Consider the following 896,821-nt stretch of genomic DNA (forward strand, 5'->3'; position numbering starts at 1 on the left):
TGTTTTTTAAATTTTTATAAGTTTTGTCATTTTCAAATTTTTATAAATTCTGCCATTTTCAAATTTTCATAACTTTAATTGTTTTTCAAATTTTTATATTCTTGTATTCTTATATTTAATAAACCTCTACGTTCTCATACCTTTAATTCCTACTAAACTAACAATTTGTATAAAAATTCCTTAAATACAAAAATAAATTAATTGCAACAATGTAACGAAATTTAAATAAATTCGAGATAAACTCGTACCAGAAAATATCAGTTTATTTTCCTTCGTTTATTTATCTCCAATTTGAAAGTGATTGCATATATCGACGTTGTACTAATAAATATGGTATTTGATTATTGAAACTCTCCCAGTGAATATTTAATGAAACATTTAATAAAAACTATTGTTTGACGAATTTATTTGCGAATGATTTAAGAGAAATATTCTGTTCTTTATAGAAGCAATGTTTTACATATTGGGATAATATTTTATCGACTGTTGTGCGGTTTTAACGTAGTAACAGATGCGTAGAATACGAAGCAACGAAGCTTGACGACCTTATGTCGGTGCCACCTGAACTACCGTGACAAATGCTGGTCACAGAGGGGGATGTATACTTAAATATCACAATGGATAATAATTTAACACCTAGGATTTCTGATGCAACAAACCTGAATAATCTTGGTACAATATTAATGTGATGTAATAACACGTTAGTATCATTTCATCGACCGCAATCGCATCTACGTAAAGTTAAAAGTGAAATTTCATCTGGGGGTCGTCTACGATTACTCGTGAAACTTATTCTGAATACATTAGGCAATAGTGTGTTTCATACGCGAAATAATGGAGGAATGGATGTAAATTGTTGTAGGATTTTATGCGTGTTTTTGTGGGAATAGGAAAAGAATGTTGAGTGAAATTGTGAAATATGGCGAAGGGGGTGTTTGGGGGATGTTGAGAAGGTTTTTAGATCGAGGTTTTTGAGACAATTGGATGTTTTAGGGAGTGAAATTTGGGGTGGGAGGTGGGGGGTTTAGGGAATTAGATGGTGAAGTTGGGAATTTAGAAGGTGGGGGATTTAGGGATTTACAAGGTTAGCGTTTCAGGGATTTAGAAGGTGGGGAATTTAGGGACTTAGGAGGTTGAGAATTTAGGGATTTAGAAGGTGGGGGATTTAGAGATTTAGAAGGTTGGGAATTTAGGGATTTAGAAGGTGGGGAATTCAGGGATTTAGGAGATTGGGAATTTAGGGATTTAGAAGGTGGGGAATTCAGGGATTTAGAAGGTTGGGAATTTAGGGATTTAGAAGGTGGGGAATTTAGGAATTTAGGAGATTGAGAATTTAGGGATTCAGGAGATGGGAAATTTAGGGATTTAGGAGGTGGGAAGTTTAGAGATTTAGGAGGTTGAGAATTCAGGGATTTATAAGGTGGAAAATTTAGGGATTTAGAAGGTTAAGAATTCAGGGATTTAGGAGGTGGGAAATTTAGGGATGTAGAAGGTTGGGAATTCAGGGATTTAGAAGTTGGAAAATTTAGGGATTTAGAAGGTTGGGAATTTAGGGATTTAGAAGGTTGGAAATTTAAGGATTTAGAAGGTGGGAAATTTAAGGAGTTAGAAAATGGAAACTTTAGGAATTTAGGAGGTTGACAGTTTAGGTATTTAGAAGTTTGAGAATAAAAAAAAATAGGTATTTGAAAATTTGAAATTTGAGGGATTTAGGTATTTAAAATTTAAAAACCTGAGGATTTGGAAATTAATTTGATAATTTGATAATTTGACAGTTTATTAATTTGGCAATTTTATAGTTTAAGAATTTGATAATTTGATAACTTGATAACTTGACAATTTGACAATTTGACAATTTGGTAATTTCATAAACTTAACAATTTGATAATTTGAAAATTTGACAATTTGATAACTTGACAATTTCACAGTTTAATAATTTGATAATTTCATAATTTGACAAAATAATAGTTTCATAATTTGACAATATAATAATTTCATAATTTGACAATATAATAATTTCATAATTTCATAATTTCATAATTTGAAAACTTGAAAATTTAATAATTTCACAATTTAACAATTTAACATTTTCCACCACAACTCTAAAAACACAAAAACTTGATATTCCTTATTCCTAAACATCAACACAAGAAATCGACTCTATCCATCAGTGTCTAGCGTGTGCACGTTTCGTGTACCACACCCTCGCCATTGCAATTTCCCTCACAATCATAAACCAAGCTACAAAACTGCAACCTTAATTGAAACCTAAAAACTCTAAAAACTCTCTAAAAATTCTCAAAAATCATACTTCCTCCAAATCCCTCAACCAGCAATCCCCTCAACCCCCTAAACCCCTCAAACTTAAAACCTACCCTCACCCACGTAACCCCAATACAAAATAACAAAATGTAGTACCAAAATTATCAAATATAATTTTTCAAATATTATTTACAAATATAGTAAATTATGAGTAACAACGAAAGAGTCAAAGCGTGTGTAAAGAACATTCTACAGAATTTTCACGCAAGTGAGGGGTTCATGTTACCCTTAATTGATTATCGACCGCGTTCAAACTAACAAAAATAATAAAATTTAGTACCAAAATTTTCAAATATTATTTAGAAATATAGTGCACTAGTAACAACAAAAAAAAAACAAAGCATCTGTAAAGAACATTCTACAGAACCTGTCCCAAATCTCTCAACCAAACCCCCTAAACCCCTCAAACTTAAAACCGATCCCCACCCACGTAACCCCAGTGCAAAATAATAAAATTTAGTACCAAAATTTTCAAATATTATTTAGAAATACAGTGCACTAGTAACAACAAAAAAAACAAAGCATCTGTAAAGAACATTCTACAGAACCTGTCCCAAATCTCTCAACCAAACCCCCTAAACCCCTCAAACTTAAAACCGATCCTCACCCACGTAACCCCAGTGCAAAATAACAAAATTTTCCAATATAATTTATAAATACGATAAACCATGAGTAACAATAAAAAAGTGCAGGCGTGCATGAAGAACATTCTACAGAATTTTCACGCAACCCAGGGGGTCATGTTACCCTCAACTGATTATCGACCGCGTTGAAAGTAACGAACCTTCACGATTTTCTAGAACGCACGAAACAGTGGGTTGTGCCAGTCCCGGGATCAAAGGCTTCAAACTGCAATACACTATTCAGGTGGTCGGCTGTCGTTGAAACTATACCGACTTTTACACAGTATACATACACGCCAGACGCAACGAAGCTCGACGACCTTACGGCAGTGGCACACGAGCTGCCGCCTCGAAAGGTGGTCGCGATCGGCATATAAAACAGAAATAGTTCCATGATCTTTTTCTCGGTTCGTTAAACATTTTCACGGTGATACTGTGCCATTGATTTGCCATCGCTCGAAAAATCGGCGACCGCGGAATTTCAACTTCCGGAGAATGGATCTTGTGTTTGGGAAGATCTGAATTTGAAAAAGTGAAAAGTTTGCTGTAGAGGTCCTACGATTAAATACCGGCTTTGTTACGGTAATTCCTTGTAAATAATAAGAAGCTTGTAGATAATAGAATTAGGTTGCTTTGGAGGATTTTATGGTAAAACTTGAACATGGGTGTAAAAGAGTTTGCGATAGGTCATGGGTGCGATGACCCGACAACACGAAATTTATTTTCATTCAGGTTGCGATGGAATGTCGCTTACGCATCAAGGAGGAATTTCATTTGAATATATATAAACTCGGAATAATTAAATCGTTGGTGGTGATCGCGGAGCGTAACGTCCTACTTTTGTTCTCAATTATCAAGTACAAATTACTGTGCGAGAGTAAACTGTTTTGTTCTCCTTCGGTTCGGGTTCCGATCGAACAAAGAAGTTATCGATCGAGAATTCTCTTCGAGAAAATCGACCTGACGAATTATTGAGTCTTGTAGTCTGTAAATTACTGTACGTTCGAAAATTAATTACTTTCTGATTATTGTTGAAATTCGATGTGGATTATCGTATGAGGATTGTAGTCTTTGTAAATTATTGTATTTTTATTACTTTAATTATGCGTTATTTGCGTGGTTATTATTAGCTCGCTGATGTAATGTGTTTTTGTGACACATGATAATGTAGCACTGTGTTCGCTGATTTATTTTATTTAGCTTGTTAAGGCTTATTCGTTTCTGATGGACCGAGTTATTTCTCGTTAATTGGCTGTGAAGTCAGACAATCTTTTAGTCGATATTTAAATTTATTAAGTAGACTTTTTAAAGAGACATTGTCAATTTTTAGTGTTTGCAGACATGGTAAAGTTTTATTAAAATGATTAGTGATTTTAGGAGATATTTGAGGATACCTGTAGTCAGCGGTTGTCCTTATTAATACTGATTAGTTAATTTTATTATAAAATGTCAAATTAGTGAAAAAATTGAAATATTTAAGTTATATATACTTTAATTACTATTGCAGTGATTATTTTGGTTATTCGGGTGAAATTTTTGGGGGCACGGTTAGATTAAATTGTTAAAAATAAGCTTCTCAAATTTAAATATGGATTCTCAATGTTCATTACATATTAATTTCTAAGTCATCAAATTTGGAAAATTGATGGGTATATGTCTTTAAATTCTGAAGTTCTCAATTTCTCAAATCCCAAATTTCAAATTACCAAATACCATCAAACTTTTAAATTTCCAAGATCCACTCCTCTTCAAATTTCCAAACCTCCAAAGCCCCAATATCCAATCTCTTAAATCCCTAAACTCCCAAATTTTCAAGCTTCCAAATTTCCCAAACCACAAACTTCAAATTTCCACCCTTGTAAATCCCTCAATCCCCAAATTTCCACCCTTGGAAATCCATAAATCCCTAAATTCCCATATTTCCAAATTTCCACCCTTGAAAATCCCCAAATCCCCAAATCCCCAAATTCCCAAATTCCCAAATCCCCAAATTCCCAAATTCTCAAATTCCCCAATTCCCAAATTCCCAAATTCCCAAATTTCCAAATCCCTAAATCCCCAAATCTCCAAATTTCCACCCTTGTAAATCCATAAATCCCTAAATTCCCATATTTCCAAATTTCCACGCTTCAAAATCCCCAAATCCCCAAATCCCCAAATTCCCAAATTCCCAAATCCCCAAATTCCCAAATTCTCAAATTCCCAAATTCCCAAATTCTCAAATTCCCAAATCCCTAAATCCCCAAATCTCCAAATTTCCACCCTTGTAAATCCATAAATCCCTAAATTCCCATATTTCCAAATTTCCACCCTTGAAAATCCCCAAATCCCCAAATCCCCAAATCCCCAAATCCCCAAATCCCTAAATTCCCAAATTCCCAAATCCCTAAATCCCTAAATCTCCAAATTTCCACCCTTGTAAATCCCTAGATCCCCAAATACCCAAATCTCCAAATTTCCACCCTTTGAAAATCCCTAGATCCCCTGATCCCCAAATCCCTAAATCCCCAAATCTCCAAATTTCCACCCTTGAAAATTCCTGGATCCCTAAATCTCCAAATTTCCACCCTTGAAAATTCCTAGATTCCCAAATCCCCAAATTTCCACCCTTGTAAATCCTTAAATCCCCAAATTTCCACCCTTGGAAATCCATAAGTCTCCAAATCCCCAAATCCCCAAATTCCCAAATTTTCATATCTCTCACCACCCGAAACAAAACACATCCCAGCCCAATCCATCAATTTCACGAAACACCATAACGAGCAGTAAAATGTTCGTCCTTCTCTCGTACAACGTTTCGAGTTAACTTGACTATTACTTTCAATTCTCCAAATCACCGATCCTCGACGACACGAAAATTACACGTGTATTCGAATGAAATGTCACTTCCCAAGGAAGCAATAATTTATTCGGAACGTAAGAAAACGGTGACATTCGAGCGATATCGTCGAAAGGATTTTCGAGATTTTTGCCGCAGCATTCGTGCGCGACATTTGTCACTTGCGGACACAAGACATTAACAATAAGTAGGCCAAGTAGACTTATTAGACTGAAAGAACGCTTCGCTAATCGAGCCACCAGCAATTACGCTATCGTCAACCTTACTTACTCTTGAATTGCTCTTTCAACAGCATTCCGCCTTCATAGGTTCTTAATGATTCCTCGCAAATCTTTTTCCGTGACAAAATTCTGTGACAACGTGAATATTGACTGTCATTCGAACGTCGTTCGCGAATTGTTTTTTGTAGAGCTACCTCCGCGTGATTTAACAGTTTCACGAGAGAAATACCGTGGAGAGACTGAATCATCGGGGGTTCATTGTAGAAGGCTAAAATAATTTTATTATTATATTTTTGTGACAAAATATTGCAAACTTCGTGTTTGAAATTTGATGTCATGAAATTGTTTTGTATGTTCAGATATGAAATTATTTTGTATTAAACATATGAGAATATGTTTCATATTTTTCATATTCATATGTTTCGTATTATTCATATTCGTGTGTTTCATATTATTCATATTATTCAAATATGAAATTATTTCATATGTTCAGATATGAAATAGTTTGATATAACCTACAAGTACAACGTCATTTTAAATAAATTTCGATCACAAAATTATTGCAAGGTTATTTTAAATAATTTTGTGTTTATAGGTTATGTCGAGTTATTTCATATGTGGAGATCATATATAACTTTTTAGTTTAAGTTCGTTTAAAATAATTTTTTATTCAAAGACTATATTAAATGATTTTCTACTTGAAGCTTGTACCAAATTATTTTACACTTAAAAATTGCTTAAAATAATTTTATATTCGATTAGATAAAATGGCGTCGTATTTGAAGTTTATAGAAAATGGCTGCATATGAAGTTTATAGAAAATGGCTGCATTTGAAGTTTATAGAAAATGGCTGCATTTGAAGTTTATACAAAATGGCTGCATTTGAAGTTTATAGAAAATGACTGCATTTGAAGTTTATAGAAAATGGCTGCATTTGAAGTTTATACAAAATGGCTGCATTTGAAATTTATAGAAAATGACTATATTTGAAGTTTATAGAAAATTACTATATTTGATGTTTATAGAAAATAACTGTATTTGAAGTTTATAGAAAATGGCTGCATTTGAAGTTTATAGAAAATGACTGTATTTGAAGTTTATACAAAATGGCTGCATTTAAAGTTTATAGAAAATGACTGTATTTGAAGTTTATAGAAAATGACTGTATTTGAAGTTTATAGAAAATGACTGCATTTGAAGTTTATAGAAAATGGCTGCATTTGAAGTTTATACAAAATGGCCGCATTTGAAGTTTATACAAAATGGCCGCATTTGAAGTTTATACAAAATGGCCGCATTTGAAGTTTATAGAAAATGACTCTATTTCAAGTTTACAGAAAATGTCTATACTTGAGTTTACATAAAATAATTTTCCATTCGAAATTTGCAATAATTACATTAAACTTGTACCTGTAACATTGACTTACCATGTTAATTATTCTCAGTACATTAATAAAAAGAATAACCTTCTCCAAAAAAAAATTAACACGGTCAAAGCAAACAAAATTCGCCAATAACGTGTAAGCAAAGCATACCGAACTGATTTTGTGTGAAGGCAGTTTATGAGCAGTTTTAATGGTGTTAGGTTCGGAAAATTAGCATGTATCGTACAAAAGAGGTTACAGTTCCAACCGCGAGTTTCGTGTCTCGCATCGAGACTGTTTGCAACATTAATAATCTCGTAATGAAAGCTGCAACTTTGAATGTACCTGCTTGTTGCTCGGAAATTATGCAATATGCCTGCTCGCCGGAGAAATACACGAACACATCTTAATTTCTCGTTCATGTGAACGTTTCTCATTTATCCTTAACCTTGATGTATCTGTTGGCGGATCGTTCGTAAATCAAGTGCTTGTCAAATCGTAAATTGGAGAGTAGAGATAAATAAGGAAGTTTAAAATGTTATTTATGGGAATGCATAAAAATATTTACGAGTTTTGCATATCTTCTTTGTCCCCGTTCTCCGTTTATCGATCATTACATAAGAGGAATGCAAGGATAGTTCGATTATTCCTCATTTTTTTGTTCTTTTACTTAATCACGTAAAATGAGAAATAAATAATTTTCCTGGTTACGTAAGACTTCACGTTTAGTTAGCTGCAATTTACAAAGCCGGTAATAAAGTAACACGTGACATCAGCACAGGAAAATGTAGGTTTACCGCTTGCCATACTCCGGTATGGAACAAAGCTATGACTTCAAAATGTTACGAGCGGAATTTGAATCTCGGACTTACCAAATCGATACCCGTACAAACGATCACGTATGCAAAAACAAACGTGACATATTTTCATTCACCGACTGTCGTCTATGGTTTTGCATTTTAAAGTGACCAGTCACTTATCGTTCCCTATTAGTAAATTGAACATCAATGAATACATATTAATCTCTCTCGTTGCAGAACAAGACTTCAACCATGAGGAACGTGTATTTGTTATTCGCGATTTTCATTGTAAGTCACGTTTACGCTCGCGACGTTGACTTTTGTTTCGTCGACGAAGATGACCCATATTTGTACATGGCCACAAAGACTGCCTACCATTTCGTTCATGCTGGTAAAACAAGATTTCAGGATGTGCCTAGTAAGTATATTATTATAACGTTTCGTGAGGAGTTTATTAATTTGTAGAGGAAACATTTTCTGTTATAGACATTATATTTCTATAACCTAATTTTTATTTATATTCTGAGGTAAAGTAAGTTTTGTAGACTCTTGTTATATTGCAATGCAAGTAAGTTTTGTAGACTATTATAGACTCTCGTTATATTGCAATATCATACTATGTCAAATCGATGTATAATGGCGATATAATCGTTACGATATAACGTATGAGTAAATTACGCGTGATAGTATAATATATGATATAATTCGTGGCAATATAATGGGAGGCAATATAACACGTGGTAATTCAATACATAAGAGTATAACGTATGTTGATTTAACGTATGACCATGCAACGCATAATAATTCAACACGTGGCTATATAACAAGTGGCTATATAGCAAGTGGCAATATAACGCGAGGCAATATAATACAAGGTAATTCAACACGTAAGAATACAATGTGTAATGATTTAATGTATGACAATGCAAGGCATGGTAATTTAATTCATGGCTATATAACGCGTGGCAATATAATGCGAGGGAATATAATGCGTGGTAATTCAACAAGTAAGAATAAAACGCATAGTAATTTAATGTATGACAATGCAACGCGTGATAATATAATAATTGGCAATATAATGCGTGGTAATATAACGCGTGGCAATATAACGCGAGGCAATATAACGCATTGCAATTTAACGTGTAGGAATCTAACACGTGGTAATTTGAGGTATGACAATGCAATGCTTGGAAATTTGATGCGTGGCTATATAACGCGTGGCAATGTAATGCGAGGCAATATAATGCGTGGTAATTCAATACGTAAGAATACAACGCATAGTAATTTAATGTATGACAATGCAACGCGTGATAATATAATAATTGGCAATATAATGCGTGGTAATATAACGCGTGGCAATATAACGCGAGGCAATATAACGCATCGCAATTTAACGTGTAGGAATCTAACACGTGGTAATTTAACGTATGACAATGCAATGCTTGGAAATTTGATGCGTGGCCATATAACGCGTGGCAATATAACACGTGGCAATATAACGCGTGGTAATTTAACGCGTAGGACGACAACGCGTGATAATTTAACGTATGACAATGCTACGCGTGGAGATTTGACACGTGGCTATATAACGCGTGGAGATTTGATGCGTGGCTATATAACGCGTGGAGATTTGATGCGTGGCTATATAACGCGTGGAGATTTGACACGTGGCTATATAACGCGAGAAGATTTGATGCGTGGCTATATAACGCGAGGAGATTTGACACGTGGCTATATAACGCGAGGAGATTTGACACGTGGCTATATAACGCGAGGAGATTTGATGCGTGGCTATATAACGCGAGGAGATTTGACACGTGGCTATATAACGCAAGAAGATTTGATGCGTGGCTATATAACGCGTGGTAATCTAAAGAGTGCTACATAACGTGTAGTCATCCGACACATGGCTATACAACGCGTGGCAATTGAATATGGCTATATAACGCGAGGTAATATAACGTATGGCACTAGAACGCGTGACAATATACCATACGGCTATATAACGCGTGACGAACCAACGCAATCTAACACAACGCGACTTGCAATAAAACGCGAATATCGAACCATAAAAATGGCAATATATCGAGAGTCTACTATACTTCCCTGCAAATAAATTTCAACGACTCCGGAAATACATTTAGTTAAACATTTCACGAGATACATCTGTACGAACGTGTCAAAACTATCGAACGTTTAATTATTTTACAGATTGTCATGCGGAACAAGTTTGGATGCTTGCTACACACGGCACGCAATGTGCGTCGCAAACGGAGATCACACGAATGCTCGAATTAACCGAGGTTCAAGCACAGATACTTAATAATCACGAGTCACGAGATGGTAAGTGAAAGAATATCAAAGGACATCGTCTCCTTCCCCGAAATCGATGACTAATACTCGCGTTTTAGCGTTCAATGAACCTTGTCAAGGAAACGACGTTTTCTAGGAAAGGGAACGCGAGTGACATAGTTCGCTGTTAATTCAGGTCATTGACACTTTTTCGTATCGATCTTTGCCACACGTTGTTTCACATGACGATCAATAGTTACTTTCTCAGCCGTTAACCTAAGATTTATTATACCTGTGCTTGTAAATTGGAACCACTATCGCTTATCACGAACACATACATTTGTGTTATTGGTAAACGATAGTATCAATGGATTCTTTATCGGCGTTGCGCAACGGTGCATATAGACTTCTTTTAGATTAGGATAAGCGTAGGAGAGGAGAGAGAAGAAACACTTGTTATGGGAGAATTTGGATATTTTTATGAATTAATTGTTTATGAATTTTTTTAGTTTTATAGTTAGACATTTCTGTTTTTTTTTGATATTACTATATTTTTAATATTACTATTGACATTACTATTGACATTACGACATTTTTGACATTACTATACTTTTAACATTACTATTGACATTACTACATTTTTAGAATTCTAAATTATCAAATTCTCATGTGATCAAATTTTCAAATTTCTAAATTCTCACATTACTAAGCCCTCACGTCACTATGTCCTCAAATACTCATATGACAAACCCTCACATCCTCAAATTAACACGTCCCCAAATTCTCATATCCACAACTTCTCACGTCTCAAAATTCTCACATCCCTAATTTTCCACATCCCCAAATTCTCACATCCCAAATTCTCACGTCCCCAAATTCTCACATCCTCAACTTCTCACGTCTCAAAATTCTCACATCCCTAATTTTCCACATCCCCAAATTCTCACATCCCAAATTCTCACATCCTCAACTTCTCACGTCTCAAAATTCTCACATCCCTAATTTTCCACATCCCCAAATTCTCACATCCCTAATTTCCCACATCCCCAAATTCTCACATCCCCAAATTCCCAAATCCCCAACTTCTCAAATCCCCAAATGCTCATATTCCCAACTTCTCAAATCCCCAAATTCTCACATTCCCAAATTTCCAAATCCCCAAATTCCCAAATCTTCAAATTCCCAAATCCCCAAATTCCCAAATTCCCAAATTCCCAAATTCCCAAATCCCCAACTTCTCAAATCCCCAAATTCTCATATCCCCAACTTCTCAAATCCCCAAATTCCCAAATCCTCAAATTCCCAAATTCCCAAATCCCCAAATCCCCAAATCCTCAAATCCCCAAATCCCCAAATCCCCAAATCCCCAAATCCCCAAATTCTCAAATCCCCAAATTCTCAAATCCCCAAATTCCCAAATTCCCAAATCCCCAAATTCCCAAATTCCCAAATCCCCAAATTCCCAAATCCCCAACTTCTCAAATCCCCAAATTCTCACACTCCCAACTTCTCAAGTCCCCAAATCCCCAAATCCCCAAATTTCCCAACATCCACATCTCAAAACCCCACATCCTCACATCCCCAAATTTCCCCCAAATTCCCCTCCCAGTCACCCAAATCTTCAAATTCGCAGTCACATATAAAAATCTCAAGACTGCCTACTCTGTTCTCTCCACAGAGGGTCGCATGTGCAACAAAGATTTAGAGAACCTCAAAAGATGGAAACCAGACGCATACCTGGTCGTCGAGAGAGCGGAAGTGTTAACGCCTCAAGGTGTCGAAGATATGAAATTGCTAGCAAGAAGGTTGCAGAGTAACTTTCCTCAGCTTCTGCAGACCAGTATGAATAACGTAACTGCAGACAATTACATGGTACCAAAAAAAAATTAATAAAAATAATACAATTACTGAAGAAATGAAAATTAAATGATATCACAAATAGTACAAAGTATTTAATTAATGGTGTTTAGTTTAAAACAACCGAAAATTAATAAAAATAATACAATTACTAAAGAAATGAAAATTAAATGATATCACAAATAGTACAAAGTATTTAACTAATGGAAATATTTAATTAATGGTGTTTAGTTTAAAACAACCGAAAATTAATAAAAATAATACAATTATTAAAGAAATGAAAATTAACAAATAGTACAAAATATTTAACTAATGGAAATATTTAATTAATGGTGTTCAGTTTAAAACAACCGACGCACGTGACACCATGGGGTCCTTCATGGAGGGACTCTTCGGGGACAGAAACGCTGTGGACGCCGAAGAAGTTCCTGTCAACGACACTTTACTCACTGTAAGTAACTTTTTGATATGCATGACACATGTTATTTGGAATGTTTGTAATGAATGTTTGATGGTGAAAGGATTTTTTGAAAATGTTTTGTGTAATTGTTATTTTAGCCTTATAAGAGCTGCAATGAATGGGATAATGAACAGAACAACATTTCTATGGAGGAAGTGAATAAATTTGATGAGGGACCGCAGTTTCAGAGTCTTATGATGAGCGTTAGCAGACGTCTTGGATTTTTGTACAATATATCTAAAGGTAAGAAGTGATTTTATTGGTTTTGTTAGAGATATGTACATTACTTGGTGTCGGAAATATGTAGCATACGTAGCATGTGTAGTTCATTATCATTATTAGATTCATTAGACTCGAGTGAAGTATATGTAGTTCATTATCATAATTAGATTCACTGTTAGACTCAAGTGAAGAGTGCAAATCTTCGTATCAATGTATCTCGACGTTGTTAAATTTACAAATTCTGAAATTCTTATATTATTGAGGTTAATAATTTCTAATTTTCTATGTTTGACATTCATTAATATCTAATTGCATGAATTTTTAAATCTCCAAATTCTCAATTTTCTATATTTCTAAATGTTCAAGTTCTCAGATTGCCAAGTTTACAAGTGTTCAAATTCTCAAAGCTTCAAGTCCATAAATTTCCAAATTTCTATGTCCCTAATTTTCTATCAAACTTCCAATTCCCTAAATCCTAAAATCCTAAATCTCCAAATGACCAAATCCTTAAATCTCCAAATTTCTAAATCCTCAAATCCTCTAACTTCCAAGTTTGGAAACTCTTAGATCCCCAAATCCTCAAATTCCCAAGTTTGCAAACTCTCAAATCCCTAAATCCTCAAATTGCCAAGTTCACAAACTTTCAAATTACCAAATCCACAAACTCCTAAGTCTTCAACAATACAAATCCTCAAATTCCCAAATTTCCACCCTTGTAAATCCCAAAATCCCCAAACCCCCAAGTTCCCAAATTTCCACCCTTGTAATTTCCCAAGTTCCCAAATTTCCACCCTTGTAAATTCCCAAATTTCTAAATTTCCACCCTTCTAAATTCCCAAGTTCCCAAATTTCCACCCTTGTAAATTCCCAAATTTCTAAATTTCCACCCTTCTAAATTCTCAAGTTTTCAAATTTCCACCATTGTAAATTTCCAAGTTTCCAAATTTCCACTCTTGTAAATCCCAAAATCCCCAAATGCCCAAATTTCTAAATTTCCACCCTTGTAAATTCCCAAGTTCCCAAATTCCCATCCTTGTAAATCCCAAAATCCCCAAACCCCCAAATTTCCAAATTTCCACCCTTGGAAATCCCTATATCCCCAAATCCCCAAATTCCCAAATCCCCAAATCCCCAAATCCCCAAATCCCTAAATCCCCAAATTTCCAAATCCCCAAATCCCTAAATCCTCAAATCCCTAAATCCCCAAATCCTCAAATCCCTAAATTCCTAAATCCCCAAATCCCCAAATCCCTAAATCCCTAAATCCCCAAATCCTCAATCCCTAAATTCCCAAATCCCTAATTCCTATATCCTCAAATCCCTAAATCCCCAAATTTCCAAACTTCCACCCTTATAAATCCCTAAATCCCAAAATCCCCAAATTTCCACCCTTGTAAATCCCCTAATCCCCAAATTTCTACCCTTATAAATCCCCTAATCCCCAAATTCCCAAATATCCAAGTCCCACTATAATTTATCCCACTCCAATCCAATGCAATCCCACAAATACCATACATTACATCGTCCATAAATCATACCCCGCTTTCTATCCGTTCCCAAACAAAAAAAAAACACATTTCCAACGCATTTATTAATATTTACCAACCAACATAATCTACAAATAGCCTCTTCATGCCGGTAATTCATGAATTTCATTTCTGCGTGACTCATCTCCTTATCCGAGAAACAGTGACATTATCGTGCAACTTTCCGCCAAACCGGATACAAAAACAATCTATCCAAATCGAACACCGCAATATCACTCCCATCCTTCAGATAATATTCAATCATGTCGATGTTAGACGGAAGCATAATTTTTCAGAGACCGTCTTAACGATGTACGATATGTGCCGTTACGAAAAGGCCTGGACAGTGACGAAACTTTCACCTTGGTGTGCGGTCTTCAGCAAGGAAGAGCTCCGCGTGCTGGAATATCGCGAGGATCTCTACTACTATTACAAGGCCGGATACGGTCGCGAAATCAATGCTCAGCTAGGATGTACGCTGTTGCAAGACATGATGAATCACTTTTGGTAATTCTCTTTAGATCCGTTCGCGACGGGATCAGAAATAATTCGATACGTTCCGCAGGAAAGTGGAACAGGATAAAAACGCGATGGAACCGAAGGGAGTGTTTTACTTCAGCGACATCATCAGCCTGCAGAATCTGCTCACCACGCTGGGCATCAACAAGGATCAAATGAAACCGACTGCCTTTAATTACAAGGATATGGCGAAACGACAATGGCGGACTTCCTTTATTTCGCCGTTCGCTGCTAACCTTGTCGCTGTCTTCTACAAGTAAGACTAATTGGAATTATATCGTGCTTAATACTTATGTATTAGTATAACTGATGTTTTTCTTTTTTTTTGTTGGAGAGAAATGCAACTTCCTGTAATTAATATTAATACTAATGCGGTAGTGTGTAATGCAGTTAATTGTGATTTTTTATGCAGATGTATTTGGTTTGTTGTGTAACTTTGTTACGTTAATTTTGTACTTTATGTTAGTATTGTTAGCAATATTTGTTAGAAAATATCATTCGTAAGGCGTTTATTGAGATGTTCAATGGGTTCGACAAAATGGCCGCCAGAATTAAGGATTCTATTTTCTATTCAAATTCAATTAATTGTGATTTTGTTCTCATTTGGTTCAGTTATCTTTCTGTGGATATTAACAAGATATTGTTGATAAATTCGTTAGAAAATATTGTTCGTTAGGTAGACATTCATTGAAACGTTCAAGAGGTTCCGTTCGTGCAACAAAATGGCGGACCGACTTAAGGTTTCTGTATTAATTCACAGACGCGAAACATTCAAATATTATTAACCTCAAAATTAATTGTAATTTTGTAAGTAAATGTTGAACTTATTTGATTCCATTACCTTTTTACTAACTTTGACAAAATATTGTTAACAAATTCGTTAAAAAATATCATTCATTAGGTAGACATTCATTGAAACGTTCAAGAGGTTCCGTTCGTGCAACAAAATGGCGGACTGACTTAAGGTTTCTGTATTAATTCACAGACGCGAAACATTCAAATATTATTAACCTCAAAATTAATTGTAATTTTGTAAGTAAATGTTGCAGTTATTTGGTTCCATTACCTTTTTACTAACTTTGACAAAATATTGTTAACAAATTCGTTAAAAAATATCATTCACTAGATAGAAATTCAGTAGAACGTTCAAAAGTTTCGTTCGAACGACAAAATGGCTGTCAATACTTTATTACTTCATAACCTAGTTAAATACTATTAAAATTAATTATGATTTCATACACAGTTGCACTTGGTTAAATCATCTTTCCCTCAACATTCACAGAACATCCTCAACAAATTAGTTAAATAATATTATTCATAAAATAGACATTTAATAAAACGTTCAAGAGGTTCCTTTCGAACGACAAAATGGCTGCCACTGTTTTATTACTTCATAACCTAGTAAAATACTATTAAAATCAATTACGATTTCATATACAGTTGCACTTGGTTAAATCATCTTTCCCTTAACATTCACAGAACATCCTTAACAAATTAGTTAAAGAATATTATTCATAAAACAGACATTCATTAAAATGTTCAACGACTTCGACAAAATGGCCGCCACACTAAAGTATTCTATTTCGATTCACAGATGCGACGGAAACACTCAACCAAACAAAGTAATGTTTTACTTGGCAGAGAAGCTGGTAATGCTGGACGGATGCGACGTAGGCCTCTGCGACTGGGAATACTTCAAGCAAAAATTCAGCCCCATAATTAATCGTTGCAATCTTAACGTTTGCTGGGACGGAAGCGGAGTCGCCGCTTCCCTTCCGAATTTTATCCTCGTTCTTCTTTCATGCTTTTCTCTAGTCTTTCTTAGAAATTAGAGACGTACGCGGTGCTGGATTAATCGATATGCACTTGCTTTCAAGCTGCACTTTCATCTTTCGAATCTTCAAATTTTGTTTTATGTGAAGTGGGACATTTTTGTCAGAGGTCTAATTTCTTTCAGGTAAATGTATCGTAATACATTGAAATAATATATTATTATAATGAACTGAAATAATATATTATTATAATAAATTGAAATAATATATTATTATAAAATTGAGATATTGTACTATTAACCCTTTGCGCTCGAGAGATGACTCTCAGTCGCCATTTTATTTAATACAATAATTTAAAATAAGCATTTTTTGAACGATTCCATGATATGACACGTGAGATGTATAAACACAGTGAAACAAACAATAATAGGAATTATTGGTAGAGAAATAACCTCAAAAAAATTCATTTATCTTTTTAAATAAGTTTTAAAGTTGCTGTTTGCAAGCAGTCAAATTACCTTCGAGCGCAAAGGGTTAAAATAAATTAAGATAATATTATATTATTGTAACAATTTGAAATAATATAATATTTGAAGTAATAATGGGGACCTAAATCGAATGGGGTCCAACGTGTTGATCCAGCACTGTGTTCATAGAACGCATAATTCAATTTGAAATTATATGAAACTATTCGTACGAATTAAAGTAGCTCGAAAGCTGCAACATTCCGCTGTGCTTTTTCGAACGCCAAAAAACAAATGGAGCGATGTTTAATATTTTTTATTCCTATAATAGCTGTGTACGTTATTTATACGCATTTATTGTTGTGTTGTCATCTTCATTTGTTTATATGTCACAGGTACGATAAGGTAATATTTATGACATTTTAACACTCTAACAACGTCCGTCCGGTTCGCGAGAGATTTGAATGCACAATTGCATTGCTTGAAATTTTCCTTTCGGATCTTAGTGTCGTGACAAGTAAGACATACATGTATACGCTTAATAAATGTAAAGATATTAAGATTATATCGTAATTATTAAATAACAGTTCAGGTTTTAAAATTTCTTTCACTCGTTTTGAACTTGGTGTAAATATCTTTTTGTTACATTAGGTTCAAAGATTAAATAATTATTTGTATAAGAAATTAATCTAGTTTCTTGATTGTAGATTCGTGTGATGTTTCGTATATGAATAAAAATTGCTAACAATTACGAGTGTTTGTGAACCTTGAAATCAGCTTATAATATGACGAAGAGGATTTTTTATAATGACGTTAACTAGAGTGACACCGTGAAACGAAGGCCTTGCAATTATCGTGATTAAAAAAGATCAACATACTTATAGGGGTAATGCGTCGTCAAGGATCATTTGTAGGTTTCTAGATAACTGTCGGCGAAATTTGCATTGAACGTGTAAATTACCAATAAGTGGAAGATGCTGTCAGAGTTAATTCGATATCACGCCTGCACATTGTCTGCAGGTGAATAATTCGCTAATGAAAGAAGCCTTCAACTTTATTAAAATAATTCTCGTGTGTAAACTTCTGATGTATTGCTTCATAGCCGGCCAAACAAAGTTTAATCCATGAATTATTAACGGAGCGTTAACTATAAAATTAACTATACATCAAAATTAATAACAGAACACTAACTTGGATTTGACGAATAGAACATTTAGATATTTTGTAGTCTGAGGTTTTATTTTATTTATACTGAAGATATAGTAAATAGTAATTCTTTTTGAACATTATCACAATATGGAGATGAAGAAATTTATTTTTGAAGGTTGTGAATTTATAAATTTAATCAGTAGTGAATTATTGAGGTTCTCATTAGGATATTCTATTTTGAGGAATAATTTTTAAGTAATTTATGAATTTAATGACTAGGTCATTGTTAAGGATCTATTTATTAATTAAATTTTATTAGGTTATTCTACCTTTTTGTTTCATTATATTTTTACAAATTTAATAATTAAAGTTTAATGTTTGATGATTTAATAATTTGATAATTTGATAATTTAATAATTTAATAATTTGATAATTTAATAATTTGATAATTTGATAATTTTATAATTTGATAATTTAATAATTTTATAATTTAATAATTTGATAATTGAATAATTTAATAATTTAATAATTTGATAATTGAATAATTTAATAATTTAATAATTTGATAATTGAATAATTTAATAATTTGATAATTTCATAATTTCATAATTTCATAATTTAATAATTTCATAATTTAATAATTTAATAATTCAATAATTCAATAATTCAATAATTTAATAATAATTATTAAATTTGTAAAAATAAAATGAATGTAACTAAAATTAATTAAAAATTAATTGAATGAATGAAATAACTACATGAAAAATTAACTACTAGTAATAATTGACTATTAACTTATTAAATTAGTAAAAATATAAAAAATATAATAAAACAGAAAAATAGAATAACCCAACAGAACTCAATTAATTAAAAGAACCTTGCAAATTACCCAGTCATCAAACTCATAAATTACTAAAAAAAATTATTAATCAAAAAAATACAATAACCTAACAGAACGTAATTAATTAACAAATTACGCAACAGAATGAAGAATAACTTAATTAATATTCAAGATAATTTCCGCAAACTACGGAAAGAAAAAGAAGGAAATTGATGTAGAAAAAAACGGGAGCACGATATACATCTTGTTGGTCAATCAAGTAAATGAAACGCGTATAAACGCAGTATAAGTAAAAGAGCATAGTATGCACAATACACGTATACTTTACATGAGTTGTTTTATTATTGCAACAAAGATAATTGATCGTCTCTTATGAAAAATTAAATGTGCAATGTAATTAAATAGGAATTCTTTCGCCTATTAGTCTTTTACCTGTTAGTTAGCTATTGGTGGTGCTGGTGAATAGAGGTAACTAAGGAATAATATTTAAATTTAACAAAGGCTTTTGTTTCTGTTTTTGTGCCGTATTATGCAATTTATAAAGTCTACGTGTATTTATAGTTTTCAATTTTTCAAGTTTTCGAGTTTTTGAGTTTTTGAGTTTTTGAGTTTTCAAGTTTTCGAGTTTTTGAGTTTTTGAGTTTTTGAGTTTTTGAGTTTTTGAGTTTTCAAGTTTTCGAGTTTTTGAGTTTTTGAGTTTTTGAGTTTTTGAGTTTTCAAATTTCCAAGTTTTCGAGTCTTCGAGTTTTCAAATTTTTAAGTTTTCGAGTTTTCAATTTTTTAAATTTTCAAATTTTCAAGTTTTCTAAATTCCTAAATTTTTACATTTTCCAAACTACAAATCCTCAAATTTATAAGTTTTTAAATTCTCAAATTCCTCAAATTTCTGAATTCTACAATTCCCTAGATTGCAAGCTCTGAAGTTCTTACATCTCCAACTTTTCAAATTTCCCAAATTTTTAAATTTCTAAAATTTGAAATTTCCCAAGTTTCCTAGTTTTCAAATTCTCAAATTCCCAAATTTGGAAAACCCCCAAAATTTTTAGAAATCCCAAATTCCCAAATTCCCCAATACTCAAATTTCCACACCCTCAAATTTCCCAAATTCTCAAATCCCCCAAAACCCTCGAATTTTCCAAATTCTCAAATCCCCCAAAACCCAAACTTCCAAACCCTTAAATTTCCCAATTTTTCAAAGTCCCCAAAACTCAAACTTCCAAACCCTCAAATTCCCCAAATTCTCAAATTCCCCAAAACCCAAGCTTCCAAACCCTCAAATTTCCCAAATTCTCAAATTCCCCAAAACCCAAGCTTCCAAACCCTCAAATTCCCCAAATTCTCAAATCCCCCAAAACTCAAACTTCCAAATCCTCAAATTCCTCAAATTCTCCAAACTCCCAAATTCCCCAAATATCCAAACTCTCAATCTCTCAAATCCCCAAATACCCAGCCTCCTAAATCCCACTTCCTCACAATCACACAAACCACACCACCAAACAAGACCCCTCTCAATTTTGGCTCGCCCGCACCCATAATTCATACACCCAACCTTCTTTCAGAATAATTGACTTCTCCCAAGCAAATTGGACTACAATCCAACAGCCATGGCACTCGCAACGTTCCTCTTGGCGATACATCAACTCAACTACACGGAATACCTAACAAGCATAAATCAACCGATCCGCGAATTATTAACCACATCAAAGTCCTCGGACGTGCTCTTCATCGTCCACGACCCCACCTCCAACAACTCCGAAATAATCGAAGACATGTACCGAATCGTGGTCCAAACTTCTCCAACCACTTTCGTTTACTTAAATCGCTCCGACACGAACCTGTCGTTCCACGTATCTCGAAGAACTCTGATTTTCTATCTTTTCTTCTCAAAAAATTCTCCAAACGTGAACGAATCGCAGGAGATCGCGAACGTGATTTCGCGAGAGGAGACTCGTCAGAAGGTTCTTCTGATGACCTTTCTCGAAGAACGCGACTGTAATTTTGAGTCCCTTTTTGTGCAACTGTGGCGCAAACAGCTGATCAACGTGGCGATTCTAGAGCTACCAAGATTTGAGAATAAAGAGAGGCAAAAAATAATGTTGCATCGATACAACCCCTTCTCGAAGGACTACGACCGACAAGTGTACACTTCGGGCATCGAATTCTTCCCCGACAAGGCGAAGAACCTCCACGGTAACCCTATGAAAATACTGCTCTTCCCCAGAGCCGCCATTCCCGCCGTGATCACCGACTCGCAAGGTCGCGTCGTGAAGATCAGAGGCCCAGACGCGAAGATGCTAAATACCTTCAGCAAGGTTCTGAACTTCACCCCGAACATGTACAAAGTTCCGACCGCCGATTTTTCCTTGCACGGCACGATGGCGGTCGAGGACATCGATATTTCGTTGTCGTTACCCATTTTCAACCCCAACGTGTCCAGCGAGTACACCTTGCCTCTGCACCACGAGCACTGGTGCGCGGTCGTGCCGATCAGTTACACGTCGAAACTGATCGAGACGCAAGCCATCATCGGTACGGTCGTGAACTACGTAATCGTCCTGTCGTTCTGGGCCATATCGCGTATGCTGAAGCTCGACCGAAGGTACTGGCAGCCGCTGAAGATCTTCGGCATGATACTCTGCCTGTCGGTGCCGATTAAATCTAGGAGAGCCATCGAGAGGATTTTGCTGTTCGCTATTTTTCTGGCGTCGTCGGTTCTGTCGACGAACCTGTACGCGGACCTCACCACGTCGCATATTAAGGGCTCGGAGCAGACGGTGTACAAGGACTTCAAGGATATAGAAGACTCCGGGCTGATACCACAAATATTGAAACCGGTGTACAACGTGACTTTTAAGAATAACGATGATCCGTATTTTGTTGGGTTGAAGAAGAAGACGGTGCCTATCACGAACATGAGCGACTGCTTTTATAATTTGGCGAGGTACAAGAATGTTACTTGCTTTATGGAGAGGAAATTTGCGGATGTGATGATTTATTCGTACTGGAAGAAGGGGGAGAATAGTATGGTCGTATGCAATAATCTTTGTTACGCGAAACCGCTGGCCGCGTATTATACGAAGAAGAACTCGCCGGTTGTTGAGAAATTGTCGCTGATCGTGATGCGGTTGAAACAGTCCGGGTTGCAGCATAAGTGGAACATGGATTTTACTGGTAAATTTTCGGTGAGGAAGACGCATTTGATGAACGTGAATGATGATAGCAAGCCGTCGTTGGTGGGGAAGCTGATACCGATTGTGACCTGTGGGTTTTTTCTGTCGATGGTGGTTTTCTGGGCTGAATTATTGGTCGGTGGTAGTGAGAATGAGGAAGAGTAAGCAAGGGAGAAAATATTGATGGTCGTTCGTTGTTTAATATTTGTGTAGTGTGTTTACTTGGAATTGAATCTATGTGTTATATGTAAAATCTTGTAACTTCATGTAGGACTTATGTCTTGGGGATTCATGTTAGATTCATATGTGGAGATGTTAATAGTTTTTGAGAGTTGATGTATTTAGATTAGGGTCTACGTCCGCAATTCTTCACATCTCTCAATGAATGCAACTCCACATCCCTAAATCCATATATTCCTAAATCCACACGTCTCCAAATCCACATATCCCCAAATCCACACGTCTCCAAATCTCCACATCCCCAAATCCACATATGCCCAAATCCACATGTCTCTAAATCCACATATCCCCAAATCCACACGTCTCCAAATCTCCACATCCCCAAATCCACATATGCCCAAATCCACACGTCTCTAAATCCACATATCCCCAAATCCACACGTCTCCAAATCTTCACATCCCCAAATCCACACGTCTCCAAATCCACATATCCCCAAATCCACATATCCCCAAATCCACATATCCCCAAATCCACATATCCCCAAATCCACATATCCCCAAATCCACATATCCCCAAATCCACATATCCCCAAATCCACATATCCCCAAATCCACATATCCCCAAATCCACATATCCCCAAATCCACATATCCCCAAATCCACACGTCTCCAAATCTCCACATCCCCAAATCCACACGTCTCCAAATCTCCACATCCCCAAATCCACATATGCCCAAATCCACATATCCCCAAATCCACACGTCTCCAAATCTCCACATCCCCAAATCCACACGTCTCCAAATCTTCACATCCCCAAATCCACATATGCCCAAATTTTGACATCCCCAAATCTCCACATATCCCCAAATATCCACGTCCCTAAATCTTCACATCCCCAAATCCATATATTCCCAAATCCACATGTCCGCAAATCCACATATCCCCAAATCTTCACATGTCCCCAAATCCCAAAATGTCCAAATCCACAATACACTCATCATATACAACTCTCAACACCAGCTTGAAAATAGCACAATTAAGAATTGTCTATAACTGTACAACAAAAGAAAATGACTGTTTTGACTTCTTGAAGAAGAAATTCGCAAACAGGCAGATTTACTCGAAATCACCAAAGGCCACATAGTTCTCGTCATTCAAGAGTTTGAGTCTTTTGTTTGATGATAAAGAACCGATCTAATTTTAGAAAAGCATAGGATTTAATGATCTTGTACTTCAGTTGAGTCTTGAAATGCCAATTTATTTTCAGCTTGTTTGACCGCATTGCATTGCTACGATTTGTGCATGAAAATAAAAAACTTTGACAACTTGCATATTGAGTTACTATTATATTTGTCCTTAAAATTAATACTTTCCTTGAGAAATATTTATTTTGTATTATACAACTACTTTTAACTGTTTTTATGGTTATTTGTGCAGAAGTATAAGTGTTTATCATGTTTGTCACTGTGGAATTTTATTATTTTAGTTGGTATTTCACCTGTTTCACCTTCTGTTTCGTTAGGTTGTTAGGTTTTATTATTTCATTCTAATAGTGTTTCATTATTCTACTATTGTGGTACTAGTTTATGTACTATTTTATTAATAGTCTGACATAGACTTGTACATATGTTCACACATCGTACGTGTGGATATGTAGATTTCTACATATGTTCATACTTCATATGTATGAATATATAGATTTCTACATATGTTTATACTTCATATGTATGGAGATATAGATTTCTACATATGTTCATACTTCATATGTATGAATATATAGATTTCTACATATGTTCATACTTCATATGTATGAATATATAGATTTCTACATATGTTCATACTTCATATGTATGAATATATAGATTTCTACATATGTTCATACTTCATATGTATGAATATATAGATTTCTACATATGTTCATACTTCATATGTATGAAGATATAGATTTCTACATATGTTCACGCATCATATGTGTGACGATATAGATTTCTACATATGTTCACGCATCATATGTGTGAAGATATAAATTTCTACATATGTTCAAACTTCATATGTATAACGATATAGATTTCTACATATGTTCACGCATCATATGTGTGACGATACAGATTTCTACATATGTCCACACATCATATATATGACTATATAAATTTCTACATATGTTCATACTTCATATGTATGACGATATAGATTTCTACATATGTTAACACATCATATGTATGAAGATATAGATTTCTACATATGTCCACACATCATACATCTGGATATCCAGATTTCTACATATGTTCATACTTCACATGTGCAAATATACAAATTTCTACATACGCTCATACATCATACGTACAAATACATAGATTTCTACATATGCTCATACATCATATGTGTAAATACACAAATTTCTACATACGCTCATACATCACACTTATAAATATATAGATTTCCACATATGTTCACACATCATACGCGTAAATATACAAATTTCTACACACGTTCACACATCATACGAACATACATATGTTGTTAAAAAATATTTATTTCAAATAATTATATCAAACACAATATCGAATGTTCACCTTCCGAGTGCAAGGGTTAGCTTTCTAAAATAGAGCAGAAGGTCACAGACGAATTTTTTCATCGTAAATCGCAGACGAATAAAAATTGAATGCAACTCGAGCGACACCACAGGGAAGAACAAGGGTATTATTCCCTTTAGTTCCCTTGTCTTTCCGCCGTCGTATTTTCCCTGCAAGTCCTTCGTTCCATTTGTTGCTGCTACCCCCACTGAGTGTTCAGCTCCCGCTGCGAAGCCACACAGCAAGTAGTAGGTGTACGACCAGTGTCGGACCGACCGGCATCGTGTGTAGATGCTGGATCCACGTTAGTCAGTTTCTTTGCAAGTCCACCGATCACGCGAGAAAGCGCATAACCAACGGGATTCTGTTTCGACAATTCCGACGACACCCGAAAAAAGAGACAACCGAGTGGTGAGTGAAGATCGACGGTGAAGTAACCTCGAACACGTGTTGAGATTCATACGCGATCGTCCCGCATTTTTCTCTTACATCACCGTTGTCTCGTTCGAATTTTATTTCCGACGCAAGTGAACGCTCGTCCACGTGCGATTTTTTCATCGGCTCCGAAGGAGTCCGTACATGATTTACGGAGCGAAATCGTTAAACAAACACGACGTAACGCGACCGGCTTTTTCGACGATTCGCGTCGTTGCAACGCGTGTGTTTCTCGTCTTCTAACTTCTATTTTGGTGCCGATGTAAAAATAAACTGGAAATCACGGGACCGTGGTAATCCGACAAGTTTTTCATTACACGCGAAAAAAGAAAACCACCGAAGGACGCTCGTTATTCCCTTCGTAGTTTGGGAAAGGTACGCAGTTGTTCGATGAAGCGGTGCGGCGATGCTTTTCGGGAGACGTTTAAATGTCGCGCTAATTAACAACATGTGTTAAGCGTGTTGTAATTCGAAGTGCGATCGATTTTTGCAAGTCGTGTGCATCTTCGCTTGCCACTCGGATGTACGGAAAATTCTCTGTGAGCGATTGAGATACATCCCCGGATTCTGATAGACGAATGTCCAAATAACTGAACGTATTGATCTTTCACGATTCTGATATTCTTTGATATATTGGTATATGGGAATTGTAGGAATTTTGGGATGTAGGGATTTTGGGATGTGGGGATTTTGGGATGTAGGGATTTTGGGATGTAGGGATATAGGGATATAGGGATATAGGGATTTTGGGATATAGGGATATAGGGATATAGGGATTTTGGGATATGGGAAGAGCTCTCTAAAGCTGCAAATTTCATATTTACAAATCTAATCATTCCCAAATCCCCAAATCCCCAAATTCCAAAATTTCCAAATTTCCACCCTTCCAAATCCCTAAATCCCCAAATTTCCACCCTTGTAAATCCCTAAATCCCCAAATCCTCAAATCCCCAAATTTCCACCCTTGTAAATCCCTAAATCCCCAAATCCTCAAATCCCCAAATTTCCACCCTTGTAAATCCCTAAATCCCCAAATCCTCAAATCCCCAAATTTCCACCCTTGTAAATCCCTAAATCTCCAAATCCTCAAATCCCCAAATTTCCACCCTTGTAAATCCCTAAATCCCCAAAACCCAAAATTTACTAATTTTCACACTTCTAAATCCCCAAATCCCTAAATCCCTAAATCCCTAAATCCCCAAATCCCTAAATCCCCAAATCCCTAAATCCCCAAATCCCTAAATCCCCAAATCCCTAAATCCCCAAATCCCTAAATCCCCAAATCCCTAAATCCCCAAATCCCTAAATCCCCAAATCCTCAAATTTCCAAATTTCCACCCTTGTAATTCCCTAAATCCCCAAATTCCCAAATTTCCAAATTTCCACTCTTGTAAATCCCTAAATCCCCAAATCCCCAAATTTCCACCCTTGTATATTCCTAAATCCCTAAATCCCCAATTCCCCAAATCCCCAAATCTCCAAATCCCCAAATTTCCAAATTTTCACCCTTGTAAATCCTTAAATCCCCAATTCCCCAAATTCCCACCCCTGTAAATCCCTAAATCCCCAAATCTCTAAATCTCCAAATCTCTCCCCAAGAAATCTCCTCCTCTCCAATCTCACCCATCCCACTCCCCCAAATTTCCAATACTTTCAAGATCCCTAAATCCCCCAGATCCCTAAATCCCCAAATCGTAAAATCTCCTAATCCACAAACTCCCTAATTCCCTCCTAAAAAAATGTTTCCCTTTCAAAAACTTAACTACTCTCTAAAGCCCAAAATGTGTGTTCCCCGTATCCAATTTCCCGGCAGCCTTTTCTCATATTCCCTGCTCGTATTCCAGCGCGCTTGCCAACGAAAGTTTTCTCTCGGAGTTATTCAGTAGGGCAGAATAAGGGGAGGATAGAAAATGCAACGGGGGAAGTTTGGACGGAGGGTGAGGAAGAGAGTTAGCTGAGTATCGAACCCGCGGGCTAAAATTTCCAGACCGAGCTCGTGGTTGACTTACAACATGCGAAAGGGAGTCGTGACATGCGAAACTGTTGTTTAGACGGTGACTAGGCTGCTAATTACCGCTTCGAAAATTCAAACAATTTCAACCGAGGCGGAAGATTTATTCTGAACCCTCGGGTTGCGATGAACACGACAGAAATTATTCAGGACATAATCAGGCATGGGTAATGTACGAGGTTGAATGATCATATTCTCTATGTGCATGGTGAAGTTTAGTAATTTTGAGGGAATTTTGTTGTTAAGTGTAATTAGGGGTGGAAATGTAAGAATATTGTTGTGGAGGATGAGAGTATAGATTTGGGGATGTAAAGAAGGGTATTTAAATAGTAAAGAAAGATATGAAGATTTGGGAATATAGAGATTATTGGATGTGTAAATATGAGGAGAGAGATGTACAGGGTGTTTCGTAGTTAGTGTAGGTCCCTGAAATGTAGCTGACGTGATTCTGTATAAGATTTCACTTTGCAAAAATGAGGTTTGAAGCTTGGTTTCTGAATTATTAAGGAAAAAGACGAACCAATCAGAGCGCGAGGATTATTACGCGTTGAATTACTACGCTTTGAATATACACGCGCTAGATTACTACGCGTTGGATATCCACACGCTATATTACTACGCATTGTATTACCACGCGTTGGATTACTACGCGTTGGTTAACTACGCGTTAGATTACTACGCATTGTATTACCACGCGTTGGATTACTACGCGTTGGTTAACTACGCGTTAGATTACTACGCATTGTATTACCACGCGTTGGATTACTACGCGTTAGTTAACTACGCGTTAGATTACTTCGCATTGTATTACCACGCGTTGGATTACTACGCGTTGGTTAACTACGCGTTAGATTACTACGCGTTAGATTTCTACGCTTAGAATTACCACGCGTTGCATTACTACGCGTTGGACTACTACGCGTTGAATATCCACGCGCTGGATTACTACGCGTTAGATATCCACACGCTAGATTACTACGCGTTAGATTACCACGCATTAGATTCCTACGCTTAGAATTACAACGCGCTGCATTATTACGCGTTGAATTACTACGCTTTGAAATGTGCATGCTAGATTACTACGCGTCGGATATCCACACGCTGTATTACTACGCGTTGTATTACTGCGTGTTGGATTATTACGTGTTGGATTACTAAGCGTTGGTTAACTACGCGTTAGATTACTACGCGTTAGATTTCTACGCTTAGAATTACCACGCGTTGCATTACTACGCGTTGGACTACTACGCGTTGAATATCCACGCGCTGGATTACTACGCGTTAGATATCCACACGCTGGATTACTACGCGTTAGATTACCACGCATTAGATTCCTACGCTTAGAATTACCACGCGCTGCATTATTACGCGTTGAATTACTACGCGTTGAATATGTACACGCTAGATTACTACGCGTTGGATATCCACACGCTGTATTACTACGCGTTGTATTACTACGCGTTGGATTACTACGCGTTGGTTAACTACGCGTTAGATTACTACGCGTTAGATTTCTACGCTTAGAATTACCACGCGTTGCATTACTACGCGTTGGACTACTACGCGTTGAATATCCACGCGCTGGATTACTACGCGTTAGATATCCACACGCTAGATTACTACGCGTTAGATTACCACGCATTAGATACCTACGCTTAGAATTACCACGCGCTGCATTATTACGCGTTGAATTACTACGCATTGAATATGCACGCGCTAGATTACTTTGCGTTGGATATCCACACGCTGTATTACTACGCGTTGTATTACTACGCGTTGGATTATTACGCGTTGGATTACTAAGCGTTGGTTATCTATGCGTTAGATTACCACGCATTAGATTCCTACGCTTAGAATTACCACGCGCTTCATTATGACGCTTCAAACCCCATTTTTGCAAAGGGAAATCTTATTCAGAATCGTGTCACCTACTCCTCATTTCAGGGACCACTAATTGTGAGACACCCTGTAAAAATCTAGTGATATGATATTTCATCGGAGTACAGAAATACAGGAATTTAGGGATATTATAGCAGAGAGATATAGGAATCTAAAAAATTCGAAAGCGTAGAAATTTAGAAATTTTAAAACCCGACTAACAATTTAAAAATGTAAGAATCTAAAAAATCATAAGCTTGACAAACTTCCTAATCTCAAGCCAATTAAAAAATCTCCACACCTAAAAATTCAACACCCCCAACAAATACAAAAGTATTTGAAAACAGCACCAAAGTGCTTTTCCACCAAAAAACATTTTCACCCAAAAAGAAATATCTCCCCGAAGTGTGCAGAAAAAAAAATGTTCTCTTTCCGAAATTAAATGAGCCTATATTCTGTCTGTTTCGTCGCTATTTTTACGCGCACGTGTTCCGGGAAGTTTAACCAGTATCTTTTAAGCAAACATTTGAAACGTTAAAGAAGATTTGTCTAAAGTTCTGTTTAAAAAAGTAAGGCCGTAATAAGGGTGTACAATCCATAAATTATCCATGCAGTAGTCGAGATCGATAATAATCGTCGTGAAACGGCATTGACACGCTTTTGTCCGTCTGACTGTTCAGCCAGGACTGGCATGTATTTCCAGAACGGAGGGGATGCTATTGCAACGCTCGAATGTCGTCATTAATGTCATTTTCAAAGCATTCACACCATGCGACCATTTATGCATTATATATATTGTCTGTGCGTTAATGTAGGAAGCGCTAATTAGGATTGCTTCAATGGAGCGACTATACTTGTTTGGCGGTGTAGCAACAGCTACTGGAATGATTGTCTCTAAATTTCTCGTTAATTAATTTCTTTATAATTACTGTAATTGGTTGTGACATTTGGGAATTCTTAAGTTTATAAAGTGAATAAATGATTTTCTAGAGTTTCAAAGTTTTGTGTAGTTGAATTAAATTTGAAATTTGCGTAGGTTCTGAAGACTTGTAACTTTAAATTATCTAACATTTTTCAGAGAATAAATTGATGGATTTTAAAATTCTTGCATTTTCGAGTTTGTGAATTCTTGATTTCTTAAATTTCAAAATTGTGGTGCTCTGAAGTCCCAAATTTCTATGTTTCTGCAACTATTTATAACTTTTTAATTTCCTACTTTGCTAATTTCTGAATTTCCTAATTTCCCCATTTCTTAATTTCCCAATTTCCTAATTTTTCCATTTGCCAATTTTCCCATTTCATAATTTCCCAATTTCCTAATTTCCCTATTTCCTAATTTCTCCATTTCCTAATTTCCCAATTTCCTAATTTTCCCATTTGCCAATTTTCGCATTTCATAATTTCCCCATTTCCCAATTTCCCTATTTCCTAATTTCTCCATTTCCTAATTTCCCAATTTCCTAATTCCCCTATTTCCCAATTTCCTCCTTTCCCAATTTCCCCATTTCCCTATTTCCTAATTTCTCCATTTCCTAATTTCCCAATTTCCTAATTTGTCAATTTCCTAATTTCCTAATTTCCCAATTTCCTAATTTCCCAATTTCCTAGGTTCTCAATTTTCTAATTTCCCAATTTCCTAATTCCCCTATTTTCCAATTTCCTCCTTTCCCAATTTCCCCATTTCCCAATTTCCTAATTTCTCCATTTCCTAATTTCCCAATTTCCTAATTTGTCAATTTCCTAATTTCCCAATTTCCTAATTCCCCCATTTCCTAATTTCCCCATTTCCCAATTTCCCCATTTCCTAATTTCCCCATTTCTTAATTTCTCAATTCCCTAATTTCCCCATTTCCTAATTTCTCCATTTCCCAATTTCCCTATTTCCCAATTTCCCCGTTTCCCAATTTCCCCATTTCCTAATTTCCTAATTTCTCAATTTTCTACATTCTCAAACTCTTATATCACAAATTTCTTCATTTTCAAATTCCACAATACTAAAATGACCAAATTTCCACATTTGTCAATTCCTAACTAGCTAATTACCCAAATTTCCAAATTTCTTCATTCTCAAACTCTTAAATCCCAAATTCACTCATCCCCAAATTCCCACACTCTCAGCTTCTTTAAATCCTCATATTTTCCCACCTTCCAACTCTTGAATTTCCATTTCCACAATTTATGAAGACCCCTATTTTTCAAATTCCTAAACCTGCAATTCACTCTGAACTTACATCCCTAACTTCTCACATCCACAATTTTTTACATCCCCTCTTTCTGAAATCCCCAACTTTCCACAACTCCACCTCAAATTCCCAAATTCCCTCATCAAACCCCTAAATCTCAATTTCTCAAATTTCCTGCTCCTCAAACTTCCACAACCGCAATCTCCCACCCCCAACTTCCACCTCCGCATCTCCCATGCTCTAATTTCCCTCAAATCTACCGTTCGCAACTTCTAAATTATACAAAATTCAGATAAACCTCCCATTTCGGTGTCTTCTATAAACCCCCGCCTTTTCATCCGCAGCCCGGTTATCGCGGTCCGCTTACTATTCAAGGTACGTCCGTGGTGATTTAACGGGCGGATAATAAAATGTTTATGTGTTCCAAGAAATGGAATCGCACAATGGTTCACCTATTCCCCCAGCCAGGATACTTAAAGTAAAATAAAATAAGAGATGTAATAACGGATTCACGGTTCCAGCATTTATTTGAACGAGCACGCTCGTAAGATGAAAAATAAAAGAAATTCGAGTCCGATACGTCCACCGTATAAACAAACAACGCATTCCGAAAGAAGCTTCGAATAACGCGTATTTGTACAATAAATTGTTGTATAAATGGTGCTATGAGATATCAGAAAAATACGCGCGCTGATTTCAAAATGCGGTCAGATCGAAACAATCGCGACTGCAGCAGACCTTATAACATGTTACTGCCTGAATATTTACTCTGGCGAGAGTTTACGAACAGGCTTTCCCTTTCTCCGGAGTTTACGTTCGGATTTAATGCAAACTGACGTGAACTGATGCGGAGATGTGGTACGGGATGTGGATTAAATGTGAGTTTAGGGGGTTGGAGATAGACGATTTGATCGTTTCAAAATTATGTGTAATTGTTAGTGCAAGTTAGTACTAATGTTTTAGTTCGGTAAAGTTTGGGAGATTTCTCAAGGTTTATTTGTTTAGTTTGTTATAGTGAAAAATTTGGGATTGTGATAGGTTAGAGCAAGGTAGATTTAAGTTTCTTTGGATATTAGAATTTAGGATGAGGGTTAGGTGTTCTAACTAGAGTGAGTTAGGATTAGAGCGTGGTATTCTACGTTTGGATATAATAGAATGTGATATTTTGGACTCTAGATGATTTTTATGTAATTAAATTTTAGGATCTCGTGATTATTATTTTATAAACTTCTTATAACCTCAAATTCATACATTTCTGCGTTTTTTAATTCACCTTCCTAAATTCTTACCTTTCAAAACTCTCACGTCCCTAATTTTCCATATCCCCAACTTCTCAAATTCACAAATTCACAAATACCCTAATTCCAAAATTTCCAAATTTCCACCCTTGTAAATATCCAAATCCCTAAATTCCAAAATTTCCTAATTTGCCCCCTTGTAAATCTCCAAATCACCAAATTGCCAAATTCCCAAATTCCCAAATCCCCAAATTTCCACCCTTGTAAATCCCTAAATCCCCAAATTCCCAAATCCCCAAATTCCCAAATCCCCAAATTCCCAAATCCCCAAATCCCCAAATCCCCAAATCCCCAAATTCCCAAATTCTCAAATTTCCACCCTTGTAAATCTCTAAATCCCAAAATCCCCAAATTTCCACTCTTGTAAATCCCTAAATCCCCAAACTCCCAAATTTCCACCCTTGTAAATCCCTAAATCCCCAAATTCCCATATCCCTATATTCCCAAATCCCCTAATTCCCAAATCCCCTAAATTCCCAAATCCCCTAATTCCCAAATCCCCTAAAATCCCAAATCCCCTAAATTTCCAAATCCCTTAATTTCCACCCTTGTAAATCCCTAAATCCCCAAATTCCCATATCCCTGAGTTCCCAAATTCCCAAATCCCCAAATTTCCACCCTTGTAAATCCCCAAATTCCCAAATCCCCAAATCTACAAATTTCCAAATTTCCACCCTTGTAAATCCCTAATTCTCCAAATTCCCATATCCCTAAATTCCCAAATTCCCAAATCCCCAAATTTCCACCCTTGTAAATCTCTAAATCCCCAAATCTCCTAATTTCCACCCTTGTAAATCCCTAAATCCCCAAATCCCCAAATTCCCAAATTCCCAAATCCCCAAATTCCCAAATCCCCAAATTCCCAAATTCTCCCACCCCCAAATTTCCCCCTATCCCACCATCTTCCCCCAACTCCCACTCCCAACCCCCGTCTCCAAAATGAAAACCTCCAACAACTCACCCAAAGACACCCAATTTTCCGCTTATCGTCCAACATATTGCATTCATTACCCACGGTTTATCTAATATCGTACACGTATAGCAACGAGCGTCTTGGCAACGGTTCAACGAGATCAATTATTAGTTCTTAACCGTAGATAATCGTCGACAAGGCATGTCGCTTTATTTAGTCGCGGAGGAACAATCGGATTAGTTTACTCCCCGAAAACAATCCTTGTTAAATAATATCGAGCGACGTATTTCACCAAGCACTTATTTAAGAATATTTTTGTCATCCTATCAGATTTTGGCACAGTTTGAACGTTGGTTTATACGAGAATTTCACACATTTTAACTCGTTTGATCTTTATATATCGTGTCGTAAATTATCGATTTACGATTGTTGTAAATTATGAAACGCTATCAGTCTGCGAATTTTCAAAGTGTTAAAGCGAGTTAATTATCCGAAATTTAATTGATACGCGATTACACCGGAACGTAATATTCGGTTAATGTTCGTGAAATTTGTTATCGTTGTTTGATCTATCGACAGCGGTACTACGGTAATTCTCGTTCGTGAATATCGAACAGGCGTAAATTGAACGTATAAACGATTACAGCGTTTGTATACGCTAAGATTCCTGTTACGATAGATTTATCTGCTTATTCTTGGTTCCTACACGCCTATATTTATTCCGTAATTACCCGACATTTCATAAAACTTTGATTTCTATTAGCTTTTGGGATGAATTTGTGAATTTTATGGGTGGGGATTTGGGGAATTTTTTATTGAGGTGGTTTGGGAATTTTATGGGTGGGGATTTTGGGAATTTTTTATTGGGGTGGATTGTAAACTTTATGGGTGGGGATTTTGGGAATTTTTTATTGGGGTGTTTTGTAAATTTTGTGGTTGGAGATTTTGGGAATTTTTTAGTGGGGCTTTTTGTAAATTTTATGGGTGGGGATTCTGGGAATTTTTTAGTGGGGTTGTTTGCGAACTTTGTGGTTGGGGATTTTCGTAATTTTTTATTGGGGTTTTTTGTAAATTTTATGGGTGGGGATTCTGGGAATTTTTTAGTGGGGTTGTTTATAAATTTTATGGGTGGGGATTTTGGGAATTTTTTATTAGGGGTTGTTTGCAAATTTTCTTGGTTATGGACTTTTAAATTTGCAAGTTTGGCAATTTTATTGTTTATGAATTTCTAAAATAGCAAGTTTGTAAATTTGTATATTTCCAACCTACCCATTTGCTAAATTTCTAAATTACCAACCCTCTAAATTTTGTAGTTTCTGAATTTCTAAATTTTCAACCCCTTAATTTCTAGATTTTCGATTTTGTAATTTTATAAATTTTCAACCCTGTATATTTTTAAATTTCTAAATTAATAATTACCTAAATCCCTAAATTTCCACCCCAAATCTCTAAATTCTCAACCTCCTAAATTTCTAAATTTCCAACCCCCCAAATCTCTAAATTCCTCACCACCTAAATTCCTAAATTACCAACCCCCCAAATCTCTAAATTCCTCACCACCTAAATTCCTAAATTTCCAACCCCCCAAATCTCTAAATTCCCCTCCACCTTTTCCAAATTCTCCACCCCTAAATTTTTAATTCTTTCACTCCCCAAATTCCAAACTTCTCAAACCCCTTTTCCCTAAATTCCCCACCCTCAAATTCCCCAACATCCAAACCCCCAAATTCGAAATTAAAAAACCCACCATCTCTTCCCATCCCTCAACCCCAAAACCTATCAAACTTCCACCTTCCAATTGTAAAACACCCAAAAAACCTCCAAACCCTCAAAACACAAACTTCCTAATTCCTCAACCAATATTTACGTTTTAATTAAGCATCGCCCCAAAAAAAGCATCTCATTGTCAAACCCCAAGATCGATCAACCCGTTATGCAACAGGTATTCATTTCTTCCCGTCTTATGATCTATTATGCAACGGATCTTGATGTTGAAACAGAAAAAGCTTCAAGTGACAGCATAACGAAATAGCGCTTCACCTAACAATCTCTCCTATTAATTTCTCTGATACAATCTGACATTCTAATTCCGCAATTTATCGTTCGTATTCATTCTCTACAAATCCCTCCATTTCGATGCAAAACCATCAATCTCCTTTTTTTTCCTTCATTTTCGTCCGGTCCATTTTTCTCAACGATCTTAATCATAACAAAAAGTCGTTGTTGCCGTCATTTGAATAAAAGGTTTTCGTAGGGAGTCTTCGCTAAATTTTTGCGGTCAGCACCGGCCTCTGAATTTTCTCACGTAAGTTCGTGCCAAATTTCCTATTTTCCCATTTCTTAATTTCCCAAATTCCTAATTTCCTCATTTTCCAATTTTCTCATTTCATAATTTTCCCATTTCCCAATTTCTCAATTTCCTAATTCCCCCATTTCCCAATTTCTCCCTTTCCTAATTTCCCATTTCCCAATTTTCCCATTTCTTAATTTCCCAAATTCCTAATTTCCTCATTTCCCAATTCTCCCATTTCATAATTTTCCCATTTCATAATTTTCCCATTTCCCAATTTCCCAATTTCCCAATTTCCCAATTTCCCAATTTCCTAATTTCCCAATTTCCTAATTTCCCAATTTCCTAATTTCCCAATTTCCTCATTCCCCCATTTCCCAATTTCTCCCTTTCCTAATTTCCCAATTCCCAATTTTCCCATTTCTTAATTTCCCAGATTCCAAATTTCCTCATTTCCCAATTTCCCCATTTCCTAATTTCCCACTTTCCTAATTCCCCCAATTCCCAATTTTCCCATTTCTTAATTTCCCAAATTCCTAATTTCCTCATTTCCCAATTTCCCCATTTCCTAATTTCCCAACTTTCTACATTCTCAAATTCTCATATCCCAAATTTCTACATTTTCAAATTCTACAATACTAAAATGACCAAATTTCTACATTTGTTAATTCCTAACTAGCTAATCTCCCAAATTTCCAAATTTCTACATTCTCAAACTCCTAAATCCCAAATTTATACTTCCACAAATTCTCACAGCCCTTAATTATCATCTCTTCCAATTCTACAATAACCTAAAATTACCTAAAATGATAACAAAAAGCCGATGTTGCCGTCATTTGAATAAAAGGTTTACGTAGGGAGTCCTCGCTAAATTTTTGCGGTCAGCACCGGCCTCTGAATTTTCTCACGTACGTTCGTGCCAGCCAACGAAGTCAGGAAACGTCTGTGTTTATTCGAGGAGAGCTCCCCGGCTTTTGGCCATTGTATTTATACCGTCCAACCAAAACAGACCGACTGCATACATCAGCTTTTAAACACAGCAGTTTGAAAAACAGGAGAACGCGGGAGGGGAGCGAACGGTCTGGTTAATGTTACCAAAGTTAACGAATTATCCGCTGCAATTATCGACACGAAACCTCACGGTGCGAGCTGCACGGTTATTCGATGCGAATGAATATTTTAATGGTTTAGGGTGTAACCCTAGGGAACACACCCTTCGTGAGTTGGCATCTGCGTCAATATCCACCCTTTAAATTGCCGAGGTACATTTTTTTATTCTGGCAAGTCTTTGGGGGTGGGGTTCCAAAGTTTTGAGGTTAGGGTTTTTAATTTTTTAGGTTAGGATTTCTAATTTTTGAGGTTTTAGGGTTTCAAATTTTTGAGATTTTAGGGTCTCGAATTTTTGAGGTTTTAGGGTTTCTAATTTTTGAGGTTAGGGTTCCAAATTTTTGAGGTTTTAGGGTCTCAAATTTTTGAGATTAGGGTTCCAAATTTTTGAGGTTTTAGGGTCTCAAATTTTTGAGATTAGGGTTCCAAATTTTTGAGGTTTTAGGGTTCCAAATTTTTGAGGTTTTAGGGTCTCAAATTTTTGAGGTTTTAGGGTTTCTAATTTTTGAGGTTTCAGGGTCTCAAATTTTTGAGGTTTTAGGGTTTCTAATTTTTGAGGTATTAAAGTCTCAAATTTTGGAGGTTTTAGGGTTCCAAATTTTTTAGGTTTTAGGGCCTCAAATTTTTGAGGTTAGAGTTCCAAATTTTTGAGGTATTAAAGTCTCAAATTTTTTAGGTTTTAGGGTTCCAAATTTTTTAGGTTTTAGGGTTTTAGGGAATTCCCAAATGTTAGGTCACGGTATTCTCACATTCCCAATTTTTCACACCCTCAAATTTCTAAATTCCTAAATTCTCAAATTACCACTTTCTGACACCCCCAAATTCCTATATTTCTAAATTTTTACATCCCCAAATTCCCACGTCTCTAAATTCTTACACCCCCAATTTCCACATCTCTAGATTTGCGAATCCCAAATTTCCATTTCCTCAAATATTCAAACCCCCAACATTGTACCTCCTAAAATATCTCCTGAATCCTCAACTATTCACCCTAAAATTACCACACCCCCAAATACCCAAATTCCAAATTATTAAATCCCTAAATTCTCAAGCTTCTAAAATACCAAATTCTCAAATATCTTTTCCCACATTCTCAAGTTCCTAAATTCTCAACCCCCAAATTCCCATCTCTCTAAATATGCGCATCCCAAATTTCCATCCCCTCAAATATTCAAACCGCCAAAATTGTACCTCCTAAAATATCTCCTGAATCCTCAACTACCTTAAATTACCACATCTTCCACTATCCACCCCTATTTTACCACATCCTCCACTATCCACCCCTATCTTACCACATCCTCAACTATCCACCCTTAGCTCACCACATCCTCAACTATCCATCGTTTACCAAATCCTCTCACCCTAAAATAACCATCCTCAAATTCCCAACTCCCCAAATCCACAACCAAATACTAAAAGTACCAAATGCGCAAAGATCCAAAGATCAAGAATTATAAATCACCCCTTAACGAAGTACTTAATCAGCTAAAACGTGCCGCGTGCCTCGCAATTGTCGTAGGTCGTCTCGAAATTATTTAAAAATACGACGGCCAGAAGGAACTATTTCTGGCGTAGACTGACTAGCCGATCGTTTCAGGCTGAGCCGAGTTTACGCACGAGACCTGCACCGACACGTGTCGCCGTTCTACTCGGTGTCAATCGCCTGTTAACGTTATCCTGTCTTCTCAATTTACGTGGAAGTTACGTACGATCGATTTGTCAGATATGCGAGAGATACCTGTCATTCGCCATGCATGATCGATTAGTTCCACGAGCATTTTACTTCACCTAAATCTGAGACTCTTCTTGGATGTCTTCCATGTCTTGTAATCTTGGTAAACGATCTGTCTTTTTGAGTATTTTCATTATTACTTCATTCCTTGTGAATTTTCGATTGTTCTTATTTATTAATTTTCTGTCAGATTTGGATCTCAGTCGAGTCTGCTGAACTGTCTTTTTAAGTTGTGTACATGTGTGTTTTGAAGTGATGTATGCATATGGTGTAGGTAATGTGTGCTTTTATATGATGTGTGTATATGTAACATATGAGTAAAACAGTCTTTTAAATCATACATGCGTAAAATATTCTTTGCAATGATATATGTACATATGATAAGTGTATTCACATATGATGTATGTACATATGATAAATGTGTGCACATATGATGTATGTACATATGATAAGTGTATTCACATATGATATATGTACATATGATAAATGTGTGCACATATGATATATGCACATATGATGAATAATATGTCCTTTCAAATGATATGTGTATGTGTAACATATGCATAATATATTCTTTCAAATGATACATGTACATATCACATATGAATAATATATTCTTTCAAATGATATGTGCATATGTAATATATGAATGTATTCTTTAAATTACACATGTGCATATAATACATAAATGACACACAAACACATATTATAAATATATGTCCATGAATGTAATATGTTAATAATATGCATATGAGCATATATGCACATGTGCATATGTGCATATGTTAATAAAAATGATACATGCACACATGAAAAATAAATAACACATACATGCAATATATACATATATATTTTTGAAGAAAACATATGTCTGTCACATATTACACATATGTTAATAAAAATGATACATGCACACATGAAAAATAAATAACACATACATGCAATATATATATATTTTTGAAGAAAACATATGTCTATCACATATTACACATATGTCAATAAAAATGATACATGCACACATGAAAAATAAATAACACATACATGCAATATATATATATTTTTGAAGAAAACATATGTCTATCACATATGTTAATAAAAATGATACATATATACATGAAAAATAAATAACACATACATGCAATATATACATATATATTTTTGAAGAAAACATATGTCTGTCACATATTACACATATGTTAATAAAAATGATACATGCACACATGAAAAATAAATAACACATACATGCAATATATATATATTTTTGAAGAAAACATATGTCTGTCACATATTACACATATGTTAATAGAAATGATACATGCACACATGAAAAATAAATAACACATACATGCAATATATATATATTTTTGAAGAAAACATATGTCCATCACATATGTTAATAAAAATGATACACATACACATGAAAACTAAATAACACACACATACAATACACAAATATTTTTGAAAAAACCATATGTTTGTCACATATCAAACAGCATATTTCACACTGCAGTTGTCAAAGAGCCACATAAATCCTCGAACGCGTCAAAATCGTTTAAAATGTTAATATGCAAGTTGTTTCGGTGCCTATGTATAAACTCCATGATGTAACGAGGCTTTATAATATCTTTAGAATCATTTGTTTCTATTATTACTGGCTCGAAGTTCCATTAGCTGCACGATCCATTTAAAACTATTTCAAAGCGTTCGTGACTGGTCTCGCTGTCCGCCCGATGTTGTCTTTTCTGCCACAATGAATTCGCTGTACGTACGCTATAATAAGTCTCGCAGATCGAACACCGATACCGTTCGGATCGGCAACAATGGCCACCATTATTTTAGCTGATAGAATTTCAACGACGAGCAATGAAACTTTTGTGTTTCTAATTCTATTCGCCGTGGGACGCGCGTGTATTTCCGCTAGACGAGCTCTAGGGCGAGAATAGCGGCGACAAGAATTTAGGAAGCCTTGGTTTTGCTCCGTGGTTTTGCGCCGCGATAACAGCCATAAATTCTTCCGCCTTCCGGCGGCGATCAATCATCGAACGGGAGAGACGATGACGATAAATCGATGGACGCTTCACGCGCTCAATCTTTATTTCTGTGTCGTTCACCTTCACATTTTTTCGTATCTTTGATCCTTCGATCTTTTAGGCTTTTTTGCAATAATTTATACTGGGTTTTTATAATAATTTTATATGCGGAATCTATGAATATTTGATCCTCTACTCTTTGAGGCATTTTAAAGATTTTTATAGTAATTATTCATATTGAATCTTGGAATCTTTGATGTATCGATCTTGGAGTCTTTTTACAAATTTTTATGTAGCTTAACCTGACTTTACCAAGTTTGTATATAACCTAAACTAACCTTAGAAGATTTTCATGTAACCTAACCTAACTTTAGGAGATTTTCATATAACCTAACCTAACTTTACCAAGTTTGCAGATAACCTAACCTAACTTTAGAAGATTTTCATGTAACCTAACCTAACTTTAGGAGATTTTCATGCAACCTAACCTAACTTTACCAGGTTTGCATGTAACCTAACCAAACTTTAGCAGATTTTCATGTAACCTAACTTCACCAGATTTTCTATAATTTATGCTATGAACTAAGTTTCTGTATGTTTAATCTACGTTGATATGAAAGCAAGGCTATATCTTTTTTTGTTTGAATTAAAAGTTGAACAAGATTTATAGTTTTTTTGTATCGAATCTCTGATCTTGCGATCTTCCAATCTTTTTATAAATTTTTATAATAATTTATGCAAGGTTTCAATAATAATTTTTTATACGAAGTCTATGGATCTTTGGTCCATCAATCTTCAAGATTTTTTGCGAATTTTTTGTAATAATTTATACCGGATTTTTATAATGATTTTGCATATTAAATCTATGAATATTTGATCCTTAACTCTTCGAGACTTTTTACTATATTTTTATAATAATTTATGCAAGGTTTCAATAATAATTTTTTATACGAAGTCTATGAATCTTTGGTCCTTCAATCTTCAAGATTTTTTGCGAATTTTTTGTAATAATTTATAATAATTTTTATAATAATTTTACATATTGAATCTATGTATACTTAAGTCCTTGAATCCTTGAATCTTGGAATCTTTAAATCCTTGAGTCTTCGAATCCTGGAGTCTTCGAATCCTGGAGGCTTTGAATCCTTGAGTCTTCGAATCCTTGAGTCTTCGAATCCTGGAGGCTTTGAATCCTGGAGTCTTCGAATCCTTAAGTCTTCGAATCCTTGAGTCTTCGAATCCTTGAGTCTTCGAATCCTTGAGTCTTCGAATCCTTGAGCCTTCGAATCCTTGAGTCTTCGAATCCTTGAGTCTTCGAATCCTTGAATCTTTGAATCTTCGAGTCTTCGAATCCTTGAATCTTCGAATCCTTGAGTCTTCGAATCTTTTAGTCTTCGAATCCTTGAATCTTTGAATCTTCGAATCCTTGAATCCTTGAATCCTTGAATCCTTAAATTTTTTAATCTTCCAATCCTTGAACCTTTAAATCCCTGAATCCATAAATCCTTAAATTTTTGATCATCGAATTATCCGAATCCCACTAAATCCTCAAAACTCAAAAAAACTAATAAAAAGAAATTTTAAATTAAATTAAATCTTCTCCAATGAATGACACAATCATTCACTCGTAAATATATGTGAACCTTCTTATACATTTTATAGCTGTCCCAGATCAAAGTGGTATCGTATTCGTTTATCTTCCCAGTCACAGAGCATTCATCTTCCGAGGGTTAATCTCTAAATCATAGGTTGAGTCAGCAAAGACCAGGTTCCGCCTTCCGAGGATTAAGCAACCCAAGCTATAAAGACGCACTTCTGAATGTTCCGAATTTTCTTAAAAATTTGGCCAACGACTCAACATGAAAGTCACATTTCAACATTAATGACATTCAGACGATCGTTCGAGAAAACTTTAGCAACATCTGAACACGTGCCAACACTTTTTCCACCGATTTTTCTAAGTGCTACAATCATACTAATCTCCATCGCTCTCCGGAGACTCCAGCAGAAATTCTTTTCGTATTTTCTTTTCTGTGTTCGCCATTTATCTCGGACACGTGCAGTGACCCTTTATACTTAACCAGACACTTAACCTTCTAAGTGGGCGGATGAAACAAGAGTCAGCCATTAATGTTAAGTACCACATTCCCAAAGTCCTAAACTTCCAAAACTCCAAACTCCCAAAGGTCCAAACTTCCAAACGTCGTAAACTCTCAAAGTCCCAAATTCTCAAGGTTTCAAAATCTCAAAGTCCCAAACTTCCAGAATCCCAAACTCTCGAAGTCCCAAACTCTCAAATTCCCAAACTCTCATAGTCCCAAACTCTCAAAGTCCCAAACTCTCAAGGTTTCAAACTCTCAAACTTCCACACTCCCAAAGTTCCAAACTTCCAGAACCCCAAACTCTCGAAGTCCCAAATTTCTAAAGTCCCAAATTCCCAAAGTCCCAAACTCCCAAAGTTCCAAACTCCCAAAGTTCCAAACTCTCATAGTCCCAAACTCTCAAAGTCCCAACCTCTCAAAATTCCACACTCCCAAAGTCCCAAACTTCCAGAACCCCAAACTCCCAAGGTCCCAAACTCTCAAAGTCCCAAACTCTCATAGTCCCAAACTCCCAAAGTCCCAAACTCTCAAGGTTTCAAACTCTCAAACTTCCACACTCCCAAAGTTCCAAACTTCCAGAACCCCAAACTCTCGAAGTCCCAAATTTCTAAAGTCCCAAATTCCCAAAGTCCCAAACTCCCAAAGTTCCAAACTCCCAAAGTCCCAAACTCCCAAAGTTCCAAACTCTCATAGTCCCAAACTCTCATAGTCCCAAACTCTCAAAGTCCCAACCTCTCAAAATTCCACACTCCCAAAGTCCCAAACTTCCAGAACCCCAAACTCCCAAGGTCCCAAACTCTCAAAGTCCCAAACTCTCATAGTCCCAAACTCTCAAAATCCCAAACTCTCAAGGTTTCAAACTCTCAAACTTCCACACTCCCAAAGTTCCAAACTTCCAGAACCCCAAACTCTCGAAGTCCCAAATTTCTAAAGTCCCAAATTCCCAAAGTCCCAAACTCCCAAAGTTCCAAACTCCCAAAGTCCCAAACTCCCAAAGTTCCAAACTCTCATAGTCCCAAATTCTCATAGTCCCAAACTCTCAAAGTCCCAACCTCTCAAAATTCCACACTCCCAAAGTCCCAAACTTCCAGAACCCCAAACTCCCAAGGTCCCAAACTCTCAAAGTCCCAAACTCTCAAAGTCCCAACCTCTCAAAATTCCACACTCCCAAAGTCCCAAACTTCCAGAACCCCAAACTCCCAAGGTCCCAAACTTCCAAAGTCCCAAATTTCTAACGTTCCACGCTCCCTAAGTCCCAAATTTCCAAAATTCCAATCTTCCAAACGTCCCAAACTTCCAAAACCTCAAACTCCCAAATTCCCAATCTTCCCTAAATCCAATAACTCAAATTCCCACATCCTCAAACTCCCGAAAGCCCCAAAATTCAAAAATTCCCCCACAAAATCCAAAAATTCGTCACCTACCAAAGAACATACCCCAAAATCACAACACAGCAAATTCCCAAACTCCAAACTTCTCAAATTCCAAACTTAATCAAATTCCAAAACCCAGTAAATTTCAAAATCTAATAAAGAAACCCGGAAGTTTCCCTCGAACGCGCAGTAATCGAAGCGTTAAATATAAAACCCAGTGCACAAAGGTGACGAACGGTTGCGTGAGAACAGGTAGGCCATTAAAAGGGTGGATGAAAGGTGGAAAAAGAGACAACGTTGCTCGGAAATAGCAGTGGTGGGTGCCGAGCGTACCGTCAGACAGAGGCGCGCATTGGTTTTGTCAGCATTTATAACTTCATGCAGCTGCAGCTGCGGTTAAATAAACCGCGCGCACCGACGTCGTGCTTTGAGCTTGTAAACGAATAAAACAAAAGCGACTGCATTGACGTCACTGTGCTATGAGAAACGATAAGCATCGATAACGTCGAACGTTTAACTTTTACGTATCGTTAACGATGTTAGAAATTCTGCAATTTTATCTGGTTGATAGTAGAACTTTTCTGGGGTTTTTGGTCGAAGAAGATGGGAAAGTGGCGATATAACGAGGGAAGTTTGGTACTTTGGGTTGGAGTTTGTAGAAAGTTATAACGAGAGAACGTGATGTATGGGTTTATATAAAAGTTGCAATATGACGAGAGAACGTATTGTAAGAGACTATGTAAAAGTTGCAATATAATGAAAGAATGTATTGTACATAGGAGTCTACATAAAAACTGCAATATAACGAAAGAACATGCTGTAAGAGTCTAGATAAAAGTTGCAATATAATGAAAGAATGTAGTGTACATTGGAGTCTATGTAAAAGCTGCAATATAACGAAAGAACATACTGTAAGAGTCTATATAAAAGTTGCAATATAATGAAAGAATGTAGTGTACATAAGAGTCTACATAGAAGCTGCAATATAACGAAAGAACATGCTGTAAGAGTCTATATAAAAGTTGCAATATAATGAAAGAATGTACTGTACATAAGAGTCTACATAAAAGCTGCAATATAACGAAAGAACATACTGTAAGAGTCTATATAAAAGTTGCAATATAATGAAAGAATGTAGTGTACATAGGAGTCTACATAAAAACTGCAATATAACAAAAGCATATGCTGTAGGAGTCTATATAAAAGTTGCAATATAATGAAGGAATGTACTGCGCATAACTGTCTACGTAGAAGTTGCAATATAACAAAAGAACATACTGTGAGAGTCTAAATGGAAGTTGCAATATAACGAGAGAATATACTGTACGTAATAGTTTATATAAAAGTTGCAATATAAGGAAAGATCATTCTGTGAGAGTCTAAATGGAAGTTGCAATATAACGAGAGAATATACTGTACGTAATAGTTTATATAAAAGTTGCAATATAAGGAAAGAACATACTGTACGTAAGACTTTACATGAAAGCTGCAATATAACGAAAGAACGTGCCGTAAATGAGAGTCTACATAAAAATTGCAATATAACGAAAGAACGTAGTGTACATAGGAGTGTATATGAAAATTGCAATATAACGAAAGAACATACTGTACCTACGAGTGTATGTGAAAGTTGCAATATAACGAAAGAACGTACTGTACATAAGAATCTACATAAATGTTGCAATATAACAAAAGAACATACTATAAAAATCCACCTAAAAATTGCAATATAACAAAAAGAACATACTGTAAGAATCCACCTAAAAATTGCAATATAACATACTATAAGTCTACATAAAAGTTGCAATATAACAAGAGAACTGTCAGTTAAAGTACTGTGGCAATATACCACGATATACCAATAATAACGTCGATTTAAAATACCCTGTAATCTTTGCATAGATGAAAAAAATGTTTAAAAGGAAAATTGGTTTCCTGCGGATATTAATCAGTGAATAATGCAGCCTTAAGCCGCTAAGTGTATCTGACTGTTGCTAAACTGGGGCAAACTAAATAATGAAATCAAGGATAGGTTGGCTCTCGGGTAGCCTCGGTAAGAGAGTAATAAATAATTACGATAACTAATTAAAAATTGATACGAACCCCAGAGAGAAGAACTTGTCTGATCAAAATTATTTCTTGTCGCTGTTTGCGAGTATATCGTTACATTTATATACGGCATGCCTATATTCTAGTTTCCTCTAGTTCAACGGAGTGTGAAATAGGTGTTTCACGGTATTTCGAAAATTATGTAATCGGACTATTTACAGATACGTCGGCGATAAATTTTGACGAATATTGCCAAGTTCGATTCGTAACTGCACTGGGTATTTTTTGCAAAAGTGCATTTTTACAGTGAAAATTATTTTTGGACTTCAAAAGATGGAATTAATGAGGACATTTCGAGCTGAAATGCCGCGAATGAAATTAATCCACCGATTAAATCGTTGGCGATGTTCGCGGAATACCTCCCTTAATTTTTCAGGGGAGGAAAATTATGCGTTATGAAAAAGAAGGGAAACTAGGGTAAATGCCGATGATTCCATAGACTGATGGAAGCTTTTATGCCACTGTCTTCGCTATATCTATACGCTTGCCCGCAATTGCCCTATTAATACGATTATTTGCTACCCTTATGGAGCGCCTCTGTGAAAGCTTCACGGTATCGATGCACTAGAATCGAAGTGTTATAAATACTCTATAGAGTTATACTACTGAAAGGAAACAATGTCACAAAGTAAATTTAAAGCAAGGTCTTTAACCTTTTTCTTATTAGGTCGTGACGTTCTACGAGGTAAAAATAAGCCTCGGTATTTTCTATGAATTTACATACTTCGATCTTTCTTTGCATATAAAACTTGCTGTTTAGCGGTTAAAAAATGTACCACGTATTTATCCTTGTAGAAGTTTTCCGCTAGGAAATTCTATGAACACTTTTCTTGGGAATATAAACTACTTTTGACAGTTTAACGACACTGAGTGCCTTTTCGATGCTGACACGTAATGCAGCCGACATAAATTTTATTCAATCTCGTTAGGTTGAAAAATAAGTTGAGGAAAATGTTGGTATTGTGAGGTTTATTATTGCGGTTTGTGTTGTGCGGAGTTTATTAGAACGGTTTAGATATTTTTATAGAGACGTTTGTAACAATTTTTATATTTTTACGGTGTCTGTTAGATTACCACGCATTAGATTCCTATGCTTAGAATTATCATGCGTTGCATTATTACGCGTTGAATTACTACGCGTTGAATATGCACGCGCTAGATTACTACGCGTTAGATATTCACACGCTGTATTACTACGCGTTGGATATTCACACGCTGTATTACTACGCGTTGGATTACAACGCGTTGGTTAACTACGCGTTAGATTACTACGCGTTGGATTACTACGCGTTGGTTAACTACGCGTTAGATTACTACGCGTTAGATTCCTACGCTTAGAATTACCACGCGCTGCATTATTACGCGTTGAATTACTACGCGTCGAATATGCACGCGCTAGATTACTACGCGATGGATATCCACACGCTGTATTACTACGCGTTGTATTACTACGCGTTGGATTACTACGCGTTGGTTAACTACGCGTTAGATTACCACGCATTAGATTCCTATGCTTAGAATTATCACGCGTTGAATTACTACGCGTTGGACTACCACGCGTTGAATATCCACGCGCTGGATTACTACGCGTTAGATATCCACACGCTGGATTACTACGCGTTGGATTACCACGCATTAGATTCCTACGCTTAGAATTACCACGCGCTGCATTATTACGCGTTGAATTACTACGCGTTGGATATTCACACGCTGTATTACTACGCGTTGGTTAACTACGCGTTGTATTACTACGCGTTGGATTACTAAGCGTCGGTTAACTACGCGTTAGATTTCTACGCTTAGAATTATCACGCGCTGCATTATTACGCGTTGGACTACTACGCGTTAAATATCCACGCGCTGGATTATTACGCGTTAGATATCCACACGCTGTATTACTACGCGTTGTATTACTACGCGTTGGATTACTACGCGTTGGATTACCACGCGTTGCATTACTACGCATTGGATAACTACGCGTTATTCGAAGCCGCCGCTCTCGCATCTGCGCATGCGTAACCCTCGCGCTCTGATTGGTCCGTGTTTTTCCTTAATAATTCAAAAACGAAGCTTCATACCCCATTTTTGCAAAGGGAAATCTTATTCAGAATCACGTCAGCTATCCCTCATTTCAGGGACCTACACTAGTTGTGTCACCCTGCATTTTACTATGTTACATTCTTATATTTTACTCTACTACATTTCCTGATAATACGTTTATACTGTATATTGTTACATTCACTATATTAATTTCATAATTTACTGTATTACACTCACTATAATATTTTTATACTTTCTTATATTATATTTTTGCTATATTAAATTTATTCTTCATATGTAACTTTTGCATTACTAACTCAAATTAATTCTTACATTATAAAGGATGATTTAATTATTCAATACAGTGATGGAATATCAAGTACCAAAATAGTCTTCCTATTTTTTACAATCAGGTAAAAAGAACAATATAATATTTAAAAAATAAGAAATAGTCTAAAATTAAATTGCTGTTCAATAATATTCACATATTGAATTTTTACTAATCATATTTTTAATGAATTAATTTTACTACACCCTGTTTCACATCCCAGTAAATTTCAACACTGTACATACCTAATGATTTTCATAAAAATTCTCCTATAAAAACATTTCAATCATCTTTAAACATTTTATATATTCCACATTTAAATGCACATTCGACAATGATAAATTGTTACTCACAAACAGTGCCAACTTTAAGAATGAATAACGATCGAACAACCGCAATTAAAAAAACACCGATCAGAATGCACTCGTTACGAAACAATGCAAAATTTACAATCCACAATGTACAATGAGATGTCTGTCAGTCGATGCTCCCTTGCCAAACTCATCTATGTTTCACGGTCTATTTTCTCTGTCAAGCTCTGGCGTACGCCGAATCTCGACAAAAATCTAAAAATGATCCGCATAAAATTTCGACTTTAAAATCCCGAAACTTTTTGACCGTCCTATTTTCGTTTTTCGAATCACGAGACTGCGTCGGGGTATTACATTTCAGCGAGTCGATTTCGATTCGTTTACTATCGTTATAATTAGCAGACTATATACTTGTCAGAATGTATGAGGTAAAAAAAGATTGGGGGAGATAGGCGGATTATGTGGAAAAACGATATAAATCTGGATTAAATTTACGATTTTAGCATTGGAAGATATTTTGTGTATTATTCTGGTTTATTATTGGGAATTTTAGTTCACAGTTTTATTTTATTATTCTAAATTTTATTGGAGTTATTTTATTTTATTATTTTAAATTTTATTTTATTATTCTCAATTTTGTTGGAGTTATTTTATTTTATTATTCTGAATTTTACTGAAAAATTTATTTTACTTTTTATTATTAGTCTTCGTTAAATTAGTGTAAGAGGGTTGGAAGACCTTGATATTTGAGAAGGAATTATTTTATTTTATTACTTTGAGTCCTACTAAAGACTCTACTTAATAATTCTGAGTCCCACTAAAAATTTATTCCACTAATTCTGAATTTTACCAAAAAATTATTCCACCTAACCTACGTAACCACCCTCCGACTCGACCGATAAATCCCCAGCACCTTTCCCCATTTGCAAAGTTTTATTTACACGTGAACCCGTACATTAGGTCCACCATTAGCCAATCTCAGCTTCGAAATATTCTCTATTTTCTCTTTCCCCGAAGATAACAGGATAATTCTTCTGTGAAATAACGACGAGCGCCGATCGTAAAGTCCCGTGAAGAATACCACAGTCGTCCAGACACCCGACTCCATTATCATAATTCTACAGTTAAAAACTTCGCGCTAGTTGCGTTTTTGTTTTCAAGTATATCAGAAGGCAATTCCGTGGAATTGGTTTAAAATTAGTCGCTGGAGAGTTTATTTATCGTGTATGAACGACAGTCGGTGTCGTGTATCTTTCGCATTATTTTTAGACACGACACTAGTTCGAACATTAGCGTATTAACATACCTCTCTTTTCCGTTAAACGATAAATTGCAAATATTTTAATTGGATAATCCGCAAATCTGTGATGATGTAGTGCGACACTAGTCAAAACGACGGTTTCGGGTTTCGCGTTTGATATTACTTTGTCGCTACGCTTTCATACTGTCATATTTCGAGGTAAAGGATGGTTGTGTGCTTCGGTTAATTCTTCGGTATTCGCTCGTTTATCACGCATTCTCAAAAATAAGTTATTTCTGAGATAATTCTTTCTACATAAAGTCTCCGATTAAATTTTAATAGCGATACACGATATCTCGTTACAGAAATAATTATTAGACATGTTAGAATATCTTCGTACAAGAAAAATACGTGAAAAAGAGCTTGATGTGTTAAGTTGTTCGGGCAGACGGTAGTAAAAGCAACACGAACGGAATTATGACACGTTCCGGCAAAAGTATTCTGTCTTGCCAAATTATTTCAAGCTCGCGGCGGCCACTCCGTGTTTCTTTTTGTTGGCTTCGTTATAACAAATACGTCGTGTCCGCAGCTTATTCTCGATTCCTCTGCGCTTTCTTCATTTTCACGCGCGTCATTCAACGTGGCGTTCGCTCGTTTATTCCTCGCGATATACTTCGTCCATGACAATAACGTGTTTTGCATAGTCGTTAAAACTGGATTTATTAATAAATGCCACGGTAACGATGGTATTGTGAGGCAGAACAAGTACTCTATAGTCGTATTCTTAGAGTCGATTTTTAGGTAGATTTACGGAACCCATCAGAATGATGGATTTTAGGTTTCTTGTTTTGAGTTTCAGAAATTATTGGGAAGCTTTTGTCAAAATATTAACTTTTGTCAACATAAACAATCATGTATATTTTATTTCTTTGTCTGGTTTATTTCTTGGTCTGATCAGACGTGCGTTAATTTAGTGTTAAATTATTCCCTAGTATTCTTAAATTATGTCGTATCTAAAGCTCTAATATCTCAAGACTGCAAATATTCTTGTATTCTCAGATTTCCAAATAAGTAGATTTATAGTTAAATTCGAAGATCCCTAGATTTATAATAACCCCAAATTCTCAATATCTCTACTTTCTAAATATCCCTAGATTCACAGTATCCCTAGCTTCCAAATATCCCTAAATTCCCCAGTACCCTCTCTGAATTCCAAATTCCCTAGTACCCTTGCTCTGAATTCCAAATTCCCTAGATTCCAAAGTCCTTAGATCCCAAATTATTTAGATTCCAAATTTCCCAAATTTCTAATTCCCTAAATTCGAAATTCCTTTTATTCAAAATTCCCTAGATCCCACATTCTCAAGAATCCAAATTCTCTAGATTCAAAACTCTCAAAATTTCAAATTCTCTAGATCCCAAATTCCCTAGATCTCAAATTTCTTAGATTCCAAATTCTCTAGATTCCAAATGCTCTAAATTGCAAATTCCCTAGAATCCAATTTCACTAAATTCCAAATTCCCTATATTCGAAATTCTCTAAATTCCAAATTACCTAGAATCCACATTCACTAAATTCCAAATTTCCTAGATTCCAAATTCCCTAGATTCCAAATTCTCTAAATTCCAAATTCCCTAGATTCCAAATTCTCTAAATTCCAAATTCCCTAAAATCCAAATTCACTAAATTCCAAATTCTCTAAATTCCAAATTCCCTAGATTCCAAATTCACTAAATTCCAAATTCCCTAGATTCCAAATTCCCTAAATTCCAAATTCCCTAAATTCCAAATTCCCTAAATTCCAAATTCCCTAAATTCCAAATTCCTTAAATTCAAAATTCCCTAAATTCCAAATTCTCTAAATTCTAAATTCCCTAAATTCCAAATTCCCTAAATTCCAAATTCCCTAAATTCCAAATTCCCTAAATTCCAAATTCCCTAAATTCCAAATTTCCTAGATTCCAAATTCCCTAAATTCCAAATTCCCTAAATTCCAAATTCCCTAAATTCCAAATTCCCTAAATTCCAAATTCCCTAAATTCCAAATTTCCTAAATTCCCAATTCCCTAAATCCCAAATTCCCTAAATTCCAAATTCCCTAAATTCCAAATTCCCTAAATTCCAAATTCCCTAAATTCCAAATTCCCCAAATTCCAAATTCCCTAAATTCCAAATTCCCTAAATTCCAAATTCCCTAAATTCCAAATTCCCTAAATTCCAAATTCCCTAAATTCCAAATTCCCTAAATTCCAAATTCTCTAAATTCCAAATTCCCTAGATTCCAAATTCGCTATATTCAAAATTCCCTAGATTCCAAAGTCCCTATGTTTGAAATTCTCGAGATTTTAAATTCTCGAAATTCCGAATTCCCTATATTCGAAATTCCTTAAATTCCCAATTCCCTAAATCCCAAACTCCCTATATTCAAAAGTCGCTAGATTTTAAATTTCCTAAATCCCAAATTCACTAGATTCTAAATTCCCAAAGTTCCCAATTTCCCAGTTTCCCACTATCCCAAGATTGTTAGTATTCCTAGATTCCAATTATCCTTAGATACCTAATGTCCATAGAATCCTAATATTCCTATTAATTGCTTCTAATATATCCCTAGGTATCTATGATCCATAGATCCCTAATATTCCTACTAACATCTCTAGATCCCTGCAACTATAGTTTCTTACAACCACATTCTTACAACCCTATACCCATTAGTCCCTATATTTCCAAATCTCTGAAATTCCAAATACTAAAATAAACGCAGTATATTGCAATTTTAGTATTTCTCCGAACAGCCCGGATAAATGATACGGTATCACGGTGAAATGAAATGAATAATAGGGTCTTTTTCTCTTGAAGAGAACGTGTGTGGTCCTGATTTATCGTTCGAGATATAAAATAACGATACACAGATCTCATAAGATGCCAACTTTCTCGTGTTAAATTTGCGCTAATTCAAAGTGGGTCTTCATGCCAAAAGTTGTTCATCCATCACGATCGCGTGGTCGCGAAGTGCGTAGTCAATTAACGCGTTTATGGACTTTCGCGTACACTTTCGTTCGTTATCGCACGTGCGATCTGATTTTCAGCGTGAGTGATCGAACGTGTTTGTTTCAGATGTTCCGGAAATCGCAGTGCGATGCAGTGAAATAGCGGAAGAGAAAACGAAAGTCGTCGTTTGTGCATTCGAAAACAACCAAGGAAATGGAAGCCACTGAATGGAAGATCGCTGAAAACAGTGGCGAAAATCATCGAAACGAGTGCCTGAATGAAATAAGAAAAATATGTGAGAATTGAAGGGGAAAGTACAGGAAGAAAAGAAGATTTTGTAGAAACATTTAACGAAGGGGTGGAACGTTTTAGTTACAGATTTAACACGATGCATTAAAACATAAGGCAATCATAAATTACAGTAATAAAATATTTAATTAAATCGATGAACTACCGAATCTACAATTGAAAAACTAAAATGTGTTTCAAGTTACCTTAATACCACGGTAAATAAATTCTATGAACAAGTTACTAAATTTTTGTACAAAACTGTTCATATCACGTGACAATGTTACCTCTACAGTATCGCGAAACCAGTGTGGTGGTGCTTTAATTTCGTAGAACAATTAAGCCAGTTCACAAAGGAAACGTGGAATCGCCACGTGCAATCTAATTTATATTCTGGGTGCTCAAAGCTTCAAACGAAATGGCTAGTCGAATGAAGGCGTTGTACAACCAGGTATGAGATCAATTTTTGTCGCTTCGAATCTGCATTCATTGCGAGATCCACGTTCTTTTTTATTTTCTGCATTATACTATAACGATTACTGCATTTAATGATGACTGCATTTGGTAAAATATTGTTATCAAATTTGTTCAATTATAGTGAACAGTCAGTTAATAGTACGTAGTCAATTATTTTCAATTTTGGTAAACATTCAATTGCTAGTAAGTAGTCCATTAAGTTCAATTTTGGTAAATAATTAATAGCTAGTGAGTATTTAATCACTTTCAATTTTAGTTCAGATTCCGAATTCCTTGAATTCAAAATTCCCTAGATTCCAAATTCCCCAGGTACCAAATTCCTCTATTTCAAAATTCCCTAGTTTCCAAATCTCAAATTTCCAAAACCCCAAATTCCCTAGATTTGAAATTCCGCAAATCCCAAATTCCCCAAATCCCCAGTTCCCCAAATCCCAAGTTCCCTGAATTCCAAATTCCCCAAATCCCAAATTCCCCAAATCCCAAATTCCCTAAATCCCAAATTCCCCAAATTCCAAGTTCCCCAAATCCCAAGTTCCCCGAATTCCAAATTCCCCAAATCCCAAATTCCCCGAATCCCAAATTCCCCGAATCCCAAATTCCCCGAATCCCAAATTCCCCGAATCCCAAATTCCCCGAATCCCAAATTCCCCGAATCCCAAATTCCCCGAATCCCAAATTCCCCGAATCCCAAATTCCCAAATCCCAAATTCCCCGAATCCCAAATTCCCCGAATCCCAAATTCCCCGAATCCCAAATTCCCCGAATCCCAAATTCCCAAATCCCAAATTCCTAAATTCCAAATTCCCCGAATCCCAAATTCCCCAAATCCCAAATTCCCCAAATCCCAAATTCCCCAAATCCCAAGTTCCCCGAATCCCAAGTTCCCCGAATCCCAAATTCCCCGAATCCCAAATTCCCCGAATCCCAAATTCCCCGAATCCCAAATTCCCCGAATCCCAAATTCCCCGAATCCCAAATTCCCCGAATCCCAAATTCCCCGAATCCCAAATTCCCCGAATCCCAAATTCCCAAATCCCAAATTCCTAAATTCCAAATTCCCCGAATCCCAAATTCCCCAAATCCCAAATTCCCCAAATCCCAAATTCCCCAAATCCCAAATTCCCCAAATCCCAAATTCCCCAAATCCCAAATTCCCCAAATCCCAAATTCCCCAAATCTCAAATAAAACTAAATAGTCAATTGCTAATAAGTAGTCAATTACTTTCAATTATACTAAACAGCAAATTACCAGTAACTTCAACCACAGTGGTGACCTACACTGGTACCAATTACTTATTAATTTCTTGATTATCTTGATTATTTCTAGAAAATCGGAAATCTATATGTTAAGGTGTTTTAATAGAATAACCATAATTCAAAGAGTATTCAAACAAAAAATACATTAATACCACACACGTACAAAATCCTCGACTTTTCAGACATTTTTTCATTTCTTCCCTGAGAGAGAAAATATAATATTTAACACTTCACTAAATTTGGGACACAGGTGATGTTCGAGAGGCGAATACTTCTCGGCTGCACCGTTCTCGTGGGACTATCCATATGCATATGGGCAACTGCCATTGGAACCGATTATTGGTTCACCGTCAAAGCACCAAATGATACAGGACTACCCCTCGGAGATGCTGGAAAGGCTGGCAGAAGATTGATATACAAACATATGGGCCTCTGGAGAGGCTGCATTCAGGGGCTAGCACCGGAATCCGAAAATTCGACCGTCATGGTACCTTACGGTAAGTGGATAATATTTTTTTATATGGATAAGTTATTACCTCGTTATTACCTCGCTTCTTCTATTATCGACTTACCATATCTTACTGTAAATCGGCTTTCCATATCTTACTGTAAATCGACTTTTCATGTCTTACTATAAATCGATTTAACATATCTTACTATAAATCGATTTTCCATATCTTACTATTCGTTCGACGAATTAAACGTCACGGTAGAAGTAACCGTATTTTGTGGGAGATACGTGAGAGTAGAATATTGGAAGGAATATGGTCATATATTGAGAGGCATACTATGAAGGTAGCTGTGGTAGATTCTTGTGAGAGTTATGCGTATTATTAAGCACTGTATTTGCAGTATGTTGTGTTTGATAGGTGTATTAGTCAAATGTTGCATTTGCTACGTGCTGTATTTGACACGTGTTAATACTATCATGCGTCGAATTTACTTTGCGTTGAATTTGCAGCGCGTCAAATTTGTTGTGCGTTGAATTTGCTACGCGTTGTATTTTCCACGCATTGTATTTGCTACGCGTTAAATTTACTGTGCGTCGAATTTATTACGCGTTAAATTTACTGTGCGTCGAATTTACTGCGCGTTAAATTCGCTGTGCGTCGAATTTGCTGTACGTTGAATTTGCTACGCGTCGATTTTGCTATGCACTGTATTTTTCACGCGTTGTATTTACCACACGTTGAATTTACTGTGCGTCGAATTTGCTGTGCGTCGAATTTGCTGCGCGTCAAATTTGCTGTGCGTCGAATTTGCTGCACGTCGAATTTTTGTGCGTTGAATTTGCTACGCGTCGAATTTTCCACGCGCTGTATTTACCACGCGTTGGAGTTACTGTGCGTCGAAGTTACTGTGCGTCGAATTTGCTGCGCGTTGAATTTGTTGTGCGCTGAATTTGGCACGCGTCGTATTTTCCACGCGCTATATTTGCTACGCGTTGAATTTACTACGCGCCGAATTTACTGCGCGTCGAATTTGCAGTGCGTTGAATTTGCTACGCGTTGAAGTTACTGTGCGTTGAATTTGTTGTGCGTTGAACTTGGCACGCGCCGTATTTTCCACGCGCTATATTTGCTACGCGTTGAATTTACTACGCGTCGAATTTGCTGTGCGTCGAATTTGCTGCGCGTCGAATTTGCAGTGCGTTGAATTTGCTATGCGTTTAATTTGCTACGCGTCGAATTTGCTACGCATTGTATTTTCCATGCATTGTATTTGCTACGCGTCTAATTTGCTACACGTCGAATTTACTGCGCGTCGAATCTACTACGCGTCGAATTTGCTACGCGTTGAATTTATTACGCGTTGTATTATCTACGCACTATATTTACGCGTTATATTCGTCACGCGTTAATATTACCATACGTCGTGTTTTCCATGCGTTATATCTGCTGTGCGTCAAATTTGCTACACACTGCATTTGCTATGCACTGTATTCGTCACGCGTTAATATAACCACACATCATATTCGCCACTGCCTCATATTACAACCCACTCTATTTAGCCACACATTACATCTGCCACTAATTGCACCTCCCACATCTCACCATACAATCATACCTTCCATACACTCCTACACCACAATATCAAAGATTAAACAATCAATCTAATACATCACCAAATATTCTCCACACACTTTCCGCAATATAACAAAAGCTCACAATATCCAAAGTATCCTCTCCATATCAGAGTATAACCTATTACCAACCTAACAAATTCAACGAAGTGTAAAGTGTGTCGAACCTTAAACTCTTCCTTTTGTGCCAATAATTAAACGAACACTAACTTGATCATGTCTTTCTCGAATATAGTCTGTATAAATTAAAGAGTTCCAACAGGTGCGATGATATGCCAACGCGTAACAGTGGCGTTGTTTCAAGATAAACGGGAACATTTGTCAGGGTAAATGCATTATCGTAATTAACGCTGTCCGACAGAAATTTAATGCCATTTTGATATAATACTCTGCGAGCACATTATCGACGAAAATCGCGTTGCAGATCAAGCTGCAAACAGAATAACATTTTTAACGGAAACATAATAACATTTTTCGATGTTCGGATAATACACAATTGCAGTCACAGCAAGATATATTATACTGTTTCGGCGTTGAAACCCCTTTTCTCGCGCGTGCTGTTTTCATCATTTGCCTCGAGCCGATGCTCTCCAACCGACTTTGATTTACGGCATTGTTAGTTAAAGAAGGCGCGATATTCGTTAAATATGTCATGCGGAGTTTTACCACGCCTCGATAAAGCTGACCGGATTATAAACTCCTCGTTATACTTCGCTTATAACGTTTATTTCTGCTTCGCCGGAGATGAACGCTCGTTTTTGTCGATCCTTCACGGCAAAAAAGCGTGGTTTCTCTCGCGAATTTCTACCGAAGGACGACCGAAATAATGTACGAGAACCCCTGCATCGTTTCGCGCTTCGCAGTTAATCATCCTGTGTCAGGAACCGAGTCACGTGTCATCTACACTGTTCCACATACGCACTCCATCATGCACGTCAGGATTACTGAATTAGACAACTGTAATATCTCAATGAACCTTCAGACTAATCTGTTCCCATTATTATGACTTAATGTGCATTAAAATGTTAGGGAGACATGTGGAGCATGCGAGTAGACACATGTGGAGTATGGGGATCTAAGGAGACACGTACTCGAGGATGTCTCAAGGGATGTACAAATTACTGATACAGAAATCTAGAGATCTAGGGATTTTAGTAATGTAGAGTTGCGAGATTGTATGGAAGATATGGACATGTAGGGAGATATGAACATGTAGGGATCTGGAGATATCTGGTTGCAAATGTAGATTTTTGAAGACAGAAATTTGGAGACACAGAGATCTAGAAGTACCTAGGAACTAAGTAATGATCTAGAAATAACCTAGGAAGTCCCCAAATTACAATATGTATAGATCTAGAGATCTAGAAAAGATGGTATTTAAAAATTCAAAATTAATAGTATCTTAAACGTAGAAGTCCCCAAATAATAGTGTCCATGTCCCCAAAAAGCTAAAAACAATGCCACCTATAAATCTACAAATCTGCAAATCTAAAAATGTAAATGATGGTATTTCCAAATAATGACCACAGATCTAAAAATACAGGGAGGATGGTATCTAAAAATCTATAGATCCAGAGATTCTGTATCTAGAAAATTAAAAAATGTATCTCGATACGAAACAAGCGCACCTCACCTGTCAATCAATTAAAAAGTGATATCTAATCAATCGATCTTCGGCAAATATTCCTGAAGGATCGTAGTCAAAGAGTCAAGTACAGCAATGTCAATGTCACGACGAAAAGTATGGTTTGAAAAGTCAATGCAGTCAACGACACTTCATGCACGAGTATCGTGATTTGAAATCGAGTAGATTGAATCTCAAGATAAATACGAACATTAATTTTTATCTTGAACGGAATCGCGTTTTATTGATTATGACGTTATTATCTGTTGAGCCACGCTTAAACAGATGCCCGTAAAAATAACTTAATGCGACACGGGACGTTCCGGGCGAATGCAGATAATTCGAGATGAGAAAATAAATGACGAATTTGCGAGAAAATGAAAACAAACGATTATATTGAACGAGATTATGCTTGGATTCGTTTGTGCCATTTATCTGAGATTTTAACTGTTCTTTCAGAGGTGTGCAAGAATCTGGACATGTTCCCGACTGATAGACAAATCGATTTGGACCCTGGATTAGACAAAAACGTCGTCAGTAAGTAAAAAGCGCCGTAAAATTCCTTGAGAATCCTTCGATCGCTTTTGAATTATGTATCAAGGTCATCGAACATCCTTTGAGCAAGAATATTCTCACAATTACATTTCATAATTCCGACGTTTCTGAAGTGCGATACTTTTAGATTATTCTAGGACGCAGGTGTCTTTCGCAATAATCAGCTTGTTCGTGATGATAATGGGCTTTTGCTTCTCGATCTACACGTTCCGCAACCCACGGTATATGTTCAAGCGACTGGCAGGAGGAATACACTTTATCAGCGGTAATTCATTTACACAGTAATCGTAACTCTGTAAATCACTGTAATAAAAGATAAGCACTTCAAGGATTGCTTCTAGAGATCTTGAGATGACTGCGAAATTATCAATTTCATATCTTTTAATAATCTTTTGTGGTAGCTGAAGTCCAAGATTCTGAAGTATCAACAAATGATTATCAACAAACTTTCTTCAAATGAATTATCAACAAACTTTTTTCAAATGAAGTATCAACAAACTTTTGCAAACAATTTGATGATAAATTTTTCCAATTTTAGTTGAAGTTTTTTATCCATGACCCAATGTCTTTGTACAAAATGCCTTCTTTTTGGCATCAATAAATCTGTAAAAATAGAGTTTTATTCATATTTGGAGATTTTGGTTAAACTTCATGTTGTTGATTATGTTTTTTATAAATGTAAAACTTGTTGAAGACTATTTTTGAGCAACATCCATGATATAATAGTAGTTCGCAGTATAATGGTTTCTATAAATGTAATACTTGTCGAAGACCATTGTTGAGCAATATCCATGATATAATTGTAGTACGTAGCATAATGGTTTCTACACATATAAAGCATATGTTGAAGACCATTTATGAACAGCATCCATGATATAATTCTAGCACATAGTATAATGGTTTCTATAAATGTAGAATTTATTGAAGACCATTTTTGAGCAACATCCATGATATAATTGTAGTACGTAGCATAATGGTTTCTACACATATAAAGCATATGTTGAAGACCATTTATCAACAACATCCATGATATAATTCTAGTACATAGTATAATGATTTCTATAAATGTAGAACTTGTCGAAGACCATTTTTGAACAACATCCATGATATAATTGTAGTACGTAGCATAATGGTTTCCACACTTATAAAGCATATGTTGAAGACCATTTATGAACAGCATCCATGATATAATTCTAGTACATAGTATAATGGTTTCTATAAATGTAGAGCTTATTGAAGACCATTTTTTAGCAACATCCATGATATAATAGTAGTTTGCAGTATAATGGTTTCTATAAATGTAAAACTTGTCGAAGACCATTTATGAACAGCATCCATGATATAATTGTAGTACATAGTATAATGGTTTCTATAAATGTAAAACTTATTGAAGACCATTTTTGAGCAACATCCATGATATAATAGTAGTTCGCAGTATAATGGTTTCTATAAATGTAAAACTTGTCGAAGACCATTTTTGAACAACATCTATGATATAATTATTGCACATAGCACAATGGTTTCTGTACATGTATAACATATATTGAAGATCATTTTTAAACAGCATTCATGATATAACTGTAGTTCATACTACAACAGTTTCTATAAATATTGACCATTTTTGAAGAGTAACAATAATACATAGAATAATCATTCTCAGATCATAGAGTAATTATTTTTATTAATGTGCAGGGGCTTGCAACATGGTGGTGATCCAAGTCCTATTATCCTCAATCGAATACGAAAGCAAAAACGTAAGCGCAACGTTCCCAACGGGTGCAGTAATGAGGTACAACTTCTCTTTGATTCTCGCCTGGATCGTGTTCCTCTGCAACTTACTGGCCGGATGCGCGTTTATAGTGTTCTCCAGAAAAAGGAAGAGGGACAAGGCGCCGACAGAAGAGATCGCAATGGCCGATGAACCCACGATTATCGGTCGTTGAATTTATTCTGCTTTCTTTCTCAGATTGCCTGAGGAATGTCGTCGCGTGCACCAATGCAAATTTCTCGTCCTGAGTCACGCATGCATCGACGATAATAAAAGACGTATACAATCCGGTACGATATCGGTATGGCGACGTAAGTGTAGGGGGAGTTCCGATTCCTCAAATTTTTATTGGAGGAGCCTTCAGATAATTACAAGATTTTCTGCAGCTCCAATAATAATTAGAGTGTCATAAAATTTCGAAATCCATTATTTGGATGCATCAAATTTCTGTGAGTCCTTCCATAAATCCATGAGTCCTGTAATTTCAAAGTTGTAAATATTTTATGTTCAAATATTCTGAATTTCTGTGAGTCCTTCCATAAAAGCATAAGTCTTGCAATTTCAAAGTTATAAATATTTTATGTTAAAATATTCTGAATTTCTGTGAGTCCTTCCATAAATCCATGAGTCCTGTAATTTCAAAGTTGTAAATATTTTATGTTAAAATATTCTGAATTTCTGTAAGTCCTTGCATAAATCCATAAGTCCTGCAATTTCAAAGTTATAAATATTTTATGTTCAAATATTCTTTGTCTCAAAGTTCTGAAATTCAAAATTTCCAACATCTCAAAGTTCCTGTGTTATAAAATAAATTCTAAAAACCTAAAATCCTGAAAATCTATAGTCCACAAATTTTAACAAGTCTCTCCCAAAATTTCTGAGTAAAATCCCAACTTCCAGGGTCCCAAACTTCGAAGAGCCCCAAGTGTCACAATCCTTATTTTTCAAAGTGCAGAAATTGCAAGAACTAAAAACTCTAAATTCTGCTTTAAAATTACAAAGCTCCAAATCCCCAAAATGCTCATATATCAAAATACTTGTAATATGCAAAGAAGACAAATGACATGAATAGTGATACTCTCCCTACATTTCCTAAGCCTAAAGCAGTACACAACCGTGCGCATGAATCGTACGGTAAAGAACGCGGGAGACATTTGTACGGGTACAGTTCGTAAAAAATTCTTGAAAGCGTTGAAAATCGATTAGAGATGAAACTTCTCTCTTGTGTCAAATCTATGAATACAGTCGGATATGGAAATTCACGATTAAAAAACTGAAACAAAATTCGTTCACGCTTTTGATAAATTAGTATGATATGAAAAAGAGCTGAAGATAACGAAAGTATTTTACTTTTGACACTGACATAATCTCACATATTTTTAGACCTCTAATGATGTTCCTATGAAAAGATGTGCACGTACAAATCTTTCGATTAAATTGATACAAGACATTTCAGTATAACGAAGGACATTTTACATTTAAAATCAATGAAACTTGAAATTAAAAGTCATAGGTCATCGTTTGAACGTCATGGGTCAGACACAAGGAGTCAGTCAGTCAAAATGAATGAAATTAATTACCGAATCGTACAGATGAAAGCGATACTTTGTTTCTAAAATCGTCGAATATAAATGTACTGTGTTCTCTGGTCCTCGCCCCACCCCCCGCAGAGAGATTTCAAAATTGTCTCGAAAATTAGAATAGAAAGATTATTCGAATTTAACATACGATAAATACATGCTATTTTTCTACTGCTTTGAATGTTAAAAACTAAGACACTCTCACGGGACCACTATTATTGAGGAAATCTTTCTGCTGATGGAAATTAAGTTGTGTACAATTGGAGTAGCTTGGATTCGTAATTATTTTTCTACGCAAAGTCGTATATTTTTCTAAACTATTCTATTACTAGAGAACCGAGATACAGGAGCGTAGGAGTGGACCAGAAATCAATTTCATTTCTAAATTTCTGAATTGAAAATCTCTGTATTTTCAGATTTTTAGATTGTTAGATTTTTAGATTTTCAGATTTTTAGATTTTCAGATTTTCAGATTTTCAGATTTTCAGATTTTCAGATTTTCAGATTTTCAAATTTTCAAATTTCCAATTTTCCAATTTTCCAAGTTTTCATATTTCCATTTTCCAATTTTCCAAGTTTTCATATTTCCGTTTTCCAATTTTCCACATTTCCAAATTTCCCATTTTCCAATTTTCCACATTTCCAAATTTCCATAATTCCAATTTTTCAATTTTCCAAATTTTCATATATCCAAATTTCCATTTTTCCAAATTTCCAATTTTCCACATTTCTAAATTTTCCAAATTTCCATATATCCAAATTTCCATTTTTCCAAATTTCCAATTTTCCATATTTCCATATTTCCATATTTCCATATTTCCAAATTTCCATTTTTCCAAATTTCCATTTTTCCAAATTTCCATTTTTCCAAATTTCCATTTTTCCAAATTTCCATATATCAAATTTCCATATCTCTAAATTTCCAAATTTCTTAATCCTCAACTAACCCAGATCCAAAATTTCAAACTCTCTCTAGGATCTGGTCCACCTCAAAGATTCAGCCATTGCGCTATAGCAACATGTACTGTATTTTGAAATACACATGAAACAACAATACATATAGTATACAAATCGTATATTATACATATTATATCGTATCTTACATATTAACCCCTTGTCGTACTTTGACAAATCTCTCTCGTGACGCACTCACAGCTCAAATATAATAAATCTTACTCAAATTTTTAATGCTCCTCAACTTAAAATTTACGTATATCCAACTATAATTTGCATTATCAAAGATCGCCGAATATAAAATATTCATAACATTTTGATCTTTATTGTTTATTTAAACGTCATTCTTATGAATATTTAGTTTTGACTGATCGATGATCCCTGATTATAAAATATTCACAACATATTAATTTTTATTGTTTGTTTAAACATTATACTTATGAATAGTTAGTTTTGACTGACGCATCTGACAAATAAGTTGTACGGCAAGGGTTTAAACGTTTGTACCTAAACGTATAATACAAGTTTCAAAGATTAGTGTTCATCAAAGATCGTGTTCAACGAGCACGAATTCTCTGTGCAATAAGTGAAATTAAAAATCTATTTTATTATACCGAAGAATTTAATCTACTAAAGTTTTGCAATTTCCACGAAGAAATTAGGGGGTGCGAGGTGGATTGTATGTAGGACAAGAATATTTCCTTGACGTACTACACTGCGATTCTAGTCGTTATCTAGTCATTGAACGAAGTTCAGTCGATCAAAGTAATCGCCACGAAAATATTTCGTCCATTTTTATGTAACGAAATGGTACAAATGGAATATAAAATGAATGTTAGATCCTATGATCCAGTGTCCACAATATTTGGAAACTTGCACTTTCAAATTATACTACAGTGTTTCTGATAATCTCTAGTATATTTATTGTTTACGATTCCGTAAAACCTTTACCGCTGCGTATTTTATCTGTAAACTTGAACGATGCGTTGAACAATTTGTGATTGTCAGTTTGTTTCCCTTTGTTTCTTGAGATTATGAATCAACGTTTGCTGCTCGGCAATTGTTCTGCTATGTTCGTATCTAATCTCCGGTAGTAATAAAAATTTCCTTAGAATTAATTCTTATCCGGGAGAATGCACGCATTGTTGCGAAAAGTTTTACAAAAAGGTTTATCAGTAAATCGATTAGCAAGCGTTGATTTGAAGAATGATTTACACGGAAGTGTTTGGTTGAAAGTTCCTTCGCCTTTTGCTTGTTCAGTATAAGCAGTTGCCCACGCGTTCTAATAAAAGACATCTACTTTATACACATAAGTGAACACGAGAATTAATTGTAATTGCTCTTTTCCATGACCGAAATAAAGCGTATTCACGTTCACCAATAAAATTTTGTTTGATCTGTCAATTGGACTTCATTTGAAGATCTCCTTTAAAAACAGAATTCTTTTCCTGTCCTCATTGTGACAATGACTTCACAAGATTATTTGATGATAGTCTCGTTATATGGCACTCATTGTGACAATGACTTCACAAGGTTATTTGATGACTGTTTCGTTATATGGCACTCACAGTTCTTCGACAGTCTCAGGACCATATAACAATATTTAATTATACAATATATGTATATTGTACTGTACCAGATAATCACAAGATTATTTGATCACAGTCTCGTTATATGGCACTCACAGTTCTTCTACATATAACAGTATTCTATTATACAATATATGTATATTATACATATGTATATTATACCAAATAATTTCATTGTTTACAAGATTAATTTCAGATTCCTATGCTTAAATTAATTCCAGTAGCCATCCATTTGAATTACACCAAACTTCTAAAATATAACAGTTCCATCATATACACACAGTTCTTAATTTTAATTTAATGCCATTTGAACATAAAAAGCACAGAAATCTATCTTAAATCTAATTAAGATAAATAGGAATACAATTTATGGAATTTATAAATTTAAATGTTTATCTAGTGGCGCCATCAGGCGAGCAATTGACAAAGCAATGCTAGGCGCAAATTTGCATTATCTATTTCTGAACGAAATTACACATATACTCCATTACAAATTTAATACACCATATAAAAAATTAATGAGCGACAACTACTATTGCAGAATACCGCGTATAATGATAAGAGTTAGTCATCACAAAATTTCTGCATGATTGGATGTATCGCTTTCAGTGTCAAGATCGTCACACGCATTACAGACCACAGAATATGCATCAATCCATTTACATATAAATTCACGCATAGAATATGTAAAACATGATTAATACACGCAGAAGCAATGAAACCGTAATGGTTTCATTTTCCAATTTGAGGTTTCCATTTGGTTACGAAATGTATTATTAATGCAATACCAGTTGCGGTCAGAATTTTCCTTAACTTTGTTCCTTGTTCGATTATATTAAATTTATAATACCAATATTTATGATGTAACTTTCGCATCTGTTTTGCAATCTGACTTGCGATCACTATCATCGCTCGATACTGACGTTTCGAAAGGGTATTTCCAAATGATTATAGCACCGTCTGCGCTTATTGTTACGATAAATTTTCCGGATGGAGCAAAAGCGCCACCGGTGATGGCGGCAGCGTGAGCGAGGCCCACACGGAGGACATTTGCGGTACGATAGTCCCAAAATTTCAGGATGCAATCGTCCGATCCGGTGAGTAAATACTGTCCATCAGGACTGATACTTATAGTGTTTAACGTACCAGTTGTTGAACCTTCGATTTGACGAACCATCGAGCCATCCAGGGTCTCCCAGTAAGCTATGTTTCGGTCCGAGCCACATGTCAGAACTTGCGTACCATCGGGAACGAAACACGTCGCCGCATACATCGTATCTCCTCTCAGTGTGAACTTGCGCTCGAGAGTTCTAAAGGACAAAATCGAACGTCATACCGATATTTCTTTCCTTCAAAAACGAACTGTATATATTTTCATTACCTTAGATTCCACATAACGCAGGTTCCATCCAAGCTGGAGCTGATAAAACTTTCGTTGTCGGGTGAAACCTCCAGCGACGTTATCGGACCTCTATGTTCCTTCATGACATTCAATAAATGTCGCGCTTCGGTTTTTGCGTGCCACAGACGTATCTGAATGAACGTTGACGAAGTTGAAAACAATGAAACGTTGATTGAAAATACGAGGTTTACCTGTCCGTCGCAACCACCGCTGATCAGTTTACAGCCATCGTTGGTAATCGTAATTACCGTCACCGGTTTCGTGTGCGCGCAATTAATCGCAAACACAAGTTGACCGCTATTCGTAGCGAATCCTCGTATGGTGCCATCGTTCCACGCTTCCGACAAAAACGACATATTCATGCGATCACAATTCGAATGCGTCGATTAACACTTACCAGATATTATGGAACCGCCAGTAATATCGAAACAGAGACTGGAGCAAGAGAAATTCGGTACGGTGATTCGAAGCAATTCCTTCGGCGTTGCCAGTTTCCATATTCGTATGTCATTTTTTCCAGCCGTCGCAAATATCTCCGAACAATTACTAAAAATGCAAATACGTCAGAGATTTCCTCTTTTACTTTCATGAACCCTTTAGCTACTGCTGTTTCACTCTAGCACGACGCAATCTCACAAAGTTATTGCACTGACATAAATACCTGTGACAACGGCAATGATTGCATCGTTCCTGGTCATTTTTATCCGCGTCTTTTATGCAAATTGGTAACGATTACATCGTATCAAATTAGGAACGTGCGATGAGTGACAAGGTATGCGCGGATATATGTAACTATACACCGATCACTATACATACGTATATGTATACACCGGTCGTATACTCTCTTTCTTTTTCATTCGCCGTCCTCTTTTATGTTAAAAACTTTAATCACTCGTTACACACGGAATTGTTAACGTAATTATATCATGTTTGGTGTCATTTTAATCAGGAAAACTAGACAAATACGACAGTAAAAGTTTCAAGAAAAAATAGTAAGAAATAAGAAAATTGCAATATTTTCCTTTGCTTGCATTAGTATGTGTCACACCGATATTCGATCCTCGTCGTTCGGCGACTGATCGTGTTTCATTCTTGACTGATTTCGAGGGGGATCCCCCTGGCAGTGGGGATAAAATTGTAATATTTACGGTAGAGATCTTTTTAACATTTACGGAGGGAATACTGTAGCTCTGTTCAAAAAGGTAGCCAAAGGGTTGATCACCTACCGAAACAGTTGTAGCGTTCTATTTACCGAGGAAATACCACAGCCTGAATAGCATGAGTGTGGCAGGTGGCGATTAGACGCGTTCGGAAGCTTGACAGTTCGATTTCGTGAATCTCGCACAGCGCAGTCCCCACCAGTATGAGACCGTTTTTGTAATGGACCAACGATGTTACCGCGGCGCATACATCCGCGCTACGACGCTGTCGGGAAAGTTAATTACTTCTGCTGTGCTTTAGCATCGTATCGTATCACTTACCGTTACTATGCACGGTGTAACCATCAAGTTTTTCTTCGATTTGCCTTTGACAGGGCTCGGATGTTCCGTTATCTCGATCCATTCGACCGTTCCATCGCCAGCACCGACTATCAGCTTCTTGTTCGGCAAAAACAACAAATTTCTCACTCCGCCAAAGAATACTTCTCTCTCGCTTTTCGTACACTTCGGTACCTTTGAGTAGCATCCGATCATCGCCGAGAATTTACCCGGTTCTTGAATATTCAATCTACGTAGCAATCACAATTAACGACTAGCGATTTTACTGGAAAGGACAAAAGTATTAACCTTGCTTTGATGATGTCGCCGGACGTCGTACCGCAGTAAACAAATTCATCGTTTTCGTCTACGACGGCGCAGTTGATAGTCCGTTTGAGTTTACCGATTTTCACATCGATTCCTTGTACTTTCCGATTTTTGTCGTCTATGCTCCATACTTTCATCGTCCTGTCGCCGGCAGTGATGAAGTGCCGACCAGAAATATTTGTTCGCGCGATTATTGTGGCGTTTCCGAATATTTCGCTGCCTGCGAACGTGCCTGCAAATAACTTTCGATAGAAACAAAAGAAAAAAATAATTGTATTAGAGGGAGGAGTAATACCACAAATTGGGGTCTCGGTTTGGACATCCCACACCACGACACATCCGTCGTCCATGCCTCCCAGACTAATTAGATACTGTTCGTCGCTCGTAAAACACACGTCCTCGACTCTAACTTTGTGCATTTCGTACTTGGACTTGATTTTACGTGTCGCGAAATCCCAGATGATCACCATTGCCTGCAACAAGACATCAATTTAAATTTAACCAAATTTATTTATTAATAAATATTAATAAATATTGATATTAATATATTTATTTTTAACCAAAAACCGAATTTAATCGAATAAATGACCTTGAAACCATAATGATTAACTTGACCGGAAGCTACAAAATTTCCTTTGGGCGAAATGCACATGGCGGACACAAAATTTGTATGTCCTGCAAGGAAGAATTGCTCGCCTGTTTTCGCGTTCTTTATGGTGACCTTGTTGCCCATCGGATAAAGAAGATGTTCTTCGTCCGGATGTACTCCTAAAGCGTTCCGTGTTATTCCTGAAAAAATATAATTTTCAATTTTTTGTTTTGGTCAATTCGTAATATTTCTGCCTATTCAACGAAAGATTTACGTTCTCGTAAATGTTTCGCCAAACATAAAATTTGTCTGTTTAGTAAACTCGCAAGCTTTTCGCTGAACCGAGCTTACTGCACATGTTTTTTATTTCTTTGTCGGTGTCATGTCTACGTAACGTGTTATTACGTTCTAATTTAATGAAATTTACAACGAAATGTTACGTCACGAAATCAAAACTATTCACACTCGATAAAAACTGCTTATAAATCATTGCCAAGCACTGACAACTTTAAAAGGTATTCTGCTTACGTAACAAAGTATAATTTATTGTTACCGTGTACGTTGCGGGCGATTAAATTCTTCTTTAAAACATTAAAATCATATTTTGTAATATCATACTAACCATCGAATGCTATTACGCTAAATATTTCAAGCTCGTCCATAATGAAACAGTCGATGATGCTATTATATTCTTATTGGGTTTATTCTATGGGGTAAACTGATCGCGAACGCATTAAACCCTTGACAAAACAGCAGTTATGTTGTCATGGTAATTACAAAGCACAATTAACGATATTTTTCATGTACATATTTACATACGTGTATATTGTTAAAGGTAACAAAGTATATATACTTACATGACACTTAAGTAATTGCTTCCAGTTAACAGGAAAATCAAACAGGAGGAAAGTGAGGAAATTTGAAATCGTATTTTTCCGTTACTATGGAAATGACTTACGATTCCGTCAGTAAATAAAAATGCGATACCTAGTGGTGCATCATGCTATTAAAAAATAGAGCGCGAAAAGACAAATTTAAATTTACCATCACGAGTCGAATACTCGTTACAGAATTAAATTAGTGACAACTCGAATATTTTGTATGCATATGTAACGATTATAAATAGAAGATTTTTACCACCTAAAGTAGAACATTCATTACATATTAAATTCATACAAAAAATTCTTTTTAATTTCAAAACATCTAGGGCAGCATCACTAAAGAATAGTTTCAAATGAGAAGTACAGATCGCAGCAGCGACACTCAAGTTTGCGCGGGACGGAAAATTCAGTAAATAACAGACGCGATTATCAGTTAGGGGTGTTTCAATTTTTGCCAAATATTAAAGGTATTAGCCCGTCAAACTTTCAAATTTCTTTATCCGGCAATCATGGATTTATTACCGTAAGTAACTGTTTACGTTATCATTCATTATTCTGTGATCATTCGCCGTTATCGCATCTCGCTTGCCAGATGTTTATCATAACCTTAATACGGGTAAATTAGAAATATATTTTCGTGTCTCTATCTCAGAGAATTAAACTCGACGTTTTGGAAAGCTGGTCGATTAAAAACGTTCGAAGATTGGCCGTTTCAATCTATCGATGAACCATGTAATCCTGAACAAATGGCTTCTGCTGGATTCGTCTTTACAGGCAATAAAGAGGAACCTGACCTAGCTGAATGTTTCATTTGTTCCAAACAATTGGACGGTTGGAATTCCGACGACGATCCTTGGTACGAGTGATTATCCATCATTTAATTGTTTCATGTTTTCGCTGGTGTAATTTGATATTTTGTTTGCATCTACCATTAACTGCTTATAGGAACGAACACCTGAAGCATCAGCCTGAGTGTCCATTTATAAAATTAGGAAAACCTAATGAAGCTTCATGGACTGTACAGGATTTGTTCAATTTATTTAAAAAGTACATAGTGAAGGAATGTGTAAGTACTTACTTTGTTTACTTGGATACAAAAAGGTCTTAGAAAATATTTAAAAATGTCTGTATATCTTATAGAATAATGAATTGGATCGAGCTTTAACTAAGGCGAAAGAAGAAAGCTCCAAATTGGTAGGGGAAATACCTTATATCTACAGGGAGCTAAAAAGGAATATTAAAAGCTAGAGTCAATTTATATTCTAGAAATTCACCAAAAACTGATTTTCTACTTTTTATATTCATCCGTAAGTTTTATCTATTTTTTTATTCAATAAATGTTGCATTTTTTGATAGAATGACTGTTTCTTTATTAACAATATCACTCTCTATTTCTCTTTAATAGTTAGATTAAGATATCTAGGATCAATGTAAGGATGACTAGATTGTAAAACAATGCATTCTCATCCAATTTATTTAATTTTGTCAGGAAAAAACGTTTGATAGCATGACACAAAAAGATGAGTGGTTTGTTATCTTTGATGCCATACCGAGAAATACGACCGCATAATTTTATGTACTTGTACTATTGTTGTATCGCTATCTTCATGGATAATAATGATAAAACGTAAAGTGATTAGAAACAGGTGGATTATTCAAAAAGGTATTCGAGTTTCTATTCTGAAAATGTGTTGGTTGTTAACAGTTCGAATAATCTTACAGCTGATGTCCTACGCTCGTTTGATTTCGGCTAGAGTGATCGCCGGAGGACCGCTATCACCTCGATTTTCGTACGAAAATAAAATCCATAAACGGTATGCATACGCGGTAAAAATACGAAGAAATGTGACGGGTGACTTTATTTACTTTACGTCGCGTTCGTTTAACTACCTCGTAAGGATCACATTCTTTATCTGCTTATCGATTTAAGCCTCCGACTTTATAGATTACCAACATCTTTATTAATGCTTAATTTCCTGGCAAACTGTGTGCAAGGATTAAATAGATATTAAAGATGAACGTGGTGAACAAAACGGATTTACGAAATAAAAGATAAAGGTCGATGCATCAGAGGAAACTTATCTGCGTCCTCCAAGAAACCGTGTATCTGATCCCTTATTTTTTCCGCTTCTAATACCTTGTATTAGATTCCCTTCATTACAGATAACACGGAGTACAAAGTATCGAAAATTAGTACGTAGCAGATCGCGTTATCGTTCCTTCTCCTCCTCCTGCTCCTCCTCCTCCTCCTGCTTCTCTTATGACCCCCTCTACCTTTTATTTATCGGTTATGCCTTGTCCATATCAACTTTTACCAGTTCGCGTGGCCTTTTATCCACAATTCCTTTCCCTTTTCGCGTTTATTGAGGAGCACGTGTTCCACCAGTATAAAACGAATTCGCGCGGAGAGGATCGATTCAGTTACTCTCAACATGCGGCCAAGATACATGCAAACTCTTGATCTATAGATTCTTGTGAGTTTCGCGGCACATTTTCTTTTTCCCCTTCGCTAACATACAGTTGAAAAGTGTTCCGTTTACTCGAATGAGAACTGTGCAAGCTGTTCTTTTTCTCTTCACCTTCTACTTCCGGTCGTTCTAATACGTCTACTCCGGTTCGTGACGGCCGATCGTGAAGGAACGTGAACAACGTCGCCGCTATGTTGTCCCTTTGGAGAACATGTTGTAAGTACCACCTGTGCTCGTCGATACATTTACTTTTTTGCTCGCTACGTGCAATTTGAAAAGCATACGTTCACTATTCCGCGACTCAGTATTTAATTGCTTGAACTTTTTCGATATACATATTTATAATTGTTATCGTCTTTTTTAGCATACTTTAGTTCTTTAACTGTGAGTTGCAGTGAAAAGTGACGTACAGGAAGCTTCATAAAGTGAAGAGGATCTGTTGATTGAGTTTACGCGTTTGGTCCTAAGAAAAGGACGGTAAACTATTTTATTAATTGCAGTTTCTGAAGAAAAAGTTTTTTCAAAATTTCCACTTTGAGGTAACTTTGGGTCATTTAACTATCGCGTAGCTAATGTCGAATAACTTGCACCTACGTAACGAACCTGTCAACAGATTCTGCGCGTAGTTGGAATTTTTGAATGATTACGAAATTGATAAGCTTGTATATAAATTGAAGGTGGTCATTTCAAACACCTTCTATGAAGATAAGGATTATTGAAACGAAGGTGACGATAATTTCGAAACAAGGCCGACACCTAAATCTGGCCCTGTTTTTTTCCTCGACGTGTTATGAAACACCTTGTACACATACGCCGGCAATTATGAAAACGGAGTAAATTCCTCGAGACGTTTTGTATCTAATTACAAAGAAACTCAAACAACCGTTTTAAAAATCGATAATGTACACAGTAACAAATTATTTAATTGCTACAAACAGTTGGTTGGAGTTCAGGCATAACTGAATTGTTTTCTAATGACAATGGGAAAGTAATTATGCACTCAATGCGAGCGATGTTAGTAAAATAAGTACGACTTTAACTTCGTTTAACCGCAATTGTAAATCTGATGTATAAACGGTAAAATATGAACTTAATTCTTAAACCACATATAGTAAGATGAGAAATATTTTACCGCAATAACAGACTATTGATTTAGCTCGGTAATTTCGGTGATATTCGTCATTATTGATGCAGTAAGAAAAAACTGTCGGTTAACGAATTGAAAAAAACAGCCTTCATACCTTCACGGTTCAGAAGGATATCGATAGGTTTTATTACGAATATTTTAAAGGAAAGGCCCGCGAAACGCGACGCAAATTCGAAAGAGGCTCGGCGATGACACGCGCGAAATTGATTGTTTTACGTCAGTACCTGTCGCATCATAAGCGAATATGAACTGGGAAAATAACTGGCTTCGAGAGAGGATTACAGCAATTAAGGTTTATAAGTGTGATACAGAAGTGGAGCAAGCCACTGACGCTTCCTCGTTATCGTCGCGACAAATCAGCAAACGACGCGTCGATATAATCAGCATTGTTGGTAGTTTTCGGCTTCTTATGTTTGGGTTTCTCGCTCATCGTCAGATAAGATAAACTCGTTGGTGTTGAGCTTAATGTCATTTTGTTTAATCCGATCGAGAAGAATATTGATGGGTTTATCGTTGATTGATGGATCAATAGATCGATCTTAAAAACTGAAAATGTTTGCCGTTCATTTTAATTTATCTCTTTCGGTTTTATCGGGAATTAATGCGCGATCTTTTTTCTTACGTTTTTTGTTTTTCTTTTTTACCGAACGAAGGTTTAGTTTCGACCTCTATTCGAGCGCGGATTTTCCTTCACTCGATCGCGCGAATTTCCATGATCCGTAATTTCATTACCGATGCAAGAGATTAATTTATCGCTGAATCTTTTGTAACGCGGAATTGTTACGGTACCGTTTTTATCCTTGCAAGATGCTTCGATAGCGTCTTTTTTTTCTATTTTCTCTGTCGTTAAACTTGGTTCGTAAGACGACTCGAAAAAATGTTGCGGTCGATTACGAAACACTTCCTTCCGTTCTCGGATGACTAGCTTGCAATCGAATCACGAATTACCGAGGATTCCCCGCGACCTTCCTTTAGAATTCAAGGTCTCCACCCGAAATTCCCACCATCCTAACAAAGTTGTCGACGAGTCGAAATCGAAATTGTGCTGATAGCCGAGTCAATGATACGTGCAAGGAATCTGACCTTTACCTAGATAGGTACGGCTCGTTAGACAGCTGCCAATAGGGAAAGGCTCTACTAATCGTAATTCCTTCCGCGCCGTTGACCTCGGGCTTTCTTTGCCGTATCGTGAGTCCATTATTTATCGGTGCTACTTATGTTTACAGGTGGAAGAGTACCGCAACGATGGATATTCGCGATAATGGGATTTCTGGCGCTCTTCAACGCCTACGCGATGAGAGTCTGCCTTTCGATCACGATCACCGAGATGGTCATCCCGCATGCGGAACCTGCGGAACACGATGACCATACTTGCGACGACATGGAACAACATCAAAGCAATTCCACCGTAACGCATCCGTCGCAGCGATACGACTGGGACCAAATGACGCAGGTACTATCCATCCCTCTTCCTTCCGTTTCAAAAATCATCAGTAGTTTCTTTATACAGGGTTTGATCTTGTCATCCTTCTACTGGGGCTACGTGATCACGCATCTGCCCGGAGGAATGCTGTCAGAGCGATTCGGAGGAAAATATTCGTTAGGTCTGGGAATCCTGGCGACCGCCTTCTTCACATTAATCACACCAGTCGTGGTGGAACACGGGGACTCAACGGGTCTGATCATCGTACGAGTCTTAATGGGTCTCTGCGAAGGCACTACTTTCCCAGCGTTGAACGCGCTGTTGGCTCAATGGACTCCTCCGGAGGAGAGATCCGTGATCGGCTCGTTGGTATTCGCGGGCGCTCAGCTGGGCACCGTGTTCGCCAACTCGTTGTCCGGTATCATCATTCACTACTTCAACTGGCCAGCCGTGTTCTATGTGTTCGGTATTGTTGGAGTAATCTGGTTCCTCATATGGGTGGTCACTTGCTACAACAGCCCCGACAGCCATCCGTTTATTTCCCAGAGGGAGATCGACTTCCTGCATGAAAGGATGCAGGCGCATACGCATAAGAAACCGCCTCCGGTACCGTGGAGGCATTTGTTGAAATCGGTGCCGCTGTGGGCACTGATAGCTGCGCAGGTTGGGCACGATTGGGGCTTCTTCACTTTGGTCACTGATTTACCCAAGTACATGAGTAATGTACTCAAGTACCCCATCAAGAACAATGGGCTGCTATCCGCTTTGCCGTATTTGACCATGTGGATTTGTAGTATTATTACCTCCTATTTGGCGGACTGGATGATCAGGACTGGGGTCATGTCGCGAACCAACGTGCGCAAACTGGGAACGACCATTGCGTCCGTTGGACCTGGAGCGTTTATCATCGGAGCCTCTTACGCGGAATGCGATAGGACGGTTGTGGTAGTGATGTTCACTATTGGTACCACGCTAATGGGTACGTAATAGGTTTTTAGACGATTAGGTTCTGTTGATCATCGATTGATATTGCTTTTTTGTTTAGGCACCTTTTATCCGGGAATGAAGGTTAACGCTTTGGATCTCAGCCCTAATTACTCTGGAACGTTGATGGCGCTCGTTAACGGAATAGGCGCCTTCACTGGTATCATCACGCCGTACCTCGTCGGTGTATTGGCACCGAACGAGTCTCTCCTCGAGTGGAGACTGGTGTTTTGGATCGTATTCGTCGTGTTCGTAGTGACTAATTTGGTATTTGTGCTTTATGCGAGCGGGGAGGTTCAGTATTGGAACAATCCGGACTTCGTCAGGCAGGAAAGAATGGAAAAGCGGTCGAAAGCGGAGAAAGAGAAGGGAGAGAACATGGAGAAAACTATGCCGTGAACAGTTGAAGTCTGATCGTAACACGAATCAGTTTTCTTCGGTCATTCATCCACATCTATTATATTTGCATTCAGATCATTTTATCGGAAGTATGATTCGAATGGCTTGTTCAATTGAAACGGAACAAGTGGCTCTCCTACGTTTGACTCGTCCATTTTTATATAGGAGCTAATAACTTTATGTTTTATGTAAACTTATTCTCCGAACGGCTAATTTATCGAAGGTTAAACGCTCTCCTTTTTACCATCTAGTCCGAATTCTCGTCGCGTTCTCCAAAAACGAGGATCTCTATACGGCGAGTAAGAAACTAGCTTTGTCGGAAAAACACGCTGCAGAGCGAGAATGAAACGCACCCTACATTGACGTTACATCGACGTGTTCTCGCGAACGAATTTCAATGTACCTGAAAATATTCTTACGTTTACGTTACATTGTCCGTCTATTAGATCCATACAGTCAGAACTGATATATATGCTTACATCCATTTTTTTTCTTGTTTTTCCGAATATAACGGATGCTTTCGTTTGTAAGCGTATGTATCGGTTTATGAACCGTGTAATTTGCGTGTAAAAGTTGTGAGCGAAACCATTAGGATTCTAATGGTACAATTACTGCGTACAATTACTGCGATTGTACAAATTATGTATAAAAGATAAATTTATCTATTTCTGTTTAAATCGTACAATGTATCGTATTATAAATATGCCTCGTTTCATCGAGCATACACGTTGATCGAATTTCCATTAAATATATTTGTTCTATTATTATCATAATTATTTTTATTATCACGGTAATTTTTCGTTTACAAACATTCGTTCGTCGTTAGTATCTCTGTTATATTTACAAATATTTGCACCTGTTCATATGACAGTTCCTTTATTAAAAGAGCACATACGATATTAGTGTCCGAACGCACACACACAATGACTCATGTCGTATGATTGAAAGAAACAAATTAGTTTGCTTCAACCGTACAATAGCGCAACGTACGAGTTAATGCGATGCGTTGATTCGAATCGACGACTTTATCGATCACTAGCTCGATGGCAAAGTCCACGTAATTGGTACGTTCGTCTTTTTCTTCTCTTGTTTCCTCCGTTGACCACGATAACGTGTTCTGTTAGGACTCCAGTCGATACTATCGCGGACTCTCCAGGATGTTTGTGATAACGTATCGGTGGTACAACGTATGCTATTAATTCTTCCTCTCGACTCTGAACTGCAAGTAGTCACGAACGCATAATCAACGTGGTAATAATCCCTCAGCGTTGATTCCTCTCTGAATGCTTGCATCGCGCACCAAACGTGCGAAAGTAAGCAAGGAAATCTAGAAAGCCAGTAATCGGTGAACTTGTCGGGAATATCTCCGAGGCTTTCTTGCGCCTGTGGACTCAGTTCTCTGTAGTGATGTTTCTACAAAAAAGACAACCGTTAATTATTGATATATTCGAAAATAAAACGATCTTTTCTCGTATGCAAAATGATACCTTGTTTCGCAATGCTCTCAATAGATCCCGAACACTTTCGCCTCGATAACTTCTATATTTTCGAAGATCTGTTGCAACTTGTACGTCAATCACAAGTCTCCAGTCTCCCTGTACAACGCGATGGTTATCGGTTTCCAACGCAATCAATGCCGGACTATCAGCCTGCTCTTTTTCTACACGATCGCTTACGTCCTGAGTAAAGTTTACAAACAGTGAGTGATAAGTTATATGACGTAAAGATAACTATCAGTTAGAATACCTGGAAAAATCCAAGAACTCGGACAGACTCCCAAAATATCGGATGATCACGAACGGCCGTGACAGGCGGTCGTTCTGATGGATTACTGGAGATCATCGCTTTAATAAGCACTAACGCCAGTTCTTTATCGCTTTGGGAGATTCCATCGTGAAGAGCCGATAAATCGCTTTCTCCACCTATCATATCGAATATGAGATGTTATGATTATAAAGGAAGAAGATAATTTTCTAGATATGAAAGATAACATGCAAAAGTATAGGTTATATGACGCGTACCAAGAATGTTAGCCTGTCGTCGTAACGGATCTCCGAACGGATGTTTTCCATCGGACAGAACATAATAAAAAACACAGCCAAGAGAAAAAATGTCCACGGCGCAAGTTGTTCTGCTTCCGTTTAACATTTCTGGTGCGATCCAACCGTCCGTTCCAGTTACACCGGATCTACGCGAAAATGACACACGACCTAGTTGAAGTTTCTTGCATAAGCCGAAATCGGATATCATGGCTCTAACTTCTCCGCGTGGTCCAGGCGTCGACAGCAGCACATTGTGTGGTTTGATGTCTCTGTGCACTGTCGTAAAATTGTAATGATCAGAAAATGTCAAACGACTGAATTGGAAAGTGTCATTCATGTATCAGATATTAATTACTTCAAATTCTCACCTATATCGAGATAATGTAAATGAGCCAGACCCGCCGTTGCCTGGCGCAAAATACTCTTCACGGATATCTTCCGCCTATCGTATTTGCCGGCAACGTAATCTTGCACGGTCGCTTCGGCTAATTCCAAAGCGATGTACCTGAACATTCTATCCTGCTCTGTGCAGAAATATCGCACCACGTTCGCGTGGGCATCTGATTCTCTGAGCAACGCCACTTCTCGATCAGCGAAGGTGAAGCAATCCGGTAATAAACGCTTCACCGCCACTGAACGGCCGTCGAACTCACCCCTGAAGAAACAGAACGTTCAACGACCTATCGTGTCCTTATTTAAAAATAACCAAGGATAAAATCATCCTAGTTACCTCTACTTACCTATACACGAACGTTCCCTCGCATCCTTTGCCTAAAACTTGGCTAGTATCAAAAGTTATCTTTCCAATTTTCACTACTCCTTCGCCCATGTCCTCTGCGACTGCGAGCAACGCGTTTGATCCATAATAATCAACGCTTCTATTGCTCCCTCGGGAACTCTGCTGATAATTGATTGCTTAATAAACCAATTGAATTTCTAAAAACACTTTACTTATATAGAACATTGTATACCTGTGAAAGTTGTTGAAATTCTTTAAATTGTGCGTTCAAATACCAAAACATTACTAGTATGCATCCTAGCAATAAGACCAATGTTAATTTTAGTCCTTTATTTTCTTGCTGGCTAAACCAACTTTTGCTGGTGGTGTAAGTACTCCGCAGCATCTCGTGCCAAGATTTGCTGGTCACGTCATTGTTTGATTCATGATCGGCTTGCAGGCCAAACGAAGATGGTTTTCTCGTTGTGTTCAAGAACCGTGGAGGCAATGTTTCAATCACGGGATCGGACCGGCCGGTAATTTGAAGCGGCTGTTGATCTTGTAATTTATATTCAGCCGGTATTTCGTAATAACCTATTTCAAGATTTATAAAGAGTGTCAAGGTAAGTCGTTCGCTACAGAGTACTTAGATTTAACAGTATTAATATGTGGTAAATTGATTCTTTCTTTTTTATTTATCATTTGTCGGTACCTAAACGTATAGCGGTTTGATATTCCATTTGAGTAGAAGTATCGGTGTTGGTGACACGTATGCGATCGTTCGATAAAGGATCATTCTTGTCACTGTTTTCGCTTAACCGAGGGACCGATAACGGACCTTCGAGCAGCAATTGTCCAGTGTCACCCGTCGTAGCCGTTGACGAATCGACGAGAGAAGGTAAAGCATACAATCCGTGTCTATGCTGGCCGATGTACAACATTGGACTACCAAAAAAAGGAGAAATTAATCGAGCAGTTCAACAGTTTACCTTCCATGTAACAGGTTTCCTTTACTGACAATAACTGAATGTCGCTTGGTTTCTTTGCAAAACGTTTCAGAAGCAAATCCAAAGTTTCGTCCGCGACGCTGGTAAAAGGAACTGTTAGTAATCCACCTTCTTCTACAATGTACACCGCTATTACTGGACTCTGTACATCGAGTTCCCATAAAACGACTCCCAATCTTCTATCCACGGTAACAATGCGTCCGGTCGAACTCGTTGTAAAATGTACCAATTCTGTAATACGAAGATAATGTTACGTGATTTATACATCGATCGCTATTAGATCGTTACTATACCATAATCTTCTATTCCATCGGATTCCATCTTCGTAGCAGAATAATCGTAAAATGTAACGTTCCACTTGCGATTCTTTTGTTTGCTATCTACCATCATGATATTGTATTCGGTACGTCCAACAAAAACTGCATTCTGCATTTCGAGAGGACAAGTATTTTTAACCTTATCAAATCCAAGAATTTGCTCCCTTTCCCCGGTTCGCGGATCAACTCCGAACCAAGTATCAATTTTTCTACCGGTATAGAATATTCCATCGCTACTACGGCAAGGACTACTTGCTACAAGTTGTGGAATGGTGAATGGTAGCTTTTTAAGAGTTTCGGTTTCTTTTCCAAATATGTACAAGGAACCATCTTTTGGATCAGGTAAAAACATAGGCCTATAACAAAGAAGTTATATAGTGAAAAACAAATAATATACTTTCAGAATAATGGTAAAAATACATACGTAGAAGTTGTTGCCAAATCAAGCGGTACTTTAACAATAGGTTCTGTAACAAATATAGAGAAGTATTACTATACAAAATCAAAAGAGCTATTCTATTAATTGTACCTATTAACAGTACCATCTCTTTGCTGCCAAAGCACTTTTCCGGAACGTTGCTCTATGCCAATAAGAAAGCCATCCAAAGTAGAAAACATCAACAGAGGATCTTCTTGCTCGGATATCAATTCTGTATACTGTCTATGTTCGTGCTACAGAAAAATTTCTAATAAGTTTACCAGAAGTCTTATTATCGATATATCGAAGAACATAAATCTATATACTTCTTGTTCCAAGGATGCCTGAACATGATTTGTCTGTGGTCCCGATTCCTCGCTTTCTTCGACAACAGAGGCATACAAAGTAGTGGTCATCAAAAGAATTGATATAAGTAAATTGAATCTCATTGTTAACGAAACAGATTGTCAATTGGTTTTAAATAAAGAAAATTAAAATCCAACACCCTTCGAAAAGGAGATCCAAGGTTTATGCATACAAAGGACAATATTTCATAATTTAAATACTTTCTTCCAATGAGTAATCATTTGATTGTACATATTGTTCCAACGCTAATGATCCTTACGAATCTTCGGTAGTCTTGATCGTAAACCTTAATTTGTTTTGCCATGTATATAACACTGTAATATCGTGTTGAATATTACTGTCAGTTTGACAAAACTTAACGCTGCCATCCATGCGTGTAAGATTACGATCCAAAACAATAATCATTGTAAACCCAAACATCACACGGCACAATGTTTCAAACGAAAACAATGCGGAGTTTATGTGTACCCACATGCATGCATATACATATTGCATATATGTATATAAACACGTCTATTTATGTCGAAAACATGACTGCAATGTTTTATAATCCATGTTAAAGAAGCAACGATTTCAAATGACGTAAAAAATCTTAGTATTTCACTCGTGGTAAATAATGTTTGAGCGATGCGTCGCGCATGAATCCAAAGAAATACGGTAACGTCATAGACACGTGGCTCATGTGTGTTCGCGCAATGATACAATTACATGCTTCATGTATGTGTGTGTAATGTATACGCCTACAAAACACAAAAGTACAATTTTCAAGTGTTTTGATATGGGAATATATCATTATGTACATATATATTAATTAGATCCACGTCAACCATCATTATTCCATCTGTGTATCTGTTAATTTTTACACGGTTAATTTTCGAATTCACCGCACACAAATATTATTCGAACTATCTTCAAAAGTGTCATTATCCACAGGTGGGGAACTAAATAAAATAGTTGTGTATTTGCCTACTCAAGTGCAAGCTGGCTTTCCTAGAGTGAATGGCGATTAGAGAAAAAAAGTCCCTGCATTCATTACATGAGTAATACCTAATCTACACTGAACTATATGCAATACAATCTTTCTAAATAAATACTCAGTTGTAAAAGCAAGCTTGTAGAAACACTTTCTGATAAGAAATTAACTATAGGCTGTTAATGAATTCTAAATGTTTCATTTTTAAATGTTTTTAAAAATTTATATTTACGCGCGAACTTTCGAAAAATAGTACCACTAATGCCATCTAGTGGTCAAACGTGAAACTATCGAAGTCTAAAATTGCGATTTTCCGTAAAATAAAGCATTTTTACGCTTTATTTATGCTCGCAAATTGTTCTACGATGACAATAAAATTAGGGAAATGATTTCAGAATAAATTCAAGACTTAATATGCGAAAAATAAAAAGAATTTATTTCGTGGACTTCAAAATGCTTAGTCATCTAGCGGTAGAAAATGGAAACTGCCAGAATTAAATTTGAAATGTCGTACCTTAAAAAATTGAGTTTTTCAACATATTATACAGTTGTATACTTTAAAAAGTAATATTACATAGTTTTAAAATGTTTTATACGAATATTAAGATGTATTAAATAGTTTTATATGTATTAGAATGTCCTATCTTGTATTTCAATTTCGCGGGCAAGGTTAGCATTTGAATATAGTGATAATCACTGTTGCCATATTAAATGCTGCAACTTCAGAATCCGGAAATATATGGATGACCTTGTATACAAAGTTTAAGGCGCTTTGTATTGGTGAACAAACACATTGATGACATCTATGAAACACATAGGAACAGGGCTTAGGATATTACTACTAATTTGATAGTTTTGATTAAATATTACATTATAGTCTTTATAACCTTACGCTTAGAGTTTGTAAAAGATATACGTATTTAAGAAATTGGACATAAAATTTGACGCATAATATCTTAATAAGTCTTGTTGTGTTTCATCGTGTGTGGTTAAACACGCATGAAAAGACAACCTGAAGATTACGCGTCGATAAAAGACGCGGACATGTCATCGTTGTCGATTGTTGTTGATCATTATTGACGATCATGGTGGTTTCGTGTAATTTCAACGCAATATCGCGCGTTGATCGTATACATATACAAAATAACCAAAATTCGTTGTTTTAATTATTCCATAATGTTCGCGTATTGATCGATCATCGAAATAAACATTTTGTAATCATGAACACGAAGCACAGTCCGAGAAAAGTGACGTTGGCCATGATAAAAGGTGAGAAAAATTAAATCAATAAACGAACATATGTAAAATGTATCTGTGATCACGACGCAACATGTATGTACATTGTATACACGATTGATGTGTATATTTTATTGTTTCTGCCTCGAACAGGTAAACCCATTACGACCTCTGTTCCTGTGATTCATTATCATGCCAGCGACGATGAATTGGAAGAAATATATCCGAGTTCTGAGGAGGAGAAGAGATTGACTCCAGAATTTGACCCAACTGATACGAAAGTAACCTCAATTTCGCCGAAATGCATCGAAAAGAGGTCTGTAAACGAATCAGATATTTCGGAAAATAATCCTGATACACGATCTGTCGGTACAGAGAATGTATTACCGGAAGGTACTCCACCGTCTTTAGACCCATGGAAAGTATTCTCAGATATAAAAGGAAAAATAACAAAAACGTTTGAGGAGAAATTGTCCGAAATAAAGAGCGACAAAAAGAAACGGCGTCACTCTAAAGCAGAAAGTTCAAGTATTAGCGATTTAGAGGATCACGGATGCATTACTCCTAGCGAAAAAAATGTCGAAGGTAAACGAGTGAACGACGAGACATCAAGCGCGGCGACAACAACGACAACGACGACAACAATGACGACGATAATCAGCCGTCATCAAAGAGGTAACCCGGTTAGATACGTAGGTTTCTCCGACGTAAAGACTGGTTTAAAAGACAAAAGTTTACAAGACGACAGCGTAGAGAGTGGCATTGAAGCTTCTGAATTTGCTCAAACCGTTAATGAAGATGTTGTTTCCTGCCCAGAAGATGATCGTCCAGCGGCGAAAACGTCTAACGAGGATAACTATGCTAGCTTGCAACATCGTTCGTGCATGCGTTTGACCGCATTTCCAAAACGGATAGATTTGAAAACATCGTTTTTACACTCTATTCAACAGTTATTCTTTGGAACAACGTATAAGTCTGTTGCCATTTTCATTGCCATTTTTTCTATTTGTTACATAGCTCCTTTACCAGAATATTTACTTGGATTTATAATGGGTACCTTCACGACAGTTACCTTTTACAGCATATTAACGAAGCTCAAAAGACTATTGACAACCTTGCCAGAGGAGAAGTTTGTCCCCAGTTCGATGATACCTGTTCTAGAAATCCCAGCGGCAGAAGAACATTCCGTGATCGAGAGGTTCCAAGGCTGGTTAAATGAACTGCCCTATAATTATGAACCAAACGATTATCACGTTGCACGTACAAAGTCAGTTTTTTTTAGATTGGAAGGAAACATTTTGCGTATCATGGAAACCAGAATGAAAATACCAAAGAAGGCTGTCTGGGACGAGCCGAAACATAAACTAAAATTTGTCAGAAGAAGGGTTTACAACCTGACCGGGGCAAGGATAGAACTTGTTCCTTACGGACTCGCCAGAAGAAGAAGGTGGAGTAAAAAGTATCCTATTTGTATAACTATTAAAAAGAGTGCCCTAATTTGTAACGTAACTCTGAAAAATTCAATCAACGACGATCGTTCGATCAACGACTATTATAAGGGAAGTTCGAAAGGGCGAATGAGATACAGAGCCAATAAAAAGAAATGCGTAGCGAATTGGAGAGAAGAAAGGCTGGACGACGAAACTCGTTTCGTCGACGCAGATGGGGATGATAACGGCGACGAGTCGATGACGAAACAAAGAAAGAAAGAAGATGAGAAAGGTGTGGAGGATGACGACGACGATTCGTGTTACGATTACGATACGAATAATGATGACGTCGACGACGAACACGTGGAATACGAGGAGTGCTTTTTGAATAATGGAGGAGTAACGGAGTACAGGGTTGAGGAGGACAGAAGAACGAAGGGTAAAAGTTACAAAAAGGAGCAGCAATGGGAAATTGACAGAATACGAAGGAACGTGCGCAGAAGTTACCTGAAAGATAAAAGAAAAAAGAAAATTGGCAAAAAATCGAATGTGGAAAAGAGACCTGAAACGAAGAAGGATGACAAAGAGCAAGACGAGAAGGAAGAGGAAAAGAACGAAGAGGGTGAAAAGGAAGATAAGAACGAGGATATCGAGATGGTGATCAAAAAGAAAGGGGATGTAGACGATGAGGACGAGGAGGAGGAAGAAGAAGAAGACATGGAGGAGGACTACGAAGAGTTGAATCTGGAAGATGAAGAACTGGATGACGATGTAGACGACTATTACGACCTTGACGAGGATGACGATGACTACGATGACGAAGACGACGACGACGACGACGATGATGTAGACGAGGATGAACAGCAACCGGACGAGAACGTGAAGGACGAAAGCATCGGTAAGGCAGACGAAAAGAATAGCAAGGAGACAGACACAGGCGACAATGATAACGATGACATCGACGTGGAAAAAGAGACCGGAAAAAAAGACGAAAAAGAGTCGAACTTGAAAAGCACTTTAAAAAAATTAAAAAAGAAATCGAAGCAGAAGAACGAATTGAAGATATTTGTTTTCGCCAGAGCTGACCGTGAAAAAGAGGATTGGTACAGACGTTTGGTTTCAGCCGCGTCACGACGCTCTAAGAAACGAGATTCATTGTCGTTCACCATGAACTCATCGTCCACGAATACTTCGTTAGCGACGCAGAGAAACGTCATCGCGGAGTCCAAGAGTTCGGGTAACTCGCACGAGAAAAGTGTTCCCGATCTTAACTATAACGCTTACATGGGAAAATATTTGGACACCGATTCGGGCAAGCTGGAGAACGCGTGCTCCACCGACACACTTTGGTTCAATTGTTTGGTAGCTCGCATACTGTTCGATATACACAAATGTCCAGAAACTATAAATCTTATACAGGATAAGATACAGCGGAAATTGTCTAGCATAAAATTACCGTATTTCATGGAGTGCCTTTTAGTTTCGGAGGTAACGATAGGGCAAGGGTCGCCCGTCGTTCGCAACGTAACGAAACCGATAATCAACGAACGAGGTCTTTGGCTCGACTTCGACGTGACATACCAAGGATCCCTGACCATGACGGTCGAAACGAAACTGAACCTGATGAAGTTGACGAGGGCCGGATCGGTTCCGAGTAACAGCAACGTAATAATTTCTTCGGAGAAACACGAATCGATGGCGAGGTCAGCGATTTTTGACAGCGACTTAGAGGACACTCCAGAAACGTCTACGGAGGACGAAGATGCTTCGAGAGCACAGTTATACAACACGGCCAAAGAAGCAACGTAAGCGATAACAAAGTGTCTGCTACGATTCCGTTTCTAAGCCGATTTTTCTTTGCAGCGGTATACAACAGTCATCTGGGAAAAAGTTTCTCAGCATGGTCGACAGGATAGCTGCGAACAAATATTTTCAACATGTGAGTTTACTCTTTTTGCTACTTTTATTATCATGGTTATTCGATACTCGTTTTACCATATTTTTCAATTGACAGGCGACGGAATTGTCTTACGTTCGAAGGGCGATGGAAGGAGTTTCGAACACGGAAATTCGTCTGATGGTTACCGTTTCAAGTATAGAAGGTTGTCTGTCGGTAAACGTTCCACCGGCGCCGTCCGATCGTTTATGGTACGGTTTCAAACCCGTGCCGAAAGTAACTCTTACCGTAAAACCCGCGGTTGGCGAAAGAACGGTTAACATCGTTTACGTTACCAAGTGGATAGAAGCCAAGTTACTCAGGGAATTTGAGAAGCTCGTCGTTTTACCGAACATGGACGATCTCATAATGCCGTTGTGTCCTAATTATCCTTATACGACGATGCGGTAGTCGTTTGCGAGCAAACGGTAAGGCGAGGTAAAGTAAGGTAAGAATATCGAGTGTCTTGTTTTTTCTAATCACGATCTCGCAACGTAGATTCGGCCTGTGAACGACGAATACCGCTGTGAAACATGTTTGTTACATAAAAATACAACGTAACTATATTTAATTGTGGTACACTCGGGTGCAATTATTCTTAGCTATAAGCTTTTTCTAATTTTATTAACTTCTAAATTTCCACTCTCCCACTTTTCCTAAATTACCACTTCTCCAGTTTCCAAATCGCTAATTGCTAAATTTTTCTATTTGTAAAATTATAAACTTCAGAAGTAAGATTTGCACCCTAGCGTAACTCCGATATCGTCACAAGGGTGGTGTTCGTTGAACGAGAACGTCGGTGTACGTATTTGGATAGCACTTTTTTTTAAATCGTTTGATCTTTGATCATTTTCTTGGGACCATATGCCGCGTTGTTCATTAGAACGTTTGTTGCGGATCGTTTACGTTTGCATTTACGTTCGGATCATGCGTTATGCTTTCTGCCTAGGCCCGTTCTCGCCGACGCGACACCGGGGTATGGACATCGAAAATCGATCTAGTCGACTTCGGCAGTAAAATCACGCATTTATTCGGATCGTAAGTGTTTCTCGCGAAATGTAACTAACCGAAACTGTACGTTGGTTTGTGCGTGTATCGTTTGTTCAAGACGTTATATAATTGTAAATTACGTTTGTACGCTGTGATTACGTGTATGTAACGCGTATATGTTGCATATTTTAAAGGTCGAATTAGAGATTGTAACGCGAGCGGATCCTTTATCTTATATGCAAGTCCTATATAAAAAATCATGCAAGCTACTCGTGTGCGTAATTACTGTAATCCCTTTACCCGGAATAATTTACAAGGAACGTTGAGGACGAAAGGACAGCACAGAGTATTCGGTACAGGAGTCGATCAGCGATCAAACATGTACTCGTTGCTGAACAGATGTATTTGTTGCGATAAAATTTCTACAAAACAATATCACAGTTCGGAGATCGATAATTCGCGTGGTAGAAAATAGAAAAATATTAAGTATTTACAAATATCTGGTTGGAAATGTGTGGCTAGCGAATTGGCTAACTTCGAAGAACACAGGGCGCCGTATCCAGTTCGTGGACTGCTTTTACCCAAGTCTCGAGCCTCGGTGCGCAGACGAGAACAAGATCACCAAGTCGCCGTTTGGCCATTATCACGAATTCTCCCTGACCGTGGCGCGCGTCGCAGGCAGTAGGTACCCTTACGCGGACCTTTTCTCGATCGTACGATTCCGCCACATCCACGTCGTTACTTCCCTGTTCGAAAACAACGAGATCATTTATACCGATTGCGAACAACAAGTACAACGAGCAATGTAATGATAGAAGTCGTATTGCGTTATCTAGAATTTAATATGTAAAGAAACACTGGTCTGCCAATGTAGCTAGATATTATCTTTCGGTGAATGGTGAGTGGTGAGAGTAAACGGAGTAGGAGTAAATTTGAATGGTACCTCGTTCTCCTCGATTCGACGCAACATCTTGGTCACTCCAAGGACGAGTTCGGCAGCTTCCAAACTTGGTTGTTTCTCGACAGCGCTCACCGTACCTCTGGCTACCAAGTCGCTTTGGCAATAAGCTTTAGCCAGTTCATCCATGGAGCATGGTCGACAATCCTCCTCCTCCTCGTCGCTGAACAACCGCGATCTCCCGTCCTCCCGATCGTCCACGTAACGCAACTCCAGATCGTATTGCAATTTTGCATCCTGACGACGTTCACCCGACGCACCCGTTTCCTCCGCCTCTATGTAAAGCGCCGCGGGTTGCTTTTTCGCGCGGAAGCATCTGTGCGAAGCTTCGTGCTTGCCGTCTCTCGGAGAATACACCGGTCGAAGCTTTCCATGGGTCTCCAAGTATACTCTTATCGGTCCTGACACCTTGGTGCACGTACGGAATCCGGACAATCGAAAAACACCGTCGTTGCTGATCGAATTAGTGTCGATGCTACTGTTTCTCTTCGCTTCGTATTTGCTTCTTTTGCCAATGAATTCGTAGTGGACTTTCGAAACGAATCCGGTCGATACGGGGGGCGATAAAACCACCCGTAAGGCCCCGCGTGGATAACGCCAAAATACGGTTCCCCTCGAGCATCGCAAATACACAGGTCGGACACCTCGGCCACCACCTCCGCTGCAATACAATCAGTAAAGAATCAGTACAGATATTTAGCTATCCTTTGTAACACGTATATTTTATTCGCATTTTCGCGCCTTTAATCTTGTACGTATTTTATCCTTGAACGAAATCGAGTTATCAAAAATTTTTTTTTTTATTAATGGCTGCTGTTGCTGTGGACAATCACGATTGACCACGTAACCGTTCCTCCGCTTCGTTTCACCCGTATACGTTCATATGCATACCAGGCTTGCCCCTTATTCTTTCTTAGAAAGGAAAGAGACGGTAAATCGAATGCTAGCTCGCGCGTTCCTTCTCGCCTTTGCTCGTAGACTGACTGGACGTGGAAAACCGGTTTTAAGGTAAGTCGTGCGACTGGTTTCGTGTTTAATAATGGTACACGTTTTCGTTCCCCGTTATCAAACTACGTTATAGATACACGAATCGGGAATAAAGAAAGAAAGAGAGTGAAATACAGTTTTGTCTACCAACTATTCCCGAGTAAATCGAACTAATCACGCAGACTTATAACTCGTTTAATAGCGAGGTAAAAATAGAATGATCTCAGGAAAAGTTGTTCTAAATATCTCGATTGACTAAATAAAGAATACTAACCTTCCGATCCAGTCGCACTGGTCTGCAATGGTTTGAAGAGCAACGTGTTCGTAGGTTGGGGCCGATGACACGATGCTAATAAGCAGCAACGAAAATAGCAAAAGCAACGAACGAGCGTCGAAAGTGAGCATTCTTTCTCCTTGATTACGAATCGCTTCGCTTCGACTAAATTTCGACGGCGCACATTTCAATTTCCGTGCGTTTTATCATCGAATCCTTCGATGGTTTTTGGTCCAGTGATCAGATTTTCAAGTTCATTCGTTCCGATCGGAAGGCATTCTCGTACTCGTAATCGTTAGTTCTTCAACGTTACAGGAGAAACGTTCGATAAAACGGTTTATTAAACAAGAGATAAAGATGAAGATATTTAAATCGGTGACAGAGTTCACATTTAGTCTTTGCTTTTTCGGTTCTAACCTTCCGTTTTAACGCGATACCATCGTTATTGCCATTTCTGGTTTCTCAAAACCATCACCATCGTTAACGAGACACGGTCCAAGATGAACGTTCGTTAAAAATGTTCGACAGATTATGGACAACTTTGTTGCGCACTTCACTCTCGCGAAATGCTTGCTCTCGTTTCTGCACTGAACCTTTCAGTCGCGCGATCGTACGATCGTTTATGCGCAGCTAACCACGTCGAATATACCCGAAGAATCATGCTTACCGTGCGACGAACGCGTGAAAATCTGCTCGCTTTCTACCGAATGATCGTCTGCGACCGATCGTACGAACTCTGACACGCAACTGGTACATACGCGATTATTTTCTAGTACGCTATGCAATTCCGTTCCATTTCATTCCGTTCCGTTCCGTTGTTCGCTTTCTACCTTCCCCGTTATTCTTTTCACACCGATGCTGGTTACTCGTTTGCTCCGACTCAACTCGTTTGTCTTCTCGCTTTCATCTTTCTTCTCTCTTTCCTCTCCCCACCAACTGCCATTATCATTTCTCCCTTTTGTCCGCTCTTTGTTTCCTTCCATTGCTACGTCTTTCAGGATGATAAAAATATGCATTCTGGTTCGTGGGTGTTGCGACCGAACGTTTATGAATATTGCAGAATGAAAACGATAATAAATTAGTGTACTCTCCTACTGTACCATTTCCTGTTTTTCCATTTGATCTTCCTAAACTATTTTTACGAATGTTGAACAGTTGTGATAGTTACAAATTCTTTTTCCAAGCAACTTAACCTGAAAGTCGAACGTTCTTTTTGTATGAATTTTGACAACCTTCGATGTAAATATGGTTTCATAAAAAAATCAGAAGAGTAAAGAGGAAGAAAGGAAACGCTTACGCCTCCGCAAAAAATGTTTCTCGATCTACGTATCCTGGTATACGTTCAGCGGGACAGGCGTTGTAACATGATATACCCAACGTTTTCATTGCAATTTTATAACGATCGAGCGATATAAGATCCGAGGTACCAGGATTAACATTTTGGAATACCGCTTCGATATGACTAATGTAGAAAATGGACTTTAATTTGATATTCAAGTAAATATAATATCCGTATACCTCTTCATCCAAAATAGTCGTGGATGTTTATTTCCTGATCTGAATAATATACAATCGTCGAGTAGTTGATGCAAGTATTCGATAGGATCTGTCGGTCGGTTAACAATCAAATGACCAAGAAGAAACCGGAATAAATCGAAAATTTTTCTTTCCTGTAGATAGTTTCGAGTTGCGGATAACGTACTTCCCTGTAATTACATATCTCATAATTTATACTCGTTGAAATAAACTTGATAAACGTATCGGAGTAATGGTTTCGCAACGAGTGGTAAAAGTGATACATTTACTTCCGTAACGGGCTGCTGAAATTCGGTTTTACGTTCCAATTTTTTAACTTCATCGCACATGCAACTCCTTACACTATTATCCATTTTTTTCCTCTTCTTTTGTTTATAATATACTTATTTATTCTTGTAATATTATAATTATAATTTGGATACTTTCGTCTTATAATTAAATACAATCTAGAAAAGAAAGTAACCGGAAAGACAAAAACTAGAATGTTCTCGAAAAATATGTGCAATAGTAAATACTGATTTTGTTTTTAAAAGTCTTATTTTCATTGTCATTTACGCCTTGAAAGTGAAGAAACTTACATACTATCATGAGTAACAGTTTTCAGTCTCGTATTCACGAGCTGAAATGTATATATGTTGCAATTAAATTTCCAGTTCGATGTAGGTGTTAATTTTGTAACATTCAAGTAGAATTTTACGTGTGCGCTAAATGAACGTAAAGAATCGTGCTGCTCTCTGTAGACTGTTATAAGAACTACGAAATAGAAAACGGCAAGTTCAGGTTTCTTCATAGTATGAACTTAGTAGCATTTTCATTTTCATCGCTTGGTTCTGCTGAGTACTGCTTGATCCTACTGTTTTCAGTGTATTTAGTTGGTGCATGACAATCGTTTTTCGATCATGTGTATACCATAGAGAGCATTACATTCTTACAGGTTTCAGAATAACAATTTACACGTAAAAAAACGTACTTCTGAGTGAAAGGTGATTGCTCGCTCCTTTTAATTCAATCTAACGATTTATCGGAGGTTGAAAGTTACATACTTTGTATCTTATAAATATTTCAAACGAGTTAAATCGGTAAGTTATCAACATATTTCACGTGTGACTTTGCATGATTCATATTTACTGTTGTCTCATTTGATATTTTTGAACAGAAAAAATATACACCATGCCTGAAAGTACCATAGATTCTGGTAAAATCGTGAAAATGGACGTGGATTATAGCGACAATTGCGATACCAAAATCCCAGAATGTAAAAAACTGGCACGAGAAGGAAAGTTACATGATGCTTTAGATCAGTTGCTCACTTTAGAAAAATTAGCAAGAACGGTAAAGCTTCGTCATAATATTCTACTTGATTTTGTACAAGTTTCTCTCTATGTCAAGATAGTTCATTTTATGCATATTTTAGAGCACGGATGTGTCATCTACATCACGAATTCTTGTAGCGATTGTTGAGATTTGTTTAGAAGCAAAAAATTGGTCAGCATTGAATGAACATATAGTCTTGCTATCCAAAAGACGTTCTCAGTTAAAACAAGCTGTTACCAAGATGGTTCAAGAATGTTGTACTTATGTGGATAAGATGCCTGATAAGGAAACAAAAATTAAATTGATAGAAACTTTGCGCGCAGTTACAGAAGGAAAGGTAATCTTTCTCTACTAATATTTTAAAGTTATTGTCTTAAATATGTTTTGAGAAATTCATATAATTGCCTGGTTTCAGATATATGTTGAAGTCGAAAGAGCTAGGCTTACTCATCGTTTAGCAAAAATCAAAGAGGAGGATGGAGATATATCAGGTGCTGCTGCAGTTATGTTAGAATTACAAGTATGTGTTTTAAAAGAAGATGCGGATGTATCAAAAATTCATAATAATTATATTACTTTATATCTCTTATAGGTTGAAACATACGGTAGTATGTCGCGTTTGGAAAAAGCGTCTCTTATCTTGGAACAGTTGCGACTATGTTTGGCAAAGAAAGATTTTATGCGTACTCAAATAATTGCTAAGAAAATAAATGTTAAATTCTTCAACGACGAGAATGATGAAGAAACGCAGACCCTGAAACTAAAATATTACGAGTAAGTGAACTATCTCGGAGTATCTGGGTTTGAGTGAACTTTTAAAAATGTTACACAATTGATTATAAAGATTCGTTTATTTCCAGTCTAATGATGGAATTAGCACGGCACGAAGGCTGGCACTTGGAATTGTGTAGGCATAACCGTGCCGTGTTAGAAACTCCAGCCGTTAAAGATGATCCGAAAAAGAGGCACACTGCTCTTTCCCGAGCTGTCCTTTATCTCGTACTTGCACCGCACGAACCGGAACAAGCTGATTTAACACACAGACTACTTTCGGATAAACTTCTGGATGAAATACCAACATACAAGTACTATACATTCACTTTTTCAAAAATCCAGAACAGTTAGTTTTTATTTTCTACGTCAACGAGTATATATACGTACGTATATATATTGATACTTTCTAGGGAGCTGTTACGCCTATTTGTAAATCCAGAATTGATCAAATGGTCCGGTCTTTGTGAAATTTACGAGAGAGAGTTAAGGGCAACCGAAGTTTTTACTGCTTCGACCGAAGAAGGTTGTAAACGATGGACCGATCTTCGAAATCGTGTCGTGGAACATGTAAGTTTATTAACGAAATCTAACATTTTCTTCTTTTTATCATTAGATTATCGTTGGATCTCGGCTTTGTTTTCGTTTGATTTTACAGAATATCAGAATTATGGCTAAATATTACACGAAAATCACTTTAACTCGAATGGCCGAGTTACTGGACTTACCGGTTGAAGAGACAGAAGCGTGTCTTTGCACTTTGGTAGAAACTGGCGTAATTAATGCTCGAACGGATCGTCCGGCTGGTGTAGTTCGTTTCACAGGAACACAGGAACCGGCTGCTCTGTTGGATGCCTGGGCCGCTTCGTTATCAAAATTAATGAGTCTTGTAAATCATACGACGCATCTTATACATCAAGAAGAAATGTTGGCTGTTGCTCAATCCTGAGAGGTAAATTTCACTTTCCCGTTTTCTTTATTCCTCCTTCTATATCGCTTGTTTTTTCTATAATCCTTACGCATTAGAAACAGTGCATTTTGTACATTAACAAACTGTACGTGTTATTTTCGTTGGACGAAGGAATTGTGTAAAAATATCTGTCTCCTCGTTGTTTTTAATGCGTGTACTAAAAACAGAATAAACGGTGTACGAGACATGTAGTGTCTTTTCTTAAAAAAGAAAACTTTTCTGTTTTTTTATTCACCTTACCAATTAATAATAGTTACAGTTAATGGTCCTGTACATTTTGCCAGTAATAAGATTTAACGCTCGTTCTTATCCTGTTAATCGTTATTATCGTACGATACGTTTCATAAATTGCTGTATATTAATGTGATGTATCGTGTTTCATTTAGAATACGAATAAAACGTTTGTAGGATAAAAACTTCAGAAATGCAGTGCTGCATTCTTATCATATAATTATGAAAGGTTTTAACGTTAATTACATTTAATCATCAGTATCAACTATCAAATATTATTAACGTCAACTATCGATAGTAAATATCGTAGCACGATTCAAACTATTCGTTCATTTTGATTGGTTAAATATGATTCAGTTAAATAACACATTATATAAAAATATTTATATGTACAATCCATCGTTCTTACGAAAATATCTAAGCCTTAATTACGAATTAACCGGCATTAAATACTCGAAATGAAATTATCGTAAGTTTTATTTTACACGTTTTCGTAATTAAATGATTTCGAGTATATCGGTCATCCAATCGATATTTTAACTAAGTACGAATGTGCTGATTTTATAACGATTTACCCTTATTTGTTTTTCAATGCGCCACGCGATGGAGAAAATCCTCCTTTATGCGTTAGTTTTGTGTTTATGGTAAAAAAGAAACTTATTCAATGTAAATAGAAATAAGAGGATATAAATGAGTCCTTCTTAAGGCAGAAGGACAAGTTGTGATTGTTTGTAGCCATCGATCTATTGATCGAAGAAAGTATCCATTTCAAGGTTTGTGCCTGATATTTTGGGCAGTAGCAATACCATTACAGGAGACAGATCCACAATTTGTTTTGGCGTCTAAAATGAAAATAAAAATGTTTATTGTATATCCATTATATCTTGAAATGTAATAATAGATTGTAACAAATAAAAGAGTATTTACTATTTTCTATAGTCTTATGTACAAGAGCTATTGCTTCTTCGTAAGAAGGCGGAGGTAATTCGTTGGATGTTTCATGGGCAATCACTTCATACGAAGGTGGATTTGAAGATATTGTACCAATGTGCTGCATATTACGAGTACCTGCTAATTCCTGAAAATATAAAACACTGAAACTATATGTATTGTAAAAATGAATGAATTATTTTTATTTTAGTTTGACACTGTATCTCAATACTTTTAATATCCGTATTATTATGTGTGATTTAAATTATACATATATTTATCGTTGGTTAATCTAACCTTTCATGTCTAAACGTGAATACAATACGTACATAAATACGATTTTAGAAAATCAATCTTTTTACAAATTTAAATGCTGTATGATTGGTAATTATAGAATCGTTGCAAAAAGTGTAAAGTTAATGTCGTTGAAAAGAAATGGCCGATAAATAAATATTTAACTTACCGGAACAGAAGCAAATTATATACACATAATACTTACTCTAAACAATTGTCGTCGATGAAAAATTAGTTGTATAACCGATTTTCTTCGAAGATAAAGCATACACTTGACAGCGACCATTAATCCAGAACAGATGAATATTGGACCGATAAACCACATGTGACCAAGTTTCAAATATATGTATCCCTCTGCGATATCATTCAAGGAGAAAATAGTGATAGCTGCACCAATAGTAAATAGAATGACGCTCAAGGCAAGATAACTATAACTGGTACAATCGCAAATGTCGAAAGTATTTGCCGATTCTTCATATTGTTCTTCGATACGATGTAATCTGTTCGATAAGAACGAACTTTCGAAAACCGTGGCCATATTTCTTTGACGGTAACCGATACAAAATATAAAAGACTGAAATTGGTTCAGTAGAAGCAATCCATAATAAACTACTATCTATGCCCTATGGTCTGCTATGGTGTATTTGATTCTTTGCCTTTAATTGTGTATACATATAAATACATACGTAAACTAAGAATTAGTGTAGCACAAATTCCTTTCTGCAAATAAGAAAAAATATCTGTGATTTTGATCACATTTTATGTCGGTTACAAGTAAATAAATAGTATGAATGTTTATCCCGAAGATTAAAAACATCTATGTATATATATGTACAGAATTAGTATGCTTAGGTATGTAAATTTTACCTATTCTTTCACTGATAATTATGATAATAAAATATGACAATTGTTTGTTTCTTTTTACCAGGAAAATCATGGTTATATAGTTATATACATTTACACAACAACATCAAGACATATTTTACTAAATTTATTACAAGGAAATACATAACTGGTATTTTGATGTAATAGATTGTAAACCAAAGATGCGTTGCTATTATCATGAAAATATAAATATGTATAGATTTTTATTTGGACAACAACGAACATTAGTTACGACTCCAATACTGAGAACAGTAAAAAAGAAATTGGAGAAAAAAAAAGATAAATATTCAGATACCATTTTACTTCCTTATACAAAATTTCCAGCACAATTAAGAGGAGAAAAAAGAATATTGGCAGATGAATATCTGAATAAAGTGAGTAACTTTACAGCAATAAAAGACTCTTATCAATTACAAGCATTATGTAATCTCTTATTGTATTTATTTTTATGGTACCATTAAAAGAATCGTGGTTTCTTTGATTTATACGAATGGCAAAGAACCAATCTTAAAGGAGCAGAATATGTTTTACATGATGGACCTCCTTATGCGAATGGAGTTCCACATATGGGGCATGCTATTAATAAGGTTTAACTTAATACACAATTTGTTTTATTTAGAGAACAATGTATGAGTAATATCAATATTTAATTTTTAAATTTTTATGCAGATACTTAAAGATATAACATTGAGAAACAAAGTTCTTTGTGGAAATCGTGTTCATTATGTACCAGGATGGGATTGTCATGGTTTACCAGTTGAGTTAAAAGTTGTTAAAGATAATAATCTAAATGATCCTTTAGCCATTAGACAAAAAGCTCGTGAATATGCAAAAGAAGTTGCTATGAAGCAAATGCAGGCTTTTCAGTCATGGGGCTTGATGGCTGATTGGAAAGAATCTGGTTGTTATTTTACTAATCAACCCTCGTACATGAAAAATGAACTACATCGGTTTTTAGACATGTATGAGAAGGGTGTTGTGTTTAGGAGCTTTATGCCAGTCTATTGGTCTCCTTCTGCTAGGTAATATACCAGAATTAATTCTTATTTTGAAAAATTAATATCCCTCTAATTTTTTCAATCATAGAACAGCACTGGCAGAGTCCGAATTAGAGTACAATAAAAATCATCAAAGTAAAACTGTGATTGTTCGACTACGTGTCAGTGATTTACCCAAAGAGTTGAATTCATTCAAGGACCGTACTGTCTACGCGTTAATATGGACAACTACACCATGGACTTTAGTAGCTAACCAAGCTATATCTTTCTCTAAAGATGCCACATACTGTCTCGCGGAAGATGCTACAGGAAATTTGAACATTATTGCAGAAAAATTGTTAAAAGATGTAGAATCAAAGATTGGAGCTTTGAAAGTAGTAGCATGTTTGGAAGGTGTGTATCATTTTGAGTCTTTCAAACATGTAATTTTAAACTGTTAGTAACGAGATTAAAAATCTTTTTAGGCAAACAATTAGAAGGTAGCACATATTTTCATCCTTTCAATGAAGAGAAGTTACCATTTTTAGCTGGGAAACATGTGACAACGGACGTCGGAACAGGCCTAGTTCATACCGCCCCCGCACATGGACCAGACGACTTTTTGGTCGCACTTGAAAACAACATGAACATCGTAAACTATTCGTTCATATTTCTTTCTTATCTGTTCTTTCCATTTATTTGAAATCTCAATAATTAATGACATTGCATTACAGACGTCTTTAGTGGACGCAGAAGGTCGATATACTGATACTGCTGGTTCGAAGTTTTCTGGATTGAATGTATTAACAGAGGGAAGTGATAAAGTTTTGAACATTTTGGCTCAAGATGTATTGCACGTCGAGATGTTAACACACAGTTATCCATATGATTGGCGAACGAAACAACCAGTAATTATTCGAGCTAGCAATCAATGGTTCATTGATATTAATCGTATCAGAGACAAAGTTATCGTAAGTTATTTCTGTTAACTCTGTGTAAAATGATAGAAAACTTAATACGAGAAAATAATAAGTAACTTATTTTAATTTTATAAGGATAGTCTAAAGAGTATAGAAATATATCCAACATGTAATCGATCACCTGTTATGAACGCTTTATTAAATGCAGTAAAGAACAGACCATATTGGTGTATTTCGCGACAACGTTGTTGGGGAACTCCGATACCTGTACTTTACAGTAAGAAGACAGGGAAAATGTATACAAATAAGTAAGTACATCGTTTGTAGTGTACGTTGTAGTGTACATTTCTATGTATTACTTTTCATTCAATCTTTATTTTTTACGTTTTCCTTTTCACAGAGAATTAGTTGAAAGTTTGTGTCATTCAATAGACCAATACGGTCCTGACTATTGGTGGAAATACTCGGTGGAGGATCTGGTAGGATCAGATGTCCTTCGAGGATTGAATATTGATGTTGATGACGTGGAAAAGGGAAAGGTGAATTTGAGTTAAATGTTTATTTCACAATACTTAAATGTTCATGATTTTTGTTTGACGACTTAAAATTCTAGGATATTATGGATATTTGGTTTGATAGTGGCATTTCGTGGTCAGCAGTTCTACCAAAAGGTAAAGCAGATCTTTATATGGAAGGACACGATCAATTTAATGGCTGGTTCCAGTCGTCCTTGATAACGTCTATAGCTTTACAAGATCATTCACCCTATAGGTAACCATAAATTTGAAGTTTGAAAATGGAATATAATATTAATATAGAGTCATGAAACCGATACGTATTTTATTTATTTTTTAGTGCAATATATGTACACGGATTTGCGGTAGATGAAAATGGCTTAAAAATGTCTAAATCAGTTGGAAACGTAGTAAATCCTGAAGATCTTTTACGGGGCGGGTCGAATTCGGCGAAAAATCCAGTATATGGTGTCGATGTTCTAAGGTAATAAAACAAACAAGTTTGAATATGATGAAGCGCTATTTTGAATCGTATTGTTTCAATATTTTCTTAGGTGGTGGGTTACTAATCACGGAGCTCAGCACTCTCATGTTCCAGTTTCGAAAGAGTTACTCGAGAAAAGTCAGTACTGTATTAATAAACTGCGTTTGATAGTACGTTTTCTCCTAGGTGCGTTGCATTATCGTTGCCCAGACGCGAATCTCAAACCAGAATATCGAACTATTGACAAGTACATGTTGTACTTGCTGTATTGTTACAGTAAACAGGTAATATTGGTTAAAAACATGATGAGTATACCCGCTACCATAAATTTAACAGTTATAATAATGATTATTAGGTACAACAATATTACGACAACTACGAGTATCCTACTGCATGCAGAACTATAATGAATTTTATATCAAATGATGTATCTGCTTTATACTGCACTCTAATCAAAGATAGACTTTATTGCGAAGAAGTAACATCTCCGATGCGTATTTCCGTGGTAAAAGTGATGGAAGCAATTCTAAATGTCCTTGTGAGAAGTATTGCTCCGATTGTACCTCATTTAGCGGAAGAAACATGGCTATATTATCACGGATATGACGGTAATATTCTTAACAATAAAACTAAACAAAACATTTCCGCAATGAAAATGAATGTTTCTAATCACAGAATCAGTAGAACCATTGCATCACACAAAACCCTACAAAGTATTGGATTCTTGGAATGTACCAGAAACTGCAAAGCAAATGGACGCAGCGCTTCAACTGAGAAAGTATTTGTTGAATAACACTAACACAAATACGTGGAAACTGCATGGTATCATACAAGCAACATCAGAAGATTTTATCTATCTTTCTGTAAGTATAAACAAAGACGAAAAATGAAAAAATGATACTGAATCATCTTGTGTTTGTTTACAGCATCTTCAGAATGAAAAACGGTCGTCGGTATCTGAATTGTGTGAAATATTACAGTTAAGTTCGATAACATTAATAGAAAATAAGTCGCTGGAAAAATCAGAAATCGAAATACATGATATATCGATAACACTATGTCAACGATGTAGGAGATTTTCAAACATTGATAATAACGGTTTATGTCTGCGTTGTGTCAATACAATTTGTAAAAGTAACTTCATGACTGCGAGGTTATAATATGGTTATTTTCGTCGCTTGAAGACGCACGACTTTTTACCAATTGCAAATGAATGAAATAGTATATTTTGTAATTTTGAAGAAAGGAAAAAGGTGAATACTGCAAGAGGATAGTGATACTCGATTTTGTAATGAGAAGAAAATTTATTAATGTCCCGAAGGAGCTGCCGAACCTCGGTTAGTCTTAACGGTTATGTCATACAGATGGTTAATGTTGAGAGCATTTAAAAAATGCATTAAATGTGGTTGGTATCCACTAGTAGCTAATTTAAACACAACATGTGCCATGTATGCTCGTAATTCGCAAAATGCTCGATACATTTGTTCCAGTTTTTTAAAATTGGGATGTACGTATCCTGAAGATTTTGCAACCCAATTGTGAGATCTCAATCTATTGTGAAATTTCAAAATGACTTTGAATATGTTGTTCAAACAAACGCGTACTTTCTCGCCGCGACTGTTTAGCATACATCTGTAAAAAAGTCGAAGAGGAAAAGAAATTAATAAAAAAAATATATCAATACATTTTTGGTGATTTTTTTTATACAATCATAAAAGAGACTTACCGTGAAAGTATCCGTTTTATGTAGTTAACGTGTGACAAATAAATTTGATCGACGGTCAATGAGTTTTCCAAATCTAATTCGAATTCGGCCCAACTTGCATGTAAGATACTACACGTTAAATAATTGTGCAAAGCGTTCATGAACTGTGTCATGGCGTGTCTATATAATTGCAACTAGAAATTAAAAATCATAAATTAGAACTATGAAGGAAGAAAATTAAATTAGATATTTGTAACTATATCAAACATAGTACATAACACATACTTTATGATATTGCTCCGATTTCATTGCTTTTCGTTCCCCTTTCATTACATTGAAGTCTTCTTGCAATACCCACGAGACACGGCCGCTTGTTATCAGAAATTTAAATATTCTACTATATTGTTGCATGACCGTTTCATCAAGTATGATATTGAGAGGCCAACTGATTTTATAATTAAGAGAAAGACAATCCAGCGCAGTGGGATCGGATATCTGTAAAAAAGTAATTATGTTGAAGATGACAACAAAGAAAAAGAAAGATAAGTGCAGAGGTGAAATTTACGTGTAACTGAGCCGGCGTGTCCGTCGCTGAAAGACTGAGTAGTTCCGAGTTTATATAAACATTGTTAAAAGAATGAACGAGCGCTCGTTCCAGGAGATTAGTCAGCGTGGCTGAATTAAACAATTCGATAGGCACGGAGATCTGGTACAGTCGAGTGTAAAGAGAATCCGTTAAACTCTTGGCAAACTCTCCATTTAATAAGAAGAAATAACTACGAAGACTGTGTAAGTGCGACAGCAAGTTATTCTCCTTCAGAAAGTATTTAATGATGGCATTGTTAATTAAACGACTTTGTATGTCAAGAGGAATACGAATTGATTTTTCTAAATAGCTTTGAAGAGAAGTATGATCGATTATCTCGACGTCGGCTACGGTCAAAGGAGCTGTTGCTGATGGCGATGGAAACGTGACACTCGGTGTCTTAAGCATACGAGTTAATCCAAATATCTCTGGAAACGTTGTATCTTCTTTTGTCGTTACTGGAGATTTCGTAATCGTGTACGAGGAGTTTGATGCCACGGTATTTGAGATTTCCATTGGAGATTCGCTATCTTCCGTATTGCACAGAGTGGAATACTGTGAAACGGGACTCTGGGCCGACCAAGCAGAATTATCCGTAGTGGTACACGACATCGGTGTTTCCAAATTGTTTTCATCAAAATTTGTATCTCTGACATAGTACACGTCCTTTTTCGACTCGAGTGCGATTTTCATCCGCTGTACGTCAACCTCGTTGTTATTTGGCGTCATAGTACATTCCAACGGTCCTAATAACACTTTTTGATTGGTGTCCGGCACTATCGTTGCATCATTAATATTGAGAATGTTTAAGAAAGTAGGTCTTTCAATTTCTGATGATCGATCTGTGCAATCGACCGAAAATTGTTTCAACGTAGTTGGTCCTGTTGGTTCTTTAAAATCATTACATTCAGTATTCCTCATTCATAATTCATAAAGGAAGATCATTTTTTAATTACCTTTAACGTACGGTTTAAACGTCAGATTCGACGTAAACGCTTGATAAGTAGTTGCATAATTTTTATTCTCGTCTTTAATCGGTGTCTCATTACCAGAACTTTCGTTAATTATTTCCAACTGATTTCGCGATTCCAGTCTCGATAAAGTTAACGCGTCGATTCTTTTCTCGAAGAATGTCATTCTTTTGGCACGCCATTGAGAACGCATGTAACGTTTATCGAGATCGTTATTCAGGTTCTCATAATGACTCAACAGATCTGTTTTCTGAGCAGCAATCAATGAATTTCTGAAATCACAATAGTTTTGAATTCATTCAATTCAAATAGAGACTATACGTGATTACTTTTGTACAATACCGTTCAACGTCATACTGTGAATTTTCTTTTATTATATTGCCCTGTTTGTCGAGTTCAGTACGTAACAACGTATCATCTGATGACTCTTTCTCTATTTCTTGCTGTTGCGAGTCACTCTTTGATATTTGATCCTTCTCCAATGTTTTTAAAATATTTCCTGCTTCTTATAAAGAACCAAATTTTGTATAAACATTAAACATATAATTTAATATTGATTTACTATAATTTAAGAATTCACTTTTCCTCTCACCCTGAATTCTACACGTTGGTTCATTTTGTGCCGGAACGACGACCTTTGACATATTCTTCTCCAGTATTTTTTGATTCGAAATAGCCGTAGAAAGAGAAAACACTGGGCCAAGAGCAGATTTACCTTTCCTTTCATATTCTCGGCATCTTGATAATTGTTCACGTAGCGTGTTCACGCTCAAACAAACTTTTACTTCGGGTTGTTCGGTTGTGCAAACACGACACACTGGATTCTAAATTTTCGACATGATACGATCTTTTCTGGCGGACAACATTCGTACGTTATGGTCCTTCGAGTATGCTTACCTTTGGATCGCAAGTTCTTAAAAGTCTTACTGTTTTCCCACACTGAAGTATCGATTCCGTCAAATCCGTCAAAAATCCTGGAACTGCATCGTTACAGACACCGAAACTTTTCGTCCAAAATTTGTGTCCTCGGTTTCGCAGATATTGTGGTCGAATTTTGATCATAAATTCTCCGTAAATGTCATCGCATATTCCTTCGAATATCCATTTCTGTAAAAACCTAAAACCAATTAGGCTTTATTTTATTCCTAGCACTTGGAATGGAAATAAACATGCGTTTCAATTGTTACATTTCTTACCACTTCTCATCTAATACATACCGAAAGTAAACTTCACAGCAAGATTTCAATAAAGAATAGAATACTAAAGCGAGTTTGCTGTCGGTAACTTTGATGGCTTCGTTATAAATCCTGGTAAGAATTCCATTTCCTTCTCGATGCGTGTTCTGATGTTGTTTGTAAGGTTCACAAACTTTGGCAAGCTTAGTAATTAAGGAGGCTACCGAACGCACATTTCGTAATAATTTCAGTAATGTTTCCGATTTGTTTTCGCAGGTAAAAATTCTTAAAAGTACTGCTTGATAATAAAGCAGTACTTCTTTGATGCTTGTACACATGGCCTAAAAATATCACAACCATCACAACCTGATACTAAGAATATCACAATCATAAATTTTTCTGTCTCATATTAATCAAACCTTGAATATCAGTCCTTCTTGCTGCAATTTACTGCTTTCTGATTTCGATGTAAGCTGAGATAGTGACATAAAGCAGTTACCCCATTTTATTGCATCCTGGCAAGTTTTTTCTAACGATTCCGAATATATGCCATATACGCAAATATTTTTCCGCAGGGTAAATCCCGTCTAAAAAATTTCCATTGATTAATTGCGTTTTACGATAACAATAGATACACATACATACCACTTGTTTATACTGAAAAGAACTTGATTCTATACCGAGTAACATTAATTTCAGATCATTGATGAAATCCTTGGCGGAGACTTCTTCCGGAAGAGATACGGAATTCATGATCTGTATGGAAGAAAATATAATTTTTTTACTTGTATCATATGTTTGACGTTGCATATTTTACCTTTTCTGAAAGTAAAGGCAAACTACTTGTTTGGTTCATTTTCGCCAGATGTATCGCTGCAGCTAACGTGTCGGTTACAAACATTGGTTCTTTGGGAGACGCGATCTCTCCAAAATATTCCCACGTTTGGTAATCCAAAGAAGTATCGCTAAGGTCAACCCGGTTACATGCAGAATTCCAAATATCCGAGGTGATAACCGGTTCATCATCATTGTTATATTTACTAGATTTCCATGTGCCCATAAGATTTTCATTTTCTTCAGTCTGTTCTTCAATCTGTTGTATAAAGGACATAAATAATTTGTAGAAATTCTTTTTCCCATGGACTTTTCTCTATCATGTAATTTTAAAATTATTTCCTACCACAGTGTCTTGTAAAATACACAAACTTGATTCTGAATTTATTGTAAAATGTCCACTTGGTGATAGTAATGCTTGTGAGGAGACTGTATCAAATGCATGATTGGACATGAAACCTGGTGTAATAGATATACTGGAACACATGAAAGTAAAATTAACAATATTTAGGTAATGATAAATTTACTTGTGTTTCCTTGTTACTTACTTGGATTCTATTCCAAGAATGGCTTTGGATTTTGGTGCATCATGTAAGAAATGTTGTTCATTAATTGTATTTGAAGGCATAATTGGTGTAATTTGAAACCTTTCTGTTTTTAATGTTGCTTCAAATTTATCTGATGACATAAAACATTCCATGGGATATACTTGAAACGGTGGTACATTATTGGTAGTGTATGTGATTTCGGGTATGGCAGGATTTGTTTTGCCATAGTAAAATATATTCTAGAAATTGTAATGAAATGTATGAAAATACATGAAATTTTATCCATAATTGCTATAGTTAACATTTGATCTTTACTATTATTGGTTCAGGATTAGTGGTGTAACTTTTTAACTGCATTAATAATTGCAAAGTTGAAAGAACTTGCAACTCAGAGTGTGAATATTCTTCTACTTCTTGCAGAAGATTTTCCAATGTGTTAGCATCATTTACATGCTTCAATTCTAGTTTCAACACAAAAGCATATTTCTGTGCCTCTACTAATGGATCTACCTGCTCATGATCCTTGTAACCTGTATGAACAAATAATAACAAAGATGAAAAGTGGTTGATCACAAAATAGAACATACCATGACAAAACATCAACTGAATCAACAAGTTGCTTACCACTATTCTTTAACAATATTTCAAATGCTTTGGTTCGAAGATGTTTAACCATTTTAATATCATGTTCATAACTAAATGGAATATTTCCATAAACAGATCGATATGTTTGCAATATGTGTCTACTTAATTCGGTAACGAGACCGTAAACACTAGTATCGTCTTCTTTGTCGTTCATAATTGTTTACGATTTGCATTCGTTAACAATTAAAAAATAAAATACAATGATCCACATTTGTAGTATTTCATAGCATCTGTTATACTGTCCTTAATTTCAGTTGTTGCATATGTATACATATTTTACACATATAAATATACATTATGTACACTCGTGTAATTGCCTAAATGTCAACGAGAAGTGAGGTTATACCAAAATCAATAAAACTGTATATGGGACAGTTGTAAACAATGGCACTTCGAAGATACGAGACGAATCGTATTTAATTGGAAATATACAATTTTCGATTATTCTGTAACTCTGATAAAGATATTTAAAAGATATAACAATTTCTAGTCATTAACTTCACTACCGCCAGATATCTTATCACGTTAGCGCTATTATTTTGCGTTCAAATTGAAAGTTACTGCGCGCCTATGCATCACGTGATACATTTGTATCATTCGAATTATAAATCATCAAACAGCAAGGTATGTTTCTTCGTGTAAGTTGAACAGTACGAAACAGCAAGGAAGCATAGTCGTGGTAATACATGCGTACATTGTATCCGTAAGCAAGCGAAAAAGGAAAGTAAGTATTACTCATATATTATGTCTAAGATATTACCTGCGAATTCAGGTTAGTTATTTCATTGTATATAGTATATATAGAGTCTATTATATTTACTATATTTATCTTTCGACTGTAAATAATCAGTATCTCGAATATCAACAACGTGACAATAACAACGTCGGTAAACGGATGACATAATGATGAAATAAATTATAAGATAGGTACACATGTTTTCTTACTTATGTACTTGCGTTTAAATCTGTATTATAAAAACCGATGAAACTAATAACTAACCTATCGATATTTTTTATGTTATTTTTATTAGTATTTTGAATGTTGATGTAGTAAATTTGTAGATCGGTTAATTGGCTGATTAGTCGGTCAATCGATCAGTCGATCGTTCGTTCGGTCGGTCGGTTGGTCGATCGGTCGGTCAGTCAGTTGGTCAATCAGTCAGTTAATCGATCGATTACTCGATCGGTTGCTCAATGAATTTAGCGAGTATTTTCGTTAGGTTCGTAGTGAAAAGTAACGTAAAATTTTCATGTCTTTCTCGTTAATGGTATTATCGATGATATTGACCGATATCAATCCATGGCCTGGGTCGGATACTAGAATTTTGACTCGTCATTCTTACTCCTGTCCTATTCGTACAAACAGTGTTTCTTTCTCCGGCGGTAACTCACTCGTTCTCTATCCGCCATCCGCGTCTATGTATCTAGTTATCTGTTCGGTTATCTGTCTATCTATATCTATCTGTCTGCTTGTCCTTTTTCTCTCTCTCATTCTATCCCGAAGGAGGGTTTGCTCACTCGGTGCTATGTCTACGTACTCCCGTACTCAGGAGAGCGACGCGTGGGCCCTTCTGGCACTCAAGTCGGCACCGGCCAGTCCGACGAAGATGCAGTGGAACCCGGAGGCAAAGGGTGCACCGATTGCACGACTGGAGGGTCGCGAGTTTGAATACATGGTTAGACAGCGACGTATCACTATCGGACGTAACAGCAGCAGGGGTGAGGTCGACGTCAACATGGGCCACTCCAGCTTTATCTCGCGACGGCACCTTGAAATCTTTTATGATCACCCTTTTTTCTTTATGATTTGCAACGGTAAAAATGGAGTTTTCGTTGATGGAGTCTTTCAACGAAAAGGCGCGCCTGCCTTTCAATTACCAAAGACGTAAGATATATTTCCAACTTTTTACCTAGTCAACTTAACCTTTCTTGCACGTTTCTCGCATGCCAGTGGCACTCTCGTTGCAAGTTACTTACACGATGTCTCTCATAGTCAGTGGTACCGTTTCGATTCAATCGAAACGGTACGATTTGTCATCGCTTTACCGAACGAACGTTTCTGTCTTTTTTTTTCTTAAATCCAATTGCAAAATTTACTTAGTAGTAAACAACTTACAATAGGAGTTATTCTATTCTGTTTTCAACAGAGAAAAAAATTTCAGAGAATTTGTTTCGGTCAAGCACAATGATACGATCATTAGCTTCAATTTTTTTTGAAGATTCTCTTTAAAATTTACCTCTATGTTGAATGAATGTTTAACAGAACGACATTGCATGTATCGTTTGCATTTTCTGTTACAGATGCACATTCAGATTTCCAAGTACAAATATAAGACTGGTATTTCAGTCATTAGTAGATGAACAGGAGCAAAATAATGTACGCCTACCTTCTCCGCCGAAACATAGGGCACCATTGCCACCTTTACGTATCAATATTCCTGATACAGGATATAGCAGTCCGTTTCCTTCTCCTACTGGAACTATCAGTGCAGCCAATTCTTGTCCTGCTAGTCCACGTGCAGGTCAGGGAAGGAGAAACATATCGGCAGACCTTCAAATGGTGGCAGTGTATGCAGCTGCTGTTGCCAACGATCCGCAAAATTCAAACATGGAAAGACACGACGGAGGACAAAGTTCTAGCAGACAGATAAGCCCTGAACTTGGGGTAGAATCAAGATATAGGGGTGGAAGCAGTTCCGGACCAAATGGCACGACAGCAAATTGTAGTCCTCCAAAGGATGACTCTAAACCACCATATTCGTACGCGCAGCTAATTGTTCAGGCAATAGCGTCTGCTACGGACAAACAGCTCACTTTATCCGGCATTTATTCTTACATTACCAAGAATTACCCATATTATAGAACTGCAGATAAGGGTTGGCAAAATTCTATAAGGCATAATCTTTCGTTGAATCGCTATTTTATCAAAGTACCAAGAAGTCAAGAAGAACCAGGAAAAGGATCTTTCTGGAGAATAGATCCTCAATCGGAAGCAAAACTCATAGAACAAGCTTTTAGAAGAAGAAGACAGCGTGGAGTGCCTTGTTTTCGAGCTCCTTTCGGTCTCTCGTCCAGGTACGTGCGTTTCTCGTACGTTGTAGTTAGTGTATAATGCTTTGAAAAAGTGAATGTGTCGGTCGATGCGACGATCGAAGGGGAAAAAATTGAAGTACTTGAAATGATGTAGGAGTGCACCCGCTTCGCCGTCTCACGTAGGAATTAGTGGGTTAATGACACCGGAATGCCTCAGTAGAGAAACGTCGCCGGGCCCAGAATCTTACCCGGATAGTTCCGTACCTTCTCCGGCTGGTCAGTTGACTAGTCAGTCCGCACCAGGATCACCCGGTCATCCATACGCGCCTTCGAATCAATCGTCTCATAAGGGTCGTCTAATGCAACAGATTACCGTCGTTACGAACGGTGTTACGAGTGATACAGCTAGAGAAGGTAATGTTTACTTTTAATTCGCTCATTTATTAACCTTTTAACTGTATCGCTGTTGAGCTGGAATCTAATCATTTTTCACACTTGATAAAAAACAAGGATGACAAATAATTTCTTTGGTACACAAAGAAAGATAAATTAATCTTTAATTATAAGCGGAAGCGATACAATTAAAGGGAGAAATCTTTAGATAAATGCATTATATTTTGTGTGTCTTTTGCTTGATAGATGAGTTAACTCGTCATTTAAGAGATTAATTTTATTTCTGTTCAAAGCTATTGGTGTTTTGTCACGATTGTGAAATAATAGTTATAGTAGTAGAGTATATAATAATAGAAATAATGTTAGAATTTTGTTTGTAGATAAGTACGTGGTATCCGGGAACGTGACAGAAGAACATTCTCTTTCACCGGCCGGTCAGTACAGTCCGGCTCCTGTTATCGTACAAACGACGTACAACTACAGGTATCTCTAGTTATTTCGTATGTATCGGTTGGATCGAAGAGCGAGAATTAATGATTATTTTCTGGTGTCGCGTGCAGCGGAAGCTTTATTGGTCCCGACGCAGGCGTCGGAGTTGCAAAGCGTTCGCACGAGGAATCGGATAGTTCTCCTGGTTCACCAGCCCCGCTCGCTATCGTCGAAAGTCCCGAGCCATCCGAGCACCAACAACCACAGACGAAACGTCAACGCGTTCACGATATGGACGATCATTGAATCGTTGTCCTGTGGCATCGTTACGTAGGACATTTGTTACATTGCGCTAATTCGTTCATTGATAAATATATCTGCACGCGCGTGTACCCCCTCATACCTGTTCGTGCGTACGCCCGTAAACGGGTACACGCTTTATACCCGAAACGTCGAATCCATGCCCATATCCATATCACGTCTTAAATTCACGTACACCCTCATGTTTGTGCGCGCGCGTACAAATACGTACTACACGTACACGTACACCCAATGCTGTACTGTCATTCATTTTATTACATAATGATTAGTTTAGTCCGCGTATGGATAAATACTCGACCCAGTTTATTGTTTTACGCAACAAGTGGGGACATTTTCATGCGAAGAAAGCGAGAAAACAACGTATTATTCCCACGTATCGTGTTCTAACTTGTATCGACATTCAGTTTGTCGGATCCTCTTCTTTTCTTCCTCCTCCATTTTTCTTTCTTTTTTTTGTCCTTTCTTTCGGATCTTCTTCCCCCACCCCGATTCCATCGTCGACAGTGTGTATTATATACGTATATGGTCAATCGAGTACATTTCCTTCGTTTTTTTATTTACAGTGTTGGTACGGGGAGACGACGCGAGATTTTGCGTATTCGTAGAAAGGAAAGGATTAATCGTTGCAAGACGATCGCATAGAAACGATATTGGATGAAACTTTACTAGGATGCGTATAGAAGAAGCAGTCGAATCTCAGTAGAAAAGAAAGGAGACGTTGCGTTAGAGCAGCCGGTGTCGTTAGTGGTGCGAAAAAAGCGAAAGATGTACCACTATCGTTCGGAAACGAATAAGTATATTCTTTGATTCGAGAAGGATCAAGTCGATGCAAAACCGTAAAGATCGTTCGATCGAGTCGGAGACCCGTTCGCGAATCGACTCGGTTGGTTACACGTAACTGTTTTCGAATTTTCCTGTAAACGAGTTTTGGTCGAGCATGCAACTATCGGCGAAAAAAGGCTGGTACCCGTCTGTTTCTGTGATCCGGACTCGGTCGTCATCGTTTTGTCGGTTGATCGATCTATTGCTGTCGATTATTATGCCGCTAATCATGTTCATCGAGATGCTCGCAAATCATAGACACGAATCGTAGATCATAGTTGTGCGTACGATTCTACCAAGTTTCTATTTAAAAAAACAAGCAATAATTTTACGCTGAATACGTCGATCGAAATTTCTTTTTGACGTGCCTGTTTATCTAATGAAGATATTAACGTACTATAATCACACACAGGAAGAGGTGATAGTATTTTTGTTGCCACTTGTAAATAAACTCTTAAACGAATAAGTATCCGTCGTTTCGAGCTGTTTTCGTACGTCTCCTTAGCGTTATTATCTACTATTTGTACAAATTCTATTCATTTTGTTATTCATCTTTTATAAATAATCCGTGGTCGAAACGCGGGAAAATTGGAAGCTGATCGCTCGTTTAAAATTTGTTAATCGCGACGAAGACTATTCTCACCAGGACGAGTTTATAACTTATATTAATCGGTTTCGAGTGCAAATACGGTCGTTTCACGAGAACGGCGAATTTATTTCCGCGTCGTTGAAATCTCGAACTATTCGACGTCGGGGAAGAACAAAGTTTCCGTTCGATTCGGAAGGGTTCACGGATTGACCGCATCCTGATTAACGAAACCTCTTATTTCTACTTGTAGCCGTCGCTGTTTTGTTATCATTCATCCATACGTTTGATCTTTGCGTCCGCGCGCGAGTTACCTTTTTCTTTTTTACGTTGTTCGCGGGCGGTGTACCGTTAATACTATCGTTAATTTACCGATTGACTTCGAGCAAAATTAGAAAACTTGCAGGGGGACCACGACTTTCGAAGCACCGATTTCATTCAAACTTTGCATTAAACAATTCCGCAAAACCGCGCTCTCCAAAATGAAACGTCGCTCTGGTTTTGCAAGAATGTGTTCCATAATCGTAAAGAATGAAATCGGTCCGTAGGTCAGGAGGGCAAAGAAAAAAGGACGTTAAGATCGAAACTGGACTTAGATCAATTATTTGATATCGTACAAAGGATTCTTGGAATATGTGCGGTTGTCAGTTTCGGACGTGTATATTGGAGGGTCGCCGTAAAGGTACTTTTGAAATAGACGCGAGGGTAAAAGGGAGAAAAAGAAAAAAAGAGAGAAAAGGATCGTTAGAGAAAGCAGAAGCGAAACAGAGAGGGAAGCGAAGGGAGAAGCGAGGGAAGGCAAGAGGGAAAGCGAAGATAAAAGAGGGTGTAGCGAGTTTGCGCGACGTTCGACCCGAATCTCTCGTCGAACGATAAGCTAGCCAGCCAGCCAACCAGCCATCCAGCAAGCCAGCCAGTGAACCAGCCATCCAGCTATCCAAGCATCCAGTTAGCCGGTCAGCCGGACTGCTCCGATTTAGCCAACGTTTCGAGTCAGCCATTGATGGAAGCTCAGCAATCTTGCAACCGGTACAGTAACCGATACATCTCGATTTTCTTACAAAGCCTCATTCATTTCTCTCTGCCATTCTCTTCCTCCCTCACGTTCCTTCATCGTCGCTCATTAATCAAAATTCATCTTATAATCGTCTCGTGAACAGGGTACTGGCATAATTTGCCAAACGATTTGGTGAACATAGATTGATAGGATCGATGATCGAAAAGGCATACTTTGAGACTTCCTGCGATAGACGGAATGAATGTGTATCTGTGCCGTGGTCCGGTGAAGGAACCGTGTCCGCGCTCGCGCAGTGTTTAGCGCGTATTCGTGCAATAAATGTGAATAAAAAGAGGAATTCTGAAGTATTTACTCTTGGACGATCTTCGGGCTCTCACAGGATCCGTACGTATCTAATACGCAAATCGACGTTCCTTCCTAACATATTCGCAAATTGTATCGAGCTTTCGTAGCTTCGTAATGCGTGCAACATCGACCTCGTTCTAAAGATGGTACCTTGACGTGCAAGTTTGCCGCGCGTCGATGTAATTCGCAGTACATTATTTACCACGCTCATTTCACTGTCAACCTGATTTTCAGGTATAGTATACGGTTAACCACGTGTTCGGTGTCAACATAATTATTCGTTTTCAACAAGAACCCTTCATTAACCGTGCCATTTCCCCATTGTTCCGCGTTCGATTTCGTTTTGTTCCACCGGGAAATTCGTCGAATCGGACGAAAAATACGTGGTAGAGAGGAAGGTGGGAGAAAGCGGCGTAGAAAAGTGGGAGGTGGAGAACACATGTATATGCGATTTGCTCGGTCCTGAATTGTCAACAAGAGGAGAGTTAACACGAATTGAATCAATTATAGCCCCGTTTTGGAGTGAACGGGTGAATGACGGAACGAGCAACTTCCGGGCATGGTCAATTCATATAACGAGCAAACGAATGAATTTCTGTTGAGAATCGTCTTTGACGCAACTCGCGCGAGATTGATTTTTATAATGTCACCCGTAAAACCTGCGAATACTAACGGAATTATGTTTGCAGGTGGATAGAGAGGAACGAGCGATGCTAAGGAGAGAAATTGCGAGATCGGATTAAGGGGAAGCGGCGCATCTACCTTGGAATGGTTATACCGGTAGCTTCGACCACTTGGGGCTGGGGATTCTTCGTTCTCCTGTTGTTTATTTTCGCTAGCCCCAGTCCCGCGGCTATTCGCAGAGGTAACTCGAAATTAGTGGGCCAATGATCATAGGCCCATATGAAATCAATCGAAATTAGAGACTAACAAGATCGATTTCAGCGGATCGAGACCACTGTAACAAGACGGTGGACACGTACGAGGATGTATCGAGTCCGGCCGTGACTTCGGCGAATTGGGGGAAGCCTCTGTCCTGTTGGTATCGCTTCCGCGTGAACCGTGCGACCTCGCGGGATTGTATTCTGCGAGTCCGCTTCAAAAAGTTCAAAGTCGGCGTGCTGGAAAATGCGACCACCTGCTCGGGCGGTTACTTGCAGGTAATATTGACTGCCATCTCTTGACTATAGCTTGACTATCATTCTCAGTTAACCGAACTAATCTAAAATTTGCAGATCGTGGACGGGAACGTGAAAACGGAGGTGACCAATCGAAAGAACCCGGGAGTCTATTGCGGCGAATCGGAACAGCCGCAAACGTTCATCTCGGAAACGTGTTTCGTCCGTGTGATATTCCACGCGGACAACTTCACGGATCAGACGTACTTCAGCCTCGATTCTCGAGTAGAGCAGGGGTTCGAAGTGTACTTGAGGTACGGCCAGCATCCGGAATTGTATCCGAATCGAAGGGGCGAGATCGTGCGCGGGAGCTACTGCGAGCGAGTGTTCAGGGACTGCCGGCTGCAGACGTGTTACGTGCAGAGCCCGGCCTATCCGGGCATTTACCCGCGCGCGTTGCATTGCAAGTACTGGCTGAACACCCGGTCGCCCTTCATCAAGCTGTACATCGAGAACGAGGAGTTCAACATCGACGGGCAGAGATGCGAGAACATAATGACTTGTCCGATGAGACCGATAAGCTCCGGGTCGGAGTACTGCCCGTACGATTACATACGCGTTTACGACGGCAAGAACGAGAACAGCACGGCGATCGGTACTTTCTGCGGAATGGGAAAGTTCCCCTACAGCATCATCGGCACCAGCGAGGATCTCTACGTGGAGTTCGTGTCGTCGCCCGCTGGGCCGCTCTTGAACACCGGGTTTCACTTCAACGTTGGAAACTGGCCGGGACACGCGGAGCTCGCCGGCGTTCGGAACGGTACTTGCAACTGGTTGCTCGACAGCGAGTCCTTGCGCTCCGGTAACGAGGGTATATTCCTCTCGGTGGCGCACTGGTATCCACCCGACACTAGTTGCACGTACCTCCTGAAAGGCAGGCCCGGGGAAATAGCCAGACTCTACTTCCCCAGCTTCCGGGTGAACCGCATCGAGTCACCGATAGAACCGTACGACGGCGATTGCGGTGAAAGTTTGACTTTATACGACGCCGACTGGTCCGACGACGCTAAGATTATTAAAACCTTCTGCGACACGTTCAGCAAACCGATGGAGAAGCACGACTTCGTCTCGACCTCGAACGCCCTGTTCGTGAAATTCGAAAGCAAGACCGGCAGTTATTCGGGGAGTTCACTGTACTATTGGGCTCATTACGATTTCTTCAACGCGACCAGGTTCGGTGTGCACGTACCCGGCACCGAGTGCGACGAGACGTTCGCTTCTTGGAAAGGGCGATCGGGTCGACTGCGATCGCCGCTGAATACTCTCGTTTACAAGCGTCCTGGCGATCCACCAGCTGATCTCTCTTGCACTTACTCGTTCATCACGGACAAACGATTGTACGCACGTGTCATTCTCACCATAGAGTCTGTCTCCTTCAAGGAACATCCGTACGCACAATGCGGTCACTGCTGGGACAGTCGAGTCGATCGGTTGATCGTTCAAGAACCACCAACTGCGGACACGATCGAACCGCAGCAGCAACAGCGACAACAAGAACAGCACCGTCAGCAGCAACAGCAAAAGGATATCGGTATCGGTAGAGGTCGCTGTATCTGTCGATCAACAACCATCGGTGAATCGAACGGCGATGGACAGCGATCTGCGCTTCGCGTCGTGTCTCGAGGAGAGAGACTCGAGTTGAAACTGTTAGTAGACGGAACCCACGCCGCGGCCAACTACTTCAAGCAAGCTACTCCGCTGTTCGAGGCTAGATACGAGTTCGCTCACAGCCCGCTGTGCGGGCCCGCAATTCTGCACGCCACGACCGACGGCGAGATCGAATTCCCGCACTACGAGGCACTCGGCTACGTCACTCCGCCCCGATCGATCAAGTGCATATGGGAGCTACGCGTGCACCGAGACCGAGATGTGTGGCTGCACTTCGACAAGATCAAATTCGCATCGAGATCCTGCGAGGACGGAAAGCTGGAGATCTTCCTGCCGAGAAGCAACGAACCGTTCATCGGCATATGCGGCGAGAACGTGAGCTCCGTCGGGGAGATGCCGATAATATCGGCCGCGCAGATCGCTCCCTCGTTCGAGCGCAACTCTGGACCGAGCGGGGAGCCGAATCTGCAGAACTCGGCTTCGCAACCTTCGACGGATCAACGGCAAGAGGAGGAAGATTGGCCGACGGTGATCATTCAGTTCACTGGCTCGATGGCTCCCGCCAGGGCGGCCTTCAAGATCGCTTGGACGGAGTTGTACCACCTTCCGCGCGACTCGACAGGGGCTTTGAACACGCAGAAACTAGACGAGTATTGTGGATTTCAGTGTCCCGGTGACGCTGGGTGCATCCCGGCTAGACTCCTCTGCAACGGTGTGGTCAATTGCCCTGTTCCGGAGCACCGGTCCGTGTTCCGGAACACTTACAACGGCAGCGGCACTTTAACCAAGGAGGAACCGAACGACGAGTCGCTGGAAACCTGCGGAACTGACGCTCTCGGTAATCGGGCGAACGTCGCCGGGTCCGGAAACGGCGTTGGTAGTCTCGCGAGCGTCGTTGGCTCCGCCGGATGGGCGGGCGCCGGTCTGGGCGCCGGTCTCGCTGTGCTCGTCGCCCTCGTCTGCTTGATAACCGTTTGCAAAATCTGTAGACGACGCGCTACGCCTAGAGACATTCACGTACCTTACTGACACGCGTGCGAGTACGGATTTAAGCATATCGCGGTTCATAAACGCGGACACCAGTTTTCTCTTTTTTCCTTCGCGAGTCTGATCGATGGAGGACGCTTCGCGCGTTGCGTCGCCTCGAATCTAGCGTAGACTCGTCGGGCGGAGTTTTACCGAGCTACCACCGTTATCTTCGTTTGTTCACTTTCGTCGGCGAGAAACAGAGAGAATAGAGGAAAATTAGTTGGACGACTGATTAAATAGGTATAGCTAGGTAAGCTAGATATATATGTTTTCGACCGTCGCGTAGAAACGAATACGCGGACCGTGAGGTGTGGGATGAACATCGGAAGTGTTTTCGATAGGAGTTTGCGATGTAGAGGTACCGCGATCGGTCCGTGTACGATTCGATCTAGGTAGACGCGTTTGGTCGACGCGAATCGCGATTTATTAACTTGTACGCAAGGTAGTCGCGTTACGCGCGTTAGCTAACGAAGAGAGTGCCTGCGAATGTTCGCACGTGCGCGTCACACACGATACGCGCATTATTTCTGGAGAATATGCCGACGACAAATTTGTATATGAATACATACACAGAGTGTGTCCGAAGTCCTACAACGATCAAAATTTTAATGAAAATTCTATCGCTGTCTGACCTTGCATTGACCTTGAAAAGTTCTATGAAGGAAAGATTTGAGCGTTGCCGAACTTTTCACGCACTCTATATATATATTTATATATACGTATGTACATGTACATCTAGCACATAAGTATCGATTATTTTAGGGAATAACCGGTACAACACCGTAATCCTCGGAATAAGCATTGAACAATGTGTCGTACAACGCGATGCGACCAAGAAAAGAAAAGTCATGTTCTTTTGTACATAGTTCGCGTCTTCTCAAATTAATCTTAAATATCTATAGATCACGCGAAATAGACTAACGAATCTACCTTGACAAACACGCGTAACATAAGCGTACGAAAATGCGTAACTTTCCCTTTTTTCGTCCCTTCTCGTCGTGCATTCGGTTGCAACGTGGGCTTTCTTTAAATGAGGATATGTGAGGTTCATCATTTTAAATACCTATATTTCTATTACAAAATCTTTGTATTACAACTACCCTGACTTAAACCCTGCCACATTTTTTTTCTGGGTCTCCGTACACTTGTGTTACAAAATTTCTAGGACCATTTGTAAATCTATAATCTATGATATCAATCTCTTAGGTTCTTAGATCTACAAATTTCTAGATCTCGAAGTCCCTAGGATTCGAATTTTTCATCGAAAATCACCAAATTTCCAAATTCTTGAAATTCCCCAGATTCCAGATTTTCCAAATTCTAAATTCTCCAGATTCCCTAAATTTGTCGAGTTTCCAAATTTTCAAAATTCCCTAGATTCCCTAAACTTCCAAATTCTCAAAATTCCCTAGATTCAAAATTTCCCAAATTCTCAATTTTCTAAATTCCCTAGATTTCAAATTTTCAAAATTCCCTAGATTCCAAATTTTCAAAATTCCATAGATTCCAAATTTTCTAAATTCCCTAGATTCCAAATTTTCAAAATTCCCTAGATTCCAAATTTTCAAAATTCCCTAGATTCCAAATTTCCCAAATTCTCTACATTTCCAAATTCTCGAAATTCCCTAGATTCCACATTCTCAAAATTCCCTAGATTCCCAGATTCCCTAGATTCCAAATTTCCCAGATTCCCTAGATTCCAAATTCTCGAAATTCCCTAGATTCCAAATTTCCCTAAATTTCCAAATTCTCAAAATTCCCTAGTTTCCAAATTTCCCAAGTTCCAAATTTCCCAGATTCCCCAAACTTCTAAATTCTCAAAATTCCCTAGATTCCCCAACTTTCCAAATTCTCAAAATTCCCTAGATTCCCTAACTTTCCAAATTCTCTAAATTGCTCGAATTACAAAATTTGCAAATTTCCCGAATCGCCAAACTTCTATTTTCCAAAATTCCTCACCAACCCGTGGAATTTAAAATCTTTGAAAATGAACAACTAGAAGACCTCATCATTGTCGTATTTGAAGGAAGCCTAAATTGCATTAGATTGTACACGAAATTTGAACTAGGAAGTATACAGTGCTCTTCGATATTTGTTCATTCGTTTCGTCGCTACGAATCTATCGTGGGTTCGTTGATTCGTGGTTTTTGATTCGCGACAGCCACCGAATCGTTCCCGACAATCGTGACCCCTTCATCCAGCAACCTTGTCGACCACTGCTCAATATGTATCCGCTCGAAAGCTCCAACTATCCGTTGCTCGTTGAACGCTTTCAACTTTTTAAACCTTTTTTACCATTGTTGTTTTTTACGTTAAACGTTTCGATCGGCGCGACCGTTCTTACGTCGCGCATATATATTATCGTTATAATAATTTATCATCGTTGTATTTAAAGTAAGCGATCATCGTCGTCGATGTCGTCACCGTCATTATTACCACGATCACGTGAAACGTCATCGTTGTATCGTTATCGTTATCGTTACCGTTATCGTTATCCTCAATACCGTTTCTCGTTGTTTGCTCCTCGATACCATCGTTGCAGACATTATTGCTACTGCCAGTAACGTGTCATCATTATATTATTATATTTTTTACAAATAAAGATACCCTTGGTGACGAGGTGAAGAAAAGTTGAACGTACTTGAACGAATACGAATATTAATCCATGTAGTCTGTAGTTTCTCTCGAATGCGATCATTTGCAGTTTCAATACTTCATTAAAAAGTTCAAGAATAATTGAACTCGCTAATTATCAAAGTCGTGACCTGAATTTATGCAGAAAAAAGAGTTGAACTACGGTTTAAATTCGGAAGTCGATATCAGATCGACTTCTATCGAGAAAATCGCGTAACCTTTGATGTCAGGTTACGTCCTAATCATCCTAACTGTATTTTCCGTTTCTTCCTTATACTCTTTACCTCCTCCTTCCGAGACGAAAAATTAACAAGTACAGAACGCGGGTTCGGCCGAAGAGAAATGAAATTGAAAGATGCTGCTAAGCGCGCACCTTGTGGAAGGAAGACGACGATGCCGAGTTTCGAAGTAATCACAGAAAATGTGCTGGTCCCGGTGACGAAGACCGTCTTCACGAAACGGTGCACGAAGCGCTCGAAGAAAGGCGTAAAACTCGAAAAACGACGATCCAACGATAACATTGGACCACTGTTGAAACCACCCTCGGGCCCCGTGAAAACTGCGGACAAACTGCTGCGAATCGGACAGGTTTCTTGTCGCTTTTTAAGGTGGTTGTATCGGTAGTAAAATTGGAAAATAAGATAAAGTAATTTTAGTCAAAAATTGGTTGAACCATTTTTAATGTAAAAATGAAATTTACTTGCAGTAAAATTGCAAAGTGAGTACAACACAACAAATATTTTTCCTGACAATCATTGGATGTAGATGAATGTACTTGTTCGTTTTGTTTAGCGTCATGTTTTATTCTTCTACGATACTTTAGTTTCTTAAGGAAATTTAGAACGGCGTGATTAGACGAAATAAGTACTTGTGCACGGAAATTTGTAGATTTTTAAACATTTTAGAAATGTTATTTTGTTGAACGCTTAACTTCTGCCATGAAATTGCAAATACATTATGTGAAGAAAGATCAAGGTTTTGCTTCTTGTGAACAATTTTCTTTGGTAATTCTAAATATTTATTTCTTTCGAGATTAAAATGTCCCAAGATTATACCTTCAGCAAACACTTTTTCTATTTTTTATACTTTTCTATGTTATAATTTTTCAATGTTAAATTGCCTGTGATACAACCATCTTAAACTAACACCTCAACACTTTGACCATCAAAGTCCGATAAAAATTTTCAAGAGTTATTTTATTTTTTATAAAACGTTATCACTTTTCCTGACGATCCACTCTTTATAACATATGCTCTATATTTATTTATTATTCAATTCTATATACTTTATTGCTCAAAAAATTCCTAAAAAAATGGCTGACTAATTCAAGCTCCATAATGAGGCGATCAAAGTGTAAATCCCATCAAAAATAATGAAGAAACGTAACGCGTGCGTGTGTTTCCAGAGTGACGTCCGATGGAACCATGAAAAAAGAAAGAAATCAAAAGAAACGTTACGCAAAACCGGAAAAAGCCCTAAGCTTCCCGACCGTGAACGAGTACGCCAGACAATGAGTCCGAAGGAACGACAAAAAGTGGTATTACCGTTTCCCTGTCCAATCTCCGCTCTGCCCGAGGCTCCTGTTACCGAGACGTTTCCGATGTACGACGTAGCCAACGCGAAGAAAAAGAGCGCTAAAGTCAGCGGAGAAAGAAAACCGAACACCCGCTCGAAAAAGAGAAGAAACGTCGCGATTCGATCGTTGGATCGAGATACTTTGAAATCTAGAAACTGGAACGTACCGATTACGAATATAATTACGACTCCGACTACCAGTAACGATATCGCAGCAGGATATTGCCTGGTTCCTTATCGCGACTCCACGTCATCGAAAATCGACGCGATCGGTAAGCGAGCATTATCGACCAGTGTCGTTGGTCCAACAGAGCCACGTACGGTGGAGCTTTCGACGTCGGCGAATATCCTGGATACCAATCGAACGTTGCAGTTGTCTGCACAGAGTATCGGACGTTTCGGAGATGTCGATCATTTGGCGTTCAAGCTCCTCGCGGGAGATCCAACGAGGTGTTACCAGAGGAGTTTGTCTGAGACGGGAGGGTCCTGCAAGATTAAGTATTCGTGGGAGGTGATCGGCAGAGCTTCGCAAACGTCGCGCACGCTTTTGGAAAGTTTGATCGAAGGGAACTTCGACGAACCGAGCCAACCGTGTCGCGTGAAGTATTCATGGCAGATTATAGGAATCGCTACGCAAACTTGTGAAAGAGATTTCTCAGCTGAATATTCGCTTGCTCCGCTCTTGAGCGCCAGATCGCCGCGAATTCGGCGCGACGCTACCGATTCTACGAAACCCAGTACAGTTTTGAGAAACGGCAAGAGGTACATCGTGTTAAATAACCAGTGCACGCAAACGTTCGCTCATAAGGCGAATCAAAGCAACTTCTCTGAAATGCATGCAACGCATCTGTGATCGCTACCTGAAATCAAAATAATCGGGATCAGGATAAGACCGTGGAGAAGCGAAGATGAATAATTAACCAGGGTTACTCATTTTCTGATTCCTGTTTTATTCTGTTTCTATCGTGTCACCTTCCAACTAGTTTAAACGATTAAGTAAAAAATCTCTTGTCTTGTTGCGCGTGAACGATTGTAAATCATCGCGCTGAGAGAACAGAATACATGTTTGTCGTATTTTGTCAGCGAGGTTTTATTTGGCGGTGTACGCGTGTATTTCGATCGGTCACGCGACGAATTTAAGGTGGAACATCCGCAATTATCCGGCTAACAACGTATCAATTTTTGAAGAGATACTTTAGCCGGTCCTCGATAATGTTTTCACGGAATTGCGTAACAAACGTTAACGAGAATGATAAAAATAAAAGACCGATCGCCAGCGACAATCGTTATCCTGAACAACCCCTGCAGCCGCAATGAATACACTCCACTATTCTACCCTCTTCCAGTTTGCCTTTCGGTACTCGACAAATGCAGTTGGTTCCAAAATTCGTATCCCTAGTCTGGATGCAGCGTAAACAGCACAAGTTTTCGTATCCCACTTTCTTCCATTTGGCTATCAGGTTTTTGTCCGCTATGTTTTCATTCAAGCAATAATCGTATAATTCTGAAATGAAGAAAAATGTAAAACATAATTGGATTAACAAGGGAAATTAAAATAGTTATTCAGGGTAAAAACATAATGAGCAGGTGTAGACCATGAAATAGCCAATTACTTGGTTGACTAAGAATGGAAGCAGCTAACTAATTAGTTCAAGACACAGTTGACTAGCAGATTTAGCTAACCTTGATTAACTTTACTTTGTCGATCAGACTTCCACAGAGATGGGCAACACTGCGAAATACCAACAACAGTTAACAATTAAGGGACAAATGTATGCACCTATTTGTGATGCGAAACATGAGGAATTTAAATAAAGAGTAATTAAATGTGATAGAACTATACTACATATACTGTACCCTGATTTAATATTTAGCAATGCCAAAATCTATAACTGACCAGTATGTTTTTACCTTGAAACCTTGCTATATTTTTACAATTACTCACCGCGACTAATGGCTTTTCGCCTATAATACAAATCGTAGATATACCGTGACTTTTGATGATGAATTTTAAATATCGGCCATAAAGATTCCTGTTTCCGTTTGCCTTCGTGAGGCTCTGTTTCAGCTGTAATTCAAACAGCGAACAAAAAGTTAGCCGGAAGAGTGTCTGTCGAAAAGAAACAGATTTTCTAATCGTAACCTCAATGATGCGTCATCGTTACCTTCTCGCATTTTTTGTTCTAATTCCTCCAACGTTGGCTCGATCAATTCCCAACCGTCCGGTGGAGGCTTTTTACTTCTTCGGACTTTCGGCATTTCTTCTGGACACTAAAACTGTATTCAGTCGAGAATGTTCAACGAACCACAGAAACTGACGTAACCGTACCTTAACTCGCAGTTTATGCGAACATAACCTAAACTCACCAAACATAAACTGCGCGCGAAACAAATTGAACATGTCGGGTTATCGAGTCGAATCGATATTGATGACGTCACGATTCGAGATAATTCTACGTTCCACTAAATTCCAAATTCGAGGACTTCGATTTGAAAATCGTGCCACCTTCACATAATTTATGGTCACTTGGTACCAACTTCCTAATTGCATGATTCGAAAAATTTCTGAACCTCCTCGTAATGCAGTCTCCTGATACCAAATTTCAAATTCGAGGTTGTTTCTCTGAATTTGATGAATAGGAACTTGTCTAACATTTTTTCTGAAGGAATCCGATTTGAATTTACACAAGATACAGGTACGAAAGTAAACTAACATCAGAATAATTACAGAAATAAAATTTATTATAAAATAGAAATCATGTGAAAAATCAGTTCAATATCCAATTTTCGAAGATAGGTCAATTAATATTTCCATTCAAGATATGTGTACAGTTTGAGAAAAATCAAACTAAGTTGTTTAATCTTCAGGTAACCATATATCTGACGTGCAATCACCTCCCGGATAGCTGGAAAGAAAGTTCAAAGTTACAAGAAGTTACGATGGATGAAAACAATTTATCGTATAAGAAGAAATTTTACCGCATTTCGTGTGCGAGCAAAATGTCGTCTTTGTCGGCGCCAAAGTCAATCAAAAATTGTTCATCGAGCTTCATGCCACCATTTTTAACATCAACGTCCAGTTTGACCATAGTCGAACCGTTCCTGAGAAATTATTAATTTAATTAAATTAGTTATTCGGTAAATATAAGAAACACATAAATATACTGTAGAAACGTAGGAACACAAAGCGGTAATGTACTTGACATGTTCAGGATAAAATTGTTGATCCCAAGGTTTGAAAATTGACGTCGTCACATATAAACGTGTTCCATCAAGACTCAGTTGAAGCATCTGAGGAGATCCATCAAGGCGACGACCCTTAACATAAACAGGATCTGGTTGACTGGTGAGTTCCTGGTCTTGAATCACGCGAACTTTTGAGTCATTCACAATCGATCCACCGAGGAACACTTGACCCGTCAACTTTGGATTGTCAGGGTCAGAAATATCGTACTGTCTAACATCTCCGTGGAGCCAGTTGGATAAGTAGAGATACTTATCGTCGAGGCTGATTAGAATGTCGGTAATCATTCCTAAAAGCAAGACGGTAAAACAGAATCGATGGTAGGTAACTACATCTACATTTCTGAAATGCGTACCCGGCATCAATGGACCGAGCCAACCTTCTACTTGCTTAGGTGGTATTTTCACGACCAGCTTGGCATGCCATTTTCCTTCCGGTGTCTTGTCGAATTTGAAAACATTCGAAGACACCGCGCATCCGACGAAGCCCACAGTGGCCTTTGGATCGTGCAGAAATCGAACTTCGAGAGGAGCTATTCCTTCCTCGCCCAAGTTCACTATTTGCTTCAATTTGTGTTCACTCCACGAGTAGAAGTTCAAACTTCTGCCATAGATCGCTGTGGAAAGAATCGTATTACCGATAAAACAGAGAAAAAAATGAGAGATGGTAAGAAATACTCGAAAGAAAATTTTGTATTGAGTGAGCGAGCCGAAAGCGAACGAAGCTCTTATACTTGACATTGCAACTTCTTTGTCCGCGTTTTTCTTTTGCACCACTCAACCAATTCTCGTCAAATTTTGCATACATATGCGTATGTACATCCAGATGGACATAAAAAAAAAAAAAAAAAATTGGACTTGCCACGAACGAATAATCACCGAAAAAACTGATCCTAAAAAGTGAGGGTCCGAACACGCATATAAGGAAAATAAAAAAATGAATATTTCGGCACTTTGTCGACGTAGTATGGTTCCTGAGGCATTTAGAAACAAATTTCTATAAGGGTTTGATGCGTTTTGATGCCTAATAAAGCCAGGAAATCAATTTTTGTCGAATTCGGTCCAAAACGGTACAGGTGGCGTGATCTAGCGGCGAGCGGCGGAACTACAAAAAACTAAAATCTCGATTTTCTCGAAAACTAGGGACTTTTCCGAAATTCCGAGATATACAAATTGTTCCTTATCGCCTACAGAATCGAACGAATGTAATTATAGCCTGCTAGGACAATTATTAAGGAAAATAGGAAAATAGCCCATTTCATGGACTAAAAAATTGGCGTCCATCTAGCGGCGAAAGTTGGAACTACAAAAATATAAAAATGCGATTTTCTCGAAAATTAGCAAACTTTGAGCACTTCCAAGGCTCAGAAAGTGCTACGTGATCGCATTAGAAGCAAAATAAAGCAATAAAAGTTTCCTGAAAGCTTTAATAAAGAAAATGAAAAAAATGTCATTTTATGAGAAAAAATTGTGGCGCCATCTGGCGGCGAAACTGCGAACTAAACTGAAAAAACGTATGTCCGAAAACGCAATAAGGAAAAATATAAAAAGTAATATCTCGCAACTTTGACGACGTGGTATGCTTCTTTAGACATTTTAAAGCAACTTTTGTTCAATAAGTCATTCATTTTTTTGCCCATTATGCCCAGAAAATCAATTTTTATTTGACTCCTTAACGCGTGTTCGGACATACGTTTTTTCAGTTTAGTTCGCAGTTTCGCCGCTAGATGGCGCCACAAATTTTCTCCATAAAATGACATTTTTTTCATTTTCTTTATTAAAGCTTTCAGGAAACTTTTATTGCTTTATTTTGCTTCTAATGCGATCACGCAACACTTTCTGAGCCTTGGAAGTGCTCAAAGTTTGCTAATTTTCGAGAAAATCGCATTTTTATATTTTTGTAGTTCCAACTTTCGCCGCTAGATGGACGCCAATTTTTTAGTCCATGAAATGGGCTATTTTTCTATTTTCCTTAATAATTGTCCTAGCAGGCTATAATTACATTCGTTCGATTCCGTAGGCGACAAGGAATAATTTGTATATCTCAGAATTTCGGAAAAGTCCCTAGTTTTCGAGAAAATCGAGATTTTAGTTTTTCGTAGTTCCGCCGCTCGCCGCTAAATGGCTCCACCTGTACCGTTGTGGACCGAATTCTACAAAAATTGATTTCCTAGCTTTATTAGGCATCAAAACGCATCGAACCCTAATAGAAATTTGTTTCTAAATGCCTCAGGAACCATACTACGTCGTCAAAGTGCCGAAATATTGCACTTAGCATGTGCAGTACAATTGACATAGGCGGCTCAAGTACGTATCGCAATGCTGACACAAAATAATTAATTACTCATTACCCGAACATTATTTATGAACTGTTATGATCGAACCATGTAAATAATGCATTGCTGACCATTCTTTAATCATAAAAGTTCATAACTGTCCTCAGAAAGTGAGTAATTAACTATTTTGCATACGTATTGTCGTGTATATTTTTATAGTTTTATGAAAATTCAATTAATTTTATTAGCTTAATTTACTATAAGTAGCTAACTGTTCTCATAGACGCTTCCTTTTGAAATAAGAAGCTTGTTTGTAAGATTTGAACAGAATCGGTATTTCAAAATTTTCCCAAAATACTAACCAGGATCGGCAGTATTGGCAGGAGTATATCCTCTTTTGAAACTTCTAGGCACCGCCCATTCGGACGCAACGAGTACATCATGATACGGTTGATACCAAAAATCGTAGCCAAAAGCAGCTTTCTTCTCGCCGACCGTCCACGTGCCTTTTACTTCAAGAGTTTGAGCGTCGATACAAAGAAAATCTCCCAAGGCATCGTCGTTTGGTTTACCCATCGTGGATATCATGATATGCCCGGTTGGCGCGCAGTGGGAAGTGTGCAAAGTCGATACTCCATGTTTGTGTACTTCACTCGCTTCCAGCACCTTTTGAACAAGAACTTGAGGTATTAGTAAATGTCCAACGTTTGGTGGTTCTTTTAAATGCGTTCTTTTTTAATTCGAGTTCGAATTGCATGATAAACGAACCTTTTTGATAGACGGGGATCGCTCATTGCTAGTGTCGATAAAGTAGACGCGATCCGACACCAAACAAGGAAGCACCAACGTATCCCGTTTGCACGGTTTACCGTGGCAGCTGCTACAGACGTTCCAACCAGAGTGATGCAGTTCGTCGCCAACGTGGGGCATTCGCAGTTTGTGGACAATCTATAAAAAATAAAAACATTGTAAGAAGAAAGAGACAAGGCTTTGTCTGGAGTCTGATGCAAGGAATTTTTTTTCTTTTTCTTTTTCGGAGTCCGAGTCCGCACCCCTCTGTGATCAGCTCAGAGATAAAATCAAACAAACAGAATTACGTTCCCACCTTACAGTAATCGTTGCTTTCAGGGTCCACGTCGACGGTGCATAGAACATCAGCTTTTTTTGGGTCTGTGTGAATGCAAACGACGTAAAGGAGCTTCTCGCGCGGGCCTTCCAGCATCGCCGCCTTTGGCGATCTATAGCCGGGACCCAGACAACTCGAGCAACCTGAAATTTATCGTGGTAAAAAGACGATCCATTCTGCACGTCATGGTGACGCTCTCTACTGTACCTTTGTTTTTTAGCATGTTGCCACCTATTGCGAGGACCGCGACACCGTATGTGTAAGACCGATCGAGAAGATGGGACACGTAGTCTTCAGAGAACGAAAGCGGAGTCGACTACTTCGGGGAAGTGATGGAGAAAGAGTCGTGGATAACGGTGGCAATTGCGACGCGATACGAACGGCCTCAACTCGATTGGAAGGGGACTCATATTTGCGATAACTGTGTATGTTTAGATTCGGTAGCTACGGTCGAATCGGTCGAATGTATCGTCACTTACGTTGATTCGATAATTTCTATTCGCAGTTTCGCTCGCTATATTCGAACGATCAGGATATGTATTCTAAGCAGTGATGCGCAGTCGCGGATTTCTGGTACATATTAAGTAAAGCAGCATTTCAACGACGTACTCACGCTTCTTAAGTATAAGGTTAGGCCCCAGAAGAGCACATCTTGGAAATTTTAGAAAGGGAAGAAAGTTTCGAATGAAATAAAATGCTACATAAATATTAATAAAATTTATTAGACGAATACAAACATTTGTTGTGAGAATAAGAGAACAAAATATATGAGCATACATTCTTACGTAGTATAAATATATTTATATATTTTGTTACAGTTTTTAAAATAGTAGATTTGTAAAAGTACGCCACTTTCATACGTATAATGTTGCACTCAATGTACAATCATGGTGGCACATGTCTAGCTGTGACGTCGTTCATGACACGCACACAACTCTTAGTGAGGAAAAATCCCGCAGCAGCGCATCACTGATTCCGAACGGACTTTTCGCGCATTTCAACTACGCTAGTAAGCTCCGTCACTCATGTTGCTCCCTGTCGTGACGCACGTTCATTCATTTATCATATATACGGTAAATAAAATATACGAATAAAGATGTTACGCGAGCACGAGCGTCGTGATTCATTTATCAAGACGAATGAAGAGTAAGAGGGTAGGAGGTTAAGAGGTAAACGATTCGTTGTCACGATACAGTGGTTGGATTCCCCGATTACTTTCAATTTTCGCGTGCATAACCTTGAAGATAAAGCATTACAAGACAAGTTTATATTTGTACAGTCCTCGAGACGCTGCACGGTGACTAGTTCATTTCGAGAGGAGCACTAAACGTAAACTACAACGTGCGTGCCATGTGTCCCGACACGCGTTATTTTCAAGGTGTAATATGCTCAATCTCGTTGTTTTTCCTCTTATCAGAGCTCGACTTCCGGCTTTGCGCAAATATCGCGCACATCAATAGATTATCACGATGTAATCTGATCAATCGCGCTAAACGACTTTTCGCCAAATTCGTCTTCGTCGTTATACCTTCGTATCCCGAGTCGAGCCTATCCAGCTGCACGCTGACGTTGTCGATCGCTTCGAGTAACATCCCATACTGTTTTTGTAGCTGAACTTGATGCGTCTTCGAGACTAACAGGGTCGCTACGCCGAGGACGATGAGTATAACGACACAGAATCCGAACAGAATCCTTTGGGACAACGTTGTCATCACCCGCAATTATTTTCCATACATTCATACTTTCAGAATTCTCTTCAAATTATCGACGAATCGTTATCTCTTGAATCGAAGTTTTTCCTTTTCTTGTTTACTGACTGTAATCGCGTGACTGTTAATCGATAATCCTCCGCTTGCGATTTACGGAACGCGGAGGAAACAAAAATGTACGAAAAAGAACGAAACGGGCGAGTACTGTTGACTTCTTTGAATCGCACTGCTTGACACGATGAATCCGCGGCGGAGACTTTTCCACCACGCTAAATGCACGATTCCCAAATTTTCGAGTTAAACGAAAACCGTTCCGCTTTGTCGTTCTTTTTCTGGCACAACGCCCACGTTTTTTGTCTATTATTAAAAGGATGCGTGGTATGATACAGTCGCGCATATTTCCATGCGTTTTTTAATCGCCTCGTCAATTTTCGATGCGTGCTTCCGGTGCATTTTTCTTCTGGACAGCATCGTGCTTATATTTAATAATAACTTATAGGTATTTACATACTAGTCATTCCACTTTCTTTCACAAAACTATTTACTAAAAAAATTTTCTTATATCATAATAGTAGTGAATTTCGTACTGAAGACATTATGCTAAAATACTGCTGTAGAATACTACTTTCATGTTATAATATATTATCAAATCAAGTTAATGTCTCTTCGATTCTAAAACAAGTTTTATTATATGTTCAAATTTAAAACAAGATGTCACGTATTATAATGTACTCAGACTGTTTTTACTTTATAAAATATGCTAATAGTTTTGTGAAAAACAAGTGGAACACCCTGTACGTGCGGCATTCCGTTACAGAAGTTCAATTAGTCTGTCTTTCTACTCACAGATGGCTACAGCCTTCGAGGTGCACGAATCAATCGGTTTCTGTTAATTTTCGTTCGATGGTGCCACTATTTACTTTTCGGGAGAGTATTTTGAAAAATAATTTCATTATGCAAGTAAATTTTGTTGATAGAAGATTGTAGTTTAGAAAGTAGGTCGAATTAGCAACCGATTATTACCATAAACGGAAAGCTACTTTAACAGCGTTGCGATTATACAACCGATGATCATTAACGATCTCCGTATGTTTCGAATGCGTTTAGATCGATCAGAAAAGGCGATAATGAATTCGATGGAACAAGGAAAACGTGTTAAACGCTCGTTCGACAAGATAGATTGGCGCGTTCAAGACCGGTTCGGCGTATTTACATATACTTACAGACAAAGGGACATTCGTGTCGCGAATCGGTAGCAAAAGTCGATGAGCCGAAATCGGAAGATGTAATGGACGGTCATAAAACGAGGGCGTATCGTCGAGAATAATTAGATGTTGGTGGATATCGGTATAGAAGCAGAGTCGCCATGAGATTCCTATAATTTTCAGGGTTCGCGTTTCACGAAATAACGATTAGGTGGGTGGGTGTCGGTTTTCACACCCGTGGCTCGGTGGGGTCCCTTCGGAGAATGTAAAAAAGGTCAGAACTCGAAACCGGTCCCGATGAATCTTTCTTATACGGTTTACCCTCCCGTCCGCTCTCGTCTTTCGCTTCACACCGAATAAGGATCGAGCGTGTCAGGAACGTAGCTATCGCCGTCGAACACCTTTCCTCGGCTCCATTTGTTTTTTGCTCGATTCGTTTCATACTACAACAGCGTCAAATATCTCTGTGAACAATAACGAAAAGGAAATTGCGTCCAACTGAACCGTCTCGATCAACTAAAGACATTGTTATTTCTATTCCGATCGTTCCTTTTGGGTCGATCGGCGGTAAGCTTTGATCGAACACCGGTGGCCCCGATTCACAGCTTTTACCGATAAAGCTGCCTCTAAAGATATCGCTGGCCCGTCGACAGCTAGTCCTCGGACGAAAGGGAACCGTTATCGCGCCGCGGAGTGTAATCCACGGTTACGCGTTCGATTGGACCAATTTATTTAGTTCTCGTGTAACTCGATTTACGTTTCCGTTTATGGTTCACGTCTTCTTTTTAGCGGAGCAAAAAAAGCAAACCGCCGTCGTTCCAGACTAGCCGAGGATCAAAGAAACTCGTTTTGAAGAAACAGCGAACGGTAGATTGCAAATAGATTGTGAACGAATAGTCTCGTAACGATGATCGATGCTCTCGTACTTAAACGATCAAAAACAACTCAATGTACTTATCTGGACGATCAAAAACATGCGTACTCCTTTCGCGGGATTACTGCATAAATTGCAGATTTATACACTGTTGCAAGAAACACGGTTAGGTTAGATGTAGTGCACGCTTTTTCTGTTAGAGACATAGCTTGTTAATTTTTTAGCTTGTTTTCATGTTTATAACTGTTTGTATTTTTGAGTTCTTGAGTTTTTGAGATCTTGAGTTTCTGAATTCTTAAGTTTTCATATGAAATTCTTAAATTTTTAAGTCTCAACACTTCTAAAATTCTGAATACATTTTCCAACTTTCCTCATCTTAAATTTCTAGATCCTCAAACTAAGCCTTCCATAAATTCCTACATTCTCCATAAATACTCAAATCTCAAGATCTCCAAAAAGCTCTCAAATTTTACTCCATTAAAATATTGTAAAATACAAAGTGTAAAAATTAAGGATTGACCTTGTCTCAATCTCCTTGTGCAGGCTTTTTCTGTTAAAGACATAACTTGTTAATTTGTTAGCTTGTTTTCACGTTTATAACTGTTTGTATTTTTGAGTTCTTGAGTTTTTGAGATCTTGAGTCTTTGTATTCTTAAATTTTCATATGAAATTCTTAAATTTTCAAGTCTCCACACTTCTAGAGTTCTAAATACATTTTCCAACTTTCCTCATCTTAAATTTCTAGATCCTCAAATTTCTAAGCCTTCCATAAATTCCTACATTCTCCATAAATACTCAGATCTCAAGATCTCCAAAAAGCTCTCAAATTTTACTCCATTAAAATATTGTAAAATACAAAGTGTAAAAATTAAGGATTGAGACCTTGTCTCCGTTGATCGCTATATTTTCTGTGAAACCAGACTTGTTTATCGTCCGCGCGAACCCGATACTCGTGTTGCGGTTTAACAAAAGCAGGTTGGCTGGTCAAAGACGATTTGGGTTCGGCCTGGACCGTGCTTGTTAACTTCCATGCGTGTATTCGGCCTTTTCTGGTTGAATAAATCGTCTGAATAAATCGTCCGCGTTCGAGCGAACGAAACGCGTCACGTATACCTTCAGCTGGTGCGCCCCTTGTAACTGGCGCCGAATGGATCGAGATTCTCTATCTCCCACATACGCACAGGCGTGTTTATACGCACGAACGCGCGACCATACAAGCGTCGTTTTCTTTCTCTGCAGGTTTGTCTCGTTCCTTTTCTCCCGATGTGCCAAACGATCGGAAACCCCGAGCTCCTTTCGCTTTTCTTTCCATCGACGCTTCTTCGATCTCTTTTCAACCGTGCAACGGTAACGATGCGACACCGCTACGCACACAATCGCTCTTTGCGTTGACGAACGCGAGAGCGGACTGTCAATAAGTCGGTAAATTAACGAGTCGACCGATGAATGAACCATGGTTCCTCGGGTAATCGTCGACGACGCGTTTCGCGATATACACTGTTACGATGATCGTATTGCTACTTTATCTTATCCTCCGTAGTTCTCCTTGAGTAAGCGCGGTTATGGCGCCGGCCTCGCTTTTCTCTGCACAGATAGTAAGCGCGAGATCTGTCGAAATTTAAATTATTTCTTTGAGAAATTCGACGTCCACGAATTCCTTCATAACCTTCGTTATTATTAACCGAAAGTTACGAAGGTTAAATAAAAAAAAGACGAAGAGAAATTTTCATGTAAGAGACGACACGATTAGACATGAATCTGGGTCATTCCGTGTTAGAAAGATACGACTCTCCAGATATTCAGACCAAGAGTCTCGCCTTTGCATCAGTTTCATCTCATATTGAAAGTATAAGTTTTTAGGTTTGAGTGGAATAGTCTCTTTAATCTCTTAGTTCGAGTAATTTGATTTTGACAGTAAGGTGAAATTATATGTTTCACGCACGTGCACGTGCACGTTAAGTTTTCAAATCGCAGCGTGACGCGCGCCCCGTGCTGCGCGTACCTCTTCGTTCGATCGACGAAACGGCGCCGTTCGAGCGCGAATGCACCACTTTCGAGACAAGCACCACCGCCTTTCTACCCGGCTCTTCTTCTTTTTTCATCTCGTTCTCTTTCCATCCCACTTCCTTCGGGTCGTTCGACTTCCCCTCCCCTTTCTCGTCTCTCCTCCTCTCTATTCATCGTTCTATCGGATTCGAGTTACAGTACTGGTCGATTTTCTTAAAAAGTTGGCCAAATCTCAAATTTTTATTAGCTCTTTGCCAAGGTTAATATTTATAGGTTTTTTAAAAATACTTTTATGTAATTTAGCCCTATAATCAAGCAATGATTATAAAATAATTATTAAACTATATGAAACTAAATAATTATTAAAATTTAATTGGGTTTGAAATGCGATAAACGGAGAATGCATTTTGGTCAGATGTCTATCGATCGATCATCGATTAACGAGTCAGAAAAACGGGCAGGTGTACGAACCGGATTCGTATTTCTGGCATTCGAATTATAATAGTTGAGATAAAACTAAATACTAGGTATCCAGTTCCAGCGCGTGACCACGCGGCCGAGCATAAACGTTCGCGCCTTTTTCTCTCCTTCTTCGTTCTCCGTACGGCTCCCCATGATTCGTTCCGGAGCGGGTCGGTGCTAACCTAACCATGGTCGATGAGAGAGAAAAGGTTCGTGGAGGCCGCGCTCGACGCGGCACGGTGGCGCCCGTACGAAAGTACTCGCGAGAATGACGGATCAGGAGCGTAGCTCGAAATTTTACGTCCCACTTGAACGTACAAATTCAACGCACATGCGCAGAACGCCTCTCGATTAAAAAATTTACAATTTATAAAAAATATTTCAATAGTTATAACACGACGAAATGAAAAAGGTATAAATGAAAAGAGAAGTGTAAAGAAAAAGAAAATCTCTAAGGGATCGGACGAGTTGTACGCGCAACTTTTTGTTCGGAGTTCGATCTTTGTCCGTGGATCGAACGAGGAGGCGGGTTACTCCGAATTCGAGATACGTCATCGATACGCCGCCCGTGTATCGTTGTCTCAGTCCATTGGTATATTGTGAATCGGCCTCTTCGTTTGAGAGCCGACGCGCTCCGATCTGCCCTCCACTAGTTACTAGTCCTTTCCGTAAACCGACGGAAACACCCGAGGTAGGACGGCCTGCGCTTTGCGAGCGACGCGAACCGCCCTACGTCACAGTGAAGTATGTGCTCTCGAGTGTAGAAAATGGCTGCGCTCTCCGCTACCCCGGGTCGGCGCGGATGTAAATACGGCCTGTGGATCAGCTTCGGAGCGTTTATCGCGAGATTCGTTGGCGGTGAGTAAATGCGTGGTTCGTTACGTGATCGTGGACATTGAGTGTTCGTTTCGTGTCCAGGCGGTAAACGCGTAACGCGCGGTGTACCACAGAATCGATCGGATGCGGATTTTTGGTACGATTGATGCTCGCTATCGACTACCGTTCGCCTTCTGCTAAACGGATGATGCCCTCTTCGTATATCCCCCTTCCCCCTCAGTCCCTCCCCTTCCCCCAACTTCATTACCCCTCCCCCTCTTCGCACTTTGATCATCGATGTTCCAATATCGTTGTTTTCGGCGCATCAACGAAAACAGTGTAAGTACGCTGTACACTGTACAGTGTTACACGGTTCTTTCAGCGTTTCGCGAAAGATTTTTATTCGAACCGCATTGTTTTCTAATCGTTCAGAAAATTTCTCTTCGATCAACAAAAAGGTTACTTCCGCTAATTCCTGACATTGTTGTTGATTCACGTTTGACACAAGGGTTCGATGTTTATCGAAACGTCTGGACGATTTTCGCGGTAGGAATTCGTGCCGAAAATGTGTGTATAGTCATTTCTTGTTCGTAACGAGACAGACAGAGAAAAAAAAGAAGAGAACTCGAAAAAGGAGTACCAGCAGAAGCGTGTGAAAGAATGAACGAACGAGCGAGCGAGCGAGCGGACAAGAAAGGAAGAAGGAAAGAAAGAAGAGAGAGGTTAGGCGTTAAGGTTAGGGACTGAAATACCAACGAGGATCTCGCTGCTTTTGCTGGCCGTAAAGTCTCGTCTCGCGGTACCTCGATCTTTTTCTACTCGTCTTCGTTTCTTCCACGTGACTTGCAGTCTCGCAGCACGTTCGAGCCATCATTTCACGCGCGGTTATTCCGTATTTCTGTCTGGCTGGCCGTTTCTCCGCGACCTCTCGGATTAATTTTAGCGGGTGCTATGATCGCTTTCTCGAAACCGATCTCTCGATCGAACCGTTTCTCACAGATGTATACATACTGCATACGCGAGGTGTCGATCATGCGATCGCAATGCACACTGGTATGATTTCTTAGAAGGAACAACTCCGAGAAAAGAAGCTCGACTTTGAAGGATGTTTTGTTCCAGCGAAAGTTAAAAATCTGATCGCGTTATTAAGGTGTTTTCCCATAGTTAAAAGCGCGTGCGGAAAATATGTACGCTTCGGAAAACGCGCATGCGCAGAAACGGGTTATCGTCACGTATCGGATATTAAAGACTAAATAGATAACGTATAGGTATCAAGGATTTTGTGATTGACGTGACAGAAATTGTCTTAGGGTTATCGACTGCTCAATGAGAACCTCCGAATATTTAATACTCGATGATTTTTGAGTTATGTCATTACTGCAGCAGAGTGGTATGTATCAAAGGGTTAATGGCGCGAAGAGTAAAGACGGTAAGCTCGCTGACCGAACAAAATTGGCTGGATAAATCGTTCTACGAACGCTCTCTAAACGAGCGTTGTTTGTTGGCGTGGCGCCGCGCCACATCACGTCGTGCTGCACCGTACATCATCGTGCCGGTCGATCAATTGATGCGAACGAGGCGTATTTCTCGCGCCTCGTTTTGGGCAAACTTCGATGAGAAAATCGTCGACGTTTTTGCCCGGATCGTCGCGACAACGAAAGAAAACGTCGCGTCGTTGAGAACCGAGGCAAGTCGGAACGCGTTTACCTCCGTTGGAAGGTATATAATCGCATAGCGATTTCCTTGTATGGTACGATCGGCGCAGAAGTACGTGGCGTTACACTGCGTAGCCCGAGACACGCGTTGCTGACAAACGTATTGCCGTTCTTGGGAAACGAAGCGGACTTGATTAGCGCGTTACCGTTTAAAAACCGCGACCCGTTTAGGAAGATATGCCGGCGGTAAAAAGTTGTCGAATCGAGTTTGCCAAAACGGGAGAAACGAAAGGTCAAACGGTAAGAAACTCCAGTACGTAGGCTTGCTTGGATACACGTGCAAACTATTTCTCAGTTTCAAAATTTTACTCTCACTTACAAATACTCTCATTTTAAAATTTCTGTAGCCATAACTTCTTTCTAATTATATCTTCAAATTTTTTGTTTGAAAAATTAAAAGAAAAACAACTCGAATTCTTATTCTGGTTATCATATCTTCTAGAGGAGATTTGACCTTGACTGAAGGCTTACGAACATCGTTAAATATGAGAAATCTATTGCAATTTTGATGGAGATTTGACCTTGACTGAAGGATTATAGACGTTATCGATAAATATGAAAAATCTATTGCGATGTTACTAAACTACCAAACCGGTCAAATGATTGCTCTACAAGTGTTAGTCTACAAGGTTAGGGTAGGTTAGGTTAGATGCATATTTTGTTAAAGTACATTCCTTGAAATCAGCATTGATTTTCATTAAGATAAAGAATAAACGTGTGTACTAATTTATGTTTCGTCGTCTAACTTCATTTTTAATTTCGAATTAAGTACACATTATATGTCGGTAGGTTTAGTGAAATTTTTCAAAATTATTTATTGTTTTATCTGATTAAAGGTGTCGATAAGATACCGGTAAACGATAGTCACACCTCCGATGTACTTGCGTGGCTGCGTACGGTTCAAGAATCGATCCTTCGTCCAAATACTTGAGGACGATATAAATAGAACGGTCACCGTAAAATAGACGCGAGGGAGCAATTCCGCGACGTAACATACGTGGCCTACCCGGCAGCCTATGCTTCTCTTTCTCTCTCAAGGGAGATCGGTCACTCACGGATCCTGGCCATCGAATTTCGACGTTAATGTCGCATCAAACTCTCGTTCGCAGTGAACTTTGTATTTGTTTACTGCTACGACATGCTTTCTGCTCATTTTTACGCGCATTAGATAGATAACCTTAAACCAACTGGTGCGTGCGTATTTTCGTATGTGGATTATATCTTTGGCATACCCTGCTCGTGTTAAACGTCCATTTCGATTGCGTGTACGGAAAAGTGGAGAACCAAGAAAATTCTCATTAAAACGGAATTCCGTTATACGCAGCGCGCTGCTTCCACGAAACTTAAAAAATGATCGCGTATCGTCGACCTCGATCGCCTTCGCGTTCGACTTTGCGACCGTGACGCGTTTCGTGAATCGCGCCCTTTCGGACGATCATTCTAATTCGATTTTGCAACGATACGTTACGACACTTGTGTAAAGCCGTTTTCAAATTAGCCTGATTCTTGAATTCATAAATCAATTTTCAAGCTTTAGTTCTAGGTCTGAAATTCTTCAAATTATACATTTTTTAATTCTGCCTATATTTTTAATATTAAAATTCTTAAATTTGCTTCGTTCATTAATTTAAAAATTCATCTACAAATTTTTAAACATTGTCCATATCTAGAAATCCCTAAAAAAAAAACTTCTAAATTTTTGACTTTCTATGTACCTACATTTTTAATATTCAAATTCTTAAATTTTCTTCATTCATAAATTTAAACATCTACAAATTTTTAAGCCTTTCTCTAGAAATCCTTAAAAATAATAATTGCATCTAAAGTGCAAGGTTTTTCCTTTTGCTATATGTTTCCTATAGAACACACCAGTCAAATGATCAAGCTCAAAGAATCACGAAAGGGGCATCTTATTTTCAATAACCGTATCACAACATATCTTATCTTATCGTATCGTACGACTCGCAAGGATAAGCTTCATAGTCTTTTTTCAATGAATGACGTTAAGCTATAACTACAAACAATTATAAGAAAACTGCATGTCAAATTTAAGTCCTCCATCAAATTTAAGTCCTTCATCAAATTTAAGTCCACCATTACATTTAAGTTCTCCATCAAATTTGAGTTTGAATACTAAAATTGGTCATGTAAATTTCAGCCTTAGGAATAACGTGCTACTGCGAGGGACACTGTCCGGACGATCGCCAAAATGGAACGTGCGAAGGGCGACCCGGCGGCCATTGTTTCAGCGCCGTCGAGGAAGTTTGGGACGCGGAGTCAGGAGAGTACGTGCCAGAATGGTCGTTCGGGTGTCTGCCTCCGGACGAGCAGGGTTTCATGCAATGCAAGGGATACCTAGTGCCGCACTTGCAAGGGAAGAGCATAGTGTGTTGTAACAAGAGTGCCCTCTGCAACAAAGACTTGTACCCCGAGTACAAACCTAGGCCCACCGCGGTACCGAATCCTATGGCCATAGCGTCCGGTGCGCCGCTGATAATATTGGCCACCGTTCTCTCGATTTGCCTAATGTTAGTTTCGATAGCCACGGTGATGGTGTACCACAGGTACAGAAGGAAAGAGAGGGGACCCTGTCTGGTGCCCTCTCAGGGAACGTTGAAAGATTTTATTGATCAGAGCAGCGGATCCGGTTCGGGATTACCTCTTCTGGTACAGCGAACGATCGCCAAACAGTTGGCCTTGTCCCAGTGTGTCGGTAAAGGACGTTATGGCGAAGTCTGGCTCGCCAGATGGAGAGGCGAAAAGGTCGCGGTCAAGGTATTTTTCACGCTGGAAGAAGCCTCTTGGTTCAGGGAAACCGAGATTTATCAGACGGTATTGATGAGGCACGATAACGTACTGGGCTTCATCGCTGCAGACATAAAAGGAACCGGCTCTTGGACGCAGATGTTACTGATCACCGACTACCATGAAAGAGGATCGTTGTACGATTACCTGCAGACCACCGTCCTCGATCACCCCGCTTTACTCGCAATTTGCCTTTCGATCGCTTCTGGAATCGCTCACCTTCACACCGAGATATTTGGAACCCGCGGCAAGCCTGCCATCGCTCATCGCGATATCAAGAGCAGAAATATTTTGGTCAAACGAAACGGCGAATGCGCGATCGCCGATTTCGGTTTGGCGGTGAGATATATCAGGTAAGCGATCTTGTTTATCAATGAACTTTGAGATACGATCAGGTGGGTTTAACACGTGTTACTTTGTTCGCAGCGAGAGCGGGGAAATCGATATTGCGCCGAACACCCGGGTGGGCACCCGTCGATACATGGCTCCAGAAGTTCTGGATGAGACTCTGAACGCGTCCTCCTTCGACGCGTTCAAAATGGCGGATATATATTCGGTGGGCCTAGTGCTTTGGGAGGCGTGCAGGAGATGCGTGACCGGTGCTAAAAATTCGATCGTCGAACCGTACGCTTTGCCGTATCACGACGTCGTTCCGGCCGATCCAGATTTCGAGGATATGCGGTTAGCGGTTTGCGTGAAACGGTTACGCCCGGTGATACCAGCGCGATGGGAAAATGACACGGTAACGATCGAAATCGTATTTCGAGTACAACGATATTGATACCGATACTGATTCTTTGTTCTCCCTTGCAGATCCTATTTGCTCTGAGTAAGCTTATGGCCGAGTGTTGGCACGCGAATCCTGCCGTTCGTTTGACGGCGCTGCGCGTGAAAAAAACGATATCCAAGTTACACATCGACAACGCCATCAAAATCGTGTAGCGCTTGGCATCGTTCGAATACGTTCTATTACTTGTTCTAAGCTTACCGACTATTTTCCCCTTGTACATATATGCTCCTGGTGTACATAAGTTTATCGACAGACTGCAAGCCCGAAGACTGAGTACTAACATTTATAAATACACGACGATGTATGAACGCGAACATTTTTATGATCGATGAGTGATTGGGTTTGGTTTTGGTTGTCGTCCTTGTCGTTGTCCTTGTCGTTGTCGTTATCATTGTCTGTCATGAAAGCGGTTAAGTGAGTATGTATCGTGTGCGAATGCTTTTCTCTCCTTTTACTTTCTGTTCTTTTCCTTTCTTCTCTTTCATCTTAACGTCCGGCGTAACGCGGTCGTTTTAACGCTCTTCGAGTTCGTTCAACGTAGTCGATGATGGTTACTACTTATTGTTAGGAAAGGTAACGTTGTTCTGCCAAGAAGTAGTTGTTGGAGTAAGATTAGCGGTTAAAAATCTATTAAAGGAAGCGATGGCTTTATCGTTTTTATCCTAGCGTTTTACCGTACAATTCGTGCGAAAATTTATGCTTGTGCGTCTAGAAAACAATCATCGAAGAGATTACCGATACGAAAAGTTGTGAAGAATAGATTTCGTTCGGGGATACGAACGCGACCTTCTAACGTTGCAAACGTTTAACGAAAGCAGAACGTTCACGTATTCCAAATATTCTTCCGTGTCGGAATCTTGCTTCGTTTATAAAATTTCATACGATTTTTCGTATACTCTTCTTTCAATCTTGTTACGCTTATTTTTCACTTGGAAAGCAGGAATTGTTTCATCGAACCTGCAGTTGCGTTGATACGTACTTTTCTCCTCTCTTTCGTTTTCCTCCTTTTTCACCTTTTTGTACGATCCTGTATTATCTGTACAGTATGTAATTTATGTTTTTAAGTTGTACAAATGAGATATATCGTTTAGCTTAAGTGCAATTAGAGATATAAAGTATATTAAAAACGTCGATTGCCTAGACTTCGAAGATACTTTTTAACGACGTGATCGGCGTAACGATAATAATTTTTACAGTTTAATAATCACCTATATCTATGTATATATATTTTTTATTTTTCTTTTTTTTTTTTTCAAATTTTAAAGATTTATTCGAATACGCGATAGTTTGACGTATTCGTGATCTTTGTAAGATGCACGGATTATGGAAATCTCGAAAGGTTTTAAAGAACCGTTGCCATTAAAATCATTGTTACGTCCGACTTCCGTGTACGCGCCATGTAACGGGAGTCACTGTTAAATAGTATTTAAGTTTCTGTTCGGGAAGATGAATTGTAATTGCATTAAAAATCATAGCTGATAGTTGGCTGATCGCGGACAATGAAATTTATATTTTTAACGAGTATTAAATATTATCGTCTTTTTCAACGGGTCAATTTTTATTTATTACTTTGACGTACGATATTATCCTGTTGCCTAAAAATGGTTAAACGCGAAACAATTTTATTACAAATAAACACTTCAAAATAATAGCATCGTAATCATGAGATCGTAAAATCTAAAGCTTGAAAGTCATCGTCGTTATCCAATTGCCTAGATCAACAACAACATTCGCTATTCAAATAGTTCACTACTAATCTTTATTCACCAACACGTTGCAGTCAAATATTTACGCATTATAGAAATACCTAATGTCGCAGAAAGCATTATACCCCAGTCGTTTTATTTTTGACGTTTGTATATATCTTGAAAGCATAATCCTTACATAATACTTACATAAATTTTCTAAAAAGCGTAACAACTAAAATATTTTCAGCAATTTCTTAAAATACTACTTGTTCAACAACAGTAATTACAAAAATAATGATGATGACGGCGATGACAGAAAATTTTTGTTCCTCAGCAGTTGGCAACACTGCATTTCGAGGAAGGGACGCCGCTCTCCGCTCCTTACCGCACCGGTCTGTTTCAGTCCGCCATTTTTTTTACTTCGGGAGCGTGTAGTTCAGAGTCGTGTTTAATCGTGCTTTTTTTACAGATATACTGACTTGGTAAGTATCAGAATAATTGTAAACTATTTTATACGTAATCTGTCATCGCGTGAAAGTAGCAGGTACATTCGGAAGCGTAATTTAATCACAATATTGGTCATGATGTCGTATCGCTGACACGCAGGATACCCGACCACGCCATTTCACGCTCGCCGAGTTCTATTTCGTGTAAAGCTACGTTTGTGACTGTTGTTTTCGACGAGACTCGAACATACCGATTTTCGATTCAGTGTAAAACGTATCACGAACAGATCGAAAAACGATTTCGATCGTGTTACGGTCGCGTATAAGGTAAATGCGCGCGTGTGTGTATGCGTCATCCTATCCTCTAATTCGCACCTCGTCGCTATTTACGTAGCCTGATTACCTACGGTAATTTTCCATGCAACTTTTACGACACGCGATTTTCTAACTGTATTTCGCGCGTTACAAATTAATTTTTGTTCGTGATTACTGGTAATATCGATAATTGTTCGTTGTAGAGTCGATATTTTTCTTTTTTGTCCTTGTCTACGTTAAAAACGCGTTATCATAGATTTCTGATGAATGTTTTAGCATGGTAGGAGTAGTTTAATAGCTTTGGCGAATTGGAGTTTAAGATTCATAAAAAACGATGCTTGTGTTGTGAGTAATCCAAGTACGTTATTATACCCGCATGAATGAAAGGGAAGGGAAACGTAAACGTTAGCATGCTTATAGATCGGTAGAAACTTCCGTGCAGGGTGACCAACTGTTAAAGTTCAATATTTAGGTTTTTTGTGCTTGAGTAAAGTTTCTGATGTACATACAATTTATTGTTTATTCTGACGTATAAAATAACATGAAGCTGTGTCTACTTTGTTTTTAACAAAAAAGAAAAGATTACAAGCGGAAAGTTTCAAAATTGGTAACTCTGTTTACGCAATGGATTATGTTATACGAAATGAAGATGGAGACGGTTCATTGGTGGTAGGTTTTCGAACGTAATTTGTCGTAATCGTTCGACAGAGGTCGCTGCTCGTACTAGCCTTGGTATTAGCTCGCACGAGCGGACGCGGCTAGTAAGACGCCATTGTTAGATCGTGTTCACTCGCGTCAAGTGTTGCCGAAGTCGTATACGCGGTAGTATCGACGCGAGATTTTTTGCTAAAACTTGTTTGCGATAGATTTCGGTGAGTTGCGTGAAAAGGTGCAGTAGTTTGTACGCGTAGGGTACGTAACGATCATCGGTAAACGTAATTACGCGTATTCGGTGAAATTGGTGCGCCATTTCGACAAGGTCGGTACGTTCTTTGTACTTACTGCGTGTTTTCGTACCGTGCTAAGTATTTTGGGGTCGCGTTCGTTCCTTTCCTCTCATCGAGTTACTAATCGGATAATCGAACATGTTTCACGCGAGTGATCGTCGCTCGAAATCATTTCGATTCGTGGTTCAAACGATCGAGCAAAATCAACGAACTCCGAAATTCGAAAACTTGGATCGTCGGCAAAATGGTGGAAAAGAAGCATCCTAGAATGGGTGGAGAGTGGAGAGTGGCGAGTGGCGTGTGGCGCTTGTAGAGGGGTGAGGGGAAGAGGGGTTCTAAACAATCGCGTCACCATTGAGTATCCTCGACGAATTTCTTGGTTCGTTTCGCGACGTTCTTTCGCGCGTAATCGCTTAAATAATCTCGGTAGCTTTTATTTCGGTTAAACGATAATTTCGTGATAGGAAAGGTACGTTGGCCGTGTGCTTTTTCACGAGTCGATCGCGCTCCAAAGGGCACACAGTAGAAAAACATTGAACATAATTGCAACGCGTCATAATCTTTCTAGCGTGGCGCGTAATACGTTGGTAAAAGCAACACGCGATTAGGCGGTAAATAATATTTGTAATGTTTTGTTTGTGAAAGCAGGTTCTAGAACGAGCCGAAAATGCCAGGTTTTAGTAGCGTTGGCACGTTTAAAATCTTTATCGGCAATTTAGCCGACAAGACGTCGAATGCCGATATTAAACCGTTATTCGAGAAATACGGAAAGGTCGTAGAGTGCGATGTGGTGAAAAATTACGGATTCGTGGTAAGTTTGAACATTTCGATACGCAGGATTTTTTTTTCTTAAACGTTTCGGAACGTCGTTCGAACGTTGACGCGCGATACGTTTTTTCCTTTCGTACTGTCGTTACCAAATAAACGAGTAGGCGATAATATTACGTATTACATTTGATAGCATATGGAAAATGAAGAGGCAGGGAGAAACGCGATACAAAATTTGAACGGACAAATAGTTCACGGGCAGCCGATCAAATGCGAGGCCGCAAAGAGTCGTAAGGGGCCAAACACTCCTACGACAAAAATATTTGTTGGCAATCTGACGGATAACACGAAAGCGCCGCAAGTGCGCGAACTTTTCGCTAAATACGGCACGGTCGTGGAATGCGATATCGTGAGGAATTACGGATTCGTCCATCTGGAAGCGACGGGCGACGTGAACGACGCCATCAAGGAACTGAACGGACAAATGGTCGACGGTCAACCGATGAAGGTTCAGATTTCTACGAGCAGAGTACGACAGAGGCCAGGAATGGGGGATCCCGAGCAATGCTACCGATGCGGTCGCGGCGGTCATTGGTCCAAGGAATGCCCGAAAGGAGGAATGGGAGGAGGTCCGGATAGAAACGGATACAGGGACCGAATGTTTGGACGCGACCCGTACCCTCCACCGCCGCCACCACCGTTCCTTCGGGATCGGCTAATGGGTGGTGGCCGCTTTGGAGTAAGTATTTTCCTTTACGTAAACACTCGAATAGAAAAACAACTCGCCAGTGCATCGATAATTAACGTTCGTATTTTTCCGTGTGTCGCAGGATTACGAAAGCTACTACGACAGAAGGGGCTTCGAGGACACCAGGGATCTCTACGAGAGGCGGTTTACGGGTATGACAGGGCCCTGTGACATGGGAACATCCATGTGCGGGCTTGACTTTCCACCAATGACAATGCCACCTCTACCTCCAAGACGAGATCCAATGCCTCCTATGCCTCCTCTAGGTATGGGATCCATGCGCGACACTGGCTTCTCCCGTGGGAACGAGTATGGCATGTTCAGCCGCCGATCACCCCCTCCAAGTGGCAACAACGGCCGGTTCAGGTGAGTACAGTCATCGCTTACCGACTGCCCATTCGTCCGACTTAACATTGTGAACGTTCCAGGCTGGATTAACAGCTCATGCGAATTGGGGTTGATCGGTGATTCGTCGACATTTTATATATCATCTATTTATCTATCTATATATATTTATACAGGGTGTCCCATGCGACCAGACAAGCTGCATCAAACGGTAGAAGAAGAAATTTCATCAGGCAAAATTAAACTGTTTCAACCATATGTCTTCTCCAAAACTGCTGGCATTTCAATGTTCTATTTTTTTACATGGAACTATATTTGAAGTCTGCAGTTTCAGGAGGATGTGCTTGAAATAATTTAGTCTTTCCTCGTGAAACCTTCCGCTTGTACCATTTTAACGGTGGTTTGTTCCAGTCACTCGGGCCACCCTGGTATTTCTTTTTCCGCACGAATCGTAGACTTGTTAAGTCACATGTACACGAGTATATGTGTATATATCGTGTCTGCGATTTGTGTCGCGTATACTTCCGGGCAATATTCGGTTGTTTTTACGAACAATGAAATTGTAGTCGTTGCTATTTTACGTTTGGTCGTTGAAGCGAATCCGTGCGTGGCTGGGTCTTTATTTTTTCTTTCTTTTTTTTCTCTCTCTCTTTCTGGCACGAACACAGGACGTCTCGGAAAGGTCGTACTTTGAGAACTGCAGATTCTTTGAAACGCAATCTAGTTCGTTTTCGAGGTACGGTTTTCGCGCAGTGAAATCGAAGCGTTTGTCGAAGAGAGACAATGGAACCTTGGTACCGTCTGGGTGAAAGGCGGTAAAAGGTTTTTCCTGTTCGTTTTTGGCACGGAGAATCTGCGGTTTTTCGGACGAACCTAATCGATACTACACGGAGCGTACGCTTCTTTCATTCGAGACGATATAATTGGTATTTTTGTTGAAATTCGAGTACGAGTGTCGACCCGATGCCCACACGAGTGCAGAGTCTGCGTAATAAAATGCTAATATAATATGACGCTTGGACGTTTCTGTACATTCTAAATTTCAGTGCACCTCAGGCTGCGTACCATCTTTGTCCATGAACGCGGGCAACCCTAGAGAGACAGTCCCGGGCCAACGTTCAAGTCGTGCAAGAGTAAGTCTTTGACCACATTTGTTAGCGAGTAGTCGTACCTCGTTGTTGTCGGTAAACGCGTCTATACGAGCAGCTTCCCTCGTTTTCGTTTCACGCGAGAAATTCCGGGTCTCGACTGATCGTACCTTGAACATGTCGACTGCTCTTCTAGGGATGTCCCTGTTCATAGACTCTCTTGATCCATGGCGTTAACTGCGAGATTGGCCTGTATGTCTCTCATGAATCCTTTGTGTTTCAAGCGCTCCTTATTACGTACATCACTCGACCGGGAGTGGCGCGGAGGCCTGGGATGAAGAAACGTTCCTAAGGAATGCGAACTAGATTTCTCGATCGCACCACCGCGAGCCAGGATGCGATCCTACGCAATTCTAACGAACTCTCGTACGCTGTAGATAGAAAAGAAAACCGAAACGGAAACGAAAAACACGAAAAAAAATGAACGGAAAAAAGTAAGGGTTGGCGCGATTTCTAGGAATGACGCCCGTCGATTGTCTTTGAAACGTTTCGTAAGTAGAAATCAGCTCTCCAGACGAACGGGACAGAACATTTGGATATCGCGGTCATCTCTCTGTGATCATCGAGGCTCGGTCTTGCGTTAGAGAAAAAAGAAGCACGGAGGTTCAAATCGAGACGCCCCTTTTCACATTCTTAGATAATTTCGAGACGGTATCCTCTTCTCGTTCCGCTCACGCTTTATCGAGTTCAGTTCCGAAATCGCGTTAATTCGAAAGGTACGTAAGCTGCAAACGCGACGGCTCTGTGTCGCTCGTACAAGGTAAATCCACGGTTCTTGGAAGCTGACTTCTACTCGCGAGGTTCGAAGCTTTTCATGTATGTAAAATTCATTCGCAAACTTTCAAATAGAAAACAGAGTTGATTGAACTTCTCGATCGTTCTGAATAATTTGAATTTGTTGTTGCACGTTACCTTATTACCCTACATGATCCCAGCCTGGGCTGCAAACGGCTCTGATCTTTCGGCTCGAACAATCGCATGGGTTCGAAATCCAGTCTACCGCTGCCTGCCTCATATGACTGGCCGACTCGTATTTTCGCCGTTACCGAATCTCTCGTCTTTAACTGCGATCCCGAGGCCGAGGAAGCGTTATTCGGAAACGACTCGCGCGCAATTTAGGCGGGTTCGAATTAAGGATAGATCAGAATCCCTTCGGATACGACATTGCTCCGAGTGCCGCTAGTTTCCTTCGCATCCATCGTTGAATTCTTCGCTCGTTCCAGGCGTTCTTAGAGAAAGAGAGAGAGAGAGTATGCTGAGAGAAAGGTGTCAGCGAAATTCGAATGAACGATCACCAACGAAACGACTTCATCCTCCGTTTCCTCACCTTTCGCCTCTGTTAACACAGTCATATTAGGCGGCACGCAATCATTTTCCTTTGACTTTGAATATACAGGGACTAATTCACAAAGTTAAGCCTTGGACAAGGGAGCAAGTTACCGGTATACGTTGATCTCTGATCATCCGTAGATTCGATTATTTATTATACCCGCTGTTATAGTAGAGGCATGTACGAGGACTTCAGCCGAGATTCATTCGAAGAGCGTAGGTAAGTAGACGCGTTACGAACGGGTCGCGTCGTCCCGAGTCGTCGAAACGTTTCTGTTGTCGCGAAAATTCATCCGGCTTTAGCCTCTTTACGCAGCCCGATCGTCTCGCTTCTGAAACAGGTCCTTTTTTCGTTTTTTATTAAGTTTGAAGCGTAGCGAGACGAAGAGCGAAGCGTACGGTTTCGTGAAAAAGACGGGTTTCTTGTCGGTAAGAAACTGTTTAGAGCAAGTCTGGCTTCCCTAGGGAGAATGGCAACCAAATTTCGGTGATTTTTAGTTTTCAGTGGTTGGAAATTAGGAGATATCAAAATTTTTTGCGATGAAAATTAGGATATCAAATTTTTTAGATGGAGAAATTTTGTGTGTGGATATTTGGGGATAGGAATTTTTTATGACTAGAGAGTTTAGGATGTAGATGTCTGGGGACATAGGTACTTGGTGGCTTGGAAATTTGGGGACTCAGAAATTTTTAAAGGAGAGATTAGAAATTTTGGGATGTAGAAAATTAAAGATTGAATTTGGGGATTTTTTATTTAAATATTGAGTAATATAGAAATTTAGTAAATAGAAAGTTGAATATTCCAAAATTTGGTGAACAAGAAATTAAAAATTTAGACATTTAATAAATAAGAAATTGAGAATTATAATATTTGGTAATTAAGATACTGAAAATTCAACAATTTGGTGAATAAGGAGTTGAAAATTTAGACATTTGATAAATCAAAAATTGAGAATTAAAATGTTTGGTAATTAAGAAATTAAAAATTCAAAAATTTGGTGAATAAGAAGTTGAAAATTTAGACATTTGATAAATCAGAAATTGAGAATTAAAAAGTTTGGTAAATAAGAGGTTGAAAATTCAAAAATTTTGTAAGAAATACATTGAAAATTTTCAAATCTGATAAACAAGAAATTAAAAACCAAAAAATTTAGAAATTAGCTAAATTAAAAAATTTAGAAACAAAAAATTCCAAAAAATAGAAACACTTAAAAAATTATAATTAGATTTGAAAAATCTATAAATTCATAAATTTGCAAATTTAAAAAATTGAAACCTTCAAAATGAGTCAATTTACAAATTTGTAAATTTCAAGCTTCGCAAAATTAAAAAATTAAAAATTCGACAATCCATAAATTTAAAAGCTACAAAATTTTAAATATAGGTAAAAAGTTTGTCATCCAAAGGAAGCCTACACTGCCCCCGACTAATCTTAGCTAGAAAACCGAGGAAGTCCATGGTTGAAATTCAACGAATTCCCCATTGCACGCGTAATACTATTCGAGCACGCGTACGGTTTACAAATTCGCGAGATCGGTAGCTCTCTGTACCCTTGTCTACTTACCTATCTGCCCTGTATCTCGCGAGTTCCTCGCCGTGTATTTCGCAGAACTTAGCCTCTTAGCAGACCGGTATAACAAGAAAGTATCGTGTCGGTCCGCGCCACATTACTCGTCGCGTCGGGTCTCCGCGTGTCGCAGGAAGCCTCGGAACCTGTGGTCATGCCACTAAATCGGGAGACGTTCCTCTTAGCGAAAGTTCGAATTTTCCTCTTCGATTCGGGAGCGAGATTAGGCAGCAAAAGAACACAGATCGAGTCGCAAGCCTTTCTTGCGCCCCCTTTATTTTACCTTTATTTCCAGTTTTCCTATCCCCGACACGTAAAATTTTTCGCCGCCGCCGTTGCCGTCGCCGTCGTCCCCACCGTCGCCGCCAACACCATCGTCGTCGTCGTCGTCCTTCTCTTCGTCATCGTCGTCGTCGTGGTCGTCATCGCCTTCGCCGCCGTCACCGCAACCACCATCGCTACCGGTACCGTTATCGTTCGTTGCTTAACGCCTACCCATCACCGAACGCGTCCTCTTTCTTTCCCCTGCGTCCTCGCGTTATTTTTTATTCGGTGGGTTCTCGATGTAAACCTATCCTACCGAGATGGAACTTTTCAACAGCTCAAGTTTTCCATCATAGCTCTTTTGCGAAGCTCGAACTCCGTTTCGGTAGGATCGACGACGTATATTTTTCACGCCGACGCGCACGCGAACACGCACCGTTTTTTCCTCGCGACACACGGTCCTCGGTAATTTTCGTCGCGTCAAAACGATCGGACGTGATCGGCTGCGTTTTCGCGACGCGTCGCGATAATCGGATCATCGTGTGTTTAGTTGTAGCGCGCGCGATGATCGTTTCGATTACCGATTTCGCGGCTCGGCCTCGTACGGACCTCCTTTTACGCCTCGTAAAAGGAGGGACGATTTTAATCGAATTCGAGCGTCCCATAAAATTTCTAAACGTAATTTATCTATAGTTAGCGGCACTCTAGCGCGCAAATAAAGAAACGAGAGATACGCCGCGTTCCTTCCCTCTCCCCGATAAACGAAAGGAGGAAAATGCGTGCAGTTTTAACCGTAGTTTAAAGCGTACGGACGCGAACGCGGTAGATCGGTAGTTGCGTTAATTGGGAATTTGAAGTGGGTCGTGCGAACATTATATCATTAGTCTGTAGCCACGTAATATCGTTTTATTAACGTACTAGAATTAATTAACGTAAAGAGTTAGCGAAGATTAATCGCGAAATGCGCTCTGTTTAGCTTCGGCGCGTTAGTCAACGCGCACACGTACGACGATCACAGTTTCTAGTTTCAAGCGTGTAATATTTTTTCTCGTTTCCTCTTTTTTTTTCTCTCCTTTCGACGATACGACCTGTTTTTTTTCCATGATAGTTACATTAATAAGAATCGTACCGATAATGGATAAACCAATGTAATAACAATAATGTACTTGTGGAATTCACAAAAAACGGAGTTTCGTGTTCTTTAATTGCACCGGTTGCGTGCCCACCCAAAGTACATCCTTAATTCTTGATCCTTCGCGAGATTTTTCGCCGATGGAAGGACTCGTAGTCGACGGGAACGAAACGCGCGTTTTCCTGGCTTCCTGCGCGTCGTCGCGTTGCGATGTCTCGCGATCGGCCACCATTTTCGATCTCGCTTCTGCACCATCCTCTCCTTACACTCCGTTCGAGTTCTATTTTTTCTAGGGTAACCCCGTGTCCGTATTCTCTCGTCGTTCCGAGTTTGGAATCCGTCGCTTCCGGATAAACCGAGCCTTTTTCTGTCTCGAGCGGACGAAAATACATTCGGAGCGAGAAAAAGAATTCGAGTTTTCACCAAAGCTCTCTAGTGGAAAGCTAGGTTCTTTTTATTTAGTACAGTATTCTCTCCGTAAATTTTGTATTGTATTGTATTTTACTTTCTCATAAGAGAGGGACTCTTATTTAACCGACTTCGAAAAAGGAGGAGGTTACTTTTACTCAATAAATGTTAAAATTTTATCCTCATTACTGAGGGGATCCCCCTCGAAAACAGTCGAGAGTGAAACACGACGAGGATCGACTATCGGTGAGACACATACTAATGCAAGCAAAATTACTATTTTCTCATGAAACTTTTACTGCCGTATTTTTAAAATGACACCAAACGTGATATAATTACGTTAACAATTGCGTGTGTAACGAGCGATTACAGTTTTTAACATAAAACAGGACAGCGAATGGAAAAGAGAGGCAGAAGTTGAAGCGCTCGGCAAACTTGAAAGACTCGTGCGTGTTCTGTCTTTTAAATTAAAAAATCGAATTTCTTTATTTTTGGTTTTTCGTCAATGCAACTTTTACCATCGTATTTGTCTCGTTTTTCTGATTAAAATGACACCAAACACGATATGATCGTAATTACTTATGTAACGAGCCATAAAGTTTCGGACTTTCACACTTACGGCAGAGAATTCCTCCTAACAGCTTGCTATATAATTATGATTTTAATTATACCGTGTTCGGTACCATTTTAATCGGAAAAACGAGACGAATACGATAATCAAAGTTTCATTCACGAAAAACCAAAAGTAAAGAATTTTGAATTTAAGAGACAGAACATGCATGAGTCTTTCGTGTTGCTGTCCTTTTCTATGTTACGCTCACTACAAAGAATGTAGTACCTATAAGTGTTACTCTCCAGTTTGAACATTTACGAAGAGAATACTGTAGTCCATAAAATTTTTCGGAGTATGTATTTTGACGAATTTTCCGAGTTTTGCGGTAACTATTTTTATCCACGCGTACCGTAGAACTCGCAGCTTTTTTTTTAGAAATCTAGTTTTCTTTAGCTCGCATGTGCTGTGACTGGAACAATGCGAAGGCACGGCGTGAGAGAAACAAATGGAATTCGAAAGAACGTCGGGTAACTCGTCGTGCAAAATTTCAGTATAAAAGTACAACTTGATCGCACGATGATCCGAGTCGTCGAAGATCACGTCGTACCGGAAACACGTCGATAGGAAACCCACGGGATCGTGCACACAATCTCTCGTAACGCTATGGACGGCATTTGGTAGTTTCGATAACGTTGCCTCGTTCGGCCCGTTGCTACCGGTCAAGTTCGCAAAACTCCTCGTCGCCGTCTACGTCGCCGCCGTCGGGATGTGTATCGAGAAAAGATCGACGAGACGGAAATCACTCGCAAATCGAGACACGCACCCACGCACGCTTCGGAAACACGTATACGGAATCCCTGAATCACGGCTAAAAAAAACGTGATGTATCGTGTCGCGTCGATAGATGACACGTGGTCGATACACTTTTGAGGACGGGTCGTGAGAACGGAAGATGCCGGCCGGAAAGCTGCTCCACGTATTCGAGAAAAACGGAACGGAATGCACCGATCGATCGGGGTAGAAATCGGACCATGCGACGATACGTGCGTGGTGCGATATCAACCAATAAATAGTCTGCTACGGGAATCGGGACGTGTAATTCTTCGCAAGCCTGACGGATAACCGAACGTGTCTCGTGCCGGGTCGTCGGTTGCCAATTACCGAAAAATCCGAGAGACGCGCCACGAAGAAAACGTAAAAGATACCATGCGTATTGTAATGTGATGTATGATATAGGACACCGTAGCCTCTACCTCGCACGCTTCTGGACACGAGGGAGCTGCCAATCGGCTGCACTAAAAGGGGAAAGAGAATGTAAAGCGATGAAACGAGAAGAGAACAGACAGAAAAATCTGGAGAAAGAGAGAAAGAGAGGAGGAAAGGCAGGTGGTTCAACGTATCCTTACGTAGCAAGGTAATTGTCGACCAGGCAGGACACCGTTTCGTCTCCCGTAGCCGAGCAGATAGAACAGCACGGACGTTAAACCACGTATCAAGGCAAGTGTCCATAATCGCGTCATTTTCATTCGCGTGTAAAGCGAGTAAAGACGAAACGCATCGGTATATCTTACGACTGTTCGCAGTTTCGACCCAGCGTTTTGAGAGCCATGTTTTCTTTCTCAGGAGATGCGGTTAAGCACGCACGCACGTAAACACGCTGAAATCTTCGAAAGACTCGCTAAATACCCGATGCTGCGAAACTACGCTTCGACGCTTCTTTGTCGTTATGGATTTTCTTATGTTTTGCTGTGTGAAAATACGAAGGTACCGTAAGGAAAAGTAAACTGCGTCCAATCCTTTCCTTATTCGTTTTCTGCGCAAAACCACTTATTTGTACTTACAGAATCTTCTTTGTCGGCATATTTTACTTTATTCTCCCATTTCCACTTTATTTTCCTTTTTTTCTTTCGCGAACTTGAAAACTAGATTGCGTATCTCGCCGGAATATCTCGCGCGTATCGCGCAGTTTAATCTTTGCAAATTTGCGTTCGAACGTGTATTCAAATTCTGCGAATCTTAAAGCGGTAAGTACGATAACAACGACGCAGGTAAGGTGCTGTTACGAATTTACAAGGATTTTGTAAATAAAAGAACGGATTATATACGTTTACGACATGTTATATCAGACCCTGTTTTCCCGCTAATTTGGTAACGTAACGTAAACATGACGTAACTGTAATGGTATCGTATTAATAGCATCGATATATCTTTATGTATACGACGTAAGACATTTTGCAGAACAGAGACAAAAAATTACGTGGCGTTATTTTCCGTAGGATACCTACTTGTTAATCGAATTGAATAAAGAAATTATACTTGTATATTATGCGTTTATAAAATAAAATTGCCCATTTTAATCGAATAGTTTATTTCGTACACACCGCAATTCGACAATGTAATCTTTACAAGATTTGTAATCTATGGTTAATTTAAAAAACTGTAATAAGCAATATGTTACCACTGTGGCTTTTCGAAGCTAACTTATGCTTTGTTCGTTTCTCCACGCAAGCTTTTAAAATCTGTTGATGTTTATACAAGCAGCGCATTGTAACGTAAAAAACGATAACCGATGATAACGTGACTATGCAAATATCGCTAAAAATAAACGATATTTCTATGATCAGTGTGAGTCGTGAAATACGGAACTGGTTGGTTGCGCGGCTCAGTGGCGCAGTGTTACCATTCGCGAACGTTGCGTTTCGAATCATTGTTGGTTGGGAAAATTTCTAACAAATGGCTGTGGATTTACGGTACGATTAATTCTTGCAGCAAGTTGTTTGTATTTCGTTGATTCTCTTTTTTTTCTGTCGATAATGTCAGTGATTTTTAAGAATTTCGTTTCGAGGTTAGGCTAGGTTTAAAGTGTGTCAGGCGTGCATGTGTCGTGCACGCGGTTGATCATGTGCTCGCATGTTTCACCGTTGTATGTGATATATCGAGAGTTATGTAATTCGGTTACAAATTTTTACGACATTACTTAAAAATTTGTGGTAGACAATGCATGACAAAGGTTTTGTAATTTTATCGATGCATATAACGCATATTCTACGGTTTTATGCGATATACGATGCGAGAAAAAATTTGAGGTTTTGATTCTCAGTGCCGGATTATGAAGATTGAGAACCTCGGTCGTAACGCGTTTTTTAAAAATGCATAGTCGTGGGAAATATTTAAAACTGATGGTAAACATTACGTTCCATTTGCAAGCTGTCAAATGGTTAGTATAAAAATTGTAAAATGTTTCAGAGAGGGTCTACTGCTAGGCATGGGTAATCCCCTTCTTGACATTTCAGCAACCGTAGACGACAAGTTTTTAAAAAAGTACGAATTAAAATCGAACAATGCTATTCTTGCTGAAGAGAAACACAAATCTATGTACGATGAATTAATTGAACTGTATAAAGCAGACTTTATTGCTGGAGGTTCTGTACAAAATACAATGAGAGTAGCGCAAGTAAATACCTTATACACTTACAGTATATACTATTGACTCAAAGTTGCAAGCATGAATTGTTAAATATTCTTTAGTGGTTTCTGGAAAAACCAAGAGTCGCCACTTACATGGGTTGCGTTGGGATAGATAAATATTCAAAAATTTTAGAGGAGAGAGCAAAAGCTGATGGTTTGAACGTTCGCTATCAGTACACGAACAAAGAACCTACTGGTACCTGTGCAGTCCTTATTACTGGAAATGACCGTTCTTTATGTGCCAATTTGGCTGCTGCCAATTGCTTTTCCCTTTCACACATAGAAGAACCTGAAAATAAAAAACTTATAGAAGCAGCAGAATACATTTATGTCTCTGTATGTATAAGTATTGCATCAGGTCTATCAGCAGAGTAGCAGAACATTGCATTCTATTCACCAAATTACTTTACAGAGTTTCTTCTTGACTGTCAGCCCAGAAACGATCCAGGCAGTTGCACAACATGCTAATGAAAAAAATAAAATGTTTATGATGAATCTTAGTGCTCCATTTTTATGCGAATTCTATAAGACACCTATGCTGGCAGCTCTTCCTTATGTTGATATTTTATTTGGCAATGAAACAGAAGCAGATACATTTGCAAAACTAAATGACTTTGGAACAACGGATAGAAAAGAAATTACCTTGAAACTGTCACAAATGCCAAAAGTAAATGATAAGAGGCAAAGGGTCGTAGTGATAACACAAGGAGCTGATCATATATTGGTAGCCAAAGATAATAAAGTGCAGGAATTCCCTGCTATTAAATTACCAGCAGAAAAGGTTGTTGATACAAATGGAGCAGGAGATGCTTTCGTTGGAGGTAAGTTAATCATAAATCTTTGATGCACCTTAAGATTGACAGTATTTCTAAAAAAATTTTTCTGATGTTACAGGTTTTTTGGCTCAACTCATACAAGGTAAAGACATAGACGTTTGTATAAAATGTGGTATTTGGGCAGCGACACAAATTGTACAAAGATCTGGATGTACTTATGAAGGAAAACCTACCTTCACCCTCTAAAAATACTTAATTAAATAGTATCAATGAATTTTGTACTTAATAAATGTACCTTAGCACTTTTAAGTTTGTTTCTTTAAATCATTAAATATTTACTCTTCCTTGAATCACAATGGAGAAGCATAGCTTGACTTATTGGTATATTAAAACCTAGCAGTAGAAAGAATTAGGCAAGAATATGATTAGCATTTGCTGAGGATATGAAAGAAAATATTTTCCTATATCGATAATTGCATGGTTATATTTGATTGATTAATAAAATTATACAAATTGCGCGCATGAAATAGTAATAGATTTACTTTTCGAATGACATGGACGTTGAAATCGCATTGTTCGTAGACATTTGTTATATAGGATTGAAAAATCAATAGAATCACCTACAACAACATGGTCGGTTCATCGGATGATCACGTATCACATGAAATACAAGTATAAAGGCACGCAGGTCACAACAGTGAAAATAAAATAAAAAGAACGAATATGAGGCATAGCGCGCCTGCGCCACTGAATATTTGTATGTGTTTATCGTAAAATACATAGAGCTGAATGAAGATGAAAAGATAAGGATGTAGATGGTCGAAGTACTATACGGTAAGGATAATCAAAAAATGAAAGAGAAATGAAGTAACGCATAACTTGATCAAAAATATAGTATACAGTATAAAATTAAGAAAGAAACAATAAAATAATCGTATTTATGAGCACGGATTGATCATAATTCTATTGAAAATATCGAAGCAAACGGTACAGAGCGATAAAAAAATTCCCAAGAATGATTAATTGGAACATTCAGAGTCACGTGACTCGAATGAAAAATATGCAGAGTAAGAAATTATTGGTCGAAGTTAGTGGTAGTGTCGAACACCAGCCGCGTCGCTACCGTGTCCATATAGAAGGTAATTGTAAACGGTGATATGGATCGGAAAGCAAGAGATGAGCGGATCGAAGCGAGGATAAAAAAAAACCTAAGTATTTGGTACGGAGCGAAAGATATACAGAAGCTTGATGACCGTCCGGTGCGAGGTCGGATCAGCGGTTTCAATGTTCGTTTTCGTTACGCCTTGCATTTCGCAGCCGAAAGGTTTTTCCTAGGTGTTGAACGGGTCGACGGGACACCGCGTGATGTACTAATAATCGTTGTACGTACGAACAGTTGGTTCGTTCGTGTGCGGGAAAAAGGAACGAAACGGGATGCACGTGTGACCGGTAACGAGAGTGTGCGAGTTAAAGCGAACAGTTTGATTGGTTGAGGAAAACGCATGTCGCTACGCCGCTACGACTGTTTCGTGATTCCGCCGTAGCTACGAGCGCGGTGTGCGCAGTGCGCTCCCCACCGCGTGCGCATAATATGTAACCCCCGCAACCGCCATCTTTGTCAAGTGGGTAACCTTTGTTGATTTGTGTGAAATGTGACGCCGTTGTTGCAAGATAATCGGTGATCGTGATTACGCGTCCCGTGTTTCGGTAGTTAGTGATTCACGGGTTCGTTCGATCGTGGATTTATACATGGGATCGCCTTGATCAGGTAAAAACAATTTGGCTCTCGTTAAACGTTGCAAGAGAACCACGCGAATCATCAGCCGACGCATACGGGCCAGCGGGTCTGGTCGCTAGCTCGAACGCGAGAGGGAGCGAGAGAAAGAAAAAAAAGAGAGAGAGGGTTGACGAGAGGGGAGGAAGGGAGGGTGCGAGAGAGACGGCGCGTACGCGCGCGTACAATCGAGAAGGAGAAAGAGAAAAAGAGAGAAAGAGAGAGCGCAAGCCTGTCGGAGCGCGAAAGAGAGGAAGACAATGTTCCGTACGCAAGTGTTTCTCCTTGTACTTTCTTGACGTTTTTGTTGGATCACGCGCGAACAGGCAAACGTTCGAATGCTATGGAATAGCTGCAGGTTTCTCGATGGATCGAAGCGACGCGATATTTTAGCCGAATTATGGTTTCTGCGCGCGAAAAATTGTGCGAAACAACGGAGAGTTGGCCGTGCCTACCCAAGATGGCTGCCCGTCGGGCTTCGAGAAACTCGCGTTCTCGTCGCGTAGTTTACCGCGATTGCACGGTGTCGAGTTTTTCATGGTTTCGCGAGGTGCGCCGTGTATCGAAATAAAAGGGAGAAACGCGTGTCCCGGTGTTCGTAGCGATCAAAAGCAGGAACGATCGGAAATAGCGCGGAGACGAACGACGGATTGGTTCGTGGGCGACGGCCGTCGCTGTTACGTTTGCTGATTGTACAGTGTTACAGTGTTACGACGGAGAGGTGACTCGTAAGGAATTGCGATAGTTATCGGCGAGCTATATCGGTCGAGTAACGCGAACCATGTCAGAAGTATGCGTATCAAAGTTGACGATGTAAAATGGCTACCGACGGCAAGGAGTTCGCGGTTACACGGAACCGTATCAGGCGTACGATCGTTTCGCGATTGGCAAGCTGTAACGCGGAACGTCACAGTCGGTGCGTGGTTATCGTTTCTGTTTCGGTTTCGGTGCCGGCGATCATGGATCGCCAAACGGAGTAGCATCGATTTCACTAATATCGACAAGTGTTCGGAACAGTTTGTCAGTCGAAAGAAGCGTGTGCAGAAACGAGGAGTGACGAACAAGAAACGAGAAAGGAGAAACGAAACGAGAAACGAGAAAGGAGAAACGAGTAACGAGGAACGAGAAGCGACGGGCGGCGGTGGTTAGAGCCGTTCGGTAACCGTCCGTTTTCTCGGTGGCAGCTGCTCTCTCTCCGCTGGCGTGTCCTCTCTTTTACTCTCCGTCGGGTGAGAGGGGCCCCGGCAAACACAGTCAGCCGGCCCGACTGGCCTCTCTTCGTCCTCGTCCCCGTCATCGTCTTAACCGGAGGAACGACGGACAAATAGACGGACCTGGTGTCGGTCGTTCGTTCGACCGATACTTACTTTATTCCGCTCGATGCGATAACGAGTCGGAACAGGCGCAGCCGTGCATAGCGACCGAGAGAAAAAGGCTCGTCAAGTCTCGATAAATTTAGGTAAATCAATCGGATATTCGTTGGTCGCGGTCGAGGCTAAGTCTCGCTGCCTCGCTCTCGTACGCTCTCGCTCCCCTGTTATTCCGTAAGATCGTTGGAAACGTGCCGGTGATTGGCCGATTAACGAATTCGAGCCAAGGTCGATATTTAAAATTCAACTTATCGTGGAAACTCTATCGTTCCAAGTATCGCGACGGTACACGACCGTATCTTCTACCGGTACAGTTTTTCCAAGCTCGAACGCTTTCCAACGGCTCTTTTACACCTCCTAACGTACACCGTACGTTATTCAAACCGTACGTTTACAAAATTATTAAGTCCAACGCGTATTAATCTAATTGGTTCGCTTGAAAATTAACGTTATGCCGGATCGATTCTTCTTTTTAATTAGAGGGGAATAACTGCGCGGTAGTTCGCGATGGCGCGTTCGTGAGAGGCGTAGTAAAGCGAAAAATCGCGCAAGTCAAAATACGTATTCTGTTGGTGGACAGCGCGACGTGCGGCGTTTAGACACTCATCCGTTTACGAACTGTTCGCACGCTAACAATATACATACGCATCTCGTACATCGATCAAAAGATACTTTTGTTCCTTCGCTCGTTCTCGCAATAAAACCTACATTACTCTTAGCATTAATAAACGTCAAGTTTTACCTTTCGTTAACGTTTTAACGTTGTCTACGTTCGAGCATCCCTTTCTCGATCGCACTCTACCCGTTGTTTACAAATTCGAATGGACCTAAATTCCCGCGAAATTGAAAATGACAGACTGGATGTTTTGGCGGGAAACGACGTTCGCGTAGGACTTTCAGTCACCGCGTTTGACGTGAAACGGTGAATGCCACGATAGACGTTCAACCGTTTCCCATAGAACGATTTTGAACATTCGAAACTGCGCCTTTAGGCGAGAGCGAACGGAGACGATAGGTCGAGGTTAACATACGCTACACGGGACAGCATTTAAGGAGAGTATTTTCGTCTTTTTATTTAGCCTGCTCGACGCGAACACGTAGCTAGGTCGAAACCTGTTGCCTGGGTCGCGTCTTGGTCGGCGTTCGTTAACTCGGTGCAGTTGGCGGGAAAGCTGAAAGTCATACGATTTCTTTTCGCTGGATATCCGTTCGATTAACGGAGACAAGTTTATAATTCGTGGTGGGAGAGTTCGTGCATCGTCGGTTTACGATTGATTTAATTCGTGTCCGTGGGTGATTTCAGACTAAACGATTTCGAATATTTCTCTCTCTTCCACGTGCACGTTCTCGAGGAGAAAGTTCACCGCTTTAGGGGAAAATTGGCCAACCGGTTGAAAATTGAACGGTTTCGAATGTCGGCTAATTCGCGACGAATGAACTCGGAACGGTCGAAAAGCGGGGCGGGAATCGTGGGTCACGACCGTTTAAACGGGTCTCGTGTTCGATCGCGTAGTTAAAACGTTAGCTCGACCGAGTAGGAAGCCGATCGATAAATGTCGCGCGTCCTTCTCGATGTTAATCGCGTTTTTGTACACGGACTGCGCGATGGCGAGAAAGAGGAAAAGACGCGGCGGAGTTGGCTGATGAGCGCGTGTTTTTATTCCAGGATAAACGGAACGTGGCGATCGTAGGCGAAGGAATCATTGGGAAAATCATTGGACGAGTCGCGCAGGATGTGAACACCGCAGCGACGATAAGACCGACCCGAAGACGCTCGAGGGTCGCGTTTAAACGGGGGCGCGTACTCTGGAGAGGTACGCGATCGTCGTCGCCGGCGGCGTCAGCCTCGTCGGCAGACGGCCGACGAAGTCCAAAACACCAAGACGAAGACGAAGAAGAAGGGGCGGAAGAAGAGGAAGAAATGGACGAACCCGAGTCTGCCGAGACGTGGTCGGCCTGGTTCCTCGACGCGATCCGGAAGATTCGTAGTCAGAAGCAGAGGCCGAGCGTCGAGCGGATATGCCACGCGATTCGTCAACACCACAACTTCCACGAGGAGGAGATCGCCGAGCACCTGGAGGTCGCCGTGAAACGCGGCGCGGTGCTTAAGATCTTCAACAAGGGTCAGTCCTCGTACAAGGACCCCGGTGGTTTGCAGTCGAAACCGCTCAAAGTCGGCAAGGCGTCCGATCTCAGCAAGGTGCTGGGCAAGGCCGTCAGAGAACTCGGCGAGAGGGAAGGGTCGACCCTGAAGAACATCGAGAAGTACATCAGGCAGAGTCACACGGTCGAGGAAGAGGCCGAGGGCGATTTGAGGACGGCGCTCAGGCTATCGGCGAAGAGAGCCGTCGATAGAGGTCTGGTGATTCAGGACGGCAGACTTTTCCGACAACCGGACAGGCCACCCTATGCCAAGAAGCAGGGGGAACACGCTCAGGCTGCTTTACCGGAACCACCCGTCCCCAAGGTCAGTTTATTCCCCTTTAACGAATTCGTTCTATATTTCATTTTTCTCGTGGCACGTAGCAGGTATGGAGCGGAGTAGAATAGCAAGATACTATCGAGAAAATGGAGAGAGCCAGTTGCGCGACTGTCGCTAGAATTTCCACCCGACCTTGAACTCGGAAGAGCACGAACAGAGTCGTTTGCCGCGTTATTCCAGTGCGGTTAGGCTAGGTTATAAGCGCGCGTTACTACGTAAAACCGCTCGATTGCAACTTTTCCTCGGCTATTTTAGCCGTGGAGCAACTTTCATCGCGAAAGAAACGGTCGCGATACGTTTTCGTGGCATGAGTCACGATTTCGTAATGGCGCGTGACGGAAGAATAGAAAAATAACGGATGATCGGCTCGGATCGGCGAAAGGCCGAGCGAACGCGTTCAATTACGGGAAAGTTAGCGAAGATTATCGCGTTGTCCGCGGGAACCAACGAGGAAAACGCGTTACGTTCTCGTTACGGGCCTCCGTTCGCGACTGGGGAGTCACGCCGTGTGCCCACGCCTCGACGTGGTTAGTCCAAGAGCGGAGAGCGAAAGATCACGAAGGATTGGCTGGGATCGGAAGGGGGAGAGGGGCGCGCGTGCGAGAAAGATACCCGAAGAGGCGCTATCTTGTTCGACTTCCGCCGCGGTGATTCTCTGCTTCTCTTATTGATTCTCTGCGCACGCGAAATCCTTCTCTCTTCCGTTCGTCCGATTCCTCTGTTTCGTCATCGCTCCCTGCCCCGCGCGAATCAGTCGAAAAACTTAGTCATACGATCGCGCCGACGCAATGCTTCCTCGCGATTTCGCGGCTTCCGCGTTTCCCGCGCTTTGTTCGTCGCGGCGCTCGGCAACGATCGTGAATCGTCGTCGCCCGTTCGAAAAGTAAATCGTTTTCCTACGTTGTCGCCGATGTTTTACGATCGAATCCGTATTCTAACGAGACAGTTTAAGGCGATATGATCGTGTATCGATAACACTTATGAACCGTAAACATTTGGTCAACGACATTGGTCGAATGATTCACGTAATAACGAACGTACTCGTAAAACGTTTACTGTCATCGGTTGAACCGAGTTTACTCGCATACGCGTCTTCGAAAGCCCCTTAATAAGATGCACCCTCGCTGATGCAGAGATATAAAGCTGGGTCGCATTATTATCGAAAGGAATAATTACGCTGGTAGTTTTTTGTACGTTGCGAAAGATACAAGTTTCGCGCGGGAAGAAATTTACGCGTTGATTGTCTGTTACAGTTACCGGCTCCGTTGCCAATATGCAAGGAGTGTCTCGGAGCGACGATAGCCGGAAACAATAACGCGAAACGGAACGGCACGGAAAAGCTGAGCCGATGTAGCGTGTGCGGCGCAGCCCTGCACAACTCTTGCGCACCGCCGGAACTCTCGATCCTGGTCGACAGGGGCGTAACGTGGTCCTGCGACGACTGCTCGCCAACCTGCGCCGGCTGTCAGTTGGAACGAGAGTCACAGAATTACCTGGTGAAATGCGCCGGCTGCGTGAAGTGTTATCATCCCACCTGTCTGGATCCTGCGCTCGACAAAAAGAACAAAGCACCCTGGAGGTGTCGACACTGTCAGACGGCGCACACACCGCTCTCGAAGGATGACGCCAAAAGGAGCAAAACGCAGGACTCGAATTCTCCCGACGACGCGCCGACTAGCGCGAGGAAGAGACTCAGCAAATTACGCGAGAATAGAAAGTAAGCAAACATCTTTTTTTAAACGGGGTTAATCGCTCGTTACCACGTGCGAATCGTGTCCCGATGCTTGGCGATTCGATGAAAGACTCGGCGGTGTTCACTTTTGCGCAAGATAAATTATTGCGGAAGAGTATATTTTCGGAGCGAATATTTTAAACGTAGACGCGGGGGTGGGTGTCGAAATCGAGAAGAGGGTGGTGGTAAGCGATAAGATAAGAACGAGGATAATGCTTATTCCAGATCGACGGTATCCAGGAAGAGCTTGACGAGCACGAGTCCGGGCAAGAAAGGCGGTGCTGGAGTGGCACAGGTGGACGGCAACTCGGACGGTAATGCGGGTGTTGTCTCCCCTCGTCGACCACCTTTGATATCCTCTCCTTTACCACAACCCCCCACCCCACTCGCAGGCCAGGGTAGGCTACTCGAAGAAAAGAACGACCGAATCTCCAAAGAGAAGCAAAAGTTCTTTAGACTGAGCGCATTTAACGCGGAGCACAATAAATTGAAGCGGGTGGGGGGCGGTGAGAAATTTAAATCTTCGCAAAACGTTAGTCCTAGGTTGACTCGAGGTAACGCTGCTGCCGCCGCCGCCGCCGTTGCAGCCGCTTCCGCGACCGCGACCACGACCGCGACAACGATCTCGACCACGACCGCTACCGCGACCGTCGCTGCCGCGAGCAAGAGCGAGAAGCAGCAGGTGCCCGATAAAAAGGCACCGATAATGTCTAGCAGCAACAACAGTAACAGCAACAGTAGCAGCAGCAGCAGCAGCAGTAGCAGCAGCAGCGACGCGACCGATAGCGATTCCTCCGAGGCTAGCGACACTACCGACAACGAGGACGAAGACGACGAAGAGGGTAACAGTTCTAGCGAGTCCAGCGACTCGTCGTCCGCGGACGAGAGCCAGGAACAAAGATTGCCGGTCGAATCCCCGAAACCGAGGGGCCCGTTCTCGTGCGACTTCAACGAGGACAAACCTTGGGGATTCGCCGCGGCGGCTGCTGCTGCTGCTAAGTTGAATATGGAATCGCCGTTTTTCAGCAGCATCACCAACACCTTCGGCGCTCCTTTACCCAAACTGGACGTGAGCGGCACGCCGACGTTCGGTTTGCGCATAAGAGAACCGGCGAGCGTCGATTCGCCGATGCCCGACGAGAAAAAGAAACAGAAGAACGATCGCGGCGTAGCGACCGGTTTCACCACGGCGGACGGCAAAGTAAAACCTGGCGCCGGCCAATTGAAAGGCCTGTTCGACGGTTTGAGTCACTTTTTTTCAGTACCTGGTAGCGGTAGAGCGAGATCTAGCGCGCCGACGCCAAATTACGCTCCCGATAGAAGAAAACGGCCTAACGCTGATGACGCGTCCAGACCGAGCAAACTATCCAGAGGGATACAGAGTAATAGGAGGGTCAGTTTGCCCGCCGCTGGTAAATCGAAGGAGAAAAGGAAAGCGCGGGAAGAACCGAGCGACGAACCGAGAATACCTCGACCCGGAGTCTTTCTACCTTCCGACGAGGTGTTGTTCGCCGGTCCGTTCGCCGAGAAAATGACCAAAATGACACCGTCCAATTTGGTGAAAACAGCGGTGAACAGCAAACGACACGAACACGAGAGGAGAAAGTTGATGAAAGACGACCCGTCGTTGATCAAATGCGCCGCGATGGATCTATCAGCATCTCCGCCTACGACACTGGCGCCTTTGCGTTCTCTATCCTCGTCCTTGACGTCGACGTCGACGCCGTCGATGTCGATGTCGAGGCTCGACCAGTGTTCGCGAAAGAGAAACGCGCTCGTTGACGACGCGAATCAAACACGCCACCCTGTGCCCGCTATTTTTAAGTCTGGCCCGTGTTCCGATTCCGTGAAATCAAATCCTAGCCTAAAGTCCATTCCACGAGCCTGTACTAGCGCCACCACCACCAACACCACCACGACACCCCGCGCGACACCCTGCTCCACCAGGAAGGGTAAGAGTCTACCCCACCCGTTCACGAGTCCTAACCTCGATGATGCACCCAATTCGCAAACAATGATTCCCTCTAATCTAATCCTCGCTCACCACCACGTGGATGTGTTGGCGGTGTGGTGTGGTATGATGCGTATGCACGTATGCGCGTGTGCCTGCTTCTGCTTGTAAGCGTGCGTGTGACTGCGTCCGCGTGTACGTGTACGCCCGACGTAACTTCTTCCAAGATAACGTGATTGTTCTATCAATGCTCAAATGTTCAAACGTCTCTGCTTATCGATTAACCTTGCCTTAACGAGAACAATCAGGTTAGGGTAGGATGATGTTCGTCGTTGTTTGTGCAGCGTAAAACACAACCTTCTTTTTATTCTCTCTTTTTCTAACATTGATCAAGGAGTTTTATGCTGCACAAACTTTACCTGGTTACTGCATGTTTATTACTAATATTATTATTACTACTATTACTACTACTATTACTACTATCACTATCATTATCATCGTCGTAATTGACCATCATTGCCATAATTATTATCATCATTTTGTTGGCTATGGCATAACCCCTCGTTTTGTCTGTACCTTTTTTGTAGACAACACTTTTAGAGTGCACGTGAAAAGTCGACTAGTTCAAGCATTTCGCGTAGCATTTTCGTTTCGTTAGCCTAATACATCCCTGTTCGAAACCTCGTCGATCGTTTTCGTCGTGGAAAGAAGATATACGGTGCACGAAGCTTGGAATCGTCGTAACTGATCTTAAAGAAGAATCGGTTTACAAGATCGAAGAAACGCGGCAATGGCATATACCTCGCTCGGCGGCCTATTAATCCGATAACTTAAAGTGAACCTGCTGCCACTGACGTTTAGCAGGCACACCGTAACGCTTTCTCACCGCCCTCCTCCGTCATTCGTAACGAACCAACTGGAAAGAAAGTTGTCTTTGCCGAACAGCCAGGTTTTCTGCCAACACATCCCGTCGAACCCATAGCTCTCCTGCAGCTTTGCTTTGGATATTATTTCGCCATAACACGGTTGATTAAATATCGAACGGGTACTTAACCCAGGTGCACGGGTTCACGCTTCGCGACTTTTGCTTTCCACCCCCTCCTACCACCCGAATTTACCGCGTTCGGATACCGCGCGAAATTTTTGCCGATTTGCTTTTTACTTCGCTCTACTTCGCTTTATTTTATTTTACTTTTACCTATACTTTTTTTTATTCCATATCGTTAAGTATCACGATATCGTGTACATTATCGGACGATGATCGGTCTAGGATTATAAATCGATTCCGTTAAGGCTCGCGAATAGGCGAAACTTCATTTCCTTCCTTGGATCGCTCGCGAGGAAGCCGTTGGTAAAAACCAGTTGGTCGATTCTGTTTACAGAGGAACCGATTCTGCCACAGAGCCTGCCACCCGGAGTTACTCAGAAGGACGTGGACCTGTTCAAGGAAGCCCGAGACAGGGCGGCTCGGTTGACCACCGTGAACGGGGAGAGCGAAGAAAGCAACGACGCGTCCGTGAACGTAGGGACCACCGGTGGCACAGGGACGACGGCGACCGCGACGACGACAACGACGACCACGGCATCGGCTGGAACCCGAAATCCTGCGGCCATCGTTTTCGGCCGATACGAAGTGGAGACCTGGTACTCCAGTCCGTTCCCTCAAGAGTACGCGAGGTTACCGAAACTCTTCTTCTGCGAGTTCTGCTTGAAGTACACCAAGAGTCGGGCGGTTCTCGACAGGCACATGGACAAGTGCCAGTGGAGGCATCCGCCTGCCACCGAAATCTATAGGTGTAACGGACTATCCGTCTTCGAGGTGTGTACCCCTTTTTGAACATCATCAAACGATTGCGCGTTATCTCGTAAATTAAAGCAGGCGACGAGAATAACCTGTATTCTGTTTTGCGTTTCAGATCGACGGTAACGTGAACAAGATCTATTGCCAAAACTTGTGTCTGTTAGCGAAACTGTTTTTAGATCATAAGACTCTGTATTACGACGTAGAGCCGTTTCTGTTTTACGCGGTGACCAAAAACGACAAATACGGTTGCCATTTGGTGGGTTACTTCAGTAAGGAGAAACATTGCCCGGCGCAGAGGTACAACGTGTCGTGTATCATGACCCTACCTCAGTACCAGAGGCAAGGGTTCGGAAGGTTTCTCATCGAGTTCAGTTACCTTTTGTCCAAGGTGGAGGGAATCCCCGGAACGCCGGAGAAGCCGCTCTCCGATCTCGGCCGAGTGTCGTACCACTCGTTCTGGAAGAGCGTCGTGCTAGAGTATCTCGACGCGCATCGAGATTCCACGGAAATTAAGCTGGGAGATATAACGAAGGAAACCGGCGTGTCGGCTCACGATATCGCGACGGCGATGCAGTTGCTAGGGTTCGTCAGGTCGGTTCATCTGCCCGGGGAAGGCAACTCCAAGGTGGCCGTAGTGGTCGATTGGAGCAAAGTGGACGCTCACGTTGCCAAGGTGCGGAAGAGTTCGAGGATCAAGTTGGATCCCGATTGTCTCAGGTGGATACCGTTGCTCACGCAAATACCGAACCCGTATCAGAGTCCGGAGGAAAGCGGCGACACCGGTTCCGAATCTTCTCCCGCCGCCAACGAGCCTAAACACGTGGCCGCCGTCGTCGAGAAAATCCAGAAGGTGAAGATCAAGCGGAAACCCAGAAGCAGGAGGCTAGGACAGAGGAGATCGTCGCCGTTGAAGCAGAGGACTCCTCAGAAGTCTTCCGTGCAGAAAGACACCGCTTTCAAAGTACCAAAGGACACGAAGGAGACGAAGGACACGAAACTGAGAGACTCGAAGGAGACTAAGGAGACGAAGGAGTCGAAGGACGGCAAAGAGGTTAAGGATACTAAGGGCACGAAGGAGGGCAAGGAGACGAAAGAACCAAAGGAACCAAAGGAACCGAAGGAATCGAAAACGAAGGAGACGGAAGAGAAGGAGGCACGAACGGCCGTTACTCCGGAGAACGGTAAGGTGATGGAAGTCGAATCGAAGCACGTCACGACGCCGAGGAACTCTCGGACATTGGCTGCGTCCAAAAACGCGAGCTTGGTGAATTCAGGGAAATCGACGCCTCTTTCGACGGTGACGATGCCGAGGCGAAAGGTCAGGGCACCGAAGACCCCTCTAGTCGAATCGGTAACGACGCCTTTGCGAAAACGAAAACATTCCGAAAAGACTGAAAGCGAAGACAGAGAGGAGAAGTCCGAAGCGAGTTGTAGAAAGAGGACTCGCGAGTCACTGCGAGAGAAAGAGAAAGAAAAAGAGCGAGAGAAGGAAAAGGAGAAGGAGAAGGAAAAGGAAAAAGAAAAGGAGAAGGAGAAGGAAAAAGAGAAGGAGAAGCCGAAGGAGAAGGAGAGGAAAGATAAGGACAAGGATGCGGCGAAGGAGAAAGACAATAACCGGGTGGTCGAAGAAAAAATGTCCTCCAAAGAGGCTGGCATGGAATCGACTCCGTTGTCCGCCGTTCAGAAGCCGGCTAAAAAACAGTGTAAAGTGGACGACATCTTGCTGAAGATAACCAGTCGACAGAGCAGTAAATACCTGCAGACGAAGCAAGGGAAGGAGAAGAAGTTGTCGGAGCAGAGTCAACAGTACAACGGGGGCAAAGAGGAAAGTAAGGAGGTCGTTAAAGCTTCGCCGGTATCGAGGCGCGGCAGAGCGAAGGCCGAGAAGGACGCTTTGAAGATGCCGCAGTTGAAGCCCGAGACGATTCGCGCGGAGGAGAGGCCGGATAGCCCCGTCGCGGTGGCACCTCCTCCAGCCCTGTCCCCGTCGCCGGACTCCGACAAGACGGAACCTCCCGCGATCAGCGAACAACCCTGTGCGTCGGAGTCGACCTCCAGCAAGGAGCAGGAAACGGTGGAAACTAAGAGCGACCCCACCGTGGACAACGGCGATGCTAGTCGGACAACCGCCGTCGTTGTTCCACCGGAGGCGGAGGTGATCTCCGCTAGTCCCGGGGAGTACGAGGGAGGAGACGAAGACGAAGGGGAAGAAGAAGTACCTGCACCGAGACCGAAATCCGTGACGCGGTGTTCGAGCGCCACCGCGGACATCGACTCGAGCGAACGAGTCGCGAAGCCGGAGGAGAAACCTGACGAAGAACCGAAAGAGGACGACGGTAAACCTTTCGTGCGAAGAGCGGAGTCCGAGTCGGAGTCGGAATCCCAGTCGCAAACGCAGGTTGCCGAGGATCGGAACGAGGAAGTCGCGAAAGAGCGCGATAAAGATTTAGAGACTGAACAAGCAATTTGTACACCGGATACGTTGAAATTGGTACCTGACGTTCCTTCGCCCAAGCGCGAAGAAAACGAAAAATTAAAAGTTATCGCCGAGGATAAGGACGAGGATAGTTGTAAGGAAGACCCGATGCCCGATCGGTTAGCGTTAAAGGATTCGAGGGAAGATTTCAAGGAGGAGTCACAGACGCAGTTGGAAGTTTGTCAAACTACTCCTGTGGAAAAGAAAGAGTCGATTGTTGTTTCAGACATTGCTTCGCCTGAAGCGGAGCCACGCACGCCGCAGGAGAAGGTTCTTCCCGTCGTCGAGGTTCAACAACACCAGCAACAGCAGCAGCAGCAGCAACAACAGCAGCAGCAGCAACAACAGCAGCAGCAACAACAACAGCAGCCGCAGCCACAACCACAGCCTCAACAGGAGAATTTGCACGTTCAAACTCAATCGGAAGAGTTGAAACAGAATTCTCCCGAGAGCGGTAAAACGACGCCACATTTGGAGAATCCTGGCTCTGTGAAACGCACGCCTCCTTCGCAACCTGACCTGCCCTCCATGGGAGTGTACACGCCCGATTCGACCACGAACTCGGTGCACTCGTTGCATTACGGTCACTGCGATTTGGACGTAAGTCAGCTGGGGTTAGAATCTCCTACTTCGATCGCGAGCGATCTCGCGTCGCAGAACAGCGTCGAGAGGCCACCGAGCGCTCTGCCCTCGATGCCCGCATCGGCGACGGTCCCGCCCTCCGTGTCCATGCAAATAGCGACACCGGTCACTTCCGTGGCCGTGAATATATCACCGCAAGTACAATACTCGGATTGCTCGATACCACAACACGCGCAACCGGCGCATGTCGGTATGCATCCGATGCAGCACCAGCCTCATACGCCGCAGCCTCTTCAGCAGCCTCGAACGCCGCAGTCGCACACACCTCAGAGTATACCGACGCAGAGTCCTCAACCTCTTCCACAAAGTCACACACCACAACCGTTGCCTCAGTCTCACACTCCTCAACCTATTCCCCAGTCCCACACGCCTCAGAGTATACCCACGCAGAGTCCACAACCGATGCCTCAAAGCCGCACCCCGCAACCTTTACCCCAATCCCATACGCCCCAACCGATACAGTTGTCTCTGACTCAGCAACCACAAACCCAAAACATACCGCACGGTCAGTCTCAACAATCTCAATCTCAACAGCAGCAGCAGCAACAGCAACAACAGCAGCAGCAGTCCCAGACGCAGTCTCACGGCACCAAGAGAGCCAGTGGCTCTCAAACCAGCCACAGGTCAAGGTCGACGCAGCAGAGCAGCAGGTCGCATCGAAGCACGCCTCCCGTGTCTCACGCTCAAGCCTCTTCTCAGCATTCGAGCTCTCACAGCAGTCACGCGAGCTCTCACACCAGCCACTCCAGCGTCGCGCACTCCGCGCACGTGCCGCCTCAGTACCAGCAGTCCTCGTCGATGAGCGTACCGCCCGTACCGCATCCGCATTCGCACGCGCACGCAACACACTCGCACAACATGGCCGTAATCTCTCAAGGGAACTACATGGCGGTCGCCTCGCAGAACTTTCCAACGCAGAACACGTACGTGATCCAGCACCGTGGCAGCAGATCGGGCGCGCCCACACCCTGCACCACCGCGACGAATTTCTACATCCAGACGAGCGCGATGCCCCCGCACTCGCACGCTCCGGCGCCTTCTCTGTCCGCCTCCGGGAATCATCAAACCAGCAATTCCTGCAGCCTGGCGAAATTGCAGCAACTGACCAACGGTTTAGAAATGATACCGCCGACGCCTCCGCCACCGTCGGCCATGAATCTGACGCCACCGCCGCCGATACCGCACACGATGACTCCGCCGCAAACCTCGCGACAACTGTCGACCCCGCCTCAGGTGCCTCTCGGTTACCCGAAGAATTATTACAACGTGAACGCGGTGCCGCCGAGCACGCCAGGCCCACCAAGCAGGTCCGCCTCGAGGTCCTCGGCGAACGCTGCGAATATGGCGTCCCTCACGCAACCCTACCCGAGCGAGAGTCTCTATCGGCAAACTCTTGATCCTGGAAGTACCTGTCCTCAGATGCAGAGCGCGGCCAGCAGGGTCAGCCCCAACGTGGCCTTGAACACGAATCTCATGGCTCAGTACGGGTATCGAGTGGCCCAACCAGCTACCGGTTACATGAACCAAGCGGCTCAACTCGGCGGTTTCATGAACCAGGCCAGTCAGCTGCCCGTCGGAGTCGTCAACGTACCTGCGCCGTATCCTCAGGATCCTCATCAGCAAAATCCGGCGGCGGTCTACACGACGTATCACGGTTACATCAACGGAGGCCTTATGCAGCCCCTCAACAGTTCGATGAGGCCGCGTTAGTCCCCCGATGGGCTACACGCACATTCTCTTATCCGCATAATATCTCTGTCTCTGCCTTCGCGGTTGGCCGATTTAACGATCGATACGTCGGCTAACTCGATGCTCTCTCTCGCGAGTAAAGTACAACGGGAGCTTGGCGGGACCGTCGTGTATCTTTTTTACTTACTCACGAAGTTTATCTTTCGAGCACTTTTCCTTCTTTGTTTCTCTGCTTTTCTTTCGTGCTCTCTATCCGTCTTTCCTTTCTTTCGGGCGTTTTAATCTCCTTTCAGAAATATGCGTTATCTTTTATCCGCGATACTCTTCTGTCGAAGAGTTGAACCGATTTTTAACTCGTCTGTGTGGGTGAATACGGATAGAATGAGAGTTGTGTACGCGAATGAATCGAATGTACGAGTGTAGTATGTCTGAATAATCCGCAAAGTATGGGTTCGTAAGTTGTGCATTTAAAGTGATTAACGATACGCCTTGAAGGTCGATTTATCGATCGATCGGTGTAAATATCGATCGAAACGAAAACCTATTTTTAGTAGGGCATTCCCTCTCGAAATTGCGACGGTGTTACGTTTTGTGTATAATAGGATACGTATTATACATATATATCTTGGTACACGCACGCATGTATACATACGTGTATACACATATATTTACACGTATGTATATACGTGCGTGTCACTCACGAATACTTGCAAATAATATTCTGTTTGATATTATCGATTGTTGAACGTTGTTGTTTAATTTTTCTTCGAGGCACACTGTACTTTATTGTATCATAAAATACTGGTACCGCTCTGATACTTCTAATTGTATTGTTGCAAATTAATTATACGATCGCTGTTGGGATCGTTGTCGAACGCGTTCGTTGTCATCGACCGGTAAATCAGTATCGACGACGCGTTTCTCGTTTCCATCTCTCTACGCGATATCGTTTTATCACCCTTGTCATCGCGTCGTTATCATCGCCATTATCGTTTCTTTTATTATTGTTATAATTATTACCTCTATGATTATCACATAATTATAATTATTATTATTAATATTATTATCATCGTCGCCGTCACTATTATCATTTTTATCTCCGTAATCGCGTCATCGTCGTCGCCGTCATCGTCATCGTCATCCTTCGTAGAATTATACTTTACTGTCAGTCCCTGGATCCGTCACGACGCACCGAGCGTATAACGATATAAAAACAATACGCGGATAAGGAAACCGAAACGCATTCGTTCGTTACTATGTATTATACGTATGTACGTAACGTTTCATCGTCTACGCATTATATATATAGTATATATATTATGGAACGAGGTACTAGGGCCACGTACTAGTTTCGAGAACGATTACGGCTGCGTAAAATAGCTCCACGGAGCGTCGTAAAAAAAAATTGATGGTAAAATTATTTTTTGTATTGAATCGTGAGAGAAAGCGAGAACCTGATCCCCGGTTTAGCCTGTTCGCGGGAACTTTTAAATGGTGCTCGTTCGTGTACTTTGAATCGTAATTAGTAATTTCCCTCCCTTGTGACGCTTCGAGGAACGATCGCGGACAAATAATATATTTATAGTACGTTACGAATTTAATTTTTTCAGACGAGACTATAAGAGAGCGAGGGGCAAGTATTTGCCTAATTTTTAGCGTAACTATTATACGATAAGAAAAAGTTATGAATAGTGTAAAAAATACATCAATATTTATTGTACATAGATCTAAAAAAAGACTACTAACAAATAAAAAGGAATGAAAAATACGAGCTTGGATACAATTTAATCACTTCGAACTTCTTCGTTTAGTCTCTCTTCTTCTAAAAATCGGTCAACGATTAAATTAATTATCATCAAAACTTTATCGTTCCTTTACCTATGCTTTCGCTTTCTAGTTCTTTCCTCGCGCCGTTTCCTCTCAGCGTTCGCCAAATCGATGTACTTTTTCCTCTGCTCGGGAGTCATCCGAGTCCACAATTTACCCGCCGCTCGCGCGATCACGGTTACGTGCTCCTTCGGCTTCTTGCCGCGTAATCGCAAGAAAAAGATGATGAAGGGATTAGTGGTTCGATACTTCAGCAACTCTTTTCTGATGCGCGCCTCCGTACCGTTCACGACTTTCCTGCTCTTCCCGGTACGATCATCTACGCTACCCAAAATTAAAAAGTGCAAACCACGTTGTTTACGTATTTTCAGCTTCGCGCACGCGACGACTCGGAAATTGCCTTACCCGTCGTTGGTTTCCTTCCTCCGCTCCTTCCGAGTTTTCGATGGCGCGGATCCGGCGTTTCCCATTCTTATTAAATTTAGTTACCACATTACTTGACAATTTTTCCTTAAACCCGAAATTGAAGCAAGTCGCCGAAAACCATCCTTCCGTTGTTTACGAGAGACAAAAGAAAAATTGCGCGGGAAAATTAGGTTGGACTTTTATTTTCTATTTCGAATATAAAATATAACGCAACATGAAATGTACATGGAAGAAATTTTTTACAAGTCTCCGCCCGCCTGGGCCGCTCTCTTTGGTTTCTTGTTCTTGTTCCATTTATCGCCGCAGTAGCAAGCTTCTTTCTGTGCATCCATGTAGCTTTTGCATCCCAAAGCCGTGGTGCCTGTAAACAGCATCTTCGCGGCGGTTTTGCAAGTGTTGATGATGGCGGACGACTGATAACCTTCGCAGTATTTGTACAGGCATCTCTTGAACTCCAAATCGCACTTCTCCTTGTCCGAATTGCAAGTGTCGTAGCAGATGTCGTGCGAATCGCAGCATTTTGTCATTTCGGCCAGCGGTAAATACTCTTGGTTTATCTGAAATTATTGCTCGGTTACGCGACTCGTAAAATATTTACATTTCTGCGGAACATACTTCGATTCCCAGCGAACCGCATCCGTTACTCTGCGGTTTGTGATTCCAATCCGGTTTCGGTGTGATTCCTGTAAAATTCGCGCCATACAGTCAAAGAGGGAGCTAGAAACCAATCGAGTTCGTACGCGTCAGTTTTCTATAAATACACGGTTACATATTTCAATAATAATTTTTCGCGTGATTGTATCGTGAAAATTACATAACCCTTTACTGGTCTTTTTAACCAATCGCTTTTTAAATTCGCTATGAATTTAACGTCCGAGATAATGAAACATCGCGCTTGAAAACTGTTGATTTATTGCCTGTCGAAACGGATATAAATACGAACGACGTAAATCACCCCCAGACTCGATGACTACGTGCTTTTTAAAGAACAGTCTAGAATCACGGAGAACGGACGGACTCGTAGACTACTTGCCTCCAGGACATTGAAAGATGCAGTTTTCTTCTACGGCTGCGTCGAACACCTCGTGTATGTCCTTGATTTTTCTAGCCACCGTAATCGCATTTTCGAACAAATCCTCGAACACCGACTCCGCCGCTAATACAGCGTCCTTTAAATTCGATAACAGGCCAGCTCCGTAACCCGACCAGGCGTACGCTAAGAAAGTCAGAACGTAGATCAAGGCTTTTCGATACCGCGAAAAATCCATTCTCAGGACGTTTGCGATGCACTGACACGCTGTTACACCTATCCGGGTATTTTTAGGTAAATAGTCGCATACGCGATCACGGCCACGTGGGAACAAACGACGGGATAATTTCTCGAGATACACTCTCGTTGTATATACGTACACGCATACGCGCGAGTGATGATAGTCCGATCGAAAGCGACGGTGTCTTTGACACTTGAATACCGGTGAATATTTTAACTCTACGTTTACGAGGAAAAGGTTACTTTCATATGAACAATTCTTTTATTCCGTTTGAGTCGGTTACATAAACAATTACGTATAATATTTGATATACAAATAACATAAAAAGAATTAAAGCTTCTTCTGCAGCTCGCCACTGTCGAACAATTTCTTCACGTCGGTACCACCTCCCAAGCACTCTCCTTTTACGAACACTCTGGGTACTGTTCTAGCGCCGGTCATGTCGCCCAATATGCTCTGAATATCGTCGCCGTCTTCTCTCTCGTCTAATTCGATGGCGGTGTACTTCTTTTGCAGGTTCTCGAACACCTGCAAATACCGGTGTTAGTATTATAGTTAATACTGAATTATTAAATTTGCGATCAACTTGCTCACCTGTTTGGCCATTTTACAGTACGGGCATGTCGTTTTGGAAAATATCACGACGGTGTCTGAAGCAATGAGTTGCTGCACTTGCTCTTTGGAGATAGGCATGGTTGCGTCTTGTGCGCTGGAAACTAAAAACCGGACTGTTAAGACATCGCTGAGACGATGATCCGATGACTCTTTATCGTGTTATCGCATTATCGTGGATATAGTAATCAATGCGTACCGCATTCCGCAAAATCAATGACTTTCAAACCACGTCACCTGTGTCACCGTATTCCTCCCAAACTGGCCGATCTTTAACAGCTACTTTTCTAGTATCGCCGATAAATACGGACATGATTGTAAACATTCCGCGACGGAATTTCTTTTTGCAAAAAGTATACATTTTTGACAACTGTTTTCAACTTTAAGTGAATTTTCTACTTCCAAAGTTATCGAGTAAACAAAACACTGTCATACGATATTCGAGGAAATCGATTCTCAAAGGAACGTTCGAATTTTGAGATTTGTGATTCGATTTCTTCTTTTCTTCTATGCATCTTGAATGTACAATTATCTTTTTACGATTTGATAGATTATTGTTTGTTCTTTTCGTTATTTCTTATCTAAAAGCTTACTTACTTAATCAATGTTCCTTAATACTTTTACACGTGTGGCGAAGTGCGATATCTCGATAACTGACTGCGTACGACAAACTGTAAACCGGAGAAAATTTTCCGTCTTAATCCAGCGTTTCCATGAAAAGGTCGGCAACGATGCCTTTATTCGTAAACGCATAGAAATTTCTTGGAGGCATATGAAATATATTTTTGAAACGTGATCGATATTTTTCAACATATGTATATATCCTAAATTGTATACATCCATTATTAAAATAAACCTATAATTTACGTTTAGTATAATTGCGTTATGGTATAAGCACAGTATAAGAAAGCATAGTAGGTTAACTCGATGTTGGCTTTGATCTCATGACTAAAAGACGCCATGTTGCTAGTTGTGCGCGGGCTCTAATTTGAAAGGCACAGTTTTCGCGGGCTCTAATTTGAAAGGTAAAAGCATTCGTTTTCTGTAACATGCCAGAAAACGAATTTTGCCTCGTTTCGTGAAAAGAAAGATACGTTGGAGAGACAAGGATCTATCTATCCTTGTCTAGAGCTTCCCAGTTCGCCACCAGAGGCCCCCATTTTAAATTTTTATAAAAATGAGTATTGTGATTGGTCCCTTCACAGACGCTAAAGGAAACCACCAATGAATTCAATGGAATATGCGCATGATTCTTATTTGTTTAGTTAGGTAGTTTGCCATAATTTCATTCAATGGGAAATTTAACCATCTTGCGCATTGCAGCTAACTTCAGTATTCTCCCTCTATCATTTAAGTGTTGCACGCTGCTAAACGAGTTCAACTGCATCAGCTATATATACGGTGAACAAAAATATAAGTATAGGAATCACAAATTGAAACGTAAGTAGCACATAAAATAAAAAAGACCCTGAGTATATATGTTTAACCACATGAACGCCACACTCATGCGCGTTGACTTAGGTATAAAATGTATTCAGCAAATCAGGGCCAACCTGCGCAGAATGAACAGAAACTCTTCGGATGATGTGTAATGTGTGCATGGGTTCCCGTTGAATAATTACACACATATAGTTTGTACGTGTATGATTTGTTCCCGCCAAATTACTGTACTAGGTGCCAACAAGTGGCGAAACAGACCGGTCGTGACAATCGGCAGTTGGAGATGGTTCTCAGACGTTTGTTTGTGCTCTAGTTGATATATTAATAAGATTGAATTTAAGCTCGTGAATTAGAGTGTTCAAGAAATAACGGAAGTTCCCCATTTTGTAGCTATTTTTGATTGAACAAACATCTCAAAATGTATGTTAAAGTAAGAACAATGGATGGTAAACAGGAGGCGATATTAACTATTTCTAAATTAACGGAGGTGGAAGATTTTAAGGTATTTAAAACGGTGTAGCACTATCTTTTTATTTAGAAATTAGAACAAAAAGTTATTAATAGGTTATATTCCCTAATAAATTGATAAGTATTACATATATTGTAAAGGTTTAATTATAATTTGTTACTTTAGAAAATAAATATTTACTGGTAAACTTGTACAAATTTATATAATTTTACAGGGTGAGATTGAAAAAGAATTACATGTAAAAAAAGATTTACAGAGATTATTTTTTCGAGGAAAACAACTAGAAGATGGTTATAAATTATATGATTACAATATTAATCTTAATGATGTAATTCAGTTAATGGTGAGAATACAGGTGGACAATACTGAAAGTATAGCTACATCCAGTAGTAGTGTTAGCAGTAATTCTGATTCTGAAAAAGAAGTTACAAATAATTCTATTGAAGATGAAAAATTGGATGAAGCTGAAAGTTTGTATTATAAGCCTGGAGATGCTATAGATTGTCTTGACCAAACTTATGGTGCTTGGTTTGAGGCTATAATATTAAAGATATTTAAAAAGGAAGATAAACTTATTTATAATGTTCGTTGGGAATTTGATGACAAAGCTCCACCTTTTAACATATCTGAGTCATCTATAAGACCACGTGCAAGAAGGCTGTTACAATTTGATACATTAAAAATGGGTGAAAAAGTAATGATTAATCACAATGTTGATGATCCCAAAGTAACTGGATTGTGGTATGACTTTACAGTATTAAAAACAGATAAGAAAAGAAGAGTACAAGAACTTGTTGGAACATTGCATATTGGGAGGTAAAAGACATTGCTAATATTTAATTCAAATCATTTAAGTAAAATAATTTAAATGGCATCCTTTTTTATTTACAGAGATCAACAGCTTGAAAATCGTAAAGTAAATCCCAAAGGTGAAATTTTTGCAATAGAACAGCCAAAACTTCTTAAAGATAGAACTGAGGATGATGAACGACACATGACTAGTAATGGTAAACGAAGACGTGTACAAGCTAATTGCGATGCATGTTTAGACAATCCTCATAAAAAATGCAGGGAATGTGGTTGTAGAGTCTGTGCTGGGAAAGAAGATGAACACAATCTTTTGTTATGTGATGAATGTAATTTTGCATACCATTTGCGATGTTTGAATCCTCCTTTAACATCTATACCAGAAGAAGATTATTGGTATTGTCCAGAATGTAAAAATGATGAAAATGAGATAGTGAAGGTTAATTATTACATAGTAAAATTTTCTTTCTTAATATTTTCATGATTGTATAAATGGTCATTTTTTAAAGGCAGGTGATAAATTAAAACAAACAAAGAAGAAAACTAATGAAAATAGTAACAGTAAACGAGATTGGGGTAAAGGAATGGCATGTGTAGGAAGAACAAAAGAGTGCAGTATTGTTCCACCCAATCATCGAGGGCCTATTCCAGGAGTAGAAGTTGGAATGTGTTGGATGTATAGGGTTCAGGTAATTAAGCTTATAAGTGATTATTGAGTTAATTTTTTTTTATATATTTTTATAAATCAGAGACAAATGGTAGGTATCTGAAGTTGGAGTACATAGACCACATATAGCTGGAATTCATGGAAGAGAAACAGATTGTGCATATTCTATTGTCTTATCTGGAGGTTATGAGGATGATATTGATAATGGCGACGAATTTATGTACACTGGTTCTGGAGGAAGAGATTTGTCAGGTATAACATTTATTTATAAACTATCTTTCGTGCCTAATTTATATGTTTTATTGATAAAGGGAACAAAAGGACGGCTGAACAAAGCTGTGATCAAACATTGACTAGAATGAATAAGGCATTGGCTGTAAATTGCAATGCAAAACTTAATGCAACAGATGGTGCTACAGCTGAAGATTGGAGAGGTGGTATACCTGTAAGAGTTGTAAGAAACTTTAAGCTTGCTAAACATAGTAAATATGCTCCAAAAGAAGGCAACAGGTAATACTTGTATTACAATGGACAAGTACATTTAGTATAGTAGATCTTTCACTATAATATTTAATTCTAGGTACGACGGTATATACAAGGTAGTGAAATATTATCCAGATACAGGTAAAAGTGGTTTTCGTGTATGGAGGTATTTATTAAGAAGAGATGACCCTGCTCCTGCACCTTGGACTAAAGAAGGTAAAGCACGAATAGCCGCTCTTGGTTTAAAACCAATGTATCCAGATGGATATTTAGAAGCAATGGCGAAAAATAAAACGAATAAAAAAAGAAATGTGCCGACGAAGGAAGAAAAGTCTTCTAGTTCAAAAATCGACGAACCACCGAAGAAAAAACAAAAACGCGAAGGTTATGAATTAGAAAGTGAGATTGTAAAATTTATTGACGAAGATCAAATAAATGCAAAATTGTGGGATGAATGCCGCATAACTTTAGCTGATGGTAAAGCTGCATTTCTACAGCAAGTTTCAGAGAGGTATTGTATTACTTTTTTCGTTCTGCTGATTGTTCATATTGAATTACAATTTCTAATAACTTTTAAATTGCAGATTTACATGTCCCTGTTGTTTGGAAGTCGTTTATAATCCTGTTACAACTCCATGTACGCATAATATTTGTTTGACCTGTTTAAAACGTAGTTTTTCATCAGGCGTTCATTATTGTCCATCATGTCGTTTTCTGTTGGACAAAAATTACAAGATGGATGTTAATGAGGCGTTATCATCTGCTCTGTTATTACTTTATCCTGGATATGAGGGTGGAAGATAACATTGACTTTTTATAATGTGACAATTACCTTCCAGGAATTAATTAATACACATTTAGACTGTATTACGTAATAATTTTAGGTACAATTTCTATTCCAGTAATAAAATATACTGGAATACTATAGATTTGTTATAATGTATAGATACATCTATAACAAAAATATAGAGTAGATAATATGTTATAGTAAATTTTGTTTACGAATTATACCGAAAATCAGGTTCTTTTACATATACACAATTATTAATTATTGTACTTATATTTATATCAATTTTTGACTTCTATAATTTTTAATTTGGTATTTGTAGTATATGGTTCATACATTATGGATTTAAGTATCGTTAATTATACATATATAAGCAGCTATACATAATGTGTTCAAATTTAATCGAATTATAATATTTCTAATTTATATTTTTATGACTGTATTCTTTTAAAGAAAAAAATATATAATTTTACAACCATTAAAAGTTTATGAAATAAATCATGTTAGTTTTAGACTACAATAAATATTGTAATCATAATATATTATACATAATTTCCATTGGATACATAAAAAAAAGAAACTTCTTATGGCTGATTAATATGTGGAACTACTTCGCTTATCCATTGAAGATATTTTTCATTTCCATTTTGAATCTAAAATATAGATTTGTTTTATATGCTGTATTGCATAGAAACTATATAGTAGCTTATTGAAATTATTACTTACTGGTAAAGAAATTACTTCGCACACTTCATATGGATGATTTTCCCTGTTTTTAAATAGTAGCAATTTTAGAGAATTTTTGATTCAATGACGAGTCATTTAAATTATCCATTGAAATCTATACTTACTTCACATATTTTGTGAGAGCATTAACGGTGTCAGTCCTGGTTTTTATCATCTAACAACAGAAATAAGACATTATAAATTCATATTAATTATTATAATATGAAATATGAAAAATAAATTTATAATCTTACCAGTAGTAGTTCATTATCTTCATTAATTTCATTTTTCCATTCATATCTGTAACAAATGTTATGATTCTTGTATGACTGTTTATTGTTTAATTACTGCAAGTACAATACTTACACAGATGTAAGACCTGGTATAATGTTAACACATGCTGCCAGTTTATCCTTCACTAAACCACTACAAAATATTTAATAGCATCATTAATAAGAAAAAGAATTATTATTATTGTTATTATATTGTTTCTTACTGAGCCAATTTTTTAGCAACTTCCTGCGTTGGAACCGTGACATATACAACGGAATGAACTCCTGCTAGACTATTCATGTTTCTATAAGTATTAGCGCTAACACTTCTGGCTAAACAAAAGAGTGTAATAACTCCAAAAAGTGGTTTGCACGGCGTAAACAACATTTGCTTGTATTACCCGGAATCGGCACTTTCGTTACTGCCTTGAAGATTGCTTCAGAAGATATATATACTTCGGTAGACATCTCGATTCTTGAATCGATATTTAAAATTTCGTTTAAAAGGATTAGGTTACTAAAACGTGTGACGACTTATCATAAACAAATTAATATTTTACAATGTTATTATTAGTAATTTGTCATTAAATCATATTTCAGTGCTCCGTGATGATTAGATTACATCTTATAGTTGCAAATACTTAACAATTGTAGCTTTGTGGGAGGAAAGAATACAAGCGGAATTATTTGTACATCTTGTATTTAAATATAATGATCATATACAATATGCAGATTTACATAAATTATGGAAGACACGGATTTTCGCCTTATTTCGTAAAATCACATAAACATTAAGTGTTAGTTAATGTTCTTTTGTCAGAAAAGTTCTTAACTATACTTACTATACTTTATTTAACATACGTTCATAATATCTACGTGTGGGCATGCGTCGAACATATCAAATTACGATATGTAAACGATAATTTCGATAATTTACTTATCGCAAACTTAACATGTATCAATAGTTGCAGTATCTTTAGGGGCATATCATAATCTGCGTAATATAATTTCAATTATTTACATAAAGTTTCAGAACTTGTGAGAAAATAAACAATCAAGAATCTAACCGGAAGTGAAAATAAATAGTCTTCCAAACATGATTTTCGAAAACAAGAGGAAGTTAAACAAGAATTACAATAATGAAGTTTAAGATTCTTGAAATGGATATATTTTAGAAAGCAGGTGATTTAAACCACTGAATAAGATGAATAAATAGAGGTCAGTGTCAAGAACATTTTCAAGGTCACTTATTTTTATCCAACAAGCCACAACGTAAAAGGAAACTTTTTAAAATATAACCATTCGTAATGTTTCACATCACATTTAAAAGATCTCGGTAATAAAAATTAATTATTTAAAATTTTGAAAATTAGCATCGGAACTTTAACATAACGATGTAAGTGTTTGAAAATATTTATAATACCTTTTTTTGGACGAACATCTGTAAAAAAGAGAAACTGACTGTTGATCAAATTCTTCTTCAGATTCTTTTTGAAGATTTAATTGGGCAAATAATATTCCCTTGGGATGTATTCCGGCTTTGGGCTACTCGGCTCGATTCCAAGCAATTCTCCCATGAATGCGATGTAAGTAATTGCTAGACGCAGTGTCTCGATCCTCGAGAGTCGTTTTTCATACGCGAATGTTGGAACCTGAAGACACCGGCGGAGACTCAACACGTGATTTTAACGCGTGGCGATATAAGGCGCGGTTTATTGCGTCGCATTATAAGGCATGTTATAAATAACTCTTATATTAATTATAAATTATAATTAATTGTATTAAATTATATTGATTGTAAATAACTCTTATATTAATTATAAGGGTTATATTAACTATAAGAATTATTTCTGTCAATAACTCACTTTTCTACGCAGTTTGTCAAAAGCTTCATTAAGATTAAACATTCTACGCCTCTCACGAATATTCGCGGCTCTTCTCTGTGAGACAGTCGCTACTCGACGTCTTGGTTTCTTCGTGGTGGATGATGGAAGATTGGGAGATCTACCATTAGGTGTGTACCGACTGAAATTAGTTTAAATCTTTAAAAATTTCTATTAATTAAACCTTAAAATTTATAGCGCTGATTTTTACCTTTGATGTAGTAATGCACAAGGTTGCCTGTACAGTCCATGTTCGTTTACATGAGTATGAGAAGGAGGTGGTGCCTGATATAAAACGGAACTGTCCCACATAGGATAGCTTCCTAGTTCACCGTTAACATATTGCGACATATCCGCTGTAATCACCTGTTACATTCATTCTTAATTACTACTTTTTAAAATTGGGATTGTTAGGACTATTACATAACAATGTAAGATAATTTTGAAAGGTATATGTCTGACTATATACGTCTATTTCTACTGCGTCAATGAATACGTTTGGAAAATTTATCTTATTTTATTAACGGCGGTATGCAGTACATTTATAATATTTTATCGTCACAAAATTTAGTATATCTATAATATATTATCATCACAAAATTGAGTACATCTAACAGATTATCGTCACAAAATTGAGTACATCTATAATATATTATTATCATAAAATTTAGAGTACGTATAACATTTCTCCATAATTATACATCAATAATTCTGTCTGTAATATTTTATTACGAATTCGTTTGAGCGTACAATGGCCGCCATGCGTTGCTGCGTAGATTTAATTTTTTGCAAGAGCACTTGTAATATTTTTATAACTTTTATCCTTCTTTTGTTTATTACTTAAAATTTGAACTATTCTCAATTTCATTTTCAATTTCTTTCACGAATGTCACGAATGTAATGGATATTGAAACCTTATGTAGCAACCATTTTTTGACATATGATAAACAATAATAATTAATAATGAAACTTAACATATTAAGAAGAAAAGAGATCATGTACAGAATGTACTGAAATTATTTATATTAATGAAATAAGATAGGCATATTGTTTGTGTTCTTATAAAAGCTTCCTCATGCAAATTGATCCTCTTGAAAATGCTTACTTTTATAATATTATATAGTAAAATATTATTAAAAATATTATATATTATATAATAATAAAATATGCAAATATTTTTTCCACTAAAAGACAAATTTATATTTTCAGATACCAAAACAAAGAATCCAAAGAATTGAAACAGAATTTTAAATACAAGATTTATAAAAATTTTTGAATAATTTCTACCCACTGGTGCTTGATTTCCATTGATCTCCCACAGCGGTTCGGTGTAGCTCATATCCCGGATTCTGTCCAGCGGTGAACGTCTTCAGAGGGACACTCCGTTGTTTATTAATAAAAAAAAAAAAATAGCGAACACTGTTTGCAGAAATAGCACTTCGTCACCGACACGATGTCACCTTCGATCTGAGGGTGTCGAAGAGATTCCCGTCTAGGAAGAGGAAGCCTCTAACCCGCCCCTTTACAAAGCTACCCTTTGATTCACCATTCCGTAAACGCCTGCGTACAATCGTGGTTACTATTGGAGTAACTCACCCTGAATGTGCTTCCACGAATCACCATCATTGGATAAGGGGTTGCCAATGGGCGGAGCTTCGGAACAACCCTCATGGCTCTGTTTCCGTAAAAGTTGAAGAACGATATCGACCGTGATATTTTAAAGATGAACAAATTATTCGGAATTTTGAAAAATGTATTTTATTTAGTTGTTTTTATTTTTATTGTTGCAATATTTGTATATTGAAACACTAGCTCATTTATTAAATATTTTTATTTTTTATTCATAATTGTATTAATTCTATTATTTTGCAGGTTTAATAAAGAAGCTAAAATGATTTGAGGAGAAGGATTATTTATTTTAAGAAGGATTGACAGATCATCCACTTGTGAATACATACTGGCACGTGTATTTAATAGAGCGTAATCATCCTATCAATGTATTAAATACAGTTCAGTTATCAACATTTTGTCATAAGTAATCTGTTGAAAAGAATTTTGTTTATATTGAACAAATTAACTATTGAAGGTATACATTAACATAATCGATTTCTATCATCATTTCATCAGGTTGACAACTAATTTCATTTGAACTAATTTGCAAACGACTTTCATTTTCTTTTAAAGCTACTAGAATTCTATTGCAGAAAAATTAAATATACATTTCAAATTAATTAATTGCTAAAGTAAATGATTATTGTGAAAAGTTCTTATTTATTAAATATACCTATATAATTCTGTAAGATAAAGATAATAAATAATTCTGTAGGAACATGATAATCGTAAACGTAGCTGTCAATCTAATACAATCTCCGAGCATGATAGATACAATTTTCTATGATTTCAGATATTACGTTGGTGAAGTATCCATCTCGAGACAAATTGCTTCATAAATCGAGCTCGTAACAGGATCACACTCGAACTGTGACGAAATCTCCTCAGAAGGGTAACATATTGTTGAACCGAGGGGGTGTGTTCCCCTAAAATTAATTAAATAGATATTAGTCGATTCACTTGACGCGGACTTCCCTCTGCTAACGCGTATAAACATCGGGCACACTGCCTCCGTGTCAAATCGTATTGTGTTTGCTTCGAGAGCTGAGGGTGCATAAACTTATTAATATGCAGCCACGAGCAGTCATCCTAATAGGATCATCCCTTTTTCTTGTCATTCTTTCACGATGTTATTGCTGCCCTTTACGTGTGTTGTTATTTTATCTACGTATCTCTGTTATAGCAATAATCTTAGGGTTATTTTAACCTAAAATGTACGAAATTTATTTGTGAACAGCCTGATACCTATTTCGCTGATTTGTATCTGTTAACTGTGTTGGTGGATCTTTAATTTGAGCTTGGTAATATGCACTATATCCATAACTGCAAGCTGACGCTCTGGATCGATGCTCTGAGCGTCGGCGCTGAAATGTTTCATGGCTGAATTTCGAAGGTTTTCTGGGATGAAAGATATTTGATGTACCAAAAAATCAGAGGGAATGTCCCATACTGTAAAATATACAATTGAATCAAATTGATTGTAATATACTCAGATCTGTTAAAAGGCAGTGTTCGTCAACCACAATGTACAGAAAGTTCCATATTTTTATTATAAATATATTTATTTTTATTTTATTTTATTGAATTTTAATAAATGTATAGATAATAGAAATTAATAACTATTAACTTTATTTAGTATGTACATAGATATAGTTAATACATATAATTACAAAATAAATAATAATTAAATTATTACCATTTTATTTTTATTGTAAAAGCATAGAAAAAATAAGATTCAATGAAGGTTCAAAATTAATTTTATCCTCAGTCACAAAACAATTATTAAAGAAAATAAAAGACATTATTTTATTAGTGGTAGTAATAAATAGTATTTAAGGTAATAATAATTGTTGATGTATTTGTAATTCTAACATTGCGTTACGTTCTAATTACAGAAGGAAAATCCGTACAATGACGAACAGGGTGACAAAAGTCGGTACATCCCTTCATGGTGCACGTGCTCGTTTGATCTAATTCTGATGTGTTTCTAACAATGGACGAATCTTCCGCAACAGTGTCACGCCACTGACAGAAATTACGCAATTTCGTCACAGGGATTTCCAGCTTTTTCAATGGTTTGTCGCTTATAGAATGGTATTGTTACGGGGTTCTCTAATGTGGGACGAATTTTAGCATTCCCGCTTTTCACTGTTTATTATTGCAAGATATTTCTAGTAAACATTTATTTTTTAATCAATTTTCTTAGTAAAATTTACAGAAATAATTTTTGTTACAGTATAATATTGTAGTACATGTTACTATAATATATCTAAAATTTATTTTTAAAGTCAATTATTTAAATTTATTTCTCGAACTAATTTATTTTATTATCTACAAGTTAATATGGAATAATTTTAATATGTTTTATTGTAGTAATTATTTGAATTACGCCGCGATTACATATGGGGCACGTGATTTATCCTTTAGCCAATCACAGTCATCGATCTATTCTGGAGGTCGATCGCTTTCAAATATCATTAGTGCAGTATTGGGCAGTCGTGAGATTTTATCTCACGTGACAGCTTTATGCGCATGCGTCAGCTGACGTCACAGCTTGCTGCCAATGCCGTACCTAGCCGGTACACACAGTGGTGACTGATGAGGGGACCTTAATTATCGCTGGAATTATAATTATCCTTACTACTCTTATTATTATTAATATTATTACGCATATTACGACTATTATCATCGCTGGAACTGTAATTATCCTTACTACTCTTATTATTATCAATATTATTACGCATATTACGACTATTATCATCGCTGGAACTGTAATTATCCTTACTACTCTTATTTTTGCCAATATTATTACTCATATTATTACTTTTATCATCATTACCCTTATTATTCTTATTATTATCAATATTATTACGCATATTACTACTTTTATCATCATAATCCTTATTATTCTTATTATTATCAATATTATTACGCATATTACGACTACTATCATCGCTGGAACCGTAATTATCCTTACTACTCTTATTATTATCAATATTATTACGCATATTACGACTACTATCATCGCTGGAACTGTAATTATCCTTATTACTCTTATTATTATCAATATTATTACGCATATTACGACTACTATCATCGCTGGAACTGTAATTATTCTTACTACTCTTCTTTTTATCAATATTATTACGCATATTACTACTTTTATCATCATTATCTTTATTATTCTTATTATTATGGATATTATCACGCATATAACGACTATTATCATCGCTGGAACTGTAATTATTCTTATTTCTCTTCTTTTTATCAATATTATTACGCATATTACTACTTTTATCATCATTATCCTTATTATTCTTATTATTATCAATATTATCACGCATATTACGACTATTATCATCGCTGGAACTGTAATTATTCTTACTACTCTTCTTTTTATCAATATTATTACGCATATTACTACTTTTATCATCATTATCCTTATTATTCTTATTATTATCAATATAACCTATATTATTACATATATAACTATTGTTATAATAGTATATTATATATTATATATTATATATAATATAATATATATTATATTATATTATATTATATTATATTATAATATATATATATATAATATAATAGTTATATATTATATATAAATAGTTATATATAACAATAGTATTGTTATATAACTATTATTATCATCCTAATCGCTCTTTTTATTATCAATTTAACCTATATCACTATCAATATTGCTACTTCTATTATCGTTACAACTATTAGTAATAGTAATAATCTATTTTTAATATAAATAATCCTTATTACTCGTAGTACTATGGGTGGAACTATAATTATTATCCCTACTACTGTTGTTACTATCAGTCCATGGCTCAAGGTTAGGTTGTATTGGGTTAGGTCTGAGCGTAAGGTTAGGTCAGGGTAGATGTCACGAGACCCCACGCATGTCACCACACGTGACGTCATATGACGCCCCAAATGTCACCTCACGGGAGCTCCCGCATGTCATCTCAAGTGACCTCACGCATGTCACCTCACGCGAGCTCACGCATGTCACCTCACGCATATCACCTGACGTGAGCCCACGCATGTCACCTCACGCATGTCACCTCACGTGAGCTCACGCATGTCACCTCACGCATATCACCTCACGTGAGCTCTCGCATGTCACCTCACGCATATCACCTCACGTGAGCTCTCGCATGTCACCTCACGCATGTCACCTCATGCATGTCACCTCACGTGAGCTCACGCATGTCACCTCACGCATATCACCTCACGTGAGCTCACGCATGTCACCTCACGCATATCACCTCACGCATGTCACCTCACGTGAGCTCACGCATATCACCTCACGTGAGCTCACGCATGTCACCTCACGCATGTCACCTCACGCATATCACCTCACGCATGTCACCTCACGTGAGCTCACGCATGTCACCTCACGCATATCACCTCACGCATGTCACCTCACGTGAGCTCTCGCATGTCACCTCACGCATATCACCTCACGTGAGCTCTCGCATGTCACCTCACGCATGTCACCTCATGCATATCACCTCACGTGAGCTCACGCATGTCACCTCACGCATATCACCTCACGTGAGCTCACGCATGTCACCTCACGCATATCACCTCACGCATGTCACCTCACGTGAGCTCACGCATGTCACCTCACGCATATCACCTCACGTGAGCTCACGCATGTCACCTCACGCATATCACCTCACGTGAGCTCACGCATGTCACCTCACGCATATCACCTCACGCATGTCACCTCACGTGAGCTCACGCATGTCACCTCACGCATATCACCTCACGCATGTCACCTCACGCATATCACCTCACGTGAGCTCACGCATGTCACCTCACGCATGTCACCTCACGCATATCACCTCACGTGAAGTGACATGCGCCCAGACCTAACCTGATATAACCTAACCTTAGGCCCAGACCTAACCTGATATAACCTAACCTTGGGCCCAGACCTAACCTGATATAACCTAACCTTGGGCCCAGACCTAACCTGATATAACCTAACCTTGGGCCCAGACCTAACCTGATATAACCTAACCTTGGGCCCAGACCTAACCTGATATAACCTAACCTTGGGCCCAGACCTAACCTGATATAACCTAACCTTGGGCCCAGACCTAACCTGATATAACCTAACCTTGGGCCCAGACCTAACCTGATATAACCTAACCTTGGGCCCAGACCTAACCTGATATAACCTAACCTTGGGCCCAGACCTAACCTGATATAACCTAACCTTGGGCCCAGACCTAACCTGATATAACCTAACCTTGGGCCCAGACCTAACCTGATATAACCTAACCTTGGGCCCAGACCTAACCTGATATAACCTAACCTTGGGCCCAGACCTAACCTGATATAACCTAACCTTGGGCCCAGACCTAACCTGATATAACCTAACCTTGGGCCCAGACCTAACCTGATATAACCTAACCTTGGGCCCAGACCTAACCTGATATAACCTAACCTTGGGCCCAGACCTAACCTGATATAACCTAACCTTGGGCCCAGACCTAACCTGATATAACCTAACCTTGGGCCCAGACCTAACCTGATATAACCTAACCTTGGGCCCAGACCTAACCTGATATAACCTAACCTTGGGCCCAGACCTAACCTGATATAACCTAACCTTGGGCCCAGACCTAACCTGATATAACCTAACCTTGGGCCCAGACCTAACCCAATATAACCTAACGTTGATCCCTGACTGATAGTAACAGCAGTAGTAGGGATAATAATTATAGTTCCACCCATAGTAATACGAGTAATAACGATTATTTATATTAAAAATAGATTATAACTATTACTAATAGTTGTAACGATAATAGAAGTAGCAATATTGGTATTGATGTAGGATAAATTGATAATAAAAAGAGCGATTATAATGATAATTATAGTTCTAACTATTATAACAATAGTCATATTTGTAATAATTTAGGTTATATTGACAATAATAAGAATAATAAGGATAATGATGATAAAAGTAGTAATATGCGTAGTAATATTGATAGTAATAAGAATAATAAGGATAATGATGATAAAAGTAGTAATATGCGGAATAATATTGATAACGATAAGGATAATAAGGATAATGATGATAGAAGTAGTAATATGCGTAATAATATTGATAATCAAAAGAATAATAAGGATAACGATGATAAAAGTAGTAATATGCGTAATAATATTGATAATAAAAAGAATAATAAGGATAATGATGATAAAAGTAGTAATATGCGTAATAATATTGGTAAAAATAAGAGTAGTAAGGATAATTGCAGTTCCAGCGATGATAATAGTTGTAATATGCGTAATAATATTGTTAATAATATGAGTAGTAAGAATAATTGCAGTTCCGGCGATGATAACAGGCGTAATATGCGTAATAATATTGATAATTATAAGAATAATAAGGATAATTATGATAAAAGTAGTAATATGCGGAATAATATTGATAAAAATAAGAGTAGTAAGGATAATTACGGTTCCAGCGATGATAGTAGTCGTAATATGCGTAATAATATTGATAATAATAAGAATAATAAGGATTATGATAGTAAAAGTAGCAATATGCGTGATAATATTGATAATAAGAAGAATAATAAGGATTATGATAATAAAAGTAGTAATATGCGTAATAATATTGATAATAATAGGAGTAGTAAGGATAATTACAGTTCCAGCGATGAAAATAGTCGTAATATGCGTAGTAATATTGATAATAATAAGAATGATAAGGATAATCATGATAAAAGTAGTAATATGCGTAATAATATTGTTAATAATAGGAGTAGTAAGGATAATACGGTTCCAGCGATGATAGTAGTCGTAATATGCGTAATAATATTGATAATAATAGGAGTAGTGAGGATAATTACGGTTCCAGCGATGATAGTAGTCGTAATATGCGTAATAATATTGATAATAATAAGAATAATAAGGATTATGATAATAAAAGTAGCAATATGCGTGATAATATTGATAATAATAAGAGTAGTAAGGATAATTACAGTTCCAGCGATGATAGTAGTCGTAATATACGTAATAATTTTGATAATAATAAGAATAATAAGGATAATGATGATAAAAGTAATAATATTGGTAATAATATTGATAATAATAGGAGTAGTAAGGATAATTACAGTTCCAGCGATGATAGTAGCCGTAATATGCGTAATAATATTGTTAATAATAAGAATAATAAGGATAATGATGATTAAAGTAGTAATATTCGTAATAATATTGGTAAAAATAAGAGTAGTGAGGATAATTACGGTTCCAGCGATGATAGTAGTCGTAATATGGGTGATAATATATGTTATATTGATAATAATAAGAGTAATAAGGATAATACTAATAGTTCTAACCATAATAACAATAGTAGTATGAGTAATAATAGATTATACTGAAAATAATAAGAGTAATAGGGATAATTACTCTCATCATAGAGTAATTATTGTCCAGTAATTGGGGAAATAAATGTGTTAGGTCCCCAAACCTAACCTGATACAACCTGACCTAACATAATCCGACCTTATCCTGGGCCCTGACCTAACATAATATGACCTAACCTGACTGATGGAATATGGGACATTATTTAATTTAAGATACCAGAAAACACAATAACGTTTGAAAGACTAAATGAATTTACTATTTTGGAAATGCAACTCTGAAAACACTAAATGAATTTATTATTTAAGAAAAACGACTTGAAAGGACCTTTTTGAATAACTATATTTTATACATGTGAAAATTATAATATCAAAGTAACAATAACAAAGAAATACATGGATTTTATTTTGTTGACATGCAGAGATCTGATAAAAATCAAGCGGTATCTTTTTCCTTTGCTCTTGCAACAAATATTGGTATTCGTATAACACATTGGCTGCAAACGTAAAAAATAATAATAATCGTAAATAAATGTAATATTACTTTTATTATATATAATCTGTTGTATTATTTAACCCTTTTATTCTCTTTCCTGCAATTTTCTTCAGATTTATTTTTTTTTTCTCACTAGGGCTTAATGATACCTTATATTTCATCAAAGTGTATACGCTACTGAGGACTTTTACGGATAGCTTACTGCGCATGCACTGGGACTACCCAACACTGCATTAGTGTTCCCGCGTCGAAGTAACACTAAACGGGTGCGTAAATTCATGTTCACAGTATTTTTTTTTACTATTTTACAGGAAGTAAAGGAGTTAGTATAATAAAAAGAAATAAAGTTAAATAATTAACTCTTTTTATTATAATCTCATATTTTATAGATACATATATATATGTATTTTTTTAAAACGTTTATAATTATTAAACTTCTCATGAGTACTATAAATCACAATTACTACATTATAATTTGTTCGCAATATGCATTTATCACTAGTATCTCTTGTACCTTGAATGTACAATAAATGCTATCTCTTCCTAAATACAAACTGGTACACTTTTAAAAATACTTTATAATATTTATTGTAAAACTATATTCTGCAAAACATGATGTAATTGTACTTGTGCATTTGAAGTTAACATAGAAATGTTCACTAACTAAAAACTCTTCAATAAAATAAGTTTTTAACGAGGTTAAGAAAAGTACTAATAAATTGTTCAGTTTAGTTTTATCATTTGAAATATCCTTTCAGTTTTTAAATTTTATCAACTATTAAAGAGATGTCAAAGTTATTCCTATTTTTATTCTCAAAAAAATATCTGTAGTAAATCTTTTAAAATAAACATGTTACATTTTTATGTAAATAAAAATAAATATTTTTATATTTTCCAGTATAAAAATATATAAAATTTAAAGATGTATGTTTGGTAGTTTGCGAATAAAAGAAATATTTCAAATGATAAAGCTAAATGAACATATCCTATAATTTATACAAGGTTCTATTACTAACGATACGATTATAAAATTAGTTAGGAACATAATGATGTTTATTCGTATAGCACCTTGAACAGTTGAGATTAATATAAAACCACAGTTGTGTCTATGAAATTCTCAACTATTATGTCTTTCCGAAGAAGCATTCTAAAAATATTTATAAGAAAAATAGCATGTTCTATTTTGTCAGATCAATTTGCATGATATTTACACTGGTAAGTGAACATTTAATTCATAATTATTGTAATTAAACTATTCAGTTTCTGTAACCAGCAGATACTTTCCTATAAACAAAATAAATATCAAAATGTAATACCAATACTTCCAAACTTGTACTTTGCTATAGTTGATTTCTTCAACAAATGAGATAAGGCAAAAAGCACTATTTCTTAATGTGAAAGGAACTTTAGAACTTTCCTTTTTTTTGGTTATGTAAATGAGGTATGTTTCAAATTTGTTGAGTCACGAGAAATATTTATAATTTGTTCAACATATTTCAACATCAAACTACTCATAGTACAGTGCTACTTTAAATCTTTTGGTTTGTCACGAATCTTACAAATAACAATTCTTTCCCTTGACTCAAATTCGTTCTAAATTACACCTTACCACAATATTAACACTGAATGTGCATCATCTACAAAAATACTGTCGTATTAATACATACAAGCATCACATTAAAAACAATACACGGATACGATAAGTACAATATTGAACAATTCAAAGGAGGAATGTTATTAATGCATCTTACTTTTAATGTCATTCGAAAATTTCTCTTAATATTTTTTATCTACTACAACAGGACTGACCATGTTATTCAACATTAAATCAAAGTTAAACGACTAAATGTAGATATATAATATTTGTGCTTTCAACATATTTTTAAGTATTTTAACTATTTACAGTAACAAAAAGAAATTGTACATATGTAATACATGTTATTCCTTTGCAATACATCAATCAAAGAAGTTATAAATTAAGAAACGTTCCACATTTTCAACAAAGCTATGTACGAAGTTTTGCCTATTTTAATCAATCTAATAAAATAAAATCCACAGATTAATCAAACTAATTTCCTAAACAAATTTCATGAGTCCTTCAACATTGAAGGTGTAACATTCTCAAGGATTATGATTCTTCTTTTTGCTCTTCCTGTACATTAAAACCTATTGTTACATTGGAACTATCTGCTATGTTACTTGCCACTGTTAAAATTGGCTGTTCTAATTTCTTTTCTGCAGAAAAAGTTTTCGATTCCATCATGTTATGCTTCCAATTTTCCAAATCTTGATCCGACATGTTTGATAGCGAGCTTAATTTTGTTGTGCATTTGTAGCTATAATTCATTTCAGGTTTTGATGCGGCCATTTTTGGCATAGAAACGCTTTGCGATCGACAGAAGTTCTTCCTTTTATAACTTGATGAATGAAGTTTTTTTTGCTCTGTCTCCGTTGCATTATCTCTACTCTTATGCCCCTTTTCTACATTCGTAGATTCAGTTTTTGCAGATACAAATGATTTAGTTTTATCTGTATTGTCAGTTTCTTTGATTCTAACGTCTTCATCAGCTATTTCCATACTTTCAACAAGAAACCTAGAAGAAACAATTTCATTTAGTTTCACAGTTTCTTAAAAATTTACCTTTCAACGTACCTTCCAATTTTCTTGTAGCCACCGCTGGATTTTACAGTGTTATCTTTCTGTTCAAAAATTTGTTTCACATCTTGTTTCTTCTGCTCTTCAGTTTGTTTCAAGGTTATTGTATGATCCTCATCATCGTCGATATTGTCAATAGGAAGGTCGTCAGTGTGCATAATTTTTTGTAAATTACTATTAAAGCCGGCACCAAATCCACATTTTCGAATTTGACCATCTTCATTACTATAATAATCTGTATACGATACACTACCGCGGCTCTCTCTATGATCTTGATCAATATTTATACAAAATTCGTTGAAATCAACATCCAAACACGGCGTTGTAGGAAATTTGGGGCCAGTGTTAAATGACTGAACTCTATAACATACAATAGAAAAATAATAAAGTCTCTGTGTGATTTCTGTTTTATTTAATTTTCAGTGCATTACTTACCCTTCGTTGCTAATTAAACTTATGGACATACTACACTCTCCGGTTGAAGTTGGCGCAGGCGATGACGGTTCAGATGATAGAAACGACTGTGGTTCGCTACTCCATCCGGTACCTAAAATATGTGCACATTTACATTAAATAAATGAAAGGTAAAGATTTAATTTTAAAATTATATTACTTACTATTGGGACTGGTTGGCGACAACTGATTTCTTATATCACAAGATTCTCCTTCATTTGACTGTTTATACTGTATAGGTGTTGGTGTGATATACCTAAGAGGCAATCACTTCATCTTTATTTAAAGATACACAGTGAGAATTGAAACTAACAAGAAATAAGGTATCTAAGAACCACTTGAAGCTTCGGAGGATACACAGGTATTGATTAATTGTAATGATCAATAAAAAAATGAAAATAAAAAAGAACTTAATACTCACAACGTCGGCTTATTTAATTTCTTACGGTACCTGACAGCTTCCAGGTCGGAAGAGTGGTACTCGCGATTGATTCCTCCGATACCGAGATTTTGATTAACAGACTCGTGCGTTGATCCACCAGGAGAAGGATATTTTGGGGGCGAAGAAGCTGGCGTTCTAAACAGGGGTGCGCTAGTCATCATCTCCAAAAAGGAATCCAACTGACGCAGTGATAATGCATTGTGAAGCGTTTCCAAAGGCCTTATTGGTGGTACACCGCCAAAACCTTCTATTGCTATAGAACATAAGATAAAATTAAATCAATTAATAACACTGAATTCTGAATTGTAAAAGGTATTTAAATTACAGGACTCACCAGCCACAGCTGACGCATGAGGAGGCACCATGTCCTTCAGATTTGGAGCACTCGAAGAGCCACTGATCACTGCAGTGCTGAACAGACTGTTTGCTGATCCTGTCAGCTTCTTGTTGACGTTGTAGCCCAACAGCTTGAAATAACTCATCTGTCCGGAGATACTGTGACGGTGGCGCCTTGCTGTGCAGGTAGGGTCAGGTTGAATGATCGAAGGTCGTGTGTCTGGAGATGAGAAGGATCGTTGAGGCTGGAGGCGGGAGAACGGTGCACGTGGACACTTGGGACGATGGTTATATTTGCGAGGAGTATCGTGATCGTCGTGAACATCATTATCGTGCACAGAGGTTGTATGACAAAACGTACTAGAATGATTTGATGTATCTATCAGGCTATTGTACCACTGTATATTCACATTGGGACAAGACAACCAACGTTTGTTTACTCGTGAATTAACAGCAGGAAAGATATCACCCATTGTACTCAAATTGGGACAAGACAATGTTCTGTTTGGCCTATACACATTCTCGGTAACACTGCCACTACTGAATGTAGATCTGATGCTCCTGTCGAACCTCCACTTCTCTTTTCCCTTAGACACCGTAGATCCATTACAAGCACAATTTGTCAACTGACTCTTGCATATGGAACACTGAGCAAACACTGGTTTGGAACAACAGCTAAGACTCTGTTTATCAAAATGCACAGAAGATCTCCCTTTACGATACATAGGAGAGGGATCAAGATCTAAGTCAGGAATCTCCTTAAAATTTCCATTGCTATCATTCAAAGAAACACTGTAAGAGGAATCGCTGGATTCATTCTCCTGTAAACTATAATAACAGGAACAATTGAAGAACTTATGGGAAAGCGAACGGACAAAGTAAGTGTCAAAGTTGGAACGTTCCACAGGTGGTAGATCTTTGCTTTTCAATATCAGTTCCGAAACATTACAGTTATAACAAAGACATTTGGTTAAGTAAGGAGATAATGAGCGGGACCGTTTCTCTGATTCCAGCTGTCTCCTAGGCCCTGTCTGTGAGGTTCTTTCGTGCAAGGATAACATCAAGGAAGAAGATTTTAACCGTAGATTATTTCGTAATAATCTCATAGGGTCGCTCAACTCACCACAGGACTCGATGCCAGGAAGTATCATCTCTGAATGGGAACGTCCGTATTTCTTACTCTGTAAACATAGCTGAGAATCGTCAGCGGACTCTTCAAAATTGGTACGGAAAAATATAGAAGGTCGAATCACAGGGACCGGAAGTACGATATCCGTAACATCCGATGTTCTGTTGGTGGGCGAAGCTAGCGGGGTGTTATGCAAAGTCACCAACGGTGTCGAACTCGAAGTGGAGGTTTCGATTGAAGGAACGGGCAGCTCGGGTGAACTGAAGGAGTGCGGCAAAGCCATTGACTTTCCCGTAGGCACGTGCAGCAAAGCCTGACTATACTTCTTTGTCTGGTACTCGGCCACATGCTTTTCTGTGATACATGGTGGTTACATGCACATTTCATGTACATTAACGAGAGAACGATGTGGTTAAAATGAACGAATATGGCAAATGTAATCAACAGGGGACGGGGGTACAGAGGAGGGAAAGAAAAGAAAAGAAATAGACGATTAAATAAACCCGTCACCGAAGAAATCAAAATAATCATTGGTAAGAAGCTTTGGTCACGTCGTCAAATTTTGAGAAATTCAGGTATTATTCGTTAGAAAGCAGCAAGTCATCATCCACCTTATAAAGAGGACCTTGAAATTTAGAATGACATTTTAGAAAATGGATTGTTCCTAAAAAAATTGGATATATTAATACTGGAATGAATCAAAGACGACGTTTCAAAGAAAAGATTCATTACCAATGGAGGAATAAATTAACTGAAATATATAGAAAACTGATTACATTTAGAAGACACAAATTTAGTAATGTTACACAACCATGGCACACGATAGCCATGCAACCAGTAAGCCAACCAGACAAACATTATTGTGAATTCGTAAACACTCTATAAACACTTATTAATGCTTATGATCTTAAACAATAATGTCAATCGATAATCTTAAAAATTTGTTCCATTTGCTTCCTCACTTTGTAAACTAGATATATTTGTGACTACCACTGTAAAATGATGTATTAGATTAAAATATAGAGATTTGTTTGCACTTAATTTCAGTAACAATAAACCAATAAAGTGACATCTTTATGAGATGATAAAATAAACATTATCAAGTAAAAAAAATAACTTTGTTTAGAAAAAACTGATACAGTAACTACACAATTAAAGAAATGATGAGTTTGACAAATGAACAAAAAAAATATGAACCCGTGAATAATATAAAATGAAATATTTTATGCGATGAACTTCACATACTAACAACAAGTACGTATGAAAAAAAGCTGATGTGATCATAAAATATAACTAAGCGTTTACTGTGATCTTAATGGAACAGTGAATTTAGGAATAAAGGAACAAGGATACACGGCTGAGTGAATTACACTACATTTTAAATGCTACCGTGTAATCCAAACAGTCGCCAGTATATATTAGTTGGCTTCCACGCGCACAACTATCGCTGAGCAAAGAGTTATTTCAACTGAGTTCTCCTATCTCGATGCAAGTTTGCATCTATTCTTTAATTACTAAGTTTTCATTTGTATGGTACATTTTAATTAGATGATCTATTCGTTGAACTATCAAAATTCACAATCTAATTTCAACAATGTAACATTTGAAACAAAAAGAATTATTTTTTTTAAACACTATGTTACATATAAAACTCAACATAATACAAAGGAAGATGATATTTGTAATATCAATAAAATAGTACAACAACGAGGATAAGGTGTGATGCTTAAGAACATCTACGAAGATTTTGTGTATACATTTACTAGGAACAAGAGTACTATGAGAAAATGCTTTCTTAAAAAAATGTTGCGTTACTAATAAAGACAGGAGGATGCTACATTCTTTGTGAAAGAAGTAAAAACTGCAAATTATAGCAATCTACAACTAAAAATCATTGTCGCAAAAGCGAAGAATAATGTTTGAGAATCTAAATAATTTGTGTGAAATCCTTTTTTTTATCATAAGACTGATATAAAAAACGCTGAAACTTTATGAAAATCCTGCGACGATCATCGACTAAAATAAGACAATGCATTATGACCTGTTAAACTGTAACAGGAACTCGGAATGACATACCTTCTTTGTTGACCGCGTCCAAGCTCTGATACTGCAGCTTGTCCGCAGCTATAAAAAGACACGAAAAACACCAGGCTTTCTGATGTATTCTGTTATCCTTAATCATAGATTCCCAAAAAATCAAAATGGTGAATGAAACTATTTGATTGTTTTTCCTTTCAGTAGTTAAATTAGTATAGCCGTACTCAACAAGAGTACTTAAGTGGTCTTATTAAGAAATTAAATGCTTAAAAATATCAATATCATGCATAATCAAATACATTAGCTTCTATTCGTTATTGCAAATATAAAATATACATTACCCTTTGAATAAAAAAAACGATAGGAAAGTAGATCAAATTACCCTTCTCTGACTTGTCTTGTCTTTGATGATCATAACTACGGGCACGTGGTTCAACAATCGAACTTCTTTCTGCATCTCGTCGTTGACGTTGACTAGCAGCTAACTGACTACCAAGTCTTGCGGCTTCATGGCCAGCTACAGTTCTAGCACTACAATTAAATAGTAGTTAAAGTTCCTATTAATTAATCTAATCATATTTTATAATACTGATCAAATACCATATTGGAATTGGGGCAGAACTTTGCAAGAAACCACTGTCAAATGGTTCGTCCATCATGTTAGGATCTAGATCCATCATATCAACAGCTCTGCTAGTTGTTGGACTATCCATCATTGAATCTACAGCATCAGTTTCCATCAATGGTGGTGTTGCATCCTAAAAGGAATAAGATACGTGTAAACGTGTACATATGAAATGGTAATAAGTATTATGAATGTTATATACAGATTGTAATGGTGGATGTATAAAATCATCTTCCAAAATTCCTAATTCTATATCTTCTTCTTCTATTCGAGCACTGCATTGTGAAATAGTGTCTTGAGCAGATCCACCACTTTCACCCTAAAATTGTAACTTGTGTATACTTTCATATCTTTCAATACTTTTAATAAGTGTAAATAAATCTTTACTTACGACATTATGACTACTTTCGTTGCGAGAATGAGGTCTGAAACCTGGCCCTGGTGGTAGATTCTTTTGCACACAACAATTTACACCAGGACTGAAATGTAATTCGACGTGGAAACGTTCTTCGCTACTGGGATCTTTAGTTGGATCTTCATATAACATCACTACAATTTGGGACATATAATTTAATTCAGAAACCATGCTAACGTACTCCATAGCTCGACGCCATTGTTCATCTTTCACCACCTATCAATATATTTTTTCAATGTTATATGTAGATAAAGAAACAAAAATAAATAAATAATTATTTACGTACGTCGAGTAATCCACCATAACGTAAGACGGTTAATAAAGAATGTACGTGACTTTCACTTGTAAAATAAAGCCTTGTACGAACATGCCGACCGGGGCTCGAAACACCATGAGAGTACCTGAAGTCCGATTTAACAAAATATGTATAAATACTTTACCTAAAAATATATCTTAACTTTAATACAAGATTTATATCACCTTGGATTCAATCTGTTAACAGTTTCTTCCCCAGACTCTTCAATATTTCTTTGCAAATCAGCTCTTATTTTTTTAAGAAGAGGTGTGCAAATACCTTGACCTATTGTTAACTTCTCTTGCACTGTTAATCCATATTCCTACAATATTAAATTTAATATAAATAAAAATATATAAAATATTAATATAAACATGAATAATGAAAATATTAACCTGTGGTATAACGATATCTGCTAGGTATTTAGAATAAATGTAGAGTTCTTCCGCATGTTCAAATTGCAAGGTATGGTTGTTATGTTGCAAATCATATTTTATACAATCATAAATATCTGGGATCTTTGATATATCGAATCTTTTGTTTTTAGTACAGAAATCCTTTTCAATTTTCCCCCATCGACGTCCCATTAACTCCCACGTTTCACCGTGATAAAGAATTGCATCTAAATTTATTTTTTTAATAAATATAATCTTGATATAAAATACATTTAAACAATTTATGTTTACCTTTAGTTTTAGGATCATCTTTTTTAATACGCACAATATCCATCAACTTTTGAATTAAAGTATGAACATGTTGACAACATCGTACAGGGTTCTTAACAAAATCCATTGCAGCATTAATACTAAGAGCATTTCCGGGATTTATTTGTTCTCTATCTTCACGTGTAAATTCTCTATCCTGTTGTAATAACTCGTGTAGTCGTGTTTTTACCCTAAAATAGAATACTGTCATTTATTGTAAATTCAATAATAATACCTGCATCAAACTGTTTACGAACATGTTCTGATATTTGCTACTATCACAGTCGTTATCCAATAAACCATTGGTATTCGCACTCTTCACCATCTGTACTAAAATAGGGGTTAATTCACCCTCCAATGCAAGTAATCCTTTAGCAAATGCTGCTGCTGTCATCTGAACTCTTCCTTCATCACTTGCATAAATTTTCAGGTCGTGACGAAACGTTGAGTGAAGACGAAGTAATCCTAAACCTTGAGCGCCAGCATAATCACCTAGATATAAAGAATAAAAGCATATCAAAAAACTAGATCATTGTAATAGTAACGCAATATATATTTATTATAAACAAACAGATAGTATAAATATGATTCATTCGATGACCTATGTTTTGGTAAAAATATCGGTATTAATTTACGTATGTAAAGATAGATCTAATTAGTTGTATATGTGGTCTTTTTGGTAATGTGTTAGAATATATTGATGTGGAATTTTAATTACGAATATAGTGTTTCTTATTGACACCATAAAAATCATTTACTGCTGAATTCAATAAAATAAGAAAATACCTTAGGCTGTGTGTAGAAAACTGAAATACACATTATAAATTTGCACTGCGTGTGTATATGTATGTGTGTAACGCAGGTGATATTGAATGATTGAATGTAACTAATAAACCTATTAAAAGAAAGATAAACACTGAAGACTACGAAATGTGTAAAAGCATCTAGCTTTCAACTGAAGCATTTGATAAAATCGAGTAAACATTGAACTAGCATAGAAACAGCATTTTACTATAAATGTTTTATGCTTAATATTTTTAAGCTGCAGGTTTTATCTGCTCAATCTACGAACAGTAATACCTTCATAACAAAAGAACTTATTACTCGCCTTATTGCTTTGAAGTTACTATTTCTATGCATCGTAACACAATCTACAGACAACTACAAATAAGCATTGATTCAGAATAAAAAGTTACCGTGGTTTGGTAACATCTCTGAGTCTTCCTCTGAAATAATATTTGAAATTATCTATGAATCAAACATTTTCATGAAAAGGTAAGATATTTATCCATGTTTGTTCAGATGTTAGTATTCAGCAAATTAACAAACTTATTAATTTAAAGGCCTAGTACTTACACATAAATTTTAACTGATAAATTATTATGTGTAGATATGCATAAATATATATTCTATATATATATATACTCTGTAAAATATTAGCAATAATTTATTACACGTACGTTCAACTGATCGGGTAATTCAGATAAATTACATATCCAGCCGACGTTCAGCCAACATATGAAAGGTATTAAAAAGTATAAACTTAAGAATGAGCGTGAGAAGCGTATGAATGTAAGATACGAACCACTAAGGTGTCTACCTTGACCTCCAGGATACATGCAGCGAAATATTCTTCCTAATTCTTCAGCTTGAATACGACCAGCTGGTGTTAATTCTCCACCCCATTTCAAAATTAAAACAAGCGATGGTTCTCCAAGTCGATCTATCAAAATAACAAAAATTAAATATTATTTTAATACTGTTAACAGTACTTAAATGTTTTTCATACCATCGTCCGATGAACTCCCTCTCGGCCGTCCTCTTGGTTGATATTTCATTTGTACTTTACGATTTATTCCCGAAAAGTGGCCATACCTATTAAAAAATGTATCTAAACCTAATTCTGCGAAGAAAATTACATGCTGAAAACACAATGCTTACATTTCTAACACACTTTTTAATTGTTCCAATTTCCCTTGCTTTTCTTCTAATTCAGGTCCTGCAGCTCGATGTTGTATTTCTGCTAACAGACTGCGTGCAGTGTCCAATATTTCTTGTAATTGTTTAGGACGCTTCAATTTAATATGACCATGTTTATAGCCATCATACTTTGCAAATATTTCGAAAAACCTATTTAAAATGAAAAGTAATAACTAACGGCTGTTAACAATTTCCATTTAAACTTAAAAAATATACTTACTTGGGATGACGAACTTCTACTTTCATTTTTTGTTTTGGTGTTCTATCACCGTGCCTTATAACAGCAACAACACAACGTAGTTCCATCCTATAATGCGTTCAAAAAATAAGATAAAAACTATAGTATTTAATTATAAATAAAAAGTACAATAGAATCATAATAGCCTACATTTTTCCAAACGTGGTAGGCACGATAGGTGGGTCATCTAATTGAAATGGAACGCTCCATGGTATGTGTAAAGTAGGTGCCAATTCTCTCAAAATCATATTGCCCAAAATTTTTGCACAATCGTCATAATATTTATTTGAATTCTTTACAAAACTAAATCCATTAACATCACATACAAATGACTGACCATTTGCCCTAAAAAAATATACGCATCAATAATATTATTTATCTACTTTACCAATAGTAATATAACTCTATATACCTGAGTAAATCGAAACCGCAAACTGTTTGTTTAAAAGCCAAACACACTTTCCTACTGATCAGTTTTTCGGCGTTACTTAATATAACCGGATAACGAATTTCTTTCCCCTCTGAATCTCTTTCCACTTTCCCATCCAATGCTGGGCTTTTTCGAGCTTCAGCATGAGCATAATCTGGACCAACGGTATATACCTTGACATCTGTGCCATCGGTTGGCATAAAATCCTCATAAATATAAGAACCTGTTTTACGGACTCGAGATTCGGGTGAATATACACTGCTACGACTTCCAATCTACGGTCGAAAATAATCATTTATACGTAATCTGTTATCATAACCAAAATAATTCATCCTCATTTGATTGCTGACCTTTCTAAATAATCTCTGGCTACCTCCTCCAGCAGATGTAGGATAATAAATGTAAATGTTGTGATCTTCAGCAGATACTGGCTTTTCCACAAATGGTTTGTTAAATGTAACACCATTAACTTCAACATGATCTTCTGATTCCACCAATTCATGATCTAAAAACAATTTTTTGTGTAATTTTTATAAAATAATGGTAAAAAAATAGGAGAAAACTGATTTATTTAATGACATACGTTTAGGATCAGATGAATCTCTATCTAAGACAGCATATCTTGGAATTTCAATGCCTTCACTCTCTAAGATAGCATAGACTCTTCTACGGTCCTATAAAATATATAATCTATATAATATCCTCTAGTATACATAATGTTTCATAATATTTACCTTATATGGCTTACCTGAATATCATACTGCATTGGTAAATTATTGATAATGAAAGGATTTCTAAGATTAGCATAACTTATAGCTTTATCAAGAGGAAAACCTTTACTATGGAAGCTTATTAAACAATCAACAATTGGCCAATCTTCTACTGATTCCTATAAATAAATTATCATTAAATAATAAATCAATGGTCCACCTGGCTTTTATTATTTTACCTTTAAAATGACTTCTTCAGGAAATACTATTATTTTAATGTACTCGAATTCTTCTAATCTTGTTAAAATTTCCTTCATGGGTTTACTTTGAGACTTTTTTGCCATCGCACAGACTCCAACCAGAACTTGCTTCCCTTCCCCCTCCAAATCACTCCCAACCATGCATCCATCATCATTGCTGCACCCGTCCGACAGTTCGGCCTAAATGAAAAGGACAATTAGTAAAATGTTATTAATTCTACACCCATATATAATTATATAAACAATCATTTAAAAGTATGTAATAGAACTAAATGAAGATAATTAAAAATGAATTGTTAATATGATTTAAAATATTTAAATATTATTGATTACATAATTATACTGAAAGAAGATAATGCAGCAAAACATATTCCTAATATAAATTGCAGTATTTAATACTAGATTTTAAACAATTAATATAAAATAATTAAAAATTACTTGGATAAAACTACCATAATTTGCCAGTATGGTTCTGCTTCATTATCACAATCACAGATATAAACATCTGGAATAGTTGTAGATGATGAAGGATCCGTAATTTCCATTATAAATTTACATTTAACATTTATTGTTAATAAATTTTATCACACTTTGAAATTTATATAAAATTTGTGCACATATACAGGAACATATAAATGCATCTAATAAAAGCTTTATACCAATTTATTTTTAGACCACTAAATATCAAGGCAGTATTTTTTCATGAGTCATCAGATCATTTTAAGATAGTTAATTAGATCTTATAAATTAAAGATTACTAAAAATATTATTATGCGTATTAATAATGAAAAATACATCTTTTTACAAGATGATTATCAGATATAATTTCATCCAAAGCTTGCACTTCAAATAGCATAAATGTAAACATATAAATGTAATTATATATATATAATGCAAGTTAAATACGTGTAATTAATGCCTGTTTTAAGTTTATAGGTAATTAGTTATACAAAAATTTATATGGATTAAAAATATTTTATAGCTAATAATTTTAATTTTACAGTATTATAGATGACATACAAATTACAAGAAGCTGCATATTGTAAATAAACTAATTTTCTAACCTTTGTTGCAACATGGACAACAATTTCTGCACAATCATGAATATTGATGAAATATAGAACATACAATTGTAATTTTTCTTATTGTAAAAGGTTGAATTAATTTTGGAAAATAAACAAAAATTTTTTTCACATGCAATAAATTAAACTTACTCTTTTTGATGAACGATATATAGAAGAAGCAACAGGACCCACAAGGGTTGGTTGTACAGTATTTATATCCCCTACATAGAAAATTGGGCGACTGGCACTCCGTAGACCCTGCCAAGTATGATTTATTTCTAATTAAACAAGATCATATAATGACTGATATAACATTTATCATTGAAGATTGATCACAAAGATTACTGACCATGCTTTTGTTACAATTATTGTAATATTATCTAAACTAAATCACAAGTTATTGAACGTTAATTACTGTCTCTCTCTTTAATACTAACATTTTTATTGAATATTTAATTTTAGAAAAAAATAAAAGCTATTATTATAAGATTATCATAAAATATACCATTATAAAATAGATTTTAGAATATTAATTAATGGTTTTATATAATAAATATATTTTTAACTTATTCCTTAAAACTAAGCAATCATTTCTATTTACCTGATAACCATGTTCCAATTCAGTGTAAGACATGTCAGAACGGGGTTCATTGAGGAAAAAAACTTGTTCAACTTTGATTTAGAAAACCTACTAAATCCTGTAAGAATGAAATATATTGATTTTCTACTTTCAACTTATAAATAATAAAGTATTACATTTGCTATTAATGCGTTAATTGTACCTAACAACTGATATAAAGATATGTTCAATAAACTATTATAAATGTTATTTAACATGATTATAAGTTAATCATGTTAATTTGTTTCAATTTGTTAAATTTACGTATGTTCGTGAGATACGTTGATAAAAATGTAACTGAAAAAGGTAACCTCGACAATTGATTCTGCATTGTCTATAGAAATTTGAATTTCATACATGACAGAAATAGAATTTAATCATTTGAAGCTGTAAAAGAAAATTAAAGATACTCGAATTACATTTTAACTTCGTATATCATAGATTCAAATATATAATTTGACTTCTATATCATGATTACTCCAAACTCCTTCATTAAACTCACCGATCTAAGGTTTAAATTAGTGTTAAATTACGGCACAAAGAATAACAATAACAAATGAATAAACAATGTTTAACGCCTGATCGATTTTAAAATTTTTATCAGTGCTCTTCAAGTTCAGACATCTTGTCAAACTTGAATCTCGATCTCTCGTATCGTTGAAATACTACGCATCCGGTTTGAATGAAATATAACACGGGTGTTCAAATAATCTGCAACGATAAACTATTAACACTTGTAAATCAGTTTTTTCCATCTTAACTTACGAAGAATTCAGACCTGAATAAATAACAAATGTCTATTTTATTGTGCATTAACTTTATTTCAATATCATTTATAAAACGTTATTGCATATTTACATTGTAATAATTTCACATTAATTTGGGGTTCATTTTTTACTTATTTTGCACGGTGAATTTTGTATACTTGAACAATAAAATCCAATTGAGCAAAATAATAATCGTACATTTATATGTGTCTTTAGAATATTTGTTAAAAAATATTAACATAGCAACTACATTCTTCTTTATTAAAAAATTAATAATTAAATCAAAATTATTTTCAACTGTGAAATCAAAAGATTATTATATATTGTCAATATTTCAGTATCACCAAAAAATTTGGAAAATGTTGAAATATTCACAATATATATTTTTAATTGAATTTCTTCTATGTAACTTAAATAACAACATTGGTAAATTTAATTAAGCTGTTTGCTTGTCATTATTTACGTTATTTAATTTCTAACTTTTAAATATAAGGATAAATTCGTAAGTTCTAATGTAATAAGAAGAGAATTATATACAAAAATTAAAATTTAAGAAAATGAAGCAAAAATTGTACAGCACTTACGCATATAACGAAATATTTGATAAATATGTTTACAAATATGGTACATATTATGTATAAAAAGGATAAGAAAAATATATTAAAAATTCAACAACCTTGAATATAAATAAAATACAATAATTTTAAGTCCACAGTAATTAATTTTGTTTTACTAAAATTTCCAACATTAAAATTAAATGTATAAATTATTAATGTCTATTAACAGTAGTCAATATCATATTTCATTATGTTATTGCACTAGGTTTGATTTTTTTAAATTAACCATAGCTCATTGACTGGTCTTTTATAGATAATATCTATAAGATAACAATATCATGAAATCAACGAGATAGCGAAGTGATTCATTAAATATGGACTATAAATAGTTTATGTAAAGTTATAAAAGTTAGTTTTAATAATGCGAAAATTCGTATGCAAAATTTGTACTAATATCTTATGCATGTAAGTATTATCAGTGACATTATTTTTCGTCGCTGACTATTTATAGTCATTTCTTTGAGCCAAACGAAGGTTGAATTTTTAAGTTTCATTTAGCTGAAGGAATGGTATCAGTTTTTTCTTAATGTTTGTATTCTATTTACTATCAGCCCATTGGCCAGACATTAACCGTCATTGCGATTTCATTGACACGAGTTTCCGGGAGCGCGCTCGTGCTTCTGTACGAATATTCGTATATTCGAACCAAAGAATATTAGGAATTAACGTTGTGTCACGTAATAGTAAATACTCCGATATCCGCCTGAAAATACAAAATTATATACAGTAAATATGATATTTTCATTTTGTAATAAAGATAATATAAAATAAACAATGTACCATGAAACAATCATAGGAAACATCGGTGTAAGGACTACATGCGTAACTATGAACCATACTATTCCCAATATAATTCCTACAAATGCACCACACAGGACTTGAGAAATAGAATGATACAATAAGTAAACCCTACTGTAAGTCACTAAAATAGCAGTAATTATAGAAGCAGCTATAATGGTAATTCTCCAAAATCTTTCTAAAATACTGCTATTATTGTTATAGTGTAACCTAAAATAAAAATTTAAGAAATATAATAATTGTAATAGGTGTAATTCTCATATATATTAAGAAAACAGAAGTACATTACCTGATGCATATAAAAAGTGTGATATATGCAGCAAAAAACCACATAAATTGTGCATGCATTGAAGGCATACCATATTCAACAGAAACACTATCTCGTCTCATTGGTCTTGCTTCGCATATTGTATGTTTCAATATAAAATTTATAAATTCATTAATTATAACTCCACTAAAAAATGCAATCTAAAAAAATTGAAATCATGTGTCAGAAATAAAAGATCAGTTTTATGTGCATATTTGTAATGTTTTCAAAATGTTTACTCACTGTGTGCAAGTCTCTTCTAAAGAGAATCAAAGTTATGAAACCAGTTATAATAGCAAATGGTATCAAACTTATTAGAGCTAATAGTTTTCCAAATACATCACCTGAAAATAAAAGAATATTTTTTTAAAAATTCAAACAGAAACACCATGCAAATATTCTTTTAAAATATATATGAACATCTAAGGATAAAAAAATTTTTAGTTTCTCATATTATTTATTAAATTACATATGTATTATAATATGAATGTTATAGTGTATTTTATTTTCAACTTTTAAAACACATGCACAAATGTCAAATAGATGAAAACTATTGAAATATATATGATAACATGAGACAAAGTTGTTGTATATGGTATATGTATAATTTTATTAGAAAATAAAGAGCAAAAATAAAAACAGTAAACCTAGTAGAAATTATGCTGGAATTGTACAAAATACTTGCCTTGGGGGTATTCGACTAAAGTAAGAGATAAAGGAATCCATTCTGGATTTTCGACAGTATCTATGAGTCGTGATTTAACTTCATGAAACAATTTGTCGTCAAACGATGCCATGTTATCGAAATTTTTGAAGTGACCATAACTCGGACAACTCACCGCGCAGCAACAATCATGGAAACTACGGTTACATCTGGTACATCTTCTGCTGTAATGGAAACCGAGGATTTCCCTGATGTGAAGAAATGCTCAAATCATTTTTTAGAGAGTGTAATCTCTTGTAAAACGAAGTGTATTATAATAAAAAATCTTTATTTGTACAGATAAGATAAATTCATATATTGATATTTTATTACGCGTGCTTTTCTTCACGTTGCATATGATGCATACTTTACGTAGTTGGATGCATCTATCTAGTGCCTTTCTAGTTGCTTTTTGCTTCGTGGTCATATACATGGCGAATAATAATACATGTATGAATGGTAAAAACGATCATTTTGAAAATGAATAGAATAAAATGTATAAAACATAACTATATGTAACGAAAAAACTATAAGTAAGTATACAAAGTAAAAGGAAATCTATTCTCCAAGCTGTATTCTTCTGAATATAAAATTGCAGTAGTAATTCGTAGTAGATTTTAAAAAATCGTGTAAACTTGTTCAGTCTCCTAAAAAATTGTTTGGAAACAAATATTCAAATTTAATCTTTTCTAAAAATCAATAGTTTGTGAAATTTTTTAAGTTCAGAAGAGAAAAACATGTTTTTAAAATGTTTATCAAAAAATAATAATTCTCGAAACTATCTGCCGACTAGGTATATGTACTTTGAGTTACTTTGACGCCTGCGTGTTGCTTTTGATTACGAACGTGCAGAACCAATTAAAGCAGGTCTACACAGCATGAACGAAAATTTGTCGTTCGGTACTAAATTGCTCTCGCTGAATAACGTGTATAAAAATATATAATATAATTATAAATATATGTTATAATCGCATTAATAAATGTTTATAATGTATTATATTTGTTGCATTATTATATCCTATATTTTACGTTGCGAGTATAATATATAAAAGTTTTGCAATCGGTTATGTTATTGTTTGGCAATGTTTCTGAATTTTAGGATATAAGATACATGTTCGAAATACCCAAACTAGTGACTTAAAAAGAGAAGTCACTATTTGAGAATAGTGCATAACACGTTTATACGTTTCGTACTGCGCAAGAAGCGGGAGAGGTAGCAAATCGGAGAGTTGCGTGCTGTTTTATTCGGTGTTTGCTTCCTGTTTGTGGTATGAATTTTAGTTACGATGTGATATAATTTACTTTTCCTTTGAGTTTACGTTTAATTTCTTTACTGTTTTTTATATTTTCCAGAATTTCGTAAAAAACTGCGTTTATCTTACGTTTGACGAGGTCTTACGTGCTTGTGCACCCGACAAACATTTTTTAGACTATATAATGGGTTAATATTTTAGGTAATGTACAACTCTTTGTGTATTTCATTGCATATTATGAATTCAGCATAAATGTTGCATCTTATAAAAAATGTAATATTAACTTCATGAATTTTACAATAAATGTTCTACTTATGTGTCATTATTGTTAGTTGTGTATATATTATTCTGTTTGTAGCTTTTATATTGGAATGTTATATGACAGCTTATAAAACACATGGCAGACCAGAACAGTACAAATTGTGATGCACTTTGTGCAAATGATGAAGTTGAAATTGAAAGTCTAAACAAGAGGTTGTTACAGTTATTGTCTGTGACGAAAACTCCATCAAAAGCTGATGTTAAAAGTAGCACATCTCAGCCATTGTGTAATATTAATAATGATAGTAGTGACAGCCTTAGAGATGAAACTAAAGCATCTAATTCACAGATGTTTAGTCATTATAAATATGATTGTTCCTTTTTACATCATGATGCGCCAGTTAATTTGTCTACTGTACCAAATTATCTACCACCCATTGGTGTATTTTGGGACATAGAAAATTGTCATGTTAGTATTCAAATTAAACTTTAAAATTCATAATATTTTATATTAAAAAAATAATTATTCTAGGAATTATATTAAATATATGATCATTGCAGGTTCCGAAAGGAAGGTCTGCCATAGCTGCAACACAAGTAATTAGGGAAAAATTTTTTAGTGGTTATAGGGAAGCAGAATTTATTGTGGTATGTGATGTTTGTAAAGAGAATAGTCAAGTTGTAAAAGAATTGAATGATGCTCAGGTAAATTTATTAAGAATATATTCAGAATATATTTTAGATTCTTCTACTATGTATTATATATATATGTTATATTTTATTATTTTAGGTCAATCTAATACATGTAGCGAAAAGATGTAAAAATGCTGCTGATGAGAAGCTTAAGCAATCTATTAGGAGATTTGCTGATATTCATGGAAGTCCAGCAGCTGTAATTTTAATATCTTGTGATATTAATTTTGCTGCGGATCTTAGTGATTTACGTTACAGAAAGAAAATTCATGTGATACTTTTACATATGAAGAATACATCTGAAGCATTAATAGTATGTGCTAATGAGCATTATGATTTTTTAGAACTTATGGAATCACTGCCGTCCAGGACTGTAAAGGTAAATTAATTAAAAATTCATTCTCTTCTTCTTCTATGTTCCTTCTATATTTTTATTTAAAAGGAAACTGGGGAAGCTATAACTTTATTTTTATGTAGTGTGTCTTAAATACTTGTGTTTGCAATAGCATGCTATGGACTATTAAATATCTCACTATAAAACTTACCTTTAATTGTATGAAAAATGGCTTTCAGGTTGCTGTACATTATGACCTTCTAGTTAGCAACCTTCCTGAAGATCAAAATGTTGTATCCATTAAACGTCGTCTAAAGCAATTATCTGAAAATTGTGGTGGCCGAGTAGTAGAAATTCAATCAAGTACTGCAATTGTCCGCTTTACTTCAAAAATCTTTGCTATCAGGTATATGCTTACCTTAATGTTTGATTTTTTATCAATCATATCTCTGCAATGTGCCAATTAATAATATTTAAAAGTATGCTTATGCTTAAAGAGAAGTATTTGATTACAATAGTGTTATATTAAATACGATCATGGCATCCAAATAAGTGATAACCATAAATCCATTATTTGAATAAACCGCCTTTTGTGACCAATGAGACACTTCTAGTTACAGATATTCTATTGGTCTGTTTAGCATTAATGAAAAAAAAGGTCCTTACAGTAGTAGGGATAAGTACATAAATAAGGTAGAATTCAAACAAAGAACAGCAATGTAACGAACATAGTGGCACTGTAGGAAACTTATAATTTTGATTCGTATAACGTATTTCATATATGTGTGCAATTGAGTTTAGTGTTAAAATATTAATATTCTCTGGTATATTATTATTATTTATCGTTTTATTTATTTATATTATATTATAATGTTGACATAATGTAATGATTTTATTTACTTGTAAGGTAAGTTGAAAATACAAAGATATATTTAACAACAGTTAATCCAGTCTGTGAAATGAAGTATTTAACAAATTATTAAATAAAAATATATAAAGTTTCTTTGAAAAATTAACCGATTTCAATTTGTATCATAAATATATTAAGTGAAATCTTCAAGGTCATTTATAGACCAAATGATTGGGCTATTGTAATCAACTATGCTTAATAACAATGTGACTTTTTTTGTAGGGCTCAGAAACGTATGGATGGCGAGATTGTCCTTGGTTCGAAAATTTGTGTAAAATTTCAAAAAGAGAAAAGGAATAATTTCCATAAAATTCAAGGTATTTCTGTTACATGCTTTGTTTGTTGTTTTCTTTTTTCTTTGGAAGTTCTATTATGTTATTGAAAAAGATTTAATAATGTATCTTTATAATTCTAGGAAATTCTACAGGAAAGAATACTTCTATAAGTGAATCAGAAATTGTTACTAGTTCTCCTAAACAAATGTATAGTGCGAGCGCTTCGTTAGCGGCTGGGAGAGCCCTTCATGTTCCACATTATCAATCTTCGTCACCTGTTATTGGAGCATATTCCGGATGGAGTGCTCACTGTGCTCCTGTTCCAGCGCCACCAGGGTAATTTCAAATTTTCGAGATACACTTGGGTGTAACGGTAGATTCTTTTTAGATAAAAATAAATTGGAAAATTTTTATGAAAAATTATGATGAAAATCCGAGAGAGAGTCTTGGAGTCGCAAGTAGACACTGTCCTTGCTTGATTCGGACAATGACGTTAAAGAAGCTTTGATCTTATCTGATTTAATATTTAAAAAAAAATAGTAATATTTGTTATTAATGTTTGATAATTAAATATTTTTCCATATTCTTTTTTTGCAGAATAATACAACCGCCATCTATTTTTGTTGGGAGACCATATTCAAATAATAATAATGTAAGTTTTAATAGAAATTACAATGAATTATCAAGGGTCCAATCTCCACTGCTTTGGCAAATTTCTGGTTCTCAACAATTTAGTCATATGTGGGAAGAACAGTATAAAGTATGTAATTTTATGAAAATCGATTTTATAGAGTAAAGTATATGATTATTATTATTATTTTTGCATGAATGAATAATTTTAAGGTGGAAAAGACAAAAGTACTTAGTAGAAGGATTCATATCCCGCAGGCTCGGGATAATGGAGTAGCGAGTAATACATCTTCTCGTACTCCTGAAAATTTAAGACGTATTAGAGGAACGCACACGTCTTTTGTTCAGTCTGCTGAATGGACTGGATCAAGACAACAACATCCTTCATTAAATACTTCATCAAGTTTCAATGGAACTGGTAAATATCTTATTTTCCTATTGCAGCTTTTTTTAATTCAAGACCGCAATAACCATCTATTTTTGCTATTTTATAGGTCATGCTCAGCCAAATTTTAATCGTCGTAGTCCATCTCCATTGTGTGACCTGCAACCAAGAGAACGACAACAGTGGAATGGACAGGTATAGTTATTCAAATCTGTTTCAATGTTAATACATATGTATTGCATAATATAATTTTTGTTTAAGAATCAACACTCTGTACCTTCACGAAGTTCTAGAACGCCTTCACCTTATGAGAATACAGTACAAACAGCAAACCAACAAAACAGTCACACTTCACCTTATCATTTAGGTGATGTAGAAAGCGAAGAAGTTGAGGTATAACTTATGCTTCCTTAATTTTTCATTACTATCAAAAAACCTATAATTACCTATCTTTTTTTATGTTTTAGAAATTTTTCAATCCAATAAATAATCATAATGGAAGTTCGGTGAGCAACGAAACATGTACACCTATCGAATTGCAAGTAACTAATTTAGACCAAAGTATTAACCCAAAAAAAATGCGACACATGCTTGCCTCTATTTTCTTAGAACATGTGATGGTAAATAATTATTCAGTCACATCGTTAATGTTAATAATTTTCAACTCAATAATAATTTTATTCTGGATATTTTTAGGTGTTAAATGTTTCTATGTTTACGCAATCTGATGGTAACTTTGCAGCAAGCGTTAAAGTACCTTCTTTATCAGATGCGCAGTACGCAATTTCTCAATTACATCGTCGTAAAGTAGGATATAAACGTATTTTAATAGCGTATGCTCACAGCGGTAGAGCAAGCCCTCAAGTTGTGCGAGCTCAAATCGTAATGTTGTTGCAAGAAGTACCAGGCCATAAACTTCCACTTTTTAAATTTCGAGAAATGTACGAGTGTCGTTTTATGATTTCCATCAGCGTATCCGAACTATATAAAATGAAAGATGTTTGTATTGTGACGGAAGATCCTGGCGGTAGAATGGTATCCCTCAATCCAGATCACAGGAACACTCCATCGCCATGTTTCAATACTACAACTCAGGTATTTTAAATTTGATATTTTACTATCTAAATAATATACAAATTTTAAATTTACAATGATGTATATCAAGCCGAGTTCGAGTTTTTCCAGTAAAAGTAGAGTCATTACTCCTTTTACTGTTGAGAATCAGTGACGATAACCCGAAGCGTTTAAAATCTTCTGAAATGAAAATATATACTTCACTAATTCATAAGTATATTTGTACAAACTATAAAATACATATTTAATTATCAGGAGGAACAAGTAGAGTTACCCTATTGTACTATTCATACGTTAAAACCGTGGTCGGATAAAGGATGGGCTGAACAGAAAGTAGCGTCGCTTCCAAACGTGAGAATTTCGCTGAAAGTTCTTGATCCACGTATACATCAATTGCTGACGATGCATAATGGAAGCTTACCATTGCCTAGGTATCTGTTACAAGTCATATTAAATTTCCCTATCTTTATCGATGAATTATATATTTATGGTAAATTTTTTCAGTTTGCCAAATTGTTATGAAGCTGAATTTAAAGAAAAATTACAAGTCTGTGAAAATGGAGTACCTTTAGAACACTTAGTATCCTGCTTATCATGTGTTGAATTAAAACAGGGTATTGGTAGTGTGAAATACCTTATTTGGTCCGGGAATAAAACTCACGATAGTAATCACGAAGGTAAGTAATTAGTTAATAATACATTGATGATAAAATTTAAATTATTGATCCTTTCAGAAAACAAGTGTGTGAGTCCTCCCCTTGCAAATCAGTTAGCACTTTTTAGTCGTGAATTAGTTGATCTATTAAAAACTGCTCCACATTGCCAATTGCCATTTAATAGATTTATACCTGCATACCATCATCATTTTGGAAGGCAATGCAGGGTTGCAGATTATGGGTTCACTAAACTTATCGACTTACTAGAAGCTCTTACTCATACTGTGCAGGTAAATTAAAAAAGTTCAAAGTTTGTTGAGAACCATTTACATCTGAACTGTTTATTTTAGGTAATGGGCGAAGGAAATAATCGTGTAGTAACATTATCGCATCGTGCACAAGTACGTCGTTTTACGTCAGATCTATTAAGAGTTTTAAAGTCCAAAGCTAGTAAACAAGTAGCACTCTCAGAATTTCCAAGTGTTTATTCCAGAGTAATAGGTAAAGATTTCTTTTTTAGACTTTCTCAAATGTTGTGAAGGTAAAACATAAAAATATTTTATACAGCTAAACCGTGGGATATTGTGGATTATGGTGTATGCGAAATTGAGGATATTCTTAGCGAGGTATCAGAAAATACTGTCGTGGTTACTACGATTAGTGGTGGAGATAAAATGATAGCGATTCCTAAACGGGAACAAACAGCGGAAGAAATGGAACGAACAAAGCAATTCGCAGTCGAGGTAAAATATATATACATTAAAAATATTGTAAGAAAATCAATTTGATAACTATAGCAATGCATTCGCTTTCGCTCAGGTAATAGAACTACTGCGGCACGCTCCTCAATGTAGAATGCAATTCAATAAATTTGTACCATCGTATCATCACCATTTCGGCCATCAGTGTCGCGTATCAGATTATGGTTTCACTAAATTAATCGAATTGTTTGAAGCTATACCAGAAGTAGTTAAAATAGAAGATGACAATTCTGGCGAAAGACAAATTTCTTTAACTGAAAAAGAAGGCCTCCGCGTACTTTCTGAACAAATATCGAAGTTAGTCACGCGATCGAAAGGTTGTCTTAGCATTACAAGCATCGCTCAACATTTCTTAAGACAATTTGGTTATGCATTGAAACCAGAATTATTTGGATGCACGTCCATATTGCAACTTATGCAAAAACTTGGAAACACTGTAAAGGTATAAAGGTGAAACAAATTATAAGTTTATTCCTACATTGAAATAATGTATTTATAATCTGTAAATTATGTAGATCATGCATCTGACAACTGGACCTACAATTGTAATGATTAACAAGTCTCACTTGCAACAACTGACTTTGCAATGTCGTCGGTTGTTAATGGATAGAGCACAAAATAAGATGCCACTTAAGGAGTTTCAACAATTATATGTTCAGTATTACTTAAAATCGTGTAATATAGATGAACTCAAGCAAAACTTGTCCAATGTTGTTCAAGTAAGTTACAATTTTACTTGATCAGATAACTATTTCTGTAAAGAATTTACAAAGTTACATGAATATGATTTCAGTTTTCAATGGTGAACGATGAAGAATTTATACAACTTACTTCGTTACATTCTTTCGCTTGTAATTTATATCGAGTCATGATGAATCATGGTGGAACATTGAAATTCTCACAGTTTGAGACTGCATATTTATCTACTATAGGATCTGTCTGCAAACCTGCAGAGTACGGTTATCCAACAATTTTTTCACTCCTGCAGGCTTTACCTTGTACAGTAACGATAAAATTATCACGGCGAAAAAAGTATATTATATATCTGAACAGGAACATAGCTGGTAAGTAAACGATACATATATAATTATATTACAAATTCATTTACTTACAGAAATTTAAATTTATTTCATGAACAGTTGCTGGTATGCCATTACCACCAACTTACACATCAGCATCGTCGTATCGTGATACGGATTCTAGTAACGAATCGTTTGAAAGCGATTCGTCTTTTCGTATTAACGTTTCTAGTAATTCAATTACATCAGAGGAGCGTGCAAAATGGGCAGGACAAACTGTTGAGAATCAAAGTTCTTGGAAGCAGACTGATGAGAATAATTTATGGTCGAAAGAATCTGAAAAATCATGGAAATCATCAGCTTCAGAAAATCAGTTAGCTAGTTGGTCGTTACAAGAAAATGGAAGCGAAAGTTTTATTAAAAATTTAATGCATACTTCAATTATATCGCGTGGTTTTCCACCTCCACCTCCTAAACCAGATTCTCCACCTGAGGTATTTTTAAGCTTTAATAAAATATGTTGTCTCTATGTACTTTTTATTTAAATATAATGCATAAATTGCAGGAAAATTTGAACAAAAACCAATGGGATTCATCAGTTTGGGTGACTCCAACAAAGTTTATGTATCCACAGGAGGAACATCCTACTAATGTGCAGGTAAATATTACTAACTTCATCGTTTAACAATTCCTTGTTCAGAGTAACAATTTATAATTTTATTACCTTCTTTATTAACAGGTTCCCCCTATCACATTACCTCCTTCTTGGAACCAACTTGTGTCCAGTGATAGTGCATCCAGTTTACTATCGCCAACAAAAAATTTGTTACCAGCTGCAGCAAATCCTTTAAACCCACGTACTTCACCCTACTATTCCTCTAAACTTAATTTAGTTGTCGCTCCTCATCCTTCTGAGTTGCCACTACCTTCGTTATCCTTAACTCCTAAGAAAAATGTTATGTCCAATGAAACTCCCCTAAAAAAATCAGAAAATATTAATAATTCAGCAGAAGAAATGACTCTTAAAAACAATGGAAATGATAGCAATAGCGTGGAAGATGATAACGATAAGGAAAAATATAATACTCCTGTAAAGCAGTGTAAGTAGTGCGTGATTTTCAATAATTGTCATTTACATTTGTATAGCATACAACATGATTTTTACAGCGTTTACGAGTAAACGTCGTTTAGCTGCTCAGTTTAATCGACCTATTGAGTCGTGAAGAATAAAGTGAAGTAGGAAAAGTGTACAAACGCATCAAGTACGCTAAAGAAGTGAAGATTACCAGCATCGAAAACATCATGTAGTGTGTTGATATAATTAATAAAGGAGGAATTTATAGCATCTCGGTAGGCTGTCACACAGCGGGTCAATACCTACACACCATTCCTCCGAATGATGGTAGGTACCCCTCATTTATATTTAAAAATATACGGTAGTAATATATCGATTTGATACATACAGAATAAAAGAACAGAATTTATTTTCAAGAAGTATGAAAATATACATATATATATATATAAATATCTATATACTAAGTGATTATAATTTCTGATTATGAAAATATAAGTGTGCGGCGTTTATACCGAGTGATATACACTGATTGTATTATGTATCAAATTCATGTAGCATTTTTCATACTGTGATATAGAATAGAAAGTGCAAATGATATGTAATGATACACAAGAACAAAAATTTATAAATGGGTAATAATTGTACACCTTTCGTAGGATTGGGTCAAAATTCTATAGTAAATTTTACTTATTTCGTTATGCTAAATACATCATTTGAACGTAAACCGGATGATATTTTGAAAATAAAATTTCGTTTATCATATACACGAATATTAGATACTCATTTATATTTTATAATATTATATAACAAAATACGTATCAATTCAAACTTTATTGGCTCAACCCTATCCGTAAATTATTGGGAAAAGCGAATTGTATTCAAATATTGAAGATCGTTAAAATTATCTACATGATAATGTTATTAACAATTACAACATTGAATGCAATTCATTTTGTATCGTGTATACATTCTACTTTGTATTTTTAATTGTACAATTATTTTTCTCATTCGTGTCAGAAATTTTCTTTCACTATTATCTGTTCATTTTTATAGCATACATGATTTAATTATATCATGAATGATTGTGTATGATATTTTGAAATGTTATGCTATTTTGTTGTATACATGGAAATATTTTTAAGAAAATATTTATTGAACTTAATATAATAGTCACTATTAACTGAAAATCATAAAAATGGAACAACCGTATATTGTTTATAAAGTGAAATTTTTATTGAAACTAATCTGCTAAAAACATGACAAGTAATAAATGTTTTATCAAATATCAGACAACCGAAAGAATGCAACAATTGCATCGATCAGATGTTGTAGCATCCAATGTTACTTTTAGTAATGATACTATTTTGTGAAAATGTTTTCTATTTTCAGTATCAAGTGAGAAAGATTAGAAAAAAAAAAGAGATATAATGATGTTCATTATTTAGAAAAGTACGTGATTAGTAGATCTAATGCATGATGCAAGTGAATCTTTTTGAATTGTATGTAAATGATCTCATATTTTACTTTATTTTTAAAATGCGTTTTATCGGGAATATTATTATGTGTACAATTTCGAAAGCGCGAGGGAGCCTGAATCAGAAATATTAGTTATGCATTGCTAGATTTATGCACAACAGTCGCCACGTCAAATTATATTCTAAATTCGGTACATTGCCAAAAATTTCAAAGTATAACGATAAATCGATTCATTGGTATTAAATTTACATAATTCATTAAACGACAATCATATATTAGTATTTTAGTATTTTAGGCTTCCTAAATTCAGTTTCTATTTATTTAAATCGAATGAAGTAATTTTGTTATGTATTACTATATTTATTACGTAGGAATGAATTCTATTGTATTTTATATTTATATGAAAAGAATGATAATTTTTACCTTTGCTTTTTAACTTCCATAAATATTCCAGTTTATATTTTCTATTAGTCACAGTATTTTTGTTATATTTCGAAACATTTATTATACAAAATCAATTCTATGGATACTTATAATTTATGGCACATTTTTTATCTATACATGTACAGCGTGTAATATCATTCTGACTAATAGAAAATTAAATTGGTCCTTATGCAAGAAATATCAAAATAAGATGTAATAATTTTATAAAAAGATTTTATTGTAATAACAAATATAAACAAAATTGTAAAGTATAAATAATAATTGGAATATTCTAAATGAGTATTTAATAAAATAATTTGTTACACATGTACAATAGATTGTTTTGATATATTGTTAAAATAAGAAATTAATAAAAACAAATTAGTTAAGAAACATGGAAACCTTTTGTCATAAATATTTTAACATTAATCATATAATTATCACACAAAAAGAAACTGAACACAGTGTCAAATTTTATAAATTAATTTATTTTATGTATTACAGAGTCTATACAATGATGCAAACACAGTTTTATCAGAAACTGAGATATATATGTTACATCAGTTAACAATCTATGCATATTTATTATTCATACCGCTACCAACAGGACCATGTCTTCGTTCCCAAATCATACGGTGCTTTTGTTTCATAAATGCACTGCGTGCATCAAGTTTTATACCCAGATCACCATCTATGTTTCAATAAAATATCACAGTTAAACAATTTGTACAGTTCTTGCTATGATCATATTCTTATTTACCAGTAAATAAATTATATAACATTTAATATATTAGACAGTAGTTTACTGAATTTAATAAACTTACATTTTATGAACCAGGCATTGGCAGTATCTTCATAAGTTTTATATAAATCTTTACACATGGTTTCTCTATCATCACCATGTACCCAACAACAATGTTCATAACGATTTCTTAATATACTAAGTATTTCATCCTCCACCATTCTGACAAAAGATGTAACAAAAGAAATATGATAGTATAGGAAAAAAGATGGTAACAGCCAGATAATCACATGTGATTAGTAAGAGACTTCATATAGGAATTTATTATAAAATAATAAACTTACTTATCACGTAAAAATTGTGAATTAGCTTCCTGGATACAAACTACGTCGAGTTCATGACATTCATCAATTGTTGGAACTCGACGAAATTTTTGATGATACCAGGGATACTTCTTTTGATTCGGTAGAACAATATTTTCTGTCAACAATAAGAAATGTAAGGTGTCATTGATTATTTCTTTTTATATTTAATACAATAATAACATAACCAAATGGTTGATTAGATAATACCTCGGAAATATTCGACTGGTGCATCCAGAATGTAAATTACTCTTTTTAAAAACCGACCGACTGGATTTGGTTCCGGATCCATGTCGTTGCGAAGTTAATTCACTGAACACAATCGAAAAAACAAGTTATTTAATACATTAATAGATTATTTGAAATTACAGGTTTCTTCCCGTGGTCCAAGGACCATGGAATAAGTACTTTTAAAAAACTCCACCATCTAACTAGTTACTATCTACTGTCTAACACATGAATAATAATTTTCGGTCATTATAAGTGTAGTATTTATTTCTTTTTTTTAATATTCCCATTCCTTTCTTCTGCTATCACCTTCTTTAAAATTTAATGAATTTATTTAACAAATTTATGTAGCTTTTTTGAATTTACGCATTTGTGGCCCTCAGTACACATACTCAGTAATCCAAATTTCCCAAGATTTAACATTCCAAACCTTTAAATTCCTCAGTATATAAATTTCTTAATTTTTATGTTTCTAAGACTTTATATTTCCAAATTTGAAATGCCTAATTTTCTTTCTTCCGTTCTTATAATTTGTCTACTGTATATATGATCGATAAAACAGGAAGCAATACGGTGATATAAATTACGGCAAAGTTGTACGAAATGTGTAAACTGCATATAATTTGTTATCAACTGGATAATAACATTTTGTATTTAAATATTTATATATATATTATTAGATTTACATAAACAAATAAATAAATAAAATATTTTCTATTTCTAGTAATTTTTGTATGCATAGTGGTAAGCCTGGTTCGTCGTCACAGTATAAAAGGAAGTTACAGGAAGTGCTTCCTCCATTTTCATCGTCGTTGGCAAGATGGTAAGTACGAGTGTTGCGTGGCTTTAAAATAATTCAACAAATTAGTTTATAATCGTGTTCCATTTTCAACATAAAAACAATTTAGTTGTTGTAGTCATCTTAGTTAATATCAGAATGATCATGAATTCATCTTTATTTAGTAAAAGAATTAAAATATATTGGAATATCGTAAAAACTTTGTGCACTGCATGACGAACATGTGCTTGATTAATATCCACTTTATTAAATGATGATTTAGATTAAAAAGTTTATGGTTATTAACTGAATAACTTTGAAGAAATGCTCTAGGGCGGTCTGACTCATAAAATAATTATTAATATTTTTTAATATTTATTATATATTCTATACTTATCATAAAACTTATTGTACAGTCACATAGAAAATTCAGTGCACCCCGCCATGGGTCTATGGGATTCTATCCCAAGAAAAGGTCTCAAAGACATCGTGGTAAAGTTAAGGCCTTTCCTAAAGATGACCCGAGCAAACCAGTTCATCTAACGGCTTTTGTTGGTTATAAGGCGGGTATGACTCACGTGGTGAGAGAAGCCGATCGTCCTGGCTCAAGTGAGTAAACGCAGAACTTCTAATTTCTAATTAAATAATAGTCAATAATCAGAATTGCATACAGTTTTATTACTTATTAACACTGTTGCATATTTTATATTAATCGACACGATGACCTTAGTCTGATAAACACAGCAATGTGTTGGTCAACTTTGGTTGCGGTATAGGAGCTGCTTGATATTGTGCAGTATGGTCTAAACCGCAGTGTCGAAAAATAACTCTATGCACTGCTTATGCAGGTAGCAAGGAGGCAAGGCATATTCCATATTCTCGTTGGAACCCATTGGGTGATGAGCATCGAGCTAAACCATGTCTAGCACAGTTCTATACTATTAAATAAATAGTCTTTTTTAATGTAATCTATAATTGCTGTAATTATAATTGTGCATGTCATGTGTTTATAGAGGTAAACAAGAAAGAAATTGTGGAAGCAGTGACTATTCTTGAAACACCACCTATGATTGTGGTTGGTGTAGTTGGATACATTGAAACTCCACATGGTCTGCGTGCTCTTACAACAGTTTGGGCTGAACATCTTTCAGAGGACTGCCGTAGGAGATTCTATAAGAACTGGTAAGTTTGAGAACTCTACTTGAAAAGACTTTAGATATTTAGTACATAAAATTATTATGCAACACATATTAAAATCAGTTCTGAATTAGCTCTCCGCTCATTTTGATGAGAGCACAAATTTGGATATAGCCAGAAAATAAAATGTTCCGTGAAAGGCTAACCCAAAAAGTGTGTACAGTCTCCGCTCATTATGAAGAGGCTGGCACGTTACAGATGGATACTAGAGTATAAATGTAAACAGGAAAACAGCCATTACGGTTACTTTTCTACAGGTACAAGAGCAAGAAGAAGGCATTTACAAAGGCTTCCAAAAAATGGCAAGATGATCTTGGTCGTAAATCCATTGAAAGTGATTTTAAAAAGATCATTAAGTATTGCAAGGTCGTCCGAATTATTGCTCATACCCAGGTAATTTATCAAATTATTTACTATGTACATACATATCAATATCTATTTCTAATTAATTATATCTTAAAATAGATGAAACTCTTGAGACAACGACAAAAGAAAGCTCACATCATGGAAATCCAATTAAATGGTGGAACCATTGAACAGAAGGTACAGTGGGCACGTGAACATCTTGAGAAACCAGTACCTATTAGTAACGTCTTTGCTCCTGATGAAATGATAGATGTAATAGGTGTGACAAAAGGAAAAGGATACAAAGGTGCGTTTTTTTTTGTATGATAAAATTTTCATTTAAAAACTGGACTAAATGATGATAAAACATGATGTGTGTATCTGATTATTTTGAGGATAACATCATGCTGCCTTCCTACTGAGGTCCTTAACTAAAAAAATTATATATGATTCGTTTTCACAACTAATATATAAGTATAAAAATGACTAAAGAACGTATAATTTATTACAGGTGTTACATCACGTTGGCATACAAAGAAGTTGCCACGTAAAACGCACAAGGGTTTGAGGAAAGTTGCCTGTATCGGAGCTTGGCATCCAAGTCGTGTGTCCTTCACGGTAGCACGTGCAGGTCAAAAAGGTTACCATCATCGTACAGAAATGAACAAGAAGATTTATAGAATTGGACAAGGAATTCACACGAAGGATGGCAAGGTACGTACTATTTTCATTTTTTAACAAAAGTGATTGCCTCCTCCCCTATGTTTGTCTTCTTAATTAATGAAGGTAATAATATCATTGGAGGCAAAGATAAATAGCTTGGTTCATAGTACCTAATGTTACGCTTATCGTACTTTGGATCTCCCAAGCAAGCTACAAACATATAATATATTAATTCAAAAAGAAAATCATAAAATGCATATCTACTTAAATTGCTAATTTAATTCTAGATTGTAAAGAACAACGCATCGACGGAGTACGATCTTACAGAAAAAACGATAACTCCCATGGGTGGTTTTCCTCATTATGGTGAAGTAAATAACGATTTCGTTATGATTAAAGGATGTTGTATGGGACCAAAGAAACGTGTGATCACGTTACGCAAGGTAACTATTAACAACTTCTCTTTTTTTACAGTTGCATTGTTAATTTTTTATGATGAATTAATAAAGAGCCAACACATATTTTATGAAATTGAAGTGATATTTAAATGATAGGACTGATGATTAAAAAGCAATTGAGAAAATAGTTGCCAGTGAATATGATTATAATAATAATTCGATATTTTTTTCAGTCCTTGTTGGTACATACTAAACGAGCTGCACTGGAGAAGATCAATCTCAAATTCATCGATACCAGCTCCAAATTTGGACATGGTCGCTTCCAGACAGCAGCTGATAAAGTATCATTTATGGGTCAGCTTAAGAAGGATCGCATTCGTGGAGAACAAGCACATGCCACAACCTCGGCACCTGCAGCTGATCCTGCTCTGTAAATTTTGCATATTATAAATTATATGCAATAAATAAAAAAAATTTCATGAAATGGTAGTTTTTTATTCTTTGAGTTTTAAGTTTTAATTAGGCCAATCGAGAAATCCTAGTAATTCTTTTATAAAAATTCCTGGAAGGTAGGGATTGTTAATAATATAAGACTTCTGCAGCAGATATTCATGTATGATAGTTCTAGATTATTTAAATCTGTGTAAATATGTAAATATAAATATTTAAGATTATAAACAATTTATTTATATACTGTACAATTTTATTAGTAAGTATGCAACACGAAACAATAAATACAGAAAATAAAGAAATGTTTAGTAAATTTTATGGTTCTACTTATCTGCGTCAAAATATTCTAATTACATCAAAAAGTAAATTACTATATATATTAAATATAAAACTAGAGAAAGTATATAAACAATGATAAATTATAAAAACAATAAAAATAACAAAATGTGTTTCTAGGAAACCGAAAGTGATGCGGTGCTTGAAACAAATGCAGAGCATATTTTGTTTGACATTTGTGGTATTTCTCTAGGGAACAGGGAATTACACTGCATTTGAAATTTGAATTGTTTGGCGGATTTAACCTCTAATATAATCTAATATAATTAATAAATGTGCTGCTATTTTTATGTCTTTCATAAAAAAAATTAATCGACAAACATTTAGAAATTGTGCAGCATTCCATTCGGCTGTTCGTAATTTATCAATGAAGAGAACACGGGCTGTTGCGAAAACAAATGTAACGGAAAGAGAAAATAAAAATAATGATACAACGAAAATAAAATCAGAGGTTAATGTCCTATGTTAATTTCCTATATACTTCTAGAATTAAAAAGCTTCAAAATTTTTTCTTGTAATTTTGTAATTTTTAACTTATATGTTAATATGTTAACTAGTAGTTTATTTTATATTAAATAAATTTTTTTCAGGACTCTGATCTCCACACTGTTGTTCACAATTTACAAAATGAAAAACAGATTAATACATTGGAACCATCGTCAGAAAATACTCAAACTTCTGACCAGAAACAAAAGACTAAACTTAACTTTAAAAGTCTAAAAAATAGTAAGTCCATTTAAATAATATTAATGTATTTAATACCATAGTGGTCATCAATGATCAATGACTAGAATTTTATATAACTCTGTCATAGGACATAAGAGAATCAATGAAGAACTGGAACCAAATACACCTCCTCCAAAAAATAAAAGTAGAGCAGTGGTGGATCTTGAAATGATGAAAGCAGAATTAAAACAGTTAGAAGATCCTCCTGTAAGTGTATGGGAGAAAGAACTATCTTCCAATAGATTGCCATATTCTTTCTTTGATTCTCCTTGCGAAGAATTAGCTCAAAATTTATTAGGTAGCATCAATACATATTTATTAACTCAATCTTTTATTTGTAAACCTTTGTTATTGCTAATATATACATTATATTTAGGAAAGGTATTGGTTCGCTGCTTAGAAAATGGTACTGTTTTAAAAGGTAGGATTGTTGAAACAGAAAGTTATTTAGGAACAATTGATAAAGCATCTCATACATATCAAAATAAAGTTACTCCTCGTAATATACCAATGTACATGCCACCTGGTACTATATATGTATATATGACATATGGAATGTACCATTGTTTCAATATTTCCAGCCAAGGTGAGTCTGAAAACACTAAAATTTATTTTAATTATCACCTAGGTATAGCATTTATGGTTTCAAGTAGTTGCAATAAACTTTAAGAGAAAAAAATATTTAGAGTCAGGAAGATATGTGCTAATTAAAGCAGTGGAACCCTTACTTGGTCTTGATTACATGGAATTGTTAAGAAATATGAAATATGGAAAAGATAGAAAGGAAAATAAACTCGTGGATAATGTTAGATTTTTCAAAAGATATGAACTTTGTAATAATCCATCTAAGATTTGTATAGCATTTGTTATTGACGAAGATAATTTCAATCAAAAAAAGATTTATGAGTCTGATAATTTATGGATAGAATGTGATCCTTATATAAAGTCAACTACTATTGTAGCAGCAGGTTCTCAAAACGGTGTAAAACCAAAAATGTGCAGATATTATGTATTAGGAAGTTCTAGTGTTACTCATAGAGATATTAAAGCCGAAGAATATGCTTATGATAATTAAGAATTTGATATACTCAACATTGTGTCATATACAAATCTCATAGTAAGATTTTAGGTGAGGGGTGTGCTGTTTTGATAAGGGCTGTTGAACCTTTACAAGGTATGGAATGCATGAACAATCAGCGAACTTCGAAAAAAACAAGTACGTCTAAAAAGACTTTAAAAGAGTTAAAAACTCACGAGTTATGTAATGGTCCATCAAAGCTCTGCATGGCTTTTCAACTCCATAAAAATCACAGTAAATATTCTTTGTGTACCTGGAAAAGTTTGTGGATTGAAAATGGTGACATGGAGGACATAAAAATTGTTAAATGTCGTAGAATAGGAATAGACAATTATGGGGAAGAATGGACTAATAAACCATTAAGGTATTATATTTATGGTAGCAAAGCTGTGAGTAAGCGAAATAAAGAAGCAGAATCACTTCTTGGACTGAATTAAATTATAATGAATGCATGTGATCCAAATTTATTTATTTTTTTTTACTTGATTTAATATATTCCACGAATTTGTAACATTATGAAATATATATCTTATAGTGCTTTACGATTATTTCAGTTTTTTATTTCTAAATTTACAAATAATTACTATACATGTATAAAATAAATACTTTACACATTCAATTAGATATAATACATGTTTTGTTTGTTACAAATAAAAATGATGGTAAATAAATGTAACATGTAGTAATACATGTTTGGAAATATTTTACAAACAGATTATGCTTCATAGTACTCATGCCCATTCCTTCATTACTCTTTCATAATCTTCTTCCTCGATAAACGGCTTATCTATAGATCTGTAACATTTTAACTCAGTTAATGATGAAATGATTTACAAACTCAAAATAGAACTTACTCTATCATAAGTTCTCCACAATATAAACATTCAGAAGCTATTAATTCATCGATATCAGCCTTAATTTGATCTTTTGTAGACAAAGATACAGATGCAACTGATGTTGTATCTTCAGGTCTATTAGAAAGAGCAGTAAGTTGTCTTTGAAGATCAGCTAGCTTTGTTCTCTGACTCATTGATAGCATAGGCGTTAATGCAGCTACGAGACAATCACTATGAAATCTATGTCCACAGGGAAATACGTAAAACGGTCGCAGTAACAGCCGGACATCACAAGTATTACATGTGTCTTTTGCATATACAAATGTGCATCTGAAAAAGATTTAATTATATTGTAACTTTGAATTATCCATTAATATCATTCTATATACCTTGTTCTAAACTCTTGTATGTCTTTTCTAATAAGTTCAGCTGCTTTTGTAGCTTCCTGCATTTCTTCCTTGAGATCTTGAATATGTTGATTGTATTCCTATAAATTATAATTAAAAAAAGAATACGTAATTATATGTATTTTTAACAAAATGTTTACATATTAGTTATGTAATTATTTCACCTGTAATGAATTGCATATAGCATCTTTGAAATGATCAATGGTGACAAAATCTGAAAAGAATGGTAATATATCTTCTATTCTAACTATATCACAACTTTTTAAAAATTCCATCGCTTGTTTTATGTCATCTTTTTCTCGAACCACATGTTCAGCTAAAATCAGAGTGAGTGAGTAATAGATCAAAGTGAAAACTTAATACTTGTATCTGCAATAATTACCGATTTTTAGCCATAATTTTTTTCTCAATTCATAGTCGTGGTCAGAAGGCATAGTAGCTATCTGTTTTGCAAGATCAACGCTAATCGTTAAAGCCAAATCGACTGCAGTTGTCCAGAGTCCAAGTAAAGCAGATAATTCTACGCAAGCTTCTGTTAAACCAACTTCCTGACATAATCTTAATGCATAATGCACATCATAATGCACCATATTTATATCTTGTCCTAAAGAAAAATTTAAGTGTCTCCATATATTTGAGAATTACATTTGGAATTAAAAAATATAGTCTGAAAATTACCTTGAGATCTGATGTAACTCATTAGTTCGTCTTGATTATAACGAGCATATAATGATAATAGAAAATTATGAATTGCCTGTTCCATACAGCTTTGCTTATATACACAAAATTCTAGATATCTGATTACTTCTTTTGCCTGTGATATTAACAAATTTAATAACCATTATGAATTTTAAATACTTGATGAAGAGAACAGAACTTGTAATATCTTACATGCTTTTCATCGCTATTGCAAGATACTAAAACTGGAAGAAGTTTGGATGGTTTTAACATAGAACCCTGTGATATCAATGCGGTCACTGCAGGACGTGGCAATTCTTGCAAAAGAATACCAGAAAATTGATAAAAGAGTTCTTTATTATTTTGGCTTTTTAAGACTTCAAGGGCTTCTAGATAATTGTTTTTATACAAATGTTGCCTTATTACTTCTTCATAATTGCAATGCATTATAGTTAAACGAATGAGATTATCTTTATCTCCATGACTTGCCATTAAATCGTATATAGTACTGCGGTTCCGTTTTATGCATTCCTGAAGTAAAAATTAACTATGTACAAAAACTTTTTGTTAGATTTCTGCTACAAATTTTAATACCTCAACTTTTGGTATCGCGAGAAAACTATCAAATTGCTTTTGCAGTTCTAAATATTGAGGATCATGTAAATATGATTTATTAGTGCTTCGTAATACACCCAGTTGATTCATAAATAATTCAGTCACCCATACAACAATCATAGTTATTTGTGTTTTGTCTTGTATTTTTAGTCCTTCAAGTTTCTAAACATAAAATTTATTATTTCAAATATTTACATTCGATTAATATAAAATAACAAATGCAATACCTTTTTAAGGAATGTTTTTAAAGCTTCTATTTGCCATTCTTGAAGAAATTTTAAAGAAATTTCTTCAAACGATGAATGAGTATCTGCATAGATAAGAGCACTTTTTTCGTACCTACAAAATAGTAATTAATTAAACTTACCATCATGGCACGAGTATCAGAATTAAAAATTAAACTTACTCTTTATTTTTAAAGAGCATTTCTGCATGTTTTACAAGTACTTGATCTATATGTGCTGGATTATTTTTACAATACTGTTTTGCAAGCTCAAATTCACCTTTATCAACGTAAACCTATAAAAAGTAGTTTATAATTTATTAAATTAAAAAAAGAAGCATGTTATTAACTGAATCAATTTACCTGCCAAACATTTCTATCTTCTTTATTAACTTTGTATTTAAATACTGCTCTTTCACTGTAAATCCATATAGAACGAGTCACATAATCTTTAGTGATATTAAGTAATTTTCCAACAGCCTGTAAGTATTGAAGCTATCTTTTCAATTGCATTACTTAAATAATAAACAATATCTGCACTTTACAGATTTCATTTCTTGTACATACATCATTATAAATATCCTCGAATATCAATTCCTGGTTTAAAAGAGATATTCCTTTTACACGATCTGTATATAGTAATAGTGCATGGAATTCTGTTAAAACAAATGATAATGGTACAGTAGATGTTTGTGATTTATTAATTCCCATAAGACTTGTTTCGGGGCAAGTCAACATTTGTTGATTAATTAAGACATTTTTAGGATCTACTTTTGCATCAACCTAAAACAGTTCAAATAATTTTAATGATATACAAGTAAATTGTATGTAAGAACAGCAATGAAATATCACCTGAGCATATAATATACCAGTTTCAGTTAACCAACCAAATGATTTTGGTAAAGCACCAACTGAAGGATAATAAAATTGCATCTTAGAATAAGATAAGGAACTCATTACTTCATTAAAACTTTCTGTAAAAATAATGTTTTTATAGCTGCATGAAAATATAGAATAATTAAATATAATTGAGGTGAACAATAAATTTACCTTCTACATTTAAATATTTATTAAATACTTGTTGCAACAAAGGTTTTTCTTCTGGATTTTGTACTGATCCAATATACTGATAAATTCGCATAAGAGTAGTAACAATAATCATGTATTTATCAGTATTTGGTATTTTATGAAACTCCAAACCAGTAATAGGCGGACTGCTATCTTTTCCTATATCAAATACCTGAAATATTTAACAAATAATATACAGCATAATAGTATTGAACGCTATTTATATGATAAAATCTGTGTATGATATGAAAATAATTTAGAATACAAAATAAAAAATTTTGTAATAAATATTCACTCTTTTATGTTATTCTCTTTTTCTTTAATTTCAGACACATGTACATATTGGAAGCAAATATTTAAATTATAAAGTATCAATTCTAACTCACCAATCCTTCTACCTCTTTAGTACCATAAAGAGGTAAATAGTTAGGAAGCTTTGGACACAATTAATAATGATATGAGGGAAATGCTTCTACTATTATGAAATGGTAATGTATACTGATAATGATATAATTAAAGATTAGTTTCTGAATTTCAATTATACCTGTCTCCAATATTGTTCCAAACTGGTATTGAATATTTTGTCGCCATCTAAACCAATTTCTGTTTCAAAAATGAGACCTTTAGAAGTTCCTAAAAGAATTGGACCTGTAGTAGTCTCCAAAGAATTTTGAAAGTTCCATCCAATAGCAGTAATTTCATGTCCTTTGAATTTGCTTGCCTAAATGAATAAATCTTCAAGATTATAGCTCTTTCAAAATATTCATCTTATTTACCTGTTTTAGTTTTGTTGTTTTCCTGTGTAAATAAAATAATTCAGGCAAGGAGTTATCCTGTGATTTTGGAGCTAAAGCTATCAATAAATGATTACCCAAAGGATCAAGAAACATTCCTACCATTCTCATATTCATTACATACTTAGATATATCAATTTCTGAAATAATTATTCCAAATTAGTTTATATTTTATTTTATTTTCTATCATTAAAAAAATACCTTCTCGTGTGTCTGGATTTTTCAAATCAATTCGCAGGAGAATATTATTAGCCATAGCTATAACGACAATATTATTATTAACAACCAGATGTAAAATCTTATCAGGCGGTAGAAAATTAACTTTTTGTTTTATAAAAATTGGCCCATCATCTTGTAACTTCATCTGGATAAATCCTGTTGTACTCTGAATGTGATTGATTAATATTAATTGATGTATTTTTATGTTATGGCCAAAAGTAAAAATTCACCTTGTTTTTATATCAAGATACTTACAATATCAGGACGTATTGGGGGTACATAAACCTGCTTAGATCTCTGAGACGCTTGCTCATACTGATCAAACATTGATGTCATTTTGCTGATTAATTTAATCCAATCACTAGATTATGTGTTAAAATTCAAATGCAATTTAAGCACACTGATATATTATGCTTGCACATAATATTGGACCATGATATTGACTGTCAAAATGACATTATTATAATTACATTTATTGTTATTGTGCACTACTGTGCTTTCATAATTCCACACAACAGAATTTTCCTGTAAAAGTGCAGACAGTAATTAACTTGAGTAATTGAATAATTTATTATAAATGTAATTACTTATTACATTTGAATAAACTGCCTTGAATAACCTACAACTATTATCAATAAATTTGTAATGTTTTGTAGATGTTCTGATACTGATAACTTCAATTGCAATTAATATTGGTAACAGTGATGCATACTTGGTGGTGTCATTTTCCCCAGAAGTGACTAGATATAAAACAGACTAGATATGTAATAAAGTGATGGGCAATCAAGTGCCCTGGTGCCCACAAAAGGGCTCAGAAGTGAATTGCACTGTACAACATGTGCAATAATGAGATAATTTAGTACGAGCAAAGATTAGATATAACAAGAGACGATACTAGATAAGAAAATGTACCTCTTAAAGAGAGACAGAGAACATAACCAATTTAAATGACCAAATCAAAAGTATCGGGAGTACGCATGTGCAAAGTGTACAAGTATGGCAGTCGAAATACTCTCCAGTAATTTATATGCAATAAATATTTTCTCATATCTCTGTAATACATTCATCTATAATTTGATGCCGTAAAATTGATAAAAATACCTAAAATGATAATATTAGTAAAGTATAGAAAATTTATTACCAATATGTTCCAAAATATTAGAGATGAAAGTTTCGCTTGATTTCCCGCTCGTACAACCAATTTAAAGGGACAGTGCTTTCGAGAGATCAGAGGTGCCGCCTCTGGTGTACTCTGTGGTTTCCGTCTTATCTCCTGTCACCTAGTTTTTCAAAATTTTGCATTTTATTATAAGATTTGTAAATTTTCCAAAGTATAAGTATAGAACTTGTAATATATACTTATTGATCCAAACATTTTCATAAAACAAAATTACAATTTAATTCGTAGCTATTAGCTCGATATCGTTTTCTAAAGTTCATTTTTACAAAAATGTTTAGAAAACGATATCGATTACCAAGTCACACCGCGTGGAGGTTGCTACGATAGTGACTCGCCCTAACTCCAAATCCCTACCACCCTCCGATTGCAATACCTCATTTATCAGAAGAATAAATGAGTTCTGACTCTACTTAGCTCGTAGGCTCGCATATACAAGTTCTTTACCACAATCCAGCAAAGAACTTGTATCATACACACACACACACACATACATTAATTTAATACTAATCGCACGGGATTCCACACACATACGCTTAACTTATTTTAAACGGCGCACGGTACCTCTTATTCTAAGATTGCACTCAAATAATTCTATGACGAATTCAAAAAGCAAAGGGAAGAAAGTTAGAAGAACTTTCTATTAAAAGCAAAGAAAGTTAGAAGAACTTTCTACTAAAAGAAAAGAAAGTTAGAAGAACTTTCTGTCAAAAGAGGGGATCAGTATTTTTCGCCGAGTGAACCTCGCCTTCCATGGGTCAAAGGGTAGTCCATAGTGGCTTACGTGAACCACGAGACAGAGATGAACCGAAAATACTGGCAAGAACGAGTGACACATCCGCGGAGGGTCTCCCATTTCTCCCCGCTTGCGTTTGAAGCAAGTCTGACCGCAGAGAGGAGACCCCTGCCGTGAGGCGGCAGATCGAGATGAGCCATCAATCGATCGGCCCCGCAGAGATGTGTCCCTGGCGCTACACCAGCACTTGCAGCTCACCTCTGCCGCGTGTTCACAGCGCTATGAACCCCCAATGATCCACTTGGGTTCGGAACAATTGACAAAAAATAACTGAGCATACTACAAGCTAACGCGTACAAAGATTAAGAATTGCAAAGATGAGTGCAAGTTAGAATAAGAGGCACTTACAGGGACCCACCCGCCCTGCCCACAAGCACACACTTAAAACTAACGCACGCATAAAAGTAACTTAAAACTAACGCACGCATAAAAGTAACTTAAAATTAACGCACGCATAAAAATAACTTAAAATTAGCGCACGCATCCCTCGTTGCTCCCTCGATGATCCCTCGATGATCGATGTCTTCGTCGATGTCTTCAATGATGATCTATTCATTACCTGTACAATAAGTAGGTATGGCAATAAAAAAAGGAAACAGTAAAGGAAATGCAAGATTATCTAGTTAAAATAAAAACCTGAAACATCTGAATGAAATTAAGACAAACAAGAATTATTAACATCAAAACTTGAAACATCTCAATGTAATTAAAACAAACAAGAATCGTTAAAATGGAACCCTGAAACATACAAATACAGTTAAGACACATATGAATAAATAAATTACATACATAAAATAAAAACTTGAAACATACAAAAATGATTAAGCCCTAAATGTGCCTTTTGTTCTAAAATTGCACTTCTATGATTTAAAACTTTGTAGAGAAAAGGGGTAAATAAGAAAGTTGGAAGAACTTTCTTTTAAGTTTCGAGCAGTTGACAATAAAAATGGCTATTACAACAATCTAATATGTAACTAATGGCTATTACCACAATCTAATGTGTAACCAGTTAAGGAACATTTGTAAAGAGAAGTGCAAGTTAGAACAAAAGGCACTTACAATGTGCGCAGGCTTTTCGCCACTTGTCGTGACGAAAAACCTGCGCCCGAGCCCACCCTTCCTCCCACAGCTCGGAATTATTGTAATTTAGATATGGAATTGAGAAGTTATGATCGTAGCTCTTAGCTCGATATCGTTTTCTAAAGTTAATTTCGTGAAAAATATTTAGAAAACGACATCGATTACCGGGTCACACCACGAGGAGGTGGCTACGTTAGAGAGTGACCCACCCTAACTCCAAATCCCTTCCACCCTCCAAATGCAACCTCATTTATCAGAAGGATAAATGAGTTCTGACTCTACATAGCTCATAGGCTCGCATATACAAGTTCTTTACCACAATCCAGTAAAGAACTTGTATCACACACACACACATACATTAACTTAATACTAATCGCATGGGTACCCACACATACGCTTAACTTATTCTAAACGCCGCACGGTACCTCTTATTCTAAGATTGCACTCAAATAATTCTATGACGAATTCAAAAAGCAAAGGGAAGAAAGTTAGAAGAACTTTCTATTAAAAGTAAAGAAAGTTAGAAGAACTTTCTGACAAAAAGAAAAGAAAGTTAGAAGAACTTTCTGTCAAAAAAGGGGATCAGTATTTTTCGCCAAGTGAACCTCGCCTTCCATGGGTCAAAGGGTAGTCCATAGTGACTTACGTGAACCACGAGACAGAGATGAACCGAAAATGCTGGCAAGAACGAGTGACACATCCGCGGAGGGTCTCCCATTTCTCCCCGCTTGCGTTTGAAGCAAGTCTGACCGCAGAGAGGAGACCCCTGCCGTGAGGCGGCAGATCGAGATGAGCCATCAATCGATCGGCCCCGCAGAGATGTGTCCCTGGCGCTACACCAGCACTTGCAGCTCACCTCTGCCGCGTGTTCACAGCGCTATGAACCCCCAATGATCCACTTGGGTTCGGAACAATTGACAAAAAATAACTGAGCATACTACAAGCTAACGCGTACAAAGATTAAGAATTGCAAAGATGAGTGCAAGTTAGAATAAGAGGCACTTACAGGGACCCACCCGCCCTGCCCACAAGCACACACTTAAAACTAACGCACGCATAAAATTAACTTAAAACTAACGCACGCATCCCTCGATGTCCATCGAAGATCCCTCCATGATCGATGTCTTCAATCTTCGCGTATACGCAATTCATACACGCACTGACTCATACTACAATGTTTTACAATAGACGCAACTTAAAATTAACTTAAAATTAGCGCATTAGGTGAAGTCCCTCGAAGGAAGTCTTCGATGATGACCCATTCATTAGCTATGGAATAATTAGGGGTAACATTAAAAAAAGGAAATTAGAAGCAAATGCAAGATTAGTAACGTTATAATTTTTGGGCATGCAGAATTCATGCTAACATGCAAAATTCATGCTAACATGCAAAATTCATGTTAACATGCAAAATTCATGTTAACATGCAAAATCCATATTAACGTTTTCGGAGTGAAAGGGGAAATAAAATTCGAGTCGACTCGATAAAAATGCGCAAATAAAATACAATATATTAGGGAAGTACTCAATTACTTACAATCAAAACCTGTAACATAAAAATGAAACATTTCATTACTTAATTAAAATAAGAATCTGAAATATCTGAACGAAATTAAGGCAAACTAAATTATCAAAATAAAAACCTGAAACATACAAAAATAGTTAAGAAACATATGAATAATTAAAGAACTTATTTAAAATAAAAATCTGAAACAGACAAATATTTAATTAGACATATATTAAAAATTCACTTACTTACATAAAATAAAAAACTGAAACAAACGAAAAGTAATTAGACAAACATAAACCAATAAATTACTTACTTGAAATAAAAATCTGAAACAGACAGAAATTAATTAGACAAATATAAATCAATAAATTACTTACTTGAAATAAAAATCTGAAACAGACAAATATATAATTAGACATATATTAAAAATTCACTTACTTACATAAAATAAAAATCTGGAACAAACAAAAAGTAATTAGACAAACATAAACTAATAAATTACTTACTTGGAATAAAAATCTGAAACGGACAAATGTACAGTTAGACATATATTAAAAATTCACTTACTTACATAAAATAAAAATCTGAAACAGACAAAAAGTAATTAGACAAACATAAACCAATCAATTACTTACTTGGAATAAAAATCTGAAACACATAAAAATAATTAAGACATGTAAATCACTAAAACATACTTACATAAAATATAAACCTGTAACATACAAAAATAATTTAGACAAACATGAAACATTAAAAATTACTTACTTAAATTAAAAATCTGAAACAGACAAAAATAATTAGACAGAAATGAAACATTAAAAATTACTTACTTGAAATAAAAATCTGAAACAGACAAATATATAATTAGACATATATTAAAAACTCACTTACTTACATAAAACAAAAATCTGAAACAAACAAAAAGTAATTAGACAAACATAAACCAATAAATTACTTACACAAATAAAAATCTGAAACAGACAAAAATTAATTAGACAAACATAAATCAGTAAATTACTTACTTGAAATAAAAATCTGAAACAGACAAATATATAATTAGACATATATTAAAAATTCACTTACTTACATAAAATAAAAATCTGAAACAAACAAATATATAATTAGACACATGTGAAAAATTAAATTACTTACTTGAAACAAAAATCTGAAACAGATAAATATATAATTAGACACGTGAAAAATTAAAATACTTACATAAAATAAAAATCTGAAAGAGACAAAAATTAGTTAGATAAACATAAAGCAATGAGATACTTACTTGAAATAAAAATCTGAAACAGACAAAAAGTAATTAGACAAACAGAAACCAATAAATTACTTACTTGAAATAAAAATCTGAAACAGACATAAATTAATTAGACAAATATAAATTAATGAGTTACTTAGATAAAATAAAAATCTGAAACAGACAAAAATTAATTAGACAAAAATTAATTAGACAAACATAAAGCAATGAGTTACTTACTTGAAATAAAAATCTGAAACAAACAAAAAGTAATTAGACACACACGAATAATTCACTTACTTACTTCCAATCAAAACCTGAAACAGACAAAAGTAATTAAGACCAAAAATTAAAGAAGCAAGGAATGAAATCTCCCTTCATTCGAAACAAAACTCTTAGAAAATCGAAATAGTAGATTTTAAAGTCCCAGAAATCCGAAATGAAACTAAGCTTTCAAAAAACTTAACTCCGAAATAAAAAGGCGAAGAGATTCAGAAACTTCAAGACTCGAAACAGAATCACGCTGTTTAAAAACCACAAATCTGAAATGAAAACCCTTATGGAGATTAAAAACTTGAAGATCGAATTGAAGCGACGAGGAGATCCAAAAACTTCGACACTCGAAAGAATATTCACGCACGCGATGAATGAGAAACTAGAATCAAAGTACAAGTATTAAAAACCAATGAAATGATAAAATAGGGGAGAGGAAAAAATAAAATAAGAGAAAGGAAAGAATAAAATAAGAGAAAGGAAAGAATAAAATAAGAGAAAGGAAAGAATAAAATAAGAGAGAGGCAAAAATAAAACAGTGAGAAGGCTTGAAAATCTTGAAGCTCGAAATAAAATCAGATGGAGTTTTGGAAGCCCTATGAGTGAGTACAGGATGCAGGACATACTCCATTCACTCTCACACACATACTGTAATACATATTTTAAATTCCCTACATGTACCTCTTATTCTAAAATTGCACTCGTATATAAAACTTTATAAAGAAATTTAGTAAAGAAAATTTGTAATTGAAACTATGTAAAGAAACTTTAAAAAAAAAGAGAAAAAGAAGAAAGTTGTAAGAACTTTCTTCTAAGTTTGAAGAAATTAAGAAGGAATATAATAAATTACTACTATGCTAGTCTAATATGTAAGTTAAAAAATTGTGACAAAGACGAGTGCAATTTAGAATAAGAGGTACTTACAATGTGCGCAGGCTTTTCGTCACATATTGTGACGAAAAACCTGCGCCCGAGCCCACCCATCCTCCCACAAGCTCGGAATTAAAAATTTAATGCATTGAACAGAACTTACCAAAAATTACATTCTGAAACAGGCAAAAGTAATTAAGACAAATATTAATTATTTCAATACTTACATAAAATAAAGATCTGAAACAGATAAAAGTAATTAAGACAAAAATGAATGATTTCAATACTTACATAAAATAAAAATCTGAAACAGACAAAAGTTATTAAGACAAATATAAATTATTTTATTACTTACTTAAAATTCAATTCTGAAACAGACAAAATTTTATTAACATAGAAAATTGTGGGAGGAGGAGCAAAATTTTTCTTTATTTCTTACAAGAATCGCAAAAAGTACAAAACGCAATGAAAATTGCGGATTTCAGAAGAGAAAATAACATAACTTACCAAGAATTAAATTCTGAAACAGACAAAAATTTATTATCACAGAAATTTCAGAACGGAGAACATAACTTACCAAACATTGAATTCTGAAACAGACAAAAATTTATCAAATCAGAAATTTTAGAAGAGAGGACAATGTAAGAACTTACGAAAAATTAAATTCTGAAACATACAATAATTTATTAACACAGAAATTTGAGAGAAGAGAACAACCAGATAACTTACCAAGAATTAAATTCTGAAACAGACAAAAATTTATTAACACAAAAATTTGAGAAGATATAGCAATGTAAGAACTTACCAAAAATTAAATTCTGAAACAGACAAAAACTTATTAACATAGAAAATTGTGGGAGGAGGAGCAAAATTTTTCTTTATTTCTTACAAGAATCTCAAAAAGTACAAAACGCAATGAAAATTGCGGATTTCAGAAGAGAAAATAACATAACTTACCAAGAATTAAATTCTGAAACATAGGAAAACTTTATTAACATAGAAAATTAAGCAGATGACTGGAATTTTACTTTACCCCACCCAAAAATAGAAAATTCGAAATAAAATCGCGACATAAAACCGTAGCTCTCAGCTCGGTATAGTTTTCTAAAGACTTCAAAAAATCTTTAGAGAACTATACCGATTACCGGGTCACACCACGTGGAGGTGGCTACGATAGTGACCCACCCTAACTCCAAATCCCATCCACCCTCCAAATGCAACCTCATTTATCAGAAGGATAAATGAGTTCTAACTCTACTTATCTCATACGCTCGCACATACAAGTTCTTTACCACAATCCAGTAAAGAGCTTGTATCACACACACACACACGCACATACATTAACTTAATTCTAATCGCATTGGATCTCACACGCATACACTTCACTTATTCTAAACGCCGCGGGGTACCTCTCATTCCAAGATTGCACTCAAATAATCTATGACGAATTCAAAAAGCAAAGGGGCAAAAAAGAAAGTTAGAAGAACTTTCTACTAAAAGCAAAGAAAGTTAGAAGAACTTTCTGAGAAAAATAAAAGAAAGTTAGAAGAACTTTCTGACAAAAAGAAAAGAAAGTTAGAAGAACTTTCTATGAAAAAGGGGAACAGTATTTTTCGCCAAGTGAACCTTGCTTTCCATGGGTCAAAGGGTAGTCCATAGTGGCTTACGTGAACCACGACGGCAAAGATGAACCGAAGATACCTTTGGCAAGAACGAGTGACACACCCCAATTGGCGGAGGGTTCCCATTTCCCCCAGCGCTTTCGCGTCTTACTACAGAGAGGATACCCAGACCGTGATGCCCCTTGGCAGAATGGCGGCGGGTCGGGGAGGCACATCAGAGTATGAGAGGTGCCAACCCCGATCCGCCCCGCCGGGCAAAGAATGTCACTCGCGCTACACCGGCACTTGCAGCTCACCTCTACCGAGTGTTCACAGCGCTATGAACCCCCAATGATCCACTTGGGCGCAGAACAATTGACAAAAAATAACTGGGTATACTACAAGCTAACGCGTACAAAGATTGAGAATTGTGAAGATGAGTGCAAGTTGGAATGAGAGGTACTTACAAGGACCCACCCGCCCTGCCCACACGATTACAATTAACTTAAATCTAACGCACGCATAAAATTGACTTAAAACTAGCGCACGCATCCCTCGATGATCCCTCGATGATCCCTCGATGATCCCTCGATGATCCCTCAATGATCCCTCGATGATCCCTCGATGATCGATGTCTTCAATGATGAACTATTCATGACCTGAAAGTAAGTAGGTGTGACAATAAAAAAAGGAAACAGAAAAGGAAATGCAAGATTATGTAGTTAAAATAAAAACCTAAAACATCTTGAAATTAAAACAAACAGAATCGCTAAAATGGAACCCTGAAACATACAAATACAGTTAAGACATATATGACTAAATAAATTACATACATAAAATAAAACTTGAAACATACAAAAATGATTAAACCCTAAATGTGCCTTTTGTTCTAAAATTGCACTTCTATGATTTAAAACTTTGTAGAGAAAAGGGGTAAAGAAGAAAGTTGGAAGAACTTTCTTTTAGGTTTCGAGCAATTGACAATAAAAATGGCTATTGCAACAATCTAATATGTAACTAATAGCAATTACTACAATCTAATATGTAACAAGTTAAAAAATATTTGTAAAGAGAAGTGCAAGTTAGAACAAAAGGCACAATGTGCGCAGGTTTTTCGCCACATATTGTGACGAAAAACCTGCGCCCGAGCCCACCCTTCCTCCCACAGCTCGGAATTATTGTAATTTAGATATGGAACTGAGAAGTTATGATCGTAGCTCTTAGCTCGATATCGTTTTCTAAAGTTAATTTCGTGAAAAATATTTAGAAAACGACATCGATTACCGGGTCACACCACGAGGAGGTGGCTACGTTAGAGAGTGACCCACCCTAACTCCAAATCCCTACCACCCTCCATTTGCAAATCGCTCATTTATCGGAAGGGTAAATGAGTTCTGACTCTACTTAGCTCATAGGATCGCATATACAAGTTCTTTACCACCATCCAGCAAAGAACTTGTATCACACACGCACACATACATTAACTTAATACTAATCGCATGGGTACCCACACATACGCTTAACTTATTTTAAACGGCGCACGGTACCTCTTATTCTAAGATTGCACTCAAATAATTCTATGACGAATTCAAAAAGCAAAGGGAAGAAAGTTAGAAGAACTTTCTATTAAAAGCAAAGAAAGTTAGAAGAACTTTCTACTAAAAGCAAAGAAAGTTAGAAGAACTTTCTGTCAAAAAAGGGGAACAGTATTTTTCGCCAAGTGAACCTCGCCTTCCATGGGTCAAAGGGTAGTCCATAGTGACTTACGTGAACCACGAGACAGAGATGAACCGAACATACTGGCAAGAACGAGTGACACATCCGCGGAGGGTCTCCCATTTCTCCCCGCTTGCGTTTGAAGCAAGTCTGACCGCAGAGAGGAAACCCCTGCCGTGAGGCGGCAGATCGAGATGGTTCATCAATCGATCGGCCCCGCAGAGATGTGTCCCTGGCGCTACACCAGCACTTGCAGCTCACCTCTGCCGCGTGTTCACAGCGCTATGAACCCCCAATGATCCACTTGGGTTCGGAACGATTGACAAAAAATAACTGGGTATACTACAAGCTAACGCGTACAAAGATTGAGAATAATGGAGATGAGTGCAAGTTAGAATAAGAGGCACTTACAGGGACCCACCCGCCCTGCCCACAAGCACACACTTAAAACTAACGCACGCATAAAATTAACTTAAAACTAACGCACGCATCCCATGAAGTTGCCTCGATGATCCCTCGATGATCGATGTCTTCAATCTTCGCGTATACGCATCTCACACATTCACTCATTCATACTACAATATGTTACAATAGACGCAACTTAAAATTAACTCAAAGTAAACTTAAAATTAGCGCATTAGTTGAAATCCCTCGAAGGAAGTCTTCGATGATGACCTATTCATTAGCTATGGAATAATTAGGGCTAGCATTAAAAAAAGGAGATTAGAAGCAAATGCAAGATTTGTAACGTTATAATTTTTGGGCATGCAGAATTCATGCTAACATGCAAAATTTATATTAACATTTTCGGAGTAAAAGGGAAATGAAATTCGAGTCGGCTCGATAAAAATGCGCGAATAAAATACAATATATTAGGGAAGTACTTACAATCAAAACCTGTAACATAAAAATGAAACATTTCATTACTTAATTAAAATAAGAATCTGAAATATCTGAACGAAATTAGGACAAAGTAAATTATTAAAATAAAAACCTGAAACATACAAACATTTATTAAGACAAAAAAATAAATTACTTACTTGAAATAAAAATCTGAAACAGACAAAAGTGATTAACGCAAATATAAATTATTAAAACTTACTTACATAAAATATAAACCTGTAACATATAAAAATAATTAGACAAACATGAAACATTAAAAAATACTTACTTAAAATAAATACCTGAAACACTCAAAAATAATTAAGACATGTAAATCATTAAAACTTACTTACATAAAATATAAACCTGTAACATATAAAAATAATTAGACAAACATGAAACATTAAAAAATACTTACTTAAAGTAAATACCTGAAACACTCAAAAATAATTAAGACATGTAAATCATTAAAACTTACTTACATAAAATATAAACCTGTAACATATAAAAATAATTAGACAAATATGAAACATTAAAAATTACTTACATAAAATTAAAACCCGAAACAGACAAACATTTATTAAGACAGAAAATAAATTACTTACTTGAAATAAAAATCTGAAACAAACAAAAGTGATTAAGGCAAATATAAATCATTAAAACTTACTTACATAAAATAAAAACCTGGAACATACAAAAATAATTTAGACAAATATAAAATATTAAAAATTACTTACTTAAAATAAAAATCTGAAACAAACAAAAGTGATTAAGGCAAATATAAATCATTAAAACTTACTTACATACAATAAAAACCTGCAACATACAAAAATAATTTAGACAAATATAAAATATTAAAAATTACTTACATAAAATAAGAACCTGAAACAGACAAGTATTTATTAAGACGGAAAATAAAATACTTACTTAAAACAAATTCCTGAAACAGACAAAATAGAATTAGACACATATTAAAAAACAGTACTTACTTGAAATAGAAATCTGAAACAGATAAATGTAATTTGCTTACTTAATATTAATATTAACATTACATTGCTTACTTAATATAAAAAGCTGAAGCAGACAAAAATAATTAGACAAACATGAAACATTAAAAATTACTTACTTGAAATAAAAACCTGCAACATACAAAAATAATTTAGACAAATATAAAATATTAAAAATTACTTACATAAATTTAAACCTGAAACAGACGAATGCAGTTAAAGACAGAAAATTGAAAAACAAGGAATGAAATCAATCTTCATTCGAAACACAACTTTGAAAAAATTGAAATCTCCAAAAATACAGTAGATGGAATGAAATAACGAAGAGTCTTGAAAACTTCGAAGCAAGAAATAAAATAGAAAAGACTTGAAGACTTCCAAGCAAGGAATAAAATAGAGAAGACTTGAAAACTTCCAAGCAAGGAATAAAATAGAAAGTAGTCTTGAAATCTTCAAAATAAAAAATAAAATCATTTCGAATCTGAAAAACTCTTAAACTAAATAAGTCCTGTATCGTGTACTCACATTTTCACACACTCACGCATACTACAATATTAAAGCCCTAAATGTGCCTTTTGTTCTAACATTGCACTCGTATAATATAAAAGTTTGTAAAGAAAAGGGTTAAAGAAGAAAGTTGGAAGAACTTTCTTTTAAGTTTAAAGCAAATGACAATAAAAATGATTGGCTACTACTAAAATCTAATATGCAACAAGTTAAAAAATTGAGTTAAAGATGAGTGCAAGTTAGAACAAAAGGCACTTACAATGTGCGCAGGTTTTTCGCCACATATTGTGACGAAAAACCTGCGCCCGAGCCCACCCATCCTCCCACAAGCTCGGAATTAAAAATTTAATGCATTGAACGGAACTTACCAAAAATTACATTCTGAAACAGACAAAAGTAATTAAGACAAATATAAATTATTTCAATACTTACATAAAATAAAGATCTGAAACAGATAAAAGTAATTAAGACAAAAATGAATGATTTCAATACTTACATAAAATAAAAATCTGAAACAGACAAAAGTTATTAAGACAAATATAAATTATTTCATTACTTACTTGAAATTGAATTCTGAAACAGACAAAATTTTATTAACGTAGAAAATTGTGGGAGAGGGAGCAAAATTTTTCTTTATTTCTTACAAGAATCTCAAAAAATACAAAACGCAATGAAAATTGCGGATTTCAGAAGAGAAAATAACATAACTTACCAAGAAGTAAATTCTGAAACAGACAAAAATTTATTAACACAGAAATTTCAGAACAGAGGACATAACTTACCAAAAATTAAATTCTGAAACATAGAAAAATTAATTAATACAAATATTCGAGAGAAAAGAACAATAAGATAACTTACCAAAGAACAAACTCTAAAACAGACAAAAATTTATTAGCATAAAAATTTGAGAAGAAATAGCAATGTAAGAACTTACCAAGAATTAAATTCTGAAACATAGAAAAATTTATTAACACAGAAAATGGTGGGAGAGGGAGCAAAATTTTTCTTTATTTCATACAAAAATTTGAAAAAATACAAAACGCAATGAAAATTGCGGATTTCAGAAGAGAGAATAACATAACTTACCATGAATTAAATTCTGAAACAGACAAAAATTTATTAACACAGAAATTTCAGAACAGAGAACATAGCTTACCAAAAATTAAATTCTGAAACATAGAAAAATTTATTAACACAGAAAATAGTGGGAGAGGGAGCAAAATTTTTCTTTATTTCATACAAGAATCTCAAAAAATACAAAACGCAATGAAAATTGCGGATTTCAGAAGGGAAAACAACATAACTTACCAAAAAATTAAATTCTGAAACAAACAAAAATTTATTAACACAGAAATTTCAGAACAGAGAACATAGCTTACCAAAAATTAAATTCTGAAACATAGAAAAATTTATTAACACAGAAAATGGTGGGAGAGGGAGCAAAATTTTTCTTTATTTCATACAAGAATTTCAAAAAACACAAAACGCAATGAAAATTGCGGATTTCAGAAGAGAGAACAACATACCTTACCAAAAAATAAAACCTGAAACATACAAAACTTTATTAACCAATAAAATTGTACGAAAAAAAGTGAAACAACCCTACCGAAAAACAAGAAACACAATGAAAATTACGAATTTAAAATCAACCAACAATAAAACAATTTATACAAAATCAATTCCTGAAACAGAGAAAAATAATTAGCACATAAAATTGGGAGAAATTAAAATCGCGAAGGGATATAAAAATCGCGATTCTCAATATATAATCGCGAAGGGATATAAAAATCTCTAATTTCGTAATACGATCGCGAAGGGATATAAAAATCTCGAATCGCGAAGGGATATGCAAATCTCTAATCTCAAAATTTAATTGCAAAGTTATACAAAAATCTCTAATCGCGAAATTTAATAGGGAGGGCATAAAAATCTCGAATCGCGAAGGGGTATGCAAATCTCTAATCTCAAAATTTAATCGCAAAATTATACAAAAATCTCTAATCGCGAAATTTAATAGGGAGGGCATAAAAATCTCGAATAGCAAAGGGGTATGCAAATCTCTAATCTCAAAATTTAATTGCAAAGTTATACAAAAATCTCTAATCGCAAAATTTAATAGGGAGGGCATAAAAATCTCTAATCGCGAAATTTAATAGGGAGGGCATAAAAATCTCGAATCGCGAATAAAATCGCGTGTGGCTTTGCTCGTAAAAATTTGAGCAAAACTTGACGATACATTTTGTATCGTCCAAAAAACACATGTAAAATACAAGAAAATAATAGCGAGCATAGTGACAAAATGACTGTCCATCCTAAGATCTTAGGATGGACATTCATTAATAGTTCCCCTCTTCTTTGGCAACTTTTGCCGGGGCTCTTCGGCATATAGCCTCTTCTCTCTTCGGCAAAGCCTCACAAAAATCACTCGCGAATTTTTACGGTAACTCGGACATTCTTATTTTTCACATAAAATTTCAATTTCGCTATCAATCTCCATAAACAGATAGCAAACAATTTTATAGAAATAAAATTGCACCACTATCCATTTATTTCGATCGATAACAAAATCGAAATTTTATGTAGTAAGTTAAATTAATAAGAAAGAAAAATTACTCAAAAAGATACGACCAGCGATTCTCAGAATGCGCTGTCCGTAAAAGAATGTCCGAGCAGAATATTTTATTTCACTGCACTTCACTTCACTTTGTACTTCATTTTTGCAGTCGGATCTAGAACCCGACTGCGACTTACAAACTAAAAGGCCTGGCCTGAACGAACAATCGAGTTCAAGAGAATATTAAATAAATTCATATTTAATATTTTTCTCTTCTCGATTTTTCGTGAACCTCCCAGATGCAAGCATCTCACGTGTGAGAGAGGAGGACAGAGAAACGTGAAAGCTTGCTCTGGCCCTACCTACTTAAAACTAACTCATTCATACCAGAAGTAAACTACCTGCCTGCCTATCGCTATATTTAAAAAATTGCAATGTCCATTCTCACAAAAACACACTCCACGGTTCTCACACATACCACCCGGGTGCAAAAAAGCCTAATCCTAGGGAGTACGTCCCGGGACGTCTCCGACACCCGAGTTCAATACTACATTCACACTCTAAGTTCATACCTTTTTGCTGAAATCGATCGACAATCGACAGTGAATATATTTCATTTTCTTATTCTTTCAAATATTCAATGTAATATGTACTTGTAATAATTTTAACTACTTATACAATTTTCTAACTTAATTAATTTATAAAATTTTCAAATGACTCTACTTGCATTTTGTATGCATTCTCAAATGACTCGACTTGCATTTTGTATGCATTTTCAAATAGAATTTTGCAAAATTTAAAAAATAAATCGACACAAGGTCCACGACCTAACCACACACACACGTGTAACTTGTGTCGATAATTCACTGTCAATTTGTCGATCGCCAAACATCTTAAAACTAAACCGTGTCCACCTGCCCTAACCCATGCGAGTAGCATCTAAGCACGCGCATGAGTATAGAGCATAAAAATGAACACGGCCACATGTATTTTGACCTACCAGTTTTCTTCATGTGTGCTGAAAATCCTGAGCTAAAAAACGTGATTAGAAACATGCTAATAAAGTGTCTTCCAGCAAAAATTAACTTTAACTTTAAAAAATATTCAAAATAGAAAATGGAAGATCACTTTGCAAAAATCTAAGTATACGATTGTTTCATTTTTAACAGATTTGTGATATCAAAGTACATTTCTAAATGACTCAAACATTCATAAATAACTTTGATATCGAAATCTGTTTCTCGCGATATTTTCTTGTACATATTCATTTAAAAAATTTTCACGAGTACGTAAAAATTGAAAGTGACTCGATAACTTTATGAAAGTGACTCGACAACTACTGTGAAATCGGAGGGTCATCCGACTTCTATGTAATAATTTTAATTTTAAATTGAAAAGAAGTTAAAACGCGATGTACAAGAAAACCCTGACCTGAGCTAATAAATGAAATAAATAGTGTGTACGAATTTTACACGATCGTACAGTCGTGGTCACTATGCTCGCTCAAAAATGTAAAATACAACCAGTTCCCGTGTCGCTTCGGACCATTCGTCCTACGACATGATGGGAACCGGAGGAATCGTAAAGCATGCGACTCACCGATCGCTGACTTGCGCCACTGCGATCGTTTCACCGGTAAAGCATCAGAAATTCGTGCTGCTTCGGACTGGTTTGGACTGGTTTGGACTGCTTTGGATTGGTTTGGACTGCTTTGGACTGGTTTGGACTGCTTGGGCAACGTTTGGATTTGGCAGGTTGACCATTGGATTGGAAGTTTGACCATTGGATTGGTAGAGTGACCATTGGATTGGCAGAGTGACCTTCTGTAATCATAGCAGGACAACAATTTAGTAACTGTCTATCAATTTGCATTTCGATTAGTTTTTGTGACTTTGATAAGCATGCATGCAAAACTACATACAACTACATTACAAAAATTGGTAATAAATTTGCAAACGTGTATCAAAACGTATAGTCACTCAGTAAAACATTATAAAATATTCGAAAAAATATGTCAATGCACTTGAATAATTATTGTATGCCACATGTTAAAACGTTTGCAAATTTATATTAAAATAAATAGATAACTACATTGTAAAACACATTAAAACACCAGTACAAGTATGCCAAAACATTTAAATAATCATTCCATAATTCACATTAAAACACTCATAACAATTTGTTAAAATATTTAAATAACCACTCCATTAAATATACTACAGCACCAGTAACAATATGTCAAATCATTTAAATAATCATTGCATAAATTACACTAAAGCACCAGTAACACTATGTCAAATCATTCAAATAATCATTGCATAAATTACACTAAAGCACCAGTAACACTATGTCAAATCATTCAAATAATCATTGCATAAATTACACTAAAGCACCAGTAACAATATGTCAAATTATTCAAATAATCATTGCATAAATTACACTAAAGCACCAGTAACACTATGTCAAATCATTCAAATAATCATTGCATAAATTACACTAAAGCACCAGTAACACTATGTCAAATTATTCTAATAATCATTGCATAAATTACACTAAAGCACCAGTAACACTATGTCAAATCATTCAAATAATCATTGCATAAAGTACACTAATAACCACTAACAATTTGTAAAAACACTTAAATAATCACTTCACAAAATACTTTAAAACACTAAAAAATTAATAAAACATTTAAATAACCGCGCCATAAAACACACTAATAAATCCGTATACACGTGCATAATCACTTAAGAAAACACACTACTAAAATCACTGATACTTGTAGAATTACACCATAAATTTTATTAATACACCCACGTATTTATTAAAAAATACTTGTTAAAGCACACTAAACACTAGTATTAGCACACTAGGTACACTTATATATCCGTATATGCATGCAGGTAACACACTGTTAAAGTCACTGACACTTGTAGAATTACACCATAAATTTTATTAATACACCCACGTATTTATTAAAAAATATTTGTTAAAGCACACTAAAGACTAGTAGTAGTACTCTAGGTAACCCGGGGACAAGCACAATATCGGATAAGTGAAGCCTTGACTCGTACCGGTAAGTGTTGACAGGTGCTATCCGACCTCCTCGACTTCCAAAATAAAACTGAGAGCGTTTGACCTCCCTCTACTGTGAGAGTTATTGGTAGTTGACAACAGCCAATTAGACATCGTAATGGTCCACCGATCGATCTAATTCGATCTCTTGGAGTGATTCGTGATTTACAGTAACCAATTAGACATCATGTAATCGACCAATAGCGTGCAGCCACTATGATTGCATGTTGTATCATTATTCTAATGTTAATTTTTGTATAATTTTATATTTTTCGATTGTTTATTAACAAATTTATTGTTGTAACTATTTAAATTTATTATTTTTTTTAACTTACTTTTGAGGATATGTTGCAAAATGATTGTTAATTAATATATCACGATATATTTTACTGCAATTAATAAATTTTTAGTTATTTATTTATTGAGTTGTTGTTGTAACTATTCGAATTCATCGTTTTTATTAACTTACTCTAGCAGATATGTTGCAAAATGATTGTCAATTAATATATTATGTTTCTTTTTGTAACTCATTATTATATAAATTAATTATTGTAATTCATTATTTTCATAAGTTTTTCGCGTGAATATCTTGTAAATTGTCTACGAATTATTGTATTTAAATTTATTTTTATGTAATTCTTTATAATTATTTATTATCGAAGAGACTCAACACAATGTGCGAATTGTTTCGACCACATGATAGTTTCGTATTTTTTGAAAGTTTTACTCACGATGTTTTAAAAAGTGACGTCATCAACGAAAATCGAAGTAACGCCATCTCTCCGGCGAACAGGGTGAACTACACGGTTTTGAAACAGCCGTTTTATTAGTTCTCTACACTGCCACTAGACAGCGCCACGTGTACCGTTTTCCTATTTTAATTAAGCGTTTGGTGTAGATGTTCAGATATCAACTGACATTTTATCTGAAATATCTGTTTAGAAAACGTGGTTTGAAGATCACTGTATCGAAAGATACTTAATAAGCATCAAATAAAACGCTAAAATAATCTTTAAATATCAAGCATTAAAGAAATGGAAAATGAAAATGATCCAGTGGTTAAAGAGGTATGTAAATCAACCTTCCTTTTTCATTTGTCTTTAATTTTAGGTTATGTGTACAAAGTGTATACGTTTTATCATATATAATGTGAGTTTTTATAACTATGATAAACAAGTTTATGATATTCTATACAGTATGTTTGAACTTCCTTTATTTTTTGCATTGCCAATACTGTTAAATTGTTATTTCAAATAAGTGAGTATCATGCATTTGAAGGTAAGGAAAAGGAATATATATATCTTTCTTTTTAGATTCCAGTGTTTCTCTCAAAAACACTTGCCGACAAATTATTTATTTTTCAATATCCGGTCCGTCCTGCTGGGGAGGGTTACGATAATGTAACTTTCCTGAAAACTTCAATAAAGCCAGAGAATCAGGAAGTTCTCATAGAAGTAGCAATTGATACACAAAGTGTCACTTATGACCATAGTAAAGGAGAGCAAATTGCAATAAATGCAGATGGAGATGCAAAGAGTGATCAGGATGATGAAGAGAAGGCATTTGATAGGTATTTAAATAATTTTAAACATATTGCATCTACTAATAAGGTATTATCATATCTGCATTAAACTATATATTATGAATTTCATATTACAGCAATCTCATGGATAAAACAGTATTGCAATCTTCTCGAGCATTACCCAATTGTTCAAATTATGCAGTTGGTATTTTTCAAGATGGTGAATTGCATATTACACCTCTGAAAGGGGTAATACAAATGCGTCCACAATTCAGTTACCTTGATAAAAGTGATAAACGTGTTAGAGATGAAGCCAAAAATATGGGTGAAGGTATAATCTTTATGTACATCTATAAAAGTTTAATTTAGTTTAATTACAATACTCTTAATTAAATATTTATTTTTTTTTTACAGAATTTGATGAAGAAGAGGAAGGTCCAAAACAAGTTAATGTAACTTTTGCTAGACAAAAACCAGAGTTTATGAAAAAGATGCAAGAACAATCTTTTCAGCATCATACACAAAAAAGTTTAGGAGAAAGATGGATTCATACTAATTATGTTCCAACAAATACTACACAAGCAGAAGTAAATATTTTTAATTGTTTTGATTACTATAAGCGAGTGAAATTATTTTTAGTACTTATAATAAATATATGTGTAATTGTAGCTTACCCGTTTGGAAATGTTCTGTAACACTACAGACGAAACTGTAAATACATTGAATTTATCGACGCGACAATATTTAGAATTACTGGCACCACCAATGAAAGAAGAGATAAGATCAGATGTTTCCAGTTGTACATCTCTTAATTATATTAGGACTTTATCTCTTCTTGATCAAATTAGAACTGTTATGAAAGATGGTAAGATTATATGCATTCATTTTTTATTATTGTGAACTAATTCTACAAATTTTTTTTGCAGCCAAAGTTCTATCTTTTGCACAGTTAAGATTAATTATATCACCAGATCAAGAAACATCAGCTGTATTAAAATATTTGCAACAGGTAGCAGTTTTAGTGCAGGGAAATTGGGTTGTAAATAGTGAACTTCTGTATCCAAAGGATACTGTTTCATCGCATAACGGCATTCCCGCAGAACTTATGTGTAGAGCTAGAGATTATGTTGTAAGTGTAGTATACTTTTTAGGATCTATACAAGATCTTTCAAATATAATACAAATATTTTATTTCAGTTATTATCCTTCACGGAACATGAATATCTACATAGGAAAACAGTTGCATCAGTTATTAAATTGCATACTGATGAACTTAGGGAAATATTTGCAAATTTAGCCGTACACGAACCAAAAAAGGGATGGCGTCTAATAATTCCACCCAGTAAAGAATTTAGTGAAAGGTATAACTTCTGTTTTGTTACTTGTCTTTTCAGTTCGATTTACAAAATAATATAATTTCTTTAATAGGTATCCTGAAATAGCTCAAAGGCAAGAAATGTTTTGGGAAGCTAAACGAAAATATCTTCGTGAAGCTATGGAAGTACAAAGCCAAATTCCACAGCGTCAGAGGCGGAAGTCGAACAGAGAATCAGTTGGATCTGAAAACGAGGAAAGAAATGTTGGACGCGGAAGAAAAACGTTAAGGGATTCTTCTATGTCGGATAATGATAGCGCAACAGAACCAGTGAAACATAAAAAGACTATACGATCCCGTAAAGTATCGGAAACCACGTGACCAAAGTTGATGCGCGATTAAAATGTTTACTTCTACATGTTGTTAACATATTCCAAGTTCCGAAACTACGTACCTAGATTATGTTATTACATTGTGTCTGCTTTGATACACTGCCAAAATTTCACAGTATATTTGTATATTTAAATGACTTAAGTGAAATATTTTCTAGTCTCAGGTGACACATAAAGAAAATAATAGTATCAATATTCAATAATTATTTGTTTAAAAGAAATAGTTCCACAATCTTTACTATTAACAAGTAAGGGAAATTAGTTCTTGGTTTCTGTATGTCGTTGATAATTGTTAGAATTGATTTTATTTTTAAAAACATTCAAGAATATACAGAAACATGACAAAAGCATAAAACATAAAGTTTGTTGGTACGTATTACAATGTCACTGGTGAATAAGTGGTTAGATACTGTAAAAAAAGTTCATTTATTATTTCCAAGAGTTACTTCCTGCACATTGTTGATCGATGTTGCACCAAAAGAAACATTGACTGAAAAATGACTGATGTTTTTTATTTTATTAAAAATATTTTTACGAACGAGAAATAGTATGATGTGAAATAAATTTAGGTAGAAATATATGTGTATAAAGTAACAGAATATGAAATGATTTGTATACTGTATTTATTACTTTGGTATTTAAAATGTAAATATGTATAATTCAAAATGTATTTCCATAAATACCTTTGATCCTTTATTTAAATTATAATCATTTAGTATTTAATAATTTCTCAGATGCAATGTAGTTAGTGCAGAATGTTAATTAGTAATCTCATGAACATGTTTATACCCTAGGAGCCGCTTTAAATCCACATAGAAAGTAGCACTTGTATAAGAACAGGAAATAATAGTAAAAAATTAGTATAACTATGTAAATTTAATGCTAAGCAATGTATATGTACATACACATATCAACATATAATGATTTTGCGAATTACTTGTTTGATACTTGTTTAATCTTTCCGGCGAGTACATATTATGCAATTATCGTTCTTTATCAACGAAACGTGTTTGTAATAAAACATGTTTTTCTTGACGAGAAATTAAAATCACGTTTAGCGTAATTGAACGCTGAAAATTTCATTGCTTAAATACCTTCGTAGAAATTAACTTCAACTACTTTATGTATTAGACATTAGTAAGAAACTAATAATACCGTTGTCCTTGAAGTCTTTACAAAAGTACACCATAGCAGTAGACCTCTCGAAGCATATTATTGCAATCGATCTGCAAAACTGCTCACGCATATATCATGAAAAGAGAATGTACTAATAGCAACAGCATACGTTTTACAAAACAAGAATGAGTTAGCTTTTTTTTTACGGAAATGTGATTTAAAGAGTAAATATCTGTTGATTGTGAAATTGCTGGAAAGAATTTTTGAGTGGGACAAGCGCCAATAATCATAACCACAAAATTCGAACAATTATCAAATGTTGGCGTTCGGTATCCACTCACGCGTACTCGATAGATCGAAGTAATCGATTTTTGCGATTTTGACGGTTAATAAGCGTCTCCTCTTTCCTTGAATGATATATTTGCGCATTATAGGGGCGGAACAGAGGGCGAACGCACTTTCTCTTGTAGTCTGACTCGGTGAAAGTATTTCTTACGCATTTATACATTCAGAGTACCGAAATATCTGTTACTCTATCAGAACCACACCTACAGGATGATAAGATTGACCTTTTCAAAGAATCGTGACGACTGCAAATTATTCGATGTAAATTATAACGTGTTTATTCGACACATCTTGTGTCACTTATAGCGGTAGCCTAAAGCAGATTACAAAATCGTAACGTAACAATTAATTGTTAAGAAAATTGCGATTACACGAGATTTGTTATGCTTTCGTTTCGGTTTTACCTCGTTTAACTTTGGCGTTAAATTGAATCTTTGGAATCGATCAGCGATACGGTAATGCGAATTAATTTTAACAAAATTAGAGAGATCTGTATAATAATATATAATCACTATATTTTTCTTTCAGAAAATATCGATAAGATGAAATTATGCGAAAAGTATGCAAAGTGTAAATGAACTGCACGCTTCGTTTAACAATGAGAAAAGAGAGGTCGATAAACCTGTAATTTGAGGAAAGAAGAAATGGAAAGAAAGTGAATGACGAATGTTGAAACAGTCTTGTCGATCGTTCCCCGATTTCCGTTTGGTTAAAACAATGACCTTCAATATGAGTCTCTGGAAAGAAAGTCCGGACGATCCGTTTCCATACGATTTTCATAAATTACATGCTAGGCAGCGCGTTGAATTCGAGGATTCACACCGTTGGCGAGTCGAAGAATTGAAAAAGGAAAAAGATGGAAAGTTTTTAATTACAAGTGATCATGACTTATGACTCCATTGTCCCCGTGTTTTGATACAGGTCTCGCGGTAAAAACTGGTTTCATTCATGATTTGGTAAGTGAAATAGCCTCGTAAAAATTTGATTTGCAAATCACAGATAACGAAATTTTTTTATTTCTTGCAGTTAATTTTACGAGAGAAGTTGCAGCCTACTTTCGACGATACAATGGCACACTTCGAAACTCGCGATTTAGGTGAAAAGCAATTAAACGTGCGTTTATGTGCAGTGCGGTTATAAAAGGTAATGTCTGAAGCGTTTCAAGGCGCGACAAATTTCTCTCAATTTCGTTAATGGTTTTCTTCGATCAACAGAAACGTGAACCTGAACTAGAAGAATAGAAAGGACGAGTCGAATAAGGAATCTGCAGGTGCTGAACGAAGGAATAAAAATTGGTCGGTGCACGTCGGAATTGAAGTCACGTTCGACGAATGCGAATAAAGCTGTGATGTAAAATTGTCGACCTACTACCGAAAGGAAATTTTCGTGTGACGCGTGGTAGAAAGCCATTTCACTCGTTCCCATTGGTATTGAAAGCACTTTGCGGAAATGATCGGTTCTACTGTTTATACATGTATACGTGCGAACAGAAATGTAAAAAGTATCGAAAGACCACGGTGATGTAAGAATTGCGTTCGACCGTGTATTCGATGCTTTTTATTTGAATACTTTGTTAAAGAACCGTTAACAAACATTGACAATTTAATTTCTTTAAGTCAGCTGTATTTTCTGCCTCTAAATGATTTTAACCAATAATTCTGTTTTTACATCAAATCGCGGAACTAAAATTTTGCGCTCGCTTTTGTTGCAAGTACCATGTAGCATGGCTACTATTTATAGGACTCGTTTAACGACTTCACATAGACTTTCAGGCACATTAGTGGTACATTTCAGTATTGTAGTACAGAGTTAGAAATCTTGAGGATTGGTACATTAGAAGTTTAGAATTTTGTAAATTTAGAAACTGTAGATTCACAAATTTGTAAATTCTCAAACTTACAAATCTTGAAATTTCTATACATTAAAATTAGTAAGCTCTCAAATTTGTAAATTTCTAAATATGCAAAATTCCTATATTCAATCTGTAAATTCTTCAAATGTACACATTCAAGATTTTAGAAATTTCCAAATGTTAAAATTAGCAAGTACTTAAATTTGTAAATTTCTGAATATTCAAATTTCTAAGTCCAATCTGTAAATTTTCTAAATGTACAAATTCAAGAATTTAGAAATTTCAAATACCCTGCAATAGAGCTTTCCACACAGCCTTTCAACTATGTATGCAGAATTTGCGAAACGCATAGCCGCAAAGAATTTTAGTTCCCGATTAAGATCGTAGAACATTTCAAAGACCGGTTTCGTTACAATCAGAAAACCGAAGTACAATGAATTGTTATAAAAGTGGAAACACAAGACGAAGAAAGCAGGTGGAATCTAACTTACTTTCCCTTTTTAATTTTTGTCCAAACGGAAGTGATCTGCACTATTTAAAGTGACCGTATTTTATCCTAAAACATGGCTTAGAAAGTTTTTATTATACTTTATCCTCCAAGGAAATTGCGTTCAGCCTGTCGAACATGCTACCACACCTTGGATTTAATTACATCATTACAGGTCTCCTACATTTGATGTAATAACTTGTACTTCGTTTTTCGTTTCCGTTCAAATAAATAAACCTGGTAACATATTTATGTTTATACTTGTAGATGATGGACCAAAGTTTTTGGAGAACACGTTCAGCTATTCATACGAGAGATTGTCTCCCACTACCCCAAAACGAAACGAGATATTACATGGTGGAGGTAACTTTCAGCGAGACATGCTATATAAGAGAATGGAGAACCGGCCGGCCAAGATAAAGCTTGAGTGTTGTCAATTCGTTCGTCGTGCTGTTACTCCTCTACCTTCGTCGTTGACAGGTAAGTGGGGTAAAAAGTACGTTAAATAAAAAGAGGAATATGAGAAGGAAAATCGTGGGACCAGTGAGGATCAAACAGTGCAAGTGTCTTCTTTTGGGGATTCATAATTTCTTAGGTGATATCTGTGCACCATGGATCTCTGTTCTTTATTCATGTGAGCCATAATTGGAAATCTATTTGAACAATTTCTAGGTGAAACTCTGGTTGTAATAGAGCGTAATACAGGGACGGAGTTAGGACGTTTTGGGCCAGATTGCAATTGATTTTGGTGCAGTTAGATTTAGGTAAATTATGTAAGTAAAATTAGGGTCTGGTTGTTGAAGTGGGAGTTTGGTATTTTTAGGTCTAGAGTTCTGGGACTTTACAGGTTTGGGAATTTAGAATTTTGGGACTTAGCAAGTTTGGTACTTCAGAGGTTTGGGACCTTGCAAGTTTGGTACTTCAGAGGTTTGGGACCTTGCAAGTTTGAAATTTTAGAGTTTTGGGACCTTGCAAGTTTGAAACTTTAGAGTTTTGGGACTTTGCAAGTTTGGTACTTTAGAGTTTTGGGACTTTGCAAGTTTGAAACTTTAGAGTTTTGGGACTTTGCAAGTTTGGTACTTTAGAGTTTTGAGACTTTGCAAGTTTGGAACTTGAGAGTTTTGGGACTTTGCAAGTTTGGAACTTTAGAGTTTTGGGATTTTGCAAGTTTGAAACTTTAGAGTTTTGGGACTTTGCAAGTTTGGAACTTTAGAGTTTTGGGACTTTGCAAGTTTGGAGCTTTGGAATTTTCTAACTTTAGTACTTCTAAATTTTAGAATCTTGGAACACAGAACTTTCCTAACAATTTCAAGACACATTTCAAAATTTGTAACTTTGCTATTTCAGAATTTTGGGCCATAGAAGACCTAGTCCCAAAACATCAAAAAATTAAAACTAGAATTAATATTTAATTAAGAACTACAATTGGGGCTAATAAATGTTGAGACAGCCCTGTAGAGATACCACGATGCATTGGATAAATCTGCAAGAGAAATTTATGAAAAATTCGCGAAATTAACGTTGTCACGCATGGTGGAGCAGAAATTACGGCACGTGGCTAGAAACGGGAAAAGGAAACCGGTCGTGCGAGGGCGATCGGCAACTGTGGTTAGGAATTCGTGAAAAATGTTAGTGGTTCTAGTAGATTGATGTTACTGTATGATACTACACATACTTTGGGGCTTATTCAGCCTCTGCAATTCGGGCAACCCAATTTATGTTCTAGGACAGTCTTTTGACCACATTTATTAAATACTTTAGAATGATCTACATATTAATAATAAATTATTACAATGCAATTTATTTTTATTTTATTTTAGACCAAAGTATAAATGTTTTTAATTTTTTATAAATGTATTCATTTTGTAATATCATGGATGCAAATGGATAAAGGTTTTTGGGCAAACTCAGAGTAAAAAAATCTTGAAACAAAACTGAAAATTGTCATACATATTTTACAGAAAAATGTCATACACAAAAAATGTTTTACATAATATTCTTGTATCATTATATAGTTAGTAACATATATCTGCAAATAGTAGAACTATTTGGAGACATAAAAGGAGTCAATAAAGACTCCTATAAAGCGTCAATCTCGATTGCATAAGCAAAATAGGGATAATTGTCAAAGAATTACCGCCATAAGAGTACATACAGAAAATTACATCGGCAAATATTTCGAATGTCTAAAATTCTAGAGCATGACATCGAATACGGTTCCATGTACGCAGTGTACAAATACCGCGATCAGCGGCTCCGTCGGATTGAAAAATGTCGCCGCAAGTATAAAACTTGCTCCAGATTTCCTTAAGAGCGTGTCTGGCCGACCAGTTACGTGTGCCCTCCACTGATTATATTATCCCAACCGCGTTCCTGTCGTTTGTAGTTGCCCGACAACTATCTCTTTTTTTTCTCCTCCTTATGCAATTGCTTTCTTCAGAGGTACCCTTCGTGAAATCCCTACGTCTCGGCTTACACTGCCGATTTTGTCGTTCTTCGTCGCTAAAATTCCTCGGGTAACCCGACTCCGTGGTTCTTTCCGCAATAGGCTTGTTCTTTCCTTGGATTTACTCTATTTAACCCTTTCGCTTCGTCACGCTTCTGATTAAATGTATTCTCTTTGTGAATGGAACGTTGGTGTTATGTACGCTTGCGTTCATTTTTTAGTTACGTGTCGGGTTCAAATTCTTTTATTTGAGGACGAAGTTTGAGGATTGTGGAATTTTTGAATTTAGGGATTTAGGGATTTAGGGATTTAGGGATTTAGGGATTTAGGGATTTAGGGATTTAGGGATTTAGGGATTTGGGAATTTAGGGATTTGGGAATTTAGGGATTTGGGAATTTAGGGATTTGGGGATTTGGGAATTTGGGAATTTGAGGAATTGGGAATTTGGGGAATTCGGAATTGGCAATTCGGAATTTGGGGATTTGGGGATTAGGGATTTTGACATCTAGGGATTTAGGGATTTGGGGATTTGGGGATTTAGGGATTTAGGGATTAGGGGTGTTAGAGATTTTGACATCTAGGTATTTAGGGATTTAGAGATCTAGGGATTTTTCGAATTTAGGGGTTTTAGGATCTAGGGGGTTTTGGAATTGGGGATTTGGGACTCTAGCGATTTTTCGAATCTAGGGATTTTTCGAATTTAGGTGTTTTGGGATCTAGGGGGTTTTGGAATTTGAGATTTGGGACTCTAGGGATTTTTGGATCTAAGGAATTTTGGGACTTAGGGATTTTTGGTATCTATGGATTTGGGACTTTTGGAATTTGGAAATATAAGGATTTGGAGATGCAGGTATTTGGGGATCTAGGGATCTGGTGATATAGGAATTTATGGATGTAGAGATTGGAGAATATAGAGATTTGGGAATTTAGAAATTTAGTAATTTAGTAATTCAGTAATTCAGTAATTTAGGTATTTAGAAAAGGAATTTTGGTACTTAGTAACTTGACAACTTAGTAACTTAATATCTTAATAACTTAGGAACTCAGAAACTTGAGAACTTAAGTACTTAAGAAGTTAACAACTTATGAATTTAGAAAATTAATAAATTTCTTTGATTCCCAAAATAATACCACCCTCTATAATCTATCATCCTCTATCAACCCCTTGCACTCCTACGTGTGACTAAACATTTCTCTTGTCTTTCATAAATAATTCAGATAAATACATCTGTATACATATTTTCATTAATTTACTACTAATAATAAATGAAATTTTGTCACATCGCACTGCTGCAGCACATTAGTTCAAGAACCCCTTTCTTCATCTATTTTATAAGTCCCAAATCGATAGGTAAAATAAATTAAGTTTTCCCATAAATATCTATCAAATTTCATAACAATCTTCTGTTATAAAGAAGCATAAATCATGCGTCCATTCACCGTACCCTGCAAGTTTCTCCTTGTCCAGAATCTAAAAAAATAATCCGGTGAAAAATGATGGAAGAAACCGCGTGCAATTACTAAAGATCATCGAGGTGGCACGTGCGATCTCGATCGCAGAGAAAGTTTCCAAGATTTTTCTCGTCGTCCGATATCGGTGAAACTGAAACAGAAACGTTAGCTGGGGAAAAAAGAAAAGTTGCCTCGACCAGGCGATCGAATTCTTCACGGTTCTTCGATGCTAAAACCTCCTCAAGGAGGTGTCCTTTCTAGGCGCGAACCTTGGACGATATTGTTTCTCGATCTGCATGCTCTTACACCATAACTTAATTCGCAACACCCGAGACAGATACGTTCCGATTTTTCTCGGCTAGCCAGCATTTTTTGCACGCAGGCCCTCTCACTTTCACTCGGGGCTACTGCGACCGCTTTTAACGATCTAACCGGCCGTGCCTAAGTAAAGACAGGATTCTCATTAAGAGCGACAAGCGACTTTTTTACTCCCGGTGCCAATTATTGGCCACTTTGTTCTTTAAATGGACCGGTTAAGCCTGCTGGAATTACGAGATGACCCGGTCCGGTTGCGTAAACCCGAGGAAAAAGCAGGTTTCGTTCGACCTTTATGTCCAGGAAATACTCTTTTCCCAATAAGAAAACTACCTTATGCATAATTTGTTCATGGTGTTTGGTCCGTTGAAATGCAGACAAGAATTCTGGCAAACACGGTGAAAGCTACGCGTGTTTCAGTTCATTGATGCTTATAGTTTCTTCGGGGTGCCTATTCGACACGGTTTCTCGAAATGAGAAACCTTTCGAATTTATCGAAAGCAGAGATGCATCCTCTTCAACGGATCGTGAAACCACTGTCCATGTTTTACTCCTAGAAAGTCCGAGGCTTTCCACTAAACTGCGTCCTTCGCCGTGTCAAAACATCGAATTCGATGTTGCAAACAGTGCATGATGCTACATTTCTCTAGCCCTCTTTCACGAGCTTCTAGGTCACTTTCAGTTCGTGGAAAATCATTAAATATCACTTTCCTGGAAGATGACTCAAGAACCTGTTCTTGATGAGCCATAACTTGCAGATGTGCGTCTTATGACGATAATTACTGGCTGGTATTTTTATTAATATCGGTATTTGTATATCATAATTAATAAGTAATTTGATATTCCAGATCTTCAATTTCCTCGTCGTTAATCTCAAGCTCAAAAAGTTATGAATCCCCGAGGAGAGCTAATAAATCTCAACCGAGATCTCAAGCAAATTAATCCGATGAAATATTTCTTCCAAGTGTGGAGGATCGAAGGTCACTTTCCCTCACACGCTCCGAATCGATTATTCCTCTTTATTAATACCATAAAATATGCGTCGTGTCATTACAATTAATTATTCAAGACTATAAATTAATTATTCAATTACTCATTTAATTTATTCTTTACAGAATGCATTGGTTGTGTCTGGCAGCGTTAGCTGCAACTGTGGCAGCTCAAGGGTCCTACGATCTGGACCCAAGAGTGTCATTTACCGGAAAATCATCGAGCTTGGGACCACTGTACTCGTCGGGCCTGGGTGGTCAAGGTTTCCGCGACAACAGCTATGAAGATAACATCGTAACACCTACACCGTCTCCGTCGCCTTACAGGACTCCCAACAGTCAAGCACCGGTATTTCGATCTTACTCCTCGTAGAATGCTCGAATTATTAATTGCAGTGAAGGCAGTTGCATCATGTTACATTGCGTATACCAGTTACGTCTTATGCAACAACTTACGTAAAAATCTGTTACCTTAATGTACCGGTTATGTATGGCTATCTTTGTATCTATATGTGGTACATTTTTGTGAATGATAGGATTGATGTTTTATTCTTTTTGGTGATTGTTGTCTTTTTGCAGTTGTACCGGAAACCATCTGGGGCGATTGATCAGACGGCGATTAGGGTGAATGGACCACCACGGGGAGGCATTGTTCGAGCGGGACAGAATCCTCGGGTAGGAAGATAGTAGAATGTTAGGGAGTTGTGGAGATGCTGAGTACTGTGGTTCTTAAGTACTGGTGCAATATTTTGGTATTCCACATTTTTATTTCCAAGCTTCCTAGTTCCAAAGTTTCCCAATTTCTTAATTTTCAAATTCCTACATTTCCCAATTCCCATTTTTCCTAATTCCCACATTTCCCAATTCCCACTTTTCCTAATTCCCACATTTTCCAATTCTCACATTTCCCAATTCCCACATTTCCCAATTCCCACATTTCCCAATTCCCCCATTTCCAAATTTCCACATTTCCCAATTCCCAAATCCTCCAATTCCCAAATCCCCCAATTCCTAAATCCCCCAATTCCCAAATCCCCCAATTCCCAAATCCCCCAAATTCCAAAACCCCTAATTTCCACATCCCCCAATTCCCAAATCCCCCAATTCCCAAATCCCCCAATTCCCAAATCCCCCAATTCCAAATCCCCCAATTTCCAAAACCCCCAACTTCCAAATTCCCCAAAGTCCTAACATACCAAATTACCTCACATCACACCATCAGTCTCAGCACCCAGTGATAAATATCAGATCAAGACAATCTCAGAAGACCCATTAACAGACAATCCTAGCGCTAGACAATCCTATTTGAAATTGTACAAGTCATGATGGATGCAGGTGAAATTGTCATTCCGTATGTCTCACAATAAGTGAAAGCAATGTAAGAAATCCCTGCATCCATTGTTCGCAGTTCCACACAATAAGATTGTTACGCAATAGCTCTCGTTACGATGAGAAGAAAGAAATGTTTCTTTGTAAAGAAGTAAATCGGCTCACCTTTTTTCTATACTTCTTATCGCGAGATTTCTAATAATTGTGCGGTCCGTCGACATCCCTGAACGGTACGTCGACATTAAGCAACCGCCTGTGGTAAACCGTGTTGATCTTGTTGCATTGTTTCTTTTTTCTTATCTCGTGAAGAATGCAATTGAGAAAGGGAACATCTTATATAAACGATGCATTTTGTACGGGGTACTTTCCTTTAACGTTGTTAACCGTGTTACGTGGTTGAAGGCCGAGGTTGAGGAACTGGAGGAAAAGGAGGAGCCCGATCGTTTGACCCTTCTTCTGCCGCAAAGCAAATTCGATTGCGTGAACAAGCAGACCGGATATTACGCCGACGAGGATCTCAACTGTGAAGTCTTCCATTACTGTCAGGATAACGCGAAACATTCATGGATCTGCCCTGAAGGGTTCACCTTCCATCAGGTAGCTTAATTTTCCTCTTCTAGAAATGTCGGTGAAAGCATTAGTTCCCATAAAATGTAACCGACGATCGTGCAGTTAATTGATCGTAATGCTATCGATAAGTAAATTTCACCTCGCCCATACATGTTTTCGCCTTGTTGTTTCCGCTGTTATATATACAGCGAAACAGGTAAGTAAGGCCAATCATAAATCGTGCGATCGGTTTCCCGATAACGGCCGTTTCCGGGGTGATCAACCTGCGATCAACCTCGCCAAAGATGCAAATAAACCTAACGCACGGTATCTGTCTATTCCGCGAAACACCTTTCTCTTCAACAACTTCGAGGCCATTCCACTCATTGCGCGTTTGCGTTACAGGTTCACTTAATCTGCATGCCTCCCAGCGGCGACATCAACTGCAAGAAGAGTTCGCAGTATCACTTCGTCAACGAGTACCTCTACAAACCATTGAACTTGGCTGAAGCTGAGAATAAGCCTAATGTGACCTTGAGATACAGCGAACGATACTTCCCTGCAGACATTCATCCCGACGAACGCGATTCTGATGAATACGCTTCTGCGCCAGTTCGTCGTCCTGCGCCAGTAGTAAGGACTTCTCAAATTTAGGCCTCTTAGAACACAGTGGGACAACCATAGAACCTACAACAGAAATATATTGTACACATATAAGCTCTAATATTGTAAATTCTAATAGAAGTTCTGTATAGGCAACTGAGGTTGCAAGGAAAAGGATACTTTTATAGGTTATTACTTATAGACACTAGTTACTAGTTATAGACACTATGTTCATCCAGTTATCAGTAGTAGATGTCCCTAAGCTTAGATTAGTTCTCTTAAGACTTTGAGTTTCTTCTGAAGTATCCTACACAAGCCCCAAGTCTAAATTTTCAAGTTTCATAATCTGCCCATCACTACACAATTGATATAAAAAAGAAATAATTTATCTACAGGTGTACTCTAGTCCTCAGCCAGCACTGAACAGCATTCCTCCTTCAGCTCGTCCACAACCAACGGGTCTTCCGCAATTCCGTTTACCGATCAATCAAGTTTTCCGTAGCCCTGAAGAAGTGAACATACCTCTTCAACACAGACGCCCGCAACCTCAACAGCATCAGGCTGTGAGAAGATTCCCTCAAGTACGACCTGATGATGAGGAATACGAGTGAATTTGATGCATCGTTCAACAATTATTATTATCATTCATCGTCACCGTCATCGTCGCGCTTCAATCGTTAATTATGTCATCGTATACATTCCGTGTTGAAATTGCAAATAAACGATAAACATAATAGCTATGTTTATTGGAACGAATTATAATTATATAATTCTGTAGATTAATTATATTATGTAAATTATTATTCTCGTTCTCATTTCTCATTTTGAAATTCTTAATTACATATTGTATAATTTAGCAACACGAGTATTTTTCTTAAAAAATAATAGTATTGAATAATGTAACGCGTATATGAGCATTATAAAAATGCGAATATTGTAGCATGTAATCGGTAGTAGATTCACAGTGATGACCAATAAATTATTATCGTGTTACCTTTATTAGTCTTCATTATTACTAAGATAATGTTATAAAATTGAAACCTGTGCTTTATTCATACAAATGTAATAATCGTAGGGATATGTATGCTATATATAAAATATATATGTAATGAAACTAAAGGAACACAATTTTTGTATTCTGTAAAATATACCTGTAGTACTATCTAGCGGAGGAGACTAGAAGGTACTCCTGGTATCAGTCGGTAATTTGACTATGTTTCTTACGATTTTTCTACTGTTGAATAGTTATAGTGTTTTGTGCTCCATTACATATAATTTAAAAAAAATTCTAAAATTATTTCGTACAATAGTTTATTAAAGTGAACAAATGCAAATATATACTGCGTTCAATGAAAGATCGTAGTCATTGTTTGACAATTTTTGAATTACTCTGCGCATAACCACCGAGTAGTGCGCATGTGTTCTAAGATTAAAAGCGTAAGTACCCAGTGATATAATTTGCTAAATTTCTTATCGCCTATTCCCAACTTCTCAAAGTTCCAAAGCTTCAAATTCCAAAACTTCTAAATCTTTAAATTTTCAAATTTTTAAAGTTCTAAGCTTCCACATTCCTAAATTCCCAAATTTTCTCATATCTTGTCCATGCTCTTTTCTACATTCTGTAAGTTTTGTCCACCATATATAATGGACAATGGTGAAATGTAAAGTGGTAGGCATTTCCTGAAGTTAGTCACTTTGCGCCAACTAAGTATGTTCTCTTGTTGAACGCAGTATAGATTTTCTCTTGTTCAATCGTACGCTTTGTGATGCAACGTATCGCCATATTGTTTGCTACACTACCGCCTTCTGAAGTAAAAAACTTCAGGGTTATAACCAAGTATCGTCTCTCCGTTTTCTTGTTAATGTCCATGTGAATTCGTCTTTTTCTCGGGTTACATTTGCGTCGTAGTGTTGTCCATTGTACTTTTTATTTAAATCACGAACAAATTTAGCTTCCGTAGTGTTCATACAAAAGTCGTTGATGCGCTTTCGTGTGTCTTCAATAAACGACGTTCAATCAAGAATTTCGGAATATGGCTGCTGCTGCTGCTGCTGCTCTTCTCGATGAGCTTATGGGAAGGAACAGAAACGTTCTTCCCAACGAAAAACCCAAAGAACTTAATTGGGAGGATCCTGAGGTAATATTTTGATTACAAATTCGATTTTTTATCAACACGAATTTTGTCATCGTTTATATTATATTTGTATTTTTATGTTTCAGTTTTGCAAATTGTATTTAGTCAAATTTTGCCCTCATGACTTGTTCGTTAATACGAGAGCCGATTTGGGCGCGTGTTCTCGGGTACACGATGACGAGGCCAGAGAGCTGTTCGAAAAAGCGCCATATTCGTATCGTAAACAACAGTATGAAGATGAATTTATTAGGTTTTGTCAAAGTATGTTGAACGAAGTCGAAAGAAAAATAATCAAGGGAAAACAGCGGTTAGCTCTTATTGGAAGAACAGAAGCGGTAAGGGTATTGAATGTTTTGACTTTTATACGATTATTATTGAGACAGGTTATATAATGTTTAATATTATTTATTTAGCCTACCTTAACACCAGCACAAACTCAGAGGAATGAAGAACAAATTGCACTTTTAACCGAGAAAATTAACAAGTTAGTAGAAGAAGCAGAACAAAGTGGTATACAAGGCAACGTAGAACAGGCTCAAGGTTTAATGAGATTGTGTGATCAGTTGAAAGAAGAAAGAGAAACATTACGAAAATCTAATGATAATAGTCACTATAATCAGGTATGTATAAGCATATATATTATGTAACCTATTGTTTATAAAATCTATACAAATAACTAGAATATTTGTATTTAGACTGCTGAATTGGCTGCTGCACAAGAAAAACAAATGGAAGTGTGTGATGTATGTGGGGCATTTCTCATTGTTGGTGATGCTCAACAACGAATTGATGATCATTTAATGGGGAAACAACATGTTGGATATGCCAGATTAAAGAGTGCTCTTCAGGAAATCATGGTAATTTATATCCTTCGTGTATTAAATGTTTATATAATTTTAGATCATAACATGAAAATATTATTTCAGAGTAAACGTGAAAAAGCTAGAGATGAAAAGGAACAAAGGAGAGAAGAAGATAGAAAGCAAAGAGCACGCGCTAACGAAGATATCGATAGGCGAAGAAGAGACGATAGAGACAGAGATCGGGATCGAGAAAGGGATAAACGTCGTAGACGCGATGACGATAAAGGTAGACACGATTCAAGCAGCCATAGGTAATTACTTAAACATTTCTGATAAGTCAACTAATTTAATACGATGATTTTATAGTATTTATTATGTGTAGAAATTCTGGACATAGAAGCAGAAGCAGGTCAAGAGATAAGCACGACAGGCATCGAGATGATGATCATCGACGTCATGCTCGCGATAAAGGTAGATACATTTATATTTCCATTAAGTTTCCATTTGATAACGATCATTGTACATTTTAGGAAGTCGTGATCATCGAAGCTCGAGTCACCACAATCGTCGCCGCCATCGATCCAGAAGTCGAAGTCACAAGTAACTACTCTTGATTGGTTAGTGAGTGAGAACTAAGCCAGGTATGCACTAAACAATATACCATATCCGTCTCAATTACTATACAGGTTCTTTACCAGGTGAGTTTCATTAGATGCACATAATGTATACATGATAATTATCTGTAATTTTGAAGAATGGCATAGTCACAGCGAGCCAGTCTCTGGTCCTGCCTATTAATCGGAGAAACACTCTTACTAAATTTCATACGGACCTGATTGTACAGCGTTTAATTTTCAAAGTGACGAGCTTGCTCTATGTAACATATTACCGAAAAAAAGGTGCATCGAGGTAATGTCGAGCAAGGATTAGTAAAATTGTTCCCATACGAAAGGTATTTTTATCATGTAGTATTATAGATATTGTCTACAGAGCAAGATAGGAGAAGGTATACCTATGCTTGCTTTGATCGGTATAATGTCTTCATAGGGTAAATCAATTACATATATGATTTCAACGACTGCATAGCTTTTTTTTGTCGAAAAGAAATTAGTGGTTTAGTGGAGGAAACAGTGCCTACTTCCGTAGACCTGCTACAACAGTGCCCTGTGTGACTGTGACTATACAATCCTAGCTTCTACTACGCATTTCTGAGGTATTTATATCGGAATGATAATACCAAACATGTCCTTTTATTAGGAAAAGTTAGACATTTTCAATACGGTGATCTTTATTTTGGAGCGATATTCAAGTGCTTTAAAGTTACGATAACAAACTCCCGCTCTTACTTTCCTTATTCCTTGATTGTAATTTATTGGAACGTGTTCAGTTTAAAAGTTGAGTAATGGTTTTTACCAGTTAGTCAGGGAAGATTTCTACCATAGGACCAAAGGAATAATCTTAATAGTTTAATTTGTGATAATGCATTCATGTGGGTGACCCAGAAATGTAAAATATTTTTATTTAACAGCCATCTGGCTATAATTTACAAACCATGTGTAAACTGCTCGGAATTATGTACAGATATACGGTCGTGTCATTATAATTATCTTTAGAACTTTATTCACAAAAGTTCAAAAAAAAGAACATACAATGCTGCATATTCTTCTTCCCTTTGCATGCATTTTTTCTCCGTTATTTTTAGTTCTGAAAGACAGGACTTGGCGAAGCTCAATCGTGTTTTCTTATCGAAAAGTCGTATTATCAATCATTATACGTATCATGATAAATCATTTGAAGGTTGCCGACAGGTCACGTGGACTGTGTATTATGGTGATCCCAGGATATTCCCTTTAATCATATCTTATTCTTTTTGTCACGTCCTTCATTTCGGCTTGATAGAAGACTCATACTTTATGCGCGTACTACATTTGTGTGACTCATGTTTGTCGCGAAACACCTTGAGTAATATGCTTTTGAAACCAAATAGATTTTTAAAAAATGGTACAAAAATGATAGCATTAAATAAAGAGTATCGTCTTGAATTGTTACATTGGGATAAAAGAAATTTTATCCTTTAAAGGTTTGTAAATGTACTTACTTTTAACACATTTCATTTAACATTCTCATATTGTATTTAATTATAAGTTAAATTGCTCATAAATGTATGTTAAAAAGAAGTTCTATTGTATTATTGTATAACAATACAGATATAGAATGAAATATATTTTATTATGCTAATTAATTTTACTTTTACTTAAAATTTACAAATTAATTCTTTTTATTTCCAATGTTACAAACAAAGATGATCAATTCTAATGATATAATCTGCTTTTTCACACATGTAGCCGACAGAAGTATGATATATTTTTTTTTAATATTACATATATACATATATATTAGGTCAAGTTAACAAATAATGTATAAATATGTTATCCTGCTGTTTGATAATGACAGAAATTAATATGAGCAAAATTGTACTGAAATCGTAATTTCTGAAAGTTACATTGTCTATTTTCAGACAGAAGATATGCCATGGGGATGTAACCGCTACACGGACTCACTTGCACACTGCTTAATATAATATTAAGGTAAAGATTTTGCATAATCTAAAAAGTCCAACAAATCATGAATTTTATTCACTTGCGTTTGAATTCATTTTTACTGCCTTGCGCCATCTTGAATTTATTTACAAAGAAGAAATCTTTAAAATTTAATATAAATTATTGTTATCAATGTTATGTCACAAAATCATAAAACAGTTCAAACAGTTTATTAGCAATTCATTCGTATTTGATGCAAATGTTACTTTGGATTTTTTACATATAAAAAAAGGACAAGGTAAATTATCTACAATTTGCATTGTAATACTCATAAGATTGTTAATTGAAATTAATAAAACAGTACTGCAATGAAGGTATCAGGTTATTTAAAAAAAAACACAAACATTTCTAAAATAGTCAGGATTATAAACAAATTAACAAGACCATCAAACACTGTACAATCTTTAACAGATTATAAAATTTATTAAATAAGTATACATGTGTATATATATGTATATGTATTAATAATACATTATTGAGCGATAGGATATTCTATCTGGATACTGTACATAGTAGTAATATTTGCTATAATACAATTATCTGCTAATAATCAAATTATCTTTGTACAAACTAAAATACTGTACATCAAGTGTAAATATTTGTATTGGTTGAATGATTTTGATTCTATCGTGCGTATTTAATTCCCTTACGTCATGTCGACAGACGCGAAAAAGTTGAAACAATTAAATAGCAACAATTTTATTTAAGTCCAATAGTTTTTGTAACCTAAAAATAATATATTATTTAATCAATTAGTGTGATTTATTTTAAAATTGTCTAAATAATAAAAAATTAAAAGGTTTGAAATATTTGCTACCTCTTCGTATACAGTCCAAGCCATTGCAGTCACTAATGTCCTTCTCAACATTCTTGGAACAATGCCTTTAAAGTACCCTAATACACCATATTTCTCATATATCCTAAATACTGAATAGAAAACACCTTTAAATTCGCTCGGGTACAGTTGCATTTTCGTTTTAATCACATCTGCAGGTTGTGTTACGATAGAAGCAAATATTCCTGCTAGTATTCCACAACTAAAATGAGTTACCGCTAAGGATTTATTGCAAGAAGAATCTGAAAGTATTATTGTACATTAAAAATACTGAATGTCAGACAAAAGATTTTAACATCTGTTTTATCAAAATTACCTGTTTCTATGACTAAACTTTTTAATTCAGTGTAAAACATAAGATAAAGACCGCTAAAAGGAGCGTCTCTTAATAATGTTGGTACCAATCCACGCGAAAGACCTCTTACTCCTTCCTGCTTATAAATTAATTTCAGTGCTTCCCCTATACTGTTATATTTATAAACTTCACTCTGTAAAATGAAAATTAAACTGAATCATGTATTCTCATAGAATTTATATTAAGTAGAATATCCTAGATTTATCAATACCAATATTTTTACATCTTATTTCGTTTGCTGTGCATCTTCTTTTTTATATTATAACATTTCACGCGATAAAAAAGATGTAAACATATTTACAATTATTATACATACTTCGAAGCGCGTTTTCACTACTGTTATTGGAATTAACAGAGCTCCAGACATAGATCTTGCCGTAATGCCTAGTAACATAGCTTCTGTAGGTGTGAGTGGATCTTCTAGATGCAATGTGTGTTTTAACCAATGTAACGATGAAAAATATAATCCAACACTAGGAACAACCCTAGTGATAGACTGGAAAAAAAGAACTTTCAATCTATATTCCTTCTTAATTTATTTCAATTTGGTAATCATCATAATCTTACCGGTGTCATACCCCTCCAGAGTCCAAACACATTTTCTTTTTGAACTATATGAATTATTGTTCCCAAAGTACCACTTTTTGAAGCACTAATTTTGAAAAATAGGTAATAAAAATATTAATGGAAACATAATTTTATTTAAAATAATTAAAACAAAATGTTATTCTCAACTTACTCCAGGTGAAGATTTACTCTACTTTGAAGTCTTGTTTTTATAAGGTCCAATGGTTGAAATAAAATAGTTGAAAATGTGCCAGACAGTGATCCCGCGAGAAACGACTTCAAAATAGGATACTAAAAACAAAATGTTTTAATTTTCAAAATGCATTTGAATATAAATAAACCATCTACATTTATTAAATATTTGAAACATTTATGTGAATGTATCCTCATTCATTTAATTGAGTGATAAAATATATGGAAGTTATCATTAAATGAAACATACAGATAGCAATATATCATTAATTGCTGTTGCAATATATAGATATATATGTCATTGCATATTATCATGCACGAGTTTAGTCACGTGAGTTATAACTCTTTCTTAAGAAGTCAATATCATTGTTATCTGCATAATGTAATTTTATTAGTTACCATTCGTTTCAAAAGTGTTGTTACCTTTATTTTCTTCTTCTACAAAATATGTACATAGCAGCTTATGATTATATTTTGTAAACTAAATTCATTGAGTGTCAAACTAAAAGTATATTTTGAATGTAACATCAAAATATAAAACTTTAATTCTGAAGTATATGGTATTAAAATTGTATGACACTTTACTTCTGATCACCTTAAATTTTATTTGGAATTATGAAGATATTTAATTTTATAATAGTCCAATTATTGTAATAGTCGTAGAATAGATAATTTTTTATTTTCTTTTTCAGCTAATACTTGTAAATTTGGGACATCAAACTCGCAAACTCATAATGCAAATGAACACATGAGATACTAAATGGTGGATACTGCTCCACATAAATCATCCAGTACACCTCTTTTATATTTAGAGGTATTTTTTATTCAAATATATTAATATTATGTTTGTTTTATTTGATAAGATTTATCAAGTTTTATGTATTTACATTTAAAATATCAATTAATCGTTTCAGCATATAATCATAAAAACATGTTATAACTAATTTTATTCAACAGTTTTATTGAAATAATGGTATAAATGAATATATTAAATAAAATTTGTTGAGTACAGCAACAGTTCAAAATATGGACATATCTACCCTTCATTAATTTTTAAGTATATGTTTCAAAATAAGAAAATTGGGATACTTACAGTTCCCAAGGCTTCCATGATAACATAAAATCTATTGGAAGTTTAGAAAATAAATTTACTTCAAGTTGTAAAAAACTTTTTATTCAAAACACAAGAAAAACTTTAATTAATGCTTACTTGGGTATTACCGAGGTACTGAGAACATTTAAATCATGACAGTTACTTACATCTTCTTTTATCTTCGTGTTACCACTTTCGGGGTCAATTGAATAACCCTGCATATCAAAACATACTACAGCAAAAAGACCATAAATATCAAACTGAAACGTGATTTAAACGTGACTTAAAGTAAAACGTGACTTACACGATTATGTGTTTAATCTCAGAACATAAAAAAATACAAACAATGCTATTGTTGCATACAATACTTTTATTGTAATATAAGTTCTACTAAAACTATTAACAATATTCTATAAAATAGAATGTATTACAAAATTTACATGCTCATTAAAATATTATTTATTTCATAAAATATATTGTTACATTAAAACCTTTTCTCTCATAAAAATTGCAAAGCTTTTTCATAAATTCACTTACATGTATTGTATTTATATGTTTTATAAATAGAAAAGTGTTCGTAGCTAACAAAAAGTTAGAGTATTTTTATGTTATTACATATGTATATGTATACATATGATACAAATTTAATAACTTTAAGTTTTGAAGTTTGAAGTCATCTATTAGGTTAGAATTAAAAAATTAGAAACAAAAAATTGATACCGTATCATATCATACTTTTATTTTTTTTAACTATATACTTATTTATAATTGCTTATTAATATAAGTATAGTTCTGTCGTAAACTAAATTATACACATAATTATTGCACGTTAAAAACACATTCAGTTTATCGAACATAAGGAATAATATCAAAATCTAGAAAATGTCACGGGACCGAAACAATTTGACTTATCTCACTAGATAAGAAATTGTGTTTTCTGAATCCATTGTTCGAAACCAATGTGTCTTCAATGTTGCATCGATAATGATTAAATGTGTAATCGCATGCAGTCAGTGACGTAAGTATTGTTCTGTTTGCTCCAAATCAATCGCGGCATTTCATAACAAAAAAATGAAGGCGGATTAACGACAAATAAGTTGTGACATTTATTTACGATATTTGCAAAATACATTTTTATATATAATCTTTATCACAAAATAATAACGAGATATTGCGTGATGAGATTTTTTGGGACTTATTAAGAATTTTGAAATTTTAGAACTTTGAATCTTGTGGACATTGGGTTTTTGGAATATTGGGACTTGCATATTTTGAAATTTCGAAACTTTAGACAAAACTTTAGTCAGAAAATACCGCTTTTAAAAGTAGGTTTTAGTTTGGAGAAATCTGAAGTATAGAATTCCATATTTCCTGTTCAAAAAATGCGCTAATTTCATTGAATGCCGGATTTCCGGTTGTGGCGCTGTATTCGGTGCCTACATGTAACGTTCGTGAAGCGAACTCGGCCATTTCTTTATTGTATCTCGGCGTGGTCGGTACCTCTGAGTAGTAGGTAAGCTTTACTTATTCCAAAATTATTTAATATTTAATTTATTGTTTCTCTAACATCATACAATATTAAAACAGTTATCGTTATTTTAATTGGAGTAATATTTTTATTCGAATTTCTTGTAATTATTAACATTTTCTTAAACGTGTGGTTCACTCACCACGTGTTCGTAATTATACGTAGAATCATAATTGTTGTAATTATTCTTGTTACGAGAGGTTGTTGACCATGAGAATAATAAATTATAAGGATTAATTTAAATAGTGCTATCCTTAGATACTGAGAAATTTAAAAAAGTAATTTTTTAAAAATTAGGTAACGACCGTGCAAAATGGTGAACGGAAGGATACCCTCAGTTTTCTCGAAAACTTACGTTACTCCTAGGCGACCTTATGAAAAGGCTCGTTTAGATCAAGAGTTACGAATTATCGGTGAATATGGTCTTCGTAACAAGCGTGAAGTATGGAGAGTAAAATACACATTGGCAAACATCCGAAAAGCCGCTCGTGAACTTCTTACTTTGGAAGAGAAAGATCCTAAACGTCTGTTTGAAGGTAAAGTTAAAGTTCTTATTACTAAATTTACTTTCGCCTATTATAAAATGATGTCGTACTGTATTCTGACACTTCTTGTCTGATCATTTTGAGGATACCTTTATTAATTCTGATAAAGCCTAAATTAAATTTCTGCCCGCATGTTTTAGTCCCATGTTTTAATTTAAAAAATCCATTTTGCAGGAAATGCACTTTTACGTCGTTTGGTAAGAATCGGCGTATTAGACGAGAGCCGCATGAAACTCGATTATGTCCTTGGTTTGAAAATTGAAGATTTCTTGGAAAGACGACTTCAGACTCAAGTATTCAAATTGGGACTTGCCAAATCTATTCATCATGCTCGAGTACTCATTCGTCAACGGCATATACGGTACATATTAATTGGATATGATATTCCATATGCCTTAAAAACTGGGCAAGAAATGTCTGATCATTTACAGATAGTTTCCAATCTTTAAGGCTAGATTAAAGTCCTGGTTAATCACCAAATAAGGAATTATACTTACTTGGTTTCAAAACAGGAAACAAATTTATACATTTAATGTTATAAATGTATTAACAGTGTTTAGTTACTGAAGGTATCCAACCAATTTTTCAGATTATCTGCTCAAAATGAAAAAAGCAATGTGACTTAAAATATTGGATGGAGAGCTATGGTGCTTAAGAATCTACAATAATGTAGAACTTAATTTGAACCTGTTTTATTTCAGGCAGGCCACTTAGGTGTCATAATAATGGCACTTAACGTCTGTCCTAACGTTAGCAGATAGGGGATACTGAATGTATAAGAACCAATTGGTACTTGTCTTGCGTATTAAGTAGCTTCATACTTTAATGCACTATAGTGCAGACTGAGTATTATTTATAAATGTAAGCATAAAACATGAAAAGTATAATACTGTTTCAGAGTTCGCAAGCAAGTTGTGAACATTCCATCTTTCATCGTGCGATTGGACTCGCAGAAGCACATTGACTTCTCACTGAAGTCGCCATTCGGCGGTGGCAGACCTGGTCGTGTAAAGAGGAAGAACTTGCGCAAAGGAAGTGGTGGAGCTGCGCCAGAGGAAGAAGAAGATTAGACAGTTTTTTGTATATTATACTTTAATAAAAGTATGCATTGACTGTTCGAAAACAGTATTGTAATATTACTTAGCGACTGTCACTATCCAATATATTCCTTTTTGAACTTCACCCTGCATATTTAAGTTCTCAAATTTATGATAGTCGAATCTGTACGATATTTTTGTAATAGAAGTAGGTGAAAGGAACAACTGATGAATAGTAACAAGAAAAGAATGCATTTATTCGATAATAAGGTTGTAAATAGGTACACATATTTAGTAGCAACATAGTATCCAAAATATTAATTACATAGAGTATACTTATTTACAGTTCCTAACCTCTTCACCTATTTCTAAATATTTGTTTTAATTTTTCTTTTTATAATATTTGTAATAAAATAAATACTATTAATATATTATACGTATTAGTTTTCTCCAATTAAAAATGTTAGGTTAAAACGCAGGAAATGTCACATGTTCTCCTGGTATATCAGGCGCTACTGTTATCAAGAGCGCAGAATAGTAGAAGAACGTAATCATTGACATGTGGAGGGGATAGGATAGAGATAGTAAGCCGCCATGAATTGGTCCCAAACCAGCTCCTGGTAGCAGGATCACAGAAAGTAGCAGGAGGTATCCGGTAGAAACAAAATTGGCGGGAAATGAGGAGCTCTAGATACGCCCATACCAAAATGGCGACTGCATGAAGTGAACTCATTAGGTACAGACACGCCTACTCCAAGATGGCGGCAACCACAACATGAGATCCATAAATATTTAACTTATATGCAATTATTATAAACCAATTTCAACTCTATAGTAGTGCAATGTGGAAAGCAATTATTTATTCATTTTTACCGTTGATATTTGTGAATACTTTGTAAACGAATTCGAAACAGTTCGTTCATTATACTTGACGGTCATATAGGAAATGACATTCGAATGGTAACTATTGTTTCCTTTAGTCAAAAACTGTTTTCAAAGAGTTCCCTTTAGAAAAAGGAGCTTATTTGTATAATTTTATATAATAAAGAACAGCCAATTTTAGTAATTAAAATTATTAATTGTATATTCCAAAGTGCAGGTTGTGGTTTGGACAATTGCCGCTAAATGGCGCCACGATTTACTTTGGCAGCTGACGAATACAAATCGCTAGATTTGGAGTAGAGGCATCAGGAGTGTAGAATAAGCGAGGAGGTATACAGGTAGAAAGTTATTTAGCGCGGAAATTTGAATTTTGCTATTGCTTTTCTACTACCTTATAATTTGATATTTTATTGTTTGCAAATATTTTATAAATTTTCTACACAGAATTCCAAGAAGTTCCTACACAGATTGTACACATATTTTATTTTTTGATTATAACGAAATATTAAAGTACTTGATGAAAGGAAGGAAGCAATACATAATTTTACGTGCAGATTAATGAATAATTTATTTCTAAATGGCATTATATATGATACAATTAAGCAACGAATATAATGACATTTTCATATTAATTTATTTTAATTTGTACAGGAGTATACGCATAGCAGGAGGGGCACCTTACATGTACGTTTGAACTTATACCGAAGAGATCTTAATTGTGATTCGTTTCCAAAGCTTAATGAACACTTTCGAAAGTATTGGACTTTTCTATGTTTTAACATATAATTGTGAATGAAGATAACATTTTTGTCGTTATAATACATATTTGATTATTCATCACCAAGCACCACGCGGTCAGTATGGCATATTGGACATTTTATAATTATAATTAAAGTGAATACAAATTTTTATACGTATTTTTAAGAAAAAGTGGTTATATAAATTTTTAATTGGTATATAATACAATGGATTATTTTTACATATTATAAAAAGTGCATGTATTTATATAAATTTTATTACTTCCGTCTTTTAAAGATTGCATCAAATGCAGAAAGGCAACTCTCAGCCATTTTCATTCCATACCTCGTGCATTTAGAGGTTTCCAAGATGGCGAAGAAAACGTTAGCGGATAAAACCCCTCAAAACGACGATAATGTTAAAAATAACGACGATGTACTAACCGACGATGAAGAACCGAATTTTAGTGATCCCGAGGGATTTGTGGATGATATCACCGATGAAGGTAAACTCGATTTTTCGTAAATGACAACTCGACAGAAGCCGAGGAATGGTGATTGAAAGCATGGCTGGGCATAGTCGCAAATGTGGCATGCGAACTTAACCTTAAAATACTTTTTCGTACTGAAATACGTTAGTGATAATTGCAACATTGTTACTTGTAGAACTCCTTGGTGACATCCTCAAACAAAAACCATCAGAAACAGATGGTGTAGAATCGGTAATTGTTATCGATGGAGTGCCCCAGGTTGAGCCTGAGAGATTAGAGAAACTTCAATCCGTGATTAGCAAAGTTTTAGGAAAATTTGGCACAATTGTAAACCAATATTATCCTAAAAATGAAAATGGATATACCAAAGGGTATGTATAATTTTATTTTATACTCTACTAAAACTACATCCAATTTATTTTCTTCTAGGTATATATTTTTAGAATACAATAACCCAGTTAACGCTTTAGCAGCCGCTCAGTCTGTAAATAATTACAAAATTGACAAACAACACACATTTAAAGTAAATTTGTTTACCGATTTTAAAAAGTTTGAAGAAATCCCAGATGAATGGGAGCCTCCAAAACCACAAGAATTTAAAGCTGCTGCAGATTTACACTATTATCTTTTAGAACCAGATGCTTATGATCAATATTGTGTACTTTGTGGTAATGGTCCTTCTGTTACTGTACAAGTATGGCAAAATTCTGCCCCTGAACCATCATTACTCGAAGAACGTGCTGTAAGTTATTAAGTTCTCATGTGATGTAATGTTCATTTGTAACTAATGATATTTACCTACCTTTTTTCAGCGCTGGACAGAGACGTATGTCAAGTGGTCTCCATTAGGTACATATTTGGCAACTTTTCATAAATTGGGTGTTGCATTATGGGGTGGCCCTCAGTTTGTACAGCAAGCTAGATTCAGTCAGAAAGGTGTTGAGTGTATTGACTTTTCACCTTGCGAGCGGTATTTAGTAACATACACTCCTCGAACTGATCTTGGTTCTGATCAAAAACGTTTGGTAATTTGGGATATTCTTACTGGTCAAGAAAAGCGTTCATTCTATGCAGACGGTTCTTCGGTGTGGCCCATTTTCCGTTGGTCGCACGACGATAAATATCTTGCTCGTATGGGAGAAGATATTCTGAGTGTTTATGAAACACCTGTACGTTCTTTTCATTCAATATAATATAAATCCTTGCAGTATTAGTGAAACTTTGGAAAATTACACCTTTTATAAATGTTGCAGTCGTTTGGTTTATTGGACAAAAAGAGTATAAAAATTCCGGGGATCAGAGACTTCAGTTGGTCTCCCACTGATAACATTCTTGCATATTGGGTACCAGAAGATAAGGATGTCCCAGCCAGAGTTACCCTTCTTGAGATTCCAAAGTAATCAGTCCATCTATTTCATATATCATTTTAATTATCATTCTAATTATCAGTTATTAATTTTTATAATAATTCATGATTTCAGCCGAAATGAAATACGTAACAAAAACTTGTTCAACGTAGCTGACTGTAAAATTTATTGGCAGAAGTCAGGAGATTATCTTTGCGTGAAGGTTGATCGTTTCGCCAAACGTAAAGAAAAGACAGAACAAAAATACACGGTACTTGTTACTCTGATCCTTAATATAATAAAAATGTCTATATGTACCTTGAAGAAGTAATATTTATTTTTATTAATAGGGAATGTCTTATAACTTTGAAATCTTTCACATGCGAGAAAAACAAATTCCAGTTGATAGCGTAGAAATAAAAGAACCGATTCACGCATTTGCCTGGGAACCTGTTGGCAGCAAATTTGCTATTATTCACGGAGACATTCCAAGCGTTAACGTTAGTTTTTATGAAGTACGATATGGTCATCAGCCTGCACTTTTAAGTAAGTAAACCTGAATAACTTTATACCAGCATATATTTCAATGCCAATTTTATTTGATAGAAAAACTAGAGAAGAAGGCCTGCAATCACCTGTTCTGGTCACCTTCTGGACAATTTATTGTTCTTGCTGGATTAACAACTATGGCAGGAGCTTTGGAGTTTATTGATACCAATGATTTTATCATCATGAACTCAACGGATCATTATCAAACTTCAGACGTAGAATGGGATCCTACCGGACGGTGTGTATATTTGTTTAAAAGATTTGTGAAAGTTATATAAATATTTGAACGTAATACATGTATGAATTTCATTGCAGGTATGTCGTAACTGCTGTCTCTAGTTGGAAAACTAGCGTTGATAATGGATATTGGATATGGACGTTCCAAGGTCGTATCTTAAAAAGAGTTAACCTTAATCAATTTAATCAATTGCTTTGGCGACCACGACCACCAACATTGCTGACAGCAGAACAGATTAAAGAAATTAAGAAGAATTTGAAGAAATATTCCGCGCAATTCGAAAGCAAAGATCGTATGCGACTAACACGCGCTTCAAAGGTATTTGAATGATATTGAATTAGTATATTTAATGTAAAATCTGTATTAAAAACAATTTATTTTACAGGAATTAATTGAAAAGCGTTGTACTGCAATGAAAGCATTTGAGGAATACCGTTCAAAACGTGTTCAAGAATGGAATAATCAAAAGAAACGCCGTTTAGAATTACGTAATGGTACGTATTAATAAAATAGTAATTTTTTTTATAAGTAATACCTATGATTTACGATATTTATGTCATCTTTTCAGGTATCGATACCGATGAATTAGACTCTGATTCGAAGAATGTAGAGGAAGAAGTAATAGAATTTTTCGTCAAAGAAGAAACATTCGTTATTGACGAGAAATAAAATTTTGTGGGAGAAGTTTTCCTGTCTGCCATTTTTGGAAATCTCTAGTGCAAAACCGATCCAGTCATTTGTGAAAAGTGTTGTCAAAGTAATTATCTCGTAACAGTCACGTTAATCGTGACTCTTAATAGTGAACTGAAATGATTATTCTAAGTGGTTATGAACAGTTTCTCTTATACCATTTCAGCACTTTAATTGGAATTTCTTCCACTTTTTCGACGTTACGTATAAAACGTCGTAACCATAGTACCATAAAGTTTTATCACGTTCCATACAGGATAGTATGTCAATCAACAAATAATTATTATCAGTATAAACATATGCAATGTATTATTTTATTTAACAAACCCATAATTTTGAGTTATTAAATTGAAAATATTTATTAAATGATCAGGGACACTAAGATATCTTATTTATATTTTTTTACTAATTTTAAGCGCATTGTAAACGATAAATGAAAGTACAAATCGATTAATTTGATCGATTATCTTTCTTTTTATTTCGTTCAATAATTGTTTTCCAGAAACAATTAATATAAATTAATTACATTCAGGTATAGATTATAAATAAAATCGCATATGGTAGATATTTTATACAAATGACTCGTATTTAAAAGTAATACCTAAACAAAACAACGGCAGCAGATACCCACGCAGGCGGTATTCTGTCACGTTCGAGAAATGTTCGATTCGTCACTCGCTTCGCGCATGAAAATAAACGTTCATGTTCCTTTTGTAATTTGTCTTGTAACTGTTCATTTTTTGTCACAACTGCAATTTGAGTTTCTAAATCTCTCCTAACTGATCTGTAACCTGAAATTAATTTTTCTTGTATAACTTACAATTATTTATCCCTTAGTGTTATCTTACCAAAATTAGGGGATCCAATAAGAGTAAGACAAGGCTTTTCTTGATATGGTAACGAATACCATAATCCTTTTGCATGATATGTCCAGCCTGGCTTAACAAACTCCCATAAAGTTACTCTATTTTGTTGTCCTAGTTTGTTACAGTAGTCCATAAATGACTTTTCAATTTTTGTGTATGCTGCTGGAATACCTCCTGCCACGCCTTTTGCCGCTGTACACCATTTTTATGTTACATTAATTATAAAAATAATTTTATTTTATTCTCATAAAAATAACGTACTAAAGAAACCATTGGTAGTTGGATGCGCAGTCAAGAGGTGACATGTTCCCTGACAGTGTTTAAGTAACGCGTTAGTGTATTCGGAAGTTAAATTAAAGTAACCAGTTGCCAATTTTAATGTTGCCCCTGGAGGCGTAGTCTCCAGCATTTTCAGTGTTATCTGACTGTCGTGATAAATATTTAATTGACCCATTTGTATCAAAGGAAAGATCCAAGTATCTGTGTCGAAATCTTTTCCTATAAAAATAATTCAGATTAGGGAGTGGTTTCAATGTAAATCATATGTATATTTATACATTACCTAGATTTTCAAAATCAGAACGATCTTCTATTTCCCTTTGGAACAGAGTTTTCATGCTATTCGCCGCATGTTGAATGAACTTTGCAGGTGTTTTGAGAGGATGGATTTTTATGGCAGAGTTTAATACTGTAGTTCCATCTGGTTGAAGTACAAAACTGAAGTTTCCTACTCTTTCGACTAGTTCATTATAGAAATCACAGAGATCTTTACAATCTTCGATTAGAAAATAACGGTCTTGCCGGTTTGTAAAGTAATCATTACTAAGATTAGCACTAAAATATTAAACTGAATTTTATATTTTGCCAATTGCGTATTGAAATAACTTCGTGTAGCATTAAAGATTACCCGCTAATTATTATATCATTATCTATCATATACAGTTTCATGTGCTGTAATCCTACTAATTCATTGAAACGATCTGGTATAACCATTTTTAGAAATCCACGAAGTTTAGGAGTGTGATAAAGAAAAATTTGACAAGAATGACCATGTTTTCCATTAAGTAATGGCTCCAACATTTTCCGCGAGTTTAATGTACCTCTAGATCCCCTCATAAAATCTAACAAAATTTTTACTTCAATGTTACCATTATTTATGTCTAAAGCCTGATCGATAGCTTCCACCTGAAACAGAAGTGTCATTGATTACACTGTTGCTAAGATCTTAGTTACTTGGATAGTTACTGAAAGTTCTTACTAAATTAGATTCTAATTTTCCTGTGCCTAAATATAATGATGCAAATGTTATTCTCTTCTTCGCATTTTTACATTTCTCAACAAGAGTGGAATAAAATATGCTTGGTTCATGAATTATTTTAATCTGAAAATAGAAAAATCAATGTAAGAAATACATTAAGTTCCTCAAATTAAACTTTAAATTTACCTTTGATCCATTGACAGGAAAACAAGGTGCACATTTGTACAACCAAGATAATATATGAAATTCCGGCTGTACTGTTTCCACTTCTAAATCTCTTTCTTCCGCTAACATACTAATTTGTGCAATATTTGTTATTGCAGGCAAACAAGACAGTCTTGATTCTCCTTGATCATTTATTAACAGCCTCTTTGTATGAAACCTAAAGTTCAATTTAAAAAGGATTTCATGCTTTCTTAAAATATATACAAAAGTAATAATAATTACATATTTACAGTGCTGTCGTTCAAATTACAGTTCTATTGAAAAAAATATCAAATTACTATCATGAAAAGAAATATAATAAAAATTATTGACACGTGCACGAATGACATTATACGTGTAAATAAAGAGTAGTATTATTATAAACAATATTTTATTAAATTACATTCAGTTTTTTTATATTTCATTCAATCTAACAGTCATTGTCACATGTATTACATTTCTTACGTTAGATCTACGACAGATAGGTTAACGTACCTTTATTAAAATTAAATCTATGAATTATGACACGACATATACGTTGTCACAATTTATTACATTATACTCACCGTTTTAAATTTTTACCAATCAAACTATGCATGAGTGAATCTTCGAATATAATGAAACATTAATAAATATTTTAAATTGCGTAGGACTGTTCCCACCTGACCATAAAGCTGCAACGCGCGCATATCCATATCGTTTAGACTTTCCACGTTACATAAAAATGTACAAATATTTGCATTTTTATGGAATCAGAAAGCAGAAGTTTCTCGTCTTTTTTCCTTTCATTTCCAATCATTACATCAAACGTGTTACAAGGATCTAAGACGATTAATATTCTAAAATTGACGGGATTTAAATCCTGTCCATTTTATTCAAGTTGTAAATCAATTCATACTTTCCCTTTATTTGACATATGTGCCGTTTATAAAATATTATTTTATTAAGACGTATGAGTTATCAATAATTCGTACATTGTAAAATCTGTTATATTTTCCTGCAGTCGTTGCATTTTATTTGAAATCAATTTTCAAACCTTATATGCGCAAAATGTCGCGAAGCGCCTCTTCACGGAAGCACTCAGAATTAGTGGTCGATAGAAAATAAAGAGTAACAGGGGTGATCGTAGAAGATTCGTAACGAAACAGACTTAAAATGGATTTCAACGTTAAAAAATTAGTAAAAGATGCTGGTGCTGCACTTAGCAGGGTTGTGCAGGTAAAATAACATCGCCACGATAATTAAACACATTTTTGTTGTCAAGAAAACACTTCTGTTAAGTTACTTGCAACTGTGAACACTGTCATTTCTGACATTTTATATCTTCTACAACGAAGACGAATTTATTATGAAATAATCCCAACTTGACATTTGATTTTTCTTCCAGCGTTTATATAATGACATGTTTTCTAATCGATTTTGTTTAATTTACGATTGTCACAATTTTATTCGTAACTCTCCCTTATATTCTGAGTTTAATTGGCGATCGAGGTTAGTAAAATATAGTAAATTTCAATAATTGTTTGTGTTCTACACTGTGCTATTCATTACATTCTTGTTTCTTGTTATATTATTTGAATGGAATTAGCCGTCTTTCTGGTTTGTTATTCTTAAACAATAAGAGAATGCAGATAGAGTATATCTGTGAGCTAAATAATTAATCATTCGATGACTCAGAACATATCAAATAAGTTACAGTGACTAAGACTGTTGTCCTCTTTAATTTCACGATGTCTTATAATGCTCCTCTGTACAGATGTTTAAAAACATGAGATTCAAAATAAAGAACATACCTTATTATAATATATTTTGTATTGATCAAAAAACTCAGTTAATGTAACATATTTTAGTTCAATATTTCTTCTTTTCAGTTGACAGAAGAAACATTGGGAACATCAGAGAAAACTGAATTAGATGCACATTTAGAATATCTTTCAGAAAGAGCAAATGCCACAAAAACATGGACTGAAAAAATTCTTAGGAATATGGAGTCAGTGCTTACTCCAAACCCAGGTTATACAAAATTCATTATGTATGTTTTAATTTGATTAATTTCAAATTAACATGAAATATCTTATTGCAGGCAATAGAATTGAAGACTTCTTTTTTGAAAAGATTGATAAGAAGAAACCTAATAGGTTGAGCAATTTAGAATATGTGGGTATGGATATGATAGAAGCTGGAAATGATTTTGGTCCAGGAATTGCTTATGGTTTGTACAGATGTTATTTTTTGTTAATATATTAAATTGATTCTTCTAATTTATATTTATATTTTAGGTAGTGCATTAATAAAAGTTGGTCAGTGTGAACAAAAATTAGGACAGATTGAAAGGAGTTTTATTGAAGCTGCAGCTAATTGTTATATACAACCTTTAAGAAAGTTTTTAGAAGGTGAAATGAAAACTGTTACCAAAGAGATGTCTATATTAGAAAATAAACGGTATGTATTTTATATAATTGTATCTAAGTATTCAGTTTTAATTTAGAACTTTGTTATTTGTAGATTGGATTTAGATGCCTGTAAGAATAGAGTGAGGAAGGCGAGAAGTATGCTTGGCCAGCAGAGTGTAAGTTCTATTATTTTACATTTAATTTAATTATGTGCTCTGTTTGTTTATTGTGTGTTTTGTCCTGTACATTGCTGCATTTCATAGGAGTCTGGTGTATCTCCTGAAGTGTTACTAGATCAGGTATTAATGGAATTGATGCCTTTGATAAATCAAAAGTTAACTAGTTTTCTTAAAGATATACTAGCTCACATCATGATTTTTTAAAAATCTTCAAATTCTTTGAATTCGAAGATCGCAGTATTTTATTCTTTAGTTTATATGAAACATGCACTCTTTCCGCTTTTGCTGTATGTGTGAACAAGCCATAAATGTTTCTTTTAAACATGTACTGTGTTTAATGAGTTGTAGAAAGAAATTTAAATAACACGTTTTAATTAGAAACATAAAATAAAACTGTTTATTGCTCTACTCAGGCAGAGAGGGAGCTGAGAGTAGCACAGTCGGAGTTCGACCGTCAAGCAGAAATTGTGAAATTGTTGCTAGAAGGAGTTTCAAGTTCTCAAGCTGGACACTTGCGTTGTTTGCATGAATTTGTTGAGGCACAAGCCCGTCACTACGCTCAGTGCCACGCAACAATGCAAGATTTACAACGTGAACTCGCCGGGTAAGACGAAAATTTATCTTGCAAGCTCCTTCTTTTCAAACTATTTCTTAATTATCCTGCACCATCCTTATACAGCTATCCCACTCTCTGGTGATCCGAGTGAGTAATGTTTAACAGTTATTGAATGTTATGTCATGTATGACATGTAAAAGTATTTAGACAAAGCTTATAGAACCATTACTCATTCGCAGAGATCATCATGTTCTGTAGATACTTATAAATATTATTACCTGAAATTTTGCTTATTTCTATAAATGTGACTTAGTGATTATTTTTCTTTTCAACGGCCACTGTGTTCTGTTGTAAATATATGCTTCATTGTAGGAATGGTATCTTTCTTTACTTTGGTTCTTAGTACGACTCTATGCTTATTATATTAATTTGTTCCTTTAATGTACTCTTTCTATTCTCTATCTTTGCTCGCATGATTGGGATTGCAGGGCGCGTCAACCGAGTCCTTTGCTGAGAGTCAACAGCGAAGATGTGATCGAGTTAACACCTTCTCCTTCCCAATCCCAAAATTCCCCTATATTTGCACCACTAGCTGGTGCTACCTATGTTACTGCCACCTTTGATACTAATACTGATACCGATACTTCAAAAGTTTAGCCTTAAAAATCAATACTGATATTCACTATAGGTGGTTACTAATTCTTGTATTTAAGATACAAGTAAAAACTATGACAATTTAGGGCACAGAATCTCTCCTTCTTAGTAAATAGTGTTTGTTAACTGATACAACGATTCTATAGAAATGTTAACTATTTTTAGTTTATGCTGTCATTGTTGAACTTGTAATTGTCAGAAATGAAATAATAAATTAAATTTTGAAATGCTTAATTAATTTTAATTTTTTATTAAAATTATACTTTAATCAGTCTTCATTTCTGATGCATGCCATTCAATTTTTTAGTGTTGATTATCAAGGAGTAGCAAAGTAAATAACTTTTCAAAAAGTGTTATTTCCCAAAACTGTATACATTCTTCTAACACCTTTCCTTACTTTGTTTTCTGAGTAACCAATTGTTTTCCTACTTGTCTAATCGCTTATGCCTCTCTGTGTGTATTAATATAATTTCCAATTAATTACAATTAATATTTGTTTATGTTCAAGCATGTTTACTGTACAAACTATATATTATGTTGGCAATACAAACAATACGAGGTCACATGTATTTTTCAAGAATTTCTCAAATAAAAATTCTTAAAATATCTCAATGTTTACAGTCATGAGATTTCATATTACCAACTTTTTGGTATTTGACAAGAACTATAAACAACAGAAAAATATTTTCACGCAATTTTTGCATAAGCCAAAATTGACTCACTTTCAAGAGCATGTTTATCATACTCAACCAGATTGTAATTTATCCTACCCAGCTTATCTGGGGGTCCTTATCATCCGACAACCCCACCAACATCCAACGCATCAACGGCATCAAATGGTCAAGAACGTGCAAGGGTATTGTACGATTATGATGCGAGGGATTCTAGCGAATTAAGTGTCATGCAAGACGAGGTAACGAAGTTTGTGATTTAGATAAGAGGAAGCATGTTACATTAAGGCCATATAAATGACATGTATCATTATTAAAAGTGATGTTGATTTATAGCTTTCTTGATGAAAAAAGATTTATCTTAAAAATTCACCTCCAAATTATTTAATTAGTTCTGCAAGAAATTTCTACAATTAGTGAATGCTGTCAATTGATGCATTTTTAGAAACTTTTATGAAAGCACATCTAATACGTAGTTTGTATGTTCGATAGCTACCAGGTTCAGTGCAATGTAATACATTTTGTAATCCACTTTACTATTAATACAACCTTAAGTAAGGGTTCTCACATAACTTAAAAGTGAATTTTGAAACATATCTGTAGCCTAAAGAGTTTTTCATATGTAAAATAGAAGTAGAACACTAAAAAAATAATGTAAATAAATTCTTATACCTTTGTGTATCGCTCGAATTGCAAGATATTGTAAAGTAAATGGAATAAGTATGTTAGAACTATGTAAGATACTCAAGTAAAATAGTTTAAGTACCCTGTATGTTAAAATCTGCATTTTTATAGGTTTGGCAATATAATTTTAAGAATTGTGCATGATACCTGTATCTTAGTCTTTTTAAGTTTTATATATGTATATTAGTTTTCTTATCTTTGTTAAATTTATTCTTAATGTTTAATTCTTGCATTTGTTCTGGTTCGTTTGTATATTTGTTTAAATATCAGAAATTGTTATGCCTATACATTTAGTATGCATATAAACAAATATATATATGTATATTTATTCGAATCTTGCATGTATCAAATAAATCGTCATTTCATTTCGTTAAATGTATTTTATTTGTTTCCAACCTTATCAATACTTTCAGCTTCTATGGCTTGCTGATTTTGAATTAACTTTTTAAGTCGCAACGAATCGCATTTTAGATCTTTGGCTTAAAATTTCATCAAATTCAACTATCTTTTAGGTAATTACTGTTATTCAAATACCTGGTGACGAAGACTACGTTATGGGTACAAGAGGAAATCAACAAGGAAAAGTACCCAAAGCATATTTAGAAACGCTTATTGTTTGTGGATGAAAATTTCATTATTACCTAACCTACGTGCACATTCCATTGTATTTTGAAGTTTCACTCTGCCTTTGAATTTAATTGAAACTGACTTATTCATGTAGATATTCCAAGCAATTTCTCTGCTTTGTATAATAAGTTTCAAAAATACTCCAACTTCCAAAGTATATAATTATAAATATTGTATAGAAAAAAAACTATATGCTCATAAATTGCATATCAATAAACAAGCAGTCAATTCTTGAAGATACAAAAGGTCAAATACAGCTAGAGAATGTTTCTGTAATTATATACTGTTGTAACCAAGCAATCGTGTTCTTTAAATATTAAAATGATGTTATATATTAATATTGTCTATTATATAAATAAAATTATTTGTTGTTTGAAATAAACATTGCTTCGTGTAAACAGAAAATCATTAAAAAATGCTGTTTTATAATTTTATTGATAATCAAAAGAATATAAAATTACTTCTTTTTCGATACACCCACTGTACGTCCACGACGACCGGTAGTCTTGGTATGCTGACCGCGTACACGGAGACCCCAGTAGTGACGCAAACCCCTGTGGGCACGAATTTTCTTCATACGTTCCAAATCTTCACGAAGTTTAGAATCCAAGTAGGAGCTAGTGAGCTACAAAATAAAATATAATTCTTGATCACTAGTTTCCAACTCAAGTGTAAAATAATATAAGTAAACATTTGTTGTTGCACATTAACATTCTAAGTTTTAGTATGCTATTTAACTTGTAATGTTAACCAGCAAACTACTGTGCAGTTCCTTTAGCACGCACTACCAACTAATCATATACTTTAGTTTTATATGATTAGTCGTGATGTCGTGCCACAAGTAGTCATTGAAATTTAATTTATTTGTATAACAATTTGGTGATCGTACATACCTGTGAATATTTACCATCAACAATATCCTTCTGTCTATTCAAAAACCAATCTGGAATTTTGTATTGTCTAGGATTGGCCATTATAGTAACAATTTTTTCAACCTTATAACAAAGAAATTATGTTATTATGGAATACTAGAAAATCGAAACAAATGTAATTAGTAATGTTGTTAGTTCTTACTTCTTCTTCTGAACATTCTCCAGCGCGTTTGTCTAAATCAATATCAGCTTTCTTCAAAACAATGTTGGCATAACGGCGACCAACACCCTTAATTGCTGTCATAGCAAACATTACTTTTCTGTTACCATCAATATTCGTGCCCATGACACGAAGAATGTGCTGGAACTTCTCTGGAATTACGAGCGACTGCAACACAAATATTAAACGTCAATACTTATCAGTCACACATTGAGGTTAACATTCAAATTGATTTAGACAGAGAGAAAGATATTATAATACCAAGAATAGACAGATATTATCAATTTGCTCAAATAATTATTTTTATCAGAAGAAATTTTAAATCATAAAATGTATAATAATAAAACCAATACATTATAATACTTGAACAGAAAAAGTGTATCATAGAAAGTACGACACGTGATAAATTCTATTATTTTTCCAGAAAAGTCGGAAAATATTTCGATACTTAGCTATGTTAGTAGCTTCTATATAACTTTCATTAAAAATTTAGTGTATCTGATATAGGATTTAAGCGAAAATTATAGATTTTAAGAAGTAACAGACGAAACTCACCATCTTGCCAATTCGTTTACCACTGAAAGAGACAGAACCGGAAGTACAATTTCCGGACTGGAGAGGGCGCAAATAGTCGATTATCGAATGAAAACTCGAATATAACTCGAACGTCATCAAAAATTTGTTGAATGCATCGACACCGTTCGAATTTTTGTCTTCGAGTGAAAATGAAGGTAAATTTGAACTTTTAAATATTTTTAATTGATCTACTTGAATGAAAAGCTTAACAATCATAATACAAACGTTCTGCATTTATGTATTAAATGTATAATTGTATTATAAAGTTCATAAATCCTGAACAAAAAATTAATTGGTAACAGAAAGTATAAATCAGAATACAGATAAAGTTTTATTATAGAAATCCAGTATAAAATTATTTGCTTCCATAAATAAATGTAGTGTACGAAATATGTAACAGATCAGTATTTAAAATTTTCAATGTATGGTATGATCGATTTATCGCAGTTGGTCGTAACTTCCAAATCGATCGACAGATGGCTCTTGCAGTGACGTGCTTGAAAGTTAACGTGCTCAAATGTCAAACACTTAAATTTTGAAAAAAAAATATGTAAGTACATCTGAAATACAAAAATATATTACAATTTAGGAAATTTAAAAACTCAGCTATTGTTTAGGTATATATTTAGTGCTAGTCATTTTGTAAAATAGAAAAAATTCGTATTTGAATAATGTTAGTCTACAATTGCAAGTACATTACGACATCTTGCATTGTTAGTTGAGCAATTATGGCGCGAAACATAGCAAGGTAGGAAAATATGGTATTATTTTTATAATGTGTTAAAATATATAGTAGAAAGTACTGTATGCATAGTCTCTTCGAGATATTTAACGATATTTAGTTTAATAATTAATAAGTTTAATGATATATCAATAAAAATTTATCTGCTATAATTTAGATTTTCAAAGTGCCGCCTTTTGCGTAAATCGAGTGACAGTTGACAGGCAGCCATAATGGAGGGAAAACAGTTGAAGATGCGTGGTGATTAATTAAGGTATTTATACTATTAATAATTAATAATATACTACCATACTATTAATATTTAATAATTAGTATCTATTTTTACCCTAAATTAAACATAAACACATACAATTATCTTTCAATCGACTTAAATATCTTTCAATACTCTATCGCGGAATTTCGCGAACGTTCTCGAAATTTCCAAAAGCGTTCGTAATAAAATCTGTCCCGCGCGTACAATTTCGATAACTCAATAAAAAGCGAAAGACTGAAAAGTAATCGTGTATCTGCCCAGAGGAGGAGGGCAGTTTTCCATAGGATACGATTTCCGGAGATTTTCCTTCTTTCATCCCCGTATCCAAGAGGGTGGAGCAAAAACGAGCGTCCAGAGGGTAATCGGGCGAAGGAATCCCGAGGTATGATACCCCTCTGATTCGTTTTACGATGGTCGTTTCCTTGAATTAGGACGGAATAAGAAAGAATTCGTCAATTCACTGATTTCGAGCAATCCAGCTTTTATCTTGTTCGCGCTTGTGCACACATAAGCGTACGTCCCATAAAACGTGCAAAAAGTTCATATGCAGGAAACACCATACGTTAAAACGAGGAGGGGCTTTTATTATATTTTTGAGTATATTTGCTATGATGAAGATTTTTATAACGTTGATGCATGTGAAATCTTTAATATTTGATGTGTAAGGTAAGTTTGTGATTTTTGATCAATTTTTAATTGTTATTATAAAGTTATAAGGCTAAGTTAAGGTAAGTTAAGTTGGTACTATAAGGTTATAAGGCTAGTTAAGTTAAGGTAAGTTAAGTTAAATTAAGTTAAGTTAAGTTGAATCAAGTTAAGTAAAATTAAGTTAAGTTAAATCAAGTTAAGTTAAATCAAATTGAGTTAAATCAAGTTAAGTTAAATTAAGTTAAGTTAAATTAAGTTAAGTTAAATCAAGTTAAGTTAAATCAAATTGAGTTAAATCAAGTTAAGTTAAATTATCACTATAAGGTTATAAGACTACTTAAGTCAAGGTACTTAAGTTAAGTTAGATTATCAGTATAAGGTTATAAGGCAAGTTAAGTCAAGCTAATTAAGTTAAGTTAAGGTAAGGCAACCACGTAATCAGAGAGTGTAAGCATGACATGTATTTGCGAGAAATAAGAGAAAATCTGACCATCGACCCGTTTAACAGGACAGGCATTCAACGGTACAGAGCACCTATGGTCAGCGGCACGTGCTGACATATGGGCTTTAGGGCTTTACTGCTATCCAGTGGTCTCTTTGCGGGGGTGGTAAATGGGGTGTCATCGTGTTAAATGGCCCTGATGCCCGCGGATCTATTCAAGGCGTACCTCTGCCAAGACTCAAAACCAATTCTTGCGGCTAATTTCCACCGTTTATACGTTTAATTGCCCTTTCAAGCCACCTGGACTACAGAAAACCGATTTCATCGAATAGAAATTGTCGCCTATTCATTTCCATTACCATCTAAGAACACGTTGTTATTTATCACTCTGTATATTCTCTCCAATTTTGTTAGAACATTTTGTTCATGTCTTCCACGAAGGTATCTTGTATTTTATGGCGAAAATTCGCGACGCTTCCGCAAATAAAAAAGAGGGAACTACTGTCAAATGCGTTGCGATGCGGTTTTATGACGGTGAATGAGAAAAGTTGAGGGGCCTCAGTGTGCATCATCTTCTTGTACCTGCATCTTTGTCGTCAAGGTCGTTCCTTTTCCCAAAAATCGACTTTCCAATCGGCTACTGAACGTTCTATTACCTGACGTTATTCTTCTTCAGGTAAGTCGGGCATAAATCATCGTCTCATCGACGATTAGTATTTATCATAACTTTCTCCTGGGTGCATCTTCCATCTAACTTTTCTCTTTCCTTCTTATATCAACATTCTATCATCTTATAAGCTTCTATAACCTTATATCAATATTCTAATAGTTCTCAATTTTCAGATGAGGTGCTTGAATATTTTTAGCAGTAAGCTTCAACATTTTCATCTTAGAGGAGCTCAGAAGGAAGGTGATAATCTACTGTAGCAGCTGATTATACTTATTCTAAATTTATTATAAAATTATACTTTATCGTATCATAATCTTAGGACATGTATCTTAGGAATAATCTGAGGAATCGATCAGATAAAAATGTAGGTATCCATATTTCTGCGAGAAACTTTCTACAGCTCATGGAAGTATGATCGGCAATAATGCACAGTACGATCGTGTTGAAACGGTGACCGTGACGAAAGTCGATTTCCCAGCACGGTACAATTTCCAGCAGCCTCCTCGGCTTTGCAAGAGCCACCCGCAATCTTTGTCGGCAAACAGGGGCTCGTAAATTACGGTACGAACGTCTCAATGTTGGCAGGACCCTAGCTTCCCATTGTCTACGGGGCACCAACGTGTTAGACACGCACCCTGAATTCGAGTTAACCGAAACAGCTCTTTCAAATGGCTGACTAGGCCAATGGAAACACATTTTCTATATCAAACGTGTCACATTTGTATCTTTGATCTTAGGCGTTGCTATGTATCATTCATTATATCATTCTTTTATCAAACCGTTTATTAGTAAACTTCTATAAGTAAACTCTTTTATTAATGAGCAAGCTATATGCTCATTGTTGAAATTATTAGCAAGAGAACTTTCTAAATGTATTTAAGTAAATGTATGTATATATGTATGTATGTATGTACACATTTATATGTATGTATGTATGTATGTATGTATGTATGTATGTACAAGTTTCTACATATGTATGTATGTATGTCAGGTTGAAGTAGCAGGGCAATGTATGAACAATATATTATTAAATTTAACAAACCTTCTATTGTAAACACTCCACAAAGAGCACATAATTGTACAGAAAGATATGCTTCAAAGATTGAGAAACCTTTGCAATGAAGACCAGTCAAAAATGAAAAATATTGTACATAGAGCAAATTGTAAAGTTATCTGTGGTAAAGTAGCAATGTAACAATTGTATTAAAAACGAAAGGCAGATGAAAGTTGCAATGAAGACCAGTCAAAAATGAAAACTATTGTACATAGAGCAAATTGTAAAGTTATCTGTGGTAAAGTAGCAATGTAACAATTGTATTAAAAACGAAAGGCAGATGAAAGTTACAATGAAGACCAGTCAAAAATGAAAACTACTGTACATAGAGCAAACTGTAAAATTATCTGTATTAATGTAACAATGTAACAATTCTACTGAAAACGAAAGGTAAAGGGACAAAAAAAGAATGAAACGTAGCTGTAATAAAAGAGCTCCGAGCCAAAGAAAGTCATCTCGAAAGATTTATTTAGTTCCTTTGCATCCCGGGCTGTACCTTTCGTTTGATAGACACGTTTCCACACGAACACAGATAACTTCTTCGCGTTCATGTATCTCGATGTGTATACGTATCTTGAACATAGAAGCAGCTAAGGCTGTGGCGTCGGGGCGCAGGTGGCGATGCTCAAAGCCAATTATGCGAACGCGCCCCGACGTCGACGTCGTTCTCGCAAATCCCTATCCTCGCATTTAAAGCTGCGAGAGGGGTGCCACCACAGAGAAACCAGACAGTGCGAGAGAGAAGTTTAACTTGTCTACGCTATAACGGATTAACGGCCACGATTTATTCGCAAGTAATTGCTTCCGCCCTTTAATTAACTCGCATTTATTTCACGTAATGGCGACCGCTTGCCAGCCGTACACGAACTTTTCAACGGAACTGCTTCAAGAAAGAAGTTCTTCTTCGGAACGAGCTTTTGTTACTTTACCTGAGGTTTCTCTTTCTTATTGGTCATTTTTATGGAGTTTGGATACTTTTGGAGATTGTGAAGCAGCTAGAGCTTGATATTTTTGTGAAATTGTTAAGTAGCTGTAAGAGTTTGAAATTTTAAGATCAATGTTAAGGTTTATTGTATACATGGAAATTTATAAGGGTACTTTTTAAGCTATCAAACTTGTAAGTTGTAAAACTGGATGAATTTCAATATCTCTTTCTTATTGTTAATTTTTATGGAGTTTGGACATTTTTGGGAGATTGTAAAGCAGCTAGAGCTTGAAATTTTTGTGAGATTGTAAAGTAGCTGTAAGAGTTTGAAATTTTAAGATTAATGTTAAGGTTTATTGTATATTTGGAAATTTATAAAGGTACTTTTTAAGTTTGCAAACTTGTAAGTTTTAAAATTGGACTTGTAAATTTTAAGATTAATGTAAAGATTTATATATTTGGAAATTTATAAAGGTACTTTTTAAGTTAACAAACTTGTAAGTTTTAAAAGTGAATGAATTTTAATATCTCTAAATTTTGAGATTCCTAAGTTCCTACATTCTCAGATACTAAAAGTAGTATATTTTCAAACTCTCAAGGCTGCAGATGGTAAAATATCAAAATTCTCAAATACATAAATTCTCAAGCACCCAAATTCTCAAATTGTTAAATGTTCAAATTTATAGATACTCAAATCTCCAGATCCTCACATCCTCAGATCCTCACATCCTCAGATCCTCACATCCTCAGATCCTCACATCCTCAGATCCTCACATCCTCAGATCCTCACATCCTCAGATCCTCACATCCTCAGATCCTCACATCCTCAGATCCTCACATCCTCAGATCCTCACATCCTCAGATCCTCACATTCCTAGCTTCTCAATCTTCCAAATTCTCAAATTCTAAAATCTTCCAATCTCCAGATCCTCACATCCCCAATTTGTCACATCCCTAACTTCTCACATCTCCAAATTCCCAACTTGTAAACTCTTCAAATCTCCAGATTCTCACATCCCCAATTCGTCACATCCTCAATTTCTCAAACCTCCAAACTCCCAAATTCTAAAATCTCAAGATCCCCAAATCCTCACATCCCAACTTCTCAAACCTCCAAATTCTCAAACCCCAAAATCTCCAAATCCTCAAACCCCCAACCCCCAACACCCAATTTTCACTTCAAACTAACATCCACCACCTTCTCCAACGTACTCTCTCCCTTCTTTCCTCTCCCCTGTCCTCTCTAAGTGTTCAATAAACTTCGTAAAACCTCTCCCGCGACAGAAAGATACATTACAGCACAGTACACGAATGAAAAAAGACCGATATCGTAGGGGGTGCAAAAAGTCGAATGTTCGAGCAAACTGGGGCTCTCGGAGAGACTCATGGTCGCCATTTTGAGAACGATAAAATATCCTAGGGGTTGAGTCTTATCTTTCCTATTATCGATAGTTGGCAGAGGACCAATATGGCCACAGTACAGTCGCCATGGTTACTTCGGTGTACTCGGTCCAGGAACGGGGATCCCATCATCCCTACTATTATCGTGCCTTGCCATAAATAACAACCAGCCACTTTTTCATCTTGCTGGAAATACGTCCGACTTCTTTTTCGGATGACTATGAATCTTCTTGCAGAATTATTTTATCGAACAACTGGCATTTTGGCTAATTGGAGTTTAGAGCATTTTTTTGGGTTTAGAGGATTTTTTCGGGCTGTTTTAGGATTTGGTTGGAAAAATTTGTGTATGAGGTTTATTGAGGGGTGGGGGTTTGCAATTTTTTAATTTTGGAATTTGGAGAGATTGGGACTTCTAGATTTTGGGATTTCAAGATTTTGGCACTTTAGGACTTGCAATTTTGTGAGTTTGGGACTTTGGGATCTCGGGGCTTCTAGATATTGGAATTTCAAGGTTTTTGGACTTTAGGATTTGCAACTTTGTGGATTTGGGATTTTAGGATTTCGGGACTTCAAGATTTTCGGACTTTAGACTCGCAATTTTGAAATTTCTGAATTTTGTGAGTTTGGGACTTTGGGATTTCGGGGCTTCTATATATTGGGTTTTCAAGGTTCCTGGACTTTAGGATTAGCCATTTTGAAGTTTTTGCATTTTCTGGCGTTGGCACTTCAGGATTTCAGGACTTCCAGGCTTTGAGATTTCAAGGTTTTAGGGCTTCGAAGCTTAGGACTTTGTAGTTCAAGAAACTTTTTGAGGTACTACTCAAATTTTGAATACTCTAACTTGAAATTTAGGTCCAACTATAAGTTGCATTATCAAGGATCCTTTGGTCCAAGGATTATAACATAGTTACAACACTTTAATTCGTTTTAATGTTGTAGCCCTAAATAGTTAGTCTTGACGCATCTGATAAACTGACACAGGAAGGGGTTAAAAAGTTTCAAGTTTAAACTTCCAACTCTAAAATTCTAAAACTATGTTCTATTCAATTGTAATGTCTATTCCAAGTTAAATTATTTCAAAATTGTTGTGCTACAAAATTTCCGTAATTCTTGCAAAAGATTAATAATTGAAACCGAAGGCGTCGGATTCGAGCATCGACACGGTAGATCGATTGCAAGAAGTTCTTCCAGGGGTAGCTCTTTCAGAAAATGGAAAGGCCGGAGGGCGATGATATCGCTGACGAGAGCCGCCGTATTGGCTGCCACCCAATCCAATTGGGTTGCCATACTCCCTCTGAACGAGTGATAACAGTGCGTGCCGCCATCTTGGCTATTATGTGCCCGCGAACGAACGGACTTTCGTTTCATCCCCTACTAGGGGATCCCCTGGAAGATAAGGAACCAGTGCTGTAGCTAAACTTCTATGAACCTTGCTCTTTTACTCTTACTTTAAATTGTTGAAATAGGTTAAATATTTGTAATAAAAAATTATTATTAAAATTGCACCCTTAGGTAGACTATTATACTTTTATTAATAGAACGAAAGCTACAATTTATTATTAAGTATAATTTGTTATTTTTATATTATATTTATTGTATTTATATTTATTGTTAAGTTTAATAGTAAATTGTTACAATTTATTGAAAGTTATAATTCATTATTAAGTATGATTTATTATATTTATATTTGTTATTAAGTGTAATGGTAAATTGTTACAATTTATTGAAAGTTACAATTCATTGTTAAATATAATCTATCATACTTATATTATATTTACTATATTTATATTTATTATTAAGTACAACAATAAATTGTTACAATTTACTAAAACATACAATTTATTATTAATTATAATGTATAATAACATTATTTATAATCTCATTATAATCTACTAAAATTGTATTCTTAAAACTATATTCCTAAAATTGTATTGACTAAAATTACCAACAAAGAACTTAATTAAAACTTGAAGAACCAAGTAAGTCAACAACTGAATAATAGAACAAACAACAGAATAATTCCAAGTGAATCTAATTGTCTGAGTGACTAACTTTTTTTCGCAATTTTGCAGAGCTTTAAAGATGGGAGCAACGTAGAATTTGAAATAAACAAAGACATATGGTGATTGCAAGCGGATAAAGCCGATCCTGCAGGAAATCGTGAATCACGAGCAGACGGGTGGACAGTAGACAGCAGATTTATCGTGTTCTATGTACTTTCTCGTTTCTGTAGACCGGAGGGCATGATAACTCGAAACTGCTTCGTCTCATGCCGTTTCCACCGACGCGAAAAATAATCTTGCTACCGAGATGCTTAAGTACCATTGTTACAAACCTCGATCCTGTTGCTTGTATTTATATCTTCGTTTTTGGTGTTCTTTTATCATTGTACTTTTATAGTTTATCAATTTCTTGTGAAAGCTTTTTGTGATTCTTTCATAGTTCAATTTCTTGTGAAAGTTTTTTGTGATTCTTTCATAGTTCAATTTTTTGATAAATTTTATTGTAATTGTTCTGATGATTGTATTTGTATCTTCGTTTTTTATATTCTTTTATTATTGTACTTCTATAGTTTATTAATTCCTGGAGGGTTTCTATTTAAGTTAGTCCAATAATTATTTGTTAAATTTTATTGTAACTGTTCATAGTTTATTAATTGTATATCAACTTCTGGTGTAATGTTGTACTCTGGTCTGATATTGTAATTTGAATTTTATTGTAATGTTATAGTTCATCTATTTTTCATTCACTTTTACCACAATGTTCTTATATTTCATCAATTGTAAATGTACTTTTTTATAATGTCTTCATAGTTTGTCTGTTCATTAATTTTTGTCATGTAATTCTTTCTGTAATTCATCAATTATGTACTGACTTTCACCAGAATGTTGTACTTTGTCAATTATATATTGTTATTTGTTATAATGTCTTCATAGTATGTCAGCTATTTATTCATTTTTGTCAGAATGTTTGTGTAATTCAATTATTTATTGAGTCTTGTTAGAGTGTTTCTATAATTCATCATTTATGTACTGACTTTCACCAGAATGTTGTACTTTGTCAATGATATATTATTCTTTAACATAATGTCTTTATAGTTTGTCAACTATTCATTCATTTCTATAAAAAGGTTTTTGTAGTTCACTTTATGTATTGAGTCTTATCAAAATGTTTTTGTAGTTCAATTTATGTATTGAGTCTTGTCAAAATGTTTTTGTAGTTCAATTTATGTATTGAGTCTTATCAAAATGTTTGTATAGTTCAATTTATGTATTGAGTCTTGTCAAAATGTTTTTGTAGTTCCATTACTTACTGAGTCTGGTCAAAATGTTTTTGTAGCTCCATTACTTATAGTGTTTTATCAGAATGTTTGTACAGATCAATTATTTATAGAGTTTTGTCAAAATGTTTGTATAGTTCAATTGTTTATAGAGTCCTGCCAAAATGTTTAAGTACTTCTTCAATTATTTACTGACACTTAAAATGTTTTTGTAGTTGATCATCTGTCGGTTCCCAAAGAAGTTCTTCAAAGAAATTTCCAACTTAGAAAATGGCGTCGAGCACGTGTCGGAGACTTCCGTTGGACAATGGTTCAGGTGTCCTTGACACAATATTTTGACGTGCTGTCCTTACACAGTATAACAAGTATCCTCGCCCAGGAGGTGGCCATAGCTAATCCCGAAACGAGGAAATCTTTGATGGCGTGACACTCGTCCCGGTGAAAGCCCTCCTGGGAATCGTCTTCGACCTCTTTCCGATCTCCCAGATTACTCGACGACTCCTACGGTGATTGTTGTGCCTCTTCTGGACACTGTTTTGTCAACGAATATCCTCCCACTTTTCGGAGATTATCCGTGGGATAATGTATTCGGATTATGTGTGAAAATGACATTACTAATTGGTTGATTCTATAAATTTGCTTTTGACAATGCGGGTACTAATGTTACTTCTTTGTCTGTTGTAAGTTTATGACATAAGAGTATTGTAAAGTAGCAGGTATAATATGTCGATTTAAAGCTTGAACTCCATAGAAAATAATTATGTAGAAGTTTCATTAGTATTCTTATTGTGAAATGACTGGAACTTAATTGTAGCTAATAATGATCAGTGTGTGTAATGTCTCGATTAGGTGTAATTCGTGTTAGTAATATTTCATGACATAAAAGTTTTACAAACCAGTAATTATGCTATACCAATTTAAAGCTTGAACTCTATAGAAAATAACTATGTAAAAGTTTCATTAGTATTTTCAATTCGAAGCGACTGGTATTTAATTATAGCGAACAATGTCCAGCATGCGTCTCGATTAGATGTAACATGTTGTTAGTAATATTTCATGACATAAAAGTTTCACAAACCAGTACTTATACTATACCAATTTAAAGCTTAGAGTATAAGGAAAATAATTGTATAAGGGACTTTTTACTTTTCCTACTACAAAATGGCTGAGCGCTATCCAACAAGTTCCAACAAACTTACTGCACTTCGCATACAGTTCCCTACAGTTCAACTGAGTACAATCTAAAGAGTACTTCATACTTGCACGTTTTTCAGAAGCTTGATACATCCAATAAAAATTCGGAAGCTCCGTAAGTAAGCAGTGCAGTACAAAAGGGCGACGTGAAAGGGTCGTAAATGTTTCTTGAAGTCTCCAACGACGTATTTATGTCCCAATAAAACTTTCTTCTTCCGGCTTTCGGTCAAGGTCGAAGGCTCGACAAGCTCGCCGATTTTCTCGGGGAAAAAGAGAAAGAAGGGTGGATGCTGGTGATCCAAAGTGGCGCGTGCCTGCTCCGCGGGAAGCCTGTTAAATATTTTGGAAATATTGACCGAGTCCCCTAGATCGGCACACGAAAACAAGATTTATGTTCACTCTCGACACACCAACCCAGTTTTCCTATTTCACTTTTCAAGGATCGATTCCAAGGACGAACCCTACGTGATTCTTTCAGTGACTGAAAGAAATGTTTCTTCGATCTGAGAGACTTTCATGCCGTGAAATTGGTTACGAACGAAATCGTTCAAAGTTACACTTCAGCTGAATGCTCTTATCTTGCATGATGAACCATTTTGGAGATTTATGTAGTTACGTTGAAATTGAAGGAATTGTTGTTCCTGGGGTTAGACCTTCATTTTTTATACATTTTATATTATATTCTTGGGCATTTTTGTTGTGGAAGTGCAACAGTAGCTGAATTGTATCTTTGAGTCAGTGTGCGCTGTGATTGGATGTCCGCCATTTTGAAGAAAAGTAATGTATTATGTATCTATGTAGGTAGTTTCCTTACACCTTAAGCTTTAATTTGATATGATATAAGTATTGTTTTGTTATACTTTTATGTCATGAAATTTTGTTAGACTTTGTAGCTATCTTTGTTGCAACCTCCAGAAATTTCAACCTCCCAACTTCTATAATTAAAATTTCGACTCTCTTAAATTTCCACTCTCCCAAATTTCCAACCTCTCAAATTTCCAATCTCCCAAATTTCCAACCCCCCAAAGTTCCAAACCCCCAAATTCCAATCTCTCAACTCCTGTAATTCAAATTTCCACTCTCCCAAATTTCCAACTCCTCAAATTTCCACTCTCCCAAATTTCCATTCTCCCAAATTTCCAATCCTTCAAATTTCCACTCTCCCAAATTTCCAATCCCTCAAATTTCCAATCTCCCAAATTTCCAACCTCTCAAATTTCCAATCTCCCAAATTTCCAACCCCCCAAATTCCAATCTCTCAACTCTTATAATTCAAATTTCCACTCTTCCAAATTTCCAACCCCTCAAATTTCCACTCTCCCAAATTTCCATTCTCCCAAATTTCCAACCCCTCAAATTTCCACTCTCCCAAATTTCAACCCCTAAAAATTCCAACTCTCTATCTCCTACAATTCAAACCTCCAAACTCCCAAACCCGAAACCTACCTAAAGTCCTAAACCTACCAAAGACCTAAAGTGTTAAAACCCTAAACCTAAAGTACTGCAACAATATGCCTGCACTTGCAATAAACGAAACTGTTCATTAATCACCGTTAGCAATTGTAAGGAACATTATTTGTGGAACTATAGTTCACGATTTGAATACTGCACTCTTTGAATTCACCTCTGTGTTCTTGAAAGGACAGAGAGTATTCATAGGTCAGTTTAATTGTAGGTCAACCGGGTATGAACCATATAACTTTGCTCCTAAAACTTTAAGTATTATTTCGTGAATCATCTGATTGTCAAATCTGGGCCTTCGTGTTTAACAATTTCAGAGTAATAATAGAGTTGGGGTAAGTGGGTGGATGGCTGGGAATTAATTTTTCTTTATGGAAATCCAGAATTTGGTTGACGGATGTCGAGGGACTAATAGGTGGAGGATTAATTTGTTGGAGGTGTAATTTTTGACTTGTTAGTTAAATGATGCAGAGGAATATTTTTTAACAATTAATTTAAAGAAGCTTTATGTACATTTATGATATAATTCAAGATGTGTAAATAAACGAAAATAACAATTAATATAGAGGACACATTTAATAGGACAAGTTTAATATTATACTTCATGTGATTAAAGTAGCTACGTCACACATGTTGTGTTGAGCTGAAATAATTCAACCTGTGCAAACAAACAAAAACAATTAATAGACACATCTAATAGAACAAGTTTAATATCATGCTCTGTGTGATAATTATTAAGGTAGCCTACGTCACACACATGTGGGCGGCCGTTGATAATTGTCTGTTATCAATGTTCCACAGTCCCAAAGTTCAAAGTTCTATTAGTTCAAATACATAGTCAAAAATACCGAAATTGAAAGTCTCCAAAATTCCAAATGATGCCACACTTGAAGCTCCAAAACAGCAAGACGGTGAAATGAAAAAATTCCAAACAGAAAAGACTGCAAAATTGAAAGAGTGAAAAATATGAAACTTGAAAGAAAGTTCGAAGATACAGAGTCCCTAATGACGAACGTTTATTAGAGGAAATAAGGTAGCAGGCGAGTTTCGGTAGATGGAGGAATTAGTTCCAGCCGTTATAAATAACTGGAAACCGTCAGGCGGTAGTATTGGTCCAAGTAACTAAGTATAAGTGCCACGGTGCATATAACCGTAACAGTGCACCGCTTCACGAGGAAGTCGAAGAGGAAACGAGGCGGCCCTAATAGAAGGTTTATTATTTTATGAGGCTACCTTGTGCTTTGTCCCGGGCTTCTGTAAATCATCGAAAAGTTGGACGCACGGTAGCTCCCACGCAAACCAACCCTCCAGTCTTCCTTCGCCTTTTCTTGCGCTTTGGCTACTCTTTCCTGCATTTTAACCTTGACGAAATTACTCCCTCTTAACATTAACTTTTCGCATGCCAGATGCAATTTCATCTGGAATATCGTTTAACTAAACCTACAATGTGTACTTAATTTGAAATTGAAGTTAAATAATAAACAAACGATGAAACATAAAGTACACGCATTTTGATGAAAATCAATTCTGATTTGAAGAAATATACTTTAACAAAATGTGTACTTTATGAGAAGAAACTTGTGAAGCAGTCATTTGGTAGTTTTCGTGTTAAAATATCATCTGAAGTAGGCAATGATGGCCGCTCACAACATGTGTGACGTAGGCTGCTTTAATAATTATCAGAGGATATTAAACTTCCATTAAATGTGTCTATTAATTGTTTTCGTTTGTTTGCGCAGGTTGAATTATTTCAACTTAAGAGTTTGGTCACTTTGAAACTTTGAATGTCGAGCCCTTATAACTTTGAAAAATTTGCAATACTAACTGCATGTAACTTTGAAAATTTTTAAACGAATCTATTAATGTATCACCTACTATATTAAAATTACTGAATGTCTGTCTTAGTCACTTACTATGTGACTTACACAGTACGATTTAATTTCTATACCAATGTAAGTCTACCTAGTTTTAATGTCGCACATATAACAATAAAGAAGTGCAACAGTAATAAGCGTATATAGTGAAATATAAAAGATCGTCCCGGCAAGATATAAAGAGGTAAAGTTACATAAAGCCGCAGATCTCATCAGGACGTAGGTCGATCGTAAAACGAGGCAAAGGGTTTCCACACGTTCCCTGTGGAAGCTAATAAAGGTTAGAGAAGAGACAGCGACGTAGCTGGCTATAGGTGAGTTAATTCCATCAAGGGAGACCTGATTCATTATCCAATATCGGACCTCGTAAATCCTGGCTAGGCCAAATAAATTATCGCCCTGAAACCGTCCCGTTGACTTCCCTCGCTTTCCAGGATTTCCGCCAGATATCTCTGGATACGCTTTCGAATACACTCCATTTCTTTTCTCTTTCTTTATTTACTTTCAGTTCGAATTGATAGAACTATTTGATTTTTCCAATTTTGGAAAGGTTAGGGTTATGTTTTGGGAGAGATTATAGGATTAGGTTAGGTTAGGGTTAAGGTTAGGGTTAGGGTTAGGGTTAGGGTTAGGATTAGGGTCAGGGTCAGGGTCATGGTTAGGTTTGGGTTTAGGTTTAGGGTTAGGGTTAGGGTTAGAGTCAGTGTTAGTGTTAGGGTTAGGGTTAGGGTTAGTGTTAAGGTTAGGGTTAGGGTTAGGTTTAGGGTTAGGGTTAGGGTTAGGGTTAGGGTTAGGGTTAGGGTTAGGGTCAGGGTCATGGTTAGGTTCGGGTTTAGGTTTAGGGTTAGGGTTAGAGTCAGTGTTAGTGTTATGGTTAGGGTTAGGGTTAGAGTCAGTGTTAGTGTTAGAGTTAGGGTTAGGGTTAGTGTTAAGGTCAGGGTTAGGGTTAGGGTTTGTGTAAGTGTTAGGGTTAGGGTTAGGGTTAGGGTAGGTTAGGTCAGATTTGGAAATAGGGTTTTATTTGGTACTTGATTATTTTTCTTACTAGAAAATGTGACAGGATGTTTTGAAACTTGGGAATTTTGATGTTTAGGAATTTTGGAATTTAAAGACTTGGGAATTCTATAGCTAACTATAAAAATTTGGAAATTTACCAAATTAAACTCCTTAGAATACTACTCAAGCGTTCAAAAATTGTATAACGCCTAAATTGAGAAATTCAGAAATTTGCAAATTCACCCACAAATACAAAACTTGAAAAACTATATTATACAAAGATTCCAGAACTCCACCAACAGAAAATACCATAACAGTTCAGTAATAAAACACCTAAAAATTGTCCATACCTCGCGGATAGAGTAATTAGGCGTACCGCATTGGTCAGAGCGGTAGACCCCGATTCGACCTTGCGTGTTTGCGGATTTTAAAGTCGTGTCAGAAAGCTAAGAGAAAATGTGGCTCCTCTACGCGAAGCTGCAGTTGTGGCCTGCGAATACAATCGGGGTTGTAAATTTTTTCCCAAAATTCTGCCTCCAGGAGGGGTTTATGCGTTTATGCATTTATGTTCTTGTCATTTGGGGATACTGCAACCAAGCTTACCTTTCTAATCTCTGTTCGGGGCACTCGGTAACCTTTGTGTTTTACGTCATATTACATTTGTCTCATATGTTCAAATATTTAATGTAACACATAAATGTAGGCACAAGGACATAATTCAAGTACAGGCAATTATATATCTGATTATTTTTGTGGAAATAATTTTTGTCTAAATAATGCACTTTTGAATTTTATTTTAATACCAAGAACTTGATAGTTGATTTTGTTTGTGTGGATATTTTGTTAGAGACATATTAAATGTCTTCTAGGTATCTTAATTTATGTAATTCATATGTGATCTGAATATGTGTATGTGTGTTATGTAATTCATATATGATCTGAATATGTGTATGTATGTTATGTAATTCATATATGATCTGAATATGTGTATGTATGTTATGTAATTGATGTATGATGTGAATATGTGTGTGTATATTATGTAATTCATGTATGATGTGAATATGTGTATGTATATACATACATATGTATGCATATTATGTGTGTCTGTATACATACATGTGTATGTACATTATATGTGTCTGTATACATACATGTGTATGTACATCATGTGTGACTGTATACATACATGTGTATGTACATCATGTGTGTCTGTATACATACATGTGTATGCACATCATGTGTGTCTCTATACATACATGTGTATCTACATCATGTGTGTCTGTATACGTACATGTGTATCTACATCATGTGTGTCTGTATACGTACATGTGTATCTACATCATGTGTGACTGTATACATACATGTGTATGTACATCATGTGTGTCTGTACACATACATGTGTATGTACATTATGTGTGTGTGTGTATACATACATGTACATACATGATGTGTATGTGTATACATACACGTGTATACACATATGTGAATACATTATATGCATACGTCTACATAAACATTAATGTTTCAATATTCCATAACTATTCCATAAACACACATACACTTCAAAAAACAAAATTATCTCTCTTTAATCGACTTCCCAGCAAACAAGTTAAGAGTGTGGACTCTTGTGTCCACAACTTAACTGGTTTGTTCATTAACTATCGACGACAGTAAATTACTGCAAGGTTACTTTTGTCCGTGGAAATATCGGAAAAACGCTGCGTTCCGTAGAATTGCTAACCATACGACAATGGCCACCGGAGGGTAAGTTTTGGTAGAAATTACTGCGAGTTTTGCAGCCAGTCAAGAAAGGTCCGTGCGGACAGGCATAGGGTGACGAAAAGACTGGACGAGCAGTAAATCTTCGGATGGTTTTATTTTGGTTTATTATCTATCCAGCCTTTTCCGTCTTCTCCTCGTACCTCGGGTTCGTCGATTTGCCAAAGACCAGTGACACCGTAATATTGACCGTGTCTCTCTGTCCGAGAGGTAAACGAAAATAACGAACGGAGATCACCGATTTTCCCCTTTTATGCGTGCGTGTAAACTCTGCGCTTTTCTTCGATTTTGAAACGTCGTTCCTTGAGTTTTGGTACGATTTCATCGTTTTATGGCTCTGTTCAAACTCTTCTTCGAAATCAAGCTCTTCTCCTTTCATGGAGAGAAAACGTTTTTGGAAACGAGCGCTTCCTCTTTTCGAGATATTCGTTGATAGAAAATTTCAATTTTGATTTAAGGAATTTGGGAGAGGAGCCAAAAGGTCTGCCATCAAAAATACATATATCAGCAAATATTTAAAACTTGCATTCTACATTTAAACACATGGAAGAGAATATAAAGTAAAACGATAATCGATGAAAGGAAAGCTGGCAGATTCCTCGAATCAATTTATTGCGAACGATCCCTAATTCTAATCGGTAGTGCGATCTTTCATAGGATAATATTTCCCTCATAAACGCGGAGCATGTCGAATTCTGGTCGTGGCGGGTACCAATAAATAACTTCGCCCTATTAGTTTCGAATTGACTCTCGATACGAAGCGTGACAGAGATCCTTTCGAGTTTCTCGCTCCCGATGTCTCGATGCGTCGTCCTTTTGTCGATCGATTATCGATGCCGATGCGACTGTGGGAATTAATTCGAGAAACTGTAATCGATGTCGACGGCCTAATGTGTGGGAACCTGCGTACTGTGTTTAACTCGGATCGAATTACGTTTCGAATACAGAGTATTCTTGTTTATAAATTTATGCATTCCTGTAGTTTTACATGACAAAGTGATTCATTTTGTAATTTTTTCACATTAGTGAGTTGAAATATTTTTAAACTTATTTTGGAGTTTAGATGTTTAGAAATAATTGCAATTCTAAATTTTTATATTTCATATTTCCACATTTCAGCATTCTAGCATTTCAGCATTGCAACATTCCCCTATTCCAACATTTCCCAATTCCAACATTCCCCTATTCCAACATTTCCCAATTTCAACATTCCCCTATTCCAACATTCCCCTATTCCAACATTCCCCTATTCCAATGTTCCCCTATTCCAACATTGCCCTATTCCAACCTTTACCTATTCCAACATTCCCTTATTCCAACATTGCCCTATTCCAATATTCCCCTATTCCAACATTTCCCTATTCCAACATTCCCCTATTCCAACATTCCCCTATTCCAACATTCCCCTATTCCAATATTCCCCTATTCCAACATTGCCCTATTCTAACATTCCCCTATTCCAACATTCCCCTATTCCAACATTCCCCTATTCCAACATTCCCCTATTCCAACATTCCCCTATTCCAACATTCCCCTATTCCAATATTCCCCTATTCCAACATTGCCCTACTCCAACATTCTCCTATTCCAGCATTCCCTTATTCCATCATTGTCCTATTCCAACATTCCCCTATTCCAACATTTCCCTATTCCAACATTCCCCTATTCCAATATTCCCCTATTCCAACATTGCCCTATTCCAACATTCCCCTATTCCAACATTCCCCTATTCCAACATTCCCCTATTCCAATATTCCCCTATTCCAACATTGCCCTACTCCAACATTCTCCTATTCCAGCATTCCCTTATTCCATCATTGTCCTATTCCAACATTCCCCTATTCCAACATTTCCCTATTCCAACATTTCCCTATTCCAACATTTCCCTATTCCAACATTCCCCTATTCCAATCTTCGCGTATTCCAATGTTCCCCTATTCCAACATTCCCCTATTCCAATATTCCCCTATTCCAACATTGCCCTATTCCAACATTGCCCTATTCCAGCATTCCCTTATTCCATCATTGTCCTATTCCAACGTTCATCTATTTCAACATTCTCCTATTCCCAATTTCCACATATCCCTAATTCCACATATCCCTAATTCCACATATCCCAATTTCCACAGATCCCACATTCTACATATCTCAATTTCCACATGTCCCACATTCTACATATCTCAATTTCCACATATCCTAAATTCCATAACACTCCTTAATATTCAACTAAAAAAAATATGAACAATTCTAAACAAATAGACTTCACCTAAATTCAGATAGCATCTTCCATCTAGATTCTCCGAAAGACTTCTATTTCCTAACAAAGAAGTACATAATGTCACAGAAAGAGGGTAATCGGTAAACTCCGAAGCTCCAATATTTGCAAGGCAGGGTGAAATATTTGGAAAATACGTTTAGGGCTGCGTGACGATGAAGCATTAGGCACAATATTTGGGTGAAGGCGAACCTGTGGCTAATTGAAAAGTCAAAACTGTTGAAAAGAGCTCCCTGTTAGTCGTGAAAGCGTGGAGGCGTAGCACCCTACGGGACGTCCCGTGGTGTTCCTCACAAAGGGGGGGATGTTTGCACCCCGACTGCGATTCAACCATGACGAGACGCGCAACTTTACCGACAGACTTCTGTGCATTTGCACGAACACGAGACTTCATCAAATTATTTGGCTACGTTAGATACAATTACTAAATCAAGATCGACAAATAAATCACATCACAAGATTACAAAATATAAAAATTCAAAAGCAATGTGCTATTCCTTATATTTAATCAAACATAAGACAAATCGAGCAAATTGAGTAGAATTTATCCAGCAAACTGAGTAGAACTTTCTTATTTATCAAATAGGACCGCGTTTCTCTCGGGTTTGTCCGAACACTTTTTACCCGGAACGCATGAAATTTGCAATTCGATTTGCAGCGCTGGAAGTGGACGTCGTGCAGACACGTAACCGGCTAGTTGTCGGCCGCGGGAGGTCTATGGAGACATGACCAAAAGCTGTCGACATTTCTTTACGTCGACGAGACAAACTCGATCACGGTTTAACCTCGTCTACGAAACACCGGTTTCCTTTTGCTTCGCCGGAACAAAAAAGATACTGTCGTCGAGCGTTTCCTGCGGTTGCAACGAGACCCATCCTACCCACTTACGACTTTAGATAACGAAAAAATTTGTTACGGTGTGAATGGCGACTCTTTTGTGACGCCATTTTGGTGTTGATTGTTTGGAGTGAAACGTCAACGAGGTTGAGGAGCGATAGTTGTTGAGGTGTGTGAGAGTAGTTGATTTTTGGGGTGATTTTTTTAATGGGAGATGTGCTGATTGGCGGGAGGTAATTTGGAGATTTTGGAGATTTTGGAATTTGGGGATTTTGAAATTTGCGATTTGGAGATTTGGGAATTTAGGGGAGGTAATTTAGAGATTTGGGGAATCGGGAATTTAGAGGAGGTGATTTAGGGATTTTGGGAATTTTTGCGACTTTGAGAATTTTGGGATTTGGAGATTTGGGAATTTAGGGATTTGGGGATTTTGGGGATTTTGGAGATTTGGGGATTTGGGGATTTGGGGATTGGGAATTTAGGAGTTTAAGAATTATGAAATTGGGGAGTTATGGAATTGGGGAATTATGGAATTAGGGAATTAAGGAATAGGGGAATTATGGAATTAGGGAATTATGGAATTGGGGAGTTATGGAATTGGGGAATTATGGAATTAGGGAATCATGGAATAGGGGAATTATGGAATTGGTGAATTATGGAATTAGGGAAATATAAAATTGGGGAATTATGGAATTGGGAAATTATGGAATTGGGAATTATGGAATTAGGGAATTATGGAATAGGGGAATTATGGAATTGGTGAATTATGGAATTGGGGAAATATAAAATTGGGGAATTATGGAATTAGGGAATTATGGAATTGGGGAATTATGGAATTGGGGAATTATGGAATTAGGGAATTATGGAATAGGGGAATTATGGAATTGGTGAATTATGGAATTGGGGAAATGTAAAATTGGGGAATTATGGAATTGGGGAAATATAAAATTGGGGAATTATGGAATTGGGGAATTATGGAATTAGGGAATTATGGAATAGGGGAATTATGGAATTGGTGAATTATGGAATTGGGGAAATGTAAAATTGGGGAATTATGGAATTGGGGAAATATAAAATTGGGGAATTATGGAATTGGGGAATTATGGAATTAGGGAATTATGGAATAGGGGAATTATGGAATTGGTGAATTATGGAATTGGGGAAATGTAAAATTGGGGAGTTATGGAATTGGGGAATTATGGAATTGGGAATTATGGAATTAGGCAATTATGGAATTGGTGAATTATGGAATTGGGCAGTTATAGAATTGGGCAATTATACAATTGGGGAATATAGAGATTTGAGAACGTAGAAATTTAAAAATTTAGGGGTTGTAATGTAGGAACTTGTCAATGTAGGAATTCAATAATATACCTATTTAGAAACCTTAATTAATGGGAAATTAAGGAACGTGGAAAAAAACTTGAAAATCTACGAACTCAGAAAATAAATTACCAAACTTGTCTATTCCCCAATTTTCCAAACTTGAAAATCCACAAATTCAAAACCATAAACGCTTAGAAATCCCATAATTCCGTAACCTAACCTAAAAATTTAAAAACACACCAATTCAACGATCCCTTAATTAAACTCCCTAAATCCAAACCATCTCTACCAAATCAAAAAATCCTCAAAAACCTTGGCAACCCCCAAAAGTAGCTCCCATAAAACACCCATCTCCATAAATATCTTTCCTTACAAAGACAACATCGAGAGGTGACATTACGAATTACGGAAAACATGAAAATTATTGACTGGGATCGCAAGACCCCCATAGAAGTCTGTTAGGCAACAAGAGCCATCGGTACGTTATATAGCCGGTTACGGTCATAAATGGTACAAACCGAAAGATCTGGTCGGACCGTCGGTTTTTTCTGCGGGAAAAAACGGGGTCCCTTTACGACGTCCACGAAGCGTCCAGTTAGCGTTCGTTCGTACGAAGTTAACCCTTTTTACCATCGACAGTTTTTTGCTCGCGTAGCCGCAACGTTCGGAAGCTTCTTTACTGCACTTCGGAGGGCACAGTTTTTGCCCCAGTTTTTGTACCGTTTTTTTACTTGTTCGCTAACAGACTTGCTAAGAGACACAGTTTTTTGACCCAGAAAAAAAAGTACCGCTGTGGGTCGCCGAATATTTCGTCACCCTTTCAGACTTCTGCGCAGAAGACGGAGTTATCAATTTTTAAGGGAACAAAAAATTTGCTGCGAGAACTTTTTGCAGTTGTTGGAGTAAATATTGTAACTAGCGATGATGGGGAGGTATGGTAAAAAGTTTCACACCCGAACGAAGAAGCTACTGAAAGCAGAATTAATTATTGAGAACCATTATTTTTCTTAGGTTTGTTTGACGCATGATTTTGGGGATGTTGAGGTGTCTTGGGGGTGAGATTTGAAATTTGAGGGTGGAGGGAGGGTTGGAGGAAGTTTTGGGGAATTTAGGGGTATTTGAAGAGGGAGCTAGGGAATTTGGGACTTGGGAAATTTGGGATATGAAGAATTGGGATATGTGGGAATTTGGGATATGTAGAATTTGAGATATGTGGGAATTGATATATGTGGGAATTGGGATATGTGGAATTTAGGAAATGTGGGATTGGAATATGTGGAATTTGGGATATGTGGAAATTGACATATGTGGGAATTGGGATATGTGGAATTTGGGATATGTGGGAATTGGGATATGTGGAATTTGGGATATGTGGAATTTGGGATATGTGGAATTTGGGATATGTGGAATTTGGGATATGTGGAATTTGGGATATGCGGAATTTGGGATATGTGGAATTTGGGATATGTGGGAATTGGGATATGTGGGAATTAACATATGTGGAATTTGGGATATGTGAGAATTGATATATGTGGGAATTGGGATATGTGGGAACTGGGATGTGTGGAATTTGGGATATGTGGAATTTGGGATATGTGGAATTTGGGATATGTGGAATTTGGGATATGTGGAAATTGGGATATGTGGAATTTGGGATATGTGGGAATTGGGATATGTGGGAATTGGGATATGTGGGAATTAACATATGTGGAATTTGGGATATGTGAGAATTGATATATGTGGGAATTGGGATATGTGGGAACTGGGGTGTGTGGAATTTGGGATATGTGGAATTTGGGGTATGTGGGAATTGACATATGTGAAGATTGGGATATATGGAATTTGGCTTTTGTGGGAATAGAAACATATAGGAATTGACATGTAGAAATTGGAATATGAAGGAATGAGCATACGTAGAAATTAGGATGTAAGGAAATACAATAACAACATAACCTACAACTTACAACCTACATAACTTCCCCCAAAACACCAACAAACTTGCAAAAATGCTTCACACAATCAAAGCAAAAATAATCAAATAGTGATCGCAATAAAAAAAAAGAATATTTCACTAGCATGAACCAGACTGGATACCTGCCGCTCATAAAATCATAAAATCTCCAGACTGGCCAGGCGAAAAAAATCGCTACGCTGATCTACCGTCATAAATATAAAACGAGTCGTTTTGTTGGTGGCCCGTAAAAAAATCATCGAAAAAATTTTTCGGGAAAACCAATCAGCAGAGTCGAGGTAGGACGAAGGTTCGTAAGGAAATTATAAAATATTTAAGCATTATATTATCTATCCCTGAAAAACTATCGTTGTAAACCGTTTAGCCTTTTTTTTTCTTGGACGGTCAAGTAGTCACGGAGGTAACTATTAAGGAAGGTGAATTTTCTCGTTCGATTCTTCTCCTATTTTTTTTTGGATTGGCTTGTAACATTTGGGTGGATCATTTTTATTGGATGAATATGACTGTTGAAGTTATTTGGGGGATATTTATTTTTTTTAGGTAAATTGATTTTTAGGGTGCATGGGAGAACTTCAAAGTTTAGGTTTACTAAATTAGTTATATGCAGATATGCCAATTCCACATATGCCAATTCCCACATATCCCAAATTCCACATATGTCAATTTCCACATATTCCAAATTCCATATATCCCAATTTCTACATATCCCAATTCCCACATATCCCAAATTCCACATATGCCAATTCCCACATATTCCAAATTCCACATATCCCAATTTCTACATACCCCAATTCCCACATATCCCAAATTCTACATATGTCAATTTCCACATATTCCAAATTCCACATATCCCAATTTCCACATACCCCAATTTCCATATATCCCTAATTCCACATATTCCAAATTCCACAAATGCCAATTCCACATACTCCAATTCCCACATATCCCAAATTTCACATATGTCAATTTCCACATATTCCAAATTCCACATATCCCAATTTCTACATACCCCAATTCCCACATATCCCAAATTCCACATATGTCAATTTCCACATATTCCAAATTCCACATATCCCAATTTCCACATACCCCAATTTCCACATATCCCTAATTCCACATATCCCTAATTCCACATATTCCAAATTCCACAAATGCCAATTCCACATACTCCAATTCCCACATATGCCAATTCCACATACCCCAATTCCCACATATCCCAATTTCCACATATGCCAATTCCACATACCCCAATTCCCACATATCCCAAATTCCACATACTCTAATTCCACACATCCTAATCCCCACATATCCCAAATTTCCCAAACCCCAAATTCCCCAGCCCCCTCTTCAAACATCCCTAAATTCCCCAAAACCTCTCCTCACTTGCTCCAACCCTCTTCCATCCTCAAATTTCAAAACCCACCCCAAGATATCTCTTCAACATTCCTAAAACTCTGCCCCAAAAAGACCTAAAGAAAATAAGGGTTGTCGAACACAAATCAACCCCTATCACTGCTTCGATCATTTTCTCCTCGCACCAGTCTACTCGCTAGTTCATCAAATATTAATATCCAATTTATACGTTCGATAGAGGAATCATCCCCCAGATACAACCTCGACCCTTGAAATTGCACGGAGATACTCGGTTCGAACAGATCGTCATCCCCCTATTTAGACGCTCGCCATTTTTCCACGAATCACGGCCGATCGTCGAATTGTATTATCTTATCTGACGAGCCATTAGACGTCGTTTAGACGAATCCTCCCTAACAATCTATTTGCAGTATTGTTGTGGGGATGGACCATCGACAGCATCCTTGCGTCAGAATAATAAGCTTACTGTTCTTTTGTAGGTTGAGATAAGTGTGGGGGATTTAGAGGAGTTGGGTTATTGGACACTTAATTTTCTTATGTTTTAATTGAGAGTGTGAGAGATGGTGAGAAGGTGAGAAGGTGTGATGATAGGTGGTTGATGTAATTTTATAAATGGGCGGTTTGTAAATTAGCAAGTTTACAAATTTGGGTATTTGCAAATTGGAAAGTTTGCAAATTTGAGAATGTGCAAATTTATTAATTTTCAAGGTACCAAATTTCTCAATTTTCAAATTTCTGAATTCGTAAATTCCTAAATTCGCAGGTTTCCAAATTCCCACATATGTCAGATCCCACATATGTGAATTCCCACATATTCCAAATTTCATATGCCCCAATTTCCACATATGCCAAATTCCATATATCCCAAATTCCACATATACCAATTCCCACATATTCCAATTCCACATATCCCAAATTCCACATACACCAATTTCCACGTATGCCAATTCCCACATATCCCAAATTCCACGTATGCCAATTCCCACATATCCCAAATTCCACACACTCCAATTCCCACATATGTCAATTCCCACATATCCCAAATTTGTCAAACCCGAATTCCTACAATCCCCAACTCCTAAATCCCCAAATTCCCCAATATCCCAAATTCGTCTAATCCAGATCCCTACACTCCCCAATTCCTAAATTCCTAAATTCCCAAATATTAAAATCTTCTTGCCCCAAATCTCAAAATCCCTAGATATCTCTAACTCCCCAAATCCCAAAACTCTAAATATCTCTAAGTGTCCAGCTCCTCAAATTCCCAAATCTCCCAAACCTCTCCTTACCTTCAAAATAAAAACAGCCCCCCAAAAGCACCCCACGTCAGAAGGATATCATACATTTGGGATAGGAACATGAAATAACAAAACATAGATCTCGATTAAATTGAATTTAATGATATTAACGATTATTTACCAAATCTGTAGATGTATTATATTTATTCTTTCCTCTTTTATATCTTTTTAAATAAACACCTAAGTGTCCAAGCATAAATACCAATAATCTAACGCAGACATTCTACTCGCCATTACACTCCTGTCGCTCTACAAACTCGGAAGATAATGATCATAATAAATTACTTAAACTCGTACTGTACATTGCTATCAGCTAACATTCTAATCACACTCAAACGTGTAGAACTCTTTTATACACTCTATACAAAGGTCGCACAGCGATACGTTATTAACAGGTACAAGTTTTTTTACAATCAGTCGATTTCTATGTACACGAAACGTATACTTCGCTCCGATTGGCGGGGAGGACGACTCTATACAATTTCTTTGTACAATTTCTACGGCTCTTACAGTTACCGACTTTTTTTAATACATCGTATTTACACTTCTGACAACCCTCTGCATATTTCATGAAATTTACAAATTCAGCAGAAATTATTATATTCGAAATGTTTGAATTGTAGAATATGTTGGTCGAAGTCTTTCTGAAGTTTTCGAGGGTTTCGACCTGGTATACGCTTCCGGGGTCACTAGGACCCATGGCGTCTCACATTCGAGTCGGAACCATTTGCACATTTCATTCGCAGTTCTACAAACTGATTCAGATCTACTTCATAACCTCCATTCTGAATCGAGTAGCAGAAGTATCCAAATTCTATTTGCACCACCTCCAAAGAGTCCGGTTGCTTCGCAGACCCAGACTCAGTTCCACTGTGCCTCTTTCAAACTCGCCTCCATCCCTCCTCTCTAGAATTCAAATTCGACACCTTCGTAGACATACATTTTCTTCATAGACAATACGTCACCGTTTCCACTGGTATATCTTACCTCCAACTTCCCGCCAATCCCGTGATTCTCAGTTCCACTGAGTCTCACCACATAACTGCAAAGTTGCACATCCCCGGGATCATCATAGACCCATCACTCCATACATACGATATGTACAAAAACCTAATCACCCTACGCTCTCTCGGAGATGTCGTTCTTATACGGCTGGAACAGTTTCGGCTGCTCAATCTTGGTGGTCTGCACGGCAGGCGTCGAGACAATGGTGTTATACGTATTTTTCGCCTCGAAGCCGATGGTCTGTATGTTGGAGGGAATGCCAGCGAGCCCGGTGGGTAGCTTGAGCGCCGGATTCGGTGGCGGGGTGGTTTTGTCGTGCATCTGGAGGTGGTGCGGGTGCGGCTGTGTTCCTACGCAGTCGCAGTCGCTGGACGTGTCGGAGTGCACGGGACTCAGTTCGGGCAACAAGGTCGGCCTGTAGGTGGCGGCGGCGCTCGTGGGAGGGTTGTTCACCTGGAAGGCGGTGTTGCCGACGGTAGGAACGCCCAGGCCCGATAAGTGCAGGGGTGGCAGCGAAGGGTGAGGCTGGAGGAGGTGAGGGTGCGCCGGGTAAGCGGCCGCCGTGCGCGGATGAGGCCGATGAAGGGATGATGCGCTGGTTGTTGGAACTGCGGGGTACGGGGTGTATCTTGCTGCGTAATACGCGGCTGCGGCCGCTGCCGGGTAGCTTGGGGCCAGGTGTGATGGAGGTAGTCCGGGACCGCCGTGGTATGGGGGTGGAGGCAGCGTTGCGGTCGCGGCGGCTAATAGAGTCGCGGCTAACGTGGGGTCCGTGTACATCGCGTAGGGCCAGGCCATCGCCATGCGCTGCCTTTTGTCCTTCATGCGGCGGTTTTGAAACCATACCTGCAAAATAAAAAGTATTTGTTAGGTCTCCTTCAAAAAATTGTAGTCGAAGTATCAGACTTTAGTTGATAATATTTTATTGCAAAATTTGATTCAAGAATATTGTGTAGTCTTTATATTTATACATTTGTAAACTTGTAGACTTGTACACTTGAAAATTTGAAGGTTTGAATATTTGGAGATTATCAGAGCATCAATAATTGCATCCATCAACACTGATGATTGCATAAATCATTTAATAAATTGTATAGCAGGAATGAATTGTAGGAGTGTATGTGTATCTACAGTTATAGTAGTTTATGAGGAGGAGAGTTTTTTAAGAGGCACACGTGATGGCGTTGAAAAGGGTTAAAAGGCTTGGAATTAAACGTATAAAGTTTCGAAGGTAGTCTAACGTTTCTACCATTTAACACCTCGATGATTTCCATCGGTAGACGTTTTTATAGCTATTGTGTGCGGTCGGAGCGGTGCGAGATGAGAAATTAAGGGATCCATTAAAGTCAAAAGGTAAACCGGGAAAATCGCTAATTAAAGTGCTTAACACCTCGCAACCGGATCGACCGGTCGTGGTCGAAAGAAATTAAGAAGTCACGGAAAAAGGATCAAGGGGATCGCAGAGAACTAAAGACCGAGAAGACTTTTGTTTGTCCTTCGTGATTGACTGTTTGCTTCGTTGAAACAGACATCGGGAGAAAAAAGAAGAAGACGAGGAAGGAAAAGTGTTGACAATCGACTCTGGCGAGCCTTCTTTTAGGTATAATCGACAATCAAACATGGCGGTTTGTGTGAGAACCAAATTCATGTATAAAAACTTAAGTGATTCGATCAACTTTCAATTTTTAATTTTTATATTTCTATGTTCAATTTTTAAATTACCAAATCACTAAATTTTTAAATTGTTAAGTTTCTAAATATAATTTCTGAACCTTCAAATTTTCAATTTTTACATTGTCAAGTTGGGAAATAACTATTGGGTGATAATTCGATGAATGGCGATATAGTGCGAGGTAGTTTTAGGTGTTGCAATATAACGAGTGGTAATTCTATTCGCGATAGTTCTGTCCGTGGCGATATAATGCGTGGTAAATGTACGCGATGCAATATAACGCGAGGTAACTGTGAAATTGCAATATAACGCGAGGTAACTCTAAAATTGCAATATAACGCGTCGTAACTCTAAGTATTGCAATATAACGCGAGGTAACTCTAAAATTGCAATATAACGCGTGGTAGCTCTAAATATTGTAATATAACGCGTGGCAACTCTACGCAATGCAATATAACGCGTGGTAATTCTACGCGTTGCAATATAATGCGTGGCAACACCACGCACTGCAATATAACGCGTGGGAACTCTACACATTGCAATATAACGCGTGGTAATTCTACGCGTTGCAATATAACGCGTGGCAACTCTACGCATTGCAATATAACGCGTGGTAATTCTACGCGTTGCAATATAACGCGTGGCAACTCTACGCATTGCAATATAACGCGTGGTAATTCTACGCGTTGCAATATAACGCGTGGCAACACCACGCACTGCAATATAACGCGTGGTAACTCTACACATTGCAATATAACGCGTGGCAACTCCACGCACTGCAATATAACGCGTGGTAACTCTACACACTGCAATATAACGCGTGGTAATTCTACGCGTTGCAATATAACGCGTGGCAACTCTACGCATTGCAATATAACGCGTGGTAACTCTACACATTGCAATATAACGCGTGGCAACTCTACGCATTGCAATATAACGCGTGATAATTCTACTCGTTGCAATATAACGCGTGGTAACCCTAAACATTGCAATATAACGCGTGGTAGCTCTAAATATTGCAATATAACTCGTGGTAATTCTACGCATTGCAATATAACACGTGGCAACTCTACGCATTGCAATATAACGCGCAGTAACTCTACACATTGCAAAATAACGCGAGAGTATTTCAACTCAACGTGGCAATATAACGCAACACGACACAGCTAAATAAACGACGATTATCCATCGAACGTGCAAACGAAGTTTGTCTATTTTTAACGCGAATTAATTGCGTAATGAGGAACGAAACATTCAAGGTTTCGTCAGTATACTCCGTGACTGTCGATTACCGACATTAATTAAACAGACCGAGGTGTTAATAGAACACTTTTCTACGCGTAGGACGCGAGATGAGCTCATTGTTTACGGAACTTTATTGCTGTACGTTTACTTATGCCCGATAAATATTCCGTCGTGATTGCGCGGCTACGATGAAACGATTGCCTAATTGATCGATCAATAAATTAATTACTTAACGAACCTTGATCGTGGATTCGGGGAGGTGTAGCTGTGCAGCCAATTCGCATCTCCTCGGTCTGCTCACGTAATTCTCGCGATGAAATTCTTTCTCCAAACGTGACAATTGCTCTCTTGTGAACGCTGTGCGGTATCTTCTGATATTTGGGTCCATCGATGACAGTGGCTGTTGTTGTTGCTGTTGTTGATGCGACGGTGAGGTTTCTGTAATCAAACGTTGCGTTGCTAATTAGTTTTCGTTTTACAGGATGTGGTATAACTTGGTGAATAAACTTGCAGATACTCTTTTGAGGAAATATTTGTAGCTTCATGGATTTTAGAATTCTAAGAGATCGCTGTGTATAAATTTGTAAATTGTTTTAATTCATGAAGACTCAAATTCTCAAATTCTTAGATTCTCAAATTCTCAAATTCTCAAATTCGTCAAATTCCTAAATTTCCAAATTCTCCAACGTTGAAATTTCTAAATTTCCAAATTCTCCAACGTTGAAATTTCTAAATTTCCAAATTCTCCAACGTTGAAATTTCTAAATTTCCAAATTCTCCAACGTTGAAATTTCTAAATTTCCAAATTCTCCAACGTTGAAATTTCTAAATTTCCAAGAACCAAAATTCTCGAAATAGCATCCTCAAAGATTCGAAGAAAGGTGTTCGACTGCGGTCTAACTTTCGAAGGCAATTTGTCTCGGTAAATGGTTTTTCAAGAAAAGTTGGTTGTTTTCGCGATGCGGTTACACACTGTCGCCCCCGGAAGCAGCGGGTGATCGCATTTAGAATCGTGTCAACGAGAAAGGACGGAGGGAAGCTGAAAGGATCTGCGAGGGTCCTGCTTCACCTGGACTCTTTCGGACCAGCTCTTTTAACGATAATTTCCTTTGGTTTGCCGACGACCACCCATCTGTCTTATCTGATCGATTAAACTGATTTGTCTTATTCAATTTATTGTCTCATTCTACTGTATAGAAATTAAAGAATATTTTGTGTAATAAATTAACTGAGACTTTCTAAGATTTGTTTACTCACAAAGTTAAAGATTCTTTGAACCTTTGAAACTCAAAAAGAACCTCATATCTGATCACATACTTAACTTGGTATTTTAGCTCTTTTTTTTATTGCATCAATATTATATATTTTACTATTATGGTACGTATTAATAAATCTAACATTATTCTTGATACGACTCTAACTTCTAAATGGTTTCAAACACTAAGACATATGTAACATTTAATTTGATACAATTTCCAACATAGGAGCACGTTTACAAACACGACCTGCCGTCGAAAACAAAGGCGCGTTAAGAATAACGTTGAGTATAATTCCAAATAGGTTCTTCTGAAACTATCAGTAACTTCAAATCCCACTTAACACATTTTTACGCAAACTCCATTAAAAAAACCAAAGGCAACCCCATTGAAAAGACAATAAAATATCTGTTACAATAGAATTAGAACATTATTAGAGTACCATAGAATTCATTATACTTAACTTTCCAATACAATTAAACATTCCTCAAAAAGGGTAAAAGAATAATTCGAACAGAAAGGAAAAAATTAAACTTATTACAAGGTACATTTAAAGAACCGTTAGTTTTTGAAAGTTAGACAAAAGCAAAGGGTACCAATCGAAGTTTCAGCAACAAACGAGCAATTTCCAAAGCCCCGGGCAATAAAATAGTTCCGAAACGAGCCTTCAGGAATCAGGGAGCAGTCATAAAATAATTACCGCAATAAACCGCGAGGATGCTTTTGCACGAAGGGATTGGACGATTTTCTACACTCTTATTTATTTTCAGGGACGATACTGAATGGACTAGCGTCTGAAACCTTACCCTCTTTATATGAATCACCTTAACGTTCAATTGGATTAACCATTCGTAGTTAACGTTTTTAGTAACGTCTTTAACAGTTTATGAACTGGGCCTTTATAGTGGAGACAATTTTTATTTCTTTTGGTTAGCTTAATTGGTCATTTTGGTGTTCATTTAATTAGCAGATATTTACTGAATAGGAGGCTCTATTAATTCTATGTATTTTAATTTTTCAAATTATATTGGACATTCATTTTTAATAATCATTTAATTAGGAGACATTTACTGAATTAATAGGAGGTTCTGTTAAATTTAAATATTTGAATTTTTCAAATTTTATTGAATATTTATTTTCAGTATTTTTAAGTAGGAGACATTTGCTGAATTAATAGGAGGTTCTGTTAAATCTAAGTACTTTAATTTTTCAAATTTTATTGAATATTTATTTTCAGTATTTTTAAGTAGAAGACATTTACTGAATTAATAGGAAGTTCTGTTGATTCTAAATATTTTAATTTTTTAAATTTTATTGAACACTCATTTTCAGTATTTTTAATGGAAACAAGCAAAATTAGGGGTTGCAAAGTTTTTCCTTGAAAAGAATTTTTAAAATAAATTTTTTAATTTTGTGTACATTGTCCATAAAGCTCTCCTTCATACTTCAAGCCTTTCACATTGAAAAATATTAATTTTATGATAAAATATAAGGACTGCAAATAGTGGTGCAAAATTTTGTCGTACATTTCAAGGCTTTGTCCCAAAATATTTTGTATTAAAACCAGTACAAATTGTCTCTTGCAAATATTTCTTATTTTAAAATCAACAAAGGGGTGGTTTTCTCTGCTGCTTCAAACTTGCAGTCCAAAATAATTTTCATAAAAATAGAAACAAAAAGAGTTTCAAGTCTTGTATCATCTCAGAGTACCATGTAAGTTTTGTTCAAAAAATGTTTGAAAGAAACAGGAGATGAAATTTACCCTTTTCTGTTTTCGGCATGTTTCCCGGCGGCGGACTATGAGGAGGGCTGAGCTGATACTGTGGAGGCACCAAATCTACAACTATCGTCTCCTCTTCTCTCTGATCCCTCTGTTGATCCTCGAAATTCCTCTGATAGCCCTGCATGTCGTTCACTAGCCCTTAAACGTCCTCAAAAATAACACAGTTTTCCGCACCACCGATATCACCGTTCGAATAGTCTAACACTGTAATGTTCCATAAAGAAGTCCGTATTCACTTTAGTTAAAAAAAAAAATGTGCGTTAAGCGCGGTATTTCTACCAGGAAAGTTAGCGCGCGACTGAAAGGACGAACCGGGCTACCAGCAATTTATACGACCTTACCAATCCGACGGGCGACCATCGTTCCGTGACGCTCTCCGATTGGCCACCGCGTTGTGCATCAGCGTCCCATTGGCTCAGAGCGCCACAGGCTCTGCCTATTTTCTCCCGTTTGCTCCATACACCCTCGCCCGCCGGGTGCATTTTTCCGAGATGCACCAACAGCATCAGCTTATGGATGCAAGCTGGCGGAAATTATCTGTCGTTATTTCCTCGCGGAAATTCGGCGGAATTGGTCCTCCGTGAACTTCTACGCGCTGATGAACTTCAATTTTGCAGGAGTTTTTTTTTAGAGGAAACTTGGATTACACCTTTTTTCATCTGGTTCTTTCGATTTTACGGAATTGCAAATAGGTGGAAATGTTCTGCTGGGTTTTTGGGGAGTGAAGGATTTTTTAAGTTGTTTTTAGTGGATGTATGGATATATGTTTATTTTGAGGAGGGTTGTTTGTGAAGAATTTAGGGGTTGATTTCGTTAAATGTTTTTTAGTTTGTGAATATATAAATTGAGAAATTAAATTCTTTGTTTTAACAGTATTTAAATAAATGAAAAAGGATAGGAGTGTAGAATAAAATGTATAGTATTCTTGCACATACAAATTGTTTGAAAATACTGAAAAAATATTAAAAATGTAGAGGATGCTATTTTAAAAAGAAACTTCTTCCATAACATACCCTTTATTTGTAATTTAATAAATGTATCTGATCAATCATCACAAATTTAATTAATCACAAATCTAACTAATCACAAATGTAACTAATAACAAATCTAAATAATAACAAATCCAACTAATCACAAATGTAACTAACAACAAATCTAACTTATAACAAATCTAAATAATCACAAATGTAACTAATAACAAATTTAACTTATAACAAATCTATCTAATCACAAATGTAACTAATCACAAATATAACTAATCAAAAATCTAACTTATAACAAATCTATCTAATCACAAATGTAACTAATAACAAATCTAACTTATAACAAATCTATCTAATCACAAATGTAACTAATCACAAATATAACTAATAACAAATCTAACTAATCACAAATCTAACTACTCACAAACCTAACTAATCACAAACCTAACTAATCCCAAACCTAATAAAAAACAGCAACAAAAATAATTTCATACACCATCACAACATACCACAATAATCAATTGAATTACAACCTCCTCCCCAAAAAATATAAAACTTAATCTGCAACAAAAAAAAGTTTCAAAAAAAGAAAGAAAGAAATCGAAACAGTTCGGGAAAGAACGAAAGTATCTGTGAACATAGTAGCAGGCATTGGGAAGACAGAAAATTTGTCGGTAAGAGACCCAGGCACGCAATAACGCCATAAAAAGCAAGGAACTCTGCTTCCACCACTATTACGGTGTTTTCTTGAAGCGCGACTGTCCTCGTAAAAACTTTGCTCCATTTTAAACGACCCTACAATTGTAAAAATTGCATCGTTCCGATCTTCTTTCGCTTTCCTCTACCTTCCCTTTGCCAACGGCATGCAAATACGCTGTGCCATTTGTACATTCATAGTTTTTAGTATCTTCGAGCGTTTATGGGTGTAAGAGAGCGTTATTATTTTTAATGTTGTGGTGTGGTGTGGTTGTGTTGTGGGAGTGCGATTGGGAGAATATTTTAGTGGGATGTGACAAGTTTAGGGGTGGAGGTTATTTTGGGGATTTTAGGGATTTTTGAAGGTTTGGTTGGGGAAAGTTTAGATTTTGAAATTTTGGATTTTTAATTTTTGAATTTCTGTATTTTCAAATTTAATAATTTTCCAATTCTATATTTCTCCAATTCCATAATTTCCCAATTCCATAATTTCCCTATTCCATAATTTCCCTATTCCATAATTTCCCTATTCCATAATTTCCTTATTCCATAATTCCCCAATTCCATAATTCCCATATTCCATAATTTCCCTATTCCATAATTTCCCAATTCCATAATTCTCCAATTCCATAATTCCCCAATTCCATAATTGCCTAATTCCATAATTCACCAATTCCATAATTCCCCAATTCTATATTTCCCAATTCCATAATTCCCCAATTCTATATTTTCCCAATTCCATAATTCCCCAATTCCATAATTCACCAATTCCACAACTCCCCAATCCCATAATTCTCCAACTCCATAATTTCCCTATTCCATAATTCACCAATTCCACAACTCCCCAATCCCATAATTCTCCAACTCCATAATTTCCCTATTCCATAATTCCCCAATTCCATAATTCCCTAATTTCTACATCCCCAAATTTCTATATTCCCAAATTTCTACATCCCCAAATTTCTATATTCCCAAATTCCTACATTTCCTAATTTTTCCTCTTTGCAATTTCCTCAACGTCTACTTCCCCGCTTCCTAACCTCCCCATCTCTAAATCCCCTACTCAACTTTCCCCAAACTCACCTTCTAAATTCCCCCATCCAAAAGTTCCTATCCCTCATAAAATCCTCAATTCTATCCCTCAAAAATCCATAAATAGTTAATAACACCCTCAACCCCATCCCCAATTGAAGAATGACCAATTATCTATTTATTTCATTGATTTCCGTAAATACCTTATTGCTCAAGGTGACATTATAAACGGCTAGGTTCCAGTCATTGTCGAAAGGTCGAAATATTACGTACAGGTATACCAGGACATTGTTTGCTGGTCATCAGATTAAATTCTATTATTTAGCCGACCCCTTATGTTTCCATGATTTTCCGCAGCTAGTTCCCGCCAATATATAGGACAAATAAATCGTCGCTGAAAAGCTGAGCGAATTTCAGGTATACAATGGCAATCTCAGCGAAACAACACCGTGCTCGAAATTGGATCAGAGATTGCTAATAATTTTTGCACAACGCCGACCATTCGCCGTTTACGACGACACCGAAATTTCTACTTCGGGTTAATCTTTCACGAGCTCCTTTCGACGGACGAACCTTCAAGCGCGTTTTGATTCCACTTTCATTCATCCTTGTGATATTCAATATTTTCTCGATTAATATTCACGCGACAATATAATTCTGATTTCAAATGCGGCTGCCTACGAAATTATAGGTTAGGTTAAGGTTAAATCAATTTTTTATTCTTGTATTTTGTTCTTGTATTTTGTTCTTGTATTTTATTCTTGTATTTTATTCTGGTATTTTATTCTTGTATTTTGTTCTTGTATTTGGTTCTTGTATTTTATTCTTGTATTTTATTCTTGTTTTTTGTCCTTGTATTATATTCTTGTATTTTATTCTGGTATTTTATTCTTGTATTTTGTTCTTGTATTTTATTCTTGTATTTTATTCTTGTATTTTGTTCTTGTATTTTATTCTTGTATTTTATTCTTGTATTTTATTCTGGTATTTTACTCTTGTATTTTATTCTTGTATTTTGTTCTTGTATTTTATTCTTGTATTTTATTCTTGTATTTTATTCTGGTATTTTACTCTTGTATTCTACTCTTGCATTTTACTCTTGCATTTTACTCTTGCATCTTACTCTTGCATTTTACTCTTGTATTTTACTCTTGTATTTTACTCTTATATTTTACTCTTGCATTTTACTCTTGCATCTTACTCTTGCATCTTACTCTTGCATCTTACTCTTGCATTTTATTCTTACATTTTATTCTTACATTTTATTCTTACATTTTATTCTTGCACTTTATTCTTACATTTTATTCTTACATTTTATTCTTACATTTTATTCTTACATTTTATTCTTATATTTCATCTGATTATTCAAAAATAATCACAAGAGACAATTTTTCAATTCACTATAAAAACGTTCAACCCTAAAAATTTCGAAATTATTAAAAAATTTGTAAATTACAGAGCCACCCTATAATCAGAACCAATTTCACATAGTACATAAAATAGAAATGGGTCCTAAGTCCATTGTCACCAAGTTACCTGATGGTGTAACGAGGTGTAAAATGTTCTGTTGTAAGTTTAGGCCTCAAACCGAAACTGGAGCAACGGTACCATTTAGGATCGTAATTCATATTCCAGGGTCAGCAAACTGATCGATTTTTATTACCTACCTACGAAACGGTATCGATCTTTTTCTTCCACCCTCAAAACGAACATTATTTTTCTACGTTATTTTACAACGGTACGGTAACTAAAGTTTTCCTTGAAATACAACTGGCTGTTAAATCTGGAGCATCTTTTTTGTTCGTATGTCCTCTGAGTGTGCGAAAAGAATGGCTGGGTCGAATTTAAAACATCCGTTATGGGAAAATGGTGGAAAAAGGTGTTTGGAAATTTGCATTACTGCGAGTTATGACGTCTATATTTTAAAATTTTACGTCACTTTTTGGGGATAGCTTTTGGGGCCCTTCTTTGAGGTGATCTGTGTTTACTGAAGATGTGCTGGTAAAAGTCTGTGTAGTTCTTGTTTTAATGTTTAGGTGCTTTTTGATGCAAATTTTATGTGATTTAATTTTTTAAATTTGGGATTTGTTATGAAAATAATAATGCTATTAATATATTTGATTTGATGGAAAAATTCTGAGTTGAAATTATAAAAATATCTACTCACTCAAGATGCAATTACATTCCCAAAAAAAAAAATGCTGAGTTAAAAATATAAAAGTTCACCCAAGATGCAATTACATTCCCAAAGAAAAAATACTGAGTTTAAAATATAAAAATTTCTATTCACCCAAGATGCAATTACACCCCGCAAAAAAACATACTAATTTAAAAATATACAAATTTCTATTCACCCAAGATGCAATTAAGCACAATTGAGGACAGCTGAAAAATATAAAAATACCCTTTCAAAAAAGTCTTCAAAACGTTTACAAGACACTAAAATGCTTAATCCCATGAATTGTTTACCTGTAACTCAAATTACGTAGTTTTTTTTACTCGTCGGAAGGTACTCAAGGGGTTAATTCAGGAATTCAACGACAAATAACGTCACTACCTTTTTCACCGATATAAACATTGATTATACCGTAAAAGCTCAACCCTTTGCTCGAAACTCTTTTTTTCTGATGTCTAATCCGCTTATGGGAGAACCGTAAGGAACCGAGCGTTTGGGTAGACAGAAAAATGTACCCTTTATGGACTTTTTGTGGGGGTACTCGTATATTTCATCTTAACTTTACAATATTTTCTTCAAATTTTTTTTTGGAAATGAATTTTTTTGGAATTCAAATATTTTGTTGTGAAAGTGGAATATATATGTGGCGTATGTATATGATGAATAGGTTAAATACATGTGTTCATACATTACTATGTATGTAACATATGTTAATATGTGTGACATATAATATATGTAATATTTATACATGTACATATGTGTAGTAATATACACATGTGTATGTAATTCTTTTATGGAGAAAAATATACAGTTATCTTATGATATGATTTTACTAAAAATTGAACAGTACTGCAATATTATATGAGACATCATATGGGCCTCATATGTGACTACATCATATGTGATAATTTCATTCAAAAAGAAATGTACATGATACATAACATATATGTATTTTTCTTATGGACAAAAATCAATAGTTCTCTTAAAATATTCTTCATTAAGAATTAACCAATACTGCAATATTATATGAGACATCATATGGACATCATATGTGACTACATCATATGTGATAATATCATTTATAGAGAAACGTACATGATAGTAAAAATAAACAGTTCTCTTACAATACACTTCTCTAAAAATTAATGAGTGTTGAAATATCATATGTGTCATCATATGGACATCATATGTAATTACATCACATGTGATAATATTATTTCAAACAAAATGTATATGATACATAACGTGATTCGATTTGATTCCCCCAAATCTCCCACGTTCCAAATCCCTAAAACCCCCACTATCAAAATCCTCCAAATCTCCCACCATTCCTAAAACCCCCCCTTCCCAAACCTTGAAATCCCCAAATCCTCCAACTCCCTTCCCCAATAATTACTCCAACTCTCCCCCACCCATCTCACACTTCAAAATTCCTCCAAATTAAATTTTTCAACGCAATCCTTCCGCAACAGTATTTCACAGCATTTAGCCGACGCTGTATAGCGATCAGAGTAGATCGTCGAACGAGATGGTCAACATTATCCGCTGGAGCATAAAATACGCGAACGAGGTCGTCACACCGTCCACGTTCCATGTGGCGGTAATTTCGCGCGTACGTGAGGGTGACCGGGGCTTTATAGATTTCGCATAAAGCACAGTTACACTGTACACGCAACTAAATTAGCTGGTTAATCAAACCGTTTAATCAGTGGCATGATTGCGACCGCATCTGCACCGGCTCTGTTCGCACCAATTATCTCACTTGGACTTGCGTTAACCTGCGATCACTTTCAACGATCCTCCATTATTCGATTTCGGCAGTTCTTCGTTATTCGATTATTTGCGATTCGATGGATATGTTTATACTGTTCTTTCCATTGTTATTCGAACGCTGCATCGCAGGAAGCTTAGATTTTATTTTTTTTCTTATGGTTTCACATTTTTTGAGTTGGTGGCATGAGTGGAATAGGTTATGAAGGGTGAAAGAAATTATGTATATTATATTTTTTGGGGTGTTTTGTGAAAAGTAATATTGAAACTTACAAACTATTGATTACTATTGAAAATTACTATTACTATTGAACTATTGAAACTATTTGAAGATTTGTAAATTTGTACGTGTCAGTATGAAAAATTTTTCAGTCATAAATCTCTTCGAAGTCCACCGTCCAAAAAAATTGATATGAAAACATAACCTAACAATCATATAAATATTGTTGATAACTCTATAAACAAATAAAAATAGTTAACAATACAATTTCATAAAAAATAAATCAATCCGCGATATTTTCACCTGCCACAACTACGGGTCACAGCCCCTAGAACGCTAATAATAAATCGACAGTGGCAATAAAATTAGGCAAAGCACTTTTAACAGGCCTATGCTTCCTTTGTCCGACAAATCGGATTAGGCAGTTTCGGGTTTACAAACACCGTCAAGCTCACTTGAAGGCAAGCATTACGCGCATTCTCTTGTTTGAACGACCTTTAAGTATTTAATAGGATTAAAATCATAATGATGATCGGTCAACATCGTACCTTTCAACAAACATGCATAAAATGGCCGACTTTTACCTCCTTATTGTCTCACCGTTACCTCAAATCCCGAAGCTGATCAAATATACGTGATTAGTATGTTTGCAATATTTGTGTCATGTGTTTACATTTATAAGCTGCTGGTTCTATTGTACATTGTACAATAGACTGTACAATTGTACAATGATTATGTCAGGTTGTAATATTTTCTGTTGTGGTTCTTATTTATGGTTCCTCCATTAAACATACTTTTTTCTGTACAACTAAAACTGTATTTCTTTATGGTTTACAATATATAGTACATAGTTTATAATAATTATAGAATTTCAAAAATAAATTCATATTGCAAGAAGAATAAAAAAATTGCTTTTAGTAAAAATAAAATTAACGTAACTTTTAATAAAATAAAATTTGTATATAAGGATGAACTACATACGTTATATAATTAATGTTGACAATCAATATATCAGTTGTGCAATTTTGATATTGATACGATCAATCATGTAGCCACTCATGATTTTAATAATTGAACATTATATGTAGATTGACACTATAACAGTATATTATTGTATAATAAAATTGTTCAATAGCATTGTAATATATATGTAATACTATAACAGTACACAACACTATAACTGTACAATTATTGTATATTAACAATGTTCTATATAAACATTATAATACATGTTATAATTTCTACAATCATCATGTAACATTTTATGTAATATTTTACATGTTGTATTAATTCAAGCATGCAACATTTCATCCCCCATGTATCATATTATTAATGTACAATTAGAACTTGAATTTAATTAGCAACAATGTAATTAGTCCCAAAAGAATAAATTATTTTACATAAAAAAAAAAATGAGATAGTTGATTCGAAAAGGAAAATTAAAAGTATAATACAAGAGATCGTTTTCGAGTTAGCCACAAAACGATGGCTGATATACGAATATCGCCGGGACAGTTAGTTGTTCGAGATTATTGGCGGGCTACGCGGTGCGCGCTTGAATTAAGCCAATTATCGGCGAATATCCAGAAATTAGTGTATCACACGGCAGAAAGGCTTTATTGGGCCAACAAAATGCAGCTTTACGAACACGCTAATGGGTTTGTAACTGTCGAAATGGACGCGGGTCAACTTTTTCATTGGGAAACGTGCGGATTAACAGCTTCGTTCGCTGGATTGTGCATTCGTACGCGAATTTTTTTTATATTCGGTTCTATTGGTTTTAATTCTTTCTATCGTTTATTATAGAGATTTTGATGTGCAATGGAATAGTAAAAATTGTTTTCGATCATCTTTGTTGGTGAGGTATTTATGATGAGTTACAATTCTTTTAAATAACAAATTTTCTAATTTCCATATCTTCTAACTTCCAAATCTTCCAATTTCCAAGCTTTCCAAATTTCAAGTCTCCCAACTTCTAAGCTTTCCAAATTCTAAATCTCTCAATTCCCAAACCCCCAATTTTCAAGCTTTCCAAATTCCAAATCTTCCAACTCCCAAACCTCTCAACTTCCAAATCTCCCAACTCCCAAGCTTTCCAAATTCCAAATCCTCCAACTTCCAACCCTCCTAATTTTCAAGATTTCCCCATTTCCCATTTCCTAACTCCCCGTATCTCTAATTTCCCCAAAACCCCTCAAGCTACCAAAACATTAAACACCACAACGTCTCTCATTAAACTCAGCATAATAAAAAAGTAATTTGCACGAACATCAGGACCGTAATCGACGCATTATGCAGGTTCTACATAATTATTAGACGTCTTAAAAACAGCCCTCGGACCATTATTTACAACCGACAACTCGTTTTCCAATAATCATCGTATTTTTATGGTACGCGTCCTGGATGTTTGACTCGTAACTCGAAGATGGCACCTTTTACGGGGATCCAGGCTGGTCAAGGAGCATAATAACAGTCCTGGTATCCTTAAGGATCTAGGATGGGACATTAGGAATTGCCCAAATTTCGGAAGTGTCTCTTTGTGCTCCTGGCCAGGCTACTTAACGATGCGACGGCTGCTTTAATGGCTTTATGCGTATATTGCATGTCCGACGATAACTGTAAAATCTCTGTCCTCTTTCGAGAGCAGTCCTTGAAGCTTCTCTTTCTGTGCTGCGGAAACGTTTTCGGTACTTCCGGTCATGTCGGGTTCGTTGTTTGTCGTCTTGCTTTTGGGAAGTTCTACTGGATTGCTGATTTTTAATTACGTACTTTGTGAAATAAATTGTAAATTATCTTAGCTGAGTATGTACTTAATATATTTTTTACTTTCGGCCACATCAAAATTAATTATTTGAGTGACATCTCACTTTTGGGAACTTTTACTGTGTTACTGATTTTTAATTATTTTGTGGAATAAATTGGAAGTTAATTTGGGTGGATATGTTGCTTGATATGTTGAAGATATAATATATTGCTTACTGTATCATACATTGTTTTATAGCATGAATTATAAATTAATTTGGGTGAACATGAAGTGCCTCATCAAATACTGTTGGACATAGTACATTGTCTACCATCTCATCACACATCCTTCACATGATAAATTATGCATAAATTAAGGTGCTCAACAACATATAATTAAACTACATTTATTAAGTAACATCATTGAACTAGATTTATTATTTAATGTGTCTACTACATGTACTAATTATAAGAGAATTTTAAAGGTTGTAACGTAGCATCAAAAGTAGAAAACACACATTGGAGCTAAACGAAAGGTTTTCACTCGTAACAAGTATGATATTAATTTCATGCGATACCGTAAATAAGTGCCTGAGAATATTAACGCCTGCACGAATGCACGCATTTCGTTCCATTTCACTGTTTTTTCTCGAAGATCAACTCGAGAGTTTCGAGTAGCCGTGAGAGACAGGCACAAAAGGCGACGATAGACTCTACCGAAAGAGAATACGAAGAAGTCGCTATACTCTTTTCAAGTATATCCATATGCCAGTATTTCCGTCAATTTTTTTCCTTATCCACGCGATAAGCCGCAATGTCGGTCCAAATGTTAGAACGATCTCTTTTTTACCTCCTAAACTTGTTGGGAGGGCTTGGGAACAAATCCTCCTCATTTATTTCATATTTACACTGATTCTTCTTAAAATTCCCAGAACACCATTCTTTACATAATAAACTAAAAAGAAGGTAGAAAATTTAATACTTTGACCACTATGTCATATGTAGACGAAATATTCACATGTATATACATATGTCATATGTGGATTAAGTCTTCTTACAAATCTAACATTTATATCAACAAATCACGAATGCGTCAAGAGTGTGTCACGAGTGCGTCGTGAGTGCATCATGAGTATAACACAAGTGCATCACGAGTGCGTCACGAGTGCGTCACAAGTATTATCAGTGCGTCGCGAATGCGTCATAGGTGCGTCAAGAGTGCGTCATAGACCCGTCATGGGTGCGTCCTGGGTGCGTCAACAGTGCGTGAACACTGTATCGATTAAAACTGCGTCATAAGTGCGTCACGAGTGCCACAAGAGCGCCATGAGTGCGTCAAGGATACGTCACGATATTATAGAACAGATATTAAACTAACTACCTGAAATTAAAACTTAAACAAATATAACAAGATCCTAATATTTCTCTTCAAAACCTTGCCATCAAATCTCCAAGCCAAAATTGCACCAGTTCCCCTAAAATCGACAAACATCATTTAAAATAGTATCAAGTACCAAGTTCCCGTGAAGGTACCAAGTGACTTGTCTTCGAAGAAGCACCATAGAAGGTGGCATTCTGTCGGCGAAGATGAAAGGAAACGCTCGTTGCCCGCTTCTCAGCCGCACGCTTACGAGAGCTCATCTGTGACGTACATACTCGTCGCGTGAACGTGCTCGTGTACGTGCGTGTGTCACGTCCACGCGAAGGTTGTACATATTTAGTGCATCGACGCTAATTGGAAAACGCCACAAGAGACCGAAACTGGAGAACACCCGGTAGCGGGCAATATACATTCGGTTTTCACTTTATTAGAGGATCCGGATGTCCGCCTTCGACGAATATCTTTCTTTTATCGCTGTAATTCTTCGCGCAACTCTAATTGATGTTTTTGGATTTAATTACTGGCGACCTGTCTGAAGATTATGGCAAGATATGGCAAGGTTTTTATGAGTAGTTGCGGTGCGCTGGAGGTGTGTAGGTCTTTATTGAGGGATGGGTGAGTTATTAGGTGTTGGATTATCGAGTTTTGAATTAGCGCGGTGGGTTATCAAGTGTTGAATTAGCACTAGTTGCATTATCAAGTGTTGAATTAGCACGTGTAGAAGTATCATGCGTAGAATTACCACGAGTAGAATTACAGTGCGTACGATTGCTATGCGCAGAACTACTGCGCATCCAAGTGACGCGCGCAGAATTACCGCGCATCCGATTACCACGATTAGAATTATCACGCGTAGAATTACCATGAGTAGAATTACCACGCGTTGAATTACCTTGAGTGGAATTACCATGCGTAGAATTACCTTGAGTGGAATTACCACGCGTAGAATTACCATAAGTAGAATTAGCACGTGTAGAATTACCATAAGTGGAATTACCACGCGTAGAATTAGCACGCGTAGAATTACCACGCGTAGAATTACCATGAGTGGAATTACCACGCGTAGAATTACCATGAGTAGAATTACCACGCATCCAACCACTACGCGTAGAACTATCAAGAATACCTTTACCACTCCTAAATTTACCAAGAGTCAAACTTGTAGACTTAAGAGTTGGACTTGCAACGCAGTCTCAAAAGTTTTCACACATCACAGAAGACGATTATGAAAATAAATTGCATCAAAGTAAAAACAGCAGGTTAAATCGCGTCTGGTCGAAAGGGATAATGCGATACTCGAGCTTCGAGATACTCGTCGAGTCGTCGACGAATAAAAGAGAACGTCGGTGGAGAGGTTGCGATTGGTTGATGAAATTGCGAAAGCTTTACGACATACCGACTGTTCACTGCGAAACAGACCTACGACATCACTGTATAGACTCGTTAATGGTACTTGGACGCTTATTGCGTGTTTGCGTTTCGTACCAATGGCTTGCTACCATGATAATGCTATCCGATCATCCTGGGAACTTTCGATCAAACACACATGTATGTTTTATTTGTTTATTCACTTTTTAGTCCTCTTTTATTGCATTTTATTTTTGGAATGGTTTTAGAGGGGTACGTTGTTGAAGGAAGTTATGAAATATTTGGGAGTGTAGATTGGGAGATTGGAAGATTGGAAAAATTGCAGAATGATCCATAGTTCTCCAATTCCATTATTCTCCAATTTCGTAATTCCCCAATTCCATAATTTCCTAATTCCATAATTCACCAATTCCATAATTTCCCTATTCCATAATTCCCCGATTCCATAATTCCCCAATCCCATAGTTTCCCGATTCCATAATTCCCCGATTCCATAGTTTCCCGATTCCATAATTCCCCGATTCCATAATTCCCCAATTCCATAATTCCTCGATTCCATAATTTCCCTATTCCATAATTCCCAATTCCATAAATCCCCAATTCCATAATTTCCTAATTCCATAATTCCCCGATTCCATAATTCCCCAATCCCATAATTTCCTAATTCCATAATTCCCCGATTCCATAATTCCCCGATTCCATAGTTCCCCGATTCCATAATTCCCCAATTCCATAAATCCCCAATCCCATAATTTCCTAATTCCATAATTCCCCAATTCCATAATTCCCCGATTCCATAAATCCCCAATCCCATAATTTCCTAATTCCATAATTCCCCAATTCCATAATTCCCCGATTCCATAGTTCCCCGATTCCATAATTCCCCAAAATCCCCATATCCCCAAAATCCCCATATCCCCAAAATCCCCATATCCCCAAAATCCCCATATCCCCAAAATCCCCATATCCCCAAAATCCCCATATCCCCAAACCCCCATATTTACCCAAATTCCTCAGCTCACAATCTCCAAAATTCCAACCCCAAAAATCTCCAAAATCCCCACCCCAAAAAGTCCCCCAACTTCCCCGTCCAATTTCCCCACGAAAAAGTTAAAATACTTGCACAATGGTCGACGAAGAAGCGAAGAGGTAAAAGTTCGTCCGAGCAACGGCGCTGCTAGCGAGCGGTATAGAATTTAATGTCTCTAATTTCGTGCGATCATCCCCTAATTTAATCAAGGCACCGTTCACCCTGCTTCTCTCTCTCCACCCTGGCCCTGGTCCCGTCGTTATTTCCGGCTGCGGAATAAGCGGAGCGCGAAGCCGATTTCGCTAACTCGGTTATAAACTCGGTATTATGTCCGGGAATAAATTCCCCCTTTTGCTGTACCTTTGTACACCCGCTCTTGCGCCTCTCCATGGCTGGTTATGATGGCCACCATGAGGAGATACGGTGTTATCTCCGAGTTATTGTCGCGGAACGCTCGACGGAACAATCGACAGATTCTTCGTTTTAAGATTAATTTCATATGTAAGAATTATTTTGAAAATTTCTTCGATGCTGTTTTTAATATATTATTAAATATTTTATACTATTTTTGAACACATATAGAGAATTATTCTTGAACTTTTTCTAAATTAAATGGACAACACAATTTATACCTTAATTTATTTTATAGGAGTACGTATAACTTCTCTATTTTATGTATTAAATGAATAAATATCTTTCAAAATTAATAAAAGAAATATCACTAGTAATTAAGGACTATATATAAAATCTATTAAGTGCAACAAACCCAAAGTTGTTAAATGATTCATCTGTTCGAAACGCGACATATCTCATACAGATCTCATAAGTAAAATTCCGTGTAAATTTAGGAAGTCGTTTCTTTCATGATGCACCTCATGGACGCACTCTGATGCATCTGTCTCCGGCGATAAACGGGGCAGAGATTTCTCGCGCGACAACGGTAACTTGAATAACCCATAGATTAGTCGGGAAGAAATTTTTTTCGTTCGAAACGACGCACTCGACAAAAAAAGAACAGGAAGTAGGGAAGCAGGATATTCGCTCCTTGAAAGGGAAGTATCTTAATTTGAAAGCGCTTCCCAATTGAGTCTAAGTGGCTCGCCTAATTTTGTTCTAATTTCGTCTCGTCGCTCTTCCTGCGTTATTTAGTCAAATTGGTGTTCGATGTATTGGTTTGTACTTCTAAAAAAGTGGCTATCGAACGCGTGGTCGGGTAGGGTTTGGTAATTCAACGGGTGGCGATGTAACCCGTGGTAGTTACTATATGGCGATATAATGCGAAGAAACTCAACTTGTTGCAATATAACGCGTGGTGATATAACGCGTAATAAATTCAACGCGTGGCAATACTATGCGTGGTAATATATCGCGTGGTAATACAACGCGTAATAAATTCCACGCGTGGCAATATAACGCGTAGTAATTCCACGCGTGGCGATATAACGCGTAGTAATTCCACGCGTGGTAATATAACGCGTAGTAATTCCACGCGTGGCGATATAACGCGTAGTAATTCCACGCGTGGCGATATATCGCGTGGTAATATAACGCGCAGTAATTCCACGCGTGGCGATATAACGCGTAGTGATTCTACGCGTGGCAATATATCGCGTGGTAATATAACGCGTAGTAATTCCACGCGTGGCGATATAACGCGTAGTAATTCCACGCGTGGCGATATATCGCGTGGTAATATAACACGCAGTAATTCCACGCGTGGCGATATAACGCGTAGTGATTCTACGCGTGGCAATATATCGCGTGGTAATATAACGCGTAGTAATTCCACGCGTGGCGATATAACGCGTAGTAATTCCACGCGTGGCGATATATCGCGTGGTAATATAACACGCAGTAATTCCACGCGTGGCGATATATCGCGTAGTAATTCCACGCATGGCAATATATCGCGTGGTAATATAACGCGCAGTAATTCCACGCGTGGCGATATAACGCGTAGTAATTCCACGCGTGGCAATATATCGCGTGGTAATATAACGCGTAGTAATTCCACGCGTGGCGATATAACGCGTAGTAATTCCACGCGTGGCAATATATCGCGTGGTAATGTAACGCGTAGTAATTCCACGCGTGGCAATATATCGCGTGGTAATATAACGCGTAGTAATTCCACGCGTGGCGATATATCGCGTAGTAATTCCACGCGTGGTAATATATCGCGTAGTAATTCCACGCGTGGCGATATAACGCGTAGTAATTCCACGCGTGGCAATATATCGCGTGGTAATGTAACGCGTAGTAATTCCACGCGTGGCAATATATCGCGTGGTAATATAACGCGTAGTAATTCCACGCGTGGCGATATATCGCGTAGTAATTCCACATGTGGTAATATATCGCGTAGTAATTCCACGCGTGGCGATATAACGCGTAGTAATTCAACGCGTGGCAATATAACGCATAGTGATGTAACACACAATAACATTGACACATAGCATTTCACTAAATAATGCAATATAACACAATATACTACATTCAACACAAATAGCAATCACATTTAAATATTGATATAAAACCTAGAAAAAATCTAAAGAAAATCTATCCACGTCAAATAAAAGATCTATCTATATAGCATGATTCCGTATCTTCGGTGATCATATCGGAATGAAGTATCAACCGAAAAATTGTTAATGAATAAAATAGAGAAACAGAAAGTGCGGATTAAGTTGCTCTCAGTTTTGAGAATATAGGTAACAGATCGTTAAAGCGGAAGATCAAGGAGGTCTGGCGGTGGAATTACATTTTTTAATTATGGCCGGAGCAAGTTCATAATTGGTGCTCACTACGCGGGGGATGAAACTTATTAGTCGGCAAGGCTTTACCGTCCTGGGGGATGTAACATGGCCGGCTTGTGGAAGGATATCGCCTTGCCACTTCCAGGGACGCATTCGTACAGGGGTGCAAATCTACACAACATTCGTTTCTTTTCCTAACTTTTTTACGCTCACACTATTAACTTGAGACGTTGATGAAATTTTATCTTGAAAAGTATTTCAGATTCTATTTATTTCTCGGCCTCTTATGTCTTGTTCATTTAACAGTTATTCTTAAACGAATGTTATCAGAAATATAAATCAATACGATACAAAAGTAACAAATTATATTCCATCGTTTTAAAATACTCTTTAACAGCGTTGATAACCAAAAGCGTTGATGGCGCGCGACCATAAACATTCTCCTGTTTAAATTACCACGGCTGTCTGCTTAGCGTTAATAAAGGTTCCAAGATACGTTGAAAAATGATCGTAAGTTGGTGGCGAGACAGATCGAGGAAGAAGGAAAAGGGTAGCACGTCCCTGACACTAATCTCGAGTTAGGTGGCTACATTTTCTCGTAGAAGCTGAATATACAGACCTCCGCTTCTGCACCTATAAGAACACACAAACGAGTGTATTTCTAAAACATTCAACTCGTCCGACCGTATTCTATTTTGCACTTACGTTCATTAATAACGTTGTAACAATTGATCTCGGACGGCAACACGGATGACACGTGTTTGTCTAGCATACCAGAAACTGGTTTTCAAATTAAACCCGCGTTGCTTTCTGATATATCAAACTTGCTGTATAGGTGCTAATTTTACTCATTAACGCTAGCCAACTTGCAGGGGAACCTAAGTGTTCCTCTTCGATTTCGATGAAACTAACCAGGGAAATGGGGTTTTATATTCTATTATGTGCGAGAATTTTTCTTTGTATTGCTACTGTGAACACCGGTAGCAAGTCTGAAATATACTATGCGTAGTAATTCCACGAGTAATAATTCCACGCGTGGTAGTTCCATGCGTTGTAATTCTACGCGTGGTAATTCCATGCGTTGTAATTCTACGCGTGGTAATTCCATGCGTTGTAATTCTACGCGTAGTAATTCCACGCGTGGTAATTCCATGCGTTGTAATTCCACACGTGGTAATTCCACGCGCGGTAATTCCATGCGTTGTAATTCCACACGTGGTAATTCCACGCATAGGGATTCCACACGTAGTAATTCCACGCGTAATATTTCTACGCGTAGTAATTCCACGCGCCGTTATTCTACGCGTAGTAATTCCACGCGTGGTGATTCCATGCGTTGTAATTCCACACGTGGTAATTCCACGCGTGGTAATTCCATGCGTTGTAATTCCACACGTGGTAATTCCACGCATAGGGATTCCACACGTAGTAATTCCACGCGTAATATTTCTACGCGTAGTAATTCCACGCGCCGTTATTCTACGCGTAGTAATTCCACGCGTGGTGATTCTACGCGTAGTAATTCCACACGTGGTAATTCTACGCGTAATAATTCCACGCGTGTTAATTATTCTACGCGTGGTAATTGAATGCGCGGTAATTCCGCGCGTGATAATTGGATGCGCGGTAATTCTGCGCGTAGGAGTCGGATGCGCAGAAGTTCTGCGCAAGGCAGTCGAATGCGCGGTAATTCTACGGTCGGTAATTTTACTCGTTATAATTCTACGCATAATTGCATAGTAATTCAACACACAGTACGAATACTTCTCCTAAAATTACAACCAACTAATCTGTTTCAGGAACCTCCAACAAACTACACTACAAGAATCCATACACCGAACAATTACCAAAAGCACATTATAAACGAAAGAATTATCAAGGTAAAAAATTATCGACTGCCAGTTATATCCAAGGTACGTGTTATCGTCTTTAATCGAATATGAATAGCCACTGTATCTCTTTTTTTACAGAGCAACCCTTGTTTTCTATTTACTCCTCAATCTTCATTTTTTCTCTGCTGTCTCGACTGGCAGCAGAGGGTGAGATGGGGTTGAGTCTCGTTACAACAACATGGCCGGTGTGTTAGTGAGGATACATGAAGAAGTAAATAGACAGGTGCTACACACAGTATGTACACAAGGGTATCGTTGGTTAAGGGTCGATGGCGTCGTGGTGAGAGATTCACGGGGGTTGAAGGGGTGGCTAGGTGGTAGGTAGCAATAAGGTGCTGGGCACCGCGCTGTTACGACCCCTGATCTAGTGATGTCATGTATGAGGGAGCTTCCATGCAGAAAATTATACAGAAACGTTGCATTATGTTTCTATTTTGTTAGCACAGTTTTTAATATTTGTTATTGTTTTTTAAACTCAGGAGATAGGATCTTATATAAAATTGTAAAGATCTTATAATTAGGGTTGGTAATTTATTAATCAAAATTATATTAGTCAGGATTAATAATAAATTATAAACTTTCAAGGTGGGAAACTTACACCTCTATAAATTTCAATATTATTAAAACTTTTAGATTTTAATTTTATCACAATTCAAGCTTCCTAATTTTGATACTAAAATTAGGAGCTTTCAAGCTTCACTGTCATTAAAATTCAAGCTTCCAAACCTCAGTATCATCAGAATTTAAGCTTCCAATTATTCCCCAAATTTAAACGCCCGTACTTCAGTACTAGAATCCGAACTTCCAACATTATCAGAATTCAAACCTCCAATGGGGAATAAAACAGGAATGCCAAATTTGTACTTCTACACTAAATTGAAGTACATAATCAAGTTTCGTAATCTTCTGTAATATTCCATCTTTTTAGACATACATATTTCTAATTATAACTTCTACCCTTAATATAAGATACCCTATACTTAAGATTAAAAATGATTGTTATATTTTATCATTCCTTTGCAACAATTAAATGTTAACAAAATATAATTCTATATTTCAGGTGACAGTAAGGGTAGGAATTTTGTTCACTAGATGTACATTAAAGGTAAAAAATAATTGTTGTATTTTATCACCTGTTTATAACAATAAAATATTAACAAAATGTACTTCTATATTTTAGGTGACAATAGGGGTAGGAATTATTTTCACCAGAAGTACATTAAAGGTAAAAAATAATTGTTGTATTTTATTACCTGTTTATAACAATTAAATGTTAACAAAATGTACTTCTATATTTCAGGTGACAGTAAAGTTAGAACTTTACCAGATGATTGAAAGTAAAAAATGATCATCATATTTTCTCATCCATTTCTTTGTACAACAATTTTATCACATTTTATTAATTATAACAATTAAGTATTAACAAGATTATCCTCTATTTCAGGTGTCATAAGGGTAGAATTTTCACCATTTCCAAGGCGTGAAATCTGGAAAGAAGAGTCAGGTGAAAAGAACAGCCGCCGGGGGCCATGATGGCTCTGACCTTTCTCGCTTATCTGCGGGGTGAGAGAGAGATACCGGGTCAATACTTCTCGGGAGGGTTTCCACGAGGAAAGAGGGGATCCACCCCTCGTTTCTCTGCTCGCCGACGATTGGCGGTGGCAGGAGGCTGGGTGGTGGTCCTGCGAGGCTGCAAACAACAGATAGATATTTGATTGTGCGAAACAACTTTCAACCGTTCTTGCCTTTGTATCCAATAAGCCGCTAAATGATATTACACGATCCTTAATTCACTAAAATATTGAAACACCAGAAAACTTTCGTGTCCACGTTTCTCAATATTTTTTATATATAACATTATTAGATTTTTATTTAAAAATTTCCTTTAAACATATCATTTTTTAATGGTAGAAATGTGTAACACCTTTGTACTTCATTTGTGAAACTATATGTAGCTCTCTTATTAATTATTTTGTCAAAAGAGTTAAAGTCAGTCTACAAATTGAGATATCATGTCAAACTTTTGCACTTCATTTGTGAAACTAAATGTAACATTTTTTTAATTATTTTCAGTCAGAAAAGTTAGATGAAGTCACTCTACAAATTAAGATATCAAACAGACAAAATCTATATAAACTGTAACATCTTTAAAAAGATAGTAATATCATTTAGTTAAAAACTTCTTAACAACAAAAGATGACAAAGAATATCCACAAAGAATATTTCTACAAACACAGTAAAACATAAGAATTGAAATAATTGCTTAATTGTATATCCTTGAATTATAAAATCAAAGAATGTTAAATGACTGAGAAAGCAGGGAATACAATATTAAATTTAATTCCAATGATTATGATTTATCTTTTCTCGGTTTAGCTCTGTAGCTGGGGAACAACTCACCACACCTCGTTTCAAAGCTCGACGACGATTGGTCCTGGCAGATCCCGAAGGATGGGGATGGAAAAGGTAACAGGGAGATGAAAGCGTGAGGAAACGTTGTGGGGTGTCTTCAAGGGATACTGAGGATGGAAAAAGAAAGCAGCGATAGGAGAAACGAGGACAAAGGATTCGCCCTTGAGATCGGTGGAGGATGAGACGCCTCGTGAAACGCCATCATCAAGCATTCATAAGGTGTAGCAGCCTGTTTATCAGAGGAATACTTTGCAGTAGATTCCTTGGGAATAACTGGCTACTACCGACTCTACGTGCTGGAAATTTTCGAAGAAAAATCTTTCGTTGAATCGCCAACTACTCGTCTTTTAAAGTCTGAACGGTGATTTATGTATTACGTCGTTAAATATGGAACTTTTTAGAGAGGATGTGGACTTTTTTAATTCTTCTTGAAATCATTTATTTCTGATTGATGTTGTAGACGCTTAGATATTAAAATTAATACTTCTGTTTTAAAATTAATACTGCTGTCTCAAAATTAATACAGCTGTTTTAAAATTAATACTACAGTCTTAAAATTAATACTCTCTTAAAATTAATGAAATTGTTACACAACAATTTTTGTACTTAAGTTTTATAAATGAAGGTACATGTTTAGTGACGTAATATGATTTTGAACGAACTCTGTTCACTGATAGAAATTATATTTCAGGGTGAAAAAATGTTTGGCTGTAGATGTCTGGAAAATTGATGGTCCAGGGAGATGACTCTTTTATCCTCTCTTTCAACAACTAATGATGTGGGCTGAACGGTGCCTTCATCCTATAGCATCGCATGAACACGGAGGAATTATCATCATCCATCACAATCAAATCTATATCCTGACACCCTTCGATTTTTCCTAATACGAAAATCCCCGTTGGATTGGACAGAAAATTGCGTTCACAAATGTAGTTAATACTGAATGTATCTATGTAGGTGCCTTTATTTTTAAATTAACCCTTTGTACTTCAGAGATGCCACTCACTCACTATTTTATTTAATACAATAATTTGATATAAGCATATTTTAACACATGTGATGTAAAAACATAGTAAAGCAAACAATAGTGGAAATTATTAATAGAGAAATAATAACTTGAAAAGAATTTATTCAACTTTAGTATTAGTAAATTTTAAAGACTGTTAGGTTAGGTTAGGTTAGGTAGAGAAATAGTAACTTGAAAAGAATTTATTCAACTTTTATATTAGTAAGTTTTAAAGACTGTTTGCAAACAGAATTACCTTGGAGTGCAGAAGGTTAATAATGAAATTAAAAAATATGTTCTTCTTCTTAACAAATTATATAATTTAAAATAAGTATACCTTCAGTGTTAACTAGATAATAATACCAGCTTTAACTAGCAAAATAAATTAACGTTGCTAATGATTAAGAATTAAGAATTGCTAACGATTAAGAATTGTTATAGCGTACATAAATGAATAGCGACCTACTATATAATAATTCATGATGATACATGTATAATACATGATGATTTAACGCGATAAAGCGCTATAACGCTAATACGTATCGCGTAATTCAGTAACCAAACCATTCCTCAAAAAATAAAAGCGCCATTCGAAAATCGTTCTCGTTGTTTAAATCACCATGTATTTCAAAGCTTTCCACTCGAAACGAGAAAATGGGAGCTCTGGTAGAATGATTAATTCCGCAGATAGACGATGATTTCGATCGATTTTAATTGCGTTTCACTTACAGTGCCGTTCTCGTCACCTATGGTGGGTAATTCGAAATTCCAGCCCGGTATAGAATTGCTGAAACGAATGGCGCAGCATATGTGGATTTAACCCCCTGTTTCGGAGGGCTGTTGTCACCAGCGGTGGCTGTGTCCGTTTTGTCATTGGAATTTGATGATCCACCGTCCCGTGGGGACTGGCTACATAAATATTTGCCTGGTAATCCCTTCATGCACTTGCCTCCTCGACAACGTAATCCCTTTTGTTCTGACTTATACACCCTATCGTTTTATTGCAGGGAGTGATGTAACAAGCTTTGACGAATAAGGAGAATTATCTGATTCAATTATTTCGCTGTACTACTATTTAACCATCAAGTAATTAGGGTAAGTCTATAAGCACAAAATGCAGAGCATTATTACCTAAAAAAAAGCTTGTGAGTTTACAAATATTTTAGATATACATGAAGAAGCAGCTTGAACTATAATTAACTTTTATAGCACTTTAGAATTTGTAAATAATATACTGATTGTTGCAGGTCAGTCACGTGCTACAAAGATTATAAGCTGAGTTTATGGTCGATTAATTTCATCAACAAGGCTCAACCCTTTTGTCCCCTTGTTCGTGACAGCAGGTATGGATTACACTTCTGGTGATCCCCACAAAATAATAAACAGGATCATTGCCATATGTAAAGGGTGTTATGACCTGATCCCTTGTGAACAGTTTATATCTATCAATTTGTCAATCCAGTAGCATCTAATGTTAATTGTATACTCTCCAATTATTACTTTAATTTTAACTACAAAATATTACATATACATACATACATATTATTAATTGTCTAATATGTTACAATTCTGTCTTCTATCTATCAATTTGTCAATCCACTAGCATCTAATATTAACTGTGATTGTATACTCTTCAATTATTACTTTAATTTTAACTACAAAATGTTACATATGCACACATACATATTATTAATTGTCTAACAATATGTTACAATTCTGTACAGTTGTGCAGCAGAATAGATGGTAGCATATGTCAGTAAATCTCCCAAAGTCATACTAATCCCGTTTAAAGCAATGATCATGTATAATGCAGTGTTCATCTGATGCGACACAGACATGATTAATCGTTTCCATGTTACCCCATCTTCCATTATCACAATTCTCAAAATTTGTTTTTTGGGTCCATCTGCACATTTAAGTGAAACTTGTTTAATACTGGACTTGATTTTGTTGCACATGATTTATTAATACAATTACTTTTAATCTGTTTCAGATGAATACTAAAAGCATTGAATATTAACCAAGGTAAAATTAAACTGTGAATTTTCAAACATCTGCAACAGTGAATAATGCAAGGATTTTATTTCACATTCACAGAAGTATAATTAATAATAAATAAAGGTGCAGTAATTAATAATAAATAAAGATGAAGTAAATAATACTAAAGGTATATTTTAATATATTATATTGTTTCAGAAGGAAGTAAATTTGTTTCCGGAAATTGAAGAAACTTCCGAATGTTCAACAAAGGTCGAGGAATTAATTTAATCGTGAGACCGGCACACGACGATACACGTCAAAATGTCGTCGTTATCAACGTCCTGTTCACCTCTCAGCTGACATACCATAAATCGCGCATTGACGTGCACCCGCAAAAAAATCGAACCAGAACGAGAGAGACCAGGACCGTCCTCTCTTGCAATCTCCAGGAAAATGAACGCCATAAATAAGCACGGTCGGCCAATAATTCCGTCGCGATCGAGCAACAAGAGTTTTTCATCGGTGCAGCCAGAAAGGGGTGGTGGACTGGACTGAAAAGTAGTGATGGAACCGATTCGATGGTTCCATTTCATTTCCAATTTCAATCTCATATTTATTTTTCATAAAATTTCTAAACTTCATCTGTACTAAATTCAGCCTTGCATTTTTATTGCGTTCTTATAATTTGTAAGATTTAAAACTTAATGTTCTAAATTTCTAATCTAGATTTTCTTTCATATTGGATAGTTTCAAAATTGAATACTCTGCAAGTTTGAAACATTCATGTTATTAATTATAAAATATCAACTCATTTATTTATTTGAAGCTTTCTAAATTTTCTGTTACATCACAAAATTAATTGTACAGCGTATGAATTGTAATTTAAAAATTACAGAATAAGTTTGAAATAAGGAAATGTAATTAAGAAGATTCTTTTTTAATATTTGTATATTCTTAGTTGTATGAGAATGTTATAGTGATAGGAAAGAATGTTAGTCCCATCACTAGCTGTAAAGGCAAAAGCACAACTGTAACAGTGTCTAAATTTTCAGTTACTTCACAAAATTAATTGTACAGCTAACTACGTCTAAATTGTAATTTAGAATTCATAGAATAAATTTGTAATAAGGAAGTGTAATTAAGAAGATTCTTTTTTAATATTTGTATATTCTTAGTTGTATGAGAATGTTATAGTGATAGGAAAGAATGTTAGTCCCATCACTAGCTGTAAGGACAAAAGCACAACTGTAACAGTGTCTAAATTTTCAGTTACTTAACAAAATTAATTGTACAGCTAACTACGTCTAAATTGTAATTTAGAATTTATAGAATAAATTTGTAATAAGGAAGTGTAATGAACGAGTTTCTTTTTTAATGTTTGTATATTCTTATTTGTATAAGAATGTTATAGTGATAGGAAAGAATGTTAGTCCCATCACTAGCTGCAAGGGCAAAAGCACGATCGCAGGAGGAGGAGACGCTGCAGGTGGTATGAGGGTGCTACGACACGTTTTGTAATCAAATCTAAAATTCCCAGCGCGGAGGAACCCGATGAAAGAGTAACCAACGGACACAATCGAATCGGTCTACGTGCTTGTCACCTGACTTCAAATAAGCGACCACTGTCCTCCGTTTCCTACCTAGCGTTATCTATCCACCCTTAACCTCCCCTTCCTTCCGTTCGACCTCAGATTTCCCTTGAGATTAAAAAAACTATCGCAATCCTTTTTCATTGAAAGAGTTAATACTAGACTCGTTGCTGAAAGTTTTAGACAAAAATTTCATGCTATTGCGAATTAGAGAATTATTTTTTTTTTTAATTAAGTTTGATTTTGTTTGCTTCATATTTGTTGGAGGGTGAGGAAGTAGTAGTTGTGAATTTGTTTGAATTTTCTGCGTGAGAACAGATGTCGTTTTTGGCTTGGTCGTCACTTTTCTTGACCAAAATCAACGGATGGTAACAGGAGCGCAGGACGAGCGAGGAGGTCGATCATACACTGTATAGTAAGTTCACTGTCTCGGTCACAGATGTCGCCGCCATATGCATTTGGCTGAGCTGGACCGAAACTAAAATTTAGTAACAGGAGCACATGATATGCAAGGAGGTATGCCACCCCTTCCCAGATACCCAGTTACCCGCCAAAATTCAATGTTTATAAATTAATTAATAAATTTATTCATTCATGAATTTCATGAACGAAAATAATTTTCTTATATAGTACAAAGTCCAATCTATCAAATTTAATCATAAAAGTTCATAAAAAAATTCTCTATATATTATTTTAAATAATTTTAATCAACCCCATATCGACAGTAGAATGTGTAGGTATCTCTGCATGAAATTCCTTAAATAATACCTAATATTCAAATTTTATTAATTTTGCATTCATATTTATTAATATTAAAGCTAATTCTATACTAAAAAAATATATAATTATTGATAATTAAATATTTCGAAATTTATGAGTGTTCGGGGTTTCGATCGTAGATGTCGCCGCCATTTGCAATTGTCTGAGTTGGACCAAAAGTAAAATTTAGTATCAGGATCACATGATATGCAAGGAGGTATGCCACCTCTTCAAAGATACGAACATTCCCGCCAAATATAAAATTTATTTATTCACGACAGAAGTAAATTTCATGAACGAAAATAATTTTATTACATAATATGAAGCTTGAGTTATCAAAATAAATTGTGAAAGTTAATAAAAAATACCTCTTATATATTATTTTAAGAAGTTTTAGGTGTCAGCATTGCGATACGTACATGAGCCGCCTACGTCAATTCTACTGCGCATGCAAAGTGCAATATTTCGGCACTTTGACGATGTAGTATGGTTCCTGAGGCATTTAGAAACAAATTTCTATAAGGGTTTGATGCGTTTTGATGCCTAATAAGGCCAGGAAATCAATTTTTGTCGAATTCGGTCTAAAACGGTACAAGTGGCGCCATATAGCGGCGGAAAACGGAAAACTAAAATCTCGATTTTCTCGGAAACTAGGGAATTTTCCGGAATTCTGAGATATACAAATTGTTCCTTGTCGCCTACGGAATCGAACGAATGTAATTATAGCCTGCTAGGACCATTATTAAGGAAAATAGAAAAATAGCCCATTTCATGGACTAAAAAATTGCCGTCCATCTAGCGGCGAAAGTTCGAACTACAAAAATAGAAAATCCCGATTTTCTCGAAAACTAGCAACTTTTCCGAAATTCTGAGATATACAAATTGTTCCTCATCGCCTACGGAATCGTTAGAATACCATTATAACACGCTAGCACTATTAATAACGAAATTAGAAAAAGGTGTAATTCATGGACTTTTTCCGCTTAGTTCCAACTTTCGCCGCTAGATGGACGGCAATTTTTTAGTCCATGAAATGAGCTATTTTTCTATTTTCCTTAATAATGGTCCTAGCAGGCTATAATTACATTCGTTCGATTCCGTAGGCGACAAAATACTGAGTAGAAATGCAGAGATTGTAGTACATAATACGGAACTTTAACAATATATAGCTATTATAAATTTTACAAAGAAATATTCGAAATTAACAAATATAATTTTATTCATTCTGCAAAATAAATATACATTGATTTAATATTGAAATAGCATAGATATGTACAAAGACTAACTATACCACTAAAAAATTTAAATCATGTATTTGAAAATGCATAAAATTTACACAGCGGAGTATGAAATTCATTTTTATATTTTAAAATATTTGATTTCATACATACACATATACTTAATACAATTTTAAAGTATAAATTTATTTTAGCAAGGACCATTTGAGCTGTTCCTTTGCAGATTGCAATACCTAGAACAAAAATAAAATTTCGTAACACAATTGATTTGATGAATTCGTTAATTCAGCCTTCTAAATCATAAAAACTTACAATCAGAGACTGTGCGAAGAATGTAGAATGATGCATGAACACAAAATAAAAAAATCGAAAAGGTTTCTATGTGATAAATGGACTTTGCTATGCCATTCAATTAATTAAACATGTTATGTCTAATATTGAACATTACCTGTGCAACTGTCTGCTCTCCAAGTGGAATATCATCGGTCCTCAATGCTACTCTCTGGACAACACTTGAAGCATCAGCATCGAGAATAATTCTAAGGAATATTATACCATTATTTTCTGTATTACTATTGTATCAATTTATTTAGTTACTTATATTTACCCTCCATCACAGATCTCATCCATTGCCAGCATGACTATATCCAAGCTATCCAAAACAGCTCTTTTCTCAACATTCTTCCTTAAAATCTGACTTACTGAATCGTATAAACAATTTAATACACTCAGTAGGATAAGCTAAAACAAAAATACAATTCTTTTAAGTAGAAAAATATAACTTGACACCAATGTAATTAAAAATCCATAAATTATAAATACTTCATTTTCATTGGAGCTTCCCATAACATAAAAGAATAAGTCGACATTACTCCTGTAAACGCACGTTAAACCATCCAACATAACAATCTCTGCATTTGCTCTGTGAGTTTTATTGAAGAGATTTTTCTCAAACGCCTTCTGCTCCTTTGACGTTGGAAATATGTTTTTGTCATAATATTTTGCTAGTATCCTGTTGCCATCATTGTCCAGAATGGCCATTCCTTTGACCGTGTACAACGTTGGTTCCTACAATTACATATCATTCGTATCAACACAAAGTTCGTTAAAATTTCTTTTCCATATATGCACCCATGTAATAAGTTTTTAATAATACGCATGCTACATTGAATTTCGATAGGTTAGAAAACACTCAATCTATTATTGTTTGAGAAACTGATAATAAATGGAAACAAATATGGAAAACAAACTTAAAATCAATTGAAATCATACGCGTTGTTGAAAATCGCGTTCCTGGTCGCTTTGATGCATCAGAGAAAGGTTATGTTGCGCGAGTTTCGATGATCCACCACGATTCATGATTACGATTGCACGAAACAATACTTACATCAAGAATATATTATTAAAAAGTGTACTTTACTGCGAAATCTGAATAAAAAAACGTATGACGGCTATTTAAAAAACCTACCAATAGCTGACCATCCATGTTTACGTCAAACTTGACGCATCAAGATCAAAGGACTACGCGACTCGAGTTGAGATCTTTACGAAAATCAATTAATTCGATAAATCGATACTACAATCGTAGAATTTGTAAATTCAAATTTGCTGTGTGTATCATAGTTCAATACTTTTAAATACCTTTTAGAAATGTATCAATTTATTTTTATAATATTTATTAAATTAAATTACATTATAAATAATATATATATGCTTGAAAAAATATACCCAAATTTAACAATATTAATATATTAAAATTATATACATTCAGCATAAACGTATTAAATATAATACTTAAATAATACTATGGCAGTACAAATAAGTTTAGCTCTTCGGTGATTCGGACTTTTCTTTGCTTTTTATTAGTTCTGAATATTTGCGGAAAAATTCAGGTCCATCCCAATGACCGCTGTAAATTAAAAATACATGTATCACACTTCTTTCCCAAAGTCGTGACTTGATTATAATTATGGTAATCTTACCGCAACATTAAATTCCAGTATAATAAAGGAAACGCATATGCTTTGAGTAGAAACGTGAAAAAGTACTCTCGACTTTGATTAACAGGGAACGTCTCCATTGGTTGTAAATTGTAATCAAATTCAGCTAAAATACATTTTCTGTATCCAGTAACCAAAGGACAGGAAGAGTAACCATTATAAGCCATAGTCATTGGTTTACCAGCCATATCATCCATGATATTCTTATACAATACTTTGCCCTGAGCCGCTGAAAAAATATTTCAATAAAATTTTGTTCTCATAAGAACAATGCATTCGTACTGTACCTATAGCTGCCATAGTTTTAGAATTTGGAGTACTAGTGCAATCTCCAATTCCATATATATTTGAGTATTTCGTATGTCGTAGGGTTTTAGAATCGACGGACAAAAATCCCGCTTCATTTGTTAATGACGGATGTTTTTTCAGAATATCAGGTGCACCCATGGGGGGACATACGTGAAGTAACGAGAACTAGACAAAAATTATTATTAATTAAAGTCTCATATATAACATCTGTACACACGTGTAAATTCGGGTACAACGCCGACGTAACTTTAGGTTAAATTTTTAAATTCAAGCCATTTTCGAAAAACAAATGATAGAAGGTTCCCCTACATTTAACCTTAACCAGAGGAAAGTCTACATTGCACCCGACATATTACACAATAATACCTTTTCAACGAAAGTTTCATTTGAACCATCTAATTTCTGAAATACAGCTTCCTGTTTAGTTGGGTCTATTTCAATTAGATTTGTCTGAAGATTCACATTAATGTCCCTTCGTTCGCAAACTTTCCAAAGTGCATCAGCATATTTTTTGACACCAAATATTACTGGTAAAGATGTATTATACACGACTCTTATATTACCACGTACTTTTTTCTGTATAAAAAGTTACCATTAGTACATATATTCATGATAAAAATATGAGTACAAAATGAGATATACCTTACGGAAAAATTCTTCTGCAATATACAAAATTTTCTGTGGTGCTCCAGGACATTTAACTGGACTGTTTGGGAAGGTAAATATTGCATTACCCTCTGTTATTCTTGAAATCTTTGAGTACACATTTGGAACAGTGTCAGCACCATAAATAGAACAAACTTGTGACAGTCCATCTTGAAGACTCTTTACTAAACCTGGTATCTAAAATAAGCATAAAAGATTATTGATATCTATACATCAGTAACAGATATAAAAATTTTGTCCAACCTCACTTTTTCCCAATGTAACTGCAATCCCACTGCTACAATCATAATTTCATATTGCACAGTATCTCCATTACTCATTGTGACTTGATTCTGTTCAGGTTCGAAGCTCATCACATTTTCTTGTAACCATGTAGCATCTTTGGGTAAAACTTCTTTCATTGGTTTCTTTGAAGCATCGAAAGACCTTATACCACCACCAATCAATGTAAACATAGGTTGATAATAGTGTATCTACAATGTTGCTACTATTAAAATAGAAATTTTAATTATGTAGATTGACAACTTACCTGGCTGGGTTCCACTATGATGACTTTTTTAGGATCTTTAAATGTGTTTGCAAATTTTGCTGCCATAGTGCAACCACCAGTTCCACCTCCAACTACCAATACTTTACATCTGTAATGTTGAATCATTAACACAAATATATTCACAAAGTAGTGTAATATTACTTACGAATAATGATGATTTCTGTACACATTTTTGATTAGTGTGCCTCTCTTAAAGGACTCAAAATTGCATTCACTTAGGCAAGACAGAATGGGACGGAGACTTTTAGAGTAATTCATTTTTAAAATCTGCTGAAATAAAACAAGTATTTCTAAGTTATGATACAATTCATTTAAACTATAAATACTGATCAAGACTTTAACAAGAAGTTCTTGTTATATTATTTAAATAAGTGTGAAGAGACAAATATACCCTGAAAGATATGCTTCTATATTTGAAATATGATAATAATAATTATCGACAAGGTGTGATAAAGTCTCACCCGATTGTGCAAGTGTCAATTGCAAGTTAATACCAAAAGGATTAAAATTGCCAATATCAGTTCTGAAGTGTTCTGCCAAAATTTCTTGCAAATATGCTTTAATTCTTCGTTTATCTAATCAAGAATAACTGTTACGTAGCTGCAACGCTCAACAAGTCGGCTTTCTCGTGTCGTATCTCAAGAGGTTTACTCCTCACGTAGACCTACGTTTATAAACTTTTGCGTGCGCATGCGCAAATTTAAATTTCGAAGAGAAAGTTCTTTTTTATTCTGTTAATAAATTTAGACGTCTACTAATATTTTTAATATTATTAAAAATTATTTTTACTTCTAAATTTTGAATAAACAATTTTTTTCGAAAAAGTACTGACGTTAAAATTAATGGAAGAGAGGAATGAATTAAACTCGTGAAAGTTTCTTTTAGTCATTCTTTTGCTTCTCTCTTTATTGAGGATAACTTTTTTTTTAAACGCCGCCTGAAACTAGGCAAGCTCAGCTCGAGTCCCAAAAATCATCAATCCTGAAAGCGGAAAAAAAAACTTGAATTTTCTAAAAAAGAAACAGCGTGAAAGTACAATCTCGTAAAATTAACAATTGCACTCGTAATTGAAACGTCGTAAAATGAGATCTACTTCCGGTAGATAAAAGTAATCGTATTGAAACGTAATATGAAACGAGAAGCGGTCAGTTTCGAACCGAATATAACTTATCGAGCGGACATTGAAAAATTCTCGACAAGAAAACAATTTATAAAATTTCTTTCGCAGGATTGAGGACTTCCGGGATGAGCGTGTATCCACGATACGCAGACATGCGCGTGAAATACAAATGCACGACTTGCAAACGATAATAATAATAAGTATACACTCTCCACGAATCGTCGTTTCTGTTTAAGTCCTTAAGAATAAATTTATTTACATCGCGGACACGATTCCTTCGCTCTTGAGAAAGAAAAAAAAAAAAGAAAAAATCCCCGACTCGATCGAATTCGTGTGCATTTCTCGAAGAACGAAACGGAAGCTTTCTCTCCAAACGTTTCTGTTTCTTTCTCTAAATATTACTATAACAACTTTTTTTCGATCCGTTTCGATCTTCGAAACAAATTTTTTAATAATACACTCCGTGTCGCTGAATTGGTGAACAATGTAACGGTCATTACAAATACACACATTATTCGAAAACAATTAGCAATAAACGTCGCTTGTACCACACAGCCAAGAGAACGGAAAAAAACTAGAGGCGGGAAATTTGAAGGAAGAAATGCTTGAGGCTCGTTTCCGAGATTTAGTGGAATCGTAAAATTGATCTTCTTCTACAAAAATGAATCTTTTACAAAAATTGATATTTTACAAATTAATAAATTGATAAATTTGCTAATGAATTTGAGATAGAAATAATTATTTTGATCTGATTTACGAATCCACGTGACTATGTCTAAGAAGTTTCGATGGCTCTCGGCTACGGGACAATACGAAAATACATGTAGTCAGCGTGATAAAATAGGCTCGTCGATCTATCCAGCTATCGTAGTAAGAATAAAAAATATTCCTTGCAATATCGTTCGAACGACGAGCGTAACGATTATTTTATCGCGCCGAGAAAGCTTCGGAACATTTATTGCTAACACACCTTTTCCTTCGTTGAACGCGTCGCAAAAGGCATTTGACAATTCACGATTCTAAAGTTACAATTCGATCGGCTTATCGTTAATCAATAAATACAATTTCCTCGTGCACTTCGAACTTGGTGCGCAACCACGATATGCACAGACAGAAAGAACGACGGAGGCTAATTTTTCGAAAGGTTTCTCCTCGTTTCTTGTTGTTATTTAGAATTATTATTCAATGTTATCGATATTAAATGTTAATGTTAATAATTATGTAACGAGAGCACGTTTACTTTACGCTCGGTACGAAACATGCGTGAAAACCGGTGATAACATTTTTCGATACAGTACGCACGGCCGTTCGCGGTATTCCTCTTAAAAAATAATACCTACTGGAGGATAGAATCGAGTATTTAAACTTGCGTTCGCTAAATATATGCAAGTCTCGTGGTACTTCGAAGACATTTTTAAAATACAATAACGTAGTAGTCTCGTCATTTAATTGCCGCGTTACGACAACTTGTACCATCGTGTTTTTTGTATTTTCCATTTTGTTCTCTATGATAGATAAATCATTACGTGTGGTGTGAACGTGTCCGAGTGTGTGTGTTCGTGTGTGCAATGTCGAGTCATTTCATTTGGTTTATTTTGGCATACAAAATAATTTTATTTACAGTCTGACGATAATATTATTAATTATTTACCTATAGTCCTTTAATGCTAAAGTGGCGGATAATATAGTTTCGGTTACGTACTATATTATGCGGTCTTCGGCTATTTACATAACAAAAACGGCACGAATAAATATATCATTGGACAATGGACCAAGTTTTTCGGTGTGCATTGTTTTCGAACGATTCGTTGGTTAGTGACAATTCTGGAGGAAATCGAGTCTTCAATAATATGCTAGTAACTACTTTCGTGGTCAACATTTATGTACATCGAACGGAGAAATTTTTTCACCCCTTTCTTCAAACAGAATTTGTATAAACAACGTGAAGAATATTACAACTTTTAAAATTTAAAATGCAACGTTTTACATTCCTTGTAATAAGAAATAACATAAAATAGAGTCTCTAATTTACATTCTTTCTTATTCCAGATTTTAACGTAAAAACCATTTAATATTCTACACTGTGTTTACACTTATTCTTTACAATTTAAACCTAAACTTTAAACCTTCATACGCTAAATCAAAATCTCGTTAAATGCATGATGAATGTAAACAGCAAACGGCTGGTTAAAAATGAACAAAAAAGAGACATTCTATAGAACATCATAATTCACTGAACGTAAAGAAAGCTTAAACGCTATGACACCCCGATTTGCTTGGGAACGTCCCTATCTAACGAATCAGTCGATGATGAACTTAATGTAGCCGCAAAATCGCGGCTTCAGTAAAAAATAGAACGTGGCAGTTGAACGGAACAATAGAAAGAAGAGTGTGTGTAGCCCTCTAGGTAAAATGAAGTTCTCGCGTTTCAATAGCGAGTGTACTTTCAACGATTCTATAAAAGAGACAATTTAGAGAACATCTCATAAAATTAGAAGTTTGGAAGAGCCTGAGGACTACGGTGATATGAAACGTATTCTTTCAAGTATTCGCAGCTGTGAGAGAATTCGTCTCGTATCTTACAATGTGTGATGGTGTACTGTTAGGTGCGACGTAGGCTTACTTTTGTTTGGGGAGAAGAGTCTAGGTTTACTGCAGATTTTTCTTTTTCTGCTTTGAATAAAAACTCACTGAATAAATTTGAGGATCTGATAATTCACAAATATGTAGACTTTTGTTTATAGTTTTCTGCTTTGGTCAAGTTTGAGAACTCTCCCTTGATAAATTTAAGAATTCCAGAAATTATAAATGTTTGGGAGTTACTAATATGACAATTTAGAAATATGTAGATTTTTGTTTTTAATTTTCTCCCTTGGTCAAGTTTGAGAACTCTCCCTTGATAAATCTGACAATTCCACTAATTAAAAATATTTGAGAGTTACAAATCTGACAACTCAATAATAATTAGATTTCTCTTTTCAATTTCTTCCCTTGGATAAATTTGAGAACTCTCCCTTGACAAATCTGACAATTCCACTAATTAGAAATATTTGAGAGTTACAAATCTGACAACTCAGTAATATGTAGATTTCCCTTTTTAATTTTTTCCCTTGGATAAATTTGAGAACTCTCCCTTGACAAATCTGACAATTCCACTAATTAGAAATATTTGAGAGTTACAAATCTCACAACTCAGTAATAAGTAGATTTCCCTTTTCAATTTCTTCCCTTGGATAAATTTGAGAACTCTCCCTTGACAAATCTAACAATTCCACTAATTAGAAATATTTGAGAGTTACAAATCTGATAACTCAATAATATGTAGATTTCCCTTTCTAATTTTTTCCCTTGGATAAATTTGAGAACTCTCCCTTGATAAATCTGACAATTCCACTAATTAGAAATATGTGAGAGTTACAAATCTGACAACTCAGTAATATATAGATTTCCCTTTTCAATTTTGTTCCCTGGATAAATTTGAGAACTCTCCCTTGACAAATCTAACAATTCCACTAATTAAAAATATTTGTGAGTTACAAATCTGCCAATTTAAAAATATGAAACATAAAAACTTGAAACTTGATAATTTGTTCCACTCCTAGACTCCCCACACATTCTCCATAAAAACCAAAAAATAATGCTACCCTATTAACTAGCAAGCCTACAGTCGCCTCCTAACATACAAACTAACAAAAATCAGTCACGTAATCCAATGACCCGGGACGAAGTGAAATTTTCTTTCTTAACTAACCGTGTACCTAATTTGACCTGAGTAAGAACATTATTTCCTTCATTTTTCTCGCGTTCTACTCGAAAGCATTCTAATCGCTCTTGTTGAATTACGTTAAAACTTTGGCCAACGTAAAAGGCGGTCAGCAAGCTTCGCGTCTTCCTGAATCGATCTTCGATACAGCCGTGTGTGTACGTGTGTGTGCACGGTGAACGACAAAAAATCGCTAGAACTTTCCCTCGTCGTGATATATATATATAGAGAAGATTTCCTCTTGATCATCTAGGATGAGAAACGAGGACGAAAGCCGCACAATTCCAACGCGTCTTCGCACAGTGTGCACAAGCGAAGAAACGAAACGGGATGAAAATTCCTCTTCTTTCGAGGTGGGCATCAGGTCACTTCGGAGGGCTGCTTTCTGTGTTTTTTTTTACCAATATCCTCTTCTACCAACGTCCGGATACTACGAGGTGTGGGACTGCTGACTCTGTGACAATTTGCTGGAACTTTTGTGGTGGCTAGACGAGTGTTTCTCCTGAAAATATAAGCACAGCTGTGATACTCTATTTCTTAAAATTTTACTAAAAAAAAAAAGATCCTAATTCTGCGATTGCCTCTGCTTTGCAAGAAAATATTTATTGTAATACGAGTTTCGTAATTAAATTCTATTAATACTTATCGTTATCAATGAACTGCCTCGACTGCCACGTTTTTCGATCAAGCTATTAATGTACATAAATTAATAATAAATTCTATGTAATTTTCTATGGCAGTCGAAGTATCGGTGAATGAATGAAACTGAATGCAAGAAGTTGCCTTATAATTAACTTTATCTGTAACCCGAGTGGAGCAACAATTTTGTTGAAAATTGTGATTCGAGATAGACAAGTTCATTTGCAAATTAATCAAGGTATCAATGACCGATGGCAATTAGCAACTCTTCAACCAAAGACTCAAAACAAATTTTGTTACAATTTAAATTAAATATAAATATTACTGTGCTAATAGAATTCTAGTACAATGAGTCTCGTAATAAGTTTGTAATTTAATAATTTAATGAATGTCGGGTTGAAGAGTCTCTCATGAAAGAAAATGAAACGCAAATAAACGCCATGCATATTACAAGAAAGCTCAGCTAACGCGCGCATGCCCATGCAAATTTCACACAATACATTCGTGACAATCAACAACGATAACAACAATAAACGTCGATTCACAATACCCTCCACCAAGCGAGTAAAATCAATTACGTGTCTTAGCCCGTTGAAATTAATCATCCACATGTGTGATGCATACCAAATGATGACTTTTACACAATGAGATAATAATCGTATTACATACTGATAGCTGTGATAATATAATGTTAGTACACAAAAAAGATGCGGCGAGTATGGTGTGCGATATTATATATATATCTAAAATATATAAGCGTACGCACACACGCGTATATTTCTCTATATACGCGTATGTACGTACGCGTTTATGGTGTGTGTTAAGAAAAGAGACAAAATAATCACTAAGGTACTTTTCGTTTCCACAGAACGTTTATTTGCTGATGCTTATTTCTTTTCTTCATCGAACACCTGACGCGTACGATAATGCATATTTTAATATTAAACACCTTCGTTTGTTAAATTAAATTTTAATATCCCACTGCCGCGGAATTGCTGCGAGATTGGAATTTATTTGGTAGACTCTTGTTATGCGAATTAAATTTTTGATCATCTGGTTCTGATGAGGAATTGTTGCAACGCGTTGTACGCTTGGTAGTACCATACGTGGTAGTACAACGCGTAAGAGGACAACGCTTGGTAACACAAAGCGTAGTTAATACAACGCGTGGTAATACAAAGCGTAGTAATTATAACGCGTGGTAGTACAATACGTAATCGATACAACGCGTGGTACTACAACGCTTGATAGTACAACGCGTGGTAGTGCAACGCTTGATAGTACAATGCATGGAAGTACAACGCTTGAGAGTATAATGCGTGGTAGTGCAACGCTTGATAATACTACGCGTGGTAGTACAACGCTTGATAGTACAACGCGTGGTAGTGCAACGCTTGATAGTACAACGCATGGAAGTACAACGCTTGAGAGTACAATGCGTGGTAGTGCAACGCTTGATAGTACTACGCGTGGTAGTACAACGCTTGATAGTACAACGCGTGGTACCACAACGCTTGATAGTACAACGCATGGTAGTACAACGCGTGGTAGTACGACGCTTGATAATACAACGCTTGGCAGTACAACGCGTGGTAATACAAAGCGTAGTAAGTACAACGCGTGGTAATACAAAGCGTAGTAAGTACAACGCGTGGTAATACAAAGCGCAGACGATATAATGCGTGGTAGTCCAAAGCGTAGTCAGTACAACGCGTGGTAATACAAAGCGTGGTAAGTACAACGCGTGGTAATACAAAGCGTAGTCAGTACAACGCGTGGTAATACAAAGCGCTGTATGTACAACGCGTAGTAAATACAACGCGTGGTAAGTACAACGCGTGGTAATACAACGCTTGGTAATACAAAGCGCAGTCGATACAACACGTGGTAGTACAACGCTTGGTAATACAAAGCGCAGTCGATACAACGCGTGGTAGTACAACGCTTGGTAATACAAAGCGCAATCGATACAATACGTGGTAGTACAACGCTTGGTAATACAAAGCGCAGTCGATACAATACGTGGTAGTACAACGCTTGGTAATACAAAGCGCAGTCGATACAATACGTGGTAATACAAAGCTAACGCCCGTCATAACAAGAGTCTACCTTACTATCTTACAAGATAAATTTCTCCCGCGGCAGCGAGCATATCAATACAAATTTCTGACGTCAATCACGCAAATATACAATTCCGCGCGTGATTTCTATACCATCAGAAACTTCTGTATTATGAAAGTAAATGAAACCGAAATGAATGAACGACGCTAATTACAATGATACCAATTCGTTGGTCCACATAGTTATCGGAACTTGGAGCTTACATCGGTTAAACGCAGGTGTTTATCATAAAGATGGCAGATAACGTACGCGACAAGTGGTTGATATACATTGTGTACAGTATAGATGCAGTGTTCGCAATTGTTTTTACACATCTGGTGTTCCTCCTTTATAATCGAACAATACGGTTCATTTGTCCATATCACTCAATCGCTGTTCACATGCGTGGCCTCGTATTTTTATCACTATCATGTATGTGTATATATATATAGATATATATATATATATAATATTTTGTATGTGTATATATAAAACTCTCTTTTAATTTCTCACTGTCGGAGAGTACAAAACCTACATTAATTTACCTTAGCAATTATTTTGTCTTCGTACGACTTGTACAATTGCACAGTTCTTAACTAGGCCGATCCCTTTTTTTTGCGTTTCTAGTAGGTTCTTTCTTTTGTTTAATTTTAATCACACCGCACACAACTTGCTCGCGTTTCGGAATGGTGGTTAAGGCCAAAAACGGAGGTTCTTCGGTTTCCATTCGGTGTTCCAAACGTATCAGGAAGAATAAATTCTAATGTCTTCCTGAATGTTTGCTTGAAATCTATAAATCGTACAGTGACGGATTCGGGCACTTTTTGACGAAAATGTTATTTTTTTAAAAATCAATCTGAGAGTTTAAACTCGAACGTAATTTTAACACTCTTATATTAGAATTAAATTACTAAAATTAAAATTAGTATCGGTCATACGATTTTAAATAAAATTAGCGTTTCTTGGTTCCACCATCCGCCACTGGTGCTGTGGACCAATTCGACGTGCCACGCCATACTGTCCGTACAAAAATTCTACGAATGGCCCACGATTTCTGACTATAGATTCGGTGCAGACAAGTTACCTTTGTCGTTACTATTTTACACAATATCACAATTACATACGAAGTACATTTAACTAGTCAAAGTATCTTTGTCATACATCAAGGTATCTTTGAGAAAAGAAAATCAAATTAGTTACATTACATAATATTTGTTATGTAAACACAAGTCTAAAATCCATTGTAACACAATGAAATTCACTTCAAAACAAAGACTGACTATCTGTACTGTTTGTATAACAAATTTTTCAACAATGTACATCTACTGACATTTGAACAAATTGTTCAGTACAACCAGTTACAATTTGCAAATTAAACTTCTTATCAAATTAAAAAAAATTTCAAAATATGAATAAGTTCAATGAAAAATTGCAGTAACAAAAATGGCTCATCTGCACCGAATTCAAAAGTATAACATGCCTCAAAAAGAGATCTCTTCCGTGCAAATTTCAGTGCTCAGTCGAGTGTCCTTTCTTGTAAATAAATCATCGTCTAACAGAATTTTGCACCGAAGAGAATTAAAAATTAGACAACGATCATAGCAATCACACAGTACACATGTCTATAAGTTGAAAATACTATAGTACTAATTGTGACAATATAACTATAACAATAACAAACAATGACATCGATGCGCTAATAGCGGCACGATCGAATATAATTCTTGTCCGTCACAATGGCAAATCACATTTAACACACGCTTTTTTTTTTTTACAGAACGGCGTGTCTATGTGTAAAATATAAACGCAATCTTAATAGTTCATATATATATTTTTTTAATATATTAATCACGCTATTTCTCTCGCTTACTTTTTTTTTCAACACGTTCCTGAGATAATATCCATTCTATATGCAATGATTATTTTTACTTTGTTGTACATACATATATATATGTATTATATTGTCAATGACGTGAATAAAGCGATAAAAATTACAGGAGAAACTATACGCGTCGTAATTGAAATAAATATAAAAAAACGAACTACGTACACTTAAAGAGGCTCGATAATGTAAACTCGAAGCATTCGTACAATGTAAGAAAAGTTCTGACTTAATTGCACCGAAAAGATCGATGTCATCGAATCGCCCAGAAATCAAAATTATTCTGTTCTTTATCGGGTAACACTCGATCAGTCGTAATCTTAAAGTTTGAGAAATAAAGAATTGTTCACACGTTCACATACAGGTACTCGAAATTGTAAAAATGAAAAAACAGGTATACCAGTTGATTCTACTAAACATTTTTCCACAACGCTTGGTAGTACAACGCGTGGTAATACAACGGATGGTAGTACAACGCGTGGTAATACAACGGATGGTAGTACAACGCGTGGTAATACAACGGATGGTAGTACAACGCGTGGAAGTACAACGCTTAATAGTATAACGCGTGGTAATGCAACGCTTGATAGTACAACGCATGGTAGTACAACGCTTGATAGTACAACGCGTGGTAGTACAACGCTTGACAGCACAACGCATGGTAGTACAACGCGTGGTAGTACAACGCGTGATAATACAAAGCGCAGTCAGTGCAACGCGTGGTAGTACAAAGCGTAGTAAGTACAACGCGTGGTAATACAAAGCGTAGTAAGTACAACGCGTGGTAGTACAACGCTTGGTAGTACAACGCGTGGTAGTACAACGCTTGGTAGTACAACGCGTGATAATACAAAGCGCAGTCAGTGCAACGCGTGGTAGTACAAAGCGTAGTAAGTACAACGCGTGGTAATACAAAGCGTAGTAAGTACAACGCGTGGTAGTACAAAGCGTAGTAAGTACAACGTGTGGTAATACAAAGCGTAGTCAGTACAACGCGTGGTAATTCAAAGCGCAATCGATACAACGCGTGGTAATACAACGCGTGGTAGTACAAAGCGTAGTCAGCAACGCGAGAAAAAGAAAACCAACTATGAATGACTGTAAATGAATGAATGAGTCAGTATTCTAACAACGAGATTTCATAGTAAGTTATACTATTAATATTTCACGATACTTAGGAAACTCGTTATTGCGAAAACGTTTAATTACTATAATGCAACTTTTGATTTAAGATTATTGCGATAACCCTTTGCGTTTCCCTTTTGTTACATCGTCGCGCATTAAAACTCAATATAAATTGCATTACATGTTGATGTAATTACAATTTTATGTATTACAAATTTCTGAAAGTTTTACGTGACAATGTAACAATTTACATTCAAGCACAAAGATATGATTTCGATGCTAGAATAAGAAATTCTAAATGCAAAGTAATTTGAAAATGAATCGCAAAAGATTAATCGAAAATCTCGTCATATCCGCGCAATGACAAAATGATACAATGTGTCTCAACAAGATCGTGTGTCTGTATATACCTTTACAAATACGTACACTTTTTGAAATTCACATTAATAATTACATTTATGCTCTGAGCATTCTCGCCGCTTCATCGTATACGGATACATTTTTTCTTTTATGTTTTGTCATTTTTTTGTCTGTTTTTTCGTTTTAGTTTAAGTAACCTCGTAAGTTTCTATAGCCATTTACCCGTTTCGAAATCGCGGAATCGATTCCGTTATAAACGCAACATTCTGCACACCACCTTTTCGTCGAAACCCTTTGCCAGCAAAGGAATATCTTTCAATTTGTACCTCGATTAACGTATGTCGAAAGATTGAGCGTTCCGTTAATCGAAATCTATCAACGTTTGACCGTAAGCGCAAAACGTAATCCTTTTCATCCTGGCAGTGCGTTCAATCTTCGATTAAACGAAACTAAACACCGTCCTTCCTACAAATCGCACGTCTCGCGACGGTCGTCTTCGTGATGCAGTTACTTCATCCTCAAACATGGTCGCGACGGACCTTGCAATTTGTTCTCGAACCGAAGGCTCACACTCATTAACTACTCTAAGGAGAGATGCGCTACAGGTACAAAGGTGAAAAGACCGAAGTGGTAAATGTAACACTAGGAATAATAGAGATCGTACGGTGTCATGCTGCTACTTCTACCATTCACAAACTGGAAGGGAAGAAGAAGAGAAGGATACAGACAGGGTGAAAAGTATATTCCTTTAAGATCGCAAATCGGTTTCTACGGGAATCTTCAGCCACTTCCTCTCTTCGAACACAAAACAACCATCCACTTCCACAATACCCTATAAAAATTCACAGTATTCAAACACATTGCACGCAAATTTATATGTAGTTAATATTTGAAAACCGTCGACGATGCACGGACGTGCAGTGAGTAACCTAGAAATTTGATAATTCGCAATAGAATTATCAAATCTCTGCACTTACGAATTTGAAAAGCTAAAAATCTGGCAACTCGAGAACCAAGAAAAGTTTCCAACAAAATTCCCAGGTTCCTGAATTCCCAAATTTACTGCATTCAATTCCGCTCCGTCTCACCGCTGCGCACCATGCACGTCGTTGCTCTCTCCGGCGGTTCCTCGAGCCGCCAAACTTAGATCTGCGGATAAATTTCACGCGTTAAATAATTTGTAGAGTTAACAGAGAAAGTGGCTGCAGTTGTGCTAGTCGCTACTTTTGGAAAAACTACCTTTGAAGTCCACTACAAGACAGGATTTCCATACGAACGTTATTCCGGTGGCGGAGGAGGTGGCGGTGGCGAGGAACTAGGGGGTGGTCCGCTCGGCAACGGTGGCGGTGTCTTGGGTTCCTGCCGAGCAGACGCGACAGGAATCATGTTCTGATTCTGTCGCAAGTTCGGTGGTAAGGACGGTGGCGGCACAGACGTGTCGATGGCGCCGTCGGACGTCATGATGACGTTGCCCGTCGGATACATAGGGTACTGTTGCTGGTACTGCGAGTAGTACATGACCGGGTCGTACATGTATCCGGCGGGAAACATCGAGGGTGGCGGATAATTCGCGAAGAAATAAGAGTCGGTTTGCGACTGGTTGACGTGGGCAGCCCTCGAGTAGCCTGGATCGCCACGAGCCGGAGGAGGCGGATGAGGATGATGCGGATTACGGGTACCGTTACTATTGTAGGTGTCTTGTTGATAGTAGCCGTCCCGCTGGCCGGGAACATTGTAATGGCCCGCCGATCCTGCTGGTGGTGGACCACGCCCGATATACTGGCGGCCGCCTCTACCGCCTCCACGTACCTTGTTATTGCTGCCCGAGCTATAGTGTCTGCCGTTCTGCCGTTCGCCAGGTCGATGCTGTCCGTAGCCCGCCGACGACACCTGCGATTGCTTCTTCGTTGCTGGTGTATTGGCCAGTGGGTTCTCCTTCGGATCGGAACGCTCGCGTTTACGACTCTCGCTCGAGAATTCCGGGACGATACTGGAACTACTCGTCGTCGACGGAGCGGCCGCTGAACTCCTCGAGATCCCGTCCGTGCGGATCTTGATCTTCAGCGGTGCCTGAACCACAGGCTGAGCCGGGGAACTGGACACGTTGTCGGTGCCTTTCAACCGTTCCTTGGGGATGATGATTTTGATGCTGGTATTTTGAGGGGATTTGTTCTTCTCTGTCGACGCTGCTGCTCCCGTGCTGGCCGTCGATTCCGTGCTCAAATTTAGTTTGTCTTTGGGGATGGTGATTTTGATGGGTACCGCCGTTACGGTTTCTTCGCCCTTCTCTTTATCCTTCTCGCGGTGTTTCTCTTTGTCTTTGTCTTTATGCTTGTGCTTGTGCTTTTCCTTGGTCTTCTCTTTGTCTTTGTGTTTGTGTTTCTCCTTCTTCTTCTTCTTCTCGCTCTTGCGGTGCTCCGACCGCTTCTCTTCCGCGGGTGGGACGGGTGTTACCGTCGTCGACGTTGGTACGGGAAGCACTGACTCGGTGCTGGTTTGTACGGGTTCGGAAAACGCGCTGATGTCAACGGTAGATGCTATGACGGGCTCGTTGACTATGGGTAAAGACATGCTCGGATTTTGGACCAAACCGTGATTATCTGTTAGTAACATCGAATGAGATATAGATTGTTGCTGTTGCGGTGCTTGTTGTTGTTGCAGCTGTTGTTGCTGGTATTGTTCCTGGTGCATCTGTTGTGGCGTTATTTGACTAAACTGATGCACGTTCTGCAGCAACGACGGCAACGGCGCTAGAGGTTCCTGAAGCAGAGCACTTATACTTTGAGCAGACTTCATTGGCGATAAATATTCGCTCTTGATCTGCGAATGTTCCATTTTTATTTGCATGTCTGACTTGTAAGGTTCCTTCTTAATTTGGAACTCCTGTGATTCTTGCTTCACGGCTAAGTTTGCGTCCATACCATTGGTCAAACCTTGTTGATTCGACATCTGCTGCTGCGTGGACACTGGACCGAAACGTGATATCGTCGGTTCAGCGTCGAACGGTTTGATGAGTTCGGGTGGTTTCATGTCGTTGGCGATTTGAGTGGCTCTACCGTTTGCCGACGGATTGTCTCTAATTGGTTGTATCAGTTCTGGTACCCTACCAAGCATCTTGACAGCCTCGAAACTGGACGTGTCCTCCATTTTCACTTTCGCTTGCTGTCCACTATCGCTAGTACTGCCGGCGCGGTGTCTCTTGTGCGACGTTGTAGAGACATCGCTTGCCGATCGCTTGACCGATGGCGTTTCTGGTTGCTGCAAGCCCGGCGGGCTCGCGAAAGGTGATACTAAATTAAAACCTATCGACGTATCTGGTACGCGTTCTTGTTTAGGAACTTTTGCAGCCGAGGGTGGCGTCTTTTGTTTAGATTTAGGCCTTTGCGAGTGGGACTCTCGAGGCGTTGGTACTTTCTCCGGACTGAACAGCGATTTCGGCTTGCCAGGAGGAGTTTGTAGTGCGCTTTGTTGCATGTCGGATTTGTCTGGATCGTCGTACCGTGGTCGCTTTTCAGTTTTCGGGTCGTCGAGATTGTTCAAAGAAGACAAACTCGACGACTGGGAACTACCGTTCTTGATCGTGTCCTTTAAAATTTGAGACACACCATGGGCGGTGTGTTGACTGGCCACCGTCTTCGACGTCAAGGATTTCTGAGCGAGCAAGGAGGCCGAACTGGAACTGGTCGGTGACTTCTCTTGCGTGAACGAACTTTGCGCGGTTGTGAGCTTCGCGTCGGTAGAAATCGAACCGCTACTGGTTTGCAATTTCTCCGACTGATTGTATTTAGTATGATGAGGTGGTTTTTGCGTATTTGAAGCGTATGGTACATCGAGTGTAGGTTTGGGTGGAGGTAATGGTTTTTCTATGAGTTTCCTTACTTCTTCGCATCTCTGTTCCAACGTATCGGACTTTCTCTGTCGTTCGACTCTCGTTGGGTCCGGATATTTGTATGGCTTTTGTTCGTTATCTTTCCTATGCTCTACAGGTTTATGCCTCGGGTCGTACATCCGCTTATCGTGACCCTGATGCTTATTTTCTATGCCGCTTATTCGGTGCACGCTATGATTATTATTACTAAGTTTTTCCTGCATGTTTCCATGGGCCACTGGATCCTGAAGGGTTGCGACGTCCGGTCTGTGTGTCGTGGAATCCGTCAGCGAATTATCCAAGTTTGGATCTTTCGGCATCGTATGACTATGCGAATGAAGAGTACTACTACTATTACTACTGCTACTTGTACCAGTGCTCGAATTGTACTCTCTTTGTAACCTCTGCCTATTAGGATCACGATTTGGTTCCCTAGCTTGAGTACTACTAGAATGTCTCTGAGGTACCGGCTGTCCGACTTTAACTTCTGGTCTGTGGTGATGATTGTGATGAAGCGCCTTCTGTCCTAGAGGCAATGGATGTTTGTTCAGCACGTTTGTACTAGATACAGGTTTATGATGATGCGAATGATGCTTATTGATATCCGATGCGTGACTCTGCGGAACAGTAGTCGGAACCGTCGTCTTTTCCCTTTCTATACGTTCGCGTTCCTTTTTCTCTCTGTATTCCCTATAGTCGACGGGTGGCCTTGAAGGCGCAGGAGCTATTTGTTTCTTGTCTTCTTGTTTCTCCGTATGATGAGGTCGACTTGCATGGAATGTGGGTCCACCATCGGCCGTCGTCGCAGGAGACTGTACTTTACGAGGTTCTGCATCCTACAAAAAAATAAAACAAGATAGTTCATCGTATTCTAGTACAGATTTAAACCGATATAAAATAGGACATCTACATTACAGAAACATAAAGTAATGTATAAATGTACTTACGAAAGGTGAATTCGGTAAACTAGGGTGATTAATGCTTGGACTTTGATTGGCAGATATGCTCATAATTTTTCTTTTCAATCTCGATGGACACTTATCAAATATATGAAGGAATTCTGCTGTAAGCTCTTGTAAAAGTTCGGAAGTTACGCTCTTGTCGACATACCAAAACCAGTGCTTCCCTTCCGTACTTTGTGGAATCTATGAATATCCATAATGCATTTAAGAAGAATTTAAAACCTTTTTACGGAAAAACATTAGTCGTATTTACCTCCCAATTGGACCATTTGCAAGCAAGATGTATACAGAAACAGGCAACCACCGTTGGTTTATACTGCAGACACATGGTTGTCAAATGTAAACTGAAAAGAAAAAATTGTTCTATAAGTCGATGCAAAGTTGGTAACCTTTCAATTAGCGATGCCTTGTTGAAATATAACCCAGGGCATAAAAAGAACTGTACTACAGAAGTGAAAGTACTAGTTCCATTAAACATGGGTAATATCGGGATAAAACCAGGACGAATTTCTTACGATTCGTTGAAAATTAACTACATTAATCCCAATTATAGCTTACATAAGTGGAATTTAATTCCAAAGAGTACGTTTCCAAAACAGTTGAAAAAAATGTCACAATGCAATTCTCTCTTTCGCGATGAGCTAGACAAAAATTTCTATATAAATATTCTCAAATAAATGGATGAACGATGATTTTCTAGGTACAAAATCATGAAAGCCCTACAATACTCTGTTGTATCGTAACAAATTTACCGAAGTTTGCCCCAACATAATCCCATGACAGAGTGAATTTTGGGTTAATACTGTGTATATGTCTCTATACACTGATATACATCAGTATGGAATTGCAAAACAAAATTACTTGAGGTACGAAATTTCATGTATTCAGAGAACGTATCGTTTCGAGAAAATCGAATCATTATCAATTTTGTAAACTTTTCATACTTCTCAATAAGCATGTAGATATATGCAGTATAAATTTCCTCTTAACAACAGAGAAATTAAGGCTCAATCTACGCTAATTGCTGTTACAATCTGTTCAAATATTATTCAATTATTATCAAATGGATCTGCCATTACTTCTCCACCCATATTCAAAATTATCAAATAATACTTGAATGGATTATAATTTTATGGCCATACCATACTAGTTATAAATACAGTCTAATGGTATGGCATTTTCCTTTATCAGTAAATGATTTTAACATTCATACACCATTTCACTGCTTTCACATTCATTTCATTCACTCTTAAATTTGTTTTGTGCATCTACAGCTTAAAATAAGTGTATGTAAATATAAAAATAAAAATTGGACAATATACCGTAATGTAAGAGAAAACGATCAGTCCTTAAGAATATTTCATTTACCTTCAATTAAGCAATCCTCATCGTGAACTTAGTTTACGAAATAAACTTCGTTTCGCTTTGGCATACGTTCTCTTTAGAATCAGACATTACCGCGACTGCAACGCAACATTCCTCCCCAAAAGTTACTGTTGACATTTAAACATTCGCATTAGAATTCAGAAAACGTACGAAATCAAAGTAAACTTTCATGTATCGTGTCAAATTTTTATATCCTATTTATGCAATTTACGTAAATTGTACTTTTACAGTGTCATGGAACAAAAGACATTTGTATTTTATATGAAAGATATCTGTAATGTTTCATTTCACGTTTACTTTGTTTTCTAAAAGGAGAACAGGTCAGAATGTTGCGCCAGTGGCTATTGCCTGACAGTCTTAGCTTGGAAATATGCTCCAGCTGGCATCTATTTGACCAGAAGACTGCTAAGAGTAAGAGATACTAGGAAATAATGTGTAGCCACCTGTTAGATGCCATGAAGTATGAAGTCTGGGCTAAGTCCTTGCTCGCTGCAAAAAAAGTGATAATACCTCAGTAGAATGTTATACTAAGACATCATCTAAATTTTTATTACTATATGCAATTTTTCAACGTGCTAATTTGGTTATAAGATAGTTATAGCAAAATTAGTAGTTAAAATTCTATGAACATCTTTAAGCATAATTTATATACCTTTAACCAGTTGACAACATCTAACAACATGTGTGTGGGGATGATCAATGGCGACATCAAACCCCAATGTTTGCAGTAGGACGTTTTCATTGAATACCAGATCCTGAGCTTGCTCAAGGTATTGCTGTAGATAAAAGCTCGTTTAAGTAATGACATTTGCCATTAGTTATATCACAAATATTATTGCTCCTCTCAGTTATACCTCAGACCGGATGTCAGGTGGGGGCTGATCTCTGTGAAGACACATATGTGCCATTTTGATAACATGTTCTAACTTGCGTGGTTGTTCTTCCACTTTTGCTGCTAAAAATAATGCTGCTGCCGCAATTGCATTCCTGTGGAAATGTGACAGCGAGTGGAATACATAGAATCTGTGCATATACACTATTGCTGTGTTGATACATAATTGTGACCTACAATAAACTAATTAAGGAAAATACCGTTTAAATAGTATTGAATTATTAATTATAGTGCCTTTAATAAATCATAAAGTAAATGATCCTTTATGCTACTCAGAGTCAAATGCGGTCATAGTTTTTGCTGATTTAAATGTATCTCAAGTAAAGACATTTACTTCTTTAATGTAACAAATGTTACATAAATAAATGCAAAATAATTGTATAATATAATGAATCAAAATAACTTGCTATAAAGAATGTTCTTCATATTGGTAACATAATAATAACGATCTATATTTAGTTTGCAATATTGATTAGTATTTCTATACTTATTTCTGAACTATTCTTGTATTTCACATAATTAATATGTAACAAATATTTCAAACATGCATATTTTGTATAACAGATATACATTGTTAATTCTACCAGAATATTAACAACAAAAAAAAACAATATTAAAAACAATAAATATAACTAAAACACTTAATAATTACATTAAATGGTAAGATTAGAAAATGGAGGGAACAATATATTATATTGAAAAAATTTTATTCAATCTGTATATTACATTAATATAAAAAACTTGATCAAATAAATCACATAATATTAATTTGCTTTAATCTTGACTTTCACTTGTTCCTTATGTATTTTAAGATCTTCTTGCTTTATATATTTTATCACATGAATATTTTATACTTTAGATTATTCATTACCTAAGTAAAAGGAAAATATATAAACTGGAACTTTAGAGTAAATCACATAAAAGGAAAATATAAAATGATATAAAGAGACTGTTATACATATATAGAGTAATGTTAGTGTACTTTGTATAATACAAAGAAATTCAATTCAACATTACTCAAACTGCAATCTATGTATTATATTACAAATTATACTTATAACTTTCAAACTGAAAATACTACAAAGAACATGCCGAAGTTCTGTCGATTGGAAAGATAATTAAGATATTTATGACTTTCAAACATGTATCTGAAACATAAAAATGTTATAGAAAATACAAATGTATGCTGTATTCTAAAAGAAGTCGTTGAACAAAAATGCATAAATTATAATGACCAAAAACTTTCAAATAAAATCTAATTATAAACAAGTTCGAATTGAAATCAATTCTCAGTAGGAAAAATTCTCTACGACAATAAAAACAATGTGTCAGTTTACAAACCAAGAAACACAGTTTGCATAAACACGTAGTGATAAGCAATTAGCAGGAAATTATATTCACTATAGATGCAATCTCAAGATATGCAATGAAAACAAATTGAAAATAAAAAATGATATACTTGCATAAGAAATATCAGCAATAACCACGATTTTGGTTGGCACTACTGTCAAACTTAGCTTAGCAAATAATGCTGTCTTTTCGTGACCCTATTTTCTGTCCTCCTTTCGGACAACAAAATTCTGTCGAGCATTTTCAATTACCCACAATAATCTACGATCAGCATGAACTCACTGAATAGCATAAAGGTGCCGAAATTCATCGTGTACTAAACGTAACACAATGAAGTTCAATATGGAGAACCGTAATCATGACGCGTGACCTCCTCTTTCGCACGTCATTCATGTTTACAACATGTTACGTATCTCGCGTTAACATCGGCATTTGAATAACTTGAGAATCATTAAAAAAAAGTACACGACCGCGTAAACGTACGCGATTGTTCTAAATGATTTGAAAGAGGAAAAACATGAAGTGATTGCGAGGATAGGGGGAAAGGGAAGAGTTAGGAAACACGCAACTGAACACGCATTCCGTTAAAAGGATACACCACGAGCCGCTGTCCCATATCCTGAATGAAATTCGCTGCCTGCTGCCGGTAGCTCAGTTCCTTATCCGCGTCGATGCCGCATCTTCTGCTCGGCGTGTTTGTAAGCTGTTCTTTCGTAAAGTACCATTTTTCGTCAGCCGCCATTTATATGTACACACAACTCGGTACTAACGATGCGCACTTCACGGCAGTCGCGACGGTGGCGGCGGGCACACAATGCACAATAGCGACACGTTGAAAACTTCACGTCACTACGCTGATCGGAAACTGCAAGTTCATACTTGCAGAATTTTAAGCAACGAAACGAATCATTCATTAATTCTGTTGAAGATGGGTCCCCCTTCTGATCTTACTATTCCTTCATCGATACTCGATCTTTTTTTCGAACAGTTACCTTTTGCACATTTTATATTGTATGTTACGCACACGCGGTATTTGAAATACCGGAAGTAATATGTATTTTTATAATCGTTCGATACGCGTCCAACGTCAAGACACTGCTTTAAAATTAAAAATTCTTAGGGTGCGTTTAGACTGAACGAGCTAGAGCATTCGTTCATACCAAGTGTTTGAATACGAGCGAATGTTTGTGTAGTTTAAACCGAGCATTCGAACTTGAATTAAAACAGGGTAAAGTAAATTGTGGTAAATCGAATCATATCGAATTGAATCGCAAAACAAGTCGAATCGAAATTGCATCGAACTAAATCAGATCGACTCGAATTCTCATAAATCGTGCCAAATTATATTGCGTCGAATTGATTCGATGAGCAATGTTTACATTTATTGAATTTTGCTGAAATGGGAAAAGAGTATTCGATCGCTCGGTCTAAATGCACCTTTAAGAAAGCTTTAATACTTTCATTATGTTCATTATATGTAAGATTGTCGTACTTTGCAGGTTTATACGAAACTTCGTAATACCGTTAATATTATATTATGGACGTTTTATTTGTTTTAACGTTTTACAAAATAAACTTTTTTTGTATTATAATAAATTAATAAAGTCAACTGTTCAATAATGCATCACAATATCAAGATTTATTTACTATTGTATTTTTATGCACTCGGTAGATTTTATATAAGTTTGGTCAATTTTCGTCCGAAAATATTTTCCGTACGTATTTTTCATTCTTGTATTATCATACACCACATTAAAAAACTTGATTTGTAAATTTCTGGCAGGCCATGAGGTTGGTTACGAAGAGTAAACGTAAATGTTCAAGTAACTGATTACGACGATAAAATAAAAATTCGTAGTATCTTATATAACATGAGACAAGTTACTTAACGCGTAACAATTTTATATATACGCAAAATTTATTTAATCGATGATTCGGTAATGTTTCAATCGAATACTGTAAAATATTAGGTACTTGCTTGTTTGTTGCACAAAAAGATGTAACTGTACCAGTACAATAAATATAATAAATTTATACTGTTCGATCGAAACAATTCTATATTGTGAGCACGTTGCATCGGTTAACAGTAAACACGCGTGTGTAACGTAAAAACCAATTTTGTTAATATTTTACGACCAACGTCATAACCTACCTGAACTTTTTCAGTCTATATACGATAGGTATGAATCACGTAGTTTATCAATTAGAAGTTTTAGGCTTTAAACTCCCGGAAGTGACGCAAACTGTCGTTGAGCTAGTAGTATGTGCACGCAGCAAATGTTATCTCTGTAGTAGCGTCCCGTTATCTTGGTCCTACAGAAGGACCCAGTGCTGCCTTTCAAGTATTATTTATTCGCATACAACTTCAGACTTACTGTTACAATCACCGATATTTTACGTTTCACGATATAATCTTTTTTTTTCTCTTGAAGTTTCCAGAAGTACGTTGACGGTGACAAGTGTAAATCGGTTGGCACTGTCTTTCCTTCTCGGAAGATTTAATGTAAGAGATCACAGTAAGTTTTGAAGAAATTAAGCGTCGCGGCTTTTTAAAGTCCCGCTTGTTTCGTTTCATTCAAATTTTCACAAAAACTGACCACATGTCCGCCTCATTCTTTCGAAATCCGTACATACATCAATAAAACTTCATTCAACATCTCACGTACAAAATGGCGGCCAACTACCACTTGTTACAAATATGCATGATGCAATAGTTTTACCCTAATAAATAGAATAAAGACTGATATGTATATACATCTTTTATTTAAAATGATTTTTATGACACCATATTTTCCTTAATATATCAATAATTTTGAAGTAATAAAACTGTTATAGTTACGTTGACTTCCGAGGTAGATTACCGCGCGAAATTTAAATTTGCAATTAAGTATATATTTTTTTCCAACTTTGTCAAAGGTTTCTATAGTTAATAATAATCTATCAATTGCAATTTCGCTGTTAAGTTTTCTTGCAACAATTATAGAAACTCTTACTTTAGTTATATGTATACTTTTTTATAGATAAGTAATGTTTCGGATCCCAAAAACAATGCCTGTGAATACTGTTGTCACAAAAAGACCAAAACAAACACAAACATGTTTGTATTCATCATATGAATGTACACAGCCTTGTCTAGAAGGATATAATTATTGCTCCAAACATATTCTTGAAGATCCAAATGCACCTTATAAACAATGTGGCTTTGTATATAATACTAATGGCAGGAAATGCCAAAATCCTGCACCAAAATTTGATAGGAGGGATATTTCGTACGTGACAAATATAAATTTATTGAATTCCCTTTTTAATGTATGACTCCTTATATAATGTCTAAATGTTTATTTTTTTATAGGTATTGTTCTGAACATACCAGAAAAGCTCAAATAGCACGTATAAAGTCAACAGCACGTCATTCTTTACCACAGACACCTGAAATGCTCTTGCTTAACTTAAGTCACTATGTTAAAAGAACAGATTCAAGTACTGAGGATACTGAAGATGAAGAAGGGAAAGTTAAAGCATTAGATCCTTTTAGTAAGGTTTTATGAAGTAACATTTTTATAACTAAAATAGGATCTTTTGAACAATAGAAATTAAGTTTAAATTGAAATTTCAGCTGAAGTTGATGCATACAGAGTGAATGCAAGCGGATGTGATATCTTAGATTATGCAAGTTCTTCTGATAGTGATGTTGAACCTACAGTAGTAAGTGATACATTGAGAGGAAGTTATCTTGATGACAGTGACAATGAAAGTTTATACAGTGCACAGGAAGATCCTCTAAAGTAAGAATAAGCTTATACAAACACCTACAATACTTTAATATATTTTTTTTCTGTATAATGTAAAGCTAGTTTGCTTTGGCTTGTGCAAATTTAAAACATAACATTTTCATAATTATTTTTATGTCTATTCACTTATCTTTAGTAGTTGCTTCGTGCAAAAAATAAGACTATAATTTCTATTGAATCATTAGTATTAATTTTTTAAGGCATGCTGGAGTCTTTACCGCTGAAGAAGTGATCTACATTGCACGGGAAAAACTAATTAGGTTACAATCCCTTTATATAGATCAATTTAGAAGACTGCAATATATCTTGAAAGAAAAAAGACGAAAATATTTACATGCTCTTAAGAAGGAAAAAGAAACGTTGTGTAGTATACATGATCAACCCAAAGAAACAGTAAAAGAGAAAAAGGTTTATGAAAAATTAAAAGCTTTAAACCGCTATCATAGACGAAGTGGCGTTGAAGCAATATTGTATAGAAAATCGTTAGAACGTCGAGCACAAGTAATTGAGCATATGTTTTATACAAAAGATTTAATAATATAAAGGTGTGAGATTATTGAAAAAATTATACATTTGTTATAGGCAACCGATGGATCCGCACAAAAGGTACCGAGTATATCAAAATGTATCTTTACAGAAGGTGGAGTAAAATGCGGAGAAAGAACTCTACCCGCTGCGAAACATTGTCGTAAACACATATTAAAAGTAAAATATTATTTTCAATAAAGTTATAGCATCATAGTGAATGTAAATTTACATGATCATCTTGTGTTTACAGGATCAACATCAAGTATTGTTTAAAGCGTGTGGAGCGGTAAGGGCTGACATTGAATGTCACGAACCAGTACCTGTAATTTTTGACACAAATTGCGTGTTTCATATGAATTTACCATCTGAGTGTAAATTAGAATCTATGAAGGTAATTTATGAATCTTGTAATGTATGTGTAATGATAAAAATATGAAAATAATTATTTCATTTTCATATTTATTAGTTTAAAGAATCAAAACCTGAAATGCAGAAAATATCTGCACCGGATAATCAATCTATGGAGATTGATGTAGTGGGTGAGATTCAGGATATCGATCCAGATGACGACATGGCGGGGTTAATGAGAGAGATGAGCGACGCCGCACACATGAAACCAGTATTTAATGAAAGTTTGAACAGTGAAGCTAGTACAGATACAGCATTTAGTTTATCAGCACAAATGAGTGATAGAGATGACCTTGTATCTATGTGACAAAATATCTGTCTGTGATTTTTAATAACAAAATGCTAATTTTAATGTTGTATAATTACGCTAACTTTATTTATATGATTGTACACTATAATACATGTACAATATTTATATTAAGTGCTCAAAAATGTGAAGAAAAATATCTATATTTAAAAATGTGCATTCGATAACAAAAAATATTGATGGAACTTGCTTTAGGTATGTATAGTCATAGCACATAATTTCCATTTGTAAATATGAGACTTTCATCTTATTTCATCATCTAATTTACAAAATAAAACAAATCTATCAAACTTAAATTGTGTCGTTCAATTTAAAATAACATACTTTTGCCCTAGGGAAGATGTGATATTTGTTACAGATAAAGAATTAAATATATTATATATTTTACAATAGGTATTCATAAAACGATCATTGAGATTTTATTGAAGCAATTCAAAACAAATTTGTCATTAAAAATAACAATTTTTTTTTTAAATCAGAACACATACTATTTTTGTTCGTGCTATAAATGAAAAAAAGCCGAATTCTTTATGATATATATACATAATACACAAATTATTTGGTTAAATACATCAGTATCAATGTAAAATGTAATTTAAGAAAATTCAAATTTACAAGAATATAATGCTTTTTTTCAATTTTTACATTTTCTGTAAAAAAATACATTATTATTAATTATAGCATTAATTGTTAAGATATACTAGCAAACAATAATGGCTTCTTTCGGTAAGGGGAACTGGAGGGAATAGCAATTTCCGTCACTAAACGCCTATCACACTTGTGCTTCAATCTATATAAACACTAACGGCGTGTGACATATTTCGTATTTGAGGAGCGCAAGTGGGACAGACAAATGGTTAGACGTCGCTCTTCGCTAGTCTTGCTCTTGCCGAAGGAAGACGTGATTGTTTACTAGTACACAAACAAAATACATTTTAAATATAAGTAACTTACAATAAGTAAATGAGGTTTCGGTGTAATTTGGTTATTTAGATTGTATATTCTTTAAGTAATAAAAAAATGTGCATAATATATCTTTTTTACAACACATCTTTTTATTCGTTAGAGCCATGTTTGTAATAAATGCAATAGCATAAAAGAATAATATAATGCTGATAAAGTTTCATTTAAAACATAATTTTGTAATACATTAGAGACGTTTTAATGCTTTCACAGTCATAGTATCTTTCTCAAGAGTTTTGTATAAGTACAGCTAAAATGTTTAAGTTTCAATCATGTACATATTATCTTTCGACGTGCAGATATGTACATACAGTTGCAAGTAATTACCAGTCAAATTATTGGTAATTATAGTGGCAGTATGAAGATATTTAAAAATTATCTATATATGTATATATGCATATATCCAATTATTATAAATGGTAATATACCATAGTTGTTTTCGTATGTTAATATCGAATGAAATTACTTTGTGCACAGCAGATGTATTTATAATTCCGCGAAACTAAAACATCTGGTTTCAAGTAATCTTATTTGGTAACTGAATTTCTGTATTAATTATTGAAACAGCAACTTATATATTGAGTATAGTATTTAAAACTTTGTGCAAATGCAGGTTACTTATAAGAAAACAAGTTAAAAAAACAAGCACCAAAGTTTCAAAAATAAGCATCTTCGCACACTTATCGAAATGCATTTATGATTAATAAATATATAGTTTTCTATAATTTGCGTTTTTGATCTTGACTCGATCAATGTACATCTAATTTCGCCTTAAATCATGTACAATATTTGATTAACTTCGATCATACATTCATAGCAGAATTACATATAATGTTGATTCAATTACAAAATATTTATTTCAAGCAGTATTTATTCAAAGAATTCTATCAAAATAAAGAATGCAGTTGTTAAATATATCACAATCAAATTTGGGCACTGATACAACAGCTCTGAAAACACATATATTATGTAAATGCCAGGCATTTAATAATTGTCACCCAAATTTTAAAGTACATATTACACTTAAAATCATACACCTGTATTAAACCAAACAAAATGTTAAACAGATATTTTAGGATGTTCTTATCAATATTGACTTCATTCTATCTTCCTACAATTTAACTTTCAATCATGTATAATACAAATTAGACAAAGAACTGCATGGCATTTTCATAAACTTATGTGGTACTTTTAGTAAAGTATCAAAATCTATCGATTAAAAATTGACTACAATTACCTATTTTTATGAGATTTTGTCCAATAAGTTGCAAAATACTCAAATATTAGCCCAACTTTTGGCTTTCTTTATATATTAGAATGCATCGTCTCAAACATGATTTTCAATAAGTATACTTCAAATATTGTCGTCATATTTGCATTATCTAACTTTCATCAAACTATTCATTTTAGCTGTTCAATTGTGCACTGAGTACTCTTAACATCATAAATTATTTAGCATTTATCTGTTTGTAGTACCTTTTTAAGTTTTTAACAATCGACTAAGCTGTTGTCTACAGGAAATCTTACGCTACATACGTGAAGGAAAATAAAGTTGCTTATGTTACAGTAAAAGTCAATATTGTTTCGGTAAGAATGCATAGTCAAAATTTTATTGACTCAAATGTTGACCATAAACAGATCTGTAGGAAGTACTGCAGAGCTTACCATCGTTTGAAAAAGTTCTCAGTCTTTATGAAGTTAATCTTAATCACTGAATATATTCTTAAGATCATGTTCGTATAGTGCTATAATTAACATTATTCCCAGACCACACGATAGCCCTAATGCTTGTAAAATACACTGCCATTGAAAGCTACGTTCCACAGAGTGACTTGAAGATAATTCTGGAATCTAAATCAGATATGTACACTAATTAAATGTGACTATGAAGATACGAAACAACGAGATGTAACTAATAGCCACTTACCATGTCTACTAGTGCTATATATATAAACATTCCTGCAGCAGCAGCAAACATCCAACTACTTACAGCAGGTGTACTTCCTAATAATACACCAAATATCATACCGAACAAACAAAGTACGGAAGATAACAAATTATAAAAAACAGCCTGTTTAGCACTCATTCCGGCTTTTAATAAAACTGCGAAGTCTCCTATTTGGTATGAATAATTATATTAGAATTTTGAACGAATTTTATATTATACTAGATTATAAATATTATATATAATATACCTATCTCGTGGGGTAATTCGTGGCAAAATACAGCTATCGCTGTAGAAAAACCACCTGCTATATTTGCTGAAAAAGCGGCACCTATAGCCATGCCATCTGTAAAATTGTGTAAACCGTCACCCATTACTACCATCCAAGCAACGCTTGACATTGATTCTGGCGCAGAATGGACATGACCTATAAAAATCAAATATTACACTATTTAATAAATACAATATAAATAACAAATTATGTTAAACCAACAAACAGTACCATGGGAATGGGTATGACCATGGTGTTTTGTTTCATGTTCACGTATAATAACGGTGTAACTTTCTGACTCGTTTAATGGTACATCTGCACCATCAGTTTTCTTCGTATTTACGATGGAGTCCTCTAGCCTCCAATCTTCATTTAATTTCTTCTCTACGTCACTGGCCATAATTTTTGAAACCGAATTGCAATTTGATGTCAAAGGTTTTTCCTCCTCGATCACGGGAGGTCTTTCATGATTATTATGTTGACGATTGTGATGATTATCTGCATAATAAATATCCTTTTTATGATAGATTAATTATCTCTTTAATGAGGTTTAAAAAGTAAAGATAAAGAAAAAATTAATATGTTATAACTGTAAGTAAATAAAGAAAACTGTACCTTGAGTCTCAGTGCTAATTTCGCCGTAACAGTATGGATACGACGAATATTTGTGTTTGCACAATTTCTCTCCAACAACATTGCTGTTTGGTCCATCAGTCTCTCTCATTACTCTAACACGTGTAGGTAACTAAAATTAACAGTTATTTACTTACTTATGTGTCCATGAATTTTTTTCTTTTATGTAAAATTAATATTTACTTTATTACGACGTTGTCGAAGTTTTCTCCATTCCGCTAACATCATTAAAGCTTTTTCCGTAAAAAAGAAAAGTGCAAGACCCATCATTGCAACTAGCCCTTTCCACATATTCATATTGTGCTGTTCTTTTTGGTCTGCTTCACCATGATTATCATCATAATGACTATGTTCATGACTGTGATCATGAGACATCATTGCCTGACAAAAAGATACAAAAACAGTAAATAAAAAATGTTCACAAAGAATAAATACACTTTTTAAATTTCATCTTACATGTGGTAGAAGATGAATAAGAGCATCACCACATAGTGTTCCTACAGCAAGAGCAACTAAAAATTGCAATAACTGATGGTAATAAACTTTACCCATAAAAGGTATAACAGCTACACCAAGTAAACCACATAGACTGATTATTAAAATACTGAATGTAGAATAGGCCCACACTAAAGAATAAAAATAATATATTTAGAATTGTGCAATAGATAGACAAACAAAATTTTCCTTTATCATATTGAGCCTGTATACCTTGAACCATATTACGTGTCATGTCTTCCCCAAGGTATTTATTAACTATTGGCTTATAATTTTCTGGTACACGTATACATCCATTTCTGTCTGAACTTGATTCACCTGCTAGTTGATAAACAAGAGCTGGACACACGCGTTCAAAAAGCCAACTTGGTAATGTTGAATTATTATTAGAGATGAAATTATAGGGTATATCTCTTGCAACAGTACTTAATAATTCTTTGCTACTTAAGCACTGAAATGGCGGGATAATCACTTATAAGGAATAATTAATATCTTCAGAAAAGAATATATCTATTTGTTTTTGTATGATGAAATGTAATTCTAATTATAATTTGTCTTACCCTTTCTTTCCTATCTTCATTCTCATGTTCTGCTAGGCCACTGTTTTGTGAACTTTTTAATTTATCTACAACAAAAAATTTGATTTATATAATATTAAATAAAGCTAGCTACTCAAAAGACAAATTCAAATTCGTGAATTTGGAAAATGAATTTTTTTTGTTAACAAATAAGAAGCACTATTTCACAGGACACACATTCTGACATACTTTCCTCAGTAGCAAAAACATTACACTATAAAGCTACTGATAACAGAAAAATGTTAGTTATCTGCACCAAGGATATAGTTACTCAAGATATAACTATTTGATTACTGATATCTCATGCAATAACATGCAAGTGTGGTATCATATTTTATTCATTCATAATAGTAAAGCAATTTGTCTAGTTATTTTTATGTTTACTTTTTTCTAATTTTACTGAATATATTGAATGTAATTTTCATTCAAAGAACAAATATATTTTAATAAAGATCTTAATAAGAGTTCAATAAAATCAATAAGTAACTTGATGAGTCAATTGAACAAGTTAAGCTAAATTATTATTATTAAGATTTCCAAATTAAATCAACTAAAAATATTATTAGACTGTGTCTGTAGTAGAGCAGATGTAGCTACATTACTTATTATGATTGATAGGCTGGTAATTGGTAATTAAAAGCAGTGGGTTGCTATACACTGTATAAGACAATCACTTTACTAAAGTGCTCTTAAGATATGCTTCATATTTTAAAGGTATAATTAGCATTAATAAATTTTTTAAATTAAACTTACCTAATGGATTTTCATGTTGACTAGTAACCACATTATGTTCTTCCAATTTAGATACATCTGTTAACAACCTTAATAATCCTAATTTTTTTAATAACTTTTCAAAACCTTCCATTGTTATGCTTGTACCATCTCCATAAGTTTCAAAAATCCTTTTCATGAAATACTTTTCATCTATAACATCTACATTTCTCTTTGTCCTGATCCTGTTAAGAGAATCTTCATCTTTAACAAGTTGAACTGAATTCAAGTCTCCATTATAAATTATATCAATTTGACCTAGTCTTTCTAATAATTCTATATTTCTTGTGGGTGAGGAATCTTCCTGTGTTATTGGAATATGAGTATTATGAATATTATCATTAGGTTTTACATTTTCTTGATTTTTTGCTTTAGCATGAGCTTCATTTATGGCAACTGGTACCAACAAGGAGGAAGTATTGTTGGCACTATCTAATATATTAGAAGATTTAGCAGCACCATCATTAGAAGCTCCTACACCATTTGAATTCATTTTTCTCACATCTTTCTGCTGTGTTTCTTTATACTTCATTAGTAACCAAGATGGTTGTAATTGCTCATTAGAATCTGGTAACTTTTCAGACTTGACAGAATTATGATCTGTGCTCCCAGCATGTGACAATTCAACGTGTGCTGAACAAGGAGTATGTGCAGCACATAAAACACATACTACGCAAACTGTGACAAAATGATGTGACATGTTGAGCCTCTGCAAAATAAATGAAAAGTTTTAATGTAATATGTATTAATTTCCAACATAATAACATATCCAGTGAAATTAAATTTAAACTATATTCAGTACATTATGAACAATTTGAAGATTATTATAGTATTGAAAATAGAATATTACATCAAATAGGAAGCTGGTATCTATGCAACAATGATAATGATAATGATAGCCCATCCAAGTATAACAGTGTCCTTGAATTACTATATACTTCTATAATTAGAATACTAAATTACCTCTTATATTCATAAACTTTAAATTTTGTAAGAGTAGTGTCACCACAAATGATGTTAAGACTATTCCAAAAAATTCTGCATTAAAATTATTAATAGAAACTACAAAAATCAGATGACTTCTTTAAGCTTATTTTATGAATCTCATATTTTAGGACTGGTATTTAGGATAAAAAAGAAAACTGATGTGTTATGTTACAAAATTATTGTTAAAATAAGATCATATATTTACCAGAAATAAGAGTAAAACATACATAATCTACAATAACAATTGAAACAGTATATGGAAAAAATGATAATCATTTTGTTTTCCACTTATCAAGCATTCTAAAAATATCATTCTATTTTTACTTATAAAAAATAGACAAGTAAATGTTTATCAACATATTCAGTCTAATATAGGTATCAATAATACGGATTAGACATAAAAGATAAAATTATCTATAACAATTGTGACTGATCTAAACTTAAGTGGTGATTAATTATAATTTCAAGAATGAGTATATTTTTATAACAGTAAAAATAACAAATACTAAAATTAAACTTTAGTCATCTTCATAATATGATTTGCATGCTTAGAATGAATTGCCTTAAGTGAAATTTATTTAATATAATAAATGTTTATTTTAGATAAGAACTGCTAACCATGTAGTATATATTAATATTTGTGGCACACAATATCATTTTATTTACAAATAGAAAAGAAGAAACTAATAATGCATACAAGCATGTGTTCGTATTTTGTTAATTCATCCTATCAACTAAGCTAATACATGCATGTATGAATTTATCAAAAAATAATTAGGATTATTTAAATACACGGTAAATGAATTGCGTGTGTACAAGAACGAATAGCCAAGTAGTTTCCACTCGATATGGAAATTTGAATTAATAATATCATTATAACTGTGACTCGTAAAAATATATTATGATTCAGTGAGAAATGAAAAATTGCGCATTTTATGAGAGAAACTACGTAAACGATTGGACACGGGTGCGCGCTATGTCGTATCCGAAATAGTCAAGGTGTTCGATCTTGCGAATGCTCCGTCAAAAACCGTATTTTTAGCTGTCAAAAAGAGAAGGAGATCCGCGCTTGTCGTCCTCTTTACCCTACCCCACCGTAACGATCCCTGACAGAATTTAGAATTTAGGTTAGAAAGGCGGCCTCTTGCTTTAATATAAAAAAAAAGACGTGTCAAGTTTTGGCTCGAGACTTGATCGTTTCCTGTCAACATACGAAATCCAACAGAAGTTCACTGGGTTAAGCAATAGTATATACTGTCACATAATTACCTTTATATGATTAGTGAAACAAAATTCCCGCTAGGAAGTGGCATATGCTAATTGATCGAAACGCGCTCACCAGCTTGCGGAAAGCTCGCGAAGTCCCACGTTAACGTAACAGGAACCCTTCAACACTCGTCTATCTCCTTTCTTCCCTCCTCGACCAACCGCTGAAAGCAACTTCGCCGCGTGTGAGCAACAAGTATACCCTGAATATAGTTTTAAGCAGGATGACAAGTTCATAAAATTAGAATTACATAACCGCTACCGAAGATAGCGCTACTGCGATTAGCAAAATTTCAAATTTTAGCAAGTCACGTTGGTAATACTGGTGACTTTTGCTCTGTTCTGCGCATATCAACCCTGATTGGTGGAAATACATTTTTTTACCAAGAGCAAGTACATGCGCATTGCGTTTCTCGTGGCGGTAAACGCATATACCCAGTGATCTCTTATTTTGTTATTTCCTATATTTTACATCCTTTTTCCTTTCCTGTAGGCCGTATTGTTCATCCTGTATATGGCGAAATGGAAACATTGCAGCGAATCGAGGCGAAATGGCGGGAGACGTACTGAAGCCAACCGAGTTGCGCAAAGTAAGCACCAACTCCTGTTGAACGAATAATATGCTATATTCACATCGACAATGCTATTCCATAATTGCAATTAATTATACTAATCTGCAATGTTAAAAAGATTGTAATACATAATTAATAAAACAATTTTATTGCATCAGACATAAAATATGTAGGAAGTCATTAAGGTAATCCAGGACATGTATGTTGAAAGATTCATGAATTATTTATAGAAGTCGAAGATCTTACTATTTTCCATCTTTTTCTTATGTTGAAATTCATCGTTGATAATTTTTTTATGCATTCTACAAGTTTATGTTTCCAAATGTGGCGATGTGCTTCGCCGGCTGTCAATATGGTGGCGTCATCTACCGGAAACGTAATATATGCATTGTTAACATGTATCTGTCTTTATCTAATACCTTCTGTCCCGTTTTATTATCCTGGTACCAGGAGCTAATGTCGTCACCAATTCTTGGATGATATTAGGGATTCGTTATGGTTATCCTTCTCACACATTGATGACAGTTTAACTCTTCTATCCTCCTATGTTCCTAATAAAATGAGCGCCTACTACACCAAAATTAATATGGTCTTGTATCTTTTGCTTGCTGTAGTTGAAAACATAATTTTTGGAAGGAATCAAATAAATGATAATTGTTAATTGAATAATCGTTATATTTATATACCCAGTACATTGATGTATTATTTGCTGTTTGTTTCATTGAAAATATTTATGAAATAGTTAGGTTCGAATTGCACGCGAGTAAATGCAACTTGTTTTGAAACAGTTACACAATGAAACGTAACAATGGACATTATGAATAATTATAATATATTAATAGTGCATTTTGTTTTCCTTACAATACACTAATTAACATATTATAAAATTAATAAAATATCAATTTAATTCCTGGTTGTTTCTACCGGTAAATAAAGGTTATGTTTTGTATGGAAGTTACAAGCATATAGTTCCAATAAACTGTGTTAATAAAAATGAACAAATTACTGTCTATTCCGATAAAGGAAGTAAGTAAAAAAATACATGCAGGTGATGTGTGTCCTTCTGATATCACAAAAGCAGCTGTTAAATTAACATCAGTTATCAAACCACTTAATGCTTATATCACTGTGACTGATGATACAGCAAAGAAACATGCTGAAGATTCAGATTCAAGACAGAAAAATCAAAGTTTGTTGGGTAAACTTGATGGAATTCCAGTCGCAGTTAAAGATAACTATTGCATCAGGAATCACTTAACAACTTGTGGGTCAAAGATGCTTTCAAATTTTACACCTACATATGATGCAACTGTATATAAACGTTTAAAAGATGCTGGGGCAGTTTTAATTGGTAAAACTAATCTTGATGAATTTGGAATGGGTTCTGGCACTATTGACTCATATTATGGACCAACCAAGAATTTATGGAACTCAGATGTATTAGAAAATTATTATTCTTGTAGTAGTGATTCAGAGAAGCATTGTACATCATCTTCAAATGAAAATTCATGGTATATAGCAGGTATGATTCATTAGGTTGTTATCTTAAATGTTCAGTAAGCACTGTGTCTATTTTAGGTGGTAGCAGTGGTGGTTCTGCTGTAGCAGTTGCTACTAGAAGTTGTTATGCTGCGTTAGGTTCAGATACAGGAGGTTCAACACGAAATCCAGCTTCTTATTGTGGTCTTATTGGTTTGAAACCTACTTATGGTTTAGTTTCACGTTATGGACTTATTCCTCTTGTAAATTCAATGGATGTCCCTGGTATTCTAGCAAGAAATGTTGATGATGCTTTGTTAGTTTTAAATACTATAGCTGGTCCAGATGAAGCGGATTCCACTTGTGTGAGAAGGGAATATGTACCATTTAATTTACCAGATACTATAAATATAAGTAACTTTAGAATTGGAATACCTAATGAATATAAGCAAACAAGTATAAGTCCTGAAATACAAGAATGTTGGGAGGAACTATCACAGTTTTTGACAGAAGCTGGAGCATCAGTTGTCCCAGTGTCACTGCCCCATACAAGTTATTCTATAATGTGTTACACAGTATTGAATCGTTGTGATGTTACCAGTAATCTGGCTCGTTATGATGGAATAGAATATGGCTATAGAGCAGAAGAATCAGATTCTTTACAAGAATTGTATAGAAAAACAAGAACAGAAGGATTTGGTAAAGTAGTCAAGGAACGCATTTTAGTTGGAAATTACTTTTTATTAGAAGAAAATTATGATCAATATTACATCAAAGCAATGAAGATACGAAGATTAATCTCAGACGATTTTGAAGCATTATGGAACAACAATATTGATTTTGTACTTACTCCTACTACACTCACAGAGGCTCCAAAGTATAATGAATTTATGTCACTGGACAATCAAACACAATGTTTAATTCAAGATTACTGTACTCAACCTGCTAATATGGCAGGCATACCAGCAGTTAATGTTCCAATTAAACTTTCTAAGAAAGGTTTACCTTTATCTTTACAACTTATGGCTCCTTCTTTCCATGAGAAGGGCCTTCTTACATTGGCAAAATGGATAGAACAAAGAGTACAGTTCCCAGTGCTTGAATTAAAAGATACAGCTTTGTTTAAATAAAGTGTTGTTAAATTATTGTTGTGTTATTTTGTTAGTTTAAAATATACTAAATAATATTTCATTGTTGTATTTATTTTTATTTATTTAATCAATAACTCTTATTGACATTATCAAGGTTTCATTTCATAGAGTCTGAACATAAAATTATAAAAAATGTTTATAACTACAATTTAAAATTTCATAATGCTTATCCATTGAAATTTTATCGGTATAGTTGAATACTTCCTTATATTAATATTGTCGGTATGGTTGGAAATAAATGTTATTCATTTTTGAGCATTGCACCAGAGTGCGCAACAGAACAGCTGGGCCACTAAGGTTTAGAAAATGTCGGTATTTCAGGTCGTATATCATACTATGTCATATTATGAAAACCTGTTTAAAATTTGATCTAAACTATCATTGTTTTATTTGCATGGTATCATAAAACATTTGTGCGTTATATTGAATTAGAGGCAAGTTAGGTTGGCATAAGGATAGGTGAGAGTTTGGTTAATTGCTGCAATGTCAGATCAGGGTTAGATTAAGGAAGTTAGCATATATTGAAGTACAAGGACATATCGAAGTTTCCTCAAGTAATTACACCCTTATGACGTTGTAGTCGATTTTTATTCATAACAGTGTCAAAAGCTCTACTGTAACAAAATTCACCGAAAATTGAAGGAAGTTACGAAACGTCGATTAAATAATAGAACAATACAGAATTTGAACAATTTATGATTAGAGGATGCCTTGTTTCACTATCGATATTGCGTTATGCGAATTGAATCGATCATAATGCTACGAATAAATATTGTGCAAAGCAAGTATCGACTCGAATTCCTATCGTTCGATCACAATAACAGGCGGGAGACTGCTGGCACGAAAATCTCTGTTAGTGTCAATATTTATTAACAATATTTCGGTGGAAAAATATTAAAAAATAAAGAAACAAGTAGTCGAAATCGCGCTCGCAACAGAAGGGTGGTCAACGGGAGAACAGGGTTGGGCACGGGGTGCGAAGGGCGCATGCGTTAACCCGGCCGGGGGCTGTCGTGTCGCTCTCTGCCGACGATTTCGTCAGTCGTTGTGAGGACCCCGGACCGTAAGTGTCGTGAGTCGTGTTTTTCCGCGGATCGCTTGAACTTGTTTGTTCCCTTTATTTTTTTTCTTCCCTCTCGCACGTTATCCGTCGGTGAACGTGTATAACGCGATGTCAAAGTGGCGCTTTTTGAATCGCGGTCGTATTCGCGCCGCGATCGGTAGTGTCGTAGTTCGTAGTAAAACAGGATCACTGTGACGTTAGTGTCGAAGATTGAGATCGTTGAATCGCGACACGCTTAGACGCGTTTCTGTTGCGCAGAAACTCGGATGATTGACCGTTACGGAAATTTAAACAGGTGTGCGCTGAAACAACTCCTGATACCGAACGCAGACGATTTCAAGGTAATTGCTTAGTTTATTAATTATAAAATTGTTTTTGTACGGAATCTTGGAAAGTTTCGAACATTGTACTTTCTCGAACACGCGCGTGTTTGGTAGTGCAATAAGACAAGTATTTCTGTCATATTTTATATGTCAATTTATACATTCAATATAGAAAAGAATAACAATCATATTTTGTATAATTTTAGTGAGAAATGTTTTATAAAACTGCTTGAGTAATATATTCTATGAAATTGTATTATTGTCAAGTTCGTATGTTAATTTCAAATAAATGGTAATTGTTTTGACTAGTTCAGTACAATAGATCGAAACTTGCCAATGTGATGGAGGAATTCATAAATCATATTGTAAATTTATTGTGTATTGTGTTGATTTTGTGTACAAATTGGTACGACACTGATCGGTAAGAACTTTTATGTCATCTGTCATATTTTATTGCAGAAATGTCAATTTAATTTCTCGATTAAAGTATGAATTATAAATCATAACCTGACGCTTCAGTTTTTGAAATTTCTTCCCGCTAGTAATTGATTATTAGTATTTAAAGAGTTTTATTGATTTTAAGTTGAAAGGTCATTTTCTTTGTTTAAATTATAAATACACAGTACTTTTTTTAATTTTCTACCGATATTAATTATTCGTAGATTAATTTTTAACAATCATCGTGCAAATATTAATTTATTTTACAATTAACTCATTTTCGTTGTATAAAACGCAACTTCTTTTGATATCTGATAACCAATGTTATTATTTGCTTTGAGTCAAGACTTTGAACCTTTCTAAACAATACGCTTTCTACAAACAAAATGTCTGCCTTTAGTCATAAAGCGTAAAGTTTGTCAATACTCGTTATGCTTTTCCATGTAATTATGTACATCAAAAATATTTATATGGTGAGATCCCCATCGTGATTAAAAAATTCCATAACCCCAAAGTTTCGAACTTCATAAATATCTGTCGTATAAAACAGGGAACTAGTGACAGTAGCCAAAGTTTACGACCTTGCTATATTGCAACAATCCGTACTGCGTGTATCTGCAAATGAGCGACATTTTCTTGACCACCACACATTACCTTTCTCAGTCAAAATTTTGTAAAATTTCTTCCGCAACGTCGCGTTTCCATTCATACCTCGATAATTCGCCGTCGATACGAACAGGGTGGGTCTTAGCATCAGGTTGCACGTTAAGTTCGGAAAATGTTGCTTTTTTCCTTGGTGCAACACGAAGCGTGTGCTCATTCGTTCTATTTTGAGGCTATTGATCGGCTTTCATGCCATATGAGAATATAAGGTTTCGAGGGAAAGTTACATCGTTGCTTTACGCTCGACCTTAATATCTTCAGCCGTGATCACTATGAACTTTCTCAGGAATCCGTGTTCTCATCTTGACCGTTCGTGCATCGTTCATGCATGCGATAAACGTTCCACGTTTCAGAGTCACGATTCGACAGCTTTCCTTTATTCGCGTTAGAAAATTATTGTCTGTCAAATTTCTTGCTATCGGGTAATGACGCGCCTTCTCGTGGGCCACTGGTGACGGTAGCACAATCGCTATAACACCATCAATTTTGGGATCTAGGGATTTTTTCGAAGCCTAGGGATATTGGTATCTAGGGATTTTGGAGTCTAGGGATATCGGGATCTAGGGATTCTGAAATTTTTTAAGATTTTAGGGATTTTTTGCGATCTAGGAATTTTGTAGAATTTAGGGATTTTTTTGATTTAGGAATTTTTTAGAATTTAGGGATTTTTTGCGATCTAGAGATTTTTTTAGAATTTGGGGATTTTGGGACAGGGATTTTGGGATTTAGAGATTCTGGGATATAAGGATTTTATGAGATCTAGGGATTTTTTGGAATCTCTAGACCTTTGAGGTCTAGTTACCATAAATTATGCCATGAGAATTATTCTTCATTAATAGTCGCCGTATCAAGCTTGATTACTAATCACATTTTTTGTAACAAATATAAATTTATTGCACAAGAAATTTGTACTATCAGATACACAAATCATCAGGAAATACCTTTACCTCGTATCTCGGTCATTTTATTACAAATGTTGAAATTAATTTAGCCAGACCGAAATACCGTTTTATCGATGAAGATTATATTTAGAGAGGTCAGAACGCGCGGCCTGAAAACGCACGATTTTGTATCATGTGTATTTTTATACGTTCTACCGTAGACTCGTGTCTACCGAGAATATTAAATTTCCTTTCAAATTATAACATCTCGACAGGTCATCCTAACCTATACAATTCGAAAGTTATTCAGGAAGTTACGTTAGATGGCGTCGAATTATCTACCTGTTACTTATACATTAATGGACGGAATGTTTGATTAGCAATGTTTTTAGCAGATAAGGGGATCGGATATCATTTATTCGGTCCATTCGCAACGACGTAATTCAAGCTGCGGAGGGTGTCCATTGTCAGCGGAGAAAGATATCAGTGACAGTGAGTTTAGGTACTTAGTCGTGAGTCGCGTATCAAAAGGGCGAAGCCATTCCGTTCCGACGATGCGTATTGTTCGTAAACGTGCCTTTTGTGCTCCAATTGAACCTCGAATGGATCATTTGCGTCGCGAGAAGAAAAGTACGACGCATTCCGGACTCTTCTTTGTTTAGAATCGCAGGAACAGGAAAGGAAAGACGAACACGAAATATCCTTTGAACGGCTTAAATTTCGGACTGAAACTTGTACCTTTGTTCCCTATGTTCTTGTTTCGCTGAGCATTCCTACAAAAGTGTATTTTTGTCATGCGCGGACATTATGCGAATGTACAGCTACGGTTTACTGTGCACTATTCAAATATTTCACTGGTCGGTCACTTCACTTATATTACTATTTTATTTTTCCACTATATTACTGTACTATTTTATTATTTCACTGCATAGTTATATCACTATTTTACTGTAATTAAAAAAATTACTATATCACTATTCAAATATTTGACAGTTCACTGTACTACACATTTACACTACTATTTTATTATTTCACTGCATACAGTTATATCACTATTTTATTGTTATTAAAAAAATTACTATATCACTATTCAAATATTTGACAGTTCACTGTACTACACATTTACACTACTATTTTATTATTTCATTATATTAGTACTGTACTATTTTATTATTTCACTGCATACAGTTATATCACTATTTTATTGTTATTAAAAAAATTACTATATCACTATTCAAATATTTGACAGTTCACTGTACTACACATTTACATTACTATTTTATTATTTCATTATATTAGTACTACTGTGCTGTCCTATTGTCAGTATCATACAGTATCAGTATCAGTATCATACATTCCACTATTTTATTGTAATAACAAAATGTATATAATTATAATATTAATTACAACATTAATTACAGCCTTAATGTAAATAATGTACTGATACAAATTAGTATAAAATAATATACCTGCATTTTACATTTTCTCAAGAAAAACTTGTCAAAGATAGCAACGAGTAATTCAAAATGGCGTAACGCATTAAGAGGTTAGGTTGAACCTATACAATTGACCGTGAAGTGCGCAATAAGTGAGCGAGTTGAACAATCAGGTTTTTAGTCTGAAAGGTGTTTCCACCCTGTAGGGTGTTTTCACTAGTCCCCGCTTACTATTTATACTAACTTTAAAGCAACATCGATATCTCTGCTCGTTAACAATGGTAGCCCTCGAAAAGGCTTGAATTACAGCATCGCAACTGGTTTGAGTGGATAAATGATACCTGATCCTATTCAGCCTAGCACGTGATGCAAAGTGGGGTCAAAGAGCCAAGTACCTAGACAAAACTAACCTGTACCGAGTCCGGTACGATAGTCCTACTTATGCTTCGGATTCTGCGAAAATCTGTTAATTGGTACGGGTTAATTGGTGCGGTAATTAGTAGTAAAAATTATTTTATATTTAACTGTTTTATTATGTAATTATTTATCTGTTTAATTATGTAATATTTAAGTATTTAATTGTGTAATATTATTATTGTTTTTTAATTATTTTATTGAGTAACATAGTTGCTATTTAATTATTTAATTATGTATTATTATTATTGTTTAACTATTGAACTGTTTAATTATGTAATATTATTATTATTTTGTTTAATTATTTTATTAAGTAACATGATTGCTATTTAATTATGCAACTATTTATTAATTTAATTATATAGCTATTTAACTATTTAATTATGTAATTATTTAGCTATTTAATTATGTAATTATTCAACTGTTTAATTATGTAACTATTTAATTAAGTAACATATTTAACTTTTTCATTATGCAACCATCAGTCTATTTAATTATGTAACTATTTGACAACTTAATTACACAATTATTTAACAATCAATCTTGACAATTTAATTAACAATGTAACAAATTTTTAACAACAAGATCTGAATGCTCTCGTTGGTCCATTAATGAAGCAATTGGTATTAACCAGACTTTTTCTCCGTTAATAGAATCTGAATGGTTTCGTTTCAGACGAGAAAGTAAGGAAGCAGATTCGGGGTCGATGAACAGTGTGTGTATCGCAGTGTCTTGTTTCGCGATCGTGAATCAATCATCGTTTGCAGCGATCGTCCACGGTAATCATTCTGCAGTCCTGTTCGACAGAGCCGTGATTAGGTGAGTACTTTGATATTGTGTTCACTAATGTTTTAATCGCACTACGATTGATTCGCGCAACAGCGTATCAGTCACGTTCTCGAACCGGAAATATGTGCTTATGATGCCCGGTATTTTTGTCAGCGTGAACCGCGAAATTCAAATATCAACTATTGAATACTCTTTATTAAACTCATTTATTTTGTGAATATAATTCAATTTTTTGCACACGAATATTTATTTTTCACACGTTCACTTTATAAAAAAATTTTTCTTTCGATATTCGATAGTTGTTAAGTATTTCTCGATCAGGAAGGGTGGTTCGAAATAATTGGGATTACGCTGGTGAAAATTGAACAAGGACTAATCAATCTTTGGTCTACGATTTTTCTCCGCATCGCGGTGAGACCGCAAGGCTAGTATTACCTGTTCGATATGGCATAAAATTCCTAGCTGCGATATCGCGTTGCAAATTTACATTTTCCTCGTAATTGCGTACCAATATCCCCGCTAGCGTTGAATCTATAATTCAAATTATTGTTTGCGATCCATAATTTTTATCTCGACCTTCGATCAAGCTTTTACTAGCTAATATCCTCCATAATATCCTATCAATCTTTTCCGTTGAGTCTACAGTGAAAACAAGACGTAAACAAAGATCCCCCTCGCGTATTTTCCAAGGATAAAAAGGATCGAGCAGATTTCTGTGTCCTCGAGAAATTTGTAATCCTGAAGGATTCCGAGAGTCCTTTACGAGGCTCCACGGGATATTAGAAGGATAATATTCTCTATAACGTGCGTGTTCACGTAGGGGAATGTAAACACGTGAATATACAATGACAAGTCACGCGATGTTTGTTCTCCGGTCTCGCTACATTCTTGCGTTTCGTATAATCCTTTCGATAGCGTTAAACTTCTCGTTTGCGCGATTCTTTCTTACGGTTATTGCATATTCAGTAATTAGCGTTCTTCCTGACCATGCAGACGTACGCCACATTTTATTCGTATTTCCGTGAAATCTGTTGGCAATGCACGTTCGTCTCGTTCAAGCTTGAATGAAGACGGTGTCCTAGAATTGATCAGGTTGCAGTTTCTTGCCACATTGTTTATGAGTCATTTCTTGTTTTTCTGTAAACATTGCGTTTTACTTATTTATTAATAACTATACAACTTTTAATCACATAAGGTCAGTTGTATCTTTTTGTATTTTGCTTTCTATAGAAATATAAGTATAATATAGGCATATAGATATATTTGGAACTTAAAGATGTGGAGCGCTAAGGTTCTAGGAATATAGGGATCTTCAAATCTAGCGATATTTTCAAGCTAGGGACTTTTTCGATCTATCAATTTTCCAATCTAGGGATTTTTCAATCTAGAGATTTTCCAATCTAGGGATTTTCCCATCTAGGAATTTTCCGATCTAGGGATTTTTCAAGCTAGGTAATTTCAATCTAGGGATTTTTCAATTCAGGGATTTTTAGATCTAAGAAGGTTTTTCGATCTATTAATTTTCCAATCTAGGAATTTGCCGATCTAGGGATTTTTCAAGCTAGGGATTTTCAATCTAGGGATTTTTAGATTTAGGGATATTTTCCATCTAAGGATTTTTTGGATCTATGGATTTTCCAATCTAGGGATTTTCCGAGCTAGAAATTTTTGAATCTAGGGATTTTTTCCGATGGGGGTTTCCCATCTAGGGATTTGTCGATCTAGGGATATTTTCGATCTGTGGATTTGTCGATGTACGGATTTTTCCATTTAGCGATTTTCCCAGCCAGGGATTTTTCCATCTAGGAATTTTTCCATCTAGAAATTTTCCGATCTAGGGATTTTTCAAGCTAGGTAATTTCAATCTAGGGATTTTTCAATTCAGGGATTTTTAGATCTAAGAAGGTTTTTCGATCTATTAATTTTCCAATCTAGGAATTTGCCGATCTAGGGATTTTTCAAGCTGGGGATTTTCAATCTAGGGATTTTTAGATTTAGGGATATTTTCCATCTAAGGATTTTTTGGATCTATGGATTTTCCAATCTAGGGATTTTCCGAGCTAGAAAATTTTGAATCTAGGGATTTTTTTCGATGGGGGTTTCCCATCTAGGGATTTGTCGATATAGGGATATTTTCGATCTGTGGATTTGTCGATGTACGGATTTTTCCATTTAGCGATTTTCCCAGCCAGGGATTTTTCCATCTAGGGATTTTCACATCTAGCAATTTTTCTATTTAGCGATTTTTCTATCTAGGAATTTTTCTATTTAGCGATTTTTCTATCTAGGAATTTTTCTATTTAGGGGTTTTTCGAACTGAGGATGTTTCCATCTAGGGATTTCTCCATCCAAAGATTTTTGCGATCTAGGGATACTTGGAACATAGGGATGTTCGTCGTATCTGAAATTTAGGGATACTTGATGTATCATGAAAGTGTATGCGCTACTAGAAACCTAGAGATCTAGTAACAAAAATATAGAAATCTATGGATCTAGACATTTAGAAATATACTTATCGACATATATCACGTATTATAATACATTTTCGTGATAACATATATAGAATGCACAGTGAATTTCTTAATTTAATTATGTCTTTTGACAATTCCTCTTTCGCGCTGAACTCCACGTCTTCGTCGTTCGAAGTAAGGAAGATTTTGTCGGTAAAAATCGAGTTATCAATATTTCTTACCGAACGCGAATAAAACACTTTGGATTCGACACATCCGGATCTTGGTCGCAATTTAACGAATGGCGTCATTCATTCGTTCGCAAGTAGGGGAATCGTATTATACGGGCTCGTTCTTTCGTCTTCCATCCCTGTTACACGTTCCAGTAACTCTTCCTCTTTTTCTCTTGTACTCTCTCCCACTGGGTCACATTATGCACCGGGTGACTGGGTGGCGATATGTCGCTGTTTAATATGTGGGCCATTTCAGTCCGTGGTTCCTCTATGCGTGGATCGGTCGATCTTTAAGGCGGAACAATCTTCGATGCAATGTTGAACGCGATCGCTTTTAAACGAGCTAAGATCAAGCTTTTCCTTTGGTGTCGGTGGTTCTTGTCTTATCTTTACTCCAACGTGGTGAGTTTGGGTGAGTAACCTTTGGTTAACTTATTCGGATGAGTGCAGTCGGTAAGCAGCAGCTATTTGTATGCATAAGTTAAATAAATTTTAGTTAAAAGTTACACTTTTTATTCACCGTAGTTTTTAATACAAGTAATGTACCATATGACAAGGAAGTTAATTGGCAGAATTCAGTGTCGAGAGTTTAACATATTGTACATGATCATGTGACTATCGGTAATATCAGTAACGCTGACCAGTATAATGTACAACAACGAGTACAGAATAAATACTTTCCCGAGCAGTTCGTAAACATATTCCGGCGCACATTAAATTCTCCGTAACTGCCATAACGAGCTCGTATGTTGTAAAATTTGTCGAGCAACGACTCGGTAATTGGCGATATTGTCGTCGAATAAAGTTTCGAAATTTTTGCTCGAGTTTTTAAGCTTACGCGTGAAATTATGGTGGAATGTGGGTCACGAAGTTTCGTGTCGGCTTTAGCGCTTGGTAAAATAACGCGTGATAGAAACTTTCGGGTCATCTAGATCGGAAGGCGAACGTAACGCGACGCATGATAATATGAAAATTCAATTACGTCACCGATGTGTACGTTAACACCAGGAATTAGCGGTCGCAAATCCGACCTGCCACGGACGAATTGTCTGAATTGTCGGCAATGAAAGATTTCCGGCACGGAGCTGCTTGTCTCTGCAACAATTTTTCACGGTTTTATGTTGCTCCTCTGCAGTGCCCTCCTTTTGGATCCTCCTGGGAAATTCTGCCGTGCTACATTTTTTAAGTGGATGTGATTTGCACTTGAAAATGTTGGCTTTGTTGATTCTTGGATTTCTAGGTTTATGGGCTTTTGGATTTCTGAGTAAATTTGTAGATTTAGAGGTTTTTTGATTGGTAGATTGATAGATTGATGGATTGGTGGATTGATAGATTGGTAGATTGATAGATTGGTGGATTGATAAATTGGTAGATTGATGGATTGGCGGATTGATGGATTGATAGATTGATAGATTGATAGATTGGTGGATTGGTAGATTGATGGATTGATAGATTGATGAATTGATGGATTGATAGATTGATAGATTGATAGATTGATAGATTGATAGATTGATAGACTCATGGATTGATAGATTGATGAATTGGTAGCTGGATAGATTGATGGATTGATTGATTGGTGGCTTGGTATATTGATGGATTGATTGCTTGATAGATTGATAGATTGGTAGATTGATGGATTGATTGATTGGTGGATTGATAGATTGATGGATTGTTAAATTGGTAGATTGATAAATTGATAAACTGACACATTGATCAATTGATAAACTGACAAATTGATAAATTGATAAATTGATAAATTGATAAATTGATAAATTGATAAATTGATAAATTGATAAACTGACACATTGATACATTGATACACTAAAACATTGATACATTGATATATTGATACATTGATACACTAAAACATTGATACATTGATATATTGATACATTAATACACTAAAACATTGATACATTATTACATTAATACATTGATACACTCATACATTGATACATTGATACACTAAAACATTGATACATTATTACATTAATACATTGATACACTCATACATTGATACATTGATACATTTTTAAATTTCCAAATCTATGTTTCTTTAAACTTGTATGTTAAATATATATAAATTTTCGAGACCCGAAGCTTACAGCTACAAAAGTCCCCAAATTCCAAAATTCAATTTTCACCAATATAATTTGTAAACCACACAGGCTATAGTTAAATGTAATTTAAACGCGATCATCGTACTTATGGGACTAATTGTATACATTCATTGTGTGTACGGTGTGCGTTCGTTGAAACTCGACCTTAAACGGTGCTCATCGCTACGTGTGTCCGCGGTAATAGATGACCGCTCGTTTTGTGGTAACCCGTTAAAGTCCGCACGATAATGAAATCACTTCTCGCCGCTTTGTTCTATGTCGAGCAAAATGGATAGACAAGAGCGAACCCATTAAATTCACGCGAACCAAAATAATTAAACTATCAGCTGCGTTCGTCGGTCAACGTTTTCGAACCTGTTCGATCGTTCACCGTCGAAATATTAACGAACACGCGTGCTAAGTATTTTAACGCGGTTTACGAACTTTGGTTATTTAGACATCTACTTCTAAACCTAATGGAGCTACAAAATTGATTTTGCACTGCAACTTCACTAAAAATTTTTTTAAATCTTCTACTAGAAAGTGTCCCTTTATGGAAGGATTAAGACATTCCACCCGAAAGGCGTTACTTATTTTCCTAGAAATAAACTAAAAACCAAGGGAATAGAATATAAACGCGCAGCGAATCCGTACGACGGAAGAAATCGTCCAAGATTGAATCCCCACAAATTCAATGATACCAAACGAACTCTAATCGAATGAAGTCTCCATACACCTGAACCGAATTCCTCTCGCAAAACGAATTAGCGTTTCCCTTAACGACGCTCTAGGCCGTTGTGTTATCGGCTGCGTTATCTAACCGTAGGGTGGGCTCACATGTGCCCCGTCGTTTTCGTCGGAGTCGAAAATCACGGGTGTCATTGTGGCCTGTAGTTAGCAGGACTGGACCATGTAATCGAGCAACCCCGCTCGAAGCCAGGCCAATCAACCTCTATTGATTCACTTTCGACTCGTCTCTCGTGCCAACAATCCTTCGAGAGCCACCCTATGGCGGATCAGGGGGTAATCTTGGTCAGCACCAAACTACGTGTTTGCAAACTGGTCCCGGGAAAAAAATATTTCCTCGTCGAACCCTCGACGATTTAATCGCGTTCTCTATGAGGCCACTGGTTGGCACGGAAAATGTGGGGAATGTGGATGAAGAGCTTTGGTATCGGGTGATTTTTATGGAATTTTGCAAGTTAGAGGATTTTGGGGAGTGGGGATTTAGGGGAGTGGGGATTTAGAGGTGTGGGGAGATAGAGATTTTAGGATTTGGGGATGTATTTGGACTTCTGGTGATCTAGGAATGTATCGGGTACGTCAGTCAGGACCGATCACAGTTACAGTATTAAACCAGAGAAAGAAAGTTGAAATGTTACGTTCCATATTCAACGACTGACCACGCAAATCATAATTACACAAACTCCAAATCGAAGCGAGTTCAAAATTCGAGTAAGATTCCTCACGGTTGACGCACGAGTGCGTCACGTATGGGATATCCTAAGGCAAGAGGCGAACGACGAACAAGCTCGATATCGAACGAAGTACAAGTTAAAGCGAGGTATCTACCGGTGTCGACCCACGAGTTGGCGCTAGAAGAGGCTGACCCAGGTGTTTGGAAGAGCCACGGCTCCAACTGGTCAGAATAGAAAAATGGACGCCTGGACTCGCGCGTATTTTCGCCGGTAGAACAATTGGCTCTCGCGCGAGCGCACACCGATTAGGCCAAAACAACGAGAGTCGGCAAACGTCTCGAGAGCGAGAGTGCTACTTGCGTTCGGCAGTTATCGTCGTTATTATTATTTGCCTGTATGTAACGCTGGAAGTGTTCGCGGTGATAGGCTTCTTTTACTTTGGGTCACGCGCCAACTCGTGGGTTGACTGTCCACGTTTTCCTATATTTTATTAACACTGAACTACCAGAGCAATTAACCGTTTTACAAGTTTTATTTTCGAGTAAGATTTAAATTCGAGGAAGGTGCGTCACGGTTGAAGTATAAGTGCGTCACGGTTGAAGTAAAGGCGCGTTAAGATTGAACTAAAGGTGCGTCATGACTGAACTAAAGATGTGTCATGACTGAACTGAAGGTGCGTCGCCATTTACGTAAAGGTGCGTCACGATTGAAGCAATGGTGCCTCTTCACTGAACCTTTGGCACATCACAATTAAACTAAAAGTGCATCATGGTTGAAGTGGAAGTGCGTCACGGTTGAAGTATAAGTGCGTCGCGGTTGAAGTAAAAGTGTCTCGGAAGTATTAAAAATTGGCCCACTTACCTCACTAGAATTATTTTGAACTCGACATGCTGGAACCGAGTCAATATTCGATAGGAAAGAGGTCGAAACACCTTAGGGGCCATTTAAAGCGAACGATTACGGTAATAAATTTGAAAGTCTACAGGAAGTAGGGATTCGAATGATAAATCCAGAGAATTGCGCAACTTTTCCGATAGAGTGATCCTGATAAAACGGAAGAAAGTTCGGGGTGAATCTGAATGAACCTCGAAACTGAAAAACCTTCGAATGTATGCTCTTTCGAAAGTATTCTTTAGTGAAGCAATTTTTGAACATTTTGCTGTTCTCGACGAAATAAAATATCACTTGCTTTTTACTTAGGTAACACACTGTAAATATAACAAAATATTTATAAGATTTATCAGAAATAAAAATGCCTAATACAATTTTCACTACCTGCTTCAGTGTCGTAGTAAACCCGTTACGAATGGAAATTTAATAAAAATGGCCACGTAAAAGCTTGCAAAATGCTCGCAGCTGTTCCCGATGGGAATTTAAGAAGAAAATATACGAGGAAATTGTATAATCGCGTTAAAACCGACTGTACCCACCATTCGATATCAATTTCGTGGAAGCTCGTTGGTAGTCAGTTTAAAAGTCATTCCGCGCGAATGGCGGCGACGAGGTTCAAGTAGAAAAGCTGCGTTTCACTGGAACAATCGTTAATTGGATAAGCCGGAATTGCTCGAGAGTACTCTCGATTTGCCGGCTTAGGAACTTTTCCAAGGGTAGTTCGACCATGAAACGACCGGATTTTTACATCGACAACGGAAGAAAACCCTGCGCTTTCTTTCGGTATGGACACAAGTATTAATCGGCCTATTTGTGTATTCCCAAATTTTAGTATTTGTGGTTTGAGAATTTAGTGCTTTGTAGTTTTCTAGTTTTACGAATTTAGTTTGTTAATTTTTACTTTTCAAGTTTGGTAGTTTACGAGTTTGTACTTCTTAAATTCCTGCTCCTCAAATCCCCACTCCTCAATTCCCCGCTTCGCAAATCCCCACTTCTCAAATCCCCGCTCCTCAATTCCTCACTCCTCAAATCCCCGCTCCTCAATTCCCCGCTCCTCAAATCCCCGCTCCTCAAATCCGCGCTCCTCAATTTCCCGCTCCTCAAATTCCCGCTCCTCAATTCCTCACTCCTCAAATCCCCAATCCTCAATTCCCCGCTCCTCAATTCCCCGCTCCTCAATTCCTCGCTCCTTAAATCCCCGCTTCTCAATTCCCCGCTCCTCAATTCCCCGCTCCTCAAATCCCCGTTCCTCAATTCCCCGTTCAGCTTCTCCACGCACCACCTCATGGCTTGACACCGTTACAAAGCCAAAAGTGTTAAACGGTGCGAAGATTAGCCTAAAATCAATGGATGAAAGGTTCGTGCTCCTCAAGCCGCGTGAACCGCGTTTCACCCCTCGAGTCGGCGAAAACAACCCTCCGTTTTAGCTCGATCAGACATCGGCGGTGAATTCGATGCTTTCGAGCAAACGGGTTTTCGCGGTTTTCTGTCGCTCCACCGATCACGATTCAACTCGCTCGAGCAGTTCACGAATCGTACTCGATTGTTTTCCCATCGCTGTTAACGTAACCTCTTGCTGTTTCGTGCGGTCGTTAATCGCGCGTTAAGCGTCCCTGTAAATCAGATGCGCATCGGACCGTGCCTCCCGTTGTTCGGCTAACATTACGACCACTCGTCCCACTAAATTTCGACGATCGGTTAATTACATTGTCGAGTACCGACCGGCAAATTAGAACGCGGTGTTGTTCGTTCGCGTCACCTATTATTTAACTACGCACGATATATTCTGGGTGTTGTGCTACTTTCTTTTCAATTGGGACATTCTCGTGAGATGAAATTTTTGCCTTTAAGTTTCTATAAATAAAACTCGTGGGGAGGCTTCTTCTATTAATTCAGTAGTTGCGAAGTTTTAGAAATGCAACATCTTAGAGGTCTAAAAGTGACGTCTTACAATCTCAATTTCAAAGTGTGAAGATGTTAAAGGAAGTTACAAACTTCCAAAACCCTAAAGTCACAATGTTTCAAGGTTCCAATATCTCAGAGTTCTAAAGTCTCAAACTTCTGAAACTCCAAAGTCACAATATTTCACTCAAAGTCACAACATTTCCAAAGTTCTAGCACCAAGTTCCACGACAAAGTCCTAATATCCCAAAGTCCCGATACCTAAAAAATTCTAAAAGTGTAATTACATATGCAGGTAATCAAGACCATAGAATTTCAATAGAAGGAGCTAAGACGATAATCCCTTCAGCGCCCTTATCACCCCCAATTACCGACCCCCTTTCCTCGCTGTATAATTCAGATACAAAATGGCATTGTCTCGCGTATGACGCAACCGTTATCTTTAAAGAATGGTAGGGTTAAGGGTCGTGATTACGCTTGACAGGAAGAACGCTGATAGATCGTGTGTCCCAAGGGTGTAAAACACTCCCTCTCGAGAGGTAGTACAAGTACCTTGAACGGGTGAACAAGCATGATGCTGCCGCGAGTCTAAAGCGCTATCTAGATTCACCGTCCCTTTAATTACACCCTCGAAAGCTGGTTGAAGGCCTTTTCATTCTTGCCGCCGAAAAAGGATGGAACAACGTTGCTACGGGCTTGTGTAATACAATGTATAATGCCGGATTAATACACAAATTGCAGTGGAGGCAGAAATGCCGGGTGTCAGTCACAGAAGAGTAGAGGATGCAATCGAGAAAATTGCTGGGATATCGGTTTCACCCCTTCTGGGCTCCGTGCGAAATGCAGGCTAACGTGCAGGAATCTTCCGGTCTAACGCCGGCTGACGCAGCTGCATGCTCTCAAAATAAATTTTCGCGATATCTGCCCCAGAGAGAGGTGACATTATTGGAAATTTTACGAGATATACCCTTATTGAAATTGTACCCTAGACAAATTTTTCTATTTCGATATCGATACTTCTGATCGTGGCACACATTCTTTCGATCCTATTTCTTTTCTTAATGCTTGACGGATGGGTCTTCCTGGTTTCTGGATATTTTAGAGGACGCACTGATGACGCACTCATGACGCACACATAACGCACTTGTGATCGATGCACTGTTGACGCATTGTTGACGCACTCCTGACGCACCAATGATGCACTCTTGGATCCTTGACGCACCCACGACGCACTCTTGAATCATTGACGCAGCCATGACGCACACTTGGGCCCTTGACGCACCCTTGACGTATCTTTGGACCGTTGACGCACCCTTGACGTACCTTTGGAGCCTCGACGCACCCCTGACGCACGCATGATGCACTCTTGAACCCTCGACGCATCCATGACGCACCCTTGAATCATTAACGCACCCCTGACGCACTCTTGGACCCTTGACGCATCCCTGATGCACTCTTGAACCCTTGACGCACCCGTGACGCACCCCTGGACCCTTGACGCACCCATGAGGCGCCCGTGACGCACTCTTGGAGCCTTGACGCACCCTGACGCACCCTTGACGTACTCTTGAGCCCTTGACGCACCCTTGAATCCTTGACGCACCCGTGACGCACTCTTGGACACTTGACGCACCCCTGACGCTCCTGTGATGCGCTCTTGAACCCATGACGCACCTCTGACGCACTCGTGACGTACTCTTGAACCCATGACGCACCCGTGACGCACTCTTGGACTCCCGACGCACCCATGACGCACCCATGATGCACTCTTGAACGCTTGACGCACCCTTGACGTACTCGTGACGCACTCTTGAAGCAATCATGCCGCACAATGCAGTTTATTGTAGGTGATACACCAGGCTCATATTTTCATTGCAATTTAAATGCATAATGTACCTAACATTTTAATCTTCTTCAGTTATCCGGGCGTTGTAACAGCACGTTGTGCTTAGCTTACTTGCGCAAGTGCCCTTAAAATTGTAGGTTAAGGGGTTGATATACACTTGCTCTTTATTCCGAAGAGAACCATCGCAGGAGTAAATAATTTTGTGAAATGAAATAAGTAAGTTGCAAAGTTGAGCGTTAAAATTGCGTTGTACGGAATAACGAAGCTCAGCAAAGTAGATTTGCGAAATTTCTTGGAACAAATAACGGAAATCGAAGAGTGTAATGAACTGGTTGAAACGGTAAAATGGTATCGTGAACCGAAAACCACGTCAAAGGGATAAAGTTTATCGATGCTCGACAGGCAAAATAGCTCGGGGTGAACTTAATCGCGGGAAAGATGAGAGCGGTCAATTTTCAAGCGGATACAGCTGCATTCTGCCGCGTGTAATTTCGATCGAGGAGCAAAGAATCGATGGACACACGCCGATGGTTTCGGTGGTTTTTGATCGGCGACTGTAAAATGACGCGGATACCAACGAGAGACCGTGTACCGTGGTCGCCGGGGGAAAAAAAAAAGTAATTAATTTCTTGCTCGTTCGTCCGTTTCGCGCGACGCACGCTAGATGTGTGGGTGAACGACGTCCATCTGCGTGGTGTACGCGTAATTTCCCGTCGAAACGCAACGGAATTTCGAAGTTTCATTTATTTATTCGTTCGTTCGGCCCGATGCCGCATTTTTTTGTATTTTTTTCATTTCTCTTCTGATTGGAAAACAGATACCCGACTGTAAAACGGTGAAAGGATGGAGATTCATTTCAAAAGTTTGGCTTTGCATCGTTATCGTGATTTGCAGAGGAATCGATTAGCCCATTACCATTTTGTGATGCGAACGATTGAAAATTGGATATACGATAATGGACGGATGGTTGTTTCAATTAAGGAGCAGACATTTTTTATCGGAAATATCGATGGAACCTTTGTGCGGTTTTATCAAGAGTTCAACTTTAAATTGATACCTTGCAAGTGATAGTTTGTTACGAGTTTGTCACGGTATTGAAGTTTTTATACTTTCAAATTGACCATTGGGTCACTCGGTTGATATACAGTCTTTCATTTAGAATACTATCGGGGCACTTACATAGTCAATTTTGTTAAGGTTCAAGCTTTAAATCGATATATTACAAGTAGCATTTTGTAATACTTTTATGTCATGAAATCACAACTGTATGAACTAGACCAGACTCAGGGTATATATTTTGAAATTGGTCATTGCTTGACATACTTCATAACCGTTCATTTTGTGTTGAAGATTTTTAGGGAGCACTTCAACAGTCATTTCTATTGAACTTCAAGCTTTAATTTGATGTATCATAAGTGCCATTCAGTGATACTTTTATGTCATGAAATTACAACAATACGAACCAGTTACAATTTTGTCTTTTAGAGTGCTCCTACAATTACAATAAGCAACCTACATTTTTTGAAATATTGATTTGTTACCGTAATCATCCATCTCACGTAAGAAATCTTAGATTCCCAACACTCTTAACGAGTTTTTTCCACGGAAATACCACTTCATCCTAGCAATTGCAGTCACCAGGTTTACAGAGTTGTCTCGAGTGGTACGTAGTAGCTGAAGCGTTAATATTCCCGTGAAGTTTTAACGAAATTATATGTAATTGGATCAACGGCGACCCAATTCCTATCCGTTGAGGTTAACTTATTAATTGCAAGTTTCAAACTAATTATTCGATTATTAATTTATCGAAGGCTGTATCTTTTGTGTGACGCATGCCCCTCTCAACCCACTTTCCTTCGACGCAACTTTTAAAACGTTTCTTACAGAGCAATTTTTCATTGCGGTTAATCATTCTTGTCAGCTGAAAATATAGGGTAGACTTATATTACCCAACAAAAATTATTAATAAATATTCTTTGTATGTTCTACAATCTCTGAAGTAAATTTGAGTATTTTGATAACTTGCACTGCTTGAAGGAGTCTGGACCTTTTTACATCAATCATGATACACTCTTACTTCAATCTTGACGCGCCTTCAGTTCAGTCATGACACACCTTTAGTCCAATCTTGACGCACCTTCAGATCATTCGTGACGCATCTTCAGTTCAATCATAATACATCTTTAGTTCAGTCGCGACGCACCTTCAGTTCAGTCATGACGCACCTTTAGTTCAATCTTGACGCACCTTCAGTTCAGTCATGACGCATCTTTAGTTTAATTGTGACGCACTTTTATTTCAACCATGACGCAACTTTAACTCATTCATGATGTACCTTTAACTCAGTTATGACACACCTTTAGTTCAATCTTGACGCACCTTCAGTTCAGTCATGACGCATCTTTAGTTTAATTGTGACGCACTTTTATTTCAACCATGACGCAACTTTAACTCATTCATGATGTACCTTTAACTCAGTTATGACACACCTTTAGTTCAATCTTGACGCACCTTCAGTTCAGTCATGACGCATTTTTAGTTTAATTGTGACGCACTTTTATTTCAACCATGACGCATTCTTACTTCAATCGCGATGTACATTACTTCAATCGTGACGCACCTTTAGTTCAACTGTGACGCACCTTCAGCCCAGTCATGACGCGCCTTTAATTCAATCGTGACGCATCTTTAGTCCAATCTTGACGCACCTTCAGATCATTCGTGACGCACCATCAGTTCAATCATAATGCATCTTTAGTTCAGTCGCGACGCACCTTCAGTTCAGTCATGACGCACCTTCAGTTCAATCTTAACGCACCTTTACTTCAACCGTGACGCACTTAGACTTCAACCGTGACGCACCCTCCTCGAATTTAAATCTTACTCGAAAATAAAACTTGTAAAACGGTTAATTGCTCTGGTAGTTCAGTGTTAATAAAATATAGGAAAACGTGGACAGTCAACCCACGAGTTGGCGCGTGACCCAAAGTAAAAGAAGCCTATCACCGCGAACACTTCCAGCGTTACATACAGGCAAATAATAATAACGACGATAACTGCCGAACGCAAGTAGCACTCTCACTCTCGAGACGTTTGCCGACTCTCATTGTTTTTGGCCTAATCGGTGTGCGCTCGCGCGAAAGCCAATTGTTCTACCGGCGAAAATACGCGCGAGTCCAGGCGTCCATTTTTCTATTCTGACCAGTTGGAGACGTGGCTCTTCCAAACACCTGGGTCAGCCTCTTCTAGCGCCAACTCGTGGGTCGACATCGGTAGATACCTCGCTTTAACTTGTATTTCGTTCGATATCGAGATTGTTCATCGTTCGCCTCTTGCCTTAGGATATCACACACGTGACGCACTCGTGCGTCAACCGTGAGGAATCTTACTCGAATTTTGAACGCGCTTCGATTTGGAGTTTGTGCAATTATAATTTGCGTGGTCAGTCGCTGAATACGAAACATGACATTTCAATTTTTTTCTCTGTAACTGTGATGAACAATGTTAAAAGAAACAACGCGATATCTTGAATGGTTTCGAAAATAACCCAAAGTTTTTGGTTATTGTTAGCGGTGTATAGTAAGGATCGAAGTTGCTGTAGGATTTGCATAAAGTATGCAACTGTGACATCGTTAAAATTTCATAAGTCTAAGAAGAGGACGGAGAATAACGAACGCGTCTCACGAGGAAACTTTTCCGTTCTCGCGAATTCGTATTAATAATTCAACCTCGGTAAAAAGAAAAGTATTTCTTTGGGGTCGTTAAGAGAAATATATTAGCTCGACAAGCATCTGCGCGAACTTCAAATTATTCACCAAACAAACTACTAGGTTTTTGACACTAAAACCACTAAACTTATCGAACGACAATTTTATTTGCAAAGCTACGAAATCTGTTACTTTCCTTTCAATCTATATTTAATTTCGCAGATATAAAATGTGTAAAATTTACGTTTCATCCTTTGTTCACTTTTCAACATTTTCAATTTCAAAATAAACTGTAGGTTTATTAAAATTTCCAACTTGAGACAAAAAAATAAAGCTTGATAGAAACAAATGAAGTTTGATAGAAAACACGAACCGGCAAAAAGGATTACTGTCGAGATTTTATAAAACAACAGAAAAAAATTGTTACGCGTATAATTATTCGGAAAAAAGAGTTTACCTCTGTGAAACTAAATTTGATAAAATAACACGTATCACGCGGAAAGCTTTTACACGTATAACTATTATAAAAAAGTTTCGCGAAAATAAATTTTATAAAATAATATGCAGAGCCCGCAACGCTTTTACACGAATGATTATTTTTTAGAAAAGTTGCGAAAGGGAATTCTGTAAATTAAAATGCAGTGTACGTAGAGCTTTTAGAGGAATGTTTTTCGAGAAGTTTATCATCGAAGTTTGCGTGTAGATTTTAAGGGCGAGTTTCTCGATTCACGGATCGATCTAGCTTGATTAAAAACCTCGAATTTATTGGAAACCGTTTCGTTTCCACGACAATAGTCTTGCTCCGAAATATCTAGCTTTTACAATCATTTCTCAGAAAGTAATTAAAAAAGTATTAAATACGGGAATATTAATTAAATAGGAGGCTTGTATAAGTTTCAAAGTAAGTAGATCGAAATATGTTTAATCGCATGTAACATAATCGTAATTTCCTTGCTTTGAGCGAAACTTTCGTGGGTGAAATTTGGCAAAGGTAATGTAATTCTATATTTAATACCGACAGAAATTCGCGATTAATTGGTAACTAATATGAAAATCTCGCTGATGAATTTCGTAAATTACTCGTATAATGATGCCGAAAGAAATCGTGGAATACGTAATTCGGTAGTTATCGATATTTACTCGTTTCAATGAAATTTCATCGTACCAATGATACGTGATATTATTTATTAATTTATTTAACCACTGAAACGTTAATGAAGTCTTTCATTGAACGACGCCAAAGGGCTTTATTGATCTCTTAAAATCGTAAAGTCCCTATATTTGCAGAAGGACGATGCTGCAAGATACTAAATTCTAAAATTTTCACATTTTTTAATTCTCAAATTTATACATCTCCAACTACCTAAATTACCAAATTCCTAGATTCTCAAGTTTATAAATTTCAAAAAAAATTTCCCTAGATTCCAAATTTCTCTAGATTCCAAATTTCCCTAGATTCCAAATTTCTCTAGATTCCAAATTTCCCTAGATTCCAAATTTCTCTAGATTCCAAATTTCCCTAGATTCCAAATTTCTCTAGATTCCAAATTTTTCTAGATTCCAAATTTCCCTAGATCCCAAATTTCCCTAGATATCAAAATTCCATAGACCACGAATTTCCCTAGATACCAAATTTCCATAGACCCCAAATTTCCCTAGATCCCAAATTTCCATAGACCCCAAATTTCCCTAGATCCCAAATTTCCATAGACCCAAAATTTCCCTAGATACCAAATTTCTCTAGATTCCAAATTTCCCTAGGTCCCAAATTTCCCTAGATACCAAGTTTCCATAGACCCCAAATTTCCCTAGATCCCAAATTTCCATAGACCCCAAATTTCCATAGACCCCAAATTTCCCTAGATCCCAAATTTCCATAGACCCCAAATTTCCCTAGATACCAAATTTCCATAGACCCCAAATTTCCCTAGATACCAAATTTCTCTAGATTCCAAATTTCCCTAGGTCCCAAATTTCCCTAGATACCAAGTTTCCATAGACCCCAAATTTCCCTAGATCCCAAATTTCCATAGACCCCAAATTTCCATAGACCCCAAATTTCCCTAGATCCCAAATTTCCATAGACCCCAAATTTCCCTAGATACCAAATTTCTCTAGATTCCAAATTTCCCTAGGTCCCAAATTTCCCTAGATACCAAGTTTCCATAGACCCCAAATTTCCCTAGATCACAAGCTTTCCTAGATCCCCCAATCCCTAGATCCCAATTTCCCTAGATCCCCCAATCCCTAGATTCCCCAATCCCTAGATTCCCCAATCCCTAGATTCCCCAATCCCTAGATTCCCCAATCCCTAGATCCCCCAATCCCTAGATCCCCCAATCCCTAGATCCCAATTTCCCTAGATCCCCAATCCCTAGATCCCCCAATCTCTAGATCCCCCAATCCCTAGATCCCAAAATTCCCAGAGCCAAAAATCCCTAGATTCCAAAATCCCCAATTACAAATATCCCTCGATCAAAAAATCCCCACATCAAGAATCGCTACGTCCTTGGATCCCAAAATCCCTAATCCCTAGATCTGAAAATCCCTACTCCCAAAAATCCCTATATCCCCAAACACCAAATTTGCCAATTCAAAAATGATAAAATTCGTAATCGAATTTTTTCTACAATAGCACAATGCGCGGTACGAAAAATATTTCTTCGGGTGCGCCACAGTTTTCCACGCATCGCAGTCGGTTGAATTTCCCAGTGGTTACCGTTAACGCGAACACTGCCATTCTATCGGGAGAGTTAGAGGAAATATAATGGCGTAGGTGAATAGCGGCTGTGTATCTCGAGGAAAACTCGTTATCAGTGGCCGAATCTCGATGTCGACGATAATACTCGCGTCGAATGGCGTGACGCGGTGAAAAGGTAAAAAGAGACGCGGAGGGATAAGGGTGTATCAGCAGGGTGAAAGGGACGGATACAAAGGGTAAAGAGAAAAAAGCTTGGTTGCGATACGCGGTGAGCTACAGGTTTCGATTGATTTCGATGCGATCGATTTCGTCGTTGATTAATATTACGAATATACTCGCAGAAATATTTAGGAAATTTAGAAGACGAACATTATGGAGATTCGCGTGATTTGCATATAAATTGTGTCCTATTTCGCAGGGTTAACCTGCTCATTTGCATCGCGAAAATGGACACGAGATAATTAAACGCTAGTTATCGTGTACGATTGATTAATTCGCTAAGTTGAGCTTACAATTTGCTACTTTACATTATTACATTGGAAACGTCAGGTGTGACGCGTAACGTCACGGAGAGATATAACTGTTGCGTGAATAAACGCAAGTTCGTACCAACTCTGAACACCATAATGTCTCGCGAACAATGCGCACGACGTTGCATCTGCAGCGGAGAACTTGCTATTGTCTGCAGTTAACTTCATTCCAGCTTTGAAGTGCATCGAATAGGCCTCGAAGAGTATCTTCGAGTGGTAATCGAAATTGTATGAATACCGAGGGGCTGATCAGACGTAATCAAAACAAATCAAATAAAACTGAGAAATTTATAAATTGCAAACCATATCTAATTTAATCAAACTTAATCTGCCCTACTACAAAGCTTTACATAAATTATGTGTGTTGAAATCTAATTTAAACGCGGTAAAACATCTCATAAATCGTCAAAGTCTACAGCGATATACAAACGGTAACCAAAAAGGAATAATTTGGTTAGAAAGCAATTAATTTGAGCGCGATCCCTTGCGACGAAACGACCGAAAAAAGATGGCTTCCATTAAAGAAAGGCAAACGAGCGTGTCAAACGGAAAGTATTAAAGCGTGTATACGCTTTGACACGCAACGAGCACGGTTCAGGTGAGCATAAAATCGTAGCCATACGATTACGACTGTACCTTCTTTCCAACGCTCTTGCTGATCCAGGAGTATTAGCCCTAAAGCCGCTTTACACGCGTGCGACAGGGACGAACGGAGCCGGACAACCGATGGTAGGACAGAGAGGAAAAATGAGGATTCGACGGTAATGGTAGGAAAAAGGGAATGGGAAGGGAGGGTAAGTCTGGAACGACCTGTACGGAAGGGGGTGCTAGAACAGGGGTTGTATGGTCCTCGGGCATCTACCTGCGGCTAATGATGGTATTGATATCGTGCGCATTAATTATATGTTTTAATTATATTTAAACAATTTTATAATCAAGTTTACAATGCGGAGCTTTATTAAGCTAACGATATGCTTTATTCTTATTATACCACGCGGTAATTTAATATAGGCTCTTTATAAATATTGATAGTGGTGTGAGTTAAGTCACTGCATACTGGTACGTGTTATATTGCTACGATTGCTATGTGTTATATTGCCACGATTGTTATGTGTTATATTGCCACATGTTAGGTGTATATCCTAGAAGTTTTACTCTTGCGTTAAATTACTGTGTGGGGTGTTGCGTTATATCGCCGCACGTTGGGCAACCGTCGCGTTATATCGCCACGTGTCGTAGAACCGTCGCGTTATATCACTACACGTTATATTTGTAACGGGTATCACCCAAGGGTTAAATCGCGACATGTTTTAGTGTCCTCGCGTTATATCGCCACCCTTTTAGTATCCTCGCGTTATATCGCCGCGCGTTATATTTTTAACGCATTGTATCATCCATGCGTTAAGTCGCTACGTATTTTAGCATCCTCGTGTTATATCGCCATGTGTTTTAGTATCCTCGCGTTATATCGCCACGCGTTATATTTTTAACGCGTTGAATCACCCACGCGTTGAATTACTACGTGTTTTAGTATCCTCGCGTTATATCGCCACGTGTTTTAGTATCCTCGCGTTATATCGCCACGCGTTATATTTTTAACGCATTGTATCACCCACGCGTTAAATCCCTACGTATTTTAGTTTCCTCGCGTTATATCGCCACGCGTTTTAGTATCCTCGCGTTATATCGCCGAGCGTTGTATTTCCACGCGCCAAATTTCCAACGCGTTATATCACTAGATGTTGTATTCCACGCATTTTAGTATCCTTGCGTTATATCGTCACGCGTTTTAGTATCCTCGCGTTATATCGCCGTGTGTTGCATTACCACGTGTTATATTGCCACGCGTTGTATTCCTTACGCGTTAAATCACTACTTGCTATATCACCACGTATATTAGTACCCTCGCGTTATATTGCCTCGTGTTATATTTCCAACGCGAATATTATCCTCGCGTTATATTGCCATGCGTTATATTTCGAACGCGATTATTCTCGCGTTAAATTACTACTTATTGTATCACCACGCGTTTTAGTATCCTCGCATTATATTGCCACACATAGAATTTCTCAAATGTACTATCATTCATTATACATTAACATATTATTTTTGTCACACATTATAGTCGTTAAATTGCCACGCACTACATAACCGTGCATTATCCCACACATCGTCGGTAATAAATCTTCATCATCACCCCATCCAAATTCTTTCTACACTGTCACTTTCAAAAATATTGCCAACCATCGAACCCATGTCAATACAACGAAAATTTGCGATGACCCAGCAAATACATTCTGAAAGTTCCGGGCCATTCCATACATATTTGAAACCGCGTGTACGTCCTTATAAATTGCGAAGGGAATACGTGGTATGCAGCGGTAAAAGCAACTTGATCTTAAACAAAGAAGACAACGTCGGTGTAGCAGGAAAAATGTGTCCATTGATGTAGCCAAGGGTGCATTGCACGGCTAAAGGGCATGTTTCTAAGTACACATGAACGTTCTTTTGAATCATCTCGTGCGTAGCTGTAACAGTTGATGATGATGGAAATTCTCTGCCCTTTTTTCCCCATACTTCATACGCATAATCATACGGCGCACGGAGAAAAGTTGCCAACTTCAAAAGCTTGCGGTACATACTCATCAAAACTGAAGTCTCAATAAACGCGTGTACAAGGTTCGCTTTGGATCTTCGAACCAAATGTTATATTGGTTCAATCTCTTGTCATCCGATTATTTATCTGGTCTCTTTATAATTTAGCTTCAGCCTTGTGGGGTGGACTTAGGAATGACTAAAGGTAACGGTGAAGTAAGTTAGTTAGGAAATAAAGTAGGGAGGTGGTAAAAGGTAGCGAAGATAAGAGAGGCGTAAGTGTATTATAGAGGTGTCGATATGCAAAATTGCGGCGAGGTCGAGAAGGCAGGTTAGAAGACGGTTAAACGCATAATCAGTCGTCGATACCGAGGTATGGCAGTGCCAGGCACGTACAGTCAGCACGCAAGGATATCCCCCATTGACTGGATCCTTAATAAAGCAGCGAAATCGCTTTAAAAGCCAACAGTATTTCCATCGAATCAACAGTTCCATTCGATCTTTCTTCTCCGTTGGTTCTCCTTTATCCATCGCGCAACCGGTGATCACTGTCCTCCTCGCTCTTGCGGCCAGCAGCGTATGCGCGTGCCACACCACCTAACCGTCCCCTGTACACCCTGCAACCCGCCATGGTATTGATCCACGAGCAGCCAGCACCCCCATCCTTCGTAGTCTATCGAGTTCCGCCCCTGCGGGAGTAGGATTGTGGCGATGGTGGTGGTGCTGGTGGATATGGTGTGGTAGTGCAGCTGGAGGGACTTGAACCGTACCAAGACCCCAAACTAAACTGAACTACCCTTCCCTACTTTCAACCAGAGCCATCCGTCCCAACCGTTTCGTTCCATTCCGACCGTGCACAGCCACGCGTGCAAACGTATAAAAACGTTTACGTGGCAGCCGCTTTATGACGAAACCTTAGTGTGCACGTGGACCCACCGTCTGCGTAATATGTGGATGCGTGAATGCGCGCTCCAAAACACCATCGAACTCGGTCTCTACACGGTTCTATTAGGACTCGGTTATCGGCTGGACCCTTTGCTCTCTGAACTTGCACATTTTTCGATTCATTTCTTTCTTTATTTCTTTGGGCTTTCAATTCTTGGTCTTTATTGATATCATTTCTTTTTTTTTCTTTTGAAGTTTATTAAATTTGGGTATGAAGTTTGATGTGGACAGTAGGACAAGGCTTGGTCTTTAATGATGTCATTTTTAGTCTTTTGAAGTTTATTAAGTTTGGTGAGGACAGCAGACAAGGAAGATATGTTAGGAACATATGGATATGATGCTGGGTATATACATATGTGGATATTCATGTACTTCGTGTATTTTTCTGGAGATTTTCACCTATTGAAATTTTATAAATTCTAGTTCAATAAATTGTCTTGTGTTCTCAATTTTCAGGATTTACTTTTAATATTTTCTAATGTACTTCAGATATTTTGCTATAAATTTTTACATATTGAAATTTTATAAATTTTTAGATGAATAAGCTTCTGTGTCCTCAATTTTTAAGGGTCTAAATGTGAAAATTTCTTGACTAAGACATTTGTAAATACAGAAACATCTAAGATCTCAAATTCAAATAGTTGGACACGTAAACTTGCAAATGAAGGTATTCTACATATTTCTTATAAGAACAAAAATGTAGATGTGAAAGAAATGAAAGTGAGAATAGGGAGAAGTTTCTTTCTTACCCTTAGTTAAAGGGTGACTACTCGAGTATACTTACTATGCAGAGCTGGAAAAAGGCTAGTGGGGTGGCATAGGGATAGTAGGGGGACTTGTTCCACCTGTCCACATCTGTGATGCTTTTGAAAGGCACATGTTCGCATGGTTGTGGATCCAGGTATCGCAGGTGAGGCTTTGGACATTGACGAATTGCTGAAATCACAAATTTGCAGTCTTTACTTCTTTACATTCTTAAAATTCCAAATTCTCAAGATTCAAAATTCTCAAGGTTCAAAATTCTTAAAGTTCCAAATTCTCAAAATTCCAAATTCTCAAATTTCCAAATTTGTAAATTTCCAAATTCTCAAAATTCCAATTTCTCAAATTTCCAAATTCTCAAAATTCCAAATTCTCAAGGTTCCAAATTCTCAAAATTCCAACTTCTCAAAATTCCAAATTCTCAAGGTTCCAAATTTGCAAAATTCCAAATTCTCAAAATTTCAAACTCTCAAAATTCTAAATTCTCAAAATTCCAACTTCTCAAAATTCCAAATTCGCAAATTTCCAAATTCTCAAAATTCCAACTTCTCCAATTTCCCAATTCTCAAAATTCCAACTTCTCAAAATTCCAAATTCTCAAAATTCCAACTTCTCAAAATTCCAACTTCTCAAATTTCCAAATTCTCAAAATTCCAAATTCTCAAGGTTCCAAATTTGCAAAATTCCAAATTCTCAAAATTTCAAACTCTCAAAATTCCAAATTCTCAAAATTCCAACTTCTCAAAATTCCAATTTCTCAAATTTCCAAATTCTCGAAATTCCAACTTCTCAAATTTCCAAATTCTCAAAATTCCAAATTTGCAAATTTCCAAATTCTCAAAATTCCAAATTCTCAAAATTCCAACTTCTCAAAATTCCAAATTCGCAAATTTCCAAATTCTCAAAATTCCAACTTCTCAAATTTCCCAATTCTCAAAATTCCAACTTCTCAAAATTCCAAATTCTCAAAATTCCAACTTCTCAAAATTCCAACTTCTCAAATTTCCAAATTCTCAAAATTCCAAATTCTCAAAATTCCAACTTCTCAAATTTCCCAATTCCCAAAATTCCAAATTCTCAAAATTCCAACTTCTCAAATTTCCCAATTCTCAAAATTCCAAATTCTCAAGGTTCCAAATTTGCAAAATCCCTATTTTACAAATTTCCACCTACACAATGCCTTAAATTCCTAAATTCCCACCTTCCCAAACTTCACCTCTCAAGAACCTCTCCACTTTCCTCTATTACTCCCCCAATCATCAAACTTACAAAACAAAATCCCAGATCCGCAAAATCCTTTCGCCTAAATTACCAAAAGCGCAAAGTCGCAGTCCCACAAAGTTCCATCTAACTATTCCATTTATAAATCGACAGAGGACCGATAATATTTGCTTTCGACGAACGTAAATGCCGTCTGTTCTCCCGTTTGCCTTCAGTTTCGAGGGACAACTCTACGCTGGTCTTCGAGTTTGCTTCCAGCTTAGATCGTTAGTTTCCGACGCGTTAAACTTGAATATTGGTTTCGTAGGGGAGACCTGTAGCGTCTGATGACGGCGATTCGCGAAATTCTCGCATAAAACGACGTCTAACTCCTTTGGGGTTCGAGTCTGTAGCAAAATCAAGCTATAGGCGCCACAAAAGCGGACAATACACCCGAGGCATGGAATCAGAGTCTAACCTTAAGCAAACTTGGCATAATTGAACACCTTGTATCATCGAGGTGTGCATTTGACTTGGTAATAGATTGCTGGTGAATCTTCTTGACAAATAAATTATTACTCTTCAAGGATTTTAATTTATATGTTCTGTGGTAGATAAGTAGAGTTAATTATTATTATGATGTTAAAATGAGGAGCATTGAAATGTTAGGTGTATTTTGAATTTAAGCTTAAATTATACAAAGTTGGTATTAAATTTAGAACTTGACCTTTATGATCAAATATGATATAAGTTTGTTAGATAGAGGGTGTCTCACAATTAGTGTATGTCCTTGAAATGGGACGTAGCTGACGTGATTCTGAATAAGACTTCCCTTTGCAAAAATGGGATATGAAGCTTCGTTTTTGAATTATTAAGGAAAAACGCGGAGCGTGGAGTTACGGCGCGTGAAGTTACGACGCGTTGAAATACGGCGCGTGGAGTTACGACGCGTGGAAGTACAACGCGTGGAGCTTCGATGCGTGGAAATACGGTGCGTGGAGTTTCGACGTGTGGAAGTACAGTGCGTGGAGATTGCAATGCGTGGAATTACGACGCGTGGAGTTACAGCGCGTGGAGTTACGGCGCGTGGAGTTACGGCGCGTGGAGTTCCGACGCGTGGAAGTACAGTGCGTGGAGATTGCAATGCGTGGAATTACGACGCGTGGAATTTCGAAGCGTGGAGTTCCGACGCGTGGAGATTGCAATGCGTGAAGTTTCGACGCGTGGAAGTACAGTGCGTGGAGATTCTAATGCGTGGAATTACGACGCGTGGAGTTTCGAAGCGTGGAGTTCCGACGCGTGGAGATTGCAATGCGTGAAGTTTCGACGCGTGGAGTTCCGACGCGTGGAAGTACAGTGCGTGGAGATTCTAATGCGTGGAATTACGACGCGTGGAGTTACGACGCGTGGAGTTCCGACGCGTGGAGTTCCGACGCGTGGAAGTACAGTGCTTGGAGATTGCAATGCGTGGAATTACGACGCGTGGAATTTCGACGCATGGAGTTCCAACGCGTGGAAGTACAGCGCGTGGAGATTGCAGTGCGTGGAATTACGACGCGTGGAGTTACGGCGCGTGTAAGTACAGCGCGTGGAGTTACGGCGCATGGAAGTACAGCGCGTAGAGTTGCAATGCGTGGAAATACGGCGCGTAGAATAATACCTAATTTATAAAATACCGTAAAAAATGCAAACGAGGTTCCATCAGATGCAATTCCTTAGTAGCCCATGAAAAGGGGACAAGGTAAGCGAGAACCGTCTGATACCAATTGGACCGTCTGCCCTTCTCATTTTCATTCGTTTACACGCCATTCATTCGCGGCAAAAAGGGGGAAAAATGGAAGAAAGAGGGAAGAAGCGGTGGCACTCGAACGGTGGTTTCCTTGTCCATCCCTTTATCGCGTGGTTCAATTCTCCGCGACTCTATTTTTCCATTCCTTTTCTCGGGCCGTCCCCACGTCAGGGTAAACAATACTCCAGTCTTTTGTACTCTCTCCCTCTCTTCCAAACGGGAGTGCCGCGAGAGTTTCCCTGAAAGTGGATTCGCGATGAATTTTTTTTCGGACGGGGGCGGAGGGTTAAACGCATACCAAAGGATACTCGAGCTTCTCTCTGTCTGTTCGTTCGCGGTACCGCGGTTTTTACCGACGTTTTTCCCCCGCGTTCGTTACCATGTCGACGTCAAACGTTCTCCCGTAGGATACGTCAGCGGCCACCTTCTTTTTTTCCCCTTGTAACCACAATGGTACTCCTACGTGTCGGAATTATGCTCATCTGTCCGCTTCCCGGGGAACCAATTACCTACGCGTGTCCGGCTACTTACGCTTTACGGAGAATATCTTCGGACACCTTGCAGGATTTATGGCTTTTAAAAATATTTGGAGAAATTGTGCCTTGCGTAGGTTTTTATATTTCACTTCTTCCAATTTTTGGGTGTTTAACCCTTTATTTGCTTAATCCATTATTTTTATGAATTTCGTGACGCACTCTTGATTGACATAATCTTTATGCACTGTTGACGCACTGTTGACGCACTCTTGATTGACATAATCTTTATGCACTGTTGACGCACTGTTGACGCACTGTTGACGCACTGTTGACGCACTGTTGACGCACTGTTGACGCACTGTTGACGCACTGTTGGTGCACTGACAATTCTTGTGACGCACCCTTGACGCACTTACAGTACTCGTGACGCACTCGCGACGCACCGATAGTACTCGTGACGCACCCTCGACACACTGGTAATACTCGTGACGCACCCTTGACGCACTGCTAATTCTCGTGACGCACCCTTGACGCACTTATATTAGCCGTGACGCACCCTTGACGCACTTATAGTATTCCTGACGCACTCGCGACGCACCTATAGCACTCGTGACGCACTCTTGACGCACTAATAATACTCGTGACGCACCCTCGACGCACCGAGAATTCTCTTGACGCACTTACAGTACTCGCGACGCACCCTTGACGCACTTATAGTAATTGTGACGTACCATTGACGCACTGATAATTCTCGCGACGCACCCTTGACGCACCGAGAATTCTCGCGACGCACTGATGACGCACTGATAATTCTCGCGATGCACCCTTGACGCACTAATAATTCTCGCGACGCACCTACGACGCACCCTTGACATCTAAATGCCTAACTATCTAAATACCTAAGTAGCTAAATACCAAAGTATCCAAACGAATAAATATCCATTACCTTAATAGTCTCAATCTTTCGCTCCACCTGTCCCTACAGAACGGCAAATCATCGAGGAAACGTTTAATTTTACACGAATAATACCGCAGGCACAAAGTCGATTAAAAGCCCGATCATACCCATCAGTCGTTACTACATCAAAGCGTAATCCGATCAAAATGCCAGAACAACGTTTCACGTATCAAACGCAATTCCCAGCCGGTGATCCATCGTAAAAATGTTTCACCGTTCCTTCTTCCGGCCCGTAGCTTCCGCGATATGGATTTCCGTGCACGGACGCATTCTCATTTCACCCGGTAATAGCGTCCACGAATTTCGTCATACCTTCGTCGACACAACACCGTTATTTCCCTGGGCGATATTTGCCCCGAGTCCCATCGGTTACGGAAAGAATCGACCATCTTGTGTTCCGCGATCTAGAACACCGTTCTCCTTCTCCTTTTTTTCTAGCGAAGTAATCAACGGTGTTTCTCTTCGGATACGAGAAAGACAATATCTCCCATTTATTTGCGCCATGTCCCATTTTATCGTCGCTTGGAGATATTATTGTTTCGCGATGCGACCGGGATTCTGCAGTATCGGTCTCCGGAGAGACTCGCAAACGACGCTGTTAATGGCGCGAAACTTATATAAGGAAGCTCGCAAGTTTAGAATTTTTTACGACGCAGTTTTAGTAGGACAGCGCGGGGAGTTGCAATGAGTGGAAATACGGCGCGTGGAGTTTCGATGCAAAAAATACGGTAAGTGGAGTTTCGATGCATAGAAATACCGTACGTGGAGTTACGATGCGTGGAAGTATAGCGCGGGGAGTTACGGCGCATGGAAGTACAGTGCGTAGAGTTGCAATGCGTGGAAATACAGCGCGTGGAGTTTCGACGCTTAGAAATACGGCGCGTGGAGTTTCGACGCGTGGAAGTACAGCGTGTGGGGTTTCGACGCGTGGAAGTACAACGCGTGGAGTTTCGACGCGTGGAAGTACAACGCGTGGAGTTACGACGCATGGAAATACAGTGCGTGGAGTTGCAATGCGTGGAAATACGGCGCGTGGAGTTTCGACGCTTGGAAATACGGCGCGTGGAGTGTCGACGCTTGGAAATACGGCGCGTGGTGTTACGACGCGTGGAAGTACAGCGCGTGGAATTACGGCGCATGGAAGTACAGCGCGTGGAGTTGCAATGCGTGGAAATACAGCGCGTGGAGTTTCGATGCTTGGAAATACGGCGCGTGGAAGTACAGCGCGTGGAGTTTCGACGCGTGGAAATACGGCGCATGGAGTGTCGACGCTTGGAAATACGGCGCGTGGTGTTACGACGCGTGGAAGTACAGCGCGTGGAATTACGGCGCATGGAAGTACAGCGCGTGGAGTTGCAATGCGTGGAAATACGGCGCGTGGAGTTTCGACGCGTGGAAATACGGCGCGTGGAGTTACGACGCGTGGAAATACGGCGCGTGGAGTTACGACGCGTAGTAATCCCGCGAACATAACGATATCGAATTCTCTAAATATTTCGAAGCAAACCCTGAAATTTCCCATATGATTTCCACGCGACATCAAATTTTAATTACAATCACAATGCACTATGCAAAATATCTGAACATTCCTTCTCTTCTAACTACTATGATTGATTTATGCGTCAAGGGTGCGCATGTTGCAAGAGAACAATATTGTTAAAACATAACAGGAAGTCGAACGAACGATTTACGATCCCAGATGTGCTGATCCGTCGATTAGGATTATCCACGGATTATCTTCCTTTTCCCATCTGTTCCCTTTCTTTCTTTCCGGTGAATAAACGCGATTGCCATTCGCATCGTCTCGTCTTCTTCCGTTTCATGGATAGGAATCTCGCCGAGCTTGTAAATTCACAGGGATTTACATACCTGTTACGTGCTCTTCTTTTTCTCTTGCGGAGAAATTGACTTGTTCGCTGCCTTTGCTTTTAACGTTGCACCGAGTAAATCACCATATGTGACCTTGCTACTTTCAATCACGAAGATGAAGAGGAATTATTTGGTGGATTTGTAGATTCATTTTATTTGTGCTTTTTATTGCTTTTTGTGTACATAGTAAACCTCAAAATTTCATTTGGAAGATTGGGCATGGAATCATTGAATGTTTAAGTTCTTCAAGGTCATAAGGTCTTCAACATATTACAAATTCTGGACACTGTAAATTACCAAATTTGCAAATAGCCTAACTCGTCAACTATCAAATTTGCAAATTCCCTAAATCGCAAACTACCAAATTTGCAGGTGTCCTAACTCGTCGTCTCCCAAATTTGCAAGTTCTCCAAATCGCAATCTACCAAATTTGCAGATGTCCTAACTCGTCGTCTCCCAAATTTGCAAGTTCTCCAAATCGCAAACTACCAAATTTGCAAATGTCCTAACTCGTCAACTACCAAATTTGCAAATTCTCCAGATCGCAAACTACCAAGTTTGCAAATGTGCTAATTCGTCATCTCCCAAATTTGCAAATTCCCCAAATCGTAAACTACCAAATTTGCAAATGTTCTAACTCGTCATCTCCCAAATTTGCAAATTCTCCAAATCGCAAACTACCAAAATTGCAAATGTGCTAATTCGTCATCTCCCAAATTTGCAAATTCCCCAAATCGCAAACTACCAAATTTGCAAATGTGCTAATTCGCCATCTCCCATATTTGCAAATTCCCCAAATCGCAAACTACCAAATTTGCAAATATCCTAACTCGCCATCTCCCAAATTTGCAAATATTCTAACTCGTCATCTCCCAAATTTGCAAATTCCCCAAATCCCAAGCTACCAAATCTCAAACACCCTAAATCCACCAAGCCTTCAAATTCCCCAAATCTCCCAAGTTTCCACATCCCAAACCTCCAACTTCACATTCCAACTTCCCAGACCCGACTTCCCCACACTTTCCACCAAAACCCAAAGTCACCACCTCCGAAATTCCCAGCTTCGCTAAATCCCAAAGTGCCCATTCCATCATTCGCAAGTAAAATATTTGCAACGTTGATTAGATCCGTGTCAGATTAATCCTCCATCCAATACCACGAAAAATCTGTTCCATGATTTCATATTTCGTCCTAGCTATCCACATAAAATCCTGTGAGTTCGTAGCCGTCCTCGAAGTAGTTTTTCTATTTGGTCGGCAAATTGAAAAGGAAAGAAGAGTGGAGATAAAACGAATTTGTCTAGGTGATCGAATTGTAGTTGAATTTCTATCGACACTCGCCGCGATTCCACTCCGCGATGGATAACGGACATTCGGCCTGGTTTCCGCGCGAGACAGAGAGTAACGGGTGTCCTGTCGCTAATAAATCGTCTTCCCTTGTCCCACGACTTGTCGCGTAGCAAATGAACCCTGTCGGGAGAACACGGAATTCTTGTACTCGCTTTTGAAACGTTTCAACGGGTGTCAAAGCGATTCGTCTTCGGTTCTAGCTAATTTTCCACCCTGTTTCGCTGAAAAATGTCAGAGGATTTGTCAAGGGCTTTCTTCTCCCTTTGTGAGGCGCCTCTGTTTTAGGGTTGCCTCTGTTGACAAACGAGGGAAGAATTAACCCTTGCGGATCATCGCGAGTGAATTCTCCTACTTCTCTCTATCGTACTTTGCACTTGATGTCGCGATAAAAGATTCTTTTCGTCAAGTTTCTTCGTTTCAAATGTAAATAACTCGTCCTCTAATTTTACTGCGACATACTTTCGTTTAAAGATTGCTTACAATGCTCAGATTGTTCAAATTGTTCAAATGGTTCAAATGGTTCAGATTGTTCAGATTGTTCAGATAGTTCAAATTGTTCAGATCGTTCAAATTGTTCAAATGGATCAGATTGTTCAAATTGTTCAAATTGTTCAAATTGTTCAGATCGTTCAAATTGTTCAGATCGTTCAAATTGTTCAAATGGTTCAGATTGTTCAGATTCTTCAAATTGTTCAAACTGTTCAGATCGTTCAAATTGTTTAAATTGTTCAAATTGTTCAGATCGTTCAAATGGTTCAGATTGTTCAAAATTGTTCAGATTGTTCAAAATTGTTCAACATTGTTCAAAATTGTTCAAAATTGTTCAACATTATTCAAAATTGTTAAAAATTGTTCAGATTGTTCAAAATTGTTCAGATTGTTCAAAATTGTTCAAAATTGTTCAAAATTGTTCAACATTATTCAAAATTGTTCAAAATTGTTTAAAATTGTCCAAAATTGTTCAAAATTGTTCAAAATTGTTCAAAATTGTTCAACATTATTCAAAATTGTTAAAAGTTGTTCAGATTGTTCAAAATTGTTCAGATTGTTCAAAATTGTTCAAAATTGTTCAACATTATTCAAAATTGTTCAAAATTGTTTAAAATTGTCCAAAATTGTTCAAAATTGTTCAACATTATTCAAAATTGTTCAAAATTGTTTAAAATTGTCCAAAATTGTTCAAAATTGTTCAAAATTGTTCAGATTGTTCAAATGGTTCGAGTTGTTCAAAATTGTTCATGATGTTCATATTGTACATGTTGTTCATATTGTTCATGTTGTTTATATTGTTCATGTTGTTCATATTGTTCATATTGTTCATATTGTTCATATTGTACATATTGTTCATATTGTTCATATTGTTCATATTGTACATATTGTTCATATTGTTCATATTGTTCATATTGTTCATATTGTTCATATTGTTCATATTGTTCAAAATGTTCAATTTGTTCAGATTATTAAGATTGTTGAATTGTTGAGGTTGTGAAGGTGAATTTAAAGGTATCGATTCGTGATATTTTATCTTGTGTAGTGATATTTCGGTAAGAAAACGTGGGTGACACTTTATCGGTGTCGTTGGATGTGTTATTGGATTTCCACTTGGCTGAAGCTTTCGCCTGTTTTCTTCTCGTCGGGAACGATTAAGAGAGGGTCCCTTAAACGCGCGCTGACGAGTATCTGATACAGAAAATACTTTGGACACCTCCTGAAAATGGGATTATGCAGTTCGAGGGTGCAAGTAATCCCTCTTGACGAGCTGACGGTCTACCAACGTTTCACGACCCACCTAAATATCCAGATATCTAAATGTACAGTTAAAGAATTTGTAATTTCGTAAAAATTTTTAGACAACAATTTCGGAGTACCAGTTTTTACCGATGCCAATTTTCTGGGACAAGAATGATCGTTCCGGTTCGTCAGGTGAAAGCGTGCATCCCGAAGAGGATTGGGAATCCTCAAATTCCCGCGTTCCAGCAGAGGAACGCGACAAGGAAAAATTGAAGAGAATCTTTTCAATTTCACGTGCCTTTCTAGTCTAAGGATTACCGTGGTATTTCACAATGATTCCGGAGGATGAAACACGTTGTCCTGGAACCGACGACGGTCTTGCATTTGGACGCCTCGGGTATTATAAGAAAAATAATTCTTTTGCCTTTTTTTTTTACTCTTTCCACGGGTAAGACCGTTTTCAATTTAATCTCCCTGCATATACTTCCAACGGTTCTCCGGAGAGAGGACTTTTTTAATCTTATGAGTTTCTGCCTCTTATTCTGCAACTTGTATGAAGATGAAAACGAGTTTCGGAACGATATTGATTTTTGCGATGGGATGTGTTAAAAGTGTGATAAAACGGGGTAAGGGAATTAGCGAAATGTTGGAGGTGGGTCACATTTTTCGCTCGATGCATGCGATAATGTTCGTTAATACCCGGATGGATTAAATTCTGCTTTAAATTTTATGGAGGTATCAATTTTGTAGCTGGATGTTTTTGAAGAGGTAGAGTTTTAAGGTTATGATCGTGGATTCTCAGAGTTTTGGATTTTGGACATTGTAAGTTCTTAAGGTTTCCGAATTCCCAAGTTTTCAAATTACCAGTTTCCTAAATTCTCACGTTCCCAAATTCTCAAGTCTCCAAATTCTCAATTCCTCAAATTCTACATATTCCACCTTCTCAGTTCCCCAAATTCTCACGTTCCCAAGTTCCCAAGCCTCCAAATTCTCAGTTCTCCAAATTCTACATATTCCATCTTCTCAGTTCCCCAAATTCTCACGTTCCCAAGTTCCCAAGCCTCCAAATTCTCAGTTCCCCAAATTCTCACGTCCCCAAGTTCTCAAGTCTCCAAATTCTCACGTCCCCAAGTTCTCAAATCTCCAAATTCTCAGTTTCCCAAATTCTACATATTCCACCTTCTCAGTTCCCCAAATTCTCACGTCCCCAAGTTCCCAAGCCTCCAAATTCTCAGTTCCCCAAATTCTCACGTCCCCAGGTTCTCAAGTCTCCAAATTCTCACGTCCTCAAGTTCTCAAATCTCCAAATTCTCAGTTTCCCAAATTCTACATATTCCACCTTCTCAGTTCCCCAAATTCTCACGTCCCCAAGTTCCCAAGCCTCCAAATTCTCAGTTCCCCAAATTCTCACGTCCCCAGGTTCTCAAGTCTCCAAATTCTCACGTCCTCAAGTTCTCAAATCTCCAAATTCTCAGTTTCCCAAATTCTACATATTCCACCTTCTCAGTTCCCCAAATTCTCACGTCCCCAAGTTCCCAAGCCTCCAAATTCTCAGTTCCCCAAATTCTACATATTCCATCTTCTCAGTTCCCCAAATTCTCACGTCCCCAAGTTCCCAAGCCTCCAAATTCTCAGTTCCCCAAATTTTCACGTCCCCAAGTTCTCAAGTCTCCAAATTCTCACGTCCCCAAGTTCTCAAGTCTCCAAATTCTCACGTCCCCAAGTTCTCAAATCTCCAAATTCTCAGTTTCCCAAATTCTACATATTCCACCTTCTCAGTTCCCCAAATTCTCACGTCCCCAAGTTCCCAAATCTCCAAATTCTCAGTTTTCCATATTCCACATATTCCACCTTCTCAGTCCCCTAAATTCTCAAACCCCAAACTTCTAAATATTCCAAATTCTCACCCACCCAATTTCTCACCCCCAAAATTCAAAAATCTTCAAAATCTCAAATACCCAACTTCTCAAACCCTAAATTCTCAAATCTAAGTTCTCTCATCTCCAACTCCTCAAGCACCACTCCTCCAATTATTTCAACTTCAGTATTTCCCAAAATCTCAACCCCTTTACAGAAACATCCTTTCTCTTCATCTCCTTTCTCTTCATCTCCTTTCTCTTCATCTCCTTTCTCCATCTCCTATCCGTCTCCTCACCTTAAGGTGTTCATTTTCAAATCGAACGGAATTTCGTTTTCAATTATCCTCGCTCGAACTCACCGAACGATCGCGTCGGGTTCGACAAAGTAAATGCAGACGAATCTAAGGTGAAACGAAGGAAACGAGGGGCGGAGAGTGGTTGTCCGGGAGTAACCCTGCAAACACGTGCCATTGTGATCGTCCGCACGCTTTGTCGAATTCGTTTTCGAAAAAGCAGCAAACCCACCGTCAGCTAGCTGAATGCTGAAAACGAGACCGACTAGAATGGCTCTGTTGTGAACTGGAGCACCCTGTATCTGTCTCTTTCACGCGCTCTCTTCCTCTTTGCTAATGCTAAATCAATATCTGCCGGTGGGGTAACTTCCTCTATACTGGGTGTTTCGATAACAACCGACTCTCTCTTTCATATCCAACTTTCATCAATTCTTTTTCTATACAAATTTCGTTTTAATATTGTAGAGTTGTGTTGGCTTGTTTATGGTCATCTTTACATTAACATTTTAATTTGTATTTTGCAAAATTTGATTGTATTAATAGTTTGTATTATTTTGATGAGTCTTGTGACGCACTCTTGACGCACTCGTGATGCACTGACGCACTCTTGATGCACTGACGCACTCACGACGCATTCGTGACGCACTGACAATACTTGTGACGCATCATTGACGTACCTATATTAGTCGTGACGCACCCATGACGCACTTATATTAGTCGTGACGCACCCATGACGCACTTATATTAGTCGTGACGCACCCTTGACGCACTTATAGTATTCCTGGCGCGCTCATAGTACTCCTGACGCACTCGCGACGCACCGATAGTACTCGTGACGCACTCTTGACGCACTAATAATACTCGTGACGCACTTTCGACGCACTAATAATACTCGTGACGCACCCTCGACGCACCGAGAATTCTCGTGACGCACTCTTGACGCACTTACAGTACTCGCGACGCATCCTTGACGCACTGATAGTAATCGTGACGCACCCTCGACGCACCGAGAATTCTCGTGACGCACCTCTGACGCACTTACAGTACTCGCGACGCATCCTTGACGCACTTATAGTAATCGTGACGCACCCTCGACGCACTGATAATTGTCGTGACGCACCCTCGACGCACCGAGAATTCTCGTGACGCACCTCTGACGCACCTCTGACGCACTTACAGTACTCGCGACGCATCCTTGACGCACTGATAGTAATCGTGACGCATCCTCGACGCACCGAGAATTCTCGTGACGCACCTCTGATGCACCTCTGACGCACTTACAGTACTCGCGACGCATCCTTGACGCACTGATAGTAATCGCGACGCACCCTTGACGCACTTATAGTAATCGAGACGCACCCTCGACGCACTGATAATTGTGACACACCCTTGACGGACTGATAATTCTCGTGACGCACCCTCGACGCACTGATGACGTACCCTTGTACTCGTGACGCAGCCATGGCGCACCCTTGACGCACTTGTGACACCTTTGTGATGCACTCACACTTCATCTGTTATCAATTTTACTCAAATTTTTCATACGTTACAATTTGTAGTTCACGTCCAATAATTTGCATAGTCAACAATTGCATAGTACATAGTCTGATGTTACTAGCCTATGTTACTCTTTGATACTAAATAATTTTGTCTGATGCATATATTCTTGTCACCATTAGCTGCTAAGTTGTACAGGTGGTCAAGTTATTAGGTCACCCTGTATATTAATTTCATATTATTGTACCAGCATTAGGTATTATTGCGCTATTTATCTGTGATTGATTGATTGATCGTGTAAACTATGAACTACCGGCCATTGACCTTCTTACCGAGCAAAATGGAATTCGCGATATTAATTGCTTTGTTGTGATCGTTTATGAGACCGACGGTAATTAATGAATTTGGATGTACTGATGATTGTAAGTTGAATTTTTGGGAGAGTTGTGTTTCGGTGATCGAGTGACTCATAGGAGCGTCCCTTATGTCATAATGGTAGATCGGTTTATGCAAGGTAATGCTGAGAATGAAAGCAGTCGATCATCGGTCTCTGTCTAATAAATCAATTTCCCGCGTCCACATTCGGAAAGAGTGCAAATGGCGCGTAATGAATGATGGATCGCGAACGTTAATTAATACCTGGTTTGCTTATTTTATTATGACTCCTTTTTTTTTAAACTTCATTTTTATGCACTTTTATTACTTCACTATTTCGTTATTTCATTTACTGATTTTGTAGTTTAATAATTTGCAACTTTGAAATTGTCAGAGTCCCCTATAAAATAAAGCAACCCCTAAGTCCCAAGAAAAGAAAACATCCTATAATCATTAAATAAATTGCCAGTTCCTCTATTCTGCTCCAGAAAGTTATTAAAGTCTCATATGGCAGTGGCTAAGCAAACACGGCTTAACAACGGTAATAGAATAGCAGAAAGGTATCCGGAACTCTAAAGGAAGCTAAGTTCGTAGGCAAAGAGAGAAACGAGGGAATCGGGGAACAGAAGGGAAGAGCACGAAGGGTGTAAAGGGTCGTGTGTTCGTCACGTGTTGAGTGTTACGTGGCTCCATTCAACACCGTTGATACATACGTCCCTGATGGATCATACTGGAGGAGCATATTGTTGGACGTAGACCAGCTACCGGGAAATAAATGTCGACTATTCAATCGCTGACACTGTTATTAAGGAAACTCAAACTCAAAATAATATTATTTTTTAGGAACTTACATTTTGTCATACTTGAAGCTTAAATTTATATTTTATGATAGGACTATTATTTTTGGAATATTTAGGTTGTTTAATTTTTTATGGTATGTTGTTTAAGAGATATTTGTAGATTAATTAATATTTGAATGTACATTGAATACATATTTGATTGATAGTTTGAGTAGCATGTTATTCATATGTGGATGAGTATGTTACTCATATGTGGATGAACATGTCACTCATATGTGAATGAACATGTTACTCATGTGTGGGTGATATTGTTACTCATATGTGGATGAACATGTTACTCATGTGTGGGTGATACTGTTACTCATATGTGGATGAACATGTTACTCATATGTGGATGATACTGTTACTCATATATGGGTGAATATGTTTCTCATATGTGGATGAACATGTTACTCATATGTGGATGAACATGTTACTCATATGTGGATGATACTGTTACTCATATGTGGATGAACATGTTACTCATATGTGGATGATACTGTTACTCATATGTGGATGAACATGTTACTCATATGTGGATGATACTGTTACTCATATATGGGTGAATATGTTTCTCATATGTGGATGAACATGTTACTCATATGTGGATGAACATGTTACTGATATGTGGATGATACTGTTACTCATATGTGGATGAACATGTTACTCGTATATGGATGATACTGTTACTCATATGTGGATGATACTGCTACTCATATGTGGATGAACATGTTACTCATATGTGGATGAACATGTTACTCATATGTGCATGATCATGTTACTCATGTGTGAACCACTTTACTTATATGTGGATCACGTTGCTAATATATGAATGTCTACGTTACTCGTATGTAGACAACGTTACTCATATGTAGATGACCATGTTACTCATATGTGGATGACTATGTTACTCATATGTAGACCACGTTACTTATATGTCAACCACTTTACTCATATATGGATCATGTTACTGATATATGAATGTCTATATTACTCATATGTGCACCACTTTACTCATACATGTATCATATTATTCATATGTAAACCATGTTACTCATACATGTACCATACTATTCATATGTAAATCACGTCACTCATACATGTAATAAAAACTAAATTTTAAAAAATAACTCCAACATAAAAGTCAAATCCGCTAAAGTACGAATGGACAAAGAGCCCCGACAATGCTGGTACTTTGTGCTCGGAATATTTCACAGGGACACCCTGTATTGGAGACACTTGGTATTCGCAGCAAGTACTCTTAGCCACCCTCCTCATGCTCGTGCAGTTAGTCACCCTGTTCAACCCTCGATTTTCCGACCACCCTCACCATCGAATATAGGGTGGCTCGAAAACATGCTTCAACGAATGTCAGCTCAGAAAAGTAGTCGCGCCCGGAAATTCGACCGTGATTGCGGCACGATTGCGAACGACGTTCGAACGAAAAAATTACTCTTCCTCCGTTGTGATTTCTCTTTTGTGAATTGGAGAAATTAGCTGGGAAAGGAAACTGCATTTTTTTTAGGCTGTAGGTTCTTTTGTAGTGCAAGTTTTTGAACTTTCAAATTTTTAAGTCTTGAATTTATATAGATTTATGGCTTGGAGTTCTTGGGTTAATTATATGAATTTATGCATTCAATTTTACTAGTTTTGGATTCGGTAGGTTTAACAATTTTCTAATTCTTAGATTTCTAAATTCGGAATTGCGAATTGTCATATTCCCAAATTCTCACATTTCAAAATTATTACGTTTTCAAATAGTCACATCCCCAAATTCTCATATCTCTAAATTCTCATATTACCCAATTGTCATACTAACCTAACTTAACCTAACCTTCTAGTGCCACTATCCTCATGGTACTATCCTTCTCTTAATACTATCTTCTTGCTACTACTATACTGTACTCGTATATAGACAACGTTACTCATATGTAGATGACCATGTTACTCATATGTAGATGACCATGTTATTCATATGTGTACGACTACATTACTTATATGTAGACCTCGTTACTCACATGTAGACCACCTTACTCATATGTGGATCACGTTGCTAATATATGAATGATATATGAATGTCCACGTTACTCGTATGTGGACCACGTTACTCATATGTAGATGACCATGTTATTCATATGTGTACGACTACATTACTTATATGTAGACCTCGTTACTCACATGTAGACCACCTTACTCATATGTGGATCACGTTGCTAATATATGAATGATATATGAATGTCCACGTTACTCGTATGTGGACCACGTTACTCATATGTAGATGACCATGTTACTCATATGTGGACGACTACGTTACTCATATGTAGACCACGTTACTCGTATGTTTTCCATAACTATCCTCCTTCCACAAACATCCGTGTCACTCAGTAATATCCGCCAACTGACGAAATTCGCCATAATTCTCAAGCAGTTCAATAAGAAAGGAGAACGGAGAAACAGGGAAATCCAGGATATCGTATTTTCTCTAGATGCATTACAGCAGCGTATTCGGTTAAGGGACACCCTTTGGAGCGTGCTGTACCTCCGGCAGGACGAATGGAAACGAGGTTAGGGGAGAATGACTAAGTGCGACGAGGGTGGGTCATGTGAACAGGGGATTCAGGGGGTGAAATCGTGCTTTCCTGAAATTTCCCTAAGACTCGTTTAACCTCCTTACAGAGCTGCCTTCCAACAACCATTATCTGGCGAGAAAAACATCTGAAACAGGAATATGGAACGAGGATACTGTGTCAAATATTTAAGGAATGTTGTGATGGAATATTTTATTAATGAAATTAAGAGGGATGTTTGGTGGAAAATAGAGAAGTGGGAATGGAAGTTAGGGATGGGAGTTTTGGGGTTTTAGAAGTTAGGGATGGGAGTTTTGGGGTTTTAGAAATTGGAGATGTGAGTGTTTAGGGGTGTGACAATTTGGAATTCCTGAAATCCCCAAATTTTTAGTCTCAACATATCCCAAAATTGTTACGTCTCCAAATAGTCACATCTCCAAATTCTCACATCCCCAAATTCTCACATCCCCAAATTCTCACATCCCTAAATTCTCATATCCCTAAATTCTCACATCCCCAAATTCTCACATCCCCAAATTCTCATATCCCTAAATTCTCACATCCCCAAATTCTCACATTCCCAAATTCTCACATCCCCAAATTCTCATATCCCTAAATTCTCACATCCCCAAATTCTCATATCCCTAAATTCTCACATCCCCAAATTCTCACATCCCCAAATTCTCACATCCCCAAATTCTCACATTCCCAAATTCTCACATTCCTAAATCCTCACATCTCCAATTCCTAAAACCCCAAAACTCACATCCCCATTTTCTGAAGCTCCAATCTCTCACATCCCCTAAACATTAAAATCCGAATAATCCACAATAATTCCTGGCACATTTGAAAAATTCCCGAAGCCATTAAAATCGAATAATAACAAAAAAATCGTTCACGATCTAAACAGAAAGTTATTTTGATATCAGCGAAAAGACGATCGTTATCTCCATTACGAAGATTCTATTCTGTCCCCGTCTCCGGGGTAAATTGATTGACAAGTGAACAATTAAATTCGTCGTTAAATCCGAGAAACGTTCGTTTCCGCAGAAAAGCTTTCAATTAGAAACCTCCGTCTCCGGATCCGATTTTTCTTTCGACAATTATTTTGAATTCTCCCGAGAATCGAACAAAACGACACAAGCACTTCGTTATTCCCGTTTCTCTCCACGCTTCCCCGGTTTCTTATCGGGATATAATTCCGGTGGAACAAAAGTTTCAGCGAGAAATATTCGGACAGATTTGGAATTTTTTTTCTAGCGAAAGTTTGCTCGAACGGCGAAAAATATTCGGACACGTGATATTTGTTAAGTCATTTTCGGCGCGCAGGTGTTCCTCGAAGCGAGGAGGGTTTCGGGGCAGTTTTTCACGAATCTTGAACAAGGGACCCACGTATCGGGCTCGCAGTTGGCCCTGAGGGCAGCAGGTGGTGTTCCGTAGGTTCACCTGGACCTTTTCGAGGCGTTTCCGAGCGCACAAATAATTTCCCTGCTGCCTTCTGCTCCTTTCCCGATTTACGAACCTTCAAAACTCTGCTAACTCTGGAACACGTCAAAATGGCGGACCTTTTACCTACCGACTTAATTTACAAAATACAGAAAGCGGTTCAAATTTATCAAACAAGGCGAATGTCTCAACTCTCCAAACACATTATTCTTTCACTAAAAGTCGTAAATAAGTGACAAAATACACATAATAATTTTTACTTGAAATTCGGGTTAATTCGAGCGTCCTTCATCCTTAATGTCCACCCGGCACGAGAGACAAGGGGCAGTTAAGTTTACGAGAAACATTTAGTAGGACAGTAAATATCGATATAAAAGAGGAACACACCGTCCAACGTAGCCGATGCGATGGCTTTGTAAATTTAAGTGCATTCGTATTTATGTGCCTACAAATTACACGGGACAATGTAACTGGTTCTTTCGAGGAAACGTTGTAAATTCGGTACGCGTATGTATACGCTGGTATCGATCCATCGTTCGGGTCGTTGTTACGATAATAGCGAATTAATTTCACGGGAACTCCGCGGGAATTCGATCGAGCTACGGTTATTTAAATCCTGGCTTTCATATATTCTTCCTTCTTCGCTTTTCGGGGTTTCGCTATTTAAATTTTTGTGGACACAAATTTTCCTGTTCTCGAGTTTTTAAGTTCTTGGAAAGGTAGTGGAATTATTTTATTGTGACGCACTGTTGACGCACTGTTGACGCACTGTTGACGCACTGTTGACGCACTGTTGACGCACTGTTGACGCACTGTTGACGCACTTTTGACGCACTGTTGACGCACTTTTGACGCACTGTTGACGCACTTTTGATGCACGGGCGACACACCCATGACGCACTCTTGATACACTCGTGACGCACCCACGACGCACTTGTTACACTCGTGACGCACCCACGACGCACTTACGAGGCACACATGACCTCGTGACGCACCCTTGACGCACTGATAGTTCTCATGACGCACCCTCGACGCACTGATAGTTCTCGCGACGCACCCTCGACGCACTGATAGTTCTCATGACGCACCCTTGACGCACTGATAGTTCTCATGACGCATCCTTGACGCACCGATAGCAATCGTGACGCACCCTTGACGCACTGATAGTTCTCGTGACGCACCCTCGACGCACTTATAATTCTCGCGATGCACCCTTGACGCACTTATAATTCCTGTGACGCACCATCGACGCACTTATAATTCCTGTGACGCACCATCGACGCACTTATAATTCCCGTGACGCTCCATTGACGCACTGATAAATTTCGTGACGCAAACTCGACGCACTTATAATTGTCGTGACGCACCCACGACGCACTTGTAATATTTGCGACGCACCCTTGACGCACTTATAATTCCCGCGACGCACCAATTCTTGCGACGCACCCTTGACGCACCAATAATTCTTGCGACGCACCCATGACGCACCAATAATTCTCGCGACGCACCCTTGACACATCATTGACGCACTCGTGACGCACCCTTGACGCACTCGTGACATAGCTATGACGTACCCGTGACGCACTGGTGTCGCACCCTTGACGCACTCATAACGCACAATACAGTTAACTTTAGGTAATAAGTCAGCCTCGTATTTTCATTGCAATTCCAGTTTCAATTCTGTTTATCTGCACAATCAAGTATTTCTGAATGCATAATGCACTTAACATTTTAATCTTCTTCAGTCATCCTCACATTGCAGCAGTTATACTTAGCTAGCTGACGCATATGTCCATAAAATTGTAGGCAAAGGTGTTACAATTATTCTTCACTCTAAAGAGAAGCACCAGTAAAGTTCAGAAAGTTGTAAAAAGGCGTAAAGTTCGAAATAAACAGCTCCACATTTTGTGGATTAAAATAACCGGTGAAATAGTCGATCAGTTTAATAGCGAACGGAGTACGATCAGCGAACGAAGCACAGTTAGTATCTTTCCTAGAAAACATTCCAGCTGTTAAAAGAATATCAGGCGTTCGCAAGGACCAGAAGGATCTTTATCGCGGAGGAACGCGATCTCCAGATGGGCTTGTTAACCGAGCGAAGAGAGAACAAGCCGGACCCCTCGTGTTCGCAGCGAACGCTACAAAGTTCCGAGGAGCAGCTGTCGTTCCGTAGTAAAAACCAGAAGACGACGTTCGACGGTACAGAGCGTGTCGAGGAGGACGATATCGTATTTGCGAGGCAATATAACCGAGAGAACTTCACCACCTATGAATACGCCGCGCTGTTTAACGAGACCTGACACGTTTGACGCACTCGCGATCCACACCCACGCGGTTTCCGAGATAACACGATACTTCGTGTATGCACCGCGAACACCACGACGCGAATCGCGAATCAAACCGCGTTATTTCCATCGAGATTTTGTTTAAACAATGTCTTATCTTTTATACGCTTTCTTTGGAGGGACTTTCTATTTTAGAGCTCATTGCTGAAATTTCACTTTCTTTGTGATTTTACGTTTGTTGTTAAAGTCTGTGGTTTCTTGCGAAAATACCGGGACGTTTATTATGAAAATGTCTGGTTCATTATGAAAATACTGCTAACCCTTGTGCATCGTACACTTCAATATGAACCAAGCAGACATATATTTTCACAGTGATTACATTTTTATACATGCTGATAGACATGTTATAGTATAGACCTATGAATCTATGAATTTCACCCAAATCTATGTAACTTCAATACAGTAACCCAGGAAATACAGGGACCACGATTTCCCCAGGGTATCCCTGACTTCAATTCTCCAATAATTACCTCAGTCTCTTCCCAACATCTCCAACAACCTTCCACGAGAACTAAGCGTGAGGTGTAAGCGTAGCTCATGAAAAATTTCATTAAGACCTACTTCCGACAGCTGAACGACAGTCAGACAATTCCTATAAGGAATTCGCGAAAGCCGATTCCGTCGGTTGTCGAATGTGCCCGAAGAGTTTGGCTAAAGGATACACGCGTCGTGCATTATTCAAGCCGAAATCGTTTTCATCCCTTCTTCTCTTCACTCCGCGTTTCCTTCGAATTTTTCTCAGCGAATTTTCGTCGGGCTTATTGGAAAAGCATCGAGCAAGCCGTCTGGCAGCGCGCCTTCCTGCTCGATATAAGGCTCCGGGGAACTCGGCCTCGGAATTAGCCGAGAGTGTCCTGCTCGGCCGATAACCTGAATCGTACTCGCCTGGGAATTAGTTGTGCCACGAATCGGGCACGGACACCGTCTGAGCGATACGCGATCTCTTTGCCGACGTACTCGTCTAGTTTCTGGTTACATCTTCGTGTCCGAGTTTCGCGGGGCACCTGGGTATTGCTATCGGCGCGTTTACGAAATGTAGGAATGTATGGAGGTACATTCTGCAAAGGTAGAATGGTAGAATCTCCGTATACAGCGTGGGGATCTGGTAGATATAAGGATTTACGGAATGTAGGGATTCGGGAGATATATAGGGGATTGGGAGATATTTAGGGATATAGGGAACGTAGGGTTGTAGGAGATATAAGGCTAGAAGGAATATAGGGACTCAGAGGATATAGGGATCACGAGACCTGCAGTGGATGTTGAGGGTATAGAGATCTAGGGGATATGTAGAGAGGGTTATGAAGGTTATAGAGATTTGGGGATCTAGGGATCTAGAAATTTGGGGATCTAGGGATCTAGAAATTTGGAGATTTAGAAACCTAGGAATGTGGAGATTTAAGAATCTAAGGAAATTTGCGATCTGAGGAAATTTGGGGTCCAAAGAAATTTGGGATCGAGGGAAATTTGGAACATAAAGAAGCTTGGAATCTAGCAGAATTCTGGATCTAGGGAAATTTGGGATCTGGGGAAATTTGGGATCTAAGGAGATCTTGAATCTAGGGAAATTGGGATTTAGGGAAATTTGGAATCTAAGGAGATCTGGAATCTAGGGAGATTTGGGATCTAGGGAAATTTGGAATATAGAGAAGCTTGGAATCTAGAGGAATTCTGGATCTAGAGAAATTTGGAATCTAAGGAGATCTGGAATCTAGGGAAATTTGGAATATAGAGAAGCTTGGAATCTAGAAGAATTCTGGATCGAGGGAAATTGGGATCTAGGGGAATTTGGAATTTAAGGAGATCTGGAATCTAGGGAAATTGGGATTTAGGGAAATTTGGAATCTAAGGAGATCTGGAATGTAGGGAAATTTGGGATCTAGAGAAATTTGGAATATAGAGAAGCTTGGAATCTAGAAGAATTCTGGATCTAGGGAAATTTGGAATCTGGGGAAATTTGGGATATAAGGAGATCTGGAATCTAGGGAAATTGGGATCTAGGGAAATTTGGAATCTAAGGAGATCTGGAATGTAGGGAAATTTGGGATCTAGGGAAATTTGGAATATAGAGAAGCTTGGAATCTAGAAGAATTCTGGATCTAGGGATATTTGGGATCTGGGGAAATTTGGGATCTAAGGAGATCTGGAATCTAGGGAAATTTGGGATGTAGAGAAATTTGGGGTCTAAGGAGATCTGGAATCTAGGGAAATTTGGAATCTAAGGAAATCTGGAATCTAGGGAGATTTGGGATCTAGGGAGATTTGGGATCTAGCGAAATTTGGAATCTAGGGAAATTTGTGATCTAAGCAAATTTGGGATCTAGGAAATTTGGGATCTAGGGAAATTTGAATCTAAGGATATTGTGGACCAAGGATATTTGGATATAGGGATCTAGTAATATAGTGATTGAAGGATTCAGGGATCTAGGGATCTAGGAATGTAGGGATTTTATACTCTAAATTTATTCATAGTACTATAAAATTCATAGTACTATATTGTAATAACACAAATAAACCAATATGAAGAAGTATATCAGAACAAAGAATTAACAAAAATTTTGTGTCTGCTTTCAGGTATGTACCTTTTCCTTCAACTCAATAACTACCTAAGTTTCTGCAGTCGGTAAGTGCATATCCCTTTACTCGATTAATCGCGTTACAATAAGAAGCAGCATAAATTAGAAACGAAGCAACAATGCAACAATTTGTTAACAGATACCCATCTACTCTATTATAATTAACGAGCGAACAGATTTACCGTAAAAAGAATAATAATTCATTGTCCACATAAAAATCGCGGAGTTCCCACAGCATTGTACACGCACTCTCACGCGATAGCGAAAGAAAAGAGCAATATTATTATCCGCAAGAGCGATCTAACCGAGATCTAAGGGAACTCATTCTAGCCGGCGTTATATTTCTATCGAACCAACAGCAGAAAAGATACGTCGCTTAATTCATTTCAGCGTTAAAATCGCTCCGGATCCCCAGAAGCGTGATCTAAAATAAAGAGGTCGCGTTAAATAAAAGAGTTGGCATCGCAATAAGAGGAGTTAGGATGCACGAAAGCATAATGGACGACGCGAGGAACGATCGAGACAATGGTGTCATTCGATCCGACGTATCGTCGTTACGTTAACAGTGCAAAAAGTTGCATATACCGAGTACGAATGAAATGTTCCGCGTTGTGTACACTGCCTCAATGCAAGTTGACACGGGTGTGTTCACCCACAATAATGTATTGTTTGGCGTCAGGTAGTTGGATATCGTGCATGAACCGGTCTCGGCTCAGGTGTTTGGTGTTCGGAGATGTTACCCCTTTTTCTTTTTCTTTTTTTTTCTTTTCCAACTTCTCTTTCACCAGATATTCGCCTTGGCTACGACGTTTTAAACATCTGCGCCTCGAAGAGACGACTCTCGGTTTAATTAAAATCCACGAGGATTCATTGCGACTTTTATATTAAACACGCTTTCGACTCGGACAAATTGCACGCTGGACTTCGTTAATCAAATATTACGATACAAGTGAGGGGATCGGGGGAATTTGGGTGAAGGTCTTGTGGCCATTTTAGGCCTTACACGAATATGGCGATATAGTTAGAGGATGCTACCAAGACTGAATATTCAACTTCCAAATTTTTTTAGTGCACTATTTTTTAATTCTGAAATTATATAGTTGGAAAGTGCTGAAATTCTGGAATTCTAAAATCCACTAAGAAATTTTAGGTTTCTAATGTCCCTAGATTCTTATATTCTTAGATTCTAAAATCCCTAGATTCTCATATTCTATTATTATAAAATCCCTAGATTCTCATATTCTATTATTATAAAATCCCTAGATTCTTGTATTCTATTATTATAAAATAACTAGATTCTCAAATTTTAAAATTATAAAATCCCTAGATTGCCATATTCTGAGGTTCTAAAATCCCTAGACCACCAAATTGTGGGATTCTAAAATCTCTAGATTCTCACATTCTAAAATTCTAAAATTCCCAACTTCTCAAATTAAAAAATTATAAAATCCCTAGATTGCCATATTCTGAGATTCTAAAATTCCTAGATTCGCAAAGGCTGAGATTCTAATATCCCTAGTTCCCTAAAATTCTGAGATTCTGAAGTCCCTAGATCCCAAAAATTTTGAGATTCTAAAATCCCTAGATCCCCAAATTTTGAGATTCTAAAATCCCCAGAATCCCCAAATTCTGAGATTCTAAAATTCCTAGATCCCTAAAATTGGGAGATTCTAATATCCCTAGATCTCCAAATTCTGAGATTCTAAAGTCCCTAGATCCCTAAAATTTTGAGATTCTAAAATCCCCAGAATCCCCAAATTTTGAGATTCTAAAATCCCTAGATCCCCAAATTCTGAGATTCTAAAATCCCTAGATTCCCATATTCTAAAAGTCTGAAATCCCCAAATTCTGAGATTCTAAAATCCCTAGATCCCCAAATTCTGAGATTCTAAAATCCCTAGATTCCCATATTCTAAAATTCTGAAATCCCCAAATTCTGAGATTCTAAAATCCCTAGATTCCCATATTCTAAAATTCTGAAACCCCAGATTCTCAAATCCTAAAATTGAAAAGTCCCTAGATTTCTAAACACCGTAACTGCAATATTCCGAATTTTTCGTTGAAACGTGAAAGCGATAATTTACTCGTGCACGCACGATATCGCAACAAACACCGCTCTCCGCGTCGTTATTTCCCTAGGGAGTCCCGCGGAACTCGTTACGACGCACAATAACTCATTCATTTTCCGCCGATCGAAAAATTACCTGCAATCGAATCCCTCTAAATCATCGACCTATTCAAACTACTCGCTACAATTCAGTACCGTAAACGATGCCGTAATTACTCGAATCCGAGTAACCCCAACTTCAATTGTTAACCCTTTGCACTCTCCTTAATTTCTGTTACCCATCATCTCCGTTATTCACAAAATAAATCAAAAAGGTCTTAATAAAATATATTGCAACAGTGTGGAGTACGTGACAAATACATTTTTCATTTATTATTGTTCACGAGTTATGTGAAATAAAATACACGCGTAGAGTATATCAGAGCTATAATTATATTTATAAAGGAAAAATTAAACGGCGAAGAAACCCATTGAAGAATTCGGTGCCTACAAGACGAGCGCACAGTTAATGTTATAGTCTCGAATCCTGACTGATAAGTAAATGATAAATAAATAACGCGGGAGGGGGTTAACCGAATAAACCATTTGTTGTTCGACTATTATTATCAACATAAAGGCCAATAACTCGTCGAAGTCGTTCGTTAGCATCGGAGTCACCGGAGAGACCAGAAACGACCCAGCCGTATACCTCGAGGGCTTCTGGAACGAGGGGACCATCCCCACCAGAAAAGTGGGGCCCGTTCGGCTCGGCAACGTCCTTTCCATCCTCAGTTCACTGCGAACCGGTGTTCGAGTTGCTCGACCGCTCCTTTTAAACTCGTTTCATCGCGGATGGCTGTTCGGTCTACGTTCCACCGTGTACTTGTGGATAACGGCAGTGTTCTAACCTCGGGTAGTGTATACTTCCGTCGTACCTTTAAATACACGATGTCTCTTTTTTTAATATTTTCGGATGCGACGGATACTACGGTATGGTGGATGATTGGGTTATTTGGGAAATTATTCGTTTTTGGAATTTCTCTTTGGGAATTGCGATACATTGTGGATTTGATGGGCAGTTCTTTTGAGTTGTGAGATTTATTTTCGGATGCGACGGATACTACGGTATGGTGGATGATTGGGTTTTGGGTTATTTGGAAAATTATTCGTTTTTGGAATTTCTCTTTGGGAATTGCGATACATTGTGGATTTGATGGGCAGTTCTTTTGAGTTGTGAGATTTTGGTTTTATAGTTCTTATAGTGATTTGAGGTGTTTAGGATTGAGTCTAAAAGGTTGTTTCGAGTAATTTATGAATTTTTGGTTTCGTGAAATGTTATGAAGGTTTTAGAGATGGAGGCTACTGAAAGGCTGTTTCGAGTAATTTATGAATTTTTGGTTTTGCGAAATGTTATGAAGGTGTTAGATAGAGATGGAGTCTACTGAGAGGCTGGTTCGAGTAATTTGTGAATTTTTGGTTTTGTGAAATGTTATGAAGGTGTTAGATAGAGATGGAGGCTACTGAAAGGTTGTTTCGAAGAATTTATGAATTTTTGGTTTTGTAAAATTGTAAGTCGAGTGTTAGATAGAGATGGAGGCTATGGAGAGGTGCTTTTAACAAATTTATGAATTTTTGGTTTTGTGAAATGTTATGAAGGTGTTAGAGATGGAATCTACTGAGAGGCTGTTTCGAGTAATTTATGAATTTTTGGTTTTGTGAAATGTTATGAAGGTGTTAGATAGAGATGGAGGCTACTGAGAGGCTGTTTCGAGTAATTTATGAATTTTTGGTTTTGCGAAATGTTATGAAGGTGTTAGAGATGGAGTCTACTGAGAGGCTGTTTTGAGTAATTTATGAATTTTTGGTTTTGTGAAATGTTATGAAGGTGTTAGAGATGGAGTCTACTGAGAGGCTGGTTCGAGTAATTTATGAATTTTTGGTTTTGTGAAATGTTATGAAGGTGTTAGATAGAGATGGAGGCTACTGAGAGGCTGTTTCGAGTAATTTATGAATTTTTGGTTTCGTGAAATGTTATGAAGGTGTTAGATAGAGATGGAGGCTACTGAAAGGTTGTTTCGAAGAATTTATGAATTTTTGGTTTTGTAAAATTGTAAGTCGAGTGTTAGATAGAGATGGAGTCTATGGAGAGGTGCTTTTAACAAATTTATGAATTTTTTGTTTTGTGAAATTGTCATTTGGATGTTGGATCGAAAATGAGTCTATCGAGAGTGTTTTTCAATTATTGTATGAATTTTTGGTTTTGTAAAATTGTTATTCAAATGTTAGATAGAGATGGAGTCTATGGAGTGGTGCTTTTAACAAATTTATGAATTTTTTGTTTTGTGAAATTGTCATTTGGATGTTGGATCGAAAATGAGTCTATCGAGAGTGTTTTTCAATTATTGTATGAATTTTTGGTTTTGTAAAATTGTTATTCAAATGTTAGATAGAGATGGAGTCTATGGAGTGGTGCTTTTAACAAATTTATGAATTTTTTGTTTTGTAAAATTGTCATTCAGATGTTAGATAAAGATGGAGTTGACTAAGAGGTGCTTTCAATTAATTTATTAATTTTGTGGTTTTATAAAATTGTCATTCAGATGTTAAATAAAAACAGAGTCTACAGAAAATTTCTTTTAATTAAATTTTTAATTTTCAATGGTTTCAAATGTCTCCCAGATAATATACAAAAATACAATTTATTAAGAGTTTCTTTGAATCAAATTATGTTTATAAAATTATAAAGTGTCATTCACATTTTATAAAATGTCATTCAAATTTTATAAAATGTCATTCACATGGTAGTTAAAGACAGAGTCTACTGAAAATTTCTTTGAATTAAAAATTATTTTTCAGTGGTTTAAAATGTGTGAGATGTTAGGTGGAAATAGAATCTGCTGAGCAGTTCTTTCAATTAAATTATGATGATTCAGTTGTAGAGTGTCTCCGAGATATTAGACAGAAATAGAATGTAGAGAACATTTCTTTCGGTAGATAAAAATAATAAATTATGAGTTTGTAGTCTGAAATGTCGAGATATTAATAGAAACAGAATCTTGTAGGTATTTTTAAAAGGAAGCTGTTTGTATCAGTTTATACTAGTTTGTACTATAAAAATATATAACAACTCTTCATTGTCTTGTCGAAGAATTTATAAAATTTTTAAGCTTCTCTAGAAGTGTATTTATTTTTCTGTGTCAGAGAAAATGAAGTGCAAGAGCTGTTTTGATTAATTTAAAAAATTTTCCATTAAAACTATTAAAGGAATTTTCATGATGTGAAAGTTTTTCAAATCCCATTACAAGATTAACTAAAAATTATCACTGCACTATTCACTGATTTACAGAAACTTCAGAGTGAATTTTCATTATGCTTGAAGGAAAGTGTATCTTAATAAAAATTAGAAAACGAGTTTCCATTTCGTTTGAGAAAGCGATTTCGTGAAAATCTCAACCTGTAATTGTTCCTATCAAGTATATTCGAAGAAAGTGTAATTACCCCGACAAAAGCAAATTTAACATCTCTGAATTTCTTCGATTTCATACGCGAGTAAATACCGTGAAATTTTCTTGCTGTCATAAGAAATTTCTTTTGTGAATTGATGGAATACAATTATCGATTTCCGTGTCATAAAACAAATAACGTCTCGAAAGAAATTCAACGATATTGTATGAAATTTACATGGCAGATGTATCGTTGCCTTATCTTGTCAAGCTATCGGAAAAACAGAGACTCGTATTTGCCGGATGCAAATATTGGCGGAGTGCAAACTTGTTTGCAATCTCGTTCTTTAGCTGAAATGATTTGTTCAACAATAATATATTTCGCGAAAAGATATTGCGAAAATGTTACAAGATACACAAAGGTGTCTAGCGTGAGACAATATATTAATATTAATGTCGAAAGAGTTTATGAAACTTTTTAGTTAGGAAGGTGATTGTTGTATGAAAATTTAAGTGATGCACTTTTACTTCAGTCGTGACGCATCTTTAGTTCAATCATGACGCACTTTTAGTTTAGTCATGACGCACCTTTAACTCATTCATGATGTACCTTTAACTCAGTCATGACACACCTTTAGTTCAATCTTGACGCACCTTTAGTTCAGTCATGACGCATCTTTAGTTTAATTATGACGCACTTTTATTTCAACCATGACGCAACTTTAACTCATTCATGATGTACCTTTAACTCAGTCATGACACACCTTTAGTTCAATCTTGACGCACCTTTAGTTCAGTCATGAAGCATCTTTAGTTTAATTGTGACGCACTTTTATTTCAACCATGACGCATTCTTACTTCAATCGCAATGTACATTACTTCAATCGTGACGCATCTTTAGTTCAACTGTGACGCACCTTCAGCCCAGTCATGACGCGCCTTTAATTCAATCGTGATGCATCTTTAGTCCAATCTTGACGCACCTTCAGATCATTCGTGACGCACCTTCAGTTCAGTCATAATGCGTCTTTAGTTCAGTCGTGACGCACCTTCAGTTCAGTCACGACGCACCTTTAGTTCAATCTTAACGCACCTTTACTTCAACCGCGACGCACTTATACTTCAACCGTGACGCACCTCCCTCGAATTTAAATCTTACTCGAAAATAAAACTTGTAAAACGGTTAATTGCTCTGGTAGTTCAGTGTTAATAAAATATAGGAAAACGTGGACAGTCAACCCACGAGTTGGCGCGTGACCCAAAGTAAAAGAAGCCTATCACCGCGAACACTTCCAGCGTTACATACAGGCAAATAATAATAACGACGATAACTGCCGAACGCAAGTAGCACTCTCGCTCTCGAGACGTTTGCCGACTCTCATTGTTTTTGGCCTAATCGGTGTGCGCTCGCGCGAGAGCCAATTGTTCTACCGGCGAAAATTCGCGCGAGTCCAGGCGTCCATTTTTCTATTCTGACCAGTTGGAGCCGTGGCTCTTCCAAACACCTGGGTCAGCCTCTTCTAGCGCCAACTCGTGGGTCGACATCGGTAGATACCTCGCTTTAACTTGTATTTCGTTCGATATCGAGATTGTTCATCGTTCGCATCTTGCCTTAGGATGTCCCACACGTGACGCACTCGTGCGTCAACCGTGAGGAGTCTTACTCGAATTTTGAACGTGCTTCGATTTGGAGTTTGTGCAATTATAACTTGCGTGGTCAGTCGCTGAATACGAAACGTAACATTTCAACTTTCTTTCTCTGGTTTAATACTGTAGCTGTGATCAGTTCTGACTGACACACCCAGCAAATAAATCGTGAAGAAAGAGGTTTGCTTTTGTACTCCTCTCAAGCTAACACTCTAATTGAATAAAATGGGTCAATTGAATCTTCTCAAGAAATCCTGTGCATTTATACCAAAGAAGCTTGATAAAATACAGAAAAACATCTAACGTTTCCACAACAACTAATATCGTACATCTCTTTTCAAATGGCGTTTCGTTAATTCGCACTCTCCCTGTAATTTTTCCAAAGCAAAAGTGCAGGATATCGATCGGGTATCTCGTCGAAGGTGGCTCGAGTATTCGGTTACGAGCTGGTATATTTGAACGTTGTAGCATAAAACAGGCTCGCCGGTGAAACTCTATTATTCACGGTCCACTTCAAGGTAGAAATCTTCTTCTCGGAACAGCTGCAACCGCAGCGTACAAGAAGGAAGAAGAAAAAGGGAAAGATTGAATGGTCGATTCGCTCCGGAAGATTGCGCATCGGTACAGAACTAATTTTCATCAAACACTACTTTGCCCAATTAAAGTTTCTATTATATATCAATTACGATTTGCTCGACCGTGTCATTTTATTCCATTAGGCACCATTCGAGTGTTGCGTAGACGCTTTCTTTCAATGTTCAATTTATGAATGGAGGTAAAATTATTTGGCTGTTTTAGGATTGTAAAGATTTTGAGGTATGATGGAGGTTTTGTGATTTACAAATTTAGAAATGTGGAATTATTGAGTCGTAGAAATTTGTGTGGGAAAAAAGTTGTTAAAGTTTATCCGCTAATAAACTTGATAACCCAAAGAACTTAAAACCTCCATCCTCTAAATTTGTAAGTAAAGAATAAAAAAGCTCCACGCCAACAAGTGGTATGCCCACGCGAGTGCCTCCCACTTGCCCATCCAGCTTTACACCTCAAAGCAAACAAAAATGTCCTAATGGAGGTTCTAAAACCGTCCACCTCAGAAATCCGGTTTCCCGTCAAGCACCTTTTTCACTCTAAAATATTCGAACGCATTCCTCGGATATTGAAAACCAGTTAACTATATTGCCTGACGATATATTACAGGATGAACCAGTTAGAGATATACGTTCATTAAAATATAACGTTTAGTGGCTACGTAAATTAGTGTAATTCGACGAGGGAAGTTCGAATCCACTCGTTACGATTGAAAATTAATTCGCGAACGTTTCGAGCTCGAAGTCCGAGAAATTATTGCTCATTACACAAACAGACTCATTAAAACTTCCATCTTGTTGATCTATGCAATTTGATCGCGGTGCTGGCAACATACGATGCCAAACGAAAGTTATGATTTAACTTGTACGGCTCGAAACTTTCGTGTAGCTATTCTAATTAATGAGTTATTTAATATCATTTTAATTGTAGTGAGAATATCGAAGGGGCACTTACATAGGCCTTTTTATTAAGGTTCAAGCTTTAAATCGATGTATTATAAGTGCAATTTGGAAATACTTTTCTGTCATGAAGTTTCGAAGACATACATCAAACTTGAGTCAAACTGTATTTCTTCTTTAGTTGGACACTGACTGACATAATTGATGATTAGTCATTTTCTATTGCGAATCCCGAAGGTGCACTTACATAGGCCCTTTTATTAAGGTTCAAGCTTTAAATTGATGTATTATAAGTGCAATTTGGAAATACTTTTCTGTCATGAAATTTCGAAGACGTACATCAAACTTGAGTCAAACTGTATTCGTCCTATAGTTAGACGCTACCTGACATAATTCATGATCAGTCATTTTCTATTGAGAATTCCGAAGGTGCACTTATATACGTCTTTTTATTACAGTTCAAGCTTTAAATCGATGTATCACAAGTGTCATTCTGAAATACTTTTCTGTCATGAAATTTCGAAGACATATATCAAACTTGAGTCAAACTGTATTCGTCCTATAGTTAGACGTTGCCTGACATAATTCATGATCAGTCATTTTCTATTGAGAATTCCGAAGGTGCACTTATACACGTCTTTTTATTACAGTTCAAGCTTTAAATTGACGTATCACAAGCCTCATTCCCCGCTACTTTTCTGTCATGAATTTCCATCTAAAGAACCTCGTTCCTTTCAAATCAATGCAGATTCAAATCGCGTTTCAAGCGACATAATCTTCCCACCGCAGTTATTGACAGTACCAAAGTTCCCGAGCCCCGTTCTCCAACTAGACGATCGAAAAAAAATTCAAAGCAAAGAAAAGAGAGACGTGGGAAGTTTGACAGAGCGTGTCACCGTCGGATTCGATGCAATTTATTCTTTCCTCCCCTTCCATCGGTATCCTCGATGTACCCGAGTGGCACGATTCGCGTTCTCCCTCGGTTTGTTCAGCGAGAAATTCACTGCAAAGCGATAGCACCGTAACCTACTCGATTCTCCGGCTGCGATGTAGCCGTTTGAATGGGGCCACAAGTGGATGCACGAACGGAAGCGAGTTAACGCTGCGCGGAGGACATTTTTCATTTAATATTCCCTCTCTGCAGCGATATCCGCTGCGAAATCCCCTGATTTTTCATGCTGGCTACTCGGTAATTTCAGCTGCTTGCAAATTACTCCGCCGTCACTACGGGATTACTATCTGCATCGTGTGACACGAAAACGAATTTCATGCAGACGGTCAGAAAAATTGCGCTTCTCGAATGCTGCTCCATTCTGATTCACGGTTTTATTACACTCTTTTCAAAACCGATGTCACTTTTCGTGTTACACGGAATTTTATTGCGAGAGGTAGACTATTTTCTACTTTTTTAGGTGGCGGGAGAATTTCAGGTGGAGTGTGGATTTGAGGGGTTTTGGGTGGCAATTTTAAGGCACACCAATTTTGATGTATGTCTTCGAAATTTCATGACAGAAAAGTATTTCAAAATGACACTTGTGATACATCAATTTAAAGCTTGAACTTCAGCGAAAAAGACTGTATGAATGCACCATCCACATCTTTTATATAAAATGAACAATTATTAATTATACACAATGTGGATACATTTAGAGTCTATTATGACTTGGCATCATTTTAACGAACAGCCAGCGATTTCATATTAGGAATCTTAACGAAGCTTTTACATAGCCTTTTTAAATACATCATAAGCTTTAATTTGATGTATCATAAGTATTATTTGGTGATACTTTTCTGTCATGAATTAATATCAGACTTCACGAGCTTGAAAATCTATCATTGTCATTTATAACCATTGGTCGGCCATTTTGTGCTCAAAACATTGACAAAGCATTTACGTGTCTCTTTTCTCCAACCTCGTCATAACTAGAATTTCGAGATACTTGACGAAACGGTGTCACTCGTGATTCGAAATAATTTCTCCAGTTTAAGCGCATCTAAAAAGCAGAGCATAGTTATTAAAAAATTTGAAAGAGCATTCTGCGTATAGACCGGTGTTGAACGCGGAAGTGCTTCGTCCTCAAAGGGTTAACGAAAGCGTGGAACGTATGAAAAGGTCGAGGGAAGAATTGAAAGAAACGGAATCACGAGAGGACAGAACGGTGAAAACGCGAGGAAACACGTGTAGGTGAAGGAAGATGGTTCGTTGTATTTCTCGTTGACCGAGTTTCGAGCCGCAGACTCTTAAGAATTATAAATGTACCGCTACTGATAAATGTATTACGATCGATTTTTTTTATGTCCTCTCCACTCGCAATTTTCACTCGGAAAGTTTAATTATTGTTTACGCAGAGAAAGGCACTTTAACCTATAATTCAGACGCGGTAATCGAAACGTGATTCGACTTAATTGAGACATTGGAAACAACACTCTGATTGTAGGACCGCAATCTTTTTGTCTGGGGGAAAAAATCGATTATTTTACGGATGTCTGAAAGCGATCGCTATCTCAGGAGATTTTATAGACGAGCTGTTGCTAAGTGTCTCTATCATTATGCTCGTTTTATGGGTTTACAGAAGAACACTTTTACTACTGCCGTTTATTGCCTGTTTTATGGAAACTGTCTGCTGTAACGCACGAAATATTAGGTGTATACTGAGGTAATGTTCGCTATCTCTTCGTCGTTAATTCCATTCAAAAATTACTATCTTGATGGCGTTTTTTAAGATAAAGATCTAGCAGGAGGAGGATAGTCTTGGCTTCTGGTTAGTGTTCCAGATTTATGGATTTTGAGGCTTATCTGTGAAACAAGTTACAAGTACCATTTTAAGATCTTGAGAATTTTATTGGAAAAATTTGTAATTTGTATGATTGACAGAGGTTTAGTTGGAGGTTGAGTTAGGACTCAAAGGTAGTGGATGTTGAAGAAATTTGAAATTGAAAAAATTGAAAATTGAAGAAAATTGAAAATTCTGAAATATGAAAATTGAAGAAAACTGAAAATTCTGAAATATGAAAATTGAAGAAAATTAAAGAAATAAAATGACACTACATTTCCCACATTCCTTAATTGCAACAACACTCCAAAAAAATTTATCCTCATCAGCTTCCGAACAAATAATTTTCCCCGGAAGAAAATTGCAATATACGGACAACAGATGAATAAAACAGTCCGTCGCGATGTGCGATATCTCGATTCGTCGGCTAAACGATTTACAAGCTAATCCGCTCCCCTTTCGAGCGGCTCCGAAGAGGAAAGTGTCGCGCTTTTAAATTGTGTTTCCGCATCGGCAGTCGTGTTTCAATGAATAATTACTGAGGAACGAGCGGAAGTGGAATACTAGATTGGAAGGAACGAAACGGAACGAGACTGCAGTGGAAGGCAACAGCGTGGGAACGCTCGTGTTCTGGATGAGCTTGGCGTACTAGAAAGAAGGCGCCTGGAATGTTCACCGGCGAGTTTCTTCCTTCGACTCTGTCCTTCTCTCTCGTCTTTTTCTCTTCTTCAGCTCGTTTTATCTTGTCTCCAGGTACGAACTGATAAACGTCGCGAAAACGTCTTCTCGTTGCGTCGAGTTTATCTTACGCCTCTTGTTATTGGAATGCTTTCCGCTGCTTCCTCGTTTCACTTATTTACACTTGGAAATCGATACTGGTGCCAGTGGCTCTCTTTAATGTTTCATATTTTACGTTAATCTACTTTCCATTTAATTCTTATAGGTTTCTTCTAGGTAATTCTTATAGGTTTCTTATAGGCAAGATTCATTGTAGAAGATTCGTTTCGACTGATAAATTATTTATGTGTCTATAAATGGTAGTTAGTTATTTTATGTGAGGAATCTTCAGGAAACACTTACGTAGTCTTTTTGTGCAGACTTCAAGCTTTAATTTGATGTATCATAAGTGTACTTTGGTGATACTTTTCTGTCATGAAATTATATCAGATTTCATGAACTTCAAAATTGATCAGTATCATCTATAATTGGTAGTCAGTCACTTTATGTGAGGAACCTTCATGAAACACTTACGTAGTCTTTTTGTGTAGACTTCAAGCTTTAATTTGATGTATCATAAGTGTACTTTGGTGATACTTTTCTGTCATGAATTTATAACAGACTTCATGAACTTCAAAATTGATCATTGTTATCTATAATTGGTAGTCAACCATTCTATGTGAGGAACCTTCACGAAACACTTAGGTAGTCTTTTTGTGCAGATCTCAAGCTTTAATTTGATGTATTATAAGTACCATTTGGTCATACTTTTCTGTCATGATTTTATAATTCAAGGTAAATGTATGTCAGACTCTATTCTTCCAAATTGAATATTGATATAATTCATGTCCAGTCACTCTGTTGTAAAAATATGAATGGTGCATTTACACAGTTATTTTGTTCAGTTTCTAAGCTTTAATTTGATGTATCATAAGTGTCCTTTGGTGCTACTTTTCTGTCATGAATTTATAACAGACTTCATGAACTTCAAAATTGATCATTGTCATCTATAATTGGTAGTCAGCCATTCTATGTGAGGAACCTTCACGAAACACTTAGGTAGTCTTTTTGTGCAGATCTCAAGCTTTAATTTGATGTATTATAAGTACCATTTGGTCATACTTTTCTGTCATGATTTTATAATTCAAGGTAAATGTATGTCAGACTCTATTCTTCCAAATTGAATATTGATATAATTCATGTCCAGTCATTTTGTTGTAAAAATATGAATGGTGCATTTACACAGTTATTTTGTTCAGTTTCTAAGCTTTAATTTGATGTATCATAAGTGCTCTTTGGTGATACTTTTCTGTCATGAATTTATAACAGACTTCATGAACTTCAAAATTGATCATTGTTATCTATAAATGGTAGTCAGCCATTCTATGTGAGGAACCTTCACGAAACACTTAGGTAGTCTTTTTGTGCAGATCTCAAGCTTTAATTTGATGTATCATAAGTGTCCTTTGGTGATACTTTTCTGTCATGATTTTATAATTCAAGGTAAATGTACGTCAGACTCTATTCTTCCAAATTGAATATTGATATAATTCATGTCCAGTCATTTTGTTGTAAAAATATGAATGGTGCATTTACACAGTTATTTTGTTCAGTTTCTAAGCTTTAATTTGATGTATCATAAGTGTCCTTTGGTGATACTTTTCTGTCATGAATTTATATCAGACTTCATGAACTTCAAAACAGATCATTATTGTCTATAAACATAGAAATTCCAAGATGTACAAATTTTTTGTTTAAATTCAAGTGTACAAATTTTTTTAAATTTCTCTGTACAATTTTCTTTTTTAAATTTCTCTGTACAATTTTCTTTTTTAAATTCCTCTGTACAATTTTTTTGTTAAATTTGTTCGTACAAGTTTTTTTTTTTAATCTGTTCGTGCAATTTTTTTTTAAATCTGTTCGTACAAGTTTTTTTTTTAATCTGTTCGTACAAGTTTTTTTTTTAATCTGTTCGTGCAATTTTTTTTTTAATTTCTCTGTACAATTTCTTTTTTAAATTTGCTCGTACAATTTTTGTTTTTAATTTCTTCATACAATTTTATTTCTTAAATTTCTCCGTATACTTTCTCCAAAATTTCCGCGTCCAATTATTCTAAAAATTCGTCCCTGCAAAATATTCGCATATCGATCGTCGCTTAGAAGAAGTCCATGGCAGAGTGCACGTCGGTGGAAGAGACACGTCGCGAATTGCTCACGTGCTTGTCGAATGTTCAGATAGCCGGAAGTTCGGTTAACACGCGTTCCGATAATCGAGACTCCAGCGTGTATTTGCATGCGCGGTGTATCGGCCAATAAATATTTATTAGAATTTACATTCGCGTCTCCCTACCAAAAAATCGATACCAACCACATTTTCTGCGCCGCTGACGAATATTAGGGTAATCCCCTCGAAACGATATGCATCGCGATCCGCCAGAACGTCGCGTGTCACCTTTCAGTGGGAAAAACGGTTTCGATGCAAATTTCCTTCTCTTCGTGGCTAATCTGCACTTCGGAATAATTGTTCGTTACGGTCGCGATAAAAGTCCAATGAAATAAGTTTCGAATGAAGTCGAGTGAGTGAAAAGTCGAGTGATTCGTTTAGTTATCAAAGAAAAAGAGAAAGAGTGAGAAGCAAGATAGAGAGAGAGAGAAAGAGAGAGAGAGAGGAGCTCGAGGGTGAAACGGGAACGCGAGACAAGTAGCGTACCTTAAATGGCCCGCGGTACTTTTGCTCGTTTTCAATGCCGCGACAAGAATGTGACGCAACTCTCGTGTTATCCGTTCCTGAGGCATCGTTCAATTTTCACGGAATTTCTAACACCGAATGCTTTTACGATACCTTTCTCTTTTTACGTCGTGAGTCTACTTTGTTGAGAATGTTCCTTTCGAGGAAATTGATTAAGTGGTTGGATTCGGTGTTTGGAGTGTTGCAAGTTTAGAGTGGAGGTGGAGGTGGAGGTGGAGATGGGGAAATATTTGGGGGTTTGGGATTTAGGATTTTAGGGAGATAGAGATTGGTCTAGGTAGTGGATTTGGAGATTTGGAGATTTCAGAATTGGGGAATTTGGGGATGTGAGGATTTGGGGATGTGGAGATTTAGGGATGTGAGGATTTGGGGATGTGGAGATTTGGACGTGTGGAGATTTGGATATGTGGAGATTTGGATATGTGGAGATTTGGACATGTGAAGGTTTGGATATGTGGGAATTTGGATATGTGGAGATTTGGACATGTGAAGATTTGGATATGTGAAGATTTGGACATGTGAAGGTTTGGATATGTGGGAATTTGGATATGTGGAGATTTGGACATGTGAAGATTTGGATATGTGGAGATTTGGACATGTGAAGGTTTGGATATGTGGGAATTTGGATATGTGGAGATTTGGACATGTGAAGATTTGGATATGTGGAGATTTGGACATGTGAAGATTTGGATATGTGGGAATTTGGACATGTGGAGATTTGGACATGTGAAGATTTGGATATGTAGAGATTGGGAGATGTAGAGACTAGGACATGTGGGGATTTGGGTATGTGAGAATTTTGGGACGTATGAGTCTAGAGACATAGGAAGTTGGAGACATAGCAATTTAGGGAGGCAAGAGTTTGGGGAAGTAGGAATTTGAAGACCTAGGAATTTATGAACATGTGAAGTTAGGGACATGTGGAATTGAGGACATGTGGAGTTGGGAACATATGGAGTTGTGGACATAGGAAGTTTAGGACATAGCAATTTAGGGACGTAGAAGTCTGAAGACATAACATGTAAAATGGCGATTTTAAATATACGTACACGTACACATATGACAAATGCATCCATATATTCCTACATGTACACATGACAACATATGTACACATATGACAAACAGATCTAAATACTCCTACCACATACGACAAACCAAGTCAAACTTCCTAGATATACATATATACATATATGACCGAATCAAATATTCCTACATGTACACATATGACAAAATCCACATACACATGTACACATATGTAACATATGGATTCAAATATTCTTAGACGAACATAAGTAACAAACTATATCAAATATTCCTACATATGCACATATGACAAACAGCTCCACATATACTACATGTTCACATATGACAAACATCTCCACATATACCACATATGCACATATGACAATCATCTCCACATATACTACGTATGCACATATGAACTGATCCTACACCACATATAACCAAATCAAATTTCCTAGATATACACATAACAACCAGATCTAAATATTCTACATATACCACATATACCATATATGTTCCTATGTATACATACGTGACTAATCGAAATATTCGTAAACATATAAGCTGTCGAATTTAATCGACAACTCCGATCTCGTATCAGCCAATAATCGCAAACAGGCATTTCAGCTTTACCATAGTTACTCCCTCCGTCAACAACTTGTAATATCAATTAAACCGAAACTGCAATTCACGAGATTGATATTTGTCGATGCTACATTCGACACTGTGACACAGCTAACAACAGAGACACAGATGGATGAGGTAATATTCCTCGATTACGTTAAATCGCGCTGCAATTGTTATCTATCGAACATTCGTGTAAACAATAACCGCAGCAATTATTGGAAACATAAAATTCAACGACGAAGGAACAAGAGGGTTTAACAGGTGAGAAACCGAACGTGCAACGAAGATGACACAACCGTGGATTCATGAATATTTATATCGTGGTTATGTCGTAGAGGCATGCACTGGAAAAAAGAGAGGTACCGAAGCAAAACCCGGCTATCACCTGAACCACTGAATAAAAGATAACCTTCCGAGGAGATACAGCCTTGATTTTCCGATAATTTTACAACACCCCAATTTCTTATCGTGTGACTTGTTAGCGGTGGACTTTTATACATAATGACTTTTACCACTTGTTATCTCAAGGAATTTTATTGTATGTGATAGTTGTCTTTGTTGAAATTATTTAGAGAATTGTGGCAGCTACCTTTAATTGCTTTAGGGACCAAATTTTTGAATTTGAAAAATTTTGGCATGGAATAAATCTTCGAATTTTTGGTTTAGAAATTTCCAAATCTCGATATTTATCAGATCTTGACATTTTTGTTCTGTAAACTTTCGAATCTCAAAATTTTCTGAATCTCTACATTTTCTTTCTATAAATTTTTGGATTTCAAAATTTTCCGAATCTCAAAATTTTTCGAATCCATAAATTTCCGAATTTCAAAATTTTTCAAATCCTTAAATTTTCGAATCTCAAAATTTTCCGAATTCCTACACTTTCGAATCCCGAAACTTTTCTTCTATAAACTTCCGAATTTCTAAATTTTCCGAATCCCAAAATATACCGAATCCCTAAAGTTTCCGATCCCAAAATTTTCCTTCCATAAATTTCCGAATCTCAACATTTTCCGAATCCCTAAATTTCCGAATCCCTAAATTTTCCGATCCCAAAATTTTCCGAATCCCTAAATTTTCCGATCCCAAAATTTCCGAATCCCAAAATTTCCGAATCCCTAAATTTTCCGATCCCAAAATTTTCCGAATCCCTAAATTTTCCGAATCCCTGAATTTCCGAATCCCTAAATTTCCGAATCCCTAAATATCCGAATCCCTAAATTTTCGAATCCCTAAATTTCCGAATCCCTAAATTTCCGAATCCCTAAATTTCCGAATCCCTAAATATCCGAATCCCTAAATTTTCGAATCCCTAAATTTCCGAATCCCTAAATTTTCCAAATCCCAAAATTCCCGAATCCCTAAATTTTCCTCCCATACATTTCCAAATCTCAAAATTTTCCTCCCACAAATTTCCTAATCTCAAAATTTTCCTCCCACAAATTCCCGAATCTCGAAATTCCCGCTCTCGACTTTCCAATCGATACCATTGTTAAAGTAGGTTTCCTACTTTCACTACTTACAAAACGGACAGAAGTAGGAATAGTTTCTAAACTGATAAATCACCTTATGAGGCCGTTCGAGTCTGATTCTCTCGACATCTATTGTAAGAACACCTATTCTGTAGACAAATATTTTCGTTACGAGGAGGTACGTTGTTTAAAAAAGAAAGTAACAGAAAAAAAATGGTATAACGCGGTGAATATAAAACAGTCGTGTCTTCGTTTGTAAGTCAGAAAGGTATTGGCACTCAGGAATCACGGTTCTGTGACTTCATTAATAAACATTCCACTTTAATTGCACTTCGAACGAAACAGGGACAACGAATGTTATATCATGCGAATATACAGGGTGTTTTATAAGTAGTGTAGGTGTTTGAAATGGAGAGTTGCGCGCGCCGACACTAGACTCGACGCTGTGCGCATGCGTCTGCGCATGCGTAATTCTCGCGCTCTGATTAGTCCGCGTTTTTCCTTAATAATTCAAAAACGGAGCTTCCTACCGCATGTTTGCAAAGGAAAATTTTGTTCAAAATGACGTCAGCTATACTCTATTTCAGGGATATACATTAATTATGAGACATACTGTATATATGACTGAATTAATTCACCTAGAATGTGTCTTATTGAATTAACTAGGTAAACAAATTGAAATTATTGAATTAGGAAGGTAACTCCTAACTGTATAGTTAACTGTAACTGTATAGTTAAGTCAAACTAAATTTCCTCTAAATATATTGTTAAGTTACAAAGCTAAATTTCCTTACTTGCACTGCATTAAGTTATCAAATTAAATTTCTATAATTCTACTGTTATTGAATTAATAAAATAAACACCCCAGCTGTATAAACTTATCAAATTAAATTTCTATAATTCTACTGATATTGAATTAATAAAATAAACACTCCAGCTGTATAAACTTATCAAATTAAATTTCTATGATTCTACTGTTATTGAATTAATAAAATAAACACTCCAGCTGTATAAACTTATCAAATTAAATTTCTACAATTCTACTGTTATTGAATTAATAAAATAAACAACCCAGCTGTATAAACTTATCAAATTAAATTTCTATAATTCTACTGTTATTGAATTAATAAAATAAACACTCCAGCTGTATAAACATATCAAATTAAATTTCTTCTACCTATGCAATTATAAAATTTCTCCAACTCCCAACTTATCAAATTTATCCACATTGTAAATTAAAACAAGCTAAAAATGATCAGCAAATAAAAATTCCTCAAAATTTCATCGACAAATGCTTCCAACCTCCCAAAATTTGTAACTCAAAAAAATTCCTCAAAATAGCCAAAAAAAGGTTATAGATTCGTCGATGTAATGTCAGTTTCATCAGAGGAAATGAACAATGTAATCAGAACACGGTATCAGATTGGATCAAACCTGACGACGTAATTGCTTTGTTTCTCACGCCTTTGAAGCGACCAATCACCATCGCACGAGTACAATCAAACTCGTTGCACACGAGCTATCATGTCATACACTGAAAGATGCGACGGATTTGCATACGCGTTCGGTCTCTCTCCGTCACGTGTTTTTCCTTGGCTCCCGTTCCGCACGGTCATTTATTCGCTCATACGTATGCGCCAACATTGTGAGTCTACATACGCTGTTACACGGCGAAGCAAGTTTCGTGGCGTGCAATTAAGAAGCAATTTAGTGCAACTCCTCGCGAACGAGCTTTCGCAACACACTATCAACCCGATAAAGCTCCGTACGTTGGCTTGCAACCTAAACTATGTATTAAAGTTATCCTTATCCGAGCGTGAACAACACGTTTCGTGCTTTCGGCTACGGTAACTGGTTGCTGACGGAACGCTTTCGGAATTGTACTTTGACTACCTTTCTTTAGGGAGATTATAGTAATTTTAGTAATCGAGTAGGTTAATTTTTGCGATTTTTACTTTTTACTGGGTTTATTGTTGGAATGGTGCGAGAAGGAATTTTCTTTTCAAAATTCATATGTGCTTCTTCAAATCTCTACATTGTTTCTGTGCCAGGTTATTGGGATAAGGAGGGAGCCATTTTTTTTCTAAAATTTATAGAAATTTATTTGAAGAACTAGTTGTGTCATATGTAGATACATGTAGGAGTATTTAGATCTGTTTGTCATATGCATATGTGTATGTAGGAATATATTTATTTGTCACATATGTACATGTAGGAATGTTTCTAAATGTTTCACATATGTGTAAAATATTTGTAAGTGTTTCTCACATATGTAGGAATATGTGGAACTGTTTGTCATATGTGTACATGTAAGAATATTTGAATTTATTTGGCATATATGTGCATGTAGGAACATATGTATTTTTGTCACATATGTAGAAGTATTTCTAAATGTTTCTCACATATGTAGGAATGTTTGGATCTATTTATCATATGTGTACATGTAGAAATATTTGAATTTATTTGTCATATATGTACATGTAGGAACATATGTGTTTTTGTCACATGTGTAGAAATATTTCTAAATGTTTCTCACATATGTAGGAATGTTTGGATCTATTTATCATATGTGAACATGTAGAAATATTTGACTCTGTTTGTCTCATAATGTGCATACATATAAGAATATTTAAATATGTCATATGTGAACGTGTAGGAACATATGACTCTCATATACATGTATGAATATTTTTATCATCGTGGAAGAGCAAATAATACGTCCATAAAGAGTTCACTTGCTAGTCCAATATTTTCCAGCCAGTTTATTTGTCCCAAATATTTATTTGGCCGATATTAACCCTTTGTCGAAGGTTGACTCTCACTTTTTTATACAATTTCAACGAGGTACTTTTTTTTACTGAATCTACAGTGTCATACATGTGTTCAGTTACAGGGACAATAATTACTGTCAATATTAAAGGTATAATAATTTGTTAAATTCATCAAGTTTAATAAAATAGGTAAATTTATTACATTCATCGAATTAAGTAAAATAGTTAAATTCATTAAATTCATCAAATTAAGTAAAATAGTTAAATTCATTAAATTTATCAAATTAAGTAAAATAGTTAAATTCATTAAATTTATCAAATTAAGTAAAATAGTTAAATTCATTAAATTTATCAAGTTAAGTAAAATAGTCAAATTCATCAAATTAAGTAAAAATAGTCAAATTCCTTAAATTCATCAAATTAACCAAAACAGTCAAATTCCTCAAATTCATCAAATTAACTAAAACAGTCAAATTCCTCAAATTCCTCAAATTCCTCAAATTCATCAAATTCATCAAATTAACTAAAACAGTCATATTCCTCAAATTCATCAAATTAACTAAAATAGTCAAATTCCTCAAATTCATCAAATTAAGTAAAACAGTCAAATTCATCAAATTAATAAAAGTACCAAAATTACTAATTAAACCACTCAAACCAGTAATAGTGACCTCACCTAATTAATACTACCATACGAACCTTGCGAGTAGTATATTTATAGTACTAGATATACCAGAAGATCGCAACGTATCGAAGTAGGAAAAGATCGAGATACCGTTCGCATTGTCGTGGTGTCGGTGGTCACGGATCGTCGATCCTTCCGGTCCGGCTTTCACCGTTAAGGCTCATCCTGAATGCTCTTTCGAGCGAGACAGATTGTTCCAACGCTTATTGTTCTCGCGCGACATAAATCAAGCAGGTTGATCGAGAACGGAGTATCGTGATCGTGAATTCCATTTTCGAGATACGTACATCTTTATCGGTTTCGGATCGATCGTGTCGTATTCACGTTTGATTGCGACTCCTTTCTGATTATATTCTCGTACACCCTCCTAACATCTAATTTTATAAATTATTTTACATGATAAATTATTTTATCATGTCGACTGACAATTTTGTAAATGTCAAATTAATTTGTTAACATATATTGAAGGCACTTATCTTCATAACCACATGAATTAATTTCACAACAGTTTCTTAAAATTCTTGATGAAACATAAAATTCTTAATAAACCCATACCCCAATCTCTAGATCCCCTAATACCTAGATCTCCCAATCCCTAAATCCCTCAATCGCTAGATCCCTCAATCACTAGATCCACCAATCTCTAGATCCCCCAATTCCTAGATACCCCAATCCCTAGATCCCCCCATTCCTAGATCCCCCAATCTCTAGATCCCTCAATCACTAGATCCCCCAATCCCTAAATTCCCCAATCCCTAGATTTCTCAACCACTAGATTCCCCAATCCCTAGATCCCCCAATCCCTAGATTCCCCAATTCCTAGATACCCCAATGCCTAGACCCCCCCATTCCTAGATCCCCAAATCCCTAGATCCCCCCATCCCTAGATCCCCCAATCCCTAGATCCCCCAATCCCTAGATCTCTCAATCACTAGATCCCCCAATCCCTAAATTCTCCAATCCCTAGATTCCCCAAACCCTAGATTCCCCAATTCCTAGATACCCCAATCCCTAGATCCCTCAATCACTAGATCCCCCAATCCCTAAATTCTCCAATCCCTAGATTCCCCAAACCCTAGATTCCCCAATTCCTAGATACCCCAATCCCTAGATCCCTCAATCACTAGATCCCCCAATCCCTAAATTCTCCAATCCCTAGATTCCCCAAACCCTAGATTCCCCAATTCCTAGATACCCCAATCCCTAAATTCTCCAATCCCTAGATTCCCCAAACCCTAGATTCCCCAATCCCTAAATCCCCCAATCCCTAGATTCCCCAATTCCTAGATACCCCAATCCCTAGATTCCCCCATTCCTAGATCCCTCAATCACTAAATCCCCCAATCCCTAAATCCCCCAATCCCTAAATCCCCCAATCCCTAAATCCCCCAATCCCTAGATCCCTCAATCACTAAATCCCCCAATCCCTAAATCCCCCAATCCCTAAATCCCCCAATCCCTAGATCCCTCAATCACTAAATCTCCCAATCCCTAAATCCCCAGATCCCCCAGTCCCTAGATCCCCCAATTCCTAAACCCATAGCTTTATCACATAAAATCCTAAACAAACCTCAACAATGAAATTCACCAAACATCAATTCCCCAACTTCACACAAACATGTCCCACCTATAATTATTTCCACGTCCCAATTTAAAACGCCTTTGATCATCGAAGTCGTTGGAACGAAAGTAGGAACAGGTGTCGAGTTAATCAAAACCGGGTCGATTTGAATGGCGCCAGCATCGAAAAATAAAGGTATAAACCGTGGCTGGCCTCTTTCATTTCTTTTACTTTCTTCTTAATTAACCGGTCGCCAGGCTAATTATTGCGTTACGTTCGCGGCAGGCTGTCCTATTCTCTGTTTCACCTGAATCTCTACTGTTCCTTTCCGCTTCATTGTTAATTTCCTCTTTGGAGCGCAGCCTTTGGGTTAGCCGAGCCGGAAACGGAAGCACAAAGATGAAAAGCTTGTATGACGCCGGAGAAAAGCCATTGAAAGGTTCGTCACGCTACTTCTTTCTTTTTATTTTACCCGTCATCAGAAATATAATGGAAGGAGATTTACGCGATGCTTCTGTACGAGTTGGTTTGATCGTATAGTCCTTTGGAGCCGGTGCGGATATGTGGGTGTGTGGGTGCATAGGGAAATGGGGATTATGAACCGTGGGGATTACAATTTGGGGATTAGAATTTGGGGTATATGAAGTTGAGAGGGATTTCGTCATTTAGGGATTTTGGAAGGTGGGGACAGTCGAATGTGCAGATTTGAGGTTCTAGGGATGTAGAGATATATGGATTTGGGAAGTTTAGGGATTTGGGAAGTTTAGAGATTGGGGGATCTAGGGATTGGGGGATCTAGGGATTGGGGGATGTAGGCATTGGGGGATCTAGGGATTGGGGGATCTAGAAATTGGGGGATCTAGGGATTGGGGGATCTAGGAATTGGCGGATCTAGAAATTGGGGGATCTAGGAATTGGGGGGATCTAGAAATTGGGGGATTTAGAAATTGGGGGATTTAGAAATTGGGGGATCTAGGAATTGGGGGATCTAGGGATTGAAGAATCTATGGATATTGGGATCTAGAAAAGCTTGTTATCTAAGGAAATTTGGGACCTAGAGAAGCTTGGTATCTCGAGAAATTTGGAGTCTTGGGAAATTGGGATCTAGGAAAGCTTGTGATCTAGGGAAATTTGGGACCTAGAGAAGCTTGGTATCAAAGGAAATTTGGGGTCCAGGGAAATTGGGATCTAGAAAAGCTTGTGATCTAGAGAAATTTGGGACCTAGAGAAGCTTGGTATCTAGGGAAATTTGGGGTCCAGGAAAATTTGGGACTTAGTTAAGCTTGAGATTTTTGGAATCTAGAAATTTTATATATACCCCAAAGAATCCTAGAAGACTAACACCCCTCGAGTACCGTTTCGCCAAAAGAACTCTTCTCCATATTCCCACATTCTCACACCCCCATTTCATTCACTATATGAAATATGAATGTCCTCCGATGTTCCTGGCAAGAAAGTATGCAAATCAGCGAAGATACCAGGTGAAATTATAAATGCTGATTGTCACTGCATATACGTAGGTGAACGGAAGACCCCACGCTCACGAGAAAGCTCGAAACTTTTGCGTTTCGCGAGTTTTCGTTTGCGTTTCACGTAAATCTAGGGCGTGGCTGTGTTTCAAGAATTATCATCCATTCCGGAAGTTGTGACAGACGACCAATCCAACCTCGCATACCTTCGCTCTCTTCTCTGTTTGTAGAAAAACCAGATTACCCTGCCTCGACGGCGTTTGCACTAAAATGGAATTTCCTAACGAGACTTTTCTTCCTTTTCTTCTTGCGGAGCTTGCCTGACATTTATTCACCGCTCTTACACGCGCAATTGCACTGGCGATACAAGTTTTCATGTTTACTCTTCTTAGTTTTTGTTGGGGATTCGCAAGAAATCGTGATGGTGAATAATTGGTGATGTTTGTTTTGAGGAGTACTTGTTCTTGGAATCTTTTAAAATTTTAGGTGTGGAAATTGTTAGGGGGTTGAAGGTTTAGGATTTGGGAATATGGGAAGTCACGAATGATTGCTCTAGGTAGTGGATTTGGAGATTTGGAGATTTCAGAAGTGTGGAATTTGGACATGTGGAGATTTGAGGATGTGAGGATTTGGACATGTGGAGATTTGGACGTGTGGAGATTTGGATATGGGGAGATTTGGACGTGTGGAGATTTGGACGTGTGGAGATTTGGATATGTGGAGATTTGGACGTGTGGAGATTTGGATATGTGGAGATTTGGACGTGTGGAGATTTGGACGTGTGGAGATTTGGACGTGTGGAGATTTGGATATGTGGAGATTGGGACGTGTGGAGATTTGGACGTGTGGAGATTTGGATATGTGGAGATTTGGACGTGTGGAGATTTGGATATGTGGAGATTTGGACGTGTGGAGATTTGGACGTGTGGAGATTTGGACGTGTGGAGATTTGGATATGTGGAGATTGGGACGTGTGGAGATTTGGACGTGTGGAGATTTGGATATGTGGAGATTGGGACGTGTGGAGATTTGGACGTGTGGAGATTTGGATATGTGGAGATTTGGACGTGTGGAGATTTGGATATGTGGAGATTGGGACGTGTGGAGATTTGGGCATGTGGGGATTTGGATATGTGGAGATTTGGACGTGTGGAGATTTGGATATGTGGAGATTTGGACGTGTGGAGATTTGGACGTGTGGAGATTTGGATATGTGGAGATTTGGACGTGTGGAGATTTGGACGTGTGGAGATTTGGATATGTGGAGATTGGGACGTGTAGAGATTTGGACGTGTGGGGATTTGGATATGTGGAGATTAGGACGTGTGGGGATTTGGACGTGTGGAGATTTGGACGTGTGGAGATTTGGATATGTGGAGATTTGGACGTGTGGAGATTTGGATATGTGGAGATTTGGACGTGTGGAGATTTGGATATGTGGAGATTGGGACGTGTAGAGATTTGGACGTGTGGGGATTTGGATATGTAGAGATTAGGACGTGTGGGGATTTGGACGTGTGGGAATTTGGATATGTAGAGATTTGGATATGTGGAGATTTGGACATGTGTGGATTTGGGGATGTGAAAATTTTGGAACGTAGAAGTTTGGAGACATAGGAAGTTGGGGACGCAGCAATTTGAGGACCTAGAAGTCCTCAGACACAAGATGTTGGACATAGCAATTTTAAATACTCCCATACGTACACATATGACAAACACATCCACATATTCCTACATATACACACATGACAAACGCATTCAAATATTCCTAGATGAATATATGTAACAAACCTAGTCAACTATTCCTTCATGTGCATACGTACACATATGACAAACATATCCACATACTTCTACAAGTACACACATGAACAGATCCACATACGCCCACACGTATACAATCCTGAATAATTGCCAATAGAGTACAATGAATGAATATACTGAATTACAGAAAAAAGTGCAATTTTGTAATTATCGAGATGAATCCTATATCAGAACAAAGGTGATCGTTGATGAAACCGTCATTTGCCAACTCCCCTTTCCATAACAGCGAGACGTATAACCTAAACCACCCTTCTGTGTCATCAAAAGGGAGATCGACAAACGTGTTCGTTTCGGAATTGAACTCGAGGGGGTCGTGCACGTTAGAAAGCAAGCAGATTCGAATAAACGTGATACTCCTCTCTGTAATAATCAGAATTACTGGCTCATTTCGGGATTTGTCCCAGTGGTCGCTCTAATATTTGTTCCAACAACACAATCGATTATTTATTCAATAGTGTTCATCTCTGATTGTGAAGATTCCTATTAATTCCTTTGAAACTATTAAATTTTGGTTCATGGTTGTTTTTGTTACAATTCTAATTTTACTTATGTCATTTATTTTTAAAGATACTTTAGTTTAGATGGAGTATTATTTGCTTTTGCGTAACTCCACGCGCCGTATTTCCAAGCGTCAAAACTCCACGCGCCGTATTTCCACGCATTGCAACGCCACGCACTGTACTTCCATGCGCCGTAACTCCACGCGCTGTACTTCCACGCGTCGTAACTCCACGCGTCATAACTCCACGCGTCATAACTCCACGCGCCGTATTTCCATGCGCCGTAACTCCACGCGTCGTAACTCCACGCGCCGTTGTTCCACGCGTTGTAATTCCACGCGCCGTATTTCCATGCGCCGTAACTCCACGCCCTGTAATTCCACGCATTGCAACTCCACGCACTGTACTTCCATGCGTCGTAACTCCATGCGCCGTAGCTCCACGCGTTGTACTTCCACGCGTCATAACTCCACGCGTCGTATTTCCACGCACTGTACTTCCATGCGCCGTAACTCCACGCGTCGTAACTCCACGCGTCGTATTTCCACGCGTTGTAATTCCACGCGCCGTATTTCCATGCGCCGTAACTCCACGCGCTGTAATTCCACGCATTGCAACTCCACGCACTGTACTTCCATGCGCCGTAACACCACGCGCTGTACTTCCACGCGTCGTAACTCCACGCGTCATAACTCCACGCACCGTATTTCCACGCACTGTACTTCCATGCGCCGTAACTCCACGCGTCGTAACTCCACGCGCCGTTGTTCCACGCGTTGTAATTCCACGCGCCGTATTTCCATGCGCCGTAACTCCACGCGCTGTAATTCCACGCATTGCAACTCCACGCACTGTACTTCCATGCGTCGTAACTCCATGCGCCGTAGCTCCACGCGTTGTACTTCCACGCGTCATAACTCCACGCGTCGTATTTCCACGCACTGTACTTCCATGCGCCGTAACTCCACGCGCTGTATTTCCACGCGTCGAAACTCCACTCGCCGTATATGCAAGCGTCGAAACTCCACGCGCCGTATATCCACGCATATATGGAAAATTCTCTCAGTTCGATGGCCAGCAACCCGAAATTTGGTGAAATCCCACATAGGTTCTAGATGTGTAATCCTCTCTACAAGTCTATAATACCTCTCCGATCTAATATCCTTATATCTACTCATCCTCTGCTACTCATCATCAAGCCATAACACCCTCATCATCGAAATACCTCAATAATCCCCATAAACGTCAATCCTCAAAGCTGAGTACCTTTCCAAAGTACCTTGAAAAAATATCAGTACTTCCTACTTAAAACTCTCATATATAAAAGTTAGCTCTGTTATGTTACCTCCGTTACGCAATTCTCGTTTGACACGCAACTAAGCTGCAACCAATTGCATAACGACACACGATACCTTTTCTACGCTTTCGCTCGTTACGAGAAACCGTCGAAAAGAGTAGGAAAATATGATCCGACACGTTTTCTCACGGGAATCATGATTTCCGTCGACAATGAAGTTTCGCAATCTCGTTATCGGACCAAATACATCGTTGCTCGTTTCTGCGATGCGTGTTCCTTGCGTCACAGCAGTCATGCTGCTGTTAATTGCTGTAGTTTAGCTTCTTCAGTCATCGTCATTTGATTAATCAGAAAATAACTATTGAACTATCTCTGCACTATCCCAGACCACCCATGCACTACAATTTCGCAGACACATAAAGCCAACACCTAACCCTTGTTTATCGCCAGGTAATAACATTACCAAGCTCCAATGCCGGGGTAACATCCCCTAAAAATTCTACCAGTCCCCCCATATCGCCAGGGTATTGTGTACACACGCTGTTCCCCCTGGAACTCGATATTCGATCAAGTCATAATTTATCATTACACGGGGAAAAGGACTCGCTCGATAAATCCTCGCCGAGTTGCACGAAGTTTGCAACTTGATTTATGCGCTTTAGCGAGTCCAGCCATGAGGGAGACAACGTGTGTCCCTGAGCTAATGTACGATGTACCTTGAAACCGATACAATGAAAAAGAATGGCATTGTGTATTGAAATAACTCTATTTTCTTTTGTACTTTTTTTGAATTTGAACTTTTTAATTGATAAGCAAGGATAATTGCATTAGGTAGTATGTGGACTACTCTGTAGGGGAAGAAGTGAAGACAGTTATAATATGAAGGTTAATATATACGGTTGCAGTTTTGTGTGATGATTTGAAAGAGATGTGAGAGAACCTTGTTGTCCAAGAATTATCAAGATTCAATGACGATGGCATGTGTGGTGATAGCATATGTGGTGATAGCATATATGGTGATAGCATATGTGGTGATAGTATGTGAAGATAACTATTAGAGGTTGATTCTAGAGATTGTTAGAGTCTTATAGACAGGATTATGGATCATCTTGGACCTCTATGGATAATTTCACCAAAGTCCAAATTAATATAAACGATCATACTCTTACGTAAACGATCATAAACCTATATGAGTACCTCCACATATGAGTACCTTCACATATTAGTACCTTCACATATCAGTACCTCCACACATGAGTACCTGCACATATGGGTATCTTTACACATGAGTACCTGCACATATGGGTATCTTTACACATGAGTACCTGCACATATTAGTACCTCCACATATGAGTACCTTCACATATTAATACCTCCACATATTAGTACCTCCACATATTAGTACCTCCACATATTAGTACCTCCACATATCAGTACCTCTACACATGAGGTCCTCCACATATCAGTACCTCCACACATGAGTATCTCCACATATGAGTACCTCCACATATGAGTACCTCCACATATGAGTACCTCCACATATGAGTACCTCCACATATGAGTACCTCCACATATGAGTACCTCCACATATGAGTACCTTCACATATTAGTACCTCCACATATCAGTACCTCCACACATGAGTACCTCCACATATGGGTACCTTCACAGATGAGTACCTCCACATATTAGTACCTCCACATATTAGTATCTCCACATATGACTACCTCCACATATGACTACCTCCACATACGAGTACCTCCAAATTACCTCCACATTATTAAAACTAAAGATTGCTATACCGTGCCAATAACTAACACCACAGACAAATGTAGGGTAATCGTATTCTCCGAACAAAGTAGCCAGATCAATAATTTCCAATACTGACATACTTACCGTGGCAACTATAGACAGCAGGATATCCACGGGTAGTCGCTTATGAAGCCAGATCCGTGATTGTTTGTATGACCTAGTGTAGTATCGACTTCCAAGGATCCAATATCGTCTCTATCAATTGCTAAGCATCCAAAGATACATCCGTATCGGTTTCTACCGATCCAATGTCTAACCAACCTACATTCACATCCTCGATGCTGAAAGTTGTCCACATCGAACCATGGCGACCCAGTTTCGAGTCATGTGTCGCTATGAGAACTTCTTCTGTGCGGGAAAAAATTACTTCTGTTGCTGTGTGCTTCTCGCGTCGTAATTCTACGCGCTGTATTTCGACGTATTGCAACTCCACGCGCTGTATTTCCATGCGTTGTAATTCCACGCGCTGTACTTCTACGCGTTGTAATTCCACGCGCCGTATTTCCACGCGTCGAAACTCTACGCGCCGTATTTCCACGCGTTGTAATTCCACGCGCCGTATTTCCATGCGCCGTAACTCCACGCGTTGTACTTCCACGCGTCATAACTCCACGCGCCGTATTTCCACGCGTCGGAACTCCACGCGCCGTATTTCCACGCGTTGTAATTCCACGCGCCGTATTTCCATGCGCCGTAACTCCACGCGTTGTACTTCCACGCGTCATAACTCCACGCGCCGTATTTCCACGCGTCGGAACTCCACGCGTCGGAACTCCACGCGCCGTATTTCCACGCGCCGTATTTCCATGCGCCGTAACTCCACGCGTTGTACTTCCACGCGTCATAACTCCACGCGCCGTATTTCCACGCGTCGGAACTCCACGCGCCGTATTTCCACGCGTTGTAATTCCGCGCGCCGTATTTCCATGCGCCGTAACTCCACGCGTCATAACTCCACGCGCCGTATTTCCACGCGTCGGAACTCCACGCGCCGTATTTCCACGCGTTGTAATTCCACGCGCCGTAACTCCACGCGTTGTACTTCCACGCATCATAACTCCACGCGTCGAAACTCCACACGCCGTATTTCCAAGCGCCGAAACTCCACGCGCCGTATTTCCAAGCGCCGAAACTCCACGCGCCGTATTTCCACGCATTGCAACTCCACGCGCTATACTTCCATGCGCTGTAACTCCACGCATTGTACTTCCACGCATCGTAACTCCACGCGCTGAAACTCCAAGCGTCGATAGTCCACGCGCCGAATTTCTAAGCGTCGAAACGCCACGCGCCGTATTTTCACGCGTTGTAATTCCACGCGCCGTAACTCCACGCACTGTACTTCTACGGGTGATACAAAGAATTTCTGAATTTCGCAGATTTGGTATATGATGATTTGAGGGATTTGGGCAATTGGAGAATACTACATGTAGTTCTACTTTCTGATTTGGTATATGGAAATTTTGTGGAGTTTGGGCAATTGGGGGATATAGGTTCATATAGAGAATGTTCTACCAATTTCTGATTTGGCTGATTTGGGTATATGAATATTTTAGCCATTTGGGAAATTGGAGGATATGGTAACATATGTGAATGTAGTTCTACAAATTTCTCACTTTAGCAGATTTGTGTACATGTGTAATGATTGGCTGGAGTTAGGAAACTCATGAAGTTTGATGATACAGGAAATGTAGCTCTGAACATTTGTTCACTTAGCACATATGACACATTTCAATTTGAGGAACTTGAAGATATAGAAAAGTATCAATAGAGTTATAGAATGAACCTACCTTAGATATTTAAACATCCACATGTGTCCTATTACATTTGTCCTATTACATGTGTCCTATCATATGTGTCCTATCACATGTGTCCTATCATATGTGTTCTATTGAGTCCCAAAAGTAACCGAAATTGAAGTGCTCATCAAATCCACATTGCGTCCACCTAGCGATACCCTGCGTAAAATTGCAGTTTGAGCGGTCGAAGAAAGGGCGTTAAATCGCGGATTGTCGCGACTCGTTAAAACAAAGATGTAGAGTGTAACGTGAAATTTCAGATGGTCCCTTTATCCAAGCTGGCAATACAAGCTCCGTGAAGGACCACTCAGAGAAATGAGCGCAGCCGTTGAAAACGGTATGGAGGCCTCGAAGCCACGGGGCGTTTTCTCGAGGGCATTCGCTAAACGGGCGCAGCCCTTCGAGGAAGGTGAGTGTTGCGAGAAACAAATGGTTTCGGGGATTACCACGGTGCACATGGGGCTTTTTTGGTGATTGGTCGTTGCTACTTTTGCCAACCACTGGGACACGCTGGATTGGTGAAACAATTTTCTGCTTCGTTTAACGGCGAATCACCGCCAAACGTTTGCCACGCTAACGTTAAATATTTCTTCTTTACCGTGTAACGTAGATGACCACACTTTTTTTCTCGTTATATGTGGATGTAGACTGTTGTGTAGACTGTTTTATAGAGACTTTATGGACTGGTGTACTGATGTCGACCCATGGGATGGCGTGTGGAGAGGTCGATACATGCTTTGTGTCTTTGTACGAGTTTTACAAGTTTAAAATACAAGTTTCAAATACAAGTTTTAGTGCACTTCTTTTAATACGGACAATAAATATATTTAATACACATGTTTTAATATATACAGTACATACAATTAATACATATTTTAATACACACAATACACATCATTAATACACATGTTATAATTCAAACAATACACATTAGTAACCCACATGTTATTATACCAACAATACACATTAGTAACACACACATGTTTTAATATATATCATACAGCAAACAAGATATGCAGTTTAACCTCTTACCTTACGATTGACTTGCCAGGTGCGTAAGTCAGAACTGATCACAGCTACAGTATTAAAACACAGAAAGAAAGTTGAAATGTCAAGTTTCGTATTCAGCGACTTACCACGCAAGTTATAATTGCACAAACTCCAAATCGAAGCGAGTTCCAAATTCGAGTAAGATTCCTCACGGTTGACGCACTCGTGCGTCACGTGTGGGACATCCTAAGGCAAGAGGCAAACGACAAACAAGCTCGATATCGAACGAAATACAAGTTAAAGCGAGGTATCTACCGATGTCGACCCACGAGTTGGCGCTAGAAGAGGCTGACCCAGGTGTTTGGAAGAGCCACGTCTCCAACTGGTCAGAATAGAAAAATGGACGCCTGGACTCGCGCGTATTTTCGCCGGTAGAACAATTGGCTCTCGCGCGAGCGCACACCGATTAGGCCAAAAACAATGAGAGTCGGCAATCGTCTCGAGAGTGAGAGTGCTACTTGCGTTCGGCAGTTATCGTCGTTATTATTATTTGCCTGTATGTAACGCTGGAAGCGTTCGCGGTGATAGGCTTCTTTTACTTTGGGTCACGCGCCAACTCGTGGGTTGACTGTCCACGTTTTCCTATATTTTATTAACACTGAACTACCAGAGCAATTAACCGTTTTACAAGTTTTATTTTCGAGTAAGATTTAAATTCGAGGAAGGTGCGTCACGGTTGAAGTATAAGTGCGTCGCGGTTGAAGTAAAGGCGCGTTAAGATTGAACTAAAGGTGCGTCGTGACTGAACTGAAGGTGCGTCACGACTGAACTAAAGATGCATTATGATTGAACTGAAGGTGCGTCACAAATGATCTGAAGGTGCGTCAAGATTGGACTAAAGATGCGTCACGATTGAATTAAAGGCGCGTCATGACTGGGCTGAAGATGCATTATGATTGCACTGAAGGTGCGTCACGACTGAACTGAAGATGTGTCATGACTGAACTGAAGGTGCGTCATGACTGAACTGAAGGTGCGTCACGACTGAACTAAAGACGCATTATGATTGAACTGAAGGTGCGTCACGACTGAACTGAAGATGTGTCATGACTGAACTGAAGGTGCGTCAAGATTGGACTAAAGGTGCGTCACGACTGAACTAAAGATGCATTATGATTGAACTGAAGGTACGTCACGATTGAATTAAAGGCGTGTCATGACTGAACTGAAGGTGCGTCACAATTGAACTAAAGGTGCGTCGCGATTGAAGTAAAGTGCATCGCCATTGAAGTAAGAATGTATCATTGTTGAAATAAAAATACGTCACGATTGAAGTAAAGGTGTGTCATGACTGAACTGAAGGTGCGTCACAATTGTACTAAAGGTGCGTCACGATTGAAGTAAAGTGCATCGCCATTGAAGTAAGAATGTATCATTGTTGAAATAAAAATACGTCACGATTGAAGTAAAGGTGTGTCATGACTGAACTGAAGGTGCGTCACAGTTGAACTAAAGATGCGTCACGATTGAAGTAAAGTGCATCGCCATTGAAGTAGGAATGCATCACTGTTGAAATAAAAATGCGTCACGATTGAACTAAAGGTGCGTCACGATTGAAGTAAAGTTGCGTCACGATTGAACTAAAAATAAAATTTCACCACAAAAATGACTAAACTACGATCACCAAACGACGGGGTAGAAATATAGCAAGCAAGTGGTTCGCAGGAGGATTTGTTTCGGGGTGTCGTTTAATGCTCGATAGCCATATGCTCGAAGCAAACGTCGCGGAGCACACGCATCGGGTTACGGTCAGGTATGTGCATTAAGGTACATAAGGGATTCACGTAGATCTGAACGACCCTTCCAGGTGGTATATAGGTCTACGTGCAAACACGCGAGCACGTTAAGTGCGCTTCCAGCACGAGGTCGCTGCGAGACCAGCAGGGAACCGCGAAAGGGTTAGATATATGCCATGCTCCGATATTATGCGCTTGCGTATTCTTTACGATCTTCCTTGCGAAAACACCTGTACAATATTTCGCTACAAATTGCTCTTTGCAGAATTTTCAATATGTAAGAGTGAAAATTATTGAGTGAGAAAGTCAAGATGGAAAGTCAGAAAGTTGTATCGGAAAGTTACGATAGCTTTCGAATAATTTTCCGTTGTTAACGCAGAATTTCCAGGCAAAGAAAATTGGAAAGTTCGTTAACCAAGCAATCGCCAGGGTTTGCTTACTACCACGTTATAATTGCGCGAATTTGAAAATTAATTAAGTCAGAATGTTAGAGGCACGGGACGTTGAACGAATTTCTTATCTCGTCGCTTAATTACTGGCGCAACGAACTTCTTGATGAAAGGATGTTACACTCGAGCCGAAAGTGCGAGCAGGATCAGCTTAATGCAATTACTTTGTGAATTATTTGTTTCGTGGCGCGGGGAAATGAAATGAAATTAGCGAGAACGAGACTGGATTTTCTCGCCGGGGCTAACTTATAGAAAAATAAACGCAACTGCGTTAACAAACAGATTAGTACGCGAATAATTATCTCGAGTGAAATTTCTTCGCCAGACTACTTTGACTGCAAACATTCTTCTCTATGTTCTTCTTGAAGAGCATTTCTTAAATGCATTTCTAAAATGTAACTAAAAAGTGTCTATTGTTGGACATTTACTTATTTGAACATGGGTAAACTGGTTGGAATGTGAAGGAAGATTAATGTTGCCTTGTCAGCCACATGCAGATGACGTTTCAATTTTCTTGTAAATCTGTTATAATATGTTGTTAAGAATTTGTTCGTGTATGTGATTAAAAGTAATACTATTAACTACTTCATATTTTGGATAATAGTTGTAATAAAATATTGTGTAAATATTTAGTAAAATTTGTAAAGAACAAAACTACTATCTGATCAAATTTTCAAACCCATCACTACATCAGTAAACTTGCCAAGGAATAAAAAATACAGTAAACAACAAACATAGTTGAAGACTTAAAATTTTGTATAATAAACCTAATAAAATAGTGTGCAAATATTTAGTAAAATTTGTAAAGAACAAAACTACTACCTGATCAAATTTTCAAACCCATCACTACATCAGTAAACTTGTCAGAGAATAAAAAATACAGTAAACAACAAACATAGTTGGAGACTTAAAATTTTGTATAACAAACCTAATAAAATAGTGTGTAAATATTTAGTAAAATTTGTAAAGAAGAAAACTACTATCTGATCAAATTTTCAAACCCATCACTACATCAGTAAACTTGTCAGAGAATAAAAAATACAGTAAACAACAAACATAGTTGGAGACTTAAAATTTTGTATAACAAACCTAATAAAATAGTGTGTAAATATTTAGTAAAATTTGTAAAGAACAAAACTACTACCTGTTCAAATTTTCAAACCCATCACTACATCCCTAAATTTGCCAAATAATAAAAAACACAGTAAACAAGATCAGTCCAGGAGTTAAAATTCTGTACAATGAACCCAATAAAATAGTACACAAATATTTACTAAAATTTCTAAAGAACAAACCTACTACCTGATCAAATTTTCAAACCCATCACTACATCCCTAAACTTGCCAAAAAATAAAGCACACAATAAACAACACCAATCCAAGAGTTAAAATTCTGCACAATAAACCAAATAAAACAGTACACAAATATTTACCAAAATTTCTAAAGAACAAACCTACCTGAACAAATATTCAAACCCATCACTACATCCCTACCTTGTCATACCTTAAAACATGAATTAACAGCAGTATCATTTAAATAGCAAGATTCTGTGTCCTCCCTAGGTGTACGTCAGTATGTCGTAGATGTAAGCATACTCGAAAGTCCAACGCGATATGTCGTGATGAGGATGCTAAGGGATGGCGTGCTCGAGTCTGATCCACGACAGAAACGAGCTTCCCTCACGAACTTGTCGATAACAGTTTGCCACCCTTTGGCTCTTTCCACCTTCGTGTCACGAGCACCATACTTTGAGAATTCAATTATCCCGTCGCAGATGAACGAGTCAAGAGACAGCCATGTTGCTGCTTGCAGTGGAGACAATGTCTTACAGCGTCTTCTTGAAGGATGCGAAATGGAAATAGGAAATTTACTATTTTATTTCGGATGTTTCTTTACGGTGCTCTTTCAGAATCTTTTCGATACATTTTATTATATTATTTTCTTTTATTGTACTATTGTAGTATTTTATTGCTAATTTATAATATAGCATTATAGTATTTTATTGTTAATTTATAATATACTCTACTAGTATATTATATATTTAATTTTGCAAACTTAATATTTGGAATTTAGCATAACGTTGCAGTAGCGTCACTATTAACTAGTAGTCACTATAGCGTCATTGATGTAACTAAAATGTAAAAAATTTGTGAGTGGTGGTGGAAACTTGAGAATTTATGTTTGGATATGGGGCTTAAACTTGTAAAAAATTACAGTGATTTTATAATAACTTTGAATGAACCTTGATCTGTTACAGCCCTCACTACCTTAAATCGTTTGAACAAAGAAGGAGAAGCACTTGCCCTTCAGGATGACCTCACAACGCACCCCACCTTGGCTTTGATGCGACGCATCCTTGCAGATGCACAGGTCAGTCAAATTGTCATTAAATAATATAGTTAATAATTTTAATATACGGGGTGTCTCACAATTATGTAATTCCACGCGTTGTTATTCTACGCGTCGTATTTCCACGCATTGCAATTCCATGCGCTGCACTTTCACGCGCCGTATTTTCAAGCGTCGAAATTCCACGCGCCGTATTTCCACGCGTTGTACTTCCACGCGTCGTAACTCCACGCACCGTATTTTCAAGCGTCGAAATTCCACGCGCCGTATTTCCACGCGTTGTACTTCCACGCGTCGTAACTCCACGCACCGTATTTTCAAGCGTCGAAATTCCACGCGCCGTATTTCCACGCGTTCTACTTCCACGCGTCGTAACTCCACGCACCGTATTTTCAAGTGTCGAAATTCCACGCGCCGTATTTCCACGCATTGCAACTCCACGCGCTGTATTTCCATGCGCCGTAACTCCACGCGTCGCAACTCCACGCGTCGAAATTCCACGCGCTGTATTTCCAAACGTCGAAACTCCACGCGCCGTATTTCCACGCGTCGAAACTCCACGCGCTTTATTTCCAAACGTCGAAACTCCACGCGCCGTATTTCCACGTGTCGAAACTCCACGCGCTGTATTTCCAAACGTCGAAACTCCACGCGCCGTAACTCCACGCGCCGTATTTCCACGCGTCGTAACTCTACGCGCCGTATTTCCAAGCGTCGAAACTCCACGCGCCGTATTTCCACGCATTGCAAACTCCACGCACTGTACTTCCATGCGTCGTAACTCCATGCGCCGTATTTCCACGCATTGCAAACTCCACGCACTGTACTTCCACGCGTCGTAACTCCATGTGCCGTATTTCCAAGCGTCGAAACTCCACGCGCCGTATTTTCACGCTCCGCGTTTTTCCTTAATAATTCAAAACCGAAGCTTCCTACCCCATTTCTGCAAAGGGAAATCCTGTTCAGAATCTCGTCAGCTACAATTTCAAAGATCTACACTAAATGTGAGACACCCTTTATACACAACCGAATTAATTCTGAATTAACCTAGAATATATCTGTATTAAATACATAATAATATATTATCAGAATAATAAAAAAATTTCCTTATCAATTTTATTTAACAACGATAATTCAAGAGACGATAGAATAAAGAAATAAGAGAATAATGAAATAACGAAAAACCATTATAGCGAACGCGATCGATTAAAGAACGAATTAAAAGCTTCGACGGAGCGTTTTATAATTAAAGTTTAATGTTTCGTGTTGATGCATGCAATCAGTCCGAAGCGCATTGAAATTTTCTTTGTTAAACACTGATGATCGCGAACGGCTCTGCGGCGGATCATTTATTCACGATTTTCGCGATTTCGTTTTAAAACGTTTTAATTACGAATTCATAATTGCATGCGACGCGCAAATATCATTTATTGATTCGTTTAATTAGAAGCACGTAGCATTGTTCGGACGTTTCTTTCGTTTTTATTGAAATCGCCGGATATTAATCATGGGATGTTATTAAATATAATATCGACGATAAAATTTCATTTTCGATGGGAAAAGGGATGGGGAGACGTGTTTGTACAAATTCTTTGCTGGGGAATGTTTGCAAAGACTGAGTTTTATTTAACAGCATATTTATAATAAACCTTGATTTTCAAATAAAAAAAAAACAAGTTAAAATTGAATGAAGATCATAATTTGTGTATAAGTTTTTACGTTAATGAATGTTAGTGAAGATTTTTAAAAATCACAAAAGTTTATTGAATATATAATATCAATAACAAAACTTGATTTTCAAATAAAAATTTTAAGTTAAAGAGAACTGGAATGAACATCAAAGTTTTTGTATATTTTTTTCTGTTTCACGTTAAAGGATGTTAATGAAGATTTATACAAGTTACATAATTTTATTGAATATATGATATCAATAACAAAACTTGATTTCAAATAAAAATTTTAAGTTAAAGAGAACTGGAATGAACATCAAAGTTTTTGTATATTTTTTTCTGTTTCACGTTAAAGGATGTTAATGAAGATTTATACAAGTTACATAATTTTATTGAATATATGATATCAATAACAAGATTTGTTTTTCAAGTAAAAGTTCAAAGTTGAAAATGAACATCAAAGTCCTCCTACATTTTTTAAAAATAATTTTCACATTAAAGAACCTTAGTGAACATTAAATACAAACTAGAAAATGTTACTAAATATAAAATATCAGTAAGAAAACTTGATTTTAAAAATTAAAAAGAACTTGAATGAACATCAAATATTTTGTACAAATTTTCAGATGAAAAAATACTAACAAATTGATAGAGACGTTAAAAATTAATTATTTTTAATGAACACAGTTTTAATGTACAATTAGGTGGATCATTTTTTTGATATCACAAAAGAAAGTTGAAGGAATTTTTCATTTCTTTCAAAGTTTCGTTCGTCTGATCGTGAAGTAGTATGAGTCAATAACTGGTCAGACATCGGCGTTTCGACAAACGTACTCTTTACTACTGGCCCTGTTTCCTGAAATCCTTTATTTCTGCTTTTGCTAAAGCAACGATTCCTTTGTTCTCCGATCGCGCTTGCACAAAAACCGTGCCGTTTCTTCAAAATTAACAGAACGATGTGTTCAAACGGAGAATGAGGACAACGAAAATTGTGCGCCGATACGCATTCTCTAGCTTTGCGTTTATCTGCAAAATGATCGATAGTGCGTTCAGGATATTTTAATGGGAAGAATGGAGATGGATGAAAGAATGAATTTTTTAATGACAGTTTTAATTTTCTCAAGTTTAATTTTTCCAATTTTAGTTTTTCTAATTTTCACTTTTCCCAATTTTCAATTTTTCCAGTTTGCACTCTTCCCAATTTTCACTTTTCCTAATTTCTACTTTTCTCAATTTTCACTTTTCCCAATTTCCACTTTTCTCAATTTTCACTTTTCCCAATTTCCACTTTTCCTAATTTCCACTTTTCTCAATTTTCACTTTGCCCAATTTCTACTTTTCTCAATTTACACTTTTCTCAATTTTCACTTTTCTCTATTTACACTCTTCCCAACTTCCACTTTTCCTAATTTCCACTTTTCCCAATTTCCACTTTTCCCAATTTCCACTTTTCCCAATTCCCACTTTCCCCAATTTCCAAATTCCTAAATTCCTAAATTACCGATCTCCCAAGTGTCGAAATTTGCAAATTACCGAATCCCTAAAAATCCAAATTTCCACCCTCTCCAATCCCGAAATTCCCAATTCCCAAGTTCCCAATTTTCCAAATTACCGATCTCCCAAGTGTCTAAATTTGCAAACTACCGAATCCCTAAAAGTCCAAATTTCCATCCTCCCCAATTCCCAAATCCCCCAATTCCCAAGTTCCCAATTTCTCAAATTACCGATCTCCCAAGCGTCCAAATTTGCAAACTACCGAATCCCTAAAAATCCAAATTCCTACCCTCCCCAATTCCCAAATCACCACATTCCTCCCCTCAAAACCCCCAAATTTCTTCCCCCACCCAACCACAACTCTCCCCCAAATTTCCCTCGAAACCCCCAACTTGCACCCCACGACCTCTCCCCTCACCACCATCATTCAATATTAAAACCCTCTTCAAAATTCACTGAACCCCTCTCCCAAAATTGCAACCCACCAAAATTTAAATATTCAACGCTCGCACAAATAACCATTCCCTCATTCATCCATTCCCTCGCACCCATCGAGTCATGAAAAATGCTGTTTACATTGTTGTTTAGAGGCAGAATATCTGCATAGTGATTCATAGCAATTCGCTAGAAGCGAAAGGGGGCAAATGAAAAATGCAAAATCAGGAGACGCTCGTACGTCTCTTCCGCTCGTTTTACCCTCTTTTCAGTCTCCTTTTTTTTTTCAACGATACCATGGCGTATGGTGTGTTTGTCGAGCTGCTAAGTGGTACCCTGCTACGTCTCCCGCTGGATCCTCTTCCCTTTTCTTCCCTTCGAATCCCTTTTTCATTCGCCGCAGACTCCGCATTCTTCATTCATGCTTCTTTTACGGACGCGTGTATGTGTGTTTAACCCTGTCGCGAGATGGAATTTGTTTTATATTAATTTGGTCTTGAAGAGAATTTGTTTAATAATTTTTAAAGGACTGTTATACTGACATTTGGTACATTGCATTAGATGGTATATTGGATTCAATGAGTGTAAGTTTTATTTTTTTTTTGTTATGAGAGAATATATTAAGGGACATATGAAGATTATGAGAGGACGTATGAAAAGGATTATAGTGCTGTCATAGTGTAGCTATAATAGTAATTACTGTTACTATTGATCTTATTAATATTTATTAATGCTATTAAATTATTTAGGTAGTTACTGTCATAGCAAAGTAATAACTGATTAATGAGTAATTTTTTAGTAAATCATTTTTTAGTCATTCTTCATTAGCTAGTAATAGACCTAATAATAATTGAGTAGTATAATGAGATAATAACTGTTGTTATAGTACTGTAATAGTGCGTCACAGGTGATGTATCTAATCTGCTAGAATTGCATTGCGTTGTGTTCTTCATGAGATGAAATTGCTAAGAGTAGTATTCGCTACGCGTTGAAATTGATGCGAGTCGAATTCCCAACGCGTTGAAATTGATACGAGTAGTATTCTCCACGCGCTGAAATTGATACGAGTAGTATTCTCCACGCGTTGAAATTGATACGAGTCGAATTTCCAACGCGTTGAAATTGATACGAGTAGTATTTGCCACGCGTTGAAATTGATACGAGTAGTATTCTCCACGCGTTGAAATTAATACGAGTAGTATTCTACACGCGTTGAAATTGATACGAGTAGTATTTGCCACGCGTTGAAATTGATACGAGTAGTATTCTCCACGCGTTGAAATTGATACGAGTAGTATTCTCCACGCGTTGAAATTGATACGAGTAGTGTTCTCCACGCGTTGAAATTGATACGAGTAGTATTTACCACGCGTTGAAATTGATACGAGTAGTATTCTCCACGCGTTGAAATTGATACGAGTAGTATTTTCCACGCGTTGAAATTGATACGAGTAGTATTTGCCACGCGTTGAAATTGATACGAGTCGAATTTCCAACGCGTTGAAATCGATACGAGTAGTATTTACCACGCGTTGAAATTGATACGAGTAGTATTTACCACGCATTGAAATTGATACCAATACTATTTACCACGCATTGAAATTGACACAAGTTCTATTCTCCACGCGTTGAAATTACTCCACGCTGTATTTTCCACATGTACTATTTGTCTACCTATATTTTCCACGTATTCTATTCATCACACACAAAAATTGCTACGCACTGTATTTGTCACTAATTAAAATTACCACACACTACATTTGTCCCCCAACAAATTTACTACGCCCTCACTATATTTGTCCTTATTCAAAATTGCTACTCTGTATTTGTCCCTCATCAAGTTACCTATAGCTCGCACCTGTCGCTCATCAGAATTGCTACACATTACACCTGTCCCTCATCAAACTTGCTGCACGTTGTCTCATCACACCCTGCATTTACAACGTAACCTTCTCCCACAATTACATTATTCATCATCTGCTCAATACTGTACATTCATAACTACACTATCATCATATTTACTTCTATCGTCACTCCTTAAATAAACATTACCCTCAAATACATTTACACTCTGATCAGATCAGTCTGATCATTCACGGTCTTTTCTACTTAACCGTTGCAAGTTATGAAAAGAAGTTCCGTTCTTTCTCTACATCGGTTTAGGTGGAACATACATGTCCATCCGTTTGTCGGTTCTCTGTTCTGAAACACAGGACGAATGGATCCGAAGCGGCCAGTGATGGATGACATTTTCTTTCGTGCGACAGAGAATCGTATTGGATATACGTTTTGTATACGGGGCTTAGCTGGGGGGAGTTAATCCATTACCGGTGGTGTTAAGGCACGCATAATACTCGTCCATCGCGTGAATTCACGTGCGTGAAATAAAAACGACGTTATAAACGGGACTCGTACGATTTTCTGTAGCTGCTTGATTCATGGTGTAATTTTAAGAACGCTAATTTGATAGATTTATTAGTTACTTATTTTGTTATTTAAATAATGAGTGTAGCCCGCACTGATTTCCACGCGCGGGAAATTCAACACGTAGCGAGTTCTGTACTTTACAAATATTACTCTGAGCAATTTCAACGCATGGGAAATACAATTCGTGGCAATTTCAACGCGTTGGAAAGTCAAGTCGTATCAATTTCAACGCGTTGGGAATTTGAGTCGTATTAATTTCAACGCGTTGGAAATTCGACTCGTATCAATTTCAACGCGTTGGAAATTCGACTCGTATCAATTACAGCGCGTGGCAAATACTACTCGTTTCAATTTCAACGCGTGGCAAATACTACTCGTATCAATTTCAACGCGTTGGGAATTCGAGTCGTATCAATTTCAACGCGTTGGAAATTCGACGCGTATCGATTTCAACGAGTGACAAATTCTACTCGTATCAATTTCAATGCGTTGGAAATTCAATTCGTATCAATTACAACGTGTTAGAAATTCGACAAGTATCAATTTCAACGCGTCGCAAAGTCATTAACACAGTTTTGAACAGTGTTAAAGATTTTTGTTAAATAATACTTGAAATAATATTTGATTTGCTTTGCACAAATCAAATTAAAACAGTGCAATACCACTTCTTGCATCTTTATTTCCACAGAATGCAATTTCTCCGTGTCACAAATACAATGTACAAAACAGTCATTCACCCACTTCGTCCCAACATTAATCACTCACATAGAGTGACTATTTTAACTCCTCACTCCCACAATAAATTAAAGTCTCATTTCACTCTCATAAATCGGTAAATAATCGACGATAAAAAATTGAATAGAAGGTTTAACATTGAACCTAAAACCCGTTGAAAAGCGTTAATTTATTCAATTAGTTCGCCGCTGTCGCGTTAATTAACCCGAATCGCTTTATCATTCATTTTTTTTTCCGTTCGAGGTTATAATAACGTTACACGTTATAACGCCGGTACGTATCTTGCAAAAAGCGAACGGGGACTGGAAGGCACAAAATACGGTGACAAGATTAATTTAAATTAAAATTCGTGAAACGTCATGGGGTCGTACTCGTGAAATCTACTCGGTGCTCGTCGACGTGCCGAGTGCTCTGGTAATTAAATTTACATTCCTTTATTTTTCCAACGGTGAAGCGAACTGAATCAGGCCACGGAGGTAGGTAAAAAAAGTGGGAAAAAAAACACGCACCGCTACGAGTTCTCGCGAATTGCTACACGGATGCTGGAGCCGAGATTACGTTTTTCTAATTGTGTTCTGATAATCAATTACACTAATTAGTGCAGTAACGGCCTTACGGGGGTTCAAACTCCAATTGCACGTACTTGTAACACTTTTTCGATCGCGGAACTAGAATGCAATTTGCGAATTTTTTTACCTGGCGTTATTTTAGAGGAATTGCTATTCAGCTTAATACGAAGTAAATATTTTTTAATTAAATATGTAGTGTGTGTTCTTTGATAAAATGTTGTAGAATCCTATTGATCTATTTGAAAATTGTAGACGTTCAAAATGAACAACAGACGTATATTCTGCGCGGCGATATAACGCGTGGAAAATCAGTGCGTGGCGATATAACGCGTGGAAGTGCAACTCGTGGAAAATCAGTGCGCGGCGATATAATGCATGGAAGTCCAACTCGTGGAAAATCAGCGCGTGGCAATATAACGCGAGGGAACTCAACGCGTCGAAAATCAGTGCGTGGCGATATAACGCGTGGAAATCCAACGCGTGGAAAATCAGCGCGTGGCAATATAACGCGAGGGAACTCAACGCGTCGAAAATCAGTGCGTGGCGATATAACGCGAGGGAACTCAACGCGTTGAAAATCAGTGCGTGGCGATATAACGCGAGGCAACTCAATGCGTGAAAACTCAGTGCGTGGCGATATAACGCGTGGAAATCCAACGCGTGGAAAATCAGTGCGTGGCGATATAACGCGAGGGAACTCAACGCGTCGAAAATCAGTGCGTGGCGATATAACGCGAGGGAACTCAATGCGTGAAAACTCAGTGCGTGGCGATATAACGCGTGGAAATCCAACGCGTGGAAAATCAGTGCGTGGCAATATAACGCGAGGGAACTCAATGCGTGAAAAATCAGTGCGTGGCGATATAACGCGTGGAAATCCAACACGTGGAAACTCAGCGCGTGGCAATATAACGCGAGGGAACTCAACTCAATATGGATCTATACTATGAACATCAGATCTTCTAACAATTCTGGTAGCATTTTTACGACAGATATTCCTGTACGTTTTATTTGCGTTAAACAAACACGAGCTGTGTACCGCGTGAAAAATACTGCTCGTGACACGCTCTGTTTAAATATGTTGTGCATTTTTATTGAACCTTCAACAAAATCGACACACATCATTTTACAAAACTTGTTGAACAATTCTGAAATAAAAAATTTAGAAAGTAGAAAAGAGAATGTTAAATTTTCCAAAAAGTTTGAACAGTAACACCTTGAATTTTATCCAAAGTCGCAGTGGTGCAGAAGATTCGGTTTCGTGTAATTTATCTCTGCTCTCGAGATTATTTCCCTTGAACGTTCCTGTAAGCCGAGTCGCGGCAGCAAATAGCTTTTCTACTCTTTATCGAAGCCGAAAGTTCGCGACCTCTTCTGGAAAGCTTCCATCGCAGAACGCGTGTTTCTATTTGCATTTGAAACGTGGACCTCGCTACTTTGCCGGTCCAAAGGAGAAACAGCGAACTGCTCGTTTAATGGTGTGCATGATCCGCGAGAAAATTAAACTTTCTGGCTCACTTGCTCGCGAACTGCTCTTCGTTTCATTTCTACCTTTTTTACTTTTAATGTTTTCCGACCAGTTTAATTGCGCGACAACCTCGTTGGATCGTACTTGATGCACTTTTGCATTCTTTATCGTTGACTTTGAACTTTTTATTTATTTCGTAATACCCTTGGGACATCGAGTCGTGACATCAAGGTTAAAATGTAATAAAACTTGTATTTACTCTACAATTTTTTAATTCCATTTATACGCTTAAAGAGGTACAATTTATACACTTAAAGAACGCTGAAACAAATATCTGATATTTTAAAAGGTGCCGTAATGGACATAGGAGTGCAAAAGGTTAATCTTACGATTCATTTGTCAGGTGTGTCAGTCAGAACTGATCACAGTTACAGTATTAAAACACAGAAAGAGAGTTGAAATGTCATGCTCCGTATTCAGCAATTGACCCGGTACATTATAATTGCACAAACTCCAAATCGAAGCACGTTCAAAATTCGAGTAAGATTCCTCACGGTTGACGCACTCGTGCGTCACGTGTGGGACATCCTAAGGCAAGAGGCGAACGACGAACAAGCTCGATATCGAACGAAATACAAGTTAAAGCGAGGTAACTACCGATGTCGACCCACGAGTTGCCGCTAGAAGAGGCTGACCCAGGTGTTTCGAAGAGCCACGGCTCCAACTGGTCAGAATAGAAAAATGGACGCCTGGACTCGCGCGTATTTTCGCCGGTAGAACAATTGACTCTCGCGCGAGCGCACACCGATTAGGCCAAAAACAATGAGAGTCGGCAAACGTCTCGAGAGTGAGAGTGCTACTTGCGTTCGGCAGTTATCGTCGTTATTATTATTTGCCTTTATGTAACGCTGGAAGTGTTCGCGGTGATAGGCTTCTTTTACTTTGGGTCACGCGCCAACTCGTGGGTTGACTGTCCACGTTTTCCTATATTTTATTAACACTGAACTACCAGAGCAATTAACCGTTTTACAAGTTTTATTTTCGAGTAAGATTTAAATTCGAGGAAGGTGCGTCACGGTTGAAGTATAAGTGCGTCGCGGTTGAAGTAAAGGTGCGTTAAAATTGAACTAAAGGTGCGTCATGACTGAACTGAAGGTGCGTCACGACTGAACTAAAGATGCATTATGATTGAACTGAAGGTGCGTCACGAATGATCTGAAGGTGCGTCAAGATTGGACTAAAGATGCGTCACGATTGAATTAAAGGCGCGTCATGACTGGGCTGAAGGTGCGTCACAGTTGAACTAAAGGTGCGTCACAATTAAAGTAATGTAAATTGCGATTGAAGTAAGAATGCGTCATGGATGAAATAAAAGTGCGTCACAATCAAACTAAATATGCGTCATGACTGAACTGAAGGTGCGTCATGACTAAACTGAAGATGCGTCACGACTGAACTAAAGGTGCGTCAAGATTGGACTAAAGGTGTGTCATGACTGAACTGAAGATGCGTCACGACTGAACTAAAGGTGCGTCAAGATTGGACTAAAGGTGTGTCATGACTGAACTGAAGATGCGTCACGACTGAACTAAAGGTGCGTCATGACTGAACTAAATTTGCGTCAAGATTGAAGTAACGCGTGTCATGACTGCACTGAAGGCGCGTCACGATTGAACTAACAGTGCGTCACCATTGCAGCAACAGTTCGTGCACGGTTGTGACTTGAGTGCGTCCTGCGAAGACGATATAAGACAAGGGGTTAATGCCTCGTACAGCAGCAGTGTGTTCGAAAGGATCGATACAAATTTACCGCGGCGTAAATTTTTCAGCAGGTTTTCGCAGGCGGTTCTCCCGAAGGATTCAGGTGCACGGAAATCGCCGGTCTAATGCATTAGAAGGCATTAACGCGACGTCGAAATTACGACGGAAATGCACTGGTGGCCTGATTAAAAGCAGCAGACATCGTGACCCAGTACTCTTTCCAATATGTTTACCGAGGCACAGCACTTTGTGTGCGCATTAACAATGCGCCTTTGGCTTTCTCCGGTTCCCTCTCGAGTGCCGTTGAATATGCAGCGGAATCGATCAGCCGTTATAATGCGTTTCATACGGACGGGATACGTGTGTACGTGCATCTTTCATCGACTCCTGAGAATTTTCCAATCTCGCACAAAGAGGAAAATCGAACGGGGAACTTGAACTAGTACCTCCGTGTGCTCCGCGACCAGCTCGCGCCGAGAGTGCCTATTTAGAATTTCACCGGTTGGGAATTCGGAAATTTGCGCGTTCGCTTATAGATTTAGCTCCGGAAATTTTAGAATTGTAGGAATCTAAAATTTAAAAAATTTAGGAATTTTGTGGAATTCACAGATCCGACAGTACAGGAATTTACTTCATAAAATTTTAGGATGTAGTTTTATAAATTGAAGAATTAAAAGTGCAGTAATTTCATACCTCGGTGATGAAGGGAAAACTCCCGAATGTAGGAATCGAAGAATGTAACTCGATAAGGTAAGAGCGCAGAAATTGGGGAATTCCACTTCCGGTGGATGTTTCCCGCGAACACGGTAAAATTGAGGCGAAGGTAGTGAACGCGTTATTGTGGTAATAACTTGTTAGTCAAAGGGTTAATCGGAGAACGGAAGATCAAAGCGTACGGTCTCGGGCAAAGGCGTAACAGGATTCCCTCGCAACGAGTTACGAGGCAAAACGTTTAATTGCGAATTCGCGAGGCACGCCGTATCACTCGGTGCCACAGCATACTGCGTGCACTGAACCTTTTCTGAGCGTGACAGATGAATATAAACTTAACGCGGCTCAAAATTATGCGCCGGTGTCTATAATTAACCCGACTGCCAACGACGACGATCATGCTTCTTCGCTGGAACACCGGATCGCTTGTCTTTCGCGTCATCCTTATTCGCCGCTGATATAACTTTGCTCTAACTTAGCTCTCGTATACATAACTTCAAATTAACCTAACGTCGATCTATCGTAATCATCTCAAGATTATGTAGTCTAATTGAGTTAATTTATCTTGAATTACCACGTCTTGCACTTCCACGCATTATATTGCCATGCGTTGGATTTCCTCGCGTTATATCGCCGTGAGGTGATTTTCCACGTGTTGGATTCCCTCGCGTTATATCGCCATGAGGTGATTTTCCACGCGTTGGATTTCCTCGCATTATATCGCCACGCGTCGATTTTCCACGAGTTGAATTTACACGCGTTATATTGCCACCCATTGATTTTCCACGCGTTATATTGCCGCGCACTGATTTTCTACGCGTTGGATATCCACGCGTTATATTGCCACGCACTGATTTTCCATGCATTGGATTTCAACGCGTTATATTGCCACGCGCTGATATTCCATGAGTTTAACTTCCACGCGTTATATCGCCACGCGTTGGATTTCCTCTCGTTATATCGCCACGCACTGATTTTCCACGCGTTGGATTGCCACGCGTTGGATTTTCACTCGTTATATCGCCACGCACTGATTTTCCACGCGTTATATTGCCACGCACTGATTTTCCACGCGTTGGATTTCATCGCGTTATATTGCCACGCGTTGGATTTCCACTCGTTATATCGCCACGCACTGATTTTCCACGCGTTATATCGCCACGCACTGATTTTCCACGCGTTGGATTTCATCGCGTTATATTGCCACGCGTTGGATTTCCAGTCGTTATATCGCCACGCACTGATTTTCCACGCGTTATATCGCCACGCACTGATTTTCCACGTGTTATATCGCCACGCACTGATTTCCCTCGCGTTATATCGCCACTCACTGATTTTCCACGAATTAGGTTTCCACGCGTTATATCGCCACGCGTTGCAATGCCACGCATTGATTTTTCACGAGTTAGACTTCCTCGCGTTATATCGCCACGTTTAACATTGCTACACACTGATTTTTTACGCGTTGCTTTTCCATTCGTTGAATTTCAATGCATTATTTTGGCACAAGTCGAATCTCTATATATCGCATTTCCACACGTTATATTATTATACGAGATATTTCCTCGCGTTATATCTCCGTCCGAATTTTCACGCGTTCAATTACCGTATTATTAATACAATTTTCAATGATATATGGAAGTTCGTAGTTTGAATGATGATCTAATTATTTTTCATTAAATTAAATTGTGGTCAGCGGTTAGCAGTCCCCATGGCGGTCACATGTACCGAACATAGTAGGTGCACTGCTTTTTGGCAGTTATTAAATTGACACCGTAGTACCGGATACGTTATAACCATCGGTCCCAGCGGTCGCGGACTGAAATACGTTTAATTTAGAGTATAATCCATCAGGAACAGAGGCGCACATACAAAGTATGGAAGAATTACGGTCATTCATAACCGCGAGAGCTTATGGAATTAACAGCGACGAGACTGTGTGCCACGAAACAACAGGAAACGCGGACCACTGCTATTTAAATCATACGTCCCTTGTCGAGTTTTCTAATGTAGGTCAAACTCGAATTACACACGGAAAAGTATCCCGGAGTGTGTTGGCCACCGTCTACACCGGTAATATAAAAATTTCTCGTTTTCAGAAGGCACAAAAACCTTCGTAAAATGTTCCACCAACAGAATTTTACGCGACGTAAAGACGAGTGTGTAATACAAATTAAAAGTTGAGAGACGCGGTAATTTTCAGGTGGTCAATTTGTTAATTGCTGAAATCCCGAATGAGGTCTACGAGGAAACAAACACCTGAAATGTTTTCAAATGTTCTCGCAAATATAGGAATTTTTAGGTTAAAATGTAATCGGTCCAATTCATTCGCAACGATTTTATATTTCCTTATGGAGATCGCGAAAGAAGCTCTCCGAGGCTTTCTTCTAATCTCCAGAAATGACTTTCTGGCTGGATTTCCGTTTTGTAACCCGCCTCGAATCACTGCAATTAAGCTGGAATCCAAATGAACTTCGTGCAACACCGCGCAAACGGAAACGCGTAAATTAAGAAAACTCGTCCAACAGTTTTACGATGAAGTTTGTGACTCGTGAACACAATTAAATCATTAACTCTTGTTAATTTCGATTTAAGCGTTTCCTTTTCTTACTGTCACTCGCACTTCCTCTCCGTCGTCACGAAATGTCTCAACATCTTATTCTCCTTGTTTATGCCACTTCTAACTTTATTCGCTCTGCTTACTCCTCTTATCATCTCGCAAAATAATACTGAAGCTTTATGTAACGGTACTACAACTCGTTATGGTCAATTTTCAGAAATATTTAGAACACTTTAAAAAACTTCTTCAGATTTAAGTGATGTCGTTGCTGCTTTAGATCGACGTCAAGTTAGACTTTAGTAAGATTATACATCATACATGGGAATCTAATACGCGACGATATAACGTATGGTGATATAACGCGTGGAAAATCAGCGCGTGGCAATATAACGCGAGGTAATCGAACGCGTGGAAAATCTACGCGTGGCGATATAACGTGAAGAAATCTAACACTTGGAAAATTTACACGTGGCGATATAACGCGAGGAAATCCAACGCGTGAAAAATCGACGCATGGCGATATAAGGCGAGAAAATGTAACGCATGGAATATCAACGCGTGGCGATATAACGCGTGGAATATCAATGCTTGGGGATATAACGCGTGGCGATATAATGCGTGAAAATCGAATGCGTGGAATATCAACGCGTGGCGATATAACGCGTGGAATATCAATGCTTGGGGATATAACGCGTGGCGATATAATGCGTGAAAATCGAATGCGTGGAAAATCAACGCGTGGCGATATAACGCGAGGGAATTCAACGCATCGGAAATCAACCCGTGGCGATATAACGCGAGGACATTCAATGCGCGGCGATATAACGCGTGGAATACCAATGCTTGGCGATATAACGCGTGGCGATATAATGCGTGAAAATCGAATGCGTGGAAAATCAACGCGTGGCGATATAACGCGAGGGAATTCAACGCATCGAATATCAACGCGTGGCGATATAACGCGAGGGAATTCAACGCATCGAAAATCAACGCGTGGCGATATAACGCGAGGGAATTCAACGCATCGAAAATCAACGCGTGGCGATATAACGTGAGGAAATCCAACTAGTGAAAAATTACCTAGTGGCAACGTAACGTGTGGCGATATAACAAGAGGAAATTGGACGTGCGACGATTATACCAAAAGATCGATATAACTAAGGTTTTTATGTTCTAATCATACCGAAGTACTTTGCTCGACACGATTTCAAACACCAGAGAAAAAGAGTTAGAGAAGAATGGTTTTTCTCTACGATCCCCTGTGACCACATCTCCCGCAGCACTTGACATTCGGCCAGTAAAAATTTCGCTGGAAAAACTTGAGAAGAGAGGAAAAGGAAACGAGCATCGCGGAAAGAGGAACGGGATAAAAAGGTACAAACGAGACTCGTGGAAAACGTTCCACATATTAATGCGGACGATGCAGTAATTATCATGTTCGTCGTTGCGTACGAGGCTCGGGAAAAGTCAGCCTCGAACGAGCAACAACGAGATGAAATATATAGTATACAGACAAGAGGACGAAGAAAAGGGGAACGGACACGTAGAATGAGCATTGCCGGAACCACTCGAATTTATGAAATTGCAATTTCAGTCTCGAGTTTCATCGCACCGGAGCAATTTATCTCCGGGCAAGAAAACCTAATCCTTTTCCTTATTCCTGTGGATTTTCCTTCTGTCGACCATTCTACCGGCGTGCACGAATTTAATTAGCAAATGTTTCTTAAATCACGGACGTCAGTGTCTTGGGGACTGGATTTCAAGATTTTGTCATGAAAAATGTGAATAGAATAATGTACAAGTATTCTGTGATTTTTGTTTTGGCAAGATATCAATTTTAAACAATGGAGAGTTATATTACCGCGCGTTATATCGCCACGCGTTAATTTTCAACGTGTTGAATTTCCTCGCGTTATATTGCCACGCGTTGATTTTTCCTCGCGTTATATCGCCACGCGTTGAATTTTCAAGCGTTGAATTTCATCGCGTTATGTCGCCACGCGTTGAATTACCACGCACTGAATTACCATGCGTGGAATTACCAAACGTAGAACTACAAAGCGTGGAATTACCAAGCGTGGAATTACCAAGCGTGGAATTACCAAGCGTGGAATCACCAAGCGTGGAATTACTAAGCATGAAATTACCAAGCGTAGTATCACCAAGCGTGGAATTACCAAGGGTGGAATTACCAAGCGTGGAATCACCAAGCGTGGAATTACTAAGCATGGAATTACCAAGCGTAGTATCACCAAGCGTGGAATTACCAAGCGTGGAATCACCAAGCGTGGAATTACCAAGCGTGGAATTACTAAGCATGGAATTACCAAGCGTAGTATCACCAAGCGTGGAATTACCAAGCGTAGTATCACCAAGCGTGGAATTACCAAGCGTGGAATCACCAAGCGTGGAATTACCAAGCGTGGAATTACTAAGCATGGAATTACCAAGCGTAGTATCACCAAGCGTGGAATTACCAAGCGCTGTAAACCGTTAAAACTACAACGATGTGGTTACAGCTAATTAGGACATCTACCGTAGCAATTTCCCGTGTCTAAAAATGGCGTCCTGTGTGCGACATCGATCGATGAAAGCCACAATTTCTTCTGGCATCCCCGGTTCGAATCACGACGTTGGTTTCACCGGAAGCCTTAATTGCATCGTCGAAAAATTTATCGATGATCAGCATGAAAAGAACATCCAGCTCGATAACTGTTGGATTGTGCGTCTCGATAACGTCGATACCATCGACGTCGGTTCACCACGATGCTTTTATTCCACGTTGAAGATGTAATCTTTCAAACGTTGACCTATATGCTGCGAACTTATACTTCACTCCGTGTGCATGCTACCGTAGACACCATATGTGGAAACGGATATAGAAACACGCGTATAGAAATGCGTACATCGTATTCAGAGACACGCACATATAAATGCACACACATAGCAACATACACATATGTTTGTACACGTATGTTCGTACACATGTGTGTATTTCTACACACATGCATATAACGTATGAAGCACACGCAAGTAGAGACGTTCCTTAAATACATAAAGCATCCAGAAGCATTGTGATGAAGTTGAGGCAAACTAACCTACGTTTGCTCTGCTATTCTTGGCCTACCAACGGACATTGTTTGAAGCCGTTTATTTAGCTAACTCGTTTACTTCCATGGGGGGTCACTAGTGGTTACGAATTTAATTTGATTAAATATGTTCTGGAGGTCTCAAGAATTACGTGGTATAATAGGACTGTTTTAATGTTACTTGGATTAAGTTTGTACTTTGGTTATATTGCCATTTTCGCAGGGTAGAATGTAATTACATTAATGTAAGTTTGGGTGTGAAGTTGAGGATGGCCATGGTTGTATGGTCTATTAAAACGAATATTGAGAGTTGAACTATTATGCGTTGCGGCACCATGCGTGGAATTATCACGTGTGGAATTGTCACATGTGGAATTATGGCGCTTGGAATTACCACGATGTAGAATACCCACGAAGTAGAATTACCAAGCGTTGAATTGCCACGAGGTAGAATCACCAAGCGTGGAATTAACACGCGCCGAATTACCAAGCGTAGAATTACCACGCGCTGAATTACCAAGCGTGGAATTACCACGCGCTGAATTACCAAGCGTGGAATTACCACGCGCTGAGTTACCAAGCGTGGAATTACCAAGCATGGAATTACCAAGCGTGGAACTACCAAGCGTGGAATTACCAAGCGTGGAATTACCAAGCGTGGAATTACCACGCGCTGAATTACCAAGCGTGGAATTACCACGCGCTGAGTTACCAAGCGTGGAATTACCAAGCGTGGAATTACCAAGCGTGGAATTACCATGCGTAGAATTACCAAGCGTGGAATTATCACGCGCTGAATTTACCAAGCGTGGAATTACCACGCGCTGAATTACCAAGCGTGGAATTACCACGCGCTGAGTTACCAAGCGTGGAATTACCAAGCGTGGAATTAGCCCGCGCTGAATTACCAAGCGTGGAATTACCACGCGCTGAGTTACCAAGCGTGGAATTACCAAGCGTGGAATTACCAAGCGTGGAATTACAAAGCGTGGAATTACCACGCGCTGAATTACCAACGATCTAAAGTTCCGTTGTACAAAAATTGAGAGATAAATACTTTGAAAGTGCACTTGACTACGAAAGTATTTCAGCTGCCAAGATTCGGAATAGAAATTTATCGGCGATCTTACGATTCACGAGTGTGAAAAGGGCGTGAATACGATGAAGGGAAAACGGAAGGCGCCTCTGGGAATGCAACAAGTTCGCGACGCCTTTATCCTCGCAGACTATCCTTTTGTGTCCCTGGAACTTGGCCAACAGTGACTCACTGTTGTCCGTCAACCTCTCCCTCTTTCTCTCATTTGCTTTTTTTTTTTTTTTTCTTATCTCATCGAAAGTGCAATCGATCATTTCGCAGATTACTATGATCAAAGTTCAAACGTCGTTGACCATGTAACGAGATTCGTTGCTTTTCACTTTATCAGTTGTTCGACCCCTTATTAGATTCTGTCTCCCTTGAAAAGTTTACGAAGTGAGATTGAATCGATAGAAACACTCGACCGTTGCTACATCAAAGATATTTCAACGTTCGCCGATGCTCTTTGCTCGAATGTTGCTCTTTCCACGGATTTCGTTGACGAAGCTGCTTGAATTCTAAATATTAATTCTAGCTTACACGTGAATGTTAAAACCAGCGTAGAAAATCAGCGCGTGGCAATATAAAGCGAGGAAACTCAACGCGTAGAATATCAGCGCGTGGAAATCCAGCATGTGGAAAATCAGTGCGTGGCAATATAACGCGTGGAAATCCAACACGTGGAAAATCAGCGCGTGGCAATATAACGCGAGGGAACTCAACGCATGGAAAATCAGCGCGTGGCGATATAATGCGTGGAAATCCAACACGTGGAAAATCAGCGCGTGGCAATATAACGCGAGGGAACTCAACGCATGGAAAATCAGCGCGTGGCGATATAACGCGTGAAAATCCAACACGTGGAAAATCAGCGCGTGGCAATATAACGCGAGGGAACTCAACGCATGGAAAATCAGCGCGTGGCGATATAACGTGTGGCGATATAACGCGAGGAAATCCATCGCGTGGAAAATCAGCGCGTGGCGATATAACGCGTGGAAATCCAACACGTGGAAAATCAGCGCGTGGCAATATAACGCGAGGGAACTCAACGCATGGAAAATCAGCGCGTGGCGATATAACGTGTGGAAATCTAACGCGTGGCGATATAACGCGAGGAAATCCATCGCGTGGAAAATCAGCGCGTGGCGATATAACGCGTGGAAATCCAACACGTGGAAAATCAGCGCGTGGCAATATAACGCGAGGGAACTCAACGCATGGAAAATCATCGCGTGGCGATATAACGCGTGGAAATCCAACACGTGGAAAATCAGCGCGTGGCAATATAACGCGAGGGAACTCAACGCATGGAAAATCAGCGCGTGGCGATATAACGTGTGGAAATCTAACGCGTGGCGATATAACGCGAGGAAATCCATCGCGTGGAAAATCAGTACGTGGCGATATAACGCGAGGTAATCCATCGCGGGGAAAATCAGTGCGTGGCGATATAACGCGAGGAAATCCAACTCGTGGCAATATAACGCGAGGAAATCGGTTGCTAGCTGAAAGATATTTGAATTAACTTAAAATTTATTGAATCGTATTAAAATTGAAGTAGACTTGAAAATTGTTTCGGATGCTTTTAAAAATAGGAATAACGAAATTGAGAGCAGGTAAAATTAGTCGATATCTCGGTGACCCGGTCGAGAGTTAATAAGTTTAACCATGGTTGTAGAACAAAGAACGAATCGATCATCTCTCACCCTCGATACTCGAACGAAGGTCAAGTGTCATGCATGACCTTATTGATTTCGGTTTGGTACATGCCTTTTAGGTAGTGTTACGAGTAGTCCGATATTCGTACCTAACCACAGTAGCTACATTCCGTAATCATTGACCTATCTCAATGAACAGGCTGCTGTGTTGGCCGGAACAGGAGAGACCCATCCATTATTACGTTCGAGAGTTTCCACGATAATTCCAGGGAATTGGTTTGATCTAGAAACTCGACCTCGTTGCTTCTTCGTTGTTCCGCGAGTTTAGTATCGTTCGACCCGTTACAAAATCGTTTTTAAAATATCCAGTATTACACAATTCGTTCAACTTTATATCGGTGTACCATAACCGCCATTTTGTACTTTTATGTCGTAAAATTGTAATTGAACGAAATCTAGATTTTACGTATCTTGAAATTGCTGTGACAACCAGACATTTTGTAGTTGATAGATCGATAAAGCCCTGGGTAGTTATTTTCTTTGTGCTCTGAGCTTTAAATTGATATAATACAAGAGCTATTTGGTGATACTTTTATGTCATGATTTCGTGACACAAGGTAGATGTACGTCAGACCCTATTCATCCAAATTAGATATTGATCTAATTGATGTCCAGTCGTTCTATTGTAAAAATATGAACGGTGCACTTACACAGTTATTTTCTTGAATCCCTAAGCTTTAATTTGATGTATCATAAGTACCATTTGGTGATACTTTTCTGTCATGATTTTATGACACAACGTAGATGTATGTCAAACCCTATTGATCCAAATTAGATATTGATATAATTCATGCCCAGTCATACTTTTGTAAAAATATGAACGGTGCACTTACACAGTTATTTTCTTGAATCCCTAAGCTTTAATTTGATGTATCATAAGTTGTATTTCTCAACACTTTTAATTCATGAAATCATAAATTCCCACGCATCAAAATCAGCTCCTAACAAGTTAACAATGTACATCAACAAAACTTGAACACGTTAACATTTCGTGTCTACGGAAGCAACATACATGTTAAACATCCAAATAATCCTTCATATCGTGTTCCCGAGCCATGACCAGGATTTCGTGTCGAGGGTAACCAGGCACAGAGTCAATATCGTGGTGCAAAGAGCTTTCGAAACGACCTGCACAATGGACGCCGTATACAATGAGATTCGTGTTCCCTGGGCCACGGGTGTAGGCTTATTAATATTGCACGGTTCACGTCGAAGCAAACTTTTTATCTCCGTTAACGGCGCTGTTTGTTCGTTTTACCTCGTCCCGTATTAGCGCTCGTAAGTTTCGCGAAAAAACCTCGGTGTTATAACGTAGTTCCCGGCATTATGAACCAACCGGAAACTTCATGGAACTTTCAATACTTTCGTCTCGTCTTTTGGCGGAGTTACCAGGACAAACAACGGGTTGCATTATTCCCTTCGAAAAAGTTTCGATTAACGTTCGCTTTTGATATTTTTCATTTATGACCTGTTTATCGGACCTTCTGATACTTCGTACACCTTCTAGATCTTGGAAAATCAGATCTTGGAGCACTGGACTCTATGGAGAGACTTGGGACTCTTTTGGGGAGATCTTAGGGAAATATTGGGATATTTGGAAAATTTTAGGGAAGCTAAATTGAAGATCGTAGGGAGATTCAGAGATTAGGAAGATCACAAAGATTAGAGAGATCATCAGATTCATAGGAACCAGCGAGTGGCAATACAACGTGAGAGAATTCAACGCATGGCAATATAATCCGAGGAAAGTCAACGCGTAAACAATTAATGCGTGGCAATATAACGCGAGGAAATCTAATTCGTAGAAAATCAGCGCGTGGCGATATAATGCGAGGATATCTAACGTGTAGAATTCCAACGCGTGGCATTATAACGCGAGGGACTCCAACTCGTGAAAAATCAGCACATGGCAATATAACGCGAGGAAATCTACCTCTTGGAAATTTACATATACGGAATTAAAAGCCGCTGTAAAATGACCAGTATGAAGGGTTAAATAATGGCGGGTAAAGGGTCGTCCCCGTTCGTTAGCGGAGGATTAACACCCTTTTTTTTCGAAAGAACAGGCGCACCCTAAGCTGTCACGTCTAACGTCCATTGTTCGGTTTTCAGGCAAAATTTCGCGTGATGGTGGAGGAGAACGCAGCGACTGGCGCCCGGCTTGACGGGGAGCTGGAACGAGCTAGGGGCGAGTGTGCGGTGCTACGCGGAGAGCTAAGGGATGTTCGCGGTGCTTTGCCGGTGGTGTTAAACAACAATAACGCGAGTAACATAGCGGCTGCCGGGAACAGCAACAACAACGCCAACGCGGCCAGTCCTGGACAGGAGAACGAGCTTCAGCAACAGCCGGAAGATGGTAAGAGACTCAGCGCAGGAAGCAGCCCGGTCGACAAGAGGAGCTCCGCTAGCGATAAATCGGCTAGTCCTATCGAGAAAAGAACTAGCCCCGTCGACAGGAAGGACAGAACCAGCCCTATCGATCGACGTGCCAGCCCCATAGGTACATGCCTGCTATTTGTTTTCACTTGTGCGTCATGGGGTTTATCGATCTTGTCGCGATGGGGAAATGTGGGATGAATTGGAATATCGGGGAAATTACTATGCCTTGTTTCTTGAAAGGCGTTATTATCGCTGGATTTTTTATACTAACTTGGATATTAAACCTTGTAATATCGTGACATACTCATGACGCACATTATATTTGAAATGTTTCAGACTCGTATTTTCGCTTCAATTAATTTTAGAGCTCGATTCCAATTATAATTTTCATAATCAAGGATCAGTGAAGACAGACAGTGCTTAATATTTTAAGTTTCTTTAGTTCTATTAAAGTTATAACAATAAGTAGCTAGTTGTGCATGACACAATTGCTTAGAAAATTATAGGTTAACATTAACAGTACTCCTGTGATATAATGCGCGGAAATCCAACGCGTGGCAATATAACGCGGGGAAATCTATCGCGTAGAAATATCAGCGCGTGGCAATATAACACGAAGAAATCCAACGCGTAGAAAAATCAGTGCGTGGCAATATAACGCGAGGGAACTCAACGCGTGAAAAATCAGCGCGTGGCAATATAACGCGAGGGAACTCAACGTGTGAAAAATCAGCGCGTAGCGATATAACGCGAGGTAATCTAACGCGTAGAAAAATCAGTGCGTGGCAATATAACGCGAGGGAACTCAACGCGTGGAAAGTCAGAGCGTGGCGATATAACGCGAGGTAATCTAACGCGTAGAAAAATCAGTGCGTGGCAATATAACGCGAAGAAATCCAACGCGTGGAAAGTCAGCGCGTGGCGATATAACGCGAGGTAATCTAACGCGTAAAAAATTCAGTGCGTGGCAATATAACGCGAGGTAATCTAACGCGTAGAAAAATCAGTGCGTGGCAATATAACGCGAGGGAACTCAACGCGTGGAAAGTCAGAGCGTGGCGATATAACGCGAGGTAATCTAACGCGTAGAAAAATCAGCGCGTGGCGATATAACGCGAGGTAATCCAACACGTGGAAAATCAGCGCGTGGCAATATAACGCGACGGAACTCAACGCGTAAAAAATCAACGCGTGGCGATATAACGCGTGGAAATCCAACACTTGGAAAATCAGCGCGTGGCAATATAACGCGAGGGAACTCAACGCGTGAAAAATCATCGCAATACAATTTTCAATATTATACATATCACTCCGTATAATTAACATTCAATTTTGAATCATGAAAAATGATTTAAATTCCCCGCCATCATTCACGAAAAAGAAACGTCGATTCTTCGAAAACACCATTTCCTGCTAGCAGAACTTCGAAAGCTTCTCGCTATCCATTTTCGTAGCAGCAACAGAAGAAACATGCCTCAGTAGTATAATAAGAAGAAAGAGTTCAGTTCTCGACGTTGTTCACATGTTCGAAGTTCCCCCATAAATCTCAGCTTTTTATCACCTTTTGCAAGGAACGTAATTCTTTTTTTGAAAGTTCCACAATATAATTCAGACCTCGCGTTCCTGCATAGTTCATGCTTAAAACTTTATCCCGATTTCCAGGATACGTTGTACCCTGTATCTTCCAGCTGCTTGCTGGCTCTTTTACGACTTGCCATGATTCACCATTTTACCCTGCAGCTTGTAACACCCCGCAGTCTCTGCGACTGTCTTTCCCCTCGCATTTTTAGGACGAATTAATTTCCCGGAGGAAATGTTACAAACTCAAATGTAGTAGCCTCAAAATTAAATAGCACGAATCAATATTTACAATTGGAGATTTTTTAGTATTTGAAAAAAATTAGAATTTCAAAAACGGGGGATTCAAATATTTTGAAAAATATACCTTGGGCTAAAATAGAAATAGTTTGAGATAAAAAATGTCGGAGACAAAACATTAAGTTTATGTACCAGTTTGTGCCACAACTAATGAAAGATTGTTTCGTTGCAGAAAAGCGGAATGGTTCCCCGAGTCGCAGTCCAAGCGAGAAAGCCCGTCGACCTTACGCTCCAGCGTTGGAGAAGACACGGCTGGGTGGTTCCGGCGGAAGCGTGGATTCTCGATCCGGGAGCGCGAGTCCGGATCGAGGATCCAGCAACCGAGGCTTCTTCCACCGCGGCGGCACCGATCGATCCAGCGTCGAGCGATTACGGATATCGACGAACCGCGATTCCCTTCGATCCAGCAAAGAAATGAACGATCACGAGAAGGACAGCGACAAGGATCTCGTGGACGGCGAGGTACGACCCGAAGAGGACAATGAACCACCTGGACCAGCCCCGGGCAGCAGACCCTCCTCGCCGGCTAATTCTCTGGGTGGGTAACCCAGCATTTAATTATGGAAACCCTTCCCTTTCAACTTTCCTACGGTACATTCACTGTTCCTGATTGTTCCACCAACGACGTTCCTGCGATTCCTTGGAATTAAACGAAGTCGGGATAAATGCAGCTGAGTTTTCTTCGTAACGAGAAATCTTTTCCAGAGGATATGGAGGTGTGATGTGTTGAGAATGATGGAGTTTTTTGTTTGAAAATTGTTCTACATATTGTGGTACTACTGGGTCATGAGTTAAATATTATACTTCTATGTTATAATGTCACTTCTCTGTAAAAGTTGTAAACTGATCTTGACTTTGGAGTTTAACATGATCTTATGTTTTTAGTAGGTGATATTAACTCTGTCTCTATAAAAATTATTGTAAAAGTGATCTTAACTTTGAATCTCAACTTGTAGATCTTATATTTCTAATTATTCAAAGGTAATTGCAAGATTATTGTACATCTTTGACTCTGTAAAAGTTACTGTAAACTTGATCTTGACTTTGAGTGTCCACAAGTAGATCTTATGTTTCTAGTTACTCATAGATAGTTATAATATCATTGTACATCTCTGGATCTGTCAAAGTTACTGCAAACTTGATTTTGACTTTGGGTTTCCACAAATGAATCTTATGTTTCTAATAAATCAAAGGTAGCTGCAATATTATTGTACATCTTTGACTATATAAAAGTTACTATAAACTTGATCTTGACTTTGAGTGTCCACAAGTAGATCTTATGTTTCTAACTAGTCATAGATAGTTATAATATCATTGTACATCTCTGGATCTGTTAAAGTTACTGCAAACTTGATTTTGACTTTGGATTTTCACAAATGAATCTTATGTTTCTAATTAGTCATAGGTAGCTGCAATATTATTGTACATCTTTGACTATATAAAAGTTACTATAAACTTGATCTTGACTTTGGGTGTCCACAAGTAGATCTTATGTTTCTAGTTACTCATAGGTAGTTATAATATCATTGTACATCTCTGGACCTGTTAAAGTTACTGCAAACTTGATCTTGACTTTGGGTTTCCACAAATGGATCTTATGTTTCTAATAAGTCATAGGTAGCTACAATATTATTGTACATCTCTGACCCTGTAAAAGTAATTGCAAACTTGATCTTGTCTTTAAGTTTCCACATATAGACCTCATGTTTCTGAAACTGACAAAATTCACACCTCACCAAACTTGAAAGTTATTTACCTTTACCTTGAAGTATCTCAGCAACGTTCTATTTCCTACAGGAATCGGTGATCCGCTGGTAGCATCAAGGTTATCAAACATTCATGGCGGAGGCGGTAGCACAGGATCCGTGGAGTTGGCCAGCACAAGAAGGCTACGACTCGAGAACGAACGTCTAGTAGCCGAAGTAGCGAGATTGAGAAGATTGTTATTCACCGGAGCGGGACGAGGAGAGGTTGGCTCGGAGGATGCCGCCCTCGAAGAGGAGGCACGATTTGTTGCTCTCGAAATGGAACTGCAACACGCCAAAGAAGCTCTCCAAGCACTAAAGGCCGATCGTAAGAGGCTGAAGGCTGAAAAGTTCGATCTTCTTAATCAGATGAAGGCACTTTACGGCACCCTCGAGGACAAAGAACGGGAACTGCGAGACTTTATCAGAAACTACGAACAGGTAGATCTACAAATTAGAGCTTCACGATTTCTTAGCTCTGATAATTCGAATTGTGGATATGAAGACTGTAGATCTATATTTGCTAAATCTGTTGATAATTGTAACTCTGTTGATATTTGTAATAATCTTCGTTCATAATTAATTGTATTACTCAATGTAACCTTTGCGTAGTAACCTGTGTATAAATTTTTTCTAAACATTTTGGAAAAATTGTATGAACAGTCTTCATCTCCACTCTTCTGCTTTGTGAAATAAATGAAATTTTAACACACTTTCGTTAATATCAAACTTCAAAAGTTAAATTTTGTATATAAATTTAAAATATAAAAATATTTGAAGTGTAAAGAAAAATTGGAACAATCATAAAGTGAAGCGAAACTGTGTTAAATGGCGGTTCTGAAAGTTGTATTGTACGTCGTAACAAGAATCAATGGAAGCGTTTAATTGTTCTTTTCACCGGCATATCGAGTGTTAAGAGTAGCCGTTCGCACAATCTAAAGTTAATTTAATTGTTGTTAATCCGCGGAATCAGAGGTCGCTTTGGAATATTTCAATTTACCCCTTCAATTAAAGCCCTTATTTAATTCTCGCGCTCCGTTACACTTTGAACGACACCGCGAGTGTAATTACGGAAAAATGTTTCGTTCGGTTAGTTCCGTAGACTCGAACACGTCGAAGGGAAAACATCGCGGAATGGAGGAGGCGGAAAAAAAAGAAACTTATTTAACGAATATCCCGTTGAAACGCATTTCAATTTTCTCGTGGCGAGCGTCAACGTTGGTTCTCGAGTTAGAACACGGGTCCGGTACACAGGACAGCAATTTTGCCTGTTAAATACTTTCATTAAACTTGCTGGAATTTCTCATTTTCCGGACACCGTTATCGTTTCACCACCGGTGCGACGACCCGACGCATTGTCGGCCATTTCAATTCCGTCAAATGAACAACGCGGGCCAATTTTTTCTTTCCCACGAGCCCTGGGTAATGTACAAAACCCACGTATTTTGTTACATATTTTTAATTGGTATTTTCATATCACGAATTTGAGACTCTTGATAATTGGACGAAATTTGAACTCTTTGAATGAAGAATATAATAGGGAGATGCTGGGAATTTTTAGGTTTGAGGAATTGTGCTTTTTGTTAGAGTAGGTGAAGATTTGGAAAAATTGACATTCTAAAAATTAAATTTTAGCTTGAAAAATTGTAATAATGAATTATCAAATAAACCCATATAAATATGACTAGAATAACGAAGCGTGGAAAACATCTGAATTTATGACCAATACTAAATACCGTAAATAATGAAGGTTAATTTATCAGAATATATCGGTAAAGTTAGACACCCCTTAATTTCCTCTGCGACAAAAGTACGTGTACGTTCAGTGACATTTATCAGGTCCATAGACGAGTTTTACTAGCTATCGCAGTTTGTTTTGGAAATACCGTCCTGTTCTTCCGGCTTAAAAGATATTTACGATCGTTAATATAGAACGTGCTGTTAGTGGATATTAAAGTTTGCCTTTCTCTTTGCTCCGGATCCTGCATGATGCATCGTCGAGTCCTTATGAAAATATCCTTCCTCTCTGCGAAGCAAATGCAGCATTTTTCGCTCGGATCTATTGACGCGCTTCGTCTTCGGGCTTCTGCAAGAAACATTAAAGAGCTACGTTGCCAGAACGAGCCGTTATTAATCTTCTTTCTTACTTTTTTATATTTGAAAGCTGTGTCGCGGGGCTAAAAGGAAGACAAACCGAGTGACTACCCTCGCAATTTCCATGGTAAATACCTTAAGTGGCTTTCCTCTAATCTTTTGTTTCTTCCTCATTGTTATCATGTTTTTTCCTGCGACGGTGAATAAACTTCGATTTAAAATACTGCTCTCGCGTTTATGCCACATAAATTCTGCCGCCATTCTTCAAAACTTTACTCTCGTGAAAAGGGGAATTTGCTCGGATTCAATTGTACATTCCTTCGAGAAAATATTCCGGAGGTAATTAACCTCTTTTCTTATAATTTATTTGCGGAGTGTGTCAGTCGGAAATTCATCAAAGCTATAATATTAAGTCTGTTAGGAGAATTGAGAAAAACAAGGTAGTATTTAACCTCCTTTCTTGTGATTTATTTGTCAGTTAGAACTGATCACAGTTACAGTATTAAAACAGAGAAAGAAAGTTAAAATGTTACGTTTCATATTCAGTGATTGACCACGCAAATTATAATTGCACAAACTCCAAATCGAAGCGAGTTCAAAATTCGAGTAAGATTCCTCTCGGTTGACGCACTCGTGCGTCACGTGTGGGATATCCTAAGGCAAGAGGCGAACGACGAACAAGCTCGATATCGAACGAAATACAAGTTAAAGCGAGGTATCTACCGATGTCGACTCACGAGTTGGCGCTAGAAGAGGCTGACCCAGGTGTTTGGAAGAGCCACGGCTCCAACTGGTCAGAATAGAAAAATGGACGCCTGGACTCGCGCGTATTTTCGCCGGTAGAACAATTGGCTCTCGCGCGAGCGCACACCGATTAGGCCAAAAACAATGAGAGTCGGCAAACGTCTCGAGAGCGAGAGTGCTACTTGCGTTCGGCAGTTATTGTCGTTATTATTATTTGCCTGTATGTAACGCTGGAAGTGTTCGCGGTGATAGGCTTCTTTTACTTTGGGTCACGCGCCAACTCGTGGGTTGACTGTCCACGTTTTCCTATATTTTATTAACACTGAACTACCAGAGCAATTAACCGTTTTACAAGTTTTATTTTCGAGTAAGATTTAAATTCGAGGAGGGTGCGTCGCGGTTGAAGTATAAGTGCGTCACGGTTGAAGTAAAGGTGCGTTAAGATTGAACTAAAGGTGCGTCGTGACTGAACTGAAGGTGCATCACGACTGAACTAAAGACGCATTATGATTGAACTGAAGGTGTGTCACGACTGACCTATAGATGCGTCATGACTGAACTGAAGATACGTCGTGACTGAACTAAAGGTGCGTCATGACTGAACTGAAGATGCGTCATGATTGAATTAAAGGTGTGTCATGACTGAACTGAGGGTGCGTCACCATTGAACTAAAGGTGTGTCATGACTGAACTGAAGATGCGTCACAATTGAATCAAAGGTGCGTCAGGATTGAAGTAAAGGTGCCTCCTGCCTGAAACTTAGGTGCGTCACCATTGAAGTAAAGGTGCGTCACAGTTGAAGTGGAAGTGCGTCATAGTTACAGTAAAAGTGCGTCACTTAAATCTTCATACAACTAAGTTATTAGAGATTTGTCTGCTTACTTCGAATAAGACTTGACGTACTTGAACCACGAGTGCGTCACGAGTGCGTCAGTCTAACTCCTCAGGCTACATCAAAACTTCTTAACTAAAAAGTTTCACGAACTCTTTTGACGTTACTAAAATTATTACTACACGTCTCATGCTTAACACCATAAATTTAGTAAAAAAATATTTATCTCAAACTGTGTTAAACCCAATAGTCACCTTCTTTGTACGAAGAGTTAATATCTGTTCAAATGAACTTAATGAACCTCCGTGAACATAAAAGTCTAACAAAAACGATCGACAAATTAAGAATTTGATCTCGCAATTTGTTGATTAACTCCGAAATACACGTCAGAGAGATAATTACTAATGAGAAAGTCCCCGGTGTCTCCTCGTAACGAAACATGAAAGAAAATACGCGTTGTCTCTAGTCTTACGGAAGGTTCTCCAAGCTTGAAGAGGTTCTTCAATTTTCTCCTTGCTTTATCCTCTTTCGCGTCTTGTCGCATCGTGCGTAATCCACTTCATCATCAACGAGCCTCGACGTGTCACCGTTCTACAAGAAGTACGCTCGTCTTTGTGTTTTTTTCTCCCTCTGTTCGTCAGACCGAGTTAACATCTGCTCCGCTCTATCTTCTACTAACGGAAGTACACAACCGGTTACTCGGTTCTGTAAACTTTAACGATGAAATATCTCGCACGAACCTTCCAGCGAAATATTCGTCAATTCGATAAATTGATTCATCCAGAAAATTGTGTAACTTCAAAGACACACGGATGAGGTATCAGCCATCACCGAAGGGGGGTACACAAAATAAACGGTTAATTATAGAAAACTTGTGAACGTAGAATAATTAGCCGAAGTTTTAGCGAGAAACGAAATTTCTCTCGCGTTGACGCGCGCACGCAGAGGATTTTCCAGGTGACCGCCGTGAAAAACGCCGTGCGAACGGGGATGCATCGATAGTTTTTAACTGGAAAATATTGACCGGCCGACGGGTAACACCTGACCGATCCTTTGGAGTGGCAGTAATCGCGTTGTCCCAAAGTTTAGCCGATAAACCGGCTGCAACACCTGTTATACGTAGCGTGAACTTCCTTGCGCCCGAGGGAGAGATAAGTGGATTAAGTTCTCCGTTGCTGATATCCTGTTGGCTAATAGGTTAAGGTACATGACACCTGTAAATAACCGAACAGTTGCACCGGTATCGAGTTACTTGCCGCGGTCAGGCAATGGACAGGGACTTTTTAAACTGGATGGTTTCGATTTGGAGATTTGGGGAATTTGGGGAATTTGGAGAATTTGGGTAATTTAGATAATTTAGGAAATTTGGGTAATTTGGGGGATTTTGGAATTTAGGAAATTTGGGGAATTTGGGAAGTTAATGAATTTGGGGAATTTTTGAATGTAGGGAATTTGGGAAATTTGGAGAATTTGGGAAACTTGGGAGTTTGGGGGTTTGGGGAATTTGGGAAATTTGGAAAATTTCGAGAATTTGGAAAACTTGGGAATCTAGGGAATTTGAGAAATTTGGGAATTTGGGGAATTGGGAATTTGGGGAATTGGGAATTTGGGGAATTGGGAATTTGGGGAATTGGGAATTTGGGGAATTGGGAATTTGGGAATTTGGGAATTTGGGAATTTGAGGAATTGGGAAATTGGGGAATTGGGAATTTGGGGAATTGGGAATTTGGGGAATTGGGAATTTAGGAATTGGGAATTTGAGGAATTGGGAAATTGGGGAATTGGGAATTTGGGGAATTGGGAATTTGGGGAATGGGAATTTGGGAATTGGGAATTTGGGGAATTGGGAATTTGGGGAATTGGGAATTTGGGGAATTGGGAATTTGGGAATTGGGAATTTGGGGAATTGGGAATTTGGGGAATTGGGAATTTGGGGAATTGGGAATTTGGGAATTTGGGAATTTGGGAATTTGAGGAATTGGGAAATTGGGGAATTGGGAATTTGGGGAATTGGGAATTTAGGAATTGGGAATTTGAGGAATTGGGAAATTGGGGAATTGGGAATTTGGGGAATTGGGAATTTGGGGAATGGGAATTTGGGAATTGGGAATTTGGGGAATTGGGAATTTGGGGAATTGGGAATTTGGGGAATTGGGAATTTGGGAATTGGGAATTTGGGGAATTGGGAATTTGGGGAATTCGGGAATTTGGGGAATTGGGGATTTGGGGAATTCGGTAATTTGGGGAATTTGGAGAATTTGGAGAATTTGGAGAATTTGGAGAATTTGGGAAACTTGAGTATTTTGGAATTTTAGGGAATTTGGAAAATTTGGAAATTTGAGGAATTCAGGAATTTGGGGATTTGGGGAATTCTAGAATTGGGAGATTTGGGGATTTGGGGGAATTTATGGAATTTATGGAATTTATGAAATTTATGGAATTTATGGAATTTAGGAAATTTGGGAAAGTTGGAGAATTTGGAAAACTTAGGAATTTGGGGAATTTGGAGAACTTAGGAAATTTGAAGAATTTGAGGAATTTGGAAATTTTGGGAATTTAATGAATTCAGAGAATGTAGGGAATTTATTAAATTTAGAGAATTTTGGGAATTTCAGGAATTTGAGGATTTGAAAATTTTAGAACTTAGAAACTTGTGAATTTGAATAGTTAGAAATTAAAAATCTAGGGAGTTCAGAAATTTTGAAGATTTACAAATTTATAATCTTAGAGTCTAATACCTTATAAGCTTTGAAATATAGGAACTTTAATACTCCGAAACATATGAATTTATTTACTTCGTTTTCTATTTTCTTCTCTGCACAGCAGACATGTCCCTTCCCTTATTTCCTTCAACCTCCGAACTTAATAATTTAACTTCCTCCTCCATTTCAAAGCGCCAACCCGCAAACCTAAATTTGAAGCCAAAAGAAAATAAGAATAATTAATACGCGAAACTGATCTAATCAGCAGAGTGTTCGGACGTCTGAAAGGGTAGCTGTTTTACAGTTAGTACGCATGGTGCATGCATTGTTAAACGGTGGTGGTCTCGGGCGGAGTTACTGCCCGGATATGGGTCTCTTTGACCGTTGATTACAGCGGATGCGGGAGAACGAGGCGACCTTAGGACGCCTTCAGCAGCAAGGAGTCGGCATACCTTCGGAGGAACGGGAACGGGAAAGGGAAAGGGAACGTTGGAGTCTTTTAAGGGCGGCAAGGGACGAAGCCGATCGAAGTCTCAGCCTAGCGGCTAGTTTGGCTGACAAAGAAGCCGCCCTTTCGCACGCACACGCGACCATAAAAGAGGTACGCTCTTTGTAACCTTCTAGTTAGGTATTATGCACTCTAACTGATCGAACACCTTCTTTTATCAAATTATTTTGTGTGAAGACTCTTCTGTTTGAAGACAAATCTCTTCAAAGATTTGTGTTTTTACGAATTTAAAATTTGTATTCATTTTTTAAGGCAGTAAGTTACAGCTTCATTTCTGCCTTATTATGCACTCTAACTGATCGAACACCTTCTTTTATCAAATCATTTTGTGTGAAGACTCTTCTGTTTGAAGACAAATATCTTCAAAGATTTGTGTTTTTGCGAATTTAAAATTTGTATTCATTTTTCAAGGCAGTAAGTTACAGCTTCATTCTAAAAATCCTCAAATTTATGCCTATATTCACAATTCTCTACATTTCTAAATTTTCACAATTTCATTTTCAAATTCCCCAAATCTTTAAACTTCCAAATCCCTACGTCTCCAAATTCCCACTTGCCCACATCTTCAGTTCCCCAAATTTCTCAAATCCCTAAATTTCCAGAACTCCAACTTCAAATCTCCCAAATCCCTGCTCCTCCAAAACTCCACCTGCCCATATTCTCAATTCCCCAAATCCCTAAATTCGCCAAAACTCTAAACTTCCAAATCCTTACGTCTCCAAATTCCCACTTGTCCACATCTCCAGTTGCCCAAATTTCTCAAATCCCTAAATTTCCAGAACCCCAACTTCAAATCTCCCAAATCCCTGCTCCTCCAAAACTCCACCTGCCCATATTCTCAATTCCCCAAATCCCTAAATTCCCCAAAACTCTAAACTTCCAAATCGCTACGTCTCCAAATTCCCACTTGTCCACATCTCCAGTTCCCCAAATTTCTCAAATCCCTAAATTTCCAGAACCCCAACTTCAAATCTCCCAAATACCTACACCCCCAAAACTCCACCTCTCAATTTCCCAAATCCCTAAATTCCCCAAAACTCCAAATTTCCAATTTCCTAAATCCTCAAATATGCAAAATTCCAAAATCCGTAAAATTTACACTCAGCCATAAATGTAATGAAGAGTCGAAATGGATTAGCAAAAGTAGAAAGGTATGTAAATTTGGTGAGGTGCGTGATTCGAACGCGTTCCAAAGTAGCCCTCGAGCCATCAGTTTTAAACTCGTTAACCGTAGGAGGCTCGTTTATGCACACCGTCGAGGACAATTTGAGGGCTCAAAGCAGACTCACCCTCCGAGTAATTGCATGTACGAGCCAAGAGATGCTTCTTACCTAACTGCTCGTAATCACATTATATCGATCCGCTGTCCAATATTTTGAACACCCGATTTGCCCTTAACTACCTTTGCTGTTAGGGTTTATCAAATATTTTAGTCTATGTTTTATACTGTTATTATTAATATAGGTTCGTGTAGGTACTTTCTAAATTCTATTTACTTCATTACATAGCTTACTTCGTTATATTATAGTTTATTACTAGGTGATACAATTGAAAAATATATTTCACATATGTTACATACTTGCAGCTTCATATGTCATTTCATATGTACTTTAAAACAGTTGTTGCAGGAGAGAAAAAATTAAAAATGTATGTTACACTACTGCAATATTATGTATTTAAGGGTTGAAGTGCAGTGAGACTTGATTTTAATACATATTTTATTAGTGGATGATGATACAATTCAAACATGTGTATATTTCACATATGTTACTCTTCTGCAACTTCATATGTCACTCAGTATACACTTTAAAATAGTTGTTGCAGTAGAGAAAAAATTAAAAATGTATGTTACACTACTGCAATATTATGTATTTAAGGGTTGAAGTGCAGTGAGACTTGATTTTAATACATATTTTATTAGTGGATGATGATACAATTCAAACATGTGTATATTTCACATATGTTACTCTTCTACAACTTCATATGTCACTCAGTATACACTTTAAAATAGTTGTTGCAGTAGAGAAAAAATTAAAAATGTATGTTACACTACTGCAATATTATGTATTTAAGGGTTGAAGTGCAGTGAGACTTGATTTTAATACATATTTTATTAGTGGATGATGATACAATTCAAACATGTGTATATTTCACATATGTTACTCTTCTACAACTTCATATGTCACTCAGTATACACTTTAAAATAGTTGTTGCAGTAGAGAAAAAATTAAAAATGTACGTTACACTACTGCAATATTATGTATTTAAGGGTTGAAGTGCAGTGAGACTTGATTTTAATACATATTTTATTAGTGGATGATGATACAATTCAAACATGTGTATATTTCACATATGTTACTCTTCTGCAACTTCATACGTCACTCAGTTATACACTTTAAAATAATTCTTGCAGTGGAGCAAAAATTAAAAATGAATGTTGTAGTACTGAAATATAATGTATTTAAGGGTTGAAGTCCACTGACACCTGATTTCAATACATATTTTATTAGTGAATAATAATACTGTTCAGAGGAGTGTACATTTCACATATGTTACCCTTCTGCAACTTCATACGTCACTCAGTTATACACTTTAAAATAATTCTTGCAGTGGAGCAAAAATTAAAAATGAATGTTGTAGTACTGAAATATAATGTATTTAAGGGTTGAAGTCCACTGACACCTGATTTCAATACATATTTTATTAGTGAATAATAATACTGTTCAGAAAAGCGTATATTTCACATATGTTATACTTCTGCAACTTCATACGTCACTCAGTTATACACTTTAAAATAATTCTTGCAGTGGAGCAAAAATTAAAAATGAATGTTGTAGTACTGTAATATAATGTATTTAAGGGTTGAAGTCCACTGACACCTGGTTTCAATACATATTTTATTAGTGAATAATAATACTGTTCAGAGAAGCGAATATTTCACATATGTTACCCTTCTGCAACTTCATACGTCACTCAGTTATACACTTTAAAATAATTCTTGCAGTGGAGCAAAAATTAGAAATGTATGTTGTAGTACTGTAATATAATGTATTTAAGGGTTGAAGTCCACTGACACCTGATTTCAATACATATTTTATTAGTGAGTAATGACACAATTCAGAAAAGTGCATATTCCACATATGTTACCCTCATATGTCACTACCCAGTGCACTCATTAAAACATACCTTGAAACATATATTATTGCAACTCAAATATCATCCACAAACCTCAAAAATACCATAAAATAATAGAATTAAAAAACTAGTATTACTAAACTAGTATTTAAAATATGACACAGCAATAATATAATAAATCCTATAAAATAACATACCTTGAAACATATATTGTTGTAATACAAATATCATCCACAAACCTCAAAAATACCATAAAATAACAGAATTAAAAAACTAGTATTACTAAACTAGTATTTAAAATATGACACAGCAATACTATAATAAATCCTATAAAATAACATACCTTGAAACATATATTGTTGCAATACAAATATCATCCACAAACCTCAAAAATAACATAAAATAACAGAACTAAAAATCTAGTATTTAAAATATGACACAGCAATAATATAATAAATCCTATAATAAATCCCGTAACAAAGTCCTCTACTCTAACAAACGCAGATCACCTCACCTCTTCACCCTCCTCCAAAAGATACCAGAAAGAATTCACCTCACAGAAAAAGTGTTGGTGCAGTTGCAGCGTCAATTGGCGGAAAGAGGAGGAGGCGGAATCTGCTTGAGCGACCAGGAATCCTTGGTCTCGTTCCCGAGGGGTAGCGTGAATGGGGCAGCAACGCCGGGCGCCGGAAGCAGCAGCGGGGGCGGTGGTTGCGGTATCATCCCTCATATGAATTCTCAGCCGCCGTTGGGAAGCACCGAACTGGGAGTGAGTGTCGGGAACGTGGGGAACGCGGCCGGCGCCGGATCCTCCGGTGGACAGGCTGGTGATCGAGGAAGCTGCAGCGCTGACAGTGGTGTACGGGGGTCCAGCGATCGGGAGAGCGGAGGGGCGACCAGCGTCGGTGGAAACCTTTCCGATTCGACCACGGACGGTAAGAAAAGTTCGTGTTTCAAATTCTTATCTATTTTAAAACGTTTTAGTACTATTTTGAAATCGATCAACTCGAACTGATAATTAGACTGGGGATGTTGATGATATGTAGGGGGTTGGAATTCAAAAGGTGACTTCAAGAGGTTATAGTTTAGGAACTCTTGTGGAGTTCATAGTAGGTACATTATTTTGAACCAGAAAAATATAAATGTGATAATTATTTTGGAAAATATAAATGTGATAATTATTTTGAAAAATATAAATGGGAAATTTATATGGAGGTCTGAATGTATGATAATAGAAGATGTATATGATGAGATATGAAGATGATACAAGAGGTGTATAGTTAGATCTGACATCTGACTGACATCTTTAAGTTATAATTAACTAAAAGGTATTTTGCAATAAATCCATATGTAGATAACGTAGCAGGTAGCATCACAAGTGTTAATTGTTACTGCTGTCTGGTTTGCAGTGTTTGTACATACGTGTAAGGCTACTTCACTCAAGTACCTATATCAAATTGATGTGTGGAGGCAAATGGAGAGCATTTGTTGAACTCTGTAAAATTGTGTAATTCATTTTGATAAAATTTAGTTGCACTTTCAATTCAAATAATACGTGAACATCCGCAGTCTAATGATGTACAGCTAACAGAATAATTACTATATTAATTAAAGATTACTATAATGATCATGTGCATTGACTATTACTATTAATAATATACAAATACAGTTTTTGTGAATGTAGAGTATATAAATGAGCAAACAGTACAGAGTATGTATAATTTAGAGTTGATCGATTTGGACACCGATAATATTATGTAGTATATAAAAAGAATTTAAATAGTAAATAAGGAAATGTGTTCTGAATTTGTCCTATTAGTTCATACTTTCATTGTGCATCAGTTAGAATGCCTGGTATGCGTAGGGATCCTGAATCATTTCTTTAAAGTATGATATAGTCGTTATTATTCATCACAGCACCGACGCTGTGGAACATATGTAACTACAGTTGCATTTAGGTACACTCGAGTGCAACGTACGCTTTCTTGAGATTGATCTTTTTTAAGATGTTGAGATACACAAACTTTTTGAATGTTAAGGTTTGAGATCCTATCGTTTCTAGATTCCACCTTCTTCATATTCCACTTTTACTAGATTCTACGTCTTCCAGATTCCACCTTCTCCAAATCCCAATTTTCCCAGATCCCACCGTCCCTAGATTCCACCTTTTCCAGACTCAATCTTCCCCAGATTCCACTTTCCTCAAATCCCACTTTTCTCAGATTCCACCTTCTCCAGATCCCACCATCCCAGGATCGCACCTTCCCAAGATACCACCTTCCTCAAATTCAATCTTCCCTAGATCCCACCTTCTCCATATTCCACTTTTCTCAAATTCCACCGTCCCTAGATTCCACCTTCCCCAGATCCCACCATCCCAGAATCCCACCTTCGCAAGATACCATCTTCCTCAAATTCAATCTTCCCTAGATCCCACCTTCTCCAGATCCCACCTTCCTCAGATCCTACCTTCCTCAGATCCCACCATCCCAGGATCCCAACTTCCCAAGATACCACCTTCCCCAAATTCAATCTTCCCTAGATCCCACCTTCTCCAGATCCCACCTTCCTCAGATCCCACCTTCCTCAGATCCCACCTTCCCCAGATCTCACCTTACCAAGCTACCATCATCCCCAAATTCAATCTTCTCCAGATCCCACCTTCCCTAAATATCACCATACCTAGGTTCCACCCTCTCCAAGTCCCACCGTCCCAAAATCCCAACATCGCGAACTCCCAAAACCACACCCCAACACCTCCAATCCCATCATCCTATCTAAAAATCTTCTGCCTCTATACCTCCAAATTTCCCGATACCCACACGCATATCCCACGTCCCTCCTATTACCCAGAACCTAGACCCACGTCCCTAGACCAGAAAATTGCTATATTCCTAAACGCACACCTCTCGAAAAGTCCACATCCCCATCCGACACATCCACAAACCCTCGAAAAATAAAATATTCCGTGTAAACTAGCGACGTACACAAATATTACGCACCCAGTCGCGATATTTTCCCCAGGAAAGGTCAGATTTGCTGTTGACTGTACAAGAAGCGGTAAGATTAATCGCCCGGTTAAAGCGCATTACGGTGCATCCGTCGTTGGAGAGTCGGCGGAATAAAGAAAGGGAAAAAAGGATTTGATAGGTTCCATCAACCACGAGTGTTAGTCGAACGTAGGTGGTGCGCTAATCGAGCGCGTTTCCTTCGTATATTATTCAGCCGTTTGCCGTGTCGGTGCATTAAAACGGATTGATCGATTTGCCTTAGGACAATCGAGCGTGGTCAGACATGAAATACGCGGGCTGCATATTTCATGGCAGCGCCATGAATTTTAAAGCGAAACATTATTTTCTGGGCAAACAGCTGTTCGGTACCGCCACCGTATTTTAATTATACTTTCATGAAATATACCGGTCCCGATTATTGTTATTATTAAACGCGATTAGTCGAACACTGATTCAATCTCGGCTCGTTAATGATTATAATTCGTCTGTGGGTCGATGAGTCGGTTAAATATGTGCATGTTTTAGCGATGAACCGTTATAATCAACTATTAATTGTTAACTCGATTGATTTCGATTCGTTTACGCAGGGTATTGTTGGTAATTATATCTTTGCACTATTTTGACGCACTGGTGACGCACTGATGACGCACTGATGACGCCTTCATATCACTCGTGACGCAGTGATGACGCACTCGTGACGCACTTATGGTAGTCGTGGCGCACCCCTGACGCACTTACAGCACTCGTGACGCACACCTGACGCACGTATTGCACTCGTGACGCACCCCTGACGCACTTACAGTCCTTGTGACGCACCTTTGACGCACTTACTGTACTCGGGACACATCCTTGGCGCACTTAGAATACTCGTGACGCACCCTTGACGCACTTACAGTACTCGCGACGCACCCTTGACGCACCGATTGTGCCCGTGACGCACTCTTGACGCACCGATAGTACTCGTGACGCACCCTTGACGCACTAATAATACAGCTGACGCACTTATAGTAGCCGTGACGCACTCTTGACGCACTTACAGTACTCGCGACGCACCATTGACGCACTTATAGTACTCGTGACGCACTCGTGACGCACTTACAGTACTTGTGACGCACCTTTGACGCACCGATAGTACTCGTGACGCACTCTTGACGCACTTACAGTAACCGCGACGCACCCTTGACGCACCGATTGTGCTCGTGACGCACTCTTGACGCACCGATAGTACTCGTGACGCACCCTTGACGCACTAATAATACAGCTGACGCACTTATAGTAGCCGTAACGCACTCTTGACGCACTTACAGTACTCGTGACGCACCCTTGACGCACGCACTGTACTCGTGACGCACTCTTGACGCATCGATAGTACTCGTGACGCACTAATAATACAGCCGACGCACTTATAGTATTCGTGACGCACCCTCGACGCAGTTACAGTACCCGTGACGCACATTGACGCACCCTTGGCGCACCGATTGTGCACGTGACGCACTCTTAATGCACCGATAGTACTCGCGGCGCACTAATAATACAGCTGACGCACTTGTAGTAGTCGTGACGCACCCTCGACGCACTTACAGTAATCATGACGCACCCTTGACGTACTCGTGATGCACTGATAATACTCCTGAAGCACCCTTGACGCACTGACAATACTCGTGACGCACCCTTAACTTACCCTTGACGCACTCGTACTTCGTGATCAACTTTACTCGAATTTTACACGCGTAGTAGAATCAATAATAAATTCATAACGTCAATTAACGATTAAAAAATATTTCAATAACGTTTAAGAACATTCCAATAACGTGCAACATAAAGAACAAGCAGACGTGCCATATAACACTAAAATCCTGCAATAAAACGTGTAAAAGCAGTATCCAAGGGACAATGAATCTGAAAAATCTCATCCATCAAGTTCGATCAAAAATGCAACAAAAAGTTCTGATTTTGATTGGAAAAAGAAATACGAGGGTTGACATCGGATCCTCGTGAAAAACACTTTTTTTTTTACTTGATATATTTCCGCGCAGGCACACCGACAATTACGGTCGAGGGAAGCGGTCTCGACATGGACAGCATCTCCGTGGTATCCTCCATTGCACCATCCCACATGTACCAGTGTAAGTGTCCAAACATAAAATCGCTGATCGTCGTCTCCTTTACCGTTTCTTCATCATCCTTTCGTCCAGAGGATTCCTCTGCATCTGTGTGTTTCTCTCTTTTCTTATCTCTCTTTACTCTATCTCTGTGTTTCTTTCTATTTTCTCTACCTGTCTATTTACGAACGAATAATATCTCTGCTTTTGATCGAAAAGTTGCTTGGATCTTTCGCTGCGGAGAAAAATTCAACAGATATTTCGAGAGGAAATGCGGTCGAATTTTTCAGAGAGATCTCTTTGTAACTCTGTTAACCCGTGTTGTGTATGCATATTTGTGTGTGGGAACTGTTTCGAGAGGATAAACAGCGGTAATTGATTACGTCGTCGTTTGTTATTAATTTGCTAGTCTGTGGAAATTGTGCAGACGGTAATTAATATTGAAAGTTAATATTGAAGGTGATGCATGCGCATGCACGTGTTGCGGTCAATCATTTGGTAATATCCGGACAGTGTGTGCACTCGAATGGCACAGGTGCTGTTCACTTTGCTACTCAGATTGTACTTTTTCAAGTTTACAGATTTTACTGGTTTATGACTTTTCTATTTCTTTTTCGAGTTTCTGTGTATACGAATTTCCTTGAATTTCCTTCATTTTTTTTAAGTTTATTTCCAATCTCCAAATCTTATGTCTGAAGTCTCCAAAACATATATTGTACGTACATATTCTCAAGAACCAAAGTTATCGAGTCTCTGTGAACCTAAATCATTATACCCTCTATTTCTAAATATCTAAATCTTCATTTTGTACGAATTTACAAGATGCAAATACACAAGTTCTGAAATTCGTATGTCTTTACATTTTTAAGCCTCCAAGTCCCCAGTTCTTTAAACCTCCTATTTTCAAAGCTCTACAATCTTCACATTCCTAAATGTTCACATTGTAACAATTCACTAATCCTAAATTCACAAGTTTTGACATTTCTGTGTCTTGAAATTTTCAAACTTTCAAATTAATAAATCCTGAGGACATCGAATTTTTGAGTCACAAAATTCTCAAGATTCCAAGTTCCTAATGTTCGAAGTCACCAAATCTTCAAGTCTTCAAATGTCTAAGTTCTGATGATCCTAAATCCTCAAAATCCCAAGTCCTCAATGTAATAAGTCCCTAAAATACTGAATTCCCAAAAGTACTAAGTCTTCAAAGTACTGAGACTCCAGAATACTAAGTCCATAAAGTACTAAGTCCTTAAAATCCCAACTCTCCAAAAAATCCCAAGATCCCAAAACCCCAAATCTCTGAATTCCCAAGTGTTCAAAGTTCCAAGTCCCCACAATCCTTAAATTTCCAAAATCCCCAAAATCTCCAACTCTCCAAAGTCCCAACACTGCAGAATTCCAAAGTCCCAACTCTTCAAAGTCCCAACTCTCCAAAGTTCCAACTTTCCAAAGTCCCAAATCCCCAAAGTCCCAACTCTCCAAAGTCCCAACTCTCCAAAGTCCCAACTCTCCAAAGTCCCAACTCTCCAAAGTCCCAAATCCCCAAAGTCCCAAATCCCCAAAGTCCCAACTCTCCAAAGTCCCAAATCCCCAAAGTCCCAACTCTCCAAAGTCCCAACTCTCCAAAGTCCCAAATCCCCAAAGTCCCAACTCTCCAAAGTCCCAAATCCCCAAAGTCCCAACTCTCCAAAGTCCCAACTCTCCAAAGTCCCAACTCTCCAAAGTCCCAAATCCCCAAAGTCCCAAATCCCCAAAGTCCCAACTCTCCAAAGTCCCAACTCTCCAAAGTCCCAACTCTCCAAAGTCCCAAATCCCCAAAGTCCCAACTCTCCAAAGTCCCAAATCCCCAAAGTCCCAACTCTCCAAAGTACCAACTCTCCAAAGTCCCAAATCCCCAAAGTCCCAAATCCCCAAAGTCCCAACTCTCCAAAGTCCCAAATCCCCAAAGTCCCAACTCTCCAAAGTACCAACTCTCCAAAGTCCCAACTCTCCAAAGTCCCAAATCCCCAAAGTCCCAACTCTCCAAAGTCCCAAATCCCCAAAGTCCCAAATCCCCAAAGTCCCAACTCTCCAAAGTCCCAAATCCCCAAAGTCCCAACTCTCCAAAGTCCCAACTCTCCAAAGTCCCAAATCCCCAAAGTCCCAACTCTCCAAAGTCCCAAATCCCCAAAGTCCCAACTCTCCAAAGTACCAACTCTCCAAAGTCCCAAATCCCCAAAGTCCCAAATCCCCAAAGTCCCAAATCCCCAAAGTCCCAAATCCCCAAAGTCCCAAATCCCCAAAGCCCCAAATTCCCAAAATCCTTGCAGTCCCAAAAATCCCAGAAATCCCCAAAATCCCCAAAATCCCCAAAATCCCCAACTCCCCAAAACCAATACTTGCAATAAAAAAAATTAAATCGCCCTCAAGTCTCACAGTAACAAACAGAGCTGTATGTTCTTTATGTTGCATCAACTGTCGTAACAATAACCTAACCAGAAATGCGTTTTCTGGTGCCGAGGGAGAACTACTTATCCTAGAAGCATAATCAAGCTTCCACAATATTTAATAGAGTATAGGAATCCTGACTTCATAAATCATGTTGTGTTTTCAGCAGCGACTACACCGAAGGACTGCAGTCCCACGCTGTCGCCTCTGAACGCGTTCTCCAGGTCCATGGACAACTCGTCGTTGTCAAGATCTGTGGAACAGTTATCGAGTCCTTTGGAGTCTGAACCTAGAAGGAACAAACAGAGCACGCCTATCGCTGCGCCTGCTGCGCATTCGAGATCGTCCGCCACTCGTGGAGGCACGTGGGGATCCATTTCTAGGTAAGAGTTGCAATTCTTAGCTGATTGAGTGCATAACTCATTTCTCTGAAAATTTGTAAACGAAAGAAACAGTGAAGTTCACCTTAATCCTCAAGGTATCTTATCAGTTCTCTTAAGATCCTCAATCTTATCATGCAGTACTTCATCAGAGTCCCAAAGAAACAAGTGCAAACTTAACTATCTAAGATTATTGATTTTGCAGCCTAAATGGTTTCACAGTAATGTACAGCATCTTCCTAGCTCAAAGACAGTCTTGTCGTGTCGATTTTCAGAGTGTTCGCTCGTTCGCGACATCGAAAAGCAGCCAATAATTCGAGTGGAGGAAGCGGAAGTAACGAGGGCTCGGACGGATTTGATCCTTATCGATCATGGTCGCCCCTTACGGAGGAAGGCTATGCCGAGAAGCTTCGTTTACTCAGAGAAGCTGCATCCGTGCCTATGGAGCGGTGGAGGGCACCCACTGTCCTCGCTTGGTTAGAAGTAGCCCTTGGAATGCCACAGTATGGACCGCGGTGCGCTGAAAATGTTAAGTCTGGAAAAGTAAGTCATATAAACCTTTTTACTGTAAACCTAGCTAGCGTAACTTTCATCAAATTTGTCATTCAACGTTTATTAATTCTTATTAACAATCTGCAGGTCTTGCTGGAGCTGAGCGACGCAGAATTGGAAGCGGGACTAGGAGTAACGCACCCTCTCCACAGGAAAAAGTTGCGTTTAGCCATCGAGGAACATCGGCACCCAAGTCTCGTTCGTTATCCGTGCATCGCACAACTGGGTCACACCTGGGTCAGCTCTGAATGGTTACCCGACCTTGGTCTCGCTCAGTATTCCGAAAGTTTCGCTACCAATATGGTGGACGCACGGATGCTCGATCATCTCAGCAAAAAAGAACTGGAGAAGTTACTCGGTGTGACCAGAAAGTTTCATCAGGCCAGCATCGTGCACGGCATTCATCTGTTGCGGATGCTCAACTATGATCGTCAGGTACTTTGTTGCTTAGTCGAACTTTGTAACATGAGATATATCTTGGGTTTCCACAGGCACTTGCTGTGAGGAGACATCAGTGTGAGCAGGTTGACACGGATCCTTTGGTTTGGACGAATCAGAGGTTCATTCGGTGGGCTAGGAATATTGATCTAACTGAATACGCAGAGAATTTGAAAGGTATATGAATATGTAGTCATTTTCCTTAGACTTTCAGCTTTGAATTGATGTGCTACAAGTATAGTTTCGTAACACTTTTCTGTTATGAAATTTTATCAGACTTTGTAGACTTCAAAACTTGTCATGTTACATTATAAATTTTAATAAATGGATTACATATGTATGTTCATCAGACTTGAAACTTAAAATTGATCTACCATAAGGAGAATCATATCAACAGTGTTAATAAATAGGTTACATAGCTATGTTCATCAGACTTGAAACTTAAAATTGATCAACCATGAGGAGAATCATATCAACAGTGTTAATAAATAGGTTACATAGCTATGTTCATCAGACTTGAAACTTAAAATTGATCAACCATGAGGAGAATCATATCAACAGTGTTAATAAATAGGTTACATAACTATGTTCATCAGACTTGAAACTTAAAATTGATCAACCATGAGGAGAATCATATCAACAGTGTTAATAAATAGGTTACATAGCTATGTTCATCAGACTTGAAACTTAAAATTGATCAACCATGAGGAGAATTATATCAACAGTGTTAATAAATAGGTTACATAGCTATGTTCATCAGACTTGAAACTTAAAATTGATCAACCATGAGGAGAATCATATCAACAGTGTTAATAAATAGGTTACATAACTATGTTCATCAGACTTGAAACTTAAAATTGATCAACCATGAGGAGAATCATATCAACAGTGTTAATAAATAGGTTACATAGCTATGTTCATCAGACTTGAAACTTAAAATTGATCAACCATGAGGAGAATCATATCATCAATGTTAATAAATAGGTTACATAGCTATGTTCATCAGACTTGAAACTTAAGATTGATAAACCATAAGTGTAATCATATCATCAATGTTAATAAATAGGTTACATAGCTACATCAGACTTGAAACTGTAAATTGAAACTGTAATTGATCATGAGTAAAATCAGCTATGGTATCTTGTAATACTTTTATGTAATTAAATTATAATAGTGGTAAAATAAATATTTTTGCAAAACAGATTCAGGCGTGCATGGTGCTCTCGTCGTGCTAGAACCATCATTCACCGGCGACACGATGGCCACTGCCCTGGGTATACCACCAGCAAAGCACATGATCAGACGACACCTGACCGCCGAATTGGAAGCCCTCGTCGTTCCAGCAAGGTACTCAGTCTACTATCATCCAGAGGCCACATTGGACAACGCTCACTAATCGACATAAACGTCGTACCTCGTTAGCAATAAACGAGATCGACGTCGCAAAACACAATTCATCGTCTTCGAGCTCTCATTTAAGTTCTCGCTCGAAAGAGAGTACCTTAAGTTTCTTTTTACAATGGGATATTATTTGCGATACTCTCTTTCAGGCTGGGACAAATATATATTAAGGTAGATTCGATGACTCAAAACAGACACATTTGACAATTAATATTATGGCTTATCGGTATACTTTAAAGGGAAATCGCTTATGAGTATAATTTGCAAACGAGCGATGAAGTAATCGTTTCATACCGATAGAGAAATTCATGGATCTACGGTGTTCCATAGAAAAAGCTATTTTAGAGAATATATCGCTGAGATACTTGTCAATTATCTACACGAAGAAAACAGAAGTGTATATCATCCGTGTTTGTACGCATAAAAACGACGCGATAACTATTTACAACGTTACTTCTAGTCTTCAGAAATTTTACAATGGTTACTAATAGATATACACGTAAGTCCACGAAGAGTTTGCAGTTTAGCTTTATAGGTTATTGTGAAATTACTCGATAGGCCTCAATTTTTCAGGGTTTCCACTTTTGATCCATCATTGAAAATGTTCGTTCAAATTCGGGAGAATATCTAATTGACTGTAAATAGCAATCGGGCGAGCTTAAAAAATAGGTAACTTGCACTAGCGTTGATTAAGATCAAAATTTCCGCTTCCGTTGAAGCATTTTTAATAGAAACATATTATCGGGAAATTGTATATAATCAAGAATTAAAGAAAGGGTAATTTAGAATTTAATCACGATTAGAATTAAGACATCGATTCTGCTTTTGAAAGACAAATCAAACGATGAACCGTTCACATTTCTAAGTAGAGGAAGACTTAACTTTACAAGCTATGCTTTGCTTCCTTTTTAGTTAGAAAATGTTATCAAATCTACAAGGTTCTCTGACAGACTTCCTCTATCATTTTCTATCATTTATTCAAACACAAAGTAATCGGTTCATTTCAAACTGACATCGGACATCGTACATATCATAAGAGACCTTAGCTAATCCAACATAGGAGACGAGCACCGAAACGATTAACAATGCAGAAACGCATGATGAGATAGATAATAACTGCAAAGAGGTAACTGTGCATGCTGGCCTGAGTAATCTCGATTGCGAAACGGACAGAACAGGTTTCCGAAGCAGTCAAGTTTGCTCGTGGTTGGTTTAGTATATAAGTACTCATCCGTAATACACACGCCATACTTGGATATATCGGGAATACACACACGTATATACAGTACAGTACAGTCAGAGCCGGCGGAATATACGGGCGAAACGGGCGATGGCCCGGGGCTATTCGAGGGCACCTTGATACTTCTATTATTCCAATGAAAAAAATTGCGTTGCCAATTGAAATTTCTGTAAACTAATTCAGGGGATTAGCAAAATACCTTTGCATAAAATTTGTGAATGTAAAAATTTGGAAGTTTAGGAATTTAAAAATGTAAGAATGTAGGAGATTAAAAATTTGGAAATTTTCCTCTGAAAGAGCTTACAAAGTTTTGTTAAAGGTTCGCCAAAAATGGTTTCGCCCGTTGTCGTATTTACTGTTAAGCCGGCCCTGAGTGCAGTCTCGACATAATGTACATATACAAACATGCAGTATACTCGATGGAATTTATTATCATTATTACTATCATTATTGAAACATTGTACTCGGCACCGCAGCGATTCGCTGGGTCTGCAGTCCACTCGATCGCGGATCCATCGGTAATGTCTCTCATAGCTGAGCCGTAGCCCACAGCTGCCGCCTGCACTGCACTGCGCTATGTACAGCACACGTTAATATTAGTAATACTGGTGTAATCCGTGTTCTGTTTAACCAAACCATCCTATTCATATCAAATCTCACTGTCAAAAATTCATCATTCATCTTTGTACATTCTATTATTTAGAAGATAGTTCAAATCTTTTTGTACAATTTCATGCACTGATCAGACATTTAATTAATTTATTTTTTAAGAGAATTGAATCACGGATCACACCAGCGTGCATTATGATTCCTTTCATCTTTTTCTGATTTGCCAACTTTGATATTTACATTTTTTGATTGTTCGGTGTTTAATCCAACTGATTGAATAGCCAACGATGCCGGGTTGATCCGCTGGATCAACCCTGATCTGTGGTATTCAGTAAATCATATTATTATACATTCTTCTATATCGATGGTGCACAAAATGCTTGTGTATGTATATTTATGTTGTAACTAGATATTCATTATGATACATCTCGTTCTATCGTTGAGCACTTGCAGCGAGCCACTGTTCAATAAGATGTTAACTGAATCACGATCAATTTTGTGTGCCAAAAGTTCAGATCCCTCCACCTGCACAGGACATTCCTTTCATACTTTTCTTGCGTTGTACATTTTTGTTTTGAATTTGAACTGGTGTACAAGGTGAGATCTATGTATACAAAATATCTTTCCATAGTTACACTTGCTGGGAGAGCGAAGGCATAGAAATATGAACTATTGTGCTGTTTCTCTCAATTCTAATTATACTATTCAGTTACAAGACCATCGTTTCAGACATAAATTGATGTATGGTCTCAACATTGACGCATTGATTCACCTTGTATATTCCATTAAATTCAACTCTACAATTTTATCAATCTAAAATTCCTCTATAGAGTTAACAAGTCAATTTCCTCAATTTCACTATCAGAACACTATCCCAAATTCCATGTACACCTTCCCTTCGCAAGGCACTTAGTTTCACATCCCTCAAACATTTTGAGTGCCCTACAAACTCAACGCATGAGTTATCACAAGAATCTCATATGGAATCTTTAATTACACACCATGATATTACCACTGAATATTATCACAGACATTACCACAGAAGTTGAATATAAAAATTAACGTTGCTCTTGTCACAAGTATATCTTGTATATCATTTAACATTGCTCTTGTCACAACTACATCTTGTATATCATATCATATCACAAGTATACCATATGATATATCAAAACACTCAAAATGTTGCCTAACAAACTAAAATAGAGAAAGTACAATTGTACCAAAAGGAGAGAGGTTCGCTGCAAAACGTGCCGAACGTGTGTGTGTCCGCGGTGTCACCAAGGTGTGTGGATATAAACGGTCAGGATGAGTGTACGCAGAAAGGCGTGCATGTAGAGTGGTGTGCGTGTGTGTAGAAGTCAGCTGGAGGTGGTCCCGAGGAACAGCACAGCCGGGGGTCGTCCGATGAGCACCGTGAGCGCAGGCGGTAGCCTCGGTCGTGGCAGCAGGGCCCTTCATCTTCAGCATCATCAGAGCTCCCTGTCGGCCCTTCATATGACCGCCAATCACTCGGGAACTGTCGATAGACGGAGATCCAGCCTCAGGGTAACGTATCGTATAGATTCAAAGACACCCTCTGGTCCATTCACCACTGCACCGGAAACTCGGTGGTATTATTATCGATTTTTCACGTTACGATGCACCCTCTTGGCAGACTTCTTCTATTTTTATTTAATGTAAAAAGAATTTTAGTCATATTCTGCTCTTTTGAGGGTAGGACTCTTTTAAGTAAGACTGATTGGATTTACAGTTGCAGAGATAGTAGGACACATGTGAGGTATTGATCTGGACACGTATGAAGTATTGAGTACTGATCAGGATACATTTGAAGCTGAATTTTGGATTCTTCTAGCAGTTGATTTATGTGGAGTTCAAGCTCCAGGATTTGATACCTTCTTCAAATTAATACGTGGTGTTACGTATCAAAAATGCTACGTAACAAAAATTAGTATTGATCTGGACACATATGAAGTATTGAGTATTGATCTGGACATGTGCAGCTGAATTTTGGATTCTTTTAGCAGTTGATTTATCTGAAATTCAAGCTCCAGGATTTGATACCTGGGTTCTCCAAATTAATACATAGTATTACTTATAAAAAATGCTACGTATCAAAAATTGATCAAATAACCACAGTATTGTTTATTTATATATTACATATTATTTATATATTTATATATTATATATAACATTGTAAAGAGGGAGTTAAAATATTGAATATGTGTCTTTCTAATATAGGAGTCTTTTGTCTGAAGTGGATCTGGAGAAATCAATGTTACAGAAATATCTGAAACGTAGAAGTGAACGAACCTCCTTGACCCACATGTTTCCCAAGAAATGCGTACGTAGTGAAAGATGCTGACTCAGCGTTGCTCAATGAACTCGTGTCAGATCCACAAGAAATCCAATTGTAAGGAATCCAAAAGACTCCTACATAGAACCTATTCAGTTTGAACAAAATGGTGACATTTAACACTGGAAGTAGATAAATGGAAGAAGTCTGCCTCGAAAATCGTGATTAATTATTCACGTCATAGGTGACTTTCTGTATGAAACATTTTGTATATTTATAAAAATATAGAAAGTCATCGTTGACATAATCACAAGTTCACAATAATTGCTCGAGTTTGTTGAAACAATGAATGTTATTAAAGAATGATTCGAGCAATCATTGACTATCACGCACATTTCATAAGTGCTGTCATATTGATTTATTTTGGTTGTACATATTCTTTTGGTTCATTTTTTATTGGCACGATTGCATGGCATCGCTTAGGTAAGGACGCTCGAGCAGCATTCCATCAAAAATAATTTCCCCGTTTCGATTATGTCCTGGAAAGTTTAATCCTTGTCGACGACGATTTTCATCTTGCGGAAATACAGAATACAATTTAACTATGGTTGAAATTGAAATTATTGAAATGTTCAAATACTGTAATATTGAAAAATTGAATTACTGAAACATTGAAATGTTGAAATATTAAAACATTGAAATATTGAAACATTGAGACATTGAGACATTGAAACATTGAAACATTGAGACATTGAAACATTGAGACATTGAAACATTGAGACATTGAAACATTGAGACATTGAGACATTGAGACATTGAGACATTGAAACATTGAAATACTGAAATGTTGAAACATTGAAACATTAAAACATTGAAAAATTGAAATACTAAAATGTTGAAATGTGAAATATTGAAATACTAAAATATTGAAATAGTAAAATATTGAAATGTGAAATATTGAAATACTAAAATATTGAAATACTAAAATGTTGAAATGTGAAATATTGAAATACTAAAATATTGAAATAGTAAAATATTGAAATGTGAAATATTGAAATACTAAAATATTGAAATACTAAAATGTTGAAATGTGAAATATGGAAACACTAAAATATTAAAATAGTAAAATACTAAAATACTAAAATTTGAATCTTAAAATACTGAAACTTGGATGTTTGAGTATTCTGCTATTTAGGAACCTATCCAAAATAAACATTCAAGTACTAAAAATAAAAAATTCCAAAAATAGAAAATTTTGCAGTAATGAAATATGTAATTTGAGAGTATCTGTATCCGCAACATAGAATTGTCCGACGAGGATTAAAAGCTGTGAGCTATGAGCTCGACCTAACGTTAATCATTGTCCCTGCATCCTGTGGATCGTCGCAGACCTGCAGCCTTCTTTACTTGAAAAAGGTTCGGTATATATGTATATATTTATATATACGTATATGTATATTTCTGTATTTACTTATCCTTTCTTTCGCTCTGCGTGTATCAACTCTTCTTTTTTTAACAGTTCAGTTTGCGAGACTCTCAAAGTTTCCTCTATGAATTTACTTACAATTACGCAAGTTTTAAACTTTGAATTCTTTGAGGAAACTTTGAGAAACAAATGCGTAAGGACTGATTGCTTTTTTTAAATATTTTCTTTGAATTTATAAAATATTTCGTTAACCCTGGAATTTGGGTCAAAAAGTAGCCATTTTTTTTCTCTATTTTTTATTTCTTCTGTGCTAATCTTCCTTAGATAAGTAAACCCTCGAACACTTTCTCTAGGGTTAAATTTTTGACAAGATAGTCTCTTAACAAAGTTCGATATTTTTTCAAAGTTTCAACCTATGTGAACCTTACGTGTTTTCGATAGAAACATCGTAGATATTCATCTTCTTCGAAGAGACATCGTACGATCTCGTTGTCTCCTCGTGAATCTGAATTTTAGCGAAGTGGTTTCAACATTTTTCACTCCGCTGAAATTTAGACGACTCTCGATCTCGATCGTACCTCGAAAATAAATTCTTCTTCTCAAACTTTCGTCGTTGGTACGACGAGCGCGACATTCGTCGAATCTTGAATGGTATTTTCTTGGAAAAAATGACTCGCCTGTTATCGTAGAAACCTCTCCCTGTACTTGTAAAACTTGTAAACGATTCGCAGCGTGTATCTCGTAGAAACTTTAAGAGACATTCTATCTCGCGATATTCGCAAACATGAGCTTAACTTAGTCGAATTTACACGGAAAATTCAAGTTTTAGATCCGTAATTCATCGAACGACATTTACAACCTCTTTACGCTTTTGTAGAATCAGTTTTGTTAAAGAAAATTATTGGAAATTAGTAGGTGACGCTCGGAGTCTTTTTTCGAAGTATGCGCGCTTTACTGCGCATGCGCGGAGACTGCTGCGCATGCGCGGAGACCGCTGCGCAGCGACGTATTTGAATCTCATCGCATTGACATCAATAACATCGATTTTTAATGTTAAAAGAAGAGTAACGAGATTCTGTATGATAACATTAATTTTTTTAAGTGGTAATAAGTTATAAACGAAAGACTAGTATGTTTAAAATAATTCCTATCGAAATAATTAAATATTTTTTAATACGAATCGCAAGAATTATTTTCAGCGTTCACTGCTGAAATATAGATACTTTAAAGAATTTTGTTAGTGAAGTAAAGTAAAGTTTGATGAATTACGAGTGAAACGTCGCGAATCCTAGTTACCCTACTAAATAATTCTCGTTCGAAGGCTGATTGTATCGCCGCCACACTGTAAACACTGTACATAGATAAAGCAACAGATCAGTTACCACGTCTCTCCTTTTCATGTATGTTAATCAGAGTGTCCTGTTTTTAAGGGTACATTATCGTAGTGAGCACATTGCATTAAGAGAAATGAAAGAATGAGAAAAAAATCAGAGTGCAATCGCTCGATTTTTTAGCAACCTTAACACAATTATAACGAGCCATTATTGTAAATATAAACTGATGATTTCAATGTGGAATTCACGGCGTGGGTTCTTAATCTTCCTTGTTTCGTCCTTTAATAGTTGTCGTGGAAGAGCTCACAGGTATGCGCCCATAATCTATTTGCGTGCCATGATTTATTTTACTTTTCGCTATTTACTCTGAAATTTTTCGTTCAGTTTTTTGACGATCATTGGTCACTAGATGATCACTAGTCATCTAGTCACAAAGAGAATTCTGAAATTCAATTTCACTTTTAATTTTGCACTTATTTCTCTTTGGTAGTTTTTTCATTTTATCAAATGAAAATGTAGAATTTTGATTGTATGGCTGCACGTGCATCCTTAGCTTCCAACAGAGAAATCACCTCACATTTTTTAGTTCTCATCTTGAAACACCATCTTATTAGAAGCTTCCGAGTGTTAGTTACTAATTTTTGCAGTGTATAATGTACTTTCTTTTGTTCAAACACTATAGTGTATACTGATATATTGATTCTCGTAAGTAGTGTTACTCTGTGAACGTGGAGATAGAGGACGTCATTTTGAACAAAATTTTCCTTTGCACAAATGCGATAGAAAGCTTCGTTTTTGAATTATTAAGGAAAAACGCGAACCAATCAGAACGCGAGGATCGCGCATGCGCAGACGCGAGATAGTTTCGCGCCTAAACGGCTACGCGCGCATCTCGTGAAACACGGCATCAAACCTCATTTTTGCAAAGAGAAATCTTATTCAGAATGACATCCTCTGTCACCTCTTTTAAGGATTAACACTAGTTGTGAGACACCCTGTACTTGTCATGAAATACATCTTTAGTTGTTACTATTATTCACTTCAACAATCAGCCGTTTTATGTCAAGAAACATAGTAAGTAATTTTCCTTCGACTTTCATGCACTCCTGTTAACACTTAATTCTCTAACACTCGGAAACTTGGTATCGAAATCCAATTTCGCAAACTCCTAGAATCACCGGTAGCTATTCCCCCTCGAGGAAGCTCCCGAAATGTCAAAGTTCTAACAGTGTTAACCATGTTTCCGCAGGGATCGTTGAGTCGGGCGTTCGGTCTCCGACCCAGAAGCGAGAAGGCGTCGCCGTCGTCCTCGTCGGACACCGGAAGTTTGGCGAGCCAGTACATGAGCAGCGCCCGAAGCAATTCACCACCGCCGCCGCAATTGCCACCGCGACCCATCACCGGTAACAAGAGGCACCGCAGAGTGAAGAGCATAGGCGACATCGACTACATAACCAGCGCCGCAGTTAGCACGCCCGTCTGACAGGAGGGTAGGCCCCAACATCCGGGGCCTTATCGAAGCTTGAGCGAACGAGGATACCCCTCCTCGTACTCTCCTTCGCAGTACAGCTCGTACTCGGGCTACAGCAACGTTCTGACCGATCAGTACCAGTATCAGACCGGCAACTATTATCAGCTTAAGGGTGGTTATTATTCGCCGCAAAGTACGGGACCACCCTTCCCAGGGGTGCAGAGATACGGCAGCCTGGCCGAGGAGGCGTGGTCCTGCACCACCAAGGACGACTCTGGCAACCCCAAGTCGAATCCTAGGACTTACCTAGCTTAGCTCGACAGAGACGGTGATCACGCTTTAATCGACCGTGATACGTTTAGAGGTTGATAGATTGCAGGATTCGGTCGAAACGGTGCGGCTAATATTGTAATGAATTTGTCAGATTATAATGTAACCCTTTCACCGCATCTTTGCTTTGAAATTGTACTATTTTTTGATACTTCGTGTCTGCGAATTAACTCGATGACAGGTTTATAAATATTGGTATGTTATGTAATATGTTAGATCTTGGAGAATGTTCAGACTTGTGCAATTTAGGATTATCTTAGTTGAAGGGAAAACAGCTTACTTCTCTTTCTTTATACTCAATTATATTCTTAAATATGGATCATTTTGAAAGTGGTGTCCTTTTTTACTTTGAGAAAATTAAGGGTTATATGTAAAAATATAGGTTAATCAAGACTGGCAATTCAGCAATTTTTTTACTGATTGATCAATATGTAATTTGAATATACAAATTTGTTTTAGATGATTTAACTAAAATGTATATTCATGCAAATGGCTTTACACCACTTTCAAAATAAATAGTCCATATATAAAAACTTTTTCTACATATTATATTAATATGTAAAAGCTTTTTCTACACTTTATAAGTAACTTTATATGTAACTTCATTTTTGAGATTCTACGTTAAGTTTTGAGCTCTTCCAAGCTTTAGATCTATGCGTTATGCTCTCATGTTTTACTTAGACTTTCCTCTAAGTTTTTTCAGAGATCTCTCCAGGTTCCATATTTTTATCAAATTTTCTCCAAGTTAGCTCTAGAATTATTTAAACTACTTTCCCTAAACCAGAAGCTAACCTAACCTAAACTAGAAGTCTAAATTGCACAAAACATTTGACTAATATTAGAGTTATTGAAAGGGTTAAATTCATGAAATTTGCTATAATAAGAATCCGCAAAAAGCTGTACCTAAACCGGATTTCCAGTGTTCAACAAAAGACTATTCTGAATGTTACACTCTAAGATAATCCGCATAACAAAAGACAACAGACTGACGATTATAAACGTGATATTCGCATCCGTTTATTGAAATATTGCCAACCGAGAGAAGCTTGATGGGCTTCCTAATCCGCGTTCTAACTTCTCGAACCATACTCGTACATTCCAGCAATTGTATCTCGAGAATAATCGCGGTAAAGCGGAAAACGATCGACGAAATCTCTATGAACGATAAAGTCGACGACCAAGTTACGAGATTAGTTTTAAACATAAGAAATGAAATTAAAATATACGTATACATTCTGCGTTTACCCTTTTTTCTAATCGCACACGCGTAATAATCAAGCTCCGATCTCGATGAAGCTTCTCTATTTTTTCTCTGCACCTTTCGTTATCGTGTTTTTCTACGTTCGTGATATATTTGTACATAAACCACGTGGAGAGTGCAACAGTAACGCCAGAAATATTGTATTTTTCTTTCTTCGAACGCACACGGAGAAATTTTCCTGTTTATGCGATTGTAATCGTCACGTTAGACCAGAGACAGTTTTCAATGAATTTCATTAAAGCTGTTATTAATTATTAATCATTGTTAAGAAAGCTAGCGAACTATTTAAGGAGAAAGATTAACGCGTTTATACAGCCGTGTACGTGATATTGATTATTAATTATTATAAATTATTGACGATAAGAGTGTTATGGTCCACAGGCGTCACCAAGTAACCCTACTAATTGTATCATTTTACTGACCAATTGTATTTTCAAATTTAGAAATCTAGAAATTTGGAAGATTGGTAATATTTAGAAATTTTAAGACTTAGTAGGGAATTGAGGAATTTAAAAATTTGGGGTTTAGTATTTTCTGTGCTGTAGGGAATTGTAACCCCTTCTCCCCTATAAAATTATACCTTGGTCATGCCTGTACGACGAAATATTAAATGAATTACTACAATTTGAACGCTCGTGTACCTAAGTACTCATGGACGACATTTTTGTAGATAAAAATTGAAACTATATTATGTATTTATAGCTATGGATTTCACTTCGTATTTATAAATAACGTTGATAAATTATTTCGGTCGAAACCGTACGTTTTTAATTGGTGGGTCAGTATTATCGTCGTTTGCCAAAGGACAAACGATGAATCAATACTCTCCAAGCGATTCTATTATCCTTATTTATTCGGGTAAATTAGTTTAGGTCTAATTTATTTTCGAGAAAACGCACCACGATACTCACGGGTCGTCACACTCTTTTAATCGACGACTATTGTGTAACGCTAGCTTTGTGGATGTGTCTTTATAAACGTGACCAATGATTCAGAAAGAAAGAAATTGTAAATGTGCTCAGTATCGTCTGTATATATTTGTGTGAGATGTATCCAAAATATTTGGGAGAAACGAAAAATAAATGAATGCCTTCATTTCTGTGCAACGTAATGTCTTTATTCAACAAACAATATCTACAGTTAGCAAATGTAAAAATACATCTTGGACAGTCTTCTAGTTTCCTTACAATATGCTTAAATTATTTTAATTGTTATACATTTCAAAATATTTTTCTAATACATGATTCAATGTTTCTAAATTAATATGTACATAGTTTAATAATAGTCATAATTAGATTCTAGGGGTCTTTCACGATTAGATATGTAAGTATAAAAAGCAGTGAATAAATCATCACCTATCGCATCAACATAATCATACAAACACGTTACAATCTTAGCTAGTGCATCGTTTGTCGCATTGCTGTTATTGCAGTCATTGTTTCTAACATGCTCCTTTAAAGTTACTTTACAATATGTCCACAAAAAATAAAGCATTTCGCGTAAAAATTGTTCTGGACTGTTACAACGACTTAGTACAATCGTGGAAACCTTAAAGACCTTGATTAAAATATCTTTGGCATTGGTTACATGTTTCATTTCTGTCAACATATCATCAAAATTATCAACGTCAAGAGATTTTTCTGTATTTAACTTGTCCAAGAAGAATTTTTGTAGTAAACGACTAAGAACAATTTTTAGTTTACGAAATACACTGTCGCCTGCATCTTTTATGTCCTCCAATATACCTGACTGTATTAAATTAATTCCTATTGAACCAATTGTCAACATGTGTCCCATAAATACCATAGGATCTATCAACTTTATGTTATTCAGAATAACTTTGCCACCCTCATACGTTATATGCAATTTTGGATTCCAGTTTGTGCCGCTCAGACCTTTCAAAAAGTCTTCCGAGCTCACAGCATTTCTGAGTCTATACGTGATACCTTCTGAATTGCTTTGACTTGACTTGTTAAAGTTTGTGAACCTTTTGAACTCCTCTTTTAAACGGTTGAAACGTAAAGCATTTTTAAACTTTTCAAAAATAGTACCCCTCCATGTTCCTATGAGCTCGTTAGCCAGTTTAGTATTGATCACAGTGTTACTGAAAAATAACACGTGAGAAATAAAGACGGTCACATCAGCAAAATCGATTTTCTTCTCCTCCTTGTACTTGTCGATTAAACAATAACCATCGAATAGTACACCGACTCCGCGAACAGCTAAATTGCTTACTACCACTGAATCATGCGCTATTTTAGCGACAGTGCTTATATTCTTGCCTTGTGCAACCGTTTTTGCGGTTTTAGATAGAAGTACTGAACCTCCGCTAGCCCCTAATCCTAATACTGAGCTGCTCACATCCAGCCATGCAGAAAATGCATTTTTATTCATAGGACTGATAGATTGTTTGTGCGCTGAGTAATCGATTAATTTTTGTGAGCCTCTGGCAATGCTCCATGTTCCACTTATGCCAGTAGCAACAAGACCTAAAAAATAGAAGCTGTTAATAAATCTTGTACTTTAACTGATTTAGAAGAAACAGAAAACTGTACCTGCAGTCATTAATGCTGGTCCAACTGGTGTCATAAAAGTAGCAACACCCAATCCAATGCCAGCACCTAATGATAATGTGTTGGCAGCAACATCGAGAGCTGTGAGGACTGATTTTTTAACTGCACAAGCAGGTGAGTTCAATTCTTGGACCCATACTTGCGAAGAGTATTCACTTACTCTGCAGTGTGGATTACATTGATAAACTCCATCCTTGGGTAAGAACATAGTACACTTGGGTAACGTATTGTTTTCCAGATAATCTTGCCAGTTTTGATATATTCTGCCTTCATTATCGATATACCATACTGTGCGCAAATCTTTCTTAATTTTAAACACTGGTACTACGCACATCTGATTTGCTTCCTCTTTCAACTCGTCACCTGCTTCTTTCGCTTTCTTTTGTGGTTTTTGAGATAATACTAGTGCATTATATATAATTCCCAGATAATATTTGTTATTTATATTTCGTCCATGCTGAATTATTTGTTGGTATATTTTTTCAATAACTTTACACGACTTTGTATCATATGTTATTCTGCCAAGTAAGTCATTCCCCTGATAATTATTTACAGTTGAAACTTTACGAGTAGTTGAGTTTTTACTTTCTTCAATTTGAGGACATCCAAAAAGAGCATATCCAATTTGATGTTTTATATAGTCACGATCACTAGAGTTGTATTCTAACCAGTCAGGGAGATGTTCATAACAATATTGTTGAGTCTCTATAGCGAGCTTTCTTGCTTTGGACTAATTAAAAGTATACAAATACAGTAAATAATAAAGAAAATTAACAGAAAATAAAGAATATATAATTAAATTTACCTTCTGATGATTGCTATAAGCCATAATTTTCTCATATATTTGAAAGAATAAGGTAGTCCTCTTGATTTGAATGGATTTGGATTAACACATCTGCAAAATTTAAGACAGTAAAACAGTTACAGTTACGGTTGGATACATGTAAACATAATGAACAAAGGACATGAAGTGGGAAGACGGGAAGAGTTTCAGTATAAATAAAGAGAGCGATATATTTCACAACAAGGAGAGGTGCTGTGAATCCCCGCCTCAACGTTACGAACACCTGAGTACGAACGGATAAAATAGAACAAAAAGGTAGTAGAATTACAGCATAGTGACATAATGAAGTACAGTGAATGTACACACTAATTGTACCATGAAAAATTTGAATAAATGTATAAAGCAAAAGGAAAAACGTCTACAGTTTACTTAACCTTTCCTATCCATTACCCTTTAAGAAAACAATAACAAATCGGATATCAATAAGATACGAGAAGAAAGTTGAGATGTTTTATTAGGGAAGCATGATAACAAGAAAAGTTATAAGTTAATATTCAAACTAGTTATTAAGTAACACATAATACATAATAGATCTTTGTTACCTATTATTGCTGAAATTGACATTTCCCGTGAAAGGAGCACATCATGAAACGTCTATTTTTACGTCGTCAAATACGATAACATTTGCTCAAATTGCTCCCATGGTAGCAAGATAATAGAACAATCAAGGAGTTTATGCAAAATTAATGAATTTGTGACGTTAATTTTAGTTATATGTTTCTAATATTATGGCTTCAGAAGTATTAGGATAGCAGAATGTGTAAACAGGTGGCACGCATGTACTCTGTACGAACAAGACACAATGGTAAGATAAGGTAGCCTGGTAGGGGAATCGCTGGGTTCGAAAATTACTCCTGGTAACAGGATCACAGAATATGCAAGGAGGTATCCGACAAAATCACCACTTTCCCGCCAATTCCTATAAACTCTATGCTTTCAGAAATAATAATTAATTACAACTATACCACAACTAAAATCTGAACTTTTACGATCAATTCTTAAAGAATGATAATTGAGGAATTATTTAACCCCACTTTTGTACAAATTTCATTTCCAATTATTTAATCATTAATTATTATATTAACGTAATACACTATGCAATCCTCCATCAGAGCTAAATTTTTATTTATTTTATCGCACACAGGAATAATTTCTAACAATTTATGATTGCAACAGAAAGAGCAAGGTTTAAAATATATTCCCTAATTTTTTCATAATTTTTATAAGAATATTTATTAAATTAATAATTATGCATTTATAGAGCCTCTTCAAGTTAGACGTCATCGCCGCCATGTCTATTTCATATCGTCAAGTATGATTACATTTGCTCAAAATGATCTCCTGGTAGTAGGATAGCAGGATGTCATAAGAGGTGGCACGGCAATACGAGTTTGCCCCACCTACTTTCATTATGGATTCCTGGTATCAGGAGCCCATTGGGTAGCAGGATAGTAGGATGTCCAAAGAGGTGGCGCTAAGTGCGAGCTGCGCAGAAGTATGCGCAGAACACCATGCGCATAACTGATGCGTAATGGTTATTGAGGTACCATAGTAGGGAGATCGACAGGTCCAAACTCTACTCCTGGTAGCAGGATAACATGATATGCGAGGAGGTGGCACGTATGCACAGAGTACCCTGCGCAGAACTGTGCGCAGTATGCCATGCGCAAACACGTTGTGCTGTAGATAGGTTAACATGGCGGGGATATCGACGACGCCGATTCTACCTCCTGGTATCAGGATAACAGAATATGCTAGATGGTATACTCCCAATACCGTTTCCCGCCACATTTTGTGACACAAGAATGAAAGTTTCGAGCATGATTCTTCAAGAACAAAGCCTCTAGGTCCGACTAGAACGAAACGGGTGAACTAAACCTAAAAAATGAGGGTCCGAAAATGCGCAAAAGGAAAATAAAAAACTGAATATTTCGGCACTTTGACGACGTAGTATGATTCCTAAGGCATTTAGAAACAAATTTCTATTAGGGTTAGATGCGTTTTGATGCCTAATAAAGCCAGGAAATCAATTTTTGTCGAATTCGATCCAAAACGGTACAAGTGGCGCCATCTAGCGGCGAGCGGCGGAACTGCGAAAAACTAAAATCTCGATTTTCTCGAAAACTAGGGACTTTTTCAAAATTCTGAGATATACAAATTGTTCCTTGTCACCTACGGAATCCAACGCATATAATTATAGCCTTCTAGGACCATTATTAAAAAAAATAGAAAAATAGCCCATTTCATGGACTAAAAAATTGCCGTCCATCTAGCGGCGAAAGTTGGAACTACAAAAATAGAAAATCCCGATTTTCTCGAAAACTAGCAACTTTTCCGAAATTCTGAGATATACAAATTGTTCCTTGTCGCCTACGTAATCGAACGAATGTAATTATAGCCTGCTAAGACCATTATTAAAGAAAATAGAAAAATAGCCCATTTCATGGACTAAAAAATTGCCGTCCATCTAGCGGCGAAAGTTGGAACTACAAAAATAGAAAATCCCGATTTTCTCGAAAACTAGCAACTTTTCCGAAATTCTGAGATATACAAATTGTTCCTTGTCGCCTAGAGAATCGATAGAATACCATTATAACACGTTAGCACTATTAATAACGAATTTAGAAAAAGGTGTAATTCATGGACTTTTTCCGATTAGTTCCAACTTTCACCGCTAGATGGACGGCAATTTTTTAGTCCATGAAATGGGCTATTTTTCTAATTTCTTTAATAATGGTCCTAGCAGACTATAATTACATTCGTTCGATTCCGTAGGTGATTAGGAACAATTTGTGTATCTCAGAATTTTGGAAAAGTCCCTAGTTTTCGAGAAAATCGGGATTTTCTATTTTTGTAGTTCCAACTTTCGCCGCTAGATGGACGGCAATTTTTTAGTCCATGAAATGGGCTATTTTTCTATTTTCTTTAATAATGGTCCTAGCAGGCTATAATTACATTCGTTAGATTCCGTAGGTGACAAGGAACAATTTGTATATCTCAGAATTTCGGATAAGTCCCTAGTTTTCGAGAAAATCGAGATTTTAGTTTTCCGTAGTTCCGCCGCTCGCCGCTAGATGGCGCCACCTGTACCGTTTTGGACCGAATTCTACAAAAATTGATTTCCTGGCTTTATTAGGCATCAAAACGCATCAAACCCTAATAGAAATTTGTTTCTAAATGCCTCAGGAACCATACTACGTCGTCAAAGTGCCCAAATATTGCACTTTGCATGCGCAGTAGAATTGACACATGTGGCTCATGTACGTATCGGAATGCTGACACAAAATAATTAATTACTCGTTACCCGAACATTATTTGTGAACTTTTATGATCGAACCATGTAAATAATGCATTGCTGACCATTCTTCAATCATAAAAGTGTACAAAATATGTCCACAAAACGTGTAATTAATTATTCAAAATGACTCGTATATACCGCTTGTCAGTAACTACAGCTTGATAGTAACTACTTACCGACTGCATGATGATGGTTATGATTTACCGACTGTACACCGATGTTAACTACTTACCAACTGCAGCAAGATATATTCAATTATAATTCTTAATTTCACGTATATGATAAAAAAAGTAAGAAGTGATAACTATGGTTGAAAGAGACAATTAATTCTAATAAAAGAAACAACACATATATGTTCATACAATTCAATTTTATTAAGTTTTACATTATAAATTTGTACACATTCTTAATGTTAAATTTACTATAGGATACTACAGACGGAAGAAAGACAGCTATACCTCTTAAATTCTATCTTTATTACCCCAAATCCGTTCCTTCTTCTTCCTGTGGATCACGTGAAAATGTACCTTGATGATACCATTTCCTTCGAGAGCAACGCAAGCGAGAAACTATCGAGAGTATTTCTTGCTAATGAGAGTAGCTGTCAGACCGTGATTTAACTCTCGGAGAGCGATCGTATAACAACTTCCATTAAAATCTATACTTGGTAACAACGCTATCGGAGAGCTGCTCTCGAAATAGTGAGCAGTTTCAAATCCTGAGAGTACTGTCGAGAGAACTACTGGAGAGGTGTCGACGCATTTGGTAAGCTTCACAGCAGACTACAGCATTCGAACACTTGAGCGCATACATGACGTGGATCGAGGGTAGAGATGGCAGATCATGAAGTTCTATTACTATATAATAAACTGTTCACTGTATAATTTTTTATATATAATAATATTCTAATGATGATTTTCTAGAAAATATAAAGATGTATTAAACAATGGACAGTCGTATCTTAAAGTTTATCCTCTTACGTTTCATTAAAATTAATTTTCTAATATAATAATTGAATGTACACTAAATTAGATATACAAATTTTTTGCATCTGAATTTTTAGATGTAATAAATTAAAAAATGACTGTACGAAAAGAATGGTCGAGGGAGGAGACCTTCAATTTGATCAGTATTTATGAGAAGAGCTCGATACTATGGGACGTAAAAAACAGTGAATACAGAAATCGAGACAGAAAAAATAAAATAATACAAGAAATGGCGGAAAATTTTCAATGTTCGTCAGAAGAGATACAACGAAAGTTGCATAATTTAAGGAACCAGGTAATTAAGTAAATAAAAATTAATGAAACATACATACTTAATTATGGAAATTATAGATGTCACAGGAATTAAGAAAAATGGTGAAGAAGAAAAATAGAAATGGAACAGATGAGATGGATATTTCAAACTGGCCGTACTTTTCTGCCCTGAAATTTTTGATTCCTGTACTTTGTACAAATATGACACAATCTTCACACACGAACGCATCAGCGCCTGTTGTAAGTAAAAATTATCCATTATTCAACAGAGTTTAAAAAAAGATTTTGTTATAAATAAAATATACTCTCCTTAAAAAATAATGGACTGTTTATAATATTACAATAAACAGTTTTGTTTTACCATAAATCATTGTCCTCAGGTTGAACGGAAAGCAGAGATAGAAGAATACACGACCGATAAGAATGCAGAAAGTGAAGAGGATGAAACAATTCAGTTCGTGCAACCACAGAAAAGACATAAGCGCGAAGATGATAATATTAGGGATCAGTTATTTAAATTGGCATTCGAAACCCTCGTAAAACAGCCCAATGATTACGATACGTTTGGCCAATATGTAGCGTTAGAATTAAAATCTTTAAAATCGGATTTTAATAGAGCTAGATTAAAAAGCTAAATTCGCAAAATAATTGTCCAAATCGCGGACGAAGATCTTTACGGAACTACTTCAAATACATCATCTTCTATTTCAGACACGATAGCAAGGATAAAGAACGACGCAGACCAACTTACTCTATCAATGCAAACTTGACCAAATTAAACTCTTCAAACATATGCAGAATTTGAATATTATTAATACTGTAAAATAAAGTGTTTTTAATTCTTTGTTTGATAAATTTTCCATGAAGTTTTGAAATTGCTAGTTTTTATAAAAATATGTACAAAGTGTTACATAGATACCTTTGTATTTGGAAAATACATGTAACAATATAATTTCCTCTCGACCATTAAATTTTTATTCATCTTGAAACAATATATCCATCTATGATGCTATCCTCAGTTCTGCTTTGCCATCACATGTCCAGAAATTAATTATACTTAAAGACTGAAAAATGGTTCCAAAAATACACCATGTTATCTATGTATACCACTTTCTATAATATTTCTATTAAAAATATGTCATTATCTGACATTAACTACTCTTCAATATATTTTATTTATGTTCTCCATTTCAACTGCTGAGATTATTGATGAAACTCCTGTAAAATTTTTCTGGTATGACTATTGCACAGCCACTGTAAAGGAAAATTAAAAAAGAAAAAATACAGGAAAAAGTAATGAGCAAATGCTCAAATATATTTTATTAAGGACAATAAATTTATAGAGAATGTTTAAGCGATACTGCTAGCATTGGATGCAATCCTGGGCCACAAATCCGCACATTCTTTAGCAACAGGTCCTGTGATAGCTGATCCTTTCATTTCCCCTTTATTATTCACGATTACCCCTGCATTGTCTTCAAAGTATATAAAAACCCCATCCTTCCTTCGAAATGGTTTCCGTTGCCGTATTACGACTGCAGGCATAACTAGATAAGAAAAATGAAAATCATTATTATTTTGTACATATTAATATATTACTGCTGCTATTAATAGATCACAATACTTTGAAACAAATTTGTTAAATCTATGAAATAATAATTATACAGTCTAAGAATACATGTATGGGAACACATATGTAGATTCTCAAAATAGTTATATTAGTACTGTGAGTTAAAACTATATGTGATTGCAATATTTACCCTTTTTCCTAAGTTCTGGCTTTCCTTTTTTAACAGTAGCAACAATCATGTCACCTGAGCCAGCTGCCGGCAAACGGTTTAGTCTGCCTTTAATTCCTTGAACTGCGATGACATATAAATTTTTGGCACCTAAGAAATAAAATATTTATTATCCACCACAGAATCTATGCTATTATATATTTTGATTTAGATGTCAAATAAAGTGAGCTGTTTTTAAAGATATATGAAATCATCTAAGTTACAACTAAAATATAAATGCCTAGCTTGATATAGTTAATATATTATAAGCATTAAATTATATTGAGCATCTCTAAATCTATAGGTAATCTGTATTTAAAATTATTAGCAGGCTATGTTTTACTTTTAAATGAGTTATTGAAATGACAACCTAACCATGTGAGAATCTCAACCATAACATGATTCACATTGAAGGTTATGCATCATCTTGTTTTTCAAATACTTACCAGTATTATCGGCACAATTTATAACTGCACCAACTGGTAAACCCAGTGATATCCTAAATTTTGCTCCTGCTGAACCACCACGTCCTTAAAGAATAATAATTTCATGTTAATTTTTACTATCGATGGACATGTCTAACACGGTATTTGTTTCTGATACAATCATCAATTTTCCCAGTTTTGATCGTTATTAACAATAAAACTTTTTCTGTTGCTGTTCACCGCAAACATTTGTTCAACGTTCGCACATATCATTTCGAACTCGTAACTTAGTTTTAGACGGATTTCTTTAGATTCTTCCTCCCCTTGAAAAACAACTTACCTCTCTTCGACATCTTGCTGTGTTTAAAAGAGCAAGAGAATGCTGTTTACCGCGCACTACCTCTCGCGCAGAATCGTGCTCATCGTTTCCGACGCGGAAACTCACCTATAGTTTGTTGAACGGAAGACCATACTTATCATACGACAAATTTTTATTCGTTCTGCGCATATTAATTCTGATTGACTAGAAACATTCCGTATCCAACAGCAATGCGCCTGTGCGTTTATAAAATTTCTGACGGCAAATACACATACTCAGTGAGCCAAATTTGTAAATTCCCAAATTTTTAATTTTTAACTTTTTAAATTTTCAAATCTCGCGATTTCGAGTTTCAGAGTTTGCAAATTCTCAATTTTTAAAGTTGTAAAGTCTTTACGTATTCATATCTTCAATCTTAAACAAGCCTAATTTATTTTTCTTTCAGTTATTCGTATTTTTGTCCATCGTGTCTATAATCCGCCAAGATGAAAGCGGAGCAATTCTAAATAGTGGGGAGTCTACTGAAATTAGCCACGTTGCGCACATCAGGTACGATCTCTTGTGAAACAGGATACAACGTTTAAAACAAATTTTTTTTAAATTTCATTATGCATTATTTGATGTTTTATAAAACAAAATATATAATTTAATAAGAATATTGTTTAATAAATTCAATTTTTATTAAATAGACTAATAAAATTTTCAATTTATACATATACCATAAATTTGTTCTTCAAATATTTTTATATTACATCATTTTAACATTTACTATTAAACATTTTACACGTTAATTTTCACGCATGTATTCTGATAACTCCCCTACTAATTTTTGCTGTGAAATAAAGGAATTGTACTAAAAATTTCTTACATGATCTAGCACTCGTTTGTTCTGTCATTTATCAAAGTTCGAAACAGAACGGAAGAATTAAATTTTCATCGTTGTTTGTATTACAGTTAATTAAATAAAATGCCATCGGCTCTGTTAGCAGATACCATTGCTTTAGGATTAGAAGGTAGGTAATAATTTATTTTGAAAATGATTTTAAATTCCATTTACAGCATGTATCAAACTTAACCTTCGCCTCTTGTGTATTATTTCTTTCTTAATATATTGATATGTAATATTAGATTTTTTTATCATATATAGAAAAATAATATGTCTTTCTTTTACTATTAGACTTTCTCCTAGACATCTACATAGTAATAAACATAAATTATATTTTTTAAACTTCTTAAAATGTATTATATTTTTCTTGTTTAGCTCAAGATCCATGGCCTCAACAAATTACTGTATATCAGCCATATGATGTTGAACAAATATTATTGCCTGACAGTGCAAATTGTTTAGCTGTACAAGCTTTTCTCAGAATGTGCAAAATTGACTTCCAATTAGAAACAAGAAGCAATGCTGAATATATGTCTCCTTCTGGACGTGTACCATTTATAAAATGTGGAGCATTTATAATATCTGAGTTTGACAATATTGTGTCATTTATAGGAAATAAAGGCATAAGTTTATCAGAACATTTGTCTGCAACTTGTAAGGCAGATATGAGAGCTTACATGTCACTGGTGGACAATGTATTTTTTAATGCTGAATTATATATCTGTTGGGTTGATGAAGCAACTCTAAATGAAGTGACTAAACCAAGACATGGTAGTGTGTACCCTTGGCCTTTAAATCACTTTTTAAATTGGCAGAAAAGGAAAGAGGTTATTAAAAAATTAAATGTACTTGGCTGGTACAATAAAACCATAGAAGAAGTATGTAGTGATGTCAACAATTGTTGTACAATATTGTCCGAAAGACTAGAGGGTAACGACTATTTTTCTGGAGAAGAGTAAGTATGAATTATTATTTGTCTAAATTTTATATCATCATTCAAAATGAAATCTAATTTTTCCTTTAAATTTTGAAGACCAACCGAATTAGATGCTCTTGTGTATGGTCATATACAAGTCCTTACCAATTCCCAACTTCCCAGTACCGTAAAAAAGATTGCTACAACTGTGCAACAGTTTCCTAAGCTTCTTGAACATGCATCAAGAATTAGTCAGACCTACTTGAATCTTGGTAGAACTGAATCTTTTCACGACTTTGAAGTTGTTGAATGTTCCTCCAAGGATACCTTGTGGAATTCCACTGAATCCTTCGAAGCACTGCCATCACTTTCAGAAGATTCTTTTGAATTTTAGTTTCTTTAATACTCATTGTATTTCTTATTGTGATTTTGATACATGAAATATATCCATTTTTTCAACTTCATAGTTGATTACTTCATCATGTAATTATATTTAGGACACCCAATGAATTGGATGCCTTAGTGTTTGGACATATATTTACAATAATCACAACACCTCTACCTGGTAATACACTGGCAAGGATTGTCAAAAGTTATCCGCTGCTTATACATCTCTGCGAACGTATTGAGACTAGGTATTTCAAACGTTCGGAAGATTAGGACAAATTACACTCGGATTTCGGATATGTTGAAATCAGATATTCTGAATGCACTGATGTTAAGTTCCTGTGTTATGCGTGTAAACTGGACGTAGAAAAAAGTAAACACATAAAAACGAAAATGTGTACTATTGTCTGAATATAATTTATTTTTCTTAACAGACAAATTTGATGAAAATATATTTTTAATGATTTATTAATGATACAAAACATGTACCAATTGTATTGCACATTACAAATGTGCAAGATGTTATGCACACTCAACAAATCCGAAGTCCGAGTTTGAGAGGGTAGTAAATGTCATAGAAGTTAAGTAGGTATTAATATAGTTAACTTGTTGTAGCTGTTGAATATGCAAATTATATTAATGTTGAACATGAAGTATAGTTGAATGTATTATTCATAATACATAATACTGCACGTGACATTTTTCAGCATTTTTTCTCCTCAAACGATAGGGGTCAAATAAAGTAACAAAATGTTGGAGGCGAGAATTAAGTAATACGACTTTGGAGATTTCCAAATGTATATTCTCCGAAAACGGCAGGAATGCGTAACCGATGAAAGGTATTCCTAAATTAGATATCTTATAGAAAGATTTCGAAAAATATTATGTGATTTTTGTTCATTTCTTCAAGGATAATTACTCTCAGCGTACCTGTTTATCAGCATTTTCTTTCTGACTAAATCCTTCAGAAGCATTATGTACAATAATTAGCCATTCTGATGTCAAATGGCGTTAATAGCTATATGGCGTAAATCTACAAGTATTTGTTTCTGTTTTTATGTGTTGTACATAGTTATAAATCATTAATTTATCTTTCTAATTTTATTTTAGTTGAAATCTTTACTAACTACATAAACGCTCTAATTTATATTTTTCTATATAAAATATGTATATCATTTTTCTGGTGCATTAATTTTTAATGCACATCAATTTTATATAAGGTTTTATATAATATGAGCATGTTTTACTATTTTCCTAGTCAGTTTTACATAAAATTTTTTACAATATGAAATTGTAATGTATTTTTAAAAATTGTATGTAAAATAATGTAATAGTATTTTGTATGATCACTTTTAAATTAAATTAAATATAACTTATTGGAAAAATGTTCAAACAATTTTATTTTTTAAGAAACTGAATATGAAATGAATTTTTAATGCTGATACATGTTATATTATCATAAATTGCACTTTAGCAATTGCTGTACTATGTCTGTTACATATTTCTTGTCTCCAGCGTTTAGTTACAATAAACATTATGTTAAATGTTAAATTTTGATTTAAATTTGTATGTTTTATTAGAATGTAAACTTATTCTGGTTTATCTATAAATTAAAGTGATTTTTACGGTTTATACTTTTAAGTACAGGAATGTCATTCAATAATGTATTCATCCTATCGTAACAACTTAAATCTGAACATATTTATCGTTAAATGATAAATAAAAAAATTAATAATATAAACACTTGTTTCATATATAACAAGCATGTATTTTTCTCATGTAGTCTCCCTATTGTTACTTTTATTTTCAATAGTAATCTTTCAATAACAAACACTATGTCTATGAAAGTTACTATTACAATACATACAGGGAATACAATTTTATAATTCTAAACAAAAGTAATGTTTAATTCATTACTCATTAAAACTAAGAAATTATTGCGTGAAAAAAGAAAAATACACGTAGTTCTGGCAAAATTAAATCATTGAATTCATTACAATTTTCACGCAGTACATTTGTACAAAGTTAAAATAATTAACTTCGGGTAGTCTCGTTTTACAAATTAATGTCACAGATTTTTTTAGACACGAATTTTAACATTTTACAAGGAACATAATTTAATACAAAAAATGGATTTTTACATTTTCTTTCTGACAATAAAATTGATTTTTACACATCTGTAAATTCGTGACGTGAACCATGCATAGGTACAATCCTGAAATACAGCAAAAACCATAAGATTCTTTTACTACGTTACTTTGCATGAATGTCTCATTTTAATATGAATTTCCGGTTATGATTACACTCAATTTTATAAATTTCAATGGGTGTAGCAGGGTATAATGATACAGTTGTCACACGCACGTTTATACAGATACGTACATATCAATACATATTCGTAATTAAGAAACTGTAAATACATGTATATGCACTGAACAATTTGGAATCTACATTGATTTATACTTATAGTGCTCAACCAAAAATTTTAACACCTATAATTTTACTGCACTGAAAGTAATTAGACTGAGATCGTATTTATCTATAATAAGAAATCTCGAAGACTGTATCTATTTGGGAGATTCTTTAGGTATCCATACCTATATAGTAAAAAACATTTAACAATTATTAGCAAAACGGCATAACTATGTAACTGATAACAATGTTTTCCGAGCTCGAAGTTTGCAAAATATATAAAAAAATTGATTTACTTGTGCGGAATTGTTTATCAGAACATAATTGGTGAAATCAGAATAATTGATTACAACTGATAGAAAAAATATTTTTGTACTGAAGGTACGAGTTTAATAATTCTACTCTTTTTCTTTTTTTATTTTCTATTGATAGATATGATTTTTGCTATGAAGATACTATAAATAGAAGTAAAAACTGGCGAGAAGGAAATTTAACTATAACTGGAAGTTTTCGTTTTGTTCACTTTTCATCTATGTTTATTCTATGAGTATATTTTGTTTGTTTTTAATAAACTTTAATATTTTGGGGGACAAATAGTTGTATTAGCTATTGCAATAATTTCATTTCGTGTTCCTTAGCTTATATTATAATTAGATAAATGTATTAAGTATTTTGCATATTTTTGTATATAACAGATATTACGATCAGTTGTACAATCAAACAATAATCAGTTATCAAATTTGTGTAATTGTTTTAGCATCAACAAAAGAACAGTTTAATCAATCAATTCCGACTTTTTAAACAATGAGATAAAATTGGGTATTGCGTACATGTTTGATTCTTTATGTGGTTTGTATTTTCATATACAAACTAAAAATCGTTACATGAAACTAAACAAGTGCTGAATATTGTTGTCGATGTAGTATTTACGAAGAAATAAAGATCTTAATGAAAACGTGATTCAGGAACCTCTCAATTTAATATTATGCATAAATATATATGTACTCTATATTATGTTATATTTATATTTTGCAACTAATATTAATTCTATGCAAATTGAGAGATACCTGAAGCATATAATTTCTTCTTGTTTGAGAAATTTAACAATAAACATATGAGCTAGTTTTTGAACAATTTGGATTAAAGTATTCATAATAATTACTTGCGCAACATATAGCCCTCGTAATTATTAATATTATATCTTGATTGGTCTGTATATAATTCATAAAGTCGTATATTTTCATTACTTATTATTTTAATTAATTGGTACCTGCCCAAAATTTGATACGAATTATAGTATCTACTATCTTGCGATATTTTCTTTCTTAACAATATTAAAACATTGATTCTAAAATAATACTTTTGACATTAATCTTCTGATCAAATCATTTTAAAAAGATTACAGAAAAACTGTGATAGAATACATGTTGTACATTTGATAATTAAATTAATTTTGTTTTCAGTTTTGTAAAAATTATTCTATGATAATAATTTAATACTCGCTAGAAATAATTATGTTTTGATTTTGAATCATTCTCAAATTTCATTACTGAATGTACTTAATAATAAAATATTGCAATTTGTATAAATTTTTGGCGTGTATTTTGCACGCTTCGTGTTAATATCTTACATTTATGTATTTAATACCTGTAAGATATACATACACGTACATACCTACACAGGTTAGTACTTCGATTATGTTAATTTTGTGCTCACTAAATTAATCTGGTGGTAGAAAACTGAAAAGCCGGAACTGTTCTCTAATACGTGGTCTAACATCCCCTCCCTGTAACATTATAGTAATTTAATTTCATGTGAAATTATCAAATATAAGCAGAGTCGAGTATAAGTACTCACCCAATTTACTAAGTTTTCTAAGAAAGGTAACAATTTCATTAATTCGTTATCTGAACGATCAGCGAACCAGCTTTCTATAGGAATACCATTCTCTAACTGTAATATAAATATTTGGTAAAAATAAGGATAGTTTACTGTTCTATTTATAATTAGAATTTTCTAGATCAAACCTGCACAACCAATCTGCTTGCAAGCTTCCACTACCCAAAACGCATCAGTTGTGCAGATCTGATCGAAATATTTACTTACCTGGTATCCAAATGCTTGTGGACTATTATCAATAATAACAGTTTTAGATAAATCTCTACCCAATATAGATAGATCCTTGATATAATTTCCATTAACACAAACGCAGTGTTCTCGGAACAGACGGTATTTAATCAATTTTCGTGTCGGATCTAACAGATTCATTAATTTGTTCGCGTACACCCGTTTACTCGCCGTAAAAAGGATTACCTCGTACAGTGATGACACGTGTTCTAAAAATTCTCGAAAATACGGTCGTGTTCTAACAAACACTGTGTATGTTACATCTTGAAAGACAACTGGAAAACGAAATGCTGCATCGGAAAGTTCTTGTAGACTACAGTGCACTAATGTTTCATCCTGCATAATAATGTATTTTTTTAGAAAGAAGATATCTTCACTTATTTTATACAGATAATTGAATTACATACCAAATCTAACACGAGACTAAATTCTGGACTGCTACGTGTTTTAAGTGGAAGAGCAGGACATCTGGCTCTCATTGCCGGAGTCAAAGGCGGTAAATGCTTGATGAAAACATAAGGATCAAACGGTTCCCAATCTTCTTGAACATGTGTAACCATATTTTCCATATCACAACTTTCTACTATTTCTTCGCTTCCAACTTCCATGTATTCGACGTCATGATAATCGCCCTCAATATCATCAGAATCATACTTTTCCGTAACATTCCCATTTGTGTCAGATGAATGATTATGGCTTAAACTGTACATAGCTGTTGTACTGTATTTTGTATTAACAAAGCCCGACTCATACTTTGATGATGGACTGTCAATAGAATATTGAATTTTTGATAAGTTACTGTTACTGGCATTGTTATTACTAAATGCATATTTTCCGTTTGGAAAATATTTTTCTGATGGATAGGGTCGAGTTCCATACATGGATGTAGAATGCATTATATTATAACATTCTTCAGTTATTTCTGTTTGTGTACAAGTAGCAGAATAGTATAGTGAGCCGGTGTCTGAAAGAAATGAAATTTGCACATTGAATATATACTGAGAACAGAAGTTAATATAAACTGAAGATTTTTATATTTTACCAATATTTTTATCTTCATCATCCTCCAATACATATGAAAGGTCTGAATTTGATCCTACAGGTGCTGGAGACATTAGATTTAATAATGGTGATACGTTTGAGCTTGAAGATTTGAAATCGTTTATAGTAGATATAGAGGAGTAACATGAATCTGTATTTAGCACAGAGGAATATAGAGTTAAGGTAGTTGTATTCCAATTTTCTTTTGATTCTTCAGAAACCTTAGATACTGTTGCACATTTTGGTGGCTAAAGAATGTAAAATCATGTAGTTTAAATTGTTTATAATAAAATACATTATAGTGAGTAGTAACTTACAATAACTGCATCTTTTGTGGAAGTTCGATGTAATGGAGTTGAAGTAACCATTGATCTTTTTATGCATTTTCTTCTACGAGGTCTTCTCTCTCGTCTACTAGGTGTAGACTTCGCAAAACGTAAAACATTTTCTTTACAAGCCTACGAAGATAATAATTCTTTTAACAAAACTGAATTGGAGTCCTTATATTAACCAAATGGCTTCAATTGTAGTTCTAAGAAATCTAATTGTATAACATCCTTGTGAGTTAGTCAGTCACTTGTTAATCGCTGATTAGTTAGAAAGTATCTCTTTTTTAGAAATAGTGAAGTTTGCTTTAATAAATGACCTGCAAAGATCATTTATAATAAGCTAACGATAAATAATATATTTTGAAATATCATAAATGAACAGCAATGTCTTGAATATCAACAAGGGAAAATCTAATATTTATAAGAATCATAGGGTCAGAGTATAAATAAAAATTAATGCCTACCTCTTTTAAAAAATGAATACATCTATGCCTCCATCGTGTTAGCCTGCCACATTTATTTGGTATATCAGTACGATGATTATTATTGCTAACAGATGGAAGTTTCCGGAAACTACTAATTTGAAGTCGATGATTGGATATTTTGGTTCTAGATGCGGTGTTTATATTTAAACGACCACGCAATCTTCTACCAACATGTTCGCTTCGTAACCACATTTCAAAGAAATATCTAAATAGCCTGAAACAATGTTTAATCATAAACTGTATTATACACTGCAGGGCTTGTTAAATATTTATCAAATATTACATCAATGCTATGATATTTATATATTCATTGATTTCCTCTTTACACATACTTTACGTGTTATTAATTCACAAAACGGTTATAAGTCTTATAAACAGTTTATAACTAATTATAATTCCTCTATATTTTTTCCTATTAGACAATTATATAAGATACATATTGTCCAACATCTACTTAAAACATAAATTTTACTTTAATCATCACAGAAGTATATTCATATTTATTAACTCTTTTATGAATAAAACGGCAACTAATGCCGGCGTCATATACTTTCTTATTTTTTCTACATAAATACTTTATTTCTTTCGTTTATTAACATCATTAAAAAATTGATTACAATAAAGGTAATAAATATTTAAATAAATAAAAGTATTGTTAAGTGATATTTCTAAAGTGGGGAGGAATAAGTTCATACATCAATTCAAAGTCTAAGGAATTAAAAATGTTCGATTATTGACATTTTATCACATCTTAGAAATTGCGCGGGAAAGAAATTCGATCGTATCGTAAAAAGGGGCGTTCCTGATCCACGGTTCCTTCTGTATATATTACTAACATTCGACCGCCACAGACACAGTAAGCGAACACACACACGCAAGCACGTATACGTATACACGCTCAGAGGTATATATCGATTTATATGCGGTACAATATTCTGTTACGTTTTCTAATATTTTCACACAAACAACGTGTTGTACGTATACCACGCGAAAGGATTTGGCGTGAAATCAAATAAAAGGCGGTTTAAAAGATGAACCACAGTCAATGCCCATCTTGTCTCACGGTTGTATATATCGAGTACAAATCGATCGAAAGTTTGAAAGTGCAATGTTGCGCCGCGGTAGCGGCGGCACCCAACAATTGTAACGCCTGAAAATTCGCGCGAAAACTATCCTCTACAAATAAGCACATTATCTATGTTTTAAATGATGCTATCGCTTACCATATCTCTTAATTAACAGGCACACTCGTTAAACACAGAAATACATTGGTATGCTGTGATCACACGCGTTTCATTCAAATCCGTCGTTCGCGTTCACTTTTCATCCCCCCGAAACTAAACAATCATGGCTACGGCGTCACTCGAAAATACAACACGAATCAAATCCAACACTTTGTTGTTCAGAAATTTCAAGTTAATCGAACGACAAAAAAATAGGTAAATTTAATTGTTAATCGATGTAAAATAACAACATAAAACAATATCTATAACATATTTCTTGTTCGCACTTCATCAATTTCTAGAAGTTTTCCGGTTACGCACGCGACATCTAGGTTTCAAAGAGACTACGGATCTAGGAATATAGGAAAAGAAGTGGGGACCCTAATAGCAGATGCCCAAACTTGATTGGTTGCTTTTTTGCGCATGTTCTAAACCGCCAATTATGAGAAAGTAGAAATCAGATCCCTAAATTTTTCAATTTAGAAGTTTAGATATTTAAACATTTTTAAATATCCAAATATCCAAATATTCAAATTTTCAGATTTATATTTTTACATTCAGAAATTTGAAATTGAACCAAGTAACAGACAACCTAAACTAGACATTGGTTTACCTTGTCGACTTGTCCCAACAATTACTTGTTGCAATTGATATGCTTTGTCATATTCCTAGGTCCACGAAAACCGTTTTCTAACACTATTTATAGCGCTCGTCTATTACAAGAAATCGAATCAAGTAGTAGTATTCATATGTTTCAATCGAGTTAGTCTTATAATTATGCAATTCACAAATTTACATTATAAAATTATACGTATAAATGGAAGTAGTAAATACTGATAGATGAAATCAATACATTTTGTAACATTATTGTTATAAAAACATTTGTCTCAATAATAAAACATATGCATAAAAAATTCATATTTTAAAAGATTAAGATCAGAACTATAATCCAATTGTTTACTTTTACAGAATTTATATAGCTCGTAGAAAATAATAATAAACAAGTCGTATAAAGTAGATTTGATGTTCTCAGTTATGTTTTTGTACCATTTAGGAACTCAATGTATAAAAAATTTGTGCTGTATCATAAAAACATGAAAAATTACAACATCTAGAAACCTATGAAGACCTATAAAGGCACGACTTCTATACAAAAATAGCAATAAATATTTCAGACTTTTATTGAATTACCGTTTAGCTATTTACATCATTATATCATAATTTTTCGGTATTATATCATTGTAAGAATAGCGAATAATAATTTTATGTTATTTATAAAATCGTACTGTATATTCTAATCACGGTTATTTCATTATTTACAGTATTAGAAAAGCCAACTTGTACATTGACCTATGTACAATAGCATGGCGTGTATATTATTTGTAGCTATTAATTAGTTTGCGCTTATGAAATATGTTTAGTACAATTTTTATGTATACTTGCTTCGACTTCCTAAAACTACATCCTTTATGTGCTGTTTCACTTAAACATGAAAGACCACATTACTTTTGCATTTGCTCGTTATACATAATAATGCTAACTCAACAAAAAAATTGTATGCAGATTTTATTATTTATAAATATTATATACTATATATATAACAGTTTTCTATTATTTCAAATTGTTCTAAACTAAAAAAGTTTTTTATCATTTTTATACAAACACAAACATCTGAATAAATGAAAGTACTTGAAATTTCCAATAAATAATTAAATCAATGTACATATTCCTCGCGCGATCATCGGTTTACCAATTTAAATGATCAATCTATTAAAGACTATTGCATTCAAATGAATCGAGATGTTTATGTCACGAAAATAAAGACGATCGTTTACCTTCGTTATATACCTGAATAATAAACTTTTTGGCTTTGATGTAAGTTAAAGATTTTCAAAAGTACTTCACCTCAGAATTTTCGCCTTACACGTGTACAGAGAAGTAAAAATTTTGCAATATTTATTGTACACGTCGCTGTAGTTACAAGAAGTCTACTACTTGGCAATGTAGCAAACGTCATTATTTCGAGTTAGAAGTAAAGAGTGCAATGGTCAAACACCGTTTGACGTTGTGGAACTATGAAGCGGCGGCTTTAATAGATCATGGTATTGTAGCAAAGCTTCTCGTAAAGATCTTGACACTTGACCCGATGCCGTAGCAATTGTACATTCTACTAAACAGGGATACAGTCCTATCAGTTGTTCCCATACCGATCTTTCAACTAAAAAAAAATTCACATTTTATTTCTATAAAAATATCAGTTAAAAGTAATAACATGTATCAATTACACTCAACACAAAAATATATACACAACAATTACCTTTATTAGGAGGCGCTTTTTTTAGTGAAACCACAAGTGTAGCTACAGCTTTCAGAACAAATGAAATTTCAGATAATCTGTACCTAGAAAATGTTTCTATAATAAGTACTTAAAAATGAATGCCTTCATTACATCTTACGTAAATTTCGACATTATTAAATCATTTTACATATCATCAAAAAACGTTCAATTAAAAGCAAAACTATTACCTAGGTAACGGACATTTTCCACTTCTCCTTTCGTTTTCAATGTATCGACGAAGAACTTCTTGAAATCTGTGAAGTAAAGCGGTGACCGCCAAACGTCCGGCAACGCCTCCTTCGTCGTTTTCAGAATTTTTGGATGTATCATGTTCTGAATCATTATTCAGTCCATCTAAGAGTGAAAACTGAAGCAACGTTTCAAAACATGTTTTCGCAAACTCTTCTCTCAACTTAGTTTCGCCGCTACTTTCTGTAACACAACACAAAAAAAAATAATATTACAAGTAAATTCATTTTTATGTGGAGTTCGAGAAGTAAAGAAAGGTAGTTTACCAATATTTGTTGTAGTTGCTGAATGTATAGAGCCTTTATTTAAAAGCATAACTACTCGTAAAATAAACTGATGAGGTATGTGTTGAGAATGTGGTAATACTTCATCACGTAAAAGTTCCATCACTTGACAATCTACAGCTTCATCCGCTTGAATTTCTTCAACTCCTCGTTCAACGTTTAATACACTGTAATTAACAAAATATTAATACATTATTTTTGACGATATCAATGATTACAAACTGAAACAATTTTAAGAATTACCTCTTTGGAAATAAGAAGTCATCCAAGGTACTAGCTAGTTCCGACCACATATTTTGAAACTGTTCCGGATATTTCCTTGCTAAAGGCAAACCAGTATGTAGTACAGCAAGAAGACTGGTAACAGCTAATTTCCAAGTTGTCGGTGATGGACAAGCATATTTCATTGATAAAGGTACGTGCAAGGCTTCTATAATATGCTTTAAAACTTGCCCATCTATGACTGCCATTTCATGCGCAGTTTTTTGGTACAATGTTACGACCATTGATAAAGCTTTCTCTCCGAAAGGAACGTAATTCATAGTTACCCAGTCAGTCTACATAAATAATAAATTGGAAATAAAATGCGAAATAATTTGATCATCAAATAGTTAAAGTGAATAAATACGCACTGATACACCCCGAACTTGGGAAATATGTTTCGTTGGTATTTTACCATAAGTGGGTGCTTCGCAAGCCAATTTTGAAAAACTCAGAAGCTGAAGAAATATTAGTACGATCATAGTTCGTAGATTATCAGGTCCATTTAATGCTTCCTGTCAAAAGTATAATAAACTTAATACTGAACAAAGAGAGGTAATGTAGATTATAAACTAAATAGCATACTTTTTGCAAAAGCTCCATGGAATGAAGTACACCATCCTGTAAATGAGTAAGGACGACATCTGGCATTGTAGGTAAGATGTATGGTGTCGACTCACCATGTACCGGAACTGCAACTGCATTTTTTAGCACAATGCAAAGTTTCTGTAAATCCGGACCAGTGAATCTGTAACAAAAAAGAATATTTTAATTGTTAATATACATGGTATATATTGGTATCAAAATTCTGTTTATAAAATTAGAATTAGAGCAGCTGTAAAATATAATAAGCATACTTGTTCCTGATGTGTTGAAAAACAGCTGGAAATATATGAACTAACGCCGTTAAAAATGCTTGCGATGGTACATAAGGTTCCGTTTCACCTTCCTGAGGCGGCGTTGTACTTTCCATTCCTATATTAAGCCATACACGCCATGCGACAATCCATAATGCTTCAGAATCGTTCGACTGAACTACTTCATTATTGTCACTTCCTTTTTGAAGATATAAAATTTCTTGAAATGATTTTAAAGCTGCCAATGACACCTATCAAGTTTATATATATTGTGACAACATGTTTCGCGTTTAAAAAAAAAGAATATTATCTGTATATATACCTCATTGTTCTTACTAAGCGCTGAATTTTCTATGAATTCTAACAAGAGAGACCATGCTCTAGGAAAATCGCCTAACATTTGCAATAGTTGCCGTTTCGTGTTAAATACTCTTCCAACACCACTTAATGTCAATACCTGCAATTTAATCAATTTACATCTATTCTACTATTTTTTTTTAATGTAACTGCATGCTCTATTACCTGTGTTTCTGCCCACTGTTTTTGTGCAGTGTTTCTGCTATGATGAATAAGTATATTTCCACTAGTATCGACTTTTTCACTACTAGCAGAATTAGATAAACTTCTTACTTTGTCCAATAATGGAAAAAGAACCTGCCACAGTACAGCTTGCCAAGTTGGTTGGTGCAATAAACTACCATGAGCAGATATTGTAGAAAATAATGTTTGACTAGCTGATTTACGCACTGCAGGTCGGGGATCCACACATAAGTCACCTTTAAAACATAAAACTCTTAGTCTGCCAATAATTTGAAAATCATTCCTGTGATTTTAAACACGTAATTTAATATATTACCTAATCTTGCATACAGGCACATCCAAAGTTTATCAAACGGTGGCATATTTGTTGTTCCAGGGAAATCCGGAAACACAGATGATGAATCTCCTTTGAGAGAAACACAGAGCTTTTCTTGATTTTGATAAAAATAATCACTTATGTTCCACTGCAAAAATAATACGACGATATAAATATATTAAATTTACTATTAGTCTCGGAAATAGATTTCGCTGATACATGATAAAATTATGAATCTAAAATAATGAAGATATACGATAGAAATGTATTATTCATTAACGCGTAATAAACTGTATTTGCCTGATTTTCTTGATTTTAATTTTGTTCATTCAAGATATTTTGGCTTCAACTTTAATAACTTTAGGAGCTTCTACGTTCTTCTATAACATATTCACATCTTTTAATCACGACTTTCTGCTCTGCTATGTATATTCCAAAGGTAATTCCGAAGCCTGTAATCGAAAGTTTTAACCAAAGTCACCGGATTCGCGCAATACATTTTCCAAACTCTTCTAACTTTGTTTTAAAAAGAAAAAATATTGAATATAAGAGTGAAAAGAACTCCAAACCGAATTAATTTTGTCATATCGAGTACTTTCTTACCATTAATCCTACTGCTGTTAATGAAATATTTAATTCTTGCGTTTGTGAACCAAATTTAGCAGCTGTGTCGACGCAAAGTGGAAGACACCGCCAAGGCATCACTGGCAGAAAATCAGTCACTACCAATTGCAAACATTGAAAAGCTATTCTAACTAAAGCTTCTCTGCAAAATATATAAATACATACATCAAAATAAAGGATATATTATTTAATCCAAATTGCATTGTTAATAATAATACATACCCATGATGATCAGATACTGCTCCAATGATACCAAGTACCAAAGGCCAGCCATGATACAATGTCTCTCCCGCCCCGTGTAAAACTTGTAAAACACATTCAAGTTGTCGTTGTCTTACGTCTCCGTGACGTACTGACGACAATTCTGACAATGGTCCTAAAAGTAAAGTCTGCAACTTCTATAAAAATAAAGGAAATTACACTTTTAAGACTTAATTCATTAAAGTGCATTTTCAATCACAAAATATTTAGTAAATATACTTGATTATCACGCAAAGGCTGTGGATATTTATGCTGCAGCGCCATTTTGACAAGGTATGTAATAGCTTCGACCCCCCATTCTCTCATACGAATGTGTGGATGCTGACAAACTTCTAATAAATGATTTGTTAGCGGCCTCCAAAGAACTTCTACTCGTGGTAAATTTACCAAACCAGTTTCCAAGAGCTTAGCCACGGCAAACAAAGATGGTTCCTAATACAACAATAGATTAAATTTTTATACAATAACTCTGTAAGGCAAAATATAAAAATGTACACTTACTCTATTAGAGTAAGCCAACTCCATAGCTTCATGGCTTAGTTTGCAAAGTGCATCTATCAGGTGATGTAATGCTACATCATCTAAATGTTGACTACTTTCAAATAGTCTACTAAGCATGGCGCTGAGTACAGGTAAATCTGCCATAACTGCATTTGTAAGTACTGCATTTGGATCAGCAGCAGTTCTCCCAGCTTTTAGAGACCCTCCTGTTGAAGGTTTCAAACCAAGTATCCAGACAAGATGTTGTAACGTCGTAAGTACCAAATGCCACGCGCTACCCAGTATGCTTCCATGGCAATGAGCGAGCGATAGCAATGCTCGCATACATTGCAAATTCTTTGCTGTTAACATGACTGGACCTTGATGTGCACCTAATAACACAACAGGTAGTTAAGCAGAATATAATCAATTTATCGTGAAAACACTTTAAATTCCACATACATACCAACTGGTAAAGATGCAGTCGGTAATGGAGTTCCAACTGCTACTACCTGTTGCCTGTAATCTGGTTCACCGATCGTTACATTATATTGAGTGGATTCTTGTTGTCTTGCGGTCGGTATTCCTTGGGGAGCATTGTATAATACAGTCAATGCATAGTGAGGAGGTAATGATGCTTTACATATTGCAGTAATGAATGCATCCCTTGGGGCTTGCAACTCCAATTGCCCACACAAAGATGCGAAAGTTTGAATTGCTTTCAGTACATTTTCTGTTGCAGATTCATCAGTGCTACAATAAAAAAATGTCTACTATATTCCACAAAAAATTTAGAACACAAAAATAATAAAATAATCAATATGTTTCTTACCTTGCATCTATGAGGGGACTCAGTGCTGCTAACAAACCACACCAACTGGAATTAATAAGTTGAGTATGAAGCTTTCGTTCAGATTCACTCGGTTTATACGACTGATTTCCAGTTGTAGTCTCACTAGATCCATTTATAGCAAGAGCTATAGAACGTATTATATCTAACAAACAAGCATAGGCTATACTTATTCCATAACCAATAGGTATTTGAGGTGGTTCAACTTTATCGAGCATGTCCAAGCTAGAAATAAAACAAAATATTTGTGACTTTACGTCGCGAAATTATGCTGTGGGAAATAATTATGAACATACTAGGTAGATTTAGCTTGACCACTTGTAAACGTTGCAACTACCGGTAACCATATACCACGCGAATAAAAACCAGGTTGAGGTGAAACGCCAGGTCCTATAGGCATTCCAGTGAATAATGGAGAGGTTGTACTTGGTGGTACCGCTGCGCCTGCCGCTATATCAGAAATACGTTAATATTGTTACAAGTAATATTTTATGGTTGTTAGTAGAATAAACCTTACCCATATTAGTTTGATTCATCATCTGAGGATTAACAAAAAGACTATGTACATAGGCGCCTAGACTATTGACAATATCTTGAAAGATATTAGTTGCATGAGGTTTTAAATCATAACATTCACAAAAGTTTGTAAGGAGATCTGCTTGCACTGTCATTTTATGTAAAACCTCTAATGCTAAAGCTCTTTGCCAAATTGGTTTATCAGGATCCAAAAATTTGACAATTAAAGACAAAAATATTTCACATTCAGTTACCTAAAAACATAGAAGTATTTCGACTTAGTTTTTTGTTGTATACATTGAAACTGACTTATAATTTATTTATATTATCTGTGTTAAACCAACATGGTTATAAAAATCTTTTTAAAAAATATTCTTACCAAAAGAGAATGATACTTCTGGATTAAAACTGAAACAACCCGAAGAAGCCTCATACTAATAGGAAAATAGGGTTTATCTAAAGGTGTAGCTTGTTGTAGAGATGCTGGGACAGAATTGCGGTATTTGATATTAGGTGAAAATAACTTAATCACAAGAGCACAAACTCGTTCTTTTAGCAAAAAACTAAATTCTGGGTGCTGAAAGAAATATAACAATGAAAACTCATAACTTATATTACAACTTACAAATACAACTATTACCAAATACCTTAAAAAATACGGACGAAAAATTTGTTAGGACAGATTCTAACAATTCTAATCCAAATGTACGTGTCATCTCAGTAATACCAATTAACCAATATGGTTGATCTGCATTCACTAATTGTACTAAATCCTAAAAAATTCACACTTAACAATTCAATGTTATTTAACAATTTAATGATTCATTTAAATCAATTTACTTGAAACATTAAGTATGCATCAGCAGCACATGGTCCTAATCCTTTAGGTGCCTGATTAGTAGGAATTTTCAATTCCTCTAAATTTATTTCATCAGAATCTTCATTATCAGGACTTTGTTCATCTTCTGCAACAACACGTTCAAATACTAATGACACCAACTGTCTTACTGTAGCTCCTGCTGTATTAATAGTTGTGGAATCCTTTGTGAAATGTAAACGAAAACAGAGTACTAAATTCTGAAATTTAAACATTATTTTTCATTAATTTCAAAATGCACCTAAAGATGTCTTTAAAAAAATAAAAAAAAAATTAGTACCCTTGCAAGTGTTTCACCATGGACAACTGTATTGCTAGTAAGTAAAAGTGTTACAGTTTGTAAAACTTTAACTTCTTCTGTTCCTGACTCCATCAGCATCCATAATGTGTCCGTAATATAACGTGCACCTTTCTGATCAACTGCTTGTTGTGTAATTAATCTTTGCATCATACTTAAACAAAACTAAAATAAACAATACAAAATTTTAAGATAAATAATGCACAACACATTCTATCAAATAACAATAATTATTATTTCATATGTACCTTAATAATTTTTATATCTTTACTCTCACAGCCTTGTACTAATGGATATAAGATTTGATTAACGATATAATAAATAGGAGCACCCGAAGTATTCGAAGCTGTTCTTATTTTTGCAATTCCTTCTTCACATGACTGTAACAATAAGATTTTATGAATACCTATTATTTTAACATACATAACAACTTCACATCTGATTGTTGAAGTTTGTTTTTAATTACCAAGCATTATTTTAAAGAAAAAAATATTCAAAAAAAGGACACTTAAGGTTTCTAAACTAACCTAACTTCTTTGAAAATTATATAATAGTAAACATTTATCTACAAAAAAGAATAACAATAGGAACGTACTTCTTTAATTTGCGGGTATTTCTTCTTCGTTTCGGAAGCAAGAACTTTCAAGTCAGCTTGCAATGATTCCAAAAATTTGGAACTATTTTCCGAGTTGATTCCGACAGCTACATTCGCCATCGTATCCCAATTTTCTTTTATGCAGTATTACCATAAAAACTTATCTCATCGTCAATTATAACTTGTTTTTTAAAAAACGCATACTGCCATAAGAAAGTTCGTATCTAACTGATAGTAGGTGAGTTGGCACATCCCATGCCGATTATCAGAAATGACAACGGACAGGTGACAATCTATCAGGTTTTGTTCTCAAACATTTTAACTTACGTCATTTTTATAATTATTCTTGCAATAAACATTTGTAGGTATCAAAGGTACTTTGGTTTAAGTTGGTTAAAAATCGCGTTCTTCCACGATTATCAGTTACTTGCATCTTAATTATAACACATTCATGTAAATAATAAACCGTGGCATGCAATAGCGCTACCTTGTATATCGAAATCGTGTGTTAAATATCAAACTTGAAACACTTTTTAGACTAGAGTGGTACAATGTAGTGGAACTACAGACAATAGTCCAATTGTACATTCGAGTAGATACAATCTGTTCTACAGGAGATAGTACTAATAGATATAGATTTTAGGTGCCAGAATTTTTTCGATGAACTATATATTTGTAATATAACAAATGTTAACGTTTATATAATTATGTACAAATAAATTTTTAGCATGGGAAGGCTTCTAATAGAAGTCGCTACGCGGCGTTGAACTACGGTGTCTTTATTTTCTATTGATATTACTTTCATTGCCTTCTATATCCTTAGAGTTTCGAGTCGTTTCTTGAACGCATGTTACTACGCTGAAAAAAAATTAAAATTCACTCTAAGATATTTATTGAATTGTAAGAAAAAGTGCCACGAGAAACAATTTCAAAATCTCAAAGGAACGAAGTTCCTTACAAACTTGCGTACAAACTACGTAATAAACCTGATCTGACAAACGTGACTAAATTACCCAGAATGACGGCTCATACAGCTAGCGGTGATGGACGAGGTGCACATACACAGGCTTATAAAGATAAAAGCAAACCAACCGATATTCGAAGTAGTAACATTAATGCTGCGAAAGGTAAATAAGTCCTCAATGTTCGAACGATACATTTTCACCGATTTATCTTTTTATATTGATGACGGAAATCTTACCTTATATAGTCATGTCCGGCACATCATAACTCACTAACTTTATGCTAACTTATTTCGAATTTACATTGAAATGCTCATACAGACTAATAAGTACAAATTTTCAACTAAAAACTATTTATTAATATTTCAGCTGTTAGCGATGCAATTCGTACTAGTTTGGGTCCAAGAGGAATGGACAAAATGGTAAAATTATATTATTTATATCTGTTTGTATTAGATTCTCCTGTATAACATTTTTTGTTATATATTTAGATCCAAGCTGCTAATGGTGAAGTTACAATTACAAATGATGGTGCTACAATATTAAAAGAAATGAGTGTTGTGCATCCTGCAGCAAAAATGGTAATCTATTATAACGTTCCAATAAATTTTATTTGTAAAATGTGTTTGAAATTTTATATTATTAATTAACATTTTGTTATTTCCAGTTAGTTGAATTATCAAAAGCTCAAGATATTGAAGCTGGAGATGGTACCACCAGCGTTGTTATAATAGCTGGCTCTCTTTTAGAAGCAGCAGAACGTTTGTTACAAAAGGGAATACATCCTACTTTGATTAGTGATGCATTTCAGAAGGCTGCAGCTGAAGCTGTGCATATATTAACGAATATGTCTATTCCTGTTGATTTAAGAGATGAACAATCGTTGATTAGGGCTGCAGCAACTGCACTTAACTCAAAGGTATATACTTGACTTTTTGATATACATGATAATGAAAGGAAATAAATGATGAATTATATAAAATATACAATTTGTCTTATTTCAGGTTGTTTTTCAACAATCAAGTCTTTTGGCACCATTAGCTGTAAATGCAGTATTAAAAATCACTGAAGAAGGAAGGGAGAGCTGTGTTGATTTGAATGTAAGAAACCATACACTACAAATTTGTATAATCTATAGTTCTTTATTGTAATCGTATAATTATATTTACAGAATATAAAAGTAATAAAAAAATTGGGTGGCACTGTTGAAGATACTGAACTTATAGAAGGATTAATATTTACACAGAAATCTTGTAACGTTAATGGACCAAGACGTATTGAAAAAGCAAAGATAGGTTTAATTCAGTTTTGTATTTCTCCACCTAAAACGGATGTAAGTAATTTAAAACAGCATACCAGTTTTTGTTTCTAATACAAACTAAAAATGTTTACTATTCCAGATGGATCATAATGTAATTGTTTCTGATTATGCTGCAATGGATCGTATTTTGAAAGAAGAAAGAACATATATATTAAACATTGTGAAACAAATTAAAAAGGCTGGTTGTAATGTACTTCTAGTACAGAAATCTATTCTTCGCGATGCCGTCAGTGATCTAGCTATACACTTTTTGGATAAAATTAAAGTTATGGTGATCAAAGACATCGAACGCGAAGATATTCCATTTGTCTGTAAAACATTAGGTTGCAGACCCATTGCATCATTGGATCATTTTGTTGCTGAAAATCTCGTTAACGCAGAACTGTGTGAGGAGGTGCAAACGGGAAATTCTAAGTTTGTCAAAGTTAGTATGTTTATTATGATATACAAATTTTGGTTTACATTTTATGTTAAATCCATTCTTGTATTCCAGATTACTAAAATTCAAAATCCTGGACCGACAGTAACGATACTTGTGCGTGGCAGCAACAAATTGGTTTTGGAAGAAGCAGAACGATCATTGCACGATGCATTGTGTGTAGTTCGTTGTTTAGTAAAACAGAAAGCTCTGATTGCTGGAGGAGGAGCGCCTGAGATTGAACTCGCATTGAAACTCGTACCTTATGCTCAAACATTAGGTGGTATTGATGCTTATTGTATTAAAGGATTTGCAAATGCATTTGAGGTTTGTTATTCTTTTCAACTAACATTTTTTTATATTTGCAATATTTGCAGTACCTAAAATTGTGTTTGTAAATGTTTTAGATAATTCCATCGACGTTGGCAGAAAATGCAGGATTGAATCCTATTGCCACTGTAACGGAACTGCGGAACCGACACGCCAAAGGAGAACACACTGCAGGAATTAATGTACGAAAAGGAACCATTACCAACATTTTGGAGGAAAATGTAATTCAACCATTATTAGTTTCTACGAGTGCAATTACTCTTGCCACAGAAACTGTTCGCAGTATATTAAAGATCGATGATATTATAAATACCAACCAGTAATTATAATGAATAGAAGTTTTGCGCTTAAATCTTTGTCAAGTTTTTGCTGATCACGCGATATCAAATACAGTTCTGAGTTCAATTAGCTTTCCATATTTTTACAATTTACTAAACTAATAAAATCGAGTTATTTAACGGTTAAAATTCTTTTTATTATATTCCTAATAAAATTAACTTGCTTTTATAAAAGGCAATTTGTTTTCATTACCTTTAATAATCTCTCCATATTATATGAAACCAATAAATTTTATTAAAAAAAAATAAGGCTGGTATGATTATAAAAAATTATTTATTTCTTTTGAAAACCATTTTTCGTGTTAAAATTCAAATAGTTTTATAGTTACAGATTTACGAAAAACAATATAAAAGTTACAACGCTGGAAAATCTAAAACACTTTAAATATAAAAATTAATTTAGGTTTTATACTCTTACAGAGTACATAAAACTATATTTTTGTGTTTTATAAAAAATGGTTACGCATTTTTGTTTTTAAATTATGTTTATAATTTTTAATAACTGAAATATAATTTTATAATCATTCTACATATAAAAGACTATATTATTTTCGTGTATGTACATTAAATATTGTGTCTTGTTTTAAAAAAAGTTTGATCATCATCCGGCCTTCGAAATGAATTAAAAGTCTCTAAAATATTTAATTATTTGCACTTGAGATTTACTAATACATTAAAAACAATTAAATAGAATAAAATATTTATTTAATTTCACTATTTAAATGCAAATTCCGATTTTTTGTATATTACCTAAAATTATTTCATTTAAAGGGTGGACAAAGATCTAGTAACATATACAAAGTCTTAAAACAATAATTATCTATATCCCTACTAATCAGTGAAAAGATGTTTTCACAATTGGTGCTTCAAATTAAAAAAGAAAGCTATTGGTCACTAAATAAAAATTGTGATAACAGTAATGAGATGCAGTTAAGTAAGAGTGAGGCCAAACCTTTGTGCTATCTCTGGTGAATGGGAAGTTGCAACTGCGAGTAGAAGTGGTATATCTGCTGCATCAAGGTCGAGAACATTGGTTAAATTCGCAATACTAGCATCGCATACTTCTGTTGCTAGAAGTACTTCAGCCAATGCTTCACTTTTTAACCACATTTCTCTCAGTTTTGCTTCAAGTATGCCTATGCACTACAGTAAAATGAACAAAAATGCAGTGCATTTAAATCTGTTCATATGTTACAGGTATTACTAAATAATGAAAGTTAAACAATTTTTTACTTGTGAAGCTGAATGATATTTTCGCCATAAGTAGACGAAGCCTTCCAGCATGTTGGACACAAGCCTCGACATACCAACTGGTAAAGGTGCAGTGTGTGAGGGCATATTATTGGATATAATCCCAACGTGCCAAGTGTCTAAATCCGCTAAGATACAAAGTGACTCAGCAACTGGTTGATCAATGGTCGGAAAACGTGCACTTGCAAGGCATTCTTCCCGTATACAATACCACCATTCTTTTTCTACTTCAATTTCCTCTTTATTCCTTTCTTGCTTGGCAACTTTCTTTTTTCTTCTCTTCTTCTTTTTTGGTAAACCTTGTAAAACTAAACCCCACGTGTAAGAAGTTTCGATATTATTTCCTCCTTGCGTGCTTTCGCTTTTTATTTTATTCTGTAAAAGCGTCTTCGTGAACCCAGTATCTTGACGCGAATCAGTCTTCTTTATCTTTCTCGTCCTATAACACAAATCGTACTTCATTAACTAATCTCACGAGTTTTTAATCAATATTATGTTAAATTTATGAAACTAACCGGGGCATAGGTAATTCAACAACGCTGCTAGCTTCCATTAAAGCCTCTAAACTGTTTGATCTAGACATTCCAACACTTCCTTCACCGACAGTGTTACCGCAGGTACGCAACACTTCAGTTGCATTGGTCGGAGTTTCCAGAACTTGCTTATAGCTATCATAATTTTGAGGAGGCAAGAAACTCTGGCCATTGCACTTTTGACAAAATCCAAAAGATCCTGAAGGTACTCCTGGCGGTGACTGAATGCTTTTGGAAGACTCAGGGAAGTTTCTCTGAATGATTTTTCTCAACACGCCTTCTGGCAATTGTGCAGACGTGCTTGGTACTCTCGTAAACATGTAAGAGCATTGACAATTATACCCAAGCCGTGGTCGTGACAACGTTTTCAACGACTTCTCCTCATCGCCGAGCATGAAGAGAACATGCGAATTTTTCATTTCATTCATTGTGCCTGGACCAGTTTCAAACTCTGGCCTAGCAGAATATAATTTTAACGTATTGACGTACGGGTCATCAAATTCTTGCAAAGCATCTATCTTAGAATTCGTGAATGCTTCACCAGTACCATCGTCCCCTACCTTTTTTTCGAAGTTCCGCAACGGAAAATCGAAACAGTATTGTGTGTCAGTCTTAGTTACGTCAGCATCTTGCGATGCAATCTCACTCACAACTATTTTAACTTTGCTCGACGTACAAGTTTTCTCGTCGATAGGGACCTTCTCGTTTGCATTATCGTCCCAAAAAAATTCTTTCGTCATGAGCTTCGTATCTCTTTCAGATTTTAGTGGTTTTAGCATAAACGAATCAAGATTCGTTTCCATCGTGGTGCTGCGTTTAAGAGAGCTAACAGAACCTTCTGCTCCTAATCTTTCAACGTTGTATTGAGAGTAACAGCCCTGCATGGTGGCACTATCATTTTCCACATCATACGAACGATCTACTGGAACTTTTTTCCTCGTAGATGAACGCGGTATACGTCGAGACGTTGAAGTTTCTCGATCATTACACGTTACTTTCGAATTAAATAAATGCGGACGTTTTATTCTTGCTTGTTCTAAAATGTTTGCAGCTTCTTGGATATCTTCTTCAATAACGCAGCAGTATTCTTTTCGTTTTTGCACGAGTCCACTACGAATGAAATATGATAAAAAAGATAGAACAGAATTAATCAGATCGGTTTTTTGTGGATCACCGGCAACGACAGTGTGCGCTATCCTAATGGGGTTACTTAACGCCCCGTACAGGTCACCTAATTGAGCCCACAATGGATTACAGGGATACCAAGTACCTAACTTTTCCATCTAAAAATAACACAGGTTTTTAAAACATGAACAAGTTAGAAAAATTGTAAGAACAAGAAAAGATTACCAATTGTCGATCTTGAACAGGCAGTGTAGTATATATCCAACCAAGATGGTACGTTAAAACAGCAGTCACAACTGTACTTAAAAAACTAAGACATACAGATGTTGAATTGAATTATAATTTTCTACAATTTTATATTATATTTATATACTTACAAGTTAGTCGATTTTGTGTCAATATCTTCGAGCAACTGACACATTTGTTGTAAACTATAATGCAATGTACTCATTTTGTGCTCTATTCTCACTGAATTAAGTAATACATCATGCCACAGTAAAGGTGTGCGCGAGCTCCGGTTCGTATTAACATTTGTAAGTAAACGCAGTAACGAGAAAATCAATTGAAAAGAAGATCTGTAAAGCCGTTCGGGAAGTTGCATTCCTTTATTCTGAATGCTAACGTTATTCGGCTCGATACAGAAATACCGCAAACGATCTAACATTCCTTCTAACAAAGCCATGTGCTCTAGAAGACAAGCTTCTATCTTTCTGTAACATAAAGTAAATAACATGACACCGTCGATATAAACGAGTTATTGATAATCTGAAAAAAAAAACAAACCTTTCATGACCTTCAACTAATCGCACTAACATCGTTAGTCCCAGTCTGGTCTTATGACGCTTAGCAGGAGTTTCTTTATTCTCATTTCCATTTTCATTCCAATACTGCATTCCAAAAGCATCGTCGGAGTCCGTTCGTGCTAAAGACGTGGAGACTGCTCGCAACCATCTGCGGCGTAAACTGGAAAGGCTACCAATTCCGGAAGATCCATTGCTCTCCAGTGATTGCGAACCTGAATTAGCAACATCTCAGTGACAAGGTAATTAGTTACATCAATAACTCTAATTTGACATGAACTTACTGCCCGTCGGTGGCGGTATGTCTATGTCCCATCCGCTGCCAGTACTGGAACAAGTAGAATTTTTCCTAGGTTCAGCGTTTGATTCAGACCCTGATAAGTTGCCGGAACTTGGTCTAGACACTAGAAGGATATTAAGAATGATTAAGAGAGGAGAGTTGTTACGTGCAATCAGGGCTGACGCGATGTATGTTCTACAAAAAAATTTATCATAAACTTTACTATGTGGACTTTCTGGACCCTAGAAGCAGTTACTAAGTCCACCTTTTTTAAAACATTCTAAGTTTGCATATATTCACGCCGGCCCTGTTTATACATCTTTTACCAGTCCATTATACTGAACGGTATTTTCTTGCTTTTATTATTAAATTGTCGTTATTAAGCCGTTTCAACGCTTCTGCTTACAGAGTGTTCGCAGACTGGAATTGGAATCCAAATTCACGGAACGACCTAATCCTTCATCCGATACTCTCTCACTGGAACACAGTAATCACGCAATAATTCAGATATCGCAACGACAAATCAATCGCAACAGGGTATCAATAATGGACGAGCCAATTTACCTTTGCTTGCACGTGTTGTGTTCCGTGGCGGGGAAAACTTTTGTGCACATGATACACGGCGGTGAATTCATCGAGTGAATCTTGAAGTCAACAAAAAAATTTTAATTTATAGCTCTAATAGTTCAAAGATTAATTTTAGTGTAATTATATTTCACCTTAAACGAAGACCCTCTGTACGTCATCGCCACGGTACCGAATACCATTTCGCTTAATAAACTGACATCATCCTCGGCCGTCTTTTGCCGCTAAAAATTTATTATACATCTTTTAGTATAATTTAATTTTTTACTGATTAAAAAATTACTGTCTTAGTGATGAATATTTACCTCAAAATTGCGAGCGTTTGAATAGTTAACCGAGTCGTTATTATTTTTGAGATCAAACGACGCTTGATTTTTGCACCATCGTTTTTCCAGAGGAAGGGAATCGAACAATAACTTCCTTCCACGCCACTCGCATTCCCGGAATAACAGGATCCGAACTTGACCCGGTCCAAGACATAAGGCGGAATTTCTGCAAATAAACATATATTTAAATACACAATAACTACAAACATAAAAATATTTTTCTAGCGTGAAATATATTTAATTATAACTAATAATTATTAATAATATATCATACTTTTGCAGTACTATTCATCTTACAATTAATTAAGCAATGTCTTAATTTAAAAAATTTCTAATATTACACTGTAATAATATATTTCTCTTATCTTACATAACTTTCTAGTCTATAGGTATTAATTATAAATGTCACAATAATCTTGTGACTTGCTAGAAACTATGATTAGATCCCGTACGAGATTGCATGAATGCGGATAAATTTTATATTTCAAATTTTAGGTTGATTAATAAATTTCTTTTGGATATCGAACCTGATATATCACCGCGTCATATCTATGTATAAGAAAGTAATTTTTATGCATTTGAAATAATTAACATACAAGATGTGGTAAAATAGTTTATTGGCATAAAAATATCCAGAAAACTGAAAAGATTTAGAACAGATGTTCCCGTAGTCTTAACATAGAGGTCAATTTTACGGTTCGATGCATAAAGCCAAGTCACGAGTGTGTTAGTAACGACCCAAGATTATGACTCCCGCCAACGAGATATATACACTATTTTACGTACGATCGAGATTTTCGAGTGACGAGTTTTAGTTCGATCTGCGCATGTCGATTCTGGTTGGTTGTACAAAATTTGTAACCGAGAGTAATGCGCATGCACCTTTACGACGATTGCAATTTCGAACGCATATACCTAGTGATCTTTTATTTCTTTCTTTCGCTAAGATGCAGTGTGAACTACTTGTCTTCAACTTTAGAGAATTAAATATATAAACTTGAAATTCTTAGATTTACATAGCTAAATTTTTTAATTTCTACACCTCTATTTTTTGTAAAGAAGTCTACGATACTAGTCATTGCATATTTTTTATATTTTCGCTATTCGCATATTATTGTCCACTATGTATATAAAGCGATAGCGTGGCAACACTGGTGGGAGATCTTTGAGCCGATTTAAAACTGCGCGAGAAAGGTTCGTTCTACCGTGACATAAAGTAGTAAAAGGAGTATAATGTAAAATAGGTTAAGATACGGTAAATGCATAAAAATCGAACATTTACAACATATTTTCTTCGTGCAATGTTTCTTAAAAAACAAATCTATCTTCTTCTAACGATAAAAAGTCTGCTCGCGAGATAATCGTTAGAAGAGCGCCGAAACATCGATAATCGATAGGTCCTATCAGCAATAGATACCGATGCAATAAATAAGATTAACAAATATAGAACGATGATACTATTAAAAAACTTGAGTGAGCAAGATGAATGGAAATAAATAAGAGGGTATGCCTGAAAATAAAAGGGTAGTCTCACCTATCATCCTCTTCCGTTCCAATATTTGACGCTACGACGGTTTGAGCGTTATTTTTGAAACTCTTCCTCGAAGGGAACAGCTTATCAAGCAAAGGCATCATAAACTAATGACAGCTCGTAACTACCGCATTGCTCGCTAACTTTGTTTCGTTTTCGGTCTATCATGTCACAAGGAACTGCACCATACATGTTCGCGAGTATCAGTCAACTGTAAATAAAGTCACGTGTGGAGGAGTCATATGATTGCCCGAGATTATCGTGTCTCTCGTTCGGCCAACATCGAATGGAATATTTTCTTTCTTCTTTCCTTTGTCCGCGCGATTCCTTGTTTTACTGTTCGACTAATAGAGAACCGGTTCGATGGAATGTCGATGAATTTTTTAAAAATGACAGGAAATAAAGGGAAATATGTACGAGATTCGTTAGACGGAGACAGTTTATTGACCGTGCACGGTGACTACTGTCCAAGTTACTAAATGCATCGCGAGAGTACGCTACGGTCAGTTTGCAACTATCGCGTAATCGTTCTTGACGCGATTTCAAATGTTGAAAACGTGCTTTTCAAAATGAAATATACTTACTAATTATTAATTAAGACACTAAGAATGTGAGGTGAACATAAAAATAATTTATTTCACAAATAAATTTAAGTCACTTCAATAATATTAAAAATTTTATTCGATTTATTTTTCTAACATCAATAATAAAAATCGATATATCGATGTGGTGTAACGGACAAAATGGGGAATAGCTAAGTATCGCACATGAAGTCTAATTCTTTTGCTTCTTCGTCATTAGGATCCCGACGTACAGGAACATCGGTATCCACATTTCTACGCATTTTACTAGCTAATATAAGACGGTGAACATATTCTGTATGTTTAATATCTTCTGAAGTATCAAATGCTTTTTTAACGTATGCTTTATTTGATACCGGCAGGTATACCGGAAATTCAATGTTGAACGTTATGATTAGGTCTCCTTTTTCCTTTGGATTTTCCGGAAATGGTAGTCCTTCACTGGGTACGTACTTTCGATAATTTGGCCTATTTGTGTATGATTAAATATTAAATTAATAAATAAAAGATACAATGTGATGGATACGACAAGAATCCATTTTGAAATTTTTAGTATATTATCGTTAAAAATTGAAAATATTTCAGCCATTTTGTCAAGAGATGTATAAAGATGAGCGTCGGTTATACATATATAGGGGAAACAGTGAAAGGAAATATGAAAAGGACCATATAAGTGGAACTGTTTCATACAGACATTGTAATATGCAAATTTACTGTGCATATAAAATTACACAGGATATTGACCTTGATGAAATACATTAAAATCACTGAGAACTATAAGTATACAACTGTAAGGTGTATCTCATTCAGTTACAATTAATATAAGAGTAGAAGTAAAATGATCAAAGTATGTATCAGTCAGATCAATAAAATTTATTTTTAGCGACGATTGCGAATGAGGTAACGCGGTGTTTTGTCAAGTGGACGAGGAAGAAAGGAAAGGATGGACAAGGTGACTAATGTGATAGGGAGACATACGTGATGACAGACGTTATCGGTATTCGAAGGGTTCTGTCGTCGAGGGTGTTGACGGTGACCACTGTTCCGGTCAGTGCCTCTCGCAGAAAGATATCGACCGTCATGTGCAAGTCAGAGCCCTCTCTTCGGAAGGTCTCGTGAGGCCGGTCCTCCGTGATGAAGATTACATCCGCTACGCTGACGTGCTTTCGACTGAGTAAAGACATTATGCGAACAACTACTACGATTAACCCATTTCTGTCCGGTACGAGATGTACGATGCATTTTAAACGCATCTTTCGCGAAATTTCAATCGATACCTGTTACGAACTTATGCGAAAAGGGAAATAGCTATCGTGAAATCTCTATCTTTAACCATGCATCGTACTGCGATATATATTTTTATATATTTATATAGATTTATTATATGCAAATATTGTACAAATCGGACAGAAATGCTTTTAAGTTAACCCTTCTTTGGATTATTGTCTGCAACTCTAAATAACTTTCTCGGTCCCTACATATTTGGATCCTTAGATCCATACTACTATATTCTTATATCTTTCAATAGATTAATAGACTAATATAATGCTAATTTAATGTAATAAAAGACTAATGTAATGCTTTCGATAGACTCTCCGAATAAGGGTTAATATTTCAATATCTTTTACAAGTTAACTGATGTAACAATTTACCAGGAATCTTCGTAGGTCCTTGATCGCCTTCTTCCGGGAATATAATCCTCGTTCCTGTCGGCATACCCGGTTTAATAGGTATCGTTAAAATTTTCTCTTTCGTCACCGTCGTAGATTTTTCATCCCCCACCAAAACTAATCGTTGTATTTTCATCTTTTTAATGCCTCCAAGAAGAACCTGCAGTTTAGTCGTATGAAGGTGATGATCGGAAAATAGGGATCGATCAAATTAATTTAACTGGGTGATACCAAGTAAAAATAAGTAAGTACAAGGTTTGCTGTAACGATCCCCGATGTTATCTACGGTGATTAACACCGAGAAAGAGAAACTATAAATAAAGTAAAACGTCGATATGGTACCTCCAGTAGGGTTAGATACAAGGTTTTTATCAGAGGCTCTTCCTTGCGTTTTAAACCCCGCCCCTCGGGAAATTCGAGCACGGACGGAGGTTGTGTTAGTACATGGAACAGATCAGCATAAGGACTCTCCGTACCGAAGAATTCCCTGAAGGAATATGGTACAAGAAGAAAATGGTACAGGTGTAGATAAATCGGGACTTAAATATTCTAACGGCAAGCGTTTAAGTGACTGTTAAGTTCAATCAGGTAAGAAGGTTTTAAGCCGACGTTTCGAATCGATTATTTATATCATAAAAGCTGAAGGAAAAATTGTTTAAAGGAGTACCTGTACGTTCTCATTGGTTCACCATGATAGATGTACGGTTGGATAAATCCTTCGACACCGGGCACGCCATTTTTAAGGCCTTCCTCGCCGAACTGATCGTATATGGCTCGTTTAAGAGGATCCGAAAGCACATCGTATGCTTCAGCCACCAACGAGAATATGGGCCACAAACTTTCATCCTTTGCCCGTATGGGATTGTATCGTATCGCCAAACGCCGAAATCTGAAACCCGATCGAAAGAATTCGCTTCAACGTTATTAACAATTGTCGAAGAAAGTTCCGAGATAAAATCTGAAAATTTGCAAGTCGCTGTAATTTAACAGAAACTACTACTCACGCTGCTTTTATCTCCAAATCGTCGCAATTTTTTTTTAGCGATAATACCCCATAATAATCTATACCGCGCGGACACGAACAGGGCTCTGTACACGACATGGCTTCAGAACGAAAAATCTAGTGCAATTACAAAATGTATTTACAGAAAAGTTGGAAGATGCTGGTAGAATTTCGTAATCGATCGTCTTTTATTTTTGAGATATGCGGCTAATATCATGGCTGTCGAAGGGAATAAAAGAAAGAACGTCGACGAATCGTTTCACGACGATTCTTCAAGTGTTTTCAACAACCAACGCGCCCCTTTCGACAACCAACTATTTACGATCGTGTGTTAGCATTTGCAATTATTAAACGTCTCTCGTGCCCGACATTTATTGTTGAGAACAGAAGGAGCATTTAATTGATGCTTATTGGTCGATCGTTCGAAACGACAGTTTGTCATGGACGCTTCCGAAATGATTTTAAATCTCGTGCACAAAGGTAAATCGTTTTCTTTGCTATTGTTGTTGCAATTTTTGCTCATTCGTAAAAATACGTATTGTTACGTAATTCATAGTACCACGATATTAGGATTAAACGATGTGATCCTTTAAGAAAGTTCGATTTTTTAAATATTTCGAGTATTGTATAATAAATATTATTTTTGTAGCTGTGATCAAGACGGAAATTAGCGAGAAAGATTCTAGCAGTAGCGAGCTTCTCTCTCGTCACGAAAATGATAGGTCACCGCAGGAAAATATTAAAAATTCCCACGAAAAATCCATAGAGAAGAAAGAAGAATCCAAAGAAGCAATGTTCAAGGTTTCCTTGGTGACCGATCAGGATTTGGTAAGCGATAAGGAGAACGTGTCAAGGAAGAAGATTCGAGTGGAGGCAAGGCAGATTTGCAGTAATCGAGAAAAAGGCGAGGACGAGAAAATCTTCGTGCTGCAGCAACTCGGTCGATCGCAGACACGTCCAGAAGGATTCCCGGCATTTCTGTGCATTGATGGCAGGATTGCTGATTCAAACGGAGTTAAACGGAAAATCCCGAGACCAGCGAACGCCTTTATGCTCTTCGCCAACGAGTGGCGCAAGAAGTTGGCTGCTGAGAATCCTCGGGAGTCCAATAAGGATATCAGCGTTAGGTTAATTTCTTTTCCCTTTTAAACTGGAATTAGCATTGACATAAATCTCGCTACTTCTTCTACTCCGTCTATTACTTTATTTAAACGCAATCTGAAACTTTTAAAATGTATATTCATATTCTTAAATAGTTTAAGTTTAGTCATTAATTTTATAGTCATCTTAAGCTCATACAGGTTGCTACACATCCTCCTGTATGTTATCATGTAATCATAATAAGCTTCATACTAATTTTGTACGTTTATGCGCAGATTGGGTATACTTTGGAAGAACATGGCAAAGGAGGTGAAGGAAAAATACTTTGCACTGGCCCGGGAAGTGGACGCGGAGCACAAGAGGAAGTATCCCGGTATGCTCTATGCCTATAGGCTCTCTTCAAACCGATATGACCTCGTTTTCGCGTTTGTAGCGGCTCGTCGAAGTTTACCGATGCGACTGAACGTTCGTGGCGAGCGTTCGGTAGGTACACGATAGCCTGTTGTATCCTCGTAAACAGAAAAGGGGATAGCCTCATAGATATAGCCACGAATTATTTCAATCGTTCTTCTACTTACTATCTTTCTATATCACTTATCGAATACTAATGGAAACTTTCAATGGCATTATGCGCCATTCAGCTTCTACGTTCTCCTAATTGTCATAGATACACTCTTAAATGTATTTATTCTGTTAATTTATTTTTTATTTAGTTACAATGTTACGAACTGTAATGTTATGAATTGTAGTGCTATGAATTGTAATGCTATGAATAGTCAGTAGGTGCAAATGTATTTTTAGGAAAGATATGTTACACGTTATGAACTGTAATGTTATGAATTGTGTTATGATAGTCAGTAGATGCAAATGCATTTTTAGGAAAGATACGTTACACGATTATGTTCAATACTTTTAAAGAAGTATGATAGGAGTAAAAAGTTAAGGGAAGTCGATGAGGATGATCGATAGGAAGGAGTCAAAAGATATTGCAATGGGTCCGCGGTTGTAACCCGTGAAGGACATTTAGTCGCGTGAATGCTCAGCTACGCGGGATATGTGAGGAATAATCGCACTTGTCGGTGGGTGTAGGTAGTAGGTAGTAGGTAGTAGGTAGGTAGGTAGGAGCGCGGTCGTGTATCGGGCAGGTTCCTAGAGTCGCGTCGCAATCAATACCTCCGGTCTCTACTGTTCCCTCCCGCGCGTTCCCCGTCACTCACCCGAGAATATTTCTCCGCTTGCCACCCTGTACCCTGTACCTCGACCCGCAAAACTCGTATCGCTCTGCCCGTTCCACCCGCAAATCGACGAGCTATAATCGCATTTTAACTTCCCCTTCTCCGCGATCGCTCGATCCCTTCCATTGGCTAATCACAGAATTCAGGACGAACAGATAAAAAAACGCGAGAAGATTAAATCATTGACAAAGGATTACTCAGTAGGCCTCCAAATACGTAACTTTATCGGCTGTTTTTTCTTTCATTTTATGTCACAAAATATTACATCGCAATTGTCAAACTTACCACATATTGTCTTAAACTGATCGAACTTCTGTCTGTTGATGTTCTGTTCAATTGCTAATGTTTCGAACTGGAAACGTGTAAACGTAATTGGTTCTCCATTTAATCAGGTTTCTATGCTCCAGTGTATCTTGTTTTGATTAAACAAATTGAGGGACGTTAGATCGCTGTCGTAGGTTGGGAATATTGCGCGTGTTCAAGTATTATAATTGTTGTAATTAATGGCAAATAATCCATGAATACCGTAGATGAACCGATACACCGAGCGCAAATAGTAATTGCATATTAGACGGATCGATCGTTCGAGCCAATATCTATTCCGCTCTTAACATAATCGCATTCGCTTTCCTATTACCATGTTTCCAGGGACGAAATTAAGGGATAACTTTATTAAGATGATTGTATCACAACAGTTAAACTCAGAAATGACTATGTTACTAAATTATCATTTTTGTTAAGGACATTTTTAATATATTTCTTAACTTTATTAAGATGATTGTATCACAACAGCTAAACTTACAAATGACAATGTTACTGACAATGTTAAATTATTATTTTTTATTGTGAAGGTCCGTTTTAATATAATTCTGATTCAAAGTAAAGTGCTAACAAAATAAGCAAACACTTACATTTCTCTTTCAGTTAACATTTTGTATGACAACTAATTTGCGAGGAATGCATCAAATTAACAAACTGTTTGAAAATTTTTAAGCTCCCAGAAGTGCGTATTAACAAAACGAACATAATCCTGGAACATTAACCGACAAAGTTAGGATCTGAAGTTTGAAATGGAAAGTGAGAGCAGAGATGAATAACGCTACGGAACACAGATGCTAGAGGGGAAGTGCAATTAGGAGTATCAAAGGAACAACGGTGCAATTGAAAATAATTACATCATTCAAACGTTGACCTTGTCAACCAACGATATAACAATATTCAGTAAATGAATTCACCTTTAGCGTTTGTTTCGAGTGCATCAAGGCTCCCTGCATAGACTACATGCGCAAAGTGTTTCTGAATGAAAGCGTTGCAACGTGGAACCGAATATAAAATACAACTTTAAATGAACAACTTTCAAAAAAGTGGAACAAGAAATTTCCTATGAACGTCTACGATTCAAGAAAGTTTGCTCAGCTGTGATATTTTTATCAGATAAAAAACAGTGTGCATACTTGAAAATGTGGGGGAAGGATTAATATACTTCAAGTTTATTGCGTGTCGATTGAAATTGTAGGAAATTTAAAATTGGCAAAGAATACCGAAGGTAAACGTATACAAATTTTTTGAGTTAAAAATTTAACGAAAGTAACGTTGTAAAAATTTTCAGGTTTACATCCGCGAAGATCGAAGGTGAACAACAGTGGAGAAAGAGTAAATGATGAGGCGTTCCGGGTAAACGTTTCAGCGACGGCGATATCCAGCTGGAAGCTAAAAGTTCGGAAGGGGTGCAAAGATCCGGGCTAAATTCCCCACTAAACGGTAGCCGCGCAATCGACGGCGGGTTTGGTCGGCTGGAGCAAGCCGAGTGGTCAATTAAGATCTCCGGAAAGTGTCGATATGCCCTGCGCGAGCGTTCTCGAACGCGCGGAACGGATTCGCGTGCATCTGCGCGACTGCATCGCACGCGTGACGAGGAAAAGAGGGGTGACGCACGGTCGCGCCAAGGGAAGCCGTCAAAATGTCGAGGCTGGTGCATCCAGCAGGCACGCCGAGCCGAAGATACGCGGGGGAGGAGCCTCTCCCTCTATTTCTCTGCTCTCTGTAACGATCGCCGGTCATCGATCCGCTATCGCATCAACGCGATGCTCGAGGAAACCAGCCACATCGACGCGCTTCGCGTCTGCGAACGTCACGCGGTTTCTACTCCCCGGAGTAGCCTGTTTTATACGTTGCATCACAGTTACAACCCTTTTAATTTTATACGCGATTATATACTCGTACAAGCATCTATTCAATTCTTTTAATTTATTAGATCGTTAAGTACATTTGACGGAACAGGAAATCAATTTTCTTTTTGGAAATCTTTTTGGAGAATTATCATGTCACTTCAAGACTTCTGTTAGGAACTGAACAATTTTCACGCTAGATTTAAATTTTGAGGGTGATGGAAAGTTTTCAACCCCCGTAGCTTTGCCATGGCGATTCACGATATGAGGTCAAGGATTGATTCGGAATAGAACCAAATCAATTTTTCTGTTTGAACAAATTGCTCATTGTGGGCCAACTTTGACACTATTTCATTTTGCTACAAAAATGAGTCAACTCATAAATTTGTGGCACTGAAATTTGGCGCCAAATAGGAGATGAATGTTAGAGTTTCTATATTTGTCAAGTTTCATAACGACCTACTATAACCTTGACATGATACACTATAGTACACGTGTACTCTATGGAAACTTAACCCTTGTAGGCAGGGTGTACTTATATTAATCGTCATGCAATTAAGTTAGCCTGATAAATTCAAGTATAGACAAATATTTTTCAAACTTTATTATTTTTGTTATTGCAAATTGCTAAATATGAAAATTAAAAAATTGTAGATCTTGTCAGCTGTGCTTCGTGAGTTGTCGATCATCAACGAGCGGTATATCAAATATAACAGCGCGTCAGGATCAGCGTCGGTTGAACATAAGCACCGGCAATTCGAAGAGAGATCCTCCGAAGAGGATCAAGAAAAGGAAGCAACGACGAATCGATAGGCGACAAAGGGGTTCTTTTATACACTTGGCGCAGCCGAGACGGAGAGCCAGAGAACTTTCGCTTCCTCGTGGCTCGCTCCAGGGTGGGGAATCCCACCCTCTTGGTTGAAACCCTCCCTTCGTACTCCGTCGGATTCGTCGATGACGAAACGCACGTAAATTCGCGGAGGTTCGTGCACGGTGCTGCCGCTTGGCGAAATCAGTGCGACCCAAGTGCACCGCGAGGCAGGAACGCGGGTCTCCCGTGCGCGGCCTGTCGTTCCCGCTTGCGGCACGCGCCTCTCATCCAGACGAGCATCGCTTGTCAGATAGCGAGAGACGCTCGGCGTAAATAGGTCGCTGGATGCGCGCACCAGGTGCTCGAGTAAATAGCCGACTCGGAGCGGAGTGTTTGGCCTGTCGAGGATGTGACAATACCTTCGATGGCACGATGATTCTGCGAGTGATTCGTGACGCGAGGAATTAAATATCACGGCAGTGTGAATTAGCACAGATCCGTTTGTCCAGACCGTCGATCTCGATCGAAATTACGAAATCATGTGAAGCAAGAAAGAGATAATCGTGCATGGAAGAGGCAAAAGTTTGTCGGAGGACAGAGGCAAACAGTCGGTATCGATTGCCGAGCGTTTTCGCGATGCGTGGCGGCCGAACGGATTAGAAGAGAAAAAAAACGAGAGCGGCAGGTGTTGAAAGAGGAGAAAAAGCTTCGAGCATCGATCTTGCGCCCGGTGCAGTTACCATGACGCGGCGGCTCGTCCGACACGTCGAACCGTATCCACTTGGGGATCGTCGGCTCTCGGGAGGAGATCGACGGGCCTACAGTTAGTAGGCTGTTCCGGGTCTCGGATTAACGGAGCGGTTCACGATGACGAACACGAGGACAACGTCTGCGGGGATGACGCGGACGATGGGTCTTCCCGACGGAATGCAGGAGGCCGATCGAACGCCTCCCGATACACCCTCCTGTTACGTGGTGCTCCCGCGTAAACTTGCCTCTGTGACGTGTTCGATACAGTAGCAACGAGGATAACCGCGAATCGAAGGGGCCAATTTGATTAATCGGGATAAAGACAGAAAGTTTGTATTTGCGCGCGAACGTGACCCCGATAAATGCAAGAAGTCGTTACTCGCGATAACGGAGCCAACTCTTAGCAAAGATGGACTGCTGTAACTACGTCGAGGCTTACACGGGAGGGGGACACTTTTATCAACAGCAACACTATTTCTGCTACGATAACGCGAATACCGAGTACGCCGGATACGATACGCCTCCGATTTCGAACGCGATCGAAACTACCGCGCGGTACAACGGGACGATACCACCTGCCTACCCCACAGGTACGACGTACCCTCGCGTTATCCTCTCCCATATCTTCGATTCACAATATTACTTTTTTGCGTATGTCTCTTTTGGTGCAAAAGTAGCGATTTTTTATTTTACTCATATGAACTAGAAGATAAGCTTTGTTATTTTAAATATTTTATAGCCCTAAATTGTAGGTCGGTTTTGCGATACTGTTACTTGATAACTTGGGCTTGATAACTAAAGCGAAATGTAAAAATAGGGACTCACGTGAAAGTTAGTAGTTTTAGTTAATTTTTCTATTTTTGTATAAACTTGTATCATATAATAGAACATATATGTATGTTAAACAAATGTCTACGTATATCGCTATATTTTTGTTAAAAAGAAAAGAGATATGTAGGTACGCTGTTCATAAGCACTTTACTTTTCTCTTAATAGTTTGGATTTTGTGTCAATTAACGGTAAAGGTAGATGAATTGGAAATTGGTGGCTGTTATCTCTTTGCGCCGCTAGCTTCTTAAATGCACCGAAGATAAGAGTATGAGAGCGTGAAATGGGTTGTGAAAATTTCGATTAAGAAATACGGGCAATTATCGAGGGTAATTTCAAAGTGTGTCGATTATATCACTGTAAATATAAGCTTCAAATGTACGCTGTCGAGGAACAAAATGATCGTATATACTTTATTCTCAGTGTATTAGTTCTATGAATGGTTAAAATTCGCAGTTATTTTTGCACCAACTGTTATCCTGTCACAGTTGAACCGCTTAGTAGTGTGCGATAAGCGGTACAAATCAAATTTGTCACTTATTTTTCATGCGATACGAGCATCATAATTCTGTTGCGTTCCATATTTCATGCAATGTCACCATTTTTAAACGTGATTTGTTATCGGTATTTACAGAAGCATTTTTGCAATTTATTTGCACTATAATCATGATCGTAACGGTGATCATTTTGATCCTCATAACGACACTGATGCAAAAGATCATAGTTTAATATTAAAACTGTTAAACATTTTGAAAGTGTCATAGGTAAAAGCATCATTTAGTCGATATCTCGTTATATATCAGCTCTACGACAAAAATAGTTATTTCGTAATTTATAGCTTGGGAAATTCTCTACAAAAAGGATTCTATGAGTTATTTTCGTGGGAGTAGCAATTTTCATGTGAGATGGCCTTTTGTCTGTCCTTGTCAGATCAATCTGACCTTGTCAGATCAAGGTTGAAAACTTTTGAACTATAACGAAAACGGCCACTTTCACAAAAAAATTTATAAATCATTTTTTATAGAGAATTTCCTAAGCTACAAATTCGGTAATAATCATTTTTCTCGTAGGACTGATAAATAACGAGATATTCATGAAAAGATCTTTTTCATCAGATCAAGGTTGAAAACTATTTATAACGAAAACGGTCACTTCCACAAAAAAATTTATAAACCATTTTTTATAGAGAATTTCCTAAGCTACAAATTCGATAATAATCATTTTTCTCGTAGGACTGATAAATAACGAGATATTCCTGAAAAGATCTCTTTCGTCTTCGACCTTCATAAGATCGTCCAAAGATGTTGCGTCTTCTTTCGACTTTGAAATATATTTCCAAACTATTAATCCACATAAAAATAGTTTACTATACAGCAAATTTTCCCCTCGAATAAAACATTTACCTGTTCTGCAGATTACGTGTACAACCCAAAAGAGGCGAGGCTGCGGAAGGCGATGCGCGAACAGAATCGCGAGCTGTCCCGACGATCGATCTTGCAGAGTGCGATCGCCAGAGCCGGTGTAATCTCTGGTCCAGTCACCTCTGGTTTCCTGGATCACCAGCACCGTTTCGGATGCGTGTCCTCTGCGGGTTTGCCGATTAATTCGACGGTGGAGTCTGATCGAGTACCGGAGCCGTGGTTCCAGTCGAACTCACGACCGAAACCCATCCACTCGCCGCGAATGAACGACTGGTATGGCAACGTTGGCGATCCGATCGAAAGACTGCAAGTTATGGGCACCATGCACCACCGTGGACCCGACAAATGCAAAGACGTGATGAGAAATCAAGCTGTGGCTAGCGCCTCGGCCGCGGAATGCGGTGCCGCGTTCTCCAACAACGCCTATGCTGTTGACTTCAGCGACGTTAACAGGGAACGGGGGATACGTCGACAGGAAAATATTCCGGACTATGCTGAATTCAGCGATGGACAGAAATGGCACCCTTATCAGGTCTGAAGAAGTTCGGCAATTTAGAATTTTTGCATTTGTGAAGCTTCAAATTTTCAAATTTTAAAATCTTCATAAGTCTTCAAGTTCTAAAATCTTCATAAATCTTGAAGTTCTAAAATCTTCATAAGTCTTCAAGTTCTAAAATTTTCATAAGTCTTCAAGTTCTAAAATCTTCATAAGTCTTCAAGTTCTAAAATCTTCATAAGTCTTCAAGTTCTAAAATCTTCATAAGTCTTCAAGTTCTAAAATCTTCATAAATCTTCAAGTTATAAAATCTTCAGATCTCCCATCACAAAATTTGCAATTTTGAATCTTCAACAATTAAACCACCCTCCTGATTCACTTTGTATTTGAAGATAATGCAATGACATTATACACTATCATTACAGAACGGCGGAGGTGGCCATCAGCATCACAGAGCGCCTCACCCCTCCCAAATGGGTGGCATCATTCACCCAAACGTGCAGAACTTAAGTTCCCACGAACACGGACCGTGGAATCAGTTTTGTCACGGTGTAATACCGCGTAAGTGTTTTAAAAATATCATAGTAAGAGACCAGGAGTTAATATTATATTTTTGCAGATGGCCCGCCTATGCCTAGAAACATTGGAGTTCGTGGACCACGGCACACCGTGCTGCTACGAGACCGCCTACCTGCTAGACACTGCGAATTTCCTGAGGAAACGTCACGGTTAACTTATAATACCAATAAACTTAACGTAGAGAGCATACGAGCGTCTTACTCTCCTCCTGAGCACCAGGTCTCTTATTTCATCTTATATGTACATGTTACTGTAAATGCTCAATGTTGGAAAATGTTAGGCATAGTGTAATAGTGTTTCTTAAATTCTATATATTGTCCATTAGATGCCAAGATTGATCGAATCGTCGGTGGATTCTGTTATGGACTCCTCCACATCGAGAATCCGTCGCGAGGACGAAGGACCTAGGTGGGAGCAGAACCCCATCAACAATGGAATGTCCATGGACAACCTCGCACCCGCTGCGGTAAGACATTCTGTTAAATTAATCCAAAGGACCATGTCATAAGAATAAATTCCTAAATTTCTAAATTTCCAAATTCTCATACTCTCTGACCATCTAAACATCTAAATATCTGACCACCTAAACATCTGAACACCTAAACACCTAAACTCTACGCCCCCAGGAATCGAGCGCACCCCGCGAAAAGGAGCGCGAGTCCCGAAGGTCCGCAGAGCGCTTCGAGCCGAAGAAGAAGACTGTAAGCAAGCAACCGTTACCCGGTTTCCATCAGGCGTTCGGGTCGACGGAAATCGGAAGGTTTTCCCGCTCAGAGTTCTTCGTGAACATGGTGGGCGAGAGTGGCGGCAACGTGGAGGTAGCTGACACGGAAAACAGCAACGTAAGTACAGATCGTATGTCAGAGGTAAACGGAGCTGCAGTCACCGCGTCGCGTGATACGTCTGCGATTACCACGACCGCAACGACGACAGTGAGAACTTTCGACGCCGAAGACAGCGAAGACACCAGCTTGGACGGCTCTAGCAACGAGCTCGTCGCGACGACTTCGATCGGCATGTACTGCGGACAACCGAGCACCCCTCGTTGGCACAGTCCTCACGTGGGCGCCATAGGTAGCGAAATTTAAGCGGATCGTTAATCCTTCTAAAGACTTTGGAGCATTTACTTCTGCTGTAAGTCAAATGGCGTCTTCTTACCAACTGCCAAACCAGTGCATTTTTGTGCGGGCCTATCAGGTCCTGTCTTTCCTAATTTCGTATACTTTTGTGTTTATGAAACTTCCGAGTGTGAACGAGTGTGTTTGAAAAATGGCACTGTGGGCAGAAAATGTTGTCAGCCTTCTTCTCTTTTCACGTTGTACAAAAAGAGGAAGACTGACAGTGAAACATATTCCCTCTGCTTCATTGTATGCTTACTTTAGAAGTATGTGCTCGAAGTTACAGACTGTTAAGATATTAATTTGGGAAGGTTGTCAAGCAGTGTCTGCATCTCAGGGCTGTAATACAAGTAACTTCGTCAAAAGACAACTTGTATTTCAACCTTGAGACACAGTTTAAAACCTTGAGACTGTTTACAACCTTCGCTACGAGTTATTGTAATTTGAAGACACTTATGTAGCGTAAATTTTTCTTATCGAAGACTGTTATAGGGTTTTGATTTTGTAGAAATGAATAGCCGGCGAAAGGGATTAATGATGCGATATGGACGCAGATTTCGTCCACTTGTCTTTAGGATTAAATTATTCCCTCCGATTTGGAATGGTCCGATAAGGTTTCGTACTTGACGAGAGCCAACGTTGAATCTCTAGTTAATGAATTTCCGTTTAAATTTATTTGCTGGCCGAGGTCTCCAATCTTTGTACAAAAATTATTTCACGGACTTTGAACGATCGGAGGTTGCGAATGGCGTACGAAACGTCGAGATTGTGCCTTTAATACGACGGAGATATCAAAGGTCTTTGAAATTTCTGGTCGAATCAAAAAGATAAAAAGAAATCAAAACAGCACGATATTCGCGGGTCTCGTACGTCAAACGTCAGGTCGAGCAATCCACATGAGTTATAATTCTTGACAAAATGTTTAAAGTAATTTAAAAAAGAATAATTGTGTAAATATTTACGAACGGTAAAAATTTATCGTTAGGGGAGATAGAGGTAAGATGGAAAAATAAATGTAACTTAGTGTAAGTTATTCTAAAAACTACTTTGTCAAATTGTACGCATAAACATAAACAGAAGCAAATTCTGCGTTACCAACAGAAATAACCATCTTAGCTCGACCTCTCCGCTGCTCATCCGTCGGTATATTTTCTGTCGTGCAGAATATATTCAATAATCTGTGGGTTGCTCGTACTTGGTCGAAAATATAATCAAAATGTGTCGATAATCGTATTTAATCGGCACCTTCCAACAAGTTGTTAAATATCGTCGATGATACACGAAGGTGTACCGGCGATGAATTATATGAATATATTAAATATATATTTAAAGAAGTATATATATACATACATATATATATATATTGTACTTATATGTATAATGGAGGAACGAAAACGCGCGACGAAGAGGTACATAAGTTATTTAGTAGATTATTTAGGCGACACGTATTGCCGCGCGGAGAAACGTATAAATAAAAGTGGACATAAATTGCGAACGTAGAAAGTCGAGAAACCTGAGAACACTTTTGCTCTTATATGTTGAAGGGTTGATGCATGGATTTTTTATTTTGCATTCAGAACTCGTTTACCTTTCAAATCTTTCGACGTACATCTATAAATTTAAGACGGTAGAGTAAGATAGCACGAGCGAAATAACGAATTGTGGCGGTTCAAGTAGTATTTCAATCTTTTATATCCATTTTAACGTTTAATAATCTATTTACAGAAACTTTGGGACCTTTTAAAATAGTGACAAATGTTTTTTAGAATTGCTAGCATATTAAGAATTGCGATCATTTAAGGGATTCGATTCTGTTCAAAATTCGTTTCATTAATCAGAATTCGAGTTTATCAAAATGTTACGAATAAGAGTTAATGCTCTTTTCACGTTCTGTTTGATCGAGTTCTGAATCCCGTGCAGGCACCACTGACTTTTATCGAGCGATCTATCGGTACATCGACTTGACATAATTCGTGCCAGCTACCCTGTACCTATTATGGGACCAAATTATAAAAGAAAAGCTTTTATTTCGCGTTCACCGTCGCGCTTACGTCCCACGTATTATCGGGTTTGAAAAGAACGGTAACCGTTCGCTAAATACTCGGCAGGGGCTGTAACCGTTGTGTCGCCACTACGCGATGTAATTCCACGCGTCTGTACATTGTAACTCTGCGCATTCCATCGTTACGTGTTGTAATTCTGCGCATTGTAACGCGTTGCAATTCCATGTAATTCTACGCAGCGAAATTGTACGAATCATGACCACCGTATTAGTGACTCAAATATCCTGCGTGGCAATATAACGGAAGTCAACGATGCAACTGTTCGCTAAATACTCGCGACAGGGGCTGTAACACCGTTGTATTGCCACGCTTCAATGCAATGTAATTCCACGCGTCTGTACATTGTAACTCTGCGCATTCCAACGTTACGTGTTGTAATTCTGTGCATTGTAACGCGTTGCAATTCCATGTAATTCTACGCAGCGAAATTGTACGAATCATGACCACCGTATTAGTGACTCAAATATCCTGCGTGGCAATATAACGGAAGTCAACGATGCAACTGTTCGCTAAATACTCGCGACAGGGGCTGTAACACCGTTGTATTGCCACGCTTCAATGCAATGTAATTCCACGCGTCTGTACATTGTAACTCTGCGTATTCCAACGTTACGTGTTGTAATTCTGTGCATTGCATCGCGACTCAATTCCATATAATTCCACGCACCGAAATTGTACGAGTCATGACTCATCGACCACCGTAATATCGATTCCTGCGTGGCAATATAACGGGAGTCTAGCGTCCAGACATTTAGCGACTCCAGCGTTGATTTAGCGAACGGTTACTCTCGCACTGTCCGCTCGTTTGTTCGAAACAAGAACTTGAAATTTTTCATGTAAAGCAACGATTTTATAATTTGAACTGGTCACAGATTTTACAAGGTTCTTTTGATTGTCCTGTAATTCGACAGTGAAGATTTAAAAAAACGTTTCAATGTGAAAAAGAACGAGTACCGTTTGATCGAGCGGACGGTCAACTTGAATCGTTGAAGATCGTTGTTCAAGATAGTCCAGAAAAGTAGAACTTCTCTGCGGAATAATTGTCAAACTGTATCTTTAGTCACTTTACAAATATGTCAATGTGATTCTGACTAAAATTTGAACAGGAATCACATTCACAATATTTATGAAATATTATTTAAAGTTAGCGAAGAACAAAGATACTTGAGAATTATGATTGGCCATATTTTTGTCTAACTTCTCTGGACTAAGAGGAAACAACGGATAATTAGGAACAGTTCGAGCTTTTTTTTCTCTTGGATGAACGAACGTCCGGGAAGTATGAAATGATGTAAATGCTGTGATTTGTTTTAACATTAAACGATGTAGTTATAGTATTTAACAGGCGTGAAAGCGTCGAATGTCGCGGCGTCGAAAGACGAGTTGTGATAGGAACTGCATAAATCTTAGAATCGTTGCTTTAACTTTTGGATTGTTGATAAGAGCACAAATACCTTGTGGTCCATCAGAATGATTCGAGAACAGAAATTCTAAATTATATTGGTATCAAAAATAATTTCCTAACACAAGAGTTTTATTAATCTAAGTTCAACGTTGTATAATTATTTGTGAAATGGACCAAAACGAAAATGTTTCATCGATGATCCAAAACTGAAAGCAACAGAAATTCCGTTGAATTGTAACCAAGCCAGTTTCGTCTCGTAAAACTCGGATCCTATAAGGAGATTTTTAGCGATGCGTTAATTACTTGAAATTTTAATAATTTTGTTACTTTATCGATCTGTCTCGTTGGCGATGCGGATTGTAACATAGAAATTAACCATGTCTAACGATTAAGAAAACGCCGTAATCTACGTTTTATTATCGGCGACGATATTAAGTGTAGAGCTATAGTTGTAAAAGTGTGAATCAGAAACGAGAACAGAGGTACAGTGTCGTACAACGGCGAAACTTATAACGTATTGATAACACGTAATCGTCTTTCTGTCTAATTATTAGCAATCTATTCACTCTAATCGTTAGTAAACGCGTTAAGGAAGCGAATGTGTATAGAAAACGAGAAACGATTACGAACCATTGTACATCTTTTAATCCTGCAAGTGCCAACGTTGGTGAGAAAAAAGTCCTTAACAAAGGCTCGTGTTATTGTATCGAATTCCATCAAATTTCGCGACTGCCTTGACTCTATTCATTTTCGCAAGCAAAATGTATTTACAACAAAATGTATTTACAGCAAAATGTACAGTAGAGTAAGGAAAATGGCGGTGGAAGACCCTTGTTTGGTGACCCACTACTAAATTTGACGTTGAAGAAATTTGCAGATTAAAAAAATCAGAAGGAAAAAGTCAGAAGAAATTTGTAAATTAATTTATAAATTTGAAGATGTCAAATTATTATAATTAGGGAATTTGTAACTTGTGAACAAGGAGATCCTGCACTTCCAAATCTACGACTGTACATTTACATCCAAATTGTATTCTGCAAAATGTACAGTAGAGTAAGGAAAATGGCGGCGGAAGACCCTTGTTTGGTGTCCATTACTAAATTTGACGTTGGAGAAATTTGGGGATTTGCAGATTAAGTCAAAAGAAATTTGTAAATTAATTTATAAATTTAAAGATGTCAAATTATTATAATTAGGGAATTTGTAACTTGTGAACAAGGAGCAGATCCTGCACTTCCAAACAACTGTACATTCAAATTGTTTTAGGCAAAAGAACACGAAAAAGAAAGTTGATAGAGTTAACGCAGCAGAATTTAAAGATTTTCATTCTTACGTGTACATTGATACAGTAGAACTTCTACGATAGAGACCAAAATTAATTATAACGATTGATTTCGTTCTGAATGCATAATTCTTAACACGGGGGTTCTACTGTATTGTTGAGCATAAATTCCTCAGACGATCAATATACATTATGAGTACTTCATTTATTAACAAAGCTTCCTATTTGACCTATTTGTCAATAATCATTTATCGTAGATCGTTCATGCTATATGTTGATCGTTCGAGGGCAATTCACGTTATCAGTTTGATGGAGCGAAATTTAACGACACTCGAGAAAAGAGAAAAACACAAAAAAAAAAAAACGAAAATGTTTAAACGAAAATAAACCGATGTCTATACGACAGTAAAGGCGGAGAGAAAAGAAGGAGATAAAATTGAAGTCTTGTCTTATTTTCTTCAGTTACACCCGAAGACCTACCTCTCCACACCAGTTATTTTTCCCTTCTCACCGAGATCCTGCGGAATCCTTGGAGCCTCGACTGCTATTCACAGGATCGCGGAAAACGGTGAGATTCTGTCGAGAATCATCCCTGATGATTGCTGCTGGTTTGCTGCTAGATCCAGGTGCGGAGTTTCTAGGATTTCCGATAATGTTGTGGTAAGAATTCGGTGACATTTTTCTCTGAAATTCAAATTGTAGAATTTTCATGAACAATGTAATTTTGCAATATAATGGAAATTATAGAATTATAGAATTTTAAAGAACAATATAATTCTACAATATAATGTAAATGATAGAATTATAGAATTTTTAATGAACAATATAATTTTACAATATAATGGAAATGATAGAATTATAGAATTTTTAATGAACAATGTAATTCTACAATATGATGTAAATTATAGAATTATAGAATTTTTAATGAACAATATAATTTTACAATATAATGTAAATTATAGACTTGTAGAATTTTTAATGAACAATATAATGTGAATTATAGAATTATAGAATTTTCAATGAACAATATAATTTTACAATATAATGTAAATTATAGAATTATAGAATTTTTAATGAACAATATAATTCTACAATATAATATAAATTATAGACTTATAGAATTTTCAATGAACAATATAATTTTACAATATAATGTAAATTATAGAATTGTAGAATTTTCTATGAACAATATAATTTTACAATATAATGTAAATTATAGAATTATAGAATTTTCATGAACAATATAATTCTACAATATAATGTGAATTATAGAATTGTGGAACTTTCAATGAACAATATAATTTTACAATATAATGTAAATTATAGAATTGTAGAATTTTCATGAACAATATAATTCTACAATATAATATAAATTATAGAATTGTGGAACTTTCAATGAACAATATAATTTTACAGTATAATGTAAATTATAGAATTGTAGAATTTTCTATGAACAATATAATTTACAATATAATATAAATTATAGAATTGTAAAACTTTCATTAACAATATAATTCTATGTCAAACGTTATCTCATAGTCAAACGTTAAATCTGTTATATCATTGAAGCCTAACCGCAGTCGCAGCTCGTCCGCCATTACATCAATTCCTATCTTTCCTACAGTTGATGGCAATATAAGAATCAATTATATCAAATTTATTTATTGATCACTTAATTTCATAACTTCAAAAATATTACCATACTAAAAATTTGTAGAATTGCACATTTTTGGACTACTCCCGTCACTCAGGAGAGAAAGAATGGTTCTACCAGAAGAACATGCTGAATCCGTCGGAGCTGCGTCGAGATAACTACGAGTCCAACGAACAAAACGATGGAAAGTACATAGTGATCGGTACATCAAGCAATAATAATCGAAACATTCCTAGTTTGTATAATGATGAAGAACCTTGTAAACCGGCTGTAAAAGTTGAACAGGACGACTCCTCGAAATCACCGAAGCAGGACGGAGATAACTGATTAAAGAAACTACGAAAATTGCTTTAAACATATTCTAAACTTATGTAGAAAGTATTGCTGAAGTTTAAATAATCTTAGTATAGATAAGTCATTCGAATGATTAATATTAATTTCTTGATACATTTATGTGCGATATTGTAACATTCTTTTCTATATGTTTTACTGTAGTTTGCAAGATACGTTCATTATGACATGTACATGCTTTCAGTTTGTTTAAAAAATACATTTGTACGTTCTACTTATACAGAATTTTAAGAATTAACTCCTGTATGTGTATGTACACATGTACGTTCTACTCATGGCCTATTTATGCAGCAATATTTTAAAAATTAATTTCTATATGTATATGTACATATGTACGTTCTACTCATGGCTTATTTATGCAGCAATATTTTAAAAATTAACTCCTGTATGTATATATACACATGTACGTTCTAATGGCCTATGCAGCATTTTAAAAATTAATTCCTATATGTATATATACGTTCTAATGGTCCATGCAGCATTTTAAAAATCAACTCCTATACAATTAAACTCAAATTTTTGTTCCTAAAAGAATGTAAGATCAAAGAAAAGAACGTAAAGTGATGACCCAACATCCGAAGATACAAGTTGAGCGATGTCCGACCGTCAATAAATGGAATTAATCGCTTCCGTTTCTGTGTAAGGATCCCACCGGTAGAATGCAATTTGTAAATAAAGGAACAAAGGTAGGTACGTCGATGGTAGTTTATCTCAGCGATTGTAATTGTGGATGTTTATTGTAGACGAACGAGTAGGAGGCGGCATTCTTCAAACGCGATAAAGGAACATCATGGACCTCCCAATCCGTCAGGTGAGCTACCTAACCGGCAGGTAGTGACGAGAATCCGTATCGTAAACGAGTCGTGCAACCGGTGAGTCGTTGCATCGGTTTTTCGAGGTAAAGGTCCTCTTTTTATTGCCCTAGCCACCGTTGATGCATCCGGGTAGAATCGCAACCATGCAACTTATCGACTACTTTTTCTTTTAATTAGTCGGCACCCATAAATCCATAAAAGTTGTATAAATAGAAATTGGTGATGTCTAAGATGTATGATATTTCAGGAAAGCTGCTACCTTGAGCTGTTACTTTGAGAAGAAACACGTTTACTTGTGGACAGCGAGAAGAGGAAGATTTTGAATCAACAACCACATCTTATTTATTGCGTTTAGATTTAATATAAAGAAACGTAACGTGTTCCTACTTATTTGAACTACTTCCAATTTGCTGTAAAACGCTCCGCTAATAATCGAACTGCAGAGAGCTGTCGAACAAATTACGAATCTCCGTCGACGGGTTCGTTTAACAACGATCACAGTCCGTTACACGTCCGTAGCTGCGCATCGGCGATATCGCGACTTTTCCCTTCACAAAATTACTAGCACAAATATCTGTCAGGGCTGAATGGTTACTTTACCGGCCAAAAGCGCGCGCGATGGCAAACAAGAAACGGTCCTGGTCAAATATCTACTCGCGATACATCGGCCAGTCGACGTAACTTGCTGTTGATTTTTGTCATTTGACTCGAAATGGTCAGTCTGTCTGTCTGGCTGTCTGTTCGTCGAACGGTTAACTGTTCCATCTGCAACGATAGCTCTCTGACGTTCAACTTTGAGTAACCTTGGAATACTGTAGGCTGCAAAAATTATATCAGCGACAAACAAGTGTTAAATGATAAATAAGCGTTGAATGATAAACAGAATGAGAGTTGAATGATAAACAGAATAAGAGTTAGACAATAAGCAAAAATAATTTGAGGTTTCACAAGGGATGTGTAAATCCTTACTGAGTTAGGGATTAAAGAACTTGGAAAAATGTTTTCAAGCATCAGACATTTTGTCAACGATAGCAGAGGATCCTCGAATTATTTTGACAAGTACGAAGAATCATTGTAAATTTACCAGTTCAGCTGGTCCGGTGTCTTCTGTATTTCCAAATTTTCCAAATCGCACAACATCAGGACACTCGCGATCGCTAAACAAATCCGAGTGCACGAACATCCGTCACCGCAAACTCCGATCTTTATTTTTGATCGAATGGACCGGTAGTTCCTTCCGTCGAAAAAACCGCGAACTGCCGTTGGAAGACGACAATCCATGGTCCGTCGAGCAAACAAACGTCAAAGGCCGCGTCGAAGAAAGAGAAGAAATAGAAAAAAGTGTGAACGTGGAGCTCGAGGAGATACCAAGCGAAGACGATCGACGACTGTCGCGTGGGCGGACTGACGGACCTCGTGCTTTCCAGAGGATCGACCAACCGACGTGGAATCGTAAAATGGTAGCGTGCATGGATTGGCCGATGAAGCAGCGAAAAGGCGGCGACCGATGTCCTCCGTCGAGGAAAAAACCGTCCGAACGCCAGTGGAGTCGGTCTGGACGAATGCAGAGGCTCGTGGCCAATCGTGTAGGCCCGTTTCGAGGCCTCCTGGCCGCCATCTTGCCCCCGGAGTTTCCTAATTTACAGTTTAATTAGCGTCCAAGGAACAGGAGAACCGTGCACGGGCATCGATTGGACGGTTCACCGAAGGTACCATCGTCGAACAGAGGAGAAGAAACGTCGTCGAACAGAGACGACGATATGTCAGCAGTCAGTCTTCGGTCTCGTCTTCGCCGACTAGTGTGAAATATCGCGCCCAAGTGTTACGAGCACGACCACGCGGCTACGGAATCGGATAGTCCTCGCGAACGGATAATACTCCCCGTCCCTTTTCACTTTTCTCGACATCCTTGAGAATCGGTAATTCTTCATCGAACTGTATCAAGCGGAAGTTCTTTTCTCGGGTAAGTGCAAAACCGACACCCGATAACAACCGCTTGTATCTCTTATTTATGCGTAGGTACACTAGTGGACAGAATTGTAACTCCAAAATTACCGGGATAAGGACTTAAGGTGGTTGTATCGCGAAAGTTGGTCACTTTGACAAATGAGGTAATCGTGGTGATTATTAATATACATGTTACTACATGTATTATTACATTAATATACATGCTATTTTAAATTCAGTTAATTCCTTTCAAATGATACTAATAATTAGTTATTAATATTATGTACATCCAAAGTTTGAAGAAGTTTCGTAATAAAGGTTTGTGATACAACTACCTTAATATCATACTTAATGACAAAATAAATAGTGAAACAGTAGTGTTGGTAACTCGAACCCATAACAACCCTAACGTGCACCTCTCCTTCCAGGATTTTGAATCATCGAAACAGAAGAACTAGTGCAACATCTTCCGAGTCCCGAAACTCGGAAGGAAGAACCCAGAAGGTCGAAGAGGAAGAAAATGCAGCCGGCACCAGCCACTCCTGGTTCTCCAGCCCGCTCGTCCTGTTGCGAAAGAGAGCGCGAGAGGGAAGCGCACGAAGAGCGCGAAAGGGATCGAAACAACAGAATCGGCAGACAAAATCGAGGAACGCCTGAAGAAGATCGCGAAGAACAGAACGAAGATAGAATGGTGGTTTCTGGACAGAATCTGGCTGGCATGACGGTCAGCGGAAATCAAGGACTACCTCTTTCGTTGTCGCTCGAGGACAGAGATCTTTGGACCAAGTTCCAGTGCCTCACCAATGAAATGATTGTTACCAAAAACGGAAGGTGAGGGAAAATTTCACTGGAAATGGGACTTAAAAATTGAAGTGTGGTTTGAAATACAAACGGTACTGTAATTGGCGATGCGATTAGGTAAATTTTTTCGTGAAATGCCTACGGAAAGATTTCTATTTACTAATTATTCGTGGAATATTCATCCGGATGAATCATCTAAATTCTCGTAACGTTTTGTAACAATCCTTTTTTTCCATTCTGCACGTTCATTTTTTCTACTCCTCTGTGCGGTGTATATGAACTATTATTTTTACCTTCTACCTTGTTCGCACCCATGCTCTAATTAATACATTTTTACGCGCGACGGAGAGCCATCTTGGGATCTTTCTACGAGATGATTCTTCGACGTTTCTTCAACGCTGCTATTTTAAACGTGCAAATAACGCGGTCATCATTGATGCTTAGTGGATTAATTACTTCTTGTTGATTATTACTCGATGACTGCTTAACCATTGCATTGTAAGAGCCTACAGAATTATGTCTCATAAACAACTCATTACAATTGATACTCATTACGCTTGGTACTTACAATTGATCTATGAATTTAGTAACAAATTGGTAATTTTACAAAATCATAAAAGTTTTTAAATATAACAATTGTCGATCTTACAACATTTTATCCACGCTGTATTTCGTTATATTATTTAACAGCTACTGTTATCAGTCATAAAGTAACAATATGCGCAACTGTAGGCAATCAAAATCGAATAAGTTATTAGTGACAACATAACGTTTGTCATAAACCGAATGAAAGGAAAAAGAGTGAAAAAACCGGACAAGGTTGTCGCGAGCCGGCGCGGCGGATCAAAAGATATTCGTTAGATTGTATCCGACTACTTTTTACGATTGGTATATTATTAAAAAGGATTACAGTTTGTCGACCGCGTTCTTCATGAGCAGGCAAACTGTCCGCAGGTTACAGCTCAACCGGAGAATGTTTTACGCAGGATTTCGTGAGCATCGTAAAATTTTATTACCGCCGGCTCGATTCTTTCTGCTGTTCGCCGCCTTCGGTGTTACTTTCATTAGTGTTTATACAATTTCCGTTCCTTCTGGGCCGCGAGTTTCGTTATCATTCTACAGAATTATCATCTGGTAGCTAGTACCATCAAATGTTCAATTTAGATCGAGATAACACGTTCTCGCGGAAGGTCATTCATTCTTTTTATTTCCAGACGAATGTTCCCGGTTGTTAAGGTTGTTGCGCGAGGACTAGAGCCGAAAGCTATGTACACTCTTCTGCTGGAGTTCGTTCAGGTGGATCCACACAGGTAATTCACAATTACTCGTGGTGGACGTCGTAAATTGTTATCTCATCTTTTTCCTGGAGCAACGGTACTGAGCGCGATTCTAAACTGATTAGAACATTATTTTGCATACAATGTCGGACTGAATTTATGTAACCTCTATTTATCAAAGTGATCACCAAATTTATTTCTGACAGATGGAAATACGTGAACGGAGAGTGGGTGCCAGGTGGAAAGGCAGAGGTGGCTCCTCCGAACCCGATTTACATTCACCCCGAGAGTCCGAACTTTGGATCCCATTGGATGAAGGAGGCTGTGTCGTTCGCGAAGGTGAAGCTGACGAACAAATCGAACGGCAACGGGCAGATAATGTTGAATTCCTTGCACAAATACGAGCCCCGTGTTCATCTAGTTCGAGTAGACGCTGTGGAACAAAGAACGGTATAAATAAGTTACCATTGTGCGCAAAGTGGAGATTTTGATTTATGAATTTGTCCAGGTGCTCACTTACCGTTATCCTGAAACACAATTCATAGCGGTGACGGCCTACCAGAACGAAGAAGTGACGAACCTGAAGATAAAATACAATCCTTTCGCTAAAGCGTTTCTTGATGCTAAGGAGAGGCCTGCTGATCCACAGACTTACCCACAGTGTTAGTAAATTTTTCTTAAACAGAAATGGTACAGTAACAGAGATGTATAAATGAAATAAATTTACAGACACCGGGGCTTGGTTTTTGCCGCAACCTACCATGGGGTACGAGTACAACACCGCCATCGCGGCTGCTCAAAACCAGGCATCAGTGACGGTCAACAATCATCTCTCTAATCCCTGCACCGTCTCCACGGCTGGCCACAGGAATACCTGCAGGTCGACGCCGTATACCCTCAGACACAAGTACATTCAAGATGGTAAGTCCTTAAGCTTATTCATTTTCTATAATAGTGTTCTATAATTTTTAATCTGCAAAGTCAATAAAAGAATCAGCTAACTTTTTGCTTTTTGTTACACAGCATACGTAGCAACGCCAGGTTGGTCGCCAAGAAGTCCAGAGTCCCTGCAAAACTTGAACCCAGCCTGTTTACCTGCATCGCAAGAGTGGCCCACTTCTCCGTCGCCGTCGCCCACCTCGTCGTCGCACTCGGTGTTCAGTAGAGGCGTCGTTGGTACCGCGTCACCTACCACAGCCACAGGGTGCACCTTATACGTGCCTTCGAATCTGTCTTCTGTTCCTCAAGAGCACAGCCATTGCACTGATACCTCCGCTTGGATCCACCCGACCGCTCTCTCGGAACAGCAACAGCAGCAGCAACAATCCTACTTGAATCTCAATCTGCACCTGCATCATCAGATGTCGTCGTACGCGTCGATTCCACATACGGGATTGCATCATTCGTTGCATCCAAATGGCACGGATGCAGTCCCTCCGGTTGATGAATATGTTGTCCACGAGTATCACGCCTCGCCTGTTCAATCGACGACGCCTGACCGTCATCCTCAACATCATCACTCTCAGATGTTGCACCTGCAACCGATACAGCAGACCGGGACGGTGTCTCCCGTTAGTGTCGAATACGACGCTCCCCCCAAGGACCATCATATATCTGTTAATTATTCGGATCAAAATACGGACACGTTGAATGATGTGCAGTCCGATGAGAATAGGAGATATCTGACGACGGTCATTGATAGACATCATCGACAAGACTCCGATATCGCGGCTAATGATCATCAAACTACGGCTTGGACGCCTCTGACACCACCTCCTGCTCCACAAACTACGGCGATTTGATCGAAGTACGTTATGGTTTCGTTACGAAATAGAAATACTATTTGATTTTTATACATATTATCCCGATAGTCAAGTGAATACTAGGGATCTGCGAGTAGCCTAATGTCAAAGATTTAGATTGGCTGCGGATGAATTTGAGGAGGTGTAACTTTGAAAATGTTTCTAATGTGAAGTATACGACCTAGATAAGTAGTTCGTATTCGCACATCCCTAGAGATTACATATTAATTTGTCGCGGTACCCAATTGAGTGCAATACAAACAATTGATAACTTGAAATATTTTGGTAACATGAGAAGTGGATGTGAAGGGTACAGGCACAGAGAAGTTTTATTTAGTGCTTGATTCATAAAAAATTGAATATCGATTTCTCAGAAATAAATCCGTCCCAAGATCGTGTCTTAATATTTTTAGATGATATGTATTAAGGATAATCATTGAAATAAAATATGCTAAACGTGCACATATCGTTTCACCTTCCTGAAAGATAAAAGATGTACAAAGAAATGTTGCAACGATTTGCTCATACATGATGTACAATAATTTATTCATAGACAGATGCTCATACCTATTCAGCTCCTCTTTTTTACACTGAAAGCAATGAAGGCACTTTCACATTTTGTTCGTAAGAACTTTCTAAAAGTTTATATACAAATATAAACTTGTAACTGTACGTGTACAGGAAATAATTTAATTTGATCGTAGCGACAATTTACAATTACAAAAAATTTTAATAAATCAATGATTTATATAATTACAAAATGGTACACTGAAAATGTATATATTAAAATATTTTTCATTTCAGGAAGTATCCAGATCCTATCCAATTCCTTTGCACATAATATCATAAATAATATCTACTTCTTAATGAAATTTTTTTAAACTTCTATACATTTATACAAACTGAAGATAATTGTACACAAGATTATACATTAACCGAACCAATGATTGCCCATGCAATCTCTATTCCATTCGGTCTGACACACCCAACACCAATGATAACCACATCCTGCTCTGGTGCAAACCATGTGCATACATCCACCTTAAACACAATATTTCAATACATATTAAAATATAAAATTACTCATTATTGAACAAATTGTAATATAATAGAATACCATCTCTTTCTGTTGGTGTCCTACATTTCGGGCACGGTTTCGTTGAAATTTGTATAGTTTTCTTACTAGCTTCATCCCATTTTGCCTGAATAAGATATAATTGAGTAAATTTTTGTATCAATATAAACAAAAAATTTGATCTACTTACATCTTTAGCTCTTTCAGGATCAACAGAATATCCAGATTTCTGTGGTCCATTGAGAGATTCAGATGGTTGCAATTCACACTCCCCTAGATGGAAACCTTGTAAACATCTTCTACAAAAGACATACTAAATCCGATAATATATAATTAATATTTAGATCTTCCTTCTTCATTTTGTAAAATGTTTTATGTATATAATTACCCCACAACCACCAATGCATTGAATTCTTCTGCATTCGTCGTTACTGCCATCATCTGGAGATGCTGGTATAATACCCATACCACAATCTGGTCTTGGACACAAAAGTCCACCAGCACGTAAAACATATTCTTCTGTACTAAATCTTTGGTATTGTTCATACTGTAACACATATGTTATTAATATTTAAAGGTACTTAAAAATTCATATATTTATCATTAAATACCTGTTCTGGAGTCAGGAGGTGAAAATGATGGACCTCTGGTATAAAAGAATCTGAGCATCCTGCTGGACATGGCAAAGTATAATATCCTCTAGTTTCATCAAACTGAAATTGACGTTCTCTTAAACGAACTGAGCAATAATCTCTGAAGCAGTCAAGGCAAGTTACATGGCCTGCCTCACACGGGAAAACTAACACCATGTCTCTATTAAAATAATTCTGCATAAGAATCTTTCTATTTCTTACTGTCTGTAATATTCATATTAATTACCCAATATCTGTACATGCGAGACAAGGTATCTTCCTTAAATTTGGTTTGACAAGATAAAGAGGAACAGCTTCATCTTCTTCCCCTAGACTAGCATGTTTTCCACATTTAAAATAGAAACGTGCATACAGAACTTGAGATTCTGTATCATCAGAAATCAATTTAGGTGCAGTACAAAAATCATTTTCACAGTGAACAGTTATTCTCTGTGGTTGTAATACATCTAGCCAGCTTTGAGGATCTCTGTCTACAGTAACTGCTCCACTGTTGCAGGTTGCACATTTTACCCGCAATTTTCCAACCGTGACAGCTCTGCATGGTGTTGAACAATAGACAAAAAAATGAGCTCTATTCTCTTTTTTCTCTACAAACAAAAAATTTTTATGAGATTACAAGTGTCTTTGGTATTTCAAGAACTACAGTCAGTAAATATTCACTTTAACCATTTGTTTTTATCCTTTAAATGGCTAGGATTATTCTACCTTCCAAGGATGAATTTTCTTGTGTATCTGATTCATCAAAAGGTAAATCTGTAAGAGTTTCATTCATTGGTTTCCCACCGCTCTCATTTAATTCAGATGATTCTGATAATTCTTCGATGGTAGCTGTTGTGTCCCTGCTTTTATTAAGCTTGTGGGACTGAGTCCGAATCGCATGTAAGATACTTTGTTGACCCAAATCACACTCCTAAAGCAAGTGAGGTTATTATATGTAAGCAGTTTTATACTTTAAAAATATAGATTGTCAACAGAATTAACTTATGGTATAAATAAACTTACCTCTATTATTGTTGAATTATGGAGTTCTTTACCTGCAAATATTATTTTTATATCTTCAGGCGATATTCCCATTCGTGATGCTATTATTTCTTTTACATTTTTTATGTCCCATTTTGGATCTAAATCGACGGCAATTGTGCGTCCCGTATTTGTTTTCACATATATACTTAGCAAATTTGTTACTTTTCGTTTACTAAACCAAATTAATTGTAACATTGTCAAAAACACGTTCCGTATGAAGTCAAAAAGGAAACTCATACCAATTACTTCGAACGTCGTTTATTTCGATCTTTAAAGCAAGAAATAGACAGAAAGTTGACTTAACGTATAAGCTAAAAATAAAACAATATTTAAATGCTAAAATAGCTGCAATGAAAATTGTCACAGAATAAACAGCTACGAATATTTAATTTAATAACCATTTATCTTTATTAAAGCGTATAACAGTTTCAAGCGTACTATATACATGTAATATGTCACATCTTAATTAATTATAACCTCTCTCGCAGTGATGTTTGAAATCATGTACATATAGCGCGTGACAAGTAAAATGGCGCTGTAGGAGAAGGAAACGCGCCACTCGTTCGTTCTTACCTTGTAAAATTTCAAATTTAGAAAAACTTGGGAATCGGTATATTTATAAACTTGGAAATTTAGATATCTGATCTTTTAGAAACTGAAGATTGTAAGTTTCGGATTTGAAAATGATCAACTTCACATATGCGAAAGCAAATAGTGGTAAGGTCCCTTACTTAAAATATACAAGCGTAATTAGAAGTTCCACGTCTTTAGGTATAAACACGATTATATTTCGTTCGATACATAGCAATACATTCCAAAATATACAATAAAAAAACTTGTATACAAAAATATATAACAAAATCGCCGCTACAGAATATTCAATATTTAACGATATTGAATACTTTGCATTAAATGTAAACGTAAATTTCATAAATAAATTAATACTATCAGGATATTTTATTTAAATGCTATTTAAATATGCTCCCATGCTTGTGTTTCTTTATTGTATCGTACGGTAGATAACACTTCTACCGTCCTAATCGCAGGTTTATTTTTCGCGGTTATTCTTTGTCTTCTCGTGACGTTTTCGTGTTTCTTTACTCTCTTCAACTTTGACAACCTAGATGTCGTTGTAGTTTCATCTAACGACATTTCATTAGGGAAACTTTTTTCTTTCGCATTCAATCGTGATGCGAACTTACGAAGCTCATTGATTCTTTGCAATTCCGAATCTGATATATCTGCCGCCATAGTCCTCGAACGTTTAGACTTGAATTCAAAACATTCAAGCCTTCTTTTGTTTCTCGTTCCATTTGAATCCTTTTCGACATTACGTGGGCTTCTTAAAGGACTCGAATTCTCTTTTACCTTTCCTTTTTCAGCTTTACATTTATGGAGAAACTGATTCAACGTCATCCGTTGTGCCGTTCCACTGTTCCCTCCAAATTCCACGTCCTCCTGCGCAGGAAAACAGTAATCGTCGTATGTTCGAGACCATTTTCCTAAGGATTTATCCCAGTGTCCATGCACGACATTCATGTCCTTGTGTAAGCGTAACTGAAAATCTTTCCAATTTTTCTCTCCTTCGTTCGTAACTGCATTAAGATCGATGTCTTCATCTTTTAAATTATAATTAGTAAGTAAATGATGAATATTTATTAAATGTTTTATTTATAAATTTTTATTGTTTTACTTACCTTTTCCAGTCTCCCCACTCTTTCCTTGATGCGAGGATGTATGCGATATATTTTCGTAATTTAAAGGGGTAGCAAGGTACTTGCCAATGTTTGTACAATTATTCTGTACGAAATTATCCCAGAGTAGATCACTCGACGTCGTAGGAACCCTCACATCTATCAACCATTGTTTACATTTTTCAATGCTTACGTGTTTTTTGGAATGCCTTGGGTTCCTTACTCTTAGGTACGTCCTCACTGCATTATCTCTCTCTAAAAAGATACAATTTAAACGTAATTTATAGATGTATCAAAAGATGACTTCTCTTCTTAATTCTACTAAAAATATCAACTATTACATTTAATACTTATCAAGTAAAATTAAGTACTTAGAAATAATGGTTGATCTTCGTCATCAGAGTCATCCACTGGTGAAATAAGAAACGGCAATTCCTTTAAGGGTAATGTGTCCTTATTTTCCGCAAAGGTGATCTTTCTGGGACTTTCTATCTGCCATTGATTAAATCGGAGAGTCGGCGATTCCAACCGATCGTCAAGAAGGCGCGGAGCGTCTCGAACATGTTCCGGAGACTTTACATCCATAAACAAAACATCGTCGGAATCGGAAACTGCTTTCTTGTTAGAACTATGTAATGTCTCATCATAAACAGACTGTTCCCACTTTGTTTCCCAATCACTGTCAGAGTCCTTTTTAGACTTCCGTTTCGTTTTTCTCCTTTGTTTCTTTCTCCTCGTCTTTTTTTTCGTTTCTATAGTTCTTCTTATTATGTCTTTATTTACTGTCTTCGCACTCGACGAGGAGTTTGTGTCAACTGCGGATATACTTATACTGCTCAATCTATTACCCTCAGTTACTACTGGCGTACTACAAAAATTGGACTTTCTTTTTCGTTTCAGCTTTTTCTGAGATTTATCGAACGAAGAAGACATCTTGATAATGAGTCATGCACGTGTAGTATCAAAAGCGTGCGATAATTCCGATATCATCAGGAAGTACCGGATATTGCAAGGGCCCGTATACTACGTACACGTGAATCACGTGCAAACCTATATCAGGTTTAATATCAATACCGAGTTTCCAATTTCCGTTTCCGTTTTATGGTCCAACCATTCCATGTTCTTTAAAAATGTCCAATTCTTGAGATCTACTCTTATGTGTTTATCCGTTCCATATTACTCGACGATCGGAACTAAACTAATAAGAATTGTATACAGGTCTTTGAAATTTGAACGTAAATATACGTACAATGCGGAAGTTGTTATTGACTCAAAATTTAACCGTCTTCTGAAATTTGTCTTTGTGAACGTTAGTAATTAGATAACGATTAGAAAAATTAATATTTATCTTCTTTTTGACGTACACTGGTAAGAATCAAACAAGAATGCGTAGGTTGAACATACATTCTAAAATGACGCATTTTTAAGAAAACTAGTCGCTGTTAATTCTTCAAAGGTTAATCAATACATCGAATTACGTCGATCATCTTTCGAGAAAAAAAAAGTAAAAATACTACTTTCACACAAACGGTGTTCTTTTTTGTTACATTCTCATTTTGGAGTTTTATTTTGTTATCATTGTCACAAACTTACGATTATTATTTTTACATACACAGTTTTTTTTTATTAATTGTTATTATACATTTCTGGTATTTAAATATTTATCGTGTCAGAAATTTATTTTACTATTTTCAAATTTTGAGATTTTGGGGGGTTGCTGGGGTTAGCGCCCTGTTGATACGGCACTGGTATCTAAAGGTAGCCACTACCCGAGATGCTCAGCACTCAGTCCACGCTGGATTCCCGCGCCGTTTGGTTCGCGTCGTAGCGTTCCTGTAAATTTTAAATTTGACAAGTCGTATCACAATTTTCAAATCGCGTCTTGTTCCTTTTTGCCACAATTATAATTACAAAGTATTCCGTTTGATTTTGATCAAATAATAATTCGTAAATCGTGTCTGAAGACCGGAATCACGAAGGTTAGGAGAACAAATCAGAAGGGCGAACGCGATTAAGGAAACACGATGCCAGCGGATGCGGAACTCAGTAATCTGCTTAGCAGGAGGCAAAGGATCAACGAAGAGCTGGAAGAGGGGAAAGAAGTGAAAAAGCAGTACAAATTTGTGAACGTTTACACCGAATTTCACGAGCTGTCCCGTCGCGAGATCAAGCAGTATGAGCAGACCTTCAACAGGTGAGTACTTTATCCTTTTTTTTCCTTTACGTATACCCGTGTATCGCATCGACAAAAGAGGAAAAATGATGCCGTTCATTGTCGTCTTATCCGAATGTCTTTGAATCGATCGTTTGGATCAGTTTTCCTACACTCGAGATACGATTTCACGTGCGTAGAAAAATTTGAACGTGATTGATTCGTGCGACCGTAGTTCTTAAGCCGGGTCTGCACACGATGCAAATTTTTGTTTACGCTAACAAACATAATTAACGTGAACGTATGCATAAATTTTCGTTGCGTTCAGCGTTCGTAAATCGTTACATAGCAACGAGTGTGAATTTATCGTGGAAATCTTTACGTCGAATTTCATATTCTACGCACGGCGTAAATTTTTTCCAGTGTAGACACGGCTTTAGGTTGTGAAACCGGTGTGAACACAATTTTCATTTTAAAATATACGAATAAAATCTAGTAAGTGTTTTTTATTATTCCAAACATATACATGCGGCATATTTGACCGTAGTCAAAATTGTCAAATTGTCAACCATCTTTGATTTCACGTAATGTGTATCGTTGATAGGCTACTAATAAAAATTTATTCACTTAGAAATTAAACGTATCGTTCATAGTTATTGTTTGAGGAAATTATTTGTCTTTAGTGCCAACTAGAAATTGCGAGATAAAGCGTACAAGGAAATCGAAAGTGAATCACAACTCCTGTCGCACTCTGCGGTTTTGCTTTTTGTTTACGTTTACTCGCTCGAGTTTACATTACTACCTACAGACAGATCGTGTTGCTTTGGTCAGATCGTTTCTATATGTACAAGTATAGAACGAAATGAAATAACGTTATGGGTCAGTTGAAACCTATCGGGGTGAAAAACAACCTATCTTGCTGCTGCTGTCGATAATGTTATCAATAAATATCGAAATGCCATCGATGGTTCGATACATCGAACTATCGTTGTAGTACGTTGTAACGAGTAATTTTATCAAATTTAATTACTTCTAATTAGATAACACAGATTACACGTACTTGAAGTTTAAACAAAAATAAATAAATTCGATTAATGAAACACTATGAAATTTCTCATTTTTTTTAAGATCGAAACATTAAGACTATTTATCGATTGTCAAGGCAGAATCGATCAGTTTCGATTGGTCGATCAATCTTTCTATCTTCGGATTTTCTATCTATATTGTTCTAGATTTATCCAGAATTAATCGTAAGATTTTTGACAAGATATCAAGATTTTTCTCAAGAAGGTGTTTAATTCGTATTGTTAGTAAAGCGCAGGCGTATTTGTCCAATTGTCAAAATTGATTTTTCTCGATAACCTTGAAAATACCGTGACAGTTTCGTTTAATTAAATAAATCTAATAATCGAAAGTGGTACCGAAATCTGTGCCACTGCAGTTATTTTTATGTGGTATATCGAGTTCGAACGTTAAGCGTACTCTCGCAATTTACCTTGTTCGAACGAAACAAGGGAAAAACGAAGGAAAATGGAAAAGTCACGCGCCAGTCGTTACGAAACCGCAGATGGCAGAATTCGTGACGTAGTTATTTCGTAGCACGAAGAAAAGACTCGAGGGAAGAGAGCAAGTCGTGTTGCGGAGCCAGCACACACGACCTCGAGGTTTGTCCTCCGTCTCTCTTGTTCTTCTTGCAGGTATTTCGGAGCGAACCGGACAGCAGGTTTGACAAGGCAGAACCAGGGTGGACGGCCGAGCGAGAGCAGTTCGTGTATATACCGTGAAAAAGTTGCGTCGCGTAATATACGATCTAAATTTATAATTTAACGTTTACAATTCTAATTCGCGTCGGTCGTTGCCCATAACCTATACTACATTTTAAAACCATGAATTCTTTTTCTCAATTCTTGTTAAATTTCGAGTACTTTTTTCTGTCAATGTTCTAATAACCGATTAAAATCTGATCGCGTTACACCGACTATAAATACGTATCGCTTTTCTGCCCTGTTATAGATACAGGTTCGCTGACATTTGATAGTTTAGTCAGTGGATGCACGTAGGTTGCAGCTATCTGTTGACCACTTCCGGTTTCACTAACCGCTTTCAAATTTTTTGGTATTAATGTAATATGTAACACCTCTCATTTTTAACTGTGATACTTTGTATTATAACTTCTATGATAACCGGATTAAATAAGAGGGAACAGTAAATAGAAATTAATATATATAGAATTTATATATTAATTAATTAATTAATTATATATATATATTAACAAAAAAAAGTAAATTAAAATATGTTAAATTATTATTTATTTACCAACGGTTTCATACAAACTTCTGGTGAAATATAACGTTTCGTGTAATGTACACTGTCTAAAATTATGAGCTCAGAATTCTTGTCGTGAAATTCGCGCTAGTAAAACGACCTTTTACTTTTACTTGCACAAAGAAATCACCTCGATTCGAACGTGATTAGGTTTAGACTTAGATTTTTAAACTTTTTCTATCCCTTTTATCTTTTTCTCCTTTCACGGCAGTTACGGGGGAGAAAATCGTGACCTATTCCGGCATGGTCCGTGTTGCAATAAATTCTTCCCACGTGTAAAATATTATTCGTTCTGTGGTCACGCGTGGCTCACGCTATCATTGCGTATTAGCTCGATAGAACTACAATGCAACGAGATGTAGGGATAGATCACTTCCGCCTCGAGATCGTTCGAAGTTCTCGTGCATGGTTGACTCGTGTCCAGGTTGATGAACATCGTTAATACGTCGTTGTTTTGTGGACTGCAATTTTCACGTACTCCCGAATTTCTCGCGTGACAATGTTATTCGCACGTTACCGGAAATGATCAGCACCGGTGTGTTCGTTTCATGACTAACCACCTCAAAGTATACGTAACACTTTGATTCACACGCGTGTGTACTTGATGCATGATTCACGAGGCAAATTGTCAGGTTGCCCTCCTCGTCGCTGTTCACGTTCAGTTCCCTCGATAAAACGTTGAAACGGAACGCACGATTGAATTAAGCTCGTTGAACAAAGTGGACGTTCAGACTCGTTTCGGAAACGTCAATGAAAATTGTCCACCGGACTTGATTTCACGTTCACTTCAATCATAACATTACTTTTTCAATTATCTCGGACGCTGCTTTTAAATTCCTCGTGATTGTGCTAGGTCATGCATCGAATCGCTGTTCCGTAGATCGTGTAATATCGTTCGTTAACGGGGAAAGGGTTAAACGCTTACGATCGCAGAGATTTTCGCAGAATTGAACGCCGCGAGAGAATGACGAAAGAGAGGTGTAGATGTGATGGGAAAAAGGTGCAAACCGAGCGTGACTGCTGAATAAAAGTGAAAAAAGTCGACGATACGCTTTTATTGTGCACGATCCTTAATATGCCGGCTAACTTCCTGTATTCGAGCTGTACTTGATTTTCGCTGATTCGCGAGACACCTCGAAACTGCGACCGAAGTAATTATCGATATTAGGTGAACTCGCATTGAACTTTTCAATCATCGATACTTCTATTTATAGTAATATTTATTATGTTTTAATTGTGTTAGGATTTTTACAGGAAGTTTCTGTGCACAGTGTAGGATAGTTTCAATTTTTCTCAGTCATAAATTACCTAGATCTCAATTTCCCCAAATTTCCTAGATTCCAAATTTTCCGAATTCCCTATATTTCAAATCCCCACAGTTCTCTAGATTTCAAATTCCCCAAAATCCCTAGATTCCAAATTCCCTAGATTTCACATTCGCAAAATTCCCTAGATTTCAAAACCCCAAATATCCTTAGATTTCACATTCTCAAAATTCCCTAGATTTCAAATTTTCAAAATTCCCTAAATTTCAAATTCCCCAAAATCCCTAGATTCCAAATTCCAAAAATTCCCTAGATTCCAAATTTCAAAAATTCCCTAGATTTCACATTCGCAAAATTCCCTAGATTTCAAAACCCCAAATATCCGTAGATTTCACATTCTCAAAATTCCCTAGATTTCACATTCTCAAAATTCCCTAGATTTCAATATTCAAAATTCCCTAGATTTCAAACTCCCAAATTTCCCTAGGTTTCAAATTCTCAAAATTTCCTAGATTTCTAATTTTCCAAATTTCAAACTCCCTAGATTTCAAATTGCCCAGATTTCGAATTCCCCAAATCTCAATTTCCCCATATTCTAAATTTTTTAATTAATAATTTCCCTAGTTTTCCACAACTTTTCCCAGATTCCGCAAATTCATTAAATTCCTTATATTTTCAAATCCCTAAATCTGCAAAATGCCTTGAAAAGACAAAGTTTGCAACGCATGCAATTTTGAAACGATCGACTCGAACAACTCGATCGGCAAGTATTCAAATGACCGATGCTTAATTAGGTGGCGCATTTACAGGATTCACTTTCGCGCGGAATGTATAATCGATTTGAATCCTGCAAACAGAATTCGATGTTCTCGAAAGAAAAATAGGTTTGCTACTTTGGCGGAGTTGTCGCAATAAGCATCGAGCGAACCGTTACCTCAAAACTATTCAGAAAGATCACGCGTTCCGAATACATAAACGATGTTAGAATTTATTCGAGAACGTTGCTCGCAGACATCGTGAAGATATTTCATATCGATCACCTCGATGGCTTTCATAGGCGACTTGCTGTCGACACTGCTCTCATTTTTTTAATTAATAATTTTAGTGGAAATTAATAATGCAATTATTATGTGTTAATAATTCAAGTGAAACGTTCCGTGTTAATTAATCAACTAAATTCAATATTACGTATCAAATTGAAGAGTGAAAAATAAACAAGGCCGCTAGATTACATTTCTGCGGAAAACACTTTTCTATTAATAGAAATGTTCGTAATCGAGAATGCGTATAAAAATACTTTGTTACTTTTATCGTTCTATTTTGTACGTAATCTCTGATCATTAGAGGCAGAGTTTTTCTTAATGAATTTCAGCAAGGATCACTGCACGATCAACTTGCGTAATAAAAGTTTGAACGCCACGCTCCGTAAACTCCGCTGAAACTAAATTACACAGGATCTCTGCTTAGTTATACAAATGTGAAAATCGCACAGGATGATGTGGCACAGATAACGCGGTATCGTAACGAACATCCTTGATAAATGTATACGATTATTATTTCATTTGCAGATAGCAATTTGTAATGACCAAATAAGGTATTGTATTCGACAAGTACCAGAGTGTACTCGACTTCATCGAAGACGGTTCGATTCGAAGAAGCTTCGGATTAAGAAGTAAGAATCGTTTGAAGGTCGAGGTTACGTTTATAAAGCGTGGTCAACGCTGATCAATAAGAGCGGGAGGGAACTATATCGCATCACCCCACGCATATAGTGTGTTGAATATGATAACAGACATTCATTTCACAGCTAATTTAAACATTCAATTGATAAGCTTATCTCGCTTTTAGTTGAAAGTCTTACTCAGTGGTTCACGTCTTTTTTATTTAATATCACATCGTAATAGTAGTTCCCCAAATTCAAAAGTCCCTAGATTCCAAATTCCCCAAATTCGAAATTCCCTAGATTTACAATTCCCCAAATTTGAAATTCCCCAAATTCCAAATTTCCTAGATTCCAAATTCCCCAAATTCGAAATCCCCCAGATTCCAAATCCCCCAAATTCCAAATCCCCCAGATTCCAAATCCCCCAAATTCCAAATTTCCTAGATTCCAAATTCCCCAAATTCCAAATCCCCCATATTCCAAATTCCCCAAATTCCAAATCCCCCAAATTCCAAATTTCCTAGATTCCAAATTCCCCAAATTCCAAATTCCCCAAATTCCAAATCCCCCAGATTCCAAATCCCCCAAATTCCAAATCCCCCAGATTCCAAATTCCCCAAATTTCAAATCCCCCAGATTCCAAATTCCCCAAATTTCAAATCCCCCAGATTCCAAATTCCCCAAATTCCAAATCCCCCAGATTCCAAATCCCCCAGATTCCAAATTCCCCAAATTCCAAATCCCCCAGATTTCAAATCCCCCAAATTCCAAATTCCCCAGATTCCAAATCCCCCCACATTCCAAATCCTCCAAATTCCCCAAATTCAAAATCCCCTAAATTTTGAATTTTTGCATTCACATTCCATTGCAACAAAATGTGCACCGAATCAATATACACTCAAAGCATTTTCGTTGTTCTCGATGGAACGAAGGTGAATGGTGTGTCAGCAGCACAGACGTGAAAGATTGAAAGGTCAAGTGCAGAGTAAAGGTCAGAAGCGTTATCGAGACTATTTTATCCCGATGTTGTAATCTCGTGCAGAGAAAAATTTTCCTTTCACTCGTAATAGTAATACACGAAATATTCGGTAGCAAGGGATGACGTCTTTCCGAATACAAAAGAAGAATCTTGAACCGCATCGATCTCTGAGAATGGTAGAAGGGTAAGAGGAACATATCAGCAAAGTACCAGCAGCTACCTTGACCCAGTTCCCTCTGGATAGTCTTGGAAAATGCTGGCGAACGAATCACGCGGCAACTCGGCTAATAACGCAAGAATTGATTTTGCGATAACAATACCTGGTTGTCTGGTGTTCGTCGAACAACCTGGCCTGATTACCGTCGATTCACGATCGAATTGCGCCAACTTTTATCTTAATGATAAGAAGGGGCAATCACGTCCAGGGTACTCATTTGCGATTCTAATTAAGTCTTAATAGGACTACGAAAATAACCGAGTGCACAGGATTAAAAATAGGTCATTTTTGCTGGCAATCTTAGTAGCTGAGTTTAATGAATTCTTTTGATTATTTCTCTATTGTTAATTTGCGTATTGTTAATTTAATTATTTGTTTCGCTGTGATTATACGTCACATGTGTGACATTGCATATGTTAGATTTAGTTAACATTTCTTTCGAGTTACTGGGTCATTCCAAATCGATCACTTTAGACGTATTTTTCAATGAGGGGCGTAAAGTGTTTAAGTGTAAAAAAAATATGGTTATATTGTTTAAAGTTTTCCCTTTAAAATGAGCCCTTCAGAACGGTGGAGTCTGGAAAACTGACGTCACTGCAAGCTGGAAAATTCGCGGGCCACTTCTGTTTTAGGTAGAGTTGCGCGCGCAGCTTGGGTCCAGTAGCATAGCTGCGCGCGCAACTTGCCTAAAACGGACGTACGCGACTTTTCCAGTTTTTAATTTTATTGTACAAATTTTATTTATGAGTAAACTTTCTAATGGAAAGAATCAACTTTGACCCATTGACTACATTGCAGTCGACTCACTGCAGAAATGCAACTTCGCTGTAAAATTCGTGTTACCTAGAAACAGCAGTAAAAGTTACTCGACGAGATTATCACGCGATTTCGATTGATCGAGCGTAAACGAGATATCGGGTTAACGAAACGCTTGGAAAGTAATCTTATCCCCTAACGAATGTAAACGAATGCAATTTGGTAGATCCTAATCGCTCGTTACTTTTTTAATTAGCGTGTAACGCAAATGATGTGTGTATCAATAGCGAGGGAACGTGAGAACGATTCGACAACGGTGTGTACCGATTTCGAAAGTGGCGGTGAATGTCAACGGTGTTAGCTGCGGCGTGTCCGCAAACCGGAAGCTCGTGAAATCGACTTTCCGTGTAAACGATCCCGATAGCCGGATAGCTTTCCAGAGAGTTACGATGCGTTCTGTTGATTCAACGGAGCGCATCGTTCGATAACATCGAATCTTCCGATTCTACTCGATCGAATTGCCTTTGGAAATCTTTTCTTGGTACGGTTAGCCACGGTAATTGTTGGTATTTACGATTTCCTTGATCCTTGCTATGTTTCTGGGTAAGAGAAGTCGGCCAACTACTACTGAGATTCCTGAGGTGATCCACTGATGGGAACTTTGAAAAGTTGCAATATAAAATTTTATTGGGAGGTTGAAATTTGTTTATTATATAAATAAATATGTTTCTATAAAATTGGCATATCTTTTACAGATTCGACGACGGTCACGATGGATTTCTGGACTTATCGGAGCTAAAGCGTATGATGGAGGTGTTGGGTGCACCGCAAACGCATCTCGGTTTGAAGGCAATGATACAGGAAGTGGACGAGGATGGCGATGGACGGATTTCCTTCCGCGAGGTTAGCGATTTCACGCGTTGATTGTCGTTCATTTTCGATAGAAACTATTTTCATAATTATAGCCCGTTTCTCCTTTCTCTATACAAAATATGTAATGGCCTCTATGAATAACAGGAAACAATGCGTTTTATGTAACAGTTTCATTTTACCGGAAATCGATGCTTCGACTAATTGTGAACGCTTTCAATCATAGAAGTTAGTTAGAATTTCCTGTATTTTCGGGTCTGTCTTTTTGTGCCGCTGAATGTATTCGAGATGAAACTCCAGTCTCGTTTCGCTTTCTACGTAGAAATTGGTTTATTTTCGCCCGTTGAGCATTGAGTTTAATGCATGCCTACACGTGCTATATACCCTTCATAAAAATAGTCCGCCCCACGGGGTGTTGGACGCGTGCAGACTTTTCCACGGTTGCTGTTCAAACTTCATGTGTGGCCGTGAAATTTCTGGGTATTGCTGGTGTTCTGTTTTAGTCAAGTAGTTAAATTTCTATTTAAATAGGTTTTAACGAACAGACGTTGCTAGATGACGCTGGGATGAGTGTAATGGGAAATCTAATAGGGTGACAGTAAATTTTGGAAACTTAGAAATTAGAAATTTGAAAGTTAGGAAGGTTGAAGATTCAAAATTCAAAAATTGAGAATTTGGAAATTTCAAAATTCAAAATTTCAAAATTCCCAAAATTCAAAATTTTCAAAATTCAAAATTTCCAAAATTCAAAATTTCCAATATTCAAAATTTCCAAAATTCAAAATTTCCAAAATTCAAAATTTCCAAAATTCAAAATTTTCAAAATTCAAAATTTCCAAAATTTCAAAATTTTCAAAATTCCAAATTTCAAAAATTTCCAAATTTTCAAAATTTCAAAGTTTAAAATTCAAAATTTCCAAAATTTCAAAATTCAAAATTTCAAAATTCAAAATTTCCAAAATTCAAAATTCAAAATTTCCAAAATTCAAAATTTCCAAAATTCAAAATTTCCCAAATTTCAAAATTTTCAAAATTTGAAAGTTAAAAATTTCAAAGTTCAAAATTCAAAATTTCAAAATTCCAAAATTTGAGAATTCAAAATTTCATAACTCAGAATTCCCATATTCAAAATATCAAAATTGGAAATTTTTTAATTCAAAAATTGCAATTTAAAAATTCGAATGATAAAACCGAACGTAAGATGATTCATCGTAAAAGCATGATTAGTTTTGAGATTAAATGAAATTTCACCGAAACGTTAAGTTCGAAGAAGTAAAGATTGCATTGTGCATTCGAGACCAGATAAATTGCAAATGCAAGGGCACGAGTGCGTACGAAGGAAAGTCCTCGGACTGGATGCAAATGCACGAGTGGACATTCCTACGTGACTTTTCGTGGTTCGCGAACAAAGCGTTCGACCTGCATATACGCGCGATCGGTTGTCTGTTTCATAGATCACCGTGATTCATCGCATCACTGAAAACTCCACGCTTACCTACCTTATTACTCATCCCCACATCATCACTCTACAGTACATATTTACATATGCAGACACAATGCAGCATTTAATGTCCTTTTTGCATTTCTTTCCCTTTTACATGTATTATATACCTTCATTAATTAATACAAAATTAAATAAAAATTGTATATGCAGTATGTAGACTTTTAGCTGTCTATGAAGACTTAGAAATTGCTCGAAGGTACGTCCGAAAGGTCGGCGACAGTATTTAGACTGTCGACTCCTTGTTCCTTATCTCTATTTATTATTTGCTGTAACATGACCTCGTTTGACGCTTTGTTCTCCTATCTTAAGCGGTGCATCATTGCACACTCTCCAAAAACTGTACTATTATTTTGGGAATTATACAACATATCATGTAACCGAAATGTTTGTACAGTTTCGTATAATTTCTTATCGCGGTATACATCTGATATTCTGACTTATCAACTTTCCAACTTTACTCAAGCGCGAATATAAAAATGCTGAACGGGTAAAATTGTTTCGTAAGAACAAATCGAATCGTTCGATCTTATCTCTGTACACGTACGGTTTATGACCTGTTACAGTTTCTGTTGATCTATCGCAAAGCACGTGCCGGTGAATTGGAACAGGATTCCGGATTGGGCCAGCTGGCTCGTCTTACAGAAGTCGACGTGGACGAAGTGGGAGTCACTGGAGCCAAACACTTTTTCGAAGCCAAGGTATTTATTAGAAATGACATTCATATTGTACTTTTTTGTCAATCCGACTTTTCGAATGAATTTTTTGAACCTAACCTAACCATTTTCGCAGATCGAGCAGCTACGAAAGACGAGCAAGTTCGAGGACGAAATTCGCATGGAACAGGAAGAACGAAAGCGAGAAGAGGAGGAAAGGGCGGCAAGGCGAGCGCAGTTCAGACAAAAAGCTGCTCTGTTTGGCAATTGAAAGGAAAATTCGCGATCCGAGAAAGTGTCCGGCCACTACTGCGCCTCACTGGAATTACAAACGATTGCCTCAATCCGATTCACTTGTTTCATAATAAGATTTGTCGATCGGGAATGTCTTAGCAGATCGGCTTAGCCGAGTATTACATCATTAGGAAGCGCTAATTCGTGACAAGAAAGAAGAACTATTGTTATAAGCTTTTATCGAATGTAATCTTTTAGATGAGTTGTTTTTTTATATGCATTTTGAGTACTGAACGATAGTTAGTTTTAGAATCGAGATTCTTTTATAAGTTTCTGTTTTGGTATAAAAAACTTGTTTACCTATGCGAAGTTTTATACAGGGAAAATGATAATTAATTGTGCAAAAGTAATTCTTGCAATTTTATAAGCAGTCAGTTACGCTTTTGGAACTTTCAGAAACGTAACTGATTATTTAGAAAGAGGTTTTATGTGAAACGTTCTTTTGCAGTTTTATAGGATTAGATTATTTTGCATTCGTATAACGAATAGATAGAATAGATATTAATGAACGCACGACTGATATTCTAAATATAATATGTAAATGTGTGTATATTAATTTATATGCTAATTTCAATTTTAAATGTAAAGTCGCACTGTTAAGATAAATGAAACATTTTGCAACTTGTTCTTGATCAGAAGATTTTGACAGCAATTTTTTACAACCTGTTTTTCAAAGGATAAAGATCACTATGCATCACTGTCTTTTTAATGATGTTTCGTTTTATAACTTAAAATAGGTAGACATTAATGCATCGAAACGTAAAGCAAGTTAAGATTATTTTTATAAAATTTTAATGAATATGTTGCGGATTGTGTATATAAAATGTAAGGGACAATAGATGTGCCTTAGGTAAGCCTGTACAATTAGATTGTAAATAAACTTTTTTGTTCCGACAATTTTGTACACGTTTAATTGAGTAATGAAATAATTATTACAGTAGTGTACTTCATATTGTGATACGACTTGCACTATGTTCATATTATACTTGCATATTGCAAATTGATGTGAAATAAAAGAGGTTGATTAATGAAAGTCAGTGTATCGAACTATATTTGAACATTGCAAATTGTTTGCTAAATGAGAGTAGAATTCAAAACTAGCGCTCAATCCTATACCTGAATTTTTCCCTCATTCCTACCAACACATGAGAAGGAAAAGGATGTTTCACATATTGTACCAACCTTATTTTTCATGCTGGTGTTTTAAAATTTGAGAGAAAGAATCATTTGAATAATCTATTTTTGTTACATCGGATGATTTTAAAATTCTCAATGTGAGAGTTGGGAAAACGTACAATTTTCTTAAAATAACCTTATTCAGTTTTGAAAGAATATTTTCAAGCGAACGTTGTGATTGATAAAGTACAATTATATTTTGGCTACAAGTTTGAAACAGTAAGATAACTAATATGGTTTTATCAAGTATTTTAATCATTGTTAACTTTTACATCTCTTATCAATGTTTGATCATGACTTAAATCTGTGTAATATATAACATGTTCATTTCAGTTTGATAAAAGATTGAAGACTGTGAAGTAATAATTGCTATCCAGAATGGCTTCAAATCAGGTAAAAAAATTACATAAAATTAATTTGTTATGAAATAACAATTTTAATATTATATTTTTTATAGGTAGAAAAGATTGTCAATTTGTACAAAACTTTAGCCAAAAATCCATCTTTAAGCGGTGCAAAAATTATTGAAGCCAGTAACAGTAGAATATCAATTTTAAGTGCATGGTCACAAAGGAATTTAGAAAGAAAAGCAAATCAGAAGTTTTTCCAAACTCATGTATTGAATCCAGAACTACAAGTGCAGTCTGAAAGTTTTCCTGTTGATGTTACAACAGAGTATATATTTTAAATATATTTTAATACATATTTTTATGTATGCAGAATATATATTTTAAGAAAACATTTTTCTTTGTAGACTTTTATCTGCTTCTACTGTAGATGAGAAGCGCAGAGCTGTTTTAAGACAAGTTACAATTGAGAATTCTACAAAACAATTCATTGAAATTTGGGATAAACAAAGACTTGTTAAGAATTATGATCTTGCTGCTTTGGATGTGCATGGAGATGTATACACTGATTGTAATTAGAGATTTAGAGCTAGATACATAAAAAATTTAAATAATCATTAATAAAAAATCTATTTTTATTTACAGCTGAGTTTGCTTCCTTTGAGTGGTCTTCAGACAAAACAAAACTATTGTATATTGCTGAAAAGAAACTTCCAAAATCAGAACCATTTTATAAACAAAAGCCTCTTAACAAAAAAGATACAGATAAGAAAGAGGAAGATGAAGTAACTGTGGTAAAATTTTTTTCCTGTTATGACAGAATAATACTTCAGAAACTTTTAATTGAAATCAATAAATTACTTGAAACAGGGTAATGAATACATTTATAAACCTCATTGGGGAGAACAATTAGTAGGTAAACATCGTTCCATTGTGGCAGTTCTTGACACAATAACGGACACAATCTCAGCCCTCTCAGGTATACCAGATGAACTTTCACCTGCTCAGGTAATATGGACAGAAGATAATCAAGGAGTAGTTGGTGTAGCATGGAAACATGAACCAAGATATTTAGGCCTCATTGCCTGTACCAATAGGCTTTCTTGGATATTTTTACTAAAAGATGGAGAGTACAGTAAGAAAAATTCTTTGTAATACTGATTTTATGTAAGAGTTATAAACGACTTTATTATTGTTGTAATAGAAGATATGTAAAATTATTGATATTTTCCAGAAAATCTTTCTAGTGATGGATGTGCTGTACGCTGTCCAAGATTTAGTCCTGATGGAAAAAATTTAATTTGGTTAGAAAGAGAAGCTGGAGGTGTACATCACAATGCCCATAGACTTATGTGTCTTGAATTTAATTCTGACAAGACTAAGGTATTGTATTATTTTATACCATGTTGATTGTAAACAGATTAATGTTATTTTTTAATATTCAGGCTGATGTACTTGTTGATATAGTACAAACAAGTGTGTCAATTAAAAATGCTAAAGATTTCTATGGTTTGTATGGTCGTTTATCACGCCGTTGCTGGAGTAGCGATTCACGATATATATTTTTTAGTACACCTCAACAGAATAGTATACATTCTTACATCCTTGATACAAGTAAATATTTAAATAGACACACTCACTTTTATTATTATCCTAATCACTTCTAACTAAAACAAAATTTTTAGAAACAAAAGTTATCACTGAAATTAAGAATGATAAAAGTAGTCTTAGCATTTTGGATGTTAAAGATGATGTTATTGCATTTTGGGAAACATCTATTATGGAACCAGCTGTTCTTTCAATAGGAAAGTTTAATCCAGAAGCAGTTGATAATGGTATTATTAAAAGAAATAAAGTTTCAAATGTTACACCTATTTCTGGCTCTGAAAACTTAATGTATGAAGCATCCGAATACCATTATGATAATGATGATGAAATTAGTAAGTATTATTTTAATGGTTTGAAAAATACAAAATATTTTTAACGAGATGTACTCTTAACTTTTAAAAATTTTTAGAACATTTTAATTTCATTTATTTTGGACCGAAAAGTGGAGAGGAAAAATCTGTGCCATTTATAATTGTTCCACATGGTGGACCTCATTCCAATTATACGAATGTATTTATACTTGATTATGCGTTATTTGTATTATCAGGTAAGTATTTAATTTATGTGAATTCATCGCAGTACACGATATTTATGAAAATTCTTAATTGAAGGCTTAGCAGTGGTGCAAGTTAATTACCGTGGTTCTACGGGAATGGGATCAAAGAACGTTGAATATCTTCAAGGAAAAGTTGGAGATGTTGATGTAAAAGATTGCGTAACTGCTACAAACGAGGCTTTAAGGAATTATCCGTGGTTAAATCCAAATAAAATAGGAATTAGTGGAGGTTCGCATGGCGGATTTTTAGTAACTCATTTAAGTGCTCAGTATCCAGTAAGTTTGAGAAATAGCATCGAGTTTCTATTACTGAATTATTTATTTAACGTTTTAATTTATACGATTAATGTACTTAACAGGATTTATACAAAGGTGTTGTTGCAAGAAATCCAGTCATCGATATTGCCGCTATGTTCACTATATCAGATATTCCAGACTGGTAAAATATTATTGTATTTTTAAAAAATTCATATTTCTGTTGAGTTATTTTAATTATATTGCAGTCGCAATGCTCTGAGTAAGGAAGAAAAAATTAAGTACCATCATGATGTGTAAGCTTAATTATAGATTCGAATTGAAATAAAAAGCAAAAGATAACTAACGCAGAATATAACACATAAATACAATATATGTATAAGATTTATCTCAAGATATTAACGTTGAGAAAACTTCAATTTCAGGTGTGCTGCTGCAATCAGTCAACCTTTCGACGAAAGTGTGCCAATTCCAGAATCGGAACAAGTTGAGATGCTTGTAAAAATGTTTAAGTGTTCTCCTATTATTCATGTCAATAATGTTAAAGCTCCAACTTTATTGTGTATTGGATCAAATGATTTACGTGTACCTGCGTCTCAAGGAAAACTGTGGTATCAACGTCTTAAAGCAAAAAATGTGAAGACAAAGTAAGTAGAAATTTTTGTTCACAAATTACTATAAATACTGTTATTATTATTATTATTATAGGATGCTCCTTTACGAAGATAATCATCCTTTAGCATCACCAGCAGTTGAAATTGATAATGTTATCAATGCTTGTTTATGGTTACATGAACATGTTTCAGGAGACAAAACCGAAGATTCAGGTTCATAGTAACAAAATCAAATACGGTAAATACTATGATAATTTTTAATAATTTTATTACAAGAAAAGTATTGTTTATAGTATCAGCATGTATACATTTGTAACAAATAAATTTTCCAAATATTCACATATCCGTAGTATTGTATATTGTATCTTATGCGCTTATAAAATTCGGTATAAATATGCTATATGTACATATATCATTGACTTGTCAATATAGAGTACCAGTACTATACGATACTCTAATTGCAATACTTTTTCTAAAGAGTCGCGATCAATTAACAAAAAATAAAAACAATCTCGTATAAACATTAAACTCATTAAATACTGTATTTTTTGAATATTAAAAAAAAAGGCTTATAAACTATAAACAAAACATTGTCCTATGATAAAGTTTTGACACTGAATCGTTAATTAATTTCATTTTTAAGCGTTGCTTTATACTTATTATATATAAGAGACTTCATTCTCACTTATATTTTAATATAATTTTATCAAATCGTATGTATCTTTAAAAATGATTAAGCAGTATATAAAAATGTTTAGTATTACAAATAGTATTGTATACGATATCCAAAAGATCGTTATCAAATACGAAAAAAAGAATGTAAAAAACAATTAGTTGTCTTTTTTGAGTTCTTGACTGTCTAACTATATCTCGTTCATTCAGAAAGGCACTCACTCATACCATATATCTGAAAACTGCATCGCGTACAGCAATATCTAATTAAAACATTAGATAAAGTGCTGTCAATATCTGTAAGTTACTACAGTAACTTATCTTGATAATTACGATCTAACGGGGTTACTTTGTTCTGGAAATAATGAATCATAACTAGGTGGCAGATCTTTGTTATTAACGGAAGAAGGTACAGCAACTTCTAATATAGGTGCTGTGGGAACTGTGGGATTTGCAGTTCTTTCGGCTTCGTGCGGTAATGTTGCTCCATTTTGACCAGGAACCCTTGCTGCATTTGGATCAGCATAATCCACAGACCAGTATAATTTCTGTGACCTCTTACAAATCCACAGACACATAACAAATATGATGAAACATAAGATCACTGTAGTTACAGCACCTATTGTGACTTTTGTGCCAGTGCCTGTGCTCATAATTTCATTGGGATTATTTGGACAATTATCTTCATCTGCCCGAAGTAAACAAACACCTGGCACACAGTTATAAATTCCATCACAAAAATATTCATTTAACAAACAGCCACCACGAAATATTGGTGTATATTCTCTTAAATCCACCTTGCTGCAATCTGTACATAATATAATGTTATTAGTATAATTTACCATATGAGTCAGAAAGAAATAGTTAATATTAAGCAAAATTACTTTTGAAAGGTGTGTAAGCAATACTAAGACTCAGACTCTCTCCCTCTTGTAACTTTTCATTCGAAACAAATATTTCTGTTTCTAATTCAGCTCCTGACTTATAACCACTCGGATCAAATTCTGCATAAGTTCTTGCTGATGGGGGTGGTTCCGATGAATACATACTGTTTTCAGGTTCAGGAACTACATAATATTTTACTTTACTGCGATCAAGGAAGCCACAAAATTTTTCTGTCTTGTGATGATCTTTCCTCATAAACTGAAATATTGTTTTAAACCATTTTATAACATAGTATTGTTAATAAATTGTTCAGTGATTATGTACTTGGTAGCTAGTATTAATTATGTATGAATAGACAGTCAAATGATTACAAACCTGTACATAGTCTAAACACTGTGTTCCATTTCGTCTAAAAGACATTTTTTGAATGACTCCAAACAAGCCATCTCCTTTAGCTGTTTTAATGATGAATTTACAATGAATATTTTTGCGACCTTCGGTCCACGGATTGAACATGTGTTTCGATGTTACTATTATCGCCGAGTCTTTAATTTCTGTAGTCGTTGTTTTGCGAAGCAAGTGACAGAATTTTTCGGAGTCCAAAGAATCTGAAAGAAGAGGTTATAAAATTAAATATCCTTCAAATGTAAGAGATAACAAAATAAAATACAGTGATGTCTTTTTAAATGAAACTCACATTCCTCCTGTTTATAATAAGCACATGAACTATAATCCACACAACTGTTCGCAAGAAACATTAAACATAAGAAATGTAAAATATCCTGTCGAGACATTTTTACAGTAACTGTCAAAAAGCCATAAAGAACAGTATTAATGTCTCTGTCAATTCCTGCACGACTAAGCTGTATGAGTAATTTCACAATGCTTTCGTGGAAAATACAAACTCGGAAAAGTTATTACGATTTTTCAAGGAATCGTTTAGGATCGATTCACCATCTTCGCGGATACGTCATCCTTTCGTGTACCAAAACAAAACGAACGTGTTCATGAGAGATCGAATCACGTAACATCGAGAGTTTCGAGATATCCGACTCAACGATCCTCGTTTCAAATGCAGATACGTACCACACGCTAAAAATATTATTTTAATTTTTTTGTAAATGTTTATTAAAAAATCGTGATAAATTTCAGTAGAAAATGAAAGTGATTGAACTCAATTATGGGAATGTGGAAGTTGGTAAAACAGCGGTAAAAACGATTGAAATATTTAATGAATCCTGCGTAAGTAATGTCACCTGAGTTTAAAATTGATCGCTTCACTTCGCACGATTATAATCATAATAACTTTGAGTGCATAGGAAGATTTAAAAGTATGTTTAAAATCTGTTTACAGAAGGAGCAAGTATATCAAGTCCAAAGAGACCCAACTACGAATCCCTTAGATCATGTTTTTCATTTACGCTCTTATACTTGGGTTTTGGCCGCCGAAGAGAAATTTTTATGTGAAATACGTTATCGACCGTTTTATGTGTCTTCTAAAAACATTGACTATTTTATGATCAGTGATACCGGTGGATCGTGTATGAAGATTATTACCCGTGGATCTTGTATCGGTATTTATACTAAGTGTTTCTATAGTACATTCAACTATAATTAATATTTCGTTTAATATTTACAGGTCCCGAAGTGGTTTGTTCGATGACGAAAATGTTTATGGGCTGCACGCAAGAGAGCGTCGAGGTGAAGAGACGAATAAAATTGATAAACAAATCCAAAGTAGCGGCGACATTTATGATCGAGACAGACGAAAAGTATCGGGTGTTTAAATTAAACCCAAAATACGATGTCATTCCTCCTTCTTCTTACAAATATATTACGGTTACTTTTGCACCGCCGAAAAATGGAAGATACAGTTATTATTTAATAATTCTAGTTCTGCATCAAGTAAATCAACGATTTTAGAAATATACTGCTGAAAGCATTTAATTTTATTAGCGATTACACGTATTTAAATACACATGTTGAATGCCGTGCGTGCCATCGGTAATTGATGATTTACTACAATGTTAACGTTATCGAATAACCGAAGTTTTTTCCGTCGGTGGCAATGTAACGAGCGTCCACTGTATATTGATTTCAAACGTGTATGCATTGTATACTAATATTTTCTTTCAACAATTAGGAACCAATTATTATAGAATTGCACGGAAACAGTACCACATCCCCTTCTGGAAAGGAAGACATGACTTGTCTCAGTTATTCCTGGAAGGAGAATAATGGATTCAAAGGATATATGAGAGATACTGTTAACTCTGCAGGAGATTTACCACTTGTGTCTTTGTCCAGACATTATTTTAATTTTGGTCAGGCAGATGTAGACACTGAGAATGTTATTCAAAGAGTTCCTCAAGCTATTTGCTTTACTAATCATAGTCACTCAAGTGTGATAGTTTCTTGGGAAAAAGGTAATCTAACTGTAAGCATATTTATTTTATAATTAATAAATTATACAATATAATAATAAATAAATTATATAATATATAATTTAATATAAATTAATATAATTTATTTTATAACAAAAATTAATTTATTCTTCTCGCAGATACCGAAGGGATCTTTAAAGTAACACCGTCCGAGATGCACGTTCGCGCGAACCAATCGACTCTATTTGAAGTTACATTCAATCCAAACGAAAAGAATAATCTTTTCGGGAGAGAGCTCATTAGTGCTGCTTATTTCCAGCAACAACAACAATTGACTTTTCCGATTGTTATGTCGATCACTGCAATAGGTAATTAATTTTTCTAATAAAAAATTCGTGAGCTGATTTTAAATATATTGCAGGTCACTCTTTTCCAATTAATTCAAACGGATGGATCCCGCAATACGACATACCTCAAACGGTAATAATGCCACCGTGTGTGCCGCCATTTCCGGTTTATACGACCTTCTTGATCAAAAAGTTTGGTCATTTACCATTGATGTTTCAATTCGTCCCACCACCAGCTACTCACTACATCGTAAAGCCGATGCTTGGTGTAATTCATGCGTAAAATATTATTTTATTACGTTTATCAATAATGTAATTGACAATATGTACTGATATTCGCTGATCCGCAGAGACTATCAGATAATCGTTGTCGAAATGGTACCAGAGCACAAGAACGAACAAATTTATATAGAACGGTGGACGATATATTTTAACGGGAATAAGAAAAACGAAAGTTACATAGACTTCAAGGGATACGCGGAATATGCAAATGTTATATTCTGCAATAACAACATATTAACTTTCCCGGCGGTGATGCCACATTGTCAGCAATTTGCACAGCTTGGAATGCGAAATATAACTCGTCATAAAATTAGGTGATTCGTCAACATAGAATAATATTCCGTAATCAACTGAACAATCTTTTACGTTGAATTAACAACGACGGTTATTTATAGGTACCGTTATTATCAGTTGCCACCTGAATTCAGAATAGAACACGAATCCGGAGAAATTGATTCCAACGATACTTTATTTCAAGAATGTTCTTTTTCTCCGATCGAACCGAACATCGACTACGATTTTGAAATACAATGTGTTTTACTTGTTATAGAAAACAATACAATTGTAGGGTCGAAAAGTTGCGTGTCTTTGCGTGTACGTGGAAGAAGCGAAATGGGTACTTTGGAGGTGAAAACTTTTTGACGTTTATTTTAACTCGATTATAATATAAATTCTCAGAAATGTTTTTAATATTCCAGGCATTTCCGGACGAGTTGAATTTCAATGAGATGGAATACAATAGCAAAAGAACTATGGCTTTCGAACTTGTTAATACTAGTTCAGTAAATATCTACTACAAATTAACGTGCACTCATAGCGGCTGGCCAGTTGGCGACATCGAGAAAGATGTCGAGATGTACCCAGCATCGGAAACGGCTTTTGCAGGAGCTCGTAAAAAGATTATGATTTCTATTACACCCCGTACAGCAGGCTACTATGAATTTTATATAAAATACCTGTTAAGAGTAAATTTTCAGTCGGACAAAACGGTATCCGCATTAAGTCCAATAAAAATCTGCAAGGTGAACTGTATGTGCATATTACCAACGATAAGGGTACAGTTCAAATCTTTTAAGTCATGAAATGTTTTTGAATTACAATCTAACAATGACAGTCTTACGTAGGTGAAGAATGTATGTGCTTTTGGATACAAGCAGATATATTCAATGAACATCAGCAAGCCATTCTTGTGGAAAGCGTTGCAAATAAATAAGTACAATTATGTTCAAATTATGTTGTAGCTGTTAATTACATTTCTTATATAATTGATGCTTTTCAGAATGAACAGAATAATGAAAATGATGGTGCCAGGAGACAGAAAGCATATTAAAGCAGAACTTTTTCCAATGATCCTAAATAATGGAGCCATCTTACTGAAATTCATTATTGTAAATCCTTCGAAATTTACAGTTTCGATGTCTATAAAGAGAGTGAAGCGATGTGATTGTAAACCTTATGTAAAGAGAGTTGGACTTTCGCTACAACGCACTGTAATTGACTGTGCACATGAAGATCTCTGCGTGATGGATCCAACAGCAAAGCTATTAGAAGTACGAGTTTTTTTCTTCAATGTTCAGCCAAAGTTAAATTAAGAAATTAATATAGAAATGTTGTAGCCGCAACAAGAAATGATACTCAGCGTGATGCTACGTTATACGTTAGCTGGAAAGTCAAGCTTATGTTGGGACATAGACATGGGACACGATCGTCATCTGATTTTGGATATACTTCTCGACTGCTTGGCTGAGTCAGACACGCAAGACTACTTCTTGAGCGACCGATACATCACGTTTGGGAAAATCTACTTTGCCAATAGGGAGCCAATTTATAAAGTATAATTTGAATTAATACTCTTAATTATATTTGATATTAATGTGAAGAAATTTCCAGACATTTTGGATACATAACGTTACAAACAATAGGTTGCCGTATTCTGTAAACATGGATAATATTCGCAAAATAAATGAAACTTACCACTGTGAAGTATTTTCTTGCTTAAGTACTAATGGTGTTGTAGAAGCTCTAACTGCTGTACCTATTTTCTTAAAATTTCAGCCAAGGATGTTTGGAAAATATCGGGTAAAACATAATTCTACTGAATTTAATTAAAGTTTCTATATTTGCTGTATTTTGCAGGTGACAATTCCAATAACCATGGGTGACAAAACGTCGGAGTTGATAGCAAAAGGATCAGCATCTCATGAGTGCAGATTGACTGATGTTGGGAGAATAATACCAGCACACTGCGCTTGCAAAACTGAACTGTTCCCTGCATATTTTAGCATTGACTGTATTGACCTGTGGTCCATGCCTATGCACAATTACATCTTTAAAATGCTATTAGTTTATAATAATTTAGATTATGATGCACTCGCATATGAATGGCAATGGTACCTGATAGATTTAACTTGTTACAGAATATTTTTTCAATTTTTATAATTGGTAAATGTTTGCAGTCAAAATATACCAGGCATAATTTCTGTGGATGTATGGCCACGCAAGGGTGTAATGAAACCAAATGCAGTGCAAACTTTTAAAGTGAAAATTGATTTCAAAGGACATTCTGGTAGAATTGATCTGAATGTACCTTGTGAATTTCTGAATGCTAGTGATAGAGGAGAATATTACAGAAGTGTCATTAAACATGATATCTTAAGTAAAGAATTGGAAAAACATTTTACCATTACAGAAAAAGGCACTACTGTACCAGTAAGTAATTAATTATCTTTTTGTCTTATAGTAAAGAAAAGACTAAATCATATCTGATTTTTGTAGAAACCATGGCTAAAAATATTACACAAGCCAGAACCATTCCGCAAAACACTAACAATACGATGTTCAATAATTCCTATAGAAGATGCACACTTAAGAGTTAGTTTAATGAATGAATTAAAAGCAGCTCCGTCAAAGACAATTCACTTCGACGAGCGACCAGGGTACAATATCACACAGAATGAAAAAGAATTTTTTATAGTTACGTTTCTTTTGGAGGGCATATTGTGGTAAAAACTTATAAATAAAATTATATGTATATTACAGAAGTTTTAATTGTAAGAAGGTATTTATATTTTATTTTAAAGGGACATTGTTAACAGTAAGAGATTTATAAAGATGATCAAAGAAAGTTTAATTCCTAGACGGAATTTATATTACTCGCAATTTATGATGGATTTGGCAGAGCGCAAAAGATTAATACGAAGATCTTACATATCACCACCGTTATCACTTATTACTCTAATATTGGAAAAAGTAAAAAAGCGACAGAACAGTAACTTTGATTTGTTGCGTTATTTATGAAGCGATATTAAGCCTGGTGACTGTGTTTTAGATGTTATTCGCGTCGGTACATGATGAATTCTCATTAAAGAGTGTACATTTAATCCCCCACGATGATGTAAGACATAAAAATTATTTTAAAATGTTGCCTAGAGAAAAACGAGTAGATCTTGAACAGGAGACAGGTATTTGTTGATTGTATTTTGAAGAATTCATTGATTTTTATGTTGTAAAGATTGATTCTTGTTTAAATAAAATTTTTTCAGATCTTATTACTATTGATAATGCTGAAATTATCGAGGAGTCTGATTATATGAAATCGCGATTTAGAGTGTCCTTTATAGAATAAAATATAAATAAATTTTTATACAAATATAATACAGTATCTAATATTAATTCATTTCTTTATTATATGGATCAGGAATACGTTTAAATACAGCTAGAAATTTATCTCCTTTATTTCTGGTCACCTTTTGGCCTTCTTCTGTACTTTCATACAATTTTTCCACGATAGGGTCCTTATCCTTCAAAAACAAATGATTTGAAATCAAAAGTTAGTATATTTTAATCAAGTAAATGATATAAATAATATATGCAATAATGTAATGCATGATTACAGCTCTTTTTTATAGTCAATGATTTTCAAAACTTACCACTTCCTCTTTGGACAGTTCATCAAACAATGGATGTTCTTGAAAATGCCTTACTATCCATTCATGTAAATCTTTAACATCTGTCACCGTATATACAATTGCCTTTAAATGATATTTACCATTAAGTATCCATATCGATAAAGAAAAGAAATATCAAAAGTTTTATAAATAATATTACCCCTTCTGCTAACACATAAGCATATTCTGCCAAGAGTGTTTTGTTTATTATTCTCCATTTATGTTTTGATTTCTTAAAGTGTGGGTCAGGGTATAAGAAGAACATTTTTTTCAACTATAAAGATATAAAACAATAATTAATTAAAATGAATCATAATTATTATTATAAATATAAAACTATACCTTGTTGTACCTGGCCTTTGTGAAAATAATTTGGCAAATACTTCATTGCGTTAGTTCTCAAGCATGCAATATTTTGATATTGTCCAGGATTCTGTGATCTCAACGCAGCAATACGATCCATAACATAGTCAGAAACTTTTACTCTAATCTCCATACCAACGATCAAATTATCAGGAAACATGGATGACAATGTAACTTGAGTAAAACATTTCATTAGTAATGTAATTAGTTATATATTTAAAGACAGAACCTGAATCCATACCGAGTAACCCTCCATAACCACAACCAATATCAGCAAATTCGACACATTTTTTTGGAATGTTGTTTTCTTTAGACTCTTCTTTGTCAGTTGAAAAATAATGTGGAAATAATGCACTCCAATCCATCAAATCAGGTTTTATGGGACTGAAATTTCATTTCAGTAAAAAATAAGAAAACTTCCATGCAACATTTTTAATGAATGTAACAATAACTTTATGGATAAATTTTTGAATGTATCACAAAAAATAATTACATACTATTCTATACAATGATCCGCTATTGGATTCGAATGAGCACGTTGTCGATAATATTTTTTTTGTGGTAAAGCTAGTGCTTTTGACATGATGAGCCTTGATTAAAAACAAATCCACATGGCAAGGAAACTTAACCTAATCTGACTGAAACCTAGTTGAACTGACTAACAATAAATATATGTATGTCGAATTTACAACATATTTTTATTTATAATCAAAGAAGTCTCAGATCTTAAATTTCGACTTGCTCGTAATAGTTAATGAAACATTATAATACAAAAAGAAAGTAAATATTGTAAAAGAGAGTCGTTTCCATTTGCAAAAAAATATTGCTGAACACGTTTATCGATTTATTTAAATCATTAATTGTATGTCTTCAGATTTAAAAAGGAAATCAAAAAAGTTAGGAAGAACATTTTAAAATAAAGTTTCTTTATCTCTGACTACATATTGATACAGATGTTTTGCTTCTCTGTCAAGCTGATCTTAGAATAATTTCAGCAAAGATCATCTTCTTGTAACAGGAATTCAGGATTACAACGAAAGTTATTCTTTAAAAATGAAACGTAAATATTTAGCAATTTGGTAATTTAAGATCTGCATTCGAGTAATGAAGCTTAAAAATTTGAAGTTTCTATATTTTCAAGTTTCTAATCTTCAAAATTTATAAATTTCATTGCTGCTATTTACTTTTAGCAAAATGTGATAAAAATTGACCACAAAAAATTATCATAAATTAAAAAGCAATCAGCACCATCTAGCGGTATGATCGTCGAACTAAAAGTAATGTATTAGCATAACATGAAAGCAGAAGAGGTATACTCAGGATCGTAACATAATTTCTCGGGCCCTAAGCATATAAATAAAAATAAATGTCTTCCTAAACCCGCATGAGAATGATATTTGCAAAGAAAACAGACTTTTTGTAGTGTGGTAATTTATATCTGTTTAATTTGAAATTATAAAAAGATTCAGACTCCTCTTATAATGGGCCCCGAAAAGCATGCATATTTTACTTATTGATAGAGACAGTCCTATACGTAATCAAAATTATGATATGTTATTAGGAATAAAGCTACAAGCAACAGGAGCGCAGAATGGTGAAGGAGGTATCGAGACAATGTTTCGATACTAGTCTCGAATAGGTGCCAGAATTGGTCTCCTATTAGCAGGATCGCAGGAAGTAGGAGGAGGTATTAGACAAGGAAAGAGCACTGTGCGACAAGGACAGCCACATGCCCGCCCATTTCAACATGGCGGCCACCATCAAAAACAACCGTGGTAAGAAATAATTAAATACTACACTTTCGACGAATAATTTGTAGACTTTTATAATTTAATCTTAAAATACGCGATCGTAGAAATTTTTACGTATACGTTTCATCAGGATTTTTTACGTATTTAATTAGTTATTAATAATTTCAATCCGTCAGTATTTTGTAAATGTTCAAGTATCGAGTATGCAATTATTCATCAAAAATTATAGTCCTAAATAATTCAATGTGCAAAGCAATATTTGTTAATAATTTTTAGTGATTTTTATTCATAGATTTTTAGCATTTTATTTATTATTTTCTGAGCGTAGTGTAAAGTACGCAAATAGTTCGAATAGCATCCGTTAGATGGTGCCACTGTCAATTTTTTTGAACAATTGAACACAATTCGCTAGATTTGGAGTAAAGGTATCAGGAGAGCAAAATGTGCGAGGAGGTTTATTGTCAGCAACCAAAATTGGGCGGGAAAAATTGGATTTTCTGTCTCGTCAATGTTCAACAAAATAGTGGACTTCATAAACAAGTAAATAATTAATTATATCATTTTAATTCCATTTATTACGAATATATTACGTTTTACATTTATTCTATCATTCTTCTTTATTGTTCGAACTTTCTTTTGGATTGCATTCGTTTATACTAACGTTAGATTCATGCTACTGTAATAGTATATCTAGTATAAGTACATTGTGTGTCATAAAGAGTACAAGAAAGTTCAATACAAATTTTATCTGATGTTTTATAATGGTGACAGAAATAGAATAAGATTCGTTATTAATTTCGTGCGATCGTTATGCGTGATAACTTTTAAACGAGACATCGATAAAGTGACAGTGGCCGCGTAGAGACTCTAGTTCTAATTCATCATTTTTGACATATAATTTTTACTTTATTTTTATTTTCGTGACGTTCCTGTAGAATTTTCTCCGATAATGTGCTTTCAAAGTTAAATTGGAAAAGTTGAAGAGCGATAACAAGTGATAGTATCGAACATTGCGTGCAGGGCACTGGCCATGGCGCACGTGCATGAGAAATCAGCTGTGCAAAATGGCGGAGCGCCACCTAGTTGGTGACGCTCAGTGAATCGAACGAAAGACGGCGAGATTACTTTTTTATGTCACAATTTCGCGGTGTAATCAGTTGAATTTTTCATGTTGTGTAATTAACACGATGCGATCTGTACTCAAATGAAAAATGGTGCTTTTAATTCGTTATCGCGCGGTTCTTGTATTCGAGTAACGTGGTTGGTGATCTTGAAAGGATCTTCTCTCTCAGGTGAGGTTAGAATTTGTTCGACAAAAAGCCTTCTACAACTGTACAATTAAAATTTGCCTCGTAGAAATTGTATCTTATTAGAAAATAATACGATATACATTGTAATAGTTTTTCTAAGTAGATTTCTCTTTATTTAACGCTGAGTAATCGGAATGCATGTACATTTTTTTAAACGTTTTTTATAGAAACAACAAGTTCTATATTTCTTTTGTTGTGAGTCTTTTGTGTTTCGATAATGTGACTTCTGTATTACTTTTTTGTATTTTATTTTTACAACTTGTAGTGGATAATAATTTAGTTTAGTACAAACAAGTAATATATTTCTTTTTATTTAAATTGTTATAGTACGTTCTTGTTTTACATGTCATTGTCTTTTGATTTCAGGTGGAGGAACTGTGATTTTATCATACATGACGACAACGGATATCCGGAGTAATCGATCTTCTGTTTGATTGGTGAGTTGTTTAAATCTATCATATATGTTATGTGATAAATAACATTTAACATTACATACATCTAGTATTACACGATATTATTACATTCCTCTATCTATAGTGACTACGCGTAGTTCGTACATAATAAATTAACCTCTAAACTCTTAGTCGGGTAATTTGCCGCCATTAGATCAGTTAATCTTTTTCGATAAATTAATAATCTATAGCTAATTATATAAGTTTCGTAGAAATTTGATAAAATAGTCATTTCGTAGATGCTATATATACGATTATCTTTTTCTATGTTAATTTAAATTTGCAAAAAGAATGCTATCGAAAATAATTTTTCTATGGCTAATTGGTATCGTAAGATGTCGAAATTTGCACTTTCGCAATTTCTAAAAGAGCTATAAGCATGATAACTTATTTATGCAATAAGTTCCTTCATTTATCAGAAGTGCAGATTAATTATACATAGGCCACTTACACGTACAGGAAAAAGTACATAATCGGTACGTATCAAAACTGAAAGTTGTTGAGTTCCTTTCTGAAAACATCAACCCCCCATAATTAATCATCGAAAACGTAAGATCAAGAGCAGGCACGCCAAAGAATTATTTGGTCAAAGTTTGAACATGTGTAACGCGTTCTAATAGTGTAGTTAAACTTCGTGTTGATAGTCAGAATTACACTGAGGTTTGTAAACATAAATGAACGTAGTCCTTTCGTTTAGTGACGGGTAAAACTATCTATCGATGGAAACGGTAAACGTTAATGTTGTCACTGTGAATACGTGCAACGAGTTGGTGCCAAATAGCTCGTTAAGTGTTTCTAACTTTACGTGTCATTAAACAATATGAACTCATGGCTGCCAGATCCACGGATGTGGTTAACATTCGATTCGGATTCGAACTGGGTAAATAAATTTTCCAAGATGCTTTTAACGCGCGAAATAAAGCGTTAAGTGTCCCGAACACCATTGCGTGCCGCGTCGCGGCAGTTACGTGACGGACTAACCAACATGGCCAATATTTAACCATCGTAACATAGAAATTAGAATTAGCGTTACTTTTCTAGGTTTTGCGCGTTAATCACGCGACATGAAGTATTTATACAATTATCGTATTATTCCACTGAACTACTATTCTTATACCACTATTCTGTTACACTATTAGTATACTATTGTTTGAATATACTTTCCGGCACTGTACTACCCTTTCACTAGTTCACTCATTTTACAATCGTTTCTTTCAACGATAGACTACGAGTTAAAATTATTGTTTTAACATTGAAACATTGGAACGGAGGGTGTGAGAGAACGGTGTTTTTAATTTAGGAAACGGTTGATTCACAAAACCGCCAAGAATGCGAAATACGAGTTGGCACCAGTTCCCGTAGTACGTAAGTACTCGATTCATCTGCTGTTATCTGAAAAGACCTGTCCTACTTATTTATATTTGTGTGTTTGCGACCGAGAACGATACGAATCGTCAACGTGACCGAGTTTCACTTTGAATTCAGCGAGAACCCGTAATCTCGTTTCTTTTACCGTCGTTTACCTTCCTCGAATTCCTTGAGAAATTGCTCAGCTCGGATCTTAAATCTAATCGGCGGATATCGAGCAGAAGTTCAATGCTTGTAGATCGATTTTTAAAGAGGATGAGACGAGAACTCGAGTGTAAATTGAAAATGGAAACCAACTATTGTGGTTTATTGATTTGTCATGATACGACGGATACTGAATAGGGAATACTGCCAATACTAGGTTTACTAGCTATCATGTGTATTTGTTATTTAGAATATTGATGAAAACACTAAATACTATCTAGGGGAATTAACTATCTAAATACGATCTAGAGGAATTTCAGATTCGGAGACGGTGGGGTTATTAGAAGTATGCAGATATCTAGTGTCTAGTACCTAGTGTGCATAGATCTAGTGATATTATAGATTCTACGTCCCTAGGGATATTCAGAGCCTACTAATCTAGAGACATTGAACTTTAGGTATATTAGTGACATATAGTACTGGGAATCTAAAGATATTTGGAATTTAAGGATATTTAGGGGCCTAGGGATATTCTAGTAATTCTTAGCGATAAGGATATAAAAAGTATTGTAGATTTACACACATTTCTGATTCAGAAATATTAGGGGTTTAGTGACATCAGAGATCTAGGGATACAGGGTTCTAATAATATTGAGATTCAGACATTATGGATCTACAGACATATCATATAAGGTATACATATCATTAGTAGACGTAGGAACGTGATCGAATTTGAGGATACGAATATTATAATATTCGTACAATTTTCGGTGCTAAATTATTGATTACCAAGAGTACAACGTTCACTTTGCGAATAAATCAATGCAACGAACACGTGTAGCTCAACGAAGAGCAAAAAGCGGGATTCCCCTTGAATTCAGCCCCGATGAAAAAGCGTTGACGATGACGCGTTACTCTCACCAGAACATCCCACTTACCTAGAGCCGAGTTACCGTTAACGAACGGCCGAGTTATCGGGTCGATTGTGTACCGTGTACAAGAAAGAGGAGCCCCTTCCAATTTTAGACGACCGTATAAAATCGCGATCTCGTCCCACTCGTCGTTTTCACCAGCAGCCAGAGCACGATAGGAGGAGGATGATCCGTCCACGTGGATCGCCCACATGCGTCAGGTATCGTGGTCGCAGTTAATTGTTCTCGTCAGTCCGCGAAGGATGTTGGCGAGGTCGAGTTCGCTCCTCGAAAAAATCGCTTTTTCGCGTAACACGTTTCGAGTAGCCGCGAGTCACTTCAAATAAACTCGCGATCAGGATCCGTTCTTTGAACAAACGTGCGATCGGTGGATTTTTCATCTGCCTCGTTGATAAATAATTCAGTGCGTGTTCGACTGTCGTCATGCGTTCTGAAGGTGTCTCGATGGAATTTCGAAAAGGATAGTGAAGTGGAACGATGATGATACCGAGGATGATACATCGAACAGACCGGAAACGTGTCATGGAAAAGTTGTGTGCCAATAAAGAATTTGCCGGTGACATTTCGTTTTTGGAACCAGCGTGCCAAACATTCGTATTTATAGAGAATTGAATCATCGTTCGTGCAAGCAGGTAAACGGTATGGTGATCGAATTGATCTGATCGAAAGTTATTGGAGCGAAGTTACGACCGTTCAAAGTCACCGTAAGTGGGGATAATTATCCTTGGGACTTAATTTGACTTGTTAGAAGACCATCGAGATATTCGTTGCTAACGCGTTTCCTTTATTTTATTTAAACAATGTGATAAGTCGCCTTGACTCGGAGCGCAATTTGCTACGGGAAACGTGATTCACAGATACCGTGAGATAATGAAATTGATGGCCGCTTCGAAGGTTCTATGAAAGCATTTTGCTAGGAGCGTACACAACAGAATCCGTACAATTTCACTCGATACTGAATTCGACTTAAAAAATTAAGATATCAAATACCAGGAAGTACGTGATACAGAAAATTGCGGGTAATCAGAGATTAGTTAATTAAAAAACTTCCCATTTTTTCATACATTGTTCGGACCTTAGCGAAGTTAATCACAAGACGTATCTCAGATAAGATTTTATCGTCAGATATTCCATCCTAGAATTAGTTTTCTCGGAACATTAATTAATTGCAAAAAAATACTAGGACAATTTTGTCAAGACAGTTACATAATTTCTCGATTACCACTCGAGAAAGGAGTGGCATAATTGTTCGATAATTGCAAAATTGTTCGATAGAATGGCTCGATCGTCGAGAAAAATCGACGTTGCATCGTTCATGGTTCACTTTCCTTCGCAGTGAAAGTTCACAGGTACCGTGCTTATTCGATCAGCTGATTTATTGATTTTCTCTCGAGCGTGTTCCCTTTGATGTCGTTTGATATCTTAATTCGTTCGGGCGATAAACGCTTGTGATAAAAATCGCGTCGATTTTTATCATTCCATTAAATCGATTGACAAAAGAAATCTCAAGGAGATGCTGTTAGTTAACGATATCTCGATATCTTTACTTCTTTTATTAACGGAATAGCGGGTGTCCAGCGGGGGGCTCACGGGCACTGGCAGGGCGCGAATTTCAAATTTTTGAGCAAGGTTAATTTTTTTGGTGACTTTGGGGATTTTGGGGTTTGGGTTTTGGGGGATTTTGAGTTTGCGGAATTTGGGATTTGGGGAATTGGGGATTTGGGGAATTGGGGATTTGGGGAATTGGGGATTGGGGGAATTGGGGATTTGGGGAATTGGGGATTTGGGGAATTTGGGATTTGGGGAATTTGGAATTTGGGGAATTGGGGATTTGGGGAATTTGGGATTTGGGGAATTTGGGATTTGGGGAATTGGGGATTTGGGGAATTGGGGATTTGGGGAATTTGGGATTTGGGGAATTTGGAATTTGGGGAATTTGGGATTTGGGGAATTTGGAATTTGGGGAATTGGGAATTTGGGGAATTTGGGATTTGGGGATTTGGGGAATTGGGGATTTGGGGAATTTGGGATTTGGGAAATTTGGGATTTGGGGAATTGGGGATTTGGGGAATTTGGGATTTGGGGAATTCGGGATTTGGGGAATTCGGGATTTGGGGAATTCGGGATTTGGGGAATTTGGGATTTGGGGAATTTGGGATTTGGGGAATTTGGGATTTGGGGAATTTGGGATTGGGGGAATTTGGGATCTAGGGAAATTTGAGATCCGGGAAAGTTTGGGATCTAGGGAAATTTGGAATCTAGAGATATTGGGATCTAGGGAAATTTGGGTTGTAGGGAAATTTTGGATCCGGGAAAATTTGGGATCTAGGGAAATTTGGAATCTAAGGATATTGGGATCTAGGGAAATTTGGGATCTGGGGAAATTTTGGGATCTAGGGAATTTTGGAATCTAGAGATATTGGGATGTAGGAAAATTTGGAATTTAAGGAAATTTTGGATTTAGGGAAATTTTGGATCTAGGGAAATTGGGATATAGAGGAATTTAGGGATTTTGGGATTTGGAAGTTTGGTAATTTGGGGATTGTGTGATTTAGGGATTTGGAGATTTAGAAATTTAGGAATTAACAAATTTACAAATTCAAAAAGTTACTCATTTGATACTTTGAATTATCTATTTATCAAATTAGAAAATTTCTAAGTCCTCTAAATTTGATACTCTGAACTGCCTAATTACCAACTTAAAAAATTTCTTAGTCTTTTAATCCTCAAATCCCCGAATGTATAAATCTCTGGACAATTCAAATTCTGATTTAACAATTTTAATAAAAATTGAATATACAAAAGTGCCCGTGCGCCGCTACTTGCATTTACCGCGTATTTTTTCACCGACGATGAGTAATGAAAAAAGGGAAAACTAAGTCGCCCGCTTTAATAATTATACAGTTGCGAAGCGTTATTTAAAAACGGAATAACAACAGCGACATAAACTGCGTCTTTATCTGTTGGATATCAGTTTGAAACAAGTGTTTAACGCAAAGGCTGTTCGGCAATTTCGCTAACTACAAGAGACCCATTCGGTGAAAGTTGTACCGATAGAAAGCATCGATATTTAACGTTCTAAGAGGAATCGACAAATATGTCGCATCTTCGAGTGAAAACTAAATCATCGAGCGGCAAATGTCCAAAGAAAATTTCTTCCCATGGAGAATATCGCAAGATTCAGTTCGCTGCGTTGAAGGGTCATTTAGAGCACCGTCTTCTCGAGGTAATGAAACTGTAATCGAATACAAACATTTCGATATTTTATTGAAGAGGAAACTTGTTAAGTCGATATTATTCTTCAGGAAGTGCTTTTTTTTAAGTCTTCACAAATTACATTCTTCTTTAAAAATTAGTTTGATATGTTAATATTCAAGCAAATTTAAATCAGCATTTAAATAAAAGAATGGAGTGTATAATATCGACTAGCTTATTTAGTTAGGTTTACAATTTGAATATTGGAAGGAAAAGTCAAGATAGATTACTTTAATCATAGTTGTTAGAAAATGATATAATCTTAGCATGAAAACAGGAGTTAATAAATTAGCTGCTAGATATAATACACAGTTAAATAGACTGATATGAAATAGTTATTTATACATGTTAAGCTCCGTGCGTCGCCGACTCTCCGGAAAAATTTTCCGCACCCATATTCAATCGAATCAAATCGACCCGATATACAAATTGAAACACCATCAATTTAGATTAAATTTAAGCTTTAAAAATTAATTTAAAAATTTAAACAAAATCTGAGTACTGTGCGTCGCCGGCTCTCCGGGAAAATCCTTGATTCCTATAAAATTGAGTCAAGTAACCTACTCAAAATAACCTGTACAAATTAAATAGTCAATGTGTATCAGTGGATCTATTTCGAGTCGCATGGAGTTATGACGCTTGGAAATACAGCGCGTGGAGTTACGACGCGTGGAAATATAGCGCGTGGAGTTACGACGCATAGAAGTACAGTGCGAGGAATAGCAATGCGTGGAAATATGGCGCGTGAAGTTGTAAAGCGTGGAAATACAGCGCGTGGAGTTACGACGCATAGAAGTACAGTGCGAGGAATAGCAATGCGTTGAAGTATGGCGCGTGGAAATACAGCGCGTGGAATTACGATGCATAGAAGTACAATGCGAGGAATAGCAATGCGTGGAAATTTTGCGCGTGGAGTTACGGTGCGTGGAATTACGACGCGTGAAAATACAGCGCGTGGAATTACAACGCGTGGAATTACGACGCGTGGAAATACGGTGCGTGGAGTTAGGACGCGTGGAGTTACGACGCATAGAAGTACAATGCAAGGAATAGCAATGCGTGGAAATTTTGCGCGTGGAGTTACGGTGCGTGGAATTACGACGCGTGAAAATACAGCGCGTGGAATTACAACGCGTGGAATCGCCATCAAATTGAAGTATACCGAATTTGACCACCGTGCGTCGCCGACTTTCCGGACGAATCCCCAGAAAATAACCCATCCATAAAAATCAACATACTAATCAACATACAAGTCGATAAAGTTAAATCTTTTCGATCTTTTGAATCTTGTCGATCGAAGGCTCCCATTACCGAAAATATCAAAAGCGATCTATTTAGGGTCAGAAAATAGAATCTAAATCAAACCGAGCTATTTCCTGTTACCGTAACTCGCCTCAATTGCCTCAATTAATCGAGCCTGTCTCCTTTGGACCGGAATCAAAGGTGGCTTCCAAGAATTGACGAGAATTATAGTTTTTGATCACAGAGTGGTCACGTACGTTACGAATCGTTGTCGTCGATCCTCTAACGTGATTTAACTAACCGCGATGATGACTATTTTCGTTTACCTTCGACGATGTGCCAATGCACTGGGTGCAACAGTGATTTATTCGTCTTCGTTCTCGGGAGACAACGAAATTCGTGCATCATTGCCAAAACACGCGTCATCGATGCTAACATCCTCCCTAATGGTGGTTGTGCCAGAAAATTCACGGTCGGCGATCGGATTCGATGACATTCTTCAGAAATCATTTTTTTAAAATATTCACGAAAATAGTCTTTCGTAACTATGCTCTGTAATTCCACGCACTGTACTTCCACGCGTTGTAATTCCACGCACGGTACTTCCACGCGTTGTAACTCCACGCACTGTATTTCCACGCGTCGTAACTCCACGCGTGGTAATTCCACGCGTCGTAACTCCACGCGCTGTACTTCCACGCGTCGTAACTCCACGCGCTGTACTTCCACGCGTTGTAACTCCACGCGCCGTATTTCCACGCACCGTATTTCCATGCGTCGTAGCTCCACGCATCGTATTTCCACGCGTCGTAATTCCACGCGTGGTAATTCCACGCATTGTACTTTCACGCATTGTACTTCCACGCATCGTAATTCCACGCGTTGTAACTCCACGTGTCGCAACTCCACGCGTCGTAACTCCACGCGTGGTAATTCCACGCGCCATAACTCCACGCGCTGCACTCCCACGCGTTGTAGCTCCTAGTCGTACATAAATCCGGAAATTTTGGAATTTAGAAATTTGGTACCAGAAAAGCACAGAAGTACAAAAATATTAAAAGTAGAAGTGTAATTTAATATAGAAGTGTAATTTACTGCAAGATTAATTACTACTACAGTACTAAATTAATTATATTGGCGCCGATGTGAATCATTAATGACGATTAACGCGTAGACTCGTCATCGCATAGCAGTACGATGCCAAAAATGCTTTTACAAGATAATTGTCGGTTCTTTTCTTCACCGTGAACGTAAGTAATTGATTCCTTAGATAAGTCACATAGATATTTATTTTTAAAATATTCCGTTTTGTAAGGGCGATATCGATACATTCTACGCGTTCCAAATTGATTACTGTTCGCTATAACTGGCGTTCGGTCGTTCTACACTTGGAATGTCGATGATGCGATCGTGCTGACATCTTCGATGAACTTTAACCTTTAGTTTTGTATACCATAAGTGCAATTTTGGTATACTTTTATGTTATCAAATTTTATTGAACTTTCTACCTTTAAAAATTTGATACTGTTTACTATATTTGGCAGTTAGCCATTTTTTGTTGAGAGTGTTCATGAAACTCTTATGTAGTCTTTTTCAGTAAGCCTTGAGCTTTAAATTGATGTGTCATAAGTGCCATTTTGTGATACTTTTAAGTCATGAAATTTTATTAGATTTCTTATCATTCGAAATTCGATATCATTTACTATATCTAGCTATTACTCATATATTTTGTTGAGAACTTCAATAGGACGCTTATATAATCTTTTTCAGTAAGCTTTGAGCTTTAAATTGATGTGTCATAAGTGCCATTTTGTGATACTTTTAAGTCATGAAATTTTATTAGATTTCTTATCATTCGAAATTCGATATCATTTACTATATCTAGCTATTACTCATATATTTTGTTGAGAACTGCAATAGGATACTTATGTAGTCTTTTTCAGTAATCTTTGAGCTTTAAATTGATATATCATAAGTGCCATTTTGTGATACTTTTATGTCATCAAATTTTATTCAACTTCCCACCTCCAAAAATTTGATACAGCTCACTACAGTTGGCAGCCATCCATTTTTTCTTGAGAACTCCAATAAAACGTTTATGTAGTCTTTTTCGTTAAGCCTTGAGCTTCAAATCGATATACCATAAGTGCCATTTTGTGATGCTTTTATGTCACGAAATTGCGTTAGATTTTATACCTTGTAAAAGTGTCTATACATGCAACCATATATGCAAAAATTGATTTGTTAAAATATAATCTTAACATCGCGAGTTATATTGTTTTTTTCTTGATATCGTATCTGGTCAGTTTCTTATCAGACTCCTTATTATCAGAAACCGTGTACACAAAGCAACGATACTTGACAATACATTCCCTTAGCTAAAATTTAAGCATCACAGTTCGCGATCGAGCGCCATTCACGATGCAACGAATTAATAATCGCATTATGTTACGATGTTTCTGAACGTTTCAATACTAAGACTTTTACCTCCGAACTGGGTTACCTGACAGTGCGTTAAATTTCAATAAAATTTGAGGGGTTTCGTGATGAGAATCGTAATCTGATAACTCCCAAAATGAAATGTACAGTGAACGTTTCAAGTATATTGTAATTTTTTAGTACGAAGGTAAAAAGAAACGCTGTAATAAATTGTTACGAAATATCAGCGATTGTACAACTTGTCGATAAGATAAAAATCAGTCATTTTTTGTTTATACGTGTACACGTGTACTCGAGACTGAAAATTGTTATTTTATTACAGCATTCGTTGCATCGAAGTGAAAATTGTGAAAGAAAAATCGCAAGTGATACAGGGATTAAAATTATGATTCTCTTATAAGGATAATAGGAAGTGAACGCTCGAGACGAGTGTTAGGTTATTAATTATGATTTCCATCGAGAAACAGTGATAATTTCATTAAATTTGTGTCGTGCACGACGAAAAGGGCAACGATCCAATTGTTTGTGTAGAACGATCGTTCATACTAGACTTAACGAAGGTATTTACATTTGCGACGATTCGACGACACGAATAACGTAAAAGTCTATTTGCATGTGTCAAAAATTTGTCTTTGAACTATGTCAGTCTACGCTTTACCGTCTTACTGTTTGGAGTCTAAATATCAAGCTTCCGTTGCTTTATGCTGATTACGCAAGTTAATTAGAAAATTTTAATTCAACTCTACAATTTAAATTGTTTCTCTGCTCTGGAAATTTCTCTTAAATCTTACTGAGAAGAACAATTCGGTAGGTGCTTTTATAAGTTTTCAGACGTGATTACATTACGCAATGTACAGCAGACTCTTGTTATATTGCCACGGATGGACGCAGGTATAACTGCGCAATATTTCTGGAGTTAGTAATATAACACGTGACAGTACAATGGTAGATATTACTGATGGTTATAATAATGAGTGATAATTTTCCGGGCGATATAACGAGTGGTAATGGAACGCGTGGCGATATGACGCGTGGTAATACAACGTGTGACAGTGGTAACGCATGGTAATAGTAACGTGTGAGTAAATATTTCGTGGCGATATAACGCGAGGAAATTTAGCGAGTGGCGATATAACGCGAGCAAATTCAACGCGTGGCGATATAGCGCGAGGAAATTCAACGTGTGACAAATTAACGCGTGGAAATCCAGCGCGTGGTGATATATTGCGAGGAAGTTCAACGCGTGAAGAATCAATTTGTGGCGATATAACGCGAGGTAATTCAACGCGTGGAAATCCAACGCGTGGAAATCTAACGCGTGGCAATATAACGCGAGGTAATTCAATGCGTGGAAATCCACCGCGTGGCGATATAACGCGAGGAAATTCAACGCGTGGAAATCCAACGCGTGACGATATAACGGGAGGAAATTTAGCGAGTGGCGATATAACGCGAGCAAATTCAACGCGTGGCGATATAGCGTGAGGAAATTCAACGTGTGACAAATAAACGCGTGGAAATCCAGCGCGTGGTGATATAACGCGAGGAAGTTCAACGCGTGAAGAATCAACGCGTGGAAATCCAACGCGTGGCGATATAACGCGTGGAAATCCAACGCGTGGCAATATAACGCGAGGAAATTCAACGCGTGGAAATCCAACGCGTGGCGATATAACGCAAGGAAATTCAACGCGTGAAAATCCAACGCGTGGCGATATAACGCGAGGAAATTCAACGCGTGGAAATCCAACGCCTGACAATATAACGCGAGGTAATTCAACGCGTGGAAATCCAACGTGTGGCGATATAACGCGAGGAAATTTAACGCATGGAAATCCAACGCGTGGCAATATAACGCGAGGTAATTCAACGCGTGACGATATAACGCGAGGTAATTCAACGCGTGAAAAATCAACGCTCGGCGATATAACGCGTGGCAATTTAATGGTTATCGTTCAGTACGTCTTGCCATTACCTCTATAAAATGTATTTGCAGAAAGTGGCAATATAACTAGAGTTCGGTATATATGAATGATAATATCCAGATCGGTGAAGTTCATTACGCAGTTGCTCCCAGATAGAAAATAGACACACTATCTGTGCTTTCTGGTCTTTCTGTTTGTTTCTCGAACGTTTTCTTCAGATTATAACGAGGGCAATCGTCGTTCGCTCACACAGTTTCCACGGTGTCGTTGCTTCAGGACACATATTTACATACACATCCGCTAGAATTTCACGATAAGATCATCTGGAATCGGGTGAAATTACCGAGACCCAGATAAAACTCGGTAAATACGGAAAATTATCGTGTATGCGACTGCCCTTGCTTTTAATTAGCTCCAAGATTTCATTTGGAATGCTAATAAACAAACGGTTCTTGCAACGGAGAGGAGTGCCTTGTTAATTCGTGTTCGGTGTTGGCGTGGAAAAGTATTTCGCTTCGATTCTGTTCATATTGTGTTCATCGTGGTTAAACTTGTGAACGCGCCAGTTATTCTTTGCACGATGCTTTTGTGTACCTGTGAATACAGTTTTTGGCATACGAATACCGCGGGCGAAATAAATAGTCTTCACAATTGACAGAAAGCTTGCAAAGGACATTAACCTTTAAGTGCCATGGCACAGGCAGATTTAGCTCTTTTCTCGTTAAATATTTTCTGCGTTCGAAAGTGGATAATGGTTATAATGTGTTTACTGTTTAATTCGGGCTCCACTGACGTAGCTAGAAATAATAAAACAGCTTTACTTAGCTGTTCTGATTACATTAAAATAAAGTACAGTATATTATATGTATATTAATAAACTGATACTATTAATTTTGATGATAGTTATTTTGAACATTCGCAATTTCAAAATAACTAACACAGCCATGGTAGTTCAGGGTTAAATATGAAACTCAAGCTAAAAATTTCTTTTAACATTTTGGGTAAAATTCACTTCCATTCAGAAAATCTTTCAAACTTGACGCATCTGGCGCGAGATGTCTTTCATTTGTCAAGTCTCATTTTGTCTGTGTCGTGTTATTAATATTTCATGTTACAAATAAAGAGTCATTAAACGAACGAAAGGCATCTGTTTCTGTGGCAAATTTGGAAGAAAGAAAATATGATAAAAATTATCGGTGACATGGAATGAATACAGTGTTGTTAATAGTGATTTTAGCGCCATATAGTGTAACCAGATAATGAGAGTATTTTCGCATATAGACACGGTTTCCATGGAATCCTCGAATGAGAGGAGTAGTTTACTGAATTCTGAACGAGATGTAGGATCATTGTCTTCGATCCCGCAGGGATTGAGTCGGGCTCACTACGGATCCTTTTCCTCGTGTCAACAGGTGTTACAGTCGATCTGGAACAAAAGTAAGCAGGTACAGAAAAAGAAACGGTAAAATTATTCATGGATTACTAAAAAAAACCACCCGCATCAATTATCCAGTTTCCAATTGCACAATCACGTGCAACGCCAAAAAACCGATCATAACTCGATCTATACAAAACACGTAGTCCCTCGAATTCGAAACATGTCACGAACCATTGTTTTTTCTCCAACATTGTATACAAAATTTAGCATATTTTCCGATCGATATCTCGAGTATGTTAACATATGTAAGTTTCGTAATGCCGATAGAACCTACAGGTGGATCTCGAGATAAAGCACTTTACTACTTGATCGTTTGCCTGCGAAATTGTGCCAAAATTTTTCCACGTGTTTCGAAAGACAAATGAGGGGCGCAACAGTGTTTTCGTACATCGAACGGATTACAGTGGGCAGCTTGAACCGTACGTTTTACTGCCTGACAGATTTAATACTCCTAATTACACGACAAATTTACAAGTCCTTAAATTCTTTATAAGTCTAAAGCAAATTGAATCAGAGCAATGTTAACTAGTCTGATACCTTTGGAACTATGTGGACCAACTATATTTCAAAACACCAAACTAAAATGTATCAGCATTTTTTACCACATCTTATTCTTTTTCTGTTGTGCTGTGTGTGTTGAAATTTAGGGATATAGGAACCTAGAGATATTGAGATTTAGGGAAATTTGGGATCTTTGGAAATTTTGGGGTCTAAGGAAATTCGAAATCTAGAAAAATTTGGAATTTAGAAAAATGTGGGATCTAGGGAAATTTGGAATTTAGGGAAATTTGGAGTCGAGGGAAATTTGGAATTTAGAGAAATTTGAGATCTAGGGAAATTTGGAATTTAGGGAAATTTAGGGTCTAGGGAAATTCGAAATCTAGAAAAATTTGGAATTTAGAAAAATGTGGGATCTAGGGAAATTTGGGGTCGAGGGAAATTTGGGATCTAGGGAAATTCGGGCTATAGGGAAATTTGGGGTCTAGGGAAATTTGGAATTTAGGGAAATTGGGATCTAGGGAAATTTGGAATTTAGGGAAATTGGGATATAGGGAAATTCGGACTTTAGGGATATTTGGAATTTAGGGAAATTGGGATCTAGGGAAATTTGGAATTTAGGGAGATTGGAATCTAGGGAAATTTGGAATTTAGGGAAATTGGGATCTAAGGAAATTCGGACTTTAGGGAAATTTGGGGTCTAGGGAAATTTGGAATTTAGGGAAATTAGGATCTAGGGAAATTTGGAATTTAGGGAGATTGGAATCTAGGGAAATTTGGAATTTAGGGAAATTTGGAATTTAGGGAAATTGGGATCTAAGGAAATTTGGAATTTAGGGAAATTGGGATCTAGGGTAATTTGGAATTTAGGGAAATTGGGATCTAGGGAAATTTGGAATTTAGGGAAATTAGGATCTAGGAAAATTTGGAATTTAGGGAAATTGGAATCTAGGGAAATTTGGAATTTAGGGAAATTGGGATCTACGGAAATTTGAAATCTAAGGAAAATTGGGATCTAGTGATATTACGATCTAGGAGTGTAGGGACCTAGGGATATGTGGATCTAGAAATCAGATCTAGGAATTTATAAACCCCAAGTGTACATGCACAATAACACATGTTTCCCTTAATCTAACCATGTTATTATCCCAACTACAATTTGATCGTTAATCTCTAATTAGCAATTATGGTATACCGGTTTCATCTTTAATCAATGTAAAACCTCAAGTCCCCTATGGGAGTAATCTGCGGGATCAATACGGATTAAAATAGATAAAGAATTATATTATGTCGTATCGAACGTCATTGTTTCAAAAAGCAACGCAGCGAGGATCAATTATATTTATACCGGGAGTTGATTTAAGGCGCGCATTAAACTTCCGGTTAGGTTTGCACATTTTGCAATTTGTTTTGCATCGCTACAGTGTATTTATCGCATCTTGATTACACAAAACGTTTCCGTGCAATTTATTACGATACGCTCGAGCCATCTATTAAGAAGATTTATGATCGACTGATATATTTCCTGACAACGTTTTCTTTGTTACTCGGAAATGCGCATCGTTACAAGAGGAAAATTGGTGATGCTTCTTTATAAATTTAGCGATGCGTATTGTATATGATTTACTTTGATAGTGGATTCTTTTTTTCTTTGATTTTTTTCGTTGGGTTGAACAGCGTTGGCACTGTACGGAGGAAGGGTTAGAATTATCGGAGCTTGTTTTCCCAGCAGTGCTATTCGTTTTTATGATCCCCAGTAAACGACATGCGGTTCGTACACAATTGATTAGTCGGTTGTGGGCTTTAATTGGCCCAAGTGCCGCGAGTAGCGCAAGGACGCGCGATGCTTCTCGTCTAACTCTAGGAAAATATTTTTCTAACCGAGCACACCTACCGTTCTGTGTCTAAATATTGTTCTGTAGAACTTTTTAAACGGTTCCTGTTACGTCGGTATCGCGTTACACGACGCGTTAATTGCTCGATTTTAAATGGCGTTCATAAGACATCTGAACGAAAGACGTTCCGATTAATTAGATATCAAACTATTTACTACAATTCTGTATGCAAATAAACTTGTTAATTCTTCAGTAATATTTTTATTAATTACCAAAGACATGTACTTGACTTCGTTCTTGAAAATTGATTATCTTCAAAACGCTTAATTGCCAGCGTTCACTAAAACAGTGAAATTAGTGTTTGCGTACATTAGTCAGAAATCGTTATCAGCGAATTATCTTATGTTTGCTCTGTACGAACGTAATGGAATAAATTTTACGATATAAGCTCGGTCAGTTTTTACGGGTAAATCAATTCGCTGCTTCTTACGTCACTAGTCATCTTCGTGATCGTGATACATTCCTGGCTCCAAATTGATGATGTTTATATCGTTTCTCTCAAGGGAATCGATCCTTGCATAATCAGGTCAATCACGAGACCTATGGAACTGTGCTCAAATTGAAATTAGATCACCACATTTTTCATTTAAATCAGTATTAAAAAATAATATAAAAATTTATGAATTAACGATACGTGCTTTGAGATCGTTTTAAATTTTCGCGCGTTCGGGAGTGCAGGTAATAGCGCGTAGGATTTGAAAAATAAAAACGAGGTAGAAGTCAAAATTAATTTTAAATTGCTTGAAAGTTTAATATATATAGTGCGTAAAGTTTAAATGAACCGTAAAAAGGTCGGGAATTAAATTGAAAACCATTTGAAAATTTAGTTTTAACAGCGCGCGAGATTTGAAAAACGAAAACGAGGTAGAAGTCAAAATTAATTTTAAATTGTTTGAAAGTTTAATATATATAGTGCGTGAAGTTTAATCGAACCGTAAAAAGGTCGGGAATTAAATTTGTAACAATTTGAAAATTTAGTATCAGTACGAAACTTGCGCGCGAAATTTAAACAAAGAGCTGAGACTAGAATTAAATTTAAATTATTAGAAAATACCTATACTAGATAGTATAAGAATTTCAAGAATTCCAAGCTTGAAAAGAACCAGAATTTTGTGACCACTCGCGTACGAGAGCGCGCGAAACTTGAAAAAAGAAAATAAAATTATGTACCGCCGAAGAAATTCGCGATCGCGAGTTCGTTGAAAGCGTACGATTGTTACCCGCGATTCCGCTGAACTGTGTACACGACTTTAAAGATCCCAGGTCGGATATATAAATGTCGCACGATGTTCTACGCGATGTTCTTAAGCGATCTGCTGACGACGCGGATCGCACGCGTTTCGAGTGAACCGCGTACGCGTATTCGGTTTGCGAGGAAATCCGGAACGTAGCTTCCGGAAACGGTGTTTGGAGCAGAGAAGAAGCGATGACCACGAGAAATTTGGAAAAAATGCTCAGACTCACCGCTTTGTCCAGGGTCCGTCTCACTTTACGGTATATTGATACGAAATCGCGATTGTCATCTTGGATCTTTTGCTTCTACAGTTTTTTGAACTTCCATTAATTTTATTTTCCATTTTCAGCATCGGAGTGTTAGTAGCTTTTCTCTTATCGGACAGTAAACAGTTTCCTGTGCATTTATCTTTTATTAACACGTCGGAGATTAGATTTTTATTTAACTGTAGTTTGGAATTTGATTAAGTGAGATTGCTTTTTAATGCAGAGTAGACAAATGAGTTAATTTAGATATTTAGTATTTATTTGATTTCCTGTTTGGTGCAAGACTGCATGTTTTAGAATACATTTCTTCCTCTTATGTAGAACGAATATGATTATTCTAAATTATTTTTAATAAATAATAAACTTCAATGAAGTTTGTAAAACTTGAGATTATTTCACCAAAAATTAAATTATTGTCTGAGTTAGAAAATTGTCATAGTGTTCAAGTAGACATTTTGTTAATTGATCTTTCTTTGCTAGGTTATTATAAATTATTTTTAATGAATAATAAACTTCAATCAAGTTTGTAATACTTGAGATTATTTCATCGAAAGTTGGACAAAGAAGTATTGTCTCAAGAGTTAGAAAACTGTTATAATTTTTAAATAGACACATTTTTAATCGATCATTCTTTGCTAGGTCATTATAAATTATTTTTAATGAATAATAAACTTCAATCAAGTTTGTAATACTTGAGATTATTTCATCGAAAGTTGGACTGCTGTCTGACTTACAAAATTGTCATAGTGTTTAAGTAGACATATCGTTAATCGATCATTCTTTAGTAGGTCATTTTTAATTATTTTTAATGAATAATAAACTTCACTGAAGTTTGTAACACTTCAGATTATTTCATCGAAAGTTGGACTGAGTTAGAAAATTGTCATAGTGTTTAAATACAGATATTGTTAATCGCTCATTCTGTAGTTCAACAAGTTTCCCACTTCACGTTCTCCGTCATTTACGATCACTCCGCATTCGAGAACGAATGTTTAAATAACGATAAAAAACCAAAGATGGGGAAGCACATTCAATTGCTGCAGTTCTCATAAATTGCTCTTCGCTATTTATCTAGCAAAGATTCCTTTTCGAATCGTGAGCTCGTTGAGGAAAGAATGCCATGCGGAAGGCCAAAGATGATCGTTTCAAGATCACGACGCATCATTTTCGCATCAGTATCGAGGAGGACGACGAAAAGGAAGAAGAAAATTCATCCAGAGACAGCGACAGGAGGATCTCCATAACTATCGAGGCCGATTCTGGATTAGTATTAAACCAAGAAAATGCGATCGAAGATGGTAAAAGTGTCGAAGACCCACAAGGCGTGGATATCGAATACGAAAAATGCGGTGAACGCGTGCGGAGAACGCAGAGTCACGAGTCTAAGGCCTCCAGCGATTCCAGAGAAGCCTCCGACCCCGAAAATGTGGTTCCCAGACCGAGCGACTTTGATTCCGTGCCGGTTGAAAACGCGCAGAGGATGGATACAGAGAGATTCGAGATTCTGTATTCCAGAAGATACTCGATGGAAAGCAGAAAGTCCATCAAGGACCAGAGTTTCCTTCCCTCTGCAAATCCGGACTATTCTCTGGAAGCGGCTGCAATTTACGAGCCCGAAATTGCAGAACTTTCCGGAGAGACAAACCCAACCGTGATAAGTACGGAGATACAAGAGAACATTGTATTGGCTCAGCCGAACGTGAATCCTCCAGCTGCATCTCCACTGCTGCTGCGAAGGCGTTACAAGATCATGTCCACATTTTCGAAGTCCTCTAATTTGACCGGAAGCTCCTCGTGTCTGAAGGACGAAGACGATTCTCGGGAAGATCAGAAGACACCCAGAAGACAGACTCTGCCTCTGGTTGGAAAGAACCAGCCTCCGACTCCTACGTATGAAACAATAATTTCGGGAACCGGTGTGAATCCCATCAGGAGATCCAGCATAGCGAACGCCGCCATCTGCTCGAGTCTAGCGCCGAGTCTCGTCAGCGCGTACCCAGGTATACCGAACTGTCTGCTACCTGGTGAAAACGAATCACCAAAGAACGAAGAACCTGGAACGAGCGGCACGAATGGACGAAGGATTAAGTTACCCTTCCTTCGACTTCATATACCGCAACCTAACGGCTGGGAGGAGGACAGATTTAACAATCATCATTCCTATTATCATCACCATCATCATCATCATCATCATCACGTGTTCCCGCATTTTCACGTACCCACGATCACCTTTACTGCGCCAGCCACCGATGGTGAATCTGGCCGCAAGTTCAACTTCGGAATTCGCAGACAGTCGCAGCCGGTTAGTCTGGACTCAGGACTCGAGTGATTTTGTTTGGTGTGAGCTGTTGTTTATTCTTTCTTTTGGAAGCAATGCTGGAATTGTGGATTGGTATTAACATTTTGGTGGAGAAACATTGAGTGCAATTTGGACGGGGGGAGAACCTTGAGAACTTGAGGTCTTTGGGGAAATGATTTTAAGAGCCTTCTTGGGGTTTATGAGGATAAGTGGGTTTTGGGTAGATTTTACTAATTTATGTTCTTTTTAAATTCTTTTTAGTGAAGATTTTAGGGTTTATAGTTTTTCCTGAGATCAAGGCTTTTGCATATAGTCCTTAAGTTTCCTTTGGATTTTTTAGATTTTTCCTGAGGTATTTGTTTCCCTACATTTTCCATGAGATCTAAGCTCTTCCCAAATCCTCCTCAAGGTTCTAGGTTCTCCAGAGATCCACCTCAAGATTTGTCTAGGTTCTCCCCAGATCCTCCTCAAGACTGATCTAGGCTCTCCCCAAATTCACTCTGAGATCTCCCTAAGCTCTCCCCAAATTCTCAAGTTTTATCTAGGTCCTCCCCAGATACTCCTCAAGTTTGATCTAGGCTCTCCCCAAATTCACTCTGAGATCTCCCTCAGCTCTCCCCAAATTCTCAAGTTTTATCTAGGTCCTCCCCAGATACTCCTCAAGATTGATCTAGGCTCTCCCCAAATTCACTCTGAGATCTCCCTAAGCTCTCCCCAAATACTCCTCAAGTTTGATCTAAGCTCTCCCCAAATTCACTCTGAGATCTCCCTAAGCTCTCCCCAAATTCTCATCAAGATTGATTTATGCTTCCCCCAGATTCTCCTTGGAATCTCCCTAAGCTCCCCCCAAATTCTCATCAAGATTCATCTCGGTTCTCTCCAGATCCTCCTCAAGATTAATCTAGGTTCTCCTGAGAGTCTCCTCCAGATTTATCTAGGCTCTCCCCAAATTCACTCTGAGACCTCCTAAGCTCTCCCCAAAATTCTCCAGCTTTCTCTAGCTTCCCTAGATTCTCCCCAAGGCAGGTAGTTCCTTCCCCCAAAATTCTTACCCAAAAAAAACCAATATTGCACTCGAATGTACATCCACCGAATCAACATACATGTTGCTTTTAATTAACACGATGACTGCCACGGTCTAATCACCTTCAAGGTGAAACACCGCCCAATTTTACAAAAACTCAAGCTTGTATTTTTATCTCTACCAAAAATATAACTACTATATTTGAGACGCGAGTGTCTTAATTCCATTTTATTCACTTTTGTTCTGCAAATTGAAACTCTAATTACAAATATAATGAAGATGCAAAAGTACATTTTCCAGTTAATTAAAATAACATGGATCCACATGGAACTTGCTGAAAATGAAGTTTCTGTCATTCAAAGGTCTCGGTGTTCCATTAATATTGCAATTAGCTTTATCAAAGAGTGACGCACCGATATTGTTGTCAGAATATAGGGCACGGCTTAAACGCGAAAGCCTCTGCAACAGTTTCAAGCTGGTTTGTTCCTTAATAGCCTTGAGAGGAGGTCTATTGATTTTAGACGAGCCTATAGCTTCGTCAGAAATCAAACGATGCACGTTGCAATTTATTTATTATTTATTTGTCGATATAAATAACGTCAGAGGACCATAATATCTCTTATCGAAACCCCAAACCTTATCTCGCGCAAATAAATTTCGATCCGTTCAACAAGAATTTTAGATGTTCGAGACAACAACTGACTCACAGTCTTCATAAATTTTTCTCAAGCTTCTCAGATATTTTTATACAACGTTCCTTTTATTTTGTTTGGATCGCAAGGATGCATTCAGAGTTTCACGCTTCAACGTCATTAAACATTAAAATTCTATGCAAGAGCGCTCTAACAATGTCACGGTCAGCGATTATTAATCATCGTACCAAGAAATTCCGCTATTCATTAATGGAAACCTTGAAAATAAACTGCTAATTAACCCGATTCGCAGATCGGAAGATTAACGTGTGAACGCGTGTTAAATTGTTTGAACGTAACAATTAAAACGCGAATTTCTGAACGATACGAGAGTTTGAACGATTCGCATGGGATTAAGATTACATTTAACCGAATGATACCAGTACTTACGCAGCAAATTAATTCGGCAGCCCGTCGATCGACCAGCGTGACACGATTCAGTTGACAGTCGCTCGCCGGCTTAACCAGCAGAAAAGAACATTTTTCCGTTTTCTTTTTCGCAGACCTTGCATCGGACTGACTCGATGGTATCGCTCTGCTACCGATCTCTCGCCAGCTATATCACGGATGATAATCTTGCTGGTCTGCAAAACTTCCTCGAGAACAAACGAGTACAGATCGATGATCGAGACGAGGTAACATATCACAATTTATACAGTATGTCTTTCATGCAGTATGTCACAATGCTTAGTACAACTACCACTTCTTCAAACTTCACTGAAATAATTTTTATTTGGAAATTTGACAAAGTGTGGTACACAACTGATTTACAGTTTGATATTGCCAATTAGTAACTTTGAATAGTTATTCACTTTTCAGTCATTGATAACTATCTTAAGACACAGTCATCTTCTGAGACCTCATCCTCCAAATAGATGTACGACAACCACCATTTTGTGATGCTTTTATGTCATGAAATGGTGCTAGACTTTCTTTGTCTCCGAGTCGGTCATTGTTTGCTTTGCCGCATTGATCAGCCATGTTGTATTGAAATTATTGATAAGACACTTACACAGTCATTTTCCTGAGACTTCGAGCTTTAAATCGATGTATCACAAGTGCTACTTTGTGACACTTTTGTCTTTCATGATTTTACATTGTAACATGCTGTATTGTTTAAAGAAAAATATGTAAATCATGGCTATTTAACCCATTCGAAGCTTTTACATTAAAGGCTTGTACATTAGAAGCTTCTACATTAAGATACTAAGTCTTGAAAGTGAAGGAATAAATGTTTTAGATACACTTTTATCGTGACGCACCTGGTGCGTCGAATGGGTTGAGTCTATGATCACATTGATCTTTTGGTTGATCGAATTATTTTTGACAGAATGGTAGCACAGCCCTCATCCTTGCAGCGACTAAGGGGAAGATCCACTTTGTGCGGGAACTTATTAATCATGGAGCAGATGTTAACGCAGAAGATGGGGTTAGTATAAATTTCAAACTTGACATATACCATACTACATTTAAAAACTGATGTCTTTTTAACTATCTCCTTGGAATTTTCAGGACAACTGGACAGCATTGCTTTGCGCCGCCAAGGAAGGTCACACCGACGTTTGCCTCGAGTTGCTCGAGCATGGGGCCGATTTGGAACACAGAGACATGGTAATATTTTTAGTTCTGGAGAACCTTTGCCAATCCTTGGACAAGATTTCTACATCACTAGGTCAGAACATCAGCAGTCAAGAATACCAAGGAATACCAAGATACCAATATCACTTTGATGTCAAAGAATTTATTGCACCTCAGTTTCAAAATTGCTTTCTGCATCCATTCTCTGAATATTTTTACCCTTGTGTCATGTTCATTTTAAGCAGAACGCTTGGCACTGTGCGAGACTTTTTGACCTTTATTAACACAAGGATTAAAAAGGCTGGTAGATAAAAGGTTAACACATTATTGTATTATTCATAGGATTGGATGCTTCATTTCTAGTAGCCTTATTAGAAATTCTCTTATCAGAAATATTAATGTACTTGTATCAGCAAAATGTTGTAAACAATATGTCATATATTGTAGACAAAATGTTGTAAGACTAGTGCAAATGTTGGAGACAATATGTCATATGTCACAGACAAAATGTTGTAACACTAGTGCAAATTTTGGGGGCAATATGTCATATGTCATAGACAAAATGTTGTAACACTAGTACAAATTTTGGGGACAATATGTCATATGTCATAGACAAAATGTTGTAAGACTAGTGCAAATGTTATAGAAAATATGTCATATGTTACAGACAAAATGTGTAAGCCATGCATAAAATTTATTCAAAATAATCTTGTTCAATGGAAACTTACAACAGGCTAAATATGGCAGTCAATGAACATATGCTTGATAAAATGTATAAAAAATGTAATCTATTTTTAGGGTGGATGGACGGCACTTATGTGGGCGACATACAAAGGGAGGTCGCCGACGGTGACGATGTTGCTAGCAAGAGGAGCTGACGTCAATGCACATGGAAATTTTCATATATCTTCGTTATTGTGGGCTGCAGGCAGGGGTTACCCTGACATTGTAAAAGATCTTATTGCTCACGGTGCTAAGGTCAATGTTGGTGACAAGGTAATTCAACCTTTGTACCTTAGACAACGCTTTAAGAGGCAAAGGTGAATGAGACTTTTTTCCTTTTTAGTATGGTACTACAGCTCTGGTGTGGGCCTCACGTAAAGGACACGTGGAGATTGTAGACGCTTTACTGAAAGCTGGTGCTAACGTTGATACTGCTGGCATGGTAAGAAATCTAAGAGTTTGAAGTTTGTGTGTTGTCAAATGATAAATAAATAAAATTTTGTAGTATTCATGGACGGCGCTGTTGGTGGCGACTCTTGGGAATCACGCGGATGTAGTTCTACTACTTTTAGAGCACAAACCAAACGTGAATGCACTCGATAAAGATGGTTGCACGGCCCTGGCGATAGCTTGTCGAGAAGGACATCACGAAATAGCGAATGCTCTGTTAAACGCTGGTGCTTACGTGAACATTCAAGATAGAGCTGGCGATACAAATTTGATTCATGCCGTGAAAGGAGGTCATAGAGGAGTAGTTGAATCTCTTCTGAAGAAATACGCCGACGTAGACATTGCTGGCAAGGTAAAACAAATAAAGTTGGTTACGCTTGAGGTAATCATCTGATCGTAGTTAAACTTCTACCGCCGTAGAAAGTTTCGCCAAGTAGTCTTTAATTCATCATTCTGAAAATTGTTTTGTAATAAAGACAAATAGTTTTGTATAACAAAAACGATTGCTTTAAGGATCTAAGATCCAGTTAATCGTCGTAATTTTATTGAAATATTCTAGGATAAGAAAACAGCAACTTATATTGCAGTTGAAAAAGGCAATATACCGATATTAAAACTGTTATTGAACGCCAACCCAGATTTGGAGATCGCGACTAAAGACGGTGATACACCGTTACTGCGGGCAGTTAGGTCGCGAAATGCGGAAATAGTACAATTACTGCTAGACAAAAAGGCTAAAGTCTCAGCTACCGACAAAAAGGGTGACACTGTACTTCATATAGCTATGCGCGCACGATCGAAGGCTATCGTCGAGATATTGCTGAGGAATCCAAAAAACAGTCAACTTCTTTACCGTCCAAACAGGCAAGGTGAAACTCCGTATAATATCGACATCAATCATCCAAAGACCATTCTTGGACAAATATTTGGTGCACGTAAGTATTCTGATACGATTTCATTTACTAGATATACTTTGTAATTGGACCAAAATTATATTAATTTTCATAAACATTTCAGGGCGTCTAAATACTAATGAAGATAACGAGAATATGCTGGGTTATGATTTATACAGTAGCGCATTAGCAGACATTCTTAGTGAACCATCACTCTCAACGCCTATAACTGTTGGCCTTTACGCAAAGTGGGGTTCTGGGAAATCCTTCCTGTTAAACAAATTAAGAGGTAATTGGAAAGCTTCTTGTTACAGTTAATTAAATTTCTTATGTGTATTTATTCTTTCAGAGGAAATGAAGAATTTTGCTCGGCAGTGGATAGACCCCGTATTTCAGTTTTCATTCTTGTTGTTTGTAGTAGTAACCCACGTATCCTTGTTAGTGGGTACTACGATAGGTCTTGCCTTGCAGTCGTGGGTCGTTGGTCTTGCCTGTGGCATAAGTCTTATCCTCATTACATACATCTTTTTAATACTTGTATGGTATGCCAACAAAAGGTGAGAATATCAATTGGAAGAATTCAATTGAATCTGCTATAATATTGCAAGAATTTAATAAACGTTTAAATTGTAGGTACGATTGGTATTGGCCGTACAACTTTACAGTAGCTTTAACTACAAAGTTGAATTCATTGAAGCTGTTGTTGCAAGTGATTTTCTGTCATCCTCCTGGCAGCAGAGTTCACGACGGTGTTACTGTCCAACCAATAAAGTTTTATTTCACCGATCAAACTCGAGTCGGTACAACCGCTGCCGGAGAGAATGCAGTAGTACAAATGGTCGGATCTCTTTATGATTCTATCGAAAATGACTTTGGTTCATTGTCCACCAGATTGTACAGAGCGTTCAGGCCAAAACCTGATAAATCGACCACAACGTGGAAATGGAGACACCTTTGTTGTTTACCCTACATAGTGATATTCGAATTTTGCTTTTGCAGCTTGCTCGTTGGTATCTCTGTACTTACAGTCTACCTCATCGATATTTCTAGTAGCGAGCCAACAATAGAGAAAGTTACTGCGCACATCATTATGATAACCGTTGCCTTAATACTAGCCGTTAGTATAATAGCAAACTTGTACACCTGGAGTCGAACGTTGCAAGCGCTTGTTTTCTCGCAAAGGCGTCATCTTCAACGCAGCATTTCCAAGTTGGAGACTCTTAAAAGTGAAGGCTTTATTCAAACGTTGAAAAGCGAAGTTAATTTGATGACCGAAATGGTCAAGTGTTTAGACAGTTTCATGGCTCAACAAAGCAGATTAGTAATAATTGTGGACGGTTTGGACAGCTGTGAACAGGACAAAGTGTTATTAGTTTTAGATGCAATACAAGCATTGTTCAGTGATAATGGTTATCCGTTTGTTGTCATATTAGCAATTGATCCACATATTATTGCCAAGGCAGTGGAAGTCAATAGTAGAAGATTATTTACGGAGTCCAATATTGGAGGTCACGATTATTTGCGCAATATGGTACATCTTCCATTTTATTTACAAAACAGTGGTTTAAGAAAGGTAAAAGTTGCTCAACAGACTGCTCAGCATAGTAGAAAAACCACGTGGACGGAAGCCGAAGAGAGCGTTACTTATACCGCCTCGAGTACGATGCATCATTCTGTGTCAAATAGAAGGCTCAGCACGGAATCCGGTATAATGAACAGCAATGAAAAATTGAAACCACAAAGTAGAAAAGGAAGTAGAAAATTACGATTGAGTGAATCGATCGCGAGTAGTATCGGTAGCAATCTGAATCGACTGGGTGGAGCACAAGATCTTAATAAAATGCTTCTCACCGACGATTACTTCAGCGACGTGAATCCTCGCAGTATGAGAAGATTAATGAATGTAGTGTATGTTACTGGGAGATTGTTAAAAGCATTCCAAATTGATTTCAACTGGTATCATTTAGCTATTTGGATTAACATTACCGAGCAATGGCCGTTTAGAACATCTTGGCTGATACTACATTACGACATGTACGAAGATACCTTGGACGACAACATGTCCTTAAAAAGTCTTTACGATAAGATACGACCTCAAATTCCAGTACTTAAAGAAGTCCAGCCTCTTTTGGAGATGGACAGGGACGAACGCAAGTTGGATATTTTCCTAACGTTTCATCGATCCAGCTTACTCGTCAGCGATATGAAAATATTCTTACCGTTTACGATCAATCTTGATCCGTATATTAAGAAAAAGATTAAAGAGGAACAACAGAGTATGGAAGAGGAAGTAGGTTTTGGACAATATAAGCAGTACAGTCCTTGGACAGTACATGGTAATGGCCACGATCAAATGAATAAGAGTGGATTAACAAATAGAATGAAGTTTGTTAGAACACCTAGTTTACAAGGACCTGTGCCACCGGTACCGTCAACACCATCCTGGTTTGTTCAACCATCATTGGATTGGCAAGGTTCTCCTTGGGTGCAAATACCTCCCATGGAACCTAAAATCAAACCTCTTTCTGCTACTACAACTTTACCGGTACGTATAATATTCAGCATGCTAGTGTTCTCTTCTGCTGTATGCTATATTATTTTCTTTATCTTTTAGTCCGAAATTTTGGAAACAAGGCTGTCGACTTTAACAGTGAACGGTGTTTGTGATCTTATCGATAGGATTGAAAGCTTGAGTTCGAGTCATGCACCGCAGTACAAACAAGTTATTCAAGAGAATAACATTAATGGAAGAGTTCTATTACATTGTGATTTACAGGAGTTGAAGAAAGTGAGTTTTATTTCCTTGTTTTTAAACAATAAATCTTACAATGTATATTAAAGAATCGTTCATCACATAGGTATTAAAAATGGCATTTGGAGATTGGGAACTGTTTCGTATGGTACTTGTGTCGCTTAGGGAATTAGAACTTTCTTCCTTCAGTACACATGAAGAAGGTTCTCGAAGTGTGCGATTCACTGTAGGTTCAGAACAAATTCAGCGCAAAGGTATATGTATAAATTTATTATATCTATCAAATTATTATTACATTGTAATCACACTATACGTTATTACAGATCATGCTTTGCAAGGAACTTCGATACGCGTACCTGTTCATACAGAAAAAGAAAAAGGAAATTCAAGGACCGATGGTACTTCAAGACGAGATCAAACGAAACAATCCATCATGGAAAAGCAAGTAAGTGTCTTTCGAGTGATACCCGAATAATGTTTGTGTTTATAATCTAACGATTAACTGATTAATAAAATATTGTTTTCATTACGCTTGCCTGTGATTTTAGTTTCAGGTAAGCTGAACCAAACTTACTTTTGCTTATTAAAATTTGAATAGTAAAATATTTGCAAGCAACATAAGGTATTTCATACGACCAGAAACAAAGGTAAATTTAATTTTTAGGTAACATTGGAGGAACAGATGATTTGTGGAGCATTGCAAACGTTAAATGAAGAAGCTTGTGAAGATGTGTTAGATGTACCATCTTCTACCGTAGTACCATCAGACTCACTTTCAGGTGAGCCCTCTTCCCTACCACTTTCACTGCCTCTGGTAATAGTTCAAGAACCACCGCAGCCAGACCAAAAACGTGACATCGTAATTGAGTACAATACAAGTCTTTAATGAACCTGTTAAAATCGAAGGCAACTGCATCATTTAATTATATGTCATGTGTACTACTACAAATCATCGCATTTGAAGATGATTCTATAATCTCATCATTAGCAGTTTTTCAGGGAAATCTGGTCAATGTGTCTGATGTTTTAATGTCTCTTAATATATATACATACGTCAATACGTAGGTACATTTGTAACAGTATTATCGAACATAGGTGTAATCATATATTAAAAGAAAACAGTCAATAAAAATTTGTTATATACGTATATTTTAAGTACAATACACATCAAAGAGGTGGAAGGAATTTCCTTCTGAATCTTGCCTCTATTTTCTGAAAATGTGCCAATGCGTTATGATAGACTGGATTATTGTATAGATAAAAGGATATAAAATGAATGACATATGTTAAATAAAAAGAAATGTGTCATCCGTATAACGAACAACGTTATGGCGACAGTGACTTGAATGTGTGCGTTGTTATAATAAAGAAATATCATTTTCATGTAGTAGTTTAATATATTAATGGTATTACTTGCGAACATTGTATGTCGTGTTGTATTTTTAAAACTATACAAAACATTCGTACCCTTCTTGTACGTCTTTGGAATCATTTGAATGTTGTTATTTAATTGGTCATTGTATGATTAGTTACAATTACCTAATACTTAAGAGTATTTTTTCATAATTAATATTTGTAAAACAGACTGTGATAACTACGTGTTACTATCATTGAATGTTAAATGAATATATTTCTTTCTGGGATGTTTATGCTGATAGATCTTGTACATTTAGAAAGATAAGCTTTTACATTAAAAGGGAAAAGTTTTATATACCAAAGTGAAAAAACTACGATTATATTTTCATCTTCATGTATTTTTCTTTTTGTACTGTGTGTACAGTTATTCTAATTAGGTTATTAGACAATTATATTATAAAAGCAAATGGCAATAAAACTTTATTGGAAATATGAAATGATATTATCTTTCTTAGACTAGATCTATAAGCTTCTGTATGCTTTCATTTTATATCTTTATCCAAAAAATAGAATTTAATAACATCAATGATGAATCAGAGACAAAATGAAAAATAAAAGTATTCTAATTATCAACCACAATTCAGTTAAGAATCCTTTTTTACATTATTCAACGTATTTTAATCGACTTACTTTTTAACAATTAGAAACAGAAAAGCGCGTAACATAGAGCTTTGTTTTAGGATCAGTCTCAGCGGCTCCTCAAGACACAGATTACGTGATTCTTCAGCCTAATCCACTTCTACACTGGGTACCAGTTACCGATGAAATCGAAACCTCAGACGATAGTTCGTTCGAGTCCACAGTTCATCTTCAGCGTACAAATTCACAACGTAGCATTACATCTCAGCACAGTACTAGATCAGCCTGTTCGTTTGGACGTAAAGACATAAGAAAAGGCGGAGGCAATTTGAACAGTAGTAGACCAGCATCTCTCTTTGTATCTCCACCGCCTTCTCCTAGACCTGCCTTTAGATCTAAGTCAACAGACGAGAATTATGTAGCTAATAATATACCCATGAAGTCTACCATTTCAACACCGATGAAGAAACGACGTTCCGCCTCTACGTTGAACGACGAGGTGGCCCTGCCAGTTCCTGTTCCAAATTCTAGCCTGGAGAAGTTAACGAAATTAAAAGACCGTTTAATGGGCACGTTACCTGTGTCACCTGCACCGGGAGAGAGCGAGGATGAATCTACGCCATTAGTTTCTGAATTATCTACCCCAACTCATTCGCAGTCTGATAGCGTGTTCAAACACGACTGTAGCGAAGAAAACAGTAGCTCGATATCTTCGAATAAAAGCTTGCCGCGAGACGGGGAGAGATGCGTTGACGTCGTTGATTATTCTGATACTGTTAGCTTGATGGTGAGGGAGTCGTCCCAGGTACGATTCTTATCGCGACAAGATGCTGAAGAATGGGACAATCCTGAGACACCTGTATGATATCTTCTATTACACAATCGTCAGCTCGGCTGATTCACCTAAGCATGCCACTTAAATTATTTGTTAATTGTTTGTTGCATGAGAGAATTCAAACCAAAGTAATATTTAAATATTTATGACCTTTGCAATTTGATAACAAAAGTTACAACAAACAGTTCATAAATAATTGTCACACTTAGATCAATCACCTTGTATTATACTCTATGGCTAATATACATATATGCTGCGTCAATGATAAAACGTTAAGTCAGATGTACTTAAAACAAGATTTGTGATATATTTTCGAAGGTAGATACTATTATACTGCAGTTGAGGATTCTACTTTGTAAATAATAACTAGATTATGTCGAACTTTTTAGATAAAATGTTTACAAGTGTTCACACATCACAAAGAGTAAACTCTACTTTTAAATAATATGAGAAACAGCACACATTTCATGCAACGTGTGCGCAGATATGGTAGAGTTTAAATTTTAGGAAGAATATGTGTACGGTCTTAGTGATTCATTGACAAATAACATTCCTTTATAATTTTAGTGTATTTAACAATGTGAATGTCAGTTCTTTATGAAAAGACTGGTACAGAGACAGAAGATATCTGTATTTTTTAAATTTTATTGTAAACGTTTTCATGATGCTTGATTGATTTGTGTCTGTTGATGGATGTAGCTCGTAATGCAATGCTTTGAACAGATAAATTTTTAACAAACAAATGCTCATCGTTTGTTTGATATAGACTATTGTTGATTTTAAACGATAGGTACGACTTGTCAGATAAATAAAATAAACAAATATTACTGATTTATAAGGTGACTGGTACGAGAGATAACGTATTTTGTCTACAAGCACTCGTATCAGTAAGATAAAATTCTTTGTACTGTCTTTAATATTATACATTAGTTTGAACAAGGAAGTTAATAATTAGTTACCAATATATAAGATCGTTTGAAACATTATTGAAAATATTTATATTTTATTTTTAATTATATGAATACTTAATTTTACTGCCAACTTTTTTATTAATTTAAAATGAATATTAGTAACTTATATTGGTACTTTAATCTTTCTTAACAAATAAACTTTGAAAACGTTTGTAATGTTAACGAGTTATTATTAGATATGATAAGCAGAAAAGGTCCTATCATTTTAATTTTACTGTGAGTGATTCAATGCCTATTTTATAAAATATGCAGAAGGATGGAGAAGTCAAAAAGATCTACAGAATTTTAAAGTACTTTTTTATTATAAAGCAAAAATTATATATATCTATATATATAACAGTGTGTATATATAATACTTTAGGACGGAATACATTAGGGTATTAGTTAATATTAGATTGTAAACACAGGTAATACATATATTAGGTTTTCAAATAATAGTGTTATATGTACTTTGCTTATTACTATTAAATATAATATATTTAAATACATAAAATGTCAAACTACTTTCATAAATGCTCATATATGGAATACAATAAGTACTTCAACAGCCTTTTTGTATATAATTCATTCAGGCAGGTCTTACTTTTACTTTTCATGATTTGTTAAACATATTTTGTTCAGCTGTCTTTTAAATAAATTACAAATAACAAATTTAGTAATACAATAAACTACATATCAGATCTACAAAGTTTAGAGAATGTTTCAAATTTACACAATGAACATGAGAAACAAATATATTTTTTCTAAGACAATTCCTTAAGCTTATTCTTACAATCGTCTTCTTTAGTTTATTGTATTACTTATGTCAAAAAATAATTTTTATAAAATACTGATATGTCAATTACAAAACATCACAACTACAGAAACAATAAAAATTACAAGGAAGAAAATATTTCAGTGATACAAAGCTGCATGATATAGTAAAGCATACAATATAAATACAAATAAGTTTACAAATTTTCAATTTTTTCCACATGAAAATGTATCACTGCTTCTTTCTAACTTTTCATTAAAATAAATGAGAATAATAGATCATTTTTATGAACTAATTGTACTATATCAATCATAATGTACATACTTCTGTGGCTAAAGATATTTTCAACAATAAAACGATTTTATAGTACTTAAAAACTTAATCAATAGGAATGAATATAAACTTGAATAGCCTTTTTTAATGTATTATCAAAGGCACTATGGCAAGTAGGAAATACTATCTTAGAGATTTTACATACTTTCAATTGCGAATTCTAAGTAACATGTAAAGTTTGTTCAATTATGCATAAATATACAATCAAGCGCGTATTGTAAACATAATTCCATGTTTTAATTTTTGAAAGCACCAATCTTTTTACTTCGTATGTTCTGATCCATACTGACAAGGTGCAAAGACATTTCTCTCTTTGTAAAAGTTACCTATCCTACTTAACAATAAATGCAGAACACAATTGAATGACATGGCAGAATAACATTAAAAATGCATATATATGAAATAATATTTCTGCATAATTACCGAGTTCGAAGGAATGTTGTAATAAAATAAATGAAAAAATAGCACTTTGAAGTACATATTACTTTTACAACGTTTAAGAGTACTTACGTCGTTACTATATAATATTAAGTATACGATTTTATAAAAGTTGTTCCGAGCACATAATCTCGTCATAAAACTCACAGAATGAAATTATTTTATATCAAAAGTCTTTAAAATTTAAGAAGTATAAATGCTTAATTGGCCCCTTGAAAATGTAAAATTATTTTAAACTGTATTGTCCGGTCTTATGAGGCAATGCAATTTTGTAGGCACTTAAGTAGCTTACGGAAGACGAGATTTACCACATTCCTCGATATTTTTCAGAAGCATTATTCACCTTTATATCGTTGTTTCATAAATAATCATTTTAAAGCTGAGTCGTGATTACTGTCTTCCTCGTAATTACAGTATGTTTAATTGGAGTTTGATCTATCGTTGTGTTTTGTGATGGATCAGCAACTAACCAAGGACTGATATCAGAAACTGCTGTATTGTCATCCTAAAACATACAAAATATGTATTATATAAATCACAAGTCAGTTATACATATTGTAAAGTTGGTATGAAATGTCAGCTTAGAAAAATACATTACATACGTTAAAGATTAAGCATGTGTACATACAATTTACACAAACTCAACAAAAGCATTGTGTACAAGTTACATGAACAATTTATATTGCAATAGCTAATAAGCATGAAGAATAAACCACACCTTATGAGTAAGAGTTGTAGTAGTTGTTTGTATTTCTTCAGTTTTCACAACTCTTGCTCCATTCTTTTCTGTTTCTTCAGTTTTCTTTTCAGTAGTAGGCTGTACTTCTTTGAAGGGGTTGAGCAGCCCCAAAAACGGATTCGAATCTATAAACGGATTCGTATTCGCTTTCTTTTCTTCTTCCGTTTTTGTATCTTCTTCTACACTTTCGGTAGTACTAGTAATAATTTCGTTGCTGTTATCGTTAGTGAACGGATTAAATGGATTCTGAGACTGATTCGAAACTTTAGGATTTAACTGTGTGGTTTTTTGTTCAATCTGTCCCCAACTGTCTAAAGAGAAATGCGTTACTGTCACATTATCCTCTGCAGATGGATTCATCACCGTAGCTCCGCTTACAGAAAGTGTCAGTTTATCTCCTCCCTAAATAGTGGACAATGCAAAAAAGCAAACAAATTACAACTCAAGCCTAGAAGCTCAAAAACGCAACACAATATTTTTAATACGTACAAATACAATGATAAGGCAAAGTTTCATTAAATGATGTGTATATGACATAACAAAAATGACAAAACAACTTTCTACTTCAATGGATTTGAATTATTGATATTGATTATTCAAATATTATTTTCTTACCACAGATACAATTGTTGCTGCATCAGTATGCTGATTATTTTTAGTAACGACTGTTGATGGATCCGTAGAGGTAATTGAAACCAAGTTAGAGTTCTTGCCTTGCTCAAGAGACTTTGCTTTCAAGATATTGCATTTCAGTGATTCTGGAGGAATAGGTGTACGAGGTGGCAGTGAAGAGGTACCACCAACTTGATTATTTGGCACTAGTGATGTTTGATTAGTCATATTTTCAATGATCAAACTAGTCTTTACTGGTTCAGATTCTTTTTCAGTGGCAGCCACTGTCGTTTGATTTCTAGGCTCCAAAGGTTGTTGATCTTTGGCAAGTGATTTTAACAGAGAATCCACCAAAGGTGAAGATGTAGCATGTACACTGGAATCTGATGACTTTGTACTGCATTGACTCGACTGACGTTGCAAAGGTTCCTCTTCGGCTAAAAGTGATAATATTTTTGTTATAACTAGTGTGTGAACTTGTGAATAAAATTATATATTTACCAGCAGGCGGTGCAGGCTGCTGCGGTGGTGGTGGTTGCTCAGTTTGTTGTCGTTGACGTTCCCTCAAGACATGACTCTGTCGACGAGCGTATCTCTGACTTGGACGTCTCTCAAATTGCACAGTTCTACGAGCTCGGTTCAATTGAGTAGTTTGAAATTCAGTTTTTCCGCTGTAACGAAAACGTGAACCCATCCTGAAGAAGTTCTGACGTCCGCTAGCACCTTTGACGGGAGCACGCAATCGAAAGAATGCATGATGTTCTACAGCACACTTCCATAAATGTTTACAAGCCTTTTCATTTACCAATCTGAATACAAACGTATGTTCTTGTTCTCCTCTACCTTCATCATCTTCTTCTACTACAACCAATGTTAATTTTTTCTTTTTAAAATCTAGACGACCAATCTTGGGCCAGAAAAATAAACCTATCTTTTGTGTTCCTTCAAAAACTAAGATTCCAGTTGGAGTTAATCCTAGAGAATATTCGCATGCATCCTTCCCAAGTACAGTGTGCATATCCACACCGTACATGTCCAGCCATTTAGCTTTACTGAGATAAGTTGATTCAGCTTGTGCTGGACTAAGACCTGAACATTTGGCATATTCTTCAAGTATTTCAAGCTCCATTTGCTCTGTTTGACCTGGTACAAATCTAAATTCAGATACTGTAGCTGCACTGTGAATGGCAGGATCATAATCTCCAAGTTCAGCTGAAAATATGTAATAATATAATTACATATTTATTACAAGTTATATATTTTTTATAATATTTATTGTAGGTACAAACTGCTTACATTGTAGAGCTAAAGCAGCTAACTGTACAGCAACCTGATGAGGGCAGTGAAGTTTTCCATCCAAAACATCTTGTTTCAGTTGCAAGAAGAACTGATACCTTGTTAATTCTTCACGTAATGTATTAGGCTCTGACGAATAAAACTTTACCTTAAGACGTAAGGTATATGGTGGACCAACTATACAGAATTTCATTCATTAATTAATAAACAGTTACACTTTATAGGAGCATATAAACAAAAATTTGATAAGCATACTTTTTACTTGTTTCTTTATAGGCTTGGTTGGATCCAACCAATGTTGAACATTATTGCTGTCTGTATACTGCAGACCAAAATAATCCTTTTCTATTAAATCTAAGCTATAAAATACTTGTTCATATAAATCGCTGGCTAATGCCTTTTTCTATAACATAAAAGCATACAAAATATAAGTAAATCTGTTTACTATGAATGGTAACACTTAAGAACTGACATTTGATAAACTGTTGTACTTACTGACAGCTCTATGGGCAAATCTGTGCCATCGAGCAAAACAACTCTGCACTGAACAACATTTTTATTGCTGAGCAATCTCTGATTTTTAATTTGGGATGACGTAGTTTGTCCACTGACACTACGACCCCGTCGTCGTGATAGAAACCTTAACATTTTATTTGACATACGTTAAAAAACTTGCTGCTTTGCAGGTTACTCCCAGTTAAAACGCTACATTCCTCGTCACACGCAGATATCCTCTTCATAAGGTACGTGGATAAATACGCCCACTTTTACGAGTACGCATCAGCTGGTCAAAACAACGAAGAATATGATCACCACATAAATGCAATTGTTAAAATTATATTATATAAGAATTCTGTTACATTTGTTCGTTGACTAGCCATAACAAATATCGAGATCCAAATCCATCAAAAGGTATACATTTCCCCATTACAGCACCGCTACGAATATTTTTTAATGTCGTTGCTTAGATGGCGTTACCTACAGTTTTCAATATCGGTATTATAGCTACTGCATCCTGTAATTTAAAATAATATTAAATATTTGTTCATTGTTTACTTTATTATTAAGATACATCGAGTTTCAATGTAATTATTGTAACATTAGTTCTATTGTTAATTGCTTTAGGAAAAAATAGGTTAAGATCAATGAAACATTGTCAAGACTTTTGCAATAATAAATAGGATAATAAATGAATGTTTAATAAAATTAGCCAGAGTATTTATTCTCAAACCTGACCTACTTTCCTTATAATTAGATTGCACTTAGTATGTACTTTTTGTATATATGGCGGGAGAGCAGTTTTGGCAGTTAACCTCCTTTCATATTCTGTTATCCTAATACCAGGAGGTACCAGCGGACCTGTCGGTTTTGCCACCATGTTATCTATCGTGCCACCTCTTTTGATATTCTGTTATCCTGTTACCCGAGGAGCATTTTGAGCAAATGTAATCATACTTGACGATGTCAAACAAACATGGCGCCAATGGCGTCTGACTTCAATAGCCTAATGAAACAATAATTTTTCTCTTAAACATAAATGATTAAATATTAATAAAATCGATCGGAAAATAAAGTTTGAACCTTCCTCTTCATGATTCAATCACAAAAAGTCATAAATTATTTCTATATTTTACAAAATTAATTAAAAAATTCTGCCTAACAAGGATGTCGATACCCTATTGCCTAACATTAATAATTAATAACTAATTAATTACAATTAAAATATGCACCAAAATGGCATAAAAAAATTCTACAGATCTCATTCTTTAAAAATAAATCATAAAAGTTCACTTTTTGATTACATTAGGGCGGTATTAATTATTATTTCTGATGGTATGCAATTCGGTCATTTGGGCGGGAAAATAGCTCTTTTAGTGGGATACCTCCTTGCACATTCTGTTATCCTGATACCAGGAGGTATTATCGAAGCTATTGGTTCTTCCATTACGTCACTTATTCATTGCGCATAGTTCTGCGCAGGTCACACTGCGCATTGTTCTGCGCAAGTCATATCGTGCCACCTCCTTGCATATTCTGTGATCCTGCTACCAGGAGTAGATTTTTGGACCCAGCGGTTCCCCTACCACCTTCTCATTCATTGCGCAATACACCTCGCGCAGATTGTACTGCGCATAGTTCTGCGCAGATTGTACTGCGCATAGTTCTGCGCAGGTCACACTGCGCATGGTTCTGCGCAGGTCATCGTGCCACCTCCTTGCACATTCTGTGATCCTGCTACCAGGAGTAGATTTTTGGACCCAGCGGTTCCCCTACCACCTTTCCATTCATTGCGCAATGCATTCGGCGCATGGTCTACTGCGCATAGTTCTGCGCATGCTATAGATTCGTGCCACCTCCTTGCCCATCCTACTATCCTGATACCTCTGGGCTCCTGGTAGCCCGAAAATCTAATAAAAGTAGGCGGTACAGACTCCATTTTTTCGGGCCACCTCTTCGCACACCCTACTATCCTATTACCAGGAGGAGATTTCAGAACCGAATTCAGAGGCGCTTAAGGCACCCACTATACCCCAATTCTTATGCTAATTTTTCGTGAAGCGAGTTCCTTAAAATTATAGATGTATGGAAGGAAAAGGTTTTTAGAATTTAGAAAGGTTTTCAAAGAAAAAGATGAATGTTTCCTTTTATTTAATAATATTTATTGAGACTTTTTTCAGGTGTACAAATTATAAATATTGAATGTAACAATATACATATGTACACAACATGATAATATAATATAAACTTTTCATAACACAGGCAGTATTTTACAAGTTTGTCTTATAAATATATAATATAAATTTATTAACAATAGAATTTGATTTTTTCTTAGTATCTAAGTCGCTTTTTACAATTTTAATTTACAAATATATATTATTAAGCATATTCTCTTCAAATCCTGTTCTGTTTCCCTGTTATCCAAATAATAACTCCTTTTTGTTGCAAAGTGATACATCTGTAACAAAAATTAAAGTCCCATGTAATTAATAAACTACACAATTCTTTTAAACAAATAGAAATAGTGTTTACAAAGTATTCCTTACCATGTACCCTAAGCTAGTTATTAAATTTTCAATTCCCAAATCCCAAATTCTAAATTTTCTAATATCCTAAATTTTGTTACAATATCTAAGACAGGGGGGTCGAGGTACAACAATATAATTCAGTGAAAACAATAACAAATACATATATTTCTCGAAATGTGATACATTTTGACGTTTTGGTGGTCGTATTTAATTCTCACGTGTACTGTTTTCGTTTCAAATGGATCGGATGGCGTGTCTCATCGTTTAAACTCTTTCCACAGTTATCCAGTTAACTATCATTTTTTTACATTCATTTCAAACTTCTCGTTTCGTCATTCGTGGTTAAATTCTAATTTCGGAGCAAAGCTGTCGGTTGCGTCTACCTTGTGTTTCTCTATATTTCTTTCTTTTCTTCTTTTTTCTACGATTTTCTTTACAATTGTTTACTATATCCACGAACTGCGTGTATGCACGCGCGCACGCTCGTGCGCGTGTACTTTGCGTGTTCTTTTTTTATTTGAAAACATGCTATTCCGCTTCTCGTTTCGTTTTTTAACTGTGCCGTGTTCCGAAGACCGGCCGCTTAGTACGCTACATGTTTAATTGATCAGCAACTTGTACTAGAGATACTTACAAATATTCGAGAAACGTGAATCGATGTTTTCGGTTTTCACGCACGACTGTCAGCGTAGCGATCGAATATAATTACAGAAAAAGAAAAAGAAATATCAGCTTTCGCAATTTCTCTATGGTACACTATTGTTACAGCAGAGATATAAAAGATTCATAAGACAAACCTCATCGAATTCAATCATGCAATACATACTGTGATTTATTTGGTAACGTGTTAACTTCAAAAAATAAGAATGACAAAAATATTTCAGTCATCCATATTTTCTGAAGCATTCCACATGTATGTATACAAATTAGAATACCACTGACAATTTAGCATGCCTTAAAAATTGAAGTATTGTAATTCTAGTTACTTATAAATTAATAAATTAGAGTTAATGGTATTCTAATTTGTACAATTATGTTTCTAGGCAAAATTACTTAGGACTGACCTTTACAATATATATTATAATCATGAAATTTGGTGAGGTTTATCTTATTCTATTTACCAAAAAATCTTTATACGCCCAGGAGGGTGTATATGTTTGTGTATGGAGAAACATTTGTTCGTCTAATTTTGGACAGGACGCAGATCTCAAATTATCATATTATCCATATTTGATTATCAATATACATTGTCAATATGTGTTGTCAATAAATATTGAAAATCTTGAAATATTGGCAATATGCATGATGGTCTGAGGTCTCTATAAGTCTTTGATACAGTAGTTTATGTTTAATCCTCAGATGGTGGATCTTGCTGATTTGCAATTTAGAAATTTGGAGATTTGACAATTTAAGAAGCTGAGATTTTTAAAATTATTTCAAGCAGAAATATAGCCACCTGACATTCCAATTAAACTCTCATTGTCTTGCATTAAAAAGTTTGACTAAATAATTTGACCCAAAGCGTACACCCATTTCTGTATGTCTGGGTCTTTGCTATCCCAACATCCACCATTCGACAATTAACATTCACTACATACCAAAGCATACGTCATGTCGCATATAAATTAACACATTGACTGCCACAAGAGTACTTAATTGCATAATTAAGAATTGTACAATTCAAATTACAGTACATTACCATTGCATTATAAAAAGAAAATGAAATGGCATGTTAACATTTTTAGTAATGAACAGACTAAAATAAACTTTGAGAAATTCTACTTGTGGCAATCATCGCGTTGTACAATGAATACGTCGATGTGGCATGATGTTTGTTGCACTGTGTTCTCTTCGTCAATCGCCTTGCTTTGTCATGTTTCTCACGCGTGTCCCTCGCAATAAGCTGTATTTAACCCTTGCTACTGTTTTCACTCAACTATATTTAAGTACCTTTACAAAGACCTTATTTATAACAACATTTGATACGAGACCACATATATAAACTTATAATACAATGTTAAAAGAAACAAAACATATTGAGAATAATTTCATTATATTTTCTCGAAAGTAGCAAAAATTTTTAAAGGTACAAAATTACAGTGGATCGAAAAAGATCCGAGTAGCAAGGTTAACGACAAAGTGGAGCTAACAACGAGGTTACGTCAGACATGTTTGATTTTTGATTACGTACATTACAATAACAATGACTTTCTTTGTCTTTCATTTGTGATCAATCAAAGGGGGTGTACGATTCGAACGAATTCTCAAGTCGCTTCGTTGAAAATTAAATCACAAAAGTGAAACAGAAGAAAATCAATTTCTATCATTTTACTGGCGACACGAGATCCGTTCGCTTAATACTATCTAACTAATAAAAAATGAAAACTTCAAATTATACAACATACGTAAAATCTTGAAGAAAAAAAAAGAAAATATATGTATACGATAACAATGCGTAAAACGATTTCCATAATGTCGACATGAGATTAATTACATGGATTAAAATTTACAATCATAAAGTACATATACATATTTGTTCTTAACACGTTGACCACCACGCCGAGGTTGAAAATTTCATCAGAATTCTATTTTTCAACGAGTAATGTTAACAATTAATTAGATAAGAAAATATAGAAATTCAAGTAGGATGTATGGGCAACGTGGCAGTCAATGCGTTAACACTTTGAGTACCACTCTAACATTAGGGAAGATCTTCTTCAATTGGCAATTTCATTTTCAACAAACTCAGTAGTGTCCACTTAGCCACATCTTTTTGGACAACCACAGTTAACAAAATCATAATTAGTAATACATTCATAACCAATCATGCTTAACAAAATGTATTTATAATTTACAATATAAGAGAATATAAAAATAATAGAATGTAAAAATTTATATATCGTGATATGGATAACATGGTACTCAAAGTGTTCACAGAGTTCGACGCATGATCACAAAAAATAAAGGAAAAAATCTACAGCCACGTTTGATAAGAATAAAACGCGAAGTTTCAATTATCTTTAACGAGACGATACTTCAACTAAAACGACGTTCATATAAAAATTGTTAAAAGCGAATCTGTCATTGACAAGGCCTTCTATAAAAATTAATTTCTTTGCGTACACTTACAAATATACATGTACGTGTATATATGTGTATGACATAACGTATCATATATCTATATATGACATATAATATAATATTTAATAAGCTCTTCGAGAATTCGTAATGTCAGGGGAGGGGATCAGGGAACTGATCGAAATGATAAAACAATAATCAATTGTGTAAACAATCGATAACAAGCGTATCGTAAAAGACTTCATTTTCTACCGGGAACATACTCTTAATGTCGTTTTTACGCCGCAAAAAGTGCTAAAAAACATATATGTATATATAATTATACTCGATTATTGTCATTGAGCGTTGCAACGAGCAGAATCGCTTATTAAACGCATCAACAGTATGTAAAATATTAATCGCGCGTATTATCCATGAAAGGCGCACGAGTGAGTTTCGCTCGTTATTATTCTTTACTTCTCTTTCTCGTTTGAATTCGTGTGACAAGAGGAAAAGCTACAGAGAATACGTGTTATATTCGTTTAAGGATGCGTTCGAACCAAGTGACAGACGTAGTCGAAGATTTCAGCAGATTTGAAATTACAAATTTAACAGTTGGAGAATTTGAAAATTTAGTCTTAGAGAATTACTGATTTAGAAATTAAAATTGAGAGACTGACCACTCATAAGTGCACAATTCCGCATCTCTGCAAAAACTCGTTCTTCCCCAATTTTGGGAAAGTTCAATATTTGTTAATTACATTCGAATGTCACCGAAGTGATGAAAGAACAAGCATTCACTTGGTCAAAACGCACCCTAAGTACGAGCCCCCTCTTGGTGCACAATTCTCGCAATTTGATCGTGTGATCATCTCTTGCCGTGGCGTCGATTAACAACAGAGCTGACAGTATCGTTTGCTTCTCTTTCTGATAAAATGTATTTTTTCATCAACTGAACCTCTATATCACGATCTTTCTAAAATCGCTCTACGAATTACAATGATCAATGCGATGATACGTTGAGTCGGCGAGGGCAACTAATTATTAGTACGGGTCTTCCTTAAAGTATTTACAAAAAAAGTTGATAAAAATTCATTGTCGGACGTGCCATCGACCATTGAAGCGCGACGAATCGATAATAAAGGGACGCGTCGCGACGCTTTCCCCGCACTCCGCTTGCTTCAAGCGAAAATTGAACGAACGATAAAAGAAAGATAAAACATTATGTATGAAAAAAGAAGCACATGATCTACCTTACGATAAAAACAACTAGAATCACTTGTGTACCATCACCACTTGTGGGATACGCTACGGTAATTAACATTTCTTAGAGAACTAGGTACCTAGTCGGTGCGCAGAAAAGCGTCGTTCTCCCAAGTATCTTTCGCTTGTAATTTCGTTCTTCGATAATTCGTCGATTTCAACCCTCTCACCTCCCTCGACCTCCTCCAGTTTCTCACTCGTATTCAATTTCGTCGATTCTCGTTTAACGAACAAAGGGTAACCCGTGAGATCGTTAAACTAAAGTGCAAGAACTTTGTTAGGTCGTTAAGAATGAAACTTCTAAGAACTTTAGCTTTCCATTCTTCTTGGAGAGAATAAAAATTATTTCTATTTAACTACGCACGTTCGTCTTTCAAATTTGGTGCCAAATGTGAGATAATCAATGCTGAAGTTTATATTCAAATATTTTGCAAGTTTTACTCTTAATAACCTAACAGTTACCGTGCACGATGAATCACATTGTCCAGGAACCTCTTAGAGATTCCTAGTGAACATGATTAGACTGGCAGAAGAGAGAGAGGCAGAGAGTGCAACAAGAGAAAAAAAGTTAGACCAAAAGTTCATCCATGATCAGATATGGAGTTCGCGTTGTACAATAACCAAATTAGAAGCTCGAGAAACTAGCGCGTGGCTAGGCGGCCGCTTCAGGAGCGCTCGCGGCCATTTTTTTCAACCTGTCTGTGCTTACATGTTCGTACATTATTCGCTTATTACTCTAATCAGCTCCAGCCCGGTTCACGAGACGACTGTGCGAGTGCCAGACACGTTTGGTACGCTCGAGACAGAGTTCGCTACGGTTTTCTAATTGACTACTTGATATATTCCTTCTTGGAAACGGGAAAAGCACGGAAGAGTTGTTTACGGTGCGTTTGGAATAAACGATCATTTTTTTGAGTAAAATTTGAATGAAGCAAATCAATTTGACAAGTTTCGACGCATTGTAATTCCATATTATCGTAATTTAATGCGCTGTAATTCGTCGCGCTTGTAATTCGAAGCGATCTCTTGTTTTTGTTCCACATTCTTGCTCGTTTATCCCAAACGCACTATGTAACGATAAACTCTCGTATCAATTTTTCCCTCGTTTCTTCGAACGCGACCATAATTGCACCATCAGTATGAAGAAAGATAATTTATCCAAAAAATGATTCTTGGGGAATCAAACTGAACTTACTACTCTTTTACATATAAAATCTTAGGAAAATTTCTGTATTATATTTAAGTTTATTTATAAAATAAACAAAAATATCATTTAAAAGCATCATTTGTTCTTGTAGCTGTCAGTTGCACATTGAACATAACACTTTTGAGTAAATATCAATGTCAGACATTTTGGCGTTCACGCACTTATTCAAACTGATAGCCCAATAAACGGTTTCGTTACAAGAGGCTGAGAAAAAGGGTTGTCTCGCGGGAAACAATCGGTACCACGTTCGTTCCTGGCAACGCACACGTCTACGTTCGCGGTTCCGCGTGTATACGTGTATGCCTGACTGACTATGTATATAGATATATACGTATTACGTGTGTGTATATACGTGTATACATATATTCTGAAATAATGCGTAGCAGCGAACGATATACCCGACCGGTTACACCTCTTTATTACGCGTACTTCTGTACATACACGTGTGCATGCGGTCGCGCAGGTGCGCGCGCCCTTACAAACTCACACTTACAGACAGAGATACACGCGCTCGTGTATGTATGCATGTATACATATATAATCTAACTATACATATAACTATGTACACTTTTTCTTTTCCGGAGAGAAGATGGGCGAGACGGGAAAAGGATGCAGGCAGGAGGGTCAAATTGTTGGATCAACGTCGGTGGCGCGACGAAGAAGAAAGAAGAAGAACGACGGACGGAGGATATATCTCTTCAGGATCCTCCAAGGAAAAAAAAACTGGGCTGTTCAATTAGTGGAGGATGTTCCTCGCGATTCGGCGCCTTCTTTTCCTCTTCCGTTACTTTTTTTTCGTTTTTCTCTTTTTTTCATCTGTTTCCTTTTCTTCCGGACTGGCGAAAACCTAAGTGCTCTGCGACTATGAAGTGTGGGAGGAGCTGGCACAACAAACGCTCGTGTCTGCATCTTTTTTAATACCACGACGAGTTGTTGCTTGCTCGGCGCACTGTTAGACGTCCGTGTATTTGCTCAGCTTGTCGCGTAACAGCATGTTCTCGTTCTTTAACCGGTCCAGTTCCTGTCGAAGGCCCATGTTCTGCAGAAAAAAGGGTACTATTAGTGTGACGAACATTTTGGAAATTTTATATCGTCCATGCGACATCACACGTTTTAACAATTTATTTGGTGAAAGTGGTCTGATGTTAAATTGTAGAAAAATGGAGAACGAAAAATTTGAGACATGTCTGAAGAACTTTTCAACATTTACAAACTTAACAATTTTTAATTTTCGTGCCTTCTGACTGTTGTGCATCAATGATCAAGAATATTTTTCTTTTACAATAACTCTTTTACTTTAAATTCAGAATTTATATACAAGTCATTAATAACCTTATGTAAAAGTGTTTGAACATTTATAAACTTAGATATTTCAAATTTTCGCGCCCTGGCAGTAGCGCTCTCATGATCTACAAGAACATTTTTCTCTTACAATAAATCTTTTAGTTTACATTCAGAATTTGTGTATACGTCAACGTACATGTTAAACAATGAATTATAAAATATAATAGAAGTATAAAATTGTTTCTTAAAATCATACTGTGTAAATTTGAGCATTTGAGGATGTGTGAGTTACAGAATTTCATCAAAATGTCCAGGTGTGTGGTGAAGACGAGCAGTTTATGAGCTGTAACAGGATTGATGTGATTGAAAAGGGTTTAGGATTTCGTTAAAACGCATGTTCATTAATTTTAGAGGCGTGGGAAGATTTACTTCTTTCTCGAGGAAGCCGGCCCTGAGAGCGATCTGGTTCTCCTTCATGCGACGTGCGTCTCGTGATCGTTTCGCTGCCATGTTGTTCTTCCTACGACGCGCCCAGTATTTGTCATCCTTCAGGTCATCCGGAACGAACTGTAGCCAGCAATGGACCACAGAGAAAAAAACACAAAGAGAAATTAGCTCGGAGAGGAAACAGAACCGCAGTTAACTTTTTTAAAATCGATACTCATCATCTCACGAAAAATGAACAAAATTTCCGCAAATTCTGCTAGAATTCTGAGAAAGATGAAAAGTAAGAGAAAGAAGAAATACAAGCAGGAAAATCAACTGACCTGCTTCCGTGATTTCTTGATCATCGGTTGGGGTTTCAGCTCCTCGTCGGAGAATGCCCGGGTGCGCGGATCGAAATCTCGCCCCGATGAGGCCATCGACAGCGCTGCAACATAGAAATCATGCTATAATTCTTGAAATATGCTCCTTTGATTGTCGTATCTTCCTGTTGTCCGGTCATATTTTTCAAACTTTAAATACGTCTTCGGTTTGACGCTATTCTTTATTTTTAACCGGGCAAGAATAGATATTGGTCCTTAAGAATTTTTAACTTCGCGTTGAGAAGTTGCTCGTGCACCGGGAAAGTAACTGTATCTGCAAAGCAAGCTTTTAATGTGTAATTTAGGTTATTTGGAAATTGAGGTTTGGGGATTCGGGAGTTCAAGGATTTGAGGATTTGGGGATTTGGGAGTTTCAGAATTTGGGGGTTTGGGAATTTAGGGATTTGAGGAGTTGGAGGTTTGGGAATTTGGGGATTTGAGGATTTGGGGATTTAATGATTTGGAGATTTGAGGATTTGGAGGTTTGGCAATTTGGGGATTTGTGGATTTAGAAGTTTGGGAATTTGGGGATTTGAAGATTTGGAGGTTTGAGGATTTGGGGATTTGAGGATTTGGAGATTTGGGAATTCGGGGATTTGAGGATTTGGAGGTTTGGGAATTCGGGGGTTTGAGGAGTTGGAGGTTTGGGAATTTGGGGATTTGAGGATTTAGAAGTTTGGGAATTTGGGGATTTGAGGATTTGGAGATTTGACGATTTGAGGCTTTGGGAATTTGAAGATTTGAGGATTTGGGAATTTCAGAATTTGGGGATCTGAAGATTTCAGGATTTGAGGATTCGGGGATTTGAGAATTTGAAGATTTGGGGATTCGAGGATTCGGGGATTTGAGGATTTGGAAATTTGCAAGTTTGGGGATTTGAAGATTTAAGAATTGGAAGATTAGGGGATTTGAGGATTTGAACATTTGGGAATTCAAGGATTTGAACATTTGGACATTTGAGGATTTGAACATTTCGGAGCTTGAGGACTAGTAAGAGGTAAGAGGAAGAAACGACATTAGGCTTCTGGAAAAATATGGATGTGAGGGATGAAGGATGAGATGAAACTACAATAAGAGGAAGAGAGAAGAACGTGTTTTTGGAAAAATATGGATATGAAGGATGTGAAGTAAGAGATTGGTAAGGGGTAGAAAGAAGATTAATAAGGTGCAGAAAATAATGAGTAGAAAGAAGATTAATAAGAAGTAGAAAATAATGAGTAGAAAGAAGATTAATAAGAAGTAGAAAATAATGAGTAGAAAGAAGATTAATAAGAAGTATAAAATAATAAGAAGTAGAAAAAAGATTATAATAAGGAGTAGTATGGAATGGAATAAAGTTTAATAAGGTTTTGACTTACTGGAGTCCGCAGGTGAGGGTGGGTTCATGGTGTCAGGCGAGCAACACTCGCTCGGCGAGGGTGATCTCTCGCGTTTGGTGACCGGTTCTAAATGAAGACCAGCTGGCCCTTGGTGCCCTGGTGTTTCGGTATTGTTCATCTTGTGCAGTTGTCCACTCGGCATCGTACCCTGTCCACCGCCAGCCACACCGTCCACAGGAATGCCGTTCTCGGACAGAAACTCGTCCAGATCCACGTACTGCAATCAGAGAACTCAGTCAGAATATTTGGCAGGATTTACAAGTTTTTACATATTATCATTTAGAAATTTGGGGATTTGGCGGTTTAGGTATCTGGGTATTTGAGGATTTGGAGAGTTGGGAGTTTCAGAATTTGGGGATTTGAGGATTTGGAGATTTGGGAGTTTCAGAATTTGGGGACTTGAGGATTTGGAGATTTGGGAGTTTCAGAATTTGGGAATTTGAAGATTTGGAGGTTTGGGAACTTGGAAATTGGGGAATGTTAGAATTTGAAGATTGGAAGATTTGGAGATTTGAGACTTCAGAGATTTCAGAATTTGGATTTGAAGATATCTGGATGGTGAGCTTTGAAGAATGTTATAATTTGAAGATTGGAAGATTTGGAGATTTGGGGATGCAAAAATTTCAAACTTTGAACATGAGGATCTCTGGATGTGAGGATCGAAGAATGTCAGAATTTGAAGATTTGTGGATTTGAGGATTGGTGACTTTCAGAATTTGAAGATTGGAAGATTTGAGGATTCAGAAATTTCAGACATTGTTTTGAACACCTTTGTATTTGCTGATTGGGAAGAATTTGAACATCTAAAGATTTGTAAAATAGACTTGAGTATTTAAAAATTTATAAATTAAAGGATCTTAGGATTTAAAAATTTAGCTACCTTGAAACTGAACAACTTGTCAATTACATGAAATTAGGATAGGTTAAGAATATTTACTAAACCAAAATTTGCAAACTTAGGAATTTATAACTCTGTTATTCAGGACATCGGAATGCATGAATAAAATTACCAGGAAAGTGAATTCGAAAATGAAGGAAACTAGACAAACTACTAAAATAGCAGTACATTATTAAAAATAAACACTTATAAATTCTCTTAAAAATAAAGAATACGTTCTACGTTTCTAAAGTGAAAGGAAAAGAAGTCGCAACGAAATATTACACTTTCAAGTATCATCCTGGGATGCCCGTTTTTTTCGGGATCCGCGTTCAGCCACGTTCAGGTTGTGAGCTTACCGTATCGCGTTTTTATACATACATGGTTCAATACCTTCAGGTCGGCATCATAGGGCAGAGTTTTGTCCCAGAGATTTGGGCCGAGGAAGGCGGCCTGCGCTTCCACGTTGCCCCATAACTCGCCATCGGCGTCCTTCTTCTCTTCCGGTCCATCTTTACCTTGTTTTCCTGTAATATTAATTTATCTCTTATCTTCTATCATTTCTTACTATAATTTATAATATTAAATTTAATCATTGTCGACTGTAGAGTGTGGTTGGACATTTCTTTTGGATTTTATAAATAATTTAGATAAATAGATTGACTGAATATATTTTCTTTTACTTTTTATACTTTATAATAGTAAATTTAATACTATACTATTTATAGCAGTATATATAATACATACTATTTATAATAAATGAAAAATTAGTCACATCTGTTGCAGTACATTTGACTGAGAACCTCTTTCTTCATCTATTTTGTAAATGGAGTAGATAGTACAACTTTAAAGAGTACGATAGAAGAAATTGCAATAACTAATATACAGGGCGTCCCACAATTAATGTAGTTCCCTAAAATGATAGTTGATGTGATTCTGAATAAAATTTCCCTTTGCAAAAATTGGATTTGAAGCTTCGTTCTTGAATTATTAAGAAAAAACGAATCTATCGGAGCGCGAGAGTTGCGCGCGCAGCCGCCATGTTCGAAGCTGCCGCTCTTGCGTCTGCGCATGCGCAATCCTCGCGCTCTGATTGGTCCGGCGTTTTTCCTTCATAATTCGAAAACGGAGCTTCAAATCTAATTTTTGCAAAGGGAAATTTTATTCAGAATCGCATCAACTATCTCCCATTTTAGGGACCTACACTAATTGTGAGACACCCTGTAACATTACTGAGATTATGATTAAGCGTATGACTGATATTAATACAAATAGTTGACGCTTTTATACTTTGTGATGAAAGAAGAGTAAAACATACTTAGACAAACGAAAGCATCAAGTAAGAAGTTATGACTGATTAAAATTATAGTTATAACTGAAGATTAATATGACTGATATTAATATCAATGGTTGACGCCTTTATTCTCTGTGCCAAAAGAAGAATAAAACATATCTAAATAAACGAGAGCCTCAAATAAAAAATTGCGATTAAGATTATAGTACTCCCATTAATACCAACAGTTGACGCTTTTATTCTCTCATGCCAAAAGAGTAAAAAACACCTAAATAAACATCAACTAAAAAAGTTGTGACTATGAATAAAATTACCTAAACGATATCACCAACCTTTTTCCACACCAAAAGTCCCCAGATAAGTTTCGAATTAAATAAACGAATCGAGTGAATATGAAGAGGACCTATCGCAAACGATTCACGATTGTCGAGTAGAAAAAAACGCGGAAGGAACGTGGCAAAACGAGTAGAAGAAGAAGAAGAAGAAGAAGAAGAAGATGGTCGGCTCACTATTTTTGGAGGAGCATCTCTCCTCCAAGGCCATCGAGCGATCTTTTTCTTTTCTTCCACGAAGTAATTTTTTGATGGCCAAGGAAAGACCGCCGGCTTCCGACATCGCGTGGAATAAAGAAAAAAAGGTGCAAAGGAAGTATGTCATCGCGTATTCCAAGGCTCCACGGATTCTACGATAGTCGAAACTGAAAGAGGTTCTTCACTGAAAAGAAGCGACGATTTCGGTGGAATAATGAGCGTTATTAACGGTGTATGAAAGTTACGGCACTTGGGAATGATATTCTATTTGGCGAGTTTTTTCAATGTGCTCCTCTGTTAGATATTTTCGGAAAGACATTTAATTCTTTGTGGAATTTTCTTTGTTCTTTCAACTTCTATTTCGATCAAATTATTCTGTGAGCGTTATATCCTCATTTTATTTTGAAACAATTCCCCTTTCTGTCTATAAAATTGAAAAATACACGTGCGGTTCTTAATTCGTCTTAAGCGTACAAAGATGACCTATCACGAAACTGTAGGTGTAATTACCGCTCGTGAAGCAAAAATTAACTCCGTGTTTTAACTATTCTTTCTTTTGTTGTGCGGGTGCATTCAATGGTTACCATGCTACACCGGTGTCTGATAGATTTCAACGTAATTTTAATATTCATATACTTAGCTGCCATTCTCCGTTGAATTATTGCATGTGATTACAGCCTCATCATTATCCGAAATGACGAGTTTCCTGAATTTCACGTTACGAGGTTCAATTGAATCCATGCATAATAGTTATTTAAAGACATTTTAATAGACATAATATAAGATACGTAGAGAAATTTTTTTTGGTATTAATTGAATCGTTTCTGTATGCTTCTGTATTTTATAACATAACAGTTTATGATATGAATTTATAACATGAATAGTTTATGATACTTTTACATTAAAGAACTGTTTGAGAACCTTTTGTAGATTGTCTACCAGTTATCGAACTGGTAATTACATGACTGGTACTTATCAGAGGTAATTGTAGTATAGCAAATTATCGGACTGGTAGTTATCTGTCAGATGATTAATTGTAATAAAATTCTGACACGGATATATGTTTGTACCGAGGTGGCAATATCGAGTTAATTGAAAAAGATCGATACCGATTTTTGCACAGAATCCTCGCAATATTCGGTCCCATCGCTACTAATAACCACACTAGGCTACGTGCACGCCAGCTAAACAACTAAACAACGACAGCTCGTAATTTGGTTCAAGGCTACTCGTCGTCGCCAGCTCTGCGGAACTAATCTCGCGTTGCGTGGCGTGACTTGGCGTGGCGACTAGAACACCACAGACAGGGACCTGGTGAATGGGATGAAAAGAGGGAACGAGAGCTAAGAGGAAGAACAGTAACGATGAACGCGATGAAATCTGAAAGGAAACGAAGCGGAAAAACGGTATGGTATAATGGTAACTGGGATAAAAATGGTTAGTATTTTCAATGGAGAAAAAGGTGTAAAAAATGTAGAATATTTTGTACTCGAACTTGTGTCTTGTACAAGTCTTTGAATGTACTATTTTAGTTTGTTGAATAGGAGTTAGATTGTTATATGTGGTTTTGCCTCGCGTTATATTGCCATGCTGGTGTTCTCACGGGTTATATTGCCATTTATTAAATTGACACGCGTTATATCGCCATATGAAGGTATCGTCAAGCTTGATATCACTAAACGTGGTATTCTCACGCATTAACTCATCACGCGCCGTAGTATTACACGCTATATTGCCACGCGTTATATTGCCACTCGCGTTATATATCACGAATTGAATTACTACGCGTTATATTGCCACTCGTTAGATCGACACGCGTTAGATTCCTACATATTGTATCTCCACGCATTAGATTTCCACGGGTTATATTCCCTCGCGTTATATTGCCATGAGTAGTATTACAACGCGTGGTATCGCAACAAATTAGATTACCACGCGTTATATCGCCACATATTACATTACAACGCGCTGTATTACCAAGAATTAAGTTACCTCGCGTTATATCGCCATGAATGGTATTACAATGCATTGTATTGAGATATATTAGGTTACCACGCGTCATATCGCCATATATTGCATTATCAAGCGCTGTATTACCACGAATTAGATTACCTCGCGTTATATTGCCATAAGTAGTATTATAACGTTGTATCGCAATAAATTAGATTACCACGCGTTATATCGCCATATATTACAGTTCTACGCGCTGTATTACGACGAATTAAGTTACCTCGCGTTATATCGCCATGAGTAGTATTATACTGCGTTGTATCACGATATATTAGATTACCACGCGTTATATCGCCACATATTATTTTACCACGCGCTGCTTACTACGAATTATATTACCTCGCGTTATATTGCCATAAGTAGTATTACTACGGATCGCATCGTGCCTCATTAGATTACCACTCGTTATATCGCCAGATATGAAATTACTGCTGTATTACTACGAAATATATTACCTCGCGTTATATTGCCATAAGTAATATTACAACAGATCGTATTGTACTTCATTACATTACCACCCGTTATATTGCCACATATGAAATTACTGCTGTATTACCATAATTTACATTACCTCGCGTTATATCGCCATGTAGTATAACAACGCGTCCTATTAACACGAGTTTTCCATTACGTTATCAGTACGTGTTATATCACCACACGTTGTTTCGCCGCGTGTTACAGCGTGACACGTTGCATGGTCACGCGGCGAGTCAAAGAGAAGAAAAACGGAATGCAGACTCGCGGAATCGGATTGACCGAGTTTCTCAGTTGTCGCGTAACGAAAGCGGAAGTACCGTAAAGGGCCGTGCGTTAACAGAAGAGGCTGGTTTGAAATCGGACTTGGGACGATTTCCGTTAACGGTAGAACCAGTTCTTAGCTCTGTTCCTTCGTTATACCGACAGCGTGCCTCTAATTACTATGTTCCCTGTTTTCTCCTCTCCTCCCCACGTCGTCATCCCGATTCCCTCGTCCCCCTCCTCACCGCTCCTCCTCTCCTGTGCAAGACACTCGTTTACGTAATCGACAACACGCGAACACGTTTTACCTGACTCAAGTACGCAGTGAGTCATAAAGTTACTCCTGGGAGGAGGTGCAGAAAAATTGAAACGATTCGTCGTTGTTGTCTCGACGTTGGAAAATCTGACGAGAAAATTCTCTTTGACTCTGCCGTGCCTTTTCGCGACGATGACGCCGCTGAATTAACGACACCGAGTCTTTGCTGACTGATGAAATAATTTCTCTTCGAGGTGTTAATGCGTCAAACACAACAAATCATGTTTGCATTATGTGAATCTACATAATCATCACGGTGGTCAAATTATACCGCAAATTTCAATAACTGTTCGATCTGACCACAGTCGATCGTAAAGTCGCGAGGACACGATGCAATTATCGAGTGGCGATGTTAATAGATTTTTGAGGCAACACGGTTTACGAATCGTTTATCAAAACAGACGACAGCGGCTTACCGCACGTGTAAATTATAGAAACACCGACAGTGTGGACAGATTTATGATTCATAAGTCAGGGTATTCTTTTGCTAGTGTCACGCTTCGTTTTATTTTTACGTTGTTTAATGAAAAGAAATAAAAACATGGGTAGTACTGAGGTGGCGGAAATTCTGTAATTAATTTTGATAGCTATTTGAATATTTTCTGGTTTGAGGATATAGGGATTTTAGTGTTTGTGAATTTTGAGATAGAGGAATTTGGGGATGTGGGAGTTTGGTAATGTAGGGATTTGGGGATGTGGGATTCGGGGATGTGGGATTCAGGGATGTGGGATTCGGGGATGTGGGATTTGGGGATGTGGGAGTTTGGTAATGTAGGGATTTGGGGATGTGGGATTTAGGGGATATAGGAATTTGGGGATGTGGGAGTTTGGTAATGTAGGGATTTGGGGATGTAGGAGTTAGGGGATATAGAAATTTGGGGATGTGGGAGTTGGGGGATGTGGGAATTGGGGGATATGGGGATTTGGGGATGTGGGAGTTTGGTAATGTAGGGATTTGGGGATGTGGGATTTAGGGGATATAGGAATTTGGGGATGTGGGAGTTTGGTAATGTAGGGATTTGGGGATGTAGGAGTTAGGGGATATAGAAATTTGGGGATGTGGGAGTTGGGGGATGTGGGAATTGGGGGATATGGGGATTTGGGGATGTGGGAGGTAGGGGATATAGAGATTTGGGGATGTAGGAGTTGGGGGATATAGGGATTTGGAGACTTAGCAATTTGGGGACATGTGGATTTACAAACATATGAGTTTGGGGACATGTGGATTTAAAGACATATGAGTTTGGGGACATGTGGATTTGGGCACGTAGGAGTTTGGGGACATGTGGAATTGGGCACATATGAGTTTGGGCACGTAGGAGTTTGGGGACATGTGGAATTGGGCACATATGAGTTTGGGAACATGTGAATTTGGGCACGTAGGAGTTTGGGGGCACAGAGATTTGAACATACATCAGTTTGGCTATGTAGATATTTAGAGATGTAGAAGTTTGAGGACTTCGAGACATAAGAATCTGAAAATATAGGAGTGCCAGACTACAACGTTTAAAAAATTTAAGAGTTGAAGTATTTAGAAAATTATAATTTTTGAACTTATAAATTTCCACTCCGAAGGACATACAATTTGAAATGTAATAATGTAGAAATCCACAAATTAAAAAGCATAGAATTTAGAATTCGATAAAGTAGAAAGTCACGAAAATAATAACAATTGCTAACAGTACTATTGTATCGATGGTTTTGTAATGGTTCATAGCTTCACAGGAGGAATCAGTTGAATGCTCAGTGATCGGGGTTGAATTTATAAAACTCGATCACGAGCTAGGCCTTGATCACGGATTTCAGTTTCACTTCGTGTTCGATCTATCGTCCGAAATAGCCGAGTATCGGTGTACCAAGGCCACGGGAAACCATCTCGGAACAAATGCGATTACTGCTTCGCTGCCGACAATGTTACTTTCCTTATACATTTTTTAATATTTCTAAACAATATTCTTATTTGCTTCTCTCTTTATCATACTGTTGTTCATAATTTTAGAACAGAAAAGGACTTTCTAGCTTCACAATGTAACTCCATCTAGCATCATGTTCTTATAACACTATCGCCTTATTTATTTGCAATGTCCAAACTGATGTAATTGTATTATGCATTTATAGTATAATTATACAACGTAATTATATCACAACGTCATTATATCATCCTTCCCATTTCAAATAACATAACGTAATGTTTACTCTAAGTGTTTCCTTAACTACTTCCCTTATTTAAGAACGTGTCTGGCAACATACTGCCTGTATCTCCTTAAACGCGTCTACTGTCACTTCAATTACTTTTACGACTTCAAATCAATTATTACACGCACAAGTTTATTTTAACTCAGTATACAGGGTGTCTCATAATTAGTAGGTCCTCTAAATGAAGGGGGGTTTGATTCTAAATAAGTTGTTCCTTGCAAAAATGGGGTTTGAGCTTCATTTTTTAATTATAAAGAAAAACGCGGACCAAAGCGCGAGAGTTGCGCGCGCAGCCGCTACACTCAAAACTGCCGCTCCGCGACTGCGCATGCGTAAACCTCGCGCTCTCATTGGTCCGGCGTTTTTCCTTAATAATTCAAAAACGAAACTTCAAATCTTAATTCTGCAAAGGGAAATTTTATTCAGAATCACGTCATCTACCATTTCAGACTTATATTAATTGTGATACACCCTGTATGTACACAAGTTTACTTATTAAGTATACAAGAGCCTATAAGATTAAGTACATAAGAGAAATTATCAAGTTTCTCGATTTTAATTACAATCCTCAAAGTGTAACAGGAACATTGTTATGCAGATGTTAACGATGATCCGATTAAACGATGAAAGCGAATATAAAGAGTTGAATAATTAGCACGAAATTAATTTTTCAGGAAGGAATCGTACGAAATAATTGATATGTAACGAAGATAACGGCCGGGAGAGCGGAAATCATCGTAGCCTGTTAATAAAAGTATTTTCAATTCCCTTTCACCGGGTTTATCCGTGGAATCTGGCCGGGGTTTTCCGCGACCGCACAATACACCTTACACGTAAACGCAACTGCGTGCGACCGTAATGGATATTTTATTCCGTTTCCTGAATTATTACCTGTCAAATGAAAATTTCACCGAGAATTAGAAACAGTGCTCGCCATTTCATGCAAATTTTCTTCACTACTCGCAAACGTTTGCTTATAAATTTCTTCATTTACAAGTTTTTACGTTTATAAATTTACGAGTGCTCGTATTTTTAAACTGGTGAATTATGGGTACTTGAAGTTATAGAATTTATTTGCGAAATGGTCATGTTTGTTTAAATTTTGCGGATTCTTTAATTTAATTGGATGTTTTGAAATAGGTAGTTTTGAAGATGTAAATTTTTGAATTCATTGATTCTTGCAGGTATAACGTTACTAAATTTTTAACACATTAAATATTTGAATTTTTTAATTATAATTAAAATATAATTTATTATATGATAAAATTTCCAAATCCAAAAATCATCAAATCCGAAAATCTCCAAATTCAAAAATCCCTAAACCCACAAATCCCTAAATCCCCAAAATCTCTAAATCCCTAAATCCCCAAAATCCCTAAACCCCCCAAATTCCTAAATCCCCAAAATCCCTAAATCCCTACATCCCCAAAATCCCTAAATCCCCAAAATCCATAAATTCCCAAAATCCCTAAATCCTCAAAATCCCTAAATTCCCAAAATCCCTAAACCCCCCAAATTCCTAAATCCTCAAAATCCCTAAATCCCCAAAATCCCTAAATCCCCAAAATCCCTAAATCCCCAAAATCCCTAAATCCCCAAAATCCCTAAATCCCCAAAATCCCCAAAATCCCTAAATCCCCAAAATCCCTAAATCCCCAAAATCCCTAAATCCCCAAAATTCCTGAACCCACAAATCCCCAAAATCCCTAAATCTCCAAATCCCTAATTTTCCACCTCCCTAAATCTCCAAATCCCTAATTTTCCACCTCCCTAAATCTCCAAAAATCCCTAAATCGCTCTCCCACAATCCATCACAATCAACCAACACTAAAATCGCTAAAACCTAAATGATCGCATTTCCCGATTGTTTTTGTCCTTTCCATTCGTAGAAATTGCTACGAGGAACGTGTCAATTCAATATGTAGATACATATTACCTTAATTGCCGGTCTCCTACGTCCTTGTGGCGCACCTGTACATACACCTTTAAGCTACTTCAACGAACAAATGGCACGTTTTGTGGTCGAACTCCTATAAAAACGTCAATTTAACGCGCGTCTCGTTGAATTAGAATGCACGTGCATGCCAACACAGGTACACAATCACAATGTTCACTTTTTTTTTACCTTCGATTCACCTTCATTTTTATTATCGTAGATAATAGACACCTGTTACCACATGTATCCACGCTTTAATTATTAAATATACGTACATAGTCTGGTGTCGAATTTCACTTCTTATCTACTACTTTCTAGATCCCTAGATACCCTACATTCTTAACTACACTTTTTACATTTCTGTTCTTAGTTTTCTGTGTTGTGATGTCGAGATTCCCTAGATCTTATTTTGTATGTTCTTAGATATACATCTCGGATCTCTGTATAGGCGGTTTCCTATATTTATTTATAGTTGGTTAACAAAATTTTAGTTGCATTTATATTTGTAGCTAAATTCCCTAGATCTCTAGATTTTTTGTTGCTAGATCTAAATTCCAAATCTCTGCATTTCTAGTTTTCTACGCTTCTGCATTCTCAATTTAAAAAATTTTAGTTGCATTTTTATTGATAGCTAAATTCCCTAGATTCCCTAGATTCCTAATTTTTCTGCGTTCCTAGATCTACATCTCAAAACTATGTATTCTCAATTTTATCCACTTATGTTCATCTTATTAAAAAATATTCAGTTTCATTTTTATTAATACATAAATTCCCTAGATTCCCTAGATCTCTAAATTTTCTCACATTCCTAGATCTACATCCCAAAATTCTATATTCTCAATTTTCTACACTCATGTTCATCTTATTAAAAAATATTCAGTTGCATTTTTATTAATACTTAAATTCCCTAGATTCGCTAGATCTCTAAATTTTCTACGTTCCTAGATCTACATCCCAAAATTCTATATTCTCAATTTTCTGCACTTATGTTCACCTTATTAAAAAAAATTTGAGTTGCATTTTTATTAATACATTAATTTCCTAGATTCCCTAGATCTCTAAATTTTCTTCATTCTTAAATGTACATCCCAAATCTCTGTTTCTCTAGTTTTCTACAGTTATGTTCATCTTGTTAAGCAAATTTCAATTGTATTTTTATTAATTCCTAAATTCCCTAGATCCTTGAATTTTCTACATTTTTACATCTCTACAGTTTCAAATCTCTATATTCTTACATTTCTACATTTATTTATATTCAATAAAAAAAATGTTTATCTATATTGCTATTAAAAGCCAGATTCCCTAGAACTCTAAATTTTTCACATTCCTACATTCACGTCCTAAAACCTTCTAGTTTCCTACATTCTCATACATTCACTTAAAAAAAGTGTCATTTGCATTTCTATCAATTAATCATAGGTATTGCTAATTGTTAACCTAGATACCTATTAATACTCGTACAAGGCTGAAACATTTTCCTCGTATTTTATAATTTTTAAAGAACGACGAACTCAAATAATTATAACTGAAATAATTACAACTTCCCTTTCTCGGAATCAGTCTTTTTATAATATATAAAAAAAATTCTACTAATAAAAGCACCTATCTCCATAATTTTACGGAATTTGACGAACAAGTTATTTTAAATACGTAAGTTGCACTAGTAAAACTGGCAAACGATAGCGACAATAAGGTCGCTAAAAGGTAGAGATAGCTCTATCGATACATAAAAATATGAAATTCTTGTGTTTTAACGCGGTTCTTGCAGTAATAGTCCGAGCGATAACGCGTGCAGACCTGAAGAAATTGTGCTCGTTTCTTTTCGTTTGCATTTCAAATATCCCGTAAATAAGTACGCTAACTGTCCTATTATTTCTAGTAATATTTCTCCATCCATTTGTGTTTCGCTAATATTCGCCGTTAAAAGAATAATCAATTACTCGGTTATTATAGTTGGTCATTTATGTATTTTGTATATGTGCAAATTAAGTGGGAAATTTTTTAGTTATATTTTACATATCTGGATTACTACGCGTTAAATATCCACACGCTGGATTATTACGCGTTAGATATCCACACGCTGGATTACTACGCGTTAGATTACCACGCATTAGATTTTTATGCTTAGAATTACCACGCGCTGCATTATTATGCGTTGAATATCCACGCGCTGGATTACTACGCGTTAGATATCCACACGCTGGATTACTACGCGTTAGATATCCACACGCTGGATTACTACGCGTCAGATTACCACGCATTAGATTCCTACGCTTAGAATTACCACGCGCTGCATTATTATGCGTTGAATTACTACGCGCTGGATTACTACGCGTTAGATATCCACACGCTGGATTACTACGCGTTAGATATCCACACGCTGGATTACTACGCGTCAGATTACCACGCATTAGATTCCTACGCTTAGAATTACCACGCGCTGCATTATTATGCGTTGAATTACTACGCGCTGGATTACTACGCGTTAGATATCCACACGCTGGATTACTACGCGTTAGATATCCACACGCTGGATTACTACGCGTCAGATTACCACGCATTAGATTCCTACGCTTAGAATTACCACGCGCTGCATTATTATGCGTTGAATTACTACGCGCTGGATTACTACGCGTTAGATATCCACACGCTGGATTACTACGCGTTAGATATCCACACGCTGGATTACTACGCGTTAGATTACCACGCATTAGATTCCTACGCTTAGAATTACCACGCGCTGCATTATTATGCGTTGAATTACTACACGTTGAATATGCACGCGCTGGATTACTACGCGTTAGATATCTACACGCTGGATTACTACGCGTAGAATTACCACGCGTTGCATTATCACGCGTTGCATTACCACGCATTGGATTACCAAGTATTGGATAACTACGCGTTATTCGAAGCTGCCGCTCTCGCGTCTGCGCATGCGTAAACCTCGCGCTCTGATTGGTCCCGCGTTTTTCCTTAATAATTCGAAAACGAAGGTTCAAATTTAATTTCTGCAAAGGGAAATTTTATTCAGAATCACGTCAGCTATTTCAAGGACCTACATTATTTGTGGAACACCCTGTATAAATAACATTATTTCATACTTCAATATTATACAATTATTAAATTTGTAATTTCGCCATTGTTTCTTTTGATACTTCTTAAAATAGATGACCAACCATATTATTCTATTGCAACATCATATTCAAAAGTATGTAAAAAATGTTTTAGAGTAAAGTTTACTTATATCTGATTAATTGTTGAATTATATTATTTGATAACTCAAGTATGACACAGTTAATACATTTTTTAAACTTCTCCATTATTTTATGTATTGAATACTTTTTAAAATAAATTATCAACTATGCCATTGAATTATTACATATCATTGTAATATATAATTGCAATTATATTATTACATCATTATAGTGTATTATTATAATACATCATTATAATATATCATTATAATACATCATTAATATATGATTATATTATTACACCATTCTTAATCCTTCAAACATTGTCCCAAAAAATTAAAACAACTCTTCCAATGTACATTTACCGAAGACTTACCGAAGATTATAAAAGAAAATATAGTTTGAGGAAAACTAGAACAACGTTCCGCGATTCGTACAATATAAATCTCGTTTTCTTTTCTTTCCCATATTTCCGGTAGCAAGACACGTAACATCGACATGTAAAAATAGGAATCGTTTCCCTGTTCTCGTGTGTAATCATTAAAGGCGGTAAGCTGTGCCAGTAATTAGAGAAGAGCGCACTAATTGGAGCGTGCTTGAAAAGAGAAAGCATTTTAAGGAACACACGCGGTCGCGTAGTTTACTTCCGGCAGTTCGAGAATTCTACAGATCCTTGTTTCCTTCGTTCACGGGACTTTTGCGTCGCGATTACGTAAATTTCTAGCGCCGGCTTTTCCCGCCAATTTCTTCAGGCGTTTCCTTTCAAAGAATTTCTGTTCATTTCTGCATTTTCCAGTTTTCAAGTTTTCCTTCAAATATTTAGGCTGAGTTTTAAAATTGGGTTGCAATTTTGTATATTTTTAAATTTTAACTATTTTGAATTTTTGAAGATTGAAGTCTTTACAAATTTAATAACTGGAGCTATAGATAATTAGAAACGCACGAGTTTGAAGATTGAAGTATTTACAAATTTAATAACTGGAGCAGCAGATATCTAGAAACATTATCTGAAGATTGAATCTTTCAAAAATAAAAAATTTCAGAACATGGATCATCCTCTAAAAAATTGAAACCCTGAGAAATCCATAAAACTACCAAAACTCGAAGGTTGACCCACCCAGAAACCCACGAAGAAACATGATACAAATACTCAAGAACCTGAATTATAAAAATTGAATCTCCATATGTAAAAATCCGACAAAAATAAAAATTGCAAAGAATGCATTAGTCTTATAATTCGCGAATATTTGCTCGGTTGCAAAATAGAAAGATTCGTTCGCAGAAAGAATGACAGTTAGGACAGGAGAGATACAGCAGTATCTGTCCAGTGGCGGATATCGCGATTATAAGTGACGAGAGCTCGCGACTAACGGGCTGAAACGCAACCAGCCACGAACACGTCCTTGGCCGCTCCTCTGATAGCCTCCAGACCTCCTGGGAATCGTTTCCTGTCGCTTCGATGCACACGAGCGTGCAACCAACGACGTCCACTACTCTCCCTCAGGAACCTTGTTATATACTCTTACACACCCACACCTGGATGCATCAAAATATTCGCTCGATCGGATTGCTGGTCCATCCTTCTCATATACAACTGCTGCTATATGACACATGTACACATATCACATCGATATGTCCTTGGCTATTTGAATTTTTTAACTCTGCGCAAACTTGTGTGCTAAGTGCACACTGGGTACAAATTTTTGCGGTCGAGGATTTTGGTATGTGGGAGTTTGCTGATTTGAGATTTGGACGTTCGAGGATTGGGTAATTTAGGGATCTGGAGAGATTCAAGGTTTGGAGGTTGGGGGATTTAGGGATCTGGAGAGATTCAAGGTTTGGAGGTTGGGGGATTTAGGGATTTGGGGTGATTCAAGGTTTGGAGTCTGGGGAATTCGGAGATTTCAATATTTGGGGATTTTGGGATTTGGGGAAATTCAAAGTTTGGAAGCTGGGGAATTCGGACATTTGAGAATTTGAGGATTTGGGGATTCGGAAATTGGGAAGATTAGAGATTTGGACATGTGAGAATTTGGAAATCAAGGGATTTAGGAATTTGGGAGTTGGGGAGATTGAAAATTTGGAAATTTGGGATTTGAAAATTTTGGAATTTGGGGATTTGGAAGTTGGGAAGATTAGAGATTTGGACATATGAGAATTTGGAAATCAAGGGATTTAGGAATTTGGGAGTTGGGGAGATTGAAAATTTGGAAATTTGGGATTTGAAAATTTTGGAATTTGGGGATTTGGAAGTTGGGAAGATTAGAGATTTGGACATGTGAGAATTTGGGAATCTAGGGATTTGGGGATTTGAGAGTTGGGGAGATTGAAAATTTGGAGATTTAGGGATTTGAAAGTTTTGGAATTTGGGGATTTTGGATTTGGAAGTTGGGGAGATTAGAGAATTGGACATTTGAGAATTTGGGGATTTAGGGATTTGGAAGTTGGAGAGATTCAAGGTTTGGAGGCTGAAGTATTGGGGTATTTGAGAATTTGAACATTTTGGGGTCTGGAATTTTAGAATTAGGAGATCAAATTTTTAGTTATGAATAGCTTCAGCCATCAAATTCTTAGAAGTCCAATTTCCAACAGCTCCTCTCTTCAAATTATTTAATTTTCAGTTATAGATAGCTTCACTCTTGAAATTCTTAAACTATCAGTAGCTCCAATCATCATCTTCATAAATGTCCATTTTCCAAAAGCTTCACTCTTGATATTCTTCAATTGCCAATTATTAGTAGCTCCAATCATCTTAGTCTTATGTGTCCAATCCTCAACAACTCCATTCTCGAAATTTTTAAATGTCTAATTATCAGCAGCTTCAATTAACATATTCTTAAATGTCCAACCTTAACAGCTTCACTCTTGAAATTCTTAAACTATCAGTAGCTCCAATCATCATCTTCATAAATGTCCATTTTCCAAAAGCTTCACTCTTGATATTCTTCAATTGCCAATTATTAGTAGCTTCAATCATCTTAGTCTTATGTGTCCAATCCTCAACAACTCCATTCTCGAAATTTTTAAATGTCTAATTATCAGCAGCTTCAATTAACATATTCTTAAATGTCCAACCTTAACAGCTTCACTCTTGAAATTCTTAAATATCTAATCATCAGCAGCTTCAATCAACATATTCTTAAATGTCCAACCTTAACAGCTTCATTCTTGAAATTCTTAAATACCCAATCATGAATATCTTCAATGAACATATTCTTAAGTATCCACGTTCCAAAAGTTTCCCTAACGAAACCAGCTAAGTTAGAACACTTGAGAAAAATAATATTTGTGTAGACACGAAAACAAGATGGCCACCACGTTCGTACCGCTATTTGTTCCCGTTTCGGTGTATCAGGAAATGCGTGTCCCCTTCCATACGTGTATCAGTGTGTGCGCAAGGGAAAGTTTTCGTTCTTACCAAATTCTTTCTCCTTCCCTTCCCCGTTTCTCCCTTCCATATTTTCCACGGGACATCGAGAGAAACTCGAATCACCCGGTTTTACACGTTTGTTATTTCGATCGGATTATCGGCTTTTTTCGAGGCGATTACCATCGGTTAGAGATCACTGATCGTGGCTCTCGATAGAACACACGTGTGTCTGGAGAAAATATGAAAACGATATTGTCCGTTATGACGGGAATAATCTCGTTGTGACCTTTTCATGTGCTCACTGGAAGCGTGAACGTTTATTGGTTGTTGGAGAAAGCTCGAAAGATTACTATTTTGCATATACAAAGACAACCATTGTGAGTTTATCTAGGGAAAGTGGCTGCTCTAATGTACTCACAATTTTTCGTTCGAGATTTACAGGATTTAAGAATATGTATAGAGCTTGGGATGTAAAGAGGAGCCTAAGTTTGGTTTGAGACTTTCAAGATTTAATTACATATACAGATTTTGGGGTATAAAGTTAGGATATGAAGGTTTGCTTTGAGACTTTTCCAAATACTCAATGAACAAATCTTCAATCTCCCCAAGTTCCAAATCCCCAAATCCCTAGATTCCCAAATTCTCAAATGTCTAAGTCTCTAATCTCCCCAAATTCCAAATCTCCAAATCCTAAATCCCCAAATTTAAAAATTTCCAAATCCTTAAATCCCTAAATCCCCAAATCTCCAAATAATTAAATCCTCAAATCCCCAAATCCCCAAATCCCCAAATCCTTAAATCATTAAATCCTTAAATCCCTAAACCCCTAACTCCCCAAATTCCTAAATCCCAAAATTCTCAAAATCCCTAAATTTCCAAATCCTTAAATCCCTAAATCCCTAACTCCCCAAATCCCAAAATCCTCAAAATCCCCAAAATCCCCAAATCCCTAAACTCTCAACTCCCCAAATCCCTAAATCCCAAAATCCTCAAAATCCCCAAAATCTCAAAATCCCCAAATCCCTAAATCCTCCCCAAAAAAATATTCTACCAACGTCACTCTACCAAGAACAAAATAAAAAGAAAAGAAAGAGATAAGCGAAGACTATAGACAATTGACACAAGTACGTTTGCGAAGCATGTTAGCGAAGAAATCAGATTGTGGATGAAAGAGAAATCCATGGTCTGGTGGGGAAGCACATGGTTGATTAAAATCGTTGGTTAGGTGAGAGTAGGAGAAGCAGCGGAGTAGGAGGAGTAGTAGGAGGAGAAAGAAAGAAAGAAGGAAGCCAGTCGGTGAGGCAGGAAGAGAGAAGTATACGCGACCTTTCTTCTTTCCTCTTTCCATTTCTGTTTTCTCTATCGATGCGTCTCTTTTCCACCTTCTCACGGAAACGATTTCGTTGTTGCGTGCCTGAAACCTATCCGCGTAACGCGTAAAACGCTCGCGCGTTTCAGCTTTATCAGGAAGCGAAGAAAGCGACCGCGCCAGGATATTGCCAGACACCAAATAAAAAGCTCCGGGGAATTAAATTTCTCTGCCTGTATTTATCTGGTGAGTCTGGCAGGACCATATGCTAAATACAACCACTGTTATGTTTTAATATTTTATTAGTTTGGTATTTATTTTAATATTCCATACGAAAAAGGGAAACAAGGTTAGAATTATATAGTAATTATCCTCGGTTTCAAAATTAGGAAAGTTGTCCGTCATCGTGAGAGGGTTAACAGTATTATTAGAGGATAACCGTGTTCAACACCGAGGACCGGAGAAATGGCGGGAGATTCAAATGATGAAATCTCTAAATTTCAAAATTTCCAAATTGTCAAATCCTATAGCAGTAGTATTAACCTTGTTATATTAGTAGGTAAATAGGAGTAATTATACAGTGCAATAGTAGTACAATACAAGCAATAAATTCCTGGTATAGTAATTTTATTTTTACGACAGTAACTTAACCTCAATACTTCTCCTAATATAGACACCTCATATCCTCCTCTTAACATTCCTGCATTTACTGCAATTCAGTCAAAATTCAGTAGAATGTTTTAATCTCCAATAAAAATTTAATAGAACAATTTTAAATATAACCAATAGAACAAATTATTGAATAGAACAAATTATTAAATATAACCAATAGAACAAATTATTGAATAGAACCAACTATTAAATGCACCAGACATGAACTGTTAAATAAACCAAAAAATATATAAAATATAAGTGAGGTAATATTTAAAACAAAGATGTATGAACGAAGAATTTTCATGGAAATCGATCGATCCAGGGCGATGGATCTCTGGCATTTTGCGGCGGGATCGCCAGCCCGGAAGTCGGCAACTCGCTTGCTCGCTCACTCGGTTTGCCCGAGGGGAAAGTGGTTTGAGCAACTTTCACTTGCTGCCAGGCCAAGCCACGTCTCCCCGAGTTCTACCACGTACTGTCTCGGTATTGTGTCGTTCTTTCTTCGGAGAAAAACCGTTATTGCTCGTAATATTCTCTTTAATTCCTCTTCTGACGAGGAAACTGCGACCGAAGTGTCAGAAATTATAATGGCCATTTTGCACCGGGTCTTATTTAGAATTTTATGATGGAGCTTGAGAAATTGGGGTTTTGGGGAGATTTGGGGATTTGAGGGTTTGGGCAGATTTGGGGATTTTGGGAGATTTGGGGTTTGGGGAGATTTTGGGATTTGGGGAGATTTGGGATTTTAGGGAAATTTGGGGTTTTAGGGAGATTTGGGGATTTGGGGAGATTTGGGATTTTAGGGAAATTTGGGATTTTAGGGAAATTTGGGATTTATGGGAGATTTGGGGATTTGGGGTTTTGGGGAGATTTGAGGAAATTTGGGGTTTTGGGGATTTAGGGATTTAGGGATTTGGAGATTTGGGGATTTGAGAATTTAGGGATTTAAGGATTTGAAGATTTGGGGATTTAGGGATTTGGAGATCCAGAAATTTAAGGATTGGGAGATTTGGGGTTTTGGGGATTTGGGGATTTAGGGATTTAGGGATTTGAAAATTTGGAAATTTGGAGATTTGGGGATATAGGGATTTGGAGATTTGAAAATTTAGGGATTTGAAAATTTGCAGACTTGGTAATTTAAGGTTTTGGAAATTTAAACATTCGAAGGTCTACATTTAGAAATAAAAAGATATGGAAATTGAAGTATTTGGAAATTTGGTAATTTGATAAACTTGGAGTTTCGACAATTTCAAATTACGAACTTTAAATTTTGCATCTCCTTAACAAAAATATAAATCACATATTTTTTCTAATATAAAATATGTATAATGTAAATCATAAGTTTATTCCTTCGACTTCAGTTTTTGAACCGAGCACTTCACAGTTCAATCAACCCACAGTTAACACATTGGTGCAGTGAAAGCGGACGCGTGTAGTCAGACACGCGATAATTGCAATTACTCGGTGCGAGTTTAATTAAATGATTTATGATTTAATACTAATGTAGGTATAGTGAAATGGGTAAAAAGGCTATGTGGTATAATTATGATAGAGAGTTGTAAAAATAGTGTGAAGAGGTTGTAGTAAAAATGTTTGAGGAATTTATTTGGAAATGAAGAAGTTTGAAGAAAGAAACCGGGGTTGTCCGAAAAGAAACTCGATTAAGAGGACCTGTTGAACCGGAAGTGATTTCAACGAGCGCACAAGCGACACACTCGGCTGGAAACGTTTGACGCGACAGCTTCATAATCGCTAAGGAAATTACGTATTCGCCTGTGAAACGATCTGTTAAATCGTGAATACGGTCTTACACGTGCGGACATTTAACTGGCGCTCACGAAACGACACTCGTTTACGACGGTCACGAGTAACTATACTGAAGTCATGGTTTTGTAAAGTTTAGTGTGGAATCTTTTGTTTATTTGGAAATTACAGGATTTTATTTTCCAATTTATATATTTTTTAATTTTTATATTTTTCAGTTTTCACATTTTGCAATTTCTACATTTTCCAATTTCCACATTTTGGAATTTCTACATTTTCCAATTTCCACATTTTCCAATTTCCACATTTCCCAATTTCTACATTTTCCAATTTCCACATTTCCCAATTTCTACATTTCCCAATTTCTACATTTTCCAATTTCCACATTTTCCAATTTCCACATATTGGAATTTTTACATTTTCCAATTTCCACATTTTGGAATTTTTACATTTTCCAATTTCCACATTTCCCAATTTCCACATTTCCCAACTTCTATATTTTCATATTTCCACATATACTATTTTATACAACATCTCTAAATTTCTCCAAAATTTCCAAAAAATTCAACAGTTTCTTTAAATCCAATAAACAATAAATCCTAAAAGATTTTCCTAATCCAACAACGACTTCTACAATTGAATTCTAAAATGACTTTGACTCTACCCACAGTCTTCTTTATTCATTACAACTTTTCCAAGTATAAGTATAATAATCTACTTTTCCAAAACGCTTGCAGCAAAATGTACTGCTAATATTCGAGCCGGTACAACAACTCGAACGATACACGATTAGATTTTTTCCTTCTCGATTTCTTGTTCCCCTCTGAACTTTCTCTTCCTACAATCGATCCGTGTAATTGCTTCGACAAACGCGATAAAACGTCTCCAGAAGCGAGTTATCGTTAACGGAACACCGTGTCCCGGACTTCCGTCGTTATTGGCTATATCCTAGTATATCATTAGGAAGCACGTGGGCGGTGTAATTTTCGCGAGACTGCCTCGGGAATCGTAGATACAATTGCTACCGCACTGCATCGATATTAAATCGTTTCACGAACTATAATTATACACATTTTTATACTTTGATTCGGTGTAGAGATCCAATCGTATGAATTTGACCAAACCTTTTTTTTTGCTGCTACTTAAAATCTTGCATTATGACTTGTGAGGTGCATTAGAATCACCGTTATTGTATTAACACAATAAATCTTGTATTATGATTTTTAAGGTGCGTCAGGGGTGCGTCAAGAGTGCGTCAAGGGTTCCAGGGTGCGTCATGGGTGCGTCAAGGGTTCCAAGGTATTTCTTGGGTGCGTCAAGAGTGCGTCAAGGGTACCAAGGTATTTCGTGGGTGCGTCAGGGGTGCGTCAAGGGTTCCAGGGTGCGTCACGGGTGCGTCAAGGGTTCCAAGGTATTTCTTGGGTGCGTCAAGAGTGCGTCAAGGGTACCAAGGTATTTCATGGGTGCGTCAGGGGTGCGTCAAGAGTGCGTCAAGGGTTACAGGGTGCGTCATGGGTGCGTCAAGGGTTCCAAGGTATTTCTTGGGTGCGTCAAGAGTGCGTCAAGGGTACCAAGGTATTTCATGGGTGCGTCAGGGGTGCGTCAAGAGTGCGTCAAGGGTTCCAGGGTGCGTCACGGGTGCGTCAAGGGTTTCAAGGTATTTCTTGGGTGCGTCAAGAGTGCGTCAAAGGTACCAAGGTATTTCATGGGTGCGTCAAGGGTTCCAGGGTGCGTCATGGGTGCGTCAAGGGTTCCAAGGTATTTCTTGGGTGCGTCAAGAGTGCGTCAAGGGTACCAAGGTATTTCATGGGTGCGTCAGGGGTGCGTCAAGGGTTCAAGAGGACGTCAGGAGTGCGTCATGGATGCGTCAAGGGTTCAAGCGCGCGTCAGGAGTGCGTCTCAGGTGCGTCACAAGATTCATCAAAATAGTACAAGCAATTAAAAATAATAACTTTTGCCAACGTTACCCAGGAGTCATAAAAGCGTCAACCATAGTCCTCTGACGGAATAAATTGCCGACTTACCTGGAACAAAAAGGACATCACCATGGTCATTAAACCGAGCCATCTTACAAAGTATCCGCAAGGATCCATTTTACAAGAAAACGCAAGATACCAGAAGTATAAACACGGTGTCCATCAAGGAAGTATTTGGTCAACCAGTTTCGTCCAATTTGATCGGCATTCATTCCTCCAAGGACACCGTGGCGCATCCTTGCGAATCATGCAAATGTTTTTTCCACAGGTGTTACGTAAGGGTTGAAAGTCGCGGAATAATTGTGCGATGATCGAAGTTGCATAGAATGTAACGATTAAGGATTAACTAAAAGGACTGCCGCTATTACGTGGATCCGAGCGTGGCTACGTTCCATTGCCAAGGACGAGACTATCGAAGGACACACGTGCCTTTCGAAACCTGTTGTCAACCAATCGTTGCCGCTCGCTTTGAATCTAACTTCGCCTTTGTTCCGGGGATCTCGGATCAATTCGATCGTTAATCGATTTATTTCGACCCTATCTCAATGATCTTCGAATCACTGAAGAGTGGAATCATGACATAAAAGTTGCAGCGAATAACACGCGCTATGGTACGAGTTTCATGAAAACGGGGATATACGGTTTTCGTAAGTGAGCGGAATACAAAATGGCCGACGATCAGTTACGAGTGGCAGAGGGTGAAACGTCTGATGCAACTTCATGACAGAAAGTTATTGCAAAATAATGCTTGTGATACATCAAATTAAAGCTTGAGACTTCAGGAAAGTGCCTGTATGAAGCTTTAGTTGATGTTTTTAATATAAAGTGACTGGAGACCAATTACAACGAACTATGTCAGATTTCCATATATGAGGAGTTAGACATAAATATCATACCAAAAAATTGTCATAAAATAATGCTTGTAATATATCAAATTAAAGCTTGCGACCTCAGGAAAATACCTGAGTACATATTTAGTTGATGTTTTTAATATAAAATGACTGGAGATCAATTACAACGAACTATGTCAGATTTCCACATATGAGGAGTTAGACATAAATATCATACCAAAAAATTGTCATAAAATAATGCTTGTAATATATCAAATTAAAGCTTGCGACCTCAGGAAAATACCTGAGTACATATTTAGTTGATGTTTTTAATATAAAATGACTGGAGATCAATTACAACGAACTATGTCAGATTTCCACATATGAGGAGTTAGACATAAATATCATACCAAAAAATTGTCATAAAATAATGCTTGTGATACATCAAATTAAAGCTTGGGACCTCAGGAAAATACCTGAGTATATATTTAGTTGATGTTTTTAATATAAAATGACTGGAGATCAATTACAACGAACTGTGTCAGATTTCCATATGTGAGGAGTCAGTCATAAGTTCATGACACAAAATTATCATAAAACATTCCTTGCGATACATCAAATTAAAGCTTGAAGTTTCACCAAAACACCTATGTAAACGACTATCATCTTTAGTACAACATACGACAAAAGACTCATCACTCCTATAAAATAGGTGTGTCTGCATAATAGAAAGAAATGACGAAATATTTGTATTCCATAAAAAGATGTTTGTCGGCGATGTCAAAGTAAACTGCGAAAGTAGTAGAACTTTCTCGACGAAATTGATCGGTGCAAAAGTGAACCAGTGACGTAACAGACTCAATACGGAAAGAACAAGTTGTCTGGCCACACGAGGGGAAAAGATCGGTCACGCGACTGGAAACGCCTAAGATCGCCTTAGATTGCGGAAGTGCCGACGGTTCTTTGCCTTTTCTCCTACCTTTCCCTCTCTGTTTTACTTTCGTTCTTCCTATTTCCCTCTCTCTCTCCTCGCGAACCCTCGACACCACAACAACCTGTGGCTTCTTGCTACATGCTAATACCAAATATCCACCTCTTGTCGATCAATTTATCATCTGAACGATGCCGATCGTTTATAACCGTTGACACTCGATCGCTCAGCGTTGCTATCTTTGATCGTGCGGATCTTCGTTGAAAATCGTTAACAATCGTCGATGATCGTTGTCAATCGTCGGTTTCGATCAGTGGTTGCCAATCGAAAATTGTTGCGGTATTGCTCACGATCGGCGTTCGACTGTCGGGTACGGTCGCTTCGTCGACGATCGTCAATCATCGTTGACTGTCGTCAGTAATCGTCAACGTTCGGTAATCGTCGGGACTCCAGAACTGTTCAAATGCACCTCAATTTTTTGAAACAGAAAATCAACAATTTTTCAAAGTAGAAAATCGTGCAAAATCGTAAATAAATTTTATAAAATCAAATAAAATCCTTCCATCAATTTCATATAAATCTATCATGGTTCTTCAATAAATCTATCAGGCTATATTTATAAAACTTTCACCTCTGAAGTTTAACGTCTAAAAAAGTTTGAAACTAGTCATAATTGCTTTTCGTGTAATTTCAACGAAATCAAAAGTTGTCTTTGCATGAATGGAATTACAGATGCGTGTACTAAATACTTAAAAATATGGGTCTAACTTTCGCTGACGATAAAACGTTAAACAGTTCATCCGTATTTAACGTGCAACGCTCTGAAGCGTCTGTAAACACTTAAACACTTTGCTACACGTAGAAGAGGATTACAACCGCGGCCACGTTGAACGGCATACTAATCTGTTGGGAGCAAAAATACGCATCATTGCGTTGTTACGTTATTACTGGTAACCGTAAATAACTGCTTCCAGCAGAATTATTACAGTCGAACTGCAAAATGCTCTTTTGGGTCAAATATTTAACTACAGCAGAATTATTGCAATCGAACTGCAAAATGCACTTTTAGGTCAAATATTTCAAATTTAAAATAATGTATCAAGTTTTATTCTTTCTTCTTTGCGGTATCTTTTAAGTACAAAATTGTACGAATAATAAATCTATAAAATCGTATGAAATAGCATTTAAATTTTACTTCAAGAAATGCAAAGCGTCACATTTTATAAAAATGCCACCTGTTTGCTATTAAAAAGTCCGCCGCAATTTTCGAGGCGTATCTCGCGGAAAGTTCGAACGAAACTGGAATGCGGCCTTGACACGACATAAGAATAATAAAAGACGACATAAGAATAAGAAGAAGCATCGGACGAGCGTGTGGCCGGTCAGCAGCTGTCAGGAATTAATTTTAGATTAAACAACCTAGTGGGTGCCTCACTAGGTCAACTTGATTCGAGTCAATGAGCGTCGCAATAGACGACGTCTTTTCTGCAAGTGTTGGCCGCCGATTACCACCGAACTCTTTTCCTTCTGCGATCCTTCTGGATGCCTGACATTCCGTTTTCCGTCGAGATTTTTACCTCATACGTTTCGAATACCAAGGGAATTCCTGCGGGATCTGGAATCTCTCGTTAAGAATCCGTAACGGATCGGACATCTTTCGAAATTTTATTTTCATCTTATTGTACCTTGACAACTCTGCTATTACTCGAATACGTGTTGGAAAAGTAGCAGAACTTTTTGAATTTTGTGGAAATTTTTTTTTATTCAAAATACAAACTTTCTACAGAAATATCGCTGGGTTCACACAACGTTAACATATGTAGATTTTTTTATGTCGTTTTATGGAATCGCTTCAAACTTGTTGCTGGATTCCAATAATGATTGCAGTGTTTTGTAGAGGAAGTACATTGTTTTCAGATATCATATTGTTTTAACAGATTAATAAATTTCCGACATACAGTGTAGGTAATTAAATATCGCTTAAATTACCATTTTCAAAATTTGCGGATCTGAAATGTTTGATCCTCAGAAATTTATTAAACTCTCAAGTTTACCATCGCTACCAAAACTTCCACTTTATAATTTTTTAATGTGCAACTTGTAAAAATCTGTAGGTTTGAAGAATTCTAACGAGAGCGTAATTAAGGTAATTGGCTCTGTGTTGAGTGAAACGTTGATATAACTATGTAGTAATTTTTGGAGGGAACCGAGCAAGTTCGGTTTATTCGGGTCGCGGTCGAATTTCTCCTTTCGAAAGAGGCGAAGAAAAACGTGGGAGGGTGGGAGGAGAAGAAAGAAAAAGGGCACCGAAAAGAGAAAGGGGTACCACGGGTGTGTGTGCGGAACACGAGCGTGTGAGAGCATTTCGATATATTTATGTTGGTATAAAAATGATATGACCAAACACGCGGAGAATCATCGTGTGTGCGTCCTCGTTATTTCGGTGAAAGTGAAAGTTGCGTGACGCGACAACTTCCTAGTCTGGTATGGGAAACTCATGCAATCGAATATTGTTTTTGCACGAAATTGAACAGTTGATCAAAAATTGGGATTTGGAGATTTGAGAAGTTGGAGAGGTAGGAAATTGCAGATTTGGTAAATCTGAACATTTGCAAATGAAAAAACTTGAAAATTGATAGTGTAGTGAATGTTAATGGAGAAATAAAGTGACTTGATTTATGATCTACAAGTGGAAACTAGTTTTTGATTAGACGAACAGCTGTATTTTTATTCGATAATCAAGATGCGACTTGTCGCAGGAGATTAAGTGATACAAATGTTCCTCCATATTTTCCTACACTTACAAATTAATAGTCTAATATAAAAAATTATTTGAATCGATATCATAGGAAAATATCTCTCATATTCTACTACTATTAGAAAAATAATAGTACCAATACTGAACATGCGATTTCATAATGGATCACTTAATTTCTCTGTACTTATACTCTGTACTTACTGTACTACAACAAAATTTCACTTACAACAAAATAGAAATGAAGAAACTGGCTTTCATTCAAAATTTTCATTCACGAAAACCCGTCTGAACGCTTCCCTATATAAAGAGAACAAAACAGCGCTTCCTCCGGACTGTTTTAAATAAATCCGCAATAATTTTCCTGAACAAGTTCCGATCGAAATAAGTTCTCCTCGAAGATAAGCCAGAATAAAATATTTCAAGAAATGTGTTTCTTGTTTCGTGGAATAAAACTAACCGGCGCTTGATTTATTAGTCAAGTGAACCGAGTAAAATGAGGATATCCTTAACGCGCCCAGTAGTCAGTAACACTTCCTGTATGTCAGGATCAAGTTTCAATTTCATTCTTTTTAATTTATTGTTGCAACTCTATTTGCAAGAGCATTATACAGCACTTCAGCTTTCTAAATCCTCGAGTCGAACAACACCGAAACTTCCGTCGTTTCTACGGAACGTACGTGCGATCGGATTAAAACACCCTCATTCAGAGTTGCAATCTTACGCACTGCAATCTCGGCGAGATGCACTTCTGCGAGTTGCAATTTTACGCACCGTAATTCCGTGAGTTGCAACTCTAGACATTGTAAGATTACACCGCGCAATTTTACGCATTGTAATTGGACGCGTTGCGAATCTATGCATTCTATCGCCACGCATTATATCGCAGTGCGTTGCAATTCCAGCAGTTTATTCTAGACTTCGGTCAAATCACTAGATCTCGATGTCCCTAGACTCTGATATTCCTAAATTAAATAAACCTAGATTTTGATATCTCTACGCCTCGAAATCCCTAGATCCAGGAATCCCTAGATTCAAATATCCCTAGACGCCAAATATTCCCAAATCCCAAATTTTCTTAGATCCCAAATTTCCCTAGATCCAAATATTCTTAGATCCCAAATTTCCCTAGATCCCAAATTTCCCTAGATACCAAATTTCCCAAGATTCCAAATTTCCATAGATACCAAATTTCCATAGATACCAAATTTCCCTAGACCCCAAATTTTCCTAGATCCCAAATTCCCCAAGATTCCAAAATTCCTAGATCCAAATATCCCTAGATTCCAAAATTCCTCGATATAAATATCCCTAGATCCAGAAATCCCTAGATTCCAAAATTTCTAGAGCCAAATATTCCTAGACTCCAAAATCCCTAGATCCCAATATCCCTAGGCCCCGAAATCTCTAGATCCGAATATTTCTAAATCCCTAAATCCCTAGATCCGAATATTTCTAAATCCCTAAATCCCTAGAACCAAATATCCCTAGATTGCAATATCTCTAGTTTCAAATATCCCTAAATCCCTAGATCCGAATATTTCTAAATCCCCAAATCCCTAGATCCGAATATTTCTAAATCCCTAAATCCCTAGATCCGAATATTTCTAAATCCCTAAATCCCTAGAACCAAATATCCCTAGATTGCAATATCTCTAGTTTCAAATATCCCCAAATCCCTAGATCCGAATATTTCTAAATCCCCAAATCCCTAGATCCGAATATTTCTAAATCCCTAAATCCCTAGATCCGAATATTTCTAAATCCCTAAATCCCTAGAACCAAATATCCCTAGATTGCAGTATCTCTAGTTTCAAATATCCCTAAAGCCCGAAATCCCTATTTCCGACATTCCCATTATCCAAATATCCCTAGATCCAACTACCATTATATCCCTATATCGTTGCTATACAATTCTTAATGTATCTACATCTCTTTTTTTGTATGTGCTTAAATCCGTCATGGTTCTGAAAGAGAAAGGAGGAACTCGCATTAAGCACGTTATTTTGGGGAATTACCGAGAATTACCCTAGACAGGAGGCAACTATCGATAATTATCGCACATTCCCATGGCGATATTCGCCTGTTATCTGGCCCCGCGTTCAATCGGACATATAATTTACTACGGCGATAATTGACAATTACTGCCACTTTCTTTTACTTGCCGGGCTGACTGTCGAACGGCTGATTTTAATTGATACGCTTCACTCTTCACTGGACAGTTTTAATTGGACGCGGCCGGCGGAGATAATGAAGACGCGGCTATTATTTCTTCACGGAGTCTCGTTGTTCGATTTCTTTCTTTTATTCTTTCGTACATTTTTTTCCGGCGACTTCTTGCTTCCTCCTTTTTCGACGTTTCAGCTCGAACCGAGGAACATAAACTCCGCCTAATCATCGGTTTGAGAACACCAAAAAATATAACATTTCTGTGAGATTAATCTTGACATCATTAAACGGGTTTAATAGAGCCACGATTCAACTCGGATAATTGCAAGACAACGCTGATTAAAAGGTTGTTTCGAGCAGGAAACAATTTTCTGACCGATCTACGGACATTAACGGCGTTAAAAAATTTGACCACCCGTTTTAGAAGCGCCGGTATATCTAACAACTTTCTCGCTGCACGCCGAAAAGTACGAACCCACGTGCCAGCCGGAGAAAGGAGGCCATCCAAATGTCAGTCCTGCATGGCGATGTCTTGGCACATCTCATCTGTCTGTATGTACGCTCGAGTGCAACAAATCTATGGGGAACGACGTATCACCGTTTACCTTCAACCTTGTACATCAAATACGTACACTGATAAATGCCTGAATGGCTCATCTTACGAGGGCATCCAAAAGACGATTTCGATCACAGTCACGACACACGTGTTACAAGATGAAGAGTGTGAATTTTAACAGTTATCATTATTGTAATTATTAATCTCTTATTATTGATACAATTTGGGACTCGTGAGAATTACTGCTCTTCTTATAGGGTTTACACTTATACTCTTATATTCTTAAATCCGATATAATTAGACTCTGATGTCCCTACAACACGAAATCCCTAGATCGAAATATCCCTAGACTCCAAATATTCCTAGATCCAAGTATAGCTTGTTTCCAAATTCTCCTAATTCCCAAATTTCCCAAGATTCCAAATATCGCTAGTTCCAAATTTCCCTAGTCCTTAAATTTCCCAAGATTCCAAATATCCCTAAATCCCAAATTTCCCAAAATTCCAAATACCCCTAGATCCCAAAATTCCCAAAATTCCAAATATCCCTAGTTCCCAAATTTCTCTAGTCCTTAAATTTCCCAAGATTCCAAATATCCCTAAATCCCAAATTTCCCAAAATTCCAAATACCCCTAGATCCCAAATTTCCCAAGATTCCAAATATCCCTAAATCCCAAATTTCCCAAAATTCCAAATACCTCTAGATCCCAAATTTCCCAAGATTCCAAATATCCCTAGATCCCAAATTTCCCAAGATTCCAAATATCCCTAGATTGCCAATATCCCTAGTTCCCAAATTTTACTAGTCCCCAAATTTTCGAAAATTCCCAATTTCCCTAGTCCCCAAATTTCCCAAGATTCCAAATATCCCTTGATCCCAAATTTCCCAAGATTCCAAATACCCCTAGATCCCAAATTTCCCAAGATTCCAAATATCCCTAGACTGGCAATATCCCTAGTTCCCAAATTTCACTAGTCCCCAAATTTTCGAAGATTCCAAATTTCCCTAGTCCCCAAATTTCCCAAAATTCCAAATATCCCTAGATCCCCAATATCCCTAGTTCCCAAATTTCGCTAGTTCCCAAATTACCATAGACCCCAAATTTTCCAAGATTCTAAATATCCCTAGATCTCAAATATCCTCCAACCCCAAATTTCCCTAGACTCCAAATATCCCTAGATCCGAATATTCCTACACCCCAAACTTCCCTAGATTCTAAATACGCCTAGATCCCAAAATCCCTAGATCCAAATATCCCCAGAGTATAATTGAACCTGACAAACGATTATGACCTATTTCATAATAATTTTAGTTGCACAATTTGACGACTGCAAACGATGCAAACCTATTAGCTATCAATCGAGCAATGGTCGTTCGTTAACGATCGCTTTTTTTAATTAAGCAATCGAAGAGAATCAAAGCTCCTGACATTACGAGTCTCGATTTTCTTTTTTCCGCAAACCGTCATAATAATCACCTGCGTACGCCTTTTAACATCCGCCAGTATCCAGAACCGGTTGTCGTTTCTTACGTTACAGGAAGTTTTCCTATGTACGATTTTTCTAGCGCTTCGTACGTATTTTTTCTTAGTTCGGGTTTTTTTTTCTTTATCATTCTCCTTCGCGCGTTTCTTGTTATCTTTTTGTTCTCGCTTCCGCCGGAGCCTGGAAAGTGAACCACCATGGCAAAAATCCTTGCTCACTTTCTCGCGACACTCGATTATATAAGATACGATCGAGCAATGAACGACGATAGCGTGATTCAACTCGATCACCGAATTATCGCTTTTATTGGGGGCGTTTCGACCCTTCGCTGGGTAGAGAAGATTCTGGGGAGCGAGTTACTGGGTCAGGGATTTTAGTGATTTCGGAATTGGGGTTTTGTGAGTTTGGGATTTTGGGGATTTGGGATTTTGGGTATTTGGGATTTTGGGGATTTGGGATTTTGGGAATTTGGAATTTTGGGGATTTGGGATTTTAGGGATTTGGGATTTTGGGGATTTGGGATTTTGGGGATTTAGGAGTTTGGGGATTTGGGATTTTGGGGATTTGGGATTTTAGTGATTTCGGATTTGGGATTTTGGGGATTTGGGGATTTAGGATTTTTGGGGATTTGGGATTTTGGGGATTTGGGATTTTGGGGATTTGGGATTTTGGGGATTTGGGATTTTGGGGATTTGGGATTTTGGGGATTTGGGATTTTGGGGATTTGGGATTTTGGGGATTTGGGATTTTGGGGATTTTGGGGATTTGAGAATTTGGGAAATTGAGTTTTGGGGGATTTGGGACTTTAAGGATTTGGGATTTTGGAGATTTGGAATTTCAGGGCTGTAGGATTTGGGGAAATTAGAATTTGGGGAAATTAGAATTTAGGAACATTAGAGTTGCAGAAAATTAAGGTTTCAAAAATTTAGGATTTCGGGAATTTAGAATTTCGACACTTCGTAAATTTAAAATTTTGCAAATCTGAATATATTCAAAATTTGATGATTTGAATTTTAGGAAATGTGAGAATTTAAATATTTAGAAATATAAAAATTTGAAAATTGGAAATTTTCAAATTCAAAAATGCAGACATTGGGTATACAGAAATTTCTAAATATGAAAATTCGAATAATTAAAAATTAAAAAATTGAGAATTAGAAAATGTGAAGATACAGTAACTGAAAGTGCAAAGAGGAAATTTTCGCGGGCACAAAAGTTGGAAAATATAAGAACGAAGTAGTCGGTAGCGGTTTCCCAAGGATACCGTAACGAAGAGTTACGTGTAAAAGTAAATTCCGAGTGCAACGTCCGCCGGCAATTTCACTTTCCTCGCGACGAAAGGAAAGAAACTGTGTATCTCCAGTCCCAGTTGGCTGCTCGTAAAAACACGAGCAAGACTAATGTGCACCGAGTTCTGCATTCGCGATCGACGCACCTCTTTTACCTACTAAATTCCTTATTACACGCCATATTTTCTCCGAATGTATTTTATTCCCACCTACGTTTTATTTCATGCTCAAAAAAAAATTTTTGGTAATAACTAAATAATTATTAAAAATGTACCTATATCATATTTTTAATATGATAAAACTTTAATAACTATTTTTAGTCAGATTATTTTATATGTACCTGTATTACATTTTTAATGTGATAAAATTTTAATAATTATTTTTAGTCAGACTCTTTTGTATACTTCAGTAATTGTTTCTGTTCGAGTATTTTAATGGAGTAAAGGGATTCAAGCATTTATAGCAATATTGTTTTCTCAGTCGAAGATATAAAAAAATGATAGAAGAAAAAAGATGAATGATTCAAAGTTCAGACATCACAATCATACGTTTCTTTTTTCAAATGCAATAATTCATGCGCATCTTGCAATTGCGGTATTTTTTAGATAGGCCTTCTTGCTTCTTGCGTTAATGAATTCTCGTCGCTTTGCACAAGAAAAGGATTAGAGTGTGTCTCTCAAGGAAATGAAATTATATTGAAAATATCTTCGTGTCTTTGCATTAAATATTTCTTTACATGAGTTTCTATGTTTGAAAATTATCAGCTTGATAAATTAAAAAATTTATACACTTCTAAATTCCCAAATCACCAAATTCCAAAAGTACTAAACTTCCAAATCACCAGATCGTCACAAACGAATACCAATCCCAAAAATTCAAAACCTCATACCTCAAATTCATCTCCAAAATACCAAACACGTCCCAAAAAAAAAAATTCGCGACAATAAAAGAACATCATTCAGTTCATCCAAGATCGATATAATTATAATTACTTCACGAACGTAAGCGTGATTAGCTCGAACCGATAACCGCTCGAGAGGAGAAGATGAAGAGAGAAAAAAATGAGCTTATCGTCGACGTTGCAACGCTGAAGGGGTTACGATGATTACGTAATCACCGCAACCTTGACATTAATTCATTGTAACCTTTTCCCAAGGTCACGACACGGGTCACTCTACGAAACAACCATGGAACGAAACTTTTTCGCGATTGTGCAGAAATTTTGAGAATCGTAAGGGCAGGAAGTGAAAGTTCTAATTATGAAACGACTTTCGAAATATTCATAATTTTTATCGACACTTCCCGATATAGAATTATCTGTGAAGCTTTTTACAATCTTTATTTAGACGCGATCGAATTAAAAATCGAACTCTTATCATCGCGCGACGTTTTGATTAGGTTTTTAATTTGACAAGTTTGCGTTGAAAGTCGAATTTCAATTTTTAATTAGGAAACTGCTGAGGTAATTGTCGATAGAAGTAAAATGAAGAATCTGGGGAATTTAGAATTTGGGGGATTTGGAATTTGGGGAATTTAAAATTTGGAATTTGGGGAATTTGAAATCTGGGGAATTTAAAATCTAGCGGATTTTGAATTTGGGGAATTTAGAATCTAGGGAATTTGGAATTTGGGGAATTTGGAATCTGGGGAATTAGGAATTTGGGGAATTTTGAAATTGGGGGAATGTGAGATCTGGGGAATTTTGGAATTTGGGGAATTTGGAATCTGGGGAATTAGGAATTTGGGGAATTTTGAAATTGGGAGAATGTGAGATCTGGGGAATTTTGGAATTTGGGGAATTTGGAATCTGGGGAATTAGGAATTTGGGGAATTTTGAAATTGGGAGAATGTGAGATCTGGGGAATTTTGGAATTTGGGGAATTTGGAATCTGGGGAATTTTGAAATTTGGGGAATGAGAGATCTGGGAAATTTGGAATTTGGGGAATTTTGAAATTTGGGGAATTTGAAATCTGGGGAATTTGGAATCTGGGGAATTTTGGAATTTGGGGAATGAGAGATCTGGGAAATTTTGGAATTTGGGGAATTTGAAATCTGGGGAATTTGGAAATTTGGGGAATTTGGAATCTGTGGAATTTTGGAATTTGGGGAATGAGAGATCTGGGGAATTTGGAATTTGGGGAATTTTGAAATCTATGGAATTTTGGAATCTAGGGAATATTGGAATTTGGGGAATTTTGAAATCTGGGGAATTTGGAATTAGTGGAATTTGGAATCTAGGTAATTTTGAATTTGGGGATTTTGGAATCTAAATGATTTTTGCATTGGGGGAATTTTTGAATTTGGAGAATTTTCAATTTGGAATCTAAAGAATTTTCAAGATTGAGGAATTTTCAATTTATGAAATTTGGAATCTAGGGTATTTGGAACCCAAAGAATTTATAATCTAGGGAATTAGAATTTCCAACTACTTTAAATCTGGTGAATTAAAAATTTCCAATTAAGAAATCAGTATGTCAATTATTAATAAAAGTGAATTAGAGATTAATTGTTTCGGCCGCGTCGAGCATTGGTCCAGCATACGAGGCTTAAGTGAAAGGGGTAAACGGAAAAGCTGACACGGATCACCCGAATTTCCGCGGTGAAATTTTTTCATCGTCAGAAGTAAAAATCTTTGTTCCGATAGCGGCGAGAACGAGTGAAAAGTTTATCGTCGTGGTTCACGAGCAGGCCGACGTTATCGTGCAGTCGGGTCGTTCGATAACACTAACTGCCTATTTGTGTCGCTGTATTTCTATCAACCTTAGCCGGCCCTCTAACACACGGCAGCCTAACTGCACATTTTCCTTACGTTCTTTCATTTTTCCAAATTGCTACATTCATGGTACTCATCGTAGAGATCCGTAAAAAGTTCGCAAAAATGAAAGATTAAAAATTTGAGAAAATTTTCTGGACCAAGTCCGAAGATTCCGACGAATCGCAAACGTTGATAGAAAATACTTCGGAGAATCGGAAGAAAGGATACAAAGTTCTACTTACATACAAACACACCAGAAGTATTCTACATGTAAACTAGACTGGGTTATTTCATTATGTGTGCTGCTTACCTGAAAAGAAAGAGAAAGATGCGTTTAATTTCAACTCGAGAAATTACTGAAGAAATAATCAAAACTGATCTCCGATCGTCGGATGTCGATTTATCGTGTTTAAAAATGGTCAACGCGTCAGATCGTTAAGTACGAACCTTGAAAAACATCGAAACGCAAAGTTCACCGTATGTTATCTCTCGCGTGGCGCTAAATTTCACTATCTGGTTCGATTACTTCGATGCATCTTTATTTATTATCTTTACTAGTTTCATTGGTTCACCCAGTGAAACCATGAAAATTTTAAGAATTCGTGGGGGATTTGAACTCTGGGGAATTTTTTAATTTGGGGATTTTGAAATTTGGGGAATTTGAAATTTGGGGGATTTGGAATTTGGGGGAACTGGAATTTGGGGGATTTGGAATTTGGGGGAATTGGAATTTGGGGGATTTGGAATTTGGGTGAATTGTAATCTGGGGAATTTAGAATCTGGGGGATTTGGAATTTGGGGAATTTGGAATTTGGGGAATTTAGAATTTAGGGGATTTGGAATTTGGGGGATTTGGAATTGGGGGGAACTGGAATCTGGGGAATTTGGAATTTGGGGGAATTAGAATTAGGGGGATTTGGAATCTGGGGAATTTGGAATTGGGGAGAATTGGAATCTGGGGAATTGGAATTAGGGGGATTTGGAATCTGGGGGATTTGGAATCTGGGGAATTTGGAATTGGGGAGAATTGGAATCTGGGGAATTTGGAATTTAGGGGAATTGGAATTAGGGTATTTTGAATCTGGAGAATTTGGAATTTGGAAGAATTGGAATCTGGGGAATTTGGAATTTGGGGAATTTGGAATTTGGGGGAATTGGAATCTGGGGGATTTGGAATTTGAGAAATTTTGGAATTTGGGAAATGTGAGATCTGGGGAATTTTAGAATCATAGGAATTTTTGAAATCTGGGGAATTTAGAATCGGGGAATGTAAGATCTGGGGAATTTTGGAATTTGGGGAATTTAGAATTTGGGGAATTTTGGAATCTCAGGACTTTGTAATTTGGGGAATGTTAAATCTAGAAAATTTTGGAATTTGGAGAATTCGGAATCTAGAGAATTTTTGAATTTAGTAATTTTCAGTTTGTAGATTTCGAAATCTGGGGAATAAAATATAGTCATATTTTAGGTATTAGAGACAACATTTCGGAGGTTTCATTATTTTCAGTACAATGACGTTATTGGATTCAGAAAGAATAAAAAATTTGATACGCCACAATCCATATCTCACAAACACCCAAAGCTATGGGGTTCGAAAGCTATCATCCACCAAACTACATTCACCTATTAACTATCACAGCTCCCAAAATTTGAATATCTCATTCAAAAACAATTCGTCGAAAAATGTACCGAAAACACGAACTTCGATTGAAAACAAATATTCCGTCAAAAAATACAAATTTACATTTCATTCCTCAAACCATAATAACAATATGATAAATATTCAACTTATCGAATACGAAACTTGATGACTAGAAAGACCATATAGACAGATACTTTATTTTCCATTTGGTTTGTTGTTAAAGTCAGCAAACTGTTGATTTGGAAGTTTGTCAAGTATCGGAATAACATTCGCAGAAAAATAGAGAAAGAGCGAAGAGCTGCGTAAAATCTCCCGAGTAATCATTTCCCAACGATCGATGCGCTCGAACAAAATCCAATTTCGCGGATCTGCTTCCCTCGGCGCCCGAGCACGTGGATGCACGCGTGCTGCAACGCTCTTTATATATGCAAGCTTCCCCCATCCTATTTCTGCTCGAGACACTGCGGGAATACTATACCAATCAAAATATACACCACTACAAGCCTCTTTCTGTGTACAACTTTGTGTCTTTTACATATTTTATTCGGGACTTTTGAAGCTTATGAGGTGAAGGATAGAAGAGACGTTTAATAGCTACTTTATATACATACATATTCATATACATATTTCCTTCGTATACTTCTTTCATATGTACATGAGAGATTGTATAGAAAGGTTGCATATTGTATAGGTTTATAGGTATGTTTTAATAGGAATACTTTTGGTGGAACTGCGAATTTATTTATGTGCAAATGGGTGGATTTGTGATTTCAGGAATGGGTCAGTGCTGAACTTGGGGTACCCTAATTTCTGAGTGAACCTTGCAAATCTTTATGATCTTGAATTACCAAAGTGTGAAATAGCAGAATTACAAAATTTGTAAATTTGAAAATTTTAGTATTCTCAAATCTTCAAATGCTCATACACCAAATTCTCACATCCCCAAATTCCCATAGTTTGAATTTCTAAAACCCCCAAATTCTCAAGTTCCAAATTTGTCAAATTCCCAAATTCTGAAATCCCCAAATCCCCAAATTTCCCAAATTCCCCAAATTCCCTAAATTCCCCGAATTCCCTAAATTCCCAAGTTTCCAAAATTCTCCAAATTTACCAAATTCCCTAAATTTCCAAATTCCCCAAATTCTCTGAATTTCCCAAATTCCCTAAATTCCCCGAATTCCCTAAATTCCCAAGTTTCCAAAATTCTCCAAATTTCCCATATTCCCCAAATTCCCCAAATTCCCTAAATTCCCAAATTTCCCAAATTTCCCAAATTTCCAAAATTCTCCAAATTCCCTAAATTCCCAAATTCCCCAAATTCTCTAAATTTCCCAAATTCCCCCTAAGTCCCCAAATTCTCCAAATTCCCTAAATTCCCAAGTTTCCAAAAATTCCAAAATTCCCCAAATCCCGAAAACTCCGCAAATATCCAAACAGCCAATAATTAATGAAAATAAAGTCCGATCGCAAGTAGTACGTTTCTATAAAACTAGAAATAATCCACGTAGTGCGGTTGTCGCTCATTTCCTCCTTTTTCCCCCCTTCTTTCTGCAATAATTACTGGTCTGTGATGTTGCATGGCCATGCACGTGCACCAACACACGTGCATCGCGATTGTCAATAACATTGCACACAATCGCGTACACGGACACGCAAACACGCGCACGCTAGTTATACAGCGAAGCTTGATAATCCGGCGTAATTGAACGTAAAAAACAAAACGCGAATAATTAAAAGACGTGCATCGCGACTGTTCGCGTTCTGTCGAAGCGCTTTAATCGTTATCATTAAACGATTGTAAAATAGCGGAGGAACGTATCCTCTAGAATTTCAAGTGAAAAATTACAAATTTAACGTGTCTTTGATAATTGTTCAAACAAATGTCGGTACATTCAACACAGTCGTTCCTTCCCTAAAACAATCATTCCCCGTTGATTAAAATTTAAAAAAAGTTTCACTGATTAAGATTCAACTGAAGTAATAAATAAAGTAATTAAATTTGTAATCTCGTTTCGCTAATTAAACCTGAACTTAGTAATCTCCTCCCTGTTCATCTTTTACCCAATTCGTATATTTGTCCGTAATGAAGCCATAAGTATTTTAAAGCGAAAATAAATGAAAAGATGGCTAGCGTAGTTACCGATCTAATATTAGCTCGATGATCGCGAATCTAGCAGGTCTTGCCTTTCTTTCTACGACTGAAACCACTTAAAATTCCGTCGGTAGAGCGGCGAGCAAAAGTGTGACCCTGAAACGTGAAACTTTAACGCCGGTAATGGAAGTAACGTGGGTGCAACATCGTTGGTTAACTAACCCTCGGCGAGTGACACGTGCACCCAAACGAACAAACACGCGTGTAACGCGAGTATATACGCCCTGTGCATAGCATCGAAAGATACGCTGATTTCTTAAGGCTTCGTTTAGGCCTGGGATTAAAGCACGGCCTTCGAGAAGGTCAGGTGACGGCCAATGTGCCACGGTCTTCTGCAAACGTTAACTCGCTATGACACACGATCAACATCTATTCCCCTATACAGTACGCTCCATTTTAATCTATTCTTATAATCGGTTTAAAAATTAAAATTACGCGCTTCGTAAACGAAAGTTATTTCGTGAAAGTTATTTCGCTTTTGGGAATAGATACCGGAAGCTATTTAATTTCAGAATTTTGGAAATATGGAATTTTGTGAATTTGGGACATTTGCAATCTGGGGAATTTGGACAATTTGTAATCTGGGGAATTTCGGAATCTGTGGAATTTGGAATTTGGGGGACGTGGAATTTGGGGAATTTTGGAATTTGGGAAATGTGAGATCTGGGGAATTTTGAAATCTGGTGAATTTTGGAATTTGGGGGATTTGGAATTTGGGGAATTTTGGAATTTGGGAAAATTTGGTATTTGGGAAATGTGAGAACCGGGGATTTTTCGAATCTAGGGAATTTTGGAATTTGGGGGATTTGGAATTTGGGAATTTGGGGGATTTGGAATTTGGGGGATTTGGAATTTGGGGAATTTTGGAATTTGGGAAAATTTGGTATTTGGGAAATGTGAGAACCGGGGATTTTTCGAATCTAGGGAATTTTGGAATTTGGGGGATTTGGAATTTGGGGAATTTTGGAATTTGGGAAAATTTGGTATTTGGGAAAATTTGGTATTTGGGAAATGTGAGAACCGGGAATTTTTCGAATCTAGGGAATTTTGGAATTTGGAGGATTTGGAATTTGGGAATTTTGGAATTTGGGGGATTTGGAATTTGGGGAATTTTGGAATTTGGGGAATTTTGGAATTTGGGAAAATTTGATATTTGGGAAATGTGAGATCCGGGGAATTTTCGAATATAGGGAATTTTGGAATTTGGGGGATTTGGAATTTGGGGAATTTTGGAATTTGGGGGATTTGGAATTTGGGGAATTTTGGAATTTGGGGGATTTGGAATTTGGAGAAATTTGGAGTTTGGGAAAATTTGGTATTTGGGAAATGTGAGATCCGGGGAATTTTCGAATCTAGGGAATTTTGGAATTTGGGGGATTTGGAATTTGGCAAATTTTGGAATTTGGGGAATGTAAGATCTCGGAAATTTTGAAATCTAGGAAGTTTTGGAATTTGGGAAATTTTTGAAATTTTGAAATTTGGGGAATTTTTAAATTTGGTAATTTGTAGTTGACCACTGGAACCATTGGTTTCTATTAATTTTTAAATTTTGAGATATCACAACTTTTATTTAAAAAAAATGATAAATTGTTGAATTCAAAGAATTAACTCAGTACATTAACAATTTAGAAATGTTAGAGTTTTGAAAATTATAGGAAATTGAAGAACAAGGAAATATAGAAAGTTAATGATATAGGAAATGAAGAATTCGTGAACACGTTTCGGGACACGAAACAAAGACTAACGATCAGGTGAGAAGTTAAGCAATACAATAGTTGCACGTCGACAGAAATTAATATCAAGAATGCTAACAGTTTCGTGACGTAAAGTGGAGGACGACCTGTGACCTCGATTCATGAAGAGATATCGTTCGAGTTCAAATCATGAATGGTTCAATAGATATTCTCTGAATCAGACAAATCGATGCTAGATCGAGGAAATATTCTTCGACATGGGTTTATTTTTGCTACGTTCTCGAATTAGATGTTTAAACATTTGCTTTTTTTCTTGCCACCACTATCGTGACCTATATTCCTACTTCCACTTTCTGATTTGTCGTTCATGTTCTATATTTCATCGTTTATGTCGCGATATTTTATACCTTTTCGAGATTTATGAGATTTCACGAGTTTTGTACTTTGAGACAGATTTTTATATTGTTGGAAGAATTTCTAAATTTGCAGATCTCTGAACTATAACAAGTTCCATAGCTTCAAATTTAAAACTCTCAAAGTTCCACACAAGCAAATAATAAATCTCCCAAAGTTGCACATAAGCTAATAATAAATTTCTCAAAGTCCCACATAAGCAAATAATAAATCTCTCAAAGTTCCACATCTGCAAATTTTTTAATTCTGAAATTTCCAATCTCTCAAAGTTCCATTTCTCTAAGTTTTAAAATTCTCCAAGTTCTACGTCTCCAAACTGTAAATCTCTCAAAGTTCCAAACCTTCAAATACTAAAACTCTCAAATATCTGAATACCCAAATTATAGAACTCTCACATCCCAAATCTCCTGATCTCCAAACCCTCAAATTTCCAAACTATCAAATCTTCAAATCTCCAAATTTCCAAATTTCCAAATCTCCAAATCTCCAAATCTCCAAATGTTCAAATCCTAAATTTCCAAATCTCCAAATGTTCAAATCCTAAATTTCCAAATCTCCAAATCTCCAAATTTCCAAATCTCCAAATCTCCAAATCTCCAAATCTCCAAATCTCCAAATGTTCAAATCCTAAATTTCCAAATCTCCAAATCTCCAAATCCTAAATTTCCAAATCTCCCAATCTCCAAATCTCCAAATCTCCAAATTTCCAAATTTCCAAATCTCCAAATCTCCAAATCTCCAAATGCTCAAATCCTAAATCTCCAAATCTCCAAATCTCCAAATTTCCAAATTTCCAAATTTCCAAATTTCCAAATCTCCAAATCTCCAAATGCTCAAATCCTAAATTTCCAAATCTCCAAATCTCCAAATCTCCAAATCTCCAAATCCCAAATTTCCAAACCCTCAAATCTCCAAACTACCAAATCTCTAAACCTCTAAACCTCCAAATCTCTACCTCCCCAAATCCCCAAATCCTCAAATCCCAAATCCCCAAATTCGCGATCCACCCAAACACCAAATCAGCAGCGAAAACATACAGGTGCGGTATTTTGAAGGAACTTGAACGTTTTCATTGGTGCAACATGGCCGACACGGGTCTGTTCTAAACGCTAAACGACCTCGTAAGCTGATTGCAACTGCGCTCGGTTGTGCGCGTCGAATTGTCGTCGAACACAATGGGATGAAAACGCTTTGAAGGGCACAATGCCCAGGGATGGGCAGAGACTAGCCCGTCCTGCACTTTGACGTCCTCACCGAACAATGACGAATCCGGACACGGGATCGTGTCATTCCCCGAAATACACTCTTTTTTTTATATACCCTTGTTAATTACGTAACACCTGGATAATTACTCGAGACATCTTTAAACGAACAATTATTCATTCCAGGTATAAATATATTTTTTTTAAATTTATTTTTGTATGGACATTTATTTAAATAAATTTAAACTTTAAATAAATCAAGTCTTCAATACCCTTGCTATAGATTAATCTACTGATCGACAATGGAACGTTTAAAAGAGAATATCTCGTTATCTATCAGTTCTACGACAAAAATGGTTATGACAAAATATGTAGCCTAGGAAATGATCTACAAAAAAGGTTCTATCAGTTTTTTCGCTGAGACTAACCATTTCTATGTTAGATGGTTTATAAGTATTCGACTTTCGTTCTTCCAAAAAATTAGCATTGAAAGTTTGTAAGGCACCCTGCGTGAGAATGATTGTTCCCACAAAAAAACTCGTAGAATCTTTTTTGTAGAGGATTTCTCAAGCTATAAATTTCATAATAACTATTTTTGTCGTAGAAGTGACGTATAAAGAGATATCGACGTTCCAAAATACCTTAGCCCTAAACTCCCAATTAAGGTGTTCGATAAGAATTCGCTAAGAATCCAGGAAACGAAAGGCATCGTCCCCATGAAACCAATTGCCATCAACAGGCTAGAAGAACTTTCAGACCTCCGTTATTTTTAACGCGTTAACAGCTTCGAGAAGCCAGCAGCTCGCTCGCGTTTAATAGAGCTCGAAATTAATCGTGGCATCGCGTGTCTGCTCGTAAGAAAAAACCAAGTCCCAATTTTCTACTTCAGTTTCCCTTAAATGGAAGAAAACGAAGCACGTAATTTTCTATGTTCTCTTGTAGAAGTATTTTTGTGAAGTTCGATCAGACGGAAAAAGAAGACAGACCAGCAAGTGCAAAACGTGGGAGGATGCAAATGTTAACAGCCTTGAGTCGATTCCGTCGCAAGTAGGATATGTGCATATGTGCATAGGTGCATAGGTGAATTCACACGTTCGCACACGGACGCGTATGATTCATTCACGCTCCGAACCCGTTAACTCGGGCTGACGTAGCCAATAAATAACTTTCTCGACGCAATATAAATAAAAGCGTAAATAACGTGAAAGCTATACCGAAACACGCCGATAACCTATATCGGATTAACTCCATAATTTAAATACTCGCTCTCGAACGGAGTCAAAAATTACTATTTCATGCAATAATTTCGCTGGACTGCTCGAAGATTGCTAGGTGCATTTTAGCTAAGCAATTTGCAGGACTAAGACAATGTATATTCATAACGAAGTATTAAATAATTCAGTGCAATAATAACTGCAGCTAAAAACAAGTACACGGAATAATGTAACGGAGAAAGTCCTGTATGATCTAAGTCGATAGATGCCGCGATAATTACGGATAAAATGTAGGCAACCTGATGCAAGCAACAGGTGGGTCGGCGTTTCCACTCTCCTCTCTCGTTTTATTCTACGATTCTCCTCCCGCTTTCTAATAAACTCGAATTTCCCTCCATATATTGCGTCGCCCAGATCTTTTGATAAGCGATTCAATGAACCCGGAACCATCAAATATTTTCATAGTCTGCCACTGACTGCACTGTGTTATAAAAGTGATACTGACTGTTAGGTATATTCTGAAATTTTTAGGTACTTGTGTCTCTAGGTCCATCAGGTTATAGGTTCATCATGTTATAGGTTCATCATGTTATAGGTTCATCATGTTATAGGTTCATCATGGTATAGGTTCATCATATTATAGGTTCATCATGTTATAGGTTCATCATGTTATAGGTTCATCATGTTATAGGTTCAGCATATTATAGGTTCATCATGTTATAGGTTCATCATGTTATAGGTTCATCATGTTATAGGTTCATCATGTTATAGGTTCATCAATTTATAGGTCTATCATGTTATAGGTCCATTAAGTTACAGGTCCATCAGGTTACAGGTCCATCGTGTTATAGGTTCATCATGTTATAGGTTCATCATGTTATAGGTTCATTATGTTATAGGTTCATTATGTTATAGGTCCATCAAGTTATAGGTCTATCATGTTATAGGTCCATCAAGTTATAGGTCCATCAAGTTACAGGTCCATCAAGTTATAGGTCCATCAAGTTACAGGTCCATCAAGTTACAGGTGCATCAAGTTACAGGTCCATCAAGTTACAGGTCCATCATGTTATAGGTCCATCAAGTTACAGGTCCATCAAGTTACAAGTCCATCAAGTTACAGGTCCGTCAAGTTACAGGTCCATCAAGTTACATGTCCATCAAGTTAGGATTTGGATCTTCAAACTATTACTAATCTCTCATAGCATCTTTTTACACAAATTATTCTTAAATCTCCAATACCTCCAGGTCTAAAATTATCATGGCTAACACCTGTACACCTAGATCCTAACATCTCTAACGAAACAGTAATCATTCAATAATCAACAACACCCAGCCTAATATCATTAAGTAGACATCCTTAGGTCAAAATAATTTCCAAATGACTAATATCTAGAAATAACTAACAATATCTGCAAATAGCTAACAATCTCTAAAAACCCAATATTCTCCACATCTCTGAAAAGAAATAATTAAAGCACTTGAAAAGTACTTATGCAGTCCCCTCTTCATTAAACATACGATCAGGTAAAGCTCGGTCCGTCGATAACCGGTAAACCGCCATGACAGTTAGCGTATCAATATTCATGCGTTTTAATATTATGTGTGTCAGTGACGTAAACATCGTGAAATGTGGTCATTTTAAAATCGTACAAACAAATCTTGTTTCTTCCCGTGACAAAAACGTAGTCGAAGCATGTCACGTGTACACGAGGCAACGCTTCACGAGCGTCAACACCAGCGCGGTTTTGCTGTCCTTTCAAACCGGTCTTTTATAAACGCAATCGTAATTTCGATCGTGCGTGCTAACGACGAGCAGACGAGCAATTAGAAAACAAAAGAATAAACCAGTCATTTTTAACGCGGGACCAAGGTCGATATTGTCGTCAGTGGATCGATTCGGATCATAGATCTTTATGTGCACGGAAGCGTTTATCCCTTTCTATATCCTTCAAATTTTCTTGTTAATACTTTTTATTTTAAACTATGGGATATCTGTGGATGGGAGAAGTTTTAGGACAAGATTTAGGAGAAATTTGGACGTATTGGTACTTTTTTTAGGGTTTTGGATTTGGAGAGATATCTGCACTTGGGAGAAGATTTAGGAGAAATTTGCTCACAAAGGGAATTTAGACGTAGTGCTACATTTTGTAGGATTCTGGATCTAGAGAGATCTGCACTTGGAGAAGTTTCGATTTAGGAGAAATTTGGTCACAAAGGGAAGTTAGACGTAGTGCAATTTTTTTAGGGTTCTGGATCTGGAGAGATCTGCACTTGGGAGAAGTTCCGATTTAGGAGAAATTTGCTCATAAAGGGAATTTAGACATAGTGCTACATTTTGTAGGATTCTGGATCTGGAGAGATCTGCACTTGGGAGAAGTTCCGATTTAGGAGAAATTTGCTCACAAAGGGAATTTAGACGTAGTGCAATTTTTTTAGGGTTCTGGATCTGAAGAGATATCTGCGCTTGGGAGAAGTTTCGATTTAGGAGAATTTGGTCACAAAGGAAACTCAGACGTAGTGCTATATTTTATAGGAGTCTGGATCTGAAGAGATCTGCACTTGGAGAAGTTTCGATTTAGGAGAAATTTGCTCACAAAAGAAACTCAGACGTAGTGCTACATTTCTGAGGACTCCGGATCTGCACCTAGGACGAATCTTGATTTGGAAGAAATTTGGTCACAAAGGAAATTTATTTCTCTATTTTCTCAAACTCTGGATCTAGAGACGCATCTACACTTGGGACAAGTCCTGATTTAACAGAAATCTGGTCACAAAGAAAACTTAGACATATTCCTACATTTTTAAAACTCTGAAACTTGCAAGACATCTGCACTTGGTCAAGTCTTGATTTGAGAGATCTGGTCAAATGAGAATACTCCAAAATTGATAAATAAGTAGAACCCAAACAATGTAGGTCCAGAGCAAATATACATCATATTGACAACTCTAACTAGACTAAATACAGCTCCAGAAGAAACTAACCTAAGAAATGTAGAAATGTAGAGCCAGAAGTTTGAGTCCATAAGAAAAACATAGTTCCAAGAGGAACATGAATCTACACTAAAAGACCTATCTACTCTGCCAGTAGAACTATCAGTCCTCTGCAGTGATGAGGTAAATAGGAGATGATCGATAATCCGAATTCGTACCATTAACGTAGACATGATGCTGTCTCCATAGATGCTGGTACTGTGTCCAGCGCGAGCTGGTGCTATCGTCGTGGATAGGCGGAAGCGGCGCGTGCACCTGGTGTCCGTGCGAGGTGGGCGGTAACTGTGGGGGCGGTGGTTGTTGGGGTTGTTGCTGGTGCGCCGGCGCGACCACGATATGGGGATGGGGCGGTTGCACCGGTTGCTGGTGTTGCGGTTGCTGCTGATGGTGGTGCGCTTGGTGCAACACGCTGGGTACCGGCGGTGGCGCCAATTGCTGATACTCCATAGCGCAGCTCATCGGTTTCTCTCACACCAGCATTTAAGTCTCGCCTGGTTAGCGTTGCTCTCCTCGAGATCGTTCTTTCAACCGACTTTTATCCGAACAACTTTCACTTTCCTCTCTCTTTCTCTCTCAGTTGGTTCTCAAACGAAACCGATCATCACCACCGAGGCTAAATTCCTGCCACTGTTTCTGTGTCCCTGCATCTGGCACACGTAACACTCCGTCGCGAAGGAGCCCGGAAGAGAGGGAGAGAGAGAACCGACACCTTCGAAATCCAAACTGGCTCCTCGCTCTCTCTCTCTTCGCCGGCTAAATAACAGCTACCACTCCGGAGGCACGACGACGTTAAACGACGAGCAGCGAGCCCTCCGAGGAGCTGGTGCGGAAAGACACGCGCGGTCGAGAGGAGCAGCACGATGCCGCCGTGGTCGTGTGTCGACTGTCAAAATCAGCCAGATCGTCGGCGTCGATCCGCGGTCGGTGTTCGCCCATTGGGCCGTCGCCGTAGCCGGAAGCGGTGCCGCTATTGGCTCCTCTGGCCGCCTTCCTGACGGTGGGGGATCAAACGATCGCGCGCCCCGACGACCGAGTCCTGGAACCGAGTTCCGAACAGGAGAGACAACGCGAGCGAGCAAGCCGAGCCGAGATCGAAAAAGGGGGTTGAGAATCGTGGAGGGAGAAACGGACAGGTAGACAGAGAGAAAAAAGAGGGGAAAATAGGGAAAAATCGTGCGTGCCGAGAACCCGTGGCGTCCGGAAAGACACTGAAGTCGCGGCTCAAACGTTCGCGGTACGCTTGCCTCTCTCTCTCTTTCTTCCCTCTCCTACTTCTGGTCCCCCTACTCGTTTTCAATCGTTTCTCTCGCGCGTGCACGTATCTGCCCTCTCCTCCGTCGCGATCCTCCGGAGCGGTCTCTTTCGCGCTCGCCAAACATCCGCTTTTACCCGCCTCCACACCCCACCACGACAACCCCTACCATGATCGACGACTTTGAAGACTGTTACGCGAGATTCCGCTTATTCGCTTCCTATATTTTATATATACCTTATTGTTCGAGGACTTTCGGATCTGAGGAAAATATAGGGATTTGGGAAATATTATTTGAGGAATTCTGGGGAAGTTAGATGAATCTTGAAGCCTGGATTCCTCTACTTTCAGGAATCTTTGGTCGAACCTTCTTAGGGTTAATCTTCTACAAAATCTGATACATCTTCTGAACAAAATCTGACTCCGTAAGGAGCCTACAGCCTTAAGGAAATTTGAAGCTAGGAGTTTGAACTGACATAAAATATAAACCTAGTTAAAATCAGAACCTAGAAAATCTAGGAACTTAAGAAACTTTAAAAGGATTAATCCAAGGAATATTTAGAAGTAGTCAAAGTTTGAACCTAAGAAAATGATACAATTAGGACTTGGTTGAAGCTGCAGAAAATTTGAAGCTCAGTATTTGAAGAATCATGTGTTTGAGATTAATATTTGAATGGTGGATGAAGGGGTTGTGTCTTTGAATTTTTCGTAACTTCGTGGTCGAGCGATAGGGCAACGGTAACCAACGAGCAATTGGCTTCGATTTTTAGAGGTGCGAAAAGGCTTCCACGTTGGAGACGGTGAAACCCCTGATAGCTTCTTACGCTATCACTACGTCCCATTCGGTCCGCTGCTTTTTCTGGATTGGTCAATTTTTAGGTCTTCGGATTAATTTTGCTGAAGTAAGGTCAATTTTTCAACGATGATTCTTCTCGACTCTTCGTTGGTCGACTTCCTTAACTTTATAAAAAAATATATCTGCACATTCCTACACTATCGCAAACAATAAATAACAACGAATTATTTCCTCCTTCAAAACTTCACTGAATAACTTCAATATTAAAACACAATTCTTTCATGTTCACATACAAGAATACATAATGTTGAAGTACAATATTAATAGTCTTTTATTTTGTACATTTTGTGAATAAAAATAAGGGTTAAATATAACCTTGACTCAACATCAAGCATAACTTTCTACCCGTATAAAAGAAACTCGATAAAACGACTTTCCGTTTCGATGACTCGATTCGCACATCAAAGGAGACGACAGCGATTAGAAGGAAAGAAAAAAAAAGGGAAATTGGAACGACTAGAGGACCGAGACACACGACTCGTCCCCGTTTTCTACGTCGGATCGACCCACTTCCTGGTGCGTGATTCGATCGTGACCGATCCATGAAATTAACGGTAACGGAACGAGCGTACTCGCTGTGTAAAATCGAAAGTGGCGAAATACCGCGACGCAAAACGTTCTGGTGGGGACAAGAGTGGTTTCTGTCTTGAGTGGGGCAGAGAGAGTTCCTCGCTGTTCCTCAAGAAAGATTCTAATGTGCCTCGGAACTTTTAACACCTACTTCGTTATTTCTAGACTCATGAATCTCTGGATCTCTTGGGCTCTTGCATATTAAATCACAAGCAATCGCGTAATTTTTTAGATTATGATACTTTGGAAAATTTTTTAGTTCTAAATTTCTTTCTAGATTCTTAAATTTCTATATTTTCGAGTTGAGATCTTCAATTGTTAGATCTCTGGAGTTTCTAGAGGCACAAATTCCTGGAACCCCAAATTACTATATGTTTGAATTACAAATTGTCGAATCCAGAGATTCCCTAGTTTCTACAAGTCTGAGTTCCTAGATTCCCGAGTTTCTAAATCAGTGAGACCCTAGATTTCCGAGTTTCTGCAAAATCGAGTCCCTGGATCCCCGAATCCATAGATACTGAAATTCCTAGACCCCCAAATTTCCCTAGATTCCCCAATTTCCCTAAATCCCTAGATCCCGAATTCTCTAAGTCCCCAAATCCCTAGATCCCCAAATTTCTCTAGATTCCCAAATTTTCCTAAATCCCCAAATCTCTAGATTCCGAAATCTCTAAATCCCGAAATCCCTAGATCCCCAAATCTTCCTAGAATCCCAAATTTCCCTAAATCCCCAAATCTCTAGATTCCGAAATCTCTAGATTCCCCAATTTCCCTAAATCCCCAAATCCCTAGATCCCGAATTCTCTAAGTCCCCAAATCCCCAGATCCCCAAATTTCCCTAGATTCCCAAATTTTCTTAAATCCCCAAATCCCTAAATTCCGAAATCTCGAAATCTCGAAATCCCTACATCCCCAAATCTTCCTAGAATCCCAAATTTCCCTAAATCCCCAAATCTCTAGATCCCGAAATCCCTAGATCCCCAAATTTCCCTAGATTCCCAAATTTTCTTAAATCCCCAAATCCCTAAATTCCGAAATCTCTAAATGCCGAAATCCCTACATCCCCAAATCTTCCTAGAATCCCAAATTTCTCTAAATCCCCAAATCTCTAGATCCCGAAATCCCTAGATTCCCAAATTTCCCTAAATCCCCAAATCTCTAGATCCCGAAATCCCTAGATTCCCAAATTTCCCTAAATCCCCGAATCCCTAGATTCCGAAATCTCCAGATCCCGAAATCCCTAGAGTTCCAAATTTCTCTAAATCCCCAAATCCCTAGATTCCGAAATCCCCAGATTCCAAATTTCTCTAGATTCTCAAATTTTCCTAGATCCCCAAATTTCCATAAATCCCTAAATTTCCATAGTTTCCCAAATTTTCCTACTTCCCAAATTTCCCTAGATCTCAAAATCCCAAAATTCCTAAAACCCAGAATTCCTAGCTTCCCAAGTTCCTATATCCCAAAATCCCCAGATCCCCAAATCACCAATGGTAGATCGAAATCACCACATCCCGAATTCTTAAACCATACCTAAAAAGTTTCCATCGAAAAATACTGAAGTGTCCGGGCGTAGAGAGTAATTAACTTTCATTGAATAAATAAAAGCGACGGATTAAAGTGGAGTGTAGAGGATTTATTCAGTGTAGGCAGTTTGTCGGACGATTTCTTGGAAGAGTTCCCGTTTCATTTTCATTCGCATCGACGACCTTTCTCTCGGTTTGCTCCCTGACTGCTCTCCGAGGAGAAAGGGAAAAAAAGCAACGGAGGAGGGAAGACACCGACGTTAATTCTGGTGGAACAAGCATAAAGCTCTGAATCACCGTGAACCGGTCCCGTACCGTAAAACGCGATGCCTGTTGTGTGAACGCGGAAACCACAAGGAGGCAGCAACTCCGTACGGGTCACGGAAGGATTCCTTTCTCCTCCTTCGTCATCCTTCTTTCGCTCCTTTTTCTTCCTTTTCGAGTACGCTTCTTCCTACTCCTCGCCCACGTACCGATACGCGCACCATTTTTTATTATACCCGAGTTCGTTTAATCATCGCGACTCAAAATATGCTCGCAATCCTTAACTGTTATCTTCTGCCATCAGCGACGGCTGCTAGCTACATTTAATTGCGCTAATTAACACGGTACGTGGCGGATGATTCATAGACGTTGAAAATTTTCCAGCAGAATTTTCCTATATCGATACACGTGGTAGGACATTTTATTTAGGATCGATGGATCACTTTCAGTCTCAAAGTGGGTTTAAACATTTTTGGTCTTCCAAGTACTAGGAGTGTCAGGTCCTCGAGTTTTTAGAAAGCTAAGTTCCTAGGCTTCAGGTTCATAAATCCACAAGTTCTCGGATTGGGTTTCCAGATCGTCAAATTTCTACGCTCTCAAGTTTTTATATCCTCAAGTTCTTAGATCTCAGATCCTAGATCTCTCAAGGTCCTCGCCAAGTTCCTATACTCCAGATTTATAAATCCACAAGTCCACATCCCAAAAGTTTAGCTCACCCTACTCCAAATGTACAATAAATGGACCCTAAATCCCAATTGTCCAAATTGTTCCAATTACACAAATCAACCATGACACCATCATTCCATCATAAAAGAAGTTTCCTCAAAGACCGATTTTCTCTCTTAAACATTCATCTTATTTAATAACCAACGTAACACAGCCTGAATAAGAGTAAAAAGCGAAGTAACGTAATAATAATGTAGGAGATGTTAACAAGGTGTCTCCATTTATATCGAACGAGGCCGGAGATCTCGATGCGAGGCAAAGACGCTTTCGTTTCCCGGCTAAAGGTTAAACTGTTGCTACAATCTAACGATGCTACGCGAAATGGGAATCGAGACAACCTGTTGATCCTGTAGCTTCCTTTCACTCCCTGTATCATGAGCCAAGAGAAAGAAGGGGCGATGTTGTTCCACTGATTTACCAACCACGCGATCACGATATTTCGTAATCAACTTCGGATCTATCGTAAATTGGACCAATTTTTACCTCTGTCTCTAACTACTCGTCTGGTCGGATCGAAGGTTAATTTTACGGCGGGACATGTTCGTGTTCTCTTACAATTTTCAGAGGGTATTGGTATGAAGATTGGTGGAGGTTAGGATGTACTTGTGAATTTGAGAGAATTTGGTAGCGGAGGTTAGGTGATGGAATTTGGGGTGTTGAGAGAGAGTTAGGTGATGAGGGAGGGAAGATTCTAAGGAAAATTTGGAGGACTGTACAAGGTTCGGATCTATCGTAAATTGGGGCGAGGTTTACTTCTGTTTTGTCTGAATCTACTTGTCTGATCGGGAGATCAAAGGTCAATTTTATGGCGATCGAGACATGTTGTGGTTCGCGTTCTCTTACAATTTTCAGAGGGTATTGGTATGAAGATTGGTGGAGGTTAGGATGTATTGTGAATTTGAGAGAATTTGGTAGCGTAGGTTAGGTGATGGAATTTGGGGTGTTGAGAGAGAGTTAGGTGATGAGGGAGGGAAGATTCGAAGGAAAATTTGGAGGACTGTACAAGGTTCGGATCTATCGTAAATTGGGGCGAGGTTTACTTCTGTTCTGTCTGGATCTACTTGTCTGATCGGGGGATCAAAGGTCAATTTTACGGCATATTTGGGATTCTAGGGAGATTTGGGGATGTAGGGATTTCGGGATTTAGAGATTTCGGAATCTAGAGATTTGGGGATTTAGGAAAATTTGGGAATCTAGGGAAATTTGGGGATGTAGGGATTTCGGAATTTAGAGATTTCGGAATTTAGGGATTTGGGGATTTAAGAAAATTTGGGAATCTAGGGAAGTTTGGGGATCTGGGGATTTGGGGACTTAGAGAATTCGAGATCTAGGGATTTGGGGATTTAGGGAAATTGGGGAATCTAGAGATTTCGGAATCTAGAGATTTGGGGATTTAGGGAAATTTGGGATTCGAGGAAAATTTGGGGATCTAGGGATTTCGGGATTTAGGGATTTCGGAATCTAGAGATTTGGGGATTTAGGAAAATTTGGGAATCTAGGGAAATTTGGGGATCTAGGGATTTGGGGACTTAGAGAATTCGGGATCTAGGGATTTTTGGATTTAGGGAAATTGGGGAATCTAGCGAAATTTGGGGATCTAAGGATTTCTACGACATGTTGTGGTTCGTGTTCTCTTACAATTTTCAGAGGGTACTGGTATGAAAATTGGTGGATGTCCTAACATCTCTTAAGAGGTGTACATGTGAATTTGATGGAATTTGGTAGCATAGCAATGGAATTTGAGGGGTTCTTGATGAGAGAAAGAAGATTCGAAGCAAAATTTGGAGATCTGTACAGGTTCAGATTTATCTTAAATTGGACCAAGTTTTGCCTATGTTCTGTCTGGATCTACTTGTCTGATCAGAAGAGTGAAGGTTAACTTTACATCAACATACTGGGTACACATTTGGTTACACATTTATCTCCTAGTTCATACATGCTCTCTTACACTTTTCAACGACTATCTTCAAATTGGTACACTTAAGGTAAGTGTACATGTGTAGAATTTGCTGCAGAATTTAGTTGATCTCAGAAAGATGAAAGATTCGTAGCAAATTTTGAGGTCTGTGGTACAGGTTTAGATCTATGATAAATTGGACCGATGTTTACCTCTGTTCTGTTTCTATCTACTTGTCTGACCAACAAACCGAGACATGTACTCCGGGTGCAAACTTGAGTACCCATTTACCTGATACATTAAAAATTTGGAAAATTATAAATTTCATGTTCTGAAACTTGCACCACCTCTATGTTTCTTTTTCTCCCGAGTATTTATTCAAGAAAATCCATTTGTACTCGACGTTTGATCGTCAACGTTTTATTAGCCTAACGATAGCACGTGCTCGTTTCGTTGTTCTTTAATTGTCAGGTGGCGGTAAAGCACACAGACGTTCTCTTTCGCGATTCGTTTATAGTTTCGCGACAACATCTGTTCGTCAGCTGTGAAATTATCGGGACGACTCTGTCTAATGAAAGTAACATTCAACATGCCCAGATAAAAATCTATTCTTTTTGCATTTTTTTAAAAACAAAACCACAGAGTGCTTATAGCTCCAGATAGTTTATCTCAAAATTACAAATTTGGTAATTAATCGACTTGAATATTTTACGGTTCGTTTGAAATAATTTGATGTCAAGAATTACGTGTAAAATTGATTGAATCATAGTTAAGAGCAAAATTCTATTTTTAGAGAAGGTTGTTCCACTTACAGACAGACATAAATTACTTTCTCCTTTGTCTTCACATATTTTCGGACTCTATGAATGGCACTCTGTGTTCCTCAAAAGTACACGTTATCTTATTATTCTATGATAAAGAACTTCTTGTTCGCGTCTTTAAGAACCGAATAAAAATTATTTAATAAACTCAGACTTCACGAAGGATTTACATCATCATTTTCTTCACATCTGAAGCTCTTATTAATATAAAATATGTACTGTTTGCTAATACTTTTCTGTCATGAAGTTACGTTAGATTTTTTACTTGTTGATCATTGCTTCATGATGAAAAATTAATTCATACTAAACCATTAGAACTCTTTTTTACAACTACATGAAACTCATAATTAATGAAATAATTTTCTACAGAGTTCAAGCTTTAAAATAATATATTATAAATATTATTTCGCGATTTTTGTCTGTGATAAAACCGCTCCTGAATCTCCGTGTCCGTAGCTAACGATATTCGCCAAGATTGAATCAGTGGGCCACGTGACGTAAAAACGACAACTTTCGGCAAGTCACTTTCTCCTCCTAGTGAAATGTGTCCCTCCGTTCCCCACCGTGCCAGCGGAACCGTTCGACCGTTCTTTTTCTTCGTTTTTCTCGTTTGAAAGGGCCAAATTTTCGTTAAGTTGGCCACAGCAAAAGCAGAACGGCCGAAATGGGACCGCTTTCTTCTGGACACCCGTTAGACGAGTTCTACGTTCTCTTTCTCTTTTTTGCGCGCGTTAGACACTTCCTGGTGAATACCTGTACCGGTGACCTCCAAATTTTCCTTACTTTTATTTCTTCTTCGAGAACGTGTCGAATTATGCGAATTTTTGTTCCACACGTGTATCTTAACCCTTGCTTCGAGTTTCTTTGTGATGAATTTTAGTGGAATTTTTATTTGGAGTTCTAGTTTATTTGCATAGTCGATGGTAGATTGACGTATTTCAAGTTTTTTTAGTTCTGATTAGTTTTGACACACTTGATAAGTCATAAAGGATTAACATGTTAGGACTGATCATCATTAATGTTAAAAGAAATTTATTATAATTTGTTGTCAATGGAATTGTAATCCTGCAATAACTTACTGCAAAATCATTGAACACAGACTTTTATAAAAAAAATATAGAAACACCAAATTCAAAAATTCCCCAGATTCTACATTCCCCAGAATCCAAAATTCCCTAAATTCTAAAATCCCCCAAATTCCAAATACCCAATTCCAAAATTCCCCAGATTCTAAATTCCCCAAATTCTACATTTCCCAGATTCCAAAATTCCCTAAATTCTAAAATCCCCCAAATTCCAAATTCCCAATTCCAAAATTCCCCAAATTCTAAATTCTCCAAATTCTACATTCCCCAAATTCCAAAATTCCCCAGATTACAGGATTACCTAAATTCTAAAATCTCCCAAATTCCAAATTCCCAATTCCAAAATTCACCAAATTCTAAATTCCCCAAATTCTACATTTCCCAGATTCCAAAAATCCCTAAATTCTAAAATCCTCCAAATTCCAAATTCCCAATTCCAAAATTCCCCAAATTCTAAATTCTCCAAATTCTACATTCCCCAAATTCCAAAATTCCCCAGATTACAGGATTACCTAAATTCTAAAATCTCCCAAATTCCAAATTCCCAATTCCAAAATTCCCCAAATTCTACATTCCCCAGATTCCAAAATTCCCTAAATTCTAAAATCCCCCAAATTCCAAATTCCCAATTCCAAAATTCCCCAGACTCTAAATTCTCCAAGTTCTACATTCCCCGAATTCCAAAATTCCCCAGATTTCAAATTCCTAATTCCAAAATTCCCCAGATTCTAAATTCCCCAAATTCTACATTCCCCAAATTCTACATTCCCCAAATTCCAAAATTCCCCAGATTACAAAATTACCGAAATTCTAAAATCTCCCAAATTCCAAATTCCCAATTCCAAAATTCCCCAAATTCTAAATTCCCCAAATTCTACACTCCCCAGATTCCTAAATTCCCCAAATTCCAAATTCTCAATTCCAAAATTCCCCAGATTCTAAATTCCCCAAATTCCAAAATTACCCAAATTCTAAAATCTCCCAAATTCCAAATTTCCAATTCCAAAATTCCCCAGATTCTAAATTCCCCTAATTCTACTCTCCCCAGATTCCAAAATTCCCCAAATTCCAAATTCTCAATTCCAAAATTCCCCAGATTCTAAATTCCCCAAATTCTAAAATTCCCCAGATTCCAAAATTCTAAAATTCCCCAAATTCCAAAATTACCCAAATTTCAAAATTCGTCAGATTTCAAATTCCCACTCCCGAAATGCCCCATATTCTAAATTCCCTAAATTCCCCCAAACTTCCTAAATTCCCCTAGAAATTCCTAAACTCTCCTAAAATTCCTAAATTTCTCAAAAATTCCTAAATCTTAAATTTCTCAACTGTCCCCAATAAATTTGGCAAAGTCTCGAATCCCACATAAATTATCAGGTTTCTAAAACCTGATCTGAGCATAATTCAGAATATACTAAAACCCGAAGGGAAATTAATGACAAATAGTGTCGGCGATACAAGGAGAGATATCGTCTCTCACGCGTTGCCAGCAATTACCATTTCTCGGTATCGAACGGTATCGCACAGTTGCGTAACCGGGCAACAAAAATATTTTCAACCCGATTACATAATAAATTTATTCATCCCCCGGCTGTCGGAGTGATTTTTATTTGAACCGGTGCAACGGTGATTGATTATAATTATAAGCCTCTCCAAGTCGAACGCTAACGAGTTTACCTCGAGTGTGCGTAACGAGGCTGGCCATTACTGGTGTGACCGCGATTACGTGGAAAAATTAATTGATTGTTTCGCCTCTCTCGCGACGCGATCTTCGTTAACGAAGCATCGTCTCTTGACCTTTCGTACGCGACTGACAAAAATAAGAAATCGGTCAATTCGCGGTGTTCTCCGTTCGTTACTCTTTCATCGATTAACGGTTCACTTGGTTGAATTTTGAGACACAAAATTATTTTACCGTTTGATTTCTGGGGATGTTAGAAGGGTTATGTAACAAAATAACCACACGTGGGAAATATTAGAAAGCAAAACAGGACTTTTATTTTTTAAATTATAAACTTTCTAAGGTTGACTTTAAAAACGGACATATTCTCACATATTCGTTAATATGTGAGAACAGACTGGTTCGCAGGTGTTTATAAAATATTCTTGCGATTCTGGATTTTAAGAAATGAGAGAGTTAAGTTACCAGTCCGTTAACGAACGTTTTGGCAGACGGTGCAGCGCGAAAGAACAGATACGAATGATGGATTCGCGAATCGTTTCTACACGGAAGATGCTGACTCATCTGGAAGAGAATTTCCGATTTCACGCTCAGCTGGAACACCGGATCGGAAGAACGTGTAAGTGGTGTGGATTTTGAATTTGTCGGACAAACAGTGGAGAATGAAGGTTTGGAGAAAGTGCAACGAATAGATGTTTTTTGCGGGTGAATAAAATTGGTATCATTGTTACTACGAAATAGCTGATTACTGTAGTAATTTTGTTCAATTTAATTTAATATATTAGATGTGGGTAATTCTTTTCTTGATACGGACATTGAAATCTTGGTATGTTATTTCTGTTGAGGTTCTAAGTTCTAGGTTCACTTTTGGAGACATAGATTTAAGATCTGTAGTAATATAGATGTGATAGAAGCTTCTTTGGGAGTTATTTTTGGGTTAATTTTGATATATTTCCAGATCTCTATATTCTCAAATCCCTACTTCTTCAAATTCCTACGTCCCCAGATCTCTACACCTCCAAGCTTCCACGTCTCTAAGTTCCTACGTCCCCAACTTCCAACGTCCCCAAATCGCCACGTTCCCAAATTACTACGCCCCCAAATCGCCACATCCCCAACTTCCAACGTCCCCAAATCGCCACGTCCCCAAATTGCTACGCCCCCAAATCGCCACGTCCCCAACTTCCAACGTCCCCAAATCGCCACGTCCCCAACTTCCAACGTCCCCAACTTCCAACGTCCCCAAATTGCTACGCCCCCAAATCGCCACATCCCCAACTTCCAACGTCCCCAAATCGCCACGTCCCCAAATCGCCACGTCCCCAAATCGCCACGTCCCCAAATTGCTACGCCCCCAAATCGCCACGTCCCCAACTTCCAACGTCCCCAAATCGCCACGTCCCCAACTTTCAACGTCCCCAAATTGCTACGCCCCCAAATCGCCACGTCCCCAACTTCCAACGTCCCCAAATCGCCACGTCCCCAACTTCCAACGTCCCCAAATCGCCACGTCCCCAAATTGCTACGCCCCCAAATCGCCACGTCCCCAAATTGCTACGCCCCCAAATCGCCACGTCCCCAAATTGCTACGCCCCCAAATCGCCACATCCCCAACTTCCAACGTCCCCAAATCGCCACGTCCCCAAATCGCCACATCCCCAAATTGCTACGCCCCCAAATCGCCACGTCCCCAAATTGCTACGCCCCCAAATCGCCACGTCCCCAACTTCCAACGTCCCCAAATCGCCACGTCCCCAACTTTCAACGTCCCCAAATTGCTACGCCCCCAAATCGCCACGTCCCCAACTTCCAACGTCCCCAAATCGCCACGTCCCCAAATTGCTACGCCCCCAAATCGCCACGTCCCCAAATTGCTACGCCCCCAAATCGCCACGTCCCCAACTTCCAACGTCCCCAAATCGCCACGTCCCCAACTTTCAACGTCCCCAAATTGCTACGCCCCCAAATCGCCACGTCCCCAACTTCCAACGTCCCCAAATCGCCACGTCCCCAAATTGCTACGCCCCCAAATCGCCACGTCCCCAAATTGCTACGCCCCCAAATCGCCACGTCCCCAAATTGCTACGCCCCCAAATCGCCACATCCCCAACTTCCAACGTCCCCAAATCGCCACGTCCCCAAATCGCCACGTCCCCAAATTGCTACGCCCCCAAATCGCCACGTCCCCAAATTGCTACGCCCCCAAATCGCCACGTCCCCAACTTCCAACGTCCCCAAATCGCCACGTCCCCAACTTTCAACGTCCCCAAATTGCTACGCCCCCAAATCGCCACGTCCCCAACTTCCAACGTCCCCAAATCGCCACGTCCCCAAATTGCTACGCCCCCAAATCGCCACGTCCCCAAATTGCTACGCCCCCAAATCGCCACGTCCCCAACTTCCAACGTCCCCAAATCGCCACGTCCCCAAATTGCTACGCCCCCAAATCGCCACGTCCCCAACTTCCAACGTCCCCAAATTGCTACGCCCCCAAATCGCCACGTCCCCAACTTCCAACGTCCCCAAATCGCCACGTCCCCAAATTGCTACGCCCCCAAATTCCGATGTCCTAACTTCCTACGTCCCCAAATTCCTATGTCCCCAACTTCCTACGTCCTCAAATTCCTATGTCCCCAAATTGTCATATTCCAAACTTGTCACATTCCCAAACTGTCACATCCCCAAATTGTCGCATCCCTAAATTGTCATATCCCCATCTTCCTATGTCTCCAAATTGCTACATCCTCAAATCCGTCATCCCATGTCTCCACATCCCTATATCTTCTAATGCACTCCCTTTCTCTCACCTCATCTCTCTAAAATCTCACTCCGCGCACCTCTCACTAAAAAGACCAACTCGTTGATATTCCCAGCACGAAACAAACAACATCAAGAATAATCATTCCGATTAGAAATGTTGAGCATGGATAATTGCGACGTCTCGCATCGGATTATCAGACGTTCTTAATCAAAATAATGGAGAAAATCCCGAGGCGATGGTGTCCCAAGAAATCAGCTGCCTCGACCCGCATTCTTGGCGTACACGCGCAAACAGTCCTGATGAAACGATCAAGTTTAACGGAGAAACGAGAATACGCTATCGATACGCTGTTATTATTATCGAGCGTAATTATACGTTCACGTTAACGAGCCGCCCTGTCGTAACGACGATAGGAAAACCGTTTAAATAATAGGGTGGAAAGATGCGTGAACAGTGGAAACCGCTCGTTAAATTTCTATCGTGTATCTTCGCGTTACTATGACTTATTAATGTTATCTTTGCCTTATTAGTAATCTCGAAGGTTTAATAGTAATCTAAAGTAAATAATTAAGGGGGGCAATTGACGGTCTCTCGACCAAAATATGTGATCTCATAAATTTGAAAGTGTAGACAAATTTAAGGATATCCTTGCATAATCCTAAACGTGTAACCATCACACGAGGATGAAGGTAATCCTATCGCGTATCGTTAATTTCTGAAGTATTAGAGAATTTTTGTGGAAGTAAGCAAGTCGACGAGGAGGAAGGAGGATAGTCGGTGTCCAGGTTTCGTCTCGTTTCCCCTCGAGACCAGATTATGGTCTGGCTGCGAAATCTGAGACCAAACGTCGACCGCATGGGATTATCCTTCCATAACGTCAGCCAGGCTAGGCCATAACACGGCATTGCCACATCTTGCCAGATAAAATGTAAGAACGGTGATGTTGTCGGTGAAACGAGAAGAGATCGACGCCGTAGAAATAAGTAAAGCGATCGTACGATGCGATCACGAGGAGGACGTTTTAACGCGTAATCCATGCCATTCGATATGTGTACAACGAACTGGCATCGATTGCCTTCGTTTATGTCTTTGTGGATTATGTCCGGGGAAAATTCATCTTATGCGCTTTATATTCTATTGGAAGACTTGCACGCTTCTTCGACTCTTCGAATCTTTGCAAATTTTTAGATGAGGTGTGGGTTTAATTTCTGTATTATGGGCTTTTTCAGATTTGCGATTTCGGGACTGTATATCTATAATTTTTTTAATTTTGCTATTTGTACATCTTTTGCAATTTTTAAATCTTCATATGTGTATCAAGAGATTGTAAGATCTTGATGTTATAAGGTTATGGAGTTGCAAAATCAAAGTGCTATCGTTCAAAATTTAATCTTAGAATTTCAATCTTCCAATGTTGAAATTAATCAAAATTGTAATATCCTGAAGTTTACAAGTTTTGCAATAAATAATTGCTATCGTGCAAAACTTTTTAATTTCGAAGATCTCAACCTTGTAATATTCCAAAGTCCCAAAAACCTATAATGTCATCGTGCAAAATTTTCTGAGTCCTAAAATCCCTATCTTCTACTGCTTCAAAGTCCCAAAATCCCCAATTGCCAGCATACAAAATTTTTTAAGTCCCAAAATTTCAACCAAAGTCCCAAAGTGCCAAGATACTAAATTGCTATCATCAGAGATGTCCTAAGTCCCAAAATTCATACCTTACAGAGACCCAAAGTCCCAAAACTCCAAATTCTCATCATGTAAAATTTCATAAGTCCCAAAATTCCACGCTCCCAAAGTCCCAAAGTCCCAAGATTCCAAATTCCCACTATTCACAATGTTCTAAGACCCAAAATTCACAATTTCCACAATCCCAAAGTCTCAAACCTCAAATTCCCATCGTGCAAAATTTCATGAGTCCCAAAATTCCATCCTCCCAAGGTCCCAAAGTCCCAAGATTCCAAATTCCCACTATTCATAATGTTCTAAGACCCAAAGTTCCCACTTTCCACAACCCCAAAGTCCAAAAACCCCAAATTCCCATCATGTAAAATCTCATAAGTCCCAAAATTCCACCCTCTCAAGGTCCCAAAGTGCAAAAATTCCAAATTTCCACTATTCACAACGTTCTAAGTCCCAAAATTCCCATCTTGCACAGTCCTGAAGTCCCAAACCCCAAAATCTCATCATGTAAAATCTCATAAGTCCCAAAATTCCACCCTCCCAAAGTCCCAAAGTCCCAAGATTCCAAATTCCCACTATTCACAACGTTCTAAGTCCCAAAATTCCCATCTTGCACAGTCCTGAAGTCCCAAACCCCAAAATCTCATCATGTAAAATCTCATAAGTCCCAAAATTCCACCCTCCCAAAGTCCCAAAGTCCCAAGATTCCAAATTCCCACTATTCACAACGTTCTAAGTCCCAAAATTCCCATCTTGCACAGTCCTGAAGTCCCAAACCCCAAATTCCCATCATACAAAATCTCATAAGTCCCAAAATTCTACGCTCCCAAGGTCCCAAAGTGCCAAAATTCCAAATTCCCACTATTCACAACGTTCTAAGTCCCAAAATTCCCACTTTCCACAACCCCAAAGTCCCAAAACCCCAAATTCCCATCATGCAAAATTTCATAAGTCCCAAAATTCCATCCTCCCAAAGTGCCACCCACCCAAATTCCCAAAATTCCATCCTCCCACCATCCCAAACTCCTCACCCCCCAAATTCTCACTACTCAAAACGTCATAAGTCCCAAAATTCCCACCTTGCACAGTCCATAAGTCCCAAAATCCCCACCTCACACCTTCCCAAAGTCCCTCACCCCAAATTCCCATCATACAAACTTCCTTGAGTCCCAAAATTCCTCCTCCCAACATCTCAAACTCCCAGAACCCCACCTTGAAAAGTCCCAAAAACGTCAAAATCTCAAACCCAAAAAAGTCCCAAAATCTCAAACGCAGAATACCAAAGACGTACACTTCGTAAGTGACAAGTAAGATTACCACACAATGAATGAAACTCCGGGTCGGAAAGATATTAACTGAAAAATCGCATTGTTTGTATTTCGAGGAATTTTCTATAGGAGAGAGGTTCTAGACCCATCTGAGTGTAATATAATACGTAAGCAATCGCAGCTTCTCGGCATACTTGCGATCATGATGCGTAATTAATAGCTTCGGGTCTTATAAATTATTGACGATGAAACGCAGTGAATTAATGTACATATTAAACAGCTTTTGTCCAGTCAATCCCGTTTACATCCGCCACCACGAGAACCTCGATCTTATTGAATCGATATCAGACGTTAGGAAAATAAATTCACGTATGAACATTTTCGAATTTTTTTACTATTTAAGATTCTTAAATTTAGTTAACTTAGGCATCTTAAAATTATTAGAACTTGATTATTTGGGAAACCATTCAAAAACACACACACGTGTTAATTTAGAGAGTTAATGTGTTCCCTATTTGGTAATCGAATGAAATAGATAAGTTATGAAAATTTTTTGGTTGAAAATGACTTTTGATTCTTTGTTCTATTTACTAGACTACAACTCGAAAAACGTATCACGATACGAGTGTTATCTATACCTAATTGGACGTTCTATGATCAACTAAGTGCGCAGGCTTATTGTACTACTCTCGTTTCTACTCGATCATCGACATCGTTCTGACGCGACTTGGTCGAATTATTTCCTCGGGAAAAAATGATTAAGTAACAGATTTATATTCGCGTTAGAACGTCTCGATATCTTCTTCTAAATAGTAGGCGCGCGTGCGTGAAAGAGAGTAAAGCGGGTGAATGGGAAACCAAAGAAAAAAACGCATGCAAATGAGAGACCACGTCCCACAGTTGTCCTCGTACTAGAAAGGTAGATGAAGATTCAGGAAAAACGATGATCCTCGCGTTGGATCATTCGTTTATGCAATGTTTGGTAGAGGGTATAGATGCAAAACAAAGAAAAGAAAAGTAAAGAAACAGAAAAAAAAGTATGAGCTGTCGTTTGTCACTTACCCTTCAGTGAGGATGTTATCATAGGATCACCTGAAAACGATACAAGTACAGTATTGCGTGAACGTCATGTATGAGAATGAGAGAGAAAGAGAGATAGAGAGATAGAGAGACAGACGATGCAAAAATCATTCGTGAACATAGTAAAGTAATCTAGTTGAAAATTATCGAGGTTGCAGAAAATGAAAGAGAGGATGGAAACGTGCTCGTTTTAAGTCCTATCGAAACTACGTATTGTTTTAATATCTACACGATATATTTTAGGTTCTATTTCGTCGCGATTAATTGAGTTGCAGTTTAATCGTGAATACTGATTATGAATTTTGTAAGCAGTTCGCTTAAAGCGGATATTATATATTTTTCTATGTAGTAAAATAGCATAGAGCACGGTAATATAACACGCGGTGATATAGCGCGAGGTACTACACTGATAGTACAACACATGGCTAATGCAATATGCAAGTAATAGAACGCATAAGTAGTATAATGCGTCAGCAGCATTACGCGTAGGTAATACAACGCGTCGGTGATATAACGCGAGGGTAGTACGCCGCGTCGGTGATATAACGCGAGGGTGATATAATACATGGCTAATTTAATGCGTGAGAAATTTAACGCGTGAGAATTACAGCGTGTGAGTAGTACAACGCATAGGTAATATAACGCAAGGGTGATATAACGTGAGGGTGATAGAACGCGACGGCGATATAACGCGAGGGTAATAGAACGCGTAGAAAATACAACGCGTGGCAAATACAACGCGTGAGAAATACAACGCGTGGGTAGTTCAACGCGTAGGTAATATAACGCGACGGCGATATAACGCGAGGAAACTACAACGCATAGAAAATACAACGCGTGGCAAATACAACGCGTGAGAAATACAACGCGTGGGTAGTTCAACGCGTAGGTAATATTACGCGACGGCGATATAATGCGAGGGTAATACAACGCGTAGAAAATACAACGCGTGAGAAATACAACGCGTGGCAAATACAACGCGTGAGAAATACAACGCGTGGGTAGTTCAACGCGTAGGTAATATTACGCGACGGCGATATAATGCGAGGGTAATACAACGCGTAGAAAATACAATGCGTGGCAAATACAACGCATGAGAAATACAACGCGTGGGTAATTCAACGCGTAGGTAATATAACGCGATGGAGATATAACACGACGGCGATATAACGCGAGGGAGCTACAACGCGTGGCAAATTCAACGCGTGAGAAATACAACGTGTGGGTAGTACAACGCGTAGATAACATAACGCGACGGTAATATAACACGACGGCGATATAACGCGAGGGAACTACAACGCGTAGAAAATATAACGCGTGGCAAATACAACGCGTGAGAAATACAACGTGTGGGTAGTTCAACGCGTAGATAACATAACGCGACGGTAATATAACACGACGGCGATATAACGCGAGGGAACTACAACGCGTAGAAAATATAACGTGTGGCAAATTCAACGCGTAAGAAATACAACGCGTGGGTAGTACACCGCGTAGGTAACATAACGCGACGGTAATATAACACGACGGCGATATAACGCGAGGGAACTACAACGCGTAGAAAACACAACGCGTGAGAAATACAACGTGTGGGTAGTCCAACGCGTAGGTAACATAACGCGACGGTGATATAACACGTCGGCGATATAACGCGAGGGAAATACAACGCTAATTCAATGCTTGAGTAGTACAATGCATAGATAATATATCACATGATATATTATATAAGGTAACGATGATATAACGCCACGGCAATATAACGCGAGGGTAATACAACGCGTAAGAAATGCAACTCGTGAGTAGTGCAATGCGTAGGTAATATAACGCATGTTACATAATCCTTGAATAACATAGGCAATATAACGCAACGGTGTTATAAGAGGGCGATATAACGCGAGAGTACTACAACACATAAATATATTAATACTAATATTACAACTCGCCATAACCAATAAAGAAAATTAAAATCCTCCTCCACCAACCAAAAAGAGAGAATAAAAAAAGAAAGCGTACCGATGATAATAGCCAACAATTAAAAAATATCGAATAGAATGAGCAGAAAAGAGAGCAAAAGCATACAGGGCCGTGTTCGTAGGGTGCGTGGGCCCCAGCATGGCAAAGTAGGGAGGGATCCACAAGCTAAGGTCAGAGATCAGCTTGTGCCTTTGAATAAAGACAAAAAGAAACGGGAAAATGTTCCTCCCGCAAGAGATAGGGTATCTTCTCGCATAATACGCAAGTGGGAGGCTGCAGCCACGCTTCACGTTCGAGCAAACTGTCTTCTCTCTTCGACTTGCTTGCTCTTGGCTTTTGTTAGCATCTACACTTTTATTGGGCTTTGTTTCATCGCTGGATGCGATTCGTACTGCTCTATCATTGATTTAACTCGTTCACTTTTATTATTATCATTAGGGTTATCTAGATTTTAGGTTGCGATAGGAGAGGACTGATTCGGATTGTTTGGGTTTATAGTGAAGATGGTACTTTGGGGTAATGTTGAGTGGGCTAGTTTCTATATTTATATATTTATTACAAATTTAGGAAATTTTTAAGTTTGGGAAGAGGAGATTATATTTGGGGAATTGTGTAAATTGTGTGGACTCATAGGACCAAATTTCTGGAACTGCAAATTTATACGCTTGAAAGTTATTAAACTTGCAAGGTAAAATCTCCCAAATTCTACGCGTTTCTGTATCTCCCATTACGGAATTTCTGAACTTGCAAATTCCTACACTTGCAAGTTACTACGCTTCCAAATTCTCCACGTTACCAAATTTCTGAATCCACAAATTCACACACTTGCAAGTTACTACGCTCCCAAATTCTCCACGTTCCCATATTCCTCAATCACCGAATTTCTGAACTCGCAAATTCCCACACTTGCAAGTAGCTGCGCTCCCAAATTCTCCACGTTCCCATATTCCTCCACGTTACCAAATTTCTGAATCCTCAAATTCCCACACTTGCAAGTTACTACGCTTCCAAATTCTCCACGTTCCCATATTCCTCAATCACCGAATTTCTGAACTCGCAAATTCCTACACTAGCAAGTTACTAAATTCCCAAATTCTCCACGTTTGCATATTCCTCCACGTTACCGAATTTCTAAACCTGCAAATTCCCACACTTGCAAGTTACTAAGCTCCCTAATTCTCCACGTTCCCATATTCCTCCACATCCACCGAATTTCTCAATACCCAAACTTCCAAACTTACAACTTCCTAAATTCCCAAATTCTCCACGTTTCCATATTCCTCCACATCACCAAATTTCTGAATCCTCAAATTCCCAAACTTGCAACTTCCCAAATTTCCAAATATCTGAATCTTCCCACCTTCTCTATATTCCCCATATCACCAAACCCCCTATTACCAAACCTCCAAACCTCCAAATCCCAAAAAGATCAAATACCCAAACTCTCAAGCTTCCCTTCCCAAATTTTCCAAGAACTCCACACGCTTCTCATTACCTTCCACAAATTACCATTACGTTCCACGAATTTCTAAAATTGCCAATTCTCAACATGTGCAATTTAGTTATCAAAGTAAGTACCAAGAAGACATTTCGGAAATTCAGCAAAGTTATCGTGCGAATAACAAGCGATTTATGGAAAGGGAGTCGGTGAGTCACCGCGCGAAATCCGCCGGAAGATCTGCTCGGCCCACACGCTCCGACATGGCTCGCAGATGCAAGCAGATGCACGCACCGATGCAGCTCCTCTCTAGAGTAGAGCCACGATTTTCCTCGAACGACGACCTTTAATCCGGAATACCTTGCTCGACGTTCATGGCTTTTACGTTGCTACATATTTATGAACATCACCCGGTCGAGTTTTATCAAGCTTGCGATTAGATCCGCTAATTCGTCTCGCGCTATTCTGGGTAACCTGTTATTTTTGAAGCCTTTGATGTACTGTCGGGTTGAAATATTTTCTTGTAGGACTTAATTGTTGAGGTGGAATTTTAGGATTTTATGGATTTCGAAGATTAGTGGGTTTGGGTGGGGAAGTTCAGGGAAAGGTAGGTTGGGGAATTGGGGAGTTGAGTTTGGTGCGAGAGGATTTGATGACTTGGACATTGGGAAGTTTGTAAGGTGAGATGTGATGAGTTTTGGGGCTTGAGGAGTTGGGAGATGAGGATTTGGAGGCTTGAGAATTTGGAGACGTGGGAGTTTGGGGATGTGAGGATTTGGGGGCGTGAGGATTTGAAGACGTGAAGATTTGGCGATGTGAGAATTTGGGGACATGAGAATTTGGGAATGTGACAATTTGAGGATATGGGAATTGGAGGATATGAGAATTTGGAGACTTGAGAATTTGGGGACGTGACAATTCGGGAATATGAGAATTGGAGAATATGACAATTTGAAGATATGGGAATTGGAGGATGTGACAATTTAGGGATATGAGGATTTGGGAACTTGAGAATTTGGGGACGTGACAATTTGGGGATATGAGAATTTGGGGACGTGACAATTTGGGGATATGAGAATTGGGGAATGTGACAATTTGAGGATATGGGAATTGGAGGATATGAGAATTTGGAGACTTGAGAATTTGGGGACGTGACAATTCGGGGATATGAGAATTGGAGAATATGACAATTTGAAGATATGGGAATTGGAGGATGTGACAATTTAGGGATATGAGGATTTGGGAACTTGAGAATTTGGGGACGTGACAATTTGGGGATATGAGAATTGGGGAATGTGACAATTTGAGGATATGGGAATTGGAGGATATGAGAATTTGGAGACTTGAGAATTTGGGGACGTGACAATTCGGGGATATGAGAATTGGAGAATATGACAATTTGAAGATATGGGAATTGGAGGATGTGACAATTTAGGGATATGAGGATTTGGGAACGTGACAATTTGGGGATATGGGAATCACTTGATCCTCAAGATCACTTGAGGATTTGGGGTTTGAGGATTAGGGATTTGTCAAACTGAAGACTTGAGATGTTAGAATCTTCAGAATTTGCAGATGTGAGAATTTGGGGACGTGACAACTTAAGGACATGACAATGTAGAGAATTTAACGTTTGATAATTTGAGGGTTTGACACTTGGAGATATTAGATATTAAGAACCTTAGTATTTGAGACACTGAATGTTCCAACATTTGAAAATAAAACAATTCCCTAACTCGACAATTATGAAACTTGAGGGGTTTAAAAGTTCCATAACTTTGTATCCATCCAAGTTAACACTCCACCCATATCCACCCATTACATCAAACAAAAATTACGTCGACCTTCCACCTGATTATCGCAATTTCCATAATCTCAGCTTGACAATTTTTACCCGAAGGATTATACAGGATTAACCGTGAACACGTTTAATGGTATCAATTGACGTCAACACCATTATCCATCGTTAAACGCGCAACAAAGCCACTGAAAAATGGAGACAGGATGTCGGCTAAAACCTTGAGCGAGCAAGAAAAAATGGAAAATTCCCATAGCACCGGAAGCTCGTCTCTTTTAGTTTCCTATCCGTATCGCAGGACACGCGAGTTCTTTTTACCTGTTCCATCAGAAAATTAATGAAAATCCAGATAGTTAATTAATCGTGGCGGTATTTCACGCTGAAACGAGTTGCTGGAAAAATCCTCTTGGATCTTATTGTCGTTCATAATCGATCGAGAAGAGGATCCTGGCTGTTTGCTGCGCTCAAGGACGCGTTCCGTCTCGTTGCCGAGGATAATGCTGCGTTTCAGGATAAAAGCGACCTGTCGGTGTTTATTTCTAAGCGCACGATCGTGTAGGATGTCGACGAATAATCGATTTCCTCCTTGTTTCACTCCCACCTTCGAATATTGCGTTTTTCTTACCGCGGTCTTTAATCATCAAATCATGTTCTGATATTTGAAGCGTAACTTTTGTGAACGTGGTTTGATGTGAATGCTATGATGTGGCACTTCTAGATTTCAGAATTTCTAGAAATCAGTGTGATTTTTATGTATGTAGATTATAAATTATTATTATTGTAGGGTGGAGGTTTTTAGATCTCAAAATTTGAACTTGGACATTTCTGACTTTTCAGGTGGTCAAATTTGTAAGTTTTCGGATCCCCAAATTGTCTCATCTCCACGTTGTCACATCTCCAAATTTTCCCATCCTCAATTTGTCCCTTCCCCACATTGTCCCTTCCCCACATTGTCCCATTTCCAAATTGTCCTATCCTCAAATTGTTCCATCTCCAAATTGTCCTATCCTCAAATTGTCCCATCCTCAAATTATCCTATCCTGAAATTGTCCTATCCCCAAATTGTCTCTTCCCCAAATTGTCCAATCCCCAAATCCCTCAGTCCCCAAATCCCTAAATCCCCAAATCCCCAAATCCCCAAATCCACAAATCCCCAAATCCCCAAATCCCAAAATCCCAAAATCCCCAAATTCCCAAAATTCCCAAATCCCCAAATACCAAAATCACCAACCCAAAAATTCCATCAAACCCAGTTTGAATCTCCCAGCAGAATCTTCCCAGTTTCTTAAAACTGTATCGCAGTATTCTCTTATCCAAGAAATCGTAAAAGATTGCTTCATAGACCAGCCACGCTTTCGAATAAAGCAGCTCTATAAAAGTATAAGGAGTATTCGAGAAAATGGCGAAACGATTAGATACAGTTTTCGTGTACCGTCATTCGGCATGATGGACGTCGCTATTTATTCGCAACGACAGGATTATCGCGGATTTCCATGAGAGAAAAATAACAGGATGCAACGCGAGCCACCGAAAAAGGATTCGGTAACGGCATCTACGATCTACAGACACTCTACTCGGTTTTCTGATTATTCAGAATTGCGAACAAGGCATTCTCTGTCCGCGAATAATCTGCGCAGATAGAATTTTAAAACGAGACAATTTCATAAAACGAAACGAAACGTTTCCGAGAATGCTATTTATCTGTACTGGCGCGACGAAGTGGTGGAAGATTGGAAAATTGTGGCGGATAATTAGACACAGATATAATCAAGCAAAGTAAATCATCACATCTAAAACTAACTTCCTCGAAATAAATTTACAATTGCATAAACAATCTTTAATAATTAATTTCGAAAACAGACTACAGTATTCAAACTGTAATGTCTTGTAAACTACCCAAAAGTGTTTGCATACAATATCCTCGAATTTATCGAACTAAGTACATGTTACGAACAATGAAAGACAAATTACCGAATCATAATTAATACACGACACGGTAAACAGTTTAAACAATGTTGGATCGATGGAGGATCAAAGAACAGCATCGACAGCCGTCGGCAAACGAGCTGACTACACGATAATCATTGTAATCAGATGCAATCTCGTAGAAAATGATGATCGTAACCGATAATGAGCCGCTTCCTCTCGCGTTGGTAGCAGTCAAGACTGCGAGTATCTTTCGAGAAACTTGTTCGTTTCCGATCGCCTAAAACTAACTTTGCAGTGGGTATATCAAGACTACCGAATTCACGAACACCATAAAACAAGAGCACAGAGTGAGTTCCAATAAATGATTAGGACAAGATTTATAGCGAGTCTGTGGAATCATGACGTTTCAAAGACAATGTATTGTATTACTAGGTGTTGAATTATAAGTTATTTAATCAAAGGCCACAGTCGAAGTGCAGTATGGTGAATTATTGTATGAAGAGTCAAGGAGCCCCGAATTATAACGCGCAGAATTATAGCGCGTCTAGTCGCAACGTATAGAGCTACAGCGCATTGAGTACTCGACGCGTCGAATCATAGCGCATAGAGTATTCAACGCGTCGAACTGCAGCGCGTAGAGTATTCAACGTATCGAATTACAGCGCGTGGAATACTCAGCGCATGGAATACTTAACGCGTCGAATTACAACGCGTCGAATACACAGAGCGTCGAATACTCAACGCGTAGAATACTCAACGCATGGAATACTCAACGCGCGGAGTACTCAACGCGTGGAATACTCTACGCGTGGAATACTCATTGCGTAGAATACTCAGCGCATGGAATACTCAACGCGTGGAGTACTCAACGCGTGGAATACTCTACGCGTGGAATACTCATTGCATAGAATACTCAGCGCATGGAATACTCAACGCGTGGAATACTCAACGCGTGGAATTACAGCGCGTGGAGTACTCAACGCGTGGAGTACTCAACGCGTGGAATACTCATTGCGTAGAATACTCAGCGCATGGAATACTCAACGCGTGGAATACTCAACGCGTGGAATTACAACGCGTGGAATACTCAACGCGTAGAATACTCAACGCATGGAATACTCAACGCATGGAATACTCAACGTGTGGAGTACTCAACGCGTGGAATACTCTACGCGTGGAATACTCATTGCATAGAATACTCAGCGCGTGGAATACTCAACGCGTGGAATACTCAACGCGTGGAATTACAGCGCGTGGAATACTCAACGCGTAGAATACTCAACGCGTAGAATACTCAACGCGTGGAATACTCAACGCGTGGAATTACAGCGCGTGAAATACTCAGAGCATCGAATACTCAATGCGTCAAATACTCAACGCTTAAAATTACAACGCGTCGAATCACAGCGCGTAGAATACTCAACGCGTGAAATTACAACGCTGCGAATACTCAACGCGTGGAATTACAACGCTCTGAACATTCACCGCGTAGAATTACAACGCACCGAATACTCAACGCGTCCGAATACTCAATGCGTCAAATACTCAACGCATCGAATTACAGCGCATATAATTACAGCACTTGAAATAACGCATCGAAAGATTTCCGCGGCGTCTAAAGGACGAGACACAGTGAAAAGGAATGGATTCAGGAAGATTGTTTTGCGTAAGCACGCAATCTACGGAACGACAACGCTTACGTATCGCGAGTAAAAGAAAAATGTCGTCGACGAAAAGGACGATCAACCAAAGGCAAATTCACCCTCCCTGAAAGACTGTCACGAAGGGATGAACAAGTAGTCTCGACGCAACGCGTCGTTCAAACGGACGCTGAATTATTCATGGAGAATCTGTTGCTTTTATCCCGAAAGGATCTGTTCTTGTGTTCTCCAAATTTATCGAGTCAGCTATTTTCTACTGCTCCATTTAAGACACCTAAGTATTATTAGCTTGTTATCCAATTTTAATCACCAGTGTGTCCCTTAGTTTTGTTATACCATTGTGATTGTTATATTTTCTTTCTTGTGATGTTGTATTTATGGAGATGATAGTCTGATGGGAGAGATGATATTTATAAAATATCGTTTATAATTATATACTTGAAGTATTTTTTCAGTTATACTGATCATTCTATTTAAGCTAATTTAATCAAATCATGTCAAAGTAGAATTACTTTTTATTCACCTATTTAATTTTGTGATGTATTATAAATAAACTTGTTAGTCAGTCAACTCCATTTTGTTCACCTACTATTCTATACAGTACCTCTCACAATAGACTGCAATAGCAATAATACATATCATAAGCAATACCATTATAATCAATAATGTTCATCGATCATAAGCAATAATATATTTCACCCAATTAATCAACTTAGTTCACCTTGTTCAACTTCTTCAACTTGTTCAAATAATAATATATTTCACCCAATTAACCAACTTAATACACCTTGTTCAACTTGTTCAAATATTTATAAATACTTTTATTAAATTATACTCCCCTGACTCCACGTTAGAACCAGGGTTCCCAAGAAATCCGAAAGAAACGCGATCCTCCCGGGTATTCTAATCAAGATGATGCACCCACAAAAACCAGCTAAATTGTCCAACGTTATTAATTCGCCAAGAAAGATCTAACCATTTGGTGATTGACGTCGCGTGCCGTCGCCGCTTACATAATTCACCTAAGAATCCTCCAGGGTTGCGAACAGGATTTCGGATAATAGATACCCGGGAACCAAGGACAAGATTGGCCGCGGTTTAATTAATTAATCTAACAGCGGAAAAAACAGGTACTCCGCGTGTCTTATCCTTTATCATCGGAAGTTGAGACAACGCGTACTGACTCAGAAATGCAAGATAAATTAACAACAACTGACAAGTTACATGCTAAATTACATGTCATATAGCAACGTGTTACAGTGAGGTAATGACGACGACGCGTTTAATTGGGTCGTTTTTAACTACAAAGCGTTGAATCACAGCGTATTTAGATAGAATTTGTAGAATAATAATGCACTCAGTTGGAAGTTTAATTAAAAGGTTCTAAGTTGCATTTATCTAAATTACAACGTGAGTAAAGACAAGATATTGTAGTAGAGAGTATGCAAATCGGGGATGTGTCAAATCAAAATGTGTGATATTACAACGCGTCAAATTATAAGAAGTTGAATTGAGACATGTCCGTTCAACGTTCTGAATCACAGCGCATCAGAAAATAGCCCGACGAGTCTTACAAGAGTGATTTACAACGCGTCGAAGCACAGCGCGTTGAACTACAGCTCATAGAATTGCAATGCGTCGATTCATAGCGCATTGAATACTTAACGCGACAAATTACAGTGCGTAGAATTAGAACGCGACGGGTTATGGCGTATAAAATCACTCAAGATATAGAATGCTGGACATATAGAGTTACGACGCATAGAATATTCAACACGTAGAGTACTCAACGCGTCGAAATATACAGGGAAGAGTACTCCACGCTTCGAATCACAGCGCGTAGAGTACTCAATGCATCGAATTACAGTGCTTAGAGTACTAAACGCGTCGAATTACAGCGCGTGGAATACTCAACGCGTGGAGTACTCAGCGCGTAGAGTACTCAGCGCATGGAATACTCAGCGCGTGGAATACTCAGTGCGTGAAGTGCTCAGCGCGTGGAATACTCAGCGCGTGGAATACTCAACGCGTGGAATACTCAACGCGTAGAATACTCAGCGCGTGGAATACTCAGTGCGTGGAATACTCAACGCGTGGAATACTCAACGCGTGGAATACTCAACGCGTGGAATACTCAACGCGTGGAATACTCAACGCGTGGAATTACAGCGCGTGGAATACTCAGCGCGTGGAATATTCAGCGCGTGGAATACTCAACGCGTGGAGTACTCAGCGCATGGAATACTCAGTGCGTGGAATACTCAACGCGTGGAATACTCAACGCGTGGAATACTCAACGCATAGAATACTCAGCGCGTGGAATACTCAACGCGTGGAATACTCAACGCGTGGAATACTCAACGCATAGAATACTCAGCGCGTGGAATACTCAACGCGTGGAGTACTCAGCGCGTGGAATACTCAGCGCGTGGAATACTCAGCGCGTGGAATACTCTACGCGTGGAATACTCAACGCGTGGAATTACAGCGCGTGGAATACTCAACGCGTGGAATACTCAGCGCGTGGAATACTCAACGCGTGGAATACTCAGAACGTGGAATACTCAGCGCGTGGAATACTCAACGCGTGGAATACTCAGAACGTGGAATACTCAACGCGTAGAATACTCAGCGCATAGAATTACAACGCACCAAATACTCAACGCACCAAATACTCAACGCATCGAATCACAGCGCATCAAACTCTCAACTCATCGAATCACAACGCCTCAAATACTCAACCCCTAAAATTACAGCGCATCGATTTCCAGCGCATCGACTTCCAGCGCATCTAATCACATCGCCCAAAAGCACAACGCCTCAAATAAACCCTTTAAATCCAATAAGCAATACCTGGTCGTTCATAAGGGATGGCAGTTCGAGTCCCGATCTGTCCCCTAACAGGATGAAACTGTTGCTGCTGATGCAAAGATGGCGTCTGAGCAGGCTGCAGCTGCAGATGATACTGCTAAGAAGTTGGATAGTGGGCGGACGTGTTCGCGGTGGATGCCGCCAACGAGTGCTGCTGATACTGGTTCAGATGATTCGGATGTTGAGAATGAACGTGCGGTTGAGGCTGCGGATGAGGATGCGAATTCGAGTGTGGATGAGAGTACGGACCACACCAGGTGTAATATTGCTGCCAGGAAGCAGCCACGTCCACGTTCGCCATTCGATCTCCTTCTTCGCTCTCCATTCGAGCAGTTTTCTCGCACTTTCGGTTAACTGGTTTGAGTTTTCGCGCACTTGTTTCACTCGGGAAGTCGTCAAACGAGTTCACGAACCATGATCATGGTGAATTTGTTTTATGAATTTTAGTCAAGTTTTCTGACAGATTTCAGGCGAGGTTTCTTACAGATTTCTGTCGAGTCACTAGGTAGAGTTATGAAGATTTCAGAGAGACTTAGAGGAAAAATTGAGATCTAGTACTGTTGGAGGTTAAACCTGTTTTCTTAGTATTCTTGTTTAGAAAGAAAGAGTTTTGGGTTTCGAAGGCAAAAGAATTTTACACAGTTTTAGAGATTCCCGGATTCACTATATTTTAGAGAAGTATTAATTGTAATCTGATACACAGATTATAGCAAAGCTAAAGAAATTTATAAATATATCAGATGTGTTGTGAGGTGAGCTAAATGAGATAAGTTTACAATGGACCAAAGAGAACTATAAAAATTTCGAAAAAATCAAATGGATTGAACGATGGATGATTGTATGATATTGTGTCCACTTTAATTGACGGAACGATGCACGAAACGCGTTCTCGAGAAACGAGCACGGCACGCGAGTCACCAAGGACCTGTGCACGCGAAACAATCGCGAAAGAACCGCTGAAACAATGCCTCGAGAACGACAATACGCTACTGTGATTTTTAATTTTTCACGGATATGAGCAACTGAAAATTTGCAACTTTCTAGAATTTTTATGTTAGGAAAAATTTTAGTATTCGAGAATTTGTAAATGTGATGGACAGGGTGGAAATTTGAAAATTAGAGAATTTGGGGAAAGCTTGAAAATAAAAGAATTTGACGATGAGAAAATTTAAGGAGAAAGAACTTGTATAATGAAAAAGTTCAGAATGTTAGTAACTCGAAGTTAAGCAGAGTTTGAAAATAAAAAAATGTAACGATGAGAAAATTTTAGAAGAAGGAATTTGTATAATAAAAAAATTTAGAATGTTAATAATATGAATATTTAACTGGAAATTTTTTAAACAAGTTCTGGTAATTTGAGGACGAAGGGATTCAAAATTATAAATCACAGAAGTGAAGCTTTAGAATCTCTAAAATTTAATAATTTATAGATGTAGAAATTTTAGAAACTGAAGATCTAATTTAAGGACCAAAGACCTCCCAAAATTATAAATCATAGAATTTAAGCTTTGGAATCTCTAAAATTTAATAATTTACAAATTTAGAAATTTCAGAAATCGAAGATATAATCTGAGGATCAAGGAACTCCCAAAATTATAAATCATAGAATCTAAGCTTTGAAATCTCTAAAATTTAATAATTTACAAATTTAGAAATTTCAGAAATCGAAGATCTAATCTGAGGATCAAGGAACTCCCAAAATTATAAATCACAGAATCTAAGCTTTGAAATCTCAAAAATTTAATAATTTACACATCTAGAAATTTAAAAAATTAAAGATTTGATAATTGAAGACCAACAAATCCCCAAAATTATAAATCACAGAACCGAACCTTTAGAATCTAAAAAATTTACTAATTTCCATATCTACAAATTAAAAAAACTGAAGCTCTAATAATAAAAGACCAAAAAACTCCCAAAACTGTAAATCCCAATATCTCAATCCATCTCTAATTGCAAAATTATCAAATACTCAATAACTAAAAATTTGCACAGTTAAAATCGAACTTCAAAACCTAAAATCGAATCTCAGAACATAGAGTAATGTCCTGACAAAAAAAAATAAAAATAAAAATAAAAATTTGCAGAATAAAAACCAAACTTCAGAAGCTAAAATCGAAGCTCAGAACACAGAGTAATGTTCCAAGAAAAAATAAAAATTTGCACAGTTAAAATCGAACTTCAAAACCTAAACCCGAATCTCAGCCCACCAAGTAAAGTTCCAAGAAAAAATAAAAATTTGCACAGTTCAAATCGAACTTCAAAAGCTAAAATCGAATCTCAGCCCACAGAGTAATGTCCCAATAAAAAATAAAAATAATTAAATGAAAAATGTATAAATCGCAGAATGATTCTCAGAAAAAAAACTAAGATGACTAAAAAGAAAGTACGAAACCTCGTATGAGAATTATTAAACGAACGAACGGAAACGGAAGTGGTGTCTGTCGGATCGTGAAAGATGTCGCGCGACGCGTACAGCCCGAAGAGGCTCGAGGATGACTGAGAGGAACAAGTTCCGTTCCTCTCCTTCTCCGCCTCGAGCAACAGAGGGTTGAAAGCACGCGGCTCGGCGAGTGAGAAACGGATGCGGACGCCGGGGGAGGATATGTTCGGGTCCACGTGCACCAGGAGGCACGTTCCTCGGTCACGTGTACCTTTAAACGACTCCCCACCCCGCGCTAAGTCTGCGTTCCACTTTATTTCACCTATCGACGAGAACTGTACAATGATGGTACAAAGGAAACGCAGCCAACGAAACTTCCTATTTACATTTTTTTTTGTTTCTTTTTCTGAGATGATTGGAATGATACTGTAGGTACTGTAAGGCTACTGATAAGTCTTTAGAAAGTCTTTAAATTAGATGAGTCTTTTGGAGAATGTGATACAAGGTCTATTTGTCGTGTGTTCATAAAATTAGAAATAGGGCTGGAGTACCTCGTAGGCTGTGAAGTATGAGAGCTAACAGAAGGACTAACTGTTTATATTACAGAGACTATGAAGATACTTTATGAAGCTACTTAATAAAGATACTTTAAGTGAAGATACTTTAGTCAGACCTTAGGAACATTGTAGGTAGCTGTTAGGAATAAATGAAGATCGTAGAGGGAGTTCAAGAAGATCCTACGTGGACTACCTCATAGGCTTTGAAGTATAAGTGCTAATAAAAGGACCAACTGTCTATATTATAGAGACTATGAAGATTCATTATGAAGCTACTTAATAAAGATACTTTAAGTGAAGATACTTTAGTCAGACCTTAGGAACATTCTAGGTAGCTGTTAGGAATAAATGAAGATCGTAGAGAAAGTTTAAGAAGATCCTACGTGGACTACCTCATAGGTTTTGAAGTATAAGTGCTAACAAAAGGACCAACTGTCTATATTACAGAGACTATGAAGGTACATTATGAGGCTACTTAATAAAGATACTTTAGTAAAGATACTTTAAGTGAAGATACTTTAGTCAGACCTTAGGAACATTCTAGCTAGGTGTTGGAATAAATGAAGATCGTAGAAAAAGTTCAAGAAGATCCTACGTGGACTACCTCATAGGCTTTGAAGTATAAGTGCTAACAAAAGGACCAACTGTCTGTATTATAGAGACTATGAAGATTCATTATGAAGCTACTTAATAAAGATACTTTAAGTGAAGATACTTTAAGTGAAGATACTTTAGTAAAGATACTTTAAGTGAAGATACTTTAGTCAGACCTTAGGAACATTCTATGTAGCTGTTAGGAATAAACGAAGATCATGGAGGGAGTTCAAGAAGATTCAACAGGGACTAAATACATCATAGGATGGTTTTGTGACGAGTCTAAATAGATTCTAAGGAAATTATAGAAAGATCTTAAGGAGATTATAGGTAGGGTCCAGAGACAGCATCAGATTGTAGGGGAACTCTGTAAAAGCCTATCAAGGTTTAAATAGACCATAGGCACAGCCTAAAGAGTTATTGTGAGGAATCTAAAGAGGTTCCAAAGACATTCTAGCAAGATAAGAAGACCATGAGATATGAAGGCGATTCTGGGTAAATACTAAGAGTGTCACGAAAGGTAGCAAATCTAGGAAGAGTCTAAGTATAGCGTGGGTAGACCTTGATATCCTGGGAGGATCCTAGAATTATCAAGAAGAGGAGGATCCTAGAATTATAAGGAAGAAGTAGAGGAATCATAGCAAGCTTTTAAGGAGACCACCAAGTATCCTTAGAATCCTAAGGACCCTAAGATGATTCTAGGCAAACTCTAAGAATGTCACGAAAGTTAGGCAAACCTAGGAAGAGTCTAAGTATACCGTGGGTAGACCTTGAGATCCTAGGAGGATCTTAGAATTACCAGGAAGAGGAGGATCCTAGAATTATAAGGAAGAAGTAGAGAAACCCTAGCAAGATCCTAAAGAGACCACCAAGTATCCGTAGTATCCTAAGGACCCCAAGATGATTCTAAAATCCTAATCACGACCAAATCGCAGAGACCTTAACCCTCCAAGAAGTCCTCAAACAGAATCCAAAAAGATTCCAAGAAAAATCCGCTAAAGAAACCTCCGAAGAAAAGAAGTATCTCAAAAGAATTCTATCTACCCCTAAATTAAAAGAAGAATAAATAAAATTAAAAGAATTTGAAAGGTCAAAATATGTGGTGCAACTGGTGCATCCCATAATAAGCTACATATATAACAATTAAAGGAGGCTAACATCGTTATCAAACAGTCACGTTGACGTTAAAACGACGATGTTTTATTGATGGTTCATGCAAGATTAATCAGGGTAAACGAGACGCAAGTACCGTATCGAATGAGCAATGGGAAAGAAGAGAAAAATAGGTGGCGATGACTGCGTAACGTGGCTAGATACAATGTTCTTTGTAAAAGCATGCATAAATCGGACCCAGTCTCAATGACCCGTTTGTCAGATCGTTTCGATATGCGACGGTTTGTCGAACGAGTCGCGTTGCCCCAGGTCGGGTCAATTCGGGTCAACGTACTTCTTCTGTTTTTACGGTTTCTATGATATACTTTTATTTGGGGGACAATTTGAAAATTTTTTGGGGTTTCAAATTTTTCAATTTTGGGATTTGGGGGTTTATGATATGGGTAGTTGGAATTTTGAGGATTTGGGGATGTGAGGATTTGGGAACGTGTGGATTGGGGAATATGGGAATTGGGATATGTGGAATTTGGCATATGTGGAAATTGGGATATGTGGGAATTGGCGTATGTGGAAATTGGGATATGTGGGAATTGGCATATGTGAAAATTGGGAAAAGTGGGAATTAGAGAATGTGGAAAATGCGATATGTGGAATTTGGCATATATGGGAATTGGCGTATGTGGAAATTGGGATATGTGGGAATTGGGATATGTGGGAATTGGCATATGTGGAAATTGGGAAAAGTGGGAATTAGGGAATGTGGAAATTGGGATATGTGGAATTTGGCATATATGGGAATTGGCATATGTGGAAATTGGGAAATGTGGGAATTGGAATATGTGGAATTTGGCATATGTGGAAATTGGGATATGTGGAAATGGGGGAATGTGGGAATTGGGATATATAAGAATTAGCATATGTGGAAATTGGGATACGTGAAATTTGGCATATGTGGAAATTGGGATGTATGGGAATTGGAATATGTGGAAATTTCCCAATTTCCCAAACTCTACAATCCCCCAATTCTCAAACCTCCACCTCTGTACTTGAATACCCAATGTTCAACAAAATCTTATTAATCCTCCTACACAAGAACCCACTGAACCAATTAACCTTCAAATTCCCCATCTGAAAGGAGCTTATATTTAGAAATCAACGTGAACTCACTGGAGCAGTATTTCAAATTAGAGTCAAACAAGCGTCATTCGTCTACCAGCTTACAAACCCTTATTATACAATAATATTGCAATTAATAATAGATCATTTGATCAGTTTAGTGAAACGCCCGAAAACATTCTATTATTCTGGAATAATATGACGTCGGTCGTAACCAAACCTTATCTGATTATTTATTATTGTATCATGTAAGAAGTCTTTGTTGGCGAAGAAAACGATTTCCACCCCGTCAACGTTGAGGACAATCGAACATCCTATTAAATGCAGTCGTCACCTCCTCGAATTGGAGTATCAATTAGTCAATGATTAATTTTCGAATACATTATTCAACGGTAACAGGTGCCCCGCTAATTAAATTTGTACTCGAACAGCTTTAACGAGGCGGGAAATTGATTTCCAATGTATGCAGTGTCTTTCGTTAGATCCGAGAATACAAACGAAAATTTTTGGACTAAGTAATCTTTCAAGAAGCTTAATTTTTTAATTTTTTAATGGGACAATTTGGGGAAGGAACAACGTATACATATGTAACATATGTGATGATGTCTATATATGTATATTATACAACTACCCCCAAAAACTTCCTCAAATCTCCAGACTGCAAATACTCAATAAATGAAGCACTATACATATGTATCATATGTGATGATGTGTATATTAGACAACCCCCAAAAACTTCCTCAAATCACCAGACTGTAAATACTCAATAAATGAAGCAGTATACATATATATCATATGTGATGATGTGTATATTAGACAACCCCCAAAAACTTCCTCAAATCCCCAGACTGTAAATACTCAATAAATGGAGCAGTATACATGTGTATCATATGTGATGATGTGTATATTAGACAACCCCCAAAAACTTCCTCACATCTCCAAACTATAAATACTCAATAAATGAACTGATATGCATATGTATCATATGTGATAATGTGTATATTAGCCAATGAAGTAGTACACATATGCATCATATGTGATAACGTGTATATTAGACAATGAAGTAGTACACATGTGTATCATATGTGATAATGTGTATATTAGACAATGAAGTTGTGCACATATGTATCATATGTGATAATGTGTATATTAGACAATGAAGTTGTACACATATGTATCATATGTGATAATGTGTATATTAGACAATGAAGTTGTACACATGTGTATCATATGTGATAATGTGTATATTAGACAATGAAGTAGTACACATATGTATCATATGTGATAATGTGTATATTAGACAATGAAGTAGTATACATATGTATCATATGTGATAATGTATGTATTAGACAACTACCCCTAAAACCTCCATCACATCCCCAAACAATAAATACTCAATAAATAAACTAATATACATATATACATATGTGATGTGTATATTAGACAACCCCAAAACCTTGCTCACACCCCATAACATCCTAACCCAGGACGTTCATCCAGAAAAAGTAGAGTCAGCGAAGAGTGAAAACGTTGTTCCTGTACCACTTGCGCAATTTATATTTTAATCGACGAATAGTAGAGAAGAGTTTTATCTGTCGAATGGCAGGCATCTGCTTCATCTGGTCGCATCGTCTCGACGAAAAGAAAAGGAACAGAAGAGAACGAAAACAAACCCCTTCTGCCTATATGTAGATCGAACGACGCTGCGAACGTGGCACATAGAGAAAAAGCGATTTCTCGTTTGAAGCGCGTGTATGTATAGAGGGTATTTTGCCTTCGGTTTAAATATGGAGATCGGTCGAGCAGAAAATACAGAGGGTGCACGGGACGTTCATCAATGTCTCGACTTGCCTGCGATTGACTGGCAAAATCGTATGATGAAGGATGTACCGCGATATAATAACCCCCTTCCGACGATTTAAACACGCTAAACTGACCGATCCCGACAAATTTTCCCTGTCTTCTCCAATTATTTATGTAAATTGGATTCGATTAATTAGATACTTTTGTGTTTGCTAGGTAGAGCGAAAAATGCGGAAATGAAGGGATATGTTTATTGTACTTTGATATGTGGATACATGTATGTATATGGGATGTGAATGCATGTATGTGGGATGTGGACAAATTTGGATATTCAAGCTTTGCTAACATATCTAGAATTAAATACACTCTTTCATATAAGCTAGCTATGCTAAAAAATGCAGAAATGAAGGGACATGTGTATTGTACTTTGATATGTGGATACATGTATGTATATGGGATGTGGATGTATGTATGTAGGATGTGAACGAATCTGGATTTTCAAGCTTTGCTAACATATCTAGAATTAAATACACTCTTTCATATAAGTTAGCTATGCTAAAAAATGCAGAAATGAAGGGACATGTTTATTGTACTTTGATATGTGGATATATGTATGTATATGGGATGTGAATGTATGTATGTGGGATGTGGACGAATTTGGATTTTCAAGCTTTGCTAACATATCTAGAATTAAATACACTCTTTCATATAAGCTAGCTATGCTAAAAAATGCAGAAATGAAGAGACATGTGTATTGTACTTTGATATGTGGACATATATGTGTATATGGGATGTGGATGTATGTACATATGTGAGATGTGGACGACTTTGGATTTTGAAGCTTTGCTAACATATCTAGTATTAAATACACTCTTTCATATTTGCTAACTATACCCAAAAATGTAGAAATGAAGGAATATGTGTATTGTACTTTGAGATGTGAATACATGTGTGTATATGGGATGTGAATATACATATGTGGGATGTGGAAGACTTTGACTTTTGGAACTTTGCTAACATATCTAGTATTAAATACACTCTTTCATATTTGCTAACTATACCCAAAAATGTAGAAATGATGGAATATGTGTATTGTACTTTGATATGTGAATACATGTATGTATGTGAGACGTGAATGTACATATGTGGGATGTGGAAGTATTTGGACTTTGGGCCTTTGCTAATATATCTTTCATATTTCCTACCTATAATAAAAATGCAAAAATGAAGGGATATGTGTATTGTACATTGAGACGTAGATGTATGTATGTAGGATGTGTGTATGAATGTATGTATGTGACATATGCAAGATACGAAGGACTCTTATTATGGAATTCTGCTAATTTATATATGGAATTAAAAGCAGTCTACTTTAAAATAAAATAACCATCTCTACGATCGATTACCACTCTGCTGTTTCTATCGTCACCTGCACCCCTATGGTATACATATACCTGCACGTTCAGCCAGAAACACGTTCGTCGTTAATTAATGATCGATTCCTGTGATATGTTGGATTAGAGGAACGTTAGATTAAACTCTCCCCTATAACTTTTTGTCCATAATAGAATAAAACCACCTCGAAATCTATTCATTTTATTTTCTCTTTAAATTGCATAACAGTTATATAACTCTCAAGACAATTGTAAGTGATATGAAAGAGAATTTCAGACATGTGGTGCCACAGAGAATACTATACAGGGTCACAAAGAGTATTATATGGGTTCACAAAGAGTATTATATGGGTTCACAAAGAGTATTATGTAGAATCACAAAGAATACTATGTAGCCTCACAAAAAGTACTATATGGAGTCACAATCCTACTCTGTAGAATCACAAAGAGTATAAAGTTACCTAGAGATCCCTTCAAAAAATTTTCTAAAATTCCCTCAGTTTTTCCAAAACTACTCTCAACAGCTAGACAAGTTACTTCAGTCTGTACTAAAAAAGAAATTATAAATGACCCAAGTAAAATAGTGATCTATAAATTGTAACTAGTGAAGTGTCTCGCTGCTGAGAAAAGCTTCGCTTCAAATTTAGAAGAGCTTTCATATTTAAACAGGTTCGAATCTTTCTCTGACAGACTGCACGTACATCAGCGTTTATTCACGCTTTTCGCACTTAATAATTCCCTGGCTTCCAACCCCTATCAAACCACCACCCTTCGACACCATTTCCGCCCACTGCGAGGCTGGCTCACGTGGCAGGACACGCGAATCCGACACGTGGTCCCACTTCGCTCGATACAGGGATGCAGAGAGAGAGCTTGTGTTTCGTTCATACTGTGTTTTTGATTTTACACTTAATAGATTCATTCGTATTTTTATGAACAACTACTTAAATTAATATTATTACAAACATTGATTATTGTTCAAACATTGATCTTTTGAATGTTTTGAATGAAATACATACGTAGTTAAATCAGCACTTAATGATCAGTATTGTGTGCTGTACCTTTAATGGACCACTGTTTGCAGCAATTACTAAGAACCTTTATCATCATAATTTAGAAAACCACACGTTGCGATAAAAACAAAATAAAATGGAATAAAAATAAAAAATGAAACAATCTGCAAAATTTATTAATTCTTAGTACTTGAAGGTATTTTTTGTTCTCTCAGATATCAATCTTAAAATCTTTTAACTAAAAACTTTGCTGAATCATCAAGATCACTATTTCTCTGATATTAATTCTCTCTATTGTTTGCTCCACATACATCTTTTAGCTAAAAACTTTGCTGAATTCATCAAAATCACTATTTCTCTGTTATTAATTCCAGAGTCTATTGTCTGCTTCACATGCACCAAATATGCTATTAAAATTTATTTCAAATTGTATCAAAGTGAAAAATGTATGTGAACCACCCTTTGAAAATTGTTCAAATTAATTAGCAAAAATATTCCAGCTAAATAATCCAACTTAGAGGATCAACTTCTTAAAGCTTGTGAGTGATTATAGGTATAATGATATTAAAGATAACTCCGTTCGCATAGTACTTTCCAGATTCGCCTGAATCTATGCAAAACAACTAGGTAGCGGATGTACCGAACAACGAAGGTCGTTCTCCGGACGTGACATCACTGGCAATCAGTTTTTCAGACACGTGAGAAAACAATTGTTCCTTTACAATGCCATGATAAAATGCTACACTACCGAGATCAATTTAATTGAGCTTCGCTGTGCGTGTCTGACAAATGGGTACCAAAGAACGAGGCGATTTTTATACTGGAATTCCCCAACTCGAGTTACAATTAAATGTTGATTAGATCGACGCGAAACTTTTCAGAAATAAAATATAAAATTACTGTACAACATTTTGGAAATTTAGATATTTTGGTCATTTTTTAATTTATTGTCTGAAATGTGAATTTACAAATTTTTGGAATAAATTTTTCCTACAAAATATAAAATAATTACTCAGTATAGAAATTTTGAAATTTATAAATTTTTGTAATTTTTGAATCTACTGTCTGAAATGTGAATTTATAAATTTTTGAAATAAATTTTTCCCACAAAATATAAAATTATTACCCAACATAGAAATTTTGAAATTTATAAATTTTAGTAATTTTGAATCTACTGTCTGAAATGTGAATTTATAAATTTTTGAATAAATATTTCCTCCAAAATATAAAACTATTACCCTACATTTTGGAAATTAATAAATCTTGAGAATTTTTAAATCTACTGTCTGAAATGTGGATTTATAAATTATGAAATAAATTTTTCCACCAACCTATAAAATTAATGCATAGAAATTTTGAAATAAATAAATCTTGCAAATTTATTAATCTACTGTCTGAAATTTACAAGTTCTAGAAATAAATTTGCCCTACAACTGTTTCAATCAGATTTATGTAACAGTCTGATTAAAATGTATTTTTGAACCCTTTGCAGATTAAAATTCTCATTAAGAGTAATAAAACGGAAAATATTCGTAAAGATTCATTAGCACCCCAATCATTATGATGGAATTATACAAAATACGATCCATTCCATTTGATCCTTTTTATGTGTACCATAGAACCGTGACTAATCACGTGGGAAAGTATCACGTGTGTCAGGTAGCATTATAATGCGCATCCGACGTCCTTGCGGCATTCACAAGGCATTTTTCCATTACAGTTAAATACCACGAGATGAAGGTATAATTTATCGAATGCGCTTGAGTTTTAAATTTCCAAAATCCTACATAAATATTCCTACGTATAACAACGTTTTTTTTGTAAAAAAAATTGTGTATTCCTAGTAACGAATATCTGTGTGAGTCATTCGTACAAGATTTTCAGTCGATATACTCCGTGTAATTGACTAATCACACGCTTATAGATAACTTCATCTTTAAACCTGGTATTTGATTTATAATCCTATTATGCCACATATAGGTACGATTAGACATTAATGTCAATTATCGAGTATTTGCGACTCGTATTACTTTGTAATTTAACGGCAGCGTAATTCAAAATGGCGTCGCAATTGCAAATCGATCTATTCCCGTTTAGAACATTCTAGAACGATTGATATTCGTTATGACATGATAGTCAAATGAGTACAGACTGTCATGACAGTCGAATAAAATAATTTCGCGTTATTATTCTACAAGAAAACTTTACAAACAACACGTAAGCTTGACTGTGCACTTGCTTTAGAAAGTTAATTTATCGTTGCTATAGGTGGCATACAAGATACACGTTTCATGTCAAAAGTACATGACGTCATTAAACAGAACATGATATTTGACTTACAGTCGATGACTTCGAGCGAATTTGGTCGTCTGCGTTGTTCCCCCTCACGAATTCGATATCTGCTTGCATTTTCTTCAAAAATCACTCACTATTTCTTACAAAAACTCACAATTATAATAGCACTAACTAATTCGAAAATTCCTCCTGGCGTAATGGCGGGCAAAGTGACGCCGGCTGCGCGCGCATCCAATATGGTGGCGCTGCGCGTCGTTTATATCGATAATTCAGATTCTACGATTTCGAGATTATCGATCAAGGTAACCAATAGAAATCTAGCAAGATTATTAAATAGAATAAATAAAATACTTTCGTGTTGAATATTCTTTAAAATATAGTGAAAAGTGTGGAATAAAGGTGATACCTTTTTCTTTGTAACATAAAATAAATTAGTGACGTATTTCGTAAGATGGCTGACTCATAATCAACAATTATTTAGGCAAAGATTTGTAGGTTATAATTTTGAAGACTATCGTTATAAGAGTTGTGATTTTTAGGAAAGGTAATAGAATATATTTCGAACACTCTGTCGATTATTTACGAGTATCGATGGTAAGCATTCGATGACGCGACGAAATTCCATGAACCCGTGCCAGATGCCAGTAGAGTCAGAAGCCTGTTCGTGCTGCTCTCTGCAGGAGATCTCGGTAACGTTATAACGAGATTCTTCTTATCGAAATTTATTACATGGTTAAATAAAACTTTTTAAACGTTGCGCATTTTACAGATAAGCCTAATAACGTTCACCATCGCTGCGATTACGATATGTACCGTCGATTCCATTCGAGAATTCGATGATTCGAAGAAAACTAATTATTCTAACTACCTAAATGATCGTAAATACCTTGATAATTAATTTATCAGTTAAAAACTAAATAATGATGAAGAAGAGAGTGATTTTAACACGACTTTAATTCAGAATTAAAAATCTGACTAAACTGCAGGTAATTATACTCCCGACTAGAAATACACACCGTGAATGTCGCACTCAAGAACGTTCGATTATCGACGATAATGATAGTTCGAGAAAATTGATTCGATCCACAGATCGTTCGAATTAATAATGTCCGATTATATTCACATAAATAATGAACACGTCCAATCTCTTCTAATAACGTGTAAATTCTTGTCTTCTTTTTGATCGCTACCTGTTCTCAGAAGGAGGAAATATTTATTTACGATCTTGAATCTACATACATTGAATAACAAAGTATCTTCGATCTTGTACAGCTTTTTTTACTTTGGCGACTTTTTCCTTCCTTTCGTAGGATGTGGTATGACCAAGGTGCAATTATTCCACGGTAATTTCATTAAAATTAATTAGTGATTAACTCGCGTCATGATGGAGGAAATAGTACTAATTTTATATCTCTTTCCAGATGATTTGCGGCCTTGTGGCAAATAGGAAAAGTCCTGACAACCTTGAGGCTCTTGAAATATTTAATTTACTGGATGAAAGATAATTTACAAGACAGACATCATGATCTATTAAACATAATTTTTCTTATACTTTCATTGATAAAATGGTACAATACTAAACTTGAAATATTTAATTTACTGGATAAAAGATAATTTGCAAGACAGAGATCATGATCTATTAAACATAATTTGTCTTATACTTTCATTCATAAAATGGTACAAAACTAAACTGAATTAGTGTGTCAGAAAATTGCAAAGAAATAAGTTGTAATGATTGTATACATTCCTTAAGATCTAGATAAGAACTTTATCTCTGTACTGTAAGATATTTCTTTTTGTCACTATATTTTGTAAGGCGATACAGCGCGAATCCCGGTAGGTTTTCACCGCGTCTCGTCGCGTCGATAATTCGAACAACAAACTTTTTTGTACTTTTTTACCGGTGCTTCTCTAATTGTACTCTTAATTTGCAAGTCAAACAGGCGGAAGAGTACTATATTTACGAAGGCATGAGAAAACAGCTTCGATGACGTCACTGTTTAAAGGTCTGCCGTGTTCTTCTGGCGCTATTCGGTGCCGTTTTATTTCTGCTTGGTAGACCAACACCGACCAGGACCAACGTAGACGCATCAGACACGCGAAACCGTCGAGAAATAGAACGAAATTGCCTTTTGCGTTTTGAGGAAAACTCAAAACTCGGTAATGGATCTCGAATGCATTATAGCAAAAGAAAGAATGAAATTTGGATGAAAAATGGAAGATAAAATAGTGAGATAGAAATAAAAAAAACGGGTGAAATGGAAGAGTAAAATGAGCTAGTAAAAATCATATAAATATAACAGCGTACAAATATAACACAGCATATGTAGATTCAATCTAATGCCACCTTCACATATTCATGACGATCGTTTCCAGGATACCTCGTTGTTTAACGTCACCCAGAGATTTTGACACCGTCTCACCAAGGACTTAAATTTTGCGGAATTTAGCATCGCGTTCTTTTTTCTATTATCACCGATCTCGTCGTCGAATGAGAGAAATCTTCGACTCGAGAAGAAGATTAATAAACACCGAATTAGCAGCTTCCAGTTTTCGAAAGATGATCGTACGTATACTTTATCTTGAATCTAACCGATGACTTATACCAACTATAATTTTCAGAAACAGCCGACAGAATGGTAAAGACTCAGAAAATCGAGGCGCAGATCGTGGATGCTATACGGAGTCTACAGGCTGTTCAAGGATCGACTCAACGAGAAATCAGCAACTATATCGCTCAGGAATATAATCTTCCGTTACCCAGTGTTAACAGACAAGTCCAACTCGCTTTGAAACGCGGTGTTAATTATGGAATTCTTCAAAGACTGAAAGGGTATTAATTATATTGAAATAGTTGTGATGGTAATACAGGGTTTACTGTGGGTCCCTGAAATAGCTGAGGTGATTCTGAATAAGATTTCCCTTTGCGAAAATGAGGGTTGTTTTTGAATTATTAAGGAAAAACGCGGACCAATCGGAGCAAGAGAATTTCCTAAAAGGAATTTATATTCCTTAATATAAGTTACTTGGAAATTACGGAATGTGGAGTTATGGCGCGTAGAAATTTCGGCGCGTAGAATTATGGCGCGTGGAAATTACGGCGCATGGAAATACAGCGTGTGGAAATTACGGAGCGTGGAATTATGGCGCGTAGAGTTACCACGCATGGAATAATAGACGCGTAGAGTTACTACGCGTGGAATGACCACGCATGGAATTATGGACGCGTAGAACTGCTACGCGTGGAATTACCACGCATGGAATTATGGACGCGTGCAATTACTACGCATGAAATTACCACGCATGGAATTATGGACGCGTAGAAATTACGGAGCATGGAATTATGGCGCGTAGAAATTTCAGCGCGTGGAATTATGGCGCGTAGAAATTTCGACGCGTGGAAATAAAGCGCGTGGAGATACAACGCGTAGAAATTACGGAGCGTGGAATTATGGCACGTGAAAATTGCAATGTGTGGTATTATGGCGCGTAGAAATTACGCTGCGTGGAAATACAACGCGTGGAAATTACGGAGTGAAAAATTATATTCTTTAATAATTAAAAAACGAAGCTTCAAATCCAATTTTTGCAAAGGGAAATCTTATTCAGAATCAGCTACCCCTCATTTCAAGGACCTAGTTATGAGACATCCTGTATAATACGTAGATAATGCATTAACGTGTAACTATTATAACGTAAATAGTATAATAACAACGTGTGAGTAATGCAATGCTTGAATAATCCAACGCACTCTAACGTAGATAATACACTGCGTTAATCTAACACTGCAATGCATAATTCACTGCCTAATAAATTCCCAATTTCCAGCGGATGTTTCACATACAACCAACAACTATTCAACGGACTTCCGTTCGACATGAACCCGGAGCTGCCCTGCAAAGGGCGCAGGAAAGGACGCAAATCCCGAAGGCGTAAATCACGAAAACGACGAAAATCGAAGAGGAGAAATTACAGCATTCGCGATATAAAACGAAGAAGCAAAAAAGCCGATGATATTGTGAAAGAGATCGATACGTCGGAGTTGAAAACGCTGACCAAACAAACCAACAACAGAAGTAGCAGTCTTTTAAGAAAAGACACCCCTGAGAGCGAGGGTTCATCCACCACCGGCAAGTCTGAGGAAGCGCACGAATGATCTACACTGTATGCTGATTCTGTAGACAAAGATTGAACCGCGGAAAAGGAAACGGATGCAACTGGTAAACATCGATGTAGAACGTTTGCTCACGGTCCATTTAAACGCATTTTCCAGTTCAAACACCTTCTGCAAGGTCTTTCATGTTACAGCAACATAAGGGTTGCTAAATACATTGCTACTGTAAACTTCGTACAAAAGACAAATATTGCAGAAGGCAAATATTGCAGAAGGTGTTCAAATAAACTTTGAAGTCACGTATCTAGTTAGAACTAAATTATTCTAGCTAATTAAACTTCTAACAGTTAATTCTTATTTGTTTACTGTAATAACTAGAATACTATCATACTCAATATCATCATTGCTGAGTAATTAATTTTTTTAACAAGAATCTTTTCCTTTGCAGGTCAAGAAGATCACAAAAATTTTAGTGGAATGTTTCTATGTCTTTACTAAATTTGTTTTGACTATTATACATGTGTATTGTAAATGTTTTGGAGAAATGTAGCATTTTGTGAATACATCTTTTAATACCAAATTTATGTACATTCTTTGAGTATGAATTACTTGGAGGTAGACTATGTGTCAGATATACAATTTGAACAATTATACCAAATAATTATTACTTGTTAATTTACATGGCTGTGTTAACTCGTCCAATAGTATATTTTCATCATACTTTATTACATTAGTACAATTTATTTATAAGTTCTTGTTTGCAAGTTCATATTCTACCTGCATTTTAATGTGTTCATTTATAAATTGTATTATTCATTCATGACTTATATTTATTTATCAGTTATTCATGACGTATAAAATTGTACATATGTTATTCATAAATTGTGTGTATTCATAAATTGTACAGAACGTAATTACATAAGAGCACATGTGCAGAGGAGAATAAAAGGATGTAAAGGGTTAAAGGAAGAAGCGCCAGGGTGCATGTGTCGACGACGACGGCCCTGTTCACGGCCTTGTTGGCTAATGATAGTCTCGCTAATGATGCCTCGGTATACGCACACGTGTAGTCGTAACGCGTGACTATTTCACCTAGGCTGCTCTATGGATAGACAGGCGTCGCTTAACCAACAGAATATTAGACAATAAAGTAACAAAGTGTGACCAACCGGAAACAAAATAGATTCACGCAAACTAACGACTAGGATCACGTGATATTGTATTTGGACCAGAGAGGCTGTCATTCATCGCCACGGCAGCCGATCTGACAGATTGTACTCTTGGTAATTATTTTATGCAGTGATCAGTTAAATGCGAGAGAACCAAACTCTAGGTTAAAATATCACATTGTACTTGTGAATTGAAATAACTGGAATTTTATTAAAAGGAGCACAAAGAAGTTTAATGTGAAATATATACAAAAAGAAGATAGTTAAATATTTCCAAGATAACAATGAAAAAAATTTTACAAATATAAAAACTTCAAAGTTTATAAATATCTTATAGAATTTAAAAAATTTGTAAAATTGAAAAAACAAGAAAATCATCCGCAACAGAATATTGAAGCTAACTGATAGACTCACTATACTGATCCATCTGTCGAAAACTTGGACAAACATGCACAGATTTGCAGAATACGCGAGTCTATCTCGCAGCTCAGATAACACGAAACGTGTATTGACTCAACAGACGTACATCTTGTTAAGGTAATACCATTTCCTCAGCATTTCTCAGTTGACCGGTAAATATACTTATCCTAACGTTTGCAGTTGATACGGTAGGATCCGGCAAATGGAAGAGGCAACAGGAAAGTCTACGTTTTATAAAATTCGTGAAAAGAATAAGACTCGAGCGAGACACGAGACGGGACTGAATGGTTCAAAAACTTCTAGATCTCGTGGTTTTATGCCGCGTATGCAACAACCTTGACGTGGAAGCCGTATTTTCAGGCAACACGACGTGCAGGCTTCGTGTCACCGCACACTTGTACGATTCGTTCAATTACATTAACTTGACTGCCTATTTAAACAGCGTGACATGGAACGAGGAAAAAACTGTAAGCAACGAGAAAAGCGAGAAAGTATGTTCTGAATGTTAATACTGACAAAGTCGAATCGGTTACCAACCGCCATATAGATTACTAGTGGTGAGTTGTGTGTGGCGATATAGCGCGAGGAAATTGAAGGCGTGGATATGATGCACAAATATAAAACGCGTGGCAATATAACAAGTAAAGATATTGATTCGTGGAAATATTAATACGTGGCGATTTGATAAATGACAATACTACGCATGGCAATATAACGCGAGGCTATGTAACGAATGGCTATATAATACATGACGATGTAACGTGTAAAGACGTTGCGTGGAAATATTAATATGTGGCGATTTGATAAATGACAATACTACGCATGGCAATATAACGCGAGGCTATGTAACGAATGGCTATATAACGCATAACTATGTAACGAGTAAAGACGTTGCGTGGAAATATTAATACGTGGCGATTTGATAAATGACAATACTACGCATGGCAATATAATGCGAGGCTATGTAACGAATGGCTATATAATGCATGACGATGTAACGAGTAAAGACATTGAGTGGAAATATTAATACGTGGCGATTTGATAAATGACAATACTACGCATGGCAATATAACGCGAGGCAATTTAATGAATGGCTATATAATGCGTGGCGATGTAACAAATGAAATTGTTGATGCGTAGAAATTTTAACGCGTGGCAATCTAATATATAACAGTACCATGCATGGCAATATAACGCGTGGCAATATAATGCGTGGCGATATAACGCGTGGCGATATAACGCGTGGCACTATGACGCATGGGAATATTTACGAATGATGGTACATATTAACGTTTAGAAATCTAATATGTGATAATGCCACGCTTGGCAATACAACGCGTGGCAATATAACGCGTGGTGATATAACGCGTGGCGATATAACGCGTGGCGATATAACGCGTGGCAATATAACGCGTGGCGATACAACACATGAGAATACTTACGAATGATGGTACTAACGTTTAGAAATCTAATACGTGACAATACCACGCATGGCAATATAACGCGTGGCGATATAACACACGAAAATATTCACAAATAATACTATTAACATTTAGGAATCTAATATATAATAATAATCAAACGTAGAAATTTAATATGTGATAAAACCACAGATGGCAATATAACGCGAGGCGATATAACGCATGACAATTTATCACATAGCGACCAAAGTCCATTAGTAACAAGTGATTTCTACATCCATAGTTTCTTGTTAGATTGATTTCTACTCGTCGACTTCTAACCATTCTCACCGTAAATCGCCTCAGCGCTATCTTATCGTACAGCTCCTTTTGCAGAACCGTAAACACGGTGAACAGGGCTTGAGAAACGACCACGTGCCCTCACCTAACTCAGAGGCCGTAAATTATTTAAGGCGACACAATAACGAGTAAGCAACTTATGACCAGATAAGCTTTGCCATGACTCCGTTCTGCCTATTACCATACCGCGGTGATGGTAATCAACGGCAGGAAGTAGAAACCGATTCTTTTTACCTCGCTATTGATTGAATGTTTCGATAGTGCTGAAAAGGAATAATCGAAACTTGTAGTTTACAGCTTTTGGTGTACAGAACACACCTGGTGCGTCACTGTGTAAAATAAGTACAGAATACGTAGAATGCCGCATGGTCATATATAAATAAATAAATACAGAGTGCATTGTCAATTATCACGACTGTAAGACGCATATGGTGCGTCATCGTACAACAGTGAACGAACACGGTGCATCGTTCCCGACAGCATTAATGCAATTAGGCTAACGCTCTATGCAGGATATACTTCCACCCCGTCGTAGGGTGTGTACAGTTCCCCCTTTTATCGCGATTGATGTTTCTGTTTTGTATTATTTCAGCGACACGATAAAACACTTGGAAACACACACAGAAGCTAGAGGCTGTCGTTTCGCCGCAAACCCGAAAATATCCATGTAGACCGGTATGTTGAAACCTGGCATAAGCTTTGGCGAGCTGCCAGCGACAGCGGTATACTCGCTTGGAGGCCACGCCAGGCCAGAGGCGAGCGGCCTCGTCCGCTCGCGAAAAAGAAAAGAGAAGAAGAAAGACCATAGGTCGGCCACGTTGAACAACGTTTTCGAATTCGACGTTTCTCGAAATGGGGGGACAAATCGTGTTCGTACGAGGACTATTACCGAAGGACTCTGATACGGGTCCCTCCTGCTCGTCGTAACTGGCTTATCGCGAAATTATCCTCGCCGCCTTTTAATCATTCGTTGACCTTTTAACTACACGGGCCGAGTTAACTAGTCTTTTCTGAACGATATCGGAGGGTCGTGTTGGAGCTACGATATATGGCAACGCACGAGATACTCATTCGTCAAATTACTCGTCGCGTGATCCGCCGTGAATCGTTTACTAAATTTGTCACATTTAATCAGATCGCGATAGTGAGAGAATACAGTGGGGTTATACATATTACACGTGGCGATATAATGCGAGAATATGTGGCGTGGCTATAAGATGCGAGTGGCAATATAATGCGAGGATGTATGGGGAGTGGCAATATAATTCGAGGATGTATGGGGCGTGGATATAAGATGCGAGGATATATGGAGAGTGGCAATATAATGCGAGGATGTATGGAGAGTGGTAATATAACGTGTGGATGTATGGAGAGTGGCAATATAACGCGAGAATATATGTAGAGTGGTAATATAACGTGTGGATATATAGAAAGTGGCAATATAATGCGAGGGTGTATGGAGAGTGGTAATATAACGTGTGGATGTACGAAGAGTGGCAATATAATATGAGGATATCTGGAGGGTGGTAATATAACGTGGTGTATGGAGAATGGCAATATAATGCGAGGTAATACAACACAAGATAGTACAGCGCAAGGTAATATAATGCGAGGTTATACGACGAGTGGGAATATGATGCGAGGCAATATAACGCGAGATAGTACAGCGCGTGGTGATACAAACTATGGTGATAAAACGTGTAGAAATATAGCACACCGAAATACAAAGCGCTGAGGTACATATGAAAATAGAACACATCGAAATTCTAACCGTGGAAATACAACGCTATACAGCCTTTGACTGTCATCTAAATTAATCATCCTTAAAGGACTCTAATAAATACTGATTTTGCTCTACCAACCGAAAAATTTATAATTCCATTGATAAAGAACGAAATTTATTATACCATTCAACTTTCGCGTGACCATCTGTATTTATAGCTCGATATATAGTACACCAATGTACGATAATACATTCGCCAAGTTTTATTATACAAATATCTTAGTACAATGTTAGATAGAGGAATTCGAACAGGCAGATCCCAACGTCACTAAAAATATTTCTGACAGAAAGCAACAAGCTAAGCGCAGCGTGGCCTGATTAATGAATACTTTCCGAAATATTCAGCTACCGAAATACTTGACGTGCGTGAGTTTTAAACGTATCGTTGATTAATTATAGAGGTAGAAAAAGATAGGAGAAGAGAGGTGTGTTACATGCGGTAGAAAAACGCACGTGATTACGTTCAGTTAACGCCTACGCTGACCGCGACAGCTTCTCCACGTTTCCAGATACTCATACATTTTCAATTCGCTTGTAATTCCCTCGCTGACAAACGTTTATACGGTTTGCTTGAACGGATTCGTGACACGTAATGTGTTATCTCAGTGTCAATGTTGAATCTCGTGTTATTCAATGACCCCGCGTTCATACTAAATTTAATTGAAATGTACTGTACACTGTTATCGATTAAAATTGAATGGAGATTCTGCTTGCACGAGTTTTGTGCAACGCGTTCGAAATATATTAGATTCTTGATTTTCTAAACATTCTATATATTTCGTAATATAATTTTTTAATATTATCTACATCAATCATATCATTTGCAACTATTTCTATATTTTTTTAAAATTTGAATAATTATAGCTTTTATACCAGTATAATTAAACAGTATCGTAATATTGTCCGATAAATACAGTAACTAACGTTAAGAAATACGACAGAAGTACCGATCGTTATCGAACTCGTACAAAACGCCTCGAAGATAAACTGAACACGCATGCACGATAACAGTTAACGTTAACATTAAAAACAGTTAACCCTTTTCACACACAAGCGTCAACTATGACCAAGAAACTACGATTAATACAGATTACAGTTGTTCATGGTTATCGCTTTAACCTATTACTAAAAAATATTGTTCCCATCGTTTATTAGAAAGAATCTGCTGCATAAAAAGAGAAGTGAAATATGATCGCTAAGCGTATTCGAATACGGATGTAAAACGATTTCGTGAAGGAACGCGAAACACGAGTACAAGAAAACAACTGATAACGATAACAGATCTCAACTTTCGGTAGAGTTACTTATTCAATAATCTGTCCATTCACTCGACATGGTATCTGCAATCAAAATAATACCGTTTCAAAATAAACAATAGATTATTGCTTTAATAGATTACAGTTTCGGAACACCTGCTGTATTTCGTTTCAAAAGTGGCGCCAATTTCAAAATGCCGCGTAAACGCTCTTTCGAGTTTGTTACTCGACCGGCAGAAATACTTGTACGATTTTGTATCGACGACACGGTTATTCGTAGTCATTTAATGTCACCTTACAATGAAACCTATTTCGTAGTGAACGACGCATGAAACTGGTCGCAAAGTTGAATGGGAAGTAAGCCATTACGTTGAGTCAGGGAACTGTCCTTAATTTACCAGAGCTATGTTTCGAATTATTAATGTAACATCATTAAAATAATAATTAGCACCAACGAGACGCTTACAGTTTCTCTCTCTTTTTCCTTCTATTAGCGATATCATTTATTTCCTACGACGCTAGCAACACTGAACGCGATTTCCTTTTTTTTATTACTGATAGTCAAACTCGAACGAGCGCCGCGATTGCGCAAAACGCAATTACCTGAAGTTAAACGTCGAACCTTGTTCGATGAATAATGCAACTCGGTAGGAAAGTCGAATTATCTTTAATAAATTAATTTCGAGAAAATAGTCCCCGAATCAATTATTGTCGAGAGTATAATAATCGAACAATTATCTAAGCACGATGTAATTCCACTTAAGAAGCTGACGCAAAACCATGAACGTCAGTCAAGATACCATGGTTGAGCAGACTAAATAAATATGTACTACGCAACTAACATTTTATTTCGCTCTCCCTCCTCTTCTATCTCTCCCTCGCTTTGCCCTCTTGTAAAACGATTAGCAAAAAGGCAACACGTGTTTCGGGAAGGAGTATTGATATAGATATCGAATATTTACGAAAACTCGTAATATGCTGCAGAAAAAATAATTACAAAAATAATCAATCACAGATTTACATATTTTCGTTTAAACTTCAAGCTTAACCTAATTTACACCAATTTATCAGTCACATTTATTCATGCTTCGAATTTAAACGATGAAATTAACAATATCTTGACGTTATCGATAAATCGCATTATTGGTAATATTTCAATATTATCCATAACGGCAACAATAATGAAATTTTGACGCTTTAGAATAACTAATCCTCACTGAAATCTTTATTAATGTCACGTGACACTAATAAAGTTCAATCCACGGTCAAATCGAAAAGGTTAGCATACTGGTTCGCGAGGCAGTCATATTGAGCTGAACCCGAACCGAGTATATACGTAGATGCAGGTTGAGCAAGTGAAAGTGAGGTTAGGTTGGTAACATCACGTGGTGTACCACGGGGTCCAAACGAGGTTAATCGAGAGACCGAGAACCGAGCGCCGGCGCAACCAATGAACATAAATGTATTCTTCTATTACATTCCTTTTTTTTCGTTCTACAGTTCATTTTGTCCGTATTGTTTTGTCGAGTTTCAATGTCTCTATTCCGTTACGCGCGTCTCGCGTAATCAATCGACGAGAACGAAAGAAAAAGAAATCAATGTAAACAGTTCCCGGAAAAAATTCAAATGTCACAGCAAAAAGACTTCCATGTTCAAAGAAAATATCGAACAACACGTTCAACGTCAATGGAGAATGATAAAAGACCGCATTTCGTATTCGTTCGATCGCCGCTAGTCAGCGCTGAAGTAGTATTTGCGCGAATTTCGAAGAAAAGAACAAAATGTGCGTTCTAGCAAGGCGATCGAGTGAGGGGAGGGGAGGGCCCGCATCGAGAACGATCTAACCGATATCCTTACAAGCTATTAACTAAAACAGAATTGGTTTTTGTCACTTACCAATCAGTGGAAATATATTCGGTTGATCCAGTAACGACTTGAGACTGTTTTCAACTAGGGTGGGAGAAGAACGATCCTTGTCACTCATTTCACGCACTGCGCCACGAAGCCGCACGTTCTAAGGTACACACGCACACACACTTGGTTCGTACACGGAGAACACCGTACGAAAGAACGAGCAAGCAGATATAGATAGACTTTCGTATGTGTGGCACGCGAACTACACACGAGCGTATACGCGGAGCAGAAACAGCACACACGGATAACAACGAGTCAAATAACAACGAGAACGATGTGCCTCCCGTGGGACACAAATTAAATGGTTCTTCCAGACCGGCAGAGAGAAAAGGCGCCCGCACCCGAACCTCTCACCTCGTCACGCTGTTTCTACTATCACCCGAGACGGTCGCGGCCCGTTCGAACACTCTGGCCACGTTAAAATAAACGCGGAGCGCTACCCCGTGCACGGTGCTCTTGAAAATCAATCTAAAAGTGGATCGGCTGGTGGCGCGATCTCCTGGCTACCGTCTGGACCGACTCGCGAACAAATGAACGACGCCTACCGTACTGATAACGAGTGCCGTCTACGCGAGCTTATCGCGATGCGCGCGCACGATTACCCCCACCCTATCTTCTTCGCTCCATCGCCGGTTCTCCGCAAATCTTTAACCAACAAATTTCATTCGTACCTTTTTTCTATTTTTCATTACTTTTGCAATAGTTTACCTGCTTGTTCTTCTCCTTCTATGTTTTTATTGGATTTATTCTTAAAAATCCACCGGTCAAACATGACTTGTTAGTTTCGCTGTAGGATTCAAGTGTTTATTATTGTCGAATTGTTGTTATGGAAGTGTATGTCAGGAATTGTGTGAGGGAGATTTTGTAACCTAAAACAACAATATAAACACAACACGTTATGAATCATATTCATACAGTAACAATTCAATTAATGGGTGTATAATTGCAAAGTGAATAAAGATTAAAAAATTATTGAAACTGTGTGAATATGATTCATAGTGTTTTAATAATTGAAATAAATGTTCCTTCGTTTCTCGTTCTTTGAATGCTGAATATTTTTTTATATACAAATTCAGGAAAGGTAAAATGGGTTACAATTTGCATAAATTAATTCTGGCATGTTAATACTTCTAAGTACAAGTTGAACACAGTTTCGAGTACCAAAATAAATATAACAATATGAATTTTATCTGCTTACTCATAAGCCTAACATAATTACAATACATTTCTTTATAATACAGTTAAAATCCTATTGTAATTTTGGTACTAATTTGCGGTATATCATGTTCATCGGTTACTTTAATTAATACAGATACTTAATACAATTTCTGCAAAATCTTCTGCACATAGCTAACAAGAAATACATACTCTTCTTATCTAACGCATGTAAAGTACTAATTACGCTTGCATAAGTATTAACTTCCTAGTAAAGCTCTGAACAAATTCATGTCCTATGTTATTACATCAAACTGTTCGCAAACTTAGTCAAAAAAAATGAAAAGCAAACTGTATTTTTAAAATAAAGCATATATTATGCAAATTATCCCTTCTTGTATACTTTTTCGAAAATTCAATTGTTTTGACAAAACAAGCAAGTAGAATGCAAAACAAGTAGGTAATATTTTGAAAAACATATTTACAAAGAATTACCTCGTACTAATACTCAATTGTATTCAACATTCAGTCAATTGGTTTCTTTTCTGAATTTCAATGTATCAAACACAACAGAGTTACCAATATTCAAAATTCAGCTTACACAATTAACAGAACTGCTCAGACCCAAACGCTTAAGGATTCTGTGGTGGTCTGAGAAGTGGTAAAACTATTTCGCTGCTTAAAGAGAGCCTGAATCTCAACTGGAGTAGAAGACCATCTACGATGCCTTGCTTTTTCCAATGGCACTTCAGGTAAACCTACTTCCGTGTGGCAACCTCTGATGGGAGAGATTGGCAGTGTACCGGGTAAGCCAATTTCTTGAAATGAACTCATAGAAGAGAATCCACTTTCATCCTCGACGCTGCTCACGCTTGCAGCCGGTTTTGATTTTGAACATTTCTCTTTCTCCTTCTTCTCTACTTTCCTAGAACGCCTCACTGGCGTCGAAGTTGGTGTACACATAAAAATACCATCGTGCTCTGGCAGTGAAACGTTAAATGAAGTATTGTGTGGAAGTCCGTCTTCTTCCTCGGTGGTTTTGCTGCTTCCCGAGTTGAGAGAGGTAGCGTCGATAGACCTCCTCACGCCAGGGAGAAGATTTTGTAGATTCCGATCGACTTCGACCCCGTTTGGGGATTTTAGAAAACAGGTCCTGCTATCGTTATCGGTACCGCTCGATTCGTTTCCACGGTCGCAAATGGAGTGCCTCTTATAATCTGAATTTTCCTGTAAGCTCGTTGAGTTTGCAAAGCTGTTATTCTGCAGGGTCAGAGACTCGTGGTGATTATTATGACGATGACGATCTACGGGCGAAGGCGAAGATTCGTTATTTCCCACAGGCGAAATCCTCGCAAGGTCAGGTTCTTTCATCGCGAGTAAAGATTGTACGGTTCTCATTAGCCTGCAAAAATTAATCAAAACTATTATACTGATACTTCTTTTCTGATACACTAAACAGTATGAACTTAACAACGCTTACCTAAATGCTTCCTGAGACAATTTCTCGGGTGGTATATCATTTGGGTCAAGCTCCGGCTGTTTCGGCCTTCGATAAACCACACCCTCGTGTGTGTTATTGAGATCCTGAGATTTATTACGGGGCGGTGTGCAATGAGCAGGGTCGTTTCTGCGAAGCATGGACCACGTGAATTCACGATAACCCGTGGTACACGGCGAGATCTGGGTCACAGATTTCGCCCTGGTGAAACGAGACGAGTCCGAGGAAGACGTGGAGGATGCTGAGGCACCACGATTCGGCGACGCATCCGCGTGTACCGCGTGAACGCTACGGCTACGTGGTACACGTCCTGATGAATTCTTGTCCTTGTGATTACTCTTCTCGTGAAGAATATCCAAGCTCTTTCGGGCTCGATCCAGGAAACGAACCACTTGCTCCATCAGTGAACGGTACATTTGTCTGTTTGCTTCTATCTGCAAATTTTTACAAACAATTAGTCTCACTGCTTTTTCAGAAGCTTATTAGACTATGAGTATGTGGACAGATGAAAGGTGCTAGAGTAATAGTACTAATAGAGGACATGGAGGAACAGTATCAAAACTTGATAGAGCAACTGGTAGCTGAAGAATTGGGTTTCAGAAAATGAACCCCACAGAATTATATGATAAAGTAATAAATTCTGGAGTCATCACTATAGTGCTGATGGGTGTTAGAAGTAGGTGCTACAGCGTTGAGTGGCACAGCAATGGGTGCTAGGGCAATGAATGCTAAAACAATAGGCGCTAACGTAATGGATGTTAGAACGGTGGGTGCCAGAGCAATGGAGCATGCATTCAAATAGTTTCACAACAGAAATACTTTCTGCTAGAAATATCTTGCAATAACCGATTGAATCTTGCTATAAAAATGTCCCGATGAAAGCATCCTTTCCTCGGTTGTGTCATAAAACCAGTCGTAACGCGAGTGTACCATTAAGGACACGATTTAAATATTTTTCAGGGTCGCGCGAGAAAAAAGATCAAAGTGTTGGAATAAGGTAATCTGGTCGAGGACATTACCAGTTTCCCCTTGCAAGTCAAGTATGTTAAACGATCGTTGTTCACGGTTAAATACAAACCTGTTTCAGCTGCCACTGCAATGTTTCAACTTGGGTTTGAAGGAAAACACTGTCGATTACTTGTACGTGAGGTATGTGATTGGTCGTCAGGGCGTTCTGCAGTCTTCGGTTCTCCTCGATCAGCGATTGACATTGCTGAAAAAAGAATGATCGATTTAAACAATGAAAATTGAACGATGAAAATTCTCCTGAACGATGAAGATTATTTTATTGATCGAAGAAACGAGCGACTTTCCTGAAGTAATTATTTCAACAGAGGAAAAGAAGCTCGTACACGCGTTTCACCTTGCGTAGGAGATTTTCACACGGTGGAGTGAACACGAATCCACGTTAGCAAACTGTACACCTGTTTATCGTACGAGAATTGCTTTTCTAATAGTAACGTGTTTCAAACAGTACTTATTTATTGTTTCCGTTAAATCGGATTAATTGGCGATAGTTCACCGTTTTTCGATTGAAGACGATCGCTATAGTTAAACGCACCGTTACGCGTGCCGATTGAATTCTAATGAAAGGGGTAAAGCCAGCATCGAATTCCGATTATTCGAGTCACGAATCCGAGTCATTATCCGTCAAACAATTAGACAACTACTTTGAACTCGAGGTGCATTCTGAATCGATAATTCGGTAATAATAAGAGAACCCTTTCGATCAACATTTCCATTCCGGTGTTTTCTTCAGAACAAGAGATTTCTGACATTTCCATACAATGGCGGGAAAAATACGGTACGGTTGCGAGATATCCGGCGATGGGCCATGCTTGATAACGAAGCGGGAGATGTTGAAAGAATCATGCGTTCATCGTTTGAATCACTTAAATGACCGGCTGGAAATCTGTCCCTGATAGCGTGCACGAATTCGAAAAACAAAATAGAGCTTTAACCTTTGCTCTGCCGTCTCTAGAAGTTACAGAGAATTATTTCTAATGCTTGGAAAATATGACTGTAAATATCAGGAAGCTACAGAGCATCTTAAGCACATTGACACCTGTTGTCGAATCATCTCTTAAGGACCAGCGTTGATGCTCTGCTAAATTCTACTTTGTCTAACTACCCCACGCGGTGAACATCTTCGTACAAAAATGGTATACTTGCGAACTAATGAAAATCCGTTGTCAACGCGTGAAACGATAAAAATGGCGAACCCAACAATTTGACCTATCAAAGTAAAATCCCCGTACGATCATGATGTACGAAACGTTCTACGATTATGGCCAGGACTATTAGCACAAAGAGCCAACCAGCGTGTACGAGTAGAAACGAAGAAATACTGAATAATTCAGGCAGTGACCGTATCCAGTGACGTCATGATAGTATTCAGCCGGTGGACGGTTCAAGCTGAGCGACCATGCGGAACCCCATCCGCTTCGGTCCCCGCGGTAAAAAATTTCAGGCCGGCGCAGAAATTCCCTTATGTGGGCCTCGATTCTGCAAGAAACCCTTCGAGGTCAGCGAAGAGAGCACCGGCCAGGTAAAACGTCTGATCCTTGCATCACTGTACCGTTTCACCGTACCGCAAGGAAAAAAAAAAATGGGAATGATTTTCTTGCAATCGCCTTCGTCACACGACGTGATCTCGCTAGTTGTACGTACATATGTGCTTGTACATGCACGCATTTTTTGTAGAAGTTGTTTTCAGTGCGAATCGTGGTTTTACCGATGACTGCGAGTTGTTAGGTTTGGTTTCGAAGGGATTTGGAAGTGAGGTCGCAACTGGTGCGTCATGTTACATTAGGCTGACGCACTGGGTGCGTCGTGTTACATTAGGTTGACGCACCGGATGTGTCACGTTCAATTATACTGACACACCAGGTGCGTCATGTTACATTATACTGACGCATCGAGTGTGTCATTCCACGATATCGACGCACCAGGTGCGTCATATTCCAATTTACCAACGCATAAGGTGCGTCATGGTCCAATTTACCGACGCACCGGGTGTGTCATGTTCCACGGTATCGACGCACCAGGTGCGTTATGTTCAACTATACCGACGCATAAGGTGCGTCATGTTCCATTATATCAAATCATAAGGTGTGTCATGTTCCAATTTACCGACGCATAGGGTGCGTCATGGTTCAATTTACCGACGCACCGGGTGTGTCATGTTCCACTGTATCGACGCACCAGGTGCGTCATGTTCAACTATACCGACGCATAAGGTGCGTCATGTTCCATTATACCAACTCATAAGGTGCGTCATGTTCCAATTTACCGACGCACTGGGTGCGTCATCTTCCAGTATACCGACGCACAGGGTGCGTCATGTTCTATTATATCGACGCACTGTTCTATTTTAACGACGTATCAGGTGCATATCGTGTTCTAGTATGCCGATGCACCTGGTGCGTCATATCTAACTACACCGACGCACCAGGTGCGTCAAATTATATACCATATATAAGTACTGTATGTATTGTTAATTTTATACTTGATCATAACTATACACTGTATGTGTGTCATGCAATGACGTAACAGATGACGCACCCGGTGCGTCCTATACTGTCCCACAAGACGCACCACATGCGTCTCGAGTTTTCCTGCAATAACGCACCGCGTGTCTAACACCGCCTACCTCGCGATACTAATTGGAACAATGGAAAGTGATACTTTCTTCATTGAAACCCATAAGAATCGTGGCCGACACATCGGGTCAAAGGCACGTTCAGGATAATTAAACAACCGGCGGTCGTACAACACTTTCTAATGAGTCGTAATTCAAAACTCGCGACTATAAAAACGATCTTCCTCCTTTTTTCTCTCACTTTGCGCGAAAAATAGCATTCGCTATCGTCGAATTAATCGCCAGCCATACCACACCATCGATTCGTGTCTTAAAAGATAATTTATCGTGCCTCGTAATCAGCCTTGAAACCCGTTCATTAGCGTTCGCGTATGAATTCTTCGTTTCGTCCACGGACAATGACTCGAGAAACAAAGAACCATTTTTTTTCCACGATCATTTAACCCCGCTAATGACCTCAATCCCGCCGTGCGTTTATAAAATAATCAATACCTACACGGAATCTAGTCAACGTGACATTTTGTACGATGCAATTATTTTTAGCGAAGGGAGGTCTCTGAGGAAAATGGTTATGGTAGAAAATACGAGATTCAAGGATGTTAGGAGGAGATTGTGATGATTACAGATTTGAGGATTTCTGAGTATATATATGTAGAGTAACGGTATTTAGGATCCTAGGTTTGATTGCTGCAATCTACTGATTTTATGATGCTGATTGTGAGATCTATAAATGATCTAACATGTGGGGATCAAATATGCAGGGATGTAAGAATGTGGGAATGCAGAGATTCAGAAATCTGAAGATCCAGAGATCCAAATCTAGAGATCCAGAGATATGAGTCTAAGAACCTGAGGCTCTCCTCAGGATCTCCCTCCTGAGCTCTTTCTGAGATCCTCCTAAATTTCCCCTAATACAAGACAAGTTCCTCCTCTCCTCAGAAAGTCTATTATAAAAATGAACTAACAAGTCCCCACTAAATCAAATAAATTCCCAATATGTCTACGCTAACGGTTACCAGCCGAAAACGTAAATGGTCCACATAAAAAGCAATTCAGTCGTCCGGTTGGTTTCATTGAGAAGCAAAGAAATTCGGCGCCAAGTACAAACTCGTACATGCTAAACGTGCCAGAAGAATGAGAAACACGATACGATATAGAAGATGCGTGACAGAATGAAGAGGCGCGAGAGGGGGGGTAGACAAATGCATTAAGGGGTGATTCCAAAATGGCACTCCGCCGCCGAATTTATTTTTGGTGCATTCCAGTCAAACAGAGAGAGAAAGGTCTACCAGCGAGGCCTGGCTAACGTGCAGACGATGTTTCGCTAGAAAGATCACGCTGCCTCTTCTTGTTGGAATACTGAAATTATTTCTTTTTTCTCCTCTCTTTTCCTCTTGCTCTCGCTATGCTCTCTTTCCATTTCCGCCGTTGCTCGACGCCACCGTATTCCGAGCGGACCGTATAACACCGATATTTTTTTCACGTGCCACGCCATAAACTCGGGCCTTTAATTGTCCGACGATTATTAAAACAAATAACGCTCGCGTTAAATAATAAAGAAGATTCGGAACGGTTGGGGTAATTAGTCGCAAATGTGTGTTACTGTAATTAGAGGCGGAAGAGTCTGACGATGAAAGAACATTTTGTACTGTTCTGAATAATTTGGAACGCTTCAACCGGATGCGACGTGGTATTTGCATCAGCTGGACAAAGAGGTGAAAATGGAGATGCATTTCTGAATTTTAGGTGATTCGATTTCAATATGACGCACCAGGTGCGTCGATATACTAGTACATGTAATAGTACGTGACGCACCGAGTGGGTCGGTGCAATAGTACATGACACACCTGGTGCGTCGGTGCAACAGTACATGACGCATCTAGTGCGTCGGTATAATAGTACATGACGCATGGGGTGCGTCATGTGTCTTAGTGTGTAGAGCAGTACGAGTCCTCTCACAGCAGTTTTTTAAATAAACCTATAACTTTATGCAAATACAATGTTAATTGTGTCAGATTGTTATTTGGTTATTAAATGTTGTAGACTTCGAGGAAGACTGTAAAATCAGAATAAGAATAGTATCGGCGTTGGGTGAAATTGAATGTCGATATTGTTTTCCTTAGCATCAAATCATTTATCTACTTTCTTTTAATAACTCTCGGCCGATCAGTGTTTCTCGGCGTTAATTAACTGATTAGCAGGAACAAACGAGTCGCTCCTTAATTACCGGTAGATCGTATTCGAGCGCGAAACAGATAAGAGGCTCGATAGCACGGTGTCACTGAAGATCGTTCTCACGGTTTACATCCGCAATTTTTATTCCCCCATTGTTCAATTGATCCCCCGATTTTCGCACTATTAAATGCGATACCGTTCTTATTTTTTTTTCTCTTCTCTTTGTCACAACTTCGCACAAGCTAATGTCCGTAATTATCTCCGCGCGCGTTTCGATTGATTACAAAATTCATTAAAGCGTTTTGATTTTCATTTGCAATAGTTAAAACCCGGAAGAATTCGTTTCACCGCGGCACATTGAACAAAATTAATTTCACCGTAACACTGAATAATGGATGAACGACGATCTTTTAACCAAACAATCTGTGGATGTTCGAATTAAGGCGCCGTTCGTGCGATGCGTGTGCAAGTTGCATTCGTCGAAATAGCCCATCAATATAATACTCGCGTAAAATGTAATTTCCGCGCACAATAAGATGTAGCGACACCACGGACATCGAATACTAATGAATGAATCACGAACCCTACTGTTCCCCCGGTGCGTTCAACATTTTAGCTAATACGCTTTCCACTTTCGTTTCTTTTTTTTCTGCTAGCGTAACTGTCTCTTACACAACTCTTCTTTTTACGCGAAATTGTTTCGTTATTTTTGTCGACATAGAACTGGCTGGATAGTTTTATAAATAGGAATAGAGATGTACGGATACAGAGATATAAGGTATACATATACCTGTAGGCAGGATATAGATATTTTGGTGAAATCGATTATACCGACGCACCAGGTGCGTCATGTACTATTACACCGACGCACCGCGTGTCATTCGTATCAATAACATAGAACGCACCAGGTGCGTCATTACATACATATCTTATTTTCTGTCGATTCACCCAAATTATGTGCTTAAAAGGAGACAAAAACATCCTAAATATCATAAGAATATTTATAGAGAATATAAAGTGAAATAATATTCTAACATCGCTCTCTACAATAATAAAAATGACGCACCAGGTGCGTCAGTCATATGTGCAACATAGAACGCACCAAGTGCCTCATTATATATATGTTTTGTTTTTTGTCAATTCACCCAAAATACACGCTTGAAAGAAGGCAAAGACATTCTAATCACAAAAAAAATATTTGTAGAAAATGACGCACCTGTTGCGTCAGTCATATGTGTAACATAGAACGCACAAGGTGCGTCACTATATGCAGGTCTTATTTTTTGTCAGTTTCCCCGAATTAAGCGCTTAAAAGAAGACAAGGATATTCTAATCACCATAAGAATATTTGTAGAGAATGACGCACCTGGTGCGTCGGTCGTATGTATAACATAGAACGCACAAGGTGCGTCATTACATACTAAACAAGTTTTAATCATACCCAGCTTTATTTCTCGTCAATTTCCCCCAAATTAAGTGCTCCGAAGAAGAAAAAGGAATTCTAAACAGTGAAAGAGTATTTATAGAGAACGTAAAGTGGAAGAATGTCGGGTATCCGAAGGAGAAGTAATGAAAGGCTTGAAACTGTACCAACGTCCGTAGCGAATAATATCGTTGGCAAACGGCAGAAAATCAGAGCGATCGGGCAAAGACCGAGAGCCGAACAGAAATTCGATGGGAGGCCGGGGCTTTTTAGCGTCCGTTTCTTTCACGAACGGAAAGGATCGCGAAACGTGGAAGAAACGCGAACGGAAGACGGGGAGGAGGGAATCAGTGGTGCAGAAAATATGTTCGTCTGGTCGGGTCGAAGGAAATTGCAGCCGGCAAACTTTCCTCGATGCATCGCCGATGGTTTCTAGCGATGCTCGTACAGAAAAAGAAAAATAGCCGTCTTTCGAGCGAGGCTTACGCGTTCCACGCTTCGATAGAACGCGATACCAACGAGGCCTTAAAAGTTTCCACCGCGGCCATCCTTTACGAGGGTGAAACGATTCGAGAGCCTACATCGATTCGGATTATATGGAGAAATTCGTCTGGTTCCTTTCAAATTTCTTAATGGCTATTTCACTCTTGTTATACAATGTCGTGACGCACTCGTGACGCACCCTGTAGTTCACACATGAGACTCATATTATGTTATAATCATCGTAACATTTCGTCTGGTTCCTTTCAAATTTTCTAATGGCTATTTTACTCTTGTTCTACAATGTCGTGACGCACTCGTGACGCACCCTATAGTTCACACATGAGGAATCAGACTCATACTATGTTATAATCATCGTCACATTTCGTCTGGTTCCTTTCAAATTTTTTAATGGCTATTTCACTCTTGCTCTACAATGTCGTGACGCACTCGTGACGCACCCTGTAGTTCACACATGAAGAATCAGACTCATATTATGTTATAATCATCGTAACATCTCGTCTGGTTCCTTTCAAATTTTTTAATGGCTATTTCACTCTTGCTCTACAATGTCGTGACGCACTCGTGACGCAACCTATAGTTCACACATGAGGAATCAGACTCATACTATGTTATAATCATCGTAACATTTCGTCTGGTTCCTTTCAAATTTTTTTAATGGCTATTTTACTCTTGTTCTACAATGTCGTGACGCACCCTGTAGTTCACACATGAGGAATCAGACTCATACTATGTTATGATCATCGTCACATTTCGTCTGGTTCCTTTCAAATTTTCTAATGACTATTTCATTCTTGCTCTACAATGTCGTGACGCACCCTGTAGTTCACACATGAGGAATCAGACTCACATTATGTTATGATCATCGTAACTGTACGTCGTGTTCAATTCTGATTATAATCTTCACAATCAAGGATTATGGTATACATAAGGTTTCTAACTTAAAGATTTGCACCAAAGATCCACAATGTAAGTCTGAAGAGAAGACATGTAAGATGTGGACTCACCTAAGTAACACTGTACCAGAAACCTATCTCAGAACGAATTCCACAGAGAAACGCTGCTAAAAATTTGGAGCAAAAATCCGGAGTGACTGTGAAGAAAATAGATGGACGATGTAGACTTATTTTTATGCCAGCTCAGAAATAACCTTCACCACTTTAGTGTATCGATAGCATTCTACTGATTGATACGATGAGCAATGAATACACAGAGATGAAATGTGGATGTACAACTTATTTTTAGTTGATGTGGATGTGTAACTTATTGTTAGTTAATGTGGATGTGCAACTTAGTAGATGTGGATGTGCATCTCAATTAATGAGGATGTGCACCTCAGTTAACATACATGTACAATTTAATTTGCTTATCAAGTTAAAATAATTTTGAGATACCTAACATCACAGTAATAGTATCTCCATGTATTTCTATATCTTCGAATTTTCGTAAGAAAAAAGTATAAGATAATATTAGTAAGATTGAGCCATAACGCCATGGTGAGGCAGCTGTTCCATCTCGTGATCCAAATTTAATCTAAATTGCGCAAGCCCTTTAGATTGTCACTATTTCCCAGCACGTGGGTCATCGGCACATGGCGCTCGAATCGAAGAAATTCATGGAACACGAGGTGCACGCGAAATGAGTTCCGAGCGTGGAATGTCAGGGATGTAGACTCAAGGCCGAGCTAGAGACAGAATTAGATGCCTCTCTGATTTTTCCAAATTCCTACCCTAATGAAATTGTGGAACGATACACCGAATCTCGAAGACAGCCGTGTTTATTTTATTCCTCGATAATTTTAACTGGGATATTTTCGATGGGAGGGATCGCGCAAGATACTCCATTGAACTCATCGAGCGTGGCCTTAATATCTTTTAAGTAACACTTGATCTGCTCGATCTTCTTCCAACGAAGTTATATTGTAGGAAACATTCTATGTCAGATACACCTTTGACTGAGTGACGAGTTTATTAGATGACTAAATCAATGATTTAAACACCTAAACACTTCTAACATTTAAACGCAACTAACACCTAAACGCACCTAACACCTAAGCACACTTAACATCCAAACGCAACTAACAGCTAAACACAACTAACAGCTAAACGCAACTAACAGCTAAATGCACCTAACACCTAAGCACACGTAACATCTAAACGCAACTAACAGTTAAACGCACCTAATACTTAAACACACCTAACACCTAAGCACACCTAACATCTAAACGCAACTAACACCTAAACGCACCTAACACCTAAACACACCTAACATCTAAACGCAACTAACACCTAAACGCACCTAACACCTAAACACACCTAACACCTAAGCACACCTAACATCTAAACGCAACTAGCACCTAAACGCACCTAACACCTAAACACACCTAACACCTAAGCACACCTAACACCTAAATGCAACTAGCACCTAAACGCACCTAACACTTAAACACCCCTAACACCTAAACACACCTAACACCTAAATGCACCTAACACCTAAGCACGCCTAACATCTAAACGCAACCAACACCTAAACACACCTAACACCTAAACGCACCTAACACCTAAACACACCTAACACCTAAGCACACCTAACATCTAAACGCAACTAACACCTAAACACACCTAACACCTAAGCACGCCTAACATCTAAACGCAACCAACACCTAAGCACACCTAACATCTAAACGCACCTAACACCTAAACGCACCTAACACCTAAACACACCTAACACCTAAGCACACCTAACACCTAAATGCAACTAGCACCTAAACGCACCTAACACTTAAACACCCCTAACACCTAAACACACCTAACACCTAAATGCACCTAACACCTAAGCACGCCTAACATCTAAACGCAACCAACACCTAAACACACCTAACACCTAAACGCACCTAACACCTAAACACACCTAACACCTAAGCACACCTAACATCTAAACGCAACTAACACCTAAACACACCTAACACCTAAGCACGCCTAACATCTAAACGCAACCAACACCTAAGCACACCTAACATCTAAACGCACCTAACACCTAAACACGATTAGGTCGTGTTGACAAAAGCATCATCCACCAAAAGTTTAATTAAATCAAAACAATCAACTCTTCAACCAAAAAACCTCCAGCTAAGAAAAAGGCGAAGAGGAATAACTGTACCATCAAATAAAAAGTAAGGTAAGATTCGATGAAGCCGAACGAAGTCTGCAAGTAACTCATCCCACGTGCAAAAAAATGAATCGATAGAAGCCGTCGTTGAATAACTAGGAAACGGTGCGAACACGTGTCCGTCTCTACACGGTATAACTGTAAAATTCGAGGTTCTTTCGCAGTTGTATCTCACGAGGATGAGATCGCCATTAACTCGATTCGAACTGGTACAGACCCAGCCGGGATCTACGACTGTATGTAATATCATACTTGGATACGAACCTCCACGGTCCGGCGCTCTTAATATTGAATATCAGCTCGTGAAAAATTCGATCGGCGAGAATATCGTGTGGAATCGAGTAAAGGGAGTCGATCAGTTTTAGCGAGGGAACAGGCTCGCTGGCTCGAATCTAACTGATTACGGAGTTACGTAAACGGGACAGAGAGGAAACGTTTTATCGAACGTGATGGTACCGTGTGTTTATGCAGAAGATTCTCATGGGAATGGGTTCAACGTTCGGGAACGATTATCGCCACGATAGCGAGCTAAAGTTGGCTTTTGGATGATTATATGATTATGTAAGTGTGGTTGGAGGATTTGGAAGTTTGGGAGGTGGAGAGTTTGGGGGTGGGAGGTGAGGATTTCAAGTGGAGAGTTGGAGATTTGGGGACTTGGGGAGTTGAGGATTTAAGGATGTGAGGATTTGAGGATGTGAGGAGTTGGGAATGTGAGGAGTTGGGAATGTGAGGAGTTGAGGATGTGAGGATTTGGGGACGTGTGGATTGGGAAATGTGGGAATTGGGGAATGTGGAAATTGGCATATGTGGAAATTGGAATATGTGGGAATTGGTATATGTGGAAATTGGGATGTGTGGAAATTGGCATATGTGGAAATTGGGGAATGTGGGAATTGGCATATGTGGAAATTGGGATATGTAGGAATTGGCATATGTGGAAATTGGGGAATGTGGGAATTGGCATATGTGGAAATTGGGGAATGTGGGAATTGGCATATGTGGAAATTGGGATATGTGGGAATTGGCATATGTGAAAATTGGGATATGTGGGAATTGGCATATGTGGAAATTGGGATATGTGAAATTTGGCATATGTGGAAATTGGGATATGTGGGAATTGGCATATGTGAAAATTGGGATATGTGGGAATTGGCATATGTGGAAATTGGGATATGTGAAATTTGGCATATGTGGAAATTGGGATATGTGGGAATTGGCATATGTGGAAATTGGGATATGTGAAATTTGGCATATGTGGAAATTGGGATATGTGGAAATTGGCATATGTGGAAATTGGGATATGCGAAATTTGGCATATGTGGAAATTGGGATATGTGGGAATTGGCATATGTGGAAATTGGGATATGTGAAATTTGGCATATGTAAAATTTGGCATATGTGGAAATTGGGATATGTGAAATTTGACCTATGTGGAAATTGGGATATGTGAAATTTGACCTATGTGGAAATTGGGATATGTGAAATTTGACATATGTGGAAATTTTGGAATGTGGAAATTAGGGGATGTAAGAATTCCGTAATGTGACAATTTGGGGACATGAAAAGTTGGGAATATAACAATTTGTGGATTTGATGATTTAAAAATTCAGAAGCTTGAGAACTTAAGTATTCGACAACCCAAAGATCTTCAAACTTGAGCATTTACCAAATTGCTGATTAAACAATTAGAAGATTTGAACATCTAAGAATTCCAGCCTTAAAAATTTCATAAATATTAAAACTCCTCCGCATCCAAAGCTCCAACCCTATAATTCCCACTGAATTAATGAAGGTTAATAGCTGTATCATTAAAAAGCCTAATGAAGATATACGATAGCATTCAATTTTGAAAGATACATACATATGTATGTGTTCCTCTTGTGAATAAAGCATTACTGTTCCATACACCTTCCACAAAAGTCTACACCTGTATATTTACAATGAAGTCTACCTGAGGATTAACCCTTTGGTTAACAATAGCGATTCGCAAGGGTGTTAACACAAGTGAAACTCCACTGAAACTATTAAAACTAAGTAAATATAGCATGCACTCCGGAGAAATAGAATTCCATTACTATTACTTGCTTCAGTGCACAGGTGTAATTCACTTTTACTATTACGTTCTTTCTTTTTTTTAAATGAAAATCATTGGCTAAGTTCATTGAAAACTTATTTTCTTGCTTCTCTATGTTTTCTACAAGCCTTCAATTAAATCACATAACACAAAATCTTAAAATTTTATAAAACTGATCATAAAGTGCGATAATAAAAATTTTCATACAATGCGAAGTAACTCATACCAATTTCTAAAAAGAAGTACTGTTCAAAAAAAAAACTTGAACCTGTCAAAATTATATACAAAATTAAATCATATAACAATACAAAATCTTCAAATTTTCTAAAACTGATGATAAAGTGCGATTATAAAAATGTTCACACAACGCAAGGTAACTCAAACCGATTTCTAAAAAGAAGTAAAAAGAGACTATTTAAAAAAAACTTGAATTTTGCCTCTCAAATGCAAAATCATAGAAGCAAGGAAAATTCAAGATATCCTCGCTTGAATAATCACCGAAACGAAAAAATAAAAAAAAAGGAGTCTGGAATTTCGCAGCCGTGATTCTAATTCCTTACCCGTCTACCTTTCGCCATCGCGGCATTATGATACAAGCTTGAAACACGGCCTACGTACCTTTCACAATTTATACAGGGTGGCCTGTTCCGAAGCAAATGACCAATTAACGCTTTATCGACCGACCAGTTATTCCTACCCTAACCCCGCTGCATTGTAACAATGCTTTGTTACCAATTGCGGTACACCTTCGGCGAAAGGTACGAGAGGTAAATGTCAACCGTTTTCTTAATTCCCTGGTGACAATAAAATTCGTTTGAGAAATCGTTTACATTGTTTCGAATAACGGGATGTTAGTATACCTGTGTTATTGTGGGATATTGTGGGTAATGTGGCTTGTGCGTTATTGTGGGTAATACCTGTGATTTACTCGGGTCACCCAATTTGAATAGCTGTGCTTTCTGGATAGTTTTAGTTATTTTCTGGGTGGTTTTTACTGGGAGGCTGAGTGGTTTTTTATGGGGGTGGATTGTGGAGTGATAAGTGAGGATGGTGAGTAGTGATGGAAATTTGGGGAATTTGGGAATTTTGAGGTGGGTGGGGATTTTGGGAGAGGGGGAATTAGGGTTTGGGGGATTTAGGGAGTTGGGTGTTGGAAAATTTGGGGTTGGGAGTTGGGGGAGTTGGGAATTTGGAAATTGGGGAGTTGAGGTTTGAGAGATGGGGATTTAGGAGGTGGGAATTTAGAGAGTGGGAAGTTAGGAGATGGGGATTTGAGAATTTGGAGGTTGGGAGTTAGGGAAGTTGAGAATTTGAAAACTAGGAAGTTGGGATTTGAGAGATGGGGATTTAGGAGATGGGGGATTTGAGAGATGGGAATTTAGAGAGTGGGAAGTTAGGAGATGGGGATTTAAGAATTTGGAGGTTGGGAGTTAGGGAAGTTGAGAATTTGAAAACTAGGAAGTTGAGATTTGAGAGATGGGGATTTAGGAGATGGGGGATTTGGGAGATGGGGGATTTGAGAGATGGGAATTTAGAGAGTGGGAAGTTAGGAGATGGGGATTTAAGAATTTGGAGGTTGGGAGTTAGGGAAGTTGAGAATTTGAAAACTAGGAAGTTGGGATTTGAGAGATGGGGATTTAGAAGGTGGGGGATTTGGGAGATGGGGGATTTGAGAGATGGGAATTTAGAGAGTGGGAAGTTAGGAGATGGGGATTTAAGAATTTGGAGGTTGGGAGTTAGGGAAGTTAAGAATTTGAAAACTAGGAAGTTGGGATTTGAGAGATGGGGATTTAGGAGATGGGGGATTTGGGAGATGAGAATTTGAGAATCTAGGAATTGAAAATTAGGGGAATTAAGAATTTGAAAACTAGAGAGTTGGGATTTGAGAGATGGGGATTTGAGAATTTAGGGGTTGAAAGGTACGAAATTTGCAAATTTAAAAATTGAAGAGTTGGGCAATTTGAAAGATGGGGATATGAGAATTTGGGGTTTAGAAAATAGGAAATTTGAGAATTTGTAAATTAAGGAGTTGTGTAATTTAAGAGATGGGAATTTTGAAAATTAGGAGTCCACCAATTTAGGTCCCAGAAGATTAACAATTTTGATAATCTAAAAATGACTAATTTTTACAATTTAAAAATTTGAAAATCACACAACTCAAAGCTCCGAAGATACAAAATTTAAGAATTCAAAAATTGAAAACTCCACAATGTAGAAATTTGAGTATCAAGTATAATAAATGTCTCCAATCATGTCTAAAAATAATACTTCCTCCTCATCGATCAAAATAAAATTTATTGACTTGAGAACATATTCTGATTACAAAATATATTCATTTCCAACCTACACACGCTAATATCGAAGTCCAGCACTTGTTTCCATCAACCAAATTTTAAAACTATACCTGGCAAACCCTCATAAAATCCACATAACTGAACTTTCGATCGCAAAAAAAGGAACCAAATCCTCTACCCAGAAACAATACAATATTCGCTAGAGGTAAAATTTTCATTTTACAACCGGTATCCTTTCCAACCAACGGAGAGACTAGCATGAAGAGCGTGGGAATATGACCTCTGAATTCACCTCGTTCTTGCGCTCTCGAATCTAAAACGCACGCGTTTGAATATCTAATCTTCTCTTCCTTTCTGTTTATACGCTAGTAAAAACCTCACGATAATCCTTATCAATGTTAAGTACATTCTCTGTTTATTCTCCTGCAGCTTTTATGATTCACTTGGAACGTGACCTTGGGTAGGTTACCTTAATATCGCTGACGTTGCGTGGTTCTTTATTTGCGTTGTAATGAGTTATTGTTCATGCACTTCTGATTTTATGGTTTTTAGATTAGATCAGTGAGTTTTCGATTTATCAGATTTTTTAATATTTTTAGATTTCTAAATTGTGGAGTTTTAAGTTTGGGAGTTTAAATATGGAGTCATAGAAATCAGTTATTGAATTCTTTGGTTTTCAAGGCTTCAGATTCCCTGACTTTCAAGTTTTCAAATTCTTTGACTCAAAAAATCAAATTCCCTAATTTTCAGATCCCTAAAATTTTCAAGTTTACAAATTCTTCAGATCCTAAATTGCTCAACTCCATAATTTATAAAATTTTTAAATTGTCCACTCCCTAATTCTCAAATACTCAAGTTCCCCAACTTGCAGCCCCAAATTCTCAAAACTGAAAAATTCTGAAACAAGAAACTAACTGAATATAAAAATAAAGAAATGAATAAGAAAATATAATGAAAGATGAAAACAGCGAAATTGTAAAATAGTACCATAGCGAATAACAAGAACAGCCATAATGAATCCAGGATCTAAAGGAGATCTCAGCAGGAACAAGAGCGAGAAAGTCGAACAAGAAAGAATCACGATCGACCGTGATAGGCAACGTAAAACGACGCAATTTCTAACGAAACAACCGACACAGACAGAAAACGACGCGGAGGGTACATAATTCGTTGTCACGTACACAATAATTTGTCGCGACTCGTCCTTTCAGGATGATCATTATTCCAGAGCCGTGGACAACTAGGTAGCCTTTCCCGCCGCCATCATCTATCCACACTGCTCGTTAATGAACAAACCATCAATCAAAGCATTTCCGGTGCATGCACTCCCTGATGCCACTGCTTCCCTTCGAGTTTATCAACTATTTAGGACGATTACTAAATCCTTTAATTCGTCGACTATTAACACCTTAAACTATTGACTCGTAACTCTCAGTTATTTTATTGTAATTATTAGGATTTAATTTGAAGTTCAAGTAAAATTTGTATAGTCGATTTGTAACTGTGATTATGGGTGCTACAATTTGTGGAGGTGCATGCATTCCCTGAGGCCACCGCTTCCCTTTGACCTTATCAACAATTTGGGACGATTATTAAATTCTTATTCGGTGGTTGGAATTTCAGGTGCTTGGAGGATTGAGAATTTGGCACTATGAAGGGTGGAAATTGGGAAAATTGTAATTGGGAAATTTGGAAATTTGAAAATTTGAAAATTGGGAAATTTGGTAATAGGAAAAATTGGTATTGGACAATTTGGAAATTGAGAAAGTTGGAATTGGGAAATTTGGTAATAGGAAAAATTGGTATTGGAAAATTTGTAAATTGAGAAAACTGAAATTGGGGAATTTGGTAATAGGGAAAATTGGTAATAGGAAAAATTGGTATTGGCAAATTTGGTAATTGAGAAAATTGGAATTGGACAATTTAAAAATTGGGAAAACTGGAATTGGACAATTTGGAAATTGGAAAAGTTGGAAATGGGAAAATTGGAATAGGACAATTTGGAAATTGAGAAAGTTGGAATTGGGAAATTTGGTAATAGGAAAAATTGGTATTGGAAAATTTGTAAATTGAGAAAACTGAAATTGGGGAATTTGGTAATAGGGAAAATTGGTAATAGGAAAAATTGGTATTGGCAAATTTGGTAATTGAGAAAATTGGAATTGGACAATTTAAAAATTGAGAAAACTGGAATTGGACAATTTGGAAATTGGAAAAGTTGGAAATGGGAAAATTGGAATAGGACAATTTGGAAATTGAGAAAGTTGGAATTGGGAAATTTGGTAATAGGAAAAATTGGTATTGGAAAATTTGGAAATTGAGAAAATTGGAATTGGGGAATTTGGTAATAGGGAAAATTGGAAATTGGGAAATTTGGTAATAGGAAAAATTGATATTGGAAAATTTGGAAATTGAGAAAATTGGAATTGGACAATTTGAAAATTGGGAAAACTGGAATTGGACAATTTGGAAATTGGGAAAGTTGGAATTGGGAAAATTGGAATTGGATAATTTGGAAATTGAGAAAGTTGGAATTGGGAAATTTGGTAATAGGAAAAATTGGTGTTGGAAAATTTGAAAATTGGCAAAAATGGCATTGGAGAATTTGGTAATAGGGAAAATTGGAAATTGGGAAATTTGGTAATAGGGAAAATTGGAATTGGAAAATTTGGAAATTGGGGAAATTGGTAATAGAGAAAATTGGAATTGGAAAATTGAGAAATTTGATAATAGGGAATTTCCCAAATTCCCTAGCACGAATCCCAGAATCCAAGAAAACCTCAGATAAATTCCTAGAACCCCACAAATATCCTCCTATCTAATCCACCTAAACAAAACCCAAAACATATCAAAATATTTCCCCATAAAATTCCTACTTGCCTCCAATCCTACTTCTCTAAAATCGAATATAAAATTTTTCCTGGCTCCATTATCATCTTCAAGTGAAATCAGAAAGTTTTAAAAGAGACTCGCGCTTTCGAAAACCGACTTCCGCCGAAAAACAAGCAGAGGCGTGCACCTGCTAAAGGGGGATCTCACGGGAAAGGAAATGAAAGAGTGATTTTTGGCCAGGATATGCACGCGTATGTGTGCACCTACATCCTGGCCGACACGGTGATGTCACGTGAAGGAAGAAAACACGCGAAGCCACGTTTACGCGACCAAACGCACAAAAGCACTGTGGTAGGTGTATCACGACTGATAATTACGGAAGGGGCCCGAGCGAACTTCCGCTCAATAAAACCTACCCGACAACAGTTGCTACCAAAACGTGTTGTCTGACAACGGAGTTTGTGCGTTTGAAATTTTCTGGTAACTTCGATGCGTTCGCGAACGTGCCACGCATTGAAATCACCGACTTTATTGTCGCTTTTTGTACTCGGCGCTAATTATACAATTTTAAGCGAATCCGTTTTTAAATTTGCTGCAATTGGAATTTAGTCAGTGATACTTTCTTGTAATTCAAGTTTAATTTGTTATTTTTTGATTTTGTTATAAGTCTTCAGTGTTAAGTTTTATTAAATATTACAAATTCTATTAAATTCAAAAAATTTTATTAAATTAAATTTTTTTCAGGTTATGTACTAATATACGTTGTAAGTATATGCATGTTAATGTGTATGTATACATATTAATACATGAGAATACGTATGTCAAATCCTATTCTATGTATATATCCGCCATTAACAACGTTAGTCAGCCATGTTGTCCATCTAATTGTGTAAATATTTTTGTATTAATTCCCATTTATGTTAATATTCCCTGTAGATTTTTGAAGAATCACCGGGTAAACTGTAGTAAGTGTAATGTTTATTCCCTGTTTGGACAAAATGCTTTGTTTCCGGTTGTATAGCAATCTCACATGTCATAACGTGTTCGGAATACAAGAGTTAACGAGCTGTATTTCGATGGACGCATTGAATGGCGCGTGAGTCACCGGAAGCACGCGATATTCACTTTCGTCGAAGGAAAATAAAAAAATACAAATTTCTACTATTATTCTATAAACAAATATAAAACTATTTTTAAAAAATAAGAGTAAGCAAGTTTCTCAACAGTGTGTAATTCTACAATATCAAAAACAATATTACCACAGTTATATTACTAGAGAATCTGTCGAACAAATCTCTACAATGGAGAATAGTTGCGGAATTCGATGAATCGATGTAACAGCTTTTAATATCGTAGAATTACGTAACTCCACCCGGAACGACGATAATAACCGTACATTTGGGGCAACGATTCTCGGAAGATTCGGACAACGGTACAAACAGAAGTGTCAAAATAACTGAACTGACCTGTTACTTGGTCACGAAACATTCGGGCAGCCAAAGAGCCAGTTATTTTCAGTAATATCGTGGTATCGTTTCCAGTTCAGCCTCTGTTAGACCGTCAAACGATTTTCGAATTGTTTCGCGAAAACATCTGCGCAGCGGCAAAGAAAAAAGAAATCGCTCTACAGGTTACAAAAACGTGATCACACAGTACTACCAATTTGCGGCGGCAATACGATAGAAATATTCCGCGCATGCGCGAATCTGCATCGTCACTATTGTTCGAAAGAAGAATACAGAAATTGCTATACAATATAAATCTATGTATTCCTACTTCAATTTTAGATGTAATTTAACCCAAAAATTATGAGATTCGAATAACAATTTTTTTCTAAGTTAGGTTGAGCTTTGTTAAAATTTATTTTTTTAATCTAAAATTAGGTTAGGTTTTGCTCAAATGATTTAATCCAATTCGAAATAAAAATAATTAAATTTAAATGATAAAATTATGGGTCAATCTACTTTAACGGTTTCTTAATATTACCGGTATACCATCGATAAGATTATCGATAGCTCTATTACGTACGAAGATTAAATAATTTCTAAAGGTACGTAAAACATTACGAAATATATTAGCATAAATACACAAAGAAACGTGTATGAAAAAAACTAAGGCAAGACTTGTTTTTTATTTTTAAACTGATTAAATTGTTAGCAATGGCACCTCTGTGTGACACCCTTGAGCGTTTTCAATTTTCTTCTATAATATACAACGTCACAAACATTAAACAAACTTACCTTTCGTAGTTTTCCTAATTCGTTCATGTCCGTAGCCGGTTGAATCACCTAGGAAACAAAAAATAAACAAGTATTATTACTTTAGAAATAAAATGTACATTTTCGAGTAAAATACAACGAAAAATTTTAATTGAATGTTATATGCCATTTACCTCGTTCGTTTTCCAAAACTTTGCCGAGTCCTTGTCAAAAACATTATTATCCGTGATCCTTACTCTATCTTCGAAATTGACGAGTGAAAAAAAATTATTGTTGCCATTCGGTTCCGCTTCCTCGGCGATGGTCGTGTCAAGAAGCTCGAAGTCGAACGATTTTGAATCGCGACAGTTGGTTACGAAAGAACGCGCGAAGCTGCTTTTAAAAAAGTGTCCCAACGACACTTCGCTGCCGAGAGCAAACTCCACTTTCGGTGTATCGCTCATGATTTTAACTTCGAAGACTGCGTTTGTAAAAAAAGATGCTTCTCGAGCGTCGATCCAAAATCACTCTATTTCGAAGTTTATGTCGAAGACAAAATAACAGCAGCAACGAAAAATGAATCTATTCATTCCGAGAACGTCAAAGAGTAACGTTGATCACTACAAAATGGTTTTGAAGTCTCTATTTTCACTTGTTTTTTATTTACATGCACGCGACGCCGTCAAATAGTAACGATGATTATGTATAAATAAAATTGTAGGTTCTAATTAAAATTCTTTGTATTATGTTCAAATAAAGTTCATCGTGCGAAGAAATTTTAGTCATATCAAAGAAAACCGATCACACCACATACCGCCGATGTATACAGGACGGACCTGCGTGTCAAACTGACAACGAACGTTGTGCGAACACGAGCACAACGATTTGAACTCGAGCGACACGCGGCGAAGACTGAAAGCGAGCATCAAAATGCATACACTGCGCATGCGCCGATCTACGTATTCAGTTATATAAGGTGTCCTTAATAATAAGAATAAGCTTATCTTTATATTCTGTTTCACGGTATATATTACAATCATGTCCACAAGAGATTATACCATTAAACTTGGAATGCTTTGAAATAAAAGGGAATTGATATATCTCAATAGACAATTTCGAAAAATACTAAATTCACGGCAAAGAGGGTACATATCCGTTGCGCATTAATTTAGCGGGAAATTTTAGTAAGAAGTACCTTTACGTATGAATAAAAGAATGAATACATAATATAAATATAAAAAAACCTTTAATAAAACCTATATAATTAATATAATAAATATAACATTTGTGTCATTAATTTTATGGCAATTATTTTATGGGGTAGAGTTCAACTAAAACTTTGGTGTTTCCACCGTAAGAGCGCTCACCTCAACCCGACTCTAACTCGATTTGAACCCTCGATGGAAACTTAGTCTATGACTAATGAAGTAAAAAGTGAGCCACAGAAGTGGAGAGGGGACCACGTGAGCTCAGTCGAACTGTGCGACAACCTCATTCTTTTGTCGAATTGACTATACATACTTTGCAGTGATAAAAAGTTAACCATTCATGTCAGTTAATGCTAGGTCCACTGATTGTTAAAGACTAATTAGTATGTGTTGTCATTATGTTAAAAATAACGAAACCTGTATTGTTTATTTCACTGTTTTATCTAGTATTGATTGTTAATGTGAACAATTATTACTTTTGTATTAATAATGCATCGGCAATAAAATATTCAAATATGAAATATTTTCACCAGTATTGAATAATAAAAAAAATTATCATTATTACGTAGTGCAAATTAAATATTATACATTATTATTACCATTTTTAGCGAAAAAGACTTCAGAATGGCAGGAAGAAGTTCTAGCAGGAATAGAACATCAGTTCCACGATCACCACAAGAACGCAAAGAAATATTGAGAAGAATAGCAACAAAAACTGAGTCACTTCGTAGGAGTTTAACCTATTATTTATAATAAAATACTGAATATTGTAACAGAAATAAATTTTGTGATCAATTTATATTTTACAGAGGAATCAATCAGTGATGACACTATACAAGTTTTAGAATCATGTATGGAAGAAGCAGATGATATTAACTGTGAAACAAGTTTAGAAGAAAAATGTACGTAGCACTAAAATATTTCTTGGTATTCTATTTTAAAATTTGTATTTATTTTTAGTACATAATCAAGAAGAAATATTATTAGATTCTGAAGTAATGAATATATCGTCTAAAGTCTTAAAACAATGTACTAGATCATTAACAAGGCACATGTCCTTATATGATCATAAAGAATTTGCTCAAAAACTGGTATGTACTGAAATGTTAGATGTACAATTTTTATTGTTATTATATTTAATTCTTCCTATAATGAGTATTGAATATTTGTTCAATTTAGGTCCAATATGTAAAACAGATTCCAAATGTCGAATCAGAAACACCAGATTGGTCACTTTTGGAATCACAAGTTACAAAATGTTTGAACATAACACCCCAATACAGCACATTATTAGGTTTTATAAAACTCTATTGATAAAATTTATGTAACTTGTTAAAGAAATCAGTTTTTATCCTTTTAATATATGCAGGTACTTTAGCACCATTAGAAAAAAAAGAAATTAATAGAAGAAAACCAGTAGTCAGAGAAGCTCAAGCAGAAATAAAAAGACCAGAAAATGTTGTAGCAGTTGACAAAGAAGAAGGAGATTTAGAACAAACTGTACGAATGAAAGATTTCATCTCGCGATATTATAAAACTCACCGTAAACCTGTTGATTTCTTTAAATTAGTTTTACATCCAAATGATTTTGGAAAAACTATTGAAAATATTTTACAAGTATCTTTTCTCGTTCGAGATGGTATGGTAAAACTAACAAAAGGTATTTTTATTTATAATTTGATCCCCAAAAAGTTTAATTCCTATTTTATCACGTTTATTTATTAATATTTTATATGTAGATGACTCAAATCTACTTGTTGTTCAACCATGTACTAAAGAAATGATAGCTCAAACAAAAACAGAGAAATATCCCAATATCCAAAATGTAATTTACCTGAATATGGAACAATGGAAGGTTATATTATTATTTGTATATAAACTCTCCATAGAAACGCTACTTTTTGCTAAATGAGGTTATTTCATATTTCAGGTTCTAAAAAATACTTATCAGTTGAAAAAACCAATGATTGATTTCGATAATCCAACGTAACACACAATTGGAACATTCATATTAAAAGTTAATAGTATTATTTGATATCATTATATTGTAAAAATTCGAATTATTTTATTACCTAAGAAGAAATTTGTACGTCTATTTTCTTACTAAATTAAAAAAGTGTTACACAAAAACGAAGGATTTTTCAATTATAAATTTATCCATGTTTTTGTAAAATTTTTTATTACCTCCTAACATATACTAAAATGTTTGAGTATATGTTATTATTTAACAATATGACTTACTGACTCGATTTATGAATACTGAAAACATCTGTGAACAAAATTGCATGAATTGATACAAGATTCTTCACAATGTTTTCAACAGTTTTGTATGCTTTTTCGTGAACTTTTGAATAACAAAAAAACAATCTTCTAATTCTCGTTCTGCAATTTTGTTCGAAGATCTCAATACTTCTGGATAAAAGCCAAAACCATAATAAACATAAAGGCTTGTATGATTAGAAGATCGTTTTAATTATTTTTTATGACACGATTACGATGATCGCGAGTTCATTTATTGTTTGGCCAATGATTCTGCCTTTGCTACTACTTCTTCGATTGGACCGACCATATAGAATGCAACTTCTGGCAAATGATCATATTCGCCACCTAAGATTTTTTGGAATCCTTTAATAGTTTCTTGTAATGGGACTAATTTGCCGGCATGACCGGTGAACACCTCAGCAACCTAGAACGAAAGATTCGTTATTAAATTCAATATTGACCAAATTTAATATTAATAAATATTACATTTGCATACCTGGAATGGTTGAGACAAGAATCTCTGAATCTTACGCGCACGCGCTACAGTGAGTTTATCTTCTTCTGACAACTCGTCCATACCTAAGATGGCAATAATATCTTGTAGTGACTTGTAATCTTGCAGAATTTTCTGCACACCACGAGCGACATTGTAGTGCTCAGCACCGATGATATTAGGGTCCATGATACGAGAAGTAGAGTCGAGCGGGTCGACAGCGGGATAGATACCTAACATTATTTCACGACAAATTTAATTTTTCATACAATTTTCTTAGTTAAAAATTAAATATAACAATTATTTAACGTAATTACCAAGTTCGGCAATAGCTCGAGACAATACGGTAGTAGCGTCCAAGTGAGCGAAGGTGGTAGCGGGAGCAGGATCTGTCAAATCATCGGCAGGTACATAAATGGCCTGCACGGAGGTGATGGATCCCTTTTTCGTTGTCGTAATACGTTCCTGCATACTACCCATATCAGTTGCCAAAGTTGGCTGATAACCTACAGCCGATGGAATACGACCCAACAAAGCCGACACCTGAGGAAATAAATAGTTAATATAGATTTTTTATTTTTTAACGTTAATATATTGTAATAATGTTAAAACATACTTCCGAACCAGCTTGTGTAAACCTGAAAATGTTATCAATAAACAGCAATACATCTTGTCCCTCTTGATCACGGAAGTATTCAGCAACGGTTAAACCAGTTAAGGCAACACGAGCACGAGCGCCCGGCGGTTCGTTCATTTGTCCGTATACCAAAGCTACCTTGGAAGTCTTGTCTTTCAATGAAATTACGCCAGATTCAATCATTTCATGATACAAATCATTGCCTTCACGTGTTCTCTCACCCACACCAGCAAATACAGAATAACCACCATGAGCTTTGGCTACATTATTGATCAGTTCCATAATCAATACAGTTTTACCGACACCGGCGCCGCCAAACAGACCTATTATTTATTTCGGTAAATATTAATAATGTTGGTAAAATAAATCGTAAAATTCATCTACACAAAACAAATTTTACCAATTTTTCCTCCTTTGGCATAAGGAGCAAGGAGATCAACAACTTTAATTCCAGTTACCAGAATCTCCTGTTCTACAGACATTTCTACGAATTCAGGAGCATCTGCGTGAATGGGGGCAAGCTTATCAGTGGGAATGGGACCACGTTCATCAATTGGTTCACCGATGACATTAATAATGCGGCCCAAAGTTTCAGCACCAACAGGAATACGAATAGGATATCCGGAATCCAAAACAGTCTGGCCACGAACCAAACCCTCAGTACCTATATATTTATGTTTTAAATTTTAAACATTCTTTGTCATATATGTTTCACAAAAAGCAAAAACAAAATTACCATCCATAGCAATGGTGCGCACTGTATTCTCTCCCAAATGCTGAGCTACTTCAAGCACCAGCCTGGGAGAGCGGTTCTGAACTTCCAAGGCATTAAGAATTGGTGGCAGAGCATCATCAAATTGTACATCAACAACTGCACCAATGACAGCAACAATTTTTCCTTGTGCTCCAGCCTTACTTGCAGCAGCTTTAGCATAATCCCTGCCTAAAAATAAGTAATAATATAAAGAAACATTTAATATTCAATCTTGATTTACTTGAAGTACTTAAATTTCACAAATGATAAAACATAAGTAGAGTACCTATTAACAAAATATTAGATAATTCTTATGAAAGTAAGTTACATAATGCAAATTGAAGATACATTTCACAAAAAGAAAAATAAAATATAATATCCTTTTCCTACGTGAATGTTCATAATTAATAACATTTCATTTCAATAAAAATTATTAACCGTTTGTGTACAACCCTTAAAAAATATGTATCGAAAAGCACGTCTTGTCCATGAGACACGACTAATGTTAGCAATACGAAAAAGCAAAAGAAATTTTTTTAGATTATAATTATTAACGATAAAGAAAGACGAATAGAATTTAAACAACTTCATATCAACATTTTTTGATTGTAATCATATTAGTAAATCATTTCGAAAAATGAAAAAATTAGTCGGTGACCTTAATGCCGCCATGTTGGCACAGTGGTATTACCACTGCAGCTCGCCTGAATAATACAGATTATATAATCAATAAAATACTTTTTCTTGATAATTGTGTGTTAATTTAAAAATAAAAATGTTAAATGAATGAAGATAGATGGACATAACGATAAGGCGTGTCTGCTACTAACGATTATATTGTAACCTTTCGATTACGATATAATGAAACACAGCACGAATTCTTGATACTAATAAAAAAAATTCAACTAACGAGATTTGCGAGCTGCTTTCTATTTATAATACTCACTGTTCACTGACAATGCTCCTGAAATTTTAGCAACTTCATTTTGAAGAAGGGTGGGTTTGACGGCCCTAAGGGCACCAGCGGCAGCTTTCGACACGGCACTCAACATCTTGCCCGGCCAAGAAACGCGACCGGAATGGTTTCTAATTTGTATAGACCGTACCCTGTACTACTTGCACATGTGCAGTGTGTAATTTTACCTATGCGCATATGTACTACGCAACTTCAGTCTCGGATCATTGTACCTTTCTATAAGCCGCGTTTTTAAAAAAAAGGGCGATCTTCCATCGTTCTAGAGATTAATCGCTTCATGAATACTCGATCTTTTTAGTCAATTATATAAGCCGAGATGCAAAATAGCTAATCTAACCTATATTTTGTATACACAACATATAGCACTATATAACTTTGTACGAAGCCGGGTAGTTAATTTTAGTTTAATTATATATTAATAAGAATTTAAAAAGTTTAAATACAAAATGCTTGAGAAACAACAAAAACGATATGAAGATGAGACGAATAAAATAGTCGAAGAGATCAATAAACCAATGAGAAAATTGCAGGTACTTCTAGTTTACAATTTATTTTCAGGTTATGTCGCAAAACATGCTTTTAATATTACATTTCAGCATGACATACTATATAAATTGCTCATGGCTTGCAAAAGGTAGAGTAAGTTATGAAAAATATTATTTAATTGTAGGGTGATGCATATAGATGTGCAGCAACTTGTTGTGATAATGAAAGTTATAATATGCAAAATGTGAAGGACTGTGTAAATAATTGCACAAATCCATGGGATAAAGCACAAAGATATGTTGGTGAAGAACTTGAAAGAGTGCAGGTACATTTCAGCTTTTGAAAGCTATAAATATTAGTTATAAATAGTATGTACAATTTGTATTATATTTTTAGAATCGATTGCAAAGATGTTTTATGGATTGCTACGATAAAATAAAAGATCAGGTTGGACCAAATCCATCACAGCGCGAGATGGATATGTACAAAGAGCAGATGGATAAATGCTCCACTAAATGTATAGATAGTTATTGTGAATTGTTACCTTCTTTAGAAAAAAGAATGAAAGAAGTTTTGTCCGAAAGGAAGTACGAATAGGAATAGTAATAAAATTAATACTTCCATACTGTACAAATATCAGATTTATTCAATACCAACTTGCCAATAGAGATGCAGCATTGCTACTAAATATGCAGTTGCTACTGCTACTAGATGCATTTTTTTCTTAAGTGCAAACCACTAGACTTTTTTTATGTAAATGAATTCTTCTTATCACCTGTACATAATTCTTCTCGTCTGTATATAAAAGCACGAAGATATAATTATTGAAAATATAATATTTTAAGAAATATTTCATATTTCACGTAAGAAAATTATTTCCATGTAAGATATTGTACTTGTACCGTCGCGCTAAAAAAGTTTTTATATGATGAAAAGATGATCCTTATTATTACATTTGACAGTTTAGGAATTTTACAATATACCTAGTTCCAATTTGTACAATAAAAAATGATATTTGAACAATGTGCAATTTAATTTATTTTCTTTCTTTCTATACGAATCTTATGTATAAGATAAAAAGAAGAATATAATGAATTTCATGATCATTGTATTTATTAACTAATACATTTGATGATCGCAATGGTACATTTTTGTTTCTTTTTATTTTCTCTCTCTCACGCTCTTTCTCTCTTCCTTTCTCTCGCTCTCTCTCGCTCGTTCAATGTAATAACAAATTCACTGTTGCAATTAATATCATTTCTTTATTGTTACAATAGACATTACGCTTATTGCACACTTGTTCATGATATAAAACCTTTCCACCACTCTCGCTCGATACAAAATAATCGGTCAAAAACTGTCGCGTAAATTCTGATCTAAACTGTACGAAACGTCTGCAAATAAATCGTTTAAATAATAATAATAATTTAAATATAAATATCAACGCAATATAATCCACTTGTTTTCTCGAGTGTTTGTGTACAAGTTTCTATGAAAAAGGTAGACGATTAGCTTTGGATCGTTTTCCATATTTTTTCTCCTATATGATTAAAAAGAACAAATGTTCGATTCTTGTATACAGTAGCTGCATAGATTGAGGTGGCTTTTTAGTGCACTTATTTTTGCGCAATGTTAATATATGAGCGAAGTGACTTTTGCAACAAGCGACTCTTCTTCGCCTGATATGCAAACTCGCAAAAAATTTCAACGAGAGTGATTACATATCGGCAACGACACAACTTCGCTAATTCCTCGTACGCGTGTCTCGAAAATTCCTAAATGTGACTCGTACGCGTGTTTTTATCGATTGTGGCTCAATGTCGTTAAGTGGAATGGCATGAGTTTTGGAAAAAATGTCAATTTTCTTTTCTCAGATGTCACGAGATTATATTATATATTAGTGAATGTTCGGGAAATATTTCGCACCTGGCGTCACACGGACTGAGAAAAACAAAAACAAAAAAGGAGGTCTATGCGTAACATTTTGTATCCCAATCAGTCAGACTCTTCGGACTAGATTTTATTTCTTTTTTAGTTAGATTGAGATTGACGCTTGATTTCTTTATCAAACGCTGGTCATAAATGTTGAATAACTGTAGGTACACTGGTACAAAAAAAAAAGAATCGAAGGTACAAGGTAAATGTTAAGTTATGGCGCTGTGGCAACAAATTTGGCCAGTGCGTTTCGCCTAATACAAAAATTATTAATTTCCAATAGTTACGTTCTCATATTTCTGCTTGTTTTTTTCGTATTTTGCGTTTTCGTACAGAAATTGAACTAAATTCGATGACGGTACAAAACAAGATAAAGTACCTACGTGTTTTCTGCCTTTTCGATTTTGAGGTAATCATATTATCACAAAAATACAAATAACACGGTGTTCGTATTTTGTTTCCTTTTAAGAAATCACTGCGTTGTAATGTGCAAAATTAGAAAATATATTGGACAATGCTTTGAAACGGATGTAAAAAATTTTACAATACCTTCCAAGCGATAAACCTTTAGTAGAAATTCAACTAATAAGTTCGTAAGATAAAATAGAAATCACATTTGATTCACATTCAATTAAATTGCAATTCGTTCTAATCTCTTTCCCTCTCGAGGAGAGTTGAAAATCACTTTTCTAACACCAAGGACGGGTCTTCATTTTCTTCGTCTTTAAACACCCATCCTCGTTAAGTCCATAATGCGAAACATATTTAGAGTACTGGTCAAGTTTGCCGGAACATCCATTCGAAAAATTTCTAAATAGAACTGCGTTTCTTGGTCCTATCCTAAGCTATCACCGATTGTAAATTAGTTTTCTTCGATCTTCATTGCTTAATTAATATCGTGTTTAACTGTGCACCTGCAGAATCGAACCATCGCGAGTGTTCTATCAGCAGGTTCACACCGCACTATATTATAATGCTATGATCGCGGAGCAAAACAGTCGTTTTCGTAGCTGTGTGTGCAACTAGTTCATATGATCACCAGAATTCCTTTCGTGTATGCATGTGTATGTGTGTCTCTGCACTCTTATAGAATTAGATCTCAAGTTCTCAGAAAATAGCACATTGTTGTTGTTAACAATTCTGCATTGTATAATCGTAAGTGTTACGAACTCGCTGCGTTGCTTACCGTATCATCATCATCCTCATCATCATCATCATCATCGCAACTCGCCTAATATGGCTGACATAAGGGCTTGACCACGTCGTTACGAATTTTCTCTCTACTTACATTGATATTCAATTTGTACTTTGAAATTGAGTCAACTATTTATTTCCTTCGTGAGCTTTGGTCGAAATCATTTTCCATACAGTTGCGATCAAAATTTTGTTTCTCTCCGATTTATGAGAGAGTCAAGGTATCATTTGCGACTGTTACAATAAATGTTTAGTAATGAGAGCGTACTTTAAAAATCAACTAAACAGGTAGCTGGTAATACATAAATATTTTAAGGTGAATATTTTTAATACATTGAATGGTATTGATTTCGATCAAAGCACAATTAAACCTGCTTAAAAAAACTCGTACGTCGTGGACAAACCTTTCATTTCAATTAAATAATAACTTTGTTAGCCAACCTAGCTAATCTGCGTTTAAAAAAAAAGGAAAGAAAGATCAAACAACTAGGAAGAAAGACTACTAATTTTATAGAAGGGAGTGCGGACTTTTATGTAGAGTTAGTAAGTATCTTCGAAGTCTTCGAATACGTGAGAATCATCGATAATCCAAATTTTCATTTGTCCTGTTTGGCACTTGAGCTCTAAACACGTTACTCTTTCGTTTTTCTAAATTAGCGAAAGACATTTTAAATCTAATGATTTTAATAGTGTCGAGAAGAAATCTTTTTAAGTTCTTCAATGATTTGTTATCATTACAATTTTCTATAAAACACGAAAGAAAAAACTGAGATTAATATTCCTATGTAAGTTTTTTAATATCTAGTATCAATAAACACCATGGTCATATTTAGCTTCACAGTTTACGAATGACTCTCACGCATTCCTCAGGCTCCTATCACGTACATATTTTTTTTTCTCTAAACATTAGGGCTACCCATAATGATTACGTTACAAAGTAGAGACTACTTTGGAAAACAGATCTTGCTAGAGCATTGATAACATCAGAAGGGTAAAAAAAAAGAACGTCGAATAGAAATTCATAGTCGTGTAGAAAGTAACAGAAATAACGTGAGCAGCCCCTTTAACTCTTCAGCCTGCCTCGCAGAAAACCAAGTCACGCTTAAAAAAGGCTTAGAACACACTTTGAATATCGATCCCTGTAGGCGAATGAGACAACTCGCATCCACTGGTGCACGTATTCACCCGTTAACTCTAAAAAGAAGAACAACACCGTGTTCCCTACTCTCGCTCGCGTTCAATAAACCCTTCTATTTAAATAAAAAAGAAATAAATGGAATATCTCGTGCGTTTCGAAATATATGTTAGCCGTTTCAGCTGCGGGCAGATCGAGCAAAACGTACTTGAAAATTGTCTTATACCGCGTGGCAAGAATTGATCATTTTGCAAAGAAGTTTTGTAATGTTTAGAATATTAATATTTCACTGAATATATCGTCTGACAATCGCATAATTTGGAAAGAATATTTTATTCCTCGAGTAATCATCGTCATCTTAAATTCTATTTTAAGTACGTCAAAAGATTCATGTATCGCTCGATCATCTCGTGAAGACATCATCAATGATTGATTTACTATCAGAGACCATTATGGTTCCTAAAACTTTCACGCATCTTTGTTGTAGAAAATACGGTCTCTCTTACTCTCTTACTTTCTCTCTTCCTCTCTTGCTCTCTTAGTTAAATTTAAATAGCAGTTTTGAAATTGTATAAACGAGCGTCGCACGAGTCTTCCCTTCTTAAATGTTCTTAAATCTCAGTATATTCGATGCGCTGACCAATTGCCAAAATCTTGAAATTACAATATTTTCTTTTATAAATTAGTCGATTACATTGTCTATCTATCTCGTGGAAAAAATAACAAATTAACGAAAAAGTACTATGCTCTGAAACGTTACGAATTTCGCGTAAGAAAATGCCATTTTCGCGATCGGTCTGCGCACAAGATATACTAATCAATAGCTGCTCCCAATGTGAAAATAGCAGAACTCTAACACAAATCAGATTTGCCTACATGGATCATCTTGACAACAATGCCTTTGTTTGGACTTAGTGTTTCACAAAAGGTTTATAATGTTTACCAAAAGGTGTAACCGCCTTCTGTTCCTCCTCCTAGGAAGTTTTTCTTTTGCGATATAGCCACACTGTGGCTCGCCATTGCAGCTAATTGGGCCGCATTTGGAACTGTTGGTGGAGGTGGCAAGACAGGTTGTGAGATACTATCGAATCGATTGGTAGCATCGAACCCGTTCTTTAAACAAATACAAATCAATACATTAGAGCATAACAAAGAAGAAGAAGAAGATCAATATAAACAAAACTTACAGGCATCACAAGTGTAGGAGGTCTAACTGGAGGCTGCATTGCCGCTGCCGGGTAATATGCTGCAGCTGCAGCCAACGGTGGGTAATATTGCAATGGACCATAGGTAGGATAACCCGCTAAGTATCCTGGATATCCTTGACCATACATAGGTTGATACATCTAGGAATTTTCATAAATATTTACTAGTATCATATTTTACACAGATATTATATTGTTATGGTGGAAGTTGTAACAATAGAAAATTTTTAAAACCAGCTAGTGTAAAAAAATCTTTACCATCGGATGGGTAAGAGTTTGATCATACGTAGGCGGCGGTGGACCTTGCGCTGCATAAAGCTGTGGTTGATTAGGAAATACTCCATACGGTGCGGCACCTGCAACTAATGTTAAAGACTCGAATGTAATCCGGCTCGTTTGGGACATCCTTGTAAAAAAAAACGGCACATCGAAACACATTGAGATGATTCTCTTACGTGTACCACCGTAGGTAGCAGGTTGTGCCGGCGCAGGGACAAAACCTGTTGGTGGATGAGGTGTCACCGGGTACGCTGTAACACATGCAATGCAAAATGCAGGTCCGTTCATTTTGTTGGCCGCAGGTTCGATCTAAGCCAACGGTACGTGGTACCACTGCCAGAAAGGACAGACGACAACGCGTTTCAACCATAATATAGGAAACGTTGGTAACATTTAATTATAATATTAACTCGCAACATTGATTTCTCGGTTAAGTTTTCTTCGCTGTTTCCCAATTATCGTATAACTCGTGTTGTCTATATCGAGACATATTTGACGCGTGTCTTTTTACTTGACATCTTGATAACGTTTAAATTATTGGCACCTTGTACGAATATATTTAGACCATGCATCAAATATACCTCGATTTAATAAGTGGTACTCCCACACCCAAGTATATCTTACACATGACATACACCGTTTTTATCAAGGTACTATTCAAAGCTCAAACAATGTTAGTCACTAAATAATGGTGAAAAGAAATAACCGAAAAAACGGTATTGTTGCCTTCTTGTTACCCTTCGAGTTTACACTGCAGTTCACAATCGTTTGATTCATACAAGTGGAGAACAAGAATAACAATCGGAACGTGTCAAAAATAGAAACAAAAAACTAACAATGCATAGCCGCGTAAACTTCAATGGCACAAGACAGGCTTTTTTTAATAATAAAAGACATTTACGACTCTTTCGAAAATCCATTTTCCATACTCGATATTATTCTCTGTTAATTATCATAGACATACCGTGAAAGATATTTATTTTTTTTAATTGAGGATTCTCGATAGAAACGTAATTGAAAGCGAGACACTTGAGAATAGCTTAGCAAACTATGTTTCTGACATCTTAACCGTGAATAAATGAACAACAGCACGTGTATTATATATATATTTGGAATCAGACATGGAGCAATCTGTGGTACATCTTGTCACTAAGTTCAATGGAAAAGTCTCGTTTTATTATTATTACTTTTCTTTCATTTTCAAAGAAAAAAATGTAAAAGCTCGTCGAATTCTTTTCACCTTCTTAAAACGTAAATACACAGAAAAATTGTACAAACAAGTCTAACAATACAGCCACTACGGATGATGTGTAAATGTTAGACAGTCAAAAGAATCGTTAGGCAGTCTGTCAGGAATACTGTAGGTAGAAAAAGATAGATAAAAAAAAAACAGAAGGGTAGAAAATGAAAAACTATTCTCAAATGAAAACTCGCGTTAATTGACCTACCTTTTACTTCTAAAACTAAGATATAATACGAAACCGATCTCAAAGCAAATAGCGTTACGCAATCAAAGGTAAAAGCCAAATACATTCGTCTAAATTAGTCGAACCTTAAGAGATTCATCAACTGACCACTCTATGCATTGTAAAAATCTTGCGAGTTAAAAAATTCGATTTCGAAAATTATAAACTCCAGGCTGATTCTACTTTATGATACAAAGTGTACAATAAAAATTGCAAACGATCTCCGGACTTAGTCGTGAAGCATCCAGGTTCGACCACGTCAAAAAAACAAAAAATAACAATAAAAAAGAAGGAAATGAAAAATGAAAAAACAGCTAAAAAATAAAGCCATGGGTTAAGAAGGGTAAACGGTTTGTTCCATGTAAAAGTGATGTTAAAAAAATAAAAAACAAGCCCAGTTAATTAAAATTCGATGAAGTAAGACTTAATATTCCAATTCAGTTACGTTTTTGCGTTCGACTAATCGAAGAGAAATTATTCATTGTATCGGGCGGTGAATGTGTAATTTATACAATGAGTACAGTGGTACGATGAAAAAAAAAAGAGGTATACATATATATATATGTACACATACACGTTCGTAATACAATAATATGTGTATACGTACGTATATATACGTATACGTATAACAAGTTCCACACATTCAAAAAAAGTTGTGACAAGATTCAGCAAACCACAAATTTCTGCAAATATCCATAAATAAAGGTCAAACATGATTAAAAGTTCTTTGTAATTGCGTAATATATATATATATTATTAATTGGGCGCTGCTCGCTTAATAACACGTTTGAGCAAATTTATGTTGTCGTTTAACATGATTCAATTGCTCATTCCTTCGCTAGTAATCGCAAGAACGCCCAATTTCCTTTTTTCGTTCTTTTTTTCTTTTTTTTTTTTAAGTAGAGACTAAATTACACTCTGTGCTATTGCTATTTAATATACGCAAACCGCATTCGCTCTAACTGCAAGGAAGGATGAAGCAAGCTACGTGTTTCATTCTTTCTTTTTTTAAGTCGGTAAGTTGTCTAGCCAATTCAATGAATTTAATATTAAGATAGATTCAGCCTCGCGTATGATAAATAGCTCAAGCTCAGCGACAGTGGATGGACATGTTGTACTCTAACATAGACGTCAGCCCACACCAAATTGTCCATGATAATTGAATACTGGTCCAACGCGTGGAAACGAGCACTCTTCTCGAATTACGTTATATTACTCTTTATCATCTCGTATAGAAGTGTAGGATGGTACCGTTTCCGGTTTGTTGGAAACCGTCCTCAACGCGGAGGCTCATGAATCCTCGTTGTTTGAATCAGTATTCAATCGAATAATAAATTCATGTGTCAGTGCCACGGTGCAAACAATCATCGAATCCAATAACAATTGATCAATAGTATTTATATGCTAGTACGAGTTTATTGAGTAATTTTTTTTCAACAATGTGTTCTCTGCTTATTTCTCTGTCTCTCTCTCTTTGTGTTCTTTCTCCTAATTTCTTTCTTTTTTCCCCAACTCTCTGTCTCTGCCTCCCTCCTTTTTAGCTCCTTTCCTTTCTCTCGTACATGCACGCACTCCTTTCATCTTTCTCTCTTTTGTCTTATTTTCGAAACCTAATTTTGTCCCAATGAGCATGTTCGACCTAATTTGATGAATGATCTCGCGCAAGAAACTGGGCTAATCATGCCTCTGTTCTTGTTCCTTTCTTTCATTACTTTGCGGCCCATCTAGGATTGCTAGACGATTTTTATTCATCAAAATGCTTCGGTGGAACAGTCTTCGTACCTCGAGCAACCCAGTGACCACAGGATGTGATCGACGGTGTCTTTCTACAAATGTGAAAAGCTTTTGTTGAACTTTCTTTACGTGATTAGTTGGAAAAAGTGATTGATCACTTCATTTTAATATACTATATTACATAGTTTGAAATCTGATCATTTTGTAGCATAGACTATATAGAAACTTTTGAACATAATTCTTTCGATTACTTTTTTAATATGAAACATATAATATTAAAAGTATCATTGAATCCATAAACATATGACCACTGCGTTACTTTCAATTTCCTCATTTAATTTATTTAATTAATCTTTTAAAATAAAAAAGGAACGACTACGTAACATGTACTTCCAAATAATAGAAGGATATTTAACAGAGTTATTTCTTTTACAATGAAAGTAAATGAAGAACTAAGGACACGATGTTTAATATCTTTACAATATATGCTTGATTTTTATCTATACAATGAAATTTAAACCAAAAATCACGTTTCTTTATTTGATGATTATTACTCTCGAAGACATCCAGACCACTGGGTTTCAGAAAGTAGAGACACTTTTGTATTCTAAGATACCTCTCGATTAATATCATTGAATACTATGTATCTCATATTTTAAGCTCACTATTAACAGTATACATGATATACTCTGCCAAACATGCACATGCAGTTCAAAAATGCTAGAGAGATTCCTATGACCATTTTCTTCTTTTTCTTTCTTCCATTTTAAGATAACAATTATGGTTCAATCAAACCAGTTTTAAAGTAATTTTTGAAATATTTTCATTTCATTGATGTTAATGAATTCGATGGCTCGTTCACGACAGGAATATATAGGAACGTCTCTGTAAGTCTAAGACTTTCACACGAGATTAATCAGCTGCACGACGACCAAAAAACGACTAAAACAATTCATTCGATTTCTTCTCAATATTTGAAAGTCAATCTGGACTAATTAATCGAATGTTAAATAATATGTTTGTAAACAGAAAGATCACAGAATTTGACAAATTGAGAAGACAACGAGAAGAATAAACGTAAAAAAGATTAAGAATTATGGAAAAATCTATGTAACAACATATCATAAACATGCAATTGTAAACGTGACGTGCAAGTTACTTTCTCAATTGAACTTCATTTTCATTCTTTGGTCATTGCTTCACCAAAAAATATTACATTGATAAATTATTAATTGTGGCACAAGAAACTCGCACGTCCCAATGTTTCTCTAGCAAACACATTCCAAGCATGCAAAACTAAAATACAAATACATGAAAAATGATCAAAGCTACATATACATGTATACACTTGCACATCAAAATTAACTAATTATGTGAACAAACATAAATCTTTTCAGAACTTTTCTTTCTGTATTAAGAGTTTCAAAGAGCAACAATCAAATTTGCAAAACAAGTTTCGTCATCATCATCATTCTCTTGCCCCAGTGGGTGAACTATATTTCATGTTTATCTTTTTCCTTCTTTGTTTGCTATCATATTACTATTAATTATTAGTTTCTTTCTGAATAAGTTAAAAATTAGTCAAAGAATGTCTTGTATGTAAGTGTACATATGTATATGTATATACGCTATACTTTATATATTCTTTTTCAATTAAACAGAAATAAATCAATATACTACTATTCTTTGAAAGAAGAGGTATATTTATCATTATATATCAACTACACATACGTGCAAAATTGACCACAAGTTTCATTTATTAAAACAAGTTTGGCTTGATCTTGATTTGCTTTGCATCGTAATTTTAAACTGAAAAATTAGGTATTTGCTCATGTAACTTAATAAATGACCTGAAGAAAGATCAAGTAACATTTTCTTTTTTTCTTCATAATTAATTTTATTACGCTAAGAAACTTGTAGCCCAAATTGAAGCAACATGCACTATTGTTAAAAGTGAGCTACCAAGTTTCTATTGAGTAGAAGTATTATAAATACGCTGAGCTTAAATACAGCATTCGTGTCCACCTCACTAACCCACTGTATGATCTTGTAACATATTGTTTTCTTAGGAGAAATTAATTTATTTGTGGAAGAAAAAAGAAAAAATGATCAATGATATTTGCTGTTCTTAAATGTTAAATTTTCCTTCTTGAAAACTTGTTACAAGAGATACAGTGAGTGTTAAAACAGAAAAAGAATATGAAATAAGAAAAGAAAAAAAAAAGAAAAAAAAAGATAGAAAAAATGAGAAGAAAATAAGCAATCAGCCAATACCACGGTATCAGTACAAAGTAATTTGTACACCCATATCAATATCTTACGTTCATATTGATTTGGATATATAGCAGCCGACGTCTCCAATTCAAAAAGTACAAGTGCCGATCGATAAATTCATTTTTCAAAGAACTTACAAATACCATCGATGATCCTAAGTGATTTCTGTTTACGGGATTTTCCTAATGTCGCGAGGCGATAGCTTCATTCGAGAAGCCCGCCATTAAATTCTACGCGGCGATTGGAAGTTACTTGATTTGTCATATCTTCGATCGCACACACAAGGAGAGCACTAGTGCATTTTATTACTTCCGCTTTAGACAGGCAGATTTTCAACGAGCGATCTCTTTTTTTTTAACTCGTGGATCGGATTTCTTCCGATGATTTTTTTAATACTTGCCGATTGCATGTAACATAACCAACGCAGGCCTGGAAAAACGAGGAAACTAGCATTAGTCTGTCGAATCAATTTAATTAACGTGGCATCTCCCAGTATTACTTCGCGATAATTTTTTATTTTGCTCTTTTACAAACCAGTCAATCCACGATTTCTTGTGGGGCTAGAATCTGCCAAATGGGGCGTCAAAATTTGATCGCTCGAATGACCGGAAGGTGGGAAACAAAGGCAATTCGATGTTCGAGATTTTCATCTTTTTTTTTTCTTCACTTTTTGAATCGGGAGGCGCACGGTGCGTCTATATCTTCATATATATATTTGGTGGAATATATATATATATATATGTGTGTGTGTGTGTGTGTGTGTGTGTGTGTGTATACGTAATATATGTTGGTATATAAACACGTAGTGAGTTAGGTAATATATAGAGTAAGGTGAGGTTAGATACGTGGCTTAGGCTGCGCGAACGCCGGTCTCCGAAGCTCCACCTACTGACTGGGATCAAATCGTCTTTGTAATGGTCCGCTGCAAACATATTGACAGCCACAACTGTAGGCGCTATCCTTCAGTTTTTTAGCGGCTATACCGTCACGGTAATACGCTCGCAGATTTGCACCAGTATTATCCTTCGATTTTTGTATTAACTCACGTTGTATCACTAACAGTGTATACTGATTTACTTACAGACTAAACTTTTACACAGATCCCTTAAACGCTACGCTCTGTAATCATACATCTGCCATAGGAACAGAGCGGACCGAATTAGGAATAATCACATAAGTGTCCAAGCTGTTAATTAAGTATGACAGTAGATTACTATGAAATCGTGTAGTGGTCCAAGCTATACGTCAAGTACTTCCATACGGACGTATAAAATTTAAGAAAATCAGTGATAATATTAACTACATACCTCACTCGTACGAGTTATTAACCAACTTCTTTATGAAAGTTTTAATTGAACGTTGCTAAATATGTACCAATTAATTTTGTTACCTCAAAATTAGAGATCATAACAAATACAATTCAAAACTCATTTCTATTAGACGCAGTGAAGTATCAATTAGTTTGATAATATTTTAACTATAAAGTTTTTATAATTTAATATTATTATCTCAAATTTTTTTAAAAAACTTCTTTCTTTCATGCACAATAAACTTTAATTTATATAAATTGTCAAAATAACAATTACATTTTAAGGAAACTACTTACAAACATCTGAAGGTTATAAATAAACATAATTATTGATCATTTTTTTGTTCGTAATCACTGCCATAAAGTACAATAAAATATAAATGGCTTCCAGGAATATTCTGTGATTATATCAATGTCATTCAAATTTTACAATTCTTAACTTGAAATATATGTGCATATTTTCTTTTTATATTGTGGTATAAATTAAAATTAATTTAATCAGTTTTTTACAACTAAAATGTTTTATTATAACTTGATTATATCATAAAAATATACGAGTATTTTATTTGTTTATTTTTACATATAAAAAAAATATGATTTGAGCATCAATAATTAAAATATCCTGCATTTTATTCATTAATATTATTAATATTTTTGAATATTATATAACATTCAACAAAAGATCTGTCAGTACTTTTATTGCTTAAAGCACACCTGTTTTAAAATGAAAGGAAATTAGAAAATATAATGAAACAGTAGGATTTTCTCTGTCGTTCAATAAATTTTTTCAAACACATAAAGTACATCACAGTTCGTACATATAGATATATGTAATACACTCTTAAGTATGCTACATCAGTATTGTAATGTAAAATAGACAACTGAAGTTACATATAACACAAAACTATCAATACTAATATTATTGTAAAAAAGTACGATGTTTTAAGTGATATATGTCTCTTAGTATAGAGTCATCGCGAAAATTATTCAAGACGAACTCTGGAAGCCATTTTGTATTTCCCACACACAATGCGGTATTGATTTATCTGTCACTGGGCAGAAATTCAAGTTTTCTTCATCGTATTAAGACGAGAGTTCATTTGTGTGATAGAGATACGAGCTTTGATCGAATTTAAACGTACACCATTTTTCACGAGTATCGGATAGCATCGCTAACAGAAAAAAACTTCGTCGTACGAGTGACAAGTGGTATTCCCGACTCGAAAACACGAAATATTCTTAACGTGTGTAACACATATTGCTAATTGAATTACGCGATTACGGTGTATAGTTACCTTTCTTGTCGGTCATTATTGCTTAAAGTTTCACAAATTCTAGAAAAAAATACGTTATTCCTAATTAAATCACCGATTTAAGTTACAATACTGAAGAGACGAGCAACGGCTGTGACACTTGACGGACACTAGCGCCCTTTATTGAGCTTGCCCCTGGCTCTCCCGATGCTTTGATCCTATTGGTCCAAAATTTTACGTGCCATTATCCAATGAGTGTAAAGCATCTGATCTACAATTGGGCGCCAAAAATTTGATACATTCTACTGCAAAAAAATATTTAAACAATTCTTCAAAACATTTCAAAATTATTTAAATAAAAAAAAGGGGAGTTAATTCGCAAGCTATTAGAAAGACCTATATTTAATCCATTTTGTTTTAGAATATCTGTTTTTTCATAATTTTTCTACTTTACTAAAATATTATAATAATAAAAAAAAAAACATTAAATATAAAATTTAATGTTTCTATTATATTTCTACAGAAAAAATTCGCGGAAGATTTATAATTATATTTTTATACTTATTCAAATAAGTATATAAAAGTGCGTCGCCTGCATTGAGAAGTCAACCAGAATCAGTGTGACTACGATAGTATATAACCATTGTATGTAAATTGAATACATGTGTATTCAGAAAAGTAAGTTACTACATTACACTGTGTAATGCATGTTTATTTTGTTTATGTATTATAAGTAAATTTTTAAAAATGCATTGAAACACATTTTACTCAATATTCAATAATTCCATGGATTGTAATATTATGTATTCTATTGTCATGTTTGACGTTTAATATAACATTATTAATTTTTATTTTAAGCAAATATCATAGGAAATTATTCTCTACGTAATAATTCATAATTTATACATTATTATTTATTTAATATTTAAATTTTAATTACATAACCTCAACAATTGCAAGATTTTGTACTGTTTCCTACAGAAAATTCAAAAAATTTATCATGGCTCATGACAAAAAAACCGTAAGACGAAGTCGATCACGCGAACGTGATCGCGAACGTGAACGGGATCGAGAACGACGAGAAAGAAGGCGATCAAGAAGTCGATCAAAAGATCGTAAAAAGGATAGAAAACGATCAAGATCGCGAGAACGATCTAGAGAAAGAGATAGATCCCGCGAAAAAGATAGGGATAGATCAAAAGAAAGACGAGAGTCTAAAGATAAATCAAAAGATGATAAGAAACGTAAACCAAGTCCTATATTTGTATTGGATGATGAAAATAAAAAAGAGAATAAGAATGAACAAAAGAAGGAAGAAGAGGAAGAAGATAAAACAAAATTTCTTCCTAAGAAAGAACCACTTAGTTTGGAAGAATTGCTAGCCAAAAAGAAAGCAGAAGAAGAAGCACGTGCTAAACCAAAGTTTTTAACTAAAGAACAACGTGCTGCTTTAGCATTACAAAAGCGACAAGAAGAAGTTGAAGCTATGAGAAAACAACAAGAGGAAGCACGTAAATCTTTCTTTCACACTGAAAATACTGGGAAGGATAGAGAATGGGATGATAGAGATAGGTACATAATGTTTAAATACAATAATTAAATTTACATAATGCAATTATATTTATATAATGATTTATGGTATAGGCGTAGAGAAGGTCAACGTGCAAGGGAAGAGGAAATTAAAGACAAGGATAAAGAGAAAGAAGTTGAAGCTATTAAGGAGCGTTATTTAGGGTTGGTGAAGAAAAAACGACGTGTTAGAAGATTGAATGATAGAAAATTTGTATTTGATTGGGATACTTCAGAGGATACATCTGTTGATTATAACAGTATTTATAAGGAAAGACATCAAGTTCAATTCTTTGGTAGAGGAAATCTTGCTGGAATAGACATCAAAGCACAAAAAAGAGATCAAAGTAAATTCTATGGAGAACTTCTAGAAAAAAGAAGAACAGAAGCAGAAAAAGAACAAGAGAAGTATGTTATCTGTGTTTATTGATGTAAATATACATTTTATATTTGTTTTATATCTATATTTCTTCATGTTTGTATAGAATGAGATTAAAAAAAGTAAAACGAAAAGAAGAGAAGCAGAAGTGGGATGATAGGCATTGGTCAGAGAAAGCATTACACGAAATGACAGAAAGAGACTGGCGTATATTTAGAGAAGACTATAATATTACGATAAAAGGCGGACGTATTCCCGATCCAATTAGATCCTGGAAAGAGTCAGGATTTCCAAAAGAAATTCTTGATATTATTGATAAAGTAGGATACAAAGATCTAACACCTATTCAAAGACAAGCTATTCCTATTGGATTGCAAAATCGCGATATTATTGGTGTCGCTGAAACTGGATCAGGAAAAACTCTAGCATTCTTAATTCCTTTGTTATTATGGATTACGAGTTTACCAAAAATTGAAAGATTAGAAGAAGCAGATCAGGGTCCTTACAGTATAATTTTAGCACCAACTCGGTAAATTAAGCATTTGTAAATTTTGTTAATTACTTTAATTAATTATGTTAAAATTCATACAAAATATTTTAGTGAATTGGCTCAACAAATTGAAGAGGAAACAAATAAATTTGGACAACCGCTAGGTATAAGAACAGTAGTCGTCGTGGGTGGACTTTCTAGAGAAGAACAAGGATTTAGATTAAGAATGGGTTGTGAGGTATTAATTTAAACACTGAAGAAATAATGAATGAACATTATTTCTTTTTTATATTTAAAATCTCTTACTATTACTACAGATTGTAATAGCCACACCAGGACGTTTGATAGATGTATTAGAAAATCGATACTTGGTTTTAAATCAGTGTACATATATTGTACTGGATGAAGCTGATAGAATGATAGATATGGGTTTTGAACCAGGTAAGTTCCTCAATACGTATTTCTTTATATATTAGAACATTGATTTTCACGTGAATTTTCAGACGTACAAAAGATTTTGGAATATATGCCAGTTACAAATTTAAAACCGGACAATGAAGATGCTGAAAACGAAGAAAAACTATTAGCCAATTATAATACGAAAAAGAAATACAGACAAGTATGAAATAATAGTTCATCCTATAGTTTCTATTATGTAATTATATTTATCGATTATTATTTCTTTTGTTTCCAGACTGTAATGTTTACAGCTACTATGCCTCCTGCGGTAGAACGACTGGCTAGAACTTACTTAAGACGACCCGCTGTTGTATACATTGGTAGCGTAGGAAAACCGACAGAAAGAACAGAACAAATAGTTCATATAATGGGAGAAGCTGATAAACGCAAGAAACTGATGGAAATACTTAGCAGAGGGGTTGAACCACCAGTTATTATATTCGTCAATCAAAAGAAGGGTGCTGATGTTCTTGCAAGAGGTCTGGAGAAACTAGGCGTAAGTTTATTTTTACATTATTATACATCACGTATCGCGTTATTTTACTTATTTAAAATTGGATTATATAATATGGCATTTCTTATTATTTTTCAGTATAATGCGTGTACCCTTCATGGTGGTAAAGGACAAGAACAAAGAGAATATGCACTTGCATCCCTTAAGAGTGGAAGTAAAGATATTTTAGTAGCTACCGATGTCGCAGGACGTGGTATCGATATTAAAGATGTGTCTATGGTTATTAATTATGATATGGCAAAAACTATAGAAGGTAAACAGGCGGTATATATTACCAAAAAAAAAATTGGCAAATTACTTACGAAAACTTTTTACCTATTTGTAGATTATACACATCGTATTGGAAGAACCGGTCGTGCAGGCAAAGCTGGACTTGCTATTTCGTTCTGTACGAAAGATGATAGTCATCTATTCTATGATTTGAAGCAAACAATTCTTGCGAGTCCAATATCTACTTGTCCTCCTGAATTATTGAATCATCCTGACGCTCAACATAAACCTGGTACAGTAGTTACGAAAAAACGTCGGGAAGAGAAAATATTTGCCTAAGAATACGAACATTTAATTGTAAAGTTCGCTTATATAAGTAACACGTATGTACATTTGTGTCTTACACAAGTACATATTTTTTATAGTATAATAATTGATTATAAGAAATGTTAGCATGTATGTGAAATAAAGTAAAAAGTAATGTAAATATATGAATACAATAAGAATTTAATGAAAAGAAACGATTTTATTTCTGCCAACATTTCTGTAAATATGTAATGTGTTTCGTTCTGAAATATTTATTTCCGCTTCACAAAATTTTAACAAAGGTACTCATTGCTCACTTCGCAAAAATAAAAACATTCAAGGAACTGGAGCGGGTGGAAGAGTATAATCTCCATCAACTTTGCATTCTTCTTCCCAATTATCCGGTATCATGGGTTTCAAAAGTTGTATAAATTTTTCAAGAGGACAAATCGTCGTACATCCAGGAATAGTTAAGCGATATGGTTCACGTTCAGTCGTATTTCTTAGAAGAACCTAAGAAAAAATTGCAATGATTATATTTGCACAGTATTAAATGTTAAATCAGTGCGCAAATTTTTACCTGAACATTCCATCCATGACAATCTTCATGCAATTCAATCATTGTCATGATATTATAATTCGGTACTTGATTATTCCATACTTGCATAACATCTAACAAACTTACAATGGAACTGTCATGACCAATATACATAAACATTTTTCTTTCTTCAGGTTCTAAAGTGTTCTCTTTTTTAGCCAACATATCAGTAACAATTTTTTTAAGAAACGGCCCTCCTTTGAGCCTTTTTAAAGGATCATTATACACATTAAGTTGAAGGTCATATAACATCAATGGTAGCATTTTATCAGGATAATAATCATTAGTCCATTCTGGCAGAATTAATTTCATATGTTTCTAAAATATTTTAAACACTGATAAAACATATCTTTTTCAGTTTTTAATAAAAGTTGACACGAACCTCTGCTGTTAGCGTTGAATAAAGTGAACCTACATCGCCTGGGGTTGAAATTGCCATACCCGTTAAGTTTGTCAATTCTTCGTATAGTTGTTTATTATCTTCTTGAACTTGTTGAACTTCCGGTAAATTATTAATTGTTTGCCGTAATTTAGTATATTTTGGACACGTATCCCATATTAGCATCAACTGTAAATATATGCTGGTTAGTAAAAACATAAGATCAAAATTGTGTATCTCGACAAATAAAACATATACCGTATCTTCTGAACGTGGTTGATAAAATAAAGTAACAGGTTGCCAAGGTAGATCAGGTTTAAAGGATTGCTGCTTAGTTGGTTTCCATAAAGCTGCTGCTTCTAACATTGCAGACATTTTTGTACGATCAACCGCAGTGCATTGTAAATAAAATATGTTAGGGCTGTACGTTGGACCCAGGAAATGACCATAACGTTTTCGTAAAAAAAGTCCTTGATTATACTGATTTCTTCGTCCTTCCTACATAAAAATATGTATGCATTCATTATTCAATCAGATAATATTGGCTAAGTTATTACAGTGTATTAAAATTGATGTTATTACATTTGTTAGTTGACCCCAACCATAAGGTTCCATTGTGTTATTAAGGTAAGGATCATTTGGATAAGTATCCTGTGGTGCTCTGTCACCATGCCGCATTACCTACAAATTAAATTTTGTGGTCATTAAAAACGCAAAATGCTAACTATTGAAATAAACAATAGATATCTAATAATCAGAAAATTAGTATCAAAGAAAGACTAAAGATTCTATTATATCTCTTTTATTGATTATGTGATAACGTTAATCCAGCTGCAAATACCCTCAATATACGTGCACGAAGATTCGAGTAAAAAAAATGGAATGTAACGACATCGAGTAATAAAGTTACAATTATTTTTAGCTATTTATGCTTACCACTGTAACTAATCGAAGTGAATTACTTTTTTCATGTTTGTCATCATTTCTTTCAGTGTCTTCAGTTTGTGCAGGTGATTCTAAAAATAATAAAAATATGATATTTCAAACTGTAACATTGTAAGGAAGATGTTGAAACTGGATACTCCAATATTAGAAATAATATTATGATGAAAATTTTTACTTTAGAATCGGAAATAACAATTACCTAAAGTTAGATGAATAATAGCCATGAAAATTGAAAGTTTAAAAGTAATCATCATTGAAAACTGTTATGAAAAAGTTTGTTGGAAATTGTCTTCTATTTACCAATGAACTCCCACGAGTTGTTACACGTGCAGAACGAGCACGTACTGGGACTTGAAGAACTGTCAGTAGATAAATCCTATGTCCCCACCATTTGAAAAGCAGTATTATACAATGTTACTTGCAATAAAGCTATATATTGTATACTCAAGTGCCCAAGATTTATTCCATTAATGTTGATTGTACTGCCGGATGAAAATAAAAGATATACTCTCTGTAAATAGATCAATTTTTGTGATCTATGCGTCGCGCGAATCTGAAAAAATACATAATTAAAATATTAATAAGAACCCCTAAATCAATTTCTTGTTTGATTAATAAATATTTTATACAACTTATTCGAAGTATTATTTTATGTAATTTTATTCGATCAAATTTTAATGAGTAATCTCTTTTCCGTCCAAATTTTAACGTTTCATAATGCCAATGTAATGTATTCATTTCAAAGAACTATAAAGGAAACGGCGACTGCGGAGTTATGTAATAAGCTTATTGACTTGCAATAATTTTTATCAACTACATTATTTTAAATTTATTACCTAATTGTTTTTTGATTTATCTTCTTTTTTAAACGCTGTTCTTTAATTACTATTCTATCGATTTCAATGACACAGGAAATTTTTAACGTTATCAAGTCATCGTACGAAATCCAGTGAAAATTATAGTCCCCGATCATTGAATTCGTATTTGTGGAACGATATAATATTGAAAAGTGATTCCGCGAAGAAAGAGACAGATGTTCAAATCGCCATCGAGTACTAACTTACTTTTAATTAAATGCAAATATAAAAATAGCGCTGCCATAGAAGCAATACATTACCATAGAGAGCATAATATAATCATATAATTATATATAATAGACAAACGCTTAAAACGTATCTGAAAGGAGAAACGTGATTGCTACATCGCAACCACATTGTCGACAGTTAATTGTTACCTTCACCTTGAGTTTCGCTACTGATTGATTCGTATTAGTGTTAGAAAATTGCAACGAAATGAAACATACAATGCGATAAACTTAAAAATATGATTGCGTGTATGTTTCACCTAATTTTAAATATTGTAAAATGAAGTAGCTCATAGTAACAAAAAATTACGAAAGAAAATTACATTTAGTTTAACGCGTATTCTATATAATCATATTATTTCAAACACCGTGTACAATTTTGTTCTTACAATTTAACACTATAAAATTGCAGTGAGGGCATAATTAAGCATCAAATAAATTATTCCGTTTGGATCTCAAAAAAAGAACTTTGCCAACATTTTCGTGAAATTATTCTATTGCCAGTCTCTTGTCATTTTTTATTGTCAGGGTAACGACCCAATCAACCAAGACATTCGTTTGTTTTAATCGAAACACCATTGAACTGTATCATCCTTAGCGCAAATATTTATACAGGTATCCGAGTATTCGTTTCCTTTGACGCGGTCCACGAAATCGTAGAATCACAAAAGGAAGAAGAACAGGGCAAGACTGAAGTTACGTATGCGGTCATCTTCGTGAAATTAAACTAGTAGAATACACGTGGCATTATTTGCAAGAACCTAAACCTGTAGGTGCCTAAAATCGTTTCAGCCGTGGATCGCATAAACGAGAGTAGTCAGACGGCGGTGTCGAAACCCCGGAAATCCCGTCGCAAGAAGCCGAAAAACGCTGCCGCCACTTCCAAGGTCTTTTTCCAATTCTTTGACCTATTATTCTTTAGCAATGATCCGTGCAACGTTTATTAATAAAGTTTCATTTCCGTTGACTTTCTCCTTCTATAAGATCTAGTACAGTTTTGTTTTATATAATTAATTATAAAGATATTTCTCACGTGTATTTTTGTCTTCCTTTAAATGAACGTTTCATAATTAAAGGCAAAAGCTATGGCAACTCCTTGCGGCGAATATCGAAAAGAGATCCAAAAATGTAACGCTCAAACAGGAAGCCAAATGGTGAACCAATGTTCTATGTCCACGATACAAAATCAAACTACCTCAACGGCACCGATGCGACCTAGATCTCTTTACACGGCACATAGTTACCACACACAGGCAGATGAAACCAATTTTCAGGTACTTTTAGTTTATTGCTTAATAAGGATTACTTTTCAAATTTTCCTTCTTCCTGATTTTTTCTTTTCAGCGATACAGTGAATTTTCCAAATATTTCGAAGCACCTCCTTCAGAACAATGGGGCGGATTGGGTGGTGCAACGCCTTATTCTAATTCGACAGGACTCTGGCGACAACCACGTAACTGTAAAACTATATCGCCATACTACGAGGAAACGTGTGTTTTTGCGGAAAATTGGCGAGAACATGATACCGATGCTGCGATCGTTACTACACCACATGGTATAATTTCCTTAAGACTTCGCAACAGGATCCGAGTCGACATGACGATCGATCGTGCAGTTAGAGTAATAAATTTTAAGGTATCGCCTTTTCTTCTTATTTCATCATAGAGAAGCGTTGTAGTAGAATATTATAAATTTATTAAATTAAGTGTAAAATATAATGCTGATATGATTCTTACGTGAATTGCATTTATGGTCAGCGTAGAATAATATTGTACTATCGTTGAGTGGTTCTGGAGCAGCTGCAGCATTGTTACATCCAAATGGAAGAATATATCAGTATGGTTCACGGGTTGAAATCTTAGCTCACGACGCCCACGGCAATAATAAGTTAGTAGTATCTGAAACATCATTAAAATACCGTTAACAAATATTATTTTTTTAATAGATATGCAAAAATGTGGTATAAAGGAGTCAGCTTCACTTCCGAGCAGTGCGCTCTTGTTTATTTAGTTGATACGGCAGGAACGAGAACAACTACCGACTCATTCTCCGATATGAGCCAGGTACAGTGAAATGTTTTAAACGAAATATGAAGAACTTCATTAAAAAAGTATTCAATTTTTAGGACTTTTCTTTAAGTGTTTTTTACTCTCGCTCTCGTCATGGTCCAGCATGTTTACAGGAAGCTGCTGCTGCTTTAAACGCTGCTCAATATTGGTTGACTAACGAGGGTGTGGAGAACTGGATTGTTAATAATGTTCGAGTTTCTCAAACACCTGATGGTCTTGTTAGGTATTTCATTCAATGACAGAGATTGTAAAGTATTAAATAAAAATATGGATTTTTCTTTTATTAGGATCGCACGTAACAGTAACAAGTATCAATTACGCACGTCACCTAGTAATGGCACAGCTTCACTGACAACTCCATTTTTACATTGCACCGCATCCCTGGGTCAGACATCTCATCTATTTGTACGTCGAGGCGAACGGCGCATGCATTACGATGGAACTAGTTTTATCGTACGAAATGCAGGTCACAGTGCTGGATTTGACGACAATAATCAACTAAAAGTTTATTAATAAATTCTAGCGTGAACTTATTGCTGCGAGCCTTATAGATGTTTATTCGCGGCAATGTAACAATTCCATTCAGTACACAGATTTATTTCTAATACTATAAATATACGAACAGCTATGTGAAAATGATCAGTTGCTTCTTGGGAATTAATCTCTGATAAAATAACTTGCATCTGAAATCTATGAAACATTCTACTCAGTTTTCCAGTTCTGAAATTGAATTCCATTTTATTTAACTGAATTGTCTTCATTTAGAGTCTGTACAAAATGCAGCTACAATAAGATGGATTATGATATATTCTATAAAAGGTTTCTTTAAATTTTAAATGATTGATATTTTCACTAACTTGTTTCTTGTACTTATTTTGTACACTTCAATAAAAAAAAAGAATAATTTGAATTCATTATTCATCCTATTATAAACCTATTATAGTTCATTATTACAATACACTTACACATGAAAGATGTATTTGTTATTACATGCTGTTTTTTTCTTCAGTCAAAATTTTCTGGTGAATCAGAATCAAAGTCTTCTAGATCTAGTGCTTCATCTTCAGAATCATTAGAATCTGTTTGAAAGCCACCATCGATAAATGATCTCACTTTCTTCTTAGAATTACTTTTTCTAAAATTTAAAAACATAACACTGTATAATTAAACAAACAGTTAATAGAAACATCTTTTTATACAGGTATACATACAACTGGGATAATTTTTTATGTTCATCTTTTGAAGTTGAAGCATATGTCTGTTCTTTACCAACTTCATTTTTCAATTGCTGCTTCTTTCTTTGTTCTTCTAAAGTTTGAATATCACCAATAATTTCTTGAGCTATGTTTGCATTAAATAGCTTTAAAGCAGTACCCGAATTATTTTTAAATATCAGTGCCTGCTTCCTTTGTTCATAAAGTTCACTTAACTCGTTAATTTTTGACAATGTTTGTTGTTTCTCTGCTAAATCTTTCAAAGTTGATAATATAGAATATGGATTAAAGCACTGTGCATTTTTTATGCGATATTGTTTTTCTAAACCAAACTAAAAATACAATTGTATTATTAATTGTAATAATGAAATTTGTAAAATATTATTTGTATTGAAAAATTTTAATTAAATATACCTCCTTATCAAAAATACAAAAATGAAATGCATTATCTACAATAAGTTTACATAATATATAATTAGCATCCAAATGTTCTGCTTCTTTTATTTCTGCATGAAGCTCCATAATACTTCGCCAATCATCCAATTTAACTCTAATTTTAAACTGATCTATTGGCATTTTATAATATATGCCATATAAAAGATACAATCCCCCAATACGTTCCTTGAAACGAGGAGGTAAAAGCAGAAATTGTTTACATATATTTAAAGCTTCTTCACAAAATTCTAACAATTCTAAAAAGTTTGGACGACCCCTAAAAAGTATATATAAATTAAAAATAATTATTTATTATTTACTTAACCATGATCAAAATATTACTATTTATACATTTTCTTTGTTGATACTCACGTAAAAATTAATGAGAATTTCATATCCTTCCAAATTTCGCAAAAGGTTTGAAATCTTATATCATCTGCTCGATCAAAACGAACAATTAATTGTTCGCAGTCTTCTATAAAACCATTCAAAATCGACGATTTGCCTGCTGTCGTTTTTAAATCTTAAAAATTCATAACTGTTCTTAAAATCAATTGCATCATAATGACAAGAAGATATTCTTTACATCTATATACTTACTACTCATTATTGTTATTTTAATCTCCACTGTATTGTACAAAATAATAAAAAATTAATATAAAATTAATTTGCGTTCACATAATATTTTATATTTTCCCGATTTTTCCATTAATAACGTACAATATATAGACTAATAACTCAATGCCACTTTTATTGTACACCTCAGGGAGGATTACTAATGGTGCTCACGAGGGGGCAGTTCGTAGCGCGCACATTTTTTAAACTTCTACGAGGTAAAGAAATATTGTATAAGCATGTTTATATGTTTGAATTATTTATTTTTATAATTTAGTTTCAATATAAACGATCATTAAATATTCTTAAATCTAGGATTAATCTTGTAGGAAAGTAGGTGAGCCTAAGTGAAATTTTTTAGTTACTATTTGCTCAAGTAGAAACCTGTACGACGCCTTTGTTTAAATTAGCCTTTGTTATTTTATAAAATTACAATATGAATATGATTATAAAGATAACACATTTTTAAAAATCTTCTGTTTTTCTTAATAGCCAAATGGTAAGCACTTAGATTACGTAAGATACTTGAAATTTATGGTGTAATACGCTTGGGATCGCGAGGAAACATTGAAACTTTTCTGATATTATCTAAGCCAAGATATAACATAACGACACGTTCCATACCAATTCCAACGCCAGCGTGAGGAGGACAACCATATTTAAATGCATCAATATACGATTTTATCTTTTCTAAATCTATAATCAAATAAAAAAGTTAGACTGTTGGCGTACTGCTGTAACTAATAGTAAAGACATGGAAATCAAAAATTATGCATGCATACCTATACCATGGTGTTTCGCGCGTTCAGTAAGAAGATCAGGATCATGAATACGTTGCGCGCCTGAAATAATCTCTTCGCCACGCATAAACATATCATAAGAATTGGACGCTTTCTGTAAGAAAAGTAACAGTGTAAAAGCAATAAAATATTACGATAAGTTGCACAAACTTACAGGATTGTTGGGATCCGGCATTGTATAAAACGGTCTTACAGCCAATGGATACTTATCCAGGATGTAAAAATCAGTATCATACTAAAAATAAAATAAATGAAATATAAAATTATGTTACAGATACAAGCAGTATATTCCAGGAATATATGTAAATAATGTACAATGAAACACTACTTTTGCCTTGACAAGTTTACCCAACAGTTTTTCATCTGGTGTAGACAAATCATCTTCTTCTCCTAAAGTTACACCAGCCTCTGCCAATAATTCAATTGCATCGCTAAATTCTAATTTCAGAGGTGGATCTAAAAACTTGAAAGGCTCAACATTATATTGTTGACGAACAGCCTCGATATCAGCGGCATAACTGGAAAGAAATAGAATAAAATAAAATCATGATATACTTGAAAAAGTAACTTGATAGTTAATTAAAAATTTTCACTGACTTATTTTGAAGACCTTTAAATATCTCTGTGAATAATTGTCCAATAGTATCAACTACCTCATGATAGTGATATTTAAACGCCATTTCTATATCTAGCCCTACAAATTCTGTTAAGTGCCTATGTGTATTAGAATCTTCTGCTCTAAAAACTATTGCAAATAATTAACACACGTGATAAATGCAGTTTATAATTACACATAAGAATTAAATTCTAAATTATAAATTACCTGCACCCACAGTAAAAACTTTGTCAAAATCGGCTGCTATTGCCATTTGCTTATAAAGTTGCGGAGATTGGGCTAGGTAAGCATTTCCTTTAAAATATGACACTGTAAACACATTTGCTCCACCCTCGCTTGCTGCAGATATAATTTTTGGTGTGTGAATTTCAACAAAACCCTAATAATAAAATAAGATCCCAACAATGAAACTTGATACATAATTATAAGTTGTTGCAGTTGTATTAAACTGTTTCACTAGCTACTTACTTTATTTGTAAGAATGTCTCTGAATAATTTACAAATGCCTGCTTCTACTCTAAATATAGCCTGATTAGCTGGAGTCCTAAGATCAAGGACTCTATTATCTAATCTAGTGTCCTGATTTACTTTGATATTAAGAGTGCTATCATCTGCTTCTGTTACAGGTCTTGAGGCATCTTCAATTTGTAAAGGTAATTGTGGTTTCGCGGCACTTACCACGAAAATTTGTTTAATATGAACTTCTACATCTTTCTGTGTACATGATTCAATTTTAGAAGGCACAAGCTTTACAACTGCTTCTATGTCGACAATTGATTCTTTGGTAATACTGGAAAATTATTTTGGAAAATACAGTATAATATTAATACATTGGATAATTTATTACACCTATAACTTACTTAGATATGAATTTAATCATTTGTTTGCTAACTGTTTCATTTATTGCAGCCAAACCCTGCACTGTATACGATTGCTGTCTTAAAACAATAAAACATTGTTTACCTATGAAAATATATGTTTTACTGTGATAGACTTATAATAAATATTTGATAATATTGTAGTTAAATAATATACCTTTTGCTCTACTAGTATGTAAACGACCCCTTAGCCAGACAGTCTGATTTTCTAAATCTGGTTTCAAATTTTTAATATCTACAAATCTTCTTTCTGAGTATTTATCTTTACTTTGTACCAATCCCATGTCTCCGTACATTCCAACTGATACATCTTCCTGATTTATTTCTTGTTGTGCTTGCTACAAACATATTTTGTAAATATATTAAATTATGTATTTTACAATACTAATCATCTTTACAATACAAAATTTCTCTCACATTTTGAACTTTACGTTCAGCTTTTTTCGCTGCTTTCTCTGCTTCCTTCTGTTGTTTTTTAAGAGCCTTTTTGGAGATTTCATCTCTGTTTTTATTTTGCAAAAAGAAAAGAATTTTTATAATTTAATTTAATTACATGAAGTATATGATTTATCTTACCCTCCTACAGATGAATCTATGGATTTATCTTTTCCCATCTGTAAAAATGATGTAATACCACTTTAATATAACATGTTTGCATGTATATGCAAAAGATACATATGACATTATATACTATAAGTATAAATGTATTAAATTATATTTCTTTATAAAGAATATTTTATTAAAAAGTAAATAAGAGTAAAGGTTAATTCAAAAATGTAACCTGTACAACACATGTTATTATTAAAAATATACATGCCTTTATTGTATTTCAATCTGAATAAGATATTGCAAGGATCTATTTAAAAATAATTATATTGCGAAAGATTGTTTATTTTACGTGCCTTATGTTTTACAAGAAGCCGCAAAATCAACCTGCCACTGCGAAATATCTTCTGAATTATCTATATATATATTAGAGTGCTTTATCCTCTGACACTGACTCACGCATTATCAACATATAGGAGCTTACACATATATAAATTGTAGAATGTTTACAACTGCTAGATAGGTTATACAACATATATTTTCAACAAAAACGAATGATACTTAATTAAGAAATTTAGAAGATAAATATAATTTTTTAAAACCCTTCTTGATTAAGAAAACATTTCTGTACATAAAATTCACACATTTTACAAGATAAATTATAAATTAAACTTTATTTACCCATATCATAAATTTCCTGATGTATTTTTAAAAAATTATTGAAATTATTACTGAAAGAATTATTCATGAAGCATAGAACAAAAAAGTTTGTTCTACTTTTTAGTCATGATAATATTAGGATACCAAATTGGATAAGGAACATGTTAGAAAAGACGAGCTCGCATCGCAAAATCTCTTTGGAACTTAAAATGGAAATAAAAAAATTAAGATACTATAATTTTTGCTCCATTGTCCGCAGAATTCAATAAAATACTCATTTGTTCTTCCGCAGATATCGATACAGGTGATTTAATCAATGGATTTTCATTACTTTTCATTGTCGGTTGATGGTCGAACTTTAAAGATTGCATCGCGCTTTGTGTAGCATCATTCCAGCATTCCTGGCTCGTTCTTTCAAGACCTAAAAACACATGAACTCGAGATTTTCGAGCGAGCATCATCGTAGTACAGGGTATGAAGATAAAAACATGAATATGTGTAATGATATTTTTATGTCTACAATCATCTAATAAATCTTATTAACAATTGTCCTGAGTAATTACAATATAGCATTAAAAATTATTTACGGTTATACAAAATTAAACATAACGGAAAAGAATAAGTATGGAATAATTGTCTTTATTTACTTTTATTTCTTACTTTTTAATTTGTCAGATGCAACATCAAATGCTGGATCTTGAATATTTAACATTAAACTATTGCCACTCAGGTATAGACGATTTGGAGAATTTGCAATCTGAAATGAAAATTATTATTTAGATCATAGTTACTACTTAATTTATAAAGAATAATAAAATTTCCATAGTAATTACCATGCGCGAAATGTTTTGCGCTGCCCGAATTTTTCGCAACTTTAAATATCCAGGGTTTTCACTAAGGGCTAGACCAAGGTACACTGGAGTTAAGGACTTTTATATGTAAATAAACGATAAGGAATACTTATTTATAATTTGTAAAAGGATATCATTTTAGCTGCTTCAGCTTCTCCTTCTGCCTGAACAATTTTTTGTTGTCTTTCTTGCTTTGCTCTTTCTACAAAGAAAGCTGCTCTTTGTGCCTCTTGTTGAGCAACCTGCTTAGATTCTACAGCAGCAGTATATTCTTTACCAAAGCTTAATTCAGTTATTGATACATCATCCAAAACAATATTGAAATCCCTAGCACGTTCAGTTAATTCTTTTCTCACTAACATTGATACTTGTTGCCTTTGTGTAATAAGCTGAGATGCATTAAATTTGGCAACTACTGATTTTAATACTTCATTACAAATGCTTGGTAATACCTAAAATGTAAATTTTAAATGTTAGATGTTAAATTTTGAAAGCACAATATTATAATAAAGCTTTTACTGACCTTTTCATCATAATCAAGTCCTAAATGACGATACACTATAGGTAATTTGCTTGCATCAGGCCTAGATAATACGCGAAGTGAAATGTTAACCATTTGTAAATCTTTGGATCCTGTGGGAGATGATATTTTTCTAGGTCTACTTCTGATGTCATAAATAATTGGCCAATGGAACCATGGAACACGGAAATGGAGACCTTCAGTTAGAATGTCCTGTTGAACACCTCCCAAACGAGAAAATATGATTGCTCTATGACCAGCTTCCACTAAAATAAATTATGATTATGTATAAAGAATTAACTTTTATTATAAATATATACAAGTAGTCTATGTAATTAAATTGGACTACTTCTGATTTGTGATATGAATGATGGTATATCAAAATCTAGTATATAGATAATGAAAAATGTATTACGTAACCTTAAATTAGTAGTTATAATCAATATTCATTTTTAAAATGCAAAAAACAAACCTGTATACATGGATCTCGAGATGCCATAAGCAGCCATGCCGGCTGCCGCAAGGCATGAAAGCCCAACAGATAATCCTTGTGGAGTTTTAGGTAACTTAATATCGATCATTGTATTTTATATTAATGTTGTCGTTGAAATAAAGCTTGATAATAACAAAATGTACAGTAAAATGTTTGAAATCAAAACTACAATAACAATCTTCGGTTGAAAATGCAAAGCACAGTACAGAATACGAACATATATGATCGTGGTACAAAATGTGCAAAGAATAAAACAACAGAGGGAGCTCATGAATGTAACGCGATAATATGGCTATTTTACATGTAATCTGATAAACGTTAAAGTTTTATTTGCAAGTAACGATTTTTAAAAAACTATTTTTATCTGTATCACGAGAAAGACAAAAAATTGATTACTTCATTTTTGTATATAATTATCGAAAAAGAAAAGACGAAAAATATATATTACGTATTGTTGTTTTTGATAGTAGATAATTTAGATCATTTTTATTTTATCTTTTAATTAGTATTTATATAATTCATCTATAGGAACTATAAGAAATTACACATAATTTGTAAGCTGTCACATGTATAAAGCATTCATTTGAGTAACTAAAAGAACAGGGTCTAAGAAACATGGCGCTGTGTTATACGAGGTAACAAGCCGCAGTTTCTTTTTTTATATTATTTTGTGCTATTTAACGATTGTTATGTGAAAATTTAATGTTTTTCAGACTGCTATGTCGTCGAAGCATTGATTTTCGAAATTTTCGAAGCTTATATACATCCAGGTAAAATGTTATGTAACACAACATACCCTTCATTCTATTTAAATGTCATATACATGTTTTTAATATATTATTAGCTTATTGCTTGTATTGTCATAAATCAAAATTAATTAAATTTTTTAGTATTTGCTGTCTGCTATTTACTAGATTTTTTATTTATGTAATGTAAAAATAACAATTGGTGAAATTTTTAGCCCACGCAATGTTGCTGTCTCAACACCATGCATGGGAAGCATAATTTGTGAAACTCATGATGAAAAAAATATGCGTCTTAAGAGACCAATGTCACCCCATTTGACCATTTATCAAGTTCAGTTAACATCACTTCTTTCTATTACTCATCGTACAACAGGCATAATATTATCAACTTATGCAATGGTGTTTGGTTTAGGTAAAATTTTGGTTTATTTTTAATTATATAGTGAAATATTAAAAAAAATTGTTCTTATGTGAATAATTTACATTGCAATTGCAGGAACATTACTTATCCCAGGAGGTATCCCTTGCCTGATAGAAATGATTACAGATTTAGGTTTATCAGCTCCTGTTCTTTTTACAGCAAAAACTTTACTTGCTCTTCCTGCTACATACCACACACTTAATGGATTTCGTCACTTGGTAATATAGGTCTTATAAAAATTCCATGAATGAACCAATAGTTACATAAAACACTATCTTTTGTTTTTATGTAATATAGATTAATATATAAATTTTGATGTACTTTGCAGGCTTGGGATTTGGGAATGTTCCTTACAATAAAAGAAGTGTACAGCACTGGATATGCAGTGAGTGTATTGGCAGTAATTTCTGCTGTTATTCTTGCTTCATTGTAAGTTTCACAAATTATATTGTCGTATTGCTATTTATATTCAAAATTAACTGTATCATTAGATCAATTTTCCTTGCAAATTGTATAATATTTAGAATAAAATGTTAGAATGCAGAAACAAATGCCAAAAATAAATATTGTTAATAGTTAATTTACAATTAATAAACACGCATGACTTAAAAATATAAGAACTTATTTAAGAAGTTTGTATTTTGAGCACATGTAAATACATAAATTAATATATTACATAAAGTCTTCAAGAGTTGAATCAATAAATTTTTTATAAATTGCCATAAACCGTGCAACGAATGCTTCTAAATGAAAAATCGGTTTAGATCCCCTATGCATTTTATGCTCATATTCAGCCGCGACGGTCGCAATTTCAATTTTCAGTTGAAGATCGCAATTCTTTATACATTCTTGTAATAGGCCTTTAAATATTAAATCACATGGTATAGCATGGGTCAATAATTCATAAAGTCTATTTCTTATTTCAAGAAGTTTTTTTGGACTTTGTTCACTGACCATCATATTGGCTGTATTACGAATATATACTTGCCAGTCTGGTTCTGCGATATTTTGATCTGCAGTAAATGGGTACCTTCAAAATGCAAAATTAATGAAATGCATTTTTTAATTTGTACAAATTTATAGGTATATGAACATACTTACTGCTCCACCCTACAAGCTTCAAGCATTAATATTGCTCTTCTAAGATTTCTACCACTAGCTTCAGCTACTCTAATACCTAATTCATTTGGCAAAGTTAAACCTTCACGTTTACAAATTGAATGTAAAATACTTTTTATATCTGATATTGATGGAGCTGGTACTCTAATTCCCAAACATCGTGATTTAATAGCTGGTAAAACACGTGATGTTGAATTTGCACAAAGTATTATTCTGCAGGTAGCAACATACTTTTCCATTGTTCTTCGAAGAGCATGTTGTGCATCTTTTGTAAGTTGGTCCACATTAGTTAACAGTACCACTAATACAAAATTGTAACAATAAAATAATATACAGGCAATTGTTTATTATATAGATATAACTTTAATACTTACCTTTAAATTCTCTTTGTCCACTTGGATCTATTTGATGAGTTTGAGCAGTTGTTTTTACCAAATCCATTACCACAACTCTATCATAAATACCAACATCACTAGGATTTACTTCAATATGATAATTGCTACTTATTGTCGTTATCTCTAATTTCTTTTTGGATGGTGTCTAAAAATGTATATAAATCCATTATTCGTAAAATTACGCAAATAATTAAAAGGTTACATATTATTGATAGAGCCAAATATAAAATACTTCAAATGCCATTGATTCCATCCTCAGCTTCTCAACTCCATTTCCATATAATTCTTTTAGGATACATAATATACGAGTTTTCTTTCCTGCACCTGATGGTCCATATACTAATAAATGAGGAAAATCACCTTTTTTTACCTATAATTCCAACATAAAAATCACTGAAAAAGAGTCTTTTTCTATTTGAAAATGTAAACTCATAACAAATAATGGCGCGCATTTAACATAACCTTTTCAATTAACATAATTTCGTAAAAACATATGTCATTACCATATTTCTCAAGTATTCGGCTTGTTCTTGATGATAATCTAATTTTCCGAGTGTTGTCGGACGATATTTATCCACCCATAAACTCATATTTGTTTGAATGTTGTTAAATCTGAATAGAAATAAAATTCTACTTCGTTTATGATTTTAAATGTCACCAGTGACTACAGATATTGTAGTCAAAGATATCACGTTGTAATAATATATTCATATTTATAATACTTACACGTTGTAAGATGAATTAAATTGAACTTAAAATGTTTTGTTCAATTATTTGATCATTTCTACAATTATAAAACCGAGATTGACACTAGCTTATTACAAGATACAAGCGACCGCTTCAAAAGCGCGCGAAAATGTCTATAGAACATTTTTTACTTATAATTTGATTTATCTAAATTTTTTAATTATCTCAACATATTATTAAATTATCAATTAGTAACCACACATATATATAACATTTACTTAATTTTAATTTTTATTTGTATATTCCATTACATAATATGTGCTTATCTTAAACACAAAATTAAAACACTTTGGTAAACATATTGTTATAAGAAACAAATCGATATTGACAATGAGATAATTACGTCCTAAAAGATGTATACATTTTGTATAAAAATGAAATTACGAAATAAAATTATTATATTTAAAAAATTATTACTAATAATGGCAGTGTGTAGACATTATTTCATCTGTTGCTTGAGGCTTTTATATATAAATTGTATCTTTTAATATTCAATATATGTAGCATTCATGTAGTATTGTTCTCTTAAATTTTTGGTAACATATGTAAATTCGAAAGAATTTACCAATTAAAAGCCTCAAGCAGATATAATTTAAGCTATGAAAGCTTGGAACCACTTATGATTTTGACAATGGATGCTGATAATTAATGTATAAAACAAATAAAAAATATTACAACATACTATTGCATGAAACAAAGTAAAATCTACTGTTGGAATACGATTAGACAGAAAAGCTTAAATACTTAGAAATGCAATTAATGTACACTAGAATGTTTCAATAACATATTTCAGACTTCATTATCACATACTTTCAAAGATATGTTACAAGATAAATACAGTATATGTACTATGTTGGTATTTTAACTGTATAGTGCACCAATAACTAAACGCCTTCAAGTCACAGAATTATTTTGATTATAGAATAAAAAATATATAAATTTATCTTGAATAATTTCAAGAAAATTACCACAATTTATAAGTATGTAAGTTACGTTTTCTTAAGTTATCATGATTTATCATTTCAATACTTTGGATAAATATATTGGCCAATATTTTTTATCCTGTATGTACATAAATCATATTTAAAATTACTAGTCAACACTTAGAACTAAATTTGCTGAAAATTATATGGCAGGTGGACAAAACAATTATAAAGTGTATTCACGAACGATAGGAAAGACAAATAATCTTTTTTACTTATATCGTTCTTACTAAACGTGTATGTAAAATCACACGTGTACTATATACGAAACATTAAATTAAATGCTGTATGAAAAATATTATTTTCAATATATCGAACGATATATTTATACCCAAACGCCGTGTGGATTTTTACTCGTAGGCACAGCAGTTTCTAATTGCCTCGGTGAACCTATCATTTTACGTGTACTACCAGGTTTGTGGGCACCTAGATTATAAATATATGTAAACACATAGGTAAATCGATTAACTTTTACAGTTTTACTTCGATTTAAATTCAAGTACCTTCAAGTAATGACTTTACTTGTTCATCTTGACAAGCAACGGCTAGACTTTGTAAATTAGCCTCTTTCATATCCGCTACTAAACGCTCCACTTGTAATTTCTTTTCAACAATTGCTGATTCCAAACTAACTACCTCAAGTTTCAATGATTCTGCACATTGTGAAGCTAATTCGGCAGAACGTTTAGCTTGTTCTACTTCGTTTTGAAGATGTTCGACTTCGGTAATAATTTTACGTTCCATTAATTGCCTTTCGTCCGTTTCACGATTTATATTGTGCTGTTCTATAGCAAGTTCTTCCATAACTAATCTGTGACGTAAAAATGAAAGAATTTATACTATACACTATCATTAATAGAAATATTGAAAATTGCAATATTTTACCTAATTTTATTTTTACATTGAAGCAACTCTGTTTCGCAATTTGCAAGTTTTGACCTAAGCAACGTTATCTCCGATTTCAACGTTTTCTCTTGCTGCCTGACTATTTCACTTTCTTCTTCTACATGTGCCAGTTCCTTTAGCTTTAAAAATATTAGAAGTTATCACTATTATATCTTTAATATTTTAATTGCATATAAAATACATGCCTGTTCTTCAATAAGACGTCCTGTAGATTCCATACGATTTACTTCCTGAGAAATGAAGTCCATCTGATGCATTTGTTCCCTGTTTTTAGTTTCCCAATATAATATTTCAGCATCGAACTGGAAAAAATCAATAAAACATATTTTATAACATTATTGATTTAAGACTAATCAAAATTAATTTAAGATAATTGAAATAGTTTTATACTTTAGTAAGATCTGCTTGTTGTGAATTAATAGTATCACGTTGCTTATTGACTAGTCTGATAAGTTCAACATAACGTTGAGTGTAAGCAACGGTAACCATGTTTTGAGTTTGACCAGACAGCTGATTAATAGATTGTGTTTGTCCTTTTGTGTCTTGGAATTCCTAAACAAATAAAGGAAATTTGGAAGTGCAGAAGTATATGTTATTATTATTATACTGCTTATGTATATATGTATATGTATTCTTTGTGGAACCTGAATAAGATTTCTCTTTAGTTTGACAGAATTGCTGGATGATGGTTGATCCTCTTTTTGTACATGAGGACTTCCAACATTTGTGCTAGACTGAAATTGTGATCTTCCAGGACTATTTAAATTAGGTGGTGGAGGATCTCTGTATGGTGGTAAAGTTCGCAGAGGTGGTGAACCTGGTCCTGGAGGATCCCTGTATGGAGGAACTTCACGCACTTTCTTTTGTGATAAGTGTATGTTACTTTCACTATTACTAGCACAAGTAGGAGACTGAGCTGATTTTTGTATATTTTTTCTTATATTTAACTCCTTGTTTTTTAAGTGTGGTGTAGGTTGGACTATGGCAACATTTTCCATTTGAATCTAAAATGTACATATAATGCATCACAAAGCATTATGTAAAATTTGTAAAACCTAGAATGCCATTAAAACATTATTTACTTCCGTATTATTCTCTATAACATTTCCATGTAAGCCTCCAAATGTTAATGATTTTCTAATATCACGATTTCTGTCAAGACATCCTTGTAAATCATCAAATTCAGAACTGGAGGTTGTGGTATTCTTAGTATCATCTTGTCCACTATTAGATGTTGTGACATTCTCAGAGACAGAATTTATTATGCCATTTGATCTTGCGCTATGAGTTAAACGAGTTCCTAATGAACTAGAGGCTTTATTATTCTCTGCTGTGGAGCGTCTTAATATCAGTTGAACTTCTGAAGAATACTCTCCCCATTTCATTAGAATCTTATCAAACAAATTACATTATTATCCAACTGTATATAAATTGTTATTTTATATAAAAATTGAGAGTATTGGTACCTTGAGAGGATTTTCATATGGAGCTAAAAGACGTTCATTAGTTCTCCACCTTTCTACTAAAGTAAACCTACCAGTTTGTCCTGTAGCATGGGCAAGAGCATATACTACATCCTAAAAGTTAATAGTGCATTATTTATTTAATAAAATATTACAGTAATATAACATATTGTACAAAACTATTAAATTTATTCATTGAAAATGCTAAATATTATAAAATTTAATATAATTTTAAATGTAAATAAAAAAATTTCAACCTGACATGTAGTGGCTTCTGTAACACCACATACAATACGTTGTATGCCTTCTACCCATACTTTCAGCTCCATTACGTCACCAATTTAGAATCGCAAGATTAAATTTTTGCATCGCAAAAGCTTTATAGTGAAGAATTATAAAACACTCATCAGACTTGGGTTCCAATTGCACTGTTCGAATTGATATTTCTTATATCGATAAAAAAGAATATTTATTGACTGCTACAGTTCACTGATAATTATTTCTAAATTTTTCCAAATAATCATGTTTCTTTTTTAAACTTAAATAACGTTACGATAAAATTCGTTGCCAATAACCTGTAACTGTGTAATTATCAAAATGACAGATTTATGTTCATGATATTACAGAAGATAGGAAAACGCATGTCTAAGTTTCTGTTGTACTCGTTACTTTATGAAATGGTCGTTTCTGTAAACGATAATTCTATTGTACGTACATGTAATATATTCATCAAACTAATATATCTGTTGCTTATTTTAGCATTGCATACTTCACAATTTTTATGTAAAATTTGTTTAATTTCAGATAATAAAATTATTTGATAATTGAAAGTACACCAAATCTTAGCTTTACTGTACAGTGAAAGAGGGAGCTGAAGGCGTTAATGTTGAAATGAATTAATCCTTTCATATTACAATTTGCTTAATTTAAGGATTCGGTTTATTATTTGCACGTGACTGTTGCTGTATGTTAATTTTATAATAGTGTTTTGTATATGATTCAAAGAAATTCTGCAAAATGCCGAAAATACGCAATGAAAAAAAATCCCGGATTCACAAAGAAGTTGCAAAACAGGGTACGAGATAGCACATATTTTTCTAATGGAAAAACATGACTTTTAATTATATAGATATTAATACTTTCTAAGTTGTTTACGTATTATTGTATTAATTATGCAAGTAATAATTATATTTCATTATTTACAATTTCTTTACGGAACAGGAATTTTATTTAATACCAATATTGGACAACACATTTTAAAGAATCCACTTGTAATACAAAGTATGGTTGAGAAGGCTGCACTTAGACCAACAGATGTTGTACTAGAGATAGGTCCTGGTACAGGTAACATGACAGTCAAATTATTGGATAAAGCCAAGAAAGTAATAGCATGTGAAGTGGATACTCGAATGGTAGCTGAGTTACAAAAACGTGTACAAGGCACTCCATATCAGCCCAAATTACAAATTATGATAGGAGATGTTTTGAAAACAGACTTGCCATTTTTTGACTTGTGTGTTGCTAATATACCATACCAAATATCATCCCCACTAGTATTTAAATTACTTCTGCACAGACCTTTATTCAGGTAAATTTTTGAAAATTAACATTTTTTAAAAATTCCAAAAGCATTATGTCAGTTTCTAACATGCAGGAAACACAAGAGGAAATGGAGTTGATTAGCACATTATTTTCTACAGATGTGCGGTACTTATGTTTCAAAGAGAATTTGCTGAACGTTTAGTGGCAAAACCAGGAGATAAATTGTATTGTCGATTAAGTATAAATACTCAATTATTAGCTAGAGTGGATTTGCTCATGAAAGTAGGGAAAAATAATTTTAGACCACCACCAAAGGTGGAATCAAATGTAGTTAGAATAGAACCACGTAATCCACCACCACCAGTTAATTATCAGGAATGGGATGGTTTAACACGAATAGCATTTGTTAGAAAGAATAAAACTCTTTCAGCAGTATTTAAACAAACTACAGTGTTAACAATGTTAGAAAAAAATTATAAACTTCATTGTAGTTTGAATAATAAGGTATTTATAAATTTGTTAAATATAAGAAGACTAGATGCTAAAAAAAAATTGTCAATATTTAAAATTAATCTTTGTTGCATTATCTAGGCTATACCTGAAGGATTTGATATTAAAGAATTGATAAGCAAAATTTTACAAAAAGCAGATGCTGAAAACAAGCGTGCCAGGACCATGGATATAGATGATTTTATCAGGTGACTAGACATTTTACTAGTACTTATGGTTATATACTTATTTGTAATAGTTACATAATAAAATGTTTATTTTAGCATTTTACACGCATTTAACACGGAAGGAGTGCATTTTACATAATTGGAATTTTAATTTATGTAAAAAAAGGTATACATTATACATGAAGTGAAAGATGTAATGTTTACAGAAAATAAATTTGTTTAAATAATTCAGAACTAATATTCTGAATAAAATTTAACATCCATGTCACGAATATTGCAGTGTTCAAAGAAAAATAAAAAAGTTAATGTCCACTGAAAATTGTTTTACGATTTACATGCTGCATATATGTATAGTCTAGATTTAACAGTTTTAAATCTGCATACTTTACAAAAAAAGATCCATGTAAACTTTTAATTAAATTATTTGCTCATTACATACATGTATATTTACAAACATTCTTTGGGAATCAAAATCGTAAACAAATATACTGAACTTTATTGTACAGTTATGAAGGTATGGTGAGATATATACTACATTTGCCTTTATATATATCATGTTTTGCTTTCCTTCACACATTATTTCAAATTTTGAATAGTAGTTTTTGATAAAATTGATTATCTTTTTACACCACATAAAAAATCATAAATAACATCTATTACTTAATGTCAGTATTTTTATACACAGCTTTCATATACTTTATTTACGAAACAAATGGAAGCCATTCTCATTTAGAACGTAAAAGAACGAAACTACTATTTCGTCCAATACAGTACACTTCTACTTAAAAATTTTCATCTATCCTTTTACCATTGCAAAAAAATGATGATTTTAAATTTTCAGAAATTAATTATAAATTCACCATGTTTTATCGTAATCTGCAGCATATGCATACGTGATTGTTTGAAAACTCGTTATGGATTCGGAAACATCATTTCTGAATTCGGACTAATCACAGATCAAATGCATTTTTACTTTTTATTGGTTTTGATTTGATTTTACCCTGAGATCTTATATAACTCCTTGCAACTATTGCAGGAATTGCACGTTTTCGTTTCTTCTTCGGTTGAATTACTTTTTGAATCGGAATGTTTTAACATGGCATGTCAATTTTTAAACGGGATGTCGTTTAGTTAATCGTGATCGATTAGATGAACTATGCGTTCTGCTGTTAGATCGTTTCCTTTTTTTGCTTTTGTGTCTATCTTTATGCTTTGATTTCTTCTTATGCGTGTACGATTTACTTGAATAATTACTACACTGACTATGCGATCTATAATGATCATCGTCAAAGTCTGAACTACTCACAATTTCTTCTCTACTCTTAGACTTAAATTCGCGGTCTTTTCTTGATGCAGCCCACTTTTTCCAAGTATCATCATCTTCGCTGTTCCGTTGAGATTCTCGCCGTTTTGAATTTATTTTTTTATCTTGTTGCGATGTGTAGGAGGATGCACTGCTACTTCGAGAAGGAGATCGTTTATTGTCTCTGTATCTTGATTCTTTTCGGTAAGACTCCTTTGGATCTGATACTTGTCTTGCTTTAGCTCTGGTTTTAGTTACTCTTTCATTTCTACCATTGTCAAAATCACTTGAACTGGTTACATATTTTCTTTTCGATTTTCGTACCGTATGAAATCTTGTATTCTTAGTAACTTCGTTATATTCGGAGCTACTATCGCTACTACACGATTCATCGTCCGTATATCGATTTTCTTTTTTGATCAAATCTTTACGAACACGTACCATACTTTTCATAGAATGCTGTGGAGTTCTGGACTTTTTGTCATCGGTCAATTTGGAATCACTTTCATTGGAACCAGAATCGCTACTACTAATCACTCTCTTTCTTATGGTATGAACATTTCTTCTGTTTCCTTTCTTTCTGGAATCACTTTCTCCGGAACTGGATAAGTTTCTACTTGTCCGATTACGAACTCTCGTTTCTTTTGAGCGATTGCGTTTCTTAGCAGTTACACTTCTTCTTGACCTTTTAGTACGACTTTGATATTTTCTGCTTCTTCTACAAATATAATCACTTTCTGAATCTGTCCCACTTTCAGTAGATGAACTAGAAGATCCTTTCTTCTTAATTTCATGAGACGTACTAGGTTGGGTATTGTCTTCATAATAAGCGGATGAAGGTCTAGTGAAAATATTAAAGTTGGTTTTAAATTTTATTCTGATTATAATTAAATGTAAAATAATATCCCTCTACTTACTGTGCATGGTCATTTGATACGTGAGAAACATTTATTTCTTCAGGATCAGATGATACTAATTCTATAATTTCTGGTGTTCTTTCGTGACGAGGTTTTACATATCCTATTACCTCGCAACCATCCGACGAAGAAGAGTCGGAGGAAATGGTTAATACATCTGGTGCATTATATGGAATTTCTAATTGAAACGTTTGTCCTACAGTACTCGGACCTACACAATGAAATACATATTTTACAATGTTAACATAAAACAATTAAATATCAATTAAATAAAAATATTTACCAGGCATACTAATTCCATGGGGTCCTACACTAGGCATCTCTGCATTCATTCTAAGGTCGATTGCTTCATCAAGAACTCGAACATCTGAATCATCAGAACTATTACTATTATTACTAGATGCAGGGGAGAAAACATGTGATACATATTCATTTGACAACTCTATAACAAATACAATTAATTTCATCTAACTAGTACAAATTGTTATATGTAACATTAAAAAAAAGACAATAATATCATATACCTTGACGCAAATAGGTTACAGATTGGTCATATCCAACTAAATCAAAGTTGGTTCGTGCATAATTAAGAAGTTCGTGTACAAAATGATCCGTGAAAGTACCGAAATAAGGGCGGACCGAATCTCGAAATTCTGGACTTGTAATATCAAATTGACTGAGAATTTCCATTATACATCTCAATACATATGTAATATGCGTAGAATTTTCGTCAAGTAACACTTGTAATTCTCGATTTAACCATGGTATAAGTCGATTCAGTTCTGCTGGCTCTCTCCTGTAAATAGAATATAGTCATATTATGAACCACAACTTTTAATAGAAGAAATGTATAAATACATTACCGGTAATATTCAGCGCTACATTCGCGAAAGCGACCTAACATATCTGGTAATGCGGTAGCCCAAATTCCACGCCTATAAACAGTACGACGATAATTATTTGGATTTGCTCGCCTGCGTATGCGTTCTCCCGGTGGAACTAGAGGTGCTATGCTTGGCAATTGTTCCCTCCTTGCAACTTGTTCTGGATTAAGAATTATTTCATGAGGACGTCGATAGTGTCCAGTCATTGTCGTCCTAAAATGATAAAATGAATTATGAATTGAACACATGTAATAGCTGATATTAATTTGGGATGTAGCATGTATATAATACCTATAATGAAAACGATGAGTTCCTGCATCCATAGCATGACCCAGTTCAAAATTGAGATCCAAAGTAGCCAATTCTCTGGGTACATGATATTGATCATAATCTTCTTCTGATCTAACATTATGTATGATTGATTTGAAGGTTTGTTTACACAATGGACATTCTGTTTTTATTTTAGACCACTGAAGTAAACAAGTAAAACAAAATTGATGAAGACAACTGTCAGTGAAAGATGTATTCACAAGCTTGCCCAAGCAAATGCTACAATTCGGAGGAGGTGACACTGCGCCATCACTCCGATCACTGCTGTCTGGATTCTGTATAGGTGCTTCTGATTTAATAGGTTCTTCTGCACCAGCAACAGAATCTTCTACTTCCAATGGACCTTCCATTATACATTAATGCATTTATCCATTTATTAAAAAGAATTTTCCTAAAACATATCACACTACATATTATTATAATAAAATTTTATTTACGTGTGTATATGTAATTAGAAATTTCTATTATTCCTTTACTGTTTATGAATAAAATACAAATCAAATTCCTAAACACTAAAAGATGTAGGTAAAAATATATAACGCTATTTGAGTTGCATAGAATTTAATATATGGTACAAGTTAACTTATACTAAATTAGAGTCTCAATATAGAATCTTCTAGAGTGTTCATATATTGTCTTTTAAAGAATCGTGTACTGTTATAAAAAAAACACTATACCATCTTAGCTTATGAATTTTTACCCAGAATAATAACCAAATTCTTTGGTATTGTAATATCTACGAAATTATGTGATACATTTTATTAAAGATGCAATGAAAAAAAGTGCAATTACCTATTATTAAACCTTTTAAGTTTTACGTAAAATAATCAGTAACAAATAGAAAACTAATTATAAATCCTATTATCTACATATTCATCGAATTCATGATATTTACGAAACTGCAGTATGAACAGGACAGAAACTTGTTCAACCTTGAAATCCGATGAGAAATGATAAGATTGAGTCAATCTTTCAAAGTCTGTTTTCTAAAAAAAAAAAGATACGTCATACGTAACAGAAAGAAGCACACAATAAAGCTGTTTGATAATCGGTATGTTTCCATTTTATTCAACTTGTTATTGATCATCGATGTCACTATTTTCTTTCATACAAATCGCATAGTTTAATGGATATAATTTCTTACCTCTGAGAAACAGGTAATCAAACTTATTATTAGGGTCAATATGAAAAATAATATCTCTGTAAAGCTATCTTCTTTCAGAAACAGTACTATTGCTGCAGTGCATGATCACGAAGCGGAAACTGGTGTAGCATAATGCCATGAATGAGACAGATATCAAGCGAAGGTAAGAAAGAATTATTGTCATCAGTGATACCTCGCCATAAAAATTCCTAGCATACCAAAAGAAATGTATTTGTTCCGCGGAAAATCAGGTTCAATCGCATAATTTGACTAACTTCAGAAAGTTTGTTATCACCATCGTGATACCCTTCTATAACTGATTTTTGTTTCGTGATCGGGTTTTTTCGCGCATGCGAGCAATTTTAGTCTCAGTAAAGTACAAGTTTCAATAAAATGGGGTATCTTAATCACCCTTCATTATTTTTCGCTGCTTTCCCGCCAACAACACTACGCCATTTGGTGGCACCACTAAATAGATACGCTCCTGCATTTCTCGTGCATGTGCGAAAAAACCCGGCCAATATCTCATCACTGTTCGTTGATTGATTGATTGATTGATTGATTATTTATTGTTGTGGTCGTTGACTACTATGGTCATTAGCCCGTCACTGTTCGTGATCATATACGAAATTTATATATAAATTAATTTCTAATTAAAACAATAACATAAAAAGAAATGGAGGAATGGATAACTTTATTACATTCAAAAGTAATTGCTGCAGATAAGTATGAAGATATGTTCCGAGAATTCAAATCTTTACACACAAATAACGAACGTGTAGCATATACTCTTAAGATTATGTTAGAGTATAATCACATTCCTAAACTGTGTGGAGATGTAAAAAATGCAGAGAATTCTACAGAATTAAGGAATCAAGGAAATAATAAATTTAAATCAAAACCATTAACGAATTCTTTATGCATGGATGTGTTACAACTATATACTAAAAGTATAGCATATGCGCCTTATCCATCTGAAGAACTTGCATTAGCATATGGCAACAGATCTGCTATTTTAAAAAGATTACATAAGTATGAAGAATGTATCCAAGACATAGATACAGCCTTAGCTTTACCATTTCCAAATAATTTAAAATATAAATTATACCAAAGAAAAATTGAATGTTTAAGTATACTAAATAACCCTAAATTAACAAATGCTATTAATGAAGCACAATATTGGTTAGAAAAAATGACCATAGATAATAATACTCGTAAAAAAATGAATGACATGTTTATTTCTGCAGGACGAGTATCAGTGTCAGATAAATCAAATAAACAAAGTATCACAAAACAGTCTTCACTTCCTGAGCTAAAGACTCATAATCCTGAAATTCCTTGTGCTTCTGATGCAGTAACTCTAAAATATAATGAACACTATGGTAGACACTTTGTAGCTGCTCGTGACATACATCCTGGTGAAATAATTGCTGTTGAAAAAGCCTATTCAGTAATGTTGGATCCTGACAATTTGCAAACACATTGTTCAAATTGTTTAAAAGTATCTTGGACTAATATACCTTGTAATTATTGTACATATGCCATTTATTGTTCTGAAGAATGTAAACTGTCAGACTGGAAAAAATATCATGACATAGAATGTTGCATTGTTCCTTCATTGTTAAAAATGAATTTTACAAGAAAATACTTGATGAGTTTAAGATTAGCTATTCAGGCAATAAGAGAAAGTAAAAGCATAGAGGACATAAGAAATGAATTGATAGAAGTTGAAAATTGTAATGGTAAGTAGGAGGAATATTATTGCAAACATTTATTTGTCATAATTACATATTATTTCAGATCCTCGCACAAAAGGTTTTTCAAAAAATGGAACCTTTGAAAGTAATGCATATAGAAGTATATTAAGTTTGGAAACTAATGTTGAAAAGAATTCTGTTATAACTCTCTTCAGAAGATCTTTTGAAAGTAGTATTATTTTGTATTATTTAGCAGTATATACTGATATGTTTAGAACTCCTCTAAAAGATTTGTCCCAATTAATAAACAACATTGATGTTGTGTTTATTGGGGAACTTATATTAAGACACTTATTAATGATTGGCGTTAATGCTCATTCGGTAGTATAATATAATCAGGTCATAGAAAGGTTTTAGTTTAATTTTTACTATTGAATTATTATTTGTAGATTGCTGAAGAGCGTGGAATAAATCTAGCCGATCGCGGTGTTGCGGTAATGGCATTTCTTAGTCTAATTAATCACAGCTGTTGTGCACAAATCCTAAGGAATTCAGTGTCTAATCATATGGTTGTTTATGCTATATTTCCTATCAAAAAAGATGAACAGGTACCAACACATATGATATGAGTATTTATGATAGTTTCATTTTCATAGATAAAAATTATTTTCACTAGATATTTGATGACTATGGTCAGCTATTTGGAATTAAACCAAAAGCTGTGAGACAAGCAGAACTTCTAGATCAGTATTACTTTAAATGCAATTGTGTAGCTTGTTTGGAGAACTGGCCATTATATCATGAGCTGAAATTATCTTACGTGAGTTATTTGATAATGAAATATGTAGTGGGAAACTTTCTTATGTTATTGTTTATTTCCATAATATTTGTCTGTTTAATAGAATCCAATTCAGCTAAAAGTAAACAATGCAGAGAGAATTAATTATTTGGTAAAAAAATTAAAGACATATCATGTGATGGCTGTAAAAGGATATATATTTAAGGAACATGAGAGAGATGAGTTATTAGAAATAATGGAAATAATGTATGAATCAGTACCAATGCCTAATGCTGCTATATGTGAAGTAGCAGAATTTTTGAAACGTGCTTATACTTTAAGTGGAAATAGATTTGATATTCCAGAGTTGTAATTGTAAGGATGGCTTAAGTAAAAATCCAAGGATTTATGTAAACGTGTTTGTCCGCTCTCTCGTCCGTTAAACAAACGACGATCGGCAATAATTTTTACGATGTATATGTATCTCGCATAGGGCACGCTTACATAATATATGCCAAACATATTTATAGAATGTTTTTAATTTGTTATCAATTAAAATTTCAGTGATGCTTTTACCATATGACAAAGGTTGAGATAGTGACAAAAATAGAGTGTGTATAAAAAATTTTTTATACAAAATAAAATCTGAGGTTTGAAATACTGAAGTTTGATTATTCAACATGTATCCTATTGTGCCTATCTTATAAATAACCAACTGATTAGTGATAACAAAACTGTCAAATTGAGTGATTGGTACATGCTAATGCAACCACTACTTTTGTTCTGCTCATTTTCATTTTCATTTACATTTGCATTTACATAACTAATTCGCCATTCAACCCCAGGATGCACTGGACTATGTTTCTTTAAATATTCTGCAAGTGTCTCTGCCGTGGTAACACCTTCAAGAAAAGATTTTATTACATTTATTGATCATTTATGAAACAAATAATTAATAAAAGGACACATAAACCTACCTAAAGGTTGAGCTTTGAGGTCTTTCAACATAGTATATCCGTCACCACCACTTTGCATAAAATCAAGAAGAAGCGCATTGTAAGTTTTATTTCTTTCTAGTTTGCTATACATAGGTACATTACAATCTGCACACTGTACTTGTACTGAAATTACTCTTGAATTCTTTGGTTTTGATAAATCATATTGTACCTGCAGAAATTTGTATTATTTTAATATAGCAAACTATTTTTTGAGAAAGTTTGTTTTGTTTTATTAGGTTCTGAATCTTTGTCATTGTTAATAAAATCGAATTGTGAAGTTCATGAAATACCTGAAGTCCAGAAAATTGCGCAAATGCACCAAACAGATTTGCAGTTACATTCATCTCCAAGTTTTGAACACTCCATTCCAATACAGACAGAATGAGATCTCCAGTCATTGAAACTTTCATTATTGCATTATGAAAAGGTATTACGCTAAGGACATCTCCCATAGTAATTTTATCATCATTTGCTCTGGTGATAGAAGTTCTGATGCTACCACCATTGTGGAAAGCTATTGCTGCATCAGTCCAACCATCTCTGCCTGCATATTCTCCAGCATTATAGTCAATCATAGCATCTGTGATTAGATTACCTAGATTACATTCTTCTCGCCTGCATACTTTGCTATCTCCTTCAAGAAGAACGCGAGTTTTTCCAACCACTGTTAGACTAATGTTGTCAATAGCACCTCTCATTTGTTCCAATTCATCCAAAATATCCTTTGCCTGTGAATTAATATTTTATTTGTAAATTCGGCTTAATGTTAGTCTTTTAATAACAAGGGAAAGAAATGCACTGATATAAATGACGTTAATCAATTCCGAATTTGATACAGAATTTCTGTTAAAAGGAGATATAGGCAGAGAATGTTATTTAGGAGAGGTATATGTATAGAGAATAGAGAAAATAATTGATCAATCCTAGTTATGTGATCCTATTACATCAACACCTTTCATTAAAAGGAGAATATATCTTAGTAAGTGATGAGAGAATGTTACTATTAACAGCATTTTGGTGACGTGTATTCCTGATTTCAAGTAGATCTACAGTAATATAAAAGTAGGAAATAACAGAAGTTCATAATAGAAAAAGAAAGCGGGGCAAGCCGAGAAAAAATCGCATGGAAGCTGCTGAAGCCATATGCGCATATCACGTTGCGCAGTCAGGTAGCAGGATCGCAGAAAGCAGCGGGAGCTGGCTTTTAACCAGAGAAAATAAGACTTCAGAGATATTTAGACTTCTAAAAATGAAATATCAAAAACGCGTGAAGGTATTGGTAGGAAAAAATAAAGAATAACTTTACTTCTCCTTAACCGAATCCTGAAGTTTCGATGTGCTATATTACTTAGATACGACATACATGTTCAACTTTATTATATAATTTTACGATGTTTATATAACTTTTTATCTTTTGCAGTTATAAAATATTGATGTCTAAACGTATTATGAGGTATGGTTTTGCGAGAAAAGAGAAAGAAAACGACGCGTGACGACTCACCTGTTCGATACTGTTGTCAACGAGTATAGGATTGCCTTTGATGTTTGTCACTTCTCCCTCAGTATCAAAGGTTACCGTAAAATTCCCCATATACTTGGTATACGCGTATGCTTGAACCACGTACACCTTTCTTCCGCTTTTCTGCGTCACTACCGTAGGATAAAGTCCCTCGGGAACCTCCACATCAGGCTGTTTCCCATTATAAAGGAAAGTGTTTGTGTGTCCACCGATCACTAGATCGATGTCCTCCACTTCTCTGCCGATTCGTTTGTCCACCTCGAAGCCAGAGTGCCCCAGAGCGATCAATATATCAACACCTTGTTGCTTCAACGCTTTTGCCTCTCTGCGAATGCTCTCTACCTCGTCCAAGAAGATCACCTCTTCTGATCTGGCGATAAACTTTGTTTCTTGCGTCAGATAGCCGATCACACCGATTTTCGTGTTATCTACGGTAAGTACTGTGCTGTTTAACAACTTTGTGGCGGCTAAATTTGGCTGTTTGCTTAGATCCAGATTCGAAGTTACTATGGGGAACGTGGCGTTCTCGATGAAGGGTATCAGTCCTTCCACACCGTCGTCGAATTCGTGGTTGCCCAAACTCTGTGCGCGTTTCATTCGATTTTAACGGTTGACGGTAAGTAATTTTTACTTAGGTAAAAATATGGATTTGAACAAATTCAAACAGCATCAAAAATATAAATACCAAATATAACATTATTCTGAGACCTTAATGTCGAATAAATTAGTGACTAAGCCTTACGGCATCGCTCGTAAGAGCGTTAGACTTGGCTCTCGCTTGAATTAGTAAAAATGACTAGCAATATTTGAAAGGACCTCGTAAAAGGTCAATTTTAATAGATTCTTGTTTGCCTTGAAAGGTTTAGATGATTCGAGGAGTGAAATCAAGTTAAAGGTATTGAAAGATAAATCTTGTAAACTGTACCGTTACATTTGGAGCCAATATGTTCAGGAACTTGGTTACCACCTTCCATTTGTATACATTGTACCAAATAGATCCTTGATAAGTATCCCCAGCATTCAGGAAGATACAAGGGGTTGGTGACTTCCGTGCTTCACGAACTAGGGTTGCTATTCTAGCGAATCCTCCGTAGCATTTTCCTGCTTTGGCGTCGTTCTTGGAACAGACGGTCGATAATTTTGATGTTTCCTCGAATCTGTGACCAAAAGGTATTGCATAATTATTTATTACTAAACTAATTCTTCCACTTGACTAATCCAATATATTGTGGACTTCAGTTTATTAAAATAACGAGGTGTTATATAATCTTTTAAGACGGTTTTACTGTCTGTTAAAATTATACACAATTACTACGGTGTTGTTTGAGTTTTTCTTACTCCTACATATTTATCGATCCGCTATGAATGAAATTAACTTCCGAAGCTCGTTAATCATCGCTTAAGATAGAAGGTGAGAATAAAAATGGGCTGGTAAATCGCGAAACGTTGATCGAATTGCAAAGTACATCGAATTCATAAAAAAAGTGAGCGTAAAAGATAAACGATAGAAAAAATGGAATATAATCTGCGGAGGCCAGGAAATTCGCTTCAGTTTGCAAAGGTTTCTGCACGATACGATAAGCGATAAAAATTAACATTTAACCGTTCATGGAGCGGTGTTAATTATCCTCAACCTGCTTTTAATTAGTGTTTCAGATGACAACGATACTTTAGCCTACATTAAATAATAACAGCATGAATAAAATATAAAAGAAAAGCAAAGTTATTGAATAATTAATTAATCTTGTCACGTTTTCGTTATCGTTACGTAAACATCGATAAGCACGTGGTTAATGAAAATATCGTAACACATCTGTCGCTCGACGTTAAATTCGTGTTAAATATATTGACAGTAATTTTACTGTGAAGATATAAAACTCATAATTAATCAGAATTATGTAGTATAGTTTAATAAATGCACTGAAAGATTAGCGAAAGACAGGTCGAATTACCTGGAATGCATGTCGTTTGTATGAAGGATCCTCAGCGTGAGTCCTTCTTTCTTCGTCGAAACAGGATTCCCAAGGACATGACTGAAGATCGCCGCAATGGCGCAAACCGTGATCCAAATTTTCAGCATTTTTTATCCGTCTCACAAATTGTTCTTCAATTTTTGCTTTGTTATCTCGCGTGTTGAACGGTAACGAGACAGAGCTGTTCAGCACAAAAAAGACAAACATGTTTCTTCTACTTTTCTTGTCTTAAAGATAGCAATTTTCAACAATTGTTATTCCCGTTTTTGTTTCATTCTCAATGCTTTTAGTTTCTCAAAGAATTCTTCTACAAAACAAATTGTATTCTTCTTGAAACGTTACTCATCGTTACGAAATAGCGCCGCGAGAATTAGGTCCAATTCGAGATCACATCAAATCATTAATTTTTTCATCCTCTGTGTCATCAAAGAGATCGTTAAATCACGCGACATAAATATAAAAATAAACGGGTAATAAATCATTCGAGCAAAAACCCGAGCTAATAAATGTTGCAAAATAGATTCACTCGTAAAAAAAGGGTTTATGATCTCGTGCTCAAAGTGGGACGCCAGTTAATAATCGAAATATAATTTCAGCAACAAGTGGTTTCATTCAATGGAGAAATTTCTCAATGAATTTTTCGACTTGGACTTTTTTTTTTATTGCAAGCTGGCTGAAATTTTGCGGCCGCGAAACAGGGTTATCGAAATCTGATATTCAATGAAATTTCACGAGTCATACCGCCAAGAATGTCAGCTTTTTCAACGCGTATCAAAGAAGATTAAAGACAATAACGGGTGACCTTTCGCAGGCAATTACGCAAAAAAAAGTTATCGTTACGTAAAGATGGTTCGACGATAAGAACAGAAAAAACAAGTTACAAATCCTTTTGTGGAGGTGCAAGTCTTTTTCTCTTATTTTTATAATTTTGAAATGAAGCCCGGTGTTAGATAAATTTTAGTCGGTCGTTTAAATTACCTGATTTGCGTCACGCTCGTAACATTTGCACATTTGTTCTTATCTCTGAATATAATAACTTCTGTATACGAATTGACTACTATCGGCGTCTATGTCACTTTTCCCCTTTTTTTATCAGCACTAAATTTTAAAAAGAACTTCGTTGTCTGGAAATAAATTACTTGAAATTGTAGCGAAAGATATAAGCAGGCAATCGGTTGTAATCAGTACTTTAATCAGATTGCTTAATTATTAACGGTAATACTGTAGATAATTAAAAGAAATATCTATCAGTGAGTTCTGTTATTAATTTCAAAGTTAAAATATATCCAGTTCAGACACCCGATTTCAAGCAATCCAACACCACGTGCTCTGTATATAAAAAGAGGTTGATCTTGTCAGAAGATTTAATAGCCCCATCACCACGGTCATTAACGATCATCGTTATGAATTACTGTCGAATAATTTAAGAAAAATAGACAATTTCGAATACCATTGAAATTAGAGTCGAAACGTTTCACCCGAAATTAATCTTTAATAACATAGACATAACTCTCTAGAGCGCAGGGTCTCCCAAAAATTTCGAAGTAAATTGTAGCAAGAAAAATCTGACAGCAACAAATCCTATACCTGATACAATTTGTCGTACAAATAACGCGATAAAAAATGTAATCCTCTTTTATTAAACAAAGAATCACTTTTCTGGCAGCGAACTCGTTCAAAGTAAAAATCTGTAAATCTTTCACTGGACTCGTCGAACGACTTGAAAGACGCTCGTAAATAATTATTTACACAAGCGATATGAAACTTTTGGCCGGCAATGAACGTAGTCGCAGTTAGCGAAGCTTCGCCAAGCTACCTGAGTACGTTCTAAAAATATGTTTGATGTTCAAGAAGAGGAAGAAAGTGATGTGTCTGGATGCCAATCACTCACTACGTATGTAGATTTGTCGACGAAGAAAACTGACGGGGGTCGATTACACAACGACCACCGCACCGGCGAAGGATCGTCGGCTAAACTAAAGAAACGACGCGCGTTTATCTGCTACCGAGCGAACCGATTTTGTCGAACGATCAGCGACGACTGAACACGTTCGCCGAACGAAAAGCTCGAGTAACCTTCGTTTGTCCCCGATCTGCTGGCGAATCGCTACTCCGTTTTAACGGGTTCGCTAAATGGTAATAGCGACTTTAACATGGGGCAAACTTGCCCGAAGCTGAGCATTCCTGTTTAGGAATTTTTGCGTTTGGGTTAATTTAGATCAGATTTGCTTAAGGTCTTTTTTACTCGAGTTCTCCACGATTTCTGTCGCATATTTTCTAATCATGGACTATTTAAATCTTAATCTTAGCGCGAACGAGTATGTACACGTGTCTTAAAGGATTGACTATTAATAGGAGTTTCAGATAAAATGGCGTCGAGAGGTTCTGAAAAGTATTGAAGGTATAAAATATGTTCAGTTTCAACTCTCAAGTATGATTCCGTTAAGTAGAAGATACCTAGGTTTCCCTTAGTCTCTTTAAGATCCCAGCTTTACTCTTATATTTTTTTTACATTTTCTCTATGTCGAATTTCTTCTTTTCGCCCTCAAAGAAGTCCAACATGTCCATAAACAAATACGATTACATTAATCGCGAAAGCTGCGCCAGATAGTGTGTCAAATAAAAACAGTAGATATTAGTTAAGATAAGCGCGATGTTAATTGAATTTACTCGGCTCGTATCATCCTCATCTTTGTCTTCCGAATGTCACGGAAAAGGTTCTCCAAACATTTACTCGAAGAAATCTTCCTACGTCAATGATCTGAAAACAAATTATGCTTATTTTGTTTTTCTTGATTGTGTACAGTCATTATGAACAGCGTATTAGCATTTTTATTTTAGAGCTCGTTTTATCTCGATGTTTTGATCTATGTCATTGTTATAAAACAATTTTATTATCTCGGATGATTAAATTTATCGCCAGTCGACGAATTAGAAAATGATATTAGGCTAGCATTCACGATCTTATCGTAGATATGTACATTAATCTCGATCATTTGTTCTTACGATTTCTTTTCGAGTAAAGTCATTCTTTTAGATCAAACGATTTCTTAGTCTTTCGTGTCATAAAGGAAAAAGGGTAGAAAATGTTTCCAGATTACGTAACTGATCAGACAGTACGAATTACAAAGATTGTAAATCAAAGACCACGATAATAATATGTACATCTTCCGGGAAGCGATCAAAGTGTGGCTCTGTTAAATCTCTTCTCCATTACTCTATTAAATAACCATCGATAAATGACATTTATGGTAAGACAGGATATGTCGTCATCATATTTGCTTTATCTGTGAACGATAGGCGTATTAGCCACGCGACGTCGTCATAAGAATATAAAATAATTTTCTTGTCAAAGTGCCAGAATGCGAACGTTTAGCGTCAAGAGATTGCATATGCATTCCCGTTTGCCGTACATCCTACGAAACCGTGATCGAGACATCCGTCAAGCCTGCAAATCAACGTCTTTGAAGTAACTGATTCAATGTGGCACCGTGATTCATAATAATGTATGCAACGAAACTCATAGAATGAAACACGAAAACAATTTCATGTTACTCTGGAATTCGTTCAAGGATAATTATTTTGTTGAGTGTATTTTGTTTGACGACGTGTTTTCTTTCAGCACAATAAATCACATACCAGATGCCTGTCACGATATTTGCGATAGCGATTTCAGTGACGATAATCTTAAAATGTCTGACGGATTATTGTATCCTTATCAACAATAAAACAATCAACCTATTGTAAAAACAATACGGTATTTTGCAATATTGTTTCAGAAGCTGCGGTTATCATTTTAAAAGAATATAGATTAATGCTTTGTAAGCTTTCTACTTTTTTACAACGAGTTAGATTTTCCTGTTACAAAGGAAAACAGAGTTTATCAATATTCTAATTGCGCGCAATGTCGAGCGGAATATTCCTGTACATTTCCTATCGATACGATTGATCAATGCTTAAACTGGTTAATCATGCAAATCGTGGTTTACTTCCGTTTCAGATTTCTTTTTTATCACAGCTTTAAAATCGTACGAAGGCATTCTGTAATCCCGTAGGAGATTAAATATACAATTGAAACTGGTACGCGGGTAATTATGCACATAGATTCTTGACGAATAAATTATTCAAGGCGATCGAAATAGTTTCCTTATAATTTTCTTATCGCGTTATCGATTGACATTCCGTGCACGATGGTGTAAAATTGACACCGCTCCGATTACTTTCATTCAGTTCGATGGAGAAAAATGCAGTTATAAACGTACAAATATTTTTGAGTTACAAATATTTATTTATGAGAAATATATTAGCAAATTGAATTGGTGAACCGGTTCGCTCTTATTCGATACAAATTAGTATTCAATTGCTACCCTAACTTTCACCTTTCTGTTTCTATTCGTTAGATTCGACCAAAGGTCTTACCATTCCAGAAAGAACGATCCTTAGGACCTGGCACGTTCGAAGGACACGCACAAACTGAAGTTAGGTAAAAAGGATTACGCCAGTAAGAACCTATGGATCTCTACCCTCTCCTCGAAATCATTCAACCTCCAATCCCCGCTCCGACGTCTATTTACCAACGTAAAAAGTCACTTAACTTGTCACTTCAATCTCTGAATGACGGGCCACGTTAAAATTTAATCGTTCTTCTTCCCAAGAAATCACTTCCTATAAATTTCAATATGAATTGTTTCACATTTATTTCACACCGTCTATTATTGCATTTATCGACGATTTCTTAAAAGAACTTGTACTCTTTTCTACGCGTTTTTGTTCACTGCCAAGGAGAACGGTAGTTCGATTGTTAGCCCTGCCGCGTTTTTATCATGGTTGTGTAATGAACGCCGATTTAGTACGATAAGGTAGAGCTTCTTGTTGGTAGACAGTCCACGACGAACGTTCGCAGCCGACAGGTGTGTTATGCGTCCGATTTGCTAAGAATTTTTAACCGATTTCGAAAAAGCAGTGGTCAGTGAATTTTTGGTGGAATTCGGAAAGTTAATTATTTAACACTCGCGAAAATTGGGTCATCCACGATAATCTGAGGCGTGTGATCTGGAGCGAGTAAACACTTCTTTCATTGAGAACGTTCATTCTTGAGAAAGAGAGCAAACTTGCAATCTATTATTTTCATGCTTTGTTGCAGTCATCGATGTAAACAAACAAATTGCATGCCAATTGATATACTTTCGTGTTGCAATTTTATCTGCGGAAGGGCTTTTGCAAATATTTTATCTTTCAATGGTACAAGGATTTAGTTCATGATGCAATTCCTCTTATTATTGCTATTTTTCTTCCAAGTATCTCCAGGGCGAGCAGATTTATTTGAGCTTTCGGTGATACACCTAAACGATTTCCATGCAAGGTAAATGGAGTAAAAATTAAGTAAAAGCTTGCGACTTAATTGACTGAAAGTTAGAAGTAGTAAAACGAATGCGAATGACTTAGTTAATCCCCGTTATAGTTTTTTGTCATTAACATAAACGTTGATTGAAATTTGCATCGATCAAACGCAATAAAATCATCGGTTGAATCATTAACGATAGCGTCGATAGAATCGCGTGGTAAGAAGTGTCATGACAGAAAAGACAATTATTGATTGCGTAATTGGTAGCTGAAGAGTGGAACAAGAAAGCAAATCAGAGGATTGGTAAAGTGAAATCACAGGGTCATGGGCACGACGATTCAGGTTAACCGTGACTCTTTTATCCGCGTTCTTTTTTCTATCGGTTAAATTAATTGCTCAATATTTGCGTTTATTGCCATTTTGTAAATATTTCCACTCCGTTCACCGAATGTAAACTTTCAATGGTAAAAGAAGAAACTCTTAGTTCATGTATGGAATTAAATGAACTTGCATTAAGCTCATTTAAATTAACTTTGACAAAGTTGGCACAAGTCCAAGTTAAGTTAAGTTGTTCTGAACACCGTAAGTCGTCTTCGGTAAACGTGGATGCTTTGTAGAAGTTTGCAAAAATGTTTGCAGATTTGAGCAAACGGGTCCTCGATCAGGAGTATGTCACAAAGAAAACGAAAAGGAATGTGTCGGTGGAATAGCAAGAATATCGACGGCAGTGAATCGATTAATGAAAGATAGACCAAATCCAATTTTCCTGAATGCCGGTGACAACTTTCAAGGAACATTTTGGTACAACGTCCATCGTTGGAATGTGACAGCAACTTTCATGAACATGTTACCGCACGACGTTATGGTAAATTTAAATAAAACCAGACGAAAAAGAAAGTGAAGACTCCGGGAATTCTTGATCGCTCGGCGTACTTATGACTCGCTTAATTGGGTCACAGAGTTAACGATCGATTATTTTGAACGGAGTTTAACGAGAATTCCGCGTGAAACCGATAAAAACGGAACGGATCGCCTCGAATTTCGATGAAAAAGAGCAGGAAGAACAGCGCAATCATCTGTTAATTGAATCGATTACGGTGATTCCAATAAAAAGCGTATGAAAATAATGATCCTGTCGGGATCGAAGGGAATTAATCGGTAGGAGGAGACGGATTAAAGTTAAAGTAACGCAAATAACGATTAGGTTTATAATTGAGATGAAATTTCAGAAGAATGATAATCGCTCGATACTCGCTCAATGAAAATTTTTCATTAAATTCTCTTATCTAATTGTCTTATCGTATTCCTCTGTAATATTCTTCCAAGATTCTCAAGATACTCCAGTTATCTTATTGAATTTATTAATGCCAATTAACTTTCTCTACAACTTCCATATCATCGATCATTTTCGAAACGGTTTCAAATTATCAACACATCTTTTTAATTAAATTATAAATGTGTTTCGCGAGTTCATTGATTAATCACATCCTCTTTGATATTACTGTCCGAAATATTTGCATACGGACTGACAGGATAATCTTTGCAGACATTAGGAAATCACGAATTCGATAACAACGTGGAGGGTGTCGTTCCTTATTTGAAAGCGGTTAAAGCTCCGGTGGTGGTCACGAATATAGACGCAACTGAAGAACCAACGATGCAGGTTATTTTAATTTTATATAACGTTATGAAATGTTGTAGCACGTGTTACGTGAAACATCGTTCATTCTCAGGGACTGTACAAAAACAGTACAATCATCGAGAGAGGCGGCAGGAAAATCGGAGTTATCGGCGTCATTTTATCGACTACAAACGTTCGTACTTTTATTTGTGAAATTTGCTCTGCTTAAACCTCCGTCTAATCAAACTCCAAAGTTTCGTAAAGCGATCTTAAAACTAGTAAAGCATCAATATAATTCTAAAGCAAGAAAGAAAAGATTTGAGAGTCAATTAAGTAGTCTTTAATCCGATGTGCGAATGTGATAAATAATGTCATAAACAATTTACGGTAGCTTTTAATCATTTTAATACGGTCGGAACGAATTCTAAGAAGCCAGACGATAAATCGCGTGAAACTATCAAGGTGAAGAGATTACAGAGCCGGAGGTTTAACCGGAAGAGTAACTCGTCTGATTTCTCTTACCGATGCTTAATTGAAACTCACGAATTGTCAGACAATCGCCGTGACGGGGAAATTAAAGTTTCTGGACGAGGTGGAAACGGTGAACGCCGAGGCACGTAGATTAAAGTCTCAAGGAGTTCACATTATTATCGTTTTGAGTCATTGTGGCTTAGACGTGGACAGAATAATGGCAGCTAAGTGTCCTTTAATCGATGTCATCGTTGGAGGACACACGCACACGTTCCTCTACTCGGGTAATTATTTCGATCAAATTTTCGCGTTGCAATTAAATTCACAGTGTGTACAGAATGTGTGAGTTATTTTAGGAACACCTCCCTTTATCGACGTCCCTGAGGACAAGTATCCTGTGGTGGTTGTACAAGAAAATACCAACAGAAACGTGTTGATCGTTCAAGCAGCAGCTTACACCAAGTTCGTAGCTCGTTTTAGATGAACGATGTTTCGCGAGAGATCAAATTGTTTTATGGTTGTTAACAGGTACCTGGGAAACTTGACGGTATGGTTCGACGAGGATGGCGAGGTTGTTCAGTGGGCTGGAAATCCGATTCTTCTTGATCAATCCATCGAGCAAGGTAAATTCCTTAAACAGATCTTTTCGGATCAATCGTAATTAAATTGTTATTCAGATCCTGAAATGGTGAAAGCTTTGGAACCCTGGAAAGAAAGCGTAGACGAGAAAGCATCAGCCTCGATAGCTTACTCGAGGGTATTTCTCGACAATCGCTGTCGCACTAATGAGTGCAATTTTGGCAATTTAATCACGGACGCTATGGTGGATTCTGTACGTGTGTCAAATTAGAAAAGATTAATTTTTAACGTACAGGTTTTTTTTAAATCGTTATTTTAATAATTAACTTTTTTCCAAACGATTATAGTACGTGGAACAGGCAGAGAATCCGAACGTTTGGACATACGCTGCAGTAGCGTGTACAAATCCCGGAGGAATTCGTACTTCTATTGATTCCATGGGTCGGAACATCACTTTAGGTGATTTAATAACAGCCATTCCATTCGAAAACACGTGGGACATTCTTGAACTAAAAGGCAGCTGTATCATGCAGGTAGTAAATTATATTCTTCATCGAATATCAAGATTAAATTGCTTACATTTTAAATTAATTAAAAGCGTGTTTTCACTCGATACTCAATTTGAACGAACTTTACGCTGCTCCTGTTAGAGACTGCGTTTATCATCGAGGCGTATTGATTGTTGCCATTCTTCAGGCTTTTCTTCCTTCCAATTTACGTATTCAAATTCTCTGCAAGACGCCTATCTTCCCCCTGCATTAGTATAATATTACACTTAAAGTTTCGACATTGCAGATCCTAGAAATGAAACAGACTTTAATATGGTCAGGACTAAAAGCAACTTATAAGATGAATGACACTTCCAAAAACGTGGTGGATGTTAAAATACGGTAAATGATACTTTCCTCATTTCTTTCTACGGACTATTTCAAGTTTTTACGTATGTGGATATTTTATTTAGATGCCGAGAGTGTGAAGTGCCAAGGTTCGAAAATGTAGTGGAAGATAAATGGTACAGGATAGTGGTTCCAAATTTTTTGGTCGATGCGGGTGATGGATTCGATCCTTTCAAAACCTGCGGCAAAAATCACAAAGTCGGATATCTCGAATCCGATCTATTGGCAGCGTACATGAAGAAAATCAGCCCGATATTAACCGGAAACGATGGACGAGCTGTTTTTCTAAATGTTGTCAAATCGAAGAGATCAGAAAATTTCTTGTAGATTATAAAATTTAGTTGAAAAGTACATCGTTAACAAAAACTATTCGTTGCATGCTTGTTTCAAACGAATGGAGAGTACATAATAAATCTTACGCTCTAATTATGTTTGCTACCTTTCTCTAACGCAATCTACTGGTAGCGATAAGAATCTTTTTTGTAAATACGTATCCAAGCGTTTTAAGTACGTTTTCTAATCGGGAAACTCTTAAAGAACGTAAGCACGATAATAATAGGACATGAAATCGTACAGCGTAGCGATAGCGGAGTTTCCAAGCGAAGAAAGGCCAGATGTATTCGTGTGATGGTTTAATTTGGCGAGCTTGTTCGCCAAAGGAAAAACTTCGAGAAAGAAGCGGCGACGAAAATCTCGCGTGATATCGTCGTGAAAGCAGGAAACGTTTGGGCGCTTATCTCGCGGTATCTTGACATCACGGCAGGTGAAGCATTTAAATAATATATCGAACAGGTGAAATAGCAGCTGTTCGTCTGCATCGTTGCCCTCCGCCAGAACGCGTGAATCGCTTTGGAGTGCCGCGAGAATGTTTCTTTTTACACACGAAATTCGCTTTACGCACTCTTTTCTCATCGTGACATAGTTCCGTCCTTCTTTCCGTACTTTTATCGCCTTTCTCTCACGAAAATCTAACGAGTTCGATCGATTATCTTTCTAGTTTCAGAGTGCCGGAAAGATTGAAGGCAGAAGGACGGCAATCAAATTTCAATTTGCATTGTAAAAGTTATAACGGAGGTAACGAAGGACATTAGTAGACGAATTATGACGATTAATTGAAGCAATAATGTCTGGCCGTGACTGATACGAGCAGTAATATACACCAAAAGGAGAGGGTCGTAAATAGTAGCCCAAATTCTCTGTTCAACAATCTCTTAATGAAGACTCTAATCACCATCTTAAAAGTCCACGTTTCAATTTACAGAGAATATATGACAACCCGACAGCTGCTTCTCGATTCCTGAAATTCCTGTGTTCATCCACGAACCGTCCAGCAACTACCTGACCAATCATCTATCTCCATACCTTCGACAACCTTGTCAAGCAACAACTAGATCGCCTAACGGGTTACACCGTGTAAGATATAATTTTATTCGACGATAATGCATTCGAGGTTAACACCTAACCCATTGTTATCCACTAAACGTTGCCTCTATGAATTTTTATCTGTGCGTCTTGTTTGTATTATGTAACCCTCGTTGGACGCTCCTGGTTGCATATTTGTGGGCTTACATCCGTTTGAAAACCGCGGTTCTCCAGAGCCTCCTATAGAAGTATTCGCGATCAGCGAGGAAACTCCTCTCTATCAAAGAAAGAACACCGACAACGGTCTAACAGAGAGGAACACATAAAACTGGAGAGGAGAAACATGAGGAAAATACAGTCGGGCAGAGTAGAGGGGCAAGTTGTTAGGAGTAAAGAAGAGGAGAGAACGGGAGAACGAGGAGGATACTATATCGCGTTCCAGCAGGGAAACAGGGAGGGAATCTGGAAGAGGGGAAACGTCGGTGATCGTGGAGGGGCGAAAAGGCAGCTGCAAGCAATTGGTGCAAGGGAGAGACGTCGAAAGGATAGAAGAAGAAGGGGACAGTGTCATGGAGGCAGACTTGCCTGCTGGTTGTCCGTCGACCTGCTCCCTGCTTTACCTGACACCACTCGCCAGTGTTTCCATAGCCGCGTACACCGATGGATCGACTCGGGATCCTCTCGTGAGCCCGTTGAGCTCGCCACGCTCGGATCGCCACCCTCCAAGTCGAATAAAAACCATTTTATCCATCGCGGAATTTCGACTTGGGAATTGGAAAGTTGTGCCGTGTAATCCGGTGAATCGGCGAACCGGTAAACGGGTAAACGAGAACGGAGTGAACAGAGGGAGACGAAGAGTGACACGTTGCGATACGATTGATCCAACGGAGCCAACTTCTACACGCGTTTACGAGGATCAGGACAACAATGTGCTCGTGACACCTCTCTCTCTCTTTACTTTGGCCTGGACGGTTTTTTTCGTTGCTCGGTGAAGAAGACTAAGGAAGGAAACGGATAAAACGTGGGCGTTGAGTGATTGTTGTCGGTGCTAGTTTCCATCGAGAGTCATGAAAGATACCAGCGATACGATGAAGGACGACTTGTCCGAGGTATGTAATATTTTAATCGTTCGATCGTTTTGTTCTCGTTCCGTAGATTGACACAGGACTTTTAGGAAACAACGTGCTTTTCTAGAGCAACCGATATTATATTCGACGCTCGGACAGCGTGCGGTTGACACGATGACAAATTAAATTTAGCATTTTAATGGCCGACGTATTCGTGATTTTGACATTACTCGTTTAAGTACTCGGAACTAATTAAAAATTTATTTATCGGCTCACATCCAGGATTAAACGAAGGTTTTAACGATAAGTGGGTACTAAAAGGATGGACGATTATAGTTTCGCGAGAAAGTGATACAGAAACACCTTGTGTAATAGAGTGTAGTGGCCCGTCTATGGGGTCCCGTACAGGAAACGCGTTCTAACTCACTCTGCATAATCCTGAATCTCTATTCTCCTGAAAATCTTCGTTTATTCGGAGCTGAAAGAGCTTATTTTTCGCACGGTATCTCTGCAAAGGAATTCTCCGCAAGTTAATGTTTGTTCAATTGTTAGTACGTCGAGTATTTTTCAAAGAGCATGTAACTCGTAAAAAGTCGCGATATTTGCGAATTCGCTACACTTTCCTATAACTGCATGACATTCAATTTAACAGGAATACGCGAATCCAACAACCATTATCGGCTACGTTGTATTATTGAACGCTCGTATGTAAATTTACTTTCGTTCCATGTTTGGACGGCGTTGTTGGTTTCTATAGCTTCCGGTGTAGCCGAGTTTTATTCGACTCCTTTCACCGGCGAAATAGAATTTTGCTGGCAATTTTCTTAAGCTGTCTTATCAAAGATGAAACAAGTTTGCTTTCACGCAGGTTGCCGGCTCTCTGAATACCAGCAAAAATGTTATTTGAAATTCAGTTCCAATTAAGAACTTCAACTTCTGCCTGCAACTTTTTACTTTATCGGCAAACTTGCTCGTTTAAAAGCTTAATTAAAAAGGGATTTAACCTTAACAAAACTTTATGGTTACGCGTTATAGCGTCGCGCGTTGCATACAAACGGGTTGCATTAGTAGCATTAACCAAGAAAATTTATTAACGAACCGAATGTATTATCTCGAAGAATTTTTCCACCGCCGTGGCAATTTAGATTCTCGTGTAATTTCGAGACCGTCGAACAACGATGATTATTAAGCTCGCGAAATTACTATTAATACAGTTGACGGGGGCGCATCGACTTTAATTGGTATGTGCCGAGTACCATTAACGTTTTAATTAGCGGCAAAGCAAGCTCGATACACGTCGACCGACATTTCCTCTACGGTACGATCGATGCTCTAGCATTACCAGCTAAACGGCAACATTCTATTTATAGTACAAACACACTTTGTTCCCTGGGGTCGAGAGCGTACCACCGAAAAGTCCTCCTCTGTGGAAATCCAATTAACGCCGAGTCCCCGCCAGGATTTTGATTCATCAACCTTCTTCCGATGTCTCCTCTCTTTGTCCCTCGGAACAAAATACGCGATTCAAAACGATCCTCTCTTCGTTAAAAGTATTACCCGTTTATTGGAGCGTGCGAGCGAATATTTAGGCACTCTGGTGAAATGGAAAATTTAAATCGATCTACCGAGGAGCATTGTGACTCCGATTAAAGTTTCAACTACGTAGAAAACCGCAATCTAACCGAAGATCGACGCCGTATATACACGTATATGTGTATAGGTATATCTAGCCGGAAGGGAGAAGTTCAAAGAGGAGAATACACGGTGGAAAGTAATATCAGCCAGTAGGAACTTATGCGGCAGCCAGCGTGTAATCGCACTTTGTATTTTATCAAGATCCTGATGCGACGGTGAATTATGTAATTGCAACGCGCTACCCCTCGAGGCTCCAACCACCATTTCTGAAACGTTGAAAACTGCTCCGTGGAAGAAAATGTTTTTCCCCTCTTTGAAGCTGGCTCGCGGCTTAATATGGAAAAATTGCGGATGAAAAGTTCCCGCTGGAAATTGCAGAATGGATAGAGAGGCAACGCGGAGAGAAAACCGACCCGCGTCTCGTTTTCTTCAATGTTCGACGAATCGAGGAAAGGGGGATGATGTTAATTGGAATGCGACAGCTTTAAGCGAAACAGCCTTTTAATTAGCGAGGTGTTCGGTGAGACGATACAAGAAGCGGAAAGGAAGGCAGTTTGCTCCGAATTTTTACCAAATCGAAATTGTAAATTCAACGCGACGCACCGTGTGCGTCTTACAAATTTTTAACACGTTGAGTGCCACGCGATTTTTTAAGGAAATTCTAGTCAGCTGCTTAGAAGCGCGCTGGTATCGTGATACAGCAATGATTTTTATGTTCACCCTGTTTTAATACAATCCATTAATAATAGAATCCCGTATTAAATAAAAATTAAGTGGACTTTAAACAGCTTAAAACAATGTAAATTTTTTAGTTTTATGTCATATTGCGGCCTGAATGGAAAGTTCAGTCACCGATGACTGACGTGTCACTCAACGTGTTAAGACAAAGACAGTGTTTAATACACAAAGTTTGTGAATCTTTTGATGTATCGAAGCTCAAAAAGAAGTATCTCGATTATTGATTTCCGATACCAAATATCTCGTTAAATTCCTATAAATGTGACGGTAGCGAAATTATTCTGAAGTCCAGAAGGAAGTAAATGGAATTAAAGTTGGCAAGGATATGTACTTTCGTAGAATTGAATTTCGCGAAGGAAAGAAACAAAGTTCAAAAGAAGTTCGTGAAAAAAAATTGGGAAGTTTTCGGTCGCGAAATAAGATTCCATTTGAAATTTAGATTCCACGTCGGTGGAATGCGACCCGGGGAAACCAGAATGATTCTAGAGAGAGAGGGAGGAAGACAGGGAAGGGAGGAATGTCGAGAAAGCTGGAGAAGTTGTTAGAGCTTTTGCAAACTCTACAACAAGCTCGAATGGTTCGTGCAATTGGTTGTAACGTAGCAATTTCGGTATCATTCCGACAGGAAGGAATGTTCAATGAAACCTATCGACCTTTCAATCCACCAATCGACCTTTCAGTCATCTAATCTACATATTTTTATCGACCGGGAATTCTCGAATTCTCAAATAAATTTCGTTATTAGTCATCGAACAGTTTACGGTATGATATTAAAATTCGATGGAGGAAACACAAGACAGAATGATATCATCTGATCCATGTAAATCAATAATTAATTTGCAAAGAAAGAAGTGCTGCCGTCACGCGACAGACCGCGCGTCATCTTGACGCAAAGATAAAAATTTAGAGGAATTTCTAAAAATATTGCAACGTTAACGAATACGTACGAGGTGCGATCATTAAGATTCGGGATTGCGTCTGCTGTGACCAGACGGATCACACGATTGACATGCGTCCGCAGAATATATGAATAACAATCTTCAAAAAAATTCACAAAAATCAGCTTATTTTCATCGGTCTAAAGGTATTTCCCCCCTTAATGATCGCACCTCGTGAGTCGAATGATTCGAAACACAGTCTACTCGTAATAAACTGATAATCGACTAATCGATACGAGCGAAGGTAGGAAACGAGCTTCCGTACACTCGTAATTCGGTTAAAACAATTTTTATGCAGTGCTCGTTTTTATTGAAACGACCAGTTATTGGCAGGTAGCGATATCAAATATCGATACTCTTACACGAGGCGGATGTGCAAGGCACCGTAAAAAGGCGAACAAAACATGGAGTTCGCCTCGTAAACGATATATATTGGTGTATCGTAAATACGATACCGATACGGGACAGCCAGGTTTTGCATGTTATAAATCGATTTTACACCGGGCACCGATAAAACGGGACGGTTAACAGAATCCCTGTTGTGCCCCGAATAAATGTTCTCTCGACTGAGTTCAGAAATTGGGATAAAGAGAGAATCGAGGGTGAAAAATATAAGGGATGATTCCCTTTTAACTTCGACCAATGAAATTACCATACGAAAGTTGATATAAAAATTTACGAACGATAAAACTCGCCGGTTGTGTTATTTAATTTATATTAATGTTCGGCGAACGTCCGCTGGGTGATTAAAATTCCTTTGAATTTACAATTTAGATCGATGGCAGACAAGGGAAATACCGGAACTAATTTGCGCGGACGTTTTATGGATAAATTAGTTGCGTTTATCGGGCATTTATGCGCGTTTAAAATTAATAAGCTTGATGAGGGGGTTACTGCGCATAACGAGGCTGATTTGCGATTAACGTTTCACGGGTAAATTAGCCTGATTTAACGCGAAATAGAAATGTTCATTATCGAATAAATACCGAATCGGCATTTCAAAATCGGTCTACAGAAAAATTACAAATCCGTGTTTATCGTCGAGGGTTAGCGTTTTAAACGTCAGTTTTAAGCTCGTTAATCCTATCTTTACTTTCTACCTCGTTACAGACGTTTATTTAGCAAGCCTTGTATCTTACTTCCATCGCTAACGCGAAGTTTTGAAAGAAGAGAACCAACCTACAGCGTGTATTTTCGTTTGCGTGCTATCGGTGATCTTACACTTTGCTCGAGCACTGTTTCAATTTATTTGTCGCACGATCGTAATCGACGAAACATGACAATTACGTTATTACCTACAACTATCAGTTTAACCTGTTTCAGTCATTCAGTCATCTTTTAATACTTTTCTCAATCGCGAAGGACGTTCGATTTTATAAATGTATTGATTTGTATTTCTGAAAAATGACTTTACAACCCCTTAATTTTATTCCGAGCTCGTTAAGCCGAATTATAGGCAGCAAATTGATTTCCTCTGCGCATTATTTTGTCCATCGCGTTTCGTTTCCGAGCTTGTTCGATCGGCGTTTATTGCCTCGTTTCGCGAATGAAAATATTTTTTCCTGCCGTCGTTGAAGGGTTCTTTATTTTTCCGTGGACCGGACCAGCTCGGTCGTTCTCGAGGAGGGTTCCTTTTTTTTGAAATTACAATGAAGCAGGACCGTTCGATCGATTCGATTCCCGTCTACGTTTAATCGCGCATAAATCGAGCAATCCTCTTTAATTACGGCCTGCAAGTTGTTTCTCCGCCATAGGGATTTACATATTCGGAGCTACTTTGTAAACTAACGGTCGAAATCGCGTTTCCTGGTCGATTAAAATGCATACGCTTCTCTCCCTTTTTCTCCTTTCACGTTATCAAACGTTTTATTTAAGCCTTTTTCGGTCCATGTTTTCAGAAATCCTTATCGCTCATGCTTATGTAATTACGATACACCAAAGGTAAATCAGTCGCGCATTTGCATGTTTTCAGACAATTTGCTCGAAATCGTGTAACGATTCTTGTTGGAAACGTTTTGTTCACGCAAGTTGACCAGATGCTGGCGTATTCGACGGGAGTTAAAACGATAAGGTTAAAGAGCCGCGAGAAAATCTCGGAATCCGCAGGCGTTCAGGGTCGGTTGAGGGTAAAATTTCCTTAACACTCGTTTTGCTACCGAGTGGCCAGTTTATGGCTGACCTTGGTTCGTAAATTCGGAAAATTTATTGCCGACCATCAGGGTTGGTGGTTGCTGCACGTGAAAATGAGTGTACACCCCAGTGACCCAGAGACACAGAGCAATAAACGTGAAAAGCAACGGTGGCCGTAGTAGTTCTGTCGTATCGTTGGCTTCCAGCCACTTTTTCCGCTCTTCAGGCCCAATTTTACGGTGTCATATTTACGATAGAGGAAAGTTTCTGACGCACCGACATTCGTTTTTCTATTTGGGGAAAGCTTGGGAGAAAATTTCATGCGGAAAGTCGAAAGATTTGATAAACAATTTTAACCCTTTGCGCTCGAGACTCGCATTCTATTTAATACAATAATTTTAAATAAGCATTTTTTAACTGATTCTATAACACGTGCGGTGTATAAACATAGTGGAAATTATTAGTAAAGAAATAACCTCAAGAAAATTCATTTAACTTTTTAACTAAGTTGCTGTTTGTAAACAAATTACCTTCTACTGCACAGGGTTAAAGACTGTAAATCTTTGGCCATTATTTTTGACGATGTACATCGTAGAAACGTTTAAGAACAGGCTTCTTAACCCATCAAAGATTTCAAATAACAAAGATGTTTTAATATAGCCATAAAATCGAAGGCAGCAGTAAAAAAAAGCAGATATTCATGAAAACGAGAAGTATCCATCAAAAGGGTTAACGAAATTCCAAGAGACTGTCGGCACTTCCTGTTGACGGTCCCGATAGGTCCGAAAATTGAAACGGCACCAAAAGGCAGTTCTTACGAACCGGTCCCATAGGGTGGCAATCGTGTTAACCTGGTCCTCTGTAATCGACGAACGTTAATTACGACTTTTTCGCATGCAATAACGATTGCAACAGAATTGCAGGTTGCAATGGATCGTCGCGAACGTTTAATTATCCCCGATTTTCCGTGAAATCCCCCATTCATTACCCGAAGAATTAAACGGTCTCGCGGTCCCTTTAAACCGCTCCTTACTTTTCACTTATCTGTACAATCTTATAACGGCATTCATTAATATAAGCGAGGAATACTTTACGAGGGCATCAAAATTAGTAACAAGATAATCAAGGTCCTAAGTTCTTTTTGTCTACAATATTTTTTGCGCGAGGTATTACCGCGCTGTATCAATTAATAAACTTTCGCCGATAGATTCGTAATTAAAAGTTGGAGTCTTCGATCCGTCTTCTCTCCCTTCCCAGGTAATTTGTTCGATATAAAAGTTGAAAGAGGCATCTAACGTTGCTATAATCGAATCAAGCGACGGTAATTTGTTCGAGTGCCTTTTAAGAGAGCTTTCTAAAAGAAGTTTCCAATTTCAGGACACGATGATGGACTGCGAGGGTGACGGAGGAGGAGGGTTGGATCTCACGAACGACGTCGCAGATTCATCTCCGACTATTCGAGGTAATTAAACTTTCATTCTTCGCCCAACGCTTTTTTATCCTCCTTTCTCGACGACAACCAGTGCTCGAACGAGCAGAATGTTTTCGTTTAAATGGGGTGGCTTTTCGAGGGTGAAATTGAGCACGGTACATTCTTGCGAACCTGAATCTAATTGTGTTCTTTGAAAATATAACAACGCGTTAATATCGCTGGAATAATATGGGAACAGACAGTTTGTGCACCCTTTAGCTGAAACTTTTCAATTTATTAATCGAGAGAATTAACGTGCTCTAATTGTATCGTGAAATACTGGCAGAATAATGTGACGGTAACGTTCACGATCCCTTGGCTTAAACTTTTCAATTTGCTTTTTATTCGGGAATCTTATTCACAGTCGCATCCGTGTTTTCGTCCCTTAACTTCCCTTCTCGTTCACAAGTAATACCATTATCCCTGGAGCTATTTATAAAAGCGCGCAAACAAGTTTCTTGCAATGCAAATGCTTCTGGAATATCCTCGTTCTCTGTTTCTGTTCCTAACTACCCTCTTGTTTTACGCCACCCCCTTCGTCCCTGGAAACCAGTGCATTCGTGCACTTTATTTGCTCGTTAATTAGATCGTCGAAAGGGATGGAGAAGAGTGGAGGGGGTAGTGGACGTGTAACGAGACAGAATAATATCGTTCATAGGAGGGGGTTGTTTCGTGGGTGCAGAAAGGGTGGTTCTCGGAAATTGTTAAGCTAAATAAACGTTGGCTCGCGGAGAGGGAAATTGGAAGGAATGCAATTACTGGGCCCGTACAAAAGGGAGAATATTTTCTCTCTAATATCCCCGAGACGGAATAATTATTTACAACCGCAAGAAAACTCTTTGTCATGGTCTTTCACTTTATGCTTTCTCGACCATGAAGAAACCGCTTGCAGCTAACGAATTATAAACGTATCATTAAAATGTTTTGCAACATAGTTGAAGTATTTCTACGAAACGAGAACGGAAAGGTCATCCCTTTTAATAAAATTAGAGGCGCGTAAAAATGTCAGAGTATAAAGTTGGTGCAATTTAACGAAGAGGATTCTTGAAGAAGCTTATCTTATAGAAAGTTAAAAGTATCACGGCAGGTGACACGAAATTGAATTCGAAATCCATGGTAATCAATCCTAAAGCCAATTATCGCGATACCGCGTACGAGTTCCAGCTTTGTCGAATCGATGCTATCTATCAAATCCTATTCCTCTAAAAGCGACGGGACCCGTTAAAAAGACACGAGCGATTCAAAGCATCGAATCAATAAAAAAACACTTGGACACGCGTTTTCAATAATTATCAACCGGAGTCTCGACTCTTTCCATTTCAGCTCGTATATTTTGTAAACTAATCATATTTCTGCAATCTTTTTCTTCGTCCAAACGAAACACGTGTCATAAATTTAAGTTACAGTATCGGAGAATGTCATTGAGATAACATGTTGCGAAAACAGAAAAATTACGGTGGAATTGAAATAAAACACAAGAAGCAAATCGAGGTGAACGTCGATCGATACGATTCGAGCATCGCGTGATCAAAAATTCCCTATCGCCTGAAGGAATCCGGTGAAACTACCATTTGAAGGTGAAAGACACGGAGAACGGGTAATTAGGAACGATTATACGCGAGTCGGTTGATTATAAAGTGGCAAACGGAGGGTATACTTTGTCGTGAAGTCATCGCGCGATCCTGAAGATCGCAATTACGATCGGGCGATATCGGTACACACGAGAATTACTTTGTTCTTTTTCCGTTGGTTCCTGAGGACGAATGTAACCAATACGGAAGTTCCTCTCGGACAACCGTTGCCTCTTTTATCGACTGCTTTCAAGTATCTCGAGGGACGAGCCTCTTTAGGTTTACTCCTGTGGGAAATTGCCAAGGTTCTGGGAATGTTCTTCGTGATTCGACGATCCTACCCAATTTGTTATTCGTATCCCCGTCGTTTATATCGTAGTACTTTAACTAATTAAATCATTTATTAACGAAACAATATTTAAATATTAAAAAAATTACACAGTTCGAAGATAACATAAGACTGGTTATAATAAACATTAACAGGTCATACAAATAATATAAAACCAATAAATGCCTACAATATCGAATCGAAACCCGAAGAATTTACCACCGAATCAAGACAGAACAGTAATGAATAATAAAAAATATTGTATAGTCAATAAACGGTGAAAAGGTGCAGGGTCGTCGGTCAGCGAAAACAGGGGTAATCGAGTTTCCCCTGGAATATGGGAAATTCTCTTTCGAAATATTGCCCGTTTGAGAGTATACCTGCTTCCGAAGGATAGGTAGAAATCCCAGGAAATTTTTATTGGACCCACCATAAAGGGTCGTGTCCTGCGGGTTCCTCCCCTCTTCGAGAATTTCAATGAATCCCCGTTTTCCTACCACGAATGACCCAATTTCTGCCTGGTCGCAAAACACGTTCCTTCAAAAAAATTCACCATCTGTAAGAACAGTTCTCACGTCTGTCCCCGGAGATTCTCGTAGCTTCAAACATTATTTGTCCATTTTCGGTTATCTTGAAATAAGGGCGGAACAAATTTCGGAACAAACAGTGTGTTGGTCTCGTTTCGGGGTGATAATTAAACCGACCCCCTGTGTATCGGTACAACGGACAGATAACGACTGTGTCTCGGTCGCGGGACTGTTTCAAACTCCATTTATAAGATTCATTAAAGTTCTTGTGGCTCGTTACCATTAATCACGAAGCTCGGTTGGTTGCCACGCCCGTGGAAAATAACTTTTCCCTTAACTCCGTTCGAATTCACTGACCCCTTTTTTTGAGATATGAATTTTATATGCTAATGGGAAGACGGGTTCCGCCCGGGTCGCAAGAGTTTCAATCTTCCGACGAAAAGTTCAGGACAGAAGCAATTTCATCGGTGCCACGCGCCATTCCGTTGAATAATAGAAAGACCAAATCGAGCGTTTCCATCGAATTTGTCGCGATTTATGATCAATAAATTTCTTCTCGACCAAACAGTCTTCTTCCGTCTCGAACCCCTTTCCTCTTACAGCTTTCGATGGATTCTCCTCCGCGAATTACGCTCCCCGCTCGAGGATTTATCGAACGATCTTTACGTAATTCTTTGTAAACGTTCCAAGTTGTCGAAGTTTATTTCTCGTTTCGGTCAGAATGTCATTTCTCTTCCGGACTTCTTAACGACTCGATGGGAGAATGTTTCTTGCAGACTTTTCCCCCGAAACTTTTGTTCGCGAGATTGTTTTCAAGATAAAACGAGAGAGCTTGACGTTCGTTCTTGCTTTTAGCGTAATTGTAGATCGTTCCTTGGGGGATGCTAGATTTCTTTCGCTCGCGATACGAGACAGCGTAGTATTAACGCCCGGAAAGTTGGGAAATTTACTCGGTATAGCGTTTCTAATTACCTGTAGCTCAAAGCTGGTAGCTTCATACGATATTGTACTACTTGCACGCGAAAACAAATTTCCCCTTACCTATCGAACGTATCTAGACATATTGGTTACCCCTCGAGACCTTTAAATCGTTGACTAACCTAACTCAATCCAGCTTCTCCCCGTCCTGAGAGACCATAGAAAAGAGACATTTAAATCTAGGTATCCCTGTGGGAACGTCCGGCATCCACGTCCTGGGGGGTTGTCCTCAGGTGGGAAAAAAACAATGAAGTCGTTCCTGACTGGTTCAGACTCTATTCTGGTGTCAATGGGACAAAGAGAAAAAAAGGAAGCGGCTAATGTGTAAGGCTTCTTAAAAAACAGTCTATCGGGAGAAAAAAATCGTCTGGTTCGTGAGATGGACGTAATCTGCTCGCTCTCGTCGGTTTCCTCTTCAATTTTATGGAAATCGAGATCTTAATCGAAACTCGTTTCGTCCTTACATATTTTTCGTAATCAAATAGGACTTTGATTATTTTCGTAATTAAAGATCGGTCGCGAATACGTCGAGTCGTCAAATGGAATACAAAGTTTAACTTTGCCAAAGATTCATCCTGTCATTTATCAACAATTGCATGCTTCATTGTTCAGCAAAATACAGTCTATTTATATAAACGTTATTTCCATAAGAGAAACGCAAATTTTGCTTTCCAACTACTCTCGCAACGCCAACATGTTGTTACATAATTCATGGGAAGTAGACTTCCTCGTTTAACCTCCACGCTGAACCTCTATCTGCATTTATCCGAAAACAAGTTCTAAATCCTTCGTAGTCAAATGGTTTTTGCAAACTTGCAATTTCTCGTTCGATCTTTTGTCCACCTCGTTCGAAACCTTTGCAGAGCCTTTCGTAAATTTTTGATGTCCTAAATCGCCAGAAAAATCTCGACCTATATAAAGATTCTCACACTGAAATTTCCTTCCGTTTCCTTTATTCTGAAAATTTGAACCGTCGCTTCCCAAAGTATCGTCCCCTCCGAACGTCCCCTTTTAAAGGAAACATCGGTGGGTTCGAGACGTCGATTCCCAAAAATATCGTCTCATAAAATATTCGTTAATTGAACACCCTCGGCACGGATGATATCCACGTAGTTCCCAGGAACAGGTAAGCACGAACTGGCCCTACCTGACGTCCCTTCAACAAGGGGTTCTCACAAGGGGTGCGCGTACACGCTAGTTCCGCACTACGACATAAAGAAGACCAGACGAGAGAGAAAAAAGGAGAGAGGCTCGTGCGAAATTCGATGATTCGCAGGACGGATGATGGGGTGGGTAGCGACAGGTAGTTCCCATGGGAGGTTCACGGTGCTTGATTCCCACAGGAGAGCCGCGAAACCGGGCCACCGAGTCGAACCGAAATTCCGGTCGGCGATATTTCGTGTTCGATTCTTTCGCGAACCCTGGTGGTCTCGATTTCTCGGCCACTGGTTTCTACGCGCCTCGAGAATCTTTTCATCTCCTCTCCGTCGTTCTCACAATTCGACTTTGACGCGAGTCGCACGCTAGAAAACTGGTCGATGGTTTTGCATTAAGCGAGATGTTGACCTCTGTAAATATTAGAGACGGTAGTCGCTCGCGGATCGGTAAATATTACGACTCTACATATCGCGTAGTTTCAGAAATCCATTTCCTTCCTGTGCGCAGATGCCGCGGAGAGGTTACTGACGTTGTTGGGCGTGGACGAGGAGAACGAGGACCTGATGTCCTCGTCCGAAGACGAGGGCGTAGAGCTGGACTTGGACGAACCGGACGACGACGAGGACGAAGAGGACAACGCCAGGTTGTTGCATCAGTTGGTCTCTTTAGCCAAAGAACTGAAGCAACAAACTCATCAGAAGTCGAGCAGAATCCCTGCCAGAAGCTCTTTCAAGGACTCTATAGATTTCATGGACACCAATTGCCTGGAACGTGGTCGTCTCCCGGAGCCAAGCTTCAAAGGAAGCTGTTATCGCAACAGTTTGCCCGATAAGTGCCAGAAACAGGACTCCCGATTCGTATCCAAGGATCAAGGATTTCTCGAGACGCGTCAGTGTTTCGACCCCTGTTCGAGGATGACCCAGCAAGCGGAAGGCGGCGGTCCTCAAGTATCGGGATCTTGGAACGCGGGGTGGGACGCGTGCACCGCGGAAGCCCTGCGATATCTCGTGGAAGACGAGGGACTGCATCCTCATCATCCCACGGTGCTGGCCATGAAGAGCCATCTGGAGCTGCAGAGGGAACGGGCCTTCTTCGCTCGGTACACCGCGTAAAATGGGTCTTATCGAAGCGCGAGAGACGGTATTTTTTTAAAAGCGAGCCTTCGCTTCTGTCGAGGGAGGCTTCATCCGGCAATCGAAATCGATCGAGAGGGTGTTTCTGCCCGAATATCGGGGCACAGGGTAAACCAGAGGCGACACTCTGTTGGTTAGGTTTTGTTAAAACGTTGTCTCAAATTGGTTGCGCAAATCTACTCTAATAATTTGTAATAAATTTTCTGTGTATTATACTGTCTTTTGAGCGCACCCCGATTCTTTTAATTTGGACATTTAAATTGTGTCCTCTCTCTAAGAGGAGGGTTTTAGTGTCGCCTCTTGTTATATCTACTCTTTGCTCGAGGAACGAATGTGGGCGAAATCTGTGTTCGGAGAGTAAGGTGGCCACCTGTTACCGATATCCTTTGAGGGATGCTGTTTTAAGATACCTTCCGAGAACAGTTTTCTGCTTCTTTAAGAGAGCCATAGGTACCTACGATTCTATTTGTCAATAAGAAACTCGTTTCTAGATTCCCAAGTATATTTTTACCGAGACTCTCACTGCGACATTGGATAGAACGGTTTAATAGGCGACAATGTAACGAGAATGTATTATAAAGAGAAGATACGCCGTATTCGATACTGTTAGTATTCTGTTTCTCTAAATTTCGTAACGAATTCTCGCGACGTTCTAAAATATATAATTATTTACTTTTTAATTAACGCGCATTCGACACGGTGAATGGATGTACAAGTGCGAGAGGTTAAAACTTCATTTACCCCGTGCCGATGACTCTTGTAAGAGGGCACGCTGTATGAATTTCAATAGCTTGTCCCACATTCGCTATTTCAATCATCTCGAGGTTTCACGATCGTCCAACGCGACGATCTTGCCCAAGCAGAAGTTCCTGCCAAGATAAAGTGGAAAGAAACTCTCTTTCCATTCAGATTAAAACGCATTCACCGTGTGTTTGTTAAGCAAACGACGCGCTTTCATACGTTCGCAACCGTGAGACTGCTCGTCAAGTGGATTCGAACTTCACCATAACTTTGGCCAGACTGTATGGCTGTTCGTTCTTTTCTTCGACGCGGGTTTTCATTTCGAGCAATTATCGTGAGAATGTCGCTTCTTTGAAACGTTTTAAATATCTTTGTTTTACCCTAATTTCGAGTACTTACGCGTTTCAAGTACGCTGTCAAAGATTCCTCATTCGGTTTTTCAGTGAAGTTTCACCGAGGATGTTCAGAATGACTTCATTTTCCTACTCGATCAAAATCTTCTCTTCACGGTATAAATTGGATCAATAGATCCATCCGGTTTCTAGCAGACGGCAAAAGGAAGATGAACTTGATATCCAATGGCGTGTACGATAATCCACGAGTTTGCGTTCGATCGTAAAAAATTGACGAGTTTTTTTTTAACGTTTTCTTCCTTTTTCTCTAGCAGAGTTTTGTATCCTTTTTATATATCGCCATTAGTTATCTACTATAATCGTCGTCGTTATTCTTCTCTTAGAATTATCGTCTCTCTTTTTTTTCAATCTTTATTACACGTATTATTTATTGTATTTGTAACGAGCTAGGATTAAGATGCAAGTTTTCTCTTCCGGCTTTCAATCCATTGGAAACGAATGTCAATAAACGATGTCAATAACGGAGAGAAAGGTTCATACGCTGGATCGATATGAACGAAGAATACGGGTTTCTATACCCTTCTGAATTTCTCAATGAATTTCGAACTGTTTGGAAAAGTTCTGCAGATTTTTATCGCGTATAATTCACTGCGGTTCAACTCTCTGAAATTCACTCGCTTTACATTGATTCTCCGAGGATCGAAGAATGTAAAATATTTTATTTAAGACAAGATGTACGGTTTCGTAGTCAGTGGGTTGAACAGCGACAAAAGCGCGAAGAGACGTCCGAAATTTGAAATAAAATATTCTTAGGCTATTTTATCGTAAGCGTGTGCGAATTCCGAGTCAAAGAACAATCACGAAAAGGAAATTCTCGAACGGCGGAATCAAGATTTTTATTAAATATCTCGACATCAAAATTATGGGCACTTTTCCTTATTTTTCTATCAAAAGGTCGATCATGGTTCTGCCGTGCGAGGATTGATATAGATAAATTATTTAAACGTTGTATCTCATTTAATGTTTCTCCAACGCGAAGTGCCTCCGCCTTATTTTTCCCATTCCGACTAAGTTCACTCCACGAAGAAATCGAAGGATGAGGTACAACGTTCGACGGGTGGAAAATTGTATACGACAAATTCGGATCTAGCGTTGTCCACGGAATGTCGAAAACATTTCCGATTATTCTAAAGCGGAGTTCAGTTAGATAGGATCATCAATAGCGTCTCGAGTGGCTCTAGATCGACGATTTCTCCTCGATCGTGAATCACTCGTTTCCCTAAAGGTTAACAAGAATTGTCGGTTCTTTAAAAACAATCAAAAAGAACTTCGAGATCGTCGCTAATCAGGCGCATCGTTTGTACATATGTATGATATATCGTTTTAACTTATACACGACTATTGTTACTTTTACAATAAATCATTGTAGATAACATTGACCAGTAAAATAAACGAACGCTAAGTTAATTAACTTTCGTGTGGTTTTGTCAAACCTTTCTTTGTTCCAGGTATTTCTATTTATATTCTATTATATAAAACACAGACAAATCATCACTGAAGCATTCTGAATAAGTATCAACTTGTTACCGATGTTACTGATTCTACAGCCAATTCGTTGTTACTAAATATTAAGATTGTTTGAAATTTTTCTTCTAAACTCGAATGTACAAGCAATTTGTTAAGAGAGGGCGCAGGGGATGAAAAGCAGGAAGATCCATGAACCCATAGGAAAGGATCTATCTGGCACGCGACCAGCTTGAAAAGAATCCCATGGTCAGGTTTATCGTGGTTGCCTGCCACGGGGATCTCTACGCCAATGGGGCATCTGGTGTCGGGTTCGTAGCACATGCCATGCATCTGCTCCGTCGAGGTACTTTTGTTGTCTTCTTCGACGTTCGTCCGGCGAAAATAAGTCGAGGCTGCTGTTACCAAGGGAATCTATGCGCTTTCTTACTGCCACCGGAATCATCCGCGACCATCTTCGCGTAAAAGGATCTAGCTGTCCGATAGTAGCTCCAGGCAATTAGCGATCGGCTACTTTTGTCGGCTACGTTTCCTCTTCGATTCCAATCGAAACTGGATTCCTTATTCAGGACTGATTTGTAAGGATGCAAGATTTTCATCTCTGCCAGTTGAACATTTTTACGTCAATCTACATTGCTCGTTTCAGGAATTCGTTTATTAATTTGCTGTACACGCAGGACTCTGCCAGACTGAAGTGTAACTGAAGGTTACAAGATTTTATCTGTGGCAGTTGGAGACTTTTCTTCTATATCGTCAACCTTGTGGATTGCTCGTTTCAAGAATTCGTTTATTAATTTGCAGCCCGATATTATGTACTTAGGACTTTGTAGCTAGACTTATGTGTAAGTGAAGGATGCAAGATTTTCATTTCTGCCAGTTGAACATTTTTACGTCAATCTACACTGCTCGTTTCAGGAATTCGTTTATTAATTTGCTATAACGCAGGACTCTGCCAGACTGAAGTGTAACTGAGGGTTACAAGATTTTATCTCTGGCAGTTGAACATTTTTCCATCAATTTACATTGCTCGTTTCAGGAATTCGTTTATTAATTTGCAGCCCAATATTATGTACTTAGTACTTTGTAGCCAAACTGATGTGTAATTGAAGGATGGAAGATTTTAATCTCTGGCAGTTGAACATTTTTCTTCTATACCCTCAAGCTTGTAGGTTATCCATTTCGAGAATGATTAATTTGCAATGGCATTCGAAAACGACGCACTTGGTTTCATGTCCCGAGCATCTGCAGGATACATAACAGCAGCAGGCGTAAGGAAAAAAAGTAGGAAGGAAGCTGGATCCCAGGAATATTCGTGTCTCGATTTTCCGATCCATCTAGCCTGGGGAATTCGGTCGTCAGTGGTCGAAAATTTCGATGTCTGCTCAACCCTTTTTCGTATTCTCACCCCCGCAGCTGACGAGCACGGGATACCACCTGACGGTTATCCAGAAACAGCTGTTCTCTCCCCTCGCAGCCACCCTCTTCGTCTCGCGACTCGATCTGCACCGGAGCCTGTCCAAAAAATCGAAACGATTTCGCCGAGAAAAAACAACAAAAATTACTACCACCCGGCTGTTGGGTTTCGGGGATGATTAGAGATCGCTGGAGAAGTTAATGAAGTTTGAATAACGACCTGGCGAAAGGGTTCTGAAGGGAAAGAGATCTACTGACCGAGAAACGGAGATATTTTAGATCCAGTTGGCAAATTTTACTACAGGTTCTGACTTTGAATTATTTCTTTCGTTGGTGAATTTTGATGTCTTACAATGATAATGTGTGAACTCGGTGATACAAGTCTACTGTAAATAAATGTTTTTCTTTTTGGAAGAAACCTATACGTGTAATTTAATTTAAAGATCGACGTCCAATTTTTGAAGATTAAAGCACTTCGAAGAAACCGAAGAAGAGAAGGAAGAGAAGAAAAAGAAGCCATTGCTGTCGTTAACTGAGAGTAAATTTTGATACGTGTCAGATTCAGGTAAGGTTTACTTAAAAATTGAAGGTTGATCGGTCCTTGTAATACGTTAATTAAACTCGAGAACCGGTTGCAGCATCCTGGTCAAAATCAGCGCGGTAATGCAGGTTCCTTTTGTTTACTTAATTCGATATGTACAGTTATCCGCGTCGGACATTAATCGATCGTTATCAGTCTCTTTTACCGAACACTTCCTTCAAATTATAGGCGTTTGAACACGAAAAGATCTCCTTTGTTCGAAGTTCGAGCGCCTTTCACCGTTTCAACCTCCAACGATCGAGAAGCCAAGGTGTTCAGCACGAGCCCTAATCAAGGATCTCTGTTTCCTGGCAGATGTTTCTGATTTTCCGAAATGAGGTCCTTTTCTTTCTGTCTTCCATTGTTCCCATCCTTCTGTAGTGTTTAACTAATTGTAGGATGAAATTTTTGATAAAATTCTGCAAGATTAATGCAAAACGATTATGAAAAATGTGTGTGCAACGGAAAGGTGGGCCAAACTGCACGGTACGGTTAGTAGAAGCTGGCAGATGTATACTTCCGGCAGCTGTAAGAGTGGTGTCGTGTGCCTTTATACTGCACGCGCCGATTGGCCATTAAAGAATAGGCGCAGCTGGATTCGATGATTTCCAGTGAAATCAATTTTCTGACCCTAGGATCGATCGATCTAGCAACATTCAATTTTAATAACAAATTTACTGGTTGTTACCTTCTTTGATAATTTCATGACATAAAACGCTACATTAATTTGAAGCTTGAGGCTGACGAAAATAACCCTACCCTTTGAAATATTACCGATATTGGATATTCTCTAATAAGATACTAAAATTGACGCTTTACGAAGCAATTTCGTAAAACGAAGAGTTAAACTTTGAGTCGCAATTCAAGCGACATACATTTATGAATTCGTATCAAACCAAAGGGGTTGAGAATAAACAATTTGTCAAAATAAGCCAGTGAAAATAGGAGAAAGAATTTGTTCCGTGCAATAATTTACAGCGAGAATTCTCAACTTTTTTTTAATATCTTGCAACGAGCTGCACACATTGCAGCCATCTGTCGCTGCACGAAACTTTTCACTTTCATAGTTACGCTCGCGAGACTTTTATTGTCGGTATATACATCGTGCTTTGTGCTCCAGCATTTTCACGTTAAGAAACTTTTCCTCGAGCCGTAATAAAAATAGCTTTACCTCTGGTCTCGTAATTCATAAAAATATATGAAAATCAATAACCGCGCGAGGAAAGAGTAACTTCTTTTCGATAAGGTTTGATGCATTCGGGTCACGATGATATATGTTGCTGAAATTTATTTCGAAATTGCGTAAAATCTGCTCCTTCGAAGTCGATCATTTTGAAGGCACGAGAGATTAAACAGACGCGTTTACCTTGACAGAATTTTAATCATTTTATGTATTTGTTACCGTGAAAGACCGAAATCTGGTGAATGTCGACATTCTCCAATTTCGGTCTTCCACGATAACATATTCACTGTTTTAGTAGGTACTCTTATTCCGTTTTACAGGGTCCTTAAAAGGGTATATTTTCATAAGAAAAAGAACGAGGTAATTAATTCGATGAAATGACCAAGGTGTACAGCAGCTGGTCCCGGAAGATCCGGGCTTATTGTGCATGGAAACATCAGCATGTTTCCGTCCAAACCATTCTACATTGTAATTCGAGTGATTCTATCTCGCGACTGCATCGACGTGCTACGATTCTCGGACGTGGCAATTTAGCCAATTTACTTGATTCCCTCCGCGTTTCACAACGGACTGCCACGAGACCCCCATGACAATACCGTGGACATCGTGGAATGCAGACAGTGCCCGGCTAAATAGATCCATTTTCACCGACAATCTCCAGCGTTCCTAATGGAAGTCATCCTCGCAAATAAATGGACAACGGTATAACATATTCTTAGCAGATATTCGTATTAATTTCTCCTGGTCTTCTCGGAGTACAAATTGAAAAGAGAATTATAAAATCGTACGGTGAATTAAGCGAACTGGAATTAAAAATTCGGCTAAATCCGATGGAAGCACGTGGGGGACAGCGAGTGGTTTAAAAATCGTTGGCACGCGAGTTAAGGCCGGAAGTTGGGCCACGAGGGTGCAAACGAAAGAGGTGGGTACCCTGGTTGTCTCTCGAGCCCTCCTCGAACATTTTTCCCCCCATATGGTCGGCACATGTGGGTTCACAGAGCGTAGAGGGGGGCAGAGTA

The 896,821-nt window shown here is 36.8% G+C and overlaps 94 protein-coding genes, 8 long non-coding RNA genes and 1 other non-coding gene across 275 annotated transcripts; 52 read left to right on the plus strand and 51 right to left on the minus strand.

Annotated features, from left to right (window-relative positions):
• Window positions 1-3,249: 3,249 nt before the first annotated feature.
• On the plus strand, window positions 3,250-18,033 carry LOC100882021 (multiple inositol polyphosphate phosphatase 1). The gene is made up of 9 exons (XM_003699774.3): window positions 3,250-3,527; window positions 8,408-8,588; window positions 10,382-10,513; window positions 12,141-12,334; window positions 12,660-12,770; window positions 12,878-13,022; window positions 14,824-15,034; window positions 15,093-15,302; window positions 16,641-18,033. The coding sequence occupies exons 2-9, from the start codon at window positions 8,423-8,425 to the stop codon at window positions 16,876-16,878; spliced, it is 1,407 nt and encodes a 468-aa protein (XP_003699822.2). The 5' UTR covers window positions 3,250-3,527; window positions 8,408-8,422; the 3' UTR covers window positions 16,879-18,033.
• A 2,054-nt stretch (window positions 18,034-20,087) lies between these two features.
• Window positions 20,088-23,953, plus strand: LOC105663087 (Ionotropic receptor 94e). The gene has a single exon (XM_012290082.2). The coding sequence runs from the start codon at window positions 20,877-20,879 to the stop codon at window positions 22,605-22,607; it is 1,731 nt and encodes a 576-aa protein (XP_012145472.2). The 5' UTR covers window positions 20,088-20,876; the 3' UTR covers window positions 22,608-23,953.
• A 1,476-nt stretch (window positions 23,954-25,429) lies between these two features.
• On the plus strand, window positions 25,430-65,554 carry LOC100882239 (transmembrane protein 114). Of its 3 annotated transcripts, none has more exons than XM_076535034.1 (7): window positions 25,430-25,606; window positions 53,433-53,585; window positions 53,691-54,303; window positions 55,837-56,083; window positions 59,753-59,830; window positions 59,976-60,113; window positions 61,541-65,554. In XM_076535034.1, exons 3-7 carry the CDS (start codon window positions 54,271-54,273, stop codon window positions 61,789-61,791), a joined length of 747 nt encoding a protein of 248 aa, XP_076391149.1. In that variant the 5' UTR covers window positions 25,430-25,606; window positions 53,433-53,585; window positions 53,691-54,270; the 3' UTR covers window positions 61,792-65,554. The 3 variants fall into 3 exon arrangements, with proteins under 3 accessions (XP_076391149.1, XP_076391148.1, XP_076391147.1); XM_076535033.1 differs by lacking the exon at window positions 53,433-53,585 and having other exon boundaries at window positions 53,691-54,070; window positions 54,148-54,303; XM_076535032.1 differs by lacking the exon at window positions 53,433-53,585.
• Window positions 60,129-70,512, minus strand: LOC100882130 (cilia- and flagella-associated protein 52). 5 transcript variants are annotated; one of them, XM_076535012.1, is made up of 11 exons: window positions 70,158-70,512; window positions 69,536-69,735; window positions 68,929-69,419; window positions 68,623-68,869; window positions 68,394-68,566; window positions 67,539-67,687; window positions 67,333-67,478; window positions 67,121-67,272; window positions 66,886-67,049; window positions 60,358-60,451; window positions 60,129-60,264 (listed from the first exon to the last, which is right to left on the minus strand). In XM_076535012.1, exons 1-11 carry the CDS (start codon window positions 70,195-70,197, stop codon window positions 60,186-60,188), a joined length of 1,935 nt encoding a protein of 644 aa, XP_076391127.1. In that variant the 5' UTR covers window positions 70,198-70,512; the 3' UTR covers window positions 60,129-60,185. The 5 variants fall into 5 exon arrangements, with proteins under 5 accessions (XP_076391127.1, XP_076391129.1, XP_076391130.1 ...); XM_076535014.1 differs by lacking the exons at window positions 60,129-60,264; window positions 60,358-60,451 and adding an exon at window positions 61,965-62,092 and having other exon boundaries at window positions 70,158-70,510; XM_076535015.1 differs by lacking the exons at window positions 60,129-60,264; window positions 60,358-60,451 and adding an exon at window positions 65,158-65,989 and having other exon boundaries at window positions 70,158-70,510.
• Window positions 70,513-70,773: 261 nt separating this feature from the next.
• Window positions 70,774-72,483, plus strand: Det (baculoviral IAP repeat containing deterin). 2 transcript variants are annotated; one of them, XM_076535039.1, is made up of 6 exons: window positions 70,774-70,939; window positions 71,069-71,272; window positions 71,362-71,482; window positions 71,557-71,723; window positions 71,822-72,079; window positions 72,139-72,483. In XM_076535039.1, exons 1-4 carry the CDS (start codon window positions 70,926-70,928, stop codon window positions 71,662-71,664), a joined length of 447 nt encoding a protein of 148 aa, XP_076391154.1. In that variant the 5' UTR covers window positions 70,774-70,925; the 3' UTR covers window positions 71,665-71,723; window positions 71,822-72,079; window positions 72,139-72,483. The 2 variants fall into 2 exon arrangements, with proteins under 2 accessions (XP_076391154.1, XP_003699803.2); XM_003699755.3 differs by having other exon boundaries at window positions 71,906-72,079.
• On the plus strand, window positions 72,139-77,610 carry LOC143263883 (putative inorganic phosphate cotransporter). 2 transcript variants are annotated; one of them, XM_012289385.2, is made up of 4 exons: window positions 72,139-72,230; window positions 75,258-75,484; window positions 75,542-76,433; window positions 76,500-77,610. In XM_012289385.2, exons 2-4 carry the CDS (start codon window positions 75,293-75,295, stop codon window positions 76,835-76,837), a joined length of 1,422 nt encoding a protein of 473 aa, XP_012144775.1. In that variant the 5' UTR covers window positions 72,139-72,230; window positions 75,258-75,292; the 3' UTR covers window positions 76,838-77,610. The 2 variants fall into 2 exon arrangements, with proteins under 2 accessions (XP_012144775.1, XP_003699824.1); XM_003699776.3 differs by lacking the exon at window positions 72,139-72,230 and adding an exon at window positions 72,619-73,100.
• On the minus strand, window positions 77,590-82,665 carry Ire1 (serine/threonine-protein kinase/endoribonuclease Ire1). 3 transcript variants are annotated; one of them, XM_003699777.3, is made up of 13 exons: window positions 81,666-82,665; window positions 81,464-81,593; window positions 81,346-81,388; window positions 80,898-81,277; window positions 80,616-80,835; window positions 80,310-80,542; window positions 79,851-80,191; window positions 79,620-79,777; window positions 79,248-79,534; window positions 78,859-79,155; window positions 78,584-78,759; window positions 78,325-78,516; window positions 77,590-78,250 (listed from the first exon to the last, which is right to left on the minus strand). In XM_003699777.3, the coding sequence occupies exons 1-13, from the start codon at window positions 81,786-81,788 to the stop codon at window positions 77,873-77,875; spliced, it is 2,958 nt and encodes a 985-aa protein (XP_003699825.1). In that variant the 5' UTR covers window positions 81,789-82,665; the 3' UTR covers window positions 77,590-77,872. The 3 variants fall into 3 exon arrangements, with proteins under 3 accessions (XP_003699825.1, XP_012144714.1, XP_012144726.1); XM_012289324.2 differs by having other exon boundaries at window positions 79,620-79,780; window positions 81,666-82,664; XM_012289336.2 differs by lacking the exon at window positions 81,666-82,665 and having other exon boundaries at window positions 79,620-79,780; window positions 81,451-81,591.
• A 667-nt stretch (window positions 82,666-83,332) lies between these two features.
• Window positions 83,333-93,104, plus strand: LOC100879949 (uncharacterized). Of its 3 annotated transcripts, none has more exons than XR_013039199.1 (5): window positions 83,333-83,947; window positions 84,068-87,149; window positions 87,208-87,283; window positions 87,359-90,236; window positions 90,310-93,104. XR_013039199.1 is itself a non-coding variant. In XM_076534999.1 (5 exons), the coding sequence occupies exons 1-4, from the start codon at window positions 83,899-83,901 to the stop codon at window positions 87,689-87,691; spliced, it is 3,540 nt and encodes a 1,179-aa protein (XP_076391114.1). In that variant the 5' UTR covers window positions 83,334-83,898; the 3' UTR covers window positions 87,692-87,728; window positions 88,230-93,104. The 3 variants fall into 3 exon arrangements, 2 of the variants coding, with proteins under 2 accessions (XP_012144692.1, XP_076391114.1); XM_076534999.1 differs by having other exon boundaries at window positions 83,334-83,947; window positions 87,359-87,728; window positions 88,230-93,104; XM_012289302.2 differs by having other exon boundaries at window positions 87,359-93,104.
• Metrn (meteorin) lies at window positions 88,655-90,626 on the minus strand. Its single transcript, XM_003699778.3, has 3 exons — window positions 90,490-90,626; window positions 89,214-89,889; window positions 88,655-89,016 (listed from the first exon to the last, which is right to left on the minus strand). The coding sequence occupies exons 1-3, from the start codon at window positions 90,618-90,620 to the stop codon at window positions 88,801-88,803; spliced, it is 1,023 nt and encodes a 340-aa protein (XP_003699826.2). The 5' UTR covers window positions 90,621-90,626; the 3' UTR covers window positions 88,655-88,800.
• Window positions 91,285-92,428, minus strand: LOC105662973 (EF-hand calcium-binding domain-containing protein 10). 2 transcript variants are annotated; one of them, XM_012289281.2, is made up of 4 exons: window positions 92,295-92,428; window positions 92,008-92,195; window positions 91,787-91,951; window positions 91,285-91,682 (listed from the first exon to the last, which is right to left on the minus strand). In XM_012289281.2, exons 1-4 carry the CDS (start codon window positions 92,376-92,378, stop codon window positions 91,628-91,630), a joined length of 492 nt encoding a protein of 163 aa, XP_012144671.2. In that variant the 5' UTR covers window positions 92,379-92,428; the 3' UTR covers window positions 91,285-91,627. The 2 variants fall into 2 exon arrangements, with proteins under 2 accessions (XP_012144671.2, XP_012144663.2); XM_012289273.2 differs by having other exon boundaries at window positions 92,289-92,428.
• A 91-nt stretch (window positions 93,105-93,195) lies between the features above and the next one.
• On the plus strand, window positions 93,196-96,457 carry Rpn5 (regulatory particle non-ATPase 5). 2 transcript variants are annotated; one of them, XM_003699756.3, is made up of 8 exons: window positions 93,196-93,357; window positions 93,440-93,676; window positions 93,755-93,859; window positions 93,932-94,113; window positions 94,200-94,424; window positions 94,524-94,680; window positions 94,769-95,062; window positions 96,251-96,457. In XM_003699756.3, exons 1-7 carry the CDS (start codon window positions 93,196-93,198, stop codon window positions 95,057-95,059), a joined length of 1,359 nt encoding a protein of 452 aa, XP_003699804.2. In that variant the 3' UTR covers window positions 95,060-95,062; window positions 96,251-96,457. The 2 variants fall into 2 exon arrangements, with proteins under 2 accessions (XP_003699804.2, XP_012144650.2); XM_012289260.2 differs by lacking the exon at window positions 96,251-96,457 and having other exon boundaries at window positions 94,769-95,294.
• LOC100880177 (uncharacterized) lies at window positions 95,771-97,073 on the minus strand. The gene is made up of 3 exons (XM_003699757.3): window positions 96,741-97,073; window positions 96,239-96,389; window positions 95,771-96,153 (listed from the first exon to the last, which is right to left on the minus strand). The coding sequence occupies exons 1-3, from the start codon at window positions 97,071-97,073 to the stop codon at window positions 96,080-96,082; spliced, it is 558 nt and encodes a 185-aa protein (XP_003699805.1). The 3' UTR covers window positions 95,771-96,079.
• A 174-nt stretch (window positions 97,074-97,247) lies between these two features.
• IleRS-m (Isoleucyl-tRNA synthetase, mitochondrial) lies at window positions 97,248-102,001 on the plus strand. The gene is made up of 15 exons (XM_003699779.3): window positions 97,248-97,387; window positions 97,464-97,794; window positions 97,885-98,007; window positions 98,090-98,442; window positions 98,507-98,811; window positions 98,883-99,049; window positions 99,132-99,368; window positions 99,453-99,625; window positions 99,718-99,856; window positions 99,931-100,088; window positions 100,173-100,316; window positions 100,387-100,600; window positions 100,672-100,924; window positions 100,992-101,179; window positions 101,243-102,001. The coding sequence occupies exons 2-15, from the start codon at window positions 97,582-97,584 to the stop codon at window positions 101,474-101,476; spliced, it is 2,901 nt and encodes a 966-aa protein (XP_003699827.3). The 5' UTR covers window positions 97,248-97,387; window positions 97,464-97,581; the 3' UTR covers window positions 101,477-102,001.
• On the minus strand, window positions 101,601-107,342 carry Grip163 (gamma-tubulin complex component 6). Its single transcript, XM_076534997.1, has 16 exons — window positions 106,760-107,342; window positions 106,451-106,665; window positions 106,136-106,374; window positions 105,934-106,063; window positions 105,571-105,846; window positions 105,399-105,509; window positions 105,173-105,340; window positions 104,796-105,094; window positions 104,476-104,695; window positions 104,171-104,402; window positions 103,921-104,083; window positions 103,564-103,850; window positions 102,587-103,497; window positions 102,307-102,516; window positions 102,043-102,215; window positions 101,601-101,948 (listed from the first exon to the last, which is right to left on the minus strand). The coding sequence occupies exons 1-16, from the start codon at window positions 106,932-106,934 to the stop codon at window positions 101,624-101,626; spliced, it is 4,134 nt and encodes a 1,377-aa protein (XP_076391112.1). The 5' UTR covers window positions 106,935-107,342; the 3' UTR covers window positions 101,601-101,623.
• A 23-nt stretch (window positions 107,343-107,365) lies between these two features.
• On the plus strand, window positions 107,366-112,247 carry FoxK (forkhead box K). Of its 6 annotated transcripts, none has more exons than XM_012289220.2 (6): window positions 107,366-107,504; window positions 108,285-108,665; window positions 109,082-109,855; window positions 109,968-110,227; window positions 110,587-110,689; window positions 110,767-112,247. In XM_012289220.2, the coding sequence occupies exons 2-6, from the start codon at window positions 108,307-108,309 to the stop codon at window positions 110,939-110,941; spliced, it is 1,671 nt and encodes a 556-aa protein (XP_012144610.1). In that variant the 5' UTR covers window positions 107,366-107,504; window positions 108,285-108,306; the 3' UTR covers window positions 110,942-112,247. The 6 variants fall into 6 exon arrangements, with proteins under 6 accessions (XP_012144610.1, XP_076391131.1, XP_012144606.1 ...); XM_076535016.1 differs by having other exon boundaries at window positions 107,373-107,504; window positions 108,331-108,665; XM_012289216.2 differs by lacking the exon at window positions 107,366-107,504 and adding an exon at window positions 107,809-108,000.
• Window positions 112,248-112,396: 149 nt separating this feature from the next.
• On the plus strand, window positions 112,397-120,182 carry LOC100882792 (cubilin). Of its 2 annotated transcripts, XM_012289191.2 has the most exons (5): window positions 112,397-113,393; window positions 113,525-113,766; window positions 114,417-114,592; window positions 114,673-114,887; window positions 114,963-120,182. In XM_012289191.2, the coding sequence occupies exons 3-5, from the start codon at window positions 114,496-114,498 to the stop codon at window positions 117,540-117,542; spliced, it is 2,892 nt and encodes a 963-aa protein (XP_012144581.2). In that variant the 5' UTR covers window positions 112,397-113,393; window positions 113,525-113,766; window positions 114,417-114,495; the 3' UTR covers window positions 117,543-120,182. The 2 variants fall into 2 exon arrangements, with proteins under 2 accessions (XP_012144581.2, XP_003699829.2); XM_003699781.3 differs by lacking the exon at window positions 113,525-113,766.
• Window positions 120,183-120,327: 145 nt separating this feature from the next.
• Window positions 120,328-122,829, plus strand: LOC143265070 (uncharacterized). The gene is made up of 2 exons (XM_076535019.1): window positions 120,328-120,764; window positions 121,582-122,829. Exons 1-2 carry the CDS (start codon window positions 120,519-120,521, stop codon window positions 122,602-122,604), a joined length of 1,269 nt encoding a protein of 422 aa, XP_076391134.1. The 5' UTR covers window positions 120,328-120,518; the 3' UTR covers window positions 122,605-122,829.
• Window positions 122,682-124,328, minus strand: l(1)10Bb (BUD31-like protein). Its single transcript, XM_076535040.1, has 3 exons — window positions 123,917-124,328; window positions 123,697-123,819; window positions 122,682-123,255 (listed from the first exon to the last, which is right to left on the minus strand). The coding sequence occupies exons 1-3, from the start codon at window positions 124,008-124,010 to the stop codon at window positions 123,038-123,040; spliced, it is 435 nt and encodes a 144-aa protein (XP_076391155.1). The 5' UTR covers window positions 124,011-124,328; the 3' UTR covers window positions 122,682-123,037.
• Window positions 124,329-124,472: 144 nt separating this feature from the next.
• On the minus strand, window positions 124,473-129,091 carry LOC100882904 (methanethiol oxidase). The gene is made up of 8 exons (XM_003699782.3): window positions 128,604-129,091; window positions 128,376-128,539; window positions 128,039-128,218; window positions 127,633-127,936; window positions 125,351-125,611; window positions 124,951-125,284; window positions 124,731-124,853; window positions 124,473-124,657 (listed from the first exon to the last, which is right to left on the minus strand). The coding sequence occupies exons 1-8, from the start codon at window positions 128,617-128,619 to the stop codon at window positions 124,609-124,611; spliced, it is 1,431 nt and encodes a 476-aa protein (XP_003699830.2). The 5' UTR covers window positions 128,620-129,091; the 3' UTR covers window positions 124,473-124,608.
• A 6,150-nt stretch (window positions 129,092-135,241) lies between these two features.
• Window positions 135,242-142,326, plus strand: tkv (serine/threonine receptor kinase thickveins). Of its 7 annotated transcripts, none has more exons than XM_003699760.3 (4): window positions 135,242-135,511; window positions 139,343-140,342; window positions 140,416-140,731; window positions 140,803-142,326. In XM_003699760.3, the coding sequence occupies exons 1-4, from the start codon at window positions 135,421-135,423 to the stop codon at window positions 140,929-140,931; spliced, it is 1,536 nt and encodes a 511-aa protein (XP_003699808.1). In that variant the 5' UTR covers window positions 135,242-135,420; the 3' UTR covers window positions 140,932-142,326. The 7 variants fall into 7 exon arrangements, with proteins under 7 accessions (XP_003699808.1, XP_012145084.1, XP_076391133.1 ...); XM_012289694.2 differs by having other exon boundaries at window positions 135,506-135,626; XM_076535018.1 differs by lacking the exon at window positions 135,242-135,511 and adding an exon at window positions 135,824-135,927.
• A 1,648-nt stretch (window positions 142,327-143,974) lies between these two features.
• On the plus strand, window positions 143,975-151,533 carry lark (RNA-binding protein lark). Of its 4 annotated transcripts, none has more exons than XR_013039200.1 (7): window positions 143,976-144,211; window positions 144,824-144,986; window positions 145,137-145,682; window positions 145,774-145,843; window positions 145,958-146,057; window positions 147,083-147,169; window positions 150,376-151,533. XR_013039200.1 is itself a non-coding variant. In XM_076535031.1 (6 exons), exons 2-6 carry the CDS (start codon window positions 144,843-144,845, stop codon window positions 150,395-150,397), a joined length of 882 nt encoding a protein of 293 aa, XP_076391146.1. In that variant the 5' UTR covers window positions 143,975-144,211; window positions 144,824-144,842; the 3' UTR covers window positions 150,398-151,533. The 4 variants fall into 4 exon arrangements, 2 of the variants coding, with proteins under 2 accessions (XP_076391146.1, XP_076391144.1); XR_013039201.1 differs by lacking the exon at window positions 150,376-151,533 and adding an exon at window positions 147,409-148,051; XM_076535031.1 differs by lacking the exon at window positions 147,083-147,169 and having other exon boundaries at window positions 143,975-144,211.
• Window positions 148,690-156,990, plus strand: Adk2 (Adenosine kinase 2). Of its 3 annotated transcripts, XM_003699784.3 has the most exons (7): window positions 150,404-150,544; window positions 153,674-153,934; window positions 154,061-155,187; window positions 155,684-155,891; window positions 155,966-156,241; window positions 156,318-156,726; window positions 156,800-156,990. In XM_003699784.3, the coding sequence occupies exons 3-7, from the start codon at window positions 155,171-155,173 to the stop codon at window positions 156,925-156,927; spliced, it is 1,038 nt and encodes a 345-aa protein (XP_003699832.2). In that variant the 5' UTR covers window positions 150,404-150,544; window positions 153,674-153,934; window positions 154,061-155,170; the 3' UTR covers window positions 156,928-156,990. The 3 variants fall into 3 exon arrangements, with proteins under 3 accessions (XP_076391143.1, XP_003699832.2, XP_012145227.2); XM_076535028.1 differs by lacking the exons at window positions 150,404-150,544; window positions 153,674-153,934; window positions 154,061-155,187 and adding an exon at window positions 148,690-148,733; XM_012289837.2 differs by lacking the exons at window positions 150,404-150,544; window positions 153,674-153,934; window positions 154,061-155,187 and adding an exon at window positions 155,194-155,619.
• A 629-nt stretch (window positions 156,991-157,619) lies between these two features.
• On the plus strand, window positions 157,620-174,369 carry enok (histone acetyltransferase enoki mushroom). 5 transcript variants are annotated; one of them, XM_076534987.1, is made up of 6 exons: window positions 157,620-157,900; window positions 161,492-162,292; window positions 163,561-164,024; window positions 164,265-165,991; window positions 167,373-167,809; window positions 167,907-174,369. In XM_076534987.1, the coding sequence occupies exons 2-6, from the start codon at window positions 161,747-161,749 to the stop codon at window positions 172,620-172,622; spliced, it is 7,890 nt and encodes a 2,629-aa protein (XP_076391102.1). In that variant the 5' UTR covers window positions 157,620-157,900; window positions 161,492-161,746; the 3' UTR covers window positions 172,623-174,369. The 5 variants fall into 5 exon arrangements, with proteins under 5 accessions (XP_076391102.1, XP_076391099.1, XP_076391104.1 ...); XM_076534984.1 differs by lacking the exon at window positions 157,620-157,900 and adding an exon at window positions 157,932-158,449; XM_076534989.1 differs by lacking the exon at window positions 157,620-157,900 and adding an exon at window positions 157,938-158,449 and having other exon boundaries at window positions 164,265-164,353.
• Window positions 174,291-174,974, minus strand: LOC105663019 (uncharacterized). 2 transcript variants are annotated; one of them, XM_012289755.2, is made up of 3 exons: window positions 174,834-174,974; window positions 174,480-174,752; window positions 174,291-174,420 (listed from the first exon to the last, which is right to left on the minus strand). In XM_012289755.2, the coding sequence occupies exons 1-3, from the start codon at window positions 174,896-174,898 to the stop codon at window positions 174,390-174,392; spliced, it is 369 nt and encodes a 122-aa protein (XP_012145145.1). In that variant the 5' UTR covers window positions 174,899-174,974; the 3' UTR covers window positions 174,291-174,389. The 2 variants fall into 2 exon arrangements, with proteins under 2 accessions (XP_012145145.1, XP_012145138.1); XM_012289748.2 differs by having other exon boundaries at window positions 174,291-174,423.
• Window positions 174,975-175,020: 46 nt separating this feature from the next.
• Window positions 175,021-176,274, minus strand: GXIVsPLA2 (phospholipase A2 group XII). Its single transcript, XM_003699762.3, has 3 exons — window positions 175,888-176,274; window positions 175,470-175,537; window positions 175,021-175,411 (listed from the first exon to the last, which is right to left on the minus strand). Exons 1-3 carry the CDS (start codon window positions 176,120-176,122, stop codon window positions 175,094-175,096), a joined length of 621 nt encoding a protein of 206 aa, XP_003699810.1. The 5' UTR covers window positions 176,123-176,274; the 3' UTR covers window positions 175,021-175,093.
• Window positions 176,275-176,367: 93 nt separating this feature from the next.
• Window positions 176,368-177,494, minus strand: LOC100880851 (uncharacterized). 2 transcript variants are annotated; one of them, XM_003699763.3, is made up of 3 exons: window positions 177,335-177,494; window positions 176,720-176,841; window positions 176,368-176,653 (listed from the first exon to the last, which is right to left on the minus strand). In XM_003699763.3, exons 2-3 carry the CDS (start codon window positions 176,816-176,818, stop codon window positions 176,456-176,458), a joined length of 297 nt encoding a protein of 98 aa, XP_003699811.1. In that variant the 5' UTR covers window positions 176,819-176,841; window positions 177,335-177,494; the 3' UTR covers window positions 176,368-176,455. The 2 variants fall into 2 exon arrangements, with proteins under 2 accessions (XP_003699811.1, XP_012145248.1); XM_012289858.2 differs by lacking the exon at window positions 177,335-177,494 and adding an exon at window positions 176,937-177,024.
• A 605-nt stretch (window positions 177,495-178,099) lies between these two features.
• On the plus strand, window positions 178,100-201,851 carry UHRF1 (ubiquitin-like with PHD and ring finger domains 1). 9 transcript variants are annotated; one of them, XM_076535005.1, is made up of 23 exons: window positions 178,100-178,177; window positions 178,259-178,679; window positions 178,861-179,462; window positions 179,538-179,892; window positions 179,963-180,142; window positions 180,216-180,372; window positions 180,432-180,630; window positions 180,701-181,114; window positions 181,188-183,784; window positions 183,873-184,120; window positions 184,266-184,402; window positions 184,470-184,720; window positions 185,481-186,024; window positions 186,144-186,357; window positions 186,676-187,029; window positions 187,120-187,408; window positions 187,778-187,957; window positions 193,915-194,044; window positions 196,858-197,018; window positions 197,127-197,248; window positions 197,346-197,558; window positions 197,657-198,543; window positions 198,679-201,851. In XM_076535005.1, the coding sequence occupies exons 2-9, from the start codon at window positions 178,596-178,598 to the stop codon at window positions 181,405-181,407; spliced, it is 2,211 nt and encodes a 736-aa protein (XP_076391120.1). In that variant the 5' UTR covers window positions 178,100-178,177; window positions 178,259-178,595; the 3' UTR covers window positions 181,408-183,784; window positions 183,873-184,120; window positions 184,266-184,402; window positions 184,470-184,720; window positions 185,481-186,024; window positions 186,144-186,357; window positions 186,676-187,029; window positions 187,120-187,408; window positions 187,778-187,957; window positions 193,915-194,044; window positions 196,858-197,018; window positions 197,127-197,248; window positions 197,346-197,558; window positions 197,657-198,543; window positions 198,679-201,851. The 9 variants fall into 9 exon arrangements, with proteins under 9 accessions (XP_076391120.1, XP_076391118.1, XP_076391116.1 ...); XM_076535003.1 differs by having other exon boundaries at window positions 181,188-183,185; window positions 183,416-183,784; window positions 186,676-187,408; XM_076535001.1 differs by having other exon boundaries at window positions 186,676-187,408.
• On the minus strand, window positions 181,894-182,776 carry CUTA (cutA divalent cation tolerance homolog). The gene is made up of 6 exons (XM_003699765.3): window positions 182,613-182,776; window positions 182,483-182,542; window positions 182,371-182,416; window positions 182,242-182,291; window positions 182,117-182,159; window positions 181,894-182,043 (listed from the first exon to the last, which is right to left on the minus strand). Exons 1-6 carry the CDS (start codon window positions 182,774-182,776, stop codon window positions 181,975-181,977), a joined length of 432 nt encoding a protein of 143 aa, XP_003699813.2. The 3' UTR covers window positions 181,894-181,974.
• On the minus strand, window positions 183,888-185,691 carry LOC105663047 (48 related 3). The gene is made up of 4 exons (XM_012289910.2): window positions 185,563-185,691; window positions 184,483-184,637; window positions 184,254-184,413; window positions 183,888-184,040 (listed from the first exon to the last, which is right to left on the minus strand). The coding sequence occupies exons 1-4, from the start codon at window positions 185,608-185,610 to the stop codon at window positions 183,888-183,890; spliced, it is 516 nt and encodes a 171-aa protein (XP_012145300.1). The 5' UTR covers window positions 185,611-185,691.
• Window positions 194,126-208,831, minus strand: l(1)G0196 (inositol hexakisphosphate and diphosphoinositol-pentakisphosphate kinase). 3 transcript variants are annotated; one of them, XM_076534991.1, is made up of 31 exons: window positions 208,674-208,831; window positions 208,154-208,250; window positions 207,703-207,810; window positions 206,468-206,668; window positions 206,267-206,407; window positions 206,102-206,192; window positions 205,869-206,023; window positions 205,501-205,793; window positions 205,239-205,433; window positions 205,071-205,157; window positions 204,812-205,000; window positions 204,660-204,745; window positions 204,456-204,593; window positions 204,067-204,096; window positions 203,128-203,362; window positions 202,853-203,061; window positions 202,562-202,788; window positions 202,352-202,488; window positions 202,158-202,272; window positions 201,848-202,087; window positions 201,659-201,775; window positions 201,432-201,589; window positions 201,214-201,362; window positions 200,871-200,918; window positions 198,789-199,148; window positions 197,664-197,885; window positions 197,309-197,582; window positions 197,052-197,143; window positions 196,870-196,981; window positions 196,432-196,794; window positions 194,126-196,372 (listed from the first exon to the last, which is right to left on the minus strand). In XM_076534991.1, exons 2-31 carry the CDS (start codon window positions 208,184-208,186, stop codon window positions 195,907-195,909), a joined length of 5,271 nt encoding a protein of 1,756 aa, XP_076391106.1. In that variant the 5' UTR covers window positions 208,187-208,250; window positions 208,674-208,831; the 3' UTR covers window positions 194,126-195,906. The 3 variants fall into 3 exon arrangements, with proteins under 3 accessions (XP_076391106.1, XP_076391107.1, XP_076391105.1); XM_076534992.1 differs by lacking the exon at window positions 204,067-204,096; XM_076534990.1 differs by having other exon boundaries at window positions 197,664-199,148.
• Window positions 206,621-207,708, plus strand: LOC143265072 (uncharacterized). The gene is made up of 3 exons (XR_013039205.1): window positions 206,621-206,743; window positions 207,162-207,424; window positions 207,492-207,708. It is a non-coding gene; the product is annotated as an uncharacterized LOC143265072 (long non-coding RNA).
• Window positions 208,832-209,639: 808 nt separating the features above from the next.
• On the minus strand, window positions 209,640-211,738 carry LOC100881188 (dolichyldiphosphatase 1). The gene is made up of 5 exons (XM_003699766.3): window positions 211,346-211,738; window positions 210,904-211,004; window positions 210,643-210,821; window positions 210,336-210,563; window positions 209,640-210,258 (listed from the first exon to the last, which is right to left on the minus strand). The coding sequence occupies exons 1-5, from the start codon at window positions 211,455-211,457 to the stop codon at window positions 210,129-210,131; spliced, it is 750 nt and encodes a 249-aa protein (XP_003699814.1). The 5' UTR covers window positions 211,458-211,738; the 3' UTR covers window positions 209,640-210,128.
• A 735-nt stretch (window positions 211,739-212,473) lies between these two features.
• Window positions 212,474-222,922, plus strand: Marf1 (meiosis regulator and mRNA stability factor 1-like protein). The gene is made up of 26 exons (XM_012289979.2): window positions 212,474-212,631; window positions 212,717-212,817; window positions 212,975-213,346; window positions 213,439-213,582; window positions 213,668-213,949; window positions 214,144-214,310; window positions 215,037-215,131; window positions 215,230-215,425; window positions 215,687-215,849; window positions 215,933-216,137; window positions 216,214-216,299; window positions 216,366-216,497; window positions 216,572-216,724; window positions 216,801-217,199; window positions 217,434-217,609; window positions 217,683-217,855; window positions 217,913-218,124; window positions 218,185-218,335; window positions 218,402-218,577; window positions 218,654-219,037; window positions 219,111-219,314; window positions 219,389-219,659; window positions 219,735-220,108; window positions 220,180-220,272; window positions 220,354-220,714; window positions 220,782-222,922. Exons 3-26 carry the CDS (start codon window positions 213,014-213,016, stop codon window positions 220,835-220,837), a joined length of 4,986 nt encoding a protein of 1,661 aa, XP_012145369.2. The 5' UTR covers window positions 212,474-212,631; window positions 212,717-212,817; window positions 212,975-213,013; the 3' UTR covers window positions 220,838-222,922.
• A 133-nt stretch (window positions 222,923-223,055) lies between these two features.
• On the minus strand, window positions 223,056-224,497 carry ND-PDSW (NADH dehydrogenase (ubiquinone) PDSW subunit). 2 transcript variants are annotated; one of them, XM_076535037.1, is made up of 5 exons: window positions 224,351-224,497; window positions 223,903-224,004; window positions 223,675-223,810; window positions 223,413-223,552; window positions 223,056-223,279 (listed from the first exon to the last, which is right to left on the minus strand). In XM_076535037.1, exons 2-5 carry the CDS (start codon window positions 223,982-223,984, stop codon window positions 223,161-223,163), a joined length of 477 nt encoding a protein of 158 aa, XP_076391152.1. In that variant the 5' UTR covers window positions 223,985-224,004; window positions 224,351-224,497; the 3' UTR covers window positions 223,056-223,160. The 2 variants fall into 2 exon arrangements, with proteins under 2 accessions (XP_076391152.1, XP_076391153.1); XM_076535038.1 differs by lacking the exon at window positions 224,351-224,497 and adding an exon at window positions 224,101-224,119.
• Window positions 224,498-224,613: 116 nt separating this feature from the next.
• Window positions 224,614-227,785, plus strand: RpL3 (ribosomal protein L3). The gene is made up of 8 exons (XM_012289964.2): window positions 224,614-224,743; window positions 225,115-225,307; window positions 225,712-225,880; window positions 226,153-226,288; window positions 226,361-226,547; window positions 226,752-226,954; window positions 227,191-227,346; window positions 227,535-227,785. The coding sequence occupies exons 1-8, from the start codon at window positions 224,741-224,743 to the stop codon at window positions 227,733-227,735; spliced, it is 1,248 nt and encodes a 415-aa protein (XP_012145354.1). The 5' UTR covers window positions 224,614-224,740; the 3' UTR covers window positions 227,736-227,785.
• LOC143265108 (small nucleolar RNA U43) lies at window positions 224,970-225,045 on the plus strand. Its single transcript, XR_013039275.1, has one exon. It is a non-coding gene; the product is annotated as a small nucleolar RNA U43 (small nucleolar RNA).
• Window positions 227,786-228,147: 362 nt separating the features above from the next.
• LOC100883795 (putative 3-methyladenine DNA glycosylase) lies at window positions 228,148-230,439 on the plus strand. 2 transcript variants are annotated; one of them, XM_076535027.1, is made up of 5 exons: window positions 228,148-228,538; window positions 228,678-228,813; window positions 228,902-229,111; window positions 229,190-229,399; window positions 229,500-230,041. In XM_076535027.1, the coding sequence occupies exons 1-5, from the start codon at window positions 228,377-228,379 to the stop codon at window positions 229,886-229,888; spliced, it is 1,107 nt and encodes a 368-aa protein (XP_076391142.1). In that variant the 5' UTR covers window positions 228,148-228,376; the 3' UTR covers window positions 229,889-230,041. The 2 variants fall into 2 exon arrangements, with proteins under 2 accessions (XP_076391142.1, XP_012145446.1); XM_012290056.2 differs by having other exon boundaries at window positions 228,153-228,538; window positions 229,943-230,439.
• dor (vacuolar protein sorting-associated protein 18 dor) lies at window positions 230,430-235,743 on the minus strand. 3 transcript variants are annotated; one of them, XM_012290037.2, is made up of 19 exons: window positions 235,355-235,743; window positions 234,987-235,256; window positions 234,714-234,897; window positions 234,495-234,652; window positions 234,263-234,439; window positions 233,701-233,890; window positions 233,503-233,624; window positions 233,218-233,433; window positions 233,014-233,145; window positions 232,834-232,946; window positions 232,655-232,766; window positions 232,407-232,589; window positions 232,026-232,343; window positions 231,813-231,948; window positions 231,517-231,738; window positions 231,299-231,450; window positions 231,117-231,214; window positions 230,746-231,057; window positions 230,430-230,686 (listed from the first exon to the last, which is right to left on the minus strand). In XM_012290037.2, the coding sequence occupies exons 2-19, from the start codon at window positions 235,065-235,067 to the stop codon at window positions 230,623-230,625; spliced, it is 2,970 nt and encodes a 989-aa protein (XP_012145427.1). In that variant the 5' UTR covers window positions 235,068-235,256; window positions 235,355-235,743; the 3' UTR covers window positions 230,430-230,622. The 3 variants fall into 3 exon arrangements, with proteins under 3 accessions (XP_012145427.1, XP_012145422.1, XP_012145433.1); XM_012290032.2 differs by having other exon boundaries at window positions 235,326-235,743; XM_012290043.2 differs by having other exon boundaries at window positions 233,014-233,130; window positions 235,326-235,742.
• Window positions 235,744-253,912: 18,169 nt separating this feature from the next.
• Polr3E (RNA polymerase III subunit E) lies at window positions 253,913-257,190 on the plus strand. Its single transcript, XM_003702937.3, has 8 exons — window positions 253,913-254,092; window positions 254,339-254,595; window positions 254,685-254,878; window positions 254,962-255,134; window positions 255,217-255,412; window positions 255,474-255,676; window positions 255,745-255,908; window positions 255,976-257,190. Exons 1-8 carry the CDS (start codon window positions 254,060-254,062, stop codon window positions 256,241-256,243), a joined length of 1,488 nt encoding a protein of 495 aa, XP_003702985.3. The 5' UTR covers window positions 253,913-254,059; the 3' UTR covers window positions 256,244-257,190.
• A 226-nt stretch (window positions 257,191-257,416) lies between these two features.
• LOC143265041 (uncharacterized) lies at window positions 257,417-259,330 on the plus strand. The gene is made up of 4 exons (XR_013039125.1): window positions 257,417-258,170; window positions 258,244-258,671; window positions 258,742-258,858; window positions 258,930-259,330. It is a non-coding gene; the product is annotated as an uncharacterized LOC143265041 (long non-coding RNA).
• Window positions 259,331-260,375: 1,045 nt separating this feature from the next.
• On the plus strand, window positions 260,376-268,737 carry LOC100880639 (uncharacterized). The gene is made up of 6 exons (XM_012284478.2): window positions 260,376-260,534; window positions 265,384-265,606; window positions 265,837-265,932; window positions 266,989-267,183; window positions 267,541-267,768; window positions 268,134-268,737. Exons 2-6 carry the CDS (start codon window positions 265,385-265,387, stop codon window positions 268,347-268,349), a joined length of 957 nt encoding a protein of 318 aa, XP_012139868.1. The 5' UTR covers window positions 260,376-260,534; window position 265,384; the 3' UTR covers window positions 268,350-268,737.
• A 740-nt stretch (window positions 268,738-269,477) lies between these two features.
• LOC100880526 (luc7-like protein 3) lies at window positions 269,478-276,240 on the plus strand. Of its 14 annotated transcripts, none has more exons than XR_001095920.2 (10): window positions 269,479-269,876; window positions 269,960-270,208; window positions 270,287-270,493; window positions 270,569-270,730; window positions 270,800-270,962; window positions 271,059-271,147; window positions 271,207-271,317; window positions 273,195-273,264; window positions 275,211-275,556; window positions 275,918-276,240. XR_001095920.2 is itself a non-coding variant. In XM_076534685.1 (8 exons), exons 1-7 carry the CDS (start codon window positions 269,772-269,774, stop codon window positions 271,288-271,290), a joined length of 1,059 nt encoding a protein of 352 aa, XP_076390800.1. In that variant the 5' UTR covers window positions 269,479-269,771; the 3' UTR covers window positions 271,291-271,317; window positions 273,195-274,028. The 14 variants fall into 14 exon arrangements, 2 of the variants coding, with proteins under 2 accessions (XP_076390800.1, XP_012139860.1); XR_013039116.1 differs by having other exon boundaries at window positions 269,482-269,876; window positions 270,800-270,987; window positions 271,207-271,889; XR_013039115.1 differs by lacking the exon at window positions 275,211-275,556 and having other exon boundaries at window positions 269,482-269,876; window positions 270,800-270,987; window positions 271,207-271,889; window positions 275,918-276,039; window positions 276,140-276,240.
• Window positions 273,675-277,357, minus strand: LOC100874891 (mitochondrial glycine transporter). Of its 3 annotated transcripts, XM_076534695.1 has the most exons (8): window positions 277,054-277,357; window positions 276,486-276,578; window positions 275,206-275,324; window positions 275,034-275,118; window positions 274,783-274,962; window positions 274,428-274,599; window positions 274,094-274,353; window positions 273,675-274,002 (listed from the first exon to the last, which is right to left on the minus strand). In XM_076534695.1, exons 2-8 carry the CDS (start codon window positions 276,537-276,539, stop codon window positions 273,976-273,978), a joined length of 897 nt encoding a protein of 298 aa, XP_076390810.1. In that variant the 5' UTR covers window positions 276,540-276,578; window positions 277,054-277,357; the 3' UTR covers window positions 273,675-273,975. The 3 variants fall into 3 exon arrangements, with proteins under 3 accessions (XP_076390810.1, XP_003702984.1, XP_076390811.1); XM_003702936.3 differs by lacking the exon at window positions 277,054-277,357 and having other exon boundaries at window positions 276,486-276,753; XM_076534696.1 differs by lacking the exon at window positions 277,054-277,357 and having other exon boundaries at window positions 276,319-276,751.
• A 319-nt stretch (window positions 277,358-277,676) lies between these two features.
• Window positions 277,677-279,514, plus strand: RpS9 (ribosomal protein S9). Of its 2 annotated transcripts, XR_013039118.1 has the most exons (5): window positions 277,677-277,831; window positions 278,144-278,382; window positions 278,566-278,752; window positions 278,981-279,180; window positions 279,290-279,514. XR_013039118.1 is itself a non-coding variant. In XM_003702816.3 (4 exons), exons 2-4 carry the CDS (start codon window positions 278,160-278,162, stop codon window positions 279,459-279,461), a joined length of 582 nt encoding a protein of 193 aa, XP_003702864.1. In that variant the 5' UTR covers window positions 277,677-277,831; window positions 278,144-278,159; the 3' UTR covers window positions 279,462-279,514. The 2 variants fall into 2 exon arrangements, 1 of the variants encoding a protein (XP_003702864.1); XM_003702816.3 differs by lacking the exon at window positions 278,981-279,180.
• Window positions 279,515-280,370: 856 nt separating this feature from the next.
• Window positions 280,371-284,661, plus strand: eIF3b (eukaryotic translation initiation factor 3 subunit B). 3 transcript variants are annotated; one of them, XR_013039114.1, is made up of 14 exons: window positions 280,371-280,388; window positions 280,962-280,994; window positions 281,346-281,553; window positions 281,714-281,909; window positions 281,968-282,280; window positions 282,351-282,707; window positions 282,792-282,934; window positions 283,020-283,155; window positions 283,235-283,430; window positions 283,491-283,671; window positions 283,749-283,989; window positions 284,057-284,165; window positions 284,240-284,428; window positions 284,528-284,661. XR_013039114.1 is itself a non-coding variant. In XM_076534681.1 (13 exons), exons 1-13 carry the CDS (start codon window positions 280,386-280,388, stop codon window positions 284,338-284,340), a joined length of 2,217 nt encoding a protein of 738 aa, XP_076390796.1. In that variant the 5' UTR covers window positions 280,371-280,385; the 3' UTR covers window positions 284,341-284,661. The 3 variants fall into 3 exon arrangements, 2 of the variants coding, with proteins under 2 accessions (XP_076390796.1, XP_012139854.2); XM_076534681.1 differs by having other exon boundaries at window positions 284,240-284,661; XM_012284464.2 differs by lacking the exon at window positions 280,371-280,388 and having other exon boundaries at window positions 280,985-281,164; window positions 284,240-284,661.
• A 150-nt stretch (window positions 284,662-284,811) lies between these two features.
• PGS1 (Phosphatidylglycerophosphate synthase 1) lies at window positions 284,812-287,393 on the minus strand. Of its 4 annotated transcripts, none has more exons than XM_003702815.3 (8): window positions 287,256-287,393; window positions 286,672-286,867; window positions 286,486-286,608; window positions 286,135-286,412; window positions 285,790-286,061; window positions 285,489-285,725; window positions 285,210-285,419; window positions 284,812-285,152 (listed from the first exon to the last, which is right to left on the minus strand). In XM_003702815.3, exons 1-8 carry the CDS (start codon window positions 287,285-287,287, stop codon window positions 284,950-284,952), a joined length of 1,551 nt encoding a protein of 516 aa, XP_003702863.2. In that variant the 5' UTR covers window positions 287,288-287,393; the 3' UTR covers window positions 284,812-284,949. The 4 variants fall into 4 exon arrangements, with proteins under 4 accessions (XP_003702863.2, XP_076390799.1, XP_076390797.1 ...); XM_076534684.1 differs by lacking the exon at window positions 287,256-287,393 and adding an exon at window positions 287,185-287,203; XM_076534682.1 differs by lacking the exon at window positions 287,256-287,393 and adding an exon at window positions 287,093-287,112.
• A 375-nt stretch (window positions 287,394-287,768) lies between these two features.
• On the plus strand, window positions 287,769-292,835 carry EndoB (SH3 domain containing GRB2 like, endophilin-B). Of its 9 annotated transcripts, none has more exons than XM_076534691.1 (9): window positions 287,769-287,907; window positions 288,561-288,702; window positions 288,773-288,901; window positions 288,969-289,131; window positions 289,195-289,258; window positions 289,346-289,381; window positions 289,675-289,865; window positions 289,941-289,964; window positions 292,339-292,835. In XM_076534691.1, the coding sequence occupies exons 1-8, from the start codon at window positions 287,845-287,847 to the stop codon at window positions 289,957-289,959; spliced, it is 807 nt and encodes a 268-aa protein (XP_076390806.1). In that variant the 5' UTR covers window positions 287,769-287,844; the 3' UTR covers window positions 289,960-289,964; window positions 292,339-292,835. The 9 variants fall into 9 exon arrangements, with proteins under 9 accessions (XP_076390806.1, XP_076390801.1, XP_076390805.1 ...); XM_076534686.1 differs by lacking the exon at window positions 289,941-289,964 and adding an exon at window positions 291,246-291,384; XM_076534690.1 differs by lacking the exon at window positions 292,339-292,835 and adding an exon at window positions 291,246-291,477.
• A 34-nt stretch (window positions 292,836-292,869) lies between these two features.
• Window positions 292,870-294,370, minus strand: RpS18 (ribosomal protein S18). The gene is made up of 4 exons (XM_003702813.3): window positions 294,101-294,370; window positions 293,528-293,713; window positions 293,347-293,448; window positions 292,870-293,078 (listed from the first exon to the last, which is right to left on the minus strand). Exons 1-4 carry the CDS (start codon window positions 294,353-294,355, stop codon window positions 292,911-292,913), a joined length of 711 nt encoding a protein of 236 aa, XP_003702861.2. The 5' UTR covers window positions 294,356-294,370; the 3' UTR covers window positions 292,870-292,910.
• Window positions 294,125-351,682, plus strand: LOC105662397 (uncharacterized). Of its 6 annotated transcripts, none has more exons than XR_013039120.1 (16): window positions 294,125-294,276; window positions 294,569-294,671; window positions 295,021-295,116; window positions 295,378-295,498; window positions 344,837-344,950; window positions 345,008-345,152; window positions 345,990-346,034; window positions 346,110-346,154; window positions 346,374-346,646; window positions 347,306-347,395; window positions 348,033-348,294; window positions 349,079-349,275; window positions 349,355-349,442; window positions 349,595-349,690; window positions 350,341-350,468; window positions 350,544-351,682. It is a non-coding gene; the product is annotated as an uncharacterized LOC105662397 (long non-coding RNA). The 6 variants fall into 6 exon arrangements; XR_013039121.1 differs by having other exon boundaries at window positions 350,547-351,682; XR_013039123.1 differs by having other exon boundaries at window positions 344,837-344,917.
• Window positions 320,003-327,195, minus strand: eve (segmentation protein even-skipped). Of its 2 annotated transcripts, XR_013038985.1 has the most exons (4): window positions 326,863-327,195; window positions 324,083-324,282; window positions 320,910-321,773; window positions 320,003-320,828 (listed from the first exon to the last, which is right to left on the minus strand). XR_013038985.1 is itself a non-coding variant. In XM_076534262.1 (3 exons), exons 1-3 carry the CDS (start codon window positions 327,005-327,007, stop codon window positions 321,042-321,044), a joined length of 1,077 nt encoding a protein of 358 aa, XP_076390377.1. In that variant the 5' UTR covers window positions 327,008-327,195; the 3' UTR covers window positions 320,003-321,041. The 2 variants fall into 2 exon arrangements, 1 of the variants encoding a protein (XP_076390377.1); XM_076534262.1 differs by having other exon boundaries at window positions 320,003-321,773.
• Window positions 351,683-354,020: 2,338 nt separating the features above from the next.
• zetaCOP (COPI coat complex subunit zeta) lies at window positions 354,021-355,485 on the minus strand. 6 transcript variants are annotated; one of them, XM_076534521.1, is made up of 7 exons: window positions 355,382-355,485; window positions 355,186-355,295; window positions 354,736-354,981; window positions 354,521-354,654; window positions 354,362-354,452; window positions 354,226-354,234; window positions 354,021-354,146 (listed from the first exon to the last, which is right to left on the minus strand). In XM_076534521.1, exons 2-7 carry the CDS (start codon window positions 355,270-355,272, stop codon window positions 354,099-354,101), a joined length of 615 nt encoding a protein of 204 aa, XP_076390636.1. In that variant the 5' UTR covers window positions 355,273-355,295; window positions 355,382-355,485; the 3' UTR covers window positions 354,021-354,098. The 6 variants fall into 6 exon arrangements, with proteins under 6 accessions (XP_076390636.1, XP_076390638.1, XP_076390635.1 ...); XM_076534523.1 differs by lacking the exon at window positions 355,186-355,295 and having other exon boundaries at window positions 355,382-355,484; XM_076534520.1 differs by lacking the exon at window positions 355,382-355,485 and having other exon boundaries at window positions 355,186-355,375.
• Window positions 355,486-355,572: 87 nt separating this feature from the next.
• LOC100874662 (uncharacterized) lies at window positions 355,573-378,355 on the minus strand. Of its 3 annotated transcripts, XM_076534486.1 has the most exons (15): window positions 377,482-377,959; window positions 375,498-375,708; window positions 375,296-375,419; window positions 375,087-375,132; window positions 373,511-373,601; window positions 373,243-373,440; window positions 370,237-373,131; window positions 357,584-357,705; window positions 357,418-357,526; window positions 357,137-357,361; window positions 356,865-357,065; window positions 356,589-356,798; window positions 356,201-356,387; window positions 355,896-356,142; window positions 355,573-355,822 (listed from the first exon to the last, which is right to left on the minus strand). In XM_076534486.1, exons 1-15 carry the CDS (start codon window positions 377,625-377,627, stop codon window positions 355,738-355,740), a joined length of 5,097 nt encoding a protein of 1,698 aa, XP_076390601.1. In that variant the 5' UTR covers window positions 377,628-377,959; the 3' UTR covers window positions 355,573-355,737. The 3 variants fall into 3 exon arrangements, with proteins under 3 accessions (XP_076390601.1, XP_012139843.2, XP_076390602.1); XM_012284453.2 differs by lacking the exons at window positions 375,087-375,132; window positions 375,296-375,419; window positions 375,498-375,708; window positions 377,482-377,959 and adding an exon at window positions 374,626-374,750; XM_076534487.1 differs by lacking the exons at window positions 355,573-355,822; window positions 355,896-356,142; window positions 356,201-356,387; window positions 356,589-356,798 and having other exon boundaries at window positions 357,132-357,361; window positions 377,482-378,355.
• LOC143265008 (uncharacterized) lies at window positions 363,814-370,230 on the minus strand. Its single transcript, XR_013039046.1, has 2 exons — window positions 369,667-370,230; window positions 363,814-369,576 (listed from the first exon to the last, which is right to left on the minus strand). It is a non-coding gene; the product is annotated as an uncharacterized LOC143265008 (long non-coding RNA).
• Window positions 378,356-379,157: 802 nt separating the features above from the next.
• dgt1 (KAT8 regulatory NSL complex subunit dim gamma-tubulin 1) lies at window positions 379,158-382,215 on the plus strand. Of its 4 annotated transcripts, XM_012284458.2 has the most exons (9): window positions 379,158-379,227; window positions 379,318-379,388; window positions 379,906-380,154; window positions 380,238-380,419; window positions 380,502-380,670; window positions 380,862-381,177; window positions 381,259-381,381; window positions 381,455-381,595; window positions 381,671-382,215. In XM_012284458.2, the coding sequence occupies exons 3-9, from the start codon at window positions 379,913-379,915 to the stop codon at window positions 381,917-381,919; spliced, it is 1,422 nt and encodes a 473-aa protein (XP_012139848.1). In that variant the 5' UTR covers window positions 379,158-379,227; window positions 379,318-379,388; window positions 379,906-379,912; the 3' UTR covers window positions 381,920-382,215. The 4 variants fall into 4 exon arrangements, with proteins under 4 accessions (XP_012139848.1, XP_012139845.1, XP_003702858.2 ...); XM_012284455.2 differs by lacking the exon at window positions 379,158-379,227 and having other exon boundaries at window positions 379,260-379,401; XM_003702810.3 differs by lacking the exon at window positions 379,158-379,227 and having other exon boundaries at window positions 379,260-379,401; window positions 380,877-381,177.
• A 2,246-nt stretch (window positions 382,216-384,461) lies between these two features.
• Window positions 384,462-389,973, minus strand: LOC100879520 (zinc transporter foi). 5 transcript variants are annotated; one of them, XM_076534511.1, is made up of 14 exons: window positions 389,832-389,970; window positions 389,181-389,763; window positions 388,768-388,794; window positions 388,426-388,515; window positions 387,558-388,284; window positions 386,787-386,851; window positions 386,440-386,677; window positions 386,188-386,357; window positions 385,915-386,112; window positions 385,714-385,843; window positions 385,330-385,596; window positions 385,078-385,254; window positions 384,810-384,997; window positions 384,462-384,733 (listed from the first exon to the last, which is right to left on the minus strand). In XM_076534511.1, the coding sequence occupies exons 2-14, from the start codon at window positions 389,217-389,219 to the stop codon at window positions 384,587-384,589; spliced, it is 2,463 nt and encodes an 820-aa protein (XP_076390626.1). In that variant the 5' UTR covers window positions 389,220-389,763; window positions 389,832-389,970; the 3' UTR covers window positions 384,462-384,586. The 5 variants fall into 5 exon arrangements, with proteins under 5 accessions (XP_076390626.1, XP_076390627.1, XP_076390628.1 ...); XM_076534512.1 differs by lacking the exon at window positions 388,768-388,794; XM_076534513.1 differs by lacking the exons at window positions 388,426-388,515; window positions 388,768-388,794.
• Window positions 389,974-390,087: 114 nt separating this feature from the next.
• Window positions 390,088-393,070, plus strand: GatA (glutamyl-tRNA(Gln) amidotransferase subunit A, mitochondrial). Of its 2 annotated transcripts, none has more exons than XM_076534517.1 (3): window positions 390,088-390,221; window positions 390,322-391,922; window positions 391,979-393,070. In XM_076534517.1, the coding sequence occupies exons 2-3, from the start codon at window positions 391,394-391,396 to the stop codon at window positions 393,007-393,009; spliced, it is 1,560 nt and encodes a 519-aa protein (XP_076390632.1). In that variant the 5' UTR covers window positions 390,088-390,221; window positions 390,322-391,393; the 3' UTR covers window positions 393,010-393,070. The 2 variants fall into 2 exon arrangements, with proteins under 2 accessions (XP_076390632.1, XP_076390633.1); XM_076534518.1 differs by lacking the exon at window positions 390,088-390,221 and having other exon boundaries at window positions 390,638-391,426; window positions 391,545-391,922.
• A 989-nt stretch (window positions 393,071-394,059) lies between these two features.
• Window positions 394,060-536,146, plus strand: Liprin-gamma (liprin protein kazrin). Of its 21 annotated transcripts, none has more exons than XM_076534502.1 (19): window positions 394,060-394,434; window positions 398,924-399,067; window positions 476,245-476,393; window positions 481,477-481,589; window positions 503,396-503,783; window positions 505,713-506,078; window positions 507,338-507,726; window positions 514,052-514,258; window positions 517,878-518,244; window positions 522,348-522,437; window positions 525,007-525,223; window positions 525,475-525,763; window positions 525,860-526,207; window positions 526,264-526,387; window positions 527,413-527,557; window positions 530,816-531,005; window positions 533,143-533,169; window positions 534,802-534,822; window positions 535,763-536,146. In XM_076534502.1, the coding sequence occupies exons 2-19, from the start codon at window positions 398,955-398,957 to the stop codon at window positions 535,994-535,996; spliced, it is 3,777 nt and encodes a 1,258-aa protein (XP_076390617.1). In that variant the 5' UTR covers window positions 394,060-394,434; window positions 398,924-398,954; the 3' UTR covers window positions 535,997-536,146. The 21 variants fall into 21 exon arrangements, with proteins under 21 accessions (XP_076390617.1, XP_076390603.1, XP_076390608.1 ...); XM_076534488.1 differs by lacking the exon at window positions 394,060-394,434 and adding an exon at window positions 394,743-394,837; XM_076534493.1 differs by lacking the exon at window positions 394,060-394,434 and adding an exon at window positions 394,743-394,837 and having other exon boundaries at window positions 525,496-525,763.
• Window positions 536,147-538,670: 2,524 nt separating this feature from the next.
• LOC100883844 (uncharacterized) lies at window positions 538,671-541,785 on the minus strand. 2 transcript variants are annotated; one of them, XM_012284442.2, is made up of 4 exons: window positions 541,535-541,785; window positions 540,954-541,043; window positions 540,131-540,878; window positions 538,671-540,064 (listed from the first exon to the last, which is right to left on the minus strand). In XM_012284442.2, exons 2-4 carry the CDS (start codon window positions 540,975-540,977, stop codon window positions 538,851-538,853), a joined length of 1,986 nt encoding a protein of 661 aa, XP_012139832.2. In that variant the 5' UTR covers window positions 540,978-541,043; window positions 541,535-541,785; the 3' UTR covers window positions 538,671-538,850. The 2 variants fall into 2 exon arrangements, with proteins under 2 accessions (XP_012139832.2, XP_076390630.1); XM_076534515.1 differs by lacking the exon at window positions 541,535-541,785 and having other exon boundaries at window positions 540,954-541,236.
• A 2,918-nt stretch (window positions 541,786-544,703) lies between these two features.
• On the plus strand, window positions 544,704-546,541 carry LOC100883732 (uncharacterized). The gene is made up of 4 exons (XM_003702930.3): window positions 544,704-545,055; window positions 545,354-545,571; window positions 545,628-545,789; window positions 545,930-546,541. Exons 2-4 carry the CDS (start codon window positions 545,371-545,373, stop codon window positions 546,182-546,184), a joined length of 618 nt encoding a protein of 205 aa, XP_003702978.3. The 5' UTR covers window positions 544,704-545,055; window positions 545,354-545,370; the 3' UTR covers window positions 546,185-546,541.
• A 290-nt stretch (window positions 546,542-546,831) lies between these two features.
• RpL23 (ribosomal protein L23) lies at window positions 546,832-548,203 on the minus strand. The gene is made up of 4 exons (XM_003702806.3): window positions 548,093-548,203; window positions 547,774-547,857; window positions 547,310-547,438; window positions 546,832-547,096 (listed from the first exon to the last, which is right to left on the minus strand). Exons 1-4 carry the CDS (start codon window positions 548,103-548,105, stop codon window positions 546,900-546,902), a joined length of 423 nt encoding a protein of 140 aa, XP_003702854.1. The 5' UTR covers window positions 548,106-548,203; the 3' UTR covers window positions 546,832-546,899.
• Window positions 548,204-548,210: 7 nt separating this feature from the next.
• LOC100879069 (metaxin-2) lies at window positions 548,211-551,026 on the plus strand. Of its 5 annotated transcripts, none has more exons than XM_076534331.1 (5): window positions 548,211-548,309; window positions 548,517-548,620; window positions 549,026-549,084; window positions 549,333-549,912; window positions 549,991-550,337. In XM_076534331.1, the coding sequence occupies exons 3-5, from the start codon at window positions 549,039-549,041 to the stop codon at window positions 550,265-550,267; spliced, it is 903 nt and encodes a 300-aa protein (XP_076390446.1). In that variant the 5' UTR covers window positions 548,211-548,309; window positions 548,517-548,620; window positions 549,026-549,038; the 3' UTR covers window positions 550,268-550,337. The 5 variants fall into 5 exon arrangements, with proteins under 5 accessions (XP_076390446.1, XP_076390444.1, XP_076390445.1 ...); XM_076534329.1 differs by having other exon boundaries at window positions 548,213-548,349; XM_076534330.1 differs by lacking the exon at window positions 548,211-548,309 and having other exon boundaries at window positions 548,507-548,620.
• A 616-nt stretch (window positions 551,027-551,642) lies between these two features.
• LOC100878960 (uncharacterized) lies at window positions 551,643-558,674 on the minus strand. 3 transcript variants are annotated; one of them, XM_012284435.2, is made up of 8 exons: window positions 557,878-558,674; window positions 556,634-556,868; window positions 556,158-556,298; window positions 555,842-556,088; window positions 555,207-555,763; window positions 554,779-555,135; window positions 554,530-554,625; window positions 551,643-554,458 (listed from the first exon to the last, which is right to left on the minus strand). In XM_012284435.2, exons 2-8 carry the CDS (start codon window positions 556,844-556,846, stop codon window positions 554,393-554,395), a joined length of 1,677 nt encoding a protein of 558 aa, XP_012139825.1. In that variant the 5' UTR covers window positions 556,847-556,868; window positions 557,878-558,674; the 3' UTR covers window positions 551,643-554,392. The 3 variants fall into 3 exon arrangements, with proteins under 3 accessions (XP_012139825.1, XP_076390442.1, XP_076390441.1); XM_076534327.1 differs by lacking the exon at window positions 557,878-558,674 and adding an exon at window positions 557,597-557,862; XM_076534326.1 differs by lacking the exon at window positions 557,878-558,674 and adding an exon at window positions 557,491-557,862.
• A 368-nt stretch (window positions 558,675-559,042) lies between these two features.
• Window positions 559,043-567,877, minus strand: mon2 (Mon2 homolog, regulator of endosome-to-Golgi trafficking). 2 transcript variants are annotated; one of them, XM_012284433.2, is made up of 25 exons: window positions 567,224-567,877; window positions 566,877-567,008; window positions 566,611-566,793; window positions 566,294-566,530; window positions 566,101-566,226; window positions 565,833-566,030; window positions 565,455-565,707; window positions 565,234-565,387; window positions 564,920-565,162; window positions 564,554-564,840; window positions 564,109-564,479; window positions 563,827-564,039; window positions 563,569-563,744; window positions 563,326-563,488; window positions 562,723-562,870; window positions 562,389-562,642; window positions 562,189-562,323; window positions 561,867-562,117; window positions 561,595-561,757; window positions 561,381-561,524; window positions 560,992-561,305; window positions 560,731-560,915; window positions 560,404-560,647; window positions 560,195-560,271; window positions 559,043-560,095 (listed from the first exon to the last, which is right to left on the minus strand). In XM_012284433.2, exons 1-25 carry the CDS (start codon window positions 567,341-567,343, stop codon window positions 559,926-559,928), a joined length of 4,941 nt encoding a protein of 1,646 aa, XP_012139823.1. In that variant the 5' UTR covers window positions 567,344-567,877; the 3' UTR covers window positions 559,043-559,925. The 2 variants fall into 2 exon arrangements, with proteins under 2 accessions (XP_012139823.1, XP_003702851.1); XM_003702803.3 differs by having other exon boundaries at window positions 560,195-560,277.
• A 172-nt stretch (window positions 567,878-568,049) lies between these two features.
• On the plus strand, window positions 568,050-570,721 carry CCT4 (chaperonin containing TCP1 subunit 4). Its single transcript, XM_003702802.3, has 9 exons — window positions 568,050-568,350; window positions 568,555-568,607; window positions 568,677-568,766; window positions 568,853-569,104; window positions 569,190-569,285; window positions 569,357-569,518; window positions 569,586-569,930; window positions 570,000-570,251; window positions 570,332-570,721. The coding sequence occupies exons 1-9, from the start codon at window positions 568,242-568,244 to the stop codon at window positions 570,575-570,577; spliced, it is 1,605 nt and encodes a 534-aa protein (XP_003702850.1). The 5' UTR covers window positions 568,050-568,241; the 3' UTR covers window positions 570,578-570,721.
• A 128-nt stretch (window positions 570,722-570,849) lies between these two features.
• Window positions 570,850-577,502, minus strand: LOC100878631 (folliculin-interacting protein 2). Of its 2 annotated transcripts, none has more exons than XM_003702801.3 (12): window positions 577,027-577,502; window positions 575,472-575,658; window positions 575,301-575,390; window positions 575,146-575,225; window positions 574,988-575,058; window positions 574,586-574,705; window positions 574,285-574,516; window positions 573,879-574,211; window positions 573,727-573,811; window positions 572,359-573,659; window positions 571,826-572,282; window positions 570,850-571,735 (listed from the first exon to the last, which is right to left on the minus strand). In XM_003702801.3, exons 1-12 carry the CDS (start codon window positions 577,125-577,127, stop codon window positions 571,523-571,525), a joined length of 3,270 nt encoding a protein of 1,089 aa, XP_003702849.1. In that variant the 5' UTR covers window positions 577,128-577,502; the 3' UTR covers window positions 570,850-571,522. The 2 variants fall into 2 exon arrangements, with proteins under 2 accessions (XP_003702849.1, XP_076390437.1); XM_076534322.1 differs by lacking the exon at window positions 577,027-577,502 and adding an exon at window positions 576,020-576,201.
• Window positions 577,503-577,681: 179 nt separating this feature from the next.
• On the minus strand, window positions 577,682-580,420 carry LOC100878519 (dnaJ homolog subfamily B member 13). Its single transcript, XM_012284496.2, has 6 exons — window positions 580,279-580,420; window positions 579,942-580,163; window positions 579,617-579,761; window positions 579,257-579,434; window positions 578,583-578,754; window positions 577,682-578,072 (listed from the first exon to the last, which is right to left on the minus strand). The coding sequence occupies exons 1-6, from the start codon at window positions 580,374-580,376 to the stop codon at window positions 577,778-577,780; spliced, it is 1,110 nt and encodes a 369-aa protein (XP_012139886.2). The 5' UTR covers window positions 580,377-580,420; the 3' UTR covers window positions 577,682-577,777.
• Window positions 580,421-580,618: 198 nt separating this feature from the next.
• Window positions 580,619-597,753, plus strand: LOC100878409 (uncharacterized). Of its 3 annotated transcripts, XM_012284428.2 has the most exons (10): window positions 580,619-580,757; window positions 580,927-581,404; window positions 581,654-581,751; window positions 588,585-589,123; window positions 589,513-589,648; window positions 589,707-589,885; window positions 589,992-590,132; window positions 590,293-590,508; window positions 595,997-596,194; window positions 597,252-597,753. In XM_012284428.2, the coding sequence occupies exons 1-10, from the start codon at window positions 580,718-580,720 to the stop codon at window positions 597,513-597,515; spliced, it is 2,289 nt and encodes a 762-aa protein (XP_012139818.2). In that variant the 5' UTR covers window positions 580,619-580,717; the 3' UTR covers window positions 597,516-597,753. The 3 variants fall into 3 exon arrangements, with proteins under 3 accessions (XP_012139818.2, XP_076390438.1, XP_003702847.3); XM_076534323.1 differs by lacking the exons at window positions 595,997-596,194; window positions 597,252-597,753 and having other exon boundaries at window positions 590,293-595,975; XM_003702799.3 differs by lacking the exons at window positions 580,619-580,757; window positions 580,927-581,404; window positions 581,654-581,751 and adding an exon at window positions 585,434-586,932.
• On the minus strand, window positions 594,900-599,568 carry LOC143264972 (uncharacterized). The gene is made up of 2 exons (XR_013038995.1): window positions 599,439-599,568; window positions 594,900-596,218 (listed from the first exon to the last, which is right to left on the minus strand). It is a non-coding gene; the product is annotated as an uncharacterized LOC143264972 (long non-coding RNA).
• Window positions 599,569-600,178: 610 nt separating this feature from the next.
• Window positions 600,179-604,641, plus strand: byn (T-domain transcriptional activator brachyenteron). 4 transcript variants are annotated; one of them, XM_012284430.2, is made up of 8 exons: window positions 600,229-600,317; window positions 600,374-600,465; window positions 600,730-601,132; window positions 602,317-602,412; window positions 602,586-602,829; window positions 602,888-603,041; window positions 603,109-603,300; window positions 603,403-604,641. In XM_012284430.2, exons 3-8 carry the CDS (start codon window positions 600,822-600,824, stop codon window positions 604,179-604,181), a joined length of 1,776 nt encoding a protein of 591 aa, XP_012139820.2. In that variant the 5' UTR covers window positions 600,229-600,317; window positions 600,374-600,465; window positions 600,730-600,821; the 3' UTR covers window positions 604,182-604,641. The 4 variants fall into 4 exon arrangements, with proteins under 4 accessions (XP_012139819.2, XP_012139821.2, XP_012139820.2 ...); XM_012284429.2 differs by lacking the exon at window positions 600,374-600,465 and having other exon boundaries at window positions 600,179-600,317; XM_012284431.2 differs by lacking the exons at window positions 600,374-600,465; window positions 602,317-602,412 and having other exon boundaries at window positions 600,179-600,317.
• A 250-nt stretch (window positions 604,642-604,891) lies between these two features.
• On the minus strand, window positions 604,892-607,169 carry park (E3 ubiquitin-protein ligase parkin). Its single transcript, XM_003702798.3, has 8 exons — window positions 606,912-607,169; window positions 606,615-606,819; window positions 606,136-606,496; window positions 605,868-606,069; window positions 605,645-605,803; window positions 605,447-605,569; window positions 605,299-605,383; window positions 604,892-605,222 (listed from the first exon to the last, which is right to left on the minus strand). The coding sequence occupies exons 1-8, from the start codon at window positions 607,167-607,169 to the stop codon at window positions 605,113-605,115; spliced, it is 1,503 nt and encodes a 500-aa protein (XP_003702846.2). The 3' UTR covers window positions 604,892-605,112.
• A 529-nt stretch (window positions 607,170-607,698) lies between these two features.
• LOC100883621 (uncharacterized) lies at window positions 607,699-610,067 on the minus strand. Its single transcript, XM_003702929.3, has 3 exons — window positions 608,998-610,067; window positions 608,630-608,881; window positions 607,699-608,551 (listed from the first exon to the last, which is right to left on the minus strand). The coding sequence occupies exons 1-3, from the start codon at window positions 609,557-609,559 to the stop codon at window positions 607,905-607,907; spliced, it is 1,461 nt and encodes a 486-aa protein (XP_003702977.2). The 5' UTR covers window positions 609,560-610,067; the 3' UTR covers window positions 607,699-607,904.
• Window positions 610,068-610,398: 331 nt separating this feature from the next.
• Swip-1 (EF-hand domain-containing protein D2 homolog Swip-1) lies at window positions 610,399-622,201 on the plus strand. The gene is made up of 4 exons (XM_003702797.3): window positions 610,399-610,820; window positions 618,739-618,886; window positions 620,921-621,055; window positions 621,147-622,201. Exons 1-4 carry the CDS (start codon window positions 610,651-610,653, stop codon window positions 621,279-621,281), a joined length of 588 nt encoding a protein of 195 aa, XP_003702845.1. The 5' UTR covers window positions 610,399-610,650; the 3' UTR covers window positions 621,282-622,201.
• Window positions 622,202-622,336: 135 nt separating this feature from the next.
• Window positions 622,337-626,203, plus strand: LOC100883508 (acylamino-acid-releasing enzyme). 2 transcript variants are annotated; one of them, XM_012284412.2, is made up of 15 exons: window positions 622,337-622,699; window positions 622,814-622,873; window positions 622,938-623,155; window positions 623,235-623,398; window positions 623,473-623,621; window positions 623,698-623,962; window positions 624,062-624,210; window positions 624,273-624,441; window positions 624,513-624,767; window positions 624,845-624,982; window positions 625,047-625,267; window positions 625,351-625,430; window positions 625,495-625,542; window positions 625,672-625,893; window positions 625,955-626,203. In XM_012284412.2, exons 2-15 carry the CDS (start codon window positions 622,859-622,861, stop codon window positions 626,079-626,081), a joined length of 2,220 nt encoding a protein of 739 aa, XP_012139802.2. In that variant the 5' UTR covers window positions 622,337-622,699; window positions 622,814-622,858; the 3' UTR covers window positions 626,082-626,203. The 2 variants fall into 2 exon arrangements, with proteins under 2 accessions (XP_012139802.2, XP_012139803.2); XM_012284413.2 differs by lacking the exon at window positions 625,495-625,542.
• On the minus strand, window positions 626,104-628,250 carry LOC100877956 (uncharacterized). The gene is made up of 4 exons (XM_003702796.3): window positions 628,115-628,250; window positions 627,793-628,025; window positions 627,417-627,675; window positions 626,104-627,340 (listed from the first exon to the last, which is right to left on the minus strand). Exons 1-4 carry the CDS (start codon window positions 628,209-628,211, stop codon window positions 626,862-626,864), a joined length of 1,068 nt encoding a protein of 355 aa, XP_003702844.1. The 5' UTR covers window positions 628,212-628,250; the 3' UTR covers window positions 626,104-626,861.
• Window positions 628,251-628,503: 253 nt separating this feature from the next.
• On the plus strand, window positions 628,504-634,084 carry LOC100883283 (cilia- and flagella-associated protein 65). 4 transcript variants are annotated; one of them, XM_076534319.1, is made up of 19 exons: window positions 628,504-628,659; window positions 628,772-628,991; window positions 629,057-629,322; window positions 629,561-629,843; window positions 629,981-630,169; window positions 630,223-630,427; window positions 630,499-630,744; window positions 630,826-631,057; window positions 631,129-631,485; window positions 631,555-631,643; window positions 631,710-631,980; window positions 632,047-632,262; window positions 632,321-632,509; window positions 632,567-632,820; window positions 632,887-633,139; window positions 633,206-633,432; window positions 633,511-633,679; window positions 633,759-633,891; window positions 633,973-634,084. In XM_076534319.1, exons 1-19 carry the CDS (start codon window positions 628,576-628,578, stop codon window positions 634,053-634,055), a joined length of 3,966 nt encoding a protein of 1,321 aa, XP_076390434.1. In that variant the 5' UTR covers window positions 628,504-628,575; the 3' UTR covers window positions 634,056-634,084. The 4 variants fall into 4 exon arrangements, with proteins under 4 accessions (XP_076390434.1, XP_076390435.1, XP_012139804.2 ...); XM_076534320.1 differs by lacking the exon at window positions 632,321-632,509; XM_012284414.2 differs by lacking the exons at window positions 628,504-628,659; window positions 628,772-628,991 and having other exon boundaries at window positions 629,269-629,421.
• A 9-nt stretch (window positions 634,085-634,093) lies between these two features.
• Window positions 634,094-635,741, minus strand: LOC100882994 (tRNA (guanine-N(7)-)-methyltransferase). Its single transcript, XM_003702923.3, has 6 exons — window positions 635,238-635,741; window positions 634,982-635,124; window positions 634,730-634,914; window positions 634,538-634,651; window positions 634,360-634,461; window positions 634,094-634,230 (listed from the first exon to the last, which is right to left on the minus strand). Exons 1-6 carry the CDS (start codon window positions 635,321-635,323, stop codon window positions 634,099-634,101), a joined length of 762 nt encoding a protein of 253 aa, XP_003702971.2. The 5' UTR covers window positions 635,324-635,741; the 3' UTR covers window positions 634,094-634,098.
• Window positions 635,742-637,551: 1,810 nt separating this feature from the next.
• Arms (Ankyrin repeat-rich membrane spanning) lies at window positions 637,552-669,594 on the plus strand. 10 transcript variants are annotated; one of them, XM_076534316.1, is made up of 17 exons: window positions 637,552-637,788; window positions 638,168-638,238; window positions 659,408-659,539; window positions 660,235-660,333; window positions 660,417-660,515; window positions 661,281-661,478; window positions 661,549-661,647; window positions 661,711-662,007; window positions 662,215-662,590; window positions 662,673-662,837; window positions 662,898-663,105; window positions 663,182-665,093; window positions 665,163-665,336; window positions 665,407-665,554; window positions 665,624-665,745; window positions 665,965-666,079; window positions 667,397-669,594. In XM_076534316.1, exons 3-17 carry the CDS (start codon window positions 659,429-659,431, stop codon window positions 668,158-668,160), a joined length of 4,887 nt encoding a protein of 1,628 aa, XP_076390431.1. In that variant the 5' UTR covers window positions 637,552-637,788; window positions 638,168-638,238; window positions 659,408-659,428; the 3' UTR covers window positions 668,161-669,594. The 10 variants fall into 10 exon arrangements, with proteins under 10 accessions (XP_076390431.1, XP_076390430.1, XP_076390428.1 ...); XM_076534315.1 differs by having other exon boundaries at window positions 637,552-637,783; XM_076534312.1 differs by lacking the exons at window positions 637,552-637,788; window positions 638,168-638,238 and adding exons at window positions 640,930-641,401; window positions 643,672-643,923.
• Window positions 666,427-667,884, minus strand: LOC105662392 (uncharacterized). The gene is made up of 2 exons (XR_013038994.1): window positions 667,743-667,884; window positions 666,427-667,524 (listed from the first exon to the last, which is right to left on the minus strand). It is a non-coding gene; the product is annotated as an uncharacterized LOC105662392 (long non-coding RNA).
• A 54-nt stretch (window positions 669,595-669,648) lies between the features above and the next one.
• On the minus strand, window positions 669,649-673,933 carry yrt (erythrocyte membrane protein band 4.1-like yurt). 2 transcript variants are annotated; one of them, XM_003702795.3, is made up of 7 exons: window positions 673,769-673,933; window positions 673,529-673,676; window positions 673,274-673,450; window positions 672,479-673,189; window positions 671,981-672,414; window positions 671,345-671,767; window positions 669,649-671,131 (listed from the first exon to the last, which is right to left on the minus strand). In XM_003702795.3, exons 1-7 carry the CDS (start codon window positions 673,931-673,933, stop codon window positions 671,000-671,002), a joined length of 2,190 nt encoding a protein of 729 aa, XP_003702843.2. In that variant the 3' UTR covers window positions 669,649-670,999. The 2 variants fall into 2 exon arrangements, with proteins under 2 accessions (XP_003702843.2, XP_076390439.1); XM_076534324.1 differs by lacking the exon at window positions 671,345-671,767.
• Window positions 673,934-676,435: 2,502 nt separating this feature from the next.
• On the minus strand, window positions 676,436-785,931 carry LOC100877652 (thyrotroph embryonic factor-like). Of its 3 annotated transcripts, XM_012284409.2 has the most exons (7): window positions 785,353-785,931; window positions 748,998-749,027; window positions 686,554-686,699; window positions 685,275-685,512; window positions 683,878-683,981; window positions 683,540-683,677; window positions 676,436-682,865 (listed from the first exon to the last, which is right to left on the minus strand). In XM_012284409.2, the coding sequence occupies exons 1-7, from the start codon at window positions 785,438-785,440 to the stop codon at window positions 682,779-682,781; spliced, it is 831 nt and encodes a 276-aa protein (XP_012139799.1). In that variant the 5' UTR covers window positions 785,441-785,931; the 3' UTR covers window positions 676,436-682,778. The 3 variants fall into 3 exon arrangements, with proteins under 3 accessions (XP_012139799.1, XP_012139798.1, XP_076390521.1); XM_012284408.2 differs by lacking the exons at window positions 748,998-749,027; window positions 785,353-785,931 and adding an exon at window positions 731,704-732,755; XM_076534406.1 differs by lacking the exons at window positions 748,998-749,027; window positions 785,353-785,931 and adding an exon at window positions 731,704-732,753 and having other exon boundaries at window positions 686,566-686,699.
• Window positions 760,668-773,146, minus strand: LOC105662390 (uncharacterized). The gene is made up of 2 exons (XR_013039016.1): window positions 773,000-773,146; window positions 760,668-761,243 (listed from the first exon to the last, which is right to left on the minus strand). It is a non-coding gene; the product is annotated as an uncharacterized LOC105662390 (long non-coding RNA).
• On the plus strand, window positions 775,329-777,648 carry LOC100882772 (uncharacterized). The gene is made up of 4 exons (XM_076534409.1): window positions 775,329-775,520; window positions 775,577-775,787; window positions 776,783-777,174; window positions 777,517-777,648. Exons 2-3 carry the CDS (start codon window positions 775,591-775,593, stop codon window positions 777,108-777,110), a joined length of 525 nt encoding a protein of 174 aa, XP_076390524.1. The 5' UTR covers window positions 775,329-775,520; window positions 775,577-775,590; the 3' UTR covers window positions 777,111-777,174; window positions 777,517-777,648.
• Window positions 785,932-786,357: 426 nt separating the features above from the next.
• Window positions 786,358-809,204, minus strand: LOC100877540 (uncharacterized). Its single transcript, XM_003702792.3, has 5 exons — window positions 808,484-809,204; window positions 808,332-808,379; window positions 789,102-789,236; window positions 788,006-788,457; window positions 786,358-787,927 (listed from the first exon to the last, which is right to left on the minus strand). Exons 1-5 carry the CDS (start codon window positions 808,751-808,753, stop codon window positions 787,144-787,146), a joined length of 1,689 nt encoding a protein of 562 aa, XP_003702840.1. The 5' UTR covers window positions 808,754-809,204; the 3' UTR covers window positions 786,358-787,143.
• A 380-nt stretch (window positions 809,205-809,584) lies between these two features.
• Nse4 (SMC5-SMC6 complex kleisin component Non-SMC element 1) lies at window positions 809,585-811,627 on the plus strand. 2 transcript variants are annotated; one of them, XM_012284406.2, is made up of 8 exons: window positions 809,585-809,880; window positions 810,106-810,224; window positions 810,307-810,399; window positions 810,458-810,588; window positions 810,677-810,791; window positions 810,867-811,157; window positions 811,237-811,352; window positions 811,428-811,627. In XM_012284406.2, exons 2-8 carry the CDS (start codon window positions 810,122-810,124, stop codon window positions 811,485-811,487), a joined length of 909 nt encoding a protein of 302 aa, XP_012139796.2. In that variant the 5' UTR covers window positions 809,585-809,880; window positions 810,106-810,121; the 3' UTR covers window positions 811,488-811,627. The 2 variants fall into 2 exon arrangements, with proteins under 2 accessions (XP_012139796.2, XP_003702968.3); XM_003702920.3 differs by lacking the exon at window positions 809,585-809,880 and adding an exon at window positions 809,901-810,029.
• Window positions 811,628-811,657: 30 nt separating this feature from the next.
• ATPsynbeta (ATP synthase, beta subunit) lies at window positions 811,658-814,750 on the minus strand. The gene is made up of 7 exons (XM_003702789.3): window positions 814,590-814,750; window positions 813,626-813,832; window positions 813,290-813,553; window positions 812,869-813,212; window positions 812,570-812,795; window positions 812,256-812,485; window positions 811,658-812,183 (listed from the first exon to the last, which is right to left on the minus strand). The coding sequence occupies exons 1-7, from the start codon at window positions 814,693-814,695 to the stop codon at window positions 812,010-812,012; spliced, it is 1,551 nt and encodes a 516-aa protein (XP_003702837.1). The 5' UTR covers window positions 814,696-814,750; the 3' UTR covers window positions 811,658-812,009.
• Window positions 814,751-814,893: 143 nt separating this feature from the next.
• On the plus strand, window positions 814,894-817,120 carry LOC100877130 (protein FAM136A). Its single transcript, XM_003702788.3, has 3 exons — window positions 814,894-815,149; window positions 815,290-815,430; window positions 815,502-817,120. Exons 1-3 carry the CDS (start codon window positions 815,066-815,068, stop codon window positions 815,700-815,702), a joined length of 426 nt encoding a protein of 141 aa, XP_003702836.1. The 5' UTR covers window positions 814,894-815,065; the 3' UTR covers window positions 815,703-817,120.
• LOC100877018 (DAZ-associated protein 2) lies at window positions 815,729-829,092 on the minus strand. Of its 4 annotated transcripts, none has more exons than XM_012284404.2 (6): window positions 828,932-829,092; window positions 821,030-821,104; window positions 820,833-820,936; window positions 820,557-820,715; window positions 820,313-820,482; window positions 815,729-815,900 (listed from the first exon to the last, which is right to left on the minus strand). In XM_012284404.2, coding segments are annotated over exons 1-6 (525 nt in total). In that variant the 5' UTR covers window positions 828,948-829,092; the 3' UTR covers window positions 815,729-815,899. The 4 variants fall into 4 exon arrangements, with proteins under 4 accessions (XP_012139794.1, XP_076390523.1, XP_003702835.1 ...); XM_076534408.1 differs by lacking the exon at window positions 815,729-815,900 and adding an exon at window positions 816,197-819,428; XM_003702787.3 differs by lacking the exon at window positions 815,729-815,900 and having other exon boundaries at window positions 816,197-820,482.
• On the plus strand, window positions 824,384-827,972 carry LOC105662389 (uncharacterized). The gene is made up of 2 exons (XR_001095891.2): window positions 824,384-827,317; window positions 827,411-827,972. It is a non-coding gene; the product is annotated as an uncharacterized LOC105662389 (long non-coding RNA).
• Window positions 829,093-829,412: 320 nt separating the features above from the next.
• Window positions 829,413-832,997, plus strand: LOC100876907 (putative ATP-dependent RNA helicase DDX23). The gene is made up of 10 exons (XM_003702786.3): window positions 829,413-829,567; window positions 829,871-830,461; window positions 830,534-830,866; window positions 830,944-831,366; window positions 831,439-831,565; window positions 831,645-831,768; window positions 831,831-831,946; window positions 832,022-832,282; window positions 832,379-832,553; window positions 832,626-832,997. The coding sequence occupies exons 2-10, from the start codon at window positions 829,890-829,892 to the stop codon at window positions 832,847-832,849; spliced, it is 2,355 nt and encodes a 784-aa protein (XP_003702834.1). The 5' UTR covers window positions 829,413-829,567; window positions 829,871-829,889; the 3' UTR covers window positions 832,850-832,997.
• Window positions 832,998-833,016: 19 nt separating this feature from the next.
• LOC100882555 (testicular acid phosphatase homolog) lies at window positions 833,017-837,701 on the minus strand. 3 transcript variants are annotated; one of them, XM_076534403.1, is made up of 8 exons: window positions 837,559-837,701; window positions 835,039-835,291; window positions 834,730-834,809; window positions 834,376-834,474; window positions 834,052-834,291; window positions 833,797-833,982; window positions 833,397-833,732; window positions 833,017-833,329 (listed from the first exon to the last, which is right to left on the minus strand). In XM_076534403.1, the coding sequence occupies exons 4-8, from the start codon at window positions 834,469-834,471 to the stop codon at window positions 833,153-833,155; spliced, it is 1,035 nt and encodes a 344-aa protein (XP_076390518.1). In that variant the 5' UTR covers window positions 834,472-834,474; window positions 834,730-834,809; window positions 835,039-835,291; window positions 837,559-837,701; the 3' UTR covers window positions 833,017-833,152. The 3 variants fall into 3 exon arrangements, with proteins under 3 accessions (XP_076390518.1, XP_076390516.1, XP_076390517.1); XM_076534401.1 differs by having other exon boundaries at window positions 834,938-835,291; XM_076534402.1 differs by lacking the exon at window positions 837,559-837,701 and adding an exon at window positions 835,368-835,386 and having other exon boundaries at window positions 834,938-835,291.
• Window positions 836,179-838,530, plus strand: fest (wurstfest). Of its 2 annotated transcripts, XM_076534404.1 has the most exons (7): window positions 836,179-836,709; window positions 836,899-837,096; window positions 837,167-837,457; window positions 837,585-837,709; window positions 837,768-837,885; window positions 837,948-838,114; window positions 838,179-838,530. In XM_076534404.1, the coding sequence occupies exons 2-7, from the start codon at window positions 836,908-836,910 to the stop codon at window positions 838,402-838,404; spliced, it is 1,116 nt and encodes a 371-aa protein (XP_076390519.1). In that variant the 5' UTR covers window positions 836,179-836,709; window positions 836,899-836,907; the 3' UTR covers window positions 838,405-838,530. The 2 variants fall into 2 exon arrangements, with proteins under 2 accessions (XP_076390519.1, XP_012139884.2); XM_012284494.2 differs by having other exon boundaries at window positions 836,179-837,096.
• Window positions 838,145-840,301, minus strand: Pbp45 (proximal sequence element A Pbp45). Of its 3 annotated transcripts, none has more exons than XM_012284400.2 (6): window positions 840,141-840,299; window positions 839,913-840,063; window positions 839,520-839,817; window positions 839,103-839,437; window positions 838,857-839,026; window positions 838,145-838,611 (listed from the first exon to the last, which is right to left on the minus strand). In XM_012284400.2, exons 1-5 carry the CDS (start codon window positions 840,145-840,147, stop codon window positions 838,897-838,899), a joined length of 921 nt encoding a protein of 306 aa, XP_012139790.2. In that variant the 5' UTR covers window positions 840,148-840,299; the 3' UTR covers window positions 838,145-838,611; window positions 838,857-838,896. The 3 variants fall into 3 exon arrangements, with proteins under 3 accessions (XP_012139790.2, XP_012139792.2, XP_012139791.2); XM_012284402.2 differs by having other exon boundaries at window positions 838,385-838,581; window positions 840,141-840,301; XM_012284401.2 differs by lacking the exon at window positions 838,145-838,611 and adding an exon at window positions 838,620-838,773 and having other exon boundaries at window positions 840,141-840,301.
• Window positions 840,302-840,551: 250 nt separating this feature from the next.
• Window positions 840,552-843,503, minus strand: AspRS (aspartyl-tRNA synthetase). 2 transcript variants are annotated; one of them, XM_003702785.3, is made up of 12 exons: window positions 843,352-843,503; window positions 843,026-843,063; window positions 842,867-842,951; window positions 842,607-842,787; window positions 842,432-842,534; window positions 842,040-842,361; window positions 841,779-841,950; window positions 841,553-841,700; window positions 841,284-841,473; window positions 841,110-841,190; window positions 840,938-841,049; window positions 840,552-840,851 (listed from the first exon to the last, which is right to left on the minus strand). In XM_003702785.3, exons 2-12 carry the CDS (start codon window positions 843,061-843,063, stop codon window positions 840,688-840,690), a joined length of 1,596 nt encoding a protein of 531 aa, XP_003702833.2. In that variant the 5' UTR covers window positions 843,352-843,503; the 3' UTR covers window positions 840,552-840,687. The 2 variants fall into 2 exon arrangements, with proteins under 2 accessions (XP_003702833.2, XP_012139787.2); XM_012284397.2 differs by having other exon boundaries at window positions 843,267-843,503.
• Phb2 (prohibitin 2) lies at window positions 842,895-845,777 on the minus strand. Of its 2 annotated transcripts, XM_076534405.1 has the most exons (7): window positions 845,499-845,775; window positions 845,030-845,292; window positions 844,641-844,958; window positions 844,489-844,566; window positions 844,316-844,412; window positions 843,026-843,063; window positions 842,895-842,951 (listed from the first exon to the last, which is right to left on the minus strand). In XM_076534405.1, the coding sequence occupies exons 1-6, from the start codon at window positions 845,605-845,607 to the stop codon at window positions 843,050-843,052; spliced, it is 879 nt and encodes a 292-aa protein (XP_076390520.1). In that variant the 5' UTR covers window positions 845,608-845,775; the 3' UTR covers window positions 842,895-842,951; window positions 843,026-843,049. The 2 variants fall into 2 exon arrangements, with proteins under 2 accessions (XP_076390520.1, XP_012139789.1); XM_012284399.2 differs by lacking the exons at window positions 842,895-842,951; window positions 843,026-843,063 and adding an exon at window positions 843,641-844,076 and having other exon boundaries at window positions 845,499-845,777.
• Window positions 845,778-846,005: 228 nt separating this feature from the next.
• On the plus strand, window positions 846,006-847,250 carry LOC100876577 (succinate dehydrogenase cytochrome b560 subunit, mitochondrial). Its single transcript, XM_012284396.2, has 5 exons — window positions 846,006-846,154; window positions 846,233-846,289; window positions 846,481-846,677; window positions 846,762-846,904; window positions 847,015-847,250. Exons 1-5 carry the CDS (start codon window positions 846,135-846,137, stop codon window positions 847,117-847,119), a joined length of 522 nt encoding a protein of 173 aa, XP_012139786.2. The 5' UTR covers window positions 846,006-846,134; the 3' UTR covers window positions 847,120-847,250.
• Window positions 847,251-847,291: 41 nt separating this feature from the next.
• RfC38 (replication factor C subunit RfC38) lies at window positions 847,292-848,806 on the minus strand. The gene is made up of 5 exons (XM_003702782.3): window positions 848,704-848,806; window positions 848,433-848,570; window positions 848,180-848,345; window positions 847,788-848,106; window positions 847,292-847,716 (listed from the first exon to the last, which is right to left on the minus strand). The coding sequence occupies exons 1-5, from the start codon at window positions 848,788-848,790 to the stop codon at window positions 847,359-847,361; spliced, it is 1,068 nt and encodes a 355-aa protein (XP_003702830.1). The 5' UTR covers window positions 848,791-848,806; the 3' UTR covers window positions 847,292-847,358.
• On the minus strand, window positions 848,700-852,696 carry RASSF8 (ras association domain-containing protein 8). Its single transcript, XM_003702781.3, has 10 exons — window positions 852,557-852,696; window positions 852,303-852,413; window positions 851,919-852,227; window positions 851,481-851,840; window positions 851,227-851,388; window positions 851,022-851,138; window positions 850,816-850,955; window positions 850,434-850,741; window positions 848,927-850,356; window positions 848,700-848,812 (listed from the first exon to the last, which is right to left on the minus strand). Exons 1-9 carry the CDS (start codon window positions 852,626-852,628, stop codon window positions 850,256-850,258), a joined length of 1,680 nt encoding a protein of 559 aa, XP_003702829.1. The 5' UTR covers window positions 852,629-852,696; the 3' UTR covers window positions 848,700-848,812; window positions 848,927-850,255.
• Window positions 852,697-852,871: 175 nt separating this feature from the next.
• Window positions 852,872-858,396, plus strand: LOC100876242 (putative dimethyladenosine transferase). Of its 3 annotated transcripts, XM_003702780.3 has the most exons (7): window positions 852,872-853,006; window positions 853,104-853,374; window positions 853,521-853,887; window positions 854,000-854,345; window positions 854,433-854,539; window positions 854,615-854,684; window positions 858,089-858,396. In XM_003702780.3, the coding sequence occupies exons 2-6, from the start codon at window positions 853,317-853,319 to the stop codon at window positions 854,655-854,657; spliced, it is 921 nt and encodes a 306-aa protein (XP_003702828.1). In that variant the 5' UTR covers window positions 852,872-853,006; window positions 853,104-853,316; the 3' UTR covers window positions 854,658-854,684; window positions 858,089-858,396. The 3 variants fall into 3 exon arrangements, with proteins under 3 accessions (XP_003702828.1, XP_012139765.1, XP_076390522.1); XM_012284375.2 differs by lacking the exon at window positions 854,615-854,684; XM_076534407.1 differs by lacking the exon at window positions 858,089-858,396 and having other exon boundaries at window positions 854,615-854,756.
• LOC100876127 (Topoisomerase I-interacting protein) lies at window positions 854,917-858,302 on the minus strand. Of its 4 annotated transcripts, none has more exons than XM_012284382.2 (6): window positions 857,914-858,302; window positions 857,713-857,835; window positions 857,263-857,534; window positions 857,022-857,180; window positions 856,739-856,949; window positions 854,917-856,662 (listed from the first exon to the last, which is right to left on the minus strand). In XM_012284382.2, exons 1-6 carry the CDS (start codon window positions 858,300-858,302, stop codon window positions 855,630-855,632), a joined length of 2,187 nt encoding a protein of 728 aa, XP_012139772.2. In that variant the 3' UTR covers window positions 854,917-855,629. The 4 variants fall into 4 exon arrangements, with proteins under 4 accessions (XP_012139772.2, XP_012139771.2, XP_012139770.2 ...); XM_012284381.2 differs by having other exon boundaries at window positions 857,022-857,105; window positions 857,602-857,835; XM_012284380.2 differs by having other exon boundaries at window positions 857,602-857,835.
• Window positions 858,397-859,096: 700 nt separating the features above from the next.
• LOC100882223 (protein 5NUC) lies at window positions 859,097-870,614 on the minus strand. 5 transcript variants are annotated; one of them, XM_012284387.2, is made up of 8 exons: window positions 867,953-868,118; window positions 867,040-867,185; window positions 866,041-866,242; window positions 865,014-865,245; window positions 864,071-864,670; window positions 862,860-863,297; window positions 862,549-862,738; window positions 859,097-862,473 (listed from the first exon to the last, which is right to left on the minus strand). In XM_012284387.2, exons 3-8 carry the CDS (start codon window positions 866,166-866,168, stop codon window positions 862,268-862,270), a joined length of 1,794 nt encoding a protein of 597 aa, XP_012139777.2. In that variant the 5' UTR covers window positions 866,169-866,242; window positions 867,040-867,185; window positions 867,953-868,118; the 3' UTR covers window positions 859,097-862,267. The 5 variants fall into 5 exon arrangements, with proteins under 5 accessions (XP_012139777.2, XP_012139774.2, XP_012139778.2 ...); XM_012284384.2 differs by having other exon boundaries at window positions 867,649-868,118; XM_012284388.2 differs by lacking the exons at window positions 867,040-867,185; window positions 867,953-868,118 and adding an exon at window positions 870,481-870,614.
• LOC100876013 (protein-lysine N-methyltransferase SMYD4) lies at window positions 859,773-862,231 on the plus strand. The gene is made up of 5 exons (XM_003702778.3): window positions 859,773-860,838; window positions 860,897-861,174; window positions 861,243-861,401; window positions 861,470-861,613; window positions 861,696-862,231. Exons 1-5 carry the CDS (start codon window positions 859,773-859,775, stop codon window positions 861,942-861,944), a joined length of 1,896 nt encoding a protein of 631 aa, XP_003702826.1. The 3' UTR covers window positions 861,945-862,231.
• LOC100882114 (apyrase) lies at window positions 864,577-875,401 on the plus strand. Of its 2 annotated transcripts, XM_012284390.2 has the most exons (12): window positions 870,757-871,122; window positions 871,205-871,423; window positions 872,045-872,270; window positions 872,952-873,068; window positions 873,139-873,219; window positions 873,580-873,781; window positions 873,854-873,959; window positions 874,026-874,120; window positions 874,175-874,329; window positions 874,424-874,609; window positions 874,872-874,966; window positions 875,038-875,401. In XM_012284390.2, the coding sequence occupies exons 2-12, from the start codon at window positions 871,320-871,322 to the stop codon at window positions 875,297-875,299; spliced, it is 1,629 nt and encodes a 542-aa protein (XP_012139780.2). In that variant the 5' UTR covers window positions 870,757-871,122; window positions 871,205-871,319; the 3' UTR covers window positions 875,300-875,401. The 2 variants fall into 2 exon arrangements, with proteins under 2 accessions (XP_012139783.1, XP_012139780.2); XM_012284393.2 differs by lacking the exons at window positions 870,757-871,122; window positions 871,205-871,423 and adding an exon at window positions 864,577-864,704.
• Window positions 875,402-875,540: 139 nt separating this feature from the next.
• On the plus strand, window positions 875,541-892,573 carry LOC100882005 (uncharacterized). The gene is made up of 3 exons (XM_003702914.3): window positions 875,541-877,443; window positions 884,220-884,304; window positions 889,383-892,573. The coding sequence occupies exons 1-3, from the start codon at window positions 877,402-877,404 to the stop codon at window positions 889,985-889,987; spliced, it is 732 nt and encodes a 243-aa protein (XP_003702962.1). The 5' UTR covers window positions 875,541-877,401; the 3' UTR covers window positions 889,988-892,573.
• Window positions 892,574-896,821: the final 4,248 nt, after the last annotated feature.

This window comes from Megachile rotundata, chromosome 8 (assembly GCF_050947335.1).
Source record: "Megachile rotundata isolate GNS110a chromosome 8, iyMegRotu1, whole genome shotgun sequence".
Lineage (NCBI taxonomy): Eukaryota > Metazoa > Arthropoda > Insecta > Hymenoptera > Megachilidae > Megachile > Megachile rotundata.

Excerpts from the sequence above, each read along its gene's own strand:
- LOC100882021 (XM_003699774.3), top strand. The coding sequence starts at position 8,423 with ATGAGGAACGTGTATTTGTTATTCGCGATTTTCATTGTAAGTCACGTT. Across the intron at positions 12,771-12,877 it reads TCAACGACACTTTACTCACT|CCTTATAAGAGCTGCAATGA; the intron begins GTAAGTAACTTT and ends TTGTTATTTTAG. Across the intron at positions 15,303-16,640 it reads CTTGTCGCTGTCTTCTACAA|ATGCGACGGAAACACTCAAC; the intron begins GTAAGACTAATT and ends TTCGATTCACAG.
- LOC105663087 (XM_012290082.2), top strand. The coding sequence starts at position 20,877 with ATGGCACTCGCAACGTTCCTCTTGGCGATACATCAACTCAACTACACG.
- LOC100882239 (XM_076535034.1), top strand. The coding sequence starts at position 54,271 with ATGGCTAGTCGAATGAAGGCGTTGTACAACCAG. Across the intron at positions 59,831-59,975 it reads ATTAGACAAAAACGTCGTCA|ATTATTCTAGGACGCAGGTG; the intron begins GTAAGTAAAAAG and ends CGATACTTTTAG. Across the intron at positions 60,114-61,540 it reads AGGAATACACTTTATCAGCG|GGGCTTGCAACATGGTGGTG; the intron begins GTAATTCATTTA and ends ATTAATGTGCAG.
- LOC100882130 (XM_076535010.1), bottom strand. The coding sequence starts at position 70,197 with ATGGACGAGCTTGAAATATTTAGCGTAATAGCATTCGATG. Across the intron at positions 69,420-69,535 it reads TTAATCATTATGGTTTCAAG|GCAATGGTGATCATCTGGGA; the intron begins GTCATTTATTCG and ends GTCTTGTTGCAG. Across the intron at positions 67,050-67,120 it reads TGCGTTATGTGGAATCTAAG|AACTCTCGAGCGCAAGTTCA; the intron begins GTAATGAAAATA and ends TTTGTCCTTTAG.
- Det (XM_076535039.1), top strand. Across the intron at positions 71,273-71,361 it reads AATTCCGACGACGATCCTTG|GAACGAACACCTGAAGCATC; the intron begins GTACGAGTGATT and ends AACTGCTTATAG. Across the intron at positions 71,483-71,556 it reads AGTACATAGTGAAGGAATGT|AATAATGAATTGGATCGAGC; the intron begins GTAAGTACTTAC and ends TATATCTTATAG.
- LOC143263883 (XM_003699776.3), top strand. The coding sequence starts at position 73,076 with ATGTTGTCCCTTTGGAGAACATGTT. Across the intron at positions 73,101-75,257 it reads GTCCCTTTGGAGAACATGTT|GTGGAAGAGTACCGCAACGA; the intron begins GTAAGTACCACC and ends TTATGTTTACAG. Across the intron at positions 76,434-76,499 it reads TATTGGTACCACGCTAATGG|GCACCTTTTATCCGGGAATG; the intron begins GTACGTAATAGG and ends TTTTTTGTTTAG.
- Ire1 (XM_012289324.2), bottom strand. The coding sequence starts at position 81,788 with ATGAGATTCAATTTACTTATATCAATTCTTTTGATGACCACTACTTTG. Across the intron at positions 80,192-80,309 it reads TCAAACCGCTATACGTTTAG|GTTATTACGAAATACCGGCT; the intron begins GTACCGACAAAT and ends ATCTTGAAATAG. Across the intron at positions 78,517-78,583 it reads GAGTTCTTGGATTTTTCCAG|GACGTAAGCGATCGTGTAGA; the intron begins GTATTCTAACTG and ends AACTTTACTCAG.
- LOC100879949 (XM_012289302.2), top strand. The coding sequence starts at position 83,899 with ATGAACACGAAGCACAGTCCGAGAAAAGTGACGTTGGCCATGATAAAA. Across the intron at positions 83,948-84,067 it reads GACGTTGGCCATGATAAAAG|GTAAACCCATTACGACCTCT; the intron begins GTGAGAAAAATT and ends TGCCTCGAACAG. Across the intron at positions 87,150-87,207 it reads AACACGGCCAAAGAAGCAAC|CGGTATACAACAGTCATCTG; the intron begins GTAAGCGATAAC and ends TTTTCTTTGCAG.
- Metrn (XM_003699778.3), bottom strand. The coding sequence starts at position 90,620 with ATGCTCACTTTCGACGCTCGTTCGTTGCTTTTGCTATTTTCGTTGCTG. Across the intron at positions 89,890-90,489 it reads CAGTGCGACTGGATCGGAAG|CGGAGGTGGTGGCCGAGGTG; the intron begins GTTAGTATTCTT and ends ATTGTATTGCAG. Across the intron at positions 89,017-89,213 it reads GTCGAATCGAGGAGAACGAG|GGAAGTAACGACGTGGATGT; the intron begins GTACCATTCAAA and ends GTTTTCGAACAG.
- LOC105662973 (XM_012289273.2), bottom strand. The coding sequence starts at position 92,378 with ATGGATAATAGTGTAAGGAGTTGCATGTGCGATGAAGTTAAAAAATTG. Across the intron at positions 91,952-92,007 it reads CGACTATTTTGGATGAAGAG|TCATATCGAAGCGGTATTCC; the intron begins GTATACGGATAT and ends TTTCTACATTAG. Across the intron at positions 91,683-91,786 it reads GAAACATTTTTTGCGGAGGC|GTTAAGTTGCTTGGAAAAAG; the intron begins GTAAGCGTTTCC and ends TTCGACTTTCAG.
- Rpn5 (XM_003699756.3), top strand. The coding sequence starts at position 93,196 with ATGCCTGAAAGTACCATAGATTCTGGTAAAATCGTGAAAATGGACGTG. Across the intron at positions 93,358-93,439 it reads TAGAAAAATTAGCAAGAACG|AGCACGGATGTGTCATCTAC; the intron begins GTAAAGCTTCGT and ends TGCATATTTTAG. Across the intron at positions 94,114-94,199 it reads CTGAAACTAAAATATTACGA|TCTAATGATGGAATTAGCAC; the intron begins GTAAGTGAACTA and ends GTTTATTTCCAG.
- LOC100880177 (XM_003699757.3), bottom strand. The coding sequence starts at position 97,073 with ATGGCCACGGTTTTCGAAAGTTCGTTCTTATCGAACAGATTACATCGT. Across the intron at positions 96,390-96,740 it reads ATCGACGACAATTGTTTAGA|GAATTAGCAGGTACTCGTAA; the intron begins GTAAGTATTATG and ends TTATATTTTCAG. Across the intron at positions 96,154-96,238 it reads ACATAAGACTATAGAAAATA|ACGCCAAAACAAATTGTGGA; the intron begins GTAAATACTCTT and ends TTTTCATTTTAG.
- IleRS-m (XM_003699779.3), top strand. The coding sequence starts at position 97,582 with ATGCGTTGCTATTATCATGAAAATATAAATATGTATAGATTTTTATTT. Across the intron at positions 98,443-98,506 it reads TATTGGTCTCCTTCTGCTAG|AACAGCACTGGCAGAGTCCG; the intron begins GTAATATACCAG and ends TTTCAATCATAG. Across the intron at positions 100,317-100,386 it reads TATGGTGTCGATGTTCTAAG|GTGGTGGGTTACTAATCACG; the intron begins GTAATAAAACAA and ends ATATTTTCTTAG.
- Grip163 (XM_076534997.1), bottom strand. The coding sequence starts at position 106,934 with ATGAACGACAAAGAAGACGATACTAGTGTTTACGGTCTCGTTACCGAA. Across the intron at positions 105,847-105,933 it reads GTATTTTACAAGACACTGTG|ATTGAAGAACAGACTGAAGA; the intron begins GTAGGAAATAAT and ends TTTATACAACAG. Across the intron at positions 103,851-103,920 it reads TCACAGTATGACGTTGAACG|AAATTCATTGATTGCTGCTC; the intron begins GTATTGTACAAA and ends TTGTGATTTCAG.
- FoxK (XM_012289201.2), top strand. The coding sequence starts at position 108,031 with ATGTCTTTCTCGTTAATGGTATTATCGATGATATTGACCGATATCAAT. Across the intron at positions 108,666-109,081 it reads GCCTTTCAATTACCAAAGAC|ATGCACATTCAGATTTCCAA; the intron begins GTAAGATATATT and ends TTTCTGTTACAG. Across the intron at positions 109,856-109,967 it reads CCTTTCGGTCTCTCGTCCAG|GAGTGCACCCGCTTCGCCGT; the intron begins GTACGTGCGTTT and ends GAAATGATGTAG.
- LOC100882792 (XM_012289191.2), top strand. The coding sequence starts at position 114,496 with ATGGTTATACCGGTAGCTTCGACCACTTGGGGCTGGGGATTCTTCGTT. Across the intron at positions 114,593-114,672 it reads TCCCGCGGCTATTCGCAGAG|CGGATCGAGACCACTGTAAC; the intron begins GTAACTCGAAAT and ends GATCGATTTCAG. Across the intron at positions 114,888-114,962 it reads GCTCGGGCGGTTACTTGCAG|ATCGTGGACGGGAACGTGAA; the intron begins GTAATATTGACT and ends TAAAATTTGCAG.
- LOC143265070 (XM_076535019.1), top strand. The coding sequence starts at position 120,519 with ATGAAATTGAAAGATGCTGCTAAGCGCGCACCTTGTGGAAGGAAGACG. Across the intron at positions 120,765-121,581 it reads AACTGCTGCGAATCGGACAG|AGTGACGTCCGATGGAACCA; the intron begins GTTTCTTGTCGC and ends GTGTGTTTCCAG.
- LOC100882904 (XM_003699782.3), bottom strand. Across the intron at positions 124,854-124,950 it reads TTTTATCCTGAACATGTCAA|GAACGGTTCGACTATGGTCA; the intron begins GTACATTACCGC and ends ATAATTTCTCAG. Across the intron at positions 124,658-124,730 it reads TTGCTCGCACACGAAATGCG|CTATCCGGGAGGTGATTGCA; the intron begins GTAAAATTTCTT and ends CTTTCTTTCCAG.
- tkv (XM_003699760.3), top strand. The coding sequence starts at position 135,421 with ATGGCTGCGCTCTCCGCTACCCCGGGTCGGCGCGGATGTAAATACGGC. Across the intron at positions 140,343-140,415 it reads TTGGCGGTGAGATATATCAG|CGAGAGCGGGGAAATCGATA; the intron begins GTAAGCGATCTT and ends CTTTGTTCGCAG. Across the intron at positions 140,732-140,802 it reads CGCGATGGGAAAATGACACG|ATCCTATTTGCTCTGAGTAA; the intron begins GTAACGATCGAA and ends TCTCCCTTGCAG.
- lark (XM_076535029.1), top strand. The coding sequence starts at position 144,843 with ATGCCAGGTTTTAGTAGCGTTGGCACGTTTAAAATCTTTATCGGCAAT. Across the intron at positions 144,987-145,136 it reads TGAAAAATTACGGATTCGTG|CATATGGAAAATGAAGAGGC; the intron begins GTAAGTTTGAAC and ends TACATTTGATAG. Across the intron at positions 145,683-145,773 it reads TGGGTGGTGGCCGCTTTGGA|GATTACGAAAGCTACTACGA; the intron begins GTAAGTATTTTC and ends CGTGTGTCGCAG.
- Adk2 (XM_076535028.1), top strand. The coding sequence starts at position 148,693 with ATGTACGAGGACTTCAGCCGAGATTCATTCGAAGAGCGTAG. Across the intron at positions 155,892-155,965 it reads ATACAATGAGAGTAGCGCAA|TGGTTTCTGGAAAAACCAAG; the intron begins GTAAATACCTTA and ends AATATTCTTTAG. Across the intron at positions 156,242-156,317 it reads CAGAATACATTTATGTCTCT|AGTTTCTTCTTGACTGTCAG; the intron begins GTATGTATAAGT and ends ATTACTTTACAG.
- enok (XM_076534987.1), top strand. The coding sequence starts at position 161,747 with ATGGACGAACCCGAGTCTGCCGAGACGTGGTCGGCCTGGTTCCTCGAC. Across the intron at positions 162,293-163,560 it reads CGGAACCACCCGTCCCCAAG|TTACCGGCTCCGTTGCCAAT; the intron begins GTCAGTTTATTC and ends TGTCTGTTACAG. Across the intron at positions 165,992-167,372 it reads ACCCTGCTCCACCAGGAAGG|AGGAACCGATTCTGCCACAG; the intron begins GTAAGAGTCTAC and ends TTCTGTTTACAG.
- LOC105663019 (XM_012289748.2), bottom strand. The coding sequence starts at position 174,898 with ATGGGAAACGCCGGATCCGCGCCATCGAAAACTCGGAAGGAGCGGAGG. Across the intron at positions 174,753-174,833 it reads AGGAAGGAAACCAACGACGG|CGTAGATGATCGTACCGGGA; the intron begins GTAAGGCAATTT and ends AATTTTGGGTAG. Across the intron at positions 174,424-174,479 it reads ACTAGAAAGCGAAAGCATAG|AAGAAGAGAGACTAAACGAA; the intron begins GTAAAGGAACGA and ends ACCGATTTTTAG.
- GXIVsPLA2 (XM_003699762.3), bottom strand. The coding sequence starts at position 176,122 with ATGGATTTTTCGCGGTATCGAAAAGCCTTGATCTACGTTCTGACTTTC. Across the intron at positions 175,538-175,887 it reads CATCTTTCAATGTCCTGGAG|GAATCACACCGAAACCGGAT; the intron begins GCAAGTAGTCTA and ends CGAATTTTACAG. Across the intron at positions 175,412-175,469 it reads GCGGTTCGCTGGGAATCGAA|ATAAACCAAGAGTATTTACC; the intron begins GTATGTTCCGCA and ends CAATAATTTCAG.
- LOC100880851 (XM_003699763.3), bottom strand. The coding sequence starts at position 176,818 with ATGCCTATCTCCAAAGAGCAAGTGCAGCAACTCATTGCTTCAGACACC. Across the intron at positions 176,654-176,719 it reads ACTGTAAAATGGCCAAACAG|GTGTTCGAGAACCTGCAAAA; the intron begins GTGAGCAAGTTG and ends CGGTATTTGCAG.
- UHRF1 (XM_076535001.1), top strand. The coding sequence starts at position 178,596 with ATGTATGTTAAAGTAAGAACAATGGATGGTAAACAGGAGGCGATATTA. Across the intron at positions 179,463-179,537 it reads GGAACATTGCATATTGGGAG|AGATCAACAGCTTGAAAATC; the intron begins GTAAAAGACATT and ends TTTTATTTACAG. Across the intron at positions 180,631-180,700 it reads GCTCCAAAAGAAGGCAACAG|GTACGACGGTATATACAAGG; the intron begins GTAATACTTGTA and ends ATTTAATTCTAG.
- CUTA (XM_003699765.3), bottom strand. The coding sequence starts at position 182,776 with ATGTTGTTTACGCCGTGCAAACCACTTTTTGGAGTTATTACACTCTTT. Across the intron at positions 182,543-182,612 it reads GTTGCTAAAAAATTGGCTCA|TGGTTTAGTGAAGGATAAAC; the intron begins GTAAGAAACAAT and ends AATATTTTGTAG. Across the intron at positions 182,044-182,116 it reads GCGAAGTAATTTCTTTACCA|ATTCAAAATGGAAATGAAAA; the intron begins GTAAGTAATAAT and ends TCTATATTTTAG.
- LOC105663047 (XM_012289910.2), bottom strand. The coding sequence starts at position 185,610 with ATGAGCTACACCGAACCGCTGTGGGAGATCAATGGAAATCAAGCACCA. Across the intron at positions 184,638-185,562 it reads TCAATGGAAATCAAGCACCA|GTGATTACAGCGGATATGTC; the intron begins GTGGGTAGAAAT and ends TGAATGTAACAG. Across the intron at positions 184,414-184,482 it reads TGTGCATTACTACATCAAAG|TCGGTACACACCTAATGGTA; the intron begins GTAAAAATCAGC and ends AACTAATTTCAG.
- LOC100881188 (XM_003699766.3), bottom strand. The coding sequence starts at position 211,457 with ATGGCATCGTTTGACGACAAATTGTTTCATGAAGTTAAATCACGACTC. Across the intron at positions 210,822-210,903 it reads TTAGAAGAGACTTGCACACA|ATTGCATTTTTTAGTGGAGT; the intron begins GTGAGTAAACAT and ends CAATTTTTTTAG. Across the intron at positions 210,259-210,335 it reads TTTCCTATGATTGTTTCATG|GCGGATATCGGAGTATTTAC; the intron begins GTACATTGTTTA and ends TTGTATTTTCAG.
- Marf1 (XM_012289979.2), top strand. The coding sequence starts at position 213,014 with ATGGCAGACCAGAACAGTACAAATTGTGATGCACTTTGTGCAAATGAT. Across the intron at positions 213,583-213,667 it reads AAGAATTGAATGATGCTCAG|GTCAATCTAATACATGTAGC; the intron begins GTAAATTTATTA and ends TTATTATTTTAG. Across the intron at positions 220,109-220,179 it reads AACCAGATTCTCCACCTGAG|GAAAATTTGAACAAAAACCA; the intron begins GTATTTTTAAGC and ends CATAAATTGCAG.
- ND-PDSW (XM_076535037.1), bottom strand. The coding sequence starts at position 223,984 with ATGGATCCGGAACCAAATCCAGTCGGTCGGTTTTTAAAAAGAGTAATT. Across the intron at positions 223,553-223,674 it reads TCACAATTTTTACGTGATAA|AATGGTGGAGGATGAAATAC; the intron begins GTAAGTTTATTA and ends ATCTTTTGTCAG. Across the intron at positions 223,280-223,412 it reads CAATGCCTGGTTCATAAAAT|ATGGTGATCTGGGTATAAAA; the intron begins GTAAGTTTATTA and ends ATTGAAACATAG.
- RpL3 (XM_012289964.2), top strand. Across the intron at positions 225,308-225,711 it reads AGCCGATCGTCCTGGCTCAA|AGGTAAACAAGAAAGAAATT; the intron begins GTGAGTAAACGC and ends ATGTGTTTATAG. Across the intron at positions 226,548-226,751 it reads AAAAGGAAAAGGATACAAAG|GTGTTACATCACGTTGGCAT; the intron begins GTGCGTTTTTTT and ends AATTTATTACAG.
- LOC100883795 (XM_076535027.1), top strand. The coding sequence starts at position 228,377 with ATGTCTTTCATAAAAAAAATTAATCGACAAACATTTAGAAATTGTGCA. Across the intron at positions 228,814-228,901 it reads CTTTAAAAGTCTAAAAAATA|GACATAAGAGAATCAATGAA; the intron begins GTAAGTCCATTT and ends ACTCTGTCATAG. Across the intron at positions 229,400-229,499 it reads TTTCAATATTTCCAGCCAAG|AGTCAGGAAGATATGTGCTA; the intron begins GTGAGTCTGAAA and ends AAAAATATTTAG.
- dor (XM_012290037.2), bottom strand. The coding sequence starts at position 235,067 with ATGACATCAATGTTTGATCAGTATGAGCAAGCGTCTCAGAGATCTAAG. Across the intron at positions 234,898-234,986 it reads CCCCAATACGTCCTGATATT|AGTACAACAGGATTTATCCA; the intron begins GTAAGTATCTTG and ends AATCACATTCAG. Across the intron at positions 234,440-234,494 it reads AAACAACAAAACTAAAACAG|GCAAGCAAATTCAAAGGACA; the intron begins GTAAATAAGATG and ends TTATTCATTTAG.
- Polr3E (XM_003702937.3), top strand. The coding sequence starts at position 254,060 with ATGGAAAATGAAAATGATCCAGTGGTTAAAGAG. Across the intron at positions 254,093-254,338 it reads ATGATCCAGTGGTTAAAGAG|ATTCCAGTGTTTCTCTCAAA; the intron begins GTATGTAAATCA and ends CTTTCTTTTTAG. Across the intron at positions 254,879-254,961 it reads AGCCAAAAATATGGGTGAAG|AATTTGATGAAGAAGAGGAA; the intron begins GTATAATCTTTA and ends TTTTTTTTACAG.
- LOC100880639 (XM_012284478.2), top strand. The coding sequence starts at position 265,385 with ATGCATTGGTTGTGTCTGGCAGCGTTAGCTGCAACTGTGGCAGCTCAA. Across the intron at positions 267,184-267,540 it reads AAGGGTTCACCTTCCATCAG|GTTCACTTAATCTGCATGCC; the intron begins GTAGCTTAATTT and ends TTTGCGTTACAG. Across the intron at positions 267,769-268,133 it reads TTCGTCGTCCTGCGCCAGTA|GTGTACTCTAGTCCTCAGCC; the intron begins GTAAGGACTTCT and ends ATTTATCTACAG.
- LOC100880526 (XM_012284470.2), top strand. The coding sequence starts at position 269,772 with ATGGCTGCTGCTGCTGCTGCTGCTCTTCTCGATGAGCTTATGGGAAGG. Across the intron at positions 270,209-270,286 it reads TTATTGGAAGAACAGAAGCG|CCTACCTTAACACCAGCACA; the intron begins GTAAGGGTATTG and ends TTATTTATTTAG. Across the intron at positions 270,731-270,799 it reads GTGCTCTTCAGGAAATCATG|AGTAAACGTGAAAAAGCTAG; the intron begins GTAATTTATATC and ends ATATTATTTCAG.
- LOC100874891 (XM_076534695.1), bottom strand. The coding sequence starts at position 276,539 with ATGCAGGGTTATTCAATTGACCCCGAAAGTGGTAACACGAAGATAAAA. Across the intron at positions 275,325-276,485 it reads ACACGAAGATAAAAGAAGAT|TATCCTATTTTGAAGTCGTT; the intron begins GTAAGTAACTGT and ends TTTTGTTTTTAG. Across the intron at positions 274,354-274,427 it reads AAGTTTAGTCATAGAAACAG|ATTCTTCTTGCAATAAATCC; the intron begins GTAATTTTGATA and ends TAATACTTTCAG.
- RpS9 (XM_003702816.3), top strand. The coding sequence starts at position 278,160 with ATGGTGAACGGAAGGATACCCTCAGTTTTCTCGAAAACTTACGTTACT. Across the intron at positions 278,383-278,565 it reads TCCTAAACGTCTGTTTGAAG|GAAATGCACTTTTACGTCGT; the intron begins GTAAAGTTAAAG and ends TCCATTTTGCAG. Across the intron at positions 278,753-279,289 it reads ATTCGTCAACGGCATATACG|AGTTCGCAAGCAAGTTGTGA; the intron begins GTACATATTAAT and ends ATACTGTTTCAG.
- eIF3b (XM_076534681.1), top strand. Across the intron at positions 282,708-282,791 it reads TGAGTGTTTATGAAACACCT|TCGTTTGGTTTATTGGACAA; the intron begins GTACGTTCTTTT and ends TAAATGTTGCAG. Across the intron at positions 283,672-283,748 it reads GAATGGGATCCTACCGGACG|GTATGTCGTAACTGCTGTCT; the intron begins GTGTGTATATTT and ends ATTTCATTGCAG.
- PGS1 (XM_003702815.3), bottom strand. The coding sequence starts at position 287,287 with ATGCATAGTTTGATTGGTAAAAATTTAAAACG. Across the intron at positions 286,413-286,485 it reads GAAAATTAGAATCTAATTTA|GTGGAAGCTATCGATCAGGC; the intron begins GTAAGAACTTTC and ends CTTCTGTTTCAG. Across the intron at positions 285,420-285,488 it reads AACTACCAATGGTTTCTTTA|CGGCAAAAGGCGTGGCAGGA; the intron begins GTACGTTATTTT and ends AATGGTGTACAG.
- EndoB (XM_076534686.1), top strand. The coding sequence starts at position 287,845 with ATGGATTTCAACGTTAAAAAATTAGTAAAAGATGCTGGTGCTGCACTT. Across the intron at positions 289,132-289,194 it reads TCTATATTAGAAAATAAACG|ATTGGATTTAGATGCCTGTA; the intron begins GTATGTATTTTA and ends TGTTATTTGTAG. Across the intron at positions 289,382-289,674 it reads CTGAAGTGTTACTAGATCAG|GCAGAGAGGGAGCTGAGAGT; the intron begins GTATTAATGGAA and ends TGCTCTACTCAG.
- RpS18 (XM_003702813.3), bottom strand. The coding sequence starts at position 294,355 with ATGCAGAACGTTTGTATTATGATTGTTAAGCTTTTCATTCAAGTAGAT. Across the intron at positions 293,714-294,100 it reads GTAAACGAATTGGCAAGATG|TCGCTCGTAATTCCAGAGAA; the intron begins GTGAGTTTCGTC and ends TTTGTGTTGCAG. Across the intron at positions 293,449-293,527 it reads GAGAATGTTCAGAAGAAGAA|GTTGAAAAAATTGTTACTAT; the intron begins GTAAGAACTAAC and ends CTTTGTTATAAG.
- eve (XM_076534262.1), bottom strand. The coding sequence starts at position 327,007 with ATGCAGGGCTATCAGAGGAATTTCGAGGATCAACAGAGGGATCAGAGA. Across the intron at positions 324,283-326,862 it reads CATGCCGAAAACAGAAAAGG|AAACCTCACCGTCGCATCAA; the intron begins GTAAATTTCATC and ends GTTTGATTACAG. Across the intron at positions 321,774-324,082 it reads TCCCCGAATCCACGATCAAG|GTATGGTTTCAAAACCGCCG; the intron begins GTTCGTTAAGTA and ends TTTATTTTGCAG.
- zetaCOP (XM_076534521.1), bottom strand. The coding sequence starts at position 355,272 with ATGAATCGTGGTGGATCATCGAAACTCGCGCAACATAACCTTTCTCTG. Across the intron at positions 354,655-354,735 it reads GAAGCTCCAATGAAAATGAA|CTTATCCTACTGAGTGTATT; the intron begins GTATTTATAATT and ends TTTTTGTTTTAG. Across the intron at positions 354,453-354,520 it reads GATGAGATCTGTGATGGAGG|AATTATTCTCGATGCTGATG; the intron begins GTAAATATAAGT and ends AATATTCCTTAG.
- LOC100874662 (XM_076534486.1), bottom strand. The coding sequence starts at position 377,627 with ATGGCGGCTGACGAAAAATGGTACTTTACGAAAGAACAGCTTACAAAC. Across the intron at positions 373,441-373,510 it reads GCAAATGGTCCAATTGGGAG|ATTCCACAAAGTACGGAAGG; the intron begins GTAAATACGACT and ends GGATATTCATAG. Across the intron at positions 356,143-356,200 it reads TAAAACTATGGCAGCTATAG|CGGCTCAGGGCAAAGTATTG; the intron begins GTACAGTACGAA and ends ATATTTTTTCAG.
- dgt1 (XM_012284458.2), top strand. The coding sequence starts at position 379,913 with ATGTTTCGGATCCCAAAAACAATGCCTGTGAATACTGTTGTCACAAAA. Across the intron at positions 381,178-381,258 it reads CGTTAGAACGTCGAGCACAA|GCAACCGATGGATCCGCACA; the intron begins GTAATTGAGCAT and ends CATTTGTTATAG. Across the intron at positions 381,382-381,454 it reads GTCGTAAACACATATTAAAA|GATCAACATCAAGTATTGTT; the intron begins GTAAAATATTAT and ends TTGTGTTTACAG.
- LOC100879520 (XM_076534511.1), bottom strand. The coding sequence starts at position 389,219 with ATGATATTGTGTGCCACAAATATTAATATATACTACATG. Across the intron at positions 386,113-386,187 it reads TTATTCATCTTCTACCACAT|GCAATGATGTCTCATGATCA; the intron begins GTAAGATGAAAT and ends TCTTTTTGTCAG. Across the intron at positions 385,597-385,713 it reads AATTAGCACTGAGACTCAAG|ATAATCATCACAATCGTCAA; the intron begins GTACAGTTTTCT and ends TTTATTATGCAG.
- GatA (XM_076534517.1), top strand. The coding sequence starts at position 391,394 with ATGAACAAATTACTGTCTATTCCGATAAAGGAAGTAAGTAAAAAAATA. Across the intron at positions 391,923-391,978 it reads AAATTCATGGTATATAGCAG|GTGGTAGCAGTGGTGGTTCT; the intron begins GTATGATTCATT and ends TGTCTATTTTAG.
- Liprin-gamma (XM_076534488.1), top strand. The coding sequence starts at position 394,758 with ATGGAGGAATTCATAAATCATATTGTAAATTTATTGTGTATTGTGTTG. Across the intron at positions 481,590-503,395 it reads GCATCCTTGCAGATGCACAG|GCAAAATTTCGCGTGATGGT; the intron begins GTCAGTCAAATT and ends TTCGGTTTTCAG. Across the intron at positions 531,006-533,142 it reads GACGGAGATCCAGCCTCAGG|ACCTGCAGCCTTCTTTACTT; the intron begins GTAACGTATCGT and ends GGATCGTCGCAG.
- LOC100883844 (XM_012284442.2), bottom strand. The coding sequence starts at position 540,977 with ATGGCTTATAGCAATCATCAGAAG. Across the intron at positions 540,879-540,953 it reads CTTATAGCAATCATCAGAAG|TCCAAAGCAAGAAAGCTCGC; the intron begins GTAAATTTAATT and ends ACTTTTAATTAG. Across the intron at positions 540,065-540,130 it reads ACCAGCATTAATGACTGCAG|GTCTTGTTGCTACTGGCATA; the intron begins GTACAGTTTTCT and ends TCTATTTTTTAG.
- LOC100883732 (XM_003702930.3), top strand. The coding sequence starts at position 545,371 with ATGACTGTACGAAAAGAATGGTCGAGGGAGGAGACCTTCAATTTGATC. Across the intron at positions 545,572-545,627 it reads TGCATAATTTAAGGAACCAG|ATGTCACAGGAATTAAGAAA; the intron begins GTAATTAAGTAA and ends TGGAAATTATAG. Across the intron at positions 545,790-545,929 it reads CGAACGCATCAGCGCCTGTT|GTTGAACGGAAAGCAGAGAT; the intron begins GTAAGTAAAAAT and ends CATTGTCCTCAG.
- RpL23 (XM_003702806.3), bottom strand. Across the intron at positions 547,439-547,773 it reads AAATTGTGCCGATAATACTG|GTGCCAAAAATTTATATGTC; the intron begins GTAAGTATTTGA and ends TTTATTTCTTAG. Across the intron at positions 547,097-547,309 it reads GCCAGAACTTAGGAAAAAGG|TTATGCCTGCAGTCGTAATA; the intron begins GTAAATATTGCA and ends TTTCTTATCTAG.
- LOC100879069 (XM_076534331.1), top strand. The coding sequence starts at position 549,039 with ATGCCATCGGCTCTGTTAGCAGATACCATTGCTTTAGGATTAGAAG. Across the intron at positions 549,085-549,332 it reads CATTGCTTTAGGATTAGAAG|CTCAAGATCCATGGCCTCAA; the intron begins GTAGGTAATAAT and ends TTTCTTGTTTAG. Across the intron at positions 549,913-549,990 it reads GACTATTTTTCTGGAGAAGA|ACCAACCGAATTAGATGCTC; the intron begins GTAAGTATGAAT and ends TAAATTTTGAAG.
- LOC100878960 (XM_076534326.1), bottom strand. Across the intron at positions 556,089-556,157 it reads CCACAAAAGATGCAGTTATT|CCACCAAAATGTGCAACAGT; the intron begins GTAAGTTACTAC and ends TACATTCTTTAG. Across the intron at positions 555,764-555,841 it reads TGATGAAGATAAAAATATTG|ACACCGGCTCACTATACTAT; the intron begins GTAAAATATAAA and ends CATTTCTTTCAG.
- mon2 (XM_003702803.3), bottom strand. The coding sequence starts at position 567,343 with ATGGCGAATGTAGCTGTCGGAATCAACTCGGAAAATAGTTCCAAATTT. Across the intron at positions 562,324-562,388 it reads AACAGTGGGCAGAAACACAG|GTATTGACATTAAGTGGTGT; the intron begins GTAATAGAGCAT and ends ATTAAATTGCAG. Across the intron at positions 561,306-561,380 it reads CCCAAGTTCGGGGTGTATCA|ACTGACTGGGTAACTATGAA; the intron begins GTGCGTATTTAT and ends TTATTTATGTAG.
- CCT4 (XM_003702802.3), top strand. The coding sequence starts at position 568,242 with ATGACGGCTCATACAGCTAGCGGTGATGGACGAGGTGCACATACACAG. Across the intron at positions 568,608-568,676 it reads CAAGAGGAATGGACAAAATG|ATCCAAGCTGCTAATGGTGA; the intron begins GTAAAATTATAT and ends TTATATATTTAG. Across the intron at positions 569,519-569,585 it reads TTTCTCCACCTAAAACGGAT|ATGGATCATAATGTAATTGT; the intron begins GTAAGTAATTTA and ends TTACTATTCCAG.
- LOC100878631 (XM_003702801.3), bottom strand. The coding sequence starts at position 577,127 with ATGATGCCTTTGCTTGATAAGCTGTTCCCTTCGAGGAAGAGTTTCAAA. Across the intron at positions 575,659-577,026 it reads GGAACGGAAGAGGATGATAG|AAATTCCGCCTTATGTCTTG; the intron begins GTGAGACTACCC and ends GTTTATTTGCAG. Across the intron at positions 574,517-574,585 it reads CATACCGCCACCGACGGGCA|GTTCGCAATCACTGGAGAGC; the intron begins GTAAGTTCATGT and ends TTGCTAATTCAG.
- LOC100878519 (XM_012284496.2), bottom strand. The coding sequence starts at position 580,376 with ATGTCGTGTACAGAGCCCTGTTCGTGTCCGCGCGGTATAGATTATTAT. Across the intron at positions 579,435-579,616 it reads TGTATCTAACCCTACTGGAG|GTTCTTCTTGGAGGCATTAA; the intron begins GTACCATATCGA and ends ACTAAACTGCAG. Across the intron at positions 578,073-578,582 it reads CCGATAACGTCTGTCATCAC|GCCAAATTATCGAAAGTACG; the intron begins GTATGTCTCCCT and ends ATACACAAATAG.
- LOC100878409 (XM_012284428.2), top strand. The coding sequence starts at position 580,718 with ATGGACGCTTCCGAAATGATTTTAAATCTCGTGCACAAAG. Across the intron at positions 589,886-589,991 it reads ACTCTCCTCCTGAGCACCAG|ATGCCAAGATTGATCGAATC; the intron begins GTCTCTTATTTC and ends ATTGTCCATTAG. Across the intron at positions 590,509-595,996 it reads CTGACACGGAAAACAGCAAC|TTACACCCGAAGACCTACCT; the intron begins GTAAGTACAGAT and ends TATTTTCTTCAG.
- byn (XM_012284429.2), top strand. The coding sequence starts at position 600,822 with ATGCAGCCGGCACCAGCCACTCCTGGTTCTCCAGCCCGCTCGTCCTGT. Across the intron at positions 601,133-602,316 it reads ATTGTTACCAAAAACGGAAG|ACGAATGTTCCCGGTTGTTA; the intron begins GTGAGGGAAAAT and ends TTTTATTTCCAG. Across the intron at positions 603,301-603,402 it reads ACACAAGTACATTCAAGATG|CATACGTAGCAACGCCAGGT; the intron begins GTAAGTCCTTAA and ends TTTGTTACACAG.
- park (XM_003702798.3), bottom strand. The coding sequence starts at position 607,169 with ATGAGTTTCCTTTTTGACTTCATACGGAACGTGTTTTTGACAATGTTA. Across the intron at positions 606,820-606,911 it reads ATAATTCAACAATAATAGAG|GAGTGTGATTTGGGTCAACA; the intron begins GTAAGTTTATTT and ends CACTTGCTTTAG. Across the intron at positions 605,384-605,446 it reads ATCCTGAAAGAGCTAAAGAT|GCAAAATGGGATGAAGCTAG; the intron begins GTAAGTAGATCA and ends TATCTTATTCAG.
- LOC100883621 (XM_003702929.3), bottom strand. The coding sequence starts at position 609,559 with ATGTCTTCTTCGTTCGATAAATCTCAGAAAAAGCTGAAACGAAAAAGA. Across the intron at positions 608,882-608,997 it reads AGATCAACCATTATTTCTAA|AGAGAGATAATGCAGTGAGG; the intron begins GTACTTAATTTT and ends GTATCTTTTTAG. Across the intron at positions 608,552-608,629 it reads GAGTGGGGAGACTGGAAAAG|ATGAAGACATCGATCTTAAT; the intron begins GTAAGTAAAACA and ends ATAATTTAAAAG.
- Swip-1 (XM_003702797.3), top strand. The coding sequence starts at position 610,651 with ATGCCAGCGGATGCGGAACTCAGTAATCTGCTTAGCAGGAGGCAAAGG. Across the intron at positions 618,887-620,920 it reads GACGGATTTCCTTCCGCGAG|TTTCTGTTGATCTATCGCAA; the intron begins GTTAGCGATTTC and ends GACCTGTTACAG. Across the intron at positions 621,056-621,146 it reads AACACTTTTTCGAAGCCAAG|ATCGAGCAGCTACGAAAGAC; the intron begins GTATTTATTAGA and ends CCATTTTCGCAG.
- LOC100883508 (XM_012284412.2), top strand. Across the intron at positions 623,963-624,061 it reads ACTAAAAGATGGAGAGTACA|AAAATCTTTCTAGTGATGGA; the intron begins GTAAGAAAAATT and ends GATATTTTCCAG. Across the intron at positions 625,894-625,954 it reads GCAAAAAATGTGAAGACAAA|GATGCTCCTTTACGAAGATA; the intron begins GTAAGTAGAAAT and ends TTATTATTATAG.
- LOC100877956 (XM_003702796.3), bottom strand. The coding sequence starts at position 628,211 with ATGTCTCGACAGGATATTTTACATTTCTTATGTTTAATGTTTCTTGCG. Across the intron at positions 627,676-627,792 it reads AGTGTTTAGACTATGTACAG|TTTATGAGGAAAGATCATCA; the intron begins GTTTGTAATCAT and ends ACAATATTTCAG. Across the intron at positions 627,341-627,416 it reads TGCTTACACACCTTTCAAAA|ATTGCAGCAAGGTGGATTTA; the intron begins GTAATTTTGCTT and ends TATTATGTACAG.
- LOC100883283 (XM_076534319.1), top strand. The coding sequence starts at position 628,576 with ATGAAAGTGATTGAACTCAATTATGGGAATGTGGAAGTTGGTAAAACA. Across the intron at positions 631,644-631,709 it reads AAAGCGTTGCAAATAAATAA|AATGAACAGAATAATGAAAA; the intron begins GTACAATTATGT and ends GATGCTTTTCAG. Across the intron at positions 633,140-633,205 it reads AAAAAGGCACTACTGTACCA|AAACCATGGCTAAAAATATT; the intron begins GTAAGTAATTAA and ends TGATTTTTGTAG.
- LOC100882994 (XM_003702923.3), bottom strand. The coding sequence starts at position 635,323 with ATGTCAAAAGCACTAGCTTTACCACAAAAAAAATATTATCGACAACGT. Across the intron at positions 634,915-634,981 it reads TGGTTATGGAGGGTTACTCG|TTACATTGTCATCCATGTTT; the intron begins GTATGGATTCAG and ends GTTTTACTCAAG. Across the intron at positions 634,462-634,537 it reads CTTATGTGTTAGCAGAAGGG|GCAATTGTATATACGGTGAC; the intron begins GTAATATTATTT and ends TATCATTTAAAG.
- Arms (XM_076534310.1), top strand. The coding sequence starts at position 656,010 with ATGCGGAAGGCCAAAGATGATCGTTTCAAGATCACGACGCATCATTTT. Across the intron at positions 661,648-661,710 it reads ACGTTGATACTGCTGGCATG|TATTCATGGACGGCGCTGTT; the intron begins GTAAGAAATCTA and ends AAAATTTTGTAG. Across the intron at positions 663,106-663,181 it reads GTATGGTATGCCAACAAAAG|GTACGATTGGTATTGGCCGT; the intron begins GTGAGAATATCA and ends TTTAAATTGTAG.
- yrt (XM_003702795.3), bottom strand. The coding sequence starts at position 673,933 with ATGTCAAATAAAATGTTAAGGTTTCTATCACGACGACGGGGTCGTAGT. Across the intron at positions 672,415-672,478 it reads GCAGCCTGCACCGCCTGCTG|CCGAAGAGGAACCTTTGCAA; the intron begins GTAAATATATAA and ends TATCACTTTTAG. Across the intron at positions 671,132-671,344 it reads CTACAACTCTTACTCATAAG|GATGACAATACAGCAGTTTC; the intron begins GTGTGGTTTATT and ends TGTATGTTTTAG.
- LOC100877652 (XM_012284408.2), bottom strand. The coding sequence starts at position 732,004 with ATGAGCTGCGCTATGGAGTATCAGCAATTGGCGCCACCGCCGGTACCC. Across the intron at positions 683,982-685,274 it reads ACCCTCACCTGCGGACTCCA|CGCTGTCGATGGCCTCATCG; the intron begins GTAAGTCAAAAC and ends TCTATGTTGCAG. Across the intron at positions 682,866-683,539 it reads CCGGCTTCCTCGAGAAAGAA|AACATGGGCCTTCGACAGGA; the intron begins GTAAATCTTCCC and ends TTTTTTCTGCAG.
- LOC100882772 (XM_076534409.1), top strand. The coding sequence starts at position 775,591 with ATGGTAAAGACTCAGAAAATCGAGGCGCAGATCGTGGATGCTATACGG. Across the intron at positions 775,788-776,782 it reads ATTCTTCAAAGACTGAAAGG|CGGATGTTTCACATACAACC; the intron begins GTATTAATTATA and ends CCCAATTTCCAG.
- LOC100877540 (XM_003702792.3), bottom strand. The coding sequence starts at position 808,753 with ATGAGCGATACACCGAAAGTGGAGTTTGCTCTCGGCAGCGAAGTGTCG. Across the intron at positions 789,237-808,331 it reads AATTAGGAAAACTACGAAAG|CAATGTCAATCGCTGATCGA; the intron begins GTAAGTTTGTTT and ends TTCTTTTTTCAG. Across the intron at positions 788,458-789,101 it reads TGCAGTGGCAGCTGAAACAG|ATAGAAGCAAACAGACAAAT; the intron begins GTTTGTATTTAA and ends AAAAATTTGCAG.
- Nse4 (XM_003702920.3), top strand. Across the intron at positions 810,400-810,457 it reads AACAAGTTTAGAAGAAAAAT|TACATAATCAAGAAGAAATA; the intron begins GTACGTAGCACT and ends ATTTATTTTTAG. Across the intron at positions 810,792-810,866 it reads CCAATACAGCACATTATTAG|GTACTTTAGCACCATTAGAA; the intron begins GTTTTATAAAAC and ends TAATATATGCAG.
- ATPsynbeta (XM_003702789.3), bottom strand. The coding sequence starts at position 814,695 with ATGTTGAGTGCCGTGTCGAAAGCTGCCGCTGGTGCCCTTAGGGCCGTC. Across the intron at positions 813,554-813,625 it reads GCGCACCATTGCTATGGATG|GTACTGAGGGTTTGGTTCGT; the intron begins GTAATTTTGTTT and ends ATAAATATATAG. Across the intron at positions 812,184-812,255 it reads TCTTGTCTCAACCATTCCAG|GTTGCTGAGGTGTTCACCGG; the intron begins GTATGCAAATGT and ends CTTTCGTTCTAG.
- LOC100877130 (XM_003702788.3), top strand. The coding sequence starts at position 815,066 with ATGCTTGAGAAACAACAAAAACGATATGAAGATGAGACGAATAAAATA. Across the intron at positions 815,150-815,289 it reads AACCAATGAGAAAATTGCAG|GGTGATGCATATAGATGTGC; the intron begins GTACTTCTAGTT and ends ATTTAATTGTAG. Across the intron at positions 815,431-815,501 it reads AAGAACTTGAAAGAGTGCAG|AATCGATTGCAAAGATGTTT; the intron begins GTACATTTCAGC and ends TTATATTTTTAG.
- LOC100877018 (XM_003702787.3), bottom strand. Across the intron at positions 820,937-821,029 it reads TGCTACCTACGGTGGTACAC|TTGCAGGTGCCGCACCGTAT; the intron begins GTAAGAGAATCA and ends CTTTAACATTAG. Across the intron at positions 820,716-820,832 it reads AAACTCTTACCCATCCGATG|ATGTATCAACCTATGTATGG; the intron begins GTAAAGATTTTT and ends GAAAATTCCTAG.
- LOC100876907 (XM_003702786.3), top strand. The coding sequence starts at position 829,890 with ATGGCTCATGACAAAAAAACCGTAAGACGAAGTCGATCACGCGAACGT. Across the intron at positions 831,566-831,644 it reads GATTAAGAATGGGTTGTGAG|ATTGTAATAGCCACACCAGG; the intron begins GTATTAATTTAA and ends CTATTACTACAG. Across the intron at positions 831,769-831,830 it reads AGATATGGGTTTTGAACCAG|ACGTACAAAAGATTTTGGAA; the intron begins GTAAGTTCCTCA and ends GTGAATTTTCAG.
- LOC100882555 (XM_076534401.1), bottom strand. The coding sequence starts at position 834,992 with ATGATGATTACTTTTAAACTTTCAATTTTCATGGCTATTATTCATCTA. Across the intron at positions 833,983-834,051 it reads AACCACGTTCAGAAGATACG|TTGATGCTAATATGGGATAC; the intron begins GTATATGTTTTA and ends ATATATTTACAG. Across the intron at positions 833,330-833,396 it reads GTCATGGATGGAATGTTCAG|GTTCTTCTAAGAAATACGAC; the intron begins GTAAAAATTTGC and ends ATTTTTTCTTAG.
- fest (XM_012284494.2), top strand. The coding sequence starts at position 836,908 with ATGGCAACTCCTTGCGGCGAATATCGAAAAGAGATCCAAAAATGTAAC. Across the intron at positions 837,710-837,767 it reads GACGCCCACGGCAATAATAA|ATATGCAAAAATGTGGTATA; the intron begins GTTAGTAGTATC and ends TTTTTTTAATAG. Across the intron at positions 838,115-838,178 it reads ACACCTGATGGTCTTGTTAG|GATCGCACGTAACAGTAACA; the intron begins GTATTTCATTCA and ends TTCTTTTATTAG.
- Pbp45 (XM_012284400.2), bottom strand. Across the intron at positions 839,818-839,912 it reads AAATTCTCATTAATTTTTAC|GGGTCGTCCAAACTTTTTAG; the intron begins GTGAGTATCAAC and ends TATACTTTTTAG. Across the intron at positions 839,438-839,519 it reads TTTGTATTTTTGATAAGGAG|TTTGGTTTAGAAAAACAATA; the intron begins GTATATTTAATT and ends TTGTATTTTTAG.
- AspRS (XM_003702785.3), bottom strand. The coding sequence starts at position 843,063 with ATGGGAAAAGATAAATCCATAGATTCATCTGTAGGAGG. Across the intron at positions 842,362-842,431 it reads ATGATTAAATTCATATCTAA|TATTACCAAAGAATCAATTG; the intron begins GTAAGTTATAGG and ends ATAATTTTCCAG. Across the intron at positions 841,474-841,552 it reads TTTAAAGGTCTTCAAAATAA|TTATGCCGCTGATATCGAGG; the intron begins GTCAGTGAAAAT and ends ATTTCTTTCCAG.
- Phb2 (XM_012284399.2), bottom strand. The coding sequence starts at position 845,607 with ATGATCGATATTAAGTTACCTAAAACTCCACAAGGATTATCTGTTGGG. Across the intron at positions 844,959-845,029 it reads GACTTGATTATGATGAAAAG|GTATTACCAAGCATTTGTAA; the intron begins GTCAGTAAAAGC and ends TTTACATTTTAG. Across the intron at positions 844,077-844,315 it reads TGCATCTGACAAATTAAAAA|GTCTTGAAAGAACGAGCCAG; the intron begins GTAAGAAATAAA and ends ATGTGTTTTTAG.
- LOC100876577 (XM_012284396.2), top strand. The coding sequence starts at position 846,135 with ATGGCGCTGTGTTATACGAG. Across the intron at positions 846,290-846,480 it reads CGAAGCTTATATACATCCAG|CCCACGCAATGTTGCTGTCT; the intron begins GTAAAATGTTAT and ends TGAAATTTTTAG. Across the intron at positions 846,678-846,761 it reads TGCAATGGTGTTTGGTTTAG|GAACATTACTTATCCCAGGA; the intron begins GTAAAATTTTGG and ends TTGCAATTGCAG.
- RfC38 (XM_003702782.3), bottom strand. The coding sequence starts at position 848,790 with ATGAGTTTATGGGTGGATAAATATCGTCCGACAACACTCGGAAAATTA. Across the intron at positions 848,346-848,432 it reads TGGAATCAATGGCATTTGAA|ACACCATCCAAAAAGAAATT; the intron begins GTATTTTATATT and ends ATACATTTTTAG. Across the intron at positions 847,717-847,787 it reads GAAGCTTGTAGGGTGGAGCA|GTACCCATTTACTGCAGATC; the intron begins GTAAGTATGTTC and ends TGCATTTTGAAG.
- RASSF8 (XM_003702781.3), bottom strand. The coding sequence starts at position 852,628 with ATGGAGCTGAAAGTATGGGTAGAAGGCATACAACGTATTGTATGTGGT. Across the intron at positions 851,389-851,480 it reads TAAAGAGAAATCTTATTCAG|GAATTCCAAGACACAAAAGG; the intron begins GTTCCACAAAGA and ends TTATTTGTTTAG. Across the intron at positions 850,956-851,021 it reads GACGTCTTATTGAAGAACAG|CTAAAGGAACTGGCACATGT; the intron begins GCATGTATTTTA and ends ATATTTTTAAAG.
- LOC100876242 (XM_003702780.3), top strand. The coding sequence starts at position 853,317 with ATGCCGAAAATACGCAATGAAAAAAAATCCCGGATTCACAAAGAAGTT. Across the intron at positions 853,375-853,520 it reads CAAAGAAGTTGCAAAACAGG|GAATTTTATTTAATACCAAT; the intron begins GTACGAGATAGC and ends TTTACGGAACAG. Across the intron at positions 854,346-854,432 it reads ATTGTAGTTTGAATAATAAG|GCTATACCTGAAGGATTTGA; the intron begins GTATTTATAAAT and ends TGCATTATCTAG.
- LOC100876127 (XM_076534386.1), bottom strand. The coding sequence starts at position 858,302 with ATGGAAGGTCCATTGGAAGTAGAAGATTCTGTTGCTGGTGCAGAAGAA. Across the intron at positions 857,181-857,262 it reads TGTAACCTATTTGCGTCAAG|AGTTGTCAAATGAATATGTA; the intron begins GTATATGATATT and ends TATTTGTTATAG. Across the intron at positions 856,663-856,738 it reads GTATCAAATGACCATGCACA|ACCTTCATCCGCTTATTATG; the intron begins GTAAGTAGAGGG and ends TATTTTCACTAG.
- LOC100876013 (XM_003702778.3), top strand. The coding sequence starts at position 859,773 with ATGGAGGAATGGATAACTTTATTACATTCAAAAGTAATTGCTGCAGAT. Across the intron at positions 860,839-860,896 it reads AGAAGTTGAAAATTGTAATG|ATCCTCGCACAAAAGGTTTT; the intron begins GTAAGTAGGAGG and ends ATATTATTTCAG. Across the intron at positions 861,175-861,242 it reads TTGGCGTTAATGCTCATTCG|ATTGCTGAAGAGCGTGGAAT; the intron begins GTAGTATAATAT and ends TATTATTTGTAG.
- LOC100882223 (XM_012284388.2), bottom strand. The coding sequence starts at position 866,168 with ATGCTGAAAATTTGGATCACGGTTTGCGCCATTGCGGCGATCTTCAGT. Across the intron at positions 863,298-864,070 it reads TTGACAACAGTATCGAACAG|GCAAAGGATATTTTGGATGA; the intron begins GTGAGTCGTCAC and ends ATTAATTCACAG. Across the intron at positions 862,474-862,548 it reads CCTCAAAGCTCAACCTTTAG|GTGTTACCACGGCAGAGACA; the intron begins GTAGGTTTATGT and ends CTTTTCTTGAAG.
- LOC100882114 (XM_012284390.2), top strand. The coding sequence starts at position 871,320 with ATGATGCAATTCCTCTTATTATTGCTATTTTTCTTCCAAGTATCTCCA. Across the intron at positions 871,424-872,044 it reads CTAAACGATTTCCATGCAAG|ATTTGAGCAAACGGGTCCTC; the intron begins GTAAATGGAGTA and ends AAATGTTTGCAG. Across the intron at positions 874,121-874,174 it reads TGATCAATCCATCGAGCAAG|ATCCTGAAATGGTGAAAGCT; the intron begins GTAAATTCCTTA and ends ATTGTTATTCAG.
- LOC100882005 (XM_003702914.3), top strand. The coding sequence starts at position 877,402 with ATGAAAGATACCAGCGATACGATGAAGGACGACTTGTCCGAG. Across the intron at positions 877,444-884,219 it reads TGAAGGACGACTTGTCCGAG|GACACGATGATGGACTGCGA; the intron begins GTATGTAATATT and ends TTCCAATTTCAG. Across the intron at positions 884,305-889,382 it reads TTCATCTCCGACTATTCGAG|ATGCCGCGGAGAGGTTACTG; the intron begins GTAATTAAACTT and ends TCCTGTGCGCAG.